General features: G+C 46.0%; 2 protein-coding genes across 3 annotated transcripts; one reads left to right on the top strand and one right to left on the bottom strand.

The window, feature by feature from the left end:
* The first annotated feature begins 273,210 nt into the window (after window positions 1-273,210).
* Window positions 273,211-975,192, top strand: ERICH6 (glutamate rich 6). Of its 2 annotated transcripts, XM_069618380.1 has the most exons (13): window positions 273,213-273,619; window positions 346,365-346,431; window positions 456,899-457,014; window positions 520,272-520,330; window positions 520,416-520,541; window positions 546,967-547,068; window positions 563,184-563,344; window positions 629,780-629,856; window positions 741,878-742,029; window positions 774,828-774,913; window positions 885,808-885,960; window positions 919,043-919,271; window positions 973,519-975,192. In XM_069618380.1, exons 1-13 carry the CDS (start codon window positions 273,496-273,498, stop codon window positions 973,780-973,782), a joined length of 1,716 nt encoding a protein of 571 aa, XP_069474481.1. In that variant the 5' UTR covers window positions 273,213-273,495; the 3' UTR covers window positions 973,783-975,192. The 2 variants fall into 2 exon arrangements, with proteins under 2 accessions (XP_069474482.1, XP_069474481.1); XM_069618381.1 differs by lacking the exon at window positions 919,043-919,271 and having other exon boundaries at window positions 273,211-273,619; window positions 973,519-973,631.
* A 57-nt stretch (window positions 975,193-975,249) lies between these two features.
* LOC138492919 (glucose-dependent insulinotropic receptor-like) lies at window positions 975,250-976,305 on the bottom strand. Its single transcript, XM_069620216.1, has one exon. It carries the CDS (start codon window positions 976,303-976,305, stop codon window positions 975,250-975,252), a length of 1,056 nt encoding a protein of 351 aa, XP_069476317.1.
* Between the last annotated feature and the right edge of the window lie 177,128 nt (window positions 976,306-1,153,433).

The raw sequence follows: 1,153,433 nt of genomic DNA, 5'->3' as shown, positions 1-1,153,433 counted from the left end.
AGAGGCCCTCGTGCAGTTCCAACCTGCATGGGTTCTTCTGTTTGTCGCGCGGTCCTTTCAGGTATTGTAGGAACAAAGGAGAAGGAAGAGGAGGGTGTTATTCCAGACTTGGATCTTCGTCTCTCCGTGCGTCTCTCGGCCATGCGGTACTCTATCTGAAGAGCCAGAGTAACCAGTTCCTGGAAGGTCTCTGGTCTAGCGACCCTCGAGAGTTCATCTTTAAGTTCATCTAGTAAACCCCGTCTGAAGAGGGTCTGTTTGGCAGAATCTGGCCATCCTGTTTCCGCTGCGATTCTTTGAAAGGTTGACAAGTACGTCTGTACGTCTTGAGACCCCTGTTTTATATCCAGTAGGTTCTCATATGAGGAGAATAGTACTTCAGGTCTTTCGAATCTTGTGTGGAACTGTTGAACAAAGGCTCCATAGTCAGCTAGAATTGGGTCGGCGTTAGTCACCAACGGAGTTGCCCAAGCAAGGGCATTGCCTCCTAGATTGGAGATAAGAAAACCGACCTTGGCTCTGTCAGATACAAACATCCGAGGGCGAAAGGTAAAGTAAACTCGACAGGCATCAAGAAATTCTTTCATTCCATTGGGATTTCCTTCGTACTTGCCACAGGGCAAGGGCATAGGAGGAAGGTCATCTCGTACCTCCTCCCTTTGTGTAACTTGTAGGCGTAGAGCAGCATTATCCGCTTTTAATGCATTATTATCGACCCTTACTGCCTGCAGTTCGGCTGTAATCCCCTGAATAGCATTGACTAGTTCCTGATATTGCTCCAAACTGGCCATCCTTGGGCGTTGCAATCTCTCAGATTTAGGGGGTTCTTTGTTAAGGTTAATACCAGGATCCTCCCTCTCTTCCTTCTCACCTGATTCTTGTTCCTCAGATGAGCTCTCAGTAGTTATCGTCCTTCGGTTTCTCCAAGCTCCCTCTTCTCTCTCTTTGTAGGTTTTGGGACAAACTCGTCTGGAGGCCACCTTGCCAGTTCGCAGATTTGCTCGGCAGTGGGACCCTCAGGGAGTCCGCCCCCAATCCCAGGGAAAAAGGCGTATGCCGGAAAAAACCCTGGCGTGATGGTAAACTGCTGCGGGATGGAATGCAGGAGAGCGTAGAACGTGATTCCCAATAGACTCGTTCAAGAACCAAACAAAGCGAAGCGAAGCAAAATCCAGGCACAACAAGGCGGAAGGTGAGTGAATGCAGCTGAGTGGAGGCAGGATTCGTACACGTAGGAAAGCGAGAAACGAGAGCTGGATCAGAGAAGAGAAGCATAGAGCGGGGACGGAAGGCAAACAAGGTAAGCAAGCAAGGTAAGGCGGAGAAATGAGGGAGACAGAGCCCCAGCGGGGGAAACAGCTGGAGGGCAGAGAAATACTCACACGGAGCGCGAAGGAAGGAACTTCAGCGTGTTAACCCGAAGCGGAGACTGAGGGTTGCAACGCATCGGCGTAGCTGTTCGGTGCGTAGATAACGTTGAACCTCAGGGGGCGTGGCACGGCAGTCCGGACACTAGACCGTAGTGTATAGTTCCGTTAGTGTTTCCTCCATCGATTCCACAGTTTCCAGGACGGACGCGTCGTGACAGTATAACCTCTTCTCCTCTGGATTCCTCCGGGTTTCCCCGGATGGTTTCTATGGAAGAGACGTAGTAGTCGGGGTGCACTGAGGTTTCTTGCAGGTTCCCAGGACCTTTCGGTCCAAGGGTATCCCTTCCAAAGTATGAGATACTGGAGAACCCCGTGTCTGTAACGAGAGTCCAAGATTTGGGAAACTTCATATTCGGGGTTTTCTTCTAAGTTTGGGATGCATTTCTTGATCGGTCTTAGATATGGATCTTTTTTGTAAGCCTTGAGAAGGGACACGTGAAACACTGGATGGATCCTTCGTAAGAAAGGGGGTAGCTTAAGTCGAAAAGCTACTGGATTGATCTGCTGTTCAATGATGTATGGGCCAATATACCTTGGAGTGAATTTTCCTGGACGTATACGCCTTGGTAAGTATTTTGTGGATAACCAAACCTTATCTCCAGGCTTCCAGATCGGATTTGCTCGTCGCTTTCTGTCGGCCCATTTCTTATAGGATTGACGGCTAGCTGTTAATGTTTCCTGAGCTCTCGAGTGGGTTTGTTTGAGAGTATTTAACAATTGGTCTACAGTAGGTATGTTAGTGGTTGGAATCACTGACTGTGGGATATGTCGAGGTTCGTATCCATAAGTACATTTGAAAGGGCTCATACCAATCGCTGAATGTGCTGTATTATTATAGGAGAACTCGGCTATGGATAGAAGTTGGCTCCAGTTATCCTGTGTCTGGTTGCAGTAACATCTGAGGTATTGTTCCAGGGTAGCGTTTAGTTGTTCGGTTTGTCCATTGCTCTCGGGATGGAATCCGGAAGACAATGCCCTTTGGATCTGTAATTGTTTACACAATGAGGACCAAAATTTCGAGGTAAACTGAGTCCCTCGATCCGAGACTATTGTATGTGGTAGACCATGTAGTTTGACTACGTCTTTCAGAAATACTTCTGCAGTCTTAGTAGCAGATGGAGTACCCTGGAGGGAGGAAAAATGAGCTAGTTTACTAAATGAGTCTACTACAACCATGATGGCTGTGAATCCTTCTGAAGGAGGTAAGTCCACGATAAAATCCATGGATATATGCTGCCAGGGACCCGCAGGTAATGTATCCTGTTGGAGAAGGCCCAGTGGTTTGGCCGTGCTGTATTTACCTTGAGCACACGTGGGACAAGAAGATACATAGGCATAGACATCCTTGACCATTGTCGGCCACCAGAAGTTTCTCTTTAGTAGGTGTAATGTGGCTGCTCGGCCCTTATGTCCTGCCGTGGGTAGATCGTGACACCAGGCTAGTGCTTGAGACTGTAGACCGGTATTTGGTAAGAACAGCTGGTCGTCTTTAAACAAGTATCTTCTGACAGGATAAATCCCAGATAAGGGACTGTACCAGCCTCAAACAAACATTTTTCTGGTTTGACTAGCAGATGATGAATACTGAGCCTTCGAAGTACCTCTGATACCTGCTGACGATGTTGTGTAAGGGTTGATGAAAATACCAATATGTCATCCAGATAGACCACTACTGAATTCAACAATAGATCACAGAAAACCTTATCCATAAATCTCTGGAATTGAGCTGGGGCATTCACCAACCCAAAAGGCATCACTTTGTACTCGTAATGACCCAAGGGAGTCCGGAAAGCGGTCTTCCATTCGTCTCCTTTTCGTACCCTCAAGAGATGATATGCTCCTCTTAGGTCTAACTTGGTGAACCACTTGGCTCCTTGCACTGCTTCCATTATATCTTTGATCAAGGGCATGGGGTACCGATCCCGAATGGTCAAGCTATTAAGACCCCTATAGTCAATACAAGGTCGGAGCTCCTTGGTGCCTTTCTTGGGGATAAAAAATAAAGATGCTCCGGCTGACGAGGTGGATTCTTGTATAAGACCATTTTGAATATTGGTGTCCAAATAATCTCTTAGAGCTTCCCTTTCAGGCAGAGACAATGGAAACATACGTCCGAAAGGAACTACAGCATCCGGTACCAGATCGATCTTACAATCCTCATTGCGACTTGGTGGTAAAGGTCTGGGTTGAACGTCTGCAAACACATCAGCATACTCTAGATAGTGTCTTGGAATGGTGTTGATACTTCTTACAGAGAGAGTAGACACTTGAGGACATAATTGTTCCTTATCGGATAGACAGGATCGAAAACATTGTTCAGAGCGGAATTCCACTACATTGGCTGTCCAGTCAATGCCAGGATTATGCCTTCTTAACCATGGGATGCCTAGGATTATGGGAAAGTGCGCTGCTCTTATGAGATCGAACATCATCCTTTCCTGATGAAATTTCATCTTTACTCCCAGTTCTTGAGTCTCCTGCCTGATAAGGCCCGAGGACAAAGGGGTACCATCCACCCCTTCTACAGGGATTGGGATAGGTTTCGTTCTTCTGGGGATAGCATGATCTAGAGTCCATTCATCGTCCATGAAGTTCCCGGCCGCTCCACAATCCAACATGGCCAAACATTCTACAGAGTGTCCTCCTTTCCAATCTAGAACCACAGGTAAAACCATCAACTGATGTGAGGCATTTGGTACTTGGGGTGTATTAGTAATACAGGGATCTGCTGTTTGAACCCCTTCCTTGTCCCTGTTCAGGGTCGGGGTCTTTCGTTTCCCGATCTCCTGGGAGGCACATGCGGACAATCTCGCAGTAGGTGTTTCTCAGAACCACAATACATACATAAGTTCAAGTCTTTACGTCTTTTTTTTTCTATTACAGTTAGAGGCCCTCGTGCAGTTCCAACCTGCATGGGTTCTTCTGTTTGTCGCGCGGTCCTTTCAGGTATTGTAGGAACAAAGGAGAAGGAAGAGGAGGGTGTTATTCCAGACTTGGATCTTCGTCTCTCCGTGCGTCTCTCGGCCATGCGGTACTCTATCTGAAGAGCCAGAGTAACCAGTTCCTGGAAGGTCTCTGGTCTAGCGACCCTCGAGAGTTCATCTTTAAGTTCATCTAGTAAACCCCGTCTGAAGAGGGTCTGTTTGGCAGAATCTGGCCATCCTGTTTCCGCTGCGATTCTTTGAAAGGTTGACAAGTACGTCTGTACGTCTTGAGACCCCTGTTTTATATCCAGTAGGTTCTCATATGAGGAGAATAGTACTTCAGGTCTTTCGAATCTTGTGTGGAACTGTTGAACAAAGGCTCCATAATCAGCTAGAATTGGGTCGGCGTTAGTCACCAACGGAGTTGCCCAAGCAAGGGCATTGCCTCCTAGATTGGAGATAAGAAAACCGACCTTGGCTCTGTCAGATACAAACATCCGAGGGCGAAAGGTAAAGTAAACTCGACAGGCATCAAGAAATTCTTTCATTCCATTGGGATTTCCTTCGTACTTGCCACAGGGCAAGGGCATAGGAGGAAGGTCATCTCGTACCTCCTCCCTTTGTGTAACTTGTAGGCGTAGAGCAGCATTATCCGCTTTTAATGCATTATTATCGACCCTTACTGCCTGCAGTTCGGCTGTAATCCCCTGAATAGCATTGACTAGTTCCTGATATTGCTCCAAACTGGCCATCCTTGGGCGTTGCAATCTCTCAGATTTAGGGGGTTCTTTGTTAAGGTTAATACCAGGATCCTCCCTCTCTTCCTTCTCACCTGATTCTTGTTCCTCAGATGAGCTCTCAGTAGTTATCGTCCTTCGGTTTCTCCAAGCTCCCTCTTCTCTCTCTTTGTAGGTTTTGGGACGAACTCGTCTGGAGGCCACCTTGCCAGTTCGCAGATTTGCTCGGCAGTGGGACCCTCAGGGAGTCCGCCCCCAATCCCAGGGAAAAAGGCGTATGCCGGAAAAAACCCTGGCGTGATGGTAAACTGCTGCGGGATGGAATGCAGGAGAGCGTAGAACGTGATTCCCAATAGACTCGTTCAAGAACCAAACAAAGCGAAGCGAAGCAAAATCCAGGCACAACAAGGCGGAAGGTGAGTGAATGCAGCTGAGTGGAGGCAGGATTCGTACACGAAGGAAAGCGAGAAACGAGAGCTGGATCAGAGAAGAGAAGCATAGAGCGGGGACGGAAGGCAAACAAGGTAAGCAAGCAAGGTAAGGCGGAGAAATGCGGGAGACAGAGCCCCAGCGGGGGAAACAGCTGGAGGGCAGAGAAATACTCACACGGAGCGCGAAGGAAGGAACTTCAGCGTGTTAACCCGAAGCGGAGACTGAGGGTTGCAACGCATCGGCGTAGCTGTTCGGTGCGTAGATAACGTTGAACCTCAGGGGGCGTGGCACGGCAGTCCGGACACTAGACCGTAGTGTATAGTTCCGTTAGTGTTTCCTCCATCGATTCCACAGTTTCCAGGACGGACGCGTCGTGACAGTGTGAAAGGGGATACATAGTATCTCCCCAGCACTCCACATAAGGTGGGGTGTGCTGGTTTCACTAAATAAAATGTAAAAGGGATCCAAAGATCCTTTCTACCCTTGGGAACTGTAGTTCACTCAAGGTTAGCACATGAAAGTTAAAAGAGGAGCCCCGAGGGCAACCCAGCAACAGGCTCATATTGCCAATAAGTTGTTAAAGATGATAACTTTAAAAAGACACTATGGAGAGTCCTAAAAATGACACCCATAGAAAGAGTTAAAGATTATGTGAGTGTGGAAAAAGGTTCCCACTCACTGAGGTATTAATGAAAAATATTCCATTAATAATGCAAAAAGTTCTGGGGTTGAACCATGAAAAGAAGATTTACTAGTTCTGTGCAAATCTTACCTAACAATCTGCTACACCACATGCTGGCTGTTATTCCCGGTCTTATGGTTACTTTCACAGAGGCTTCGCGGGTATGGTTCGGAAAGGGCAAGGGCACTTCTCTCCTTGTCGTCCTTTCGGTTCTAGCCGCCTTTCTCCTCCTCTTGAACAGCTGTATTGGAATAGCTGACTTGTCGTGCGGTCTGCCTTGCTAGTAGTGTGCTCTTGTGCTCCACCTTTTATAGGGAAAGGGCGTCGGGTGTGAGTGGTTCTCAATGGGCTGACTCTGCCTGACCCTTGTGTTGGGACATGTCAGGTAAACAGCTCTAGTGTTAGTCCATTGTTTCTTATGGTGCAAGAAAGTGTTTGTGTCGGAGAAGGGGGTTGGGGGGGTTAGAGTTTCTGAATATCCTATGGAGTAGGATGGGGAAGAGTTGTTATAAAGAAGGGGGTACCGCGTCTCACCCATCGGTGTCCCCCTTCCACTCCCGAGGACCCCTCATCCAGGTGATCCTCCTGCACTGGTCCACCCCCAGGAACTGGATCTAATAGTGATGGCCATGTCCTGGCCACCTGGATGACAGATCCCCGGGGACTAGTCAGCGACACACCTTCAGGTTTCTCACAGTACCTACTGGTGAATGCTTAAAGGTGAGAGCGCATGAATTAGTTGCAGTTCACAACAGTGTGCGTGTCTTGAAACTTGACTTCCCCAGCACCTTAAAGTAATGCCACTCCGTGCAAGTCCCCCTTGATGGGGGAAGCAGAATCGGCACACTGCAGTCTGCGGGACAAGCCGTTTACATGTGGCGTCCTTCTGCTTGATTGCCGTAGTTTTCGAAACTACCTAACATAAGGACATTAGCTGAAGTCCAGTCATTGTATCCGGAGCAGCACACAATTGATCGAATTGTCTAAAACAAACGTACTGTAGAGCATGGTAAAATTTATAATTATTCTACTTAAACGTTTTACGTAACTATTGTGCAAAACATCCCTTTCAGGTACACTTTTGCAGGTTAAACCATACAAAAGTGCAGATGTAATCTGTGGTCATCATGCCAAGGCAGTCCAAATCACTGGATAATCGGAAATAGTCTTTGGAACATTCCATCATTATCGCAGTGGCGAACCATACTGCAGTTAAGTTCTCTCAAAATAACACCTGGGACCAACTTTAGTGCAGTCTCCGTAGACCAATTGAGTATTGTCTTGCAATATCGAAGCAGTTATTGCATACAATCCATTCTTACTGGCGTATATTCGATTTTCGTATTTGTGAAGGGTGGGTGGGGAACACGTTTAGCATTACGGAAGTACCCTTTCCCATGCCTACACAAAAGCTCAAACAGTTGACATTGGCAATGTTTGTTTTACAATGTTTCCGTCCCTGTAAATTGCAAAAGGGGCTATGCGTTTAAAGCTGGTTAGCTCAAAGCCACTGACAATCGCTTATATTTTCACTTTCAGAAGTTGGCTGCCAACAGAGCTGGCGTCCTCTGAACCAATACACCTTTTACGCAAAGTATGGCACCCTACAAAACGAGCATGACATTTTTTTAACATGCAGGTTCCAAATTCCATATTGATTTTTGGATCTGGTACAGCTCACTGCGGTGGCCATTTCACTAAGTATTTTTCAATTTTTTTTATGTCAGGCAAGCTCCCCTTCTATGCCCCCAGTACCTTAAAATCACATTAAAAATGTTCCCTTGCCCTGGGACGTGGCTTGGATGCCGAGATGCACAGATGTGAACGTGCTTGGCTCCGATAGACCAGTTGATCCTGGACAAAGATCCGCTCTTACCTACTACGGAATGGAAATCTGAAATATGTAGTAGGTATGGGAACGAACTGCACTGTAGAATGAAGAGATATGAGCCGTAAGAGTTATGTTATGTTAGCTGAATTTGTAACACGCACACGTTCACCCGAGGGCATCTTGGTGCGAGGACGAACACAGCAAGGCCGCAGCTATCCACGATTTATGCAGAAGAGAACAGTTTAAGTAAATGATGAAAGTGCAAGTGGTTCTCAATCTGTCTTAGTTTAAGCGGAAGGATATTCCAAAGTTTACTAGCTGCCACAGAAAAGGCCTGGCCCCCAACTCTCTGGAGGTGGAATTTGGGGACCAGTACCAGGCAGTCATTTCCAGAGCACAGAGTCCGACAGGGAATATAGGGTTGGAGCTTGTCCCGAAGGAAGTCATCCCCGACCTAATAATAGGCCTGGTGGACCAGACAGAGAGATTTGAAGACTATACGCTGTTTCACCGGAAGCCAGTGCAGACGTCGAAGAATCGGACTGATGTGACAACTGTATGGTGTCGCAGTGACACCCAAGCAACTAGGTTCTGCAACAGTTGCAGGCGATGGATAAGGCCAACCGGCTGAACCAAGTAAAGAGCATTACAGTAGTCAGGCCTACTGGAGACAAAAGAAGCCACAACTAAAGGGCGGAGTGCGCAAGGGAGAAAGGGTAGAATCTTACAGAGAACACTCAGTAAGAAGTGCCCAGACTGGCATACTGCACTGACCTGCAAAGCCATAGACGGAGATGCAGACAGATAGACCCCTAGATTTTTCACCGGCGTACTAAACACACCCACTGCAGAAGGCCAGAAAGAAGGGGACCAAGAATCAGATACAGAGGAGGTCCCCACCATCAGGACCTCCATCTTGTCCCCATTTAGTTTGAGCCAATTGGCGCTCATCCAGTCTCCCATGTTCAGCAGGCAGTCACGTAGACGGAACGACACATCACCCCGGTCGAGATCTAATCGGACCAGGATTTGAGTGTCATCCGCATATGAGTAACACCTGAAGACACGGGAGCGGATGAGAGCAACCAATGGGTGAACATAGATGTTGAACATCAGGGACAAAGCGGAGCCCTGGGGTACCCCATTTTTTACAGTGTTTGAAGTGCCCGGGCTCAAGAGGCAGCAACACCAGGGTCATCATGCCTTACTATGGAGAGCCATAAACATGGTTTTCCCCCCACCCCCTATTAAGGGTAGGATTTATGTTTTTGAGGAGAGTTGGTTTCTAGTCACCTGCATTGAAAAAATTGTGCGACTACATGTACCAGAATACTTAGAGACTTTAATGAGAATTAACCAGACACACCTGAAAAGGAAAAGGAAAACAGCCTTCCTGATGATTGATAGAGTCAAGAAAACGTTTTGAGGAGAAGACTGTTGCTTTAGCTGGTAAATCTGGCTGTGAACTAGACTGCGCGCCTCATCTCCATTTTTATGGAGGCAGCAATACAGACTGGCCTCCATTGGTCAAGAAAGAGGTAAACCAGGTCAGGACAGGGCCAGAGATGCCAATGGACGGCAGGCGGGAGAGAAAGAGGGAGTGGTCAACGATATCAAAGGCCGCCGATAGATCAAGTAAAGTCAGGGCCATCACTCCCCACCCCGTCAACCATCCTGGTCATGTCATCCATTACCCATACTACGACGCTCTCAGTGCCCCTCCCGGGATGAAACACAGACTGAAAAGGATCAAGCACAAGGGAAGACTCTGAAAAGATGGACAAAAGTAGGGCGATTAAAGCCTCAAGAAGTTTCATGAAGAAAGGAAGTAAAGAGATAGGATGAAAGTTAGAGAGGATAGAAGCATCCATAGACGGTTTCTTTAGGAGAGGGACCACAGTAGCCTGTTTAAGTTCACTAGGGATAGATCCTAAACTACAGGAGAGATTTACAGCCTGCGTCAACAGAGGGTTAATCAATGGCAAAAGGTCCATTAGCACAAATAAAGGAACTGGATTGGACGGAGCTGCAGAGTTAAGACGAGAGATGGCGGTCAGAAAAACCTCATCTATAAACACCGGGAAAGTAGGCCAGCAAGGGGTCGAAGGCTGATTGATAACGCCGACCCTCAAGCTAACGTCAGAATAGGAAAGCTCCTATATTGCCACGTATACTAGCAATTCTAGAGAGAAAGAATTCAGCTCAAGCATCACAGCGCAACTGAGACACCAAGGCAGTAGGCAGAAAACGGGCAGTGGATGAAAAATATTTTACGACAGAGAAAAGCTCCTTCGATTGATTAAGAGCAGCTTCAATACTATGTGTGTAAAAAAAAAAAAGTTTTGGCTGATTTAATAGCCAAATGATAGCTTTTGGACAAGGAAGCAAGTTTAACTTTATCAAAAAGGCTATTATAGGAGGACCATTTGCGTTCGGCTTCACGTACCCACAGTTTAGCCACTTTAAGATCGGCTGAGAACCGGGGTTGGGAGTGCCAGCAATGAACATATGTAGACTTAAGGGGCACAAGTTGATCCACCACACTTAAAAGTACCTGGGACAAGATGGAAAAGTCAATTGGCCTGTCACTTGGACATTTGTCCATGACAGCTGATGCTAGGTGAGACATGTCCATATTGCGTCAGTTCTTCCTTAGAACGATACGTTTAGCAGGAGGGGGCAGACGGGGCATAAGAGGCACTAGGAAAGGGACCAAAAAATGGTCTGTCCAAGAGAGCAGAATCACGGGGAAAACCACCAGTCCAGGAATGGCTGAGAGAATTACCAGGTTACTCACCGTAGTGACCACCCTACTCCTAGTCCATAGTCCCCTTTCCTCCATACTTATGGGACATCTCTCCATCCTGTGGGACGGGACCGGAGCACTTTGTAAAAAGCATCCACATTTTTTTCAAAAATGTGTCCCTCCTCTCTTTCCTGTGTGGGGCCTGGCACGCGGCGGTAACCCCGCCCACCTTGGCTCCGCCCCGCGCATCGCCCATCAGTCCTTTTCTATCGCAGGGTCCAAGACCCATTAGCAATAACAGTGGAACCTTATTAGAGGGGACGGCGGGCGGGCGTATGGAGGAAAGGGGACTATGGACTAGGAGTAAGGTGGTCACTACGGTGAGTAACCTGGTAATACTCCTACGTCCCGTCCCCTTTCCTCCATACTTATGGGAGATTCCCAAGCACTCCTTACAGGAACTATGGGTGGATGGAAATACCCCTTACTGAAACAGGTTCTTCAGCACAGCCTGGCCGAACTGAGCGTCGGCCCTAGAGCTCATATCGAGGCAGTAATGCTTACAAAAAGCAGATGGGGAGGCCCAGGTAGCCGCTCTAGCGATGGACTCCCAGGGAACATACTTCTGAAAAGCAACCACAGCTGCCTTGCCTCGCACCTGATGCACATGAATACCCTTAGGTGGTTTCAGCTTTTGGACGGTGAAAGATTCTGTGATACAGGCAGCAATCCATCTGGAAATGGATGCCTTAGACACCGGCCTGCCCTGGGGTTTACCGAAGGTCACAAACAGTTGGGAAGAGCTCCGAAGCTCGGCAGTCCTGTCCAGGTAGAACTTAAGAGCTCTTCGGACATCCAGGCAGTGTAGAACCCTTTCCGCCTCCGAGGCAGGGTTCAGAAAAAAGACCGGAAGGGAAATCGACTGATTCAGATGGAATTCGGTCACTACCTTTGGTAGGAAAGCTGGGTTCGTCTGAAGGACTACCTTGTCCTTGTGAAAAACCAAGAAAGGATGCTCCACCGACAATGCCTGGAGCTCACTCACTCTCCTCACTCTCCTCGCTGATGTAACGGCGACCAGAAAGGACACCATTGGCTCGAAAGGTTTGTGGCACAGCGCCGTCAGGACTACGTTTAAGTCCCAGGGTGGGTGCAGAGTACGAACCGGAGGGTAGATGCGTGTCAAACCAAAAAAATGTCTCTTCACCACCGGGTTAGTTAACGAATAAGAACACCGGTCTGTAGAGAGGTAGGCGGAAATCGCTGAGAGATAAGTTCTGCAGGACAAGACATGAACCCCTGACTCTGCTAAGGAGGAGACCAAGGACAGCACCGTGTCAATTTTCGCCACCCTCGGGTCCAATTCTTTCTTCAAACACCAATGACAGAACCTGAGCCATTTACTCTTGTATTGGGATCTGGTCGAGGGTTTCCTGGCTGCCTGGATAATGCGCATGTTATCCGCAGACAAACCCAAAGGCTCTAGCGCCGTGAACTCAGGCACCATGCCGCCAAGTTGAGCGATTGTGGGGGGGGGGGGGTGGCACATCTGCTGTTCCCCTTGGTGAAGAAGATCGGGAGTTACTGGTAACCTGATCGGCGGACACGCCGACAGGTGTTGAAGTTCTGAGAACCAAAACCTGGCCGGCCACCACGGAGCTATCAGTAGAATAGAACAGTTGACAGAACTTTTCAACTTCCAAATTGCTCGATGAAGCAGAGGAAGAGGCAGGAAGGCGTAAACTCTCATGTGTGCCATGGGATCTCGAGTGCGTCCCCCAGAGAGGAGGCTCCCAGCCCTCATCTGGAGGCGTACTGCGGAAGCTTCTTGTTCATCGCCGTGGCGAAGAGGTCCACCTTCGGTGTGCCCCAACGTGAGAAAATCCATGATAGGATCTCCGTCTTCAACTCCCACTCGTAGCTGACCACTGTCCGCCGGCTGAGGGCATCTGCGGTGACATTCAGCCGAACCGGGATGTGCACTGCAAGCAGCCAGACCCCATGAAGCACGGCCCACTCCCAAATCTGAATGGCCAGATCCACGAGAGGGGGAGACTTTGTTCCCCCCTGCTTGTTCATGTAGTACATTGACACCACATTGTCCGTTCTTATGCGGACCACCTTGTTGACAATGAGAGGTCTGAACGCATTGAGCGCCAGAAAAATTGCCAGAAGCTCCAACTGATTTATGTGCAGGAGATTGTCCTGAGGTGACCAGAGGTCCGAGACCTGAAGAAGATCTAACGTTGCACCCCACCCGAAAAGGGAGGAGTCTGTCGTGATAGTCACCATGGGGCTTGGGTCCTGGAACCCGACGCCCACTGACAGGTTGCTGAGAGAAGACCACCAGTCCAGGTCCACTCTCATGGAATCCGGAATCATTATCTGTTTGGAATCCGGGTCCACAGCCTGACTCCAGGAACTCCGAAGAGCCATCTGGGTCCGCCTCATTTTGAGACGAGCAAGAGGAAGAGCCAGCACACACGAGGCCATGAGGCCCAGAAGCCTCTGGAACCACCAGGCCGACATGCTCTCTGACTGCGTAAACATCTGACACGTGGCCAACAGATCAGCCATTCTCTCCCCAGTCAGATACACACGGCAGTCTATCTGTTCCTTCGAAAACCCAGGAAAGTCAGGTCCTGTGAGACCGTCATGGAGGAATTCCGCCAGCCCAAGATGGAACAGGAGCTGAAGGAGAGACAGGAGGTTGCCCGCTGCTGCCAACGGGCAAGGGCTGCGTAGAAGCCAGTCGTCCAAATAGGGATACACATGGATACCCTGGAGACGAAGATGAGCCGCGATCACCGACATCATCTTCGTGAAGACGCGCAGCGCCGAACTGAGGCCAAAAGGAAGCACCCGAAACTGGAAGTGCACCTCTCCCAGATAGAAACAGAGATATCTCCTGTGTGGTTTCCAAATCAGGATATGCATGTACGCATCCTGATGATCCACCACGCTGAGCCAATTGCCCGCCTGCAAAGAGGAGCGAATTTGGCCGGGCGTGATCATCTTGAATTTCTCTTGGGTAGGGAAAGATTGAACTGGGAAAGGTCTAGGGGGTGTGCAGGCCAGCCTGGTTGGGTTTGGGCACCGTAAACAGCCGGGAGTATAAGGCCTCCCCTCGCTCCCCAAGGGGAACGGGTTCCACAGCTCTGAGGAGCAGAAGTTTCTGAACCTCGGCCTTGAGGGAGGGTGAGCCCGACAGCTGAAAAGGAGGGTTGAGGGGTCAGGTAGGGGGTAAAGGTAAGCAGAAGCCCGCTCGAGCGACTGACAAGACCCATCTGTCTTCTGTGATGGTCTGCCACGCCTCCCAATGAGACGCAATGCGTCCTCCCACTGGGGTCTCGTGCGAGCACGGAAAACCCTCATTTGGCAGGTTTATCGGTGGCGGTGACACCTGAACCTGATGAGGAGCGGGAGAAATATCGCGTACGCTGTTGTCTACGGCGGCTATTCCCCGCAGGAGTATCCACTCTGTGATTTTTGCGGTCGAGGAAGCCCCTAAAACCAGAGGAAGGTCGACCTTGTGACAACAGCCTTTGAGTCTTGAAGGGAGGTTTAAACAGAACAGACAAAGATTTAGCCGTCTGAGTGCTGTCTTTGGTTTTGGTGAGCTCTACGTCAGTAGAACAGTGAAAAAGCTCCTTACCATCAAATGGAAGGTCCAGGACCTTGTCTTGCACCTCCTTCGAGAACTTAGTGGCATGCAGCCATGCTTGCCGCGAGGTATCAACTCCTAACATCAGACCCCGAACCGAGGTGTCTATGTGATGAGCCGCAGCCTCCAGGAGATCCTGGGCCAAGACCCTGGCATCGGAAAAGCCTCCTCTGAAATCCTCCAGCTTCTCGACCGGGATATGCTCCTCAAACTCCGACAGACCTCTCCACATCCGCATGTTAGCTCCCGCCAAAATCAATTCTACATTGGTCTGCCTGAGCTGCAAGGCCGAATTGGCAGAGATTTTCCTCCCTAGTGAGTCCAGGAGCTTGTCCTCCTTCCCCAAGACCTGAGTCGCCGTCGTGGAGGAGGAAGCTGCAGGTCTGGATTGCAACGTGGCCGCAGCCACTTCTGTGGAGGAGGGAGGCGGTGTAACGCCCACCTGGTTCCCACGGGGGCGCTGATCTAGTCTGGATTACTGCGGCCTCTTCTAGCGTGATGCGCTAGAAGAGGCCGCAGACCCGGAACACTGATTGGACAGGACCTCCAAATCGTGCTTCCTTGGCCCGTAGGAATATCCTTCTGCAGATGAGAAAGGGGATTAACAGTCTGCAGAATGGTGTGCTAGCTCCCCCCTTCCCCCTCCGTTCCTCTCTATTCCTCCAAACCCGGTTTAAGCTCACCTTATGGTTTGGAAGGTTGAACTCTCCATCCTGCTTCTGGTGCAGGGGCGCGCGTTCGTCCAGTTACTTCACTGGTTTTCACAATGGCGCTGGCAAAATCCACTTGACTTTCCTGAGCGATGCGCCGTAAGTATGAAAGTTCAGAGTTCAAGTGAGGCCCCCTTTATGCTGTCTTTCTCACCTGTGATCTGTCCTTTATTTCAGGTGCAGAATGAAGGCGATGCGTCGAGGGGTTAACCTGCCGAGGTGTGTAGTAATGAGGGCGATCCCTCTAGATGTCCTTATCATTCCTCTGAAATGTCTCTAGTCCTTTCCCCATAGGGGCTGGGGTACGGTACCTGCCAACGGGGCGGCGCGGACCCGAAATGTGGAAGAAAAGCCGATAAGTATTATGGCTGTTAATCAGGCTTTCCTTCTGTGTGTCCTTCTGCTCACCTTTTGTTTCTTCCTCTCTCCCCTAGGTGCAGAGATGTGGCGTCCGATGCTGACAGCCGCGATGGAGCCAGGAGATGTCTCGAGGACAGGACAGGTGAGTGAAGCGTGGCGCTGCAGCGAGCAACGCGATGCTTTTAAATTGAAGTCTTCCTTCAGGGATGCTGGCGAGAAGATTCCGGATGCAGGTAAGAAGCTTGAAATAATCCTTGGTTTTCACCTTTCTCTTCTCTTCCTTCCTTGCAGGTCTTCCAGGTTCAAGACGGGCGTGGCTGTAGTCCAGGAGCAGGAGCAGACACAGTGAGCGTTAAGCTGAAGGAAGCAGAACAACGCGAAGCATGAGCTGCTGTCTGGGCGTGGCTTAAATAGCCTCCAAAGAAGTCCCAGGTATGTATCCTTCCCCAACTAGGTATGTATCCTTCCCTGGCCATGCCCGAGTGAAAAAATAGTCCCTATGAAAAAATAGTCCCTTTCAGGTCTCAGGGAGGCCTGAAGCGTGCAGCATGGTCTGCATCAGGTAAGTGCACAAAACACCTCCCTTTATGAGCCTGGCGCCTATGGCGCCAGGACTGATGTCCAACATGAGCTGGCGCCAGGACTGAGTCCAAAGAGTCCCTATAAGGGGCCGCTGGGCTTTTACCCGAGGGCATGATGCCTGCTTCCGGGGGTGCTGGGCCTGGCCTGATGCTCCGGGGGTAGGCATCATGACAGCACTCCCCCCCCCCCCCAAGGCCCCTCCCAAGGTCGTTCCTTCTGGAGGTTTCGGTTTGTTTGGGAAATTCCGATGGAACCTTTTTACCAGCCGAGGTGCATGTACGTGATCACTGGGTTCCCAAGACCTTTCCTGAGGCCGTACCCTTTCCAATCAATTAGATAGAAAAGCTTTGATTTTAAGATTTTGGAATCCAAAATGTTCTTTACTTCGAATTCTGGCTCTCCATCTATCAGGAATGGGTCTAGTGGCTTTATTAATCTGGTTCCTGGTTGTACTGGTTTCAAAAGTGACACATGAAAAACGGGGTGAATCCGCATGTTGGCTGGTAGATCGAGCTTGACTGCTACTGGGTTAATTATAGCTTTGATTGAGTAAGGGCCTAAATACCTTGGATTAAAAGTTCGAGGTCCCTTGAGCGATAATTGTTTGGTAGCCAACCATACTTGATCCCCAATTTGGTACGGAGGTGCTTCCTTTCGATGTAGATCCGCATTCTTTTTGTATTTCTCTTTCGCATGTTGCAAATGTGCAGTTGCATCCTTGAAGGCTTGCGTTATCGTAGAATGCAAATGATCCACTGCGGGCATTTCAAGGCTCGAAGGTGAGTCCAAGTCTGAAGTACGAGGGTGATGTCCATATAGGGTAAAAAAGGGGCTTTGACCCGTTCCAGAGTGTATCGAGTTATTATAAGCATATTCAGCCACCCACAGAATATCCTTCCAATTAGCCTCCGATTGGTGCAACATACATCGTAGAAATTGTTCAAGGGTCTGGTTCGTTCTCTCCGTCTGACCATCGTTCTGTGGGTGGTGGCTGGTCGAGAGTCTTACGTCGATTTGTGCCAGCTGACAACACTTTTTCCAAAAATGATAAATAAACTGGCTTCCCCGATCGGAGACTAGTATGGACGGGAATCCATGCAAACGGATGATATTCTCGAGGAATTCCTTGGCAAGAACAAAGGCTGAAGGTAATCCTTTCAACGGAATAAAGTGGGCCATTTTGGAAAATAAATCCACCACAACCAGAATAGTATTGTAACCATTACAAGAGGGCAGGTCCGTGATAAAATCTAGTGACAGGGTGTGCCAAGGTGCTGGTGGAATGTCTAAGGGCTGAAGAAGACCGGCAGGTCTTGTTTTTTGACCTTTGTTTTGGGCACAAACTCCACAGGACATCAAGAAAGATTTAATATCTTTCGCCAGGAAGGCCACCAGAATTGTCATCTAACCTTTTCCTCAGTTTTGGCAATGCCAGGATGTCCTTCCATCAGGGTGTCATGATGACGGGAAATAACCAGTTCTTGTAATTCCTTTTCTGGCAAAAATAAGCGTCCTTGGAAGTAAGGTAAGCCATCCTTGACTGAAAAGTTAGACCCCTTTTGATCCAATCCTGCAAGGCTGAAGAGTCCAGGACTTGTTTTACTCGTGCTTGAATGTCTTCAAGGGTTTGTAAAGTGGTTATTCCCAAAACTCTTTGTTCGGGAATTATCGGCACAGGTTCTGAGTTTGTGTCTATTTCTTCCATTCCAATTCGGGATAGAGCGTCCGCCTTACCATTCTTAGAACCGGGGCGGTAGCTCATTACAAAATCAAACTCAGCAAAGAACAAAGCCCATCGGAGCTGTCGAGACGGTTGGGCCTTGGCAGTTTTTAAATATTGTAAATTTCGGTGATCAGTGATCACGGTGATGGTATGCCGGGCGCCGAGGAGATAATGCCGCCAAGCCTTAAAGGAGGACTTAATGGCTAATAGTTCCTTATCGGTAATCGCATAATTTATCTCCGGCGGTGAGAACTTTCTGGACCAAAATGCTACGGGGTGCCGTTGGTTGGTTTCAGGGTCTGTTTGAGACAGGACAGCTCCCATGGCTAAGCTGGACGCGTCGGTTTCGACTATATATGGGAGATCAGGACGCGGGTGCTTCAAAATAGGTGCGGACGTGAACTTAGCTTTCAACTCCTGAAAGGCCTGTTCGGCTTCCTCGGTCCATTCAAAACGTTTATTTTTTCGCAAGAGTGCAGTGATGGGTTGCACCACACGTGAAAACTCCGGGATAAACCTGCGATAAAATTTGGCAAAACCAAGCATGCTTTGGACACCTTTCACTGAACTAGGTGATGGCCATTTGAGGATGGCATCCACTTTCCGTGAATCCAATTCGGACCCCTTTAGGTGTCAGGATGAATCCGAGAAACTCAACCTCGGTGGTATGGAAAACACATTTTTCCAGCTTGGCAAACAGTTTGTGCTGGCGCAGTTTCTCTAGGACGGCCCTGACATGTTTTCTGTGATCAGATTCTGAAGAGGAGTACACAAGAATTTCATCGATATACACGATAACACAGACATCGATGAGCTCCCGAAGGACATCATTCATGAAGAATTGGAAGGCAGCAGGTGCGTTGCACAACCCGAAAGGCATCACCTGGTATTCGAATAGTCCATATTTTGTACGGAAGGCCGTTTTCCATTCGTCGCCTTCTTTTTTAGGCACGAAGAACAAAGCTGAAGATGCCGGGGACTTTGACAGGCGAATGAAGCCATTGGCGAGGTATTGATCTAAATATTGTCTCAAATGCAGATTCTCAGGTTCAGTAAGGGCATAAATCCTGCTACAAGGGGGTTGTGCACCGGGCACCAGATCGATTTGGCAATCGTACGATCTGTGGGGAGGTAACGTGTTGGCCTGTTCCTTTTGGAAGACGTCCTGAAAGTCTTGGTACTCTGGAAGTAGTTGCACGGGGACAGAGGTTACTGATGCTAGATTAATCTTTTGTATTTTCTGGGTAGCAGGTTTGTGCACAATCCGGGAAGGTTATTCTCTTCGCTCGCCAATCAATTCGAGGATTATGTGTCTCTAACCAAGGGACTCCGAGAATAAGATGAAAATGTGGAGCCTTGATCACATCAAACACAACTGCCTCCCGATGGCCATCCGGACCTACAATTGTCACCTCAGCTGTGGAATGTGTTACCGGTCCAGAGGCAATTTCGGTTCCATCTACAGTGGTGATGACATCTTTGCTGGTTTTAGGACGCAGAGGGAGGTTTATCCTAGACACCAATTCTCGATCCACATAGTTTCCTGTAGCCCCGCTATCGATGTATGCCTTTATAGCATGCAACCGTTTTGGCTGTTCCGGATCTATGAGGACCATTGGCACAATGAAATGCGAGGACTGAGAGTTAGTTTTCAAGCTCGGCAAGCGGACCCCTATGCTTGCCGGGCGTGGCCGTTTCCCGATACAGAGTTTCCATGGATTTTATCAGCGGCTCCTACCACCTTGTTGGGCGGCTTAACCGGGCAATCTCGTAGAAAGTGTCCTGAGGACCCACAATAAAGGCATAATTGCATCTGTCGTCTTCTTTCCCGTTCTTTTTGAGTTAGGAGTCCTTTAACTCTTTGCATAGGCTCCGAGGCATCAGCCCCCTTGGGGTTAGCGTGGGTTTTGGCCCACACCCGGGTTTCAAACTTGGACCAATCTGCTTTTCTGTTTTGCAGCCTGTGATCCAACTGGACCACTAAGTCTATATATTCAGTGCATTCTTGGGCGGATTTACAACTTGTGCCAGGACATCTTTAAGTTCTCCGCGTAGACCTCGCTAGAATAACGTGATTCTTTTATCCTCGGGCCAACCAGTTTCCACAATTAGTCTATTGAAGGTTGCAATGTAGGATAGAAGGTCTTGATTGCCCTGTCGCAGAGATAGAAGTTCGTCATCCAGAGCCTGTCCCTGGGAATGTCGAGCAAATAACCTTTCCATGCTTGTTTGAAATCCTTGAAAATCACGAAGAATCGGGTCATCTTGAGTTACCAGTGGGACTGACCAATCGGCAGCACAGCCGCTGAGATATGACAACACAAAGGCTACGTTGGTCTGATCATTAGGGAAGGCCCCGGGTCTGCATAGGAAGTGCAAACGACACTGATTCATGAATACGGCAAATCGTTTGGGGTCCCCAGCAAAGCGTTCGGGTGGGGCCAGCGGCATGTTTGCAGGTAGATTAATCAGCACAAGGTTACTGGAAACCACAGGAGTGGGGTTCCCCCCGGAACCGGGTAAAGGAGTTTGTCCAGCTTGACCTTGCAAAAGCTGTCTAGCCAGGTCATCAGTCCTTTCCCTTGTTACAATCACTTCTCTTCTGAGGGTATTAGTCTCTTGACGAGCGGCGTGTACCTCGGCCCGTAATTCCCCCAGTAGTTGGGCCAGTTGGTCAGTCTCAGAAGTTTCCATAGCGCCTGGGTGGGAATTTGTAGGGAGGCTTCGCGTTCTGTAACGGCCACCTGGTTCCCACGGGGGCGCTGATCTAGTCTGGATTACTGCGGCCTCTTCTAGCGTGATGCGCAGGACCCAGAACACCGATTGGACAGGACCTCCAAATCGTGCTTCCTTGACCCGTAGGAATATCCTTCTGCAGATGAGAAAGGGGATTAAAAGTCTGCAGAATGGTGTGCTAGCTCTCCCCTTCCCCCCTCCGTTCCTCTCTATTCCTCCAAGCCCGGTTTAAACACACCTTATGGTTTGGAAGGTTGAACTCTCCATCCTGCTTCTGGTGCAGGGGCGCGCGTTCGTCCAGTTACTTCACTGGTTTTCAGAATGGCGCTGGCAAAATCCACTTGACTTTCCTGAGCGATGCGCCGTAAGTATGAAAGTTCAAAGTTCAAGTGAGGCCCCCTTTATGCTGTCTTTCTCACCTGTGATCTGTCCTTTATTTCAGGTGCAGAATGAAGGCGATGCGTCGAGGGGTTAACCTGCCGAGGTGAGTAGTAATGAGGGCGATCCCTCTAGATGTCCTTATCATTCCTCTGAAATGTCTCTAGTCCTTTCCCCATAGGGGCCGGGGTACGGTACCTGCCAACGGGGCGGCGCCGACCCGAAATGTGGAAGAAAAGCCAGTAAGTATTATGGCTGTTAATTAGGCTTTCCTTCTGTGTGTCCTTCTGCTCACCTTTTGTTTCTTCCTCTCTCCCCTAGGTGCAGAGATGTGGCGTCCGATGCTGACAGCCGCGATGGAGCCGGGAGATGTCTCGAGGACAGGACAGGTGAGTGAAGCGTGGCACTGCAGCGAGCAACGCAATGCTTTTAAATTGAAGTCTTCCTTCAGGGATGCTGGCGAGAAGATTCCGGATGCAGGTAAGAAGCTTGAAATAATCCTTGGTTTTCACCTTTCTCTTCTCTTCCTTCCTTGCAGGTCTTCCAGGTTCAAGACGGGCGTGGCTGTAGTCCAGGAGCAGGAGCAGACACGGTGAGCGTTAAGCTGCAGGAAGCAGAAAAACGCGAAGCATGAGCTGCTCTCTGGGCGTGGCTTAAATAGCCTCCAAAGAAGTCCCAGGTATGTATCCTTCCCCAACTAGGTATGTATCCTTCCCTGGCCACGCCCGAGTGAAAAAATAGTCCCTATGAAATAATAGTCCCTTTCAGGTCTCAGGGAGGCCTGAAGCGTGCAGCATGGTCTGCATCAGGTAAGTGCACAAAACACCTCCCTTTATGAGCCTGGCGCCAGGACTGATGTCCAACATGAGCCTGGCGCCAAAGGCGCCAGGACTGAGTCCAAAGAGTCCCTATAAGGGGCTGCTGGGCTTTTACCCGAGGGCATGATGCCTGCTTCCGGGGGTGCTGGGCCTGGCCTGATGCTCCTGGGGTAGGCATCATGACAGCACCCCCCCCCCCCAAGGCCCCTCCCAAGGTCGTTCCTTCTGGAGGTTTCGGTTTGTTTGGGAAATTCCGATGGAACCTTTTTACCAGCCGAGGTGCATGTACGTGATCACTGGGTTCCCAAGACCTTTCCTGAGGCCCGTACCCTTTCCAATCAATTAGATAGAAAAGCTTTGATTTTAAGATTTTGGAATCCAAAATGTTCTTTACTTCGAATTCTGGCTCTCCATCTATCAGGATTGGGTCTGGTGGCTTTATTAATCTGGTTCCTGGTTGTACTGGTTTCAAAAGTGACACATGAAAAACGGGGTGAATCCGCATGTTGGCTGGTAGATCGAGCTTGACTGCTACTGGGTTAATTATAGCTTTGATTGAGTAAGGGCCTAAATACCTTGGATTAAAAGTTCGAGGTCCCTTGAGCGATAAGTGTTTGGTAGCCAACCATACTTGATCCCCAATTTGGTACGGAGGCGCTTCCTTTCGATGTAGATCCGCATTCTTTTTGTATTTCTCTTTCGCATGTTGCAAATGTGCAGTTGCATCCTTGAAGGCTTGAGTTATCGTAGAATGCAAATGATCCACTGCGGGCATTTCAAGGCTCGAAGGTGAGTCCAAGTCTGAAGTACGAGGGTGATGTCCATATAGGGTAAAAAAGGGGCTTTGACCCGTTCCAGAGTGTATCGAGTTATTATAAGCATATTCAGCCACCCACAGAATATCCTTCCAATTACCCTCCGATTGGTGCAACATACATCGTAGAAATTGTTCAAGGGTCTGGTTCGTTCTCTCCGTCTGACCATCGTTCTGTGGGTGGTGGCTGGTCGAGAGTCTTACGTCGATTTGTGCCAGCTGACAACACTTTTTCCAAAAATGATAAATAAACTGGCTTCCCCGATCGGAGACTAGTATGGACGGGAATCCATGCAAACGGATGATATTCTCGAGGAATTCCTTGGCAAGAACAAAGGCTGAAGGTAATCCTTTCAACGGAATAAAGTGGGCCATTTTGGAAAATAAATCCACCACGACCAGAATAGTATTGTAACCATTACAAGAGGGCAGGTCCGTGATAAAATCTAGTGACAGGGTGTGCCAAGGTGCTGGTGGAATGTCTAAGGGCTGAAGAAGACCGGCGGGTCTTGTTTTTTGACCTTTGTTTTGGGCACAAACTCCACAGGACATCACGAAAGATTTAATATCCTTTCGCCAGGAAGGCCACCAGAATTGTCGTCTAACCTTTTCCTCAGTTTTGGCAATGCCAGGATGTCCTTCCATCAGGGTGTCATGATGACGGGAAATAACCAGTTCTTGTAATTCCCTTTCTGGCAAAAATAAGCGTCCTTGGAAGTAAGGTAAGCTATCCTTGACTGAAAAGTTAGACCCCTTTTTGATCCAATCCTGCAAGGCTGAAGAGTCCAGGACTTGTTTTACTCGTGCTTGAATGTCTTCAAGGGTTTGTAAAGTGGTTATTCGCAAAACTCTTTGTTCGGGAATTATCGGCACAGGTTCTGAGTTTGTGTCTATTTCTTCCATTCCAATTCGGGATAGAGCGTCCGCCTTACCATTCTTAGAACCGGGGCGGTAGCTCATTACAAAATCAAACTCAGCAAAGAACAAAGCCCATTGGAGCTGTCGAGACGGTTGGGCCTTGGCAGTTTTTAAATATTGTAAATTTCGGTGATCAGTGATCACGGTGATGGTATGCCGGGCGCTGACGAGATAATGCCGCCAAGCCTTAAAGGAGGACTTAATGGCTAATAGTTCCTTATCGGTAATCGCATAATTTATCTCCGGCGGTGAGAACTTTCTGGACCAAAATGCTACGGGGTGCAGTTGGTTGGTTTCAGGGTCTCTTTGAGACAGGACAGCTCCCATGGCTAAGCTGGACGCGTCGGTTTCGACTATATATGGGAGATCAGGACGCGGGTGCTTCAAAATAGGTGCGGACGTGAACTTAGCTTTCAACTCCTGAAAGGCCTGTTCGGCTTCCTCGGTCCATTCAAAACGTTTATTTTTTCGCAAGAGTGCAGTGATGGGTTACACCACACGTGAAAACTCTGGGATAAACCTGCGATAAAAGTTGGCAAAACCAAGCATGCTTTGGACACCTTTCACTGAACTAGGTGATGGCCATTTGAGGATGGCATCCTTTTTCCGTGAATCCAATTCGGACCCCTTTAGGTGTCAGGATGAATCCGAGAAACTCAACCTCGGTGGTATGGAAAACACATTTTTCCAGCTTGGCAAACAGTTTGTGCTGGCGCAGTTTCTCTAGGACTGCCCTGACATGTTTTCTGTGATCAGATTCCGAAGAGGAGTACACAAGAATTTCATCGATATACACGATAACACAGACATCGATGAGCTCCCGAAGGACATCATTCATGAAGAATTGGAAGGCAGCAGGTGCGTTGCACAACCCGAAAGGCATCACCTGGTATTCGAATAGTCCATATTTTGTACGGAAGGCCGTTTTCCATTCGTCGCCTTCTTTTTTAGGCACGAAGAACAAAGCTGAAGATGCCGGGGACTTTGACGGGCGAATGAAGCCATTGGCGAGGTATTGATCTAAATATTGTCTCAAATGCAGATTCTCAGGTTCAGTAAGGGCATAAATCCTGCTACAAGGGGGTTGTGCACTGGGCACCAGATCGATTTGGCAATCGTACGATCTGTGGGGAGGTAACGTGTTGGCCTGTTCCTTTTGGAAGACGTCCTGAAAGTCTTGGTACTCTGGAAGTAGTTGCACGGGGACAGAGGTTACTGATGCTAGATTAATCTTTTGTATTTTCTGGGTAGCAGGTTTGTGCACAATCCGGGAAGGTTATTCTCTTCGCTCGCCAATCAATTCGAGGATTATGTGTCTCTAACCAAGGGACTCCGAGAATAAGATGAAAATGTGGAGCCTTGATCACATCAAACACAACTGCCTCCCGATGGCCATCCGGACCTACAATTGTCACCTCAGCTGTGGAATGTGTTACCGGTCCAGAGGCAATTTCGGTTCCATCTACAGTGGTGATGACATCTTTGCTGGTTTTAGAACGCAGAGAGAGGTTTATCCTAGACACCAATTCTCGATCCACATAGTTTCCTGTAGCCCCGCTATCGATGTATGCCTTTATAGCATGCAACCGTTTTGGCTGTTCCGGATCTATGAGGACCATTGGCACAATGAAATGCGAGGTCTGAGAGTTAGTTTTCAAGCTCGGCAAGCGGACCCCTACGCTTGCCGGGCGTGGTCGTTTCCCGATACAGAGTTTCCATGGATTTTATCAGCGGCTCCTACCACCTTGTTGGGCGGCTTAACCGGGCAATCTCGTAGAAAGTGTCCTGAGGACCCACAATAAAGGCATAATTGCATCTGTCGTCTTCTTTCCCGTTCATTTTGAGTTAGGAGTCCTTTAACTCTTTGCATAGGCTCCGAGGCATCAGCCCCCTTGGGGTTAGCGTGGGTTTTGGCCCACACCCGGGTTTCAAACTTGGACCAATCTGCTTTTCTGTTTTGCAGCCTGTGATCCAACTGGACCACTAAGTCTATATATTCAGTGCATTCTTGGGGCGGATTTACAACTTGTGCCAGGACATCTTTAAGTTCTCCGCGTAGACCTCGCTAGAATAACGTGATTCTTTTATCCTCGGGCCAACCAGTTTCCACAATTAGTCTATTGAAGGTTGCAATGTAGGATAGAAGGTCTTGATTGCCCTGTCGCAGAGATAGAAGTTCGTCATCCAGAGCCTGTCCCTGGGAATGTCGAGCAAATAACCTTTCCATGCTTGTTTGAAATCCTTGAAAATCACGAAGAATCGGGTCATCTTGAGTTACCAGTGGGACTGACCAATCGGCAGCACAGCCGCTCAGATATGACAACACAAAGGCTACCTTGGTCTGATCATTAGGGAAGGCCCCGGGTCTGCATAGGAAGTGCAAACGACACTGATTCATGAATACGGCGAATCGTTTGGGGTCCCCAGCAAAGCGTTCGGGTGGGGCCAGCGGCATGTTTGCAGGTAGATTAATCAGCACAAGGTTACTGGAAACCACAGGAGTGGGGTTCCCCCCAGAACCGGGTAAAGGAGTTTGTCCAGCTTGACCTTGCAAAAGCTGTCTAGCCAGGTCATCAGTCCTTTCCCTTGTTACAATCACTTCTCTTCTGAGGGTATTAGTCTCTTGACGAGCGGCGTGTACCTCGGCCCGTAATTCCCCCAGTAGTTGGGCCAGTTGGTCAGTCTCAGAAGTTTCCATAGCGCCTGGGTGGGAATTTGTAGGGAGGCTTCGCGTTCTGTAACGGCCACCTGGTTCCCACGGGGGCGCTGATCTAGTCTGGATTACTGCGGCCTCTTCTAGCGTGATGCGCAGGACCCAGAACACCGATTGGACAGGACCTCCAAATCGTGCTTCCTTGACCCGTAGGAATATCCTTCTGCAGATGAGAAAGGGGATTAAAAGTCTGCAGAATGGTGTGCTAGCTCTCCCATTCCCCCCTCCGTTCCTCTCTATTCCTCCAAACCCGGTTTAAGCTCACCTTATGGTTTGGAAGGTTGAACTCTCCATCCTGCTTCTGGTGCAGGGGCGCGCGTTCGTCCAGTTACTTCACTGGTTTTCAGAATGGCGCTGGCAAAATCCACTTGACTTTCCTGAGCGATGCGCCGTAAGTATGAAAGTTCAAAGTTCAAGTGAGGCCCCCTTTATGCTGTCTTTCTCACCTGTGATCTGTCCTTTATTTCAGGTGCAGAATGAAGGCGATGCGTCGAGGGGTTAACCTGCCGAGGTGAGTAGTAATGAGGGCGATCCCTCTAGATGTCCTTATCATTCCTCTGAAATGTCTCTAGTCCTTTCCCCATAGGGGCCGGGGTACGGTACCTGCCAACGGGGCGGCGCCGACCCGAAATGTGGAAGAAAAGCCAGTAAGTATTATGGCTGTTAATTAGGCTTTCCTTCTGTGTGTCCTTCTGCTCACCTTTTGTTTCTTCCTCTCTCCCCTAGGTGCAGAGATGTGGCGTCCGATGCTGACAGCCGCGATGGAGCCGGGAGATGTCTCGAGGACAGGACAGGTGAGTGAAGCGTGGCACTGCAGCGAGCAACGCAATGCTTTTAAATTGAAGTCTTCCTTCAGGGATGCTGGCGAGAAGATTCCGGATGCAGGTAAGAAGCTTGAAATAATCCTTGGTTTTCACCTTTCTCTTCTCTTCCTTCCTTGCAGGTCTTCCAGGTTCAAGACGGGCGTGGCTGTAGTCCAGGAGCAGGAGCAGACACGGTGAGCGTTAAGCTGCAGGAAGCAGAAAAACGCGAAGCATGAGCTGCTCTCTGGGCGTGGCTTAAATAGCCTCCAAAGAAGTCCCAGGTATGTATCCTTCCCCAACTAGGTATGTATCCTTCCCTGGCCACGCCCGAGTGAAAAAATAGTCCCTATGAAATAATAGTCCCTTTCAGGTCTCAGGGAGGCCTGAAGCGTGCAGCATGGTCTGCATCAGGTAAGTGCACAAAACACCTCCCTTTATGAGCCTGGCGCCAAAGGCGCCAGGTCTGAGTCCAAAGAGTCCCTTATTGATAAAAAGTCCCGAGTGTGGCTTTTCCCAAACTCTTCGGACCTCGGCCAGAACGTCCTTCTGCAAGAACAGGCCATTGCGCCACACAGGAGACAAGGTGAACGCCCCAGAAAGCACGCCCTCCTGCGGAGCAGGTGCCTCTGGCAACGGAACATCCAAGAAGCTCATCATGTCCAGTACCCGGTCATGGAAAGCTCTGGTAGAGCGGGGCAGGTCCTCGTTGACCTGATCGCCTTGAGGGTCATCTGACAGGTCCGGCTCCTGCTGAGCCGAGTCAGGCACTGCCTTGTCCACTGGGGACAATGGCGGCACAGGCGGAAGCACAGGGAGAGGCACCACGGGCAAGGGAGGCGCCGGCGGAACCACCGACGGGACGGTTGGAGCCAGAGGCGCGGGTGGACATATCTCCTTGAAAAGCCCCTTGAAATATTCCCTCATGGGGTCGGTGCGCATAAGCGCTTGAAACTTACCGAAAAAGGTGTCCTCAGGAGATTGTTTCGGAACCTGAGGAGGCCTCTCATGAGGTGGACAAAACCAGGGATGCAACAGGGACGGGTGCCACAACGGCCCCTCCGCCGACGTATCCACATAAATCAAGGGAGCCGCCCCCGCGGGCAACGAAACATTGTACAGAAGAAGCATCCGGGCGTTCCAATCAAAAACTGGCTAGTAAGGATGCGCACAAGGGACCTTAGGTTCACCCGAAGGACCGAACCCTACACCAGGGGCCGATGGCGTAGTTGTAGGGGTAGAACCTAAAATGGCCGCCGTGGTCGTGGCGGGAACAGGCGCCATTTTGTCCTCATCTGCGGGGAACTGCGGCACGTGAGGAAGTGAGGCAGGGATCCCCGTCGATGGATCAGGGGTCTTAATTTTAGCCTTAACGGTAGGAACCTCAGCAGACCCGGTACTATGAGGCCTGGAATGTTTCTGCGATATACCAACCACCAACTGAGCCTTCGAAGGAAGAGCCTCGGCACTGCCGGTAAAAGAAGAAACCTTCTTCTTTGCCCCCTCAACAGATCAGGTGTCACCATAAGAGTGGGAACGGTGCGCTGTCACCGACAGGGCCTTGCCCGGCCCCTCAGAACTGTTGGTAGCCTTAGCCTCTGTACGAGGAAGCTCAGACCTAGGCCTGGTAGAAGCCTTATCGGCACGGGCCTCAAACATGCATTCGGTAACCTCAAGCCCAGCCAAGACCTCGGGGCGTACCCCGGTTTTGTTTTTGAGGGAAGCCGAGAGAACGGCCTCAGAGCAAGCTCTGGTACCCCACGACTCAGTAGAACTGGGTCTACACACAGCCCCCACAGGAGGGGCCTCGGAGTGTACTCCAGTGAACACAGGCCCCTTACGGAGACCCTCGGAGAAAACTCTGGTAGAATTATTAGGCCTGACAGGCACCTCAGGGCGAACCCCGGTAACAGAGCGATCGACGCCCCTCCCGGCTCGAGAGGAACCCGGGAAGGTATCCCCCGGCCGGGGTGCTCTGAAAATCAAAGAACTTACCGGGCGTTTTTTCTTCTCGGCGATGAACACCTGAAAATGCGAAGGAGGAGTCCGACCGAACACCTCCTCCCACCGCTCCAACCGATGTTGAAGAGCCCGGACTGAAAGGGAGTCACAGTAAAAACAGGAGTACCAACGGTGTTCCGGACCTAAACACTCTAAACAAAGAGGATGGGGATCCGCCCTCGCGAAGCGACGGTGACACGATGAACAGTCTGGAAAATCTAGTTTAAAAGACATATTCAGCCTAGTAAACGAACGCTAGCGAGAGCCAGAGAGGGAAAAACTGAAGAAAAACTTCCGAGGATGCAAGTGCGTCCGGCCCCGATCGTGCGGAGAAAAGGACTGATGGGCGATGCGTGGGGCGGAGCCAAGGTGGGTGGGGTTACGGCCGCGTGCCGGGCCCCGCGCAGGAAAGAGAGGAGGGACACATTTTTGAAAAAAATGTGGATGCTTTTTACAAAGTGCTCCGGTTACGTCCCACAGGACGGAGAGATGTCCCATAAGTATGGAGGAAAGGGGACGGGACGTAGGAGTATTAAGTCTAGGATCCCTCCAAGCTGGTAGGTAGGTTCTACCGCATGTTGTTTGATACCTAAATCAGAAAAGCTCTTGAAAAACTGGATCAAGTAAGGGGCGACAGGAGAGTTAAATCTAATGTTAACAAACAGATTTACATATTTCAAAAGGAGCAAAGCTTATAGCTCCAAAAAAGGATGTAAAAAAAGCAAGTGAGGCCCTAGAGTATGGTAAACAAGTAAAAAATGAACAGGCTCTGACGCAGATATCACCCAAAAAATACTAACAGTGATTCTATGCCCAAATCGTGGATTAAGAGCACCAAGTTGATTTGAAAAGCCGCTTTGAAAATAATAGCGATGAGATGCTACTCTATCCATATGGATAATTTTGTAGCCTTCCGGCAAAAATTGCAGAAACATGGGAGCCGAGGTGTTGGTCAACCATGTTTCGGTGACACAAAGCAAGTTAGGGCCATCATCACAGAGTAAATCATATATGTGGTTGGCCTACGCAACCATTGAACGTGAGTGTAGCAACAGAACATTCAAGGACGATTTAGACATAACGTGTGCCAACCCAGGGACAGGAGGAGACAAATTTCAGAAGAAATACCGAATTCATGGGCGCCTGACTCTAGAGTCTTGAGCGTGAGTAGCAGCAGTGAAGCGCCAAGAGAGAGCCCCTGGGCCCGGCCAAGCCCCAGACGGGCTTAACTTTGGCGTGACTTTGGCATGCTGAGAGTGCATGTGCTATGCATGACAGCTGTGCTATCTGCGCAGAGCGTGCTCATGACGAAACTTGGAATTACTGGAGCCAATCCACACTCTGCAGCAATGAAGAATGAAGATAGACTGCTGAAAAGTAGTGCATGCAGATAAGAAACAAAAGAAATCATAATGGCAACTCCCGAGCAGAGTCTCGGTCTGCCTGGAGGCCAGGCACCCTCCAACAGCAGGACACTGTTACAAGGAAATGATTACGAGGTCACCAGAAGTGAGAACATAATAATAATAATAATAATAATAATAATAATAGAAAAGAAATCCTATTGAAAAAATATTGAGCGTGGAGGTATGATGCGCCCAGTCATGAGCCGTGGCCTGGGAGGTAACTCCCAGCCTGAAAGGAAATGAAAATGTGCAATAGTAAAATCAATAAAAACAGAAAATCAACCGGCAGCGCTAAGCCGTACCGTGTGAATCCAAGAGTGTAAAAAAAACAAAGAAAACAATCACATCCAGAAACTGTAAACCCATTATTCATAATATAACAAAACAACATCTGTCTTCTACAGCCAGTAACCGAGAGTCTCTGAGCTCCATAGGGTTCTATGTGATTTTACCATAGTACAATTCAGTGTGGTAAGGTTTAGGTAAAAAATACTGAAAAAATACTGTTACAACAACTGGTGTCTGGGTCACTGGCATTAGTCCTTCCTGGTATGTGGGTAAATCTGTTGATGAATAAGTACAATGCCGATGGCACTAAAATGTTTATCGTGTTATGTGCATGGCCTGAATGATTTCACCAAACAGTGCAGGGTGAGAGCACGCTTTAGAAAGGTTTGGGTGGAAGTAGCGTTCATACCAGAAACACACCTGCATAATGATACACTGTGTAGGAAGGATGGCTCAGGGCCAAAGCATTTGTCTTAGAAGCAAGACAACACGGCACAACACAGATTTGAATCCCGATCCCGTGCTTAGAAACCACTCACTGGTATTAAGCGCGTTATAAATGAACAATAAAATAAATTATGACCTTTTTAATTTGATTAATTAATTAGGAGGTATGGCTCCTCATACTCTGCTTATGCTAGAGGCGTTCTGATATAGAAAGTAGATGAGGTCCCATTGTTGGTTAAATGTATTTCTTTATTTAATTGTTTTTTATAACGTGCCTCATACCATACCTGAGTTCATTCTGCGTGGTCTTGTTTCCAAGACCAGCGTGTTGCCCTTGTGCTATCCGTTCACTGGCACATTGTTATTACAGGAACTGCACTCCCCATCCCACGAACCATTGCTGCCTCATACTATTGTGTCTACCCAATAATTAAGGTAGTTTAGGTGAAGAGGTGGAGTCAAATCCCTGCTCCCACTTATATGCAAACCCACAAGTAGGCAAAAAAAGAGTAAATAATGAAAGTCCTTCAGACAGAAGTTATGTTATGTTTATTGTGTTTATATAGCGCTTTACCCCAAAGTGAAGTGATGAGGTTTGCAATAGAGTTTCGTCTTGAATAATTATAGAGTTATTAATGCGCTCACAGAATCCTATTGTGCTTAATTATTATAGTATTTAATCCTCCTTGCACTTGTTGTAAGTGTGCAGTATTAGTCCTCTGTTAACTGATGGTGTGCGGTCCTCTGCGCGTGTTTCACCACTAGTTGTGATAGCGGCTCATCAGGAGGTAAAGAAAGTGTGTTACTCTGTTGGTGGCAGATTTGTATAGATCCATGGTGATCTGGATGTTGAGCAAGTTCTTAATTAGAAAATGCCACTCCTTTAATTTAGTTGTCAGCCCTTATAGGTTAGGTTGTGGACTGGAAGCCTTTCCCGTCAATCCAAATGCAAGAAACGCTGATCCTGATGGACCTGTTCGGGGCAGTTCGATAGTCGATGAGGAACATTTTACATATCTCTTGCTACACAGTGGATGCTCTTATACATTGACATGGATTTATTTCTTGAACACATCTTCCATCTGTCTATAACCATATTATTTACCATTATGTATACGAAAATGGAACTTCTGGCCTTATATAATGACTGTGGCTCTTACAATCTCCACGCAATAAATAAACTCAGACTATACAGTATTGAAAAATCCCATGACACCTGCATGCCTTCATCTGTACGGATGCCAGACAATCGGGCATCCTCCATCCATGCTGCTCTGGTTAATGCCAGATCCGCCATGAAGAATGCTATAGCCCCAGCTGATTTTATTGAACTATGCGAGTTAAACCTAATCCGTGTTACAGAAACCTGGTTTAATGCCAATTCTACTTCCGTTTTTCATCAACTCGTACCCCCTGATTTCCACATTAAATGGATTAATTGGGAATCTCAGAGAGGGTGGGGTTGCAATTATTTTTTAATTGTTTCCTAACTAATTTTCGATCCCTAACCTGAGATGAGGGATTCTAGATGTATGCTTGTAATCTACTTGGATCACCGTCATGTTCCTTCCATATTGTACATTGCTACCGACCCCCCTGGACCCGCTAGCCTGTTTTAGAAAATCTGAATTTATTTCTTGGAACAAATGCTTGACAAAATTAATTATCCTCAGTGATTTTAATATCTATAGGATATTCCAGATGACTCTGAAACAATCAAACTTAAAGAAAGACTTACTTCACATGATGTTTCATCACTTGTCTCTTGTCCTTCTCACTGTCAAGGCCACTGCCTTGACCTAAGATTATACAAAGACCAAGGACTTTTATTTCATGCGACTATACCAGTTGCCATGGCCTGATCATCATGCAAGTGTTTGTAGCATCCAGAAAGATTTCTCTGCATCTCTAAAGCCATGCCACACTGTTGGTATCTCCTCACACAGTAAAAAGGACTTCAATAAAATCACAAATCAGAGATTATCTTCAGCCTTACTACCTTACAATTCAAATCTGATGTGTGAAGAGTATTTTCAATCTAATATGACTAAACTATGCAATATTTGCGAGGCTAATGCCCCTATTAGAAATAGGAATGTACAAATAAATAATATTAATAAATGGTATTCTTCCTTCCTTAAGGTTCTTAAGCAGGACTACAGCAAAAAGAGAAAAACTAGCATAAAACCAATAATATATCCCATCGCCAGGCTGCAACTACAGCTCTCGATATCTACAAAAAAACATTCTCTCTGCTAAATCCAGCTTCCTACAAACGCATATCGACACAGCAATCAATAAGGCCAGAGAGCTTTTTAACGTTGTTGCAATATTGTCAAATCCCTCTTGTATATCGTCTACTTTGTCCCCACCCCCTAAATGAGCTAATGAGTTCAACAAGTTCTTCCTGTATAAAATCAATGTGATTCGATCAAATATTGATGCACACATTTCTACTGCCCAAATCTTTTCATCAGATATTAAGTCAATAATATCCCCTTGCACGCACGATTTTAATTTTACTTCAGTCCCCACTGAGGAAATATCTATTCTAATTGCGGCTTTAAAACCAACTAATCGTAATTAAATTCCTGAATGTTTGTTTAAATGAAATGCCTTCTGAACTAAGAAAGTTCATTACCTGCTTTGTAAATTCCTCCTTCTCCCAAGGCATAGTCCCAAGGGATCTTAAAAAATCTTCCATGACCCCCTTGCTAAAGAAACCCTTGCTGGAACATAATGCATTTCAGAATTATCGCCCCATTGCCAGCCTGACATGGCCTAGGAACATTCTTGTAAAAGTTGCCACCTCGCAACTAGCAACTGAGGCAGCACTTCTGGCTGTCTGGGAGAGTATCCTGAGATCTGCTGATGAGGGAGACCTTAGACTATTGGTCATGCTCAACCTCTCAGAAGCTTTCAACACAGTCTATTTTAACATTCTTAAATCCAGATTGCTCGAGGTCACCCACATGTCAGATGATTCCCTTAAATGGTTCTCTTCTTTCCTGGCTGAACGGACCCAACAGGTTCAAGTGGGAGCTCACTATTCCAGCTTTCTTCCCATTCCATGTGGTTTTCTACATGGCTCTTCCCTATCGCCTCTGTTGTTTAATATTTATATTCCACCCCCTCTAAACATCTTTTACAAATTCAACCTACTTTACTATTCAATGATACACAGATTTATGTATGGATAAACAACCCTTCAGATTCAATTAAACAAGTATCTGACTGCTCGAGAAATAAAAGGCTGTTTTCTGTCAAATATGCTGCAATTGAACCATACCAAAGCAAACGTTATTTTTTTTTTTTTACCCTAAACACCTTATGGCTGACCCATGCCATCTACCTCCCTGCCCCACTTTTGTTGATCTTCCTCTATTTTACAAGATTAGAAATCTTTCCTGCATTTGGCAGTCCAACCTGAACTGGTTAGTGAGACAATAAAGTCTGTGTATCACCGGCTCAGACTTCTGCAACCTATTCTACACCTTAATTTGGAAAAAGATCGACCAGCAGTTATCAGATCATTTATATATTCCAAACTAGACTACTGTAATGCCATTCTCCCAGGGATTCCAACATCTCAAATCATCGCTTGCAAGTTGCTAAATATCTATGCTCTTCTGATCATAATCTGCTAGCAGTACCTACATCACACTTTGTAAACAGAGGTGATGGGTGTTTCTTCGTGCTAGGGCCTCGTGTTTGGAATTCATTCCCTTCTGATCTCTGGAAAATCGACTCCTTTTGCCTATTTCGGAATAAGCGCAAAACCTATCTCTTTCAGTAACATTTTAATGCGACTGTCCACTCTAATAAATACTTGTCCCTCGATTCAGTTTCACTGTTCGGTTTTTCCCCCTTTCAGGAAATATGCACATTATAAATGAATGAATAAATCAACAATGTGATCCCAAAGGGAGATATGTGATTGTGCAAGGTACACTACAGGGCAGAGAGCTGTGCCTCATTAATTTGGATGCACCTAACGTGATGTCATTAGGTAAATGTGTTGGAAATAGGCAGGCTCTATGGATTTGGGGAAGTCTCTCTAATTGTACAATTGATCCAGTTTTTGGTAGATCTGTGAAGCGTCCTGTTCATTAAGGGATGGTCTGGATAACATACTTAATTGATGTATGGAAGGCTAAAAATCTGTATAAACATATTTATTATTTTTATTCTAGCCTCCATGATATGTGTACAAGAATCAGATGTTTAATGGGATAATGTATAAGTTAAGATGTATTTCTGAACTCGAACCTGGAGGGGCAGAGGTTCAGAAGGCCAGCCTAGTTTCTTGGAACAGGGTAAACTCTGGACAAGCCAGACCAATCAGGGTAGCGATGGCGGCGGTCAAGACTAAGCCTCAAGAGGGGTGAGGGCGACTTAAAGACCGCAATGAGCACACAAAGCAAGGACACCTACAAATTACTCCAGACAGGTGTTATATTAAAAATATAGACACATTTATTACGAGGCCTTTGTAACATCGAACATAGCAAAGAGTCACACTAATACTAAAGTAAACCAACACATCACAATCAATACAATAGATATACAAGACCGAGGGGTTTAAGGAGTTATGAGCACGTAATATGTAGACCACTTAGATGGGGAGGAAAACAGGCAGTGCAAGTAATCATTAGACCCAGTTCGACATCTGAAATACTAGGAGGAAGTCCGAGCCCTATGAAGAGAGGAGCCTTATGCTCAAAAGTACCTGCACGCACTGGTGCCAATGGATAAAGGAGGGTCTCTTTCAAGGGTCTCAGGCAGTTCAGGAAGGTGAATGAAGCGATGAAGAACAAGTCCCCCACTACTCAAGCAAGGCCTCCACTTATGGGCAGAGGCAGGGAGAGAGTGCGGAATAGAGTCGCTATTTCGCAACAGCGGTACACAAGAAACTGGCTCCTGCGCGAGGGTCCACCTGTTGGGGTATGGACTACTCACCGGTCCCTGACGCAGGCAGACCCAGACTTCTCTAGTTCAGTTCTCGTTGCTGGCAGGTTCAGCTGCGATCATCAGGACGTCTGGACACCGTGTAGATTCTGTGTAGCAGGATGCAACGTCGAGGGTGTCCCAAATGCGGCGGACGTGCACAGGTTGTTTCCACAGCAGGGCAGCACGGCAACCACGTTTACTCTGGTCCAGGTGCACTCGTCTCATTTCAGACCTGGGAATGCCAAGTGTACGAAATTTGGTGATAGGGTGCCGTGGACGCAGAGCCAGCAGTAGCCCAATTTTTGAGGGCTTCCCCGAAACGACTGCGGTGACAGAGCAAAGCGTCCTGCGTAAGTTGGTCAGCCCACGGGCTGGCCCAGGGACACTTCTGAAGAGGCTTACTTGCAGGGTTTGATGAAGGTGCCAGGAATAGTTGATCCCACTATTCCAAGGGGTCGAAGCGCCTTCGCAGAGGGGATGCAGAGGGGTCTCGCAGGACGACAGTGGCTCAGGGTGCCAAACCTTCATCGGGTCAACAGCGGTTCCTCGACTCAGCTTCTTGTTGCAGGATACTTGGCTCCTTATCCCTTGTTCGGTGTGAACTCAGGAGATCGACATGGTAGGGATGTTTTCAGCCTCCTCTTATCCAAAGTTCCCTTCGCGCCAAAACGTAGAGGACCCAATGGGAGATCTGCTCACAAACACTTACACCATACGTGGACCTATCACGGACCACGGTGGTCCCGGGCATTCAGGACACTCCAGACTCTCTGGCACCCAGGATGTGTATGGGGAACAGACATCCCTGCCCACATCCTGGAGGCACACACAAGGCATGCAGAAGCCCGCGAAAGCGTTGGGTTTCGCGGGAAAGTGCATGAACAAATAAGGACAGACCTGGATCGGCTCAACCTGGGGAAGGTAAAGGGGCAAGACGGTCAGAGGACAGGACAAAGAACCTCGTGTCATGGCCACATTGGAGCCAGGCCACTCATTTGTGCCAAACGTGGTAAGCGCGGATAACATGGCGAAAAAGGGTTCAGCACACAAGAGAAACGATAGCTGCCACCAGTCCTGTCCGTGACACACTTGCACAGTTCATAATAAGTCCAGCGAGAGTTTCTAGGGCCTTGGGAATGACTAGAGACCCAAGAGCGCGGTAAAGTAAGTTACAGTGCACTCTTGTTTCATGTTACACAAAAGCTGCAACATGAGGAAAGGACTAAGGGAAATGAAGTCTCCCAGTACTGACTGTCTTAAGGGCATGTCAGTTTCCCCATAAGAATTGAGCGAAATCCCAGAGGAGTGCGGCAGAAGGCTGCGCTTCTCTGGCAAAGTCTAGATCAGGGTGTAAAACAACAGCAAAAAGTTTGGGGGTTGCCACATGGAGGGAAAATTACATACAATTATGAAATCTTTCCTAACAGTATATATTGGGAGAACATTGTCTGACAATTTCTCCCTGATGATGGAATTCAGCTTATGGGGGCAGGACAAGTATTCAACTATGGACTGAGAGATGCTTTGTATAAAGATATTCTGGGACTGGAAATTGCTCACCAGAGGTGTTGCTAGGGGGGGCTGAGGGGGCTATAGCCCCGGGTCGTTTTTTTGTAGCCCCTGATAGAAGCTCAGGAGCAACAACCAAAAGACTAGCTAGCCCCGAATCTCGACAGTCCCAACATTAGTGTAGCCCCAGATCTTTTCCAGACCTAGCAACACCCCTGTTGCTCACTACCTGGAAGTAAATGAGGGATTGATTGGGAATGCGGGGATGGAATGGGATGCCTTCAAAGTGGTCACCCGGGTTATATGAATTTTTTCCATTTGTGGCATGAGGTCATCCTTGAAAAGGTTTCTTGAGAATACTGAAAAGGAGATGGAATCAATAGAAAATAGAAGAGAAGGTTCCAGTGGGGAGAGAGCGGAAACTACTGAGGCTGAGAGCAAAATGTATGGAAAACTGGGAGACTTTGGGCAACCATGAATATAACCAGTATGTAATTTACATAGAGAAGGAGATAAAGTGGGCAGGCTTCTAGCATGGCTGACCAACAATGAAAGGCTGAGATCGACAATTGTCAGTAGTCAACCCGATGGCCACCTGACTGGATTGTTATTTGTAGGGTGTCCAAAGCTATCCTCCTACAGACTTTAAACCAAAGTAGTTCCCCTATAAGGGTATCCACTTCCTGAAATTATTGCTTGTCATATCATATGATACATTAGTTTAAAAAAATCAACAATCTTGGGAAGAATTATAATTTGGTCAACACTACTATGCCCATTAACGACAAGGGTAATTTCTTCCAAAATGCAGTCGTGGTGGACCAAGCCCTAATATTGGCTAAAAGGTGCCTAGCCATGTCATGGTGTAGCCTTACAGGACCCAAAATACAAGACTGGTCGAGGGATCTGCTGAAGTGGGCGAGTGGAATTGGCAACGTTGATCAAAATTGAATCCATGTACGCTGATACAGTAGTGGCAAAAAGAATGGAATGAGTTATATTGTTGGATGGACTGGTGTACCCCTCTGATGTGCGACCCCCTCATAAAGATTGATTTGCCATACTGACAGTTCATAAGCAGTAAGATGAAACAGCTGGAATGGACACTGCTGGGTGAAACTGAACTAGTGTGTCTGGGATGGCCTGTGCATCAATATACATGACGTGGAGCTGCATTTTGGTGGGGGTTTCATTGTTTAGGGTAGGGTGTGGAAATGTTTGATATTTTTGGGGATTTCTTTTTTTCTGGTGTAAAGAAGATCTGTCCACTGATCCGATTAAGAATGTTGTTGGGGTTAATGTGTGAAATTGTAGTCCCTTCCCGCGCACCATTAAAAAAAATCACAGGAAAAATGTGGTAAAATGGCCGTTCACCAAATGTGGCTAAATGGCTGCAGTGAGTTGGGCAGGTATTGATTTCGGGCAATATAACATAGAAACAATATGTATCGGAGGATCCGTTTCTAAACCCATACTGGTTTCTCTTTCATTCATTTAGAATACTGCAGGACACAACCATTTTATAAATCTCAGGTTTGTAATAAGTGGCTAGTTACTCATGGCACATGTACATTATTTATATATTTGCTTATGTTTTAATGGTTTCCTCTTATTCCATCCTTTTATGAGAAATCTGAAGTTTTGCTTTGACATTAATGCGAAGCGTTAGTTCCAAAAGACTCATTTTCCTGCAGACTTTTGTCTGCCTTGGTCAAATACAGAACTAAGTTTCACTTTCCCAATAAACGTAAAGCAATTAATAATGTGTAATGACTAACTCCTGATGTTCAGCTCACTCCTTTCAAAGCAACCCAGGTGTGTTACATTAACGGATCCTCCCCCAATTACCTTTCGAAGCTACAGCAAAAGTTTCTCAAAGAACATTCACCAAAACAAAAACCAAATACGATGACCAAAGGCAGGCAATAAAGCTCCCACCATTCCAAGTAATGGTAGCCATTATGGTGTTTAACAAAAAACCGGCAATGGTTAGAAAGAAAGCCCAAAATAGAACCTGTTCTGAGACGTCTTGGACATCTGTAACTCTTTTCATAATTTTGACGGCAGAGGCAACCAATGTCATCGAAAAGCAGCACACAATTTCCACCTTTCAACAAATCACATGGCCAGAAAATTGCAGAAAGTAGAAACCCGTGCTATATCTGCGTTACCAAAACAGTAGTTCTTTTGCTGCACAGGAGGATGCTGAAGCATCACCTAAGCCAATATGGAATCTGGATTTCCCATCCCAGGCACAACTGTACAAGCCCTTCAGTTAAATGTAGCCAACAGGCGTTCATTATCGTGAAAGCTGCAAGTCTACCATTTTGTGAAATTATTTGCCCAAATATATTTTTTTCCTGTAGAAAATACAGTACATATTCCTCTCAAGTATTAAATACATAAAACATTATATTTTTTAAGACATTTTGGGAGTAGCTAAATGATTTTGGGCGATGAGAACCAAATTGTACATTTTAAAAGCACTATGCGTACGTAGTTAATTTCTCTAAACAGACTACATTTTTGGAAACTGTACTAATTGGGCGTGGGTATCTTCTGACTTTTTTTTTTTTAAAGAAACGAATGCTCCACTGTAAAATCACATTTTCCAAGAGTATTTATAAAAAAAAACAAAATGGAGCCTATGGCTAAAGACAGTTTTAATATTTTCAAGAGCCACCTGTAATCTGAACCTTGCAGTGCTCCACTCTGGATGTATGAAAGACTACGTTTAATGAAGTAGGTGATCATAAAATTGCTACAGCATGAGAAATATGCCTTCTGGAATGTAATTGCGACCAAGATTGGTGTGATAATTGTAATATTTGTACTATTTTGATGCAACCGGACCAAAACCCCCAGAACAATATGGCAGAAAATGTTTCCTTAAGAACGACGTGCTACCGGATGTGCTTCTTATTTTGTGTGCCATCAAATTTGTACATCAATTACTGTTCAAAATAATGCACCATGTATTGTTAGTCTATGAATTATGACACATATTAGCTTCAGGAGCTCCCTAGCCTAGCTAGCTGACTTCTAAAATAACATTTCCTTGCATCCCATTTTGACTGTAGAGTGTACATTTCCCTCACCACAGCCGTGTGAACCCTCCTTCCAACCCCACCTGCACACAATCCATGATTCCCCCGCCACAACTTGACGCACCCATGGCTACCTCCACCTCAGCCCTTATTTACTCATTAGACGCACTCCCCCCACCACAACCTGATTATTTTCCCCTTGGTTCCCACTATTCTGCCCCTCCTGGCGGCTGGGGGCAGACATACAACCTCTTGAACCAAGGGCTAGTCCCGCCAGTGTCTTCTACCATGGCCCATCTATTCCAGGGTTCCTGGATGCTGTTCATCTTGTCTTTCACCCTCTTACACAGCCACTCTTTCCCACATCCTACTTGCACAGAGACCTACATTATTTGCCCACCCCTTCCATTGTTTCTATCCCCAGCCCTAACTTAATTCAAAGAGGTGGCCTTCCTCCAACATCAACCGCCATGTTGTTGCCTACAACAATAAACCATCAAGTCACTGCTCACACACTCAAGACCATACATGTCAACCCTCCCTATTTAGGAGGGAGGCTCCCGATATTTTTCTGTGAAAAATGTTGCTATTTTTCACGTTCTCTCGCCTAAAATAATCCCAGCCCCAATTCATTCCAATGGGAAACTTTATGTCTCCCGATTTTACGGACGAAATCTCCCTCCCAGGTGCCTCAGAATGTTGGCATGTATGAAACTCTATTCCTTACTCCACTTCTACAAAATGCTGGGCCACAACTCAACTCACTCACTGAAAGGCATTTTCTCCAATGTGTAAATTGCCTGCAGAGGACCTGTTTAGTTTGCCCTTATGTGCAAGCAGGCCCCTTATTGGCAATTTTTGTCATTTGCCCTGTGAAAGTTCAAAAGGGAGGTGTAAAATAGTGAATGATGTGCCTTCGTACCTAATTATTGCACTATGCAAGGCAAATAGCTCAAATGCTTTTACAATGGATTCCTATGAAATCTGCATACTTTTTGCTGGTCTAAAAAGCAGATGGATTTCATAGGAATCCATTGGTTTTACACCACCATTAAAATGTCATGCTTGCATAAAACTAAGTGTTTTTTGGACGCAGTGTGGAAAAGTGAGGCGGAAACATAACTCATGTTCCCTCGCTTCAAAAACCACAAAAAAGTTCTGGAGTATAAAGGTACAAAGGCAGTGGTAACACCTTTATGCCTGTGTAACCCGGGGTTCAATTTACTACATTCTGCTGCACAGGCTGCTTATTCCCACCATAACAAAGTTCACATACCCTCACGCCTACCCACTTTCTCATTTTATTCATAAATACTACTCAGAGACATTTCTTCTTAATTGTTGGTGACGACCTTTTATTTCTGTGTGAAATGTAAAATATAATTCACGTTGTCTATTTAAGTGAGCATGGACGTTTTACAGTGTAAAATGTGTCACTACTAGGATGTGCTAACTATTGAGATGTAACTGTTTTATTTTGAGAAAAACATAATCTGTAAGGAAAAAATATTATGTAACCAAACCGCCGCCATTTTGTATAAACATGCCACTCACCTTCCTAAACTGCAAGAAGGGTGTACAACGGAACAGCCCCTGTAGGAGGACTCTGTCAGGACAATGGACTTTGTGCCCTGAATTTTTTACCGCTGCCCGGCAGAGCTCTTCACCCCTAGCAACAAGGGAAAAGTGGAGCGGGCCATGAACTTTGAAGGAAAAATCTATCAGCCTGAGAGGGAGAGCTGAGAGGATTTGAAGCCCTCGGGGGCTGCAGAGGCCTGTCCAGGGCCTGTGTTGAAGTCCAAATCCGATTCTGCCACCCCTCACCTGGAAGTGCTTAGGAGGGAGAGTGACGTAGGCATAATCAGAGAGGGAGAGCCGGAAGACCCCTGTCAGCTTGAAAGTGAAACTGCCTGCAGAGGTCTAGCTTTCTTCAAACCTCTGTGGGGTGTAAGAGAAATCAATTCCCTGAGTGAAGACAGGAGGTGAAAGACATGTTACATAGGGACTGTACAAAGCCAGGCATTTGTGCGACTGCAATGAAAGCCCACTCTGGGGCTGGGGTTTTCTTTACTTTGCATTTTAAATTTATTTTAGAGGAACACAAACTATAAGTTAGTCACAGTGATGTAAAGCAGTATTGACCTGTTATTTGGGAGAGGCACTAACGGCTGCTTTATTGCAGTGCTGCCAGCTCGTGCAGTGAAAGAACTAAGTGACCTCATCCCCTCAGTTAACCTCTGCAAGTTGTGCACTAAGAGAACAGAAAGGAAAAGATTAAGAAAAACGTGGTGAGGCTGTCATTAAATATGTGAAAAGCTGAAGCCTGAGCACAATGCTCATTTAAAAAAAAAAGGAAACAAACCAATAACTTACAAACTTGCAGCATTGTGTTTTCATTACACCCTAAGTAGCGTAATCCTGAGGAAAGCATCTATAGCTCCTCAAAGCAAGGCTGGATTAACTTGTGTGCATTGGCTGCTCATGCATTCCTGTGAGTGAGAGGAAGATTATATGTGGGGACAGTAAGAAATAAAACGTCCCGCTTCAGTGCATGGACAATGCAAGGCAAGCAGCTCACCAAAAAGAAAACCACCAAAAGTAAACCCTTTCGAACCCTGAATGTTTGTTCCTTGACTGTGCAGTGAACGGGTGCTTGGAAAAAAAAGGCCACTACGCTTCTCGAGCTGCTTGATCCTACGTGGCTAGGGAGCGAAAAGAGACCCCATTTGTTCTGTCTTTCCCACTTGAAATCAGTAGCTGCTGTTTATGTCTAGGATTGGGGGAAATGTTCCAGTCAGTAAGCAAGCTCCCTTAACAGGAAGTTACTGTGTCTGCCCTACAGGTGTATGCACAGACACTGAGAGAAGGGTCAAATAAACAAATGTATTAAAGAAGCTTCATGCCATCAGAAGGAAGTGGAGCCAATAGCCCAAACTCAAAGTGCAAATGTTCTGCTGAGGACAGGTGTACAGAAAATAGGACTATAGCATGTTGTAGCCAAGAAATAAAACCAAGCAAAGACTTAGGGCCTCGTCACGAGTTGGGTGGTATCCCGGCTGTAATAACGGCCGACGTTAATAGCCTTAGCATGCACCGGTCCGGCGGTATTGCTGCCGGATCACGGGTTGGCCGTTAACAGTAAATCCCATTCCCCACTAGGTCCATTGGATCCAACAGGGCATTTTCGACGCTAATACCATGGGCTAATATAGCCGGCAGTAATACCGCCGAAAACAGGGCGCTAAATGGGATTTTCATCTCCAGAAAAAAGCTGGAGGTAAAACAGCCCATTTAGCGCCCAACTCGTGATAGGGCCAGCCCTTAAATGCGGCGGTAATTCCATTACCGCCGCATTTAAGGGCTACAGCCCAATTCGTGATGAGGCCCTTTATGTTTAATGTGCTAAGGCTTGCCTATTTTACCATCACATGTAAAAGACAACATTTCAATGAGAAAACTGAGCCCTTTGTGCCACCTGCTGCCTGAAGAAGGAAATAAATGAATGAAAGGTGAAAAAGAGCATGAAGAAAAAAATAAAAAAACTCATTTTTTTAAAAACTTAATTATTGTTGCACAAGGTATTTAACTCAGTGAGAGTCCTTTCTGAACTGAAGAAAAGTAATAGGTGCCAATGCAAGAAATAAATATGAAATGGGACTTGAGTATCTCCCAACTGCTATGGATAAAGCAAAGATATAAAATGAAATATGGAAGACATGAGCTAATCATCCCTGGTGTGTCTGTTGGGATAATTTGTGCTTAGAAGAAAGTGGAAGGGCCCGCACTGTGGGCTCATGCAGCACCTCCTAAACAGCAGAAAAAATGAAGAAGGAGATTAGACCAAGAAGGCGTGGACCTTTAGCTCTGCCCCTTAACCCAAATTAGGCCCACCTCTAAAATTAGTAAGTGCACCTTTTGTCCATAAAGCAAGTTTATTGTACAATGGCCGGGTGAGGGACTTAGATGACATCTAAGAGTCAAACTAATCCTGGTCTCTGAACCATACAAAGAGCACATGTTATATACAGTTTACAACAGTTGATACACTCCCCAGGTAGCGTTACAAAATCATCCCCCCAAACATGAATGGTTGCCCTGTACAGAGAAATCTAAAACCCACACAGTTCATTGGACACAGACATTATGACACAATTGCCTAAAATGTATAATTACAAAGTTTACATTTTCAACACAGCCCTTTCTAAAAGCCTCCCCATATTTGGTGTCAGCATTGCCTCTTAGTTACAAAATAACAGAATTCCTATTGATGATGCACACAGACCTACCCCAAAAATACCTAAGCACATAAAGACGAGAGAAAGACACATAGATTCCCTTTGACCTACTTGTGTTTGCTAACCGCGTTGCCCAGACCTGTCCAGTGTCCGATTTTTATGACTCTTACGTGGCTGACCTTTTCCTATTCACATGAGTTCCGCCCACTCTCTGATGACACAATCATGCTCCTAAAATGTATTACTACTGGTCTCCGCAAGTGCCCCAGGAGAGCCACCTCCTTCAAACAACCCCATTTCACAAGATGCCTATCTCTTACAACAATGAGCTCTCCAGTTCACCAGAGATCATATCTCCCCTTGCCCTCCAGCACTTGAGCCATCTGCAAACTGACCGCAACCACCCTGTTGACTAGTTTACGAAACATTTTCCGTGACTGCTAACGGTCCTTTCAAACCTTTGAACCTTTGTCATGATGGGGAAATCAAGCTTCTGATTAATCCAGAATGCAGAGACCCATGATACAGACCGCAATCCCACCTCATATATTTCATATCTTTTACTACATTTGAAAAACACTTGCCATACAGGTGTAGCATTATGTGTGCATTTTATACCTATTATGATCTTCCTCTCATGACCGCCATTCATACAGTTAAACTCACTTTGCCAATATTATTCGCCTGCTTTACCTAAGTGTGAAGGGGCCCTCCGTGTGACAATGTTTCGTTTCTGCACACATGCAAATCTACAAATGTATTGCCTCTAAATAAAATAAAACAAGGAAACCTAAATGTAACACCTATCCCATTTACCATAAATATTGTAATATTTGTAGCAATTTGCGAAAGTGACAGATATGACGATGATGACATGCCCACCCTACAGTCCGTGGTATGGCGCACGAAGTTCGAAGTTTTCCAGTTTCCCAAAAACCATAAACAGCCAGGTGAATCCTAATGTGACCCAATGCCAACCGCGGTTTGTGGAGCAAGCAAGAAAATATAAAGAAAGAAAGGAAAAAGAAATAGTCCATGTAATATAATAGAAAAAGGAAGAACCCCCCAATTCCACCACGGTATGTGGGGATATGTTAACTGGAGACGAACACAGAAAGCAAGGAAGCAAAAAGGTAACAAAAGAAGAAAATGGAGGCCAAAATCATCTGTGACCCATGGTTGCTTCCCTCAAAATAAAGCAACCCAGTATCAATTCTTCAGCTCCCCCACAGGGAGACCCCAGGATGTTCATCGCTGACCAATGCAATGGGTATCTAACCAAGTACAGAAGTTTAGAATTCTTTGTTCTTCTTCTCCTCCTCAGGTAGACCTACTTCTAGGCCCACCCTCATGAGAGCCTGCGAGAAACGATTACATGTGGTTTTAATGAATCACAAAACAACAAATGATTTTTTAATGGACCCAATATGTCTAAAATATTTCATTGTTTTTGGGGGGATTTCCACCTTCCCCTAAAGCCCCCCTTGTTTTAACTCATACTTTTTCGCCACCCCCAAAACTACCATTCCCATTCCCAACTACATAGTTTTCAAATATTCCCTTTTTTCCCCTGTTGTTTTGGGTTAGTTGAAAACTCCATTCGTTGTTTTGAATTCGTTAAAACCTACCGTGAGAAATCCTATCAAAGCCATCCGCAGTCAGAGGGTGTCCACATTCAAAAGAAACCTTAAATAAGTTCAGCATCTACTACTCAGGGAGACCTGCCTCGTTGTCCTCATTCATGAGGGCATAAGAGCTAACCCTCGCATCAGAGCCACCCGCGGCAGAGCGGGTGCAAAGAAAGTGTTCAACAAAAGGAGCATTCAGTTACTGAGATGTGTGGCAGGGACACCAGTAAGCATAAACACTCATATTTCTCTTATTGGGGCCCCAACTTGTTTTATATTCCTGGCAGACTGACATAGTTTGTTGCTTTATTTGAGTCAAGTGGGAAAATACTCATGTTAAGTTTTGAATTGACTGAGTAGCAATGATTCTAAAGGCTGTATGTTCAACACAGATGTATTTTCAGACAAAGTCCATTATTACTGAGGTTTTTCCAACTGTTATTGGTGCAGGATGTTGCCTTTCTTTTGTGCTGCATTTTTCCATGGATCACACGAATGACAGTGACACCTATAGAACGAATTTGGGTAAGCCACTACAATGGCGGTGTAGCCATCTCCTGCATATCACACAGGTTGCTTAACCTCTTTAGTGTCAAGGACGAGGTATCTCGTCCTTGGAATTCCCTCCCTATTGCCAAGGACAAGGTACCTTGTCCTTTTTTGGCACTCTGTTTTGTGCGATCCCTGCCCAGAAGGGATCGCACAAAACTGTAATCCAACCCCCGGGCTATGTGAGGGGGAGGTCCCCCTTCACTGGCCGGGGGTTGGATTACCTTCAATTTCACGTCGGAATGCGTGACGCATGCCGACATGAAATTGAAAGTAAATTCACAGGGCCAGCCATTTTCGGCTGCCGCGGTGAAGAGAGAAGGTAAGAGCCCTCTCTCTCTGCCTCGATCTCCGGCTGTATTTCAAGCTGGAGATCGAGGCAGGTATCGTTGGAAAGGGGACATTCTCCCCTTTCCAGCGATACCTTGTGTGACAGCATTGCTGGTCACGGATCAGGAGCAGAGCTCGATCCGTGGCCAGCAATGCCCACTAGACCACCAGGGCTATGTTTTGGGAAGGGGGAGGGGGGCTGCTTGCTAGGTAAGCAGCCCCCTCTCCCCCAAACCCCCAAAGCATGACGCCACAGCGCTGGAGACCCCTGGGGGCAGTGATCATCTGCCCCCAGGGGTGTGGAGGAAATAAAATAAAAATAAATCGAAGGTTGGGGGGAGGTGGCAGAGGGTTTGGGGCCCTAGGGCCCACTAGCCACCAGGAATTCTTGAAAAAGTGGTGTCGTTGGAAAGGGGAGATTTTCCCCTTTCCAACAACACCATTTATGACGGCATTGCTGTTCACGGAACGGGCGAGAGTGCTCGATCCGTGACCAGCATCACACTGGACCACCAGGGATATGTTTGTGATGTGGGGGAAGGGGCCTCTTTCTCCCCCCAGCCCCCAAAGCATGGGGCACATATTTGATAAACCCTGGGGGCAGATGGCCAATCATCTGCCCCCATGGGAAGGGGTAAAAATAAAAAAATAAAGAAAAAAAGAAAAATAAATGCAAAAACAACTGGGATGGTGTGTGGGGGGGATTTTTTTTGCCCCCTGAAAGGGTGGTGGCCCTCCCCCTCCCACACCAAGTGTAAAGGGGGGGCACCCCTTGTAGCCCTCCCTGGGGGCAGATTTATGCCCCCAGGCAGGAGTACATGAGGTGGCCCCCCCATCCAATTGGGGGTTGGGGGGCCACCAGGAATAAGTGTGCAGGCCCCCCAAAGGAGGGGGCCTGCAGGTTAGGGCCCCCCTGGGGGCAGATGGCTGATCATCTGCCCCCAGGGAAGAGGCAAAATCGGAAAATAAAATAGAAGAAAAATATAACAAAAAGGAATTTTGGGTGGGAGTGGGGGGCCACTAGCCACCAGGGATTTATTTTACAGAAAAGGGGGGTGGCCCTCTCCCCCTCACCCCAATGGGAAATGGGGGCAACCCTTGTAGCCCTCCCTGGGGGCAGATATCTGCTCCTAGGAAGGGGCATCAGACCCCAGGGAGGGCTGAGTGAGATGCCCCCCTGCATTTGGTGTGGAGTAGTAGAGGGTTACCCCCATTACATTAGAAAATTACCTGGCGGTTAAGGGTGTCCCTCAGCCCGCCCTAAAGTGTAGTGTACCATTTTCCATTTTTTCGCAGAGGGGCACATTGGTGTGCCAATCTGGTCCCAAGGTGCCCAAACCTTACTGCCCCACCCACCGGGGCCCTGTCTCACACAAATTTGGTGGCCCTCTCCCCCCACCCCAAATGGAGGGAGGATGTACCTCAAGCTGCCGTTTGTAGGAGGCCCAGGGAGGCCTGCATGAGGTGCCCCCGCCACCCATTTGGGGTGAGGGGGGAGAGGGCCATCAAAAATTGTGGGACAGGCCCCCCAGTGCGTGGGCAGTGAGGGTTGGGCACTCGGGGGCCAGATTGGCACACCAATGTGCCCCTCTGTGCCATGGCAAGTAAACAAAGAAAAAAATGGAAAATGGTGGAACGCATTTTAGAGGGGCTTTGGGGCACCCCAAAGGGAGAGGGAATTTTCTAATGGGATGAGGCATTGACCCCCCCACCCGCAATGGAGTGGGTGCCATGTCATGCAGCCCTCCCTGGGACCAGATATCTGCTCCTAGGAAGGGACGCCTGATGCCTGAGCCCAGGGAGGAGTGCAGGACAGCCCTCCCTTATCTGCCCCCGGGGAGGGCTACATGAGATGTGCCGCCCCTCCAATTGGGGTGGGGGTGGAGAGGTGCACCCCCCTTCACATTAGAAAATTCCACAGTGGTTTAGCGGGCCCCTCAGTCCTCGCTAAAGGGCAGCCTGTCATTTTTAATTATTTTCTTTGTTTACTAAACTTGCCTTGGCGCAGAGGGGCACATTGGTGTGCCAATCTGGCCCCGGGGTGCCTAAACCTTACTGCCCCACCCACTGGGGGGCCTGTCCCACAATTTTTAGGGGCCCTCTCCCCCTCACCCAAAATAGGTGGCAGGGGTACCTCATGCAGGCCTGCCTTGAGGCAGATATCTGCCCGTAGGAAGGGGAAAAAGGGGTTTCACTGGGGGGGTGAGGTTCAGTATACCACCAGGGATGGCTTGCAAGGGGGGGCATGTCTGAAAATGATTTATTTGTTCGTGTGACCGTAGGTGACACATGTTTTTTGTTCTGTTTACAGCTTTTTCTACGCAAGCAGCTTCAACATTATGTGAGTACTGTTTTTTATTATTCTATTGTTAGGGCACACTGTCAGTGGGGTGGGTGAGACTGGGGCTGGATTGTTGGTGGTGTGGGTAGGAATTGGCCGTCTGGGCAGATATGTTGGTGGTCTGGGAACCAATTGCAGGGGCAGGACACAAGTTGCCCCCTATGCCAGCAGAACATTGGTGTTTCCCTTGGAGCTGATCCCTCCCATGTGGGTTGTCCGTCTGCAAGCCTAGGCTCCACCTCTGGCTGTACTATGTTACAGATGTCACCTCCAGGGAGGAATGGGGATCTTGCCGGGGCTCCCTGGAGCTGCTACTGTGCTTAGGGGATGGTACACCCACATGGTACATGGATGTCCAAGGCCAGGGACATCACCTCCAACCGTCCTGGAGTTGTGGCTGGGTCGGCGGTAATATCCCTGGCCTTGGGCACCCTTCTCCCATGTGGGTCTTTGCCGGGGGTTCTGGGTAATAAATTCTGGGCCGATTTGCATAAGTCAGACCTCTGTGGATTCCCACGGGTGTCTTCTTTTCAGAAATGCATGAGGTTCCCTGTTTTCCTTGCTGGCTTCGACACCCTAGGCCCAAATCTGTAGGTTGCCCACATGAACAAAATGTGCTGTGCCGAAAGGCTTGGGGTTACCAGTGGGTTACCCTTTTCCTTTTGTGCCCCGGTAGGTGGACCCACACATGTGAGGTACCATTTTTGTCAGGACACCTGTGGGAACGCGGGAAGGTATGACATCTGTTGTTGGCGATGTATTTTTCGGTGAGTGGACAGAGGGAAATGTCTCTGAAATTGGCTGGAAATGAAGACAATTCTCAGAAATGTCGCTCTGGCCACCCACCGAAACACACCACCAACAACACATGGCCTACCTTCCCATGTCCCTACATGTGTCCTGGTGAAAACGGTACCTCACATGTGTGGGTGCACCTACCGGGGGCGCAAAAGGAAAAGGGTAACCCACTGGTAACCCCAAGTCTTTCGGCACAGCAAATTTTGTTAATGTGGGCAACCTACAGATTTGGGTCTAGGGTGTCGAAGCCAGCAAGGAAAACAGGGAACCCCATGCATTTCCCAAAAGAGGACACCCGTGGGAATTCACAGAGGTCTGCCTTGCGCAAATTGCCCCAGTTTTTATTAGCCACAATCCCTGACAGAGTGTGATATTTGGTGAGGGAAAAACACAATGTTCACTTTGTCTGGGGTTCTGGGTAATAAATTCTGGACCGCTTCGCGCAAGTCAGACCTCTGTGCATTCCCACGGGTGTCCACTTTTCGGAAATGCATGGGGTTCCCTGTTTTCCTTGGTGGCTTGGACACCCGAGGCCCATATCTATATGGTGTGCCCATCTGGAAAAAGTGTGAAATTCACCTGTCAGAACAGACTTGGGGTTACCTGTGTTTTAGGCTTTCCCCTTGTCGCCCAGGTAGGTGCACCCACACATGTCAGGTACCATTTTCATCAGGACACCTGTGGGAACGCAGGATGGTAGCGAAATCAGAACAAAGTATATGGTGGAAGGCACAGCGGTGTCAAGATGTGTATATTAAGGTAATTTCGCTGGAATATGGTTATTCAAATTCAGGTAGTTCATACACAATTTCAGGTGCAGCAGGGAGATTCTCGAGGTCACTCGAGATTCCTAAAACATGAAACACCAGACACACACCAGCTGTTGCCAGCTGATAGCCCTATGCTGCACTCCTGATGGGAAAACAAGTCCCCAAGGTTATTTTAAGTATCTTGTGAACCCCATCCAACTCCAGCCAGGAGAAGTCTTAAGTCGCGAGAGACCCCACTATCGATTAAATTACAATGCCACAAGCCTTCACTGTGTTCATAAGCTATTCATATGATGAACAAGGTATATGAAGCATCTGTCTATCTGCTTGTCTACAGAGGAGCACCACAAAGCTGGGACAAAACAGTTTATAGACAGATACATTATTTTTATATGTAAATTAGACAATTTTACCAAAAAGCGCATTCAATTATTGCACCCACACTATTAACTCATAGCGTGGAAATCATCAGAAACAAAAATAGTTATACATTCACATAATCTCAAACAATGACAATATTCTGAGCTGAATCATAGTCCTCAAAAGCTCCCAAATGTTCTCAGAATATCATTAGTGAAGTAGCACATTTAAACATGGAATTATTATGTGGCCAGGTACAACAAAGTAGCCACTTTAACTCAATTGTCCTTCTGGGCAGTATAATTCTTTCTGCTCAGAATCTCCTAAACACAACCATGTGTACCGACGCGTTTCGGATTACGCAACAATCCTTCTTCAGGGCGGGATGTGTTAAAGTTTCAAAGTTGTTCATTAATTCCTACAAAAGGGAAGGATAACCTAATTAGACTTCTATGTCAAACGGGAGATTTCATAGGTAATTCTCAAGGAAAAAGTAAAACTAACCTCATTCCTGTGTATGTAGGAACAACCGGGATCAGCCTGTATGGTAAAATGTGCAAAAGTGGAGTGTAAAGATTTGTTCTCAAACATGATTCAGCTTTTTGACTAGTACTGTTAGAGTTTAGTGTACTCACTCGGAAGGATGACCAGTGCCTCTTTCCGGGTGAAACCAGTGGTGATGGGCTGGGCTTTCCAGTGGGCGGTGGCTGAGGGCAAAAAGAGATCAAATGAGTACTTTAATATGTGATCGAAAGTTTTGTGCTTATAACACTCTTAAGCTAGGTAAAAATGAGGTAATCACAAACTCGCTTTCCAAAGGAAAGCTTGTTAAGATAACTCATTTCAAAATTGTTCTCTGATATTTCATTGTACACCTGACCGCCAAAATGTGCATACAACGAGTGTAGCTCATGTATGGCTTAACTCACTGCGATCCTCCCCAACTGTTGAACTAAGGTACTGTCCATACCCCCAGAGGGATACGGCGCTCGTATGGGTTACCAGTTAACATTAACTTAAAGACTCACACAGGCTCTCATGTGCTCGTGTGCAAATGCAACACGCTCACTAGTTGGAAAATATAAATGTTCCTGAGCATGTTTAGAGTGCAAAAGCCCTCTCTAATGTTATACTGCCATAGTGTATCGGGTGCCCGTCAACCTATGCATGGGACTGTTGTCGCTCTGGTTGTCTCATTAAGAACACTCAACATAACAAAATATGAAACTCCCGGTTCAACCGAGCAGCTAGTCGCCAAGACGAACTGCTCGGGAGTATTCTGTTTATATGGTCGTCATGGAGGCGACGCGCATGCGCGTCTTGGCTCCAGACTTCCATCTTGTTGTGGGACACGGTGACCGCAGTGCAAGACTCACGGTACACTGTTCCCATACACTTTCACTCGCGGTCTAGCTTGTACCTAAGAGAGTATCTGCTCGGTAAGTAACGGTGCCAGTATTCGAAAAAATATATAAATGGGGGCGAAATACACCCTGACCTATTCCATATTGATTGAATATGTAGGGAAGGCAGAAGGGTCATAGAGAACAATAGAGAGTGTCAGAGGAGGGGGGGAGAAAATGGGAGAGGGGGGCATCTGGGCAAATACCCTATGGTGCCCCCACCTATCGCTGCTGATACAGCTGAGTTGGCAGTGGGTAAATTACTTCACGGCGGGAGAAGGTGCGAACAGCAGTAATATACTGCTCCAAGCCCCAAGCTCCCGCAAGATAATTAGGGTGACCCACGGGAGAACGTGGAGTGACCTGGAAATCCAGTCACTCCCAATACCACTAGGGACACACATAAGTACAGTACAATAATCAAGACTCACAATAAGATACCTGACATAATAACATATCTAGGGAAAAAGAGAAGAAAAAAACTCTAAATGCATATGCAATTTATCCTGCGGATACAAACCCGCTCACATTCTGATTTGATAGTCTGCTGACTCCCTGTTACCTGGCTCGACATCGAACTCTCGGTGCCTCTGCCGTTCACAATCTGGAAAGCCCCCCAAATATCACCAATAAACAGTTTTTAAATTAATTTAAATACACTTCAACTCCTTATATCAATCCATAATCATGAATCGTGTTTTAGATCTGGCCTCAAGAGTAGTGCCGAAAATGCATAAAGGCACATCAGTTAGTAAACACATGTCTGTCAATTATTGTAAACAGTCTATACGCAACTTGACACAAATGACTAAAAGCACAACAGAAGACCTTAAAGAAAACACATGAAGTCAAATTTACTGTTCATTCCTCTTGGACTCAAACAGTCCAAAAGATCAATCCAAGCAATCTCCCTCTGGAGTAATCTCTTATGAACATCTCCCCCTCTTGGTCCCACCTTGATTTGTTCTAGGATCATAGACTTAAGCTGAGCAATACTGTGTTTTGCTTCTAGGAAGTGCATTGACACTGGGGATCTAAGACTTTTTGTCCGAATGTTGGACTTATGCTCGGTCCAACGTAATTTCACTTTTCTCATGGTAATCCCAACATAATAAAAGCCACAGCAGGACGGTAGGCCATGTGTTGGCAGCGTGTTTCGATGGGTGAGCCGAGTGAAATGTGCGGAAAATGTGTTTCTCTTCCCCACATTTCGGACTTTGGGTAATACATTTTGGGCCGATTTGCACAAATGAGACCTCTACGGATTCCCACGGGTGTCCTCTTTTTGGAAATGCATGGGGTTCCCTGTTTTCCTTGGTGGCTTGGACACCCGAGGCCCATATCTGTATGGCGTGCCCATCTGGAAAAAGTGTGAAATTCAGCTGTCAGAACAGACTTGGGTTTACCTCTGTTTTAGGCTTTCCCCTTGGGGCCCAGGTAGGTACACCCACACATGTGAGGTACCGTTTTCATCAGGACATCTGTGGGAATGCGGGACAGTAGGCCATGTGTTGTTGGCAGCATGTTTCGATGGGTGAGCCGAGTGAAATGTGCGGAAAATGCAGTTTTTTCTCACATTTCGGACTTTGCAGGGATGTCTGGGTAATAAATTCTGGGCCCGTTTGCGCAAGCCAGACCTCTGCAGATTCCCACGGATGTCCTCTTTTCGGAAATGCATGGGGTTCGCTGTTTTCCTTGGTGGCTTGGACACCCGAGGCCATATCTGTATGGTGTGCCCATGTGGAAAAAGTGTGAAATTCAGCTGTCAGAACAGACTTGGGGTTACCTGTGTTTTAGGCTTTCCCCTTGGCACCCAAGTAGGTGCACCCACACATGTGAGGTACCGTTTTCATCGGTACACATGTGGGAACACGGGAAGGTATAACATTTGTTGTGTTTGTGTGGTTTTCATAATGTTTTGACCCATTTGCTGGTGCCCTTTGTCACACAACTCTTTCATTTCCCAAATGTGCCCTACATTTAATCGCTGCTTTAGGCACCATACACGTTTGTAACCTGCACAAGTCACCTACCCTTGAAAAGGTCTGCCTGTGCTCTTTCAAAAAATGTATGCTTGCCGTTCCTCGCCACATTGGTTTTCCTGATTTACACATGCTAAGTACGTCTGTTCAGGCCGTAAGCATAAAACTCCTGTGTACCATGGCTCAGTGTTTGGCTTGTGGTATTGCTTGTTTTGTAAAACACTACAAAAAATGTGTGCTTTCCTAACTACAAGAGTCGGGGTAATGTAGCGGAGCATTGCTTTTCTCAAAATTCATAGAAGCCATTGCCGTACCAAGGCTACCACGTCCACCACATACCTTTTTTCAGTCATTTTCCTGCTTTTCCCCCCATCTATGGCATTTTCCCCTACCTAAAATATCACCCCTTCCTAAACTTGGAATTTTGTCTACTTTTCAAAAATGTATGCCTTTCTGCCCTTCTATCCTCCAATTTGGTTTCCTACCATTTTCTTCCATTCCATCCATGCATGTCCAATTGGCAAAAATGGCCAAAACCGCCTACCTCTCACAAAACGGTTGATAACCACATCAAAATAATTTTTGGGGGTTTCAACTCAACCTGTTCTTGAAAGCAGGAAATTGGGGAATTCAGCACAGCAAAACCATTTGTTCCTAGCTCTTACAAGGAAAAAACCACAGGCTTCTTTGTACATCATTTTATTGGCATTTTTGGAATATTTTTGCCCTTTTTGCTTATTTTCTCTCACTCCACCCCACAGCAACCTAGGATACATGTGGGAAAAAAGGGGCCAAATTTGGCCGAGATATCTCCTGTAACAAAAATGTTACAAGGCATTGAATGGCCACATACCGAAATCACCAAAAAAGGCCTTGGCATGGGGGGAAATACACATGCCAGTTAAAGGGTTAAAAAGGGGTTCTATCACGTTTTCCTGGGTGTTGTAACTCTGCATTAGTACTTAATAGTACCTGGTGCTTCTCACATTAATCTTTCATTTTCTATTTGCCTATCCATGTCTATAGAGCACGATATGCAGCAAGTTAAGTGAGAAAAGGCTTACTCGTGTCTTTAGCACCTTCACTTACTTCAAAGAACCCAACCCCCCCACGCATTGAAAAATGGGCTCTATTGTGCCATGTCTTATTAGGCATTTCGCTCACCCACCTTCACATAACTGTATTTATGGACTTTAAAATCTGGTTTAACTGACCCTCCACCCTGGCCAGCAACCTGGAAAGACCTCCACTTCCAGAAACTGATCATGCAGTCAAACTGCTCTTCCAGACTCGCCCTTGATATGATCCTCGGCACCTCAAACCTGGTATATCTCCAGCCTGTTCACATTCCATTGGCTGACCATTTCCTAATCAGCTGCCACACATATGCTCCACATCTCACGCCTCCTCCCGATTCAACCCACAAATGGGGTGACATCAAGGAAATCCCAGACCCAACAGCCCCTGCTTTCAACCTATGAGGTAGACTGTGCTTGGATTCCTGCCTTTGATAAGTAGTATGCAGAGGCCTTTAACACCCCTGCCCCCTCATATACACCCACCCCATACCTGTCAGAACATTCCTCAAAAAATTACATGCAATATAGGTTACCCAGAAAATTGCACTCTGCCTTGCCATCACCACACCGAGCTACCAGACCCAGTTGAGGCATTGCAGAGCAGTGGTTCATAAAGCCCAGAAATTCTAGAATGCCAACAGAAGTGCCCAGTATCCAATCAAGGTTTTCAACATCTCTGCGATCACCAACGCACCTGCATGCAGCTCTTCTTTCATCCCTCACAAACTCTGCTTCTCACAGCTCCACAAGCCTTTAGAACTTCACTGATGCATCACAGCTAAACTGCCACCTCTTTCCCCACCCCCAGTGCACAGCCCACATGCAACACTTCCATTTTGTCAGGATCTGATTGTCGTGAAGAGTATGAATACCTCCGTCCACAAGTACCGCAGAGAGAGAATACAAGATTACTCCCTATGCAGTCATTGAGGCCACAGGTGGGTGATCTTCGAAGCCCGGAACCGTGGAACGTTGACAACCCCAAGACTGCTGAAAGGAAGGCGTTAATTAGTACGAGATGAGCACAGTACAGAGCAGATCACTTGGAATGAATATTAACAGCTTACCTAGACAGGGAAATGATGTGACTGTAACCCTAAGGGCTAAGGGTGTCGTTCCGTGGAAGGGGCACATGAGCAGGTACCCCGATGACAGAGGGGTGAGGTGTAGTAGTTTACGGTATAAACCCCGGCCAACCCGCCTGTAGTGAAGTCTTGAAAAACCCAGAAGCAGTAACCTGGAATGTCCAAAGGCAGCAAAATCAGAAAAGCGCCAAGTCCAAGAAGGTAAATCCAAAGCAGTCCGAGTTAGCAATCCGAGGTCTGATGATCCGTCAAGGTAACAAGCAACAAAGGGGCAATACTAGAGCAAATCCGTGGAAGAGTTCCTGAGTCGTAAATCCGTGAAAACAGGTATGAATCTTGATCGCCGTACAGAGCTCCTGAGAACAGCTGTGATGCGAGGAATCGTGGGCAGCTTAGCGTTTAAATAGGGAATGCTTCCGTGTCACGTGATCCGCGAGGGAAACACGTGACCGCGAGTCCAGCGTCGCACAGCGCGGAATCAGCTGTCCGCGGATGCAGTCCGGCTAGATGCCAACGAAGGAATGGAGAGTCCCATGAGCGGAACCTGGGCTTGTTTGCTTTAATGCAGATGCGATGGCACCGGGGGTGAACTCGCTGCTCACGTGACCCCCACCCTACATGATTGACAGAAAGGGGGACTACAGGTAGTGTGGATGTAGTGGAACCCCTGGATGTCGTGGATGCATGTGTTTGATGCAAAGCATGAATGTGATGCGAGGTAGAAGGTGACGAGAGCGTGACACATTTATACCCACCCCCCTCAAATGCATCAACCTGCTTGTGCCTTTGGACTCCTAAGAGCTGGCTTCCACAAGCAGGAAACCGGGGTTCAGTGATTATCTTTGCCCTGAGCCCTGTTCAAGGAATTCTTCACAACACATCTCGCCCATGAATGTTGTCTTTTCTGCCCTCAACTCCTCATTCACCACAGGGACAATATCGCCCTTCTCCCTGGTCTTCCCCTGGGTGTTCAAAATCTACTACTGTAAAACCTTTCTAAAAGACTTCATATCCCCAACCCTAATAACTATAAAGAGTTTGCCAAATGTAGCTTCGCCTCCAAATAGGTAACTGGATCTGTTACTGGTATCTCCTCCATGTTGACGATTTTGCCATATTGGGCACAGCCCAAGCGAGCTTCAAAGCCTGCAAGGGGATGAGATCAATTCTCTCCTCCCGTTTCATACACCCTCAAGATGCAGATGGGGCAGCAATGCTCATCCTGCTGGACCACTGTGCTGCATACGACAGGATTATCCAGTCTATTTTCTTATCTTAGTTCCACAAGGTAGGTATAAACGAATGTGCCCAAGACTGGATCTCTTCCTCCGTGCCGAAAGGTTAAAAGCAGTGCACCATGCCCCCCTGTATCCTCAGCTATGTCAACTTCTTCGTGGGTTCTCTGTCCCGCTTGTTCAACCTCATCCTGTTCCTGGCCTTTATCTGCTTCTCTGGGTTACACCGCTACAGCTATGCTGACAATACTCCAATGGTGGTTAGGCTCTGCAAACCCCCTAGCCAAGCAGGGCCAAACATACCATTTTGTGTACAGTCCATTGACTGAGAAATCTCTCGGAGCGGCACCCGCAAAAAAAAATCATGGCTTATGAAAAAGCTCTGTTGACCTCTTTCCTTGGCTCCTCAGGCTAATTGCGATAGCCAAACAAAACAGGTAAAAGCTTGGGGTTTTGGACGGCTGCAGCATGCGCTTGATCTCTGCAGGTTACCTTGGTAGTTCAATCTGCATCGTGCCACGTGGGAAAATCGTGAAACACTCTGGTCCCTTTCCTGGACTTAAAGGAAAGGGTAATGGCTCTAACGAAGCCTGATAACGCCAATGATTTCTAGTGAAGTTGCCTGCAATGCCTTCAAGCCAAATTCAATGCATACACAGCACAGCTGCCAGGCTCTTGCCATATGTCTGCCGAAGGGAATGCATCAAACCCTCATTGCATGTGTTTCATTGACTACCCCTGCACCCACCGTGCAGTCTGCAGGGGAGGACCAGAGTTGCTCTGCGCAAAGCCGGCATCCTATACGCAAAAGCGCATTTCGTCCTCCATCATGTGACTCATGTAAACGAACCCCTCGGGAGCAATGCATGGGCGAGCACCTCTCAATTTTGGCACTAAAGGTCGAACTAACTGATGCCCCTCCCAAGCTTACACATCCAGCCTAAATCCCTTCTCTTAAAAGAACCATATTAAGACGTGGCTCTTCCACCACTAAAAGCCATAATGTCCCGCCTCCAACAACCAGCAAGCACTTTCCTGTATTTCTCTCGTCCATCCTCCATTCCCAAGCACCCTTAACTTCTTTCCCAACCTCCTTTATCGCTGCACTCAACTATATTGGATACATTAACCCTGTACTACCATAGATCCCAGGCCTACTGTTAAATGTACTTCTTCACCTGTAGTCAACTGTACTATGCCTACCCCACACCTAATGATATACATTGTAAATATGTGCCTTATACGTTATGCTACAAGACAGGCCATCTATCTATGATCAATTCTCCCAGACTAAATGATTTGACTTCAACAAATGTGCTAATATGCAAGACCCAGTAACAGAACTCCATGCGACTACACAATGCACAAGACCTGCCACCTCACAAGCATTCACCACAACTCGTACCAAACAACAACCACTATGCATACAACACAATGCACACACTATACTGCTTAAGACACATGCCACATCACACCATGGGCATTGCACAATTCTCAAACCATGCAACATGTTGTATTGTGTTTTATGTTGCAGGTGAATTACTGATGTCGGAAGAAGGGAGTCTCGGTGGTGGGCACTGGTGGGTCCAATTAATGTAATTTGGACTTAGCATATAACCTAATTCAGCAACCTATTAAAGCAGTTTATGCAAATTTACATCTGGGGTCAGGACAGAGATTACTTCTTTGCACAACACACATGCCTCAACATGCAATGTTTACACCATATAATGCACACACAGAATCCCACAACTCATATTCTACAAAATACATAAACCTTGCTGCAATGTACAATACACCTCTCCCAGTTTCTCCCTTCCAATCACACTTACATTTCTTCTCAACACTCCTTGCTCTGTCACTAACCCTTACCCCACTAATCTCCCTGCCTCTGATCTACTTTGCTCACCCTCTTCCCAGCCTACTCCTTAAACGAATCCCCCAATAATGCACTCACCCTCCCACACACACCCTAGCCCCTTCCCCACCCACAGCCACCTGGTGCATTTGGCTATCTCCCAACAGATTTCATCCACACTCACCCGATTGTTGCACTTCTGATTTACCGCTCATGAAATCTCTTGGACTGCAGGCAACTGTAGACCAAGTCTGGCTCATCTAGGTTTGTGCGGGGCTCTGCCTCTTCTGTTTCCCTCTTACACACAGGACTTTGCAGCCAGAGGTTCCTAGGGATTCAACCTGCAGCACTTCCTACTTCTTCTGCATGATTAGCTGATGTGGCGGGACTGGCTGGTACCTCAGCCCAGGATCAGTGAGACAATTACACCCACGTTTTAGTGATACCATGAACGGGCGTGGGCAAGTGTACTTACCTGTCTCACATTTGTGAAAACCTAGAAAGACTTGGGTAAAACTAAAGGTTGATGGCTGGAAGGTTTTGAATTGATCATAACTGCTGGACTGCAGTTCAGACTGTACCGCCCCTTTGGCGGTGTGGTAGCTGAGTCTGATTACCAAATGTCCCAATCCCTTCCGTAATTGCGCGGTAGGCTAAAGAACATTGATTTGGAGGGTTGCCCAGAGCAATGTCAGAGATTATGAATAATTCATAAACTTGCAGCTGTCAATCTTCAGTCTTGCTAGAGTGACTTGGGCCTAGCCACCCGCAACCAAAGCCAACTTGATATCCAAGGGACACTGAATGGCAGGAACACATTTATAACCCTCTTAATCTTTCCCAATATGGGATAGTGGTAGCATATCAAAGCAAAAATGATCTTCAACTGGTTTATGTCTGTGCACACCAGTGCCAAATGCATCCTACACTTGGGTAATTATGCCATGCTTTCCGATATTATCCAATGTTTTGCTTTACCTTTTGATGCCTGCGGATCCATGCGGCACTGTGATGACTTGTGTTGTCCCATGTTGCCCTGCTATGCCTTTTATGACCTGTTGGGATATATTATGCAATGATAATCTTTGTCATTTTGTGCTGTGCAATAGAGCAACAAAAGGCCTGCAGTTTGTAGTCCACCTACCATGGCCTCTTTCTACCTGCCCAATGACACTGCAATTACATTCCTGGCTCAGCACCACTCTGCCTTACATGGAGTTAAGATAAAATGTAGCCCGACATGCACCATACACTAACATAGTCCACCACATAACCTCCTACAATCACACACATTGTAAATGCTACTTCACCACACTTGACAGGCCCTGTTAAGGGTTAGTTGGTGGGTTGTAAACCCAATGTCCTCCAAAACCCAGGGCCATGCAAGCTGGCACACATGAGTGCTCTATAAAGTTTATGAGAGCCCTGGTAATCCCCCCTAAGAGCCTACACATGAAAAGCTATGCTTTTAGGGAGAACATTGATTCTACATGTCTCATATCTACTTCGGCATGTTGTTACCATTGCCAAACACAACTGAGCGCCTGATTCAGTTCATCATGTCTATTGTCATGTGATGGCAGCATGAGTAATAACGAAAGAAAGACTGCGACCTCCATGTACTGCTCCGTGCAAGAGTATTGGCAAGGGATGTTGCGAGAGTCCCTGAGAGAGCTGAGAAGAAAGCCTGATGAGCAGTGCAAGTTGACGGGTGACTTGACCACGCTGAAGCGAAGAAGGCCTGAGAAGCCGTGCTGGCTGATAGGATGTTTCCTTGCTGAAGTCTAGGAAAGGGCTCAACTGAAAATGAATGAGAATCTGCTCGGAGCAAAGCTGCCACAGTAGGGAGATGTAGAGACTGAGCAAGTGTCGGGCTACGCGGGGTAGTTTAGTGGAGCTGAACCAGTGAGAAGTGTCCAATACATTAGCTGCCAGAATAGTGGCTTGAAGGCCACTGCATGTCCATAAGGCTGGAGCTTCTGATTCTCTGTGGCTGGACTGATGGCTTGTCTTCCAATTGTGGCAATACGTATGCTATCTTGTAGGTTGTTAGGGCCAGATAGATGTAATTTGCCCAACCGAGACAAGAGAGCACCAATGTTAGAGTTGCTGGACTTGAATAATAGGGAAAGGACTAATCTCTGGTCAATAGCGGTAGCAAAAAGGATCTTACGACAGAGGTGGTGCAGGCAAGTGGAAGACACCGGGGAGGAAGTGTGGAGGCACATTACCCAGCAGTTGAAGGCTGAGACGATTGATGCAAGGCTACTACTTAGGAGGGAAGATGCAGACCAAGCTTTGGATGATCACTGAGGAAAGAGGCGCTAAGTTCCCCAAAGAGACCCTAGGACGTCCAGGGAATGTGACAGTGGTAAATCCAGAGCATATTAAACAGAATAGATGTAACCTGCTACATGCTGGAACCTGTAGTGAAGTTCCTGAGCACAAAGGAGCAACCAGAGAGAATTGGAAGATAAGACCAGTTCACATTGCATCTGGGAACCTGGAGTGATGTTAATTTTTTAGAGAGAGAAAACCCAACACTGAACTGGAATCCTGCAATGAAAGTCTAAAACTACACAGTGGTGTCAAATGAACCTTGTCTGAAAAGACAGCAGGCGGCTTTATATTCTGGACCTGAAATGAGCAAAACAAGTTCACAATGCAGTGTATTCCGGTATCTGTAGTGAGGTTCCCCTTAAGCGAGAAAAAGAACAATCTGCATTGCATTTTGAAGCGTGGAGTGAAGACCTTTAGGTGCACTTCAATAAAAAAATAACACAAAGCATCGATAGACAAGAGACTAACCCGTGCTGCATACTGGAATCTGGAGTGAAGGTCCTTAAAGTGCCTAAAAGGGGTGCCAAAGACCGGTTTCTAATCCTGTAACTTGAAGTGAGTGTTTCTAAGATACATAGCACCAGAAATTCTGACCATCTCACGTTGACCACAATCAAGTACAAAATATAAATGGGATCATTGATATCAGAGTAGCATTTTCTCGCATGAAAGCGACACACTGTATCGGTGAACTGAAGCGGTCTAGTTAGCAGGGCTCGCTCGGTGGTAGGGCCACAGGACCGAAACCCTCTTGATCATGACCAAGGTGAGCAGATTCCAGGTGATGTTGGTAATCCACCTTGACCTTGCCCTGTCCCTCTAGGGAATCTGGTGCATAGGCAGTCTCAGGCTCTCATAGCCAGAGAAGGGCATTGAGGAGTTTTCTCCCAAAAGATCAGCACACCTATGAGCAAAATGCACCTGAAAAACAATGAAAGCACTCTTCGGGGCAAAGGAAAAAGGGACACTAAAATGCTGTGGGAGGACAATGTGCAGCCTGGGGTTGAGGGAGTTTACACAAGAGTTTTTATGAATTATATGGGAAAAAAGAAAACTATTTTGGTGTTTTGGAAATGTTTAATCTTATTTCCGAGTCTAAGAAACCTGATTGGATTGGGAACACTCATAAATATGCATTTTCTCCTTCGCAGATGGAGGCCCAGTGGAAGGGTCCTTTTGGCCAGCTATTCTCCTAGCCGCTCTAATTTGCATCACAGGATAAACTGATTTCTCCCTGGCTGGTGGAGTTTCAGTGCAACTGGCACCACCATCAGAAGCCACAGCCACGTGTCCTTTTGTCATCTTCCATATTGTTACTGTCCGGAAATACCCTGATTATTGTCAGCACATGGGCTCCTGATGCTATTCTCACCTGAGAGGCCAATCGAGGATTAAATGGGAGTTGAGTCTGAATTACACTCCCACTCTTGGGGGCAGGTTGGGGGCAAACATTGTGCCTCACTGCATGGATTATTCTGTAGATGCCTTCTGCTTTTCTCTATTGTATATCCCACTTTTCTGCCCACTTTTGCATCCTAAACCCGTTCTCTTAGTTCAGGCCCTTAATTAGTACTTGTTAATTTAAGTGCAATCTTAGTCATTGAAATTCTTTTTGACCCAAAAATATACTTCCAAAAAATAATTCTTAAAGCTCTAATTTCAGTCAACAGCTCACCCCCCTCACATCCCCATCCAGTACCTTCTTTGCACCAAATCTATCTAGTGCCAAGAGATGGTTTAACTCCCATTGTGCAATATACAAGAACACTAACCCAGTCCCTCTGAGGCAGCAACTCGTAATGTGCTTCTGTGCTGTAGTTGGCCCAGTCGGGGTGTGTGCTGGTGTCATGTGTATAATGAACAGCTGAACTTGCGCACTGAGACGTGACCCAGCTGACTATAATTGATCAACCTGGAGGGCAGGGTGATGAGATTCGAGCGACCTGAAGCCAAACATGTAGCAGGCCTGAAGTCTACTTTTTCCTGGCATACACCTGGCAATGGCCACACACAATCCTGGTTCTGGGATTCCGATTGAAATCGAAGGGGACATCTATCCAGCAGTGCGTGTACTGTTCCTGGATGCGACTCTTCACTCATTGGTCAGTGATCAGACTGCTGTTTCTGTGGTGGCACAGCACGCAATGGTGATTCGCGTGCTGGGCCCTCTGTGGGCCGGAGAACATTGTAGCATTTTAAAATGTCTGATTGACAGGCTCACACACGACATGGGATCAGCAAACCTCAGGCAACTAAAGCAGGCTACAGCAGTCCTTTCTTTTCATTGTTTCTGTTGCTGGGATTTTAAAAAGTGTCAACCTGGCTGGGGTGCAACGGGGGTGCTGTGCAAAGGGGGAATGTCCCTAGGGTTGCAAGTAGGGTGCAGTGATGGGTAGGGTAGGGGTAATTACCATACAAACTGCAGTTGTTTTGTTGAACGTTTGCAATTGCCACTGGAAGACTTTTGTCAGTACCTGCAATTGCATGGCAGGGAAAACGAGCATCCGCTGTTAGCCTCAGACTTGGCGGTCATTTCAAATGCAAGGGCTGAAATGCCCGGACTGGGCACAGGCACGTTTGCCCCTGCCCAAAACCATAGCCAAAAATCTAGTTGCCCGACCACATCATTGTCACAACCATAGCTTTAGAGCCTGCTGTGGCAGCAACCAAAATAAGAATGGGGCATTACCTGACTTTTCCTGAACCCCTTTTGGCACACTGGTTTCAGAAGAAGAAAAAAACACTGTTGCACTTCAAGGCAACATCAGTAGTCACCATTGAGGGTAACTGTGTTTATAGGTACAGGACACATTGTATTAATAGTAGCCATGAGCAAGGGATATAGGTTGAAGCATCAATGTAGGCTACAGACCATGACAGGATTAGAACATGTGGTGTGCTCCGAGGTATTTAGCTCCTGCTTCTAGCCTAGGAGAGGCTGGTATACTTGAAACCAACAGCTACCATGAACTACTTTTGGCTCCTACGGCCAACTGGTGCCTTCCAAACATGTAAATGCGACATGAACTTTGGATTATTTGGGAATGTTAATAAAGAAGAATTAGAACACATTTAATGCACATTTAAACACAATGGTTCATACCAAAAATGACAAAAAGATAAAGGAGCATCTCTGGTAGCTCCTGGTTCCCCTGCGGTAGCTCCTGCCTACTGGGTAATGCCCGACACCCTGGAGCTGGTTTTATCCCCTGCTCATCGAATCTCAATTTCAGACCCTGCAGTAGCCATATGAAACAGTCACACTTACCCCAAATTAGATACAGAAACATGGATATAATGGGTTAGTAGCAACATGGAAGATACACACGCCATAGCATAGATAGAGGAAATAGATTCAAAGTTACCCGGCAGATGTATGTACCTGAACATTAAGATTAGAAAAGGGCCATGGTTTTAAGCAGTGATGCCTCGATCCAAGAAACAAATGTCTTTGTGGTGTGCTGTATATGGATGGTCACTATACTTAAATAGGCTAACTATATTCATGGCATATCCTATGCCAGGGGTCTGCGACCTTTGGTTCGCCAGATGTTTTATACTACAACTCCCATCAGCCATAACTAGTATAATTAATGAGGGATCATGGGATTTGTAGTCTAAAAAACCTGCAGAGCTGCATCTTTCAGACCCCTCTCCTATGCCGATCTTGGGTTCTGACTCTGTCCTCATATCCTCCTATGTGGGTGAGGGATGCCAGTCCACTGCATGTTTGCTAAAGCAACCCATGCGGCTGTTGACATCTGCATAAACAGAGGTAATATAGGATATTTTGGGGTGGCATGGGGTTTGCAGAAACTGACTCCTTTTTTAAAAATAAAAAAAACATGTTAATAATCACTTCCATCATGTATTGTAGCCACAAAAAGAACATTGCAGTTGCCTTGTTGAGCAAAGCACATTTTCAAGACCTAGAAAAGCATATACATGGTTTTCTGAGAGGGTATCGCTCCAAGATGGGCATTCAGGTACGCCCTACTGTCCCCTTTTGAAATACCCCCATGAAAAAAGGGAAAGGGACACATTTCAACAGTGGAGATTCCAGTCTGCATTGCATAAAATCAAACCTCATTTTGGGAACGTATGAATGACTACAGATCTTTTTATATTTGAGAAATCTGTCTGATAAAAAAAGGTTGTATGCCTGAATCACTAATTGCATGATAGGCAATGTTAACCTCGGTGGAGGGCCCACCATGTCGTTGGTGGCTGGCCCCCAAAGTTAAGGACGCAAGCACAGCAAGTGCCCCTTAAAATGAGCGATGCCATTAACGGCAGGCTCGGACCACTGCCGAGATTAATATAGCCATTAGCACCCACGGGTTGCATGGGAGGGTGATAAAGCAGGGTCTCTCTCACTCTGCAAGATCTTATGATGACGCCTGTGAGGCTTCCAAACTAATGCTTTTGTTACGCCTCTGCATAGTATTTTTACCTAGTCCAATTAAAAGGCACTGAAACGTGCATCTTGTGTTATTGCAAATATGGAGGGGAAAAAACGTAGCTAACGCTAAATTCCCTTTTCTGTGTTGATGTCGGGAACACAGAAAGGGGTCTTGAGCAGTACGTTACGGAATGCAAGATGGCGTGCATAAATGTCGTTTTTTGTGATTTCTAAAAAAGAGCCTTCCGTTTTCACCAACGTTTCTATACTCCTGATTTTCTACCTCTGAGAAAAAACAAAAAGTTTGCGTCAGCCTTGCTGGGATTTTGTACAGTGATCTGGTGTGTGAACACAGATCTCTGCATCAAGTGCTTAACAAACTTGGCTATCTCCGTAACCATTTTAGCACTCAAATGTCTTCATATGGATTTCCAGTTCCGTTATTGCACGTGGTGAGTAAATACCCCACAGAAGGATTATGGGGGTAATTCATAGATTTCAGCGCAGAGGCAGCGCACGCGAGCACCGCAGAGAAGGATCGTGCGCCAGCCGTGTGCGCTAAACAGCATTCTGCCACACCGTGTATTCATGGAATTTCCAAGCCATTTTGAGCGCTGGCGCAGCGAACATCCCGCAGCGCCGGTTATGCCCCCAAGAACACCCCTTGCGCAAGGAAAAGCCATTGAAATCCCCAATGCAGCGCATAGGGCTGCGCTAACCCTGTACCACTTTACAGGGCCGCTGCACTGTAATCGTGTGAAAATACTACACGTGCCCTGCTCACGGCAGCCAAAATGCGTGAAAATGTATTTGCGCACCCCTCGGAATACGTGTACCCCGCTCGCGCCAGTAAATTGCGTTGAAAAATGTCCCCTCTGTGGTGTGGGCTGCCTGTGGGGCATGCCCAGGGTGGATGGCTTGCCTGCGAGGCATGGGAGGGTGAGTGGGCTGCCTGTGGGGCATGCCCATGGTGGATGGGGTGCCTGCGTCTATTTCGGGGGTGCACAGGAAGTTTCACATGCGATAGGCCTTGGGCGAGCGGGGAACGTGTATTACAGGGGTACGTGGGGAGTTTCACATGCGATAGGCCTTGGGTGAGCGGGGTACGTGTATTTGGGGGGTACGCGTAGTTTCACACACGATAGGCCTTGGGCAAGCAGGGTATGTGTATTTGGGGGGTACGCAGGAAGTTTCACATGCGATAGTCCTGGCGAGAGCGGGGTATGTGTATTTCGGGGGTGCGCGTGAAGTTTCACACGCGATAGGCCTTGGGCGAGCGGGGAACGTGTATTACGGGGGTAGTGGGGAGTTTCACACGCGATAGGCCTTGGGTGAGCGGGGTATGTGTATTTTGGGGGTGCCTGGGAGGTTTTACATGCAATTTGGCATTGTGGCCCCTCCCGGGTGTGCTCTTTCCCCCTTCCCATGCCCTGCAGGCAGCCCACACCACAGGGGACTACCCTACACCCTTGACCATGCCCTGTAGGCAGCCCCCACCACAAGGGACTACCCAACACCCCTGACCATGCCCTGTAGGCAGCCCACACCACAGGGGACTACCCAACACCCATGACCATGCCCTGTAGGCAGCCCACATGGCACCATGCACTTGTGAGCCCCGACTAATGTCTGCAAAAATTGACGGGCACCTGACAGCAGGCCCGACTCATGTCCCCCACCCACCCACCATTGATGGGCATCTGCCAGAAGGCCCCAACTCATGTCCTCCCACCCACCATTGACAGGCACCTGCCAGCAGGCCCCGACTCATGTCCCCCCCACCCACCCACCATTGACGGGCACCTTCCAGCAGTCCCCGACTCATGTCCCCCACCCACCCACCATGGACGGGCACCTTCCAGCAGGCCCCGACTCATGTCCCCCCAATCCGTCCCACCAACCCACCGTTGACGGGCACCTGCCAGCAGGCCCAGACTCATATCCCACCACCCACCCACCATTGACGGGCACCTGCCAGCAGGCCCCAACTCATGTCTCCCCACCGACTGACCCACCATTGACAGGCACCTGCCAGCAGGGCCCGACTCATGTGCCCCACCCAAAATGGCCCACTCACCCTTAACGGGAACCTGCCAGCAGGCCCTGACTCATGACCCCCCACCCGACACGTCACCACACTCCAGACCCATGGCCCTTATGGCCACCCAAATCCCACCCCATGCCACCCCAGTCCAAACACCCCACATTGAATTCCCAATGTCATGATACAAACTAAATAACCAGCAGGCTCATGAATACATGTCCCTCAGAGCCACACAATGACGACACATGACTTTGAAAAACCACATTGTGACATGCACAAAACAAATGAGAGAAGACCACACGAGTAAAGTATAGAAAAAAAGTGTATTGAAGAATTAACAAAATGAATGAAACAAAAGCACACAATAACGAAAAGAAATATTCCAAGTCCGGAAGTCCAAAAATGATTAAAAGAAATAAATGCTGCAACCAATAAAATCCAAAGTAAAATGGCTCCAATGGGTCCGTCCATCAAAAAGAAATCAGAGTTTAAAAAAAAGCATTCCACCATAGGTTCAAGAAAATGAAATCCAGGTTGAAAACTATTTACAAAGGAACATCCAAGGGTCCATGAGCCCAACAAACCAAAGGAAGCCTAACCTAAATCCTACCTAAAAAATAACTATATACAAAAAGGTGGGGCAAAGTCCATGCGCCCCAAATGAAAAAAAAATAGAAAGGAAACATATACCTACAGAACTATTGACAAAGGCGGCGGGCAAGTCCAACGGCTCACTTGTTGATGTTCCGGGCCAGGGCATCATCGAACTCCTCTTCAACGTCCCGGAGGCGGGCCTCTTCCCTGGCCCCGAGGTCTCGCAGGGATGCAGCCATGGCCTCCTCCAATTCCCTGCGAGTTGCCTCGAGGCACTCAGCCCACCTTAATGCCCTGCGCATGGAGTTCTCCGCCCTGACCATAGTGAACCGTGTCTCTTCCACCCGCCACCGCTCCGCATCTATTTGCCGGCCCAACCACTGCCACACGGAAGACACTCCCAATCCAGGGTCCTTCTGCCCTCCGGCAGATGCCTGCCCCTCTGATGTTGATGGCCCTGTGCTATCATCGCTCCCACCTTGAGCCTGCTGCTGCCGTGCATGTGCCCTGCCTGTTGATGCCTGCATGTCCTCCTCCTGCTGGGGTCCAGTTGATGTGGTGGACACCCCCGATGGACCTCCGACTCCCGACTGTGGCAGGGATGTGTCCTCCACCAGCCTGGCCGCTGGGTCAGGGGCAGCTCCTCAGGGTGACCAGGTGATACTTGGCCAGGAAGATGGCACGGAGGACGACTGGCGCATAGGGGGTTTAGTTGAGGAGGGGGTCAGTAGAAGGTCCAGCACACGGAGGAACCCAGCACTGGTGTCCCGTCCTAGTAGGTCAACGAGGCATCCGAAATAATGTGCAGTGTCCTCACGAGAACCCTGCACGTCATCCCAAATGCCACGTTGACGCAACACCACCCCAGTCAGGACAGGCTCAACACGGTCCCGGATTGCCACGTCCACAGGGAGAGGAAGGCCAGTTGTTGTTTTCAGGGAGGGGATGCGCAAACGTGACTGGAGGAAGGCATTCCTGCTGGTGCGGGATGATGCAGTCACAGGATAGGGGACAGGATTACACACAGGCACCTCCACGTCTGCCTGTGCAGCCTCCTGTCCCTGCCCCTGGACTGCACCACTAGCACCAGTGGAATCCCCCCTCCAGACCCCATGCGTGGGTCTTCCACGGCCTCCTCCACAACCAAACCCCCCACCAACCTGGATGACTCCGTGCCATCTTCCTCCATAGGCCCCTGTGGGGTCTCAGCTGCCCCTTCTGGTGCCGAGGAGTCCACCTCCGACCTCCGCCTCTTGGACTTAACCTCGGCAGCTGCGGCCGCAGACGCGGCACCAGACTCCTCACTCCCCGACGAGATGACAACATAGGAAGGGAGCTGGGCCTTGTGTCTCCGGCTGGCGGTGGGATCCCTGCTGCTGTGATCCAGAGCACCGTCTCCGCCCTCTTCATCAGTTGACGCTGCAGACAGGGAGAGATAGAACACAGGCATCAGGGCACTGTACAATGGTCTGATACACACATGACAGTTGCACAAGAGTGGCATTGTCAAACTTCACACACGGCATTACACCCCCCAACACACATATCATTTGAACCCACACACATGTGCAAATTAACAGGAATGTTGCAGCAAGCAGCACCATCCATACACATACAACGGCATGAGCATCCAAAGGTTAGCCTGATGTCACATGCAACACAGGGAGTGCCGAACACATGAACACACGCCACCAGATATACATGCATCTGTACATCTCCACCACCTGTTGCAGTGAAATCATCGGCATCCATGTCACATCGGCCAATCAGCCTCCTACATGTCGGTGTCACATGCATCCATGGTATATCACAGTGGCACACATGTCAAATAAACACACACGCACATGTACATTGTGCACATACATGAAGGTGGAACCAGCATCCATGTGTCACCACACCATTGCACAGTACATACACAGAAATTTAAACATGTGTCCACCCACACATGCATTTGGGCACCATGCATTAGAACACATACACCATTGATGTGCCTTACACATGACTGGACTCACATATGGCAGGCTCATGTCCCTGTACATACACATCCATACATGGGCCTTCCAATACATATGTCCAACCTGCACACTCCCGCCACACCTCAACATGCACAGCGTCCAATCAGTACACATGGACACTTACCACTCGACTCCGGACGGGTCTGCCTCTGAAGGATCTGGAGGTGGAGTGCTGGGTGTATGCGTTCCAGGACCCTCATCTGGATGTTGGTAAGGAGGACCCGGCACCCCTCTGCATGCGCTGCCTTCAAGAGGCGCCAGGCCTTGCTGAGGGTCCTGGACCTGAAGTCCTCCCAGCGCTTCCGGACGTGTTGCATGTTGCGGGCTGCCACCCCCTCCACATTGATGGCAGCCACAATGACCTTACAGATCCTCTTCCGTCCTTCATTGTCGACGCGTGAACTTCCAAAGAGGGCATCATAATGCCCCATGACTTGCTCTACCAGGATGCCAACTTCATTGGCAGTGAAGCTGGCAGCCCCCTGCCTCTCTGCTAGGGGGTTGCCACTGGTGCCAGATGGTGTTGTGTCGGACATGGCAACCCCCGAGGCAGGTGTGGGTGGGCAACTGGGTCCTGGGGCTGGGCTGTGGAGCGATGGAATACCAGTCGGGAGTCTTATGTTCCAGCAGGGGTGGTCACAGCAACTGGACCCCTGCAGAAGGCTGATGTGCAGGCACCAAATAGCAGGGCACGTGGCCAGCAGGCAGGCAGGTGGGAGCGTGCTCGGGGCTCTGGGGGCAGGAAAATGGCCTTCTGGGCAGGAGCGTGGTCTTCTGTGTGTTGTCTTGTGGCCAGCTTGATATGGAGTGATTTGGCACGTGAAAAAACTGCAGGTCAGCGTGTAATTCGAGGAAAGGCCCTTAGCGCCTAAGCGCGTCTGTGACGTAACACGCGTGGGCGTTTCCCTCCACACGGGTGCATGTTGATTGTACACATGCAAAAACTGCACGTCCCGGTGTACAGGCGTAAGTGACGTTGCACGTGTGGGCTGGGTTAAAAGGTACGCATAGGATGCCATTTTCTTGTACGTGCTTTTTGTGGAGAGTGAGCGGGTGATTCTTGTGCTTCTTGTCGGTTCACACGTGATTAGTTCACAATGGTTCCAGTTCATACTACTTGTATACTCAGAAAGCGTTCAATTCTTCTTCTTTTGGCGGCGGTGTTGCCAACGCGCACACGCGCATCTTTTTCAAGTTCTTTTTCCAGGCAGACGGTGAGTCGCACACATATTTTTCAACTGTGGTTGCCCCCGTGTGTCGCGTTCCCTTTCAGAGGTCATTGTAGCCTGCGTGTACCATGCGTACGCTCATTTTTGTGTTTCTGGGTGCCACAGCGTAGTGCGGGTTCTTTATTCCATGCACGTGGGCTACCAGGGGTCGCGTGCACGTAAAATTTTGTTTTTGGGGTGTCTGAGCGTTGCGTGACCCGTCATCTTCCCCCAGGGGTCACAGACAGCCTTGCTAGAGCACTAGGGTACGTATTCCATCTAGTACCCTGCCCCTTTCACCCCAATTGCGCAGGACAATTGTTTACTGCACCTCCCATTCGCACAAGAACATCAGTGCCATGGTTGGGAGGCGACCAAGTGGTAAGGGAGGCAAAGGTGGCCGACCTACAAGAGGTGTCTGCGGTAGGGGACGTCACCAGGATGTGCAGGGTGGCCCAAGAGCCAGTGTGTGGAGTACCAATCAGGGACACCTATGCCCCCCCCCAAATGGGTCAGGGAGATGCAGCTGACACCATCCCAGCTCAGGCCTTCTTAACTCGGCCCATATTATCGACCGAACCGGCACAGGATGACTCCCAGGCCGACTTCCGTGTCACCAAGTCAAAGCCACGTGTGGCGGTGAAAGTTGCTGTCACCAGGCCACATGGATCTGGGGCAGCAATTACATCTGCTGCCCCAAGTAGCCAGGGTGAGGAGGCTGCAGGGGCAGCTGCAGCTCAATCCACCCCAGCTCCGAGTCACCCAGCCGGGACAGTGTTGGTCCAAGTCCATCACACCGAGGTTGGTCCTGCCAACATCACCCAGCAGCCAATGCCTGCAGCGAGACCTTGGTCATCGTGCCTTTAACTACTTCCAGTGCCCAGTCCACCTGCGCTTCAGCCCCTACCATACAGAGTGGCGTGAGCCACTCAGGGTCTGCACCACCTCTCAAGAGGAAGAAGGGTGCTCTTGCGGTACAGGCTGGGACACCAGACACGGCTCCCCCCTCCGGCACGTCAAGGAAGCGTAGTTTCAATGATGTGGAACTAGACGCACTTGCGGGCTATGTGTCGGCCCACGGCCACGAAATGCTGGTGACTGCAGGGTGCAAGACTACAACTGGTCAACGTAGGGCCCACTGGCAGTGCATCGCAGACCAGATTAGTTCCCTTGGATTTGTGAGGAGCACAGCTGATGATTGCTCTAAGCGGTGGAATGACCTCAAACGCAGAGCAAAGAACAAGCTGGCTTCCAATCATGCCTCTACTCTGATGACTGGCAGTGGGTCTCCACCAGAGGAGGAAGTACTCACAGAACATGAGTCTATCGCCGGAGGCTTCATCACAGAGGATCAGATCCAAGGCGTGGGAGACCTACCAGATCTTGAGGCAATGTCCAGTGAGTGGCCATGCATGTGTGTGCAAACCATGTGTATGTTGCTTGGGTGATGTGTTCTGACTGAGTGCCAGGTGAGGCTGTGTAGTCATGACTGCTATGAGTCACCCATGAGGTGCCTCCAAAACATCCCCTGGCCTTGGGTTTGGGTTTTACAGTATCCCTTCTGACCGCAGTTAACAATTTCCACCTGATTACTGCACTTGCCCTTCAAGTGCCATCATGCCACAACATTGTTCATACTGTTTTCCTGTTCATTCTGCCTGATTGGTGGAATTCTTTGCATGTTTAACACACATTTATGTGCCGTTGTGTCCCATATTTTACATACTTCAGACATAGAGTACACCCCACAATGCCCCACATTTCTTTACTTATTATGGGAATGATTTCATCAATCAGGCTGATTGAGTATTGTGCACCTACACATGCCCTGCACACAATCACTTCGGGGCCCTGTTTGAATGTTCAACATGACAATTGGCTTCTGTCATGTCCAAGTGACCAACCATTGATGTATCCATGCGCCTCCCATTACTGCATTAGTGAACACTGGCTATATTGCAGCGTGTGGCACATGCATTTTTTGTCACACTCTTTTGCATGTTCTATTTCATGATGTCTATCTCACATGGATGGGTGACAGTACTGATTTGCTACCATCTGGGTGTCTTTGTCAAATCTCCCATGGCTATGCTACGTGCCATCTGTGTGTTAGCATGTGTCATGTATGTGGATTGTTCATGCCACTCACATGTTGATGTGTGATGCAGGTGCTATGCAGCATAAAGCACATGTGTTGCTTTTCCATCTTGGAGCCCTCAGTGTCTGCTTTTTGGCTCCCCTTCCACTTCATTGCCAGTGCATGCATGCCAGAGTTATTGTCATGTGTGACATGTGTCATTTATGTATTCGATGTCTACCTCATCATGCCTATGTGTGTGGGCTATGCTACTCATGCCTGTTTTCATTACTTTTCTTTTATGTTTTTGCAGGTGATGAGGCACTAGATGCTGTTGAGGAGGAGGAGATGGCACAGAGGCAGGAGTACTCACAGCCACAACCAGGCACCAGTGGAGGACGTGGGGGGGTGGTGGGTGAAAATCCATTACTCCTACAGACCATCCTTTCCATGGGTGTCTCTGGGTACACCTCCGGAGACCTCTATGAATCGGGTGCTGAATCTGACATTGAGACATATGTCCCGTCGTAGGTGAGTGTTTCTGGTAGGGATGATGTTCCGTCCAACCCACCTGCACTGGGGGTAGACCCCTCTATGGGGCATTCAGTGTTGGAATGTCCGCCTGTGGCGGTTACGGATGCAGGGTCACACTCCACAATATTTGCTCCTGTTCCTGGGCCAGCAGATCAAAAGAAGAATGCAGTCCTGCAGCCTCAGGCGTGCCAGCACAGCAAGGTGCACATCACCTTGCCCCAAAGAGGTGTGGTGTCCGCCAACGTGGTGGCCATGCGCCACGAGGCAATACTGTGTGGGAGAACTCCATGTACACTATTGCAGCACAACAGGGGGCATTGTGTGAGATGATGGCTCAGGCCATGGATAGGGTGGCCACTTCCATTCTCCCCTTTGAATGGAAGGTGTAGCTCCAGCAGCAGGCAACAGAGTCCATGTGCCGCTCACACAGGGAGGTATGTTGGCGTCCAACAGGGACCGACGGGCTGGACTGGAGACTCTGTGCACAGCCATATCTGCAGAGTCACAGGCCCACCGGGATGCCCTGAGGTTAGAACACAGGTCCCTCAAAGATACTCTGGGTGCACTTGAGGTGTCACGCGAGGCATTGCAGGCAGAAATGCGTGCTACCCGTGAGGGGCTGCATGGGGATCTCCGTACCATCATCCTGCAGAAGCAAACCTTTCAGACCCGCATGCTTGCTGCCATGGAGGAGCATGCCAGGGCTTTGCGTGGTCTGCCTCCCATATCACGTGCACCTTCTGATGTACCACCAGAGGGTGATGACAGCAATGGCAATTCTCCCACTGTAGGGTAGCCATGCAGGCCATAAGCCCATGGAGGGTTTTTTAGTTTTCTTTCTCAACATCCACGCATGTGGGTGTTGGGGTGCACCCTGTACCTCCTCCTTCCTGGGTGCCCCCCCCCTAGTCCACACCTGGCCATTTTTAATTTTTATTTTTATTTTTGTTTTTCTTTCGGTTTTTTCATATTTCATTCCGGAATGCAAAATTGAATTGGTGTTTCATTCATTTGTTATCTTTATTTTATCTTCTTTTTTCTATTTATTATTTTCATTTTATTTTAATTTTTAATTTGTTATTTTAATTTTCATACATTTTGTTTATTTGATTTGGATTCTGATTTTTACTTTAATATTTAATTTATTTGGTTTACTTTACATTTACCTTTTCTTTATTTAATTTGGATTTACTTTTTTGTTCATAACCATTTTCTTTCAGATTGTGAATTCATGTTACAGTGTGTTGCTTTGTGTGGCTCCCGTAGGCATCCACTGTGTATTCCAGCTGGGCACATGCAGGCTTGTCCTGTCTTTGGGTTAGAAACGTGTGTTCCTGACACACACACCCCTTCTGCTTCCCCTTTCCATGGGCTTGCAAGGGGTGTGACCAAGTGACAGTAATTTACACAGAGGCATTGGGCTTCCATAAGTTGTGTGGGCAGTCTGTAGTGCAAACTGCGTATACATCCCTAGTGGGGATTGTTGTTCATTTCTCCACTGCATGGTGGATTTGTATTTGGTTTTACATACAGGAAGGACTTTTTGCATATATACATGTAGCTTCTTCATGTCTTAATGAGCCCGTCTCCATTGCAGATGCAGTTCATGTTGTATGTAGTACACTGCCACATTTGCCTACCAGCAACACACTGCAGTTGGAAGGCGTCGATGTGCTGCCTTTGTCAGGTTGTTACACTTGCACTACTTTCATTTTTAAATGTCATATGTTGCCACTGTTGGATCCTGTACTGATGTTTTGTCTTGCTGGTAAGTATTTGTTCAGGTGTGCTGTTTTTTTTTCATTAGTGAGAGGCAATTGTCTGTAGCCTGTTTCCATTTGGGACGGTGCACTTTGTGATACATGTGTCATGTGATGTGCATTCATTTGGTTGCTTTCACATCGCATGCCATGCTATGGTGTGTTGGGTAGCTGAGATGGGGTTAGGGAGGGGTTGGGTGACATGCCACTATTTGGTTGTAGTGTTTTGCAAGGGGCTAGTCCTTCATGCTGCATGAATGTGTGCCTTTTACTGACACAGCATTTGGTGTGTTTAAGTAGCTAGGGATGCACACAATGTAGCACTTCCAGGTAAACAATCTCAGGGTGGTATGGTTGTGACAGTTGACTGTCCCTTTTGTCATCATCATAAATTGTCAGCTGGTATGTGCCAGGCCTGTGTGCACTCCGCAGAGGTGGGATTTTAGGTGAAGAAATTTGCCACAAGCTGGGTACGGGCTGCCTCACCACGTGCCCTTTCACGTCCCATCCGCAGTGGCCGTGCATGTGGTTGGGAATGTGGGGGCACCACCATGTCCACTGGCACGCCCCAACGGGTTGCAACGTTGTGCAGGACACATGCTGCCACTATGATCCTGCACACTAATGGGGGCGCATATAGCAGCTGCCCACCAGAGCGATCAAGGGAGCGAAAGCGTGACTTGAGCACTCCCAATGTGCGCTCCACTATGCCCCGGGTTGCAATATGGGCTGTGTTGTATCTTACCTCAGGGGGTGTGGTGGGGTACCGTATTGGCGTCATCATGTAGGTGCTCAGAGGGTAGGCACTGTCCCCTGGGGAGATGATAATGGTTGTCGTTAGTGGGGTTTTCCCATTTCTCAGTGTCTGACATGCATGCATGTGCAGAGGCATTTATACTCACCAATTAGCCAGGTGTCGCCATGCCTCCCAGCTTCCAGGTCCCGGTTTAGGGGTGACATTCGGAATATGAAACTATCATGGCTGGACCCTGGATAGTTGGCATATACTGAGGTGATGATTCCCTTGGCATCACATACAACCTGCACGTTGATGGAATGCCAGTGCTTGCGGTTTCGATATATGTGCTCACTGGCCCTGGGAGGACGTAGAGCCACATGGGTGCAATCAATGGCACCTAGCACTTTGGGGAAGTGTGCCACCCTGTAAATGTCCTGGACGACGGCCTGCCTTTCTGCAGGTGTTCTGGGTATGTATATGTGCCTGCGGACTGAGGGGCTTGCAGTCATGATCGCCAACACCTGGTGTAGGCAGTGTGACTGTGTGGACTGTGAGACACCCCCAACTATAGCACTTGTCCGCTGAAATGACCCAGTTGCCAAGAAGTGCAGTACATTGAGCACCTTTTCCAAGGGGCTCAGTGCTTGGGAGCACAGGTTGGATGATGTGAGGTCATCCTCCCACTCCCTGACCAGTTCTAGGATTATTAGTGGTGGAAAGCTGTACCTCCCATAGACCTGGTCATTAGGCATCCCAAAAAGGCTGGTCCTGGGTTAAAAAAAGCGGGGCCTGGCTATCCTCCTCCTCCTGCGGTGTCCCACGACCACGGCTGTGAGGAACGGTATATTCTTTGTAGCGTATGTGCTTGTTTGTTGTTTGCGCGCACTTTTATGCTGTGCGGGGCCACTTACACCTGCTTCCTGCTGGCGTACGTGTTTCCGGATTAGCGCGTCTTTTTTGACGCACGGGTTTCCCCTGTTCGATTCCATGAATACGTGTTGTTAGCGCACGTGTGGGCATTGCGAGCATTTACCTCCCGTAGTTCCCCCATAATGCCCACATTTTCACGCATTGTTCCCCATTCCGCATGTTACGCCCCGTCTTCTGTCCACTTTTCTTGTGTGCACTACACGTTGTGCGCTTTCCCTGTGCACGTCGCGCACAGCGTTTGTTGACATTTGGTGACGTGTGCGCCACCCACAGATTTGGGGCACATCCCAGGGTTTGCACGCGCAGCGCATTCCATGAATCGACAAACGTCTGCCATGAATTACCCTGTGTATTTTTGGAAAGTTGTGCTATAGTGAACGCATAAAATGAATGTAAAACAGAGTCCACAAAACACATTAGTGGATTCATTGATCACATCGGAAATTTGTTGTCAACGAGAGTCTGAGACTTTGCAGTGCCCTATACAATATCCTAATGTTTTTTATGTTTGTAAAAAAAATATGCACTGACTTCTTAGCATCAGGCAACTAGGTGGGAGGCCTGAGACTAGTGCGCCTATTTCCCACTCTTTAAGATCTCTCAGAGCTCAGAAATGTGGGGGAGGGGGGGAACTTACATGGCATTGCTTACCCTCCACATGAGAATGTGGGATATATCACTACTGGACCAGCAGAATCGAACCGGACGGTTTCTATGCCACTGCTTCAGGACACTAAGCAAAGCCGGCTTGCAAGCCCATGGGTGTAATTTCAGGGGTGGGTGTGGGGTCAGGGACAAGGGCGTTTGACTCCCGCCAACTTTCGTGGTGCACCATTTTGTGCCCCTAATTTGGCAGAGGCCCCTTTCCTTTAGATGTGTGCCCCCCCCAAACATTTTCAGCAAAGTTACTCCACTGTGCAAGCCAACTCGCCCATGTTGTTTCCAAGCTTAATTGGGCCATTGGTATCCCTGCTATTGGCGGTTTTCAGTTATCATTTTGTTTCCATCACAGTGAGTCCAACATCTTGCTTCCATTTACCACCAGTTGATAAATGTCCAGTGCCCCGTTTTCACAAACCGCGATTTTTGCAATAGTTTCTTGGCATTTGATGAGTTTAGGTCTTATGTCGTCTGAGAGAAGTAGAAAAGCGAGTCTGTCGTGGTAAATAAAGTGCAAGATTGTACACGCAACATTCCCGCTCTTTCCAGTCACATATGTGTTCAAAGCAGAAGGTGAGAGCAGAAGCTAGTTAGGCCAAATTGGACACATTGTTATGCGTGATCTGCAGGCGCGGGAAATCTGTTTGTTTTCAACACAATTTTAAGGTGCATCTCGTTTCTGAATTCAGGATGCAGTTTAAAATGCGCAAAAGCCCTCCCTGATTTTCGCAGAACCATAAAGAGGTTGAACGTGGGCTTTGAATGTCTGCATCTGTGTATAATACGCATAAAACAGGGACATTGTACTGTACTTCTGTGAAGCCTGTTCAAGGGATGCACAGTGAAACACAGTACATTATTTGCGCTGCCTCACAACTCCGTGGAAATGTGCTGGTTAACTTTGTGAATTAGCATACTTGCCAAACCTACAGATTTAGGCAGTAGGCTACTGCTTTTTAAGCAGTCCTATCACCTACAGATGTGGGCGACAGATCCTACTGCTTTTTACAGGGGCAGGTAATTTATGTGACTCTAAGGCAGGCTGCTTGAGGCTAAACCCAGGACAAAGCATTCAACACATTTATTAGTCTATCTGTACAGTGGGCTGGTAGGTGATTACTTTGATTGGGCTCAGATCAATCCACTGACCTGACATCTATGTCACTCTGTCCTGCATTCTTGCCAGTACAACCCTTAGGTGAACCACCAGTGAAGGCAAGTGGCAGAGCGTAACACCATCACACAGCATCTGCCTGGCAGACTGAGGGGGGTATCAGTCTCCATGTCATTCAGTGTTCAACTTGCACTGAAGGAATACATATGTATTACCCAGTCTGCTGCTACAGAGCAGTGGCAAACGTTGCCTACCAGCTCTGTGGGATAATCTTCTGTGTAATTGAATTTAGAGTTAATTTACCATTCAGAATAATACATTTTTAACATTTGAACATCTTCCCATGTCGTGCTGTTTCATGGGTTGGGCATTTTAGAATGCTCCAGTGGTACCAACAATGTATGTTTTGTATTTTCCTGTGGAGAAATAGTTATGCGAAGCATTATTTTTGAAATTTGAAAAATCCTACATCTTTTTGGTCACAGAATGTTGGCAAGTATGAATTAGTTACCTGTGCATTTCTGAAAATCGAGCAGCTGAACAAAGCGCATGCGCTGTACTATTTTTAGATGCTCGGTTTTCTGGTAACAGAGCCCAATGTGTTTGCCATACTCCATCATGCACCTCTAGGGACAGCTGTTCAGGTTGCTTTGCATAGTTTTCCAAAAATTAAATCTATGGTTGTGTAAATATTCATATGTGCATGTTGAAAAATAAAGCCACCATCCTGTACTTCATGACGATTTTACATAGTTGCAAAAGCTGGGCTCCTTCCTCCTGAGTTTTGTTGGATTTTCTGAATAGCTCACAGCCAAAAACCAAATCGTGTTTGATTTTGGTTGTTTTCATTTCATGTTTGTGTGATTGGCCATTGTGTTATTTACATAGTGCGCTCTTTTTCAAAGGCAGACAATCGTTTAGCAGGGTTCGAAATTGAAGGGAGCTATGTAGCTCCTGCTTGTAGCTTAGAAGAGCCTGGGTAGCTTCACACCAACAGGAGGCACCGTTGGCTCCCTAGGCCAACTGATACCGAACAAACACACCTATACGAGTTTACCTCTGTTTATTTGGCACAGACTATACATAAACAGTAGGACACATCTATACAACATTAAACAGTAGGACACATGTATACAACATTTAAAGCATGATGGGTCATAAAGAAAGGACGCAATGATAGGTTTGCATCTTATGTGGTGGTTAGATTTGCGGGACGCTTTGTACTGGCTCCTGGTAACTGCTTAATGCTGGATACCCAGGAGCTGGTTTTATCTCCTGCTAATCCAATCTCAATGCAGGTCCCTGTTTAGAGAAGGAATGCACCAGATATTTCCTTACATTTGCAAACACCCTTCTCTGCACCTGTACATGCAAAAAGGGCTCATTTGCGTCTTTGCAAATGCAGTGAGGAGAAATCGAAAGGCTAACTTTCGCAAATCTCTTCAGTGCACCGGAACCAGGATACTGCAAGAGGAAAAAACCTTTCAGACGCATCAGCAAATTCAGGGAGTCTCTATGCTGGTAGAGGGTGCCCATCATCATTATAAAACTAGCATTAGCAACGCCAACAGCCGTGGCATTCATCAAGACATCCGACCAGCCATTGTCATGATATGCCTAGGTAGATGATTTGCAGAGGAACAGCAGTTGTGTCTGGTAGGAAAGCCAGGATTAGAACACTCGTCATGGTGCGTAAGCAGCATCTGCTCATATTTGTGTCGCACGATTTTCGTTTCAACACAAACACACTAAAGAGCAACTGCGCCCCGAAAATTAATTGCCCACTCAGGCCTTAGCCTGTCTACACTTCTGAGCAGTACAAGTTTGCGCTTTATCAGAAGACCTCAGTGACAGGGCTGCACAGAAATGTACATCTGAACATAAGTGTGCACACTCGGGAATCACGATTGCTTTGGTGCCGTAAGCAGCAGTGTACTCGAGTGTGCAGCGTGCAGTTATTTCTGAGGGGAGCCACAGACATGATGTATTTCTCTTTTTAATTTGGGCGCACATTTGGTGTTTTAGTACCACCTAGTCTGCTAAAAACGATTGGTATAGATGGAGTTTATCAAAAGGTCGAAAGGGAAAGATGACATTTTATTTTATTGATATAGCGCCAATCGCCTACGCGTTTTTCATGCAATCAGTACAAAATGGGTAGATCGGTTAAAAGAATCACAAAGAAAGGAGGGGATCTTTGGATTTGAAGAGAAAGAAACTGGACAGAGAATGGAGAGACGGAGGAAGAGCGTTCCAGAGCGTAAGAGCCAGAGCAGAAGCGAGATGGAGCGCAGGGAGGGGGAGGAACAACAAAGAGGAAGAGAGATTTTGAGCGAAGAGTAGAAAGAAATAAGAGTAGAAAGATAAGGAGCAAAACCATAAAGAAATTTAAAGACAAGACATAGAAAGTTTAAGTAGAATGGGCCATCAAAAGATAGCCATTGAAGATGCTTCAGATCAGTGTAGTCGCTAGGAGAGAGAGGGTAAAGAATATGAATAGAAGAGTAGATAGAATGAAGAGGACCGAGTCTCTAGACAGGGAGACCCAAGAGTAAACAAAAACAATAGAGAAGACGAGAAAAGACTCAAGAGGTGATACGTTTAGAAGCATGGAAAGTGAGGAAGCAGCAAGCCTACCGAATAGTACGTTGAAAATGACAGGAGCGCGAAATTAAGGATGTGAGGGAGGAAAAGGACAGTGCAGGGTCAAAGAGGACACCTACTTTTCAGCCAGAAGTGGGAGGGAAGCAGGGGTAAGGAAATGGACTGGGGTGTTAAGGGGTGGGGGGAACAATAGAAGCAGGAAAGAAAATAACCTCAGTTTTGGATAGGTTAAGGTGTATAAAATGTGAAGACATCCTAGCTTGGATAGAAAGAAGTCCGGCCAAGAGAGATGAGTGTATCGAGTCTGAGAAGGAGGAAAAGGAGATTAAGATTATAGCCAACTACAATCAAATGGTAAGAAAAACTGTGTACAGAGATAACAGTCTCTGGGGAAGAGGTGAATAGAGAAAAAAGAAGTGGACCGAGCAGCGAACCTTGGGGAACACTGTGAGAAAGAAGTAAAATGGAAGCGGACAGGCCATACCAAGAAACAGAAAAGGTGCAGTCAGTAAGATAGGGCTGAAACCAGTCGGGAACAGAATCCGAAAAACCAATACTTGAAAGAGAGGAAGAACAATAGAATGGTCGTCCATATCGAAGGCGGACGACAGGTCAAGATGAATGAGAAGACATCTTCTGATAACGTGCAGAAACAAGAGCTTCAGTTACAGCGAGGAGGGCAGTCTCAGAGTGAGAAGGACAGAATCCAGTTTGGAAAGAAGGAAGGAGTGAGGGTATCTTAGAGAGAAAAGGTAGGAGAGAGATAGGACGAAAGTTAGAGCAGAGAGAGGGGTCAAGCAAGGATTTCTTAAGAATCGGAAGAATGGAAGTCTGTTTGAAAGAAGAAGGAAAAATGGAAGAAGAAAGTGAAAAATTGAAAAGAGTGGTAAGATAGTCCACAAGGGGAGGATACACAGTCGGGATAAAGGATGACGGGAGAGGTTTGCCTGTGGCAGAAGCAGGGTTGACACAAACAAGGCAACAAGCAGTATCAGAATCAGGAAGTAAGTGAAAAGAGGACACATCAGAGCCAGAAGTGCAGGAAACTGGGTTTTATGACGCTGTGGATGCCAAGGAAGAAGAAAAAGAAGACCAAAGAGGACATATCTTAGAAGAAAAATACTTACCGAAATCAAAGGCAGACAGAGCGGAGGAGGAAGCTGGATCAAGAAGGGAAGGTGAGAGGACATGCTATAGATTCAGAAAAATACGGCGGGGTGGTATGAGAGAGTCAAAAAGAGAATTAAAGTCAAGTTGCTTAGCAGAAAGGAGAAGAGCATCATAGGATGTATGAAGAGAGGACATATAGGCTAGGTCATGGTCTGCCCGAGTCTTAAACCAAAGTCGCCCGGCATGGCATAGCGTCCGCTGAGCCGCACAGAGGGGAGGGGTATGCCAAGGTTGAGATGGTTTATGCAAAAGAAAGAAAGGAGTGGAGGGTTATAGGGTATCAAGAGTGTAAGTCACGCTGTCAGAAAGGAGAGAAGCAGAATCAGCAGATAGAGATGAGAAGAGATCAAAAAATGTCAGACTGAAGTAAGAGCACACATCACACATAAAGGAAGTAATATTAAATAAATTAAAATCACTGTGACCGAAACAAGTGGAAGAAGGAGTAGAAGGAGATGGGGGGAAAAGGGAGAGAAAAAGGTAAAAGAAAGCAAATGATGATCAGAAGACTGGGGCAGAAGAAAGTGATAGAGGGATTGTCGAGAAAATAAGATCCAGTGAAGAACCAGAGTTATGAGAGGGAGGAGTGGGAATTTGTGAGAGATGATAGAAATCAAAAATGGAAAGAAGGGGAACAGAAGCATGGGCAGAGGAGAGGTGAACATTAAAATCACCTACACGAAGCAAAGGAACATTTAGAGGCAGCAAAAGAGAGAGAGGCAACTCAAGATCCTCACATAAACTAGTGACAGGCTCTGGAGGGTGATAATAGCCATCTTCTCAACTTTCCTGGCATTGTCGTTTGTTGCTAGCTTTATGTATGTACGTTTTGAGTGGCTTCATTTTCTGCAACTCTGAGAGAGCCTAGAGAATTAGTCATTGTCCTAAAGGTCCAAATACTGTATTGAAATTATCTAAAGATGCCGATTTGCCATTGTGCGGGTCATATTACAGCTCTCAGAAGTGATACATCCACCTCAAAGACGGTGGGACACTGTTAGCACAGTGGAATGAAATAAATATAATTCAAAATGGTTGGCTTCAGTAAAGGAACAACATGAAAATGTGGTGTCTGTTTTTTTGTGAATAACGGATAAGGATGAATTATGGAAGTTTGTATTGATCTTTTTCATGACGTTTTAGTATTGTGGTTATTATGTGATTCATAAAAGATGGATTGGCCAGATTTTAGTTACAGTATTACAAACAATGTTACTTGACTATATAAAGGAGCATTATATATATATTGAGGTGGTATACCTTATTTTGCTTCCTACTCTGGGCTAGTGTTTAGTAAAAAACAAACCATTCACTTGAGGTACAATGTTAAGTTTCTGGAAAAGTAATGGCTGTGAAGTGCAAAAAGGGTGCCTTTTCACTTTATGTTTAGCATACAATTCGTTTTAAGTCTATTTCATTGTAATTTTCATTTATGATGCTGCTTGGAAAATATATATTGATTGTCATTTACGACTCAGCAAATGGTGTATAATATTTTGCATACAAAAATGACCATTTGGCATGCAACGAATTCAGACCGATCCAAACACGCATGCTAAATTTGGTGATGTTTGATCAATGTTTTCATGCCCCAAAACACTGCTGATAAAACATGTTTTTTTCATTGTTTGTGATTTCCATAGACTCTGAAACAGTGCACTTTTGGGATGCATATTTCCACCTTGTCTGGTTCGATTTCGAAGATTTTTGACATTCAGCTGACCATGACCCCAAGCTGGTGTACAGCAAATACATTGGAAAAATCGTATCAGCCATAGTCGAGCTATTCACTCAAAAAAAAAAAATCAATATATTTGTTCATGCACAGTTGGGCTGCAGGGACAAAATGATTTGAGAATATACAGCACAACAGAAACGTAAATACACACTCCGCAGAAGACAGAACATAATCCACAGCCACAATGTACAGAGACACACACCCCACCCCCCTGACATCCACCCCCACCCTACTTGATGGAACGGAACTTAAAGAAATGGTGATATTAAAGTGGCCTGTGTAAGACATCCCGTGATCCCAAATGAAGGTGCACATGCATTGATTGATGTTACAGTGACATTTGTCACTCTTCGGTGCACAGCTGTGCCTCTCACTCCGCTTTACGGGTTAGGATACAAGAGAACAGAACATGGCACGAAGGAAACTGCTGAAAAGAAAGAATCCAGATCTGCACTCATCTGACATGTGTGGTCTGGGCCCAATGTGTCCATGCCACTTTATGTTGCAGCCAAGATGTTCTGCCAAGCCAAGTCGCATACTCATAATGAAGCACTCAAGGCAGCGCATTCAGGAGTCACCAATTATCACTGGCAATGCTATGCTAAAGCAAGAGATTTATACTCTTTGACACGTATTAACACGCAGTCACAAGCCTAAACTTAGGAAGGCGCTATAAAACGGGTAATTATAACCCCTTTTTTTGTGTATTGTAAACCCCTTGGCACTTGGTGGATACAGAGGCCATGACCACACAACATTAATTTGGAACTCGAGATGTCAACTGGAGTGGCAGGAATCACAATATAGCAGAAGAGTGATTTTTTAACGGTGTAATTGTGGTAGATTTGTAATAGCAATGTGGTTATTGTATGTAGTGTTCCCCTGAAGAAACTCCCATAGTAACTATTGTGAATAAGAATGAGAAGGAGCGAAACATGTCGGGATTTATAGGAATCGAATGAGTGAATAATGTTATCAAAGGGATTCATAGGACTTGAATGAGTGAATAATGTCATCAAAGGTTGCCAAAACATTTTTTTGTAATCAGAACATCAAGTGGAGAGCTAATTGGAAATTATAGCTTTTTGTATACACTACTACTTTATCTACTAGCTGTTTAATCATACGAATGTTCTATAAAACTGTGAACTGCACAAACGAAATGATGGAATAAATTCTTTTTTATTAATAATTAAAGTAGAAGTGGTTTGCTTTCTGTAAAAGAAATGTATTTAGTACATGTGTCAGCACGCTTAATGATGAACGGCTGCACACTATCAGATGTTATAACGATAGACACTGGTCACGACACTAAACTACACGGGGTTCTACACATGCATGACTTAAAGGAATATTTAGTTTTTTGTATACTCGTTAGATTTTAGGGGGACTATTCCTTTGGGCCGTTAAACTACCCTCTAGTTTCCATATGTTATTCGGCCTTATGTACGGCAGCTGTGCCGTGAGACACATAGCATTGGCTGTTGTTCTGACTTTGGTTCACTTACCGTCATTAGCAAGAACTGCCACTGATTGATGGGGTGGTACCGTGGGGTTGTTGCGCAGCGAGCCCGGTCCTGCATGGAGCCGCAGCTATGACGCACTGTAAAAGGGCCCTTCCGAACAGTAGAGATTCCAGGGGAGCTCATTCATCCTTGGTCATTTGTGCCGCTCTGTGAGCTACTTCTCATTCCGATGCTCCGAGGACAAAGGTGGAGCGTTTGGGTTAAGAGTAGTGAACCCGTGACGGGGCGGGTAGTATAAACTGGTCGCCCTGACTACCAGGTTTACCCAGCATACACCGAAGGATAGACACACATGGGGGTCCTGATGAAGATGCCTCCCGTAGTAGGTGAGACTGAGCACGCACTCATATGGGAACACATCGGTCTTTATTAATATCTGCAAACGCTTTTCAGCGCAGAGTAACAGAACTCTCCTCTGTTTACTCTTTAGACCGGCACTATACTCTATCACAAGCTGTTTGCTCGACGAGAGGCACTGGTGGGGAGGCTGTGAATTCCTCTGGAACCACGCACAGAGACTGTCAACTGTGGTGGAAACGGTCACACGTACTGATGGAGGGCCACACATGGATCACTTCCATTCTGACACATAGATGGCAGAACCCTATCCCTAGGGATTGCCGGACGGGTGAGTGAACCGAGTCATTATCACTGGTAATGCTATGCTAAAGCAAGAGATTTATACTCTTTGACACGTATTAAAACGCAGTCACAAGCCTAAACTTAGGAAGGCGCTATAAGACGGGTAATTATAACCCCTTTTTCTGTGTATTGTAGACCCCTTGGCAGTTGATGGATACAGAAGGCCATGACCACACAACATTAATTTGGAACTCGAGATGTCAACTGGAGTGGCAGGAATCACGATATAGCAGAAGAGTGATTTTTTAACGGTGTAATTGTGGTAGATTTGTAGTAGCAATGTGGTTATTGTATGTAGTGTTCCCCTGAAGAAACTCCCATAGTAACTATTGTGAATAAGAATGAGAAGGAGTGAAACATGTCGGGATTTATAGGAATCGAATGAGTGAATAATGTTATCAAACGGATTCATAGGAATTGAATGAGTGAATAATGTCATCAAAGGAAGCCAAACATTTTTTTTTGTAATCAGAACATCAAGTGGAGAGCTAATTGGAAACTATAGCTTTTTGTATACACTACTACTTTATCTACTAGCTGTTTAATCATACGAATGTTCTATAAAACTGTGAACTGCACAAACGAAATGATGGAATAAATTATTTTTTATTAATAATTAAAGTAGAAGTGGTTTGTTTTCTGTAAAAGAAATGTATTTAGTACATGTGTCAGCACACTTAATGATGAACGGCTGCACAGTATCAGATGTTATAACGATAGACACTGGTCACGACACTAAACTACACGGGGTTCCACACATGCATGACTTAAAGGAATATTTTGGTTTTTGTATACTCGTTAGATTTTAGGGGGACTATTCCTTTGGGTCGTTAAACTACCCTCTAGTTTCCATATGTTATTCGGTCACCAATGGCCCACCATATGCAGGACATAACTGCAACCTAAAAAAAGAAAAGAATTATGAAATAGTACACTTGTGTCAGTTACATCATGACACACTGTACAAACACATAAGAGAAAGACACAACAATGAACCAGACAACAACAAAGCAAATCCAGACATCTATCCTGCCTGTTCATGTCGAAGGTTTGGTGCTACCACATGTGAAGAAAGTATTCTCAGAAGAAAATTTAATTTGACACCACCAAAAATCTACATGCATCTGCACCAGTCAAACATTTTAAAAGCTCAGCACTATCAAATCATAAAACCCAACACAACATGTTTCTAAAGACAATCAGCCTCATTACGGTTACCATTACCGCCACTTGGTCCAACGGATTTACTGCATGATTACAAATGGTGGTAAGGCAGTGTAAGTCCCCATTTTCGGCGAGACAGACATTGGCAGACACAATACAAGTGGTAATTCTGTCATGGTAATTCCACCAATGCTAGCGTTAAATCCTCCACTTTTCCTCCAAACCCGGAATTCAGCGGTGCAGTAAAAATGGTGGTAATTCTGTTATCGCCAAACAAAACATGTCCCCGATTAACCATGCCCCAGGTTATTCACACCAAGTTATGAAGCAACAGACACACCACCTTTGGGATTATACCTCCTCCACTGAAACAGGCCCCAGTGATTCCGCTTTTGAAGAAGCCTTCTCTTGTTACCCTGGTCTTATCTAACTATCATCCCATTTCTCTTCTTTTTTTTTCTATGAAGCTTTTAGAATCACTGTTCTCACATCTTCTCTCATCTTGTCACGCTCACCTGATTCCCACGGAGGCGCAGGTCTGGCTTCGAGTGCTGATGCTTCTTCAATGGTGAAGCGCAGGACTCTGATGATGGACAGGAAGGGCCCCTCTACTCTGGCTTTTCTGGCTTGCAGGAATATTCCCCTGTGCGTGAAAAGGGAGTATTACCTACTGACGGAATAATGCTCAAGCCTCCCACTCCCTTCCAACCCTCCTCGATACCCTTCCACGATTCCCCGTGAAGTCTCACCTTAGGGTCTGGAAGGATGAGTTCTCCATCCTGCTTCTGATGCAGTGGCGCGTTGAAACCCAGTTACTTCACTGGATTGAGGTTTGATGGAAGTTCAAAATAAGCTTGACTATTCAGGTGAGGCGCTGTAAGAGTTCTGTTGCAAGTTCAAAAGTTCAAGCTTAATAATAATGTTCATTGTCTTATTGCAGCAAGCGCTAATGCTTATGTCTTTTTCCCCTTAGGGGCCGGGGTTCGGAATGCCGGAGATATGGCGCCGACCCGAAGTGTAAGTTCTGGATGAGCGTTCAGGTAATGTCTTTGCATTCACTCATTCAATGTCTTTGTCTTTTTTCCCCATTGGGCCGGGGTCCGGAATGCCAGGAAGCGGCAGGACCCGAAATGAAATGGGAATGACCCAACAGGTAAGTCTTAGAAGGAAACTGAGCTTTTCCTATTTCCCTTCCTTCTCTCACCTTGTTTTCTTGTCTTTTCTCTCTAGGCTCTGGGAAGTGGGTGCAGATCCGGATGATCGCTGCTGAAGATGGAGGCGCCCAGGAAATGTGGGTGAAATGCAGCGCTGCAGCGATCGAAGCGAAATGCATTTAAAATGATGTCTTCCCTTTCAGGATCGTCGGTGTGATGTCCCTGTGATGCAGCTTTAGCAGGTAAGGTCTTCTTTATCTCCAATTCTCTCTTATCTCCCTTTGCAGGCGACCCAGGATGCTGACAGGCGTGGCTGAAGTCCAGATGCAGGAGCTGACACGGTGAGCGTCCATCTGCGAGGAGCAGAACAACGCGAAGCGTGAGTTGCTCATCGGGCGTGGTTTAAATAGCTTTGGAAGAAGTTCCAGGCATGTATCCTTCCACCGATCAGGTATGTATCCTTCCCCGACCACACCCAGGTGGAAAGTAGTCCCACAGGTAAAGTAGTTCCATTCAGGCCTCAAGAGGGCCTGGATGTAGCAGCATGGTCTGCATCAGGTAAAAGCACATTAAAACACTTGAACACATGTCTAGCTTTATGAGCCTGGCGCCTAAGGCGCCAGGACAGGGGTCCAACATGAGCCTGGCGCCTAAGGCGCCAGGACTGTGTCCAAAGGGCCCCAGCTTGGGCCCGCTGGCACTTCCCTGGGGGGAATGATGCCTGCCTCTGGGGTTGCTGGGTCGAACCTGGCTCCATGGAGGTAGGCATCATGACAGTACCCCCTCAAGGCCCCTCCCAAGGTTGTTCCCTCCGGGGGTTTTGGCTTGTTCGGAAATCTCTGGTGGAACCTTTGTATTAATCGAGGTGCGTGAACATGGTTACTAGGCTCCCACGATCTCTCCTGAGGTCCATATCCCTTCCAGTCAACAAGATAGAAGAGTTTTGACTTTAACACCTTGGAATCTAAAATGTCTTTAACTTCGAATTCTAATTCCCCTTCAATTTGAACTGGGTCTGGAGGCTTGGACAGTCGGGTCCCTGGTTGTACTGGCTTCAAAAGTGATGCATGAAGAACTGGATGAATACGCATGTAAGACGGTAAATCCAGTTTAAAGGCCACGGGATTGATTATAGCCTTGATGGGATAAGGTCCTATGAATCTGGGATTGAAGGTTTCTGGGCCCTTGAGGGGTAAATGTTTTGTTGCTAGCCATACCTGGTCTCCTACTTGGTAAGGAGGAGTTTTACTTTGGTGCAAATCAGCATTTTCTTTATACTTTTTCTTGGCTTGCTGTAAATGAGTTGCAGCTTCTTTGAAGGCTCGGGTTATTGTGGAATGCAGATGATTTACTGCGGGCATTTCCAGGGTCAGAGGTGGATCTAGGTCAGAGGTCCGAGGATGGTGACCATACAAAGTATAAAAAGGAGTTTGCCGGTTCCAGAATGCACTGAATTGTTGTATGCATATTCTGCGATCCAAAGGATGTCTTTCCAATTTAACTCGGATTGGTGTAACATGCACCGAAGATATTTCTCGAGAGTCTGATTGGTTCTCTCGGTTTGTCCGTCGGTCTGGGGGTGGTGGCTGGTGGATAACCGCACATCTATTTGTGCTAGTTGGCAACATTTCTTTCAAAAATGGGAGATAAATTGACTTCCACGATCCGAGACTAATATGGAAGGAAAACCATGTATGCGAACTATATTCTCCAGAAATTCCTTGGCCAAGGTGGAAGCTGAAGGCAAACCTTTTAAAGGGATAAAGTGGGCCATTTTGGAGAATAGATCCACAATTACAAGGATAGTGTTGTAACCAGCACAAGGAGGCAGGTCAGTTATAAAGTCCATTGACAAGGTGTGCCATGGTGCCGGTGGAATATCCAAGGGTTGAAGTAGGCCGGCTGGCCTTTTCTTTTGACCCTTGTTTTGGGCACAAATTCCGCAAGACAATACAAAAGACTTTATGTCTTTTCTCCAAGAAGGCCATCAGAAGTGGCGTTTGATTTTTTCCTCCGTTTTAGCGATACCAGGGTGTCCTTCCATTAATGATTCATGATGATGGGCAATAACAAGTTCTTGCAATTCTTTACTTGCCAGAAACAACCGCTCCTGGAAGTAGGGTAAATCATCCTTAACGGTGTAATGAGGACCCTTTTGACTCCATTCCAGTAAGGCTGAAGAGTCTAGAAGTTGTTTTACTTGCGTTTGGATGTCCTCAATAGTTTGCAATGAAGTTAGGCCTAAGATTCTTTGTTCAGGTATGATTGGCACAGGTTCTAAACTCGAATTGGGTTCTTCCATGCCAATCCGGGATAAGGCGTCCGCTTTACCATTCTTGCAGCCAGGGCGATAGGTAATTACGAAATCAAATTCCGCAAAGAATAGAGCCCATCGGAGTTGTCGTGAAGATTGAGCTTTGGCCGTCTTTAAATATTGTAAATTTCTGTGGTCCGTAATTACGGTGATGGTGTGTCTTGCCCCGAGAAGGTAGTGACGCCAAGCCTTGAAAGCATATTTAATAGCCAGTAACTCCTTGTCGGTAATTGCGTAGTTGATTTCAGGAGGAGAAAATTTCCTGGACCAAAAGGCCACAGGGTGTAGTTGGTTAGTTTCTGGGTCTCTTTGCGACAGGACAGCTCCCATGGCCGAACTGGATGCGTCGGTTTCCACAATGTAAGGGAGATCTGGGTGCGGGTGCTTCAAAACAGGTGCAGAGGTGAATTTGGTTTTCAGGTCCTGAAAGGCTTGTTCGGCCTCAAGAGTCCATTCAAAGCGTTTGTTTTTCTTTAGGAGAGCTGTGATGGGTTGGAATGTTCGGGAAAATTCCGGAATGAATCTTCAACAGAAATTGGCGAAGCCGAGCATGCTCTGAACTCCCTTCACCGAGCTAGGTGATGGCCATTTGAGGATGGCGTCCACCTTTCGCGAGTCCATTCGGACTCCTTGAGGTGTCAGGATGAATCCGAGAAACTCAACTTCTGTGGTATGAAAAACGCATTTTTCGAGCTTTGCAAATAGTCTGTGCTGGCGCAATTTCTCGAGAACTGCCCTAACATGTTTTCTGTGATCGGATTCTGAAGAAGAGTACACCAGGATGTCGTCAATATAAACAATGACACAGACATCGATAAGTTCCCGAAGAACATCATTCATAAAGTACTGAAAGGCGGCAGGTGCATTGCACAAACCGAAGGGCATCACCTGATATTCGAAGAGCCCAAATTTGGTGCGGAATGCAGTCTTCCATTTGTCGCCTTCTTTTATACGCACCAGGTGATAAGCTCCTCGGAGATCTAACTTGGTGTACACACAAGCGTCTTTCACCTGGTCGATAAGCTCAGGGATCAGGGGCAGAGGATAACGATTCTTAATCGTTATTTGATTTAGGGCGCGATAGTCTATACATGTTCTAAGGTCGCCCTCTTTTTTCGGCACGAAGAACAGAGCTGAGGAGACAGGAGACTTGGACGGGCGAATAAAACCATTGGCTAGGTACTGATCTAAATACTGACGCAAATGCAGGTTCTCAGGTTCCGTAAGAGCATAAATCCTACTACAAGGTAGTTGAGCATTGGGTACCAGATCGATTTGGCAATCATAAGACCGATGGGGAGGTAACGTGTTAGCCTGTTCCTTCTGAAAAACGTTTTGGAATTCTTGGTATTCTGACGGTAGCTGTACAGGGGTGGAAGTTGCTGAGGCTAGAACCATAACTGGATTTTTTGGATAACAAGTTGGTTCACAATCAGGAAAACTTATCTTCTTTGCTCGCCAGTCGATTCTGGGAGTATGTGTTTCTAACCAAGGAATTCCAAGAATTACTTGAAATTGTGGGGCCTTGATCACATCAAACACGATTGCTTCCCGATGTCCATCCTGACCCACCAGTGTCATTTCAACAGTGGAATGCGTTACGGGCCCTGAGGCTATTTCGGTTCCATCTACTGTAGTAATGACATCTTTGGTTACTTTCGGGCGGAGAGGGAGCTTAATCCTGGAAGCCAATTCACTGTCTATGTAGTTTCCAATAGCTCCACTGTCGATGTATGCTTTTACAGCATGCAACTGCTGAGGCTGTTTTGGGTCCACGAGCACCATTGGCATGACAAAATGCGAGGTCAAAGGGTTTGTTTTCAAGCTCGGCAAGCGGACCCCTACGCTTGTCGGGCTAGGTCGTTTCCCGAATCAGGTGTCAATAAATCGTTATCAGTGGCTCCAACCACCTTCTTAGGTGGTTTAACCGGACAATTTCGAAGAAAGTGACCGGAAGTCCCGCAATACAGATAAAGTTGCATTTGCCGCCTTCTCTCACGTTCCTTCTGCGTTAATGGTCCTTTAACACCGCCGATTTGCATAGGTTCGGATATGTCGGTACTCTTGGAGTTAGCGTGGGTTTTGATCGGTACTCGGGTTTCCTACTTGAACCGATCTGCTTTTCTATTTTGAAGTCTGTGATCAAGTTGAACCACCAAGTCTATGTAGTCTGCGCAGACCTGGGGTGGATCTACTATCTGAGCTAGAACATCCTTAAGCTCTCCGTGCAGGCCTCGATGAAACAATGTGATCCTTTTGTTTTCTGGCCATCCAGTTTCCACAACCAGTCTATTAAAGGTGGCAACGTAGGACAGGAGATCCTGATTACCTTGTCGTAAGGATAGCAGTTCGTTATCAAGGGCCTGTCCTTGAGAGTATCGAGCAAACAATCTTTCCATGCTGGCCTGGAAGACCTGAAAATCCTGGAGAATGGGATCATCCTGATTTACCAATGGAATAGACCAATCGGCAGCACTGCCACTGAGGTAAGATAGTATAAAGGCTACCTTGGTCTGGTCGTTAGGGAAGGCCCCGGGTCTGCATAGAAAGTGTAAACGACATTGGTTCATAAAGACGGCATATTTCTTGGGATCCCCCGCAAAACGTTCAGGCGGGGCCAAAGGCATGTGTCCAGGTAGATTGATTTGTACCGGGTTATTCAAACCCATTGATGTGGAAGTACCTCCGGAATTAGGTAAAGGAGTGTGCCCTGCCTAGGGCCTGCAATAACCTTTTGGCCAGGTTATCAGTTCTTTCCTTGGATAGGATCAGTTCTCTTTTGAGAGCGTTGGTCTCCTGGCGGGCTGAGTGCACTTCTGCCCGTAATTCCCCCAAAAGCTGGGCCAGCTGATCTGTCTCGGAAGTTTCCATAGCGCCCGGATGGGAAATTGTGGGTAGGCTTCGCGTTCTGTCACGCTCACCTGATTCCCACGGAGGCGCAGGTCTGGCTTCGAGTGCTGATGCTTCTTCAATGGTGAAGCGCAGGACTCTGATGATGGACAGGAAGGGCCCCTCTACTCTGGCTTTTCTGGCTCGCAGGAATATTCCCCTGTGCGTGAAAAGGGAGTATTACCTACTGACGGAATAATGCTCAAGCCTCCCACTCCCTTCCAACCTTCCTCGATACCCTTCCACGATTCCCCGTGAAGTCTCACCTTAGGGTCTGGAAGGATGAGTTCTCCATCCTGCTTCTGATGCAGGAGCGCGTTGAAACCCAGTCACTTCACTGGATTGAGGTTTGATGGGAGTTCAAAATAAGCTTGACTATTCAGGTGAGGCGCTGTAAGAGTTCTGTTGCAAGTTCAAAAGTTCAAGCTTAATAATAATGTTAATTGTCTTATTGCAGCAAGCGCTAATGCTTATGTCTTTTTTCCCTTAGGGGCCGGGGTTCGGAATGCCGGAGATATGGCGCCGACCCGAAGTGTAAGTTCTGGATGAGCGTTCAGGTAATGTCTTTGCATTCGCTCATTCAATGTCTTTGTCTTTTTTCCCCATTGGGGCCGGGGTCCGGAATGCCAGGAAGCGGCAGGACCTGAAATGAAATGGGAATGACCCAACAGGTAAGTCTTAGAAGGAAACTGAGCTTTTCCTATTTCCCTTCCTTCTCTCACCTTGTTTTCTTGTCTTTTCTCTCTAGGCTCTGGGAAGTGGGTGCGGATCCGGATGATCGCTGCTGAAGATGGAGGCGCCCAGGAAAGGTGGGTGAAATGCAGCACTGCAGCGATCGAAGCGAAATGCATTTAAAATGATGTCTTCCCTTTCAGGATCGTCGGTGTGATGTCCCCGTGATGCAGCTTTAGCAGGTAAGGTCTTCTTTATCTCCAATTCTCTCTTATCTCCCTTTGCAGGCGACCCAGGATGCTGACAGGCGTGGCTGAAGTCCAGATGCAGGAGCTGACACGGTGAGCGTCCAGCTGCGAGGAGCAGAACAACGTGAAGCGTGAGTTGCTGATCGGGCGTGGTTTAAATAGCTTTGGAAGAAGTTCCAGGCATGTATCCTTCCACCGATCAGGTATGTATCCTTCCCCGACCACACCCAGGTGGAAAGTAGTCCCACAGGTAAAGTAGTTCCATTCAGGCCTCAAGAGGGCCTGGATGTAGCAGCATGGTCTGCATCAGGTAAGTGCACATTAAAACACTTGAACACATGTCTAGCTTTATGAGCCTGGCGCCTAAGGCGCCAGGACAGGGGTCCAACATGAGCCTGGCGCCTAAGGCGCCAGGACTGTGTCCAAAGGGCCCCAGCTTGGGCCCGCTGGCACTTCCCTGGGGGGAATGATGCCTGCCTCTGGGGTTGCTGGGTTGAACCTGGCTCCATGGAGGTAGGCATCATGACACATCTTTTCCTGAATCTACTTCCTTCTTCGATCCTTTTCAATCTGGTTTTTGGCCTAGTCGAGGCACCAAGAGTGTTTTGGTATCGGTCCTGGGTGACCTTACTATGATTGCAGATCAGGGTGGCGTGGGAGCATTGATTCTACTGGACCTCTCTGTGGCATTTGATACAGTCAATTGTGCCATCTTGCTATCTCGTATGGCAGCAGCTGTTTTGTAGGGTTCTGTCCTATCTTGGTTCGCTTCTTTTCTTGAAGATAGATGTCAGTCTCTTTTGCTTTCTTCTTTTCTTTTGTCTGATCATTCACTTTCCTGTGGTGTCCCTCAAGGATCTGCCCTGTCCCCAATTCTCTTTAACATGTACATGCAGCCATTGCTGGCTCTTATCCGCTCCTGCAGCTTACAATGCTACACTTATGCCGACGACACCCAGATCCTGGTCCGTTTAGATCTTTACCAGGGCGGGTCTTCTGAGGCACTATGCGGTTGCCTGGAGGCTGTAAGGAGCTGGATGGAGGCAACAGGGCAAGACTGAGATCATGGTGGTGGGTGCTTCTTTTCTCCCTCTTACTGGCCTTTATTATGGGATTTTCCTCGGCCGGTGAAGGAGGTAAAAAATCTGGGTGGGGTATTTTCTTCCTCTCTTTCGATGGCTTTATAGATTAGCGCAGTATGCAAAATTGGTAATTTTACCTTAAGGGCACTGCGCAAAATATTGCCTTTTCTTCTGGACCCTCTTAGGCCGGTGGTCGTTGCTTCTTTGATTAACAGCTGTATTGACTATTGTAATGTGCTCCACCTGGCTCAACCATGTGGATGAATCCTTCGGCTTCAACTTTTCCAAAGCATGACAGCCCGGGTTGCCACTGGCACCCCTTTTGGGCACACATTAGCCCGGTGCTCCGGGCCTTGCATTGGCTCCCGGTGGCTGCCCGCATTAAGTTTAAATCCCTGTGTATAGTCCATCGTGCCTACTATCATAAAGGTGCAGACTACATTCAGGAGAAATGTGTGCATTATATTCCTGAGAGACCTTTGAGATCAAGCTCGGCTCGCTGTCCGGTGACTCCTAGATATCGCCGAGCGCGACTTGGGGCTGTGCTTTTTCAATAGGGGCAAGCACCCTTTGGAATGAGCTGCCCTTCATCTTGAGATGTATTGAGGGTCACCACTTATTTCATAGGTCCCTCAAAAGTTTATTATTTCAGTCCATTTTCTAAGTTGAAGCCTTTCCTCCTATTACCTTAACATATCTTCGTGCAAAGATGCCTATGGTGAATGTGCGTGTTACAAGTTAGATTAACATAACATACATACTTGTGCAACTTGCAAGTTCATTCCCCTTGGAAGACAGTGAACCCTGTTCAGGCAACCGATGCCCACCACAATTATATACGTTTTCAATCACTCTACCCTGGGAGCCCTACCACGTTGCAAACTATCCTAGCACTGTAAATGTTAGCCGGCGTCGCACCCTAGGCAGGTGTCCAGATTGGCTTGAACCACATCCATTCTTGCTACAATAATTCACAGCTGAGAAGTGGCCACTGAGACAGTACTGTAATTTTATTTGCCTGTCCCACACACTGTGATTTGTTCCGGTTAGCTTGACTCACATCACGTAGATAAGACGGTGATCTATGCGTACCACACACTTAGAGAATTGTTCTTCTCACATTCTTTCGCATCTAGCGGGTGCCCACTCAGACATTACTGTAATTTTCTTCAGCCTGTTCCACAGACCTAGAAAATTGTTCCTGTCTGTTTGATTCGCTCCTAGAAAGTTACTGCTGAAATAAGACTGTGATTTAATTGTACCACACACTTAGAAAACTGTTCTTGTCGCACTGTTTCGCATCTAGAGGGTGCCCACTGAAACAGTACTGTAATTTTATTGTGCCTGTCCCGCACACTTAGAAACTGTTCCTGTTTGCTTGATTCGCTTGCAGAAAGATATACCCCACTAAGATGATACGGTCATTTATTTGTACTTCACACTTAGAAAATTGTTCTTACTGCACTGTTTCACATCTGGAAGGTGCCCACTGAAACAGTACTGTGATTGAGCCACATTCAAAGTCCCACTGAAATAACTCTGTAACCTATGTACCTGCCCCACTCACTTAGAACTTGTTCTTGCTTGCCTCATTCACACCCAGAAGACGCCCTCTGAGTTATATCTGTGATTTACTGACCTGTGCCGGTCAGACTTAGAAACTTGTTCTAGCTGCATTGATGCCCATCTAGAAAGTGTACACTGTGATAGTCTGATTTTTTTGCCTCTGCCGCTCACTTTGAATCCATTCCTGTTACAACAATTGTGTTAGAATCTCTCCTGTTACATCCAGTGTGACCTTGAATCTGTTGCTCTTAGACTGACTCACACCTAGAAAGTTACATGGATTCTCACCTAGAAAGTCCCGACTGAGCTAGGACGGTGACCTACTTGCCTGCACCGCATACCTGGAATTGCTCTTGCTCGTTTGATTCACTTCTCGGAGGTGCCCACTGTTATAGTACTGTAATCTGTTTACCTGTGCCGCTCTCCTAGATATTGTTCTTGGTGGGTTGATTCACATTTAGAGGCTGCCCACTGTGATAATACTGTGACTTACCTGCTTGTGCCGCTTGCTTAGAACTGGTCTAGTCACACTGATTGAAATCTGGAGGGTGCCCGCTGTGACGGTACATATTAAAGAGCAAAAATGAGCAAGGTCATGGGCTACCTGGCTGATGAACGAGGGGTGAACACACACCTATGGGGGTTACACCTTGGTAAGTGTGTACAAGTTACTGTGAATGACTTCTGACAAAAATGTATCAGGACAATTCCGAGTACTGCAGTCAGATTTTTAATAAAACTGCAGTTTACGTGTTTGTAGATACACTTAATTGAGAGGAACACAAGATACAACAGTATTTACACATTTTTCAGGTATAGTAACCAGTTTGTGAGTGACAAATTTCAAATATTTGTAACGTCTTTTCAATGCTTACACATCCACTGAGCGGTCCTTGGGAAGGAGACCAGTGGATTTAGTGAGGTGATAGCATGTAATAATCAACACATATACATCGAAACAATGTGGGGTTGAACAAGGACAACGCAAACAATATAACAGTCAACACAACAGTGTTTTGGCCAGAAAGTGAGCTTGGATGAGCTCTGATGGTGTGGGTGGTAATACAGAAAGTTTCAGCCACCATCAGAGGGAGAGACGTCGACAGAATCTTAACTCATTTAGAACAGAAATGGGTGCACAAATTAAATTCTGTCAGGTCAGGTTTAAACATCTGGCTTAACACAGCCTCCATGTCCTTCCTACTAGCACAGGAACGGCCACCTCTAGGACCTCGAAAATCCTCCAGTGTACTCCTAACACTCCTACTCCCTGAGCCACTGCGCTCCCAAGTTCCGGTAAGCACCGGTCCTTCATGTATTGATACCTCTACCTGTGCTAGATACCCACGAATGTGTCCACTCCTATAACACCTCGTCTGTTTATCTCAACAGACCTCACAAGATACTTCCCGCTTTGGAATATCTCGTCCTGATGGAGGCCACACCATCAGAGCTCATCCAAGCATGTCACTCACAAACTGGTTACTATACCTGAAAAATGACAAGACGACATCCCTTTACACCAAACTGTCCTTCCTCTCACCCTTCCCACCACCGACCCCTCCTGCTCCCATTGCCTCAACGCCCATTCCCCCTACCTTTGACTCCTTCAAACCCATCTTGAGACTTACTTGACCTACCATCCGCCAGAAAACCCTCCGGGTCGCCCCTCTACCACTGCCCTGCCTCTGTCCTGAAAGAAATATTCTCGTCTACCTGCGCAGGAGAACATGCAAGAGCCATACTAAATGATTCCCTCACCTCTGGCATCTTCACAGCGCTTGTCAAGCTTCTTCTTAAAAAGGCATCCCTCGACACGCTTGACCCCAAAAGCTACAGACCAATCTCCAACACCAGATTTCTAGCGAAACTCACCGACCGAACAGCATACTCCCAACTCAGCACCTTTGTAGAATCCAACGGTCTCCTCGACCCTGCACAATCAGGCTTCAGACCGCGACATGGAACAGAAACCACTCTAATCTCGATCTGGGATGATCTCAAGGTCACTGCAGACTCTGAAGGATGCGCTGCACTGAGTCTGCTCGATCTCTCTGCAGCCTTTGACACGGTTAACCACTCAATCCTCCTTGAATGCCTTCACTCTGTAGAAATCCGTAGCACTGCTCTCATGTGGATCGCCTCCTTCCTCAGCGACAGGAAACAAATAACCCTCCTTTCCCCTTTTGTCTGAACTGCTTGCTCTGTGAACACTGGAGTACCCCACGGTGCATGCCTATCTGCTCTCCTGTTCAACCTCTAAATGACCACTCTACTAAAATCATCTGCATGCACAACATCTTGTGCTATAACTACGCTGACGATACCCAAATCATCCTAAAAATTCCCAAATCAGGCACCTTCCCCCATCATGACCTGGAAGCCTGTCTTCGCTATATTGATCGATGGATGATAAACCACCTCCTCTTGAACCCTGCTAAAACCGAAATCATGGTGTGCGCCAACACTGCCCTTCTACCACATTCGCTCCGTTGGCCCCCGTCCCCCCCGCCCCCGACTCCGACACAGTAAAAACCTAGGCTGCACTATGGACTCAAGCCTAACACTCTGCCGTCAGATCAACAACCTGTCAAAATGTCACTACCACCTCAAACTTCTCAGATGCATTTTTCCCTACCTCTCCTGCCCCAAAAGACTTACCGCAGTATGTCTATTGTGATGTCGAGACTGGACTATGCCAACTCCCTTTACCTAGGAGCCCCGGCATACCAACTTAACAAACTCCAAAGAGCCCAAAACATTGCCGCAAAACTGCTTCTTGCCCTGGGTCAAAGAGACCACATCTCACCTGCACTCCGAACCCTTCACTGGCTCCCAATCTGACAAAGGGCCACCTTCAAGACCCTTCGCATCACTCACAGAGCATTGGACAAGACTGGCCCATTATACCTACAAGAAAAGATAAAACCATACCTCTCATCCCGCACCCTAAGATTAAGCGCTGGCCTCTCCTTCTAGTGAGCCCACCCTCTAAATCTGTTTGGATCGGAGGATCCGCCTTCTCAACCTTGGCCCCAACTCTCTGGAACTCGCTTCACCCACATATTCCACACACCCAAGACTATATAACTTTCCGCAAAGCCCTAAAAATTTGGCTCTTTCCGTAATACCAACCACACTCATCTGAAGGGATTGAATCCTAGCATCCCGATGACTAATTGCTCAATGACATCCCGAGCCATGTCACCACTGAATATGCGTATTAATTCGCTAGTAAGCATCCGCTTGCCTGAATTCTGGAATATCAATCTCCTTTGATCATAACTCCACCCAAACACTCACCCCCCATATCATTATGCTTATTCTCTACTCTACAACATCACACAATTAGAGTGCAGCTATACCACTCTATCAATTTGGCCTAGCTGCTCACATACGGACACTACCCCAGGAACACCTCATCACTCTTATAAAACACAGCTATATCCGATGACAAACCAGCCTAGCTGCACGCATAAGCGTCATACATGCCTAACGCAGCCAGAACCCAGTCTGGGTGTCCACCCACCAGACTGCACACATTCAACTGATATCAACACCACCACACCTAATGCTAGGATGCGGCTACCATCAGACAATTACATCAGCTGCACACATAACTGGTGCACCCATGCACCCTACGACACTCGTTCAACCTATAAGCGCTTTGAGGTCATACCAATGATATATAGAGCGCTATATAAATGGCAAATAACATAACATAAAACAACATAACATGCATACAAATGAAACACTTTTTACACAGGCATGCATGCACACAAACACACACACGCACACACACACACTTGTACATCCAACACACATTAAAACATATTTTCGCTGCTTACATTCAAAGGGGGACCAAAAGACAGAGCCTGCTCCTGAATTATTCCACTGCTGACAATGACACAGGTAAAATGGTATGTTAAAGCATGCTGAAATATAGCAAATATCAGACGAATGTCAAGCATTCAACTAAATTGGTAGAACATCATACGGGCATACCATCACAAACAAACCGTGCATCAAAAACACACTGGCGCATGCACACTATCGCACACATAGAGTTACATACCTATAAGTGACTTGTAAAAATAATATCCATGTACATCTTCCCAAACAAACCCCTGGTAATGAAAAAACTTGTACTATACACCTACCTAAAACAATCCCTGCAACCTTACACCTCAGGCAAAACACTTACAATCTGATATGGCTGTTTCACACTGCATCAAAACGTCATCTGAAACATCAAAAAAACTCAAACTCACCACCTAGACACAGAATCCAAATTGGGAATCCCCCATCAGTCACTCCCAACACACACAAACAAAACATATAAAATATAAAACAATGGAGGCCTTGTTGCACTGGGACCAAGATGGCTGCTCTCTTTCAGAGCTCCCGTAATTCTAGTGCTGTCAATGGACAGATATTTCCTTTTTCCTAAACTGCTCGCTTTTTGCTTTGCTGGGAACGATCCCTAAGAGTGTGGGCACTGAATTAATCCTGCTGAAGTGGTGGGCCTGGAGACGCAGCGTGGTCAATCGTGGCCACACTGGTGTGTGGTGCAATGAGGACCAGGGACGCTTTGTGGAGAGGAGTGGTGAACAGCCCCCTGCTGTGCTGCTGTCTGACTGGGGTGGTGCAGAGCTGCCCTTGGTGAAACTGCTGCTGGTGCCTTGTACCAGCAAAGAGTGTCCTTGCCCTCGGAGCCCCCACTTGAATTCCATTAAGGTGCCTGGGTGAGTTGTGCCTTCTTATGCAACTTGGTCCTTGCCTAAATTGTTTAATTTGCTAGCGCCACAGAGTGTGTTGGCCTCCTCACCCTCCCCAGGCCATGCTTTCTTGTTTGCTGTCCGTGCCCTTCCCCCCTCCCACCCACCGCACCCACATTGGCACGCAGGCCCTGGAAGGCTAGGACCAGCTCGAGAGAAGCAACTCCAGATGGTGTCTGCCAGTGAAGCAAAAAGCCTGCAGTCATCAACTTGCTGTGACAAATCAGGAAAGTTTTACTTTGCTGCTATGTTTAAAAACTAGGACTTTTACCCCCTTTTTAGGAAAGTTGAATCTGGTGTTTTACATTCCTGCTGTGTTAAAAAAAAACTATGCCTTTCCCCCCTTCAGGAAAGTTGAATCTGGGTGTTTGTCATTGTGGTAACTGTGGTACTGTTAACCATGTCCCATTAGGATCTCTCCTACTCTCTAGGTCCCACACCCCACAAGGGGTGCCGTTGTACTGTTGTGAGTCACTTGTTTCCTCCTCCTGTGTCTTCCCCTTTTTGCTGTGACCCCAATGCCCCCCCCCCTCTGCACATCCAGCATTGTGTGGTGCTGGGCTGCATCTCTCCCTCTTCTCTTGGGCCCTTCTCCTCTACATTCCTCCTTCGCACCCTCTCTGGTGCTCTCTGTCTATTCCATCTTCTCTAATTGCTACTCTATCTCCTATCCTATCCCTCTCAGTAAGTCTGGAAGGAACAAGTTCAAGAGGAGCATCCTGGTCTCCAACCCAGGACTCCCTATCGCTGATACCTACATCAGTGTTTCTTCCAGACAAACCCCCACCGATATCCTCTTTGTCGTTCCCTCACCAGACCTATGGACCCCCCGCCTATGGTCCTGGCTCTCTCTACTATCTCTTCCTCTCCCCTTAATGGTGGCACTCAGTGGGAGGCCCTCTTGTCCTCCTTCCACTCCTCCAAGGTCATCATGTCTATCTGAATGGCACTGTCTTGGTCCAGAGCCCTCAGCCCAATCTCCTTCTGTTTGATAGCGTCTCCCGCATCTTATCAACTTCCTTCCTTCTCCTGCTACTCCTACTAGCACCCCTCTGCCACCTCTTGCTTCCACTTTTGGCCACTCTCAGGCCTCTCTTCCACTTCCGTTGGATGCACCTCAAGCCGGTACCACTCCCCAGAAGTCCTTCAAGTGTGGCAACCTGCTCCACGTCACTACTCTCAACTCTCGCTCTGCTGTCAAACACTCCTCTGACATCTGTCACCCCATCGAAGAACTTGACCTGGATGTCCTCTCTCTTACCGAGACAAAGTTCACGGCCAGCTCTGTCACGAGTTTTGACACACTCCTCCCTGACGGCTACAAGATCCTCTACGAGCCCAGAACCAACTGACCCAGAGGTGGAGTAGCTCTGATCTTTCCTGAGTGAATCCCTGCTTCTGTCATTCCTGCGCAGGCCTACTCCTCCGTTGAATCCATGGTTTGCAGGCTCTCTATCTCTCCTGGCCTCTCTCTGACTGTGGCCACTATCTACAGGCGACCAGGTTGCCCTCTTCCTCTCAGAGTGGGCTGACATTTCCTTTTCTCTCCTTACCTCTACCTCTCTTGACTTCTCCTCGGAGACCTCAACATCCACCTGGATGCTTCTAATTCCTCCTCTGAGCTTTTCCGCAACCTCTGTGACACACTGTCTCTCTCCATTCTGCCCTCTGGTCCGACACACTCTGCCGGACATACTTTGGGTGTTCTCATCTCCTCAAAAGTCCCCCTCTCTAACCCTCTCACTACTCCTTTCCCTTGGACTGACCACTTTCCTCTCACCTGAAACTCTCTATACCTCAGGCAAAGCCCACCCCAGCACTGTCACCTAGTTTTGTGGTCATTCGGCCCATGAAGCGTGTGGCACTGGATGCTCCTACTCCTGTGGCTGACTCACACTGTGACACAGCCATCTCTAATCTGCATCTTTCTATCTCAAACACTTTGGACATCCTTGCCCCTGTCATGAGAATCCGGCTGAAGCCTACCTCAAAGTGCAACTCTTGGTATGGCGCCGACCTTGCCGTCCTGAAACGCAAGTGCAGGGTGGCTGAGAGGAAGTAGAGGGCTTCAGGCACATCCTCTAACAAACTGGCCTGCCGCCTGCTCAAAGGCAATACAGACTCTGTCCTGTCCAAGAAGAGAGCCCACATTCAAGACTGCATCTCTGTGGCTTTTAACAACACGGCCAAACTCTATAAAATCTGCAAGTAACTGGCCATCATGTTTCAGTCTATACCACTCCTGTTGCCACCAAGGCCCTTTGTATGGCTCTGGCCTCTCACTTCACCACAAAAATTCAGGACATCCTGTCCTCTATCTCCTCTTCCTCTCCTTCTTCCTCCTCTCTCAGCCCCCCTTTGGCTAACTCTCCCTCTCCTCCTCCTTTATCCTCTTTCTCTCTGACAACACCTGAAGAGGTTTCTAGACAAGTCTGATCTATGAAATTGTCATCCAAACAGGTGCTCCCCGGCTCCTCCAGAACTATCAAGGGCCATATTGACACCCTCGCTCCAGCCATGGCTGATTTCTGTAATCACTCTTCGCCACAGGCACTTTCCCCTTTCCTCAAGCACTCTCTTGTGCACCCCCTCTTCAAGAAGCCGTCTGCCGATCTCATTTGTCTGGCAAACTATTGCCCCATCTCTTTCACCCCATTCCTGGGCAAACTCCTGGAAAAGATGGACATCTCCCAGCTTACTCTCCACACCGAATATGTTGGTTGTCTCCATGACCATCAGTCCGGCTTCCGAGCTGCCAGAGGCATGGCAACTGCTCTCCTGAACACCTGTGAAGATCTGCTCTCTAACCTGGATTCCAACATTCCTTCTGTCCTCATCCTCCTTAATCTTTCCTCTGCCTTTGACATGGTCAAACACGCCATCCTGATCAATTGACTTTGTGAGAACCTGGGAATCATGGATCAGGCCCTGCAGTGGTTGACCTCCTTCCTCTTGGACCGCCCCTCCCAGGTCCAACTTGGTTCCTTTCTTTCCGCCACTTCTCTCTCTCCACCTGTGGTGTTCCCCAGGGCTCTCTCCACTCACCCTGGTTTTTAAACCTCTGCTTGGCCCCTTTGGCCCACCTGATCGCTACCTTCTCCTCTAACTTTCAGTGTTATGCGGAAGACACTAAGCTCTACTTCAGGCTCCCCTCAGCCTCCTCTCCTCGCTCGCTCATTCCCGACTGTCTATCTGCGATTCAAGATTGGTGTGCCTCCAACGTTCTCTGCCTTAATGCCAGTAAGACGGAGATCCTTCTCACTGGGACTCCTGCCCACGCTTTCCATCTCTCACTCTGGCTGCCCTCCTTGTACCCTATTCCTTTGCCTTCCTCTGAGGCAAAAAACCTTGGTGTCATCTTCAAATCCACTCTCTCTTTCTCTCTTCTCATCTAGGACATCGCCAAGAGGTCCAACTACCAGCTGCACCTCCTCAAAGGTACTCTTCCCTTGCTCATCTTCCCCCAGAAGCTCACTGTCTCCAGAGACCTGGTTCTCTCTAGGCTGGACTATTGCAACAGCCTCTTTCTCAATCTGCCTTCCGCTACTCTCTGCCCTCTGCAACTAATCCATAACAGGACTGCAAGACTCATCCTGGCCTCAAGGCCAGGGACCGTATCTCTTCAGGCCTGAAATCTCTCCACTAGCTCCCGGTGGCTGCAAGGATCAAGTTCAAGACCGTTTGCATTGCTCAAAAGGCTTTATGGCTCTGGGGCCCGCACTACATCCAACGCTCTCTTCCTAAATACCTTCCTTCTCAAGCCCTTCGCTCAGCTACTTCCAAGTCTGTAAGGGTCAGACGCTTCACCAGGCAGAGAGTAGGGGATAGATCTCTCTGCTCTGAAGGTGCCTCCCTCTGGAATGGCCTCCCTCCCCCTCTCAAACTTGAGCCGGACCACCTGAAGTTCCATAAGCAGCTCAAAACCTTCCTCTTCTCCTCTGCTTTCTCTCTTTCCCTCCCCTGCTGACCTACACAACCTACCTTTGTGCCACACCAACTGGTCACTTGGCTACCCTCGGAGTCTCACTGGGTACCAGGCTTTCTCTTGATCAGTCACCCCTGCACTGCCTCCGGCCCTTACACGCACTTACAGGTTGTAACTGTAATGTCTACAGTCTCTTGCCACCTTGCACTTACCCAGAGCCACGCTCCTGTGCTGCACTTACTCAGAGCATTGCTGCCCTGTATTCCCCGTCCCTCTCCCTGGCACTTCTGCGCCCCCCCCCTTTCCCTTTGCACTTCTCGTTCTCGCACTTGCACGATTTGAATGACACAAGCCCGAGTAAGATTGGTTGTCTTGTGCTCACTCTGTCTTCTCACACCTAGAAACACTTGTGTACAGGCACGTTATATATGACGTATCATATATCATATCACTGTCACTGTCATTAGCGGTGCGAGTGCTGCTGAGCCTATGCCGTGGCAGGCTGCAACAAACATCCAGCGGGCCGCGAATTGTCACAGTGGCTGGCACCGGCTGCTGCGGGGATGGCTGAGACTCCAGCAGGCTGGGCCCCGCAACTGTGCTGAGCCCCCCACCGCATTCACACTGTGCACAGCAACTGCTATCCCCCTGTTGGCTAGTTTTCTGGTGCCCTGCCTCATCAGGTGAGACTTTGCATCCTGCTGCGACTTCAGATACCCTGCGAGGTAACTGCGTTAAAGCATTCTGCTCGATTCCAAGATGGCGGCTGGTAGAGGGTAATTGTGCGGTCCACCACCCCGCCACGAGACGGTTCCACCTGCAAACCTGAGGGAGAGCCCGCCGGCACGCCGGCGGGAGGAGACGTCCGGGCTATCGCCAAGAGGAAGGCAGATCCCCGGCGGTGTGTGTGCCCCGGGCCGGATTGGCCTGCGCTGTTGCCGAAGAGTCCGCCTCGCACAGTGCGGAGCCTGAGGGGAGGCGTCTGACGGGCAGCGGGCGGTGCCAGGCTAGTGCCACCTGGCTGGGGGTGCCCAGGCCCGGGGGCCACGCCGAAGCGGGGAGCGGAGGCCAGCAGTTGGAGCGCTGAGTGCGCGGGAGGCACTTGCGGCTCTGGGCAGGCACCCGCTGTGACGGGCAGAAGAAGGAGAGAGAAGAAGAAGGAGAACCGGCCGGGGCCCCGCCCGTGAGACGGGCCTAGTCGCTGAGCTCCGGGAGGAAGAGCGCCACATCCCTGAGGCCTCGCGGTGAGTCAGGGACCTCGCGGGGAGGCCCAAGGAGGATAAGGCAGGTCCCCGGCCAACTGGAAGAGAACTGCGGCTGGAGTGCGTGGCGGGAGCTGCCCCAGCCGCTCCCGCATTATTGGGGGTACGGGCAGGGGCGGCAATAAAGGCGGCAGAGTATTGTTTACATAACTGGAACTTGAGACTATAATTGACAACCACTACAGCATCTAACCCCCTCCCCCAATTGTAGCTCTTCAGCGGTGTCATAGGAGTGGTCCGCTGATGTGAGGGCTCCCAGGGCACAGCAGCCGCCGCAAACATACTTAAAGACCCTGGTGGGGGAAGGACTCGGGGGGGGGGGGGGTGGACGGGAGATTATCGGCACGTCACTGGCCTGTGCTAGGAGGCGCGTGGGCAGGAGGACCCCCGTGAAGATACTAGGGGGAGGGGCAGCCGCATTAGGAGGTGAAGGACTGAAGGGGAAGCAAGTGCCGGATCCCACTCTGTGTGCTAGAAATTGATGCGATGGCGGCACGGAACAAAGGGAAAAGCGGCAAGTCATCACAGGACCCACGGGACCCGCAAGGTACCCTCCGCTCTTTGTGGTCAGTGCAGGATAGAGGGGATAGCTCAGAGGGCAGTAACGAAGGGCCTAAGGGGACAGGACCCGCAGGGGAGACGCGGGACTTATCCCCGGTCAACAGGCAGGACTTTTTGGGTCAGATCCAGGCCCTCCACTCCAGCTTGGCTAAGACTTTCCAGGAGCAGTTCCAGCTTATGTGGACAGACTTAAATGAAGCGCTGGGGGAAATCAAGGGAGATTTAAGGCAGCTAGGGGAAAGGACTGATCTTCTGGAAAGGGGGCTTCAGGAAGTGGAAAAGGATTCTACTGCTAACAGCGAAGCCATAGAGCGCCTTGATGTGGCAACCCACAACCTGGAGGTGCAGATGGAGGATCTAGAGAACAGATCTCGAAGGATTAACATACGGGTGAAGCTATTGCCGGAGTCGATATCGGACAAGGACTTAAAACAAGAAATTCAGGGCCTTTTCGCAGAAATATTGGGGGAGGCTGCCTCGGGCAGTATCGAGCTGGACCGTGTCCACAGAGTGGGCAGGCTCTCCAAGGGGCCCTCCTCGAGACAGAGGGACGTCCTCGCGGCCTTCACCAGATACCCTCAGAAGGAGGCAGCCCTCCAGGCCGCAAGGGAAAAAGAGCCAATAGTGTTTAAAGGCCAAAAAATAGCTTTATATCAAGACCTGGCAAGTGTCACCTTGATAAAGAGGAGACAGATGGCGCCGGTGCTGAAGGTATTGAATGAGCGTGGTGTGCGCTACAAGTGGACTTTTCAATTCGGCCTTGTTTTTGACTGGGAGGGCCATCAGAAACTGATAACATCTGTCCAGGAGGGGGCTAATGTGTTGCAGATCGACTTGGAAGGGGGGTCCTCCGGCGGTGAGGGTTCGGTTGCAAGCAGCAGGCCAAGGCAGAGGGTGTGGGAATGGTCAATGGTGGGGACCAAAGGCGGAATGGAACGCGAGGGAATGGTAGCTCATCTAGGGAGGGCGGGAAGGTTCCTGTGTAGAATGTGAAATTGCTGGCAAGGGGGTTGACATTCGTAAAAAACCAATGGGCAAGGGGTGGTGGACCCGTAAAGGTGGCAGATGAGCTCGGGGGCTGGGGGTGCAACATACTGGGATCAGGAAGGCCGATGAGGCCCGGTTGGGGGGAGGGAAGGAGAGATGGAGCGGCTGCTCTGGGGAGTTGGTAAGTGGGGTGGGAGGGGGCGGAAGGGGGTTCTCACCCTAAGTTGGGGATTCGGGGTGTGAGAAGAGAGGAGGGGAGTTGGGTGGAGGTCGTAGCGTCCAGTGGGTAAGTTCGGATTTCAAGGGAGTAAGACATGGAGGTAAGAGGCATAGGGGTAATGGAGGCTCAAAATTTTCCGATGAGGGAGAGGGAGGGTGGGGTGTATGGTGGGACCTGGTGCGACTGGCAGGTTCCCGATCAGGAGATGCGCGCTAGTCACCAACTCAGTATTCAAGTGGTTAACACATGATGGTCGGGGTTTGAACTCCCCTCTTAAGCGTAAGAAATTAGAGCAGTTTACCAGGTCCCAGAGACCAGCTGTTTTGGCGATTCAGGAATCCCATTTGCTGCGGAAGGGCCAGAATCGCCTGCAGTTGAAAGGCTACTCGCAAATATTGTTTGCATCGGGTCCCACTAAGAAAGTGGGAGTGGCCTTGGCATTCGGGAGGGGGATGGACTTTCGTGTGAACGATACCCTCCGGGATAAGAACGGCAGGTTTATCATGGTGAGGGGTGAGTACATGGGCACTTCATACACGATAGCTTCGGTGTATGGCCCAAATGCGGGCCAGGATCAGTTCCTTCGGGAGACCTTGGGCATTTTACAGGATTTTGCGAGAGGGCAGGTGATTCTGATGGGTGATCTCAACCTGGCTTGGGATTGGAGGGGGGACCGCACGCAGCAGAGGAGGGGTAGAGGAGGAGCAGTAGCTTCGTCTCAATTAAAGGGACGGTGGGAGGAAGCGGGTTTGCGGGATGTGTGGAGGGTGCTAAGGGGAGAAGAGGAGGGATTCACCTTTCTCTCAGAAGTTCATAGAACTCAGTCACGAATTGACTACATTTGGGTGCCGGCAAGCTTGATCGGAGGGGTGGAGTCAGTAGAGGAAGGCCTCATGGGGATCGCAGATCACATGGTTGTCCGAATGGAACTCCGACTGGGGGGGTGCACGCCGGGGGTGTGGAGCTGGAAATTCACGGAGACGCTCCTGAGGGACCAGGCGATGAGGGAGGAGATAGATGGTAAGATTCAGGATTTCTTTGTGCGGAACAATAGCGTCGATACGAGCCTAGAGAGTAGGTGGGATGCTTTTAAAGCGACCCTGAGAGGGGAATTGATTTCCCTGCAAGCGGAGAGAAATAGATTATTGAGGGGGCTAGAGGCACAGTTGGAAGGAGAAGTCGAGGCTGCCAGAGTATGCATGGAGGATAACCCTACCAGAAAGGTGTACAAGGAGTATAGGGCAGCAGAGGGTCAGTTGAGAATTCTAAGGACTAAAAAGGCCAAAGCGGTTATGCTTAGAGTTAGACAAAGATTCTATGCGAATGCCAATAAGGCAGATTCACTCCTGGCGCGTTTACTGAGGGGGAACAGGGAATGGAATGTTATTGTGGCCATGAGGGATAAGAGGGGGGAAAGGCTCACTTGGACAGAAGAGATTAAGGGGAGGTCATCGGAGTTCTATGAAGAACTATACTATTCGCAAAATACGGCACTGGGACCACAGAGGGACTTTCTTGGGGCTCTCCCCCTTCCGCGGTTGTCCAGAGACGAGAGGAGTGAGTTAGGCCAAGACATCACGGAAGACGAGGTTAGAGCCACTATAGCGGCTCTCCCCCGTGGTAAAGCTCCGGGCCCAGATGGCTACCCAGCGTCGTTTTATAAAACGTACTCCCATTTGTTGGCTCCACACCTAACACAATTATTCAACTCATTCGGGTCTAGAGGTGGTATAACCCCATCGATGGAGGAGGCAAAATAACACTCATACACAAGGCAGATAAAGACCCTGAGGAGTGTACATCGTATCGGCCTATTGCCCTCATAAATACGGAGGCGAAAATATACACTAAAATGTTGGCCAGGTGGCTGGAAAAGCACTTGCCCTCGCTGATCCACCAGGATCAGACAGGGTTTGTGGCTGGGAGGCAGACGGCTGATAACATTAGACGGGTAGCCCACATTGTCGAGAAAACACAGAAGACGACCACTCCGGCGATCCTCTTAGCGCTCTACGCTGAAAAGGTGTTCGATCGGGTGGAGTGGTCGTTCCTGTTCCTGGTTATGGAAACGATGGGTCTCGGATCAGAATTCATCAATATGGTTGCGGCGAACTATAAAAACCCTAGCTCACGGATCCTAGTTAATGGGGAGGTATCACATCCAATTAGGCTGGGAACAAAACAGGGGTGTCCTCTGTCTCCCCTCCTTTTTTGCTATATATTTAGAACCCCTGTTAATAGCTATAGGGAGACGGACAGGATTCAGGGCGTACCTTTTGGGGGATACCAGCACAAGGTCGCGGCCTTCGCGGATGACATGCTTCTCATATTGACGCAGCCGAAGGGATCCGTCAGGGCGTGCATAGAAGTGCTGACCAAATTTGGGGAGGTGTCAGGGTTGCGGATTAATTGGCAGAAGTCCGAACTGATGAACCTATCCCTTTTGGAGAACGAGGCTTAAGAATTGAAGGCACTCTCCCTGTTCAAATGGAGCCCGGGCGGGTTACGATACTTGGGGGTCCACGTGACCCCTTCCCTAGGCAGCTGGTATGGTGCGAATTACCCCCCCCCCATGTTAAAGGCAATCAAAAAGGATTTGAATAGGTGGAGCAACCTTAGGATTTCGTGGCTCGGGATGGGAGCAGTACTAAAAATGGTGATCCTTCCCCGCATACTTTATCTGTTCCAGGCAATCCCTCTGTCTATCCCCACGGGCTTCTTTCAGGAATTGGACCGGGTGGTCATACAATTTGTTTGGGAGGGAAAGGGGCCACGTGTCTCTTGGCATCTTCTCACGGCATCCAGAGGACGTGGGGGTATGGGTTTACCGGACATTAGGTGATATCATGAAGCTGCGCTTCTCCGGGTGATCAGGGAATGGTTTGCAGCAGGCTATGAAAAGCATTGGGTGAAAATGGACAGGGCAGCCGCCCAACATCACCTGGGTGAAGTACTATGGCTCCCCCGAAGGCAGAGACCGCCTCATATATACTTGAGCGATATTACAAAGGGTATGGTAGACACATGGGACATAGCAGTGGAGAGGTGAGGGATCTCATCCTTCCCGTCCCCGTTTACGCCGATCTTCAATAACGGGGACTTCACGCCGGGGCCGGAGAGAGGAACGTTCCGAAGGTGGGAGGAAGGAGGATGTAGTGAAGACCTTTGAGGAATGTAAGCTGCAATTTGGAGTTGGTGAGGGGGAAAGGCTCCGATACTTTCAAATTAGACACTGGGTCATGTCAACGGAAGTCAAGAAGGCAGCAACACGCGATCTGACACAATTCGAACGTTTCCTCCTAAACCACGATGGTTCCAGAGGTCTTATATCGGATTTATATAAACTGTTAGAGAGCATGGCCCCGAAGGTCACTTGGCCATACATGAAGAGATGGGAACAGCAGGCGGGGATGGAGTGGGGAGACTGGGAGGCACTATGGAGGTTAATCCCAAAAGTGGCCAGGGCTTCTCAACTACAGGAAGCATGGTATAAGTATATCTATGGTTGGCATTATACCCCTACCCGGCTGCATGCAATGTATCCAACGGCTTCAGATGCCTGCTGGAGGGGATGTGGGGAAGTGGGCACAGCTGTACATATATGGTGGGACTGCCCACGTATTAGATCCTTCTGGCGTGACATTGCGCGTTCCCAATCCACAGCCCTGGGGACGGGGGATGGTCAAGATCCTCGGGAGATTTTGTTGGGGAAGAATGTAAAGGGAGGTGAGGGGTGGAGTCGGGGGAGCCGTAAGGCGAAAGTGGTTTTTACCCTAGCGGCGATGGGGCTAATCGCTCAAAAATGGAAGAGCCCGGTGATTCCCGTGGAGCAGGACTGGCTTAGGAAAGTGTGGGATATTGTTTCATTGGAATGGGCCACGTACGTGGCGGAGAGGAAATTGGAAAGTTTTGACGCCGATTGGGGTGAGACACTTGACTATTTGAAGGGGGAGTTCAGGGAGCAATGGTGCCACCAAAGACTGAAGCTGCTGGACTTCCATTGTTGAGGAGTTTGAAGGGGGTCTTCGAACTACAGATTTTACCTATGCTACGACCGGGGTTGGGGGCGGGCCAGGAGGGAAATGTTGTTGGTTTTTCTTTGTTTTGAATTTGTTATGTTTTATATACTGAAATCAATAAAGAGATTTTTTTTTTAAAAAAGCATTCTGCTCCTCTGCCATGGATGTGGCGGTGGCCTAGCGCAGTGAGTGTATGTTTTGGAGCCTGCATGATCCCACTCTGCTTACCCCCATGAATACTTTGTACTTTGGTGGATCCCACTCTTTTTGCCCTTGCACACTGCGAGTGCTCCCTTTGGCGCCAAATTAGCAACAACTCTCCCACCTGAACTGTGAGAGTACGGGGCCCTGCCCCTCTCTTGGAGGGTGCGGTGTCCATTGGGATCCTATGAGATTACGCATGGGTGGCATACCAGCTCTCCCACCTCAAACCTGACCCTTGCAACCTATTTTGGGGGTCCTACTACCCTGAGGCATACTGCTCCTGTGGCCGAGCGATAGCACAGCGAAGTAGGGGCCACAGTTTACATCCTGGGTGATACTGTGAGGTGCAAGCACTACAACCTGCAACCATAATTGTACCCACCCCCCCTGGATTGCGGAGTGCCTGCCCGGCTGCCCGCCCGAGACGCAAGGATATCACTGCACTGCTGCTGGATTGTACAATCAGAGTTACCCAGTGTGTGAAGGTGGCTATCATCAGTGACTGCAAATTAAGAAAATAGGGCTAATACTCCTCTGCGCTGACCGCTTCTTGCAATTGTTGCTTTATAAAAAGGGGTTGATACAATTCAGGGTTGGTGTATATGGGCTGCCCGAGATAAAAAAAACAGCTTCAAGCGCAAAAAGAAGCCCATCATTGAAAAACAAAACTAAACGTTATCTGCCCAATGCACCATACTTCATATCAGCGGGATAGGGTGGGTAACTGAGAAGTTTTAAATACATTGATGCTAGAATAGCTAAAGAAGTACCAATAATACATGCTTACTTAAGGGATACTGTACAGCTTCTTAAAATTATGGAAAACTTTGAATAGGAACATGATATCTATCTTATGACATTAGATGTGAACGCGTTATATACAACAATCCAACATCATTAGCGTTAAAAACTATAGACTACACTTATGCAAACAGATCAGCTTCATATCAGATCATATCAGATCAGCTTCATATCTACTTCATATCATGATGTTAAAGGACATGTTAGATTTCACACTTAGAAACTGAGAACTTGTATAGGCAGGCTAAGGTGGTGGCAATGAGGGCTTATTATGCCCCATCATTTGCCAATCTCTTCATGGTTATGTTTGAAAACAAGTATATACATTGTTATAATGCATACAGACCAAGAATCAAAATGTGGATTAGATACATTGACGATGTGTTTTTAATTTGGCATGGTAACCAGGTGTGTTTGACTGAATGTGTTAATTACCTCAATTCAAATGATCTTGGTATCCAATTGACATGCAACGGTAGCTTGAATGAACTCGATTTTCTGGATACAAGGTTATATGTGAAAGGGAACAGGATTATGTCAAGAAAAATTAGGAAACCAATTGAAGTAAACTCTGTACTGTTGGGTACCAATTGTCACAAACCTAGTGTTATTAAAAATATCCCAACAGGGGAATATATTAGAACTCAGAGTAATTGTAGGGTCACTAGAATTTGAGAAAGAATTTGACATTTTAGACAATAGATTCAAACAGAGAGGATATACAGATATACAGATAATGTTGTCAGGTAAGCAAGAGACAGAAGTGTGGGGCTAAAGAGATTGGAGTTACTTAAACTTAAAGAGAGGAAGAAGGTGGATACTATGCAAAATGTAAGGATGGCGACATCATTTATGGTCTAATGCGTAAACATTGAAAAATCTTAACATTAGATCCAGACTTAGCAGAGTACTTAGAATACAGACCCACGATTTGTATTTGTATTTATTGATTTATAAAGCACCTTACGCCAAAGCGCTGTACATGGAACAACATGATACATAAAACATAAACGATATAACAGATGAAGCAATTACAATATGAATCAATCAAACAGCAAAACAATGAGAAGAGCAATTAACTGAAGGGGATAGGGCGGGAAAGGGAGATGGGACAGGATAGGGGGAGTGGTGGAGAAGAGTAGGAGGAGGGAAGGGGAGGATGGAGGAGGGGGTAGGAGAGGGAAAAGCAACCAGTCCGCAGCCAACAAATCGTGCCTCCTCCTGGCCACCCTTAACTACAAGGAGCCATATTCCTAAAAGAACTTGAAACCCCTGTCACTGCACCAGACACTTGCATCAAAGATAGCACTTGGTGTACCAAAATCCAAGAGGCTCTCCTCGGCAAGATTGCCACCCTCCAAATTAAAATCAATAACAAACAGTCAAGCCTACAATCCAACCCACAACCCAACCCTATCCCCACCCTAAACCACCCCATCCTCGACTCTCTGACTCCTTTTAGCTTCTCTCCACTCTCCATTTCCGAAGTGGAAAAGATCATCACCAGCCTTAAGCCGACCAATTGCCAAGGCGACCTCTGCCCGGCAGCTATAATCAAGGAAGCAGCTCATGACCTAGCGCCATTCATTACTACGCTCATCAACTCTTCCTTTAGCTCTGGGATCATACCTGACAATCTAAAGGACGCGTGGGTCATCCCCCTATTGGAAAAACCTACCCTGGACGCTAGTATACCTACAAACTACAGGCCAATCACCACGGTCCCGTTTTTACTAAAAATCCTCGATCGTGCAGCATATCTACAAATTCAAGATTACCTTGAATCTAACAAACTCTTGGGACTTAGGCAATCTGGGTTCCGGCCACGTCACGGCACTGAAACTGCCCTCATAGATTTAAAAACACAGATTGAAGATCTAAAAGACAAAGGCAAACTTGCTCTCTTACTCCTCTTGGACCTTTCGGCGGCCTTTGATCTCGTCAATCATGAAATCCTCTGCCACCACCTTAAATCAGCTGCTGTCATGATGCCTACTCCCGGGAAGCCAGTTCAGGCCCAGCGTCCCCGAAAGCAGACATCATGTCCCCAGGGAGGGACCCAGCAGCCCCTTATAGGGACTCTTTGGACATTGTCCTGGCGCCTTTGGCGCCAGGCTCATAGAAAGCATCAGTCCTGGCACCATAGGCGCCAGGCTCATTATGGGAGTGCTTGGATGGACTTACCTGATGCAGACCATGCTGCCGGATCCAGACCTCCTTGAGGTCTGAAAGGGACTATTTTACCTATGGGACTATTTTACCACTCGGGCGTGGCTGAGGAAGAATACTTACCTGGAACTACTTTGGGGGCTATTTAAACCACGCCCAGACAGCAGCTCACGCTTCGCGTTGTTCTGCATCTAGCAGCTGGACGCTCACCGTGTCTGCTCCTGCATCCTGGCTCCAGCCACGCCCACCTGCAACCTGGAACACCTGAAAAGGAAGGAAAGGAGAGAAAGGTGAATAATTGAACTTTACCTACATCCATCCGGAGTCCGGAACCATCACTCCGACGATCCTGTGAAAAGACATTATTTTTAGAAGCGCATCGCATCGCTCGCTGCAGCGCCGCTTTCCACTCACCTTCACGAGGCGCCCTCGGGCTCTTCAGCGACCATTGGCACCATCCGCCGCCTTTCAGCGCCTAAGGAGAAAAAGAGACAAAACAAAGGTGAGCGAAGGAACAGATTGAGGAAAGCCTGATTCTTCCACCTTAAGACTTACCTGATTATTGTTGGGACAATCTTTCCTCACCTCGGGTTGGCGCCGCTTCTTTGGCACTTCCGTACCCCGGCCCCTAAGGGGAAAAAGACACACGCGTTAGTGGGTGAAAGCAAGATCACTAAGGGAACCATCCATCAAAAAGACTCACCAGAGTTTACCTTCGGCGAATCCATTCCTCTATGCGGATACTTCATCCTGCATCTGAAATAGAGAAAAGGACAACGGACAATTAAGGCTTGAACTTTTGCAACTGAATACTTACGGCCTCATATCGGAAAAGTCAAGCGGAGTTGAATACTCACCAAACCCGAGATCCAGTGAAGTAACTGGAAATCAACGCGCCCCTGCATCGGAAGCAGGATGGAGAGCTCGTCCTTTCAGACTCTAAGGTGAGACTCTACGGGGAATCGTGGAGGGGGTTCGAGGAGTGTGAGAGGGGGGAGGGGGGAATCCGACACATTATCCAGCAGACAGTTAATCCCCTTTTCCATCTACAGAAGGATTCTTCTACGGGCCAGACAGGCGAGGTTTGGGGGTCCGGTCCAGTCCGTCTTCCGAGTCCCGCGCATCACCTTAGAAGAGGTCATAGCAGTCCAGAACAGGTCGGCGCCTCCGTGGGAATCAGGTGAGCGTTACAGCTGCAACCTTCTCCGATAAAGCTACAACCTGGATTAGCTCCTTTTTAGACAATAGATCTATGCGTGTGTTCTCTCCACTAGCAGCCGCCCCACCTGCCTCCTGTGGCGTGCCACAAGGATCTTGTTTTTGACCCACGTTGTATAACGTGTTCACCAAACCTCTCTTCGATATCTTGGTATCTGGGTATCACTTACACCAACTACGCCGACGACACCCAGATACTAATCCCTATCTCTGGTGACTACACGGCTGACTCCCTCGCTATCAATGTCATCTACCAGGTCATCCAGGCGTGGATGGCTCAACACGGACTCTGCCTTAATGATGAAAAGACTGAGCTCCTTATTCTTGGTTCGCCACAAAAACTTACCAAACTCGACCCTGCGTTCAAGTCCTTCATCATAGATGGGAATATTATCCCAACCGCCAAGGACATAAAAACCCTAGGGATCTACATTGACTCGACCCTATCCCTGACCAGACAAACTAACTCAGTCTCTTCCGCAGCGGCATATAACTGCAAGCTTATTACAGCCTGTCGTCCTTTCCTCTCCGCAACCAATTGTGTCACCCTGGCTAGAACTCTTGTATTATCCAAGATTGATTACTGCAATGCACTGTATCTAGGCACCAATTGCTGCAACCTAAACAAGTTGCAAATTGTCCAAAACAATGCTATTAGAGCTGCCCTCAACATTCCCAGGCGCCAACACATATCTGACACCAGACGCAATATTCGCTGGCTCTCAGTCCCACACCATATCTCCCTGAAAACCCTGGCTCTTACCCACAAATGCCTTTATAACCAAGCTCCCTGCTACCTGGCTAACTGATTTGCCCTCCACAACTCCATTAGAACCCGCAGAATGGCTCATTTAAACTGCCTTGAGGTTCCACGTTTCAATCTCCAAAGATCAGGTGGAATTAGCTTCCCTATCTTGGCAGCTAAACTCTGGAACACGCTTCCCAATGAGCTTAGAGCAGAACCCTCATTCCCGAGATTCAAACACCTTACGAAAACCTGGCTGGCCGCCCAGGACATTTAGCTCTGGGTTCTCTGCTTAATTTGTACATGTATATGAAGGTGGGGGAAGAACGGATAGCAAGAGGAAGGGAGCTCCAGTGTAGAGGTGCTAGGAGTTGGAAGGAGCGAAAACCGGAGGAGGCACAGGGGGGTGAGGGTGCAGTGAGAAGGAAATGGTCAGTGGACCGAAGGGAACGGGAGGGGGACTAAAAGGAGAGAAGGCAGGAGAGATAAGGGGGGCAAGACCATGGAGAGATTTGAAGACAAGGCAGAGAAATTGAAATTTAAGTTGGGAGTGAAAAGGAAGCCAACCAAGGTGGGAGAGAGAGGTAGAGATGGAGTCAAGGGAGGTGAGGAGACAGAGGGTGCGAACAACAGAGTGGTAGATGGATTTAAGAGGGGCAAGGTGAGAAGTAGGAAGTCCAAAGAGTAAGGAAGAGCAGTAGTGTAGAAGAGGCAGGAGAAGATGAGGGAGGAGATTAAGAGTTTGGTAGCGTGGAAAGTGAGAGAGGGACGGATTTTGCGAATGTTGAAGAGGTGAAAGCGACAGGTGCGAGAAGTGAGGGAGATGTGTTGGGAGAAGGAGAGAGAGGAGTCAAAGAGAACGCCTAGATTACGAGCTTGAAGAGAGATAGGAAGGTTGGAGGGAGAAAAGTGAATGAAAGGGGGAGGAGAGGGAAGGGGAAGAGAGTTAGAAGGAAAGAATACGACTTCTGTCTTGTCGGTGTTGAGAGAGAGAAAGCGGGAAGACATCCAGTTCTTAATGGCAGTAAGGCAGGAAGAGAGTTGTAGGTGGTGGTCAGTTGAGAAGGAGGAGAAAGAGAGGAAGAGTTGAGTGTCATCGGCATAGAAGTGGTGGGAGATGCCAAACGAGGAGATAACAGGAGCAATGAGGTAGGTGTAAAGAGAGAAGAGGAAAGGGCTGAGTACCGAGCCTTGGGGTGCCCCATATTCTAGAGCATAGTTAGGAGAGGACCGGCCACCCCAGGAGACAGTAAAGGAGCAGGAAGAGAGGTAAGAGGATAACCAGTTGAGGACGGAGCGTTTCAAGCCAAAGGAGGAGAGAGTATGAAGGAGGAGGGGGTAATCAACAGTGTCAAAGGCTGCAGTGAGATCAAGGAGAATAAGGATAGAGGATTGTTTGGCATGGCAAGCAGTAAGAAGGGAATTAAGAATAGAGGTGAGAGCAGTGTTTAGGACGGAAGCCTGATTGGTAGGGTGGTAAGAGAGAGGAATTAGTGACAAAGGATGAGAGTTTGAGAGCAGGAAAGGCGCTCAAGAAGTTTGGAGACGAATGGGAGAAGAGAGATAGGTCTGAAATTCGAGGTGAAAAGTGGATCAGCAGAAGGTTTCTTTAGGATAGGGATGATCGTAGCATGTTTAAAGGCAGAGGGAAAGGTAGCTGAGGAGAGACAGATGTTGAAGAAGGGGGTGAGGTAGGGGACAAGAAGAGGGTAAATCTTAGGGATGGGAAGGGAAGGGAGAGGGTCAGTAGGGGCAGACGTGGGGTGAGCTTTAGAAAGGAGGGTGGAGACTTCAGAAGGGGAGACATGGGAGAAAATGGACATGCAGGAGGAGGGAGGGGGGAGGATTTTTTGCAGAAGGGTAACAATCTTAGAGGAGAAGAAATTGCGAAGTCAGTAGGAAAGAGTGAAGAATTGGAGGAGGGATCAAGAGTAGGGGAAGAGAGGAGTCGAGAGAGAGTTTGGAAGATACAGCGAGGGTGAGTCGCTTGAGATTGGAGTAGGTTAGAATAGTAAGAGGATTTGGGTGAGGATAGACAAGAGTCGTAGATAGCGGTGTAAGAGAAATAAGAGGTTTGGTCTCTCGAGACGTCTAAGAAGGCACCTCATAGAGAGGAGTTGAGGAGTGAGCCAAGGTTGAGAGGGTTTCCGGGTTGGGCGGAAGAGAGAAAGGGGATAGAGTTGATCAAGGGAGGATGAGATAGCAGAGGAAAGGGAGAAAAGAGCATCATTCGCCGATAATGAGGAGAAGTCATGGAGAGATGAGAGAAGAGAAGAGCAAGTAGCAGTAAAGATGGAGGGGTCAAAGTTGCGGAAGTCATGCCGTGAGTAGATTGGAGGGGAAGGGTTAGGAGAGGAGGAGTGCGAGAGACGAGAAAGGGAAAAAGAGGGTAATGCATGATCAGAGAGATAGACAGGAAGGGTAGAGACAGAGGAAGGGGGTAGGAAGAGTTGAAGATGAGGTCAAGGGTGGAGCCAGAGGAGTGTGTAGGAGAGGAGGGGAAAGGAGGTAGGAATCAAGGATGGAGAAGAGGGGAGAGGATTGAGGGGGAGAAGGGAGATAAAGATTAAAATCGGCAAGGACTGACAGAGGAGAGGGGGAGGGAGAGATAAGCGAGAGGAGGTGACCCAGGTCATCATAGAAGGAAGATAGATGATCACGAGAGAGATAGGGTGAGGAGAGGAGAAAGATTTGTAAAGGAATTCGAAGGAAGGGAAAGAAGGGAGAGATGGAAAGGAGGGGGAAGAGATGAACTTGGGGTGGTAGAGGAGGCCAACACCTCCGCCACGGCCAGTAGAGCGAGGGGTATGAGAAAAGGAGGAGGAGGAGGTGGTTAAGGAAGCTGGGACAGAAGTGTTATGGGGGGGGGGATCCAGGTTTCAGTTAAGCATAGAAAATGAAGGTTGATGCGAAAGAATAGGTCAAGAACTGCTGCGGTTTTGTTGCAGATGGATCTGGCATTCCAGAGTGCCATGTTCATGTGACTGGAGTGGTGGGCGGTAGGGGGGTAAAGAAGATTAGGGCGGTGAGAGAGGGTAGGAGTGCGACAGGAGGAGTAGCAGGGGGGATAGGGGAGAGGATAGGGCATTAGGAGGGAAAAGGAGAGAAGGAGGGAGAGGAGAAGGTAGGAGTGGTGAAAGGGGGGAGAAAGGATGGCGAAAAGGAGATTTGGAGGATTGCATGACAGGGGATTCAGAAATAGGACGAGTCAGGAGGGGCCGTAGCCGTAGAGTCTTGTAATGGTGAGGACAGAGACCAATGTGGCAGTATCAAGACGGGACAGTAAACAGAGGACTGGGCAGAGGTGTCAGGAGCAGTGTATAGGCACAAAGGAAGGACGGGGCAATTAAGGAGAATGGGCAGGTATGGCAATCTTGGAGAGCTGCTCTCCCTTCTGAGAGGGGAGGATCACAGGAGACGGAGGCAGGAGTGGAATGGAGGCGCCAGTAGTACACCAGTTAATGAGGTGGATGAGACGGGGCTGCAAACCTGATCGATTGTACCCACACCTGAGGAGGGAGATAGTAGTAGGACGTAGCAGTAGGAGGATGGATAGGGGTAGTGAGGAGGTAATGCTGGGAGATCTTAGGCAGCCCAGGTGGTTACGTTGATGCAGTGAATCTCATGTATTGGGGGGGAGGTTGCAGGTGGTATCAGATGCGGCAGGAAAGTGCCAGTGGGGGAATTCAGACAGTGACGTAAATGGTGGAGAGCAAGGATCTAACATGAATACATTCACATTTGAGTGGGGAGGGCCGCCGGTAGTGGGTCTAGGAGTGGGGTGTGGACACCAGGTGAGGAACAAGGACAGTCAAGAAGTGTGGGCTGAGTCCGCAATGATCCGCGGGTGGACCGCAGGTAGTGAGCTGAATCCGCAATGATCTGTGGAAGGTCCGGTGCTGGAGAGGGGAGGGTTGCAGGCTGTGGACAGATAAACGATAGTTTATACGTGGGCACTAACAGTGAGAAATGTACTAAGTCCATCATTTCTGCAACCAACACAGAACAACAGGACATGGATACATCAGAACCATAAGGGTTTGTATAAGTGTGGAAACTGTAGTATGTGCAGACATACCTGGAGTATTACAATTAACATCAATGAGGATTGCCATATTACTGAGTTCATGAATTATAGAACAAAGTTTGTTGTCTGTGGAATATTCTGTGTATGCGGCATAGGCAGCACGATACAAGAACTAGATATTAGAATCAGAGAACATATTAACACATTACACAAAGAAGATGTCAGGTTACCATTAGCGTCTAATTGGTAGAAATGCCATCAAATGGAGGACAAGGCAGGACAAGGCAGGTATCGGATTTATGGGGCTGAAAACGTTACAGAAAAACCCTAGAGGTTAAAAGAGCTTTGGTAATTTTTTTTTTTTTTTTGTATATAATTGTATTACAATTTTTACAAATTCTGTCCAAATTTTTATATCCTTGTTTCCTGTTTTCCTTTGGGACTGTCCTGGAATTTTCTGTTCAATGGGATGTTTGAAAGCTCTCTGTTGTTATTTCTTTTTCGTCCAGCTTCAATTTTTCCAAGAAGGTCGCTGTGGCCACCGTCAAAGATGCGGAATTGCCGCACATTAGCATATTCCACCAGGTTTCTTCGTTTGCCGTTTGATACCGATCTTTGAGTGGTTTGAGATGGATAGTTCGCATGGTTGCCGTTCCTGCGCAGTGAAGAAGAAGATGGCGTAGTGTTTCGGTTTCCCTCTGCTCACAATATCTACAGTTTTTGGTTGTCGACTGTTTTCTTCGAAAGAGAATCTCATTGGTTTTCAATATGTTTAGCCTTGCTCTCAAGAAAGTTGTTCTCAGTCGTTTGTCTGGGAACTTTTTTAGGTAATTTCTGACTTCATCTACTTTTTGGGTGTTCATAGTGTAATGTGTTGTGATTGTGAGTTCTTCTGTTTTATCTAAAGTCTCAATCCAGTCTTGTATTTTCAGTTTTTTCTTTACTTTTCCCGGGATCCGTTCTATTTCCCATTCAGAACATCCAATTTTTTTCGCTTGTTCCAATAGTCTGCTGTACCAACTTGATAGCATTGGGTTTGTTTCACTCTTCATCTCTTGATATATTATCTCCAGTATTTTAGGACGCGGCTGCCTTATGATTTTACCCAGGAATAGGAGACTGTTTCTTGTTACCAAAGATTCCAATGATTGGAGACTCAGTTCGCATCGAATGATTGTCGCAGAAGTGGAATTTGGAAGATGTAGTACTCTCCGCCAAAATATACCTTCTAATTTAGCCCACAATGACTTTGGCAGGTATAGCATGGCCTCGGCTCCATAGGTCAAAGTTGGACCTATCTTTGCTCTATAGAAGTTTATTAATGGGAGGATTGAAAATTTCCCAAATTTTCTGTCCAAGGATATTGCCTGAGCTGCTAGCATTTTTGTTTTGGAGATAAGATGCTCTTGCATAGATATTTCAATTTTGCTCGACGATAGTTTTACCCCTAAGTAGGTACAGCTTTTCACTATTTCTAGTGGCTCCGAGTTTGCGAACCATTTCTTTTTTTTTTTTGTTCTCGCTGGTTTTTCTAAGATCAGGATTTTTGTTTTAGATGTATTAAGTTCCAAATCATTTTTAGTCAGGTAGGCTGTGAGGCTGTCTATTTGTCTCTGTAGACCAATTGCTGTTTGATCTAGCAATAAGATGTCGTCTGCATACAGCAATCTTGTCACTTTTGAGTCGCCTATTTGAGGAGGAAATGATCTGGTGTCATTTTCGGGATCTGCAATGTCCGCCATGTAGGCCTTATATAGTGCCGGTGCCAGGGGGCAGCCTTGTTTCACCCCTCTGTTTGTTTTTATATTTTCCGACAACAAGCCTGCTTCATTGAGTCGAATTTTGATCGATGTTCCACTATATAGCGCTTTCACTTGAGCGAGAATGGCTGATGGACATTTTTGTTTCTCCAGTTTTTTCCATAGTTTTTTTCTGTTCACACGATCAAAAGCTTGCACCAGATCAATTGAAGCAATGAATATTGGTGGTTGCCCCTCGAAGACCTTTGATTTTAGTATGCTGGTCAGCATAATATTTACCGACGTTCCCAGGTTCTTCTCGAATCCTGATTGAAAGGGGTCAGTTGTTTTTGCCTCTTTTTGCCATATCTGAAGTTCGTCCAACAACAATGATCCGTAAAGTTTGCCGAGTACATCTAGAAGTGCAATTGGCCTGTAGTTTCTCGGATCGTCTCTTGGGCCCTTTTTGTAAATTGGGACGATGTTTGCAGTCTTCCATGTCTCCGGAATAGTTCTCGAAATCCTAGATCTCCTAAAGATTTCTGCTATTAGTGGAGCCCAATTTTCAGCATCCTGCTTCAGAATGGCGTTGGAGATGCCGTCCGGTCCGGGGGCCCAGGAGTTGTTCAGCTTCTTAATCTTAGACAAAATGTCCTTCTCTGAGCATACTATCCAGTTGACCTCTTCTTGGATAATCGATGTTACTTCTCCTGGAGTGGGGTCATTGTATAGGTCAGTGAAATGGTCACTCCATTTTTCTTCTGCGACACTGTTTGTAATTCTTGTGTCCGTGGGCGAGATTTTATGTTTTACGATTGTCCAAAAATCTCTTGAATTCCTTTTACAAACTGCTCTCAACATGTTCTCTGCGTCCATCTGGTATAATTTCCATCGTGTCGCTTGTACATACAGTTCTGATACCCCTTTAGTCATGTGGAGCAGTTTGGACAAACTATCGTTGTTCAGTCCGGTTTGATTGGAACGATATCTTTTATGTAATTTGTGTATGTCAGGAGTAGGGATGCCAATGGAGTGAAGAAACAGTAAACTATGGCATGTCAAACATAATATGGTTGTTCCATGTAATAAAGCTGCAGCAAAAATGGCTGTTTTAAAATAAACGTGGCAAAAAGGCTGTGGTGTGGCCCCCGCAATCCATATAATGGATGCGGGGGACACCCCTGCAAACTCCAGACTAGTAATACCGCACAAGGGCAGAGGGGGACATCCCCACAACCACTGCTCCCTTTGAGTGGCATAATGGAAACACTTTTACTGAGTCACACCACAGCCTTTTTGCCGCTATTTACTGTATAAACGGCAATCTTTCGGCGACCATATTACTGGATAGCGTATGGTTTAGACATCTAAGTAGGAGTGCACTATATCATGTTTTAATGAGTAATGATTACATTGTTAAGATGTGTATTCAATGCCTGTATAAGGGATAAGATGAGTTTTTTGGGATAAGAAGGCTGATTAAAATGAAGAGATGATAGAAATCATGTAGGATTGTGTGCAGGGCGTGACATAACTATATGGGAATTCTTTTTGGCTTTCTCTTAATGGACACTTGTTGGTAAAACGGGCAACAGTTTGGTTTGGTGGGCAGTAAAAAAAACGTGGGGCTGAGCAGGGAAACCACTTTAGGAGGTACATCGATAATTGTCATTTTTTAATTATAAGATCGGACGCATTCGAATTTGGTTATTGCAATTGGTTTTACAGGAGTCTTTGTTTATAATGAATGGGAGTTCTTCAACAAGTTTGTGCTATATTGTTACACCAAGAAATACGATTGGGAATGTTATGGTATGAAGCGGCTTGAGTTTTCACTCAATTGAGTGTGATGTTTCACTTGCAATGTCAGGATTTGTTTACTTATTAAAATCAGCACACGTCAGACATTCACGGCTGACGTGGTGTGGGGTCTATATAGCTCAGAGATTTAAAATGGCACCTTTGCGCAGTGCGTAACGCAGCTGGAGTACCACAGAGGAAGGGCAGAGGCTAACAAGAGCCTGATATAGGTATTTTGAGACTTGAGAGTGTCTAACAAGGCTACTGAATAATTGGGCGGAAACCTGAATTATAATCATGTATTACGGTAGGTGCAGCGGTTAACACCTTTTTATGTGGAGTCTACTATTGTGTTTGGTGCATGTTTTTAGTGACTGAGCGCTATTTATTATGCATGTCAAAAGACAGCATGATTTTGTTCATCACGTGAAGGGTCCGTAAGACCCTTAAGGGAGAAATATATATTGGCGGCTACAGAGGTTGGGTAATATGTTTTTTGGTGTTCATTATTTTTGGGTTACGATTTGCTAGGAACCAACCCGTTTGAAGGATTTTTCGTGTTTAATTTGCCACTTTGGGAAACCATTGCTGATGAGACACTGAGCGATTTGGTAAGAATATGGATTGAAAGACCAGGAATGGTTGTTGTTGGCACTATCACTTGATGGATAATATAGCGATTACGTTCAGGGTTCACCCTATACAAACACTTGAATTGATCGCAATAAGACATTGGCCTCATTACGAGTCCAGCAGAAACCGTGCCGGAAAAAACGCTAGGTAGCCGCCGGACCCGTAATGATTTACTGCCACCTGACTTGCGAAATAACTGGGGCATTAGAGCACCGGAGGTCCGTTAAGTCGGGCGCCGGTAAAATGTTGATCCCCATTCCCATGGATTCCCACAAGACTGCATGGGAATGGGGACTACGGAAGCCCTGGGACCACTATTAACGGTGCTATTAACGGTGCCAGTGCATCTGTGAAAGTCTGCTGGCGGGTGCCTTTCCACCCGCCAGCCGTGGGATTGCAATGGCCACAGAGATCAGATGTCCTGCAAACCATCAGACGAGATATAGCGAACTGCGAGGATTGACTGGGTAAGCTACAACTGGGGCAGTCGTCTGTCCCACTCACAGCCACACTCGCAAAGATAAAAGAGGCAATAGATAACTTTAGAGTGCCTGCTGACAGAGAACTTAAGTATCTTGACACCCCAGTGGCTGCCCAACGATATAGGGAGGGGGTGAAAAGCTGGGCAGATTTTCTTTTCTCAATTCCCTGTCAGGATTGGTAATTTCTGGGCTTATTACTCCGGTGGACATTTGCACCAGCAGTTACTGCGAGGCTGACTGGTCGCTTGTTTATTGTCTGCATTTTAAGTCAAATATACTGTTTTAGTTTTCTGTCTCTTCTAGTTTTTGGCTTTATTTCCTTGTATTCCACTTGTGTGGTGCCAAGCCTGCCTGGACTTGGAGGGAGGCTGGTGGCTTGTGCCGTGACTACATTCCCCATCTGTCTTTGCTTTATTACTCACAGACAAAGGGCCTCATTATGAGGTGGCCGGTAAGGGATTACCGGCACCGGTAAGGGCACCAGTGCCAGTAATCCCTAACCACCCTACTACGAGGTCCCTTAGCGGGTCCCTTCCTTAAAGCCTGATTTTACCAGGCGTTATGGAAGGGACCCGCTAAGGGACTTCAGAGCTAATAATGGTACTGCAATTTGCGGTACCATTATTAACCCCTTCCCCCTTCCCATTGAGTCCTATGGGGGCTGAAATGGGAATGGGGAATGGCTTTTTCAATGGGGACTTACCGGTCCCGCAAAGGTCGGAATAGACCGGTAAGTCCCCATTGAAGGGTACCGGTATTGGTGGTAGTCATGGCGCTAATAGCGTCATGACTACCTCCAACCTCGTAATGAGGCCCAAAGTCTTTGAGCAAGTATTTCTCCGCTTTTTCTTTTTTCGATTCTCTGTCGGGATTGTTGTCTGCCATGGAATGGATTTTGCATTTCAGGAGTACTCTTGGGAGCACAGCAACTGAGTGCAGCCCAAAGTCAGGCCAAAGTCCGGCCGTCTGCGCTCATCCCGCAGCATGTGAGCTGTGGGTGGTGCCAGCGGTAGGTAAGGGTCCGACCGTTCAGACTTGCCTAGAGCACCGGCAGCTACCAAGTTTCCACCAGGAAGGCGTCACACATCTGCTGTTTCACGGGGCTGGGCTCCCTGAAAACCGCCGCGTCCATGCCTTAATGGGAATGGGGATTTACCGAATTCCGCCTCCGGAATTCCCGGGACACCAGGGTCATAATGCCCTGGTATTTCCGGGAGTCACAGAAGCGGAATGGTAATACGAGTCTGGCGGTAACCAGGCGGTTTTACAGCCTCGTTTATCGCCAGACTTGTAATGAGGCCCAATGTTTCTTGGTGTCAAAATCTTATCTGACGGTACAAAGTCGCCCAATTTGTTCTCCGCACAATCCTATTCCTGACGGTATAAGGACGCCTAAGTTCAATAGCACACAAAGGCAGTCTCTAGTCCATGTGGAAATTGAACTAGAGAAACGTTCATTTGTAGAGGTATCGATGGAAAGCAGCCGATGTGTAGAGCTTGCTGTGACGGGTTACAACCAGTAGTTGAGCTGGCGATGTTGAGTGGTGACGAAGGTAGCCGGAAGGCAAAGTCCAGGGTCCGCCAGAAGCAGGGCAAACAGAAGAAGAATAGGAAAGTATAAATCCGTTGGTTGTTCTGGGTCAACAGGAGATCGGGGGAAGGACTGGTACAAGGAGTAGGCAATGCAGTCCAATATGCGGTCTGGGTCAGCAGGAGATTGAGCGTAGACAGATACAAAGGAATAGGCAAGGCAATCTGGGAGGCATTCCGAGTCAGCGAGAATGAAGGCAGCAAAAGTAAAGACAAGGTAGGTTTGCACACAAGTCAAGGACAAGTTGGTTCAACAAAGACGACAAGGAATAAGCAAAAGCAAGTTGAAGAAAACAGAACAAGGTTGGCAACTTGATACGTAGGTGCAAAAATGCTTACTTGACTAGATTCAGAAGCAACAAGCTTAGAGCGTGTGGGACTTTTAAAAGCTGTGTCACATGATGACTTTTCTCCGTTTCCTGTACGGAAGCATAGCGATGATCAGGTGTAATGGACGCCACAGTTTCCATGGTAAGTTCCAGCAACCATGGAACGGTAGTTGTAGTCCGCTCATCTTCTTGTTACTTTTGCTGGAACATGAGTCAAACGTGACTTGGACCGGCAAAATGCTGGATGATGCATGAGTCTTTTTAACACACCCTTCGTTCTGGGAAATTATAAAACACGATTCCTACCTCAGATCCAGACATTATTTGACCAGACTTCACTAGGACTGCATTATTATTATTTGATGGTTGTAACTTGATCCCATCTGTAGATTTAGGTTTAGATAGGCGTTTATCACACTCTTGTGAAAGTTCAATAAACACCCTTGAACTGTGGTCACTTGTGTCTGTCTTACTGTTGATACCATGCCTTCCTTACAGGTAGCAGAGCAGGCACAATTTGAAGCCTTTTGGTCCTCGGCACCACCCCTCCCTCATGTTAATCTGGAGATAGACTCTGCTGGTGATAAAGACCTGCAGTCCTTGATCTACTACACCCGCTTCACGGACAGCTGTGAGTTGGACCCGGTTAGCATGACTGCAATGGCCTGGCGTGCACTATGGAAGGAGATATGTGCTATCCCCCCAAATCACAGGGATCTCCCCCACTGGAACTGTGTACCCTCTTTACACCGAGCGGACGTCAGTTCCCAGAAGATCTGGATGCAACAGGGGTTTCACATGTTAGGGGCCATGTATGAGGAGGGCATCTCTGCCGACGACATCCTTTACCCATATGACATAAAACCTTCCTGAGGTTGCAACGCGCAGGCTTACACAGGACATGTAAACAGCAATGGGAGGGTTTCCCTGTGGAACCTGGGAACAACACGACATTGGGATACATCTTAACTGTGAGCGAAAACCATGGCTTGGTGTCCACGTTATATCATATGATCCAGAACCGCTCGGTAGAGCCACGGCTCGGATGTAGGTGATTTGACCAAATTCATGTTTTCGAAAGAGTGAAGTGACTGAAAAAAATGTTTTATTTTGGGGGGAGAGCCCTCACAGCCCCCCTTTTTCTCCCTACCTTTATTAATATCCCTTACCCCACCCCAACTTATATTTTATTTAAAAAGAATACTTTTTCGGTAAACAAATCAAAAAATGTATTCTAACACTTCTTCCTCGAAAAACATTGGATTCGGTCAGCTCAATGGTTACATTAAATGGGCAGGGGCCCTACAGGTAAATATCACCGACGACATCTGGTTAGACATGTGTGCGCTGATGCGTAAAGTGTCATACAACTCAAGATTCCAACTGATGAAATTGAAAGTGCTACACTGCTATCACTACACACCTGACAGGCTACGGTCATTCTCCGGGGAGGGTACAGGTGCATGTCCCAGATGTAGCAGTGCTAATGCCAAATACTTTCATATGATATGGGACTGTCCATTGCTTGGCGGGCAGGAATGTCGTCCCCTCACCAACGCACCGTCTGTTTCATATTTTTGAACCCACTATGGGTTGCGTGAACACATTTGTAAGTCTATGTCTCTTCCATTCCGAGCGCTGTATTTTACTGCGCTGGATGAGTGTGTGAATCCCCACAGCAGATTACTGGCTGAGACACACAGTGTGGCTAATGATATGGAAAAACAATGGGCAGGTATGCAACCCATCAAATCCTGCCCGCAAGACATTTGGGGCCCAAACAAAGTCTCCTGCGCATAGCCCCTATGCCAGATGCTTCCACGGACTAATAACTGGTCTTGCTTTGTACCACACCTGGTGCTGTGTCTACGCTATCTATGGGCGGGATCGCCTTTCCATGTTATTGTAATGTAAACCTCTGTCATGCAGTGTGTCTCGCCCCCGGTATTATCTGTCCATCCTTCCCTTTATAAGCCATATTGTGATGCTATGTAATGTATCATGCCAAGTGTGCCAATAAAGTTAAAAAAACGAACAAAAAAATATATATATTTATATAAATAAACACATTTAGTACTGTTCATTAGCTCAAAGGAAATCCCCTAGAACTTAAACAAATATTAACACTTGTGTGCTATGTGAGGGGTCAGAAATGTGAGACAGACACAAAAGTGAAGTTTTCTCAATGTTTGCCATTTATTAAAGGAAAAAGGGTGAGATAAACGCTTATCTTTCCCTTTCCTAAGGAGGAAGTCCCTACCTGGAAAACTAAACTAAACTAAAGAAAGATGACCTAGTGTCCAAAAGTATCTGACCCTCACACTAAAGCATACAACAAAATAGCACAAGGGATGTTTGGCTGTCTTCGATTCAACACCATAAGGTAAAAGTTCAAACTTATAAAGGTCTTGAAAGTACTCTTGGTGACCAGGGTTGGATTCCGTTCCCCTGGATCAATGCAGGAATACTCCTGGAGAAGTTCTGATTCAACAGATTTCTGTTCAGTTCAACACAAAAGATATTTCTCTTCAAATGTGCCCTTCTGCTTGGAAAGTAAATGTCTGTTTCATAAACACTTGTTCCACAAATCAAAGCAATTGGTGTCTTTCCCAATATCCTTCTTGGTAAAGCGGATGCCTCTCATAAAACACAAGTTGCTAAATCAAAACATAATACTTTTCATAGGATGTAAAGCAAGCATCAGCATATCACATTTCTTCTTCAAGTAGAATACTTTTGTCAGGATAGCACAGAAACGACTTCTGGTAATGCCACATTTCTTGCCACAAACATACTGCTTCAAAATATCTTCTTCTTTACGAGTCCACTGGCCTGTCAGAACTTACTACTATTGGCCCCTCTCCTGGTTTACGTAAACTCCAACAACTATAATTGAGCTTAGTGGCAATACTTGTTCCAAAATTCTACACAAGTGTCCTATGTGAGGAAGGTTGAACAATGGCTGCTTCTTTTTATAGTCTCTTGACTATTGGCAATGTGGGTTAGAGGTCTCTCCCAGTTGGTGTCCCATATAAGATGAGTTGTGTTCTTGTCACCTCTTTACTACTCCGTTGCAGCCTCTTGGCTGTTGGCAATGCGGGTTACAGATTTCCCCTAGTTGGTGTCCCATAAAAGGGGAATTGTGCTCTTGTCGCCTTTGTATTACTCCTTTGCAACCTCTTGGCTGTTGGCAGTGCGGGTTAAAAGTTTCCTCCAATTGGTGTCCCATTTAAGGGGAGTTCCACCCTTGGCCTGCTTTATTTGTTTGGTATTCAAAAACATAGTTTTTTGTAAAATGTAATTCACGGTATTCTTTGGTGTTTCCCTTCCCCTCGCTGATTCTGCAGCAGTCCTTGTGTCTTCTGTTTGCTCTGATACCAGCTGCCGCATATCACTGCAGTCGGCATGGCAGCTTCCCAGAGCTCTGACAGCTCTGCTAGTCCTCTGCGTCCTCCTAAACACCGGAGCACCACACGTCAGGCTGGGAACCCGTCTCCCTCTCGGCTGGGGTTCTCTTCCCGACACCGCTTCCCATTGCGCTTACTGTGCAATGTTGCAGGGCCTCACATCTCGCGTCGGCATCAGCTAGCATTCTCGAGTCTGCTTCTGCAGCGGAGCCAGCACTCTGGTCTGCCTCTGCCTCAGCTACTCCTTTGGCATCTCTTCCTGACTGCAACTCACTACTGAGTTTAAATGTCCTGCTTAGGTGTTTTCAGGTTAATGGCATTGTTGATCCTTATTAACGCGGAGCCACTCTTCCTCGTCCCAGTACCAAGGGATTATGGATCTTGGAATTCATAGTGGTTTTGGGGTTTATATATTTAAATAGTTTAAATTGCTTTATGAATTGAGAGTTGTTGGAGTTAGGGATTGTGTAAAAGGTTGGTGTTTTAACATTGGGGTTAGGGCCTCTATTTAAGAAATGATCATGACAACTAGAGGATGTTATATCGAATTCCTGCACCCCCAAAGTACACATCTTATTTTGGTTAGATGACTTTTCATAGCATATTCTTTGGGTCGTTTCATAGCAGGGACTTGTACAATGAGAGCAACAGGAATATTTTTTTTGCTCAAATTAAATGAGTGCTCCTGGTGTATCAGGTCCTCCCGAGGTACGGGGGTCGCAGCCACCCCATGTCTGGTGGTTCCCCGGCCCTGTCCTCACCCATCAGGGTGAAGGATGGGCCAGGGAGGCACTCAGTAGGGGTTGGAGCTGCCAGTGACATGTGGCACATGTCACACGCCACGTTCAGCTCCAACCCCTTCTTTCTCTGCTTCCTTGCAGCTCACATACAGGAACCAGGAAGCTTTTGCAGCTTCCTGGTTCCTGTTTGTGAGCAGCACAGAGGAGCCGAGGGGGCCTGGAAGGACAGACCGAGGCTGCAAGAAAAAGCTAAGAAGGCTTTTTTTTTTGTAATATGATGTGTGTTTTGAATTTGTGAAGTGTGTGTCAGATGTATGTATGTGAATGGTGGGTGAATGAGGAGTGATGCAATGTGTGTTTCTTAATGTTCTGGGTAGTTGGGTGTGTACCTGTGTAGAGAATGCAATGAGTGAATGTAAGAGAAGGTGTGAGTGACTGGTGGGTGAATGAGAAGTGATGTGAGTTTTTGAATGTTCTGGGTGGGTGGGTGTGTGCCTGTGTAGACAATGTAATGAGTGGATGTAAGAGAAGGTGTGAGTAACTAGTGGGTGAATGAGAAGTGATGTGTGTTTTGAATGTTCTGTGTTGGTGGGTGAGTGAGGTGGTACATGCCTGTGTAGAGAATGCAACAAGCTGATGTAAGAGAAGGTGTGAGTGACTTATGGGTGAATGATACGTGATGTGTGTTTTTGAATGTTCTAGCTGGGGGGCGGGTGCCTGTGTAGAGAATGCAATGACTGTATGGAAGAGAAGGTGTGAGTGACTGGTGGGTGAATGAGAAGTGATGTAATGTGTGTTTTAGAATGTTCTGGGTGGGTGGATGTAAGCCTGTGTAGAGAATGTAATGTATGGATGCAAGAGAAAGTGTGAGTGACTGGTGGGTGAATGAGAAGTGATATGTGTCTTTCTCAATGTTGTGGGTGGGTGGGTGTGTGCCTGTGCAGATAATGCAATGAGTGGATGGGTGTGAGCCTGTGTAGAGAATGCAATGAGTGGATGTAAGAAAATGTGTGTGTGTGAGTGACTGGTGGGTGAATGAGTATGAATGTGGTGTGTTTTTAATATTCTGGGTGGGTGGGTGGGTGTGTGCAGCTCCTGTGAAGAAAATGCAATGGGTGGAGGTAAGAAAAGGTATATGATTGAGTGACTGGTGGGTGAATGAGTATGAATGTCATGGCGTGATTTTGAATGTTCTGGGTGGGTGAGTGTGTGTCTGTGTAGACAATGCAATGAGTGCATGTAAGAGAAGGTGTGAGTGACTGGTGGGTGAATGAGAATACATGTGGTAGTGTGTGTTTGAATGTTCTGGGTGGGGTTTGGTGTGTGTCTGTATGGTGAATCCAGTGTGAGTGAGTTCAAGAGGAGATGTATGGGTGAGTGACCGGTGGGTGAAAGGGGATGCATGTGTGTGCAAGGCCCTGGGAGACTGGGGACCATTGGAGCATTTATGCCACATCCTTTATTGATTTTGCATGTTTTACTGGTATGTTTGTGCAAAGGCAAGTTCATGTGTGCCCTTCCCTGTCTAGACTAAAAATGCGTATAGTGAACGCTCACAACCTTCCTTTGTTAGATAATCCTTGTAGTTAAATCAATATTCATTTAAAATTCAAGAAGGGTGCAAACCCGCTGGAAAGGTGCCTCCGTGGAATGGCACACAACGAAAACAGGGGGTGAGGACCAAGGCTGTTAAGCCAGCGGTGCTGGCTGCACTCCTAAACACCACTCAGGGTGTCTCAATTCAATGCAGTTCAAGCAAAAAGTAACAAACTTCTGTTAGTTTATTGCAAAAAATAATAGTTTAATTCTTGATTCTTAATTTTTTTCATTAATTTCAGTAGTTGTACATCTTAGAAAAAGCAGAAGTGCTAGGCGAGCTCAAACAATTGGCCAATGCATTTCGGAACAGTGTTCCTTCGTCAGGGCCAGCTCTTTCAAACCTTAATTAGATTCGAGTGCTTTAAAAGTGAACAAACGAATCTGTAGGATAACCCACAACAGGTCAGCAAAATTGGTTGATTAAACATACAACAATCACAAAAAACACATATCAGGAGAAAGGTTATAAACAATAGAGAGTACATATATGTTATGAGCCATAAAAATCCCAATGAATATCAGTGTTAAAAAAGTAAAAATAAAAAATACATACGTGAAATCCCATTATATGTGCGTGATGATAGAGCGTGGAATCACCGCAAAGAAGGAAAGAAAGAAAAAGGTAGAAAAAATGACCACCAGAATGTCATATATCATTTCTCCTTATTGACATCTAGTAATCACGTAAATATTACTACACTAACCTTGCCATAAATACAGTATGGACTTGAATCTCAAACCAACACTCCAAAGTGAAGATTCTTGACAGGCGTTTCAATACGTGTGCAGGCGTTTCAACATGCGTGCAGACACTTGTCTGAAAGAGACATGCAGCACGGTAAGTAGCGTGTCAAATCATCATTCTATCAGAAAAGCTCAGATGCCTACGCGCACCGCAGCTCATGAAGGAGACATGCAGCGCGGAACGTGGCGTGTCAATACATTACACTATTAGAAAGGCTCAAAAGAGACATGCAGCGCGATCCGCGGCGTGTTAATCATTCTATTAGAAAGGCTCAAATGCCTACGAGTACTGCCGCGCTCTGTATTATTTGCAAAATGCAGCTTACCTGTCGGTACAGCGGAGGCGAACCAACTGAAGACGCCACTAGGACGCGTTCGTTGTAGCCATGGTGCTAGTTGTTGTGTTGGTTTAAGGTTGCCAAGGCAACGCATGGAGCCGCGAGTACTAAGAAACGCCGGTGGCCATGTTGGAAAGGTTGCTGGTGTATATCACGAGCATAGCATGTTTTGTTAAGCATACGCTCAATGTGGGCTCACTGTTAGGATAATTTTGTTCACGTTGGAAAATTTAAACATTCTTAGGAGCGTAGAGCATACTTTAAAGAATTATTCTTACATGATTGAAAATCATAAAAAAATATAAAAAATTAATTATAAAATATACGAAACCAAACAAGATAATGTCAAACCAAGCAAGATAAAGAAAAGAAAAAACAAAAAACAACACAGTTCCAATCAATAGAAATGCGCTTACATTATCTCGAAACCTTTCGCCACAGCGGGCACTGGCACAAGCAAGAGTAGGTTAAACAGTATGTTCCCCTGTGCTGATTCGTAGATATCCTTAGTTGGAAATTAAGGGGAGTAAAAAAGAGAATGAAGGACAGATCAAGACTGCGAATGCCCTGGGTGTGTTACCTAAGATTGCTATTAGGTGAAAAATCACTGAGAATGTAAGAAAGAAGAAAGAAAAGAACTTTTAGACAAAAACCTCCGAAAGTATAATGTTGGTAGCCTGGATGGATCCAGGGCGTGTGTATAGTCCCTTATTGGTCATATAGGCCATGTTGTTTATCCTAAAGGTGAGTACATTCCTGACCATACCCCTGCTCGCATTCCCAAAGTAAGCCTAACATTGGCTCAATGTCATAATGCATTCTGACACACTGCACATTATCAAACCCAAAATCAATCATAATACAGTTACTCAAACATCAAAGGAAACAACTGAGGTCCAGCTCCTCGTTCATCCCATTCGGTGACAGCGAGTCGAGTTTGTTGATCCAAAAAGCCTCTTTCTGTGCTTGCCACTGTTTAATGTCCTTTGGGAGGCATAACTTCTAGTACCAGAAATCTCAATTGGCTCACTGTGTGCCCATTGTCATTGAAATGTCTCGCCACAGCTGACATCCTGTTCTTATTCCTAATGTTAGATTTATGCTCATTTATCCTGATCCTAATTTTACGTGAGGTTTCTCCCACGAAATACTTACCACAGGGACACTTTATGGCGTAAATAACATTCTCTGAAAGGCATGTGGCATGTTGTCTTAGTGCAAATTTTTTGCCAGTTCTTGGATGCGTGACTGTACTACCTTTGATGATGCTGTTACAGTTCCCACAGCTCATGCAGGGATGCGTCCCAGGGAATTTATCCAGTCTCTTGTCCGGTGTTTTCTCTTTCGTTTGCACTAGTAAATTCCGCAGATTACTACTCTTTTGATACGCAAATATCGGTGGAGTAGGAAACAGGTCAGCAGTTCATTCATCGCTTGTGAGAACATTCCATCTATTGTGTATTATGGCCTTAATTTGCTTGCTTTGTATTGAATATTTGGTGACGAAGACCAGTTCTGGACTGTCTTTCGCAGGTTTCTTCACTAACAGTTGCTGGCGTTCTTGCGCATTAGTCTTGTCACGAACAGTAGCTAAATCTGTCTCTGGATATCCTCTTGCTTGTAGTTTTTCTTGTAGTTTCTGCAATTGTAAGTGACAATCCTCTGGGTCACTCACAATCCTTTTAACCCTTAACATTTGACCATAAGGCAGATTCTGGAGAGTTTTGGGCGGATGTAAACTGAGCCGATGAAGCAGGTTGTTCCGGTCTGTAGGCTTTGTGTACAGTGTAGTGGTAATCCTATCGGCTTGGATGACTGTTTGTACGTCAAGATAATGTACATTAGGATTACCTATCTCAATAGTAAATTGGATACGTTGGTCGATCCCATTGAGGAATGTCAAAAAATCTTGAAGATCTTGTCTACTGCCTGACCATATGCCAAAAATATCATCTATGAATCTGACCCATGTCTTCAATTTGTGTTGCCATCTTGGATTAGACAACACATGCGTGGTTTCAAATTGATGCATAAAGCTATTGGCGTATACTGGTGCCATAGTTGCTCCCATCGCTGTCCCCAATATTTGATTGTAGAACTTTCCATCATACCTAAAGCAAGAGTTCTTGGAGATAAAGTCAAGCAAAATAATAAGAAATTCTTTGTTGGCTCCAATTTCTGTTGTACTAAGCAACAGGGATTCTACTGCTTGTTGTCCCAAATCATGCGGAATGATCGTATAGAGGCTGACCACGTCAATCGTAAATAGGATGTCTTCAGAGGCCAAAGAAATGGTGTCTAATATTTGGAGAAAATGCGTTGTATCTTTCACATATGTACTTGTGGCTTGAATGATTGGCTGCAAGAAGAAGTCTATATATGTTCCAAGCAGTTGTAACAAGCTCTTGGTGGCCGCTACTATGGGCCTTCCAGGTGGGTTAATCAAGCTTTTGTGAATCTTAGGCAAGGTATACAGATGAGGCATTACTGAAAATGCGGTTGATAGATATGCCCTTGTTTTAGTACTGATCCATTCATCTTCTACAGCTCTGTCTAGAATCTCTGCTAGTTTCTTCTTGATCTCTGGAGTAGGATCTTGTGGTAGCAGTTTATAGGTGTTGGTATCTGAAAGTTGTCGTAGGCATTCTGAGTGATACTGTGATGCGTCTTGGATCACCATTGCTCCGCCCTTATCAGCCGGACGGATAACTATAGTGTCATCGCTAAACAATGCACGTATCTGTGATAGTTCACCTCTGTTAAGGTTGGTTCTTTTTGGTGCTCGGAACTGCATCTTCTTGAGGTCACTCAGTACCATTTTCTGAAAAATGTCTATTGCCGGTACTTGTATCAGTGGACAAAATGTACTGCTCGGTTTAAACTCAATGTACTCTGACTCCTTTGCTGTAGCTGACGGTGCAATTTCAGCGAAAAATGCTTTCAATTTAAGCTTCCGAACCAGCTTGAACAGTTCAATCTCCGTCTGGAATTTATTGCTACTATAAGTGGGTACAAACTTAAGCCCTTTCTCCAAGGTTTGTATCTCTCGAGAGGAAAGTGTCCGCTTGGATAAATTAACCACTAATTGCGATTCGCTTGAAACCTTGTTTGCATCCTTTGGTTTCCTCTTTCTCCCCCTCCTTGTCCTCTTCCTCTGTCTAAAAAAACAGTGTTAGCAGTGCGCTTAGGTTGCGCTGGTCTTGTCTCTTGGGCTGATGTACTGGCTGGTTGAGGATCTGTGGTTGCTCTCTCTTCCTGTTCGGGGATATCAGAGTCAGAGCTGCTATTGCCACTTGTGTTCTTGTTCGGAGGTGTGCCTTGCTGTTGATACTTGTCAGCCCACGTATAAACCTCGTTGTTGAGGTAATCAAAGGTAACTCGACGAAATGTACGTATTTTCCGAGCCTCCAAATCTTCTTGATAACTCTCAAGTTTCTTATTAATGTCAGCTAGAATCTCAGCAAAGGATTCGGCATCAGTAATATCAGTGATATCTTTAGAGAGACTTTCAATTTCCTTCTCAAGTTGTTCTACGTTACTAGATAACTCCTGTATGGTTAATAGGATCAAATCTAGGGAACATCTATTGAGTATTTGTTCCCATTTTTCAACAAACTTCTTGTTCTCCTTGCAAAGAGTGGGTCGTAATGGAATCCGAAGACCTCTAGGAATACTTTGTGCTTTGTAATACCTGCTTAAGGTCACTGCATGTAATTTGCGATTGATTAGCTTTCTAACGTTGTATTCAAGCTATTTAATATTGCTGTGCGGGTCTGCCCCACCCGGGGTACATATGGTTTCCTTGATGAGACCCAGAATCGCGTCCGCTTCTTCAGCTGAGAAACCCAGCGTTGTTGCTCTGTTGTCTGTGATATGCTAAATTTTTTCATATGACATCTTAACAGTGGTGTGCCACGTTCAAGTAAATCCACGGATGGAAACAAGAACAAAAATGCGTATAGTGAACGCTCACAACCTTCCTTTGTTAGATAATCCTTGTAGTTAAATCAATATTCATTTAAAATTCAAGAAGGGTGCAAACCCGCTGGAAAGGTGCCTCCGTGGAATGGCACACAACGAAAACAGGGGGTGAGGACCAAGGCTGTTAAGCCAGCGGTGCGGGCTGCACTCCTCAACACCACTCGTGGTGTCTCAGTTCAATGCAGTTCAAGCAAACAGTAACAAACTTCTGTTAGTTTATTGCAAAAAATAATAGTTTAATTCTTAATTCTTAATTTTTTTCATTAATTTCAGTAGTTGTACATCTTAGAAAAAGAAAAAGCAGATGTACTAGGCAAGCTCAAACAATTGGCCAATGCATTTCGGAACAGTGTTCCTTCGTCAGGGCCAGGTCTTTCAAACCTTAATTAGATTCGAGTGCTTTAAAAGTGAACAAACAAATCTGTAGGATAACCCACAACAGGTCAGCAAAATTGGTTGATTAAACATACAACAATCATGAAGCAAGTCCACATGAATCATAACAAAGCCATCAATGTATACATCGTCGTGATCGTGATTTTTTGGAGTTTTTTAAGTATGCCGGGTATGGATACATCATGCCCAAAATGGCAGTATAGATGCACAGGTTCAATCACAAAAAACACATATCAGGAGTAAAGTTATAAACAATAGAGAGTACATATATGTTATGAGCCATAAAAATCCCAACGAATATCAGTGTTAAAAAAGTAAAAATAAAAATAAAAAATACATACATGAAATCCCATTATATGTGCGTGATGATAGAGCGTGGAATCACCGCAAAGAAGGAAAGAAAGAAAAAGGTAGAAAAAATGACCTCCATAATGTCATATATCATTTCTCCTTATTGACATCTAGTAATCACGTAAATATTACGACACTAACCTTGCCATAAATACAGTATGGACTTGAATCTCAAGCCAACACTCCAAAGTGAAGATTCTTGACAGGCGTTTCAATACGTGTGCAGGCGTTTCAACATGCGTGCAGACTCTTGTCTGAAAGAGACATGCAGCGCGGTAAGTAGCGTGTCAAATCATCATTCTATCAGAAAAGCTCAGATGCCTAGGCGCACCGCAGCTCATGAAGGAGACATGCAGCGCAGAACCCGGCGTGTCAATACATTACACTATTAGAAAGGCTCAAAAGAGACATGCAGCGCGATCCGCGGCGTGTTAATTAATCATTCTATTAGAAAGGCTCAAATGCCTACGAGTACTGCCACGCTCTGTCTTATTTGCAAGATGCAGCTTACCTGTCGGTACAGCGGAGGCGAACCAACTGAAGACGCCACTAGGACGCGTTCGTTGTAGCCATGGTGCTATTTGTTGTGTTGGTTTAAGGTTGCCAAGGCAACGCATGGAGCCGCGAGTACTAAGAAACGCCGGTGGCCATGTTGGAAAGGTTGCTGGTGTATATCACGAGCATAGGATGTTTTGTTAAGCATACGCTCAATGTGGGCTCACTGTTAGGATACTTTTGTTCACGTTGGAAAATTTAAACATTCTTAGGAGCGTAGAGCATACTTTGAAGAATTATTCTTACATGATTGAAAATCATAAAAAAAATATAAAAAATTAATTATAAAAAATACGAAACCAAACAAGATAATGTCAAACCAAGCAAGATAAAGAAAAGAAAAAACAAAAAACAACACAGTTCCAATCAATAGAAATGCGCTTACATTATCTAGAAACCTTTCGCCACAGCGGGCACTGGCACAAGCAAGAGTAGGTTAAACAGTATGTTCCCCTGTGCTGATTCGTAGATATCCTTAGTTGGAAATTAATTGGAGTAAAAAACAGAATGAAGGACAGATCAAGACTCCGAATGCCCTGGGTGCGTTACCTAAGATTGCTATTAGGTGAAAAATCACTGAGAATGTAAGAAAGAAGAAAGAAAAGAACTTTTAGACAAAATCCTCCGAAAGTATAATGTTGGTAGCCTGGATAGATCCAGGGCGTGTGTATAGTCCCTTATTGGTCATATAGGCCATGTTGTTTATCCTAAAGGTGAGTACATTCCTGACCATACCCCTGCTGGCATACCCAAAGTAAGCCTAACATTGGCTCAATGTCATAATGCATTCTGACACACTGCACATTATCAACCCCAAAATCAATCATAATACAGTTACTCAAACATCAAAGGAAACAACTGTGGTCCAGCTCCTCGTTCATCCCATTCGGTGACAGCGAGTCGAGTTTGTTGATCCAAAAAGCCTCTTTCTGTGCTCGCCACTGTTTAATGTCTCGAGATAGTCCTTTGGGAGGCATAACTTCTAGTACCAGAAATCTCAATTGGCTCACTGTGTGCCCATTGTCATTGAAATGTCTCGCCACAGCTGACATCCTGTTCTTATTCCTAATGTTAGATTTATGCTCATTCATCCTGATCCTAATTTTACGTGAGGTTTCTCCCACGTAATACTTACCACAGGGACACTTTATGGCGTAAATAACATTCTCTGAAAGGCATGTGGCATGTTGTCTTAGTGCGAATTTTTTGCCAGTTCTTGGATGCGTGACTGTACTACCTTTGATGATGCTGTTACAGTTCCCACAGCTGATGCAGGGATGCGTCCCAGAGAATTTATCCGGTCTCTTGTCCGGTGTTTTCTCTTTCGTTTGCACTAGTAAACAGGTCAGCATTGCATCGTCGCTTGTGAGAACATTCCGTCTATTGTGTATTATGGCCTTAATTTGCTTGCTTTGTATTGAATATTTGGTGACGAAGACCAATTCTGGACTGTCTTTCGCAGGTTTCTTCACTAACAGTGGCTGGCGTTCTTGCATCTAGACTGTCTAGACTGGCATTTTGATGCAGTCAGTCTAGCCATTGCTTACTGTGGCATGACATTTATCACTCTGCATCTTTAAAAAAGCAAGCATGATAAGTAGTGTTACCTCGCTAGACTGAGGTTTTGGTGTAGCGGCCTGTATATTCTCCCCTGTAGCATGACTTTTTATTAACTGAGCATCTATGATGAATCAAGCAAGAGAAGTGTTCTTAGGGGTCTAGACTGGCTTACATTGGAACCAGTTTGGACAGGTTTTCCTATTGTGACTTGTCACTTTTAATGGCCAAACCAACAGAGTATGTACTTACATATGAGTACTGGCATACATTGGCGGAGCCGGTTTTGTGCCCAGTGCCAGTAATGATACTATAGAAAAACGTCTCAAAGCAAACTTTAAGATAAGTGATCTTATAATGGAATACTTACATATGTTGGTGGAGCCAGCATGGAAATGTATGGGCAAACCCAGAGTACAAATGTTTTTATACTGGAATATATTGCAGGGACTGGCATGATAAAGCATTGGGAAATTCCCTGTGCAGTTTTGGTGACTTGTATCTATTGTACATTTTTCATGATTTACCCAACACCCTACAAAACCGATTATTGGCCTTTTACCCAGATTTTCCCAGAAAGTATGCTTTGTAATGCACCATTTTAACCCATTATTCAAAACATTTACTCAGAGGAGGGAGAAGAATCCCCCCGGGTTCCCCCAACCCATTTTCGTTAGTTCAGGCTCCCTTGCTATGCTCAGTCGCAATCGTATACTTGTGGCAAATATTTACACCCTCCAAAAAAACAACTCACCAGCCACCACTGGTAGCTGATATATTTGTGGACCAGGAACCATCGCCTTCTCTCTTTGTTATGTTAAATATTTAAGCTTTGATTGAAAGGCAGATTTACTTCTTTCACTTGCAGCAGTGCATGCCCCTGCAGCGGCATAATCATCATGGACATTCTGCACGCGTGGTGGTCTGGACCGGCCTGGGGTGTGGCGTGCCCTGTACTTTGTTTATGAGCTTGGGGGGGCACAGCATGGCTCGCAGGGGAGCTGCCAAATCTTGTGCCACACCATTGGGCACCACTGGGGTTGACAAAGGGGCACTGTGCAGTGCGCGCCTTGACGTCTGCCAGGGAGTCACCGGGTGAGAAGCAACTCGTGGGTGTTTTCAATTATAACTGTATGGTGCTATGAATTTATGTGTGCAGCAATGATATTACACTAAATTGTTTTTTTGTTTTTTTTTGTTAAAGGCATACTTGCCAACCCTACAGATTTAGGCAGTAGGCTACTGCTTTTGAAGCAGGCCTACCGCCTACAGATTTCAGTGACAGATCCTACTGATTTTTACAGTGGCAAGTAATTTATGACACTCTAAGGCAGGGTGCAGGACAAAGCGTGGGCTGGTAGGTGATTACTTTGATTGAGCTCGGACCAATCCACTGACCTGACAGCTACGTGACTGTCCTGTACTCTGGCCGGAACAACCCTTAGGTGAACCACCAGCGAAGGCAAGTGGCAGAGTGTAACACCTTCACACAACATCTGCCTATCAGACTAAAGTGGGTATCAGTCACCATGTCATTCAGTGTTCAACTTGCAATAAATATGTACTGCCTGGGCTGCTGCTACAGAGCATTGGCAAGCGTTGCCTACCAGCTCTATGTAATTACCTTCTGTGAAGTTAGGTAATTGAATTTGGTGTTAAGTTACCATTCAGAATGATACATTTTTAACATCTTTCCATATTGTGCTGTTTGATGAGTTGTCTATTTTAGAATGCTTCAATGGTGCCAACAATATATATTTAGTATTTTCCTGTGATGTCATTGTTATGGGAATTATTATTTTTTTAAACTTCAAAAATCCTACATCTTTTTGGTCACAGAATGTTGGCAAGTATGTAAAGGGGGTATATTGAAAGAAACTTTCCCAGGTATTATACTGCAGCAAAGATAACATTATCAGGTGCACTCCCCTCTATGCATGCAGACCAGTCTAATAGATTTCTTCTATCGTAGTGGTAGGTGAATCATATATACATTTAGAACCAGAGAATTATATTGATACTAAATCCTACTCAATTATTTAATTTTCAGGCCTTGCTCATGATGCAATTTTCTCCTGGTTAAACAGCAACACACACCTCCCAAGATCAGTGCTTTCATGGCTTGTTTAACACAGCAACGCCATAGATAACACCTACTTCTGTGTCCATTGATCTATAGATGTTTCACACACTAGCCGTAGCCTTTGTTACAGATTTCAGTTACCCTGTTAGAAATACTGCATTATGTATGTTTTACATATAGACCCCACGTCTAGACCGAACCTGCACCTGTCACGTGCGGAGTCCCCCAAGGCCCATGCGTGTTTATGACTCTTTATAATGTGTTTACAAAGCCCCTATTTGATGACCTGCACCATTTGGGTGTCACCTACACTAATTATGCAGATGACATCCAAATATTCATCACCATCACCGGCGACCAAACCACGGATTCCAAGGCACTGAATGACATCTACCTTGTCATTCAGGCCTGGATGGCGCAACCTGGGCTCTGTCTTAATGATAAAACATAGTTACTCCTCCTTGGATTACAACAAAGTCTCAGCAAGCTAGACGCCAGCTACGACTCCTTCATTATAGATGGCAACCCCATCAAGGTCTTCAAAGACATAAAAACTCTTGGCATCTACTTAGACTCCACTCTAACCCTTGCCAGACAAACAAACGCAATAATGTCTTCAATGGCTTACACATGTAAGCAATTACGGCATGCAGACTATTTCTAACCACCATCAACTGCACTACCATAGCTAGAGCTTTAGTCCTGTCGAAACTCGACTACTGCAATGCACTCTATCTGGGAACTAGCTGACGAAACGCAAACAAGCTACAAGTATTACAAAACAACGCCATCAGGGCTGCTATGAATATCCCCAGAGGTCAACACATCTCGGAAACCAGATATAGCCTCAACTGGCTATCAGTCAACCAAAGAATTGCCTTTAAATCACTCTCTCTCACGCACAAGTGCCTCACGAACCGTGCACCGAGCTACCTGTCCAATCTATTTGCCCGCAATATTTCTGACCGACTCACTAGATCTGCTCAAGCTCACTGCCTCAAGATTCCGAGGTTACAAATGTGTAATCGTGGACAAATCATGCCTGCCTCTGTGCCTCGGTTCCTATATCTGGCTGAAATGACAGCACCTGGAAACACAGGTGCTAGATGCATCTAAGAAATCTGAAGGCTGTGTGCCATCACTTCCTGTGACGTCACTTGGGGCGGGATCAAATTACATCGCTTCATGTGATGTCATCAGGGGGCCAAGAGTCATGTGTTATCACGTCCGCTACCCCTGCCAGCTCAGCCAATTTCCTGCAACCACACAAGGCATATTTCCATTTTCTCTTGTTTTCAAAACCCCATAATAGCTTTACAGACTCCTCGCTTGGGAAATATTTATTTATTTATTCACATTTGTTAAGCGCACATGCAGCCCGTAGGGCATCGTGGCGCTTGTTACAGACATGACTTGTTATACATACAATGAAATCATCACTTAGTTGCAAGAGAGTAGTAAGGAGAAGATAGGAGAGGAAGAGGAGATGATGTCGTAGGAGGAGCTAGTTGAACATGGTGGTTTTCAGTTTTTTTCGGAAGGCAGTGAGAGAGGTTTCTGCTCTGAGTGTGCTAGGTAGTGCGTTCCAAAGCTTCGGGGCAATGTATGGGAAGCTTATTCCACCTGCTCTAGCTCGTTTGATGCATGGGACCCTAAGTTGGTTGGTGTGGCATTGTCTGGTTGGTCTAGTGGAGTGCGATCTGACTAGAGTATCAGACAGGTATGAGGGTGCGGATAGGTTAATACATTTGTGCGCAGTGGTAAGTATTTTGAATGTAATGCGCTCTTTGACAGGTAGCCAATGTGCTGCCTTTCTGGCTTGCGCGATGTGGTCCCGTTTAGGTATATTCAGGGCTGCTCTTAGCGCATTATTTTGTGTTGTTTGGAGTTTATTGAGATTGGTGTTGGAAGTGCCAGCCAATAGCGCATTACAATAATCTATCTTGGCTCCAATGGTGGCTCTGGCAATAGATAAGCAATTATCTTTGGTTAGGAAAGGTTTAATGGCATTAATGAGCTTAGTGCTCAGGGCGGAGGCAGAGACAATGGAGTTGACTTGCTTGCCCATGGATAGTGATGCGTCAATGTGGACTCCTAGGGCCTCATTACAAGTACTCCGGTCCGGAATTAACACTGCCGGTAAAACCATACCGGCACCGTTTCCATGTCCGCGCAATCATGACCCGCGGCCCCGGTAATAGCACCACCCTAAACCGCCACCGCGGAAATAGGGTTCCCGTTAAGTCCGTCTGCACGGAAACCCCTCCGTTACCGTCAACACGAAACACCGTGAGCATCACAACTAGCACGGACACGGAAATACCGGCAAAAAAATGGCGTAAATACCGTGATCAATGTGGCGGAACCGCCGCCACCGCGAACATGGGGTTATACACTGCCTGCTGAACTGAATCAGGGCACAGGTGCACCAAATCAGCCCAGCTGGACCTAGCAGGCCACTGGGAGCCTACAAAAGGGCCACACCCAGCCCAACACAACACAGAACCATGCAGGCAGCAGGTCTAGTAGCACTGGGACTGGGCCTACTCAACCAACAGGCAGCACTGCACATGGTGGCAGTAATGGCGCAGAGGAGGAGGCGTAGGCGGAGGAGGCGCAGGCGGCAACCAGCCAACCCTGCAGCTATGGCAAACCCCATTGCCCAGCCAGCCCGACCCTGCCGCCAGCCACCAATACCACGCATCAGGGCCTCACCCTGGAACCTCACCCCAGGACAGATCCACACCCTATACCGGCTGGACCGCGCAACAATCCTGCACATCACCGCCATGATTGTGGACAACATCAGCAGCCTAATTGACACCCCCACCGCCATCCCCCCCCTCTTGAAGGTTGTCTCAGTTCTGCATTTCCTTGGCACTGGCACCTATCAACACACGGTTGGTGAGCTGCACGGCATATCACAACCGTGTTTATCAAAAATCCTGGTACAGGTACTGGATGCCCTGTTGCGCCATGTGTCGGAACACATAGCCCTACCCCGCACCCTCCCCGAGGTCATTGCCACCAAGTTGGCCTTCCATGCCATAGCAGGCATGCCAAATTGCATAGGCGCAGTTGACTGCACCCACGTCGAGCTGACAGTACCACATGCAATTGAGGCGGTGTTCCGCAATAGGAAACAGTATCTCTCTTTGAATGTCCAGATGGTTTGTGATGCCATGCAACTGATTACACACTGCTGTGCACGTTTCCCAGGCTCATCACATGACTCAATGGTACTGCGGAATTCCACGTTGCCACGGTACATGGAACGCTATGCCGGACAAAGCACATGGCTATTGGGTGAGTACAGCTGACGATGCTACAACTCTGTCGGAGTGGTGTGTCTGTGTCCAGGCCAATGAGCATAGTGAGTGTGCCGCTGTGACCGCACATGCATCACCCCCCTTCCATCTACCAAATACACAGCGGATGCCAAACATCATGAAGGAAGACATGACAGGGCACCACAATGTGCCCGTGCACACGCTGCCACAGCCAATCCCGTCACTGTCCCATGAACCCTGTGCCACTGCAGACACCCACCCTCAATTGAAACACTGCCCCAAAAAAGCATGAGAGGCGTGTAAATGAGACGACGTGTATTTACTACTTCCGTACAGTGGAGTCACTCTGCCATGTGTGGACAGCACTGCACCATGACATGCACACAATCAAATGTCACCCGCAGGGCACAGTAAACATGCAAGTTAATGTGTAGGCCCATATGCAGTCAGCGACATACCTCGTGATGCCCAAGACATACCTCCATACACTGCATGGTACATATGCATGAATGAATGATGATACACGAATGCACAGCAGCAGATGAGGACATGATGCCACAAACACTGACATGTTCCCCCATCTACATCCCATGTAGGTGATGCGGGATATGCACTCACGCCATGGATGATGACACCTGTACGGAGACCAAGGAACAGGCATGAAGAGGCATACAATAGGGCACATATCCGCACACGTGGAATGATTGAGAGGACATTTGGACTGCTGAAGGCCCGTTTCCGCTGTCTGAGCAGATCTGGCGGATCACTGCTGTACAGCCCAGTGAAGACGGGCAAAATCACGCTCGTATGTGCCATGCTGCACAATATATGCCTGCGCAGGAACATCCCAATGCCACCAGACGCAGATGAGGAAGATGGGATGGGGATGGGGATGGGGATGGGATGGCACCGCCTCCCCCTGGGGGTCCACATGATGGCCAGAGAGCACGGGATGCCCTGATTCCCATTTACTTTTGAGTCACAGCACATTCACAGAAATGCACAAACATGGTGACGACAATGAATTAATAGTTGGACTGCAAAATAAATGATCAATGTCCACACATGTATGTCTTGATTTGAAATGGTGATGTATTGATGTGATAACAACAGGGAAGAAGGTGCATTGGTTAGGGAAGCTGTACACCGGGGGCCACCCACCACCCAAACGTGCCCACTCCTCTCACACCCTTGTAGTCCACATGTGTCCTGCACTGACCCACACACATGCCATCACTTCCGTGTGCGCTTCTGTGCCTTTGCAACCTTGCCCGAAGGACCCGTTAGCCTACTCGAGCGCCTCCTTGGACTGGCAGTAGTGGAGCTGGATGGGGTGGTAGTGTTTGATGGGCCAGAATCTGGGATTGAGGGCTCCGTGCCAGATTTGCCTGTTGGCCAACCAACAGGGCCTCTACAAGCCTGGAGGTGTGGTCGTTGCCCTCCCGCACATGGCGTGCAAGGGTCACTATGGTGCTCGCAAAGCGTACAATGGACCTCGACAGGCTACGCACTGAGGCGCTGTAGCTCTCCCTCTGCAGCCTGGATTCCTCTAGCTGCCTCTCCACCAGCTGGGTGAGGGTAGCCTGCTGGTCCTCCATCCGCTGCATGCGGGCATTCAGTTCGGCCATGGATGGGGTGGGCGACCTCATGGGACTCCCCAGTGAAGTGGGGCTGAACCCCAGCTCATGGAAGGAGCCCAGGTCTTCCAATGTGGGCATCTCCCCCTGTGGCCCCGTTTCCGAGTGATCTTGCGGGGCACTGTTCTCACTGCAGGCCGCCCCCTCTGCAGTGCTGCTGCCTTCGGTGTTGTGTTGGGTGTCCATGATAGGTTCCCGTGGCACCTGTCTAGACTCAGCCAGTGTGGAGACGGTGGGGATGTCGGTGGTGGTGGTTTTCCGCACATCTATAGTGGCTGGTAATGTGGCCAGAGGTGCAGAACTGCCGGCAGCATCCTCCTGTGTGGTGGCGGTGGCTAGTGTACTTGCCGATGCAGATTGGCTGGCCTGTTGTGCAGTATCACTGTCACTTGAAACGGCTGTGGGGACACAAAGGGCATGCAATTAGTGTTGTTGTGGTGGCAGATGGGTGCATCACATGCGTCATTAAGATTGTACATTGAATAGTGTTTGTCACATGCATCTGATTGCTGGTGTCTGCATTCAGTGATATTGGTTGCCATACGGATCATGATGGGTCCTTTGGCCCACACACGCACTGCCTGGGGGGGGGGGTTGTTAATGGGTCCTTTGGCCCACACACGCACTGCCTGGGGGGGGGTTGTTTATGGGTCCTTTGGCCCACACACGCACTGCCTGGGGGGGTGGGTTGTTAATGGGTCCTTTGGCCCACACACGCACTGCCTGGGGGGTGGGGGTTGTTAATGGGTCCTTTGGCCCACACACGCACTGCCTGGGGGGGTTGTTAATGGGTCCTTTGGCCCACACACGCACTGCCTGGGGGGGGGGGTGTTAATGGGTCCTTTGGCCCAGTACTCACAACTGCATATTTACATGTGGCATTCATGTTTGGGCACTTACCGGCATCTGCAGGTGGGCTCACTCCTGCCTCAGCCTGCCCGATCCCATGGATTCCCTCTAGGTGGAGGACGCTGCTGCAACGCTCCTCCCATGCTTGCAGCCTCAGTGGGGAAGGGGGTCCTCCGCCTGTCCCACTGCTGCGTTGGCGGTGCGTGGAAATGAGGTTGCGTACCCTCAGCCTCAGGTCGTCCCAACGCTTGTGGCAGTCCTTCACGCTCCTCACTGCCACGCCCACGGCGGTGCACTTGCGTGCAGCTTCGGCCCACACCTCCTTCCTCCGCTGCTGTGTGGCACGCCGTTGGTCGGCGCTGAACAGCATCTCAGCATTGTCCACAATGTGCTCCACCAAGACGGTTAGCTCCGCCTCGCTGAAGCGCTGTTTGCGCTGCCTCTGAGCAGGAATCCTGGCAGACATGCTGGTGGTCCCTTTTGGCTTCTCAGAGTTAGGATTGTGCTTGTGCTGGCTCTGGATGGCAATGGATTATGCTTTTATATGATGGCCGCCTCTCTGTTTCCTGTTTTGGCGATCATGGTATTTCCGGTTCCGTGTCCGTTGTGGCGGAGGCGGAAACGGGTTTTGCGCCACTTGTGGCTTCGTTATTTCCATTTCCGTGGGGTTTTCCGTGACGGCGGTAACAACGTTTCCGAGTCCGTGTGGTGCGCGCGACCGACAGCGTGTAATCGGACGGTTTTTCCGCAACCTAGTGTTTTAACAGAAGGTAGAACTGGGATGACACAATTGTCTATGCAGAAGTTTGTGTAGAATGGGTCGAGGTTCTTGAGAGCGGATTTTTGGCCAAGGATGAGAATTTCGGTCTTATCACCGTTAAGACATAGGCCGTTCGTGGCCATCCATGCTTGGATGGTGGCGTATATATTCTGGAGGGTGGCTGCGTCCTGAAGGTAGCGTCCTGTGAGCGGGAGGAGTACTTGGGTATCGCCAGCGTAGTTGGTGTATGTGATCCCAAGTGCGTCCAATTTATCAAAGAGAGGTTTGGTAAAAAGATTATAGAGGGTGGGAGCTATACATGAACCCTGAGGGACTCCATACCTGATGGTGGTAGGCTCTGCGTTGGCTATATTGGAAAACACTTTCATCACTCTACCTTCGAGGAAGGAGGTAATCCAGTTTGTGGCTTGTTTGGAGAAATGAGCGGCCTGAGTTAGGTGGTTCGTGAGAATGGCATGATCGACTAAATCAAATGCCGCCGAAAGGTCTAGGAGGAGCAAGAGGGCCGGCTTGCCTTTATCTAGGATTAGGGTGATTTGATTCTTCAGATCTAGTAAAGCGGTTTCAGTGCCATGACCTTTACGGAATCCGGACTGCCTTTTACCTAGGACAGAGTTGTTTTCCAGGTAGGCCTGCATCTGCATGTGCGCAGCTTTATCTAGGACTTTTAGGAGAAATGGAACCGTTGTAATGGGCCGGTAATTGTTAGTTTGGGCGGGGTCCAGAGGTTGATTTCTTTAAGAGCGGGCGTACCCACGCCTCTTTAAGGCTGTCAGGGACATTGCCCGTCTTGAATGAGGCATTAATGAATGCTGTGATGATAGGTGCGAGGGGTGCTGCACACTCTTTAATTATGTTGGGGGGGCAAATGTCGCCTTTGCATTGAGATGGTTTGGGCTGTTTAAGGATGTGGAGAGTGTCCGACTCAGTGATTGGCGAAAAAATTGAATTTTGAGGTGTGCTTATCTTTGGCGGTATTGACGGAGAGGGTCTGTTGGGGGTGTAGAGCCTTAAAGTGTTCTGCTATTTTAGTTTGGAGAAGGTCTATTTTATTTAACATCGCTGTTTGGATGCTATTGCACCAGGCTTCATCCTTAACAATCTCATCTGTGCAGATTGGGGGGATAGTGAGCTCTTTAAAGATGGTGAAAAGCTCTTTTGAGTGGGAGTTGGCTTCCATGATACGTTTATTGTAGGTTTCTGACTTTGCCTTGAATATGGCATTTTTGTATTTTTTAGAGATACAAAGAAAGTCTACTTTGGTGGCCTCACAGGGATTGGCCTGCCATGTTTTGAGGGCTTGGCGCTTACATTGGCGAATATTTAGTAGGTCATCCGTGAACCATGAGTTAGAGTGAAACGTTTTTTTTTTCTTTTTTGTTTTCAAGAGGGGCTGCGTTGTTGATGGCCAAGGCGAGGGTGTTCTTGAAGATCTCTGCTAGAGTGTTGGGGTTGGAGGAGAACGGGGGTGCTAGGCAAGGGGTGTTGAGAAAGGGATGTATATTGTCTGCTGTAAGTTTTTTGGCACTTCTGGCTAGCGTGGCCGGTGCATGTTTTAGAGGTTTGGAGTAAGAAGATATGGGGATGCAGAATTGGAGGCCATGCCATGAATATGGGCCCATAAACCTTGGTAAATGCGCTTGCTGCGCTTAGCCCTTTAACTCAGTCTTCAGGGCCTATAACTCTTGGTATGTCCTGCATACTAGGTCTATAAAGTTTTCGAATGTATATTTATTTCTTGTTTATTTTTTCATGAAGATGCAAATTATGTTATGTCAACATGTCTAAATGTTATTCTCAGCCACTTAGACAGTGCAAGACAAAATCTATATATTCCTCATTGACTTGGTATTGTTGCCTTGGTAGAGCCTATTGCTCACTAAGAGAGTGTGGGAAGTGTGTGTGTGTGAATGTGGTGAGATATTTTGTGTAAATTATTTATTTTCATCTGAGTGTAGTGGTACTGATGGTAGGGGTAGAGGGAGATATAGTTGTCAGTGTAATCATGCAGGTATTTGAGTGTACATGTATGTGTAAAGTGTAAATAATATAGTATTTTGGATACATGTGGATGATCATACACGTGTCCCCAGGTTGTACTTAAACAGATTATCTCTCCATAAATGAGTTTGGCATATGGAGCAAATGAAGTTGTGTCTTTTTTCTTACATCTTAGATTGCAGGAATACTTCAATGTCTACGAGACATTGAAGTATTCCTGCACTCAAGAATGCAACTTTATCATAGGTCTAGGCAGGATGACATTTGTAGGCATGTGTGGTGCAACATTGGTGGATGTGTCCGTTGTGTGAGTGTATGGTGTGGGGATCATAGAGGGTGGAAGAGTTTTGCAATTCAGGGGTGCAAGTACATTTGAAGAGTCGTTCAAGTGGGCGATGGTTTGTAGACTGGCTAGTGGGTTTAGGCGGTAGTCGTGGAGGGGTTTGTTGTTGTTAGGGTAGTATGTGTGTGTGAGATGTGCGAGTTGTGGCTCCAGTCCTGCATGAGTTTGGGGTGTGTTGATGGAGTCCACTTTTCCTTGGTCACAGACATGTATGCCTCCAAAATAAATTTGATCTCAGTTATGACCCAGTGATTACCAAATACCAGTTCACCAATCGGTTACTCAACAAGAATGGCATACATTACTTACAATAATCTTAGTTCTAATGCTTGAATCTGCTTAGAGTCACATGCTGTGCATATAGTCCGACATCCAGTGGAAGTCACAGAGTATTGCATCTTGTTTTCAAAGTTCAAAATGGGACGTTTACCTGGCGCGACTATAACACTATCCCTAATGTGATGTGTACTGTACCCATGAGTCTTCAAGCATCGAGGTCCCTCTAATTATTTGTTTCTGCCATGAGGAAGCCTGTAGAGAATGCGTGAGTGAGTACAGAAAATAAAGAAAAAGTTTAAAACATCTATGTACTGTGAGGAATCTGAGGTTAATAACCACTGAACAGGTTATCATGTCTGTTCTTGCGAGAGAGGGGCGCCCGCTACCTTTGTAAAACTATTTGTTAAGGAACCTGGGAGGTCTCCTGGGGGCAACCAGACGTGGTCTCCCTCTCACTGTGCTTAGAGAGGCATCAGCTTCACCTCACTGATGATCCCCAACAAGGGTGAAACACGTGTATGGGGTTGCTGGTGGTACTCTCGTTCAGATTGGAATTGCCATTGTATTTCGGTGCTGGACTGCCCCTGGGCAAGACTAAGACTGATATGCAAATGGATATTTCCCATCTGTGAAAGGCACAGTGAGTAAAAGCAGTGGCTGCGAACTCTCAAGTGGTTAATAACCACTGAACAGGTTATCATGTCTGTTCTTGCGAGAGAGGGGCGCCCGCTACCTTTGTAAAACTATTTGTTAAGGAACCTGGGAGGTCTCCTGGGGGCAACCAGACGTGGTCTCCCTCTCACTGTGCTTAGAGAGGCATCAGCTTCACCTCACTGATGATCCCCAACAAGGGTGAAACACGTGTATGGGGTTGCTGGTGGTACTCTCGTTCAGATTGGAATTGCCATTGTATTTCGGTGCTGGATTGCCCCTGGGCAGGACAAAGACTGATATGCAAATGGATATTTCCCATCTGTGAAAGGCACAGTGAGTAAAAGCAGTGGCTGCGAACTCTCAAGTGGTTAATAACCACTGAACAGGTTATCATGTCTGTACTTGCGAGAGAGGGGCGCCCGCTACCTTTGTAAAAAAAGAATCTGAAGGCATCCTCACTTCTTTCCCCAGGATTTCCTCCTCCCAGGTGGCCAGGGAAAAGGTAATCACTATCGGATCCGGACCCTGGGGCTGGATGTGCGAGGGAGGATCACCTGAGTGGATGGAACTTGGGGAGTGGGTAGAGGACTTCCTTAGGTGAGACATGGTATCCCCCTTTCCCTTTTCACAACTAACCCCCTATCCTTCAAAGCCTTTTTAAGCTACTGTCAGCCCTTTCCCTTTTCTTCCCCCCAAAATGTCCCCCAGAAACACCACCTCAACACTGGGACAAGGAAGAGACCAACTAGGAGGACACATCCTCATTTGATTGATACCTACACAAATCAGAGACAATGCAGAGTTATACAAACTTCCTTTATTAAATCAGACCGTCCCAAATACCACTCTGGTACTGGGATGAAGAGGAGGACTATGGAGGTATACAGGTGGAACAACCAGGCACGTCCACCTAATGGGTTTTGCCATCGTCAGGCAATTGGACTTAATGACCCACACCTGGGGTCACTTAACACTCCTAATGGATAGAAGGCTTGCAGCATGCAAGCAGGAAGGACGGGCTGGAGAAGGACAGGCTGGTGAAGGACGGGCTGGTGAAGGACGGGCTGGAGAAGGACAGGCTGGAGGTGAATGGGCTGGAGAAGAACAGGCTGGACAGGAATGGCTGGAGAGGCACATGCTGGAGAGGAAACGGGCTGTAAAGAAGGGAGCTAGAGGCCCAGGTGCCGGGAGCCATGTCAAGCAGAAGAGAGAGAGAGACACTGAGGCTGAGGTCGGCCACAAGAGGGTCCGGAGGTCCTGATACCCTCTTGATCGGATCTGCGCAAAGGGTTGCAAGGAGGGAATTGCCCTTAGCCTTTTCATCTAGAAAGAGAAACCGTTACTTTCCAGAATCCTCAAAGATAAAACAACTTAAGGCCGGGAACTAATGTTGAAGAAAGGTGCATTGTGTGCCAAAGGAAAACGCGGCTCTCCCGCATCGATAGACGGGGTGGGATAGAGAGATTGCCGCTATGGTACTTTCCTTGGCCCCTGCAACAAAGCCGCTCCAGTAAAATTAGCACAAATGGTGAGTCGGGGGAGTCTGATAGCAGACCGGACTGTGTTACACCCAAGGTCAGAAGTGACAAGGTTGTACGAAGAAATCTGTAAAGAACAAAGCATAAAGCACATATAATGAGCAACGCAAATGTAATTTAATATCTACGGAGTGAGTGAACTTTTGGAACAGATACCAAACAGAGTGGTCCGGCACCACGTGGGTGCTCATTCGAAAGTCTCTGAAGAATGAAAATTGTGTTTTGAACAAGTGTGAACCTGACAGAGGGATGCTGAAATTGTAAAGTATAAAATCAAAGTGATCCTGCAACAGGTCAAGCCAAATCCCATGCACATTCGAAAGTCTTTGATAACAAAAGTAAAGCTAAGATTGGTCCGAGCCCGGCTGAGGGAGACTAATCACCAAAAGGGATCTGAGCCCAATGGAGTGGTATCGTGGGTGAACCATGCATCACCCGAAAGAAGATTATAGTTACCAAAGGGTTTCTAAGCACGGCCAAGGGGGATCCAAGGGTAAATAGTTAATACCTGTGAAGGAACTTTTCATTTGTTTGATACATCAGGCACTCTGAGTCAAGAGACTTTTGGTTACCTAAGACTTGGACATAGAAGGCCTTGATATTGATATTTGAACTGTGTCTTTGTGCCGAAGAAGCCCAAGAGTGTGCTATGCTCGAGTGAACCACCTTGAGTGTGCTATGCTCGAGTGAACCACCTTGTCCCGGGCTAAAAACGTGGAGAAAGGGGGCCCACGGTCTGAATATCTTGACTTATTCTTTGTGAACACTTTTTTATTTTTCTTGAATATTATCCCACTCTATTTGTAAATTAGCGGTAAGGATTGGCAATAGGTATTTAGTATAGGCCCTTTTATTTTGACAACACCACTAGGACTGCGTTATTATTATTTGATGATCGTAGCTCGCTCCCATCTTAGATTTAGATAAACACCCTTGAACTGTGGTCACTTGTGCCTGTCTTCATTCCAATACCATGCCTTCCTTAGACCTGTGATGGGTGGACTGTGTGGTCCATAAACTCTGCCTAGACTGAGTGCCCATATATGGAAAAACCAATGAAAGTGTGCACTAGCACCTTTGGACGTATCGCATGTGCAGAATGGAATTACCATAATGAATTATCTCTGACCCAAATAACCAGAGAGACTCAATGAATATGGCAAAGTACTACTTTATTGTCAGCTCAAATAAAGTAGGGAAATCTGGCAAGCATAACAAGTCGCAGCTTACTTACTCAGTTACTTTTCCATTACACAAAGTCTTTATACCTCGATATACGTCAGCTATGATGTCATCCTACGTGGCAAATAATGAAACCTTTCGAGGGGAGGGATTGGTTAGGGGAACACATACGCTTATATAGCATGCATAAGTGTTAATAACATCATTTGATGTCCATTATCTGTTAGGCACGCCTCAAACTACCTCTAAATACGCATAATACAGATTCTAGAGAAACAGTAACAGTGGATTGGCCTCTGCTACATTGTATAGCATGCCTTATTTTTGAGTCTTGCACCACATGTCAGTAGACCACGAATTTGTCAATTTCGTCCTTTTATTTGCTGCTATTTGATTTAATTATGCTGGGTGTTATTACTACTTTTGGCTTCTTGAGACTTGTTTTCTCCATCTAACATTTGTTTTCTGCATCCTTGATTGTTCAATACTTGGCACTTGCAAATGTTTTCACTTCTGCTTAATCTAAGAGAAATATGTCCTTCGTTCATAGCTTATCCATGTTGACTCCCTCTGTACCTTCTAATTATTTCTTGATGTGTCATCCTCCATCTCAACCAAACAAATAACCTTTGTTCCTTGCACAAAACTGTTTCTTTAGCGTATTTCACCCTTGCAGCCTTGGTTTGTCTCTGAGGTAATTTTGACACGATCCGAAGTCCATCTTTTCATAATGGCTGCTTCCCTCATGTTATACTTTCTACTGAAGCAGGCTTCTATATACCTTATCTACCTTGCGTTTGTGCATATATACATTTACTGAGTTTCATCCCCCTCGTCTTCTCTTAATAGATGATTGCTCTATCTCTCTTCATTCGATTGCTTTTACTTCATCGCTTACATCTTTATTCTTTAAGTATCTGCATTTTGTTTCTGTGCGTCCTCGTGTCTTCTCCTTACAATGTCACTTTACTCTTGTCAGTTTACACTTACAGCTCCTCTGTGTCCAATGGTGTATGCAGACATCCTTCTACCACATCAGTGCGAGGGTACATTCGATATAGTGTCTGAAGGAATAACATTTTGCATATCTTCGACGTGGCATTGGGATGATATCTGGCATCATGCACAGAGCCTTTCTGCTATTCTGAGTCGACGGGCAGAAGAGATGACATCATCTGCTTCTCTACATTCCCCCCTCTGGTTGAGACCTTCCCCACCTCCTCAATATTCTCCACTGTCTCTTCACTCTGTGGTGGCTTTAGAATCCATATCTTCGTCACCCCCCTCAGGTGACCTGCATTTTTTATGTGTTCATCCACACTCCAAGTCATATAGCAGCACTGCCCAGATGTTTGACAGAATACCAACCAACCATCCTATATATTTCTATTGATTCTTAGTGTAGTAGAACTTCGTTCCTGGGGGTGCCAGGGGACTTCCCTTTATATTTTCATGGGTGGTGCTCTCATTTTGCATGTTTTCACCAGTTTCAGCATTTCTGTCAATCATTATCTTCTTCCCAACATCTTTCTTTCCTGTCTTCCGACACTGTCCAATGATGATTCTCACAATGCAGAATCCCAGCATCACCAACACTAGTATTGTTCCTAGTAGCTTGAAGGCATTTGCCATCCAAGTCGGAATCCACGACAACAGGGACGATAACCAGTCATCTCCTTCTGTCTCGTCTACTTCTTCTTCCATTTTCTAATGTAGATTTGACAACATTGTTATTGCCTCTGTCAGGGTTCTATTTTCTCCATCATAGTCAGGCTGTACGTACAGCAAGAAGGGCCAATCTTGGAGCAAACGCCCCCTTCCATTTTTGTAATCAAGTCCAAGACATACCTGTTCTGGAGGGTCATCAAACGAATGGCCCTTAATTCTTCTCGAATCACATTGACTCCTTTTTTTGTTGTGTTAATTGTTTGTAGCAGCTCCCATCTGGTGATTTGTAACTACTTGGCATTTACTGCAGTCTAGAGTCCTGGCATAAATATAGATGTAATTGCTGTTTTGCCAAACAGTTTATGCTCATATGGAATATTTTCATAAGCTTTTATCGGTTTTGCTGAAAAATAGTTCTCTCTCTTCAGCAGAAGGAGTTTGAGCGACCTCTTCTTTCTTTGATGCACATCCATTTTCGGAAAGTCTTCAATGTGGAGGTCACTTTGGGAATCACCAATGCAGGAAAATGTATGAAATGCATGAAAATGTGATCACTATAGAACATATTCCTCCGTAGTTTTTTAGCAGCTGTATATCAGATTTGGATGGACAGGCCCAATAGTGGTCCATCAGCACAGCAATTCCTCCATTCATTCCTGGGACATCAATTATCTGCTTGCGTTCTTTATTTTCTCCAACTTTAGTCAGTCCCCTATTTCAGAAACATATTGTGGTATTCGTCATTGGTTATATGGATACAAGCCTTGCTTCATCGTGGACCCATGTCAATAATTTTGAATACTTGGCCCATGATTTCAGACATTCGTCATTCACTATTTGCACATCTGCACTGGTGCTGTCATTAATAAATACGTGCTACAAGCTAACATTCCATCTTCCCATCCTGTGCTGGTCGCCACACGTCCATATACCAACATCTGAGGTCTTTTCCAACATACCGGCAATCCTGGTGTTTCACTAACACCCAGGACATCAAAGATGACATCACAAATGTCATTGATGACATCACTGATGACATCACATGTGCATTTACTTTTCATGAAAACTCTGTAGGAGGGATTCTTATAATGTTGACCAAAAAGTGTGAAGGATCATTTGAATAAATATCATGAGCTAATTAGTGCATTAAGCAATGCATTCATATAAATAGCATTCTATTATGAAGTTCTATCCAGTATACTAAGCAACTCATGCAGAAACTTAGGCAGTGTGTGCAGTATACATGATGAAGGTGCAATATTCATAATATAACATGTAATAAGTAGCTAATAAAACCCACTGAATACATAATTACACTTAATACAGACAAAAAACAAAGAGACAACAACACATACAAATATGAGTATATACAGGGACAGAGAAGTAAGCAAAAAAACAGAAGTAGTAGCAGAAAGAGTTCATAATCTAACTCATTGGGCCTCATTACGACCCAGGCGGTAAGGGGTTTACGGCGGCGTAAACAGCGCCGACCCTTACCGCCTGATTCCGAGGTCCCTTAGCGCCATGGAGGATTTAACATCTGCTTTTAGCAGGTGTTAAAATCCATGGCGCTAAGGGACCATGTTGTTAATTACGCCACCGTAAGTTACGGTGGCGTAATTAATGCCTTCCCCACTCCCATTATGCCCTATGGGACAAAAATGGGAATGGGGAAGGGTAAATGGGGATTGGGGACTTACCGCCCCGCCAACCTCAGAATGGGGCGGTAAATCCGCCAACCACCATGGCGTAAACGTAGTTTACGCCATGGTGGTAAAGGTACGACCCAGGCGGTAACTTACTGCCTGGGTCGTAATGAGGCCCATTATCTTTATGCAGAGAAATGATTGCTCTGTTTCAAAGGTGCTACTTACTGTATGTATGTGTATCAAATGATGTCAGTGAACCCTAAGGAAAGGAGAGTGAGTACAATACATACAAATATGAGCATATAAAGGGAAGGTATAGTAATAAAAATAAAACTATGAGCAAGTGCTGATAATTGTAATGATTATCTTCATGCACAGAAAGGATTGCTCTCTTTGAAGCCTGTGTCTTCCGCTATATATATGTTTCTTATGATATGACTTGACCCTAAGTCTACAAATACTTAGATATGTCAGTAAAGGAAAAAAGGGAGAGCCAACCATGTGATGTCATCAGTGATGTCATCAATGACGTTTGTGATGTCATCTTTGATGTCCTGGGTGTTAGTGTTAGCAGTGCACAGTGGCGCGAGTTATGGTTGCTTATTTTACCATAACTGACGAATTTCAGGGGGTTTTCGGTTTTACTTTGAACCATAACGTCCCTTTAACAAATTTTTTTTACTGAATTTGATAGGTTTTTAGTAGCACAACTTAACCATAACGCCCCTTTAACAAAGTTTTTTACTGAATTTCATATGTTTTTAGTAGCACAACTTAACCATAATATCCCTGACTTTATATACATGTAACATAGAACATACTGAACCTCTAGCTAGTGTTTTCGATGTCCGCGGACTACCGAAAATCTGAGCATAGTGAATGTAAATTTAAATAGTGTGCCCCATTTCCCCTTTGAGGTTGGCTCTGAAAAGAGCCGTTTTTTGGGGGTTTTTTTGCAGATGCTTGACAGACACCTGTTATTTTGTATTTTTTTTCTTACTTTACTCCTACAATCTTCACATAACCTTCTCCAAAGCAACCCTTACATTCCAAAACAGAATGGCATTTCCCATAAAAGATAAGGAAAGGCCATCTTCTTTAAAATAAACAGCATTACTGGAATCAATATTCTCATTATTACAGAAGAACATACCAGCTCTAAGCATGAAGGCACACATGCCTCGGTTGATGGCACACCTAGCATTGTTTTGCTGAGGACAAAAAACTGAACTATTGTCCCATATTGCCCTACGTACTAATCCAGAAAAAAATGACTTTGGCATTTGGAAGGATGTTCATTACTGCTTGAACCAAGTGTTCCAAATCTGCCAACAAAGTAGGGGAACTGACATAGCCCAAATGAAAAGCACCATAGTGCAAAACTACCACATGGGGACTGTTGATCCTGCGCATATCTTCACAAACTTGTACCAACCCCTGTACATTGCAATCAGGCACAGTGCTCCACACCACCTCCACTCCTTTAACATCGAAATTCTTTGCAACATGCCTGCTTTGAGCATACTGTTGTAAACCATGCACAAACATATCTCCGAGCACCAACACCCTGACTTTCTCCACTTCTGCCATCTTCACTACAAACAGTCTCTTTGAACACAAATCCACAACCTCAACATCTGATTGGCTGATCCCTACAGTCTTATTTCCATGCTGGATTTGCTGGAAAACCCCGGATGTAGCAAGCCCTGTCCGGGGACCGCATAACTCTTAGACAGCCCTTCTACCATTTCCACTTCATTCTCTGTGCCATTCCCTCATTGGATACAGCTAAGCAGGCACACAATACGGAGAACGTCCTCAGAACACCCCCATTTTGTTTATTTTCGAACATTTCAGGACACCGGGAGTGTTCTTAGAACACATTCAACTTGCCAGCGAACAATACGGACAACGTCCTCAGAACATCCCCATTTTATTTATGTACGAACATTTCAGGACACTTTCAGCTTGACAACGAACAATACAGACAACGTCTTCAGGACACCCCCTGCGAACATTCCAGGACCCCACGATTCTTCTTAGAACACTTTCAACTTGACACCGAATCCATTCTGCGTATTTACGAACATTTCAGAACAGCCGTGTTGTCTGCAGACAAATCGAACACAACAAAAGCGTCTAGCACATAAAAAAAATACAACATTGCACCTATCTCATACTCCCCCACCCTCCCCAAATACTCTTACACACAACACACTCCACTAAATACAATTTTTAATCCAAGTTTCACCTCGCTGTCCGCGGTCGTCCGCGAATGCAAGATGGCGGGATATCACTAATTCTTTTGCCTTACATTTTGGTCATTTAAAAAAAAACTACTGGACGGATTTACACCAAATTTGCAAAAGCACGCTTTCTGGACCAAGCCCCAGCTCCTGCCGCAAATTTGGTGTAAATCCGTCCAGCGGTTTGGGCTGTAGGCGTGCGCAAAGTTTTTTCCCATTATGTCTATGGGAAAAAACAAAAGTTTTGGGACCCCCCTATAACTTTGCCCCCCATGGACCAAACCTCTCCAAACTTTACAAAACAATTCAGAGTGGGCCATATACTTTATTTGCAAAGTTTGGCGAGGATTCGTCCAGAGGGAGCGAAGTTATAAGCCGCCCAAAAAGTGCTCTTCCTATGGAAACACCAACTTAACCATAACTTCCATGTAATATATATATATATATATATATATATATATATACTTAGATCACATTTATGAATTATTCCTTTTTACAACAAGAATTGCAGAATGATCGCAATAATAATTCTGAAAATAATAGGACAGTTTTTAGGATTCGGAAAAAATACAACAGCACCCATTTGCTGTCTTACTAAAGCTGGGTAAGACCGCAGAATATAGGTAAAAACAACATACAGATATATGTGAAACGTTTAAAGTTATGGGTAGCATAAAGTGTTATATATGTATGTTTTGTCGCTTTGCAACATGTGGAGGTAGACACCCAGGTTACTCTACCTATTTTTAATTTAGCGGACATTCCTCTGACTGAGGCAAAAATTCTGTACTCTCTAAAGGCTTATCATGTGTGCCTACAAACCCCACAGACTGGCTCAAAATAGAATCAGAACTTAGACGGTTCTTTCAAACCATTAGATTGAAGTCTTTTTTCAAAACATTGACATAGATGAGGAAGTTAAAGACACTAGTATAAGACCGAAATCGGTCTTCACTGCCACCAAAAGTCAAACCCCCAAGGAATGACTTACTTTTGAGGAAAGTGTCTTAAGTCAAATTCATCAACTACGGGAAGTCCATAAACCTCTGCGACAGAACCTCACTAATATTGAGAGGGCAGCGCTCAAGTCCCAGAACCCCCTTTGTTTCGCATATTAAGTAACTTTGGGTCTCACCCTAAGTTACCTGGGGAATCCAGACGTGGACCCCTTGCTCACTGTTCTCAGAGAGGCACAGCTCCACCTCACTGATGATGCCCAACAAGGCTGAAACACATGTATGGGGTTGCTGTTGGTACTCTTGTTCAGAGGAGAACTGCCTAGCATTTTGGTGCTCGACTGCCCCTGGGCAGGACAAAGACTGATATGCAGGGATATTTCTTCTCTGTGAAAAGGACAGTGAGCGAAAGACTTTGTTGAGACTCTCCCAGGGGCCATCCACCCAAGAACAGGTCAATGGGCTGTGTTCGTGCTGGTAGAGAGACTCCCAGAACCCCCTTTGTTTTGCGAGGTATATATTGTGGTCATCTTCCCCTTTTTTCTAAAAATGGGAATTGTGTATAGCCTCGCCCATAATCATATCCACCTACACTTCTTGTTTTCCAGGTGGAGCTAGTTTCACTCATCTGTCTTCGTCCTGGCAGCAACCTTAGCCTGCACACATATGGCAGGGATACACCCCCATACAGCGCATTCGTGCCGGTGGTGGATCAGAATATGGTGTCGGCTTCAGTATTTTCTCTTTAGGGTCTTCTAAGTCTGACCATTTCACCCCTTTTTTATGCTCGGGTATTATCGAAAAGCCATATGCACTCTCTCTCTCCCTGTGCTTTTTCATTTCGGTCCCTTTCTTCATCTGACATCATTATACCCCAGCTCGTATGACTATCATCCCTTTCCTTGTCATCAAGATCTAACCCACTTAAGGACGGCACTCTATGCTCGTCGGTCATTATCTCATCCAATCTACTTCCTGTTCAATATAATAGCGGTCCTTGGATATTCCTTTTATTTTTGTAACCAACCTTATCCCTCATTTGTCTATATAAATCCCTTATCCTTTTCCCTATATCTTCTGCCTCTTCATCATCAGCCCATGTCTGTATTCTTGGTATTCCCTGCAACTCCCTACGAGGCAGTTGTGACCTTCTCTTCTTCCCACCCTTCTGATGCTTCAACTGCCACCACGCATCAATTAACAAGATAGTCGATCTCGTCATCTTTTTGTTCCATGCTCCTTCTCATTTCTTCTTCCTTTCTCTTCATCTATCTTTTCTCTTCTTCCTCTCACCTTCTTTGAAACCTACGTTCTTTCATTCTCTGAGATTCTATTTCACTGTATTTCTTCGCTATTCTCTTTTTTTGTTCCTCATACCTTCTTTGTTCTTCCTTTCACTTCCTCTCTATTTTCTCCTGCTCTTTGTATGCTTTTTCTTGTTCCTTTGCTTTCTCTTCCCTCTCTCTATCATAGATGCTCTTTCCGTCTAACTTGAGTAATATCTGTCCTCCCATCCATTTATTTTGCACTATGATCCCTTCCTTAGCTCTGACCTTCCCCCTTTTTGTCTCTTAGCTCATCACACTCCTTATGTTCATTGCGTGTGGACACATATTTAAGTTCTTTATTCTTACTTTCTTCCATGCTATCTACACTACTATAAGCGTGAGGTGCGCTGCTGCCTTTAATTCCTTTAGAGGATAAATTCCCTGTTAATCTTCCATCGTGTTGTCTTTTTTTAGAAGGCGAAACACGAGCCGACGGCATTAACGTCGCCCTCTTTATGCTGATTGAGCATCTACTCCTTCTCAGGTGGGTCTTCTTTCTCACTTTGATACATCTCCCATAGTTCTAAAACAGCTAACCTTTTTTGTAGCTTCTTCCCCGTATATGTAGCATGCAAATGTGTTGTCATGTGTCGTAGTACCGCTTTTGATAATGAGAGGCCACAGCATAAGTGTTTTATTAGTCGTGCCTTTACCCACTTAGCACGGTACTTCGACATTTTAGGTGTGTATCTTGGTAGTGTCCTGCATAGATGTCATAATGGGGGACACTCCCCTTTTACAAGTCGATTTCGACTGCCAATACTTACCAAGTTCTTAAATCACTTATAACACAAAAATCGATTTAGGCAAGCACCATCAATCGCTGCTCTTTACCAAAGAAGACCAACATTTTAACCGGTTTTAGTCTCTACATTATAATTTCTCTTTATTCTGTTCTATTATTGTAACTGCAAGAACCTTTATTTAATTTACTATTTTTTTTCTCAATTTGTATTCTTATCTGATTGACGTCAATTGCTTGATCCTAAAGCCTGATAATTTTATTAGTATCATTTTATATTTTTCAGTTTATACACAATAAGTTTTATACCAACATCTTTATTACCCCAAACAAATGTGCACTTTTCTTTTTCTGTGATCACCTTCCTTGACTTTTCTCTCAGTAAATGTATCTCATCTCAAAATGTACTCCATTTTGGAGTGTAACATTCATTCTTTCTATTGGCACTTGCCTCAGGAATCCAAAATATATACTTAGAGTTTAATGCATGTTCTTCTGCCCCCTTGGAACCAGGAATCCCTCTATCTCTTTATAATCAAATCCCATTACTTATATATTTACACGTATACTATAGCCCCTCCCCTTTATTTGCCACTTTCAATGCTCTACTTACATCCGTTGCTCAGCTCCAATCCCTTGGCATCGACTCTTCCCCAATCAACCAGTTTGCCTTCAGTCCGCAGGGCATCTGCAGGGACCGGACAGGAATTTCTTCAAAGAGGCACCTGCCAACCGATTCTTTCCGCACGTGTTATGTTCACCACTTTCCACAGGAAGCACTGCGATCTTCTGGCTAATGGTGAAAGTCGTCAATTGTCTGAGAGTCTAGATCTGGGCCCAGCTAACTGGATCAAAACCATCTGCACCACTAACAAAATGTGCACGAGCACCTTTGGGCGTATCTCATGCGCAGAATGGAATTACCATAATAAATGATCTCAGACTCAAATAACTAGACATACTCAGAGAATATGGCAAAGTACTACTTTATTGTCAGCTCAAATAAGGTAGGGAAATCTGGCAAGCATAACAAGTCGCAATTTACTCACTCTCAGTTACTTTTCCATTACACAAAGGCTTTATACCTCGATATACGTCAGCTATGACATTTTCCTATGTGGCAAATTATAAAACCTATTGAAGGGAGGAATTGGTTAGGGGAACACATATACTTATAGTATGCATAAGTGTTAATAACATCATTGACTGCCCATTATCTGTTAGGCATGCCTCAAACTACCTCTAAATACGTATAATACAGATTACAGAGAAACAATAACAGTGGATTGGCTTCTGCAACATTGTATAGCATGCTGCTACATAGCCCTGTATGATTGGTTGGCATACTCTCCCAACCTTGGACATTCGGCTTGTTAGCAGCAAATAAGCAAAACGAAACCCAGGAGCAGGGATCAACATCAGATCACTGCCCACTTTGGTCAATTAGCCTACCATCTCTCATCAGTTAGTACATGAGCCAAGGCTTCTTCTTGTAGCTGACCTTGCTGACTGTTCTCTCCTCTGGGACTTTTAAGGGAGTGTAGGCACATCGCTATCTTCAGTTGGAGCTTAATGAATAGGCCTTGTTTTTGAGTCTTGCACCACATATCAGTAGACCACAAATTTGGCAATTTCATCCTTTTATTTACTGCTATTTGATTTAATTATGCCGGGTGTTCTTACTCCTTTTGGCCTCTGGAGACTGGACGCTCCATCTTACAAATTATTTATGCATCCTTGATTGTTCTATAATTGGCACTTGCAAATGTTTTCACTTCTGCTTAATCGAAGAGAAATATGTCCTTCGTTCATAGGTTATCCATGTTGACTCCCTCTGTACCTTACAACTATTTCTTGGTGTGTCATCCTCAGTCCCAGCCAAACAGATATCCTTTGTTCCTCTGCACAAAACTGTTTCTTCAGCGTCTTTCAACCTTGAAGTCTTGGTTTGTCTCTGTTTTTGACACGATCCAACATCCATCTTTTCATCATGGCCGCTTCCCTCACGTTATCGTTTCTACTGTAGCAGGCTTCTATATACCTTATCTACCTTGCTTTTCTGCATATAAATATTCGCTCAGTTTAATCTCACTCATCTACCCAGCATAGCCGATTTCTCCACCTCTCTTCATTCGATTACATTTACTTCATCGCTTCCATCTTTATTCTTTAAGTATATGCAGATTGTTTCTGTCCGTCCTTGTGTCTTCTCCTCACAACATCACTCTACTCTTGTCAGTTTACACTTACAGCTCCTCTATGTCCAATGGTGTATGCCGACATCCTTCTATCACATCAGTGCAACGGTACATTCAATATGGTTGTCTGTGTGAATAACGTCTCTCATATCTTCGATGCGGTATTGGGATGATGCCTGGTTTCCTGCACAGAGCCTTCCCGCTATTCCTCCAGTATGACGCAGGTGAGTGTGGGTGGGGGGCACCAGAGATTACGTCATCTGGTTCTATACAAAAGTATACATGAAGAAGCTTGTGGTTTGCAACAACCTTGTATGTGATTTTGGTTCTATGTCATTTTTCTGCCTTTTGAATGTCGCACATAAAAAGACTGGATTTTTTATTGTTTTTTTAATTCGGGGAGGTTTCAGCCATCCCCACCCACCCCCCAGACCTTCCCCTTGCTCCTTGACGCCCCGCTCCCCCACCACATACACACACATTTTAATTTCCTGTTTTTACTTACACACACACACACACACACACACACACACATACACGTTTTACCTACCTTGTGGGGACTATGTGTGGAAACCAGCCTTGTGGGGACTAACCTTTCCCAATGTTCTGGAAATGTGTTAATAGCAGAAATATATTCAGAAAAAATTCATAATACAGGATCCAACTTCAAATTTGCAAAAATACTTATTTTTAGTCGCGTGTTTGGTACCATCTTTGCGGGGACTTGAACGTGTGTTACCATCCTTATGGGGACTTACCACATTATTCTTATTTGGGATGGAATGTATAATGAGCAAATGAAAAAATGCTTACTTTATAGTACTTAGTATACAATATATTTTATATACAAGTACATTCCTGATATCTAGGCACCACAACAGATGGATTAGGATGTTTTTGAATTTGCAAGATGTTTAATTTGCATGTGAAACTTAAAGGCAGTTTGTTCTGGCAGTAAACACTATTATAAACACTAAAAAAACTTCCAGGAAAGAGAACTGTGGCACAGGAGATACCATGATTGACCCAGGATTACACTTTGTGATAAAAAAGGAAGCAGGATTTCAAATTCAAGTTTCATTCTTCCACAGGCACCATCTTCCCTATTTACACATCTCCTCTTTAGGAATGATGAGGTGTTGTTATCTACTTTTGGATCATGTTTAATATTAGTGAAGTTACCTTTCCAATAGAGATCATGTTTGATTATGGTCAATTTAAATTCTCCAAAGCAATTCTAAGTGATAATCATGATAAGGTCCCCACAGAGATGGTGTTCAATTATGACAATGGTATGGTCCCCACAGAGATGGTGTGTGATTATGATAACACCAAAGTCCCCACAGAGATGGTGTGTGATTACAATGATGTTAATGTCCCCACAAAGATGGTGTGTGATAAGAAAGAATGTTATTAAAGACACACAGAGGCCATGCAGAGGTCAACAAAAGATGGGAACTCAATCATTTCTGTCCAGTGTTAAACTTCCCGTTTGTCCTCATTTCTCATCTCCTATTGCCCACCTAAATGACTTACCTATCCTTTGCCTACTGCTTTACACTACACAAATATATCCATCTCACACATGACAGCCTTATGCATATTAATACCACATGAACCAGATAGAGGCATGCCAAAGTTCTAACCTCTATCCATTTTACCATCCCCTAATCCAGTGGCTAATTCGGCATACTAGCACACTCATTTAATAGACCTTGGGCCCTCATCTCCATATAAATGAGAAATCCAAGTGCCACTTTCACAAACCATACTGAACCATACCAGCATTGGGCACTGAGGTAGGTACGGCCTCCACTTGTCAACACTGCAGGCTTTTCAGACGACTCCCCATCTAACCCACTAAGACCCCAACACCAGTTTCCTCTAGTAGAACCATGTGCAATAAAACCCCCAAAATGTCGAAGCTTCTCTATTAAAGACATTTCATTTTATTGGTTGTGTGTGATAATGATGTTGAAGTCCTCAAAGAGATGGTGTTTGAATATAATGATTTCAATGGCCCCACAAAGATGGTGTATGCATATTCAGATTTTTAAGTCCCCACAAAGACGGTGTACGATGATAATAACATTAACATCCTTTACAGAGATGGTATATGATAACAGTGATGATTATGTCCCCATGGAAATGGCATGTTGCTATAATGATTTTAAGTTTGTTACAGAGATGTGTGATAACGGTGATGATTAAGTCCCCACAGAGATAGTGTGTGCCATAAAGGAGGGTGAAGACCCCACAGAGATGGTGTGTGATAATGGTAATGATTAAATCTCCACAAAGATGGTGTGCGATTAAAAATAGGTTGAAGTCCCCACAGAGATGATGTGTGATTATTGTGATGTTAGAGTTAAAGTTCCCATGGAGATGGTGCGTGATAATGGTAATGATTAAGTCCCCATAGAGATGGTGTGTTTTTTTAAAATTTATTTATAATGTGTGCCAGACCCGAAGGTATCAGGGCACAGAAGAAGCAAGAAGACTTTCAGCTTAGGTTACATAGTGGCATATAAAATACAGGTCAGAATATACAGATGCATAATGTACACGATATAGCAGAAGCATAGATACATACGATACAAGAATAACACTATACAAACGGGACATAAATATATAGAGCACTCTGGTGTGTTATTATAACGATGTTAAAGTCCCCACAGAGATGGTGCATGATTACAATGAGGATGAAGACCCCACAGAGATGGTGTTTGAAGATAATGATGTTAAAGTCCCCACAGAGATGGTGTGTGATAACGATGATGATTATGTCCCCATAGAGATGGTGTGTGATTATAATGATGGAAAAGTCCCCACAATGATGTTGTGTGATAAAAATGAGGCTGAAGACCCCCACAGAGATGGTGTTTGAATATAATGATGTTAAAATCCTCACAGAGATGGTGTTTGATTTTGATGATTAGAATGGCTCCACACAGATGGTGTATGTATATTCAGATTTTTAAGTCCCCACAAAGATGGTGTACGATGATAAAAACATTAATGTCCTTTATAGAGATGGCATATGATAATAGTGATGATTATGTCCCCATGGAGATGGCATGTGGGTATAATGATTTTAAGTTTGTTACAGAGATGTGTGATAACGGTGATGATTAAGTCCCCAGAGAGATAGTGTGTGTCATAAAGGAGGGTGAAGACCCCACAGAGATGGTGTGTAATAATGGTAATGATTAAGTCCCCACAAAGATAGTGTGCGATTAAAAAATAGGTTGAAGTCCCCACAGAGATGGTGTTTGAATATACTGATGTTAAAGTCCCCACAGACGTGTGTGATTATTTTGATGTTAAAGTCCCCATGGATATGGTGTGTTATTATAATGATGTTAAAGTCCAGACAGAGATGGTGTATGATTAAAATGAGGCTGAATACCCCACAGAGATGGTGTATGAAGATAACAATGTTAAAGTCCCCACAGAGCTGGTGTGTGATAACAATGATTATGTCCCCATAGAGATGGTGTGTGGTTATAATGATGTAAAAGTCCCCACAGAGATGCTGTGTGATAAAAATGAAGCTGAAGACCCCACAGAGATGGTGTTTGAATATAATGATGTTAATGTCCCCACAGAGATGGTGCATGATGGATGAGTATGTCCCCACAGAGCTGGTGTGTGATAACGATTATGTCTCCATAGAGATGGTGTGTGATTATAATGATGTAAAAGTCCCTACAGAGATGCTGTGTGATAAAAATGAAGCTGAAGACCCCACAGAGATGGTGTTTGAATATAATGATGTTAATGTCCCCACAGAGATGGTGCATGATGGATGAGTATGTCCCCATAGAGATGGTTTGTGATTATAATGATGTAAAGGTCCCCACAGAGATACTCTGCCATAAAAATAAGGCTGAAGGCCCTACACAGATTGTGTTTGATAGGGGTGGTGTTAAAGTCTCAGAGATAGTGTCATAATGATGATGCTACCTTCCACACAGAGATGTGTGACAATTGTGATGTTAAAGTCAGTGATGATATGCACCAGCATAAATATATATATAATTGAAAATTGTATAACCTGGCTTATGCTATTTTCGTGGCTTCTTGGCATTATGCTCTGCAATAGAAGAAGGTGGGGGTTGGTGGCAGCAGAGTAAAAGGTGAGCTGCAGATTCTTAAGTGTGATTAGTACAGATTTGGATACATCGGTTTACTGTGAGGTTGTGAAGTGAGGTTGTGAAATGGATACATGGGTCTTGCGTAGACATATGCGCCCAGGTGTGTTGTATTATATACTACTAGCAGGTGTACCCGTGCTTCGCACAGTAAATCCTACTTAAGTCCTAGTTTGAAGTTTATTTAATAAACTAAACCAATGCTTCTTTGAAGACAAAATTGCTAGTGTTTCCTGTAGGAGCTAGTGTGAACAATTTGTCTTTGTTTCCAACTCTGGACCAAGCCACATAAAGCTGACCATTAAAACAGCATGAGTCACATAAATCGATTCCAGCTACTTTGAGTTGGAGCATTGAGATTGCACAGCAACATTATTGGTGTCCTGATCTACAGCCGAGGCAGCAGCGACCTCAACATAAGTGCTGTCCCCGTTTAGGGCTGAAGTGTGTAAGATTGAAGTGCTGTACCTGTACGTGTACGACTGAAACATGTACGCTTTGTACTGTTGAGATGGCATACATTCATCAGCTTCCATGCGAAATGAAGTTCCTGTAATTATCATGATAGATTTGCCATGATGTGACTGACAATGTCATTGGGGACACTATAGAAGAGTCATGCACCATTTCCTGTCACCCGCATTACTACAAAAGCACTGTTTTGTGTCAACCGCATGACTTCAAAAGTGAGTGCCGCTAATGTCAGCTAGAATGCTGATAGTGTGGAAAGTTTGGAACAATGAACTGCTGAAGTTTTCATGAACTGCTGAACTTTAGCAACAATGAACGTAGAACTACAGCGGAACTATGGTGCAGAGAGCTATATGATGGGGGGAAAGCATTGCACATTGCTTAAAAAAATCTGAAAAAGGTCTATTTTATATGTGTTACATTGTCTACACCATGGAACCCTTCCCACATGCCAAATTTCAGGTTGGTAGCATGTTGGGAAGTATGCTGAACATTTCAAACAGACACACATACATATCCACAAACTTCCATTTTATATACATGGGAATATGGGATACATTACTCACCGTAATCGTATTTCTGGTGCTTGTATCTGCTTAGATTCACATGCTCTGCATAGTCCAACATCTAGTGGAAGTTGCAGAGTATCACAAGATTTGTTTTCAAAACTCAAAAATGTACGTTGACAGGCTGTGTTAATAATACTATCCCTAGTGTGACCTGTACTGTACACATGGTCCTTCACGCGTCGATGTCCCTCAGATTGTTTATTTCTGACATGAGGTTGCATGAAGTGTAGCGTGAGTACAGATGTAATGAAGCAGAAACAGTGATAGCCCAGAAAACATCTGTGTGTCTTCTACTCCAGAAGGGGAGGAAGGGTGGGCACGTTCATCTAAGCAGATAAAAGCACAGAAATACAATTACAGTGATTAATGTATCCCTTCTGGAGCCTGTGGATCTGCTTAGATCACATGTTCTGCATAGATTACCGAGCAGTATCTGGAGAAAGAGGTGGGAAGTGAGAAGGTACAGCAGCAAAGAGATGTTTTCGGACACCTTATCCCACCTGTAAATCTGCTTTAGAGTGTGTGTTAATGCAATAATGCTGTGGGAACGTATGGATGGAACTCAATGTAGCAGCTTTGCAAATGGCGTCTAGAGGGATGTTTGCAATGAAAGCTAGGGTAGCTACTATACCTCTGGTAGATTGAGCCCTTGGTGTGAAAGGTAAGACTTTCCTGGATAGGGAATAGCAGAGCTGTATGCACTTGACAATCCATCTGGAGATGGCGTTCTTTGACATGTGATCACCTTCCCTTCCAGGTGCTATGGAAACAAAGAGTTGGTCTGTTTTCCTTAAAGGTTTAGTTTTGTTCACATAGTACAAGACCACCCTCCGTACATCAAGTGTACGGAGGCTTCTTTCTGCTCAGTTAGATGGATGTGTTCTGAGGACAACCTTGTCCTTGTGTATTATGAAGAAATGGTCTTGTGCGGAAAAATCCTGTAGCTCGCTGACTCATTTTATAGAGATGATGTCTACCAGGAATGCAATCTTGTAAGTCAGATGTTTTAGGCTGGCATTGCGCATAGGCTCAAAGGGTGGACCCATGAGCTTGGAGAGCATAGCACTGAGATCCCAACCCTGAGGAGGGTTGGAAATTGAGGTTACAGCCCCTTTATCCCTTCAATGAATGCCTTAATGACTGGAACTTTCCACCAGGACACCTTGTTCTGTAAAGTGGTGTAAGCTGACAGAGCTGCCAGATGCACTTTGATGGAATTAAATACTAGGCCATAATGTAGAATGTTAGCTGGGGAACAATGTTGGGTTTAGTGTTTGTGACATGCACCATATCACAAATCTCTTCCACTTATTGAAATAGCAGTGTCTGGTGTTGAGTTTTTGTGCCTCCTTTAGGATATCCATACACCTTTCTGGAAGATTCAAGTGGCCAAATTCTATGACTTCAGGAGCCAAGCTGCCAAGTTCATAGATTTAGGGTGCGGGTGGAGGGATGCTCCCTTGTATGTGTTAGCTTGTTGTATGGGCACGGGAGCTTGATTGGGTCGCACATCCCCAGTTTGAGCAGATGTGGAATCTAAGGTTGTCTGGCAAACATGGGAGCAACCACAATTAGAGTTACCTGTTCCTGGTGCATCTTGTGCACTATTTTGCTCAGGAGCGGTGTCAGGGGATGGGGGGGGGTGTTGCCCAAGCACATTTCCCTGACCAGTTTATCCACAGGGCGTTCCCCTTGGACCCTGGTTGGGGAAACCTGGATGCGAAGTCTGGGCATTGTGCGTTTAGGCTTGTGGCAAACAAGTCTAATGGGGGGTGACCCCATTGTGAGAATATTCTGTCTCGAAAGGATATCTCTGTCGAGTTGGCACTCGTGTTCTTCTGGTAGAGGGTATCTGCTTAGAATGTCTGCCAGAGAATTGAGTTCCCCTGGAACATGCTCAGATGTTAGGAAAATATTCTGCTTGAGTGCCCACTTCTGTATTCTTGAGGCTAGCTTGGACAGACTTTGTCTCTTTGCTTGTTTAGGTAGAACATGGCAGTTGTGCTGTCTGTGAGGACCTGCACTGTTTGACCTGCCAGATGTTGCTGAAAGGCTTGAAGAGCCTTGAGGACTGACAATAGTTACAGGAAGTAGATATGTTTCTGTGCTGTAGTGCATGTCCATTGGCCATGGGATGTGTGGTGGAAGAAGTGAGCCCCCCCCATCCGGCGAGTGATCCATTTGTAGTGAGGATCGCTTGTGGTGGTGGAACGCGAAAGGGTTTTCCTTCGAGTAGGTTGTCCCTGGACCACCAACAAAGAGCCTGTACCAAGGTTAGCGAAACAACCACTAGATCATCCCCTGACTGCTTGCCTGAGTCCATTGTTTTGCTAACCATTCCTGCATTGGACACATGCGCAAGTGAATGCATGAGGCCCTCATCCCGAGCAAGTACATTGCTTTGCGTACAGTTATTTGGCGACCGACTTTGTAGTGAGGTACTCGAAGCAGCATGTTTTGTACTCTCTCGTTTTAGGGGAAATTCAGTTCCTCTTTTGTCTTTAGAATAGCCCATAGAAATTGTTTTATTTGTCTAGGGACTTAGCTTGATATCTTTTTGTTGATGGAAAAGCCCAGATTGAAAAGAAGGTCTATTGTCTTTTGAGTATTTTGTTGGCAAATTTGAGGAGATTCCCTGTTAATTAGTCATCCACATAAGGGTATACTGGGATGGACTTTCTGCGCAGGTGTGCTTCCACCACCACCAGTACCTTGGTGAATACTCTTGGTGCTGAGGCAATGCCGAAGGGGAGTACCTTGAACTGGTAGTGAACTCGCACTATCTTGAAGCACAGATATTTTCTGTGACCTTTGGGGTTTGACATATTTGTTCACAGGCCACAGATCTAGTACTGGGCGCATGGAAAGGTCATTCTTTGGCACAGTACGTTGAATAAATACCCTTGTTTACCTGATTTTCTGGAACGATCTATATGCGTCCTTTTCCAGCAGTGCCTTTACTTCTTCCAACAGTATTTGTTTTTCTTCTGTTGTCATTTTCCTTTGTCTCGGCGGGTGGTAGGGTGGTTTTTGTAACAGCTCAATTCCCACCTGTCACGGTGGACAACACCCACTTATCTGACGTTATCCCCTCCCATGCGTGGGAGAAGTGTGAAATTCTGCCTCCTACTGGAGTGGCATGGGAGGGGACCTGAAGCGGGGCATCATTATTTGGGAGAGGTGGAGCCTCTCCCAGGTAAGGTTCTTCCCTTCTATTTCCTCATTTAAAATTGGGAGCAGAACCTTGACCTTGCGATTGGCCCCAAGACAAGGACTGTTCACCTTGAGTGTAGCCCATGGAATGTTGAGCACCCTGAACCCAAAACCTTCTAGAGTTTGAGGAACCCCGTTGAACATAGGGCTTGTTTGTCAATTGGCCAAGGGATTTGAGCGTCGTATTCGTCCTTAGCACTCTTAAGGGCGTCTTCAACGACCTTCCTTTGCACAACACTATTATACTGGCAAGAAAGTGAGGATAACTAGTTGTCTCAGCTCATTACTGTTGCAACAACATGAAGAACCAGACGTTATTATCCAAGCCTTCATGCTCTGTACACTTATCATGCCTCTCCCCAGTAACTACTGCTATTCCATAGGTCTGTGCCATGTCTATGTTAATGTGCCCCCTTCCATTTACTGCCTCCCACTTAAACATGCTCATCAATCGGCCTCGGCTTTCTTTCAACCTCTTTAATGGTTCAGACACAAGAATTAAGATTGCTCAAAAGCCTTTAAAAATGTTACATTATGACAGTTTCATAATTGGATACCTTACTTTTATTGTTTCAAAATATTAAGCTATAAGTCAACCAGGACAGCATAGTCAAATACCTGCAAGAGAATAGTCACACCTTTTCTCCAGAGTCACTCCTATTATGAGAGTAAAATATAGGATGTAAGCATAGGAGGGGTCGACCAGTTGAACACTGCCATATGCTGTTCGCTTGGGGAATTTCAATTCTATCACAGAGCTTCACTGTGAAGTAGTAGATGTGATTACACACTGAGCCACAATACGAGTTAGGCAGTAATTCTGCGATAAATTAGTGGAAAATGAATTAGTGTTACCGCCACTTGATCAGGAAGAATTTCAGCCTGATTACAAGTGGTGGTGGTGTAATTCCCCATTCATTGGATGTAATGGGGCTTTCTTTGTGGAATTACCGTGGCAGAGATCTGCCAAATCTGCTGATTTTTTGGCGTTGAGTGGGAAGATTTTGCTCCAGGGTTTTGCTGGAGATAAAACCTCCATTGAAAGCTGAAAGTCATAATTTGGCATAGTAGTAAAATTGGGGATAACTCAGTTACTGACAATTTTATCACTTACCACCCAAATCGTAATGAGGCCCGCTGTCCTGTGATGGACTTAAAACTCCCCAACGATTTACACTGCAGAGACATCATTGTTACACTCGCTATCTCTGTGAGAACGTTCACACACCATTCCTCTGGGGACTTCAGTGTAATCACACATTATTCCTGTGGGGCGGGGACTTCAATTTGATGACATACCATTGCTGTGCGGACCTCAATTTGATGACACACCACTACTGTGGGGACTTCAAAATCATCACACACTATCCCTCCGGGTACTTCATACCATCCCACACCATGCCGGTGGCAGCTTGAGTATAAACTAGCATTAGCCTTCTGTTGAATTTAGTATCATCCCACACAAGCAAGATAAGACATTTCAATATATTCTCAATTTATTTTTCAATGTTGCGAGGATACCTTCAGTATAATCATACACCTTCTGTATCATCACAATCTATTCCTCATCAGACTTTAACATCGTGAACGCTACAAAACATTTTGAAATGTCAACAGCACACCTCCTCACATACACTGAATAAAGAAGCAGCCCAATTCACAAAGGGCATCGGAATTAACGCATCTTAAATGTGCTCATTCAGATGCTCTTTTTGTACCCCTTTCTGAATTCACATGCTTTTAAATACCCTGAAACAAAGGCGTTCCCACTGTGCCATCTGAAACAGGTGCAGGTGGAGGCAATAATCATGTAGGGTAATTTCGTACCCTGTCATAATTTTTCTTTAGAAGTGTGACAATCGCGGGTTAAACCGCTGCATTCACACTAGCATTTCAGCCCCTGAAACTGGGATGAACTGCTTTTCTGTGTCTTTTCATTGTGAGAAACCAAAGGGTGTCTCACTTTCTAAACCCTGCGGGTCTCTTGCTCAGGTGGCCAGATCACAGACATCACCTTTGGGTCCAGACCCTGGGGGTGCAGGAGGATCACCTGGGTGAGGGGTCCTCAGGGAGTGGGGGTGAGACATCTGACGGGGATAAGCGGTATCCCACTTTTTCCTTTACCACTACCCAATCCTATGTCATAGGATATGCCCACCTCCCATGTGATAAACCTGATGGTGTCTCACCCTCTAGTCCCCAGAGATCTGTCACCCAGGTGACCAGGACATTGCCATGGCTATTGAATCCAGTGCCTGGGGGTGGACCATTGGGGGAGGATCACCTCGATGAGGGATGTTCAGAGAGTGGAAGTGGGACATGTTAAGTATGAACATCCGGACAACCGCAAGTTAAAGGAACTGCTTATTTTAAGTTATATTTATAATGAAAGGGCCTCCAGCTGCATAACACTACAACCAGGCACACAGGAAAGCAGCAACAGATTCACTTGGAATGCCAACAAAAGTAAACAGCAGCATCATAGCCAAATGGAATGTTCTCTTACAGTATGACATACCTCCATTCCAGGCTACATTGAATAGACAGGGCTGTATTCTTTCCATGGCAATACTTGCTTTCCATTGTTATTGAACACAACATTTATCTTGCTTATATTTCTATATCTTGAACCTACATCTTAATTGACATATATATATGCCTATTAAAAGCTACACCATAACACATCTCCCTCCTTTATTTTATTCCAAAAACATCATCCACCCCTTTTCACAAAAGCAACACGATTCAACACGATTCAAGTTCCACACTTGTCCTCCCACTACCCGAATCGCTCCACGCAGCACAGCAATTCCCTTTACAGGATCGGAATATAGTGCTTCTCCTTTCTTCTTCAACACCCCTTTCTTTATCCATGTCTCCACATTCAATTCTCAGTTTTCTTCCCTCTCCTTGCATACTCACGCGCTCTCCATTCCTTCTTTTTCTTTTTCAAATCTTTGCTCACACCATCTACCACATAATCACTTTCTCTTCTTCTTCCCAACCATGGAGGACTGACCACCGTGTTTGGTTTACGTCCTCTCATTAACTTGAAAGGGGTTATTCCCGTAAATGAATGAGGTGACATGCGCAAACCAAAAATCCTGTCCTGGATTGCAACTTTTTTATCACATCCTGTTTCAGTTGCCATCCTAATTCTTTCCATGATACATCTATTCATTCTTTCTACACACCCATTCGTCTCCGGGTGATATAACGCAGTCCTCTTGTGTTTGATTCCAGCCTCTTTGACATATTTTGCAAAACATCCACCAACAAATTGAGGACCATTGTCAGTCAGAATGCTTTCAGGGACACCTTCCCTAGCAAATATCTGTTGTAACTCCTTTACTAAGGCCTCTCCGGTGGTCTCCCTTACTATACTAAACTCACACCAGTGCGAAAATAGATCAACTAGAACAAAGATAAATTTTCCTCTTCCATACCCTAAATCAACTGGGCCCAGGATATCCACTGCCACATCTCTCCAAACTCCACCTGGTACTTCTACCTCTACCAGGGGTTGTTGTCTAGCCACTTCTCCTTTTCCAATCTTAGTACATATAGAAAGAGGACTGGCTGAGTGTCCTATGTCCCTATCAAATCCAGGCCACCAATACTTGTTACATAAAACACTTTTTGTTCTGCTAATGCCAATGTGTCCTACATGAGCTAAATCAGTAATTCTGTTTCGTAACATTCTGGGAACCACAGCACGCTCCCATCTGAATAAAATACCACCTACCACACTTAGTTCATTCCTGACCTCCCAAAATGGGACGGTATCTTCTTTCAATTCTGTTTTCTTGGGCCAATCACCCAAATCCACATATGTAATAACCAACTTTAAACACTCGTCCTTGTCCATTTCCTCCAACCATTCTTCCTTGAACACTATGCCCTCAGTATTAATGAAAACCATTTCCATTTCCACATTCTCACCATATGAATCATTTTCATTCTCTTGTTTCCTTAACCTTGACAAACTATCTGCTAGTATGTTTTCTTTACCCGGAATTACTTTAACCACAAAACTGTGACATTGCATACGGGTAATCCATCCGGCAACCCTCCTGGACACCTTATCTAGGCCTTTATTCTCTAAAATTTCTTTAAGTGGTTTATGATCAGTGCACAACATAAAACATGTTCCCCATATAAAATTTCTGAATTTCTCCATGGCCCAATAACAGGCTGAAGCCTCTTTTTCAAGGACAGAATACATAAATTCAGCTCCTCTTAATCCTCGAGATGCATGTGCTATAATCTCTTCCTTTCCCTTATCATCCACTTGAGACAACACTGCACCAATCCACATTTCGGATGCATCAACAGTGACTTTACTCTGGCGGTACGTATCAAACTGTCCTAATGGTTGTGCTAAATCTATTTCCTTCTTCAATCTGACAAATTCACTCTCACATTTGGACGACCAGACAAACTCACTTCCTTTCTTCAGCAGTTTTCTCAATTCAGTCACCTTACTAGCATAGTTGTGTACAAACTTCTGATAAAATTCAGTCATCCCTAGGAATGATCTCAATTGTGCTTTGTCCTCTGGGCTTCTGATATCTTTTATGGCACTTACCAAACTCTCTTTTGGCTTTAAACCATCTGCCGATATTTCATGGCCTAAATATTCAACTTTAGAAACACCAAATTTACATTTTCCTTCCCTTAACACTATGCCATTCTTTTCAAATATCTCCAAAACTCTATGGAGTGTGTTATTGTGTTCCTCTTCACTCTTCCCACAAATCAACACATCATCCTGAAAACAATATACACCTCTGATTTTTCCAACCAATCTGTCCATGACCTTTTGAAAAACTGCAGCAGCAGATACAAGTCCAAAAGGCATGCGTTTGAACTGGAAAACTCCCTCATGAGTGACAAATGCTGTGAGCTTTCTGCATCGTTCTTCCAATTCTACTTGATGGTAAGCGGAAGCCATGTCTAATTTTGAGAATACCTTTCCTTGCCCAATTCTCGAAAGCATCTCTGACAGATTAGGTAGAGGATGGCGATCTACCAACACACACTTATTGAGTTGACGTACGTCCACACAGAAGCGGAGCTCACCTGAGCTCTTCTTAACTACCACTAGTGGAGAAGTCCAGTCTACCCCTCCTGTTCTTTCAATAACATATAGTATCAACAATTTCGCCAGCTCCTCTTTAACTCCTTCTCTAATTGCCAAAGGTACTGGCCTCAATTTTGCAACCACAGGGATACTCCCTTTCCTTAACAAGATTTGATGCTGTATACCTTTAATCTTTCCAATGCCCTCTTTAAATACTTTGGGGTGTTTACTGATGATTGATTCATTCACTTGCAACACTTGTTCAGGACTATTGGGATCTAACTTGATCTTCAATTTCTTTTGTTCCCTCCACCACAGTAGAGTAAGACCTCTTTTGGTTACATACATGTTCCCTTCACATTCCCTGTCTTTAAATTGAAAGTGATTCTTACTATACCCCAAGAGATCAATGGGGTCCTGATTGTAGCCACCAGGCCTAATATCAGGTTTAAAAAGTCCTCGTACATCCCCTTTCACTACTCTTTCAAACACTTCCTTGGACAAGAGTGTTATTTTTGATCCTGAATCTGCCATCATCCATACTTCTTTACCATCCACTTTAACATTTGCATAAGGGCGCTCACATTCATCATCTTCATTATCCACATCATCAACTGCATTAATGGTATCAGCGATGGTGTTAACAATAACATTTTCCACTGGAAGTTCATTCTCATCATCAGAAGACTTCTGTCCCTCATCCTCAGTAACATAGAGGACTTTTTCTTGAGTGTGTTGATCCAAAATGGAATGTTCTCTTACAGTATGACATACCTCCATTCCAGGCTACATTGAATAGATAGGGCTGTATTCTTTCCATGGTAATACTTGCTTTCCATTGTTATTGAACATAACATTTAACTTGCATATATTTCTATATCTTGAACCTACATCTTAATTGACATATATATATATATATATATATATATATATATATATATATATATATATATATATATATATATATATATATATATATATATCCCTCATAAAAGCTACACCATAACAGGGTGAGACATGGTATGCCTTCCTTATACCTTTTCCCCATCCTACTACGTAGGATACTTAGAAGCTCTACCCCCCTTTACAACACAAACACTTTCTTACACTGTGACAAACAACAGACTAAAACCAGACCCGTTTAACTGACATGTCCCAACACAATGGTCAGGCAAAGTCAGGCCATTGCCACTAATCACACACACCTGACTGCCCCTTCCCTTCCCCACAGGGATAAAAGACAGAGCACAAGAACATACTTTGGAGCAAGGCAGAACGCACAAGGACGCAGCTATTCCCGACTGGCAGTTCAAACGGAGAAGAAAGGCGGCGAGACCTGAAAGGAGGACGAGGAAGGACTTGCCCATGTCCTTTTCAACTTAGCCATGCAAAACCTCTGAAAGGACAATCATAAGACTGGGAAGTCCAGCTGAAGTGTGGTGACAGGTGTCAATGGCACACAAGACCCTCCCGCGTTGATAGCGAAAGCGGGGAGCAGCGCAGGCTACCGTGGTGCTGTCCTTGACTCCCGAAATCAGAAACTGAAGCAAATTCAGAGAAGCCGGTGAGTCAAACAAAAGTAATAATAAACCAAACTGTGCGGGGCCCAAGCAGCAACACTGTGTGAACAAAGAACTTGTGTTTATGAACTTTAGAGAAAACCCAGTAAAGGTCCAGATACAGAGTGGTCCGGCGCTATGTGGGCGCCCATTCGAAGGACTCTGGCTGGGACCTTTTTGTGTTGAAACTACAAATACCAAGAGGCATTGGGAAAGGCTGGCGTGAGGTGTCAAGCTGGTCATACAAGGGTTAAGCAAAACCCCTTGTACACTCGAAAGTCATTGACACGTGGAGAAGGCAAGTGAATTGTGTTAATAGAATTGTGTTCGAATGGGTATGTGAACCCGACGGAGGAGGGATTCCAGGAGAAAACTGAGGGAAGTAAATCCTGCATTGTGATAAAGCAAAGTGAACTGTGATATTGGCAAACGTGAACCCGGCTGAAGGATGCCTGCGAATTGGGGTAAACAGTGCTACCCCGTGAACATTGTGTTGACAAGAGTGAACTTGTCCACAGTGAATGACTGTTTAAAAATACATTGAGATTCTTGAATGTTATGTTTGAATGAAAGGCCGTAGTGAACTCGAAGGAGAGAGGCTAACACAAAGAGGGATCGAAGCATGGTTGAGGGAGATCCAAAGGCGAAGAGTAATCCCCCAACGTGAAGATTTACTAAAATAGCTTTTGTTTTTGTTGTTTATGGCTCATCGGGTCCTCTGAGGCAAGAGACTGTGTGAAAGAGACTTGCCCACAGAAGGCTCTAATAATTTGGAAACAAACGTTAAGCTCATGCTGGAGAAGCCCAGCAGTGTGCTGTGCTGAAGAGTCCCGCCTTGTCCAGTGCTAAAAAAGTGGGGAAGGGAGACTCCGGCTATACCATCCTGACTTATCATTTTGAGAACAATTTCTTTTCTTGTGAACACTGTCCCACACTCTTTTGTAGCAGAGCGGTAAGGATTGGAAATAGTTTTTATTTTTTAGCATAGGCCCTTTTTCTTTGATTAAGACACCACTAGGACAGTATTATTATTATTTGATGGTCGTAGCTTGCTCCCATCTTAGATTTAGGTTTAGATTAGGTGTTTATCTCACCCATTTGTACAGTTTAATAAACACCCTTGAACTGTGATCACTTGTGTCTGTCTTATCTTGATACCATGCCTTCCCCCTACACCCAACCCACCCCCCCCATTTCCTACATGAACACTGAGCCGAGGTAGAGGAGAGCTAAGAGCAAATATGCCTATACATTGCATTGGACATGTCGCACTAATACTGTCAGGCCATGTCAGCCACTTGACCGTGATTGCCTGCACCTGAGGCCTATTAACACTCCCCACACGGTTAAAAAATAGATCTGTAATGGCAAGAATCCCACATTTGCAAATTAGGAAATGCCTCATCATTTGATGAGTACCTTTCTGAGTGGAAGATGGTTAAACAAAAAGCTATATGTTGTGGCTGAACTTTTGAGCAAAGGAGCATAAAGATAACAAAGCTAGCAATAGCTGGCAAATGACGTGAAAACGTATGCATTAGATACCAATACCTGGCCAATGCTGTAAGCTTATCGATTCTCTTTACGTTATAGCACATCCTCAAATATACTGTGAGTTCTGAGTAATGTCATGGAAATACCATGCATATGTGATGGCTCATCATAAAGCATTGGAATGGAAACAAACCCTTTTTTTTAAAACTCTATTATATTGATCATCAGTAGTCAACTGCCATGTGAGAGTTGTTTCTAGTCCATTACCGAGTATGAAACAGTTGTCTTCTTTCACACACAGTTCTTCTGTGAATGTTGTGGGTTGATTTCTTCAGTTCACACACTTTGGCTTGTGGCTCGGTTCACACATTCAACTTTACATTGTTTTGTGGACACATTGTTACATGTACTATGGTTCTCAGAATTCAGTGTCATGCCTCTCTTTCTCTCACAATGTCTACCTCTACAGTCCGCTGTTTCGCACAGTCTCTTCTCTAGGTGGACGCAAACACCTGCACAGGCCTTATTGGTACTGATGCCGGTGTGTATGAATGATGGCAAGAAAACATTGCTCAACATTTCTGGGAACCATATCTACAGACCATTAATATTGCCACTAATAGAGAAAAGAATCAGTCTCTAAGTCAATCTGCCAAGCTCATTTTACCACAGTTGGCCACTGAGCACAAACATATTCTGTGCATTCTGTTGGATTGTTCAAAGAGACGTTTTCTGCATGATAGAATAGCTGTTGTACTGACAATAAATGTATTGGTTATTAAGAGATCGTGTTGCACTTTGCATGCCCACTTTTAAAGCATTCTCAGTAAATTAGCACTCTCTAGAAAATGGGTGGCAAATCAGGTAGCACAGTTGAAACCACTGATCCATGCCCTTGTTCCACACTTCCGTCCTGTGCTGCGTCTCGGGTACTTTGCCTTCCTGCCATCCCTGACTCTGCTCTGCCTCTCAGATCACCTCTCCGGTCCTGCCCACTGCACCTGTGGGCTGTGCAGCCCACTGCTTCCCCACCAACTAGCTAGTTGTCTGATTGGCTCACAACTCGCCCCCACCTGAAGTACACTGCCAATGAAAAATAGAAATGGAAGATTGGCTTTTTACTTTAAAGTACTGTAGTTGGTCTTTACCCACACATCAAGAGTGCTTCACTTTTTATTTTTAATCACTGTTAGCACCTGAGGGCTTATCCCTGGAATGCTAATAGTAATAATACACACCTTGGCAAGCTGCATCAGCAATTATTGGCACCGACTTCTCTCAGGCCTATAACTTGGACCCCAAGTTGTTACTGGTCAATCCATCCTGTCCCCGTGGGTAGCATTACTTAAATGTACATTTACTTTTGTTCAGAAGATGGAACTAGGTATTTAGTGCACAGAACCTTTGATTTTGCGAGAACTGGGGTGGGTCTTTTCCAGAAACTGGTACAGAGGCAAGATGTAAGACGTGCAGCAGAACAAGAACCAGATCCTGATGGATGCCATACCACCTGCAGTCCATCGTGGATGAAGAAAACTGGCTATGGGTAAGCACTACTGCCTATGAGTGCTAATGTTAATTGGGAGCGCCTGCTCCATTCCAAGATGGCAACCTGATTTAACTCAGCCTTGCCTGTGTTGCCTTGAACACCCGACCTCCCTCTGCATGCCCTGGGTTGGCTCCCGTCGATACAAAATGCCCCTATTACTGGGCGCCGGCAGGCGACGCCAGCCCCCATGCAAGGGCCACTTTTAAGGCCATCAATCTCTGTCTGGCTCTGTCTGGCTCTGTCCGGCATTGGATGGTGTCCAATTAATATTATAACATACTCATGAAACGTTACCCCTATAACTACCCAATCATCATCAACAGTCCTCTACATAAAACAGAAGCCCCATCATTCTCCACCAGTAACTGCACTCGCCAAGTAAGTCTCTGCTCACCCTGCTAAATATTGTCTTTACTAAATGGCACCAGGATTCCAAAGACTCCCACCCTCTGCCTGACGAGGTGTGGCTCTTTCTTTCAGACCGCTTATAGCCGCTCTACACTCAGACCTACTTCAACTGCTGTATTTCGCATCTCGCAGACACCCCGATCTGCATATGGTCCTAACAAGCTTCTTGTTGTCATTCACAATGATTTTGTGCTGCTCATCTTCCCTGTTTCATCGGGTGCTAATCCCGCTCCAGTAGTCAGTGCATATCCAATTATGCCTCCTCAACCATTGCGGTCATCCATATCTGCCCCGCAATTGACTTAGTGACCTTTGCTTCTAGCCCTTTGTCCCGCTCTCGGAGCGTTGCTCATTACTTGCTATTATTGACCTACTCGGTCTTGTCCCTGCTTATTTGACGAAGCCCACCGCACCATGAGGAACGACTTTTGCAATGCGATGAACCCACCTGACTTTCCTTGCTTACTTGATGAAGCCCTCCGCAACATGAGTCACGGCTTCCTGCAATGTAACGGACCTTGTCTGATTTGTCCCTGTCTAGTTGATGAAGCCCCTTGTACCATGAGGCGCAGCTTTTGCAATGTGATGAACCCACTTGACTTTCCCTGTTGTATTTGTTGAAGCCCCCTGTAACATGAGGCGCAGTGTCTTGCAATATAATGAACCCACCTGACTTTTCCCTGTTTACTTGATAAAGTCCCCGCAACATGTGGCGCAGCTTCTGGCAATGTGATGGACCTTACCTAATTTGTCCCTCTCTAGTTGATGAAGCCCCCCGTACCATGAGGAGCAACTTTTACAATGCTTCAACCTAATACCTGCCACTTAACTTGGTTGTCCACTGCAATATCAGGATGTATCCCATGTAACTAACTTCTCAATCTCTTGTCAACCTGCCAGTAACCATGTTGTACCTAACTGACTACCCAAATAACACAGTCAGGTACTGTCTGTAACCCAGTACCTGTGCAAACAACCATTGTAACCAATCCACTTAAGCAAAAGCGCCCTAGATGTCTCTGGGTTATGTGCGCTATATAAATGACAAAATAAATAAATAAGCATTACCAGCCTAAGTCAAGAGTCATAGTGAAAGCATACATACTATATTAGCATTTGCAGGAACAACAGCAGCAGTGCCCTAAATCAGTTCAGAGAAACAACAGCACTGCACATATACAGGAATGATGAGAGGAGCAGAGGGTCAAGCTAGCAAGGATGGCGTAGTACTACAAAAAAGTAAACAGAGGCGAGATGCTGTCTTGCAAATGGTCACGTAAAAAGGTAATGGTAACTACATAAGGATTTTGTCCATCATGCTCAGGCATTGTAAGGAACACAGTACTTAAAAACGGGACAGTCCTGCTAAATATGGGACGGCCCACCACCCTAGGCAGAGTCCCAGACACAGATGGATGAGAAACGTTACGTGCCACTCTGGCTGTTTCATCTTCTGTGAGATGGCTCTTAAGAGTCAGAGAATGCCCAGCATGGTGCGCAGCTTACACTGTGCCAAGTAAACCAAAAAGGATGATTGAACATACCTCTCTCAACTCGCCCTCATTTGGAATATTCCCCTATTGGGCTCATTTTCACCCTCATCGCAAGCCCCTAGTCATAGAGTTCAGTGTCTACGAACTCCCAGCAAACATTCCCCATCCTTCAAAAAACAGTTTACCCCTTTGATTTCAATGGGTTCACTCTCCAAAAACAACTGCGATCACCCGTCAACAACATCAGGACAAGAGGCCTCATGATCAGCTGCTTCTCAAACGGAAAGCAATATCATGCTTAATAATAAGAAAAACTGCAGGTGCGTTTGTCCTTTTTTTCGCAACATTTTTAGATGTACTGCTTGATTACCCTGTAAATGTTGCTATAATACAACTATTTGTTTAAGATGTCATGAACAGCAATCCTTTTTGGACAGGCACCCTGCTCTAAATTAAACAGTTTTTTTGATTTAGCATATGGGAGAGGGGACATAAATTCACCACTGTGTACGACTTTTAAATAATGTACTGTTTGTTTGGGGATTCATACAGTAAACACCAATTGTTTGTTTCTAGATTCACATTTACCCACTTACTGTGCTTGACTGCTTAATAGTGAGGAGTTGTGGGCTGGGTGATGTGGCTGAGATTCATGCAAAGCAGTCACTTGTGCAAAGCCTTTGTTATGTAGAACTTGACGGCTAAGATTAACACCTCTCTGCCTGGTATCCATGGCGATGGGAGTTCCTCTGCAAAGAAGAAGGTGTGACTGGCACACAGGTCAAGGACAGGAAGGGGGAAGGGGCACACCGAGTGTAATTCTCAGCTCTCAGGTTAGGCACTTTGCTACTTCAGAAAATATATGTTAAAGTCTGTTAATTTACAAGGCCACGTTTTTGGGGCAATGGTCTATTTTTTAAACCTACACCTAAGCCCGAGTACATTTCTGAATGATTTTTAAGCAGGGACCCTAAAAAGCACATGCTTCAGGGAAACGGCTTTAGGATACTAGGTTGAAGCAGTGTACATAGAAGGGCCCTTAAAAGCCATTTGATTCTTGCTTGTCAGAACAAAAATGCAAAAACAAAATACTCAAAGCATTTTTCTATGCATTGTGTCATTAGGAAGGATAATGTTTCAGCGAAAAGTAGCGATACATTGGTAGTGCAATGTTCATGTGTACTCTTAGCGCTGGAATGTAGTGCTGCTGTAAGTATGGAATAGCAGCAGTCGCATAGTGATCTGTACGGCTGAACATAAGAAAAAAACAGGATGCACATCACCAGGACTGACATGGTTTATGGAGTTCAAGCAATGGAATAAACAAGGGTGCTGTGGTCCAGACAAGGCTGTGTTTACAACATGGAACAAGGTTATGCTCAATCAGTCAAGTGCTCGTTTTAGGCAATAGTGTACAACCTGAAATCACAGATACGATTCCTGCATGGGTGACACAGACTTTTATCCATTTGCTGTGAATACATGAATTATCTTTAGATCGGGTTACAATAACAGCTCATATTACGTAGTATAGAAATACAACACATCAGAATGAAATGCTATATCAAAATCTGATATTATTAATAGCACAGTACAGAAGTAACGGTGAAGGATGCACATGAGAAATGTTCTTAGGCAGAGCTGCGGGCACCAAGGAATAAAGTAAACGGTTTGGACAGACTTTAGAACTGCGGTACACTAGCTGAACTGTCTGTGAATCCCACAACTCGGTGTTTAGAATCAAACAAATGTATGCTGGACTTTTGAGGGGTGGGATTAGGGAGGTATGCGGTGAGGCAGGAGACTAGTACCAGGGATGTCATGGTGACAGGTAGATGTTAGTCAACCTTGGTGAAATGCATTTCAGGCAGTCATCATATCACAACCACATTAGTTCTGTTTTAAGTTTTTTTTAGCTTTCATGGGACAACACTTTTCAGAAGGCCTGATATTTTCTTTTTGTCATAGTACCTGCATTTCTAATAGGGGTTTATAATAAAGTGTTGTATTGTTGATAGCACTTCTCCATAGCCATGCCATACTTTAAAGGAACAGCACAAGGACTTATCATCAGATCCTCTGTACTTTTAGGCGGCTCTACCAGCATTTTTCAGAAGGGCTGAATTACATTTGAATGGCCAGTACTAGGTATGATGCTGGAAATGCATCAGAGGGACAGGGCCTCTGAATCCTTGTCCTTTACTGCTTTTTATCGTGTGTTCTGTCATGTTTTCTGCCCAGGAGTCCATGTGGGACTCCTGGCAGTGCAGCTCTCTCTTTTGGTTTGGTGATCAGACCCCTGGGATACCCTTATGGCACCCATGGGTAGGGGTACAACCCTGTACCCCTAGTGTATGTTTTTGGGCACCTGTGGGTGGCCCACAGAGCAGGGTATGGGCTGGTGGCAGCTCCATGCTGAATTTGACAGGTGTTCTGGGTGTCCTCCATTTTGGGATACCCAGGCCCTGCCATTGGGATCAGTTGATTCCTGATAGGAAACAAGATGGCCCCTGTGGCCTCTTGCTCTCTATTGCCTGTTACCTTGTTTTCCCAAAGTCCTGGGAAGCCCTGTCCCTTCCCCCTGACTGGCTGTTGGGTGGAAGTTCCATATATGGTGTTGTTGTGAAGGCCCAGCTAGACTGACTGGAGCCTTCCCAGTGACTGTATGTTGTGGGTACCTCCTGTGGGTGGGACCTGGGTGAATGGAGTGTGTGACCAATATACACTCCTTGTTGTGGTTGTCTGGTTTCTGGCATGAGAGACAAAGACTGAGACAGCCCTGCCCGAAACTGGCCTGAATGCAGTGTGTAGTGTTGAATGGCTGGGTACTTGTCCCAATCCACATTCCTTGTTGTGAGTGTCTGAAAGGGAGGAGTGTGGCCTGAATGCACTGTGTGCCTGATTGGCTGACTGACTGCATGAATGCCCTTCTGTATGATTGGCTGCTGAGTGTGTGCCAGCAGTGTGGATGAGAGACGGAATAGTATATCTGGGGACCTCTCACCACTGGTAGGAGGTTCAGGGAACGTTCAGAAGCATTCAGAAGCGTTCTGGAGCTGAGTCTCCACTCTAAGAGTAACTGGAACTGCTGATCCTCGACGTCCAGCTGGAAGAAGAAGACTTGCTATGGCATTTGCTTCGACCGATCCGAAGGCTGCCGAAATGGTCGAAGACTGACCCGAGAGAGGATCTGGTAAGGCGCCCTCTTCCCGTGCTCCGAGGGACCATCGAGCACCGCTCCATCTTCGCCGAAGCGCCCTGGAAGACAGACCCTCGAAAGGCTGCCGACCCAAGACGGGACCGCCGAGGAGATCGAAGTGAAGCACCCGGACATCGCCGCCGTCGAAGTCCATTGCCGTCGACCAGGGTTCGCAGGTTTGTGTAACCGCTGGAGGCCCGTCGAAGTTCTGTTGCCCAGCCGTGGGAACCACTTGACGCCGTGCCGCCGACGACCGGAGCCGTCCGCTCCTTTGCCTAAGAACATTCGAATCGAAGGACTCCCTCGTCCGCACCGTCGACCGCTTTATCCTGCCGGAGAAAGTCGAGGACGACCAACGTGCCGAGGAGAAACCTGCCGGTGGGTTTCCCGCCACCCGAAGACCACAAAGACTCGAACGACTCGACACCCTTGCTGGGCCTCCGTCTCCACAATCTTTGCGGTCCAGAACTATTGTCACCGAGGTGCCCCGCACGCCTCTGCCTTGCAGGACGCCGACGCTCCAACGCTGACGAGCACCGCTCGGACGAAGCTGCCGCCTCATCGACGCCGGTCTACCCTGTTTGTCGACGGACGTTCGACGCCCCGTGTCTCCCGCTTGAAAGGGAAGGCATTCAAGAAGGGCTGTCGATTCCCCGTCGCCGAACACCGAGTTCCTCGACGCTTCTCGGCGCCTCTCGACGATCCGTGACTCCCGCTTGAAAGGGGGTCGCTCAAGAAGGATCTGTCGACGCCTCTTCGAAGAACTCGACTCCACCAGGTACATTGGGGGAGTAAAAGCATTATAGGAGGGAATAAGACTTGCAGAACAATATATGGACTGGGCTTGTGCTATATCTTTATTTTACAGGTTGCCCAGGTGGGGGGATCTCCACACAGAACTGTGTCTAGTGGTAGGGGCCAGTATTCGGCCTATTGCTCAACCATCTTATTTTCTCTCCTCTCTCTATTGCTGGTTTCACTCTATTGATCTGTGTGACATTGTTACAGTATTGTTGATGCACTTTAATGAGATCTAATACAAAGGGTGGTACCACTTTAGAATTGTATATATTTGCCATTGTTGATTTTCCTAAGTACAAAGTGAGTTATTATGATAAGTGTACATAACCTTGAATATTGATTATATAAAGACTGTGTTCTAAACAATACAGTGTGTGGACATTCCTTTGTGGGGGCTTGGGGACTACACTGTACTTAAGAACCAGCCTGCATCACCTCCTGAGAAGCTAGGCCTTGATTGCTCGTCCATTGCTACCGTACTAGAGAATCTTGGCTGGGGTCCTCTGTGCCTCTCTTCTACCATATAGAGAGCAGAAGTACAGACACCCCCCACCGGTCTTCTTCACACTAGGAAACTGTGGTAAAAGGGTTGGTGAGTGCGTCAGTGACAGAGCTGTGTGAATGCCAGCAGTGGAGTAAAGGTTGCAACACAAAAAAAGAGATCCTATTTATTTATTTATTTATTGTGCATTTATTAGGTGCTTATTCAACAAGCAAATTGTGTTTTGAAGCGCTCCGATGGCATGGGAAGGAACATGGGATTGAAACAATATATACAATGGAGGAAAAAGACGAACCTTCTGGGCCTTGTGAGTATTCAGAGCATGCAAGTACAGAGAGAGAAGAGGGGGGGAGCGCGTTGGTAGGTGCGGGGTGGTAGGTGTTGGAATGTCGTGCTCGTGGTTGAGCAGCAGATGTAAGTGCCAGGTACAGTAAGTGCTAGGAAGCATTCAGCTGCTGGAAGTGGGTAAGTGCCGGCCTATATTGGTGTAGGCCAGTGAATACTGAGGCAAGTGCTGTGTGTAGTCAGAAGATGAGGCGATTGGGTGTGGGAGGCAAGGGCCCCGAGGACTCATAAGGGCCCTGGACACCAATTGTAGCAACTGTGAAGTTAGAGAGAAGAGAGGAAGGGGAAGAGGAAGAGAAAAGGAAAGTCTTGAGGAGCATCCGGAATTTGAGGAGGTCCGGCTCAAGACAAAGAGGAAGGCTGTTCCACAGGCGGGAGTGTGCTGAAGCAAGAGATCGGCCTCCGGCCCACTGTTTAGCGAACTGCTTCACACACAGAGAGTTGGTACCAGGGGAGCGTAGCAGTCTAGATGGAGAATATTTCGTAATAGCAAGATGCAGATACCGTGGTCCCGGGCCCCAGACATCCTTGTGGATGATGCAGATGGATTTGAATTTAGTTTGTGCAGCAACCGGGAGCCAATCAAAGATTTTCAGGGCAGAAGAGATGCAATCCCTGGGCTTGAGGCCAAGGATAAGTCTTGCTGCCCTATTCTGGTTTAGCTGCAGGGGTCGTAGAGAGGAAGAAAATAGATTCAAGAGTAGGCTGTTGCAGTAGTCAAGCCTAGAGGGAACCAGAGCTCTTGTAAAATTGAGCTTCTGAGGGAAAGTGAGAAAAGGGAGAATTCCTTTGAGGTGGAAGAGTTGAAAGTTCGACTGGTTGTCAATGGATTTGAGGCAGGAAGGAGAGAGGGGTGATGAAGATGACGCCAAGGTTTTTGGCTTCGGATGAAGGAGGGGGGGGGAGAGCCCATACAGGATGCCCAGAGTGATAGGAAGAAAGAGCGAGCAGGGGTCCTAAGAGGAAGGATCTCAGTCTTGCTGGCATTGAGGCAGAGATGCTTGGAAGAGCATCAGGACTGGATGGCAGATGGCAGTCTGAGATGATGGAAGGAGCAAGAGTGTCAGCATGAAGTTTGAAAAAGAGTTGAGTGAACAAATTGGCAGAGTGAAAAAAGCATCAGTGGCTATTTCATCAATCAATCAATATTATTGTGAAACAAATTCAAACATTCTTATTAAATATGTATGGTTACTAAAAAGTGGAGAAAAGGTTGCACTTGAGGTGCACATCAGAATGGAAGTATTGCAAATATATGTGTATGTGCTCACAATATCTCTGAATATTTGCATCAGATGCCCAGGTACTTGTGCCTTTTGCTAGGTATTGATATTGTTTGTCCTATTACTCATGCCAGGTGTTGTAGTATATATATTTATTTTAATTTTTATATCGCGCCGCAGGCCTCAGAGCACACACAAAACAGGGGCAAGACACACAACATGCAAAGTCAAGCCAGGAGAGAGATGGGCAGACAGAGACTTATATAAAATTACTCCCGTCATTTGACAGATGTTTTCATGATATAACCAGGTAGCGACATCTGTTTTCTGGTTTTTGCTATAAAATCATATTGAATAATCGATTCCTATGATGTCCGAGAGAGGTATAGAGGAGGAGGAGGCCACTACAGAGCCGCAAATGGGGCCTGGTGGGGTTGGTACCACTGGTGCAAGTGGTGCAGTCCAGGGGCAGGGGCAGGAGGCAGCACAGGTTGCCGCGGAGGTGCCTGTGCAGGTCTCTATCCCTGACACTGTGTCTGCATCACCATGCACCAGCAGGGATGCCCCATCCCAGGCCCGTCCGCAGGTAGGGGGGAAGTCCACATCCTCTACATGCGGACGAGGGGACCCCTGACTGAATGGAGACCGTCCTGATTGGTGTCGCATTGCGCACACGTGTCATTCGTGATGACGTGCGTGCTTCCTGTGGGGACCACACACATCATCACGAAGAGGTGTGTCCCAACGTGACCCAGTTGGGAGGGGCCATGGTCGGGGGTTTCCTCCATGTGTCGGCCAGTCTTGCGGCCCTCTCCTCCTCTGTGCACACTATATGCCAGTCATTCTCCCTGCCGTCTTCCTGCCCAGATACCACCAGGGCCCCCTGTGCATCTGCCCCAACCAACGCAGCCAGCCAGGTGGAGATCCCATCCCTGCCGCAGTCAGTAGTCTGAGGACCAGCAGTGGTGGCCACCCCACCAACTTGACCCCAGCGGATGGAGAATGTGCCGGCATCATCGGGCAGCGCATGTGCACGACGGCACCGGGGGATTCCATCAGCCCGGATGCCGTCGTGGTGGCGGAGGCAGTTGCGTCAGAGGCAGCAGCAGGCTCATCGTGGGAGGCATCATGGCTCTGGGCCATCAACACCCCGGGGGCAGGCATCGGCCGAGGGGCAGGAGGACCCCTGACTGGGAGTGTCTTCCGTGTGGCAGCGGCTGGCACGGCAAATAGATGCGGAGTGACAGCGGGCAGAGAGGGCACGGCTCAGGATGGTCAGGGCGGAGAACTCCATGCACCGGGCTTTGAGGCGGGCGGAGGGCCTCGTGGAAACTCGCAGGGAGTTGAGGGATTCCATGGCTGCATCCCTGCGAGACCTCGAGTCCAGGGAACAGGCCCACCTCCGGAACATCGACATGGAGTTCAATGATGCTCTGGCCCGGAACATCAAACAGTGAGCCGTGGGACTAGCCCGCCGCCTTTGTAAATAGTTATGTAGTTGTAGTTGTTTATTTTTTTTTCCTTTGGGGCGCATGGACTATGCCCCGCCTTTTTGTTAATAGTTATTCATTAGGTAGGTTTTTTGTTAGGTTTCCTTTGGATTGTTAGGCACATGGACCCTTGATTTTTACATTGTATATAGTTATGGACCTGATTTTACATATTTTTGTTTACCATGGAGGAATGGTTTTGTCTTTATATTGACTTTGGATTTAGTGTTATGGACGGACACTTTGGAGGCATTTTTGTTTGCATTTTATTCATTGAACCATTAATAATTTTTCCTTGATTTCGGACATCCTTTTATTTATCATTTTATTCTTGTGTAATTTTGTTTCATTCATTTATTTTTGTATATAATACATTTAAATGGTTTACTTCATTTGTGTGGTCTTCTCTCATTGGTTTCGTGCATGTCACAATGTGGGTTTTCTCAGTCATGTGTCGCCATTGTGTGGGTCTGATGGACTTGTACTCATGCGCATACTGGTTATTTGGGATCTATCGTGACATGGGAATTTAAATTTGGAGTGGATGGAATGCTTGGTTGGGTGTTTGGACTGGGGTGGCATGGGGTGGGATTTAGGTGGCCATAAGGGCCATGGATCTGGATAGTGATGACATGTTGGGTGGGGGACATAAGTCCGGGCCAGCTGGCAGGTGCCCGTCACTGGGGGTGGGTGGGGGACATGAGTCAGGGCCTGCTGGCAGGTGCCCGTCACTGGGGGTGGGTGGGGGACATGAGTCGGGGCCTGCTGGCAGGTGCCCGTCACTGGGGGTGGGTGGGGGACATGAGTCGGGGCCTGCTGGCAGGTGCCCGCCAATTTGGGTGGGTTTTCGGGGGACATGAGTCGGGGCCTGCTGGCAGGTGCCTGTCACTGGGGGTGGGTGGGGGACATGAGTCGGGGCCTGCTGGCAGGTGCCCATCAATGGTGGGTGTGTGGGAAGCTTGGGGACATGAGTCGGGCCTGCTGGCAGGTGCCTCGTCAATGGTGGGTGGGTGGATGGGTGGGGGACATGAGTCGGGGCCTGCTGGCAGGTGCCCGTCACTGGAGTTGGGGGACATGAGTCGGGGCCTGCTGGCAGGTGCCCGTCAATGGTGGGTGGGTGAGTGGGTGGGGGACATGAGTCGGGGCTCACAAGTGCGCTCACAAGTGCATGGTGCCATGTGGGCTGCCTGCAGGGCATGGTGAGGGTTGTAGGGTAGTCCCCTGTGGTGTGGGCTGCCTGCAGGGCATGGTGAGGGTTGTAGGGTAGTCCCCTGTGGTGTGGGCTGCCTGCAGGGCATGGGGAGGGGGTAAGGCCACACCTGGGAGGGGCCAAAATGCAGAATCGCGTGTAAAACTTCCCACGTACCCCCGAAATACACGTACCCCGCTAACACAAGACCTATCACGTGTGAAACTCCCTGTGCACCCCTGAAATACACGTACACCGCTCGCACAAGGCCTATCGCATGTGAAACTTCCCGCGCACCCCCGAAATACACATACCCCACTCGCACAAGGCCTATCGCCTGTGAAACTTCGCGTGCACCCCCTCAATACATGTACCCCGCTCATACAAGGCCTATCGCATGTGAAACTCCCCGCGCACCCCCGAAATACATGTACCCCGCTCGCACAAGGCCTGTCGCGTGTGAAACTTCCTGCGCACCCCCGAAATACACGCAGGCACCCCAGCCACCCTGGGCATGTCCCACAGGCAGCCCACTCACCCTCCCCATGCCCCGCAGGCAGGCCATCCACCCTGGGCATGCCCCACAGGCAGCCCACACCACAGGGGGTGCTTTTCCTATGCAACTTACGTGGCGCGAGCTGGGTACGTGTATTCGGAGGGTTGCGCAAGTACATTTTCACGCATTTTGTCTGCCGTGAGCGGGGTACGCGTAGTATTTTCACGCGATTACAGTGTAGCGGCCCTGTAAGCTCGTGCACGGCCCTTTGCGCTGCATTGGGGATTTCAATGGCTTTTCATTGCGCAATGGGCGTTCTTGGGGGCGTAACTAGCGCTGCGGGATGTTCGCTGCGCCAGCGCTGAAAATGGCTTGGAAATTCCATGAATATGCGGTGTGCCAGAATGCTGTTTAGCGCACACGGCTGGCGCACGCTGGCGCACGCTCCTTATCTGCGCTGCTCGCGTGCGCTGCCTCTGCACTGAAATCTATGAATTACCCCCTTAGTATGTATAGGAATGTATCCCAACCCCCATCTTGACAACACTAATGTTTTTTGAAATACATACTTTGTTCTCACAGGTTTCGCAAGTCCGCCAAAATTGCCATGTAAAAGGAACTATGAAGTTCCTCCTTTACATAACACTTCCAATACATTGCACCATGTCATATGTGGCACTGGCCCTAGTACTCCCCTTTCTCTGTCAGAGTATACTCGGCAAATGTTGCTCATGCACACATTCGGATAGCCCACCGCAAATCATCATCCCATGTGTAGCATAAACAGGTGGGCTGCTCTACTGTGCAGCTGCTACCCTGCAATGTCTTTCCATAATACACAAGTGCACAAACACAATTGCAAACTATGCAGCCACACTTAACGGTAATCTGGCCTTGTGTGACGAAAGGTAAATGTATTTTTTGCATGCAGAAAGGAGTTTGCACATGTGCAATTGCATTTGTATTAGTACAAATGACTTTTTACTGCATTTGCACAAGCAAAAATGCAGTTGTGCATGCACAGTCATACTGGTCTAGAAACTTGGCTGTGCATGCGCCTGGATGGACGCAGATGGAAGCACTGACGTCATACCTGCCCCAGACTAGGACACATGAACTGTAAAACCCTATCTGCAGGGAAGAGGCGGAGCCACAGACAGATTGTGTATGCTCTTGGGAATCCTGCATCGGAGACTCGTCACCTCCTATAATCTCAGGGAACCGAGCAAGTAGGACCTTTGCAGACGTGGACTGTCCAGAGTAGTGACACGCACATATCTGCAGTTTTGCCACGTGTAGATTCCAAACTACAGGCAGCGTCAGCTTGAATCCAGAACCCCACAACCCTAACAGCCACAGCACAGGCAGCATTGCAAGATGGTCACTTGTCTTCTTTGTGGAGGGTGTGTCATTTCCAAACGGCGACCACTCTGTCGGTGGCAAAGAGGTGGGAGCATCAGAGGTGCTGCAGCACCCGAGGTAACAGGTCCTGGGGGGACCTGTGCGGTCTGATGAAAATAATGCTGCCACAACACATTACACAGGGGGCAGACAGACTGGTGGCAGCTGTAGCACATACACATTCCTTTTTGAGTTGTCTGGATCTGTAACAGAACAGATGTATGCGGCAGCTGAGCTCACCTGGTCGTCGCAGAAGCACTGGCAGGGGCGGCCTGTGCTTCATCTGTACCTGTAAACCCACTAACCCGCACGGGCAGCATCATGAAGGCAGCGAACCACCCAGGCTGGCTCATGGATGGATGATCATGATGTTCCTTGTTCCCGTTTAAGGTATGTTTCCATCACCAGTTCCCCCAAAAAAGAGGCCCTATGCTCCCCTGAGGTCTACCGGGGAACCAGGGAAAGTCCTGGTGTCCCGGTGGGCCAATCCAGGCCTGTATCTGCCTTAGAGGATAAGCATCGACTAAAGGTCCCTCTTTTATGTATAAACCCAATGTCAGTCAGCAGCTATAACACAGTCAGAAAGGTTAGGTCTTGTGGTTTGTCTAAGTTAAGATCCAGCCTGAAATTAGCAGAGCGCCAACGCTTTACCATATGCACTATTAATCATTTTATTGATAGATGAAGTATAACAATCTCAACGGGTCTACTCATGACATTCAATCATGTAGATGCAGCTCTTCGCAGTAGGCACATTAACCCACTGAGCACCTGCACTTGTACATGATAGTGAAAAGTATGTGGACACATTATGTGCACTGGAAAATCATCAAACCTATATTCTAAGAGAGGATAGTGACATCCTAAATGTTCTGATGTTCGGATAACAGGCTGCACATGCACATGGGCTGTGTACATGTAACAATGCACATGTTCTCTGCACAGAACCACATGCACATTTTATCAGTTCTCTTAATAAAGTCTCATTCTTTATCCCTTATGCACTCTCAGGTCCTCTCTAGACATGCAATACATTGGTAACAAAGTTTCCAGTGCTGGAGACCTGGTGCAGTCCACAGCAACCTTAAATCCTCAAAATACTAGGCTTGGAGGAATTCATATCACATGCCAGATGACATCACAAGAAAGAGCATCACAAAACCTTTTCACACTAAAAATGTCATAGGATGCGATATTGCTTTTATTTTGGCCCCCTTGATGACATCACATTAAGTGCCAGCAGTTATATAAACTAAAACTATAATTTGTGTAATATTCATAAGCTGAGAAAATATGTTATTTTTTTTTACTAACATATAATAATGTGGGTGACGATTTGATAAATTAGTGGCACACCCAGCAGAGCCATCAGGCAGAAATTGCATGCATCAAGCGAAACAATCTGGAAATGTTCTGGGCTCCTTAAAAGAGTAATACTCGGGAGCGCTGCTATCAGTCATGGCAGCACAGTTTTAGATTACATCAAAACTTAGGCGCACCTCAAAAGTGCTTTCTTTCCTGAAATTTGGCAGAACGCTGGCAGGCTTGCAAATGATTGAACTAGGGCTCTGACTGCAGTAAGCTTTCCCCTCCTCCACACCAGTAAAGAATCAATGAAAAGGGTGTGGTAATTAGGTGCTAAATTCCTCTGAGCCCAGAAGCATCTCAATGACAATAGCTCTTCCCCGGCTGGCAGTGACCGCTCCCTAGAAAACACGACATGAATAGCAGGGCAGAGAGTGCATGCAACATGAACTTGGAAATCCAGCACGTTTACAAATGTGAAATACAGAAAGAGTTTGTGTTTAATTTAACAAATGAACATTATTAAAAAGCTGCACTGCATTTTTTAAAGTTAATTCACACTTTTAAAAGAATGGGGGACAGCAGCCGGTTGCTGTATTACCTTTTGCTGTTCGCTCAGGAGTACCAAAGTGTCCAAAGGGGCATATGGTAAAACCTGCTTCTGCAATTGATCTCTAAATGTACATAGTCTTCTGCAGATGAGATTTACGATATTTATTAGCAATGGCAATGCCAGGCCAGCTGCCGTTATTGTCAAAGCTAATTTTTGTGTGAATTGCTGTGTTCCTATGATTTTATTCCCAGGGCACACTTTCATATTTTTAGTCTTTTTCTGCAACTGAGTGGCTTTTGTTCTCAAATATATGCCCCGTGTCTCTCTCCTGTTGCCCCGACCCCCCGGTCATGCCCCGTGTCTCCCACCTGTTGCCCCCCACCCCCCGCTCATGCCCCGTGTCTCTCTCCTGTTACCCCCCACCCCCCTCTCATGCCCCATGTCTCTCTCCTGTTACCCCTCACCCCCTCTCATGCCCCGTGTCTCCCTTATGTTGCCCCCCACACCCCAGTCATGCCCTGTGTCTCCCTGCTGTTGCCCCCCCACCCCCCGCTCATGCCCTGTGTCTCTCTCCTGTTACCCCCCACCACCCTCTCATGCTCCGTGTCTCCCTCGTGTTCCCCCCACCCCTGCTCATGCCCCGTGTCTCCCTGCTGTTGCCCCCCACCCCCCGCTCATGCCCTGTGTCTCTCTCATGTTGCCCCCCACCCCCGCTCATGCCCCGTGTCTCTCTCCTGTTGCCCCCCACCCCCCGCTCATGCCCCGTGTCTCTCTCCTGATACCCCCCACCCCCCTCTCATGCCCCATGTCTCTCTCCTGTTACCCCTCACCCCCCTCTCATGCCCCGTGTCTCCCTTATGTTGCCCACCACACCCCAGTCATGCCCTGTGTCTCCCTGCTGTTGCCCCCCCACCCCCCGCTCATGCCCTGTGTCTCTCTCCTGTTAACCCCCACCACCTCTCATGCTCCGTGTCTCCCTCGTGTTCCCCCCACCCCTGCTCATGCCCCGTGTCTCCCTGCTGTTGCCCCCCACCCCCCGCTCATGCCCTGTGTCTCTCTCATGTTGCCCCCCACCCCCGCTCATGCCCCGTGTCTCTCTCCTGTTGCCCCCCACCCCCCGCTCATGCCCCGTGTCTCTCTCCTGTTACCCCCCACCCCCCTCTCATGCCCCGTGTCTCTCTCCTGTTGCCCCTCACCCCCTCTCATGCCCCGTGTCTCCCTTATGTTGCCCCCCACACCCCAGTCATGCCCTGTGTCTCCCTGCTGTTGCCCCCCACCCCCGCTCATGCCCTGTGTCTCTCTCCTGTTACCACCCACCACCCTCTCATGCTCCGTGTCTCCCTCGTGTTCCCCCCACCCCTGCTCATGCCCCGTGTCTCCCTGCTGTTGCCCCCCACCCCCGCTCATGCCCTGTGTCTCTCTCATGTTGCCCCCCACCCCCGCTCATGCCCCGTGTCTCTCTCCTGTTACCCCCCACCCCTCTCTCATGCCCCGTGTCTCTCTCCTGTCGCCGCCACCCCCGGTCATGCCCCGTGACTCCCTCCTGTTGCCCCCACCCCCCGCTCATGCCCCGTGTCTCTCTCCTGTTACCCCTTCCCTCTGCTCATGCCCCGTGTCTCTCTCCTGTTACTCCCCACCACCCTCTCATGCCCCGTGTCTCCCTGCTGTTGCCCCCCACCCACCGCTCATGCCCTGTGCCTCTCTCATGTTGCCCCCTCCCCCTGCACATGCCCTGTGTCTCTCTCCTGTTGCCCCCCACCCTCCGGTCATGCCCCGTGTCTCCCTGCTGTTGCCCCCAACCCTCTGCTCATGCCCCGTGTCTCTCTCCTGTTACTCCCCACCCCCCTCTCATGCCCCGTGTCTCTCTCCTGTTGCCTCCACCCCCGGTCATGCCCCGTGTCTTCCTGCTGTTGCCCCCCAACCCCCGCTCATGCCCCGTGTCTCTCTCCTGTTGCCCCCCACCCCCCGCTCACGCCCCGTGTCTCTCTCCTGTTAACCCCCACCCCCGCTCATGCCCCGTGTCTCCCTCTTGTTCCCCCCACCCCCCGCTCATGCCCCGTGTCTCTCTGCTGTTGCCCCCCACCCTCCGCTCATGCCCCATGTCTCCCTGCTGTTGCCCCCCATCCCCGCTCATGCCCCGTGTCTCTCTCCTGTTACCCCCCCCACACCCCTCTCATGCCCCGTGTCTCTCTCCTGTTACCCCCCACCCCCTCGCTCATGCCCCAGGTCTCTCTCCTGTTACCCCCACCCCCCTCTCTTGCCCCGTGTCTCTCTCCTGTTGCCCCCCACCCCCCGGTCAAGCCCTGTGTCTCTCTCCTGTTGCCCCCATCCCCCAGTCATGCCCCGTGTCTCCCTCTTGTTGCCCCCCATCCCCCAGTCATGCCCCGTGTCTCCCTGCTGTTGCCCCCCACCCCCGCTCATGCCTTGTGTCTCTCTCATGTTGCCCCCCACCCGCTCATGCCGTGTCTCTCTCCTGTTGCCCCCCACCCCCCAGTCATGCCCCGTGTCTCCCTGCAGTTGCCCCCCACCCCCCACTCAGGCCCCTGTCTCTCTCCTGTTAACCCCCACCCCCTGCTCATGCCCCATGTCTCCCTGCTGTTGTCCCCCACCCCCCGGTCATGCCCCGTGTCTCCCTGCTGTTGCCCCCCACCCCCCGCTCATGCCCCGTTTCTCTCTCCTGTTACCCCTCCACCCCCTCTCATGCCCTGAGTCTCTCTCCTGTTACCCCCCACCCCCTCTCATGCCCCGTGTCTCTCTCCTGTGGCCCCCCACCCCCGGGTCATGCCCCGTGTCTCCCTGCTGTTGCCCCCCACACCCTGCTCATGCCCCGTGTCTCTACTGTGCCCCCCACGCCCCGCTCATGCCTCGTGTCAATCCTGTTACCCCCCACCCCCGCTCATGCCCCGTGTCTCCCTGCTGTTGCCCCTCACAACCCGCTCATGCCCCGTGTCTCGCTCATGTTCCCCCACCCCCCGCTCATGTCCCGTGTCTCCCTGCTGTTGCCCCAGACCCCCGCTCATGCCACGTGTCTCTCTCCTGTTACCCCCACCCCCCTCTCATGCCCCGTGTCTCTCTCCTGTTGCCCCCCACCCCCAGGTCAAGCCCTGTGTCTCTCTCCTGTTGCCCCCGACCCCCCAGCCATGCCCCGTGTCTCTCTGTTGCCCCCCACCCCCCGGTCATGCCCCGTGTCTCCCTGCTTTTGCCCCCCACCCCCCGCTCATGTCCCGTGTCTCTCTTCTGTTACCCCCCACCCCCCTCTCATGCCTTGTGTCTCCCTCGTTTTCCCCCCGCTCATAACCCGTGTCTCCCTGCTGTTGCCTCCCACCCCCCGCTCATGCCCTGTGTCTGTCTCCTTTTACCCCCCCACCCCCCTCTCATGCCCCGTGTCTCTCTCCTGTTGCCCCGACCCCCCGGTCATGCCCCATGTCTCCCACCTGTTGCCCCCCACCCCCCGCTCATGCCCCGTGTCTCTCTCCTGTTAACCCCCACCCCCTGCTCATGCCCCGTGTCTCCCTGCTGTTGCCTCCCACCCCCCGCTCATGCCCCGTGTCTCCCTGCTGTTGCCCCTCCACCCCCCTCTCATGCCCTGTGTCTCTCTCCTGTTACCCCCCACCCCCCTCTCATGCCCCGTTTCTCTCTCCTGTTACCCCTCCACCCCCTCTCATGCCCTTTGTCTCTCTCCTGTTACCCCCCACCCCCCTCTCATGCCCCGTGTCTCTCTCCTGTGGCCTCCAGCCCCGGGTCATGCCCTGTGTCTCCCTGCTATTGCCCCCCACACCCCGCTCATGCCCCGTGTCTCTACTGTTCCCCCCAACCCCCGCTCATGCCTCGTGTCTCTCCTGTTACCCTCACCCCCGCTCATGCCCCGTGTCTCCCTGCTGTTGCCCCTCACAACCCGCTCATGCCCTGTGTCTCTCTCCTGTTACCCCCACACCCCTGCTCATGCCCCGTGTCTCCCTAATGTTCCCCCACCCCACGCTCATGCTCCGTGTCTCCCTGCTGTTGCCCCAGACCCCCGCTCATGCCACGTGTCTCTCTCCTGTTACCTCCCACCCCCCTCTCATGCCCCGTGTCTCTCTCCTGTTGCCCCCCACCCCCAGGTCAAGCCCTGTGTCTCTCTCCTGTTGCCCCCGACCCCCCAGCCATGCCCTGTGTCTCTCTGTTGCCCCCCACCCCCGGTCATGCCCCGTGTCTCCCTGCTTTTGCCCCCCACCCCCAGCTCATGTCCCGTGTCTCTCTTCTGTTACCCCCCACCCCCCTCTCATGCCCCGTGTCTCCCTCGTTTTCCCCACACTCATACCCCGTGTCTCCCTGCTGTTGCCTCCCACCCCCCTCTTATGCCCCGTGTCTCTCTCCTGTTGCCCCGACCCCCCGGTCATGCCCCGTGTCTCCCACCTGTTGCCCCCCACCCCCCGCTCATGCCCCGTGTCTCTCTCCTGTTACTCCCCACCCCCCTCTCATGCCCCGTGTCTCTCTCCTGTTACCCCTCACCCCCCTCTCATGCCCTGTGTCTCTCTCCTGTTGCCCCCACCCCCGGTCATGCCCCGTGTCTTCCTTATGTTGCCCCCCACACCCCAGTCATGCCCTGTGTCTCCCTGCTGTTGCCCCCCCACCCCTGCTCATGCCCTGTGTCTCTCTCCTGTTACCCCCACCACCCTCTCATGCCCCATGTCTCCCTCGTGTTCCCCCCACCCCTGCTCATGCCCCGTGTCTCCCTGCTGTTGCCCCCCACCCCCCGCTCATGCCCTGTGTCTCTCTCATGTTGCCCCCCACCCCCGCTCATGCCCCGTGTCTCTCTCCTGTTACCCCCCACCCCTCTCTCATGCCCCGTGTCTCTCTCCTGTCGCCCCCACCCCCGGTCATGCCCCGTGTCTCCCTCCTGTTGCCCCCCACCCCCCGCTCATGCCCCGTGTCTCTCTCCTGTTACCCCTATATCCTGCTCATGCCCCGTGTCTCTCTCCTGTTACTCCCCACCCCCTCTCATGCCCCGTGTCTCCCTGCTGTTGCCCCCCATCCCCCGCTCATGCCCTGTGCCTCTCTCATGTTGCCCCCCACCCCCCCGGTCATGCCCCGTGTCTCCCTGCTGTTGCCCCCCACCCTCTGCTCATGCCCCGTGTCTCTCTCCTGTTACTCCCCACCCTCCTCTCATGCCCCGTGTCTCTCTCCTGTTGCCCCCACCCCCCGGTCATGCCCCGTGTCTCCCTCTTGTTCCCCCCACCCCCCGATCATGCCCTGTGTCTCCCTGCTGTTGCCCCCCACCCTCCGCTCATGCCCCGTGTCTCCCTGCTGTTGCCCCCACCCTCCGCTCATGCCACATGTCTCCCTGCTGTTGCCCCCCAGCCCCGCTCATGCCCTGTGTCTCTCTCCTGTTGCCCCCCCACCCCCCTCTCATGCCCCGTGTCTCTCTCCTGTTGCCCCCCACCCCCTGCTCATGCCCCGTGTCTCTCTCCTGTTAACCCCCACCCCCGCTCATGCCCCGCATCTCCCTCGTGTTCCCCCACCCCGCTCATGCCCCGTGTCTCCCTGCTGTTGCCCCCACCCCCCGCTCATGCCCCGTGTCTCCCTGCTGTTGCCCCCCACCCTCCGCTCATGCCACATGTCTCCCTGCTGTTGCCCCCCACCCCCGCTCATGCCCCGTGTCTCTCTCCTGTTACCCCCCACCCCCCTCTCATGCCCCGTGTCTCTCTCCTGTTACCCCCCTGCTCATGCCCCATGTCTCTCTCCTGTTACCCCAACCCCCCTCTCTTGCCCCGTGTCTCTCTCCTGTTGCCCCCCACCCCCCGGTCAAGCCCCGTGTCTCTCTCCTGTTGCCCCCATCTCCCAGTCATGCCCCGTGTCTCTCTCCTGTTACCCCCCTCACCCCATGCTCATGCCCCGTGTCTCTCTCCTGCTACCCCCTGCTCATGCCCCGTGTCTCTCTCCTGTTAACCCCCACCCCCGCTCATGCCCCGCATCTCCCTCGTGTTCCCCCACCCCGCTCATGCCCCGTGTCTCCCTGCTGTTGCCCCGACCCTCTGCTCATGCCCCGTATCTCACTGCTGTTGCCCCCAGCCCCCGCTCATGCCCCGTGTCTCCCTGCAGTTTCCACCCACCCCCTCTTATGCCCTGTGTCTCTATCCTGTCACCCCCACCCTCTGCTCATGCCCCATGTCTCTCTCCTGTTACCCCCACCCCCCTCTCATGCCCCGTGTCTCCCTCGTGTTCCCCCCACCCCCGCTCATGCCCCGTGTCTCCCGGCTGTTGCCCCCCACCCCCCGCTCATGCCCTGTGTCTCTCTCATGTTGCCCCCCACCCCCGGCTCATGCCCCGTGTCTCTCTCCTGTTACCCTCACCCCCCTCTCATGCCCAGTGTCTCTCTCATGTTGCCCCCCACCCCCGGTCATGCCCCGTCTCTCCCTGCTGTTGCCCCCCACCCCCTGCTCATGCCCGAGTCTCTCTCCTGTTACCCTCAACCCCGCTCATGCCCCGTGTCTCTCTCCTGTTAACCCCCCACCCCCCTTTCATTCCCTGTGTCTCTCTCCTGTTACCCCCACCCCCCGCTCATGCCCCGTGTCTCTCTCCTGTTGCCCCCCACCCCCACTCATGCCCCGTGTCTTACTGCTGTTGCCCCCCACCCCCGCTCATGCCCCGTGTCTCTCTCCTGTTAACCCCCACCCCCTGCTCATGCCCCGTGTCTCCCTGCTGTTGCCTCCCACCCCCCACTCATGCCCGTGTCTCCCTGCTGTTGCCCCTCCACTCCCCACTCATGCCCCGTGTCTCTCTCTTGTTACCCCTCGCCCCCCTCTCATGCCCTGTGTCTCTTTCCTTTTACCCCCCACCCCCCAGTCATGCCCCATGTCTCCCTGATGTTGCCCCCCACCCCCCGTTCATGCCTCGTGTCTCTCCTGTTACCCCCCACCCCCACTCATGCCCTGTGTCTCCCTGCTGTTGCCCCTCACAACCCGCTCATGCCCCGTGTCTCTCTCCTGTTACCCCCACACCCCTGCTCATCCCCGTGTCTCCCTTGTGTTCCCCCCACCCCCCGCTCATGCCCCGTGTCTCCCTGCTGTTGCCCCCGACCCCCGCTCATGCCCCCTGTCTCTCTCCTGTTACCCCCACCCCCCTCTCATGCCCCGTGTCTCTCTCTTGTTACCCCTCGCCCCCCTCTCATGCCCTGTGTCTCTTTCCTTTTACCCCCCACCCCCCAGTCATGCCCCATGTCTCCCTGCTGTTGCCCCCCACCCCCGTTCATGCCTCGTGTCTCTCCTGTTACCCCCCACCCCCACTCATGCCCTGTGTCTCCCTGCTGTTGCCCCTCACAACCCGCTCATGCCCCGTGTCTCTCTCCTGTTACCCCCACACCCCTGCTCATGCCCCGTGTCTCCCTTGTGTTCCCCCCACCCCCCGCTCATGCCCCGTGTCTCCCTGCTGTTGCCCCCCACCCTCCGCTCATGCCACATGTCTCCCTGCTGTTGCCCCCCACCCCCGCTCATGCCCCGTGTCTCTCTCCTGTTACCCCCCCACCCCCCTCCCATGCCCCGTGTCTCTCTCCTGTTACCCCCCTGCTCATGCCCCATGTCTCTCTCCTGTTACCCCCCACCCCCCTCTCTTGCCCCGTGTCTCCCTCCTGTTGCCCCCCACCCCCGGTCAAGCCCCGTGTCTCTCTCCTGTTGCCCCCATCTCCCAGTCATGCCCCGTGTCTCTCTCCTGTTACCCCCCCACCCCCTGCTCATGCCCCGTGTCTCTCTCCTGTTACCCCCTGCTCATGCCCCGTGTCTCTCTCCTGTTAACCCCCACCCCCGCTCATGCCCCGCATCTCCCTCGTGTTCCCCCACCCCGCTCATGCCCCGTGTCTCCCTGCTGTTGCCCCCACCCTCTGCTCATGCCCCGTATCTCACTGCTGTTGCCCCCAGCCCCCGCTCATGCCCCGTGTCTCCCTGCAGTTTCCACCCACCCCCTCTTATGCCCTGTGTCTCTATCCTGTCACCCCCCACCCTCTGCTCATGCCCCATGTCTCTCTCCTGTTACCCCCACCCCCCTCTCATGCCCCGTGTCTCCCTCGTGTTCCCCCCACCCCCGCTCATGCCCCGTGTCTCCCTGCTGTTGCCCCCCACCCCCCGCTCATGCCCCGTCTCTCCCTGCTGTTGCCCCCCACCCCCTGCTCATGCCCGAGTCTCTCTCCTGTTACCCTCAACCCCGCTCATGCCCCGTGTCTCTCTCCTGTTAACCCCCCACCCCCCTTTCATTCCCTGTGTCTCTCTCCTGTTACCCCCACCCCCCGCTCATGCCCCGTGTCTCTCTCCTTTTGCCCCCCACCCCCACTCATGCCCCGTGTCTTACTGCTGTTGCCCCCCACCCCCGCTCATGCCCCGTGTCTCTCTCCTGTTAACCCCCACCCCCTGCTCATGCCCCGTGTCTCCCTGCTGTTGCCTCCCACCCCCCACTCATGCCCGTGTCTCCCTGCTGTTGCCCCTCCACCCCCCACTCATGCCCCGTGTCTCTCTCTTGTTACCCCTCGCCCCCCTCTCATGCCCTGTGTCTCTTTCCTTTTACCCCCCACCCCCCAGTCATGCCCCATGTCTCCCTGATGTTGCCCCCCACCCCCCGTTCATGCCTCGTGTCTCTCCTGTTACCCCCCACCCCCACTCATGCCCTGTGTCTCCCTGCTGTTGCCCCTCACAACCCGCTCATGCCCCGTGTCTCTCTCCTGTTACCCCCACACCCCTGCTCATCCCCGTGTCTCCCTTGTGTTCCCCCCACCCCCCGCTCATGCCCCGTGTCTCCCTGCTGTTGCCCCCGACCCCCGCTCATGCCCCCTGTCTCTCTCCTGTTACCCCCACCCCCCTCTCATGCCCCGTGTCTCTCTCTTGTTACCCCTCGCCCCCCTCTCATGCCCTGTGTCTCTTTCCTTTTACCCCCCACCCCCCAGTCATGCCCCATGTCTCCCTGCTGTTGCCCCCCACCCCCCGTTCATGCCTTGTGTCTCTCCTGTTACCCCCCACCCCCACTCATGCCCTGTGTCTCCCTGCTGTTGCCCCTCACAACCCGCTCATGCCCCGTGTCTCTCTCCTGTTACCCCCACACCCCTGCTCATGCCCCGTGTCTCCCTTGTGTTCCCCCCACCCCCCGCTCATGCCCCGTGTCTCCCTGCTGTTGCCCCCCACCCTCCGCTTATGCCACATGTCTCCCTGCTGTTGCCCCCCACCCCCGCTCATGCCCCGTGTCTCTCTCCTGTTACCCCCCCACCCCCCTCTCATGCCCCGTGTCTCTCTCCTGTTACCCCCCTGCTCATGCCCCATGTCTCTCTCCTGTTACCCCCCACCCCCCTCTCTTGCCCCGTGTCTCCCTCCTGTTGCCCCCCACCCCCGGTCAAGCCCCGTGTCTCTCTCCTGTTGCCCCCATCTCCCAGTCATGCCCCGTGTCTCTCTCCTGTTACCCCCCCACCCCCTGCTCATGCCCCGTGTCTCTCTCCTGTTACCCCCTGCTCATGCCCCGTGTCTCTCTCCTGTTAACCCCCACCCCCGCTCATGCCCCGCATCTCCCTCGTGTTCCCCCACCCCGTTCATGCCCCGTGTCTCCCTGCTGTTGCCCCCACCCTCTGCTCATGCCCCGTATCTCACTGCTGTTGCCCCCAGCCCCCGCTCATGCCCCGTGTCTCCCTGCAGTTTCCACCCACCCCCTCTTATGCCCTGTGTCTCTATCCTGTCACCCCCCACCCTCTGCTCATGCCCCATGTCTCTCTCCTGTTACCCCCACCCCCCTCTCATGCCCCGTGTCTCCCTCGTGTTCCCCCCACCCCCGCTCATGCCCCGTGTCTCCCTGCTGTTGCCCCCCACCCCCCGCTCATGCCCCGTGTCTCTCTCATGTTGCCCCCCACCCCCCACTCATGCCCGTGTCTCCCTGCTGTTGCCCCTCCACCCCCCACTCATGCCCCGTGTCTCTCTCTTGTTACCCCTCGCCCCCCTCTCATGCCCTGTGTCTCTTTCCTTTTACCCCCCACCCCCCAGTCATGCCCCATGTCTCCCTGCTGTTGCCCCCCACCCCCGTTCATGCCTCGTGTCTCTCCTGTTACCCCCCACCCCCGCTCATGCCCCGTGTCTCCCTGCTGTTGCCCCTGACCCCCGCTCATGCCCCCTGTCTCTCTCCTGTTACCCCCACCCCCCTCTCATGCCCCGTGTCTCTCTCTTGTTACCCCTCGCCCCCCTCTCATGCCCTGTGTCTCTTTCCTTTTACCCCCCACCCCCCAGTCATGCCCCATGTCTCCCTGCTGTTGCCCCCACCCCCCGTTCATGCCTCGTGTCTCTCCTGTTACCCCCCACCCCCACTCATGCCCTATGTCTCCCTGCTGTTGCCCCTCACAACCCGCTCATGCCCCGTGTCTCTCTCCTGTTACCCCCACACCCCTGCTCATGCCCCGTGTCTCCCTTGTGTTCCCCCCACCCCCCGCTCATGCCCCGTGTCTCCCTGCTGTTGCCCCCCACCCTCCGCTCATGCCACATGTCTCCCTGCTGTTGCCCCCCATCCCCGCTCATGCCCCGTGTCTCTCTCCTATTACCCCCCCACCCCCCTCTCATGCCCCGTGTCTCTCTCCTGTTACCCCCCTGCTCATGCCCCATGTCTCTCTCCTGTTACCCCCCACCCCCCTCTCTTGCCCCGTGTCTCCCTCCTGTTGCCCCCCACCCCCCGGTCAAGCCCCGTGTCTCTCTCCTGTTGCCCCCATCTCCCAGTCATGCCCCGTGTCTCTCTCCTGTTACCCCCCCCACCCCCTGCTCATGCCCCGTGTCTCTCTCCTGTTACCCCCTGCTCATGCCCCGTGTCTCTCTCCTGTTAACCCCCACCCCCGCTCATGCCCCGCATCTCCCTCGTGTTCCCCCACCCCGCTCATGCCCCGTGTCTCCCTGCTGTTGCCCCCACCCTCTGCTCATGCCCCGTATCTCACTGCTGTTGCCCCCAGCCCCCGCTCATGCCCCGTGTCTCCCTGCAGTTTCCACCCACCCCCTCTTATGCCCTGTGTCTCTATCCTGTCACCCCCCACCCTCTGCTCATGCCCCATGTCTCTCTCCTGTTACCCCCACCCCCCTCTCATGCCCCGTGTCTCCCTCGTGTTCCCCCCACCCCCGCTCATGCCCCGTGTCTCCCTGCTGTTGCCCCCACCCCCCGCTCATGCCCGGTGTCTCTCTCATGTTGCCCCCCACCCCCGGCTCATGCCCCGTGTCTCTCTCCTGTTACCCTCACCCCCTCTCATGCCCAGTGTCTCTCTCATGTTGCCCCCCACCCCCAGTCATGCCCCGTCTCTCCCTGCTGTTGCCCCCCACCCCCTGCTCATGCCCGAGTCTCTCTCCTGTTACCCTCAACCCCGCTCATGTCCCGTGTCTCTCTCCTGTTAAACCCCCACCCCCCTTTCATTCCCCGTGTCTCTCTCCTGTTACCCCCACCCCCGCTCATGCCCCGTGTCTCTCTCCTGTTGCCCCCCACCCCCACTCATGCCCCGTGTCTTACTGCTGTTGCCCCCCACCCCCGCTCATGCCCCGTGTCTCTCTCCTGTTAACCCCCACCCCCTGCTCATGCCCCGTGTCTCCCTGCTGTTGCCTCCCACCCCCCACTCATGCCCGTGTCTCCCTGCTGTTGCCCCTCCACCCCCCACTCATGCCCCGTGTCTCTCTCTTGTTACCCCTCGCCCCCCTCTCATGCCCTGTGTCTCTTTCCTTTTACCCCCCACCCCCCAGTCATGCCCCATGTCTCCCTGCTGTTGCCCCCCACCCCCCGTTCATGCCTCGTGTCTCTCCTGTTACCCCCCACCCCCACTCATGCCCTGTGTCTCCCTGCTGTTGCCCCTCACAACCCGCTCATACCCCGTGTCTCTCTCCTGTTACCCCCACACCCCTGCTCATGCCCCGTGTCTCCCTTGTGTTCCCCCACCCCCCGCTCATGCCCCGTGTCTCCCTGCTGTTGCCCCCGACCCCCGCTCATGCCCCCTGTCTCTCTCCTGTTACCCCCACCCCCCTCTCATGCCCCGTGTCTCTCTCCTATTGCCCCCCACCCCAAGGTCAAGCCCTGAGTCCCTCTCCTGTTGCCCCGACCCCCCAGCCGTGCCCTGTGTCTCCCTGTTGCCCCCCACCCCCCGGTCATGCCCTGTGTCTCCCTCCTGTTGCCCCCCACCCCCGCTCAGGCCCCGTGTCTCTCTCCTGTTAACCCCCACCCCCTGCTCATGCCCCGTGTCTCCCTGCTGTTGCCTCCAACCCCCCACTCATGCCCGCGTCTCCCTGCTGTTGCCCCCCCACCCCCCACTCATGCCCCGTGTCTCTCTCTTGTTACCCCCCCGCCCCCCTCTCATGCCCTGTGTCTCTTTCCTTTTACCCCCCACCCCCCAGTCATGCCCCGTGTCTCCCTGCTGTTGCCCCCCACCCCCCGTTCATGCCTCGTGTCTCTCCTGTTACCCCCCACCCCCACTCATGCCCCGTGTCTCCCTGCTGTTGCCCCTCACAACCCGCTCATGCCCGTGTCTCTCTCCTGTTACCCCCACACTCCTGCTCATGCCCCGTGTCTCCCTTGTGTTCCCCCACCCCCCGCACATGCCCCGTGTCTCCCTGCTGTTGCCCCCGTCCCCCGCTCATGCCCCCTGTCTCTCTCCTGTTACCCCCCACCCCCCTCTCATGCCCCGTGTCTCTCTCCTGTTGCCCCCCACCCCAAGGTCAAGCCCTGAGTCCCTCTCCTGTTGCCCAGACCCCCCAGCCATGCCCTGTGTCTCCCTGTTGCCCCCCATCCCCGGTCATGCCCAGTGTCTCCCTCCTTTTGCCCCCACCCCCCGCTCATGTCCCTCTTCTGTTACCCCCCACCCCCCGCTCATGCCCCGTGTCTCCCTCGTTTTCCCCCCACTCATGCCCCGTGTCTCCTTGCTGTTGCCTCCCACCCCCTCTCATGCCCCGTGTCTCTCTCATGTTACCTCCCACCCCCCGGTCATGCCCCGTGTCTCCCTTCTGTTGCCCCCCACCCCCAGTCATGCCCCATGTCTCCCTGCTGTTGCTCCCAACCCCCCGCTTATGCCCCGTGTCTGTCTCCTGTTACCTCCCACCCCCCTCTCATGCCCCGTGTCTCTCTCGTGTTCCCCCCACCCCCGCTCATGCCCCGTGTCTCCCTGCTGTTGCCCCCCACCCCCGCTCATGCCCTGTGTCTCTCTCATGTTGCCCCCCACCCTCGCTCATGCCCTGTGTCTCTCTCCTGTTACCCCCACCCCCCTCTCATGCCCCGTGTCTCTCTCCTGTTGACCCCCACCCCCGGTAATGCTCCGTGTCTCCCTGCTGTTGCCCCCCACCCCCCGCTCATGCCCCGTGTCTCTCTCCTGTTACCCCCCGCCCCCCCTCATGCCCCGTGTCTCTCTCATGTTGCCCCCCACCCCCTGGTCATGCCCCGTGTCTCCCTGCTGTTGCCCCCCACTGCCCGCTCATGCCCGGTGTCTCTCTCCTGTTGCCCCCTACCCCCCGCTCATGCCCCATGTCTCTCTCCTGTTAACTCCGACCCCCCGCTCATGCCCTGTGTCGCCCTCGTGTTCCCCCCACCCCCGCTCATGCCCCGTGTCTCCCTGCAGTTGCCCCCCACCCCCCGCTCATGCCCCGTGTCTCTCTCATGTTGGCCTCCACCCCCGGCTCATGCCCCGTGTCTCTCTCCTGTTACCCTCACCCCCCTCTCATGCCCAGTGTCTCTCTCATGTTGCCCCCCACCCCCGGTCATGCCCCGTCTCTCCCTGCTGTTGCCCCCCACCCCCTGCTCATGCCCGAGTCTCTCTCCTGTTACCCTCAACCCCGCTCATGCCCCGTGTCTCTCTCCTGTTAACCCCCCACCCCTCTTTCATTCCCCGTGTCTCTCTCCTGTTACCCCCCACCCCCCGCTCATGCCCCGTGTCTCTCCTGTTGCCCCCCACCCCCTGCTCATGCCCCGTGTCTTCCTGCTGTTGCCCCCCAACCCCGCTCATGCCCAGTGTCTCTCTCCTGTTAACCCCCACCCCCTGCTCATGCCCCGTGTCTCCCTGCTGTTGCCTCCCACCCCCCATTCATGCCCGCGTCTCCCTGCTGTTGCCCCCCCACCCCCCACTCATGCCCCGTGTCTCTCTCTTGTTACCCCCCCCGCCCCCCTCTCATGCCCTGTGTCTCTTTCCTTTTACCCCCCAGTCATGCCCCGTGTCTCCCTGCTGTTGCCCCCCACCCCCCGTTCATGCCTCGTGTCTCTTCTGTTACCCCCCACCCCCACTCATGCCCCGTGTCTCCCTGCTGTTGCCCCTCACAACCCGCTCATGCCCCGTGTCTCTCTCCTGTTACCCCCACACCCCTGCTCATGCCCCGTGTCTCCCTTGTGTTCCCCCACCCCCCGCTCATGCCCCGTGTCTCCCTGCTGTTGCCCCCGACCCCCGCTCATGCCCCCTGTCTCTCTCCTGTTACCCCCCACCCCTCTCATGCCCCGTGTCTCTCTCCTGTTGCCCCCCACCCCAAGGTCAAGCCCTGAGTCCCTCTCCTGTTGCCCCGACCCCCCAGCCATGCCCTGTGTCTCCCTGTTGACCCCCACCCCCCGGTCATGCCCTGTGTCTCCCTCCTTTTGCCCCCCGCTCATGTCCCGTGTCTCTCTTCTGTTACCCCCCCACCCCCCGCTCATGCCCCGTGTCTCCCTCGTTTTCCCCCCACTCATGCCCCGTGTCTCCCTGCTGTTGCCTCCCACCCCCGCTCATGCCCCGTGTCTGTTTCCTGTTACCCCCCACCCCTCACTCATGTCCCGTGTCTCTCTCGTGTCGCCCCCACCCCCCGGTCATGCCCCGTGTCTCCCTCCTGTTGCCCCCCAACCCCGCTCATGCCCCGTGTCTCTCTGCTGTTACTCCCACCCCCCTCTCGTGCCCCGTGTCTCTCTCCTGTTACCCCTCATCCCCCTCTCATACCCCGTGTCTCTCTCATGTTACCTCCCACCCCCCGGTCATGACCCGTGTCTCCCTTCTGTTGCCCCCCCTCCCCCAGTCATGCCCCATGTCTCCCTGCTGTTGCTCCCAACCCCCCGCTCATGCCCCGTGTCTGTCTCCTGTTACCTCCCACCCCCCTCTCATGCCCCGTGTCTCCCTCGTGTTCCCCCCACCCCCGCTCATGCCCCGTGTCTCCCTGCTGTTGCCCCCCACCCCCGCTCATGCCCTGTGTGTCTCTCATGTTGCCCCCCACCCTCGCTCATGCCCCGTGTCTCTCTCCTGTTACCCCCACCCCCCTCTCATGCCCCGTGTCTCTCTCCTGTTGACCCCCACCCCCGGTCATGCTCCGTTTCTCCCTGCTGTTGCCCCCCACCCCCCGCTCATGCCCTGAGTCTCTCTCCTGTTACCCATACCCCCGCTCATGCCCCGTGTCTCTCTCCTGTTACCCCCCACACCCTCTCATGCCCTGTGTCTCTCTCCTGTTGCCCCCACCCCCTGGTCATGCCCCGTGTCTCCCTGCTGTTGCCCCCCACTGCCCGCTCATGCCCCGTGTCTCTCTCCTGTTGCCCCCTACCCCCTGCTCATGCCCCATGTCTCTCTCCTGTTAACTCCGACCCCCCGCTCATGCCCCGTGTCTCCCTGCTGTTCCCCCACCCCCCGCTCATGCCCCGTATCTCCCTGCTGTTGCCCCCCACCCTCTGCTCATGCCCCGTGTCTCCCTGCTGTTGCCCCCCACCCCCGCTCATGCCCCGTGTCTCTCTCCTGTTACCCCCCACCCCCCTCTCATGCCCCGTGTCTCTCTCCTCTTGCCCCCCACCACCCTGGTCATGCCCCGTGTCTCCCTGCTGTTACCCCAACACCCCGCTCATGCCCCGTGTCTCTCTCCTGTTCCCCACCCCTCGCTTATGCCTCATGTCTCTCCTGTTACTCCCCACCCCCCGCTCGTGCCCCGTGTCTCTCTCCTGTTGCCCCCAACCCCCCGCTCATGCCCCGTGTCTCTCTCCTGTTACCTCCCACCCCCTCTCATGCCCCGTGTCTCCCTCGTGTTCCCCCCACCCCCGCTCGTGCCCCGTGTCTCCCTGCTGTTGCCCCCCACCCCCGCTCATGCCCTGTGTCTCTCTCATGTTGCCCCCCACCCTCGCTCATGCCCCTTTTCTCTCTCCTGTTACCCCCACCCCCCTCTCATGCCCCGTGTCTCTCTCCTGTTGACCCCCACCCCCGGTCATGCCCCGTGTCTCCCTGCTGTTGCCCCCCACCCCCCACTCATGCCCCGAGTCTCTCTCCTCTTACCCCTACCCCCCGCTCATGCCCCGTGTCTCTCTCCTGTTACCCCCCACCCCCTCTCATGCCCCATGTCTCTCTCCTGTTACCCCCCACCCCCCGGTCATGCCCCGTGTCTCTCTCCTGTTAACCCCGACCCCCCGCTCATGCCCCGTGTCTCCCTCGTGTTCCCCCCACCCCCCGCTCATGCCCCGTGTCTCCCTGCTGTTGCCCCCCACCCTCTGCTCATGCCCCGTGTCTCCCTGCTGTTGCCCCCCACCCCCGCTCATGCCCTGTGTCTCTCTCCTGTTACCCCACCACCCCCCTCTCATGCCCCGTGTCTCTCTCCTGTTACCCCCACCCCCCTCTCATGCCCTGTGTCTCTCTCCTGTTGCCCCCCACCACCCTGGTCATGCCCCGTGTCTCCCTGCTGTTGCCCCCACCCCCCGTTCATGCCCCGTGTCTCTCTGCTCTTGCCCCCACCCCGCTCATGCCCTGTGTCTCTCTCCTGTTACCCCCCACCCCCCTCTCATGCCCCATGTCTCCCTCGTGTTCCCCCCATCCTCCGCTCAAGCCCTGTGTCTCCCTGCTGTTACCCCCCACCCCCCGCTCATGACCCGTGTCTCTCTCCTGTTCCCCCACCCCTCGCTTATGCCTCATGTCTCTCCTGTTACCCCCCACCCCCCGCTCATGCCCCGTGTCTCTCTGCTCTTGCCCCCCACCCCGCTCATGCCCCGTGTCTCTCTCCTGTTACCCCCCACCCCCCTCTCATGCCCCGTGTCTCCCTCGTGTTCCCCCCATCCTCCGCTCAAGCCCTGTGTCTCCCTGCTGTTACCCCCCACCCCCCGCTCATGACCCGTGTCTCTCTCATGTTGCCCCCCACTCCCGCTCATGCCCCGTGTCTCTCTCCTGTTTGCCCCCCACCCCCCTCTCTTGCCCCGTGTCTCTCTCCTGTTGCCCCCCACCCCCCGTCAAGCCCTGCGTCTCCCTCCCGTTGCCCCCCACCCCCCACTCATGTCCCGTGTCTCTCTTCTGTTACCCCCACCCCCCTCTCATGCCCCGTGTCTCCCTTGTTTTCCCCCCGCTCATGCCCCGTGTCTCCCTGCTGTTGCCCCCACCCCCACTCATGCCCCGTGTCTGTCTCCTGTTACCCCCCACCCCCCGCTCATGCTCCGTGTCTCTCTCCTGTTACCCCCCACTCTTGCTCCGTGTCTCTCTCCTGTTACCCCCACACCCTCTCATGCCCTGTGTCTCTCACCTGTTGCCCCTCACACCCCGGTCATGCCCCGTGTCTCCCTGCTGTTGCCCCCAACCCCCGCTCATGCCCCATGTCTCTCCTGTTACCCCCCCAGCCCCCTCTCATGCCCCTTGTCTCTCTCCTGTTGCCCCCCACCCCCGAGTCATGCCCCGTGTCTCCCTTCTGTTGCCCCCCAACCCCCAGTCATGCCCCGTGTTTCCCTGCTGTTGCCCCCAACCCCCGCTCATGCCCTGTGTCTCTCTCCTGTTACCCCCACCCCCTCTCATGCCCCGTGTCTCCCTCGTGTTCCCCCTACCCCCCGCTCATGCCCCGTGTCTCCCTGATTTTGCCCCCCCACCCCCAGCTCATGCCCCATGTCTCTCTCATGTTACCCCCACACCCCGCTCATGCCCCGTGTCTCTCTCCTGTTACCCCCCACCCCCCTCTCATGCCCCGTATCTCTCTCCTTTTGCCCCCCACCCCCGGTCATGCCCTGTGTCTCCCTGATGTTACCCCCACCCCCGCTCATGCCTCGTGTCTCTCTCCTGTTACCCCCACCCCCCTCTCATGCCCCGTATCTCTCTCCTGTTGCCCCCCATCCCCGGTCATGCCCCGTGTCTCCCTGATGTTACCCCCACCCCCCGCTCATGCCTCGTGTCTCTCTCCTGTTACCCAGACCCCCCTCTCATGCCCCGTATCTCTCTCCTGTTGCCCCCCATCCCCGATCATGCCCCGTGTCTCCCTGATGTTACCCCCACCCCCCGCTCATGCCACGTGTCTCTCTCCTGTTACCCCTCACCCCCCTCTCATGCCCCGTGTCTCTCTCCTGTTACCCCCAACCCCCCACTCATGCCCCGTGTCTCTCTCCTGTTACCCCCCCACCCCCTGCTCATGCCCTATGTCTCTCTCCTGTTGCCCCGCACCCCCAGTCATGCCCCGTGTCTCCCTGCTGTTGCCCCCCACCCCTCGCTCATGCCCCGTGTCTCTCTCCTGTTACCCCCCAACCCCCTCTCATGCCCTGCGCCCTGCCAAAGTATCCCTGAACTCGCAGGCACCTGCACTAAAGAAGAAAGAATGGAAAACTTAGGATCAGGCAATGGGAAACTCACATTGGACCCCCGGTGAATCCTATGTTAGTTTCATGACAGTCGTGCTCTCCCTGGTTGCAGGATGAAGATCAGCCGGGGCCTCATCTAGGGTTTATTCCTGACCCAGCGATCAACCCTGTACCAAGTCAGGCTCCCTATATTCCAGTGGAGGAATGGGTAAGGGTAACCTGCCACATCCAATTTACCAGGAGCAATGGGATCAGGATTAGTCTCGAAAGAACACTCTCAGAGTCGGGTTCACGTCCTCTTCTCTCACTGCCAGTGTCAGCTCAAACTCATCCTGGACTTGGAGCAGATGGTTCCATTGCAAGGTCTTGATGTTTCTTGGCTGTCCTCATACCCATAGTCAGTAGACAGGCAGCACTACTAATTGATGCTCAATGTTGAATGGTTGAGACTCCCACTTGTTACTCAGCTTGTTCTGTCCACTCTTTTTCCAGGCTGTGGATCAACACACAATCACCAGGTGGAAGACTTGCATCAATGTGCAAGATGCAAGGCAACTGAGGATCTGTGTAGCCCAGAATTGGTTTGAGTATTCGAGGAGCTCAAGTAGTGAGGATCTGCCTCAGCTCCTTGAATGCCTCCTGGCATTAGTCGGTCCACCTATCATCAAAGGGCTCATGTGGATTGTGTAAATGGTCTGCAGAGTAGTCCTGCCGCTCCTTTAGTTAGGCAGGTATCCTTTGATGAGGTCCACAAGCGGTTGCCCGATGTTGGCATATCCCACAACAAATCTCCAGTAGCTGTTAAAGAAAGGAAACTCTGTAACTCCTTCAAGTTCTGAGGTCTTGACCAGGGGAGGAAGGCTTCCGTCTTTGCGGGATCTACAGGAATGATGTCTGCAGAGATGATGTTTCCGCTGTATTTGCTGCTTGTCCAGCAAAACTGGCACTTGTTCACACTGACCTTTAGCCCTTGCTCCCTTAGGCAGTAATTCTGCCAAAAATGCCACATAGAGTCCAACGAAAAAAAGGGATCATACTCCGCCACCACCACGTGTAATCCACCTGTAAATCTGCCAAACTAAGTGGTGGCAACGGTACGTCCAGTGGATTTACAGACAGAATACTGCCCAACTCGTAATCACCCCCATTGTCAGGTGAGATTTCGTTCAATTTCTGATTTGGCCATGTACTAAGCAGAGCATGATGTAACATTACCATTACATGAGTTCATGTTAACATAAAACACACTCAGGCCTATAAATACTTTCTTAAATGATTTCAACATCTTCACAAAACCTCTCTTTTACTTCCTTGAAGCATTACATATCTGTAAGGCATTTAATGTCAAAGAGTCCACATACAAAATGTTTAATATCATAATACATCTTCATTAAGGAGACTTCAACATCATCACACACCATCCATGTGAGGACTTCAATATCATCACATATCAACCCTGTGGGGACCTCAACATCAGCACACACCACCCATTTGAGGACTTAAATATCATCACATATCATCCCTGTGGGGACCTCACCATCAGCACACACCATCCACGTGAGGACTTCAATATCACCACATATCAACCCTGTGGGTACCTCAACATCAACACACACCATCCATGTGAGGACTTCAATATCATCACATATCATCCCTGTGGGGACCTCACCATCAGCACACACCATCCATGTGAGGACTTAAATATCATCACATATCATGCCTGTGGGGACCTCACCATCAGCACACACCATCTATGTAAGGACTCCAATATCATCACATATCATCCCTGTGGGGACCTCACCATCAGCACACACCATCTATGTGAGGACTCCAATATCATCACATATCATCCCTGTGGGGACCTCACCATCAGCACACACCATCCATGTGAGGACTTCAATATCATCACATATCATACCTTTGGGGACCTCACCATCAGCGCACACCATCCATGTGAGGACTTCAATATCATCACATATCAACCCTGTGGGGACCTCAACATCAGCACACACCATTCAGTTGGAGGATTCAATATCATTGCATTCCATTTCTATGGGACCTTGAGCATAAATACACACTATTCTTATATGGCCTTCTATACAATGACACACCATCCCTGTGAGGACCTCTATGTCATCAAACAACATCCCAACGGAGACCTCAACATGACCACACACCATCCTTTTGGTGGACTCAGTACCATCATATCAGCTCTATTGGGACTTCAGCATCATTACATACTATTCGTATTCACATACCCTTGTATGGCCAATTGGGTGCATCTGTGGCTTCATTTGCATCACCTGAATGCATTTTCCTTCACCATTTGGGTATTTTTGGTTGAATTGGCCACTATTTTTGGCAGTGTTTCGTTCAGTATTTTTACCTGAAGATAGGATGGAATTAGCATTTTTATTTCCAGCTCTAATTCCACTGGAGGATTTATCCCCGGGGGAATCATCACTGGTTTTTATTACTTATTCCTCCAGCGCTCATTTCTTCTGGGTTAATTTCACCAGAGGAATTAGTGTCCATTTTCAATAACCCTTATATCAGCAGATTGATCAAAGTGGCGCTAATTCCATTACTGCCACTTTTTTCCCTTAGAGATCAACTTGTAAGGAAACCAAATGAGTATCAATTAAACATCAACTTTGTGAATATTTTTTGAATAATCAGACAAAATGTGATGCCAACATTCAATTAATTCACATATCAGACTATAGACAAGATGACATCCGTGCACATAATGTGTTGTCTTGACAGTGTAGAATTCAATTTCATCACACACCACCCCTATGGGGACTTCATCAAAATCACAGAAAAATAAGAAAGTAAAGTAAGTCATATTGTGATTCGTTTATTACAAAAGTAGTCAATGCTTGAAATGAATCTGGAAGTGTGTTGTGCAATCAATGAGGGAAGATTTACATTGCATATCAATTATATCCAATTCTGTAAACATACAAAATACACAAAAAACAGCTTAATTACATTATTTTACATTTAAACGCAGAGTTCAGGCCATTTAAAACACAATTGTATTTATGTATAAATGGTTCCCATGAATCTGCTGTCTGCTGCCTAAGCATGTAGGGCATCTGATTTATCAAGTGTGTTTAAATTCCTGTCCGTGTGTTGATGACTGCAATACCACACCCACCCTGCGGGGGCAGAGCTGAGTAAAAAATCAACACACCAAAATAAACACAGGTCCCCACAAAGCCATTTTTTAAAAAGTTCTAAAAATTGGCACAGATGTCTTTTAAGTTGTTTTAAGTCATTTGGAAGGCATTACCATGTGGGGACTTGGGTTTAGGTCCCCACAGTGAAATCAAGTCCCCACAGCGTGTGCATGTTTACACACCCAAGTCCCCACAAGGATAGTAACTCACACACACACACACACACACACACACACACACACACACACACACACACACACACACACACACACACACACACACACACACACACACACACACACACACACACACACACACACACACACACACACACACACACACACACACACACACACACACACACACACACACACACACACACACACACACACACACACACACACACACACACACACACACACACACACACACACACACACACACACACACACACACACACACACACACACACACACACACACACACACACCCCCACCCCCCCCCACCCCCCCCCACCCCCCCCCCCCCCCCCGCAGCACATCACGAATGGAGACATCAGAAGAAACAGGCTGTGCAGGAATGTGTGACCCAACTGTGCACAATAGAAATGTCCTTCAAATTCATACCAGATCATCATCTGTGGGTTGTACTGAGTTGTGTGCTGATCTCATACAGACATACAGACAGCCTGTACATGCTATCATTTTGAAAAAAATACCACAAACACAAACATGTCTCCTTACTGTCCCTCCCATGCAGGTGATGCCGGATAGGCACTCACACCATGGGTCCTGGCACCAATCCGACGGCCATGGAACAGGCATGAGGAGGCCTACAACCGGGCACACATAAGGACACGGGCTATGATCAAACTGACCTTTGGACTGCTAAAGGCCAGGTTCCGCTGCCTCAGCCGATCTGGTGGGGCGTTGCAGTACATCCCCGCGAAGGCAGGCAAAATTGTGCTGGCATGTGCCATCCTGCACAATATGTGCATACGCAGGAACATTCCACTGCCCCCGGACATGGAGCCAGCAGATGAGGATGAAGACGATGGTGATGTGATGGGTGTACAACCAGGCCGGGGTGCCATTGATGGATTACAGGCATGGGGAGCACTTATTGACAATTATTTCTGATGAACTTCAAATGCACATGGTGCACATCAGTTTGTTACACTTACATTAAATGAATGATACACACACAGAAGAAGATTGTCCACTCGTAATTCACATTTGGAAACCAGTGTGTTGTGAAAAGATTGTTATGGATTTCAATCAGGCGATACACACCTTGGTCTCAGCCTAGGACGTAGCGCTCAATTGATATGCCTTTCTCTTTTTTTCAAACAGATTCAATTTGAGATGGTACACAACTCGTATCACACCCCCTTTTTAAAATACCCCCGGTCACAATGGACCATGAACCTGGCCGGTTGGTGAAATTTCAATATTTCTTTATTTTTAAATTCAAAAGAAATCAGACAATTTTTAATATGGGGCAGCAATCACCAATGGGGTGATAATTACAATGAAAATGAAAGCAATGCACTTGGTTAACCTTCTCCTAGAACATATACACAACACAATTGAATAGGAGCACTTTTTGATTTAGGAAAGATAGCACCCAAGTTAAGGTTTCCCACTGTAATTTTCCCTCAACCCACAAATAATCGAAACAGAGTCAAAATCCGACCTTCCCTCATAGAATAAGAGGCGAAAACAGATTGTAAACCCTTTGCAATAGCATGAAATGCCCTTTGGAATTGGCAAATAATTAATATGTGGTTATGGGCCTCATCACGAGTTTGGCGGTAACCCTTAAATCCGGTGGTAGTGCTATTACCGCCGGATTTAAGGGTTTGCCAAATCAGGGCTTCGGCGGAATTTCTCCCCAGCTCTGAGCTGGGGGGAGATCCGCCGACAATTCGCGCTATTACCGCCGGCAGGAAATCCGCCGGCGGTAAGAGCGTGAAAATTCCCCATTGAGCCCAATGGGGAATTCCCGAATGGGCTCAGTGGGGAATGGGCAATTCCCGTTCCACCAAACCCGTGATCCCGCGCTATTGGGAGGGTTTGGCGGTAGGGCTATTAACGCCAGCGCTAATAGTGCCGGCGTTACCACCCAACTCGTAATTAGGCCCTAAAACTTTGAAGTACATATGACACTAACAATCACAATGCAATGCAATAGATCAACAGGGAGCATACAATTCGAAAATGAGTGAAAATTTACACACAGCTGCAGCCAAATGGCACGTTGGAAAACTTGCAATTTTCTCAATTTCCGCTTTAAACTACTCAAAGGGTTTTTAATAAAAAAAACGGGTGAAATACTCTGATTTGGAGTTTTTGGTCTGGGGGATAGAGGTATATCACAGGGACAATATAGAGGTGAAAATAGCTCTCTAGCTGGTGAACTGAGAGAGATTTGGAAGGTAGAGTGAGGTTCTTTTTAGGAAAATAGAGCAGTTAGAAGTGAGAAAATCGGTTTTGAAAGAGAGGAAAATGTTACTTACACAAAATTATATAGGCTATATTGTTAAAGAGGAACAGCAAGCAGCTGGGCAATTCGGGTCACTGGATGGCACAGGTATCGCTGGATAGTCAGTTGGCAAGCAGTTAGTGGGCAGCAAGCCCACTAACTCAGGATACAAAAGGTACCACAGCTTTCCCCTTTTTAATGGGAGGTAAGTGGGTTGATTCTGGATCAATGGCCTTGCTGGGAATAGGATCAGCAATGCTTTGGCCTTGCAGTGGGGTCTGGAATCTGGCAGGATGAATGCAGAAGATCAGGAATGCAGGAGCAGGACATTCAGGAACAGTGTGTGTAGAGTCCTGTCATGGACTATTATTTATAATGCATAGTGACATCATAGAAGTATATGGCTGGACAGGCTTAGCTAAACACACCTCTAACCCACTGGATTGGTCAGGGGTGCTAGTCCTCGCCTCGCTCTCAGCTGATTGGATTTCAAGGGCAGGATATCAGATTCATGATGTGAGTTTTGCAATGTTCAAAAACCTCCCACAGTTACTTTGGCCAAAATCCGATTTTGCCACAAATGGTACATTCATACAGTTGAAGTCTCTTAGCAAATTACATAAACAGGTTACATATTTTATGCAGACCATTGCAGGCCAACTCTGCAATCTGTGAGACATTGTTTTGTACGTTTAATAATCTTTGGTCATTTTCAGTGTGAAATGTTCAGCCTAAAATTCTGTGACTTTACACGTGCGCACATACTATCATGGGGTCTAGTTCTGTTAATTTTTAACATTCCATCATGTGTCCTTTCCCCATGATTCACCTTCTTCTGGCGTTTGTGTCCCATACATGCTTTTGACAGCCAAGGGGCCTCATTACAAGTGAGGCGCAACGGGGTAACGGGACCCGCTATAGGAGGCAGACCCGTTAAACCCGTTCTGCCTCATTACAAGCTCCCCTTGCGGGACCCGGTAAGTAATGCCTGGTCAAACCAGGCGTGCTTACCGGGTCCCGTGAGGGGAAGAGGGAGCAAACAACGGGCTGCTCGTAATCGGCCCGTTGTTTGCTCCCTCCCCCATTCCCATTCAACCCTATGGGAAGGTCCGGGCCGGGTTCCTGGAGGGAGGAATTACCGGGCCCTCCGAACTCGGAATGGCCCAGTAATTCCCCATTCTGGGAACCCAGACCCGATTTTGGCGGCAGCCATGCTGCCAATAGCGGCATGGCTACCGCCAAAATCGTAATGAGGCCCAAGACCTTTTATTTGAAAGCTACAAAAATCACATTTAAACCACAACATTTTTACATTTTTGCAAACTCCTGATGCAAAGATAACCATCTTCAAAGTTTCTTAATAAAATAGTCTTTTGAAGTAAATGGGCATCCTTTGTCCTACACTAGCCCATTTATTTTATTTTCAGCTACCACCAACTGTCACTTCCCATAGAGGGCGGATGGGGTTTTCCCAGCTTTATGAGGGTTTATTGCCCCTTATCCCCTTCGCACACCCGTGTCCTGGAAGTTCCATTGTCAGAGGGTTCAGCCCAGACCAGATTCTGTCCAACCTAGTAATTATCACTGGGTGTTAGTATCTACTGAGAGGACCCCTTTTGTTTCTGTCATCCTCTCAGCAGAAACCGGTCTTGGGCTGATTCCTCCCCCATGCAGACACTGAGGTTTGATTTAATTCTATTTATTTTTGCTCTGAATTGGAAGAAAACCTGCTGAATAGAACCATTTCCTACATTGTATTTTCACAGTACAATCCCCTTTCACATTGTTAGACAAGAAGATGTTTTTGTTCAACATAGTACTCTCAAACAAGCATTTTACTCTTTTAGTTTGCAAAGCCCATTTTTACACATGTGGTGCAAGCTGCTAGCACTTTGCTTTCAAATTCGGTTGTTGACTTTCCATCTGGATTCCCACACTGTTTTGCAGCTATAGTCATTTTCTTTTAGGCAGTAGTTTATTTGAACCACCTATGCACTGAAATTGACATAGCCCAGAGTTGGGATTTCTTTGAATTACTGATCCTTGACACTTTGTAACTTAAAAGTGAAGCTTTTTCCTGTGCAGCGGAAAATGAAGTTTCTTTGTTGATTTTTCTCAGATTTGGTTTGACAGAGCCTGTCATTCAGGGGTCATGCTTGGTTGTGCTGAAGCACAATGGGGATATGAATGGGCATGGCAGGACCTTATTACTAACAGTAGTTTGAGGAAGAACAGATACAAATGGTGTCAGAGCAGCATCATTTTAAGGTAAAATACCCCCTTTTCAATGGGGACTTTGGGCTGGCAGAAAAGCCGCACTGCTTTTTCACTCTATTTCTTTTGGATATGGAAGAACACACTGGCAGGCTTCCTCAGTGTGCCCCCTTGTTCCATCCTGCCCAATATGTGCTTGGCAAGATGGTGCAGCCATCTTTTTGTCACTGAAAAACGCAGTTTTGAGGCCATGGTGCCCACAGGAGCCAGCACAGCCATTTTGCTGGTGACTGAAGATGCGCAGCTTGATGATGTGGGGAAGTACTGCTCAGTGGGTCAGTGTAGTCCACAAGATCAAATAGGAACCGGTGCAATAAGAGGAAATGGCCAGACATGACCCCCCCACCTCCCCAACGTACCCACCCAGGCCCCAACTATATATCCCCACTATGGACCACCCCACATCCCCAACGTACCGCCCCCACCTCCCAGGCCCCAACTAGCTATCCACACTATGGACCACCCCTGCCTCCCCAATGTACCCACCCACCGCCCAGGCCCCAACTAGCTATCTCCACTATGGACCACCTCCCCCACGTACCCACCCACCGCCCAGGCCCCAACTAGCTATCGCCACTATGCACCACCCCACCGCCCAGCCCAAGACAGAATGGTATCATGTCTGACTTCAGTGTCTCAGGGTGCACTCTATTTCTTTTCCATGCTTCGGCCCATGAATGTCCCTTGGTGTTGGCCCAGACAGCCGTGTGGAGCTCCTCCTGGGGCTGCATGCCAGGGAGCTTGATGGAGTGGTGCTGGTGGAGGGCAAAGCAGGGTTCAGTGGTGGCAGGAGGTTCATTATGGCCTGCAGGACCAGCGACATTGTCTACGCAATGTTCGATTGCATGCTGTTGCCCTTACGTACCCTTCTGGACATCAACATGTTAGATGTTGCACAACGGCCAATTGCACGAGACAGCCGGCTGACTACCTTTTCGCTGCAACCGCGCCTCCTCACGTTGGAGCCTTGATTCCTCAAGGTGTTGCTCCACAAGTCTGGATAGTGTGTCCTGATGTTGTTCGATTCGCTGACCCTGGTGCCTCACTGGAATGATGGTCTTGTGGGGTTTCCACGGCATCAGATTCAGCCAGGTCTGGAGGTGCTGCTGCACTGGAAGGTGTACTTGGAGTGGCAGCAGGAGGCATTTCCTGTGGTGCTGGCAGGTTTGCAGGGGCTACAGGGGGATTTTACAGTGGTGCTGGCAGGTTGGCAGGGGCTGCAGAGGGATTACCCGGTGGTGCCGGCAGGTTGGCAGGTTCTGCAGGGGTGGTGGTCTCCTGAGCACGATGCACCGGGACCGTAGTTGCACCACGGGTGTTGGAGGTGCCTGCGCCGGATGGCAATGGTCGTCTTTGACGATGGGCACATCCAGTCCCCCTTGACGTCCCCTGATGACCCCCCATTGGTGTCAGATGATGTTCCTGTAGGGGATTGTGATGCATGCTGTTAGTAGTGTCACAGGATGTGTATGTTTACCATACACATCCTGTGACACTACTAACAGCATGCCTCACACTCAACATGTATTACATGCAACACACTCCTCATGCATCATTTGACTGTGGTTACATGCCTCACACTCAACATGCATCACATGCAACACACTCCTCATGCATCATTTGACTGTGGTTACATGCATTGATGTGTGTGGCGGTCGTGTGTGTGTCAGGGGTTCCATTTTGGTGCACGCCATCTGGCTGGGCAGGTGGGGCACATGGGGGTACTGGGTGTGCTAGGCTTGATGAGGAATGTGATATGTAGCTCTCTGTGCATTGATGGGGGTCACATGGGGGTACTGTGTGTGCTAGGCTTAATGGGGAATGTGATATGTGGCTCTCTGTGCATTGCTGGAGGGGGCAAGTATGACTTGATTCACATTCATGGCTTTGCACTTTCTGTACTTACCGGCCTTGCCAGGTGTCACTGCTCCGGCCTCGGCTACGCCGACTTCCTCTATTCCTTCGAGGTGCAGCATGCTGCTACACCTCTCCTCCCATGGTAGCAACTTCTGTGGGGAATGTGGTCCGCCACCTGTGGCACTGCATTGCTGTCTCTGGGCTGCCAGTATGTTCCGGACCTTCAGCCACATGTCGTCCCACCTATTGTGGCAGTCTTTTACCGAATGTGGGGTTACCCCACAGCTGATACCTTCTGGGCAGCCTCTACCCATATGGCCTTTCGCCTCTGCTGCATGCTGCACCTCTGGTCTGCGCAGAACAACTCTCCTGCATAGTCGACTATGTGCTCGACAATCATGGTGAGTTCTGCCTCACTGAAGCAGGTTTTCCGCTGCTGGCTCACTGGGATCCTCGATGTCATCTTCCTCTGTGTTTGTTCCGTCACAGTAGCTGTGGGCCTTGAGATACCAGAGGATTGCAGTGGATTGATTTGTGTAATGGCCGCCGCTCTCGTTCCTGTTTCCGCGATAACAGTGTTTCCGGCACCAGTATTTCTGCTTCCTCTATGTCTGGCATGCTCGAGGCGGATACGGATGTACTGCAGGAAATTTTGCCGGTGCTCCCATCTCCGTCAGTGTTATCGTACTGGCGGTGGTACCGGTTCCGCACTTTGCTGAAGCGTGCAGCCACCAAGCCGTGATTCGACCTTATTTCCGCCTCAATGTGGTGATGTAACTGGTGTCACCGCCATCACGGTAAGACCGGATTTCGGCCGCCAAACTTGTAATGAGGCCCACTGATTTTTTATTTCACCTGTGCAGGACATGTCAAAATTAAAACATTCAGCAGCTTCCTATTCTGACATCAGTGTTCAGATCATCTCTACCATCACAACAGGATACGGATCATATCCAAATATATCCAGCCCCTACCTCCAAAAAGAGCAACCCATCCCAAACTGCACTGCAATGTCCTCCCTGAAAGGAACATAAGCAACCTCAGGCAAGTTTTGGCCTTTTAACCATTGGTTAGGTGCAACATGTCTCCATAGGCTCAGTGAACTCAAGATCCATGTTTAGACATAGCCCTGACACTTAGTAAGACGTATTTACCAAAGGCTTCAGGACTTGGTGTTGAATTTTATTAAAGTAATTTAACATTTGTGATAACTTGGCCTTCCTTGCTCTAAATAAAACCAATACATAATAGGAAATGGTTGAGTCAATGGACCTCAGTTACTGGGAATTATGAGTAAAACTGCATACCATATGCTTTAGGTCTAGTTGGATACATGCCTGGCTTCAGCCGGGGGGGTCGCAGGACCCCTCAAGGCCACCCCCTGTCCTCCTAGAAAGGAGGCCTTGTCAGTAGTGCTAATCACCACTGGGACCCAGAGTAGGAGGGGGAGGAGGAATTGCAGGCAGGGGGATAGTTGGCGCTCAAAACGTGCAGCAGCAACTTCAGATTGATTAGCCTTCTGAGGTGTTGCACAGCAAGAGGCCCGGCCAGGATTTGTTTGCTTGCCATGGACAATGTGTAATGCCTCACACCATGAAAACACATATGACCAGGCGGATGAAGGGCCGTTCACACCTCTAGGTGAGGTAGCAACTTGCTCAAGCAGGCTGCCTACAACTATCTAGCAAGATACTGTGTTGCTTTTTTAAACTGCACTGTTGATCGTACTTACATGTCCAACCTCTCTGTTACAGGGTGGCTATTCAAACCTATCTAATTGATTTGTGTAATTTAAATAATGTTTGCTTTGTGTGGGAATGAAACTGCTGTTCCGATCAAGCTTAACAAGATGGTTAACTGTATCAATAAATGACAGGTGATGATGCTTGGAAACAGCTTTCTGCAGCTGGTGCATAAACGTTTCAGCACGCTGACAAATTACATTCAAAGTATACATTCTGCTGCATTAACTACTTTGCAGAAGTGAAAAAATAATGGTAGTAAGAAACATTTAATTCTCGAGGAGAGAGTGTTGTACAATCAAAAAGTTATTTGATGCAAGGCTTTGAGGTAAACATTACCACTATGGTTTCTGGGCATTCTTCCATTCCATAATTCGTTAGTATGTCTGGGCCATTACCCTTGGTTCTGCCACCAAGCAATGCAGCCCAATCTCAATTGCTAGGCCATGTCCCCTCTGCACAGGAACACAAGCCACTGCATGCATTTTTAGGCCTTGTGGTCTAGAGCTTTGGGCAGGGCTGCTCACATTAGTGTCAGGGCAAAGAGTGATTTGCAAACAATGGTATGGAAGGCTGACCAAAGCAATGTCAGCAGTCAGACTCTGGGCCCTTACAAATGACATTCAACTACCGTGGCCATGTAGTTATGGTTAAGTTGCTGTTTCCATTGGAAGAGCACTTTTTGGGCGGCTTATAACTCTTCTCCCCGTGGATGAATCCTCACCAAACTTTGCAAAAAAAAGTATATGGCCCACTCTGAATTTTTCTTTTACAGTTTGGTGAGAAATCGTCCAGGGGGAGGGGAGTTATAGGGGGGGTCCCAAAATGTATTTTTTCCCATAGACTGAATGGGGGGGAAAACATTTGTGCAAGGCTACAGGTGAAACTGCTGGACGGATTTTGACGAAATCTGCGGCAGGTACAGGGGCTTGGTCCAGAAAGCGTGCTTTTCTAAATTTTTTCACCATACATGCAGTACGTTAATTTATAATTGTGAAAAAGTAGGTCAGAAATAATTAGTGATATCTATGTTCGCTCCGCGGTCACACTTCCCTGTTCGGTCGACGAACAAGAAACCAATTGGCTAAGGAGCTACCGTCATGACAGTGTACACGCAATGTCTCTGTCCATTGGCTGCTGCGAGAGTCTTCTGCGTCAGATGGTTTGGATGCGCCCGACATCTTGGATCCGCAGAAAGCGGAGTAATAAACAGCGTATACATGCTTTTTCCATTACCCTATTTTGCTGTGGCACAGAGCATTGGGAAAGGTTCACACAGTAAGAAATGGGTGATCTATGCATTTGTTACTCGGCCGTCATGATGTAATCTCTATGAACACCTTGTACGTACAGTAAATGTGGGGGATAATAACGATAGCACTTCAGTCCATATAGTGGGCAGAAAATTTGTAACAGCCTCCTTGTACACACAAAAAAGGAGGGGTGCAATAAGGGCAGTATTTGAGGCCGTGTATTGCAGGGGTGAGTTGTTACATTTGTACAGACACGTCTGATGGTAGGGAACATTGAAGTAGCCTACATGCTGGGAATACAGTACTGTTTCCAATGCCTTTTATTATATTCATTAGTACACTGCCATGGTTGGCACATGCTACGATGGTTGTGGCCAGGGCCTGGAGTCTTGGATGCATGGCCGTTGTCCGAAGGCCGAAGGCCTTACTTCCAAGACTCTAGGCCCTGGCCACAACCACCGTAGCATGTGCCAAACATGCATACACCCCTTGTGTTGCATTTTCATTGGCAAGTTGTGGAGAGTGTGTGCAGTGTTGGGTGCATGGCCGAAGGCCATGACCCAAAAACAAAGAGGTGGTTGTGGGAACATCCTGCTCTCTTGGGTGCAAGGCAGAAGGCCATGCACCCAATAATACAGTTATGCATACTTTACGACGTATGTTCTGTGGCCTCCTTGTACGCACAGAAAATGAAGGTTCCAATAGGGCCACTATTCAAGGGCAGTATTTGAGGCCGTGTATTGCATGGGGGAGTTGTTACATTTGTACGGACACGTCTGGTGTTAGGGAACATTGAAGTTGCCTACATGCTGTGAATACAATACTGTTTCCAATGCCTATTATTATATTCATTAGTACGCTGCCATGGTTGGCACATGCTACGGTGGTTGTGGCCAGGGCCTAGAGTCTTGGATGCATGGCCGTTGTCCAAAGGCCGAAGGCCTTACTTCTTAGACTCTAGGCCCTGGCCACAACCACCGTAGCATGTGCCAACCATGCATACACCCCTTGTGTCGCATTATCATTGGCAATCTGTGGACAGTGCATGCAGTGTTGGGTGCATGGCCAAAGGCCATGCACCCAAAAACAAAGAGGTGGTTGTGGGAACATCCTGGTCTCTTGGGTGCAAGGCCGAAGGCCATGCACCTAGAAATACACTTATACATACTTTACGACGTATGTTCTGTGGCCTCCTTGTACGCACAGAAAATGAGGGGTCCAGTAGGGCCAGTATTTCAGCCCGTGCAGTGCATGGGGGAGTTGTTAGATTTGTAGGGACACGTGCATTACTGTTTCCAATGGGTATTAGTATATTCATTAGTACGCTGCCATGGTTGGCACATGCTATGGTGGTTGTGGACAGGGCCTAGAGTCTTGGATGCATGGCCGTCGGCCAAAGGCCGAAGGCCTTACTTCTTAGACTCTAGGCCCTGGCCACAACCACCATAGCATGTGCCAACCATGCATACACCCCTTGTGTCGCATTATCATTGGCAAGTTGTGGGGAGTGCGTGCAGTGTTGGGTCCATGGCCGAAGGCCATGCCCCCAACAAGAAAGTGGTAAGTACTACACTTGGAAGACACTGCACACCCATCCCATGTAAGATCTACAGACATACACCTAGGAGGGAAGCCTCTGGGCAGAGGTACAGCAGGATAACAGACCTATAGAATAACCCCCACTACCACACATCACTGAGGTGGTTGTGGGGAGACCCTGCAGTCTTGGGTGCATGGCTAAAGCCCATGAATGCAATACAGAAGTCATAAGCAGTGGAGTTACAAGTTAATATGGGTGTGGTGGATTCTGGTTGTTCTTTTGATGCCCTAGTTTCTTCACTTCATGGCTGCAGACGATGGTCCAAAAAGTAACTTTATAAGCAGCTAATTTACAAGGACCATGTTTCACATATGCAGTGATGGTTGTGGATAGGACCTGTACTCCTTGCAACTTGTTTGTAAGGCGTAGGTGGTAGGCTACTCACCGCAGACGAAAGGCCAGCCTACAGGCACTGCAGCATATTACTACCACACATTAGGCGAGTACATTCCCATGTGTAGAAAATGACTGCAAATATACTTGCTCCTTACTTTGTTCACAATCCAGAAACTTTTTTTATGTTTGCTTTTTCGTACTTGGCGGAAGTATCACTTTTTCCACTTCTGTGATAAAAGAAAACGGTGTGTTAATGTTTGCAGATTTTCCACATTTACCACATTGCTTAATAGACAGTTATTTTTTTTTAGACCCTCATTTTTACTTTACAAACCAGTGTACTGTACATTGCGCTCAGTTTCTGTGTTTGCTTATCTAATCCTTGGGTCTAGGGAAAAAATCCTTGTCGGATTTAAAAAAAACCTTAATTTCTTATGCAACTAAGTACTTCATTTTTTCCTTTCAGTGTTTTCCTCATTTTTCTGATCAATGTTATGTTTGTTGCCTTCCTGCCCATTTTTATCAACAGTTAGATACCTGTAGGCGTATTCAAACTGTGCATTTGTTCCTACAAATTTTCGATACTCATTCATTTGTGTCGTTGTTACATCCCGTTTCCTTCATCTTTCCCATTAATGTTTTCTTTGTTGCCTTCCTGCCGATTTTTAGCAACACTTAGATACCTATAGGCTTATTCTACCTGTGAATTTGTTTCCAACGATCTGTGATAATCATTTATTTGTGTCATTCTTCCATACTGGTGGGTAGTTAGATACCTGTGGGCGTATTCTAACCATTTGTAGTCTTTCACTTACTTTGCTCACAATTTTGAAGTGCACATTATTTCGTAAATTTTGGCTTCAAGAACATTAAATATGCATGTTAGGTTAGCTGGCAACCTCTGCTTTAGAGTAATGGTGCTATCATTAGATTCAAACCATCCACAATTCTTTTTAATGTATGCAGTGTAGTGACCTGCATTGGTTGTAGCTCCTGCATGGTAGATTATTCCTACTGTTGTAAAGGTTTTCTTTCCAAGTGACACTTGACCGTGTGTAAATCCAGTTAGTTTGCAGTTGTTTTTGGTGCCATCTGCATTATAACATAGAAGCATAAGTATTATGTAGGCACTATGTGATTGTATCAGTAAGGTAGAGCAATTGTCGAATTACAAATGCTACATAATCTGCCATGGTTTGCATTTTGTACAAGTTGCTGAAAAGGAATGCTCTCACAGCTTGGTATGGAAATATACACAAATCACTCATTTGGGATTTCTTCCTGTATCACTTTGTTACAGAGAGTGCATGTATGTTTCCACATGTACGAAATTTGGAAGATTTCATTTACAGGTATACTTTTGTTTTCCAATACTAATAGTATGTACATTAGACATTCTTGTGGATCTTCTTGTGAGTTCATAGTGAATCTCACCATTCCAGCACAGTCGTCCAATTGTTGCCTTACTCCATAAACACTGTATGTGTTGTCAGGATTGGTTGTTGCATTTCGATGCCGTATTACCATTTGCAAACACAAATGGTCTGTGCTGTGCAGGTAAATATTGTTAACAATTGGTGGCTATTGAAATTGAATATTCATTGCTACATTTGCATAGCAATTTACCCCACTTTCATTTGTAAACTTGAATGGGCCAGCAAGTTCTGTACCTGAGTGCATTTTTTGGTTTTTCTGTTGTTTGTTTGCCGACGTGCCTGGTTTATATTCCCTGATAGGTTGTTCTATGTTTGTGGCAATTGATGACACTTTAGTTTCTTTTCTTTTTTTTCCAGAATTTCCTGTTGCATTCTGTTGCATTTCTGTTTCATTTACTTTTCTTTTACCACGTTTCACTTTATCTGGAACAGGGTATTGTTTCAGATGAGGGGTGTACAGTGAACGCAATCTATTGTTTTCTAGGATGCAAGGAATATCAGCTTTGACTTTACTTGAATCAAAGTTTATTAACAAAAGACCGTCAAGTGTACGTAAGCGTGATAATGCTACGTAGCTCATGCCTTCCTTAAACACTGTCTTTCCTATATCTAGCAATGCTTTATCTAGGGTCAGACCTTGGGATTTATGAATGGTAACTGCATATGCAAGAGTTAGAGAAAATTGCTCTCTACGTACATACATGTCTTTGAAGAGAAGGAATCGAGCCATTGGGCGCCCTATCCTTTTTACTTCTGAAACTTTATCAAAGCGAATATTTACAAACTGAATGCTGTTATCACATGGGTATGATTGAAAGCCAACAACCGTGCCCAGTGCTCCATTAATTAGCCCTTGCTCTACGTCAAAGTTACTTTTAAGCATTACTCTACAATTTAATGATAATTTCAATACTTTTTCCAACCCAGCTGTGTTGGAGATTGAATGTTCTAAACCATTTAGTCTTGTTGTGGCTTGCACACACATGGGTACTGTCAAACCATGTACGTCTAGTTTGTCTGTGGCGCTAATTTCTACTATTGCTTGCCTTTCTTTCTTTAGCATTGTTTCATTGAATTTGAAACAGCTTGCAAGAGTTGGCATTAAGGCCATTCAATTGACATTTTTGTGCGCTATTTGTTCCATAATATCAGTTGCGCATGCATTATCGCCCTAAAGTGCATGTATATGCCGCATTTTCAATACAGATTGTGCTTCTTGCGATAATACACCAACTCTGATACTTTAAGATGTTGGCATAAGTGAGATCTGCATAAAGCTGAATGTTCTCAGTTAATTCTCTGAAGTTGGAAATGGTGCCAAAGGTTAACATCACCTATGCTACCAACAGTTTTCCGGCAGAGTTTGTGGCCTAAGGTTTTAAAAATCTGTTCACCTTTTACTGGTGTCAATTGTAGAAGATCTCTGAAAATGATAATGCGTTTCCCAGCAAAGAGTTCTTCCTTATTACTTCTGAGTACTTTTTGCAATCTTAGATGAATCAAAGCCAACATTAGATTGGAGACCACGCTGACTTTATCTATTAGTAGCATTTTCATTTGCTTCAATACTCTCTGTAATTCCATCGCAGCTTCTGCAGAAAGTTTGTAGTAGTCTAATTTATTTTGATGCTCTACTGGAAGCAGTAGTAAATCGGTGTAAAGTCACACCACATATGTTGTAGGCTGCTAAACCTCTGGGGGCTGTTACAACAGCTGACAGCTTGTTGTTTGTCATTTGCTGCAGGAACTTGCTAATAATTTTGATTAAGAATGTTTTCCCTGATCCAGCTTCACCACTGACATACAGCAGTATAGGTTTGTAATTTTGGCAGGTACATTCTTTACTTTCGTGCTGTACGCCATGCACAATTTGTTTTGTTACCTCTTCAAAAATGGTGCGCTGATCGTTGTTAAGTTTTCCTTGTTGCACAGTTAAGTCCTCTGCATCTTCTTAATACTGATACATGGTCTTTTCTACTTCTGCCATAGCAACTTCAGCCTCATTTGCTATCAGTGGTTGTCCTAATGGCTTCCTGTTACAGAAGGTTGACTACTGTCGGAAGAGTCTTTATCTAGTTGGGCCTGAATTTCTTCTTCTTGTTGCTGCTCATTGTGTAACATTGTTTTGTACTACGTAAAGTTAACAGCAGTGATAGTGCTTTCATTTGCTTTGAAAGCATCTTCATAGCACTCATAATGACCTAGTATGTCTTCCTCTTTTCTCCATGGTTTAAAAAGTTGCAAAAGAGACATGTAATATAGTTCTTTCTGTTGAGGAGTTTTTAATGACAACTTCACATGATTAATTAAGCTTCGTTTGTTAAGTTTCACTAAGCTCCCTTCACAATCGGTCACTCTATATCTACATTTACTTTCATCGGGTTTTACATTATTTTTGTATGTAAAGTTTTGAGCTATGTGATACAGACACATGCTTTCCAGAGTGGTACTCCTGTTTGGATAGTATGTGTCCAGTAAATTGTTTTTCAGAATGTCTTGGCTGTTAGAAACTATTGCCAGAAATGATCCCATGTCCTCGTATGATTTTAGCACTCTTTTTCTAGATTTTGTAGGACCAAGACTGAGCCATACTATGTTGTCTGTTTTCCATACAAAGCAGTACCGGTTAAACTATCTGCTGCTTCATAGCCCCCACATTCTCTATGAGAGAGCATTTTTATGCCTAGGCTGTACAATTTCTGTGATAATGTTTTGTCTGATGCTAGGTCATCCCAGAGGTCTTGAAGCTCTGTTTTTTCTGCTTTTGTTAAGTAGGCTGTGACATATCATGCAACAGCAGTTGAAATGTCTGCAATGTACTGCACATCTATGTTTGCATTCCATAATAGGGCAATGATTGCATTATAATCATTGATATATTTGGATTATTCCCTTCTTTTTATGTAATACTTGTTTTTAGGTGATTTACCTTTAACACTATGTCGAACTGAAGACATGAAGTTGTTTACTTCACCTGTTTCTGTAACTGGTCTGGGGAAACCAAAGCGGCATTTGGTGTAGTATTTATCTGTTTTTGTATTTATGACGACAATATTTGCCACATATGTGTCTTTGAAATTGTAAAATCTGCCCATGCAGCTCACTATGACTCTGTTGTGAAGGGATTTCACATGTGACATATTTTTGAATAAACTGCAAAACAGTGCTATCACTGTCGTGCCCACATTTTGGAGCACCTTTGATCCATAACAGCATGTGAATATGTGGCGCTCCTCTCGCTTGATATTCTTATCTCCAAAAGAAGTGTTGCACTTCTCCAAGGGGAGGAACACTTTTATTGCAAATAAAGTGTAGCATTCCAATGAAACGATGATGGAAATATCTTGAGACATTAACTGGATCTAGAGAGCAAAGTTCTCCAGGTGTTAATATACCTATGTTGTTTTTGTTACTGTTTGCTATACGTAGAAACTCATGCAAATCTTCCCATGCGTATTCTGCACAACTTAGTGTAACAAACCAAGTTGGTGGTCCAAGGTTTCTGATCCTGCAACACACTTCTCTGTGCCGTCTAAACCATTATTCCATTGTACCGCGCATGTTTGCAAACAAATTTGTTATATTTGATTGTAAAACCTCAACATTTTCTTGTACTTTTTGTATTAACTGCGTAGCTGACATATTTTGAAAGTGCGTTCCAGATTTAAGAATGTGTGCAACTCCATAACATAGTGTTGCTAATTCACTTTCGTAGAGTAGGTGGAATATGTATTCCACATGTTGTCTAAATCTGGGATCTTGGGAATACATTCTTAATGAGCGGTATTCTGATGCCCCAATCTGAGTGGGTCTTTCATCGTACCTCCCACCTTTGCCAGTAGGAAATAGCAGTGGAAAAGCATGTGCTTCTATACTTTTTTCCCAAATACTCATTGGTGACCCTTTGGTTTGTCGCATTTGGTAAGTTTCTAGTGCATCATCTATACTTTCATTGGAATGCAATGGATGAATTGTGTAATGGTCTAAGAGAGTGGATACTGTAGCTGGATCCAGAAGTTTCGAACTGTCCAGTTGCTGATGGCTCTTGAATTATTTCTGTTGTTTGTCTTAAGCTTTCATCAATATTTATTTCCTTGTAGTACTCATTGTTGTCTTTCAGATATTGCAATGCTTGTGTAACTTTGTGTAAATCTACTAATTGTGGCCAAATTTGTTTGTCCTTTGTTGGTACTCCATTTACCAAGAATATTAAAGAATGCTCTATTGAACGTTCCACTCCTAGAGTGTGCACATTTTCCGTTAGATCTAATGGCAAGTACACAATTTTGCCACAAATGCCTTTCACCAATTCAGAGGGAGGTAAATTTGCTGTTTTGGATGAAGGCGAATAATTGCTTGAAATGGGTGAACTGTTTGAATTATTATGCTCTCATACAAATTGAGCTGTTGCAGGATTTTTGGTAATGGAAACAATTCCAAATTATTTGTAATTGCACGTGAAGGGGTGTGATTGTTGTTTAATTTTGCAGTACAGTAAGTGCAACATATTACACGTTCAGTTACTTCATATTTGCTTTCAGCTAAAAGGTACAAAGCTAATTCAAACCATTTAGTCTTCATTGTTTTCTATTTTGTAGGCTATGTCCACATTCATTGTGTTCCTTTGGTAAAATGTTCTGCAGCAACATACACACACATGGTTTGGTACTTCAGCCAAAGACCTTTTAAATTTTAGTATTTCTTTTCTAAATGTGTGTAATAGAAGGTTGCTATGTGCAGAATTGTCGCTACTATGCTCTAAAACTGTTGCATTTTCTACGTGGCTCTCACTTCCAAAATACTTTTTCTGAATACGGTCCATTTCTTCTTGTAAGTATTTGGGTGTAACATGCAGAAGAGTGGTATTTAAATTGCCTAATTCTGAAGCTGGACTTTTTGCACAATATATTTTATACACTAAATTTCTTACTTTAGAATGATTTACTGATATTCTTTTGATATCATGGAAGGTACTTTTACAAATAGGCCCAGAAATGCAGGCTAGTGAATGTCCTTTTAGTCCTGTGTGTTTTCGCACTACACAAATATCCATATTTTGCACCATTTGGATTTTACTTTTGTCTTTACCTTTTACGTATTGATTGAGGAACACACGTAAAGATTTGAACACACGTAAAGATTTGAAAGCTTTATTTGGAATGGCACACATTGATGTGCACGGCCATTTGTATACTGGACGGTGTGGTTCTGCTGAATCGAGAGGTAATTCTGAGTTTTCAGAAGACAGTTCTGTAAGCAGTGTATCTTGTTCCATGATGGTAGTATTGATTTTCTCATACCCACGTCCACTGCTATGGATGGCTGTTACGCTCACCTAGATTCCACAGGGGCGTCGAACGAAGCTCGACTGCTGCGGTCTCCACCAGTGTGACTCGTAGCGAAGTGATGATCGACTGCACTTGCCCACTCAGTTTCGTCTGCCTGGCCCGCAAGAATATTTTCCTAAAAGCAGTAAAGGGGATTAGCCACCCGTGGTAGAGCGGTTACACTAACACAATTTTCCCTGAAAACTTCCAGTATTCCCCTTCATAAAGTCTCACCTTATTGTTTGGAAGGATGAACTCTCCATCCTGCGTGGAGTACAGGGCCGCGTAGAAGTTCAGTTACATCACTGATCCGAAGGTATTTGGCAGAGTTCCAGACAACAATGACTCCGAGGTAAGTAGTGTGTAAACTGAATGTATAGTTCTTTTAGAGTTCAAATGTCTGTTAATTCACTCTTGCTCCTTTCATACCTTTTCCCTTGCAGCGTGATCCAAGGAGTGAGTTTGCCTCGATGGATGAAGGTAGCACTTAGGTAAGAGTCAGTTTGTACCAAGCACTGTCTAGCAAGTAATATAGTTCCAAATGTAATTAACCAATAGTTCTCTATTTTCTTTGCAGGTGCGGCGCCTTGCCGAAAATGTCTAATGTAGGATGGTGACCAGCGCTGCCTCGAGCGGTAAAATTTCGAGTAAGTATCTTGCGGTAAATAAAAGAATGTCTTTGGCGAAACCCCTCTCACCTTTTGTTTTGTTCTTGTCTTTTCAGATGCAGATGTTTCAGGCGGCGATTCAACGGGCACTGTGCCGGGTCGTGGAGATGCTCCGAAGACAGGTTAGTATGGCGCGGCGCTGCAGCTGGCAATGCGACGCGGTTTATTTTAATGTCTTTTTCCTTTATCCATAGGTGCGGCTGCTCCAGGAAAAGATGATGACCAAATGGAAATCTCCTTGTTCTAACCTTCTCTTCTTCTTTCCTTTTCTCTAGGATCGGCTCCGGACACAGGTGTGGCTGTAGACTGGATGCTGGACTGCAGACACCGTGAGCGTTACGCTGCTAAGATGCAGAATAACGCAAAACGTGTGCTGCTCTTCGGGCGTGGTTTAAATAGCATCAAGAAAGTAGTTCCCAGGTAAGAAGTTCCAATACCACACCCAAGCAGCAAAATAGTTCCTAAAGGAAAGTAGTCCCTTCATGGCCTGTACATGAGTTCTTTGCAGGATGACCTGCATAGTTTATAGTTGGCAATATGAGCCTGGTGCCTACGGCCCAGGCTCATATAGCCCCTAGGCGGGGTTTTGGGAATTCCTGTGTCTTCTTGGGTGCCTGTTCCCTGGACAGATGGACCTGTTCCGGATGTCTGGGGACAGGCATCGTGACAGCGGCAATTGTGTTTGTTTGATTTTGTTTGTATGCTTCTTCATTGAAATATGGCTCTGTGGTTGTTGTGTGACTCCATTCACCACCACAAACATGTAAAAAATTATTTTTGTTCACATTCCGTTTATTGCTAAGTTTCATTTGTAGTTTGGTACTTACTTTTGTTAGTGCTTTCATCCTTTTTCACACTAATATGAACAACTTCCTTTTGAGAAGGATTGCACTGTCCACGAGTGCTTGCACAATTAACTTTCTACGGTACGTTTTAAGGGGTGGGGATGACTTTGGTCCTCTTCCTAGTAGATTCTGAAGGACTCTGTGGTGAAAAATTTTTGCTAAAATCATTTTTTTACTATGGGTTCTTCTTACACTATCAGGATTATTAGGAACATGATTAGGTGTACTGGCAGCCGTTTTTTTGACATCATTTCTGTGTTTTGAGATACTTTTTGATGGAGGACGTACAGTTTCGGCAGTTGAGACTTCTTTTATTATGTTACCCAATTGCATTAGGTGCTTTGTACCAAGATTCTCCCCTAACTCTACAACAGGTGGATGCTTACATTGGGTACCTTTATTTTTATTTGGTCTAATTCTGCGTTCCTTTCTACAGAGCTGCTTTTTCGTAAGCATTCTTTGGTGTCTGTTGAGAAAAAAAAATATTCTTTGGTCTGTTGTCCAATGTATGTGTGCTGTGTGCATGTGTGCACAAGTGTGATGGGGAAACTGTTTGGCACGGTGTGTAAACGCACAGTGACCTCCAACTATAATTTGGTAAGTCTACATTACTGTTTCAATAGTAGCACAATATGCTTCAGATGAGAGTACACAGTGCCCTACTTGTGCCGAGAACCATTATTAATAACCAAAACGGCAAAAACTTGCTACCGCCACTTATTTTCACAATCTAACCTTCGACGGATTTCCTATCTCATTTCAGTACCAAACACACAGCCATTTGTCAGCCATTCCACCTGTTAATCTTTGTCCTATAAATGGATATTTGTAGGCAGAATGGTTTACAAATGCCTGCTTCCTTTGATGCCCAAAATAAACAAATAACCCACGCAGGAAGGTTGTACTGTACGTACGTTTTTGTGCAAAATGACAAGGTTTCTTCGGATATGTCGTCTGCAGTGCAGATGTTGTTGATTCTCAGGAGAGTAGTCTTCACTGTGAATTAAAAAAACGATATCAATTACTTTGTGTGTTTGCGGCCGTCATGATACTGCAGCCTTCACTTGAAAGTTGATTCGTATGACGAAATAAGTACATGTTTCAACCCAATCCACGTGCACATTTCACTTCTCTCTGCGCATTCTTTCTATACTAATTTCAATATGGTACTTCAAAGTCCTTCAAAATAACTATTTTTTTAGGCGTTTGGAAATGCCTTGTTCTTTACAAAGTGTAGTATTCATAGGAGAGAGGTTTCTAGGCGATAAGGCAATGTAGTAGATGGGCAAACATTTTGTAATTCTTAATGAAAAGCACGATGTCCAAAAATCGGGAGACCCTCCGAAGGACATGTCAGCACCCCAATTCGGAGCGATTTACTATTCTCATACGATCACATTGCAAGTAGCATTACTGTTGGCAGTACAGAGGACAGAACTGCGTCATTTTCAGATACAAAATTAAGGTCTGCCCTAAATTATACTTCTCAACTCACACGCTTTTGGCGGGTGTCACCCGCCTTGTAAAGGGCAAACTCACCCGCCAAGCCTCCTGCACGGCCATTCATTCAAATGGGCGTGTCACCCGCCAAAAACAAAATCAGCTCATTTCATCCGCACTTCACACTAAAATGGTTGAGAGCTATGTCTAAATAGGCATGCTTGCAACGTATGTACAGGTTATGCAGAAGAAAGTAGGCAGTCGTGCAATTTGTTAATGGCAAATCGGCAATCTTGCACTTTACAAGGGGGAGCGTTGTTATGTGCTTCCTATGGAAATTTACCGGTATTATTTTGCCTATTTTACATTATAAGGCTTCCACATGTACTCTGATTAGAATGAACATACCTGTACTCTATACTGATGCATGTGGTCATGCATGGAGCTGTACATAGAAATTCGCAATCCTTGCACAGTAGTTTGTGAAGTAGGTGCTTTGCAATGGTATGCGCTTTCCATTAAGAATCATTGACAGTAATTTTGAAGTGCGCAATGTGGATGACGGAGTTAAAATTGGCGAGGTTCAATGTGATTGGTGGCTGATTGTGCACCCGCTTAGTTGTGTCCAATGATGGACTCGCTTTAGTACCGCTGTAGAAAGGGTGGAAGGACTGGGTAAGAGTTATGTGCCGCACGTAGGCAACACTTGTCCGCTGGTTGGGCGTGTCACATACAGGTTTCTACAGCTAATCCTGCATGGAAACACGACTGTAGCCATCAGCCAATCAGATGTTCACATTAGTCTTTTGTGTCTGAAAATGGCAGAGGTGCAGAGGGTACGGGTTTTGCTGCTCAGAGACATTTTGTGCAAGGCTTACAACACTATGCCGAGAGTAGGCATGTGGCACCCCATTTCGATGTGCGCGGAGTGGAGGTGGTCTCGAGCGCTGACACTGATGCCAATGCTGCGGCAATTCTGCAAGTTTGCAGAGATGTGCGTACAATGACCACTCCTCATGTGGTAATTTTGCACTACGGTGCTTGCCACTTGGGATACCTGACTTTGCGTACTTTGTTGGCAGATTTGGCACAGTTGGTTGAAGCAATCATGGCCATCTTCCCAACATCCAAAGTAATTTTGTCTGCTATACTCTCCAGACTACAATGGACCAACACTTCTGTTTTCTGTCCAGATCAAAGCATCGGGAGGTGCATCATCAATCGTGGAATGTGTGCATTCATGCTGCAAGTTGGTATGTTTTTTTGTAGCCACGATAACATTGCTCCCAGCAATGTGCATTACTTTGAAGGACATGGCGTTGCACTATCCTCTTTGGGAAATGCAATGTTCTTTTGGAACATAAGGCTTGCTTTAGAGACTGTTCTGTAATTTTTGCAAGAGCAAAGCAAGGACAAAAACTACAAAAAAATGCATAAAATACCACGTCTGTACGATATGTGGCCAAAAAAAAAAAAAAACACGCCTCTTCTCAGAGCCTACCTTAAAGGGGAAAAAGGGGACTAGTACTTTAATGTACCATTGTCACGCTCGGCTCCTCTACATGTCCGCGAACATGGTGGTAGTTAACTGCCAGCACATATCACCACCTGGATTGAAGGGTGGAGCCGCATGTAAATGAGAATGAGTGGAGCTAGGGATTGGTCCACAAAGTTCAGTAGGTGTATTCAGCCCGACGTACTTTGGTAAAACCGTCTTTTCCTCACAGGACACCACACAGCCATGGCTTTCCGTGCTTGAAAACAGATTGTCTGGATTGTGGGAGACTTATGGATCCACTGGTTGAAGGTGCATGCCGAGAGCTGCAGTTTATCTACAAATCTCGGATTTCCACATGCGGAAGTGCACTGGCATGGCGTGCGTGGCATGAGATGGCTGGACTTGGTACCTCTTTGTGTTACTTTACAGAGAGAGCGTCCTCAAGACATACTCATTCATTGTGGCGGAAACGGTTTAGGCCATGTATCTAGAATTTCTTTACAATTTGCCATGAAGGAAGGACTCGTAAAGCTCATGGACATGTTTCCAAATTGTCAAATACTATTTTCCCGTATTGCCCAAAGACAAATATGAATGCGTTCTTCTGCATTTGGTCCACAAATGGAGAAAGCGAGACACAATGCGAATAAGGCTGTGTGTGCCTTTTTACGAGATGTTGGTATGTCCACAATTTCCACAATGAAAACATTTTGTTTCGTAGCAATTTCATTTTCCGCAGAGATGGAGACCACCTCACACATGCAGGCAATCAGATGTTTCTTCACAATATACAAAATGCATTGCGCCCTGTTTTGCAATTACACTAACCTATCTGACAATCCGTTTCACCCAATCCACTGCTTTTCAACCCACACAACACCCCACCAAAAGGCTCTTTTCAGAGCCGCCACTTACTCCCAACGTACACTTTATTGCGTTTGCTCTGCTTGCACCCTCCCTTTTTGCCCTCTACGACTTGTGTTAATATTTGTTGAACTGAGCCGGGCTCTACGGCCTTCTCTTCATAGTTCTATTGTTACACTGAGGAAGGCTGCTCTGAAAAGAGCCTTTTCTGTCATTTTTGCTGTTTTTACGTTAATTGATTAAGAGCACTCCACATACTAGGAGAAGAGGCGAGAGGAGGGTAAGGAAGGGACACCAGCAATGGCGATAAGAAAGGGCAACTGAACAGAGAAATATTAAGGGTGATCTTTATTTAGGTAAGGAGCAAACCTTCTGGTGCTCGCTGACTGCAGCCTCAAAAGCACTTCGAAGACTCTCCACCCTGCAGAGTACTGCGTCACAATACGTGCACACTACTGTCACCTTCGAAAGGTAAGGGTCCACAGCATTGCGAATGGCTTGTGAAGCAGCTGGGGGGAGGCCCTCCCCCACAAGAGTGTCTCTTGTGGGAGGATCGGATTCCGAGGATGCTGTGGAGGAAGTCAAACAACTACACTCTTCACATGGCACCACCTTGCGAATGTGTGCAGTGTGGAACTAAGTGAGGTGGCGTTTCATGGTTGTCGTACCAAAACTGTATGCTCCACATCTCCCGCGACTCAACACCACATCACACTGGTTACACCAGGTTCGCACGTGCTTTTGGTACGTTCCCATAAACGGAAAACAACCGCCACACCCACGACTCCCGCCGAGTGCTCCTAGTGCGCAATTCGTCCACTTCATTCTCTTCCTCCTCTTCTTCCTCAATCTCTACATCATCACCCAAATATATCTCTGCAGGCCCTTGGTGAGGTGGTGATGGTGGCGGGTTTGGGGGCGGTACAAAGGGTAATAACCCAACAGCAGTAGGTTTTAATTTGAAGCATAAAGGTGAGGAGGGACGTTTTTTTTTAGTGAAGTATACAGGTTTTTGTTAGGGCAACTTAACCATAACGTCCCCTCAACAAAGTTTTTTTTGTAGTGAATATATATATATATATATATATTCTGCTGCATTAACTACTAGTAGTAGGAAAAATATAATTCTGGAGTGGAGAATGTAGTAAAATCAAAAAGTTATTTGATGCAAGGCCTTCACTTAGGCTATTAGATGTAATCCAGTACAATTGCATTGTAGCACAGATAGGATGAAAATGGGATGTTAGGAGGCACACACATCCTATGAGCCTGCTTGGTCATTTACCCACTCATTGCCATGTTAATCCCTACAGTATTCCCACCAACTACTTCCCCCTCCCTGCTGAAACATACCCTCTTGGGTACTCTTTGAGCTAGATTAGTCACAACGTAACACCAAACTTTGGGCTATCTAGGGCCTGCCGGTGTTATATCTAAGTCTTCTTTTGAGTGCTTAATGACTTTATTGCCTCTGTAAATTAACTCCTGTTGTTATAAAAATCTCTTCACGATGTGCATCTTCATCCAGTTGATTTATAAGCAATATATGTATCCTTGCATCTGTTACTTGCACTTGAGTCCTGTCTAAAAACAAGAAATCGCAATGATACGTTTTGACTTATGTATAGGTATGAGACAGACATTTGCCAGACAATGACATCGAATGCCCAAGTGCTTGCATCAATTTCTATCTGTTTCCATTTTATGGCCAGGTGGTACCGTTATGGCAGTGTCTTGCAAATGTTTACCCCATGTGTACTCAAAAGTCCAAGCTGTTGGCTTTGCTAATGTGTGTTGGTTTCTGTGGGTCTCCCTAAGTGAAAGTTTATATACCCAGGTGTGAATGCCTTGATTGCTACACCCAGGGAATCAAGCTGTACCTCACTGCGTTAGTCCAACAAGGCCCTACCTAACATGTCAAGGCTAGAATGGCAAGTATGGACCAGCTTGAGAACTTCTTTTCATGCATACTTACCAGTGGGGTTCTTACCTAAATGGAATGTATCTTTGTCTGTGTGGAAGCTAGCCTGCCCGGACAGATCTTTCCATGATGTGAACTGATATGTACTGACTTGATAACATCATACTGTTTGAGCTAGTATTAAGGGCATAGGCAAACAGAATACATCATGTGTATTGTGGGTCTCTGCTCTGCCTTTCACCTCTCAAAATCAGCCAGGGCTATACAGGCCCACCCAGTATGGCTGTATCTTTTTAACATGTCTCAGAAGCAGATTATTTACAACAGGAAGTGATTACAGATGAGAAAGGGTAGCTAGCAGTGACCACTGCTATGGCATTCTTTTCTTAGAATTATATAAGGTTTTAATAAGCTGTTTAAGTGTGGTTGTAGGGTGATTAGACATTATGGGGTACAGAGAAAGCTTTGTGAAACAATGATCTTCTGATGCATTTCATTTCACTTTGTGTCTGTATGAGAGTTATTGTAAATTCACATTAATTTGCGTAATGGAGCTTGTAGGCTTCCATTCAAGATGGGGGGGCTACAATCCGAAGTGGGTAATCTTCCAAGTCCTGCGGAGTGCAAAAGGTGGCTGTGATGCTTCCACTCTGCAGGACTTGGCAAATTACCTCAGGATTGTAGCTTTATTGGTAAAACCACACAGATTCCAAAGGAATCCGTTGTAGATGGTTTCCACAATTGTTAATTCTGGGAGGGATTTACACTTTTCCAGACACAGAGTGGAAACATGAAGAGAAAAGGCAATTTTGCCTGTGTTTTACTATGTACTTTTTCAGTGCCAGCAGCCGTCCGTCGGGACCCCCGAAGACCCGTGCCCTCCTGCTCTCCTAAAATACATCCTCTCCTCAACTTGTGCAGGCAACATTGCAAGATCTATTATTAACTCTTTCCTCATATCAGGCACATTCCCAGCAGCTTTCAAGTCATCCCACATCAAACCCCTGCTCAGAAAACCCACCTTTGGCCCCCTCCTACAGGCCAACTACAGACATATCACTAACAACCGTTTCATTGCAAAACTAATTGGCTGAACAGCCTACTCCTAGCTTTGCCTTTTCACCAAATCCAACCTCCTCCTCGACTCACCCAGTCCGGCTTAAGACCCCTACAAGGAACTGAATCATCCCCAGTCTCTATCTGGGATGGCCTCAAAAGAACTTCAGACTCAGAATGTTGTGTCGCACTTATTCTCTTTGACCTCTCAGCAGTCTTTGACACCATCGAGCAGTGCGCCCTCACGGACAGACTCCACTCGCTCAGCTTGAGGGATACAGCATTGAGGTGGATATCCTCCTTACTCACCAACCAATCACAAATAACCCATGTAACCCCTTTCTCCTCAACCCCACGCCTTGTCACCAACGGAGTACCTCACTCTGCCTCCCTTCCCCCCTGCTTTTTAACCTCTGCCTAAACCCCCTCCCTGCCCTCATTTGGTCACATTGTCCAACCTGCTACAGCTTCCCAGATGACACCCAGTCCTCTTCAAAAACCCTAAGACCTCCTCAACCCCCCTAACCCCAAACCTCACCTCACAGCAATCAACCACTGGATGACGGCCAACTACCTCCTCTTCAACCCTGGAAAAACCGAAATCATGATCTGCAGGAAAACTGCCCTCTTCCCCTAACCCACCTGTGGCCATCCTCTCTAAGCACTCTCCGCTACTTCCAAATCAGTAAAAAACCCTGCTTTGCAACTTTCCATTGCTCTCGTCTCTGCTTCCCTCTTCTGTCTTTCTGTTGCTGCCACACCACCCTTTTATACACCTGTATCCCATCAAGCATGTTCAGGTGTGCTTCTCTGGCCTAATTCCACTTAGACCAATTACTGGGACATGCCTGACCTTAAGCTCTGTAGTGTTCAGACTCCCCCTTCTTCGTCCCAGTACTAAAGTGGTGTTTCCAAAATGAAGTGTGCATTACTCTTAGCTGCCTCTTCCTCGTCTCAGTACTTGATGTGAGATTACAGGGAAAAAATGGAAATGACTGAAAATATCCCATAAAGACTGAGGAAGGGTCCGATAGGTTAGTGTTAGTGAAGGGGGGATACCATGTCTGGTCTTCAGGAACCCTCTCTCCAATCCGCAGGACCCTCCACCCAGGTGATACTCCCTCGCTAGTCCACCCTCAAGGTCGTGATCCAGAAGCAATGGCCCTTCCCTGGCCACCTGAGCAGAAGATCCCTGGGGAGTGGATGTGAGAGTAGCTTCAGGTTTATAACATAGCCTTTCCCTATGCAGGTTAGACCTGGTTACTTCACAGGGGAACCTCAAGAGATAGTACACATTACTTTGCTCTTGCCCATTTTGATGTTCCACTCAGACGCAGTATAGTTGAAAGTCTAAGGACCACTGCATAATTCTAGGGTTTGACTCCTTTCTCTGGCTAATCCACACTAACGGCAAGTGATCGGTGACCAATCTAAATTTTCGACCCAGCAAATAGTATTTCAGATGCAAGATTGCCCATTTTATTGCCAAAGCCTCTAGCTCAATGACATAGTCATTCTTTTCCTTCTGGAACAGTTTCTGACTGATAAGACGGCACCTAGTCATGTTAGGGATGCATCAGTCTGTAAGATGAATTCCTCAGAGAAGTCGGCTACTTTTAGAATGGGACTTTGACATAGGGTTTGCTTTAAGGTGTTGTAACAAAGTTAATCTTCTGCATCTCATTTACCTTTTGAGGATCTGCATTTTTCAATTTATCTGTCAATCTAGAAAAGTTGGGGATGAATTGTTGATAGTAACCTATCAAACCCAGAAAGGCTCTTGTATCCTTTTTAGTTTTTGGTGTGGGGGTCTGAAGAACTGCTCTAACCTTTTCTTGTTGGGGTTTGACACTCCCATTACCCACAAAAAACCCTAAGTAATTGACAGCAGATTGCGCTAGTTTACACGTTTTGGCTTTTCTTAAGGCTTTCATTACACTACATTAGGCGATATAAGTGGTCCTCCCATGTACTAGTATTGATCACAATGTCATCAATGTATGCTCTTCACAACTCCGAGTAGGGTAGTAAAATCCGATCCATTAATCTTTGCAAGGTTGCAGGAGCACCATGGAGACCAAACGGTAAAACGCTGAAATGGAATAATCCTATAGGAGTGGCAAATGCAGTTTTTTCCTTGCCTGGTACAAACAGTGGAACCTGCCAACACCCCTTCATAAGATCCAGTGTTGAGAAGTAGACAGCATAAACCAATCTATTGATCAAGTCGTCGATACGGGGCATCAAATGCGGAGATGGAGTTGACCTTTCTGAAATCTATAAACAAATCTCCAACTTCCATTATGTTTTGCCACCACCACAATGGGGGAGGACCAGGGGCTGGTTTAAGGTTTGATTATATTGGCTTTAAGTATCTGTTGCACTTCTTTTATGATTATGTATTTTCTAGACTCGGGTATCCTGTATGTTCTTAGATGCACTACCTTGCCTGTGTGGTTATGGATGTGGTGATCTATACCCTTCACCCTTCCAGGTTCCTCACAGAATGCATCTGAAAATGGACTCAAAAGATCAGAAGGATTTTGTTTCTGATTGTTTGTGAGATCAGAGGAAATGAAAGTACTATCTTCCACAGCTTCAGGTATCAAACAGGATAATATAGTGGAATTGGACACAGGTGGGTTCTTCTTCCACTCTTTTAAAAGATTGATGTGGTACACCTGGGTCTTTTGTCGGCAATCCGGCTGAGAGATTTAATAATTACATGGACTTATTTGCTCTACTACCTCATAAGGTTTGTGCCATTTGGAAACTAACTTGTTTTCAGATGTGGGTAGGAGCACTAGTACTTTTTGCCCCATAGAACATTATCGTAATGAAACGTTCTTATTCTACAAAGTCTTCTGTTGTCCCTGGGCCTTAATCATATGTGTCTGTACCAGGGATATAACATTATTCATGTGTTCTTTGAGCTTCGTTGTGGTTTTCAGAGCATGGTACTGGGGCCTCTTCTATTTCTTCCCATGTGTCCCTTAGCATGGCTTCCCGCCCGCCCATAAAGCAATTCAAAAGGGGAAAAACCGGTTGAGGCCTGGGGTGTTTTCCTTATTGCGAATAGAGCCCATGGAATTATTTGGTCTCAGTTTTTCCCATCTTGATTCACCAGCTTTCTTAGGATGGTTTTCAGTGTTTTATTGAACCTCTCTGCGAGACCGTCCATTTGGGGATGATGTACGGAGGTCTGCAGTGTGGAGATGTGTATTAATTTCATAACCTCTGCTATAAGCTTACTCATGAAATTAGGGCCTTGATCGGTTAACATTTCGTTGGGGAATCCAACCCGGGAAAAGAAGGGAAGCAAGTGTTTTAAAGTTTTCTGAGTGGTTTTGGTTCTTAAAGGGAAGGCTTCAGGGTACCGTGTGGCACAGACCAGGATTACTAATACATACCTGTTACCCAATTTTGAAGCTTCAAGGGGGCCTACGATATCCATCCCTATCCTTGAAAAAGCGACTTCAATAATGGGTAATGGATTCAATAGAACTGGTGATGGTATGTGTGCACTGGTACTTTTTGATGATGTTGCATACCTGAATAAAGTTCTTAATGTCTGCATGGATCCCTGGCCAATAGAATGTTGTACTTATGTGCGCTTGAGTTTTTTCCTGACCCAAAGGTCCCCGCGTTAGAGGAGATGGGCTATTTCAAGAACCACTTGTGGCTTCTTGGGGCAACCAATTGGGTTTTTGTTATACCATCTGCATCGACACACTCTGCCGGACACACCTTGGATGTTCTAATTTCCTCAGACATCCACCTCTCTAACCCACTCACTACCCCTCTCTCTTCAACTGACCACTTTCTGGTCTACTCCAACCTGAAGCTTCCTGTTCCCCAGCACTCCCACCTCCCTTCTCAGTCATTCGGCCCATGAAGCGAGTGTCTGCCTTTGTCTCCACTTTATCTACTCTTCCTCCCACTCTGACACTGCCCTCTACAACCTTTTCTCTACCTGTGGTGTCCCCCAGGTGTCTAACCTCTCTCCCTGGCTGTTCAACCAATACCTGGCACTCCTTGCCCTTCGCATCGCCGCTCTCTGCCCAACTTTCAGTGCTATGTGGATGACACCCAGCTCATTTTCAGGCTACCCTCGGCCTCCTCCTCTAATTCCCTTATCTCTGACTGTCTGTCTGCTATCCAGGATTGTTGTACCTTAATGCCAGTAAGACTGAGATTCTCCTCATCGGCACACCGGCTCCCCACTTTCCTGCAGCTCTCTGGCCGACCTCTCTTGGCCCTCTTCCTGCTCCCACCTGCAAGGCAAAAAACCTTGGTGTCATCTTCGACTCCACACTCTCCTTCTCCCCTCACATCTCTGACATCACTAAGAAGTCACACTACCAGCTGCACCTCCTCAGAGGTATTCTTCCTTTCCTCTCCTTCCCACAGAAGCTCACTGTCTCTAGAGCTCTGGTGCTCTCTAAGTTGGACTACTGCAACAGCCTCTTTCGAAATCTGCCTGCTTCTACTCTCCGCCCTCTTCAACTTATCCAGAACAGGATTGCAATACTTGTCCTTGTCCTCAAGCCCAGGGGTCGTATCTCTCCAGGACTGAAATCTCTTGCTCCCAGTGGCTGCGAGGATTAAGTTCAAACCCCTCTGCATCGTTCACAAGGCCTTTGCACCTCAATAACTTCAACTCTATCACCCTAAATATCTTTCTTCTCGAGGTCTCCGCTCAACCACCTCCAACTCCCTCAGGGTCAGTCGCTTCTCCAAGCAACGAGTTGGTGGTAGATCTCTTTCTTCGGCTGAGGCCTCCCTCTCGAACAGCCTCCTTGCCTCCCTGAAACTTGAGGAGAACCATCTCCAGTTCCGGAAGCACCTCAAAACCTTCCTCTTTGCTTCTGCTTTCTCTCCTCCTCTCCCCTGCTGAATTCCTGACTGAAACTGCACTGGTTACCGGGCCACCCTCTGATCTAGGGCCCAGGTCACCCCCCACCAGTTGCATACCTGCACTGCTTCCCTGGCAACCCCTGCACTTGGGGACTTTTGTCTGTATCCCTACAGTCCCCCTCCCAGCACTTGACACCTGTTGCCTGCACTTTCCCTTGCCACCAGCTGGCCTTATTTTTATATTGTTCTATTTATTCTATGTATCCCATGTACTGCACTGTCCCCTCCCGATTGCCCCTCACACTTTTCCTCCTTCCCCCTTCCCTTGAACGATCTGAATGACACCGGGCCTAGTAAGATCGTTGTCTCTGTCTTCCCTCTGTTCCCCCTCCCTTGCCTCGTCACACCTTGAAACACTTGTGTATAGACACGTTATAAATACCATATCATATCATAACCTGCATCTTTCTATATCCAAAATTCTGGGCATTCTTGCCCCTGCCATGAGGATCCGTCTGAAGCCTACCTCCAAGTAAAACTTTTGGTTCGAGTCCAAACTGGTGCCCTGAAACGTAAGTGCAGGGTAGCTGAGCGGAAGTGGAGGGCATCTTGTGCATCCTCTGACAAACTGGCCTGCCGCCTGCTGCAAAGGCAATACAGACTCTGTCTTCTCCAAGAATAGGGCCCATTGCCAAGTCTGCGTCTCTGCAGCCTCTAAAAACATGGCCAAACTCTTTAAAATATGCAAGGAGCTGGCCAATCCTACTGCAGTCTCCACCTCTCCTGTTCCCTCCCAGGCCCTCTGCTTGGCTCTGGCTTCTCATTTCACAACTACAACCCAGGACATCTTGTACTCACGTTCCTATTCCGTTTTCTCTCCCTCTACCTCTCAGGCCCACTGTGGCCGCCTGTACCCCTCCTTTCCTTCTTTCCTCCCACTATCCATCAACACCTGATGATGTTTCTAGAAAATTCTGATCTATAAAAGTGTCCTCCAAACAGGTGCTCCCCTGCTCTTCCAGAACTATCATTGGCCACATTGATACCCTCGCTCCAGCCTTGGCCGATTTCTGTAATCACTCTTTCACCACTGGATCTTTCCTCTCTCTCCTCAAGCACTCCTTTGTGCACCCCCGTCTAAAAAAGCCTTCTGCTTATCCCTCCTGTCAGGCAAACTATCGCCCGATCTCCATCACTCCTTTCCTGGGCAAACTCCTGGAAAAGCTGCCCATCTCTCAGCTAACCCTCCACACTGAATCTGTTGCTTGTCTCCATGGCCATCAGTCTGGCTTCAGAGCAGACTTAGCCACCGAAACTGCTCTTCTGAACACCTGTGAAGATCTGCTCTCTAACCCTGACTCCAGCTCTCCCACCATCCTCATACTCCTTCCTTGACCTTTCCTCTGGCTTTGATACAGTCAATCTTGTGATCCTGATTAATCTATTCTGCGAGAACCTGGGCATCATGGATCAGGTTCTGGCTTGGCCGACCTCCTTCCTCTTGGACCGATCCTCCCAGGTCCAACTTGGGTGCGTTCTCTCCACTGTTCTCTCTCCATTTGTGGTGTCCCCCAGGGCTCTATCCTCTCACCTAGGCTCTTCAATGTCTACTTGGCCCCTATGGCTCACCAGATCTCCACCTTCTCTTCTAACTTCCATTGTCATACGGATGACACACAGCTCTCTTTCAGGCTTCCATCAGCCTCCTTTCCTTCCTCACTCATTCCTGACTGTTCATACACGATTCAGAAATTATGCGACTCCAATGGTCTCTGCCTCAATGCCAGATTCTTCTCATTGGGACCCTTGCTCTCACTTTCCCTTTCGCACTCTGGTCGCCCTCCTTGGGCCTTCTACCCTCGCCCTCCTCGGAGGCTAAAAACCTTGGGGTCCTCTTCAACTCCACTCTCTCCTCACATCACGGACCTCGCCAAGAAGGCCCACTTCCATCTGCACCTCCTCAGAGGTATTCTACCTTTTCTCACCTTCGCTCAGAAGCTCACTGTCTCCAGAGCTCTGGTTCTCTCCGGGCTGCACTACTGCATTAGCCTCTTTCTCAATCTGCCTAACTCTACTCTTTGCCCCCCCTTCAACTAATCCAGAACAGGACTGCAACACTTATCCTTGGCCTCAAGCCCAGGGACTGCATCTCTCCAGACATGAAATCTCTACACTGCTTCCAGTGGCTGCAAGGATCAAGTTTAAGACCCTTTGCATCATCCACAAGGATTTCTGGGGCTGGGGTCCACACACTATCCAACTCTCTCTGCCTAAATACCTTCCTTCTAGAGCCCTTCGCTCAGCTACCTCGAACTCTCGGAGGGTCAGACACTTCTCCAAGTAGAGAGTGGGGGCAGATCTCTTTCCTCTACGGGTGCCTCTGTCTGGAACGGCCTCCCTGCCCCTCTCAAATATGAGCCACACCACCTGAAGTTCCGGAAGCTGCACAATACCTTCCTTTTCTCCTCTGCCTTCTCTCTCCCTTGCTAACCTTCCTATCTGCCTGCCCTTACTGGTTGCCGGGCACCCTCAGAGTTTCACAGGGTACCAGGCCCCTCCATGACCAGTCTTCCTGCACAGACTCTGGTCCTACCGCTTAGGGGTTGTAACTGTACTGGATGCTGCCCACAGCCTTCTATGCACTTACCCAGAGCTGTGCTGTCTTGGTTGCACTTACGCAGAGCCACGGTCCCCGGATCGCACTTTCCCCACCCTCTCCCCTGCACTTCCCCATCTCCCTTGCACTTTTGTTGTCGCACTTGCACAGTCAGAATGACAAGGCCTAGTAGAATCGCTTGTCCTGTCTTCCCTCAGTCTCCCCCCTTCCTTGTCTCGTGGTGCCTTGAAACACTTGTGTAACGGCGCGTTATAAATAACACATATCATCTGCCCCTATATAGAAGCCCATATTTTAGGAAGGAAAGGGCACACCTTTTTCCCGCCCTTTAGATTCAGGTAAGGTTTGCATAAAGGCTTCCACCAACAAAGGGCCATTTTATTTGGCGAAGGCTAAATCAGGAATTATGTCAGGTTCCTCCTCACTAGATTTAGGGGACATGGAAGCACCAGGTCTCTCATCTAGTTATTCAAAACCCAAAGCACCCCTCTCAGTCTCCCCTTGTCCTGTCTCCTCAAGCCTAGGAAATACTGCCCTTTAAAGTATTTCTTGGGTAATTTTATTTCCGGGCTGGATTTGAAAGTCATCCCTCCCATGGTTGTGCAACAACACTTTTAGATCTCCTCTGAAATCTGGGTCAATAACCCCAGCCAAGACATCTAGCCTGAATGTCCAGGCGAGTTCTGACTTGGGTGCCAGTTGAATTAAGTCCCAGGGGGTGGTATCAGGACTAGGTCGGTAGGTATCAGCTTCCATTCCCCTGGAGGAATAGTTTACTGCCTACTACTGCAGATATCAAACCCTATGGAGCCTTTTGTGGTTACCGTGGGATCCAATACTCTGTCACTGAGTTTTTCATATCTTAGGGTTCCCCAACCTGTTTCGGTCGAGCTGTATCCCACTCCTAACACCATTTGTGAGACAGTCATGGTATCAAGAAATGAAAGACAACAGAATGTGAACTCTCAACAATATGACTTTTATTAATGATCAGAATAGATGTAATGCCTAACTTGCCCTATAGCTATGGTGGGAATTTCCCAACCTAAAGAAACTAAGGAAAGTGTAAGTCCAAATCAATAGCCTGTCTATGTCAAAACCTATGGTGGCCCTCACATCTAATACAAAAATGTAGTGTAGGGTTATTTTAACTCAAATAGTGTTCCACATAGAGTCTGGAGTAGTCTCTAGCTCCCTTTCCCAAGTTCAGGATACAGTTCCAACAAGTATAGGCTTCAACTGTTATTTCAGGACTCCAGTATATCTTTCTCCTAAAGCACACTTGGTTTCAATATACAAAGTTCAGAAGGAGCTTAGGGTTCCCTTCCCCAAGCTTCAAGCACTGATTCACAAAACCAATGTTCTGAAAGAGCTCAGGGTTCCCTTCCCCAAGCATCAAGCATAGATGCAGGAAAAGTTCAACAAACACTTGTTCTTAAGTTTTCTTCAGCAACTTCCATACACTTGGTTGGGGCTCTCTGGTCTGGGCGCAGTTTTGGCTTGAGACCTTGTCTAAATGACTTTCTTGGCATTACTTGACTATTTGTACCTTAATTTGTTAACTTTATATTCAGTCTGTTTCTTCCTTCATCAGGTTTTGCAGCCTTTAGGTTCTCGTTTGCTCCCACTTCACTGCTCCCTCTTCTGCTGTTTGCCCAACTGCTTTTAACCACTTTCTCTTCACTCGTAGTTCTTTAATCCAGAGACTTTCCAAACAGTGTCTATTGTCTGTACCTGACCACTCTGATATCCTGTTTTAAGATATTCTCTTGCCAATATATCAGTCTTTCTCCGTTACTCGAAAGGCTTTCAAAACCTTGCAAATCCTGTATGCACGATCACTCCGATACACAGTGTCTTTGTACAGCCTCGTTAGCATAGCATTAGATTGTCCATACAATTCAAAAGAACTCAGAAGTTTATTGGCAACACGTGCCAGCTCTGCCACAATGGATCTTTGTTTGTTCTCGCACTGGGTTTCTTTACACGTAGAAACTCACTGGTCGATTTACTGAATGCTGCTGCTCCTCCACTCTCACGGCTTCTCACAAACTGAGGTCAGGGTCTCACCACCTGCCCCTCAGGCACTCCTGGGCTGGCTCCTCCACCCAGGGGAACAAGTACTTGCAGAACCAAACGTGAAGGGCCGACACTGCATACGACTTCCTTCCTCTGACCTCACCGGCTCCCTGGAGACAAGGCTCCCTCACCACGCTTCTGCAGAGCATCCTGCTCTCAATTTTCCAGTGTTTTTGCGTTCCGCTCACCTCTGGTTCCCAGTGGTCCATCTAGGCTTCTCTGCCGCTCTCTTCTTCCTCTCTGCTGCCCTCTTCATCCCTTATGCTGCTTCCACGCCACCCTTTTATACACCTGTATCCCATTAAGAGTGTTCAAGTGTGCTTCTCTTGACTGTTTTGCCTGATTCCAATTAGACCAATTACTGGGACATGCTTGACCTTCAGCTCTGCAGTGTTCGGACTCCCTCTTCTTCGTCCCAGTACTATAGTGGTGTTTCCGTTAGGAAGTGTGCATTACTCATAGTTGTCTCTTCCTCCTCTGAGTACTTCATGTAAGATTACAGGGAAAAGCTGGAAAAGACTTACAATATCCCATAAAGACTGAGGAAAGCTCTGATAGGCCAGTGTTCGTGAAGGGGGATACCATGTCTCACCTTCAGTTATCATCTCTCCAATCCCCAAGAAACCTCCACCCAGGTGAACCCTCCTCACTAGTCCACCCGCAGGGTCAGGATCAAAAAGTGATGACCCTTCCCAGGCTGCCTGAAAAGAAGATCCATGGGAGTGAATGTGAGAGTACCTTCAGGTTTCTCACACACTGCATTCCTTCTAGTCATCCCTTCCATCCAATCCACTAGAATAGATCCCCCTTTTCCTTCCAAGCACTGACCTTATGGAACAGGATTCCTCTTCGCATCCGCCGCTTAGAGGATCACCTTGCCTTCTGGAAGGCCCTCAAGACCTGGCTTTTCCCCCCCTCCGTCTTGCTGATCCCTTTGCACAGCTCAGGTTATTTATTCCCCTGCCAGATATGTTGAGGCATCAATGAGTCCCTCAATGAATGTACTGAGCAACGCAGAGAAAGAACCTGTGCTACGTCAACAAAACAAGAAACCTTCCAGGACTCACGGGTGCGTATCACACTCGATGTAAATGGATGATAGCCGCAGGCACGGCCACCCACCTGCACCTGTAGTTATACGCTACTTGAAGACGCATCACACAACACCTCTGCCATTAGAATACAGCTAAGTGCCACAACAAGAATCCGGTCTAGCGGGACAAATAATCAGTCTCCTGGACTTGCATAATCTCCCAAAAGCCTCACAGCACCCATCCGCATGCCAGCTCAACATGGGTTGTTAGCAGGGACTTGGCCACCCTTACCTACCTTTGTATTGGCTAAATACTCACACGCATTATAATCACTTTTGACAAACCTCCCATACCACAGACTTTGCTCCCTGTGGGCGTTCACCTACAGGGCTTTGAGGCCATACCAATGGGAATAGGCCCTATACAAATGCCATATTACATTACATTACTTGGCGGAAACAATTAAAATTGCCTGGAGGGACCCTTTTGCAAAATAGTACAAATCATAGTGGTCCTTTTAATGCAATTTAGGATTCATAACAAAATGTGCCTCTTGCTCTTTTTCCTCCACACGTTTCTACAATGATGTATACACTATCAGAATGTTTTATCATGTGACTTGTGCATTTTTAAAGTAATCTGTATAAGAATTGAGTATTATTTTAGATATTCAAAACCAACTTCAACACATATTCGTACCAACTTGAGCTGGGAAGATGCACATTTCAGGTTAGGCTCAAATGATGGCTTTACCACTTAACCAAAGTGTGTGATCGTGGGCAAATCATTTAATCTCACTGTGCCTTACCTGCCACAATTAGGTGCCCCAAGACAGTGATTCAGTTTTCAGTGTGAGCTATTCCAAAAAGGCCTCTCTCGTGGTTTGATAGATGGGCAGTGCAGGGTACAAGGCCCATCGAGGAGAGAAACACACATCTTTATTGGAAAATATAAGGTCACATTTATTGAACAAAATTGTGACATTCAATAACAAATCAAAATAACGAAATCAAACAAGAAGTTATATTATAAACAGTATGTACCGGACAATGATGTATAGGAGTTGCAGGGGGGGCAGCAGCCCCTCTTCCCTGCCATGCCCCACCAGGAGTGATAGCACAATGCCAGAAAACCCTCAATTTCTGCCTCCTGATGCTGCCCCCCTTGACGCTTGCTCTCTTTCCTGGATGCTAGCACTCATCACACCCTAAACTCATTTAAAATGTGCCGCAAAATTGCAACAAAGAATACAACTTTGTGCTTCAAAATATCCTATTCCTTGCTTCAGTTTTGTGGACGTGGTAAAAGGGGTCCGTCTTCCACAACAAGATGGCAGGATCACAAGCACCTCCTCTGTGGCCTTCTGGGGGAAGCTACAGTGTTCAGGGCGGTATTGTTCAGTGTACACCATCTGAGATGGAATAAGGACTGGGAGCCTCGTTGCTTAGGAGTAAGAGGAGGCATCATCCTCGATTCTCCTCAGCCAGGCCAAGAAGAAATGGTGGGGATAAGGTGGGAGTGGTGATAAATGGGAATGGTGGTCAGGGGGAGCTGGTAGAAAGTCACTGGGAGTGAAAGATGAAGGTAGACTGGATAGAACAGAAAGGGAAGAGCGGATGGGAAGGGAAGATCCTTAGATTGATATAGCTCAGCTATAGCATTATGTTGAAAAAAGGTAGACAACATTTGGTCTTAGGACAGGATGAATGGGCATCATCTCTCAGGCTCTTGTTCAGGGGACAGCAGTGTGCAGTTTGAATTTTTCATGCTTTGGCAATCTTTTCCTTATGGAGATGGGCTAGTGTGTGGAAGCTGAAGTGAGTAGCCAATGGAAAGTTAAAGGGAGCTTAGGGAAGGAAACAAAGGAAGGGATGAGGGATTGGAAGAAGAGAGCCGATTACCCACTTGAACAAATTGAGTGATCCTGGCCAAAATCAACGTATGTCCGCTAAGCCTGGTGCAGTGACTATGCTGTTTCCAGCCAGCAGGGGTGTTGGTAGGTCTGAAAAGATCTGGGGCTATGCTAATGTCAGGACTGTCGGAACTCTGAGCATTTGGTTGTAGCCCCTGAGCTTCTATCCAGGGCTACAACCAAATGACATGGGGCTATACCCCCCCTCCCCCACAAGGATCCCCCTAGCAACGCCTCTGCCAGCCAGTGCTGGTATACAGTGAAATTAACCCAATAGAAAATAACAAATAATGCAAGGTAAGGATATATGGGGGTTGGGTAGGGGGTTAAAACGAGTAGGGGGTGGTTGGAGTTGGGTAAGAATCATAGGGAAGCAGGTGGCTTGGGGGAACCTCCCTAGATGTAAAACAAAAAAAAAAAAAGACATTTCAGTATTTTTTCATTATTTATTTTTTGTTTAAAATGTTTTTGTTATTTCCTATTTCGTTAATAAAACATGGAACTGCCAGTGTCATACACCTAAACACTGAAGTCCAATAGTAGAAAAACCTAAAAGACAACTGAGAAACAAACATTTAAAAAAAAAAGTAACATGTATTGCACTTGTGACAGCCATTAACTACTCCCGCTATAAGCTCCACACACGTGCCCGGCCCATGCAGGACCATCTGTCAGTCATGCCCAAGAATCCCATTGCCTTAAATCTAACACGAATAACAATCCTAACATGCTTCTTTATCGGAGATTGAAGTAGTCTTGCAGGTAACTGTGTCACCCCCGCCCTAACAACCTGGGTTTGAATCCAGGCTTCTGCACCTTTTAAAGCAGTCTAACAGAATAAACCAATTGAAGGGTGCACATGGATTTTTCCAGATGCAGGAAGACATTTTTTGCTGGATCACGGATCTGTGAAATCTGGCTCAACTGCAATACTTAGTTTAGGGTACTCCTAGCCCCACACCCAATGGAAGTTCCCCCCCCCCAATAACAACCCTGGCCCACCCAGATGAAAGTTCATGGACCCAGGCCCGTTTACAAATAGCTTGATTGCTTGCAGACTTAATGTGTAACATTTTCGCATGTGGCCTCTGCTATGAATCAGCAGACTGAGGAAGCATAGAATTCTTCTGATTGGTCCCATGCTTGGGGTCTGTTTCCAGACTGGTTCATGGATATTGCACAAGTTGTACATTCACAAGCAGAGAGAGTGTTCCACTGTGACAAAAACAAACAAGACGTCTGTTTTTCGTTGTGACTGACTCTAAGTACAGCAGTGTTTTGTTTTATCAGGATCTGGCTTCTAGGACATGGTGAGACCATAGCCAGCTCTGCTGCATTGGTCTGCAGGGATAGTCAACCACAAGTCGTCTGCTGTTTTGGTTGGCGGGTAGCTGAACTGTGCCCTCTGTGTACTTTAATGTTTTGTTAGAGAAGTAGAGAAAGTAAAACCTTTCAGATGTCCATGTTTAGAGTGACTTACAATTTACATTTGTCTATGTATTTTACCTTGTCACAGTTAGAAATCTATCCTATTTTATGCATTCAAATTGACAATAGAACCACACTCCTCGTTATTGTCTAAGTGCCTCTCCTTCCAACGCTATAATGTAAGGAAACATGCTGTTATGTTGAAGATCGTGGAGGTTTGGGATCAGGATACATATGCACACACAGATACTTTCTAATGTGACAAAGATGAATAGGTCTTTATGGCTAAGAAATAATGATACAAATGCTTCAATGCTCAAATGCCACTACTTGAGCCTCAAGTTGCCATAACAATAAATGCACAAGAAGTGCCTATGACTGGGGATTTAAGGCATTATCCTCGTATTGCGGAGAAGGTTTCTTCCCACCCGAGTCGCCTTCGTTCCTCCGCTGCTGCTGGAGCAGCGCAATTCCCCTTTGGCGACCTGTGGGACATCATGCATTTGATCCATCTGCACCTGTCTTGATGCTAGGCCGCCTGATGAGTACATTGTCCACTGTGTAGTTTCTTCGTCTTTCCCTCTCTCCCTTCCATCTCTCTGCCCTCTCCCTCCATGATGCTCTCCATCTCTGCCTCATCAGCAGGCTTGGTGTCTCTCCTATCCTCTCGCTGACTCTCGCCACCATCTACAGGACCCCTGGTCCGGGCTCCCTTTTCCTTTTGGAGTGGTCCGACCTCACCTCTTCTCTCCTGGCCTCTACCTCTAAGCTCCTCCTCCTCCAAGACTTCAATATTCACCTTGACTCTCCTAATGCAGCCACTGAACTCTTCCGCAGCCTCTGTGACTCTTTTTCCCTCGCCATTCTTCCCTCCGGTCCGACGCACTCAGCCTGACATACCTTGGATGCTCTCATCCCACCAGACATCCCCATCTCCAACCCTCTCACTACGCTTCCCTCCTGGTCCGACCATGCTCTACTGTCCTCTCACCTGCATCTCTTAGGTCCCCCAGCTAAGCCTGTGCCTGCACTGCCAGTCTCCTTCTCCGTCATACGACCGATGAAACGAATGTCAGTTGCTGCTTTTGTTGCCACCTTCATTCCCCCTCCCACTGACTGCCACACTGACTCTCCCCTTGCTAATCTTCACCTCTCTATCACCAACACCCTGGACATCCTTTCCCCCATCATGAGGCCTCCAAGCTTAACACCTGGTATGACTCCGACCTAGCCTCTCTTAAACGCATGTGCAGAGCTGCTGAGCAGAAGTGGCGGGCATCAGGCACATCCTGAGACAGACGCGCCTGCCCTCTGCTCCAACGGCAGTACAGACTCTCCACCTGCTCGAAGAAGAGGGCCCATATCTAAGCCAGCAAGTCTGGGGCCACTAACAACACAGGCAAACTGTTTCAAATCTGCAAGGAACTCTCCAATCCTACTGCAGTATCCACTTCTCCCCTGCCATCCCTGACCCTCTGCACTTCACTGCCTCCCACTTCTTAACCAAAACTCAGGACATCCTTTCCTCACTCTCCTCTACTTCCCTCCCACTTCCCTCCACAGCCCTCAGGCCTCCCTTGGCTCCTCTATCCCCTTCCCTCCTACTCTCCTCTTTCTTGCCCATAGCACCAGATGAGGGCTCTAGACAAGTCCTCTCTATGAAAGTCTCCTCCAAACAGGTACTCCCCTGCTCCGCCAGAACTATCAAGGACAACATTGCCTCCCTTGCGCCGGCCTTGGCCGATTTCTTTAATCACTTATTTTCCACTGGCCCTTCCTGCTACCTCTCAAGCACTCCCTTGTGCATCCTATCTGCAAAAAGCACTCTGCCGATGCCACTGCCGGCTAAGTACCGCCCTATCTCCATTACCCCCGCCCTGGGCAAACTCCTGGAGGAGCTGGTCATCTCCCAACTATTCCAACACACTGAATCTGTTGATTGTCTCCATGACCACCAGTCTGGCTTCACAGAAGCCAGAAACACGGAAACTGATCTACTGAACACCCATGAAGAGTTGCTCTCAAATCTCGATTCCAACTCTCATCCATTCTTATCCTTCTGAATTTTTCCTCTGCCTTCGACATGGTCAATCATGTCACCCTGGCATACAATATATCACTAGACACAGACGATGCGCTGATATATGTGAGTAACTCCCGGGATAATATTCTAATAATACTAGAGGTACTAACCAATTTTAGGAAACTATCGGGTTGTAGCATAAACAAGGAGAAGTCCTTGGTGTTCCCCCTGGGGGAAATGGGTGCACAACCCGTGGATTTGTTCCCACAAGGAGGCATTCGCTGGGAGCCAGAGTCATTTCGTTACCTGGGAATCACAATTATTCATGATCTAGAAGAAACATTCGAATTTAACACGGGAAGAGCATTGGCCAGCATAGGAGACTCTATAAACTTTTGGAAAAAACTACCGATCTCCCTGATGGGAAAAATAGCCCTGTGTAAAATGGTAATATTACCCAGGTTATTGTATAACTTCATTAATATCCCGTACAAGATTAAAAAAATATTCTTTAAGATGTTAAGGCACCTACATAGGGGAACTGCTTTGGCGGTCAAACAGACAGAGGGTGGCGTTCACCACTCTGCGAAGACTGCACACAGAGGGGGGACTCACACTACCAGATTACGTGGTATACTATGCAGCAGCCCAACTGCAGACAGTTTCCAACACCAGAAGGAGACTTGAAACGCCTACAAGGGGATTTTCCTATGCATAGGAAGGGGATTGAACTATTATGGGACCTGAAAGCAACTAGGGGAAAAGTGTAATTTATGCAATACCAAGGGAAGTCTGGAAACAGGTACTGGGGAAATCATGGGGCCCTTGTCTGTCTAGTCCGGACCTACCATTGAGTTTTGATCTAGGAATCAAGGGAATACCAACTAATCTCGACTGGGCCAAACTACAGAGCAAAGGGTGCACGAAAATGGGAGATCTCTACGAGGAAGGGAAACTGTTGCCATTGCAGGAATGGCGCCAACGGTACTACATGCCCAAATGGGTTTTCCTAAACTACGCCTGAATTGTAAAAAAAAACAAATTGCTGGCCTATGGGAAGAAACTCCGGTAGAACCAGAAAATAACCCCCTGATGCATCAAATGCTACACATTACCAATAGCCGGGGTGTGATATCAAGTCTTTACCTACAAATTAAGGACAGAAAGAAACTCACAGAACTAGCTGTAAAGGCGAAATGGGAGCGAGACATCGGGAGAGAGATACCCGACGAACAGCAGGTAAAAATATGGGAACAAACCCATAAGGTATCAAGAAACGCCAGGTTCAGACTCATACAGTATAATTTCACCAACAGAGTATATATGACACCATCCAGAATTCACATGATTAACCCACAGCACCATCACACTTGTCCAAGATGTAAGGAGGCCACGGCGGGCTTCTGGCATATGACATGGGATTGCCAGATAATCAGAGCATTTTGGGGAGAGGTTGTGATTAAGACTAATACCTGGGCCAACAGTAAATATATGTGCTGACCTGAAACGTGTTTGTGGGGGATACTACTAGGGGAGAAGCAAAGAAAATCCAAAAGGAAAAAGGCAGCCTTTTTACGTATACTAGCTAAATGTAGAATCGCAATCTAATGAAAAAACCTAAAGGGCCCATCAATTCAACTGTGGCTGAAAGATGTATATAACTGGGGGATGGTAGAGATGGAGCTACTCAGGGATCAAACCTTAGCAGATGCAGAGGCGAGTAGTAGCATGGACTGGGGACAAATGTTGAATGAACTGATGAACACCCCTGACTTGCACCCCCTGTGAAGGGAGAGGCAAAGGGACTTATTTGTTGTGGGGCATAAGGTGATCTCCAAAGGGGACCATACAAGATACAGAGACGTTGATCTGTATCATTGTTGTTGAGATGGCTGCTTGCCCCTGTGAGGTAAATAGGGGTAACAAGTGTTAACTCCGAACTTGGGATGGATATAGTTAAGATACCCGCACCACTATTATTGAGTCGGCGCCCACATCTGTGAAGTAAACAGTTGTAAAGACCTTTTTATTTTACAACCTGAACAAGAACAATTATTGGTATGTCGAAAACCCTCAATACACAGAACATGTTGAGAAATATGCAATGCCTAGAAATAATAGATGTACTGGGATAGTGTGTACACTCATAGCAATGTATAATGTTGACTGTTGTAACTACTCTATCAATAAACAAATTTAAAATTAATTAACAAATCATGTCACCCTGACAAATCGGCTCCGTGACACCCTAGACATCACAGGCTTGGCACTCGACTGGTTGACCTCATTCCTCTAAAACCGACCTTCCCAGGTTCAATTGGGCCCCTTTCTCTCCCCTATCACACTCTCCACATGTGGCATCCCTCAGGGCTCTATCCTCTTGTCGTGGCTCTTCAACATCTACCTTACCCCTGTGATCTCCTCACTTCAAGTGTTATGTAGACGACACGCTCTTCTTCAAGCGTCCCTCTCTCTACTGCCTCCTCTCTCATCCCTGACTGACTGCTATTCAGGCATGGTGTGCTGTCAATGATCTCTGCGTTAATGACAATTGGACTGAGATCCTTCTCATTGGGACCCCAGCTTCCTCCTTCCCTCGGACCGCCTCTATGTGCCCCCTCCCCTCACCCTCTTGTGAGGCAAAAAACCTTGGTGTCATCTTTGACTCCTCTCCCTCTCCTTCTCCTTCTCTCCTCACATCGTGGACCTTGCCAAGAAGGCTCACTATCAGCATCACCTCCTCATTTGCAGTCTCCCTTTCCTCACCTTCCTCCAGAAACTCAATGTCTCCAGAGCTCTGGCCCTCTCTAGGCTGGACTACTACAAAAGCCGCTTCCTCAATCTGCCAAAATCCTCCCTTTGCCCCCTTCACCTAATCCAGAATAGGACTGCAAGACTTATCCTTGGCCACAAGCCCAGGGAGCACATCTCTCTAGCCCTAAAATTTCACCACTGGCTCCCGGTTGTTGCAAGGATCAAGTTCAGGACCCTCTGCATCATCCACAAGCCTTCCTGGGGCCTAAGGCCCTGCTACATCCAACTCTCTCTCCCAAAATACCTCCCTGCTAGAGCCCTTCGGTATTCTAACTCCAACTCTCTGCAGATTAGATGCTTTTCCAAGCAGAGAGTGGGAGGTAGATCTCTCTCATCTGCAGGAGCCTCCCTCTGGAATGGCCTCCCTGCCCCTCTCAGGCTTGAGCGGGATCTCCTTAAGTTCCGGAGGTTTCTCAAGCCCCCCTTTTCTCTTATTTCTTCCCTCTCCCCTGCTAAAGTCCCCCTCTACCGCATTTGACTGGCTGCCTGGTTCCTTATGAGTAATACCGGGCAACAGGCCCTCCTTGCCCAGTCTTCCCCACCACTTTTGTCTACCCTGACCCCCGCCCAATTATGCACTTGCCCTACCAGGCTCCCTCTGTCTGTACATACCTGACAGGGTCTGCAGCCCTACTGAGCCCATCCAGCCGTCCTCGCACTTAGCATGTGGACCTTCATTCCCTGCTTTCCCCTGACACTTGTCCACCTGGCCTCCCCTTAGCACTTGCCTAGCACAGGGGCCCTGTTCCCCCCTCTTTCTCCCCTCCCCAGCACTTACACACTCTCCACTCCGACCTGCTCTTGCTTTCCCTGCTTAGCATTAGCATGTTCAGCTCTGACCGGCTCTTCCCCCCTCCTCCACCTCACTTCTTGTTACTGCACTTGCACAATTCGAATGACACATGACTAGTAGGACCGTTTTTGTTATTCTTCATCCCTGTCCCCCCCCCACCCATCTTGTCTTGTTGCGCCTTGAAACACAATTTGCTATATAGGCACATTATAAATACCCAATAAATAACTATCATGCAGGGTTCGAAATTCAGATTCGATAAGCAGGAGCTTCCTGGGTGTCGGGCCTCACCCTATAGGTAGGAATTTTCACAGAGGAACCAGGAGCTACCAAGATATGCTCCTTTAACCTTTTGCCCATTATCTATGATCCATCGTCTTTAAATGTGTATTGGAAGTATCCGATCTCTTCTTTATTATTAACATTACCGATTACTCAAAGTTAATTTCACATTTACTTGTTTGTAAGACTGTAGTTGGCCCGAGGAGCCAAATGAAGCTCCTGGTAGCTATTGGTTTCATGCTAACCAGGCTAAGGCTTATTTCAAACACTGTTATGAATGGGGAAGAAAGCAGGCAGAGTAAGAAATTCTACTGAAACATAATCCTACCACGCATCCGAAGAGGGGAGCTCGCAGTCATCATGAATGGGGAAGGTAGCACACAGAAAGAGGAATTCCACAGAAACACCTCTGCAGCACCATCCTAGAATCGGGCAGCCCTGACGCAAGGACTATCTGATGCCAAAATAGCAGACCTCCCTTATATGCTGATATCACACGGAACCGCTAGTTGGTCTGAGGCGCACAGGAACACTCATGGGAAAATTGTAGTCTATTCAGTTCCCCACCAAGCCAAAAACACGCTCCACATTAATGCACAAAGGCTGAGGGTCATCTGCTCCTGAGCCCAATTACGCCTGGCGAGTTGGAGGATCATAGGAGAGCCAGCCAAAAAGGGAGAGTGGTTGTTAGGAGTAGGTTGGAGAGCACAGCAAGAAGCTAGCAGAGGAAAGAGGAAGAAGAGGTTGGAGCTGCGCGAGGGAGGGTAAGTGGAGGAAAGGAGGAGGAATATCTAAGAAGAAAAGCGAGGAGGTGGTGAGACGTTTAAGGAGACCATGAAGTGAGGAGAGCAGTTGAGGAAGAGGTGAAGCAAATGAAGAGAGGAGAGGAGGAAATGGTGCCATATTCAAGGGGAGAAAAGGAGGTGGTGAACTAGATATGGACGGAGGAGGAGAAACATCTAGTGGAGGAGAGGTGAAGGAGTTGAAACAACTGGTGATAAAGGAAAGAGGAGGGATGGAAGAAGGAAAAGCCATACAATGGGATGGGGTGCAGGTAGAGGGTGAGTATATATAAAGAGGAAAGAAGAAAAGGAGACAAACAAGGAACAATTTAGAGGAATTGGTGGTGGAGAGCAGATGAGGAAAAGGAATGAGTGGGTAACGGAATGTGTACGGAGATGGGGAGACTGGGTGGAGGAGTCGGACAAACATCTGATGGAGGGAGAAAGAGACCAACATAAGGAGAGAAAGGAAACAAGCACTAGGTGGAATGGATGAGCACTCAGAGCTCTTCAAGCCATGGGTGAGGAAGTCCCTCCCAATCTATTGGAAAGGATGCTGACCTAGGACATTAACTAAGCCTGAGGCAATAAACTAGGCAAGGTGACCCCTGCCTCACCCCTACTTTCAGAGGGCATGTTTGCAAGACCAAGTACGAGAGGAAACACTGATGGACCCTGGTTCCAACTGTGGGTGTGATGCCTCACCCCTGTCAGACTATCTAACGGTACTGGTTTGTGGTTTATGGCAGCCGAGCCAAGGAGGACCAACATGAGAACCAGGTGACAGAAGAGTGCCAAGGAAGACAGAGTCAAGAAAAAGGTATTTGTGATGTTATACAATCAAAGAGACTGTGAATGAGTGCTTGCCCTGCACGGGAGGAGAAAGGGAAGTACTGAGGGCCACGGTCCCATAGGAAGGGAAGGGTTTGGTGGAATGCCAGATTGCTTGTTGTAGTACTTCTGATTCCTCTGCCGTTAGTGCAGTCTACCCTAATCTATTATGTCAAAAGAGTAAAGAATATAGTCAGTATTTGCCACCAGCTGAACTCGACCAGTTCCTGTGAAAGGTGGCAACCGCTTGGGTGTTCGTGGACTGTCTGTATATGGAATACTGTAGTTTCCATTGATTTAGCATGTGGGACAAAACATTGTTTTTTGTCACCAGGCTTGGACTGACGTTTAAGATAATAGGACACTGGCCGAAGGGCAGGCTCAACAGGTTAGAGTCGGACAGTTTTGTGGGCCATAGTTGGCCAGTTTGATGAGTTACTTCAATGCACATCTGGTACTTTTGACCAGATTTACTGCGTGTTTTAAAAGGTACTTTTTACAATGAGCTTTACAAAAAATGCTCATTGGTTAATACTAAAACAGTTTTTAAAGAAATGTAACAAATTGCCACTGGCCCACTTTTTTTATTGATGCCTTTACCTATTTATACTGCTGTCCAACGCAGAGTGTTGCCAACGTTAATCACAGAACAAAGAGGAGTAGTACATACAAGCTACCTTATTTAGAAAGAATGTTTGACATTTAGCTCAACTTTTTTCTTAAAAAAATACACCCACACTTAGTATTGCGCATAAGCAGCCTTCTTCCCGACCCTAAACATGTACGTGGATTGCCTATTTAGTCCCACAGAGTGTTGACCTGTTCATTGTTTTCCTGCGACAGACTCTGGTTGCGGGCCCAATTTCTGCCTTAGCCTGGGGAACCCTGGGCAGTGAAGGCAGGAAGGGGGAGAAAGGCACTTTACAGGCAGTCACTGCCCGTCTCCAGAGAAACGGCAGTAACAACAAAGCCAGCGCCGGTCTGCTCCCCCGAGCCGAGACAAGGAAGCCAGTCTCCTTCGGGGACACCAGCGATAACGACGGCGTGCTACAGTTCCACTAACAGCGGCGACACCGGCCATCCCACAGAGCCCGCAAGGAAGAGTGCAGTAGACCGAGAGGAAGCAATGCGTCACGCTACGTGAGAAGCGGACGCAGATTGTTTGAAAACAAACCTTGCTGTTCCCTTGGAGCGCGACCGAGGCGGCGGGGAACCTTGTGAAAATGGCCTCTGGGGACAGAGCGGCGCTGCCCCCTGGCTGCAACACTGATGAGAGCGCCCAGCAAGGGGCGGCCGCTGCGCCTCAGGATGGCGCCGTGGACGTAAGGCACCGGCCTCAGCCCACAGGTAAGACACTGACACGTTTGTGGGACGGGAGGACAGGGGACAGGTAGTGTGCTAGTCCAGCAGACATATGGTAGGGGATGGCTTTACTCCAGAGACTTTGTGTGGGCGCGGCATATTACTTTTCATGGGCCCGAATTCCCGTTGTCTCAAAGAAATATTTATATTTATATTTGGATTCCTCCCTTATGTACTTATCCTGCCTGTAACTTATTACCTGTGACTTATGTACCACGAACCCACTAAAGTCTCTTAACCTAAAAAAAAAAAAAAAAAAAAAAATTTTGGTAACCAGTGCTAAATTAGCAACCAATGGTGCAGTTTAATGCCTATTGGCCCAGTGCATTGCTAACTCACCCGCCAAGCCCTCTGTACTCCCGTTAACTTCAATGGGCTCTCGCCCACCCAAAAAAATTGGTGGTGACACAAAAGACTGAGAGCTGTGCCAGTGATTTTGTCCATAAACATTTTAGGTTTTAATCACAGCATGCACATTTTGATGGAAACTGCCAGCATAGTGTTGCTGTTGTGGTGCATTGTTGGATTGTTCACAGGTTCTTGATGCATATTCAGTTGTACCATAATCCTTTGTAAAACGGAGTGGCGCTAGAATTGCAGTGTTGTTGAGGTGTAAGTGGGCAGTCAGAAAGGAGGTCGCAGGAAACTGACTAGATACTGTGGCCCCTGAATTTGTGTCATTGCCATACATGCCAACCCTCCCGATTTAGGCAGGAGACTCCCGATTCTTTTGTGAAATAGACTGCAATTTTTCAAGTTCTCCGCCCTAAAATAATTATTTTCCCAATGCATTACGATGGGGAAATTGTTGTCTCCCGATTTCTCTGTAGAAATCTCCCTCCCAGGCGTGTCAGAATGTTGGCATGTATGCATTGCATAGTGTCATCTGACATAGCATTCCCTGGCCTAATAACACAGCTGCATTCACCCGTGCACCGGTGCTGCTACAGGGAGGACCGCATAGACCTACCCTCCCCTCTGCAACTTAAACACTCTGGGCCTCATTATAAGCATGGTGGTCCGGGAACTACGGTACCGGTAAGCATGCCGGTACTGTAGTTCCCGGACCGCCATGCTACGAGCTGTGCTCGCGGGCGCCTGTCAGCCCACCAGGTCTAGCCTGGTGGGCAAGGCGGCACTGGCGAGCACAGCATGTCGGATGCACAGGCACCATTTGTAACGGTGCCTGTGCATCCGGCTACCCCATTCCCATTGTTTTACAGGCACGGCTATGGCCAGGGTTATAATCAGGCCCAGTGTATCCTTACTCTGGATGTGTCTGCAGTCCTTGCCCTAACTCTGGTTCCCTTGAGCGAGTAACCATTGGGTGTCCTCCAATCTGCAGTTTAAGTTCAGAATTATCATTTTGCTGCTCTTGCTTCTGATCGTTGGCCCTGTCGAATTTGTTGCCAGGTGAGGCCTGCGCTTTGTAGGGCTTGATATCCGAGAGATGATTCCAGACTGCATTCCCTTCAAGCTTCACTGCTCTGTCTGCCACTCTCTCCACTATGTAGGGACCAGTAAATGCAGGTGCATCCCACCTCCTGATAACATTCCTCAACAGTACGGTATCCTCAACACTAACAAGCCTTTCTGTCTCAGAGTCTTTGGGTCATTGTCACTGTTACTTTCTCTGCTGTCTTCTGGGCCTCCCCGGTGTTGTCGTATCTGGCGAGAGATAAAAGAGGCCCTAGCAATCAAGGAAGCAATGTAATCATACATTTCCTGGCATAACACTTCTGCACTACTCTCAGCGTCCTTCAGAGCTCTAGTGGGAGGAGCCAGTGGGAGTTGCATGCACCACCCCGTCACCACCTTATGGGCCGTTAAATGGTGGTCGGACTCAGGCTTATTGCTCAATGCAAAGAGTGCAAAAGGTAAGCAGTGGAGACAGTTTTTCTTTGCGCTCTGTTTCGTCTTTGCAATCATTTCCTTTAAAAGGTCATTTAGGCGTTGACACAACCCATTTGCTTGCGGGTGATAAGCACAAGAGAATTTATGTTGAATGCCCAGCAACTTAGTAATGTGCTTGAACATCTCATTGGCGAAGTGTGGGCCATTGTCAAACCGCAGGACCTCACACACGCCCCATCGTGGGAATACTTCCAGGACCAAGAACTTTGCTGCCTTGAGGGCATCAGGATGGGAACAGGGACCTGCCTCAATCCAGAGAGAGAATGGGCACACAACCACTATCATGTAGTGATATTACTGGCAGACTTGGATTATGTCAACATAGTCGACTTGGAGATGCTGGAATGGGCCTGCTGGACGAGGTATGGCTCCTCTCACAACTCTCAATGTATGCCCTGCAGTAAACTGTTTGTATGTTAAGCAGTTGCTTACAAATTCAGCAATGTGTTCTGCCAAATTAGGACAGAACCATGTTTCTCCAATATGGGCAGCAATGACCTCCTTTCCTCTCTGTGTTGGATAATGTAACTGTGTTAGTGGGGTGATCAATAATGCTAAGGGCATGACCACTTTCCCTGTGTTGCTCTGTTACCATAGGTTTTCTGACAAGGATACTGTACATACCCTTTTACTGCAGAAGTCTTTCTCCTCCCTGGGAGCAGCTCCCTGCAACTCCATTATTTGTGTTTCTGGTAATACATTGTACCCTTCCTTTAGTACCATTGTCCTTCCATAGTCTCGGGCATGTGATGAGGCTTCCATTTCTAGAGGCTCTCCAAAATATGTGGCGCATTTTGCTTCTGAGTCTGCTGCTTTGTTTCCCTTTGAGATAGGCTCTTCCCCTTGTGTATGAGCCTGGCATTTCATTATGTTATCTGTGCGGGATACTGTATAACTTCAATTAATCTGCCCAATAAAAGTGCATGCTGTACTGGTGACCCATCTGCTCTCCTGAAGCCCCACTTCATCCATCGTGACAGTCCTGAGTGTACTGTTGACACCAGTTAAGCGGAGTGTGAGTACACTGTCACCTCCATCCCTCTGCTGTGCTCCAATGTTAATATTAAGGCCACTAATTGTGCTGCTTGTGCTGAATAATGTAATTGCAATCGCACAATAACCACTCCCTCACTTGTTCTATCTTCTGTCAACCTCACCACTGCAGTTCCTGTATTCATGACCGCATCCGTCTGGTCAAGTGTTGAAGATCAGTCAATGTAGAGCACGTCTCGCCCCTCAAGTGCGTCCACATGAACATTGCGGGTGTCACAAGCTTCTCCCCTTCTCACCTGTTTCTGTTGTGTACTTGCAACCTTCTGGGATTTCTTCTTCTTTACGGTCCGGGATTTGTATAGTCCCGAACGCCGGTCTTCGGCGTCCAGCATGAGAGTAGCGGTTCAGTTTCCAGGAGCGTTCTACAAGTCCAGGGTAATTCCAGGAAGTAATTAATGTACGCTCGGAGGTATGGAAGACCGTGAATCGAGCGCGGAAGGTTTTCCAGGAGATTGGGGAGGAAAGGGAGCAGGAGGGAATTCAAGGGACTGGGAACAAGGAATCAAGCGAGAGCCCCGATCGAACTCCGGCTAAGCACGTCTGACTACAGGTAGCGGTAGCATTGAGACGTGCAGAGCCGCGGGGGCGTGTCCCTTTTGTAGGATGAGCAGCGGGGAACGCATAGACCGATCCGGAGTATTCTGTTCCGGGCGGCCATGTTGGAAGGATAACTGCATGCAATCCCCTGCGAGTCAGGGACCAGGAGGTCCAGAAAGGACGTAGACGACGGTTCGTGACAGCGGGTGTCAGTGAATTCCTGTAAGTTTTCTGCGCAGTCGTGTGCATAATCACCTTCCTGTAAAATGTCTGCAAGAAGATTGCTGGGTTGACAACTCTGCACCTCACCACCTATTGGTGTGAGAACAAGTCAAAATCCATTTTTAGAGTCCAGGATCCCTAACACTGGAGCTGTTCATCAAATACCTCAGTCATTTCTGTTGTCCATTGTATTGTCTTGTGTCCCCTTTGTGGTTCCTTCAAGGCACACAGTAAAGGCCTGGTGTAAGTGCTGTAATCAAACACCTATGCTCTGCAGTAATTACATAACCCCAGAAATTGCTGCATCTCTCTCACTGTGGTAGGTTTTGTTGTCTTGCATATTGTCTCCGCTCTTTCTGATGTCACCTTTTGGCCATTTTGTGAGATTACCTGTCGAATGTATAGCATTTGTTCTTGACAGTACTGTAGTTTGGCTTTGTCCACATTGTATACCTTGTCAGCTAACACTGTCAGCATGTGTACTGAGTCTTTTCTACACTGATCCTCTTTTGTGCTGCAAATCAAAATGTCTTCTACATACTGTAGGACTGTGCTCTCCATCTGTACATTGCCTAGGTCCATCTGGAGGACCCTATTGAATATAGAGGGTGAATCGCAATACCCTTGAAGAAGTCTTGTATGTTTCCACTTCTGGTTTCTATACATAAAGGAAGTCAAGTCGTGTGAGTCTGGGTGTAGTGGTACTGAGAAGAAGGCATTATTCAAATCTATGACCATGAAACAGGCAGCTGTCCCAAATGGGGAGTGGACTGGCTGGAGACAGAAGTGTTTCCAGCTCGTCCGCTCCCGAAGAGGGGGAAAAAAGCAGGTAAGTAGAGGGAAGGGAGTGGGGGGAGGTAAATCTGTGGAGGGGTTGGGCAGGGAAGGCGAGTAGAGCACTTATCTGAATATCCGGCAGGGGAAGATGGTGGCCTCCAGCCATGAGGTGGTTCGGAGCAGGGGGATTACCATGTGGTAATTCCCCCCGTCCCGAGCCTCCTCATTGGCTGGGAGGCTACCATACCCCCTTCCCCCAGCACCCGCTGGGTACTGATATTTAAAAAGAAAAGGAGCTTTATTGTTTTACACACTTTAATTGCCTTGGAAGCAGAGACAGATTTGCTAGTTAATTGCAGCTGTAGGGGTTCTTTCTGTTGGAAATGCCCCATTACAGTGCCAATTGCGTAAAGATTCACGCCTAAGAAAGGCACTGTTGATGACAAAAGAAAAGCAATTTTGCAGACCCAGACTGCCTTCATCATCTGGATTTTGTCCTGCTTATGATGGCTCTGAAGGGCAGCAGGTCCTTTTACGAAGGGCCAAGATTGCAGCGGGGCTGGAGGCCAATTAGCCCAATGATGTTGCATCCATGATACCTGCTAAATAAAAACCCTACAGATTTAGGGAGTAGGCTACTGCTTGCTTAGCAGTCCCTCTGACTACAGATTAGAGTAATAGATCCTACCGCTTTGAATAAAACCATGACTCAGTAGTGCTTCAATTTTACTCCAAACACTTCTGTGAATGGCCTATGGGTTGCTTGTTTAAAATACTGAACCGTAGGCAGATGAAAGACGCTACGCTCAGAAGTGGGAATTACCTATTTATGTTTTTTTCGGCCGTTCTCTCCCCTCTGTTGCCTCCTCTTATGGCAGTCCGGTTTAGATACAGAGTTTATGTTTCAATAAATTCTATTAACACGAAGTTTGAGTATTTGAAAGTAAATGTTCTAATTGGCAGGTGAAATACAGGAAGGTACAGGTTATCATTTCCTCCCTGTGTTTACTTTACTTCCGGTCAGAAATTGTCTTGCTGAGACTGCCAGGTTTGCAAGTATCTTCTCTGACCTAAATGTCTTCTCATTGTGTGAAGGATCATGTGATATTATGCCATGTCATTTCTTTATAAAACAACGTACTGCCATCTTTGTGAACTTCTATATCTACACACAGGCTCTTTTTTCTCTCTTGTTTTCTAAAAATATCTATTTAGATATTATTCATATTGAATTGATATTTTATTTGTATCGCACTCGTACACCAGTGTTACAAACCTCTATTTGCTCACCATTAGACACCACTAAAGATTTATTTTAAATTACAAACGTTTGATATCCGTGGAGCTACATGCACTTTTTCCCCCAATTTATATTAATAATTTCATCTGTGCATTGTCGAGTACAGTACATATATTGACTTTGCATTCAGAATGACCATTATTTGGCTGCAACATAAATTAGATCTTATGATAAACAAAAGTCTCCCAATCAAAATTTGGGCAATACAGAATACACTGACACGTTGAAAAGAATAGGCAAATTAGCTTCTATGAATTTTCTTGTAGCCTTCTGTTACAACTTAGTTGAGGAAAGTATTATTACAAGCCTGAGGTCCCCCGAGCACTGGAGGACTCTTCTTGTAATGCGTTTCAATATGTTACCATTGATGCCCGAATGAACTGGCTGGGGGATATTAAGGAGTGTTTGTGTGGTACTGGTTTTGAGGAAGATTTGTTATATTCTGATCTCAGAAGACATTGGTTAAGGAGCCATTTTATAAAATATAATGCTAGGGTCACCAAAGATGCCATGGCGGTCATGCTCTATTGTGGCGCAACGTGAATGGAAGCTGTAAAAGCTTTGAGGAAGACTTTAACGCCTTCCATTCACGCCACGCCATGCCACATTTTCAATCATTTGTATGGTGAAGAGGAGGGCCGGAACGCAACTTGCATTTCCGCCACCTTCCTTCCTGTCCGCCGTACAAATGCTCTAGAATTTGTGCCAGCATTGATTTTCATGCTGGTGCAAATGCTGGAGATCTCTAAAACAGGCGGACCCCATAGGAACCCATTGTACACGCTGCCCTTGCTGGCAGCATGTACAATTACCAGTAAATGCCGCCTGGCATGCAAGCATATCAGGCAGTGCTTACTTGTAAATGTAAACGCTTCTTAACATGCACGCATGTCAAGCAGCGTTCACAGGACAAAATGAACGCTGCCCAACATGCAAGAATGTCAGGCACTGTTTAATTGTAATTGTACCTGCTGCCTCCAATGCTCAATTACATTTAAACTCTACCTAGCATTTTAGCTTGCCCCACTGTGTTTACTCATTTTGCACAGCACAGGGCACAAGGCAGAGTGCATGCCTGTATGCCACGCTTTGCCCTGAAAATGTACACTCCTCTGAGCAAATGACGAAAATTTGGTGGCATAGACATGGCTATATGCCTGAGTGCAAACATACCTGGTCGCCTCTTTCAAATTACAAAAAGGATCAACAAGAGCTCCCACGTGTATCTTTATAAACTATAATGATCTGGTTTTATATTTTATGTTTGCTCATTTTTAAAAGCTTTTAAAAAAAGATATGAAAGATCTTTTTAGCCATTATTAAGTTGGTTTTAATTATTGTTTTTTTTATTGTGCATTTGGCTATACTTCCTAACCTTTACAAAAAATTGCATCATCATAAAAATCATAACAGAAACACAAATATACTATAAAGAAGAATATAAAATATAACAAGCATAAAATCATAATAAAAAATTAAATAGCACAATATTAGTTCCTTAAATCAATTAAAATGGGTAAAATCAGTGACTCTTTTTAAAAATAAAGTTGCCAATTATAAAATGCTGCAGCAGCAGCTATCAGGAATGTTCCTGAGTAAACCAAAACTGATCTTGTTCAATATTGTCTAAATCTTGTACAAACTTTGCATGTCCTTTTTCATAACTTGTATACAATATCACACATTGGGAAAGGATATAAGGCCCAATTTGCAACATATTGCCTCAACTGGAGTTCAGCTAGGCAAGCCAAGAGTAGAACACCACAACTTGGCCTTTAGAAGTGTCAACCAGTGGATATCTTTCTCAAGGAACTCTTATAAGCCATATAAACGGCAACGTTTTTGAAAATGTAGATTTGTAAAGAACCTCATACCCGACATGACTACAAATCATCACTCCTAAGTATTTATGCTCCTTCACAACCTCAACTGGCTGTCCATTTAACTGCCCCACATTCGAAGTTTGTCCCATAGTTTGTTTCTAATAAGACAGGTGAATACTCTAGAATAATCAACATAACACATATACAATTTCGACCCTGTATGCAATAAAATGTCTCTTATCAAGAAGATTCAAATGCTAATATTATGCAAGGTAGAAAAACCTTTTGTAAAACCTGTCTGCTGAGACCCAAAAATATTATTCTCTCAAATCCAATAATTTAATTTATCTCAAATACTCTTGGCAAACATTTTAGAGATTTGTTCTTTAAGTCCTAATCAATAATTTTCTGGTGAGGATCAAACTCCTTTCTTAAAAATTGGGATTAATATCGCCTTTCTCCAGCTAGAAGGTATTTTGCATGATTTTATAGCATTTGTAAATACATGTTAATGTTAAGGGGTACTTGTACCGCAAACTATCATCACCGTAGTGGTCTCTTGGCGCTTTGGTGTATCTGAAAGGGAGATTGTTAGAAAGATAAGGAGGGTTCAAGGGGGTTGGTAGGCTATAGGGGGAATAGGTAAAGTGAGAGTTGTGATATCCTGTTGACAGCTTCAGTTCAGTTTGCACCATTCGCTGAGCTTAGGTGTGATTTTCTGGTTGGTGCAATTCCATGTTCTTTTGTTTGTATGTTGTGCGGTGAAGTGCATTCGGATTTCTGTGTAGAGATGTGGTTGTGTGAGTTTCTGTAGGAGAACTGTGCGGAAAATGGAGGTTTTAGAGTTGGGTTAGCAGGTTTTTTTCTTACCTCTTTGCTTTGGCCTTCTGTTCTCGACATCTTTGACCATCCTGTGTGTTGGATATTGTGTGGCAGCCTGGTCAGCAGGCACTTCGCGTGATGGTGGTTTTTCTATGCAGAATTCTGGCGGTATGTGGACATGAGTGGTAGGGGCGGGCTCCCCCCGCCCTTCGGTACAGATGATAAAGTTAGGGGATTATGGGTCCCCCCGCAGGTTTTCTTGTGGGTAGTGCCTACCTACTGTGATTTCCCTCTGTAGAATTTTAGCGGTATGTGGACATGAGTGGGTGAATTCTAGTGGTATGTGGTTGGGGCGTCCCTCCTGCCCTCTGGTTAGAGACCATTAAGTTAGGGGCTTGTGGGTCCCTCCAAGGACTTCCTGTTTCCAGCTGAGTCTATGTTTCCTAGTCATTTCCTTCTGATTCTAATGTGAAGAGCCCAGTTTTAAGTAGTTTTCTGAATGTCAGGGGACCCTTTGTATTGCTTATGTTTTCTGGTAGATAGTTCCAGGTTTTTGCTACCAGGTGAGAGAAAGAAGATCCTCTGAATTTTCTTTTATTGAATGGTTTTGGTTCTAAGCGGATATCGTTGCTTGATCTGAGTGGTCTTGCCGGGCAGTAGATGGTCATTTTCTTTTTTGGGGACTCTGCTCCTTGGCCTTGGATTACTCTGTGCGTTATGCACATTGTTTTGAACCTTATTCGTTGTTTTATCAGTAGCCAGTGTAACATTTTCAGCGCTGGTGTAATGTGTTCTCTTCGTGGTAGTTTTAGCAGGAGTCTGGCCGCTGCGTTTTGGATACCCTGAAGTATTTTTAGTAGGCGTTCCAGCATTCCTAGGTATAGGCTGTTGGCATAGTCTACACTGGTCATGATGAGTGAGAGGATGGTGACTTTTTATGGATGAAGGAGAGGAACGGTAGGATCCTTTCTACTGTGTGAAGGAGGAAGAAACCTTTCCTGGTTATTTTGTTTACTTGTGGCTTTTGTATTAGTTCCTTGTCCATCAAGACTCCAAGGTTTTTTACTCTCATTGACGGTTTCAGTACTGTTCCTAGTTCTGTCAGCCATGGAAAGTAGTGGTTATTTTCCTCATTTTTGGATATAATCATTATTTTTGTTTTGCCCAGTTTCAGTTTGAAGCTGTTTGTGTTTATCCAACCATTACGTTCTTGTAGGCATTCCTCCAGTGTTGTGTTTTCTTCAGGTGTGTCTTGCACTTTGTAAATGATTTGTGTGTCATCAGCGTATTTGTAGCATGTAAGGTTGTATTTTTGAGCTTGATTAGTGGAGTCGGGTAAATGTTGAAGAGCAGTGGAGATAAGGAGGATCCTTATGTACTCCACAGGTGGTTTCCCTTGGAGTGGAACTGAAAGGTTTAATCCAGACGGTTTCTGGTATATCTGTTATGTGAGAAACATGAAGGCGTCTCACCTGCTGGTCCCCGGGGATCTGCCAACCAGGTGGCCAGGATGTGGCCATCGCTTTGGATCCAGTTCCTGGCGGTCGACCATTGTGGGAGGATCACCTTGATGAGGGGCCCTCTGGCCTGGAAGTGGGACACCGAAGATTGAGACGTGGTATCCCCTTTCTTATAACACCTTTTCCCCATACTACCAGGTAGGATACCTAAGAACTCGCCCACCTCCTCCAACTTTTCCGACACAAAGACTTTTTTGCAGACAGCCCACCAAGACAGAGAACAGACTAACACCCAAGCCATATACCTGTGGTACTGTCCTTGGCTCCTGCAACAAAGCCGCTCCAGTGAAGTCAGCACAGCTGGTGAGTCAGGGGAGACAGATAGCAGACTGGACTCTATTAGACCCAAGGTTGCAGGCGACAATGCTGTATGAAGAAATCTGTAAAGAACAAAGCATAAGGCATATGTGATAAGTGACGTAAAAGTAATTGAATACCCAAGGAGTGAGTGAACTTTTGAAACAAATACCGAACACATTGGTCAGCACCAGGTGGGTGCTCATTTGAAAGTCTCTGCTAGGTATTAACCTGAGAGTGAAAAAGGTTATGAACTGTGCATGAAAAAGGCAAATGTGAACCCAACGGAGGTATGCTGAAATTGTAAAATATAAAGCCGAAGTGGTCCTTCAATAGGTCAAGCCAAATCCTGTACACATTCAAAAGTCTTCGATAGCAAAAGTGAAGCTGAGATTGGTCCGAGCCCGGGTGAGGGAGACCAATCACCAAAGGGCATCTGAGCCCAACGGAGGGGGATCCGGGGTGAACCGTGTGTCACTCGAAAGAAGATTGCAGTAACCAAAGGAGATCTGAGCCTGGCTGAGGGGGATCCAGGGAGAAGAGTGAATCACCCTACTTGAATACTTATAAAGGAACTTTTTGTTTGGAACTTTTCGTTTGTTTGATACATCAGGCCCTCTGAGTCAAGAGACTTTTGGTTACCTAAGACTTGGACATAGAAGACCTTGATCGTGGTATTGGAACTGTGTCCTTGTGCCAAAGAAGCCCAAGAGCGGCTATGCTCGAGTGAACCACCTTTCCCATGTTGAAAATGTGGGGAAGGAAGACCCACGGTCTGAACATCTTGACTTATTATTTTGGTGAACACTTATTTATATTTCATGAACATTATCCCACACTTTTTTAAAATTATCTGTAAGGATTGGTAATAGGTGTTTTAGTTTAGGCCCTCTTATTTTGACAAGACACCACTAGGACTGCGTTATTATAATTTGATGGTTGCAACTTGCTCCGATCTTAGATTTAGATAGGCGTTTATCACACCCAGGTAAAAAATTCAATAAACACCCTTGAACTGTGGTCACTTGTCTCTGTCTGTCTTGCTTCCAATACCAAACCTTCCTTAAAGCTAGGAAAGTTTTAAACCTGAGTAAGGCTAAGTCAGTGATTACTATTTCTTGCAATCTCCTGATGTGGATGTCATGGTTGTCAAATGCTGCGGAGAGATCCAGGAGTATTGGAGCTGCGCTTGTATCTGAGTCTGCATTAGTCTTTAGATCGTCCAAGATTAAGAGCAGTGCCGTTTCCTTTCCTTTCATAGGTCTGAAGCCGACTTGTGCCTGGTCTAGCAGTAGGTGTTTTTCTATGTATTCTTGTGGTGTGTTATTCTATACACGTAGGTTTCAAGTAGTTTCGCTGGGTGGGGGATGTTTGAGATGGGCCTATAGTTGGAGAGGTCTTCCACCTTGCCTGCTGTGTCCTTGAGGAATGGCTTAATGTATGCTGATTTGAATGATCGCTGTACTTTCCCGTTAAAAGTGAAAGGTTAAGAAAGTTTCTGTAGTATTCCATAGGTGTTCCTTGTGTGAGGACTGACTTGTATATGTCTGGGGTGCAGGGGTCCATGGGGGAGCCTGCTTTGTTGCTATTTCTTACCAGCTTGACGAATGTCTCTGCTGATATTTGGGGGAAGCTTTGGAGTTTGTTCTGATGATCCTCGGCTGGCAGGGTAGGTTGCGTGTTGTTGTTGATTGCTCTGCTTTGTACGATTTGGTGGATGGTGCTGATTTTGTTTTTGAAGTGGTCTGCAAGGTTGTTGCATAGTTTCACTGAGGGTATTGGTGTGTTGTTGCAACCAGGGGTGTTTCTCATTTAGTTTATGATGATGAACAGTTCTTTCTGGGTGTTGGTGGCTTTGGTGAATTTGGTTGTCTTAGTATTTCTTTTTGGCCTTATGGATTTCTTTTTTGTACGAACGTATTTGTTGTTGAAACTGTATTTTTTTGTCTATTCATATTTTTTCCTCCATTCTAGTTCCAGCTTCTTGTTTTTTTTTCTTTTCATGTCGCAGAATAGCAGAGTAAACCATTTTGCTGTTGCTCTTTTGCGCGATAGGGTGAAAGGTTTTTGCTGTGAGATGTTGGTGATTGTCCGGCGATCCATATATGAAGTAGTTCTGTTTTATTGTCGAGGTCAGGTTCTTTCAGCGTTGTGGTTTGTGGTTGGTTGAGTTCCAGTTGTTCTACTAAATTGCTGGCTTTGATGGTCTTCCAGTTTCTTTTCATGATAGTCAGCAGTGTGTCTGTTTTTTTGACTGTTTTTGTGGGTAGTGTGATGACGAAAGGAATGATGAGGTGGTTGCTCCAGAGGATCTGTATTGGTGGCGTCGTGGTGATGAGGTTTTTGTTGGAGAAGATTGTGTCTAGCCTATGTCCCACCATGTGTGTTGCTCCTTCGACTAGCTATTGTAGTTTCAATGTCTTCAATTGTTCAGCTAGCAATTTTTGTGAGTTGACTGTTTCTTCTTCAAGCCAGATGGTGAAGCCTCAGAGGATTATCAGGTGCTCCTACTCGACGCGCTAGGTTGGCAAGGGCTTCAGTGAAGGCATCCATGAAGGTTGCATTGTAAATCGGTTGTCTGTATACCAGAACACATTTGAGGTTTGTTTTGGGGTTTGCTGTTGGGTGAAGGATTAGGGATTAAAAGTTTTCGATGCTTAGTGGGTCATCTGTTTTAATTTTCAGGTGTTCCTTGTATGCTATAGCAAGTCCTACTCCTCTTGTGTTTTTCCGGTTTGCCTGCCAGCACTTCAAGTTGTCAGGGAACCAGTTATGAAGTGTGATTATACAGTTGTCATCTAGCCATGTTTCGGTTGTGAATAGGATGTCAATACCCCAGCCGCGCCGTAGGTCATACATCTCTATGGCATGTTTTGACATTGATCTTGCATTGATTAAGTTGCAGTGGATTCTTTAGATGTGGTTTGGTTTAATTTTTAATACTTGTTTTGTCTTGCTGTTGTTCTGTTGGAATGCTTCCGTGTTGCTGTCACAAACTTATTGGTGCTCTGCTGCTTCGTCATTGAAGCAGTCTGTTAGAGTGATTGGTGGGTTATTGATTTCTTCTTCTTCTTCCTCTTCCATGTTTTGGTGTGGATGGTGGCGATGCGCTTGTGTTTTAGTGATATTGGGAGTGGGGGCGTTGGTTTAGTTCCTTTCTCTTCTCAGAGTTTCTCTTCTCAGAGTTTCTCTTCTTTTTTTGCGTGGTTTCAATGACTCTTGAGCATCTCTAGGCATGTCGGTGGTGTTGAAGTGCAGGGGCAGTTGTGAGGTACGGTGTTAGATATAGGACTTTTTCCTCTTCTCATGATGTTTGTTCTGTTGGTCGCAGTATTTGTAGGGGTGTGTTTCTGTATTTGCTGCAGTTTCTACCGGAAGAGGGTATGGATCTGTTTGGTTTGTTCCTTGTACTGTTTTTTTTGGAGTCGTCCAGTTCTGTATCGAGCCATCTTGTGGTCATTGGTGGTAAGATGGTTTGGGGGACCTACTGTGGTCTAGATGGTGTGGTGTCTTATCCTCTTGCGTTGCGATTGCAGGTGTAGCGGAATACACTCTGTGGCCTTGTGTCTTTTGTACCTTGGTTATAATCCGGAGCTGTTGGTTATTGTGTGGGCTGATGTTGTGGATTGACTGCAGGTGTCCTTACTCTGTGGTATGAATGAGTTGGAGATATTGGAGGGGTTCCGGGCTTGATGTAGTTCTAGGGGTGTGGGTATTCCGCTCAGGGTTTCAGGGAAGGCTGCCCAAGTAGTGGTTAGAGTTTTTGGTGCTCCTCTTTCCCGTGGGGGGAGGGTCTGAGCGGGGTAGTGTCGGGATGGTAAGCATTGCAGAGAGGGTAACGCAGTTGGTTGGTTGGGGAAGGGAGAGGACCTGGCCTGGATTCCTAGTTAGTTTGGGGCAGTGTCCTAGCTATAGTTAGTTGCTTTCAGTGGGTAGCTGGGTGTTCTTGGATAGTGGGAAAGGCCTAGGTTCCAGAAAATGGCGGACATGACATAAACACACCTAGAATTGAGTTCCCTAGAAAGTGGGAAAAAGGCCTAGCTTTCACAAAATGGTAGACGTGAGATAACACACCTAGAGTTTAATTTTCTGGTTAGTGGGGAAAAGGCCTAAGTTTCACAAAATGGCAGACGTGGGATAAACACACCTAGATTTGAGTTTCCTTGATATTGGGAAAGGCCTAGGTTTCACAGAATGGGCGACGTGAGATAAACACATTTTGATTTGATTTTCCTGGTTAGAGGGGAAAAGGCCTAGATTTCACAAAATGGCACACCTGAGATAAACACACCTAGATTTGAGTTTCCTGGATAGTAGGAGAAAGGCCTAGGTTTCATAAAATGGCTGACCAGAGAAAAACACACCTAGATTTCATTTTCATGGATAGTGGGCGAAAGCCCTAGTTTTCACAGAATGGGTGAGGTGAGATACACATATAGATTTGATTTGTCTGGTTAGTGGGAAAAGGGCATATTTTTCAAAAAATGGCAGAAGTGAGATAACACACCTAGATTTGGTTTTCCTGGATAGTGGGAGAAAGGCCTAAGTTTCACAAAATGGCCGACCTGAGATAAACACACCTCCTAGATCTGATTTTCCTGGATAGAGGGAGAAAGGCCTAGGTTTCATCATACATTAGTAATTCCGACGGGATCGGATTTACCCTCTGTTATTTTTAGAAAAAGTCATGCATGTTTGTGGTTATTGGTTTGTGTTATTATTGAGACTTAGTTGATGGTTCTAGTGTTAATATGCCTACCTTTTCAGTTGACGCTGGTTGACGACTGCCAACTCCTCTTTGGCTCGTGCAGTCACTGTTCTGAGCCACTTCTACAGGACCCGTCCCCTGCCCTTGGCTCTTCCACCTTAGGGGCTGTAATCGGCAAAGGGCTGCTCTGGTGTGAAGAGTCTGATGCGGCTCTTGTTCGGACCCAGTCCGCGGGCGGTATTATGCCCTGGCAACCACCCAGATGAGTAGTAAGGTGAGCAAGGAGGCATGGTAGGCTGCAGCTTGGAGGGGATTTTAAGGGAGCATGCCACTAAAGCATGGGGCACTAGGTAGGAGATTAGCTTTGGGATTAGAAATGGTGTGGAAGGAGGCAGGCTAGTGTAGTAGGCTGTTGATTAATTAATGGGTGGAAGGTGGCTGCCTGCCTCCCCTGCTGACACCTGCAGACATGATCTGGAGATGCTTCATTGGGAGCTACCCTTTGCCTTGGGGCCCGTAGCCTTGGGGCGGCCTGGGCAGAAAGGGCTTCCCTGAAGCACATGCCCTAAGTAGGACAGCTAGCCAATCAGGGGAGGGGCGAAACAGGAGGCGAGAACAACCACACGGAAGGGCAGAGAAGCAGCGCACACAGTGCGGACACACTGAATTTAACAAAAAATGTAATGCACAATTTCAAAGCAGCAACACTGGGGTGCAAGGAGGCCTCACCCCAGCGCCAGGGGACCAAAAGTGGCGTGCTGAAGGTGGTGAACGAGCGACTAGGTCCCCGTTCGGACTGGAAACAAAGTTAGCCAATCGGAGGAGGGGGCAGGACAAGGGGGAGGAACAAACACACGCAAGGGCAGACAAGCAGCGAACACATCGCGGATACAGTGAATTTAACAACAAAAATGCACAATTTCAAAGTAGCAACACCAGGGATTGACCAAAGTCCTACATTTTCTTTCTTAATCACATTAGCAAGATTGTCAGGGCCAGGTGCCCTAGACAGATTTAGCTTAACATTAATATATTCAATACCTGATTCAGAAAACATACACTATGATTCATTTTCCGTTCTTGTCTTGCGGGCAAATGAATCCTGAAGACCAAGATCAGAGGATATCTCTTCACTTTTGAAGACATGTTTTGCTACATATCTGGTTCATGTGTCTTCCAAAGTTAGATTAATCTCCTTAATGTCCGTGTCTGGCATATGTTTCCGATAATAATGCCAGAATTTCCAGCCATCTTTACAACGCATCATAAGAAAAACAATATGCCAGTGTGCATGATTAGTAGACAATTTGTGGGCCCTTAGCCAATTTTGATAAAAGGTCTTCATTTTGGTAATAGTAATTTCCATTTGTATCCTGCCCCAGGACCATTTAATACTGTCCTAATATCTTTTCGTAGACATTTCTTTCTAGCTGCAAAGAAGCTTTTCCCTATAAACTATACCTGTTTTCCTAGTCCTTAGCATAATACAGTATGCATGGTTGATAAAATCGAAAATATGTGCACTAGATCTCCACAGCAAATTAGCGATACCTCCTACATCAGAAATTGGCTCCAGCAGCGCTATACTTTCTTATATTAGAAGCATTCCAAATAAGTCTATTTCCTTTCAGATTTGACACAACCACTGTGCAAAAAAAACACTTTTGTGCTAGAATCATGCATTCTGAGTATTTGTATTTAGTTTATTTGTATTGCGTGCCTGGCCCGGGGGCATCTGGGCGCATTTCTTACAAAGTTACAGATAACATTACAGATAGCATAAATACAGGTCTTGGAGGTACATGCTGGTACATATATTACATTACATATATTATACAGACCCATTTGCCTGTTTACAGAAAAATATTAGCATTTAAGGTAGTTACAGAGAATAAGTTGCCAAAGTAGAACAGAGATTATAACATCGGGTCCCAATTTTGCAAAAGTATTTACAGAGATTGTGAGTGAGTACACATTTAAGAATTAAGTGGTTACCAGCACTATTGCCAATATACACCAGACCAGTGCTCCAGATAGGATTTTGATGTGGGAGTCCAAAGTGAGTCCAAAGAGAGTTCAATTCCTGATGGGAGTATTTTAAAAAATGAGCAAAAACGATGTTTTAACTGGAAAATTAAATTTATTGTAATAATCATAATTTCTTTACAATATACAAGTTTACCTCTGCGTATCAGGCAGTAATAGTAGTAGTTCCTTTCTCTGGAACGACGTAGACTACTAGTCCAAACATATCGATGGAGCTGCATGGCTGAAAGCAGGGCACAAGGTCCTATGTGCCTGTTTCCTCATTTTTGTTGGGAGTATTTTTACTCCCTTTTTATTTTTGAGAGTATTTGCCTATTTTATGGAGTAAAAGTGCCTGATAGAACCCTTAGCTGTAGAGCTGTACCAGACCATAAGTTGTCTCAGAATGAGGTCAAGAGATATAGATCTATTCCATTCTAGATTTACTGATCCCATTGGTCCAGGTATGCCTACTAGAGTCTAACAATCCTTTGATGGGATTCAGCATTCTCATACCATAACATTGCAGCATAGATTTACGTTTATCACCCAAATTGTGTCTCTGTATATAATAACAAATCGGTTTGACACTGCGTCTCCCCACAATAGGCATAAAAGTCGCCTAGAACAATAGATTGTTTCACTGGGTTAGTTAGATCCCAATCAGATAATATTGAATCCAAATGTTTAATAATGTGACAGAACTGTTTTCCATCAACAGGGACATATGTATTAATTATCAAACACCTAGAGAGACTTCCCTCGGTATCTGTATTAATCACTACTATGAGAACAGATGGATGAAAGAAATCTTGATATGTCGTCAAGGAACACTTCGCCTTAGTCCCATCAATCAAATCAGCCTACCCCTAACTCTTTCAGTGGCCACTCTCTGAATTGTAGAGTACCCATTAATACAAAGTAAGTTGCACAACCAGGTCTCCTGAAAGGCAAAGCAATCTGACTCCAATATTACAATAATGCCCTCCTGATTATTTTAAAAGGAACCGTGGTGGGATATTAAGCTGTCAGCAGATGTAACATTGAAGTGGTTTGAAGCAGTAACGTATTATGGGACAAATGTGACTGTTCTCATAACACCAACAGTAGAAATGTGGTTGTTGAAAATAAAAGCAGCAGCACAGAGAACTCATCCTGACAAATATATCAAATGTAAAGTTGTAACTGAAGAAGTCCTAAAGAATTTTTTATTATTGACATTTTTGAAAATATTAAACCTTCTTTTGAACTGTGACCATTTATCTGAAGGAAGAGACAATATATCATAACCAGGATTACATTTGGTGCTATTTCTTTTTCTGGAAGTTGGAAGGGGATCTTTTCATACAGGAACAAACAGTTGTTACCAGTGAATTTTTATTTGATGAACTTTTTGATTGACTTTGAACTTTCAAGAGCTGGTTCAAAACCTTTATTTTCTTTTGCTGAACATTTTTAGAGTTGACTATGAATCCTGTGAAAGGGATCTTACCCAGGACCGAGAAGGCCATTTAGATATTGTGTTGATATTGTTTATTATATTGTGTTGTTATATAATTTCCTTTGTATGTTTATGGTTTAGTGTGAGGGACAGTTTTCATATGCTAGAAAATGTTCCCTTAGTTTTTAGACTAGGTAGGGAATTCCTCTGTAGAGTAGGGCAAGCAAGGTGTGCTCTTTATATGATTTTTTAATAAAATTGCATATTTTGAGAAATCTACAAGCAATTCACGGCAGTGGCAGAGAGCCTTCAAACTTTCTCCTTATTTCAGTGGTGAAACAAAGACCGTTGATCAACAGGGAAGGATTAAGGACCCCAAGTATCTTAAAGGGAACTTGAGAGGGAGAGTCCCTCACAACAGTGGTGGGGATAAACTCACTGAGAGAGAAACAAGGGTCTGGATCCCAAACCTAGAGAGTGATACAAGCCATCATCCTCGTGGCAATACTTGGCAGGGAAGTGAACCAAGTGGGCCAAATGAATGAATGAAGCAGAGAAACCGTGGTCTGGAATCCAAACCAAGAGAGTGATATGAGCCATCTTCCTCTTGGCAGTACTTGTCAGGGAAGTGAACCAAATGAGCCAAATCAAAGAAGGAGATAAACCAGGGTCATGCACCCAAACCAAAAGAGTGATATTAATCATCTTCCTCGTGGCAGTACTTGACAGAGCATTGAACTAAGAGGGCCAAACCAAAGAATAAGAGAACCCAACTCATAGTTGGGTGTTGTAGGCGTGAAGCCCAAATAAGAGTAGAACACAGGAAGGTAGTCAGAACAGTCTAGACTGTTTTAAAATTACCAGGAAAAGGGAGTCATTCTCCTCGTAACTCAGACAGGGAGTAAGGGCCAACAGGTCTGAAAAAGGTGGTCATTCCCCTGGGCTATCTGAGACTGAGTAACAGCAGAAGAGAAGCAATCTCCTAGCCTATTGAGAAAGCATTGTTTGTAACTTTGTGGCCTGGGGAAGGGAGTCATTCTCCCCAAGCTATTTGAAACTGGACATTAGGGGAAGGGAGGCATTCTCCTGGCCCACCAAGGAAGCATTGTGTGGAACTTTAATTATACACCAGGAGAAGGGAGCCATTCTCCTTGGACCAGAACAGTACTTTCTTATTCTTTAATTTCTAGTGTAAAGGACAGAAGTAAGGTTTTCTTGACACCGGACGGTGGGCACATTTGCTTTGACAGACGTCCTGACAATCACCGTAGTTGTTTAGTTGAGGCGGGGGAAACCCCTCTTGGGAATAGGATGGAAAGGATTTTTTTTTTGTTTTCTTCTTTAATAAAAGTCTATATCCCCAACCATGCCACCTTTGTGTAAGTCTCCTCCTTCTGCACCCTTACATACAGTGTCAGGGATGGGATCTGACCTAGTTGATACAAACCCGGGGAACCCAAACGTTTTCCAAGCACAGTATCTTTGCCTCCATCCCCTCTGTAGTGAGTCTTTAGGGTTTAACCACTCCAATAGCCGCAATGTTAAAATAGAGCCTTGAGAAAGGCAACTCATACCAAATGACTTAGTCCTAGCTCCCCCAAGGGTACATACATCTCATTGGCATCCAAGTCAGCTCTCGCTCGGAAACACAGTCTTGATGTTTTGGCTGTGGTGGTGGACCCAGACTACCGGGGTGATGTCTTCAAAACAACGGTAAACACCAAGAGCAAGATCTGACAGAGGAACCAGATGCTTTGGAGGAGCTGATCAGGAACCACCCCCAAAAGTATAAATACCAAAACACTGTACAGAAGAACGTGATCACTGTCCAGGGACGTCCAGGGGACCCAACAGCACTGCAGGCATGGGGAGTCTGGACCCCATTGGTGCATAATTGGCTTTCACCCTAGCTCCGTCAGCAATCAAAAGCCTCCATTATGGCCACCACCTGGAGACAAGACCAGACCTTCAATATAGCTGCCGTCTAGGCTGCAGACTCTTCCAGAAGGAGCTGGCTAACACATTGCCCCGCATAGACCCTATGACTGCCAGATAGACCTAGTCCCCAGATCACAAGTCCCCTGCAGCTGGATGTACGCATTGATTGAACATGAAAACGCCTCTGTACCTCCCTGGATCAATACCTGGCAAACTGATTCTTCGGGCCGTCAAAGTCTCCAGCTGCCTCACTCCTCTTTTGTTCCAAAGAAGGAGGGGGACTTACTAACCTGGATAGACGATAGAGCCTTAAACCGGATCACCATAAAGAACAGATACACGTTGACACTAATACCTGTACTGAGCTCTCAGAAGGGCATACCACTTACTGCCAGTCAAAGAAGGTGATGAATGGAAGACCGCCTTCCGCACTAAGTATGGACTACATGAGTACCAGCTAATGCCCTTTGGTTTATGCAATGCTCTGCAGTGTTTCAATACTTCAAGAATGACGTTCTGCTGGAACACCTTGATGTCTGCGCCATCGTCTGCAAAGATGACCTCTTGATCTACTCTGCATCCCCATTCAGAGCATGTGAAACATGTAAAAGTCGCCCTTGAGAAATTGCGGCAACACCATCTCAATGCAAAACTTGAAAAATGTGCATTTCACGTAACAGAAGTGGAATTCCTGGGACTCTCACCGCAGGGTATTCAAATGGATAACCGCAAAGTCTAAGCGATTCTCCATTGGCCCTCATTCACCTCTGTCAAGACTGTCCAAAGCTTTCTTTGTTTTGCAAATTTCTAACAGCACTTTATTCCAGATTTCTCAGACATTGGGCCTCATTACGAGGTGGGCAGTAAGGGAATACCGGCACCGTTAAGGGCACCGGTGCTGGTAATCCCTTACCGCCCTACTACGAGTTCCCTTTGCGGGTCCTTCCTTAACGCCTGGTTTTACCAGGCATTAAGGACGGGACCCGCAAAGGGATACCGGGGTCAAAAATGGTTATTGCTGCCTTCCCCCTTCCCATTGAGCCCTATGGGGGCTCAAATGGGAATGTGGAATGGCTCTGGTGAATGGGGAATTACCGGTCCCGCCGACCTCGGAATGGACCGGTAATTGCTCCATCCACCAGACCGGAGTCAGAACGATTTTGGAGGCAGCCATGGCACTAATAGCGCCATGGCTACCTCCAACCTCGTAATTACCCCCGTTGTACACCCCCATTATGTCACTACTTCGTTACAAATAAAGGTCTTGTTTTTATGAAGACACTGAACAGGCTTTTATAACTTTGAAACATCGGTTCACCACTGCACCTGTCCTACAATACCCAAACCCAAAACTCCTGTATGTTGTAGAGACCGATGCCTCCAATGTAGCCATGGGGGCTGTTCTATCTCAACAGAACTCACATTCCGGACAGCTTCATTTTGTTGCGTTCTGGTCAAAGAAGTTCACACGCTCGGAACAGAAATGTGTTACCATGAAGAAGCAGCATCATCATCTGCTGGGCACCATTTACCCTGTCACGGTCCTCACCGACCACAGAATCCTGTAATACGTAGAGACATCCCAGTCCCAGACCACTCGACAACTACGGTGGGTGATTTTCTTCGGCAAATTATATTTTGTAATCACCTATCGACCGGGAGTATGCAATGGCAAGGCAGATGCCCTACTTAGACTAAGATGCGACAAAGGGGAGGAAGAACACACCTATGCAGCTCTGGAACCTGTGGCAAGTATCCCGACACACAAAATCATAGGAGCTTTGGACTCCGTGCCCCCATTGAGCTATTAGATTTGCAAGATTCAGTTTGAAAAGCATTTATGTAGGAGGAGTTACACACATTATCATGAAGCAACCAGAGCGAGAAAGTAAGGATGACTTGCCTTACCACTGCAATCGATTTTATCTCCTCAACTAACCGATGCACTTGCAAATACTCAAAAGTTATCATGACACCCTACTTGTAAGTCATCCTGGAATCACCCTGGAATCACCAACACCCTTGACAAGTTCCAGCAATACTACTGGCTACTACTGGTGGCCCACACTTCGGGAAGTTGTGACTTTGTACGTAAACACCTGCGATGTATGCGCCCAGCACAAGGCACAAACAAAAAAAGCCACAAGGGCTTCTCCAATCACTCCCAGTGCCACCTGCTCCATGGCACACGGTATCGTTAGAATTCATCACGGACCTACTGGGATGTCACGGTTTTAACACAATCTTGGTCAGAGTCGACCTGTTGTCAAAAAATTTGTGTTGCTCACAAGGGTATACCAAATGCCACCACAGTGGCCCAGACTTTCCTACACCGGGTAGTTAAACTCCATGGGTTCCCTTCAATAGTAATCTCTGACTGGGGAACCAATTGTTTTGCCACTTCAGGAGGAAATGCTGCACCTTATCTCAGATCGTCTTCCACCTGTCAACCAGCCACCACCCACAAACTGATGGACCAACAGAGAGAACCATAAAGATGTTAGAGCAATATCTCTGCTGTATGTTCACACCCACAGACCTGGATTCGGAAGACCTTCTATGGGTGGCAGAGTACACTTACAACAATACCATGCACAGTGTCACCCTTCTATTTTCTTCATGGTAGACAACCCCGAACTTCGGTGTATGATCTTCCAAAGGCCCTAGAAATGCCTATAGTAACAACGCTACATGAGGCCATCCACCGCACACTAAAAGAGGCCTCAACTCACCTGCAACGTGCTGAAGACACATACATGAAATATGCAGATCGTAAAAGAGAAACCGCACCAAAATACAACGTGGGAGACCACGGAGGGTTAGCGACCAAGCACATTCAATTGAAAGGTCCCAAAAAATGCCATCCTTGAAACACAGGACCATAGTCCATCACCGCTCTTATCAGCCTAGAAGCTGTTAAGTTGAGTTTACCACCTTCCTTACGCATCCACCCTGTGTTTCACGTGTCACTGATAAAACCAGTCCATCCAGGAACACAAACCTCCATACCTAACCCGCCACCGTTACAAGTTGAAACCACAGACTCGAATATGAGGTACGGAACATTCTGGACTCCAAACAGGTGAGGAAAACCTTATACTATCTAATACACTGGAAAGGGTATAGAGTGTTATACAGGTCCTGGGAACCAGCTTCTAATGTCCATGCCCCGCTCCTAGTGACCTTCTGTTGAGACAATCCAAGGAAGCCACAACGCCTACCCAACACCTTGAGGGGGCTGTGAGGGGTCATAAATGCGAGACAGGCACAAGGTAGTAGCATTTTCATAATCAAACATCATTGTTAAAAGAAAAGGTTTGGATAAAGGCCTCTCTGTCCCTATCCTAAAGAAAGATTCCCTGACTAGGAAACTAAAACTAAAGATCAGTCTGTCTCTTGTCGTCAAAATTATATAAACTGTCCTTGTGTTCAAAACATATGTGACCCTCACACTTAAACTTAACAGCTAAAAAGTGTAATTAAAAAGTGTTTCTGGCTTATGTTTAATCAAAATGTCAATAATTATATAAATCCAACAAAAATGATTCCTCCAAAAGAGAAGTCATTGGATCCAGAGGGTAGTTCCCTTCCCCTGGATTATTTCAGGCAGGATGGCAAAAATGTCTTTTCCCAAATAATGTTTCTTTAAGGAGGGCAGGAATGTCCCTTCCATGTAACGGTTTCTCAAGTCTAGCAAAAGTATCTCTTTTACACAACTGTTGTTGATAGGGTTGGCACCAGTGCCTCTAGTTTCCTTTGATTCCCTGGTATACTCTCCTGCCAGGTATCTCTGTACAAAGTCTCTTTCTTTCATACACTTTGAATGGTCTCCCTGCTATACTCTCTGGGTTCCACAGATCCCCTAGTGTACTCTCCTGCCAGGTATCTTTGCCCCAAAAGGATCACTGCCTGATATATCCCAGTTACCATGACTTCTTTCAATGTTCTCTTTATTTCCTAGTATAGCACAGTTGTACTCCTGTACTGTCTATACTTCATTGACTCTGTATTTAACTTGTTCCAAGCTTCCCCATATGGACCTCTCACATATTAAGACTTGTTCTGTTTCTTACCTTCTTCACCAGTACTTATTTGCATATGGCAATATTTGCTCCAACTTTCCCCATATGAAATTCTCATATAAGGAGACTTGCTCAAGTCTTGTCTTTCAGCTTCTTCATTAAGAGTCATCTGCTTATAATCATATTTGCTCCAGCTTGACTTTTCTGGCATGAGGAGTTGCGCAAATGCAGTCTTTTTCTATTCACTTGGTCAGTATTCAAAATGCTCTTTCAGTTGTCAGTGTGCTTGTTGGTACACAGGTTTCCCATAATCTCTGGGCCAACTCACCGTTATCTCATGGCATTTCCAACCTGCTGCACGCCGCTGCAGCAAAGTCTCAATGCGGGAATAGAGTTCCCTGTTTGGTAGAGCCGCGTTCATGTTTTCACTTGCCAGAACAGTGGCTGCTTTTTTGTTTGACCGCGACCTGCACAGCTTCTCCTATGCTGCCGGTTCCCTCATGCTCCTCTGTGTCTCTTTTCACTCTGGTGCGAATTGCTGATAAGCGGCATCTTGGGAGCACCTGCCCACTTCAGCACGGTCTGTTCCCATGCATCTGCTTTCACCAGCGTTTCAGCCTCTCGCTTCACCCAAGCTGCGTCTCCTCTGTCCAACTTCTGATTGACAGTGAAAACCATATTTGAATGTCCTACGCAGCTGATTCACCTTGCAACAACTAGTCTGCACATTTTGCTCAGGGTTTCTTGCAATGCACATTCACTCCTTCCCCCTCTTCCTCGTCTCAGTACCTGAGGCACTATGGGAGTTGGAGTCCATATGATTAACAGGACTTCTAAGGAGATTTTGTTTAGGATTTTTGCATAGTACAAAATCATCAGGGACAGGAGATGCTATTTGTGTGATATGTACATCTGAGGTATGAACGGCATTGAGTCCCGAATGGTTGTTAGTAAAGGTTTGAGTTTTATAACTGGAGCGATTTGTATAGTGACAGCATGCCATCAGGAATTTAGGAATTATAGGGTCCTCCTCATTTAAAAAGGAAGAATATCGCGTTTATTTTGATGGAGTCACCACATCTCCCTGACAGCCTCTCCTCCCATGTGATCCTCCCCCATTAAAACCACCCCGAGGGTCAGGATCAGGCAGCATCTGCCATCCCCTGGCCACAGAGGAGGAGATTTTAGGCTGGGATTCAGTGATGACTCCGTAGGAGTCATCACAGGGCATTGGTAGAGTGGGGGGTGCTGTCATGATCACAGCCCAGGGACGCCCAGGGGTCCCAACAGCACTTTAGGCAGGGGTAGGATGGACCACATTGGTACATAATTGGCTTTCACATCACCTTCCTCAGCAAACAAAACCCTTGCAGAATGGCTGCCGCCTGGAGACAAGACAAGACCTTCAACATGGCCGCATTCTAGCCCACAGATTTTGGGATCAGTTCAACGCTCCATGCAACATGTGCAATGGACCCAGGGCTATATAAACCACACCCTGGGCCCACCCCCGTACTCCTTGTTCAAGACTGATACTTGAGAAAAAGCAGGAATGCTTACTGTATGCCCACGCCAGACCAGAAGATCCCTTTGGATTTCCACTGAATACTTAACCAATTCTGCAGAGGGACCTGCAGTAAGAAAAGACAGCAAAGCATGCATTAGTCTTGCATTCTGCGCATTGCTATTTCTGGAAAAACGGGTAAATGTAAAATTATTATTAAACCCAACGCGACCCTTGCTGCGCAATTCACCTTGAGAGTACAGCTTCTTTCCCTTTATTGACCCGCAACCTCGCTCCTTACCCTCAGGGACCCGAAAACCACCGCTCTTCACCCTTGGTGGGCCCCGGACCATCGCCTTCTACTGTAAAGAGAAGGAAATACAGTACACAAAGCAGCAAGACCACTGGATCCTGATAAACTAATAAAGTGTACTTAATCACACTGTTTAATAACCACACTGATATTCATTGTACATATGACAGATTTTTTGAGACAAACACTGATTGTATGGGCCGCGTTATTACATGAACTATTATGTGTTTTTTAAGTTCTGTTAACATTTGTTATATTATGTGTGAATGAACTTTGTTTTAATAGTTTATGTTTATGTTCATGACTGTTTTCTGATCAAATTGACAGGAATTCACACCCCGGTCTGACAGTTGGTTGATACCTGTTCCATATTGTGTGGAAGGGCGAGGTAGCCAATGCTCAACTGTGTTCATATGAGTCCTGATAAACAGGCAATAAGACAATAGAATTGAATATTGAAAAAGGAACAAAGACAAAAACTGTAAGAGAAAGCACGAAGCAGCATAGCAGAATTGAAACTATAAGCCACAGCAGGTCTGGGCCAACCAGTGAAGTAACTGGTTAAAGAATCACTCACAAGCCAAAGCACCACACAGTGAGTCCAGCCCCCATTAGGGTAGTAACCTGAGAGCATGGAGGGGACAAACCAATTTCTGAAGTGATGTCCATCCATTCTCGTTTTAGGGGAATACCGCTGATGACAAGCCAGCCTGGTGCTTCCATCTACACATCTGAAGGCCTACCCCTTTTACCAAAACACAGCAGTGTGCCATTTCAGAGAGCCTTGCATGATTTTGGCAGGAAGAGGTGTGGGGCGCTTCACAAGGAATCCAAATGCCCCCACAAGACATCAGGTGAGTGTTACAGAAAGTGAGCCTGAGATAATTCCCAATATAGCATTTGCACAATGCAATGACACTATTCTGGCCGAAGCTTTCCTCAAGTAGTCACTGAGGAGGAAGGCAGGAATAAAAATGTTCCATTCTTTGTTTATAGATCAAGGGTTGTTATATTGGGGAGATATCACCAAGTTCTCTGGGGGTCTCCCTGTTCATGCTCCTCTTTGGACGCAATCCAAGGGATGGCCTAGACATGTTGGGAGAGACATGGGAAGAACAGAAAGTAGCCATCATACTTTTGACTCAAATCGCACAGCGGATTATAGAACATATAACCATAGTGAGAGATATAGTACATTCTCACCTAGCGAAACAACAGGATAATCAAATGCCCAATATGATAAAAAGGCACTACTCCAGTCATTTTCTGTTGGACAGATGGTATTGGTACTTTTATCCACTTGAGAACACAAAATGCTGTCCCGCTGGCATGGCCCGTATGAGATCTTAGCGAGAATTGACCCCTGTAACTATCAAGTTGCCCAACCCGATAGATGAAATAAGATCCAAATATACCCATCAACCTCTTGAAGGAATGGAAAGAGGACCCAGTTGACTCTTCCTCCATGGTATTGTCCAGTTTATTGTCAGAAGAGACAGAGGGTACCAATTTGGTACTCCCGAATCTTCCATCACAGCAGCAGTAAGACCTTCAAGATCTTTTGACGCAGTTCCTGGATGTCTTTAGTTGTGAACCCGGGAGAGTGAAAGGAATCCAACATCACATCAACACTCCCCATGGAAAAATCATCAACCTAAACCCTATCGAATCTCAGAGGTAAGGAAGGAAATAGTTCTCCAAGAGGTGGAGAAGATGTTGGCCGCAGGTATTATTGAGCCATCTCAAAGTCCATGGTCCTCTCCATTAGTCCTAGCGGTAAACTCTGATAAATCGTGGAGGTTTTGTGTAGACTTTAGCAAACATAATGCTAAATTCTAGTTCGATAAGATAATTATCCGATGCCATGATTGACGACCTTATTAATCGGCTGGGGTCAGCAGTATACCTCTCTCTGATTAATCTAACCAAGGGCTTTTGGCAGGTGCCCTTAAATACCACAGACAAAGAAAAGTCGGCATTCTCCACCCCTGGAGACTAATTCATTTAAAGTCCTACAATTTTGGCTCCTTGGTGCTCCCGCTACTTTCCAGCGACTATTGGAACAGATTTTGTGACCATATTCCAGCTTTTGCGGTGCATATCTGGATGATATGGTAATTCATAGTCAGTCCTGGGAAGAGCAAATGTTCCAACTTTATGAAACCACTAGAGCCCTGAGACACGCCTGTCTCACTGCTAACCGCAAGAAATACCACTTAGCCCAGTCAGCGGTGAAATGGGAATGGGTTAGTCCAACCCCAGTTAGAAAAAGTCTGTGCTGTCCAGGAAACAAAAACCGAGAGAGACCTAAGGGCCTTCTTAAGACTTACCGGATATTACAGGTGGTTTGTTCCCAAATAATCCACCATCACCTTCTATTTAACCGATAAGTTAAAGAATGCAGAACCCCAAAATCTGCATTGGCAGAGGGAGGATCAACCAGTTTTAACACCTTGAAGCCAATCCTATGTAGTGAGCAAGTCTTAAAAGTGGTCAATTTTAATAAGGAATTAATCCTTTAGAATGATGCCTTTAAGGTGGGGATAGGCGCAGCATTATCTCAGGAATATGATGGTGTGGAACATCCTGTGCTGTACATCAACCGGAAGTTATTTCCTCGAGAGAGAAATTATGCCACCATCGAATTAGAGGCACTGGCAATAAAGTGGGCCATAGGATACCTAACATACTATCTATCAGGGAGAACATTTAGGCTTATCACTGGCCATTCACCCCTCACTTGACCTACAGCTCTTCTGTTTTTGTGTAGATCACAGGAAGGCGAAAGAGCAGGGGAATGAAGATTTACTGTCCCGTTTTCCTATGGAATGAGATGGGGAAGCTAGCAGCATTAGGGAAAGGTATGCGATGAATCACTATATGTTGCTACTTCTCCAACAGAGGGTAATCTTTCCCATGAGGCCAGGGATGTGAGGCCGCTAGCTGATAGTCCCTCGGGGTGGTATAATGTGGGAGGATCTCATGGGGAGTGACTCCCTCCCTCCCTATGGAGAAGGAAGAACATCTAGGGTAAAGCCCTTTTAAGAATGTCACACCCCCACATACTCTAACCTCTCCTTCCTCTAGTAACCCATTTGTAGACAGTAGGCCTATGTACTGTATATAAGGCAGAATATCTTAAGGTTCTGGGAATTTCTGAGAAGAAGAAGAATAATATCAAGAACCTAGGTAATCCAAGTACTGGGACGAGTTGGCCCCATGGAGTGATAAAGATAAAACGTGAAAGAGATGAAGGACTTATACAATGGGCCCAGACACTGCTGGCGACATTGTATAAAAAGGGACAATGGACTAAACGGAGAGACTCAGGCAGGTGTGCAGCGTACGAAACACAGGAAATACAGACCTGGGTCGCTGATCCCGAGAGAGAGAACTCCAAGGATGCCAGCAGTCCACAGCGTCTGATGATTGGGAGGTCTATAGGAGTAGACCTGTGCCCAGCAGCGTCGAGAGGAGGAAGGAAAGCAGTCACACAGCCGGAGGGAAAGGAAGACACTGAAGAAGCTGCACGGAACGCCGCCATCCCAGGAAGTCCGGGCGACATATCAGATCCCTCAGCAAGGTAAAGGGCGCCCGGAAGACCAAGAGGGGACGCAGGACGGCTTTCTAAGAGGGCACATGCAATTGGCCCGAGGCATGGCAGGGGCAGAAAGCCTACAAACCTTCTCCTTATTTCAGTGGTGAAATGAAGCCTGTTGAACACCAAGCATGGGTCGAGGAACCCAAGTACCATAAAGAGAACCTGAGAGGGAGAGTCTCTCACCACAGTGGCAAGGATAGGCCCAGTGACAGAGAAACCAGAGTCTGGGACCCAAATCAAAAGAGTGCTACAAGTCATGTTCCTCGTGGCAGTACTTGACAGTGAAGTGAACCAAGTGGGACAAATCAAAGAAGAGAAACCACGGTCTGGGTCCCAAACCAAGAGAGTGATACTAGTCTTCATCCTTGTGTTAGTACTTGGCAGGAAAGTGTACCAAGTGGGCCAAACCAAAGAAGAAGAGAAGCCAGGGTTGCGAACCATCCTAATACTCACAGTTGGGTGTTGTAGGCATGAAGCCTAATGAAGAGAAGGCCAGAGGAAGGGAGTCATCCCCCCTTGTTGTAAGAAACTGTTCTACAATTACCAGGAGAAGGGTAACTCGGACCTGGAGTAATTTCCAACAGGCCTGGGGAAGGGAGTCATTCCCCCGGTCTATCTGAGACTGAGCACCAGGAGAAGGGAAGCATTCTTCTAGCCTATTGAGAAAGTATTGTTTCGAACTGTGTGGACTGGGGAAGGTAGTCATTCCCCTGGGAAATCTGAGACTGCACACCAGAAGGAGGGATGCATTCTCCTGGCCCTCCAAGAAGACACTGTTTGGAACTTTGTGACCTGGGGAAGGGAGTCATTCCCCCAGGCTATCTGAGACTGGTCGTCAAGATAAGGGAGGCATTCTCCTGGCCCACCAAGGAAGCATTGTGTGGAACTTTAATCATACCCCATTAGAAGGGATCCGTTCTCCTGGACCAGAATAATACTGCCTTATTCTTTAGTTTGCAATGTAAGGGACAGAAGTAAGGTTTTCTTGACACAGGATGGTGGACACTTTTGTTTTGACAGACATCCTGACCATCACCTAGTTCTTTAGTTGAGGCAGACAGATAGGTTTTCTTTTGCTTTCTTCTTTAGTAAAAGTCTATAGCCCCAAACATGCCACCTTTGTGTCAGTCTCCTTATTCTGCACCTTACCGCTCACAGGTGCCTTTTTATAAACTATAATGATATGGTTTGTATACTTGCTGTTTGGTCATTTGTAAAAGGTACTTTTAAAATATATGGAAGAATTTTTTAGCTGTTTTTAATTTGGTTTTAATTATGGGATGTTTTAATTGCGGGTCGGTAAGTGGGGTTTCGAATTTAGAGGATGTTTACATTTTATCTTCTGTTTATAAAGTGTGTTAATTGCTGCTACGTCTGAATGAAAATTATTTTCTTCTTCTACAATAACATATTCCACCACACATTTTGACAAACCATGCTCAACATCTTTCTGGCCATATATTTATGTTTTGAGAGGCAGCTTCTGTGTCCCAATGGTGTTTACCACCCATGCAGGAATACTCGGTGTGTGGCAAAACTGGGGTGTACGTCCTGACCTGCAAATTATAAAAGATAGACATTGATCTGACATAAAAGTGAACACTTATTTCTGTGTAAAACTACAAGCCCTCATTTAAAAAAGGATATTTTGTGACTGTTTAATTATCAAGGAAGTCATCAATTCCCTATTTAACTGCTGCTGCAGTGGGAAGGAGGGCCTTCAGTTACAAATACACCCATCCTTTTTAATCACCACCATTACGCTGTGAATGGACAGGAAATCCTGAGGATTATATAATAATATACTCAAATTTAAGCGTATACTCTGGCATTAAGAAGTTAACAGATTAAAGTATGATCAGGTTGCACATCCCTTTCAATATTGCCAGACATCTTCCAGCACAGTTACAGCAAGCATGTTGGAGGTGTGCGCAGCATGGGGCACTGGTATATTAACTGATCACTACTGCTGCTGGATTTAAATGTGAAGCTGACAGCAATGAGATGAGTGATTGCCTCCTCTTCATGCCTTTTCGAAAAATACCATATTCTGCCTCAAAACAAGTGTTAGAGGCCCAATCATTGAACTTCTATGCTGAGTGGCAGAATGGGATGTCAGGCAGACACCACCCATCCACTGGACAGGAAGACTTATTTAAAAGTAAATATTGTTTTGGTGGGGAGGCCAGGGCTCTGCATTTCCAGGGCCAATGGATCGAACCTCGTGTCGGTCTCAATACAACCACTTGACCCAAGCCAGCCCGAGGATTGCCTGTCTCGGCCACCTCTATTACTCACATGCCAAAGTTAGTTTCTTATTCCCACTGCTCTGTTTTTTAACAAGTGCGTTTTGTCCTGCCAGAACATGTTTAATGAAAAAGAGAGTAGCAAAGCGTTCTGCCCTGTGTATTTCTATGAAGAACTATTTACAACAGTAACAGGTTGTTTAACAGAATATCATGTCTAGCTTCAGATGGCAACATGCTTAATTGTTATGTTACTGGGATTCAAAACGCGCACCACTGCAATTTTCATATTGCCCACACACTCTGGCAATCTGATCTGAAAAAAGGGGTTGATGGGTGAGGCTAGGGGGCCGAAAGCAGAAATACAAGATAGCTTTGCTGTTGTGATGATGTATGCACACAGGAAGTACCTTGAGCTCTGCATGCAGGTTTCTTTATAGGTGTTATTTGTCTGCAACATTAGGGTATTTGTGTCCAGAGGGGATCCTTGTGTGCCAGGAGTGCATTGTTGGGGGTATAGTATGTACGTTTGTTTTGATGTGTAGAATTGTGCTGTTTGAAATCTGATGGGAGGGTTCTTTCGAGTGCCGTGTGCAAGCTGGATAGTTTGTTTGCGTACAGTGCATTTGAGTGTCTTAGTTAAGGATGTTGGTATGGGCGGTAAGCTGAGGGCCTGGTAGGCTGTGTATAGTGTCCATCTGATATGTCAGTGGACAAAGTCTGTGTGGATGTTTTCTCTGGTCTGGAACTTGTGTGGAGTTGTCCTGTGCCATCCTTGAGTTGGTTCTGTGATGAATCAGAGAAGATTCCCCCCGAAAACCTGGCCTGGGGCCCTTTTCCTGTGGACATGGAAAGGCAGCATCTTCCTGATCCTGACCCTGCGGGTGGTGTTCTGTCAGAAGATCACATGAGGGAGGAAGCAGGTCAGGATGAATTGGAAAACCCCCTTAATAACATTCCCAGAGAACCAACAATCCTAATGGCTTACTGTAAAATTGAAACTGTGGAAAAAAGGTGATTTGAACATTTCGCACTTCAAGTGCCACAATGCCCAAAGTACTGAGATAAAAAAAAGAGGGTTGCAGAGGCACTGATCTGCAAGTTGCAGATTAATAGGTTTAATTACCCACACCTGAGGGAGACTGGGAGGCATAAAAGGCCCCCTCAGGTGCAGGCCATAGAGAGTAGCAGAGAGAGTAGCAGTGGGAGGTTCAGAGACCTTGGTTGCAGAGGTCGTGCAGCGGGAAGCATGAAGTTGAAAAACCTTCCCCACATTAAGATGTGCTATGATGGCAGGCGAGCACCAGAGAAACTGGGGAACAAGGAACTCTCCTTTTCCAACCGGCGTGGGCCGTGGAAAATAGAGAAAAGCAGTTTGCCATGTTGAGCAGGAAAAAATAAGCAGAAGACCGAAGGGCAGCAGAGCGAGCGGACGCGCATGCCAAACACAGCGAGTTCACTAAAATACTGTGACCCTGGAGTGCTCCGTGATCGATCGCTAACCAGGTCCGGCTACTGTGGATGTCGAACTCATATAAACAGAGTTAAGTGGCAGAAACCGGCATGTTTTGAATATTAAACTGATGTAAAACAGAATAATTTTCTTTTTTAATACAAAACTGATACAAAATGGAGAAAGTGGCAACATAAGAACTTGGCGAACAGACCCGCAAACTATCATTGTGTTTTGGAAGGTCAGCCTTATTGCCAAAGCTAAAAGAGGGCAATAGAAAGCAAATAAAGGGATCCAACATTGCCAAAGCCAAGAGAGGGCAATTGAGAACCAAGTTGTGTATATACCCTATTGTCAGAGGGAAACAGAAGCAATAGGAGGAACAAACATTGCCTAAGCCAAAGAAGAACAAGAGTGAGAGGAAACCATTGTCAGAATTTGATGAATTCAAGAGTGGGAAAACAAGAGTGGCAGGCAGGCCACCCTTCTGACAGAAGGTATTCAAGAGGAGATGAGCATAACCTGCATTGCATGTGGCAATCAAAAGTGTGGAACAAACCACACCAATGTGTCTTATGGTTTCCCAGAAGAAGTAGTTAAAATTGATGTTGTGGAAAGTCTAAAGACTATAAGTTGTGTGAACAAAAACAGTACCACAGAAGTACTTATAGAAATAGTAGTAGTTTCATTAGTCTTGGCAGGAGAGTACACCAGGGCAAGGGACCTTGTAGTTGTAGGCCTAGCAGGTGAGTGGGCCAGGTGGAAGTCATTGAAGTACTGTGGTCTGGTTAAAAGTACTGAAGAAGTGGCAAGACCACAAAAGTACATTGTGAATATTCTTTATTTTTTTTATTTGACATTTTATGGTTTACAAAATTGAAAATCTTTCGTCAAAAGAAAAAACGAAAACATCTTCGTTCTAATTTTTTCCCGCTTTCACATAAAATAGGAAAACATTCTCACCTATTCACATTTAAAAAAAAAAAGAAAGAAAGATGGATCGAAAAGGCATAACAAAGTTTATGGTGCTGATGAGCCATTGGTGTATCGAATATGAGTGTATCTAATATTCTCCAACTGTTTCCAGATGGCTATTTATCTTCTCCATTGCCAAGTCTAGTCTTGCTTGAATTTGTAAAAGCAGTTTCGACACCGCCAAAGTGATGTGCGTTTTCTCACCCTCTATCAAGAGTGGCCACCAATCTTCAATGGATCTGTTGCAATATTGTTTCAGAATGTTACCCATTTCTAAGGCTCTTTCTGCTTTTAGTTCTGGACAGCTCAGAATCAGATGTTGAATTGATTCAATTGCATTGATGTCGGAACACAGTCTGCATGTAGCAATAACGTTGGCACCCATTCTCTCACTTAACCGTAGATTTGATGGAAAAAGGTTCAGGCGTAGACGCAGATATTGCATTCTGAGAAAGTGTTTAGGGAAGATCTTTACGTATCTTGGAAGATCATTTAACTTTTGCGTCCAGGTCCAGAATTCATCATAGTGTTTGTAGTTGTAAATTGATTCTTGCGTATCAATCCAATCGTTAATATACAACTTTTATTATCTTATCTATATCTCACACCATAGATTCCTCTGTTTCATTTATGTTTCTCAGAGTCAACAAGCATATTTCCTTCCATTCTGTCAGCTGCTTCTCTCTCGGGTCTAACAATGCCTGTTTTAAAACTGCAAAGCCGCCCTTCGGGATTTCCTCTACACATTTAGGGTATAGGGAAAGTGATTTCCATAGAGTAATAGCTTTTAGAGATGTTAAGGCTAATTCTCTTCGTACGATAGCCATAGGTATACTCTTTGGAAGGCCAAGTACAGTTTTCCAGAATAAGCTTTCCAGTTTTATCCATAGAGTATCGTAAAGCATAAATTATGTCTCTGTGCCATATGTTAGAATTGGCTGCATCTTTGACTGGTAAAATTGCACCAACGGAATTAAGGAACAGTACTTCTGTAATAAGATTCAACCTTGTGTTGCCACGTTTTTAGCTTTATTCTGCAAGTCAACTATCCTCTGTGTCTCACACCTACCGGTGTTAATGTTGACACCTAAGTACGTAAATTCCTTTACTGTGAGAATCCGTTGTCCCTTCAGCGACCATGGATAAGTCTCCTTTTTTGTTACTTTGTCTCCTGATATAAAGATCATAATCCTTGATTTCCCCGGATTTATGGTTAGTTTGTTACTTTCTAAATAGAGTTCCATGGAATCCAACTGACGTTGAAGGCCAACAGGGGTCTGATCTAATAGGACTATATCATCAGCATAAAGGAGTCTTCCGATCAGGTTATTTGCGATCTTTGGTGGAAAGGAGCGTGTCTCTGAAAAAGCATCGTCAATTTCTGACAAGAATAAATTGAAGAGTTTGGGCGCCACCGTGCATCCTTCTTTCAAGCCCAATTTTATGGGGATTGAATTTGTGAGGTTTCCACTTTTATCCAGCCTGGTCACAATGGACGGATCTTGATGTAAGTCTATGATGTTATTGAGAATTATTTTAGTGCACTGCCATTGCTCTAATTTGGACCACAATGTCTTTCTAGTTACTGAGTCGAAAGCTTTTGATAAATCTATAAAAGCTAAGTATTATTTACAGCCTTTGGTGTGAATGGCTTTAGCTTTCAACAAATTTAGTAGAAATACGTTAAGAGTCGGGCCAATCACCTTAACAAATCCGGCCTGCAAAGGGCCAAAGTGGTTAGTAAGTGTATGCCATTTCACCGAAGCTTTTAGCCTTCAGTATTATTGTGCCAAAGATTTTTCCTGCAACGTCTAAAAGAGCAATTGGCCGATAGTTGTCCGGATCTGATCTCAAGCCCTTCTTAAAAATCGGGACAACTACTGCCGTTTTCCAGGAAAGGGGTACTTTTGCATACAATTGGTGGAGAAATGCTGCCCACCACTCAGGGTGTTTTTTCAGGTCTACATTTGACAGGCCATCTGGTCCTGGTGCTCTCGAATTTTTCAGGCATTTTTTTCTCAATATCCAACTCAACATATTTGTTTAAGTTAGCTATATTTGGGTTTGATCTCTCATTCTTTGGCTCAACTTTTTCTTCTTCAACCTTTTGCATTTTTGAATAGTTTTCTTGCCATTCAATTGCCTAGATTGCGTTTACTAGCAAGGTATCTTGTTGTGCGTCTATTTGATTAATTATGTCCCAAATTGTTGCAGTGTTTATAGTCTGCACCTTTTCTAGCATTGCTTGGGCATCTTGGTTCATCATGGTTTTCTTGTGCCGAAGTAACCAATTATGATATTTTTGCTTTAATTTATGTATAGCCGTTGACGCCTCTCCACTTGTATAACGTTTCCACCGGCTAATACTTTTTTGTAGTTCTTTTTTAAAAAAAATCACAATCAGAGTGTTGTATACATGTTGATGGCCTGTTTTTTTCTTAGTAAAGGTGCCTTGAGATTTGCTGATGAATTCTTGAAACAGAGGCACATAATTATTTCTTGATCTTCCATGACCAATGTGCTCTTAATTTCCGCCTGTAGGTTTCGTGTTAGATCCACCAGCTTCTGTTAAGTATTATACAATCTCTTGTTTCTAACATTGATCTCCATGCAACTCCTCTTTTCTCTTTACCAGTAGCCCTCTGAGGTTCCTCTGTTATTGATGCATTATGTTTATCTATGCATTGACAATTTAAATCACCCATTAAGATGATAAATGGATCATTCCATTTTGTTCTTTCCTCATCAATTATTGATTCAACTCTATCTGTCAGATTGTTTCTTTGGTCTGCCGGATTCCAATAAAGATTAATTATAATCAGTGTTTGTGCTTCGCGCTGACAGAGTTTAGGGATTTTAACTACAGCGAGTTGTATGAATGGGGTGGGGTGTTGGCTGGATACCAATTCCCAACCCAACTCATTTTTTACTGCTATTAATAGGCCGCTTCTGGCTCTTACTGCCTGATTTTTAATTGCTAGGTTTAATAACACTGAGTATCCTTCAATCAATGGAAGCTCTAGCATCCACACTTCTTGCAGGCAAATACTATCTGAATCTCTTAGTTGAAAATCTGCATTGATAAACAAATGTGAGGAGCCTCTTGTGTTCCAACTTAAAAAAGTCAGTTCTGTTTTATCCCTCGTACGCTATTGCTTATGCAGCTTTTCAGCAAAAATGCCTGCCAGCCATTTCTAATTAGCTTTGTCTCCTCTCCAGGGTATTTGTTGCCACTTTGCTCACCTACTTTAGCATCTTTTGTTTTGTTTGCACCTCGTTTTTCAAATTTTTCATTTTCTCAAGTCTTGTTCAGTTGGCTTTTTTCTGCTCTATTTCCTCTTTTACTTCTGATCGATTAAATCCCAACGAAAATAGATGTCTGGCCTCTTCCAACAGACATTGCTTTGCCAATCTTGAGAGTAAGTGTAATATTACCTTATCCGTTCGTTGGTCGTCTGGGAATTCTATTATATCAAACTCTTGTGAAGTAACTGATGTTAATGAGGGAACGTGATGTAGGAATCTTATGTTGGTCCTATTAAGTACAAGGCCATCATCGTTGTCGCATATTCTTTCCAATGATAATTTCAAGCTAGCGGTAGCCAGGTCATTTTCTTTTTGATTTTGTTTGGGTTTGTGTTTCTCTGGCAAAATTAAATTCAGCTTTATATTTGGTTGTAATTCTTTTGGTGATTTTTCATCTGAATAAGTTCTTTGTAGATCTCCAGTAATGTATTTTAAAGGTTGGTAATCATCCAAATTTCTTGGCGGGCCTGCCTTCTTTTTATGCACTTACTTTGTGTGCCCACTCCGTTATCTTTTTGTTATTTTCATTTACACGCTGTCCCGAAGGTAAAGAACCTCTATTTCTGCACTCAGCAACTTGGATTTTTGACTTTGGTTGAATCTTGTTCTGGTGAGACGGAATTAACTTTATCATCTTGTTACTGCTTGTTATTGGTCTTTCCTCTCTTTGTGGCATGTCATCATCTTTTTCCGAGGTGTCCACGTCTGAATCTTGGGCCCTTGAGTCATTTATTATAACACTGTCATCAAGGGCCGAACTTTCGGCCTCCGTAATGGTGTATGTTGAAAGGTCCATGAGATCAATTTCCTCAGAGGCTATCATTGAATGATGTACCCTCTGGCTCATTTGTCCCTTGTTGTTTTCTTTACCAGTAGGTTCTGATTTTCCGGTTTTTAATAAGGTCTGTTGACCTGTTCTCACGATAGGCACCAAAATATTTGTAATAAAGGTGCGGCTGCAGTTGGAATTTCTGTTGTTTATAGAGGGGAGGTTCTTAGACTTCTTTGCTATTTTTGTTTTAATCTTTGCTGCTTTTGTTGCCAGATCAACATAGTCCTACTTCTTTTTTTATCGTTGTTTTGTCCATTTGCTGTTTGGTGAACATTTCACATATTTTTCTAGTTGAAGTAGCCTTGACCATATTGCTGGTTGTTTCTATTTCATTTGGTTTCTTTGCTGACACCAATGAGGTGTCTTCACCTGTCTTAAGATGGACAGACTCTTGCTCCCTCATCTCTGATGTTTTTTGGCTTTCCTCCTCTTGTATCTGTTCTTTTTGAATAATCTGTTTACCGATTCTTTTCTCCCAGTTGTAGTTGATTCTCCATTCTGGGTAGTGAATCAATCATTGGTGCCAATTTACTTCCACGTTGTTCCCAAAATAGAGTTAGAGTTTGTCGCTCTATACTAGTTCGCGGTGGGTTCCTTTGATTAGTTAGTTGACACCCGTCTCCATAATGTGGGTTTTTAGTTATGTCAAAAGGATCCCATGCACTCTCATTGTGAATAATTTTGGAATCATCCTGACAAATCAATATTGCTGATGCATGTGTTTTGTGAACTGATACAGATTTATCCTGACAAAAGCCTTGTTGTTGATACTGATGAATTGTGGAAGTATACTTTTTTTTTTTTAGGAGAAGTTGTGTAGAACTCTCTGCCACAAGTGAAGAGATAAAAGACTTGTTGAACATTTTGAACTGTTGGTCAGGACCAAGTGAGAAACTTGCTGGAGCCAGAGGAACTTTATTGGTGGTCTGCAAATTCTGCTACCTGTACAAGATTCATCGACACAATTGCCTCGCCTTCACATGCTTCCTTCTTATAACCTACCACCCCACCTCCACTGTTGTTATTCTCTTCCATCACTGCTTCATCCACAGCTCCCTCCATGTACACATCAAACTTCTTATCTTTGTGAGCACCCAAATCCACTCTACTACCATTCCACCTCCACTTACTCAACCTACACATATTCCACACGGTTTAATCTTCAAGCCTGACATATTTGTCATACTTCTTTTATCCTTATTGGATCCGAAAACATATAACCGCCTTTACCGGGAGACACACATTTCTTTACCATCATATAATCACCCGGCTTGAACATCCTCTTGCTAAAATTCACTGTGCTCAAATTACTTTTAACCTTGCCCTCTTTATTCACATATTCTTTCAGGTTGACTCATGCAGGATTTAGCATGGTGTTGGGCTGCCTGCCTCTCATGATCACAAATGGTGACTTCTCTGAATCCTTACCCACTGATGTCCTCACACACCACAACGTCTCCTCATTCGCCTTCCTCACATCCCACTTGTTTCTCACAGCTTGCTCAGCTTACTCTACCATGATCCTATTACATCTCTCCACCATGCCATTGTTTGGGGTGGTAAAGCACCAAAAACGTCCATTCAATGCCAACTTTGCATGCATACTTTTTCATTTCCTTACTCCTGAACCGCACCCTATTGATGCTCACCATCCCCTTGGGATAACCTTCTCTTCTAAAAACTTGTTCCAGAAACTTCATTACCTCACCTGTGTCAACAGTCCAGATACACTTAGCCTCAAATCATCCGGAACAGTGGTCTACCATCACTATCAGAAACCTCTTCTCTCTCCCCAATCTATTGTACAGTTCTACTGTTAAACGGGATATCATATTGCGCCTCCTTTATTGTATATATTGGCCTAAACCCAGTCGCTCTGTGAAGAAAACCGCGTTGCAAAGTTCCGATCTTAGATTGGCTTCGCCGGCATTTTAGGTCCATCCGTCATTTTGGTTTCCATTTCAAAGTAATTCTGTGTTCTAAAATGGTGGACAGTGTTTCCCGCTTGTAACTGAGCCGTCCTGAACTTTGTACGAAAGTTAATGTATAAACTGTCCATTGGCCGAATGTTTGGGTTAAACAAAGACCTTGTCCCATGCCTGACTTGTAGACAGAGGATTGTCTGCGCCAATAAGTCCGATACGCGGACATACATCGACAACAATGTTATACAAATACTGAACGTGGACACTAGCTGAACTGCATTGTAAAGGACATGTGTTAAGGCTTATTGTTAAATCCAAGAATACACTGTTGCCATTGTAACTTGTTTGTATATGAATTGAGAATGATCCATGTGCATATTGTCGGACAAGCCAGAAGTGAACTCGGCACAAACTCTAGACCATGGATTATTAACTTGCAGAGGGGCTGGACATCATTATTGGAAATGTATAAAATGTACAACTGTTTAGACGTCCACTACCTCTCACTTCTCACACCGAAAGGGCTGGTATTCGCTGCGATGTACTGAGGGCCAGATAGCTATCTGACTTTGTTTCTTTGTAACTGTACAGTTTTAGAATAAAGATCTGTGAATCTTTATAAGCCCGTGTTTGGTGTATTTCCTTTTGGGGTACTCAGCCTTGATATTTTCTTTTGCTATTACAGATGGCGCCCGAATAGGGACCCTCAAGATTGATGCCATCTCGTTGAAAGTTGACGCGGCTATCGGACCGGGATCGGACGTGAAAAAGGGTGCCCCTTTCTTAGATGAGACGCGATACCTTCGCAGTACTGCACGACCCGATCCCTGGACGGTGAGCCTGCGGTCCGAGACGGCATCTTGACGAGGGTCCATATATCGAGGCGGGCAGATTTGCCGAAATCACCAACCATGTGGAACCTTTGATAGTTCTTTGAAATCCGATCGGACCTCCTTAGAATCTGATCAGGTGAGTCGTGACCCGATTCTTAAGTATCCTGATAATTAGTTTTGGCGTATTGCACTTGTAAGTACAATTATTGACCAGGTAACACCAGTATTCTGATATGCCTGGGAAATTGTCTGCCTGCTTCAGGGCGTTATTCCGCAGTGACAGACAATCTTTGGAATTTGGCCGACCGGCGCCAATGGAGGGGTCGCCGGCATGTACTATGTACTGTAAGCACAGCATTGGTAGTATAGTGTTTAATGATATTTGGCACAGACAAACTAGACATGCTTCCGAACTTCAGTGGCCAATCAATGGCAGTTTTGAAATTCCTCGTATTGAATACTTAGAATCCATATTATTAAAAAAAAAAAGGCTAGACCTGCAGCATTTGATGTATTACAGAATTGGAAGAAACAAGCTATGCAACAACTTAAGAGTAGGGAAAAACATGCGCGCTGTCATATGACGAATGCCGAAAATGCGTTGTTATAACAGAATAAACAGTGTGAGTCAGTTAGGAATATGGATAGGGCTTTTTCACTTGGTATCCAGAAAATGTACCCTTCTAAAGACTTTCATACATCTGATGAGCTGATTGACAAACTTTTAAATGAACGTAGGCCTGGTGCCACTGCGCCACCTCCGTATGTTCCTCTTCCTGCTGTTTTGCCTCTTCCTGCTGTTATTCCTCCTCCTGTAGCTCCTCCTGCTCCTCCTATTGCTCCTCTTAATGTTCCTCTTTTTCCGGCTGTTGTTCCTCCTCTTGTTGTTGCTCCTCCACCTTTGCCTGCTGTTACGGGTCCGGTAGGTTTGCCTGCTGCACCAGTGGCAGCACCCTTTTTGCCGAATATACAAGATTTAGCCTACTCTTCCTCTTCCAAGTGGTTCCGTACTGCTTGAAGTAGATCGGGGAGCGGGATCGAGGGTTGTAACTCGTAATACTGTGTCTCCAGAGAGAAAGCATGAATTGACTGCATGGGCTAGACACTGCCTGGAGAGGGGTGAACAAGCTGATGTTTTTGCCACACTCACTAACTTAGACCATTTTCCTGAGAAAAACGTTTTTATTGAAGGATTGGGAGTTCATTTACGTATAATGTGGAACAGGTTAAATGATATGGATCTTCCACAAGGGTTGAGGGATCTGAATATCTTAGCATATTCGAGAGATACTGCGGAGAAAGTACATGAGCACGTCAAGAGGGTTTTTGAGTATAGAAGGGAGTTGGAAAGGTTACGGAATGAAGATGTAGATGGTGATAGTTTGGACGCTATGTTAGTACAGAAACGGTTCTTTCCTTGTTGTAAGTCGGTAAATGAGGAAACCGATTAGGTGGATTTCAGACATGTCGATAACTCCGGTTGAAGTATATGACATGTATAGTCAGTATACGCCAGAAATGCAGAGAAAAGTGATACCGGTAATGGTAGAGTACCTGCAGTATGAATGTATAAAGAAAAAGATGTGTTGTCCCACAGAATTATTGAATATTTTCAAGAGAGCTTTTTCGTTTGACACTTCTTCAGCTGCTTTAACGCTCGATTTAGCTCTGTTGCTCAGTAAGCGTTCGGAGTTGCCTACTTCTCAGTTGCCTTTGAGAAAGGTTCCTCCGACATTTGTCCCAAAAGTTGAGATCCCTGCTAATGTCGCACAGGATATTCCTGCACATTATGTGTCACAGTTCGTTCACGTCCCGTTCTCGAGACAGGAAGTGAATACCATTAAACAATCTATTCCCGATATTAGGAAGATTCCAACAGGGTTCTACAAAGAGATAGAGTCTGTCTTGCAATCATCAGTATTTACCTTGAGCGATATCGATTTGTTGTTTCCCGTACTCCTAGCTGTTGATTTGTGGAAGCAGATTAGGACTTTAGACGATGTACCAGGGTTAGGAGATACACGGGATAATATGGTTAGACTAGATAGAGAAAGGCCAGCTGGCGAGAGACCGCCACAGGTAATACTGACTTTGCCTGAAAGAATAGTTACGAAATTGAAAGCTATAATTCCTGAAAGAAGGATTATTTGGGACAAGCTTACTGCCTGTGTCCAAGGGAAGTCTGAGGGTGCTACTGAGTTCTTTAATCGGTTCAAACAAGTATTTTCAGATTTCAGTGGACAAGACTTGAGCACAGAGTGTGGGAAATTACTATTTGTGGACAAATTTGTGCGTGGATTGCTGCCTGACATCCAGTCGCAAATTATGTCTTCAGAGAGCGCTTGGCAAGCTAAGTATGAGTCAGAAGTATTGCATATGGCTCAATACTATGAGAATCGTGTCAATAACGAAAAAGAAAGGTGTTGAAAAGAGAAAGGGAGACTTAAAAACAAAAGTTCTATTGCAGCAAAATGAGGCCCGAGAGGGGGTAATTCGCGATTTAGGGGTCAGTATGCTCCACAGGGAAATGCACCTTTGGGCATGTAAACATAAACCAGTGTGCTTATTGCAGACAAGAGGGTCATTGGCGTGCACAATGCCCGATCCTCCAGCAGAGGTCGAATAACGCATTTGGTAACATGGGTAGATGATCCTGAGGCCGCCCTGGGGCAGGGGGTCCTGGTAGAAGTCAGTTTCGCAGGATTCGCAGCAACCTTTTTCAAAGGATAATCAGGCACCAAGTGTGGATAATAGAAACATTTTTGATCATCCTTCTGCTGCTTACCTCTATGAAGAACTTCCTTTCGACGACATTCTGTTTCGTTAGGATTGCCCGAAGCAGGGTTTGGAACCAACGCCTATTCCCGTTAATCAGAAAGGTCCCTACGTTGAGATGATAGTGGGAAATAGGAAACATCTATTCTTTATAGATACAGGGGCACAGAAGTGTTCCATTGACCATTCGCGGGTTCCAAACATTCCACTGTCAGGGTAAACCAATGTTTCTGGAGGGTTTCTGGTATACCAGTAGTCTGTCCGGTTTCTTAGCTGGTACCGATTACCTTGGGTCCATTTACGGACCACTGTCCATTCCTTTTGACTACGAATTACGGAGAGAATTTGTTGGGGTTGAATCTGTTGAAGGAATTAAATGCAATATTTCATTGTTCTTCTGATGTTCCGGAGTGTTTGTGGGCAATCGATGATAATGATGTCGGTGTTTTGCAAATTGAGCCTGTTAAGATTATTTTGAAACATGGAGTAAAGTTGCCACGTATTGCCCAGTATAAGATTTTGGTTGATGGTGAGCAAGTTTTGAAATGCATAATCTCCGATGTTGTGCACCGTCGGGTGATTGAGGAAATTGCAGGTAGTTTGTGCAATAGTCCGATTTTGCGATAATGCAGTTCCTTTTTGTTTTATTATTGATTTACGTGCCATCAATAAGATTGTTGCTCCACAATTTCCCATTGTACCTGATGTAACGACAATATTAACTATGATTCCGGCTTCAGTTACTCACTTTAGTGTTGTGGATCTTAAGAACACCTTCTTTAGTATTCCTATACACAAAGACAGTAGATACTTGTGCGCGTTCACCTTAGGGGGACGCTCGTTTACCTTTACCCGTGCGCCGCAAGGTTACACGGCGAGTCCTAGCATTTATAGTAGGGCTTTGAAAGAGCAGCTCGACACACTCGCGTTGCCTACCACTTGTACGCTGCTTCATTATGTCGACGATCTACTCTTAGCTGCTGACTCGGAGAGCGCCTGTAAGGAGGGCACTGTGTTGCTTATTCACTTAGCACGACATGGACACAAAGCTTCACTTAAAAAGTTTCAGTGTTGTCGACAGGAGGTTGCCTATTTGGGCTATCTCCTGTCAAAGGAGGGAAGAAGGTTGACGCCTGAGCGAATAAAAATCATTTCTAGCATGTCTGTCCCAAATACACAGAAGGAAGTCCGAGCCTTGATAGGAATGGCTTCTTACTGTAGGCAGTGGATCCCCAATTTTTCGTTAACGATTAAACCAAAGTTGGCTTTGACGAAGAAGGGCATTTCTTTGCCATTGCCGTGGAACTTGGAACACCAGCAAGCATTTGATCTGCTCAAGACTGCAATGTGCTCGGCACCAGTTTTGGGCACACCAAACTATGAAAAGGGCTTCATGTTGTATGTGCATGAATGCGATGGATGTGCTTTGGCTGTATTAACGCAGGAACATGGAGGGAAGAATAGGCCGTGAGGCTACTTTTCTTCCGCCCATGGTCCTGTTGCATGCGCTTTGCCAAGATGTTTGGGAGCCGTCGCTGCTGCTGCTGCTGCGTCCGTGAAACAGAGTGAGGCAATGGTCCTAGGCCATGCTTTAACCCTGATGGTACTCACTCTGTAGATGTTCTATTAAACAGAACGCAACACCTCACCTCCGCACGATTAACGAGATACGAATTGATCTTGTAAGCACCACTTATCAAAATACAGAGGTGTTGTGTCCTTAATCCGGCTGAACTTTTACCTTTCCCGCAAGGTACTGCTTGCAGTGACGAAGAGTCACATGACTGCCTTTATACCGCAGAGCAAGAGACAAAAGGCAGAATAGATCTAAAAGATACTCCTTTGAACAATCCACAAGGGGAGCTGTTTTGTGATGGATCCTGTTTCAAACTCCCGGATGGTACATCCACCGCTGCTTCTGCAATCACCACATTGAGCACGCTCGTGGAGACCAAAAGAATCATGCATAACTCTGCGCAGGCCGCAGAGATTATAGCATTGACCCGAGCTTGTGAACTTTCCGAAGGGCTTACAGTAAATATATATACTGACAGTCAGTATTCTTTTGGGGTGGTTCACAACTTTGGCAGACTTTGGGCAGAACGAGGTTTCTTGACCTCACATGGCACTAAAATCCAGTATGGCTCCTTGATAGTACGGTTACTCTCAGCGTTTGCACTCCCTACTCAGCTAGCAATTATGAAATGCACAGTGCATCAGAAGATTATAGATAATGTGGGAAAAGGGAATGCCTTTGCTGATCAGATAGCCAAACAGACTGCCACTGATCTCTCTTCAGAAATGTATACTTCAAGGGAAGCCACAAATCCCTGTACTTTGGATGAAGGTATCGAATCTGTGAAAGACATTCAAGCTGATGCCACTTTAGAGGAATTTAAGAAATGGGCTGAGGGTTTGGCAAAATTGGATGATGACGGGTGTTGGGTGGACAAAGTAGAAGGGAAGTGGTTACTGCCAGATGCATACATTACGATGATGGTCGCTATGGCTCATGGTCCCACCCATATTTGTGCATGAAATGTTACCAAAATGTTGCAAAATGTGTGGGGCAATGATAAAATCTCCAAAGTAGCTGAGTGCTTTGTCCAAGGGTGTATGATTTGTTTGCAGCATAATGTGGGAAAGGGCACACCGACTCCTAGGGGTAGTTTTGGTCCACCTCTGTCACCTTCGAAGTGATACATTTTGACTTTATTGAAATGGAGCGTTGCAACACCTACAAATACGTACTAGTGGTTGTCTGCACTTTTAGTAAATGGGTTGAAGCCTTTCCTGTCAAAGATGCCACAGCTATGACAACAGCGAAGACCATGCTGAAGGAATATTTTCCTAGGTTTGGTTTGCCAAGAGTCATCTGGTCTGACAATGGTCCACATTTTATCGCTGCTGTAATCCTGCAGATATGCGCGGGATTACAGATCGATAAACGGTTCCATTCGGCTAGTAGAAAGACACAATGGCATCATCAAGAAGAAGCTCGCTAAAACGTGTGCCGGCACCAAATTGAAATGGTCGGACGCCTTACCGATCGTGTTATTGTCTATGAGAACGACCCCTCAAACTAAGACTGAGCTCTCTCCATTTGAGGTGGTCATGGGTAGGCTAGCTAACATTTGGAACCTGCCTAGACCCTGCTCGCTACGTGATATTGAGCATGTACTTCTTTCTGATTACTTTGGACAGTTAACTAAAAATCTGTATTTGATTTACCAACAGGTGCGAGAAGCTCTACCTGTTAGGTACGAGTGCCCAGGCCACAACATACGGCCGGGGTGCTGGGTCTTGATTAAAGCATTTGAAAGGTCATCTTGCCTCGCACCTCGTTGGCGGGGCCCACATCAAGTTCTTCTGGTCACACAGACTGCTGTGCGAGTGGAGGGCAGGAAGCACTGGATCCACGCGTCCCACATCAAGAGGATTCCCTTCCCTTTGCCATACGATACAGAAGACACAGTTTCCCCTACATGCACCGTAACCAACGATCACGAAGCATCAAACAGCATCGAGAGTGTGTCGGAGACTCTCCCTGAGCCCGTGATGCCTGGGGAAACAGCCGCTTCATCTCCACACTCTCCAACCGTTCCTTTTTCAAATTCCATTTCGAATCTTGTGTTAAATCCTGCTTTGAATCCACCGCTTCCATCAGGAAGTAACGACACGTTGTTTGCAGATCACTCAATACCAGGGTACACAAGGTACGATCTGCGTCAGAGGAAGTAGACTTACTGCACGGTTTGGCTGTGCCATCAAGGAAAATCATCAAAGGGCTTGGTTTTTTGGCCCGATATTTTGTACGTAAGGGGATTCTGTTGGCTAGGGTTTGGGAAAGGATTAAGAAAACGCTCGATCTGGAGATCGCCAGCAAATTAACTGGTGAATTCGTTTGAAGAAACAATGCCTGCAACCGCTCCCACTCGTACGGAACAGATAAGAGACTTTGTGAACGATCGTAAAAATGAACAATCGACTGCTTGGGCCCCGAAAACATATTGTTGTCTTGTGATCATGTTAACTGGTTTCACAATAGTCATTGCCTTAGGATTTTGGAAGAAGTACATCCGCTTGATATTCTGTTACCCACTGAAAATGTACCTACTGTTTCTACACTTTCGTGCATCTGTACACTCTATCTCCTAGATACTTTCAGCACATACAGAGTTACCATAACAATACTCTATTACTCATTATGAATGCCACACATGCCATTTTTAATAAGTCTAATTGTTGGGTCTGCTCACATTTACCGCAACACAGGGATAAGGGGCTGGGTTGGTATATTCATCCTTTACCTTTGACTACTGCATGCTATGCTTCTCTAAGGGCACTATTCTTTGGCCAATGGAATGATAGCATCTCGGGGAACTTTGATGGAACTAACTTGAACGATTTTGAGAAACGTGTTCTAACACCCCTAGAATGCTCACTCTTTGCGAATAGGAGCAAGCCTAATGTTATTTCTATTAGGCCTTCTGATAGACTGTCCCATCTTTTTCAGTCTCTGATCTCTTTCAAGATGGCTCCTATAGGCAATAGGGATGCCACGCCACCTTCTTATACCACAGCCCCGATTCAGATTCTTTCTGCATACAGAGGAATGGTACTCAGTCAATGGGTGATTTCAAGGGTTGCGCCAACGTTGCGAATTTGACTAGTGAGGACAGACCTTTGTATGTAGGCGAACCTGTCTACTTTGTTTGCGGTAATGTACCATTTCCATGGTTACCTAGGAATTGGCAGGGAACCTGTTACTTAGGGATTCTGTTGCCCGGGGTATTCATTGCTAGCACTGTAGAAATTTCAAAGGCTCGTCCAAGGCGGGACGAGAATGGCGATACTTCAGCACGAGTCCTGGGTGATGTAGCTAAATCCTTCGTACCATTTTGGGGGCAAATACTGAACTCTGAGGATATCAGAAGACTAGCGAGAGTACTGGAGAGGACCATCAACCGGACCACTGACATACTCTATAACATGACTTTAGATCAAAAAGCAATAAGGTTAGTAGCACTTCAGAACTGGATGGCATTAGACGTCATCCTGGCTGAGCGTGGTGGGGTATGTAAATTAGTGGGGTCCGCTTGTTGCGTTTTCATGTCAGATTCCTCCCCAACTATCTTTAGGGCGATACAAAATCGGCACATTCTCAGTTCAGAAGTGCATGTTCCCAAGGGAAACTCGGATCTTAGCGCTTGGTTCTGGGACTTCTTGCGATCTTGGGGATGGAAGCTACTTTCGGTCTTGCTGATTATTTTAGGTATTCTGTTGTTTTTCTGTTGTTGTATACAATGTCTTCCTGTTATGTGTACGATGTTAGGAGGATGTTGTGCACAAGCAATGGGTATATTAGGACACAAGGTACACGCCCCAGAGAAAATATCTAATGAATTTGTGCTGAAGGAAATTTCAGTATCTGACCTCATAGCGATCTATAGCTCCAACAGTGATTCAGGATGTATGGACATTGAGACGTGGAGTTACTCGTAAAGTTACTAAAAGTAGTTTAGCACTTGGCTTAGGCAAAAAGGAGGGTTTGTTAAATGGGATATCATATTGTGCCTCCTTTATTGTATATATTGGCCTAAGCCCAGTCGCTCTGCGAAGAAAACCGCGTTGCAAAGTTCCGATCTTAGATCGACTTCGCCGCCATTTTAGGTCCATCCGCCATTTTGATTTCCATTCCAAAGTTATTCTGTGTTCTAAAATGGTGGACAGTGTTTCACGCTTGTAACTGAGCCATCCTGAACTTTGTACGAAAGTTAATGTATAAACTGTCCGTTGGCCGAAAGTTTGGGTTAAGCAAAGAGACCTTGTCCCATGCCTGACTTGTAGACAGAGGATTGTCTGCGCCAATAAGTCCGATCCGCGGACATACATCGACCACAATGTCATACAGATACTGAACGTGGACACTAGCTGAACTGCATTGTAAAGGACATGTGTTAAGGCTTATTGTTAAATCTGAGAATACACTGTTGCCATTGTAACTTGTTTGTATATAAATTGAGGATGATCCATGAGCATATTGTCGGACAAGCCAGAAGTGAACTCGGCACGAACTCTAGACAACGAATTATTAACTTGCAGAGGGGCTGGACATCATTATTGGAAATGTATAAAATGTACAAATGTTTAGACGTCCAGTACCTCTCACTTCTCACACCGAAAGGGCTGGTATTCGCTGTGATGTACTGAGGGCCAGATAGCTATCTGACTTTGTTTCTTTGTAACTGTACAGTTTTAGAATAAAGATCTGTGAATCTTTATAAGCCCGTGTTTGGTGTATTTCCTTTTGGGGTACTCGGCCTCGATATTTCCTTTTGCTTTTACACTACAATGTCAGTGTCCAACTGTTCCCATGCTACATCAGGTTTAGACACCACACTACACTCCTGGATCTTGCAACTCTTGTCGTGTTCTGGCAAGGCCAACAGTTTTTTACAAATATGTCTACCATTAGATCCATGCCTGAGCATCAATATTTGGCCCTTAAATCACGCTTAGATATCGTGGATACAGGATGTCCTTGATGAGCCTTCTCCGTCAGATCCATCTTCAACTTCCCGGCAACACCAACTTGTCACCTCTCAACAGTACGCCACACGCCATCTAACACTCCTCGTTAACCTCCCAATATTGCTTAATCTTTTCATAAAGCTCACTTTTAGCTGGCCGTCCTTTATTTGTAAATTCCTTCACTTTCTCAAGCATTTTGTCTCCTTTAAACTTCCCCAGCCACTTGTCCCTGGAAACTACTTCATTTACTGCTGCCACCACCACCTCCTCTTCTAGGTCCTTTTCTTCAACAACCTTATTGTTAATAGGCAACGGTTAGCGAAAATTGGCCACATTATTTCTTACACCTGGTGCATAACTCACTGCAAAATCGTACCCATGCAGTCTTACACTCAATCTTGCTAGCCTCATGGTAGCTATGCATAAACCTTTCACTGCCAATAATTCTCCTAAGCATTCGTGGTCCATACACACTGTAAATCTGCTTACCCAAGTATACTTGCGGAAATAATGAATGCCACACCCACAAGCCAAAAACTCCCTTTCTGTGAACGAATATCTACTTTCCACCTCAGTAACGGCTTTTGAAGCCTAACAAATAACTTTTTCCTGTTTTTCCACAACAAAGGACAACACTGCTCCCAGTCCTACCCCACTTGCGTCCACTGTGAGTTTAGTTTCCCCACTAACAACAAAAGCACCTAGCTCTACAGCACCACAAATGTTGTCTTTTATGACATTAAATGCTTGTACACATGTTTCATCCCACACAAAACTACTGTTTTTTTTCAATAATTTTCTAATCGGTTCTGTGATACACTCAAAATCACGCACAGACTTGCAATAGTATTCACAAAGGTCTAAACATGATCTTACTCCCTGGTTATCCATAGGGGCTGGGGCACTTCTTATAGCCCCCATGGCATCCACCTTTGGTCTGTATCAATTACCACTCACATTGTGCCCCAAATACTCCCCTTCACACTCTCTAAATTTACATTTGCTTCTCTCCACTTTGAGACCTTTCTCAGCTAGCTCTTGCAACACCATCTACAATCTCTCATGACATTCTTCTTCCCCTTTCCCAAACACAATTATGCCGTCTTGAAAGACTAATGTTCCTTTGAGGCCCATGAGCACTTGTGTCATAGCTCTTTGGAACACGGCTGCTGCCGAAGCTAGTCCAAAAGGCATCCTCCTATACCAAAACATTCTGAATGTTTTGATGAATGCCATCAAATCTCTACAATCCTCTGTTAAGTTTATTTAATGGCAGGCATTCGATAAATCCAATGTTGAAAATACACTCTCCCCCTCAATACAGTTTCAGAAATTATGGGCATCTGGTAATTTTCCACCTGGATGTTTTTTATTTAAGTCTCTTAAATCCACAAATAATCAGTTTCCCATTCTTTTTCACTGCTCTCACAATGGGACTCACCCATAGTGACGATTCCGTTTTCCTGATAACATTCTCCAACCTGTCCAATTCTGCCTCCAGCTTACCCATCAATGCAAAAGGGACAGGTATAGCTTTCTTTTGTATCGCTGGAATCACCTTGTGTTTCAGTATAATTCTATGTGCGTACCCTTTCAGCAAACCTAACTTTGCTTGAAAAACATAATCTTTCTGTTCTCTGGTACTATTGACTTCACCTCCATCTCCACCTACGTAAAGTACAGGATCGCTTTCCCACGGATCAAGGTGAATCTTCAGCTTGGCCCCTCCAACCCAAGATGTGTACTCATTTCTTGGCCACATATATTTAAATTCCTGCCTTTAAATTGCACCTTGCATGTGAAATAACTGATCAAATGTATCTTGGAACCTTTGAAACCTCCCAGGTTACGAATGTCTGAGCAATGTAGTCTGTACTCCAGTCCTTTAGATGCCAACTCCTGCCACTTGTATTCGGTGACTATGGTATAAAGTGAGCAACCATCCACCATTAACTTAAGAGCCCAATTTTCAACGATTACTTCACATTTAGGACACTTAATTCCTTGTTGGTTGTCATTTTTGCTAAATTCGCACATCACTACCCCTCTCTCTTACTCAGAGTCTGAGTCTTCTTGGACAACTGACAGTCTAATTTTTTCTTGACCGGTACATGCTCTTCTTGACAAGTCTTTTCTTTTCTCTAAGAACAATGCGATCTTTACTTTTAGATCCAGTCTCGTTGTACGCCTCTTCTTCTTTCTCACTGCGTGTTTCTTTTCTTTTTTAACCACAGCTGCACATGTTTGCTCACTTAATTCTTCCTCCTTGCCGCCTTCCAACTGTTGCACGTCCTTGTTTTTGGTTTTTATTGCCTTTGAGCATCTCTGAGTAGGTTCTATTCTGTTCGCAATCACCACCGTTTGCTGTAGGGATTTGTCACCCACCATCCATAACCTTTCTTGTATCGCAGAATTCTTAGTGTGTATTATAATCTGATTGCGTATCAACTCTTCAGTTGTTATCCCTGCATCAAACTTGTATGTGAGTTCCAATTTCTTTAGAGAGGATACATACTCTTTCACTGATTCCTCATCTTTTTGTGCCCTTGTACAGAAATTAAACCTTTTCATAGCAACATTGGTTTCTGGTGCATAGTAATTAACGAGTTGTCTTATTGCACATTCATGTGCATCCATATCTCCAGCATCGAATTCTGTCAGCACAGGCATCTTCCTATACTTGCGCTATCCTTCTGGTCCAAGCGCATGTAGTACGAGTAATTTCTTATTTTCAGCAGTGAGCCCTCTTGCTCGACAGGTTTGATATAGTTGCACCAATATTCTCTCCATTCTGTCCCGGCGACTGCTGGTTGGTCTACATTAGGAAAGACAATTTCTGGCGGGTGTACTGTTATGTCCTGAATGGCCGCATTTCACTTAAGCCAACATCACTTCTAATCACTTTCCAATCTTATCTTATTTTCTTTTTTTGTATATATTTTATTTTCCTGTGTGGCAGTTGAAGTGTTTCCTTATTAACCCACAATCCATTTCTGGAGAGGCTCTGGGAGAGGTAACAGAAAGAAATGCGAAAAAGGGAGAAACAATGGAGCCTGCAGCAGTTCCGATGAGGTAGACAGTGATTAAGGTAAATTACTTTGAAAGGTGTGGATTGTAGGTTCACGAGCGGGTAAGATTCTGGCTGGGTTTTGGCAACAACTCTGCATTCTATGAGTTCTCGGTGCAGTACAAAGTAGCTGTTCATGCAAATTTACTTAAGGTGTCAGCCAAGCCTTCTAGTATTCTGACTGCATTGGGCATCAAGGTGAAATGAAGAAAAACAAGTATTCCACAGTTACCTGGTTGCAAGTTCACTGGTTGTGATTATTATAAGTCTCCAGGGAGCCTTTTGCCTACTTGGGATAACCTCAAAATCAATGGACACCCGGTCAGTGCCTCAGCTTTGATCCTTCTTGATCTGTTGTCGAACTGAAGATTCTTCAAGGCCTCCTATCTGATTTAGGAATTCCAGACAGTGTTCCCAATGTATTATCAGGGAACCTTTCCAAGAAGACTTCAAAACATTTCTTATTAGGGTACTCCAAGGTTTCACTTCCCACCTTACTCTTTAACCTTGCAAGGCTGCACTATCATGATTCAATTCTCATGTAATGTTCCAAACATGCACTGACCTACATTTTCTGACTGCTCCGATTCGGCACGTTGTTCTGTAGAATGCGGTCGAAAACGAGACACTCCCAAAAAGTATCTGTCTCCTGGTAAAAACAAGTGATTGTGTACCGTGTGCGAAAACACTCAAAAGGAGAAAAAAAGCAAAGGCGAATCACTCCTGCAGGGCTGTGGGTGTTACGATTAGATGCCAATTAGAAGTCGTAGATCAGCAACAGAGTTCAGGTCTTGTAATTAATGCACAAGGCTGTGGAATCGATGTGTGCAGAGATGTAGGGCCAGGAAAGATGTCCAAGTTGAAATGATGCAACGTTGTTGTTGAGAGGGAGAAGGAAAAGCAAATAAGGCGCTATGAGAGGAGGCAGCAATTCAGGCTGACAAAACTAGAGAGAGAGCAGGAGCAGCTATCCAGCCACAGATGAATGGGGCGGCAAAGGGAGAGCCACTGAGGATGCGGCAAGCAGGCGGACAGTCAGAATAGAAAGGCAAAGAGCTGTCAAAACACAGCTCAAGGACAGTGTTACGTTGTAATAGACGCATTCGCGAGCCATAACGAGGCCGCGCATGTGCCGTTTAATAAAGAAAGCCTGTGCAGGCATTAGCCGCCGGGTCTCCGTTGTGAGCAGACCTGCGTCAGGGTATTCTTGCGAGGAACGGGGGGCGTGGGCTGCCACACGGAGAGAGACCTGGGTCTTACTGAAATTTAACATTGGCGACGAGGACGCACCTGAGTGGGGAGAGATTACTGATACGAACGTTCGATTCGGAACGTTATCTCAATGCTCACTAGCGTGTCAGCCACGCGGTGCACATGCGGTTGCCATTTTGTTTCATATTACGGTTGCAGCCCTCATGGGGTGCTTGTGCACCGTAGAAGCAATTTTTGGCAACTGCACAGCTGTTAAAGATAATGGCTGTGTGTATATTAATCTGATGAACATTTATGGACACTTTGGAAGAGTTGGTCTACGCCTGCAGCTCTATTTTGAAACATCTGGCTGTAGGAAGGACATTTTGGATGTTCAGTCAGTTTTTGGAGCCATCACAGCCTGGGAATACCACAGGATGTGTGTTTGCTGCGGTTTGTGGGATTTCTGTGTCATTTTGGCTGCCTTCTTGGACTTCCTGCTGGGTGAAGGACATTGCGGGGGTGTTGTTCCTGGACTGACTTGTGGGAGGCCGCAGTGGTGTTGTCTTCCTGGTGTCTTTGTCTGGGCATGTCCAGTGCCCCATCTGTGCCCTACCCTGCTGAAGATCTGCGTGGGAGCTGGTGGTGTTCCGCTGACTCTAGTTGGGGTCAATTTTACTTGAGATTTCGCCGGTGGCTATCCTGTTGAAGGCCACACACGCCTGGCAGCTGGACCTGTGCGGACAACTCCGGTGTTGGAGCTTACTTGCGGCCTCTGATCTGGTGAGAGGTGCCTGTGCGGTCTGCAGCCATGAATGACAACGATGGTGGTCAAGGTGCTGCAGCACCCCCTGTTCTTGTTGCACCGTACCCGGTCAGACCCGCTCTTCGACAACAGGGCACCCTGGCGCCCATGCCAGACTTTGACATGTCTGGCCCTCCATCAAAGCTGGGCCCCAAGTGGCTCTTGTGGGTCAAGTGGTTGGAGATGTATTTCATGGCTACCAGGGAGACTGAGGATAATGCAAAGGTTGCCACCCTCCTGTATGCTGCGGGTTCCGAAGTACATCGGATCTATGAATCTCTGAACCCTCCGACCACCACATACCAGGCTGCCAAAGATGCCCTCAAACAATACCTTCTTCCTCTGGCCAACCAAGACTTTGACCGCTTTGTGATGTGTGGGGAGAAGCAGCATGAGTATGAATCTCTGGACAGTTTCTGTGGGAGGTTGCGGCATCTGGCAAGCACATGTCAGTGGGAAAATGAAGAGGGAATGGCAAGAAATCAGCTTATCCAAGGGTGCAGCTCAGGAAAACTGTGACGCCAAGTACTAAGTGAGCCCGGGCTCACTCAAACTCAGATTTTGGACGTGGGGAGAGCATATGAGTTGGCGGACAGGTGTGCTTCTAAGATGGATGCTGCGGTCAAGCCCGGAAGGAGTGAGGAGGCGTATGCCATCAGGCACGATGTGAACTCGGCACCGCAGCGGCCCAGGTGGGCTCAAAAGAAACCAGAGTCTATGCCGAAATGTGATGTGCTCCAACAGTGTCAGAAGTGCGGGTATGACCTCCCACATTCTGGTGATTGCCCTGCCAAGATACGGGTGTGTGGACGATGCAGCATCATTGGCCATTTTGCGAGAATGTGCCGGGTGGCTAACCCAGTGGTGGTCGCGAGGGGCCAAAGCAGAGCAAGCAGTAGTGGGCCAAGCAAGCAGAAGAGTTTTGCAGCGGTTGAGCACGATCTCAAGGAGCTAGACATTGTGGAAGAGGAGGAAGATTAGGAAGAGGTGTTCTTCATCTCGAACATTGATGTCATTGCAAAGAAGTGCCGACAGCCCAAGTGCGAGGTTGATATCTGCAAGACTTCTACCCCGGTCCTTATAGACACTGGTGCATCTGTGTGTGTGATGGCCTTGCGACACTACGAGGCATTGCCGGGCCCACCGACGTTGGCCGAGTCCAAAGCCAAAATCTACTCATTTGGGGGGGATCTTCCACTTCCACTTTGAGGGGTCTTCACCACGGCGGTCAGGCATGCCAATCGATCCATCAAGGCAAAATTCTTCGCCACAGATGTAAGCCGCACTCTCTGCTCAGCTGTGCGGCGTCGGAATAAATATAGTGCTCTTTGCGCTATCCGTCTATCAGCTAGACATACATGGCCTCGCTGAAAGGTTTGCGGGACTGTTTGAGGGCGTGGGCAAGCTAGAGGGCGAACCAATACGTCTGCATATAGATGAGTCCGTGAGGCCTACAGCGCTCAAACATCGACAAATTCCCTTCCATCTAAGGGAGAAGGTGGAATAAGAATTTAAGAACCTCATTGATCTGGACATTATCGAGAGGGTGGATGGCACTACCCCGTGGGTGTCACCCATAGTCGTGGCAACCAAGCCCGAACAGCCTGGGGCGGTGCACATTTGTGTGGACATGAGGTTGCCCAATCTGGCCATCAAAAGAGAGCGACACCTGACACCAACGCTGGACGACCTGGTAGGCGAGCTGCAGGGGGCTAAGGTGTTTTCCAAGCTGGACCTGCGTTCAGGTTATCACCAGTTAGAGTTGCATCCAGAATCTCGTTACATCACCACCTTTACCACTCACAATGGCCTGTACAGATATAAGAGGCTCAGTTTTGGAATCTCCTCTGCGGCGGAAGTATTTCAAAATGGGATTAGGTGCGCGCTGGCTGGTCTGGCTGGAGTTATCAATCTGAGTGATAACATCTTGGTGTATGCAGAAAGGGAACATCTAGCGAGGCTGGAGAAAGGTGCTGGAAAGGATTCACGATCTGGGGTTAACCTTGCATCATGAAAAGTGTGAATTTTTGAAGAAGAGCATTGACTTCTTCAGGTTAGTCTTTCATGCAGAGGGGATTTCCCCTGACTCACAAAAGGTGAGAGACATCCAAGAGGCCAGTGTCCCAGACAATCCATCTGAGGTACGCAGTTTTCTGGGGATGGTGAACTACTGTTTGAGGTTCATCAAGAACCTCGTCTCCCTCTCGGAACTCTCCGGGCCCTCACCAAAAAGGACGTTGCCTGGACTTGGTCAGCGGAAGAGCAGACTATGTTTGATACCATCAAGGCGGCACTCACCGGTGAGGAAACAATGGCGTTCTTTGACCCAAGAAAGAATCTGAACTGGTCGTAGATGCCAGCCCAGTGGGTCTGGGAGCAGTACTGTTACAACTGGACTCCCAAGGACAGATGTGGCCCATAGCCTACGCCAGTAAGGCTCTCACAGATACAGAGCAGCGTTACTCTCAGATTGAGAGGGGCGCACTGGCCATTCTATGGGGCTGTAAGCACTTTTGGGTCTACACTCTGGAAAAGCCTGTCTCGGTGGTCACCGACCACCACCCCTTGATTCCCATCATGTCGGGGGCATCCTCCAAACCACCGCCAAGGATCGAGAGGTGGATGCTGGCCCTCATGGAATATGAGGTCAAGCTGCAATATAGGCCAGGCACAAACAACCCGGCTGATTACCTTTCACGCTATCCCAGGAGCAGGGGGGCGCGGACTCGGCAGGTCGAAGAGAACTGTGCCGAGGTGGTGTCGCATGTGGTTGAGGCAGCCAAGCCCGTTGCGCTGACACTCGAGGAGGTGGCAGCGGCCTCGGTTGCGAATGAATGTTTCCAGCTGGTGATCTCGGCAATGGGCAGTGGGGACTGGAAGAGGCTCCTGGCAGACCTGTCCGGGAAAGATACAGAGGCACAGCATGACCTACAGCCTCTAAGGCGAGTGCGACATTAACTATCGGCCTCTGAAGAAGGGCTACTGCTGAGAGGCAGGCAGATAGTAGGTTCCCTGTGGGATGGTGGGCCATGTAATTGAACTAGCTCACATCGGCCACCAAGGCACGGCCAAGACCATAGCACACCTTAGAACCAAAGTACAACAGTGTGTCTGGTGTCAGGCTGCTGTGCCGGTGTCCAAGAAGCCCTGCATCGAGCCAACGGACAGGAGTGACCAGCCCTGGGGGACCGCGCATGCAGACTTTGGGTCCACCGGGAGGAGCATGCACTTTTTGGTTGTAATGGATCAGTGGTCTCGCTCCCCGGAGGTGGAGCTGGTCGAGTCCACATCCAGCGATCACACCATTCAGGCACTGGACAAGATTTTCACCACTCAATGGTTCCCGAAAGAACTATGCTCGGACAATGGTCCCCCATTCCAGGGCTGCCAGTTTGCAGTGTTCATGGAGGAGTGTGGCGTCACCCACCGGGAAGTCACCCCAGGATGTCTGCGGACCAATGGAGAGGTGGAACGCTTCATGTGAACTCTGAACAAGGTGTTTCAGATCACCCAATGCCAAGGGGAGGAACTGAGGAGAAATCTATACCAGTTCCTCTGGGAGGATCGAGCCACACCTCACCAATCCACAGGGGTGGTTTCAGCTGAAGCCTTGTTCAGCCGTTGCCCGCATGGCCTGGTCCCACCTCACCAATCCACAGGGGTGGTTTCAGCTGAAGCCTTGTTCAGCCGTTGCCCGCATGGCCTGGTCCCAGAACTGGGAAGTCAGTCCCCTGGGGTCATCGATAACAAGGAGACCCTGGAGGCCAGAAGGGAGCGCAATGAACGTGAGAACATAAGGAGGAACCGCAGGCCAGTCAACATTGAAGTGGGGGACACCATTGTTATACGCAACCAACATCCTAAAGGGAAGCTGTCCCTTAATTATGAGCCTACGCCGATGGGGGTGACTCATGTGAAAGGCTCCATGGTGACGGCGTCCGACCAGAGGGGCTCAGTTACCAGGAACTCAAGCTTCTTCAAGAAGATTGACCTCCGAGACAGCCCTACCGGGCTTCGGAGTGGTGGGGGGCCCTCTCAGCTCTCTAGTGCGGCACCGAAATGGAAGACAATCCAGGGGATCCGTGTGTGGGGAGCCTCCCTGGAAGTTGACCGGGAGGACAGGCGATTCCCTCATCGGGAAGGTCGGCGTTGCCATGCCCATTTCAAGGATTACATTATGGATCCCAGTGCCTAGCAGGGTCCCAGAGATGGAAACGGGCCGAACCCAGGTCCCTGTCAAGTTGTGTGTGACTATTTCACTGTGTGTGTCCCGTTGACATTTCTCCGTTATTTCACTGTGGGCTGTTGTTTTGTTTCTTATGAAAAAGGAGAGATGTTACGTTGTAATAGAAGCATGCACGAGCCGTAACGAGGCCGCGCATGCGCCATTTAATAAAGAAAGCCTGTGCAGGCATTAGCCGCCAGGACTCCATTGTGAGCAGACCTGCATCAGCATATTCTTGTGAGGTATGGGGGCTGGGGGCTGCCACACGGAGAGAGACCCGGGTCTTCCTAAATATTTAACAGACAGAAAGACAAAATAAAGCTGAAAAGGGGGAGAAGGTGAAAAGGGGCTTTATGAGGAGATGCATTATTAGAAAGACCGAATGCCAGTTGAAAAAAGGCGGAGCAAGGAAGAGAACTGGGCCCCAGAATAAAGAGGCAAGGAAACTCGGGCAATCACAAATTCCCAGGGGAGTGCCAGTTTCATGGGTGAAGCGACATGCAGCGCTCACCTTTCCAGGCTGATTTATGGAGTCTGTAGAACTGCTCCGGTGTCTGAGAACGTGCCACCATCTTGGTGAACCACTGGACCGTTGTGTCTATTATGGGAATGGATGTGAGGAGAGTGCCATGTTGAGAGGGTGCCCCACGACTGGTCACAGGTGGCAACGGAGTCCCAGGACGATCACTACCCATGAGCAAAGGTTAGCCCATTGCTGGGAAAGCACAGGGGCCCAGCGAAGGTGGTGGAAAGCCCAGACAGGAGAAGGTAGCAGAGAATATAGGGTCTGGGACCCTCACCAAGGGAAAGAGACTTTGGTATACCTTGTGTCGTACAATAGTACTTGGCATGCCAGTGAACCAAGTCTATCAAAAAGAAGGGGCCAGCAAGAAAGTCGAGTCTGGCACCCATAAAAGCAAGAGCGATCATTCTCATTCTTCATAGTCACAGTGCCTGGCAGGGTAGTGAACCAGGTTGGCTGTGATTAAGAAAAGCCTGAGCAAGGTAATTGAAAGGGAGACATTCCCCCATCATTGTATTGTCTGAAAAGCATGAGCAAGGCCAAGGGAAGGGAGACATTACCCCATCATTGTGTTGTCTGAAAAGCCTGAGAGAGGACAAGGGGAAGGGAGTCATTCCCTCTGTCTTGTTTGTGAACATTGTGAAAAACCAAGAGAAGAGAAGCAATCTCTTGGCATTGAGAGATGCCTGGAGAGAGCCAGTAAAGCCACGAGAAGAGCGGCATTCTCTTGGCAGTGCAAGGAGCAAGTGAGAACCAGGGAAAGGGAGTTAGTCCCCCCTGGTGTGTTTGTGAACATTGTGACAATCCAAGAGAAGGAAGCCAGTCTCATACTGGAACTGTGTGTTGGATTTTTTGTTTCTTTCTGAATCAGAGAAACTTTGCAACTTTGAAACTTTGCTTTAGCCGTTGGAAAAGGATTGCAACCTGGGCGGAGGGATCCATTCCCTCAGGAACCAGTTCCCCTGATACATGGAACTGTGCTTGTCCAGAAGAAGCGAGTCATTCTTCTGGACCAAGAAGACAACAAACCCCTTTTAGTTTAGTTGTAAGCGTAAGGGATGGAAAAAGGTTTTGACACAATATGGTGGGCTCTTTTAGTTCTTGACATTCTGACTGACTCCTTAGTTTTAGTTGAGACAGGGAAACCCTTCTTAGAAATAAGGCTAGATAGGTTTTCTTTTCTTTACTTTACTAAAGCAATAAAAGTATTTGCCAATCACCATGCCACCATTGTGCCAGACTTGTACTTCTGCACCCTCACAGTATACATCCCTCTTCCTCCCCCGGGATCAAAGTGGGGAGAAATGTAGAAACATGTTACTAGAGGTGAAAAATCATCCTGCATTGACTACATCTTCATGTCATCAACTGTGTTTTTAGAATGTAAGGATCTTGAAATCTTAGAGTCGAAATTGAGTGATCGTGATATATTGTTTGCAAATATAAACTTGAAAGTTATAACTAACTAGAGTAATTAACTTTCTAATGCAAACATAAATCCCTCTTTAGCAGCTTATCGAATTAAGTGGAATATCACTAAAGCAAAATAATATACTGCCAAAGTGGCCAGTTATTCCCATGCGGCCAGATAAGCAGATAAAATGCACACAATGGTTCCATAAATATTTTCAGTACTTATATCTAATAACTTACAAACTTTAATATTGCGCAAAGCTCCTAATCTGTCACACAAAAAGCAATTTCACAGATATGATGCCATGGTCCAAATGAAAAAACAGGAGCTGAGAAAGGTTCTGAGGCATATAAAAAAAAGACAGCATACCACTTGACAAAAAGATCACGAAATCCAGGCACTTTCGACAACAATACAAAAACTGGCTATAAGGACATAAGCATATTTTATTACAGATTGACAGTGAAGTGGTGTTAAGGGCAATATTGGCCAAAGAGGCTTCCAATTTCTGGAACATTATAAATAGTATGAGTCAACAAATTACGGATAATTTATGCAATCCAATTTCGGAAGAGGCATGGGATTCTCACATCTGTGAGATATAAGCCCCTACTACTTAAAGCTTTTATTCTACTGAATCATCAAATTGGGAATCACATTTCTCATGTGAAGATTATTTCCTTTTATATTACAAAGTCTTCATGCTCCAACTTGCCAATGGATTAAGTGATTACATTTTTAAATTGGACACAAACATATGGAGTTTGGTGTTGTATATACTCTTTGTTAATATCATTTGCTCCAGGTCTTTTCCGAGGCTTGGAGACTGTCTATTACAATTCTAATATATAAAAAAGGAGACAGGGAAAATACCTTTAATTACTGACCTATTGGATTCATACTTCATGAGCTTGAAACCTGCGCTATTGATGCTGTCAGGTTGACCAAATACCAATCGAGCTTCAGATGAGGAGTCGCTACAAACTTAGGTGGTTTTTATACTTAATGCATTAAAGCAACAAGCCTGGGAAAAAGATTCTGCTGATCTTTATGTAGCCAGCGTAGATCTGTTAATGGCCTTTGATACTGTAAATACATCTTAACTGTGGATAAAACTGAAAGCATGGAAGATCCCGGATGGGGTGTTGAATATTTTGATTCCTCTGCACCAAGACACAGATGTACAAATAAGATTGAATCCGCAAGGTTCTGTAGCAAAGGAGCTTCCAACTTATAATGGCTTGAGGCAGTGGGGCCTACTTGCCCCGTGCCTATTTAATTTGTACATAGCAGATATTGGTGATTCCTACAAGAAGCATCAATTGGTATTCGCCTGCTTGTTCGAAAGAAATTTGACCTTTTACTTTTGACCGAATTATTTTAAATTGTTTTCTTGGTCGAAAATTCGGTCCAATTTAATTAAATATATATATAGGGGAGGGGTAATGGAATATGGGGAGATGCGGGGGGGGATCTCTGCCCCCCTGCATTTTTTACCCCAGAAATTCGGTCAAATGTGAAAAAGTAAAATATTTTCAACCAAGTAGACCTAAACCGCATCATTTATATCTCGTAGCATAAGCCCGACAAAAATATTTTGGCTAGTTTATGCTAATGATATTAATGCAATGGATTACATAGAGATAGGCCTACATCATCCGATAAATGCATTCTGAACATATACTAAATGTTACGACTTGAAATTAAACCCAACAAAGACTACCATCACTAGATTTTCGCAAACATGAAAGAAACGGATGGGCTACACTTGACAAGCACATTTGCAACAAATTTTCTCTACCAGCGAAATCAGACATTTAGGTGTTACAGTTAGAGACACTTCAAATAGAAATGAAATCTTTAATCATTTAAACAAGGCGATCACATTGTGCTCTCAAATGAAAGAAACTAAATAGATTGTATGGAAGGTGTTCTGTAATTACTCTGATTACATTTTACAAAGAAAATGTTATTCCATCACTCTTGTACATTCTTGAAGTCTGCCACCTGGCAATTACCATAGACGTAAACAAAATAGAAAGTATGATCTGGAAAAAAGTTATGTTTTTTCCAATTGCGTCCCAATGAGTGCCCTACGATATGAGAAGGTCTTGGAATCATTGAAATGTTGATACAATTGGAAACAGTTCCAACTTTGTAAACACCTGGACCCCCCCCCCCCGCTCCCCCCGAGAAAATTCTGTGACCTTCATGGGATACTGCATAACCAAAAATAAGTTTTTTTTTTAAAAATAATTTTTATTAATTTATTCAAACCAACAACAATACAAACCAAACACGCAGTGCATATATCAACAGTTCAGTTGTTCATCGTTTAATTCCGGTCACTGCTCCCCATATCCCACCCCCCATTATGAGCCTATTTATTCCAAGCACTCTGTGTCTGCCTCACGTGGTGGGATCTCACTTTCCGTGGATTCCGACAGATCTTGTGCTGTTCCAAACAATTCCGCTATTAATGATTTCCATGCCATCAGGGTTCCCACCTCCTCCTCTCCCTCTTCATTGCTTGCCTCTTGCCATACCGTGGTTTCTGCCTCCGCCCATTTCTGCAACTCCTTCCACCACACCTCTACTCGTGACCTGTGGCATGTCTTCCACCCCATGGCAATCCTCCTTTTTGCAAGCACATATGCTAGGTCTTTTAGTTTACTGACGTGTTTAAGTTTTCGTGCTCTAGGGAACCCCCCTAGCAAGCAGGCCTGGGCCGTATCTATGACAATAGTGATCCCTTTTTCCGCCAGTCTCTGTGCTACTTCACCCCAGAAACGCTCGATCACTGAGCATGACCAAAACATGTGTACCATATCCGCATTTTCCTCATCACATTTGGGGCATGCCTGTCTTCCAGCGTTATTGAACCTAGATATTTTTTGAGGTGTCATATATGCCCTATGCGTAATATACAGTTGTATCTGTTTCAGTCTGGCATTCCTAGAAACCTTCTTGTGGTATCCCAGGGCCCGTTCCCACATCCCATCCTCTATCGAGGCCCCCACTTCCGCCTCCCAGTCTAGTCTCAATTGTGTTAATTCTTTCCCGACCTTTGACATCATCATCTCATACAGTCTAGAAATTTCATGTCCCCCTTCCGTTATATCATATATTACATCCATAATAGCGTCTGGTTCTTCTTCCAATACTGTTTCAGGCCATGTTTTCCTAATTTTCTGCACCATTCTGTGATATGTAATATACTGGCCCGTATGTAATCCCGTCTCCTCCCCTAGTACTTAAAATCCATAATAGCCCCCTCTCGCCAGATATCTCCCATCGTTACCACCCCTGCTGATTCCCAGAGGGTCCTTATTATCATTCTCAATTGCTTATCTCCCCCTGCCAGTGTAGCTAACGGTATCTGCGGGGAGCATGGGAGTGGGTTCCCCATCATCCGACACGCCTGGCGCCACATCTTCCACCCAAGCCTCATCATCTCAGGGCGCTCTACCATTTCTGCCTTGGGCAGCCAGATCATTTCTTTTAAATAAAATGGGGCACAATCATGACCAAACAGCCTAGATTCGGGGGTCACTTCGTCTGAGAGCCATTTGGCCACGTATTGCAGCTGGCTCGCTACATAATAAACCTCATAATTAGGCAGTTTTATCCCCCCTTTTTCGTAAAAGTTCTGCAGCTTCCATAGCGCCACCCTATTCCGGGTACCATGCCACAGGAAATCCCTACACATGCTGTTCAGTTTAGTGAAAAACCTCTTGGGTATCAGGTATGGAATATTCCCAAAATAATGCAGGAGCCTAGGTAGGACCACCATCTTCAGCATTGCCCCTCGCCTCATCATCGCTAGGGGCAGCTTCACCCAAAATTTCATACACGTCTCGATTTTCACAATGGCCACCTCAGTATTGTGCCTATGTTCTTCCTAAACCGTATGGTACACATCTATCCCAAGGTACTGAAAGGTACTCACTGCCCATGGTATTTGTATCACCGGCAGTCGCCCCGGAGGAGTCCCCTTGTAACTGCCTAGCGGGAACATACTGGATTTTTGTGGGTTCACCGCTATATCAGACAGCCACGCGTATCTCTCCATCACCTTCAGGATATATTTAAGATTTTCTTCTAGGTATTTCATGTACAGTAACAAGTCAACCGCATATAAGGAGATCAAGTGACGTTCTCCTCCCACCTCAATGCCTATAGTGTCGTACTGCTGTCTCAGGTATATTGCTAGGGGCTCTAGGGCTGATATATAGAGCATTGGGGACCAGGGGCATCCCTGTCTGGTGCCTCTGCTGAGTTGCCATCTTCCAGATATCACCGCTCCTGTTCTAACTCTAGCCAGCGGTTCACTGTATAGCATTTTCCCCCATCTTACATATCCTGGTCCCATTCCGTAACCTGCCAGGGGTGCTAGCAGCCATGGCCACTTGACCGAATCAAAAACCTTAACCGCGTCTAGTGACACGATCGCCATTTCGCCTTCTTGCTTAGTTCCCCATTCGACGATCCAGTGGAGTCGTCTGTGGTTATGTGTTATATTTCTGTTCAGGACATAGCCCGTCTGATCGGGGTGTATAAGTTTATCAATAACTCTCCGCAGTCTGTTTGCCAAGACCGCCGTCAGTATCTTGCTGTCTTGGTTCAACATCGAGAGTGGTCTATAAGAACCACAGCTATGCCCCGGCTTGTTAGGTTTGGGAAGCGGTATTATGATCGCTTCCCTTAGTGACTCCGGTAGCCGTCCGACCTCAAACGCCTCGTTCAGCATTTCCAACATTGGGGGGAGCATTTCTGCCCTATAAACTTTGTAAAACTCACTAGGGAATCCGTCCGCCCCCGGGGTCTTACTCGTAGGCAGCTGTTTCACCACCTCTTCTAACTCTTCCAAAGTGATCGGTGCATCTAGCACTTCTCTTTCCTCAACACTTATTCTAGGCAGCCCTATGTCTTCTAATGTTTCCATTATCTCCTCATGACTAATTCCCTCCTCGTCCCCATATAATAATTTGTAATAATCCGCAAACTCCTGATTAACTCCCTCTTGGGTGTCCACTACAGTACCATCGTCTCTAGTTATCATTCTGATCGTGGGTCTGGGAGTTTCACTCTTATATAACAATGCCAAAATCCTTCCCGTTTTATCACCTCCCGCATGCTGTCTCTCTATATATTTTTTATAGTTAAGGTTGCACAGCCTGTCTGTCCCATTGTTCCGCACATTTCTGTTGCAGTTTGAGTATCAGCTCCGTCTCTCTGCCCTCTTTATTTAATGCCCTTTCTAGTTCCCTTTCTGTTTCTTGTAGTTCAGCCACAATCCCCCCTTGCAGGCCTTTTGATTTAGCTATAGACACCCCTCTCATCACTACCTTGAAGGCTTCCCATAATGTGCTTGCCAAGTCAACGCTACCCGTATTCTCCTCAAAGTAATTTATAATCTCCTCCCCGTATATCCTCCCTGAACACCGGATCCTTAAGTGCCTCTGGCCGGAGGCACCATGTCAGAATCCTTGCTCTCGGAGGGCAATATTGCCACCCAAGAACCAGGGGCGAGTGGTCTGAGAGGACCCTCGCTTTATATTCTACCTGAATAATCTCCATCAATACTTCCGCTGTGGCAAACACATAGTCCAGCCTCGTGTGTAGCTGCTGCGGGGCGGAGTAGTGTGAATATTGCCTTTCTTGGGGGTGTTTCGTTCTCCATACGTCTGCCAGACCAAAGTCGTCCAGCAGTGTCTGCAGTGCTTTTGCCGCTGGAGTGGGTCTCTCAAACTTGCCATCCGATCTATCTACCCTGGGGTTTAGTACACAATTAAAATCCCCTCCCCAAATCACCACTACCCATGCACAGGTTGTTGCATAAAGTCCGGAAATACGCTGCCGTATTCTGATTGGGGGCATATGTATTTATAATACTGATCTCTTTGTTCTCCAATAGTCCCCGCAATATTACCATCCTCCCATCCGTTTCGGCCACCTCCTGCAACAGTTGAAACGGGACGTGCGGTGCCACCCAGATGAGTACCCCTCTAGAGTAAGCAGAGTATGTTGAGCCCCCCACAACCCCTTTCCATTTCTTCGCAATAGTTTCCATTTTTCCCCATGTCAAGTGAGTCTCCTGCAACAGTGCAATATCTATCTTTTGTCTGCACATGTACAACATCACCTTGTTCCTTTTCAAATAACTGTTGAGTCCCCTGACATTCCACGTAATTATCTTAAGATCCCCCAAGGTCTATGAGAGTTCCCTTTCCCCTCCCACCAGTGCAGTCCAGATCCCACTTCCGTCTCAGTCTACCTAGGCTCGTTCCCCACATCAAACTTCCTAAAACTACAAACACTGCAAACTTCCCTTCCCTTCTCCCCCCGCTTCCCTTTCCTCAACTACAACAAACCACTGCACAGAACCCCTTCCCTCCCCCCTCCAGACCCTACTCCAAAAAATGCCCAGCTCCATCCCTGGATCTCAGGCTCCCCCGCGTTTGGACCTACCCTGGAACCCCAGCACAAGACCCCAGCAGGGTGTCACCACACTAATGGCGACCTAACTAATCTCTAAATGGGGATGTGCAGACTAGCTCTGCAAGGCTCCTTAATGAAGCATCAATCACAGTGCTCGTGTTACATTTTCTATTCTAAACTGGTTTTACCGGCCAACGGGCCGCATCACTGACTATAGTCAAGTCCCATAGTCTCAAACCACACCCCCTTCAGGTGCCCCCCCCCTGCGCATTACTTATCTCCTCCATCTCCTCCTTTCGTCTGGATGTCCGGATCCTGTGGGCAACCTTGCGCATCGAGCCATCCCATGGCATCCTCCAGAGTTTCAAAAAATAAGGTTCTGTTTTTGTGGAAGACTTTCAATTTCGCCAGGTAAAGCAACATATACTTATGGCCCGCTTCTTTCAATCTCCTCTTGGCCGCCCCAAAGTTCATTCGACTCCACTGCACCATCAGGGTATAGTCTGGGTAGGCTGTTATGTTTGCCGCCCCCCTTTGAATTGTTCCCCCTTTGCGGCAGTGCTCCAGTATCCTTTCTCGATCCCGGTAATTAAGGATCTTGGCAATCACTGGCATAGGCGGGTTACCCGGCGGTGGCTTCCTCGTCAGAGCCCTATGCGCCCTTTCCACCGCAAACTCCTGAGACAGGGCCCCTCCAGGTATCTCCTGCAACAACATGAATTCAATAAATTCTGTGGGGTTGTGGCCCTCTGCTCCCTCCGGCAAGCCCACAATGCGGATGTTATTTCTCCGGGCACGTTCTTCCGCTTCCTCCGCCCTGTTCTCCAAATTGCCCACCCGCTGCGCCAGGGCGTGTAGTTCCGACTTGTGTGAAGCACAGTCCGCTGTGTTCGGGCTCACCTCTTTCTCGAGGTTCTCAGTGTGCTCCGCCAATGACCTGACATCCTGCCGGAGAAGGTTCACCTCTTCCTGCACCTCTCCAACCTTGCGGTCCAGTGCTGTTTTCAGTTCGGTCACAGCCAATTCAAGCTTGGCTTCCCAGGCCAACATCAGGTCTGCAATTGCGGCTAGGACCTCTTGGTTTGTGCCCGTGACGGCCATGCTACCCGCAGGAGGCCTGTCCTTACTCCTGGCACCTTCTGGGCCGGGCGGCGTCCTGGCGTATTCGTCCAACTTAGGCTGCTTCCCCTTGAGTGTAGGAGGTTTGTTGGACATAGCGCTGTTGTTATGGGTCGTGGGTCTGTCCCGCCACTTGTAGTCTGCAGTTCCAACGGGGGCAACTCACTACAGTCTATTGCGTTCAGGGAGGCCACCTCAGAATTGTACCAAGCCAGCTCTTATTTGCCTCAATGGGTTGTGCTCTCCCAAGTAATTATATGATTCCTTTCTTCAATACCTTTATGCGTCCACAGGGATGCCCTATGATTCGTGTCCGGATCACCCACGGGTAACTGCTACAATTGAAAGCCCCAGTGTCAGTTGTCAGGCCACACACATGGGCCTTGTAGCCACCATTCACATCCTGAGTACACCCTACACCGGGCTTGCTGGCTGGCTAGCGCGCGGCCTCTTGATCATGGGCCTCTTTGTCTCTTGTCATTACCTAGGGCTACCTGCCCATCGGAAACATTGTGTCCCCGATGGCCAGCTGGTCCGCTCCCTCCCTTCTTCCTTGCTGTTGGGCCAGTGCCAGGATGCTAGCGATGGTCATGCATCTGGCCTTATGATTTGCGCTATGCTCATGCAGGTCTTCATGCGTGCAAGAATGTGCACGCCTCTTTTTCCCACTCTGTACTGCAACTGCAGGCTCCAAAGCCTGCTCAAACCTCCACCTTCGGATGAGATCATTTATGGATCACAGGATCCTTAGGCATCACGTCCTACTGCATAGCCACGCCCTCTCTCTTTAATCTAGTGTTATGTTTAAATGTTTTGTTTTATTACAGCATGATGTTGTATTGGCTTGTGTCCATGGGCGCCTTTCTCAGCAGGCGAGTCCACACACTGTGATGCTGCTTTCCTCGTCAGTTTCGCTGCTGATCCGGACACTCGAGGGTTTCGTTTCACGGGTTCCTGCTGGCAGCATTCTTTTGTCTATTTAAGTGGGGTGCGGTCACGCCTATTCGTTCAGTGCCGTTCTTCGGTGTGGGCCCCTTCAAGTGCCATGTATTGCTGCTCAAGTGCACACTTGCATATTTCCGCGCAGGAGAAACGGTGCTCAGGCAGTCATTGCTCCGGTGACACGATCCGGTCTCCGTGTCACTCCGGCGCTCGTCGCATCGCGCAGCACCCAGCTGGCTTTTTTTTTTTTAATACCCCGCGTTTAGTGTCTGTTCATTGCCGCATATGCGGTCATGGATGCTGCAGCCTGTGTTGGCTCAGTGACTCTGCCCACTGCCGAGCGGTCGCATCGCAGCAGTGTTCCGACTAGTTACACTATTGCGGTGTAGCTCTCAGCTGGCTGTTTCCTTTGTCCTGATGCCGCCATTTTGTTCGCTCCTCCGCCGCCGCACACAAACGTCTCCTGCATCTTATTAGCTTTCTGTGTGGGGAATTTCACCGGGCTTATAAGCGATGCGTGCACCATCCATTCATGTTTCTGTCAGTTCTTTTTTCGTGTTGCCCAGCAGTCTCAGATCACAGGACAAATGACGTATCAGTAGGAGCTCCACGGCAACACAGCCTATCCCATGGCCAGGTAGCCACGCCCCCCAACCAAAAATAAAAGTTATTGCCCAATATAAAGAAAATTGAGGTGCTATCTTGCACTCATTAAGTCCGGTTTCCTCTAATCTAAAGACTGATTATTTAATCATAAAAAGAAGGCTTTTTGAATTTGATTGGGGCAAAACCATTAGAGCGAACGGAACCACAAACACTCACTGGTTCTTTTAAGTACAGAAAAAGCTTGCCAAATTATCCCACGTCATTTAATGCGATTTCCTAACGCATTCTGGAGAAGCAGTTCTTGCGATTTGACTTACATTTCCTTCCTAACCAGGAAATTATCAGCACTCACAATAATAAAACTGTCTGCATACTGCTTACGGTGTAATGATTTGGGGACTTTAGACTCACTATATCATCTCTTAGTAGAATGTCCTGCTTTGAACTCCTTACGATGTACTACATTTTAGAGGTTTATGAATCATATTGACTGGCTTTCCATGGATGTATTTTGTTATAGGTTGTCTGTCGGACATGAGACTCTTTTAAAACTTTTTATAGGACATGATCATTTTCATCGGCTTAAACATTGTATTATTGTATTCTTCCTTCTTACTCAATGGGCTTCATCATGAGTTGGGAGGTATCCTGGCGGCAAATCTGCCGGAATACTGCCCAACGCAATTATTCTTACTGCCAGCCGTAATTGCGCTGAAAATGGGCAGAAAGTAGGCAGATTTACCTCCAGCTCAGTGCTGGAGGTGAATCCTGCATCTTTCCCCCAAACTCGTAATTTTCCGGTGTGGTAATGCGGCCGTAATGCTATTACCACTGCATTTTTACTGCACCACCCTACTTTTGATGAGGCCCATCTTTATATGGGAATGTGTTTTACTTATGTATTAATTTATACTTAACTGTTCTATGTATTGTATACTGTGTGAGATTTATTTACTAAACCAATTCACTTAATTCAATTATATATATATTTATGGACAAAAACTGCTAGTGAATGGGAGGAATACTGAAGAAGCCATACGGGGCACCTTAGAAGTGCATTTGTTAGCCAATCCAAACAAAAAAGTACTCAGCATTCTTGATGACAGGCCAAGTTGTGGCTGGCTACTTGCCTGTACACATGCAGCTGTCCATTACAAAGTGTGCATGGAAATTAATAGTGATATTGGGAAGCTGCAGCTCAATAGGGGACACAAATTCAGCATATATCAGGAGCTTAGCAATAAAATGTGTTATTATTACCCACTTTGATAGTACTCATTCTAACAACCTTGAAAGGATGAGTTCTCTCAGAATTGGAGCTGGTGTTGTGGAGGCTGATACAATGGGGGATGGGTTAACTTACTGAGCTATCCTGCTTTTTAACGCACTTAGTCTACCATGTTTTAATTTGGAGTGTGCCAGGTTTTAAGTTGAATCCCTAAATACTGACTTGAAAATGCACTGCTTTAAACACTTTAGTCTAAAATATCCTTGGTCTAAAATATCCTGCAAGGAAATGCCCCCTCCTTCATCCAACCCCCTACCTTCCCCCCAACTTTCCTTTAGATGTCATGCCCTTCCCCCTCTCCCTCTATCCCCCAACATTGATGCATCTGCTTGCTGTGTCAATCACAGCTCAATTTTAAATATTCAGTTTCATTGAAGTTTGAAATGTAAGATATAATCTTTGCCATCCAACAGGTACCAAACAACTTCCCAGGATGTTTGGGGTATTTAGAAGAGAAGAACCACTTCCTAAAGTTGACAAGTAAGTAATACTGTGGACAATGACAGTATGCACAGCTGTGGTAACTGAATAGAGTATTTGTTGGTGTGAAGTATATGTTGTTGAAGAAAGAAAATGGATGAACCGGGCCACATTCAAATAATGTCCTCCCGTATTGCTGTGGCCCAGTTTTCTTTGAATTTCAACCACATAAAAGGAAGATTTTCGCACCCCTTGGATCTCTCATCGCCAAATCTCAAAATGCTGAACTTAAGTTTCCAAACGAAATATCCATAATTGAATTCGATAAAGTATGATGGACAGTATAACTTATTATGCATATAAATAATCACTTTTCAACAAGCTTTTCTAAACATAGTGGATGTTTTCCTCTTATGCATCAAGCCAAGTTCCCGAGTCCACTAGGTCAGTGTCCATCCTTCCTTTTCACAGTTTCCAGTCTATATACACTGAAAAATAATACAAACGTTTTTGCTCCAAGCATCAGCCAATCATGTTCCTCCAACCTGAAGATAAATGCTGTATTTGAGCCACTGATGACTCTTATTGAATGCATGCTAAATCTTTAGAAAATAATTTAGTCTTTTGTTAATCATCAAATGTTAAGCAAATGCACAATGAATCTGTCATGATCACAGAAACAGAAAAGAGACGACGCAATGTTCAAATTTAAGGGCAGTCATAGCCCCAGTATACATCACCCACGTGTGTATGTATATTCCAGGTAAATGGTGGGATTGGGGGAGGAAAGAAGATACATCTTGGAAGAAACAAGGGAAGCCAAATGCAGAAAGAAAGTTGCTTGCATGGTTGTATGCTTCATTTAGCATTTCAGAGGATTTTCTACTTTTTGAGGGGGGGGGTGGGAGCAGCAAACCAAATTTACATTCCTGCCATTCTCGTCCACTCTGCCTGTCAAAAAATAATGATTTTTTGGCCAGCATCTGATTTTGAAGCTGGTGGAATAGCATTGGATTCCTATGATGTGTATATTGCTGGAGACATTAACGATTGTTTGCATTATGAAGTACATTATGAAGTGCAGAGTGTTTGCATAGTGTTGTGTCTGCAAGGATCCCTGGCTGTTTCTGCTGCTACAATCTGCTTCCAGTGACTTTGAGTGTTGGGAAATTCTTTCTTCCCTGTTTACCATAAGCCTGCTGCAGCAACTTTAAAATCCTCACTCCGGATGCGGAGCGTTGCAGAGTGTTTGCTGAGTGTTCGCAGGAATGTGAGGATCTGCCCTGTGACCCGCTCCACAACTTGCTTTGCGTGAGGTGACAAGCACTGATATTGGAAAGGAGGAGGAGCCGTAGTCTGGACTATTACAAAGAACGAGGAGCAAGGTACGTCAATTTGTGATTATCCAGGCGGCTGCTTTTATTCAAGAAGGTGGGTGGGGTGAGCCTGTAAAGGACTTTAGACTGGGAAGTGATTCCCTGGCACTCGGACAGTGCTCTTCGGAGCCTGACACAGCCTCCCACAACCCCTCAGACATTATAGTGGCTGTAGCTGGCCCGGGTTAACATAGGTGCAAGTGGACTGTGTACCGTCTTGGAGCCCGCTGTCGCAGAACATGAAAGGGGTCCTGTCGCTCAGCTTGAAGTGGCCACGGCAAGCAAGGGGTGCCTGGCCCGGGAGCTCACTGTTGCAGAACATGAAAGCAGCACTGCTGCACAGTCTGAAGTGGCCACAGCAAGTGAGGGTTGCCTCGCCGGTTACCTCAGAATGCAAGCTGCTTCGGCGGGACACAGCAAAATAGGTAAAACAAAAGGATGTCTGAGGTTGGGAGACAAAACCATGGACCGGCTCCTGAAAACAGAAGCCTCTCGAGTACAGACATGGGAAATCTAAAATGGCATTTCAAGCCAAAAGAAGTCAGAAATGCTGTGATTAATACATTAGAAAAAGAAAGGAGGGGCCTTTCCATCGGCACAAGATCTTAGCAAAAGTAACATCAATGCCCCGGATAGTGGAAGTCACAGACGAGGATCTGTTGAACAGTACGCTCCAAATGAACACCAATGCGGAGAAAACCACCCTTCCTACAATTGAAATTGAGGATCCCACTTGAGTATATCCGACGTTGGCCCTTAGGAACCACAATCCGTCCGGTCTGCAAGCTGTACAAAACAGCCCGTGCCAAATTGGAGTAGAAGACCACCAACCTTTCCAGGTGGTTCGGGATCCCGTGAGAAACTTTATATCACCACCTGTGAATGAGGAGGAAAGGAAGGGGGAAGAGGGCCTAAAAGCTCTGAATTCTCTAGACCCCTTTGAAATTAAGAACAGAGAGGACGATCTTGGCTTAAATCAGAGAACTGAAGAGCTGAGGGACACAACGAAGGATAGCCCCAGATCTAACATGTCAGTGGGTCGAAATCTTAATGAGAGTCTCCACCCGGAGAGGAGTCCCTGCTGCAGGAGTGCCGGGGCACCCACAGCGCAGGTGCAGATGAATAGGGCCTATCCGGCGCTGTACACAAGAAGAGGCCCGGAATAAACTCATTGAAGTAGCATACAGAAAGGGAGGTGGAGATCATGGGAGGGGCAAGCCTGATCCCAGTGAAAAAAACGAGAATGGAAAATTGGCCCCTACAAGAACTTCAAAATATAGTCCAATCAGGACGTTTTAATCATAACAACCCCGAAGGGGTGTATCCACAGAATATTCCAAAAGTTAGGAATAGGCAAAGGAGGCTGATCCCTTGCAGTGATACGGACTCCTTGGACTCCGAATGTTCCCCTACATCTGAGCAAAATCTGAGTAGAAGAAGGGTAAGAAATCAGCCAGGTGGATCACCACTGAGAAATCAAGTGTTAGATGCCACAGCAGTAAACCAAGACTGGGAATAAAACCTTCATTCCTCATTTATCTCACCCATGACAATAACATTAGCACCTTACCTAAAACTATGCGAGACGTTGAGTGATAACTACAGGGACCAATCAACACTTATTGCCTTGATGAACTCGAGGTTGATTTTTGTGGAAAATGTCATTGAATCAATACGAGAGAAGAAAGGAAGAGAAAAAGAGCTGGAGGGGTGATCATTAATTAATTTACTTCAAGACGCAAAATCGGATAAGAGGATTTTCTTGGAAGGCGTGAGAGACATCGCCTACTGGGCTAAACCCCACATGAGTGCAAAAACAAACATAGTGGAGTCACAGAATAAGGAAGGCGAGACCTCTGAGATTAAAAAAACAACCCCTGCATCTGTTGGTGAAATTTGCTTCGAAGACGTGGGCCCTGTAGGCTCTGCCCATCTAGCATCTCCACCACAAAGGATGGAGACGGTAAATGGTCTGCTGATAAACTCCCATCAGGATCTCACTCTAGCTTCAACGAAAGTGGTAGTGAATGCAATGATCCTTAGCGGGGTGGCCAATCTGGATAACGATGATGTCCCTACGGCTCGGCCTGAGTGGGAAAAGTCGATATTGAAGAAGGGACCTGTAAACGCAAAAAAACAAAAACATAAAAAAATGGGCAAAAAACAATTCTTGTGGCTCACAAAGGTTTTTGAGGAAATTGTATATCATGGAGACGAATAACCATGCGCGAAAAGACTTTACGTCTGAGAGGGACACGGGAGCGGGACAGCCCTCTCAAAAACCGGGGACGGCGCTGCCTAGGGAAGGGGCTAGGGAAGATCACCACCAGGGATTTCTTGAGGATAGTGTAATGGGCTTATTAGATCTATCTACTTATGAGGAAGAACCCTCACCATCTCCTAAAGAACAGGGAAGACCCGTTCTGGTTAGTCTGCTGAAAGCCTTTGAGGAGGAAACGCCTGCCTCCAAGAGAGGAACACTGAAATCCCCCACTTTTCTCACCTTTAGCGAAAAGCGAGAAAAGCTAAGTTCTTGGATACCTGTAGAGGCGGGTGACGGGCGCTCTGAAGCGAGCCACCCATTGGGGATGGAACCTAAAAAAGACCAGTGGTCCCCCCGACAGAGGAAATAAAAGCCCTAATCATAGAGTAATATCAAACAGGGACAGGGGAGGGGAGGAAAGGGCTTGCATAAACCTTGAAAGACTACTCAAAAAATGATGATGGTTTGATATTAAACAGATATAACTTAATGGCTCTTCTGCATCACATCCCCCGCCTAAGGGTAATTAATACAAATGACATTAAGATAGTAAGCTTCCCAGACGAGAGAGTCAACCACAAAGTCACACTCTGTATGAGCTCTTTAACCCTGATAACAACAATGATGGAAGCCAAAGATGATTTCCGTGCCCTGGGTTTCGATCTAGAGGAGCCTGACACATAGAGAAATCACCGGTTGGCGGGAAAGAAATCATCATCTAAAAATCAAGGCCTTGCAACTGAGGATAAGACATATCCTATAACCCAGGGACAGAAGATGCATGTAAATAAACAACAAAGAGGGAGGTCTCCTACGCCACTGACACCAGAAAAGGGGATGAGGAATTACCTGGCCCAGTTAAGGGGGGCAAAAAGTCCCCTACAAAACATAAAAATAAAAGTTCAATGTAAAGGAACTAAAGAGGAGCTAACGTTAATTGGATCACATAACCATAGTGACAGAAATCTGACCAGTGCCCATTCATCCTGGAGTTGGTTGGCAGCGGCCCTCTCCACCAAATCCCATGAATAGAGCTAAAAGAAGGAGCAATGTAGAAATTGGACAATCGGGAGCTGGAACACCAGGGGCTCGGGACATCTATTTAATGAACTGCTCCCAAAGCTTCTTAGAGTGGACATAGGCTGTTTTCAAGAAACTTGGTTAAAAGAGCCCCCTCTTCTTTATGGATATGGTGTGTACTTGAATCCGGCTAAGGGAGGTATCCGGGGAAGACCATCCTCCGGTTTACTGGTGCTGTTAAAAAACGAACAAAACTTCAAGGCGGTGCAATTAAGGAACCCAAATCCATATATAAAGATGATTAAGATCCAAAACCAAAAATGAAAACAGACTACTCCTTATACATTTATATTGGAACCCGGAAGTCCAGGAAGGTGGTACATTTATTGAGGTAGTCATGGAGTTGATCAAACAAGACTGGGAAGAACACGCAAATCTACGAATAGTGATCTGTGGAGATCTCAACTCAGACTGCCTTGACGAGAGGTGAGATATCGACCAAAAAAGTGAGAAAAGGAATCCGAAAAATCATTGGGGTGAAGAGTGGATGGAGGAAAGGAAGTTAAGAGACTTGTACCTCTTAAACGGAAACATCAAGGGTGATATCTCGGCAGCCGCAACGTGGACAAATGGGAACTGCCGGGCCACCCTTGACTACTGTTACGTTTCAGGAAACCTCTTTTCTGAGGTTTTAAATATGGTGGTGGAGAAGATGACACATAGTGATCATGACCCACTCATACTAACAATCAAGGGAATGACCTGTGAAATACCTCACAGATGGAAGCAAAGGCTGGAGGTGGAGGGAGGGATTAATAGACTTCGCCTACAGCCAAAAGACATTCCAAACATATCGAAAGATATAAAAGACAAGCTGACACAGGAGCCGGATGAAGTGGAGTATGACCAGACTCTATTAGCCTTTAGGGAATTAAGAGGGGGAACACTTAAGTCCAAATTTAGACATATAAATACTTATGACAAAGAGGTAATAGCACAGAAGAAGCCATTAAGGAAAGAGCTCTGAGGTTTAAATAAATCAAAGTAAAAAAATAAGAAGGAGCTCATAAGGAAAAGAAGGCAAAGAAACAGGAACTGGTTAAAACTTTAGAAATCCGGTCTACTTCAAAGGGATGCAGAAAGTATGCTGAGGGCCCTTGCTAATCCAAATAGCAGGACCTTTGGCAACTTATGAAGGATAAAGGGCAGTCAATGGGTTCACACTTGATAAACCCAATAGCAGAGGATGCTTGGGTGTCCCATTTCAGGAAGTTATTTGAGAATGCCAATATGACAACCAAACTGCCATAGAAAGAAGAATCCAAGCCAAAAATCTGGAACATACTAAGCGAGAGAGAAGAGATCCTGTGGCTGATAAAAAATGCTAGTCGGTCGCGAGCCCCTGGACCAGATGAGATATCTAATGTGATCATGAAAGTGGCCCCTGAACAGTGGACGGAGTTTTTGCGAAATCCTATTTAGTAGGATATTTGAGAAAGGTAAAATACCTAAATCCTGGAAGTCGGCGATGGTGGTGCCCATTTTCAAGCAAGGGGACTGACAGATGCCAACAAATTACAGGCCAATCGCCCTACTTGATGTGATGGGGAATATTTTCGCAATGATCATCCTAAAGCGATTAAAATATTGGATTAAGGAAACAAACACTCTGGATAAACGACAGGCCAGGTTTGTGAAAGAAGTCGGCTGTAGTTTAAACCTACTGCTCTTGAGCCTTCTCAAACCACACTCAGAACACAAAAAGGAAAAGATCTATATGGCCAAAATAGATCTTAAACAAGGTTTTGATAGCATAGATCGCAAGCTATTATGGGAAAAGCTTAAAGCTAAAGGATCCCTGAGCGATCTGTTAGAAATCATACAAGATCTATACTCGAACACAAGTATACAGGTCAAATTAAATCAACAAGGGAACCTCTCACAGAAGATTGACACATCCATAGGGCTGAAACAAGGATGCCTTTTGGTCCCAACCATGTTCAATTTCTTTATTGAAGGCATGAAAGAGGTGTTGAAGGACAAACAACTTTTCCTCCCCAAATGAGTGGCACAGAAGTGGGTTGGCTAATATGCGCGGACGACTTGGTCCTACTAGAAATGACCAAGATCAGACTACAAAGGAAATTAAACATCTTGCAGAAATATGTCGGCAGGAACAATTTGAAAATCAATGCCGCCAAGTCTGAGATCATGGTGTTTGGAGAGTCGAGAGGAGGGAGAAGAACAAAGAAAAGTTGGGTGCTGGATGGGAAACATCTACGCTCAGTAAAGGAATTGAAATACTTGGGAGTTATTGTAAATGTATTTAAAGAGAGAGGCCATTGTAGAGAGCTTGAGAAAAAAGGCAGACAATTTACCGCACAAGGAAGAGCAATAGACCGAAGGTTTGGAAAATTCTCATTACTTCCTATCTTGAACTATTATGTTTCTTTAGCTATATATCCAAGAAATCCTGCATCTGTGTGCCAAAATATGTCTCCTCTGTATCTGACATAACTGGTCAGAAGCTTTTCTGGCATTTTCTTTCTTTCCAATCTGTTGTCAAGCACTCCTGTCTGCTTCTTCTGAAATTCCTGCACTTCCTGAACATTTTCCGTTATATTAACTCATTGAAACTCTGATGTGGTGATCTGCTCTCCCATTGTGTGCACTGTACCATGTAACTGAGCATCAGTGGCCTCTATCCTACTCTCCATCGAAGTCAAAATATGCTCTACTTTGTCCAGTATTTTGTGAAGGGCCTCCAATGACATTGGCTCTCTCAAACACTGACTGATAGCTTTAGATTCCATGTCTACCTTCTCATTACTTAATATCCTTCTTAGCTCCTGTGATTGGGGTTTACAGATCTCTTTCCTCTTCTTCCTTGGTAGTAAGGAAAGGTGTACATGCGTAGCAGCCAAAAAAACGTCTTCACTTTCACCTTATCGTCCACCCTGTGCCCCCTGGTTCCCACAATGGGGTTCTGTGATGCCGCTGCCAAGGTTAAACATTAAACCCAAAGAGGGTAGGGCCTTTTAAAGAGCTTCAACTACACAGCCTGTGTGAGGAGTCTTGACGGAGCCATCTCACTGTCTACCTCTTCCCCTGAACCTCAGTGCTCCATATATTTTTGCCCATGAACTGGATTATTTTAGCTACCCAGCTCCCGCTCTGCCTGATGCTTGTTCACCCTGCGCAGCAGTTCTCACTACTTCATGTTAGACCAGCTGACTCCACAATGGCCCCCCTCGTCTTTCATATGCTGTGAAGTCTCACTATCTCACAGGGGCAGATCCCGAGCCGATAGGCACATCAGACTTTCTGGACCACCACTGAAGAACAGCCATCTTGGACACCAATGGGCTCTACCGCAATATGCTAAATCTTAACTCCACATTTTTCATTATTAATTCACTTGACTCTATTTATGTTTTTGTTGAGCAGGGACCAAACTAAATTGGTTTAGTGAGTGCTGCACAATGAACTATATGTATAACAGTTCAGTTATACACAATACAAAATTGAATATGGTATAGGGTGCTAACCATGTTTTGCTTAAACACTGAAAGACCTGTAAATTATTGGTCATACAGTGTTGGGTGTTTTTAGAAAAACAGATTCACTAGTTGATATCAAAGACCAGTGCTGTTTCGCCTCAGTAAGTATTGATAGATATTTAGCATTTTGCATTTTAGAGCAGTAAACAAGTTGAACATTTGATGAAGTAATTGGATGAAGTCAGCAAATCTAGAACAATTCATAGATATACACAGGAGCATATAAGAGAGGTTCATCCCATCAAATATTGTTTCTCTGTACTTCATACAAAATCGTGTATGTGTGTATGGGATTTATAAAGCACATACCTGCTTGGATACAGCAGAGCACTGTACATAAGGAACACACCAAGGGAATCGCTGCTAAAGGGTGGGGTGGCAGAGGTTGCTGGGCTGGGTAGAGGTACAGGGGAGGGTAAGTTGTAAAGGGGGAGTAGTGTCCAACCAGCGATAGACATGTAAATTGAACCTGCCGGGCATAAGATAGTTTGAGTGCCCATTGACATCTGAGTAAAAAAAAAATTGAGAAAAATAAATGGTGCAAAAAAAACCAACTAAAGTTAGATATGTAACCTTAATTATCATGACAGTTTTATTCAAAGACAAAAAAAGAATCAAGCAAATCAATGGATAATTTTGTTAAACGACCAATAACTGTAGAGAAATGTAAAAATCGTAGTAAGGTTTGGGCGAACTAGTGAGACAGAACTTCTTCGTAATTAATAGGTAGTAGTCCATTTACATGTTTGAGAGGGAGAACAGTGATGCCGTGCTGCACACCAGCAGCCAGGAGACCGGGACCAGCCCTCTGCCTCCCAAGAATCTACAGGCTGCCGGCACACAAGAAAGACAGGCAGAGTGGAGAGCCACAGCATCACTAGAGCACAGTAGAACAGGAAGCCTTGCAGCAGAAGCAACAGGCACACAAGCTGCTTCCAACAACCATAGGCCACCAGGGACTAATAGAGGGCATACCACCCCCTCAAAAAAACAATGGGACTTATCTTTGTGGCCTAAAGAAAAATTCTCTGCACGCAAACTTGAGTATTCAGCATCCTAGGATGCCATTGCTGTTAGGAGATGGGCCCACGCGGAAGAAGTTTGCAAAATGTAGCCCCCATTTTGTAATCTTGGCTGCATACAACCTGTCCTGGGTGGGAACGACAGAGCCCTATTGGCCAGGAACATAGAGCCAACTGTAAGAGAAGGAGGGATATATAAAGAGGCAACAGAAAGCAGGAAGTGTGGAGTATTCAAGTGACGTCTGAGGAGGAGGAGGTGTAAGGCCAAGAGACCAGAAGGAGGGAGGAAGGAGTGGCATAACATGGAGATGGTTTTTGGGGAAGATGAGGTATTGGGTAGTAAGTGAAAGTGGTACTGCACTGTGAGTGTTTATGTTAGTGTGGCAACTGTATTTAGTAGAGTCAGTGTAAGTAGTGACTGAAGTTTATGGTACTGAGTGGAAGGAGGGTATTTGAGTAGTTGTAGTTGGAGAGACGGATGGTAGTTGGAGGGAGGAGTAGTAGTTGGAAGGAGGAGTGGTAGTTGGAATGAGAAGTAGTAGTCAGAGGGAGGAGTAGGGAGGACTAGTAGTTGGAGGAGGGATTAATAATAGCGTGGAGGAGTGATCAGTAGGAGAGGAGTGAGAAATAGTGAAGTAGAAGAGCAGAAAAACAAGAGTATTCATTTCAAAGGTTGGAGGCGAGATCCAGAAGGAGTAAGAGATGCCAGAGGGACAAGAAGTGGTGGGAGGATTCGGGAGAGGGGAGAAGAGTGAAGGAAGGAGTGGAGCAGATAGCGCAAGAGAGGATAAAGTGAGTATGAAAGGAGAAGACAGAATCAAACAGGGTGTGTCTACAAGACCCAAATCCCTTTAGACCACTAACAACTAGTTAGAGTAGGGCGAGTTAGGAGGTCCCTGAGGGAGTTTAGTGAGATAAAGCCAAGGGCCTTTAGGTCAACATCTCAGTCCATCTTGCATTTATCATACTGAGAGAGAAAAATCATTATATACTCACCTGGGATTAAGGACACCTTCCTACAAAGTACTTCGAGGAGGACGATATGGCAACGGTTCAGTGCTTCAAAATTATTTCCCTTTTTAAGAGCTGCAAGTGCCAGTTTCTCTTACAATTAAAGTGAATACCTACGTAGTCAAAATGTTTGACACATTCTATCATCAGTTCTAAAGAAAGAGGGAGGGTAATTTGTCTTTACTAAATTGATTATGATTTTCTTGTTGTTACATAATGTTGCAAACTAAGTGCTTTTCTCAAACCCATAAGTGTCGTAGACTAGAGAACTTTATTATCTGCAAATAATAATATACTTAATTTCTCTTTATTGAGGGATAGGTTATCAATTCTGAGGTTTAACATGTGCCTGGCTATATTGTTGGTTAACAATGAGAACTGTAGGGAATGGCTAGCACACAGCCCTAGCATACACCCTTATTCACTGTAACAGGCTATATATGTTCCCTTTTCCCCATCTAACTACTGCATAATTATCTGTATAAAGTAATTGTATTCATGCAAGAAGTTGAGGTTGGATTTCTAAGGATGGTACGGTATATCATAGAAGACTTCAGTTACTGTTGTCAAACGCTGCCTTGAGATCGATAAGGAATACATATGTAGGCAAGACATATCTGAAAAGCTTGCTCAGTTGTACCCACACTGTTTTGCAAAAAACAAACTGGATATGGTTTAAAATACCTTTCTCTATTGCCCATTAGTTTAATTTCGAATGGATTGTGTCCTCCAACGTATTCCTCATCTTACATATTCCTCATCTTAGATGTATTCCATCCAGCTTTAGCTGCTTCGGAAATGTTTTCTCGGCAGAAGGCTCTGTGCGTCGATGTCGAGTCGAGGACCCTCAGAGACCTCCGTCGAGGGTGACATCATTGGGTATACAAGTAGCACACGCGGCACCCGTTGGCCTCAGTTCTGTTTTTCCGCAGTACGTGTTGCTTTGGAGACTCAGCGCGCCTCGAGTAGTTCTGTGACGCAGTTTCTGAAGATATTCGATATGTCCTTGTCGTCGACCCCGACTACGACCATGCGGTCGGGATTCAAAAAGTGTAAATCCTGCGGTTCGAAAATGTCCATCACGGACCCTCACCGAGAATGTCTTTGGGGTCTCGGTGAAGGCCACGACATGAAGGCCTGTACGAAGTGTCAGGCAATGACGGGGAAGGCCTTGCGAGAGAGGAAGGGAAAACTGCAGGTAGGTTGAAAACCCAACCTAAAAGCCTCTAGCATCGAGTTGAGGTCCTGTGAGGATAATTGATACTTCACCTGAAACAGATATTGACTGGCCAGAACCAGGGGAACATGCCAGTACCTCATACAGGCAACTAATGACAAAGGTGGTTGAATACTAGGATGGGCTAGACCCCCAACTCAGTTCATCCAAGATGATCTGACCAATATATAGGGTCATGGTCCCACCGAAGATCGGATCTTACCCTTCCATGTAGCCTTACAAAATAGGGTGACTAAAAATTGGGAGACCCCAGACTCTATTCCTCCAGTGAATAAGTCCCTGACTTCAAAATACCGCCCTTCCAGTAGCGACCCCGGCTTGCTGTCTAAGCACCCTACTCCCGAGAGTTTGGGGATCCAGGCAGCCACAGCTTCAAGTAAGGTGCCATACCCTTCTATCCCTCCGGATAGGGACGACAAGCGTGTGGATGGTTGGGCACGCAAGGTATTTTCAGCTTGGAGTATGGCGTTAAAATCGGCCAACTCCACATGTGCCTTGGAAAGATTTTCGTACACTCTGTGGGAGTGCAATGCAATGGAGCACATACCAGAAGGGGATGAAAGGGAAGGATTCCTAGCCATTGTTAAAGGAGGGAAAGGAAGCCATGCAGGAATCCCTTCAGTTTGGATTGCACACTGCAGATAGTGTGAGCAGGTCCATGGGCACTAGCACAGTAATGCGCAGATTTGCGTGGTTACGGAAGTCGGGTTTTGCCCGAGACGTGCAAAACCGTCTTCTGAACATGCCCTTTGATGGGTCTCACCTTTTTGGCAACAAGGCTGACGAGAGCCTTGAGAGGTTGCAGACCCCAAAAGAGGCTGCCAAGTCTTTACGAGCTGCTATTAGGCAACCTCAGCCTTTTCGTGCATCAGGACAATCTTGGAGGGGATGATACTATCGTTACTACTCCTCATATGGAAAGGTGAGAGGAATGGCTAGTCAAAGGAGCCAGGAAAACGCCACTCGTGTTGGATGAGGAAAAGGTGCAAAGCCAGCCCCAGCTGCAGCCTCTTTACCATCAGTGGCCGCAGCAACCGCTACAAAACCACTTTGAGGACTTGCATCACAACACACCTGTGGGAGGCAGGCTGTCACAGCATCTGCAAGAATGGCGAGCCATTACTTCAGATGTTTGGGCTCTTGAAATAATAGCCCAAGGTTACTGCCTTCCTTTTCTAACGCAACCTCAAAGCAATCCACCAGGGAGATGCTCTTTGACGTTTCCAGACCCGCTCCTACAGCAGAAAGTCTTAACCCTGCTGGAGAAAGGTGCTATAGAACCACTACTTGTAGCGGAGAGGAACAAGGGATGGTACTCCCCATATTTTTTGATTCCCAAAAAGGATGGAGGACTGAGACCCATCTTGAACTCAGGAAGGACAAGTTCAAGATGGTCACTCTTTCTCACATCCTTCAGGCCCTTCAACTTCAAGATTGGTTGTTGTCATTGGATCTCCAGGATGCTTATTTTCATGTGCCAATTTATCTCAAGCACAGGAAATACCTAAGGTTCGTAATTGGCGACTCACACTATCAGTTTTGTGTCCTGCCATTCGGGTTGACCTCTGCCCCGAGGGTCTTCACCAAATGAATGGTAGTGGTGGCAGCGCACCTCAGGAGGGGGGGTGGGGGAATTCACATCTACCCCTACCTAGACGATTGGTTGATCAGGGCACGTTCTGCCGAACAAGCCTTGGATCATCTGAAAGTCACCTGCCACTTCCTCCACAGACTGGGCTTCTCCCTCAATTTCAATAAGTCACAAATGACACCTTCCCAACAGCTCCAGTACATAGGGGCTGTATTAGACACATCCTTGGGAAAGAGCCCGCCTCCCAAGTCAAGGGCTCAAGACATTCTTCAGATGGTTTCCAAATTCCAAAATGCCCAAAATCTCCAGGCCTATGACTTCTTAATATTGCTTGGCCTCATGGCATCCTGCATCTTCCTAGTGCCAGAGGCACGCCTGAGAATGAGATCCCTTCAATGGGCTCTAAAGATTCAATGGTCTCAGTTCTCAGGTCAATTGACAGATCTTTTTCAGATTCCGAACAAGATTCGGCAGGATCTTCTGTGGTGGACTTGCACAGAGAACATCCTAAAAGGAGAAAATTTTTGGCAACCGTAGCCGGAGATTACAGTAGTGACGGACGCCTCACTCATGGGGTGGGGAGCTCATGCCAACGATCTGACAATCAGCGGTCGTTGATCTCCATCGAAGTCCAAACTACACATCAACCTTTAGAGCTGAGAGCAATCAGACTAGCGCTCAAGGCTTTTCTGCCATCTGTCAGAGGAACAAATGTCCTGATAATGACAACACAGTGGCCATGCATTATCTAAACAAAAGAGGAGGTGTAGGATCACTACCTCTATGCAGAGAGGCAATGCGGCTCTGGTATTGGGCAATTCAAGAAGGAATCTCCTTAACAGCAGTTCATCTAGCCGGGGAGGAGAATATGAACGGGGGACGTTCTGAGCAGACAGAGCACGGTCTCCCACGAGTGGGAACTGGCTCAGGAAGTCCTTCAAGAGATCTTTGCCCTTTGGGGAACCACTCAAGAGTAGACCTGTTTGCGACCGGAATCAACCGGAAGTGCGAAAGGTATTGCTCAAGGGAATTTCCCCCGAGAGGAGCCCTATGGGACGCGTTCGTGGTGCAGTGGAATATCCCACTACTATGCGCGTTCCCTCCGATTCCCATCATTCCTCAGGTCATCAGGAGATTGAGACGGTTCGGAAACCGCATGATCCTAATTGCCCCAGATTGGGTCAGGCGAACATGGTACCCGGACCTTCTAGACATGTCCATCTGTCCTCCGTTACGTCTTCCTCAGAGAGAGGACCTTCTCTCACAAATGGAGGGCCAGGTTCTCCATCCACAGGTCAGGATTCTCATCCTTCATTCTTGGTATCTGAAAGGCTGAGATACAAGGATTGGGACCTTCCAGATGATGTCATGGAGGTGTTTATTTCGGCAAGAAGGCCAGCAACAAAATCTCTATACCGTTGGAAAAAGTTTTGCAACTGGTGCAGAGAAAAGAATATTGATCCTTTTCTATGTTCTATCTCGGAAGTCTTGTCCTTTCTCTTGTTCCTGGCACATAGAGGCCTAAAGGTTATCTTGCAGAGCTTTCCATTTTCAAGCGCTCTTCAGAAGAATGTTCCTACTTAAAATTCCTTTGATAACACAATTCTTAAAGGGACTCACTAATGTGTTCCCTCCTTACCCTTTCCAAGTCCCAGTTTGGGACCATAACCTGGTTTTATAGTTTTTAATGTGGCCCCTTTTGAACCCTTGCACACTTGTCCATTAAGGTTGTTAACATTGAAAACAGCTTTCCTGATTGCTTTAACATCTGCATCAAGAGTGAGCGAATTGCAGGCACTGTCTTCTGGGCCACCCTACACTGTGTTCCACAGGGAAAGAGTGGTATTGAGGGTTGAACCCTCATTTTTGCCTAAAGTTGTGTCTGATTTCCATTTAAATCAGAAAATGATTCTGCCCGCATTCTACCCTCCACCTCATCCCAGTAAGGAGGAGGAAAGATTACATAGACTGGATCCGCAAAGAGCTCTAAGCTTTTACATTACTAGGCTTTCCAAGCTTAGAGTGGATAATCAACTTTTCATTGGCTACACTGGAGGAAATTGGGTCAATCGGTGTCAAAACAAGCCATATCACGTTGGAGTGTGCTTTGCATTTCAGAATGCTACAGATTGGCGGGCAAAGACCCACCAGAAGGCTTAAGGGCCCATTCCAGTAGAGTCATAGCCTCTTCCACAGCCCTTCAAAGAGGTGTTCCCATAAAATCTATTTGTGAAGCAGCAACTTGGTCATTGCTGCACACGTTTTCTAAATTCTATAGTCTGGATTCTTCCCAGTCTAAAGAGCTTGCTTTCGGTAAAGCAGTGCTATATTCGGCCATATAATAATAATATTAAAAATCTACTCCCTCCTCCAGAGAGTTTTCTACACTGCTTTGGGAGTCTATCTAAGATGAGGAATACGTTGGAGGACACAATCCATTCGAAGAACAAGTTACTTACCAACTGGTAACGTTCTTTCGACTGGATGTTCCTCCAACGTATTCCTCATCGCCCTCCCATCCTACCACTCTGTAGATTTTCCGGGTTATTGCCACTTCAACTCTCGCAAGGCTGACACCTGGCTACCTGCACTATCCATACAATAAGGCAAGAGGAGGAAAAACAGAACTGAGGCTAACGGGCGCCGCGCATGCTACTTGTATACCCGATGACGTCACCCTCGACGGAGGCCTCCGAGGGTCCTCGACTCGACGACATCAATGCACGGCACCCTCTGCCGAGAAAAAATTTCCGAACCAGCTAAAGCTGGATGGAATACATCTAACGTGAGGAATATCTAAGATAAGGAATACGTTGGAGGAACATCCAGTCGAAAGAACGTTACCATTTGGTAAGTAACTTGTTCTTCTCCCCATTTCTTTTAACCTTGCCCAGGCCAACGATTTGGGAAATGAGACAATAGTTAATCGGATTGTGATGTTTCCATTTAAAAACAAAACAGAACTATCTCCGCTGAGCGCCATGATTGGGTTTATCCTTATTAACAATGTTGAATAACTTGTTCAACACAAATCCAAATTGAGGGTTCAGCTTTAAATAAATGATTATCAGGTCCAGGGGCCTTCCCACCCTTGTGTTGATTAAAAGCATATCCTATCACCATGTATGAAAAATGAAGGCTTTTGTAAGAGCCGTCATCCATGCTCTGTTCTGCTTAAGTATGAGCAGTCCATTTCTGTCTTAGTTATAGCACCCCTTCAATCCCCTATGGTATTGCCTGCTTCCTAAAAGTCATCTTCGTTGGAGAAGCCTCATTTGAGCAGATTAAAACAGAAGAAAATGTGCAAGAATATACATTTTTTGGGTGGTTTTGGACTTCTCTGTGGCCATTCTTGCTGTGGCAGATTATGTTTTTACACATGGATAAACCCAGAGCAGAGATTAAAGACATCTCAAATTTCCCATGTCGATTATGCTCAGTCAATCCTGTCCTGTGTGAGCCCATTACATTGCATTGTGGTACTTATAGTTCTGTGTATAGTAGACATATGAAGCTACAACTACTGTACAAGAATACCGAATAACTAGAGCTAAAAGCCAGAACATGCAAGACTTCCCAAGCCTTAACCAGCACACTTGAAAGCTTTGTTTCTGCATATTTTCACCCCTCCAAACCCCGAAAGGTCCCGCTGTGAGTTGGAGATTCGAAGGGAAATGGTGTGATTAAAGCAACAATATCATCCACCCCTCCCCCCAAGTGAAAAAAGACAAACCTCCAGTTGGAGAGAACGATCTGTTGGGGAAGGATACATCTCCCCCACCAGCGACCAACTGGAGAACATGGCGACGGGCCAGTGAGTAGAGGGGCCCTGAGAAGACAATGGTAACACCTTTGGAATGCTGAAACCAAAGAAGGAAGAAACCGAGCAGAGTCTGCGGCTTCGTCCATCAGTGAGTCGGGCGGCATAAAGAGAGCAAGCCCAGCCCCCCGCAGAGCCCTGGATTCCTGGAGAGGCATGCATTAATGTTAGCAGAGGGGGTGACGGTGAGATGGGGTGCTGAGATTATCTGGCTCCCCTCCCCCACATAGCTCTGCCCATGGAAGCATGGTGGATCCAATCCACCCCGACGTTAGACTGTGGGAGCGGAACGCAGTGAAGCTCTGAGAACAGGGGGGACAGCCACTGCTCCAGGGGAGTAACGGCTAAGAGGGCCCCTTCCATGCATTCAGGACCTGAAGAATGGGTCACTACAGTATAAGCACACCTGATATATAATATGATATGATGTCGCATTTATAACGTGGCTGTGCACAATTGTTTCTCGGCGCAACAAGACAGGGAGGGGTAAGCAAGGGAGGACAAAATAACGATGTTACTAGGCCTTGTGTCATTCAGATCGTACAAGTGCAGGGAAGAGGGAAGGGGAGAAGTACCAGGGGGGAGGGGAAGAGGGACGTGCAGTTAATTCACAAGTGCATCCAGCAGGTGGCTCATAAGTTCAGAGAGAAGGGTCTGTAGGGTTGCAGATGCAGACCCTTAAGTGCTGGGGAGCCCGGAGGCAATGCAAGGGCAACTGGACATGCAGCAGCCTGGGCCCGAGTTCAGAGGGTGACCAGGCGACCAGTGCGCGGAGCAGTCAGGTGCATCAGCAGGGGAGAGGAAGAGAGAAAGCGGAAGTGAAAAGGAAGGTCTTGAGTTGCTTTTGGAACCGGAGGTGGTTCTGTTAACATTTGGGAGAGGCAGGGTGGCTGTTCCAGAAGAAGGCCCCAGCCGAGGAGATAGATCTGCCCCTAACTCTCTGCTTGGAGAAACATCTGACCCTCAGAGAGTTGGAGGTGGATGAGCTGAGAGATCGAGAGGGAAGATGTTTTGGAGGAGAAAGCTCGAAGTAGAGCGGTCCCAGACCCCAGAAAGCCTTGTGGACAATGCAGAGGGTCTTGAAGTTGATCCTTCCAGCTACGGGGAGTCAGTGAAGAGATTTCAGAGCTGGAGAGATACAATCCCTGGGCTTAAGGCAAAGGACAAGTCTTGTAGTCCTGTTCTGGATGAGTTGTAAAGGTCAAAGAGTAGAGGAAGGAAGATTTAGAAAGAGGCTGTTGCAATAGTCCAGGCTACAGAGGACCTGGGCTCTGGAGACAGTGAGCTTCTGGGGGAAAGTGAGAAAAGGAATAATACCTCTGAGCAGGTGCAGCTGATAGTTTGACTTCTTTGAGACGTCAGAGATGCCAGGAGAGAAGGAGAAGGTGGAATCGAAGATGACACCATGGTTCTTAGCCTCACAGGAAGGAGCAGGAAGAGTGCCCAGAGTGGGCGGCCAGAGGAAGAGAGGAAAGGAGGGTGCGGGTGTCCCAATGAGAAGGATCTCAATCTTACTGGCATTAAGGCAGAGATCATTGGCAGCACACCATTCCAGAATTGCGGCCAGACAGTCTGGTATAAGAGAAGAAGCAGAGGTGGCTGAGGAGAGCTGAGTGTCATCTGCATATCATTGAAAGAAAATTGGAGCCGAAAGTAACGATGCGGTGGGCAAGTGGTGCCAGGTAGTGGTTGAAGAGCCAGGGACAGAGGTTAGACCAGTGGGGAACACCACTAGTAGAGAGAGAGAGATAGAAGAGAGGAAAGACCCCAGTTGGATCTGAGATGGTTGGTCGGTGAGAAAGGAGGTCAACCAGGCCAGGGCCTGATCATTAATACCAAGGTCTTCACGTAGACTGTGTCAAAAGCAGAGGATAGATCAAGGAGAATGAGGACATAAGGGAGATTAGAATCAAGATTGGAGAGCAAGTCTTCACGGGTGTTCAGGAGAGCAGTTTTCGTGCTTCTGGCAGCTCTGAAGTCAGACTGGTGTCATGGAGGCAACCAAAACATTCAGTATGTAGATTAAGCTGGGAGATGTCCAGCTTTTCCAAGAGTTTGCCCAGGAAATGAGATGGAGATCGGGCGATAGTTAGCCGGAGAGGAAGGATCGGCCGAGGGCTTCTTTAGAAGGGGGTGCACAAGAGAGTGCTTAAGGGGGAGGGGAACGTTCCAGTGGTAAAGGAGTGATTGCAGAAACCGGCCAAGGCTGGAACAAGGGTACCTATGTGTTCCTTGATAGTTCTGGATGAGCAGGGGAGAACCTGCTTTGATGCTTTGATGAGACCTTCCTAGATCAGACTTGTCTATAAACATTTTCAGGGGTGAACAGGGGAAATGAGGAGAAAGGAGGAGAAGAGACTGCCTCAGACGGGCCAGGAGTGGTAGAGGAGGAGGAAGAGGAGGTAGAGGAAGAGGGAGGGCAGGGAGGAGGGCCTGCAGCAGAGGGGCGCCTGGACCATTGGGCCCATTGTGATGAAGTGAGGCCTGCACCTGCCATGGACCTACCTTCCCCAAAAAAGAAATAGAAGAAGCAATAAGGTTGGAGATGGGGCGAAGTGAGTGAGGATGTTAAGAGACAAAAGTACCAGCAAGAGTGCAGGTGTGTGCCCCAACAGAGCGGGAGAAGAGAGAAGTGAACATGAAAAGAGAAGGGGAGAAGACAATTAGGAAGAAGAAGGAAAAGGAGGGAAGAAGGAAGGAAAAGATGGGAAAATTGAAGGCTAGGGCCCATTTCATCTCCACCTTCTCTCCTAACTTCTAGTGTTATGCAAGCGGCAATCAGCTATCCTTCAAGCTTCCCTCCTCTGCCTCCTCCTCTTCCTCTCTCATTCCTGACTGTCTGTTTGCTAGTCAGACATGGTGCACTGCTAACTATCTCTGCCTTAAGAATGAGTTTCTTCTCATTGAGGCCCCTGCTCACTCCTTCCCTCCTTCACTCCGGCTGCCTTCCATGGGCCCCTTCCCTTAACCCTCCTGTGAGGCTACAAACCTTAGTGTCATATTTGACTCCTCTCTCTCATTCGCTCCTCACATCATGGATCTTGCCAAGAAGGCCCACTTTCAGCTGCACCCCCTCAGAGGCGATTTCCCTTTCCTCACCTTCCCTCAGAAACTCAATGTCTCCAGAGCTCTGGTCCTCTCTAGGCTGGATTACTGCAACATAATCTTCCTCAATCTGCCTAAATCCTCCCTTGACCCCCTTCAACTAATCCAGAATAGGACTGCAAGACTTATCCTTGGCCTCAAGCCCAGGGCCCGCATCTCTCCAGCCCTAGAATCTCTCCACTGACTCCCGGTTGCTGCGAGGATCAAGTTCAAGACCCTCTGCATCATCCACAAGGCTTTCTGGGGCCTGGAACCCTGCTACACCCAACTCTCTCCCCCTAACTACCACCCTGCTAGAGCCCTTCGGGCTTCTAGTTCCAACTCTCTGCAGGTCAGATGCTTTCGAAGCAGAGAGTGGGGGGGATAGATCTCTCTCCTCCGCAGGTGCCTCCCACTGGAATGGCCTCCCTTCCCCTCTCAGGTTTGAGCCGGATCTCCTTAAGTTCCAGAAGCTTCTCAAGACCCTCCTTTTCTCTTCTGCCTTCCCTCTCCCCTGCTAATGTCCCACCTCTGCCTCTTGACTGGCTGCCTGGTTCCTTCAGATTCTTACAGGGCATTGCCCTCCTCGTCCAGTCTACTCCTGCACTTGGTCTCCGCTGAACCCCCCCAACCTGCACTTGCCCTTCTGGGCCCCATTCCCCCGGCTCTGTCCAACTGGCCTCCCCTGGTACACTTTAACCCACAGGCCCTTTTGCCCATACCGGCACTCCCCCCGCACTTCTTGTTACTGCACATGCACAATCTGAATGTCACAAGGCCTAGTGGGACCATTTTTGTTTTTGTCCCCCACCCCTTTTGTCTTGTTGCGCCTTGAAACACTTTGTGTATAGGCGCCTTATAAATACCCAATAAATAAATAAAGAGAAAGAGGGAAAGAAAGAAGGAGAGGAGGAATAGGAGAAGAGAAGCAAAGTGGGGAAACAAGAACAAAAGAAGGACAGTAGACAACAGGGAAGCATACTGTATGATCTGGAAGATGGCACAACAAAAATATCAAAGGCAGAATGCTGTAGGAAATTCAAAAAAGTTGATGCTGACCCCCCTGCATACGATCCTGAAGATGACAAACATGTAACCACTAGAGGGTATTTAAGGTCAAACCTGTGGGAGATGAGAGGGATGCAAGCTGAAATAGTTCTTAGACTGGACCAGTTGAATGCGAGAGTAAGGCCTTGTAGAGGAGCAGCTGCATGCCTCTGCAGGAAACCTCACCCCTTACCCCCAATATGTTGGAAGCCTGAGATCGAGCTGTGTTTAACACCAGCAGTGCCAATACCGCAACGTATATTCAAAAGAAGATACCCAACCCTATCGAATGTATCCCTGAAGGGACGACAATTTGAGGGAGGAACTCCCTGAAGGACTATAACAAAAAGCAAAGAAAGAAGTCTTTGATGTCATCTTCAGGCTACCTCCACAACTCCTCAGGGAGTACCTCTGATTTGTACCCCTCCCCGGAAGGTCCTTAAGGCCGGCAACCTTCTTCATCTTGCCACTCTCAACTCTCTGCTGTCAAACACTCCTCTGACATCTGCTACCTCCTTGAAGAACTGGATCTTGATGTCCTTGGTTTTACGGAGACATGGTTCACGACCAGCTCTGTCACAAGCTTTGACACTGTCCTCCCTGATGGCTACAAGATCCTCTCGAAGCCCAGATCCACTCGGTCTGGAGGGGGCGTAGCCCTGATCTTTCCTGAGTGGATTCCTGCCACTATCATTCCCACTCAGACTTACTCCTCTTCCGAATGCCCTGTCTGCAGACTCTTAATCTTTCCTAGCCACTCTTACTGTTGCTACTCTCTACCGGCCCCTGGGCAAATCACCTCGTTTTTCTCTGAGTGGGCTGACCTCTCCTCCTCCCTCCTGGCCTCAACCACTCAACTCCTACTCCTTGGTGACCTCAACATCCACCTCGATTCTCCCTGTCCCTCATTTCTGCTCTTTCACGACCTCTGCGATTCTCTCTCCCTCTCTATCTTCCCCTCTGGCCCGGCGCACTCTGCAGGACATACACTTGATTTCTGCTGGCCTCCCCCTCTCTATCCCTCTAACCACTCCTCTCTCTCGGAGTGACCACTGCCTTCTCTCCTCTCATCTCTCACTCTCTTCCCCCAAGCCAAGCCCACTCCAGCACTGCCACCTACCTTCTCGGTCATCCGACCTATGAAGCATGTGTCAGTTGAGGTTTTCGCTGCCACCTTCTCCCCCCCATCCACCTCTGACTGACTCACACACGGACACAACCCTGTCCCTTCTCTACTCCTCCATTTCTGATACTCTTGATGCTCTTGCCCCTGTCATGAGGATCCGCTTGAAGTCCAAAACCAAGTGCAATTCCTGGTATGACTCAGACCTAGCCACACTTAAGCGTAAGTGTAGGGCGGTTGAGAGGAAATGGAGGGCTGCTTGTTCATCCTCTGACAAATTGGCCTGTCCCCTGCTCCAAAGGTAAACCGACTCTCTGTCTGCACCAAGAAGAGAGCTCACATTCAAGCACGTGTCTCTGCAGCATCAAACAACTCGGCCAAACTCTTTAAAATCTGCAAGGAGCTTGCCAACACTGCTGCAGTCTCTTACGCTCCTCTTGCCTCCCAGGCTCTCTGTAATGCCCTTGCCTCACACTTTATCTCCAAAACCCAGGACATTCTGGCCACCCTCTCCTCCACTTCCCCTCTCAGTCTGTGCTGACTATCCCCCCTTCAACCACCCCCTCACCCTCCTTCTCTTCCTTTCCTCTTTTCTCCCCTGATGAGGTTGCTAGACAAGTCCGATCTATGAAAGCCTCGTCAAAACAGGTTCATCCCTGTTCCTCTAAAACCATCAAGGACCAAATTGACACCCTCGCTCTGACCCTTGCCGATTTCTGCAACCACTCATTTGCCTCAGATTCCTTCCCCTCCCCTCTGAGGTACTTGCTTGTGCATCCTCTTCTCAAGAAACCCACAGCTGATCCTTCCTGTCCTGCTAATTAACGCCCAATTTCCATTACTCCCTTCCTGGGTAAACTCCTGAAAAAGCTGTCCATCTCTCCGCTTAAACTGCATTCCGATTCTGTTGGCTGTCTCCATGACCACCAGTCTGGCTTCAGAGTGGCCAGGAGCATGGTAACTGCTCTCCTGAACATCCGTGAAGACCTGCTCTCAGACCTTGACTCTAACATTCCCTCTGTCCTCATCCTACTCAATCTATCTTCTGCCTTCGACACGGTCCACCACACCATCCTGCTCAACCGTCTGTGATAACCTGGGCATCACTGATCAGGCTCTGGCCTGGCTGACCTCTTTCCTCTCCGATCGCCCTTCCCAGGTCCAATTTGGGTCCTTCCTTTCATCTATCTTCCTCTCTACCTGTGGTGTTCCCCAGGAGTCTAATCTCTCGCCCTGGCTTTTCAACCAATACCTGGCGACTCTTGCCCACCGCATTGCCTTTTTCTGCTCAAACTTCCAGTGTTACGCTGATGACACTCAACTCATTTTCAGGCTGCCCTCAGCCACCTCCTGTCCCTCTCTCATCTCTGATTGCCTAACTGCCATTCAAGATTGGTGTTCCGCCAAAGATCTTTTCTGAATGCCAGGAAGACGGAGATTCTCCTCATTGGCTCACCATCACCATCCTTTCCTCTCACTCTCTGGTCGGCCTCCCTTGGCACTCCTGTCCCCACCTGCGAGGCTAAGAACCTTGGGGTCATCTTTGACTCCACGCTTTCCTTCTCCGCCCACATCTCTGAGCTCTCTAAAAAGTAAAACTTCCTACTGCACCTCCTCAGAGGTACTCTGCCTTTCCTCTCCTTCCCCCAGAAGCTCACTGTCTGCCAAGCTCTGGTTGTCTCTAGGTTGGACTATTGTAACAGCCTCTTTCTAAATCTACCTGCCTCTACCCTCTGCCCTCTGCAACTATTCCAGAACGGGACTGCGAGACTTGCCCTTGGCCTCAAGCCCTGGGATCGTATCTCTTCAGCTCTGAAATCTCCATTGGCTCCCAGTGGATGCAAGGATTATATTCAAAACACTCAGCATTGTCCACAAGGCTTTCTAGTGCCTGGGTCCAAAATACCTTCAGCTATCCCTCTGCAAATACCTCCCCGCTCAAGCGCTTCACTCCTCTGCCTCTAACTCCCCCAGGATCTGTCGTTTTTCAAAGAAACGAGCTGGGGATAGATCTTTGTCCTCGGCTGGGGCCTCCCTCTGGAACAGCCTCCCTGCCACTCTAAAACTTGAGGAGAACCATCTCCGGTTCCGGAAGCACCTCAAGACCTACCTCTTTGCTTCTGCTTCTGCCTTTGCTCCCCCTCTCCCCTGCTGACTTTGCTCTCTCTTGGCACTGTGCACCTGGACACCCCCTGTCTCCTGGGCCCAGGTACCTTCTCACCCTGCCACTCTCCTGCACTGCCTCTTGGCCACCCCTTGCACTGGTGACTGTATCTGTACCCATACAGTCCCCCACCACATTTTCTTCTTTTTCTGCACTTACTCAGACTCACCCAGTCTGCCGCCGTAAACACAGCACTTGCCACCTGCTGGCTGCACTACCACTGTTTATTGCCTCTATTACCTAGTTAGTTTTATTTAGTATTATTTATTTATCTGTTATCCTCTGCTCCGCACTTTCCATACCCCCCTTCCATGCACTTTTCCCTTTTCCCTTTCCCATGCACTTGCATGTTCTCAATGTCACTGGGCCTAGTAACATCGCTGCTGTGTTCTCCCCTGATTCCCCTCCCTCGCCTTGTCGTGCTCTGAAACACTGGTGTATGAGCGCATAACAAATAAAATATCATTCATTCATTCATAAGAGAGTATGAACTACATCTCAGGATACTGGCTGAAGAGGATACATGCTTCCTATAGAAACTAATGACAAAGTAAAGAATCAAGTGAACTTTTAAATATGAAAAAGAAGATTACACGTGCACAAAGTGCTGCAGAGAATCAACCGTTCAATAATTGAGGACATCGGTATCATGAATTTTAGTAAGCCAGGACCCATGAAGAGGGAAAAAGAAAAACTATGTTGTAGCAAGAATAAGCTGAATCGTGGAGCTGCATGGCAGGCAAGGCTTTTTGACCTGAAGTCAAGATGAAAGCAGCCAAGGTCGGTTATCTATTCAGAAAAGGAGCAAACGTGCAAGGATGAATCATCTCTTGTTAAGGTGTAAAGAAAGAACACCAAGAGTGTCAAGTTTAATTCATTTAAGACATTTAAAACCTGCAAAATGCACCAAATCATGGTCTCCTGGAACATGTGCCAAGGATGAATATAGAGTTCGAACTTGGAGTCCTAGAACCTGAGTGAGTGCCCACACTCCCATGTATTCTCAGAGACAAGGATACCTTGCAAGGGCAATTTCAAAGACAATCATCATGGCAGAAGGCTTGGGTGATGAGATGCTGGGCTAATTGGGTGGGGAGGTAGAGCCAGGCCCATCTCCTTGCACCTGGGTCTGGGCTTACCTGCGGCTAAGTGAACCGAATGTTCCAGGCATGGCACAAGCATGCCAACCAATTATAGTGGTCCATACAAAGGACCTTATAGTTTGAATACTTGTGAGAAACGGTGTATCTAATGTTTCTGAAGATTTCATGTTTTAGAGGTAGGCATATGTTGTCCACCTGAGAGTGGGCAGCCAATTTCAATCCTAGTTTCTATAGAGGATATGCTTAGATGTTCGCCTTAAGTCTCTCCCGATCCTAGTAGGATTTTCATTATTTCCACGTAGTATGACATCACCTCTGACGTATTTTTAGTATAAAGTCTATGTTGTGTGAAAAGATTGCGGAGAGAAATGGAGCATACATCCGTTGATGTTCGTTGTAACTACCTGTTTTAGATCATTGTTAATAAAACATTACTTTGCCATCTTCCTGAGTTGGTTTGGTTATTTGGACTTGGAGTTATTCTGTGTGAACCCATCCATTACATGCACATTCCTAAAGCGCCCTAAGCTCACGTTGTAGCTGTGCGAATGGATCAAAAGATCCAAACCAGTTATCCTCCTGATTTTCGGACGTTCGTGCATCCTCTGCAATTAGCTGGTAGATCGCAGAGTTTCCTGTGGAGAGCGGCCAAATAGAAATAAACTTGCAAGAAGAACCACGATGGCGGGCAGGTCCCCCTTTGAAGAAATCCCTGCCCAGTTTCCACAAGCGCTCTTCAAATGGAAGGCAAACTGGTCAGATTGGAGGAGAAGTCGATACCGAAGGACTCCAGTCAATTAACAAATGGTGAGTAGATTAAGGGGAATGGCAAATAAGGGGCCAGTATTGTGATCTTTTTGAGTAACGGGAAATTATTGTAGATATAAGAGAGACTGCCTAGAGATTCCTAAGTCAAGGGAATTAGAAGGAGACATTTCAAACCCCAACGTGGGTAGGGTGAAATATAAAATGCATAGTCAGGGCTACGTAAGGCAGGGGTGCAAAGCTGAGTTTGCCAGAGGGCCGACTGCTCCTTACATGCTGCCTATAGTGGGCCAAAAAGTAATTGTGGGAGGGGTGGTAGGCGGGGACATGGCAGGAGGTTTTTTCAACCCCCAATTTTTATTAAACACATGGAAAAAGAATACCTTTTTGAGGTTTACCGGTTTATATTAGTATTTCAATCTTAAATATTGTACTACACATTTTCCATTTTCACCATTTATTTCTTTCCTAAGGATATATTGGTAATAGTAGACAAAGTAGGCAAATTATTCAGGAGGAAAACACTGTGCTCAAAGATTTCACACATTCAGTGAGAAACATTGCAGCGTTTCTCAGATGTTATTTTATGGATCTCGGGCACCAGTGATGTTGTGCCTACTTTCAGAATTGCATGGAGAATGTATTCTTCAGCTGGAAGGAACGAGGGTGAAATGTCACATGCCTCAGGGGAACAATGGTACATCTCTTAACTGTGCTTGTTTTAACTTTATCATTAGATTCACAATGCCCCAGGGCCTTAATCTCCAACCAAACTCTATTCCCCAAGACCTCCATTCCCAACCAAACTTTATGCCCCCCAACTCCCCCAAGCAAAATGCCATCCCATTCCTCCTCAACCCCACAACAAAATACAAGGCATGGGTCGGATTTCCTCCAAACATATTTGAAGCGCACACAGAAGCTCATGTAGGAAATAAACAAATAATATTGCTTGCTCTGGCTTCCATTCGGTGGGGGAGGGGGGTCTTCTGCACTCAAGGCAGAGATAGAAGAAATATTACTTTGTGCACATGTCTACAACTGCACGCTCTCTGAATATCTACAAAACATGCTTTATAAGTCACCAGCCATGGCTTTGCAGCCAGTGTGCACTGATTCATTTGGGAATTAAATGAATATGCCATTGTGGCGAGGTTACCATTGTCAGATGTCAGGAAGCCACTATGATTCTCCAGAAAAATCACTTGTTTTTGCATGTATTCCTCTGAAACACTAGAAATAAATTTGCTAAACTTAGCAAATGCGCCAGAATGTTGGGTCTACATTTCACTCCAAATAGCCTCGAAATGGAATATACTATGATGGATAACATTAGCATTTCACAAAAGATAAGCAACCTTGGCACTATCAGCGTTTGTTTAGAATCTCTTCAACCTCACTAAATGGCTCGCTCCCAAAATACAATAGCCATAACTTTTTTTAAGAAATCTACACAGTAACTGACCCCAAAAAAAAGTGTGTGCTGCAAACTCTCATCTCCGAACAGGTTATCATGCAATGTTCTTTCTGGAGAGGAGTGGCTGCTATCTTTTTTAAAATGACCCCAATCTTACCATTGATCTACGTACAGCATTTCTGGAAGAAATGCCTACTAACAAGACAAAAACAATTTAAAATACATAATGCCAAAAAGAAAATGCTTAGCTGCTTTTTAAGTACTGTAACTAATGTGATGAAGGATTTGTGATAGTCGCAGCAATTCTATATGGCTCCCGATTATTTTTGCAGGCACTGCCAGTCTTGGTCATTCAGTTGAAGTCAAAAACACAAACAGAGAGATCGCAACAGGGAATTAGATGGCATCTGCTTGCTGGAAAAAGCCAATTGGTTTTGCAGCCCCCATTATGCAAAGACTGGGATACAAAGTTATCCTGCTGCTTTGTCCTGCTTGATTTCCATGGTGGTACTTTTTGCTCCCACTTAGGAGCTGCGCAGCTCCCCGAAACAGCAAAGGCCGTACCGCAAGCATGCTATGTGGAGCGTGTCGCTTTTGCTCCTACTTCGTAGGGGCTCCACTCCCTTACAACAACCTGCCTTGCCTTTAAATAACACAGCTACTCACTGCAGTAAAGTCCGGGACGCTCACAGGAGCCCGGCTCCTATCTCAGTGTGCAGACCTGGACACCTTGGGTTCTGGACACAGACCTCAAGAGTTCTAGGCTTCCCCATGAAAACAAATGTGTTTTCCCTGCCTGCATTGCTGAATTCTTAAACGCTGTACTATCTCATAACGCCACTTCTTTTGCAACCGCATTACAAAAGGCTTTGCAGCAGGCTCAAATTTGAAAGCAAAAAATACAGAAACTAAATTAACCCACAGGTACACCATTTTTTTTTTCTCGCAAACATACCATCCAATTTACATCTGGAAGCAGACAGGCTTAAATGCGCGTTCTATTTTTCGATTCCTCGGCAGGCTGATCCCATACAATTGCCAATCTGCATCGCTGCCAGGCTCCAACATTCCAAATTCTCCTCGATTTAACAATGTGTTGGCCCGCAGGTAAGACACTGGGCCAGTGCATCTATAACGCGAGTATGGCCCAGTAGAACGAGTGCAAAATAAGGAACATGCCATGCAGCAACTTGCTACCTCTCGCCAAGCTTCACGAATCAGAAGCATCAAGCAGTTTGGAGTTTGTCCACACTTCCTATTCCCTTTTTTTATTTTGATGGTTAATCTGCCGCCGTGTCCCTGCTGGCTCATTATAAGGCTCCTGCAATGGCAGCTTTCACAGGTGCCTCTTTGCTGACCTGAGCAGCCAAGATGAGCAGACTGTGCGCGAGGCTCTTGGGTGCTACAAAGTGCGGATTTAAACAAAATATAAAAAGCAGGAAATTGGCGGCAACTGCGTTTCATAACTAAGTACAGGAATGCATTGTTGTTTTACCTTCAAGGGCGTTGAGGTGTGTGGTGGTTGGTGTGGCAAGGCTGAAATGCCTTCCGGCAACAAGCCAAGCCAGCCGCAATATGAAAGAGCGATAGAGATTGTGAAGAATTGAAAAAGTAACAGTGAGTAAAAGTGTAGCAAAACGATTGGCGCCAATCAAAAGAATAGATAGGCGATGGAAACAAAAGGGTTGAGCAGTGATTGATGGTGCTTGTTCATATTTGTTGTTTTCAAAAAATGTTGAAAAGTGGTGATTTAAGCCATGGTAAAAGGCTTATTTAACGGTCTGGTAAGTATTGACAGTTAATTGAGACTTGTCATTATGGGGGATACTCCTCTCATGCACCTATGCAAGACACTGCCAAAATACATGCCCATTCTCCTGGGCAAACAGTAAAGGGCACAGCAGATAAAATGTTCATGCCGTGGCCACAAGGGGGATCGTTGTCAAGAACGGTATTGCAACACATGACTGACCACATACTTGCACGCTGAATACACAGGGAAGACATTGGAGAAAAGATTAGAGATTTTAGAGCTCTGGAAGATGTATCAAGAGGAAAGAAAAGACCCGCCACCTGAGGAGTGGATGCTTAATCAGCATAAGGAGGAAGGCGTTGAGCCCTCAGCTCCCCTTACCTTGCCTGAAGCAAAAAGTGTTGCTACGGAAGTAATAAGAGTGTATCCCTTAAAGGAACTAAGATCAGCAATGGGGTACAGTAATCTTATATATGAACCCCCCTCTTATAGTAGTGATAATAGGAAGAGAATAAAAGATATTTTTAAATTCATACATGACAAGGAAGGAAGAAGTGAGCAGTCGAATTTGTCGACAGAAATAGACTGGGAAATCAAGAGATGTAAAGGAGAAAAAGATAAGGCTGACGAGGTAGCGCTTGTACAAAACGAATATATGGGAGGACAGATATTTCTCAAGATAGATGGGAAAAGTATTTAGGAAGTTAGGCAAAGAGAAGATAATGATGAACAAGAAAGGAAGGATAAGGAGGGAGAGAAAAGATTGAAAGAGGATGAGCAGAAAAGGAAAAGCAGGGAGCGATTGGAGCAGATATATCAAGAGGAACAAGAGAATTACAAAGAAAGGGCAGAAGAACAAATGAAATACGACAATAGACAAAGGGTGATACAAGAAAGGGATAGAAAGGAAAGAGAAAGAGGAGGAGGAAGCACAAAGACTAAGGGACAAAAGATTGCAGAGACGAAGGGAAGAAGAGAAAATAACAGAAGGAGTGAGGAGAGGATGGTGGCAAGAGGAAGAAAGAATTAGAAGGGATGCAAGAAAACAAAGTGAAGCAGATGAAGAAATAGAGAGAAAGAGGAGACAGCAAAGTTTTGACGGCAGTTCATTTATAAAGAACAAATGAGGCAGAGGCCAGACATAAAATGGGGCATAGTGGAAGAGATTCTCCTGATAAAGGATTTAGCGCCAGCAGCATCTAGAGTAGCGTTAGAAGAAGAAAGATCCGATGCGGAAAGCATTGGAGAAAGAATCGGTAAGGTCTATCAACAGTTAAGACGTGGTAGTGAAAATGGAGCTCGAGGAAATGGTGATCGATCCCCAATACCTCAATCATGAAGTGAGGAGGGAAACCTTTTCGGTGACGAATGTCGGGCATTGTCTTTGAGCAGACTGAACTTGGACAAGGGTGAGGGGGATTATAGTCATACTAGTTGGGGATTAGACATGTCAGACGAGGAAAGAGAGTCAGGTCTTGGGGCAGAAGGAGGGAGTGCGTGTGCCCCTGAAGGAAGCCCGCAAACGGATAAGGAAGTGAGATTTTCAGATCTGGAACAGTAAAGATAGAAAGCCAGATCCCATAGCATATCCTGAGCGTCCCAGAGGAAGATTGCATAGTGAAAAGGGAGTCGCTACAATATGTAAGTAGGTTAAGGTCATTACCGACAAGGAGACAGACAGGGATGATTATCCCTGCCATGGGTAGACTAATAGTGGGATCGGACTATGCGATGGGGTTCACACAGTTCCCCTTATTGGAGAAAGGGCAAGCAAGACTTCAATACATTCCAGGGCCACAGATGGACAAGGATAACTTAACATGTAAACTCCTTAGTTTGACTTCAAGGGCTGGGAAATGGATATATGAATTAGAGAAGATGACAGCAGGAAATACCCAGGCAATAGGGGACATACAAAGTCTCGTAGCAGCTATTCTTGGGGAGAGAGCTGATGACATATGGAGAACAGCGGGATATTCAAGTGTAACTGCACAAAACACAGCACACGATGGAGCGCCGTTTAATAATTGTAGATCAGACATTTGTAGGGCTTTCAGGGTACAATACCCTGAGACATTAGATATGGGAGCAATTATGAACTATAAAATGAAAGAAGATTAAGACCCTTTTGATTACATTCAGGATATTCAGGAGAAATGGCAGCTTGAAACTCTTGAGTCGTGGGAAAAGACAGTAGCGTTATTTTATCATATTTTATGTCAAGGGTTGCCTGAGCCAGTACACAGCAGATGCAAAAACAAGTGGGGATGGAAGCAAAGCCAGGGCTGAGATACAGTTGACAATAGTACATGATTGTCGGTTATTACAAGAGAAAAGTAAGAAGAAAGATGAGAATAGGAAAATCGAGGAAGCCAAGTTAGTTCAGAAGAAATTGTCAAAATTTGCCATAGAGGGGGCAGAACTGACAAGCAGAGCAGGATTGGGAATCCAGGAAGCAACAGGTACATTGCAGGCAAATAATTAATGCCTGATGGACCAAGGTGGATATGGGCTTACACCACGAGACAGAGGTATGGGTTATAGAGGAAGAGGAGGCGGATTTCAGAATCACTAAGGTAGGTTTCAAAATATACTGAATGAGAACCAGAGAACTTAAGGGGGGGATATAATCAAGGAGGGATTAACAGACGATTTCCTCCAGCATATTGGAATTGTGGAAGGACGGGACATATTGTGCGCAAATGTGGGAGCCACAGGTGGACATCTTATCCTCCACCATACAGCACACAGGCTAGAGAGGGCTTTGTCCAAGATCACACATCTTATCAGGGACACGCACCTCAAGTACAGCAGGTCCGACAGCAGGCACAAGTACAAATGAATCCGCCGTAAGGGCAGTCGCAACAAGCCCCGATGCAGACACAGCAGTATGCAAACACAGGACAAGTATTGACACCCAGAATAGAAGGTGTCACTGTGGTAGGAGGAAATCCTTTCACAGGGACGGGGATGAATTTATATACACAATAGGGTAGCTCACAGGGTGACGTGATGTGTTTAGTACTATCTGTGACACCAGATCCCCAAGAGGAACCAAGGGGCGATGTGGCGATAGGAGGCAAATCCTTTCCTTTTCTTGTACATGCTGGAGCAACTCATTTGTGTATATGAGAGGGAAAATATCCAATGTCAGGTATTGCCATGAATGCTCAAGGGTTCTCCAGAGCTATGAGTTGAGTTCCTTTTCCTGATAAATTACCGGTATCCATAGGAAAATGTGACACGTCAGTTCCCCTGTTATACTCATGACAGAACCAGGGAAATATTTTGGAAAGAGATTTATTGACGAAACTTGACGATTTCATTTACTGATCAAGGAATAGTGTGCTCCACTCCAGGAATACACTATTTAAACGTGGGACAGTTCATATCGGTGTTCACAGTGCAAGTGTCTCTGCGAGGCATTCCAGTAGATCCAGAGATTTTTCTATATGGGGTGAGCATTTTACTGACGTGGCTACCTGGTCTGGTGGGAAAGACTCTGAGAATACCCGATGAGTTTCTATTTAGGCCATTTGTGGCAAATGGATGAGGAGGGTGGACAAACTATTCCTATAGAGTTGGAAGCAGCTAGGGGGGTGTGGCTACCAAACCATGGGATAGTATGTGCTTCTGGAGGAGCTCCTGTAGATCCTGTACTGATCCGCATAGAAATCATGCAAAATGATGCCCTAGAGCTATTACACTGAAGATATGGACGTATGAAATGGTGCTGCAAACTAGATGTGCATGGTGAACAGACGGCAAATGTGGTTCAAGCATAACAAGGCTTTAAAGATTGCGGCCGATCACAAACAGAAATGCAAAATAGCGGATCCAAACAGACAAGGGATTGAAAGAAGAGACTGCCGATACGAAGAAACTACTGCTTGTAGTCACGCTGCGAGCGGACCCCAGCAGATACAAGTAATCTGCACCAAAAAGGAGGAGCAGCGATCCGAGAACTGCTCAGCTCGAGGTGCAGCAGGAGTCCGATACAGGGCGAATGAAAAGGCAGCTGCTGCAACAGTTGGAGGGTGCGCACGGGTGGATGTGTACTGGTAGACCCTGACACAGAGTGCTCTGCCCGGGATTGGAAGCGGACACGTCGGATGCCCTTATCCTTGCCGCAGCGCGGGAGTCAAGCACAAGCGCTGGTGGCTATAACACGGGAAGCAGTGAAGCTGCCGTATGCATGCAAACCGAAGGATACAATGTACCAAGGTACGCATATGCTGGAAACCTGTAATGGATGCCGCAACAAGTCAAGTGGCTATTAAATGAGCACAGAGATACATTGTTACCAGTACGGAACGCGCCGGCTGCTGCATGATTCTCAGAGGGACGTCGTAATGAATGCCAGCTCGGCTCGCAACGTAAAGGCAGTGTTAGGATATTAACGTTATAATCAAACAGATGCCTGTTGTGAGAAAGGGGCTGATGGTGCTACTGGCAGTGCGGGGTTATAGCCAGTGTATGGCTGCAGCACCCTGGAGAATAATATGAACATGGACATCGAGTGCCAAAATAAAGAGACGGATCAATGGGAGATCGCTGACACGCTGCGAGTGATCCAGCTGCTAATTTCAACGTACCACTGTGCACCCAAATACTGTGGCCATATAAATAGTACGGGACACCAAACTGCCTGCAACAACAAGCCCGGCCCTGTTGGGAATCAACTCGTACATGTCTGTCTAAGGCAAGTGAACCCCACAGCATGGGGCGCTAGATGGGCACTCGGATAACCAGGAAGACACCACAATTTTGGCTTCTGCATCGGGGTATGCGCTACATGGGAGGAACAACATAGCCGGTGGCAGCAGCACCCCCAGACCAATGACATAGCGCATGTCTGAATGTGCAAGCAGTAACAAGCGCATCCACAGTGTACAAATCCTGATCTGATTGCCCGGGCACAGAGACGTGGGATCTGATATGTTGCTAGGGAAGGTTACTAGAAGCTCAGCTCAATGTGCTAGATGTGCAACCACAGAGCTAACAGGGCAGCTGCTGGAAGGAGAAACAACGTGATTGATGAGTGGACACATTGACGGCCAGTTAAGGAAGACATCTGATACAGTGATAACAGTACAAATACTGTGGATGTGATGCATAATAATTAGAGGCAACACTGCATTGATCCAGAGTGTCTCAGGCCACATACAGCGAGTGGGCTGGACGAAAGTGGAGCGGATAGCACACCTAACCTCGAACCCAGGTTGGGTGCTGGATAAAGCAGTGCGCTGCTAGAAATACAATATATGTAAGGGGTACATATTGACAATGACTGCCTCCATTGTGAAACAAGACTTTCCGGGAGCAAAAGTGCCATCCACAACACAAGAAGTGATGGTGTCCAAGGTCAACAAAGTTAAAGGGAAACAACCTACGTTGGATACCTTTGCTAAGCTGTCCCAGTCACCAGACGCATCCTCGAATACCGATGGAGACCTACATCGAGCAACCACCCCATCGCGTAGTGATCAACAGATCCTGGAAGCCATAGTGGACTTGAAATCCTCATGGGAGAAAAAGCTCAACGCGACCATGGCGGAATTAAAGAACTCAATGGAATTCAAAATTGATGCGGTCAGTGTAGATGTCAACCTCCTAAAATATGACGTAAGAACGTTAGCAGAAGTGGTTTGGAGAGTAAACTGAAGACCAACAATGATACCAGCATGGCCAACGCTAAGGAGGTCCACATATTGAAACAACAGGTGCGCAACCTGGAAGGGCGAGTGGAGGAAGCAGAAGGGGACGGGCGCGACACAATAACATACGTGTGGTGGGACTACCGGAAGGAGAAGAGGGTACGGACCCGACGAACTATGTGGAGAATATGATGATTCAGGAGATAGGCGCGGGAGCGCTTACTCAAGGGTTCACGGTGGAAAGGGCGCATAGAGCCCAAGCAGGAAGACCCCAGCCGGGAGCCCCTCCCAGAGCGATCATCGCCAAGAACCTGAAATATAAAGACAAGGAGAAAATTCTTGAACACTTCCGAAAAGGTGGGACAATGACTAGAGCGTCAGCCACGGTCACAGCGTATCCAGACTACACCTTGGGGGTACAGAGACAACGACTACATTATGTGGCGATCAAGAGGCGGCTGCGAGAATCCGGCTTCAAATAAATGTTGCTGTACCGAGCAAAAATGAAAGTCTTTCACAAGAACAAGGCGTTTTTTTTTTAGACGCCCGAGGATGCGGCAGGCTGGCTGGACACGCTGGGTTGCCCGGATGGTGCGGAGAGCCAGACTCGGAACGAGCAGGATAGGTGAACCAGCCTTTCTCCCATATCGTACTATAAACTGTTACAATTGATGTTGGTTGGTTGCTGTGACACTAACAAGGACAGGGAGTAGCATAAGATCATAAGGGGCTCATCATGGAAGTATAGTAATGTAGTAATTGAACACTACTTGCTCTTGTGAAACGGGTCTCTGTGCTTACATATAACGCAATATGTGATACGCACATAGTATGGCTTCTGCGTAATACACTCTGGCTTAATGCGGGAGATATTGAGGGAATACGTCCTCACCCCAAGTAGTTGGTTTAGTTGGGATACCAGTAGCAGGGTATCCCCCAGCGGAGTTCTTAGTACTGGCGGGCCCGAGAAGGATAAGATGCAGGGTAGCCTGAGATCCAGGGATGGAGCGGGGCATTTGGGAATGGGGTGGGTGGGGGTCGGGGGGAAAGTTGGGCAGTTGTTAGGGAGGGATGGGAAGGGTGTTGGGGGTGTTATCGGGGTACAAGCCTACAATCACAAGCCACAGAGGAACACTAGGAGGGTGGGGGGAGACGGGAGGAGTAGGAAATGGATGGAATGGGAGACCTGAGGATATTGACCTGGAATGTGAGGGGCTTGAATTCTTATATTAAACAGAACAAAGTGATGATGTACTTGAAAAGATTGAAGGTAGACATTGCACTGCTACAAGAAACTCACCTGAACAAGGAAAAGCTAGAGGTAATAATGAGAAAATGGAAAGGGACAACCCTGGAGGGCAAAATACTCAGCATATGCCAGAGGAGTCCTCACATGGATAGCACCACATGTCCCGTTTAAGCTATTACAATCCACCATAGATAGAGATGGGAGGATGGTACTAATTAGAGAAATGGTAGAAAATAGAGAAGTAAAAATTATATGCCCCCGAATCATGATACTACGACCTTCTTTAGGAACCTAAACGTTAAGATTAGCCCATACATGGATAGGGCAGTTATATGGGGTGGAGACATCAATTGTACCCTGGACCCGAAACTAGATAGATCGGACGAGAAGGTCGATACACCTACCCCAGCAGTGAGGGCTTTGCTTACTCTGTTAAAGGAGTTTAGGCTGGAGGACGTGTAGAGAATACACCACCCACGAGATAGAGGGTACTCACATTATTGTGCCCCCACAAAACCTACGCACCAGATTAGATTATATATTCATTTGACCAGAGCTACTGGAAGCAGTGCCACAAGCAGAATACAAGGCGATAGTTCTCTCGGACCACGCACCACTCATAATAACGTAGCAGATTTCATCCCCTAGGGCGAGAATCCCTACTTGGAAACTTAGAGCAGTGTTCAGAGAAGATTTGAGAAAAGACATATTGGAGTATTTTGAATTTAACACAGGCAGTGTGAAATCTGCTGGGACGCTGTGGGAGGCATTTAAGGTGGTAGAATGGGGAGCGGCTATATCGAAATCGAAAGGCATACAAGGTGGCATAATAAGAGAATTGCGCAATGCAGAGAGAGCTAGAAACTAAAATGCAGGGGGGTATGAAATCCCCTGTGGAAACGACGACCATAAACCAATTACAGCAAACAGAGCGCATTGGGAGAGACTATGCAATTTAAATTATAAGAAATATGTGGAGAGACAACATGCGGAGGGAGACAAACCAGGCAGGTTGCTAGCATGGCTATATAAATGTGAGGCCCCTAGGCAAGCAATCAGATTAGTTAAAGGAGCAGATGGGCAGTTGCAAGATACTCAGGAACTGTACGCAGATGTCACAGGTGAGGAAAAAATAGACATGTTGGAGGCATTGACAGAGATAGCTCTGCCTAAGCTTGATGCAACAGAAAGGGAGAGCCTAGAAGCGCCAGTGACGTTGGATGAGCTAGATTATGTTATCAAGACACTACCCACTAACAAAGCCCCAGGTGCAGATGGCCTCCCAAGCGAGTTCTACAAGGCATATAAGACGGAGTTGCTCCCTCCGATGCTAGCCATGCTAAACAAAGCGTTTGATGCTAATATACTGCCCGCATCCCTTCGGGAAGCAATAATCATCCCGCTGCTTAAACCTAACAAACCAGAGACGGACTCTGGGTCCTATAGATCGCTCTCTATGCTTAACCAAGACAGTAAAATACTTACAGCTGTAATGGCAAATAGATCGAAGCCTATGTATATACAAACTTATCAACTCAGATCAAACTGGTTATGTCCCGGGAAGGTGTATATCGGATAACCTTAGGAGGCTCCACCACGTCATAAACCAGTCCGAGGGAAGCTCCCAGGAGATAGCGATAGTTTCACTAGATGCCGTAAAAGCCTTTGATTCAGTTAAATGGCCCTGGCTGCTGGCGGTGTTGGGGGAGTACAGGGTTGGGCCTGGATATCTGAAGTGGGTTCAGCTGTTATACAACAATACATTGGCCCGAGTTAAAACGGGGGCAACAATATCTGAACAAGTAGAGGTACCCGACAGGGTAGCCCATGGTCCCTGATGCTTTTCATTCTAGCATTGGAACCCCTGCCGGCATATTTGAGACAGCAATATGGTGAAGTTGGGATTGACACTAGAGGAGGGCGACACTTAATCTCGATGTATGCAGATGATATGTTGTTGTACCTGAAATACCCAGAGGAGAATCTACAGTACATTCTGGAGGTTATGGAGTGGCATGCGAGGTTATCGGGCATAACAGTTAACCCTAAGAAGTCCAGCATATTCCCTCTGGGAAGATATGTGGGTGTGCCGCAAGATAGACTTCCAGTACTACAGAGGTGGGAAACTGAAACGTTCAGATACCTGGGGATAGACATATACCACAGGGTCGTGTTTGAGTATGAGCAGAACACAGTGAAAGCATTGGCTAAAATTAAGAGCAATATGACATTCTGGGCCAAGCTACCATTGACCATGAGTGGCATTGTTGAAGATGGTTGTACTGCCCAGGCTGTTGCATTATTTTGCCAACATTCCATATATGATTCCTAAATGCTTCTTTGACGGTATACAGAGTATATGCAGGGGGTTCATATGGCATAACTCCAGGAACAGAATTGCGTTATGGAAATTACAAAACCTGTACGATCAAGGAGGCATTAGCTTGTCCATCTTTGAAGTGTACTACTTGGCCAGTCAACTCCAATATGTGACACGTTGTTTGGCAGATGACCCCACGCCTGAGTCTAGGTTGCTCAGAGCAGAATGCGCCCCTCACTTTTTGAATGAATGGATGTGGTTGTCGAAACAGCAACGGGTAGGAGGGACGAGATTTTTATACTTGGGTTGGGAAATATGGCAGAGGGCTTGCCAGATGATGGTAAATCTGACCCTGTGCTCTCCGCAAACGCCGCTGGTGGCAATGGAAGGGATCGGTGACCAAATGAGGGAGATAATTAGGAAACAATGGGAAACGAAGGGCAAAGCGACCCTAGGGGATGTATGGCAAGATGGGAAAGCAATATAGTTTGACACATTGACAGAGGGTACAGGATTACACCGAGGACAATACATCACATATGACAGGTTAATAAAGATGGTTAGGGGTAGGTGGCCAGAGACAGTATTGGCTCAACAACCAGATACCGTCATAGAAACATTCTGTGATGTGTCGGAAGGGGGCCACAAAGTCTCTCGGATATACAAGCTGGTGATGTCTTGGGTGGGGAAGGAGGCAATCATGACAAGAGAGGGGGGGAAGTGGGGGGAAATTTAATGGGGGATGGGCTGTGGAGCAGGGCACAGGGGTACCACAAAAAGGTATCCAGAAATGTTAGGCTGCAACAAATTCAGTTGTTTGTTACCCACACAGCGTACATGACCCCCGGGAAGATTGCCAAGTTCAAAAACGTGGGGACACAGACATGCCCGAAATGTGGAGAGGAGAACGCTGGAATGGTGCATATGTTTTGGACATGCCCCGAAATCAGGAGATTCTGGGGGGAGGTGGCGCACCTCTTTGCAGGGAAAGAAATAATTTTGGACATAGACTCCTTGTGGGTGGGGATTGTTAGGGGGGTTCCCTATGCCGCGTGTTAGGACACAAGGGCTGACTCCAATAGTGGTGGCTTGACAAGTCGTGATGCAATTTAGTCTTTTTGACAATATACCCCTTAAGAGTACAAAAGGACAGATTGAGGTGAGTACTGCCCGAAAATATGGTACACCCTGGTACTCCAACAGCTGGCTGCAAGAAAAATTAAACCAGATATTAACAGGTGGTTTAAGGCAATGGATTCCCCAAAGCAAAATGCTGAAGTGATACTCACAAGCAAGTAAATCAGACTGGGACTGAATAGTTCCAAGTTAGATTGGTGAGTACCCTGAAAACAAGAAAAGTAACATTTATCAGGAGTACGAAATAGCAAGAAGAAAGTAAGAACCAAATAGTTTTGTGCTTACCAAATGAGTGACCTGGATGGATGCTGCAGAAGAGGTGAGAATGGAGTGGCAGTCCTGGAAACACAATGGGCCTCATTACAGGTCGGGCGGTCCGGAATTAACAGTGGCAGTAAACCCGCTGCCACTGTTAATTCCGGACCGCCCAACGCCCAATCGCGAGTCCTGCAGGCGGGAGTCGATCTTCCCAAACACCTCCCGCCTGGAGGCGGACATGGAAACACCAGAACCATCACGAGATGGTGCCCGTGTTTCCACTTCCCCATTCCCTTTGAGTCCTATGGGACTGAATATGGGGATTTACCGAATTCCGTCTCTGGAATTCCCGGGACACCAGGGCTGTAATGCCCTGGTAATACTGGGAGTCACAGAGGCAGAATGGTAATACGAGTCCGGCGGTAACCAGGCGGTTTTACCGCCGTGGTTACCGCCGGACTCGTAATGAGGCCCAATGTCTTGTTTTCCTATGCCCACCGGCACAAGGACGCCTAAGGAGTTATTGACCCAGGCGCCGTTGCGCTGATGTCCTTTGATCCTTGTGCTGATGCGCCAATGTCTTTTGATCCTTGCTCCGATGCGCAAGCGTCCTATGTGCAGTAGTGTCTTTGAAAAGTTCCAGAGTGAAGATATGACACATGTAAGACTTGAGGAATGAGGTGTATGCAGTCCGTGGACATTCCAAGTTCGACAATGAGCAGGTAAGACTTGAGGGATAAGACGAATGCAGTCTGTGGATGTTCCGGGTCTGGTATGAGCAGGTAAGATCTGAGGGATTAAGCGAATGCAGTCTGTGGGCGTTCCGGGTCTGATATGAGCAGGTAAGACTTTGAGGGATGAGACGAAAGCAGGCCGTGGACGTTCCGGGTCAGGTAATGCAAGAAGGTCGAAGGCAATGACAAGAAGGAAGCAAGGAAATTCACAAGGCAGGCCGGGGTTCAATGAGCCAAGAAGACAAGGTACGAGGTTTGTAGCTTTGAAAAATGACAAATTCAGAAGCACCGCCGTGCGCGGGGGCGAGGCTTATATACAGGTCAGCTGACCGCATTCACATGACGGTGCCGTAGGCCTGAGTACCTACGCGAATACAACAGCCGCCAGCGTTTCCATGGCAACCCATAGCGTTCTGTAAAAGGACATGCAAGAAACGACACACCATGGCTTCGAGGCTTTACAGACAACCTCGATTTGGAATGAAGACTGTTTGCTCCATTGGGGCTTCTGACAGTTTGTTCTTGTGCGAGCTCAATCTATGATTATCCAAAGAGGCATCCAATGGAACCCTGACAGTTTCCTCCCCCAAAGATGCATCACCGGAGCAAGCAGCCAAGAACCTGGACAAGAGAAGAGGCGCATGTACATTCAACTCGGGTTCCCATGTACGCTCTTCCGGACCGTACCCTTCCCAATCAATGAGTAAATGACGAACCCCACATATCATCTTAGTATCCAGAATAGCCTTGACTACGTACTCCTCCACACCCTCGACCATCACTGGCGCCGGACGAGAGGAGAGTCGAGTACCTGCGAGACATGGCCTCAGGAGTGAAACGTGAAAGACTGGATGCATCTTCCATTGGGAAGGCAAATCTAAGCGAACCACCAAAGGGTTGATCACTTCCTTAATCGGGAAAGGCCCCACAAAACGAGGTATCAAACATTTACGGCCAGGCAAATGGAGATTCTTGGAAGCCAAGCAGACCAGCATTCCAGACTGATAATCGGGAGCAGGTCTCCGATGCTTGTCAGCATAGAGTTTTGCTTGGTTTTTCATGGCCTCAAATGGTCAAAGACCGTTTCCCTCAGGGAAATGAAGTCACATATGCAAGCCTGAGCTGCCGGATTGCCAGTGGTAGGTATTACATCCTCAGGAATCGACCTAGGATGGAGGCTGTAAAGGGCATTGAATGGAGAAGTAACTGTAGCCGAACGGGCTGAATTATTGTACGCATATTCTGCCGTCCCCAAAACATTTAACCACGACCCTTGATGCTGAGTAATTAGACAACATAAGAATTGTTCCATAATGGCATTCGCCCTTTCTGTTTGCCCATCTGTTTCAGGATGATAGGCCGTAGAATAACATCCATCTAAACCCAAGGCAGTGACTAGATGGCGCCAGAAACGGGAGGTAAACTGTGATCCACGATCTGTAATGATGATCTCAGGTAGTCCAACACGACGGAACACATTCTGCAAGAACAATTCTGCTAGGACCGGAGCAGAAGGTATACCCTGGCAGGGTACAAACAAGGCCATCTTAGAAAAGTAGTCAACGACCACCCATATGGTATCACAACCTCGGACATGAGGTAATTCGACCACAAAGTCCATTGAGATCATTAGCCAGGGTTTTTTAGGAATAAGCATAGGATGAATCAATCCCATCTGTTTGGACACCGTACCTTTGCACTGAGCACAGACAGCGCAATTTTTGATGTAATCTGAAACATCTTTAACCATCGTAGGCCAGAACGCCCACCGTTTTACCAGTTCAAGCGTCTTGTGTCTCCCTGGATGTGCAGCCATTAAAGCATCATGACACCACTGAAGGGCCAACACACAGGTTTCTGAAGTAGGGAGATACAACCGTCCTTGTACATAAGGCATGCAATTGACGACTTCCATATCATGGTCATGGAGTTCAGGAGGACTAGTCGCCATCCAGGATTTAATCATTCCCTTCAAAGAAGAGTCAACGGTACAGGAACAAATGACAAACGATGGTTGTAACACAGTACCTTCCCTGAGAGGTGTCTGACCACCTTCATTCAATCTCGATAAAGCATCTGTTTTAGAAAGCAGCTTGCCGGGACGGTAAGTGATCTGGAAGTTGTACATTGAAAAGAATTCATGCCACTGTGCGTGGCGAGTGGTGGTACAGCGTACTGATTTAAGAGCAAGAAGATTGCGGTGGTCGGTGAAGACCTGTATGGGTGCAACAGTACCAATAGATGGTTTCTCCATACCAGGAACGCATTGCTTATTGCCAGGAGTTAACGTTCAGTGATAGTGTAATTCATCTCGTACTTAGTGAGTTTCCTGGAATGGTAAGCCACAGGATGGAGAAGACCAGAGTCTTCACACCTCAGACAGAATAGCTCCCACAGCCAGATCCGAGGCATCAGCTTCAACAATAAACGGACGTTTTTGATCCGGATGCTGTAGGACCAGAGCTGAGGTGAACGTGGACTTCAGTGTTTCAAAGGCTTCCTGAGCTTGCTCAGACCATACAAAGCGAGTTTTGGCACTGGTTAATGCAGTCAAGGGGGCTGTGATAGCTGAAAACGAGTGTATGAACCGCCTGTAGAAATTTGCAAAGCCTAAAAAGGACTGAAGGGACTTTACATTGTTTGGGACAGGCCAGTCCAGGATCACTTTAACCTTATTATTGCTCATCTTAACCCCCTCACTGGTGATATTGTAACCTAAGCATTCCACCTGTCTACACGAAAGACACACTTCTCCAATTTGGCATAGAGGCTGTTTTCAAGCAAACTCTGTGAAACGGTGGAGACATGTTGGATGTGTTCCTTGTAGGTCGAGGAATAAATGAGAATGTCATCAAGATAGACAACCATGAACTGGTCCAGTAAGTCCTTGAACACATCGTTGATGAAATACTGGAATGTAACTGGGGCATTACAAAGGCCGAACGGCATAACCAAGTACTCAAATAGACCATACTTGGGGCCTCATCACGACTTCGGCGGTAATGCGGCGGATTATCCGCCGGACGTAAATAGCGCTAATGCCAAGGCCCCCAGCGGATAATCCGCCAGATCACGTGTTATCGTGCACACGCCCCGGTCCATGGCGGTATTGCGAATAGCGCAAACCTTTAAATCCGGCGTACCGTGCGCTACCGCCATATCCTGCTCATAGCATGCACTATGAGCGCGCGGGAAACATGTCACTGACGGAACGGGAAATAAAGCGGCGGGCATCTTGGAAATCACAATCCGTCGGATATCACAGCCCCTGGAAGCCATCCACGCCATCCAACCCCAAAACTTGTCTCAGGAGCGCACTAGGGGCAATACCGTGCTGGAAAGGGTGCGAAAGCCCCAATTCAGTGACCAGGAGCTAGGTGTACTGGTCGAGGAGGCCGAGATACACCACGAGGAGCTGCAGCAGCCAAAACAAGTGGCCAGCGCAGAGCACAAATTTGGCGAGCAATCAGCCAAAGGGTCAGTGCTGTGGGACGCATGCCCCGGGATGGGGAGGATTGCCGCAAGCGCCTGAACGACCTGTGTGTGCGAGTTTGTGGCATCCTGTCACAGCACCGGAGTGCAAGTAGGGCCACTGGAGGAGGCCCACCACCACCCCCACCCGAACTCACACCTTGGGAGGAGAAAATGACAGCCCTGATAGATGTTGGCACCATCGAGTGCATTGGTGGAGCGGAGGCAGGCACTAGCATCGACCCAACTGCAGGTGAGTCCCACCCCCGAATGCATGCAGTTGAAAGTAACACACATGCAGATCCTGAGTGAATGAATGCGAAGAAATGTGTGTGAGGTACTGCATACACCCGTAAGTGAGGCCTACATCCATTGAACCGTAATGCTGCCTAGACGACCCTGCACGTGCAGTGCATGAATGACAGGGGCAGGGGATAGACATCCATAGCCATAGGACAGCTACGTAGAGTTTGAGTGTGCATGAATACACCCCCAAAACCCAGAGCGCAGTGTACCCCAACCATGCATGCAATCTTGTCACTCCAACATTCCCATGCAGTGTACCTCCATACACACTCACAACAAGCACTACATGGCGACTGAACAGAATGCAAGTTGAATGCGTGATTGATACTGTCCTCAATCACACTTGTTGGCATGAACTGCATCACACAAATATATGTAGCATTGAACTCAAACCACACCCTATGTACCCCACAGGCACACGTCACTCCCAACGGGACGAAGATGATGGGGAGGAGGCCACACCAACACAGCGCCCACGGCAGCGCGCCTCCACCAGCACCACCACCCCAAAATGAGGCCGTACGGAAGGGAGACGACCCAGGCCAACACCCACTTCACCCCAACGCAGCCCCACCAGACAGCAGCAGCAGCTACATGGCCGCAGGGAGGCCACCGCCAGCTTGCCCCAAGCCACCAGTTACAGCCCGATGCTGAGGGACAGAGGTCTGGATCTGAGCCCGACGTGGGAGCAACATCTCCACGTGGCCATCATTATGGAGGACAGCACTCTCCCGGAATCAGTGAGACCGAAGGGATGGTCACACCCCAGGGAAGCCCAGGCACACACCATGCACTAAGTTGACATGTGCCTGTGCGTCGTATCTGCACACCACAGCCGGACGTGGACACGCCATCATATGGCAGCCCAGAAGACTGGCACTCTGAGCCAGGCAGCCCAGTCCAAGCGGCGCCATGTCGCCATGCAGCCCCCCCCCCCCCCGACAGCACACAAGTCGCAGGCCAACACAAGACACACCAGGGGTGCCCTTCGTCACTGGGGCAGCAGTGATGGGCTGACTCGACATTATTGAGGCGAAACAGGCCAGGGTGGAATCAATGGCCAAGGTGCAGAGCCGGCACATCAAGGCTGTCAGTGCATCTATACGGCATGGGTGCAAATACATAGCGCGGGAAAATGCGCGCACACGCAGAGTCATTGAACAATGTACCACTGCCCTGAAAGGCTTCGGGCAACGAGTGAGGGAGTTGACGGAGGCAGTCTCAGCACTTGCTGAACAAACAAGGGAGGGAAACAACCTCATGCGACAGCACATGATGGCCGCCCTTCAGTCCCTTCGACATCGACCACACCCACGGAGGGATCCCTCGAGCCATCTCCTAGGTGCCGGTCCATGCGCCACCTAAGGGCACGCACACCAGAGGGGCCCGGAAAACGAAAGCGCCCACGACCAGGGCATCGTCGTTGGTGCCCTGATAAAACACATGTGCCTATCTGCACAGTTGGGGGTAGTTCACTGGGGAGAGGGGGGATTGTGTGCTGGGTGTTTACTGGGGGGGGGATTGTGTGCTTGGTGTTTACTGGGGAGGGGGGATTGTGTGCTGGGTGTTTACTGGGGGGAGGGGGGATTGTGTGCTGGGTGTTTACTGGGGGGAGGGGGATTGTGTGCTGGGTGTTTACTGGGGGGAGGGGGGTTTGTTGGACGGAAAATAAATAACGTTAGAAAAATCACAATGCATGGACAGTAGTGATTGTTACTAATGCAATTTAATGTTGAAGTGACATATTTCCAATTTACCTATTACCCATTTCTAAAAGAATCCATCTATCAATCCCTGTCTTGCCAACCTCCCCTCCCTCAGCCCAATCCTTTGTGCATGTTCAACACCTTCTGGCACTTCATTGTCCTTACTACCATCCTCAGGTGGCTGCACATGAGCATCAGGGGGCAGTGGCACATTTCTGCGACAGCAGATGTTGTGCAGCATGGCACATGTCAGTACAATTTTGCCAACTTTTTCTGGTGCATACATCATTGCTCCTCCCGTGCGGTTGAGGCACCGGAAGCGTGCCTTCAGCAGTCCAAATGCCCTCTCCACGCAGATCAGTGTACGGGCATGGCCAAGGTTGTATGCCCGCTCCGCCGTTGTGTGTGGGTGACTCACAGGGGTCATGAGCCACGTGTACTGGGGATATCCAGAATTACCTACATGGGAGAGAATGCCGGAATGGGGACAAGGTAAGTCCAGTGGTGTACAGAGCTCTGTCATCAGTGTGATTTTGCCATATTTGTCATTTGGCCTGTGACATTGTGGAGTGTGCTGTCCTACAGGCACGATTGAATCAACGGGGTACTCTCCACTTGGGACACCTATGTTTCTGTATGTAACAGTACTCATTCATTTGTCGCTGGATAATGGGGCCCTTCCATCTACGTCTGTATGACAGAAGTGGCTGCCTCATGTGTCATTGCAAATCTATTTGGCTACAGTTGCATTTGCTGGTCGTCACTATTCTGTACTATTCTCCATGCATTTCCCTGGCCATTTTGGGGACAGTGTTTGTGGGATGTACATTGTCATTACTCGGCCTACTTATGTGTGGTGCATTTGTGGATGTGCGGTGCTTCAATATGTCACTGTGCCGCCACATGTCTTACATCCTGCATGGGTGTGTTCTGCTGTGTTGGACCTTTCCAAGGTTTATCGTGCAACGTGCTTGAATGTGAATGCTGCAGTAATCCTGCTGCCTATTGGGAATAATGGATTCTGTGACAGGCACCATCAGTTGTGGATTGACATGCTTTATGGTATACATTTGTACTCACCCAGCAGCCATGTGTTTTGGCCACAGTGCCTTTCCATGTACGCCGGCAGGGTACTGTTGCGCAGGACCATGGAGTCGTGGGTGGATCCTGGGTAGCGGGCACAGCAGTGGCTGAAGGTGAGGTCAGGTCCACATGTCATCTGCACGTTGAGGGAATGGTACTGTTTACGGTTTATGTAGGCAGCCTCATGTGCCTGGGGTGGTACGAGTGCCACATGTGTGCAGTCAAGGGCTGCTATTACATTCGGGACTTGGGCAATGGCATAGAATTGACCCTTCAGCTGGTGCACCTGTGCCTGTGTGGCTGGCAATGCAATGTGTTCGTTCACATGATTCAACAGTGCATCAAGCACCTGTCCCAGCATGGCACTGAATGTGGACTCGGCCATTCCATGCATCATGGCAACGGTATGTTGGTAGCTGCCAGTCCCAAGAAATTGAAACACAGACACGAGCTTCACTAGGGGAGGTACTGCCGTGCTGGTGGCTATGCGGCTGCCAATGTCACCCTGGATTGTGTCCAGCAACTGGGTGATGGTTGCCCTGTCCAGCCGATATTCTGTCACCAACTGACCATCAGTCAAGGACCAGGGTGTTGGCCTGACCCTGGGGATGGCTGGCTGCCTTGCTGGTGCTGCTCTCCTCCTCCTTCTCCTCATCCCCGCTGCCCCCTGCACTCCCAGGGCCCTGACCTGGTTGGCTGGCCTCTGTAGCTACAGGCGCAGCAGGTAGAAGTCAACATAAAGGCTCCTGTCTCCAAATGGCAGCATGGTGTTGGGGAGGGTGTGTTGTGCATGGGTGGCTCCTTTGTAGGCCTCTGATTTGCATTGGTTCCACCTGGGCCCTGATTGCTGTCTCCTCCCTGCTCCTTCTGGTGTAATGGTGTTGGGGAGGGTGTGTTGTGCATGGGTGGCTCCTTTGTAGGCCACCTGGGCCCTGATTTCTGTCTCCTCCCTGCTCCTGCTGGTGTAACGGTGTTGGGGAGGGTGTGTTGTGCATGGGTGGCTCCTTTGTAGGCCTCTGATTTGCATTGGGTCCACCTGGGTCCTTATTGCTGTGGCCTGTGTTCTGTTACCTCCAGCTTTTTGCTTGAGGTATTTTTGGCGGATTATCCGCCACTTTTCTGGCGCTAATAGCGCCTACGCCGGACTTGTGATTGCTGATGTTTTAGCGCGAATGGTTCCTGGCGCTGTTATGGCCGGTGCTGTACTTGCGCCGGCAGTATTTCGACACGTGATCCGACAGACCCTTAAAATCGGCGCTAATAGCATTACCGGCGATTTTTGCGGGTTACCGCCAAAGTCGTGATGAGGCCCTTAGTCTTGAAAGCTGTTTTCCATTCGTCACCTTCTCTGATTCTCACCAGATTATAAGCCCCCCTTAAGTCAAGTTTGTTAAAAAACTTGGAAGAACCCAGTTGATCCAACAAAACAGATATCAGAGGAATCGGATACTGATTCCAAACTGTCACTGCGTTCAATTCTCTGTAATCGATACAGGGGCTTAAGTCTCCCTCTTTCTTAGGTACAAAGAAAAGTGGTGATGCTGCTGGAGACCTGGAAGGACGAATGACCTCCGTCCGGAGTGCTTGATCTAAGTACTCTTTTAGCACTACATCCTCCTTTTGCGTAAGCGAATAGATTCTTCCAGAAGGAATACGGGCCTCTGCCAGTAGTTCAATTGGGCAATCACAAGGACAATGCAGAGGTAGTCTTTCTGCCGCCTTCTTATCAAAGACGTCCTTAAAAGAAACATATTCTTTTGGAAGTAGCGCTGTAGTGATTGCCCCAATCGTAAGGGCTGAATCCAGGAGCATGGAGCTAGGATTTCCAAATCCAACCAAACCTGCAAGACAAGACTTCAGACATTGGTCCGAGGTAAACTTAACTGAACGTGACATCCAATCGATGGAGGGATTGTGTTTCATTAACCATGGCAACCCCAGAATCAGCTTAAGTTGAGGAGCTGATATGACATTGAAATGGATGATCTCTGAATGACTGTCACCAATTGATAACACAAGGTCAATGGTTTGTTATGTCACCAAAACAGAAATCAGAGATGTACCATCCACTGCATTAACTAATTCTGGTGTTTTCTTGGGAACCAATGGAATGGAATGATCACGTACAAATTGTGCATCCACGTAATTTCCTGTTGCACCTGAATCAAGCATGGGTTCAACAGACCAGGTTGTCTCAGGGGTAGAAGACAAGGTAGCCAAGACTGAAAAAGGAACCGAGGATCTGCGGTCCATGACCACTTGACTCGACAAAGGGACCCCGTCTATTGTCGAGCTTTGGCGTTTCCCGCCTTCTTAGGTTTCTTGGGACAAAGTTTCAAAAAATGTTCTGATGAACCACAACAGAAGCATAAATGATTGACCCTTCGCAGCTCCCTTTCCGAAGGAGTAAGTGGACCTCGAATGGCACCAATCTGCATTGGCTCGTAGGTTGAAACAGGAGTTACCGCCATCAGAACGGTTAGGGTGGTTCTTTGTTCACCCTTTCGTTCAGCCTTACGGGCATCGATTTGCAACACAAGGGCAACCAGTTCTGGGAAACCACTAGGAACCACAGGTACTGTTGCTAAAACATCCTTTAAGCCTTCCGAAAGACCCTTATAAAACAAAGCAGCTTTCTTTTCGTTGGTCCAATCTGTTTCTGCAACTAGCTGGTTAAATTTAGCCAAGTACTCCTAGAAGGATTTGTCTTTCTGTTGTAAAGAAAGCAATTCCAGGTCCGTTGCCTGTGATTTATATCTGGTATCAAAAACATGGGTCATAGCCGTAATCAGAGCCTCACAATCACACAGTAATTGGCTACTCTGTTCCAGCAGGGGATTGGCCCACACTGCAGCAGTACCCCCAAGGTTAGACAGGACAAACGCTGCCTTAGTAGTAGCATCCGGAAAGGAGGCAGGCCTACACAAGAAACGTAAACGGCACTGAGTAATGAACGTTCGAAAGGTTTTAGGATCCCCTATGAACCTTTCTGGAAGAGCCAATGGAAACTGTGTTGCCATGTAGACTGGACTTGACTCAGTTCTCGATTGAGCCCTTCCTGAAGTTGAATCCACTGCAGGACTAGATGCTCCAGCCCCTGACTGCAAGCCAGCATGTAAATCATTAATACAACGTTGAGCTGCATCATGTGCGGCTGTCATGTCAGCCCTGAGGTCAGCCACCACTTTGGATATAGCCGCCAAATGATCAGCGCCCTCTTCCATTTTTATATAGGCTTCTGAATATGTTAGGGCACAAGGGCTAACTCCAGTAGTGGTGGCTTGACACGTCGTGATGCAATTTAGTCTTTCTGAAAATATACCCCTCAAGAGTACAAAAGGACAGATTGAGGTGAGTACTGCCCGAAAATATGGTACACCCTGGTACTCCAACAGCTGGCTGCAAGAAAAATTAAACAAGATATTAACAGGTGGTTTAAGGCAATGGATTCCCCAAAGCAAAATGCTGAACTGATACTCACAAGCAAGAAAATCAGACTGGGACTGAATAGTTCCAAGCTAGATTGGTGAGTACCCTGAAAACAAGAAAAGCAACATTTACCAGGAGTACGAAATAGCAAGAAGAAAGTAAGAACCAAATAGTTTTGTGCTTACCAAATGAGTGACCTGGATGGATGCTGCAGAAGAGGTGAGAATGGAGTGGCAGTCCTGGAAACACAATGGGCCTCATTACACGGAAGGCGGTAAGGGTTAACGGTCACCGGTAATGGTACTAGTGACCGTTAACCCTTACCGCCTTACTACGCGGTCCCTTTGCGGGACCCAACATCAACACCTGGTGTAGACCAGCCGTTAAAGTAGGGACCCGCAAAGGGACCAGGGTGCTAATTACGGTGCCGCAATTTGCGGTACCGTAATTAGCACCTTCCCCATTCCCATTATGCCCTATGGGGCAAAAATGGGAATGGGGAAGGGCAATGGAGGAAGAGGGAATTACCGCCCCGCCAACCTTGGAATAGGGCGATAAATCCCCTTTCCTCCAAGGAGGTGCCGGTAATTTACCGGCCTGGACCAAGGTGCCTCATTAGGACCCAGGCGGTAAGGGGTTTACGGCGGCGTAAACAGCGCCGACCCTTACCGCCTGATTCCGAGGTCCCTTAGCGCCATGGAGGATTTAACACCTGCTTTTAGCAGGTGTTAAAATCCTTGGCGCTAAGGGACCTTGTTGTTAATTACGCCACCGTAATTTACGGTGGCGTAATTAACGCCTTCCCCACTCCCATTATGCCCTATGGCATAAAGTCCCCATTAACCCTAGGGTAAATGGGTTAATGGGGACTTACCGCCCCGCCAACCTCGGAATGGGGCGGTAATTCCGCCAACCACCATGGCGTAAACATAGTTTACGCCATGGTGGTAAAGGTACGACCCAGGCGGTAACTTACCGTCTGGGTCGTAATGAGGCCCAATGTCTTGTTTTCCTATACCCACCGGCACGAGGACGCCTAAGGAGTTATTGATCCAGGCGCTGTTGCTGATGCGCCAATGTCTTTTGCTCCTTGCGCCGATGCACGAGCGTCCTATGTGCGGTAGTGTCTTCGAAAAGTTCCAGAGTGAAGATATGACACAGGTAAGACTTGAGGAATGAGGTGTATGCAGTCCGTGGAAGTTCCGGATTTGACAATGAACAGGTAAGACTGAGGAATGAGACGGGTGCAGTCCGTGGACGTTCCAAGTTAGACAATGAGCTGGTAAGACTTGAGGGATAAGACGAAAGCAGTCCGTGGACGTTCCGGGGCTGGTATGAGCAGGTAAGATCTGAGGGATTAAGCAAATGCAGTCCGTGGCCGTTCCGGGTCTGATATGAGCAGGCAAGACTTAAGGGATTAGGCGAATGCAGTCCGTGTGCGTTCCGGGTCTGGTATGAGCAGGTAAGACTTTGAGGGATGAGACGAAAGCAGGCCGTGGACGTTCTGGGTCAGGTAATGCAAGAAGGTCGAAAGCAATGACAAGAAGGAAGCAAGGAAAGTCACAAGGCAGGTCTGGGGTTCAATGAGCCAAGTAGACAAGGTACGAGGTTCGTAGCTTTGAAAAATGACAAATTCAGAAGCACTGCTGTGCGCGGGGGCGAGCTTATGTACAGGTCAGCTGACCGCATGCACATGACGGCGCCGTAGGCCTGAGTACCTACGCGAATACAATGGCCGCCAGTGTTTCCATGGCAACCCATAGCGTTCTGTAAAAGGACACGCAAGAAACGACACACCACAGCTTTGAGGCTTTACAGACAACCTCGATTTGGAACGAAGACTGTTTGCTCCACTGTGGCTTCTAGACAGTTTGTTCTTGTGCGAGCTCAATCTATGATTATCCAAAGAGGCATCCAATGGAACCCTGACACCGCCTAACCTTAAACATGTGAGCAAGCCTAAAGACTTAGCGTATATCCTTGCCAAACGAAGGATGGCTATGAGTTGGAAAGCAATAGAAGACCGAGGGCGGATGCTTGGTGGCATGATAACCAGAAATAGACGATTGCCAAAACAACATTGTGGCAAGAGGCCACAAACCGGGGTGGGGAAGAAGAGGCGGATACGCTGGTAGCCTGGAAACACTTGGTGGCAACTCTGTTTGGGTGTGGTCCGGGAAGTTCGGAGGGAGATAACTCTTCAGGTGACAAACATGTGGTGACGCCCGTAAAAGAGGCTGAGGTGGGTAGAAGTATGGGGTAGGCTAGTAGATGGAGGGGAGAAAATGAAATGCGGTTATATGTAATGACGTGAATGCCTTTTTGGCGTTCCACTGTATGGTGCTTATGTTGGAACCAATAAAAATTGTTTCAACAAAAAAAAAGTTAGAAGCAGCTATAGTACGAAAAGAAATGGCAATGCTTGAAAGAGTAGATGATGAGTGTAGACCATGAAGAACAGTGATAGCTCTTGAAGAGGGATACAGATTGACTGACATAACTGATGACGATATGGTCGGGAAGGACTGAAGCGATGATGAAGTAGTGTTCTTAATGAGCATTACGTATTGGATAAGGATAGCAAAAAGGGAAGTCCCACAGCGAATGGCGATAATGCGGCAGCGACCAGCATTTTCAGGAGGATCTTGAAAAGGTGCTGAGTGCCCTATGGGACACAGGCCCTTATGACGTAGGTTTATTTAAGAGGATAGGGGAGGTTAAAATAAAGCTTAAACCAGGAGCAATTTTACCCCAAGTAAAACAGTACCCCACGTTACGAGAAGCTGATGAAGGTATATTACACACTATTTCAGCACTGATGAATCAGGGGATTCTGGTGCCATCAGAGTTATCATGTAATACCACGGTGTATCCGATTAAGAAATCTAAAGGAGGGTCGTGGAGATTTATCCAGGATTTGAGACCTCTTAACGAAATTGTAGATGCTGAGTTTCATTTAGTTCCTAATCCGACGACAACATTATGTACTATCCCAATAGAAGCTCGATACTTCACAGTGATCAATTCGAAAAATTTGTTTTTCTCGATCCCGTTGCATAAGGACTCCCAAGATTTGACTTAATTTACGTTTCGCCAAAAAAGGCTAAAATATACTAGGCTGCCTCAATGGTACTGTGTGAGTCCCCATCGATCTTTAATAGAATCCTACAGGTGGATTTAGGCAGGAGATACAATATATAAATGATCTGTTGAATTGCAGCAAAACAGAGGACGAGTGCAGACAGGACTCTATCCGATTCATTACTATTCCAGCAGACAAGGGATATAAGGTGGATAAGGAGAAGTTACAGTACTGTCAAGAAGAGGTGTTCTACATGGGTCAGTTGATTTTGTATGAGGGAAAGAAAGTGACACTTAAGAGAGCTGAGGCAATCATGAAAACATCAAAACCAAACACAGTAAGACAAATGCAACAGTTTCTGGGTTTGTGTAATTACGTTAGAGCCTGGGTGTTTGATTATAGCACATATACAAGGCCACTTTCCGCAAGCATTAAAGAAAAGCAAAAGTTGGTAAAACAAAGCTAGAATGGACTGAAGAAATGGAGAAAGGATTTGAAGAATTGAGAAAAGCTATTTGTAGAGCCCCAGTTTTAGGGATTCCCAATTATGCTGAGGAATTGTATTTGTTTTCACACACAAATGGCTAGTAGTGACAGCAGTGCTTACACAAAGAACCACATTAGGGTACAAACCTTTAGCATATTACAGTGGCATTTTAGACCCAGTTATCAGAGAACACTTCCCTTGCGAACAATCTTTGGCAGCCACGGTATTTGCAATTGAGTGCATTGACATCCCAAAGAGCTTCAGCTTATGAGGTAATGATTTCCAACCCAGCAATTAAAATTGTAAGTTGTAAAATAGTTAACCCTGCCACGTTCGTAGAAGGTGGTGATCATGTGCATGACTGTGCCAATTATGTTGACTTTTATGATGACATACCCTGTGTGAAGACGAATGCTTTAGCTGGAAGGGAGATTTTTTTATTGATGGTTCTTCAAAAATTGATCAGACTAGTGGGGAAAGGCATTCAGGCGCAGCAGTAGTAAGACAGAGATTAAATGGTGAATTCTAAGTAGTAGCAAGTGCAAGGCTACCTTCTCATTTTTCAGCGCAAGCAGCAGAATTAGTAGCGCTTATTGTCGCACTTGAGAAACATGAAGGGCAGGAAGTGACGTGTACAGTGACTCCGCATCCCTTTGTTTGTTTGTTTATTCATTTCTATTTCATTTCCGGGGGGTATCAGGGCGCAACAGTTACCAAAAATGAAAGGCTTAGTTTACAAAGTTACAAGAAATAAGCAGGACAGAAGCATATGTACGGGCAATAAACGGAATATAAACATATATACAGCAGGCATGTGCCAGGACGTACTTTGAAGACTATACAGATACATTACCGAGATGTAAAAAGCAAAGCAGTCAGTCCTACAGGTCAGTAGATTTGAGCAGGTTAATGTAGTTGCGTCTAAAATTTAGGTAGGGTTGATCTTCTCTAAGGGGGTGTGGCAGAGAGTACCAGAGTTGGGCAGCTTTTACAGGAAAGCTACTACCACAAGCCTTAGTGAGCTTGAATCTGGCAATGGTGAGGCAGTTGGCGTTACCCAGTCTCGAAGGACTGTGGAAGTTCTCTTATGGAGTCTATCCGTGAGATAGCTGGGGGCAGCATTGTTTAGTGCTTTGTGGGTGAGTGATGCAGTTTTTAGAAGGATTTTTATTATGAGTCGAGAGCCAATTGTTTTGACGTCTAGTCGCTGAAATGTGTGATCTTCTGGTCACACCAAGTGCAGCTCTTATGGCGTTGTTTTGGAGGATTTGTATCCTCTGAATAATAGATTTATTGGCGACTATGTAGAGGGCTTTGCAATAATCTAGCCTGGAGAGTATTAGCACTCTGGCCAGAATCATGCAATTGTCATTCGTCAAAAAGGGTTTGCCAGTCCTAATGAGCTTACAAGTGTAGGCAGTGGCGGAGGCCATTGATTTCACTTGTTTGTCGAAGGAGAGGGTGGAGTCAAGGTAGAAACCAAGGGTCTTTACCTCCTTAGCCACCTTGACGGTGTTACCGTCAATTGTGAATGATGAGTACTCCTGGCCTAGTTTCTTAAGGTTGATGTGGGTGCCCAGGATGATAAGCTCAGTCTTGTCATCATTCAGGTATAGACCGTGGGTGGCCATCCATGCCTGGATGATGAGATACACTCTATTCACCAACGCCAAATCCTTGTTGCAATCCCCGGAAAGTGGGAGGAAAATCTGAGTATCATCTGCATAGTTAGTGTAGGTGATACCCAGAAGGTCCAGATCATCGGCCAGGGGCTTGGTAAATATATCGTATAAAGTAGGGGAGGCACACGAGCCCTGGGGGACACTGCACGTGATCGGAATAGGGTTAGCCGCTGCTGAAGGGGAGAAGACCCTCATGGTTCTGTCACTCAGGAATAATTCTATCCAGGTAATGGCCTCAGTGGAGAAGTGGGCCACAGAGTCCAGGTGGCCGCATAAGACCTTGTGGTCCACGAGGTTGAATGCGGTTGATAGGTCAAGCAGTAGGAGGAGGGCTGTTTTGTCTATGTCTCTTAGTTCATCGACCTGAGTTTTCAAGTCGATAAGTGTGGTTTCTGTCCCATGTAAGGGGTGGAAGCCTGAATGTTTTGCTCCCAAGAGTTTATGGTGTTCCAAATATTTTTGGATCTGAGTATAGGTGACATTATCAAGTATTTTGAGGAGCAAGAGTTCCGTCGTGATAGGACGGTAATTGGTTGGTATTAATGGATCCAGTGTTTGCTTCTTTAACAGTGGGGGCACTGAGGATTGCTTCAGGTTAGTGGGAATGGTACCAGATGAGAAGGAGGCATTGATACGTTTGGATATAAAAGGGGCAAGATCTCTTGCAGCATCTTTTATAATATGTGCTCGTCATAGGTCGCCCTGGCAATTGGACGGCTTAAGTGAGAGAATTACTTTTCTCTACCTCAAGTATGGATCTTTTAGTGAAGTGGAATCTGGCTGGACGGTCAGGTGATATTTCTCTAGAGGGAGGGTCTAAGTTAATCGGTTGGGGAGGCGAGTTGAGGGAGGAGTTTTTTTGGCAATTTTATTTTTGGAGGGTGGTTACTTTGTTAGAGAGTCCCTGTTGAATATCTGAGCACCATGTTTTGTTTTTGATGCAGATATCCGGTGTGGGGATAGGAGACTCTAATTCTTTTAATATGGTGAATAATTCCTTCATACTGGAATTAGCGATAGAGATGCGTTAATTATAGGAGTTACGTTTAGCCAGGCAAAATTCCTTTTTATATTGGGAAGAGATTTTAGTTAGTTTGGACTTGTTGGCTTCTGAAGGGAGTAGTCTCCAGGTAGTTTCACAGTTCCTATTTAGGAGTTGTAAGTCCCTTAGCTGAGGGGTGAACCACTTGTTTATGTGAGATTTGGGCTTGCTAGGTCTTAGTTTAAGTGGAGCCATTTTGTCAAGTACAGTTAACATAATTTTATTGTATTCATTGACCAATGTGCCTGGATCCAAGTTGTCAGCCAATGAGTTGAGGGTCGTGAGAATGGCAGAGATCACTTTGTCAACTGTAATGTCCTTTTTGTTCCTTGTTAAACAAGGTGGGGCAGCTGGTATGACCAGCAGGAATGGTCTGGTAGTGGCCAGTGTGAAATACACGAGGAAGTGGTCTGTCCACAGTTTGGGGGAGATGGAGATGATGTTGGCCGTGCAGTTGTAGTCAGCCACCCAGTCTAGGGTTCTCCCTTTGTTGTGGGTGGGTTTGTTAATTTTTTGGGAGAGGCCAAGTTCGGACAGAGTATTAGCTATGATTAATGCATGCTTATCTAGCGGATTGTTGAATCCTAAGTTAAAGTCGCCTAGTAGTAATAGTTGAGTGGTGGTTTTCAGGTTGTCGGAGAGTAGATTGTAGATGTCCTCCTCAAACGTTCCAAGTGGGCTGGGAGGTCTGTAGATTAGGTGGATGTTGAGGGTCTTGGAGTTGATTAGAGGGAGTTTAACGGTGAGGACTTCACAGGATTGCATAGTTTGTGGGGGAGCAGGTCTCAAAGTGAGGCTTGTTTTAGATGGATTGGTAATACCTCAATCTCGGGTGTTTTCTCTGTCCTGTCTGGATCTTGTTTAGCCGTCTGGGACAGCTAGCGAGAGCATTGGTCCTGCCGCATCATGTAACCATGATTCAGAGATGGCCAAGAAATTCATGTTATCTGCCAGTATTAGGTAAGAGATATCCGTTGCATGGGCAACCAGGGACCTAGCATTTATAAGAGCTCCTTTAAGTGGGTGGGCATCAGTTGTGGCTATGGCATGAGTCAGACTAGTCGGTATTGTGTCAGCAATCTTAGGTTTATGTCTGATATGATGCTTGGTGGTAGTATGCGGGTGGAGCGGGATAGTGACAGTGTTGGAGTTGTTAGACTCCTCATGGGTATGGAGGTCTGTTCGCTTGTTTGTCGGTGGCAGTGATCTCGTGAGGGGTTTGTGAAGTTTGGTTAGTCTGGAACGGAATCTAGAGTTCCTAGAATTTAAGGAGCAGGGGTTAACTGCGAGTGAACTCGATATGGTCGGTTAGCCAGGTTGGCCGCAGATAGGAAGGCTATATATTGGCATTTTGGTAAGGTTAGGTGGGACTTGTACACCAAAGGGAGGGAGCCAGTCACAGTACACTAGGAGACTAGTGATAGTTAGAATACTGACAGTGTGACAGCTGTGGATATTGGTGTGCATGTTTGTGAGGGAAGTTTGATAGTGGTTGGAGCACTCCACACGGCACACAATAACCAGTAGGCTAGTTCAAAGGGCAATTCAATGACAGAAAATACTCAATAGGCTAGTTCAGTGGGCACAAAGTGATTGGTAGGCTAGTTCAGTGTGCAATTAAATGACACAAAATTAGCAGTAGCTTCAAAATAGGCTAGTCTGACATATGCATACGTCTAACCGTACACGCAGGGTAGGCACGTTGGAAAAGGAGGGGCTACCTCCGTGCAGGTGGCACTCCGGTGCAGCATACGTCCTCATTGGAAAGATTCAGCAAGGCACTACAACTCCCAGTAGCCATATTGGTCGTAAAATGCGCAGCACATTCTAAGCAAACAGATTTGATCTCTTGCGTGAATGAAGCCGCAGCTGTAGAAGCCAAAACTTTGCATATTCCCCAGATATTTTGAGTTTTGATACCGAAAATATTAAAGGAAATTCAGTTACAACCATCTTGGTAGAGGAAGAGTTTAACAAATTGTCAATAACCCAATTAATAGAAGCTTTATGGCGACAAGATAGCACTGGAAAGCCAGTAATGCCAGTAACTTTATTAAAGGTTGCACTTGAACAGCTACATTACCCTGCACATGTAACTAGACAAAGGACCTCATTACGAGTCTGGCGGTAGCCGTGCCGGAAAAACCGGCAGGCAGCCTCCAGACCGGTAATACCATTCCGCCTCCGTGATTGCCGGAATCACCGGGGGATTACAACCGCGTTGACCCAGTAATTCTGGAGGCGGAATTCAGTAAATACCCATTCCCATGCAGTCCAGGGATGGGGACCATGGAAACACCGGTTCTGTCTATGACAGAGCCGGTGTGTCCATGTCTGCCTGCAGGCGGGTGCTGTTACTTCTGCCAGGTCTGACCTGGCGGGAGTGACACCTCCCGCCTGCAGGACTCGGAATCAGCCGGTCCGGAAACAATGGTGGTGGCGGATTTACCACCACCGTTGTTTCCGGCCCGGCTGACTTGTAATGAGGCCCACAGTCTTGCTGCTAGTATTGCAGAAGACTGCTTTATTCCTTATTTATTTGTGGTGAATTGCATTGTGTGTCAAAGGTTTACTGCTGGGCATACACTGAGAATGATTAGAGGAGTAATACCTCGACCGAATGGTCAGTATCAGCATTTACATATCGACTATGTCGATATGCTGCAGACATGTAATGGATATAGGTATCTATTAGTGATGGTGTGTCCCTTCTCGAGGTGGATCGAAGCAGATCTGTGTACACACTCTGATGCCACTTGCGCAGCAAAGTTTTTAGTGCGTGAGGTATTCCCAAGCTGTGGTGTTTGTGAAGTACTAAGATTCGATAATGGGCCCCATTTTGTCAATGAGCTATTCTAACAAATAGGGCTTTTATTAAATATAAAGCACATGTTCTGTTCTGCGTATTACCCACAAGTGAACGGGATATGTGAGAGATTCAATGGCCTTCCCAAAGAAAGGATTGCCAAGATTAAGTTGACTTTGAAAAAGGGATGGCTGTATTGCCTACCCCTGGCCTTATATGCCCTTCGGAATCAGCCAGGATCAGACCACTATCTCACCCCGCATGAACTAGTGACAGGGCGTTGAATGAGAATGCCCTTACACCTCCGTCTAGGAGTAAGAGTGATGCCCAGAGCGTAGCAAAAACTTAAGGTGGTGAGATTCATTATTATTTGGCATGTGCGACCTCCAGTATTTCTTTCATTTCAGATCAAGTGAAGCATCAGGTGGGTGGTCCAAGAACACGGAAGAAGATAATTTGGCAACCAATCCACGTGAACTATTACCACCACCTAAGTTATATTCTGGGGATCTAGTGTTCATTCAAATGTTTAGTAGGAAGTGGCAGGAGCCAGGATTTCATGGCTCTTTCATTTTAGAAGAAGTGCCCCCTTCTGCTGTTAAAATACAAGGAAGAAGAGCTTGGTTACACCTGAGCGATGTGAAGATTTATAAAGGCAAGACCTTCCCTTCCACTGTTACTGATCCAGAAGCAAGACAAGAAGAAGAAATGCCGACCCAATCGATGACTAAGAAGAAGGACGATAAAACAAGAAGTGATTAATGCATACTTTATTTTGACTGGAATTCAATAGACATTCCTTATACTTATTTTTAACAGGGAGTGTGAGGACTTGCAGAGAATTCCAGGAATTTTGAAATGAACTTTTAGAAATATATTGAAGCAGAGAATAATGCATCAGAGTTATGCCTAAACATCAGTTCTTGATCAGAAATTGGAAACAATACCAGTATCCAGATTCATTTTGTGCAAAATATTTGTTTTAAGTGATCAAACATATGGTACCTGCCGATAGTGACGTTCTTCGGCTTGAGGTTGCTGTCTTTGTGTTCATAATTCAATCTTACCCTGCTCTTGTTAGAAGAGATGTTAATATTCACACTTTTTTACAGGATCCCAAAAACAGTCCAGTAAATAGAAGACTCCTTATTGCTATAATTGAACACATTTTACAGTGAAACTATTGAATAATTTGATGATTGTATTAAAAATGATTAATGAAGAACATGGCATGGTTATAGAGAATGATGAAAAATTTCAGCAAGCAGTAGGTTGGCGCGAGAAATGGATGCTCAGATTTTTATGCATTAAATATATTTGCATGATTATTATCATTGTCTTTCTGTTCGTTATTTTTCACAGTCTCTATCATCTTAGTACTTCTGCTGAAGAATGGGTTCCTATTGTTCTCTCTACTGTGAAAACAAATAAAGACACGCTTTTTGATTTCTGTAAGTATTTTGGGAGTCACAAAAGAGATGTGTAGAGGAGGAGCCAAGTACCCCCACCTCAACCATCTCGCCCATATTGCCTATCTGTTGGGAACCAGAGTGTGAGACATTTGCAGTACCAGTGAAAATACCAATACTAAGGAGAATCTTGGAGGCAAGGTTCCCATTAAGGAAGCCATATCTGCATACAAGACAGTATGATGGCCATTTTAATGCAATCCCAGAAGAAGCATGAAAAACGAGCAAAAGAACAGATTGGTGACGTCACCCACAAGGCTGAACTGACGTACATAAAAGAGATGCAGAGCCAAGAGAATGGAAATATTCTATAAGGCATCAAGAAAGTATTAACGATAAGTGACATCTTGGGCTCAAGATGAAGAAACTTATGCTACAGAAACGATGAAGATATTGGGGGTCATTACAAGTAGGGCGCAAAGGGAGACCGGGCACCGGTAATGACACTGGTGCCGGTAATCCCTTTGCGCCCTACTACGAGTACCCTTTTAGCCAGCGTTAAGGACGAGACTTGCAAAGGGACACCGGGATCAATAACGGTACCGTAATTTACAAGGAAGACATTAGAGGTCTATTAAAAAATAGTGTTTTAAATGCACCAGAGCTCGAATTTGTGGTCTTCAGTCGCATGGAAGGATGAAGTTGGACAAACATAATGATCCACGCATGAAGGCAGAGCGTGCTGTCACTACTCTGAATTCTCCCGAGCAAAGAACATTTCCAAGGACAAGTTAAAAGCCTTAATTGACAGCAGACCAGTGAGGTGATGATAGGTGATATGCCAAGTGGTGGGAAGCTATGGTTTTGACCAGCTCACCAGCACCTGAAAGTCTAGCCTGCGTGCTGCTAATGTAGGTGGAAAAGTACTGACGAGTGTAAGAGTGCCAACCAATTGTAGGGGGCCGCATGATTAAGAGCCCTATAGTTTGTATAACCAATGGGACGTTGTGTATTTAGTGACATTCACAGTGACTTGTTTAAGGGAAGGGCTTAGTTGCCCCACCTGATGTTAAGAAGCCTATCACTTTCTTAGATTAGTATGGAACGTATACCTAGATGTTTCCTCTAAGACTATCTCATTTGCCACTAGCTTATAGTAGTTTTCCACGTAGGATGGCGTTAGTAAATACGTAGCTTCATGTCATCCATGATGAGTTTTTATTATATAACTCGTGTTTTTTCTGAAGTAAATTGAGACATCATGCAGTGAGATGTCTGTTCAACTCCCGGTTTTAGATAATTGATATTAAAACAGTTAACATTTTTGCCAACTACCTGAGTCGTTTCGATTATTGATGTTTGAGTAACTTCTACATCCCCACTAATCTCACTGTATTGCTACCTTGTCTTAAAGGGCTGAGGCGACTACCTCAGTTCACGTGGTAGCAGAGTGATGATGGTTAAAGACCCATCGAGATAGTAAGCTTTGGGTTCCCAGCAATATCGAGCGTCCTCTGCCATTTGACTGAAAGGACGTGAAGATCCATGTAGATAGTGGAATTAATTTTAAGACACAAGCCTTGCAAGCACAGGTTAGATGGGTCCCTTGTTTTCAGGCAGAAACCCCTCCTGACTTCTTTAGGTTGAAGAGGCTGATAACGAGACAGCGATCCCGTGAGTCAGAAGTTGAAAAAGCAAATGGTGAGTAAAACTGAGTGAGGTGGCAAAATTGTGAATGGGCAGCGAGTGGAGAAAGTGATAGGGGGAAACGAATAACTGAGATTTGGGGTAAAAAACAACTTGAGACGATGATCGTCAAGTTATTAAGTAATTGCCCTGAGGAAAGGAGCCAAGCAATTGAGAAACTGTGAGATGAGAAGCCTCAGAGTAGAGTAAACCTAGTGTCCTGCGTTGTAAAGGCGTAACAGAAGGAACCGTATCTAGTGCCCATTTAGGGTGACGTAGGCTACAGATATGTTTAAAGACAATCCAAAGAGAACGGTTCACATCCCAATCGGGGTATTTATTAGTGGCAGGATAAGTCTCGAGGATCGTAGACTGAGATATATGTGGCCGGCCGAGTATGTCAGTTTGTATTGTTTGTCTTATGTGATTGAATAGCTTTATATACGGTGAATGAATAATAGAGAAATTAAGAGACGAAAAAAGGAAAACGTGAGATTTAAGAATTGACTATTTGTTGAAATTGAATTGATGGTGTTTTAACAAATAAAGTAGTTTGGAGTAAAAACATGATATAGAGGTTTGGAGCCTGCAGCAGTTAGTACACGCTCATATTGTATTATTTTCTTGATACAGAATTGATACAGAATTTTGAAAAAAGTGCAAAGTGTAAAGGTGAGTATTGACAGTCAAGTTTGCCAAGTCAAAATGGAGGATATTACTCCGCTTACACATCTCTGCAAACAGTTGCCGAAACACTCACCCAAACTTAAACAGTATAGTGCGGAATGGGTTAAGAGCACAGCAGACAAGATGTTCATGCCATGGCCACAAGGGGGATCACTATCGAAGGCAGTTTTGCAGCATAGGATGACATATTTGTATGCAGCATACACAGGAAAAAAGTTAGAGAAAAGGTTAGTTTAGAGTACTGGAAAATGTACCTGGAGGAAAGGGAAGAGCCGCTTCCTGAAGACTGGATACTTAACATATGGAAAATGGGGGGTGAGGAGCCTTCTGCGCCCGCCGCCGCACCTGAAGTAGACAATAGCAAAAAAGATGACGGACTGTACCCATTAAGAGAGCTTAAGGCAGCAACTGGGCACAGCGATCTGGCATATGAGTCGCCTGCGCAAAGCAGCGATGAGGGTGCAGAGAAAATTCCTGAGAGAGATGTGATCTCTAAAGTCCAGAGGGACAAGGAGAGACGTGACAACTAGAGAAGTGATCGAGCGAGTACATCCTTAGATATAGGACAAGAAATATAGAGATGGAAAGGAGAAAAGGATAAGGCTGATGACGTAGAGCTCATACAGAACAAATGGATGGGTGGTCAGATTTTGCTTAAACTCAATGGTAAAAGCATTGAGGACGTAAGGCAAAGGGAAGATTGAGACAAACTGGACAAAAAGGATAGAGAAAGAGAGGAACGATTGAAAGAAGATGGGGCATAAAGAAAATAGAGGAAAAGATGGGAACACTTATATCAAGACCAACAACTGAAAAAGCAGGAAAGAGCAGAGGAACAAAGAAAGTCTGACAACAGACAAAGGGCAATCGATGAACGGGAAGTATTAGAAAGAGAGAGGAAGAGGAGGAACAGAGGTTAAGGGATAAAAGCATACAAAGACAAAGAGACAAGGAGATACAAAGGCCAAATGAAATAAGAGATATGAAAAGAAGAGCACTGAGTGAAAGAAGAAGCAAGGAAATGAAGAGAGCTCCATGATTACATAGAATGAAAGAGAAGGCAGAGAGCACGCGATCTTGAACGTATGGAAAAGGAATTAATTGATACTAATCTAGTACTGGCATGGGAGGACATAAAATAATTCTTCCCAGCACAAGAGCCCATAGCAGGTCCTTGTAGAGTAAATCTAGAGGATGTGTTTGACTCTAGAAGCATTGGGCACTTAATTGATAAGGTCTATCATGATATGAGGACTAATAAAGAACTAACGGGAAAGGGCAAGAGCGATCATATTGAGAGTACACAGCTATACGACAGAGAGGGAGGCTTGTATAGTTTTGAGCCTAAAGAGCTGTCTTTGGATAGACTAATTCTGAAAAGGGACGAAGAGGAGAGAAGCCACAAATGTTGGGGACAGGATATGTCAGACGAGGACAGAGAAATCTTCTGAGGGGAGGAGGGAGGTAATACATGTGGTCCTGAGGGATGCTCTCCAAGAGATCGAGAAGTAAGATGGTCTGATCTTTATCTACCCAAATCGCAGGCATCAGAATCTCTGACGTGACTAGATCAACCTAAAGGACGATCCCATGGTGAGAGGGGGGGGCTTGCCACCTCATGCGAGCAGGTTAAGGTCATTGCCAGGAAGAAGCCGGAGCAAAGCCATCGTCCCTGCTATGGATAGACATGCAATGGAGGATGAATATGAGTTTGGGATTTCACAGTTTCCCTTGTTAGAAAAAGGGGGGCCAGACCACAGTATATACCTTGGTCACAGATGGATAAGGATCATTTAAGGTGTAAACTCCTGAGTTTAAGTCCTGGCACTGGGAAATGGATACATGAGCTAGAAAAAATGACAGGAGGAAACACGTTAGCTGTAGGGGACATTAAAGGTCTCTTAGTCGCTTTCCTTGCGGAGAGAGCTGATGACGTTTGGTCAAGAGCAGGATATTCCAGTGTTACCGCGTTGAGCACCGGTCATGATTTAGCACTGTTCAATAATTATAGGGCGGCAGAGTGCTGTATCTGGACACGTCAGAAATGGGAGCTATAATGACAAAAAAGATGCAGGAAGGGGATGATCCTCTTGTTTACATTCAGAATTTTCAGGAGCAATGGAGCTTGGAAACTCGAGAGCCATGAGGGAAATCTATATCTGTATTTTATCATATACTATGCCAGGGGCTGCCAGAGCCAGTGCAGAAGCAGCTCAAGAAATTGGTGGGTATGGAAGCAAAGCCATGGTCAGAAAATCAGCTGACCATTGCGCATTATTGGAGACTTTTGCAAGAAAAGAATAGAAAGAAAGACAATACTAGGAAAGGTGAAGAGGCAAAGTTAGTACAGAAAAAGTGATCAAAGTATGCCATTGAAGGGGCGATGTTAATTAGCGGAGAAGGATCGGGTCCGCAGCAAGCAGCAGGTATGCCCCAGGTGAATAACCAAAGGCAGTATGATCAAGGAAACTGGATTCGTAGCACGGGGTAGGGGAATCTTTCAAGGTAGAGGCTTCCAGAATAATCAAGGGAATTTCCAGAATAACCAAGGTGGGTTTCAAAACACGCAAATTGATAGTCAAGGCATGCAGGATTGGTAAATTAGGAGACCTCCTGTATGTTGGCCATGTGGTATGACAGGACATATTGCACGTATGTGTAGAAGCCAAGGGTTTGTACAAAATGGGCAATTCTCAAGAGGGGTAATGCATACCCGCCTGCATACACACAACAGAATGAAAGTGGGTTTGCTCAAAATCGGACACTGCAGCAAACACAAGCGCTGAGAGCACAGCAAGATTTACACATGCATCAAACAGTAATGAATACGCTGCAAGGGCATTCACAGCAGTCTCCCATGCAGATACAGCAAGGTACAAGCACAGGATAATTGAGGACTCCTAGGATAGGGGGTGTCACTGTCAAAGGAGGAAATCCTTTCACAGGTACAGAATCCTTTCACAGGTACAGTGTAACCACAATAGGACAGCTCACTGGGAGACTTAATGTGTTCAATACTATCTGTAACGCCTAACCCTCAAGAGGAACCAAGGGTTGACGTTAATATAGAGGGCAAATTGTTTTCTTTTTGAGTAGACACCGGTGCAACACGCTCATGTATACGAGATGGGAAATTTGCAATGTTGGGAAATGACATGAATACTCAAGGTTTCACAGGAGCTACAAGTACAGTTCCTTTTACTGAAAAGTTGCCAGTCTCTATAGGAGAATGTGACATGTCTGTGCTATTATTATATTCAAAACAGACACCTGTCAATATATTAGGTTGAGATTTAATGACCAAATTGAAAATGGCAATTTCATTTACTGGTAAAGGCATAGGGCCTGATCACGACTTTGGCAGTAACCCATAAATCCGACGGACGCGCTATTACCGCCGGATTTAAGGGTCCACCAAATTAGGACTTTGGCAGATTTCGCCCTAGCTCTGAGCTGGGGGGAAATCCGGCGAAAATTTGCGCTATTACCGCCGGCGGGAAATCCGCTGGCGGTAAGAGTGCACATTTTCCCCATTGAGCCCAATGGGGAATGGGGCATTCCCGAATGGGCTCAATGGGGAATGGGGAATTACATTACCGCCGAACTCGTGATCCGGTGCTATTAGCGCCGGGGAGTTCGGCGGTAGGGCTAATACCGCCGGCCACCGCCGGCGTTACCGCCAAAGTCGTGATCAGGCCCATAGTGTGTTCATCACCAGGAATGCATTATATAAACATGAGTGAATTTGTTACGGCATTTGCTGGGCAAGTGACCATGCATGGAGTTCCATTAGAACCAGAAATGTTTTATTATGGAGTATGCATCCTGTCAACATGGCTACCAGGTTTAGTGGGAAGAACTATGAGAATACCTGATGAATTTTTGTTCAGGCCAAAGATACCTATGGATGAAGAGGAAGGACAAGTCTTTCCTTTAGAATTACAAGCAGCCATAGTGCGAGGAGAAATTGCTTTGCTCGATGGAACCGATTATGAAGGCAGACGATGGTGCACAGTGATTGCCATTGCGGAAGGTTATAGATTGACTAAAGTCACTGATGAAGATATGTTTGGAGACCATCCGTCAGATGATGAAGCAATATTTGAAATGAGTATTACCTATTGGGTACAAGCAATTAGACGCGAGGTTCCTCAAAACATTATGCTAACATTAAAACGCCCCGAGTTTTTTTGATGGAGATATGGCAAAGGTGCCAGCTTCATTATGGACAACAGGCCCCTATCACGTAGGCCTATTGAAGAGAGTTGGAGAAGTAAAGATTAAATTGAAACCAGGAGCAATTTTACCTCTAGCACGAAAGTATCCCATGTCTCGAGAGGCAGATGAAGGTATTTTTAAGATGATATCCGCCATGATGGATCAGGGTATCTTAGTCATGTCAGAGTCACTGTGTAATATGTCAGTGTATCCTTGTAACTTTCTTAGACTAGCATGGAACGTATACCTAGATGTTTCATCTGAGCCTATCACTACTCCCTGTTTTAGATAATTGTTATTAAAACAGTTAACCTTTGTGCCAACTACCTGAGTCGTTTCGATTATTGATGTTTCAGTAACTTCTGCATCCCCATTCATCTCACTGTATTGCTACCTTGTCTTTAAGGGCTGAGGTGACTACCTCAGTTCAGATGCAGAGGAAGATAGTGAAGGGATAAATACCTATCTAGTTAACACAGCTCACCTGCAGAATAACATGTGGTACCAACACATGAAAAAAGTGGGGGGAAAAAGCATCTAAGGACGGTTGCTACGTCTGCTCTCTCATCCCCTATACCATGAATACACTAAGGACTTTCATTGCAAAGGTGGTTCCAGAGCACAATGTGAAGGGCCTTAGCCATCTTTCAACATGTACTACTCGAGGACAGTTCCAAGGAAGTTGGGTGACTTTGCAATGGAGATCAAAATGGTTGTTTCCATAACAGGATGACTACATCAAGACTTTACAAATGGAGAAAGAGCCTGGATGGAAAAGCAAGATGCTTGTGTATCCTGCCGCAAGACAGGATGAGGTGATCATTGAAGAAATGAAGAGGATGAATTGCCCTGTTGTGACAGAAGTAGCCTGATCACCATGCTGGGAACAATTCAATTATTGATCTATGGATGAGTGAATTCCAAGAAAGGATGTGAAGAAGGAATTGCGTCCCGTGCGGCTCATCTGCTGAAAATAGATTATTTACAAGTGGTACAGAAGGTGAATGATGGATGCTTAAAGTCATGTGCCAAGCACACCAAACTGTTGACATGGGTAGAAGACGAATCAGGCCCAGTAGTTGTAATCTCATTGGTTAATGCGACACTTTGCTTCCGTAGACACGGAAAGAACCATGTGGGATATAACAAAGAATGAAAAATCACAATTGACGTTCCTAGGATGGGAGAAGGGACAGCCATCATTATGGATCAATATTGGACTTGTGTATCTAGACCCTACATGAGAGCGGAGTATGTTCCTTGGTGCTCATCCATGTTCCAGCATCTGATTCCTCAGAGCGATTTGAACTTTGGAGAATTTCCAAAGGTGGATGGAAAAATAAGATCGCTTGAACTTCTCCGACGGACAATAAGAGAGAATTATTTCTTACCAAATCGATAACAGTGTATGACTCAATTCCTGAGGAACAAAGGTTGTCCAGCAAGACTGCCACAATACTGATGACCATATTCATGTCTGGGATCCAGACAGTGGTTACAGATCACTAGATGGGAGCTTATGCAACCAATTAATGTTACCATAAAGGGATTCAACACCATTAAGGAAGAGTTGAGTGCCATAAGACTGATGACCCTCCAGAGTAGGTATGTCCTTGATATGATCTCAGTGATGTAAGGGGGAGTTTGTGCAAAAATTGGGCCATCATGTTTCACATTCATACCTTCTCATGTTGAACAAAATGGAACCCTGGCAGAGACCATAACGTTATTGACAAACCTGCATAACAAGATGGAATATGGGATGGATGACATTGAAAGTGACAGCTGGTTTGGCTCCCTGTTCTTGTGGATTCCACAGTGGTTGGGAAATATATTCAAAATTCTTCAAGTAATATTGGTGCTGGTGATGTTTGGATTCTGTGTAGTCAGGATAGTGATTGACCAATGCAAGAAAACGGCAAAGAAAGTGTATGAAGATCATAATCAATGTCAAACCTTAACCAAATGCCAGGGCGCTGACTGATGACGCTGTCAGGAAAGAAATAGAAGCCAGCATTGTAGCACGTGAGGGAAAGAAGTTTCTGTATCCCAAGAATCATAAGAAGTACAGAGGATGATGGGTCTATTGTACCCCGAATGGACAATGTAATTACATGACCTGGAGTGTAGGTGAACATGTCAAATCAGCAGGCACCCTGAGGGGGGTGATGAAGATATGGACACCAAAGAAACACTTCTTCAAGAGAAAATATCAGGATGTGGAAACAGTTGAGCTGGTCGAGGACTCAACCAGAGGGTGGAATGTAGAGGAGCAGCGGCATGCCTGTACAGGAAACCCCGCCCCCTACGTCCTATATGTTGGAAGCCTGAGATTGTGCCATGTTTGACACCAGCAGTTGTGCCAATACCGCAACGTATGTTCGAAAGAAGATACCCATTAAGACAACCCTATTGAATACGTCCCTGAAGGGACGACAATTTGAGGGAGGAACTACCTGATGGAATATAAAAAAGAGCAAAGAAAGAAGCCTGTGACGTCATAAGAGAGTATGAACGACGTCTCAGGATACTGGCTGAAGAGGATGTATGGATCCTACAGAAACTAATGACGAAGTAAAGAATCAAGTGAACTTTTAAATATGAAAAAGAAGATTAAACGTGCATAAGGTGCTGCAGAGAATCAACCGTTCAATAATTTTAGAGATGCTGAAACGCAAGTAGACTGAGTTATCATAGAAGCTGGATATATGTAGTGAATAGAATGCAGGCGACGCTGCCATTGTATAGAAGCTGGACATCAGTATGATGAATTTTAGTAAGCCAGGACCCATGAAGAGGGAAGAAGAAAAACTATGTAGCAGCAAGAAGAAGCTGAATCGTGGAGCTGCATGGCAGGCAAGGCTGTTTGGCCTGAAGTCAAGACTGAAGCAGACAAGGTCGGCTATCTATTCAGAAAAGGAGCAAAAGTGCAAGGATGAATGCTCTCTTGTTAAGGTGAAGAGAGAACACTAAGAGTGCCAAGTGTAATTCATTTAAGACATTTAAAACCTGCAGAATGGACCAAATCATGGTCTCCTCTCACGTGAGCCAAGGATGAATATAGAGTTCGAACTTGGAGTCCCAGAATACGATAGTGAGGGCCCGCACTCCAATGTTGTCTCAGGGACAAGGATACTTCGCAAGGCCAAGTACAAAGACAATCTTTATTGCAGAAGGCTTGGGTGATGAGAGATGCTGGGCTAATTGGGTGGGGACGTTGAGCCAGGCCCATATCCTTGCACCTTGGTCTGGGCATATGTGCTGCGAAGTGAACCGAATGTTCCAGACATGGCACAGCATGCCAACCAATTATAGTGGTCCATGTAACAAAGGACCTTATAGTTTGAAGACCAATGCGAAACCGTGTATCTAGTGTTTTCTGAATATGACATGTTTTAGAGGTAGGCATATGTTGTGCACCTGACAGTGGGCAGCCAATTACAATCCTAGTTCCTATAGATGATCTACTTAGATGTTCGCCTTAAGCCTATCCTGATCCGTAGTAGGTTTTTCATTATTGCCACATAGTATGATGTCACCTCTGACTTATTTTTTGTATAAAGTCTATGTTGTGTGAAAAGATTGCTGAGAGAAATTGAGCATACGTCCATTGATGTTCGTTGTAACTCCCTGTTTTAGATAATTGTTAATAAAACAGTACTTTGCCATCTTCCTGAGTTGGTTTGGTTATTTGGACTTGGAGTTATTCTGTGTGAACCCATCCATTACATGCACGTTCCTTAAGGGCCCTAAGCTCAACCTAGAAGCAAACCAATCATCGGTGGACATTCTAGAGATACAGCTCGATGCAAGGATCTCAGAGGTTCAAAGGAGAGAGGAAGAACAACGCCTGAAGCTGGACAATATTGAAAACAGAGAGAGGTCGGTGCAATCTATGCTTCTTTGGGATACCAGAAGAGGAAAATAAGTCCACTAAGGATGTGGAAAGTACGATCCAGAGGATCATCAATACACTCTTCGTGGATGAGGGAGGTCTGCAGGTCACCCTAGAGGGAGCACACAGAGGTGGACTTGCTGGCAAAGGACATCTCAGAGTTGCAGTGAGATTTCAATACTACTTGGAGAAATCCAAAGTTCTTAACAAAGCCATGTCAATTTTAAGAAATCGAAGATCGGGATCTTCCAAGACTTCTTAACCCACACTCTTGGAGGTTAGAGGTGCAGCATGTTTAGAGAATTGACCCAGTGGCTGAGAGACCATCATGCTGAGTCTCGATGTGGATACCCATTTATGTTGTCATTTTTGTGGGAAATTGGGACCTACAGATTGACCACCGAAGAAGATATACAAAGAGTAAATGCAGAACTGGTACAACTGGGGGTGTCATGGGGCGATAGGGAGCAGAAGGGAGAAACAGCAGGGTCGGATCATCAGAAGGGAGCCCCAAGCAGGTTGACAATGTCTGGTGTGAGGAAGTTTAGGAAACTAAACACTTCATCCCCAAAGAAGTGATGCTGCAGGGTGGGTAAGCTTAAGTCTAGAGAAAGATAGAGAGAGCAGAGAGCTAGGGAAGTGGAAAAGTAGGAAGAGAAAGAATAGGACGGAAGGGAGTAGGAGGACATATGGGGTAAAAGCATGCAGAGAATGTAAATTAGAAAAGGGGGAATGGAAAGAGAGAACAAGGGGAGAAGGTGGGGAAAAGAGAAGGAAAAGGGGGAGAAGAGAAGGGGAAGAAGAAATGTGGAGAAGGAGAAGGATATGAAAGATGGGGAAAAGGAGAAAAGAACAGGAAGAGATAGGTGGGAGAGAAAGAAAAAAAATGAAAGAAGAACGAAAAAAGAAGGTAATTAGTAAAAGGGAGGAAAGGATTATGAAAAATGCTCCCATACTGTGGGAAGGATGGAAAGCGACTACACAGGAAGAATTGATTAAGCTCGGTGTGGGCATAAAAAGTTTAAAAAGGAAAAAGATGCAGTGCTCAGACAAGAGATGGAGGGCTTAAAATCTGCACTAGGGCGATGAGAGGGAAGGGTAGGTATGGGGGTGAAACTGAGAGCAAAAAAGCAGAACTGAGCGCGTTGTTAATAGAGGAAACTGAATGGAAACTGAGATTTCTCAAACAAAGACATTGAGTAGGGGGATAAGGTGAGCAGGTTACTGTTTTATCGACAGAGATGCCAACAATGTTCAAGAGCAGTGGGTCAGTTACAGGACGCAAGCGGCCAAGTGGTACGGTATAGAAAGAGGACAGCAAAAGAATTTTAAAAAGTACTATGAAAGGCTATATAAGGCCGAACTGCAAGAGGGAGAAGACAGTATAGAAACGTATTTGTCTAAATTAGATCTCCCCACAATAGAGTGTGGGAAGGTCTATCCAATGAGGGTGCGTATAACATCAAATGAAATCATTGTTATTGTTATTTTGCATTTATATAGCGCCTTATATACCATTGGTATGTTCTGAAGGCGCTGGTAGGTTGAACGCCCTCGGGAACCGAAGTTCAGATCAGTAGAGAGAGTCAAAAGGTGCGTGGGAGCACCAGGTATGTGTGCAGCTCGTGCGGTATCCGTGTAATAGCTGCTTTTAGCGGTAGGTGTGATGGCTGAGAGATCAGGAGTATGTGTTCATTCTGGCGGGATTTATCCAGACCGGATGTGGCTGCGTTAGGCCTGAGGGGAACGCCTGGCTGGGGGTGTGTAACCAGCAATGATTACTTAGAATGATGTGGAGTGAGTGGCAGATGTTGGTATGAGAACAGTTATAACGAATGGTGTCATAGTATCTCTTTGTTCTAGTTGAGTGGTGATGTAAGGAGAAAGTAAGCATGCTGGTGAGATATGATGGGCTATATGCTCTTTCTGACGTTCTCTGCATTCCAAACCTTACTATATACCTCATCAAACCTTACTATATGAGCTCCAGTCCGTTCCATTCACTCATATCCACTCCATGCATCCCAGTCTGCTCCATACACTCCGGTCCATTCCACGCATTCATGCATACCAGATTGCCGCGTGCGTTCGAGTCCGCTCCGCGCGCTCCAGTTCGTTATGCGTACTCCAGTCAAGATGGGTTATATGCTCTTTCGAGCGTTCTCTGTATTCCAAACCATACTATATACGTCACGCAATTCTATGCACTCCAGTCTGTTCCATGCCCTCCTATCCATTCTTGTCTGCCCCACGAGTGTACTCATGTCTGCTCCAAGCATGCGTTCTTGTCTGCCCCAAGCATGTACTCCTGTCTGTCCCACGCATGCACACCTGTCTGCTCCACGCATGCGCACCTGTCTGCTCCACGCATGCGCACCTGTCTGCTCCACGCATGCGCACCTGTCTGCTCCACGCATGCGCACCTGTCTGCTCCACACATGCGCACCTGCCTGCTCCGAAATATCCCGAAACCAGGCGTAGGGGCACAGATTCCCTCACCTCCTATGCCAATAAAATATACCCAACGATTTCCCTAAGTCTGTCTGCCCCATGCTCTACGCATTCGGCATCTCTACGTATTCATCCATTCTACGCATTCAAAAGAATTGGATGCAATCTTTGCTTGTTCGTTCTACGTACTCGTCCGCTTTACGCAACACGTCCGTTCACTCTGGGCACTCGTTCGCTCAGCATTCATCTGCTTTATGCCCTCACATGTACTATGCACTCACCCCCTCTACGCACCCACCCCCTCTATGCATCCACCCCTTCAACGCCCCCTCTATGCACCCACCCCTCTACGCAATCACCCCCTCTACGCACTTACTCCCTCTATGCACACACCCCCTCTGCGCACACACCCCCTCTGCGCACACACCCCCTCTGCGCACACACCCCCTCTGCGCACTCATCCCCTCTGCGCACTCATCCCCTCTGCGCACTCATCTGCTCCTTGCACTCATTTGCTCCCCGCACTCATCTGCTCCACAGTGCTTTTCACGCAATCAACAGCAATATACTTGCTATATATTCATCTCTACATTCATCTGTTCTATATCTTCATCCGTTCTGTACACTTATCCACTCATCCGCTCTATCCACTCATCCGCTCTATCCAATAATAAAGGATATGAAGGGGATGCCGAGTGGTAAAGCTCCAGAAGTGGACGGATATACAGTTAGATTCTACAAGTTTTGTAGTAATTTCCTGGCTCCTACCCTATCAAACGTGTTCAACAGTATTTTGGAAGAACAGGCCCTACTCAGAATACATCTCAGGGCAATTATCGTAGTAGTACCCAAGGAGGGAAAGGACAGGCCCAAATGTGAAGCTTACCACCCTATTTCCCTATTGAACACAGATATGAAGCAAAGACCCTAGGGAATAGACTGGAATAGACTGGAGACCATAGTCCCAACTCTGGTGCATAGGGACCAGGTAGGCTTCATCCAGGGCCAGCAAGGGAGTCAACATCAGAAAGACTCTTTACCTTATTAACTTGGCGCAAAAAAGGGGACCATGTTTGACAGACCGGTGGCTGCGGTAAGGGTAAATGGAATAGAATCATCTGATTCCAACTGAGTAGCATGACAAGGCACGGGTGCCCCTTTTCCCCGCTTCTGTTTGCCTTAGCAACTGAACCCCTGTCAGTGGCAATCCGCCAGAATCCAAAAGTTGAAGGTTTCCCAAGCGACGATATTCAATTTAAACTATCGCTATTTGTGGATGATATTCTCCTGTATCTGACTAATCCGGGGAATTCAATGGGAGTCTTGAAGGAGCTGTACAAATATAGCAGACTAGCTGGACTAAAGGTGAATCACACAAAATAGTATATATTCACGGCTGTGGGAGGTGGGTGTGGGCTCAGTAACAACATACATGCTTAAGGTATGAAGATAGAGAAATGCTGCTTAAAGTGCCAAAGCAGACTGAATCCGGAGGAACACCATGCGTTACATTTTATACCCCTACTGAAAATTCTAAAATCAGATTTGCAGAAATTGAACAATTTAACTGTCTCCTGGCTCAGCAGAATGAATTCCGTTAAGATTAATGTTAATGTTACTCCTCTCCACAATGTTACCGGTGACAGTTTTGGACAACTTTCTTAGAAACCTGCAATATGAAATCTCCAGATTCATATGGGGTGAAAGAGAGCCATTATCAACAGAAGAGCTCTCACCATTGTGAGGGAGAATTCTCTGTTTAGGCTGAATTTCCCTACCTAGTGAGTCCCCCAGCAGCTTTGCTGGATTGCTGGGGTTTATTTTTTTCTCCTGCCAAGAGTGAGACTCTTTTACCCTCACTCTTGGGCATGTTGAAGTGTGTTTTCTTGGTTAAACCTTGTGTTGAATGGGCTATGGGGTCTTTTACTCCATAGGGCCTCATATATTTTTGTGATGTGGGTTACACAGCACCCTCTGTGCCGTAACCCAGGGGTGTCCTAGGGACTCCCCAACATAGACTCCATACCCTGGGACTGACTACTGTCTCCCAGGGCATGTAAAGTCACCAAAGACTTTACTAGTCTTAAATCCTGAACAGAACCAGTACAAACCATCATATTGTGGACGTACTGGCTGGGGCAATTCGATTGCCCCAGGGTCTGTTAGTCGAGGGGGCACGTCTCCGTCCCCCCTGATCGAGTTTTGGCTGGTGGCAGTGGAAACTACGTTTTATATTCGACCGCGAATATTTTCCTATGGGATTTCCCATTGTTTTAGGCTAACACATTTAATTATTTATTTACAGTAGCCTTAAACATACCGCCGGTTTATATATTTATTATTATAACTCCGGTTGGGATTTTTTGCCAAAACTTGATGCTAAAATGGCGTTGGCATTCGCCTCTGTAACTCTGAACCAAAGTGGAGCCCTTTGTCCCACTTTTGGCGGGCTTCTCCACAGAAGCCCTCCAAAGTGGTGCCACTCTGTCTGGGGTACTTAGGAGGGGTGGAGGGGGATTTAGGCACCCTGGACTGAGTTACCTAGGTAACTCAAGTCGCACTCCGTCCTGATTGGCCCAAGTGGTGAGCCGGCCGGCTCACCACTTAGCATGTTTGAGTGACAGCTAGGCTGGGTGAATGGGGGTTTGCTGCATAAAAGCAGGGCTTTGGGGACTGGAACTTCAGAAGTCGCCACAGGACCTAAGAATCCAACGAGGGACGAGCTGAGCTGATCTGCTACGACGACACCGCCGTGGAGCCCTGCTGAACCATCTCACCACTTTTCCCGACGACCGAGGAGAACTCTTAACGGAGTGGCTCCTTCCCTTGACTGGTGGGGACAACCAGTTTTCACCTTCTTTCCGTTCTTCGAGGTATCTCGTGGCCGCCTTGCCAGTGCCAAGCACCCCGGCAACCGGAATACCCACCACTTTTACCCCAACCGCGAAAGTCGGTACAACCCTTTAACCGGAGGACTCCGCGGCTGGTTTCTTCCCGGGCAGTGCAACGACCTTCTTCTTCTGCTCTTCAGCGAGATCTTCTTCTCCCCTGACCGACGTCGAGCCTTGCTGCCACTGCCTGGAACAACTGCCCCCGCTGGAGGATCCTTTCCGTTAAGGTACCGTGTTCCGCCTGGCTTCCCTTGCCACCGACTGTACGGGGTAGTTTTAGCCCCCGGCTTTCGATCCTGGGATTGCCTGGGACACTTTGGCTAAACTTTCTAAGCCTCTCTAACTCTTTTCCGAACTCTTTTGCAAGACTCTGAATCCCTACCAACTGTGTGATCTTGGGCACGTTTTCGCTCTGTCTGCTCTAAGAGTGGGCCCTGCTTAGTGACTTTTGCTCACCTGTGACTTTGTGCTTCTTTGAGCTTACAAAAAGTGTTCTTAACCTTAGAGTGGTGTGGTTATCCTAATTCTGCTCCTTCTCCCTCCCTTCTTTTTACCTACTAGAGTGTCATCTAACGTTAAGCGCTCACCTCTGTTTGAATTATGTGGTGTTAACCTAGAGTTGTCTAGATAGGAATAAGGATTGGGACTGCTTTCCATATAACTGTGTTTAGAGTATTTTACTATATTTTGCTAGAGTGTTTTCAACTTATGTGTTCTTGAAAATAAATAACTATATACTTTTGAAACCAAGCTCTGGTCAGTGTTTGCTTGTGCTATTGTGTCTGAGTACATATTGTGTATACTTTGCATACTGCCTAACTCTTCTTGAGGGAAGTCTGACTGCTCAGCCACAGCTACCAGGTAAATCTGGGTGGTGCGGACTGCTACCAAGTGGGTTTACTGCTATACCTGTAGTCTTAAATCTTTTGCAGTGTTCCCCAAGGGAACTGCACAGGTTTCTGCCTAACAACCATGACAAAGGAGGATGGTGGATTTGTCCTCCCTGACCAGCGTGCATACTATAAGCAGCACAATTAAGGGACTACTTAGAACATGTAAGGGACGATTTTAGGAAATATTGGACATATGTAGAAGATCTCCTTTGTCCCTGAGGACCCCGTTTTATGGATTTTATGGGATATGTGGAACGAGAATTCCTTTAACAAACACCTATCCTCTTGGGCCTCCCCAATTAGCTTGGTTTGGGGCTTTCTGATAGATCTGGGTACAACTGAAGGGCTATCAGCACACATTTGGTTAGATTCTGGGCTGGAAAAGGCAGGCCAATTCTTTGTTGAGGGCAAAATATGGTACAAAGCAGCAACTTGGAAAGGGATGATATTGAGACTACATAAAGCAATCTTACTTGTGGATACACAAGAGAAGGCACAATTTTGAGCACACTGGGAAAGGAATCTGGGGCAGGAGCACCCAAAGCAGCTCTGGGCAAAAATATACATCATCACATTCACTATATGTATCGTTCGTTGTCAGATATGGAGTGGAACCGAATATATGTGGGGCAGGTTAAGTACAAAATTGATTTGGAACTGCGATATACACAGCAGCAGATCAATTATTATTTGTAATGGTCTCCATGGAAGATGTGGTTCTGCAATTTGTGCTGCGAAGATGTTTGCTGGAATTGCAGAAGTAACGTAGGCTACACCCTCCATATGTTGTGGTTGTGCAGGAAAATTCAGTTGTTTTGGGATGGTGTTTTTCAAAGAGTCGACCTGGTCTTGGGCCTGTCCCTTCCCCGAGACCCGCTTATTGGTGTGCGAGGTTTATTTCCCTTTGATGTTGGGAAACGTGTTTGGCCATACCGGGCATTTTTGGTTGCCAAGAGACATATTCTGAAATTGTGGAAGAGTGATGCTACCCCTTGTGTTAATGATTGGCTGCTGAGTGTGTCACTTTTATCTAGAAGGGAGAAAGTTTCTCACCATGGTAAAAATCAACATCATAAATATGAGACAATCTGGGGTGGGTTTAACAGACTCTTTGCTTAGTTGTTCATACTTGCCCCTAAGGTTTATTGATTCTAACCCTCCATCCGCATCTGTGTGTTGTGTGTTTTTTTTATATCACTCGCTCTTTGCTTTTTTCCAATTTTCTCTTCCAATTCTTTTTCCTTTATAAATATGATTGTTGAGATAAATTCATATCTGTTTTATTCTTATGCACAAAGAAATGTATATTCCTTATAAATTGTTCATGTAACTTTTAAAATAATAAAAATAATTGGGAAATAACTGGAGATTTACTAGGGAAGGAACCCCTTGCAGTACCTTTTAGTGTGCCCTCAAAACAATACTAACATTACAGGCAGCTGACACAAGAGTGGAAGGTCCCCAAGCCCACAACCAACATGGAGTGACTGCACAAGGTGAAACTCACCTATATGTCTAATGATAACATTGGGACGTTCATGTATGACTGGTGGGCTTTCCTGGAGACACACAAAATCGGGCTTAATTTCTTGATCCACAAAAAATGGCATTCTTGCCAATTAATTTGTTAATAATGTAGGAAAGACAAATGCCTCCTTGGGAAGGTTGATGAGAAAGTCACAGGAAGCTCTCAAATGCATTGAAGAGATGTGATGGGGAGGACCTGAGGAATGTGCTAATGCTGGGCACAATCTTTTATTTTTCTCTTGTGTGTGTGGTTGTTTGTCTTGATAGAGGAGATGACTAATTGAGATAGTGATTGGGGTCCTTATGGTATAAAGAAGTTTAGATGTGGGAGAGGAGGAGGGCTGTTTTAGATAAAATGCGGGAAACCATTACTGTGGAAATACGGGCCCTCACCCCCAGGAATGTGTACGTCCTCTGAAAATGTTTGTACAATGATGGGCTTCAAGTGTAATTGCGTATTATAGTTCTGGTTTTGTGGACAGTCTGTTATATGGAGGGAATGAGGTTTGCTTTCATTTTGTGTAATGTATGTGGTTTCCAAAAAAGGAAAACAAACCACAATTAAAGATATATTTTAAAAAAGTAGCGCAACACTTTTCCAAGGAAGCACAAGAAGGATGCTGAGGTAGCGTGCATGTGGGGTAGTGCATGGCTGGGCTAAGGAAGATCAATATAGGTTCATGTTCTGGTGACACATGGTAGCATGACTGTCATTTTGGGGTGCCATCGGGTGGCTCCAGAAGTGGTGAATATCACGAGTCCAGTCTTGGGAGTGCTTGATACTGGGCAAGATAAAACACCCCGGAAGGAGGGGCCTGTCCTCTTTGTTCTCTGTGCACCTGCAGCTTGTGGTGCTCACCCCCAGCTCTATGGTATTTTGGTCCGCAAACACCCATTACATTGTTTAGGTAAGGTTGCACAAGCAATTGTAGGGGTTGATGTGTGATCAGCAGGTTGGTAAGTAGTTTTAGAGATCTTTCAAAAATTGTATGCAGGACTCCAGAATACTTTGTACATTTGAGAAGATTATTTTTGCTCATGGTGGCGGACCAAGGCTACGTGCGGTATGTACTGGTGAAGTTGCCATGAAGGTGCTCAACTGTAAGTGGTGACCGGTAAGTATGAATGGGCAGGGGGTACGGGTCTGGGAATTGGCAGCCTACAATCGGTCACTCTACGATCAGTCACCATACCTTTCCCTTGGACCTTTGCCATACGTGGGGTGGTTCATGACCACATGCACATCTCTACCTTAACCTATCTTCCATTGTTTCAGGGATTTCCCTGGGAATCCAAATGTGCAGTGTTCTGTACATGTTTTGTCAATTGTTATGGAAATGTGTTACCCATTTCGAATGGATTTTGTCCTCCCACGTATTCCTCATCTTTGACACATGTTGTCCAGCTTCAGCAACAAAATTCGGCATAGGACGCTGTGCATCAATGTAGTCGAGTTGATGTCTCTCAAAGGCCTCCGTCAAGGATGATGTCATCGAAAGCTTACATAGCATGCGCAGCGCCCTTTGGCCTCAGTTCCATTTTTCTGCGAAAGCGATAACTTCAATGAAATCCAGCACGCCTCACATCTTGTGATGTCTTTGTTTAATCTTCGACAGCGAGATGTCTTCATCATCAACACCGACAAGTCCGAAATCCAGTTTTAAAAAGTGTCGGGATTGCTGATCGAAAATATCCCTGACTGATCCGCACCGTATCTGTTTGTGGTGCCTTGGAGCGGACCATGACAACACCGACTGCTCGAAGTGCCAGTCTATGACTGGAAAGACCTTGAGGGAACAGAAGGAAAAGCTGAAGGTAGGCAAAATCCCTAAAGAAATCCCCTACCGGATCCGTGAAACCGTCGACTGATGAGTAGAGATGCGACTCTCCTCGGAGGAAGGAGGCCAAGCGGTCCAGGTCGAGGAGTGGCTCAAAGCACTTTTCTTCGTCCTCGAAGAAGTCGAAGTGAAGGCACTGTAGGTCGACTTCATTGTCGGACGCTTCCTCCGAAAGAGTTGCTTGTCCAACCAAGAAATCCACATCAGTGGGAAGCATTGAGGTCTGAAATGCTTAACATTTTTGAAAAACAAAAACATAGCCCTGCTCCAACCGAGCCTTTGAAAGAAGCGGAAAGGAAAGGTCTTGTCCTAAATCTCGCACGTCCTCCAGCCCGGGAAAAAGGCTGGATCCACATTGTGAGCCTTCAAGGCCTCGATCCGATGTTTCATAGAAGGATCACTCAAGACATAAGCACAAGTCGAGGTTGTCAAAGCCATCAACACCTTTAACGCCGGCGGCGTCTTTGGAACATACCAAACCCTGGACATCGAAGACTTTGATGCCAGATGCGCCATCCTTACTAGCTGTGCTGTCGACAATGAGAGCCCCTTCTAAACCAATGGCGCCTATAAAGAAAACCTCAACGACTACTACGACGTTGAAGCCAATTATGCTAAAATCTATAATCCCTGACAAAACCTTTGTTCCACTGCCTAAGAAAGACTTTTTTAAGTCTCTTTCTTCAATTTTTGAAGAACAGGAGCAGTCTAATGAAGATGCCCTATTTGGCCTGGAATATGGTATGCCCAATGTACCAGAGAGTTTAATTGCGGAAGAGTCCAGGATGAAGGACCTTTATGAAAATGTGCAGACTGCAAGTTTTAACAAATAAAGTAGTTTGGAGTAAAAACATGATATAGAGGGTTTGGAGGCTGGAGCAGTTAGTACACGCTCATATTGTATTATTTTCTTGAAACGGAATTTTGAAAAAAGTGCAAAGTGTAAAGGTGAGTATTGACAGTCAAGTTTGACAAGTGAAAATGGAGAATATTACTCCGCTTACACATCTCTGCAAACAATTGCCGAAACACTCACCCAAACTTAAACAGTATAGTGCGGAATGGGTTAAGAGCACAGCAGACAAGATGTTCATGCCATGGCCACAAGGGGGATCACTATCAAAGGCAGTTTTGCAGCATATGATGACATATTTGCATGCAGCATACACAGGAAAAAAGTTAGAGAAAAGGTTAGTTTAGAGTGCTGGAAAATGTACCTGGAGGAAAGGGAAGAGCCGCTTCCTGAAGACTGGATACTTAACATATGCAAAATGGGGGGTGAGGAGCCTTCTGCTCCCGCCGCCGCACCTGAAGTAGACAATAGCAAAAAAGATGACGGACTGTACCCATTAAGAGAGCTTAAGGGAGCAACTGGGCACAGCGATCTGGCATATGAGTCGCCTGCGCAAAGCAGCGATGAGGGTGCAGAGAAAATTCCTGAGAGAGATGTGATCTCTAAAGTCCAGAGGGACAAGGAGAGACGTGACAACTAGAGAAGTGATCAAGCAAGTACATCCTTAGATATAGGACAAGAAATATAGAGATGGAAAGGAGAAAAGGATAAGGCTGATGACGTAGAGCTCATACAGAACAAATGGATGGGTGGTCAGATTTTGCTTAAACTCAATGGTAAAAGCATTGAGGACGTAAGGCAAAGGGAAGATCGAGACAAACTGGACAAAAAGGATAGAGAAAGAGAGGAACGATTGAAAGAAGATGGGGCATAAAGAAAATAGAGGCAAAGATGGGAACACTTATATCTTATTTTTTTAATTTGATTTAGTTGTTAGTACAACTTTACAATTTTTTTTTCCACTTTTTACAGATGAACAAATAAAATCAACATTAAGTTACAACATTTTAAATTTCACACCATATTTCATCATAGGATCATCTAATATGTGATAGTACATAAGTTAAAATCCATGACAACAAATGTAATAAAACACTTGTGCATATATGACATATGACACTTTTTACATAGTTTTGCATGTTGAGTTGTCAAGCGCTTCATGTGACGTAAGTATATAAAGAAGGAACTTCTCAGTTACTAGGGAATCACCTTATTTCAATTCTTTTTGTTGTTATTTGCAAGCTTTACCACAAACGGAAAGGCCAAATCAAGCAATCGCATTGTCGCGATTCTAACTGAAATCTTTCTGGAGCTAAAAATCTCATGCCATATTTCATTAAACGTGTGATCAGCAAGATTCCAGGCTAAGCATTCAGCTATTTTTAGACGTTGAGGTTCAAAGGCTTCACAAGGCATGATAATGTGTTCCAAAGTTTGAGGAATCGTTCCATTAGAACAGAATCGACAATAACTTAGCTCTTTAGTTATGAGTCCTCGTTTTAGCAAAATTTCATTGACAGGCCATAAATTTAATCGAAATCGTAGTATTTTTTGTCTCAGGCTCCAAGATGGACATCTAACTAAATAGTCTGCCATTCTTCGGTTTTCTTTATGACCAAATAACATCCTGTTAAAAGCTTTTAATTTAGAACATTTGTCTTGGGTCATAATCCAATCAGCTTGGAAAATTTGGGTTTTTGCCCTGTTCGGATTGGTGAGTAATATGTCGATAGAAATATTTGCCTCCACAAGGGCATCCAATACATGGGTTCTCCATTTTAATGGAAATGAGTGAGATGATGTTAGAAGATACTTTGCTAAGATGGCTAGACAATCTTGTTTGAATAGACCCATTATGCATTTTCTTAGCAGAGCACACATTTTCCAAGTAACCAATGATTGGATTGACAACAGACCAAGTTCAAACCTAAGCAACAGACTAGGGGTGCCATTTGGTAAATTAAGGATGGTTTTCCAGAATTTAGCTTCTAATTTGATTTGACAGTTGGAAGACCTGGGTAACAAAGATTCTGAGCCATATGTAATTATAGGTAATACTTTCTGCTGATAAAACCTCATTACCGGTATGCAGGAAAATTTTCCAAATCTAGCATGAATTATTCTTGCTTGGGAAATAAGTCCTGTCAATTTGGATTGAAGCTTTATCTCGATTGTCTTTTCAGATACTAGTTTATTAAAGTCTACGCCTAGGTATTTATACTCAGTAACTACTTGAAGTTTCTTGTCACATATTGTCCACTGGAACTTATTATGTGAATGAGTTGGGTGCTTTCCAAGCGTGACAATTTGAGTCTTGGTCTCATTTATTGTGAGGTTATTTTTCGCAACATAAACCTCGAGAGCAGTCAGCATTTTTTGAAGACCAGAAGGAGTTTGAGATAGCAGGATTAAATCGTCCGCATATAGAAGCCAGGGAACTACGTGATCACCCAGCTTCGGAGGATCTGATTGAGTTCGCATGAAATCATCAGCCATGCAAAGTAAAAAAAGGTTAAATAAGGTGGATGCAAGAATGCACCCTTGCTTCAGGCCTCTTGCAGTCGAAATAGATTTGGAAAGTAAGCCCTCCATGTTTAATTTAACTTGTACGGAGGTAACAGCGTCACAATTCTTATCAAGTTTTCCGGACAGCTATCTCGCACCAATTTCTGAGTTAGCAGCACTCTGTCCACTGAATCGAAAGTCATGCGAAAGTCCACAAATGCTATATAAAGTGGTTGCTTCCGCACGGCATACGAACATTTGATGGCATTGAGAATAGTTAAATTAATGGCCGTGCCCATGCCCGAAACAAACCCAGTTTGAAAAGGGTCTCTTCGTTTAAACTGTAGTGACCAGTTGTTTAATTCTCGCAATATCAGCCTACAGAAAATTTTTCCAGAGACATCAAGGAGGGCAATGGGTCGATAACTCAACGGGTCTTGCCTGTTGCCTTTTTTGAAGATGGGAACGATGATCGATTGTGTCCATGATGACGGAATTTTTTGATGACTGATAATAAGTTGGAAAAGAGAGAATAGAATCGGCGCCCATAGGTCAATGTTCTTTTTTAAGATGGCATTAGATAGACCGTCTGGGCCGGGGGCTCGGGACATACTGGCTTTGGTGATAAAATGATAAATATCATCCTCGTCAAATTCAAAAGAAAACGGAGTGGAGGTCATATACACATTTTCATTTGCAGTTGGCGCTGCATACAAATTTTTAAAATGTAGGCACCAGTCAGATTCTGAAACACCATTAATGTGTGAAGATAGTTGGGACGAGGTGGTTACTGAATTTAGTAGTTGCCAAAGCTGTGCCGTGTTTTTATTTTTAATTTCAGTTAACATGTGTTCTCCATCATTCTGATGTTTAGTAATTTTGTATTCTTTTAACCAATTTTTGTAGCTGGTTTTGATGGATTTCATGGCTTGTGTTTTTACATGTGCTGGTAATTTCATGGCTTCTCTTTTTTGTGATCTGAATGCTGTTTTCCGAGTGCGAACTATGTTATCAGAGATTTTACTTATTTTGGTATTGATGCTTTGTTGGGAGGCATATAGTTGCATCAGGCTAAACGGAGATATTTTATTTGGTTCAGAAGATGACTCACATGATTTATAAGATTGTAGATGGTCATAATATGAAATTAGACATTCATGTGACCATTTCAGTCGATTTAAAGAATTATTCATTTCATATTGACCTTTAAGTAGATGTCTTGGTGCAGTTGAAGTGAGGTGTAGATTGATCTTAAAGGTTAATGGTCGATGATCGCTGTATTGTGATGTTTTGACAGCAAAGTTGTTTGAATGTGCAAACAAACTTCTCGAAACAAATATATAATCAATGATAGCTGATTGTTTTTCCCTAAACCAAGTGTCATGAGGAGGTGAGTCAGCCACGCTCGTACCATTTAGCATGATTAAGTCCCAAGATTTCATAAATTTGTTCCACATGCATATACGTTCATTATCTTTCACTTTTTTCTTATTTACAAGATGTAAATTTAGATCACCAGCAATGATCAAATGAATAGTTTCATATTTCAGCATAGCATTCTCCAAAGCAGACGTTAAGTTTTTGAAGAACTGAGCAGATGTTATGCCTATGGGATTCCAATAAATATTAAGGCATGCAATCTTAATCAGGCTGATAGTGACGTAAGAGCATTGTATGTATGCATTCGATGAAGGTGTAGAACAGAGCTGAATGTCTACTAAAGAGTTTGACGCTGTAAGCAATCCTGACATAGGTCTGCCTCTGGTTGCTTTTATAGCTGGATTAAGCGACACATCATAATTATTCCACGTTGGTGTAATGGAGAGCCATGTTTCTTGCAAGAAAATTAGATCATAATCACCCAATATGCTCTCCTTGTTGTTGATTAAATGATTAAACCCTCGTGTGTTCCAGCTCAAAACTGCTAGCTCTACAAACTCTTCATTATTAGCTAGTTATACTCTAGTCATATATTTTTGAGCATTATACATGTTTTTTGTAGGGTCAGCAGGAATTCTTTGGATGTAAGATTCAAATCTGGGTGTTGGTTTCAGGCAAGATTTAATTTGTTTTTGATTGTTTCCGTTACGAGTGAGTAGAAATCCCAAGTTAGATAAGTCCTGTCGCGCAGCCCAAATGATGTTATGGATTACTAGTGACCGGGACCATATCAGGACTGTGGTGTTATCATCTGCGATTGGAAATTCAATTTGATCAAGATCGTGTGACTGAATTCCTTGTAATGATTTCACATCACCAAAAAGTCTTAGGATGCTTTGACGATTCATATTATATGACAAACCTAAGTCCCGTCGACACGAAAGTGTCACGGAGTGCCTGTTCTCCTCTTTTACTAATCGGGTGTTAGATAGCATTGATGTTATGCCTAGGGAAGATTTTATATTTGGAACAGATTGCGGGCTTGTCCATTGTCTTTCATTTGCTTGTTTTAAGGAAGATACCGTCTGTGATCTAGCATTGAGTTGCCACAGATGCGCAATAGAATCTTTGATTTCGTTTAGATCTGTTTGTAATAAATTATTATTGGTGGTGTGGGTTTGGCTCTTGTTTTCAACACCGGAAAAAGCGAGCTCAGCAAACGAGACTCGCTTTCCTGGAATATTTGTTGTTGCACTCGTCTTTGATAATGTGTCAGAATGAGTCGCAGTAGAGCATTTGGCAGGACCATTCGTTATAATTGGGAAGATTGGTGGTTCAAACATTCGAGACTCAAGATACGAATCAATTTCATGTCTTAAGGCCTTTCTTGAATCTGCTAAATCTTTGACAACCTCATTGTTCTCTATTTTCTGATCACCACCGATGACTGGCATGGGATTCATACTCGCATCAGGGTTTTTATCATGAGCAGACTTGTGTTTTTCAGCCAATTTGATGAGTTCATCTAGGGGGGGATGGTCTGCAATTTTTTTTGACAATTGAATAGAATCTGCTAGTTTATTTTTTTTCCTTGAATTAGCTAACGCAGCATATTTTTTCGTTATAAGGCTCACAGCCGCTGTCGATCTCAAATTTACTTTAGCAAGAGTGTTAATAAATTGTTTGGTGGAAGAGTTTCCTGATGTCTTCGCAGATTTTTCATTTTTTGTCTTTTTTATTTGGTCTGAGGGTTTATTACAGTTCTTCTTTTTTGACTTGATTATGGCTTCATTGGCCACTTTCATGTCGAAAACAGAATACGTGGGTTGGGGTTTTTTTCCACAGTCTGACCTTTGTTCTCCTTGTGAAAGCGGGCAGTTCACGTGCTGATATGTGGAGGTAGCTGTTACAATTTTTTCTTTTATAATTCCTTCAACAAACGGAATGTCCGAGTTAGCCTTTTGTTGATAATTTAACATTTGGGGAGGGAGATATGTTTGTGAGTCCAGATTCACTTCTATGATTTCACAGTCAAGGTCTTCAAGTGTTTGGGTAGAAGCACAAATTCCTATCATATTGGTTTTTAGATTTTCATCTTGTTTCTGAGTCAAGCGCTGTGTTGTTTCATTTTGATGATCAATAATGTGAATCAATTTATTATAGATGTCATTGTGTCTGGAGTTGGCAACTAAGTTGCGTTTCTTTTGATCTATTTCCATGGCTTTGATATTCTCAGTCACATTTTTCAATGAACTATCAACAGTTTCAAAGAGTTTCGCAAGAGCCATAAGGGCGATGTTTATAACTTCTAATGTTAACGTTGTAGATTTCGAGGAATTTAATACTTTTTCCGAGTTCATAGGGACGTTATTTAGCCTCCGTGGGGTTGGAGGGATATAAGAGATGTCTAGCGTGGATATGCTGTTTTCCGATTGTTTAAACATCTCAGGAGAATTAGATAAATTAGATTTGGTTACTCTAATCGAGGTACTCATATTGTTGGTATCTGTGATGTCTGTAATTTCCTTTGAGAAGCCATTCATATTGGGGGCTACTACAACTGGGACACCTAAGGAAACATTTTCTAATAACATACTATCAGAAAGTGGGATAGGCATTTCTGACACAGTGATATTTCCCTCGGCATGCTTAGGAGAATCTGACATAGGCATAGTGTTTTTAATTGAACACATTATGGAATCGGCTGGCACACATACAGCAGTTTCAGCAATAGTGCTTTGTGAACCAACCTTGGCCATGCACACTACCGAATCAGTCGGCAGACTTACATTAGATGGTAAAACCAGCGGCACAGATGCAGCAGGAATCAGATTTGCAGCAGATTTACTTTTCACTCCAAATCCATAATTCCATATATCAACATTGCGTTTATTGGGCGTTTTCAGCTTTTCCTTTGGATTCATTTTACTTTTAGATAGTGGTTGCTTAGGAGTTGTACATAACTTTTTTGTCACCTTTGTAAAGGGTCGTTCCTCTGGGAGCGCCTGGGATTCTGACATAATCCGTTGGCGTATGTCACACGGCATCTCCGTTGTGAGACGATATGGTTCGCTAGGTTTGCGAATCATTTAAATCCACACACTACAGACAGATGGAAAAGTTTGGAAAGGGGGAAAGAAGGAAAAAAGTGAAAAAAAAAAAAAATAGTTAAAAGAGAAAAGAAAAAGGCGAGTATGTAGAATAGGAGAACCAGTTTCGCCCCGGACGCCGCGGCAAAGCGGGACTTCACGGGGCTATCCAGCCGCAGGGTAAGGAACGCCCGACAGCTTAAGGAGCTGCCAGAGTCCGTCTCCCCCCCCTTACCCTTGTGGCAAATGAGGGCTTATGTAGCTAACTGAACAGAACAAAGTACCTCTGAACTGAATTACTCACTGCACACGAACACGGCCACAGCCGTACAGCAAAACAGCGTCTCCAGCCCTTACTGCCTCCAGGGCTTAACGCCGCAAGGGTGGTTTGGCCGGCACTAAATGCGGGCTGTGAGTCACGTGATTCGTCACGTGACCGCGACGAAGTCCGCCTCCTCCAGGAAGCCAAACAATGTCCAGCAAGAGCTCTGCTCGCAATGCTGGGAGGGCAAAAGGTGCTGCAGTCGAGGTATGTAAGCAGTCAGCAGGGCACTCGTTCCAAGTAAATGAACACTTATATCAAGACCAACAACTGAAAAAGCAGGAAAGAGCAGAGGAACAAAGTAAGTCTGACAACAGATAAAGGGCAATCGATGAACGGGAAATATTAGAAAGAGAGAGGAAGAGGAGGAACAGAGGTTAAGGGATAAAAGCATACAAAGACGAAGAGACAAGGAGATACAAAGGCCAAACGAAAGAAGAGATATGAAAAGAAAAGAAGAGCACAGAGTGAAAGAAGAAGCAAGGAAATGAAGAGAGCTCGATGATGACATAGAATGAAAGAGAAGGCAGAGAGCACGCGATCTTGAACGTATGGAAAAGGAATTAATTGATACTAATCTAGTACTGGCATGGGAGGACATAAAATAATTCTTCCCAGCACAAGAGCCCATAGCAGGTCCTTGTAGAGTAAATCTAGAGGATGAGTTTGACTCTAGAAGCATTGGGCACTTAATTGATAAGGTCTATCATGATATGAGGACTAACAAAGAACTAACGGGAAAGGGCAAGAGCGATCATATTGAGAGTACCTAGCTATACGACAGAGAGGGAGGCTTGTGTAGTTTTGAGCCTAAAGATCTGTCTTTGGATAGACTAATTCTGAAAAGGGACAAAGAGGAGAGAAGCCACAAAAGTTGGGGACAGGATATGTCAGACGAGGACAGAGAAATCTTCTGAGGGGAGGAGGGAGGTAATGTGGTCCTGAGGGATGCTCTCCAAGAGATCGAGAAGTAAGATGGTCTGATCTAGATCTACCCAAATCGCAGGCATCAGAATCTCTGATGTGACTAGATCAACCTAAAGGACGATCCCATGGTGAGAGGGGGGGGGGCTTGCCACCTCATGTGAGCAGGTTAAGGTCATTGGCAGGAAGAAGCCGGAGCGGAGCCATCGTCCCTGCTATGGATAGACATGCAATGGGGGATGAATATGAGTTTGGGATTTCGCAGTTTCCCTTGTTAGAAAAAGGGGGGCCAGACCACAGTATATACCTTGGTCACAGATGGATAAGGATCATTTAAGGTGTAAACTCCTGAGTTTAACTCCTGGCACTGGGAAATGGATACATGAGCTAGAAAAAATGACAGGAGGAAACACGTTAGCTGTAGGGGACATTAAAGGTCTCTTAGTCGCTTTCCTTGCAGAGAGAGCTGATGACGTTTGGTCAAGAGCAGGATATTCCAGTGTTACTGCGTTGAGCACTGATCATGATTTAGCACTGTTCAATAATTATAGGGCAGCAGAGTGCTGTATCTGGACATGTCAGAAATGGGAGCTATAATGACAAAAAAGATGCAGGAAGCAAAGTCGTGATCAGGCCCATAGTGTGTTCCTCACCAGGAATGCATTATATAAACATGAGTGAATTTGTTATGGCATTTGCGGGGCAAGTGACCATGCATGGAGTTCCATTAGAACCAGAATTTTTTTATTATGGAGTATGCATCCTGTCAACATGGCTACCAGGTTTAGTGGGAAGAACAATGAGAATACCTGATGAATTTTTGTTCAGGCCAAAGATACCTATGGATGAAGAGGAAGGACAAGTCTTTCCTTTAGAATTACAAGCAGCCATAGTGCGAGGAGAAATTGCTTTGCTCGATGGAACCGATTATGAAGGCAGACGATGGTGCACAGTGATTGCCATTGGGGAAGGTTATAGATTGACTAACGTCTCTGATGAAGATATGTTTGGAGACCATCCGTCAGATGACGAAGCAGTATTTGAAATGAGTATTACTTATTGGGTACAAGCAATTAGACGCGAGGTTCCTCAAAACATTATGCTAAAATTAAAACGCCCCAAGTTTTTTTGATGGCGATATGGCAAAGGTGCCAGCTTCATTATGGACAACAGGCCCCTATCACGTAGGCCTATTGAAGAGAGTTGGAGAAGTAAAGATTAAATTGAGACCAGGAGCAATTTTACCTCTAGCACGAAAGTATCCCATGTCTCGAGAGGCAGATGAAGGTATTTTTAAGACGATATCCGCCATGATGGATCAGGGTATCTTAGTCATGTCAGAGTCACTGTGTAATATGTCAGTGTATCCTTGTAACTTTCTTAGACTAGCATGGAACGTATACCTAGATGTTTCATCTGAGCCTATCACTTTTGCCACTAGGTTTTTATTAGTTTGCCATATAGAATGACGTTAGTAAATACATAGGTCACGTCATGCATGATGAGTTTTTTATTATATAACTCATGTTTTTTCTGAAGTAAATCATGCGGTGAGACGTCTGTTGATGTCCGTTGTACTCCCGGTTTTAGATAATTGCTATTAAAACAGTTAACCTTTTTGCCAACTACCTGAGTCGTTTTGATTATTGATGTTTCAGTAACTTTTGCATCCCCATTCATCTCACTGTATTGCTACCTTGTCTTTAAGGGCTGAGGTGACTACCTCAGTTCAGATGCAGAGGAAGATAGTGAAGGGATAAATACCTATCTAGTTAACACAGCTCACCTGCAGAATAACATGTGGTACCAACACATGAAAAAAGTGGGGGGAAAAAGCATCTAAGGACGGTTGCTACGTCTGCTCTCTCATCCCCTATACCATGAATACACTAAGGACTTTCATTGCAAAGGTGGTTCCAGAGCACAATGTGAAGTGCCTTAGCCATCTTTCAACATGTACTACTCGAGGACAGTCCAAGGAAGTTGGGTGACTGCAATGGAGATCAAAATGGTTGTTTCCATAACAGGATGACTACATCAAGACTTTAAAAATGGAGAAAGAGCCTGGATGGGAAAGCAAGATGCTTGTGTATCCTGCCGCAAGACAGGATGAGGTGATCATTGAAGAAATGAAGAGGATGAATTGCCCTGTTGTGACAGAAGTAGCCTGATCACCATGCTGGGAACAATTCAATTATTGATCTATGGATGAGTGAATTCCAAGAAAGGATGTGAAGAAGGAATTGCGTCCCGTGCGGCTCATCTGCTGAAAATAGATTATTTACAAGTGGTACAGAAGGTGAATGATGGATGCTTAAAGTCATGTGCCAAGCACACCAAACTGTTGACATAGGTAGAAGAAGAATCAGGCCCAGTAGTTGTAATCTCATTGGTTAATGCGACACTTTGCTTCCGTAGACACGGAAAGAACCATGTGGGATATAACAAAGAATGAAAAATCACAATTGACGTTCCTAGGATGGGAGAAGGGACAGCCATCATTATGGATCAATATTGGACTTGTGGATCTAGAGCCTACATGAGGGCAGAGTATGTTCCTTGGTGCTCATCCATGTTCCAGCATGTGATTCCTCAGAGCGATTTGAACTTTGGAGAATTTCCAAAGGTGGATGGAAAAATAAGATCGCTTGAACTTCTCCGAAGAACAAGAAGTGAGAATTATTTCTTAGCCAAATCGATAACAGTGTATGACTCAATTCCTGAGGAACAAAGGTTGTCCAGCAAGACTGCCACAATACTGATGACCATATTCATGCCTGGGATCCAGACAGTGGTTACAGATCACTAGATGGGAGCTTATGCAACCAATTAATGTTACCATAAAGGGATTCAACACCATTAAGGAAGAGTTGAGTGCCATAAGACTGATGACCCTCCAGAGTAGGTATGTCCTTGATATGATCTCAGTGATGTAAGGGGGAGTTTGCGCAGAAATTGGGCCATCATGTTTCACATTCATACCTTCTCATGTTGAACAAAATGGAACCCTGACAGAGACCATAACGTTGTTGACAAACCTGCATAACAAGATGGAATATGGGATGGATGACATTGAAAGTGACAGCTGGTTTGGCTCCCTGTTCTTGTGGATTCCACAGTGGTTGGGAAATATATTCAAAATTCTTCAAGTAATATTGGTGCTGGTGATGTTTGGATTCTGTGTAGTCAGGATAGTGATTGACCAATGCAAGAAAACGGCAAAGAAAGTGTATGAAGATCATGATCAATGTCAAACCTTAACCAAACGCCAGGGCGCTGACTGATGACGCCGTCAGGAAACAAATAGAAGCCAGCATTGTAGCACCTGAGGGAAAGAAGTTTCTGTATCCCAAGAATCATAAGAAGTACAGAGGATGATGGGTCTATTGTACCCCGAATGGACAATGTAATTACATGACCTGGAGTGTAGATGAACATGTCAAATCAGCAGGCACCCTGAGGGGGGTGATGGAGATATGGACACCAAAGAAACACTTCTTCAAGAGAAAATATCAGGATGTGGAAACAGTTGAGCTGGTCGAGGACTCAACCAGAGGGTGGAATGTAGAGGAGCAGCGGCATGCCTGTGCAGGAAACCCTGCCCCCTATGTCCCATATGTTGGAAGCCTGAGATTGTGCCGTGTTTGACACCAGCAGTTGTGCCAATACCGCAACGTATGTTCGACAGAAGATACCCATTAAGACAACCCTATCGAATACATCCCTGAAGGGACGACAATTTGAGGGAGGAACTACCTGATGGAATATAAAAAAGAGCAAAGAAAGAAGCCTGTGACGTCATAAGAGAGTATGAACGACGTATCAGGATACTGGCTGAAGAGGATGTATGGATCCTACAGAAACTAATGACGAAGTAAAGAATCAAGTGAACTTTTAAATATGAAAAAGAAGATCACACGTGCATAAGGTGCTGCAGAGAATCAACCGTTCAATAATTTTAGAGATGCTGAAACGCAAGTAGACTGAGTTATCATAGAAGCTGGATATATGTAGTGAATAGAATGCAGGCGAAGCTTCCATTGTATAGAAGCTGGACATCGGTATGATGAATTTAATAAGCCAGGACCCATGAAGAGGGAAGAAGAAAAACTATGTAGCAGCAAGAAGAAGCTGAATCGTGGAGCTGCATGGCAGGCAAGGCTGTTTGGCCTGAAGTCAAGACTGAAGCAGACAAGGTCGGCTATCTATTCAGAAAAGGAGCAAAAGTGCAAGGATGAATCCTCTCTTGTTAAGGTGAAGAGAGAACACTAAGAGTGCCAAGTTTAATTCATTTAAGACATTTAAAACCTGCAGAATGGACCAAATCATGGTCTCCTGTCACGTGAGCCAAGGATGAATATAGAGTTCGAACTTGGAGACCCAGAACACGATAGTGAGGGCCCGCACTCCAATGTTGTCTCAGAGACCAGGATACTTCGCAAGGCCAAGTACAAAGACAATTTTTTTTGCTGAAGGCTTGGGTGATGAGAGATGCTGGGCTAATTGGGTGGGGACGTTGAGCCAGGCCCATATCCTTGCACCTTGGTCTGGGAAGATGTGCTGCGAAGTGAACCGAATGTTCCCGACATTGCACAGCCTGCCAACCAATTATAGTGGTCCATGTAACAAAGGACCTTATAGTTTGAAGAGCAATGAGAAACCGTGTATCTAGTGTTTTCTGAATATGATATGTTTTAGAGGTAGGCATATGTTGTGCACCTGACAGTGGGCAGCCAATTACAATCCTAGTTCCTATAGATGATCTACTTAGATGTTCGCCTTAAGCCTATCCTGATCCGTAGTAGGTTTTTCATTATTGCCACGTAGTATGATGTCACCTCTGACTTATTTTTTGTATAAAGTCTATGTTGTATGAAAAGATTGCTGAGAGAAATTGAGCATACGCCCATTGATGTTCGTTGTAACTCCCTGTTTTAGATAATTGTTAATAAAACAGTACTTTGCCATCTTCCTGAGTTGGTTTGGTTATTTGGACTTGGAGTTATTCTGTGTGAACCCATCCATTACATGCACGTTCCTTAAGGGCCCTAAGCTCAGCCTAGAAGCAAACCAATCATCGGTGGACATTCTAGAGATACAGCTCGATGCAAGGATCTCAGAGGTTCAAAGGAAAGAGGAAGAACAACCCCTGAAGCTGGACAATATTGAAAACAGAGATAGGTCGGTGCAATCTATGCTTCATTGGGATACCAGAAGAGGAAAATAAGTCCACTAAGGATGTGGAAAGTACGATCCAGAGGATCATCAATACACTCTTCGTGGATGAGGGAGGTCTGCAGGTCACCCTAGAGGGAGCACACAGAGGTGGACTTGCTGGCAAAGGACACCTCAGAGTTGCAGTGAGATTTCAATACTACTTGGAGAAATCCAAAATTCTTAACAAAGCCTTGTCAATTTTAAAAACTCGAAGATCGGGATCTTCCAAGACATCTTAACCCACACTCTTAGAGTTTAGAGGTGCAGCATGTTTAGAGAATTGACCCAGTGGCTGAGAGACCATCATGCTGAATCTCGATGTGGATACCCATTAATGTTGTCATTTTTGTGGGAGATTGGGACCTACAGATTGACCACCGAAGAAGATATACAAAGAGTAAATGCAGAACTGGTACAACTGGGGGTGTCATGGGGCGATAGGGAGCAGAAGGGAGAAACAGCAGGGTCGGATCATCAGAAGAGAGCCCCAAGCGGGTTGACAATGTCTGGTGTGAGGAAGTTTAGGAAACTAAAAACTTCATCCCCAAAGAAGTGATGCTGCAGGGTGGGTAAGCTTAAGTCTAGAGAAAGATAGAGAGCAGAGCGCTAGGGAAGTGGAAAAGTAGGAAGAGAAAGAATAGGACGGAAGGGGGTAGGAAGACATATGGGGTAAAAGCATACAGAGAATGTAAATTAGAAAAGGGGGAATGGAATGAGAGAACAAGGGGAGAAGGTGGGGAAAAGTGAAGGAAAAGGGGGAGAAGAGAAAGGGAAGAAGAAATGTGGAGAAGGGGAAGGATACGAAAGATGGTGAAAAGGAGAAAAGAACAGGAAGAGATAGGTAGGAGAGAAAGAAAAAAAATGAAAGAAGGAAAAAAGAAGGTAATTAGTAAAAGGGAGGAAAGGATTATGAAAAATGCTCCCATACTGTGGGAAGGATTGAAAGCGACTATAAAGGAAGAATTGATTAAGCTCGGTGTGGGCATAAAAAGTTTAAAAAGGAAAAAGATGCAGTGCTCAGACAAGAGATGGAGGGCTTAAAATCTGCACTAGGGCGATGAGAGGGAAGGGTAGGTATGGGGGTGAAACTGAGCAAAAAAGCAGAACTGAGCGCGTTGTTAATAGAGGAAACCGAATGGAAACTGAGATTTCTCAAACAAAGACATTGAGTAGGGGGAGAAGGTGAGCAGGTTACTGTTTTATCGACAGAGATGCCAACAATGTTCAAGAGCAGTGGGTCAGCTACAGGACGCAAGCGGCCAAGTGGTACGGTATAGAAAGAGGATAGCAAAAGAATTTTAAAAAGTACTATGAAAGGCTATATAAGGCCGAACTGCAAGAGGAAGAAGACAGTATAGAAACGTATTTGTCTAAATTAGATATCCCCACAATAGAGTGTGGGAAGGTCTATCCAATGAGGGTGCGTATAACATCAAATGAAATCATTGTTATTGTTATTTTGCATTTATATAGCGCCTTATATACCATTGGTATGTTCTGAAGGCGCTGGTAGGTTGAACGCCCTCGGGAACCGAAGTTCAGATCAGTAGAGAGTGTAGAGAGAGTCAAAAGGTGCGTGGGAGCACCGGGTATGTGTGCAGCTCGTGCGGTATCCGTGTAATAGCTGCTTTTAGCGGTAGGTGTGATGGTTGAGAGATCAGGAGTATGTGTTCATTCTGGCGGGATTTATCCAGACCCGATGTGACTGCGTTAGGCCTGAGGAGAACGCCTGGCTAGGGGTGTGTAACCAGCAATGATTACTTAGAATGATGTGGAGTGAGTGGCAGATGTTGGTATGAGAACAGTTATACCGAATGGTGTCATAGTATCTCTTTGTTCTAGTTGAGTGGTGATGTAAGGAGAGAGTAAGCATGCTGGTGAGATATGATGGGCTATATGCTCTTTCCGACGTTCTCTGCATTCCAAACCTTACTATATACCTCACCAAACCTTACTATATGAGCCCCAGTCCGTTCCATGCACTCATATCCACTCCATGCATCCCAGTCTGCTCCATACACTCCGGTCCGTTCCACGCATTCATGCATACCAGATTGCCGCGTGCGTTCGATTCCGCTCCGCGCGCTCCAGTTCGTTATGCGTACTCCAGTCAAGATGGGTTATATGCTCTTTCGAGCGTTCTCTGTGTTCCAAACCATACTATATACGTCACGCAATTCTATGCACTCCAGTCTGTTCCATGCCCTCCTATCCATTCTTGTCTGCCCCACGTGTGTACTCTTGTCTGCTCCAAGCATGCGTTCTTGTCTGCCCCAAGCATGTACTCCTGTCTGTCCCACGCATGCACACCTGTCTGCCCCACGCATGCGCACCTGTCTGCCCCGAAGTATCCCAAAACCAGGCATAGGGGCACATATCCCCTCACCTCCCATGCCAATAAAATATAACCAACGATTTCCCTAAGTCTGTCTGCCCCATGCTCTACGCATTCAGCATCTCTACGTATTCATCCATTCTACGCACTCATAAGAATTGGATGCAATCTGTGCTTGTTCGTTCTACGTACTCGTCCGCTTTACGCAACACGTCCGTTCACTCTGGGCACTCGTTCGCTCCAGGCACTCGCTCGCTCGGCATTCATCTGCTTTATGCCCTCACATGTACTATGCACTCACCCCCTCTATGCATCCACCCCTCTAGGCACTCACCCCCTCTACGCCTCACCCCCCCTATGCACTCACTCCCTCTAATCACGCGCTTCCTCTGCGCACGCACCTCCTCTGCGCACACGCCCCCTCTGCGCACACGCCCCCTCTGCGCACACGCCCCCTCTGCACACACGCCCCCTCTGCGCACACACCCCCTCTGCGCACTCATCTGCTCCACGCACTCCTCTGCTCCACGCACTCATCTGCTCCACAGTGCTTTTCACGCAATCAACAGCAATATCCTTGCTATATATTCATCTCTACACTCATCTGTTCTATATCTTCATCCGTTCTGTACACTTATCCACTCATCCGCTCTATCCACTCATCCGCTCTATCCAATAATAAAGGATATGAAGGGGATGCCGAGTGGGAAAGCTCCAGAAGTGGACGGATATACAGTTAGATTCTACAAGGTTTTGTAGTAATTTCCTGGCTCCTACCCTATCAAACGTGTTCAACAGTATGTTGGAAGAACAGGCCCTACTCAGAATACATCTCAGGGCAATAATCTTAGTAGTACCCAAGGAGGGAAAGGACAGCCCAAATGTGAAGCTTACCATCCTATTTCCCTATTGAACACAGATATGAAGCAAAGACCCTAGGGAATAGACTGGAATAGACTGGAGATCATAGTCCCAACTCTGGTGCATAGGGACCAGGTAGGCTTCATCCAGGGCCAGCAAGGGAGTCAACATCAGAAAGACTCTTGACCTTATTCACTTGGCGCAAAAAAGGGGACCATGTTTGACAGACCGTTGGCTGCGGTAAGGGTAAATGGAATAGAATCATCTGATTCCAACTGAGTAGCATGACAAGGCACGGGTGCCCCTTTTCCCCGCTTCTGTTTGCCCTAGCAACTGATATTCAATTCAAACTATCGCTATTTGTGGATGATATTCTCCTGTATCTGACTAATCCGGGGAATTCAATGGGAGTCTTGAAGGAGCTGTACAAATATAGCAGACTAGCTGGACTAAAGGTGAATCACACAAAATAGTATATATTCACGGCTGTGGGAGGTGGGCGTGGGCTCAGTAACAACATACATGCCTAAGGTATGAAGATAGAGAAATGCTGCTTAAAGTGCCAAAGCAGACTGAATCCGGAGGAACACCATGCATTACATTTTATACCCCTACTGAAAATTCTAAAATCAGATTTGCAGAAATTGAACAATTTAACTGTCTCCTGGCTCAGCAGAATGAATTCCGTTAAGATTAACGTTAATGTGACTCCTCTCCACAATGTTACCGGTGACAGTTTTGGACAACTTTCTTAGAAACCTGCAATATGAAATCTCCAGATTCATATGGGGGTGAAAGAGAGCCAGGATCAACAGAAGAGCTCTCACCATGACAAAGGAGGAGGGTGGATTTGTCCTCCCTGACCAGCGTGCATACTATAAGCAGCACAATTAAGGGACTACTTAGAACATGTAAGGGACGATTTTAGGAAATATTGGACATATGTAGAAGATCTCCTTTGTCCCTGATGACCCCATTTTATGGATTTTATGGGATATGTGGAGCGAGAATTCCTTTACCAAACACCTATCCTCTTGGGCCTCCCCAATTAGCTTGGTTTGGGGCTTTCTGATATATCTGGGTAAAACTGAAGGGATATCGGCACACATTTGGTTAGATTCTGGGCTGGAAAAGGCAGGCCAATTCTTTGTTGAGGGCAAAATATGGTACAAAGCAGCAACCTGGAAAGGGATGATATTGAGATTACATAAAGCAATCTTACTTGTGGATACGCAAGAAAAGGCACAATTTTGAGCACACTGGGAAAGGAATCTGGGGCAGGAGCACCCAAAGCAGCTCTGGGCAAAAATATACATCATCACATTCACTATATGTATCGTTCGCTGTCAGATATGGAGTGGAACCGAATATATGTGGGGCAGGTTAAGTACAAAATTGATTTGGAACTGCGATATACACAGCAACAGATCAATTATTATTTGAATTGGTCTCCATGGAAGATGTGGTTCAGCAATTTGTGCTGCGAAGATGTTTGCTGGAATTGCAGAAGTGACGTAGGCTACACCCTCCATATGTTGTGGTTGTGCAGGAAAATTCAGTTGTTTTGGGATGGTGTTTACCAAAGAGTCGACCTGGTCTTGGGCCTGTCCCTTCCCCGAGACCCGCTTATTGGTGTGCGAGGTTTATTTCCCTTTGATATTGGGAAACGTGTTTGGCCATACCGGGCATTTTTGGTTGCCAAGAGACATTCTGAAATTCTGGAAGAGTGATGCTACCCCTTGTGTTGATGATTGGCTGCCGAGTGTGTCACTTTTATCTAGAAGGGAGAAAGTTTCTCACCATGGTAAAAATCAACATCATAAATATGAGACAATCTGGGGTGTGTTTAACAGACTCTTTGCTTAGTTGTTCATACTTGCCCCTAAGGTTTATTGATTCTAACCCTCCATCCGCATCTGTGTGTTGTGTGTTTTTTTTATATCACTCGCTCTTTGCTTTTTTCCAATTTTTTCTTCCATTTCTTTTTCCTTTATAAATATGATTGTTGAGATAAATTCATATCTGTTTTATTCTTATGCACAAAGAAAAGTATGTTCCTTATAGATTGTTCATGTAACTTTTAAAATAATAAAGATAATTGGGAAATAACTGGAGATTTCCTAGGGAAGGAACCCCTTGCAGTACCTTTTAGTGTGCCCTCAAAACAATACAAACATTACAGGCAGCTGACACAAAAGTGGAAGGTCCCAAAGCCCACAACCAACATGGAGTGGCTGCACAAGGTTAAACTCACCTATATGTCTAATGATAACATTGGGACGTTCATGTATGACTGGTGGGCTTTCCTGGAGACACACAAAATCCGGCTTAATTTCTTGATCCACAAAAAATGGCATTCTTGCCAATTAATTTGTTAATAATGTAGGAAAGACAAATGTCTCCGTGGGAAGGTTGATGAGAAAGTCACAGGAAGCTCTCAAATGCATTGAAGAGATGTGATGGGGAGGACCTGAGGAATGTACTAATGCTGGGCACAATCTTTTATTTTTCTCTTCTGTGTGTGGTTGTTAGTCTTGATAGAGGAGATGACTAATTGAGATAGTGATTGGGGTCCTTATGTTATAAAGAAGTTTAGATGTGGGAGAGGAGGAGGGCTGTTTTAGATAAAATACGGGAAACCATTACTGTGGAAATACGGGCCCTCACCCCCAGGAATGTGTACGTCCTCTGAAAATGTTTGTACAGTGGTGGGCTTCAAGTGTAATTGCGTATTATAGTTCTGGTTTTGTGGACAGTCTGTTATATGGAGGGAATGAGGTTTGCTTTCATTTTGTGTAATGTATGTGGTTTCCAAAAAAGGAAAACAAACCACAATTAAAGATATATTTTAAAAAAGTAGCGCAACACTTTTCCAAGCAAGCACAAGAAGGATGCTGAGGTAGCGTGCATGTGGGGTAGTGCATGGCTGGGCTAAGGAAGATCAATATAGGTTCATGTTCTGGTGACACATGGTAGCATGACAATGTCATTTTGGGGTGCCATCGGGTGGCTCCAGAAGTGGTGAATATCACGCCTCCAGTCTTAGGAGTGCTTGATACTGGGCAAGATAAAACTCCCCGGAAAGAGGGGCCTGTCCTCTTTGTTCTCTGTGCACCTGCAGCTTGTGGTGCTCACCCCCAGCTCTATGGTATTTTGGTCCGCAAACACCCATTACATTGTTTAGGTAAGGTTGCACAAGCAATTATAGGGGTTGATGTGTGATCAGCAGGTTGGTAAGTAGTTTTAGAGACCTTTCAAAAATTGTATGCAGGACTCCAGAATACTTTGTACATTTGAGAAGATTCTTTTTTCTCATGGTGGCGGACCAAGGCTATGTGCGGTATGTACTGGTGAAGTTGCCATGAAGTTCTCAACTGTAAGTGGTGACCGGTAAGTATGAATGGGCAGGGGGAACGGGTCTGGGAATTGGCAGCCTACAATCGGTCACTCTACGATCAGTCACCATACCTTTCCCTTGGACCTTTGCCATACGTGGGGTGGTTCATGATCACATGCACATCTCTACCTTAACCTATGTTCCATTGTTCCATTGTTTCAGGGATTTCCCTGGGAATCCAAATGTGCAGTGTTATGTACATGTTTTGTCAATTGTTATGGAAATGTGTTACCCATTTCGAATGGATTTTGTCCTCCCACGTATTCCTCATCTTTGACACATGTTGTCCAGCTTCAGCAACAAAATTCGGCATAGGACGCTGTGCATCGATGTCGTCGAGTCGATGTCCCTCAAAGGCCTCCGTCGAGGATGATGTCATCGAAAGCTTACATAGCATGCGCAGCGCCCTTTGGCCTCAGTTCCATTTTTCTGCGACAGCGATAACTTCAATGAAATCCAGCACGCCTCACATATTGTGATGTCTTTGTTTAATCTTCGACAGCGAGATGTCTTCATCATCGACACCGACAAGTCCGAAATCCAGTTTTAAAAAGTGTCGGGATTGCTGATCGAAAATATCCCTGACTGATCCGCACCGTATCTGTTTGTGGTGCCTTGGAGCGGACCATGACAACACCGACTGCTCGAAGTGCCAGTCTATGACTGGAAAGACCTTGAGGGAACAGAAGGAAAAGCTGAAGGTAGGCAAAATCCCTAAAGAAATCCCCTACCGGATCCGTGAAACCTTCGACTGATGAGTAGAGATGCGACTCTCCTCGGAGGAAGGAGGCCAAGCGGTCCAGGTCGAGGAGTGGCTCAAAGCACTCTTCTTCGTCCTCGAAGAAGTCGAAGTGAAGGCACTGTAGGTCGACTTCATTGTCGGACGCTTCCTCCGAAAGAGTTGCTTGTCCAACCAAGAAATCCACATCAGTGGGAAGCCTTGAGGTCTGAAATGCTTAACATTTATGAAAACCAAAAACATAGCCATGCTCCAACCGAGCCTTTGAAAGAAGCGTAAAGGAAAGGTCCTGTCCTAAATCTCGCACGTCCTCCAGCCCGGGAAAAAGGCTGGATCCACATTGTGAGCCTTCAAGGCCTCGATCCGATGTTTCATAGAAGGATCACTCAAGACATAAGCACAAGTCGAGGTTGTCAAAGCCATCAACACCTTTGACGCCGGCAGCGTCTTTGGCACAGGCCAAACCCTCGACATCGAAGACTTCGATGCCAGATGCGCCATCCTTACTAGCTCTGCTGTCGACAATGAGAGCCCCTTCTAAACCAATGGCGCCTATAAAGAAAACCTCAACGACGTTGAAGCCAATTATGCTAAAATCTATAATCCCTGACAAAACCTTTGTTCCACTGCCTAAGAAAGACTTTTTTAAGTCTCTTTCTTCAATTTTTGAAGAACAGGAGCAGTCTGATGAAGATTCCCTATTTGGCCTGGAATATGGTACGCCCAATGTACCAGAGAGTTTAATTGCGGAAGAGTCCAGGATGAAGGACCTTTATGAAAATTTGCAGACTGCAAGTGGGGTGGGTACCCCACCTGAACTAGCGTTTTGGAGACCAGAGGCTGGGGAGCATGTAGGTGCACCCTACAGGCAGCACATATCAAAAGTGGTGGATTACATGGGTTGGAGTAGACTTCCATTACCATATGAACAGGATGACCTTACTGACATTCTTGAGAAAGGTCCACAGTCAGATCCCATCTTACCATTCCATATAGCCTTGCAGAAAAGGGTGGTCAGGAACTGGGAGACTCCGGAGACCAATCTGGCAGTTGATAAAAACATAACTAAGAAGTACCGCCCTCCCAGTAGTGACCCTGACTACCTGTCAAAACACCCCACTCCAGTGAGTCTGGTGGTGCAGGTAGCTACTGCAACATCAAAACAAGTGGCGTACTCTAACATCCCTCCTGATAGGGATGATAAACACGTAGATGGATGGACAAGGAAGGTATTCTCTGCAGGGAGGATGGCACTCAAATCTGCAAACTTCACTTGTGCCCTTGCAAAGTTTACGTTCACTCTATGGGACTGCATTTTCATGGCGGCAGGGCACAGTCCCGAAAGGGATGAAAGAGACTGCTTCTTAGATATTGTTAAAGACGGAAAAGAGACCATGTGTGAGTCTCTTCAGTCAGGTTTGGATTCTGCTGATAGCATCAGCAGAGCCATGGCTGCCAGCACCGTTATGCACAGGTTTGCGTGGTTGAGAAAGTCGGGTTTTGCACCGAATGTGCAATCTAGACTTCTCAACATGCCTTTTGACGGGTCTCACCTTTTTCGCAACAAGGCTGGCGAGAGCCTTGAGAAGTTGCACATCTCAAAGGCGGCAGCCAAATCTTTAGGCATAGCTATTAGGCAACCTCAGCCTTTTCATCCTAGTGGGAAACCTTGTAGGGGTAGATCTTTTCGCTACTACTCCTCAGTTGGAAGGGCGAGAGGAATGGCCAGTCAAAGGGGCCAGATAAAATGTCCCTTTGGTGGACGAGGTAGAGCTGCAAAGCCAGATCAAGCAGCAGATCCTTACCATCGGCCACTGCATCAGCCACCTCAAAACCTCTCTGAGGTCTTGAGTCACAGTTCACCAGTGGGGGGCAGACTGTCTCAGCATCTAGAAGAATGGCGAGACATTACTTTGGATGCTTGGGCTCTAGAAACCGTAGCCCATGGTTACTGCCTTCCTTTCTTAAGGAGACCTCGGAACAATCCACCGGGGAACCACTCTTTGAGGATTGCGGATCTGCTCCTTGTGCAGGAAATGTTCACCCTGCTAGAGAAAGCTGCTATAGAACCAGTGCTTGTAGCGTAGAGGAACAAGGGATGGTACTCCCCTTATTTTCTAATACCCAAGAAGGACGGATGACTGAGACCCTTCTTGGACTTAAAATACTTGAACAAGTTCCTCAGGAAGGACAATTTCAGGATGGTCACACTTTCTCAGATCCTTCAGGCCCGCCAACTTCAGGATTGATTGGTGTCATTGGACCTTCAGGATGCCTATTTTCATGTGCCAATCCATCTCAAGCAAAGAAAATACCTGAGGTTTGCTTTTGGCAGTTCTCATGATCAATTTTGAGTTCTGCATTCGGGATAATCTCTGCCCAAAGGTTTTCAACAAACTGATGGCACTGGTGGCAGCGAGTCTCAGGAGGGGCGGGATTCACATCTACCCCTACCCCTACCTGGACGATTGGCTGATCAGGGCACGTTCTGCCGAACAAGCCCGGGTTCATCTCAACGTCACCTGCCACTCTCTTCAGACTGGGCTTCTCCCTCCATTCCAAGAAGTCCCATATGACACCTTCTCAAAAGCTCCAGTACATCGGAGCTGTACTAGATACATCCTTGGGAAAGAGCTTGCCACCCGAGGTGAGGGCTCAAGACATTCTTCAGATGGTTACCATGTTTATGAATGCCCACAGTCTACCGGCCTTCGATTCTTTGAGGTTGCTCGGCCTCATGGCATCCTGCATTTTTCTGGTACCAGAGGCCTGCCTAAGAATGATATCCCTTCAATAGGCTGTAAAAACTCAATGGTCCCAATTCTCAGGAAAGATCTTGGACCTACTTCAGATTCCAACCAGGGTCTCACAGGATTTTCTGTGGTGGGCCTGGGAGGACAATATTCTGAAGGGAGAACCTTTTTGGCAACCATGGTCGGAGATAACAGTAGTGACGGATGCCTCCCTCAAGCCCATGCCAACGATCTGACAGTCAGCGGCCGTTGGTCTCCATCGGAGTTCAAACTACTTATCAATCTTTTGAAGCTGAGGGCAATCAGACTAGCGCTGAATGCCTTTCTGCCCTCTGTACGGGGATAGAATGTTCTGATAATGACAGACAACTCAGTGGTCATGTACTAACTCAACAAGAGAGGAGGTGTAGGGTCACTACCACTGTGCAGAGAGGCAATGCAGCTCTAGTACTGGGCAATTCAAGAAGGAATCTCCCTATCAGCATTTCTCCTAGCCGGAGAGGAGAACACAGCGGCGGATGCTCTGAGCACGCAGAGCACAGTCTGCCACGAGTTGGAACTAGCTCAGGAAGTCCTTCAAGAGATCTTCACCCTTTGGGGAACCCCTCAAGTAGATTTGTTTGCATCCGACATCAAACAGAAGTGCGAACGGTATTGCTCCAGGGAATTTCCCCCAAGAGGAGATGCGTTTGTAGTGTACTGGATGTTTCCACTCCTGTACGAGTTTCTGCCATTACACGTCATTCAGCATGTGATCAGGAGGTTGAGAAGGTTCGGGAAACACATGATCCTAATTGCCCCGGATTGGGCCAGCAGGACGTGTTACCCGGACGTTTTGGACATGTCTATCTGTCCTCTGATGCGTCTTCCACAAAGAGAGGACCTTCTCTCGCGAGAGGAGGGTGGGGTTCTCCATCCAGAGGTCAAAACACTCAACCTTCACGCTTCTTTTCTGAGAGTCTGCGATATAAGGATTGGTACCTCCCGAATGACGTAATGAAGGTTTTGCTTTCAGCCAGAAGGCCAGCAACAAAGTCTTTGTACCGTTGCTGTTGGAATACATTCTACAGCTGGTGCAGGGAAAAGAATGTAGACCCTTTTTTATGTAAAACACTGAATGTTTTATCCTTTCTTCTATCTTTAGCCAATCTGGGGCTCCAGATTGGTACTATTGAAGGGTACTTGGCAGCGCTGTCCATCTTTAAGCGCTCGTCAGAGGAATGTTCCTGCTTCAAAATTCCATTGGTGACACAATTTCTAAAGGGGCACGCCAATATGTTCCCCCCATCTCCTTTCCAGGTTCTAGTTTGGGACCTTAATCTGGTTCTAAAATTCCTAATGTGTGCACCTTTTAAATTCTTAGACTCATGTCTTTTAAGGTTGTTAACCTTTATAACCATTCTATGGGTAGCTCTAACTTTAGCCCGTAGAGTGAGCGAGTTGCAGGCACTTTCGTCCAAGCCACCCTTTACTATCTTCCACAAGGATAGGGTTGTTTTAAGGGTCAAACCTTCATTTATTGCCCAAAATCATTTCTGATTTTCATATAGGTCAGAATATTGTTCTACCTTCTTTCTGTCCTTCACCTCATCCTGGCAAGGAGGAGGAAAGACTACATAGGTTAGACCCACAGAGATCATTAAGCTTTTATATATCTAGAATGTCAAAGCTACGTATTTATGAGCAACTTTTCATTGGATATACATGACAAACTAGGTCAGGCTGTTTCTAAACAGACCTTATCCAGATGAATAATTATGGCAATCTGAGAATGTTACAGGCTGGCAGGGGAAGACCCTCCTGAAGGTGTCAGGGCCCACTCCACCAGGGGCATGGCTACCTCCACATCCCTGCAAAGGGACGTACCAATTAAAAACATTTGTGAAGCAGCAACATGCTCCTCCACCCGCACATTCACAAAGCATTATTGCCTGGAATCTTCCCTCTGGCAGGATGGTACTTTTGGCAAGGCAGTCCTGCACTCCTTCCATGAAAAATGTATGAATTCAAATTCTACTCCCTCCTCCAAACCAAATACTGCTGTGGGAGTCTGTCAAAGATAAGGAATATGTGGGAGGACACAATCCATTCGAAGAACAAGTTACTTACCCCTGTTAACGTTCTTTCAACTTGATGTTCCTCCCACATATTCCTCATCGGCCTCCCATCCTACCCCTCAGTAGAATTTCCTGTGATATTATAGCTTCCGTTCCTTCAAGGCTGAGTACGACCACTCCCGTGTTTTGTGGGTATGTCTACTGTTAAAGGGGGGGAAAAAGCAATACTGAGGCCAACGTGGAAGGAACATCCAGTCGAAAGAATGTTACCAGGGGTAAGTAACTTGTTCTTCTTTAGCATAGAGTCAGTCATTCTCTCTCTCCCCCTCTCCCCCTCTCCCCCTCTCCCCCTCTCCCCCTCTCCCCCTCTCCCTCTCTCCCTCTCTCCCTCTCTCCCTCTCTCTCTCCCTCTCTCCCTCTCTCCCTCTCTCCCTCTCTCCCTCTCTCCCTCTCTCTCTCTCTCTCTTTCTCTCTTTCTCTCTTTCTCTCTCTCTTTCTCTCTCTCTCTCTCTTTCTCTCTTCTCTCTTCTCTCTTTGTCCCTTGCTTTAGCCCCTTTTCTACTCCCTCATCGTAGTCCTATTACCTTGCCCAAGTCCTAGTCCTAAATCCACACACTGCCCCTAGTTCCTCATCCCAGTCCCCTAACCTGGTTCTATACATATCCCCTTCTCCCAGTCCCTTGACCCAGACTTACTCTTCGTACCTCGTCCCAGTCCTACTCGATTCCATCATTTTAGTTCTGCTCCTAGTCCCTTGTCTCAGTCCGACTCCTAGATCCCAATATGAGTCTATCATACCAGTCTCACACCCCTATCGCAATCCCTATCTGTAATTTATTTTATTTGTAAATCGCACCAGGTCCTCGGGCAACCGGGCGCATCATCTTGAGAGCTATAGAAAATATTTACAGCACAATACAGAAGATATATACACAGTTACAGTATGTTACAAGACAGAGCCATATCTTGGGTACGCGGTTCATACATTCTGCAAGAACAGCCAGGATTTGGTTTTGTTCTTAAAGGTTAGAAAATAAGGTTCTGTTCTGATAGGAGTGGGCAAGGAGTTCCAAAGCTTGGTGGCTAGGACAGGGAAACTCACCCCACCAGCTTTTTGGAGTTTGAATCTGGGCATGGTGAGGCTGTGAATATGTGGAGTTCTAGTGGAGTGTGAGTCGGGAGGCTAGGTAAGGTGGTGCTTTGTTGTCCAGGCATTTGTGGGTCAAGGCTAGAGTTTTAAAAGCGATTCTATGTTTTACTGGGAGCCAGCGTAAGTCGGAGCGGGTGTTGGAGATGTGGGATCGCCTGGGGATGTTGAGGGCGGTCCTGATGCTTTATTCTGGACTGTTTGCAGTTTGTTGAGGTTAGACTGACTGGTCCCCAGGTAGACGGCGCTGCAGTAGTTGATTTTTGACATGATGAATGTTCTTGCCAATGTGATACAATTGTGTGGGTTGAGAAAAGGTCTACAGGCGGTGATAAGTTTGCAGGTGTAGGCTGAGGCCGACCTAACTGCATTCGTTTGCCTGTTCAGCGAGAGGGTCGAGTCCAGGTAGACGCCTAGGGTTTTAGTGTCTCCCAATACCTTGATATCATTGCCGTCAATATTGAACGACTTAAAGGCTTGGTCTAATTTGTTAAGACGTTGAGACGAGCCTAGTAATAGTAGCTTCGTCCTTTCGCCATTAAGGCATAATTCGTGTTGTGCCATCCAGGCCTGGATGACCAGATAGACATCGTTCAGTGATTTGGAGTCGGCTATGTGATCACCAGTGATGGGAATGAGTATCTGGGTGTCGTCCGCATAGTTGGTGTAGGAGACACCCAGATAGTCGAGCACATCGAAGAGGGGTTTGGTGAACACATTGTAGAGGGTGGGTGATACACAGGACCCTTGGGGGACACCGCAGTGAATTGGTGAGGGGTCAGCAGATGCTAGCGGTGAGAAGACCCGCATGGATCCTAACTATGGTCTAACAGATCAATGTGGGAGGAACACAGATCATTGCAGTGACATGAAGTCCAGTACCCAGCACAAACATAATCAAGGCTGTGAGAGGGGATTTGAACACTGTGGCATGTTGGGGAACAAAATCTTAAATCCAAACCCAAGTCTAACAAACCATTGTGAGAGAGAAGTTGAGGCATGATGGTAAAGGAAGAACAATAACTAAGTCCTATTCTAATGTCAACGGCAAGAACACTTACACGTCTGGTGAATATTAATAAAGGAGAGTGTGTTATAAAATCGTATAGGGCTATAACATAACCAAGTCTATGAGAAGACCAAAGGAAGACATGAATCCTTGGTTGCAAGTCTTGTGAAGACAGGGAGAAGAATTTGGAAGATGATCCCCTCGGATTTTCAGATACTCATCTTTTGCTGAGATGACTTACTGAAACTCAGTTAGGCCCATTGAGGATGCTGTTGGGTGATTTTGCTCTATCGTTCATCGCCCTTACATGTTGACATTTATTTCTGGAATCACATCTTTTCAGTTGCATTATTGGGTTTGTTCAACTGAGTGATTTCTGTATTTATGGTCAATTTTATGATGCTTTGTTCTTTCCATCACCTGCTTTTCCTTTGTTTTTTTATAATCTCTCTAAGCACCTTGTAACGCCAGAGTCACGTCAAAAGTGTGAACCATAAATCTATGGTATGAAGTGTAAGTGATGATGCTCAAAATTGAATCTTTGTCCTTCAAAATATCTACATTTATGTGATGTTGATCTCACATTTACAAACAATTAAATTTGTAGTTATAACTAAGATGTGCTTTTTCCAAATGCAGTGAAAATTCATTCCCCGATGATCCGGATGTCCCAGCTAAATCAAAGCCGAGAGGAATTTCTGTGTCATTGCAGACAGACGAAAGTTGGCTTTATGATAATTCTGGCAAGAAAACGGGTGAGTGTGGGATTAAAAAATGCTTTAATATTTTCAAAGACATATGACACAATTCACAATTTTTTTTCGGTGTGAGTGTGTGGGCGTGATTTAAAGAGAGATGTGCTTCCATCTGCGGAAACCTCATCATCCTAGTCCCCTCTGGCTGATTTTCCCTTTTGTAGAGCAGTGACAGGCTAAGTGTCATTCCGTTTCAGCAATTACATTCTTTTGTGGATCAGGCCCAAGGTATTTTAAAATTATTGAACAAAGCAGAGAGGTATAAGGTGTGATTCACAATGGTATGTTTTCATTTGCGCTTGCACATACGCAGATGAAAAAAATGTGCAAGGATGTTCATATCCAAATAGAAAAGAACTCAAATGAATGTCTGCATCTTTGAATATTGTGACAAAAGACTTCATGGTCCTCACCACAACACAGAGATGGTATCCCAATTCCCCTCAAGACCAGACAATGCCAGGGCCAAGTTAGCCAACCGATGGCGAGATGCCAGCAGTCAAGCATTATGACTCGCAGAATTCCCCTCAGTGTCAAAAGGAAAACCTGAGCCTCATTTGGAAGGGTCACCTACGGATCAGGGAACAAACCTCTTAGAAAAACCCCACTCTATTCTATGAGTCAAAGGAGGACACAGAAGAGCAAGTTTAGAGACACAGCTAACTATGCTAACAGAGAAGGATTAAATAATTTATAATCCTCCTTTCATACTGAAGAAAAACCCTGACTGGACTAGTAAACCACACTTTCGAATGGATTGCGTACTCCCATATATTCCTCATCTTTGATATACTTCAATATCCTGCTTGCAGCTTGGAAACGTTTCTCAGCAGAGGGTGCCGTGCGTCATAGATCTTGTGTCCTTCGAAGGCCTCCCTCCTCCTCGAGTATGATGTTGACAGTGGTATAAAGGGCACGCCCGCGCCTGTTGCCTCAGTTCTGTTTTTCCGCACAGCTGCTCAAAATGGTTCTTCTCCTCAGCGTGTTCGATAACTGCATAGTTTGCAAGTTTATCTAAAAATGTTGACTCATACCCCGGAAATTGGATTCAAGAGATGTGCCGAGTGTTTGGCCAAGATGCCTTTAGCCGATCCTCATCGGGCATGTCTCTGGTGCCTGGGGTCGGGCCACATCGACGATTGTGCCTTGTGCCGGTCAATGACTGGAAAAGCTTTAAAGGAGAGGAAGGGCAAACTTGCTTTGAGCAAACCATCGCTAAATTCGTCTACTGTAACCCCCACAAAAAAATCATCTGAAGAAAAGAGCCCAAGGGAGAGATCTCCACACAGGTCCAAGAGGCATACTAAGCGCGCTAAGCATTTGAGATCTCGTAATTCCTCTTCATTGTCTTTGAGGAGATCTAAGAAAAGGCCTCATCGTTCCAGTTCGTCCTGCTTGGATTCCTCACTCAAAGAGATATGGGTAAGCTTTCTGAAGAAGGGGGATAGTAAAGCAGAGCTGGAATAATTCTGCCTGCAGATGTTGGAAGTGTTTGAGTAGGGGGCGGCGCCATCCCCTTCGAAGAAGTCATTAGAGACGCCCGACCCCATCGCACTGAAGGCCGACAGTGTGCGCTTAAGAGCCCGGACAGCAGGTCGTCGAAGGCTTTGAATGATTCTTTGACCTCAAAAGCATTATGTGCGCCTCTCAAGGTCTCAATGCCTTGAAGCGATACTGCTCCTCCGACCCACTCAACACTGTTGAAGGCATTAAAGCTGAGCTCATTGACGTCAGAGTCATCAGTCTGACGTCCTTTTCAGAACCGTGGAAGGTTTACAAACCACAAGACAAAATAGACTTTTTTAGGGCTATGGCCTCTATGAGGTGGAGGTGGAGGTGGAGGAAAGACCTAATTATAGTTTTAGCGAGCAGTACAGCACTCCTGGTGTTCCAGAGGAGCTGATATCCCAGGAATCAAGAATGAGGGACCTTGTGGACACTCTAAAAGATGCCACCGGTCTGGATACTTCCGCAGAAGTTGATTTTGGCACCCTTGAAGGATCAGGACATGCTGATGCTTCTTATAGATTACTAATGGAAATGGTTATAGAACACCTGGACTGGGGTAGACCATCTGTTGAGTATGAACAGGATGACTTGACTGATCTTGGATAAGGGGCCGCTTAACGACCCAGTCCTTCCTTTTCATACTGCAGTCAAGAATAGGTTCTTGGAGATCTCGAAAAGTCCAGACACCATTCCTGCAGACCACAAGGACTTGACTAAGAAATACAGACCCTCATCAGTAGATCCAGAGTTTCTTTCGAAACATCCAAGTTGTCAAAGCCTTGTTGTTCAAGCAGCCAATGCTGTTTCTAAGGCAGCACCCTATCACACGATTCCTCGAGACAGGGAGAATAAAAAGCTTGATGCTATTGGAAAGAACATTTTTTATTCAGGGAGTATGGCACTTAAGGCAGCCAATGCAGCTTGTGCACTGGCAAAGTTTACCTACACTTTGTGCGAGGTAATTGCCATGGCATCGGAGCACATCCCAGAGAGTGAAGGAAGGTTTGGTTTTATGAGCATTATTCAGGACGGGAAGGATGGTATGTGTCAGTCCTTGCAGTCAGGTCTGGACTGTATTAGCCGTTCTATGGCTGCTGTTACAGTGCTTAGACGTTTCACCTGGCTAAGAAAATCAGGGTTTGCTTCTGACGTGCAATTCAAATTGTTGGATATGCAACTTGAAGGATCTTATTTTTTTGGAACAAAAGCAAATAAAATCCTTAAGAAAGTGCAGTCGTCTAAGGCAGCAGAAAAGTCTATGAGTCCAGCCATTAGGTAGCCACAACAGAGTCGACCAACTCAGTCTTCTAATCTGGGATGTAGAAATTGTTAATTTTCGATACTACTCCTCTGTTGGGCGGGAAAGAGGTCCATTTACGCAAAGAGGAGAGAGAAGACAACCACAGGGTGGCCGAGGGTTGTTCGAGCAGAGGAAATGCTACAGCATCTGCTTCTTTGCTTTCCACTCCGGCCAGTGCTCCAAAACCTCTCTGAGGATTTACAGCATTTGTCTGCAGTGGGAGGCAGTTTAGCAGAGCATCTGAAGGAATGCCGAAGCGTTACAACAGATGCTTGGGCTCTGCAAACTGTCACCCCTGGCTACTGCTTCCTCTTTCTGAAGAAACAACCAAACTGTCCCCCACGAGGCCAGTCCTTGAAAGTACCAGATCTGCTCCTCCTAAAGGAAGTTCAGACACTGTTGGTGAAGGATGCAATCAAGCAGGTGCTTGTAGCAGAAAGAAAGCAAGGCTGGTACTCTCCTTATTTTCTGATCCCGAAAAAGGACGGAAAAAGGACTGAGGGTGCGACCCATCTTGGACTTGAGATGCTTGAACATGTTTGTCAGGAAGGACAAGTTCAAGATAGTCACTCTTTTGCATATCCTCTAGGCACTTCAGCTCCAGGATTGGATGTTTTGGATCTTCAGGATGCTTATTATCCTGTGCGAGTTAATCTCAAGCACAGAAAATACCTGAGATTTGCAGTTGGCAGTTCTCACTATCAGCTTATGGTGGTGGTGGCAGTGAATCTATGGAGGGGGGATTCACATCTACCCCTACATGGACGATTGGTTGATCAGAGCCCGGTCACCCATGCAGGCTCTGGATCATCTGGACAGCACCTGTCGCTCTCTCCGCAGACTGGGCTTCTCCCTCAACTTCAAGAAGTCCCACATGACACCTTCCCAAAAGCTGCAATTCATTAGAGCAGTACTGGACACTTCCTTGAGGAAAGCCTCGCCACCTGAGGTAAGGGCTATCCACATATCGCAGATGGTAAGCACATTTCGGATTGCTCCAAATCTTCCGGCCTTCGATTTTCTGACTTTGTTCGGTCTAATGGCATCCTGCATCTTTCTGGTGCCAGAGGCCCACCAGAGTAGAAGGTCCTTTCAGTGGGCCCTTAGGACTCAGTGGTCACATTTCTCCAGCAGGATGGCGGATCTGGTACGGATCCCGAGTGCAGAAGCACAGGATCTCCTGTAGTAGGCCGCCAAAAGGAGAACGTTTCCACCTCCAACTCCCTCAGGGTCAGTCGCTTCTCCAAGCACCGGGTTGGTGGTAGATCTCTTTCTTCTGCTGGGACCTCCCTCTGGAACAGCCTCCCTGCCTCTCTGAAATTTGAGGAGAACCATCTCTGGTTCCGGACGCACTTCAAGACCTTCCTCTTTGCTTCTGCTTTCTCTCCCCCTCTCTGTCAAAACCGCGGGCGACTGGCGTGTGTGGAGGAGGTGGAAACACGGACGCCATTAGACTGTGCCGCCACGTTTCGTTTCCTTGTCAACGTGGTTAACGGTCTAGTTTTTCCCAACATGGCCACTGCCGAGTGTATTTACCATTTCGCACTCGGCGGATCGGCGCGTTGCAACTGTTCTTTCCTTTTGCTTGCGCTATTTTCCGCCCGCTTCAGTTTTCGCTCTCCCACCCCGCTCCTGGCTTAGCCTCCTCTCTTGCTTCCCATCAGCCTCCTCTCGTTGTTGCCAGTGCTCATATTTCTCCTTTCTCCTCTCCCGTTACCCTTCCTCCTGATTCACTCCTGCTGCCTTTCTATTTTTGGATTACATACGCTGTTTTCCCCCGCCTGCTTTCTCCAGGGGAACATTTTCAATGCCTTTCCCTCCAGTTGGCCATCCATCCTCCATACTTGGTGGGTTTTTTTCATTGCATGGTCTACAAACTTCAGCCGTGTTGGAATCTGGCTCCTGCCATCTGTCAAGTCATCATCTGCTAGTCCGGCATTCTTCATTTCTATCCAACAAACCGAGGGTTTTTTTTGTGCCAAAAGGCTTTTTCCCCTTGCTACATTACTGGCTGTCACGGAGGGGAGCCACTGTGGATTTCTGGACCTAGAGTCACGGTGGCTTCCTTTCGAGGCAGACCCTATCTGCTCAAGAAAAATAAGCCCAACGCTCGACACACCCGAAGGAAGAAGTTGGACTATTCAACTACCTCAGGTGAAAAGTAGGGGGAATCAGGAGATCTCCATTATTTAAATGAAGAGTTAGATATTACTGACAAGTCTGCCAATATTACCGATTAGCCTGATAGCTTGCAACGCCAGAGTGATATCATGGCAACGCCACAACAGCTGCAAGAGCTGGTGGCAGCTGTCCAGAACCTCAATGCGGAAGTCCAGGCACTCAAGACCGACAATGCGGCCCTCCAGCAAAGAGTAGCCGCCAGGGAACAACAGGCGTTAGATCTACCCCCTTTACCCCTTGTGTCAGGGAAGTTCGACGGCTCAGAACGGAAGGTGTAGGAATTTCTGGAAGCCTGTAATATACACTTCACTTTCAGACAAAACGCCTTTTTCACTGATCATGCCAAGGTGGGTTTTATGATAACTCATATGACGGGGAATGCCTTGGCATTGGCAACTCCTTTGGTGTCCCAATTCGATCCTGTTCTACAAGACTACGCTGCATTCAATGACAGAACGAAAGAACGAAAAGAAAAAGACTCAAAGTCCTGCACTCTTTCCAGAGACAAACGCTTCAGCCTCCCCACCTGCTACACGCACTGCCCGAGAAGAACCCATGCAGATAGGGACTACCAGAGCCCCATTGACTGCGGAAGAAAAGAAGAGGAGACGTGAAGGAAGTCTTTGTATGTATTGTGGATCAGCCACCCACCTATTGAGAGATTGCCCTGATGTGCCCCCGAGGAGGGCGGGAAACGAGCGCCCTCGGTAGTTGGAAGGACAGACTATCGAGGGGCATTTCCTTCTTCCTACACCACTCTCTCTGTAACCTCCACCAAGTCGTCTGAGGATTTGCACCTGATGGTAATATCAATCAAACCTCGATTCAGAGGAAAGGAAGTTGACACCCAGGCACTACTGGACTGTGGAACTGCTGGGAATTTCCTGGACACCTTATGGGCTGATAAGGTGGGGCTGCTCATGATCGCCAAAAAGGAAGACCAAAAGTTAGAGGGAGTAGACAGAACTCCTTTATGTTCCGGACTTATAACCCATACCACGGAAGAGGTGCATGTATCCATTCAGCAACACTCTGAGCTGATAAAATTTGACATAATCCGCGCAGCTCATTTCCCAGTCATATTGGGGATTGGTTGGCTCCGAAAGCACAACCCCACTATAAACTGGACGGATAATCTATTGAGTTTTCACTCCAAATATTGTCAAGAAGAGTGCCTACCCGAGCCTTTGTTCGAAACCGTCAAGACCGTATGTGCTACTGAAAAGAGCTCTATTCATTGTATTCCGGGGTGTTTCACTGGGTTCTCCGAGGTCTTCAAGGTCTTCATGGTTACCCATTAGACTCCCTCCGCATAGACCCGAGGACAGCTGTATAGACCTTGTACCTCAGGCCTTGGTTCCCTTTGGTAGGATGTATCCCCTCTCGATGTCAGAAAACGCGGTACTCCGGCGCTATCTCGATGACAACCTCGCTAACGGACTTATCCGACCTTCCAGATCACCTGCAGGGGCCTCATTATTATTATTTTTTTTAATTTGTTTTTTATTGACAATATACATATAGGGATGGGCGGGACAGCCGACCCAACCAGCAAAACAATCAAAATGAACCAGATCGTCAATGATATTTTCTCTTTTTTTTTTTACAATAACTCCCTTCCCCATTTCCCTCCTCCCACCCCACCCCCCCCACCCCACCCCCCCCCAATAGATCAACATGCCAAGTTTTGAGGTGTTGCAAACTTATTGAAACTTAGGGGAGAACACTTGCATACTACATGATTGTTAGAGGTACCACTTGAGACAGTGGGGTCCGACCAAAAGACAGTTGAACAGGAAACATCTCGGGTCCTTGGGGGGTGTAAGAACATGTACAATATCAAAGCAGCTTAGTATTCATTCTACAACCACATAGAAATACAATCATCATGGAGAAGAACTGCAGTCCATTCCTGTAGAAAATCAGTCATAGTATCGTTTGTTATTGCAGTAAGTTTTTCGTATACAAAAATTGACTAAGTTTACAGAGCCATTCCTCCTTGGAGGGGGCTAGGGCGCTCTTCCATTTTTGGGCTAGCGCCAGCCTGCCCGCTCGTAGCATGGCCCCAATGACCTTGGGATAAACATTTGATTCTGTCTCAGGCATAGGAGTGCCCAGTAGAATTTCCAACGGGTTTAGGGAAGGGCCAAACCCCTCGATATCTTTAATCCAGCTGAGTAGTTCCGACCAGTAAACATGTATGACCGGACAACCCCACCACATGTGAAACCAGGTTCCTCGTTGGTGACAGCCCCTAGGGCAAAAGGGGGACACTTCTCTAAACATCTTGGACAGCAGGGCCGGGGGACGGTGCCACGAATGGAGGATTTTAAAGCTATGTTCCATGGCAGCGGTATACAGAGACCCTGTAAAGATACTTTTAAAGACAGCCCTCCAAGTGTGATCATCCAATGGCATGCCCAGCCTTTCTTCCCATATTTTTTTGAAGGGTTGTCTACCTTCTAGGTCCGCTGTTATCAAAACACTATAAAACTTAGATAAAGAACCCTTTCAAGTTGTACTTTTAGCCAGGATAGTTTCAATAGGAGTGAGGGAGCGTCTAAGCTGGTCAGCCCAGCGAGGGTGGGTCAAAATCCCCTTCAAACGTAAATATTCAAAGACCGTGGGTGGTCTGTCAGTGCCTCGATCAGGTTTTCATACTCTATGAAGCCCTCTTCTCGTGAGAGCTGAGAGACCCTCTCCAGACCCATGTCTGACCAGGCCTGAGTGTCTCGGAAACCCCTAGAGCCCAGATCAATGGGGGGGCCCCAGAGCGAGGACAAAGGGGAAGGCCATGAAGACAGTTGTTTATTAGCTTTATTAGGCTTCCATACTGCCCACAAGGCTGCCAGGATGGGGTGTGTTCTGAGCTGAGAAGGAAGAGCCTTAGGATGGGCCCACAAAAGGTCTCTAACTTTTTTCGGGTGGGTGTGAATGTCCTCGACATATGTCCAATATGTTCCCATATCGTCCCGCATATGCTCCAACATCACCAGGAGTTGGGCTGCTTTATAATAGAGCCGGCAGTCGGGGGACCAAAACCACCATAAAGCTTTGGGAGGGTCAGGGTGGAGGTTTTAACTCTCAGCCGCTTACCGTTCCAAATGAATTGGAGGACACGGGACTGAAGCACTTCAAAAAAGGTCTCGGGTATCATGATTGGAAGCGCTGCGAAGAGGTAGAGGAGGCGGGGCAAAATATTCATCTTCACCGTGACCATGCGCCCAAGCCAGGAAAGCGTGAGGGGTGCCCACCGTCTGAGGTCGCTGCTAACCTGAGCAAGGATCCCTGGGAAGTTGCACTGGTATAGTTGGGATAGATCTCTGGGGATGGTGGTGCCCAGGTACCTAGTGGATTTCCGTTCAATTCTAACCCTCAGAATGTCGGCGTCACTTCCGATGTCTCGATCCCCCGGACCCATGGGCATGATGCTTGATTTGGACGTGTTTATTTTCAGTCCAGAAAAGGAACCGAAGTAGTGTACAAGATCAAATAACCGGGGCAGGGAGTCTTGAATATTTGTTAGGTAGCCCAGAATGTTGTCCGCAAATAAGGATAGCTTAAAGTCACAATCACCACACCGTATTCCCGTGATTTCTGGGTCGTTCCTAACCGCAATGGCCACGGGCTCCATTGCCAAAGCGTACAATAGGGGCGACAGGGGGCATCCGTGCCGGGTACCTCTAGAAAGGGAAAAAGGCTCTGAAGTGCCTCTGTTGACCAGCACTCTCGCTGAGGGACCATTGTATAGAGCTGCGACCCACCCACAAAAATTGTCTCCCAGACCCATCTTTCGGAGAACCCTGCCCATGTAAGGCCACTCGACGCGGTCGAAGGCTTTTTCTGAGTCTAGCGAGAGAAGGTACCCTCCACTCCCTGTCTAGATGCCTCATTCATAAGGTCGAGAGTTTTTCTTATATTATCTGATCCCTGGCGACCGGGGATGAAGCCCACTTGGTCTCCATGTACTAGGGTAGGGAGGAGCTTTGCTAGTCTATTCGCTAGGAGCTTAGCCAATATTTTAACATCGGTGTTAAGGAGGGATATGGGGCGGTATGATTGGCAATAGGAGGGATCCTTGCCCTCTTTAGGCAGGACTACGATTAAAGCAGACATCATCGTGGGTGGGAGGGTGCCTTGATCCAGTGCAGCATTGTACATCTTAGCCATGGATGGGGCAAGCGTGGATCTGTAGGTCTTATAAAACTTAACTGTAAAGCCATCGTCCCCCGGGGCAGTGCCGCTCTTTAATGAGGATATGGTGTCTATTACTTCTTCCGGGGAAATGGAGTGTTCGAGAGAATCATCCTTGTCAGGAAGAAGACCCGGGATGGGAAGGGAGTCTAGGAAACTGTCAACATCATTCCCATCCCCCATATATTCTGAGCAATACAATTTTTCATAATATAGCCTGAATTGTTCTGCAATCTTGCTATCCCTCACAGTCGAGTCCCCTTCCGGGGTGCGTAATGAATTCACCCTCCTACTATTCCTAAGTTCTCGAAGTCTCCAGTCCAATATCCTATCCGCCTTTTCCCCCTTTTCCATATACTTCTGTTTCAGAAATGAGAGCTTCCTTTCCGTTCGTCCTACCTGGAGGTCCGCCAACTTAGATCACAACCCCTGCAGTTCCTCCCATTGCCTGGGAAACATCTGTGTTTTCAACTTCCCCCCTGGTTGGATAGCCTCTATCTTTTCCTTTAACAATTTCTCCTCACGGTCCCTCTCCCTTTTTCTCCCAGACCCTATACCAATAAGGGTGCCTCTAATCGTTGCCTTAAATGCCTCCCATACTCCCATAGCACCAACCTCCCCGTTGTCATTAAGGGTGAAATAATCTTCTATGGCTGCTAGGAGGGATTGGCGTATCTCCTTGTCTTGCAGGAGGAGGTCGTTACACCTCCACCGGGTTCCGGTCGCCGGGGCAGGGGGAAGGCCAATCCTAATCTTTACCATATCGTGATCCGTCCAGGGGACGATCTCCACATCCGAGTCCGAGACCTCTCCCTGCAGCGAGGAATCAACCAGGATGTAATCTATACGAGAGAAAGCAGCATGTGGCTTTGAATAGTATATGTACTCAGGGTTCCAACCCCGCTCGGGTATACACGTGTCACATAGACCCAGTTCCCCATTTACTTCCTGGAAGGCCAACGCCAATTTCTTGTGGAGACGGATGTTGGGGCAGGGTTTATCAGACTTTCTGTCCCTCTCGGGGCAAAGCACCATGTTAAAATCCCCACCCACCAGTAGGGTGCCCTCAGAAAATGACATGATTATCCCTTTCATTCCCTCCCAGAAGGTGTCATGGGCTTCATTCGGAGCATATATGCAGACCAATGTGAACAAAAGGCCCCGCACTTCCCCCTTTACCATGAGGTACCAACCATCCGGATCCGCTTTTGAGGCTTTAAACACAAAATGGGCCCCAGGGGAGACCAACAAAGCTACCTCCCGCTTCTTTACCTGGGAAGAAGCCGTGAACATCTGCTCAATGGTCTTGGCCTTGAGCTTAGGCTTCTTTCCCCGAACCCAATGAGTCTCCTGCACAAAGAGAAAGTGAAGCCGCAGCCTCGCAAATTCCCTCACAATTAGCGACCTTTTTGTAGGCAAGTTGAGCCCGCGGACATTTAATGACCCCACTGTTATGAATTGGAGTGAATCATCCATTAAAACACAGGTAAAGTCTCATAGCTCCATGTTTAGAACAGCAAGCGTTGTTGCTCCCACCGTGCTTCCGCAACCCCCTAGCGGCTCGAGACAGCCCCAGGGGTGCGAGCAAGGCCAGAAAACTTGGTGCGCCATAACTAACCCCAGCAACCCAACTCCCCCTCTCCTCCCCTCTTCCCCCTCCCCCCTCATCGCCTGGTTGTTCCATGGCTTCATCCAATCGCCAGACCAGGCCACCATTGTCTCCCCCCTCCGGGCTCATAAACTCTTTATAAACAACAACTCGAGCCCCCTACACCCCAGGATCAACGCAGTTCACAAACCGTTACATCACCCTCCATTCACAAAGTCAAATGCCGGTTTTTCCGTCTGGTGCCAAGAGCTCGCTTCAGGTACTCGGAAGGTCCGGGGAGGATGGGGCCACTCTCCTAAATTTCCTCTGGCCACGAACTCTACGCCTTTCCCTTGGAGCTTTGTTCCCTTTTGGGCCTGTCGGGGTTCGCTCACGGTCCTGCTCCCCCATCTCCATGTTTGAGTTGTCCAAAAGTTCGCCCGACAGTCTCTGGATATCGTCCTGAGTGATCAAGGCATACTTGTAGCCCTCGAACTCGAAAGAGAGTGAGAATGGATATCCCCATCTGTATCGGACCCCCCTGGACTGGAGCATCTTCGTCAATGGGAACAGAGGCGACGTCTTGCAAGGGTGAAGGCCGACAGGTCTTGATACACCGAGATCCGGGCCCCTTCCCACTCCACCGAGCCCTTCTTGCGAGCCAGTTCGAGGATCCTGCTTTTCTCGGAGAAGTAATGAAAGCGAACTAGAACAGATCTGGGGCCTCTAGAGGATGCGCCTGCTCTATGGGCCCTGTCAATGGTGGGTTCGTTGGTGTTGGCCCCGTCGAATAGCACTCCTATTACTGCATTGATAGCTTTGATGATGTCTGCTTGCGTTTCGCCTTCGTGTTCTGGAAAGCCTAGGAAACGTAGGTTACAGCGGCATTCCCTATTCTCCAAATCATCCATTTTTAAGGAGCATTTCTCTTCTCTCCTCTCGAGCTCCGACAGGCGCATGTCAAACTGTGTCTCAAAGATATCGCTCGAAGCTGTATTGTTCTCCAGTGCCTGAACCCTGTCGTCAATATTGTCCACTTTTTTATCCAAGGTGTCCAGTCGTAGAGCAATATCCGCCCTAAAGCCTCTAATTTCCTCCAGTAGGGCCGCCATGCCCCTGGTGACTGTGCTTGTATCAGCAGATTCCTGTTGCGTCTGGGCTGCCATTTCAGGGGGTATCAGGGGCTCGGGGGGCGTGCGGCGAAACTTCTGCAGGGATTCCTTCCAGTTCATAGACTCTCCCCAAGCATCCCTGCTCCGTGGGGGCCTTCCCCGAAAGCTAGTGCCCAAGGTGATCTGCTATCACACATGCATACAACGCCACAGGGGGGCGAGGGCCAATGTCAGGCGAGGAGCGGAGACCCAGCAACGGGGGTCCGAGTCCCAGACTAATGCACTCCTGCGGGGATAGGTTTCGCCTCCGCCGGGTTCCACCTCCCCTCTCACCCGTCGAACTGTATAACTTCACTCCCGTCGGAGCAGAGGCAGTACTTAATGTTCCAGAGGCTGGGCGCGGGGAGGACCAATCTCCAAGCCCTCGTGTCTGTACCCCGGTGTGGCCTGCTGAGGCCGATCTCTCCCAACTGGGCCCTGAGTGCCCGTTCTGTCTGCCTGGGAGCCGCTGTACTCGGGGGACACTACGCTGCCCGAGATGGTGTATGCCAGGGGCTCTCCCCAGCCTCACTCTTCCCGTGACACCTTCAGTCTCCCGGAGGTCCTCCTGCCCGGGCATGCACCTCCTTACCTCCTCGGCGCAGATCCGCCGCTCAGCCTGTGGGAGTCCGTGTGCTGCGTGTGTAGGCCAGTGCGGGGCTTCGCCTGCCTCCCACGCACTGCCGACACTGATTCCTGAAGCTCCAGTTCGCCCTACGCGGGTTCACCAAGCACCTGTGGGGGCCCTCACGCACCTTCCTTCTCCTTGTACTATAGGCCTCGCCCAGGCCTGGAACTCCAAGGCGCTTTCGTAGTACCGCCTCCGGCTCCTGGATCCACTGCAGGTGCCCCCAGATGCGTCCTGCTCCTACCGATGTGCACTAGGTTGGGGGGGGGGGGGCGCCAGTCAGGGTAGCCGAGCCCCACCACAGGCCTCGCTCGGGCCCGGGTTCGCCGTAGATTCTCGCAGAGTCGCGGTGCCCAGGGGGGAGGGGCTTCTGTCCCTCTAAACTCGGAAGCTCTTATCTCCGGGATGGTTCCCCCCCGGGGGCTCAAATTTGGGCCAGGGGTGCCCGGCTCACTCAGATGGGTGGGGGTGATGCCAGCTTCTCACTCCGGAGGTGTCGGGGGGGGGGGGGGGGGGCTCAGGACCCGCAATCAGTGCCCTGCGGAGGAGACGAGCCACGATGCGTTAGAACATCTCTGCGCCCCCTGGTGGATCCAGCGCCTCATTATTTTTTATACCCAAACGGGATACCAAAGAATTGAGGCCTTGTATCGACTATAGAGGATTAAACAAATTAACCATCAAGGATCGGTATCCCATGGCCATCATCTCTGAAGTATTTGAAGCAGTCCAGGGCTCAGTGGTGTTCACAAAATTAGACTTACGGAATGCCTATCACCTTTTCCGTATAAGAACAGGGGATGAATGGAAAACGACCTTTCACACTCCCTACGGTCTGTTTGAGTATCAGGTGATGCCATTCGGCCTAGTCAACACCCCCTCGATTTTCCAAAGATTTATGGACCGTTTGTTCTCGGATTTATTGGGTCAAAACACAGTGGTCTACTTAGATGATATACTGGTTTATTTCTGCAACCAGGCGGAACATACACTTCATGTTAAGGAAGTACTACGCAGATTGCAGCAGCACCATCTTCTGGTGAAACTGGAGAAATGTGCTTTTGCTCAGTCCTCCTTATCCTATTTGGGGTTTATCCTGTCTGAGCAAGGGTTTACCATGGACCACAAAAAGGTAGATGCCATCTTGGCCTGGCCGCCACCCTCATCGGTCAGAGATCCAACGGTTCCTTGGACTGGCAAATTTCTATCAGAAGTGTATTCTAGAATTCTCCCAATGTACGCTTCCAATAACCTCTTTGTTAAAAAAGTCTTTCAGTGCTTTCAACTGGTCCAAGGAAGCTGATGACAGTTTTCTCAGTTTAAAGCGGAGATTCTGCACAGCTCCTGTTTTGAGACAGCCCGATCAACAACGGCCCTTTATCCTGGAAACTGATCCTTCAGCGGCGGCGGTGGGTGCCGTTCTTCTTCAATGTGACCAAGGCCAGGAACATCCCGAAGCCTATTTTTCAAAGACCTTGAGCCCAAGCCAACGAAATTACTCTGTCATAGAACGAGAACTCCTTGCCATGAAACTGGCTTGCCTAGAGTGGAGACATTTACTCCAGGAGAGTCTGCATCCATTTCAAATACGGACTGACCATAAAAATACCCAAGCATACGTAGTCATGTCTAGTGTGTTTACAGAACAAGCATTCCACTCTAAAACCATTGGGGTTGTTACAACAAGAACGACTCCCTCCGGGTCCCTGGAAGTACATCTCAACGGACTTCATTGTTGAACTACCTATTTCCCAAGGTTGCACTTGCATCATGGTGTCAGTGGACTCTTAATCCAAGCTTGCACATTTCTCCCCACTGTCCAAGATACCTTCAGCCTCCGTCATGGCCAAAGTCTTTCTGAAAGACATCTTCAGGCTGCACGGCCTTCCCCAGAAGATCGTATCGGACCGGGTGAGTCAATATACCTCAAACTTTTGGACGCCCTTGTGTAACTTATTGGGTATTGAGAGGGCTCTTTCTTCGGGTTTCCACCCCCAAACCAATGGCCAGACCGAAAGGCTAAACGGAACCTTGGAACAATATTTAAGGTGCTTTGTCAACCAACAACAAGACAACTGGGTATCTTTGCTCCCCACCGCAGAGTTTGCATATAATAACGCGGCGCATACTGCGATTGGTGTTAGCCCTTTTTATTGTACCTACGGGTTCCATCCTCAATCTATCGTACCTAATTTTATTATCCTGCAAGCCGCGCTCTTGGGGAAAAGGTTTACTGTCTACAGTCTACTGTTCAGCTGACAAGTTATTGCAAGGGTGAACAGTCTGCTAGTGGGGATACTAACAGTCAACCCTCATTGGATCACAACAGTTAAGCCCAGAAACCGGAAGAATGGAAGCGGCAACTGACTATGGCCCAAACACTAGACTGCGGCAAGTGCTTCTGCAGAGGATAGCGGGGGCCATATTGCTGGGAAAAATGGCACGCGCGAATCACAGAGAGCGTCGCCAGGCTGACGAGAAGGACCAAGCACATGACACTTATCTGGCTGCAAGTGTGTTTTCAAGCTTATCTCCTTAACAAGGTTCCTACTTCAAGGTTCCTATTGTCATTGAGCTTTAAAAAGATCGAACAAGATCTTCCTGCTGGTTGCATTCATTGTTTTGGTCTGCGATCTCAACCTGGTTTTAAGCTTCCTTATGGGTTCTTCATTCGAACCATTACTTTATTGTCCACTTAGGATGTTGTCTTTGAAAACAGTATTCTTAATGGTCATTATCTCTGCTAGCAGAGTGAGCGAGCTTGAGGCCTTATCTTCCAAACCACCATTCACAGTGTTTCATAAAGACAAGGTAGTTTTGAGGGTTTGCCCCTCTTTTTTTACCAAAAATAGTGTCAGAATTACATTTGACGGAAAAAAAAAATATGTTACAGGCTTTCTACCCTCCTCCCCATCCATCTAGAGAGGAGGCGATGCTACACATACTTGACCCTAGAAGAGTCTTGAGTTTCTATATTAACAGGGCTTCTAAGATAAGACTGGAGGAATAACATTTTGTTGGTTACATGGGCCATAGAATGGGACAAGCGATTACTAAACAAACGCTGTCTCAGTGGATTATACTGTGTATATTAGAATGTTACAACTTGGCTGGGAAAGAGGTTCCCGAAGGTCTAAGGGTCCACTCACCTAGAGGGGTAGCCACTTCCTAAACCCTCCAGAGAGGGGGACCACTGCAGGACATCGGCAATGCTGCCACCTGGTCTTCTGTGCGTACATTTGCTAAGCACTACTGTTTATATTCCTTTCGGGCCAAGAATCCAGATTTGGAAAGGCTGTTTTACACAGCGTAAATCAAAATTGAAAAACACTGATATGGGAGAATATTAAAGATGAGAAATACGTGGGAGGGCACAATCCATTCGAAGAACAAATTACTTTCCCATGTAATGTTCTTTCGAGTGGTTGTTCCTCCCATGTATTCCTCATCACCCCTCCCAACCATCCCCTCTGTCAAGAAGGAGTTTCTGTGACGTGTATGTATGTATGTATGTATGTATGTATGTATGTATGTATGTATGTATGTAAATTTGTCAAGTGCAAAAAACAAAGCCCGAAGGCATCTGGTCGCTGGCAGAGGATCGGAGAAACAGCAGAATGAAGCCCTAAACAAAAAAGTCTTAAGCGCTTTCCGAAAAAACAAAGGTGATCCAAAACCTCACGCAAGGTCTGTGGAAGTAAATTGCACAGCGTTGGTGCCAGGACAGAGAAGGAGCGTCCTCCGGACCTTGTCTTGTGGAAGCGCAGAACCACCTGAAGATTTTTACCAGCTGATCGTAACCTGCGTGTTGGTACGTACGCTTTAAGTTTTGACTGAAGGAAAGCAGGACCTACAGAGTGAACGGCATGGTGCACAATGCACAGCACCTTTAAATCGATCCATCTCCTGACCGTGAGCCAGTTAAGCTCAACAAGGCGCATGGCCGAATGAGCGAGTTTGGGCACGCCTAGCGCCAACTGTGCTGCCAAGTTCTGGAGAATCTGGAGTCTCTGGGCCAGGAATACAGGCTGCCCCAAATAGATTCTGTTACAATAGTCCAGAGATACCATGGCTGTGACCACCGTAGCTCGGTAGGCAGGTGGAAGAAATGGTAGCTTAGTATTTTCAACCTGCGGAAGCCCACACTACAGACTGGGGCGATCTGAGCCTCACATGAGCCAGAGTGGAGCAGTTTAATCGCTAAGCTTTTCACCACAGCACTCGGGCCAGACATAAGCCAAAGGAGTCGGAGTTCTAGACAGACAGAGGATCGATAGTGCCTGCCACAAGGACCTCAGTCTTACCACCATTTGACTTCAAGCAGTTCTCCGCCATCCAGGGCCCAATACCAGAGAGACACTCCCTGAGTTTGGAGGGATGCTCTTAGGTAGGGAACCTGAGACGGAAAACCAGCTGAGTGTCATCTGCATACGTATAGAAGCGGGGTGACCATACAGGAAACAGACGTGGGAGCAGAGGAGAAAGGGAACAAGGAGACTGTCTGCTGGTGCTCCAAAAGAAAAGAAGTAAACCAAGCCAGAGGCGCACCTCCCACCCCAATCTGTTTCAGCAACTGGAGAAGGATGATAATCATCGAGAACCAAGAGCATCACCGACACAGTTCCCATAAGCAGTCTGAAACCTGCTTGGAATGGGTGTAAATGGCCATTTGTCTCAAGAAATCTGGAAAACTGCGAAGTGACAATAGTTTCCGAGTTTCATGAGTACAGGTAGCAGTGAGATATGATGGTAGCTGTCAGGTAATGCCGGATTCAGTTGGGGTTTTTTCCAAAAGAGGGGAGACAATGGCATGTTTTTAAAGGGACTCGAATGATACTGCTAGTAAAGGAGTACTTGAGTGCTGCCATAAATAAGGGAGCGCAATCTAAAGAAAGGGCTTGGACTAAATGTAAAGGGCTTGTCTCGGGAGGATAGGTGAGCGGCAACACGCTCACCTTGGAAGCAGGACAACACGGAGAAACACAGGTTTGATCCCCGGGTCCGTGCTTAGAAACCTCTGGTTATTAAGCGCGTTATAAATAACCTATCATATCATATCATAGGATCAGCAGGCACAGCCGATTTTAATTTGTTAATGGCTTCCACAACGATCTTATTTGTGACAGGTTCAAAAAGAAATGTGGAGGTGGGTAATTACCCAGGGTGTGATAATAACAGTGATACAGTAGTTGGACTACAAAACCCATCATCCACAATTGAGTTGCTAATCTTGGAGATCATATCGTGAATAAAATCACTAATTTGTTCAGACACTGCTTGAGAGCAGGACGGGTCAGTGGCAGGAAGAGGGGGCATAGACATTTTCTTGGCAATTTTAAACAATTTACGCAAGGAGCAGGTAGGTAGCAAAGTTAATACAGTCAGCAGAATGTTGTGATTTGGCCCTTGTTATGGCTTTGTGGTAATTGTGAAGGGCATGTTTATAAATAGCTCTAGACTCTAGATCAGAGGTAAGATGCCACCTGCATTCGGCCCACCAAGCTACGTGCTTAAGAAGCCGTAATTCCAGAGAAAACCAAGAAGAAGATTTACACCTTTCTCTCCATCAACGCTCGAGTATTTTTCATCTTCGAGACTGCTGTACTGGTGAGAGTAAAAACAAGGTCAGAGGTAAAGTGTGCAGTGCGTGCCTTTTATAACAGCGTTGACATCATACTCGAGGAGGACGGATGCCCTCAAAGGACACAAGGTTGATGACAAGGACGGACAGCGCCCTCTGCTGAGAAGCGTTTCCGAGCTGCATGCAGGATATCGGAGTAATTTATTCTTCTTTTTGCCATTTAAAGTTTATTGATGTTTACATGAAACTGACACAGGTCAATATAACACTGCTAGGGTACAAGCCTGCAATAATATTGCATATCTATAAACAGTGAAATAACTTGGATATCAACTAATACGTTAAAATCGAAGTGTCACTTTCAAAAACAGCAGAAATAAAAAAAGAGCAAATTATAAAGAGCAAATTACAAGGGGATCGGTGCTGGCACTGAAATAGACAATAAATGAAACGTGATGGTATTATAACAGAGAAAAAGATGACATATACTAGGGTTATCGTTTTGATTCACAAAAGAGATAAAGGGTTCCCATGCATCCAGAAATTGCGACATTTCTCTTTTAATGGTGGCATCATTCTTAGACATTGCCACTACATACAATTTTTGGCCACCATTCCTGTATGTCAGGTGCGGATGAGGATTTAAAATTCCTAGCCACAACTACCCAAGCCACAACCAGAAAATGGTTGATCAGCTTGGAGGATTTAGCCAATCATTTATAATGACCATGAGTCTCATCATCTCCTAACACCACCACCAGGGGCCTGACTGGTAGATCAACATCACACATTTTTTTTTTATTTGTGCCAATACTTCCTTCCAGTACTTCCTTCCAGTACCTTTGAATGTGAATACATGACAACCACACATGAAAGTGCTCAGATAATCTGTACATCTCCAGTAGGTGGGGGTGGGTTGATGTAGTCAACTTATGTAGCCACTCAGGGGTGATATACCAACCGTACAGTCATTTAAAACCATTCTCCTTCAGTTGTACACATTTAGAGGATTTCCCCACCCTCATCCAAATATTTTACCAGGACCGGTCATCAATCGGTGCACCTGTGTCCTTTTCCCATGTGGACATGTATGTATGAGGGGGTTTAAACCTACTGACATTGAACACTTTATACAATGAGGAGACATAACCGGCTGGAGAATATTCCCAAAACAAATCCTTAAAGTGGGATGTTTCCCTTTTAGCCTGGTTCGCCACCTTTATACTAGTGGACAAATGCCAAAGTTTCCTATAACCATATCTATCTTCTTATTCCACTAAGAAAATCTGTCTACATTCTTCAAAAGACAAGGGCTGATTATCCGCAAACAATTGGACAAGTCTTTCTAGTCTGCCGTCCTTTCAACAAGTAAGTCCGTTGATATCCCTCCCAGGGGGAAGTTCCAAATTGTTCCATTCTCTGGTCAGGGGAGATGGAAATGCAGTTACTGCATATTTACGGCCAGCCTTATCCCAGTAATTAAGCAACCCAATCACATTTTGTTTAATATCCACCTAGTGTTTAGTATTCGGCTTGGCGACTCAACTTTCTATTACGGGAGCTATTTGTGCAGCATATAGATAGAGAGATAACTTTAAATATGGGCAACTGCCAGACCTCCTTTTTCCTTTGCCACCATAAGTGTATGCCTAGCGACCCTAGGACATTTTTTGGCCCATATAAACTGAAAAATGTGAGATTGGAGATCCTGTATAGTTGCTCTGGGAATCCATTCTGGAAGAGCACAGAAAGCATATAACAGCCGGGGCAATAAGGCCATCTTAATTGCGGTTGTTCTGACCAGCCATGAAATATCAGAATTAACCCATTTAGTAAAATCTTGTTTAGCCGCCAAGAAGAGCCCCAGAATATTTGCAGAATACAATTGATCATATCGCCTAGTGAGATGAACATTTAAATATTTCAAATAATTTAAGGACCATTGGAACTCATAAGCATTCTTCAAGCTGCAAACCGTCTTGTGTGTCTCTGATATATTAAGTATAGTGGATTTCGTAAAATTCTGAAACCAGAGACCTGGCGGAACCTTTCTAATAGGGAAATTATGTTTGGCAACGTGATTGTGAATTGCACATGTAAAAAAGAAGATTGTCTGCATATAAGGCCACCTTGTGCTGGTAACCCGCTATACCCAGTCCACGGTTTTCAGCTGGTGCCAGGGGCTCAATGGATAATGCAAATAGCAATGGGTTCAGCTGACATCCTTGCAGAGTTCCCCTCTGTAAATTCCAAGAATCCTAGAATGCCCCATTTAGTTTAATTCATGTAGTCGGATGCACAAAATTGACCAATATCCTTTTAATAAAAACTGGACCAAATCTAGACCCTTGCAGTACCGCTGAAAGATATATCCAATCTATCCTATTAAACACTTTTTCGGTGTCGATAGACAGATTGGCCATTGTACGCTTACTACGTTTTGCCCATTCAATAACATTGATAGTTCTACAAATATTAACATGAGTCTGGCGCCCAGGGATGAACCTAGTTTGATCTCTACCCATGACACCTGAAAGAACCTTAGATAACCGGGCTGCCAAGACCTTAGAATAAATGCGAGAGTCAATTTTGAGTACCGCTATAAGTCTATAAGAAGTGGCATGAATAGGATCTTTGCCAGGTTTAGCTATCAATGTAAGAACTGATTCCCCCATAGTGTGTGTAATCACCCCAGTATCTGGGAAGTATTACATCATTTTGCTAAATAGGGTGTTAATGTTAAAGGTATTTGCACTGCACACTGTCACCAACGGAATTGGTCCGCAGGCGCTCTGGCGGATCTGTAAACAAAAGGAGGGGGATGGGGATTAGTAGGGTGAAGTGGGAGTATGAAAGTGAGGAAGGTGGTATCCTGTTGGCAACTTCAGTTCGGTTTTCACTGTGCGCTGAGCTTAGTGCGATTATCGGATTGGTGTGGGTCCTCATGTGCCGTTGTTGCGAGTTACATGTTTGTTGTTGCAGTGTGGTGAAGTACGTGCTATTTGCTGTGCAGAGAAGTGATTGTGTGTGTGTGAGAGATGTATGTGGAAAGTTGAGCTTATGGTTAAGTGGGTTTTTGTCGCTTAATCTTTGCAATTATTGATCCACGTCTCTGATTGTCCTATGAAGTTGCTATATTAGTGTGTCCGTCTAGCTGTTGGGTGTGATCGGATGACCAGTTTCCATCTGAGCTATTTTGGAGCTTGGTGTAGCAGGTTGAGGCATGCATTGTCCCCCATTCTGGTGTTGGTGCTGTAGATTTTGCATTCATCAGCTCCGTCCTAGCCATTTTCCCTATCGGTGAGCCCTAGCTGCCTATGTTTGTTTCGTCGGCTAAAGGTGTGTTGATATGTCATCCTTACCCTTCCTCCTGATCTCTCCATATTCGATCCTTAGTGAGATCCTAACTGATCTGCCTTTCATTTTGGTGAAGTGATATGCTGTAAAGTGTTCTTCCTCCTCCCTCTGTTTATGGGGCTAGCTTAGGGAGATGGGGAGGATCGGTTCCCTGTCTGAGTGTTGTTTCAGCCGCGTATGTGCCCCCTTAGGCATTCCTTCTATCTATGGGCCGAAGAGCCAGGTTTTGAGTAGTTTTCTGAATAGAAGGTCATCTATTGTGTTATGCATGTTCTTAGTTAGCTCATTCCAGGTTTTTGGTGCAAGGTGAGAGAAAGAGGATCCTCCAAATTTTCTTTTGTTGTATGGTTTTGGTTCCAAATGGATGTTGCTGCTAGATCTGAGTGGTCCTGTTGGGTAGTAGATGGTTATTTTCTCTTTTAGGAACTCTGCGCCTTGGTCATGGAATGCTCTGTGCGTTATGCACATTGATTTGAACTTTATTCGCTGTTTTATTGGTAGCCAGTGTAGCGTTTTCTGAGCTTGTGTGATGTGTTCTCTTTGTGGTAGTTTTTAGGAGGAGTCTGGCCGTTGCATTTTGTATGCGTTGTAGTCTTTTTAGAAGTCGGTCTGGCATGCCTAGATATAGGCTGATGGCATAGTCTACTCTGGACATGATGAGAGCAAGGATGGTGCGTGTTTTGTGGGCGAATGAGAGTAATGGTAGGATCCTTTTTAATGCTCGTAGGAGGAAGAAGCATTTTTTGATTAGAGCGTTTACTTGTGGCTCTAGAGTTAGTCCGTTATCGATCAAGACTCCCAGGTTTTTTACTATCGTCAATGGGGCTGGAGTTGTCCCAAGTTCCGATGGCCAAGGGATGTAGTGATTGTTTTATCCATTATTAGAGATGATCATTATTTCTGTTTTGCCTGGATTGAGTTTGAGGAAGTTTGAGTTCACCCAGCTGTAGATTTCATGGAGGCAGCTCTATAAGGTTGTGTTTTCTCCCTGTGTGTCTTGTATCTTGTAGATTATTTGTGTGTCGACGGCATAGTTGTAGCAAGTGAAGCCGTGTCTTTTAATGATCTTGATTAGTTGAGGAAGGTAAATGTTGAATAATAACATGGAGAAGGATGATCCTTGTGGTGCTCCACAGGTGGAATGTCTCTTGGTTCGGATTTGAAAGGTTTCATCTATATGGTTTCTGGTCTGTTTGTTACAAAGGATTTAATCCATAGTAATGCTACATCAGTGATTCCAATTCCTTCCAATCTCCTGATGAGGATGTCGTGATTGACTGTGTCGAATGATGCAGAGAGATCGAGAAGTATCAGAGAAGTGTTTTTGTCTGTTTTGCGCTTGCCTTTAGATCATCCCAGATTGAGATGAGTGCTGTTTCCATTCCTCCCATTGGTCTGAAACCTACTTGTGCCTAGTCTAATAGATGATGTTCTTTTATGAATTCTTGGGTTATTCTATAGATGTATGTTTCGAGTAGTTTCGCTGGTTACAGGATGTTGGAGATAAGTCTGTAGTTGGGGAGATCCTCTACGTTTCCTGCTGTGCCCTTGAGGAGCAGCTTGGGATTGTGGCACTTTTCCTGTTGCGATTGAGTGTTTGAAGAGGTTTCTGTGGTAATCCAAGGGTGTTCCTTCTGCGAGAATTGATTTGTTTATGTCTGGGGGGCAGGGATCCATGGGGGATCCTGTTTTATTACTTTTGTTTACCAGTTTGAAAAATGTCTCCACTGATATTTGTGGGAAACCTCAGAGTTTGTTCAATCGTTCCTCGTACGGGCGGGTGGGTTGCATGTTGTGGTTGCATGGTCTGCTTTGTATGGTATATTGGATGGTGATGATTTTGTTTTAGAAGTGCTCTGTGAGGTGGTTTCATAGTTTCTTCAATGGTATCAGAGCGTTGTTGCAGACAGGATTTTCTAAATATTGTTTGATTTTAAACAGTTCTTTTTGGGTGTTTGGTGCTTTGATGATTCTGTTGTCAAAGTATTTCCTTTTGGCTTTTTGGATTTTCATTTTGTATGAGTGAATTTGTTGATGGAATTGGAATTTATTTGCAGAGATGTTTTTGATCCTCCACTGTAGTTCCAGTTTTCTTTTTTTTCTTTTCGTGGCGCTGAGTAGCAGATAAAGCATTTTGCTGTCGCTTGTTTGCGTGTTGGGGTAAAAGGTTTTTCTTTGGCGATGTCATCTATTGTTTTTGTAATCCAGTTGTGTAGTAGTTCTGTTTTTTTGTCCAGGTCAGCTTCATCCATAGTTGCTGCGTGTGGTTTGCTAATTTCCAGTAGTTCAGTTAGGTTGCAATTTTTGATGGTCCTCCAGTTTCTTTTCATGATAGTCGGCAGATTGTGCTTCTGCTTGATTATCAGTGTGGCCATCGTGATCATGAAAGGGATGATTAGGTGGTCGCTCCAGAGGATCTGAATTGGTGGTGCCGTGGTGATGTGATTTATGTTGGCAAAGATTGTGTCTAGTGTATGTCCTGGCGTGTGGGTTGCTCCTTTGACTAGTTAATGTAATTTCATTGTTACCAGTTGTTTGGCTAGTGATATTTGTGGGTGTTGTAAAGTGGCTTCCAGGCTTCTTGGGATTACTTATATGTTTATTACAAGTACTTATGTCACAGTTACATGAAGTTATATACATAAGTGGACAGGACATAACACTGGCTCCCATCACCCAGGCTGGGGAGCTCTAACTGGCTGGGTGTGGAATCCTTGGGTAAACATTCCGACATTCACAAGGCAACACTCCAACATGACATCACCAGCTTTCACATGCAGAGACAAGCACATCACAACACATCTCCTTCCTTTACTGATAAACATTACAAACACACTCAGGCACGATATAACACATCTCCTTCCTTTACTGATTCACAATGCACCCACACAGATACATCAAATAGACACAACATATCTCCCTTCTTCTCAAACGTCAACACACACGGACAAGCACACCACAGCATATTCCCCTCCTTTCCACATCCATCACCAGCAAGGGGAATATCAATTCTTAGGGACACTCTCCCTACTTCTGTAGGCCACTAACCCTACACACCCACCTACACCTTCAAGCATCTGGGGTGATATCTCCAATCACACTGGTGGATATGCTACCTCCAAATACTCTAGCAGATTCGCTACACGCTACCTCAAAATACTCTTGCGGAGGCGCTACCTCCAATCACACTGGCGGAGGCGCTACCTCCAATTACTCAGGCAGAGGCGCTACCTCCAAATACACTGGCAGGGCGCTACCAAATGACACAAGCAGAAGCGCTACCTACACATACTCTGGCGGGGCCCTACCCCCAATTACTCAGGTGGAGGTGCTACCTCCAACTACACTGGGGCCCTGGCGGGGCGCTACCAAATGACACAAGCAGAAGCGCTACCTACACATACTCTGGTGGAGGCGCTACCTCCAATTACTCAGGCAGAGGCGCTACCTCCAAATACTCTGGCAGGGCACTACCAAATGACACAAGCAGAAGCGCTACCTACACATACTCTGGCGGGGCCCTACCCTCAAATACTCTGGCGGAGGCGCTACTTCCAATTACACTGGCGGAGGCACTACCTCCAAATAAAATACACTGGCAGAGGCGCTACCTCTAATCACACTGGCAGAGGCACTACCTCCAAATACACTGGCAGAGGCGCTACCTCTAATCACACTGGTGGAGGCGCTACCTCCAAATACTCAGGCAGAGGCGCCACCTCCAATGATACTGGCGGAGGCACTCCCTCCAAATACTCTGGCGGAGACGCTACCTCCAATCACACTGGCGGAGGTGCTACCTTCAACTACTCTGGTGGAGGCGCTACCTCCTATTACACTGGCAGAGGCGCTACCTCCAAATACACTGTCGGAGGCACCACCTCCAATTACACTGGCGGAGGCACTACCTCCAAATACTCTGGCGGAGGCACTACCTCCAAATACTCTGGCGGAGGCGCTACCTCCAACTACTCTGGCGAAGGCGCTACCTCCTATTACTCTGGCAGAGGCGTTACCTCCAAAAATACTTTCATGCTCCTCATGTGAGAGGCGCTACCTCCACTGTACTCGCGGAAGTGCTACCTCCACTATAGTCACGGAGGCGCTACCTCCTCACTTAATTGTAGCACATCCACAGGCTACACACACTATGGGTGCTGCCCCATTTCACATCTTCTCTGACTCACTCTCACTCTCACCTCACTTCACCCATTACACTATTTCATAACATTCCAAACCTTGCATCTCTCAAAAACCTGCCTTTTAATGGAGAATGGTACTCCGCATTAATCTCCTAATCTACACACATAAAGCCACACTGGAACAATGAGGGAACATGAATGCATCTTATTATGGAGTGATGAAAACTCACATAAATCCTCACTGTTATGCTTGGAAATGCTACCTCCCAACTCACATACATTCTCACTGCTATGCTTGAAAAGGAAGTAGAGTATGCTTGGAGGCGGTACCTCCCAGCAACACCTGTGGTATTCCGCAACTCCTGTGGTATTCCTAACCACACACACCTCTAACATACCCAAATGGTCACGCAAGCTCTCCACCTTTACCCTGCACAACTGGATGTACTACCGTCCAGACCGCTGTGGCACACTCACCACATTTCTCTAGTGTAATGGCGGCGCTACCACCCATACAGCTGTGGTTTCACTTAACCACACTCATACTTACATATACACTGGAGTCGCTACCTCCAAACCCGTGTGGCACTTTCACCCACATACAATATATATTCTGGGTGCTACCCAACACTCAACCTCTTTGACTCTTAGCAAAACACATGTTTTACCCATGTGCACCCATTTCATACATGAGTCACATAAAACAACATTTTGCATTACCATTTTGCAAAAATTTAAATCCTAATAATTCATGTTGCACAACACATACTTCTTTTCTCACCATTAAAGCAATAGCAAACTATATAATTACATTTCCTAAAATCGATGGCCAGTTTATGTACCACCCTGCATCTTTGTGGCACTCACCCACAATCACTCTGATACACTATGTTCTTGCACCACTGTGGCACTCACCCACCCATACACTTGTGTCTACACTGCCTATCAACTCAACTTCATAGTGACATTTGCGTACACAGCCCTTATGGCGTAACCAAGAAATATGCACATTTATTCCTACATGTCTATGTTGGCTGCAGCCTACCCTGCAATCCCTCAATGGTTACTCTAACCTCTCTCACACCCTGCTACTGACTTGCACACATCTAGGCATATTGTGCATGTTCAGAATGTCCAAATGAGTCCTTTTGAACCTGAAATTCCTCAAATGTGTTAAATCTAATAAATTCAACTTTTAACCTCACTTCCTGCACGCATATATCCACACAAAAACTTCTCATGCACCTCCCATGCTTGTCAATCCTTAACCTGTTACAAAACTCTGTCGGTACCACAAACTTAATGCATACGCATATTGTGCATGTTCAGAATGTCCAAATGAGTCCTTTTGAACCTAAAATTCCTCAAATGTGTTAAATCCAATACATTTTAGATCTGAACCTCAATTCCTGCACGCATATATCTACACACAAACTTCTCGTGCACCTCCCATGCTTGTCAATCCTTAATCTGTTACAAAACTAGGTTGGTAACACAAACCTAATGCAAAAACAGTTAAAGGATACACGTTGCTGCTCCTGAATGTCCATCATTATCTTCTGAAAGACCAGATTCGTGACCATCATAATCACTTAAACATAAAATGATACACTGCAGCCATTACTTCAAATGCGGTCCTTGTGCCTCCTCTGCAGTCGCAGCACCTTGATGCACCATAACCCAAATTTGCCACATTCCTTCACCAGGAACGACATTCATGACAACAATAATGACATCCTTGGCAAATCCTATAGTGGAATTCGGATTTCCTACTGCGCTCTTATTCCTGCCTGATTTTCCGACTCACCGACGTGCTCAGCAGTGCTCTACATCACTCAGCCGGATAATACCAATAAAATCGTAGGCACACTGTGAAGATGATTGGTAAGGGGGTCTCTCCTCTCACCCCACAACGCACTTAGGCTTATTCACTCATCTTACGGCCCAATGCCTTCAGCTCTCCTCTTCCTGTGCATGGCAATGCAAGTTGCAGGGTTCTTTCCTCATAACATTGTTTATTTTATTCTTCATCCTGCCTTGGTTAATGGCTTCGGCTACCGGCTGGAATCTGGCATGGTAAGTGCATACTAATATGAACATAATGCTTGAATCTGGCGTTCTATGGCATTGCCAACTCCCTTAAACCAGCTGTGATGTCACCAGTCACACTTCTGCCTCGGGTCAATGCTGATCTTCATAAGCCAAACATCACTCATACCACGTACCTCGACCCAGCATATGTCATCCTTCAACTTCAATATTTTAAAACGGTTCACTGCTTCCAAAACACGATCCGCTTTTGATCCTTGAAAACAAAGTGGCACGCAGGCAGTTTTCCCTGCATCCCTTTCCCTGAGCATACGCTACCAGACTAGCGCTGCGTGGGTCTAACCTTTAGTTCACATTGCGCTTGGGACATGCAGAGCCAGTACTCGCTGCTCACTCCAGACTGTCACTTCAAAATCTTCCCTAACATGCTAGTGGCTCATTGGGGAACCCCTCAGCTCACTGTCCGCAGTCTCACATCCTTCTCCAAGTCCCACTTATGAACTCAAAGCAGACTTACACTCCTACATGGGAGGAAGCTTACTGGGCTTCATACTTTCCCCAAAGCTCACTTTTGGTTTCATATGAGGGTAAACAGCATCACATCCTGCGCTGCTTGACTGGGGAATGATACTTTGACTGGTGAATGGAAACATCACTGCAGAGCTTTCTTCTTCACCCCTCGGTACTTCACACTTGCAATGCAACCTCTGACAGGCGACAGCTTCACCCAGCACGCCATACACCAGGAACACCTTCCTACCACAAAGAGTTGCTGCTGGTCATGGCATCAGCTGTCTTCTCTTGCCCGCAGCTCCTTAGCTCCTCCCTCTCTCATGGGAGTCATCTTCACTACAAGCTTTGTTTAATCTACAGGTTTCTTAAACTAATGGGGTGGGATTCCTTCTTCAGTTTAAGGGACCAGGTGTCATTTTAAGCTTCCTTTCATCTTCACTTAACAGACAACACTTCTGGTTTTACTTTAACAGGCTTCACTTCTTCACACAGATTTCTCAATCTTAAAGGCCTAGCTCCCTTCTTGAGCTTCCCTTCAAGGCCCTGCTCCTCTCTTCAGCCCCAGGACCCAGCTCTCCCTCCATTTTATGGGCAGCTTATCCTTCCTATATAGGGCTTCCTTCCTCCCTTTTGGTGCCCTGGGTGATGGGTCTTACTTGTGTTTTGGGGCAGTGTTGTCCTTCTTTTCCATCTTCTTCCTGCACCCCCAGCAGCAGGCTTCTTCCACTTTCTTCAGTTTCTTCTTTTTAAGACCACCTCGTCGCCAATGTTGTAAAGTGGCTTCCAGGCTTCTTGGGATTACTTATATGTTTATTACAAGTACTTATGTCACAGTTACATGAAGTTATATACATAAGTGGACAGGACATAACACTGGCTCCCATCACCCAGGCTGGGGAGCTCTAACTGGCTGGGTGTGGAATCCTTGGGTAAACATTCCGACATTCACAAGGCAACACTCCAACATGACATCACCAGCTTTCACATGCAGAGACAAGCACATCACATGTGGTTTCTTCATTGAACCAGCTGTTGAAATCCCTGAGGATAATCAGGTGGTCCTTTTCGATGGCTAGGTTGGTGTTTGCTTCCATGAATGGCGTCTACCAAGGTTGCATCGTAGGTCGGTGGTCTGTATACCAGTATGAACTGAATTTCAGGTTTGTTGATAGAAGAAGGATTAGGGATTTGCAGTTTTTGATGTTTAGTGGGTCTTCGAGTTTAATTTCCAGGTGTTCCTTGTGGGTATTGCTAGTCCCCCTCCTCTTTTGTTTTTATTGTTTGCTTGGACACACTTTTCAGGTTTTCAGGAAGGCCGTTGTGGAGAGTGATTTTGTAGTTGTCACCTAGCCATGTTTCAGTTATGAATAGCATGTCGATACCTCTGTCGCACAGGAGGTCATAGATTTCTGTGGTGTGTTTGGCTATTGACCTAGCATTGATTAGATTGCAGTGTATCTTTTTGGTGTGGTTGGGATTGGTTGTTGTTCCCTGTTTTGACTTGTGAATGTTCAGCTGGAGTGCTTCTGTGTTAGTGTCGCTGGTTGGTTGAGGTTCCATGGAGGCCGCTTCGCCGTTGAATCGGTCTGTTAGATTGATAGTTGGTTATGAATTCTACAGCCTCATCATCTTTCGTTTTTTAATGTGGTTGTTGGCAGTACCCTTGCCTTCTTGTGGTGTATGGAGTTAGGGTGTTGGTATCGTCTCTTTCTCTTCTTGGGTCCTCTCGTCTTTTTTTGCGGGGTTCGGGAAGATTCTTAGCTTGTCTGAGCAGGTCAGTGGCAATGAAGTATCGAGGTTCTACGGTTGTTGCGAGGTACGGTGTAAGGTATAGTGATGGTGCTCTTATGATGTTTGTTCTGGTGGTTATATTGTTTGCTGGGTTACTTTCAGTATTCAAGGCAGCTTCTAATAGAGACGAGTGAGTCTGTGTATCCGTTGTAGTACATCCTTGTTCGAGGTCTCTTTGGCAGCATCCAATTCTGTGTTGGGTCATTTTGTGTCCTTGGTATTAGGATTGGTTTGGATATTGAATTTGCAGGGGCAATAGAACACCTGTCGGTCCTTTTGTTAGGTCACTATTGAGTTTTACCCTCTTACGTTGCGATCGCTGGGTGCTCTCTGAGGGTGGCTGTCCACTCCATCAGTTGGGTTTGTGTATTCGTCTAACTATGGGTGGACTCTCTAGGGGAGTTCTGAGCGTAGGAGGGGTGGCACAGTTGGTTAAGGGAGGAATATGTGTTCCTGGTTAACTTGGGTAGTGATGCTGGTTGTAGTCACTAAGCTTATAGTGGTTGCTGGATGTTCTTGGGTAATGGGAGGGGCATAGGATTCAATTATGGCTTGTAATGTTAGAATACACCAAGGTTTGAGGTACCTAGGTAATGGGGAAAAGGCTAGGTTTCACAGAGTGGTTTACAGTGAGATAATACTCTTAGAATTATGGGATCCTAGATAGTGGGAGAAAGGCCCAGGTCTCACTGAGTGGCCGGCAGTAATTAAAAACCACCAAGATATGAGACTCCTAGTTAACGGGAGAAAGGGACAGGTTTCACAGAATGGCAGGCAGTAGTTAAAAACACACAGACTTGAGGTTCCTAGGAAACAGGAGAATGGCCTAGGCTTCACAGTATGGCAGGCAGTAATTGAAAACACCTAGATTTGAGACTCCTAGATAACGAGAGAAATGTCTTGGTTTCGCAGAATGGCATGCAGCAGTTAAAAAACACCTGGATTTCAGACGCCTAGATAACGGGAGAAAGGCCTATTTTTCAAATAATGGCATGCAGCAGTTAAAAAATACCTGGGTTTGAGACTCCTAGATAATGGGAGAAAGGCCTAGGTTTCACAGAATGGCAGGCAGTAGTTAAAAACACATCAATTTGAGATTTCTAGATAGGCTGTGTACGTTTAATGGATAGATTACTTATTGCAGGAAGTGGTAGGAATTACTACACATGGTTCTCCCTACCTTGTCTGTTGATGCCGGTTGGCGGCTACCTGTTCCTCTTTCTCCGTGTGTGGAAACTGTCTGACGGTGCTTGTGCTGTTTGCAGGCCAGTCGGTGTGTCAGTGCGAAAGTTGTGGGTAACTGCTTCAACAGTCTGCAGAGTTTGCCACTGCAGTTGGGGGGCTGGCACTTCTTTAAAAGCAGCTTGTTCTTGATGAAGTGGAGTGTTCACCTAGGTGGGTGAGAGGTTCACTGGGTTCTTCTGTACACAATTATACGTTGGTGAGGTTGGGGGATAGGTTTTGGCGGGTGTGGATGCCAAATGTTCTTTAAGTGGTTGTCAGTCTGCTTTCCCTGCTGACACCTAACGACAACTCTTGGGGCTGCCTGTAGGTGCTGCCCTTTGCCTTGGGGCCCTTAGCTACAGGGTCTGCCCTGGTCGGGTTGTCTATTATGGGGACGGGGACCAATCAGGGTGTGTGGGAGGGCTGAGAAGCAGGATGTAAGAGGATTGAGGAAGCGGGCAGGGGAGAGGGGACAAATGCGCAGAGCACTCTCTTCGTGCTTTTAAAAGCACAATAGTTGAGAAAATCAGCTGGCTATGGGGGGTCGGGGGCCTGACAGCTCTCACCTCAACCTTCTTGTTCTATTAAATGGCGCGGGTTGCACACGTGGCATCAGGTCTTTTGGCCTATGTTGTGGGAAAGAACAGGGACCAATCAGGGTGTGTGGGTTGGCTGGGAGGCGGCATGTAAGTGAATTGAGGAAGCGGGAAGGGGAGAGGGGACAAATGCGCAGAACGCGCTCTTTGTGCTTTTTAAAGCCTGATAGTTGAGAAAATTAGCTGGCTATATGGGTCGGTGCCTGGCAGCACTCACCTCAGCCTATTGTTCTATTAAATGACAAGGTAAAAAGGTGACAAGACAACTGAGAACATTTTATAAAATAAAGCAGAGAAACCATCTGGACCAGGAGCCTTATTCGAGGGGAGAGGTCGAATAGCAAGGGATACCACTTCTGCAGTTATAGGATTCTCCAATACCAGCTTATCAACTTCTGGTATGGATGGAAGGCATGCCCCATGTATAAATTCTAATTGATGGGTTCCTCCTCATGCAAGTGACCTGTATCATCTTGCAATCGAACAACCGTGTTATTATTTCTTTGGGCTTTTAATTTAGAAGATTTGTGAAGCTTTATTGGAAGTACTAAAATAAAAGTGTTTGGTGCAAAGCATTTTATGGGGGATGTTAGACGCAGAGAGTGCCTTTAGTTCTGCACGGGCCACCTGTAAATGCTGATATGTCTTCCGGGACCCATTTCTCCTGTATTGAGATTCCCAATACTGAACCCTATGCTCAGCTTCTAGTCTTTGGGCAGCCAACATGCGCTTCCTAGCCAATGATAAACTGATAAGTTCACCACGAAAGGTGGGTTTGAAAGCATCCCAAATGGTCTCCATCGAAGTATCTTCCCAGAGTATTATCCTCAAAATATTGGGTGATCCTTTCTGAAACAGAAGTGCAGCAAGCTGCATCTGCCAACAAAGCATCGTTCATTTGTAATTGAATTGATATTTTATTTATATCACGCTCGTACACAAGTGTTTCGGAGCGCGACAAGGAAAGGAAGGGGAAACAGGGAAGAACAAAAACAAAAATCTTACTAGGCCCAGTGACATTGAGGACGTGCAAGTGCATGGGGAAGGGGAAGGGAAAAAGTGCATGGAAGGGAGAGAAATGGAAAGTGCGGAACAGAGGAGAAACAGATACATAATAATAAAACAAACCAAAAAAAAAAAGAATGGCAACATACAGTGGTACTGCAGCCACCAAGTGGCAAGTGCTGTGTTTAGCAGTCAGGGTAAGTCTGATAAGTGCCAAAGAAAAGCGGGTGGGGACTGTATGGGTACAGATACAGACCCAGTGCAAGGGGTGGCCCGGAGGCAGTACAGGCAGAGTGAGCAGGTACATGGGCCCGGAGGACAGAGGGTGGCCAGGTGCACAGTGCCGAGAGGGAAACAGATCAGCAGGGGACAAGGGGGGGAAAAAGCAGAAGCAAAGAGGAAGGTTTTGAGGTGTGCGCACCATGCACGTACTGGAAGTACTGCTTTGCCTCCTTACTCTACTCTGCAGCAGCTCCTAACAGTTGGACTTTTGCTTTCCTGGACATTGAACTTTGCAGCAATATACTTGCAAGGACTTTCTAAGAGCTGTGTTTTTGCTGGACACACCCCTTTTTGGGGCTGCACCTACATAATCATGAGCGTGCGCTCACCAGCGCGCGCACCTTCTTGAGTACCGGAAGTACCGCTTTGCTCAGCGGCACAGGAACAGGCAAGGGCCTTTAGGGGTGCGGGGAACGAGTGCATATAATATATTGATTTTGTGTGTGTGTTATAGTTGAAGTGATCATTGTTTTTGGAAAAAAGCATCCATTAATCTGGTTTACATGCTGTGATGTCTAGATCGCTTTACACTCTAAAAACAAACATGCCGAATAATCTGATCGTATTAAGCACGGCAGCTTAAACGCATTCCTGCTATAGCTGAGCATGTTAAACAAATATAAAAAAAAGCCATTACTCTATCCCCAGTGGTGCGTATGCAGAATCTTAGTCAAGACATTCGCACATTCTGCGCACTCCAAAATGAATATCAGGCCAACAAGGATTGTTCCAAGTCTAGAAGCGTCTCCTGTTTAGCTGAACTAACAGATGCACGCATGGTAGTGGTGCCCCCCAACGAGATCTGAAGGAGGCCCACAAAATCAGCCCATGCCAGTCAGAACACAAACAATTTTGGACGTCACAATACTGAATATGGCGAAAACAACAAACAAGAAAATATCCGGTATGAGGATTGACGAATCGTGCAACAATTTACCAACTCCGCTGCCGGAAATTAATGTAACACTCTCCAATATCTCAATACACGCCAGTGTGGGGGATCTGAGTTTGTGCAGTGAGACAGGAACAACAGACTTTCAAGCGCGTTGCTCAATGGATACTTCCATTCATTCGGTTTCAGTTACATATGTTCACCCAACACCGCGGCACAGCAGGATGGGATAAACCTCTGCTACCAATGTGGAACACACAACACTGTTAGAAATAACGTTGAACTCAGTGAATAGTACGATTAACAGTCTATTCAAATTATTATCTACATTAAAAGAGAAAATTACAATGCAATCAGCGCAAATCCTACAGTTAATCACTTGGATGGCAGTTTTGACAGGAAACAAAAATGCTTCACTGCATAAAGAAATTCCCGCATCTGGTGCCAACACAAGTGAGGCACGGGAAACGTAGACAAGTCAAAGTGTAATGAAGATGGCCTCATCAGCGCTACCAGCCTTCCAACACATAATCCAACCCATTGAACAAGACAATGGCCCAACGGGGATAAATCATAATGACTCATGGATTAGCATAGATACAACTGAGCCTCACCATTACTTTGAGGAACAACAACAAAAGGCACAGCAGCTGCCAACAAACGATGAAATACAACAACAAAATGAACTGATTATTGCTGCAGCTACTACGCACCATAAAGTACCATATAACGTGATGACAAGCAAAAAAAAAAGACCACGCAAATTGAAAACAATACCCAAAAAAACTAGCAACAACACCAACAAGCCTCAACCTGAGTGTCAACAGGTGCCAATCATTAATAATCGAGCAATGGCTTCGGTGGATAATTGCAGCGCTACGAAGAAAGTGACATTGACCACATTGGACAAGTACATGGTATCACCAAATATGACAACTCCAATAGCAGAAACTTTAGGTGCAAGAATGAGCATGCCAAAGAGCCATCCACCTTTGGATGCATTAGTAGACCTTATAGAACCAACTTCAAATAGCATAGCATCAAAGGAGCAAGCTTTGGTCAAAGAGCAAACAAAAAGAAAACTTAAGGAAGAAAGCTCCATAAAAGCCAAGGAGCTGGAAAACAGAACGCAATTGATCAAAACAGCAGTAGAATAATTCTTTTTAGCACGCTTACCAAATAACATACTACTTTCAGCTGAAGGGAGGGCAGCCTGAGCAACTGATGCCTCAGAAGACCAACGAAACGTTGCACAACAAGAAATGGTTCTCCCAAAGGCTCCTACATCAAGCACAGCCACTACAACTTCACATTTAATACACCACTGGGAAACCACCCAACCAAAGAGGAATCTGCCTTCATCAGTCACCAAAGTTATGATGGCACCAGACAACCAAGCCAGGAGTGACCAACCTCATGGGGAAAATACAGAAAATGTTGATAATGCTTTAGGGCGAAGCTCCAAAGTAACCTGGCAAGAATACTTGAATAGGGGCTGTCCCAATAAGCCCTTGAGGGCGGCACAAAATCAAAACATGGGTATATTGGACCACAAAGCAAAATTCTGCACAGGACAAAACAAAATTATCACACGCTAATCAAGAAGTGTCGAGATGCGCCATTTACTAAATATGATCTATGTCTCACGAGTGTACTTAATGTGTTTGGAGACATAAACGAATTGGAAGACATCTCATCAAGCGACATAGACCAGGTGGAGTTTGTTTGCGAACACAATTTATCCATAGTGAGATTATGGATTAAATCAGGTCTGGTGCTCAACACCATATGGAAGGCGAAAATGGAGATTTTCAGTCTGGGCTTTTTAATAGCTCAAGATCCTGAGAGGCAAAATGGTACAACAGAGGATCAAGAAGAATTAAATCATACCAAAATTATAAAGAAGAACCTCATGCCAACATGCCACTGTGCTTATAGCAAAAATTGTGTTGCAGGAGTAGATTGAGTCTCTTGTCCTCAATCAGCATAACCACTACCGACTAATGCATTAAAACAAATATCTTTAGCAAGTTGGAATTGTCGAGGCCACACGCATCTCCATTTAGCTACCAACAATAATGTAAATGATTTTGAGATAATTGCGCTTCAAGAGACTTGGCTTTTAATAACTCCAACATGGGATGATCATGATGCGCTCCTAGTTCCAGCAATGACGGCAACACGGGGTAGACCCACCTCTGGCCTCTTAGTGGTAGTGAAAATTAGTGCAGGAATTACATTACAACCGTGGGCCTCACCAAACAACTTCCTGCAATTAGTGCAAGTGTCCACAGGCACAGAAGAGATAGCACTAATCAACATCTATCGAAACCCTGCAGTCATCTCGGATAATGCCTTCTATAAAGCATTGACAAGCCTGCTGATACTAATCGCAAAAGCCTCCTACATACAACACACCATTATAGTTGGAGACCTAAACCTGCAATGCGTAAAATCAACTGGGAAGCCTCAGAATAACGGTGTGAAAAGATGGGAAACATACATGAGAGATTGCAACTTTAGAATGGCAAATGGCGCCATATCTGGTGACATCCCCTCTCAGGATACCTGGAAGAGAGGAGCATCTTTAAGTATCATTGATTACATCTACATGAACGAAAAACTTTTTCAAAGCACAGACAAATTTGAAGTCAGACAACAAGTCAACAGTGACTATCAACTCCTAGCCATTAGTTGGCATGAAGAAGCACCAGACGCACCCTTAAACTGCGATTGGTCATTGCAGACTTTGATCATCAATAATGCGAAAACGCGGTTTCGATGGTCTGAAATGGCTCTAGACTCCTTGCGTGAAGATCTGCACACATACCAAGAGCGGAACCATGTGGTCTCCTAAGTCCAGTTGCTACAACCGCATATAATTCTGGGGAGACATCTGGGTTCCCTCGTAATAAAGCATCTACATAGTTATGACCACGAACTACGATCTGTCAGAACAAACTATAGAAGGCAAAGAAAGAACATCCGAATGCTACCCTGGCAAGATCAAGAACAAGCATACAAAAAAGCAAAATGCAGATACAAAAATTGGTTACAAGCCAGGAAAGCAAAAAGCTTTCAAATAGATAGTGAGAGGTTCCTGGAGTTACTCCAAAATAAGAACTCTGCACAAACATGGAATATGCTTAACTCAGTGAACTCTTTACAGCAGTTATCTGCAAAAACTAATGGTGTTTCAGAATCCCAATGGCTTGAATACTTTATCCAGCTATATGCGGATAAAAGTTTTGAAAACTATCAGTATACCCAACAAGCAGCACAGCAGTGGGATCTGGATTGCAATGTGGAAATAGTAACCAACCTAATTCAAAAAGCCACTAGCTCTCGAGCAGCAGGACCTGATGGACTGAATAACTGCATGTGTAAGGATTATCCAACACACTGGGCCATAATATTGAATGACATCTTTCAACATATACTAAAGACCACCACGCTACCAATGTCCTGGCGCAAATCTCTAATCGTTCCCATTTTTAAAAAAGAGGACCGTGCATTACCAAATAATTATCGTCCTATAGCGCTCCTTGACACCGCTGGCAAACTGTTTACAAAATTGGTTTCCAAGGCCTTTAACATCTGGACTCAACAGTACCAGCAACGAGATCCGCACCAGTCAGGTTTTGTGGCAGGAATGGGAACCGCAATTAATTTGCTAACTTTGCATGCACTTAAAGCCTAAGCTCATGCCTCAAGATAACCAATATTTTTTGCATTTGTCGACCTACACTCCGCATTTGTGTTTAGAGTCAAACGTATAAATAAACTGATGGCGGCAGAATGTCCACCGACTCTTTGTGACATCATCCATGGATTGCACTCAGAAACCTCTATTCAAGTTAGATTAAATATGGCAGGTCTACTTTCAACACCAATTGCAACCACAAAAGGGCTTAAGCAAGGTTGCACCCTTGCATCAGACATATTTAATTTCTTTATACAAGACATCAAGCATATCTTCAAGCACATTTGTTCTGATTCACCTAAAATGGCTAATGCGGTCATTCAAGCCTTATGGTACACAGATCTGGTCCTCATATCGAAAACACCTATAGGACTACAGAAGCTATTGTCTGCTCTCTCACTATATCTAGATGCTAATGAGCTGATAATCAATCTGAAAAAAAACACAAATTGTGACATGCTCCCCTAACAATTCAAAGCGGTTTATATGCCTTGGAACATCAAGAATGTCGAACTAGAAATAGGCACAGAATATACATATTTAGGTATGCAATTCTGTGGTACATCTTACAAGAACCCGCACTGGGATTCAATCCAACATAAATTAAACAATGCCATCTCGCACATTAGAGTGATCCTACATAGATATGGAAAATGTTCTAGTAGGTCGGCAGTAACTTTCTGGAACCAAAAAGTTATTCCAACTCTTCTATATGGTCTAGAAACAAAACATTATTCTAAGCACTGCCCTAAATAAACTCTAAGCCAAGCATTGGCGAAAAGTGCTCAATCTTCCACAATCGGTGCCGGGTCTAAGGCTGCAATATGAGCTTGGTTTGATTTCGATGATAGCCTTGTATAGTTGGCATCTATGTGCGCTATTTCAGAAATGTTTAATTTCAACAAACTCAGACAATGTCTTAAGAAAGATATCAATGTACATGTTCACTTCACATCACATTTTTGTTCGGGAATGGACAGGGCATGTAATGAAAATCTTGGCGAATGCAGATGTCTCGCTTGAAGTCCTTACTAATCCGGATAGAGCCAAATGTAAGATCTACCAACTGGATTGGATTGAAACCAGAAATATATGTCTACTGTACAAACATTTCCACTCTGATTGCTATGGGGAAAAAAGGTTCAGATCCATGGAATCATATTTGAATAGGGCACTGTCCCCAGCATTAAGACAGTTCATCTTGCGAATGCGCCTCAATCTCTGTCCTACACATGATTTAATGGCAGAACGCAAAATAATCAGTATGACTCAAAACTTCTGTTGCTTTTGTATGGTACGGACAGAAAAAGAGACAATGGAGCATTTAATAGTGAAATGTACGGCGCTAATTAAACCAAGAGCCATTCATTTCCATAAGCACCTGTGTACTTTAGCAACATGTTACCAGAATGCAGATGGCCCACAGTACTTTTTACACCAGTAATGAGCATTCGTATGGCCACGCATCGTTTTATAAAATCTTTAAATCTTGTTGAATGAAATTAGGTTGTAGGATCATCACTTAGGAAAATGTTCAATGAAAGGAGAATGGGTGTGGACTGCAACTTTTATTTGTGCTCTTGTGGAAAAATGATAGGAACAATACTGCATCTGTGTAAACAACAAATCCTTCATTTATAATTGGTATAGTCCATCACTGATGATGAAATGTTGATGATGAGCCTTGTGAGTGCTAATATAATTTACCACCTTGAATTTATGAGTGTTAAGGGTTAGGAGTACGCATGATTGTTGATGGTTAATTGCTAAATGGCTCTGTTATTAAGTCTTAAATGAAATGATAATGAAATGATAATGTATTAATTTGTAATTGATTTTGATGGTTAATTGTTAAATGGCTCTGTTATTAAGTCTTAAATGAAATGACAATAAAATGATAATGTATTCATTTGTAATTGAAAAATGTTTCTATAAAAATATTGAAAGGTTGACATATGTCAGCTAAATCAATAAAAACTTTTTTTTTAAAAAAAAAGGTCTTGTGGTGCTTCTGGAACTGGAGATGGTTCTCCACAGGGGGTCTTCCTAATGCCCCCAGCATATGTATCAATCTGAAGTGTAATAGGCAAATTATCCAATACCAATGCTTATTCAATGCTAGCAGAATTGATCCCTGTAAAAATGGAGTGAGACACCATAAAATAGTTAATTCACAAAAAACTATGATGCACATGTAAACACGAGTGCAATCAAGGATTTGATGACCTAAGTGTCTCCAAACATCTACCAATTGTAAATCATCAATAGCTTTCTTATGAGAAACTGACATTGCTCCATCAGCCTCCGTAGCTGCCCTTGACCTATCCAATACAACATTGAAATCACCACCCACAATAAGGTCCCCTTTTTTAAATTGCGCAACATGAGGCAATACCTGTGCATAGAACCCATCGTGATTGAGATTAGGCCCATATATAGAGACATGGGTCATATCCCTACCCCAATATAAGAATGAAGCCCCATATATATATACCCCCTGTGTCACACTTACCTGACCTCTGCGGTAGCGTTGGGAGCCTCTGTTCAACAGGTGCTGTGGGCCGCATAACTGGAGTTCAGTGCGAGCCACTGCAAGCAAGAAGACAAGGGTCACTACCCTGTGGATCCAAAAAGAACTGATCTCCCCCCCCCCCCCCCTGTGGTCCACTCCTCTTATACTCCCAGGACTGAAACTAGGCCTTTGCTCGCCTGTCTGCTATAAAAGATGAGCTCTCCGTCCTGCTATCGTGCAGGGGCACTGTGTTCCTGATGGAGGCTGTTGCCAGTTACCTCACTGGCGCTCAAGCCCAGTCCTACTGTTGCTTGAGAACACTGCCTTGTTAGGTGAAGGTTGATCAAGCTGACTATTCACTTTCTTGCCCTTACTATGCTGGTGAGTATTGAGCTTAGGAGTAGCTTGTTTTGGAGGGGAGTATTGTCTTCTGTGAGAAGCTCGTTGGTTATGTGCTAATGCTGTCTTAATATCTGTTCGTTCCCTCTTCCCTTTCTGCGGGCAAGAGTGGGTATGATCAGTGGGGCAGGGTGTTTGCTGCTTGTAAGTTGCTTAAATGCACGCGTATGATCCGCGGCACCAGGCGTGTGCTGTACTTGATGAGTTGGCTGTGTTTAGTTCTTGCATGCGCGCATAAGATCCCGCTGGAGATCCTGCGTCGTGATTGGTAAGATCTGATTCAGATAGCTGCTTCCTTGGTTGTTTGTGTTGGTCTAACGTATGCTTTTCTCTTTTCAGGTCAGGTCGGAAATGCTGGTAAGCGTTGTGCTGCAGTGTGCAGATCAACGCGAAGCACCGGTGGAGCTTTGGGCATGGTTTAAATAGGTAGCCACGCTCAAAAACTTGAACACCTCCAGGAAAAGCCTATGGCCAGCTGCCCGCCCATTTTAAGAGAAAGCGGAAGCCCTTATCCCTCAATAGTGTTATGTGATTGTGACTGTAAGGAGTGCCAGGAGCGCTAGGCCAAAACCCATCTATCCCCCATATGAGTGCCCAGGGAACTCTTAATGTCTAAATGAGAGGAGTACCCTGGCTGAGACTCAGACATCCTGGTCATCCCTGACAACCTGTAGCTTCTCAAAGCGGAGTGAGGCATCAACCAAAATTGAAACTCCCGCTTTCTTCTGGGGGGTGGGGCAAACAGGCACAATACTGGTCTGGAAACCATTTAGACCTGAGTCTCGGCCAGTTCCCCCTCAATAAATGTGTCTCCTGAAGTAGGGCTATATCAGCTTTTAAATCAAACAGTTTGGAAAGAACGCTCTTACGTTTCCAGGGGAATGAAGCCCCTGCACATTCAGTTATACAACTCTGATTTGATATGATAGTCTATTTATATAGCGCCTATACACCATGGGCCTCATTACAAGTACTCCGGTCCGGAATTAACATTGCCGGTAAAACCATACCGGCACCGTTTCCATGTCCGCCCAATCATGACCCGCGGCCCCGGTAATAGCACCACCCTCAACCGCCACCGCGGAAATAGGGGTCCCGTTAAGTCCGTCTGCACGGAAACCCCTCCGTTACCGTCAACACGAAACACTGTGAGCATCACAACTAGCGCGGACACGTAAATACCGGCAAAAAATGGCGTAAATACCGTGATCGCGGTGGCGGCGGCGTTATACACTGCCAGCTGAACTGAATCAGGGCACAGGTGCACCAAATCAGCCCAGCTGGACCTAGCAGGCCACTGGGAGCCTACAAAAGGGCCACACCCAGCCCAACACAACACAGAACCATGCAGGCAGCAGGTCTAGTAGCACTGGGACTGGGCCTACTCAACCAACAGGCAGCACTGCACATGGTGGCAGTAATGGCGCAGAGGAGGTGGCGTAGGCGGAGGAGGCGCAGGCGGCAACCAGCCTACCCTGCAGCTATGGCAAACCCCATTGCCCAGCCAGCCCGACCCCGCCGCCAGCCAGCAATACCACGCATCAGGGCCTCACCCTGGAACCTCACCCCAGGACAGATCCACACACTATACCGGCTGGACCGTGCAACAATCCTGCACATCACCGCCATGATTGAGGACAACATCAGCAGCCAAATTGACACCCCCACCGCCATCTTCCCCCTCTTGAAGGTTGTCTCAGTACTGCATTTCCTTGGCACTGGCACCTATCAACACACGGTTGGTGAGCTGCACGGCATATCACAACCCTGGTACAGGTACTGGATGCCCTGTTGCGCCATGCGTCGGAACACATAGCCCTACCCCGCACCCTCCCCGAGGTCATTGCCACCAAGTTGGCCTTCCATGCCATAGCAGGCATGCCAAATTGCATAGGCGCAGTTGACTGCATCCACGTTGAGCTAACAGTACCACGTGCAATTGAGGCGGTGTTCCGCAATAGGAAACAGTATCACTCTTTGAATGTCCAGATGGTTTGTGATGCCATGCAACTGATTACACACTGCTGCGCACGTTTCCCAGGCTCATCACATGACTCAATGGTACTGCGGAATTCCACGTTGCCACGGTATATGGAACGCTATGCCGGACAAGGCACATGGCTATTGGGTGAGTACAGCTGACGATGCTACAACCCTGTCGAAGTGGTGTGTGTGTGTGTCCAGGCCAATGAGCATTGTGAGTGTGCCGCTGTGACCGCACATGCATCACCCCCCTTCCATCTACCAAATACACAGCGGATGCCAAACATCATGAAGGAAGACATGACAGGGCACCACAATGTGCCCGTGCACACGCTGGCACAGCCAATCCCGTCACTGTCCCATGAACCTTGTGCCACTGCAGACACCCACCCTCAATTGAAACACTGCCTCAAAAGGTACGAGAGGCGTGTAAATGGGACGACGTGTATTTACTACTTCCGTACAGTGGAGTCACTCTGCCATGTGTGGACAGCACTGCACCGTGACATGCACACAATCAAATGTCACCCGCAGGGCACAGTAAACATGCAAGTTAATGTGTAGGCCCATATCCAGTTAGCGACATACATCGTGATGCCCAAAACATACCTACATACACTGCATGGTACATATGCATGAATGAATGTGGATACAAGAATGCACAGCAGCAGATGAGGACATGATGCCACAAACACCGACATGTTCCCCCATCTACATCCCATGTAGGTGATGCAGGATATGCACTCACTCCATGGATGATGACACCTGTACAGAGACCAAGGAACAGGCATGAAGAGGCATACAATAGGGCACATATCCGCACACGTGGAATGATTGAGAGGACATGTGGACTGCTGAAGGCCCGTTTCCGCTGTCTGAGCAGATCTGGCGGATCACTGCTGTACAGCCCAGTGAAGACGGGTAAAATCACGCTCGTATGTGCCATGCTGCACAATATATGCCTGCGCAGGAACATCCCAATGCCACCAGACTGGGAGATGGGAGATGGGAGATGGGAGATGGGAGATGGGAGATGGGATGGCACCGCCTCCCCCTGGGGGTCCACATGATGGCCAGAGAGCACGAGATGCCCTGATTCGCATTTACTTTTGAGTCACAGCACATTCACAGAAATGCACGAACATGGTGACGACAATGAATTAATAGTTGCACTGCAAAATAAATTATCAATGTCCACACATGTATGTCTTGATTCGAAATGGTGATGTATTGATGTAATAACAACAGGGAAGGAGGTGCATTGGTTAGGGAAGCTGTACACCCGGGGCCACCCACCACCCAAACGTGCCCACCCCCACCCAGGCCCCATTGTTCAAACCCCCAAAACTACCTAGCCCACCACCCAAACGTGCCCACCCCCACCCAGGTCCCATTGTTCAAACCCCCAAAACTACCTACCCCACCACCCAAACGTGCCCACCCCCACCCACACCCTTGTAGTCCACATGTGTCCTGCACTGCCCCACACACATGCCATCACTTCCGTGTGCGCTTCTGTGCCTGTGCAACCTTGCCCGAGGGACCCGTTAGCCTACTCGAGCGCCTCCTTGGACTGGCAGTAGTGGAGCTGGATGGGGTGGTTGTGTTTGATTGCGCAGAATCTGGGATTGAGGGCATCCGTGCCAGATTTGCCTGTTGGCCAACCAACATGGCCTCTACAAGCCTGGAGGTGTGGTCGTTGCCCTCCCGCACATGGCGTGCAAGGGTTACTATAGTGCTTGCAAAGCGTCCGATGGACCTCGACAGGCAACGCACTGAGGCGCTGTAGCTCTCCCTCTGCAGCCTGTATTCCTCTAGCTGCCTCTCCACCAGCTGGGTGAGGGTAGCCTGCTGGTCCTCCATCCGCTGCATGCGGGCATTCAGTTCGGCCATGGATGGGGTGGGCGAACTCATGGGAATCCCCAGTGATGTGGGGCTGAACTCCAGCTCATACAAGGAGCCCAGGTCTTCCAATGTGGGCATCTCCCCCTGTGGCCCCGTTTCCGAGTGCTCTTGTGGGGCACTGTTATCACTGCAGGCCGCCCCCTCTGCAATGCTGCTGCCTTCGGTGTTGTGTTGGGTGGCCATGATAGGTTCCCTTGGCACCTGTCTAGACTCAGGCAGTGTGGAGACGGTGGGGATGTCGGCGGTGGTGGTGGGCGGCACATCTGTAGTGGCTGGTAATGTGGCCAGAGGTGCAGAACTCCTCCTGTGTGGTGGCGGCGGCTTGTGTACTTGCCGGTGCAGATTGGCTGGCCTGTTGTGCAATATCACTGTCACTTGAAACGGCTGTGGGGACACAAAGGGCATGCAATTAGTGTTGTTCTGGTGGCAGATGGGTGCATCACATGCGTCATTAAGATTGTACATTGAATAGTGTTAGTCACATGCATCTGATTGCTGGTGTATGCATTCTGTGATATTGGTTGCCATACGGATCATGATGGGTCCTTTGGCCGACACATGCACTGCCTGGGGGGGGGGGGGGTTGTTAATGGGTCATTTGGCCCACACATGCACTGCCTGGGGGGGGGGGGTTGTTAATGGGTCCTTTGGCCCACACATGCACTGCCTGGGGGGGGTGGGTTGTTAATGGGTCCTTTGGCCCAGTACTCACAACTGCATATTTTCATGTGGCATTCATGTTTGGGCACTTACCGGCATCTGCAGGTGGGCTCACTTCTGCCTCAGCCTCCCCGATCCCATGGATTCCCTCTAGGTGGAGGACGCTGCTGCAACGCTCCTCCCATGCTTGCAGCCTCAGTGGGGAAGGGGGTCCTCCGCCTGTCCCACTGCTGCGTTGGCGGTGCGTGGAAATGAGGTTGCGTACCCTCAGCCTCAGGTCGTCCCACCGCTTGTGGCAGTCCTTCACGCTCCTCGCTGTCACACCCACAGCGGTGCACTTGCGTGCAGCTTCGGCCCACACCTCCTTCCTCCGCTGCTGTGTGGCACGCCGTTGGTCGGCGCTGAACAGCATCTCCGCATTGTCCACAATGTGCTCCACCAAGACGGTTAGCTCCGCCTCGCTGAAGCACTGTTCGCGCTGCCTCTGAGCAGGAATCCTGGCAGACATGCTGGTGCTCCCTTTTGGCTGGCTCTGGATGGCAATGGATTGTGCTTTTATATGATGGCCGCCTCTCTGTTTCCTGTTTTGGCGATCATGGTATTTCCGGTTCCGTGTCCGTGGCGGCGGAGGCGGACACGGGTTTTGCGCCACTTGTGGCTGCGTTATTTCCATTTCCGTGGGGTTTTCCGTGACGGCGGTAACAACGTTTCCGAGTCCGTGTGGTGCGCGCGACCGACAGCGTGTAATCGGACGGTTTTTCCGCAACCTTGCGGACACGGAAACGTTTTTACCGCCGTCACGGATTTTGCACGGTCCCGGACTGGCAGGTTGTAATGAGGCCCAATGTGTTTCAAAGCGCTTCAAGGCAAAGGAGGGAAAAAGGGAAAATACAATGACATTCTTAGAGGCCATGAACAGTAAGGATGTGAAATTAACTACCATACTCGGCCTGACAACATTTCAGATAGTGCAAGAGCTAAGAGATAGATAAGGAAGGGAGGGGGGGAGTGGGAAGGAAATGGAAACAGACAGGCTACTACCGTACCAGGCCTGATGACATTTCTGGTAGAGCCGGAGAAAAACAGAAGGTGAGGCAGAGGGGTGCAGAAAGGGAGGGGAGTGAAGGAACAAAACAAGCGACTATCTACTAGGCCTGATGACATTTCAGATAGTGCTGGAAGGAGGGGGGGGGCAAGTAAGGGGCATGGGGAGGAGACAGATGAGGTTGCTATCATACTAGTTCCAGGGCAGGGACAATTCTGATAGAGTAAGTGCATAGAAGAAAGTCAGGGGAGGAGGGGAGAAGATAGGAAAAGGGAGAAGGGAGAAGGGAAAGGAGGACAGAACAGAGAGCAAGCAGTTTAAAAGAGTGGAGAAGCAAGAGGGGAGAGCGAATACAATTGCAGAAGTCATTAGTAATACATAGGACCTCATTACAACACCGGCGGTAACCAATGGCGCTATTAGTACCATGGTTGCTGCCGGTATTGTAACGAGTCCGCCAATGGTAAATGGGGAAATACCGCCCCATTCCAAGGTTGGCGGGGTGGTAATTCCCCATTTACCATTGGCCCTTCCCCATTCCCATTTTTGCCCCATAGGGCTCAATGGGACTGGGGAAGGCGGTAATTATGGTATCGCAAATTGCGGTACCGTAATTACCTCAGAAGTCCATTTGCGGGTCCCTACTTTAACGGCTGGTCCAGACCAGCCGTTAAGGTCGGGAGCCACAAAGGGACCTCGTAATCAGGCGTTAAGGGTTTAACTGCGCCAACACCTTTTACGGCGCCGTTAAACCCTTAACGCCAGGGTCGTAATGACCCCCATAATGTTGCAAGCCATGATACAAGATGAAGATGGGAACAGCATGATTCAGGGCCACCATGAGTACAAGATGCAAAGGAAGTCCAGCATGAGAGTTAAGAAAGGGTGACGCACCGTGAATCAATGAAGTCCATAAAAGTCAAATCCAGCATTGGCAAAAAGACGGTGATGGTGAAACCAGAATGTATCAGGACAGACTCCTGCAGAAGTAGGCTTGAGGGGGCAGGGGGAGCAGGATAGAAGAATCAAGCAGCACAGGCAACACTTGTGTGCAAGAAGGGAGGGGGCACAAGGGAACATCACAGGGGGATCAAAGGGGGTGGGGATGGCCTGTGGGGACAGATGGAGTAAACACATGTTGGTGCATGCTTACCTGATACCCTAAGGTCTCTCATCCCAAATAAGACCCTAAACTATACCCAGTTCCAGAGACCAGTTCTCCTCCAAGCAGGCTGCCAGACCCAATAGAATGTTCCCAGAACTACATACCCCTGACTAAGGGTTCCGCTCTCGTAAAAAGCATACCACATCCAACACTCCACCTTTAAAAGAAAAACCAGCATTGCAAAAAACCCTGCAGAAAAACTAAGAAATACACAAAAGATTTTACCCTGTGTGGGGCATACATCCAGTCAAAAAGGACAACTGAATTGGGGCAAGTGTACATAATGCCCTTAATTCTCGTAAACAAATCCTATAACACAGCTCCATAGAACTTCAAACAAAACAAAGACTTTAATTCAATTGTGAGCAAACCTATGCCACGCTTGCAGTGCTAACTGAAATACCACATGTCAAAAGCCAGAACATCATCTGAATACATCAGGCAGGACCTTCTGAATCTCCACTCCTCTTACATCTGTCCATCGAGGGTTACCTACGGTCTCTTCGCCTGCTTCTCCTCGAGTGTGCTCGAGACCGGTAATACGAAGAAGCCTCATGTCCAATGTCATCACATATGTGCAAGTCCGCCTGGAGAATCTTCAACACATCTATGGTCACTTGGAGAGAAACAAATTGGTGCTGGACCCCTCTTGAATTTGAAGAGAATATGGAATGGATGCCCCCATTTAAATTGGATACCTTTACTCATCAGCCATTTTGCCAGGGACTTCATTTGTCAATGCTTTTGAATCATGCCTTGCGCCAGATCTTGAAACAGTGACAGCGTGACACCTCTAAACAGCACTCATCGTTGGGATCTGCTCCTTGTTTCTAAAAAAAATTGCACGTGCCAAAACATCAGCGAGTTGATTCTGGCATTGATGAACATCAGAGTAAATTCTGTGTCTGGTTCAATATATGATCTGCTTCTGTCGCTCCCAGTATCTCCAGGAAAAGATCACAGACATAAGATTCTAATTCAAGATCCGCAGCATCCTGGCGAATTCCTCTGATGCGGATATTATTTCTCGACAAACTGATTCTCTGCATCTTCCTGCTTCTCAGTGGATGAACAATGTTGTTCAAGCACAGTCACCCTCTGCTCAAACTGGTCAAACATATTAGCTTGGTCACGGAAAGCCGTTTTCAAATCTCCCAATCTATGTTCAGTTTGCTGCACATTATGAGCCAACTCTTGAAAGGAGCCTTTTAACTCCTGTAGGGTTGTGGCCATCTCCTTCTGGATAGACTGAAACCGACACATGATGTCCCCCTTTGTGGCTGCTGCATGTCCAACTCCTGGCTAGAAGTAGAGTCAGGATCCAGAGGCCCGCTAGACTTAAGTTTAATATGATAGAACATATCCTTAATAGAGACTAATGCCTTGTCCTTAATCTTGCTGGTCTTCATAATGAACCACAAATGGTAGCTACACTAACATTTTGGTATAGTATATCTCCTCTATTCCTAGATGGTGTACACCAAGTTGAACTAAAATAAACAAGAAGGGGACTAGAGGATATCACAACGGCTACAATGCAACCCCACATGGTGCAACCTGTAGTTCGTGTAACAGTCTGCAAAATACACTCTAGTTATCATAGCTTTAGAGGCTAATATTCAGATCAGGAAGCTGTGTGCCTTCAGCACCCTGGGCTGTTACCTCAGCAGCTTCAGCTCCCATCAACTGCATCCAACCGTGTATCCAGAGTCCTGACTTTCCAGAATGGAGTAATAGAATAAAGAGAAGTGTGAGACTGAGGTAGAGGCTTCTAGCAAATATGCCCTGCGATGCCGGCCGGGCCTCTGCATGGTAACTCGCCGCCCTGTAATCCAACAGGCCCGTCCACTCTACTCACTCGACTCCTCCAACCTTAAGCAGCAGGTGAGCCACCACTATACTCCAGTGACCGCTGACATAAGATGGCTCTGGACCATTGCCCACTGCTAAGTGGTCCCGTGTCAGGGACTGTCTGCTATATCTTAACGGGGCTGCCACCACCGCCAATATGCACTTTTTGAGTTGATCATATCAGGGTATGGTCCTACCACCGCACCCCCTCTCCCCTGGCCTATAATAGTGCTTCTAATGCGGCCCGCCTTTCTCTAAAGCACTTCGGGTGTTGTGGACGGGGTTGCCCCCTTCCCAACATTCCCCCCTTTCATTACTTGTACAGTAACAAACTTCTTACTACCCCTTTGCTCCAGCTGTCTCCTCTCTGCTTCCACGTATGGCTGTGTTTCCTTTATTGGCATAAAGCCCTGCATACTGACTGCAAGCTCTCCCCCCTACATGCATATTCCTCAGGTGGGCAAGTCATATATGGCCAGTGGACACTCTGTGCTGACCTGAGGGAACTTAATAAACAGGTTCACATGTCCCGATGGCCTCTCCCCTACAGTGACCAGGGGCTAGCCCAGATCTAGGGGTCAAAAGGTATACACTGCCATTGACCTGACCAATGGGTACTGGACCGTGCCTGTCAGTAGGGAGGACCAATACAAGCTGGCCTTTACCTCCGGGAGGCAGCAGTACACGTGGACCCGGACTCCCTTTGGATACATCAACTCCGGCAACAAATTCAACATCTTCCAACATTAAGCCATGCCCGACTTGGGTGAAAGGGGTACCCTGGCCTATGTGGATGATGTCCTGATAGAAAGCTCAACTGTGGAGGAACACATAGCGGAAATCCGTTATGTTCTGCACAGGTGAGGGTTGCCGGAGCAAAACTATCCTTCCAAAAAGCGCAGTGGTGCAGAACCCATGTCAACTTCTTGGGACATGAAATAACTCCAGAGGGTCTCTCTCCCCAGGAGAAAAAGGTGGAAGCACCCTTAAAACAGAAAGACCCCACAACTCTGCGTGAGCTAAGAAGCCTCCTTGGACTGAGTAATTACAGTAGGAAGCTCTTTGAGGATTACGCAGAGATCACAAACCCCCTGATCCATCTGTTGAAAGGGGGGTCAGGTGGGAGTGGGGTCCAGAACAAGCCGAGTCAGTAAAGCAACTCAAAAGAAGCCTCTTCCCTGTACAAAGTCTATGAAGAAGACAAGTGCGAGGGAATGCCCACAGTTTATGTGGACGGGTGCTCCTACGATGTTGACAACAACGGGAAAAGGAACTTGTGGCCGGCATTGGGAATGCCTGGGTAAATGATGCCCGCAACCCTCCGCTGGGTACAAAATCGGTCCCCGTAGTAGTCAGGTGGCAAAGTTGATGGCAGTTCATCAGGCCATCCTCACTGCCGTCCAACACCAACTTCACGAACTGGTCATAATCACTGATTCAGATTATGGGCCTCATCACGACTTGGGCGGTAACGCCGGCGCTATTAGCGCCGGCGCTATCTGCCCTACTGCCGAACTCCCCGGCGCTAATAGTGCCGGATCACGAGTTTGGCGGTAATGTTAATCCCCATTCCCCATTGAGCCCATTCGGGAATGCCCCATTCCCCATTGGGCTCAATGGGGAAATTTCGCGCTAATACCGCCGGTGGATTTCCCACCAGCGGTATGAGTGCACATTTTTGGCGGATTTCCCCCCAGCTAGGAGCTGGGGCCAAATCCGCCGAAGTCCTGACTTGGCAGACCCTTAAATCCAGCGGTAATAGCGCTACCGCCGGATTTAAGGGTTACCGCCAAAGTCATGATGAGGCCCAATGTCCGGAATGGGTTCGTGGAGCACCTGGTTAATTGGAAAAGCAGAGGCATGATGTGTGCTAACAACAAACCGCTTAATCATGGCAAGCTAATCTGAAATATTGATGATCTGGTCACCTCTAGTGGGATGACCATCTACTGGAAAAAGATCATGGGTCATTCCAGAATAGAGGGGCCAGACAAAACTGGAAACAACCTAGTTGATCAGCTGGCCAAAACCGGAGCCATCCAGGGGGATCTCCTTGAGATTGAGTCCCTGTTGGGGGAAATCCAGGTCTCTGCTATCACTAGGTTCCAGACAAATACTCACAATGAACTCTCAACTGCCCAGTGTAGTAAGGAGACCCCAGATGCTGATTTAATCACGGCACACAAAGGGGATCCGATTATTGGTAAATTTTATCAACACATTGAGGACCCTGAGAACTTTCCCCTGGCGGATATCGATTACATTGGGAAAGAGGACCTCAGAGTGTTGATGAAATATCCAAATATGTTCCGAATCCAAGACGGTTTGTTGGAAAGCAGATTCATATCTGGCTGTGACCAGTGGGTAGTCCCTATCTCATTCCAAAGCCTGATGCTAAGTCACGCCCATGACACAGCCACAGCCGGTCATTGGGGGTTTCACACTACTTTAGAAATCTTACGAGAGGTTGCATACTGGCCACACATGGGGCAGGACCTCAACCAATACTTGAAGGGGTGTCTTGTGTCTGCACACTTTCAGCCAACATCACTCACACACCAAGCTCCCCTCCAGAAGAGGGGGATGACACTGCTGTGGTCAGATTTAGAAGTAGATTTAATTGGGCCTGTGATTCGCTCCTCTAGGGGGAACAAGTACATGTTAACCGTAACATGCTTGTTTACCAAATGGGTGGAATGTCTCCCAGACCCAAATTGCAAGGCAGAAACAGCAGCTGCCCTGATGATCAACCACATCTTCTCGCGTTTGCGCCTACCCCAAAGGATTGAGTCGGACAGAGGTAGTCACTATACCAGCTAAGTGATGACAAAGATGTGGGAGATACTTGGGGCAAATAGGAAACTTCACATTGCATACCGCTGTCATCTAGTGGTGGAGTTGAGAGGTACAATAAAACCATTGTGAGCATTCTTAAAAAGTTTGTGGCAGACTCTGGGCCAAGTTGGGACATTGGATTAACGCTTGTCCTGATGGCCATCAGATCTACACCTTCTTCTGCAACCAAGATGTCTCTGTTTGAGCTGATGACTGGACAAAGGATGGTGCTACCTCAGCATTTGCTCTATAGAAAGCAGGAGCAGATACTTATAAACACCTCCACAACTCATGAGTATGTTGAGAATCTAAGAAAACACCTTCAACATGCTTTTGCGTACATTCAGCGGAATTAGAAAGATCTGCAGAGGGTATGAAGACTCAATATGATCTAAAAACAACCAAAAAGGAATACCAAGTAGGAGACAGGGTCCAAAGGAACCAGACCAAAGAGCGTACTTTTTTACCCAGCTGGCGAGGACCTTTTGAAATTGTAGTTAACATTTCACCTGTCGCATACAGAATCTGCATCCCCAAAGGCAAATTGACAGAACAGAAATGGGTTGATATTAATCATCTTAAGAGTTGTCACCCTAGGCACACTTTGCAGCAAATTGAGGAGCCAAGAGAGAATCAAATAGAAGAATGAGAATAAGAAAAAGAAGAATCAGAAGGGAACGATAGATTTAGAAGTGTAAGAATGTAACAAGGAGTATTTTTCTTCACTATCCATTGTCAACCCTATTGGAAGGCAGTTAGTGGGAAAATGAAGTAACCAGTGCTGATTTATTTAATAGATTCGTACTGGTTGCACCTATTGAAAGACCAAGGAGGACCTCCCCGGGGACCTGGAAGGGAGAAATCAAAGAAAATCTGGGAGTGTCGCTCAACACCATACAGGAAGATACAAGAGAAAGCTTGCGGTGTTGTTCCACACTCCAACGAGAGACAGCGAGAGGAGCGGGACGTTCCACTCTCTGATGGAAGAAGGACTCCTGACTGATGAAGCCCATTTTAACCCGACTCTCCCTCGAAAAGGATCTCAGAAGAGTCGGGGGGGAATCTGTGGGCTACATTAACCCACTGAACAGAATTTCCCCAAAACCAAGCTGCATTTGCGCAGAAACAGCAAAATGGTTGCGCTTGCTCCTTTGAGCACCATGGCCTTAAAACTGCATTTTGCAGCAACAAAAAGATGGCTGCACCGTCTTTCCAAGCATACATTGGGCAGGATGGAACAAGGGGACACACTGAGGGAACATGCCTGTGTGTTCTGACATATACAAATGGAATAAAGTGAAAAAGCAGCGTTGCCTTGCTGCAAGCCCAAAATCCCCATTAAAAAGGAAACTTGTTTTTCACCTTTAAAAAATGCTGCTCTGATGCTATTTCCATCTGTTCTTCCATAAACCACTGTGATTAATAGGGCCTTGCCATGCCCAGTATATCTCATTGTGCTTCAGCAAAACCAGGCATGATTTCTGAATGACAGGCCCTGTCAAATCAACTCTGAGAAAAATCAACAAGGAGCTTTACTTTTCCCACACAGGAAAACACGTTAATTTTCTTTACAAAGTATCAAAGCTCAGTAGTTCAAAGAAACTCCAGCTATCTGAGCCATGTCAATTTCAATGCATCTGTGCTTCAAACAAAACTCCTGCATACAAGAAATAACTATACCTGCAAGACAGTGTGGGAATCCAGAGGGAGATGCAAAACCAAATTTAAAAAGAAATGCCAGCTTTTCACCACACATGTAAAATGGGCTTTGCAGTCTAAAGGAGGAAAATGCCTGTTTAAAAAGTAAACTGTTGAATGAAAGCCTGCCATTACCTAGCAATGTAAAAGCGGTTGCTGTGGAAAATACACACATGGGTTATTTTATTCAACTGGTTTGTTTAATTCAGGACCAAATATAAGAAAGTAAAACTGTTAAAATATATTGGCTGGATTTTGCAAGTTCCAAAAGAAAAATAGGTTTCTATTTAGGGGGGATGCTACCAACAGGAGGGCCTCTCTCAGCAGATACTAAAACCCCAGTGATAATTATTAGGTTGGACAGAATCTTATCTAGGATGAACCCACTGACAATGGAATTTCCAGGACAAGGAAGTGTGAAGTGGGAAAGGGGCAAATAACCTTCAATCCAGAAGGGAAACCCCCACCTTGCTCTGGAGGAAATGACAGTTGGTGGCAGCTGAAGAAAGAAGAAAATGGTCCAGTGACAGACAAAGGACTGCCATTTGCTTCCAAAGACTATTTATGAATAAAAAATGTAAAGACTTTTATCTCTGCAGCAAGAGTTTGTAAAATGTTCAAAATTTCGCAGTTTAAAAGTCATTTTATGGGCTTTCATTTAAGACATGGTAGAATTCACTGACCCTTTGGGAATGGAAATGGCAAAGAATCAGGGATTACAAGGAAAGCATCCATGATGCCAATACAAATTTTTATACTTACATCCCTTATGATAATCCACACATGTGAATAAAGTTATGGAATTTTAGGCCGAATCGTTCATACTCAAAATTACCAACAAGTATTAGAAGGGCGAAACAATGTCTCACGGATTACAGAGTTGGAGTACTATGCTCTACATAAAATATGTAACCTGTGTATATAATTTGCTAAGAGATTTCCACTGTATAAATGTACCGTTTGTGGCAAAATCGGATTTTAGCTAAAATAACTGTTGGAGGTTTTTGAACATTGTAAACTCACATCATAAATCTGCCCTCCTGCTTTGAAATCCAAACAGTTGAGAGCGAGGCGGAGACAAGCACCCCTGACCAATCCTGTCAGTTAGAGGAGTGCTTAGCTAAGCCTACCCAGCCATATACTTTGATGATGTCACAATGCATCATAAATCAGAGTCCCTGACAAGACCCTAGACACACACTCTTCCTAATTTTCCTATGCTGGCGTTCCTGTCCCATTCATCCAGCTGAGTCCAGATTCCAACTACAAGACCAAAGCATTGCTGACCCTACTCCAGGCCCACTGCAAAACCCAAGCAGTGTTGATCCTATTCTCAGCAAGACCATTGATCCAGAATCAACCCACTAATCTCCCATTAAAAAGGAGAAAGCTGTGGTACCTTTTGCCCCCTGAACCAGCCTTGCTTGCTGCCCACTAACTGCATCCAGAGGTACCTGTGCCATCCAGTGACCAGAATTACCATCCAGTGACCCAACCTTGCCCAGCTGTCCTTGGCCAGGCACGCTGCCATGTAGTAACCAGAACCATTGACGGTCCAAAATCCCAAACTAAAAGCGGACTGTAAGTATAATCCCTACCCCCATAGAAATCCATAGTCTATCTTGTCTTGCATTTGTCCTTATCCCACTCTCTAAGCCATCCTATCCTTACCCTGGTAACTTGTTAAAACTGTCAGAATTCTCTCTGTTCTTGCCCTTGATCTCCATGCATTAGCGCCAATTTTCTCTTCATTTCTGTCTTGAATAGATCATAAGTCATTAGCGATATTGTGTTTAAATAAATGATGTCCCTAAAGAAAAGGGGTACACTGCATGAAGCGTTACAACTGCAGCGTAACTTATATTCACGGGTGGCATTCCTCTTTTCTTAGCCATTAAATCTAGTTTTAGTAAATTTTCCTCACTTTTTAAAACCGATTTTCTCTGTTTCATTGCTATATTTTCCTAAAAACTAAACCTCACTCTACCTTCCAAATCTCTCTGACTTCACCAGCTTGCAACATATTTTCACCTCTATGTTGTACCTGTGATATATATCTATCCCCCAACCCAAAAACCAGAGTATTTCACCAGTTTTCTTTAAAAATCGTTTGGGTGAATTTACACAGAAAATGAAAGGAAATGCTACTTTTACACGTGTCATTTTGCTGCAATCCGTTTTCAACTTGCCACTCAGTTTTCAATTGTATGCTCTTGTTAATCCATTGCTAGTGATTGTTAGTGTCTATGCATTGTTGCTTTAGTGAGAAATTGTACTTACCTTAAAGTTTTAACTGCATATTAAATTTTAACTGCATATTAATTAATTATTTTTCCATTTCCGAGTGTCATTTCATAACATTGCAAGGGGGTTAACATCTGTTTTCCACTCTTATTTTGGTGAAGGAAGGTCAGATTTGGATTCTGTTTTCTGCCTCCTATTCCTGATTACCTGCTGTGCCTTTCTATCCATTCAGTATTGATTATTTGTGGGTTGAGGGAACACTGAAGGGGGAAATCCTAACTTGGGTGCTATCTTTCCTAAATCAAAAAGTGCTCCTATTCCCTGGTGTTTTGTATATGTTCCACTAGAAGGTTAAACCAAGCGTATTGCTTTCATCCTCATTGTAATTATCACCCCATTGGTGATTGCAGCCCCATATTAAAAATTGTATGGTTTCTTTTGAATTTAAAAATAAATAAATAAATATTGCATTTTACCAACCAGCCTGGTTCATGGTCCATTGTGACCGGGGGTATCTGAAAAGGGGGTGTGATATGAGTAGTGAACCATCTCAAATTGAATCTGCATAAAATAAGGGGAACAGCATCTTGTCTGTAGACTGGTGACTTGTTGTTAGCTGTCCTGATGTTCGTCTCATGTCCAGTCTGCTAATCTTTCGCTTTTCTCATTGTCTGACTGACATAATATTTTCCAGTAGGAAATCTCAAGGAATAGATGATACTGTGGGTATTGCAAGTTTAATTTTTCTGCCTGTATTAGGTTGTCTGATGTGGTCCCCCTTAATAATGTTTGAGCAATGCTGGCAATCAAGAGAAGGATATTTCCCCAATTTGGGTTTATGTAATACTTTCTGGGTGATTTTTTTTTAACCCTTTCAGCTTTGACCAAAGTGTCCTTGAAATTATTTCCCCTTTTAAATGGCATCATTGGTGGTTCTGGGGATATAGCTCCAATTGAGGGTCAAGTTTAATGAAACACATTTTATTTTTATAATACTCGCTACCTGATGACTCTGTGTGGAATATCTCAGGATATGGGTCATCCTAGTGTTGTCTCTCTTTGGTACAGATCTTAATAGATCTTCTCTCTTGTGCGTCTCTTTCCTTGTTATAGATTTCGCCAGAATTTCTGGGGGATAGCCTCATTTTTTTAACCTTTCTGACATAAGGTCATATTCATTCAGGAGTGTCGTAGTGTTGGAAACAATCCTTTTAAGCCTCAAAAACTGGCTGTACGGAAGACTTTTCATGAGATGAGAAGGGTGAAAGCTCCCAAAGTGTAGCATATTATTCATGTCCGTGGGCTTCCTATAGATGTTGGTTGCAATTTCATTGTGTTCATAGGTGACCATCACGTCTAGAAAGTGTAAATTGAGTTCACCAACCTCTAGTGTTAACTTAATGTGGTCATGACACTGGTTTTAAGTATTCGTAGAATTGTAATAATTCTGTTTTGGTACCTAAGACATCATCAATGTACCTTCTCCTTAAAAACTATTTTGTGGACCAGGATTGTGTGTTGAGAATGTATGTGGACTCAAAAAGGTACATACAAATGTTGGCATGTGTAGTTGCCACTGCTGATTCCATGGAGGTCCCAGATATATTTAGGAAATATTTCCCATCTTACCTAAAGACCTTTTTTATAAAGGATGATGTTAACTCAATAGCAAAGACTTTGTGTATCTGTACTTTTTCACGTCTTAACAATTACCACTGCCAGGCATCTATGCCTTCCCCATGTGGGATTGAGGTTAGTCAAGTGAAAAGATAATTAAGCCTGGGTTATTGAAATGGAACTCAGTGAGTAACCGCAAAAAGTGTGAGGTGTCCCTTTAGACAGTGTGCATGGGACAGGAGTTCCCACACCATTGTAATAGAGTGACCCAGATTTAGCTGGATTGTTTGGATGAGATGAGAGGGAACATATTCTGTGGTCAGAATTGAGACTAGATGGCTTGCTGGTTATATTATTGTCATATGATCACTTGTCTGGTTTAGCTTGGGAATTAGATAATGTATGATTAGGTTGATTGGGATTACCAATAAAATTGTCTTGTTGAAGGGTATCATTCAACCAAAATTCGAGGACTGGGCTGCTAAAATGAGGCTGCTGTGTAGGCATAACAAACTGAAATGTAAGGCTAGGGGTGCAGTATAAAAAATGTGGGCATAGTATGTAAGGGAATATATTGACCTGTCAGCATAGGGCAAATAGCTGGCAATGATATGATATGATATGGCATTAATAACACGCGTATACACAAGTGTTTCAAGGCGTGACAAGGCAAGGGGGAAACAGAGGGAGGATAAAAAACAATGGTTTTACGAGACCTAGTGACATTCAGATCGCGCAAGTGCAGGGGAACGGGGACGGGAGAAGTGCCATGAGGGGGGTTGGGTGGACGGACAAGTGCAGGACAAGGAACAGGAAACAAGTGTTCAGATGTGCAGACATCAAGTGTCTAAGTGCAGGAGAGGGGACTTTAGGGTTACAGATACAGACCACAAGTGCAGAGTGTGCCAAGAGGCAGTGCGGGTTTACATCTGGACAGGCAAGGACCTGGGCCCGAATTCAGAGGGTGCCCAGGTGACCAGTGCGTGTATCAGACAGGAGATCAGCAGGGGAGAGGAACAGAGAAGGCAGAAGCAAAGAGGAAGGTGTTGAGGTGCTTCCGAAACCACAGATGTTTCTGCTCAAGTTTCAGAGAGGAAGGGAGGCCGTTCCAGGGGGAGCCACCAGCCAAAGAGAGAGATCTGCCCCCAACTCTTTGCTTGAAGAAGCGATTGACCATCAAGGAGTTGGAGGTGGAGGAGCGGAGAGCTTGAGTAGGAAGATATTTCGGTAGAGAGAGTTGGAGGTATTGTGGTCCCAGGCCCAAAAAAGCCTTGTGGATGATGCAGATGGTCTTGAACTTGATCCTTGCCGCCACTGGGAGATTTCAGTGCTGGGGAGATACGATTCCTGGGCTTGAGGCCAAGGACAAGTCTCACCGTCCTGTTCTGGATGAGTTGTAGAGGACGTAGAGTAGAGGCAGGTAGATTTAGAAAGAGGCTGTTGCAGTAGTCCAGCTTAGAGAGAACCAGAACTCTGGAGACAGTGAGCTTCTGGGGAAAAGTGAGGAAAGGAAGAATACCTCTGAGCAGGTGCAGCTGGTAGATTGATTTCTTAGAGACGTCAGAGATGTGAGGATAGAAGGTGAGTGTGGAGTGGAAGATGACCCTGAATTTCTCAGCCTAACAGGTAGGAGCAGGAAGAGGGCCCAGAGTGGGTGACCAGAGAGTGAGAGGAAAGGAAGCTGCTGGTGAGCCGATGAGGAGGATCTCCGTCTTAATGACATTAAGGCAGAGATAATTGGCGACACACCACTCTTGGATTGCGGACAGACAATCCGGGATGAGCGAGAGAGAAGAAGCGGCTGAGGGGAGCCTGAAAGAGAGCTGAGCTTCATCCACATAGCACTGAATGTTGGAGCAGATTGCAGCTATGCAGTGGGCAAGAGATGCGAGGTATTGGTTGAACAGCCAAGGAGAAAGATTAGACACCTCGGGAACACCACAGGTAGAGAAAGAGATAGAGGAGAGGAAGGACCCAAGTTGGACCTGGGAAGGTCGGTCAGAGAGAAAGGAGGTCAACCAGGCCAGGGCCTGATCAGTGATACCCAGGTTATCATGAAGGCGGTTGAGTAGGATGGGATGGTTGACAGTATCAAAAGCAGAAGAGAGATCAAGGAGGATGAGGACAAACGGATGGTTAGTGTCAAGGTTTTGAGAGCAGGTCTTCACGGATGTTCAGGAGAGCAGTTTCTGTGCTTCTGGTCACTCTGAAGCCAGACTGATGATCATGGGGACAAACAACAGATTCATTGTGAAGGTTAAACTGGGAGATGACCAGCTTTTCCAAGAGTTTGGCCAGAGAAGGAGTAATGGAGATTGGGTGATAGTTAGCCGGACAGGAGGGGTCGGATAAGGGTTTCTCAACAAGAGGGTGCACAATGGAGTGCTTCAGAGGGGAAGGGAAGGATCCAGTGGCGAAAAAGTGGTTGCAGAAGTTGCCCAAGGCTGGAGTGAGGGTGTCAATATGGTCCTTGATGGTTTTGGATGAACAGGGAAGAACCTGTTTTGACGGGACTTTCATAGATCAGACTTATCTAGAAACCTTGTCAGGGGTGAACAAAGGAAAGGAAAGGATGAGGCCAGGCGGCCACAGGAAGGCCAGAAGTAGAGGAAGAAAGAGGAGAGGAAGAGAGGGTGGACAGGATGTCCTGGGTTTTAGCAATGAAATGTGAAGCCAAGGCTGTGCAGAAGGCCTGGGAGGGAACAAGAGAGGTAGAGATTGCAGCAGGATTGGCCAGCTCCTTGCAGATTTTAAAGAGTTCGGCTGAGTTGTTAGATGCCACAGAGACGCAGGCTTGGATGTGAGCTCTCTTCTTAGAGTGAACAGAGAGTCGGTACTGCCTTTGGAGGAGGCGGCAGGCCAGTTTGTCAGAGGGTGCACATGATGCTCTCCATTTCCTCTCAGCCACCCTACACTTGCGTTTAAGGGTGACAAGGTCTGAGACGTACCAAGAGTTGCACTTGGCTTTGTGCTTCAAGCAGATCCCCATGACAGGGGCAAGTACATCAGGATTGTAAGAGATAGAAGAATGGAGGTTGGAAAGGGCTGTGTCAGGATTTGAGTCAGACAGACGTGCAGGAGGGGGAGAGAAAGTGGTGGCAAAAACCTCAACTGACACACGCTTCATGGGTCGGATGACCGAGAATGTGGGAGACAGTGCTGGAGTTGGCTCGGCCCTGGGAGTGGGGATAGAGAGATGAAAGGAGAAGAGAAAGTGGTCACTCCAGGAGAGGGGAGTGGTGAGAGGTTTAGAGAGGGGGAGGTCTGAGGTGATCAGAACATCCAAGGTGTGCCCTGCAGAGTGAGTCGGACCAGAGGGAAGAATAGAGAATAAGAAAATCGCAGAGGTTGCGAAAGAGTCCAGAAGGAGGACAGGAAGTATCCAGGGAGGAGGTCTCAGAGGAGGAGGAGTTGAGTGGTAGAGGTAAGGAGGGAGGAGGAGAGGTCCATACACTCTGAGAGGAAGGAGGCTACCTGGCCCCGCAGCCAGTAGATAGTAGCCACAGTAAGAGAGTGGCCAGGAGAGAGAGAGAGAGAACCTACCTGCAGACCAGGCATTCAAAGGAGGAGTAGACCTGCATAGGAATAAGAGGCAGGAATCCACTCCAGGAAGATCAAGGCTATACCCCCACTGGGACGGTTGGTTCTAGACGCGGAGAGGATCTTGTAGCCATCAGTGTCAAAACTCGTGACAGATCTGGCGATGAACCACGTCTCGGTCAGACCGAGAACATCAAGGTCGAGTATTTTCAGGAGACGGCAGATATCGGAGGAGTGTTTGACAGCTGAGCGAGAGTTTAGCGTGGCAATGTGGAGAAGGTTGCCACCCTTAAAAGACTTACGTGGAGGGGTACAGGTCAGTGGTACACCCTGCAGGAGTGTAGAAGGTTCCCGAGGGTGGGCAGAGGAGGAAGGAGGAGAGGACAAGGTAACCAAGGAGGAGGATGAAGACGCCAGAGAGGTGGCGGAGGAGGGAAGCCACAGGGCAGCCAGAGAAGAAGTAGAGGAAGCCAAAAAGGAGTCAGAGGGTGCAGGCAGAGGAGCCAGAGAAAGGAAAGAAGGAACAGCAGGTGAAGAAAGGAAATTGATGAGGCACGGGAAGCATCTATCAAAAAGGAGGAGGTTGCCCTGAGGGCCTTGGGCAAAGACGGTGCCATTTAGGTAGACATTAATAATGGTCTTAAAGGAGTGAAAGGGGGCTGGGAGGGCTTCCCACCGGGTTCCACCATTAAAGGGAGAGGAGGAAAAACGAGTGAGCATAGAGACCATATGTGGAGTCCATTGGCTTGGTGAAGGCACGATAAAGAGGATGTCGGTGAGGGTCTGTCTGGAGGAACCGCTGGTGTATGTATCAGTGATAGGGAGGCCTGGGTTGGAGACCATGATATCCCTTTTGAACTTCTTCCTACCAGACTTAGTAAGAAGGACAGGATAATCAATAGAGAAGCAGTTAGAGAAGATACGAGAGACAGAGAGCACCATAGAGGATGCATAGGGAAGGAAGAGGGGGGAGGTGGGGAGAGGGAGTGAGAGGTGGGGAAACAAGAGTGAGGGGAGGGTACAGTAGGGGTGGGCACAAGAGGAGGGGTGCAAGCAGTTGAGACAAGAACAAGATAGAGGATATAAATTACAATTAGATTTAATTCAAGATGGGCTTGATGAGACAAAAAAGAAAGCAGTCATGCAGCTGCGAGTAAGAAATGAATTAACAGAGCAGGAACCGACCAAGGAAACGGGAAAGAAAAAGGAACACAACAGGGGCTGCGGCATTACGATGTGAGGGAACAACCAGGCAGAGCGAGAGCTTAGTAACAGAACAATGATCGAGGGCACCTAAAGGTAGAGAGTGAAACACATACAGAAGTAGACAGTACAAGTATACAGCATTCAAAGATAGCAGACTCAAGAATAGTGCGGTGAAACAAATACGGGCCTAGAAGAAGAAAAAGCAGCAGAGCACAGAGTAATAACAAAGGGATAAGAGAAGGGGCTTGGATGGGGAAAAGGGCAGGGAGGAGGGCAGGACCCTGTACGGGGAGCAGAGACGCACAGCCAGTCACGGACTGGGCTAGGGTAGCAGGAGGGCACACACAATCGAGGGATGCATGGGGGCACACTACGCCTAGGAGGTAAGAGAGCGTGCACAGCCAAAGATTGCACGAGAGCCGCACGATCTGGGGATGCGCTGGGCACACGCACCTGGGATGCAAGGGGGACACGGGAGCCTCGTGGGCAAGGGTTGCGAGAGGCCCGCATGATTGGGGATCGCATGGGAACAAATCATGACAGGGGACTGAAGCATGACATATTTTTGACTCAGCACTTGTAGGACTGTGATGACCTGCTGATGAGCACTGTGGTTCCCCCGGCCCTAACTCGCATTCCTTGTCCCTCTCTACTGCCCTTTATTTTCCTTTTTTGTCTTTCACTGTCACTCTGATGCCCCCCACTAAAGGATGCTACTCTTACTTGAGTACAACTGTCTTGAATTCACAATTGTATAAAGATTTTGGGGATTTCATTAATTTATCTACTGTTTGCACTCTTGTGCGTCATGAAAAATAAAGAAAAACTAGAAATCACATAATATGCTTTTCAACTTTGTATATTAATATGACTAATTATCTACTTTATTCTTCCATTCCTGTGATATGCAGATATATTTTCAACTCTAGTAGAAGACCTTGGCGACTTAAGTGTTTTGGATGACATGGAGGTATAGTGAATACACTTTTCTGTCTAGGACTTTGGGTAAGGTAACTCAAGCCTTTCATTTATTACTGTACTTTTTCTCACCTCAGTTAAATGAAGATTTTCTAAAGTTCTTTGAACAACCTGCAGACACTCTTCCCAGAGTTGGGCCACCTAAAATACTGGCATACCAACCAGAATCTGCACAAAAAGACAGAGACTATTCAAAGATTCAGGTACTTTTGTTTTTATTCACTTGCTTCTTCGTATATTCACATGACATTGACCAATAGTATCACAATTTGTTCTTCCAGGTATGCCTGTATTCACTGTGTTCCCTAATTCCTAGCCATGGCAGTTTTACAAACAGCTTGATGCAAAAGAAGTAACAATCATAGTCCATATTAGCGACTAAAGGCACTGGTAATAGAACATGTATTCAAGAAACATCTGAAAATAGCTCTGTCAAGGTTTATACCTGTTCTCTTAAAGTTAGAGTTCTTTGGCATGCGCATCTGCTCATTAAGGGTGTTTCCCAATCAGGCATGGAAATGGTGTGACCACACGGATCTGCTATCTTTATCTCTAATCCATCACAATTAAAGTATTATTTCATCAGTTTGAGTTTACCATCAGTATTTCAATTTCCACGGCTGGCAGACCCAAAAACTTAAAATTTACATTTGCAAATGAGAATAATATTTTAACACAAGAATTGTTTGGGTAAAGTTGCATAATCTCCTCTGCACTAAGTTTTGATTTATCATGTAAATGAAATCACAGCTCCTTGACCCAGAGAGAGATTAATTTCCCCTAGTGTCCTAAATCATCAAAAAACAGAACCTTATTAATACATTTAATAAAAATGGTCACTAAATAAAGAGAATAATTAGCATATTGATCAACAAAACATAGTATCGAGGCTACTGTATATGAGGTAAAGGCTTGATTAAGGATTTGGTTGTACAAATGATTTGTTTTGCTCTGTGCCATTTTTCTTTTTGTTGTTGGAATTTGTTTTGAATAAATCTTTTGTATACTTCATAACCTTTTCTTTTTCATTTTATGTAATCTAATATAATTTGCATGAAGTACACATTGGATTTCTGTATGTGAATTTAAGTTATTTATGTGCACTTATACCAACATCAGTAGTGACTATTAACCTAAAGAAGAGTCAATGGCTTGAAATACGTGTTGATCCATTTTAGAAAGAAATATGAGTTTTTTTAAATGAATAGGAAAAACAAATCGATTTGTTGAAAAAGAATATTTGGACTATTGAGGTCAAACCTATAACAATGTGTCACACTTCTATTTTACCCAGAAATAAGGTTAAGGTTTTAAGAATAATATTTATCTTATTATGAAAGGTGCTTGGATGTAAATATATTACCAAAAGAGCACATGCACTGCTTTGGCAGCCTAACCTTTTGCCACCAGTGCTCGGCAGCAAATCCCTTTCCACCAAGAATCTCTTCAGATTCTTTTTCCAGCTGTTTGGTGAAAGCTATCCCTGGAACAAGCTCCTGTTTTCTCACAACCTCTGATTATTTAATCTGATAAGAAATGTAAGTTTTAAACGTACTGCAGACTTTTACTCGCGTGTTAAGCCACCAAACTGTGATGAGTGTCTTTTATTGAAGTGATTTGTAACTTTTCTGAACTGAGACGTGTTCTCTCTGAGTGGATATGCCAGAATTATATTTATTTAAATCCTGTGTGTAAAAAAAAAAAAGATTGTTTGAAATAATCTGTGTAAAATAAATCTACTGGTTGAATCCTTATGGCGGAAGGCTCGTAAGGGCCCAGGTATGTTCCCTACAGTCTAACTAAGGAGTACATTCTGAGTACCCCAGTGTCCAATGTGATTTAAAAAGTCTGAATCTGACTCTCTTTCAGACAACCCAAAGCACCAGGAGTGATGGTAAGTGTTTGCCCAGAACAGAGAAAGGGAAGCATGCTTCCTTGACAAGTTCTACAAAAGGCAGAAAAGTTAGCATTGACTCACTTAAATGTCCAGAGACTGTGAGTGGCTTGTTTCCCCCCAGAATTGCATAGTTTAAGGGAGAGAGGCAATGACTAATGATCACAGTCCTAAAATAGGCTTCTCTTATTTTATGTTGCAAGAACAGTACTGGCTACCCTTAGCTTCCATGCAATCACTCACGGAGATTAACAAAAACTTGGAATCCTGTGGAATTATTCAACCAATTCAAAGTACCTTTAATTACCCAGTACTAGGAATATTGAAACACAATGGAGACTCTGTGCAGCCCTAAGGAAATTGAATAAGAGGCTACACGTGACACGCTGGCCTATTCCTTATCTTGATCGGCCTTGCATAGATCAAATGTAAAGGAAAGTTTATATTGGTGTTCACCGAGTAGCAAGACAGTCAAGTACCCATTCGTTAAATCAAATGCATACTTTAGATAGAGGGTTCTAAAGTATACATTTGATTTGACTAATGGGTATTTGACTGTCTTGCTATCAGTGAACACCAATATAAAATTGCCAGCACATAGATATTAACTCCACAACTGACAGCACACCAAACACTCCATCAAACATCCACTACCTGGACAACTTTCAAGACACTCACCATCCCTCAATGCCACATCATATGCGGACAACATCCTCTCTGTTTACATACTAAAGACTCTTCTGACTGAAGCACTCCTTCCTTGCCTGGCAATCATCAACAGCTCCCTCACTCAAAGCACCTACCCCTTAACCCTCAAGACCAGACAAATCCTCATGCTTCTCAAGAAACCAACACAGGGCTCAGAAGACCTCAGCAACTGGCACCCATCTTCTCTTTCTAAGTAATATCCTTGAGAAAGCAGTACCCATGCAACTTCTCCAAAACATCGACGCAAACAACCTCCTTCTGTCCCATGAATCTGGCTTCCGATCCATTGGCTGCACAGAAACGGCTATCATCAAGGTGATCAATGAGGCCCTTAACGTCCTCGACAGTGGTTATCCTTATCACATAGTTTTCTTTGACTACTCAGCCATGATCAACACAGTAGATCACCAGACACGCATTGGGCCTCATCACAAGGTTGACGGTATCCCAGCAGTAATTGCGCCGGGATGCCGCCAACGCAAATAGCGTTACCGCTACTCGGTCCAGCACTATTCGTGCCGGAACATGAGTAGCGCAATCAGCGCTGCGCTAATAATGCTGAAAACAGGTGGAAAGTAGTGAAAAAGCTGGAGGAAAGACTCCAAACATTCAGCCTAATTCATGATTGGGACAACCCTTAAATGTGGTGGTAATAGCGTACTGCCAAATTTCAGCGCTACCGCCCAAGTCGTGATGAGGTCCACTGACATTCTACATTGCTGCATGGGTATCAGCAAGACTATCCTCAGCTGGTTGAAATCCCGCCTCTCTAACCACTACCAATTTGCCCAAATGGATTCCTTCAGATCACCAACTCTACCCATCACTTGTGGAGTCCCACCATGATCCATCCTGTCCCCCTTGATCTTCAACCTTACATGGTAGCACTGAAAACCCTCATGGCTCCACACAACATCCACATCCAGCAATACACAAATGACACACAGGATATCTCAGGATATCAGAGATTTCCACAGGCTCAATGCCTCACGTGGGTCAATTTCTAGATGTCCAATGCTTACCTGAACCTCAACCCCTCCAAGACTGAATTCTTACTGCTGATCAACAACACTGAATATCCCGACATCCAGACCTAGCTCTCTGCCGCGAACCTCTAGGGCTTTTTCACCCCTGCCCATCACATCTGCCATGACACTTGTGTTCTACATTGACAGAAACCTCTCTGTTAAGTGGCACATAGAAAGGAAGACACAAACTGCTCGGTGCCGACTTTCCCTCCTGTGGAAAAAAAGCCCTTAATCCCAGCAAACAACTTCAGATATGCAGCAATGCCTTCCTGGTAGGCCTTCCCAGCCCCACCCTGGCACCCCTGAGATGTGTCCTACATGCTGGAGTATGGCTCATCAAAGAACTCTGCAAATTCAATCACATCATCCAGACCCCCATCAAACTACACTGGCTCCCACTGCCAGCATGTATCACCCTCAAATCCTGCTGCATCGTCTACAGGGCTGTTGCCCTTAAGTCCACAGCTACTTTGCTTCTCCGAAGGCCTACGATCTGCCAAAAGCAAGAACATGTACAGACTTGGCCTTCACTGGTACAGGAAGGAAAGAACCAGAAGCCTTCTCTGTTTATGCCTCAACACTCGGGAACCTCCTCCCCTTCAACACCCCTTTGCTTCCATATTTCAGGAAGCTGCTCAAGGCCATGCTCTTTAAGGGATGGCTCCTCCTTAACACATTGGTCCGCACCATTCCACTCCCCACCGTACCCGAGATTGCGTGATCCTAACCCCCCAAACCCCTGGTTTCCTTCCCTTATTGCTTGTAGACCCCTTGCTGCCAAGTTGCCTTCCCTAAAACTCCCTGTTTTTAGCTCCCTGCTCCCTTGTATTGATCCCTTGCAATCTGCTTTCCTTACCGTTTGCTTGTAAAGCGCTCTGTTGCTTATCAAAGGTGGTGCACACTCGGTAAATACCCTATTAAAAAATAATAACAACAATAGCAGCATGATGCATTTGTTGTCACCCTGATTAGGAATCTGGCCTATGCTCTTCACCTCCCCTTTAACTGTCTCTAATGGGGGTGGTAATACCAATATCTCATCCCTGGGTGCATCCAGTGGGACCATCTCTATAATCAAATATGTTTCAGAAATTAAGACCTTCCACCTTAGCCCAATAAATGGCTCATTGTTTGTGCATATTCAAACTACTGGGAACAAGTACAACAGTAACAATAGTCAAACGCTAATTCCTTTTATCAATTCTTCCAAATGGGCTGTAATCAACAATGGGAGCAGGGTGAGCAAGTATGAGTGAAACAACAGGGTTAAAATAATGTGTCCTTAAGCAACCCTAAGAACTGCAGCTGTAGTATGCCATAAAAGGTGGGACATAAGTATATTAAAATATTGACAGGCTTATCAGATATTTTCCATTATTGATATTTGTTATTCTCTGAGACACTGCCTGCCACGACCAGCCCCTGCCTTACCCACAACCAGCAAAGGGATTTGCTGGAAGGCAGAACTGTTCAGCAGTCTGATTCCTGGAAGGATGTCTTTCACTGTTGAAATGGATCCCCACTCCTGTGGAGCAGTCGAGCAGTGATTCCGTACGAATGTGCCTGCACGGGAAGGTGTCAGCAGTAGTAAAAGAAGTCTCTCAAACCCCTTACCTGCCCTAAAGTGCCTATAAAAATCAGACAGGGTGGGACCTCTCAGTGTATTTGGCAATTATCAGTGTGCTCAGGCACCATGGGCCTCATTACGACCCAGGCGGTAAGTTACCGCCTGGGCCGTGACTTTACCACCATGGCGTAAACTACGTTTACGCCATGGTGGTTGGCGGATTTACCGCCCCATTCCAACCTTGGCGGGGCGGTAAATCCCCATTTTCCCATTTACCCTTCCCCATTCCCATTTTGCCCCATAGGGCATAATGGGAGTGGGGAAGTCGTTAATTACGCCACCGTAAATTACGGTGGCGTAATTAACTCCATGGTCCCTTAGCGCCATGGATTTTAACACCTGCTAAAAGCAGGTGTTAAGTCCGCCATGGCGCTAAGGGACCTCGTACTCAGGCGGTAAGGGTCGGCGCTGTTTACGCCGCCGTAAAACCCTTACCGCCTGAGTTGTAATGAGGCCCCATGTCCCATTGAGACTGGGTCTGCAGCACTCCGGGGAAAACATCTGCAAAGAGCTGGTTTTGCAGGGCTGAAAGGACTGTCAGCAAATAGAAGCGTGTCTCGGATGCTATCGCTTGATTAAGAGCTGGAACCTAACTGGGTCTCTCCTGCTCAAAATCCCTATAACATTCTCTCCACTGGCAGGGACCAGTGGCCCACTTAATGCAGGGGTAGTGAGCCTGGGATGAACATGGGAATACTCCATGATAAAATTCAGCTCTTTGATGTACTTATAACGTGCGTTAAATGCATGTGTTGTATATATTTGTATCTCTATTGCACAATATTCACTTAATAAATAATGTTCTCCACAGACGCATAACCTGTGTGAAATGCTAACTGAAGGCAAGGGTGGCATTTCATAATTGCCTATAAATGTATACCAACAGAGTTACCATTGAAACATTACCACACCCTAGCATCTTCCTAGTGTAGTAATAGCCACAACAGCCATCACTTTATGCCCAAAACAACATATTTGAATGGGACTATCTCTCTATTGCTTGCACTTCTTCCCTTCCTGAATGATAGATAGAAAAATATGTATGCACAACGTCTTACCGGTGAAACCATTTTCAAGGCACTACATAAATACAAACTTAATCACGTATGGTACATTCAAAACATGATCAACAGAAAATGACATTAAAACAAAAACAGTTCAGGCCTCCACCCAATCCAACAGAGTTCTATTGATCTTAGAGATTCAAGGAATAACAAGAAAACGGAACAGATGCTTTTTGAACCTAGTCTTAAAGCTTGGAATGGTAGGACAGTTATGAATTAAGATTGGTAACCCATTCCAAAGGCTTCAGCCAAATGTGCTGAGCAATGTACCTCCACAGCTTTTTTTAATAGCATATATTGCTTCTTGCAGTAGATCTTTCCTGCTTGATCTGTTATATCTTGCACTTCCCTGTTTGAGCAAGCAGGCTCATGACATCATGGAACTCCCATCTGCTGGCTGGATGAGGGTCGCATGGAAACATCTGAGAGAGAGACCTGACAAGGGAAAGGATGGATGACTGGTGGCTATTGATACAAGCTTGTTAAGATGACTACATATATGTTTGCTGTAAACAATAAAGCCTTACATTGAAGATACTGTTTGTGAGTCATCACTGAATGCATCCTTGAATACAACATGATCTAAGTACACGAGCGGGAACATAAGGCTTTACCAATTTGGTAAAATGTGTAGGAGTCAGTCCCTGAGTGATTTTTCTATATCAGTCTTAAAACTCTGATTTGAATGAGGACTTCATTGTTTGGTCAATACGTTAAGGCGTGGGCGTCAGAATTTGTTTTAGCCCATAGATTACTTGTATTGCACAATTATGCACTGCCTGCAAGTTTGCTGTACATTTCTTACCTATACCCAGATAGATAGCTTCACAGTACTGAATTATTGAATGGACCACTGCTTGAACCAGGGTCTTTCAGTGCTTCAGATCTACAAAGTAGCCATGTCTACTTATATTGTACAGGTGAAAGTGGGCAATCTTAGCTACAGCATCCACGTGGGGTGCAAAGGACAATTTACTGTCCATCAGCACTCCCACATTTCTAATTACCTCAACTGGGGGCGTGTGTGTGTGCCTAAACTAGCGAGCCATGTAAATAGCATGGGGTTCTCCCTCTGGCCACCTGCTAACTGGATTTCCGTCTTTTCCCCATAATCTTAAGAAAATTGCCCTGCATCCATATCTGTGTCATCTTTATGTATGCATTGTTTGAGTTTTAGTCAGGCTGTATTGTTCTCACCCACCAGCCACCGGTCCCCTTCACAGTCAAAGCTTTCATCTCTTAGCAGGCTCATGGCCCTCCTTCTTGGTCTGTGGCTTCTGCCAAAATCTGAGAAATAGTCCTAAGTGTATGAATATATTATATATATATATATATATATATATATATATATATGGAAAATCAAGGAAAGGTGCGCACTGCAATTCTCTGCATGACCTTCCAGGCCACTGGTGTACTCCTCTGACCGGTTTCTGTGCCAATACACGTCATCAGGGAGGCTGGGTGTGAGCGTTTCCTCTGCTGACCAGATGACTACATCTACCAGTAGCCCTTGCAGCAGATTTTTATCACCTGCACCTGCGGTGAGCTGCAAGTCCACCCAGCCTCCCTGATGACGTGTATTGGCACAGAAACCGGTCGGAGGAGTACACCAGTGGCCTGGAAGGTCATGCAGAGAATTGGAGTGCGCACCTTTCCTTGTTTTTATATATATATATATATATATATATATTTTTTTTTTTTTATTAATCTTTTTTAGTTGTCATTGGTTTACAAAACCATACACATATTTTATAAAGGAACACCGATTGTTAAACAAGATAATTCATCACAAATTGTACATCTAAACTCCCCCAACATAGAATACATTTCCTATGTAAAGTGGACAAGGGCAGAAATTACAGGTTTATGAGTCCCTGCCAGAAGAAGACACCATATGGTTTCAAATTGATTTGTTTGAATATCAGATACAAATCGATGAAACCAGCAATGTCTAACTTCCAGGTTCATTGGTCATACAAGAGTGAGATGTTTCCAAGTTTCTTTATCCCCTTTATAAAGTAAACAGCCTTTTCACTGGATGAAATCCCTCTACGCTGACCCATTACATCCAGTGTGCATAAGATGTTCAACCTAAATCTGAGATAGTGTTCTCAGTTTTCTGCCTGGGAATACATTTAGATAGTAGGACAGTCTATTCATTCTATGAATGGTCTGTCTGCAGTGTTCATGGACTTTATATTTGCAGAGTTTGTCGTTCTGGTTACACCAATCCCATATTTTCACTTTCTGTTTTACCCTTTTTGTATTACAAAGTAGCTTATTGTTGTTAGATCCTATGTGATCCAGCACAATTTGTTACTCAGCATATAGTTTATTCATTATAGGGGAAGAACCCATAGTACATGCAGTTTTTAGATTTCATATAGCAAGTTCACTGGAGGGTTAAATATTTTGGAATAAATCATGTTTTTTTTGTATAGGACTGCAGAGTCCAAAGATTGGATTCCCAACTCTAGTCTAACGAGGATGATTGGAATACTTAGGGGAAGTTGGAGACATATCTTCAATAACAGTCCCTCTGGAGTACCTAAAGAGAACTTCTCTGGGAGGTTTAAAATCTCTAGGCTGTGTAACAAAGTTGGAATCATTTTGCCCTTGTAGTACCGTATCAGGGGACACAGTCTAAATGCACAGAACTTGTAAATCTTACAAATCTGGGACAGTAATAAACCATGCTTAGTATGAAGCCTAGATATAATTAGCTTGGGTTTAGGTTTGGAGTAGCCCATAAAGCACAGGAACATTATGTGATCTGACATAAGAATGGGGCCGGTGTTCAAATGCCATTTGAACTTGCAAGACTTCTTGTCCTTCTTGCAAATCATTATAGATGATTTGTTGGCATTAATTATGGGCCATTATTATGTATAAATGAATCTAATGCTGGGGGGCGCTGTTGAGCGCCGAGCAAGATGGCCGCCTGAAACGTGAGCTCCGTGGCAGGCAGATCTCTCGATCCTGATCTTGGGCATGCACGATCTACGACTTGTACCAGACGACTACGATTCGTGAGCTGCTGGTCCAGGGACCAACTGGTCCAAATCCTGAAGAAAATCGGTGCTGGGAACCCTGAAATCGGGAACTGGCGCGACCGTCCCCCAGAGCCTGCGCGCCAAAACCTCAGCGCGGATGGTCCCGGCCCCTCGGAGCCGTAGCGATCTGCCACCTTTGCGGGGTCCCGAGTGGCCACCGAGTGGAGACCAGGAACGGGCCACTGGATTATCGGGGTCGCGTGGTGCTGGGGTGGAGCACCGCGACCACTGGTGCTGAAGCCTTCCGCTTACCGAACGCGGCATAGGCCCTCATCCCGTGTCGGCCCTCAATCTGCTGTCTACAAATAGAGCAGCAACCACCCGCACCACGTAGAGGACGACCTGCTCCTGCCGGGCGACGTGGTGGGACCCCCCCCCTGCAACCTTACCGGCACCCAGTGGGACCCGGAACCCTGGCGGCCTGGCCGCCACCTGCCTGGATCCTCCTCGAACTTGAGTTGCGTCGGCCGGCCTCTGCCTTCGAGGCCTGGATCCCCTGGGGGCCGCACCTCGGGGACCCTGCCCGTGGAAGCGAGCGACACTACCGGCACCCCTTCCTCTCTCCGGGGCCATATCAGCGCCACAATGACTAAAGGGACTGGCAAAAAACAGAGCTCCATAAACATGTTTATGAAGGCACCGGTTGTCCCTGCCGAAAAGGCTGCTGAGCAGACCCCCGCTACTACCTCATCCACTGCTGCCTTAGAATCTCAGAACATGATGGACTTTATCCGTGAGGGGTTCACCACGCTTCACTCAAAGCTCGATGATATGAATGGCACCATCTCCTCTATCAGGGCCCATATGGAGAGGACCGACGGCCGAGTTCGGGAGGTTGAAGCCAGGATGGGCTCCGCCGAGGATGGCCTGGGGGGCACTGCGGTCGGAACTGCGGTCGGAGGTCGCGGCTCTATCTAACCGCGTCCTTGAGGTGGAAAAGAAAAACGAAGACCTGGAATCGCGCTCGAGGCGCAACAACCTTCGTATCATTGGGGTCCCTGAGAGTGGCATCAGAGAACCGATGGAAGACTTTGTTGAACGTACATTATTGTCGTTGCTGGACTCACCGAAGTTGTCCCCGCAGTTTGCCATAGAGCGGGCACACCGGGCTCTGGCGCCTAAACCCAAGCCGGGCGCACCACCGCGACCCATCATAGCCCGGGTCCTTAACTTCCGTGACCGAGATGTCCTCCTTAGAGCCGCAAGACTTAAAGGCAAACTTTTACTAGACGGAGCAAGGATACATCTATACCCGGACTTCTCGGTGGCTGTCCGGGAACGCAAGACTTTCCTGGCAGTGAAAAGAAGGCTCAGGGATCACGGAGTCAAATACTCCATGTTATACCCCTCTAAGCTACGTGTGGAACACAACAATCAGGTATCGTTCTTCACGATTCCAGAGGAGGCTTCCAGATTTATTGACAATAATTTTCCAGGCTGACCCTCCCCCCCTGGCCATTCTGCTGCAACCACTAGGAACGCCCGTTGGGGGGGGCGCCGGCACAGGCTCTCCCCCGACGCCAAGAATATACTACATCTATATTTATCAACATCTGTCAGTTTGATTAACCTGCATAGCTGTGCCAAGGTAAATTGTGCCGATTATAGCTGTTCAAGTAACGTCCATAGCATCACTGTAGGCACCATGTTTTAGCTTGATCTGCCACAGGCCCGGAGCGGCGTCATCAGTCCGGCCCACAGCCCCCCAGGCGTTGATGCCACTGTTTTGGATTTGGTTAAGGGGTTTTGGGGTTGCCATTCCTCATGTTCGGGGAGGGATGTGGGTGGGGGAGGGGGTTGATGGGGGTTTTGTTATAAAAAAGTTTAGCTTTGGCAGAGTGTGCGGTCGGCAGAGCAAAGCAATGTTGATGGGGCTACAGGGCTGCAGCATCGGCCCACTGGACATTATCCTGGCGATATGAGGGCTACCCCTCCCTTGGCGGAGGACAATCTAACATTTATAAGCTGGAATGTGAGGGGACTGGGCAACTTTAAAAAAATGAGACAGATACAACTACACGTGGAGCGACATGGGTCCAAGATCCTGTTTTTACAAGAGACACATGCGCGATCCGAACATTGTTTCAGATTTGCTAGGACTTGGGGCCCCCAGAGATACTACACCAACCTCTCTACTCAAAGTCGGGGGGTCATGACTATCATTCATAAGAGCCTTAAATTTACACTCATCTCCTCACAAATAGACCCCCAAGGCAGATATGTGCTTCTCCACGCAATACTCCAGAATAGGGAGGTGATCCTCCTTAACATCTATGGCCCTAACACGGATGACCCGGAGTTCTTCACACACCTCACATCTCTCCTTGACGGCTTCCCTTTGGTCCCTATCCTATGGGGGGGGACTTCAACACCATCTTTGATATAGACCTTGACAGATCTTGGTCCAGGCCTCGCCAACTCACCAGGGCAGCCTATCCTGCACTATCATCCCTCCCTCGCATCGCGGCCGTAGACGCTTGGCGACTGATTTACCCTGATTCCCATGTCTACTCCTTCTACTCTTCAGTCCACGACTCCTATTCTCGAATCGACAGGTGGGTTGTCTCCGATGTATTGATTAAAAATGTGGTACAACTAACGATCCTCCCTAGGACCCTATCTGACCACTCCCCGGTGACCATCACCATGGACTGAGGATCGGGTGGAGACCGTGCTAGACGATGGAGGATGAAACCTCATTCTCTTCTTGACCCTCTGTTAAATCGGAACTCGAGGTAGCCATCGAGGAGTACTTTGAAATGAACAGGGACTCGGTATCTTCCCAGGCCACCCTATGGGAGGCCTTTGAAGCGTACATTAGGGACATAGCACTGTCCAAAGAGAGTGGCATACTTAAAACAATCCGAAGGGATATCACGGTCAGCGATACTAAACTATCAACCCTGGAAGCCCAGTGCTCGCGGTCCTCAACCCCTGCGACTCTTGCGGCCATGGGAGTAGAGCTGGACGTGTTTCGATCCCTAGCGGAACGGGAACAAAAATTCCTTGATAGCCCCGGCCTGGCGAGGAGATATGGAGAGGGCGGGCGCCCGGGCCGCTTCCTCGCTAGACTCGTCCGACATGAACTGGGTGCCCCACATATACCTGGGATTGTCAGATCAGATGGCTCCCTGGCCACCACGTCACAGGACATCAACTCGGAGTTCTTTGCTTTTTATGAAGCTCTATACTCCAATTCGGACGAGGCTACGGAGACAGAGGTGGACTCCTATCTTACGGCTCTCCCCTAACGGTCCTCTCTCCTGGGACCGCTGATTCCATTGATTGTCCACTCACCTCTGAAGAGTTCGCGGAAGCCATCGACTCTCTCTCCTCGGGGAAAGCCCCCGGGTCTGATGGCATCCCGATCGAATTCTATAAATGTTATAAGACCCTCTTACTCCCTCACTTACAGGCTCTTTGGGAGGAATCGGTGGAGGCAGGCACACTCCCCCCATCACTCCGGGAAGCCACAATTATGGAACTACTTAAACCTGGTAAACCCGCCACTCAGTGCAGCTCATATCGTCCGCTCTCCCTCATAAACTGTGACAAACATTTTTGGCAAAATGTTAGCGACCAGACTTGCTCCCTGTATGCCATCCATTATACACCCGGATCAGGCGGGGTTCATTCCAGGCCGATCCACCGCTATGAACATTAGACGGCTCTTTAATATAATCAGCAGAATCAGCCCCAGCGTCCAGGCGGTCGCCGCGACCCTCGACATGCAGAAGGCATTCGACTCTGTCTCTTGGAGGTACCTCTGGCAGGTGCTCGAACAATGCAAATTCGGGCCGGTGTTTCGTTCTTGGGTCAAGTTGCTTTACTCGGGACCAGTGGCCAGTGTCCGCACTGAGGACAGATGCTCCACACTCTTCGACATTGCCAGAGGAACGAGGCAGGGCTGCCCGTTCTCCCCCCCTGATCTTCGCTTTAGCGATAGAACCCTTAGCCGACATGCTCCGACAACTTCACTCACACAGAGGGCTCCGCTCGGCGGGTCAAGCCGATATTATATCGCTCTACTCTGATGATGCACTCCTTTTTGTATGGTCCCCCTCCACTAACTTACCCCCGATACTGAAAGATGTGATCTACTTCGGGTACATCTCAGGCCTCAAGGTGAACTGCTCAAAATCTATGCTCTTTCCGCTCACGGAACACACCCTCCCCCCTCCTGATACGATGGGATTCCTATGGGCGCCGTTGAAGTTCACATACTTGGGGATTGTAATAACCCGTCAACCTGAGACTACCCTAGAGGAGAACTACCAAAACTACCTAGCGCAGCTGGCAACTAAGTTCCCGACATGGAGTAAATTGCCGTCCCTCTGGCGGGTAGAATAGGACTACTAAAAATGATAGTACTACCCTAACTACTATACAGGTTCATTAATGTCCCCCTGTGGCCGGGCAAGGGTTTCTTTCAAGTACCAACTCTTTCCTGTGGCACTCGGGTGCGGTCAGGCTTAAGCTCAGGACCCTATCCACCCCGATGCCTGATGGCGGTTTTGGGGCTCCAGATTTCCTTAAGTACTGGTTGGTCTCCCAAATCCAACACACATCTTACTGGTTCAACACAACTGACCGTCCTCCACATGTCAGACTTGAAAGACTCTCGGTCAGCGACCGAGATATCCGTTCCCTGGTGATACAACCCATTCCCCTCACACGGGATTCGTTGGACCCTGTGGCCTGCACCTCCCTGGCGCTGTTGAAAATGTGGAAACTATTAGAAACTCCTCACCCATTTCATGGTAATCTCCCACTGTGGAACTTTCTCCCCGGGATCCCACGAGTCCCGCCTCCGACTGTACGCAGATGGGCTGAGGCGGGATACGAGCTGCTGCGCGACGTATTCGTGCAGGGTAGCTTTGTGGAATGGCCCGAACTACCGCTATCCTTGAGAAGTGGCCCAAGTGCATGGCTTCAGTATTCAGCCCTGCGTAAAACCCTTAAGAGAAACTACACCATGTTCCCGGCAATGCCACCAGAGGACCCTGCTATCGAGGAACTAACCTCCTGCACACCCACTAGAGGGAAAATATCTAGGTTATACACAATGATGCAATCCAGAACCACTCCGAAATTTACTGGACTAAGACGGGCATTGGAAGGGGACCTCGGGGTGGAGGTGACGGATGAGCGCTGGACCCACATGTGCACCCAAATACACCAGGTATCTTTCAATTCCCGGTTCAAATTGATTCAATTAAAGGTGTTACACAGATTTCATTATACTATACTCCGAGCAGATTGCACCGAATGTTTAAAGATCACTCTCCGAGATGCCCCAGGTGTGGACAAGATGGCGCTGATTACATACGCATGATCTGGGATTGCCCCCCGCCTCTCCCACTATTGGGAGAGGGTATTCTCAACTGTATCTGCTATGCTCGACTGTCCCATCGACCCCTCCCCAGTGAAGGGCCTGTTTCATGACTTTCCAGAGCTACCCCGAAACTCCAGGAAACTAGCCGGCCTTTGCATGCTCCTTGCGGTGCGGGCCATTCTGCTTCGCTGGCTTCGCCCCGCACCCCCCACGCATGCGCAATGGCTCAACACTCTCACATGGGACTCAGACACTGAGGAGGCATGGTCCTGTCTACAACCAGTTCACTCGAGGCCTAGAAATGTCTGGACCCAGTTTCGTTCCTATATGTCAGACTTAAATGCGACCCCTGATACAACTCCCCCAACTACTTCACCCACCCATGCGGGTGATTCACCCTGAGCCAAAGGATATTTTATGTTGTCCTCGCACTGTATGCATCCTTGATGGAAAGTGTTAATGTTAGATGCTCTGCTTGTATGCCTGCATTGATCCTACTGTACCCACCTTGTGCTTACCCCCTGTACTGTTCGTCTGTATTCTGCTGCCAAGCTGTTCAATAAAAAAAAGGTTTAAAAATAAATAAATCTAATGCTGTCAATAAGTGCTGTGAAACTATAGTTGTGCTTTCACAAATCATAATATCATCGGCAAAGGATAGTGCTCTTACTGACAGTTTTCCAATTTTCTGAGGAAAAGATTGTGTTTGCCAAAAAATTCAACATATACCCTAAGTATAAATTAAATAAACATAGCGCCAACGCACATCCCTGCCTCAACCCTAGCAATATGTGTCTCTGGTGATATTACCTGACATGTTCAATATAACATGAACTGGTGTATGCCTCTGGAGGGCAATTAGTATGTTGAGTAAGGTACTGATAATTTTACCTTCAAAGCTTTTTTTGGTTGCATATTTTGCCTCTTGTATTAGATCTTTCCTGTTTGATCTGAGCACACGAGGCTTTGGCTTTACACATTTGGCCAAATATGTAGCACCAGACCCTGAGTGAATTTCCAGATCAGGGTTAAAACTCTGATTTATTTATTTTATTTTGCATCTATTTATTTATTGCTTGCTGGTTAGGCACGTATACAATATGAAAAACTTCAAAGTAGTTCCACAGAGAGTTAGCGAGCATGCTCTACTAGAAATAGAACTTCTTTGGAAGACGGAAGAGCCTAAGTACCGAAATGTCCCCGAAATGGAATTATCGGGGGGACGTACTAGGCTATAAATTAAAGCAAAGGCAATTCCCCAACAAGCAGAGCGGCTTACTCGTAACTTTGAAGAGAAGCACGAAACAGTGGAATATGGTTGCATACTGAAGGAGTTTGAGATCAAGACTGGACCAAACAGAAAACAAGACGTGATAAGGAAACACGCATACAACAAAACCCTGGTGGAAAAACGAAGGGAACATCGTACAGAACTGAGACGTCTGCAGAAAAGTACCCTCACAAATAAAGAGGAACATATAAGACTTTGTAAGCAGTCTTATAAAAATTGGTTAAAATCCACCAGGATCTGGAGAGCACAAACAGATGCCGAAAAGATGATGGCATCAATAAGCACATCTAACTCAAGGTCCGTATGGGAGATAATCAATAAAGGGGGCGACTTCCAGACAGCCCTGACATCTAGTAATGTGTCAAAAGAGGACTGGGTAAAGTTCTACACAGATCTTTTTCAGGAGAAAGATTCTATCAAGACTGAGAAAAGATCGGGAAATGAATGGCTTATTGACATTGACAGGGAAGATATCCTAATAAGGATACAAAAATTGAGTTCATCACGAGCGGCCGGCCCGGACGGCATCTCTAATTGTATGCTGAAGGAAAATAAGGAAGAGTGGGCAAATTTCATCTTAATACCATTTCAGCAGATTCTAACAACAAGATCAATCCCTCAATCCTGGAAGGAGGCCCTAATTGTACCAATATATAAAAAAGGAGACCGTAACAACCTGAGGAATTATAGGCCTATTGCCCTCCTCGACTCCATAGGTAAACTGTTTTGCTCCATCCTGCTGAGAGATTTAAAAAACTGAGCATTAAGGACGGGGATCCTCGATAAGAGACAAACAGCATTTATGAGCGGCGTTGGAACATCACTGAATTTATTCATCCTGAATATGCTAAAGCTACGGGTGTTAAAACAAAAAAGGAACATATACCTGGGGTTTCGTCGATCTCGAACAGGCCTTTGACGGGATCTGCAGAGAACTCCTATGGGCCAAACTAATGAAATGGAACTGTCTGCAGGACTTGCTTGAGGCCATTCAGGAACTATATACCAATACCTCAGTTCAGATTGTGGTCTCAAAAGGAGGAGACCTGACAGATAAAATCCCGACATCTAAAGGCATAAAGCAAGGCCGTGCACTGGCACCTTTCCTGTTAATTCTGTACTTAGCAGATATGAAAGAATCCCAGGATCAAATCTGTGCGTTTCCCCCAGTATTTCAGGATGAAGCCCTCTCATGGATCGTATATGCGGATGACGTTGTATTTGTGGACCAAACCCCCATAGGCCTGCAAAGACGCATGGTGGAATTTAAGTCTTACTTGAGTCAAAACCACCTGAAGGTAAACATCAAAAAATCCATGATCCTAATAATGCAGTCGGCATGTGGATCCAGAGCCATAAAACAGAAAAAGGGATTCACTTGGTCATTGGACAATCAACCGCTGGAAATAGTGGATTCATCAGTTTACCTGGGGTACAAATAAATAAAAACATCAATGAGCAAGGCCAATTAAATTTCATCAAAGAAAAGCTGATAAAACTTACAAATCAAGCTCGAGCCCTCCATCGACGTTACAGAACTTTTTCAATGATGCCAGTAATATTATTTTACAAACAAAAGGTAGTGGCAAGCATAACATATGGAGCCGAATCGTTTCTAAATCTACACTGGAAAACGTGGGGGGTGTTAGAGGCATTTTTCTGGAGAAGGGTACTTAGGATTCCTAACTGCCTCCCTGTACTGACAATAAGACACGAATTAAGACTACAATCGATTGAGTCAATAGTCCTGTGGAAGACACTTTCGTTATTTCGGAAGTGCATCCTAGACAAAACTTCCATCTCATTTGAACTATTAGCTAATAAAGAGGTAAGAAATGAAGACCTGCACACTTTAATGCCTGGAAAAAGAACTGTTTCGAAATTCTAGAACATTATCATATCAAAATCGATATGCTGAAAGAAAATCCTGAGAAAGCGAAGAAAAACATACGGAAAAAGATTGGATATCCACAGACAATCAAAAAATCAAATCCAGAATACAAACTGTCATAACATTACTTGGGAACGAAAGGCATTGAATGACCCTCCACCATACCTGCGAAGATTTCCCTCCTCAAAATATAGGGATCTCTTGATGAGATGCAGATTCAACATCCTGCCAACAAGAGAGGTCCATTATATAAGGAAACAAATCCCAGTGGAAGACTCTAGATGTCGATTCTGTAATGAGCCTGAGATGCTGGAAACAATAAAACATTGGATGCTTTCCTGCCCAGCATTAAACACCAAAAGGAGCCTATACTTAGGTGAATGGGTGGATAATATAAATACATCGACGACTGAGGAATACTGGGAAAGAATCCTGACGGTATAAAAGGTCGGCCCCACCCTGGAAGGATTAAGATTCATAGAATCGATCCTAAAGGGACTAAAGGATGGTAATGCTGGAGTCCGTGAGAAAGTCGGCCCAGCATAAGGACGGTGGGGCCGGGAAAAGGGAAAAGGATATTGATCATTTTGTTAAAGGTTGAAAAGAAATTTTATTTAACCAATAAAACAAAAAAAACTAAAATACTGTTTCAAAGCGTTCACAGGGCAAGGGAGGGTACAGGAGTGGGAAATACATTAAGATACATTAAAAGCAATATATAAGAGCAGTGAGGGGAAGAGGAAAACAGGACAAACCTACTATGCCTTGTGAGTATTCAGAACGTGCAAGTGCAGCAAGGAAGAATGCAGATGGTCAGTCTGAACTCATGGGTGAGCCACAGATGAAGTGCTAGGAATGTTGAGTGCTACATGGCCTGGAGCCGCGAGGGGTGTAAGTGCGAGCCACCAGGGCAGAGGGTGTAAGTGCAAGTGCAGAGGATGGACAGGTGCTGGGCCGATTGTGTCAGGGCCCCGAGGATGCATAAGGGCCAAGGACACCAATCGCAGCAACTGTGGGATTAGCAGGGGATGAGAAGAAGGGAAGGAGGAGGTAAGGAGGAGAGTCTTAAGGAGCTTCGTAATTTAGGAAGATCCTGATCAAGGTGCAGAGAGAGGGAGAGGCTGTTCCATAAGAGGGAGCCAGCTGAGGAAAGCGAACAACCACCTGCCCTCTGTTTAGCAAAGCGCTTTATAAAACGCACCAAACCCGTGGGCATCAGGGCGCTGGTTACAAGAGTACAACGGACGAAAACAATGTGAATGCACATTCTGGCAAAGCCTCACCTTATGGTGCCGGTGCTACATCAGGTATTCAAGCAAACAAGAATGACAAAGTAAGTATGAATGCACATTCTGGCCAAACTTCACCTCATGGTACGGGGGGGCTTCATCAGGTATGTAAGCAAACAAGAAGGACAGAATAAGTATGGCTGCAGATTCAGACAAAGCCTCACGGTACGGGGGCTACATCAGGTATGTAAGCAAACAAGGATGGTTGGATAAAGTGGCAAGTAAGGGACAGTACAGTTGTTACAGGTTTACAGTTAGGCCAAGAGTCAAAAAATAAGGTATGTTACAGACGCTTTACAAGTTTAGCAGTAGGCAAGAGTCAACTTTGGTACGTTTCCAGAAAATATATATATATATATATATATTCAATGAATAAACTTGGTTAAAGGGACGTTATGGTTAAGTTGCGCTACTAAAAACCTACCTATCAAATTCAATGAAAAAACTTTGTTAAAGGGACATTATGGTTACAAGTAAAACCGAAAAACCCCTGAAATTCGCCAGTTATGGTAAGCTAGGCAACTATAACTCGCACCACCACCGTGCACTGCTAAGAATAACACCCATGACATCAAAGATGACATCACAGATATGATTTTATTCGTCCTGTGGCGTCCTGGTTTAGGAAGGAAAATCCTTTTCCAAGATGGCCAACATGGAAAGGGAAGGCAAGGGTTCCATACAGGGCCCCTCTTCGCTTTCCATGGCAGCCTGCAGAAGGCAAAAAGAGTACCCTATGACCATATTACCACAAGCACATTTTTATTCCCTTTCAAATCTATCCTAATTTCGAATAACATTACCACAAACCCAGTCCCAGGTGGACATCGCCACTTTAATCCTATGTTTTGTCCCTGTTGGTCATGGCCAGTAGCCAGATTGTCCGGATCATTACCTTATTCCATGACCCGAACATTCTGGCCACTGCCCATGGCCACAGGCTACGCCTCAATCACTAAAGCTATACCGCTATTTTTTTTAACTACATTATGACACTTGTCAAATAAGAAAACACTGCCACATTTCCAAATCATGCTTGCAGATCCTTGCCAATGTGCCTTACGCAGGTTTGCTGGAAATCCACCCACGTTTTATTTTTTCAAAACTGTCAAGTGAATGCACATATAATCGTCATATAAGCTCTGCACAAAATCCCACCAAACTTTCTAAACTCATTCGAAATCAGGTCAGAAATATCCCACCCATCGTCATCACCCCTCAGCTCCCCAGACATTATTTCATAACTTTCACAAGTGCAATGCTCAGAAAATATTATTGTCCCGAGGGTTCGGCCATGTGTTTTTATGCATACGTTGACCTATCGCAAACATTTCCAATTCACCTTACCTCACTGTTCCTCTTTTATAAACATACAAAATCTGGCAGCAGGGCACGTCCATTTTGTGCTATTCTTATCCATTGCTGCATCTGCCTAAGGTAAACTGCCCTGACGTCACTAAATCATATGCCCCGCCCCTGAGCCTCACTTCACCAAACCTAGTGATATTCTACAACTTTCTCGGTGACGTTCCTCGTCAGCGTAGCCAAACGCGCCCATAATCACCTACGTGACGTGACGCAGAACCCGAAAATCAACACACATCGACTAACAACACAGCACGTCACAATTCGGAATATTAAACCGTACTTTAAAAGACAACAACAACACTGTACAATATGTAAAGTACTTTTATTTCACAATAAACCCTCCGAGAACATCCAGCTATTCCCATATTTAATCAAATTGCAAATTTGTTTCTTCGCTCGGGATCCAAAATGTTTATCGTGAGTCACGCGTTGTTCTTTTTGCGTGCACCAGGTGTTCGTTTTCGGTAAAAGAAGCGCTTGGGTCGCACAGTGAATTCCAGGGCTTCTGCATCAACTTGGGGCTAGACCACCATAAAGGATGTTATGTTACTCCTAATCGCTAGTACAGCATAAGTGCATATGAGCCCTGGGCAATCCTCCCAAAAAAGAGTCACTGTGATCCAGGCGTTGACAACTAAGTTCAGCTGTTGATTGAAGAAGCCGTCAGTTGGCATCTGGAATCTATGAAAATCACAGAAATGCAGAATGTATCTGTTTCGAAAACATAACAGTAAATGTGTCTCAATACCCGAACTTTATTACAATTTATCTATTGACTTATTAATTCGGCATAGAGTTTAAACTAACGATTAGCACAGACATCAAACAATCTCAACAAACAGAAAACAACGTAGAAACTGATAGACAATTCAATATGGTTATACATGACATTTTAATTAAATATTAGCGTTGAACCTGGGTGAACCGAGTGGTGGTCTACATGCACCTCGATGCTGTACTCCCCATAACCACGTAAAAAAGACAACTACACCCAAATATTGTACTTGCGTTTCACTGCAATAAGCCACACAGAACACACGAATAGAATGAAAGCCAAAATTGATCTTCAGATAATAATAATTTAATGCTTGTTCCGGTATATAATCGTCGAAAATCAAACTTACATTATATTCACCATTTCCATTCTCTTGGCGTAAGTCAGACCGTAACGCTCACTGCGTTCGCACCAAAGATTCTTCATAAACTGAATTTACATGTAGCTTACACACTTTTGGAATGCATACCCTTATCATATCTTCATTATTACAAACCTCCTCTCATTGCATTCCTTACAGAATGGTCCCTTTCTCTCAAGGTCAAAAAACAATTGAACCTTATACTGTGTGTTTGATGCGTGGGCTTCCATAGCTCGCAACCAAAAATTCAAAGCTGGTGACCTTCACTCAGAATCAAAATACATTCTCTCTTTGCAACAACTTGCCTCACCGCATCTATGACAACTCTTATTCTCATCCACGTCCATCGTGCACGTGGCTGCCTGAGATGCCAGGGGGCACCAGTCTGACTCCATTATTATTTTAATTACATTTTAACACAGACACATTAGTCCTTTATTTGCCGCGCTCTTAGTGTACCACCAGCACATCAATTTATAAACATCAAGCGTTTTAATTAAGAGTGTAAAATAACCCGAAATTGCTTCTATTTAATATTCATAAATATTGGGTAACCAATATAAACAATATAGAGTAACGGGCATTTGGAATGTAGTATTACTCTGTAATACCACAAGGAAAACTTACATCTCCATCCTTGAATGCCAAAATGCAATCTCTTTCGCCTGTACTTTAGGCACATTATATTGTGGAACACCTCCAAATGTACCGTGTGACTTTTTGCTTCTTGCAGCCATATCCCATCCCATCCTCATCAACCATCACCTCCCCAGAGATTATTTGATATGTTTAACAAGTGCAATGTTGTGTTTTTTAATATGTTTTTCCCGCGATGTCCGCAGACACCAAAACACGGATCCAAGATGGCAGGCGCATCGGAACAATCTGACGCACTTCACGCTCTTCACCATCCAATCAGCAAACATGTCACATGTCCGCAGACATGGCGCGAGTCGATTAGCAAATTGGTGTCCTGTCCGCAGAGCGAACAGGGAAGTGTGTCCGCGGAGCGGACATAGATGTCACTAATTTTTTTAGACCTACTTTTTGATCGTTTTTAAAAAAACTACTGGACGGATTTTCACCAAATTTACAAAAGCACACTTTTGGGACCAAGCCGCTGCTCCTGCCGCAGATTTGGTGAAAATCCGTCCAGCGGTTTGGGCTGTAGGCGTGCGCAAAGTTTTTTCCCCATTCACTCTATGGGGAAAAAAAGAAGTTTTGGTACCCCCCCATAACTTTGCCTCCCCTGGACCAAACCTCGCCAAACTGTGCTATAAAATTCAGAGTGGGCCATATACTTTTTTTGCAAAGTTTGGTGAGGATTCGTCCAGGGAGAGCGAATTTATAAGCCACCCAAAAAGTGCTATTCCTATGGGATTAGCAATGTAACCATAACTACACAGCCACTACTGTGGCTGTGTAATATAATCACACTCAGCTAAACAGACAAATCAAGTGCGTTCACAGCAAATGACAAGATTAACAATGGCCTAGAGGAGAAAATCAGTAAGTTTCAGGACGTGCTGCAAGTTTAGTATTGGCTAACAGATGAGAATAGTACTTCAATGAGGACTTCAATTTTTGGCCAATACAGTAAGGCATAGGGCCTCATTACACGTAGTGCGGTAAGGGTTTACCGGTACCGGTAAGGGCACCGGTACAACCTTACAGCCTTACTACGAGGTCCCTTTGCGGGTTGGTAATAACCAACCCGCAAAGGGACCAGGGTGCTAATTACGGTACCGCAATTTGCGGCACCGAAATTAGCGCCTTCCCCATTCCCATAGAGCCCTATGGAGCAAAAATGGGAATGGGGAAGGGCAATGGAGGAAGGCGGAATTACCGCCTTCCCAACCTTGGAATAGGGTTGTAATTCCCCTTTCCTCCAAGGCGGTACCGGTAAATTACCGGCATGAACCATGGTGCTAATAGCACCATGGTTTAGTTTGGCGGTAAGCCTTAAATCCGGCGGTCGCGCTATTACCGCCAGATTTAAGGGTCTGCCAAATCAGGGCTTCAGCGGATTACTCCCCAGCTCTGAGCTGGGGGGAAATCTGCCAAAAATTTGCACTATTACCGCCGGCGGGAAATCCGCTGGCGGTAAGAGCGCGAAAATTCCCCATTGAGCCCAGTGGGGAATGGGGAATTCCATTACCGCCAAACCCGTGATCCGGCGCTAATAGCGCCGGGGGGTTTGGCGGTAGGGCTAATAATTATTTTTTTTAGCCCATAGTTTACTCGTACCGCACGATTTTGCACTGCCTGCAATTTTGCTGTACATTTCTTAGCTGTACCCAGATAGATAGCTGCAGTGTACTGGATTCTGGAAAGGAACACTGATTGAACCAGGGTCTTTCGTGCTTCAGATCTAGAAAGTAGTCACATCTACTTATAGTGTACAAGTGAAAGAGGGCAATCTTATCTACAGCATGCACCTGGGGAGCAAAGGACAATTTACTGTCAATCAGCACTCATACATTTCTAATTACCTCAACTAGGGAAGGGGGAGTGCCTAAACTAGCGTGCCATGTAAATAGCAAGGGGTCCTCCGTCTGGCCATCTACTAACAGGATTTCAGTCTTTTCCCCATTAAGCCTAAAAAAAGTGGCCTGCATCCATCTCTGTATCGTTTTATGTGTGCATTGGTTAGGTTTCTCAGGCTGTGTTGTTCTCACCCACCAGCCACGGGTTACCTTCACAGACAAAGATTTTATCTCTTAACATGATCTTGTCTCTCTTTCCTGGTCTATGGCTTCTGCCAGGATCTGAGAGATAGTCTTAACTGTACAAATATATATGTTTGGATGAGAGGGTTGACATTGAGTTCGATTGCTCTGATAATTTATTTTGTGTCAAACTGTTGTAGGATATGTAGCATTTGGTGCCTTGGTTGCAATCCTGACTTCACCCCTTAAACAAAACTATGTATGCTTGGTAAATCTCTGAATTGCGTATAAATCTCTCAAGTGATGGAGTTTGTTGTCTCCTGTTGCCCACATCCTCCTGAGCTCCCAACTTGAAATGTTGTACACATCCCAACTAGATGGACAACTAGCACAGCCTGCCATTATTGCTCAATCCAGGTATAGATTTTAAAAATGGGAAAGTGAAATTTATAGATTACCTTTCTCTTTTTGGTTTTGGTGCATTTTGGTTGCGCTCACAGAAAGAGAGACAGAATGGGTGATGGAAAGCAAAATATCTGGTTGAAATGGCAACTAGTAATGCCTCTGGCAAGTATTGGGAAAACACACGGATTGTTATTTCATGTGGTACACCACAATACACCCCAATAACAACCATTGAGGGTTCATTTGACAAGAAATGGGTCAATCTAGAGTGTAGGATTTTGGACATGCAGACTTTCAGGTTCGGGCCTGGTGATGGCTGCACAGTGATCCACTTCCTCTGTCCCACCTCCAATCTTCATTTGCATGAAGCTCCACGCATTATGGGCTTTCATGGGTCACCAAGCAGCAACAAGCACCAGTTAAGCATACCCCTTAGCATCCCACCTGGCACACCTCTTGCACTGGTTCTCTCCTTGGGGGCACAGAAAGTGATGGCTGGAGGAAGGTCCCAGGAGTGAAGTCAGCAATCCCCAGACACTAGCAGGTTGGATTGGGCTGTGCATCATGCTTTCCTTCCTCAGTATTCTGTCTGTTTTACCGTGCCTGCCCTTTTCCCCAGTAGTTTGCATTTTGTACTGTGCCCTTCCTCTGTCTGTTTGTGACACGTTCCCTGTGGTAGGGGCATCCTCACCCAATGGAAAAAGGGTAGAGTGGCAGTAATTAACTGATGGAAGAAGATAGGTAAGTTTGCAAAAACATGAAAAAGTGTTTTTCTGTATGTCCCTGTAGTGAATTAAATGTATGTGCACCATTTATAATATGTGTCTGTGCATCCACCCGTTTGCAGGCGTGTGTGTGAGAAAGAGAGCGAGAGAGCGAGACAGAGACTTTAAATGAGTGTGCACATGTATGGGTGTTTTGGTTGTGTGTATGTGAGGTGGTGTATAAGGGTTTGTGAGACACAGTCATTTCTTTAAAAGGGTTCCACACCAGGGCTGTTAATGTGCTGTGGACATCATCACAAAAGAGTTTTGAAGTGACAATACTGCCATACAGTTGGACACTGGCAGCATGACAAAGGGTTCTTTAGGGCTATGCAGCATACACCAATGTTTTACAGTGGCCACGCTGACATATATTTTGGGTACCCCTGATAAACTGTTTGACTGTGGCAATGCTAGTATATCTTTGGCCCCAGAGAGCATTCAAATGTGTTTACAGAGACATTGTGGCAAATATTGTAGACCAAGTCATCAAGAACATTTGCTTTTTTGTGCCATTGATGACATATACTGTATGAACCATCATGAAAGTGCTGTAAATCGGCAGTGGTGGTGTGTATTTTGGCCAGTGTGTACCATCTTGAAATTGTTGTACAGTAAAGCTGGCATATTTGGGCACATGCTGCATGGACAAGTATTTTACAGGACCCAGCTGGCATAGATTGCGCACTGAAGCATCATGCGCAGACAAGCATACAGTGTGGCTACCATCATATCATGCACATCTTTTACAGTGGCAATTCTAGAATATATTTAGGCAGAGGCTGCATGAAAGAAGTGTTTTACAGAACCACGGTGGCATAGATTGTTGACTATGGCATCATTAACAAGTGCTTTACAGTAACATTGTTAGCATATATTGTACAATGATTCGGTGTACTGGTTCTGCCCAGGTAGGATTCTATTTGAGTTTTCTTATTCCCTTGCTCCTTACACTCTTATTTACCCTGTGCTCTTATCTCCCCCACTGTATTCCCACATTCTGTCATTTCTCTCCTGCATTATTCTTTCTTTATTCAAGATGCAGTGCCAATACTTAAGCTTTTTCTACTGTAATGAACAAATATTCAATGTTTTTGTTTTTCTAGATGCTTGTGGAGTGTTCAATGAGTGCTTTATGTGAATTTTGTGGTAAAATGTTAAAACCATTCCCTTTGAACTATCTTCTGAGCTTGGAGGATCCTGAACAAGTAAGAACCTTTAAGTAAATATTTAATCCTGATGTAACATTTGATGGATTTATTGATTGGATTCATTATTTTTTTATGCCTGCTGGAAGTTTGTCCCTGACCTAACAATCTTTACTATCTTAATGTCATGAGTTGGATTGTAACTTAAGGAAAGCAAATTGTGAACACCATATAGCAGGTGTCACAGAGTGTGCCAAGTGGTTATACATAACATTATGTTGAAGGAAAGAACTATATCAAGATGCTAAATCTACACACTTTCTCAATTAAAGATCATAGAAAGCAATCCTGAAAAATTGACTTGTTCCACATGAGTAGCCAGAAATAATAGAAAAATACTTTAATGTGGTAGGTATACAATAAAATACAATATAATATTAAAAACTGATACACATTACATGCATACAGAAACACTCAAAAATGTACCTTCATATGAACACAATAATCATACATTACCTAAGACAAAAACTAAAAGCAGAAATTCTTAGGACACAGATGCAGTAAAATGTTAATACAAAAGTTTCTGTGTGTAAATGTAGCCCAACATGTTTCTGTCCTTCTGATGTAACACAAATACAGGACATTCCTCAGGGCAGAATAGTTTGGAAAGATGTGTGTTCTTTTAGGATTCAGTAGAGGTGCCATAAACTCCATTAGGCAAAAGCAAAAAGAGAGAGATATGTATAAACTGTCTTAGGTTACTAGATTGTTCATTAAAAACTCCTTAAATTTGGAGTAAGCCCCATTATACAACATAAATGTATAAGTACCTGACAATTTATCCATGGTACAGATAAGGAGATCTGAATTCTCAAACTTTTCCCTTTGAATGTGGAGATTTTCAACAAAAGCCAAAATGTCAACCAAACAATAAAAGCAGGATTTGTTTTACTCATTTGTTACACGAACAGTATTCACCTATAGGTTCAATGTCCAAATACATTAAAAAAACAATGTATGATGTTTACCCATTTCGAAGTATGACCAACCATCAGGTGAAAATCAGCATAAATGGGTAAAAGACTCCGACTACTCAAAGCAGTATCCCATAATTCCACTCTAAACAAAAAAGACACCAGGACCATTGTCACCAGAGAGTCCATAAAAGGCAACCTAAGCTGTAAGTTAAGAAAAACAGGCTCCCACTTGCTTGCTAATAGATGTGTGTGTGTGGAGACATACTGGTCTCACAGAACACCACTGCCTGGAAGTCCATGGTCGGACTGAGAATGGCCGCTCTTTTTAAATAGAGCACTACGCGGCATGATGATGTCATCACACCAACAAGTGATGACATCATCACACCAGAGGGCGATGACGTCAAACAGAAAATGACTGCAAATTGAAACCGCAAAGGGCCCCATGTGCACCAATGACAATGTGCCCAGATCCACCTCATCATTAGAGGGATAATCCCATGTGAATACTCAGAACAGTCACTACCCAAAAATGGACATCAATAATGGTAACAAAGTGTAGAAAAACTATGCCATATATAATAATGTCTAAATTGAATAAAAGGCCATCAAATACCTTATTAAGGGCAGGGATGGTATACTACAAAATGGAAAATGATGCTAAACTACCAAGCAGCGGGCAAAACATGGAGAAGTCCCACATACAATTCAATGACTAGCAATGCTAACAGTTCTGAGCCAACAAAGATAGATGGAATGCAAGGGACTGTCTTGTGGAGGTCATCAACATTTGGAAGAAAGAAGAATCCAAGCCAATGGCAATGGCTTTAAATGGTCCCTATGTCCTTCTGCCCAGAGTCAAACTTCTTACAGTAAAACTGCCTAATACCTAGTAGTCTATACATAGAGAACTCACCTTTGCAGATCACAATATATGTAATTCTATGTTTGAACTATGTACTAATAGTAGACATACTATAAGTACTGAGCAATTAAGACCTACCTCCTAGAGATCGTCGCCAATGAATAACACTGATTTGAAGATGGATACAAAAATGCATACAGACAAAGGCAAAGGATGTAGAACATTAGAAAGCTATGCCTTAAATGCTCGTCTATACATGTCAGTATTAACACAGACTCATTGAGCCCGGGCTCCAAAAATGTGATTACAGAGACACGTTGTGCCACTTGACACTCTCATTGAGCTCTAAAGTATGGCTCTTGGTCTGAAAGATAAGTTTTTGTTCCAAATTTAACAATTTGCGATTAATCTTACTCTGGTTGTTACCCCTTACCTTTTTCAAAATAACCTAATGTATGTCAGTATAGGTATGAGCCTTGCTGTAAAATGTTTCAGTAAAGATGCCTGTTCTATCCTGTTTTTAATGCAGCTCCAGTCTGATTTTACATATCCGGTTAGACTTGCCTATATAATGTAGGGCACAAGGGCATGTGATCATGTAGATTACATTCTCAGTATTACAGTTAGTGTGTTCCTGAATACTCCAATGTGTGTCCAACCCAATGTCAACCATAACAGTTTTAGTGGTGAAAGGGCATATCACACAGGACCCACAGGGATGGTACCCAGCCACTGGGGCCATACCCCATAGAGTGGTTTGTTTGATACTACAAGGTTTACTTTTGGTAATATCATTCCTAATGATGATATTTCTGATGTTCATGCTTCTTTTGAAGGCTATGATAGGTCTAGGAGTCAATTTACCAAAATAATGTTTCCAAATCTTGTGGATCATGTGTTTGATCTTATACGACTGATTACTAAATTGGATCACAAATACCAAACACTCCTCTGTTTTCTTCTTGGGTTGATGTTCTAAAAGGGCTTCTCTATTATTATTGGCGCGTTTGGCAGATCGGGGAGGATATCCCTGAGCCTTTAGTTGGACGATAAATGATCTGCTGCTATTTCAAAAGTTTCCCTGGTGCTGCTGTTCCTTTTCAACCTCAGGAATTGCCCAAAGGGCAAATCATCTTTTAAATGCTTGGCATGATGACTGTCATATTGAAGAAGAGCATTCCCATCAGTCAACCTGGTGTAAGGTTTGACTAGAAGGGAGCCTTCCTGATGGTATATACTTATGTCCAAATAACATACTTCACTATTGCTCATAGTTGCAGTGAATTTCAAGTATCGATTTTGCCCTTTAAGCCAATCCACAAACTCTTTTGTGGTTTGTCAGTTCCTTCCCATAGTACAAAGATGTCATCTATATATCTAAACCACTTGATATGGTGGCATTTGTATGAATTAATTTCAGAGTAGTTAGTAGTTTTCTCAAACACATCTACATAGATATTGGCCAGATTAGGTGCCATGACCACTGCCATGGCTGTACTTTCATTCTGGAGGAATAACTGTCTTAGAAATTGAGAACTGTCAGTGAGCGCAATTCCCATTCAGTCATGCAGGAGAGGCAAGGGACAACACATCAGTCAGCAGGTCAAAAGTGGGTGCAAGCTTGCAAATTTGGCATTTTCACCAATCATAGCATATGCTTCCATAGTCTCTCATAGTGCTTACAGTGGTCACATACACTAAACATGGCCACCGCAAGATCCATTGGTAACCTGCAGCACACTCTATACATATTGCAGAGCGAGCTACTTAAGCCCCCCTCTGCTGGAGCACTCACTTTGCTTCTGCTCTGCTGACAGCGGGTAACGCTACCAGCATCTCTCCTCACAGAACCTGTCAAGAGAGAAAATAGAGACATTAGTTTTTACAGAAAAAATTTACAGAATTCCATAGTTATAGAAAAGACTTACCGAACAGAAGTTATTTCCGAAGTGGTTCCTCAGTCAGCAGCGTTTGTTCGTAGCCGCAGCCTCTTCTGTCAGAAGTTCTCTCACAGCCACAGCATCTTCTGTCAGAAGTTCTCTTACAGCCGCAGCGTCTTCAAGCAGCAGTCTTCGCTTGCAGTCGCAATATCTTCAGTCAGAAGTTTCTTCCGCAGCCTCCGCATCTTCCGAAGGTATTTCCGCAGCTTTCAGAAAACCTGCAGACAAAAGGTATTTTCATTAACTAACGAACTTACCAGAAATAAAAACAGAAGAAGTTTAAATAAGTTTACGTACTTGAAGGTTTTTCAAGTTTTCACCGCACAGTAGTTACCACGCTTTTCCCTGAAGGCTGCAGTTACTCCGAATAGACAAACTTACGTTTTTTAAACGTTTCTTCATTCTGAGTAATGTTGCAGTCATTCCACAGCCATTAATCTTTCTGAATTCTGAGAACCTGCAAGTAAAAGGGGAAAATGTTAGAACGATAGATCTCTCCAACGTAGGAACTTTTCAAGATCTTAAAGACTATAGTATATTCTCCAGATACTTATCCAAAGACAAATTCTGGGAAGGCAAGACATTGTTTCTTCATTCCAACATGTCCCTGTAGAATAGCAGGATGGAGAGCTCCACAAAAAATAAACACAGGTGAGAAAGGAGGGATTACCAAAGTACACCGTTATACAGTAACCTTTCAGAAAATATGTTATAGCAGTTCTATTGTTTTTGTTGTTTACACAGAAAAGGAATCCAAAAAGTGCCCAAGTAACAGATCCACATGCTGAGAAGGCATTATGCTCCCGAGGAGTCCAGGTAAGCGTTACACTAAGTCCAAGTCGACTCAGAAGCCTCTGGCTGTGGTTCCAGAGAAGAGGTGTACTCCACTGTCGAAGAAAGACTTTTTAAGTCCCTCACCTCCATTTTTGAGGAGGAGGAACAATCTGATGACAGTGAGGCTCCTTTTGGTCTCCAATTTGGGCACCCTAATGTGGCAGAATGCCTCATCTCAGAGGAGATTCGCATGCAGGATCTTTGTGATACCTTGCATATTGCTAGTGGAATTGACACTTCTCCTGAGCTGGAGTTTGGCAGGCCTGACCCTGGTGAGCCTGCCGACTCTTCTTACTGTCGCCTTATGTTGAGAGTGGTGGAGTATCTGGGCTGGTCCAGGCCCACTACCCACTATAATCAGGATGATCTTATGGACATTTTGGATCAGGGTCCACCTACAGATCCCATATTGCCATTTCATGTGGCTCTGCAGAACGGGGTGGCTAAGAATTGGGAAACCCTGGAGACTAATCCGGCGGTGAACAAGTCTTTGATGCGGAAATACTGCCCCTCCAGTGGCGACCCCGGCTAACTGTCATCTCACCCCACTCCTGAGAGTCCGGTTGTGTCCAGGGAGCTACGGCTACCTCGAAGCAGGCAGCGTACCCTACCATCCCTCCGGATAGGGACGATAATCACGTGGATGGATGGGCACGCAAGGTGTTTTCGGCTGGGAGTATGGCACTCTTATGCCTTGGCAAGATTTTCACACACTCTGTGGGATTACATCTTCATGGCGGCTGAGAATATTCCCAAAGGGGATGAAAGGGAGGGCTTCCCAACTATTGTTAAGGACAGCAAGGAAGCCATGTGTGAATCCCTTCAGTCTGGGTTGGATGTTGCTGACAGTGTCAGCAGATCCATGGCTATGAGCACCATAATACGCAGATTTGCATGGTTGCGGAAGCCGGGTTTTGCACCAGATGTCCAGGCTCGTCTTCTGAACATGCCCTTTGACGGGTCTCATCTTTTTGGCAGCAAGGCTGACGAGAGCCTTGAGAAGCTGCAGACCTCTAAGGCAGCCGCTAAGTCTTTGGGCGCCGCTATCCGGCAGCCTCAGCCTTTTCGTCCTAGGGAACAGCAATGGAGGGGTAGTTCCTTTCGTTACTACTCCTCATTTGAAAGGGTAAGAGGAATGGCCAGTCAAAGAGGCCAACGTAAGTTTCCATGTGGTGGACGAGGTAGAGGTGCCAAAGCCGCTCAAGCAGCAGCCTCTTTGCCATCACGCTCTGCTACTGCCACTTCAAAACCACTCTGAGTCCTTCGGTCACAGCTCACTGGTGAGGAGCAGGCTGTCTCAGCATCCAGAAGAATGGCGAGCCATTACTTTGAATGCTTGGGCTCTAGAAACGATAGCCCATGGGTACTGCCTTCCTTTCTACAGAAGCCTTACGACAATCCACCGGGAATACACTCTTTGAGGGTTCCAGATCTGCACCCTGTGCAGGAAATATTAACCCTGCTAGAGAAAGGTGCGATAGAGCCAGTGCCTGTAGCGGAGAGGAACAAGGGCTGGTACTCCCCTTATTTTTTTATTCCCAAAAAGGACGGGGAACTGAGACCCATCTTGAAGAAGTTCCTCAAGAAGGACAAGTTTAAGATGGTCACTCTTTCTCAGATCCTTCAGGCCCTCCAACTTCAGGATTGGTTGGTGTCATTGGACCTTCAGGATGCTTATTTTCATGTGCTGATTCATCTCAAGCACAGGAAATACCTGAGGTTCACTGTTGGCGGCTATCAGTTTGGGGCATGCCATTCAGATTGACCTCCGCCCGATGGTATTCACCAAACTGATGGTGGTAGTGGCAGCGCATCTCAGGAGAGGGGCGATTCACGTCTACCCCTACCTGGACAATGGGCTTATCAGGGCGCGTTCGCCGGAACAAGCCTTGGATCATCTCACCGTTACCTGTCACTCCCTTCACAGGCTGGGCTTCTTCCTCAATTTCAAGAAGTCCCATAGGGAACCTTCCCAACATCTCCAGTAGAACGGGGCTGCCTTAGACACATCCTTGGGCAAGTGCTCGCCACCCAAGCTGAGGGCTCAGAGCATTCTCCAGATGGTAACCAAATTTCAGAATGCCCAGAGTCTTCCGGCCTCCGAATTCTTAAGATTGCTCGGCATCATGGCCTCCTGCATTTTTCTGATGCTGCAGGCCCGTCTGAGAACGAGGTCCCTTCAGAGGGCGCTCAGGACACAATGGTCCCAATTATCATGCAGGATGTCGGATCGCCTTCAGGTTCTGGTTAGGGTCTCATAGGATTTTGTGTGGTGGGCCGGCGAGGAAAACCTCATGAAGGGAGAGCCTTTTTGGCAGCCATGGCCGGAGGTCACTGTAGTGACGGACGCTTCCGTCACAGGGTGGGGAGCTCACGCCAACGATCTGACCAACAGCATTTGTTGGTCTACATCAGAGTCCAAACTGCACATCAATCTTTTGGAGCTGAGAGCAATCAGGCTAGCACTGAAGGCTTTCCTGCCATCTGTACGGCGGGAGAATGTCCTGATAATGATGGACACCACGGTGGCTATGCATTACTTCAACAAGAGAGGAGGCATAGGGTCACTGTCTCTGTGCAGAGAGGCAATGCAGCTCTGGTTCTGGGCAATTCAAGAAGGAATCTCCCTAGCAGATTCATTCAACTGGCTGGAGAGGAGAACACGACGGCGGGCGCTCTGAGCAGGCAGATCGTAGTCTCAGACGAGTGGGAGATAGCTCAGGAAGTCCTTTAAGAGATCTTTGCCCTTTGGGTAACTCCTCAAGTGGATCTGTTTGCGACTGGGGCCAACCAGAAGTGCGAGCAGTACTGCTCAAGGGAATTTCCTCCGAGAGGAGCTCTAGGAGACCCGTTTGTGGTGGATTGGGAATTCCCGCTACTTTACGTGTTTCCTCCAGTCCCTGTCATCCCTCAAGTTCTCAGGAGGTTAAGACGATTCGGGTCCTGCATGATCCTAGTTGCCCCAGATTGTACCAGAAGATCGTAGTACCTGGATTTCCTGGAAATGTCCATATGTCCTCTGATGCATCTTCCCCAAAGAGAGGATCCTCTCTCGCGAGAGGAAGGTCAAGTTCTCCAACCAGAGGTCAAGACTCTCAACCTTCACGCTTGGTTTCTGAAAGGTTGAGATACAAGGATTGGGACCTCCCGGATGAAGGACTGGAGGTGTTGCTTTCGGCCAGGCGGCCGGCAACTAAGTCTCTGGACCGTTGCCATTGGAATAAGTTCTTCGACTGGTGCAGAGAAAAGAACGTTAATCATTTTCATTGTTCAACCCCAGATGTTCTATCCTTTTTGCTTTCTTTAGCCCACAAGGGTCTTCAGGTGGGGACCATAAAAGGTTACCTAGCAGCGCTCTCTATCTTTAAGCGCTCATCCGAGGAATGCTCTTATTTTAAGATTACTTTGGTACTCAATTTCTGAAAGGGCTCACAAATGTGTTCCTGCCTTCACTATTTCAGGTTCCGGTTTGGGACATTAACTTGGTCTTAAAATTTCGGATGGGTGCTCTATTTGAACCATTGCACTCACGTCCGTTGAGGTTGTTAACCTTTAAGAGTGTTCTGTTGGTTGCTCTTACGTCTGCACGCAGAATGAGGGAGTTGCAGGCACTTTCTTCCAAGCCACCCTTTACAGTTTTCCACAAGGGCAGGGTTGTGTTGCGAGTCAGACCCTCCTTTCTACCTAAGGCAGTTTCAGACTTTCATTTGAGTCAGAAAATTGTACTACCTGCCTAATATCTTCCTCCTTATAAGGAAGAGGAAAGGCTTCATAGGTTGGACCCTAGGAGAGCTTTGAGCTTTTATATTTCCCGAATGTCCAAGGTGAGAGTGGATGACCAACACTTTGTTCAGTATACCGGGCACAAACTAGGCCAGGCTGTGTCCAAACAGACCTTGGGCCTCATTACGGGATACCCTATTACGTGGTTCCCTTGCGGGACCCGGTAGGGACGCCTGGTAAAACCAGGCGTCCTTAGCAGGTCCCGCGAGGGGAACAGGGAGCTAATAACGGGCCCGTTATTAACAGGCCCGTTATTAGCTCCCTCCCCATTGCCATTGAGCCCTATGGGTGCTCAAATGGGAATGGGGATGGGTTTTTCCAACGAGGACTTACCGGGTCCTCCATGGCTGGAATAGCCCGGTAAGTCCTCATTGGAGGAACCCGGTACTGAAACCTGATATGGATGCAGCCATGCCCTTTTATGGGCATGGCTGCCTCCATACTCGTAATGAGGCCCCTTGTGTAGGTGGATCATCCTCGCTATTTCTGAATGCTATACTTTGGCGGACAAGGTCCCTCCTGAGGGTTTGCGTGCTCATTCCAACAGAGGTGTGGCTATATCGACAGCCCTGCAAAGGGGTGTTCCTATACAAAACATTTGTGATGCTGCAACGTGGTCTTCCATACATAAGTTTACCAATCATTATTCCCTGGATACTTCCCATGCTCAGGATGAGGCATTAGGTAAGACAATCCTTTATTCTGCCCTTTAATTTCCAATCTTGCTAAATTCTTCACCCTCCTCCAATCACGGATCTGCTTTAGGAGTCTGTCAAAGATGAGGAATATGTTGGAGGACACAATCCATTCAAAGAACAAATTACTTACCCCTGGTAGCATTCTTTCACCTGGATTTTCTTCCAACATATTCCTCATCGCCCTCCCATCCTACCCCTCTGTAGAATTTCCCATGCTATTACAGCTTTTGTTCCAACAAGGCTAAGTACGGTCAGGCCAGATTTGTGGCCACTTCTGCTACACGAGGAAAGGGGGGAAAAACAAGAACTGAGGCAACGGGCGCCATGCGTGCTACTTATAACATCCAATGACATCACCCTCGACGGAGGCCTCTGAGGGACATCGACCCGATGCCATCGACTCAGGGCGCCCTCTGCCGAAAAATTTCAGAAGCAGCCGAGCTGTGGACACTACATGTCAAAGATGAGGAATACGTTGGAGGAACATCCAGTCGAAAGAACATTACCAGGGGTAAGTACGTATTCCTCATCTTTGATATTCAGATCTGGCCAGCTTTGCTGCTTCGGAAAAAAAATTCTCTGCAGAGGGCGCACTGTGCATGATGTTGTGGCATCGATGTCCCTCGAGGGCTGCCGTGGAGCGTTGACATCATCAGCAGTATAAATAGCTCGAGCAGCGCCCGTTGGCTTCAGTTCAGTTTTTCAGAAAGCTTTTGCTTCGAGTACTGACGGCATGCTTAGTTTTTCTGTCGAAAAATGTCTTCATCTTCAACCCCTTAGAACCTAAAGTCGGGATTTAAGAAATGTTACGTCTGCGGGTCGAAGATGTCAATAACCAATCCTCACCGTGTCTGCCTGTGGTGTCTCGGTTCTGGCACCATACCAATGACTGCGGATCCTGTCAATCCATGACAGAAAAAGCTCTCCTGGAACATAGAGGTAAACTGGCGGTGGGGAGGGAGGCTTGAAACAAAGTCTACTTAGAAAAAGGAAAAAAAGTCTGGGGATCTAGAGACTCCACTAGGCATAAACGATCAAAGAGGTCCCGGTCGAGGAGTCAATCGAGGCAGTCTTCATCTTCTTCTTTGAAGGCAAAGAAGAGACGCCATAAGTCTCCCTGTTTTTCATCAGATTCCTCTACGGAGGTAATCTGGTGCCTGACTAGGTTGGATTCCCCACATAAATGGGATGCCTTTAGAGTGGAAATGATGCAGATTTTTGAGAATGCAGCCTCGACCACCTCAAAAGAATCACACAAGAACCATGCCCCTGTCGCTCCTTCAGGCGACTCAGGGAAGTCAAATTCTACTTCGTCAAGGCCGAGTAGTAAGTCAGCTGTTCGTCGAGATACCCAACCCAACGAAAAGGCGTCGAAGGTATTGACTCGAGAATCGAGTCCATCTCCGATACTGTCGAAAAAAGCTTAAATCGTCGAGGCCTTTGATGATTTTGTCGACACCATCGGCGCTGAGTGCTTCGATGCCAAAATCGAGGGCAATTCCTAGTAAATCGACCCCTTTTTCGAAGCCGTCTTCAACACCGTTGACGGAATCTTCGATCCGATTGAAGCCCTTACCAGTTCAGGAAAAAACCTTTAAGACTGTACCGAAAAAATACTTTTTATAGTCAATGTCCTCCATTTATGAAGAGGAAATTGCTTCTGATGAAGAGACTTCATCCTTTGGGGTGCAGTTTGGCACTCAAATGTACCTGAAGAGCTCATTAACCCAGAGTCAAGGATGAAAGACTTCTGTGACTCCCTCCAGTCTGCTAGTGGACTTCACACTTCACCAGAGCTGGGATTTGGCAGGCCTGACCCATCAGAGCAAGCGGATTCAGGTTACAGAAACATTATGAACAGTCACTGAGTATATGGGGTGGAGTAGGGCTTCGTCAGCATATGAGCAGGATTACATGACGGAAATCCTGGACCAGGGACCTCCGAAGGACCCAATCCTACCCTTCCATAAGTCCCTTCAGAGGAAGGTTGTGGCCAATTGGGAAGCTCAAGAATCTGGGCCTGCTGTGTAAAGGAACTTCTCTAAGAAGTATAGGCCTTCTAGCAGCGATCCAGGCTATCTCACCAAACATCCTATGCCTGAGAGTTTAGTAGTCCAGGCTGCTACTTCAACCAAACAATCCTCCTATCCCTCTATCCCCCGGATAGAGACGGCAAGAAGGTTGATGCATGGGCTTGTAAGATCTTCACATCAGGCAACATGGCCTTGAAGTCTACTACTATTACCTGTACCTTGGCTAGATTTTCTTATACCCTGTGGGACTGTGTTGCCATGGTGGCTGATCACATCCCGGAAGGCGAGGAAAGAGACGGCTTCCTGAATATAGTTAAGGATGGGAAGGAGGCGATGGGAGAGTGTCTCCAATCAAGACTGGATACTGCTGACAGCATCAGCAGATCTATGGCTGCAAGCACCGTACTGCACAGGTTTGCGTGGTTGAGAAAGTCAGGGTTTTCACTGGACGTGCAGGCCAGACTGCTCAACATGCCCTTCGACTGCTCGAGGTTGTTTGGCAGCAAGGCGGATGAGAGTCTGGAGAAGCTGCAGACCTCCAAGATGGCGGCTAAGTCCCTTAGCGCCTCCATTCAGCAACTTCAACACCTCTATTCAGGCTCATCTTCCTGGAGGGGTTGTTCTTTTCCTCAGTTGGTAGAGCAAGGGGACAGGCCAGACAAAGGGGGCAGAAAATATTCCCTCATGGTCGACGATCAAGGGGTGTTAAATCAGCCTCAATAGTGGCATCTTTACCCTCAGCCACTGCTGCAGCCGCCTCTGAGCCACTTTGAGGTCTTGACCCACAAGACCCCGGTGGGAGGCAGAATCTCTCAGCATCTGAACGAATGGCGTGGCATTACTTCAGCTGCTTGGGCACTGGAAACAGTAGCTCATGGTTACTGCCTTCCTTTCCAAAAAAGGCCTAAAGATCATCCACTGGGAACCAAATCTGTCAAAATTCCAGATTCGCTCCTTGTGCAGGAAATTTTAACCAATGCTGGAGAAAGGTGCAATAGAACACGTACCTGTTGCGGAGAGGAACAAGGGTTTGTATTCCCCCTACTTTCTCATTCCCAAGAAGGACCGAGGTCTGAGACCCATCTTGGACTTAAGAAACTTGAACAAGTTCCTCAGGAAGGACAAGTTCAAGATGGTTACCTTTTCTCAGATCCTTCAGGCTCTCCAACTCCAAGACTGGTTGGTATCATTGGACCTTCAGGATGCTTACTTTCATGTGCCAATCCATCTCAAGCACAGAAAGTACCTGCAGTTCATGGTTCTCATTATCAGTTTTGAGTTCTGCCATTTGGCTGGCCTCCGCCCCAAGGGTTTTCACCAAACTGATGGTGGAGGTGGCAGCGAGTCTCAGGAGAGGGGGGATTCACGTCTACCCCTACCTGGACGATTGGCAGATCAGGGCTCATCCATCCGAGCAATCCCAGGAACATCTCAGTATCACCTGCTACTCCCTACACAGACTGGACTTCTCCCTCAATTACAAGAAGTCCCCAAAGAACTGACAATCAGCGGTTGTTGGTCTCCATCGGAGTCAAAACTACACATCAACCTTTTGGAGCTGAGGGCAATCAGACTAGCACTGAAGGCCTTCATGCTGTCTGTACTAGGAAAGAATGTCCTGATAATGACGGACAACACAGTGGCCATGTACTACTTCAACAAGAGAGGAGGTGTCAGTTCACTACTACTGTGCAGAGAGGTAATGCAGCTCTGGTTCTAGGCAATACAAGAAGGAATCTCTCAGTCAGCAGTTCACCTAAATGGAGAGCAGAACACGGCGGCGTACGCTCTGAGCAGGCAGAGCACAGTCTCCCACAAATGGGAACTAGCTGAGGAAGTCCTTCAAGAGATTTTCACCCTTTGGGGAACCCCTCAAGTGGATCTTTCTGCGGCTGCTTTCAATCAGAAGTGCGAACAGTACTGCTCAAGGGAATTTCCTCCAAGAGGACCTCTGGATTGGGAATTTCCACTCCTCCACGCGTTTTTCTCCAGTTCCTATGATTCCTCACGTGATCAGGAGGTTGGGAAAGTTCGGGAAATCCATGATCCTGATTGCTTCGGATTGGGCCAGGAGGATGTGGTACCCAGACCTTCTGGACATGTCCATCTGCTCTCCAGTAGGTCTTCCACAAAGAGCGGATCTTCTCTTTTGCAGAGGAAGGTCTTGTTCTCCATCCAGAGGTCAAGACACTCCGCCATCACGCATGGTTTCTGAGAGGCTGAGATATAAGGATTGGGACCTCCCGGATGACATAATGGAGATTTTGCTTTTGGTCAGAAGGCCAGCAACCAAGTCCTTGTACTGGTGTTGTTGGAATAAATTCAGTAACTGGTGCAAGGACAAGAATGTGGACCCTTTTCAATGTGGCACTCCTATGGTGCTCTCTTTCCTGTTGCATTTGGCTAATGTGGGCCTCCAGATTGGAACCATAAAAGGATACCTTGTGGCGTTTTCCATTTTTAAGCGCTCCTCTGAAGAGGTCTCCTATTTCAAAATGCCATTAATTGTTCAATTTCTGAAGGGACTCAATAATGTGTACCCTCCAGTCCCATTTCATGTCCCTGCTTGGGATTTAAACCTTGTGTTAAAATGTCTAACTTGTATCCCTTTCGAGCCTTTACATTCCTACCCGTTAAGGCTCTTCACACTGAAAACTGCACTTCTTGTGGCATTAACATCAGCCCTCAGGGTAAGTGGGTTGCAGGCTCTTTCATGCAAGTTTCCTCATACTACGTTTCATAAGGATAAGGTAGTCCTCAGAGTAAAACCATAATTCCTGCCAAAAGTAGTTTCTGACTTCCATTTGTCGCAGAAAATAACACCATCATCTTTCTATCCTCCCCCTCATTTGGGCAAGGAGGAGGAGAGGCTGCATATGCTGAACCCAGAAAGGGCTCTAAGCTTTTGTATTACAAGAATGGCAGAATTTCACCATGATGATCAGCTATTTGTGGGATATACCGGCCCTAAATTGGGCCTTGCAGTAACTAAATAAACCATATCCCGGTGGATTACACTGGCTATTGGCGAATGCTACAGATTAGCAGGCAAAGACCCGCCGGAAGGGCTTCAAACTCATTCCTCGAGGGGCATGGCAACTTCTGCAGCTCTCAAAAGGGGTGTCCCTATAATTGAAATCTGCTTTATTGCTTGAACTCCTTCCACTCAAGGAGGTCTTTTTGCTAAGGCAGTCCTTCATTCCATTCACAATTAATTTAAATAGTACTCCTTCCTCCAAATTGTCACTGCTTTGGGAGTCTATCAAAGATGAGGAATACGTGGGAGGACACAATCCATTCGAAGAACAAGTTACTTACCGCGGGTAACGTTCTTTCAACTGGATGTTCCTCCCACGTATTCCTCATTGCCCCTCCCAGCCTACCTCACCGTACAATTTACGTGAATTACACTCTGCGTTTCCTGAGAGCTTCTGGTCTGGTGTACGCCTGGTTAGTTCCTCGATTGATGGAACGAAAAAACAGAACTGAAGCCAATGGGCACTGCACAAGCTATTTATACTGCTGATGACGTTAACTCTCCACGGCGGCCCTCGAGGGACATTGACGCCACTACATCGTGCACAGCGCCCTCTGCCGAGAAAAGGTTTTCCGAAGCAGCAAATCTGGCGAGATATGAATATCAAAAATGAGAAATATGTGGGAGGAACATCCAGTCGAAAGAACGTTACCAGGGGTAAGTAATTGTTCATCTGTTGTCCGTGTCATCTCCCTTGATACCATGCCTGCCTCACGCTATTCATCGTTTGAAACTGAGCAATGGGAAGGACGCACTTCCATTGTGTTAGTCGTGGATGTGGCATATTGTCACCTGCTCTAAAATATATGCAAGCATCCCTGTAGTTTCCAGGAAACTTCCACAAAAAATGTGACAACCTCATTCTCTGAAAATGGTCTTTCAGGAAATCTGCAATACAGCTACTTGGGCCTCTTCTATACTCTCTCTAAGATGTTACAATCTGCAAGATGTTCCTCTATCCCATGCAATTTGTTCCAGGATCCTTCAGACTAGCTCTCCATACACAATTGAATCAATGCGAGATTGCTGGGGAGCAGTTTGTCTGGGTACTGGTGTTTGTTTGGTCACAATGCTACATATCATAGAGTTGCATTCTACATATTTAATAATTAAGGAATGTGACGAGGAAGGGGTTGCATGAGGTAATGCAAGAGGTGATGCCATATTGACTATCAACATTACTCTTAGTGCCCACAACTTGCCACATTCCTTGTGACCCTCCCTCCTGGTTCATCAGCCATCTTTGTTACAGAGGAAAACACAGATTGAGGCTGGGAGGGAGGGAGCGAGTGGCTGATATCTCCACTAGGAATCATGGAAAAATTATGGATATTTCATGAGAAAACCGCCTGGAAAGGCAGATTGCCTTCAATAAGTAAGGAATTTGATGAGCTGTGGAAACTAAACTAAGAGCAATGATGATTACCATATGAAATGTGTCACTACCACTTGCTTTTACTCCTGTTTTACTACTCCAACAAGATGCATTGAACACCGACCCATCTTTTGAAAAGGGTGCAATTGAATGCTAATTCAGTGGGCTACAAATACAAAAACCTTTTGCATGCTTGTGAAAAACAAATGTGCATGTGCATCTCTTTCATGAGCATGAACATTACAAGGCAGGTGCTTCATGAAGAAGAACCTAAATGTGCGCATCCTAGGTATGAATGCATTAGTGTCGGGTGCCCCCTCCTGCTATCACACTAAGGGGAGAAGAAATTCAATTATCTACAATAGCTGTTGGAAAGGAATGGGAGAGATGGCACATCTTTCAATGATTGGTGAATGACTCGGAGGACTGCCCACATTCAGAGAGACGACACAGAATCATATCTGGAATTAAATATACATTAACATGTGACAAACCTTTAATGTGCTTCAGATAAGCCACTGAATGTGCATGGGTCAGTTACATCAGTTAAGATAGTGATTATTGAGTTGTTTGGGATTTTAAAAATAAAACAAAAATGAAATTTGTTTACAGCATATTCATTTCCTATTTTAGTTTTTCTGCTGCAAGGAGTTTCAAAATCTATTTGAGTCCCTTTTTAATGAATACAATCAAATGCAAGAAAACAATGAAATTGCAAAGATCTCCATTGCCCCTCATCCGCCCCATGGCAGCGAACTGGAAAGACAGAGAGCAAAGGAAAAAGCAGCACAAAGGTAACGTCGCAATGTTTTTTTTTTCTCGTTTCATTTTACATTTTACCATGTGTATGTTCGCCTTATATTGGAATTATCATCATCAGAGCATCTGTGCTGTTTTGCATTGTATCTCTATTACAACTACACTATATATAAAAATAATTACACACCTGGCAGTCTGGTCGTTATGATTTAGAGTTATTTATTGTTTATCAGTGCAGTGCAAATTCACAATATATCGGAGCCTACACGCATGTCATGCAGGTATGTGCTTCCTCATTGCTCACATATAAGTAAACTCAATTTCTCAGTGATTGAATAATTCAAATCAGGCGTATAATATTTTTGGGGTGTTGGCGCATTTTGGTGGTACAGACGCCAACATATCGCGAACACAATTGCAATAGAGAAGAAAGCGATTCCAGAAAGCTGACTTTGTGGTTGGCGTGGCAGCTGGAAATGCTGTGGCATTATCGGCCAATGCACTCAATGTTATTTCTTGTTCTATTATGCCGATGTAATCCAATGGCTTATTTAACTCATTTTCTCCCCGTAAGGAGTACTGTAACATATCACGTGTCTGTGTCACTTCATGCCCAAGATTTAGCCACCGTCCTGTTGGAAATGAGGGCAGATTTAAACTAGGGGTACACAATTAGATTATTTAACATTTTAAGTAGGAACCATGTTGACCCACAGTGAGAAAGTGAACTCCAGAATAAGGGAGGCTGGGTTGTTGAATTGGCACATTGGAGAATGGGGAGAAAGTTACAAAAAAAACAGAGACATTTCTACAGGATATAAAAGTTGTGTCACTGAAGTGCAAGTGGGACGTACACTAGTCTTGACCCAGGAAGTATGGTTTTAGTGTTTTTATTTATACAGTGCATAAAATAGAAGAAAATAAAAACAGAGATGACCACCAACAAAACTGTCTTTTGCCTTCTTGTCCCACAGTGGTTGCCACTCATTTGACCAGTAACCTAAACGCAGCATTCCTTGACCCCGTACATAGAGCTAAATACCAAAAGAGTCTCCAGTCTCCATGGCCCTCATTATGAGCATGCCGATCCGGAAAAAAGTCTCGTAACAATGGTTACCGGCTCCTTTTCCGGAGTCTGCCGGTAGGGGCAGTGAACTACCGACAGGCCTGTCCTGCCTGTAGTTCAGGCCCCTTCTGGCAGATAATTCACTGAAGCACCGGCACCGTTACTAATGGCACCAGTGCTTCAGTGTTCCCCATTCCACCACTGCCCATTATATCACTGTATTACCGAGATATCGGGCAGCTGAAATGGTAATTTGAGGTTGCCGGTAGGCTGCCGGTACTACCAGTTTCTTACCTGCAACCTTGTAATTAAGGCACATGTCTGGGTCGCCTCCCTGATACTTCTGGTTAATGCACCTCTTTCAAGTAGTACTTGAGCTTCTAGAGTTGGAGACAGGAGTTTCCACCACCAATCTCTAGTTCCCACCCACTCATGCCCCCTTTCATGTAGTGGGTTTCAAAAGGGCACCTGGTTAATGTCTTGCTCTATCCAGGTATATATATTATCAAACAACACAATTGAGCAAGAACATGTAGGTCGAACCAGTGACTCTAACTTGCTGCTTCTGAAATAGAATCTGGACTGACACTATTTGTTCATTTAAACACTGCTATTGCTGTTTAATTAGTTTGCAGTGGATGTAGTGATACACATAAATATTTTGGTCATAGGAAATTCGGTTTTCAACGTATGCATAACATCAAATAAACAATTCTTGACGATTGAATTTTAACAAATGCATTCTCTAAATCTCCTGTTTTGGAGGAAATGAGACATCATTGTTTGCAAGTGTTTCAGGTACAAAGCGGACATATAATGTGACAACAATCAGGGTTGCAAGCCAACATAAACAATACAAGTCAACACAAATGTGTTTTCGGCCTTTGGTGCTACATGTGTGTAGCAGTGGTTGGGTAGGCCTTCATCAGGAAGGGTGAATTCTTGTGAGGGAGAGATCCTATGAAATCTGTCAAATAATAGACAGAACAGATAGTCAGAAGGTGCTGCAAGTGGGGTAGTCTAAAAGTAAGATAGCACAAATGCTAGCGAAGTTCCCACGGGGGAACTAAGTAGATTGCAGTGCTTACCGTAATGCTATGGCACAATGGCGTGCTTCATCAAAGTGTCCAAATACACTAACGGTGAATGGTGTGTGGATCACAGTACCACACGGTTCCTATGGGAGAATTGCCAAAAATACCAGTCAATGGTAGATACTCAGGGTTATGGTCATTATATGGTGGGTGGTATGGTTCTTACCATTCAAATTGGCTGTGAAATCATGGAGCGCATAATGTTGTGCGTGGGTCCCGACGTTCACAGGGTGAAACGGCAGGCCACTAGGAAAAAGAAGAATGGATCCTAGTCAAGAGAATGCTGTACTATGATACCAGCATCTATGTGTACGGCCATTTTGTAAATACGGCTGTGTGACTTGCACAAACGGCTGGACAAAAGTTAGTAACACCACGTGCAGTGGGTACATAGTGTACCTCAGTATATGTAGAAAAATGACCTTGCGTGAAAATCTTGGTCAAAATTATCACCTTGAGCTAGACTGCTAATACTGTACCTCAGTATATGTAAAAAAATTGACAATGCGTGAAAATCTGGGTCAAAATTATCATTGTGAGCTAGACTGCTAATACTGTGGCTCAGCGTGCAAGGGACCAATAATGGCTGCATCCCGTATTTCAGGTAGGAGCACAGGGGGATGAAAAATCCAAGTGTGTGCGCATTATTCACAACGTGGCACTCGTAATGCTCGATTGAACAAACAGTGCATAATATTATTAATACACGTGTGCGGTTAGCTAGTGCTGGATAAAACGATGTGAAGTCCCTGTTAAATCACGAGAGATAGCCAGTCTTTACCTGTCAAGCCGCCTGATAGCGTGAAATGACGGGAGCTCTGCGGTCGTCGGAGATAAGTACGGGTTGCCTGGCAACACCTGCGTTTATAGCTGCGGCCATGTTGTCTTAAGGGTGGCTGTGGATACTGCCTGAGTGGTGTGTAGATTAAGAGTGATACTCTGCCGAGACGAACCAAATAAAATAGATTTTTGGTGTGAACATAATATAATCCACATGTGTGTGCACAACGGGTTTCATACTAAAATAAACGCATTAGGCGAAATACAATGAGCGCCTTGGTCGTCATGGAAACAAGACTCAGGAAAGTTCTGAGTGAGTGGAGATGCGCCTACATTGTTATTATAAGTGCACGTTGTGGCTGAGCCACAATGGGTATTCAGTTACAGCAGCAAATAAAAGATAGCAGTTACAGCATTAAAAGTGAATAGATGAGTAAGTCAGTGATTCATTTTGATCCTGCAAAGCTCGGGAGGTCAAATGTCTCTATACATTCCAGATGGGCAGTATACACATTTTTGGCACCAAAAGGCATATGTCAAAATTAAAATTAAAATACAGGTGAATATAAAAAAACATGATGTAATGGGAGACCATGTGGCTTGTCCGTGATGTAGCAAGTAATTACATCAAATTCGGAGCAACACACCTCACTGTTTATAAGAAATGTTTCCATTCCAGGGAGATGTTTAACCATGCTCTTACTGTGTTGAGTCGATGCACCCACTTTTGTTCAAGTTGGGTTAGAGTTTTGTTGATGTCGCCCCCTCTCCTGGAGGTAGCAACTTTCTGTATAATAAACCATTTCAAATCTTTGTTGGTGTGATTTTTATTGATGAAATGGTCAACCAGTGGTTTTTCTGTTATCTTGTTCTTGATGCAGGAGCGATGTTCACAAATCCTTGTTTTAACTGCTCGCATGGTTTGACCAACGTATAACAGCCTGCAGGGGCACTCAATGATATAGATGGCATGTTTAGTATTGCAATTGGTATGGTCTTTTAGGGTCCAATTCACTTTTCCATGTTTGAAAACTCTTGTCGTTTCTGTGAACTGATAGACGATACATTGTCCACAACGGAAATGTCCTTGTACTGGGTACAAATCCCAGAGCGTTGTTTGTGGTTGAACCGGTTCAGTGAATGTGTGTACCAGGGTTTCCTTAATGTTTCTGTTCTTCTTGAAGGCGAAAAGGGGCACATTGTTGAGAGATCCTGTATTCTTAATCAGGTGCCAGTGTTTCTTGATTGTTTTTTTCACCAGGTTACTCAGTGGGCTGTATGTTGTGATGCACACCATTCTGTCTACAGCTTTTTTGGTTGTTTTGGTCAGACATATGGTTCTATCAGGGTTTGCTGCTCGTTTTTTGGCTTGCTTGATCGCTTTCTTCGGATATCCTGTGTCCAGAAGGCGGGTCTGCAGATCAGTTGCATGTTTTTCATATGTGTCACGATCTGTACAATTCCTCCTGATTCTTAAGAATTGTCCTAAGACAAATTGTACTATATTCCGTCCGGGTGGTAGCTTCCGAAGTGAAGTAGTGTGTTTCAGTCCATGGGTTTCCTGTATAATTCTGTTTTCAGCCGATCTCCTGATCGGTAGATGTGTAAGTCGAGGAAATCTATGCGGTGAAAATCCCATTGCATTGTAAATTTAATATGTGCATTCCGTTGGTTCAATCATTGCAGGAAGGAGGCCAGGTCTTGTTGGTTCCCTTGCCAGGAGGAGGAATACATCGTCGATATATCTTTTCCATAGGACAAAGTGGTCTTTGTAGGGGTTAGTTGTAGCTGTGATGTGTTCTGTTTCGTATCTTGCCATGTAGAGATTGGCTATGTCTGGTGCAAAGATTGCACCCTTGCTCACACCTTTCACCTGTTGGTATAGCTGATTGCGGAAAAGAAAATAATTCTGTGTCATCGCCAGTCTAACGCACTCGAGTATGAAATTGGTAGGGGTGGAAGTGATGTCATCCCTGAGGTCTAGAAAAGTTCTGAGTGCCTCGAGGCTTTCCTTTTGGGGTATTGATGTATAGAGGGCCTTCACATCCATGGTGACCAGAATGTACTCTTGCTGCATAGTAATCTTATCAAGCATTAGGATGGTGTCTTTGCTCTCATGTAGTACCATGGTTCCTTGTTGCATATAGATTCCTCGCTGCTCTGATTTCCCTGCAAGGGGCTCATCCCTCCTCCCACCTATTAAACCTGCCTTGAGCTAACACGGCTTCCTCGTACTTAATTGCTCTAGCTTTCACCCTCTTCTCCTCCACCTCTTACCACTTCCTCTAGCTCTCCACCAGCTGTGTGGAAAGAGGCTTTGGAGCTCAGTAATCTCCAACCCATGGTATGTAAAGCAGTAAATATAGTGCTTCTTATCCTACCAGAAAAAAACGGTGATATTGTGGCTCCTATTGGCCAATCCTATTAATTAATATTGACGTTGCTATTTTTTGTGAAAACAGATTGATGTACCATTTCCATTCCTTAATACACCCAGATTAGGTCAGTGTTTGTCATGCAGATCTGCGCTGTTTAATTCATGATGTTTTTTAGTTGTGGTGCTTTCTCATCTCAGTTGCTTGGTGTACTGGATCAGAGCTGTGTTTTACTGCAAAAAAGCTTTTAACACTGTCTCTTGGTCGTTCCTGTTTACAGTGATGCATAAGATGGCCTTTGGACCCTCCTTTCTTAGATGGGTAATATTTTTGTAAATTAACTCTCACGCCAGGTTCTCATCGATCTGAAAACTTTTGGCTGGACTGTGGGACTTGACAAGGATGTCCACTACTACCCACTATCACTATAAAGTCACTTTAACGTTAATAAGGGTACAATTTGATCCTTACCATAAGATAGCACTTGGAGGGCAAACACTGTTATTTATATGCCAAGGATATCCTCTTATATATTTGAGATCCGGCTTTTAATTTTCTTCCAATGATGGATGAGGTGTTTACATATTTTATTTACTTGATTTAGAGGGATACACAAGGGTTCAGAGCGCAATAACCTTCTTAGGAATTAGCAGGGCTCAAGTTGAGGATACACTTGGGGGAACGGAGTCCACCCACTTTTTACAGCGGGTGGACACAGTCCCCCCCAGCTAAAATGAGAAACATTGAATGTCCTCTTTGACTTTTTGAAATAAAGCCGGCCTCAGTGAACCGTATTCGTCATGTTTGCAGGCCAGAAACCTCATCACTGCACTCTATATAACCTGATGAAAAATAACAAACAACTAAAGGTGAAATATCTAATTTCGGTACTGCAAGTTCCAGGGAAAAAATTTGTATTGGTTCTTGGAGTTTAAAACATGCACACATTTTAACGTTTTTCAAAACACTCCTAGAAGAAAATATCCTCTCTTGGTTTTGTGTGTGTGTGTTGATTTTATGAAAGGCAAATGCCATTTGTCCTGTGCAATGTGGGTGGTTATGCAAAGCTAATTTAATTAAATGTGCATATTTCACCTTGATATGCAAATTTCTCATGACGTCACATCCCATTGCGTTTATTGAGTCCCCCCAGTTTAATTTTTAGGACTTGACCCCTGGGGTTTAGAGTATTTAGCTATGAAACTAAGATTTTGAAGACTACTTATTGGGCCTATTTGGATCTAATGGAATACAATGCTGGTGTAACTATAAATATCTTTATGTAGTAGAGTTTTCCTTGTTAGAATTATAGTGATTGTAAATATTCTTATATGGCCTGGTTTGGATTTTTTTGAATTGCAGTTGCTTTTGGTTCTCTTGAAATGTGTAGTGAAACGGACATGTATTAGATGCCTACCTGGAGTTGTATTACCTAGCTGCACATGTTCAATTCAGCACCTTTTTCATTTGTTTACGCATGTCGACATGAAAAGACCAACGGGGCTTCCCTTTTTCTCCTTTTCTCAGATAAGCTTGCTGAGCACTGCAGTTTGATCATGTGCTGTGTACAGTATCAGCTTAGTCTAGGATTTGTCATAAGGTTGGGATTATTAGCCCTTGTTCAGGAGACATTGAATTATGGAATATTAAGAAACTCGACCCACCCATTTCTAAATCCTGGTCCGGGACATAATTTACCGTCTTAAAGATTTTTTTTCATAAGGCAAGTAAGAGTATTGTGGGAGGTGATCATGTCTTAATGTTTCAGTATTTTCAGCTGAGACCTGCATTCTAGACTTGGTGTGTCTCATTTCTCAATTAACCTCCTTTAATGCACCTATTACCTGGTGAATGCTGTGGGTTGTAAAACGCTGTTTCTATCATTCATAAACAGTGCAGCAGCAGTGGGATCTCCTTGAAAGTGGGGTCCAGTTGAGTTGGGAGTGGGATATTGGTTTTAGTTTCTCAGAAGGTAAGTGGAGGAGAGTATATTGCTGTTCTCATAAGGTCTTTTAGAAATTTTGCCATAAGCTTCTCCAAATCAAAGTGCTTAGTAGAGTGTACTTCGAATGGATTGTCTCAATCTTCAACTGCACAATTTCTGCAAAATGAACATGGTTCTGCAAGATGTCCTCTATGTTCCCACAGTAATGCATATTTTTATCATATGTTCTGTTCTTTTCTGTCCTGTGGTGGCCCAATATTGGTTTCAGGTTTTTAGGGACTACGATTGATCACAGGGACTGACTTAGCGTTGGACACCGTGGGATGTCTTTTGAGGGGATTTAAAGATTTATGATATGATATGTCATTTATAACGCGCCTGCACACAAGTGTTTTCTAGGTATTATCCAAGGATTTATATACTATTGTATGTCTGACTGTGATCCTGGTGATGAGATGTATTTTTTGGACTTTGAAAGGGAACACTGCTTCTTTCTAAATTGTTTATAGATCTTCTGTGGTGTAATGATAATGATAAAACATACTGTAATGTGATACCCTTGCAACAACACCACAGAGATGTATGTTCTCCCCTCAGCACTTATCTTCTTCAAAGATGTATAAGCAGGAACTCTGATGGGTCCGAACATGGTTTATCGCTCCCTCAATAATAGATATGTTGAATCGTATTACAGCCTTATAGACTGAGGGGCTTGGGCCAGATGTTAGGGATGGGGTGTTATCCAAAGCAGTAATGAACCCTCCCATTCTGCCAAGTTCCTGGAGACATCGTAGGGGTTCTGGGAGGCTATGGGGAGACAGTTGGTGGAAAGGATGAGGGAAGACGTTGGTGTGGGGCTCAGTTGTATTCACTTGCCATAGTGTATGCACAGTGGAAGGGGTAAATATATTCAAGTAATCCAACCTGGCTGTGTTCATCTTTACAATCGTAAAGAGTGGGAAGATGGCGGATGAGGATCCATAGCCCGACTGGACATGTAAGCTGAGAATGAGCGGACCGTTGTCACAAACCACCCATAAGTAGTGTCTGGGATGCAGGTACAGGCCAGGCATAGAGCGAAGCAATCGCAGATGAGTTCTAGCTGGGCAGAGCATATGAGGAAGGAAATAGGAAAGAGAAAAAGAAAACACCTGTTGCGTGGCAATGCAGCACGCAGTGCGTTGGTGGCGAGAGGTGCAGCCAATTCTAGCAGGCATACTGCACGCAACTGGAAAGATGGTCTGCCAATGCTAAATAACTTTCCATGCTGGTTCAGATACACAAATTGCTTGGCAGCATAGCATCCAGTGCGTACGTGATGAGAGGCAGTAAGATGTGCAGACAATGGTAGGGCAACCTCTTACTTTGATGATGACTGACACATTGCTGATACTGAGCAAAATTGCACAGAAGGCAATTAGAGTAGCAGCCGATTAGCCGATTATATAAGAAATGTATAAGCGGATGGAGACAAATGCATCCAAAATACCAAGAATGCTCCAAGTGGAGGAAATAATAGAATGACCCTGCCGGCTAAATTCAGGGAAGTTCCCTGTGAGCCCATTTCAGCATGAAAGGATTTAGAAAAATGTTATTTGTTGGCCATTGGTGTGGACAAGTTCTCAGATGAGTGGAAACATGCTAAATTAGTTAACTGTCTGGGCATGGATCGTTAAGCTCATTCCGTATTGTGAGAAACCAAAGGGTGTCTCACCTGCGAGTCCTCAGGGTCTTGTCATCCAGGTGATATGAAATGATATGATAGTTTATTTATATAGCGCCTATACACATTGGGCCTCATTAGGAGGTAGGAGGTAAGGTATTACCGGCACCGGTAAGGGTGCCGGTGCCGGTAATCCCTTACCTCCATATTCCGAGGTCCTTAGCGGGTCCCTTCCTTAACGACTGGTCTGACCAGGTGTTAAGGACGGGACCCGCTAAGGGACTTCAGAGCTAATAACGGTACCGCAAATTGCAGTACCATTATTAGCTACTTCCCCATTCCCATTGAGCCCTATGGGGGCTTAAATGGGAATGGGGTATGGTTCTCAGAATGGGGACTTACCAGGTCCTCCAAGGTTGGAATGACCCGGTAAGTACCCATTCCGAGAACCCGGACCCAGTATGCGGTAAGGGGGTAGCCATGGTGCTAAAAGCACCATGGCTACCTCCTACCTCGTAATGAGGCCCAATGTGTTTCAAAGCGCTTCAAGGCAAGGGCGGGAACAAGGGAAAATACGACGACATTCTTACAGGCCATGAACAGTAAGGATGTGAATTAAACTATCGTACTCGGCCTGACGACATTTCAGATAGTGCAAGAGCTAAGACATAGATAAGGAAGGGAGGGGGAGAGTGGGAAGGAAATGGAAACAGACAGGCGACTACCATACTAGGGCTGACGACATTTCTGGTAGAGCTGGAGGAAAACCAAAGGTGAGGGAGAGGGGTGCAGAAAGGGAGGGGAGGAAAAAAACGAGCAACTATCGTACTAGGCCTGACAACGTTTCAGATAGTGCTGGAGGGAGGGGGGGGGGACAGTAAGGGGATGGGGGAGCGACAGACAAGGTTTCTATCATACTAGGTCCAGGGACAATTCTGATGAGTAAGTGCATAGAAGAAAGTAAGAGGAGGAGGGGAGGATATAGAAAAAGGGAGAGGGGAGGGGAGAACAGAGAGTAAGCAGTCAAAGAGTGGAGAAGCAAGAGGGGAGAGTGAATACAATTGCAGAAGTCAGTAGTAACACATAATGTTGCAAGCCAGGATACAAGATGAAGATGGGAACAGCATGAGTCAGGGCCACCATGAGTACAAGATGCAAAGGAAGTCCAGCATGAGAGTTGAGAAAGGGTGACGCACCGTGAATCAATGAAGTCCGTAAAAGTAAAATCCAGCATTGGCTCCAAGACGGTGATGGTGAAACCAGAATGTATCAGGACAGACTCCTGTGTGCGGGAACGGGGGGCACAAGGGAACAACATAAGGGGACCAGAGAGGATGGGGATGGCCTGTGGGGACAGAGGGTGTAAAGACATGTTGGTGCATGCTTACCTGCTCTCTTAGCAGGGGGTCGGACCCCGGATCCTCCTGGTCCGAACAGGTCTAAACAGGAATTGCCCTTTTCTTTGACTGCACTTCACTTTGGACGCCCTTGATCCAAGAGTTAAGAGCAGGAAGTAAGAGGCAGGGCCAAGAAACGGCCATCGCTTTTAGATCCATTTCCTGTGGGTGGACCAGTGAGGGAGGATCACCTGGTTGAGGGGTCTTCGGGTAGTGGGGGTAAGGCGACCGATGGTGAGACGCAATATCCCCCCCTTTTGGGTGCATCTGGCCCATCCTATTTCATTGCATTCTCCAGTGTCGCAACTCCCCCCTTTTTACACAAAAACTGGTCTGAGGAAGAGGGCGATTGAGAGTAAAGAGGCTAACCCTTACACATCTCATTGGACATGTCCCGCTAATCGGGTCAGGCAAAGTCAGACCCGAAGTGTAAATACCTGGTGCCTATTAGCTCTCCTCAGACGGGTAAAAGGCAGAACAAGAGACACACTCTGAGCAAGGTAGAACACGAGCGAGAGCAGAACTTCAGGGACAAGAGCAAAGGGTTGAGAATCCCTGGAGTTCCCCGCAGGAGCTAGCTGCCACCAAAAAGCTTTGAAAGACACGTGTAGAAGGGCATATCTCAGACAAGACAGTAAGACTGCATTGTGTTTCAAGGACGCCAGCGGCCCTCCGGGTTAACGACAGAGTTGGAGAGGCAAGGCCAAGCCTGTGGTACTAACCTTGACTCGAAAAACTACAAAAGACAAGAAAGAAATGCACACAGCCGGTGAGTTGGCAAGCGATTTGAAACAATAGTGTGTGTTAAAGAAAGATTGAAGTTGAAAAAATATATTGCATGATTGAAGGCTGCACGCAGGTAGATGTAACGCAAAGAAAGGCAGACCTCTGATGAACTTTGAATTACTGATTGCTGTGAAACCAGCCATACTGAGTAGCGGAGTGGTCCGGCGAAAGGAAGTAGCCCACTTAAATGTCTCCATTAAAGGTGAAATGTTGTGTTATGAAGTGTTAAGAATCTCCAAAAGAGACCTGGTTTGACAAGATCAGTTGCCCGTTGAGCACGTAGTGTAGCCGAAGAATTCTTCCTGACAATGTAACTCCCAAAAGTACTAATGGACTGTTTGGGAGGGAGATTGTCCGGAAGAAGCAATAAGCCCCGGAACACAGCTGTCTGCACAGAAAGGAAAACAATATCAGACTACTGGTAACAGGATAAATATTAGGCAATACCTTCAGAAAAGGTTTCACTAACTCACATAATCGGAAAAACCTCTGGCTGTGGGATTTCAGGCAAGTTTGTGGCGTAATCCTGTAGCAAAGATAACACAGGAGAGGAACCTTAGATGACTGTAGTAGAAAAAAGGATAATACTTGTAAATTGCAGAACAGCCCATGAGCTTACCCTCTCGGTCCTGGAAGCCAGTGATGTGGTGAGGCGTAGTCCGATGAAAACCAATGGACGGTGAAGAAATAAATCCAGAGCAGAGAACAATCCAACCTATACCTGTACCCGCCGGCACGCGGACACCTAATGTGTGTAAGGAAGTCTCTAGTCCACACACAACAGTTAGAGTGTAAGTTCCCCAAGTCAGATCCAATCCAGCGTAGAATAGTTCGTGAAGAAGCAAAGTTCTGTGAGCAAAGAGGGCAAAGAGGATTCCTGAAGCGGTTGAAACCCAGGTGTCAGGCAAGTTCCAAGATAACACACAGCAAAACGTAGAGAAAATGCAAGTGGTTGTAGCGTTCCGTAGTCAAGGTAAACAAGGTATCATAGTTCGACAAAGCCAAGGGAAAATGCAAAAAACAATCAGGTCAGCAGAAAAAGGGTCAAAATACACATGAGCGAATAGTCCATGATACAAGGGAGCTCCAAGCAAAATTAGAAGCGGCGTTCGTTAGTCATGAGCGGAGCTTTATAGAATACCACGTGATCGTTCCACAGGATGCTGTGAACGCCGTAGCTCAGCACGTAGGTAACCTGGCAACCAACGTTTCCACGCCAAGCCCCAACAACGTCTGAATGAGCGAAAGCGTGGGGAAACGTTGTGTTTACATACAGGCTTAGGCGAACTCAGCTTAGCAGTTCCTGGAGGAGCCAAAAGTTTACGTTTAGAGTAACGGAATGATTTTGAAGAGGAGAATCTAGTTTCTGATTTCCTGACAGTATCCTCCCCCAAAGAAGCATCCCCTCTGCGAGAAAACGGGCCAAAAGATCCAGAGCATGTAGATTGGATTCAGGCTCCCAGGTGCGATCCTCAGGACCGTAACCCTTCCAATCGATTAGAAACAACCGAACCCCCCGGGAGACCTTAGTACCTAGTATGTCCTGAACCTCATATTCCTCCTCACTGTGCACCTTGATCGGTGGAGGATGACCAGGGAGCCTGGTACCTTCGGCACAGGACTTCAAAGGTGACACGTGAAAGACAGGATGGATCTTCCATGATTCAGGCAACTCCAGTCTGACAGCAGATGGATTTATAATCTCCCGGATACGATAAGGACCCACAAACCTAGGCTTCAAACAACTCCTTACGGGGATGCGAAGGTGTTTAGTACAGAGCCAAACCGACATACTGGGATGGTAATCGGGAGCAGGAGACCTATGACGGTCTGCGTATTTCTTCGAGCGTTCCTGAGCCTCCCTCAGATGGCAATGAACCTGATGGTGTACATCAGCGATATCTCGGAGACTGTCCTGAACAGCCGGATTATCAGAAAGTACCGGAAGATCCACTGGTAATGAGCGTGGGTGATACCCATATAATGCAAAGAAAGGAGTTGACCCTGTTGACGTATGGACCGAGTTGTTGTAGGCAAACTCAGCCGCCCCCAATACTAACAACCAGGATTCCTGATGTTGCAAAGTCAAACAACGAAGATACTGCTCAAGGGTAGTATTCAAGCGTTCTGTTTGACCATCTGTTTCTGGATGGTAAGCGCTCGAATATCGTCCATCTACCCCCGGAGACATAGTAAGATGCCGCCAGAAACCGGAGGTGAACTGTGAGCCTCTATCGGAGATTATGATATCAGGTAACCCAAAGAAACGAAATATGTGGCGAAGGAATAGGTCCGCCAAGGCAGGAGCCATAGGCAAGCCTTGACACGGGACAAAAACTGCGACCTTCGTAAAGGAATCAATGGTTACCCATATAGTGTCGAACCCCTGGATGGATGGCAGTTCCACTATAAAGTCCATAGAGATCATAGCCCAGGGTTTGTTAGGAATCGGAAGAGGACATAGCAAACCCATGGGCTTCATAGTCTTGGACTTGCACTGGGCACATATATCACATGTAGAAATGTAATCAGAAACATCCTTCTGCATCGAAGGCCACCAACACCATCTCTTGAGTTGTTCAAGTGTCTTGCGTAGTCCCGGATGAGCAGCAACCAAGGAATCGTGACACCAACTTAATGCGGTCCGTCTGGACTCCATGTCGGGAAGAAACAAACGACCGTGTACATAAGGCATTGCATTAACAATCTCCATTTTGTGTTGCTCTATCTCTGGGGGATTTCCCAAAAACCATTTCTTGATGGTTTCTTTTAACATAGGTCTTAAGGTGCAAGCACAAACAACTTGACTAGGTAACATCAGATTACCAGAATCAGTGCAGGTGGTTTTTTCACCGTACATCCTTGAACGTGCATCAGCTTTAGAATGCAGTGATCCAGGGCAATATGTGATCACAAAGTTGAACTGTGAAAAAAACTTGTGCCACCTAGCATGTCGGGCTGTGGTACACTTTACTGATTGTAATGCGAGCAGATTTCGGTGGTCAGTATAGACCTGAACCGGAGTATCAGTGCCCAAGAGGTGATGTCGCCAAACTTTGAAGGCATCACATACGGCTAATAGTTCCAGTTCAGTGATGGTGTAATTTACTTCATACTTGGTAAGCTTCCTGGAATGGAAAGCCACAGGATGGAGCAACCCAGTGTCAGTGCAAAACTGGGACAATACCGCCCAGACGGCCTGACCAGAAGCATCAGCTTCTACATAAAAAGGTTGTGTAGGGCTAGGATGTTGGAGTACTGGTGCAGAAGTAAATGCTGTTTTCAAGTTGTCAAAAGCGGTTTGAGCTTCCTCTGTCCACCTGAAATGATTTTTAGGACTGGTTAGGGAACTCAACGGAGCCACAGTGGCAGAGAACGAGCGCATAAAACGCCTGTAAAAATTTGCAAATCCTAAAAAGGACTATAGTGACTTAACAGACGTAGGGGCAGGCCAGTCTAATATGGCCTTGACCTTAGAATGACTCATACCAACTCCCTGATCCGTGATATCATAACCTAGGAATTCAACGTGATTAACATGAAAGGTACACTTCTCCAACTTGGCATATAGACGATGGTCACGTAATCTTTGTAGTACTGATGATACATGTTGGATATGAGAGTCATAGTCAGGGGAATAAATCAGTATATCATTGAGATACACAATGACGTACTGATCGAGTAGGTCACTAAAAACGTCATTGATAAAATACTGGAATGTGGCAGGGGCATTACTCAAGCCAAACGGCATTACCAAGTATTCGTAAAGACCATACTTAGTCTTGAAAGCCGTTTTCCATTCGTCACCCTCACGCATTCTAACCAGGTTATAAGCGCCTCGTAAGTCTAGCTTAGTGAAGATTGCTGACGAACCCAGTTGGTCTAAAAGTACTGAGATAAGCGGAATAGGATATTGGTTGCGAATAGTGATTGCATTTAAAGCACGATAATCGATGCAAGGGCATAAATCGCCTTCCTTTTTGAGGACGAAGAAAAGGGGCGATGCAGCTGGAGAACGTGAAGGCCTAATGAAACCAGAGGCCAAGGATCTTTAAGGTAATCTTTCAGTACAGCGTCCTCCTTCTGTGTCAGTGAGTAAACACGACCAGCAGGTATGACGCCATTCGGGATTAGGTCAATAGGACAATCATACTACCGATGAGGAGGAAGGATATCAGCACCCTTCTTGTCAAAAACGTCTTCAAACCCCTTGTATTCCCTGGGTAATACCGTAGCAGTAACTGCCCCAATCACCATAGCAGAGTCCAGCAGAGGCGTACACGGCCCCTATGGGGTGGATTCTGCCGTCAAACAAGACGTAGTGCAGAGATCCGAGGGGAAAGAGACCATACCAGCAGCCCAATCCACAGACGGGTTGTGCTTCTTTAACCATGGCAAGCCTAAAATCAGCTTAAATTGGGGTGCTGCAATAACATTGAAATATATTGTCTCAGTATGGCCAGATGAGGTAGTCATGGTGAGATCAACCGTCTGTTCAGTTACAAGTCCCGACAGTAAAGTTGTGCCATCAACAGTATTGACCAACTCCGGACAGGCCTTGGGAATTACTGGAATGCAGCAGTTTTTTATAAACTGCTCATCAGCATAATTTCCCGTTGCCCCCAAATCTAAAACAGCATTGACAGAACAGGATTCTATGGAGGGAGCGAGAATGTCAACAGGGATAGAAAACAAAATCATGGATCCGGAGCCCAAGGTAGAATGACTCGGCAATGGGGCTCCCCTCTACTGCCGAGCTTTGGAGTTTCCCTGTTTGCGTGGTTTCTTGGGACACTGTCTCAAAAAATGTTCTGATAAACCACAGTAATAACATAAACTGTTCTTTCTGCGATTCTCTCTTTCTTCAGGAGAAACCGGACCCCTGAGAGTACCAATCTGCATATGCTCTGGTGAACCAGTGGGCTGTTCACTGGAAGCAGGGGCAATGTTAGGAACCGCCCTCCTTTCCCCTTTACAGTCAGCCCTTCATGCATCGACTTGTAAGACCAGATCCACCAATTCAGAAAAGGCAGTTGGAACTACCGGTACAGTGGATAGCACATCCTTAAGGGGGTCAGACAAGCCCTTATAGAAAAGAGCTCCTTTTTTCTCCTCAGGCCACCCAGTTTCGGCTACTAGTTGATTGTATTTGCCCAAGTAGGCTAGGAGGGACATATCCTTCTGCTGTAAGGAGAGCAGCTCAAAATCCGAGGCCTGGGATTTGTACCGGGTATCAAATACACGTGACATAGCAGAAATGAGGGCGTTGCAGTCATACAGAAGGTGGCTGCCCTGCTCCAATAATGGGTTGGCCCAGACTGCTGCAGTACCTCCTAAATAGGATAAGACAAAAGCTGCCTTAGTGTTGGCATCAGGAAACGATGCAGGGCGACAGAGGAAATGTAACCTACATTGAGTGATAAATGTACGAAACGTTTTAGGATCCCCCATAAAACGTTCCGGAGGGGCCAAGGGAAACTGTGCCATCATGTAGACGGGAGAGTTCTCCTGTCAAGGCGGTAGTCCACCAGAAGCAGAACCAGAAGGAGGGGCGATAACACCAGCCCCTGCCTGTAGCTTTAGCTGTAAGGCATCAATACGACGCTGGGTAGCGTCATGAGCCCCAGTCATATCTGCGCGTAAACCAGCCACCAACTGGACCAAAGCTGCCAACGGGTCATCTGCAGACTCCATAATAGGAGAAAGGCTTCTGATTATGTTAATCTCCAAAAGAGACCTGGTTTGACAAGATCAGTTGCCCGTTGAGCACGTAGTGTAGCCGAAGAATTCTTCCTGACAATGTAACTCCCAAAAGTACTAATGGACTGTTTGGGAGAGAGATTGTCCGGAAGAAGGAATAAGCCCCGGAACACAGCTGTCTGCACAGAAAGGAAAACAATATCAGACTACTGGTAACAGGATAAGTATTAGGCAATACCTTCAGAAAAGGTTTCACTAACTCACGTAATGGGAAAAACCTCTGGCTGTGGGATTTCAGGCAAGTTCGTGGCGTAATCCTGTAGCAAAGATAACACAGGAGAGGAACCTTAGATGACTGTAGTAGAAAAAAGGATAATACTTGTAAATTGCAGAACAGCCCATGAGCTTACCCTCTCGGTCCCGGAAGCTAGTGATGTAGTGAGACATAGTCCGATGTGTGTAAGGAAGTCTCTAGTCCACACACAACAGTTAGAGTGTAAGTTCCCCAAGTCAGACCCAATCCGGCGTAGAAAAGTTTGTGAAGAAGCAAAGTTCCGTGAGCAAAGAGGGCAAGGAGGATTCCTGAAGCGGTTGAAACCCAGGTGTCAGGCAGGTGTCAGGCAAGTTCCAAGATAACACAAAGCAAAACGTAGAGAAAATGCAAGTGGTTGTAGCATTCCGTAGTAAAGGTAAACAAGGTATCATAGTTCGACGAAGCCAAGGGAAAATGCAAAAAACAATCCGGTCAGCAGAAAAAGGGTCAAAATACACATAAGTGAATAGTCCGTGATACAAGGGAGCTCCAAACAAAATCAGAAGCGGCGTTCGGTAGTCATGGCCGGAGCTTTATAGAATGCCACGTGATCGTTCCACAGGACGCTGTGAACGCCGTAGCTCAGCACGTAGGTAACCTGGCAACCAACGTTTCCACGCCAAGCCTCAACAACGTCTGAATGAGCGAAAGCGTGGGGAAACGTTGCGTTTACATACAGGCTTAGGCGAAGTCAGCTTAGCAGTGCCTGGAGGAGCCAAAAGTTTACGTTTAGAGTAACGGAATGATTTTGAAGAGGAGCGTCTAGTTCCTGATTTCCTGACATCAAGCGAGAAACTGAATGAACTACAAAAAGCACATTTATCAAAATGAACCCTGAGAAAAGGGGAAGTAAAAAGGTGAACGTTGAACTTTGTGCTTATGACATTGAACTACCCTGACCAAGAGACACTGGGGCAACTGACACAAGAGTGTGAGCTATGAGGAAAGTCAAAGGGGTCCTGCGGCGGTCTATAGTAAAAACCACGCACATTTGAAAGTCTTCAACATTAGGAGAAGGTCTGAGACCGACTGAGGGAGACCGAAAGTGTGATAAGTTAGGGGAAGGGAACCCCTAAAGGATGTGAATTAAGCTTGGGGAAGGGAATTCCCGCAAGTGTTGAGTTTGAAAGGTCTGAGCCCGACTGAGTGAGACCTACCTGAACTTTGTGCTTTGAAAGGTCCGAGCCCGACTAAGGGAGACCGGTATGAACTTATTGTTGAACTGTGTTCTGAAAGCTGAAAGGATAGACTTTAACATCAAAAGCCAGGTGGATCTCAATCCAGGTTTTGAACTGCCTTTTTTCTGAGAATGTGAGCCACAGTGCATCATCCTGTCTGTGGAGACCGCCTCACTCTGTGCTGTCCAACGTGGGTAGGAGAGCCGACTCAGTCACATTTTATTTTTATATTCTAACACTGATTTTCCTTTGCATACATGTTCACCTTTAAACACTTTTTGTACAAGAGATTGGGCAGGCATTAGGTTTTTGTTAGTATAGGCCATTTTGATTTGACGGACTCAACTAGGACTGTTTTATATATTATTTGATGGTCGAGACTACTCCCATCCTAGCAATAGGGCAAAGTAGGAGTTTTTTCATAACCCCCTAAACTTGAATAAAGGTTTTACAAACTGTACCTATTGTGTCAGTGTCATACTTGTGATACCATGCCTCCCTTACAGTATCCAGTCTTTTCAATCGAAGGTGAAGGTGATGGCCTATCGAAAGAAGTCATGTACAATCAAACCATTTGGAAAATGGAAGAACAGTACCACCATCGGACAAACACAATGGGCCTCATTACAACTATGCCGGTCTGGAAACAGTACTGGTATGCTTACTGTCACCTTTGTTTCCGGACCGGCATATTAAGGTCTGCCTGCTGGAGCTGCTGTGCCCAGCAGGTCTGACCCTGCCGGGCACAGCGACCACGATAGGCAGACCGCCACAAAAGCACTGACACTTTTATGCCAGTGCTTCCGTGTTCCTCATTCCCATAGAGTGGGACTCTATGGGAATGGGGAATTACAATTTACCGGCGCCTGACTTTCCGGACCACCAGGGTTGTAATCGCCCGGTGTTACGGGAAGTCAGCCCCGGTAAATCATTACTGGTCCGGTGGCAACCTGCCGGTAGCACCGGCACGGTTACCGGTGGACCCGTAATGAGGTTCGTTGCACTGGAAAAGTAAAAATGTTTTCACGCAAACAAATGCTGATGGAGAATGTGGATACCTACATAGCACACTTGAGAATGTTCATAGTATTATGCCATTTAACAGGTATATAGGGCAAATACATTAGGGACCAACTGGTTTTACGCACCTCAGACCCCAATATATAAGAAAAGTTTTGTCAGGCAAAGAATCCCACATTGGGTAAGGCGTTTTAAATAACAAGAGGAACAGATAAGAAGTGTGTCCAATATGTGGGGATGAATGAAAGAAGCAGTGAGAATCATGAATAGGATTTCAAAGCAATACAACAACCTGAAGGATGGGGCATCCAAGTGAAAAAAAGACTCCTGTCAATCGAGGAGGCTTATCCATCGGAGCAAGTTTCAAAGGTACAGGTTTCCGTTGTGGAATGGTAGGAAACACTTAGCATCTGATTCAGAATGTCTGGCGGTGAAAGGAGTATGCCTCAAGTGCAATTAGAGGGGACATTGTGTAAGAGTATGCTGAACATAAGATTCAGGGACAAAGGAAGTTATACTGTCAAGGGTTTGTGTCAATGCAGTAAGTGCAGAAGAAGGAAAGGGTTTTTCAAAGGTCATAGTACAAACCTAGTCGTTTATAGTTCTGGAGAGTGAAGAAGAGGGACCCTATTGACCGTCATTGAAAGATGTAACATTGTATGACATGCAAGTTTGGATGCTGGTGGATTCAGGATCACAGTACATTCTGGTGTCCCAAACAGTGTATAAGACAGGCCTAAAAACAGGATGAAGAGTTACGAGAGAACAATAAAGATATGTCTTCTTATGGAGGAGTACCAATACGCATTTTATGCTATGTTTGGTGTAATATAGGAGTTGGTGATTGAATGATTAAAGGGAAAGAGTATGTTACAGAGAAAGGGGATAACATGCTGGGCTGGAGGCACCAGAGACAATTACAAATGAAACTCAAACCCAGTCAGAAGAATCAAATACCACTTGTTTCTTTTATTTTGATAATTTATTTATTAGTATACAGGGATGAAAATGCTGTTTTGATTTAAAAAAAGAACGTACAATAGATATGAAATCAGATTTGACAGGAAGCAGTGAGTTTCTTACAATGGGGTGATGGGGTGAGTTTGAGTGACATTTTGACCAGGTTCTGGAGGGGTGTAAAAGGAACAGTCACCAGGGACAATACATAGGTGGACATACATCAATTAAGGACAAGCAACATTACACATGTTTAACTGCAGGTAGGCAGTAAAAGCAGCTGTGTTAGAGATGTGATCATTTTGGATGATGTGCTAGAGTGAAGGCAGAGAAAGTGAGGGACATTGGCAGGTTAGAGGTGCGGGAAAAATGTTAGCTAGAATGCAGATGATACATAGGTTAAGAGGGTAACTCAGAGGCGAGAGGGTAGGCTTTTAGTTTGGCTTAGAACAAATTGTTGTGGACTGTTTCTCAGATGTTTTGGTAAGAGAAATCCATTAAAGAGATCCAAAATGAGAGAAAGAGTGGGATCGAGAGGAAGTACAGGGAAGGTGAGGTGCCATAAGGGTAGTTGAGGAGACAGAGCGAAGATTATGAGAAGACTTGTACAGTTGGATATAGGAAGATAGATTTAGTGTTTCTTACCGTGGATAGATTTGTGTACCAGGAGAAGACATTTAAATCTGGCCCTGTTTTGCATCGCCTGCCATCCAGCCTGGTGACGGTACAAAGAAGTAGGTGTGAAGTGAGGGAGTTTAAAGAGAGTCCTGGTAGCTAAGTTAATGATCTTGTTGAGAGGACAGAAATCCAAGTTGGGGAGACCATAGAGGATGCTGGCACAGCAGTTCAGTTTAGAGAAGACAAGAGTGTGGCTAAGAGATGCTTGGCATTGTTGAAAGGAAGGAGGTGCCTGATTTTCTCAATATTTATAAGGTCAAAGCAAGCTGCTGTTGCAGTTTTGGAGATGAAATTAGAAAAGGTCTGAAAAGGGTCATAGATGACGTTGAGGTTTCTAGCTGCAGAAGAGTAGGGTAGAGTGTCAGGTGGGAACTGGATAGGAAGGGGAAGAGGTGAGAGGGAGTATTTGGCACCACCTCTGTTTTGGTCGAGTTTAACATCAGAAAGTGCAAAGCCATTCAATAGTTAATTGCAGAGTGACAGTTGGACATTTTGATATAGACATCATATAAGAGTTCAGGAAAAGAGAAGATGTGGGTGTTGTCTGCGAAGAGTTGGTACGAGAACTCAAAGGAGGAGATTAGTTCCCCAAGAGCAGATGTGTAGGGTGTAAAGAGGAGAGGACCCACAACAGAGTCTTGTGGAACACCAACTGTTAGAGGAGTGAGTTGAGAGGTGTTGTTGCTCCAGGGGACAGAGAATTGGTGAGGTGCCAGGTAGGTTTCAATCCAGACAAGGGTTTGATTGTGAATCCCAAGAAGAAAGGGTGTATTAGAAAGATTAGAGTGATCAACAATGTGAGAGATAGTGGACAGGTCAAGGAAAATTAGGGTGGAGGACAGGTTGGAGCGCTCAGCAAGGTGATGAAGTTGCAGGCATTCCTGAGAGCAGTGCACTTGGAGTTGACAGGAGTGGAACCCTGCTTGTAGGGGGTCTTGCCGGTTGTGGATGTCTTAGAAATGTTTTAAGGCAGTTGAACACAACCCTTTTGAGCACTTTAGAGTAGTGCGGAAGGAGAGGCACAGGTCAAAGGTTACCCAGTAGGTTCGGGTCAGCCCCTTGCTTTTTTAGGAGTGGGATGACTGTGGCCATTTAGAGGGAAAGCAAGCGGGTCAAAGGATACGTTGAAGAGTTCAGTGAGGTGAGAGACCACTAAAGGGGAAATAGGCTTCACTAGCTGAGGATCAAGAGGGTCTGATGGGGCACAAGAGGGGTTAGCCTTCATCATAGAGATAGGACTTCTTCAGTATTAGTTTGACTAAAGTAGGATATAGAGGCAGAGGAAGACGGAAGAGTAGGCGGAGTGTAGAAGGAGGGAGTGTGTGGAAGGTCAGGAGAGAGTCTCTAATTTTGTCAATTTTGCAGCAAAATATTCAGCTAGGTCATTACCTGTGAGAGTGAAGTTGATAGTCATAGGTTTAGGAGGTGGAGTGAGTTAAGTGTTCTCTTAGCCGGCGAGGATGGTTGGAGTGAGGTAGAATTCTGTTTTTGTTCTATCCAGGGAAGGCTTGAGAGAGTTCACGGCAAAGAGGTAGAGTTGCAGGTCCTCATGAGACACATGTCTGTGCAGAGAGAGCGTATGAATAGGGTGACCCATGCTTGAAGATGCTAAGACTAAGGGGTGAAAGTTGGCAGTGGGAAGCGAGAGGAGAAGATGCCATATTCTAGGGATTGGAAGATGGAGAATGTAGTGCTAGTGGAAGAGGCAACAGGTGTGTAGGAGAAGAGTGAGAACTGTAGGTCCAAGAGAAAGAGAGGAATGGCAAAGGGTTTACATTTCCTTTTAGTAATAGGTGACACAAGTGGTGAGGAAAGGTCAAAGGGTGGAAAGGAGATGATGGAAACAATGGAGTGATCAGATAGGGATGCTCTGGCACTAGTATTAGTGACTGAGAGAGAGGTGGAGATGAATAAGAGATCTAAAGAGTTACCCCAGCTGTGAGTTATGAATAGATTGGAGAGCTTGGTCACAAGGAAAAGGCTGAAGTTCAGTTTTCTGAAAAGTGGTTGGAGAGGGCAGGTTAAAGCAACCTAAGAGAATGAGGTGATGTTCATTGGAAAGAGAATCAAGCAGTTGCCCAAGTTCATCGAAATCAGACTCGCCCCTACGCTCCTCCAATTCAGAAAATAACTCAATACCCACCTATTCAAGGAGTCTCTCCTCTTAAACACCTAGGCCATCACGTCGCCCCTCTTGACTCTGCTCCCTGCCACCCAGTACAGCTGAACCCCTCCTCTGTCCCCCCTCTGTATCCTACCCCCCGCTGTATATCTGTTCTGTTGCGTTGCTACCACTGAAAAGAACTTGGTTATGCATCTGTAATGTTGCACACCTCTGTAAAGCACTCTGTTATGTATCTGTATTGTTGTGTACCTCTGTAAAGCTAGAGAGAAGCTCAGAGAGGCACAGCCTCACCTCACTGATGAGGTCCAACAAGGCTGAAATATGTTTATCGGGTTGCTGTTGGTACTCTTGTTCAGAGAGGAATTGCCATAGCATTTCGGTGCTGGACTGCCCATGTGGGCAGGACAAAGACTGATATGCAAATGGATATTTCCCATCTGTGAAAGGTACAGTGAGCAAAAAGCGTGTGCTGCAAACTCTCATCTCAGAACAGGTTATCATGCCGTGTTCATTCTGGAGAGGAGCGCCTGCTACCTTTTTTGAAATATTTGTAAGGATGTTGGGGTTGGTCACCCTGAGTTACCTGGGGGCAACCAGATGTGGACTCCCTGCTCACTGTGCTCAGAGAGGCACAGCTTCACCTCACTGATGGGGCCCAACAAGGCTGAAACACGTGTATGGGGTTGCTGTTGGTACTCTTGTTCAGAGAGGAATTGCCATAGCATTTCGGTGCTGGACTGCCCATGTGGGCAGGACAAAGACTGATATGCAAATGTATATTTCCCATCTGTGAAAGGTACAGTGAGTAAAAAGCGTGTGCTGCAAACTCTCATCATCATGCTGTGTTCATTCTGGAGAGGAGCGCCTGCTACCTTTTTTGAAATATTTGCAAGGAACTTGGGGTTGGTCACCCTAAGTTACCTGGGGGCAACCAGAAGTGGACTCCCTGCTCACTGTGCTCAGAGAGGCACAGCTTTACCTCTCTCATGAGGCCCAACAAGGCTGAAACACGTGTATGGGGATGCTGTTGGTACTCTTGTTCAGAGAGGAATTGCCATAGCATTTCGGTGCTGGGCTGCCCCTGTGGGCAGGACAAAGACTGATATGCAAATGGATATTTCCCATCTGTGAAAGGTACAGTGAGCAAAAAGCGTGTGCTGCAAACTCTCATCTCAGAACAGGTTATCATGCCGTGTTCATTCTGGAGAGGAGCGCCTGCTACCTTGTTTGAAATATTTGCAAGGAACTTGGGGTTTGTCACCCTGAGTTACCTGGGGGCAACCAGAGGTGAACTCCCTGCTCACTGTGCTCAGAGGCACAGCTTCACCTCACTGATGAGGCCCAACAAGGCTGAAACACGTGTATGGGGTTGCTGTTGGTACTCTTATTCAGAGAGGAATTGCCATAGCATTTTGGTGCTGGACTGCCCATGTGGGCAGGACAAAGACTGATATGCAAATGGATATTTCCCAATCAGTGAAAGGTACAGTGAGCAAAAAGCGTGTGCTGCAAACTCTCATCTCAGAACAGGTCATCATGCCATGTTCATTCTGGAGAGGAGCGCCTGCTACCTTTTTTGAAATACCTCCGTATAGCGCTTTGTTGCTTCTCGAATTTAGGTCCGCACTCAATAAATACGATAATAATGAAAAAATGGTAAAGTGGGACCAGGAGGGCTATAAATGGAGAGGATGTGAACCGAGTGGGGCGAAATAATAGTAGAGATGATGATATCCAAAGAGGTAGGAGAGGATATGTCATTGGAGATTTGTGTGGCGTTGAGGCGGTAAGAGAGATGATGTCTGACGTCACCACCTCTGCCAGTCAGATAAGGAGAGTGAATGTCCTAACTAGGACGTTCTCGCCCTCCTTCCTCCCCAATCTCCTCACCTGATGATAGGTTATCCAAACTTCTGGGTTGAAGTTCCTTCGATGAAGGTAATCCTTTTCCTTTTTATGTGGAGGGGGCCTGCCGCAAGAGGAAGCCACAGCGACCGCTAGCTATAACAGCAGTCCTGTGGCCTCGTTCCCGCGAGCAGCCAGGAAGTAAAGGGAAAAAGCCGAACGGCAGAAAAAACCCTTTTTGTCCGTAGAGTAGTTCCGCTCGAAGTTGATCCAGGAATGGAAAGCGGTGCGGAGATGGTAGTAGTAACAGGTAGGTGGAAGATGGTGGAGAGGCTGGCAATCCTTGAGGAAGATGTAGGCTAACCACAAAGAAAGAGTGAGATGGAATGCCAACGAAGAGAGCGCCGGCCAAGTGGAAAGCAAGGTAAAAGTTAGAAGGCAGCGAGGCAAAGAGATAGAGGAGGAAAGGACGCCAGAAAGGCGTACGTAAGGAGTCGGCTAAAGACAAAGCCGAAAGAGGAAAACAGCGTCTGACCCAAAGGAGAGCGAAGCGCTAATCTAAGGGGGTTGCAATGCAACGGTAACCCAGAAGTAAACAGAATTTATACTTCAGGGCGGCCGTCAGGACGCAACAACTAGACCTGCACAGAAAGGAAACTAACCCCGCACTCTACCATGACGGAGCCGCCAACGCGGAAGTAAACCCCATTCGGCACGGCGGATGACAGTGAATGAAGGATAGTTTGGCCTCATGTAGGGCTGCCAGAGTGGCAGATGGAGAAATGGCTTTGTTTGTTGGAAGTAGGAGGTGCAAGAGATATGGAGTATTGGGAGTTTAAATATGTGAGTTTTACGATAGGGATAGGAAAGGAGGAAGTTGCAGTTTGATTGGAGAAAGCACAATACCGCAGAGTGGAAAGACAGCAAAGTAATTAGCAAGCTAGGTGTATTCACAGGTGCAGCTGGGATGAAGGCAAAAATAAAAGCTCATAGGTGAAGAGACAAAGAGGCTGGACAATGGCTAGTCTTCACCCTCACTGTTCTGCCCTTAACAGGGACGCCCCTGGCTGGACAACCCTAAGGAGTTGTCACCTGATCGCCTAGTTCATCATTGGTTGGTCTCTATGATTTTGTCTCTGGTGTTGCTGAGATGAGGTGATTTCTTCCTGATTGGTGTTCCCAGAGTCTCTTGTGGGCTTCAACTTAAGATTGGGCTGACTCAAGATGGCTACAGGAAGTGATGTCACTGATCCAAGATGCCCACTGGAAGTGATGCCACTGATCTAAGAAGGCACATGAAGTGATGTCACCAATCCAATATGGCAGCAGGAAGTGATTTTACAGACAGAAAGTGAAGCCACAAACCATAAGTGATGTCACCTGATCACCTAGCCCATCAGTGGTTGGCCTCTCTGATTTGGTCCCTGGTGTTGCTGAGATGAGGCCATTTTGACATGATCAGTGTTCGCAGAAGAGTTTCTTGTGGCCTTAAGCTGGAGATATGGTAAAGAATGGGTGAAGACATTTCTAGAACTATTCAAGAATACCATTGAAATGTTAGAGGATTTTAGTCACAAGAAAAAGATGAAATATGGTGCTGTATCCATGGTACATGATGTAGGGCAGGTACCATTTAGTGTAGGAGGTGAGTTGGGACAAGGGTTGAAGAAATTACGTTCTGTAGGTATTAAAGAGCCAATTGAAGTGAGTGAATGTGGTTACACAGAAGGCTGATGGAGGGGGGGGGCGTGTATGTGTGTGTGTGTGTGTATCAGTACCCCCTGCCAAATTTTAACAACATGCTATCGACCATGGGAAAAGTGATATGGTTTTGAACAATTGATTTGTTGTCTGCATATCACCAGATAGAGCTGCACCCTGAGTCACGACACATCACGTCATTTATAAGACCCATAAGGGCATACCAATACAGATGTATGCCATTTGGTTTGGCTTTCGGCAAGTGCCATATTCAAGAGGGTCAGAGAGAATTTATTCAGTGGAACATAAGGCATACATTGCTTTCAAGATGACATCTTGGTGTGTGCTGGGCATGAGGAGGAACATGATCAATTACTAGTACATGTATTGCAGACTCTGCAGGAGGCTGCTTTAACTGTGAGAAAAGAGAAGTGCAAATTCAAAGTGACTAAAGTCATGCATTTGGAACATGTGGTGACAAGAGAAGGGTTAAGTTCCAACCTAGAATTGGAAGCAATTAGAGAGGTACTGGAACCTGAGGATAAAGAGCAATTGAGACTTTTAGTCTGATTCCCCTTCAGTTCACAAGCTAGGAAAGGTCCTTGCGTTCTCAGGGCAGGGGTGCGATGCAAGAAGGGTGCTGGAGTTTAATATTTTATTCATTTTTTTTTTAAATGATGCCCTAAGTCCAACATTCCTTAACACTCTTGTTGTAACAGTCAGGAGTGACCCCATCCCAAGATGGAGACAGTATTCCTTAGTGCAGATTGGTTCTTCAGCATCTGTAAGGTAGTTTGGAATCTTGTGAGAGGTTCTAAACTGCCTTTCATTCAGATATCCAGCTAAGAAGGTCAGAGCTAACAGAGCTCCAGAGGAAATCTATAGGAAACAATTTAAAGAAAAGAAGTCAATGATTTTATCAAGTTGAGGGTGTGAGCTGATCTAAAGGAGAAAGTACAAGCAGCTGCAGCAATTGAAAGTTAAGTGTATTCATGTTCTGAGCATAGGTTTTATGAAAAAACAAGGATTTGACTCAGCGTAAAAAAAAAGCTATTTATTAACAAGTGCTTTAAGTAACAGGAAGAACTGTGCCATTGTCTTGCATGTTATGTAAATTGTTTTGCGCAACGTTACGCTAACATTGCGCGTGTTACTAACGTATTAATCTATGCACGCATGGTCTTCCGGCTCTCTATGGATCAGCAGCTTTCGATGAAAGGGAGCCAAAGCAGCGAGGTCTTTTGAGTAAAGGACCTTGTTACACATGCAGGCTTAACGTGCACATCTCTTACAGGAATGACAGAAAGTCGTTGTTGCAAACGTCGGGTATTATTCCTCTCAGTGCAGTGTTTTCGGAGCAGCACAGGGTGAGAAATTTCATTCCATGCATGCGAACAGCGAACAGCAACGTGATGCAAGTAGGAAGTCAAAAAAGAAAATAGAGACTTTTTTCCTGTAGCTAGAAGATGTAAAGTTTCACATCACAGGAGTTACTGATTGCTTTCAGTTAGGAACCATTAACACAAGTTCAGGAGAAAAAGAAGTCGAAGCAAGAATTTATTCATGCTAGATTTCAAAAAAGGCTTTACTGAAGAGCAGTTTTCTGCTCAATCCTAAATCTGTTTATTGATTGAGATAAAGACTAGGTAATGGCAAGATTCAGTCAAAGCTTCTGAACAAGATAAAAGAAAGTCTGCAGCAGCATATTGTTTTCAACAAGCTTTCATCAGAAGGCAAAGGCTTTCAGATATAACTGGGTAACATTTGGAAGCTCAAACTAGAAGGTCGGGGAAGCAATCATTGGGGTTATTTATAATCACCTGTATGTTTATCCGGTTCTACGTTATTTCACCGCTGTATTTTTCATTGCAGGTTTTTTCATCGCCGTTTTTTTTTTCGAAAAACTCTTTTTTTGGGGGGGGGGAGTTACCCCCCCAAACCGCCTTTTTTTAAAAAAAAAAATGTTATTCCCTTACACCCACAACCATATTTTTAATGTTTTAAGCCCCCCCCAGAAAAAAAAAACGATAAGTTTTATTTTCGAAATAAAAATGGCGATGAAAAAACATGCGATGAAAAATACTGCGGTGAAATGCGTGTATACCGTTTATCCACAGGTCAGAGTGAGTCATCAAATCGAGTATGAGGCTTCAGAGGGCAGCAAGCAGGACATGGTTTGTTATTTTATACACTTCCACTTTCCCCTCGGGTTGCCAATCCTGCCATTTTAATTTAGAGGATTGTAGAGTGAGCAAACCTAGGGGGTCTCAGTGTTCTTTGTCCACTCCTGCGGGAAGTAAGAGCTGGGACCTGATGGAATGAAAGGCCCACGTAATTAGTGCTGCCTGAACGACAATGGAATCCGAGACTGAGTTAACCCTGAACTCCCTGGGGAGGATGTTGAAGGAAATGAGGGAAGAGCTGTCGGCAGCTATAAAGGTAACACTTTCCATGGGGGCTAAGGTGGAGGACTTGAGTGTAAGGGTGCATAGGTCTTCAGAGGCTGCAGGCCCTTCATATTTGAGTAAAGATGTAGAGGGAGAGCCACCAGTATTGTATCCAGAACTGAGTAGTAGGTCATTGATAAAAGATCAAGCAGGAGATAGTAGGGTTAGTTTGACACCAGGAATTTCTTTAGTAACCACGCCTTTAGCTGCACCTGAGAGATTTAGTGGGGATTCATGAAAATTCAAGTCATTCCTCATGCGATGCGAGTTACATTTTATGTGCTGTCCAGAATTTTTTCCCACAGTAAATTTAAGGGTAGCTTTTGAAAGTTCTTCTTTAATTGGCCTATACTTGTGTAAAGGCACGTTACAAATGCCATATCAAATCATATCATATCATATCTTGATCAGTACCCTTAGTGGGTAGAGGAGCGCTGGAGTTACACGATTGGGCCTTGTTTAATTTAATTATAAAATTTGGTTATTAGCATTTGTAAACAAACATCAGTGCAATGAAACATTACGCATTGATTATAGGTGCACATTAAGCTTACTCTGGGCAGTCTGTCTATGTAGTAAACAAACAAACAAACTAGTCAAGCAACATAACCATGGTTTTCCACCGTTATCACGTAGATCACAGCATTATCAAAGTTGTGGGCAGGTCCCGAGCGCGATCCAGCAACTTTCCCGCCATACACAGTTGGGCCGTAGTAACTCAAAATCTACCTGGTCCGGGACACTAGGGTCGGCAGCAGGGGGAAAGGAATAGTGCAGCCAATTGTCATGCCACACCCTAAGCGAGCCAGGGTGTTCACAGTGGCTTATCATCGGAGGGCTGAAACATGCTTCCACACCTCGTAAACTCCACCTGAGGCTGCATCTAGACTCTGCGCCGACCTGGCCCACACTCTGGTCTCCGCCTCAGCCCAGGTTTCAAAGTCCCTATACCATTGTGAGTACTGCGGGCCCCCAGCCGACTTCCAGGATATGGCAATGCAACGTTTAACAAGGATACATGCTAGATCTTTAAGCTTAATGATGTGCTTATGCTTACTATTCCTCGGGTATGCACCTAGTAGGCACTCCAAAGGGTTCCAGGAGTATATTGTGGCACCAGCCCTCCTGCACGCTTGCTCAACCTGGGATCAGAGTCCTTGTACCTTTGTGCAGCGTCAAAACATATGTACCAGATCGGCCTGTTACCCCGGCAAAAGGGATAGGTAGACTGTTTACATCTATAAAATGTTGCTACCTTGCTAGGTGTCATATAGGTGCGGCGAAGCACGTTTATTTGGATCAGTTTAAAACGGGCATGCCTAGACACATCCTTGGGAAACCTGAGAATACGTTCCCACTCCTGCTCCCCAAATCTCCACTCCTAGGTCTGACTCCCAGCATGTTTTCAGCTTGGAACACTAATGATTAGGTCTATCCATTAAGGTACCATACAGTCTAGACACCGGTCGCCAGCCATCCTTCACAGAGTAGATTAAGACAGCAGCGCTGTTGCCTCCGGTTTCTCCGGCCACCCAGACCATTTCCGTTTGGCCACCTCCGCTATTCTCATATATCGCAGGAACTGCCCACAAGGGAGCCCAGTATGCCCAATTATAGTGTCCAACTCTTTGAATGTACCATTTTCAAACATTTCGCCTCAGGTGGAGACTCCCCAACCCTCCCAATGACGTGTCACTGCAGGCTCATCTCTGTTCCTACATACATCCGCCACCAATGGTACATCAGGCGAGTAAGGGCATTCTATCTTTAGTATTTCAGTGTTCTGTTCCATACCTTCCTACCCAAGCTAATTAATAAGGGCATATTGTCTATACAGTTCAATGGTAGCCATTGCACCTCTTTGAGGTGAGCAGGGGCTACCAGTTGCTGTAGCAGTAGTGACTCAGATGTAACCTCATCCGACAGCCATTTCACCACATAACAAAGCTGTGCCGCCAAGTAGTAACATTCCAAATTTGGGAGCTGCACACCGCCCTCCTTATAGGGTAGACAGAGCTTTGCAAGGGCCATCCTATGACGAGATGAGCCACCCCAAAAATCTTCTCACAGAGAGTCTAATATGCGGAAGAAAGTGACATTGATGTTGATGGATATTAGTAAAGAAGTATAAAAATTTAGGCAGGAAAATCATGTTTACTACCACTAGTCTACCCATCAGTGAGAGTGGGAGCCTAGACCAAAAAGAAATTGACCTTTTCAACTCTTGCACCACCCCAGCTGTGTTGCGTGCATGCATGTGCATGATTTGTACACCTAAGTATCTAAAGGAGCTCACTTCCCACAGGAGCCCCCATCTCGGCAAAGCCTCATCCTCAACCCTGCGGAGTCCCGCCAATAGAAAAATGTAAGATTTATCTCTATTAAAGGTTATCCCGGACAGTGTAAAAAAGTTCTCCAATACTTCCAAGACCATTGGCAGGTTGTAATGCGGCTGCCCTATATAGAGCAGGACGTCATTAGCATGCAGCAATATTAAGTGTCTAGTGCCACCTATCCAAATGCCCGCCTACAGGAATTTCTGACGCATATAGACCGCTTGGGGCTCCAGCGCCAGGACATACAGAATGGGCGAAAGCAGGCATCCCTGTCGCGTTCCCCTTTAGTTGTCCCACACCATAGACACCTGCCTCCCAGGTTTGACTCTGGCAATCGGTGGTCTGTACAGGATCTTAACCCACCTTATAAAAATAAGCGCTGCCAGTAGCTATTCCCAGTAAAGTGAATCAAAAGCTTTAATCGCATCAAGTGATACCACCACGCACTGCTCGAGACATTTGTTGGTCTGTGCAATGACATGTTGCAGTCGGCGCAAATTTAGAGCAGTACTTCGACCTGGAATAAAACCTCTCTGGTCACTATGTATTTGGCCGGCAATCACTCTGCGGAGTCGTCCAGCCAATACCGTTGTCAATATTTTCATATCATAATGTAGCATTGCTAGAGGGCGGTATGATTCACATCTGTCCACAGGTTTCCCCGGCTTGGGTATCGGGATCACCAGGGTTTCACACATGCTTGCTGGAAACGTACCATTACTATGGGCTTCCCCACATACCTTAAGCAACACCGGGGCTAACGTAGAACTGTACATTTTGTAAAATACAGGTGGAAGTCCATCACTTCCCAGTGTTTTACTTGTAGCTAATTAAACAATCGCATCACTTCTTCTACAGTGAGGGGCTAATCTAATGCGGCCTGCTGTGCAGTCTCTAGTTTGGGGAGCATCATTAGGGAGAGGGCCTCCGTTAACTCCTCCTGGGAAACCTGTTCTTCATGACTATACAGCTGGGAGTAAAACCTGGCAAAGATATTGTTAATTCCAGATTGCGTCCTACATATACCCCCATCTTCCTCACGCAACGCAGTGGTCAGGTGTCTGGGGTGTTCCCGCCTACACAGCCACGATAAAAATGTTCCCGGCCTATCCCCCTCTGCGTGCGCCCTGCTGGTCCATGCGACAAAGTCGAATTTGGACAACCTTTCCCATGCCTCAAGGCAGTGGTGGTTGGCTTTAGTCAACCTCTCTTCCCATGTTGCAGACCCCCATTCTGAGCCTCCAAATCTCAGACGAGGGTCCTCTAAATATTCCAGTTCGACCCTCAGCGTTCTATGAATACCCCCTGCACTAGCTATTACATATCCCCTGACCACCACCTTCAGTTTCCCTCACAGTACCCCTCTCCCTTACACTGCCCACATAATGCTCGAAGAACTCTACCAGTGTTGTCTGCAACTTGTCTCTAAAGACTTTGTCAGGCAGGGCATCCATTAGCATACGCCAAATCAGGATGGGGGAGCCTCGGACTCCCTGGATTCCAAGCAATCACCAGAGGAGAGTGGTCTGATATTGTCTGATCCAAATACTACACCACACTTATGTCAGCCATCTGGTGTCACGCTACAAAGATACAAAGATGTAATCGATCCTGGTGTGTAAGGCATGCAGGGAAGAATAGTAGGAATAACCCCTACCCTCAGGATTCAGTTTTCTCCATACATCAACTAAATCCAGTTTTGTTAGCACCACATTGAGTGCAGCAGAGGCAGACAGCAGACCTCTCTGAGGAATAGAGGATCTGCCTAGCACAGTATCCCTAGCACAATTAAAATCACCTCCCTATAGGAAGAAGCATTCCCGGGGGTGTGCAACCTGGTAGCAAAATGTGCAAACATGGGACGGAATGCCATGATTCGGGAAATAGGAGTTAATTATTCACACCTCAACATGGTCAATATAGCCCCGCAAGATGAGATACCTCCCTTCCTTATCCGCCTCCATCTCCAGCAGCTGGAACGGCAAAGCGTCATTTATCCAGGTGAATACCCCTTTAGCGTATTTAGAGTATGCCGTCCCATACCTCTTCGCTCCCCATCGCTCACAGACCCTCTCCAGTTCCTCGGTTGTTAAATGGGCCTCTTGTAGCAAGGCGATGGATATCTTCTTGCGTGTCAGGAAAGATTTCACACTGTTCCTACGTAGGTACGTGCCTAACCCATGCATGTTCCTAACCCAAGCATGTTCCAGGTTAATACTTTAATGGGGATCATAGTCTAGGTGTCTGCTTGTCAGCCCCTGCACAAGATGTTCATCACCTCCACCCCTTCATGATAGACCAGAGATCCTGCGTCCGCCACCAATGCCATCCCACCCATCTCCCACCCAACCAGTGCAACCTTATGTGTAGCATGTGAACCAGAACACATGAAGAATGTAAAGCTAATAACACTACAAACCAAACAATATTAACTCTCCCAGCTACTTCATGGTGTGTACAGTGCTCAGGCGTACCCTCACCATTATGGCCTATCCAGGCCGTCATGTGTCGGGCAATGGGAGCTAGCAACGGGCCAGCCTTCAACCTATGCGCAGAGCGTTCCAGCAAGGCCAGTGGCAGGTGATCAAACATTGGGCCCATCATATGTAAGGATATTTGTCAGACGGATATAGATTTCATCTATCACACACACCTCAAAAAGAGTATTAGAGTCACATTTATCAAGTGCGCCATTTCAAGGGTGACTGCCCAGTCATAGTCACAAACTCCACACCCTGCTGTTCCCCCTTGCTTTTCCACAACAATCAATGCTACATTGATGCCCAGGCATCGCAACCAAATGACTCATGTGACCCTCCTCAGCCATGGCGCCCCTGTGGTCAAGTGATGGGCTCATCCCTGTTAGCCAGGTTGTTCTGTTCCAACCACATGTTAGCAGCTGCAGGGGTTTCAAGGAAGTGTGCCTTGCCCTTATAAATGATTTTGAGCCTGGCACGATACATGAGCATGCACTTGATATTTAGGTGCCTGAGTCTCGCTGTGACTGGCACAAAGGAGTTCCTGGCTCTTTGAACGGCCGGCGTATAGTAGGGTAGATGGCGACTTTAGAATTGTCTCTTTGGATCTCACCGCCTTCCCTGGAGTGTTTCAGTATCACCTCCATATCCCAGAAGTTCAAGATTTGTATAATGAGAGGTCTGGGATGGGAGCCCAGTGGGTGGGGTCACTTCTGTAGTGAGCGGTAAGCGCACTCAACCGCAAAACCTGCGATAAGTTCCCGGGACCAATTTCCTGCAGCAATAAGTTCTCCACCTACTGTGTGGGATCTGAGCCTTCCAATCCCTCAGGGAGCCCAAGCATTACATTGTTTAGTCGGGCCCTTCCTTCACCATCCTCAGCCCGCAGCTCCAAGGCGGTGTTCAGTCTTTCCAGATCCCGAACACAAGTTTCCTTCAGTTCCATCAGCGCCGTTGTAACTCTCTCAGCTAGTTGTCTAACGTCCTGTCTCAGCAATTGGAAGTCTACCTTGACCTAATCTATTTTTGTCTCTTATGAGGATCTCAGCGCCGCCATTGCCACCAAAACCAGATCTTCCTGAGAGCCTGTGCCAGACACACATGCCTCTGTTTGCACTGCAGATTGTGAAAGTTCACAGGACTTAGCCGTATTAGCGAACAAGTCCATAATTGTGGCTTTACCCTTACCCTTAGTCTGGGACATCATTCCGAGTGAAGGCCAAAGCAAACGTGGTTTCGGGCCTCAGCTGAAATCTAGGTGCGCAGCAGTTGGGAAGGGTGGATCAATGACCCCAGACAGCGCTGCAGAATCGTTGTCCAGTTGCGCCTCGATATGCCTGGTCCGGTATCAATACGCAATGCCCCAGGAATCTCAGGAACCACCAGACATCAGGGAGCACCAAGTGCGTAGGGGGCTATTATGCGCACTCCCACAGGCCCAACAATACGGGCACGGCAGCCATCAGTAACTAGACGCATGGAGGCACTGAACCCTATCAGCTCGGCAAATTGTCTACCATCTCATAATATAAGATCTGGAGGTAGGTGATATCTTAACCAACAGCAGAACTGTGGCGGGCCTGCCCCACCTCTATACAGCCTTCATAACCTCCTCCCAGGTGTGCACTCAGTAGGCATCATCAGGGTAGAGTTTAGGAAACCAGTGGCTGTCGCCAGCCTGCTGTTTAGTACACATGGGGGTAAATCCACAGTTTCCACCTATTCGCCTTTTCGCAGCACCAGCAGCTGCCTTTGTCTCCTGCCAAACCACAGCCTCCAGTCAGGTCAACTCGCTCCCTTTAGACAGCAAAAAAAATGTGTTTGCCTCACACCAAGCACTCAGGGACTTGCATCTGGGTCGCCCAGCCACCACAACAGTCAGAGCACAGATGCACCCTGTCCCTCACCCACCAGTCTTGTCCTTGGTGTAACATAAGTGCCCTGTATCGGCCCCGCCTGTCAGTGGTGCAGCGTATGTCCGCTGTTACTCAGGTCCCCCCCTGTGCCTTCCTCTAGGCCGGAAATCGGGTAGGTAAAATGTGCGTTGTGCCACCGGGTACCAGATATCCTCAGCCGGGGCACCGCGCAGTTGTGATGCTCTCAGTGGCGCCGCAGGGGCCGCAGGCAGGTTGCCACCGTCCTCACACCCAGCAAGTCAACTCAGATTGTGTGGGGGCAGGCACTCATGGGGCGAGGACCCAGGAAATAGCTGTTGTGCGATTTGTAGGAACTGAGGTGGTCCTATTAGCAGACAATACTTTTGTGTTGACTTGTGGAGTAGATGTTACTGCTGAATGAGCTGTTGGCTGGCTGCCGGGGACTGTGGTTGTTCCGTTAGCTGGTGGTGTTGTTGTGTTTACTTGTGGGGTGGGTTATACTCTTACTTGGGTAGGGTTGGCGTGGTAGTTGTTGCTGCGCTATCTTCTCTTTACAGTTTAAATGCTCCGCACACATATTGGCAGCAGAGCGTTAGAAATGTAACGCCCTGTCAGGCCGGCTATCCGTGTGGCAAACCAGCAATGCAGATGGGCTGTCCCTCCTCCAAGCACACCTCAGGTGGCTGCTCCGGTTCCCGGCTTCCAGGCTGCGGGCCGTAACTACATTCCAGTCATCAGCCCCAGTCCCTCTCAGGCTCCGAACACACCACAAGCTACGCTGCCCGGGTCCAGCAACGCCACCCATCGGGGGACTCTGCATTCACTGATCCACCAGTTCTCCGGCCCACACAGCACCTCTGTATTGGTCAGCGCTCAGCAGGGCCCGACTCGCTAGCGGGTGCCCATCTGCTAACCCTGCGGTGCACTCAGCTCACCAGTGCCATTCCAGCATTCAGATTAGCCTACACATGTTCCTCAGCGGCCTGCCGGCCAGTCATCAAAGGGGCTCCCAGTGGGGGCTGGACATCAAATTCTGCCCCATCCCAGGTTCCAGCAAAGGTGCAGTCGTGGCGCGGCTGTGCCAATGTGCCACCTCCACATTCTCACTGAGTAGCAGTCTCAGCTGCCATCTTCCCTAGGAGGGCTGAATTTCAGAGGTAGCGCACTCCGATCCCGCAATCCGTTTTCCACCAGGACTGCAACACACAGCAGGGCAATGGTGTCCCTTTCAAATTAATACTCTTGTATTTAGCCGGAGTCTCAGAAAACCGCTGTATCACAGGATCAATGTAGGATCATGATGGGAACTCTGTAATTTCACAGCCTCACCACATGGGCTCAGGACACGGCCCCCCACGATTGGGCCTTGTTTAAGACTGAGTGTGGTAAACTGTTTGACACACTATTTCTCAAAGTGTGTACGGAAAACTGTTGAAGTTGAGACAGGGAAGTAGGGAGTTAGTGACATATATTAAAATTCAGGCCCCTGGTTCTGGAAAGTGATTGGCGTGAACAAAAAAGGGCCTCACTCTTTTACAGGGGATTATGGGAGGAGCTAAAGGATATGTATATAATAAGAGGGAAACCCAAAAGCCACTATCCACAGATAGTGAATTCTCTACCTATTATTGGGCACTCAGAGTATAATTCAATAGAAGGTAGATGGCTACACAACAGCATATCCAAATCTCAGACAAATTTAATTCAAAACACTTCCAGTTTATTAGAGAACAAATAAAAGACAATTAATCACAAATAAAAAAACTATAACATATAATGTAAAAACACCTTTAAAAATAAAGTACTTGTGACACTAAGAAGCTCTAGTGTATAGACAAAAATACAACACTGGTACACATATAACATCAGTGGACTCCAGAAACAGCTCTCACGAGGAGCAATTAAGCTGAAGTCAGCTCTACAAAAGATTGAGATAACAATCTAGCATAAACAGTTACTAGGTCTAACACTCGACATGTTTCAGTTCTCGATTTTCATTAGAAACCTTCTTCAGGAGGATGGTAGTTTGGTCACTTGAACTTTACTTAAGATCAAAAAATCTTATCAACAAAAGCACTCCGAAGCGCGTGTAACATATGATCACTGTTGGTAAAAAAGACAAATATTAGGATTAAGACAACTTGTGCTTAGTTTCCTTGCAGGAAAACATCTGCAAGAGGCTGGCGCAAGAATACAAACATTACCTCGCCTCTTAGTGGTAGTGGTCTATGCGTGAAAATGGGGCTCATCGGGATCCCCTCAGTCTAGATCTTCGTCCTCAAATGGACGGGATGATCTGCAAAATACATATTAATTATATTACACCACAAAACCCCAAACGGGTATCTATCTACTGTCTTGCTCTCTTCTCGTGTACAATAGTGAGCTTTCCACTACATATTTCAATTATTCTTATTTAAAAGATTTTTTGCCTTTCTTATCTTAAAACGACTCTTGTGAGATGTGTGGCGGGGGAAGGGGAATGAAAAACCCCTTCTGCTTACCTCCCGTTCCTCTTGTGATGATTAAGACAGTTTAACTCACAGCTTGCGTGGGAGTCTTTCAAGCACGTAGTTGCAGGGCGACCCTGGCTCTAGTGCTCCGGCGTGTTCTCTGTTCAATAGAGAAACTAAAATGCTGATATTAGCAGCTAATTTGCTTAATCGGGCGTCTTCTAATGTCTATATCCTTGCCTCCGATATTGGGCAACAACGCTTACATTATTCCAATTTATGAGAAGATAAACATGCTCATTCCTGGTTAGCGTGGGCCTTAGATGGGAGGAAGCTGGCGTCCTCACGTACAACTCGTAGATATCTAAGCCGTTGTCTAAAAATCAAATGGTAAAGGGAGGCCCTTAGTCATCATGCAAAACCTGTACAGATCTATTTGGTCTGGAGGTCAGTCTATGAGTTTATGCTTTTAACAAAAACGCTCCAGGAGAACTCTGGTATCATTATTCACAGCTGAATTAATGGAAATTAGGCACTCTTACCTATTTTTCTAGGTTCCGGACTGTCCAATGTGGACCTCGGGAGCACTTGTCTTCCGTGTCGTGACTGGCAAAATCCTGCAGCGAGTCAAAAATTTCATAAATGAACTTGCGATGGCCGTGTCAGACAGCGTTTAAATAGCCCTCTTGTGGATACTTTCAGCTTTTCAGAAAAAATGTGTTTTAACCGATACGGCCTGCAGTTAGTTTGAAAACACAGCCGAAGTTCTTCCGGCGGCCATCTTAAGTTGGGCTTACACATCAGCCTCTTGTATGTAGCCCGCCCAAGTATTATGACCCTCGTTGGTTTAAATTCCTACGCTAGGGTGAGGAAGCCTCGGTATTTGAACTGGCTCACAATGTCGCCCTCTAGTGGTCATCCTTATCTTGCGTAATTTAATTACCTCATCCCATTCATTACCTTTGTCATTTTTGTCTCCCAACTCACTATTATTCAAAATTGAGATGGCGTTCATTAACGCTGTCGCATAGTCATCACTGTACACCAAAGTTCCATCGTCAGTCATTGTTAGAGGATAGAAAGGTCACAAAGTGATAGAACAAGGCAAACAGGACAGATCCCGGATTGGAAACCCACTCTTTTAAATAATTCCTGTGACAAATCTGCCACTATGGACATGTATATAATAAGAGGGAAACCCAAAAGCCATTATCTACGCATAGTGAATTTTGTACCTATTTTTGGGCACTCAGTTAGAGTATAATTCAATAGAAGGTAGATAGCTACACAACAGCATATCCAAATCCTGGACAAATTTAATTCAAAACACTTCCAGCTTATAAGCAAATAAATGAAAGACAATTGATCATAAATAAAACAAGCACTCATGGTGAAACATTTTGTAGAGCATAACCATGGCTTTGAGGATTTAAAATGGACCATTTTAATGGTTGTGAATGGTGATAATGATGCCACTAGGAACAAGAAATTGTTCTAGAAGGAACAAGAACGTATCTCCAGGAGTGACCAAAGAGGATTAAATGAGGCCATCGAGTGGCATAAGGTTAAATAATGCCCTATGAGAATAGGAGTAGCCACACAGAAATATCACTAGACAGATATCTGGGTCAGCTCTCAAGAATGAGAAAAAAGGAGTCCTAACCCCACTTTAGGGACTAGAGGGCTCCCTGGTAGGGTTAAAAAGATCTCTAGTATTTATGGGGCCGTAGAATTATAGCCCTCTATCTGACTGACCCCTCAGTTTTAGATTTAGAATTATTTGGATGTATCAGACAAACGGCATCCGTGTGGCTGACAGTATGTACCCCGAATGACCACTAGAGGGCGACATTGTGAGTCAGTTCCAATACCGAGGCTTCCTCGCCCTAGTGTAGGAATTGAAACCAACGAGGGCCATAATACTCGGGCAGGCTACAAACGAGAGGCTGATGTGTAAGCCTGACTTAAGATGGCCGCTGGAAGACCTTCAGCAGTGTTGTCAAACTAAACGCAGGGCGTATCGGTTAAAACCTGTTTTTTTTTTCTGAAAAGCTGAAAGTTTACATAAGAGGGCTATTTAAACGCTGTCCGACACGGCTATCGCAAGTTCATTTATTCAATTTTTGACTCGCCGCAGGATTTCGCCAGTCACGACACGGAAGACAAGTGCTCATGAGGTCGACATAGGACAGGCACGTAGAAAAATAGATAAGAGTACCTCATTTCCATTAATTCAGCTATGAATAACGATACCAGAGTTCTTCTGGAATGTTTTTGTTAAAAGCATAAAGTCATAATCTGACCTCCAGACCAAATAGATCTGTACAGGTTTTGCATGATGACTAAGGGCCTCCCTTTACCATTTGATTTTTAGACAACGGCTTAGATATCTACGAGTTGGATGGGAGGACGCTGGCTTCTACCCATCTAGGGCCCATACTAACCAGGAATTAGCACGTTTATCTTCTCATGAATTGGAATAAGGTAAGCGTTGTTGCCCAATATCGGAGGCAAGGATATAGACTGTAGAAGACGCCCCGATTAAGCATATTACCTGCTAATAACAGCATTTTCATTTCTCTATTGAACAGAGTACATGCCGGAGCGCTAGAGCCAGGGTCATCCGGCAATTACGTGTACCTAAGCTGTGAGTTACACCATCTTAATCATCACAAGAGGAACGGGAGGTAAGCAGAAGGGATTTTTCATTCCCCTTCCCCGCCACACCTCTCACAAGAGTCGTTTTAAGAAAAGAAAGAGACCAAATCTTTTAAATAAGAATAATTTAATTATGTAGTGGAAAGTTCACTATTGTACACAACAAGAGAGCAAGACACTAGATAGATACCGGTTTTTTGAGTCTAATATAATTAATATGTATTTTGCAGATCATTCCGTCCAATTGAGGACGAAGATCTAGACTGAAGGAATCCCCATGAGCCCAGTTTTCACGCATAGACCACTACCTCTCAGAGGCAAGGTAATGATTGTATTCTTGCCCCAGCCTCTTGCAGATGTTTTGCTGCAAGGAAACTAAGCAAAAGTTGGCTTAATCCTAATATTTGTCTTTATGTTTTTTTACCAACAGTGATCACATGTTATACGCGCTTCGAAGTGCGTTGTTGATAAGATCATTTTTTGATCTTACGTAAAGTTCAAGTGACCAAACTACCATCCTCCTGAAGAAAGTTCCTAATGAAAATCGAGAACGGAAACATGTTGAGTGTTAGACCTAGTAACTGTGTATACTTGATTGTAATCTCTGATCTTCTGTAGATATGACTTCAGTTTAATTGCTCCTTGTGAGAGCTGTTTCTGAAGTCCACTGATGATAACATCATCATCATTATATGTGTACCAGTGTTGAATTTATGTCTATATACTTGAGCTTCTTTGTGTCACAAGTACTTTATGTTTAAAGTTGTTTTTACATTATATGTTATAGTTTGTTTTATTTGTGATCAATTGTCTTTTATTTGTTTTCTAATAAACGGGAAGTGTTTTGAATGAGATTTGTCTGGTATTTGGATATGTTGTTGTGCAGCTATCTACCTTCTATTCAATTATAAGCTATTGTATTATGAGCTAAAGGATGTCTTGGGTGCGATAGTTGATAGACCAACTTCTAGTGAAGAATGAATTTCCCTGGTAATGCAGTTGGATGCTAGATTGTTGGAAAGAAGATTTGAGAGGAGAAGGAGTAACCCCAAGAATAGGACATGGGTAAGAAGTGAACAACCCAAGAGTGAACCAGTCTCTAGAGAGGTTAAGAGTTCTGGAAGGGAAGGCCAGTTTAGACCACCCATTACTAAGGAAGAAAAGGAGCAGAGGCTCAAGGAGAGTATCTTCTTATATTGTAGAGATGGAACTCACTTTGTGGGCAGGTGTCCCCGCGCTCCAAGACGTTACACAGCAGTATCCGGGCGAGGTTAGCTGGTGGCAAACACCATCCAGACATCAGTTCCTCACATAACGTTGAAATATCCTTACATTGGGACTGGAAGGTGAGGTGTGGTGGTCCGTGTGTAATTGATTCAGGAGTTAAGGGGAACTTCATGGATAAAGACTTAGCTACCAAATTAGGAGTTCTGGTATGGATAAGGAGATTCCAGAACAGGTTAGAGGTGTGGACAGTATGCAACTCTCGTCCAGCCCTAACATGCAAACTACTTGTCAGTTGGAAATGAAGATTGTGGAGGGGCATAGGGAAGAGATAGTGTTTAAGCTGATTGATGCCCCACAGTTACAAATAATCTTAGGTATGCCTTGGTTGACTCAGCATAACCCATTGATTGACTGGGACATGAGAACTGTAGAGTTTAGATCAGAATTTTGCAGGGTGCAGATGATTTTGAGTGGAATCGGCAAGGTGGTAAGGACATTTTGGGAGTGTGTTTCGCAGGTGGGATTTCTCAGCAACATGTGGTGGGAGCTATAGTGGGAATTCTGCCAGAATGTTATCAGGGCTTTGAGGATGTATTTAATGAACAAGAAGCAAGTGAACTTCCTCTGCATCGTCTATATGACTGTGAAATTGATTTGTAGGATGTGGCCCCAATACCTTGCAGTATAATTTATGCCTCGACTGAAAAGGAGAATGAGCACCCGAAAGAGCACCTGCAAGAGGATTTGGCCAAAGGGTTTATTTGTCATTCACAGTCCCCAGCTGCTTCACCCTTATTCTTTGTGCAGAAAAAAGATAAAATAGGGCCTTGAACAAGATCACAGTGAAGAATCGTAACCCTTTAACTTTGATTTCAGTAATGTTGGACAGGATTTAGGGAGCTAAAATATTGACAAAGCTTGATCTAAGAGGGGCATACCTTTGAATAAGGATTCAAGAGGGTGACAAGTGGAAAACAGCGTTTATGATACGATTTGGATTATTTGAGTACCAAGTAACCATTTGGTCTTTGCAATGTCCCTGCCGCATTTCAATTTTTTATCAACGAGTTGCTCTGGGAACATCTAGACATCTTTGTGGTCGTCTACATTGACGACATCTTAATATTTTCCAAGGAATTGACTCTGCATGAAGATCCTGCCCGAATGGTGTTAACTAAACTGCGAGAAAAACATTTGAATGCCAAGCTGGAGAAGAGCCAATTCCACACATCAAGAGTAGAATTATTAGGATCTGTTATCTCACCAAATGGGTTGGAGACAGATTTGAATAAAATCAAGGCAGTGAAGGAGTGGCCAATACCAACTTATGTAAAGGATATTAAAAAGTTTATTTGGATTTGCCAACTTTTATCGCCGGTTCATTCGCGGTTTTTCACTAGTAGTGGTCGCCTACCACCAGGCTGCTAAAGAAGGGGATGAAGTTTGTGTGGAGTGGAGAGGCAAAGAAAGCCTTTTGTTACCTCAAGGAGAAGTTCATCACAGGACCAATTTTACTTCACTCAGACGCAGAGCAGCCTGTTTTTGTGGATGTGGATGTTTCAGATATAGCCATGGGAGCTGTTTTGTCTCATTCATCGTGAGACAGGGCAACTTTATCCAGTAGCATTTTATTCCCAAAAATATTCTTCTGCAGAACAGAACTACACAATTTCTGATAGAGAACTTCTGGCATTTAAAGCTGCCTTTGGAGAGTGGAGCCATTACCTTCTGGGCGCCAGACATCGAGTGACTGTGTTGACTGATCATAGAAATGTAACATTCTTGGCCTCTTCTAAGACCTTATAGACAACTCCGATGGTCTCTATTCTTTGCAGAGCATAACTTTGTGATCACTTTTAAGCCTGGATGCCAGAATTGTAAGGCTGATGCATTGTCATGGTGTTATCCTGGAAGTTCCAAGAACAATATTCATGTTCTAACATCATTGTTCTCTGAGAATCATTTAGTTATTGGAGAAGTGCAGAAGACTAAAGATTTTGGTGAGCAGATTAGACGGAAAATGTCAGGAGAGCAGCTTCACCAATAGGAGAAGGCTGATCCTGTGCGAAAAATTAAGCAAGGTTTGCGATATTTGGATTCCAGATTGTCTCAACCGAGACCTGCAAATTATCACTCAACAAACTTAATTGTGAATAATGCAGGTAATCGTATAAAATGGTCGAAGGCTAAACTACACTGTTATAAGCAAGTTTTGAGTGATAGCCACGGGGGAGCCAATGTCTCTGACAGCCCTTGCTATATGCATGTAATGCAAATGTTTTCTTCTGGAGGTATGAAAGCTCTTGGTAGTTGCCCTAATCACCTTCACTGTTTTGATCTGGAGGTAAAAAACAAAAAGCGTGATTTAAGACGAAATATAAAGATGTTGTCTAGGCATCCCACAAATTTGGGTGATAATTATGATCAGATAAAACAGCTAAAGTATGCGTACAAAAGATGGCTTTTGGGTCGACGCGCCTTATATTTTCAGCGTGATGGCGAAGCCATGCTGAAACAGATCCTTGTCAAATCATCAGGAGGTATCTGGGCGCTTTTGAATTCTGCATGTTGCAAATATCAGTCATCTGCTCAGATTAATCCTGTTTTGGAGCGCGATTGGATAATTCACTTTGATAACATCTACCGCATCCCTTTTCCAGATCTGAGCCTTGATTCGAATGGTATTGTTGCCGATCATATCAGTAATTTTGATCTAGATGATGACATTCATTGTATAGCTAAATTAAGTACCTCTCGCGCCTCTGGCCCGGATGGGCTTCATAATGCATTCATCAAGCAGGATCCAGTTCTATGGGCAGAGATATTATATATCATATTTTTTCTGAAATTATGAGATCTGGGAAATTGCCTCAATCTTGGAAAACATCTGTGATTGTTCCGATTTTCAAGAAAGGGGACCGTGCCAATACAACATCTTATAGACCTATCGCCCTCCTGGATTGTCCGGGAAAGATCTTTGCGGGTTTGATTCGAAATGAATTTAATAATTGGCTTAATAAATCAAATCATTGTGACCCGTTTCAAACGGGTTTTATGCCAGGGCTGGGTACGGCGATCAATTTAACTGCTCTGAATGTGATTATTGCTCAGAGCAGACAAACTAAGCAACCTATATACATGGCTTTTGTTGATTTTAGAGCAGCGTTTGACCTGGTCCCTAGGGAACTCCTATTAAAAAAACTAACTGATTTGGCTTGCCCCTGGTACATTCTAAAATGGATTTTGGAATTTCATTCTAATACTTCTATCCAAATTCGCCTGAGTAATGATGGACATTTAACAGACCCGATTGAAACCACACGTGGTCTTAAACAAGGATGTTTGTTGGCCTCTGCTTTGTTTAATTTCTTCATTCTTGACATTGGCCTTGGCTTTCGTAACCTCATAGCAGATCCAATTAAATTAAAAGGGTCAGCAATTAATTGGCTTCTTTATGCAGATGATATGGTTATCATATCAAAAACTCCAATTGGATTGCGGAACATGCTGAATGCACTGGATGTGTATGCCATTAAGAATTGCATTAGCATTAAGCTAAAAAAAAAACAAGTATTGCAATTTGATTTAAAAAACAGACGAAAATGCAATCAGTGGAGATTGCAAAATACCAATTTGCAAGTAGTTCACTCCTATATCTATCTGGGAATATGTGTGAATAATTGCAAACTGGATAAGCCATGTGAAGATTATCTTCACCTGAAACAGAATATAGCTTTATCCCAAATGAGACTTATTCGAGCCAAATACTGCAAATTCCCCATTGAACCACTAATTGCATATTATAAACAGAAGTACATTCCAAGTATCCTGTATGGTTCTGAATCGAAAAAAATGTTGAAATTATACCTATTGGGTGAAATACGAAAATCAATACTGGAAGAAGTCTTTACTACTTCCATTGTCTGAATCCATGCCGGTAATTAGGCACGAGTTGGGTGTCATCTCAGTATTTGCAATTTATAAATGGAAGATATGTACATTGTATAGAAAATGTATTCTGAGAGAAAACAATAATGGCTTACTCTTGATTCTAGCCAATTATCACTAACATCTAACGAAACATTTGCAAGATCTTGGTGTGCGTTTGCAAGAAAAATTTTAAAACGCGCAGACATACCTGAATCTTTGTTGATACAAAACCCAAACAAAGATAAGATCAAATTATGGCAATTGGATTGGATAAAGACAAGAGCAGCATGTATGAATATAGAGAAATTTAATCGAAATCCGTTTGTACATAAAGTTTATGGTCAGGTTGAAAAATACTTACAGAAATCTCCCAATCCGAGTCATCGTCAGGATTTCATGAGGTTTAGACTAAACATATGGCCTAAAATCTCTGAAAATGATAATACATGTCGATTTTGTAATCAAATGCTTGAGACCTTGAAACATCTTATGGTAGAGTGTCAAATTTTGTTGCTGTTGCGAATTCTTTATTTTAAGCCTCTGTTTGAAGCTGATCAACGGTTATGTACTGAAGAACTATGGTCGAAAATGTTTAATGGGAATTTAAAGTCTATGAAATATGCAGTTGTGAATTATTTGAATCATTTAAAAATTAAGGTCCATGGCAATAATGTAGAAGTTGACAGTGATACTACGGTGATTCATATTGCTGGACTCAAATTTTTCTTTTAGATTAATTGAATGAATGTATATATGATTGAAATGGAGTTATTCTATGTATAATTCAACTTTTATGAGAATAATCTGTTTTCTATTCTTTTTCTACTTTTAATGCTTTTTTCTATAACTATGTTGAAAGGTCTGATTAATTTTCGTGACCAAAACAACAATAAAAAATAAAAATAAAAATTCCAGACTGTACTTGCCAACTGAAAATTTGCGGGAGGAGGCCTTGAAATCCTGTCATGATTCATCTTTGGCTGGGCACTCAGGTTACAGAAAGACCCTTGAACTGCTAAGGAGAGAATTTTGGTGGAAAAGTATGTGTGAAGATGTTTTGAATTATGTACGAACCTGTGAAGTTTGTGCACGGGACAAGTCTGAGAATCAAAAAACGGTCTGTAAGTTCCCCTGCCCATTCCTGCTCCACCCTTGGCATACGGTTTCCATGGATTACATAGGGGATCATCCCCAGACAAAGGTTGTACTACCATATTGGTTGTGGTAGATGTGGTAACTAAAACCAGGCTATTCATCCCAATTAAAGGAGCTGTCACCGCCCCTTCATCGGCATAAGCTTTCTTGCAGAATGTAGAGAAACTTCATGGGTGGCCTAGCCAAGGGAATTCAGACCGTGGAACTCAATTTGTCTCCAGGTTTTGGCAAGCATTCTACAAGGAATTGAAGATTGAGATCAATTTAACTACCAGCTATCATCTGCAAGCTAGCCGCCAGAGAGAGTGAACCAGGAGTTAGATAAATACCTGCGTTGTTATTTGGGTTCTGGTGAGAGTTGGCTGGAATTGTTAGGGCTAGCAGAGTTCTGTTATAATAACACAGCAAAAGATTCCACTTCCATGTCTCTGTTTTTGCCAATCAGGGGTTTCATCCAAGGTTTCTGAGAGGGGTTATTCTGGAAGAGATAGAAGTTCCCCATGTTGAAGGCAGGATCCAAACCATGGGGCAGCATCTTAAAAGGGCAGTACTTAGAAAAAGAGTAAGATTAATTACAACACGCTTACTGTCCTGTTTTTTCCATAAACTCCAATTAGCATAATTGCCATGTACAGACACATTTAACTCAACTTCACCTGCTCTCAACGGCCACAAATAAAGCACTTTTTGTATAGTATCTTTCGCTACCTGAAATGCTTTCTCTACTCCTCACCCCATTCAAAATCAAATTTCTCTCATTTCATTTTGTAAAGAGGTGCCAGAATCTGCTCCAAATGTTTTATATACTGTCCCAAAAATCCCAAAACAACCCAAACAACCCTATGAATTGTTGAGCTTGTTTCTTATTCACAGGTGTAGTGAACTCAAGAATCTTTTGTTTGGCATTCGGCACCATTTCACGATGCAAATTATGCCACTGAATTTCCAGAAAAATCACAGTCTCTGCTGGACCCTGAATTTTAGTTTCATTCATTTCCCATCCTTCTTTCCTCAGCCCTTCAATAATTACTTCTAGGTGCGTCCACACACTTTGCTCCTCCTTTACTTGTATCAGTATATCATCAATATAGTGCGAAATCTGTATATCAGGTTTGCACAGTATCTTATCCAAATGCTCTGCCACCAGCCAGTGGCAAATAGTCAGACTATGCACGTACTCCAAATGTTGAAACGTATACTGCCTGCCATTCCAAGAAACTGCTCTTGCCACTCTTCTGCTATCAGCACAGTGAAAAATGCATTTGCCAAATCTATCACCGCATGGCAAGTTCCCTCCCACACACAGAGTAACAGCATCTGGGACTGCGGATACTAGCGGAGGAGTGTACTTATTTAACTCACGCTATTCCACAGTCATTCTGTAACTTCCATCTGGCTTCTTAATTGGCCAAACCGGGTTGTTCCAAGCCGTAGTCACAGGAAGTAATACGCTTGCTTCAACATATCCCTTGATGGTATCTGAGATTTCCTTATGTCCCCCAGGAATGCGATATTGCTTTATTGACATACGTTTTGTTGCCAAAGGAACCTGCACTGGGGGCCTCTTTAATTTTCCCGCAATGATGGGAGGTCACATCAATGCACTCAACCCAAACTGATGACGTTTTACCTCCTAGACCTAAAGTCAATCCCTCCAGAATATCAAAGCCAATAATATATTCAGGTATGGGAACAATCAACACTTGATATTTATTCCTTTTAAAATTACCAATTTTCATATGAACTTTTGTTTGAACTGTGGGTGTGTTTTTCCGTCGCAGTGCAGTTATGGTAAAATGTCTACCATTAAATCTCAAAGGATTACCATGGATAAATGAGGCCTCTGCCCCGGTATCAATCAAAGCTCAAACCTCTTGCGTATTCCCCGATTGCCAAAATAGTTTCACATTCACATGAGGGCGTCTGTTTACCTTAATCCGGGCAGACCCTACCGCAGTTTGACCACAATCCTCTTCATATTTTGAATGCGTATATTTGGACTCTGTCTCCGACATCCCACTCACCACTTTTCACAAGTCAGCATAAGTCGGCTGATATGGTGAAGCCGTCCCCATAGACCCCTCATCCATCTCCTCTTCAGGTGGCGCAGAAGCGGACTTATCCTTAGCTCGCTTGTTCATATCATGTCTTTTCAACAATGTGTATCATTTTCTTCCTTCAAGCCCTCGCTTTTTATATAGCTGGTACTTTTCCCGAGTTTCAATCCCGTCAATGTCTTCTTCTGGCACTCCATCTTTAAGTAGCGCCAAGAACATGTCTTTTCTTGACACACAAGAATCTTTACAGTCAGATCTCTTTCCAGGAGTCTGTTTGTCACTACGCCCCTCTCTCGTTCTCTCACAGAGTCTCTTTTCCACTTTATCCCGTTCCCCCAGGTCTGCTAACTGTCTGATAGCATCAACCACTTCATCCGTTAATTTACCTGTCATCCCCACCAGCAAAGTCATAATTACATTTTTGTAGGCTGTTGGAGCCGTTCGAATTATTGTATTTCGGGCTGAAACCGATAATCCCACCAGCCCCATATGTTCTGGATCATCAATATGGATGGCTTCTTTAATAGCATACTCCCTAAGTCTTTGAATTGCCTCTTCCAGTGTGTACCACCTCTTCTCCTCGCTACGCCAGTCTGACCCAATCGGATTCTTGCGATTACACCCTTGAGCAGCTATCTGTAACAAAGACAGTATTGAATCTCCCCCCTGGCCATCAGGAGGTGGTCCTGCATGCAATACTTCCTGAATGTTAGTCTCATGGGACAATGGTAGAAACCTTGGAGAATCGGTCGAATCTACAAGAAGGCCTGCCTCACCTCCATCAAACAATCTGACCATCCATGATAAGAGACTCACCAGCCTTCTGTTTCAATTGATTGATGATTCCCCTAACCTCCTGTTGAGAATAATCCTCTAATGTGGTCAAATCCACAAGACCACACCAGGATTATTCTGATGTGGCCCAGCTTGTCTACATGTAACCGGTTTAATGGTCACCTCCTTCCTATCAAGCTCTGGTTTAGACAGTGTTTCCCTTTCTGAACCACTCTCTGAACTAGTGCTGTCAAATACCTCCCCGTCCCATTGGCTGTGATCCCAATCGACCCCTGCAGAGGTAATAATTGTTGTCACTTTGCGGGTGTTCACTCTCCCTCTTTTTCAATATTTGTATTAGGCAACTCTTACAGCAGCTCTCTCGTCTGTGCCTGATATTTATCTGCCTTAACATGATACAATGTCATCTGAAGTTGCTGCATTAGCGCAATCTGTTTCTCAGCAGCCATGTCTATTTCCAACCTCAAGACATTCGCCTGTAATTCTACATTCTGCTGATGCATCTTTCTGAACGCAAGTAACAAAATCCAACCTCTTCTGCCCAAAGCTGAGCACTCCTTTCCCTTCTCTACAAGTGCCTGTTGAAAGCCAGCCGCCACCTCGGCCGGAGTCGCCTCTCCTATACCCGTATCCCAGGTCTCACTCAAACCTGCGCCACATTCCCAGGCCTGTGCAAGTTTGTCATATGGACTCTTTGTCCACCCTGGAATCCTCACTTCGGAACAATTTTGCCTCCAGAACTTCCTTTTTTCCTAAATAATGAACTCATTATTTCAATGGATGTTTCACGTCCTTATCAGAATACCACAAACACAAAAACATAGGAAAATTGCCTTTCTGTGTCCAAGCTTCAGAATCGTATAGTATTTGGAATCAATTTCATCACAAATACCCTGCTCACAGCGCCACTCCTTAGAATTACTCACCCTATTACACGTACTAAATGTTCTTGGACTAGGAAAGACAATAATGTACACTTAGACCATTAGTTCGAAAATAAGTGGCTCTTTACAGGCCCCTTATTCACACTGTATAAACACACATCTAATTAGAGAATACATGCAACTAACTACACATGAATACATGAACAAGAACAAACATAACAAGTATACATCACTGTTAGGGCAGTTGTAGGACAAAGCTTTATCTCAGCCATTACAACACTACCCAGTCGCAAGGCAGGTAGGCAGAGAGATCACAAATCAACTAACGGAGTCTGGAGCAGAGCGTCCTCCCTTAAAGCGAGACTTCAACACCAATGGTTCCAAATCTCTGTCACCTCATTGGGACCTTCTCCTCTTCAGGGGACAAATCTCCGCTCCTCATAGTTTTCAGACTGGCCCCGGCCAAAGGAAAGACAGCAAGCATGAGAAGCAAGAGTGGAAAAATCCAGACAGTGGAAAAAGCCAGCTCGTCTTCCACGCCCTCGTCCCCAGCACCCCTTATCTATGCACCTGCACATCTCTGACTCTCCTCTCGGTTCGTCCTTGAGTGAACAATACACAAATTATTCTACACAGTAAACTCATCTACTTTGCGCACAAATATTGCAATTGCTGCAGAAATCATGTCTGCCTCCTAACTGAGCTTGCAGAAATGTAGACTTTCATGGTGGTTTGGGAGTGAATGTCCAAAATGACCGTGCACCGGCGCCATGTTATTTAGCTCATTTTTGCACACTCAGTTTGAAGATGACCGTATTTCAAAAATATTTCTCGTGTGTAAAGCAAAATAAATCTAAAACGCAAAAAACAACATGTAATGCATCTTTCAGGATAACTTGATAAATAAGGAGTAAGAAGTACCACAAATTTATGATCGCCTGTCAGATGACTTAATGATTTATAGGTGCGCGTTTTATCAATTGTTGTGTTGCAGACCAATCATGCATAAACAAATGAGGATAACTTTCACAGGATTAAGAGCAAGATCCTCTACTGAAAGATCAATTCTGTTAAGCAATGAAATACAAAAGCTAGAAAATTTACCAATGCTGGTAAATAGTCCAAGATCTCAAACTGAAGAATTTCAACCCTGTGTAACCACTTGGGAATACACTTAACTTGATAAACCTTTAAAAGGTATACTTGCCATATTTTGAGTCTACTCTGAGAAGCTGATTCAAAATTGCAGTGGTGCAAGACCTAACCCTGTCTTTTAACTGAGACATTTTTGGTTTAGCGGAAATAGGAATGCCCCAATAGATATAACTAGAAACCAGACCAATCACTTCGAGATCCACTCGCCAGGAACGTTGTTCAACTTTCCGTACAGTGCATAACATGTGTCTTGGTAGGGTTAACCTTCAAATGGTGGATTGAAGCAAATTCAGAAAAGGCTGAGATTTGCAACTCAACCAAGAACAGTCAATAAGTAGAAAATTGTTGGCGTAGGAAAGTCACATTGTTTTGATATTACTAATTTTCAGAGAAGCAAATGCAACAGGCAACCAGAACTCCTCAATGTCAGACATATAGAGGTTTAACAGGCAGGGATCTAAGACGCAACCCTGCCTGACTCCTCTATATGTGTCACTTTTGCCAGACAGGGTGCCCTCATGATCAAGCCTTATTGTAATGTTTGTGTTAATATATAGACCAATAATGAGGTGTAAAAGCCCTGCTGAAATTCCCCACCTGTTCAATTTAGACTATAGGTGGCCCCTATCAACCGCGTCAAATGCAGCAGTGAGTGTCATAGGCTTCCCCCCTTCTCACCTGTCTTTGTTGTTTGTTGGAGTTCTTCGATTGGGTCTTCTTTCGTAGAGTTCGGGTCTTGTATAACCCAGTGTGGATGTCCTCGGGTTCCAGCGTGCGTTCAGCGTTCTGAGTCCTGGGAACGTTCAGATGTCCGGGAAGTCCGAGGAAATCCAGGAAACAGCGAAGAGTGCACACGGAAGACGAATGCACAGAGATCTGGGATGCAAGGAGGACAAAAAGGAGGGGAATGAAGAAGGAGGAATTTAGGGGAACCGGGAACCAGGAATCAGAGGAAAAACACAAGCGAACTAAGGCAGCACACGTCTAGCCGCGGCAAGCGGTAGCGTTGAGACGTGCAGAGCTGTGGGGGGCGTGTCCGCTTTATAGAACGTAATGCATACGGCGCGGAAACTTGTAAACAGTATTCCGCGTTCAGGCGCCATGTTGAGAGTACTGCTGAGTGCAAGCCCCTATGGGTCAGGGACCAGGAAGTCCAGAAAGGACGCGTCCGATGGTTCATGACAGTGAGATCAATAGTGGCAAAATATATTGAGTTATACTTCCGGTGTTCTACTTGGCTAAGTATACTTTTCAACATGAAACTGTTTAGCAAGGTGCTGAGCTGTTTCTGGAACCCTGTTTGCGATTTGTTTATGCAACCAATACTGACCTTTCAATGCTCAAAATGGCCCAACAGCAAGGCCGCAAAGACCTTGCTGTCGGTGTCAAGAATAGCTATTGGGCGACAATTTGATGGATCAAGGCTTGATCCTTTTTTATAAATAGGCAAGAGATAGGCTGTTGACTAAGAGGTGGGAAATCGATTGGTCTGAGCAATATTTTCAAACTGAATAGAAGGAATATGGGCCCAAACTTCGGGATCCCCTTAAATAACAGGTATTAGGACCTGGGGCTCTCAGAGCGCTTATGTTCTCAATTACTTCCATTATTGGGAAATAATTAACGAATAGTTTGCAACTATTATTGGTCAAGTGCAACTCGTTATCTACAGTAGATGAACAATTAGCCGACAAAGCAAACAAAGATGCATAATTTGACACCCAGGATTTATAAGAGAGTGACTGTGATTTCCAAAGATCATTAATCAGCTTCCAAAAACACCTAGAATTTTTGTTACACAAGGCTACCAGCACAGACTCGGCATCCCGCTGGCTCCTAAGGGTACAGATTCTCCTCAGCCATCTTTTATAAGTCAAATTAGCTTTTTTCATTTTAATTTGTTTCATGCAGTATGACCAAATTAAAGAGTGATTAATAGATCTAACCAAAGCTCTCATTTCACTTTTTTTCCTAGTGACCTCAGGATTGAATGCATGCGCATATTGTTTGCGAGAGCCTCTCCGTATTTTACGACCTAATGGTAAATTTTGGAAATTAGATTGTCAATAAATCCACGAAAGTTATCAACAGAAAAAGTGTGAATTGCCAGTCAAGTTCCATTTGATTAAAAAGTAACACAATTGAACCATTAACACGAGTACCAGCAGGATTAATGGTAAATGCACCTTGGAATACATCTGGAGTAGGGCCAATCTTGCCACAGTATGTAAGTAACAGTTGGTGCATAAAAAAAATATATGATGAGAAACAGTTTTGGGAAGCTGGAGAACATGCAAGTTTGGGAGCTAGCGTGAGGATTCCGAAACTGTTCAAACTGAGTAAGGGCGTGACAGTATATTTTGAGCCAAGAAAGGTGGTGCAGAGTGGTTCACACTACATAATGTTGGATGAATGGTCAAAGATGAAAGAGACGAAGGGTGGCCAGATGTAGGGTCAGTAGGGGTAGAGGTATAATGGGTAGATCAGTCATTCAGGAAAAGGAAGAAAGAGAAGTGAGGATGGGGGAGACACATGTGGAATATCGTGGAGTCATTAGGAATCGATGCTGTACCAGGATTAGAGCTGCGCCCAGTAAATGGAAGGATTATGTGACACACTTGAGTATTTGCACACTGTACATTGGAAGGAGCAAACTAAGTTAATGCTACTAGTCACGTATAGTATGATGGTTAATGGTATCATTAAGCTAATTGGGTATAGTACTGTGGTTTGTTAGGAATGTTATGGTAGTGTCTTAGTGTGTAGCATGTAGGAATGTTATTTTGTTGCCTATATTCGAATTAAAATGTTTCATGTTATCAGATTTCATTGGGATGCTGAAAATGACACATGTAATATAGAACTTGGCAACCGCCAAGTTCCTGGGGACATACTATGGATTCTGGGAGGCTAAGGAGAGCCAGCTGGTGGAAAGGATGAGGGAGGATGTCAGTGCGGGGTTCAGTTATATTCTATTGAATATAACTGTGAATGCACAGTGGAATACATATATTCAAGTTATCTTACCCAGCAGGGGTAAGGTTGCCTTCATAAGGTAAGTGTTTTAAATGTGAACGTGGTTGAACTTGAACAATTTAAGCATGAGCTTGCACCAGATTTAATGTAAAAGTGAATGGTTTCTCCATACAAAATGTAAAGACGTGCTTCAAGTTTTGTTTTTCAATCTGCTCCATTAAATAGGATTCATGCTGTCTCTTTGAAGGTCTAGTGAAAAATGTGTTTTGCGTTGAAAGCAATCTTGCTGGAAAGTTACATGGCTGTTTCTTGAATAAACACAAATGCTTTCTCTTGTTTCCCCTCTACTTCTAATGGTGGCATGTTTTGAATGCAGTTAATAACAGCAGTTATTGACTGTATTCTGAACATTTTGATTGGCTGGGAGGGGGTTAATAATGACCTCCATGTGCTTGATACGTTTACGTTCACTATCATCAAAATGTGTTTTTCTCTACTTGTGTTATTGTATTTACATTAACGAATTTCTGTCATTATTCTCACCACAACATCAATAAATTAAGTTTACAAAAAAAGAAATTGGAAGGTAATGGTCCATGGTGGAGAATGGCCACATGCACAAGGAAAAGAGACACATTCCCAGATATGGAGGGCAGGGTATGAGGTGTAACTGAGGACACAGTTATGAAAAAGGGAAAACGAAAATGAGAGGGGAGGGATTGGCGCCCAGCTGGTTTTCCCTCGAAAAATTGAGAAGATTCGAAACTAGATTAATTACATATGAAAACTAAAATGACAAACGAATAAAAATATAATAGAACATTCATTAAATACTGAAGTATGATGCCGAAATTAATGAAAAAAGAATGATTCAACTCATGGAACCAGCCTTTTCAATCAATCAACCTGGCCTGCAAAGACGAGACATGTCTCTATGTCCTAGCAGCTCAAGTCAAGTGTGGTTCTTCCAGTCTCAATGAATGTGAGAAGCAAAGGGCAGCACCTCTCACCTCCAATTTCATTAATTTATTTATTTTTAAATTTGTTTATTGGCATTTAGGAATAACAGAAGTACAGTCAGATGTTCCTTTAAACAGCAATAACCAGCCTGCTTCACTTACAATCTTGCCTTCCGCCAATACATTTACAAATAACAAACTTAACCACCACACAACTTGTTCTCCATGTGTACAGAATTTGTCTTAGTTAGAGAAATTGTGTAATTGGTATTTCGGCAGGAGGACCAGCTAGAGATCAGTTACCTTTACCGGGTCAGGGCCCATATTCATACTTAGTGCAGGGACGCTAGGGGATCCGATGGGAGAAGGAAGTGACAAGTTCAAAGAAAAAGCATAACACATCAAAACATCAGAGGGACGTTCATGGAGGTTTATCGTCCTATGGGTGAAACATGTCCCATAGTAAAGGATTCCAGGATTCATATGCACCCCCTGGAGTTACGTCTCAGCTCTCCACTGACCTGCGCCACACCCTGGTCTCCAGTTCAGCCCAGATTATGAAGTCTTTATACCATCGGGAGTACTGTGGCCCCCCGGCTGACTTCCAGGACACAGCTATACAGCGTTTAGCAAGGATGCACACCATGTCCATAAACCTGATAACATGTTTGTGCTTACTTTTCCTTGGATAAGCTCCCAAAAAAACACTCCTTGGGGTTCCAGGTGTACCTTGTAACCCCCGCTCTCCTGCATGTTTGCTCAATTCGAGCCCAGAAGCCCTGTGTTTTCGTACAGCTCAAAAACATGATTCAAATCAGCACCCGCCCTTCCACCTTCGATTTCTTGGTACTATTAAACTTAGCCACTCTATTGGGTGTCATGTAAGTGCGGTACAAGACATTCAATTGGATCAGTTTGAACCAAGGGTTCCTGGACACTTCTTTGGGGTAACCAAGTATGCGTTCCCACTCCCTTTCCCCAATATCTTCCCCAAGGTCTAACTCCCAGTGTGATTTCAGCCTGGAGCTCTGCGGGTTGGACCTATCGGTCAATGTACCATCTTGATATCAGGTGCCAGCCATCCCCCAAAGAAAACATTAAAGCCAGCGGTGGGGTCACTTCCGGTTCCGCAGGCCACCCAGGCCATTTCCGTTTGGACACCCACATTACTCTCAGATATCGTAAAAATTGCCCACTTGGCAACCCAGTTTGATCAGAAATGGCATCCACGTTTTTATATTTGCCATCCTCGAACATGTCCCCCCAAGTGGAGACACCCCAGCCCTCCCACATTCAGGCCACCACCAGCTCATCTTTATTCCTACATGCATCTGCCACAATCGGGACATCCAGCGAGTAGGGAGGGTTAATCCTTAGTAGTTTCAGCGTCCAACACCACACCATCCTGCACAGGGTGACCAGCAAGGGCGATGAGCCATGGCAGCCCTGAGGTAGCTACACAATTCCCTAAGGTGGGCCGGGGCCACCAGCTGATGAAGCAGTGGGGTCTTGGATGTAACCCCATCCAATAGCCACTTTATAGCGAAACTAAGTTGCGCTTCCAAGTAGTACGGTCCTAGGTCTAGAAGTTGCACACCCCCTTCCCTTTAAGGCAGATACAGTATTGTGAGGGCAATCCTGTGACGAGCGGCACCCCATAAAAATCCCCTGATCAGTGATTCCAGCAAGCGAAAGAAGGAGGCAGGGATATAGTGTATGTTGAGAAAGAAATACTAAAAGCTAGGCAGGACGATCATTTTCATGATCGCTACCCTGACCAGCAGTGACAGTGGGAGCTTGGACCAGAACATCGACTTCTTCAGACCTTTCACCACCAGAACTGTATTCCGATTGTGCATATCCATCGGCTTGTGCATAATTTGTACCCACAGGTATTTAAAGGAGCTCGAATTCCATGGAAGTCCCAATTCCGGCAGTACATTGCCCTCAACCCCTCTGAGCCTTGCCAGCAGGAATACGCAGGACTTCTCCCTTCTTAAAGAGATCCCTGAGAATTTAGCGAAGTTATGCAATACCCCCATAATTAGTGGTAGATTGACCTCCGGTTCCCCAACATACAAGAGGATGTCATCAGCATAGAGTGATACCAAATGCGCAATGCCCATCACCCGAATACCTACTTCCAGGAATTATTGGTGCAGCTAAACCGCTGCTGGTTCCAATGCCAAAACATGCAGCATGGGTGATAGTGGACACCCTTGGCGCGTTCCTCTTTGTATGTCCCAGCTTGCCGACACCTGCCTCCCAGACTGGACTCTTGCAGTCAGAGACACATAGAGAATCTTCACCCAACACCTGAACTGCTCACCAAACCCAAATTCTTGCAGTACAGAAAACAGCCATTCCCAATATAGCAAATCAAGCAACTTAATCGCGTCTAGTGACACCACTGCGCTATGCTCAGTGGACTCGTTGGTCTGTGCTATAATATGTTGCATTCAACGCAAATTTAGTGCTGTGCTTCGTCCAGGGATAAAGTCTGTCTGGTCACTGTGTATCAAGCCCGCAATCACCTTACGTAACCGCCCTGCCAGTATCGTGGTTCAGATTTACATGTCGTAATTTAGATTGGCTAAGGGTTGATAGGATTCACATCTCTAAGTGGGCTTTCCTGGCTTGGGGATTGGGACTACCAGAAATTCTCGCATGCTTGCCGGCAGCACGCCCTTACTGTAGGCTTCTTCAAACACTTTAAGGAGCATGCAGGTCACTGTCACATTGTTTGGTTTATAGAATTCGGGGAGAAATCCATCGCTAGCAGGGGTTTTGCTAGTGGCAAGGGAGATTATTGCAGCACTTATTTCCTCCATCTTTATGGGCTGGTCTAATGACTCCTGCCGCGTTGCCTCAAGTTTGGGAAGCACAATATAAGACAAGGCCTCCATTACATCTTCCAGCGGGATTTGCGCCTCATGACTGTATAATTTAGAATAATATTCAGCAAAGATGTTATTAATACCAAGCTCTTTTCTGCATAGATTCTCGTCCTCATCCCCAAATTCAGTGGTCAAATGCCTAAGGTGTTCCCTCTTACAGAGCCATGACAAAAGCATACCCAGTCTATCCCCCTCTGCATGCGCCCTTGTAGTCCTAGTCCTAGTCATGTAATCAAATTTAGATAGCCTTTCCCACGCCTCTGGGCAGCGGTACATAGCCTCGGACAACCCCAATTAATTTGGGTGTTGACCCAGGTTCTGGGCCCCCTTATCTCGGATTTCATCTTTTAGCTTATCTAGTTCTGTCCTCGATGTAATGCGGATACCCCCGCACTAGCTATAACATCACCCCTTACCACCACCTTCAGTCCCACACCGTACTCCACTCCTTGACACTACCCATGTTTCACTCCAGGAGGTCTACCAGTGTCTTCTGCAGTTTGTCCCTAAAGATTTGATCCGACAATGCATCTGTCGGCATGCACCACATTGGAATGAGGGGTCTGGGGCCCCTCAAGTTCCATGTTACCATTAGGGGGGAGTGGTCCGATATTGTTCTACCCAGATATAGCGCATCTCCCATGTCAGCCATCTGTCTTCGCCCCAAAAATACATAGTCAATTCTAGGGCATGGGGTGGAGAGTAAAAAGAGTATCGCCTCTCAATAGGGATAGTCCACCCCCAGCAGTAGACGCCCAAGGTTCGGTAGATGACCAGGGGGCAAGGTATATCACAAGTGGGAAGCAGCTCTCTTCTTTCTCGCTCTTACCGCGCTCCTCCTCCTCTGGGAGTCGTCTCCAGCTCCAGCGATGCTCACCCACAGCACAGCAGTGTCACAGTGCCTTCCGGTTTCCTCACATACCATCAGCAGCACCAACATGGGGCAGGGGCTTCCGCTGCGTGCTCTGTTGTGCAGAGATGGCCTCAATCAAACCCTCAGTAACTCTGGCGTGTTAGTCAGCCAGCACATGTGCGCCCAGATTAGGGGAAATATCAGTCCCTCCAGCTGAGGGACTGCAGTGTACAATGTCAGTGCAGGGCCTGCAACAGCGCTTCTGGCCGCTCCAGAGACGAGGCAGAGCTATGCATGCTCCCTGGCTGGCCATCCTCAGGCTTCGCGCTCCAATGGGCTTGCCACTTACAGCACCTCGCAACCAACAAGTACCAGCATCTGAGCCCCCTCCACTTCTGACTCAAGCTGACCCACTTCCAAGGGCAGGCTCTTCTTACTTTCGGAGCTTCAGCTCCGCCAGCCGCCACGTCCTGCAAGGGTCTGTTGTCTCCCGCCCGCCAGCACTACGGGCAGGGCATCCCCGCGATTTCAGGCTCCACACACGTCAGCGACCAGCGTATGTTCTCGGGGGCCCAACCTACCAGTAACCTGGCGGCCACGGTCAACGAGGGTACCAGGAGCTTTCACTGCATTACACACAACTCCACTCCTCCTTCTTATCAGCCCAGCTCCAACCGCCATCTTTCCCTCAGGGTCAGATTTTCGAGCCGCTGCTCCTCAGATAAACTGCACCGATTTAAACCAGAATAACCCTCCTCAGCAGGGCGCCGACTTCCCCCACCAGCTGATGTTCTCGCAATCTGGTAGTTATTTTTTTTTTTGACAACTTTATTTAAAGATTTATCAAAAGAAATACATATCATTCCAAAACAACTATTATGATAACAAGAAAACGACAAATAAAACGAAAAAAGCATTATACAAGTTGATACAAATAGTACAGAATAAATAAGAAAAACCTATCAATTATCTCTACAACAAACCTAATTTGAAATAACTAGCAAAAAATCAGAGGAAAACAAGAAAAAAAAAACACAAACACACAACCACACAACACAAGACAAACACAATAAAAAGAACACAATAGTAAATTAACCTCTCTGAAACAAAAACCATCGCCCATCAGCACTTAATTCACGCATAGAGTTCATTAAAAGCCTCCCACTGTTCCTTATAAAATTCTTCTTTATGTAAAGCATAATACTTAATCCTCTCAAATCTTGACAGCAACTGCACCTGCGATAACCATTCATCAATACTTGGTTTCTTTCTCGTCTTCCAGAGGCGTAAAATTTGGTAGTTTTAACTACCACCGGTGAAACGTAGGATCATTGAGGATCTCAGCGGGAGCTCTGTCGGTTTACAGCCTCACACCATGGGCTCAGGCCACGCCCCCACCTCCATTTTCATTAAAATGGTTGGTTCTTGCACTTTCTGGAATTATCTGATTTACCAAAGCTATCTAAAGGTGATTAAATTCACAAAGTGCTATATTAGTGTAACAATATGACACTTAGCAACTGAGGGATCATTTTTATGTCTGTGTTTTTTAAAAGGTTTTCAAACGTTTAGTGTTAAACAAGACTACAGTTCCTATAATTCATGGGTTTCTGAATGAATGCACCTTACCAGAAAAATAATTACCTTATAATACATTCTAACCTGCAATATCTGTAAAAGTCTGGAAATAATAGTATTATTATAGGGTAGTTGTGAATCACAACTGACATGTAATAAGAAAATGACATCACAACTGCTTTAATCAGTTATTTGCACCCGGCGAAGGGCGCTCAGCCAATCAGGTGTCTGGAAGCGCGGGTGAAAACACATAGTGTACTGTCATCATTTTCCAGCCACCATAGGCTCTTCCCAGCTGGCACAATTTTGATTTTTGGGAGGAAACAGGGAGCCTCTACCCATTGCCTCCCCACTCCCCCCTCTGAGACATCCAGCACTCTTTGCGCACCCCACGCTCCCCACTTACCATCTGGACAGGAGCTTTGTGCTCCGGTCCCAGCACTCTCTCCCATCCTCAGCGCCCAGCATGGACATAGGAAAGGGACTCAGCCCCTTTTCTATTTACTATGGCGGGGGCCATCTTGTTTTTTTGTTTTCCTGGGAGATTGGGCTCGCAATATGCACAGAGCTTGGTTCTCCCATGAAGAAAAAAAAGAAAAAAAAACAATTTGCACCGCATATAGATCCCCTGGGTGTGAGTAGCAATCAACCTCTTGACGGGGGTGTACATGGCCAGTAACGGCCATGAGCCCCATTTGAGGCACTCGCTTTGCTCGAGCCTGCCTAAGTTCAGGCTATTACCAGCCATTTACACCCCTTGATGCGGGGGATAGCCATATTATGATTCAGTTGTGATGTCAAAATGCCTGCTGCTTTAGCCAGCAGAGAAAATTCCAGCTGCCACTGCAGTACCTAATATAAGCTGTGATAAGTTCTTCAAATTCCTTGCTAGTAGAATAGTTTTTTGTGCCACATTACAGTTGGATAATTTACAAGGATCTGTTAATTGTAGAATGTTTCATTTGTGCACTGTTGGAGTCCAACACATGTTAGCAGCAATTTGGACGTTATTACTTATTTTTAACACAAAATATTTTCAATACATTTTATTAAACTGCTTGAACTATTTTTCTGCAACACATTAGGAGCTGCATTTCTGCTTTTTAATTCCAAACAGATTCTAAATTGATTACATGGATCAGCAAACGTAAGATCTCTTGCAATATATTAAGCAAGAGATGAGGTATCAAAGGGAATGGCAGTGGCCATGCATTATAAGGAATGAAATATCCTCTACGATAGATAAAAAGGTTATAACGAATGGTAGGGGGTACTATATCGCATATATAATCACTAGCTGTCTGGTGTGAGACAGGCAAGGTATCAAGAGATAACACAGACAACACATGTAACAGTTTTGAAAACCTTTATTAAAATTTCAGGATGGGTCTAACGCCTAACTTGCCCTATAGCTATGGTGGGGATTGCCCTAGCTGAAAAACCAAGAAAAGTCTAAGTCTGTAAGTTCAACTCAAAAGTCTGTCTGTGTCAACACCTATGCTTGCCCTCACGTCTAATATAGAAAACGTAGTGTTGGGATGTTGTAACTTAAATAGTGTTCAACATTAAGTATCTAGCCCCCTTCACAAGTTCAGGTTACAGTTCCAACTACAAAGTTCAAAAAAGTGCTAAGGGTCCCATTCCCCAAACGTAAGCACTGTTTCACCCAAAACAACTATGTTCCAAGGTAGCTCAGGGGTTCCCTTCACCAAGCTTCAAGCATTGATTCTCAAAACAACAATGTTCCAAAGGAGCTCAGGGGTTCCCTTCCCCAAGCTTCAAAGCACCATGTTCAATTAGATTCTCACTGTTCACTGGAAGCAAAGCTCAGTGTTCCCTTCCCAAGCTTTAAGCACTTGCTCTCAATGTTCAACAAAATTCACAGTGTTCAATGCTTGCGTATTTCAAAGTTGCTTTTAAACTTCTCCTTGTTGGGGCGTTCTGGTCTAGACGCAGTTAACAGGCTGCACGGCTGTGAGAAACCTGAAGGTATCTCACCCGCTAGTCCCCGGAGATCTGTCATCCAGGTGGCCAGGACACCGCCATCGCTATTGGATCCAGTTCCTGAGGGTGGACAAGTGGGGAGGAACACCTGGATGAGAGGTCTTTGGGGGGGAGGGGTGGGACACTGATGGGCAAGTCTCGGTACCCCCTTCCTTGTAACACATTTTCCCCATCCTACCCTGTAGGATATTTAGAAGCTCTACCCCTCCCCCCCACTTTCCAACACAAATACTTTTGCACACTGTGAAAGACAACAGACTAACACCAGAGCCGTTTACCTGCCATGTCCCAGCACAAGGGTCAGGCAGAGTCAGGCAATTGACAATACCTACACACACCTGACGGACCTTTCCCTTCCCCACTGGGATAAAAAGAGGAGCATGAGCTGGTGAGTCCGAGGGAGGACCAATAGTAAACAGAACTGTATTGCTAGAAGGTTGCGAACGGCAACATGATATGAATTGAAAAGAACTTATGAACAAACGATGTTTGTGTTACAGAACGCTTGCGAAATCCCAGGGAGACCAGCTGCAGAGTGGTCCGGCGCCACATGGGCGCTCATTCGTAAGACTCTGGCTGGTCCCCTTTTGAAGAAACTACAAAAACCAGAAGGCCCTGGGAGAGCCTGATGCAAAGTGTCAAAGTGGTCATAAAAGGGTCAAATAAAACCCCTTTTGGAAGATCGAAAGTCTTTGACACATTGTAAAGAAGGATCGTAGCCCGGTTGAGGGGGATCCAGGGGTAAAGAAACCCTGTGCGCATTGTGTCGACAAGTGTGAACCCGGCTGAGGGATGTCCACAGTGAATGGTTGCTTAAAAAGACATTGAGACTTTTGAATGTTGCAAGTTTGTTATATCTTGAATAAAAGGCCGTAGTGAACCTGATCGAGGGAGGCCAACATTACAAAAGGATCATAGCCCAGTTGAGGAGGATCCACGTGTGAAGGAAAATCACCCAACTGGAAGATTACTGAAAGGTACTTTTGTTTTGTTATTTGTTTTACACATCAGGCCCTCGGAGGCAAGAGACTTATGTATGAAAGAGATTTGACCACAGAAGGCCCTGATATCACTGAAAAGAACTGTAACCTTGTGCTGGAGAAGCCCAGAGGGGTGCTGTGCTCAGGAGTCCTGCCTTGTCCCATGCTAAAAACGTGGGGAAGGAAACCCCAGTCATATCATCTTGACTTAACAGTTTGTGAACACGTCTTTCTTTTCTGGTGAACATTATCCCACACTATTTTGTAACTTAGCTGTACATATTGGCAATTGTTTCTTTAAGTATAGACCCTTTATATTTAACAAGACGCCACTAGGAATGCCTTATTATTATTATTTGATGGTCGTAGCTTGCTCCCATCTTAGATTTAGGTTTAGATTAGGTGTTTTTCTCACCCATTTATACAGTTTAACAAACACCCTTGAAATGTGATCACTTACGTCTGTCTTTACTGTTACCACAATGAGTTCCCTACACGGCCCACCCCTTACAGGTCATGCAATCAGTTTCCCTCACCCAACTTTCTACCACTTGACGAATTACAGGGTTTCACCAGTTCTTAGATTCAGGATTTGCCTTTCTGGATACTTCTTTGGTTCTCCTTTCTATAATGTTCAAGCTTAACTTTCAGTTACAGCTTTCTTTTGACTGATCAGCATTTTACTCACAGTTCACTGGCTCCCAACGGGTTGCTCGTTCTTTGCTTTTACTCTCTCATTTATACTATTCTTTGTTGTGATACTTTTACAATGTCCTTCGTTAGTCAGAGACTTTTGAACACATATTGCTTAATCCTGACCACTCTGACACAATGTTTCTGCAAAATCCAATTCAAGTATTACATTTGCCTTAATTTGTTTTTTTTATTCACTCAGAGGTTTTTGAAAACGTGCTGACTGCACGCGAGCACTCTGTTACAATGTAATTCCTGTCGTATGCGCACCAGGTTTCCTTGCATTCTCTTGAAACTCACCGGCTGCAACATACTTTTCTTCGGTTTCCTCAGTAAGATACTTTCTGGGATTTGAGGTCAGGGTCTCACCGCCTGCCCCTCAGTCACATCTAGATGGTTAATGCCATTCAGCGGAACAACCAGTTCTTGGCCACAGCAAAGGTACTGGTACCTTCCACGTTACCCTTCTCCTGCCTTCTCCACCTCCTTGGAGACACGGCTCCCTCACCAGGCAATGACAGCTTCTCTCACTGTCGTCCTTCATTATCTCGGCGTCCCATTCTCCTCAGGCTTCCCGTGGGCTGTGATGGCTCTCCTTCTGCACTCTCTTCGCACAGGTTACTCGCTGTCTCCTTTCTCGCTCCCCTTGCTGTTTGTGGACTCCAACTTTTATGCACCTGTGAGTCTCTAACAAGCTACAGGTGTGAAGTCCCAGGCTCAATTGCCGGACCACAATTAGTCCAATTATCAGGACATGCCTGACCTTCAGCTCTATAGCCTTCAGAATCACTCTTCTTTGTCTCAGTACTACAGTGGTGTTTCCTATAGAAAGTCTGTACTGTGCTTCAGGGCATCTTCTTCGCAGTACTTTGGGTAACTTCAGGGGGGACACTAGGATCGGAATGACAATATCCTACAAAGCCTGAGGGAGGGTTGGATACATTAATGTCAGGAAAGGGGGAATACTGTGTTTTGCCTTCAGGTACCCTTTCTCCAATCCCCAAGGACCCTCCACCCAGGTGGTCCTACTTCGCTAGTCCATCCTCTTAGTTGGGATCCAAAAGCTATTGCCCTTCCCTGGCCACCTGAACAGAAGATCCCTGGGGAGTAGATATGAAAGTACCTTCAGGTTTCTCAGTGGTAGCACAGTGTAATATACACATTTAAGAATCACTTAAATTATCAGCCAACTGACTAATGTAGAAGTGACAATTTGGAAAGACAATGTGGCTGAAAATAAAGGGATGTTTGACCTTGTTAAAAGATATGGAAATTTACCAATATCTGACACTCGTATGTGTTGATAAAATGTGTTTTAATTAATTTAAACAACTGACTCAAGTAACAGTGAACTTTGAGATCATCAAACATGTGTTGCACACTTTCTTTTGGCATTTTTATCAAAAATACCAAACACACACTCTGGAATTGAGTGTTGAATGTTTTTATTTTGCAGGTTGAGAGAAAGACAGATGGCAAAATACTATGCATCGATGGCAGCAACAGCAGCAGAGACGGGCAGCATTTCAGAATGTGAGTGTCATCCTACAACGCTTAAGCTAAAACGATATATTCATTGGATGATTATAATTCTTTTTTCAGTTGGGATTTTGCTTTGAATAACTTTGTTGGTCACTTTACAACACTCTACTTGGCTTTTTTCATTCACACTGAATGGAAAAAATGTCAGTGCAAGGTAAAGATAATGAGAATACACAGATGGATACCACGTACGGCACGCTTTTTTAGTTTCTTCTCCTAGACGGCATTTTAACACCATCCAAAAAAGGCCAATTATTTCTCTAGTAAAGTAAGACTGCTCTGAGAAGAAGGCGGTGCACACAGTTCCTCTGATGTTATTCTAAGTGTGTCTTCACTGCGTCCTACTGCCTTTATCCTGCTTATAGAATCTCTTGACTGCATTTCAGTTTTTAATGTTGCTATGGCCATTACTGTTAGCACTAATTACCACCTCAAAGTGCTTAGGCAAGTTGTGCCTCTAGTTTCAGTCGAAAACCGTATCAAGCTTGTGAGAGCTGTTATCTTGCCTCGTATTGATTACTGCAATGCACTCGTAGGTGGTGCAAGTAAAGCAGAAATCCAGGAGTTACAAAAAATTCAAAATAAAGCTATTCGCATTATTTTTCAAATGAAGCGTTCAGAACCCACTACTGTAGCCAGAAAAAAATTGCATTGGCTTCCTGTGGAACGCAGAATTCAATTTAAATTGATAACTATATGCCACAAATGCATCTTTGGCAGTGCTCCTGCTTACCTTAAGGAGGTCATTGGCATTTACCAGCCCAAGAGAAACCTCAGGTCAGCTGAAGGCTATCTTTTGGTACAGCACCGAGTTAAACGCTCCCGAGGCTCTGGAAGGGCCTTTTACACCCAGGGAGCTAAGGCATGGAATGCATTGCCCATATCCCTGCACAAGACAACAGATCTTCTTGCTTTTCGAAAACAATTGAAAACGCATCTCTTTTACTAGAGTAATCCCCTGTGGTAGTCTCTGTGTACTGTACTCTGCTCTCTCGGCGCCTGGATGCCTACGGGCTTTGGTGCGGTATAAGCACAATAACATAACATAACATGGCGAGTATTTGGACATAAGTTGTCAGTGCCAATAAATGGTGTGTGTGCCCGGACACATTATGGCAGTGCATGTTGTAAGATGGCAATTCCTAAAATATGTTAACAATAGCCGGCAATTGACGTGATTACTCAGGTATCTGATGGCAGTATCTGGAAACACAGAAAACATTTTCTGATGGATTCCTTCCTCCCACAGATCCTCATCTTAGATATTCTCTCTTCAGTGACAGGTGATTTCAGAAACGTTTTCAGCCACCATTTTGTGCAGTGCAGCTCTACGTCATCTCCATCCAGTGCCATTGCACGCCAATACGCCAGACATGATGACGGGCCAGTATATGTGCAGTCTCCTTGTCCTATGACCACAGTTTGGTTTTCGGGTGCTCAGTACATTTCTGCAATGCCATTGCGATTTGTTTAGCTTACTGCATCATGCCTTACCCTTCAAAGGCTTCAAGCTTCAAGCCCGGCACTGACTGCCGAAGGCAAATGTCTGTGTCTGACCCACACAGGCTGTGTTTGTACTGTCTTGAGGCGATGACAACACAGAGGATTGCAGTTTCTGCCAGTCCAGCCACGCAAATACCCTTAGGGAGCATGCCCCAAAACTCTTTACTTGTTTACACAAAGGTAGAAAGCAAACACCTTCTAAGTCCCTGGGTTGGGAGCTAAAGAAGGCTGTGATTGAAGAACCTGAATTCAGGAAGATGAAGCATAGGGAGAGGTCCCCCACTCCTAGTGGCTTTTCTCTGTATAACTCTTCTTCATCCTCCTAGAAGTGGAGTCATCACACGCACTCCAGGTACATCTCAGAAGAGTCGCCACCTACACCTAAGGTACAGTTCTCCCTAAGTCTTCAAGTCCAAATGAGTGGGAGGCTTTTGTCAGAAGATGCTTGACATCTGTGCTAAGACCTCTGCGTCTATGAAAGGTGTAGGGCCCACCATGCTTTCTGAAGCCATCAGAGGTGCTGACTCATACCACAGGTGCATGCCTGCTAGCATGGTTCCAGCTACACGGATGGGAGTCTTGACTTTGCTTCCTTCCTCCTTGGTGCTGCCAGTACTGATCGGCACCACAGCTTCACTCAGATAAGCGTCTCTTTTGAGAGGAAAATTCTTTTAAAATATGATATAGATTTTTGACAAGGAGGGGATGTTATTCTTTGTGATTTGGAGCCACTTTACTCTCTTGAGGTAGAGGACTTTTCCCAGGACCTCTGTGATTATGGAGATAATCAATGAGACATAGATACAGAACTACAGGAAGCTAGTGGTTTGGACAAATCTGCAGAGCTCGATATTCTTCTAATGCCAATGCCTAGGGAACCCTACTGTTCATTTAAAGAACCGTTATTAAGGTTGGGGAGGCCTTGGGTGTTTCTGCTCCTACTAAGCTGAAAGACCAGTATGACCTGATAGATATTTTTGAGTAGAGTCATTTGGTGGTGACTATTATGCCCTTAAACGCAGCAGTACCTGATCCTGTTCTAGCAGCTTGGGAAAAGCCAGTGTCAACCTCTGCGGTGGACCATCATATCAAAAAGCAAATTTCGGCCCCCTCAGATCACGGGTTTCCCTTTGCTCTCCCCTTGCTAGAGAGCTTGGTGGGCAGGCGTGCTAGCAGAGCTTAAAACCACATGCTTCCCCTTCCTATTCCCTGACAGGGAGAGCGAGAAGCTAGAGGTCATGGGCCGCAAAGTCTTTGCTTCTGGAAGTCTTGCCTTGAGGACGGTCAACACTACTCGTGCAATAGTGAAGAATACCTTTTCGACTGTGTAGTGTAATCTCTAGGGTGACTGGAAATTTGTCTCCTGAGGAGATAAAGGAGAGTTTCAACTTTCAACTCTCTAGTTGGTGATGATGAAGATGCTACGTGCCTAGACACTTCTGACTGCATGGTGTGTGCGATTGGTATCGGGTCTGTTCTGTGAAGGCACTCCTTAATGAGGACCTCTGGGTTTGCTCCCAACATCCAATACAAACTCCTGGTTTCATGAGAACATCCTATTTGGGACAAAGGGCGACAATTTGCTGTAGAAATGCCAGACCTCCAAGGCCACGGTTAAGTTGTTGGGATTGGTCATTCAGCAGCCTTCTACGTCGGCTCAGAATGATCGTTGTTGATTCTTACCACTCGAGACTGGACCTGGAGGTCATGGTACTTGGTGCTTCTTAACATGTCCATCTGCTAAGCCTGGCCCATTCCGGCAAGGGTAATGAGTTTAGGGCCCTTACGAACGTGCATATGTAATGGATGAGCTCAAACAGAATAACTCCAAATCCTAATAACCGAACCAACTCAGGAAAATGGGAAGGAAGTACCATTTTATTAACCATTATCTGAAACGGAGTTTACAACGAACATCGACAGACATATGCTCAGGTTCTCGCAGCGATCTTTACACAAAACATAATCTATATATCAAAATACATTAGAGATGATATCATACTACATGGCAATAATGAAAAACCGACCAAGGGTCGGGATTGGCTTAAGGGGAAAATCTAAGTATTCTTTCTATAGGAACTAGGATTGTGATTGGCTGCCCACTATCAGGTGGGCAACATATGCCTACCTATAAAACATGTAATCTCCAGAAACATTAGATACAAAGTTTCTTATTGGTTTTCAAACTGTAAGGTCCTTCGTTAGATGGACTACTATAGTTGGTTGGCATGCTTGTGCCAGATCTGGAACATTCGGTTCACTTAGCAGCGTGTAAACCCAGACCCATGTGCAAGGAGATGGGGAATGCCACTACTTCCCCACTCAATTAGCCCAGCATCTCTCATTGCCCATGCCTCTGCCATGAGGATTGTCTTTTAACTCGGCCTTGCAAAGTATCCTTGTCTTTAGAATACATGGGAGTTAGAGCACTCACTTTCGTGTTCTGGGACTCCAAGTTCAAACCCTATTTTCATCCTTATCTTGCGTGACAGGAGACCACGATTTGGTCCGTTTTGCAAGTTTTAAATGTCTAAATGAATTAAACTTGGCACTCTTGGGGTTCTTCCTGTGCACCTTATCAAAGGATGATTCATTCTTTGCACGTTTGCTCCTTTCCAGAATTGATAGCTGACCTTGGCTGCTTCAGTCTTGATTCCAGGCTAGACAACCTTGCCATGCAGCTCCACGATTCTGCTTATTTTTGCTGCAACACAGTTTTCCCCTTCCTGCTTCATAGGTCTTGGCTTAATAAGTTCATGATACCGATGTCCAGGTTCTATACAATGGCGCTTCGCCTGTGCCCTATTCACTATGTATAGCCAGCTTCTATGATGACTAAGTCTACCTTACTTTTCAGCATCTTTACAATTATTGAACGGTTGATTTTCTGCAGCACTTCATGCACGCATAATCTCCTTTTTCGTATTTTAAAGTTCACTTGATTCTTTACTTTGTCATTAGTCTCTTCAGGATCTATACATCTTTTTCAGTCGGTATCTCGGGATGTTGTACATACTCTTTTGTGACGTCACTTACTTCTTTTCTTTGCTCTTTCTCCTATTCCTTCAGGGAGTTCCTCTCTTAGGTTGCCATCACTTCTGGGATACATTCGTTAGGGTTGTCTCAATGGATATCTTCTCTGGAACACACTCTGCGCTATTGGCACAACTGCTGGTGTCAAAGACGGCACGATCACAGGTCTTCAACATATGGGAGGAAGGGGGGCTGCTACTCTACATTCCCCCTTCTTGTCAAGTCCTCAACCATCTCCTCAATCATTTCTACATCCTGATATTTTCTCTTGAAGAAGTGTTTCTTTGGTGTCCATATTTTCATCACCCCCCCTCAGGGTGCCTGCTGATTTGACATGTTCATCTACATTCCAGGTCATGTAGTTATATTGTCCATTCGGGGTACAATAGACCCATTTTCCCACGTACTTCTTTTTTTTTTTTAAACCATTTTATTGGTTTTATTCCAAACAAACAACAAACAACCAAACTTGCAGTACATTACAATATTTCAAATTTTATGCAACTCAAATGCTGTCTACTGCGTCTCCCGCACCCGCCTCCCACCCAAGCCTACACTACTTCACGACCTGCTTATTAATCTTGCAGAGGGGTTCTCTCTTCTATGTTCTCTGCTGGGTCTTGGTCACTCGGCCAGTCTTGAGTGGACCCAAACAGTGTGGCTATTAAATTTTTCCAGGCTGTCAGGGTTTCTGCTCTTCATCCCCTCCTATGTAACTAGCTTCCTGCCATACTGCAGTTTCAGCTTCTGCCCATTTCTGGAGGTCTTTCCACCATATTTCTATCCTTGGCCTATAACATGCCTTCCATCTCATGGCAATTCTACGCTTTGCAAGTATGTACGCCAAATCCTTCAGTTTACTTACATGTTTAAGTTTACGTGGTCTGGGAAAACCCCCTACCAGACATGCCCATGCTATTTCAACAGTTATCCTAATCCCTTTTTCCTCTAATCTGTGAGCTACTTCTTCCCAAAATTTCTCAATTTCTGGGCATGCCCAGAACATGTGCATCATCCCAGCGTTTTCTTCGCCGCATTTGGGGCATATTTGTCGTTCTGCGTTTTTAAATTTAGCTATCCTCTGGGCCGTCATATAAGCCCTATGGGTTATTTACAGTTGTGTTTACTGTAGTCTTGCATTCCTTGACACTTTCTTGTGGTACCTTTGGGCCGTTCCCACATCCCATCACTCATAGGGGCACCCACTTCCTCCTCCCAGTCCTGCCTCAGTTGTACCACTTCCTTCCCCACTTTGGACATTACCAGCTCATATGTCCTGGATATTGCATGCCCTCCCTCTGCTATATCATATATTACTTCTATGGCAGTGTCCGGTTGCTCCTCCAGTACTATTTCGGACCATGTCTCTTTGATTCGCCGGACCATCCTATGATATGTAATACATTGTTCCGTATGCAACCCCATTTCCTCCACCAACATCCCAAATTCCTTTATCCTCCCCTCTTGCCATATGTCACCCATTGTTGCTGTCCCTACCGGTTCCCAGTGCTTCCTGATCATCTTCATTAATTGGCCTTCTTTCCCAGTCAATGCAACCAGTGGCACTTGCGGGGAACACGGGTTCGGGTTCTCCATTATCTGACAGGCCTTATGCCATATTTTCCATCCCAATGTGATCATCTCTGGGCGCTCTTCCATATCCGATTTGGGCAACCATATCATTTCTTTCAGAAAAAATGGGGCACAGTCCTGTCTAAACAACCTGGATTCTGAGTTAGGGTCTTCTGACAGCCATTTTGCCACGTATTGTAGTTGGCTCGCTAAATAGTAGATCTCGTAGTTTGGCAGTTTTATACCCCCCTTATCATACGAGTTTTGTAACTTCCAAAGGGTGTTTCTGTTCCTCGTCCCCTGCCAAAGAAATTCCCTACATATGCAATGCACCCTAGCAAAAAATCGTCTTGGTATCAGATATGGTATGTTCCTGAAATAATGCAATAATCTTGGCAGAACTACCATTTTGAGCATTGCTCCTCTTCCCATCATCGCCAAGGGGAGCTTTACCCAGAACTTCATACTATTTTCAATGCCCTTGAACGCTTTCTCAGTATTGTGTTGGTGCTCTGCCTCCACCGTATGGTAGATGTCTATCACAAGATATCTGAACATGTTGACCTCCCACAGTATTTGTAAAACTGGTAATTGATCTTGCGTGATCCCAACATACCTACCCAACGGAAATATGCATGATTTTTTGGGGTTCACCGCTATGCCAGACAGCGCCGCAAATCGCTCCATTACTTCCAAAACAAATTGGAGGTTTTCTTCAGGGTTTCGCAAATACAACAGTATATCGTCAGAATACAAGAAAACTATGTGCGGTTCCCCATGTATGTCTATCCCTATTGTGTCATACTGTTGCCTTAGGTTTAACGGCAGGGGCTCTAATACTAGGATATTCAGCATAGGGCACCACTTCCATCCCTGTCTAGAACCCCTACTAAGTTGCCACCTTCCGATATTATCGCTCCCGTTTTAACCCTTGCTAGCGGTGCGCTATATAGTAGTTTGACCCATTTGAGATACCCAGGCCCTATCCCATAATTGGACAGGGCTGCAATCAGCCAAGGCCATTTGACTGAGTCAAAGGCTTTTATTGCGTCCAACGATACAATTGCAATTTCGCCCGCTTGCCCTTTTGTATGTTCTATAACTCGGTGAAGTCGTCTAAGGTTGTTGGTTATATTTCTGTGTGGAACATATCCGGTCTGGTCGAGGTGTATTAGTTTGTTAATAATCCGTCTCATTCTGTTTGCCAGAACCGCCGTGAGCATTTTGCTGTCCTGATTGAGCATTGACAGTGGTCTTAATGATCCGCAATCTTTGCCAAGTTTATTGGGTTTAGGGAGTGGTATGATAATCCCCTCTCTCAGGGACTTTGGCAACCTTCCTGTTTCATATGGCTCATTGAGCATTGCTAAAAGCGGGGGAAGCACCTAATTTCTATACGTTTTATAGAATTCGCTAGGGAGTCCATCGGCCCCTGGGATCTTGCTAGTGGTTAGCTGCACCACCACCTCCTCTAATTCCTCCAGGGTAATCGGGGCATCTAAGTCCTCTCGCTCCTCCGCGCTGATTCGTGGCATACCTATGACTTCCAGTGTTTCCTGTATTTCCCTGCGGTCGCTTACCCCTTCATCCCCATACAATTGTTGGTAGTATTTTAGGAATTCCCGATTCACGCCCTCTTGGGTATCCACTACACGCCCATCCTCCTTCGTTATTGTTCTGATTGTTGGTCTGGGGGTCTCACTTTTATATAACCATGCCAGCACCCTCCCTGGTTTATCTTCTCCCGCATGTTGTCTCTCTACGTACTTTTTATAGTTTAGATTGCACAGTCTCTCCCAGTGTCTTGCACATTCCTGTTGCAGTCTAAGGGCCTCATCACGACTTTGGCAGTAACCCTTAAATCCGGCGGTAGCGCTATTACTGCCGGATTTAAGGGTCTGCCAAACCAGGACTTGAGCTGGGAGGAAATCCGCTGAAAATTCACGCTATTACCGCCGGCGGGAAATCCGCCAGCGGTAAGAGCGCAAATTTTCCCCATTGAGCCCAATGGGGAATGGGGTATTCCCGAATGGACTCAATGGGGAATGGGGATTTACTTTACCGCCGAACTCGTGATCCGGCGCTATTAGCGCTAGGGAGTTCGGCGGTAGGGCTAATACCGCCGGCGGTAATACCGCCGGCATTATCGCCCAAGTCGTGATGAGGCCCTAAGTATGGTTTCATTATCTTCTTTAGTGTTGCCCTCTTTTTTCATAACTTTTTCTAGTTCCCTTTCTGCTTCCTGGAGTTCTGTTAATATCCCCCCTTGTAATCCCTTGGTTTTAGCTATGGCTATCCCTCGCACTACCACTTTGAAGGCTTCCCATAGCGAGCCAGCCGACTCAACACTGCCAGTATTGGTCTCAAAGTAGCTTGTTATTTTTTCTCTCAAGTCCTCCCTGAACATTATATCTTTTAGTGCCTCAGCTCTGAGGTGCCACGTTCGTAACCTTGCACTTGGGGGTCGGTATTGCCACATTAGGGCCAATGGCGAATGGTCTGATAGGACTCTTGCCTTGTATTCTATCTGTACTATTTCTGCCATCAGCTCTTGTGAGACAAACATATAATCTAACCTAGTGTTTACATTTTGTGGGACCGAGTGATGTGAATACTGTCTGTCCTGCGGGTGGCGCGTCCTCCAGGCATCTTCTAACCTGAAGTCCGTCAACAATGACTGTAGTGCCCTGGCTGCCGGGGTGGATCTGTCTATTTTATTATCCGATCTGTCTACTTTTGGGTTTAGTGTGCAGTTGAAGTCTCCTCCCCAAATCACCGCCCACCCCCGCCCCAAGTACATGCTCACTTTGGTGTACAGGATCTTAAAGTATGCCATGTCATGGTTTGGGGCATAAGTATTTATGATGCATATTTCTTTATTTTCCACCAGGCCTCTTATTACAACCATCCTCCCAGCTACTTCCACTGTGGACTGTAATAACTGGAATGGGACATGCAGCGTTACCCAGATGATCACCCCTCTAGCGTAAGCCAAATATGTTGCACCAACGACCGTCCCCTTCCGCTTCTTCTGAATAACCTCTAATCTCTCTTTTGTAAGATGGGTCTCTTGTATTAGGGCTATATCTATTTTCTGTCTGTCCAGATACATCATAACCTTATTCCTTTTCAGATAGCTATTGAGCCCCCTGACATTCCAAGTTATTACTTTGAGGTCCCCCATTATCCTATACTTTCCCGCTCCTCCTTGTGCAGGTCTTCAGGTTTTGCTTGTAGGCCATCGATCATGTCTGTAGGCTCATTCCTCAACTTTAAACTAACCCTCCCCTTTACTTCAACTTCCCCAGGCTCTCCCCCTGCCCCCTCCTCTCCCAACCCCAACCTACTTCCCAACGCTCCCTCCCCTCTAATATGAACACCACAGCACACCCTCCAACACCCTCCCCGACCCCTGCCCTTCCCATTCCCAACTGATGCCCAGCTCCATCCCTGGATCTCAGGCCTACCCGCATTTAGTACCTATTCGGCAATGCCGATACTAGGGACAAAGCAGGGGGTTGCCACTCTACCAGCAGCCCAACTATCCTATCTATCAGCGTATAAGAGTGAGTCCATTGGGGGCGTGGCCTGGAGCGCCAGCAATGTGGCTGCTCCTTTGCAGACCTCCGATCGGGACCCGCGGCATCCGGCGAAAAGCTAGTCTTTCTGCGCCCATCTAGCAATAAAATCCTCATTATTGGCTACATTAGGGGCTATGGCACTCAGGATAGTCATCTGGGGCTCCTGATCCTCTGGGAACCCCCGAACGGACTGGATTGTTGTTCTCCTCCGTAACCTGACGTGCCGCTTACAAGATGGCCGTCAGGAGAAGCAACCCTCGTCAGACGGTGAAGGCAGACAGAGATGTGACTGCGACCCTGTTCTATTGAGGGACGAACGATGAGGGGAGATCCAAATAACTAGCTCCTGTTAATCCGGACCTGGACCGGTGTTTCAACGAGATATCGTGCAGCCTCCCTCCCCCTCTTCCAGCGCAGGCGAGAGTTCCGACGAGATCCTGAGGAGCGACGGTCTCCCCCTCGCCGTGCGCCCAGCCGGGTGAGAGGGTGCAGCCCTGAATCCTTGAGAGGCTGCTCTCCAGGGACTCCCTGAAAGGTGTCCTCGCAAGTTCCGGGGGAGAGCAGAAACCGCGGCGCCGAAGTCCCGGCAGCCGCCTGTGAAGTGGCGTTCGGCCCGCTCCGGCGGCGGAGCCAGCAAACCCTGGAGGCCTCCGACTCAGACGGGGTGAGAGCCTGGCCCCTGCGGCCCCCCGCGCCTACTCCCCGCGAGTCCAGCTGCAGGCTGTGTGGCCTGGGCGGGTGTTGAGGCTGGCAGAGAGAGGAGGTGGCGTTGAGACACGGGAAGACGGCACCAGCGCAGCGCCGAGGGCAGAAACCAAGCGACTCTCGGGAAGAACTTTGGAGGCCCGAGTTCTGGCAGAGGCCCCCTGGGCGACATCCAACCAACTCCGGCAGCTAAGCGGGTGAACCCGGAAGGCTTCCACTATAAACGAGAGCCCAGCCCCTGAAGTCCCCGCGCCAAGGCCCCGAGAAGCCATTCGCCTGCAGTGGAGCCCCCCCTAGCCCCTCGAGCTGCCTCACTGCCAACAGCGACCTGAGAGCCCTCCCCGTTGAGGCCTCGCACCGTAGCTCCTCGGATCCAGCCCAGACTAATCCAGATCACTTGACCCCTGGACTCACGGCACGAGGCTCGCATTAAGCCGCTCAACCCAATAATCTCCTGGGGCGCCCCGGCCCACCTTCCTCCCTTCCTGGCTCCCTTCACGCGGAGACCAAACCTCGCTAAGGAACACTGGACATTCCCCCTCTGCTGAGACCAGCCTAGCAGTGCTGAGGGTCTCCTCCAGGCAGACCCCTGATCACCTATCTTAAAGCACTCCTCTCTACGGGATACCAGCCCCCTGGCACACTGAGAGCTTACAGAGTGGCCCATTGAAAACCCACTGGCCGGACTCCAAATATAAGGTCGCATGACAGCCACGATGACGAAACCTATTAAAGGAACCAAGCACTCCGATATCTCCACCATGCTGTTAGCAGCAGACAAAGCTAAGAAACCGGACACTCCCAGACTAACCCCGCAGAAGTCCCCGGAAGAACAGGTAAATTTGGCAACGAAAGGAGATATTCAGGGCTTCATGCTTGATATTAAAAAAGATTTCAGATCCTGCATGGCCGAGCTCACCACGAAACTGGAGCAAACAGACCAACGAGTCACAGAGGCAGAGCAGAGGCTGGGAGAGGTTGAGGACCTGACCCAGAGTCATGACGCTACCCTAATAGAGATGCAACGGGCGATTCAGGCTTTCCAGAATAAGAGCGAAATACTAGATTTCAAACAAGAAGACCTGGAAAATAGGGCCTGAAGAAACAATTTTAACATCCAAGGTGTCCCCTCGACAATACAAGACAAAGACCTCCCAGAATATATAGGCAACTTCTTTCAAGCCCTTCTTCCTCAGATGGACCAGACCCAATTTACCCTTGGTCGCACCCATATACTGCGCCCAAGACGGGGGGTGGACTCTGACACCCCCCCTGATGTAATAACTAGAGTCCATTTTTATACCACGAAGGAAGCAATTGCAGCAATAAATCGCACCAAGGATGAACTGTCCTTCCTAAGCTCCCCACTCCAGATATACCAAGATCTCTCCCTGATTACCCTACAAAAAAGGAGGGCCCTTAAACCCCTAACCCTATTTCTGCAGAGCCAAAAGATCCGGTACCGGTGGCTGTTCCCAACTGCTCTCCAATTCACCTTCCAGGGAACCCAGCGCTCGATAAGCCACCTAGAAGATGCTGAATCTATCCTTCACCCAGCCTCTCCAGGAAAGTCGCCCTCTCATAACCCGTCTTCCACTCCTGACGGCCCAAACTGGTCCCCCCAGCTGCTGCCACAACTAGCCTGGTCAAAGACACAGATAAGCCGGAAAATAAGATAGAGCCATGAGGACCTGCGTTCAAGGATCAACTACCCGCAGATGCACGAAAGATAATAATAATGCTGCGGGTCCCGAGCGGCCCATACCCCGCTCCGAGGTGTATCCCATGATCCTACCCTCGGAGACAAAAACTGTTAAATCCAATTATCCCAGCCCCGTTGGCTATGGAGACGAAGAAGGCCCGGTTGGCCATGGGAACCGCCGACCAGGAAAAATGGGCCTCCCGCAAGACTACAAGTTTACCCTCCCGTTGGAGAGGTCACAAAACGCGACCACTGGAGAACCGCATTGTCACCAAGCCCTTAGATGATGCCTGAAACCCACAGCCCCACCTCCCCCCGAAGCCACCCCAGACATTGACGGAAGATCATGAGGCCCCACAACCACACCTAAAAATGACGCTCAAAGTCAGAGGCTTAATCGCGTCACAGAAGAGGAAATCCATGCTACGGCGACTACAGAATGAAGAGGCCTCAGTTGTATTCCTTCAGGAAACTCACCTGATCCCAGCTGACTTCACTAGGCTCCGCGACAGACAATTCCCGTTACAGTTTCTGGCATCGAACGGCACCAAGAAGGGTGGGGCGGCGATACTTGTCGCTAAGGCACTTAGACCACAAATCTTGGACACTTTGCTCTGCCCAGAAGGCCGTTTCGTAGCAATTAAATGCCGGTCTACGCCCCGAATGATAAACAGGAAGAGTTCTACTCAGCCTTGGAGGGTGCCCTCCTGCCATTCGTTGAGGGACAGACAATAATAGGGGGAGACTTCAATGGAGCCCCAGACCCAATCAAAGATAAGTCTCACCCCCCAGCCCGTAAAGACTATAGCGTGGCGACAGCCCTACTTAAACCATTCCGAACCCTGGATGTGGTCGACACTTGGAGAGTCTTGCATCCTGAAGTCCGCGACTACTCATTCTATTCTTACGTACACAGAACCTACTCTCGCATCGACCTGCTGTTGGCTTCCCCCAAGCGATGCCTTTCATCGACGATGTAATCATGGGTCCCAGAATCCTATCGGATCATGCCCCGGTCATTCTAACACTGAGAGCCCATGACCCAGATCCGCTCACAAAACGCAAGTGGTCCCTATACGACCCGATCTTGAATGACATGTCCTTGAGAGACGTGGTAGCGAAAGCTATCAAAGATTACTTCAAGGAAAATAAGAGCGAAGACACCTCACCAGCTAATACATGGGACGCAATGAAAGCAGTAGTGAGAGGGGTCCTAATGTCACAAGGAGCGGCTTATCACAAAAAGAAGCGACAGTCCCGCCAGATCTTACAGGATGAAGTAGAGAAAGCAGAATCTATATGCAAAGCAAAGAACTGGACGCCCAGGACCCATCGGGCCCTGCGGATAGCTCGGAAGAAGCTGGAAGCACATTATGCTGAAGACACGGCCCAGATCCTAGCCAGAACTAAGCAAAGCTACTACGCCAAAGGAAACAAGGCTAACAAATTCCTGGTGGAAAAGCTGGCAAAAACCAGAAATAGAAACGCCATCCTGGGCCTCCGTGATTCCCAGGGCAGAGTCCAATTCGCAGAGGGAGACAAACAGCGTATTGCAGTAGCTCATCTCACAGACACGATGACAGCATCCCCGAGATCACCCGAAGAGCAGCTCGCCTACCTGCAAGACGCAGCACTTCCCCAGATCGCTCCTACGATAAGAGATGAGCTAGAGACCCTGACCACAAGTGAAGAGGTCGACAAAGCCATCAAGAATCTCAAACCAAGGGCCCCGGGTCCAGACGGATTCTCGACCCGGTTCTACAAAATCATCCGCCCCCAGCTGGTGACCCCCCTGACATCGCTGTATAACTCTTTCACCGCCTCGGGGACAATCACTCCATCAATGCAGAAATCGATCACTGTCCTCGCCTTGAAGCCGGGAAAAGACCCCAGAGATGTCACGGCGTATAGACCTATCTCCCTACTAAACCTGGACGCTAACATATATTCCAAAGTCTTGGCTAACCGATTAGTGAAGGTGCTCCCAGACATTATCAACCCAGACCAGACGGGATTCATATTGAACAGATCCGCTGCAGATAACATATGCAGGGTCCTGAATCTGGTCGAAGTCACTCAGCGAGACGCGCCGAAATTGGCAGTACTGGCTCTAGTTGCGACTAAGGCCTTTGACAAAGTAGACTGGTCGTTCCTCCGACTCACCCTAGAGTCCTTTCACTTCAGACCCTCTTTCCAGAAACTCGTTTTGGCGAACTACCAATCACCGAAAACCTTGCTCCGCATTAACGGCTCTCTATCTAACCCGATCCCTTTATCATGCGGAACCAGGCAAGGATGTCCCTTATCTCCCCTGCTCTTTGCCCTGGTCATGGAGCCACTAGCCCAATGGATCCGACTGAACCCCAGAATCAAAGGCCTCCAAGTAGGCCCTACGCAACACAAAATAGCATTATATGCGGATGATGTGATGTTAACCATAACGGACACCGCCCAATCGTTGAGATCCTCCCTGGCAGAAATTCATCGCTTTGGTAGAGTGTCAGGATTTGCAATAAACTTCGCAAAATCATCAGTGCTAGGGGTGAGGCAGGAAGATAAGGATTCCTTCAGAGCCCTCTGCCAGATCCCACTTAGCGAAAAGTCGATCCCCTACCTAGGAGTACAGATCACAGCCCGGCCAGAAGAGACCTATCAGGCGAACTTTCAGCCGCTATTCAAGACCTTGGAAGAAGACCTCAATCGCTGGCTCTCACAGGAGATCTCGCTGCTGGGCCGCATAGCGTCATGTAAAATGAACCTCCTCCCACGGCTTCTTTATGCATGCTCTGCCCTTCCAGTTTTGATCCCCCGGCGCCCACTCCTGCTCCTCCAGAGGAAGGTACTATGCTTTATCTGGAAAGGTAAAAAATCAAGGATCGCATTGAGAATGATGCTGAGCAGTCCGAACCTAGGAGGCCTGGGGGTCCCGGACCTCCAGAAATACCAGATTGCGGCCGAGCTAGCTCACAAACAAGGTTGGACTATCAGCTCGAACAGACCTAGATGGGTAGAGATTGAACAATCCTGCTTACCCCTCCCCCTCCGCTTCCTCTTACATCTCCCTCCCGTCCTACGGAGAACCTGGCCGGCCACCCTATCTTCCACCAAGCACACACTAAAAGCTTGGGAATGGACACGTAAACAGAGAGGCATCCCAAGAGACCTAGGCCCAGCCTCCCCAGTATTTCATAACCCGGCGTTCTCCCCAGGGGCCCATCTTGTGAACTTTAAGAACTGATCACCGGCGGCCTCAGCTCCCTAAGTCAGCTTTTTGAGGGGAATCGACCACTCACCTTTGAACAATGCAAAAATACCTTTGGTCTGACGGAAACAGACAGATTCACATATGCGCAACTACGACATTGGTGCTCCCATCCAGCAACACGCTTGGCAGCGACACAAGACCTGGATCCTACAGAGCTGACAATCGCAGACCCCCCACACCGAGGACGAATTTCGACGATGTCTAAGCTGTTGCAGACAAATTTTCTCATCGCTAGAGCAACCTACATGAACCAATGGGAAACAGACCTAGGACACTCGATAGAAGACCAGGTCTGGCTAGACATTTGGTCTCGCACGCGATCCTCCTCCTTCTGCATCACTAATCGAGAGTGTGCCCACAAACTACTCCTAAGATGCTACTACCCGCCCTCCGACTACACCACTTCAACCAAACTTTGGACCCCCGATGCTGGCGCCGATGTGGCCTCCAGGGATCGTTCATTCATATGTGGTGGTCTTGCCCAGTGATTACAAAATTCTTGTCCCAATGCATCGCTACCATAGCAGACATAACTGAGATATTGCTGCCCTTGGAGCCAGATCCAATTCTATTAGGAGCCCCGATCCCAGGCATATACCCAAGATCGGGCAGAAGGGCCACCCTCCTAACTCATCTGCTCCTGGCCGCTAAAATCACGGTGGCACGAACCTGGAAATCGCCAGAAGGCCCCCTAATGATCCTATGGTGGCAGAAACTCTGGGACATTTTTATAGCAGAAAAGATTACGGTGGCGAACAGAGGCCTCCTTCACCGCTTCACGAACATTTGGTCTCCAGTGACGGACTACGACCAGAGCTATCCAGCTCTAACTTTTAAGCCACAGGCTGTAGTAAACGCTACACTGAGAGCACAGAGATGATACAACAAACAGAAGAGCGAGATCTGGAAGTTAACTGAGGGTTAACGGGAATGGGGCTGGCACACGGGGAGATGATCATTGGGCTGGATAGATTGCTAAGAAATAATATGGTGTAATGTACTTTTCTCCTGTGTGTCGACCAAAAAATAAACGTGTTTAAAAAAAAAAAAGAGTGAGTCCATTGCGTCTCCTGATATGTGCCACATTATGTTATGCACATTCAATACTACATGCTCAATCTGTAGTCCCTTATTTCCGACACCATCCTACCCTATCTTATATTCAATTCCCAAAGTCACAATATATACAGCACCTCGGCTTCAGGATCAGGCTTCACTTGTCCGTACCGTCCTCTTTCCGACCGTCTGGTCCCTCTGGGCAATTTTGGGCATCCAACCACTCTGTTGCATCCTCAGGGGTCTCAAAGAACAGGGCCAGGTTTTTATGAAACACTTTCAGTTTTGCTGGGTACATCAGCATATATTTAAGACCTGCATCACGCAATCTCTTTTTCACAGTCCCATAAGTTTGTCGCCGTCTCTGCACTAGAAGTGTATAGTCTGGGTATGCCGAGATGGTCGCAGATGCTCTTTGTATAGTGCCTCCTTTCCGGAAGTGCTCCAGGATCTTCTCCCTGTCTCGATAATTCAGTATCTTGGCGATGATTGGCCTTGGGGGGAACTGGGGGGTCTCCTTGTGAGCGCTCTATGTGCTCTCTCCACCGCAAATCCTTGTGTGAGGGCCCGCCTCCTATTTCCTGAAGCAAAATGGTTTCAACGTAGTCCTTTGGGTTAGGGCCTTCCTCCCCTTCCGGAAGGCCCACTATGCGTACATTGTTCCACCGGGTGCGCCCTTTGGCTTCCTCTGCTCTCTTTTCTAAATTGCTTACTGATCTTCCCGTCACGGACGCCTGAGCCCGTTGTTATTGTGTACTGTTGGGGACGAGCTGCGCATTTTGGAAAGCACCGAAGCAGCATTTCCATTTGTCCCTGCCTTGAATTGGCCGCACTGCGAGCATTCCGCTCTTGCCGCCTAGAGCCCGCACACAGCTGCCAGAGCGGGGAGGAGCCTCAGTGTGTCACGTGTTGGATCACGTGACTGGGAAGGAAGGATATCTTCCCGTCACGGACGCCTGAGCCCGTTGTTATTGTGTACTGTTGGGGACAAGCTGCGCATTTTGGAAAGCACCGAAGCAGCATTTCCATTTGTCCCTGCCTTGAATTGGCCGCACTGCGAGCATTCCGCTCTTGCCGCCTAGAGCCCGCACACAGCTGCCAGAGCGGGGAGGAGCCTCAGTGTGTCACGTGTTGGATCACGTGACTGGGAAGGAAGGATATCTTCCCGTCACGGACGCCTGAGCCCGTTGTTATTGTGTACTGTTGGGGACGAGCTGCGCATTTTGGAAAGCACCGAAGCAGCATTTCCATTTGTCCCTGCCTTGAATTGGCCGCACTGCGAGCATTCCGCTCTTGCCGCCTAGAGCCCGCACACAGCTGCCAGAGCGGGGAGGAGCCTCAGTGTGTCACGTGTTGGATCACGTGACTGGGAAGGAAGGATATCTTCCCGTCACGGACGCCTGAGCCCGTTGTTATTGTGTACTGTTGGGGACGAGCTGCGCATTTTGGAAAGCACCGAAGCAGCATTTCCATTTGTCCCTGCCTTGAATTGGCCGCACTGCGAGCATTCCGCTCTTGCCGCCTAGAGCCCGCACACAGCTGCCAGAGCGGGGAGGAGCCTCAGTGTGTCACGTGTTGGATCACGTGACTGGGAAGGAAGGATATCTTCCCGTCACGGACGCCTGAGCCCGTTGTTATTGTGTACTGTTGGGGACGAGCTGCGCATTTTGGAAAGCACCGAAGCAGCATTTCCATTTGTCCCTGCCTTGAATTGGCCGCACTGCGAGCATTCCGCTCTTGCCGCCTAAAGCCCGCACACAGCTGCCAGAGCGGGGAGGAGCCTCAGTGTGTCACGTGTTGGATCACGTGACTGGGAAGGAAGGATATCTTCCCGACACGGTCACCCTCGCGGCGTAAGCCCTGGTGGTAGAAGGGCTGGTGCTGTTTGGCTGTTCGGCGTGGGCGGCAGCGGACTGCAATATAGAGACTGCAGAGCCTGCATATCGAGGTGCTCTGGTAAGTGGCGCACCACTCGAAGGATTTTAATAACACTTAAAAGTGACTTGTGGACTGCTTTCATTAGTTTTTATTATTGCATTCATAATCAAACTTACAGGATTTACGGACCAGCTTTCCTATCATGCAGTCAAGATTGCCGGCGATAACAATGGCCTTGCCCCCAAAATCTCAATTGGCACGCAACTCGTGCTCACGAAATTCTATAGCATTAACTGTACAACATCCACCACTGTCTTTGTGCTCAACGCCAATAGCCAGCAGAACGCGCAGAGGTCGCAAGGCTGTTCCTCTCGTGCCTCCTTTGCAGGACATTCGACAATTTTATAAAGGATGCGCAAAGCCGCAAGTTGTAAGTCTCCCAAAACCTTTGCCTATGATTCATATGGTTCATGATCAAACTTTTGTTGATTTAAATGTTCATCCTGTTTTGTGTAATGATACCAAAGATGTGCCAATAGTCACCAAGCTAGCAACATCTATTTTGCCTGGGCCGGTTCAATATGGTTCCCTTTCGGATAGCATACTATTATATAACATACCTTCTTCTGCTCCCATTCCACCTGTAGGAGCTCAAACTCCTATTGTTGCAGCAAAAAATGTTACTGCAAATTTAAATTTGAGTCATGCTGACCTGTCTTCCAAATTACTTTCTGTGGACGTTTCTCCTCGTCTTTCTGAATCTCCCATTATGTTCTCAAATTGTGAGTCAAATTGTTCTGCTATTGATGCTTCTTATCTTGCTCCCACCCCACGACAACATTTACAATCCCCAATTTTATCATGTAAGGTGGACTCAGAAATGACAAATAAAAACTTGGTCAACCTGACATTAGCTGCTATGCACACCTCACTCCAAACATTAACAAAACTATTTGACTCGTGGACAGATAAGTCCACTGAACATACCCAAAAATTAGACAAAATCTTGGAATGGCAGGAGCATGCACCTATCTTATTTTCTAAATATGCTAATGTGCAGAAAGTATGTGAACCAAGCGATATGCCTGTAGTATTGAAAGCTTCTTTAGGTACCCAAACTTCTGGACCATTACAAACTTCGGTGAATCATCATACTGAACATAGTACACCTCCCAATTCTTCTTTATATTCTGCCGTCCCATACATTGAAGGCATAATTCACAGCGCCGTGGTTTGTCCAAGTGCTTTTGCACAAGGCCAACCCTCCACTCAGACTGACTCTGGCACCTCATCAACCGCTAATGTCCCTTACGAAATATTCACAGATAGAGCGCAGACAGGTGCTGGTAAGGGGGTTCCTATCAAGAGGACGGGGTCAAAAATAATAAAAACAAAAAAAACAAAAAATCAAACTATCACCAATCTAGACCATGCATCCAAAACTAAAAATTTTATTCGTCAGATTCATTTGCCTAAAAAAAATGCTTTAATTGCTGCTTCAGCAGTATCAAAAAAATACCAACAAATGGCTTTGTTGCGCACCTCGACCATTTCCCTGACTAATAACTCCAAGAGTGCGCCAACTGTGCCGTCTTATGCCCCTTTGGATGCTCTGGTGACAGCAATTAACGCACCTAAATTATTAAACCCTATACCATTAAATGAAAGAGATATTACCCCGAATCCCTCATCCTCTAAAGTAAGCAGTCCTTCATCAGAGTTCCATCGCATGGAACTTCGGCGGGCTGTTGATGCCTATATGTCAGATCAGGGTTTTCGCAAACATGAGACTTTTCCTGTAACTCAATCAATTCAGAACAAACAGGTAAAGACCGTGGTTGAACCAAATCGTCAACCTGCGAGTCACCCACTGTCTGCCTTTAGCGAGCCCAAGGCATCTTCTATCAAGCATTGTTCTGAAACTAATATTTTGCCCATGCCCTTACCTGATAAGTCTGGGAGATCACTCTTGGCTGAAATCGTCCCTGAATTATTCACCCTACTTAAAGCCGCGATTTCTAAGGATCTTCAAATGTCACCTAGTACAGCTTTAACTAGTGACAAAAAACCTACCTCTAGTCACTCGGTTTCTTTGGATTCCAACAACAAATCCAGTACCATTCACCCCCCTCCAAAACGTTTAGCTAATTTCTGTCTAGTCCTAAAATGTAGACCGTTGCCATATAAGCAGTTCGTTTTGAACAGAAACTCTATTCTGAATATCTTTGCAGACATAGTGGCACTTGAGGATATTAGTTCGAACGACTTAACATTAGTAGATTTTTTTGATAATTCTAACTTACATATTGTGAGACTTTGGATGCAATCTCGTGTAATCCAAAACGCAATATGGTTAGCAAGAAAGGATCTGTTCGATCTTGGTTTCGAAGTATATTCTGAATTCAATCTTAATCCACAGGTTGCTCAACAGCAACATTTCCTGAGTCAGTCAAAACATGTTACACATGAAAGTCATTCTTATGGGTTTAAAGATTCTAGAGCTCTTATAGGATCTGAATACCAGCAGTAACTAGATCAAGCTCAGACCCCAAGTGAATTCACATGTCTAAGTTGGAACTCTAGGGGTTTCTCTCACCTCTTGAATAATGATCTGAGTTCACTAAGCAAATACAATCTGATACTGTTACAGGAAACCTGGCTGACCAACACGCCAATTTGGGACACACATGATGTTTTAATGACCACTGCTAGTAAGAGTACTTGTGGTAGACCATATGGTGGTCTATTAACAGCCATTCAAGCGAACACCAATACCAGTCTCACTTCTTGGTCATCACCCAATCCCTTTATTCAAATGTCCCGGCTCAATTTGGTTGCCACCTCGTATGCCATTATAAATGTATACTGGAATCCGGCGGGGATAACGGATGAATGCTTTCTGAATACGTTGAGCGATATGATCAGCCTCATTTGTCTAGACAATACAGTACATAAAATTTTGATTGCTGGTGACCTAAATTTGGATTGTATAGCTGGGAAAACCTCAAATACCCAATTTAGAACCAAGAAATGGTTACAATTTGTAAAATATCACAATCTTTTTAGACTCAATGGTGCATTTAAATCCGATATCCCCCCGGGTTCAACGTGGCATAGAGGGCAGTCTTCTTCCATCATAGATTATATGTACATGAACCTTAGTTGTTTCTCTGATGTGATAGACTTCGAAATTATAAAATCTGATGTGAGTGACCACAATCAACTGACGGCCAAATTTTTGTTTAAGGGTGTCCCAAACTCACAGAGAGATAAATATCAACATTCTCAATTGACCTCTAATAATGCAGGTAACAAAGTAAGATGGACGGACAAAGCTTTAGATCGCTTTTATACACAATTGAATCACGAAGCTAACAAAATCCAACTGAACGTGGTAAATTCTAACATCTGTTATTCTGACATGATTCAAGTTTTTCGACCTGTATTGCCGAGCACTTTATCAAAATCTAAGACCCGTCCTTCCTTTCTTCATAATTTCAATTTGGATGTCAGAAATCATAAGAGATTATTCAGACTTCAAAAAAGGGAAGCCATGAAACTACCTCATAGTATGCGTCATAGTCAGCTAACAAAAATTAAAACCAGTTACAGAAACTGGATTAAATCCAGGCGTGCCACATTATACCATCTTGACAGCCAACTGTTATTGGCCACTATTCAAAGCCAGAATATTGCTAACACCTGGTCCCTGCTCAACCATGCCACTATTGGGCCACAGGTAATAGTGCAAGCCAATGAAGTCACCGAGGCAGACTGGATCTACCATTTCTCAGCCTTATACAGTATTCCAAAAGGGGGTTCTGCACCATTATCTGACAAGTTCACGACGAATTTTCATCTAAATTTTGACTTGGATGATATTCGCCTGTTTATCAAGATGTCCAGTCGATCTGGTGCTTGCGGCCCTGATGGTCTATCTAACAGAATGTTTAAAGATCATCCAGAAATCTGGGCCAAAATACTATTCCAAATCTTCTCTATCATTATAAAAACGCAAACTCTACCCCCTTCCTGGACTCACTCAATAATTATTCCTATTTTTAAGAAAGGGAACAGGAAAGATCCTACATGTTACAGACCCATAGCGTTATTGGACGCCCCCGGTAAGATCTTCTCTCGTCTAATTTTAAGAGAGTTTCAAAAATGGACCATGCAGGCTGGACTTAACGATCCTTTTCAAGCAGGCTTCGTGGCACAAGTAGGCACTATCCCTAACATTTCTACCTTAAATACACTTCTTTCTGAGCATACTGCTCAGAGACAGCCTTTGTTTCTAGCCTTTGTTGACTTTAAAGTCGCTTTTGACTCAGTCGACAGAGCGCTTTTATTTTCAAAATTAATCAAACACAATTGTCCCTCTTCTCTGACATCATTAATAGTTCTCCTTCACACAAATACTACCATGCAGGTGAGACTTACTCTGGGGGGCGATTTGACGGCCAAATTCACAACACACAGAGGATTGAAACAGGGGTGCATCTTGGCCTCCTCTTTATTCAATTTCTTTATCTTTGATTTGGGTATTGCTCTCAAGCAGATAAGCAGTGACTCTCCGACAATGGGTTTGACCAAAATCCAATATCTACTTTATGCAGACGACCTAATCCTCATTTCAAAAACTCAAAGTGGTTTACAAAATCTTTTAAATGGTCTGGAATCGTATGTAGATACAAACCATTTAAATATAAACATGAATAAAACACAAATAATGGTTTGCAAATGGCACTTGGGAGCGAAAGTCAAACCATTCAGATGGAAATTGCATAACTCTGCCCTTGACAAGGTATCCATATATAAATATTTGGGGATTTTGATCACCGACACCCCTGCAAACCCCAGTCAAGATATTGAACTTAAGGGCAAACTACAGACTTTAGTTGCACAGGCCAAAATACTAATGGGCAAATTCGGCAAATTTACAATAAAACATGTGGTAACTTTCTATATGCAGAAAGTCCTTCCAATCTTAACTTATGGGTCAGAAGCCCAAGCCCCCAAAAAAGAACTTTGGTGGGATAGATTGGAATCGGCCTTCTGGAAGCAAGTACTACATTTGCCGGCAAGCACCCCGCTTCCATTGATAAGGTTTGAACTGGGCTCTCTTTCCATCTTCTCATACGTCACTTGGAAATACTGTGCATTTCTCCGAAAATGTCTTCTTTCTCTTAATCGTACAGACATTTTGGGCAAAGTGGCTGTCCATCTATTAAGCAGAGATCGAATGTTCACCCAAAAATGGTGTAAGGCAACTTTAAATGCACTAGCTGATGCATCAATTTCGCTGGAGCTTTTATTAACAAATGAAAGCAGTGCAAGGAAAAAAATTCAACATCATGATTGGTGTACCAACCAAAATAAATGTTTAAATTATAAAGACTTCAAACGAAATTTATTTGGTCATAAACGTCATAGTGTTATGGCTGATTATTTGGTCAAATTTCCATGCTCCAAAATACGTCAAAAGCTGCTTCGTTTTCGCTTGAATTTGTGGCCAACTCGAGATGTCCTGTCTCGTAGAAACTTAATCCCGAAGGCTGATAATTACTGCCGATTTTGTAAAGTTTTAGACCAAAAAGAGACTTTGGAACATTGCATAGTGTACTGCCCTCAACTGGCGGCCACTCGTATGCTATATTTTAAAAACTATCTGGAAGACCAAAACAGGTATATTTATAAAGATCTGTGGCAATTTATCTTTTTATCACCTAAGCTAGTCATAAAGATAGCCACGATACAATTTTTGGATGCTGTATTTCCTGCTAAATGCTATAAGCTTCAGTCAAATCCTATTGAATACCAAAAAGAGTATCAATTGAACAGCCTTGATTGTTGAATCCATTTACTACACGTGCTGCTGCTCTTGTATAAATCTGTTGGTAAATAATTATGAAATGCAATTCTTTTGTATGTTGAAAATTTGAAAGGTTGATTGTATTAACCAAACAAATAATAAAAAAAAAAAAAAAATTGCTTACTTGCTGCTTCAGTATGTGGATCTCCGAGGCATGAGATGCACGGGCTGTCGTGTTTGTGGTCACTTCATTCTCCAGCTCATCTGTACGTTCTGCTATTGTTCGTACATCTTGTCTGAGTAGGTTGACCTTCTCTTGTACTGCCCCCACTTTGAGCTCCAGTGCTGCTTTAAATTCAGCTGTGGCTGCCTCCAGCGTGCTTTCCCGTGTCGCCTGTAGGTCCGCGATTGCATCCAGGATCTGCTGGTCATTGCGCGTTGGGGTTGTATCCACCTGTGGGTTCTTATCTCTGTCCCTAGCTCCCTCTGTCGGCTGCAGGGTTTTTGTGAATTCTTCCAGTGTGGATTGCTTCCCTTTGGACTTGGGAAGTTTAGATGTCATCTTGGTACCTAGGCTTGTTCTGATTCTAGGTGCCTGGAGTACGATATCCACTAAGTACTCAGTGAAAATTTGCCAGTCCCCTGTATCATAGTCTTAGGCTGTAAGGGTTAGTGTGTGCACAGCCGGGTTGTGGACTTTCTGATGTTATGATGAGGCCGGGTTTCTTCATTTCTGGAGCTGTGGCGCTTCTGGGCCTATTCTCGAGGGGGCAGGGAATCCCTTGTATACTGTAGTTCCCTCCCAGGGTGACCCCTCACCCCTGCAGTAGTTTCTCGTTCCATGCCGGTCCGGTTTCTGCTTGCCGGATGGGTCCCTAACAATAGCTGTGTTGCCCACCCGGCTTCCTCCTAGGTGCAAGCACACTTTGCCTATCCTTGCTGTGTTATTGCTACTTTCCCTTTTATTGGTTCGATATACTTTGCCCCGTATGGTGTCCACTCCAGCCCCTTGAACAGATCTTGTTGCCTTTATTGTTCACTGCTTGTCTGCTCTGCTATCTCGGCTCAGTGTATGCCACCATGTCTCAGGGGTATGCGTTTTGGTCTCCCTTTTGTGCTTCTGCGGGTTTCCAACTTCAGTGTTCCGGTGTCCGTGCTACCCGCCCTATGGCAGGCGGTCACTCGGCTTGCTTTCTTCACAGACCACCTTGCTTGCCCTCACCACTTTTCCATGTACAAGCTTCAGGGCGCACAGTTAATTTCACCTGGCGCCAGTATGGTAATTGCTGCTCCAATGTTCGCTACTACGCCGGCTGGGCCGCACCCCAAAGGGGACCGTTCAGCTCCTGCCACGGCCCAGCAATGGTTGCGCTTTTTAATTTGCTGGTTTTTCGCTTCAACGCTAGCCCTGTTCCCTGTTCTTTGTTGTGTGTCAGTGCTGTGATGTGTCGCCACTTGCTTGGGGCTGCAGGGTTAAATGGGCCAACAGCAGCAATGGTCCTTGTCACCCCAGCACAGTTGCTCGGTACGGGTGTACGGCCGTTGTGCCTCAGGCCACTTAGTCTTGGCATGCAACTGCATGTATCCCCGCAGTCTTATGATGTTTATTATTTGGGCCTGCCGTTCACCTTCCTGCCCAGCTTATTGTCCGTTCAGGATGAACTGTCTGCCTTTAGGCACAGGACTAACAGCTGGGCTCACTGGTTAGCATTTGTGGCAGCCGCTAAGGATTGTGACTCGGTGCGCGTGTTTTTAAGGAAGGGCTATTCTTATATTTAATGCAGGCCCCCGGGTGGAGCTATTCAGCGACTGAACCCCCATCCATTGGTGCCACACTCATCTTTATGCGCCTGCATACACTCTTCTACACCTTCAGGAACGAACATTGCATATATATGTCCAACAACAATCCTCGCCACATATTCGCACTTACCGCGAGTGCCTCGTTGCTGCAGCCACAATGTATCTCTGTGTGCTCCGGGCTCCTGTTTGGCTGTAAATTTCGCTTTCGCTCACACCTACTGCTCTGACTGTTTTGTAGCTTAGATGCTTAGCTTGAGCCGCCCTGCTCCTGCCGAGCTCGGGGGCTGCCGCAGCGGAGCCGTGAGCACTGTGTGCCCCGCACACCTCGCCCAGCTACGCCGCCTCAACAGCACCCCTTCCCAGTGATGCAATCCATTGCCGCAGAGCCTCCTGCATCTCCTTCAGCATGTCGCTTAGTTTGGGGCCGTGGACCTAGGCCACCGTCAATGTCCCAGCAGCTGCGCAACGCACCAGGAGGGTCTATCTGCCCTCACACTGCATCTGTTTTGGGAATAAGGAATCCTGGTGTGCGTTCTTTGTCCGAAATTTGCATGGGCCACCACATTTACAGGCTTGGGTATCCTTATGTAGTGCAGCATTGCGTCCGTTTCAGTCATCTGCTCCAACGGGCTGGACCAGTCCCGTGTCGGTGTTGCTCCGTTTATTGGACGTCCACCATTATCCTTTGTTCATGACGGGTGCCATCTTGGGGATTTGTCCTCAGGACTTGCGACAAACGTTTTCTGTCCTAGTTGCAGTTTCTTCTTACAGATCTTCATCTGGGCACGGTCCTTTGGTGCCTAACATGTTCCCACAGCAGTAGTTTGGTTTGTAGCCACAACACGTTCATTTAGACATCCATGTGCAACAGGATATTGAAGGATCCTCAGGAGCCGCATGGAGACACGTCTTATTCCATGTCTCTCTAGCCACGCCCCCTTCCCACGTACTTATTATGAGTCATTGGATACAGAAACTGTGTTCCTTCGGGTGCCATGATGCTGGCCTCTTTGTATTTTCTGACGGCGTCATCAGTCAGTTCCTTGGCGTTTGGCTCATTTTTAACATCAATCATGATCTTCTTTCCTACCACCTTCTTTTGCTGCTCTCTTGCATTGGGCGATCACCATCCTGACTACACTGGAATCCAAACATTAATAGCACCAATATCACTCCAAGAAACTTGAATAGATTCACCAACCACTGAGGAATTCATGAGAACAAAGAGATGAACCAACTCTCATCTTCAACATCGTTATGGCCTCTGTCAAGATCCCATTCTGTTACTCACCTGGTCTCTGCGGGGACGTTGGGGCACAGTTGGCGCCCTCCCTGGATTCAGCTTTCTGGGATCGGTTCTCACACCGAGCTGCTGCCAAGTATACTGTTCTGGATGCTGGTACTGCCCCTGCGGGAACACGAGAGGCAATGAGAAGGGTGTGGAGGTATCGTGACTCCCCTCAGACCTTTCGTGCCAAAATGAGGTAAGTAAGCGTTTACCCATATAGGCTCACCTGATATATAGTTAGGGCAAGCTCTCCGTCCTGCTTCTCATCAGCAGGGGCGCTTCAAGACGACCCAGTTGCTACACTGGTCAATAGATGTGGTGGCCCAGGCCGGTTGTGACCAAACCCCTTTGAAGGTAGGAGTCTTTGTGATGGTTATTGTTCATATAAGTATTAATGTCTTGTCACATGATTTAAGTTAGTACTCTTAATAATGTCTCTTTCACCCTTATAGGTGATGGCAGCCCAGTGGAGCCGTTGCACCGGTGGAGGACTTCGAAGTGTTCCCAAGAAGATGACTAGTTGGAATCCAAAGGTAAGTGCTAGATGCAATGGCGCGTGACCTTTGCAAATGTCTCAATTAGGTTTCTAACCTTATTTGTTCTTTCCTCCTGCAGGTATAGTCTGGCGGCACTTGGAGAAGAGTTGCGGTGCGCGTACCTGGCAGCGAGTGAAGGATGCCTGCGACCGCAACGAAGCTGGCCATGTAGAACTTCTGATTTGGTGTCCGAGCTGAAGGTCAGGAAAGGCGTGCAGTCGGTGGTTGTATTTCACGAGCCAGGTAAGTGCGCTCTGGTCGATTGCGGATAGAGTCACTGCGAGCAGGTAAGAGACGCTTCAGCGATGATTCAGCTGGTTCTGATGAGGAAAACAGGTAAGTTGCGCCTCCGCGCTGGTTTGGCTGGCTATGCAGGTAAGATGCTTCTCTGAGATGGTTTTGCTGGATGACAGGCAAGATGCTTCTCTGAGATGGTTTTCTGGGAGACAGGTAAGAGGCTTCTCCGAGATGGTTGCAATGGAAAACAGGCGGCGGTGAGCGTTACGCTGCTTAGGTAGAATAACGCAAAGCCTAGGCCTGCGGGTGGGGCAGGCTTAAATAGCCTGGTCCCGGCCACGCCCCCTTGCTCTGCTAGATGGTTCCACCCTGCCACTCCCAAATGATGCTGCATGTGCAGCTTCATTGATTCCTATGGCCATGCCCGGCCCAGATACACGTGGTTGACTGATATGAGATGTAATGACACGTGCCCAAGGGAAAAAGTGTGCAGAGCACACTTTCTTATGAGCCTGGCGCCAAAGGCGCCAGGACTGGGTCCAACTGGACCCTTTAGGGGATGTGAACTGGGGTTCCTGTCCAGTGGCCATGACAGCACTCCCCCTCAAGGCCCCTCTCACGATTGTCCCCCCTCCTGGCCTTGGTTTGGTGGGATTATTATGATGAAATCATCTAACTAGCTGTGGGGCATGGACGAATTCACTGGGCTCCCAAGTTTGATCTTGTGGTCCATAACCTTTACAATCAATTAAGTAGTACAGTTTGGATCGTACTACCTTAGAATCCAAAATGTCTTTGACTTGGTATTCCGGTTCCCCTTCTAAGGCAGCTGGTTCGGGTGGTGTTTCAATCCGAGTATCTAGCTTCGTTGGTTTCAAGAGGGAGACATGGAATACCGGTTGGATCCGCATGTTAGTTGGTAAATCTAACTTCATGACTGCAGGATTAATAATAGTCTTAGGGCCCTAAGTACCTAGGTCGGAAGGGCCGGGTTCCTTTCAATGGGATGTTCTTGGATGCCAACCAAACTTTATCCCCAACTTGGTAATGTGAAGCTTCCTTTCGGTGTCTATCTGCAAACTTTTTCTGTTGTTCTTTAGCCCTGCTTAGTGTCTCTGTAGCCCTTTTTAGAGCTCGTGAGATAGTTTTGTGTAAGGTTTTTTACAGCTGGCATTTCCAAATCGTCAGGAGAGTCAAAGACTATGTTCGAGGGTGGCGACCTTGGACTGTATAAAACGGGGTCTGCCCGGTGCTAATGTGGACTGAGTTGTTGTAGGCAAATTCCGTTAACCAGAGAAGGTTTTTCCAAGGTTCCTCAGTTTGTTGTAGCATGCAACGGAGGTATTGCTCTAAGGTCCGGTTGGTCCTTTCGGTCTGGCCATCGGTTTGGGAATGGTGACTTGTGGATAGCCGGAGGTCAATCTTGGTTATTTTACAGCATCTCCTCCAGAGAGCAGAAACAAATTGTGTTCTGCAATTTGAAATTAGCACCGACGGGAAACCATTACAACTTGCTCTAAAAACACTGTGGCGAGTGTGGATGCAGTTGGAAGCCCCTTTAAAGGAATAAAATGGGCCATCTTGGAGAACAAGACTACAATAACCAGAATTGTATTGAACCCGTTGCAAGAAGGTAGGTCGGTAATAAAATCCATTGACAGTGTATGCCATGGTGCTGGTGGTACCGCTAAAGGATGTAATAGCCCCACGGGGCTTTGTTTCTGAAATTATTTTGTGCGCACACCCCACAGGTGGCGATGTATTGAGCAATGTCTTTTCTCCAGGTTGGCCACCAGTGGTCCTTTTGGATCTTGGCCCGAGTCTTGGTGATTCCAGGATGCCCTTCCACTAGCGCTTCATGGTAATTTGCTATTATCTGCCTTTACAAGGTTTTGTCTTGAATATATAACCTTTCTCAGAAATAAGGCAAATCGTCCTTAATGGAGTATTGGTTTCCTCGAGCTAGCAATTCCTGTTGTGCAGTTGGAGTCATTTGAGATTGAAGATTAGTTTTCACTTCTTCCAAACAGGAGGTTGCAGACATTTGATTCTGAATCCGTACTTCGGGTATAATGGCCACAGGCTCAGAGGTTGCAAAGGCTTCCTTGGCTTCTCCCATATGGGATAGGGTGTCGGCCTTCCCATTACGCACCCCTGGTCTGTATGTAATTACAAAATCATATTCTGCAAAGAAAAGAGCCCAGCGGAGCTGATGCGAGGATTGGGCCTTGGCTGTCTTTAGATATTGTAAATTTCAGTGATCTGTAATAACCGTGACCGTGTGCCTGGCTCCCAAAAGATAGTGTCTCCGTGTCTTGAAGGACCCTTTGATTGCCAATAGTTCCTTCTCGGTAATTGCATAGTTCAACTCAGGTGCAGAGAACTTACGGGACCAGAAGGCTATGGGATGCAGTTGTCCAGTATCCCGATCTCTCTGTGATAAGACGGCTCCCATGGCAATGCTAGATACGTCTGTTTCAACTACATATGGCAGATCAGGACGGGGATGCCGCAGAACTGGTGTTTTCCATCCCGGAACACCCACATGAGAGCCCAACTGTGCAGACCGGAGTTCTCTTCTCTCATGGGATCCGGGTGAGTATTTACTTGCTGCTGTTGCTCCCTGTAGTCCCCAGCCCACACCATAGGTGTGGGCCTCATATAGTGAGCACTTTGCCTTAATGCATCATTCTGGCATTTGTTTTTCTCGACTTTTAGATGCACATATTCAAGATGAGTAACGAACGATCCATTAGTTGCGTGCACACATGAATACACACTACTTTTCAATGACCAGCATAAACCACGGCTTCAGGTCAGCCTCTTCTTTTAGTACATTCACTGTCTATAAACTGTTTACCACTTAGGTTTTAGGAACATGAAGCGAGAGAACTTGACACACTTTTCGGGTTCTACTCTTGTTTCCTCCCTAGAAAAGTGATGTGTGTATTGGGCCCTTTGCACCCAAGTGTCTTTAAGCTAGCTGATACCATAAAACTCTAATCCAGCCTAGCCGAGATTTGTTTCCAGGCACTTCTTCCATTATTCCATCTGAGGTAAATTTACCCTCCTTCGTGTTGGGCACATTACTCAGATCCGGTGATGTTTTTACACCGTTAAAGTTCCCTTGCTTGTTTCTATCAAAAAATCTTGGTCTATATATACTATCTGTTTCTCTGACTTAATTTAACTATACACAGACTGAATTACTTTTTATTTTTTGGATCATGGGTACACACTTCTGCCAGAAGCACCACTCTCTAGAACTTGGCTTTTTTCTGGTTTTGGGTGTCAATCTCCGCTTTTCTTCCCTATCCCTAGCGGAGGCATTGATCACTTTGTTCATGAATTGCCTCTCTCTCTTTTTTTACATTTATTTCCGACAGGAATTGAAATGTTTTTAATCTTTCATTAGCCATCTACGGGTGGCTTTTTAACTTGTATTTTTGCCCCTTCCCTCTTTCCTTTTCTGTTTTTACCATAGGGGTTAAAAACAGTATACATCTGACCTTTGGTCCTGAGGAAGGCGTTTTCTTTTTAGACCTCTACGCCGAAACGTATTTGACCACACCTGACTGACCTCCTTGGCTGACAGCGGTGGCCACTGTGCCTATATGCATTAGGCCAGTTCACATATACGTAGACCTGAGCAGTACTGTAAGAAGCGGTTGGCAAGTGTGAATGTATAAACCAAGCTTACACCAGCCATATATCTCCACACCCCACTAGGAATTATAATTGTTTTCTCGTTCCTTGGTTTTCCTTGGAATGTACACAGGTGGACTTCCATAAATAAAATAGGGTGAAAACTGAATAACCTTATAATATCTTTCTGCTACAAAGATATAATTTATGTCCTGTGATACTCAGAATTTTTTTTGTTTAAATGGAAAGTCTTTTTTTCATTGGTCTGTCCTTTTGAATTGTTTAATTTTTTGTATATTTTCTTTACCTTACCTATTTTCAATTATTATTGTTTTTTACGGTGTATGATTTATTCTGATGCCGATAATATGATTGTAATATGTTATGTATCCAAAATTGAGCCCACTTCTAGATAACACTTTGTTAAATGACATTGAGGCTCATGCACAAAAGATTGTTTTACGTTTTTCATTAAAATAACGAGAAATATTATTTTGTCTATGATCAAGATCCTGTATCGTGTCAAATGTAAATCTTTAAAGCAATGATCTTCTGATCACATCAATGACATAATTACATGCAAAGAAGAGGTTAAACACACATAACTTAGGAGCAATAGATCCAGTCTGTGGTAATCCTTGCCCAAAACAGTTTAATACATAAACTGAGGTTAGAGAAAATAAGGTGAGCATCGGTAATGGATATACCGCATCACCATTTCTTTACACCCTGTGTGGACACAATCTTGTGATTTCTGTTGCAGAACTGGTGCTAAACTGAAGGCCTTTTTCATTTCCTGGAAGGCCTTTTCTGCCTCAGGAGACCAAAAGAATCTTTTATTCTTCTTCAGTAAGGAAGTCATTGGATGGACTATTTGCGAAAATCTGGGAATGAATCGTCAGTAAAAGTTAGCAAATCCGAGTACACTTTGCATCCCTTTGATGGATGTTGGTGATGGCCATTGTAGAATTGAGCCCACCTTGCGGATATCCATATGAACACCTAATGGGGTAAGCATGAAGCCCAAAAAGTTGACTTCTGTGACGTGGAAAGAGCACTTTTCCAATTTAGCAAATAGCCAGTGTTGACATAGCTTTTCTAAAACTGCTCTTACATGGGTGACATGTTCTTCCTTGGATGATGAGTAAATGAGAATGTCATCTATGTACACAAGTGCACAAACGTCTAACAATTTGTGAAGTACATCATTCATGAAGAACTGAAATGCAGCAGGTGCATTGCATAATCCGAAGGGCATGACCTGATTTTCGAAAAGCCCGTACTTGGTTCGGAATGCCGTTTTCCATATGTCCCCCTTTTTTACCCGCATGAGGTGGTAGCACCCTCGTAAGTCCAATTTAGTGTAGATTTGGGCGTTCTTGACTTGATCGAGCAATTCCGGGATAAGTGGTAAGGGATATCTGTTCTTTACAGAGATTTGGGTCAGTGCTCTATAGTCTATACAAGTTCTCAAATCACCTTCCTTCTTAGGTACGAAGAATAGAGCTGAAGAGGCAGGGGACTTAGCCGGGCGGATAAAACCGTTAGCTAGGTACTGGTCCAAGTAAGATTTAAGATGCTGCTTTTCTTGCTCGGTTAGAGCATAAATTCGACCGCATGGAATTTGTGCCCCTGGCACCAGATCGATTTGGCAGTCGTAAGGCCTGTGAGGTTGAAGAGTATTTGCTTGTTCCTTTTGGAACACGTCCTGATAATCCCGATATTCCATGGGTAAAGAGCCATAAAGTCCCAGGATGAATTTGGTTTTGAGTTCTTTGATCTTCTCTTCTTGGTGGAAGCAAACTTTAATGCATTCTGATGGAAAGGTCAGCACTCTTGTTCGCCAGTCGATCCTTGGGTTATGTGTTTCCAGCCACGGCATTCCTAAGATCATCTGGAACTGTGGAGCTCCAATAAGGTCAAAGGTAATGTCTTCTCGATGGCCGCCCTGACATATCAGCATGACTTTGTCGGTATGTCGCATCACAGGGCCAGATGGCAGTTGAGACCCGTCCACCGCTGTGACGTCTTCTGACTTGAGCTTTTGCTGAAGAGGAAGGCCTATTCGTTCAGCCAGATTTTGATCAATATAATTTCCTACAGCGCCACTGTCAATATATGCCTCCAAGGCATGCACCTTTGTGGGTTGATGATGGTTGACCAAAAGTACCGGGAAGACCAGGTGTGAGGTCTGTACAGATTCCTTCTTTTCACTCGACAAGTGGACCCCTACACTTGCTGGGCGCTGGAGTTTTCCTGATCTTGTTCCTTTTCTTCCTTCCCATTGTCAGTGGCTCCTACACTTCTTTTGGGGGGTTTGATGGGGCACTCTCGAAGGAAATGTCTTGCTTTTCCACAGTATAAACATAGTTGTTGCTGCCTCCTCTTCTCCTGCTCCGCCTTGGAGATAGAAGCGCGTATTCCTCCAATCTGCATTGGTTTGACTGGTTCATGGGTTTTGGCTGAATTGTCCCGAGGTCGCATATAGACGGACCTTCCTTCATTCCTTGAGCGGTCCATTCTTCGATTCTGCAGCCGGTGATCTAGTTGTACCGTCAGATTTATATACTCTGCACACTCTTCAGGAGGATAAAGCACTTGGGCTAGCACACCTTATAATTCCCCACGCAAACCCCGATAAAAGAGCGTGGTTCACTTTTCTTGTGGCCAATTTGTCTGCGCCACAAGGTGATTGAAGGTGGCGATATAGGTAAGCAGGTCTTGGCTCCCCTGTCTAAGGGACAACAGTTCAATGTCCAGGGCTTGGCCTTGGGTATGTCTAGCAAACAACTTTTCAATTTCTAGTTGGAAATCCCCAAAGTTTCGGAGCAGAGGATCATCCTGGTTCACTAATGGTATTGGCCAATCTGCTGCGCTTTCTCCTAAATAGGAAAGGACAAAAGCCACTTGTGCACTATCGTTTGGAAAGGCCCCAGGTCGGCACAGAAAGTGAAGACGACATTGATTCATAAATATTGCATATTTGTTTGGATCGCTGGTGAAACGTTCCGGTGGGGCTAGTGGCACTGCCCCCGGAAGCACCACCTCGACTGGTGGTGATGGTTGCGATGTAGGAGGTTGTGACATCCCAGGTAGCGGAACCTGTCCTGCTTGTGTCTGAAGCATTTGCCTTGCCAAATCATTGTTCGTTCCCGAGTTACAATTAAGTCCCTTCGCAAGGCACTGGTCTCTTGTCTGGAAGCATGGACTTCAGCCCGCAATTCCCCTAGTAATTGGGCCAGCTGGTCGCTTTCAGAGGTTTCCATAACGCCCAGGCAGAGATTCAGAGAGGCTTTGCATTCTGTTACGCTCACCTGGTCTCTGCAGGGACGTTGAGGCACGGTTGGAGCCCTGCCTGGATTCGGCTCCCCGGGATCGGTTCTCACCCCCAGCTGCTGCCAAATATACTGTTCTGGATGCTGGTACTGCCCCTGCGGGAACACGAGAGGCAATGAGGAGGGTGTGGAGGTATCGTTGCTCCCCTCTGACCTTTCGTGCCAAAAGGAGGGAAGTAAGCGTTTACCCGTATAGGCTCACCTGATATATAGTTAGGGCGAGCTCTCTGTCCTGCTTCTCATCAGCAGGGGCGCATCAAGATGACCCAGTTGCTTCAATGGTCCATAGATGTGGTGGCCCAGGCAGGCTGTGACCGAACCACTTTGAAGGTAGGAGTCTTTGTGATGATTATTGTTCCTATAAGTATTAATGTCTTGTTACATGATTTAAGTTCGTACTCTTAATAATGTCTCTTTTGTCCCTTATAGGTGATTGCAGCCCAGCGGAGTTGGTGCGCCGGTGGAGGACTTTGAAGTGTTCCCAAGAAGATGACTAGTTGGAATCCAACTGTTCTTTCCTCCTGCAGGTATAGTCTGGCGGCACTTGGAGAAGAGTTGCGGTGCGCGGACCTGGCAGCGAGTGAAGTATGCCTGCAACCGCAACAAAGCTGGCCATGTAGAACTTCTGATTTGGTGTCCGAGCTGAAGGTCAGGTAAGGTGTGCAGTCGGTGGTTGTATTCCACGAGCCAGGTAAGTGCGCTCTGGTCGATTGCGGATGGAGTCACTGCGAGCAGGTAAGAGACGCTTCATCGAGGATTCAGCTGGTTCTGATGGAGAAAACAGGTAAATTGCGCCTCCGCGCTAGTTTGGCTGGCTATGCAGGTAAGATGCTTCTCTGCGATGGTTTCACTGGACGACAGGTAAGAAGCTTCTCCGCGATGGTTTTGCTGGATGACAGGCAAGATGCTTCTCTGAGATGGTTGTCTGGGAGACAGGTAAGAGGCTTCTCCGAGATGGTTGCAATGGAAAACAGGTAAGATGCTTCTCACGCGGTGGTGAGCGTTACGCTGCTTAGGCAGAATAATGCAAAGCCTAGGCCTGCGGGTGGGGCAGGCTTAAATAGCCTGGTCCCGGCCACGCCCCTGTGTTCTGCTAGATGATTCCACCCTGCCACTCCCAAATGATGCTGCATGTGCAGCTTCATTGATTCCTATGGCCACCCCCGGCCCAGATACATGTGGTTGACTGATATGAGATGTAATGACACGTGCCCAAAGGAAAAAGTGTGCAGAGGCGGCGCTTGGAGAAGAGTTGCGGTGCGCGGACCTTGCGGCGGGTGAAGGATGCCTGCGACCGCGACGAAGCTGGCCGTGTAGAACTTCTGAGTTGGTGTCCCAGCTGAAGGTCCGGTAAGGCATGCAGTTGGTGGTTGTATTCCACGAGCCATGTAAGTGCGCTCTGGTTGATCGCGGATGGAGTCACTGCGAGCAGGAAAGAGACGCTTCAGCGATGATTCAGCTGGTTCTAATGGAGAAAACGGGTAAGTTGCGCCTCTGCGATGGTTTGGCTGGCTATGCAGGTAAGATGCTTCTCTGCGATGGTTTCACTGGACGACAGGAAAGAAGTTTCTCCGAGATGGTTTCGTTGGACGACAGGTAAGAGGCTTCTCTGAGATGGTTTGCTGGGAGACAGGTAAGAAGCTTCTTCGAGATGGTTGCACTGAAAAACAGGTAAGATGCTTCTCAGACGGCGGTGAGCGTTACGCTGCTTAGGCAGAATAACGCGAAGCCTCGGCCTGCGCGCAGGGCAGGCTTAAATAGCCTGGTCCCAGCCACACCCCCTTGCTCTGCTAGATGGTTCCACCCTGCCACTCCCAAATGATGCTGCACGTGCAGCTTCACTGATTCCTATGGCCACGCCCTGCCCAGATACACGTGGTTGAAAAAATATATAGAATCGACTCTAATAGTTGCAAAGTATGTCAGTTAAAAGATACAGTAGTTCGCAGAGCATTCTCATGTCTGCATGCAGTACTCCAGATAGTGTGGGTGACTAGCGATCATGATTGGACATCGTTAGATAGAAGATTGCAGAGTACCAAATGTTGCTACGGGATAAAGAGTCTCTGTATATTCTACCCTCTTGTACATATACTGCCACCATATATTGATGACACATGATTACAGGCTTTGTTCGAGACCGTGTTGCCATAATGGCTGTGTTTGTAGTTTTTCACAGAACGATACATAAAAATGGCTCCATAAGGATCACATTCAACACATATTATGGGTAGGCACTTATTTTCAATGATTGAAAAATGTCGAAAGTCATTTTTTTGAAAAAATAATGTTGAAAAAAAAAAAGTCGAATTTTTTTTTAATACGTTTTTTATCCGAAATGGGGGGGTGCCCCCCAACCCCTGTTTTTGATTTATTTTTTTTTAGCCATTTTTTTTATTCCCAGACCCCAAAATAAATATATAATTTTTAAAAAAAGGAATTCAACTTTTTCTTTTCGAAAAAATAACTGACCACCATTTTCAATTATTCTCGTACCGGGATGTGCACAGTGGAACAGTGCTCGCACACCCGAAAAACCGTGCTCGGTGTGTATGCATCAATCACCAAGGCAACCAATCTAAGCCTTTTTCTATGTTGCTGCCTGCACAGAAGCTCAGAAACCTCGGTCACACCTGGCAACCATACTGACAAAGTCTATTCACCGGTTTATAGGGGTACATATACTCGAACAGTCACCTTTCTTAGTGAGTTTTGTGCCATCAACAAATGCATTTAACATATTGCTAACAATAATTATACTGTTGCGTGAACACATAACTTATGGTCATCACATTCATTGTTATTTAACATGACACGTACAGTGTGTGTGTGTTGCAGTTCTATCAACACATGTATGTATGAGGGGGTCAACATGCTGTCCTCATTCTGTTAGTGTTACTGTATGATGTTGGGCTAATATGCAATATTTGTCTCATTTATTAAGCAGAGTCTGTGGCCCTTTTATAGTGTTGCGTCCTCTGGTTGCCGGTGAATAGTCATAAATGACTGTATGAATGATTGTGCTACATCATTTGTGGCTGCAAAAATGTAATGCACAGAGACCCCCTCTTAAGTCTTGGATATGGGGAGGTATTAACCAGAGGAGACTAGGGTTGGATTATGGATGAATTAACAAATTCCATTCTATACTCTAGTTTAGACCCTTATCAACTGTGTCTAAATGTTGGATCCAGCGTTGTTCGAATTGTTTTAGGCGTATATCTTGGTCGCCTGCTCGGTATAGCTATCGCGATCCTTACCCTAGACCCGCACTGGCAAGTCCACTTGCCAGGTAAGATCAGGGCTCGGGGCTCCATTGAGGCCTTGAAGGCCTTGCATCCACTCCCAAGACTCTCTTGGAGCCAGTCCAGGCGCCTCTGTCGCCAGGCTCATATTCTTTGTGGAGAACATGTGTAAAAGGGACTACTTTTTCATTGGGGCTACAGCTAACATGGAGGCACTCGCATAGCTTGGTTCCTAGGAACTAAGATATGCAGCATAGTGTTTTGGGTGTGGTGGCCTGGGACTACTTTACCTGGATTACTTGATTGGGAGGATATTTAAACCACACCCAAGCAACAAAGCACGCTTCGCGTTACTTTGCAGACTGCAACATGACGCTCACCGTGTCATGTGATACCCACAAGTCTCGGAGTCACGAACCTGCAGAGGAAACAAAAGGGACATCATTAGCAGCATCTTACCTGCAATCTCCATCCTGTCATCTGCTCCCAGCTCCAGTGAACAGCTTCTTCTGGACACTGCATACCTGCCGAATCGAAAAGACCTGAAAAGGAAAAGGAGAAGACAACATTAGAAAAGGCATACTCTGGCATTGCTAAGATACGAACAGCACAAGAATCTTACCTGGCTGGTCACCTCCCAGCCAGCATCGCTCTGGAGTTCCACACATGCTGGAGAAGCACCGCGACCTGTAAGGAAGAAAGAACACAGGTTAGCAAAGGCAAGACAAAGCAGCGCTGCGCATAGCGCTTCCTTACCGCATTATAGCGCACATCACGCGTCATCATTTACCGGCGAGGCTCAAACCAACCAGTTTGCCACACTGAAGCTCTGCACACCTAGGGAGAAAGACAGAACATTATTAATCAAAAGAAAGACAAGAATAACAACATTATACAGGACTACTGCAATAAGACCTACCTTAGAGACACTTGAACGGGCATGCACCAGTGAAGTAACTCGGTCTCCCACGCCCACTGAAGACAATGCGCCCCTGCTAAGAAAGCAGGACGGAGAGCACGCCTAATACCACAACAAGGTGAGGAGAGGGCCTGAGGGGCTGAAGCCAAAAGGGGTGGTGGGAGGATACTTACCTTCGGCCAGTCTTGAACCCAGCCCTCCTGTGTTTTCAGACTGGACATCCTCCGTAGACACCATCCAGGAAAATTGGGGAGAAGGTTCCGGCAACCAACCCGGGCTGAGTGGCGTCCCCGTGGATAGCAGGTTAGTGTAACAATAGCTAAGGTATTGTTTGAATTACAAACCAGACAAGTCATTAAATGTATGCTTTTTGGAACTGACCCAGTGACTGACAGGCTCTGATCTCCAGTGGGAGATGGTTCCAGAGCATAGGTCCAAAAACTCAGAGGGCCTCATTACGAGTTTGCCAGTATAGTAACAACGATACCGGTAAGCTTGCCGGAACCGTTGTTACCATACTGACAAACTACGAGTTCTACTCGCGGGTGCCTTTGTGGCCACCAGGTCTGACCTGGTGGCTGTACCGGCACCCGCGAGCAGAACATGATGGTAGCACCGGTACCGTTATTAACGGTACCGGTGCTACCACGTTCCCCATTCCCATTGAGCCTTATGCGGCTCAATGGGAATGGGGAAGAATTTTTTCCGGCGCCCAGAAAATGGCAATTAGCAGGTCCGGCACGGTCGTAATGACCCGGTAATTGGCCTTTTCTGGGCGCTGGAAAAAAATGAATACCGGCGGCAGACGTGCCTGTATTACACCTTTGCACTTAGGTAGTCTGGGGCGAGGCCATTGAGACATTTGTATACCAGGCATGCTACTTTAAACTTGATTCGATCCACGACCGCCAACCAGTGCAAGGATCTATGATGAGAAGATAAATGGTCCTTTTTTCTCAAATGATGAGAAGATAAATGGTCCTTTTTTCTCAAATGTCCTACCAGTCTAATTTCTGCATTCTGGGCCCTCTGAAGTCTAGATATCTGCTTAGCTGGAATACCTGCCATCAGACTATTGTAATAATCCAGATGATAATAATCCAGATGAGTATTCGCCATTGCCCCTAAAACCACTGCATGATCTTCCAGAGACAGAAAGGGAAGAACATTCCTAAACATCCTTAAGGAGTAATACACTGACTTCCTCTTGGCCCCCACCTGGGCTTTACTGCCAAGGTTCTCCTGCCAGACACAGCCCAGGTTTTACATTTTTTTGGCAAACTACAGTTTCTCACCTAGAATATGAGGGGAGAAAGATGACTTCTCATCCGTAATCCTCCACTCAGGGCCAAAAAGAACAAACTCAGGCTTGAGCTGGTTGCTCCCCATCCACTTGTAAATATACACCATGGAATAATTGATTCTCATAAATGCGCCCTCGCTGTTCTTCGTTTCAATATAAATTTGTGTATCATCGGCATATGAGTGAAAACTCAGCCCATGCCTCCTCAATATATTTTAGACTGGACGCAAGCACAGGTTAAATCTCAACGGGGGTAGTGATGATCCCTGAAGGACACCACAACCGAGGACAACCGCCTCTGAGGTGAAGCCCCCAAACAGCACCCTTTGGACTCTGTCCAACAGGAAAGATCTAAACCACATCACCACTTGTTCTGAAGCTTTTCCCACTCCTCTAAGGCGCTCCAACATAATCTGTTGATCCACTGTGTCGAAAGCCACCGATAGGTCCAACAACATCAACAATACCGTTGATCCAACAGCATCCGCAGCCTCCAACAGATCATCATGTACTGCCAGCAGCGCTGTCCTCGTCCCATGTTTGAGTCGGAAACCAGACTGGAGTTCATCCAACAGCCCCTCTTATCTACAGATGCTTGAAATTGGGAAGATACAACCTTGTCCAACATTTTAACTGGCCAGATCAAGTCGGCCACTGGCTGGTAGTTCTTCAACATGGCTGGGTCCAGATTCGTTTTTTTTAACAGGGGTTTCACTATTACAGTTGTGAGTATATCCGGGACCCAACCCTCAGCCATTGCGTAAGCCAAGCCATTTGTAGGCTTGAGTTGGAATATAAGGGAATGTATCAGTTCCTCAGTCCCCTGCTGGAATCCAAAATGTTTCTTCTGTACCCCCTTGCCCAACTTTGAGTCCTCCTTGTTATGATCTAGTGACCCATTCTGGCTTCTCAAGCTCTCAATGCTCTTATGTATAGCTATGATCTTCTCCTCAAAGAATGCTTTGAAATTGTCAGCTTGTTCCTGCGACAGAGCAAGAGAAGCCGCAATGCAGGCTGGACTACTAAATTTAGACACTACTGCAAATATTGCCCTTGTCTGATTCCCTGCCTGATTAATCTCCCCATGGAGAAAGTCCCTTTTTGCTTCAAATAAAGGTACCTTATAAGATTTCAGTACCAACTTTGCCCTGTCCGCATCGGTCCCCAGCTTGGTAATCCTCCAAAGCGTGTTAGTTTTACGCACCTGTTTACGCAGCAAGGCCAGTGAGGGCCCAAACCAAGACTTTGAAATCTTAGTCCTCTTTATTATCAGGGGCGCATATTTTAAGCATATTTCTTCCAATATAGCAGTGCCAATCTTGAACAATTGTTCACAGGGTAGTGTGATATCTGTATTTGCCAGTCCAGACTGCAACTCCTCCCCTGGAATTTTAGCCAAATCACTTGCTTTGCGAGTCAGAAATGGTATACTACCCCCGACCTCTCCTGTCCGCGTCTCTTCCATGGACAGGCCAAACAGTTGGGCACAATGGTCTGACCACAGCATGGGGAGTGTCTCATAAAACAATGCAGACTTCTCCCTAAATGCTACTAGGTCCAAGCAATGACCTTTAACGTGCAAGGGTACCGTGGACAATATGTATAGGCCATGATTTCCCAGGAGCTCAGCTAATTCTACTCAGTCCGGATGTGTATCGCTATCCAACATATATGTTCCAATCTACCAAGCATAGGAGTTCCTTATATTTACTCCCAACTAACATCAGGTGCATATCTAGCTTCTCCAAAAATGTTTATGCCAATCAGAGCAGTCTGTAACCTAGAATCACTTTCACTGACTGCAAGGGGGAGAGCGATATAGTGAATTGTACTATCTGGGAATCATCTGGCCAGTCCAACGCCTCTAAATGTGAAACTAGAAGGGAAGATCGATAAGCTATTGCAATACCTTCCCCTCTCCTATCCACACGATTGATAACCTGCATACAGTATTCACCAGGGACTAATTTATGGAATACTGACTGTGACCCATCCGTGAGTCAGGTTTCTGGTAACAATAAAAGATCATGACGGAAGAAGAACACAATGCCAATCTGTTAGGGGTTCTGCAGGTCGTACAAGAAAAAGGACTCACACTTAAGATTGATAAATGTAAGACCAAATTGAGTGAAGTGACGTATTTAGGTCACATGATAAATTCTGAGGGGATCAGTCCACAGAGAAATGTGGTGGAAACAATATCAAACATGCCTACTCTTTCAAATAAAGACCAATTGCACCGTTTCTTGGGGCTAGTGGAATACTATTCAAAATTTGTATCACGTTTTACAGACAGAACACAGCACATGAGAGAGCTCATGAAAAAGTCAACAACATTTGTGTGGTCTGAAGAGTGCCAAGAAGAACTAGAAAATATTAAGAAGGGCATAAACAGTGCTCCAACACTAGCATGTTTAACAGCACAGCCAACTGCTAACATAATTACAGTTGATGCTAGTAATGTTCACCTGGGTGGAGTGTTGGGGCAAGTGTAGGAGAATGGCATTGTACCAATTGCCTTTGTTTCGCATGCACTGAAGGTGGCAGAACTAAACTATTCAACCATAGAAAAGGAAACCCTTGGCGTGAGATGATTTTGGAGCATTTTAGAGGACTAATATGGGGCCTTCCACTAATGCTTGAGACTGATCACAAGCCGCTGATACACATTTTACATTCTAAGAATCCACATTTAGTGTCCCCTAGAATTCGTAGGTGGATACTGGACATAATGCAATTCAATGTGAAGATAGTGTACACGCCATTGTTTCTCCAGTTTGCCTTGGGATAACGGAGAACAAAATGAGGATGGGGTTGATGAGAAGGATTTGGAATGCATTATTGCACATATAAAACCAGGAATATCGAAAGAAGAGTGGGCCCGAGCATCCTCAGAGGACCCTGAGTAGAGATTACTGTGCCAGGCTCTATAGGAAGGATGGGAGAAGGTTGACCATGCTCTGAAAGAATACACACGAATTGGGAACGAAATTGCAGAAGATGCAGTATGTGTTTTAGAGGTGATAAAATAATTCCACCTCTAACATTACGAAAAAGAATCATGGATTTGGCTCATGAAGGCCATCTTGGAAGGAATCGTACGAAAAGAAGAATCGGAGAATGTTATTGATGGCCTGGGATGTGGAACAAAATTGAAGAGTTGGTAAGGAATTTCAAAGCATGTGCAGCAAGTGACAAGAGCATGAAGACGCATGTTACACCACTGCAACCTGTCGAGATTCCAAACATGGTGTGGAAGAAACTGGCCATTGATATTTCAGGACCTTTCGAGACATTATATGGACAAAAAATATATATAGTGGTGTTGTTGGATTACACCTCAAAGTGGGTTGATTGGGAGTAATGGACGGCACAATTACGACAGGGAAGATTGTGAGATTCTTGGAAGCTGTATTCAGCAGGGAAGGGTATCCCCAATAAATAATATCTGACAATGGGGCCCAATTTATGTCACAGGAGATGCAAGCATTTTTAAAGGATTGAGCCATTGAACATAAAGTTACTTTACTTTACCATCCCATGGCCAATGGATTAGTGGAGAGCATGAATGGTTTTGTAAAGAATATAACTGGCTGTGGCCGCCGGAGTGAGAGTGAGGATCTTCGTTTTACATGGAGCGCACCCACCTGTGGGCTCTCGCAATAAAGCTACTCCTCTGAATTTATCTTGCCTGTGATATCTTTGTAAAACTCAACAGTGTTTTTCTTGGCTTGTGTTTCCTGCCAGTTACCACCAGCTGGTAGACGTATGTCGTCCGATTGATTCAGGTGTCACACTGCAAGAGTTAGAACCAAGGGTACTTTGGCCTTCCCCTTCTGCTTGCTTTCAGAAACATACCTCCTTAACTTGAGGATGAACTAAAGATCACCTCTCCTACATTGTTTTCCTATTTAGCTGTGGTCCTTGGTCTGGCCTCTCTCCACCAGCATAGAAGTAGCTTACCTACCCAGGTCTTAAAACTCTGTACTCCCTTTTCCTTCCTCCCAGTATGTGCTTCCTGTTATAATATAGAAGCTGTATGGTAGGCTCACTCACAAGCCAGCCTACTAGTCTCTGTAGTAGTTCCAGGGTAGTTTTATTAACATATACAGATATACAGATATGCAGTTCCAGTTACTTGTATTATTGTACAGGACACAGATCACGCAGTACACCCACCGGCCATCCTCACATCACTAGCTCAGGCCCCCAACTGACACTCATGAAACACTCACACACAATACTCACCCAACTTTCTCCTGAGCTGTCTATCGTAACATTCACTAACATTCTACCTGCATGCATCATGGCCAACAGGACTATACTATATCACAATACTTCACTTCTATTGTGTATGCCTTTCTATTTCCAGTACGTGTGGCTGAATGCTGAGTGAGTGATGTCATCAGTGGAATGTAATAAATGTATACAGTTGATCAGGGTGTCCTGAATGAACAAAAAACTCTTGTGACTCATAGATGTTTTAATAAAAATTCTTTACTCATACCAAGTTTTTGATTATAGCATATGTTGTTTCTTTATACAGAACCTGTGGCTCCCAACAAAGAAAATGGGACTCCTCTGCTCTGTAGAAAATGTTTTGTGAAAACTGTTTTGTTGTTTTTCCCCTGTGTGTGCATTGATTTCTGTGCCTATCCCATCATACCATATACACAAAATGTTTTGCTTTTGTCCTGTATAATTAGGATCACTTATCTGTATTAGGCAACAAAATATGCTGTCATCAAAAACTCAGAATGAGTCAAGCATTTTTATTAAAACATCTCTGAGTCACGAGAGTCCATTCGGGACGCCCTGATCAACTGTATACATTTCTATTGGATTTACCTGGACAGATCAGGAAATCGCCAGGAGCCCTACAATTTATACTATCAGTGGAATGTATGTGCATGAATGAGAATGCCCTGCCCAGGCATTCCAAGAAAGAGAGTTGGAAGTATGTGACCTGGGTGATACACACCAGCGAGTTTTCCCTTTCATATTTTAAGGGCTGTCACGACCCAAAACCCTGCTGGCATGGTCACATGCCAGGTAGGGTTAAGACTCAAGGTTCACTTGGGGCCCCAAGGGCCTTGCACTATCCTCATGAACTCTCCTGGAGTCAGTCCTGGTGCCTTTGGCGCCAGGCTCTTGTTCAGATTGGAACACTGTCTTGAAGGGACTACTTTTTCATTTGGAGGCCTGCAGCCAACATAGAGGCACCCACACAGCCTAGTTCCTAGAACCAGACTGTGTGGTGCAGTGTTTTGGGTGTGGTAGCCCGGACTACTTTACTGGAGGGCTACATAAACCACACCCAAGTTACAGAACGTGCTTCGCGTTATTCTGCAGCCAGCAGCGTGACGCTCATCGTGTCCAGAGACCAGAATCCGGCGATCCTTGAACAGCGGACCTGCAGAGGAGACAAAAGAACATTGTTAGCAGTCTCTGCTTACCTGCAACTTTCAATCGTCGATTATCCATCTTCCTGCTGCTCGCGGTCTTCCATCCAGCTGGCAGCATCATCGGGACACCACGCACGCACCGGAACGAAGCACCTTGAGGGAGAGAGAAACAAGGACAACGTTAAAACAGGTTACTCAAGGCATTTACGGCAGTAATCACGAGAACCTCACCTGGCTGGGCATTTCTTGGCTGGCTCCGCTCCGGAAATCTTCACACGCCCAGAAAAACCTTTGCGACCTGAAAAGGAATAAAGAATACAGGTTAGCAAAAGAAGACATTACCGCGCCGCACTTCCCGCTTAACCTATCATCCATCATACGCTCCTGCGTCCATCATCCTGATAGGAGCCCGATCCAAGCTGCGCATCCACCGGACCTCCGTGCACCTAAGGGGGAAAATATAAGTCAAAGACATTAATCGCAAGAAAGGAAAGCAAGGACCTCTTAAGACTGCTATACAGATTTACCTCCTTAAAGATGCTTGAATGGGTTAGCACCAGTGAAGTTAACTTGGTCTCCAAACCCGCAGGAAACAACGCGCCCCTGCACAGAAGGCAGGACGGAGAGCACGCCAGACATCACAACAAGGTGAGGAGTGGGCCATCAGATCGAATCCAGGGTTCAGGGGGGAGGAAACGAAATTTGTTCCTAAATCCAGTCCTCCTGTGTTTTCAGGCCCGACCTCCGTAGAAGGCACCATCCATAATCGAGAAGGGTCCAGGTTGAATCCGGCAACCAGGGCATAAGGGCGTCCCCGTGGATACCAGGTGAGCGTAACAGAACGCAAAGCCTCTATAACATTATCCACCTGGGCGCCATGGAGACTTCAGAAATGGACCAACTGGCCCAGTTATTAGGACAATTATGTGCCGAAGTGCATTCGGCTAGGCAAGAGACTAATATCCTGCGAAGGGATCTTGTCATCACCAAGGATCGCACCGAAGAAATCAGCAGGCAATTACTGCAATCACAGGCCAGACAAACTCCATTACCCAGGAATAATCCACCGGCACAGCCAACCACGTCATCTGCCACTCCAGTACAGATCACCTTACCCGGAACAATACCGTTAGCACCGCCAGAACGGTTTTCAGGTGACCCAAGGAAGTATGCTGCATTTATGAATCAATGTCGTCTTCACTTCCTCTGCAGACCGGGCGCATTCCCTAACGACCAGGCATGAGTAGCATTTATTTTGTCATATCTGAGTGGCAGTGAAGCAGACTGGTTAGTGCCGCTTGTGAGCTATGATGATCCGTTACTACGTGACTTTGGGGGTTTCCAAAGGGAAATGGAAAAGCTCTTTGCTCGACACACCCATGAAAAAGCTGTAGACAACGAACTCTTATCACTTTGGCAGGGGAATCAGGACTTACTAACATATATAGCAACCTTCAATAGGTTAGTGGCTGAACCAGGTGGCCTGAAGACAAGCGAACCACATTGTTTCACCGAGGCCTTCGAGGGGAATTGAAGGATGTCTTGGCTCAGGTGGTTGATCCACCTAAAGACTGTAGTGAATTTATCAACCTGGTGGTGCAACTAGATCATCGACTACAAGATCGGAAAGCAGATCGGTCCAGATCAGATACACGGGCTGTGTATCTTCGAACCAAGGATTCAACTCCATGCACGTCAGAGAATACCACAGAACCAATGCAAATTGGAGGCATACGACCACCGTTAACAAAATCTGAAAGAGATAAGAGAAGGCAACAGCAGTTATGTTTGTACTGCGGACAATCAGGGCACTTTCTAAAAGACTGTCCGATAAAACCCCCCAAGCGGATTGTGGGAGCTACAGAAAAGGATGAGAGTAAGGAGTCGGAAAACTGCCTCGCTCGACAAAAGTAGAGGTCAGTTTGTCGAGTGAGAAGAATGAGCCACCGACCTCACATTTTGCAATACCAGTGATTCTAATCAATCACCAATAACCATCAAGGATGCATACCATTGAAGTTTACATAGACAGCGGAGCAGTTGGGAATTACATTGATCGAGAACTGGCCGCACGGATGGGGCTTCCCTTATGTTTTAAGCCAAACACAGAAAAGGTAACCACGGTGGATGGGACAGAAATTGCTTCCGGACCAGTAACCCAATGTACAGCAGGAATAACCCTGCTGTGCCAGGATGGACACCGGGAATCAATTTCCTTTGATCTCATCAAGGCACCTCAGTTTCAGCTAATATGAGGGATGCCATTGTTAGTTGCTCATAACCCTCAGATAGGCGTGCAAGAAAATTGACTTTTCCTCGTGATTGCGCTTCCACCTGTTATTTCCAAGAAAACGAATCTAGTTTCAATGTTCCTACGAGTCCTAGAATCGGTATATCTACACTTGGCGCAACTAGTACTCTCACTGAAGAATACCAAGATTTCCAGGATGTGTTCCAGAAGGAACAAGCTAACACACAACCGCCGCATAGGTCCTATGACTGTCAGATTGACCTCATACCTGGTGCACAGATCCCTTGTGGTAGAATCTATGCACTCACAGAACCAGAAAACCAGCATCTAAAATCCTATCTGGACCAGTACTTGGCAGATGGGTTCATTCGCCCATCTAAATCAACGGCAGCCAGTCCCCTATTCTTAGTACCAAAGAAGGAAGGGGACTTGAGAACCTGTATTGACTATCGCGCTTTGAACCAGATCACTGTGAAGAACCGTTACCCCCTGCCACTTATTCCCGAGATGCTGGATCAAGTCAAAGATGCCCAGATTTATACTAAATTAGACCTCAGAGGAGTGTACCACCTGGTCAGAGTTAAACAAGGAGATGAATGGAAAACGGCCTTCCGTACCAAATATGGGTTGTTTGAGTACCAGGTAATGCCTTTGGATTTACTCGGACTTTGTAATGCCTCGGCGGCGTTCCAATACTTTATGAACGACGCCCTAAGGGAATTGATCGATGTTTGCTCCCTGGTCTACATAGACGACATCCTGGTGTATTCAACCTCGAAACAAGACCATGTCAAGCATGTCCGCGCTGTCCTTGCCAATCTGCGCCAACATCGACTATATGCAAAACTTTAAAAATGCTTTTGCCACGTAACCGAAGTAGAATTTCTTGGTTTCATTCTTACTCGGAAAGGCATCCGAATGGATATACACAAAGTGGATGCCATTCTTAAATGGCCTTCTCCGACCTCGTTAAAAGGGGTCCAGAGCATGCTGGGCTTTGCAAACTTCTACCGTCGGTTAATTCCAGACTTCTCTCAGATTGTGCATCCGATCACGTTACTTCTACGAAAAAACAATAAAAAATTAATGTGGACAGAAGATGCCGAAAAGGCCTTCCAAGAACTTAAGGAAAAGTTCACCTCAGCCCCGATTTTACGACATCCACGCCCGGATCTTCCTTACATCGTGGAAACGGATGCCTCCAGCATGGCTATGGGGGCAGTTCTTTCTCAGAGGGACTCTGAAACTGGCCAATTGCACCCCGTGGCCTTCTGGTCGCGAAAATTCACACCCCCTGAACTCAATTATGCCATCACCGATAAGGAACTACTTGTTATAAAATCGCCTTCAAGGCATGGCGACATTACCTCCTGGGGGCCAGGCATATGGTCACGGTTATCACAGATCATCGGACCCTACAATATTTAAAAACAGCAAAAGCACAATCCTCACACCAATTACGATGGGCCCTTTTCTTCGCCGAGTATGACTACGTGATCACTTATCTACCAGGCGTAAGAAACGGGAAAGCTGACGTACTATCTCGCATGGGCATCGATGAGGAAGTATATGCAACCCCAGATCCAGTAGCCATTATTCCTGAGGACAAGCTTTTAGGCCTCACCACAGCTTTAACACAAACTGAACTTAGAAACGTGATCCAACATGAAATAACCCCTAACGAATTACTGGAATGGCATACCAAAGGAAAACAATATGCCGTTAAAAAATCAACTGCCATATTTTGATGAACACCTGTATGTGCCTAAAACAGAGCTACAACAACAAATCATTTCGGACTATCACGATTCTCTGATAGAAGGTCATCCCGGAATGTCCAAAACCGTAGCCAAAGTGAAATGCAATTATTGGTGGCCCACTTGGCGTCGAGACGTCATCCAATATGGTCAGTCATGTGGAGTGTGTGCACAAAACAAGTCACTAAAACAAAAACTAGCTGGCCTCCTGCAACCATTAGAAATTCCTCCTGCACCATGGCACACACTTTGTCTCGACTTTATCACCAATTTGCATGTCAGCCAACGGTTCAACACCATTTTAGTAGTAGTGGACTTATTTTCTAAAATGGCACACTTTATCCCTTTCAAAGGCCTCCCGGATGCATCCCATCTAGCAAAAGAGTCCCTGGAAAACATAATCAAACTGCATGGATTCCCTTCACTCCTAGTCTCTGATCGAGGCAGCCAATTTGTATCTAACTTCTGGAAAAAATCGACATCCGACTATCCACCAGCCATCACCCCCAAACGGATGGTCAAACAGAGAGGACCAACCAGACTCTCGAGCAATACCTATGGTGCATGCTGCACCGAGTTGAAGGAACCTGGAGAGATCTATTATGGATAGCCGAATATGCTTACAACAATTCATTGCATTCCAGTACTGGTCAAACACCTTTCTACACTCTCTACGGCAGACATCCACGTACTTCCGAACTAGACAGCCCTCCCAGTCTAGAAATGCCGGCAGTAAAGACTCTTCATGCAAATATCACTCGGGCCTTTAAAAAGGCAACAGAGCAGTTAATCCAAGCCAAAAACAAGCAAAAAAGGTTTGCTGACCAACATCGGAAAAAGGACCCTGACTATCAGGTAGGAGACAAGGTTTGGTTAGCCGCAAAATATATACCTCTAAAAGGAACGCAGACTTTTCGTCCTCGCTATTTTGGACCTTATTCTGTTCAAGCCATCATCAACCCAGCAGCTGTTAAACTAGCATTGCCAGCCAACATGCAAATTCACCCTGTATTCCACGTCTCACTTCTAAAACCAGTACAACCCGGTACAAGAGTTAAGCCACCACCTGAACCCATAATGATCGATGGAGAACCCGAATTCGAAGTGAAAGAAATCCTGGATTCCAAATATACCAGATCCAAACTATACTATCTAGTCGATTGGAAGGGTTACGGCCCTCAAGACAGGTCTTGGGAACCTAGTGAGAACATTCATGCACCGCGTTTGATTAGAATATGTCATCGAAACTTTCCAGCCAAACCTGTACCAGGCCGGAGAATCACTTTAGGAGGGGCCTTGGAGGGGAGTGCTGTCACGACCTGTGACCCAAAACCCCACTGGCTTGGTCACAAGCCAGGTAGGGTTAAGACTCAAGGTTCACTTGGGGCCCCAAGGGCCTTGCACTATCCTCATGGAATCTCCTGGTGTCAGTCCTGGCGCCTTTGGCGCCAGGCTCATGTTCAGATTGGAACACTGTCTTGAAGGGACTACTTTTTTCATTTGGAGGCCTGTAGCCAACATGGAGGCACCCACACAGCCTAGTTCCTAGAACCAGACTGGGCGGTGCAGTGTTTTGGGTGTGGTAGCCCGGACTACTTTACCTGGACTACTTTAAGTGAGGGCTATATAAACCACACCCAAGTTACAGAACGTGCTTCGCGTTATTCTGCAGCCAGCAGCGTGACACTCATCGTGTCCAGAGACCAGAATCCGGCGATCCTTGAGGAGCGGACCTGCAGAGGAGACAAAAGAACATCGTTAGCAGTCTCTGCTTACCTGCAACTTTCCATCCGTCGATTATCTATCTTCTTGCTGCTCACGGTCTTCCATCCAGCTGGCAGCATCATCAGGACACCACGCACGCACCGGAACGAAGCACCTGGAGGGAGAGAGAAAGAAGGACAACGTTAAAACAGGTTACTCACAGCATTTACGGCAGTAATCACGAGAACCTCACCTGGCTGGGCATTTCTTGGCCGGCTCGCTCCGGTAATCTTCACACGCCCAGAAATACCTTTGTGACCTGAAAAGGAATAAAGAATACAGGTTAGCAAAAGAAGACATTGCCGCACTTCCCGCTTAACCTACCATCCATCATACGCTCCTGCGTCCATCATCCTTGTAGGAGCCCGATCCAAGTTGCGCATCCACCGAACCTCTGTGCACCTAAGGGGGAAAATATAAGGCAAAGACATTAATCGCAAGAAAGGAAAGCAAGGACCTCTTAAAACTGATATACAGACTTACCTCCTTAAAGACACTTGAATGGGTTAGCACCAGTGAAGTTAACTCGGTCGCTCAAACCCGCAGGAAACAACGCGCCCCTGCACAGAAGGCAGGACGGGGAGCACGCCAGACATCACAACAAGGTGAGGGGTGGGCCATCAGCTCAAATCCAGGGTGCAGGGGGGAGGAAACAAAATCTGTTCCTAAGTCCAGTCCTCCTGTGTTTTCAGGCCCGACCTCCATACAAGGCACCATCCGGAATCGAGAAGGATCCAGGGTGAATCCGGCAACCAGGGCATAAGGGCGTCCCCGTGGATACCAGGTGAGCATAACAGGACTTAATGGATGGATCTTAAATAAAGTACTTATGGAACTTACCTGCAGCCATAGCATCCTAAAATATACCACTGACAATGAATTGGACCTATTGAGGGGCCAGGAAAAGATCCCAAGAGAGCTGTGGTGTTGGAAGCAGCCAACTGAAGAGTTACTGGCCCAAACTAAGTCCCACCACCTGGAAGTGCCTGCAGTAGTAAGGTAGGCGAGTAGAGGGGCTGGCATGCGGAATGAAAAAGGAGAGTCGAATAGGACTATGCCTTTAAGGTATAGGAATGTGAAGGTTAAATGCTAATTCAAAACCCAGGCCATGGTGAAGCTGTGGTTGTGATGGTAATGTAGTGAACAACTGTATAAAGATCAAAACTGAAGCAGCAAAAGGACTGAGCATGAGGGTGTAAGGGCAGAGATTTCTCGTGGTGACCGGAAGCCCAGAGCATGTTGGGGACATAGGCGGTGAAGTGCTGAAGAACTATGGTGAAACTGGTGTGTACAGTGAGCGTTCAGAAGGAGAGCCAAGTTCAGAGTGCTACATGTCCATGTAAAATGGTGGTCATAGAAATACTGTGAAGTTGAATAGTTTACTTTGAGACAACTTACTCAGCAAGTATAGCTAATACCTTGTTATTGTTCTGAAAATGCAAGAGAGCATGGGGAACATAAAGGGGTGAACAACATTGTTAATTGAGCAATTAAATAAGATTGCTGTGAATTACTGTTGGGGCTTTCTCAGGTCTGATCAGCTCAGCAGCCCGAGCTCAGTGATGTCATTAGGAGGACTGCTAAAGAAAGGTCCTAGTGACATTACAAAGCCATGTGGGACTCGATGAATGCACACTTGATGAATTCTCTCTGGATAGCACAAACATATGTCATGGAAAACTGGCATGAAAAAATCAATGACAGGAATTGCTGTGGATGAGGAATCCAATACAGGAGTGAGATGAAATGGCAACAGATGGTACAGTGGTCATGGGATATTTGATTAAGAGGAAAAGATTGTATGGTTTACTAGTGAATAAGCTACAGGGATAAGATTATATGGACCTCTGTGTCTACCTTTGTATTTGACAGTTTCACATAATAAATTCCAGTTGCGGTGTGAGGTAACAAAAGAGATGAAATGAGTGAAAATAATTACCAGTGGCCATAGCATCTTTAAATATAGTACCTTCAATCTTTCTTCTTGTGTTCTCCCCCTCAACCGTTCATCGGCCTCTCTACTCTTCTCAGTCCCTCTCCTCGCCCCACTTGTTCCTTTCCATGTGCTATCTTCCATTCTTGATTATCCCTTCTCATCTTCTTCTTTGTTTAGATATTTAATATCCTCCTCCTCTCTGTCCTCTCTCCATTTGTAATTCTCAACCTCCTCTTCTTGCTCTCTCTCTCTAGATGTTGAACCTCGTCCTCCTCTCCTTCCTCTCTTTATATATTCCTCCTCCTCCTCTTCACCTACTCTGCATTATAACTAGGTTTGTGAGGAGGAGACCCGCAGCAGCTGTGCTCTAATTACGAGTAGGTTTTTTGATTGGTGGGAACCTGACCAATCTACAACTTGCCTGTGTGTTCTCACTTCTGCTGCAGGCCACCTGTGTACCACCTGGGGCCCTGTGCGCCAGGAGGATGTAAGGGCTTGCTGCCATATTGAAGCCATGCAGATCTTTCTTCATGACCACCTCACAACAGCATCCCTCTGCCCAGGCGAACTGCTTTTGAACTCCTCTATGCATGTAATCTCCTGCCTCATCAGAAAGTCTACAACCACCCCTGTCATGGTGTTGGGTAAGCTAGCTTTGCCTCCAGAAAGCTTAGTACATTTATCTGTATACCGCTGTCCAGTGGGGTTCGAGGATATTAACAGGTAGCTCATGGAGCAGCATTACCCAGGGGTCAAAAGCAGCATCTTGTATTCTTTACAGGGCTCTGCTCTTTCTGTATGCCACATCCCATTGACCAAGGTGATGGTCTGGGGGCCCTATGGGGGCACCTAACACATAAGGCTTAGGAAGGGATGGAAGCCCTGTTGAATCCCTCGTATACCACCTTCGGGGCCAGCATTGTGTAGTGGACCATGAACCCTGGCCCCCAGGGTATCCCAGTCGCCATTCCATAGATTTTCATATCTGACCTCACCTCACACTACTATATGTAACCAGGTCTGATGTTGAAGACTAGATGGTGGAATTGAGGTAACCATGGAAGCCGATGGGGCACCATCGGATCCATTTTACAGACCCTGGAAGAGATAAACAAAGGATGCATTAGTCTTTCCAGTTCATCATCAGCCATCCCAACATGAGGTCCTAGACGATAACTGCCACATAGACTACCGAACAGTGTCAAAATGGGGGTTACTTCCAGTATCTATGGTAGCTCCCTCTGCTACCCAGGGAAGAGAAAGGGTAGAGTCGAAAGCTCCAATGCCCAGAAAGATCCCCTACGTGTGAGGATATTACCCACTTGTCTTTGTCCTGAAGAGTACATTGCTCGCCTTACACAAGAGATACCCCATCATGAGAGAAGCATAATTGTTCTGAAGGCTTTCAGGAATAGTAACTGTAACAAAGATCAAAGATTAAGAATTCCAGCCAGGTAGGACCACACACGCCTTTTTATAGATGTTTCTGGGAAAGGTAATGCTTGCATAACAAATTGATTTCAATTGAGACAATCAGTGCTACCTGTGAGGAACAGAAGCTCACTTGGACTTGAAAAGCCAGTGTTCATCAGTGCCCACATCAGCGAGATAGTCCCTCATGTACATGCCAGCACAAATGAGAAGCTTCTCGAACTGAAGCATTTAGGAGGCATGAAGCGACTCTAAAGAAAATCCAAGATTGTAGCTCACATTTAAATCATCATGGGCTGTGTAGCTGCCCACGGACACACCCACCAATTAGGTACAGCTGGTGAGTTTGTAGTCCCTTGGAAAGTAGGTTAGTCACTGGCTTGCTCCCCATCCCTTCACAGTAAGTCATCCAGTCCAATAAAGTATAAGAAGGGGCATGTAGCCATAAAGAATGGGAGTGAGGATAGTGTGTTTCTGAGGGGTGAGGAGAGCAGAGAAGGATCATAGGAGGTTGTAGTGAGCAAGATGAGCATGCACTGTGCTCAGGGCTCAAAATGCTGCTCAGTGTATCCCTAATCACATATCGGCTCACCTTTATATAGAAATCATTGCATTTCTGCCCACCCTATCTGCTATAGAGTGACCTCTGCAAATATTTTTGAATATTTTAACTCTTATCATTCTTTGAGAGTACAGCTGTCCTTAGGAAAGAACATCTGTTGAATCATTTGGCTCTGACTAGAATAAAAAGACATCCCTTCAAATGGATTGTGTCCTACCACACATTCCTCATCTTTATATATCTTCCCTTCCAGTGTCAGCTGCTTCTGAATCTTTTTTTTTGGCAGAGAACACTGTGTGCCAATGCGGTCAACTCAATGTCCCTTGAGGGCCTCCGTCTCGGGGTCAACCTCATCATGGGTATATATAACACGCGCAGCGCCCGTTAGTTTCAGTTCCATTTTTCTGTGATAACTTATGCTTCGAAGATTACGGCACACTTTTGGTTTCCTCAGAAACTGTACCATTCGAGAAAATGGCTTCTTCATCGGCTTCATCAACCCCGAAGTCCAGGTTTAAGAAGAGTCATGACTGCGGTGCCAAGATGTCCATTACAGATTCCCATAGGGTATGTCTGTGGTGCCTTGGTGTTGAGCATAAGACGGCAGACTGTGGGTCTTGAATGAGCATTGAAGGAGCGTAAGGGGAATTTAGCAGCAGGAACGCGGCCTACAAATTTCCATTTGACGACACCATCGAAAAGGTGCTCCTTGGACGGGACGAGAGGTGACTCTCCACATAGGAAGAGATCTAAGAAACGCTCTCGCTCCCGAAGCTGGTCACACCACTCTTCGTCTTCATCTAGAAAGATGAAAAAAGGCACCATAGATCTCCTTCCTCATCCTCTGATTCCTTGCCAGAAAGGAACATAGCTTGCCCAAGTAAGTCCGCAACTCCAGCCGAATGGGAGGTATTCAGGCAGAACATGCTTGAGGTCTTCAAGAAGGTGGCCCCAGCCCCCTCAAAAGAGAAGATGAAACGTAATGTTCCTGTCACGCTGTCAAAAGCCAACAAGGAGAAGCCTAAGGCCAAATCCAGCACACCCGCGAGCCCGGCAGACAAGCCATTGACCCCTCATGAACCGTTGAGGTCTGAACTCGACGACAGGATCAGTCCTCGTCCATGAAGACTCCATCGAGTCGGGGGTCGAGTCCTTTGAGGACTCCATCAATGCCAATAGGCATCGAAGTCATCAACGCCATCGGTGTCGAAATCCTCAACGCTGTTAGCATCAAAACCATCAATACCATCGAAGGAAATAGAGCACACCTTTAAACCACTCCCAAGAAAGGATTTCTTTAAGTCTTGTCCTCCATATATGAGGAACATGAGTCGTCCAACCAGGATTCACTGCCCTTCGGACTAGAGTTTGGAACACCTAATGTTCCTGAAGTCCTCATTTCCGAGGAATCCAGAATGAAGGACCTCTATGAAAATGTACAATCAGCAAGTGGCATAGATACATCGCCAGAGCTGGAATTTGGCAAGCCAGGCCTAGCAGAGAATACAGATGCTTCCTATAGACAGTTAATGTCTAGAGTAATTGATTTCTTGGGATGGGGCACACCAGCTCCTCCATTTGAACAGGACGATCTTACAGATTTTTTTGATAAGGGACCACAACAGGACCCTGTATTGCCCTTTCACATTGCCCTGCAAAAGTCCGGCTGTCAACAAGACCCTCACAAAAAATACAGACCTTCAAGCAGTGATCCAGAGTACTTATCCAGACACCCGACACCAGAAAACTTGGTGGTCCAAGTGGCAACTTCTACGTCCAAGCAAGCGGCATACTTCACCATACCGCCAGATAAAGACAATAATATTTTCGACGCAATGGCGAAAAAGGTGTTCTCAGCCAGGAGTATGGTGCTAAAATCAGCTATTGCCTCTTGCGCAATCGCAAAATTCTCGTTCACCTTGTGGGACTGTATCTCCATGGTGGCTGAACACATCCTGGAGGGGGGGGAGAGAGAGAGAGAGAGAGATAGAGAGAGAGAGAAAGAGAGAGAGAGAGGTCAAGGAAGCCATGTGTGAGTCTCTCCATTCAGGTCAGGACTCTGCAGACAGCATCAGCAGAGCCATGGCGGCGAGCACAGTGATAGACAGATTTGCGTCGTCGAGAAAGTCAGGATTTGCACAGGACTTGCATTCCATGCTACTCAACATGCCCTTTAACGGCATTCAGCTGTTTGGGAGCAAGGCTGATGAGAGCCTGTCGAAGCTGCATACCTCGAATGCGACAGCCAAATCTCTCAGCATCACCATCAGACAGCCACAACCGTCACACCCCAGTAGAACAGATTGGAGGGTTAGGTACTTTCGTTACTTCTGCTCATTTGGTAGAGCGAGAGGACTGGCCGTTCAAATGGGCCAAAGAAAGTTCCCTCATGGTGAATGGGGGAAAGGTGCAAAGTCAGCCCAAGGAACAGCAACTTTGCCCTCAGATGTTGCTTCAGCCACTTCAAAACCTCTCTGAGGCCTTTACGCACAAACCCCCCCGTTGGAGACGACTCACTCAGCATCTGCAAGAATGGTGAGGCCTTGGGATCATCTACCGGGGAGTCACTCGTTCAAAGTTCCGGATCTGTTCCTTTTGCAGGAGATTTTGAGCATGCCAGAGAAAGGTGCTATAGAACTAGTACCTGTGACGGAGAGGAACAAAGGATGGTATTCTCCTTATTTCCTAATCCCCAAGAAGGATGGACAATTGACACCCATCTTGGACTTGATATAATTGAACAAGGTCCCCAGGAAGGACAAGTTCAAGATGGTCACCCTTTCTAAGATCCTTCAGGCCCTCCAGCTTCAGGATTCTATAGTGTCATTGGACGTTCAGGATGCTAACTTTCATGTGCCGATCCATCACAAGCACAGAAAGTACCTAAGGTTCGCTGTTGGCGGCTCTCATTTTCAATTTCGAATTCTGCCATTCGGGCTGATCTCCGTCCTGAGGGTTTGCACCAAGTTTATGGTGTTGGTGGCTGCGAGTCTCAGGAGAGCGTGGGATTCACATTTACCCCTACCTGGATGATTGGCTGGTCAGGGCCTGTACTCCCGAACAGGCCCTTGAAACTCAGCATAACCTGCCACTCTCTCCACAGACTGGGCTTCTCCCTCAATTACAAGAAGTCCCACATGGTACCATCTCAAAGACTCCAGTTCATTGGAGCAATCCTGGATGCGTCCTCAAGAAAATCCTCGCACCCAAGGTGAGGGCTCAACACATTCTGCAGATGGTCACCAAATTCCAGAGTGTCCAGCGTCTTCCGGTCTTTGATTTTTTGAGGTTGCTCAACCTTTGGCATCCTCCATTTTCCTGGTGCCAGAGGCTCGCCTGAGGATGAAATCCCACCAATGGGCCCTCAGAACTCAGTGGTCTCAGTTCTCTGGCAAGATGTCAGATCTACTTCAGGTTCTGAGCAGGGTCGCACAGGATCTCCTGTGGTGGGCATGCAAGGACAGCATTCTGAAGGGGGAACCTTTTTGGCAGCCATAACCGGAGATAACAGTAGTTACGGACTCCTCACTCACGGAATGAGGAGCCCAAGCCAACGATCTGACAGTCAGCGGTTGTTGGTCTCCATAGAAGTCCAAACTACACATCAACCTTTTGGAGCTGAGGGCAATCAAACTAGCGCTGGGAAAGAATGTCCTGATAATGACAGACAACACAGTGGCCATTTACTACCTCCACAAAAGAGGAGGTAGGGTCACTAACACTGTGCAGAGAGGCAATGCAACTCTGGTTCTGGGCCATTCAAGAAGGAATATCCTTAGTGGCAGTTAACATAGCCGGAGAGGAGAACACAGTGGCAAACGCTTTGAGCAGTCAGAGCACAGTCTCCCACGATGTGGGAACTAGCTCAGGAAGTCCTTCAAGAGATTTTCACCCTTTAGGGAACCCTTCAAGTAGATCTGTTTGTGACCAGTGTCAACCAGAAATGTGAGCTGTCCTACTCCAGGGAATTTCCCCAAAGAGGAGCTCTACGTGACGAGTTCGTAGTGGACTGGGATTTTCCACTCCTGTATGCGTTTCCTCCAGTACCCATCATTCCTCAAGTAATCATGCAGTTGAGAACGTTTTGGAAATCCATGATCTTAATTGCTCCAGATTGGGCTAGGAGGACGTGGTACCCGGATCTTCTGGACGTGTCCATCTGCCTTCCTAGATGTTTTCCACAAAGAGAGGACCTTCTCACGTGAGAGGAGGGTCAGGTTCTCCATCCAGAGGTCAAGACGCTCAACCTACACACATGGTTTCTGAGAGGTTGATATATAAGGATTGGGACCTCCTGAAAGATGTAATGGAGATTTTGCTTTCAGCCAGAAAGCCAGCAAATATATCCTTGTACTGCTGCCGTTGGAACAAATTATGCAGCCGATTCAGGGAAAAGAATGTGGACCCTTTTCACTGCAATACACCTATGGTGTTGTCTTTCTTATTGCATGCCTTTGGGTTTAGTGTGCTTAATAAATGCAAAAATAAATAAATAAATCTGGCAAGTCTTGGGCTCCAGATTGGAACCATCAAAGGATACTTGGTGGCGCTTTCAATCTTTAAGCGCACGTCAGAAGAAATTTCATATTTCAAAATGCCACTAGTTATTCAATTTCTAAAAGTCTCATAAATATATTCTCTCCTATTCCATTTTTGGTCCCAGTTTGGGACTTAAACCTAGTACCCAAATTTCTTATGTGCGCTCCATTTGAATCACTTCAGTCATGTCCATTGAGACGGCTGACTTTTAAGACCATCTTATTAGTTGTTTTAACATCAGCCCGCAGGGTGAGCGAGTTACAGGCCTTATCCAGTAAACCACAGTTTACAACTTTTTATAAAGACAAAGTTGTTGTATGGTTTTTGCCTACATTTCTTCTGAAGATTGTATCGGACTTTCACATCTCCCAGGAGATTGTTCTGCCAACGTTTTATCCACCTCCCCATCCTAGCAATGAGGAGGAAAGGCTACACAGGTTAGATCCAATAAGGGCACTTCGTTTTTACATATCATTTATGGCAAAATAAGGCAAGATGACCAACTCTCTGTGGGTTACATGGACACAAATTAGGTCTGGCCGCCACAAAGCAAACTTTATCCAGATGGATAATCTTATGCATCTCAGAATGCTAGAGGCTTGCAAGAAAGGATCCGCCAGAAAGCCTGAGGGCTCACTCCACAAGGGGCATGCCTATGTCTTCTGCCTTATGAGGAGGGGTGCCGATAAATTACATTTGTGCCGCAGCCACCTGGTCCACCATTCCTACCTTCACAAAACACTACTGCCTGAACTTATCTTCAGGCCGGGAAGGAGGATTTGGAAAGGCAGTTTTGCATTCTGTCCAATACAAGCATGAGAATAAAATCCATGATTCGAAAATTCTCACTCCCTCCTCCAAACCTTACACTGCTTTGGGAGTCTATCTAAAGATGAGGAATATGTGGAAGGACACAAACCATTTGAAGAAACAAGTTACTTATCCCTGGTAACGTTCTTTCAACTGGATGTTTCTAAAACGTATTCCTCATCGCCCCTTCCAGCCTACCCTGCAGTAGAATTTCCGTGCATTGCACCTTATGCTCCTTCATTGTGTGATACTGTCTTGGACACGCTAATACCGGTAATCCTGTAGGAAGAAGGCATCAAAACTGAACTGAAGCTAACGGGCGCTGTGCATGTTATATATCCCTGTGATGGCGTCGAACCCGAGACGGAGGCCCTCGAGAGACATCAATTCGACTGTATCAGTGCACAGCACCCTCTGCTGAAAAATGAATTCTAAAGCAGCTAGCGCTAAAGATGAGGAATATGTGGGAGGAGCATACAGTCGAAACAGCGTTACCAGGGATAAGTAACTTGTTCTTCTCCTCTATCACTACTCTTCCTCTCCCCCGCTTCCTGCAATGCTGCTCATTCAGGTGTTAAACACGCGCAGGACCGTTGTGATATCATTCTTGATTATTCTCTAGACGGACTCTGTATTACTGAAGACTGACTAAATGACTTGTCTAGCCCTCTTTATTCATAGAGGTTCCCCCCACATTGTAAAACCTTAACGACAAATCTCAGTTTGCGAGGCATTGGAAAAGCTGCCATCATTGATGACAATATTTCTTTTCAGATGAATTATCTACCCCCTCTGAAGACTATTGAACCTCTACTAATCACATGTTGCCACCCTGATCAAAACCATACAAAAACTCCTCTTGGTGTTTTCACTGCCGAAACCCCTCACAACTTTTCTAAACAAATTAGATGATCTTCTTTTGTAAATCATCTAATTGTCTACTTCTTGGGTATATTAATCATTGGCTACATATACTATTTAACAATGTGGCAAGAACAACTCCACACACCACCTGTACTCATCCCCTTTATCACATTTTTTGTTCCTCTGATTATTGCATACGTTTCTCTCAGATTCATTTTTTCGGCTGGTCAGGTTACAGTAGAGTGCAGTTGGAATTGACACTGAAGTCTTGCATACTCCGCCAGTATGCACCGGTCAAAGATCCCTATATGCTGTTTTAGGCCATCCACTAGTAGGCCTTGAAAAATTAGGTTCTCCTTCACTGGAATTTAATAAACACACAACATGATGTACTATGAACCTGCAGATACTTTATACGTCTGTGAGTAATTTAGAAGGCAAATTCAGAAGGAATTTTGATCCCTCACTCAGAACTATGCTTTGATCATAACTGCCAGGGAACAAACTTTCTATCCCCAATGCAAAATATGTTTACTTTTCTGCTAGAATTGATTGTGCATTTAATTCCTCTAAAGAATTGTACTCGAATGCACAGCAACCTTCCTCGCCCACCTTAGCAGTTATTTTATTTCCCTGTTTAGCCCTTTAAAAGAACAGATAAAATATGCATTCTGCGTATGGATATGCTTGCTTATTAACTGACGTTTCCTTTCTATGTGTTAATCCAGAACTGTTCTATTAGTCCTATTTGCGAGACCTATACTCCTAGCCTAGTGTAATTCTCCCCGCTACCATTGTAGAACATAATTCCTCCCGCAAACAATGTAAACTGGCCAGCTCGTCATTAGATACTTGTCCTATACTGAAATCAATTCCAGACTGCATTGCCCCCAGTTTAACAACGCTAGTAAATTCTTCTTTAAGCACCAGCAAAGTGCCTGTGGATCTGAAGAAAGCTATTTTTGTTTCTCTATTATCGCAACTCTCCTACCCTTTTAAAGTCTTGAGCGGGGAAGTGGAGCTAAATGACTTGCAGGCTGGCCAATCCTTTTATCTGCTCTGAGATGCCCACTGTGCGTCCAACATTGTTACTTATTAGGTGGTTTGGAGTGCTCCACTTTGGGGATCCCCTTCATTGGGCTCTAGTTTGAGTTGGTTTTCGCCAGTTTGGAGTGGTGTAGGTGGAGAAGAGTGCTGGCCTGAGGAGAGGAGGTGACCAGCAACATGGCAGAGTTGCATCCTTGACCTTGAGTGGTGCACCGCAGCGATATCTGTAAGTGATCTCCCTGCTGGCCTACCAGGAGCAGTGAGAAAGCTCCATGTCGCAAGTGATGATCTCTGATTCCTTTAACCTCGTGTGCTCCTGATGCAGTGGCACCCTCACTCTGGTGGTGGAGATGGCTTTACCAAACCCATTTTGGACATGGTGCCCTCCGAGGGTATGTAGAGCTAAAGGGCCAGGAGAGGAGTGGTGAATACACTGCAGCACACATTAAATAAAGGTGAGCGTTGTCTCACCTGTAGGAACGAGGTTGGATCTTTTGGAGGGTTGCCTGAAAGGGGCTGAAAAGGGTTTTCAGATGACAGATGGTAAATTGAAAACCCAAGAGGAACAATCTGTTACACTGAAGACCACCTTCGAAATACTTGAGTTCAAGGATCAAATGGTGGATTCTCTGCTGTTACTTGAAAACAAAAGTTGAAAGATTCTAAAACCGTTCTGCAAACATTTGTGTCCTGCGTGTTGCCTGTACAGGGCAGTCAGACCATCTCTGTGGTGTATTACAATCCTTTTATTCCATCAGAGCAGTGCAGCACCACTGAAACGTTAAGCCATTTCATATATTGAAGACTTTCAGACTTCATACGACAGGTGCTGCATCGTCCAAGGACCATTGATCGAAGTGTACGAAAAGAAATAGTGGATCTATGTTCCCTGCTGGCCGGCCACACTCCATTGCTAGGCCCTCTCCCACATGCAATACAAAACCGCAGACAAATGCGCCTGCTGTTTAAGTAAACGTTCAGTGCAGTGCACTGAAGAGCACGTTTCAACTTCTTCCTACAATTTTATTATAAAACAAAACCATTCTGGCACGGATTTAAAAACTAACAAAAGTATAGGAACAATACAACCTAATTTTAAAAAGTAGAGGAGCACCACTCCCAACCGCTCCTGTCCACTTCGACCACTGCCAAGGACACTATAGGTGGGAGGGTGGTGATGTCCTGTAAGGTGGAGAGTAAGAGAGGAACTCTTGGCAACAGCACCTGTCGCTAAATCACTGGAAATGGAAGCACAGAAGACCTTATTATTCCCAGATCTATGCGTTACTTCTATGGCCAAATGCAGAAAGATGCAGCAGTTAGCTGAATTTCAAATTGTGTTTCCCTGCAAAGCTTGAAGTTGTTTACAATGGGCTGCACAATGTGTTTGTGGAACTCGAGGCCCCACAGGCCTTCGTTCATTTATTTTATTTGTATGTATTTTATTTATTTATTTTTATGTACATTTGTAAGGCGCTTCTACATCAAGGAATTGTGTTTCAAAGCGCCCACAGGGCAAAGCGGGTGGGTGGGGGGGGCAATGGAACAAAACAAGACAATGAGCAAGTGCAGAGAGAGACAAGGGACAGGAGAGGGGATACGTGCTGGAAGTTCCCCATAGGGGGAAGTGCCAGAGAACCAGTTTCAGGGCAAAAGTGCAAGGCAGTAAACACTTGGTAGAAGAGTGGTCAACTGCCATTGCAATAAGTGTAGGCCAGTGAGATAACATGGGCCGGTTGGTGCCCAAAGGCAAGTACAGAGGGGAAGGCAGAGGCTGAAGGCGATTGGACAGAAGACCAGGACCCAGAAGGACACATAGGTGCCCAAGCCACCAATCATTGGTTAATTTGAATCAAGATTCAGTACTGGAGAAGGCTCCTGCATGAAGACTTTCAGTTCTGTATTTGTTGTATTATCACCTGAGCCAGATTAGCTATATTGGGTTGCAGTGTTGTTTTTGGAGTTGGGCACAATTTAAAGTGGAGTTAACGAAAATGTGTTGATTATTGACCTGCTTATTCCACCCTGTATTCGCCCCCCTTCCCTATTTTGTCTTCCTCTCGTCTTCTTTATCTTCTATCCCACTTATTATTTCTTGCTCCCCCTTCCCTCCCCTTCTCATTAGTGATTCTGCTGATGTATTTTGATTACATCTGGAATTGACACTTTTTTTATTTTTAAATGCCAACTCTCTGTATGATAACTGACTGTATGCTTGCTGTGGGATTTCTTTTCTCTGTGTAAATTATATTGTGTGCAGTCAAATAAAAAGATTACAAATAAATCTTACAATGAGCGATAGCCGGCACTTTTCAATCCTGTGTAGAAAAATATAATCTGCTCAAACAAAACCAGTCATGCTTACAACCATGTATGTGTTCGTATACTGCCCTGGTTAGTGTTCTGGATGATTTACAGTGATTTAGCAACGCTGAATTTACTCGGTCTATTTGCTGCATTTGACTCTGTCACCCACCAGCTACTTGTCTAGCCTCTCCCATCTTGGGGTGGTTGACGTGGCACTGAAATGGATCCACTCATCTATCAGACCGATCTCAATGTGTTTGTCTTTCCCCTTTATCTTTACGCTGGTCCCTTTTAGCCTGTGAGGTTTCACGAGGGTCAATATTAGCATCCCTATTAAGTAAAATCTAATGTACCCCTTTGGCTCTTTTGGTTAAGTCTTTTGGATTTCACTTTGTTATGTGTGCATTCATTACCTCTCCTTTTTACCAAAAGTTTGTTTCAATTTGTATTTGTCTCAACTACTGAGATAACTTTTTTGGCTCCTCCCAAACACATGTTATCAATTGAGTCCAGGGCATATAGATTGATCAGGCTGGTGATAGAGCCTTTGTCCTCTCTATATATACCTCTTCATCTATTTTTGCTCCTCACTGCCTGTAGATAAACACAATAAATACAATGAACAGTGTGTTGTGTTGAAAACCTTACGCTCGCCCTTTCCTCCCGTTCTCAATAATACATTTCACGACTATGATTGCTGGCTCTGAGTCAGCCTACCTTTTTGAAATGATCTCTTTTTGTCTTGGTGGCTTTGCTTTCTCAGTTAATTAAAGCATACTGCGGAATTATCTGCCCACTTCTTTACATCTTATTCCTGAGCGGTTTCATTTCAGGAAGGAACTTAAAATGTGACTCTCTGGGGGCCGACTTGTTGCTGGCTAGGCCATCTGATGGGGTGGGAAACTGACGTGGGACATGCTATTGACGATGGGGTCTGGGCGAATATCTGGGCTAGAATCCATGGATCCTCCAAATGTATTACGAACAGAGAATGCATGAACAAATTGTGTTATAGGTGGCATTTGCCTCCACTCAGATTATATAAAATGAACCCGGCCGTAGGCCTGAATTGTTGGCAGGAATGTGGCTTACAGGATAGCTTCTACCACATGTGGTGGTCCTGTCCCATGGTTCGTACATTCTGGGGGTCCATTTTATTATATATAAAGGAAATCGCTGGAGCGGACCTGCCATTTGACCCATTGGTTGAACTGCGCAGATGTCCCGTGGAGGATGTTTATCCTAAGACTGGTTGTAAAGCACTTTTGGTCACCCAGCTGTTCCTGGAGGCCAGGATTACGGTGGAAACAGGCTAGAAGTACCCAAGGAGGAACGGCGATGGGTGGGCGATATTGGTGCAATGGCGACTTAAGGTGTGTGTGGGACATTCTGTTTGCGGAAAAGGTTACTACTTATGTGAACAATCAACTTACCAAATATTTAGATGTTTGGATGCCGTTCATTGTGTATCATCAGAAGTTCCTCTCCCTGGCCATTTAGGCCGCCCGTGCTGGCGAGGTATACCCTGTTTTGAGGTCTGCGGCGAGGTGTGGACTGACTGTGTTTGTATGTTACTTGGGGAGGAATATTTGTGTTGGGAAGGGGATTACTGTACTACTCTGACTTACTGGTCATGCTAACTGTATCTTTTGATGGTTGTGTATGCTTCACTAAGGTTTAAGCCTAATGATCCCAGGTTGGTGGTGATATTTAACGAAGGTTAATTGCCTCATCCTGACATCACCTAAGTAAGACAAGCAAGTATCTACAGAAGCCAAGAAAGAAGTATGTGCTGCATTTTCTTTCCTGCCAGTGAGGAGGCCAACAAGGGAGAGAGGGAGAGATTGGCGGCCACACTCCTGCAGAGTAGGTTGATATGAGTTGTTTTGTTGAACTCATGTCAAATAACTACAGCATCCCTAAACCTACCTTTAGTTTCCTTATGTTTAATAAACACTCTTGTAGTCCCAGTGAAGCAGTAATTATTCAGCAGTGCGTAAATAAGTGCAGGACACTGCTTGCTTGTCCCAATAATGCTGTAACGTTAACAAGTGTGGGACCCAGTTTACTCATCCCATTGAAACTGTAATCATTCATAAGAATGACCTCTTTTGATTTGTTAAGTGGTAAGGTCAGCGTAGATTAGCTTTGGGATGGAGGACGGACTATTGCTTTGGACTACACTGTTGACGACGAGCACCATAGTGTTGTTTTAGGCAGGGAAAACACTTAGAATAGGGATAGACAGGCCTTTGAATAAAAGAAATACTCTGAAATGCCACCACTTGGTCTGTCTCCTTATTTATTTAGCGCTTAAAAAAAGGCCTCTGGGCATGGGAGCTCTGGACACAACACATGATATGATTGGTTATTTATAATGCGCTTAATGCGTAGAGGTTTATAAGTGCAGACCCAGGGATCGAACCTGTGTTGCTTGATGTCGTCTTGCTTCCAAGGCGAACACGTTGCCCCTGAGCTATCCTCCCGAGACATAATAAATAATTAGGCTAGGTCAGTCTTAGTGTGCGGGAATCAGGGAGGGAAGTCATGACTATTACAAGCCTTTCACATAGTGTCAAAAAGGAAAAAAGCACACGAAAATGTAATACTCAAAATAAACAACTCCATTATCATTAGATAACCCATAAATAAATCCCTTCATACTTTAAGAGGTATGGAAGTAGTTGCCCAGACGTTGACTCGCTGTCACGCTGTAACACTATATCAGAATATTGAAAATGGAAATTAGAAATCGAAAACCGTATCACTGTTATCTGTGTACTTTGATCCTTTCTTGTGTTTCCAAATTGTAATATTGATACCGTGATCCAGAGTTTATTTTCATACTCTGCAATTGTCGGCATTACTTTTTCAAAGTCTGTTCTTGCTTTGTTTATTTACCGCAAAATATTGCCTGTTATGCGTGTCATTCTGCGTACATGGGTGTTGGAGGATCTTTTAAACTTCAACACACTGCATAACTAGCATTCACCTGCTAATCTGTGACTATACTCACCTTGGAAGAACTGCTACGCTCCTCCTTGCCGGCAAGCTGTGATTTTCAGGCTGCACGCACGAGTGAAAGTAGGCTGTCTTTCTTGGGAATTACAGCTCCCAGCAGTACCAGCGTCGCTTATCAGGAAACGTCAGGTTCTTCAGTACCGGTCTGTGCTGGTCCACACCGGACATCGGCGTTCGGTGTGAAAATCTGCTCATCACTGACTCTCAGCCTTCTAAACCCACCGGAAGGCAGATTAAGGTATGGGCTATCTTAAAACTTGCCAGCTCCTCACCCAGGCAAAACGACTATTTCACATATCCTTAGTCAAAAAATTCATAGAAACTAAACATGACTAACTTCAGTCTACCTCTACAACCAACCTACTTGACACCACACCATACGTTTGCCCCATTTCTATCATCCCAGAGGCTGAACACATCACACGTCCCATCAAACTTAAAGACACTATCCTCACCACTCCTGAACAACCCACAACCCCACCACTTGAGACTGCGCCCACTAAAGTAGGCAATAATCAAACAGTGGATATTGCAACCAAACAACTGGAAATTAAGATAGGACTCGAGATCCATGAATAATCATGCTCAAGATATTCATCTTGAGCTCAATATATCACCCATGACAAACTTGACATATTGTGTCTCACGGAAACATGGTTACAAAAACCAATAGGTCACACCATTGACGGTGCAGTCCCAGAAGGATACAATATTTACTTCAAAAACAGGGAGGTTGGCAAGGGGGGAGTGGCTATAATAGCCAAACAGGACTTGAACCTCTTTTCCATAATCATGCTAAAAATGACACCCACAAACAATAGCAGTATCAACCGTATAGCCATCTATAGGCCACCGTCATTGATATCTGACTTTAATGAGAAGCGAGTCCACCTCCTAAATACTCTAAAGGGACCCAATACAGGGACATTATTACTAGGTGACCTCAATAGGTGGAGAGGGAATCCCCAAGACAAGGAAGCTATATCCCTTGAGAAAGAACTCAATTCAATAGACTTCCATGTAATAAACACAGAGCCCACCTCTAACAAATGAAACCAGCTCGACTGGGCTATCTCCAACAACGTGAACACCACAGTTCTCGGTACCTACCCCTGTATTTGGTCTGACCAACATAAAATTGAGCTAAGACTCTCACCTAATGAAAATGTCAAGAAACTGAACAACACCCAAAACACAACGCAAAGTAGAAACTTAAAAAAGATTACATCAGTTATCCTCGCACAAGGTGTAACCAACATCTTGACCACCTTGAGTGAAGAGGAATCCTGTGAGAAATTAATAGCCAATTTTAACAATCACTTTACACAAATCCTCGACCAATACACTCCTCTCAAACAGAAACTAGCAAGACCAAACAAAAACCACCAAAACTGGTTTAACGTAAAAACCTGTAGACCCAAAAAGGAAAAAAGAAAAGCAGAAAGGAAATGGCAAAAATACCCTTCCACTAGTAATAAGGAAAACTGGAAAAGGTTAGACCTTACTTACAAAGAAAAGTTGAAAGTAACTAAAACAGACTACTACAACAAACAGATTACCTCTGCCTCCACCCCCACAGGTAAACTGTTCCAAATTCTAAAATCAGTTGAAAAGCCAGCAACTCTGCCCCCCCCCATTCTAACCTTCACAAAGAGATTGCAAGACCGTACAAACTGAATTATCCAATAAAATCCTGAATGCCAGGGATATATTAAATCCTGTACAATAGTCAATCAACCACTTCTCCAATCTGCTTCTGTACCAGAGCCTGATCATTTGGAGACGGCAAAATTCCATTTCTCCCCAATTTCAGTAGATGAGATGATTAAAACCTTATCATGCACAAAATGTAGCTCCTGCTCAGAAAACATTTTACCCCCAAAGTTGATTCTTGATAATACTGAGTTGTTTGCCCTTTTCTCTGTCGAATGGTCAACTCCTCATGTACAGACCTCAAGGTACCCACTCTCATTAAAACCATAACTGTGACACCATTAGTTAAAAAACCTGACCTCGATCAAAGAGACCCAGTTAACCTTCGCCCCATCATGAACTGCAACTTTTTGCTAAAGTTCATGGATAAAGTTGCTACAGGCCAACTGCAAAAATACATTGATCAAAACAACTTACTACACCAAACAATACGGGTTCAGAGAAGTCCACGGACCGGAATCGGCTCTATTGGACCTTCAGACCAAAATGCTGGGGATAACGGACAAGGGTAAATCTGGATTGCTGATCCTACTGGACGTCTCGGCAGCTTTTGATTTGCTAGATCACTAGAAGCTCTGAGATGCCCTAGATAGGGCAGGAAACTATTCCCAGGAAGCCATCGAGTGAATCTCCTTGTTTCTTGGAAATAGGAGTTCCAAGATTCAATGGGGCGATCACTCATCAGACTTCCAGCCGGTAAACTGTGGAGTGCCTCAAGGAGCCAGTTTTTCACCCTTTTATTTAACATCTACATGCACTGTCTCTGCACCGGTTTATAGTCATTTTTTCGAATACAAAAATGTCGAAAGTCATTTTGTTCGAAAAATAATAACGAAAAAAAAGTCACATTTCTTTTATTACTTTTTTATTCGAAATGGGGGGTTTCACCCCCAAACCCCCTTTTTTTTTTACCCATTTGTTTTTATTCCCGGACCCCAAAATAACTATATAATTTAAAAAAAAAGAATTCGACTTTTTTTTTCGATATTATTTTTTCAACATTTGTTTTCTCGAAATTATGACCGGACACCCTCTGCACCCTCCTTACCAACCTGGGAATATTCTTTACTAACTTTACAGATGACACACAGTTGGTTATAGAATTAAATGGCTGCCACACCACTGACAATGACAAGCTCAATTCCATCTACAACTCCATTGATTCATGAATGAAGACCAATTGGATGTGCCTCAATGGAGGGAAAACCAAGCTCATGGTCTTTGGTTCCCCTCAAACCAGAGCCAAACTTGATCCAGCCTATGCAGCATTTAAAATCAAAAGCACAATGGTGAAGGTCTCAGACAAAGTAAATAATCTAGTAGTATACTTACAAGCTTCGCTGGGCACATGTTGCATACCTCAAACAAACCTGCCAGTACCACCAAAAACTGCTGAGACAAATTAGACCCCACCTAAGTCAGCAAGATAGCTCCACCATTGCTAGAGCCATCATCTTATCTAGGCTAGATTATGGGTACTCTCTTATTATAGAAGCCAGTTATAGATGCACCAAACAATAGCAAACCGTTCAAAACAATGCTGTAAGGACAATCACTGGCAAATCAGAAAGGGAACATATTACCAACGAGAGAAAAGCCCTTCATTGGCTATCAATTGAGGATCGAATCACTTTCAAGTCAATGTCTGTGGTTCACCACTGTATATACGGAGTCGCCCCCGAATATCTGAAAAAGCAAATCAGCCCATACGTGCCTCGTCGGATCTTAAGGTCCGAAAACAAAGGGCTTGTCAAAGCAGGACACATAAAAAAAGCAAACGGACTGGGACGGGCGTTCCCTACCAGGGTTACAGTAAGATGGAATGAACTTCCACCCGACCTCAGACTTGAATCAAGCTACCTCAAGTTTAGAAAGAACTTCAAAATGGTTCTATCTAGATAAGCCAGCAACTGCACAACCCTTACCCACTTCTGACTGATAGTACCCGTACGTCCCGTCTTTTATCTGTTGTCCTGGTCTCCATGTCAAAGAGCCCTGATGCCTGCGGGCTGCGGCGCTCTATAAGCATAGAAATAAAACAAATAAATAAATAAGAACATTGTTGAAGTTTAGCTAAAATGTCTTTCAAAAATTGTGGAGTGCAAAGATAAGAAATACATTGTCTCCTACATAAGTCTTGACCAAAACAAATCCGCCCCAAGTTCTTCACCTCCGTAGATTTGGAAATGGATTGATCTGCATTCCCTCAAGGTTCAACAAAAGATAAGATGTTTTAATGTTTCCAGAGAGCAAGGCCGTTTACACAAGCAACAGTTTAGAGCGCCCTCCCCAACCCCCTTACGTTGTCCTTCCATTTGCTGGTGCGGTTCAATGCGTGAAGTATGTTTAACTTGAACCGCATATACAAATCTCTAGCCCCGCTGATGGAAATAAGCGCAGGTATCTTGGCAGATCATCTCTTTTTCTAGGGAAGTTAGCATATTCCCTATGGGAGGTAAAGGAGCCCAGTTTATCAATAGTTTGGCACCAATCATTGTCAAACAATTAATGCTTATTCTTACACGGCCTGTTCACCAATTCCTTTTCAGATTAGGTAATTTTCCTTAGAAGACTAATCATAGTGTTTTTGAAGGAGGCCAACGAGGGCAGCAATTCCTGCTGACACATTTTGCCTAGGTCTTCATACAGCGATTGTGTGGGAGGTCGTATCATTTATGCATATGTGCTCGATAGTCTCCACAGGTATCTTGAACTAAATGAAATAAGCCCCAGTTCATGCCTTTTAGTTGGATTTTGTAATGACTGGGGTAATCTTAAAACTTGTTTCCATTTCGCACCTTGTAGGACATCAAGAGTTTGACTCATATTCGTAAATGATAGATCTGAACCATAAATAATATTGTCTCTACCTTTAACTAATAAAATTCAATTAAGGGTATAAGAGAAAATCTGCAAAGCATAGAATACATTCTTTTGAGCTGGGAGATCAATGGCTTTACCTTCTGATTCAGTTGAATACCCATCTGTGTCATGGAAGTAAAATTAGTTAACCCATAGCCCAGGTAGCGGGTGGATAGGACTCGGTTTTGGACTTCAGCTTATTTGAACATTCCACCACCTTCGATTTAGAACCATTCACCATAAGATTATTTTTGTTTACATAGGTACAGAACAGATCAAGCTTACTCTGTAAACCTACTGGTGGCTGGTCAAAAAAGACCACATCATCAGCAAACACCAGCCAATCAAGCTTCATGTGGCCCATCCTGACCGGAAAGCTAGTTTCATTAGACCACATCCTATCAATGTCAGCAATATAAGTGTTGAAGAGAAGTGGGCCAGCACCCCCCCCTGCCTCTTGCTTAACTCCAACAAATGACTTGAACAACCTCGAGTATGCCCCCTCACTGGTGAGCCTTACTCAAAGGGATTTCTTTTGTGGAGGCTCTCCAGCGACCTTTTCAAATGGGGGGGTACTTCCATAGTAAACTGCAATCGACTCTGTCGAAGGCAGAACACATATCGAAAGAAGCCATATCTACGCTACCCATTTGGCCTTTCTTATCACTGCCTTCAAATGTGCCAGTACCGTTGTGTTCAAAGAAGTACCCATACCGGCTCGAAAAACCCACCTGATAGCGAGAAAGCACCCCACGCCTCAAGAAAACTTTATTGACCTCTCTGATCAGGAGTGTTGTGAAGATTTTACATGAGGTGTCAAAGATATGGGTCGACAGTTGTTGGGGTCGACAGCTTCACCATTCTTGAAGATAGCAGTGATGAGCGATTCTCTGCAAGAAGCCGGTACATTACATGAAACCCAGATAGCCTTGAATAAAGGGCTCAAAACAGTAGCCCATAGTTGAGGATCAACTTTGAATACCACAGGCGCAAGGCCATCCGGGCCCGGCACACGCAAGGCCTTTGTCCTGTTAATAGCCCAAACTATATCCTCCTCCGTCCAGGGATATGGGATGGCAGTCTTCTTGCCTTTTCCACTATCCGAGTCGCAACTTGGGGAACAAGCCGGGGCTGAGTACTTTAATGAAAAGTGCTCAACCCAGGTTTCTTCTGGAATTAACAATGCCATCTCAGGCACACATGGAACTGTCTTTGCATTGATGGTATGCCAAAAGGCAACCACATTACGTGCTTTCAATATTCATACAATACCCACATTTTCTCTATTTAGGCGCTCAACTTAAGATAATGTTTGTAGCTATATTCGATTTGTTTTTTCCTCACTACATATGATTCATTTGTGTGGCAACCATTTCTGAGGTCGCTCAACTGTTTTATTTTTTCCAGTTTGGCCATAACAATTCCAGCATTAGGTGCATGCAGCCTTCTTCCAGATTGCAGGATCCTAGTTCTACCGGAAAGCACCCTGAGACATTGTCGGATCAACTCATTAAATTGTTCCACTTAATCCACCCCCTCAAAAACTCCTCACCAACTATCACACCCGGAAGGGCTTTAACAAAAGCCAAACAGTTAGAAACATTCTATTTTATGATTAGCCCTGCTCTTCCTACTTCCAAAAAAGCAGATGGACTATGAGATGCAAACATTTCCAGTCTGAAGTTACAAGTAAGGTGTAGAGTCAAATGGTCACTAATACCCAGATCAATCAATGATCGGGGCTAGCAATAGGCTCCTAACTCCCTGGAGACATAGATATGATCAATCCACAACTGTGCCGCACCTCTATGCCAGCAATAAATAGACCCTTCTTTGAAGGCGCCCACTGGTACGCAGATGCTTAATCCCCACTTGGTCAGAGATGAGTGCCACTCTTGCCCTGGAGTACCCCTTAAACATACTCCTGCCATTAGTTTCTCCTTTGTGGAGCCCTGATGATAATTGGAGTAAAAGTCACCTCCTATGACGATGTTATGGGGGAGACTGGCCTCAAACCAATGAGCTATTACAACATCAACCACAGCTGTGTTAGAGGGGGACGCTGGATTCCAAAGAACATTGATGAACAAAACGATCTCCCCATGGGAATCCCATCTAAACAGACTGCCAATACATCATCACAAGGTGTTACTATTTCAGAGCACTGCCCCTTCAAAATTGTATCTATCACTGTGAGTAGGCCCCTACTAGGTCTTCCTTTACTTCCCCTCCTTGCCGCCTTATGAAATGTCACCAAGCCCCCAATGTCCACATGCTTAGTGGCCATAGTTTCTTGAGGCATAAGAACATTTTTGTTGTGGAATACAGTGTCTCTATGTGCTGCCATTAGTAAATCCTTTAGTCCAACAAACATTCCAAGACAAAATAGACCACTTTACTGTTGCTTCAAAGACAGTTTGTAGGTTCTCTTGATTTTCTGAATATTTCTATTACTGCCTCCAGCCATGACCAATCCTGATTGTTGGAAATAGTTTGCACTGTGGGTAAACTGACCAGTTGGGGGTGGAGGTTTGTTAGTAATATTTGTCTCGCCCCCCCCCTCCTACGGCCCGTTGACTTGTGAGCTTGTAGAAAATTTGCAGTCTCCATCGATTATTCAATGCATAAAGATCGTATCCTAGAGATCTTAAAGAATGTCTCTGCTCCCATGTCAAGTGACCTACTAGATTAGAATGTAGATTGTTGACCATTCTATCAGTCCCCTCCTCCGGATAGACCACCAGATCAATACCATCTGAATGGAGCTGTCGAAATGCAGGAATATTGGAGAATGTCTCAAAACGTTTTCTCCTGTTTAAACTGATTTCACCACAGATAATTAGGATGGACACGCATCCCAAAGTGGCAACAAGAGGGCCAAGGGATTGAAAAACTTCTACTAAAGATGTAACTGGGGCAGGTGTAGTCAGATTGTGTGGCAGCTGGTTTGTTTCCACTGGTTTGTCTCCTGGGACACAGTCAGGCTTCCTCCTCTCTGTTCTTGCAACTTAGCTATGCAGTCACTTTCTTCTCTTCTTACATTAGGGCCCATAGCTGCAGGAGGATCAGGGTCAGAGTTTGGGGGGTTTTTGCCCCAAAGTTGTGTTCCCTTATTTTACAACATAGACAGATTGGGAGTCATAAAAGATGGAATCTTTGTAGAGTTTTTTTTAAATACCAGCCCCTATTCTTCAGCGTCTCCTATATTTAGACTCTCCAAATTGATCTGTGTGAGTTCTTTTGCTTCTTAGGTCTCCCTATTTTTCTGTTGTCAGTGTCCTCCTTAGTTAGACCCATAGGGTCCTCGGCTACTAGTAATCTTTTTGGGAGATTCTGTTGTCAGTGTCCTCCTTAGTTAGACCCACAGGGTCCTCGGCTACTAGTAATCTTTCTGGGAGATTCTTTACAGGTCTTTCAGGCATAGTGTTGTCAGGTTGAGTATTCATGACATCTAGATTACCTATAGATGGAGCCAACTCCACTAGTGATTCCTCCCCATCATGCAATCTGGCAACCTCTTTCATTTCCCTTTGGCATTCCATCAAACGTTAGGACTATCCAAGTACTGCTGAGGAGACCAAGGCCACCTCCTCCACTTCCTTTCCTGCCGTCCCAACTGCCAAATTTGTCTGGGTCGCTTTGTTTGGATTTGAGTGGGAATTCTCCCATGGAATAGATCCTGGAGTCACGTAGAACCTGTTCTTTTTCTGCACCACTATGTCCATAGAGGAGGATGAAACAGATGTTGGGACAGATCTCATATGATTGTGAGCGGCAAAGTCAATTTTGCTCCTTGATTGTCCTCTTAGCTTTTTCTCCTCAATCAGTGTGTCAAGAATACTCTGGAAAATATTAGTAATTTCTTTGCGATTTTTATGTAATTTCCCCTGGACTGCTGGAATAAACCCTTCCAAAAACAATGTTTTAGAATGAGTCATTGCAATGATCATTGATTGTTCTGTGAGTTGCTTGTTTATTGATTCATACAGCTTAGTAAAAGGAGCCATGGTGATTGTTAATACCGCCATCAGGTTTGAATTAATTCCTTTCTCATTCAGTTTTTTATTACCACAATTAACCCAGTCCTTAGGAGCAGTGGGACACTCTGGTGTACTGATCTCACTATTAGAGGATAATTAGTCATTTCTTCACCTTTTATAGTTCTCCCATTGCCCCCGCACCTGGGCAGTCTCACCTGTCTCCTCCCGTTTAATTGGTTGTGACAGTGGTTTGGGGTCCCACTTTGCTCCACCTCATAAGGGTCTGTTTGTTTGTTGATCATCGGCTTACCCCTTGCAAAAAAAGTAATATGGTTGGCCCCCCTCATAGTACCAAAACCACCAACCAGTCATCTCCTTGATGTTGCTCTTTGATAGAATGGTGCAAAACATTTCCCCTGCTGATATCCTCCCGAAACAATGTGGAACTGTTTTAGTGCTAGTCTTAGTGTGTACCTGATCTAGCAATGACCAGCTCTGTAGTAGTATTTCATCATCCACTTCATCAGGGCAATTGGCTTCTCTCTGATGGGATATCCCTTCCTTGTTCACAACCCCGGTGTCCGGATTTGTCTAATGAAATCTTTGTTTTTGCAGTCCCAACTCCATCGGCTTCCAGTAGGGAGGTCCTTTGGAAAACATTGCTGTTGTAGATTTCATCTGAACAGCAAGTGTCTTTCCATTTGCCTTTATTGATTTAGAGGGGAAAGGTAAATAACCTTTATTAGGGACCTTGATTGAAATCCCAGAGGCGTTTAACATATTTAAAGAATCACCTCCCATACTGCTTACAGGATAAACCTGAGCTTCGTGCCCAGAACCCAGGAATGGCAAAGAAGCAACTTTATGCCCCTCAGCTGTATAAATCGAATTTATGGAATCCTGTTCAAGAGGTAGCGCATAGCGCTGCTGCTGGAAATTGTTGTTTCTTTCTTGCATACAGGAAGACAGACTTTGTTTCATTTAAAAATCCAAGATGTTCGGCCCTTCCTCCCCCGGCAAGTCTATCATAGGATGTCCTCTTTGGTCCGCCATCCCTCGTGATAGACCGTCTGTCGCATTGTTACACTCCAGGGTTTGCAGTTGGTCAAAACGGGACTACCAGATTTCCCATTTGCTGCCAAATAGGATGCAGTGGACGCAGTCATTAGAGCGCTAATCATAAAGACAGCTGGGGCCATAAACAAACACACATTATTGTTGGTTTTGTTAGTATTGTTGGTATTATTTCTGGCCTCCGTCACTACACCCCTCCTTTCCTGTGTATTGCGGAGCGGATTTTCACACATCAACATGGAAGACTCATTTACAGGTTGTAAATCACTAACCTCAACAGACTTGGCGTTTCCAGATGGAGTTCTTGTCTTCCCGGCGCATTCCGCCAGAAGCATTGGGTGCTGGTTGTTCCATCGGGTAGCTTTAAATGGAATAGACAGTCTCCCCCTCTGCTCCCCAGCAGCGAACTGCAGCAGACTGCTTGTACTCTGCTTGCACTCCGCCTCACGGACATTCTGGGGTTACGTAGTCTCCGCCTTCTAGTTCTCCAATGCGGTAACAAACAGAGGGAAAAGACTCTGAGCAGTTGATAGGCACTATGCAACAAACTGCTTGTGCTCTGCTCGTACTCCGCTCCGCGGACGTGCTGGGGTTAAGTAGTCTATGCCTCCTAGGTCTCCAATTCAGTAACAAACAAAAGACTTTGAGCAGTCGATAGAAACTCTGCAGCCAACTGCTCCTACTCTGCTCGCACTCTGCTCTGCCCAGCAGACGTGCTAGGGTTATGTAGTCTCTACCTCCTAGTTCTCTAATGCAGTAACAAACAGAAGGAAAAGACTTTGAGCAATCGATAGGCACTCTGCAGCCAACTGCTCATACTCTGCTCACACTCTGCTATGCCCTGCAGACGTGCTGGGGTTATGTAGTCTCCACCTCCTAGTTCTCCAATGCAGTAACAAACAGTGGGAAAAGACTCTGAGCAGTCGATAGGCACTCTGCAGCCAACTGCTTGTACTCTGCCCGCACTCAGCTTGTTCTAAAAAACCCATGTTACACCACTCCTCCAAGCCATGAGTTTCTTCACTGAAACTCTTCATTTACACCTGATTTAGTGTGGAGGCATGTTCTGCTGTACTGCACCACATATTACTGCATGTGTAATCAGGCAGGCAGTCGAATAGAATTTTCCCTCCGAGTCCTATAGAACTCCAAAATGGACAATAACTGAAGGGCCAGCATGACTGCCAATCATGCTGACATTTAAAGTTACTCCATGCTTACTGCATGCCGTAAAAGTGTTTCTGTTTGGCGGTATTACTAAAGGTAATACTGCCTAATTTGCAGTAACCCCTAACGTTTTTGAAGCCATTGAAAAATAGAACGCTGCCATGTAATAAATAGAGTACCAATCAGGCCAGGGACATTCCCTTTATTAAGGATTGATATCTCCTGCAGATTTTATCACATACACACTCTCCAGCACACGCAATGCTAACCTACTCAAATATTGATCTATGAAATCCTCTGATGGGATGATTTCCGGAGTGTGACAATTCTGGTAAAATTCTGCAAAGACATCAGCAGTACCTCAATTGAACATGACCAAATGGTTGACATTATCTCATATCCTGGGTATAAGATGCCTTAATGCCCACTTTTTAAGAAAGGAAGCAAGTAGTTCACCTGTCTTATTTGTCCTATCATGATTTGTATACATGACAGAGAAAATGGTACTGGTAGCAACACTAAATGATAGACTATTAAATTCGAGCCAGACCCTGAGAAGTTTACAATAAGATTCTACTGACACATTGTTTATGTAAGTTCTTCCTAAGCACTTGATGTATTTCAATAAGTCTCTTTAATAGTGCAAGCCATCTTTTATTTGGCTATATATTGAATTACATGTTCTCCTGGGGTAGCCTTGTGTGCACCCGGGTTGTTATTCAGATAAGTGTGCAATGAGTTATTATGCATAAAGTAATTGACAGTAAACTGAGTGAAACATTAAGTGAATTTATCATCTTCTAAGAGGTCGGAAATGAATATGCATCTATTGGAGAGTTCCCTGCTACACAGTAGATAGAAATGCACGCACACAATCATGATAAAATAGAACATTTGGTCTGATAGTTGCATCTATGACTGAGGGAATAGGTGATGCATTGATGAAGATATGGCAATGTGAGAAAGAAAAATACTTATAATTGTCCCAGCTGCCGAAATATTAATATCTCCTAGAAAAATATTAATTGTATCAAAATGCTTAGACAGACCTAATAAATGTGATAATTCCTCCAGAAATGTAACACTATAACCCCATGTGGGGGCGTTTATTCAGTGAAATGCATAATAATGTTGTCTGATACCAAACTAGATCGAGAGTACCTCAGAAAATTGGATCCTACTATTAGAAAGCAATATTCAATTATAAACACCTTTAACAATATAATAACATCTAGACTACTACCCTGCTTTGGTTGCAGTGTGTTACTATAAAGAAGAGGTAATCCAGCAATCAGTACTTCATTGAAACAAGGAAGTGAGGTGGGAGAAAACAATGATTCAATTAGAAACAACAAATCAAGTTTATTCCCAGCTACTAGGTCGGAAATCACTAAAGAAGCGGAGGTACAGAGTAACAATTTACTAATGCATCAGAAATAGAACTACATTTGGTAGTCATTTCAGGTGCAGTACAGGCAATTAAAATCAGGAAATTCACCCAACTAGCCGTATGAGGCTTTGCCAAGAGGCAGTAGAGCTGGACAATAGCAATAGTAAGAATATTGTTGCAGCAACACAATTCTTCCAGCACTGCAATAGCCTTAACCAGCACTGAAGAGGGAAGTAACAGTCGGGAAATAATGAGGAACTCTTATATCGGCCCACAGCTGTAATCCAGTAGAATTATGTGCATGGAGGGGGAATATAGGCAAAAAACCTGGACAGTCCTGGTTCTAGCACCCATATACGCTCCCTGTGGATATTCACAGCAATCCCTCAGAATATACCCCTACCGTGGGTCTATTCCTACAGATTCTCTGCATTCTCCAGAATAAGGCTGTTAATCATTGGAAATCTTCACAGCTAAAGAATTTACAGTAATATGTTGGTGGAAGGTCAGGAAATAAGATACCCATTAAATTGAAATATCTTCCGAATTTCGAGGCTGGTGGAGTCTTACTGAGCATTTCATCTGGACATTTTAATGAGGATTTACAGTATTTCAAAGTATTTTCCTTTCATAGAAAATATCTGTAGATAGTAAATGACCTTTGTTGAAATGCAGGCACAAATTAGAATCACTTTGCTGCCAGCAGGCTGTTATTTATAATTAAGCATTTGCAATTGCAACTGCAACTCAGAATTGTTAATTGCATCTCATTTAAATCAAGGTATTGAGTATCCAATTAGACAAGTATTCTTGGCCTCAGAGGAAGAGCTTTGCTCAAAACACGTGTCAGGCTGTTGAACAGAATTAAAGTACACTATAAGTGTTCTGATGCATTGTTGTTATGTGGCGCAGTTCATTGTTTAACTTTACACAAATTAAATTACCTTGCATACCCCAGTAAATGTAAAAGCCAAGCCTGGACCTCTTTTGTGTAAAGGAGGTATCCCAACTAGTTCCCTGGTAAGCCTTTACCTGGGTTAGGAAGAACCCCTATAGCACCTACAGACAATATCTTGTTGGCCGTGAGTGGAGGAGATTCTTGGGGTTACCAAAAGGATTTGGCATTCCTACACAGAGAAATGCAGCTTTAGTCCTAGCAAAGGAATTTGCTATGGGCATGACAAATAAAGATCTGATTTGTAAGGCCTGATTAACCCGCTCCAGCGGATGTCCATGGAACTCAAAACTGGGCACAGGAAGAATGGTTTCAGCAGAAAGGACAGGCTGCATCAGCTGCCTGCTACATACTCTCATGCTAACCAGAACAGACAAAATTCATAGGTGATCGCATGAAGAAAGAAACACCATAGCTGCCCACTGGAGGCGAAGGGGAGCTCTGACTTCTGCAGCACGGCCATAGCAAAAACAAAATTAAGATGGCCCAAGGCACTAGCAATGGTGTTGCCAAAGGTTTTAGGGCAAGATGCAGCCAAGCAACTTCCTGACAAGAAAGACTACAGGCAGCCAAGAAACAAGTGTGAGGCACTTAAACCCCCAAAGGCTACAGGGGACTTTTCCCACAAGGAAGTGGGTGCATAAGGAGAAGGGGAGACTAAGGACCATGGTCTGCTAAGAGATGTTTGTTTATTTTGGTTGACTACCCATCAAGCTACCTAGGCTAAACCTAATCCCTTATTTTTCGGTTTGATAAAATAAAGACCCTTACTCCTCCTTGGCTTCGAATTGTCTATTGATTCCTCAACTGTGGCACCTATAGTATATATGTTTAGGTATGTTAACAATAATTCAGAGCCTATGTTATAAACAGAATTGTGAACAATGCACAGTATTGAAATGGACATGTGCATTAACAGCATCCAATATTGCCAGTAAAATATAGGTGTTACATGCTCTTAGTGGTGGAGTTGATGAGCAGCCAGTCAGTGTAATCTTTGAAGGCTGTATTGAGGAAGATCCAGGCACTGTGAAGAATGTTGGTATTATCCAGCCTTTACAAAATCAATGTGATCCACCAGTTGCACTGTATGGGGGGTTGGCCAGAAACAGAAAGATTTTCCAGGTGGCATTAAGGCTCAAGAAGCCAATATTCATCACCTGAAATATCTGTGACTTAGGCGAAGGTCCTTATTAATCAGCACTTCTGGGTCCTTTACCATGGCCCAACCATGGGCATATGGACTGAAGAAGAAGCATGAGTGAGGTTCTCTCATAAGGATCTTCATCTTGCTGGGGTTCAACTTCAGCCAGTTTTGACCCATCCATTTATCTAGGGCAAGGATGTACTGGCTGAGATACTTAGTCATCAATGACTACAGTTCTTAGGTAATGTGTGTGTGTTTTTTTAAATTGCAGTTTTTTGTCAGGTGAGAACATGACACTTGGGTGAGTTAGAGCACTTTATATTTCAGAAAAACACACTAAATAACAATTATATTGTTAAAATGTATTCAAAATACATTCTAGAATAATACAACTGTTTAATCAGAATACACATGAAAACAACTCATAGATCAGGGAAATGCTTCTCCACGGAGCCATATTCTCAAAGATTTTCTAAAAGTGAGATGGAAGTTCATCCTACGGGAAATATGCAGTTTGTCCCAATACATCATTGATCTACCCGACAATGGCCACTCCATGGTGCCTTACTTGCAAAATGGAGGGAATTCCAGTTGGAACTATTATCCACTATGGAAATTGTGAGAACCCCTGAAAATCATCAACATAGAGGCTAAGTACTTCAGAGTACTGACTGTGAGAGTGTAGCAAGATTGCATTTCCTGAATCCAGATAGGAGATAACAGATGCTTGAACAAGGAGACAGTATTCAGAAGACGAATGAAAGGTTTCATGAGTTTCCAAGAAATCAAATGAAAATTAGCAGGCATGGCAAGCAAACCAAAATAATATATGAGAGTAAATGGTGAGTCGAAAGTAAAACCCTGGATTAAAGCATAGGAGGAAAGTGTGGGAGAAATGTCAGTCACAGGCTCGCGTGGCCATACATGAATGGGAGTGATGGAGATGGAATTCTTTTTTTTTTGTTTTTAAAATAGTCTGGTTTGGAAATGTTCCTTTAAAAAAAAAGAAAAGTGCTGTAACACACATAACTCGACCCTCTTGTGAAAACAAAGAGAAAATATTGAGGCTGAGTACCCCCAAAAGGAAATACACCGAACACGGGTTACAAAGGAACATACAAAGATCTTTATTTTATACTGAACAGTTTCAAAGGACAAAAGTAATGGATAGCTATCAGCCCTCATTACAACACAGCGAACTCCAGCGTGGTTCGGTGTGCTCAGTGAGTGGGACTGTACATTAGAATAGTCGCACCTTATATACCTTTGAAAACATGTTGTCCAACCCCACTGTGGGTTAATATTCATTAATACATTACGGATATAGGGTGCGTGCCGAGTTCACACATCTATACGTTTAGGGTTTACTTTTAATGTATTCACAAACAGGCCTCAATGGTTACAGTGTACTTTAGGATTTCTTATATAGACCTTCTCAAACATCTATACAATGTAGTTTAAACAAATGTCTCAGTTCAGTATTTGAATACATTGTTCGTAACATATACTCGCGGATTAGCTTCATTGACACAAGTAATCCTTTACACACAGGTCAACGAAGAACAAGGTCTCAGTTTATGACCCTAACAAGTGGCCTGCATGCAAGTTACACATTAGTTTATACATAGAGGTCAAGACGGCCATGTTACATTTTCGGAATGACACTGTCCACCATTTTAGCTCACAGGGTGACTTTGCAGAGAGAACCTAAAATGGCGGTTTGACCTAAAATGGCGGTTTACATTGATTCTAAGGTCGGGACTCTGCAACACGGATTTCTTCGCAAGTGACTTACAAGCAGCTTGGCGTAGGCCAATATACACATATTAATTTACAAATAAGGAGGAACGATATAATTTCCCATTTGACAAACCCTCCTTTTGGCCTATGCCAAGTGCTAAACTACTTCTGATCTACTTGCAAACAACTCCATGTATCATCGTCCATGCACCCTGAATCACTGTCGGAAATATCTATTGCCATTAGATCAGTTGATAAGATTTCCTTTAACAGATATTCTTTGGAGTTTTTATCTGGGGCATGTACCTTATGTCCTATTGTACCTATCGCCTGTCCCCCTAGTATCGACCATCTACTAGGCAAACACTGGATACAACAGCAAAGAAACAACAGAATTCCCAAAATGATCAGTAAGACCGACAACACCTTCCAACTCCAAGATCGCAAGAAGTCCCAGAACCAAGCACTAAGATCCCAGTTTCCCTTGGGAACATGCACTTCTGAACTAAGGACGTGCAGATTCTGTATTGCCTTGTATTGCCACCAAAATTAGATGTCATTCTGGCCGAACGTGGTGGAGTGTGTAAATTGGTGGGGTCCGCTTGCTGTGTTTTTGTGCCAGATTCCTCCCCAACTATATAGGAATCTGGCACGAAAACACAGCAAGCGGACCCCACCAATTTACACACTCCACCACGTTCGGCCAGAATGACATCTAATGCCATCCGGTTCTGAAGTGCTACTAATCTTATTGCCTTCTGTTCTAATGTCATATTATAGCGTATGTCCGTGGTCTGGTTCATGGTTCTCTCCAGTACTCTCGCTAGTCTTCTGATGTCCTCAGAATTCGCTATCTGCCCCCAAAATGGCACGAAGTATTTTGCTACATCTCCCAAGACCTGTGCTGGAGTGTCACCATTCTCGTCCTGCCGAGGACGAGCCTTTGAAACTTCTCTTGTACTAGTTATGAATACCCCGGGTAACAGGATCCCTAAATAACAAGTTCCCAGCCAATCCCTGGGTAACCATGGAAATGCTACATACCGCAAACAAAGTAGACAGGTTCGCCTACATACAAAGGTCTGTCTTCCCCAGTCAAATTCGCAACATTGGCACAACCTTTAAAATTTCCCATTGACTGAGTACCATTCCTCTGTATGCAGAAAGAAACTGAATCGGGGCTATGGTTAACAGTGTACGAAGGAGGCATGGCATCCTTATTGCCTATCGGAGCCATCTTAAAGGAAATCAAAGATTGAAAGGGACGAGACAGTCTATCAGAGGGCCTAATAGAAGCAACGTGAAGCTCGCTCCTATTTGCGAAAAGTGAGCATCCCAGGAGAGTCAGAACACGTTTCTCAAAACTATTCAAATTAGTACCATCAAAGTTCCCCGAGATGCTATCGTTCCATCGGCCAAAGAACAGTGCTCTAAGAGAAGCGTAACAAGCAGTTGTTAAAGGTAAAGGATGAATATACCAGCCTAGCCCCTTATCCCCATGTTGCGGTAAATGCGAGCAGACCCAACAGTTGGACCTATTAAAAATGGCATTTGTGGCATTCATGATAAGTAACAATGTATTGTTGTGATATCTTTGTCTATGCTAGGAGTCCCTAGGAGACAAAGTATACAAATACACAAAAGGAGTAGGGACAGTGGGTACATTTTCAGTTGGTAAGAAAGTTTCAAATGGATGCACTTCTTCCAGGTACCAGAGACTTAGCACAGTTACTATTATAAAACCAATTGACATTATAAAAAGACAGCAATACGTTTTCGGGGCCCAAGAGATTTGTCAATTTTCCCGGCTGGTCACACGATCATTTATCAGTTCAGTACGAGCGGTAGCGGTTGCAGTCATTGCAGTCTTCAAACGAGAAACCCTAATGTTATTAGCTGGCGATCTCCCAGCCGTGCGACTTCTTAGTCCTTCCACGACCCTAGCCAACAGAATCCCCTTTTCTCAAACAATTACTTAGGCAAAAAGCAAGTCCTTGATGAATTTCCTTTCCTCTTCGAATGCACAGCCAAACCGTGACGTAAGTCTATTTCCTTGGACGTAAATTGTACTTTGCTGTTCCCGGTACTGATTGATCCGAGAACAATGTGTCGTCACTTCCCGTTGGAAGCGGCGTATCAAGAGCAAATGAAGATTCAAGATCCGGAACGACAGTTTCCGGAAGCGAAACTTTTGGAGAGTGTAGAGACGAAATGGCAGGTTCCCCAAGCCTCACAGGCTCAGAGAGATTCTCCGATGCACTCTCAACGTGATTTACTACTTCGGGATCGTTGGTTGCAGCGTTAGCGAGGGGTACTGTTTCTTCTGTATCGTGTGGCACTCGGTGAGGAAGTTTCTTGAGATGCGTCGCGTGGATCCAGTTTTTTCGGCCTGCGACACGCACTGCCGTCTGTGTGACCGGCAAGACCTGGAATGGGCCCCGCCAACGAGGTGCAAGGCAAGAAGAACGCTCAAATGCCTTGGTGAGCACCCAATCTCTGGGCTGAATACTGTGGCCCGGGCCCTCGTATCGCACAGGTAAAGCCTCTCGCACCTGGTGATAAATCAAATACAGATTTTTAGTTAACTGGCTACAGTAATCTGAAAGAAGTACATTTTCGACATTTTTTTAAAGATCGACATTTTGGAAGATTCCAGATATTGGCAGGTCTCCCCATTACCACTTCAAATGGAGAGGGCTCAGTCTTAGTTTGAGGGGTTGTACGCATGGCTAGTAACACGATCGGTAAGGCGTCCGGCCATTTTAGTTTGGTGCCGGCACACGGCTTAGCGAGCTTGTTCTTGATAATACCATTGTGTCTTTCTACTAGTCCGGCACTTTGAGCATATCTGGCGGAATGGAACCGTTTGTCGATTTGTAATGCCGCACATATCTGCAGAATTACTGCAGCGACAAAATGTGGACCATTGTCCGACCAGATGACTCTTGGTAGCCCGAGCCTAGGAAAATATTCCTTTAACATAGTTTTTGCAGTAGTCATGGCTGTAGCGTCCTTGACAGGGAAATCCTCGACCCATTTGCTGAAAGCTCAGATGACAACTAAAACGTATTTCAAATTATTACAACGTTCCATTTCAATAATATCAAAGTGGATGATCTCAAAGGGGACAGAAGGTGGCCCGAAGCTTCCCCTTGGAGTTGATGTTCCCTTTCCCACATTGTGCTGTTGTGCTGTAAACAGATCATACAGTTTTGGACATAGCACTGAGCTATTTTCGAAATGTTGTCATTCGCCCAAACTTTTTCTAGCATTTTCGTAACCTTCTGGGCACATATATGTGTAGGGCCATGGGCCATGACGACCATCATCATTACATATGCGTCAGGAAGTAGCCATTTTCCTTCAACCACATCCACCCAACACCCATCGTCATCAAGTTTCCCCAAGCCCTCAGCCCACATCTTGGACTCTCCTAACGTGGCATCGGCTTGGGTATCCCTTACGGACCCAACACCCTCGTCCATTGCATAGGCATTTACAGTCTCCCTTGAAACATACATCTCCGTAAAGAGATTGGTGGGAGTTTGTTTAGCTATCTGATCAGCGACAGATTCCCTTCTCCTATATCATCTATAACCTTTCGATGTGCTGCACATTTCATGACAGCTAACTGAGTAGGGAGCGCAAGCGCTGAGAGCAGTTGGACTATTAGGGAGCCATGCTGGATCTTTGTACCATGTTAACTTAAGAACCCTCTCTCTGACCAAAGTCTCCCAAAGTTGTGAACCACCCCAAAGGCATACTGACTATCAGTATATATGTTTACGGTAAGCCCTTCGGAAAGTTCACAAGCTCGGGTCACTGCTATAATCTCTGCGGCCTGCGCAGAGTTATGCGTGATTCTCTTGGTTTCCACGACCGTGCTCAATGTAGTGATTGCATAAGCAGCTGTGGATGTACCATCTAGAAGTTTGAAGCAGGAGCCGTCACAAAACAGCTCCCCTTGTGGATTGTTCAAAGGAGTGTCTTTCAGATCAATTCTACCCTTTGTCTCTTGTTCGGTAGTATACAGACAGTCATGTGACTCTTCGTCACTGCAAGCAGTACCTAGCAGGAAAGGTAAGAGTTCAGCTGGATTAAGAACACAACACCTCTTTGTATGTGAGGAGCAAACAAGATCAATTCATATCTCGTTAACCGTGCGGAAGTGAGGTGTTGCTTTTGGGTTCTGTTCAGTAGAACATCTACAGAGTGAGGCACCATTAGGGTTAGATCATGGCCTAGAACCATTCCCTCACTCTGGACGCAGCAGCAGCAGCGACAGCTCGCAAACATCTTGGCAAAGTGCATGCTACAGGATCAAGGACGGAAGAAAAGTAACCGCATGGCCTATTCTTCCCTCCATGTTCCTGCGTTAATACAGCCAAAGCACATCCATCGCATTCATGCACAAACAACACAGAGGCCTTTTCATAATTTGGTGTGCCCAAAACTGGTGCCAAGCATACTGCAGTCTTGAGAAAATAAATGATTGCTGGTGTTCCGTGCTCCACGGCAATGGCGAAGAAATGCCCTTCTTCATCAAAGCCAACATCGGCTTAATCACTAGTGAGAAGGTTGGGATCCACAACCTACAGTAAGAAGCCATACCTATCAAGGCTCTAACTTCCTTCTGCGTATTTGGGACAGACATGCCAGAAATGTGTTTTATTCGTTCAGGTGTCCATCTTCTTCCCTCCTTTGACAGGAGATAGCCTAAATAGGCGACCTCCTGACAACAATATGGAAACTTTTTGAGCGAAGCTTTGTGTCCATGTTTAGCCAGGTGAATAAGCAACAACACAGTGCCCTCCTTACAAGCACTCTGAGTCGGCAGCTAAAAGCAAGTCATCAACATACTGAAGCAGTGTACAAGAAGAGGGCAATTCAAGGGTATCAAGCTGTTCTTTCAAAGCCCTACTATAAATGCTAGGACTTTCCGTATAACCTTGCGGTGCACGGGTAAAGGTGAACGAGCGTCCTCCTAAGGTAAACGCGAACAAGTATCTACTGTCCTTGTGTATAGGAATACTAAAGAAAGTATTCTTCAGATCCACAACACTGAAGTAAATAGCTGAAGCTGGAATCATAGTTAATATTGTCGTCACATCAGGCACAATTGGAAATTGCGGAGCGACGAACTTTTAATGGCACGCAAATCAATTATGAAATGAAAAGGAATTGTATTACTGCCTTTTTTGTACACGGGTAAAATTTGACTATTGCACAAACTACCTGCAATTTCCTCAATCACCCCGCTGTGCACAAAATTGGAAATGATGCTTTTCAAAGCTTGCTCGCCCTCAACTGAAATCTTATATTGTGGAATACGTGGCAGCTTTATTCCATGTTTCAAGACTATTTTAACAGGGTCGATCTGTAAAACGCCAACATCATTATCGTCAATTTCCCACAAACTCTCTGGTACATCTCTGAGTTCTGGTGGCAAAGGTCTCGTTAAGAATTGAGAGACAGAAAGTTGCTGTGGTGAAATCGTCGAACGCACTCCATCAGAAGAACAATGAATTACCACATTTAATTCCTTCAACAGATTCAACCCCAGCAAATTCTCTCCACAATTCGAAGTCAAAAGGAATGGACAGTGGTCCGTAAAGGGACCCAAAGAAATAGGTACCGGCGAAGAAACTGGACAAACGACTGGTGTGCCAGAAAACCCTACAGAAACATTGGTTTGCCCTGACAGTGGAATGTTTGGAACCCGAGAATGATCAATGGAACACTTCTGTGCCCCAGTATCTACCAAGAATAGATGTTTCCTATTTCCCACTACCATTTCAATGTAGGGACCTTTCTGATTGACGGGAATAGGCGTAGGTTCCAAACCCTGCTTCGGGCAATCCTAACGAAACAGAATATCGTCCAAAGGAAGCTCTTCAGAGAGGTAAGCAGCAGAAGGATGATCAAATATGTTTCTAGTATCCACACTTGGTACCTGATTATCCTGTGAAAAAGGTTGCTGTGGATCTTGTGTAAACTGACCTCTACCAGGGCCCCCTACACCCGGGCGACCTCTGGATCGTCTACCCATATTTCCAAATGTGTTATTCGACCTTTATCGAAGGACGGGGCATTGTGCACGCCAATGACCCTCTTGCCGACAATAGGCACACTGGTTAATGTTCACAGGACCCAAGGGCACATTCCCTTGTGGAACAAACTGACCTCTAATCTGCGAACTACCCCCTCTGGGGCCTCGAACAATTTGCTGTAATAATACTTTAGTCTTTAAATCACCTTTTCTCTTCTCTATTCTTTCCTTTTCATTATTGACATGATTCTCGTAGTACTGAGCCATGTGCAGTACTTCTGATTGGGACTTCGCCTGCCAAGCGCTCTCAGAAGACATCATTCGTGACTGGATGTCAGGCAGCAATCCACACACAAATTTGTCCACAAATAATCTTTTCCCAGACTCTGTGCCTAAGTCTTCTCCACTGAAATCCGAGAATACCTGTTTGAACCGATTAAAGAACTCGGTAGCACCCTCAGACTTCCATGTATCTCCCAACTCTGGTACGTCATCTATAGTCCTAACCTGTTTCCACAAATCTACGGGCAGGAGTACAGGAAATAACAGATCAATATCACTCAAGGTGAATACTGAGGACTGTAAGACAGACTCTATTTCTTTATAGAATCCTGTCGGATTTTTCCTAATGTCAAGAATAGATTGTCTAATGGTATTCACTTCCTGTCTCGAGAACGGGACGCAAACAAACTGTGATATATAATGTGCAGGAATGGTCACAGCAACTGCATTTGTTGCAGGATCGGCGCAAACACAACCTTCGGGACAAATGTCAGAGGAACCTCTCTCATAGGCAACTGAGAAGTAGGCAACTCTGAACCCTTACTAAGGAACAGAGCCAAGTCGAGCGCTAAAGCAGTCGAACAAGTGTCAAGTGAAAAAGCTCTCTTATAAATACTCAATAACTCTGTGGGACAACTAATCTTTCTCTTTACACATTCATCCTGCAGATACTCTACCTGTATCACTTTCCTCTGCATTTCTGGCGTATACTGACTATAGGTGTCATATACCTCAACTGGAGTTATCGACATGTCTGAATTCCATCTAATCGCATCTTTCCTACAAATTCGTACTTCCTCAGATATCGATTTACGACAAAGAAGGAACCGTTTCTGTACATACATACTACCCTCGTCGTCATCCTCATTCTGTAACTTTTCCAACTCCTTTCTATACGCAAATATCCTCTCAACATGCTCATGTACTTTCTCCACAGTGTCTCTTGAAAATGCTAAAGTTTTCAGATCCCTCAACCCTTGTGGGGGATCTGCATTATTTAATTTGCCCCACATTACACATAAATGAATCCCTAAACCTTCAATAAAAACATTTTTCTCAGGAAAATTATCCATATTAGAAAGTGTGGCAAGAACCTTAGCTCGATCCTCCCTCTCTATACAATGCTTAGCCCATGCAATCAAATCTTGTTTATTTTCTGGAAGTACAGTATTGCGAGTAACAACCCTTGACCCCACACCCTGATCAACTACAAGCGGTACAAGAGCATTTGGAAGAGGGGGAGCAGGCAAATTCAATGGTGGTACTGTTACTGGTGCAATAGGAAGAGGTGGAGGAACAACAACTGGAGGAAGAAGAACATTAGGAGGAGCAGGAACAACAGGAACAACAGCAGGAAGAGCAGGAATAACAGTAGGAAGAGGCAAAGCAGCAGGAAGAGGAACATACGGAGGTGGCGCAGAGGCACCAGGCCTTCGTTCATTTAACAATTTATCGATAAATTCATCAGAAACATGGAAGTCTTTGGAAGGATAGATTTTCTGAATGCCAAGTGAGAAAGCCCTATCCATATTCCTAGCTGACTCAGACTGTTTATCTTGGTCATACAACAACGCTTTTTTGGCGTTCGTTTTATGACGGCGCGCATATTTTTCTCTACTCTTAAGTTGCTGTAATGCTTCTTTTTTCCAATTTTGCAAAACATCAAATGCTGCAGGTCTAGCCTTTTTCTTTAATAGAATTGACTCTAAATACTCAATACGAGGGATTTCAAAACTACTATTGATTGGCCACTGAAGTTCGGAGGCATGTCTGGTTTGTCTGTGCCAAATACCATTAAACATTATACTTCCAATACTATGCACATAGTACAAGCCGGCGACCCCTCCTGTGGTGCCGGACGGCTAAATTACAAAGATTGCCTATCACTGCGGAATAACGCCCTGAAGCAGGTAGACAATTTCCCAGGCATATCAAAATATTGGTGTTACCTGGTCAATAATTGTATTTGCAGATACAATGCTCCAAAACACATTATCAGGATACTTAAGAATCGGGTCACGACTCACCTGATCAATCCTAAGGAGGTCCGATCGGATTTCAAAATTCTTACCTAACTAATCTTACCTCGTGTTTGGTGATTTCGGCAAATCTTCCCGCCTCGTCAAGATGCCGTCTTGGACCACACGCTAATCGTCCAGGGATCGGGTCATGCAGCGTTGCTGAGGTGTCGCGTCTCTTTCAGAAGGGACCCCTTATTTTGTCACACCGTCCGATCCCGGTCTAATAACGTGTGTCAACCTTCGACAATCCGGCATCAATCTTGAGGGTCCCTATTCGGGTGCCAACTGTAAAAACAAAGAGAAAATATCGAGGCTGAGTACCCCCAAAAGGAAATACACCGAACATGGGTTACAAAGGAACATACAAAGATCTTTATTTTATACTGAACAGTTTCAAAGGACAAAAGTAACGGATAGCTATCGGCCCTCAGTACAACACAGCGAACTCCACCGTGGTTCGATGTGCTCAGTGAGTGGGACTGTACATTAGAATAGTCGCACCTTATATACCTTTGAAAACATGTTGTCCAACCCCACTGTGGGTTAATTCATTCATTAATACATTACGGATCTATGGTTTGTGCCGAGTTCACACATCTATAAGTTTAGGGTTTACTTTTAATGTATTCACCAACAAGCCTCAATGGTTACAGTGTACTTTAGGATTTCTTATATAGACCTTCTCAAACATCTGACCCTAACAAGTGGCCTGCAGGCAAGTTACACTTTAGTTAATACATAGAGGTCAAGACGGCCATGTTAATTTTCGGAATTACACTGTCCACCATTTTAGCTCACAGGGTGACTTTGCAGAGAGAACCTAAAATGGTGGTTTGACCTAAAATGGCGGCTTACATGGATTCTAAGGTCGGGACCCTGCAACATGGATTTCTTCACAAGTGACTTACAAGCAGCTTGGCGTAGGCCAATATACACATATTCATTACAAATAGGAGGCACAATATAATTTCCCGTTTGACACTCTGGATACAATCCTTTAGGAGACAGATGTCCTTGACATAAGAAAAACACAGATATATCTGGATGTTGTCTCCGTACCTGTGCATGCATTCACCCACCCACCAATCACATCTCTCAAAGGCTCCATGTAGCGGTTGAATGACATATGCAGCAGTATATACCTGTAGGGAACACAGAAAGACATGCAAAACAAGGGGGAATTGACATCACCCATTCAGGCGAGCTTCTGTCTGGAGAAACACTGGTCAAAGATCCTTCTCCTGACTCCCTTGTGGTCATGAAGGATACTAAGGACTCTATGGTGTCGAAGTCTCAAAATAGCATATTTATATCAGTGATAGTCACTGCACATGAAACAAGCATTGGGAAAGCCAACAGCTTTGGCTTGTGTATAAGTGTCACGTGTCCAGGTACCCACACCAATTTGCAGCTGTGCCAATATTTGATTTATTCTTGCGGGTGTCCTTCATTTCCGGGCTTATGAGAAGTTCTAGAGCGTGAACCTCTCCGGCGAGAAATGGAGTGGTGTACAGTAATGGGCAAGAGCACCATAGTGAGGAGGAGGACGGGAAGGTGGGGCAGAGAAGGTGGTCATGCTAGAGTACCAGAACTGTAGCTGATGAGATATTCTTCGAAGAGTAGATATTGTATTACTTCCTGAAGTCCTTGACGGTGGAAGGTTTTAAAGACATGGCAACTTTGGGCACTGCAAGCAAGCAGCCGAATGGTAAGCATTTCCAGCATTCAATAATTAAAAATACTTGTCACCTGTTGAAGTGTTATGAAGCAGTATGGGTCAAAGAAGCTGCATTATATGACGGGTCTGGCAGCGTGGGCCCTTTGTGTAAGTATGCAAATAAAATTACTTAATAAGCCCCATATCATAGAGGGGTCATTGAACCCTCAGGGATTTGAAGGAGTGGTTAATTTAAAATGATAATAGTAGTTCTATGTTTCTATATTGCGATTAATGCCAGACTCTTCCAGCTTCTAAGATGTAGAAACAGGTCCTAACACTCCATTTTGAATAGTACTTGTTATTTTATTGATATTTTAGATATATTGTGCATTTGTAAGGCCCTTATACAACAAGTACATTGTGTTTCGAAGCGCCCACAGAGCAACAGGGAGGGAACCTGGAAGTCAAATTAGATATAACACTGTAAAATAGAGACAGACCTACTAGGCCTTGTGAGCATTCAGAACGGGCAAGTGCAGAGAGAGAGATAGAAGGGATGAGAGAGTAGTGGGTAAGTACTAGGTATATCAATTGGGAAGTGCTAGGGAGTGGGCAGCTGTAAGTGCCTAGGTGGAGTGGTCAACCACCCATAAATAGGTAAGTGCAAGCTTGTGGTGGCACTGGCCAGTGGGTGCCAAGGCAAAGTGCTGGGAGGGGCAGAGGCTGTAGGCGATTGGGTGTGCAGAGGAGGGAGGAAGGGAACGAGGGAGGTAAAAAGAAAAGTCTTGAGGAGCTTCCAGAATTTGAGGGGATCCGGCTCAAGGCGAAGAGGAAAGGGGAGGCTGTTCAATAGGAGGGAGACTGCTCAGTAAAGAGATCGGCCATCAGCTTGCTGTTTAGCAAAGTGTTTAACACACAGGGAGTTGGTGCCGGAGGAACATAAAGATCTGGAGGGAGAGTATTTAGTGAGAACAATTTGCAAGATAGCCTGGTCCTGGATGATGCAGAGGAATTTGAATTTGATCCTTGCAGCAACCGGGAGCCAATGGAGAGTTTTTAGCCCTGGAGAGATGCAGTCCCTGGGCTTGAGGCCAAAGATAAGATTTGCAGCCCTGTTCTGGATTAGCTGGAGGGGTCGTAGGGAGAAAGAGAGCAGATTAAGGAAAAGGCTATTGCAGTAGTCTAGCCTAGAGTGAACCAGAGCTCTAGAGACATTGAACTTCTGGGGGAAAGTGAGGAAAGGAAGAATTGCTTTGAGGAGGTGGAGTTGAAAGTGGGACTTCTTCGCAAGGTCCTGAATATGAGGGGTGAAGGAGAGGGAGAGGAGTCAAAGATGAATCCAAGGTTTCTGGCTTCAGATGAAGGAGAAGGGGGGAGAGCGCATAGAAGATGGCCAGAGTGAGGGAGAGAAAGAGGGAGCAGAGGTCCCAATAGGAAGGATCTCAGTCTTCCTGGCATTGAGGCAGAGATCATTGGAAGTACAACAGTACTGGATAGGAGATAGATAGTCAGGAATGATAGATGAAGTGAGAAAAGGATCAGAGGGAAGTTTGAAGAAGAGTTGTGTGTCACCTACATAACACTGGAAGTTTGGGGAGAAGGTGGACATGAGGTGTGCAAGCAGGGCCAAGGAGAAAGGTTGGATCTCTGGGGAATGCCACAGGTGGAGATAGAGGTGGTGGAGGAGAAAGAGCCCAGAATGACCTGAGACGGACAGTCACTGAGGAAGGGGGTCAGCCAGTCCAGTGCCTGCTCCTAGATACCTAGCGTATCGTGGAGCCGTTTTATGAGGATGGAGTGGTTGACCGTATCAAATTCAGAGGAGAGATCGAGTAGAATGAGAAAAGCTGGAGAGTTGGAATCAAGAGATGCAAGCAGTTCCTCACGGGTGTTCAGAAGAGCAGTTTTCATCCCTCTGGATGCTCGGAATCCAGATTGATGATCATGTAGGCAACCAACAAGTTCAGTGTGCTGGGTTAGTTGGGGAAAGACCAGCTTCTCCAAGAGTTTCCCAAGTAAGGGGGTGATAGATATGGGGCGGTAATTGGCTGGACAATACAGGTCTGCAGAAGGTTTTATTCAGGAAGGTGCACTCAAGGGAGTGCTTGAGGGAGGAGGGGAAAGATCCAGTAGCAAAAGTGTGGTTGCAGAGATCAGCAAGTGCAGGGGCAAGAGAGCTAATATTGTCTTTAATGGTCCTGGAGGAGCAGGGGAAACCTGTTGTGAGGAGACCTTCATGGAGCGGACAACTCTAGTGACCTCATCAGGTGTGATAGGAGAGAAGGAGGATAGAATGGCTTAGGGTGGAAGGGTGGCTGTAGGAGGCAGATGGGTGGCGGTAGAGGGGGCAAGGGAAGCAAAGGTGCTCAGGATGTCCTTAGTTTTTGCAGTGAAGTAAGTGGTCAGTGCATTGCTAAGGGCCTGTGAGGGAAGAGGAGAGGAAGATACTGCAGAAGGGTTGGCTAGTTCCCTGAAGATTTTAAAGAGTTCAGCCGTGTTGTTGGATGCACCGGAGACGCAAACCTGGATGTGTCGTCTTTTCTTGGTGCGGATGGAAAGTCTGTATTGCCTTTGGAGCAGGCGACAGGCCAATTTGCCAGAGGTTGAGCCTGAGTTCTGCCACTTCTGTTCTGCACTTGCGTTTCAAGGCTGCAAGTTCGGAGCCCTACCATGTGTTACGGTTGTAGGCATGTTTCGGCCCATCCTCACGAATGGGGCAAGAGTGTTGAGGGTATTGGCAAAGGCCAGATGGAGGTTGCAGAGAGCCGAGTCAGAGCTTGAGTCAATAGTGGGGGGAGAAAGGGAGGATGAAGGTAGATGCGAAGGCAGCAGCTGACACTCGTTTCATCGGACGGATGTTCATAAACGAGGTTGGCAGGGCTGGTAGAGGAGTGGTCAGAGGGCTGAGAGGACCCAGGTGAGAGGAGAGAGTGGTCTAACCAGGAGAGTGGGTTGGACAGTGGGGAGGAGAGTGAAATATCTGTGTAGATGAGGGCATCAAGACTGTGTCCAGATGAGTGGGTAGGATCAGAAGGGAGGATGGGTAGGGAGAGCAAGGTGCAAAAGTCAGGAAAGGGAGTGGATGCTGTGATTGAGGAGTCAAGGTGGATATTGAAATCGCCCACAAGAAGGAGTTTAGAAGTGTGGGCTCAAAGCACGATTAGAAACAGACTGTGTAATGTGTACAAAGGATTTTTTCCTTACTTTGCTATCTTGCAAATGAGTTGAGCTACCAGGCTAGCGCCAGCTTGGCTAAGAGGGTGATGGAAAATGTTCTAGCTTGCAAATTATTGTATTGGAGGTGGTCAGCCTGGAACAGAAGGATACTAAGCAGTCTTCCTCAAACTAGTTTGAACAAGCTAAAAACTGTGTGTTTCTTCTGCTGCTAGTATCATGTTGGCAATATAAAGATTGAGCAGACCTGGCTATAAAAAAGTAATTGTAGCAGCTTACTAGTACTCCATGGGCGTAAAACATGGGGTGAACAGGGGGGACAAATCCCCCGCCCACAATTCTAAGTGGGGGATATAATGGCATTTATCCCTCCAGAATATATGTGTTGTGCACAGTGCAGTGCACTGTGTCTCTGCACTGTTTGCATTTGCATCATGCAGCTTGTAAAAATACGTCTGCAGGCTGCAGCCGTCAGCTTGCATAAGCACAAGTTCTGCAGACTGCCCGCAGGCTAAAAGTACTTTTGCTCACACAACACATATTTCCCAGAATGGCCACTCGAAATCCTGTCCATGGCTGGAAACAAGTGTCTTTACCCACCCCTCTCCCCTGCCCTGCTGACCTCCCGCCCCAGTCTGATTCAGAGTAATAAGATGGAGGACTGAAGGGAGGCACCTGACCCCTCACCTGTGTGTACTGTGCATGCATACTCGAAGCCCTTTGATGAAGACATTGCTCTGTGGCCTGAAGGTAAATACAAAGTCAAATGTGTGTGTGTCTGTCTCTGTGAGAGAGAAAGCAATACTGTTCCTGTGCAAGTGCTATAATGGTGTATGGATGTGCGATGTGAACTGGGTCGAACTGTGCCATACAATTGTCTCGGGCACCAATGAAAAAGTGGCCCACAGTTGCAAATTGCTTTTCATTCCTTTTGTGACAGGGCTTGAAAATTAACCAAGGAGGATAACGTGTGCTGCAAATTGTGCATTTTAAAGAATATTTATTCAGCAATACTGATCAAAACTACTAGCTGCATAGTGAATAAACTCATCTACGGGCCCGAATTGGCCAAAAAAGTGTCTCATTTTAACCAACAACTGTCCCACACCAGCATTTTGTATTTTTGGTTCTGCCTTGGGTCTATTGCCGTATAGGCCAGTCTGGGCCTGGATGTGAGCATATGTGTGTGTTCAAGTGTCAGTTTGTGTTAGAGCATTTGTGTGTGAGCTTGTGTGGTTATGAATTCTCGAGTGAGATTTAGTCTGCGTGGGGATGTTGGGTTTGTGATGTGATGAAATGAGATAGGGGGTTGCGGGCTGTGATGGAAGGAGCTGGCGCATGGGCACTTTGCGAGAGGATGGTGATTGGTAAACGTGCACAGCATTGATCTTTTTTTATTAATGTGACATGGCAATATTATTGGCATTATGAGAAATGGCAGCATGACTGTTCTTAAGGGTGTTGGCATAGCTTGAACATATTTGTAAACAATAACCTGGCAATGTGGCTGGCATCATGGGCCAAGTTTGCTTACATGAGTTTGCTTACATGTAGGTACTTATCTGTGTTTTTATCTAGTTACATGGCATTATTGAGGTATTATGTGAAAAGGCAATTTGAGTTTTATTAGATAAGGACATCACCCTTAATTAGCACAACTAAGATGTGGCAACAACATTATGGACCAATCCATCATAGGTATTCTTACATGGGAGTACTAACGTATTTGGGAATACTGCCATGCATGAGTGTGAACTTTTCTTCTTACAGTGGCATTACTGGCATTATGGGCAATACCGACATGATTGTGTTCTTATTTTTGGAATACTGGAGTATATTGAAACTTGGATATTGAAAATTTCTTTTGACACTAGCAGAATACTGGGATATATTAGGTGCAGAAGGATCCGAAAATGCACGGAACAATACTCTTGTGTACTGTTGTTAACCTAGCATTCAAGTTTTGTATTGTATTCATGTGATACCCCACACAACCAATTGTATGTTTTATAGGTATTTACGCATTGTTTCAAAAGCGCTCTGCTATAAAATGCACAATTGTAATCTTTTATTAAAAGATCTAAGGGGGCTGGGTGGTTATCCCTCCAATCTCCCATTGCTTGGTTTCGGAAGCCCTCACAATGGTTGGTTGCTCACACACATCCATGAGAAATATGTATTCCCGTCCAATTAATACATTCATTCACCTGCAGACTCATGTGTTATCATTCATTAGCACTATCGATGGATACTACAGCCAAAGAGTGTGCTTGGACATGGGCTTCATCCATTTTAACCAGCCCACTTTCTTAGTTGGCTAACAGCATTTGCTCACTATCCATCTGCCCTGCTTTCCCCTGTTTTTCCATTTCCTTCTAGATCTGGAATTAATGGAGCTAAATGAATCAAAATGCATATGTCTGCTTGCTTACTCCACCCTTGCTCCCGACCCACATTAACTCGAGCACTGTGACTACCATTGAAATGGAAATGGGGATATTTATAAAGCTTCCATTGAATTCTCCAAAACAGCCACCTTTTTGTAGGTGTTTATGTTTTTGAAAAACAAGTTTGCACTTCCAGCTTGAATCTGTTTTCCACAAACAAATTAGGTGATAGTGGTGATAAAGCATGATTTGAAAGTCCATAATGGCAATAAAGAGCTCTGTGCAGCACCTGCCAAAAGCCCTCACTGCATTTGCGGCATAACTCAGGTGGTGGGCCGTTACTGGTTGGAACACACCTGCTAGTCATGCTTTATTATGCCACCACTTGCTGCCTCAGTTGAACAATACAAACAGAAATATGAACTAGAACAAAGAGATGGATCAGCATAGGTACAAATATATTTTAGGATCCTTTACAGAATGTTAATGGTGGCCCACCCAATCAGAGTTGTGGAATTCTGGGCCTTATTAGCTGTTTTTTGCCCAGAATTATCCTGTGATGGACGTCTTTCTCCATCCAGTGTTAGTTCCATTCCCTCTGTGACTGTTTATTCTGTTTAATCCTGGCTCCCAACTCCTCTTCAATCCTTGCATACAGCTCTCATTCTCTTCGCTGCCCCCGTCCCTCACACTCTGCCTGAACTGTTCTCTTTCCCATCCCCAAGCTCTTTTGGTTATATGAGCTCTGCACTGTTACTGGCACCATTCCCCTCAAGCCATTTCACACTGGCTGCGTTTAACCCAAATGACTCTAGTCTTCTTCCTTGACCCACTGCCGCCGCCTCTCACTTTACACACACCATTCAGGGGGGTGGCCAGCTCAACCTACTCTGTACTGTGCCATGCTCTCTGGTCTAATGTTGTTGGATTGCCCTGGTCATGCTGTCATACGCGGATTCCTCTTGTTGCAGAATCCCAGCGCTCCCAGTTGCCATGGCAACACTCGAAAGGTGGAACATACAGGCTCATTAAAGCCACTTTTGTTTCTTTTCGGGACAACACAACCACTTGAATAGTACTTTCACACCCTTGGGAAGAAGCAATGGCAACCATTATGGCAACCATTATGTGGCGTTAGGTACCGGCCCATTTACACGCACGCAACACACAGGGCCAGATTTTACCCGCTCCATCTGCCATCAGGGAGCGGGCACCGGCCACCAAAACTTTCCCTAGGGAATCGCGGCTTCTACAAGCAGGGGGAGACCCGAGACGACTTCCTGAACCCGGTTGCGATGTAATGGGATGGAGACGCATGTAACAACACGTATAGCAGTAGGGCAGCACACAGCAGGGGCACAAAATGGACTGTCCAGCTGCTGGCCTGGCCTAATGGGTCTTGTAATTTTACCATGTAAAGTCCCCAAGGTGGCCCCTGTCCCCCCAGATTCTATGTGTCTCCTCCGCCCCTGTAGTACTCGTTAAGATTGCTTATTATCTGATGAGGTTTTGAGCATCTCTTTAACTGATGATGGGCTGGCACATGTTATTCGGGGAAGACATTTTTCCAGACACTTTGAAGACTCTTTAATAGGCTTTCCATGAAATTAATTAATTGACTTTCTAAGGCATTTGGAATTTGCCTACTTGTATAGTTATATTTTTTAGTAATTCGCAAATCTTAGCACTTAGTAACTTCATTTACTTTTGTGCCATATTCTGTCTTGAAATTACTTGAGCTATGCAATTTTCTGATAAAACAAAGAAATCAAGATTCAGATAAAATAACACTGATTTTCATTAGCCTGTACAAAATAAATAAGCTGTATTGCATTAAAATGCCTCCGGTTTTGATTTGGTTGAGAATAGTGCATTTGATAGCTTGCCCTGCACGGTTGAGTATAAACGCATAACGTTTTTGTAAAACGTGGGCAAATAAATCCATATTAACCAAAAACAAATGTATTATTTTGTTACAGACTTAATATTTCTTTTTTACATTTTGTTTTACATTTATTTATACATTTTCAAGAAAACAAATTAATCCAACAGTAATAATGCAAGGGGAACGAGCACATATGTCAATTCATCAAATTTTCAGTCCAGAATGCCTTCCCTCGAGTCCATCTCTATTCAGCAAAGCATAACATTGCATTATCAGTTCATCAATTCAACTGTAACTAAGTCGAGAACAATTCATTTGTCAACAATCAATTGGAGAACAGTGCAATCAAGAACAAACAGAAACAGCGGGAAAAAAAACCCCAAAAAACATTTCATAAATTGGAGCCTATGCAATTCGTAGCCATATCCGTTCTGTGCAAAGTACGCAGTTTCAAGTCTGTCAGGAGTTCATAAAGTGCCTCATCAGATCTGGCCTAAAGTACATCTGCTCCCTATCCTCCGCATAGTCCAAGAAAGGGGTCCAGATCCGTCTGAACCTCAATAGCTTCCCTTCTAGTATGGCTGTTAGCTTTTCAAGACCCATCAATTCCCACACCTTCATCCACCAATATGCCACCTGTGGTCCCTCCACCGCTTTCCAAAATCGCGCCCTGGTGATTCGTGCCGCAATAAGTAACTGCGCAATTAGGGCTGCTCTGGATCCCATCATCGGGAAGGACCCATCCTCCGGCACATCCCCCAGGATTAGTATACACGGGTCCATAGGAAGCAGCGTGCCCGTAACATCCTTGATCTTGGAACGGACCTCTAACCAATAATCCTGGATGACCGCACATTGCCACCACATATGCCCTAAGTCACCCTTTTCTCCACACCCATGCCAACATGTATCCGGATACCCAGGGTTCATGGCATGCAATCTAGTCAGCGGGAAGTACCAATGGAAGCATATCTTAATTGCGTTCTCTTTTACCAATGTACATCTGGAGCTCTTGTGGGCCCTATGCCATATGCGCTGCCACGCTTCCTCTGGAATTTCAACCCCCAACTCTCTTTCCCACGATAACATGTAGGGGAGCTTTTCACCCTCAGACATTTTATAGAAGGCCATAACAAGCCGCCAGCCTATGAGAGCTCTGTCCCTCAAGAATTCTCAGTTCTATACCGAATGGCACTCTGCTGACAGCTTGGCGAGTTTCCCTGTTAGTCAGCCAGTGGCGTAACTGTATGTACCTAAACAACATTCCCCCTACGACAGTCCGAACTTCTCCTTACACTCCTGGAATGTCAGTGGTTCCTGGTCTACGTATAAGTCCCTAAGCCTCAGTGGTCCATGTGATTCCCACCCTTGGAATGAGTTGGGAGCCAATCCCGGTGTAAATGCCGGATTTTGTGCCACAGGGGACAGTGGACCTAGACCCAAAGCTATCTCTCTTTGCACTCTCGCCTTATCCCAGCTTTGGAGCGTAGCAAGCGTTGTAGGCAGAGGTCCCCCCTGATAGTTCTGCGCCTCTTTGGGCAGGAAAGGGAAATATTCTAACAGCAATGGAGAGGCTTCCTGCTCTATTTCCTGCCATTTAGGAGTTTCAGCGGGGCTCCCCCAGGCCAACATAGGGGCCACCTGTGCCGCTCTATAGTAGCGCTGAACCGAAGGCAGACCTATACCCCCCTGTATCGCCTTTCTCGTCAAGAGTTTATAGGGTATTCTAGGTCTCTTATTTCCCCAAACAAAGCGCCCTATCTCCTTCCGCATATCTATAAGATCCCTCTCAGGAATCCGTATCGGCAACGAGTAGAAGGCATATAGGAGCTTTGGGATAAGCGACATCTTTACCTCACTCACCCTGCCTAACCAAGACATTTCCTGTGAATCCCACCGACGAAGCCATTCTTTAGCTTCTTTAAATAGTTCCGGTATATTCGCTTTAAATAGGCCTGCATAGGTCGGGGTCAATTTAATCCCTAAGTAGGGAATGTTTGTAGAAGACCAGGGAATGGGAAAGGCCGTCTGTGTCTCCGCCAGATTCTCCGGGAGCTCAGTCAATGCCATACCCACAGATTTATTTGCATTCACTCCAAACCCTGAATTTTTTTCAAAATTAGACAATAGGCGCATCAGGGGCGGGATGGACTTAGTTGCGTCCTTTAGGAAGCACAGCAGGTCATCAGCGTATAACGCTATCTTATGGCATTGTCCTGCGAATTCAAAGCCCATGATCTCCCTACTCAAATGGATATGTTGTGCTAAGGGCTCTAAAGCTAATGCAAAAAACTTGCCCTCACTCAGCTCACTCAGCTCACCCAACCATACACTTTTTGAGGCTTAATTTTCGAATTAGTACTGTCAAAGCACCTGAAACACCCTCAGAAACACAACTATGTTTAAATGTACAGGTTGGTTACGTGTGTATTCTGACATGTTTTACGCATTAGTTGCATGCAGTTTAATTTCATTGGGCCAGAGTCTGTCTGGGGCTTAATTTAATGAGCCGTTTTTGAAGAAAATAAAATCTTGTAGGTTAGACGTTTAAGCAGATATTTTGTCAGAGCTTTTGCCTTCTTCCAAATGTCCCACTTTATGGTTTGCACAATACTTTCTGATGTATGTGCCTTCTCCATGGCATGGTGTTGAAGTGTGACCATTCACTTGAGTTTGCTTGCGTTCTTAAAGGCAGTGTATTGTCCTCTTAAAACATCTGGCCAGAGTGTATGCGCATCGCTTTCCAATGTATTTATTTAAATGTATAAAGTGCACTAAACCCGGGGGCATCAAGGCGTTGTACATTAGCTGGGCAAAACTTGGGTTGTATGAACATAGTAATACATACAGTATACACACAATTGGCATAGTTGCTCTAGGTAAAGAGCCATGTTGTTATTCTTTTGCGGAATAACCAATACAATTGATCCGCTCTCAGGTTGGGGGTAGGGTGTTCCACAGTTTAGCTGCAGTGACTGGGAGTCAGTCGGTTTGTGTAGGCGGTTCTGGTCGTCCTGGATGCTTGAGCTCTGGAGAACTTCTGGTTGAGGAATGGGGGGGCCTGTCTTGGAGAGACAATTGTGGGTTATGGTCAGTATTTTGAATTTGATCCTTTCTTTAATGGGGAGACAGTGCTCTGCTCTCCTTGCGGATGAGATGTGCTCTGGTTTGGGAATGTTCAGGGCTGAGAGGAGGGCGTTGTTTTGGGTCACTTGTAGTTTGTGAACACTGCGCTCGGATGTGCAGGTAAGCAAGACATTGCAGTAGTCTAGCCTTGTGCCTATGACCGGACGGGCAATGGTGAGATGACTGTCGGTGGAGACGAAGGGGCTGCAGGCATTGATCAGTTTGACTGTGTGGGCAGCAGAGGAGGAGATAGAGTTAACTTGGTGTGTGAGCGATAGAGAGGCATCTAGGTAGACTTCTAGCGTTTTTACAGATTGTGAAACTGGGATTGTGATGCTGTCTATTGAGAAGGAGGCATATTGGTTGCCAAGTTTTTTTTAGAACTGAGGATATTGCAACTATTAGCTCAGTCTTATCGTTGTTTAGACACAGGGAGTTCTTTTTTTGCCATCCACGCTTGGATGATCTGGTAGTTGCCAGATAGTGGGAGGAGGATCTGGGTGTAGTCAGCATAGTTGATGTAAGTTATGTCGATGGAGTCAAGGAGGTTAAACAAGGATTTAATGAAAATATTGTATAGTGAGGAGGAGACACAAGAGCCTTGGGGGGTCCCTAAGTGATGGTTGCTGGTGGAGTGCTTGCGTTTTCCGCAAAGACTCTAAATGTTCTGTCCTTCAAGAAGGAGGAAATCCATCTAGAGGCTTCCGGAGAGAAGTTGATGGCTGTGGAGAGGTGTCGGCAGAGTATGCTATGGTCAACGAGGTCAAAGGCCGACAAGAGGTCGAGGAGGAGCAGGATGGTGGATTTCACTGAGTCTTTGATTTCATCTAACTTGTTTTTCAAGTCCAACAGGGCTGATTCCGTGCCGTGACCTGGGCGGAAGCCAGATTGGCAAATTCCCAGGATGTGCTTGGTTTTGAGATATTGCTAGATTTGGATATAGGCCGCCCTGTCAAGGGTTTAGAGGAGGAATAGGACTGTTATGATGGGTCGGTATTTGGACCCTACAGGGACCAGTGAGGGCTTCTTTAACAGTGGAAGAACCCGTGCCTCCTTGAGGCTGAATGGGACCAGACATGATGAGAAGGAGGAGTTGAGGAAGGTGGTCACAAAAGGAATCAGTGTTTCAGTGCATTCCTTGATAAGTGTGGCTGGGCATGCATCTCCCATACATCTGGTGGGCTTTAGGCCTTTTAGTATGGTGCTGACCTCATCTTCAGTGACTATGTCGAAGACCAAATTGAGGAGTTCTGACGAGGCGGTGTGGTGGTGGTAGGTATGAGCGGGTAGGTTGACGGGCCGGTGATGATTTGTTTCTGCAGTATTTTTGAGTGGAAAATGGCTATTTTTCCTTGCAGGGCGTTTTGGATCTCAATGCACTAAGATTCGTCTTTGGTGAAGTCAGGAGCCGGGGCGCAAGGGGTTTCAAGCTCACGTAAAATGGTGAAGATCTATCTAGATTTGGAGTTGGCGTTGGCAAGTCTGGTGTTGTATGTGGTGTATTTCACTTGAAGGATCACTTGTTTGTAGGTCTTTGCAGCAGTGGTGAATTTGGCTTTAAGGGTAGGCGACACAGTGTCCATCTACAGAAGGCCTCAGCAGGAGGGTTTTGTGGTGCTGAGAGCCAGAAGGTCTGGAGTAAACCAAGAGTTCCAGTGAAAGGATGGTTTCATTTTGCAGGATGGTAGGGGTACGATGGTGTCAACTGCCAATCGCAGCGTTTTGGCGTAAAGGTTGTCCAGTGAGTCTGTGTCAGTGTGCAAGGGGTCTTTTGCTTGCAGAGGATTGAGCAAGGGCAAGATGCAGTCTTTTGTAAGCTTGCGTGTGAGGGATGGTGGGGTAAGGGGTTGGGATAGGCTGGTGGCCTGCTGAGAGGGATTGAGAAGGCGATGATGTGATGATCCATCCATGGGCAAGGCAGGTTGGAGAGTATTGAGACATGGCAGTGTGCGACCCTTGGAGTGTGTGGGTGATGTGATTTGTTGCTGGAAACCCAGTGTGTTGACGTGTCTTCAATGGAGGCTGCGTTGGTGTCATTTGGGTCTTGTAGCCTAAGTTAAGGTCTCCCAGGAGGAGAATTCTGGAGGTGGGTTTGATGTTTGTGGATAGCAGGTGTATGATGTCTTCTTCGGATGAGAGACGTGGGCCAGGAGGGCGATAAATGAGGTGTAGGGTAATGATGTTGGGGTGGGACAGGATGTTGCAATTTTGTGGTTGTGCCGTGTTAAATATCCTGATGGCAAGGGTGTCTCTGGTTATCAGTGCGACTGCTGCGCCTTTGGCGTCTAGTCTATTGCAGTGTGCGATGGAGTAGCATAGGGGATGGCGATCGAGAGGGAGGGGGCCGTGGTGGCTTTGAGGAAGGTTTCTCTAACTGCTAATATGTCTAGGCTGTTGGACGAAATGAGGTTATGGATGTCCAGGGGGTGGGCTTGGATGGAGCAGGTATTGACTAGTGCGCCTCTAAGTTTTGGTGTTGGAGGGTTGATGGCTGGGGTGGGCAGTGTGCTGCTGTGGGCAGTGACCAGGGCCAGGCATGGCAGCGTAAGCGTAGCAGTGGAGCTGCTGTTGGTAGTTGTCAGGGCCAGACATTGCAGCATAGCAGTGGAGCTGCTGTGGCCAGTGGTCAGGCCAGGCATGGCAGTGGAGCTGGTGTGGCCAGTGGGCAGGATCAGGCATGGCCGTGTAGCAGTGGAGCTGCTGTGGGCAGTGGTCAGGCCAGGCATGGCAGCGTAGCAGTGGAGCTGCTGTGGGCAGTGGTCAAGGCCAGGCATGATAGTGTAGCGGTGGATTTTCTGCTGGGGTGGTGGTCAGAGAACCTGGTGTCATAGTAGGAATGGGGGTGGGTCTCTTGTAGAAGTCGGATTTGATGGTGGGCTTGTGTTTTATTGCTGAAATGCTTTTTTCCAGCGTTTGTGTTTTTTTGTGCGTGTGAGGGGCGACTCTTAAATTATTGCAGGCAGGCATTGCATTCTTTGCATTTGTTGCGTGGGTGCGGCACTGAGACATGCGTTGCAAGATGAGGTTGGTCGAGGGGCGGTGGTGGTTGGCTGCACAATTTATAGCATTCCCCTAGGATGAGATGTCCAGAGCAGAGTTTGTCTGTTGAATGTCAGGGTGAAGCACGACTCCCAAAATGTCTATCATGCTAGATACATTTTTGTTCGTCATTCAAACGATCAGCCCATGGGCACATTTTCTCTAAAAATATCACACATTGCATATATAGCTCTCCCAGGTATAAAACAAGGTTCAGTCACAGCATAAAACACCATCAGGCCTGGTTCAAGCCTTTTATTCTTTCCAGGTGTATTGAATTCCTTGGAAGTAATTGTTACAACACTTATGGGGGGGAAGACTCTGGCATGGAGCACTGTATCAAAATGGACCCAAATATCACAACACATTTTAATTTAAGAGATCTAGTAGATAAAACCGAAAACATGTTGGCTTTTGTGTAGGCATATGCCGGACTCTGCTATAATGGCACTACCTGGTCAGAAGATGGTAGCAGCTGCACAGTTCTGTGAGCAACAAAGCACATGAAAGCAGGGCCTGGCTAATACCTTTACACAAGCCACAACTGTTGTCATTGACAATGCCTGTTATTAACAGGACTTGAGTGCAAAGACATACATACTTGTAAATCAAATGGCTGAAGGCACACTTTTTTATTGCACCAGTAGCACGTTTATAGCTGCAAGTGAGCATTTCATTCTTAGGAGAGTGCTTTGAAAAAACACTGTCAGGCACTCACAGTGCAAAGTTTGATCTTAACGAATGATAAAGCAAGCTAAAAGCGATTGCAGTAGGATTTGTTTTGGGTGGGATGGGAGTGGTAGTGGGTGGCAATAACCAGAGGGAGTTGCATGGCCATACAACCTCACATCCCATCTCCCTGTTAGGTGTATCCCAATATAATAGCTAAGGCTTTTTTTAGGTGGCACTGCAGTACCACATAGTAGCCAAAACTAAAAACAATAGTGACAGCACTGAACTCTTATTACCTTGCATACAAGATTCATCAGACCGGAAGAGAATGGGCTAGAGCTACTGAATAAACGCTACCTGTCTGAAATGACTTGACCCACAGCAAGGCTCTGCCACGAAGCCAACGTCCTGAAGGTGGCTCAAGAATACCTTATTTGCAGGACATCCTCATGTATTCTTTTTACCCTGTGATCATCTTCTACACTCATCAATGTTCATTCTCACTCCCAATGAGTGAGGATTGAGACATTAGGAATAAGAATAATGACCGAGGAGTGGCAAGGAAGTGAGAGGTAGATGCTGTACCTTCGGTCAGATAAGAAGCAGGTATATTTGACAAAGATATCTCGTCTGTCCCACAGGTGACAACGGTAGTAAAAACACGAGTCTTTCATTTTGGAGCTCTAATATAGAGTTGACCTTTTTCTCAAGATTTGACTAAGCCAATAGATTTGAGTTTTGTGCAGTACCGTCTTATCTAGGTGTGGCCAAGCACAGATATCACGGTGCACCTCAGTCTGTTCCTAGAGCACTGATGCCATTCCAAATGAGGCCTTCTGAACTCTCAGCGAAGGCACCTTAATTGAACTGAAACCTGCCTGCTATTGTATTGCTCGTCCCACACACAGCTCGGCCAAAACACCTTATGCTGGCTTGAAGCACGCCCTCTCATTTTAGTACTAGTAATTGCTTAAGTACAGTTCTGCCAGTACACACCAAACCTTAAATGCAGCCCTTCCTGCTATTCTAGTACTAGCACCCACTCACAGTCAGCACTGTCAGTGCACATCACTCATGCGGAAGCTAAAAGGAAGCTTTGTTGGTGTGCTTAACTAATAATTTACAGCACTCCCTTATTTTGGAGTACTGAGATCCAGCTCAGCTAATGTATCTCAGTCTTGACCCACAGCACCTCATCTTATTCCTTTTTATTTGCTTCACCTCTCTTGCCTCCTCCATCCCCCTCTCGACATGACCCTACCTCACTCTCCATCATGCACCCATCCTCAACACCCCACTGTGCCTATCTCCTTTCTCGCCCTACTCCCCTATCCCCTTTAATCTCCAGGCTCATCAGCCCCATTCTTTCCCAGGCAATCGTTGCATGCTGCCCAAAACCTGATTTCCACAGCACATGCAGCCAGTGCCCATCGCTCAAGAACAGTCCCTGCTTTGCCCTTTCCCTGTCACTGCGATGGCTCCCTTGTCAAGGTGGCACCCACATACGCTCTGTAGGCTTGCCCTAGTGCCCTGCCTGTATTGGTTCTGAGCTTGGCATAAAGGCCAGCCCTTGCTCTCCTCTGTAGCCGGCAAGTCCCATAGATGGCTCGCTATGGTGCCCTTGCTCCACACCTCTTATCTGAAGCCCAAAGAGACGCTAGGCGGAGTTGGGTAGAGGAACGAACTGCAGAAACTCCGTGGGCCGGAGGAGCTGTCTGACATCTTGTGATTCACGAGCCTAGCAGACCTTTGGCTCTACAAAAATATGACGAATCTGGATGTTGTTGCATGCCACAATGTATTGACATAAAGCAGCATCTCTTTGCACAACAGATGACACCAAATAGAGCAATTGTACCAAAGAAAACAAAAGCAAAGAATTCCTCTTTTTTTTCATAGTGTATACCACGACACAGCCCCATTGGTGCAGTATCATGCACGCCAATCCAGGAGCCAATCAAATCCAAAATTGAAAATGTCCTAAATTCTCCCAGCCCTAAATACCAGCAACGTCTGCAAGATCTTCTGAGAATTTCCCCAGTGCTAACCTTGGAAAGCCAGAAAATATGTGTCAGCTAGAGATCTTGAGCTTCGAGGCTGTACAACTGTGAAATTGTATCACACTCTTTTTTAGAAGAACTTAAATAAAATCTACTTTCCTTGTTTGTGTCAGTGGCTCCCCTACTCTTTCTCTAATTCATATTCTTTAAGATTAGATGTCTCCTCTTATCTGGCAACTATTGAATAGTAGCTCTAGTCACCACCTGTTGGCAGTAGGGCCCTTTTCATAATGCTGGACATATTATAACAATATTAGATCACTCTGCCTGGCGCAGTGAAAATCTTTGTGCAAACCCTGTTAGACTCCAAGGTCCTGGCGTTGTAAACCTGCATTTCTTTCATTGTACGTTATTCTCAAAAGCCATTTTCAATATCCATCTCCCTGTCATTTTCAGCCACCCCTTTCGTGTACAAGAGGTTTGTCAAGCTACCCAGAGACATTAGTCATATTCTGTTCCTTTTAACCTGTATCTTAAAATCACTGCAGGGAATTCAATCTTATGTTTAGAGAGATAGAAGAGGTAAGCAGAAAACCACATGGGGGTCTTCAAGAAAACCGCCTTGATGTCACACCTAGTCATACTCTAGCTAGATTCATATTGGGCAAGCTGGGATGAGACTCTCTGCCTGGTATGTATTAGCCACTGGGCAGCCACGCTTAGCAGTGGCTTCACAATTCTCTGGCCATCATTACAGGTATGGTGGTAATTCTGCAATTCTTCCTCAAAATTACTCCCAAGCTCGTTTACTGTTTTCGCCACATGGTCCTGCAGATTTACCGCAGGATTTGGAGTGTTGGTTACGCGGTGTCAGTCTCCATTTTTGGAGTCCTTAGGACGCCATGGGGATTATGGCAGATGTACCTCAAGCAGTCATTCCGTTGTGTTAAATCTGCCGTTTTTGGACTTGAAGTAGAAGGTGTTCCTGTAGATCATCGCATGATTTAAATCCTGCCCTTCAACGCCAAAACTATAATCGTGCAGTACGGTTAGTTAACGCACTGTCAAACTTGTGGTGAGGTCCTATGCCTCCTCCAAACGACATTTCTGTCCTTTCTTTGGACATTGAAACAGCAGGTTTCTTGGTGGATGGGGCCTGTGGACAAGGTTATTCTTTTTCGTTTTTCTACCCATCAACCATTGACCTGTGTGCAGGATGTTCTATGCCAAACATCTGTTGCATTTTGCATTTGTTTTACTTACTTTGCATGGAACATTGAGGAGGACAGAGTACATTGGCGTATCATATTTCCAAAGGAGCAAGTTACATCTGTGAATTGCATCCTCCGCCATACGTTCTGCTCTTCATTCTCCTATAGTTTCTCATGTTGCCTGATATTATTAACAGACATGTGCATGAACAAATGTCATTCAGTCTCTAGCTTTCTGCACTTTTCTCATTGCGTAACTAGATGTATATAGATTGAGAGTGCGTTTGAGGCTCTTTAAATGGCATGCAGCTGTATGGCTTGAGTCACATCTAATGCATTTGCCCAATAATTTTTTTTTGTATGTAGATGGAAAACATGTGAAGACAATAACTTTCCAACTTTCAAATTCTCCACCCTCGGGGACCAGCTGGACTGTGGCTCCTAAAGTGGAAGCTGAACAAACAGATATAGATGGCATAGCCGACATTACCTGCGATTTTTCAGTTGCATGTGAAAAGGTAATATTGCTTAATATTTTAGCAACGTTCATTATGCCGGTAGCTCGCAGATCACATGTGCATATCCTGTTGCTGACTGTGAACATAAACCATGTGTTATGATGAGTCAACAACTCGTGGCCTTTTCACAAGGATGTTTGAGAGTATTTTTCATCAAACTAGTTGGGTTTGAAAGATGTATAATCATTCAGTTGTGTGTCAGGTGAATCTCAATTATGTTTCCAGTGAGTAGATCAGCAGGGTTTATAGTCATTGCATCAAATTCTTTACATCTAATACCTTTCCATCTAAAGCATTTGCAGCGAATAAATTAGCATTGAAAGCATTTTATTTTATTTTTAATTTTTTGGGGGGTACGCCCCCAAACCCTTGTTTTTTAACCTTTAAAACCCACCACAATACAAATTAACTCTTTACCAACCCAAAAATTCATTTTTTCGATGCAAATGCATTCGATGACAAAGCATTAGATGCAAAGACCAGATACCGATCAAAGCAGGTTTAGTGCTCTCTGCTCCAATCTGTGTGTGATCTGCAGGCCACAGATTTGAATCCTTTCAAGGTCAACTCGACCTTTTATGCTTTCGAGGTCGATAAATGAGTACCAACTTCGGTTGGGTGATATTGTATGTGAATATGTTCTATGGAAAGTGCATGCCATTATTGCAGGTGCAGCATACATTTTTACCGCAGGACTTTTATACATCTGAGTTTGCACCTAATGAAGGTTACTTGTGTAGTAAATTGATAAATGTCTAATTCAGAAAACAAGCACCCCCCATTCATTGTGTGTCTATAAGGGACCTCAGATTTATGAATGATAGTCCACCATGGATAGAACATAACTTGGCAAGACATTCTAAAACCATATCGTGGCTTAATATTAATGATGCTCCAATGTTATTAGAAAGTGTTATGAAATGATCCTGCTGATGTAACCCAGTTTTATCACTAAAACCCTAATAATCGAACATAACATTCATGCTGTATATTCTTGAACAATGCTTAAAATCAAATGTGCTAACGAAACCCAATGTTATCACTAGAAGCCACCAAAGACTTTCCAATTATATAATTTCTTCAGATCCCCTTTGCTTGTTACCATCCGATTTGGACTCCCAGAAGGTAACGCCAGACAATTCACTTATTTTCCCCTGAAAAAGCAATGTTTTCCAATCTTTATTAAAAGGGCTTACCTATGACCTGTAGATGCTTTTCTCACAGACACTGTTACTTTTTTTAAACACGTTTCTGCTACACTAACAAAATACATGTAAATCTACATTTTACTTGCTCGTTTCCATACACATCCTTCCCATACAATTCATAACCCACAGGCATTTTATGGTTTGTTGAATACCGGTATTTCAGATGGCTGTGTTGCAATGGGGCCTCATAGTTAAGGTGGCATAGCTTCGAACACCTGCCGAATTTCAGGGGGTCTGCTGTATTAAATCAGCACTTTAACGTCACTTCCATGTAAAGTTTTTTCACCGAATATATATATATCCATATTTTTATCCAAATTTTTCTGCCCATCCTTGAATGCCCTTAAGCAAAAAAATGTGTTAACCTGAGAAAACGCTGAAAGCAGTGAAAGAGACAGCAGCCTTTCCTTGCCGGTTTATGCTTTTGATGTGGAAAGGCCTGCTGAAATATGTTAAAAGGTGATCAAACAATAAGGTTTTTGGTTTGAGAGCACAGAAATATTTTCCATCACTAGAAGCTCCCAAATCTCAACCCACCATCTAGGAATGAGATGCTCCACGGGTGACGTCTAGTCCTGGGATAAAGTCAAGCAAGCTGCAAATAAAAGGTTTGAAAAAAGCTGAGCACTCACCGTCATAAAGTGTGTATGTATTATCAGGTATGTACCCCTGAAGGCTGCATGGCAATTTAGATGCCTGTGATGTCCTTCATTCCGGATAGATCTACCTTCCACAAACTATGGGTGCTGGAACACGGCGAGCACATCTCTATTGAGCATCCTTGTTCTCACAACTCCTCCACAATGATGGGGCTACCTGCAAAGATTCTCATGGACGTAAGAAGGGTTAAGTACTATCTTAGCACATATTGATATGAGTTATCCTTCACTAGATTGCATCTGGAAGATTTATGTTCTCTCTCCCATACGTGGTACTATGACCCTTCAATAATTGTGGCCCCTACATCAGGAAGGCGCATTTCAAGTGTTGTGTTTCCACCTTTCTACCATGAAACCTGTAAGCATATGGAGTCTTCCTTATCCGAAGTCACTTCTGTTTATCCTCATTCAAGGCCCCCAAGCCCCCTTTCCTGAATTCCCTATTTGAACACTCAGCTTCCAATCAGGAGGGTGCATCATTTAAAATGTCTGTGGTCACAAATCACTGGAGGCTTCCACATCCACACTTTCACACGTCTCTTTGCAGAGGTTTCAGTTGGTTGTGGATTCCAACTAGGAATCGAAGTGCAGGTAATGGGGAAATGTGCATGTCTGCAGGGACGTAATTTCACCAAAATGCCAGGGGTAGCGGAAGTGACATCACAACACCACGCCCCCAAGAGTGACATCACAGGAAGTGATGTCCTTTGACCACGCCCCCACATGGCATTACAGGAAGTGGCATTATCCCATAGTACATTAAGAAAAATATGGCTACGATATGACTGTATTGTGACATTTCATACAAGAATGGATTTGCATCACATTTCATCAAAAACTCCCTCTTGGGTACTATTTAAACAGTGTCACAAAAGGAATGAATAAGCATTTGCAACTGTGGCTACTTTTTCATTTTTCATTGGTGCCCGAGACAATTATATGGCCCAGTCCAACCCTGATGACCTGTGTGAAGTGAAGCACAGAAGTCAGCATGAGTCTGGGCCCTGGGCCTGCGCTCCACTCCCCCTACTCCCATCCCCAGGAATTTTCTAATTAATGACCTGCTGCCAAAAGCGCTTCACTGATCTGACATGCCAGGGTGACCCCGACAAATGAAAAAGGTGACTTTCTGTGAGACTCCTTTCTCAATGCCCCACTAACAAGAAGGTAAAGGTGGCGCTTTTGTTCACCTATTATCTATTTAATTACTTGTGAGCCGAATCATGGCGAGGCTCAGGCATGATGCGTAGATAAAAGCCGTCCTTCGCTTGTTTATTTTTTCCCAAAACGTCTCCAGAAGTGCCAGCGTGGGCCTATTCTGTGGGGCAATTTCATAACTTTATGGAGTGATTTTCTAAGATGTGTAAATTGCTCACAATGGACGTCTGACGTTTTACTTGTGTGCACTTTGATACCCATAGATTTTTTTTGTGTGATTTGCACTATGAACTACTGACGGATCCAGGTTAAACTTAACACGCGTATTTTGCACATCGAAGTGCAAAGAAGTGTAAATGCCCCCCAAAATGTATGCTTGTTGGAGACTTTTAAAATGGATTCGTGGCACGTGCTAAGAACGGCTGGACTGGATTCCTTAGGAACCAGCATGCAAATGTGATGCTGACGCTGGGACATGTTTTTCTCATGCAGAGCGTATGGGACAGGTTGGAACAGTGGTTTCGTTCTGCGTCCCTGTTCCACCTGCCAAAAACAAAAATGCCCCACCGTATTAAAAGAGGTGCAAAAACGAGACGATACCTTTTACATCAGGTTTTTACACCTGTTTTAATTCGCTTGAAATGTAGGCAATGCCCCCCATTAGTGAGATTATGATGGGGATTAGGACAAAATTCACTGAAAACGTGTTCACAAATCTTTGTACAAATTGCACTGTCTCTCAGTAGGTAAACAGAATGCCGTTGGCACCGCGGCAGCAGGCGAGACGAGTTGGTGATTGAAGCACTGTGGTGGAAGGGGTATAAAGCGTGTCAAAGGATCCTTGCGTTTCTCATCCATGTCAGTTGGACAGCTAGGTTTACATTACGGTATCATAGTGCCATGCTTTGTTTCTCTTTGGCATGTACAGTACTTCATTGGTATTGTGGTTGACCTGTCACTCGAAGCCCTGGTATTTTAGGGACATAATGCACTGTTACAAGTTAAGAAACCTCAGTGTAAAAAAACAGCTATTATTAAATTACCAAGAGAGAGACGGCAAATCGTGAGTGATATTTTTAAATAGTCAATACTATTAACGTGCTAATATTTCTCTTTGCAGCATCTGGCAGTCAATTGGGAGCACAGCAGGACTTCACGGTGCACTGTAATTCACGTGCCGTCATTAGATGAGACATTCTCTGTATGTTTCACCTCGTCGCCGGCATGATCTATCAATTCCCAGCCACATTACAGCTCCCTGATGCATTTAAGGAGTGGGCGAGAGCCAATATTACGCACAAATTAGCCTCGGCGTGGAAACGGTTTTAGGTGCAAGGAGAGCAATAATGGCGGGACGTGGTGTCGAATTCCGTTTAGTTTAGAGATTAAGTAAAGCTATTATAGGGCTGGGGGCTTGGGGGTTCTGCAGGCCTCACATCTCTCCATCTGTTTGTGTGCGAGAGGGGGAAGCACGCCCCCGTCCTGACCTCAGCATGGCAGGCGAGTTCAACTTGTTACTTGCCTGCCGCCACGGCGCCGCTGCAGGCCCAGGCTGACCTGTGTGAAGTGAAGCACACAAGTCAGCCTGGGCCCTGGGTCTGTGACTGTGTCGCGGCCGCAGGCAAATAACGAGTTGGTGAAACACACCACGCGCCCGACCTCAGCCTGGGCCTGCAGCCGTTGGTTGCAGAGCAGCCGCAGGCGAGTTGGGCTTGGGCACCACCACGGCATTCTGATTCCGGTAACACAACAACCCCAAACCAGCACAGCAGCACACACCCCCCCCGTCCCCAACCTCAATCCCACTTACCGCTTGGAAGTTGGACTGGAGTAATTGGACAGCAGACGACAAGAGCGCCGCACAAGAGGAACCGCACCTGCTGCTGACTTTGGTAGCTGTGGCCACGCCCCCTCCTCTGATTGGAGGAAACCAGAGGTCGCAGGAGATTGACAGCGGTCGCTGGCCAATCAGCAGAGGTCGCTCTTGCGACCTCTGGCAACCCCCAAATGACGTCCCTGCATGTCTGTGCACCTTTTTACATTGTGTGGGGTAGGTGTTCACTGTGTGTGTAACATATACATGTTGGCTGCAAAACCCTAACTATGACTGATATTCCCCTAATAAGTCAAGGTAGAGAAAACGTTTGTATTAGTCAGGTTCTGCGCCACAGAAAATAAACTATTGGTCATATTTGTTTATATAAAACACATTATTGATTTGCGATATGATACTACTTTGTGCAAGTTAGTTTCTGAGCCAACATAAACCTGCACGCATTTGATCGAGTGCTTGTGAGTGCAGTTGGCAGCAGGAGAGGGTCTGTGAAGTAAACGTGCTTTGGCCAACATTTCTTGCTGTGGATTTTATTTTGGATTTTATTGTGGATTTTACAGCGCCCTAAGCACCTACCTTGAACTCACATTGGCGTATTATTTCTATTTTTAATTAGACCGGCTGCCAAGCCACACCCCCGTTGACCTCACGATTAAAGCACAGGGCACGCGCATTTGCACACGTGCATTTGCTCGAGCACTTATGAGTGCAGTTGGTAGCAGGAGAGGCTCCATGAAGTAAACAGTAAGTTGGATCACGTGCCACACCTTCATCTTTTCTTCCGATCCCGGAACTTGGCACACATCATAATTAACGCTGCTACCTCCGTCATATCAGTGCTTTGACGACCATTTCTTGATGTGGATTTTATTTTGGATTTTATTGTGAATTTTACAGCCTCCTAAGCACCTACCTTGAACTCAGGTTGGAGTATTATTTCTATTTCTACTTGGACCGGCTGCCAAGCCACGCCCCCTGTGACCTCACTATTAAAGCACACGGCATGCGCATCTGTGCGCACGCATTTGATGGAATGCCTCTGAGTGCAGTTGGCAGTTGAGTTGGCGAAGGGAGCCAACAACTTTTGCCAACTCTGTTTATCTTTTCGAATATTGCATAACTTCCGTGTTGCAAGTGTTGTTTGAGTCAATTATGTCCCTGTGGTGTCGCGAGTCTCATTGCGTTTGGAGGACGAGTCCTCTGTCTGTTGCCATTGATCAGTGGGCTGCGACCCACGGGAAGTTAAGGGGCGGGGTTACCGCACGACCGTTAGTTTGAGATACGCAGTTGATGAATAAAGATGTGTTGCACCCCAGCTCTGTGTCGGCCCATCTTTAGTGATGTGTTGCATGAGTGACATGACAGCGTGAGGCGGTCCACACGTAGCAGAACATCACATTGGCGACATTGGCGATGAGGCGGACACGAAGTCTCACCGTGCCTGCCACCTCGGCCCGGCTGGTCGCGCTGGGCCCCATCCTGCAGGGATCATCCGGAGAGGTGGGTGGAACGTGCAGGTGTCCCCACACTGTGCACACCACATCGAGGCTTCGCCGCACATATCTCCGGCGGGTGGAGAAAACTGTGAAAGCTCCCCGTGCAGTGATCCGTCCGGGCGGTGGAGAGTGAACGTCTCCCGCCAACGGCAACGAAGCAAAGAGACTCGACCTGTGCACGCGTGTGCACGGCGGAGCACTGGCAGGTGGAGCAGCGACTCCCTGCTCACATTCCGGGCGGTTGAGAAGCACTGGCCTCCCGCCGACGGCAACGACAAAAGAATCGATCAGGAGACGAGCGGTGGAGGCGTGATCCTCCCGCTCCAATGCGAAACCACACACAAGGCCTCACAGACTTCGCTAACACGCGGCACAGCAGCCCCCTCTTTTGGTGCGAAACGTCGCAAGACACCGAGCGGAAGGAAGTTCACAAGCCACCAACGTCTAGTGCAGCACACTCAACCAGCTCCACTTCATCAAAACCCGACGAAACTTCTCTCCAGCACATTTGGCAAAGAGAAAGGTACGAGTGGCGACAGCCCATGAGCGGCTCGGAAGGAGAGTCACTAACCGTTCCAGTGACTCTTGCCAGACCAGAACACCGGAAAATGACGGACGGCCTTCTAGCTCAACTGCCAGCAAATTTCGATCTCACAGACACCGGCACCGTTGGATCTAGATGGAAAAGGTGGCTGAGGGACTTTGAAGTGTGCCTGAAAGCAGCTGGCCCACTGGAGGATGAACAGAAGCTCAACCTCTTAAACCATGCGATAGGTCAAATGTGCGCGACATTCTAGAAGAAATACCTAAGAACAACATAGACACATACACCAAATTGAAGACAACGCTCACAGAGTACTTCACACCCCACACCAATGTGGACTACGAACGACACGTTTTTCACACCACAAAGCAAAACAAAGGGGAAACCATTGATGCGTTCGTCATGAGACTACGATCAAAATTGAAACACTGTGATTTCAACAATTACTCCAACGACGAGGCCCTCAGGTCACAAATCATAGTGGGCTGCGAAAGCGCTGACTTCCGCAAACGACTACTGCAACAGCCACGCAACCTAGATGAAATTCTACGCCTGGCGCGATCAGATGCTGCTCTCGTGGCTCAAGTAGAGGGCCTGGATGACATAAAGATCACCCATGGAAAACACGAAAGCCTCAACAGACTAGAAGGGACGGCAAGAAACAACAGTGACCCCTTTTGCTACCGGTGTGGACACGAATACCCTCACGAAGGAACATGCCCAGCAATGGGTCAGACCTGCTCCACGTGTGGCGGTGAAAACCATTATAAGGCCGTATGCTTCATATTCCGCAGCAAAATGAGAGGGGCAGAAATTCACAACGTCATCAAGCACGTGCCAAATTGCTTGAACTACAGCGACGACATACTGGTCTTCGGCCAGAATCAAGAACAACACGATGACACGCTAATGAGAGCATGTATGGCATTAGAAGATGCACGGCTCACCCTAAACAAGGAAAAATGCGAGTTCCGCAAGAGAACACTTTGTTTTTTCGGTCACATATTTTCCGAGAAGGTCATGACACCAGACCCAGAGAAAGTCAGCGCGCTCCGAGAAGCGGAGCCACCCACCTCCACCTCAGACCTCAGATCATTCTTAGGACTCGCAAGTTACTGCACAAGATACATATGAGACTTCGCCTCTATCAGTGAACCTCTCAGAGCTCTCACCAAGCTCAACACAGAATTCATCTGGTCACCCCAATGCCAAAAGGCTTTTCAGATCATCAAGGATCGCATTTCCGACGCCAGGAACATGGCATATTTCGACCCCAAGAAAACCACAGAACTCATCGTTGATGCCAGTCCATGTGGCCTAGGTGCCATTCTGACGCAACTGAGTGACAAAGAAGAGAGCGAAAAGTACATATTATCATACGCCAGTTGAAGCCTCTCCAAAACTGAACAAGCCTACTCTCAGGCGGAGAAGGAAGGTTTGGCAGTGGTCTGGGCCTGTGAACATTTTCACTTGTTCCTGTATGGAAAACCTTTCGTGGTTGTAACGGACCATCAGGCTCTCACCTTTCTATATGGCAACCCTCAGGCAAAAATGCTGCCCAGAATAGCCCAATGGGCACTGCGACTACAAGATTACCAATTCACCATCACACACAGACCAGGGAAAGAACAAAATCCTGCAGACTTCCTCTCGCGGCACCCAAAGGAAACATGCGGGCCAGAACCCTCTATCGCTGACCAGTACATTAAATATATCATCCACAGCAACGTACCCCAAGGGCTCGACATGGATCAGATAGCTCGAGAATCCAACACCGACCAAGGAATACAAACAATACTGAGATGCCTAGAAACAGGACGATGGAAACACGCTAAACAAATTCGAGAATCAATGAATGATGACACGAAGCAAGACATCACCTGTTTTTTGGCCGTGAAGGAAGAACTGGCAAAATCAGATGACGGGCTATCACTAAAATTTCTAATGGGCAGAACCTAGCAATAAATGTTATGTTATGTTATATGATTTGTAATGCGCACCTGATACCCAAAGGCTGATGGGCGCAGACTGACAAACACAAAACAAAACAACACATGCAGCCCAACTAAGAACTGTCCATTGTAGCGACTAGCAAGACTCAAAGTCTAATTGGAGACAGTCCTATAGCAACGACTGATTCGATTACTTCGACAGACATAAAGAACAACCAACCTGACAAAGCACCATGCTCGATTGTGGAAGAACTGATGAATTTACCCCCTGTCTCGAAAATAGCCATGCCTAGGAAAGTGAATTGCAATGATGTTCCCACAAACAAAATCCACCATACACAATCTCCCTTTTCTCAAATTCAGCATTGTAATATTTCTGAATGTATACCTCAACATTCTCCATTGCCTTGTTGCAGTCACCAATTATGTTTACCTCATCATCTTCAATCTCACCCCTCTATTATGCTAACCTGACCCCCGCCGTCTTTACTTTCCCCAACATACTGCCCATCCCCTCCTCTAGGCAACATGGGGGGCCATGTACACTGCCCTGACTACACTGACAAAACTTTATGAAACTCTTCAACAACAAATCATTAAAAACCATGACATGCTAGTCGCTTTAGTCGATGTGGATTTCCGCAATCCACCTGCAACCTCATCTTCACGTGGGGAAGCGGTGAAACAAAATAAAATCACCACACAAGTCTCTCAACATTGTGCCCTACTGATTGACTCTGTTGACCAATCAGAGACACTCCTGAACGTCTTGGTTCCAGATGCTTTGGCAACTGGAAACAATGCCTCCGCCAGTGAACTCACAATAAAAGAAATCTCTAATCTGCATCCTATGGGTCTTGCCCCACATAATAACGACTGTAATCCAACCGAGATGCCTCAAAAAGCATGCAATATTCCAGACAACTCTGCCCGATACAAACGTGAAGACTGTTGAGCCCTCGTGTTTTCATTACAACATCTTCACGGGTACTAAGAAGGTCAAACATCCTATTTCACTAACAAAGAACAAGTCCAAAAATAAAAGAATCTTGCCTGAATCGATGCAAGTGAACTCCCGAAAATTCATACAATCACTCACAATTCCAAATAAGCACAGTCACAATACATCCAAAATAATGTCCCCAAAATATGCCAAAATGGCAACTGTACGGAAGATAGCTGAAACAGATCCTTGTAAGAAGCTTTCTAATTGTCCGACTACTTTAGCTCTGAACTACGAACCTCTTAATGACTTTGTACTAGAGGCGGAGCGAATGGATAGCACCAGCATTTCTTTGGGAGCTTAGCCATATCATAAGTCGCCTCACGACCTCCATTCAACCTAGGGAAATGTATCAATAGCAAATTAATTTGACCTCCACTGGCTCCTGACTACACATTTCTCACACTGGAGCAGAAAAGGAATGACCTGTTGAATGTGGCATTTTCTAACTCAACACCATCAGGCTCTAGGTCTACACTGATAGCAGACACCACCACAAGGCAACCATTAGAGGATCGCACTTCGAATAAATTCATAAACAACAATATTGCTAAACAACCGATTGCAGATCCTATTTCTGAAACAAATCAGACTAAGCCTAACAATAGCCAGAAACGCACTCCTTTGGTCGGAATGAAAACGCTTTAAGCCTGCAGTGCAGAGGTGGAGAGTTTCCCATATATACATTAAATAGGACAAGTATCCTGGCCATCTTTAACGATATTGAATCTCTATATGATCTCTGCTCCTCAGATATATCACTAATTGAATTCATACAGGACCCTGACTTAACTCAAGTCAGAATGTGGATCCCATCAGGCATTGTATTGAATAGCTTATGGAAAGCAAAAATGACATTATTCCACATGGGCTTCCATTGGTCCCAAGATTACTATTGCAAAGACAAAATTCCCTCAATTCCAGATAATTACACCCATTCCCCAATCACATCTGACTACCCGCTAGAAATCACATGCGTTAAAGATGCCCATGGCACATGGCGAGAAGTGACCACGGAACCACTAAATGCTCATCATGACCCTTGACATTGATCATCATTGATATCCTAAGACTTGTGAAACACAAGAGAATTTAAACATCTTCTCGCTGATGCACATAATCCTCTCATTGATTACAACATTATTCTCTTACAAGAAACTTGGCTTAGTGAGTCACCAGTGTGGCATGGCCATTCTTTGTCTATAGTTCCCGCCATATTCCATGCTCGCGGCAGACTCTCATCTGGCCACCTGAATACGGTCAGCATGAAATCCCATCTTGTTCTAGAACCATGGGCATCTCTGAATCCATATATGTAACTGATAAGAATAACATCGCCATCCATTTTGTAGCAATCATCAATCTGTACTGGGATCACAATGGCATACCAGATCCGCTTTTCCTTGATGACCTGGACCAAATGCTGGAATTAATTATGCATGGCACTGCAATTATCCATACCATAATAGCTGGTGATCTGGATATCCATTGTTTTGATCATGACTCACCCATCGTAACTAAACACAATCGCCTATGGTTAGAAATCATGGAGGATACACAATTTGTAATGCTAAATGGTTCCCTTAAAAATGACATCCCGCCAAGATCAACTTGGAATTGTGGAGCTAAGTCTGCCATTATTGACTACATTTTCGTCTCTCATAGCATGTTGAACATCATAGCAGACTTCCAAGTCCTCCCTCTAAAAAATAGCAATCACAATCTTTTAACCATTCAGTGGCACTGCACTCATTCTCATCGCCTAGTGGACATCTATATTGCCAAAATTGGGATCAACAATGGGCGAAACAGATTCTGTTGATCAGCATCTCTATTAGCAGATCTTGAATTCTGCCTTCACGAGGCCCTGTCCCATTTAAACTCTGCATTAATAAAAGAGGAGGGCCTATACGCATCAGCCATGTACAAATTTAAAATACAACCATCACTAAATCGAAGGTCAACTTACAATCAAAAATATCCCTTTGACCTACAAATGAAAAACTAAAAAAGCCGAATTTCGTAGAGAACAAAGACAATTAAGACATCTACCTGCCACAATTAGGGACACTGCCCTGCGAGCACTTAAAACTAAATTCAAGAACTGGACCAAAGAACAACAGATATTTTAATTATCGGAAACAATTAGAGCAAATGATTATGATTTTTAGCATCCGAAAATAGTGCTCAGATTTGGAAACTACTCAATATAGCATTCCAGGCAGGTCAAGTAATTTACCAGATCAATTCTGTTCCAGAAGAGATCTGGCTCCAACATTACCAAGAACCAGGGGAGTTGCTAGGTCTGGAAAATACCCAGGGCTAAGCTGATGTCGGAACTGTTGGGACTGGGGGCTAGCTAGTCTTTTGGCTGTAGCTCCTGAGATTCTATCCGGGGCTACAACCAAAAGATCAGGGGCTATAGCCCCCTTAGCCACCCCTAGCAACGCCCCTGCCAAGAACTATATGCCAATTGCGATCAGGAGTTACCTTGTATCACATCCTGCTGGAACACTCATAGAAAACTCCAGTTTGATGAACATGACATATTGCAACAAATTAAGAAACTTAGCACCTCACTTGCTCTCGGACCTGATGGCCTGACAACCAGATGCTTAAAACCTATCCGAATGAATGGGCTCCGGATTATATACCATCTGTTCCAGAGTAATCAGTCGAAGACAAAGTCCCTCTACCTGGAAGAGATCCATCATTGCCCCTATTTTTAAGAAGGGAGATCGTGTGTGCCCCAGCAACTATCGTCCAATTGCATTATTGGACATACCGGGCAAGATATTCCCGAGACTACTATTGAGGGATTTCTCAGCATAGGTCCAAGAAGCTAAACTCTTTGATAAATACCAAGCAGGATTTATTCCTGGTATGGGCATCTCCGTTAATCTGCTCACATTATGGTTCCTCAAAAGTCAGAGCGCACACACCAAACAACCTTTGTACATGGCCTTTGTAGACGTTTGCACTGCTTTTGACTCTGCATCAAGAACTAGACTCATTGATAAACTCACAACTGCACACTGTCCTCACTATATTCGAGCCCTGATTGCTCAGTTCCATGCAGACACATCAGTTCAAATTCAATTGACTCCTGATGGTAGGCTATCAAAATCTATATCTACCTTTTGTGGATTAAAACAAGGATGTATTTTAGGGTCATCCTTGTTTAACTACTATATTGCAGATTGCGTAACATCTCAAAGCAGTAACATCAGATCCAGCTAAATTTGGACAACATGCACTGCTGTGGCTTCTGTATGCGGATGATCTGATACTGCTCTCTAAAACACCTATGGGATTGCAAAAACTTATATCGGCCCTTGAAGAGTATGCCAATGTAAATATCTTATCCATAAATTTGGGAAAACGAAGATCTTCATCTGTGCATCCAAACAGCAGATCAAGAAAAACAGATATACCTGGCAAATGTATGGTGAAAAAATAGAAGTAATAGATGAATATATTTATGTTGGACGTAGTACAAACAGTCACTGGGATCTCTCCTACACAATGCCGTAAGAAAGCTCAGACAGCTGCTGCTCAATCCACGATTATACACAGAAAATTCATGCTCCTACTTGCTATTCAATTCTACAAACAAAAGGTTGTTCTGGTACTCAAGTATGGAGATGAGACCAGGGCTCACCAACCAATAGCGTATTGGACCAGATTGGAGGGTTACTATTGGAAAAAAGTCCTTACTCTCCGTCCAACTATTCCAATGTCAATTCTACGACATGAGATGGGTTTAACCTCTCTAAATGGGACGTTTGGAAAATGTTTAACATATATAAACAATGTATGACGAGTCAAACCAAAGGATCCCTATTGAATATTCTGGCAGAATACATAAAGAATTCCAAAGATAAGAGTGTAGTAACATGGAAACATCCTATTACAGATACTATGGAGGAATCCAACATAACCCTTGAGCTATTAACACACGACCCAAACCGTGCCAAGAAGATATTTTGTCTATATGATTGGATATGCGCTAGGCAACAATGCATGCAATACAAACTCTTCCAAGAAAATAATTTTGAAACGAAGAGCTTAAACAATCCTGAAACATATCTACTAAAATGTCAATGTCCCAAATATAGGTCCATGTTTATGCGCTTACTATTCAACATTTGGACTACCCGAGAAATCACTGGAAGAAGGTTAAATCTACCGCACACTTTAAGAATTTGTAGATTCTGTAATAATCCCACTCAAGTAGAAACACTGAGACATCTGATCAAAATATGCCTTTTTTTATTAACAGCACAGACACAGTACCTGGAAAAGTATTATGAAGACTTCCAGTGCACAACACTAGATATCCACGAGATATCCTATGGGCTAGTTTATTTGATGGGAAATGTAATTCAGTAACTTTTGCTGTTTTACATTTTTAACCTTCTTGACAATCGCTGATATTCAATGAGGACATATAGGATCCCTATTCCAGATTGTTGTTTAATTTCAATTGAGATAACATATCCTGAATAATGATGTAACCGATAGTGATTTTTTCATTACTCTTACTGTTGGACATAGAAGATCCTTAATCTGATTGTCTCTGGGTTTCAAATGAAATTATATGAGTGTGAATAGTGATCCGACTTTTAGAACCTCTGCTATGCATGACGATTATTGTCCAGTGCTTATACCTGTACTGACTTTCGGCCTCATTATAAGATTGCCAGTCTGGTAGTAACAGCGCCAGTAAGCTACCAGCGCCTTTACTACCGGACCGGCAAACTACGAGTTCTGCTCGTGTATGCCTTTTCGCCGGCCAGGTCTGACCTGGCGGGTGTACCGGCACCCGCGAGCAGAGCATGTCGGATGCACCGATACCATTCACAAATGGTGCCGGTGCATCCGGCTTCCCCATTCAATTGAGCCCTATGCGGCTCAATGGGGATGGGGCTGCGAATGGGCAATTACCAGGTCCGGCAAAGCCGTAATGACCCAGTAATTGCCCATTCGCAGGTGCCGGAAAAAAAATGATACCAGCGGCAGCTGTGCCGGTTTTACCGGCATGGCTACCGCCAGTATCATAATGAGGCCCAATGTGTTTTAAACTTGCGGCTGTAAAAATTCCTAATCTGTGAATGCTGATATTATCCTCCTTTTAAATCATAGCTACACAATTATGATTCTTTACATCTAGAAATGTAGGCCCAATGAACAGCTTTGAACTTCGCACAATAAGATAAAAGCATGTCCAACACGTATATACCTCTTAAAGATAAACAGTCACAATGCAATTTGCACAAATTTGTAATAAATGAATATGATTTTAATCGATACTGTATTTTATCAATTTGAAATCTGTATTTTGAATGTTTGAAAATTTGTAAATCAACTATATCAAATAAATAATAAAAAATAATAATTAACCTGATGGTGGAACGTGCTAATATTTCACCCTGTTCATGGGCTTTGTCAAGGCATACCATTATACATAGGAAACTTTGGAACAAATAATGATACCTTCCGAAACCCCTGTTAGGAGTCAGAAGCAGTAGTGGGTTAGTATCATTGTCCATATCTTTTTTGCATGTTAATCCTAAATTATGATTGGTACAATCTGTTACGATGGTAGCAACCTGCATCAATTAACGTTTCACAAGTAATTGTTTGCCAGTTTGCCAACAATAATACGTTCTTATATAAGCAATTTGTGTTTTTTCTACAAGAAGAATATTTTACAAGTACATTTAGGTTATTGTTCATTGCATGAGATTTCCTGTTGGAGAGAAAGGGGGTGGAGGGAAGAAAAGAATGAAGAGGAGAGATAAGGTAGTATATATGGTGGTTCTGACGTTTGATAGCAAAGGAGTCTTGTGTGGACCAAGCAAACATTCCATAATTCTAGAATCACTTTAGTTTAGTATCTAAAGTGATCACTTCCAGTGGTATAGTTCTGTGCATTCAGTGCTGGTTTAATAAGGCATGAGTGTGTTTATATTGGTATGCTCTATTGTTCAGCACTGGATCTTTCATAGGTTCACATGCTGTGAATATTCACTGTCATCAGGCTGGGAATACCTGCTTACTTTTAATTTTGTACTTTTCCCATGGAAAACGTTTGATACCTTGAGTGTCCCTCCCACATTATTATGGGTGCTTTTGGTCCCTACCAATAGGACGTTGAGTGTGTAGCTCTGCCCCATCAGCTTCCCTCCAGATTTCAACCATCTTCTTAGCTGGTCTGATTCCTCTAGTTCTTCTCTTTACCGAAAAATGTTCTTACCCTCGGAAAATATATCTGTCAACATGACAGTTCATCCAGAACAACCGACGACCCTTCGGCAACGAACATGAGGCCATCAGATCCAAAAAATCATTATTTAGAGCCTCTGGTACACGCAGCCTAAAAAACATTTATGACGGTGACAGGCACGTAGACTGTATATACTGCCTATAACCTAATCATTCCTCAGAAGAATGCAAAATCTTTCAGGGTTTCTCCCAGAAAACCTTCATGGACAGAAAACGTTGGCTAATTTGCTGGCTAAATGAGGGGGCGTACCCAGCGTCGTATTCGGGCTCGTCAAGGAATGGGAGGGCTACCACTCCCTCTGAAAAGCAATCATCATCAAGCCATAGGTCCAGGTCAGAAGAACGACCTACGAAAAAACAGAAAAAATAAGGGGAGACAAAATCATCAATGAGCCATGACAAGGCAGCCAAACAACCCCGGTCTCTTTCTCAAAATAAAGCGGTAGGCCAGGAAGGCTTACAGTCCATGAGTAAAGTCGTTGAAAAACCCGTTGACGACAGCGACGATGACCAAAACGGGACCATCATCGTCTAAGTCTCATAGGAACAATGGCTCACGCCCTTCAATACAGTCAACCTCCTATTCGTCATCTGAACAGCCTCACTGACGAAAGGCAAGCATAAGGACAAATCATCCACAAAGACTCCACATTCGTCAGTGAAGAGGAAACCCCACTTTTCGTCAGAGCCCCATACAACGAAATCGGGGCATCATTTGTCAACGACACACTCGTCAACGACGAAAAAATTAAAATCGCCAGACAGCGAGAAAACATCAAATGAGTACCCTAAATCAGTACACACACACCTGCCAATGGGTTCTACCATGGTCCCAACCACGGAACATCCTGAACAACCTATCTTACAGCTGCAGGAGGAAAGTGTACTCTCCTGTGCTAAAGGAATACTAAGAACCCCAACGGAAGAACCAGCAGAGCCTATGCAACTACCTCTAGGTGTATCACCCATAAAATACACCAAAATTATGCCTGAAGAAATTCTGCAACATGAGATAATGTCTGACTTTGAGCTTCCTAGGGAGTCACAGATTCGGATTCCGAAGAATTCACAGTGATCCAATCTCACGCACAGGACCAACCTACCATTCAGACCCAATCAAGAGGGGAAAGAAAACCAGTAAGGCAGCAAAGCATACCACTTGGGTTTCCATCTACACCCTCGGGACAGGGGGGATGACGCCCCGTACCCACTTATAAACCCACAGTCTCTGCTATCCCTGCAAGTACTTTCAACTCTGCAAAAGTCTCTTGGGGCAACTCAATGATAGGCTTCCACCACCTCAACCTCAGGTGATACCTCAATACAGGACAGACGAAGCAGCACCAAGTCAGCAGGCACAAATAGTTCAAGGAAGAGATCAGGGGCACTCGTCCTGAGACGACGCTCAGTGGACAGGTCTCAATCTCCACCCAGGCCTCCGCATAGAGGTAGTTCGCTAGTAGGCAAACAAGAGGAAGGGGAACTACTGGACAAACTAGGACATAGATCCTAGGGACACAAGCTCTTCTACCACATCAAACACCCCTTGCCAAGATGATACCTGGAATACAGATGACACAGACTAGGAAACGTCAGGTAGTCCAGCACAGCCCTCCCCACCAGATGACATTGGTGCTTTCCACGCCATGGTCTCAAAGGCATGCCAAGAACTTGGGTTGACGCCAACAGAGGAAAAGAAAGACTGTTTTCTTTTTGATCATATGGGTAAGCGCTGAAAAGCTGTGTTTGCAATACCCATTCTGGATCACGTGTGGTAAGAGGGATTGCGAACCTTGAAACACCCTTTCACTGAACCTGCAGTAAAATGAAGACTACATAAAAAGTTCAAGGCACCGGACAAAACCCCGAAATGTCTAACCTCTCAGGCCTTCCAAGAGTCGGTAGTGACAGCCGCGGCAAGTCGCAAGGCGTGTTCGCAACACAAATGGCGATCAGAACCCTCCACCAGCAATGTTAATTTTGCCCAGGCAGCACCTAACACATTTACCTATTGCCTCACTAGAGACCTAGATACTACGTTTGCAACCATGACTGCAATCACTGGACATTTGATCCCAACCGTACCAAGCTGCACACCTGTGCACTAAAGGTAACAGGACTTATGCCCCTATCTATGCCTTCACTATAAATGTTAAATGTTAAAGGTATTTGTACCGTGCACCGTCACCAACGGAGTTGGTCCCGAGGCGCGCTGGCAGATCTGCAAATGAGAAGGTGGGATGGGTTAGTAGGTGAAGCGGGAGTAGGATAGTGAGAAGAGTGGTGTTCTGTTGGCAGCTTCAACTCGGTATACACCGGGTGCTGAGCTTCGGTGCGAGTATTGGATCGATGTCAGTCCTCGTGTGCTGTTGGTGTTGCTTATGTGTTGTTGCAGTGTTGTGAAGTGTGTGCGGGTTGCTGTGCGAGAGATGGTTGTGTGAGATTTTGAGTGAGATAAGTCTGCAGAAATGCTGAGTTTTTTGTTAGTCGGTTGTATGAGGGTTAACAGAAGTTCAGAAATCTGTCCTAGTGTGGCACTCGCCAATCCTCCCAATTCATCGGGGTGGGCAAATGGGCTACGCCTGGCAGGGTTTTGGATTGTGGGGGGGCGCTCCCTGTGCTGTTCTAACGAGCTTTGTAACTGTTATGATTGCTCCTTCCCGTTCTATTCTAGCCAGCTCTGTAGGTGTTCTTATGCTGATGGATTGATTAATGTGGGTTGGGTGTCTATTCTCCTCCTTGGGTGCTGGGCTGGTGTGGCGGACTCCTCTTAAACTTTCTATCTAAATGCTTCTGCCGGTTTGGATATGGTATGTCAGGCGGCAGTGGGTGAGTCATTTAGGGCTTTCGTCTGGGTCTGAGTATGTGGTCAGTCTCTGGAGGCCTTCTTTTGTGGCTATTTCCCATGATATCTTATGGTCTGTCGTGTGGTCGGTTCTTTGGGTTCAGTGTTTGTCCATTTGAGAGTGGCCGAGGTTGGTGTTATTTTTGTTGTTGTTTTAATGGGGTGGGCATTCTAGTGTGTCGCTGTTGTGGTTACGCTGTAAAGAGCCATGATTTGAGGAGTTTCCTGAATGCTAGGTGGTTTGTTGTGTTCCTGTAATAATTATCACACAAATATTTTAGCATGGCTTGAACAAAAAATAGGAAACACCTACCTGAATCTTTTCCTTAGGACTTCTCTGAATAGGATGAGAATGGGGAAATACCTAGAAGTCCCCCCGCTGACCGGAACTACAAGGTCCAGCCAGGGGTGAGCCCTCCAGGGAAAACCCCCGTAGGGGAAAAACCCTGTGCCGGGAAGAGCTGCTAGGGTTCGAGGTTTCCTGATAACAGCTCCCCAGGGATGATCTGGATGATATGGATGTTACTTCTCAATGTGATGAATGATCTTCACGCAGTCAGTAAGGACTATTGGAAACGAGCAACAACATAAGAGGACATTTAAATTTAACCCACAAACACATTCATATAAACAAGAATGGAGTAGAAGAAGGAGGAACTGGGAGGCTTACCCAGATCTAGCAAAAGATATGCAAAAGATATGCTCCGAAAGAGGAAAGGTGTGGCCCCCGATCTCAGAACTGGGGAACTGACCAAGAGGCCTCAAAGAAGGATGGTGGAAAGAGATCTGTTCCGAACGTGGGTCGGAATGAATGGTTAAGAGGGTTGCATCCCTTGTGGACGAATTGAAGCTTTTGCCCGATCAGCGAGCATTTGTTGTCAAAGGAGGCGTCTCTGCCACGCCATGCCGGCGAAAGTATTCTGGAGCGGAGAAGGGATTCCTTTCCAGATGGGGAGCGTAACTGGAATCGATGGAGAGTAGCAACGCGTTGAACTGCCTTCGCCGTCTCGTGATAAGCGTTGCGTGCGTCGGGGGGGCGTGGCCATGGGTAGGTCAGTCACTGCCTGCAACACTAGTCTGCCGCCTGCAGTACTGAAATCCACCATGTTACAGGAAGGAGACTGGTATTGCGCCACCAGATCGCCGCGCTGTGTCCTCATCTGGACGGTGTTTATTACAGTTCAGTATATTCTTAGGTAGGTCATTCCAGGTTTTCGGTGCCTGGTGAGAGAAAGAGGATCCTCCGAGTTTTCTTCTGTTATAGGGTTTTGGTTCCAGGCGGATGCCTTTAGCGAGATGCTCTCACACATCAGGCAAATTGGCCATAGTACATGCACACGAGTAATCTAAATCTTGATACTCAACGTTCTGCATGCCAGATCACGCCATAAAATAGAGCATAACAATATAAACGCACTCATGCTTTAATAAACCAGCACTGATAATGCACAGACCTATACCACTGGAAGTGATCACTTAAGATACCAAACTAAGGTGACTCTAGAATTATGGAATGTTTGCTTGGTCCACACAAGACTCCTTTGCTATCAAACGACAGACCCACCATGTATATTACCTAAACTCTCCTCTTCATTCTTTTGTTCCCTCAACCCCCTTTCTCTCCAACAAGAAATCTCAAGTAATGGGCAATAACCTAAATGTACTTTTAAAATATACTTCTTGTAGAAAAAACACAAACTGCTTATATAAGAACGTATTTTTGTTGGCAAACAATTACTTGTGTAACTTTGATCAGCGCAGGTTGCTAACATCTTACCAGAGGGTACCAATCATAATTCAGGATTAAAGGAACTAATAACATGCAAAAAAGATACGCACAATGATACTTACTCACTATTGCTTGAGACTCCTAACAGGGGTTTCTGAATGTATCATTATTTGTTACGAAGTTGCCTATGCATACTGCTAGGCCTTGACAAAACCCATCAACAGGTCGAAATGTTAGCACGTGCCACCATCAGGTTAATGTTGGCACAGAAACAAACTTTTACAAAGTGGTATCATATTGCAAATCAATGTGTTTTATATAAACAATTATGACCATTAGTACAGATTTTCCATACATTCGTTACAGAAAGTCATGATTCTATTAAAGACTCGGAGGCAAAAGATTATGCTCTGACTTCTCTTTACTTACTTGAGCAGCAATTTAATCAACAAACATGAAAAAAATAACCAACAAAAACTACAAATTCCAACAAAACTATCGCATTTGTAGTCTGTTTTTCATTGGTTGTTCCAATCACGTGACTTCATCATCTGATAATACTTCTCCTGTCCTCTATAACACTAACTGCCCCCATAGCCCTTCCTCTTTCTTTTGCTGAACGAAATCCAAACTTGCGCCCCAACCGGTAGATGACTTTAACTTCCCCTTGCTTCCTTCTCAAGGCATCGTTTTCTGCTCCGTCCCTGAAACAAATATAAACCATTAGCAATCTTATCATGAACGGGTGATCAATCGCATAACAAGAACATCACCATAGCAAATACAACATCACATTATTTTCCAAATGCCATATATGCACATGTCATTGTAGCGATTGAAATTGGGTGGAATAATCTTTCGCCTCAGAGTCTTTAAAAGAATCATGACTTTCTGTAACGAATGTATGGAAAATCTGTATTCTATGTCAAGACTCGGAGGCTCAGATTATGCTATGTTAAAGCTTACACACCACCAATGACGCTACTTGTTCTACCGGTATAAAATAACATTTCTTAAACGTCCCCTCATTAGACCAGTCTGCCGCCTTCAAAATATCTTCTAGGTGGGCTCCTCCATAAAAGCAGACTACGCTCTAGCGCCCCTTGTGGAATGTGCCCCAAACTGACCTACATCTATACCTGCGTCTGCTATGCACCACCTTTCCCATCTAGACAAAGTGGCTGCTGCTACTGCCTTAAAAGGTTTCCTAATAGCTATCAGCAATTGATATTCCCCATCAGGTCTCACCCTATTCGCTCTTTCCTCATACACTTTCAAACATCTTACTGGACACAATTTAGGTTTCCCCGGAAAGGCCATGTATTCCACCATTTTTAATATTTGTCTTTGTTCTCTTCTCTACATAAAATACTACTCCTGAGGGTGAAAAGGATCTCCTATTTACCTCTAAATCCTTCACATCAGACACTCTCTTACATGAAATAAAACATAACAGAGTGGTTAACTTAGCCCACAGTGCTTTCCTAGGCAAATGCTCATTGTCTGGCCAAGTCTCAAACATCTTTAGTACCACACTCACATCCCACAAATGAGAATATTTATGTGTGGGTAGTCTCATGCATCTGATCCCTTTCAGGCGCCTATATACCAGAGGGTGCTCACCTACCGGCTTACTCTCAATGTGCACATGACCTGCCGATATCGCTGATCTGTAATTGTTAATGGTCCTGTAAGCCTTTGCCTGCGCCACCTGTGCTGCTAAAAAATTCACTATGTGAACTACATCTGTTCGTATGGGATCAACCTTTCTCTCCATACCCCAATCACTCTACTTACTCCATGCCACTCTACAGGCCTTCCCTGTAGCTGGGGCCCATGACTCTCTAATAAATTTCTGAGCCGTCCCTGAAAGTCCTGGCTTAGACCAATTTTCCCTGAAATCGCCCAAGCTATGAGGTTCAAATTCCCTGACCTCACCAAAGGGTGAGTTTCTCCTGCTGGATTTAACACTATGGGCCTCATTACACGGTAGGCGGTAAGGGTTTACCGGTACCAGTATTTTACTGGTACCGGTAAATCCTTACCGCCTTACTACGAGGTCCCTTTGCGGGTTGGAGAATTTAACGCCTGCATTTTGCAGGCGTTAAAAACCAACCCGCAAAGGGACCAGGGAGCTAATTACGGTACCGCAATTTGCGGTGCGGTAATTAGCACCTTCCCCATCCCCATTATGCCCTATGGGGCAAAAATGGGAATGGGGAAGGGCAATGGGGGAAGGGGGAATTACCGCCACACCAACCTTGGAATAGGGCAGTAATTCCCCTTTCCACCAAGGCGGTGCCGGTATTTTACCAGCATGGACCAAGTTGTTAATAGCGCCTTGGTCCATCACCGTCCGTGTAATGAGGCCCTATGTCCTCTCTGCGTGGCAACAGAATTGGAGCCTCGTAAGACAACTCCAGAAGGTCCGGAAACCAAGCCTGACCTCTCCAGTCCGGCGTTACTAGCACCACCGTAGCTTCTTGTCGCCTGACTTGCACCACTGTGCGCGCTATCATGGCAAACGGAGGGAAAGCATATTCTCTTGCTGGTCCCCAAACCTGGAGAAATGCATCTGTCGCTTCCGGATCCTTTCTCCAGCTGTAAAACCTGGAGATCTTCCTGTTCAATCTGGACGCGAACAGATCTGTCTGACACGGACCCCTGAAACGCATTATCTCCTGAAATACTGAGTTGTCCAGTTGCCAATCGCTGGAGTCCCTCAAGTATCTCAAATTCCAATCTGCTACCAGATTGAGATCCCCTGGCAGGTGTTCCGCTCTCACACTTATTCCTTTTCGGAGGCATGTGTGCCAAAACTCTTTGGCCATCTCCGTCAGCATCTTCGACCTCGTTCCACCCTGTCGATTTATATATCTGACTGCCGAAACTTTGTCCATCTTCAACAGAATGGCACCTTTCACTCCTTCGCGGGTCCAACACTGGACTGTGAAGGATCCCGCCAGGAGCTCCAGGCAATTGATGTGCAGACCCAACTCCTCGCTCGACCATCTCCCCCTGTCGATTGGTCTCCACATCTGGCTCCCCATCCCCATCGACTGGCATCCTGCGACATAACTACCTTATGTTCGTAAAATGGACCTCTCCTGGGATTATCTATCTTTAGCCTCTGCAATGCTCTGTAGTGCAGAGGTCCTGGGAATATCGCCTGAATTGATGATGACAGACGGCCTACCAATCTCACTATTTCCCTCAACGAGATCTCCTGCTTTGTCATCATACTCTTGATCTCTTTCTTTATTGAATTCACCTTCTCCAATGGCAGTTTCAGAAAACCTTGTGTTGTCTCTAAACTGAAGCCTAGGAATTCCATTTCCTTCACTGGCTCTAATTCCGACTTCTCCCAGTTTATCAAAAACCCCAGTTGTTGTAACAAAACAGTAGTTATCCGAACCTGTTCTACTAAAATCTCCCTGTCCTGACACATCAGGCAGATATCGTCCAGATAAATGATCATCCTGATCCCCTGCTCTCTCAGATATCTTACCACAGGTTTCAACAGCTTGGTGAAACACCATGGAGCTGACGCCAGTCCAAACGGAAGACATTTGAACTCCCACTTCTGTCCTTTGCATATAAACTGTAATAGCCTCCTCTGTACTCTTTGAATCGGAATCGTTAAGTATGCATCTCTGAGGTCTATCCTTGCCAACCAATCTCACTTCTGGAGGACATCTCTTAAAAGATGAATCCCTTTTATCTTGAAGAGCCTGTACGCTAGAAAATAATTCAATCCTTTCAGATTTATCACCGGTCTTACCTTGTTTTTCCTTTTCACTAAAAACAGATTGCTTACGAAACCTCCCAGAACTTCTCAGGCTGGACCTATTGCGTTCTTTACCCTGAGTAACTTCTACCTCTCTGTCTAGAAGCTCCTTGTCTTGCTTGCTGAACCTTGTTTGCCTCGGCAACATCCCTTGATATGGTTCTTGCCAGAACTCCAACTGAAAACCTTGCACAGTCTGTCTCAACCACGCATCTGAGGACAACTCTTCCCATTTTTCTACATACAACTCCACTCTCCCTCCTACTGGAGGAATACTCACATCCATCTTTTCTACTGTTCTTACGTCTCTCACCTGAATTACTCTGGTGCTGTTGTCTATTATTGCTTCTCTAACCTCTACCCCTGCCTCTTCTCCTTGAAGGGAAAAAATGGTTGGATCTTCGATCTTCTTGTTTCCAATTAGATCTGTCTCTATAGGAGCCTCTATACTGGCCACGGCTGGACGAGCGGTCCTTTCCTTCTCCAGCCCTATCAAAACCTCTTCGGCCAAATATTTTCTTCAAGGAGGATTGAGCTCTGTCCATAGACACATATGTGCTGGCAAACGTAGCTATGTTCTTAATAAACAGGTCCCCAAACAGCTTGCCCTTCGCTGCCATCACCTGTTCTGATGTCGCCATTTCACCAAGCCTGGTGTCTAATTTCATTAAAATGGACCTCCTCTCAGTGGCCAGCGCTGTATTAGCGTTACCCAACAAGCAGAGGGTCCTCTGTGCCTAACCAGCTACAATGTCCGGATCCATGGGCTCCTTCTTAGCTTTTGCCTCTTCCGCCAGCTGCCAGATTTTTGTAATCGGCCCCAACATGTCCAACACTTTACCTTGACAGGACCTCCAGGACCTGTCAATGCCCCTCTTCACGTCCCTGCCATATCTGCCCAGGAACGTGAGGATCCTGTCATCAATCTCCGGGGTCTCAGCTACCCCGTCCGGAACCCTCGCTCTCTGGCATTCTGCCTTTAGTTTGCTTCTTTCTTGCCTACTCAACGGTGCCCTCAACCGTCTCCTGATGTATTCCGCAATCTTTTCCAGAGGATCCCACTCATTGGACCTTGGATGCACCAGGTCGTCTGGGTCAAACTCATCTTTCAGTGGGTCCTCCTCTTCCCTCCTGCCTCTTTTTCTTTTAGGCTCCCATTCATCCTCATCTGGGGAGGTCTGCGGTTCTGATGTACTGAATTCCTCAGATCTTGAACTGCTTCTGCAGTAATCGTCATCAGACTCGCTTGAGCTTGTGACTTGTCTCTCACGAGACCTCGCCTTCCTTTTCCCCGCTCTAGATCTGCGAGGTGAACCCAGGGGGGTCTGGACGCTACGGTCCCTGCAGGTTTTATTCTTACTTCCCCCTTTTTTCCTGTGCGTCTTGCCTTGCGACAAAGCAGCCAGGTCCCTTAATATGCCCCTCTCACTACGGGGCCTCTCGGCACTTTCCATTCTTTGAACTCCTTCGCTCATGCGCAAGCCGCTTACGTGAGGACCCTCTGATCCTTCTGAGTAATCACTCATCTTTTTGGCAGTGCCTTATAAATGTATCTGCAGTTTACTTGGGCTGCCCCCGTCACAATATACTTCACTGTAGCTTGGCGATTCTCAATGTATGTTAGCAGTTTTCCTTGGGACTGAGCCCGTCAATGAGATATTTAATAATCTCTTTAAAGTCTCCTCCCCAGCAGGTAGAACAATGAGGGGTCTAATGAACTTTACCTGGGCTGGGCCCGTTCTTTATGGCATCAGTGTCTATATCAGCCTGCGGTGCCACATTCAACCACCAGCTCGCTCGCAGCTCATCCAGTAGAGCTTCTCGCCCTTTTCTCCAAGATACACCAGTAGAATCCTGCTGTTCAATAGATTCCTCGGATCGTTAATCTGATCCTTTTCCTCACGCACACTAACTGATGCTCCTCTCTAACACTCCAAGTTCCCAACGGCGCCGGAACCCAAAGAGTCCTGTCGCGCCGTTGCAAATTTCCGTTACTTTAGTGCCTCCTAAGGAGGCGAAATGACACCGGAACAAGAGTCCCGTCGCGTCCCCTCTTTGCGGATATGCTCCACCAATTACTCCTAACGGGCCACGTGCCTTATGCGCCGTAGCCACGCGTGCGTGCAGGAACCTACTAAGCCAAACCTTAATCATTCACATAAACAACATCAGCATAAAGATAAAATTAAGCACTTATCTCGGCTGCTCCAGCAGCAAAGAAAGAGGAAGGACTATGGGGGAAGTTAGTGTTATAGAGGACAGGAGAAGTGTAATTGGATGATGAAGTCACCTGATTGGAACAACATATGAAAAACGTACTACAGATGCAATGGTTTTGTTGGTTATTTGTTTTTCATGTTTATTGATTAAATTGCTGCTCGAGTAAGTAAAGAGAAGTCAGACCATAATCTGAGCCTCCGAGTCTTGACATAGAATTTATTTTCTGTGGCGCAGAACCTGACTAATGCAAACTTGTTCAACTAGGAATCTAGACACCATTCAAGAGTTTGATCAGATCTCATCCTGGCTCTGCAATCCTCGTCCTTCCAAACTAGACAGAAGCCATGACCATTCGTGTCACGTTCACTACCCAAGGCGCAATGAATAGCTGTTGAAACAGATTTTATTTGTGGTGTCTTTATAGGGATATCTCTGGGATAGAGCAGGTTATACCTAACTAGTGACCAAGTGAGGATGGCCATTTGATGGCAGTAACGTGCAGTTACAGCAGCAATCATTGTTTCTTCTTACATAGGAATAGCTCCATAATTTAAGGAAGATTATGTCTACAGACCGTGAGAAAGATTGAAAGCGAGTATTGTGGCGAAGTGCCCCGAATGTGCCTGGGATAGTGGATGTAAAGATATGCTGTAAAATAGCAATTTAAGTATTTGCTTACTTGTGTGTTTATTGGATGCGCTGGATAGATTACCTCTAAAAAAACTGTCTTTTGGAAACGCAGCAGAAAGAGGCATTGTAGAGACAATAGTGAAGCTATTCTGAATGATTTATAATGTTCCAAAGGCTGTGCAATAATTTTCTTTATATTCGACATGAAATCTTCTCAGTGTCTGTTTATATGTAGTGCTGCTTGTGAACTCCTTGGGCAGCTCGGCCCTGCGATTTGCAGCCATTCTAGATACTGTAGCTGTGCTGTACAGGAGAAGAACCCTGGCTCTAAAGTGTAACGCAGCCAGTCCCTGCATATCAGCAGAGAATAAACATGCATTAAAGTAAAGCACAAGAGAAAGAAAACCCAGCTGATTGGGTGCACGCACACCAGAAAGTAAAATCCTCATAGGATGCTTGCACTAAGAAGCAAAAGAGAGCAATCTGATCAGATCCATACACACCAGAAAGAAAACAGGAAGATCGAATGCATGCAGTAGGATTGGATCCATTAGCACCTGGGCGGAAAAAGAGATTCAGATTAAACTCTATTCTTCCTTACACCAATCAGAAAGCCCACACTACATAAGCATATTTTATGCAGTTTTATGCAGTTGGGTTTGCCAACTTGCATCCAAAACTAAAAATGCCTCTGCAAAATGGTCGAGTTCGACTTCTTGTCATGTGATTTGTTTTTTTTTTAAAAAGTTATTTATATAGCGCTGCAGCCCGCAGGCATCAGAGCGCTTTCCATATAGACAGGGAACATGGTGACGGGACAACAAATAGGTGTGGGTGGATCAGTTTAAAGTGCTCAATTTAGTGGGTGATTATTTGAATAGAAAAGTTTTCAGTTTCTTTTTAAAGCATTGCAGGTTTGATTCGGTTCTTAAGGACTCGGGTAGGGTGTTCCATTTTGCTATTGCTTTGGTTGGGAGAGCCCTACCTAAGCCGTTAGGTTTTTTAGATGGCTTGGCCTGTAAGAGTCCTTTGTTCATGGATCTGAGGTTTCAAATTGGTTCATATCTCTTGAATTGTTTTTGGAGGTATATTGGGCCATTTTAATTTTTGGAGCGCTGAACCAACATCAGGGATTTGAATGTAATTCGTTCATCTATGGCTAGCCAATGCAGGTCCCTCCTTTCTCCTGTGATGTGGTCCCTTTTAGTTTTGCTGGTGATGGTTCTAACCGCGTTGTTTTGAATCACCTAGCACTGATTTATGCATTTTTTACTGGCTCCCAGAATTAATGCATTTCTATAATCTATTCTTGAGAGAATGGTGGCTCTAGCTATGGTTGTGCTGTTTTGCTTATTTAATAGGGGTTTGATTTTCCTCAGGAATTTTTGGTAGTATTGGCAATTTCTTTTTAAGTATCCTACCTGGGCTTCGGCTCCAAGTGATGCTTGCATGTAGATTCCTAGTGTTTTAACTTTTTCTGCCACCATTATTGGTGTTCCCTTGATGTTGAACGTAGCGTAATCTGGATTGAGTTTTTTTCTGGCATGAGGTGAGCCAAAGATCCTGAGCTCAGTTTTGGTGCCATTGAGCACATCCAGTTAGCCTTCATCCAGTCTTTGATGGTGGTGTAAATGAGTGTTCGTTTTTTGCTGTTTTGGTTATAATCTCCACTGAGTTCGAACACTGTGTGTCGTTAGCAAAGTTTGTAAAAAAATATGCCAAGTTGGGTTAGCAATGTGCATAGGCACCGTAGGTACAAATTAACAGTGGGGAGAAGCTGGCTCCTCGTGGGGCGCCACAATCCACAGGTTTAGTTGTTGATGCGTGATTTCCCCAAATTATTTTGGATTGTCTGTCTTGGAGGAAAGAAGATATCCAGTCAATAGCTCCCTGGGAGCAGTTTCCAATACGGTCTAGGGCCTCTCGGAGCTTCTGGTGATCTAACAAGTCGAAGGCTGCCAAGAGGTCCAATAAAATCAGTAAGCCTGCTTTTCCTTTGTCCAGGAGTCCTAGCATTTCTGTCTGTAGGTCCAACAGAGCGGATTTAGTGTTGTGCGCTTTTCTGAATCCTGACTGCTGTGGATGGAGGAGATTATTACTGTCTACGTACTCTTGTAGTTGTTCTGTAGCGATTTTGTCCAGTATTTTCAGTAAGAAATTACAGTTGGTAATGGGTCGAAGATTAGATGGGTCCTGTTGATTTAATTCTGTTTTTGTGCAGGGGTGAGACTGTCACTGTTTTTATTGTCGTTGGTGCATTGTGGTCTCTAAAGGAGGCGTTGACCATTCGTGTGAGGAATGGGATGAATATCTCTGGGTTATCGAGTATCAGTTTCTGTGGTAGTACGTTTTCTGTACACGATGTGCAGTTTGTTTTGGAAAAAGTTTTCCTCATGATATCCGTAGTTAGTGGTGTGAAATGAAATTTCGGGTTGTGAGTCTTTTGGGTTTCTTCGCTAATGTGGTTGGGTTGGGGTGAGCTAGTTGTCTTACACATTGTTATAGTCTCCCTAACCTGAGAATTTTGTTTTGAAAGGCTGTTTGTACATTTTCGCAGTCTGTCTTGGTGGGTTGAAATGATGGGGAATGAGCTTTGAGTTTCTCTATAGATTTCAAAATTTGGAAGAGTTTGCCTGTGGAATTTGTGGCCGAGTCAATTTGTTCGTTATATTGTTTTTTTTTTTTAGTATAGTCAGATTTTTCTTGTATTTGGTATCTGCGTTCTTCCAGTGGGTTTTATTTGCTTCAGTGGGGTCTTTTAACCATTTCCTTTCAAGTTTTCTTTTTTCTTGTTTGAGCGCAATGGATTCTTCATTGAACCATTTTTGGTGGTTTGCATTGGGCCTGACCTGTTTGTCTTTTACCGGAGCATAAGTATTTAAGAGTTCCTGAAAGTGGTTGTTATAACTTTGTATGATCTTGTCACAGGAGTCACTATCAGTCGTAGTGCTCATGATGTGCTCAATTCCTTGAGTGAGTATAGCGGTGGTTTTTTTCTTTAGGTTCCTCCCTTGAATTTTATTTGGGGTGTTTATAGGTTTATCAATGTTATGCTTTGGTGTGAGTATGACTTCAAATTTGTAGTGGTTGGACCAAATACATGGGTAGGTTACTGGAGTTGTTGTCTCTGTCTCAATATTGTGGTCACATGACACTAAGCCAATATGAATACCCAAGATGGCTTCCACCAGGTCTAGGAAGCCTTTGGTCTTGAATGGAAAGGAGAGCTTTGTTTTTTGCTTCAGGGCCCTCAGGTGGCAGTGTTTATCTGAACACAGAGAAACTTCATACCAGGAATACACACATAGTATACACATCACTCATAGAGGTGTACACAGAGTAAGGTCTGAGTGGGCAAGGCCCAATCCAAATCTTGAAATGCCCACAAAGTGGGCATATACAGATTTCATCCTGCAGACTGATCAGCAGGGGTCACTCTCCAGCTCCTGTGCTCTGTGCATGTCAGGAACCAAAGGGCTCTCGCTGCTTCCTGGTTCCGGTCTGCGGAGAGCTTTTTAGCCAGAGTCCTATGGAGCAGCAGAGGAGGTGGCAGTGAGACCGGAGGAAAACATCAGATAAGGGTATAAAAAAGTGTTTTTTTGATGTATGCTTGTGTGATGTGTGAAAGGATTGTATGTATGAATGTAAGGTTGCATGGGCGTTTTTAAGTGTGTGAATCTATGTATGTATGCAAGTGCATGCATATGAATTAATGCAGTGTGAATAGCATATAGGGTAGCAATCGCGTGCGTAAATGCAATGTTAATGTTCTTGGGGGCTCGTGTGAATAACCAATAAGCTGTATGGATACAAGAAAGGTGGGTTAATGTGTAGGAATGTGTGCATGTGTATCTGTGTTTGGGTGTGTATCTCTGTGTGTGGGTGTGTATCTGTGTGTGTATATGTCTCTCTATATCTCTGTGTCTGTGTGTATATCTGTGTGTGTATCTGTGTTTTTATAGATCTCTGTGTCTATGTCTGTGTATAGCTCTGTGTATGTGGGTGCCTATCAGTTTGTTTGTATATCTGTGTGTTTGTGTATATTTTTGTATAACTGTGTTTGTGTATATCTGTGCATGTGTATATCTGTATGTGCTTATCTCTGTGTTTGTGTGTGTGTGTATCTGTATATCGCATTGTATATGTGTATCTCTGTGGTTATCTTTGTGTGTATATGTTTGCGTGTGTACATTTCTGTGTGTGTACATCTCTGTGTATGTGTATATCTTTGCCGGGTACCCTCAGAGTCTCACAGGGTACCAGGCCCCTCCATGATCCATGACCAGTCTTCCTGCTCTGCCTCGGGCCTACTATGCACTTAAGGGCTGTAACAGTAACTCCTACTGCTTCCTGGCTTACATGCACTTACCCAGTGCCACACTGCCCTGGCTGCACTGTCCACTTCCCTCTCCCCTGCACTTCCCCCTCTCCCTTTCCCCTGTACTTTTGTTATCGCACTTGCACGATCCGAATGACACAAGACCTAGTAGGACGTTACAGTCATCAACAATGAAAACAGACTACAGCTTTCAGTAGCACTCTGCGACCCGGTCAGGGCAGCAGAAAAGGTATGGTTCTTTTTTTTTAAATTATTTAAAAAAATATATATATACTTTAGCACCCGTGTAGGAAGCTACATGGGTGCTAATGGCAATATGTCCCTCGGCAGCAGCCCAACCCTTTCGGTAACGACAAAGCCACCCTCATTAAGGGACCCTCGTAGCGGTCGTGCCCTTAACTTGGCCGGCGGGCCGTTACCTACAGGGTTGGCCTACCGCCCCAGGGCATATTTCCTCAGTATAATCATATGAAGACAATGCCTGGCGTTTGAGAGCCAAAAGTGAAATCTACCGATATAATTCATTATCTGCTGTGTGAAAGCTTTTGTTCTTTTTGACAGTATAAGACAGAACAATCTTGGTAATTGTTGGAAAACCTGACGTAAAGTACGATGCAGTTGCAATACATTTTAATGACAACAATGTTATTATACTGTGTAGACTAAGATATAAGGTTGGTGCTCGGATCAGGCATCGGGAATCGGAGATCTAAATGCATAAGATAAAGGTGCTGTGGGTTCAGGGAACTAGGGTTCATATAACATGTTTTCTAGCTCACTGTGAACATACAGAGAACTGTAAATACTACTGATAACCTATTTAAAGAGTAATGCAGTAGTTGGAGATTGACGTTACAGGTAAATGTATTCTTTTAGTGGGGCCATAACAGGTTTTGTGTAGGTTTTCTGGAAGCAACACACATCTTTCTGATTTTAAATCTTCGTTTAAGAAGACTGATGTCTGTGATAAATCACCATGGCAATGCCTGGCAAACATGAAGAAATATATTCTGCCTCCTGCACCTGCATACTTTAAATGGTTCAGCTGTGAAATAATAAAGATCCAACAACTATGTTCACTATATCTTTTTCACGTTTTTGCACAGCCGATGCCCAGACAGTTCTTAGAAAGATACTACAAACACGGGGTCAAATTTCTCACCATATTTCCAGATGCAACGGCGCAACTATTGTATCCTTTTTTGCGTTGGCAAGAACCAAATATCCAGCCAAATAGTGTAATGAATAAACTGTACTTTCTGTTTATTGTGTTAAAACAAAACGTGTCGCCCGTCAACAGCCTGCAAACATAAATGGCAAATGTGCAAACATTATTTATATATTGAATTCCATGATGCATAACGTTTTTAAAGTAACCGTGCCGTAGTTGTTACCAGCCTTGAATTATCAGCAAATATTCATGTTCCACATTCTGAAAACGTAAGTGAATGTTTCACTGAAACTCCTATGTGCTTCACGGACACAGGATTAGGGTAGGTTACAAGGAACTGATGGACAATAAAATACAGAATAATTATGTGGAGTGGGCACCACCTTAAATTTCATTTCTATTGATAAACTCAATTCTTAATTGTTTTTTGGTGCTAGGCACCATCAGTGCACATGAATGGTAATCAGAACTTTAAAAAGAGAGAGACCAAGCAAATCATCCTCGGTGCTGCATGCACCTTATTATTAAACACTACATACGTGCCAATAGAAAGTACATAAACAGTAGAAAACTTACATTTAGAATGCAATTATGTTTCCAACATATTCTTTAACCATTGCATTATCTTATATTATCAGCAAGCTGACACTAATTGGTCAATGCATTTTGGACCTTCAGATTCATTCAACAGGCAATGGCTGGTTAGAAGATGTGTGCCAGGAGGTAGAACGGTTGCCATTAACTGGCAACCATCCTGCTGTGTCCTGCCTTAATGGCTTGATCCAACAATACACAATACATTATCTAATTGATACTAAAGGCCTTGTGTATGTGTTGTTTGACTCATTGTCTAGTTAGATTATCTAGTCTTTGCAGTTTTTACAAACAACAACCTGTCCACCTGGCTCGTCTTCTAACCAGGGGTGGACTGGCCTACGAGGAATTCTGAGATGTCGTGGTGGCCTCTGCACTGTGGGCCTCTTTTGTGTGGTTACCTATTTTTTTCCCAAATTTTGTTGTGTCAGAACCCCCACAAACCCTTCTGGGCTTGTTCACATGGTGTAATATGGGACCACTTTGGAAAATACTCCAGGGCCACATTTGTTTCCCAGTCAAACTCTATCCAGACATTAACCTGATGAAGGACACTGAAGGTCCTAAATTCACTGGTCAATTAGTGCTTGCTTGCTGATAATTGAAGATGATGCAACCATTCAAGAAAGTGATGAAAACATAAAACTGCATTTGATGTAACTGTTGTCTACTGTTGATGTACTTTTTATTGGAAATTATATAGTGTTTACTACTAGGATGCAGGCAGCACAGAGGATGATTTATGTATCTCTCTTTTTCCAACTGTGGCGGCCAAGATTGGGTTCTGTTGTTGTTGACATCTCACTTGTGACCTTGTGATGCAGCCTTGCAGGGACATTGGGCCTCATTACGAGGTGGGCGGTAAGGGATTACCGGCACCGGTAAGGGCACCGGTTCCGGTAATCCCTTACCGCCCTACTATGAGGTCCCTTAGCAGGTCCCTTCCTTAACGCCTGGTTTTACCAGTCGTTATGGAAGGGACTTCAGAGCTAATAACGGTACCGCAATTTGCGGTACCGTTTTTAGCCCCTTCCCCCTCCCCATTGAGCCCTATGGGGGCTGAAATGGGAATGGGGAATGGCTTTTTCAATGGGGATTTACTAGTCCCGCAAAGGTCGGAATAGACCGGTAAGTCCCCATTGAACGGGACTGGACACGGTACCGGTATTGGAGGTTCTAGCGCCATGAACACCTCCAACCTCGTAATGAGGCCGATTGTGTTGTATTATGGATAAGAAGCATTTGCAGAAACCCTACTGTTTTCTCCCATATATGGTGCTAATTCTATATTTGTAGAGTATAAATGGAAGAGAAGGTCTGACGTGTCATCTGCCCAAGGGATCTGGGGGTTTTGGGCGTATCCCAAACAACAACAAACAACAACAAACAACAACAACAAACAGCCAACACATAGATCGCAACAACAGCATGCGAGGGCCCGCTTCGATCCTGGTTGCACAACCAAGCTCAGCGCACACTGAAAACCGACTTGAAGCTGCCAACAGTACACCACTTCTCACTTTCCTACGCCCTCTTCACCCACTAACCCACCCCGTCCACTTTTTGTTTACAGATCCACCTGAGCGCCTGGACACCATCTCCATTGGTGACGGTGCGCTATACAAATACCTTTAACATGAACATATCCGGGGTGCTGCATGCAGTGGGAAGATCAGAGGCCTAAATGTATAAGAGAGAGCCTAATGTAGTATACCATAGCATGGCATAGCATAGCATCGCATAACAATCCTGCCACATCAAAACACAATAAAATACACAGGAACGAACCAACCTTCCTTCCTTCCTTCCTTCCTTCCTTCCTTCCTTCCTTCCTTCCTTCCTTCCTTCCTTCCTTCCTTCCTTCCTTCCTTCCTTCCTTCCTTCCTTCCTTCCTTCCTTCCTTCCTTCCTTCCTTCCTTCCTTCCTTCCTCCTCCTTCCATCCTTCCTTCCTTCCGTCCTTCTGTCATTCCTTCCCTTCACTTCCCTTCACTTCCCTTCTGTCCTTCCTTCCCTTCACTTCCCTTCAATTCCATTCCTTCCTTCCTTCCTTCCTTGCTTCCTTCCTTCCTTCCTTCCTTCCACCCTTCCTTCCCTTCTTGCCTTCCCTTCCCTTCCTTTTTTGCCTTCCTTCCCATCTTTATTTCCTTCCTCCTTTCCTTTTTTTCTTCTTTGCTTCTTTTCTTCTTTCCATCTCCCGTGGTTGTTGTAGATAATGTTAGGATGCTAAATTAGATGGATATCTGCTGGGGGGAAAAGCATCAGGCAGGAATAAAATATGACCATGGGAGGGGTCAGACATCAGTTGGCAAGAAACCAAGTGTCAAACAGTCTGGCAGCAATTATAGACGAGAACAGAGTTGCAACATACCTCCATCCTGTCACTTGCTCTTTAAATACCCAGCCGAGCCTAGTGGCACTGAAGTAAGATTGTGCTGCAGATCAGCCACTTTCCGACAGAACATCAATCCACAGAAATATTCACCTAAAGGGAAAACAATGCATTGTATGACAAGCAACTTGGAACACGGTTGAACACGCATCCTCCCTCTATAGTAAAACCTTGATCGAGGGCCCTAACGCCAGTTGATTCCATTAACTGTGAAACAACTCTGCAGCTCCAAAGCTCTGTCTTCCATCCCACAGCGCTATGCTGGTTCGAAGGGACTGTGTCGCCAAGATGAAGCAGTCATAGCAAACCACCACCATTCTACCGCAATGCCCTAGGATGCAATGAGGATCTTGCTAGTACTTGGAGCTATGCTGGCTGCTACTCACGCATGCTTGGCAATTTGACTATAGAAGGTCTATTCTGCCATACTCTAGTTTTTCTGCTCCAGGCAAATATCTGATATTGAGGATGATGGAAGGAGCCACACACCATAGGTTACAGGAGGAGTGGTATTTGTTCAATGTTTTTCACCTGGATGCACTTTGTAAAGAATTCAAACCTGAGTGTGATGAGAACCAAACCGAAGTAAAAAAAACACGCATGTCCCACAGTGCAAAACATATATATAAGAAGGACCTACACAGTCTAATTAGTGTCAGTGTCAACGCAAGTTCTAGACAGCCTCACCAGTGGAAATATTTATAAATGCAATATTTATAAATGCATTATATAAAGAATAAAAAAGGACATTTTATGCAATGTAATAAATGTTCTTATTTCAGTAGAAGAATGAAGAAACGGCAATGGTGAAAATAGATAACCCCAAGGACCCAATATCCACATATCAATTAGCTCCTTGGTGGGATCAGTGGTGCAGAGAAGATACACGGGAAAGGGCTAGTCTAAGGGCAAGGGGAAGAGATTAAGCATGGTGAGTAAAAAAGTAACCTTAACAGTAGAACAGTAAGGGATCAGCATGGACAGGAAGGGAAAAAAGTGTCAACTGTTAATCTGCAAGAGTGCAATTGCCTCCTCTAAGGCAGAGGGGTGGTATGATTAGGGCAATTTGGAGGTTCTGGTGAAAAAAGGGGTACAAGGTCCATTTCGTAAGAAAGGTTTTACATTCATGGTCTAAGTTAAGAGTCTTTCCTCAACACAGTGAAGATTTAAAATCTAACATGCTTCTTTTTGCCTGAGACTGGGATTTCTGTCAGTCCCACATGGAGTCGGTAAGACCCTCTCTAAGCCACTTCTTGGTATCTGTAAAGACTGGAGGGGGGTTATCTGTACTCCTGGCTTCTATATGGCAGAGTAGAAGCACAGAGCACCCCAGCCAAGATTCTCTATTCGGTAGCTATGGGCGAGCAATCAAGGCTTAAGCTCTCAGGAGGTGATGCAGGATAGTTCTTAAGTACAGTGTAGTCTGCAAGCCCTCCACAAAGGAATGTCCACACACTATGGGCCTCATTACGAGTTTGGAGGCAGCCATGCCCTTAATAAGGGCATGGCTGCCTCCAAACTTAGGTCTGGGTTCCCTGAATGGGGAAATACCGGGCCATTCTGACTTTTGAAGGCCCTGTATTTCCTCCTTCAAGGAACCCGGACCTTCCCATTCTCATTCGAGCCCCCATAGGGCTCAATGGAAATGGGGAGGCAGCTAACAAAGGGCCTGTTAATAATGGTCCCGTTGTTAGCTCCCTGGTCCCCTCGCGGGACCTGCAATGGACGTCTGGTCTGACCAGACATCCAGAGCGGGTCCCGTGAGGGAACTTCGTAATAGGGCGCAATGGGATTAACGGCGCCAGCACCATTACCGGCGCCGTTAAACCCATTCCGCCCGCCTCGTAATGAGTCCCTATGTTAGTGATAACACAGTTCTTTATATAAATAGGGTTCAAGTTATATACACACACACATTAATGCACTTTGTGCTCAGGCAATATTATAATGATAAAGTAGCAGCCAGCATAGCTCCAAGTACTAGCAAGATCCTCATTCCATCCTAGGGCATTGCGGTAGAATGGTGGTGGTTTGCTATGACTGCTTCATCTTGGCGACACAGTCCCTTCGAACCAGCATAGCGCCCTGGGATGGAAGACAGAGCTTGGGAGCTGCACAGTTGTTTCACAGTTAATGGAATCAACTGGCGTTAGGGCCCTCGATCAAGGTTTTACTATAGAGGGAGGATGCGTGTTCAACCCTGTTCTAAGTTGCCTGTGATACAAATTATTTTCCCTTTAGGTGAATATTTCTGTGGATTGATGTTCTGTCGGAAAGTGGCTGATCTGCAACACCATTTTTTTCTGGTTAGTATACGTAGCTAATATATTACTCTTGGACCAAGCTCAAATGGGTCTGTAGAGACGCTTGGATGCCCTTCAAAGGTATACACAAATTACCGAATTTCAAATGAATAAAATACATTAACAAAACTAATGAGATTGACCAACTCTAGGAAGAAATAGGCTTTAGTTGATGTATTGAAAATGCACACCTTGAACATATTAATAATTTTGTATACTTTCCGGTTTTTGGCAACACAATTAAAACAGCAAGGTCAGCGCTTTTTTTGAGCCAAAGTGGACACCTAATCTTCAAAAATCAAGACTATAAATAGTACATTTGGAAGATTTTCCCTATTGACACTAATTAAATTTCATAAGGCAAAGGTAAAGGTAAACTGAGTCTGTATATGCCGTGATTCGTGTTTGTAGAGCTCTCAGAGTACAGGCAGTTAGAACTGTGTCATCATATGCCAACCCAGGGAGAAAAGCATTCCCTATTTTTGGCTCATCTGCATGAGTCTATAGCAAAACTTTGTGAAGCCCATTGATATAAAGGAGAAACAGAGGAGCCAATACACACCCTTGTCGTATGCCCAAGCTCACTGAAATAAATAGGGTACAATGACCTTTATCCCCACATTCTTACACAGGCTTTAGTTTCCTGGTGGAGGATGATAAGTACACCTTCAAGATTTCAGGAGGACAATTTAGTGCCCTGAGCACGCCCTGCATTTTTGCTCTATTCACTTTATCAAAAGCAATGCTCAGGTCCATAAAGGCCATGTCAATCAGGCTACCCCTTTAGATATATAGAATGGGCCACAATCGTATATAAATTCAGGTCCTGTTCCCAGGCCCGGACAGACTCCTAGCTGGGTGTTGGATAGAATAGAATTGCTATTGACCCAGTGTTCCAGTCTGCTTAAAAGGGATCTTCCAAATATTTTGAAGACTGAGTCAAACAGTGAAATCGGTCGATATGCTGAAAGGTTGGCTCAGTTTCCTTTTTTATAGATTGGCTGGATAAAGGCTAATCACCAGGATTGTGGGGCTCCATTCTGATCGAGTCATTAAATCCCATATTTAGGATAAGGGCCGCTAGGCCTATTGATTGCAAAAATGATCTGCCTGTATTCCTTTCGGGCCAGGGCATTGCTTTGGTCGCTGTTTCCAGTTTGCATCACCAATTTCCTTAATGTTGAATTCTAGACAGGGCAGTTATTTTGGTCACTCCTCCACCTAGCACCATCCTTTAAAGCTCTATCGCTAGTGTCTTGCTGAGTCAAATTTTATGTAACACAATATAATCATGAAAAGTGGTCAACCCAAAAATGGTCAGGAACACTAGTTGCCAGGCCACTAGCAATATGATGATGAGTCGGGCCACTTGTTACCAGCTCCCAAACATTATTTGTGTTCTTTTCAGCAGCTGCATCTAAGTGCGTTTTCTGGTAGGTCCTATCGAGATCTTTTTTCCTGTCATTTGGAGCTCTCTTATAGTGACCGCTTGCCATAGTGATATTGCATCTTGGGGTAGTAGGGTTCTTTAGGAGGGCTATCAATATACCTTTTGCAATGGTGCATTCTCCATTGAACCATATCCAAGCTAATAGGCTAGTTCAAGTTTAATAAGTACCATAGAACACCTTGGAGACGGAGAGCAAATCAGCAAAATGAGTTAACACCAAAGGATCAACCATTTATCTGCAGAGAATTCACTATCTTGTGCTGTGTCAGGGGCATGTTGAGTGATGTCCATTTTAACTTTTGTGGTTCATGTTCTCCTTGACTAGCCTCACATGTGGATAGATATTTGAGGACTTTGTCTCTGTTTGACAATTAACTTTCAGTGCAATTGGGCAATAGTCGCTCAGGAGATCTTCTACAACAAAGAAATCCTCTAGCAGTAATCAGTGAGCTACCAGGAAGAAAAGTAATCGATGGATGAGTTACCTTGCTGCCCCCTAAACATACATTTCCTCGGAACATCATTGATTAGGTGACCATTGGTCGACCTCTTTCCTCATTCATACAACCAATGAAAGAGTTTTAGCCCGTTTGCACACATACAGGGATCAACCGTACATGGATTCACAATACCCCTCAAAGTATCTTCATTGGTATAAAAAAGGGTAGAAGGAGGCCCATTGCCAATTTGTAGATCATAATCTCCCCCCATTATTAACATGCTTTGAGGAAATCTATATTGTAATAAAAAGTTGTCCAGGATACCTTTCAACATTATCAGACAGCTTGGGCCTTCAAATTTGGAAGGGCTATTATAAAAATGTGCTATTATCAATGGATCACCAAAGTCCGCCTTTAGAGTTATTAGCAGCAAAAAGTTCACTAATGGGTCTAGCATGACAGGTTTGCATTCTAGTACTGTTTTAGTTAATATAGCCATACCCCCAATGTTGCGCCTCTAGCTCGTTTTTTTGGGCCTTGACTTTTAAAACAGCGTAGCCATCCAAAACCAGATCAGAGTTGGCCCAAGACTTTTTTTTAGTAAGATTGACATGCAGCAGAAACTCAACCCTTTAAGACAGGCTTCATAGCCCAGACACCCTGTGCACTATTAGGATGGGGCATACACCTTAAAGATGCATATGTGTGCCATATCTTCTTAGCGCCATAACCCAAGTGCTAACCCACGTGTCATATCCAGCACGTGTAAAGACAGAGGCCCAAACTTGCCATCCGTTCGTGAGTTCTCTAGCTTAGCTAGGAACAAGGAAATGGTAAGCTTCCTGCCTCAAGCAGGCCGGCACAAAAGGTCAGTTGGCAGCTTTTAGCATTGCACAGTTAATTCTAATCAGATGCACTCAAACTACAGGAAATCCATGTTGCTGTTAATAAATATTTAGCCCCAGCACACCAGGAGAATACAAAGGCATGGAGGGCCAGCAGACTTGCTTGCTCATTGAAGCCGTAGGGGCTAGGGAGGAACGGAGAAGAGAGGAGACAGATATCCGGGTCCGAGACAGATCCTGTCAAAATCAGACGCAGAAATTTGCTTTGAGACAGACTCCTCTCTAAACATGAGTGACCAAATGGATTTTCCCTGTGTGCATGGAGACTAGAGGCGTGTAGTGCATAGTAGCTTAGCAAGAGATATGTTACTGATGCTTTTAAACTAAACATCACGTGTTCTATTATTTACACATTCAACATGGTCTTTGTTTATATGGTACTTTTGTTAATAGGTGTGATGATATGATATGTTATGTTATATCTACTTTCTCTTTAGCTAGTTTAATGAGGCTAAGAACCCTCAGAAGATAGGGCATCATATTAAATGCATTCAAATGATATCTCATTTGTCACTGTACATTTCAGTGCAATGAGTCAGAATGGTGTCTCTGATTAAGTCCAAGAACCTGAATGTGTATGTTTAATCATGTTGATAAGCACATGAGCCTAGGCCTGCCTGTCGTTTAGCACTGAGAGATGGCCTAGGGTGTTTTTGACATGAATGACTGACGATAAGGGGTCTATTGCTACAGCCTCGAAAGAGGTGGAGATAAGAGGCTTGTGGTCATGCCTATCATAGGCAATCACAACAGGTGCCCCCCCTCGTAGATGGGACTCCTTAGAGATGACAATAGTGTTGCTAATAATAACCCCATGCCCCAGTCACGATAAACAGACCGGCAAAAATATTTTTTCTAAAAAATGTATTTTAATAATAACGAGGTCTGGCGGGTACCGAAGATGGCCCATCAGGAAATCAATATTTCTATCCATTTGCAGGACTGATGTGCATGATTGGCTCAGGCTATGACACTGTGAGGGACCAAATGTAAACTTTACAGTAGCAAATGCGCAATCAGGAGGTCTGCCCGCCGAATCATTATTCACTTACTTGAAAACCCCAGCCAACAAGGTAAACAATATATATGCTACTCTCCTGATAAGGGGAGACGTAAATGCCCTCCAATATCGCTCATATTAGTTTCCTGAATTGGCTTTAACACATATAAATCATGTCAACTGGACCGGTGGTAATCTAGTTTATCCACAGGCACGGGCCATTAGCCACGCCCAACCTGTCACTAGAATTCTTAATCCATTTTCATCCAAATTGCAGAGGCCCCTTTTTACAAGCAGACTATCAACTCCTGGCTGCACATTTTGACACTTATGTGACCTTGCATTACAATATGCTGTGCAGCATGGCACAGTGCCTGCCCAGCAGCCACAAGGGCAGACGGACACAGGAGGAGTGCAGCTACAGACACTGACAATTATATTAGGGTCATGCCCTTCCAAAAATTAGGACATACCCAAGTGGAATAGTGACGGAAATGGTCTTGAATCCGACGCATTCACCTCCAGCTCAGAGCTGGAGGTGAATGCCCCGGAACATGGGACTGGGTGCAGCGGTAAATGCGGCGGTAATACCCTTACTGCCGCATTTTACCGCTCCGCTGAACTCATGATGAGGCCCACTGGGAACACAGGGTGCTGCTGCAGCCATGAACTTAGGCTTGTTCATAGCATCCAATAATTAGCAAATGGTTGAGAGCATAATTTTACCTTTATCAAAAGGAAAGTCTGCAAGATTAGAAGTTCATAGAAAATTGTCCCAATTGAATGAGCAAGAAAAAAGGGAGAAATTTGTGGACATAGTGACTGCTACTTATCAGTCATTAGGCAGAGATCACATAGGCAAGAGACCTGCAGATAAACAAAAAAGTATGTCCCAGCAGGAAAAGGATTTGAAGAATAGCAGTCCACCCAATTGACTGTATTCTGTCTCTTTATGTGAGCAAATCTCTCCACCAGCACACTAGGCTCAGTGTGTGATATACTTCAAATATTTAGCAAATAAATATTGTATGTTTGCTAAATCAAAAAATGCATTTCATTCATATGTCATGTTGTCATGAAAAACCTACTCAACTTGATGATCTAAAACATAATCACAATTTTATTAAGATAATTTAACAAATAATTTCAAGAGACCTGCAGAGGCACAGATAAAGACTAACAAGGAAAGTAAGCCAGACAAGGAGACACACCATCAAGGGAGACCCTCAAGAGGAAGGGGATCTTTTCAAGGGAAAAGGGGTGGTAGAACACACAGACAACAGCTTCCCCCGATAGAGGAAGAAAAATACCCAGAACATGAATCAAAGAGTGAGAAAGCTAGAGAAGAAAGGGACACCCCTAAGTGGCAAGGTACTCACATGGGAAGACGACTTTGGGGTAACCAAGGGGGCAGTGCCATTTTAGATCAACAGGCTGTGATTTCACAGACAGAAAACCAATGGGAAGTCCACAGAAATATGGTACTGATGAGGGCTCATCTCATTCCGCCAGACCATTCTAAAGCTGGGGGGAAAGCGGGGAAGGTTGAGAAAAAACAAACAGCGGCCCTTCAAGTTTAGCAACATGATATGATATGATCTGATATGGCATTTATAACCCGCCTATACACAAGTGTTTCATGGCGTGGCGCGCCAAGGGAGGGGGAACAGAGGGAAGACAGAGACATTGATCCTAAGTGTCATTCAGATTGTGCAAGTGAAGAGGAAGGGGGAGGAGAAGAAGTGCAGAGTGGGAGGCGTGGTGAGGACAGTGCAGTACAAGGGGTAATAGAATAAATAAAACCATAAGAGGAGTAGGGCCAGCTGGTTGCAAGTGCAAGCATAAGTGCAGACATCAGGTGTCAAGTGCTGGTGGGGGACTGTAAGGATACAGAAACAGTCCCGAAGTGCAGGGGTTGCCAGGGAGGCAGTGCGGGTGTGTAACTGGCTGGGGAGGGACCTGGGCCCGAGATCAGAGGGTGGCCAGGTTACCAGTACAGTTTCAGCCAGGAATTCAGCAGCGGAGAAGAGGAGAGAAAGCAGAAGCAAAGAGGAAGGTTTTGAGGTGCTTCCGGAACCAGAGATGGTTCTCCTCAAGTTTCATGGAGGCAGGGAGGCTGTTCCAGAGGGAGGCCCCAGCCGAAGAAAGAGATCTGCCGCCAACTCATTGCTTGGAGAAGCAACTGACCCTGAGGGAGTTGGAGGCGGGTGAGCGAAGATCTCGAGAAGGAAGATATTTAGGAAGAGAGAGTTGAAGGTATTGAGGCCGCAGGCCCCAGAAGGCCTTGTGGACAATGCAGAGAGTTTTGAACTTAATCCTCGCAGCCACTGGGAGCCAGTGCAGAGATTTCAGCCCTGGAGAGATACAATCCCTGGGCTTGAGGCCAAGGACAAGTCTTGCAGTCCTGTTCTGGATGAGCTGCAGAGGGCGGAGAGTAGAAGCAGGCAGATTTAGAAAGAGGCTGTTGCATTAATCCGGCCTAGAGAGCACCAGAGCTATGCAGACAGTGAGCTTCTGGGGGAAGGAGAGGAAAGGAAGAATACCTTTGAGGAGGTGCAGCTGGTAATGGGACTTCTTAGAGACGTCAGAGATGTGATGAGAGAAGGAGAGTGTGAAGTCGAAGATGACCCCAAGGTTTTTAGCTTCGCAGGTGGGAGCAGGAAGAGGGCCAAGAGAGGCTGGCCAGAGAGTGACAGGAAAGGAGGGAGCGGGTGTGCAGATGAGGAGAATCTCAGTCTTACTGGCATTAAGGCAGAGATCATTTTCTGCACACCACTCCTGGATAGCAGACAGACAGTCAGAGATGAGAGACGGAGAAGAGGTGGCTGAAGGAAGCATGAAAATGAGGTGAGTGTCATCCGCATAGTACTGAAGTTGGGGCAGAGAGCAGCAATGCGGTGGGCAAGAAGTGCCAGGTATTGGTTGAACAGTCAGAGAGAGAGGTTAGACCCCAGTGGGAGACCACAAGTAGAGATGAAGATGGAAGAGAGGAAAGATCCAAGCTGGACCTGGGATGGTCGGTCAGAGAGGAAGGAAGTCAGCCACGCCAGGGCCTGACCAGTGATACCCAGGTTACCACAGAGACGTTTGAGCAGGATGGCATGGTTGACCGTGTCAAAGGCAGACGAGAGATCAAGTAAGATGAGGACACAGGGGGTGTTGGAATCAAGGTTTGACGGATGTTCAGGAGAGCAGTTTCTGTGCTTCTGGCAGCTCCAAAGCCAGACAGATGGTCATGAAGACAACCAACAGTGTGAAGAATAAGTTGGGAGATGGCCAGCTTTTCCAGGAGTTTGCCAAGGAATGGAGTGATGGAGATTGGGCGATAGTCAGCCGGGCAGGACGGGTCGGCAGAGGGTTTCCTAAGAAGAGGGTTCATAAGGGAGTGCTTCAGGGGGAAGGGAAGACTCCAGTGGCGAACAAGTGGTTGCACAAATCAGCCAAGGCAGGAGCCAGGGAGTCAATGTGATCCTTGATGGCTTTGGAGTAACAGGGGTGAACCTGTTTTGATGAGACTTTCATAGATCAGACTTGTCTAGAAACCTCGTCTGGGGAGAAAAGGGTAAAGGCAGAGATGGAGGGAGGTAAGGTGTCCAAAAAAGGGCCAGAGGAAAGGGGAGAGGAAGAAAGAGAGAGGACAGGATGTCCTGAGTTTTAGAGATGAAGTGAGAAGCCAGAGCCATGCAGAGGGCCTTGTTGGACAGGAGAGGTAGAGACTGCAGCAGGATTGGCCAGTTCCTTGCAGATTTTAAAGAGTTTGGCTGAGTTGTTAGATGCCCTACAGACACGGGCTTGGATATGGGCTCACTTCTTAGTGCGGACAGAGAGCCAGTATTACCGTTGGAGCAGGCAGCAGGCCAGTTTGTCAGAGGATGTACCAGAGGCACGCCAATTCCGCTCGGCCACCCCGCACTTGCGTTTGAGGGTGACGAGGTCAGAGTCGTACCAGGAATTGCACTTGGCTTTGGGCTTCAAGCAGATCCTCATGACAGGGGCAAGAACATCGAGAGTATCAGATACTCTATATCGAGAGTATCAGATATAGCAGAGTGGAGCATGGAAAGGGCTATGTCAGGGTGGAAGTCAGCCAAAGGGGGAAGAGGAGGTGAGAAAGTGGCAGCGAAAGCCTCAACTGACACACGCTTCATGGGTCGGATAACTGAGAATGTGGGCGGCAGTGCTGGAATCGGCTTAGCCTAGGGGGAAGAAAGAGTGAGCTGGGAGGAAAGGAGAAAGTGATCGCTCCAGGAGAGAGGAGTGGTGAGAGGGATAGAAAGGGGAAGGTCTGAGAAGATCAGAATATCCAGAGTGTGCCCTGCAGAGTGAGTCAGGCTAGAGGGGAGAATAGAGAGTGAGAGGGAGTCACAGAGGTCACGAAAGAGTCCAGAGGAAGGACAGGAAGCATCCAGGTGGATGTTAAAGTCTCCAAGAAGGATTAGTTGAGTGGTCGAGACCAGGAGGGAAGAGGACAGGTCCGCCCATTCCGAGAGGAAGGAGAGGATTTGACCAGGTGGCCGATAGATAGTAGCCACTGTAAGGGATTGGCTTTGAGAGAGAGAGAGCCTGCAGACGAGGCGTTCAAAAGAGGAGTAGGCCTGTGTAGGAATGACAGAGGCAACAATCCACTCGGGGAAGATCAGGGCTACACCCCTCCGGAACAGTTGGATCTGTGCGTGGAGAGGATCTTGTAGCCGTCAGAGAGACCGCCATCTCCCCCACCCCACCCCCCACGGCGAATGAGGAGCTTAGCACCTCTGTCCCCAGCGCATCCGCTCCCAATCTGCGACAGGCTGCCATGGAAAGGAAGAAAGGACTACATGTAGTTCCTTCTCTCCTTTCCATGGTGGCCATTTTTGTTTTGTTTACCTTTTTCCTATGTTTTAAATGACCGACATGGAAAGGGAGAAGGGACTATACATAGTCCCTTCTCCCTTTCCATGGTGGCTATTGTGTTTGTTTACCTTTTTTTTTATTATTTTCAATGGAGCCATGAAAAGTGATAACAGACTTTGTTTTCTCTTCCACGGCAGCCAATTATTAATTACATTTTTTTCTTCTTCCTTTGCGAAACACCAGAGCATTTCACAAAGGAAGAAAGAATCTTTTAGTACTAATAGCAATAATCCCCTCGCCAGGGGCATTACTGAGTCAGGTAATGCCATGGGGCCTTTGTTAAGGCCCTTGATAGATTATTGCTTAAATAGTGGATTCTTGCACTAGGTTCACCTGGATGATTCCTCAGAAGAGAGCAGACTTCAAATCAGTCATACAGGCACTGAGGGGTGTAATAGCCATGAAAGAAACTCAAATGTTTCATGCTGGTAATGGTTCAGCTTTCGTAGGGCGGACCCTGAGAAAGGCTTCAGAGACTTGGGGATCAGAGCTGCACTTTTCTCATCCCTGTCTTCCTGAGACTAATGGGATTATTGAAAGGGCCAACCAGTCCATAAAGAACTGCCTGAATAAATGCATCCTTTCAATGGGGGTAACTGGGTAGACCTTGTGCCTCTAGTGATCAGAAGTTTAAATAATTTACCATGCCAGTCTTTATACAGCGATAACACTCCATTTGAACTGCTGTTTGGAAGAAAAATGTTGATGCCTGACCTGCAAACTCTCCCCAGCCCCTTCTCTAGGCAAGAGCAACTGCTGGCAACAACGCTGCTGAGGGAATCCCTCCACGTGGAAGCTGCGGAGGCCAGTCCTGAGGCCACCCTCAAAGCAGGAAACAGGGTCCTGGAGAAGATCCATGATAAGACTCTGTTTGGCCCTTCCTATTGACCAGCAGTACAAGTAATCAGACTGAAAGGTTCCAGAACTGCTGTCCTGCGTGCAATACCAACCAAGAGGGGCACCAGACAAGTTTTTGTGGACCACCTGAAACCTGCTTCAGATGGTCACGGCAATGTTTCCATGCAATCATCCTCTTTCAGTTGAGGAGCCTGAAGAAGAAGAAGAGATGGAGATGCGACAGATGATGATGATTGACATCCAAGATGATGCAGAATATGCCACACTTGACTACAACTCCACAATTCAGGGAAGTACTGCGGGCCTGCCAATTTGGAAGCAGAAAGCCTTTTTGGTTGCTAAAGCAATGAAAGAATTCTTTTGGACAGACTTTCAGAAACTGTGCTACATAATACTTGCAGTATATTTCCTTCTGCTCTGGCCAAGCCTCAATGTGTTTCTCATCTCACTGAATTCAGGGCACTTTTTGAGCAAGGTTTCCACACGACCTGTAAGCAAAGAAGTTATTCAAAAGCCTTTAAGTTCTTCATACACATTAGAGAATAGAGAGCTTCAGGAGCCGGGCACTCCAGCTTCAATAAAAGAATTTCCTCTAAGCATGGGTCACGTGTGAATGCCATCGTTCAAGACTTTTAATGGCCCACCCAAGCAGCTGCAAGTTCACACTTTTTCTGTGATTGATGAATCCAGAGTGTTTGCACCCAGTAATCCTGTGTACAGAACATATAAGGAACTGTTAAGAACTAAGCACGAGACATTTGCGCAAAATGCTTTTTGTGATGCTTTTGATGATATTGAGGACCTCCTTTAGATGGGGCCAGTCCCATGTGTTTATGTGAGATATTACAATGCCTTTTTGTTTGTTAAACAGGAGCCCAGTCTGTGGCCGAAGTACACTTTCTGGGAACACTGGGCTCTGCCTTTCCAAACTGATAGTCTGGAATTCAAAGCACAGTTCCCATATATTTCACTGAAGCCATACCAAGCAGGGTATTGCAAGTTTGAAAATCAGAATAAGTTCCCTGCAGAGCCAGATAATGCACAGCACATGTACATTGCAGATTCAGTCGTTTTTGCCAGAGAATACTTCGCAAAACTGTCCCTCTGTGGTCCACTTGGGGTCAGCAAATATGGCAAATGAAAGGTGTTCACAGACCAGTTGCAGTAATAATAACTGGAGCTTCTCCCCAGAGTGAACGAGGGAAGAAGATGAGTTCTGGAGTGCTTCATATAGAGAAGAAAAGGAATGCAGTGGCACCAAACATTTTACATATGCATCGGGGGTCTTGTGTTATGGGCTGTTCAACCAAATTAATGCAGTAAAAGAAAAGCAGGAAATAGCATGGGCCCATATCGGGCTTGGTATTCCTATAGCACTTCCGTGACACAAGCTATATCAATAGGTAATGTGGGAAACCTGAAGGTTTCTCTCTGAATAGTCCCGGGGGATCTGCCATCCAGGTGGCCAGAACAAGGCCATCGCTATGGGGGTGAGCCAGTGAGGGAGGATCACCTGGATGGTGGGTCCTTGGGGAGTGGAAGCAGGACACTGACGGGTGTGATGCGGTATCCCCTTGTTCTAACACCTTTTCCCCAGCATACCACGTAGGATACTCAGAAACACTACCCCCGCCCCTTTTCCGACATGAACACTTTTGCACATTATGAAAGACAACGGACTAACACCAGAGCCGTTTACAAGCTGGTAAGATAGCTCATCAGGTTGAGCGCTCGCTGCTGCGATCTGAGTGTGATCTGCAGGTCGCAGGTTCGAATCCCGACAAGCCTTTCATCGTTCCGAGGTCGATAAATGAGTACCAATTTCGGTTGGGTGATATTGTATGTAAATATGTGCTCTGTAAAGCGCTGTGGATAAAGGCGCTATATAAATAACACATCATTATCATTACCTGACATGTCCCAATACAAGGGTCAGGCAAAGTCAGGCAATTGACCAGAATCACACACACCTGATGGCCCTTTCCCTTCCTCATAGGGATAAAAGGTGGAGCACGAGAGAACAATACGAGCAAGGCAGACCACACGACGAGAGAGCTATCCATGCACGGCAGTTCAAGAGGAGGAGAAAGGCAACGAGAACCGAAGGGGTGACAAGGAGAGAAACAACCTTGCCCTTTCCGACCCAGACCCGCAAAGCCTCTGTGGAAGGAAACATAAGACCACAAACAATAGCCAGAGTGCGTTGCAGCAGATGTCAACGGTACACAGAGCATGCCTACACTGATAAGCAGGACAGAGAGAGCCACTTGCTACCATGGGACCGTTCATGACTCCAGATACAAACAGATAAAGTCACGTGGTGAGTCGAGGGGAGAACCGATAAGAAACCGAACTGTGTTGAATGAAAGGCGTAAAGAGGAACATTTCAAAAAAGTACAAAGAACTGTGAACATTGAGGGAAAACCAGCTGCAGAAGGGTCCGGCACCATGTGGGTGTTGATTCGAGAGACTCTGGTTGATCCCGCGTTTGTTGAACTACCGATACCAGAAGGCCCTAGGAGAGCCGCAAGGAAAAGGTCAAGGTGGTCATACAGGGGTCTAGCAAAACCCCCTGTACAGTCGAACTTCTTTGACCTGCATGTAATTGGAAAGCTAAGGGAAGTGAATCCTGCATAGTGAATTAAAGAGAAAGAACTGTGTGAAATGAAAGAATTGGCAAGAGTGAACCCGACAGAGGGATGCCAATACAAAGGGCTGAAGCCTGAAGTCCCAATGAACAGTGTGTTGACGAAAGTGAACTCGGCAGAGGGGTGTCCACAGTGAACCGTTTAAAAAGACATTAAGACTTGTGAATGTCACAAGTAATATTGTAATGAAAAGCCGTAGTGAACCCGATTGCGGAAGGCTGAGATTTGAGAGGGGTCTGAGCCCGGCAGAGGGGGACCCAGGGGTAAAAACTCATCACCCAACTTACATGTGGAAAGGAACTTTTGTTTATTATTTCAAACACATCAGGTTCTCGAGGCAAGAGACTTTTTATAGAAAAGAGGCTTAACCACTGACGATCCTGATATCTGAGAGTGGAATTGTTATCTCGTGCTGGGAAAGCTCGAGCGTGTGCTGTGCTCAGGAGTCCCGTCATGTCCTATGCTCAAAACGTGGGCAAGGGAGACCCCCGGCTACTACATCCTGACTTATCATTTGTGAACACTTCTTTCTTTGTTGTGAACATTATCCCACACTCTTTTTATATTTAGTATAAGGTTTGGCAATTGTTACGCTCACCTGGTATCCACAGGGACGCAACCCAGCCAGGTTACTCGCTGGTATGCTTCTCAGCTTTGCCCTGGTGTGGTCTGCGGGGAGGGTTCTGCCTTGTGGTAGAATTAGGCGTGCTCTCCGTCCTGCCTTCTTTGCAGGGGCGCGTTGTCTTTCATGGGCGAGTGCGGTCCAGTTACTTCACTGACGCCGGCCCGTTTGATATTGTTCAGGTAGGTCTTATTGCTGTTCTTTAGTTTTGTTGCTATCCTGCATACCTTTCTTTGTTTAAAATGTCTCTTTTTTTCTCCCTTAGGTATGCGGAGCTTCAGCGCGGCAAACTGGCTTGGTTGAGCCCCGCTGGTAAATGATGGCGCATTAAGAGCACTATGATGCGGTAAGTAAGCGCTATGCGCAGCGCTGCGAAGTCTTGCCTTTGCTGACCTGTGTTTTCCTTCCTTATAGGTCACTGTGTTCTTCAGCACGAGTGGAATGTCCAGAGTGGTGCCAGCCGAGAAGCGACCAGCCAGGTAAGCCCTTTGAGCAGTTTGTAATTTGTAAATGTCTCTACAGCTTTCTTTAAAGTTGCCTCTATCTTCCTCTTTCAGGTCGTTCTGTCCGGGAGGCGTGCAGATTCGAGGAAGCTGTTCTGAGTAGCTGCGAGTGTTTAAAGATGAAGACTGCAGATAAGATGCTGCTGCTAATAATGTTCCTTTTGTCTCCTTGCAGGTTCTGCTTCTCCGAGGTTCAGGAGAATATCTGGACACGGTGAGCGTCACGTTGCAAGCTGCAAAGTAACACGAGGCATGTTCCGCAGTCAGGGTGTGGTTTATATAGCCCAGGTAAAGTAGTACCAGGGAAAGTAGTTCCAGGACTGCTACGCCCAAAACACTAGACCGCATAGCTTGGTTCTTAGGGAACCAGGCTATGTGGATGCCTCCATGTTGGATGACAATACAATAAAGTAGTTCCCAAGCACATTGTTGTTCATGGTGTATGAGCCTGGCGCCATAGGCGCCAGGACTGGCCTCATGAGGGCTTTTGAAGAGGATGCCAGGCTCTAGAGGCCCGAGTCCTGACTCTACCTGGCCAATGGGTTTGTCAGAGGGGGTTTTGAGCGAGGGTCGTGACAGCACTCCCCCCCCTAAGGCCCCTCCCATGGTGTTCCTTCTGTCTGGCCCAGGTTTGGTTGGGAAGTTCCGATGGAATTTCCTGATTAGACGTGGTGCGTGGATATTCTCACTGGGTGTCATGATGCCTACCCCCGGGCATCCGGATCAAGCCCATCAGCCCCGGGAGCAGGCATCCAGACATTTACAAAAACCCCAGCAGCCCCAGCTAGGGGCTGTCTGGGTTCAGTCCCGGCGCCGTAGGCACCAGGCTCATAATAAAAATCACTCCTGGCGCCATAGGCGCCAGGCTCATAGACATTACTTACCTCATGCAGACCATGCTGCAAATAAATCGAAGCCAACGTGAGGCCTGGATGGGACTATTTTACTACAGGGACTACTTTTTACTCGGGTGTGGTCCTGGGGAACTTCTTTCCTGGGACTACTTTGGAGGCTATTTAAACCACGCCCGAACAGCAGCACATGCTTCGTGTTATTCTGCATCCAGCAGCGTGACTCTCACTGTGCCTGCAGCCAGCATCCATTCTTCTGCCACGCCCGGCTCGAATCCGGAGCTCCTAGAATAAAGAGGAAGAAAAGGACAAGGTTAGAAAACGAACTTATTTCAAATTCCTCACCTGATTCCGGATCAATTTCATCTCCCGACCTGGAAAGTACATCAGTCCTGCACGCGTTGCTTCGCCAGCTCCAGCACGGCGCCATACTCACCAGTTCTCACAGCATCTTTCGATCCGGCACTGTCTCCATCATTTCTTCGCCGTACTCCGGCACCTAGGGACACAAGAATAACAAGGTGAGCCAAGGGAATCAACAAATACCTCTTACCATCATAGACTTACCTGATTTACCACCGGCGGTATTATTCTCCATATCTTCATATGCCGCATCTGTAAAGAGGGAGAAAAACAACACGTTAACGCATGCAATAGTTACCGGACAGCTTTGGGTAACACAGACTCTTACCTGAACGCCAGCAGCAGCTACGAGACCTTCTTCTCACGAACTCAATTGCAACTTAAGGAAGGAAGGGGACAAGAGTGAACATCGGGCACATTGAACTCTTTGAACTTGATACTTACCAATCCCGCCTGGGACTTCAGAGTCAATGCTTACCGGAACTCTCCCAATGCCTTCAAACCAGTGAAGTAACTGGTATCTACGCGCCCCTGCAAGACACGCAGGATGGAGAGCTCATCTTTTACAAACATAAGGTGAGGTTACTAAGGGGATATCGGAGGTGATTAGTGGGGGAGAGCGAGAACAGTTGGGAGGCCATCACTAAAACCCACAGGTGGCTAATCCCTGTCTCCACTTGCAGGAAAATACTTCTTCGGGTCCAGCAGACAAGACTAGGCGGGCCAGTCCAGACAGTCATCTCTGCCCTACGCATCACGTTGACGGAGACCGCAGCTGTCGGGGTCCGATCGACACCCCTGTGGGGTCCAGGTGAGTGTAACAGAACACAAAGCCTTTCTAAAAATACCCACCCGGGTGTTATGGAAACCTCGGAAACCAACCAACTGGCCCAATTATTGGGGGAGCTTAGGGCGGAAGTACATGCCGCTCACCAAGAGACTAATGCCCTCAGGAGAGAACTGATTGTCTCAAAGGAGCGCACTGATGATCTGGCTAGGCAACTACTGCAAAAACAACCTGGGCAAACGCCCCTACCTGGATATGGGGGAAAACCAACCCCCGTTTCATCAAGCAATCCTGTGCAAGTGGTTTTACCAGGAAATATTCCGTTAGCTCCACCCGAACGCTTTGCTGGGGGACCCCAAAAGGTTCGCCGTGTTTATGAACCAATGCCGCTTGCACTTTTTATGCAGACCAGGAGCCTTTCCAAATGACCAAGCCAAAGTAGCCTTTGTATTGTCATATCTTAGTGGCAGCGCAGCGGATTGGTCCATTCCGTTAGTCAACCAGGATGATCCTCTTCTCCGGGATTTTCAGGGTTTTCAAAGGAGCATGGAAAAACTATTCGCCAGACACTCACAGGGTCAAGCCCTGGACAACAAACTTTTATCCTTACGACAGGGTAACCAGGATCTGCTAACCTATATTGCAACCTTCAATAGGTTGGTGGTGGAAACCGGGTGGCCGGAGGAAAAACGAATTACATTGTTTCATCGTGGACTTCGGGGAGAACTCAAAGACGTCTTGGCTCAAGTTGTGAACCCACCTCAGGATTGCACAGAATTTATAGACTTAGTGGTCCAGCTAGACCACCGACTTCAGAACCGAAAGACTGATCGAGCTAATCGGGTATTGGTTAAACCCAACGTTGCCCCAAAGGAACAGATGCATCTGAACCTATGCAGATCGGGGGGGGTTAAAGGACCCTTAACTCAAAAGGAAAGAGAAAGAAGACGACAGATGCAGTTGTGTCTGTACGGTGGAACCTCTGGACATTATCTACGGGATTGCCCTACAAAACCACCCAAGAAGGTGGTAGGAGTTGCTGATGAAAGCCACATAGAGCCTGATTCGGGAAACAACCACGCCCGACAAGCGTAGAGGTCCGCTTTCTGAGCTTAAAGGAGGACACTCAGACCTCGCATCTGATCATCCCAATGGTCCTACTTGATCCCAAGCAGCCATCAAGTATGCACGCAGTAAGGGCATACATAGATAGCGGGGCCGTAGGAAACTAAATGGACCACGAATTGGTGCCAAGGATGAATCTACCTCTTTGCAAAAAGACCACTTCGGATGTCATCACCACAGTTGATGGAACTGAGATTGCCTCAGGGCCTGTAATTCATTCCACTACAGAGATGACACTGTTGAGTCAAGATGGGCATCGAGAGACTATTGTGTTTGATCTAATCAAAGCCCCACAGTTCCAGATAATACTGGGGATGCCATGGTTGGAAACACATAATCCTTGTTTAGAATGGCGAGAGAAGAGAATAACCTTCCCGGATTGTGCACACACATGTTACCCGGAGAAAACTTTGAACAAAGGCCTGGCTACAGTCGTTAACCCAATTGTGCAGTTACCTCAGGAATACCAAGAATTTCAGGATGTTTTTCAAAAAGAACAGGCAAATACATTACCTCCTCACAGATCATACGATTGTCAAATCGACCTCCTACCCGGTGCACAACCCCCATGCAGTAGAGTCTACGCCCTCACGGAACCTGAAAATCTTTACCTACGGCAATACTTGGACCAATACCTTGCTAATGGCTGTATTCGTCCTTCCAAGTCTCCTGCATCCTCAGCTTTATTCTTTGTGCCAAAAAAGGAAGGTGACCTTAGAATGTGCATAGATTACCGCGCATTAAATCAGATTACGGTAAAAAACTGATACCCATTGCCTCTGATCCCCGAATTACTAGACCAAGTAAAGGATGCTTGTATCTACACTAAGTTAGACCTCCGAGGGGCTTATCATCTGGTACGTGTCAAGAAAGGAGACGAATGGAAGACTGCCTTTCGCACCAAGTACGGATTATTCGAATATCAGGTGATGCCCTTCGGGTTGTGCAATGCACCAGCAGCCTTCCAGTATTTTATGAATGATGTCCTTCGTGAACTCATTGACGTCTGTGTCGTCGTATACATAGATGATATTCTAGTGTACTCCTCAGAATCAGACCATGTTAAGCACGTGTGTGCAGTCCTTGAGAAACTACGCCAGCACAAGTTATATGCAAAATTGGAAAAATGTGTTTTTCATGCTACGGAAGTTGAATTTCTTGGATTTATCCTGACTCCAAAGGAAGTCCGAATGGACTCTCGAAAGGTGGACGCAATTCTCAAGTGGCCATCACCCAGTTCAGTCAAAGGGGTACAAAGCATGCTCGGATTTGCTAATTTCTACCGCAGATTCATTCCGGACTTCTCCCATGTTGTACACCCCATCACAACACTTTTGTGAAAAAACAAACGCTTCTTGTGGACCGAAGAGGCTGAAAAGGCCTTTCAAGAGCTGAAAGCGAAATTCACATCAGCACCTGTCTTAAAGCATCCACGCCCTGAGCTTCCATACATAGTAGAAACTGATGCATCCAGTTTAGCCATGGAAGCTGTCCTGTCTCAGAAGGATCCTGAAACCGGACATCTTCACCCAGTAGCGTTTTGGTCCAGAAAGTTCTCAGCACCTGAGTTAAACTATGCGATTACCAATAAAGAGCTATTAGCTATCAAATCACCCTTTAAGGCTTGGCGGCACTACCTTCTTGGTGCCAGGCATGCCATTACCATAATCACTGATCACCGGAACCTGCAGTATTTAAAAACAGCCAAAGCCCAATCAACGCAACAACTTCGATGGGCATTGTTCTTTGCCGAATTCGATTTCGTGATCACTTATCGACCAGGCCGCAAAAATGGCAAAGCAGATGCCTTATCCCGAATAGGGATGGGAGAAGCATATGCAAACCCGGAACCGGTGCCAATAATTCCCGAGCAAAGAATTCTTGGCATAACTACTCAACAGACACTAGAAGATATTCATTCAAAAATCCAACAACTCTTCGATCCAGCAACCTTGCAGGACTGGGTAAAGAAAGGCCCGGACTACTCAGTCGTCAATGACCTACCTTTCTATCAAGGACGACTATTTCTACCACACAAGGAAATACAAAAACTAGTCATCTCCAATTACCATGACACCCTGATGGAAGGGCACCCAGGTATCACAAAAACTGAAGCGAAAATTAAGAGACAGTTCTGGTGGGCCACTTGGCGAAAAGACGTAAAGTCATTTGTGATGTCTTGTGGCATTTGCGCCCAAAACAAAAGCCAGAAGAAAAAACCTGCTGGCCTTTTACAACCTTTGGATATTGCACCTACACCATGGCACACCTTGTCTTTAGACTTTATTACAGATCTACCTCCATGTAATGGATTTAACACCATTCTAGTTATTGTGGATCTTTTTTTCCAAGATGGCCCACTTTATTCCTTTAAAAGGATTACCTTCCGCTTCAATTTTGGCCAAGGAGTTCCTCGAAAACATTGTTCGAATACACGGATTTCCTTCCATATTGGTCTCTGACCGAGGCAGTCAATTCATTTCACAATTTTGGAAGAAATGTTGTCAATTGGCGCAAATCAACGTGAGGTTATCAACCAGTCACCATCCCCAGAACGATGGTCAGACGGAGAGGACCAACCAGACCCTTGAACAGTACCTACGTTGCATGCTGCACCAGACCGAAAGCAATTGGAAGGATATTTTATGGATTTCCGAAAATGCATACAATAACTCAGTACGTTCTGGAACCGGACAAAGCCCCTTCTATACCATATACGGACATCACCCTCGAACCTCAGAACTCGATTCGCCTCAGCACTTAGAAATGCCTGCAGTTAGTCATTTACACTCTACTATTACACAAGCCTTTAAGGAGGCAACAGAACATTTGAAACAAGCGAAAGAGAAATATAAGAAAAATGCTGATCAACATAGAAGCGATGCTCCACGATATCAGATTGGGGATCAAGTTTGGCTGGCTACAAAACACATACCTCTAAAAGGAACTCAGACTTTTAATCCTAGGTATTTGGGACCTTACACTATTAAGGCCATTATCAACCCAGTGGCCGTCAAGTTGGAATTACCCTCTAATATGCGGATCCATCCTGTCTTTCATGTTTCACTTCTGAAACCAGTTCAACCCAGGACAAGACTTGCCAAACCACCTGACCCCATCCTAATAGATGGAGAACCTGAATTCGAGGTAAAGAATATCCTGGACTCTAAGTTGGTTAAATCAAGACTTTTTTATTTAATCGACTAAAAAGGTTACGGACCACAGGAAAGGTCATGGGAGCCTAGTGACCACGTTCATGCACCTCGGTTGGTGAAGAAAGTCCATCGGAACATCCCAGACAAACCAGGGCCAAGGGGAAGAACAACTTTATGAGGGGCCCTGGGGGGGAGTGCTGTCATGATGCCTACCCCCGGGCGTCCGGATCAAGCCCATCAGCCCCGGGAGCTGGCATCCAGACATTTACAAAAACCCCAGCAGCCCCAGCTAGGGGCTGTCTGGGTTCAGTCCTAGCGCCGTAGGCACCAGGCTCATAATAAAAATCACTCCTGGCGCCAGGCTCATAGACATTACTTACCTCATGCAGACCATGATGCAAATAAATCCAAGCCAACGTGAGACCTGGATCGGACTATTTTAGTACAGGGACTATTTTTTACTCGGGTGTGATCCTGGGGAACTTCTTTCCTGGGACTACTTTGGAGGTTATTTAAACCACGCCCGAACAGCAGCACATGCTTCGTGTTATTTTGCATCCAGCAGCGAGACTCCCACCGTGCCTGCAGCCAGCCTCCAGTCTTCTGCCACACCCTCCTCGAATGCAGAGCTCCTAGAATAAAGAGGAAGAAAAGGACAAGGTTAGAAAACAAACTTATTTCAAATTCCTCACCTGATTCCGGATCCATTTCATCTCCCAACCTGGAAAGTACATCAGTCCTGCACGCGTCGCTTCGCCAGCTCCAGCACGGCGCCATACTCACCAGTTCTCACAGCATCTTTCGATCCGGCACTGTCTCCATCATTTCTTCGCCGTACTCCGGCACCTAGGGGCACAAGAATAACAAGGTGAGCCAAGGGAATCAACTAATACCTCTTACCACCATAGACTTACCTGATTTACCACCGGCGGTATTATTCTCCATATCTTCATATGCCGCATCTGTAAAGAGGGAGAAAAACGACACGTTAACGCATGCAATAGTTACCGGACAGCGTTGGGTAACACAGACTCTTACCTGAACGCCAGCAGCAGCTACGAGACCTTCTTCTCACGAACTCAGTTGCAACTTAAGGAAGGAAGGGGACAAGAGTGAACATTGGGCACATTGAACTCTTTGAACTTGATACTTACCAATCCCGCCTGGGACTTCAGAGTCAATGCTTACCGGAACTCTCCCAACGCCTTCAAACCAGTGAAGTAACTGGTATCTACGTGCCCCTGCAAGACACGCAGGATGGAGAGCTCATCTTTTACAAACATAAGGTGAGGTTACTAAGGGGATATCGCAGGTGGTTAGTGGGGGAGAGCGAGAACAGTTGGGAGGCCATCACTAAAACCCACAGGTGGCTAATCCCTGTCTCCACTTGCAGGAAAATACTTCTTCGGGTCCAGCAGACAAGACTAGGCGGGCCAGTCCAGACAGTCATCTCTGCCCTACGCATCACGTTGACGGAGACCACAGCTGTCCGGGTCCGATCGACACCCCTGTGGGGTCCAGGTGAGCGTAACACTGGGCTCCCAGGATCTATCTTGTGGTCCAAATCCTTTCCAATCAGCGAGATAGTATAGCTTGGTCCTAGAGTATTTAGAGTCCAAGATATCTTTGACTTCGAATTCTGGTTCTCCGTCAACAAGTATGGGCTTAGGTGGTGTCCCAATCTGTGTGCCGGGTTGCATTGGTTTCAGGAGGGACACATGGAATACCGGGTGGATGTGTAGATTGGGTGGTAAATCCAGTTTCAGGGCTGCTGGGTTGATAATTGCCTTAATGGTATAGGGTCCTAAGAATCTGGGATGAAAGGTCCGGGTTCCCTTGATGGGTACGAATTTAGCGGCTAACCAAACTTTGTCTCCTACTTGATAACCAGGGGCCTTTTTCCGGTGTTGATCGGCGAATCTCTTTTGTTTTTCTTTGGCATGAATAAGGTGTTCCTTTGCCCTTTTGAAAGCCTGAGTAATGGTTGTGTGTAGAATCTTTACCGCTGGCATTTCCAAGCTGGCTGGAAGGTCTAGTTCAGAGGTATGTGGATGTCTGCCATGAAGGGTATAGAAGGGCGTTTGTCCCGTGCTTGAATGCAAAGAATTGTTATATGCATATTCGGCTATCCATAGTAGGTCTTTCCAATTCCTTTGTTCGTGGTGTAGCATGCACCGTAAATATTGCTCGAGTGTCTGATTGGTTCTCTCGGTTTGGCCGTCCGTTTGGGGATGGTGACTGGTAGATAGCCGAACGTCGATCTGCGCCATTGCACAGCATTTTTTACAGAAGTTTGAAACAAACTGGCTGCCTCGATCAGAGACCAGAACCGAAGGGAAGCCATGTAGCTTAACCACGCCCTCCAGGAACACTTTTGCTAAAGTGGCTGCGTCTGGGAGGCCTTTGAGAGGAATAAAATGGGCCATCTTCGAGAATAAGTCCACAACTACAAGGATGGTGTTGAACCCTTGGCTTGGAGGTATATCAGTGATGAAGTCAAGGGAAAGAGTGTGCCATGGAACTGGAGGAATGTCCAATGGTTGTAGGAGACCAGATGGTTTTTGTTTCTGTGATGTATTTTGTGCGTAGACACCGCAGGACTGAATATACTGAATGATGTCCTTACGCCAGGTAGGCCACCAAAAGTTCTCTTTCACCTTAGCTAGGGTTTTGGTGATCCCAGGATGTCCTTCGATCAGTGAATCGTGATAGTTTGAAATAATATGCTGTTGTAATTCCTTCTTGGGTACATATAGGCGATCCCTAAAAAAGGGTAGGTGGTCCTTGATAGTATATTGTTCTCCTTGAGTTTGCCATGCGAGCTATGCATCAGGATTCATTGTCCGTTGGATTTCTTTTCGTAGTTCTGCTTGTGTTAAGGCTGTCGTGATACCCAATAGTGTCTTCAGGTATAATAGGTACTGGGTCTGGAGTTGTATATACTATTACATCTATGTCCATGCGAGATAAGGCATCCGCCTTTCCGTTTCTGACTCCTGGTCGAAATGTGATTACATAATCATATTCGGCGAAGAAAAGGGCCCACCGTAATTGGCGCGAGGACTGGGCCTTGGCTGTTTTGAGATATTGCAGGTTTTGCTGGTCTGTGATGACTGTAATGGTGTGTCTGACCCCCAGAAGGTAGTGCCTCCAGGCTTTAAAGGCGGATTTGATAGCCAGGAGTTCCTTGTCCGTGATGGCACAATTAATCTCTGGAGGTGAGAACTTTTTTGACCAGAAGGCCACAGGATGTAGCTGGCTGGTTTCCGGGTCTCTCTGTGAAAGGACAGCCCCCATTGCGAGACTGGACACATCAGTTTCAACGACATAAGGGAGGTCTGGACGAGGATGTTGCAGGATTGGAGTGGAGGTAAACCTTTGTTTAAGTTCCTGAAAGGCTCCCTCTGCTTCTTTGGTCCAAGCAAACTTTTTATTGTTTTTTCGTAATAGTAATGTGATTGGGTGCACAACCTGAGAGAAGTCTGGGATGAACCGGCGGTTGAAGTTCGCAAAGCCCAGCATGCTTTGTACCCCTTTTAGAGACGTTGGTGAAGGCCATTTCAGAATGGCATCTACCTTGTGCACGTCCATTCTGATGCCTCCTGGAGTAAGGATAAAACCAAGAAATTCTACTTCAGTGACGTGAAAAAAGCATTTTTCAAGCTTTGCAAACAAGTGATGATGACAGAGCTTGGTGAGGACTGAACGAACGTGCCTGACATGATCTTGTTCCAAGGCTGAGTATACTAAGACGTTGTCTATGTACACTAAGGCGCACACATCAATTAACTCCCTTAAGACGTCATTCATGAAATATTGGAATGCAGGAGCGTTGCATAACCCAAATGGCATGACTTGATATTCAAACAAGCCGTACTTAGTACGGAAGGTGGTTTTCCATTCATCTGCTTTTCTGACTTGGACCAGGTGGTACGCTCCTTGAAGGTCCAATTTGGTATAAATCTGGGCATCTTTAACTTGGTCTAGCATCTCAGGGATAAGTGGCAAGGGGTAGCGGTTCTTCACAGTGATCTGGTTTAATGCGCAGCAGTCAATACAGGTTCTCAAGTCTCCTTCCTTTTTCGTTACGAAGAACAAAGGACTGGCTGCGGGGGACTTCGAAGGACGGATAAATCCGTTTGCAAGGTACTGGTCTAAATAGGATTTCAAATGAAGGTTTTCTGGTTCTGTGAGAGCGTAGATCCTGCCGCAAGGGATTTGTGCACCAGGAACAAGGTCGATCTGACAGTCATAGGGCCTGTGCGGCGGCAATGTATTGGCTTGGTCCTTTCGGAAAACATCCTGGAAATCATGGTATTCACTTGGCATGGTATGAGTTGCTCCCAGGGTTGATACTGTCGCTCCGGGAGTCATGGGGATACAGACGTCGGGTTTCTCCTCTTGGTAATAGAAGGCAGGGGAGCAGTGACCGGGGAAGGTTAATTTTCGTGCCCGCCAGTCTATCAAAGGGTTATGAGCAACCAACCATGGCATCCCTAGTATTAGCCTGAACTGAGGTGCCTTGATGAGATCAAATGAAATAGACTCCTGATGTTCATCCTGGCACAGCAAGGTTACCCTGGCTGTGCACTGGGTTACTGGTCCGGAAGCAATTTCTGTCCCATCCACGGTGGTTACCTTGTCCATAGTTGGCTTAGAACACAAAGGAAGCCCCATCTCTGTTGCCAGTTCTTGATCAATATAATTTCCAACTGCTCCGCTATCGATGTATGCTTCAACGGCATGCATTCTTAACGACTGTTGGTGGTTAATTAAGATCACTGGTATTGCAAAGTGCGAGGTCAGCAACTCTTTCTTCTCACTCGACAAACTGACCTCTACGTTTGTCGAGCTTGGTAGTTTCCCGATTCCTTAGCTTCATCCTTCTCTGTGGCCCCGACTGTTCTGCTTGGGGGTTTTACTGGACAGTCCTTCAGGAAATGTCCTGGTTTCCCACAATACAAACAAAGCTGTTGTTGGCTTCTTTTGTCCTACTCTTGTTTTGTTAATGGAGGCCGTATCCCTCCAATCTGCATGGGTTCTACAGCATTTTCAGGTACACAGGGTGTGTTTTCCCTTGGTCGAACATACACGGTCCGAGGGTCCGTTTTAGACCGGTCTGCCTTTCGCTCACCGGTGGTCTAGCTGCACGACCAGATTTATGAATTCTTCACAGTCTCTGCGTGGATCCCCCACCTGGGCTAACACGTTCCTTAATTCGCCTTGTAAGCCTCAATGGAATAACGTGGTTCTTTTGTTTTCTGGCCACCTAGCTTCGGCAACCAGTCTGTTGAAGGTAGCAATGTACGTTAACAAGTCCTGATTCCCCTGTCGGAGGGACAAGAGTTCATTGTCTACTGCTTGTTCCTGGGTATGGCGAGCCAAAAGTTTTTCCATTTCTCTCTGGAACCCCCCAAAGTCATGTAATAGAGGATCGTCATGGGTTACCAATGGCACCGACCAATCTGCTGCACTACCACTCGGGTATGATAAGACAAAAGCTACCCGAGCTTGGTCGTTTGGAAATGCTCCAGGCCTACAAAGAAAATGAAGGCGGCACTAATTGATGAATGCCGCATACTTCCGTGGGTCACCTGAGAACCTTTCTGGTGGTGCCAGGGGCACTGTTCCAGGTAACGTGATCTGTACCGGAGTGGGTGGTATGGCAGGGTTTTGCATCGTTGGATTGCTTCCAGGCAGAGGCGTCTGTCCTGGTTGTGATTGCAAGTATGGCCTTCTAATCTCTTCAGTGCGTTCTTTAGTCACTATTAGGTCTCTCTGGAGGGCATTAGTCTCTTGTCGGGCAGAATGAACCTCAGTACGAAGCTCTCCTAGTAATTGGGCTAATTGGTGCATTTCTGATATCTCCATGGCGCCCAGGTCGATTTGTTATGGTAGGCTTTGTGTTCTCTTACACTCACCTGGTATCCACAGGGATGCCACCCAGCCGGTTTTACTCGCTGGTATGCTTCTCAGCTTTGCCCTGATGTGGTCTGCGGGGAGGGTTCTGCCTTGTGGTAGAATTAGGCGTGCTCTCCGTCCTGCCTTCTTTGCAGGGGCATGTTGTCTTTCATGGGCGAGTGCGGTCCATTTACTTCACTGACGCCGGCCCGTTTGATATTGTTTAGGTAGGTCTTATTGCTGTTCTTTAGTTTTGTTTCTATCCTGCATGCCTTTCTTTGTTTAAAATGTCTCTTTTTTCTCCCTTAGGTATGCAGAGCTTCAGCGCGGCGAACTGGCTTGGTTGAACCCCGCTAGTAAATGATGGCGCATTAAGAGCACTATGATGCGGTAAGTAAGCGCTATGCGCAGCGCTGCAAAGTCTTGCCTTTGCTAACCTGTGTTTTCCTTCCTTGTAGGTCGCAGTGTTCTTCAGCGCGAGTGGAATGTCCAGAGTGGTGCCAGCCGAGAAGCGACCAGCCAGGTAAGCCTTTTGAGCAGTTCGTAATTTGTAAATGTCTCTACACCTTTCTTTAATGTTGCCTCTATCTTCCTCTTTCAGGTTGTTTGTTCTGTCCAGGAGGCGTGCAGATTCGAGGAAGCTGTTCTCAGTAGCTGCAAGTGTTTAAAGATGAAGACTGCAGGTAAGATGCTGCTGCTAATGATGTTCCTTTTGTCTCCTTGCAGGTTCTGCTTCTCCGAGGTTCGAGGGAATAGCTGGACACGGTGAGCATCACGTTGCAAGCTGCAAAGTAACACAAAGCATGTTCTGCAGTCAGGGTGTGGTTTATATAGCCCAGGGAAAGTAGTTCCAGGCCTGCCACACCCAAAACACTAGACCGCATAGCTTGGTTCTTAGGAAACCAAGCTATGTGGATGCCTCCATGTTGGCTGACAATACAATAAAGTAGTTCCCAAGCACATTGTTGTCCATGCTGTATGAGCCTGACGCCGTAGGCGCCAGGACTGGCCCCATGAGGGCTTTTGAAGAGGATGCCAGGCTCTAGAGGCCCGAGTCCTGACTCCACCTGGCCAATGGGTTTGCCAGAGGGGGTTTTGGACGAGGGTCGTGACAGCAATAGGTTTTTCTTAGTATAGGCCCTTTTATTTGACAAGACGCCACTAGGACTGCCTTGTTATTATTTGATGGTCGTAGCTTGCACCAATCTTAGATTTAGGTTTAGATTAGGCATTTTTCCAACCTGCACATACAGTTTAATAAACACCCTTGGCCTGTGATCACTTGTGTCTGTCTTTACTGTTGCCACCACGAGTGCCTTACAGTAAGCTGTGCCAAAGAATGCTTTCACAATCTCACCTGAATGAGTTGATACAGTCCTTAGATCATTTTATAAAAGAAAAGAATTGGACAGCTATCATTCTGACAGCTGTTGTTCTGAGGCGCACACAGAGTGGGTGTGTCAGGAGATCAGCTACCTGCACCACCTCTGACCCTAAGATACCTTGTGAGGTGGGACAAGCGTCAGTAACAGGTAGAACTTACACTTGATCACAAGCAATAATGCAAGTCCTGCAGACTGAAAATGAGGCACTGTGACAAGAATTCCATGCATCAGATTCTAATGATCAAGCGCTAGAGCAGGGCTTTTATGCGCTAAGGGATGTCATTACAGATGTAGTAGGATTGGTTCAGAATGACATGTCTATCGTTATAAGTGACAAAGAAGCAGCAGTAAGTCTTTCTGTTGTAACATACTTCCTGGACACTCTTAACAGAGGAGTCCAAGATTGGAATGCAATTTCATGGCCAGAACAAACAAATGCACTTAACTTGTCCGTGTTGCAATACGCCAGGCAATGTCAGGCTCTGCCTTATTTTTTGCTTAGTGTGATTACAAGAAGGTTTGTAGCATCATCTGCCTGGGTACTGGGATTGACTAATTGGACTTTGCTTGGTGTCCTACATAGTCCCCTTCAAACTACACCTTCCCTGGTTTGTCAGGAACTGCATTCCTGGGGTGATGTGCACTTGAATAATGACACATGGATTAGGGAGGACTAATGTAGAAGAGCAGGTGGATGCATTTTCCCTAGCTCCCGCCCCCCCCCCCCGCTCGCCGTCATACTGGAACAGCAAGATAAGAGCTGTGTGTGGGACTCCATGTGTTATCCCTATACCGCATCGAGTGTATGAGAGACAATATGCACTCAGGCAACTATACTAAATGTACCCTTGTTCTGAAAGAGTGAAGGATGTCAGCATGCAGCAATGTTTTATATAAAGGGTACCTGGTGAGCCTTGATTGTCCAGGTCAGTACTAGCAAAACAATACGCAAAAGTGACCAAGGCTATTTATATCGCACCCAAAAACATATAGCCATTCCAATGGTATTTTAGAGTTTTCTGTTTATTCTAAAAAAGCATCCGTTTTTTATTTGTACCAAGGGACACACATTTGTCTATAAAAAACAACTCATCTTTACACATTCAGTGGCCTTAACAAGGGCCTTCATAAAATGTTTTAACAATTGGTAAACATAACAATTACAGACACAAATGAAACATTTGTTTACAGTTGAGATCTATGACACACATAGGTCATTCCTATCACTGTAATTTTTCTGGACCCTGTCAACATTCCAGGCATTTCTAAATTTCGTTTTTTTCTTTGTATGGACCTGCCCTATATTTTACAGTGTTGGTGGTTGCTGTATCTATAATCGACACAGTGGCCGTCATTACGAGTTCGGCGGTAACCATGCCGCTATTGGCGGTATGGCTGCCGCCGAAATCGCGTCGGGGTCCGGGTCCTCCGAATGAGGACTTACTGGCCCATTCCGAGTTCGGAAGGCCCGGTAATTCCTCCCTCCAAGGACCCGGACACGGTCCTTCCCCATTCACATTTCAGCCCCCATAAGGCTGATTGGGAATGGGAGAGGGAGCAAACAACGGGCTATTACGAGATGGCCCGTTGTTTGCTCCCTCTTCCCCTCGCGGGACCCGGTAAGCACGCCTGGTTTTCCCAGGCGTTGCTTCCTGGGTCCCACAATGGGACCTCGTAATGCGGCGGTACGGAGTGAACGGCGCCGGCACCTTTTACAGCGCCGTTCACTCCGTACCGCCAGGGTCGTAATGGGGCCTAGTGTGTTTCGACCGTCTCTTCAACCAACTGCAGTTGCACAATTATGCGGCCTTCATCAGGACGGAATTCAATTTGTTTGAATACACATAAAATGTGTTTTGTGTCTTATGAGTAGCAGCCCAGCATCATCACAGGGTGCAATTGGCCCTCATTTTTGGAGGTCCAATAATGAGGTGGACTGGCAGAAGAACCGTGCTTCACTAGGAAGGACTGATCTCGCTCTATGCACTGAATGCAGGAAGACAGGAACAAATCCATTGGTCTGCAGCCACCGCGCTGCTGCTGCGTGGCGTTAGTGTCATGATCTCTGCTTCCAAAAGGTCAGGGTTTTCCCGACTCCCTTAGAAGCAGATCCATAACCCAGGTTCCGAGTGCCAACCAGTCCCAATTGGGACCTTTTGGACCCAGTCCTGGCGCCAGTGGCACCAGGCTCATAAATATGCCCAGTCCCAGCGCTGGAAGCGCCGGGCTCATAATGCTTGGGTGGACTTACCTGCAGCAGACCATGCTGCTTACTTGCCTGCCAGTTGAGCCTCTGATCCTCTTCTGTTTGGAACTACTTTTCCTGTTGGGTGGGGCAGGAGCCACTCCCTAGATTCAGAACACTGGAACTCTTCTGGAAAGCAGGAACTCTTTTCTTATCTAGGCGTGGGTGTGGAAGGAGACACCTAAGCACTACAGGAGGCTATTTAAACCACACCCGATGGATGAATCTTGCTTTGCGTTATTCTGCATCCTCTGCAGCAGAACGCTCATCGTGTCTTCTGCATCTGATCCTGGGCCTAAGGAAAAAGGCTTACCATCCTGAATCCAGTCTTCAGCAACACCTATAAAGACAAGAAAGAACAGGTTAGCATTACGGTCTTCAGTGACAGCTCTTCACTTACCTGGTCCATCGGCTGTCACCAACGCCTCGCGCTGCATTCCGGCATCTGAAAGACAAAGGCTTACCTACTCTTCGTGCGCTCCGGAGGTCTTCACACTGCATTCCGGCATCTGAAAGACAAAAGCTTACCAACTCTTCGCACGCTCCGGAGGCCTTCGGCGCTGCATCCCGCATCTGAAAGACAAAACAAGGTGCGTTTAAAGACATTGGGGAACTTTAATACTCACGTGCCATTACTCCTTTCCACATCTAACCCAGTGGGTATTCCGGCACCCTGCAGCCGCTCCGAACTTGTACCTGCAAAATAAAAAGACAGTTAGAGCGCATCGTGAAGCAGGCAACAAGCGCTTACTTACATTCTTCCAGGCGCTTCTATTCATCACACGGGCTCCATCTCCAACTCACTTCAGCCCGTCATCCGCCATCGCCGGAACCCTGCAAAACAAGAAACATCATTACTAAAGACTTTAAAGACATTAGAATTACTCGAAACTTACCGTTCGTGCAGTAAACGACGGACAGCAGTCCTCTGAAGTCAAGAGGCCTGCTCCCCTTATCCAGTGAAGAAACTGGTTACAGCACCCTGCCCCGAGGCAGATGGAGAGCACGGCGTTCACTTACCTAAGGTGAGAGCGTTAACCTTTGGGGTTCTACAGGAGAAGAGAAAGGGAAGAAGAGAGAGACATTCAATAACCCAGTTCCTTAATCCCATATTTTCTATCTGCAGACATCTTACCCTTCGAGTCAGACATACAGTGCACAGAGGTCCAGCCCAAAGAGCCAGCCGTGTGTTACACATCACCTTTGAAGATACGGTATACGCCCAGTCAAGACCGGCGCCTCTACGGGAATCAGGTGAGCGTTACAGAACGCAAAGCCTACCACAAAACTCCCGTCCAGGCGCTATGGAAACCTCGGATACCGACCAGCTAGCCCAGTTACTTGGGGAACTAAGGGCAGAAGTGCATGCAGCCCGTCAGGAAACGAACGCTCTAAGAAGGGAACTGATTATTTCCAAGGAGCGAACAGATGATCTCGCTAGACAATTGCTACAGTCACAAGCCGGACAGACCCCGTTACCCGCATCTGGGGGAAATCTTCCTTCTACATCCTCTATGAATCCAGTGCAGATCAACCTACCTGGGAATGTACCTCTGGCTCCGCCCGAACGATTTTCTGGTGACCCAAAGAGGTTTGCAGTATTTATCAATCAGTGCCGGTTGCATTTCTTATGCCGGCCAGCAGCCTTTCCAACTGATCAAGCTAAAGTAGCTTTCGTGCTTTCGTACCTTAGTGGCAATGCGGCAGACTGGTCGATCCCTCTAGTAAATCAAGATGATCCGGTCCTCCATGATTTTCAAGCTTTTCAGCTCAGTATGGAAAAACTGTTCGCAAGACATTCACAGGGGCAGGCCTTGGACAATGAGCTTCTTTCGTTGCGACAAGGTAATCAAGACCTTTTGGCTTATATTGCGTCTTTCAACAGACTGATAGTGGAAACTCAATGGCCTGAGGACAAAAGGATTACGCTGTTTTATAGAGGTCTACGTGGAGAGCTCAAAGATGTGTTAGCCCAAGTAGTGAATCCCCCACAAGATTGTTCGGACTATATAGACTTAGTCGTTCAAATAGATCACAGACTGCAGAACAGGAAGGCCGATCGTTCCAAGTTTGATGCTCGAGTATTTTCCAAACCGCCAACTCCTTCCAAAGGAGTAGACTCCGGGGAACCCATGCAAATAGGGGGTCTGAAAGGTCCTCTAACACAAAAGGAGCGGGAAAGGAGAAAACAGTTGCAATTATGCCTCTATTGCGGAAACTCAGGGCACTTTCTTCGAGACTGTCTGGTGAAACCTGCCAAGAAGGCAGTAGGAGCTGCAGTTACCAAAGTTACAAACTCTGAGCAGGGAAACAACCTTGCCCAACAAGAATAGAGGTCCTCTTGCCGAGCGTGAAAACCAGTTCCGTGACCTCGCATTTCGTGATACCTATGGTCCTCATTAGCCCTGATAATCCGGATCGATTACATGCAATTGAAGCTTACGTCGACAGCGGTGCCATCGGCAATTATGTGGATCATGAAATGGTTTTGAGGATGAATCTAACTCTTTGTCCCAAGGCTGTAAAGGACGTCATTACTACGGTGGATGGTACGGAGATAGCCTCTGGGCCAGTAACGCATACCACTCAGGAGGTGACGCTAGTAAGTCAAGATGGACACCATGAGAAGATCGTGTTCGATGTGATCAAGGCCCCTCAGTTTGAGATTATTCTAGGAATACCTTGGTTAGAGAAACACAATCCTCTTATCGATTGGCGAGCAAGAACGGTCCAGTTTCCAGAATGTGTCTCTACTTGTCACCCTCCACCTGGTGTTGCACTGGCAGCAATTTCCTCAGAGACTCCCCAGTTACCTCCCGAATACCTAGAATACCAAGATGTTTTCCGGAAGGATCAGGCTAACTCTCTACCTCCTCATAGGTCTTATGACTGCCAGATAGACCTGATACCTGGATCTACTCCTCCTTGTAGTAGAATGTATGCCCTCACCGAGCCTGAGAACCTTCACCTTCGACAATACCTGGATCAATACCTGGCAAATGGGTTTATTCGTCCTTCCAAGTCCCCTGCTTCTTCAGCTTTGTTCTTCGTTCCAAAAAAGGAAGGAGACCTTAGAACTTGTATAGATTATCGCTCCCTGAACCAGATCACCGTTAAGAATAGATATCCGTTACCTTTGATCCCTGAACTCCTGGACCAAGTCAGAAAAGCATGCATATATACAAAGCTGGATCTTAGAGGAGCTTACCACTTGGTACGAGTAAAATAGGGCGATGAATGGAAGACGGCCTTCCGCACCAAGTATGGGCTATTTGAATATCAGGTCATGCCCTTCGGACTTTGCAATGCCCTGGCCGCCTTTCAATATTTTATGAACGATGTCCTCAGAGAGCTCATAGATGTGTGTGTTGTTGTTTACATTGACGACATCCTCGTTTATTCTTCATCGGAATCTGAACATCGGAAACACGTGAAAATGGTCCTCGAAAGATTGCGTCAACACAAACTTTTCGCTAAATTGGAAAAATGTGTTTTCAACGTGACTGAAGTTGAATTCTTGGGATTCATATTATCACCTGGCGGAGTGCGTATGGATTCAAAGAAGGTCGATGCAGTTCTCAAATGGCCATCACCATACTTCGTAAAAGGTGTGCAAAGCATGTTAGGCTTCGCTAACTTTTACCGCAGGTTTATCCCCGAATTCTCTCGAATAGTCCAGCCCATCACTGCCTTGTTAAAGAAAAACAAACGTTTTGAATGGTCTACCGAGGCGGAACAAGCTTTCCAGGATTTGAAGACTAAATTTATCTCTGCACCAATCTTAAAACACCCTCGCCCCGAACTCCCCTACATCGTGGAAACTGATGCTTCAAGCCTTGCCATGGGGGCAGTTCTATCACAAAAGGTCCCGGTAACCAATCAGTTGCATCCCGTGGCATTTTGGTCCCGCAAATTCTCGCCTCCTGAAATCAATTACACGATTACTGACAAGGAACTTCTGGCTATCAAGTCTGCCTTTAAGGCTTGGCGGCATTATCTGCTGGGGGCCCGACACACCGTTACCTCTGATTACGGATCACCGAAACCTGCAATATTTGAAAACCGCAAAAGCCCAATCCTCTAGACAACTCCGTTGGGCATTATTCTTTGCCGAGTTTGACTTCATAATTACCTATCGACCTGGTACAAAGAACGGTAAAGCTGATGCCCTTTCTCGGATGGGAGTGGAAGAACACTTGATCAACCCTAAACCTGTACCAATCATTCCCGAACAAAGAATTCTGGGTGTAATCGCCACAGAATCCATAGAGGAAGTTAAGGATAAAGCCAGGCAACTTGTAACTCCAGCAGACATACATAATTGGCATCTGCAGGGAAAGGACTTTGCAGTAAAGGACAACTTATTGTATTTCCAAGAACGATTATACCTACCCAGCACAGATTTACAGAAAAAAGTAATCTCTTGTTATCACGATTCTTTAATGGAAGCACATCCCGGTATGGCCAAGACCTCAGAAAAGAGCAAGCGCTACTTCTGGTGGTCGTCTTGGAAAAAAGATATCAGAGACTTTATAATGTCCTGTGGAGTATGCGCCCAAAACAAGAGTCAAAAGGAAAGACCAGCAGGCCTCTTACGCCCTATTGACATCCCACCTCGCCCTTGGCATACGCTTTCTATGGACTTCATCACCGATCTACCTCCATGCTCCGGATACAATACGATTCTAGTAATCGTGGACTTATTCTCCAAGATGGCGCATTTCATTCCGCTCAAAGGCTTGCCAACAGCAGCAACTCTGGCCCTAGAATTTCTCGAAAACATCGTCCGACTGCACGGTTTTCCTTCGGTTCTAATTTCGGATCGAGGTAGTCAATTTATTTCTCATTTTTGGCGAAGTTGCTGTCGGTCGGCTCAAATTGATGTGAGACTATCGACCAGTCACCACCCTCAGACCGACGGACAAACCGAGAGGACCAATCAAACTCTGGAACAGTATTTACGCTGCATGTTTCAACAAACTGAAAAAACTTGGAAAGACATCCTTTGGATAGCCGAATATGCCTACAATAACTCTGTCCATTCGGGAACTGGGAAAACCCCGTTTTTTCTTTTGTACGGCAGTCACCCTCGAACCTCGGAGTTGGATCCCCTCCAAGATCTTGAAACACCAGCAGTAGACTACCTGCATTCTACAATCACCCAAGCCTTTAAGGAAGCTGTTTCTCACCTTCAAAGGGCTAAAGAACAATACAAGAAAGGAGCAGATCAACATCGGAAGGAAGCCCCTCAATATCAAGTAGGGGATCAAGTCTGGTTATCCACCAAATATCTACCTCTAAAAGGGCCACGCACATTCAACCCAAGATACCTTGGTCCCTATTCCATCACTACCATAGTAAACCCAGTAGCGGTCAAGTTGGACTTGCCCCCGCACATGAAGATACATCCGGTCTTCCACGTCTCTCTATTAAAACCCGTGCAACCTCAAACCCGACTAACTAAATCTCCAAAACCTATCCTAGTTGATGGAGAACTCGAGTTTGAAGTCAAAAGCATTCTGGACTCCAAGATCTCCAAATCTAAACTATTTTACCTAATTGACTGGAAAGGCTACGGCCCCCAAGAGAGATCCTGGGAACCTGCTGAATATGTCCACGCTCCTCGCCTAATCAAAAGATTTCACCGAACATTTCCTGACAAGCCAAAACCCCCGGAGAAGCCCGGTTAGGGAGGGGCCTTGAGGGGGGGGTACTGTCATGATCTCTGCTTCCAAAAGGTCAGGGTTTTCCCAACTCCCTTGGAAGCAGATCCATAACCCAGGTTCCGAGTGCCAACCAGTCCCAATTGGGACCTTTTGGACCCAGTCCTGGCGCCAGTGGCATCAGGCTCATAAATATGCCCAGTCCCAGCGCTGGAAGCGCCGGGCTCATAATGCTTGGGTGGACTTACCTGCAGCAGACCATGCTGCTTACTTGCCTGCCAGTTGAGCCTCTGATCCTCTTCTGTTTGGAACTACTTTTCCTGTTGGGTGGGGCAGGAGCCACTCCCTAGATTCAGAACACTGGAACTCTTCTGGAAAGCAGGAACTCTTTTCTTACCTAGGCGTGGCTGTGGAAGGAGACACCTAAGCACTACAGGAGGCTATTTAAACCACACCTGATGGATGAATCTTGCTTTGCGTTATTCTGCATCCTCTGCAGCAGAACGCTCATCGTGTCTTCTGCATCTGATCCTGGGCCTAAGGAAAAAGGCTTACCATCCTGAATCCAGTCTTCAGCAACACCTATAAAGACAAGAAAGAACAGGTTAGCATTACGGTCTTCAGTGACAGCTCTTCACTTACCTGGTCCATCGGCTGTCACCAACGCCTCGCGCTGCATTCCGGCATCTGAAAGACAAAGGCTTACCTACTCTTCGTGCGCTCCGGAGGTCTTCACACTGCATTCCGGCATCTGAAAGACAAAAGCTTACCAACTCTTCGCACGCTCCGGAGGCCTTCGGCGCTGCATCCCGCATCTGAAAGACAAAACAAGGTGCGTTTAAAGACATTGGGGAACTTTAATACTCACGTGCCATTACTCCTTTCCACATCTAACCCAGTGGGTATTCCGGCACCCTGCAGCCGCTCCGAACTTGTACCTGCAAAATAAAAAGACAGTTAGAGCGCATCGTGAAGCAGGCAACAAGCGCTTACTTACATTCTTCCAGGCGCTTCTATTCATCACACGGGCTCCATCTCCAACTCACTTCAGCCCGTCATCCGCCATCGCCGGAACCCTGCAAAACAAGAAACATCATTACTAAAGACTTTAAAGACATTAGAATTACTCGAAACTTACCGTTCGTGCAGTAAACGACGGACAGCAGTCCTCTGAAGTCAAGAGGCCTGCTCCCCTTATCCAGTGAAGAAACTGGTTACAGCACCCTGCCCCGAGGCAGATGGAGAGCACGGCGTTCACTTACCTAAGGTGAGAGCGTTAACCTTTGGGGTTCTACAGGAGAAGAGAAAGGGAAGAAGAGAGAGACATTCAATAACCCAGTTCCTTAATCCCATATTTTCTATCTGCAGACATCTTACCCTTCGAGTCAGACATACAGTGCACAGAGGTCCAGCCCAAAGAGCCAGCCGTGTGTTACACATCACCTTTGAAGATACGGTATACGCCCAGTCAAGACCGGCGCCTCTACGGGAATCAGGTGAGCGTTACAGAACGCAAAGCCTACCACAAAACTCCCGTCCAGGCGCTATGGAAACCTCGGATACCGACCAGCTAGCCCAGTTACTTGGGGAACTAAGGGCAGAAGTGCATGCAGCCCGTCAGGAAACGAACGCTCTAAGAAGGGAACTGATTATTTCCAAGGAGCGAACAGATGATCTCGCTAGACAATTGCTACAGTCACAAGCCGGACAGACCCCGTTACCCGCATCTGGGGGAAATCTTCCTTCTACATCCTCTATGAATCCAGTGCAGATCAACCTACCTGGGAATGTACCTCTGGCTCCGCCCGAACGATTTTCTGGTGACCCAAAGAGGTTTGCAGTATTTATCAATCAGTGCCGGTTGCATTTCTTATGCCGGCCAGCAGCCTTTCCAACTGATCAAGCTAAAGTAGCTTTCGTGCTTTCGTACCTTAGTGGCAATGCGGCAGACTGGTCGATCCCTCTAGTAAATCAAGATGATCCGGTCCTCCATGATTTTCAAGCTTTTCAGCTCAGTATGGAAAAACTGTTCGCAAGACATTCACAGGGGCAGGCCTTGGACAATGAGCTTCTTTCGTTGCGACAAGGTAATCAAGACCTTTTGGCTTATATTGCGTCTTTCAACAGACTGATAGTGGAAACTCAATGGCCTGAGGACAAAAGGATTACGCTGTTTTATAGAGGTCTACGTGGAGAGCTCAAAGATGTGTTAGCCCAAGTAGTGAATCCCCCACAAGATTGTTCGGACTATATAGACTTAGTCGTTCAAATAGATCACAGACTGCAGAACAGGAAGGCCGATCGTTCCAAGTTTGATGCTCGAGTATTTTCCAAACCGCCAACTCCTTCCAAAGGAGTAGACTCCGGGGAACCCATGCAAATAGGGGGTCTGAAAGGTCCTCTAACACAAAAGGAGCGGGAAAGGAGAAAACAGTTGCAATTATGCCTCTATTGCGGAAACTCAGGGCACTTTCTTCGAGACTGTCTGGTGAAACCTGCCAAGAAGGCAGTAGGAGCTGCAGTTACCAAAGTTACAAACTCTGAGCAGGGAAACAACCTTGCCCAACAAGAATAGAGGTCCTCTTGCCGAGCGTGAAAACCAGTTCCGTGACCTCGCATTTCGTGATACCTATGGTCCTCATTAGCCCTGATAATCCGGATCGATTACATGCAATTGAAGCTTACGTCGACAGCGGTGCCATCGGCAATTATGTGGATCATGAAATGGTTTTGAGGATGAATCTAACTCTTTGTCCCAAGGCTGTAAAGGACGTCATTACTACGGTGGATGGTACGGAGATAGCCTCTGGGCCAGTAACGCATACCACTCAGGAGGTGACGCTAGTAAGTCAAGATGGACACCATGAGAAGATCGTGTTCGATGTGATCAAGGCCCCTCAGTTTGAGATTATTCTAGGAATACCTTGGTTAGAGAAACACAATCCTCTTATCGATTGGCGAGCAAGAACGGTCCAGTTTCCAGAATGTGTCTCTACTTGTCACCCTCCACCTGGTGTTGCACTGGCAGCAATTTCCTCAGAGACTCCCCAGTTACCTCCCGAATACCTAGAATACCAAGATGTTTTCCGGAAGGATCAGGCTAACTCTCTACCTCCTCATAGGTCTTATGACTGCCAGATAGACCTGATACCTGGATCTACTCCTCCTTGTAGTAGAATGTATGCCCTCACCGAGCCTGAGAACCTTCACCTTCGACAATACCTGGATCAATACCTGGCAAATGGGTTTATTCGTCCTTCCAAGTCCCCTGCTTCTTCAGCTTTGTTCTTCGTTCCAAAAAAGGAAGGAGACCTTAGAACTTGTATAGATTATCGCTCCCTGAACCAGATCACCGTTAAGAATAGATATCCGTTACCTTTGATCCCTGAACTCCTGGACCAAGTCAGAAAAGCATGCATATATACAAAGCTGGATCTTAGAGGAGCTTACCACTTGGTACGAGTAAAATAGGGCGATGAATGGAAGACGGCCTTCCGCACCAAGTATGGGCTATTTGAATATCAGGTCATGCCCTTCGGACTTTGCAATGCCCTGGCCGCCTTTCAATATTTTATGAACGATGTCCTCAGAGAGCTCATAGATGTGTGTGTTGTTGTTTACATTGACGACATCCTCGTTTATTCTTCATCGGAATCTGAACATCGGAAACACGTGAAAATGGTCCTCGAAAGATTGCGTCAACACAAACTTTTCGCTAAATTGGAAAAATGTGTTTTCAACGTGACTGAAGTTGAATTCTTGGGATTCATATTATCACCTGGCGGAGTGCGTATGGATTCAAAGAAGGTCGATGCAGTTCTCAAATGGCCATCACCATACTTCGTAAAAGGTGTGCAAAGCATGTTAGGCTTCGCTAACTTTTACCGCAGGTTTATCCCCGAATTCTCTCGAATAGTCCAGCCCATCACTGCCTTGTTAAAGAAAAACAAACGTTTTGAATGGTCTACCGAGGCGGAACAAGCTTTCCAGGATTTGAAGACTAAATTTATCTCTGCACCAATCTTAAAACACCCTCGCCCCGAACTCCCCTACATCGTGGAAACTGATGCTTCAAGCCTTGCCATGGGGGCAGTTCTATCACAAAAGGTCCCGGTAACCAATCAGTTGCATCCCGTGGCATTTTGGTCCCGCAAATTCTCGCCTCCTGAAATCAATTACACGATTACTGACAAGGAACTTCTGGCTATCAAGTCTGCCTTTAAGGCTTGGCGGCATTATCTGCTGGGGGCCCGACACACCGTTACCTCTGATTACGGATCACCGAAACCTGCAATATTTGAAAACCGCAAAAGCCCAATCCTCTAGACAACTCCGTTGGGCATTATTCTTTGCCGAGTTTGACTTCATAATTACCTATCGACCTGGTACAAAGAACGGTAAAGCTGATGCCCTTTCTCGGATGGGAGTGGAAGAACACTTGATCAACCCTAAACCTGTACCAATCATTCCCGAACAAAGAATTCTGGGTGTAATCGCCACAGAATCCATAGAGGAAGTTAAGGATAAAGCCAGGCAACTTGTAACTCCAGCAGACATACATAATTGGCATCTGCAGGGAAAGGACTTTGCAGTAAAGGACAACTTATTGTATTTCCAAGAACGATTATACCTACCCAGCACAGATTTACAGAAAAAAGTAATCTCTTGTTATCACGATTCTTTAATGGAAGCACATCCCGGTATGGCCAAGACCTCAGAAAAGAGCAAGCGCTACTTCTGGTGGTCGTCTTGGAAAAAAGATATCAGAGACTTTATAATGTCCTGTGGAGTATGCGCCCAAAACAAGAGTCAAAAGGAAAGACCAGCAGGCCTCTTACGCCCTATTGACATCCCACCTCGCCCTTGGCATACGCTTTCTATGGACTTCATCACCGATCTACCTCCATGCTCCGGATACAATACGATTCTAGTAATCGTGGACTTATTCTCCAAGATGGCGCATTTCATTCCGCTCAAAGGCTTGCCAACAGCAGCAACTCTGGCCCTAGAATTTCTCGAAAACATCGTCCGACTGCACGGTTTTCCTTCGGTTCTAATTTCGGATCGAGGTAGTCAATTTATTTCTCATTTTTGGCGAAGTTGCTGTCGGTCGGCTCAAATTGATGTGAGACTATCGACCAGTCACCACCCTCAGACCGACGGACAAACCGAGAGGACCAATCAAACTCTGGAACAGTATTTACGCTGCATGTTTCAACAAACTGAAAAAACTTGGAAAGACATCCTTTGGATAGCCGAATATGCCTACAATAACTCTGTCCATTCGGGAACTGGGAAAACCCCGTTTTTTCTTTTGTACGGCAGTCACCCTCGAACCTCGGAGTTGGATCCCCTCCAAGATCTTGAAACACCAGCAGTAGACTACCTGCATTCTACAATCACCCAAGCCTTTAAGGAAGCTGTTTCTCACCTTCAAAGGGCTAAAGAACAATACAAGAAAGGAGCAGATCAACATCGGAAGGAAGCCCCTCAATATCAAGTAGGGGATCAAGTCTGGTTATCCACCAAATATCTACCTCTAAAAGGGCCACGCACATTCAACCCAAGATACCTTGGTCCCTATTCCATCACTACCATAGTAAACCCAGTAGCGGTCAAGTTGGACTTGCCCCCGCACATGAAGATACATCCGGTCTTCCACGTCTCTCTATTAAAACCCGTGCAACCTCAAACCCGACTAACTAAATCTCCAAAACCTATCCTAGTTGATGGAGAACTCGAGTTTGAAGTCAAAAGCATTCTGGACTCCAAGATCTCCAAATCTAAACTATTTTACCTAATTGACTGGAAAGGCTACGGCCCCCAAGAGAGATCCTGGGAACCTGCTGAATATGTCCACGCTCCTCGCCTAATCAAAAGATTTCACCGAACATTTCCTGACAAGCCAAAACCCCCGGAGAAGCCCGGTTAGGGAGGGGCCTTGAGGGGGGGTACTGTCATGATCTCTGCTTCCAAAAGGTCAGGGTTTTCCCAACTCCCTTGGAAGCAGATCCATAACCCAGGTTCCGAGTGCCAACCAGTCCCAATTGGGACCTTTTGGACCCAGTCCTGGCGCCAGTGGCATCAGGCTCATAAATATGCCCAGTCCCAGCGCTGGAAGCGCCGGGCTCATAATGCTTGGGTGGACTTACCTGCAGCAGACCATGCTGCTTACTTGCCTGCCAGTTGAGCCTCTGATCCTCTTCTGTTTGGAACTACTTTTCCTGTTGGGTGGGGCAGGAGCCACTCCCTAGATTCAGAACACTGGAACTCTTCTGGAAAGCAGGAACTCTTTTCTTACCTAGGCGTGGCTGTGGAAGGAGACACCTAAGCACTACAGGAGGCTATTTAAACCACACCTGATGGATGAATCTTGCTTTGCGTTATTCTGCATCCTCTGCAGCAGAACGCTCATCGTGTCTTCTGCATCTGATCCTGGGCCTAAGGAAAAAGGCTTACCATCCTGAATCCAGTCTTCAGCAACACCTATAAAGACAAGAAAGAACAGGTTAGCATTACGGTCTTCAGTGACAGCTCTTCACTTACCTGGTCCATCGGCTGTCACCAACGCCTCGCGCTGCATTCCGGCATCTGAAAGACAAAGGCTTACCTACTCTTCGTGCGCTCCGGAGGTCTTCACACTGCATTCCGGCATCTGAAAGACAAAAGCTTACCAACTCTTCGCACGCTCCGGAGGCCTTCGGCGCTGCATCCCGCATCTGAAAGACAAAACAAGGTGCGTTTAAAGACATTGGGGAACTTTAATACTCACGTGCCATTACTCCTTTCCACATCTAACCCAGTGGGTATTCCGGCACCCTGCAGCCGCTCCGAACTTGTACCTGCAAAATAAAAAGACAGTTAGAGCGCATCGTGAAGCAGGCAACAAGCGCTTACTTACGTGCTTCCAGGTGCTTCTATTCATCACACGGGCTCCATCTTCAACTCACTTCAGCCCGTCATCCGCCATCGCCGGAACCCTGCAAAACAAGAAACATCATTACTAAAGACTTTAAAGACATTAAAATTACTCGAAACTTACCGTTCGTGCAGTAAACGACGGACAGCAGTCCTCTGAAGTCAAGAGGCCTGCTCCCCTTATCCAGTGAAGAAACTGGTTACAGCACCCTGCCCCGAGGCAGATGGAGAGCACGGCGTTCACTTACCTAAGGTGAGAGCGTTAACCTTTGGGGTTCTACAGGAGAAGAGAAAGGGAAGAAGAGAGAGACATTCAATAACCCAGTTCCTTAATCCCATATTTTCTATCTGCAGACATCTTACCCTTCGAGTCAGACATACAGTGCACAGAGGTCTAGCCCAAAGAGCCAGCCGTGTGTTACACATCACCTTTGAAGATACGGTATACGCCCAGTCAAGACCGGCGCCTCTACGGGAATCAGGTGAGCGTTACAGTTGGGTAACGTTTGCTGAGCACCAATGGACATCATGTAGTGCTGAGGCAAATCTGACGAGGGCAGAGTGATGTCATGAAAACGATACATGAGGACATACAGAAACAATGTGAAAATATTTAAGAAGTGACAATGTAACTGCAGTGACAAGAGAAACATGTACGAAATGATAAAGTGATCATATAAACAAAGAAGATAAAGTAACTTGCGGACCAATAAGTGTGAATATACAGCAATGCAAGGTAGATGAGAAATATAGAAGCTGGCTATAGAGGAAAATATAACGTGGCTAGGACAGCCATGATGGGAAAATGGACATCAGCTTGTGTTAAGAATCAGAGACAGACCAGGGATGCAGAGTCAGGAGAAATTGAAGAAACAGCACTGTGTGCAGAATAAAGAGGAGTCTATGTTGGCCTGGGATCAAAGATGCTCTTTCAAGGAATAATTGCAAGGCACAAAGGGAGACAGATGGATAATCCATGTATCTAATACATAATTTCTCTTAGATTAAAGAAGAAGAACATATTTGCAAGAGCCAAGTATTGGACAATTAACAATGAATAAGGTCTATACAAGATGAAGTGAGCAAGTCACTAGAGGCTAAGAGGAGCAAGAACATCCAGTATAATTAAATCAAATGGCAGTAAATAAGAGGTCAAAATTGACAAATTTGTGGTCTCTTCACACATGATTCAGAAGTTGTAGACAAGGGCTATTCATTAAGCTTTGTATGAAGATAGTGATGTGCTTACTCTCCCTCGATTTGTCCTAGAACAGAGAGCAACTACAAGGTGAACTACAGATGGGAAACTTTGGCTTATGGTTGGACTAATCGGAGATGATGGACTAATTGAGAAAGTGGGGAGTAATCTGACGTGGCTCGTGCACCTGGGTTTCATTTTGCTTACGTGCTGCTAGTGAGCCGAAAAGTCCAAGGTTGGGTGAGCATGCCAACCGATTAGAGGGTCTATGGGGCAATGTGCTAAACAATGTTGCTTAGGCCAATCCACTACCATTTTCTCTGCTATAATCAGTATTATATGTATTTAGAAATAGATCGAGGCATGCCCTACAGATAAGGGGCAGCCAATGATGTACTAACCCCTATGTTTGCCATAGGTACATATGTTCCCCTAACCAGTCCTTCCCCTCAATAGGTTTTGTAGCTTGCCACGTAAAATGATGTCATAGATTAAGCATATTGGGGTATATAACTTCTGTATAATCAAGTTTGTGTGTGAGTGTGCAAGCATCAGTCTGTTGTTCATCAGTTCATCCAGCTTTATTGAATTGAGAATAAGGTAGTACTTTGCCATATTTTCTGAGTCTGTCCGATAACTTTGATAATTTCATCTAGCACAAGAGACGCTTCAAGGTACTAGAACACATTGTGGTAGCAGTGCAGATGGTTCAGGTCTAATCGACCTACGTCAGATCCAGACCTTTGGAGTTTCAGCTGCTTCTGCCATTTGCCAGAAGACCGGAGAGCTTCCTGTGGAGAATGGCGCATAACAAACCACATGTAAGAAGATACATTTCACAGGTTCCTCTTTGATGAAATTCCTGTCCGGTTCCCGCAGGTGCCCGACGGACTGAAGGAGAACTGGCCGATTGGGGAAGAGTCAATGCCGAGGGACTCGAGCTGAGCCACGGATGTAAGTAGAACATTGAAGATGGGAAAATGGGGGGAGGGATTGTGTTGTAAATAAAAGGTGTAAAAGTAACAAGAGTCTTTGGGATTATAAAGAAGAGAATAGATACCTCGATTCCTGGTTCTAAGAAGGCGGAAGTGGATGCACTAAAAAGACTACAAATAGGGGTATTAAGGATTCCTGAGGCAAAGTCAACAAGAAGAGTGCATATCAAACTCCAAGATGGAGTAAAAAATTAGATAAGATACATATACTAAAGGTATGGGGTTATCATATGTCAGTATAACACTTTTGCTGTGTTTAGGTTAATAGATATGAAACAAATGATGATTATTAGATTTTTAATCAAAAGATTGATGTCAATCAGAAGAATAAAGATCAAAGGAAACTAATAAATAAAGAAGAGATTTTTAAAATATCAATGATAAAACAACAAAATACTAAACATTGATAGAAAGTGTAAACGAAGGAGCAGAAAGAACATTGTTGCATAGATTTTAAAAGTGGTTAAAATAATTTGATTTTGGTATAATTGGCAATTGATGGTGCCTGCTCAAATTCATCAGTGTGGTATAATTGATAAAACAAAGAGATCAATAAAAGGTTGGGTAAGTATAGACCGTCGAGACTGACTTGTCATCATGGGAGACACTCCTCTTCTACGCTTATGTAGGACATTGCCAAAATATACAGCCAAGATAAGGAAGTATCATTTAGAATGGGTTAGAGGCCTGACCAATAAGACACTTATGCTGTGGCCTCAGGAGGCTTTAGTGTCGAAAAACAGTATTGCAAAATATGACAAGATATTTGTATGCTACATATAAGGGAAAGAAGTTACAGAAAGGTTGGCTATTTTAGAGTTGTGGAAAATGTACTAGAGTGAGAAAGTAGATCCAGCTGAGAAGGAGTGGATGCTTAATCAGCATAAAGGGGAGGATGTAACGCCTTCAGCTCCTCTTTCCCCTCCTGGAAATAAATGCATAAATACAGCGAAAAAGGGATGTTATCCCTTATAGGAATTGAAAGCAGCAACAGTGTATGTTAATCCGACATACAAACTCCATGCTTATTAAAATGAGGACAAAATACGGAAGAGAGCAAAAGCAGAGGATGTAAATATATATTGACAGGTTACTGGTTAGGTACTGTATTCACATTGAACATTGTATAATGTGTGTATTGTATGTGCACTGTATATTGATAACTGTATATATATGTATATATTATAAGTATGTACGAAGTATGTAACACAAAGATACTTCTCAACGCTATAACCATTTTCTTAAGCGCCCTTCTACCCCTGGTTTTGGAGCGCTATACAAATAAAATAAACAAACAAACAAACTGGTCAGGCCCTGGCGTGTCTGACTTCCTTCCTCTCTGACCGACCCGCCAAGGTCCAACTTGGATCCTTCCTCTTTGCTATCTTCTTCTCTAACTGTGGTGTCCCCCAGGGGTCTAGCCTCTCTCCCTGGCTGTTCAACCAATACCTGGCACTCCTTGCCCACTGCATTGCAGCTCTCTGCCACAACTTTCAGTGCTATGCGGATGACACTCAGCTCATTTTCAGGCTACCTTCGGCCACCTCTTCTCCGTCCCTCATCTCTAACTGTCTGTGTGCTATCCTGGAGTGGTGTGCCGCCAATTACCTCTGCCTTAATGCCAGTAAGACTGAGATTCTCCTCTTTCTGTTCCATGTTGAGGTCTGAAGCCAGATTGACGTATTCCTAACAGTTGGTTGGATTCCAAGTATTCCTGAATTCGGATGTAGGCGACTCTGTCCAGGATTTTTAGTAGGAAGGGGACTGTGGTGATGGGCCTGTAGTTGGTGGGTATGGCTGGGTCGAGAGATTGTATTTTTAGAAGTGGGAGAACCCATGATTCTTTTAAGTTGCTAGGGATGAAGTTATTGGTGAAGGATAGGTTGATGAATTTGGTGATGAAGGGGGAGATCTCTCTGGCGGCATCTTTTATGATCTGTACCGGGCAGCTGTCTCCTTTGCAGTTTGAGGGTTTCAAGGAGGTGATTTTTCTTTGAACTTCCGGGATGGTGACTTTCTTAAACGAGAAGCCTGAACTAGTATTGTTAGTCGTGGGTAGGCTACGGTTGTTGACCTTGTTATTGGAGAGTTGTTGGCGTTTGTCCTCAATTTTAGTTTGGAGTCCTGAAATTTTGTTGTTGAGGGCGTTTTGGATGCTGGTGCACCAGGATTTGTCTTTCATGCAGGTGTCTGGAGGTGAAATAGGGTTTTCTAGTTCCTTCTGAATTTTAAATAATTATTTGGTGGAGGAACCTGCCTGAACAATCCTGGTGTTGTATACATCTTTTTTGGTGCGGATTATTTCGCTTTTGTAAAGTGAGGATAGGTTTGTGAGGTTGGATTTGTTTTCCGCAGTGGGGTTAGTCTTCCAAGTGTGTTGAGCCTTGGCTTTCTCTTTTCTGAGTAGTTTGAGCTCAGGGCTGTACCACGGGTTCAGATGAGCTTTGGGTTTGACTTTGCATATTTTCAGGGGGGCAACAGTGTCCATTGCTCTAGCCATGGAATCATTGAAGGTGTGGATCAGCAGGTTTAGGTCAGCGTTGGCTGGGAGAGCATTGAGGGTGGGTAGGACCAGTGGTAGTAGGGCTTCAGCAGTAATGTTGCGTTTATTCCTGGTGGGACAGGCTGGTGCCAGGGGGTGTTTATTGGGCAGTGCCTGATTGGTGTTGACCTCAAGAGGGATCATGTGATGATCAGTCCATGCCAGAGCCTGGGGGTCTTTACAGGTTGTATTGCAATTGTAGGTTGCTACCCAATCAAGGGTTCTGCCTTTTTGGTGGGTGGGGAGTACAATGAGTTGAGTGAGATCATGATCGGTTAGGACATTGGCTAGGGATGCAGCATGTGCATCGTTCGGGTCTTGGTAACCGAGGTTGAAGTCCCCGAGGATCATGATTTGTGCTGATGGTTTGGAATATTCGGTGATGAGGGATGTGATGTCTTCTTCAAAGGTCCCAGGGGGGTCTGGGGATCTATATATGAGGTGGAAGGTGATCGTGGTTGTGGGGGAGGTTTGTAGTTTGGCTGTGAGTATCTCGCAGGATGTGAGTGAGATTGTAGCAGCTAGTCTGAGGTCTAGGGAGGATTTGGAAATGATTGCTACACCTCCACCTCTGGCGTTAGGTCTATCAGCTCTGAGGATAGAGTATTTGTCTGGGATGGCTAGCGATAAATGTGGTCCAGACACCTCATGAAGCCAGGTTTCTGTTAGGGCTAGAAAGTCGAGGTCGTTGGTAAGGATGATGTCTGCAATTTCTGTGGGGTGGGCAGCCAGGGATCTGACGTTGAGTAGGGCGCATGTTAGTGGGGGAGGTGTGGGCTTATTTGGTGCATTGTGCTTTGTATTGGTTTTGGTGTTAGGTTTGGAGATGGGTCTAGTAGTTGTGGTGGGGAACCTGGAGCCTAATCTGTCATTGCGGGCTGTGAGGTTGGGGGTAAGGGAGGGGGCGTTAGGCCGGGAGGCCTAGAGCGGGCGGGAGGTTTGGTAGTCAGTTTAATTTGGTTGGACTTAGCGATGGGGCTGGGGTGGCTGCGTGTAGTGTTGGTAGGTGGGCCTTGGTTGACAATGGAGGTGAGAGGGTGGTGGTGAGTGGGAGGGAAGGGGGATGCAGAGGGTAGGAACTGAGTGGGGCAGGGGATGGGGTGGTGTCTGGGGCATCCTAGTTTATCCAGGCTGTCCTGGTGGGCTATGTGGCTATTGCTGCTACAGGGTACGTTGTCCAGTGTTATGCAGAAAGGGAACATGATTAGGGCAAGCCAGAAGATCATGGTCTGGTGGTAACGGTGCGTACTACTGGAGGCTAGTGGCACTAGTGGGGAGCAGGCCAGGCTATGATAGTTAGTGGCTGGTTTGGGCTGGGTAGAATTGGGCAGAGTACACCGTGGGGCGCTATAGTACCTAGGTTAGAGACACATCTAGATTCAAAATTGCATATAGGTTAAAATACACCACCAGATTCAACAGCACAGTTGGTCAAAGTGCACCTTGGGCGCTATAGTAACTAGGGTAAAAACGCAACTAGATTTGAAATTGCACACTAGGTTAAAAACGCAACTAGATTCAACAGTACAGTTGGTCAGAGTACACATTGGGGCATTTTAGTTACTAACAGTGACAAGCTGACTAGGTTGAAGGCACATCCAGACTTGAAATTGCGAGGCATAGTGCAGCGCATTTGAGCAGAGTACATAGCATGATTGGAGTAGTATGGGCCAATCTGTCGTAGGGGTGATAGGCAGTAACAGTGATCAGAAGAACAGTAGACAAGGTGGTAGGGGGGGGCGAGTTAAGAATAGAGCATTAGCTTGTGCTATGTTAGGGAGGGAGGGCAAAACAGGATGCGGCGCATGTAAATTACAGTGTGAATAGAGGAGATGAATACACAATAGATGCAATAGGTGCGGCGGCGTAGCATGTCACATGTAAAATTCTTGCGCAAGTTCGGTAAAGTTTAAAGTTGTATGCAAGTGATGACTGGATTACGGGATCAGCTGGTCGTGATATGGGCACTTACCCCGAAACGTATTGAGGCGCAGGTGGCCTGTACCATGGTTCGGCAACAGACAGAGTTCCTGGCCCCAGGCTCCTTTGGCTCCGGACATGCTCCAGACAGGAAGCCTTGGTGTGTGGCCTTAGGGTGGGGCCGGTGTTCGCCTGCCGGCGAGTTGGATTGGCTGGTGAGGGGTCAGTGGGCCAATCGGAGTCGCCCTAGAGCATCAGCAGGCTGGTGTGGCTCGGCGAGTGATGGCGATCGGCCATCTTGGAAATGGAAAAGCCTCCTCGAAGCTAATGGCGGCGGAAGCGAGAATCCTGCTTTTTTTAGCAGAATTTGCAGGATTTTGCTGTGGAGATGCACAATGCAGCATCCCACGATACCTAGGTTATCACAGAGACAAATTAGCAAGATGGCATGGTTGACAGTGTCAAAGGCAGAAGAGAGATCAAGGAGGATGAGGGCACAGGGGTTGTTGGAGTCAAGGTTGGAGAGCAGGTCTTCATGGATGTTCAGGAGAGCAGTTTCCGTGCTTCTGGTAGCTCTGAAGCCAAAATGATGGTTATGAAGACAGCCAACAGATTCAGTGTGGAGATTAAGCTGGGAGATGGCCAGTTACTCCAGGAGCTTGCCCAGGAACGAAGTGATGGAGAATGGGCGATAGTTAGCCGGGCAGGAGGGATTGGCAGAGGGTTTCTTAAGAAGAGGGTGCACAAGGGAGTGCTTCAGGGGGGGTGGGAAGACTGCAGTGGCAAAGGTGTGGTTGCAGAAGGCAGGAGCAAGGGTGTCAATGTGGTCCTTGATGGTTTTGGATGAACAGGGGTGAACCTGTTTTGACAAGACTTTCATAGATCGGACTTGTCTAGAAACCTTGTCTGTGGAGAACAGGTGAAAGGCAGAGAAGGTGGGAGGAGAGGTGGCTGCAGAGGGGCCAGAGGAAGAGCAGGAAGTATAGGGAGGGAGGGGAGAGGAGGAGAGTGAGGACAGGATGTCCTGAGTTTTAGAGATGTAGTGAGAAGCCAGTGCCGTGCAGAGGGCCTGGTAAGGGACAGGAGAGGTAGAGACTGCGGCAGGATTGGTCAGTTCTTTGCAGATTTTAAAGAGTTCAGCCGAGTTGTTAGAGGCCGCGGAGGCGCGGGCTTGGATATGAGCTCTGTTCTCGAAGAGGACAGCGAGCCGGTATTGCCTTTGGAACAGGCAGCAGGCCAATTTGTCAGAGGATGTACAAGAAGCACGCCATTTCCTCTCGGCCACCCTGCACTTGCGTTTAAGGGTGACGAGGTCTGAGTCGTACCAGGAGTTGCACTTGGCTTTGGGCTTCAGGCAGATCCTCATGACAGGAGCAAGGATATCAAGAGTATCAGATATAGCAGAGTGGAGCGTGGAGAGGGTTGTGTCAGGGTGAGAGTCAGCCAAAGGGGGAGGGGAGGGTGAGAAAGTGGCTGTGAAAACCTCAACTGATGGGTCGGATGACCGAGAAGGTGGGTGGCAGTGATGGAAGTGGCTTGGCCTGTGGGATAGAGAGGGAAAGATGGGAGGAAAGGAGAAAGTGATCACTCCAGGAGAGGGGAGTGGTGAAAGGGACAGAAAGGGGAAGGTCTGAGGAGATCAGAACATGCAGAGTGTGCCCTGCACAGTGAGTCAGGCCAGAGGGGAGAATAGTGAGTGAGAGAGAGTCGCAGAGGTCGCGAAAGAGTCCAGAGGGAGGACTGGAGGCATCCAGGTGGATGTTGAAGTCTCCAAGAAGGAGGAGTTGAGTGGTCGAGGCCAGGCGTGAGGACGAGACGTCCGTCCTCTCAGAGAGGAAGGAGGAAATCTGACCAGGTAGCCACAGTAAGGAAATGGCTAGGGGAGAGAGAGAGCCTGCAGACGAGGCATTCAAAAGAGGAGTAGGCCTGCGTAGGAATGACAGAGGCAGGAATCCACTCGGGGAAGATCAGGGCTACACCCCCTCCGGAGCAGTTGGACCTGGGCACGTCGAGGATATTGTAGCCGTCAGGGAGGTGCATGTCAAAGCTTGTGACAGAGCTGGCCGTGAACCATGTCTCGGTGAGACCGAGGACATCGAGGTCAAGTTCGTCCAGAAGGCGGCAGATGTCGGAGGAGTGTTTGACAGCTGAGCGAGAGTTAAGAGTGGCAATGTGGAGAAGGTTGCCATCCTTCAAGGACTTCTGGGGAGGGGTACAGATCAGAGGTACGCCCTGCAGAGGTGTGGAAGGCACCTGAGGAGAGGGTAGAGAGGGAATGAGGGAGCAAGGTAGCCGAGGAGGCCGTGGAGGGGGGAGAGGTCTTCCTACCAGAATTTGTGAGGAGGGCAGGATAGTCAATAGAGAAGCAGTTAGAAAAGATAGGAGACACAGAGAGCACCATAGAGTAGGAGGGGAGAGGATAGAGGTGGAAGGGCGTAGGGAATACTAGGGAAAGACACCTGGCAGGGTGCAGGCAGACGAGACAGCGAGAGGCAAGAAGGTTGAGCAATAGGACAAGATGACAACACTCAGGATTAAATAACTATCCGAATGCATGTTTCAAGACAGTGGGAAAAAGCCACCTAAGTTTGAGAATCCTGAATAGAGGGGGAAAGGCTTAGGTTTCACAATGCAATTTTAAATACTGATACAGTGCAAATTATAAACAACAGGGGGCAAACCACCTATGTTTGAGAATCCTGAATAGAGGGAGAAAGGCCTAGGTTTCACCATACAATTCTAAATACTGATACAGTGCAAATTATAAACAACAGGGGGGCAAACCACCTAAGTTTGAGAATGCTGAATAGAGGGGGAAAGGCCTAGGTTTCACCAGGCAATTTTAAATACTGATACAGTGCAAATTATAAACAACAGGGGGGCAAACCACCTATGTTTGAGAATCCTGAATAGAGGGAGAAAGGCCTAGGTTTCACCATACAATTTTAAATACTGATACAGTGCAAATTATAAACAACAGGGGGGCAAACCACCTAAGTTTAAGAACCCTGAATAGAGGGGGAAAGGCTGAGGTTTCACAATGCAAACATTTTTAAGAACACAGGAGAGAAACACCCTAAGTTTGAGAGTAGGACTGGGGTTAGCAAAGTAGCATGTGGGTCAACCCTGGTGGATGGCTGGCAGCTAGCATCCCCTGTGGACTTGCTCCCCAGGAGCCCGCCCAGATGGGAGCCACCCTTTGCCTAGGAGCCCTTAGATGTAGCCGTGGGGGCTGCCGGGCAGGGGCTGCCCAGGGAGGTACGTGAGAAGGGAGGATGGGCCAATCGGGGAGGGGGGGTTGGGAGGCGGGCGGGAAGGAGGAGAACAAGGCGGAAGGGGAGCAGAGAGACAGAGGACACGGTCAGGCAGACAAACAGATTATTCCACATACGCAGCAATATTATTCAAAGCCCAGGAGGGCAGCAGCAGTAAAATGGTCACACTACACTCACCCGCTCAGCCTGGTGAAATGGCGAGCGTGGCGAGCAGCGGAACAGGACCCAACACACACGGACCAAGAGAGCCAATCAGGGAGGTGGGGTGGGCAGGTTGGGAGGCGGGCGGGAAGGAGGAGAACAAGGTGGAAGGGGAGCGGCGAGACAGAGGACAGAGTCAGGCAGACAAACAGATTATTCCACACTACGCAGCAATATTATTCAAAGCCCAGGAGGGCAGCAGCAGTAAAATGGTCACGCTGCGCTCACCCACTCAGCCTGGTGAAATGGCGAGCGTGGCGAGCAGCGGAACAGTACCCAACACACACAGACCAAGAGAGCCAATCAGGGTGGGAGTGGGCAGGTTGGGAAGCGGTAGACTAAGTAATCGTAAAGGCTGGCTATACGTAGTGAATAGACTGCATGAAGTGCTGGCAATATATAGAATCTGGATATTCAATGTTGCAACTTTAGTAAGCTCAGATTTATGGAGAAAGAAGGATTGAAGGCTGAAAGTGTGGCACAGCACTGAAAACAGCTGAAGATCGAGGAAGAATCGAGAAGGCTGCCTTGCCTGGCTTGGTGTCAAGGGTTGGGGCAGCCAAGAACTGGTTAACTATCCTTGAAGATACAGAGAACATGAGAAGCGGGGCGAGCCCCTGTTAATGTGTGAAGAAAAGACACCAAGAGTGCCACGTTTTATTCATTTAATACCATTAAATATGAAAACGGAGCCAGAGCACGGTCTCCTGTCACATGGGTTAAATGGAAATAGAAACTGGGCAAGCAAACCCAGACTTGAAGATAAGAACATGCTTTCACTCCCTTCTATTCTCAGGAGCAGTGATAATTTGCAATTCAAATGACAGAAGTCATGAGTGATGATAGATGTTGGGTTAATTGGGTGGGGAGACATGGTCAAGTCCACCCACGGACACCTAGGATACCAGCGTACCTGCTGCTAGCAAGTCGAATATTCCAGAAGTGTACAAGTGTGCCAACCAATTATAAAGGCCCGTATAACAAAGAGCCCTATCATTTGAGAGGCAATGAGATGCTGTGTACTTAACAAATGTTCAAGATGACTTACACTACGGGGGGGCATGTATTGTCCACCTGACGATAGAGATCCAATCACAATCGAATCCCTTATAGAAAGTATACTTAGGTTCCAAGATGGCAGCCGGGGGAAAGAGACGTGTGTGAGTGTCTCTCCCGCCGGGCTGTGACAATAAAGACATTTCAGTAAGCATTGGACCCAGCATGCAGCCAGTGAATACCCGACGGGGAACAACATGGTGGGGGAGCTAACCCCGGGAGTATTTGGATCTCCACCATACACTCACGAAGACATTGGAAGCCCAGCGCGGAGGGGGGTGTCAAAATCGCCAGCGGAGCACATGCTGAAGAACAGAACTGCGGTGAGAGGACACCGGCGCAACAGCAGGGCGCCACACAGCCCACACTCGCGTGCGAGAGAAGCGACAAATGCTAAGAGTGTGGAGGGCCCAGCTATAGGAGAGCTGCACCGGAGCAGAAGGATACAGAGGCAGGTGGGTCCGGACTGCGGAGGACCACAGCAACGAGGAGGGATCCCCCCAAAGCCCCCAGCACTGTAACGTGGGTGAGAAGGACAGCCCGCCAGCTGCAGAGGGACTGTGGCAGTCGCCACGGCCCAGCGCGGCAGAGCGAGGAAAGGTGAGGAGGCCGGCTCCGAACGAGGGCTAAGGAGGATCTGTACACCCCCTCACCTATCGGGAACAAGTGAAGCGCACACGCTCCCACGCAGAGGAAGGGGGACAGAGCAAGAAGAAGCAGGCATGCATTTCCCCCCCACCGCCCAATGGGGAGCCCACTCACAGTGACACAGGGCACGCTGGTCTGGAGGTGTCCAGCCATAAGACAGCGAAACGGGGACAAAGGAAACAATGTAAGGGGCAGGTGAAGCACATTAACGCCGGGATGGGGTAATAGGCACTCCCTCTCTATGCACTGAATGTGGGGCTGACCAAGCAGCAGCAACTCTACGACCGGATCCAAGGAAGGTACACATCAGCCGGCAGAGTGAGCAGTAACATTAACGTGGTAAGAGTCGGGTAGGGAGGGAGCCAAGGCGGACAGCAACTCCAAAAGCACCCGGGGGAGAGCCCGGTACAGGCCCCATCACCCCTCCCACCTACAAGGACTATACCCTGGGGAACCCACAAAATAAAGCGGTCAACATACAAAGACAGTGTGATACCCACATAAGGCGACTCAGGACCCGAGACGCTTGATCAGGAGGAATCCACCCTAGGGGAGGCTCACTAGGGGACGTGCCGGAGCTGAAAAACAGCAATCTAGGGAGATCTCCGAGGGGGATGGAGCAAACACAGGAAGGCCCAAAAGGTGGCTTCGGGGCCTCCAACCCAATCCAAGGAGCCCTGCTTACGCCAAACTAACACAGGCTCCCCAGCAACCTGCGAGAAAGAGGAAGACATTAGGGGAGGGTGCTGGGACACTACGGCTACGCAACCTACGCTTTCCATACCTCGCAATAGGGTGATAGCATGAACTCGGGCAAAGGGGGAGGGGAAGCGCTATCATACCACCCACCCCCCTCTACATGTGCACACAGGGGCACGAGAAGGAACAACAAGAGGACCCCCTGATCAAGGGAAGATAAGTGAGAGAGCAATCGGACCCCCTCTAAGATACCTTTAAGATTGGAGAGATACTAGCAGAGACAGAAAAAAGTACCTAATGAGCAGGAACTAAGTTGGTTGTGCACCATCCAAGGGGCAGGTGACCACTCAATGGAAGGACAAGACCCCGTAATCTCAAAAATAGGCAGCGACCAGAGGTGAAACTCACAAGACACAAGAAAGAAACAACCTTATGTCACGAACCCTCCGAAGGCAATACAAGGGGTATACAGAGAGCAGGACATAGACCCCAGGAGAAGGACCCGGCTTAAACACAGTACGGGGCTAGAGTATACACGCAACAGCATTAATGTCCAAATCAAGAGGAAAAGGGGCGCATGCCACCCCACAGAATCAGACACCCAGATATGACTCAAACTTGATCCAGATGTGGACCAGCGATACTTCCGCCAGCAGTAAAGAGACAGGGCAAGGGGAAACTCCAGGAGAAATTCATGACCACAGTGCAGGATCAATTTGCATCAATTAAAGATTAAATGAAGCAGGTGGTTCAGGAATTAAGGACAGATGTAGTCAAACTAGAAGAGCTGACAGATACTGTCAAAAGGGTGGTACAAAACCTGGAAGAAGAAACCCAGCAAAGTATCGAGACACAAGAACATCTGGTAAACCTCAAACACAACCTACACCTGCAGTGTGAGGACCTTGAAAACCACTCCCATAGATCCAATATACGGATCAAAAACATGGTGGAATCGGTGGAAGATAAGGACCTCAAGGAAGCCATCCAGCAAGTCTTTAAGGACAAGCGGAGATGAAAAGGAAATTATGATAGACTGGATCCACTGGGTCAGCCCGCGGAAGACAGGAGAACCAGGAGCACGGCCACGCGATGTACTGGTCTCCCTCTCCTCATACCCCCCAGAAAGAACAAATACTACGGAAAGCAAGAGTAATGGATCACATCAGCATGAACAGGGTGGAAATTCAGTTATATCAGGACCTAGCCCAAGTAACACTGCAAAAAAGGAGGGAGATGGCTCTGGTGGTAAAAGAACTGTTTGCGAAACAAATAAGATACAAAAGGTTTTCCCTTTTTTGCATGGGAGGGCAAACGACACAGAGTGACCTCCTGTGAAGAAGGGATTTGTATCATGAATATCCGAAAAGAAGAGGGAGAGTCGGATAAGCAGGCGACTAAAGAAGGTCATTGAAGAAGATCATGGGAATGGAAGATGATTCACCTAAGGAAGAAACATAATGGCAACAAGAAAATAAGATGGCAAGAAGGCTGGCGGCACCCCCGTGGACAGGGACACAAGATACCTAGTGAGGGAAAAGGAGCAGCAACCCGAAGGGACAGAAGGGAGCTACAATCCAATGGCCAATAAGCAGCAGTGGCCCGGCTGGGGACCACTCTGGACTCCGGGTGAGACTTCAAGGATAAATGTGGGGTTTAGAATTCCCTGTGCAATTATTCCTGAGTTTGCAGAAGGTCAGGAGCATTGGGTACCTCGCCCAATCATTCTTAGGTCCCTGGGCCCTCCTCGGGACAGTTATAGGGGAGTTGCAGCCTACCAGTTAACGTGCGTATCTTGCCCTTTTACGCATGTAAATATGGCAAATACGGACCATTTAATTTTGTACTGCGTACCGTGTACGCTTTGATTTATTCATTAAAAAAGCATACTTTCCACCACTAGATGGCAATGTAGCATTTCTTTTGTCAGCAGCATAGCCTTCTTATGCATGATGGTGAATTTCCAACTGAAAGACCAAATCTGTGACAGCTAAGCGAGCAACACAATAAAGCATGCACCCTTTTAAAATGTGTTCATACCCATAACGTATGTGTTGGATAAGTTTTACTCTCTTGCAGAGGAGAAAACTAATTTTTACTCTCTTGAAATTGCATTTACGCTCTAATTTGAAAAATCATGCGTAAAATACTCCCACCTCAAAATCTTATCTGGAGCACTGGGGAGTTGTGGGGTTTTCAAGTTGTAGGGGGTAAGGGGAGGAGGGCGTGGAGCTGGGAGAGAAAAAGGGGAGCAGAGACAGGATAATCTAACTTTTAACGTGAAGGGCCTAAATACCCCTGTAAAAAGAAAAAAGGTGGAAAGTTTCCTCAGTAGGAAAAGGTACGACATCCTAATGCTACAGGAGGTGCATGTCAGGTCGAAAGATGAAGGGAAACTCCACCTTCGAGGACACCTGTCACAATCCAACGCGCTCGAAAAAAAAGTGGGAGTCCGCATGGCATGCCACAATAATTTGAAGATACAGGTACATGACACACTAGTAGACAAAACGGGGAGATTTCTATTTGTAAATGTGACACTCGAAGGACACCCACTTACGTTAGCCTCAATATACGCGCCAAACACAGGACAGGATGGATTCATGAGGTAGCCTATGGAGAAACTGGAAGAGTTTGAAAAAGGAGAGATAATATTGGGAGGGGATCTGCATCTGGCCTGGCACCCTAACATAGATAGGAGCGGTAAGGGAAATCAAGGTCAGGGGGCATCTTCCAAAAATTTCTGCCAAAATATGGAAAATGTGGCACTCTGAGAAGTGTAGCGGGAGAGAAGGTGCCAACAAAATGGGTTCACCCACTTTTCCCATGTTCATTGTACAATGTCCAGGATAGATTACTTTTGGGTGTCAGTGGGGCTAATATGGAGAATCCAAGGGATAGGCTGAGGGACATTTTGATTTCAGATCACGCCCTCCTATAGGTGTAGATCTCCCTACCAGGCAGGAACACAGGGCTCTGGAGGTGGTGACTTCCGCAAGAGCTGCTCCAAGATCCCATAATGGAGAACAACATATGAGAAAAGATTATAGAGTACTTCCCCCTACAACGACACAGAAGAAGTGACTTTAGCAACCATATGGGAAGCCTTCAAGGCGGTAATGAGGGGCCACGTGATAGCCCTGAAGGCGACCAAGGATAAACAGGGGTTCCAATGGGAAAGAGATTTGGAGGGGCAATTAAGCGACATCCAAAGGGAAATAACTCGAAACCCCACAAATGCGCTGAAGAAGGCACTGAAACATGTGCAGGGCCAATTAGAAGCACTCAGTACAAAACAAGCAGAGAAGAGTCTACTCTATCTCAAACATTGGTATTACACAAAGGCCAACAAGGCCGCCAAATACCTAGCTAGACAATTGAGAGCAAAGCAGAACACTCTAACGATCAAAAATGTCCAAAATAAAATGAGGGAGAATCAGACACACACACACACACAAGATATAGGGCAAGTCTTCACAGACTTCTATCAATCCCTCTATAAATAAGATAATCCAGTTAGCGAAGAACAAGAATCATACTTAAAGTCAGTGACCATACCGCAAATATTGGAATTGGATAGACAATCCTTAGACAGGGAAATCAGCAAAGAAAAGGTAAAGAAAGCCATTGAAGGACTACCATTAAACAAAGGCCCAGGGCATCGACGGGTTCACCGCCGCCTTTTACAAAAGATATGTAGATATCCTGACCTTGTTCTTTACAAGGCTCTTCAACTCGTTCAAAGAAGTGGGGAATATCACAGCATCCATTAACGAGGACAAGGTGCTGGTATTCCACAAACCAGGAAAGGATCCATCACAAAAGGGTTCTTATCGGCCGATTACCCTAATCAACCTTGACTCCAAATTATTCCCGAAATTCCTGGCAGGCAGATTAGCGCCTCTACTCCCAGACTTGATGGGACAAGACCAATCAGTCTTTATTCCTGGAAGACAAACCCACCATGATACAAGATGAATTATCCATCTGGTGGAGAAGATAAGCATTACCCAAACCCCGGCAATACTGCTAGCATTGGATGCCGAAAAGGTGTCTGACCGAGTAGAAGGGTCACTCCTCTTCTGCATACTAAAACATATGGGGCTGGGGAACAGTACATAAGAATGGTACAAGCAAACTATATATCCCCATCCATCAGAATAGCTATAAACGGTAGAGTGAAGGTAGAGTGAAGATCACCGGGGGAACAAAACAGGGATGCCCACTATCCCTGCTCCTATACGCCGTCTACTTGGAGCCCCTCCTAATCAGATTCAGGGAATTAGGCACCCTAAAAGGGATAGAAATGGCAGGGAGGTCCCATAAAGTAGCAGCATATGCAGATGACATGCTAGTAGCTCTTACGGACCCAGTATGATCACTCCCAGAAACGATACAGGAATGAGAAGAATTCAGAGCAATATCAGGGTTACAAATAAATAGACAGAAATCAGAGCTGTTAATTTTAGCTGGGGACCAAGCTGACATCAGGAGACGGGCGACATCCCTACAGCTAAGGATAGCAGACAAAGGGATTACATACCTGGGCATTACCCTAACGGCTTGGGTGGAGCACCTATATGGGGAAAACTATCCGCAGCTTCTGGGGAGAATCAAACAAGACCTAAAAAGATGGAACCCCTTAATGATTTCATGGTGGGGTACAAAAATGAATACCTTACCCAAACTACTTTACTACTTCCAGGCGATCCCCAGCAAGATCCCCAAAACATTTTTAAAGCACTGACTAAGGCAATCACATCATATATCTGGAAAAAAATAAAACCGCAAGTAGCAAGAATGGTACTGACAGCTCCAATGCATGAGGGAGGGCTAGCCCTCGCGCACTTCCATAAATACTATCAAGCGGCGCAACTGTGGGTACTAAAGCAATGGGTCTCAGGAGACCCACCAACAATGTGGGCCTTACAAGTTAGGGCGGTGGCTGGGGCAGCACTGGTGGAGAACTTATGGAAAGGGAAAAAATATATACACCCGAACGTACATATTATCGAATTGATAAAAGCAAACATAGACAGATATAAATGTGAGCAGCTTAAACACTGGCTAGCGTCACCGTCTATCACGCAAACCCCCACGAGAGAACTAACATCCTTTGAAACATATGCTGTGACTCAACAGGCGCAGAGAAACTGGTCTGTACACTATATAAATTCATAAACATACAAAAAGAGGGCCTCCACTGGAGCTATGTGAAAAAATGGGAAACCACTCTCAGGGAAACTGTCCGCAGGACCCAATGGGAATGGCTATGGAAGAACATACCTAAGTTGACACGGGCTATTCAGATGAGAGAAATGTGGGTAAAAATGGTGGTCCAATGGCGCTATACAGCGGAGAGGTTGAACATAATGTACCCGCAGACGTCTGGCTGTATGAGGGTGGGAAACTGGAGACATATTTGGTGAGACTGCTAGGGCGTACAGGGCTTCTTGGATGAAGTGAAAACCCAGATGCAGGGGATGTTCTCAGATATGGGCCAAATAGGAGAAAAAGTTTGGCTATGCGGGATGTGGGACCCAAAATCAAAGACATTTACGAAATCACAGAAGAGAAGTTTCATGGGCCTACTGATAGCAGCATGGCTCGCGATAGCCCAGAAATGGAAACACTTGTCCCCGCCAACTATGTATGACTGGTTGCAGAAGGTTTGGCCACTGGTAACAATGGAATGGATAACACATAAACTACAGGGTAATCAAGAGACCTTCCAGAAAGAATGGGGATCAGTCCTTGCGTATCTACAGTCTGACTATATGGCTCAATGATGTCCACACAAAATAATTTTGTGGTACATATTTGCATCATCAAAGGCTTTCCAGGGATGAGAGAGGAAAAGTGGCTCTTTCGGGAGGGGAGGCACGGGGGGGAGGGAGTGCAGGTGTTGGAAATGAAGTTGTTGTTGATATACCACTTTGGAAAATAATAAAAATATGTAAAAAAAAAAAAAAAGTATACTTAGATGTTCCCCTTAGTCCAATCAGCATCCAACGTAGGTTTGCTTAGTTTGCCACGTAGTATGACGAATTTTCATTATATAAGAGTGTTTTTTTTATTAAATTCGTTGAGCGGAAGGAGACTATGTTGTATGACATCCATTGGTGTCCATTGTCACTCCCTGTATTAGGCAATTGAGATTAAAATAGAGTCTTTTTGCCAACTTCCTGAGTCTTTTATTTGGTGTAAGAGTTATTCTGCATCCCTCTCTATCATACGATGTGCTGCCTCAATTAAAAGGACCAAGACGGTTCAAACGCTAGATGATGCGGAGAAAGTAATAGTCACACAAGCTTGGGCATCATGATATCAGACTAAGAAAGAGAAGAAAGTGAGAGAGCTCGAAGAGAGAGCGCATGCAGATTTTCAAAAGAATGGAGCATAGAGAAAGGGGTAAAATGGTCAGATCTAGAGGATCCCAAAGGAAGAACACCAGATTCAACACCATACACTGAGCGACCACAGGCATGATCATCAAGTGCCGAGGATTTATCCCCACTTTATCTAAGCAGATTAAGGGCATCAACAGGAAGGAGACAAACCAGCGAGACTAGCCCCACCTGGAAAACAAGAAGTGTAGGCAGGTATGATTATGGACCAGGATTTTCACAATTCCCATTATTAGAGAAAGGGGGAGGACGACTACAGTATATTCCATGGCCACAAATGGATAAAGACAATTTAAAATTTAAATTACTGAGTTTTACATCCGTGCAGGAAAATTGATTTATGAGTTAGAAAGAATGACATCAGTAATGACACTAGCCATAGGGGACATAAAAGGCCCGCGAGCAGCCATCCTAGGTCAGAGGGCAGACGACATTTGGAAACGAGACAGATTTGCAGGTGTGCCTGCACAAAACATGATACATGATGGAGCGTCATTTAATATTTTCAGAGCAGATGTATGGCGGGCGCTCAGAGTGTAATATCCCGGTACATCAGATATGGGTGGAATTATGACTAGGAAAATGGGTGAGAATGAAGACCCTGTTGCTTTTATTCAAGATATTCAAGAAAGATGGTACCTCGAGATGCGAGAACAGTGAGATAAAACGGTAGCATTATTTTACCACATTTTATGTCAGCGACTGCCAGGGCCAGTGCAACAGCAAATGATGAAACTGGTGGGAATTGAAGCGAAACCATGGCCAGAGATACAGTTGTCGATCGTGCATCACTGCAGATTGTTACAAGAGAAGAATAAGTAGAAAGCCGAGAAAAGAAAGCAGGAGGAGGCGGAGTTAGTTCAGAAGAAGTTATCAAAATTAGCCATAGAGGAGTGATATTAACAAGTAATGAGGGTGTGGGGACAAAAGAGATGTGACAAACGCAGCAGAATAATGTAGTGTATTCCCCAGATCAGAATGGGTACAATTCTTGGCCAAGAGGAAGAGGGAATGGACCTTGAGGAGGAGGGCGAGGTGGATTTAAAAACCCTCAGGGAGGAGGAGGATTCAATAGTGGACAGCTGCAACTATGCTGGAATTGCAGGAGAATAGAACACATGGCCAGAACATGTAGAAGCAGAGGAGGAATGAAGCACAATTGGCAAACTCCATGAGTGGGGATGGGATATGTTCCACAATACAGTACAGAATCTCAGGACTATTATGCTCAAGATCATACGCAAACTCAGATGCGTGCGCCACAATCGCAGCAGATACAGCAAGCACCATTGCAAATGCAATCGGCACAGGGGCAACCTCAGCAAGTCCCTATTCAGACACAACAGGTCATGATACCACAATGGAATATGAATACAGGAGCCCAGCAAGCACCTGCACCTAAATTAGGGAGTGTGACTGTGGTAGGAGGAAATCCTTTCACAGGTACAGGGATGAGTTTATATCCACAATTGGATAGCCCACAGAGCAACCTGCTGTGTTCAGTACTATCTGTGACACCGGACCTCCAAGAGGAACCAAGGGTCAAGGTAACGATAGAAGGCAAGACATTTTCGTTTCTTGTTGACACTGGAGGAACTTGTTCTTGTGTCCATGAGGGGAAATACCCAATGTCAGGTATTGCCATGAATGTGCAGGGATTCTCTGGGGTGACGAGTTTAGCTCCTTTCACAGATGAATTACCAATCTCTATAGGAGAACACTACAAGTCGATGCATTATTATATTCTAGGCAGACGCCAGTTAACATATTAGGGCGTGGCTTGATGACAAAAATGAACATGATGATATCTTTTACTGATGAATGAATAGTGTGTTTCACGCTAGGGATACATTATATGAATTTGAGAGAGCTTATATTATCCTTCAAAGGCCAGAAGGCATTAAGAGGAGTTCCTTTAGATTCAGAAGTATTTTTGTATGGAGTGACTGTTTTATTATCATGGTTGTCCAGGTTGGTAAGTAAACTATTAAGAATACCTGATGAGTTTTTGTTCAGACCAGAAATCCCCATGGATGATAAAGAAGGGCAGACTATTCCTTTGGAAGTAAAAGCTGCAGTGGTCAGAGAGGGAAGGGTGGTTCTTCATCCGACAGATGATGAGGGAAGAGGCTGGAGAACAGTGATAGCCCTCAGCAAAGAATATAGGTTGACAGATTTGACAGATGAGATGTTTAGGGATGAGTACTCAGATGACAAATTGGTATTTTTCATAAGTCTCACTTATTGGATTAAAGTAGAGAATAGAGAAATACTGCAGAGAATGGTCCTGGTAAAAAAGAAACTGTAATTTTTCTGAGAAGATTTAGAGAAAGAGACAAATATTTTATGGACCACAAGCCCATATGTTGTGGATCTATTAAAAGGAGTAGGAGCAGTTAAAATCAAACTTATACCAGGAGCTCTTTTGCTATGAGCAAAGCTATTCCCTATGTCTAGAGAATCACATGAAGGCATATTTGAGACCATTTCTACTTTAATGAATAAAGGAATATTGGGGCCATCCGATTCTCCATGTAACATGGCTGTGTACCGAGTGAAAAAATCAACTGGGGACGTGGTGGTTTATACAGGACCTTCAGCCCCTAAATAATATAGTTGAAGCTGAGTTTCCTTTAGTTCCAAATCCTGCATATATATTGTGTAATATTCCCATCTAAGGCCAGGTACTTCACAGTTATAGATTTAAAGAATGCCTTCTTTTCAGTTCCCCTTCATGAAGATTCACAGGATTTGACTTCCTTTCCATATAGAAATATTCGCCTGAAACAATACTCGTTTGCCCCAGGGGTACTGTGAGGCCCCTTCAATCTTTAACAGACTCCTTAAAGATTGAAGGGGACTCTGGACTTGGGTAATGTTCAGCTCGAAAGTGCAATTATTCAACATGTCAATGACATTTTGGTGTGCAGTGAGACAGAGGAAAGATAAGAGAAGATTCAGTTAAGTGTTTGACGATAATCTCAGAGAAAGGGTATAAGGTGGACAAAGAAAAGGTACAATACTGTCAGAAAGAGGTCTTGTATAAAGGACAGTTGATTTCTCACAAAGGAAGGAAAGTGACACCTGAAAGAGCAGAGCAATTACAGGGACGTCATTTCACAAAAATGCCAGGGGTAGCGGAAGTGACATTACATGGCCCTTGACCTCTGATGACATCACAGGAAGTGATGTCATTTGACCCCACCCACATGACATCACAGGAAGCAATGCAACATGATTTTTCACCCCTTGAAAAAAACAGGACGTGGCATTGCATAGCATTGTTCCTAAGTACACTACGAGAAATACGGTTACGATATCACTGTAATGTGATATACTTTTCATACAAGAATGGATCACCATACGTAGCGTTAATATCAGTGAGTATATGCCCATACTACCAAATTACTGTGAATGCAAGCAGACGTCCAAGGCCAAAGGATAATGAGGTGTTAATATATAGCACTTATGCTTATGTGCTTTATATAGAACAAATATACATACACTATCACCAAACCTGTGTTGGTACTCATTTATCAACCTCAGAAGGATAAAGGCTGAGTTGGCCTTGCTGGGATTCAAACCTGCAACCTGCAGATCACACACACATCGCAGCAGCGATCACTCAACCCACTGAGCTATGTTACCGGCTATAGCTATCTTACCGGCTATAGTAAAATGAGCAATTACATGTCTGAATGTTCTCAAAGTCAGAAAGCAAATTACACTCTTTAGTGGATACCATTAAACTGGTAACTGAGATTTAACAGCAGGCCAGCGTGTCTGCAGATCTGGTGCAAAGTTGGCCACTTGTCAAGCCTGCGTGGATCTACTTTTCAGGCTTCAGAGGTTGGCAAAATACATACCATTGGGAAGGTTCAAAACTGTGTATTAAAGAATTTAGAGTAGCGCAGGGAAAACAGCATGCTCACGCGGCATCCCGTACTCTGGGTGCCCGTTACCTAATACCTGCAAACAAACATCCTGAACAGCATGCCATGGAGATAGGAAAGATAGACACATTACAACAAAGCATTAATTGTGGCACAATATAATGAAGGGCCACTTTATCTGCTATGGCCAATCCTTTCTACACTGTACACAAGCTTTTAGGCACAAGGATATTGTCAAGTGACCGAGGGACAGCGATGGAATGTCTTATGATGATCATAACAGAGACAATGGCAGAAAAAAACATGCTAGAACTGCAACTTGCGAAAAGCTAAATACACAAAATTGATGCTTATTCTACTTTAAATGCTTTTTGGAAGTTTTGGTCTGTATTGTGAATTTCAGGTTCTTAAGAACAGTCTAAATCAGTGACTCACCCCCTAAAGTGTGCCTGAAATAAATATTTGATGAGTCTAGCAATTATTGTATAGAATTCCAGAAAGACAAATTATTTGTTATTAATATTCTTTTTTATTTAGGGTCACTGCTCAAATTGTTACACCTGTGTAACCCCCTGTTTTTTTAAGAGCCCTGAACAAGATATCCAGACACTCCAGAAACAAAGAGCCACTTGGCGCTGGCCACAGCCCAGCAGCTTCTATTAAAACAAAATATATATTTTGTTTTGGGGGGTAGTAGACCACAGGGGTAGCAAGGGAGACCTCAGGGGTCACAGGTGCGACCCCTGGTAATCCCCCAAATGATGTCCCTGAGCAATTATGAAGACTTCATAACCTAAAACATCAAGAGAAATACAACAACTCAGGAATGGTCTTTTGAGAATGAGGCTGCCCAATCAGTGAGGCAGCTGGCCAGGTATATATAGAAAGGAAATTACATGAGTATCATGCTAAATTCAAAAGAATGTTTCTATGACATTTTTCATTCAAATAAAAGTTTTTTATCCAAATTCAGTTTTTTTCTTTTAAAATAAAAAGTAGATTTTTAGCAAGAATAGTCAAGAGATAGACAACAAGTCCCTAGTTTCCTTGGATGTCTGATGATACTGAACTGTGAAATAATTTTGGTAATAGACACTTATTGGTATCAGGAAGAAGTTTTAGTATGGGCAGGTTTGTGCTAAAAAATGGCGGTTTAAACACACTGTGTGACCAGTAACATAATACTTAAATTAGATGTGGTGTTTTTAGCAACTGCCTAATCAATGACCGTTGTGGATATACATGATGTAAGCATTCTGGGAGAAAACTCACCCCTCTTCTAAAGGTCTGAAGAAGTGGCTCTATTACAGGTGAGGGAAAGGGGTTCCCAAGTAGTTTCTTTACTGAAGGGCCATCTGTATCGAATATTAGCTGATTCTTGTCTCCTAGGGGAGGATGTGCATATTAGAATCTGAGGTACTGGTTAAGAACATGGGCATAAAGAGGTAACCCATGTATAGACTTACCAATAAGGAGTATCGAAATGGTCCAGTAGCGGAGATGCGGTCAGGAAGCACTGCTTTCCGACCGCATCTACCGCAAGTGTGTTTATATATGTAAAAGTGGTCTGCATGACGTCACTCACGCATGCGTGATGTAACTCACGCATGCGCGTGCGGCACCAAAACTGATGACGTCACTCGCGGTTGCGCGCGCAGCGTCATAGTGACGGAAAGTAATACAAAATGTAGAGTGATGGAAAAATTGTAGTTTCTGAGGCCATACGGTTAACATTTGTACAAGTAAATGGCTGCGCCACCATAAGTGACGTACATAATTACAACGTGGTTACTGTGCGTAAAAACGAGGACCTTGGCACTGTCTGGACATGTCCAGAGCTGAAGGGAGCACTACCCTATGGTCCACATTGTCTAGTCACGCTGCAAGTTTCACCATGTTTTCAAAATCCTGCTTTGACAATTACCCCGGTAAGCAACATGGTTCACACTGTCCTGGACACTCCTAACTGGGATACTCTGTGTGCCTTGGCTGCTTCCTGCTTCACTCCTACATACCAAACTATAAACTCAAAACTCTTCAACTGAACTTTACATCAGGTTGCGCCCTATTTCTCTGCTGTTGACCTAATGCCCTTCTTATTCACAATTTCGATTCCATATGTGCCCTCAATTATGCATCATCCATTTTGCACTGCTTTTTTAGTGCTTACTGGGAAATTCGAACTTAGGTGTGCTTTTTCCAACTGTGCATTCCTCCATTTTGTACTGCTTTTTTAGTGCTTACTGGCAAAATTCGAACATGGGTGTGCTTTTTCCAACTGTACATTCCTCCATTTTGTACTGCTCTTGTGTAGTGCTTACTGGCAAAATTCGAACTTGGGTGTGCTTTTACCAACTGTGCATTCCTCTATTTTGTACTGCTTTTTTAGTGTTTACTGGCAAATTCAAACTTAGATGTGCTTTTTCCAACTGTGCATTCCTCCATTTTGTAGTGCTTACTGGCAATTTCTTACTTAGGTGTGTCTTTCAGTTTTTTAATTGATCTTGATTCTGGACACACTAGCATGCTCACTGTTTTTTGTCTGTTTGGCCGCATGGTGAGATTCTACTGTTGCATAGTTCTTTTACCCTCTCTCCTATCCTCTGATTTATGGGCCCCATGGTGCACTCTGTCTGCCCTATCTATTCAAATTGTTTCTCTATCATTTATCCTCCTTCTCTCACAAAGTTTGGAAGGAAGACATTTAAAAAGGCACTCCTGGGATCCAACCCTGGTCTGCCCAGGCATCAAAGCTTCCTCCAGACAGACCTTCACTGACATTTTCTTTGCTGTTCCTTCTTCTGACTGAGGGGCTCCCAATATGGTTTCTGTCCTCTCCCTTTTCTCTTCCTCACCCATTTCTGGCTGCACCAGATGGTAAGTGCTCTTGGCTAAATTTGCATCCTCCAAGGGCGCCATTAATGTCTACCACAATGGCACTATCATGGCCCAGGGCTCCCAGCCCAACATCCTCCTTCTTGACAGACGTTTTCCATCTCTCTTCAACTTCCCCCACTCCTGCCTCCTCTCCCCCCCAGGGGTTGCTGGTTGCTCCCACCCCTGTCCCCACCCTTGCATATCTTGTAAAGGGGGCAACCAGCTTCACTTAGCGACCTTCAATTCTCGCTCTGCTATCAAACAGTCCTCTGACATCTGTCGCCTCCTTGAAGACCTTGACCTTGACGTCCCTGCTCTCACTGAGACGTGGTTCAAGGCCAGCTCTGTCACTGCTTTTGACACTCTGTTCCTGAAGGCTACAAGATCCTGTCCAATTCCAGTCCCTCCCAGTCTGGTGTCGGTGAGGCTCTGATCTTCCCCGAATGGGTTCCTGCATTCATCATCCCCTCTCAGACCTAGTCATTCTTTGAAAGCCTAGTCTGCAGGCTATCTGTCTCACCTACCTTCTCTCCTACTCTCGCTACCATCTACAGACCCCCTGGCCCGACCTCCCTCTTCCTCTCAGAAGGGGCAGACCTGGCCTCCTCTCTTCTTGCCTCCTCCCCCAAACCTATCTTCCTTGGGGACCTTAACATCCATCTTCAATCTCCAGATGTGACAACTGTACATTTCCGCAACCTCTGTGACTCTCTTTCCTTCACTATCCTTCCCTCTGGCCCAACGCACTGTGCCGGAAAGACATTGAATGCTTTTATCTCAACAGACATACCACTTTCCAACCCTCTTATTACCCCTCTCTCCTGGTCTGACCACTCTCTCCTTCCACCTTTACCTCCCCTGCCCCCTGACGCCTCCGCCCACACTGCCAGTCTCCATCTCTGTTATTCGTCTGATGAAGTATGTGTCAGTCGCTGCTTTTGCCTTTTCCTTCTTTCCTTCATCCCTCCTCACTCTCTTGGCCCTCAGTCTGACTCTGTTCTTGCCAACCTCGATCTCTCTATCTGTAACACCCTGGACATCCTTGCCCCCTTCGTGAGGATCCGCATGAAGCCTGCCTCCAAATGCAACTTCTGGTGTGACTCCGATTTGGCAGCTTTGAAACTCAAGTGCAAAGCAGCTGAGCAGAAGTGGCAGGCATCTAGCTCATCCTCGGACAAACTGGCCTTCCGGCTACTCCAAAGGCAATATCATCTTGCCATCTGCTTCAAGAAGAGGGCTCATATACAAGCCTGCATCTCTGGAGCCACCAATAGCACAGCCAAACTCTTTAAAATCTGCAAGGAATTTGCCAATGCTACTGCAGTCTCCTTCTCTCCTCCCTCTCCCAATCCCTCTGCACTGCACTGGCCACCCTCTTCTCCTCCATAACTCAGGACTTTCTAGCTTCTCTGTCATCTGCTCCCCCCGTCAGTTCCCCTTTCTCTTGCCTTCCTTGGCTCCCCCCTATACTCTGTTCCTTCCCTCCCATTGCACCAGATGAGATTGCTAGAGGTGTCCACTGTATGAAAGTCTCCTCTAAACAGGTGTTCCCCTGCTCCTCCAAAACAATCAAGGACAACATCTCCTCTCTCGCCCCAGCCTTGACTGACCTCTGCAACCACTGTCACAGGTTTCCCCCCTTCTCACCTGCCTATGTTGTTTGTTGGAGTTCTTCGATGGAGTCTTCTTTCGCACAGTTTGGGTCTTGTATAACCCTGTGCGGGGGTCCTCGGGTTCCAGCGTGTGTTCAGCGTCCCGTTTCCTGGGAACGTTCAGATGTCCGGGAAAAGTCCAGGAAACGGCGAAGAGTGCACTCGTGGAATGAGTGCATGGGGATCTGGGATTCAATAGAGGACAAAAAGAGGAGGAATGAAGGAGAAGCAATTTAGGGGGACCGGGAAACAGGAATCAAAGGATATAGCAAAAGCGAACTACGGCAGCACAAGTCTAGCCACGGCAAGCGGTAGCGTTGAGACGCACAGGGCCACGGGGGCGTGTCCGCTTTATAGAACATAGTGCGTACGGCGCGGAAACTGGTAAACAGCGTTCCGCGTTCGGCGACCATGTTGGGAGTACTTCTGAGTGCAAGCCCCTATGGGTCAGGGACCAGGAAGTCCAGAAAGGACGCGTCCGATGGTTCATGACAGCATGCCTCCTCCGAAGGCCTGTTTCTCCGGGTTTGCCCGAGTGTATAAGGTGGTACCTTTGAAGTAGTGTGGGGGCATTTAGGTTTGAGACTGGTTCCCAGGTGCATTCACTGGGTGGGTACCCTTTCCACGCAACCAGATACTGTAGCTGACCACGTCTGTACCTGGAGTCACATATTCTGGACACTTCGTATTGTAGCTGGTCATCGACAACCACAGGGGTAGATCTTGGAGCAGTCCGGGAGGTCTGGATGTATGGTTTCATTAGAGACGTGTGAAACACTGGGTGGAATCTCTTCCAGGAGTCTGGTAGTTTGAGTCAGAAGGCCACTGAGTTAATGACTTCCTTTATGGAAAAGGGGCCATAGTATCGAGGAGCCAACTTATTAGGTCGTAAGTGTCGAGGCAGTAGTTTCGAGGATAGCGAGACCTTATCACCCACTGCATAGGAAGGTCCTGGTCTTCTTTTGGAGTCCGCATAGTGCTTGGTGTTAGTTCGGGCCCTTTCGAGGTGTTCTTTGGCTTCCTTGTGTACTTTGATGAGGGTTTCAATCCAGGAGTCGACTGTAGGAACTGGTGTAGGATGTGGGAGAATGGATGGTAGAACCGAAGGGTGGAATCCTTGGCTGCAGAAGAAAGGGCTGGTCTTGACAGCCGAGTGATCCGAATTGTTGTAGGCTAATTCAGCCACAGGTATTCGTCCTGGAACTTGGTGGTGAAACAATGAAGATACTGCCCCAGGGTTTGGTTCACACGTTCAGTAGCTCCGTTGGTCTGTGGATGATAACCTGAGGAGAGGGCACGTTGGATTCCTAGTATACGGCATAAGTATTTCCAGGATTGAGAGATATATTGAGGTCCTCTGTCTGATATGATCTTGGAAGGGAGTCAATGAAATCGGAATATGTGTTCCAGGAAGATTCCAGCGAGTTCTGAGGAAGATGGTAGTTTGTACAAGGATGTAAAATGAGCCATGTGAGTGAATAAATCAATGGTAACCATGATAGTTGTGTATCCCCTGGAAGGTGGTAGTTCCACAATAAAGTCCATAGCGATGAATTCCCAGGGTCTTGTTGGTAGCATTGGTTGGAGTAGGAGACCCGCCGGCCTCTTGTTATCATGCTTGTTTTGATTGCAAACTGCACAGGCTTGGATGTACTGCTGGACGCCAACTTTCATTTTTGGCCACCAAAACTGTCTTTGTATTAAACTGAGAGTGTTGGTAATGCCACGATGTCCTGAATGAAGGGTATCATGACAGAGACTTGTAATCCTTTGTCGCAGTCTCTGTCTGGGAATGACCAGGCCATTATCCTTGAACAAATACCCATCCTTTGTTTTAAGATTCCATCGATTCTTCCCAGTAAATTCCTTCCAGATCTCAGAGGACTGGGTTTTAATCCGAATGTCTTCCAGGAAAGTGATTGCTTGGGCTGCAAAAATTGCATGGGGAAACATCTTTGGGAAGGATTGATCTTCAAGAGTTTCGTAGTCGGGACGTCGGGATAAGGCATCAGCAATTATGTTGTGTGTTCCAGGAACATGATGGATTTGGAACTGGTACGGGGCAAAGAAGAAGGCCCAAAGGGCTTGACGACTATTCCTATGATGTTTTTTCTCCCAGGAGTAGATGACGCCACTCTGTGAAGGCTTGACGGATGGCTAACAGTTCCTTTTCCAGAACAGAATAATGGGTCTCGCTAGGAGTTAGGGTTTGCGAGAGATAAGCAATAGGGTGTTCTAACTTGTCCTCGAATTCCTGCTTTAGCACTGCTCCGATAGCGTAGTTGGAGGCATCCGTCACCACTAGGAAAGGTCGATCTATGTCAGGTTGAGCCAGGATGGGGGCTTGTGTAAACTCCGACTTCAATCGTTGTAACGCCTAGTGTTGGGCTGCTTTCCGGAGGAAGGGAGTATCCTTCTTGAACAATGTAATGATCGGTTGAACTATCTCCGAAAAGGAAGGTATGAATTTCTGCTAGAAGTTGGCAAGCCCCAGGAAGGATTGAATCTGTTTCACAGTAGTTGGAACAGGCCAGGATAGTATGGAATTTACTTTTGAGTGGTCCATTCCAATTCCTTCTGGACTAAGGACAAAACCGAGATAGTGAACAGTAGAGACATGAAAAAGGCATTTCTTGGGTTTAGCCAGGAGTTTATGTTCACGTAGCCGCTGTAAGACTGCCTTAACATGCTCTTCATGCTTAAGATGGTCCTTGGAGTATATCAGTATATCGTCCAGGTATACTATGACGAAGAGGAACAGCATATCGGAGAACACCCGGTCCATAAAACGTTGGAAGACCGCTGGGGCATTGGCGAGTCCGAAGGGCATAACCAGGTATTCAAAGTGACCAAAGGGTGTTCTATAGGCTGTTTTCCATTCGTCACCTTCCTTTATATGGATCAGATGGTAGGCACCTCTGAGATCCAAATTCGTGAAGACTACAGCTCCTCTCACCGCTTCCAGGATATCCGAGATTAAGGGCAATGGGTAGCGGTCTTTGAGGGTACATTGATTAAGACTACGATAATCAAGACAAGGCCTACGCTCCTTAGTATCTTTCTTGGGAACGAAAAACAACGAAGCTCCCGCCGGGGATTTGGATGGTCGTATGGTGCCATTTTCTAGGTTGGTATCCAAGTATTCCCGGAGGGCCCTTTTCTCTGGTTCTGATAGGATGAACATCTTTCCAAAGGGAATCACTGCTGAGGGTTCAGTGTCAATAGCGCAGGCTTCAGGTCTATGAGGGGGTAGGGCTTGAACTATGGCAGTTGAAAACACATCAGTGTAATCCTGATAGGCCCTGGGGACCTGGCTAATATTTGAGACCGTGAATGGGCCTTGCTGGTCTGCCAGCGTACCTTCAGAGGATCTTGACGAGGAATCCAGGGATAGACAGTGAAACATACAATGTTCGGAGCCAAGAAACAAGGATCCTGCTGCCCAGTTGATATATGGGTTGCGTTTCTGTAACCAGGGCATACCAAGAACCATTGGATAATGGGCAGATTTTATGATGTCAAATTTGATCATTTCTTGATGATGGTTTATCGAGAGCTGGATCTCTTTGGTTTGCAGGGTTATTGGTCCTGAAGAGAGAGGTCTTCCATCGATGGCCTCTACAGGTTGCATGATGTCTCGAGTTTCATATGGAATGTGGTGGGTAATGACCCAATCCTGATCTATAAAAATCCCCATGGCCCCACAATCCACTAATGCCCGAATGGGGTATGTTTCTTTCTTGGACGGTGATATAAAGGCCTGCAAGATCACAAGGTTGTTTTGTCCAGGAGAGTTCAAGGATGGAATAGATGTGGAGCAAACATCACTCTCCCGAAGTTGTGCTCCACCTAGGATCGGGAGCTGGCATTTCCCGAACGCCGTGGAGGGGCCAAAGGACATTCTCTCACAAGATGTGTATCTGAGGCACAGTACATACACAGCCCGGTGTGAATCCATCGTAATCTTTCTTGCGGGGATATGGGTCCGGGGAAGGCCCCCAGTTGCATGGGTTCTGGGTCTGTGGTCGGGCAGGAGTGGGCTCGGGTTTAGAGGAAGATTCTATAGAGGTCTTTTGGTAAGGCATTTTTGTTTTCTTCTTTTCCGCCTTCCTTTCCTGGATACGAAAGTCTATTTGTAAAGAGAGGTCCATAAGAGCCTGGAAGGAACCTGGGCGAGCTACCCTGGCTAGCTCGTCTTTTATCTCTTTGTTTAGTCCTCTCCGAAATAGGGTAAAGCAGGCCTCCGAGGACCAATCTGCTTCCTTGGCCAGTTGCTTAAAGCATGTTACATAGGTAAGCATATCCTGGGACCCTTGTTGGAAATCCAATTGATGTTCTTGGGCACTGTAAACCTGTTCTGGGCAGTCAAACATGGTCTTTAGAGTAGGTACGAACCCATCATAATAATCCAGGAGGGCATTTCCAGAATTAACTAAGGGCGTAGCCCAGGTTAATGCATTCCCGGAGAGATGCGAAATCATAAAGCACACCTTTGCCCTGGGGGTGGAAAAGTAGTAGGGCTAAAATGTAAAGTGCACTAAACACGAATCAAGCTAGCCACAAAGGTTCTTTGATGAGCCATCATATTTATCCACTACTGCGCCCAGCAATACACTTTCCTTGGTCGCGGAATCACTTGTGAGGACTAGTTGTTTTAATGCGGCCTTCTCGGCTTTGAGATTCTGAACTTCTGTGTTTAACTCTTGCATGCCGCGCATGAGGTCTTGAACTGCAGCCTCCTTGTCCGTATCTGTATCAGTTTGTTGGCGTCTCAATCTGTCACAGGTTTCCGACCTTCTCACCTGTCTATGTTGTTTGTTGGAGTTCTTCGATGGAGTCTTCTTTCGCACAGTTCAGGTCTTGTATAACCCTGTGCGTGGGTCCTCCGGTTTCAGCGTGCGTTCAGCATCCCGTCTCCTGGGAACGTTCAGATGTCCGGGAAGAGTCCAGGAAAAGGCGAAGAGTGCACGAGTGCACGGGGATCCGGGATGCAATAGAGGACAAAAAAGAGGAGGAATGAAGGAGAAGGAATCTAGGGGGACCGGAAACCAGGAATCAAAGGATATAGCAAAAGCGAACTATGGCAGCACACGTCTAGCCATGGCAAGCGGTAGCGTTGAGACGAGCAGGGCCGCGGGGGCGTGTCCGCTTTATAGAACATAGTGTGTACAGCGCGGAAACTGGTAAACAGCGTTCTGCATTCGGCAGGCATGTTGGGAGTACTGCTGAGTGCAAGCCCCTATGGGTCAGGGACCAGGAAGTCCAGAAAGGACGCGTCCGATGGTTCATGACAACCACTCCTTTGCCACTGGGTCCTTCCCACAACCCCTTAAGCACTCTCTTGTTCACCCTCTTCTAAAGAAAGCTGTCTGCTGACCTCTCCTGCCCGGCTAATTATCGCCCTATCTCTATCACCCTTTTTTTTTGGCAAATTCAATGAGAAGCTGGTCATCCCCCAACTGACCGACACTGATTTGGCTGGCTGCCTCCATTACCACCAGTCTGGTTTCAGGGCATCCAGAGGCATGGAAACTGCTCTCCTTAACACCTGTGAAGACCTGCTCTCCAACATGGACTCTAAGTCATCCTCTGTTCTGATCCTCCTCAATCTTTCCTCTGCCTTTGACACAGTCCACCACTCCATCCTCATAAACTGTCTCCATGACTCCCTTGGCATCACAGAACGGGCACTGGAGTGGATGTCCTCTTTCCTTTCAAACAGACCCTCCCAAGTACAAATGGTTCATTTTCTCGCCACAAAGTCATCCTCTGTTCTGATCCTCCTCAATCTTTCCTCTGCCTTTGACACAGTCCACCACTCCATCCTCATAAACTGTCTCCATGACTCCCTTGGCATCACAGAACGGGCACTGGAGTGGATGTCCTCTTTCCTTTCAAACAGACCCTCCCAAGTACAAATGGCTCATTTTCTCGCCACCACCTCACTCTCTACCTGTGTTTTCCCTTAGGACTCTATCCTATCGCCATTGTTCTGCAACATCTACTTGGCCCCTCTGGCCTACTTGATCTCCACCTTCGCCCCTCATTTCCAGTGTTATGCAGACGACACACAGCTCTCTTTCAAGCTGCCATCCACTTCTGCCCCCCATCTCTCTCATGCCAGACTGCCTGACTGCTATCCAGGCTTGGTGCTCTGCCAATGATCTCTGTCTTAATGCCAGTAAGTCAGAGATCCTTCTCATTGGGACACCTGCTCCTTGCTTTCCCCCCACTCTCTGGCCAGCCTTCTTGTCCACCCCCTTCACCCACCTGTGAGGCTAAAAACCTGGTTATTATCTTTGACTGTTCTCTCTCTTTCTCCACACACATCCAGGACTTTGGCCAAGAAGTCCAACTTGCAGCTTCATCTCCTCAGGGGCATTCTACCTTTCCTCACCTACCCCCAGAAGCTCAAAGTCGCCAGAGCTCTGGTTCTCTCTAGACAGGACTACTCCAACAGCCTCTCCTTAACCTGCCTCTTTCCCACTTTGCTCCCTCCAACTAATCCGGAAGAGGACTGTGAGACTTATCCTTGGCCTCAAGCCCTGGGACTGCATCTCTCCATCCCTAAAATATCTCCCTGGCTCCCAGTGACTGCAAGGATCAAATTCAAACCCCTATGCATCATCCACAAGGCTATCTGTCTGGGGCCTGGGACCTCTCTATATCCAGCTTTCCCTGCTTAAATACCTCCCTGCCAGAGTCCTTTGGTCCTCTGGCTCCAACTCCCTGCAAGTCAAATGCTTTTCCAAGCAGAGAGTGGGAGGTTGATGCCTCTCCTCGGCTGGCTTCTCCCTATGTATGGCCTCCCTACCGCCTCAGACTTGAGCCAGACCTTCTTAAGTTCCAGAAACGTCTCAAGACTTTCCTTTTTTCCTCTTTATTCCCTCTCCCCATTCCCCTCCCATGCTAAACATTCCATCAGCTGCTGCGGCTGGGGTCTGGTCCCTTCTGAGTCATACAGGGACCAGACCAGCCCCCTACCAGTCCCCCAGCCTCCCCTGCCAGCACTTGCCCTTGGGCTCCCTCCCTAGCACCAACAAGGTTCACCCTATCCACCACACTCACCCTCCCTACCCCCTCACGTTTCCTCTGGCAATTGCCATCTTAGCCCCCCAGCACTTGCCCTCCCCCTCCCTTTAGGCACCCTACTCTTGCACTTCTCCCTCTCCCTCTTCCCCCTGCACTTATCACCTTTATCTTGTACTTGCACGGTAGGATTGTCACAAGGCCAATATAACGTTTTTTTTGCTTTGTTTTTTCCTTTGCCCCCCCTCTCCCCAATTTATCTTCTGGCACCTGGAAACACGTGTATATAGGCACCATACAAATGTCCAATAAATAAAAAATAGGCCTATGTAACTATTGTAGGGCCTGGGTTTTTCATTACAGTACATATATTCAACCACTTTTAAAAGGACTTAAAGAAGCACAGGTTGACAAGAGTAAAATAACGTGGACAGATGAGATGACTGAAGGATTTGAAGAATTAAAAAAGCCAATCAGTACAGCTCCTGTGTTAGGAATTCCAGATTATCATGAAGAATTTTACTTATTTTCTCATTCAAGACAGTGAACCCAGAAACGTTAATAGCAGAACCAGTAGGGGAGGATGATTATGTACATGATTCCACAACGTATTGTAATGAAGGCATGGTATTGAAGTAAGACAGACACAAGTGACCACAGTTCAAGGGTGATTATTGAACTTTCACAAGGGGGTGAAAAACACCTATCTAAACCTAAATCTACGGATGGGAGCAAGCTATGAACATCAAATAATAATAATGCAGTCCTAGTCGAGTCTTGTCAATAAAAGGGCCTCTACTAAAAAAAAAACGATTGCCAATCCTTACTGCTCATTTACCAATAGTGTGGGGGAATGTTCATGCAAAAAGAAAGAAGTGTTCACAAAATGATAAGTCAAGATGTTCGGGCCATTGGCCTCCCTGCCCCACGTTTTCATCACGGGGCAAGGTGGTTCACTCGAGCCAAGCACACACTCTGGCTTCCTCAACACGAGGATACAGTTCCAATTCCAGCATCAGGGCCTTCTGTGCCCAAGTCTTTTTCTCATCAAAGTCTCTTAATTCAGAGGGCCCGATGTACACAAAAATAGAAAGTTCTTTTCTTCTTATAATTATGTGATTCGGGTGTCTCTCCCTAGATCCCCCTCAGCCAGGCTCAGATTCCTTTTCTATTGCGGTGGATCTACCTCTTCCGGGCTCAGATTCCTTTATTTTAAGGTTCCACAAATATTCCTTCTCAGGTGACTCACAGTTCACCGCGGATCCCCCTCAGCCGTGCTCAGATCACTTTTCCACTTTCAATTAGTCTCCCTCAGCCGGGCTTGGACCAATTGCAGTTCACTTTATACTTATCGAGGGTTTAGCTTTACCTGTTTCAGGACCACTCGATACAATGTTTCCTTTTTACAATGCAGTTGCCATTCAGTTGGATACCTAACAGAGACCTTTGAATGAGCACCGGCATGGTGCCGGACCGCACTGTAGACAGTACCTAATTTGGCTTTTTCAAAGTACATTTACTTGTTTCGTTTCCACTTGTTCACGCCTCTAATTACATGCACTTCAAACACTGTCCTTTGAGGATTTCTTCATACAATGATATGATGATAAGACTGAGATCATTATCCTAGGCACGACTTCAACCCTCAAAAAAACGGAGTCCCAACTACACTTCCTTCAATATTGACAACAACACTATCAGCGTCGCTAAGGAGGTGAAAACCTTAGGGTTCTACCTAGACACTACCCTGCCCTTCAACAAGCAAGTAAATGCCATGGCCTCGGCTACAGCATATACATGCAAACTGATCAGAGCAGGTAAACCCTTCTTGTCTAACAACAGCTGCATTACCTTAGCCAGAGCACTTATTTTGTCTAAATTAGACTACTGTAATGCACTGTACATAGGGGCCAACAAACAAACTATTAAGAAAATCCAATTCCTCCAGAATAATGCCCTGAGAGCAGCACTCGGAATATCCAGGAGAGAACACATTTCCGAGATTAGAAGATCCAATAATTGGCTCTCAACTCACGACAAAATCCAGTTAAAAGATGCTTCACTTACTTATAAATGCCTGAATAACGCGGCTCCCTGTCACTTGATGGAAATACTTACCAGAAAATCCTCAGCGAAAACTACCAGACTATCCAATACAAACTGCCTTTTAGTCCCACGTTTTAAGCTATCTAGAGTTGGGGGCAGCAGCTTCCCAGTCATGGCAGCCCAACTGTAGAACACCCTACCTCCCTTATGGAGAGTAGATCAATCTTACCAGAACTTCTGACAAAACATAATCAGATGGTTCAAAGACTTGGACAAATTAAGCCTTCCCGGACACCTATATTTGATTTTCTCTGTCTTCATGTAAATATATCAATGTAGATAATTTTCTACGTACCTGTATGCTTATAAGTTTACTACTATCTAGCCATTGTAAATGTCTTTTCCTAATATAACTGCCGACTTTGTTACTTTGATTCTCATGCGATTCTTATGTAGGCATAACTGTATATTGCTGTTCAACTTGTTTATATCATGCATGGTATTGTATTATTCATTTGTGTAACTAATATGTGAACTGTCTTTTGCTCTGTGCCCTGGTAACCACGGGTCTGGTGCACAATATAAATAATAAAACAAACAAACAATGTTGCTGCTTGCAACCTTGATTCAAACACATGCTGATTTTGTATCAGTTTCTTTGACTCACCGGCTGTGCTGCTTTTACTGGCGCTGCTTTCTTGCAAGAGCCAAGGACAGTGCCATGGCAGCAATCGCTCCTCCCAGCCCTAGTTATCGACACGGGAGCGCCCCGGATACCTTGGATGCACAGTATAGGATTGTTCAGCTTTAGTTCCCGATTTTAGGCTTCTCACTTTCCAAGGCTCATGAAAATAACGGTTTATGGAGGTCAAGGGTACTTCCCTCCTTGCAACCCTCTATGGTCTTGCCACCTTATTGTGTTAAACTGCCATCTTGGAACTGCTGCTTCCTCGTGTGCTTTTCCTCGCTCAGAGTGTGCTTGCGTGCTCCTCCTTTTATCCGTGTGGGGAAGTGTGATGGGAGTCAGCTGTGTGTAATGATCAGTAATTGCCTGACCTTGCCTGATCATGGTGTTGGGACATGTCAGATATACAGCTCTGGTGTTAGTCCGGTGTTCCTCATGGTGAACTGTCTGTGAGGAAATGTTTGTGTTGGGAAAGGAGGGAGGAGGGTTTGAGCCTCTAGGTATCCTACCTGGTAGGATGGGGACAAGCTGTTACAGGGAACGGGATACCGCATCTCACCCTTCGTTGTCCCACTTCCACTCCCCGAAGACCCCTCTTCCAGGTGATACTCCCGCACTGGTCCACCCCCAGGAACTGGTTCCAATAGCGGTGGCCGTGCCCTGGCCACTTGGATGACAGATCCCCAGGGACTAGCGGGTGAGATACCTTCAGGTCTCTCACATACCCTTCCCCCATGTGATGTAGCGGCATCTGTTTCACATGGGAACCGGGAGAGGAAATGTACATTCCCTTGGTCTTTACCTATTCAGTGCTCCAGAGTGAAATAGTAGGGTTACAGGTCTAAGAACCATTGCATGACTCGAGGGTTGGAGTCATTTCGTTGGCTAATCGTTGGCTAATCCAAACTAGTGGAGAATGGTGTGTGCCGCGTGTGAAATATCTTCCTATGAGGTAGTATCTAAGGTGGATAATGGCCCACTTGATGGCAAGAGCCTCTAAGTCTTTTATGAATTTTCTATTTAATCTGAAATAAAGAAATTACTTACTTATAAACCTTTACATAATTGTGTGGACACATACACCTCATCACGAGTTGGGGGGTAACCCTTAAATCCGGCGGTAACGGTATTAGCACCGCCAGTACCGCTCTGCCGGATCACGAGTACAAATACCGGCCAGCACAATTACAGCCGGCGTTAGCACAGCCGGCTGTAATAGCGCCGGCTGTAATAGCGCCGGCTGTAATAGCGCCGGCTGTGATAGGGCCCACTGTAATAGCGCCGGCAACCATTTGCGCTATTACAGAGCCATCACGAGTCTGGCGTAGGTGCTATTAGCGCCAGAAAATTGGCATAAAATCTGCTGGAAATACCCCCTAGCCAAATGCTGGAGGTAAAAGAACCCAGAAGACAGCAAAAAGTGCACAGGTGAAACCTTTGCAAATCAGAGGCCTGCAAAGGACCCACCCATGCACAACACACCCTCCCCAACACCATTACACCAGCAGGAGCAGGAAGGAGACAACAACAAGTGCCCAGGTGAAACCAATGCAAATCAGAGGCCTACAAAGGACCCACCCATGCACAACACACCCTCCCCAAAACCATTAGACTAGCAGGAGCAGGGAGGAGACAGCAAAAAGTTCCCAGGTGAAACCAATGGAAATCAGAGGCCTACAAAGGACCCACCTATGCACAACACACCCTTCCCAACAGCATGTTGCCATTTGGAGCCAGGAGCCTTGATGATGACATCTACTTGCTGCTCCTGGAGTTGCAGAGGCCTGCCAACCAGCCCAGGGCCCTGGGAGCACAGGGGGAATTGGGGATGAGGAGAAGGAGGAGGACACCAGCACCAGCAAGGCGGCCAGCCAATCTCAGGCTCAGGCCAACACCCTGGGCCCTGATTTAAGGGCAGCTGGTGCGCGAGTACAGGCTGGACAGGGCAACCATCACGCAGTTGCTGGACACAATCCAAGCTGACATTAGCGGCCGCATAGCCATCAGCACTGCTGTGCCCCCACTTGTCAAGCTCGTGTCGGTACTACAGTACCTGGGGACTGGCAGCTTCCACACACACCGTTGACATGATGCACGGCATTGCCCAGTCCTCCTTCACTGCCGTGCTGGGACAGGTGCTGGATGCACTGCTGCTCCATTTGAATGAGCACATCGCATTGCCAGCCACACAGGCACAAGTCAACCAGCTCAAGTGCCAGTTCTATGCCATTTCCCAAGTACTGCACGTCATAGCAGCCCTGGACTGCACACACGTAGCACTAGTAGCCCCCCGGCAACATGAGGCAGCTTACAGGAACCGTAAGAATTACCATTCAATGAATGTGCAGATGACGTGTAGCCCTGACCTAACCTTCACCCACTGCTGCACCCGCTACCCAGGTTCCTCCCACGACATGGCCCCCCTGTAAACTCCCCATCACACGATCCCACCACTCTCTGTAAACTCCCCATCACAGTATCCCACCATCCCCCTGTAAACTCCCGATCACACGATCCCCCACCCCCTCTAATGATATTTATATAGCGCCTTTATCCAAAGCGCTTCACAAAGCACATATTTCCTGCCAGCCTATATGGAGAGGCACCGAGGACAAAACACATGGATGTTGGGTGAGTACAAAACTAACCTCAAATGCATGCCAAATTGCATATGCTGGGCGGGGGGCATACACAGAGGAATCCCTGCTTCCAGCTTGAGAAACAGGCAGCACTAGCACTGCAACATTCCCATGCCTGTGCCTCGCACGTGAAATCTTGCACACGTTCAACACAGCAGAACACAGTCAGAATGTCACACACCTATGAAAGCACAGTCACATATGGAAGCACAACTACCACTAATCATTTTGTGTGTGCCACAGTGCTGCCCCTCACCCTGACACAGAAGAGACATCCCATCCTGGCCACCAGACAATCATGCCAATAGAGTCCTAATGCAGGCACATACACAAAGCCACCATACACGAGTAGTTGGATTCATGACCATCCCTGAGATACTGACCCCTGATTGGGCAATCACATGCCTGGCCAAATGTACATGACCGTGCCAAGTAGCAAACGCAACACCAGCCATAACGAATGCCACAACACATGCCCTGGCAATGTGTCGCCTGAACATGCAGACATAAGGGTGCCCCATCCAGTGATAATGGACAGAGTACTGTGGCATTTCGACACTAGGGTTGTGCATGCAGTAAATGGCCCATTTATTGAATGCACCACTTTGCACAACACACACCACAATGAAAGTAACCAAATAGGAATGAGCATGCGTGTACAACATGACAGTGACATAATAAGGAATCCATATAACAATTGATACACTGATGTATGTAAACCTCAGGCCATGCATGTCTCAGAAGGTGAAGGATGTGTGTAAACATGTCACTGGGAACCTTCACAACGCATACATGATTGTTATGCCGAAGCCACTGATGACCGAGCCTAGCCCTAATGTACACATTTTCTCCTGCGAAGGTGATTCTGGATACCCGCAGTACACATGGCTTATGACTCCTGTGCGTCAGCCACACATTCCAGCTGAGCTGGCATGCAACATTGCCCATGGGCATACACGCATCTGTGTGGTAAGGGCATTTGGACTGCTGAAGGCACGATTCCGGTGCCTAGACCGTACAGGAGGGGCATTGATGTATGCACCTGATAAAGTTGGCAAACTCATACTTACCTGTGCCATGCTGCACCACAATTGCTGTCACCTGCCTGTGCCGCTGCCCACTGATGCTGATGGCCAGCCACCTGGGGATGGGAGTGATGATGAAAATGTGGACGAAGCCATGCCACATGCACACAGGGATGCAGTGAGGGAGAGGAGGTTGGCCAGAAAGGCCTTGATTGACTTTTGATCCATTGCATTGCAACACTTGACACATATCACTTGTGGAATAAAGAGCACTTCAACTCAATCATGAATGTCCATTCTATGTATGAATTTCGAACAGGATTTATTGTAATTTTTAACAAAGCCACCACCACCCTGTAAACGCCCCATCACACAATTCCACCACCCCCCTGTAAACACCCCATCACACAATCCCCCCACCCCCTGTAAACTCCCCATCACACGATCCCGCCACCCCCCTGTAAACACCCCATCACACAATCCCCCCACCCCCTGTAAACTCCCCATCACACGATCCCACCACCCCCCCTGGAAACTCCCCATCACATGATCCCCTACCCCTTGTAATGATAATGATAATGATGTGTTATTTATATAGCGCATTTATCCAAAGCGCTTTATAGAGCACATATTTACATACAATATCACCCAATCGAAATTGGTACTCATTTATCGACCTCGGAAGGATGAAAGGCTGAGTTGGCCTTGCCGGGATTCGAACCTGCGACCTGCAGATCATGCTCAGATCGCAGCAGGGAGTGCTCAACCTGCTGAGCTATCTTACCGACATACGATATTCACAGCTTACTCCCCATCACACGATCCCACCACCCCCCTGGAAATTCCCCATCACACGATCCCACCACCCCCTCAGCACCCCCTCAGCACACATAGTGCTAGTGTGTCCATGTGCACAACTGTGACATGTGGACCTAGGATGAACGTGGCCGCTTTCCACGGACGGTCCCTCTGGTGAACGGCGGGTGAGATTCCACAGGGAACGTCACCTGGACGATGCCTCCAGGGATCCCTCAGTGGCCGTGGATGAGGCAGATGGATTTGCTCCTGTGACCTGCAGCTGCTGGCCGAGCAGATTGTTTGCCTCCTGCATCTTCAGATGTCTGCTGGGGATGCACAGCACACATATTTTTTTGGGGGGGGGTTCATGCACACTCACACATCACATTGCTGTGCCATGGCCATGGATGTCTTTAGCCTGGGCCTTGTGTTGATGCAGTGTACTTACTCATGGGACTAGGGTGCGCAACGGTATGGTGGTACGGGGGGTCAGTTGTGGGTGGCTGCTGTGCCTCACACACATTGCATGCACATACATTCACTCAGGGACTAGAGGCGTGGCCCTTAGAGGTTCATGGATTTTTAGGGGGGGTCTCACCTGCAGCCTCCTGGGTACCAGTGCCAGCCTCTGCTACTCCGACTCCCTCAATGGTGCCCATATCGATGAGTGTTGTCATCTGCGCCTCCCAGGGGGTGAGCTTGCATGGTGGTGGTGCTGGCCCTCCTCCAGTTGCCATGTTTGCACTCCTGTGCCGGGAGAGTAGGCCACGTACTCGGACGCGCAAGTCATTGAGGCGCTTGCGGCAGTCCTCACCATCCCTGAGCACGCGGCCCACCGCAGACACCCTCTGGCTGATTTCCCTCCATATCTGCGCTCGAAGCTGCCCAGATGTCTTGCGCTGCAGTGCGCCATACAGCTCTTCCTGATGGGCCACTACTTCCTTCACCAGGTGCGTTCCTGAGACATTTTGCAGTGTTTACAGGGGTGGATGGCTTGCAGGGGCTGTGAGTTTGGGCAGATTGTGATTTCCAAAATGGCTGCCGCTTTATTTCCTGTTCCGGCAGTGACGCGTTTCTTGTGTGCTAATAGCGCTGCGGCTCAGCGGCAGCGAATTGTGCGTTGAATTTACGGGTTCCTGGCCAATTTTTACGCTGAGCACTATTTGAGTTAACGCCATGCCGCTGTGCACGTGCACGTGAACTCGTGATCTGGCGTTCTTTCCGCCAGGCAGCGTGGCGTTAGCGCAAATAGCGCTCGATGGAAAATCTGCTGGAATACCGCCAAACTCGTGATGAGGCCCATTGTGTAATTCGAATGGATTGTGTTCTCCCATGGATTCCGCATCTTAGATATATTTGTATCCTGCTTTGCAGTCTCGAAAACATTTTTCGACAACAGAGGCGCTGTGCGGTATCAGTGCTGATGTCCCTCCAGTTGCGACTCGCACATTCAGACGTGACCTTGATGATGGTATATATAGCACACACCATGCCCCATATATATATATATATATATATATATATATAGCACACACCATACCCCATTACCGCAGTTCTGTTTTTACGCTTGCGCAACACGCTCTCGAAATGGTTCAGCTCGCATCAGTTAAAAAACATTGTACCTTTTGATTTTTGCTGATTCTGTCACAATCTCTATGCTCAAAACAGGCTTTAAGAGATGTGCAGACTGTTATTCAAATATCACGATCACTAATCTCCACAGGATATGTTTCTGGTGCCTAGGCGATGTGGGATATATTTACCCATTCAGCAGTACTTCCTCAAATCATCCAGCTGCACTTCAGCAGTTTTTTTAAATGTTTCTTTATTGGCAAGAAGTAAACAGATACAATCACATTATTAGCTCTTACAATGCATTTGAGAAATGTTCAGTGGGGTGGGCTGTCAGCCCAGTATCTTTTCCAGAGCGCAGGGTCAAGGTTAGTCTTGTACACCTGGCGAGGGAGGAGAGTCAGGTTCTATACCTTCCTTGTTGTTGAGATAGCTGCAGAAATATGTCCACACATTTTTCGGGCGGGAGTGCGCTGGGAGGGAATTGATATATTCCTCTTTGCAAGTAGCTGTCCATGTGAGAGTTCTTAACCACATCTCAAATGTGTGGTGGGAGGATGGCGTTTCCAACATTGCAATATGCACGTTTTAGCCACCATGGTGCTCACATAAAAAAATTTAGACATTTTCTTCACATCATCCCCGTCCCACATCCCAAACAGTATAGCTAACGGATCTAAGCCCACTGTGGTCTCAACTATTTCTGAGAGGACATCAGTCACTGCACTCCAGAACGCGCCAAGCACATTGCAGGACCAGAACATGTGCATGTGGTCAGCATTTTCGGATCTGCATCTAGGGCAAATATGTGTCTGATTGTGTGCACATTTTCGCCACCTTGTGTGGTGTTTAGTACAGTCAGTTGAGGAGTTTATATTGCATGCAGCCGAATCTAAAGTTAAGGGAGACCTTGCGTGTGTGTAAACACATTCTTCTCCACATACCATCAGTGATCTCCAGGCCTAGCTCCTCCGACCACTCGTCGCATGGGCCAGAGGGTGCATCCTCAGATTTTTCCAGTAGTATCTTGTATAGAGAGGACATTGTGCCCCTGCTGTTAATTGAGTTGGCAATGTAGTGGATCTCGGGAGAGTCTGGGGGCTCGTCCGGGTAGGAGGGCCACGTATCGCAGACCGCAGCTCTTAATCTGAAGTATTGCAACATCTCCAGTGCAGATCCTGAGTGGCCCGGTCGCCATGTCTGAGGGGTATGAATTTTCCCTCGGGGTATAGTTCTGTCAGTGCCTGGTATCCCAGGTCTAGCCAGTGTCTGGAAAGTAGTTTGTCATGAGTGGGGGCAAGACCTGGGAATTGCCAGATGGGTAGCCACTTGTAGTATGGTCGATGCTCAGGCTGGGAGTGCAATAATCGATTCCATGCCATAATTGTAGTAGCCACGAGGTCTGACAGGGCGTCTGCACAGTATGTACGGTGGAGAATTAGGGTCATGACATTAACTTCCTCGACTGCTAGTTTTTCAAGTTTCACGTGGGAGTTGCAGTTGGAAACTTCTACCAGTGTGCAACGTGATGGGCTTGTGCGGCAATCTAGTATCGAGTTAAATCGGGGCTGTGAAGCCCCATCTCTCGTAGGGGAGGGTCATGTGTTGCCACTTTTTACAAACCGCACCAGAGTGCCAAAGAAATTGAGCGCATGCTTCCCAGGCCAAATCGACACATTGGCAAAAATGTAAAGGAGTTTGGGGACCACTATCACTATTATTAGTGAGAGTTTGCCCGCTAAAGAGAGTGGGAGATTGCTCCATCTTGCTATTTTTGATTCTGTGAGCTGCGCTGTAGCAGTATAGTTGTCTGTCAGTAGAGAGGCTCTAGATAGTGACACTTAACCCCTAGATATTTGATACTGCCTTGGGACCAGAGGATAGGGAATTTGCATGTTGGTCGTTGGGTTGCTGCAGTGAGTGGGAATATCTCTGATTTAGAGTAGTTGATGGTAAAGCCTGAGAATGTGCCTATTTTCCTAATGTCGCGGATGATGGGGTCAAGATGTGTAGATGGATTCCTGATGTAAAGCAGTACATCATCAACATAAAGTGATATTACTTCCGGTGTATCCTGCAGGCGTACGCCCTTTTGGGTGTGGCGAGCTCTGACATTATCGGCCATTGGCTCAATGACTAGTGCGAATAAGATAGGGGAAAAGGGGCAGCCTTGGCAAGTGCCCCTGTACAGCTTGAAGGGTGAAGACGTCAAACAATTTACCAGAACTTTAGTGACAGGACCTGTGTATAGTAGTTTAATGTAGGATATCATACTTGGGCCAACCCCCATTTTCTCCAGGACCGCCCACATGTATTGCCAGGACACCATGCCGAATGCCTTCTGAGCATCCAGTGTGACCGTGACTGCGTCAGCTTTTGGATTGATCCTGGACATTACATTGAAGAACCGTCAGGTATTAAGGGCTGTTGAGAGACCGGGGACGAAGCCACTTTGGTCTTCATGGGCCAGGTATAGCATAATTGGAAGGAATCTGCTTGCTATTACCTTAGCAAATATTTTTGTGTCTGTGTTTATAAGTGATAGGGGCCTGTAGGACCCACAGTCGTCGCAGGGTTTGCCCGGCTTGGGAAGCACAGTTATGAGAGCCTCTCGTAGGGATTGGGGCAGGGTGGATAGACAAAGTGATTCAGTCCAAACTCCAAGTAGTTTCTGTGCTTGGATGGCTACATGTTCTTGATAAAATTCTGGGGTGAGCCCGTCCGGTCCCGGGGCCTTACCTTTTGGGAGATCTTAGATGGCCTTAACTATCTCCTCAAGAGTGATCGGGGTGTCGAGTTGCTCTCTAGTGGTTTGGGATATGTGGGACATGGGGATTTGGTCCAATAGATCATTTATGTTTTGGGCGGTGTGCTCATGCTGGGGCGCATATAAGGCGGCATAAAATTCAGAGAAGGTGTCGAGGATTCGCTGGTCAGACCAGTGTTGCGTGCCCCCCTCGGTGCGCACCAGTCTGGCTAGGGTTCTCCCTGGTCTATCCCCCTCCCCGTATTTCTGTGCCGCTAGCGGACATGTGTAGTACCGTACCTCCCTCATGGCCTGGGATTCAAAGATTTCCAGCTCCGATTTTATCAGTGCCAGCTTTGCTGGGGTAGACGATGTGGCGCATTCGCACTCTAGCTGCTTGAGTCTAGTGTCCGAACGGTATAGGTCGCGTTTTATGACCTTAAATATCCCTGCTTCCCTAGAGATGCACATACCTCTGATGTAAACCTTAAATGCCTCCCAGCGAGTTCCTTCAGTTGTGTCGTGTTCTTTATTTCAGTCGAAGAAGGTGTTTATATCAGATAATATCTCAGCTTTGAACACAATATCGCGCAGTGCCTCTGATTTGAAGCACCAGGCAGTGTGGGTAGGTGGGCCCATCCCTAGCCTAATTTGCATCACCACCGGGGAGTGGTCCGAGAGTGTTCGTGCCAGTATCTGGATATCTATGACCCTGCCCATCATACCGCTCGATAGTAGAAACAGATCTATCCTGGACGAGCTGTTATGTACTGATGAGTAATAGGTGTATTCCTTCATCTGTGGGTGAAGTGTCCTCCAGGTGTCGAGTGGGATATGTGCCTCTATATATTTCACCGCTTCATCTGGGACCGTGAAGAAGTAGAGTCTATTGCGGTGGGTACATTTTAGGCATTGCATATTCGATCTTCCTGTCTCTGAGCATCTTTTTCACTCCATTGAATTGCTGTCGCTCCATTTGCACCCTTGGGGAGAAATCCAGGAAGATCCTGGTGATCTGCGATTCTAGCCTGAGCTCTCCTTTTTCACGTGGCAATCGGCGTATGGAATCCCTATCTCTGTAACTCAAGCAGTTTCGCAATTATGGGCCTGGGGAAATCACCCGGTTTGGGGCGAGGAGCTAGTGCGCGGTGTGCGCGCTCAACAGCAAAGAACGGGGAGAGCTCAGGGTTGTCGAGCAGGTCCTTGAGTAAATTTTCAGTTGCAAGCTCCATGCGTCCTGTCAGTGCAGATTCAGGAACACCCACAATCCAAATGTTGTTTCTGCGTGACCTGTACTCTAAGTCATCACACTTGGCTTTGACAAATATCATGTCGCGGGCGAGCTCTGTGACAGTATTCTGCAGTGCCTGAACCCCATCCTCATTAGCACCAATTCTGGTTTCTGCCTCAGTAATCCTGGCTCCATGTTTGTCAAGCTTGGCTCTTAGTGACACTACATTCACGTTTATATCATCTAGTTTTTCATGGAAGGATGCAATATTCTTGGCCATGGATTCCATCATTGCTGTCAAGTTAGGGTGAGGAGGATCAGATGGTATGCCCATATCTTCCTGGCCTGCGGAAGGACCCCCTTGCTCAGGCCTGGGCGCAGTTTTGGTAAACCTATCCATAGCCCCAACTTTGTTAGCACCAGGTGATCTGTTGGACATCGTAGAGGTGGATAGTTTGCACCCTGGGGCGGTCGGGCGCCGCGTGTGCACCCACAGAATGCTCAACACTTCAGCTCACGTAGTATGAAGTCAAATGACTAGGTGGTATGGTATCAGCTTTAATAGTGATTGCACAGTGTACAGCCTCACGTCCTCCGGGAGAGTCCCAGTGAGCTCTCTGTAGTACGGGCCGTTAAGTGGACCCAGCCACTCTCCCTAGGCTCCTCCAAGGAGGCCAGGAGAAACAGGGAGGTCCAGGCAGGTCGCCGTAGCGGGTTTGAGGGGGGGCTATATTCTCTATCAGACCCTCAGCGCAACGGGTGAACAGGCCAGCCGTATTCCGTTTCCAGAAGATGGCAGGTAAGGGCCAGCAGAATTGTTATACACTTGCAGGGGGCTAGTTTAGCAACCGAGAGGCAACGGCTGTATATGTGGCAACATAACAGGTGTTCTTATTGGGGCACCAAGAAGGTAGCTGCCCAGGCAGAGATGCTTGGTTGGAGCCCAGGTATCGGTCGTGTGCCCGTATTTTGTGATTCTGCTGTGGTTTAGGGAGGAAGCGGGGTGGCCTGCAGTATTGTGTCCAGCTAAGTTATGTGGAGGGAGCGTGATAAAGTAGGGACCTTAGTGGTGTGGCCCGTGGCCAGCTCTGCACAGAATATTCTCAGGGCGCGATGGGTTCCCCGCTAGCCGGCTCTGGCTGGAGAGGGGCAGGTACCAGCGTTAAGTATGTGTGCCTGTGTCAGCAGCCACAGCGTTTCTAGCAGATAAGGCCCCAATCTGAGCCCCAAGGTCGGGTAAGCATGGAGGAGCGGGAGCCACGTCCCGCCAACAGCAGGGGAACAGGTATGCAGCGGAGATCCCACTGCAAGCCCCCGCCGCCAGAGCGCTCTCGTCCCCCCCCGCAGCCTGGACAGGTGCAGGCAGGGGCCCGGCCATCCGCGATCGACTTCATAGCACAGCGGCAGTGTCACCCCTCCCACCCCACCGGTGCACTTACTTGTGCTGTGGTCGGCCAACTGCAGCACGCGGAGGTCCAGGCTGGATAGTGCAGGCCTGCAGAAGGGGTGCGCTGCCGCACACAGCGGCCTTGCCTAGTCAGATGCACTTCTGTCGCGTGTCCCCCACTCGGGCTCGGACTCCAGGGTAGTGCGCAGTGCTGCCTCGGCGAGTCCCTGACCGTCACCAGGCACAGCACTCCTGGCAGGAGACAGCAGCTGCAGTCGCCTCAGATGAAATCCGCCCGTGTCTGGAGTTCTCAGCAGGAGCTAATGCAGAGCCGGGGCCACGTAGCTCCATCCAGCCCGGCGGGCAAGCCAAACGTAGGTTCAGCCGCCCACAAGTACAAGTAGCCGTATCTCAGTTGCGGGTTTCCGATTCTTTTTGATACCAGAGACGAGTATCCCTTGCACTCACAGCAATGTGTGTAGGCGATTACAGGGCTCAGCATACAGAGATTCCACTGTTGTTGGATTATTGTCAGTGGCACACAGAGCTTCCCAGCTAGGCAGCCATTTTGCAGGCTGCTCAATAGCGCCCCCTCTGCACTTCAGCAGTTAACAGCAAAATGGCTGCGCTGGTTCCTTGGAGCACCATTGCCATGCATCAAAACTGCATTTTACAGCTGTAAAATGATGGCTGCACCATCTTGTCAAGCACCTATTGGGCAGGATGGAACAGGGGGGCACACTGAGAACGTCTGCCAGTGTGTTGCTAACATGCACCAAGAAGAATATTGACAAGCACCACTGCTTTGCTGCTTGCTCCACATTGCCCTTGAAAAAGGAAATATTTCACCTTTATAATGATGACGCCCTGACGCTATTTCCATCTGTTCAACATCACACTGCTTTCATCAATTAGGCCCTGCCATGCCCACCCATATCCAGATTGTGCTCCAGCAAAATAGAACATTATCCCTTTATGACAGGCTGTGTCAGCCCCAAATCTGAGAAATCAAAAGAAACTTTATTTTCAGTCGCACGGGAAAACGCTTGACTTTTGAGTTAAAAATGTCAAATATCAATGCTGCAAAAGAGACTCTGGCTCTCTGGGCCTATGTCAATTTAAATGGACCTATGTCTTAAGCAGATTGTTGTATAAGTGAAACTGACTAGGGCTGCAAAACAATGTGGGAAATTCAGAGAGAAAACCTTTTGAAATTGTCAGCCCAGCAGACTTCACCATGTGTTAAAATGCGCCTTTGTAAATAAGGAAAAATGCCTGTTTTAAAAGTGTAATGTTGAAAGAAGGCCCTGTTTTGGCCTAGCAATGTAAAGAGGGTTTTTGTTGGGAAACATATATGGGATGTTTTATTCAACAGGCTTGCTTTTGATTTAAACAAAATAAAATACAACAAGAAATAAAGACATGGGGCCTCATTACGAGTCGGTCAGTAACCGAGGCGGCAAAACTGCCTGGTTACCGCCGGACCCGTATTACCATTCCGCCTCGATGATTCCCGGAATTGCCGGGGCATTATATCCCCGGTGACCCGGGAATTCCGAAGGTGGAATGGTGTAAATCCCCATTCCCATTGAGTCCCATAGGACTAATTGGGAATGGGGACCATGGAAACACCAGCACCATCTTGTGATGGTGCCGGTGTTTCCTCGTCCGCCTGCAAGCAGGCGGTGTAAAAACTGCCAGGTCAGACCTGGCGGGAACGCCACCTCCCGCCTGCAGGACTCGGGATTGGGCGGTCCGGAATTAACAGTGGCGTCGGGTTTACCGCTACTGTTATTTCCGGACCGCATGACCCGTAATGAGGCCCATGGACTGCCTTCTGAAAACTAGGCAAAAAGGTTTCTGCTTGGGGGGTTGCTAGCAACAGAAGGAGCCACAATAGATTCTAGGACACATGAGTGCTAATTGCTACCTTGGAAAACTTTGAATGGACCAAAAGCACTAAACAGCATAGGCATCAGGCTTTTGTCTGGGCTGAGGCCTCTTACAATGGAGATTCTGGGACACGGACATGTGAAATAGGAAATCACACGTCCTAGTGACTTCTACTGAGAGCTTCAAAGCCAACTCAAGAGCAGCCTTGGAACTATGCCCTTATATGGTGAAGAATGCTGACCATTTTGGCTCTAAAGACTATTTTATTATTAAAGTTTTATGACTTTTATCTTTGCAACAGGATTCGCAGGAATGTAAAAAGTTTACAGTTTAAATGTAATTTTGTGGTTTTTAATTTAAGACGTGGTAGCCTGCACTGCCATATTGGGAACAGAAATGGCAGAGTATTGGACAGTTTGAGGAAAGTGTACATGATGCCTCTATGAAATTCAATACGTACATGCCCTTTGATGATCTATACCTATGTATAAAGTTTTTTTTAAAACAGTTTTTATTATTTTTTGACAATACACCAAACTTAACCAACATATAGGACATTTCCATGTATTTGCTTCACATCATTGCATCTTCATTTTAGGCAACACAGTCCTCCCGCCTCCCACCCCTTAACTCAAGCACCTACTTACAATACATCAGAATTTGTTACTTAGGGTTTATCTCCTTCATTATTCCCAAGTGTCATCTTCACTTAGTTCGGCATGGGAGAGTCCTGACATCGTGGCCACCATTTGTCTCCATGCTATCAGGGGTCCCGCTTCCTCCTCCCCTCCCCTACTGATTGCTTCGTACAATGCTACCATCTCAGCCTCTGCCCACTTCAGGAGGTCAATCCACCACACCTCTAATTTAGGTCTTCGGGCTGCTTTCCAGCCCATAGCGATTCTCCGTTTGGGCAAGTTGTAGGCTAGGTCTTTCAGTTTTCTAATGTGCTTTAGGTTACATGGTCTAGCAAAACCCCCCAACATGCATGCCCATACTGAATCCACCTCCAACTTAATCCCTTTTTGGGAAAGACGTTGTTTAACCTCCCTCCAGAATCTTCCCACCTCCGGGCACACCCAAAACATATGAATCATCCCGACGTCCACCTCCCCACACTTGGGGCATTTCTGTGTCGCTGAGCTTCCAAACCTGGCGATTTTGCTAGGGGTCATATAAACCCTGTGGGTGACATATAGCTGGATCTGCAGTAGCCTCGCATTCCGGGATACCTTCTTATGATACCTCTGGGCTCTTTCCCATTGTCCATCTTGCATAGGTTCTCCCACCTCCGCCTCCCAGTCCCGCCTCAGTTGGAACAACTCCTTGCCCACTCTGGACATCAGTAATTCATAAATTTGTGATATTTCGTGCCCGCCCTCCGAGATATCATACATCGTTTAAATGACTGTATCGGGTTGTTCCGCTTGTACTACTTCGGACCACTTTTCTCCCACTCGTTTGATGATTCTAGTATATGTGATGTATTGTCCTTTATGTACCCCGGTGTCCTCCATTACCTTCTGGAAGTCTAGTACCTCCCCCTCTTGCCATATGTCTCCGAGGGTCGCTAGGCCCATCGGTTCCCAGAATTTACAGATCCCCTTTATCATTTGCGCGTCCTCACCGCACAGCGCCACGAGTGGCACCTGCGGGGAGCACGGGGTCGGGTTTCCCACTACTTGGCATGCCTTGCGCCATGTTTTCCAACCTAGTTCCAGCAATCTCGCTCTTCCTTGCATCTCTGGTTTAGGTAGCCATAGCAGTTCTTTTAGAAAGAATGGAGCGCAATCCCTCTTCAATAACCTGGCTTCTGCCGTCTCTTCTTCGGACAACCATCTGGCCACATATTGAAGCTGCCCCGCCAGGTGGTATATCTCAAAATTCGGTAGGTTTATGCCCCCTTTATCATACGGGTACTGCAGCTTCCATAAGGCCACCCTGTTTCTGGAATTATGCCATATGAAGCCCCTGCATAAGCTTCGGAGTTTCATGAAAAAGCGTTTGGGGGGCATGTGTGGGATATTCGTGAAAAAGTGTACCAGCCTGGGCAGAACCACCATCTTGAGCAAAGCCGCCCTTCCCACCATGGCCAGGGGGAGCCTCGCCCAGAACCCCATGCTGTTCTTGATGCCTTCCACGGCCCTCTCCATGTTATATTTGTATTCGTCCGCAGCCATATGATATATATTAATCCCCAAGTATCTGAATGTTCTGGTCTGTCAGGGTATCGGCAAGACAGATAGGTTCCCATGTGGGGCCCCCCTATATCTCCCCAAGGGGAACATGCATGACTTCTTGGGGTTTTACCGCTATGCCGGAAAAGGTTGCATAACGTTCCATCACTTCCAGGACGTACTGCAAATTTTCCTCTGGGAAGCGCAGGTATAACAACATATCATCAAGTGTGGACCCCCCTTCGTGTGGACCTCTATCCCTCCGTACTGTTGTCTGAGACAGATCGCTAGGGGTTCTAATGCAAGAATATAAAGCATGGGGGACCAGGGGCAGCCCTGTCTTGTGCCCCTGCCAAGTTGCCATTTTTCTGAGATTATCGTGCACGTTTTGACCCTAGCTATTGGGAAGCTGTATACCATCTTAACCCACCTCAAATACCCTGGTCCCATCCCGTATTCTTTCAAGGCCGCCAACATCCACGGCCACCTCACGGAGTCAAAGGCTTTTATTGCGTCCAGCGAGACCATTGCCATTTCGCTGAGGTCGCTCTCTATCTGTTCTATGATATGGTGGAGTCTCCTGTGGTTGTTGGATATATTCCTGCCCAGGACGTAACCTGATTGGTCAGGGTGTATGAGTTTGCTAATTACCCTTTTGAGTCTGTTCGCCAACACTGCCGTGAGAATTTTACTATCTTGGTTTAACATAGATAGGGGTCTGTATGACCCACAATCTGTGCTTGGCTTAACAGGTTTTAGGAGCGGAATAATCACTGCCTCCCTTAGAGATTCCAGCAACCTTCCCCTTTTGATTGCCTCATTTAGCATGGCCAGCAGTGGGGGGAGTACTTTTTGCCTATAAGTTTTGTAAAATTCACTAGGGAGCCCATCCGACCCCAGGGCTTTGCATGTGGGTAGGTGCAGAACCAACGTCTCTAGTTCGTCCATCGTAATTGGGGCCTCCAGGTTCTCCTATTCTTCATTGTTTAATTTGGGTAGTCCTATATCTTCCAATGTTTCCTGAGTCTCCCGGCCTGCCTCCTCCCCTGTATCTTCATAGAGGTATTTGTAGAATCTAAGGAACACCTCGTTCACTCCCTCTTGGCTGTTCCAGGTCTGACCTTCTTCTCCCTTTATCTCTCTGACTACTGGTTCGGTGTCTCATTTTTATATAACCATGCTAGCAGCCTCCCTGGTATGTCTCCCCCTGCGTGTTGCCGTTCGATATATTTTTTATAGTTCAGTTTACATAGCCTTTCCCAATGCTCCCTGCTGGTTTATAGTAGTAGGTTCACCTGTTCGGCATCCTCCTTTGAGGTGCCCCCCCCTCTGGATCATTTCTTCCAGTTTCTTCTCTGTCTCTTGCAGCTCTCGCTCTATGTCCCCTTGGAGCCCTCTGGATTTAGATATAGCCGCACCTCTTATTACGACTTTAAACGCCTCCCATAAGGTTCCTTCTGACTGCACGCTCCCTGTGTTAGTGTCAAAATACTCAATAATCTCCTCCCTTAAATCCTCTCGGAATACCGATTCCTGCAGGGCCTCGGCTCTGAGCCTCCATGTCAGGATTCTTGCTCTGGGGGGCTGATGTCTCCACTCCAAGACCAGGGGGGAGTGGTCCGATAATATTCTCACCTTATATTCTGCGCTTATCATTTCCCCCATGAGTTCAGAGGCGACAAACATATAATCCAGTCTCGTATACAGGTTATACTGGGCAGTGTAGCGTGAATAGTGCCTATCATTTGGGTGTTGCTGTCTCCAGATATCCTCTAGCCCAAAATCTCTCAGCAGGGCCTGTAATGCTTTTGCGGCGGGGGTGGGTTTAACTAGTTTCATATCTGACCTGTCCATTTTAGGGCATAGCGTGCAGTTAAAATCCTCTCACCATATAATCGCGCCACCCAAGAGGGCGCTGATTTTACCATATAGAGTCCTGAAGTAGGCCGCCGTGTCTTGGTTTGGAGCGTATGTATTTATGATACTCAATTCTCTATTCTCCAGCAGCCCTCGCATCAATATCATCCTCCCATCTGGTTCTACCGTGGCCTGAAGCATCTGGAATGGCACATGAGGTGCCACCCAGGTAACCACCCGCCTAGCGTAAGCAGAATATGTCGCCCCCATGGTGGTCCCTCTCCACGTCTTTTTGACCACCTCTAGTTTCTATTTGGTGAGGTGGGTTTCATGTAGTAATGCTATATCCACTTTCAGCCTTCTCAAATACATCATTACTTTGTTCCTCTTCAGGTAACTGTTAAGACCTCTCACGTTCCAAGTTACAATTCTAAGACTTCCCATTGCCATCCATATTTTATCCCGCCTCCGTCTTTGCTCTTCCCTCCAATCTTGTTTGGCTTGAATGTGGGCTTGTTCCCCATCTAATTCCAACATTAACTCCTCAACTAGCCCTCCCCTCTTCTTCCCCAACTATGTTCACTGCACACATTCCCTCCCCTCCCTACCCATCCCCAACTGATGCCCAGCTCCATCCCTGGATCTCAGGCTCCCCCGCATTTGGTCCTACCTCGGAGTGCCAAGATCAGGAACCCAGCAGGGTGTTACCGATCTACCGGTAACCTAACTAGTCTATTTGCAGGGGTGAGAGCGGGTTCCATTAGGCTCCTACGGTTTGCACTATATTTCCATGCTTGAGGAATCATATTTATGCAGCCCATGCAACACCTGTCCCAACTGTCTTTGCCCTGTCTTATATTCTAGTCCCAGTGTCTGAGTCTGCAGCACCGTGAGTACCGCAGCCTCTGTTTTACTTATCTGCGCCGTCTTCCTTCTGGATACCTTTTTCCGTTGGGCAGTTCTGCGCATCAAGCCACTCTGACACATCCTCTGGAGTGTCGAAGAACAATGCTCTGTTTTTGTGGTACACCTTCAGTTTCGCTGGGTATATTAACATGTACTTCTATCCTGCGTCCCGCAATCTCCTTTCACTGCTCCATAGTTCATGCAGCGTCTTTCTACCAACAGTGTATAATCCGGGTATGCCGTAATGTTCGCTGATGTCTTTTGTATCGTTCCTCCTTTCCGGAAATGCTCTAGGATTTTTTTCCCTGTCCCGATAGTTGAGGATCTTGGCAATTAATGGCCTCGGGGGGGCTCCTGGCGGTGACCTCCTCATCAAGGCCCTGTGTGCCCGTTCCACGGCAAATCCTTGAGTCAGCACCCCTCCCGTTATTTCTTGCAACAGCATTGTTTCAATGGAGTCCATGGGGTTTGGTCCCTCTGCTCTTTCCGGCAATTCCACGATGCGTACGTTATTTCTCTGGGTGCGTCCCTCCACTTCTTCTGCCCTATTCTCCAAGTTGCTCACGCATTGTTCTAAGATGTGAATCTCTGATTTGTGAGCCGCACATGCAGCTGTGTTCGGGGCCACTTCCTTTTCTAATTCGCCTGTACGTTCCGCTAGCGCTCTGACATCTTGCCTGAGGAATTTCACCTCTGCCTGCACTGCACCTACACTAAGTTCCAATGCCGCCTTCAATTCGACCATAGCCGATTCCAATTTAGTTTCCCACGCTATTTTCAAGTCTGCAATCGCTCTAGGATTTGCTGATCTTTGTTCACCGTAGCGGTGTCCTTGGTGGGGGTCCTCTCCTTGCTCCTGGCCCCTTCTACCATTTGCGGTGTTCTGGCGTATTCGTCCAGTGTGGGTTGTTTGCCCTTTGCCTTGGTCTGTTTGTTTGCCATCTCGATGTTGCCGTGCATATTCTCTTCGGGCGCTCACCCATGCATAAAGTTATAGAATTTTAGGTCGAATATTTACCACTGAAAATCACGAAAAACTATTAGACGGGCGAAACAAAGTCCCACAGTCATGAGGGTGGGACTGCCATGCTCTGCATAAAATATGTAATCTGCCTATGTAATTTGTTAAGATGCCACAACTGTAAAAATGTGCCACTCATGTCAAAACTGGATTTTAGCTAAAGTAAATGTTGGATGATCCTAGGCATTGTAAAGCCACATCATAAAGCTGATGTCATGTCTCTAAAGGTCCAACCAACTGACAGCATGGCGGTAACAATCACCCCTGGCCAATCCAGTTGTTAGAGGAATGCCTAGCTTAAGCCTGCCCCACCATATAATTCTATGATGTAACCATGCCTTATAAATAAGGGTGGCTGACAGAACTCTAGACACTCTCTTCTGAATTTTCCAGTGCCTGCGTATCCAGATATTCCACCTTCACTCTGCAAGATTCCAGACCCCACTACCAGAAAAGGGATAGTTGACGCAGACCTTCCTATCCAGGCAGAACCACCCTTCAGCACTAAAACCCCATAACAAAATCCCACTAACTTCAGGGAGAAAGGGGAAAGATGGCAGAGCCCGCTTTGGGATTCCCCAGTGCCGCCTGCTTGCCCTGCTTACCTGCTCTATCCAGCTAAGGCATTGCGGTGCCATTACCAGACCTTTGCACAGCTGTCTTTTGCCAGTAGAGCCCGCTATCCGATGACCAGAAACTTTTGAGCCCAGAACCTGGTTGGTTGTCAATTCCAAACTCAAGTGCTGATTATGAGTATTTCCCCATCCCATAGTAACACATAGCATACCCCATCTTGACCCCTTTGTCTTTGTCCTATTTTCTAAGTAATCCTCTCCATACCCTGATGTTAGGCAGAAACCTGTGCAGTTCCCTCTGGGACCACTGCAAAAGATTTAAGACTACAGGTGTTTGGCAGTAAACCCACTTGGTAGCAGTCTGTACCACACAGATTCACTTGGTAGCTGTGGATGAGCAGTCAGACGTCCCTCAAGAAGAGTTAGGCAGTATACAGAGTATTCACAATAGGTCAAAAGAACACAGTAGAACAAGCAAACACTGACCAGAGCTTGGTGTAAAAGAGATATAATTATTTATCTAAAACCACATCTAATAAAACACACTGGCACTAATATCAAGCCGTTCAAAAACATGGTCACTAAAAGATATACACTCCCTTAAAAGAATATTAGACAAGTCTTAAGTAAAGCCCCACTTATTTTCAGACAGCGGTGAACGCTTAACGCAGATGGCACTCTAATAATTCGGTTTAAAAGGGAGAGAAAGGCAGAGCATAAATTGAAACAGATCCCAACACTTTCAAAAGAACACAGCAAGAGAAGAAGGCAGAATCAACCCGTGCAGTTAGAGTTCAGGAAGCCGGATCCACTTTAAGAGGATCAGAACGAAATGTGCCAAGGTCACACGGTTGAAAAGTGCACAAAAGTCTCAAAAAGGTTCAGAAAGAAGTTGGACAAAAAGAAAGGGACCAGTTAGAGGGCCAAGGCGGCCAGCCCAGTCCAGAAGGTCAAGGGATTATTATTTCCTTGTAGCAATCTTTAGAAAGGGAGGCCTGGCGGACACGGTACCTTAAAGTGGTGAGAATACTCCAGCGGGGCAGTTGTTCCTGGCAACTGGTGCAAGTCAGTGCTTCGTCCGGAGGAAGAGAGGATCTCGTCGGGGAGGAAAGCAGGAGTTCGTTGCACTGCCAGGGAAGAAACCAGCCGCGGAGTTCTCAGTTAAAAGGAGTGGTCCTTTTGTTCGCAGTCCAGTGGTAAGTGGCTATCCGGTTGCCGGGGTGCTTGGCACGGGCAATTCGACCACAAGACGTCCTGGGATGCGAGAAAAAGAAGGTAAACTGGTTGTGCCCACCAGTCAGAGGAATAAGACTCTCCAGCCAGGAGATCTTCTCTGTCATCGGGAAGTGGTGAGTCGGTTCTGCAGGGATCCACCTGTGGTGTCGTTGTAGCAGGTCGGCTCAGCTTCTCCCTCGTCGGATTCTCAGGTCCTGTGGCGACTTCTAAAGTTCCAGTCCCAAAAGCCTTGCTTTTATGCAGCACACCCCCATTCACTCAGCCTGGCTGTCAATCAAACATGGTAAGTGGTGAGCCGACCGGCTCACCACTTGGGCCAATCACACAAGAGTGCGACTTGAGTTACCAAGGTAACTCAGTCCAGGGTGCCTAAATCCCCTCCCACACCCCCTGTGGTACCCAGACAGAGTGGCACCACTTTTGGAGGCTTCTGTGGAGAAGCCCACCAAAAAGTGGAACAAAGGGCTGGACTTGGGTTGGAGTCACAGAAGAGAACACAAAAGCCATTTTAGAATCGAGTTCTGGCAAAAAATACCAACCGGCGAATTAATATTAAATAAATAAACCAGCGGTATGTTCGAGGCTATGAGAATTAAATAATTAAAGTTGGTAGCCTCGAACAATGGGAAAATCCCTTAGAGATATATTTGCGGTCGAATATAAAAAGTAGTATCCACTGCCACCAGCCAAAACTCGATCAGGGGGGACGGAGACGTGCCCCCTCGACTAACAGACCCCGGGGAAATCGTATTGCCCCGACCAGTACGTCCACAATATGATGGTTTGTACTGGTTTCTGTTCATAATTTGGGACTAGTAAAGCCAATGGTGACTTTACATGCCGTGGGAGACAGTAGTCAGTCCCAGGGTATAGAGTCTATGGTGGGGTGTCACTATGACACCCATGTGTCACTGCACGGAGGGTGCTGTGTAACACACATAGTAAAAACACATGAGACCCTATGGAGTAAAAAAAAGCCCATAAAACACATTAACAGTCAAAGGAACCCCTCAAATCATGTCCAAGAGTGTGAGAAACAGAGACTCACTCTTGGCAGGAGAAAAAAACAAACTCCAGAAATCCAGCAAAGCTGCTGGGGGACTCACTAGGTTAGGAAATTCAGCCTAAACAGAGAATTCTCCCTAACACCTGATAACTTGTCTAAACCGTTCTAATTCTCTGGGCACCCGTTCCTTGTTTTTCTAGTGTTAGCGCAATTCTTTCATTCACCTCACCTTGTAACTCCTTAGCAATATTTTGAATAATTTGAATTAATTCCCACATAGATCTGAACGTAGGGTGAAAGGGTTAAGTTGCAAATTAACCCAGGATCGTACCGTGTCTTTCTTTAACAATTTAGTCTGAATAATCTAGTTTAAGTAAAACTTGTCCTTTTTCTTTTCAAACCGATTTCCTCTCAATGACGGCTTTATTCTATCAAAACGGACCCTCCTTTTATCTTGCAAACCTCATCCAATTCTTCAGCAATAGCCCTCCTTTCACTTCTATATTGTCCCTTTGATGTGCATCTATCCCAATCCCAGAAACCGCATTCCAATTCAGAGTATTTCACCCATTTTTCTGAAAAACAGTTTTTGACATTTAAAACTGCAAACTAGAAAAAAATAATTTTTTCCATGTGTGATTTGCCAGCACTGTGTTTTCAATTTCAACTTGCTTTGTGAACTGTATCCCTTGTGTGATACCTTACCTTATAGTTGCTAGTGATATGACATCCCTGAGACTGTGATAAAACATAAGTACATCATTATTTAATTACACAGATAATTAATTATTTGTTAAAATCTGAGTGTCATTTTAGGCCGTTGCAAAGGGTTTTTCCCCCTTCTTGTGAGGGAAGGTTGGATTTTGATTCTGTTTGCTGCCTCATATCCCTGACTACCTGCTGCTGCTTTCTATCCAGAATTTGAGTCATTGTGGGTTGAGGGAACATTGCAGGGGGAAACCTTAACTTGGGTGGTCTCTATCCTAATTCAAAAAGTGCTCCTATTCAATTGTGCTTGGGATATGCTCTTGTAGGAGGTTACCCAAGTTTATTTCAGTAGTTTTCATTGTAATTATCACCATGTGGTGATTGCTGCCAATTATAAAAGTTGTGTGATTTTCTTTGAAATTAAAATAAATAAATATTGTGTTACCACCCACCGGCCTGGTTCATGGTCCATTGTGACCCGGGGTATTTGTAAAAGGGGGTGTGAGACGGGTCGGTATCGGCTCAATTCGAATTAGTTGAAATTAAAGAAAAAGCGTTCTAATCGCGTGCTACATCTAAGGCTGAGGGCGAAGGTCTTGGTCTGGTGTGTGACGCCTGATTGAAATCATTCACAGCGAAACCCACTACATCATTGATTGTGGCTCCTGGCAGTCATTGACCAGTAAGACCTTGAAGGACAGAAGACCGAATATCATCCTTGGTCGGTCAGTATCTAAATCTCTGTCCTCCATCTCTTCAAAAAGAACATCTTCAGAAGGGAGGAGCTGCACAGGAGACACATCGCTGAAAGGCCCAAGAAAAGATCAAACCTGGTCATTACAGGTTTAGTGAGCTACAAGCCCTATCCTGCAAGCCACTTTTCACAGTATTCTCTAAGGAAAAGATGTGCCCCTCTTTCCTTCCTTAGGTTGTGTCGGAAGTTTGTCTATCTAAAAAGATCATACTACCAGCTTTCTAACTCCTCATCACCCTTCTAAGGATGAAGAGAGGTTGCACAGACTTGCCCCTAAAAAAGTGCTTAGCTTCTATAACACAAGAATGTCAAATATCAGAATCGAAAACCAGTTATTCATTGCCTACACTGGTCACAAGCTAGGCCAAGCCATGACCAAGAAAACACGGTTGAGATGGATTAGCCTCAATTCCAGAGTGCTACTCCATTGCTGGGAAAGATATCCCTGATCATTTAAGATGCCATTTCACCAGGGGAGTGGCAACCACTTTGGTTCTACAAGGAGGCGTACTAGTACAGGACATTTGCAATGCGCAAGTAAGAATCTGCTTCTCCCACCTCTATTCTCAACTGCTATGGGATTCTATCTAAAATGAGGAATCTGTGGGAGGACACAATCCATTAGAAGAACAAATTACTTAGCCCTGGTAATATTGTTTCTGATGGATCACCCTCACAACCTACCCCTCTGACTAAGAGCAAATTCTTATTCTTCTCTCATTCAACGCTCATATAGGGTTACATTTCTCTCCTCAAGACAGCTGAGCAGAGGGAGAGGAAAACCAGGGACTGAGGTAACGGGGTGCTGTGCGTGCTATATATACTATCATGAACATCACGTCTAAACGCAGGAATGGTAACCCTAGAGGTACATCAATGCCGCACAGTGCCCCCTGCTGTCAAAACATTTTCAGAGACTGAAAAGCAGGATACCAATATATCTTACACCGACTAGTTGCCTGACCATTGCCAGATCAATAACCGGAGCGAGACTCGATTACTGCAACGCTTTGTTTGCAGGCACTGCCAAGAAAAACATTTGCAAAATGCAGATAATACAGAACAATGCTTTATGGTTCGACACTCAACATCGCCAAAAAAGACCACATAGCTGCAGCAAGAAAAAAGGAGCATTGGCTCCCAATCAAAGAAAGGATCAACTTCAAAATCTTAACCAACACCCACAAATGCCTTCACAACACAGCACCCGCCTATCTGGACCATAAAATCATCAAAGCTAATTGTCATGACCTCTACCCCTCGCCCTGGCAGTCAGGCCCCCTGGGCCGCACCACAGTGTCTCATCCTGGCCCCAAGGGCCCAGTCATGACCCCCAAGACTCTCTTGGAGTCAGTCCTGACGCCTTTGGCTCCAGGACTGGCACCTTTGGCTCCAGGCTCATATGGCAGAAAGGGGAGCTGGAGCTCTCAATAGCAGTGTCACAACATGGATGCCCCCAACATGGTTCAGTTCCAGAACTGAACCATGCGGTCTAGCTTTTAGGGTGTGGTCTGGCCTGAAGGCACCTGGGATACCTGCAGGCTATTTAAGCCATGCCCAAGCTGGAGAACACGCTTTGCGTTGCTCTGCTCTCGCAGCGTGACGTTCACCATGACCTGTCGGATCTTCTTCAGCATTCCGGGCCGACACCTGCAACAAGAAGAAGAAGAACATCATTAATACTCTTACCTGTTAGCGCGCCAGCTCCTGTCATCTGCTCCAGTGTCCAGAACCTCCAGCTTCTCGGCGGACGCTCACTCTCTTCCTTGGAAGCCGCAACCTGGGGGAAAAAATAGAAAAGCAGCATTAGTAAGCGTTTATTCTTCACATTTAAACAACCATCAGCAGTCTCACGCTTACCTGAGTTGAACTTGCTTCTGGTTTAAGGCCATTTCGGTCTTCCGTCTCCCTGCAAGAGAAAAGGGCAAGCCTGTTAACACGTTTCTCCGTTAATTACTCGGAGGCAATTCGAACAACATCTACTCACCACTCCGCATCCTCTCAGCAGCTATCATCCAGGACATCACGGCGGCCTGCAAGAGAGGGACAACACAGGTCAGCACACAGCAAGAAAAGCACATAGAGCCGCGCTTCGCGCTTTCACTTGCCATCTTGAGAACAGCCCCAGCCAGCAGGGCTTCTTCAGAACTCCTTCCGCACCTAAAAGAGAAGGAAAGACATTAACAGGGGAAATTGCAATTAAGGACAAGTTGTCAAAACAGCAGACTTACCTGAGAAACTGAGTCGCAGCAGGACTGGACTCACAGGGCCCGCACCAGTGAAGCAACTCGGTTGCGGCTCGCCCATTCAAAATGCACCCCTGCACAGAACAGCAGGACGGAGAGCGCACCATATCGAAAACCAAGGTGAGGAAAACACTAAGGGGGTCGTTGAGTCCACAAGGGAGGTGGGCTCAAGGGAAAAGAGACTATAAGCTAAAATCAGTACTCCTGTATTCCAGACTAGGTCCTCGGCAGAACAAGAACCTGAGGGAGTGGGTCCAAAACGGAAGCAGTCCAGCCAGATTGGGTTGCGTCCCTGAGAATACCAGGTGAGCTTTACACTAATCTCTCTAGACTCGTCAGAGCCCCCTACGCCCACTGGATTATTGCACCCAAATATAAGTGTGCCAGAGGAGGCGGGGTGAGCTTCCCCTCTGTAGCTGCATCCCAATGGAACTCCCGACCGCGCTGCAAGGAGAGAGCTCACATTGGGCATTCAGAAAAGCACTAAAAATGTTCCTCTTTACCTAACCTCATTGGACAAACCTGAACTGTAGAAGCATCTAGCCTTGCCAAGAGGCCCACCACACCCACCACACCCACCCTACACTGTTCTGTTAATATCCTCTTTTCTCTAATGTTATTTCTATTTATGCCAAATGTTTGTATCATGTAACAGGTTTGCAACAGCAGCCTGATGCCCACGGGCTTAGGCGCTTAAGAAATACAAATAAATACATAAATACAATCTAAGATGAGGAATCCGTGGGAGGGTCTTCCATCGGAAAGGACATTACCAGGGGTAGGTAATTTCTTCTTTTGTTTACTTCAATTGTATAGAGGTCATCAGTGCACCCTCTTGTGCGATTAACTTCAATTAATACTAAATATTGAACTGTACAACTTTATGAAAACAACAGATATGATGCAGAAATATTTTGTTTCATTGACCATAAAGATGCATATGTGTCACATTGCAACCTTCAAGCAGACAGTATTCCTGGAAATCAATTGAGCTTAAACACCTTAACCAAATGTAGCTATCCATCTGGAAACCTGGCAGTTATTATTACACACGTTGGGAAGGATTTTCTGTGCATTGTCCAGGAGGATAAGTCACGTGATGCACAAATTCAAGCACTGTTCGGGTCCAATGGTAAAGGCACGTGCTATCACTTAAATGGAAATGTCTGGTAGGTTTTGTGAAATGTTAAACGTATATGTTTGAAATTCTAACTTTGTAACCCTTTACTACAGGGCAGAAAAGACCTGAAATATCTGGGAATTTACATTGGTAGAAGGGTCTGCAGATGATTAATCCATTTTTAAATGTTTTGGCCCATGGGGACTTACACGCAGTTAGAATGGTTCTCTTGGCCAACATGGTGCCTCTAAAAAAAGCAGTACTGGCATGAGATGCCTTAATTGGGATATTCTCCTTCAGCACCACCAGATTGATTCTTCCAGACACTCCCTTCGAAAAGTCATAACTCTTGGGCCAAAACCTGATCAAATGGCTTAATGTCCACCTGCCCGTGTCGCAATTTTTTCAGATATCATTGTGCATCAGATTCCTCTTCTGCATCAGCTCCGGTGACCTTTACACGTGATTCAGCAGCTTAATATATATAAGTAATGTGTAATGAAAGTAGAAGCTGGACGAGGCATATTGAGGTGATGACATTTCTAAGAGAATCATTGCCTTAAAAGACAGTAAAGAATTGTTTGAATTTCTGAGGTAGAGATACATTTATACTAATTTTTCTCTGGGAGCTTAATTCACTTTTTTACTTTGCATGAACACTTATTGGCTGGCAAGCGGCTGGTCACCTGTCTAGACTCACAGAAAACACATCTCAATCCTTCTACTGCCTTTACTTTAATTTATTTGTATCGCGCAGCAATGGCCCCGGAGGCATGATGGGGCTAACATAACAAAAAAGACAAAACACAAGAACAACTAAGCAAAGCCAGAGGGGAGTCTCAGAGATGTAGGGAGGCTAAGATTAAGCAAACAGCCAGGTTTTTAGCAGATATTATTGTGCATCAGATTCCTTTTTCAGCCTTTCTGCATCTGCTTCGAGGGATGTCTAGCATTTTAGAATTATTAGATCTGAGAGTTCTCGTAGTGGTCTTGATCATGATCAGTTCCCTCAAGTAACAGGGCAGAGTCCCCTGTAAACACTGAAAGGTAATCGTGAGAAGCGAAAACGAATTCTCGCCTCTACTGGAAGCCAATGCAGGACTCTTGTAGCTGCTGAGACGTGATCACGTCTCGCGAGACCCATTACCACCCTCACAGCCCCGTTCTGAATCACCTGGAGGCGGTTGGTGTCAGCCTTGCTGATGCCAGTCAGAAGGCTACAGCAGTAGTCAATTTTGGCGCCTACAATGGCTCTAACTAGAATGTCTGCGTTGTCCTGCATGATAAGGGGACGGATGTGGGCGAAGAGTCCCTGGTAGTAGGCTGCTCCTGAGACCACACTCCCCACATGGGCCTTCAAGGATAGGTGCTGGTCTAGAGTAACCCCTAGGGATTTAACTTTCTTAAATGTGTTAATCTTCACGTCGCCAAGTTGAAAAACCCCATATGCTGGGCCCAGCTTGGATAAGGTACTAGGTGACCCCACGATCATAAGCTTGGTCTTAGACCTGTTGAATGCCAGGCCATTTAAGGCCATCCAGTTGTCAATACATGTGTAGGCTTTATTCAGCCTGGCTTCATTTTGTGCATGGGGGCCTGACAGTGGGATACTACACTGGGTATCATCGGCAACGTTTTTAAACCATATCCCTTCCCGCTTCAACATGGCAAAGAAGGGAGCAGTGAAAATATTGTAAAAATAGGGGGAGAGACTTGCTGTCATGAACCACCGATTCCGGCCATTCTGGACCTCGTGGTCCATGATGCACCGCGGCATGAGTTCCGTGATTCTTCCAACATGGCCAACGGGCCAGAAACGCTGCGCTCTAGCCTTTGCGCGCAACATTCTGCTTCCTAGAAAACAGGCACGCCCCGCGGCTCTGCGCGTCTCAACGCAACTGCTTGGAGTTGTTTGGCGTGTGTTCGAGGCTGTGTACCGTATTGTCTCCAACTCCTACCCCTTTTTTCTTCCGTCCTGGAACCCTTTCCTGATTCCTGCAATCCTCCGCTAGACTTTATCCCTTCTTCCCGGACCCGTCTTGTGCTCGGTGCCGCAATCTTCTCAACACTTCTGAGCATCGGACGCCTGTCCACCTCCTTCCTGGACCCATCGTTAGCATTCCTGGATACTGAACGCTTCCCGGTTTAGGCAGCCGTCACCTCACGCTGGAACCCGAAGACTCGCGCTCCAACCTATACAAATCTCAAACAATGAGGAAGAAGGAAAGCCCACCCAAGAAGACCACAAGCAAGGAAAAACAGGTGAGAAAGAAAGAAGCTTGTGACAGATTGGGACGCCTGAAAACAGATATAGAAGTAGACATGGAAGCGGCAGTACAAGACCTCATGAGAGGTATGCAAGAATTAACTATTGAAGTTCAAAACCTCAAGGCCGAAAATGTAGCATTAAAACAGCTAGTCTTGTCCCGGGATTCCGCGGCCAAAGAAAGCACCCTGGTAGGGGTGTAGTGGACAAATATGATGGATCTTCCAAATCCCTGCGTTCCTTCCCTGATTCCTGCGTAGTACACTTCACTTTCAAACCCTACTTTTTTTCCACGCCACGAGCTAAGGTTGGCTTCATGATTTCTCATCTCACGGGCAACGCCTTAACGCGGGCGACTCCACTAGTCAATTCGGGAGACCCACTTTTGGATGATTATGATGGATTTGTGGAAGCCCTTAAGGCTATGTTTGATCGACAGGAACTTGTCTACAGTGCACAAGAAAGACTTATTGAATTCCAGCAAGGGGGTCAGGATATGCTTACTTAAGTGACTCGCTTCAAACAGCTAGCTAAAGAAGCCGATTGGTCACGAGAAGCCAGTTTCACTCTATTCTGAAGGGGATTGAATGATGAATTAAAAGACGAGCTAGCCAGAGTAGCCCGTCCGAGTTCCTTCCAGGCCCTGATGGACCTTTCCTTACAAATGGACTTCAGAATCCAGGAGAGAAAAGCAGAGAAAATAAAAACGAAGACAACACCCCGAAGACAACCATGGAATATCCTTGTCCCAAAGAAGCATCCGCTCCACGTTCCTCAGATCCAGAACCTATGCAATTGGGTGGCATTCGTGGACCAATTTCTCCACAAGAAAGGATCCATAGGATCAATACAGGACTATGTACTGTGCCTCTGATAAACATCTTGTGAGAGAATGCCCAATAGCGCCACCCCGACGTTTGGGGAACACCAGCTCCCGATCCTAAGCGGAGCAGAGCTTCGGGAGCAAGATGCCTGCTCCGCATCCATTCCTTCCTTGAGTACTCCAGGACAGAACACTTTAGTGATTCTCCAGAGAATCTTGTCACCTACAGAGAAAGAATCCTTCCCCATCCTGGCCTTAGTGGACTGCGGTGCCATGGGGGTTTTCATAGACCACGACTGGGCTGTCAGTCATAACATTCCTCGAGAACCCAAAGAAGTAATACAACCCGTTGAAGGAATTGATGACAGACCATTGTCTTTCGGACCCATTACTCATCAAACCAAGGAGTTACTACTCTTGATAAACAACCGTCAGGAAAGGCTCAGTTACGACATCATAAAGGCCGCTCACTGCCCCATGGTTCTAGGCATGCCCTGGCTTCAGAAACACAATCCTTACATCAACTTGACAGCCGGATCCCTATTTGTAGGCTCTGAATTTTGTATGTCCCATTGCTTGTCTCAAGACACATTGCAAAACCCTCCTGTGAGCTCCCAGAATCATAAACAGTCGTCCTTAAGTGTATCCAACATAATCCAAGTGACAGAGACCTACCAAACATACTCTGATGTGTTTTCAACAGCCATTGTTCAAGCTCTTCCACCCCACAGACCTGAGGATTGTGCCATTGACACAGATGCTTCAGCAGTGATTCCATTCGGAAGAATGTTCATATTGTCCGAACCCGAAAAAAGGGCCCTACGAGAGTACCTGGATACCAACCTGGCAAATGGGACTATCCGTCCTTCGAATACTCTCCAGCCGGTGCTTCCCTATTCTTCGTTCCTAAGAAAGACACCAAAGAACTTCGGCCCTGTTTGGACTACCGTGGTCTCAACCAATGTACTCTCAAAGATCGTTATCTGCTACCACTCATTTCTGACATCCTGGAGGCAGTTCGAGGTGCTGTCATCTTCACTAAACTTGATCTTGGGGGTGCCTATCACCTCATTCGCATAAAGAAAGGTGATGAATGGAAGACGGCCTTCAGAACTCCATTTGGTCACTTTGAATATCTGGTAATGCCCTTCGGTATTGCCAATGCCCCTGCGGTCTTTCAACGGTTCATGGATAGAGTTTTCTCTGATATGCTATTCCTTTTTGTCATCGTGTACCTGGATGATATACTGATTTACTCCAATGACACCCAGATCCATCAAGAACACGTAAAAGCAGTCTTACAAAGTCTATGTGAACACAAACTCCTAGCAAAACCAGAAAAATGTCTCTTCCATGTCCAAACCGTTCATTATCCTGGATTTGTGCTGAGTCCCAAAGGAATTAAAATGGATCCTGCCAAGGTCGACTCCATACTCTCTTGGCCAGCACCCACCACTGTTAAACAGATCCAATCCTTCCTGGGACTAGCACATTTTTTTTTTTTTTTTTTTTTTTTTTTATTGTTTAATCAAAAAAATAAGATTTTACAATACGGACTATGAATTCTATCAACAACATCGTTGTCGTCACCAGCTTTGCCAGAGTTTTTCTCTCATTTGTCGTTAAGTTCGTTGTTGGATTCGCGCAGTTAGCCTGTGCTTTACAACATCCATTTATCTGGTTCGATTGTCTATTGCTTGTCATTTTCATTTAATAATTTGCTTTCGATGTGTCGGACCATTTGTGCCATTGCGATTTGCCATGTTGTTCTTTCTCCTCCTAATAGTCGCGCCCACCATGTCGCTTCTTCTGCCAAAATGTCAAACCCTGCCATTGGTGCGAGATATTGTGATCTGATACTAGCAGTGGCTGGGCAGCTCATGATTAGGTGCCTTAGTGTTTCTTTTGGAGGGACAGAAGTGGTTTTGCAAAAGCGGCATCCATTTGTTGTGACTTGTCCGCGAATGTATAGTATCTCCCTTGTTTTGTACAAATTTAGCCGTGCACGCAGGATAGCAGTACGAATATGTTTACTTGGGCATTGGATGACATATCTTTGTAGTTCATTCCTTTTTAGGGTGTTGCCAAGGAGATGTGAGGTGAGTTTTAGTTTAGATGCGTTATCTATTGTCATGGCCCAGTCATTGTCTTTTAGTTTTTTTAGTATTTTGCATGGGTTGCTTATGAGCTCCTGCTCTTCGCATGCGATGATCTTCATAGCTAGTTGATTTTTGTCTTGCCAGTCATTTAGCATTTTACATTTTCTACTGTTCATTTCGCATTTTAATAGCTTGAGGACTTCGTTATTGTGTGCAAGTAGACATTATCTGTACAGCATAAGGGAGTTGCAGAGAACTGTACATTCTAACGATAGTAAACTCAGCTCACGCCTGATTGCTGACCCTGATACTGACAGTGGAAGATGTAATACTGTGCGCCAGAACAGCGCTTCCAACTTAGCCTATAAGCCTGTTGGCAAGGTGGGCATCGCTTCTGCACCATACGTAATTGACGGCACCACTTTCATTTGATAGAAATTGATAGTTGGTATTAATGAGAATTTTCCAAATTTGCCATCCACGAATTTAGCTTGTGCTGCTAGTTTCTTAATCTTTGCATAGAGTTCTGTCTGCATAGCTGTTTCCTTTTGTGAGCTGTCCATAGGTACTCCTAAGTATTTGCATTGCGCAACGGTCTCCAGATTGATTTGACCCAAATGCCATTTAAACTTATTTCTTTGTTGATTTCTTTGTTTGTTACCGTTGTTTTGGAGAATCATAACTTTGGTTTTGCTCGTGTTTATTTGCAAGTGATTTTTTATGGCATAGATTTGTAACGCATCGAGTTTTCGCTGCAGACCTATTTCCGTCTGATCGAATATGGTTAAATCATCGGCGTACAGAAGGTGCCCAATCTTTGTTTGCCCCAGCTTTGGCGGAAATGCTCTGGTTGTTTCGTTTATGCAATTAATATCGCCAATATAAGCCAAGAAGAGTGCAGAAGCTAACGGGCATCCTTGTTTTACGCCTCGGGTGCTATGAATTTCATCTGATAGCAGTCCATTACGATTCAAACGCACTTTCATTGAGGTGTCGCAATGTAGTGCTTGGATTGGGGCCAGTAGCTCAGCGGGACATTGCCACGCTTTTAGTTTGTCCCATAGTATTGATCTTTCTACTCGGTCAAAGGCTTGCGTGAAGTCGATGTATACAGCATATAGATGTTGCTTGTTTTGCAGTGCGTTTGCTTTTAGCGTGCTGCACAATAAGATGTTGCAAGTTGTACCTGCACTTTTCTTAAATCCCAATTGGAATGGGTCATTGCACTTGGCTCCCACTGCCCATTTTTGGAATTTGGCCATTAGGAGTGAGGCATACACCTTACCCATTACATCCAATAGTGCAATCGGGCGAAAATTCTCGGGATTACTCATATTGCCTTTCTTGTAGATTGGGATGATTATCGCTTTGGTCCAGGAGTGGGGTATGGACTGAGTTTCTGTGCAGCGCTGAAATATGACACTCATTAGCTTTGCCCAATCTTTTGGATGACTTTTTAACTCAGCATTCGAGATCCCGTCTGGGCCTGGTGCCCTGGAGTTTTTTAGTTTAGTGATGATGTTCACGATGTCCTCTTCTTGTTCTAATTCAACCCAGGGGACTGTGGGTACTTGTTGTTCTTTGTCGGGAGTGAGTAAGGCTGATTGGAAGACTTTGGTGAAATGCGTTATCCAGGTTGCTTGATTGATGTTGTTTAGGATCTGGTTGTTCGACGTGTTATCGGCGTCCTTTATTAGAGACCAGAATTCTCGGCTATTGTTAGTGACGAGAGCTTTAGTTATTTTCTCAGCATCCGCTTGGTATAATTTGTGTCGATGAAATTTCACCCAGTCCTTGTACCTTTTCTTCACAGCATTTATGGCATGTATGATGTCTGTGTTCGTGTACTTACGTATTTCTCTTATTGCTCTTCTATAGTTGCGCCTTGTCTCCACTAATTCCTTGTTGAAGATGTGTTTGGGACTCTGGTCGGAGACTAGTCTGTTTCCTCGTTTTTGCTGCATGTATGGAATCAGTAATGGTTGATAGTTTATACCGTCAGCAACCTCTGAGGTTTTGTTTTCAGTGTATTTCTTTGTTACTTCGCAGATCTCTGCAGGCTTTATTCTTAATCGTAGTCCTTGCGTATTAGCTTCAATGTTAGTGTCGTGATATGTGTTTGTTTTACTGGATAGGAACCAGGCTGTTTCAAGTATATTATGGTCACTCGTGGACGTGCGATGTATCGTAAATGCTTCAGTGATTGGTAATAATGACTGCGATACAAATATGTAGTCGATGGTGGCTGTTGCGGGTAGACGCTCCCACGTAGGTGGCCTGTCTAATGCTGGAAGTGCGACGTCTAGGTTATGGAGCCCATGGAGCTCACAAAACTTTAGCCATTCTTTCCCTCTATGCGCTGATGCCTGTTGTGCTGCTGTAGATGATTTTTTTATCTCGTTACAAGTTGCGTTTAAATCACCACACATAATGATGTCTGCTGTGGGATAGTCAATCAATGCGGCTACAAGTAGGTTCTCGCACAAATCAATGAATGCTTTTGTTGTTATTGCCGCTGGGTTCCAGTATCCATTAGCTATGACTACGTTTCTAGATTGCGCATTTTGGTTGTTCTGAACCTGCACCGAGATTACAATTGCTAGCAGGAATTGATTTGTCAATAAGATTTTCTCAATTTGTATTCTAGTTCCAATGCGGCATGCTATCAGCAATCCTGAGGTTGGGCGCCCCTTGTTTCCTCTGATGGCCGGGACTAGAGTAATTTGATATCCTTCCAATCTTGGGGTTGTTTGTAGCCACGTTTCCTGCAGGCAGATGATGTCGTATTCCCCTAAATTGGGGCCACCTGGCATCGCTAGGTGGGAGTGACCTCTTGTATTCCAAGAACATAGGGTAAGTCGTATCGGCCTTTCTTTTGCTGTGTCGCAAGTAGATGGTTCTCCTTTCATGGATGGCTATTGTGACCGATGGTTTGCAAGCATTTTGGGCAGCCAGGCCCATAGCCCTTTTTTGCTGTTTCGAGATGGGTCTAACTGTGTTTGTGCGCACTTCTGTGTTTCCGATGTTTTTAAGACCGTTGTGTTTGTTGATTTCTGGCTGTTAGCTGATTTCTGTTCTTTTCTGTCTCGACTTCTCTCCCTTGAGGTGTACGGTTTTTGATTATGTTCCTTTTCATTGTTTCGCTTGTAACTGCTGTCTGATCTTTGTTCTTTTCTATTCCGACTTCTCTCTTTTGGGTAGTGGATTTTCAAGTTACGTTCTGAGTTTAGTTGCTCATCCCTCCGTGTGGTGTTTTGATCCTTATCTAAATAGGGTCCTCGGTTCACTATTATTTTTTTGGTTTTTGGCTTTTTCTCATTTTCTCTTGCCCCCTTTAGAGTTGGGGGAGACTTATGTCTGAGGTTCTCATATCTATCTTTTGAGGTAGTTTGTTGTCTACGAGATAAAACTTCGGGACTTCCATGTGGGAGCTGGATGGAGACGTCCTCAGTATGGAATCCCTGTCTGTAGATGTCAAGTTTTTGGTTTAGAATTTTTGTGTGTATTGTGTTCGAGTTTACATGGAGTAGAGTGCTTGCTCCCGATCTGTCGTGCCATGGCTCCACAATTTTTATATCTGCCGTGTGAATTTCTCGTAGTTTACCAATTTTGCTGAATATGGTCATGACAGTTCGTCTATTCAGAATAAGGTCCTCTGTGTTTGAGCGTCTTAGTGACATCTTTATTGTCCATCTGTACTTTGTGTGTTTGTTAGAATTTTGGTGTGTCTCTCCATAGGTTTGTTTTTCAGTCCTATATTTCCTTTGAATGCTGGGACTTTGTCTACTTTTTTCTTTTTCGTCATTTCGGATGTCTACGTCCCTCTTTTGATGTTTTTTCGTTGTGTTTCTGTTGTTTGCCTTGTTTTGATCACCACGGTAGATCGAACGTGCAACTTGATTTGACAGTTCCGATTTTTCTCTTTTATTTTTTATTGAGGTTTCACGAATTTGCCTAGATCTTTCTGCTGGCTCTTTTCTGCAATCCCTGCCCCTCTCTTGTCTGAGGCTGTCAGTTTTGGATTTCTTCTGGGTTATTTCTTTGTCTGCCGTTTTCGGTGCCTTGTTTATTGTTTTCGTGTGTTTTTCTGCCTCATTGGATTTGAAATGATATTCTAGGCGATTACGCCTTTCTTCGAGGGTTTCGAAGTCACGTTCCTTACCCGATTTGTTGCTTGCTCCCTGGGGTGCAGAGAACGCCTGATTTTTATGGTTAGATCTTGCCTTGTTTTTAGAGTGATCCGGAGTTATACTTGAGCAAGAGTCGTCAGCAGAGTAGACGCTGAGATTTAATAGTGCGTCTTCTGAGTCGAAGTCCGACAAGTGGTTTCTTGCCGCTGAGGTGCTTCTAACCATATGTTTTTCGATTGTTTTATTCAATTTTGAATGTTTGATGTTGTTACACGTTGTGGCCTTCTGGCTTATTATATTGTCAGTGTCCGATGTTTTTGCCTGTACTTGTCTTCTTTGTGGACTATCGTTATTTGATGTACTTTTTTGTGGTGCCTTGATGTTTATTTTCTTGTTGAGGTTGTGGTTTAAATTTGCCGTTGGGTTTTCAAGACTCAATTTGTCTTTGCCGTTGGACATGTCGAAAATGGAGTAGATAAGCTCGTTTCTGTCTTTCCCAGCCTGATTACTTACAGGCACCTTGTTTAGAACGAACAGTGTATTGCTGGTCTGGTGTGATGAATGTGGCGGCGACTTCTCTTTGGGAGTGAGCTCAACAGTTTGGTTTTGTACTGACCCTTGCATTGACCTTAGGTCGCTGGTGCGCTTTTCTTCTGTGAGGTCAATAACTGTATTGGTTTGTGTTCCAGTTTCATGTGCGATCTGTTCTTTCCTTGTTTGTGTTTGAACATGAAGATGAGTAGCTACGGCTTTGTTTTTTGATGGACCCTGCGTATCCAACTTGTCTTTTGTCACTGTAACGTTTTCTTTTGTTGTTATATAGGTCTCCAAGTATAATACTTTTGTGAGGATCATGGCTAGTATCACCTGCTGGTCTTTCACCGTTTCTTGCATTGTTTCATAAAGTTTGCAGAAGGGATTCAGGGCAATGGTTATCACTGACATTATGCCTTGGAGATCCGTTTTCTTTGTGTTCATCTCTTGTGATGTATGTAATGTTTGCTGACTCATATTTTCGTACTGTGCTAGCCCGGAGGCGGAGAGCCGCTTGCTTGGTGTTTGAGTTGAGTGGCTAGCATTCCCAATGTTTATGGATGCTGTGGTATTTGTCAATGATCGATATATGTTTGGTTCTTGTATGTTGGGTGTGATATCTTTTGCTGCCGACACCCTCCTGTCTTTAGGAATGGTGTTGGTTTTCGTAGAGGCGATTGGTTTCGCAAATGACTGTTCTTGTATTGTGTGACCTTCTGTGGCTGTCTTTACTTCAGTGATCCCTTTTCTGAGCTCAAGCTCTTGTGCATCTGTTACGATGTTGGACTGTGCTTCTATTGGGTCCTTGGGAATTGCAGGATGTTGACAATCGTCTTCTGCAGACTTCACACCGTTATCAGTTCTTGGGAAGTGGAGTGAATTTGTTTCGCTTGCTGTGCCATCCATTTGCCCTAACGCTGTGTTTGCTGCTGTGAGTTCTTTTACCGAAGGAACCCTGATGTAGTTATAGTTGTCTTTGGTGGATAAGAGATCACTGCTCAATGTGTTGTTTTCATCTCCAATCTGACTTTGTGTTATTTGCTGGTCATCTATGGTTTGTTTTTCCGTATCTTGTTGGTCCTGAATGCTGCTCGAAGGTTGAGTTCCACTATGAGCAGGTAATTCCTGGGCTGGCTCTCGGTTGTGAAGTTCATCTATCTTCTCCATAGTTTGTTGCTCCCTTGCTTCTACATCCTGAGATTCAGACATTAGTGGTGAGTTGGAGAAGTCTTTTCTTATGTGCTCGCGTTTTCTTTGTTTTGCCGGAGGTGGCAGGTCAGTCTCAACTGCGAGCATTTCCGCGTCAGAGATTTCGTCACACATGTTGATTTTTGTGTGTGGTTGAAATTCGAAAAAGTCGGTCAAAATTCGTAGAGAGTGATTTTTCCGTAGTCTTGTGTATGTTGGGTTTTGAGTCGTGCTGCCTCTGATAGCTTGTTGTTTTTTGGATGGTGGCAGCTTTTTCTTATTGCTTTTAGTGCATTTGGGTCTTGATCTCTTTTTGCCATTATGATCTGGTAGGGGTTTGTTGACTTCACCGATAGATGTTAATAATTCTGGTGATGTCCCTGTCCGGTCTGGCGAGACTTGAGCTGTGTCTTCGTCAGTGGGAACATGAACTTGTGACTTCGCATTACTTGTTGAAACTGAAATGAGCTTATTTCCTGTATTTTGCTGCTGCTGTGTGCACTCATCATTGTCTTTGTGCCCATTGGTATTGAGTGATGAGGACACTGTGCTCAGTTTGGACTTCATGAATGCGTTGCTACTAGAGCCCAGTGCAATGCTACGGTCTTTGTCACACTTCCTGGCTTGTACAGGGTCGCAGGTAAGGCTTTGTTCAGTCTCCCCTCCGGAAGACTGCAACTCGGCCAGTTTCACTGCGCCGTGTATTGCTTCGGATGGCGTGATGGCTTGTGTTGTCTCATTTGAAACCTGTTTCTCCTTGTCCTCAAGTGTGTCCGTAGCCGCTACTAAGCGAGCTAAATTCGTAGTAAGGTCTCTTGGAACACAGGTTTTTCGTATGATGATTGCAGTGGTGAGACTACCCTCTGCTCTCGCCGCTTGTGGACTAGTTCCTCGTGGTGTGGGAGGATGTGGGTCACATTCCGTTAAAGACCTTGGATCTTCTTTGCGTGGGCACTCTTCCCCTTGCTTAGAGCTTCGCAAGCGCATGTCCTCATCCATACACAACGAGTAATGTGGAGTAAGAAGAGCAATTGTTACGCCGTGTCAACTTACCCTATGTTTGTCAGCTATGAGGTGCTTCGGTGACTGTCCACTGCGGGCTCCCACTCTCGTATCGCGCCGTCCGCGTCGAACAGCCGTAGAACAGCCGGCGCCCTCTACTCCTATCGGGCTCAACGCCGCAAGGGTGCGCTGTCTCTGCTTTTGTGGCAGAGGATGTCACGTGAGCGGTCACGTGAGCCACAAAGCTCCGCCTCCTCCAGGAAGCGAGTTCTAGTCTGTGGCTGCCTGTGGGTGCGCGAGTGATGACGACTCCCAGCGCTTACTCAGGCACAGGCACAGCGTCCACCAGCTCCCGATGCGTGATTGCAAGGTTCGTTTTTCGCAATGAAAAATGCGCCGCTCGGCAGCTCTGTCTCTGCTTTTGTGGCAGAGGATGTCACGTGAGCGGTCACGTGAGCCACAAAGCTCCGCCTCCTCCAGGAAGCGAGTTCTAGTCTGTGGCTGCCTGTGGGTGCGCGAGTGATGACGACTCCCAGCGCTTACTCAGGCACAGGCACAGCGTCCACCAGCTCCCGATGCGTGATTGCAAGGTTCGTTTTTCGCAATGAAATCCTACATTTTCTGACATAGTGCATCCCATAGTAGCACTCCTAAAGAAGGATACACCGTTCAAATGGTCTACTACTCAAGAGATGGCCTTTCAACAATTGAAACAAAGATTTACTCAAGGTCCAATCCTGTCCCAACCTGACATAGAGCGGCCCTTTTTGGTGGAAACAGACGCATCCGACTACACCATTGGTGCGATCTTAAAACAAGAATTCGAAGACAAGATGGAACATCCTATTGCCTACCTATCCCGCACTTTGACTCCCAACGAGAGCCACTACTCTGTTCTGGAGAAGGAGTTATTGGCCATCCGACAAGCCTTTACCGACTGGCGCCATCTACTCTTGGGTGCCAAACATCCAGTACAAGTACGAACAGATCACCGAAACTTGCAAGTCCTACAGTCCCTGGAATGCAGAAACAGTCGTCAAGCCCGTTGGGCGTTCTTTTTTGCCCAGTACCAATTTCATATTCATCACCTTCCTGGAACCAATAACATAATCGCAGACGCCTTATCCAGGCGTCCGGACTATGAGTCTGTCGAAGCTTGTGCCCTTCCGAAGATGTTCCCTGATATCGTGTTTGTGGCACAAGCAAATTCACTCCTGGAAGATGTCTGAGCCAGAACGCCTTCTTCCAATCTCTGGAAGGAATACATCAAGAATAATCAATGGAACTTAGTAACGAAAGATGGCTATCTCTTCAAGGACAAACGACTGGCAATACCCACACAAAATCTGAGAGACAGAATCCTGAATCTCTGCTATGACACCTTCCATTCAGGACATTGTGGTATCACTACCACGCTCCACCTTATTCAGAGACAATTTTGGTGGCCGAAGATGAAGGCTCATGTAAAAACTTACATCCAGTCTTGCACAGTGTGTAATCAGAACAAACATGATAACAGAAAACCTGCAGGTCTCCTACATCAATCCGCATTACCAACACACCCTTGGGAAATTATCACCACAGACTTCATCGTGGAATTACCCCCATCCAGAGGATATATAACCATAATGGTTGCCATCGACCTGTTTACCCATATGGCTCACTTCACACCTTTGTTCAAACTTCCATCCTCACTTGAATTGGCTGGAATATTCCTAAAACACATATTTAGGCTTCATGGATTACCCTCCAAGATCATCTCCGACAGAGGACCTCAGTATATATCCCAGTTCTAGAAACAGCGATGCCAAATACTAGGCATCCAGCCTGCATTATCCTCTGGATATTATCCTCAGACTAATGGGGCAACAGAACAAGTTAATCAGACCCTAGAACAGTGCCTTCGCTGTTTTGCAACCAAGGTCCAGGATGATTGGTCGCTTTTGATTCCCATAGCTGAATTCGCTTACAACAATTCTGACCATTCAGCTATCAAGACAAGCCCATTCTTTTGCAGTCAAGGATTTCATCCTTCGGTTCTACCATCTGTGCTACGACATCCTACCCGGTTCCCGCAGTAGATTCCTGGATTGAAACTCTGGTAAACGTACATAAGGACACGAAGGAACACCTGGAGAAAGCCAGGATAGAAGTCAAACGATATGCAGACACCAAACGGAGACCTAGCCCTTCATATAAAGTCGGGGATAAGGTTTGGCTATCCTTAAAACTCCTTCCTCGACATTTACGGCCTAATAAATTGGCTCCTAAGTATTATGGACCATTCTCCATTAAGGAAATCATTAATCCAGTGGCCTTTCGCCTTCAACTTCTAGAATCCTGGAAGAGGATACATCCGGTCTTCCACACTTCCTTGTTGAAACCGTATGTACGGTCCACCAGAACTACTCCTAGACCTAATCCTGTGCTCATCAATGACCAGATTGAATTTGAGGTCTACAGGATATGTGATTCCGGATACAGACGGGGTCAGCTCCAATACTTGGTGGAATGCAAAGGATATCCCCCTAGCGAGCGCACCTGGGAACCAGTCTCAAACATGAATGCCCCCCCGTCTAATACAAAGGTTTCATCGAATTCACCCAGGCAAACCCGGTGGTTCCGGGCTTAGGAGGAGGCATACTGTCATGAACCACCGATTCCGGCTCTTCTGGACCTCGTGGTCCATGATGCACCGTGGCATGAGTTCCGTGATTCTTCCAACATGGCCGACGGGCCAGAAACGCTGCGCTCTAACCTTTGCGTGCAACACTCTGCTTCCTAGAAAACAGGCACCCCCCGCTGCTCTGCGCATCTCAAAGCAACTGCTTGGAGTTGTTAGGCGTGTGTTCGAGTCCGTGTACGGTATTGTCTCCAACTCCTACCACTTTTTTCTTCCGTCCTGGAACACTCTGTTGATTCCTGCAATCCTCTGCTAGACTTTATCCCTTCTTCCCGGATACCATCTTGTGCTTGGTGCCACAATCTTCCCGGCACTTCAGAGCATCGGACGCCTGTCCACCTGCTTCCTGGACCCATCGTTAGCATTCCTGGATACTTAACGCTTCCCTGCTTAGGCAGCCGTCACCTCACGCTGGAACCCGAAGACTTGCGCTCCAACCTATACAAATCTCGAACAGCGAGGAAGAAGGAAAGCGCTCCCAAGAAGACCACAAGCAAGGAAAAACAGGTGAGAAAGAAAGAAGCTTGTGACACTTGCACCCTGGGGACCCCATATTCAATCGGCATTGCAGCCTCCTCTGTAGTCTCAGAACAGACACTGCTTACGGTGTTGTGAAGAAATGAAGCAACCCAGCGAGAAGCTGCTGGGGAGATAAATGCCACTTCTTCGAGCCTGGAGACCAACCAAGTGTGGTCTACCAGGTTGAAAGCGGCAGAGAGATCCAAGAGCATGAGCATAGAGTCAAGACCCTTGTCAGTGCCTAATCGCAATTTAGAATTGGTACACCGCCAACGATATTTGTCTAAATGCCAACAAGACTGAGATCCTACTCATTGGTAGACCTTCAGTACCTTGCTTCCAGTAAGGCAGCTTCATAGGCTCTAACGGCTCCTTTGTATACAATCGAAGGCTGGAGATGGGATTGCCTTTCCAGCTATAGTACTGCTTGAGCATGTTAGATTTAAGCTTTTGAAGAGCAGGCGAAAACCAAGGTTTACTTTTAACAAAGGTCTCCTTTTCCTTATTTTCTCGGGAGCGAAAAGGTTAGTAACGTCTGCAGAAGTGGTGGTGTGGGCTTTAGACATTTTCCACACTGAACATGATGGTGAGAATTTAATGGCGGTGTTCAGCAAAGGGCTGATTTTTTCCAAAGCAAGAAGTCTAGGATTTCTTTAGGACCTAGATAAATATCCTAATTTGCATAGCAAAGTATTGTGGCCCCAGCAGCGATGCTCTGCTTTTATCTAGTGCCATATGTCGCAGCTTCCTAGCTATTGGGGCCAGGCCTGAATGCTGACCTTCTTTATCCAGGATGTCTAGTCTTGCCACTCAGTAGCTATGAGAGTAATGAAGGCATGTGTCAGCCATCCAATTCAGGGCCATTGTGCCTTAGTTTCCATGACCTCATGTTACTCTCAGCAGTGCTTTCTGTTCTAGTATGTCAGCAACAATAGTAGATGTTTGCACATATGCAGCACAATGCTACATCTCACATCACTTTCATAACTGAGTATGGGTGCCACACGACTTTGCTTGTCCGGTGTAAATGTTGTCTTAGTGCTTTCTTTACAATGTGATTCTTGTCTCATTGCAGCACAACTTCCCAAACCTAGTTACCTCTTTTTGCTATTTTCGAGGTCTGTTTAAATATTTGTTTTTTTGTTTACAATTGCTCGTAGTTAGCCTGTGTGTTTTTGGTTTTGTCGTGGTTTTCCCTTCTGTGCTGACAGTGCTTCATTTGTAAATAAATAAGTGCGAGGACCAAAATATTTTATAGCATGCCTGTGCCACATTGGAGTGGTAACTCAACACCCACTGCTGCCCCCACCGATTGCTGCTCCCCATATTGTGAACATTCAGTGTGAACTATTCTTTTTCACCTCTGGACAAAGTCCTCAACTTCGTGGTCTGCACACTTTTCAACCTTTCTCACTTAACCTCTACCTCGTCTGCCTGACGCGAGAGTGGCTGGCTATCTATGAAAAAAAAGCTAATCATAACATTCTTCTCATCATCTTCAAAACTTTCCATGGACTTGCCCCACCTTACCTATCTGCTCATCGCATTCCCTACTCTCTCCCTCGCTCGTTATGATCACCTTTGGCTCACCTCTTTGCCACTACTAGATTCCCCTGCGCTCCTTTTCTTCTCTGCTCTCTCCCTCTCCTTGCTCCCCTACACTGGAATGCTATTCTCGCCCTCTCTGTAATACTCCAACTTTACCACTATTTAAAATCCAACCTCAAATCCCTCTCCTTTCCAAAGAACCTGTTTCCTAGCACTCTGTTACTCCATCACCCTGCTTCAATCTCTCCTTACCCTCACGGACAACCCTACAGCTCTTTTCAGTCACTCCTCCATCCTTCAATTAGCAATTCCTACACCATCCCGTTCCTGTCTTATTCTGTCCTATCCCCATCCCTGGTTTATGTTTCCACCTTCTCCTGCAACATCTGGTTTTAAAGTCACATTCTCTCACCCTATTGTCAAGGGCCCATGCCCTCTGCTCTGTTATCAATGTTACATGTCACTGTGATTTCTATAAATTAATACAATACATATTGGTGATGCAGTCAGTCAGGTTCCTTGCCGTGATTATAATGAGATTTCTGGGAATTGTGATCTGTCCTCATGTCTTCAAGTTAAACTGCCTCTGGATCCTGGACTCTTTGAAACTCCTACTTTTGTTGGTTGGTCTTGTAGTGGAAAATGAAGACCACTTGATTCCGGTGGATTGATGAACACTTTATTAGTCAAAGAAGTAAGCGAAACAAATAACCAACGGCAGCACAAGACTTCGGCACAAGTGAACCGCCCTCCCTCCCCGGTCCAGGTATTTTATACTCCCTGGATTACATGGGTGCCAATGGAAGCGGTTGGTCTTGGTCTTTGGCAAGGTCACACCTTTGGACTTTATTGCTGACTGAGCCAAATCCCTTTTTGTACGGTTTTTGATGGCAGCTGCATTCAGCAGCGCTCGTTGGTGTTATCAGTAAGCAGCACAGTGTGAAGCATTTCTCCAAGCTAACTATACCCCCTAATGCTTCATATCTCACCTCGAAGCAGGTGAGAGGCCTTGTAATATGATGACATCCGCCTGATAAAGCTGCCTCAGACGAAAAGGCAAGAGCACAAAACACACTTAGCTATGCCAGAACAGATATACGTTACAAGCGTGAATAGTAAAGGCAAGCATTGTTTAATAATGGGTGAGGCATTTCTTGAGCAGTGACATGCGCAGTGAGGTTCAGTACATTGCATAGTGTGGTTAGTATCTGTGGTTCAACGTGGCGTGAGACAAGCAGAATATACTGTTATACAATGGTGGAGTACTTGGTGAGTACTTATGTGGTGATGCTTTATTCCATTTCTTACCCCACAGTCCCTTCCAATGAGACCTTTACATCAGTCTCATTCCACACATTTTGAATAATGCATACTTCCCATCCAGGCAGGTCATAACAAATTGTATCTTCAGTCACCTGGCAATATATTACTTGAGCAGTTGGAGGGCCATCTGAACAGGTGTTGATTATGCGCTGAAAGAGGCACTTACAGACCATGGACAGAAAGGATAGCCCCAGGAGTATATCCACAGCTATGAGTAGAATCTTCCCAATGGACGCTCCTAACAGCCCCATAATCCATGATCCCAATGACCACCCACGCCACTGTGTAAGCGGGTTACTGTGTTGCCATTGTGCGTGATGATGTCATTGATATTACTGGCCTAATCTGGTAAAAAAGTACAGCACACACTTTTTACAACCAAGCAGGAGCCCCCCTGGGAGGCAGTACAGCTGTTCACGGGACAACAATGACAGAGAAGCAGCAGTGGCATTGGCAATGTCTTCCACTAGACTAGATAGTTTAGTCAGTCGGTTTCCGTTTATTTTTACCCCAAGGGCTGGTATAAGGTACCCCACTCCCCCCACTCAGGAATCCCAGTACGAGTCTCTCGTTGAATGGGGAAGAGCGGGAAAATCAGGTGTGTGGTGCACTGCAGGCAAGATATATCCCATGTAACAGCTCCCTCCCCAATTAATGGGTAACCAGGCATAAGCCTTATCCCTGCAGACGAAGTACGTTCCGGAGTATATTGCATACCCAGATTGAGTTCATCTAAAACCGGGGTCAAATGCAAACTTGACATTGTTAATTACCACACTGGAGCCTGTAGACATGTAATGCTGACATGTTCTAGCTCCCATGTACAAGGGCCCTTGGTTTGTACAGCATAGGAGCCCAGTGGCTGTAGTGGATAGACGAAGCACAGCAGGTTTGGTTTGTACCTGATCTGGGGTGGGGTGTTTTGGTGGCCCCTTGAAACCCATGTGTGACTGAGTGTCTTGGCAGGGTCTGGGGCTTAGGGATTGGGTAGTTAGCTTGAGGTCCAGACAGCGGTCTCCCCACTGGAAAGGAATGAGGGCCATGGGGAACGGGGCTGATATGTTGTGGGGTAGGTGGGAACACAAGCAGCAGTCGGTAAGTTTTAATATGCAGGCATACTGCCACGAGAGGTGCAAATAGGTGTTTGCACTATGGGCCAGGGGTGTGCAGTGGGACCATCATTATCATGAAAAGACGTGCAGAAAGAACCCAACACATTTACATTATTAACCGTACCATTACTATAATGATGGATAGGTATACAGACATGTTTGTCTGCACAATTAGCTACGCCCGGGGAAGGCAAGGAGGTGCAAAGTGGAGCTGCTTTGGGTGGTCAGACCCTTCAATCAAGGTGGCAGAGGCAGAGAGGTAGATGCCAAGAGTCAAGCACAGTTGAGAAAGTTAAGTCCTAGTGATCGATGAACAACTGATCCAACCTTCCAGTGTGCAAAAAGTTCAAAAGGAAAGCGGTAGTGTCGAAGACCAGCAGTTCCAATGACCCAACTCCTTCAATCGATACTTGCACAACATTCACAAGTACAGAGCTAGACGAACTGGATGGTAAGGGTCCTGAAAATAAAGACCAACAGGTGATAGCAGCAGGGGCTACAACTCATAGCTGCCGGGCCCATGGCAGCAATGACATTCATTGTTTACAAAGGGACCGCCTTGATCGGCGAATTCATGGTTGTTGGTGACCTAGATCCAGAGGTGGGTAACTGGACCATTCAACGTTTAACTCAGGGATTTGATATTTGTGGTATTCTTCAGGCTTGTAGGGCGTCTCTCTGGGTGGTTGCATTGTGAAATCCAAGAGGGTCAGACTTTGCAGGTGTTAAACCAGCAGGGGAACCTGAATGGGGGTGGTGGGGAACCTGAATTGGGGTGGTTCGCTCCAGACTAGGATCACCTGCTGGAGGAGCTTTACCAGTAGCTCCTGCAGGACCATCACAGTGTTGAAGACACTCGGCAATTGCGGGTTCTGATGCAGCATGTGAACGTATTGGCTGATTGTAGGTCAGGCCCTGGCTCTCTGGTAAAGCTTAGTCTAGTCCAAAAACGCAGAATGATGCTGGCACTGACACTGGTCCAGAGGGATCACAGGCAGTGGTGTTGGGGGGGTTGTAACAGTGCTGGTGCATGTCCGAGGAAAATCGGTCACTGTGGTGGTTCTGTGGCTCGTCCGCAGATGATTAGCGGTCTCAGAGGTGATGTCATCGGATGGAGCAGGGACTTTCCGACGGTGCGACGCGTGGATCCAGACCAGAATCCCATCACACTTCACTAGGGTCCACATGGTAAGTGCAAGGATGGAGCTGGATCAGGCTCAGTAGGGGTGAAGGCCCCACCAGGCTAGTACAGGGGGAGGGAGACTGGTAGGGCAAGTGCAGTTTTGGGGGGGGGTCAGGGGAGGACTGCCTTATGGTGGGGGATTCACTTCCTTAACTTCACAATCATCTATCGGTCAAAGACTTTTGACTGTACCGAGGATTTTACAAGACCCCTGTATGACCACTTTGATTCCCTTTTTAACTTTTCCCAAGGACTTCTGGTTATGGTAGTTTCAACAATCGGGTACTCGCCCAAAGTTTCCTGCGTGAGTACCCACGTTTTGCCGGATTACTCTGTTGCTGGTTTCCCCTCTTTTCATCAATAGCTCTTTATCCCTTTCACAGTTCAAATTAGCCGTTTGCTATTTTTCATTCAACACTGGTCGGTTTCTCATCGACTCCCCCTCAACTCACTGGCTGTGATGATCTGCTTGGCTTTCTTTCTCATTGGAGTCAAGGTTGGTACCACAGAGACAAGCGTCTCTCCCTGGCTTGGTAATCAGCGGAGGAGGGTCTTGTGCACCGTTAACTGGTTAACTGGCTATTGTTCGCAGCCTTACGATTCCTTCTGCAGAGGTTTCACGGACCTTGCCCGGAAAGGGCAATGTCGCTTCTCCCCTTGTCACCCACTCGGTATACCTTGTCTTTCTCCTCCTCTTAAACTGCTGTACTGAGTTAGCTCTCGCGTCGTGCAGTCTGCCTTGCTCGTCCTGTGCTCTCGTGCTCCACCTTTTATCCCTGTGGGGAATGGAAAGGGCGTCAAGTGTGTGTGATTCTGGTCAATTGCCTGACTTTGCCTGGCCCTTCTGTTAGGTAAGAATTGGTGCAGTCACATTGTGTGAGACTACACAAGATTGATCTGCTTGTTATTAGGTAACCCACCTTTTGATATAGGTCTGTACTACACAAGTTGGTAGTGTGACTGAGCAGCCAGGCCTATCTCAAGAGGGGTAAATGTGAGCTGTAGAGCTGTACAGATGAAATCCATCAATACAAGTAACCAAGTAACACTTACATTTACATTTACACTGACACTTACACGTACATTTCTTTACTTATACGTTTTAGTTAAGCATTCTTTAAAAAGGCAATTGTTTGTAACAGTCAAGCAAACTTTGGAATCCCTTTACAAAATCAATTGAGTTGGTGGATACTCTTTGGATATGCTAACACATTTCTCCTACACCCTGAAGTGACTTCAGTAAGGATAGTATTGCATTTATCATAAACACCAATATACTTTTCAGACTCTGGATTTCAGAAAGGAAGGGTTCATGAAATAGAAAGGTTAGAACATACATTATTATAACAGGAAGACAGTTTGAATCTTTTAATGCAGTCTAGGTAAGCCATTCCTAGCAGTAAAAAGGGTTCAACAAATTACAACCTCTGAAGGGACAAGCAATGCCAAAGTCAATAGATTAGAAGGGTGCCTTTTGGGAGCCAGGATAGCCAAAGTCAATTTGACAAAGTATATAGTTCTGATGCACTTCTTGGGTAAAGTATTTCACAAAGTCAGATAGTTCCAGAAAATCACTGAAAGAACACAAGCTGTTAAACTTGTGCAAGGGGAGTTGAGATCAACTCAGAACGTTAAGCAAGTGCCCTTCTCAGGTGAGAAAGCATTACTTAAGGCAAGAAGGTAAGTTTCCCATGCCCAAAAAAGTACCTCTGGTTATAATGAAAAGTGGTCCAGCTGGATTCCGTCTTCCTACAGCCAAGCAGACCCTTGTTCCTGAGCCTCAGTTGTGTGGAGAAGAGGGAGGACATCTGGCGGGCTCCTGCGGCAGTTCACGGAAAGGACTTCGGCAGCTACGGGTTCTCTTCGATTCAGCGCCACTTCGCGGTTTAAGTGCCTTGCAAACAGCACTGATGCAGATCGAATATCTCCAGTTGGACTTTCCTTGCTCCCTCGGTCCTGGACTCTGGTGAGGGGACTCTGGATCGGGATTTCCTGCTGTCGTGTCCAGTGTCGTTAGGAGGCTCCTGGAGCTTTTGGCCCGATTTGTTCAGCAGACGATGTTGCACTCCATTTTGGACACTCGACCCCTAGCTTTGGGCTTCTACAAGACTGGATAGGCACAGCAAGTCGCGGATTGCACCAAAGTGAAGTTCATCACAGGTTAGTTGGTTCCACCAGCACAAGGGGAGAAGTCGTTCCGTCCGAAGCTTCTCTGTTGAGGTGATAAAGGAAGTCAGCACAGCAGCAGGCCTTCACCAGGCAATTCAAAGTCCCGGAGATTGCAGCAGGCTTCTCTTCACAATTTCTTCATTGGATGTTTCTTCCAGTGGTCGACTCTGCCTGTAGTCCCAAGAACCCTGCCTTTTAAGCTTGTTCTCATTCATTTACAGTCCTAGTCTGTCATGCACACAGCAGGGTGGCTGTCCTTCCCGGACAGCCAGCCAGCCAGACAGGACTGGTTGCGATTAGGCACACCTAGAGACAAAGGACAGGAGAGTTTCGAGACACTCCCTCACTTCCTGTCCTTCCAGACACACTGGAGCCAGGGGCGGGCTTCAGGGCTAAAGCCCGTCAAAGGCAAAACACACAAAGGGCTCAAACCTCTCTCAACGTACAGAGTAAAAGCCAAGAAAGACCTCACAAACAGAAAATGGCAAAAAAAGAAGATGGGGTCATTTTGACAAAATGGTCACCCATGGGTGCTGTACTGCAGCTGAGGGTCCAGCCTGCGGTAAAAAGCACACTGGTAGTAAAAAGTAAACCACTGCCACCAGCCATTTAAAGTAGTGAGGGTAGCAAAAAATGTTACATGAGAAAGTAGGATAAGGGGCTACTAAGTTACCCCCTAGCACTCCACATAAGATGGTGTGTGCTGGACCTACAAAAGGAAAAAGGTAAGTAAGATCAATTTCACCTTACTATTCTTGGGAACAGTAGTTCACCCAAGAAAAGGTATTTAAACCTTAAGAGAAATCCAAAGGACTTCTCAGTGACACTACACTGAGGGTGCTGTGTGTCACTATACAAAAAGCAGATGCCTATGGAGTTTGTCAGACTCCAAAAATAGTGAAAACATAAAATCCTAATCAGGGAAAAACACAAGAGAGAGTGAGAAAAAGCTCCCACTCACTCTGGAGTTAAAATAACAAAAATCATAAATCCAGCAAAAGAGCTGGGGGTCTCTAAGGTGGGAGAAAATGAGCACAGAAATGAACATTCTCCCTAATACCTTGTATTGGGACATGTCAGGTAAACAGCGCTGGTATTAGTCTGTTGTCTTTCGTGTTGTGCGAAAGTGTTCGTGTCAGAAAGGGGGGGCAGTGTTTTCGAATGCCCTACGTGGTAGGATGTGGAAAAGGTATTGAAAGAAAGGGGTTACCGCATCTCACCTGTCAGTGTCCCACTCTCACTCCCCAAGCACCCCCCATTCAGGTGATCCTCCCTCACTGGCCCACCCCCAGGAACTGGATCCAATATCATTGGCCGTGTTCTGGCCAACTGGATGACAGATCCCTGGGGACTAGCTAGGGAGACACCTTCAGGTTTTTCACAGACCCTACCACAATGGAGACCCGAGTTCTATGGAAGGCAAACCTGAGGAAACTAATCAGCCACACAGGAACTCAACCTTTAGACTGGGGGTTACCTTCCACCTTTTAAAACCCCAAGCCATTTTCCCCGACCGGAAAACAATAGAGGGAAATGATTATTACCTTTGATGCCCCCACCACTATCTGATACCAGGGAGAGATAAAATTGTGGTCGCTCTAGACTTACGGATGAGTCAGTCTACCATTTCAGCCATCTATGTGGTACCTCATAGAGAACTGGGTGTTGAGATATTTCCAATTCTTGTCATGAACTACAGAACACGCCCCTTTTGGACTTCCTGGTCCTTGTCTCAACGGGGCTTACACTCCCTTGTACTTCCAACATGGCCGTCCACTGTGAAACACCTTCCTCGCTCTACACCTTGGACATAGCGTGTTCTATTAATAGACCACGCCTCCCGCGGCTCTGCGCGTCTCAATGCTATTGCGAAGTAGCGACCAGACGTGTGCTCCATAGCTCACAGTATTGTTTTCCTTGCTTCTTCCAGCCATCCCCATTCCTAGTCCCTTTCCTTCCTTTCTTGATTCCTGAACTCGTGGGCTAGTAGCGCACTGTGTAAATTTCCCGGATTCCTGAATCCTTGCATCCCGGAACTTTGAACGCACGCTGGAGTCGGAAGAGACTCGTGCAGCCTTATTCAAGACTCGATCAGTCCGCAAGAAGGCATCGATCAAGAAATCCAGCAAAGATCGAACTCAGGTGAGAAGGGGGAACTCCTTGACAGTTTGAGACGGCAACCGATCGAACTCGATATGGACATGGAAGCGGCTGTCCAGGACCTGATGCGTGGCATGCAAGAGCTATCAACCGAGGTGCAGAATCTAAAGGCGGAAAACCCCGCTCTCAAACAATTAGTTCTATCCTGTGATTCTGCCACAAAAGAAAGTGTGTTGCTGGGCGGCATAGTGGACAAATACGATGGGTCGGCAAAAACCCTTCGCGGATTCCTGGATTCATGTTTGGTCCACTTTACTTTTAAGCCCTACTACTTTTCAACTCCCTGGGCTAAGGTGGGGTTCATAATTTCCCACCTTTCAGGAAAGGCCTTAACCTGGGCTATGCCCCTTGTTAATTCCGGCGATGCTCTCCTAGATGACTATGATGGCTTCATACAAGCCCTTAAGACCATGTTTGACCATCCTGAGCAGGTCTATAGTGCCCAGGAACACATGTTAGACTTTCAGCAAGGATCCCAGGATATGCTTACCTATGTTATCCGATTCAAGCAATTAGTCAAGGAAGCTGATTGGTCCCCTGAGGCGAGTTTTACCCTTTTCAGGAGAGGACTGAATGAGGAGATTAAGGATGAGTTGGCCAGAGTGGCTCGCCCAAACTCATTCCAGGCACTAATGGACCTTGCCATGCAAATAGATTTCCGTATCCAGGAAAGGAAGGCAGAGAAGAAGAAATCCAGAGGTAATCCTCCGAAGCTGTCCTTTGAGAGTACCACCAAGACGGACACAAACCCAGGCTCAGTCTTTGAACCAGAACCCATGCAGATAGGAGCCTTCTGTGGACATATATCCCAGCAAGAAAGAAAGAGAAGGATTCATACGGGGTTGTGCATGTATTGTGCCTCAGACAAACACTTGGTTTAGGGAGTGTTAGGGAGTGTCCTCTAGCCCCTCCTCGGCGTTCGGGAAACGCCAGCTCCCGATCCTAGATGGAGCAGAGCTTCGGGAGAGAGATGTTTGCTCCACATCAATTCCATCCTTGAACTCTCCTGGACAAAACAATTTGGTGATACTACAGGCCTTCCTGTCGCCCTCCAAGAATAAGACCTATCCCATTCTGGCCTTGGTAGACTGCGGAGCTATGGGAATTTTCATTGATCAAGACTGGGTTGTTAGTCATCATATTCCGTACGAGACATGAAGCACCATGCAGCCGGTGGAAGCAATCGACGGAAGACCCCTCACTTCAGGACCCATAAGCCTGCAGACAAAAGAGATCCAGCTTTCCATAAACCATCACCAAGAGCGGATTAAATTTGACATCATTAAGTCAGCTCATTACCCCATGGTATTGGGTATGCCCTGGTTACAGAAGCACAATCCGTATATCAATTGGACAACAGGATCACTATTCCTAGACTCAGAGTTTTGTATGTCCCACTGTCTATTCCTGGATCCCTCCTCGACACCCCCTAAAGAACCACTAAGAGACCAGCAAACACCACTCATGGTTTCCAATATCATACAAGTCCCAGAGGCCTATCAGGGATATGCTGATGTATTTTCAACTGCCATAGTCCAGGCTTTACCCCCTCACAGACCTGAAGACTGTGCCATAGATACAGATCCCTCAGCAGTGATTCCCTTCGGCAGAATGTTCATCCTTTCCGAACCAGAGAAGAAGGCCCTCCGAGAATACCTGGATACCAACCTAGAAAACGGCACCATAAGACCCTCAAAATCTCCAGCGGGTGCTTTGTTGTTCTTTGTTCCCAAGAAGGACACCAAGGAACTCAGACCTTGCCTCGACTATCGTGGCTTAAATCAATGCACCCTCAAATATCGGTACCCACTGCCCCTGATCTCGGATATCCTGGAAGCTGTGAGAGGCGCTGTAATATTCACGAAGTTGGATCTCCGGGGTGCCTATCATTTGATCCGTGTCCGGGAAGGAGACGAATGGAAAACAGCCTTTAGAACACCCTTTGGTCACTATGAATATCTAGTCATGCCCTTTGGACTAGCTAATGCCCCCGCAGTTTTTCAACGTTTTATGGATAGGGTGTTTTCTGATATGTTATTCCTCTTCATCATTGTCTATCTGGATGACATATTGATCTTTTCCAAGGATCCTCTAAAGCATGAAGAAGATGTAAAGTCAGTATTACAACGACTCCGTGAACACAAACTTTTAGCCAAACCGCAAAATGCTTGTTTCACGTTACTTCTGTTCACTACCTAGGATTCATCCTTAGCCAGAAGGAATTGGTATGGGCCCTTCAAAGGTAAAGGCCATACTGGCATAGCCCGCTCCCACGTCCATGAAACAAGTTCAATCCTTCCTGGGGCTTGCCAACTTCTACCGGAAGTTAATTTCTACCTTTTCCGAGATCGCTCAGCCGATCGTTGCCCTCTTGAAGAAAGACACCCCCTTTATCTGGTCTACACCGCAAGATAAGGCATTCCAACGTTTAAAGACAGAGTTCACGCAAGCCCCCATCTTGGCCCAACCGGACATAAATCGGCCATTCCTAGTGGAAACGGATGCCTCTAACTATGCCAGAGGAGCAGTCTTGAAGCAGGAACTTGAGGATAAACTGGAACACCCCATTGCTTACCTCTCACAAACCCTGACTCCCAGTGAGACACACTACTCCGTCCTGGAAAAGGAACTGTTAGCCATCCGCCAAGCCTTCACTGAATGGCGACATCTACTTCTGGGTGATAGATATCCAGTTAAGGTCCGCACGGACTATCGGAATCTTCAAATTCTACAGTCGTTGGAGTGCAGGAACAGTCGTCAGGCGCGTTGGGCTTACTTCTTTGCCCAGTACCAATACCAAATCACTCATGTTCCCGGATCACAAAGCATGATTGCTCATGCCTTAGCTCGACGTCCTGACTATGTAACTACTGAAGACAAGGCCTATCCTAAGATGTTTCCCCACACGATCTTTGTAGCTCAAGCAGTCAACCTCCTGGAAGAAATTCAAGTGCAAACCCAATCCTCTGACCTCTGGAAGGATATTTCAAGGAAGAATCCATGGAACCTAAGAGTTAAGGAAGGATATTTATTCAAGGACAATGCACTGGTCATTCCTACACCGAAATTACAACAAAGAATAATAAACCTCTGTCATGATACCCTTCACTCCGGACATCGTGGCATAACCAACACCCTCCGTCTCATACAAAGACAGTTTTGGTGGCCTGGAATGAAGTCCAACGTACAGCAGTACATCAAAGCTTGAACTATCTGCAGTCAAAATAAACATGATAACAAGAGACCGGCGGGTCTTCTACTGCAAACTGCACTGCCAACAAGGCCATGGGAATTCATTGCTACAGACTTCATTGTGGAATTACCACCTTCCCGAGGATACACGACCATCATGGTTACCATAGACTTGTTCACTCATATGGCTCATTTTACATCCCCATGTAAGCTGCCATCCTCGTCCGAGCTTGCTGGAATCTTCCTGGAACACATATTCCGTTTCCATGGACTTCCTTCCAAGATCATATCTGATCGAGGATCTCAATACGTCTCTCAATTCTGGAAACATCTCTGTCGCATTTTGGGAATCCAACGCACTCTCTCTTCTGGTTATCATCCCCAAACCAATGGGGCCACAGAACGTGCTAATCAGACCCTGGAGCAGTATCTTTGATGTTTCGCCACCAAGGTTCAGGATGACTGGCCGCTCCCGATACCCATGGCTGAATTTGCCTACAACAATTCTGATCATTCAGCACTTAAGACCAGTCCCTTTTATTCTAGCCAAGGTTTCCATCCATCAGTTCTACCCTCTGTTCTCCCTCATCCTACACCAGTTCCTACTGTCGACTCCTGGATAGAAACCCTCATCAAAGTACACCAAGAAGCCAAAGAAAACTTAGAGAGGGCCAGAACACAGACTAAGAGGTATGCAGATTCCAAAAGAAGATCGGATCCTTCTTATGCAATCGGTGATCAAGTCTGGTTGTCCTCGAAATTACTACCCCGACATCTACGGCCAAACAAGCTGGCCCCTCGGTACTATGGTCCATTTCCCATCAAGGAAATTATCAATCCAGTTTCATACCGGATCAGACTACCAGACTCCTGGAAGAAAATGCACCCAGTATTTCACACATCCTTATTAAAACCCTACACCCAATCCACCCAGAAATCCTGCCGACTTCCTCCTCTGCTGGTCGACAACCAATTGGAATATGAAGTATCCCGAATATGTGACTCCAGGTATAAATGGGGTCAGCTTCAATACCTGGTTGAATGGAAAGGATATCCTCCTAGTGAAAGAACCTGGGAACCACTTTCTAATCTCAAGGCCCCTCGACTGCTCAGAAGATTTCACCTTATACACCCGGGCAAACCCGTAGGAACGGGTCTTCGGAGGAGGCATGCTGTCATGAACTACAGAACACGGCCCTTTTGGACTTCCTGGTCCTTGTCTCAACGGGGCTTACACTCCCTTGTACTTCCAACATGGCCGTCCACTGTGAAACACCTTCCTCGCTCTACACCTTGGACGTAGTGTGTTCTATTAATAGACCACGCCTCCCACGGCTCTGTGCGTCTCAATGCTATTGCGAAGTAGCGACCAGACGTGTGCTCCGTAGCTCGCGGTATTGTTTTCCTTGCTTCTTCCAGCCAACCCCATTCATAGTCCCTTTCCTTCCTTTCTTGATTCCTGGACTCGTGTGCTAGTAGCGCACTCTGTAAATTTCCCGGATTCCTGGATCCTTGCATCCCAGAACTTTGAACGCACGCTGGAGTCGGAAGAGACTCATGCAGCCTTATTCAAGACTCGATCAGTCCGCAAGAAGGCATCGATCAGGAAATCCAGCAAAGATCGAACTCAGGTGAGAAGGGGGGAACTCCTTGACAATTCTATCTGGTGGAGATGAGCTGAAATTCCTTATCCTTCATTTTTCTCATACTCCCAGAGATATTCATCGAGGGGATATACTGAGGACCCTCATATATGACATAGCCTCTAAAAGAACCCCTAAAAAACCAGGTTGGTTGATAAGTCTCTCATAGACCATCCCTTCCTCTCACCTGAAGGCCCAAATCCTGTAACACAGGAATTGAAAGCCTTTATAGATCATCATCTCCCTTGACAGCAGAAGTACAAAAATCTTTCGCTAGAGAATTTACTCGCAAATTCATTCCAGGGTAGAAGAAAAGAGGTACAGGATACATCAAATTCCCACATTTTAACGACAGAGGAAGAGGGAAAATTTAGAGATGGAACACCTAGGGAACCCGAGCTGAGGAAAATACCTAAAGAAATATATGAGATCTTGGGGGAAATACCATCTTGTGAAGCATCAGGAGGAAGTCTTCTATCCCTTCTATCGAGAATGAAATCCAGGAACCCCATCCTTACTGCTCAGAGGGGAAAATAGAGGGCGGATAAACAAGAGAAGAGCAAAAACTAGAGAACCATAACACCCTGGATTTTTTTTTCGCCCCCTGAATAAGAACAGGAGAGGGTCAACATCTACCATACCTCTAGATGAATCAGAAACATCCCAAATAGACAGTGCTTATTTTGTGTAGAGTGCGGCCATTTTACAGAGGTTTGCCCTGAAGGGATAGAGTAGGAATTGATGGAAAATCAAGCGGGAGAAAGAAAGATCGAGAGGGAAAGGGAAATAAGAGAACTTTGTAAAACATCCCCCACGCAAACCCTGTAAAAGTTGGCAAGAGTGAACCCGGCAGAGGGAGGCCAACAAAAAGGGGCAAAGCCTGAAGAACTGTTTAAAAAGACATTACGATTCGTGAATGCAAGGAGTATTGTAAGACCAGGGGAAGTGGATTGTCCCAGTTGGCAATTGGATCCAAGCTCGGCAGAGGGAGATCCCGAAAGAAAGGCCTGAGCCCGATTGAGGGAGGCCTAGGGGTCTGAGCCCGACCGAGAGAGATACAGGGGTGGAAAGTCATCCCCCAAAGTCCATTTGGAAAATAAGTTTTTGTTTGTTTGTTTTGTTGAATACATCAGGCCCTCGAAGGCAAGAGACTTTTTATTGAAAGGAGACTTAACCATCGAAGAACATGATAGTTTGTGCGAAAGCTCAAGTGTGTGCTGTGCTCAGGAGGTCCACCTTGTCCCGTGCTCAAAACGTGGGGAAGGGAGACCCCTGGCAATCACATCCTGACTTATTATTTGTGAACACTTCTTTTTTTATTGAAAACCCTATCCCACACTCTTTCTGTAATTAGTTGTAAGGATTTGTCAATAGGTTTTTTTAGTATAGGCCGTTTACTTTGACAAGACGCCACAAGGACTGCCTTATTTTTCATTTCATGGTTGAAGCTTGCTCCCATCTTAAATTTAGGTTTAGGTTGGGCGTTTTTCCACCCTATATTTACAGTTTAATAAACACCCTTTAACTGTGTTCACTTGTGTCTGTCTTTACTGTTGCCACCGTGAGTTCCTTACAGTAGGTAAGGGGCAACAGACAACACACATAATTGGTAGAAATACAGCCTGTTAGCGCTCTCGTACTAGGCTAGAGGACAGTGAGAAATAAAAAGCAGGGTCGCAACATGCGTTGCACTTTGAGGGTTTCAAGTAACAAGGTTTGGCTTGAGACAAGACAATCACAAGGTTCTTGTCCATGCATGTATGCAGAACACATTCTTCCTTGTCCCTTCCCAGCTCTACACTACTCTTCTGTCTTCTATAAGTTAGTAGGGAGCATGGATGAGTTGCTTTTAAAACTGTGGTGGCCAACCGCTTTACGCTTTTTTACTTAAGATAACCAGTTTTAGTTAGGCAGGGCACGGGCACTTTGCCTCCTATTACTTTTGACAGATTCGATACTTTAAATCCAACTACAGACGTTTTGATCCGTTTCAGACAATACGACAAATGACATCACAATACATTGATGCTGTTACCTGTATTCAACCCAAGATTTACTGATCAGCTCTTGCTTCCCCGTCAGCTCTGTTCACCCGTCCTGAAGTCTCAGGACACTCCGGCCAGTTCTGCCGTCTGACGAAATCATCCTTGTTGGGTCACGGGAAGTGCGCCCGGCGGGCCCTCTCGTGAGGTCGCAGAGCAGCGGGTATCCAACCTCTAAGGCACCAGATTTTAGTGGAAAATAAAGACTACTTGATTCCAGTAGAATGATGAACACTTCATTAGTCAAAGCAGTAAGCAAAACAAATGACTAATGCAGCATGAGACTTCGGCGCAAGCAAACTGCCCTCCTCAGTCCAGTTATCTTATACTTCCTGGATTACATGGGTGGCAATGGAAGGGGGTGGCCTTAGTCTTTAGCAAGGTCACACCTTGCACTTTCTTGCTGACTGACACAAAGCCCTTCTTGTAAATTGTTTTGATGCCAGCTGCATTTGACAGCGCTCTTTAGTGTTATCAGTAAGCTGCACGTTTCTCCTTTCTCCCAGATAACTATACTCCCTAATGCTTCACATCTCACCTCAAAGTAGGCGAGAGGCCTTGTAATATGACAACATCCACAAGCTAAAGCCGCACCAGATGAAAAGGCGAGAGCACAAAACACGCATAGCTTTGTCAAAACGGATACATGTTAGAAGCATGAACAGTGAAGGCGAGCATTCTATAATAATGGGTGTGGCGCTGCTTGAGCAGTGACATGCGCAGTGAGGTTTCAGTACATTGTGTTGTGTGTCTAGTAGCCGTGGTTCCACATGGCCTGAGACAAGCAGAATATACTGTTATACAATGGTGGCGTACTTATGTGGGTATGCGTTATTCAATTAATTTCCCTCATAGTCTTCTAGACTGCTTCTGAAACAACAACGCTCCCAAGAATCTCCCTTCTTTCCAACACTCCCCCTTTCTATGTTCAAGTGTCCTTGGGCAGATTACATCTCAGTGTTATTTTTATTCAAGATCACATAACATTAGTCCACTCAGAGAGAAAAATATATATCTTCTGCAAGGGCAGCCATGTATTCAAGGTGACAAGATGAAACAGACTAATTTGAAGATAGAAAATATAATTGTCTCACTAGAATTCTCAATATCACGGTTTTAGATGCAAGAGCCCAATGTCTGGAAAGGATCAAAGAAACATTTGATGCCCATGGTCTTTTACATTTCAAAGTAAGTTAATAAATAACCCTACAGCAGTATTTCCTCGGTAAGTAACATCCACTGATACGTAAATGCCCTGTTTAGAGGAAAATGATTGTTATTATCGGCTCATTAACAGTTTGAAAACATAGCAACCGGCACCATATGTTATTTATTGCAGCCGCGCCTCAGCCCTTATGAAATTCCACAGTGAATCAGGTTATATACCATTACCTTCAGACTCAATATCCAGATCTTTATCCAAGCCAACAAAAATGTCAAAACATTGATTGTAACCGATTAGATCTTGTTTAAATAAAAGTTATGGTGTTAATGCTGTGTGTCGTTGTCCTCTAGGATAAGCATAGACACATTGGGAGGAAAGTACTGCGATAACACAGGCAACAGAGTGAGGACATGGAAATGGGAAACTCATTTGGCTTTGGAGACCCACGCTTCATTTAAACCAATTTTTATATCGTTGAACCACAACATCGGCGTCAGGATATTTGGGCAAGACAGAATTATCATCTCCTTTCTCGCAATGGGAAAACAAGCAAAGTTCAGTGTTGGAGTTAAACTACAGGTATGCTATATATACAAAAAGCTTTAGGAACAATGGTGTTTTTGTTTTCTGTTGTAGACTGACCAAGTTCCAATGCATTGGTATTTACCATAATCAAATGGCATTGCTCACTGTTGAAGGTATTATCGCTTGGATATTGATAACACCCAAATCGTAGCTCTGACAAACTGGTGAGGCACATGCACATGAGAAGCATAAATTAACAAACCGGAATGCCCACACCAGTAGGGCAAATGGCCATCAAGCTCTTTTTTGTCACCCCATTCTTTCCCTGGGACTGGCTTTGTCTATCCTACTTTCCCATGTTTGTGTCTTTGTTTCGCTCTCTCTCCATGCTTTGGTCTGTGCTTTCCTCTACTCTCTTTCCTACACCACTTTCTTTCTTGTGCTCCATTAGCCTATTCACCCTTTTGCACTTTGCTTCATACCCTCTCTCTCCACACCTCCAACTGGTGATAGCTCTGTCCACAGCCCAGTGTTAGAAATCGGGATCATGATGCTAGTAAGCCACTAGGTTTCTTGTGCATGTATGTTTAGTTCATGTGAACATTAAGAAACACGTACTGAATAATGAGACCTGAACATGCTATTCTATTTAGCCCTTACGCCGAAAAGTAACAGCTCTGCACTTTGCACTCACCCTTCACATCCTCGTGCCCCCTTAGTTATACTCTGTTCCCCTTCAACAGCATCTTCGGTCATTCTCTGCATACCCACAGACGCTTCCTGTAAGGCAGCAGCCATGCCCTGCAGACCCTATGCCATTCCTTGCATGCCTTCAGCCATGCCCTTCATTCCCTTAGCCATGCCTTAAACGGCTATGCACTCTCACGTGTCCCATGTACACCCTCAGCTGGGCTTGGCCTTGCCCTTAGTAATCTGTTTTGACAGTGAAGAAGATATCTACATTTGAAGGAGGGAACAGGCCTGGACATGGATGTAAACTGGACACACACTAGAGGTCCTGCGTGGGAGAAGACCAGTAGCAGGAGACAATGTGCCTCAGGACCTGTGCAGGAGGGTCACAATAAGAAAAGCCACCCTTATTTGCCTGACAGTAGGCGTTTATAGCCTACTTGCCAGAACATCTCCCCGTACACACAGAAATAATCAAGGCAGCATGGTACTGAATGGTGATCAGTACACAACCACATATATTCTGACCTGAGTCTACCAAAGCAGTGTCTTCCATTATGTACCTGCAAAGTAATCAGGACAAGATGGCTGTGCGTCTGCATTCAGCAACTACGCAGAGAGCACCTCCAGTCATAAAGGATTCTTAGCCTTCGGTGCTACTGATCATTTCAAATTCGAACACCGTACCCTCTTTGAATGAGGAAAAACAAGAGAATCCATTAAAACGAATTCAGCATTCTATCCTGTGCCTGCTTTGTGTTCTGACTCTCATTGCTTTAGAAAAACCGTTATGAGGGCTAATAACAGTATTGATTGCCGCTATTCTAAACCCTTTGAGGCAATGTAAACATTCAAATCTAGTGCTATTTTGCCTGTAAGGTGTATGCTACATACAGAAGTGCTTTCATTTAACTTAAAGGTCAACATGCTAAACTTCCACTGAAGCCTGCTACCTACGACTGGGGCTCTAAAGATTCCTGTACCTCATGCCCTCTGTATTTCAGTCATACTAGCATGGCTCAATATTAAAGCTGCAACAACCTTCCCCTCGCCGAATTTGCGTGTTGAGCCAAATCCCTTATTCAGAGACCCACAGACTTGCAAGTTTTATTTATTTAGATTTTTAAAGCACTTTCGGAAAATCACAGTATTCATTTAAGTTGTTTTACAAAATGGCCAGCATGAAGTACACATTCCATTCAAGAAGAGGCAAGAAGTTGAGCTTTGAAAGGAGAATAAAAGGGTGAAAGAGTGGAAGGAGAGCATAAAGAAAAAAATAGGGCATGCTAAAGTGTTTGGCAAGATCATGGGTGCAGTTGAAAACAATGCAAGAGAAATTAAAGTTGAGATGCGAGGGAAAAGAGAGTCAATAAAGTGCAGCTAAAGACAGAGAGCTTGGAGAGTGCTGGGGGAGTAAGCGAAGCAAGCAAACAGCAGAACTATAAATAGGAAATGGGAAAGTGCACGGACAGGAAGTCCCTCACAAGAGAAGAACAACAGTCCACACAGGAAAATACCAAGGTACGAATAAGAGTTTTAGCAGCAGTGAAAGTAAGAAAAGGCTGGATTCTGTGAATGTTGTAAATCCTCAGGCCTTGCAAATTCTTAAAAATCTGACTAGTCCTGCAGAGCAAGTTTCTTAGTTTACAAACTCGATCTAAGAGGCTGCACTCGCTCCATGGTGACAGATGACAACATATTTACCAGTACGTTTTGAAAAATGGTTTATAACACCATAAGCACACTTCATATTTGGTGCAATTCTGCCACACAAAGTAAATGTATGTACAGTGATATGTGAATTAACCATTTACTGCAAACAATGTTTGTTTGCAGTATGTGTAAAATAAAATGGTCAAACATCCCCACACTCTCCAGAAAAGTCGAGTACCATGCAAATAGAACTCGTCCTTCATAAAATCACCTACCCCTATGCGAGTGGGCTAGTGGGTTTTGGTAGCCCTGAGCTGATAGCGACAGAAATAAGCACAAGTATAAATGTGATAAGAAAAGACAGGCAATGGCACCTAATTTACAAGCAGCTATAGAAAGACAAAGATCTTCAGGGGAAAAGGAGATAGATGAAGGAAGGGGAGGCAATCATTTGAAGAAGTGGCAGGGAAAAGGATAATCTCAGTCTTAGAGGGATTAAGGGGAATAGAATGATAGAATGGAAAAGCACAAAGTGCTTAAACGAAGGCAAAAAGAGAGAGGTGAATGTAGCAGATCAGAGAAGGAAGAGAGAGAAAAAAGATCTGAGAATCATCAGCATAAAAGTGACATTGAAAGCCAATATTGAGATAGAAGAATTGGAAAGAGCAGCAGACAGATCAAGATACATTAGCAGAAAAGATTCTTCAGCGTGACAAAAAGCGGTGAGAAAGTTATTCACATGATAAGGAGCGGTTCCAGTGAAATTAGCAGGATGGAGTCAGATTGTAGAGAAGAAAGAAGAGACCTCAGGTAGGAAGATAGTTGGAAGTAGGCAGCACATTCCAGATGTTAACTGGAAACAGAAGAAGACAAATAGAACAAAACCTTTTTTGTATCCTTCCTTTTGAGAAGGATCAAAGGAAGGTTGTTAAGGATGAGGAGAATAGCGATGTCTTTAAAAGAAGATGGAAAAATACAAAACAAAAGAGAAGACCACATCCAATTAGCTTGCCTCCGAGTGTCGGACCCTGACTTTTATCACCTACATTACCTGATGACTTGCTTCTACTGCGTATCGACATTAACTAACCCCATGTCTCACGCTATTGCCTGATTGTGCTGCTCGCTATAATGCTGAACTTCCTATTCTCAGTATGCCCCACGCATTATGTTGTTTCCCACCTACCTGTAACTGCATGTTTGATGTAGCACCCCGTACCATGAGGTGAGGCTTTCCAAATTGTGCACCCAAACCTATGTCGTTCTTTACCTACCTGTAACTGCATGTTTGATGTAGCACCTCACACCATGAGGTGAGACTTTCCAAATTGTGCACCCAAACCTATGTCGCTCACCTACCTGATGTAGCACCCCGTACCATGAGATGAGGCTTTCCAAATTGTGCACCCAAACCTTTGGTGCTCTTTGCCTACCTGTAACTGCATGTTTGATGTAGCACCCCATGGTATCCAGTTATAATATTGAAAAAAAAGTAGAATGCAAAAATGTCGAAACAAATAATGTCGAAAAAAATTCTGAATGTGTTTTTTTTTTATTTGCATGGTTTTTTTGGGTTTAGGTAGTAAACATAAGCAGGGGGTTGGGGAGGGAACCCCCCTCATTAAAAAAAAAAAAACATTTGAAAAAGCATTTTTTATACATTATTTTTTTCGACATTTTTGCAGTCGACATTTTCATTATAAACTGCACCCCATACCATGAGGTGAGGCTTCCCAAACTGTGCACCCAAACCTATGTTGCTCTTTACCTACCTGTAACTGCATGTTTGATGTAGCACCCTGTACCATGAGGTGAGGCTTTCCAAATTGTGCACCCAAACCTATGTCGCTCTTTACCTACCTGTAACTGCATGTTTGATGTAGCACCCCGTACCATGAGGTGAGGCTTTCCAAGTTGTGCACCCAAACATGTATCGCGATTGGCTAACCTGTAACCTATGTACTATGCACTTACTGTAACTAGCACCCAGATGCCCCAGTTTTCGGTGCACTGAAATAAATGTCAAATACATAAATAAAGAATTGAAAAGAGAAAGATGGCCTCAAAGATGGTGAATGGATAGACACTGTTAAATGCCCTAATTCCCAATCAGTCCCAATACACCACCTAGAATAACCACTGTCCTGCAGATGAGGTGGCTGAGGTGAATCCCCTTCCGGGGAGACTGTGGATGCAGGACAATTTAAGAAGCAACTAGCAGGGGAACGCCGGGTTATTGACGATGGTAGGACCCAGACACAGTGGCAACGCCACAGCTGTTGCATGGGATTTCAGGTGGTGTGCTGTGGGGACAGATGGGGTGCTGTAGCCAGGGACACCCGCACATCTACAAGTGTTCTCAAAGGAGCTCTCCACGGCTGCAGGATGGGTTTGGAGCGCTGGAAAAAATAATCAGCAGAGCAGCATGCCACACAGAGGAACCGTAGACATTAAAGGGGCCTTATTATGAGTGTGCCGGTGAGGTACGGCACTTGTAATCTGCGAGTAATTCTGGCAGACCAAGTGGCGGTAACAGTATTACTGTTTGGTGGTACACCACCAAACTAATAATAAGGCCCAGTTGATCTGGGTAACTAGAGGCTGCTTAAGATCAGCAACGAAGGAGGATGGTACATTTCAAACGTCTGAACATATTTACTTTTGGCTGGGCTACTAGCAAAGGTGAAAGCACAAGTCCTGTGGTACTGGAACTTCCATTTACATTTCTTCTGGCTCAATACAGGTTACACAATGGCACCAGTTACTCTATCTAAATTATAAACCAACCGCAATAAGGAATAAGTCTCTTACATGTAACTAATTTTCCCCAGCATTGGTATATTTCATTGATTCACATGCTGTTGAATATTACCTCAATAGTCAGTAACATTAAGCAGTCTTGTAGAAATACATGAAACTGCTTCCACATTAGTGTTCTCTTGGGTTGAAAAAAATAAAAGGCAGTGCCTTCCTTAGCTCCACCCCTGGAGGCCATCTTCAGATTCATATAGTGCACGTAATTATGCAAAATGTTGGGGGTGAACAGACTGCCTCAATGTCCCCATTGTATTGGTTGGGCCAAGGACATTAACTATTTGTATTCTTGTGCCTGCTGTACCAGGTAGTAAGATCTAAATGGCTAAAACCATATCTGATTAACCAAGGTATTAGGAAAATGAATGATACACTTCATATTGACAATGAATCATACAGATTATTCACTTTGTGCAATTTCAACATTTTTAAAGCAAACATGGCTTATTAGATGCAATTTATGATCTAATGTACCATCAGCCTCATTATGAGTTGGCGGTGCAGTAAGAATGTGGCAGTAATACCATTACCGCTGCATTACCGCACCACTCAACTACGAGTTTGGAGGTAAGGTAGACGAAAATCATCCAACACGAAGCTGAACATAATTCCGCCACCTTATGGCCCAAAATCGTCCAATACCTCTGAAATCCCCCATGGAGTCCTGTGGACTCCATTTAATGGGACTAACACCACCTACCACAACTTCTAATCCAGCAGTTATACCGCCAGACCAAGTGGCAATAATGGTAATACAGTTTGGTCGTATCGGCAGATTTACTGCCGAGATACCACCAAACTTGTAATGAGGCCCAGTGTCTTAATGAACCTTAGATGTATTATTTAATTGTCTATGTATTGATTTTATATTTCAAATTGATAATATTAGCATCATTGTATCTCAGTATATAAAGTTTGCTTCATGCAATCTGGTGCAGATGAATTTTATCTGTATTTGCGTGGTCTATGTATTTGTTATCATGCTATGTGGTTGATGACATGAAGACAAAGTGCGGGTATTCACTTGGTCTCAAGGTGATATGCCTGTTCTATTGTTGTCTTGTCGCGTGCCTATAACTGCAACTTCTGTGTCTGGCCAAAAGTTGAAAATATTTCAAAAATTGTATAGTTATCTTGTGGCAAAGCGCCTATTAGCCAAGCTCTTCAAATTTCATCAGTGACTACCAATATATCTTCAAAATACCAATATATCTTCAGAAAGAAGAAAAAGATCTCTTTTGTCTTTTATGATCAGAATTTTTGGCACGCTGTTTTTGCAGCGAGGAAACACATCAGTATGACTATCATATCCAGCATCTAAAATACTATGGAAACAAGTGAATAGTATATCATAATTGATCAAATTCTATGAGGCACATCCTCTATACATAGTATTCTGTATATGATTTTAGGAGTTTTGGCAAATCATCAGCAAAATAGAGAGCCATTTATGCACAGTTGTAAATAAGAACGTGAATAAGGCCTGGTAAGTTTTAATATAATCTAATTTTGAAAGTATTGAAGAGTGATGAGAATCAATTCTGTTGTTAGAACCAAAAGGGTTGACTCCTTTATACTATATACTTATTTCTCTTTCTGATATGTTTATGTTAACTTATGTAACAAGATTATTTAATAAATTTGACACAAATCCTCCTGACGATACACCAGAGGGAGGTGAAACATGTGTAGAGGTGCACATAAGAGATGTACATAAGAACTAAGAGGACATTACAAAATTAAAGAATCAATATCATTCTTTTTTCATGAAGAGTTTGAAAACAAAAGTGATCAATGAGGTCAGGCGGTTGTGAGGAGAGTGCCTGAAATGCACCTACACTCCTGGTGAGGTGATAGCCACTAAAAACACGGTCTTCCATGAAACAAACTTAATTCTGGTCTTATTCACGAACTCAAAGAGGGGCCACAACAATCTGGAGAGAATGACGTTACGTTCCCATGAAGGGGCAGGCTTGCATACAGGAAGGAAAGTTTGAAACAGTCCCTTCATACATTTTATCACCAGCCTGTGCGATCACAGTGAAGGCGTCACTGAAGTGCGCATGAACAGGAAATCACAGACTTTGATGGAAGAACAAGTGAGGCCTCTGGTGGCCAAGGATATCATTCCTTGGCCACCAAGCGTATTCTTTTCAAAACACTAGAAATCACTCACAAGTGCCTCTCACTCAACGCTCCCCCGTACTTATCCGAAAGGATTACCCCACACACATCCTCCAGACCCACCAGATCTCACCTCACTAATCAGATCTATGTCCCCTCTTTCAAAAGAGCCAAAGCGGGTGGCGCCAGTTTCCAGTACTTAGCATCAGAAAATTGGAACGCCCTCACCACAGCTCTAAGAAATGAACACTCCTATACTGTCTTCAGAAAATTGCTCAAAATCAAACTGTTTAATTAAGCACTTTGCATAAAGAACTGAACTCATGTCACACCATGTCAATGTTCCACTGTAACCTTATTTGGAAAGTTCATTCCTGCTTGCAAGCCTGTAACCATGTATGTAACTAAAGAAAGTAAGAAAATAATGTAATTAAAAAGCCTTGTGTAGCAAGCACTACGATGCCCGTGGGCCGCCAGGCGCTATACAAAACCAAATAAATAAGGGTAGCAAACATTGCATGATTTGCTGTGCCTCGACAGTAAGGGCATTCACTCCATGACTGGAACACCAAACGATGAACCTCTTCCATTTATTATTATATCAAGAAACATTAGACGGAGCCTGAGCATTGGAGGGGACATCCTTGCAGTTCTGGGACATGTTGATGTGGTCAAATCCTAGGCACGTAGGAGCCAGGCTGTGAGGTTGAGCGAGGATGGGTCATGGTGGAGGACCTCATAAGCAGGTTGTGCGCCAGTGGATGCTTCATGGGCGGGGACGGCATGAGAGCTAGAAGCTCCAAGAACCAGACCGGTCTTGGCCATGGCAGCGCCACACGGACCAGTCTGCAGAGCTGCTGTTTTGCTGCGTGGAGGACTCTTGTGATGAGTGGAAATGGCAGAAAGACATATAGGGAACTTCCGTTTCATGGAAATGTGAATGTGTCTTCCATGCTGGCCTTTTGATAGAACCTGCTGGCAAACAAGTCGCATTTGGAGTTGTCCTTTGTGGTGAAGAGGTCCACAGCCAGTTTTCACCATCTTTTGAAGCTGCCTTCCACTTGGCTTTGGAGACGCTCTAGTCAGTGTCAGGAGCAGGGTTCCCTACTCAGGGACTTGGCCAAAGAGGTGTGTTTGCCCGGAAGGTGATAAAGGGGACTGTGGCAGGTCAGATGAAGGATGCGGAAATGGTGGTGACATTTCAACTGGTGATTTATTAAATGATAAGAATAATGCCTATCTTTCCCTATTGCTAAGAGGGTATTCCTTGCCTATATGAATAACTAAGGTGATTGGCAGTTGTCAAAATGTCTCCAAGTGAAAATAGTATGTTGTACAAAAACTAGTTCTACCTGACCCTACCACTATTCTAACCAACTAAATGAAGTCAGGAGAATGACTCCCTTCTCCTGACTGTCTTTCTCAAAGGGTTTCTTCTTCACTCCAAAATGTTTTAGTAGGCTATTTTTAAATAGTCGCCCATCACGTTCTGTACCAGTTCTGGTAACTCCTACAATAGGTTTTTGGGCTTACTCTATTTTCACTGGACAATATTGATTGATCGCCTTTTTCCCTTCGGTCTTATCCTTTGATCCAGGCTGCTATGCCTTTTGGATTCCTCTGACATCATTTTCTTTTGTGGGATTGGCCTTCTTGGCAGATAATGTTCCACACCTCTTGAGCCAAGTTATTTTGCATATCTTTTTGCTTATGGGCTTCACTTGACTTCACTCCATATAACTCTCTCTCTTTCTCGCTCTTGCTTTCTTTCAGTAATAGAAACATGTCCCCACTTCCCAGGGTATTTGTGCTTTCTTCTAAATGAGTTTGGTTTCAGACCTAACCGTCATTCTTCTTTCATTTGAATCTTGCTCTCTGATCTTCTCCACTGTTTACTTTTTAGGGTGTATGACATTTTCCCCTTTCCCAGGGTATTTGTGCTAAAGTCTTAATGATCTCTCTCCTTGGCGTACTCATGATTCTTTTTCTCACATTATTACCATTCCACTTTGTCACCTTTCTATTCCATATCTCATCAATTTCACTGGGATGAGTTTTTCCAGATGTATAACAATTCCCCGATGACTACCCAGTTCTCTGTTCTCCACGTTACCTATGGGTTGGGGACAGGCACTCGTTCAAGTTTTTCTCTTTGGCTCCAGTTCACTCTATCGTGAACTCTGCTGGCTTCCTGCTTTTGGTCTTCACCTTCTCTTCGACCAGGTGTGGCTGCAGGTAACTAGACACTTCGCTTTTTTCTCAGCATGGTGGTTTTGGCGTCGTGGGACAGGCACACTGCCCACCACAAAGCTTTTGTGGTCAGGCCACCACCAGGACTTAAATTCCCGTCTCCTTGGCTCACCAGTACGTGTGAACGCTGGGCCTGCAAGGTTTCGGCCTCACATTCAGACTACTTCTGAAAATTTTGGGCTTTGTGGCTCTCCTTGGCTCCACCTCTGTCAACAGTCACGCTGTCAGGTGGCTTTCCCTGCTTACACTCTCTCTCTGCCATGCCTCTCCTCGGTGTGCCCTCCCTTTCCAGTCTACTTGTCTCAGTTAAATCAAGGTTTCACCTTAAAGTGACAGATTCTTTCGTGTTCATGATGACACATTGTGGTTTTGAATTCAGCCAAATCTCTGGTTTTCATAATGTTCTTTATATCTGATAGTCCTATAAACGCCTTTAAGGAGAACGGTTTAGTGAGTTCCTCACAGGAACGGGAGTCCTTATTCCCAAAGAGGGAGTCTCTTCCGGTGAGGTCCCACTTGCCTCGAACCATAGAGAGGGTGTTGCAGAAAGGGCTCACCTCCCTCGCGTCACAGGGGGCGGGGGTTCCCCCTTTGGGAGAAGAGACAAATTCCCTCGATTCATCACAGGACATACACATTCCCTTGGCCAGAGCCCATTTCCACAGTGACTCTGCCTCAGAGGAGCAGATCTGAGATCTGGTGCCACCTTGTTTTCAGATGTAGAACATTATGATCATATTGTCTGTGAACAAACATTCAAGTTTTCCTTGCCAATGGGGCAGGAAAGACATGAGGGCCCAGAACATTGCCCTGAGCTCAAAAACGTTGATATGGAGAGATTTTTCTTCTGCAGATCAGAGACCTATGGCATGAAGATTGGCAGTGTGTGCTCTCCAGCCTTCCATGGAGGTGTCTATTGTCACAGTAGTTTGATGGTCTGGGACTGTGACAGGAGCCCCGATTGGTTGGCGATTTCCTTCCACCAACGTGGCATGTTGTGAAAGAGACCCGTGAGGAAGAGCTTGTCGTATCAATGTCAGAGACCTGATCCCATCGTGCATCCAGGAACTCTTGCACGAGATGCATGTGAAATCTGCAGTTTCTGAGGAGCAGGATGCATGAGGACATCATGCCCAAAAAAAAGGGACTTTCAGAGACAATGCTTGAACAATTAATAGGATTCCGTTGACCCTGTCGCTAGACAGGATTGCAGTGGAAGTTGTGTTGTTTAGATGTGCCCCAAGAAACAGCATTCATTGAGATGGCATCATCGATGACTTTTCGTAACTGAGAGAGAAGCCTAACGATGTTAGACAGGCTTCTGTGGCCCTCGTGTGCCATAGGCCTTGTGTGAGGGATGATGCTCTGATCAACCAGTTGTCCAAATAAGGGTACGTGTAATTCCCTGCCTTCCTGAGACGTGCCGCTGCTGGGGCAAGACATTGAATACATACCTTTGGGGAAGAATTGAGGCCAAAGGAGAGGACCTTGAATTGAAAGTGGCAGCATGCCATGATTAAACTTAGGAATTTGCGATGACAATGGTGAAAGGAGATTTTGAAATAGGCTTCCTATATGTCATGGGGCAATAGAAAGTCTCCCTTGGCAAGCTGGCTGAGAATCATGTGTAGCTTGACCATTTGAAATTACTGTGATTGGAGGAATTTGTTGAGGTATCATAGGTTGAGGATAGGGCTCCACCCAATTGACTTTTTGCGTACCAGGATACACAAAGAACAAGGGATACACACTGTAGCTTCATTGGACAGGAGTGATAGTACTTTTAGTTGAAGAGCATGAAGATGTTTTTCCGGCCTGCTCGTCGGAGGGCGGGGGAGTCGGTAGCCATTATACATACTCAAGGGTGTGGCCAATGGCCACTATCGAAATCATACATGAAAAGAAATGAATGACTTTTTGGCGTCTCTATTGCAGGGAAAATACCTATCAGTGCTAAGTATAAAGGGGCAGAGGTATTATAACCATATAAAACCCTCTTGTGATAAAAATATCTTCAGTTTATTAAATAATCACAAAAACACATGACAACAATTCATAATTCATACAAAGTAGTTAAAAACACTTCCAAAACAACCTATTTTTAAAGTGCTATCGGGGCTCTAATGGACCCTATATTCAATCTTTCTGTCTAAGATTACAGATGAGATCTCCTTTGTAGGGTACGGGACTCACAGACATCTTATAGGGCCCCTCTAAGGCTATGATATGATATGATATTTTATTTATATCGCGCTCATACACAAGTGTTTCAGGGTGCGACAAGGCAAGGATGGGGAACATGGGAGAACAAAACAACAATCTTACTAGGCCCAGTGACATTGAGAACGCGCATGGGAAGGGCAAAAAGGGGAAAAGTGCAAGGAAGGGGGGAGAAACAGATAAATAATTGTAAATAAATAAAATAAATAAAGGCGATAAATGGAGGTAGTGCAGCCAGCAAGTGGCAAGTGCGATCACTGTGCCTCAACATGTTTCTGTTCTAGTGTCCTGCAAATGATGAGCATTCTTCAGGAGCTGTGTTATAGGTGTTAATTTACTGGTATGTCAATGTTCTTGATTCTAATAGAATTGTAAAAACATCTTTTTCTTTTTGATATTCCTCCAAGTGTGTAAATTTAATACCCAGATTGATTTATCAATGCGCAGCACTCCCAATACACATCCCAGAGGGCGACCTAATTACCCTGCAGAGAAACATATTAAAATGTATCTGGGGGGGCAAACCCTGTGTAGCGAAGAAGATCATGCTCCGCGGGCAGAGTTCGGGGGGACTGTGAGTCCCGGATGTGTCCAGATACAGGCGAGCAGCACAACTATCTCATGCATTTCCATGGGCTCAGTCCAGGGATCAACCGTACTGGAAACAAATAGAGGAAGCATGGTGTGCATCCCCCCTAGCAGATCTCCCCATAAGTCATCAGCCGGGATCCCTGAAAACCAAAGCCCCCTCCCAGCAACGAGAAATACAGTGTCCAACTGGAAGTTAGTGGCCCGCAAATGGGGATGCACAGGCACTATCAGCCCCCTCAAACCAATCTGGAACAACCCAGACTTTACTCCGGGAATTCACCCACAAAGCTTTGCAGCCTGAAGGGCGGGGGGCCTGCTGAAGTTTGCAGACCTCTTGGTGGGGGGCCCCCACTGACATTTGAAGAGCGTAAGGCAAAATTCCATATCACAGAAGCAGAGCAGTTCCACTACACACAGCTACGACACTGGTTATCCCACGGGGTGAACAGGGAGAAAGGAAGGAGGGACCTGACAGCATTAGAACTGACCCTAACATCCTCACCGCCACAGGGTAAAATCTCCACGCTCTACTGTTTACTGGATAAGTCAGATCCTACCATAAAGGAAATTATATGCTCAGCTGGGAAAAAGACCTGGGGCGTACGATAAACATAGAAGACTGGGGCAAGATCTGGACGAGATTGCATAAAAGCACCCAATGCATAACAAACAGGGAAGGAGGATATAAAGTCTGCTATAGGTACTACATAACCCCAGATCAGCTACAAAAAAGCAATCCAGCAATCGGGTTGCTGGGGGGATGCGCGACCAACGGCTCACTGTTCCACCTGTTATGGACCTGTCCAAAAGCAAGTGATTATTGGCGGGGGTATTGGACCAGATTAAATCAATCACAGGGTGAACAATCCCATGGGACCCTGGAATAATACTATTGTGGGAAACAGGGGTTGGGACATTCCCGCTCATGGGCCAAATAGCTCAGCGGTGCACACATCTGCTCACGGCTGCCAAAATCGTGATGGCCCACCTTTGGAAGAACTCAGACAGCTGCTCAGTTCAAATGTGGTGGTCGAAATGTTGGGACATTGTAGTGCCAGAAAAAATAACATTGATCCGCTCAGGGAACTTCAACGCGTTCTGGCAGATCTGGGCCCCATTTATGGACTATGCAGAGAAATTTCCGGGACTCGCCCATTGTCCTCCATTAACCCGCTGGCTCCAATAGGAAGTAACGAAGGTGGAAGGAGCTCTCAACACCTAGGGCCTGGACGAAAAGGGGGTCACGATGGAACCCAGTATCTGGTCCCATAATAGAATTTGCCCTTGGATCTTGTGGCTTGAATGTTAAAAAAAAAAATGTTACGTGATGCCGATGTTAACATGCACCAAATGCCTATTAAAAGGTTTTGTTGAAAAACAAATTCCCCGCAACTGCAAAAGAGGCAAACACATAGTTAGCTATTAATGCTATACTTTAACAACAGAGTATGGTAGGGCACAGCCTGCATCCAGGTCCCCTTCAAATGGTTATAAATTACCTATCAGAATTAGTTTGGTGGTTAACTTTGGAGATCTGTGTTCAAATCACAGTGGAATTCTGGCCAGATCTCATCCACCTATGATATGATATGATAGGTTATTTATAACACGCTTAAAACCGAGAGGGTTCTAAGCGCAGACCCGGGGATCGAACCTTTGTTGTTCTGCATCGTCTTGCTTCCAAGGCGAGCATGTTGCCCCTGAGCTATCCTCCCGAGATGAAACATATACAAAAATGTTCATTACAAACCTGTCTCAAGTTCAATCATTCACTACAATCCACTCTCCGAGCCGGTCTACTCACCTGATGTCGGTATGAACCAGTATCCCTTCTTTGGCTGCGTACCTTTAAATCCAGGTAACTTGAATGGAGTACTGTTCTGCTTTTGCGTAATAGTTAAAATACAATCTTGTTTATTTTATTCCCAAAGTAAGCCTGGAAAGGCCGGGAAAAGAAAAACAGGCAGTGCACATGCTAGTTACTTTTCTTTTGCTATGTTAGATATTTTTAGTGAACAAGTATAAGACCATCATATGATTGCCAGTCCACCTGCTCTATTTTACTAAAGGAGCTGTGTCACCTTCGCTGACCTCCTAAGGAGCCGCAGGCCTGTCTCAGGTCATTTAAATATTTTAAAAAACTGGCTCTTCAACCAGATAAATGTTGTTAGTTCTATTTTAAACATCTGCTGCTAATCTAGTATCTTGCTTCAAATCAAAGGAGGTTTTGCGGTCGATCCACTAACCCCAATATTAAGAAGGCTCACCTGCTTCTGTGTTTATAATGATTCTCCCGCGGATCGTCAGACTTTCGTTAGTAGTTCGATGGGCCCTCAACAGTATTCAAGTGCCTCTTCTGCACATCATTATAAATCAGATTCCCGCTGTGCGAGTGTCTATATAAAACAAAAACCACGGTCTCTCTAATCTCTGAATGGCGTGCTGCCCAGCCTCCCTTTTACACGTCAGTTTATAAGGACAAGCTAGATAATGCTCGCTTACATTAGCGAGTGACTTTTGAAATCACCTATTTATCCAACATAATTTGCTTCCATGGATGTTGAAATCAAGACAGGCCCCTCCCCGCCCCCCACTGGAGTGCTGAAATGAAAGGGTGGTGCTGGGCAGGTGCCAAGCCTGTTTGTTGTTGAGCTGGCCCTTAGCAGAGAAGAACTGCTGTTCCTATAGCACCTGCGTATGGTTGCCATCGAGCCTTGTACTGCTCGCCTGAGTTGTACAACGCTCCATTGTATGACTGAGAGTGGTGCAATGAGCAGTAATCTCTGCCCGCTCTTGAGAAACTGTGTTGCTTAAAACAAAAGAATTGAAAGGGCTTTGTTTTTGTCAGTTTTGGCATCTCAAAAGGCATAGAGGGAGGGCCGAAACTGCCTGTTGAGAGTCACTGTTCCCTTCCCCACATTGTGTTGTACGCACGTGATACAGTTCTGAGCCATCCTTTCGGCATTCTTTTTTATGTGCGTGTTCTTCCATACTGTGGCTAGATGCTGGACTATCTTTTTGGCACAGATATGAGTAGGGCTGTGGGCCATCGTGACCATTGCAGTTACATAGGAATTGGGCAACATCCAGTTTCTACTCTTCTTGTCTACCCAACAACCCTCTAGATCTAATTCAGCAGAGCCCTCAGCCCACCCTTGTATTTCATCCGCAGTGGCTTCTGCCTGCATTTCTTTTACTGTAGCAATCCCATTCTCTATCATGCAGGGCACTTCCTCAGACTGTACTGTTAACATTTTTGTATTCAAGTCAGTGGCAGTTTGTTTTACGATCCTGTCTGCAAATGCGTTTCCCTCTCCCACTTTGCATGTTACCTTTTTATGCGCCTCGCATTTCACTATTGCTAGGCACTTTGGACACGTGAGTGCAGACAGCAATCGCACAATCAAAGGGCCATGCTGAATTCTGGCCCCATGCGATGTCAAGAAACCCCTCTCAGCCCAAAGTCGGCCAAAGTTATGAACCATGCCAAATGCGTATTGACTGTCAGTATATATGTTTACACTTAGATTCTCGGAAATCTTACAGGCTCTGGTCAAGGCTATTATCTCCGCCCCTTGTGCAGAGTTGTAGGGGATTATTTTACTCTCTACAATGCTCTTTAACGTGGTGATAGCATAGGCAGCAGTTGATGTGCCATCGGGTAGTTTAAAACAGGAGCCGTCACAAAAAAGTTCTCCGTCGGGCTCTTTTTGTGGGGTATCTCTGAAATCAATTCTCCCCTTTGTTTCTTCCTCAATAACCATTAAGCAATCATGGGGAGGTGTATCATTCTCACTGAGTTCTTTCGTGGGAAGTGGCATAAATTCTGCAGGATTCAAAGCGCTACACCTCATAATTTGGATATTTGGTGCAAAAAGGACAATTACATATCTAGTCAATCTAGCAGAGGTTGCGTCTGCGTTCTATTTAGTAGATCGTTTTTGGCATGTGGCACCAACAAAAGTAAGGTGTGCCCCAATACCATTCCTTCGGTTTGTTTCACTGACACAGCAGCCGCTGCAACAGCTCGCAAACATCTTGGTAGTGCGCGCGCTACAGGGTCCAGCGGGAAGAAAAATAGCTGCATGGCCTATTTCTTCCACCTTGTTCCTGTGTCAAAACGGACAACGCGCAACATTCACTCTCGTGAACAAACAATCTGAAAAAAATGTCATAATTTGGTGTGCCCAAAACTGGTGCAGAACACAATGCAGTTTTGTGCAGATCAAATGCTCTCTGACATTCTTCATTCCACTGCAAAGGCACCACAACATCCTTTGTGGTCAATTCCACCATTGGCTTCACAATCAATGCAAAGTTTACAATCCACTGACGACAATAAGAAGCCATGCCTATTATGGCTCTGACTCCTTTCTGTGTCTTTGGAATAGGCATACCAGAAATGCTCTCTATTCTTTCTGGCGTCAGTCGTCTACCTTCTCTCGAAAGTAGGTAACCCAAATAAGTCACCTCCTTTCGACAAATTTGGAATTTCTTTAAGCTTGCTTTATGGCCATGCGCTGCTAAATGGATCAATAACAACACCGTACTCTTTTTTTTTAAATTTTTTTTACCAACTTTATTTTCTTCTCCTGGATTCATACTTACAAACATTCAGGTAAGGAGCAGTATACTTAAGTCTTAATATTGTACTTATCCCCCTTACACCCCCCCGTTCCGTTTTCAGACCTGTAGTACGTCCATGAGTTTTAACATTTATAACTCCCCCCCCCCAAAACTGGGCTGGTTCCGCGTATATTTGGGTTGTGCTGTTACAGTTCGGGCCTTATCTGCCTGTGTTGGCTGGTGGCGTGGGCCCTTCCGAGTTTCCTCCTTGTCAAGGAGCCTTAGTTCAGATTCAATATCAGCAGGTTAGGTCTATGAAAGTAGGCTTCCCTGTCCGTGACATAGTCTATGAATGGGTCCCACACCACCCTGAATTTCAGGTATTTGTTGTCCTTTAAGGCCCCTACCGTCTCCATTGCCAGAACGTGCCATATCTTGACCCACCAGCACGCGACCACTGGGCCTTCAGGGTTTTTCCATCCTTGGGCGAAAGTTATTTTTGCCGCGTTTAGTAGTTGAGTAATCAGGGTAGCGTTGTTGCATGTCTCTGCATAGACGCCTTCGACTGCGGTCCCCAAGAGTAACACCGTACCCTTTTTACAAATCTTCTCTGTGTCTGCTGTGATCATTAAATCATCTATATACTGTAACAATACGCATCCTGCCGGTAATTCTAGCATATCTAGTTGTTCTTTCAGTGCTCTGCTGTAAATACTCAGACTCTCTGTGTAGCCTTGTGGAATGCGTGTGAATGTGAATGATCGTCTTCCTAGTGTGAAGGCGAACAAATATCTACTTTCCTTGTGTACTGGAATGCTGAAGAATGCATTCTTCAAGTCAATAACACTAAAGTATTTAGCCGAGGCAGGAATCATTGTCAAAATTGTGGTAACATCTGGAACCAATGGGAACTGAGGATCTACTACCTTGTTCAGTGCACGCAGATCAATTATGAAACGAGACGGTACCTCATTACCTCCTTTCTTATACACCTGAAGAATGGGACTGTTACAAGTACTGCCTGTAATCTTTTCAATCACTCCCAATCTTACCAAATCAGAAATAATACTTTTCAATCCTTTCTCTCCTTCTGCTGAGATTTTGTACTGTGGAAAACGCGGTAACATTACTCCTTCTTTGAGGGCTATTTTCACTTTTCTTTAAGCATCCCACATCATTGTCATTCACCGCCCATATACAAGTTGGCACTTCACTCAATTCTCCTGGCAAAGGTTTGGACACAAATTCAGATACCGGTACATTTTGTGGTGATATAGTCAAAAATACTCAATATGGTGTACAGTGAATAACTGCACTCAGTTTTTTCAATAGATTTAACTCCAAAAGGTTCTCCCCACAGTTCTCTGTTAAGAGAAATGGACACTATTCAGTGAATGGGCCTAATGTCACTGCTGCTGGTTGGGACACAGGATTTATCACTGGGGTGCCTGTGAACCCTACTGAAATGTTTCTTTGCCCTGACAGTGGTATCTCTGGAACCAAGTGATGATCTATTGAGCACTTTTGTGCCCCCGTATCTACGAGAAAGCTGTGCTCTCCATTCCCGACTTTCATTTCTACATAGGGTCCTTTCTGATTCACGGGAATAGACACTGGTTCCGACCCCTGTCTTGGGCTTTCCTATTGGGGAAACAACACATCATCCAATGTGCAATCGCTACTATTACTATAGTACGCACCCGATCGGGTATCAAAAATGTTCCCGCCCCTACCTCTATTTCCATTCTGCGTGTTTTGATGGCTCTGATTCGGAGTAGAAGTTTGATTCTGTGCTAGGTTCCGATTTTGGGTACCATTCCCTTGACCATTCTGGTACTGCTGCACGCTATTTCTATTTTGCCCATTAGTTCCTGGATGCCCTTATGCTGTCTTTTTTGGCCATACCCATTTCTATTCTGCAGATGTGGACATTGCTCTCGCCAGTGACCTTCCTCTCTGCAGTATGCACACTGATTCAATCCCAGAGGCCCTCCATGCATGTTTAAATTACTTCTGCCTTGTGCACTTCCTCTTCCTCTATTGTGTCCTGCCACTTGCTGGAGTAGCACTTCAACCATTGTTCGTAGTGCTTCTATTCTCATTGGCAAGGGGAACTCATCAAACATTTCATGTATTTCCATTGTGGGGATGCTGGGATCTGAAATCCATTTTAATGCCTCTCTTACACATACTTTTAGTTTATCGCCTGTCCGTCTTGTCGACTGCAAATATCGCCGCTGTATATAGGGCTCTACCGCTTCCGTCCTATCTCTCCTAATATCTTCACTCCTATACCCTGGTGTGGCAAACATTTCAGAATATTCATCATCAAGTTCATTCTTAAATTCAAAAAGTCAGTCTACATGTTCCCTTATCTCTTCCTCTCTCCCTCTACAGCGCGCTAATGCATTCAAATCCAACAATTGTTGCGGTGGTAGCTTTCCAATTAACTGTTTCCATCTCGCCACTAAATATTCCCCCATGCATTCCAACACTACCTGTCTTTCATTGCTCCTTCTGAAGTCATACATCGAAGCTAGCGCTCACGTTGCATCATTCCCGTTTATATACATTTCGGCCTGTTCTTGCAACTCTCGCTTTCTCTCCTTGCTGATCGCACTACGGGTCACTCTCACACATCCACTTTGTGCAGCCCCTTCTTCTGTTTCAACGAGTTCAAGTTCAATCACAGGAGGGGCAGATGGGACAGAAACGATCTCTGGGAGGGAGGTGCAGATGGGACAACGGGAACGGGAAATGACTGTTGCAGCGCTGACTGGCTAATGGGAGGCGCTGATTGTGCGGTCTGTGGCTGTGCTGGCATTTGGTCAGTTGGGAGGGGCGGAGCAACTGGAGGGTGTTGAGCGATAGGTACTAACGCGGTCTTTTTAGTCTCTCCCCTGGGGCCTCGCTTTGTATCCGTTAATATTTTATTTATTAAATCGTCTGATGAATGCAACTCTCGTGGGTATATCTTTTCTATACTCAACTGGTCGCGTCTATTTGACTTTCTCAAACTATCATTCCACTCCTCCTCCTCCTTTTCTCTCACTCTCTCTGCTTTCGACTTATGCCTGCACGCATGTTTCTCTCTACTTCTTCAGCAAAGCATAGCTTCCCTTCTCCATTCCCTAAGAATATCAAATGCTGCAGGGCGTGTGTTCTCTTTCATCAACACCTTCTCCAAATTATCTATTCTCGTCATTTCAAAACTCCCATGATTCGGCCACTGGAGATCTTCCTGTTTTCTGGTTTGCTTATGCCAAATCTCACAAAATATTATCGCTCCCACACCATATTTCACAAACATATCATATGCCGGCGTTCCCACGGGTGGTGCAACTTGGCCAGTTTCCAAAGATTGTCTATCGCAGCGGAAAAATCCCACTAGGGTGGAAAATACCCCAAGTATGTTTTAACCTTACCCTTGGCTAATCAACCTTACACTAGGTGTTTGATTTTGCAAAATCAACTCTCAACCAATATCAGGATTACTTTGAATCGGGGCACGACTCACCTGATCAATCAAGTTGTCTTTTTCAAGACACAATTTGTCCGTATACTGACGCAACCAATGACGTTGTGTCTGCGTATCTTGGCTCACTCTGCCTCGTTTCGGGAGCCTCGCCTCCTTGTTCTCTGGCCGGGCACGTCGATCAGGGATCAGTTGTGTGCAGATTTGCAAAGGAGTCTCTCATCGCTGTCGCAGGGGCGCCCCGAACACCTCTTGATCCCAGCTTGATCGTCCCGTCCTCGCCGTTCTCTCCGCCTTCCTTATCTTACAACGTACACGATGGAGCAAGTGGGGAGGGTCCCTATTCGGGCGCCATCTTGAAGGGGCCCCTAAGGGACCCTCACATGTGGAAACAAGGCACAATCACCACACACAAACTGATACGCCAAACACAAGGTTGTATTCCCAAAATCTAGGGTTTATTGCAAAGCAAATAGTCTCAGTTGGCCAACTGGGTCCCACGCCCTGTGACGTGTGTCTACCAGACCGTGGGGGATGCAAGAGGGCGAGAATCGTACAACAGTTACCTATATACAAAGCAAGCATCTTACAATCAGTAGTGACACCTCCAATACCGCCTCTAATACATTTCCTTTGAATTGGGCACGATGATTGACAATGGTGACAAGTATGACATTTTCAAACATTCATTTAGCAACAGTTTGCAATTTCGCGAACCTACAGACATAATTCTTTGTTTAAAAGAACACAAGGCTTCTGTTTCTACAAGCAAACTGTGCGTAGGGGAGAGACACATTCCAGGCCTTGCTATCTCCTGGTTTCTATTTGTGTGCTGGCGGTCAACTTGCTCCCCAGAGCTCTACAGGGCTCAGGAAAGGGGGGCCGCAAAGAAGAGCAAAGAAGAGCATAATTCAAGTCATTTAATGTTCGCTTCTAGCATTTCTACTGTGTTTCTGAGACTAGCTGGCACCTGCTGTACTGATTAGAATGCCTTGTTGCTTGCTTCCCAAGGATATGTGAGGGAGGAGACAGGGCATTTCTGTCTGGGTTACTGCGTTATGTTTCAACATGTCTCTCGCGGCCTTGCGTTATGCACCAGTGCAGCAGAATACTATTTCAGCGAAGCAGTTTTGCCATGAAGCAAAAGGCAAACGTTAGAGAAAACAAAATGGCGATTTAAGTCACCTCAAAATGGCCGCACTTCAGTCTAGCTTATGGCTACATTTTTCTAATACTAAACACATGAGGCGGTTGGTCTTCGGCCAACAAAGTACATCACCTTGTGATCGAGGGGTGTCTGTTTTTCTGGACTGACAAATGGGTAGGTGTAAAGCTCTGGGTTCCCAGTGATAACTCTGACCTCGGATGATGGTCTAGTAGCTTGTTTATTGAAGTTCCAGTACATTGTATTAAGCTTATCAGTTCAAGTACATCTGAGCTCCAGACAACATGCACCGGCATCCTCTCAGGTAGGCTACATCACTCCAACCGACTCACTCAGATCTCTTAACCATACAACAACATTCTCACAGGCAGCATTCTATGTCACTCATCCAACATTCCACTCATACTTCCAAAAGCAACAAGGAAACCAAATCACTACATATCTTCCCTCCTTAAGGAACACAAGCTACACCTACAAGACCCAAATCACACTCACAACACAAACACCACACACACACACACACACACACACACACTCCATCCCCTGCACGTGCATCACAACCAAAACCTACAATCACCACATCTGTACACCCTGAAACCCGTCCACACAATAGTGGTACCAATCTCACACCAACAATGCCCTTCCCCTTTCTACATAGCGGAGAAAGGAGACCACACCTTGAAAATTGCACCACTGCAAATCCTCACAACCTCAGGCACCACAACTACTCACTACTTCTGCACACTTGCACCACCAAATACACAACTCCTAGCTGTGCACCCAAACCTTACTGAGAACCATGCTGGGCGTTCCAAACACCCGAGTGAAACGACACAAAACAACATGAACACCTATGGTGCTGTGAAGCCACCCCCATTGTTACCTGTGTTCTCTGAAACCACACTAGCTACCACAACTGCTGTGAGGAAAAAACATCATCATAAGACACACCACATCACTACACGTTTCTTGCAGACAAGCAACGTCAATCACCACATTACTAAAAATGCCTCTAGCACAACGGCACCCTACAGAGGACACACTGCACACTGCAATAACACCTCACTACAGTAAAATACATAACATTTCAACAAAGCTCAAAGTAAACTTCTTAGTTCTCAAGCTATAACGAAAGTCCCACCTGTAAAGGAAAACATTAGTGTGGCACAATTGAAATGCATCTCCGACTCATTTGAGCGTAACCTTGACCAGCCCACACTATCTACTCCACTTTAAAGTCCTTCTGTAGGGAGGAAAAATAGTTAAACAAAATGTTGGCACCACCTCAACATTGCACCAAACTGCACAACTCCCGTTACATTTCAAAAATGTGCATCTCCACTCGCAATAGGGAGTCCATGCAAATAAGATTAGTGGATCTAAAGCTAGCTGCAATCAGCAGATTTGAAAATATTATCTGTAGATTCTGAAGTAAATAAGAAAAGGACCGTGATCAGAACAGAATCCGGTTTCTCAAGCTATACGATTGTGGGGAAGCAAGGACCCATAGTGTGTAATGGACTGATGCCAAGATCTGACCCATCTGCGCCGATTGCTAAGTGCAGATACCCGGGCCTACCCTGCCAGAACATACAACATACAGAAGCTGTGTTGTCTTTTTTGTTCTGAAGAAGGTTGCTACACCAAGAAGACCCAAAGAGCGGTTATGAGAACAAACGAAACATGTGTAGACATTTGATCTGTGAGAATAACTCCTTCACAGATGGGTTTATTTAGTATCAAATCTGAACCCAGATAAATTACAATAGCAGGGTGGCTATATCTAACCAAATAGGGTTAGAATGAGAATACAGAAAGTATGAATGGAATGAAGAATGAGAGAGGATGAGTGGTAGTGTAGTGTGATAGGTGAGTCCGGTCTCAAAAAGTATGTTCTGAATACATCTATTTTTTCAGGCATAGAATACAGACAGTAACAATTATACATTTTAAAAATATGTTTGCATTTTATAATGTGTATTGTTTTTTATGCTCAAAAGAATGTGTATGACACAATAAATTGATTTTATGTTTTGAACTAATGGGATGGGTGGTCAATATTTATAAAAAGACCACATATGAATTTGAGAGGTCACGCCTCTCCCCGATTGGTCCAAATAGAGGAAGAATCCAGATTATAATCTGGGTAAAGAAATAAAAGGAATTCTTGATGTCTATCCTCTACATAGATGTTATTTAGTTTAATGCTAGATCAACTCTTGAAACGGCTCTTTTGGGGATTGGTGTCAACCATGGTGAGGGAAGCGATGGACACTATACTGGGCTCAACCCTAAAGGAACACAGTTTAATTTATGTCCCCTGCAGGGCAGCACCAAATGTGTGCAGGAACTTCCAAACCGCACTGTTGGAATTTGTTTACCTTGATATACAAAAAACTTAAAGAAAGTTTTTTTTTAAAAAGCACTTATTTGTAGCTTTCAAACAATGTAAAACGTAAGGCTGATTGATGAGGATTCTTGTAGAATATATCGAATAAAGGGAGAACTTTGAAGAGGACTCCCAAATATAAACATGCAGTACAGAATCTTAAGATGGCTTCCAGGGATGAAGCTAAGGGAAGTGCTGCCTGTTGGTTAAAGGGCCCAAAACAACATTAACAGAACTCTAAAGTGAATGCAGTTTTTGTCTTTCTATGAAATTGCTTCATTTTACTGAGGATTCCGAGCCTGGCGACGGGGAACATTCAACAACATGTGAGTCTATGAAATATCGAATGGTGGACAAAGAAAAAGAATACTGTACACATCAGTACCTTTTGGTGGCTAGTCCTGTAAACACTGCCTCACATTAAGGAAGCCTTGCTTCGAGTTTGATAGGCCTCTGAGAAGATAAACAGGCTTGCTGAACAATATTTACTTTTGGATGTAGCCACAGGATGAAATAATGTGTTGAACTGTCCTAAAAAATTTGAATTTGAAGACACTGAGATTATTGCTAATACTTGATCTCTATGGCTGGTTGGTATTTTTCGGAAAGTGGTGGCTCTGCTGTGAGTGATCTGCGCCTCGCATTGAACCTCTCTAAAAAAGGTGGTTGTGCTTGCCTATATGTCATCTGGAAAAAATACAAGGAATAGTGGCCAGGATATACTGAAGATGCTGAGTGTGTCTTCAATGTAAACTTAAGCAGAAAGTAAAAAGAAAGAACCTTAGACATTAGCCCTGTCTCCATTGGAACTCGCTGAGGCTTATTGCATGAGGGATTAGTTGTGATGGCACTAAAAATCAGTTCAATACCTTGCCCCTTAGTTTGAAACATTATTTGAAATATTTAATGAGAGAAGAAATTACAATCCTGAGGTTAGACTTGCCTAAAACCATTGTGGAAAATTCTAAATAAATTGAAGAGCTAACATCGGATCTGCAAACTGTGAAGCTTATATATCCACACTATCGGAATTGATTCAACCATCTCGATCAAAGCTGGATTCTCTGAAAGGCCTGGTGGCGACACTTCAGCAAAAATGTGAGGACATTAAGAATCGCTTGAGGAGCTACAACCTCCTAACAATAGCACTAAACGATGGAACTAAAGGAGCAGATGTAAGAAATTGTGTATTACAGTTGTTTCCCTATGTACATGGGAGTTTCACCAGGAAGTGTATAGGGTACACAGAGAGGGTCCTTGGAAGACAGCTCCCATTGCACCTCAAAAGGACACACAAGTTAAAATACACATCTGCTAAATAATACAAATTATTCTTGCAATAAAGTGAGCATACAATAGAGTTTCTGGATAACTATATGTTGTTATTTCATGCTGTTGCACTGCCACACTTGCTTGAAGGAAAGAATTGTGGAAATTGGAGATTATTCAGATAAGAAAGAAAAAATACTGATCAACGTTCATTTTTAATCTCCAATTCAGAAATCAGGGCCAAACTGTTACAGTAGCGACAGAGCAGGAGGAGGGTCTTTAGCTTCTCGGATCCAAAGAGGAAGAAGATGCCATAGATACAACTGAGCAGCGGCACGCAGCTAGTCTCAGTTCACCTTTGGGTTTACAATGCAAATTCGAAATACCTTGTCAACCAGCACAAAACAAACAGGTCGAGAGATGTATATCATACAAACAGTTTGTACAATCCATCCCTCTTTTGAAGACTTAAGAGTCCACAGCCTTACTATTTCTGTTTGTTTCACACATTTTCACATGTTTGTTGCATTATCTGATGCATTGATTGCATCATAATGAGCTGGGAATAGAAATGCACAGAATGAGTTGAGTGCAGGGTGTTTTTTTTACAGAATTGTGGATTTGCATTTATCAATGACGATCTTTGGAGGAACCTCAATTCTGCTTTTTTTAAAGAAAGTTGCAAGCACAAAGGATAGTAGTAGTGGTAGGTGGCATGGTTGTATGTTAGTGAGAAAATAAATAACATGATGCTAGTATGATCACTTAATGTGAGGGGCCGTAATACACCACGAAAGAGAGCACATTTGTTCAAAGAGCTAAACATATTAAAAACAGGGAGTGTCCTATTACAAGAGAGCTAGACTAAGATCCAGGGACTATCCACAGCAAGTCTGTTCATGCGACAAGTCCAATATTAAGGGAGTTACGATGTTATTTAGGAAGGAACTTGCATTTATTCTAGAAAAATCAATTGTCGATACAGAGGGTAGATACATATTCCTGAGGGACGGTGGGTAGAAATGTACTCACTAAAGATGCATTTTGAAGAGAATGTTTAAAAATATTTACTTGGGGTAGGGGACATTATATTAGCAAGCAATGTGAACCTGATGGTGGATCCAAACATAGATCATTCAGGCCCAAGCTTATGAGTGTCGGTAGGAGCAATGTCATCCAGATGTAAGGCCAAACTGTAACTAGGGCTGGTTGATGGGTGGAGAATTGCACATCCTAAAGAAAAATACTTTTCATTTTAATCTCATGGGTATTTTTGAAAATTGATATAATTTTACTATTGTAGACGTTAGTCACAATGGCAGTGAATGCTTCCATTGGTTTGATAACTCGGTCTGGCCATGATATGATATGATAAGTTATTTATAACGCGCTTAATACCCAGAGGTTTCTAAGCGCGGACCCGGGGATCAAAGCTTTGTTGCTTCATGTGCCCTTGCTTACAAGGCGAACACGTTGCCCCATGAGCTATCCTCCCGAGGACCATGCATCTGTCCATATAACCATAGGACTATGGAAAGGAGGAAGGAAACAAGAGTGTGGAGTTTTCAATCCCCTGCATGCATAGAACATAGAGGAAACTATCTCTTATTATGTTACTGACAATAACCAAACAGACACCTCACCTTTGATACATTGGGATGCAATGAAAGCTGTCCTGAGAGGTAAACTAATTGAGCCAGCATCCTAAGCCAAAAGATTATGCATGATCACTGAAAATGATCTTAGGATGCAGGTTGCAGACCTTGAAGAATATCACAAGGCTTCCCAATTAATCTGAGTAATGCACTTAAATCTAATAGACACTTCTTTGGAAAACAATCAAAGTATAGAGTGCTATTGGCTTAGCAGCTACCGATTAAGAGGCAAAAGGCCCTTACTCAGACAATTAAGATGGAGGATAAATAAGAGGTTTTCACAAAGAGGGAGAAGTTGGTGGCCTTTGTTTCATTCAGTGCATCCTTATATGAGGTTGGTGTACTCCATCTTGCTATGCAGGAGCAGTATCTCGGAGAAATCCAGACTCCCATCTTAACGCCTTTCCAGAAAGAAGAGCTTCAGAGCCCAATTGTCACTGAGTAGGTTCTCAAGGCAATCAAGTCGCTTCAGCTAAACAAATGTACAGGCCCTGATGGCTTCAATTATCTATTTTATAAGAAATTTACTTTTTCATTACGCTCATATTTGACTTCCCTTTCAGTCATCTTTGGCAATGCAGGCGAATAATACCCACCATAGAAGAATCTCACATAACCACAATAGCCAAGCCGGTTAGAGATCACACACTATGCTCATCCTGTAGGACTATAGCATTAAGAAATATAGATGCAAACATGTATACTAGAATTCGGCCCAACCATTCTGAGCCTCTTCTCTCAGGTCTTATCGATCTCAACCAGTCACATTACACAACTAATTTAACCGCTGTGGATAAGACAAGAAGAATATTCCATTTCATAGAAATGCTGCAAAGATCCAAGCATAGGTTGCTACTTCTCCCACTCGATGTCGAAGTGGTATTTCAGTCTTGTGGATTGGGGATATTTGAAAGAGTTTTGTGAAAATATGGTTTTGATAACTATCAAGATGATTCAGGCAAATTACGAATTACCCCAAGCAAAGTTTGTGATCAACAAGGCTTTCTTCTAACACGTTTAACCTGAATAGAGGCACAAAACTGTGATGTCTGCAGCCTCTACTCTTTTCGCTCTACCAATGGAGCTATTTGCTATGCACATTAGGTAGCAACCTGATATCCATGGGGTGAAATGGGGGGCACATGAACGCAAATTGTGCTTGATTGAAGATGATTTCCTTTTAGTAATAACTAACCATGAATGAATAGATGCCTTCACTGAAGCGTCAGGATTCAAGGTCAACACAACCTTATCAGAAATGTTATACATACTACTCTTGGACCAGGTCAGAAAAAACTTAGAAGAGCAGGTCCCGAAGGGCCTCTAGGGAGCTCTGCACCACGTCCACTATTGTATGGGTTTTCTGATGATCTGCCCCTCTTCCCCTCTCTCCCGTCCATGATTTCTATTCCTTCCATCTCTCCTTCTCACCCACACCCATTGGAAATACAAAATATGTTGTATAGTTTCAAAATGTATATGTCAGTTTTGTGTTACGTTTAACTACTCTTGAACCCTTATAAAGGAACATGTGCTTTAAAATTCAAAATGTTTACAAAATGTTTACCAATTTTCTTTGGTGAAGAATACCCCCGACCCCTACTTAGAGGAATTGGTATTGCTTGCTACATTTGCTGTTAAGGCTTAATAAGGGACCACTTTGCAAAACTTTTCCTGGCCCCCTTGTGTTCCCAGTCTCCCCCTCAGCAGGTCCCATTCAGATCGGTGAATAATTCTCTCAAATAGCTGGGAATCTACAGAATGCGCATCACCTTTCTATATCAGGGTAATTACCCTAGAATGTTTGACCAAATTAGGCAAGACATCCATAGATGGAAGGGCATTTCAATGGCGTGAATGGGAAAATGTGCTATTATGGAAATTAATGCCCTCCCACGATTATTACATGTATCTCAACGATCCCTAGTTATGGTCCAAAGGAAGGACTTATTGTACCTTCTAAAAGATCTCTTACACTTATGGGATGCCAGAAAAATAGAATAAATAAAAAGATATTGTTTAGGCCCGGGAAAAGGGAGGATTAGGATGTCCCAAAATAATTAGATACTACAAGTTATAGGAGAATGAACTGAGACTTAGGGCCTCATCACGACCTCGGCGGTATTAGCACGGGGGCTATTAGCGCGACCCCCCATAGCCTCCGGCGCTAATAGCGCGGGATCACGAGTTGGGCGGACTTGGAAGTCCTCATTCCCCATTGAGCCCATTCGGGAATCCCCCATTCCCCATTGGGCTCAATGGGGAAATTCCGCGCTCATACCGCCGGCGGATTTTCCGCCGGCGGTATGAGCGTGAATTCTCGGCGGATTTCACACCAGCTCAGAGCTGGGTTGAAATCCGCCGAGGCCCTGATTCCGCAGACCCTTAAATCCGGCGGTAATAGCGCTACCGCTGGATTTAAGGGTTACCGCTGAGGTCGTGATGAGGCCCTTAGTCAGAGAATCCATGGCTGTTCATGGAAGAGACCGGAGCAGAGTCATATATTTGAGCAAAACCATGGTTGCCAAAACGTCACAGGGCTGAAAACATGTATATGTACACGTATTATAGTGCAGCGGTCGCCACACTATAGTTAAGTATCAAGTTCCATAGGAAACCCGACAAATCCAATTGGTAATAACCTTTGACTTGCACTTGCGTGATGGATTTGGCTGATATTTTGCAAACAAAAGGTTTGTCACCACCTCCCTCAGCCCTCCTGATCCCCACCTTCCATCCCCTTCCCCCAGACTGGAAATGTTGGAAACGATTTGTTAAAAAATGAAAAAGTGCAGTTTTCGGTCTACTCTCATTCATTTTCCCATAAAGAAAAAGTCAACATGTCTGCGCAGCGTACAGCAAAAACAGCTTGATGGAATCGGACCAGGTACGAAACAGCTTGGGCACGAAGGGTTGACTCGATTTCCGGGAGTGGTCTGGGTTTATTCCGTCCAGTAGTTGTTAAAATATTTGACAGAGAAGGGGGTGCCCTTAATTCCCCCAAAATTATAGCTATATATGTGTCCCACAATGCATCAGAAAATGAAAAAGCTGGGTTTTATTTCTTGCGCATTGCAAGCGATTACTGCAGTAATGACTGGGGTAATATGAAAACGGAAAGTGGGGAAGAAAGCTATTTGGAGGAGGAAAAGGATGAAATGGCATCAGGTTAGAGGAGTGGAGGGGGAAAGAGAACACCATGCGAAGTTGGAGAGTTGGAGGTGGGCTGGGGAGCCAGTTGCAGTTTGAAACATTTTCGCATTATTGGGGGTAATAATGCAGGAATCCTGATTACCGCTAAAACTACCGCAGTGATGGCGGCGCAATTATTTTACAAAAAGAAACCACACAAATCCACAGTAATTGCTGTTACATTATCGTGGTAATTACTGGTATAATTATCGAGCTCATGGAAACTGGGGGACAAATAAATGGGTGGACATCTATTGTGATCACATCTACTAGGCAGGCCGAAATGGGTCTTTGTGTCAGAGACCCTAGCCAGTGGGCCTCAAAGAAACCTATTGGTGCAGCATGTACAGTAAGGCAGTGGCCATGGCCAAATGTTGTGGCTAGTGGGCCCCAAAGAAACCTATAGGCGGTTCATGGAGACTGTCCATGGCCAAAGGCCATGACTAGAGGGCCCCAAGGAAACCTATTGGCAGAACATGTGCAGTGGCCACTGCCAAAGGCCATGGCTAGTGGGCCCCAAGGAAACCTATAGGTGAATGGCTGTGGCCACTGTCCATGCCCAAATGCCATGTGGAGTGGGCCATAAAGAAACCTATTAGTGCAACATGCACAATGGCCTGGTCATGGCTGAAGCCTATTGCTAGTGGGCCCCAAAGAAACCTATAAGTGGAACATATAGAGCGGCCACGGCTAGTGGGCCCTAAAGAAATCCCACTGGCATTGCGGCCATTGGATTCCCAAAAATGGTTTAAGTAATAACAGATGATTTATGTAACATCACAGTCCTGTCCACGATTGTGCGGCTGCTGTGAAGAGCTAAGTCTCTGGAGTGTCTTAATGAATTTTGCTGCCTCACTTGGATCTGTGTAGAAATATGTTTTAACCTTGTGTAGAGCTTTGTGAGGTAGCTCATTGAATAGGCAAAGTGTTTGTCACGCAAGATATTCTTCACAGTTACAAAGGTTCTCCTTGCCAGTTTGACAGCAGGGCTACAATTTGGAAAGAATTATGTCATGTTTTGGTACTTAACTGCTCCTACCTCTCTAGTCATCTACAGGGTGACATCGCAATCACATTAATTCAGTCATCTGATGATCACAGAATGGGGAGAAATCTCAGGTTTTGAGTGTGGGTTGAACGGCCTGTGTGCATATTTCACCATGAATTATTTGGAGAAAGGTCCTTCCGAGAATAATAACTGGATTAGTTCCTCTATAAAAAAAAAAAAAGGTCCATGCTCCCAGTTTCAAAGCCCTCCTCCAAACCAAGGATTTGAATTTTGCAACTAGGCAACCCCCCTTCCAAATCCTATGTTTTGTCTGTCAAGGCTGTTTGTTCTAGTACAAATCTTTTGATGCTTTTTGGCATCATCCTTTTCCACCATGCTGAAATGCTGTTCTGATGATTTTGTGCTCTCGACAGCTGGGCAAGTTTAACTTTCATACTGCCCACCTTCACGGCAACGCTCTCAATCAGCTGTGAGAGATTATTATGTCCACTTCTGAGCTCCTGCAAGATTTCACCCAGAGTGACTTGACCTGACTTCCCTCTTGGGGCTCTTCCATTGGGGTTGTCATTTTTCCAGTGGATCTAGGGGACTAAGACGCAAAGCGCTGCAGATTTATTGATTTTGAGCTGGACTTGGGCTATCTGGACATTAGAAAGGCCCCAAATTGCCTGTGTAGGCACACAGCCAAATCAGCACTCCCTAAGCCCCAGTCAGCCTGACTGTCCCGTTTACAGGTGTCACAGTGCAACATCTACAAATCTCCTAGCTCCAAGGGTAATGAAGGATACCGAGCCATTATTCCAATAATCAAAGCACTGCAGTGCTGCCAGCCCCTCACCTGGGATCCGCAGGGAACATGCACACCGCCTGGATATCCATCTTGGAATATCAGCACGAGACAGGAAATACACTCTGAACCACACAGAGAGCCCTTCCTACAATATAATCAGGAAAACCTGGTGTCAGTCTACTCTGGTAGATTCTAGGCACTCAGTGGTGCACAACGGTGACATGGCACAACAACTACAAAGTTTGACTGGGAAGGAGCAGCACCAGATAGACTCTACTCAAGGGGCCTCATTACGACTTTGGAGGTAGCCATGGCGCTATTGGCGCCATGGCTGCCTCCAAAACTGTGTCCGGGTGCCTTGAATGGGGAATTACCGGGACATTCTGAGTTTGGAGGGCCCGGTAATTCCCCTTCAGGGAACCCGGGCCAGGTCCTTCCCATTCCCATTTGAGCCCCCAGAGGGCTCAATGGGAATGGGGAGGGAGCTAACAACAGGCCCACTCGTAATGGGCCCGTTGTTAGCTCCCTGGTTCCCTCGAGGAACCCGCTGACGTTCACAGCGGGTCCTGCGAGGGAACCTCGGAATATTGCGGAGTGGGTTTAACGGCGCCAGCACCATTATCGGCGCCATTAAACCCATTCCGAAATAGTTATAATGAGGCCCAAAGTGTCTAATTCAAGCCCTACCCATCATGTGACACAAAAGATGTTCATTTGAATCCCCATGTAGGAAGGGGTTACATGGTCACTTGGACTAGAGTGATCCCTTTAGTGCCTGGGTCAAGACTTCTTTGCAAATCGTTGGTTTTCTTCTGTGACAGTGCAAGCAAGCTGGAATGGAATGCTAACCAGAGGAATTCATTTTGATTAACAATGCCCTGGTTCAAGAATGTTTACCCATGACATTTTAGTTTTCCAAAGGGAGAGCATTTAGGTATGGCTGCAAAAAGCTTGCTTTCTGTCTGAATCAAAGGCCTATACATCTCTGCTGTCAATCACCAGACTTGAGAAGCATAGAATGGTTCCCATTATTCCATTACATTTCATCTTTGCTGTCGGATTGGAGCCTGCATACACTGTGTGCACATCCACAAGAGTTCCTTTGGCACACATCTGCTTATGTAGCCATGTTTCACCACCTTCTTACACATAGAGCGTGGCATCACTTCCAATTAAACGTATTTCAGAGTGAGGAGCATTCTGGATCACCTTACACATGTAACGTAAGAAACACATGTAAAAACACCTAAACACCTTTGATAATGTTTTAGCAGAGAAGAAAAAATAAATGGAGAGAGGTATTAGAGAAATCAAGAAATTGGGTAGAACATATGTAGAGAAAATGTCTTTGATGAAGTCAGTGAAGCAAAGATACAAGTATTTTAATAAACAGCATTGGGCAAACCTATTGCAGAGGGATGTAGAGTTAATGTTTACAATTCTGGGAAATAGGGATGTCTCCTCTTTCTGGGAATTAATAAATTCACAGGAAGTTACACAATCAAGTAAACAATTGAATGCGGTACTTGAGAATATATGGGTCTCGTATTTTGAAGATTTGTATGCCGAAACGGCTGGTAATCTCTTAGTAGAAAGGAACAGCAATAAGGGTGAGGTTGGGCCGTGGATCCTTGAGATCAGCCAAGAGGTGGTTTCAGATGTAATTAGTCATTGTAGCAGCTCCAGAGCACAAGGTCCTAATGGCCTCACGAATAATATCTTGAAAGAAGATCCATCCACTTGGGCATGCCTGCTGTCCATTCTGTTTATTACCCTGAATAATCGCTTCCCAGATTCGTGCAAGACCTCCTTTGTGGTACCTATCTGTAAACTGGGTCGAGTAGGCAAATCCGAAAAATTATCATTCCATCACTCTTATGGATGTGGATAGTAAAGTCTTCGCGTCCCTTTTATTGATCACTTGGAAGACTGGGCACTCGCTACCAGCCATTTGAATACATTTCAAACCAGCTTTAGCAGGGGCCATAGTACAAAATTAAACGATCTGGTGATTTGAGTTATCCAGGAGGAGTCTTGGTCCAATAAGCAACTCTCTACATACGCAGCCTCAATTGACCTCTCTGCAGCATTTGATAGAGTAGTCCGTAACCGCCTCGGGGCTCAATTGGCAAAGTGGGGGCTCCCAGATGGACTATTACAATGAATTATGGGAGCACATGATTCCTCAGGGATCAGAGTGGGACTGAATAAAAATGGCCACTTATCGCGCAGGATAGAGACAAAAAACGGGTCTGAGGCAGGGTTGCGTTTTGGCTCACTGCCTTTTTAATATTTATGTGTCAGAAATTGGGAGTTTTTAAATACTGCTGCATTTTTATCTCCTAAACTTGTTTTTCTTAGTCCCCTACTTCGCATATGCAGATGACGTTTAGATTTTTTTATAATACACGCATCGAACTACGGTATCTTTTAATGGTTTTTGCACATTTATCAAAAGAAAACTGTCTTATAATTAACCCACGTAAAACTAGAATCTTGGATTTCACCAAAGGGAAAAGGCACATTAAGTGCACTTGAAAAATACTATTTTGACCTGCGCATCTAGTGTAATTTATTTGGGCTTTCCAATAATTGGGCAACCATTGTAAAAAACTGTGCTTAATACATTTGGCCAAAAGGCATTGGCGGAGTCGGTGCTGAGTCTCGAGAGTCTGCTGTGTGCTGGAAGCAGACCCTGTCCTCTTTCTATTCCCATTTGCAGTTTGGGAGTTTTGCCTATAAGAACCCCGCAACCCGCGGAGCGGCGCGGAGTAGGTGCTGAGTCTCGAGATTCTGCTGTGTGCTGGAAGAAGACCCTGTCCTCTTTCTATTCCCATTTGCAGTTTGGGAGTTTTGCCTATAAGAACCCCGGCAACCCGTGGAGCGGCGCGGAGTCGGTGCCAAGTCTCGAGAGTCTCTGGAGGCTTATGAGGCTCCCGAGGCTCGATTCTTTACCAACATGCTCCAGGAAAAAGAAAAAGAACGTGCATAGAATTCGACAGCCTCTCACGCGACTTCACCTTCGATGCAATCAGGGGTGTTGCTAGGTCATGAAAAGATCAGGGGCTAGGCTAATGTCGGGACTGCAGGATTTGGGGCTAGCTATATCCTTTTGGGTGTAGTTCCTGAGCTTCTATCGAGGGCTACAACCAAAAGACCGGGGGCTATAGCCCCTTTGCCCCCCCCCCAGCAACACCTGTGGACACGATCATGAAGTAGGTCGCAGTCACGACACATTACAGACAAGTGGATTAGGCGGTGAGCGTACTAAATCACAAGTAAGACCTGAGCGCTTTTCCTTTGTTACAACTCCCGCTGCAGTTAATCACGTAAACAATCAAAGAAATTATGCTGGGCAGGGCTCGCACATGTGGAACAGTGCCATGTTAAATACAAACGAGCAAACTCACAGCTCACGCCCGATAAGTTCTGGTCCTGGTAACGTGGAGCTACAATAGCGTAGCCTTCAGTATGAGTGTGATTGTGATCGTTGTGAGAATGAAGCAGCCCGGTTATGTGAGCTAATTCATGATCATACAGTGACATTGAACACTAATGGGTTGATGACCCTAGCAAATGTAATCAGGAGTGAAATCAATGAGCGAAGAGACTCAAATTCAACCCCCTTACCTTCACTACGCCTTCTAGCGTGGGAGAAACTGTCCAATTTCAAAATACCTAGAACACTGACACACGACACCTCAACATGCAGAGTGCAGTGACTGATATCAGAAAGCACAGGTTCCTGGATTGAAAGTGCCAATTTTTCAATAGAATTTGATCTATCAAAACGGCTTCCTCAGAACAAAAGCACCTACAAGCCAATCGATCTGGAGTGTCATAACACACTTGATATGCCATTGAGTAATGAACAAAATGCCTTATTGACTAGAAGCTGGGATGGTGTTGGCGAATTGAATCGAAGCCCTACCTCTCGCTCTAATTTGGACTGACTAGAGCAAACAAAAAACACAGATATAAATAACAGGAGCGAACGCTAGAGCCCAAGCTGAAGGAGGCGGCGGGACTCCTTGGACAGTTTCTCCCACGCTAGAAGGTGCAGTGAAGGTAAGGGGGTTGAATTTGAGTCTCTTCGCTCATTGATTTCACTCCTGATTACACTTGCTAGGGTCATCAACCCATTAGTGTTCAATGTCACTCTATGATCGTGAATCAGTTGCAAATAAACTCTTGCAAGACCTGACCAAAATGAATGGCGAGTTAAATTACAAAGCGGCGCTTAATGCTTCTCCTACACATCCCAATGAGGAAAGTAAAAGCATAGCAAATGAGCTGGAAATGGTCCCTTTGCTTCACAGTCCTATTGTGGAAGCGATTAGCCCGGCTGCCAAAGGGCTGCCAGGAGCCCGAAAGCGCAGTCATTTGAACTCAAGTCCTTCGCCAGCGATTGTATGCTCCCAGAACAGAAAACATGTTCGAGACCAAACCTCAAATACCAGAGAGCTCTCGAAAAATAGGAGTCCGGTCAGAAATCAATTGCATCACGATGAAGCTTCACAAGAGCAGCCTGAAGGAGCAACGCCTACATCCTCCTCGTCAGATGAATCTTCTCTTGATTCATCTATCATGGAACGTCAATATCCCAAAATAAGACGCCACCAATACAAAGCTCAGTACAATCAGGATCGTAAAAAGAATTCTTCTCAAAATGTTATCCAGGAGGCCCTAAATGACCTCACACCATACATAATGTCATCATTGACTATTTCAATAGCGCCCATGATGAAATTATATGAGCAACTTAACAAAAATATAAAGGATCTATCAACACTATCCTCGCTAATGAATACAAAACTGGCAAGTGGGGAATCCAATGACACTTCTGCAAAATCTAAAATATGGGATAACATAAGCAGAATAGATGCGGCTTTGAAGGAGCTTGCTGATCAAAAAATAAACAACAGTGAAGACAAGAGGCTGCTGGCAGAGGTTGCTAGAGAAGCTCTGGGTCTCCTTAAACACAACCAAGATGTACAGAACATGGTAAATATCAAGACCAACTTAAACCAGCAATTTAGGGAGCTCAATGTAAGCAAAAACCTAACAACCTCGACAAGTGGCAGTCACACTGTAGAGATCAAGCCGATCCAAAAAGACTTTGCTTTAACAACCTCTGACGTACCAACGCATGAAGACGAAGTAATCATCTTGGAAAACTCAAAGGAAATTCAGGAAATCTCTTCCATGTCCGTGCCTTCTGAAAATACAAACTCCAGTCCAAGAGAGATAAGCAGAAACAAAAATAATGTAGAAGCCATGTCTTCCCCAAAACCATCAACTTCTGCAAACTGTGAAGGCGTTACTGACAATCCAGATCTTAATAAACAACAAACAGCAGAAGAAAAGGACAAAACCTACTCAATTTTTCAAAAGAATAGTGCCATTGCAAATAACCCAACTCAAGAAAAAAAGCAAAAAAAACAAAAATGTGTAAGGAAAAGAAACAATTTGGGCTCCCGAAAATTCCTCTGAAATTTAAAATCAGTGAATGTATTCGTAAACCCAAACGGAAAACCCTAATGATCTATTGAACCTGTCTACATACGAAGAAGAAATAGACTCGAATGATAGTCAGGAAGACTGGGAAAACGAGACAGTGGAGCCTTCAGTTGGTACTTTAACTTCTGACAATGTGGACAAATCTGAGAATCCTGCAAACAATGAAAACAACGCCGCTGTGCAGGACAGAGTTTGCAAGTTAGTTTTACTTCTGGAGTGCCCCAAAACGCCAAAATCAACTGAACAAGAAGTAAAATTTCTAACTATGGACAAGAAAAGAAATCGGCTGTCAATGATAAACAAGGCAAAAGTAATAACTACTGAAAATAGTACATCGAGAGTGGATGTGGTAGAGCAACTTGTCGGAGTGTCGGCTTCCAGTGAAACAAAACACAATTCTGACATAAGTGAGCCCAAACAATTAAATGTAAAAGTGCACAATTTTAAAAACAAGAGCACTAATGCTGAAGAAAAGAGAGAATCCACAAATCAGATGGAGAATAAATCCCTCAAACGACAATGTAAAATGGCAAAATATCAACTAATCCTTGAAAGGATCTTGACAGTCAAAGATGACTTAATCCTCAATCAAAACAATGTGCTTTGTTTATTACACCACCTACCTGGATTAAGATCCATCGAATCCAGTGATATTCAAACTGTCGAATTCATAGATGAACTCCATAATGATAGAGCATGTCTGCACATTGAATCAAGGTTGATATGTGACCTGTTGATAAAAGCTGTCCCCTTTATTTTATCTCTGGGGTTCCATATTCATGAAGAATTCGATGAGGTCATTAAAAAAAAAAACAGCTAGAGAAATCTGCTGAACATCCAAAGAGATAGACTGAAACAATGGTTTGAAAAGCGGCTCTTTTGAACCAAAGCACCAGTATAATAAGGAACTTGTAAAAAGAAGATAGCAACTGCGCAAAGAACTGAGACAACTTACTGTCGTTGCCAGTAATGAACAACAACTTGCCTGGAAAAAAAGAAAACAAAGCTACAAAAATTGGTTAATCTCTCATAAAATAATTCTCCAGCAAAGAGATGCAGAGGCAATGATGCTTAGCCTGGCTAATAACAACTCACAAGTGTTCTGGAAACTAATAAATCACAATAGTTGTGAACAACAAGCCATACAAACTAGCATGGTGACAGAAGCTCAGTGGGCTGTGCACTTTACAAAAGTGTATGAAAAAAAGGAACTGTGGTTGATCCTGAGTTTCCGGAACTAGCATACTGGAATCTTCAGTTTGATGCAGAGGACATTTTGCAAAGCATTCTGCGCTGCAGCTCTTCGCAGGCGCCGGGCCCTGATGGCCTGACAAATTACATCTTAAAACAGAATCCTAAAGAGTGGACGTCTTTGTGCTTCACGCTCTTTTCAACCATAGCTTGCAAAAAAACAACACCTGCCTCCTGGAAGAGTGCGATCGTTGTCCCAATATTCAAAAAAGGTAATCGGGCAGACCCAAAGAATTACAGACCGATCACACTCCTTGACGTTCTAGGTAAGCTTTATGCGATGCAGCTACAGAAACAACTACTGAACTGGACAAAAATAAGTGGACATCAAGACTCCCGTCAGACGAGCTTTGTGAAGGGTGTAGGATGTGGCCTAAACCTACTTACCCTTAATTTCTTAAAAATTGAGGCCATCAGAACTGGACAAAACGTATATCTTGCGTTTATAGACCTATCCCAGGCATGTGCTGCTTTGGACAAAACTAACTGTATGGAGATGTCCGGAAAGTCTAATCATGGCAATAAAAGATCTGCATACGGACACATGTATAAGAGTAAGATTGGACCAAAAGGGCACATTATCGGATTCTATACATACTTGTCGAGGAGTTAAATAAGGCTGCCCATTGGCTTCATTAATCTTTAACCTGTTTATTTCCGAAATCTGTGAAGCCTATGTAGGAGCCAATGTTTTTCCGCCTAAGATCAACGGCAAGGAAATAAATTGGCTCCTGTATGCGGATGATCTTGTCCTCTTGGACATGACACCTATTGGTTTGCAGTGAAAGTGAAATATTTTGCAGCACTACATACAGCAGAACGGGTTATGTATAAATACCAACAAATCAGAAATTTTAATTCTGCAAAATCTACAAAAGACCAAAAATACCTCTGCGTCAAAAATGTTCACTTAGAAAATTGGAACTGACTCCATCAAATTGGTAACTCAAACTATGTATTTAGGCATGTGTATCAGCTCCAGCATTAATGATGCCCCATGGGTACAAAGAACAAAGGACAAATGTAGACAACTTACTGTCCAAGCATGCGTACTAAATAAAAAGTTTGGGAAATTTTCTATAACACCTGTGTTGAACTTTTATAAACAAAAGGCTGTCACAGCCCTGATACATGGTGCAGAGGCTGCCTTTGGCTGCAAATCAGAATTTTGGTCATCATTGGAACACGAATTTTGGTCAAGAGTGTTGTGGTTGCCTAAGGATGTGCCAACTGCTTGCATACAATACGAGCTAGGTTTGATATCCATCAACGCAAGAATATCATGGAATATGCTCAATGAATATCATAAAATGACTATGAAGCAGGTGGCGCTCCAATATACAATATTAAAAGATCCAGGCACTGGAAATCGTGTGGGTGTTCTTACTATGTGGGCAAAACGTTGTGAGAACATTTTGAATGATATAAACTCTGACATTTGCACTCTGGAAAACAACCCAAATAAAGTCAAAACCATTTTGTGGACTCAAGACTGGATCGATACCAATGACGCACGAAGCAAACATAGAGCCATGAACTCTTTTCCTCTGGAAGCAAAAATATACAACATGGCAGAACATTATCTCGAAAAATTTCCTGACAAAGCCTGTAGAATCATATTTTTAAAATTTCAATTAAACCAGATACCAACAAGAGAAAAGTCAAACTTTTGGTCAAAAGAAGAGCCTGTAGTCTCATTGTGTCGCTTGTGTGGAAATCCGTGGGAAACCCTGAAACACTTAACTTTAATGTGTCTGGGTTTAACCCAAGATAGAAATTTGCACCTTGGTAGCTATTTTGTTAAAAGACCATTCCTAGACATCGAAGACTGGTGGAGCAATCTATTCAGCGACTCAGATCGAAAATTGACAATCGAATTAACTTCCTTTTTAGAAAAAGTGGTAGAAAAATTAAGAAATCATTTGTGAAGTACACTGGTAAATGTGTCAAGTATTCGTTTTTAATTTTTGAGTTTAGATTCTTGATGCTCATATAACTGATTGTTATGTTGTTTTCTTTTGTTCTTCTTTTTAAAGGTTTGTAACGAACCAATAAAAATTAAAAAATACATTTAAAAAAAAGGCATTGTTTCTAACTAATCAATTGTTGACAATTGATAGGAAATGTTGGTCTTTTTCAAGTAAACCAGGCATTATCTTCTACTAGGGTAAAGTGGTGGTGAAATTAATATATGGTGTGGAATTGTGGGTAATGGGAGCTTATGACTGGTTGGATAAAATAGAGGACCTGATTTGGAGAAAAGTTTTCTGCGCACCAAATGCTGTTCAGCTCGCAGCGATGCTTTATGAGTTAGGGCTTTGTTCACTGCAGGTGTGAGTCAGGTGGAGGTTGATGTGTCTTTTTCGTAAAATTAAGGCTCCTTTGCGCCTTTGCAGGATTCATTGTATTGTGACATAAGTGAATGTATGGCAATGAAGGAGGTTATGGGGGTGGGGTTCCCCTTTCTGTGCTATTGTAAGTGAGCATTGTGAAGCATTGTTAAGTCAAATTAACCATAATTTGATGGTTCTGGTAGAGAATCCAAAGAAAGCTAAAACCGCTTTATGCAATCTCGATTGGTGTAAAACAATGGATCAATTGCATAAGTACCCGTCTATGTGTCATCTGTCTCAAGAACATAAGAAAACAGGAATAGTCGCACCATTTTTGAAATGATTCCCAAACTGACATTTTAGAGCAATTATTCTGCTGTTAGATGGAATTTGCTTTCCACAAGAAAGGTCCTACTTACTATGACGAAAATTGATTAGTAGTGAGGATGCTTTTTGCCGTTTCTGTAAGGACGTGAAGATAATTGAAACTACGATACACCTATTGATTGATTGTATTGCACTCTCCATGGAGAGAATTGTGTTTCTAAATAAACTGATGTTACAGGTAAAATGGTTCAACAGCGATAATCTTTGGAAGAGATACATAAGGGCTGATCAAACCTCGGTGGGCATTGCAGTGGCTGTTTTTTGTTTACTCTTTGAAGCTAGATGTATTAAATTAAATAATCATATTCTAAATATGTGTATGTATATGTAGGTTTTAAATGTTTTAATTACAGTTTTATTCAATTGTATTAAGTGTTCAAAATAATGAAATTTCTGGCCACTGTTTATCATATATCTTTTTTCTATGAATTGTAAAGGTTTTGACAAACCATATACAAATATTTGTATTATTTTTAAATAGCATTGTGTAAGGCAGTTACGCATGTTTCCTATGTCACAACCCATTTTCTGGCATTTTGTTGGAAGTGAGGAGGGGCCAAACTCACAGCATTTGTGCCGGCATGGATATTCATGCAGGCCAAATGCTGAGGATTCCTATGGGGTCCGCCGGCTTCATGCACCAGCAAAAAGCAGGCAGAACCCATAAGAACCAACTGTAAACACTGCCTGCCATGCGTACATTGCAGGCATCGTTAACTCAATATGCACGGCGGAGTACAAGAGTGCAGGGCAAAAGGCAGCGTATACGTGTGTACACCACCTTTTGCCCTGTACTCTTGCACTCCACTGTGCAAATGACCAAAATTTGGCAGCAGGACAAGTGCATGTCTACACTTAATGGGTTTCCACTGCTGAATACCTCGAGACTCCAAAATGAGCCCCAGTGTGGTTGTTTGTTGTTCTATTAATTGATGTGAAGCACCACTTGTCTCAGTGCAACTTGGGTTCATGCATATATGGAAGACATCTACCCATCCAACAAAGCATGACCCCTTCCCTTTATCGGACAGAATTGTCCTAGCGCTGCATCTACTTAGTTGCACCATGTCTCAAGAAATAGACATAAAAACTCTGCAATCTGAGAACCGGAGTGGCACTTTCAGAATCCACCCCAACTCCCAATGCTCAAGGAATATACCATTCAACAAGCACCCAATACACTTGCCCGGCAAATTGGCATTCACAGGCACAAAATGATGGGAACTCCAGATGCACTGTGCAGGGATGCATGCGTCGGTTGGTGTGTTGGAGGGTCAGCAGTGTACTGGCTTTGTGTCAAAACCACCAGCCTTAGATGACTAACAACGGCTGGTGCATATTACATCATCCTTAAGTAGGTGAGATGGCGAAAGAGGCGGCTGAAAACAGGAAGATCGCGGTATTGCAGAATCAGGGCAGTGGTCTGCCCCACCAGTGTTCTTATCTCACAGCTTGATTGTCTGAGATTGGATGGGCATGAGGGCAGCAGCCTCCAGATTACTGATATTGGAAGAGGCCGTAGATGCCTTTCTGGGTTGAGGTCAGTGATATGATTAAATAATCTGAATGCCCAATAGACGTGCAAAGTCCTGCCTTGATGAATTATTACTTGTAATGTAGACAGAGACTAGGGCCTTCATTATGAGGTTCCCGGTACCATCAACCTCGGCTTACCGTTTGTGCTGCCCGATATCCCATTAATACTGGGAAATTACAGGCTGCGGAGGAACAGTAAATTCCTGTGAAGTCCCATAGGAATCCATGGGAATGGGAACACTGTTAGTAACAGTGCCGGTGCTTCAGTGAAAAATCTGCTGGTAGGGGCTTGAACTACCGGCAGGTCAGGCCTACTTGTAGTTCACTGACCCTACCAACAGACTTGTAGTGTGCCGGTCCGGAAAAGCTGCCAGTAATGTTGTTACTGGCTCCTTATTTCTGGACCAGCAAACTTATAATGAGGGCCGAGGTCACCCTTTGGGAAGGGCCAATTTTCTAATTAAATTGATAGCAAGATCATACTTATTTGTTGGTTTGATGCAAATCTTCAGTGCACGATGGCCCTCGCTTCTCTCATAGTTGCTCAGACTCATTTTAGCTCTTCTACTTCCATGGCCCACATTGATGAAGAGTGTGGTCTTAAATGAAGTGTGATTTTCTTCCAATGCCTGTAATATGTTGTGGGAACGAAGAGTCAAAACAGGAGGGTCTAGCAGAAGCCCAGTGTGTGCCAGAGGCTCAGTAATAAGTGTGGTCTTTGCAACCACACAAACATGGTGACAACCTTTCCTTTGCTCCTCCATTGTCTTTAGAAGCATATGTTGGATAAAGAAAGGCTGTGTTGGTGCACTCCTTCCCATTGGCTGTGCTCAATCACAGAGCCTGATATCACCATGCACTGTCAAGTCCGGGTCTCAGGATGAGTGGTCTGATCTGGTTTAATGATCTTGGAGGAAGAATTAGATGCTAAGATCTCTCCTGCAAGAATTACATGTGCTTTTCAAGCCTCACACTCCAGCACTCTAGTGGTTAAGATCCATGTAAGGAGCCCCACGGCATTGTACAGGGGATGCATTTGTCCCATGCAAACACCCATTCACCCATCTACCGAGTCACCCACTGTCTTGTCATTCACCTCCTCTGTGATCCAGGTACAGAGCCGCCCATTTTCTTATCAATCTGCTAACACACTGTCTCTTACAGGTATTTATTTATCCTCTCACTCATACGACCAACCATTTACTCAGATAGCCATCCACTCAATCATGTATCCACCAGTTTCTTCACGTATTCTGTCTCTCATCCATCCATCCATCCATCCGCCCCTCTATCCATTAACCATAATCCAACCACTTTCATCCACTCACATACCCAGGGGGTATTCCCCAGCATGTTGTATGTAGTGCTGTCCTGCAACTTACAGCTGTGCACATCTGTAATATAATATAGAAGCTCTAGTGTATACCACACCTACTGAAATGTGGGGGGTAGTGTGACATTAAAACAGAAATGATGGAAATGTAAAGCCCAATATAAATACATCAACGCTCTCAGAAGGCGTGAACTTTCCCAGTCAATGTATACAAGACATAGGGCCTCATTACGAGCATGCTGGTCCGGTAACAACGGTGCCGGTAAGCTTACTGGCACTGTTGTCACCGGACTGGCACACTCCGAGTCTGCAGGCGGCTGCCAACACGCCCGCCAGGTCTGGCCTGGCGGGAAGGACGGTACCCGCCCGCAGACTTTCCGGGAAGCACCAGCGCCATTATTAACGGTGCCGGTGCTTCCGTCATCCCCATTCCCATTAAGTCCTATGCTACTCAAATGGGAATGGGGATTCCCATTTTTCTGGCGCCTGACTTCCAGGAACACCGGGGTCTTAATCCTCCGGTGTGTCCGTGGAGCCAGGCGCCAGAAAAATTCACGAGTCAGGTGGCAGCCTGCCGGTTTTACCGGCACGGCTACCGCCAGACTCGTAATTGGGACCATAGTGAGTTGTGTTTGTACTGTACTATAAAAATAGCAGCCCAAAGTGTATAACTGAACATCATTGTGCCTCAAAACTACAGAAAGTGGTAAATGGAACGTGACACTCGATTGTCATTCAGTCTTTGCCCTCTCTAGGGAAGCTATAAACATATGCCTGTATCCTCTTCTCATACCATTTTACAAAATCATACACACGGCACATCTTCAATCCGAAAATACAACTTTTCACAGCAGAAATGGGCAGACCTATTGGATTTGACAACGCTTGTTTTGTAGCTGCCATCCCTGCACAATTCAGAAGCTGCTTTCTAGGATCTGTAAGTAGTTGTTCATATCGAGAAATTAACCAGTGCTTAATATGTAAAGAAATAAGTACTGGGGCTCAAAGAATTTCTAACACGCCCATGACACGCCAGGAAGGGCAGGTCCCGCCCCCTGCTGGCACCACAGCTGCTCCCAACACTGTCAACAAATATGGGATTAAAGCTACAATTGCCACCAGTTTATTGTGGTTGACAGATGTGCTCGGTCATTGCCGCAGATATGCGATTGATTTACAAATACCAATCAGCATACACCTAAAATAACAGTCATTGTGTCTTGACATGAGACAAATGTTTAAGTGTGTCTTCAAACACAATCATCCTTTACATTTTGCTCTAATTCTATAGGTGTTTATTATGGGACTAGCAAGAACAACAATGAAATTGCAATGCACCCCATCCTAATCAAACTGAGTCTGAGACAATAAATGCGAGGGCTCAGAAATGGGAGCTCTGGCAAACACCCCCACAAATTAAGCACTGAAATGAACCCTCGGAACATATCCACATATCAGAGATGTTTTATGGTGGGTAAAGGTCCCTGCATGTGGGCGGAGGGGGTGGTGGGGATGGGGGGTGTGTGTGTGTGTGTGTGTGTGTGTAAAATTGCATCAGAATGGTGCAGGTTTAGAGCTTGGTTCCTCCAAGGAATGGTTGTAAAAACCGTTCCAAATGAAGAGCATAAAGCATTAGTCGGGAGAGGTTAGTAGGTAGCCAAAGTCGAAACTGGGGAACCTAAATGTTCAGGTTCATTTCATGCCATTTCCACTGGACGATACAGTGATCATGGACAGATAATTGTATCTCACTTGATAGTACTGTGCTGTCTTCTGAGAAAATGTTTTCCTTTTCACATTCTGGTGGCCTGGGAGGATAGCTCAGGAGCAACATGTTTGCCTTGGAAATAAGACAACGCAGAGCAACATAGGTTTGAATCCTGATCCCGCGCTGAGAGACTGGTCTCCGGTGTTAAGCGTTTATAAAAGATGAATTAATTGTTTAGCCATTTGCCTTCTCTTTCTTTTAATATAAGTCTTTTGAATGGAAGGGATTTTAGACTGAAGAGTTCCGACCAAATGTCACAGGCTTTTGGCAAGCTTATTCTCATCTCTGTTTATTTGACACACAAAGCGTTTTACTTTTTTGTAAACATTTCAACTGTCCTGCACATCTGCATGTTTGTTTGCTAGGTGTATTTAAAGCTTCAAAATAAAACAGTAAAACTCAGATGAGATTTATTTACGCTCACATCAAATAGCATTGTGTACTTCCCTTGATGGAGAAAATTGTGCCAGATTAATTCTCCTTTTTAGTAACCTGTTGTCCTTTAGAGTTTTTATGTGAATTTTGAATGTACAAAGTCACTTCTAGAAAATAGGGTATCATTTTAGTTCATGAATGTCAAAGTCAAACAGTCGCAAATAATTGCACCTTGCTCTACGACAAGAACTAGGAAACAATGATCAAGTGCTAAAATTGCAGATTGGGCTCAAAGTTCAGCTTCTCCTCTTAACCAAAGTGTGTGATCCTCAGTAAATCATTTATTGTCATAGTGCCTAATGTCTGAAAATTGCTACAAAGTTCAAACCTGTTAGCCCCTAAAAGTGGTTTAGTTCTCATGGTCATCTATCATTGTTTTGCTGAAGTAAATTAGTTTGTTATTATTTACTTCAATACCATTACTTTGTCGGGAAGTAATGTTTGCATTTGTTTTATTGAGGGTTAGGGGGTATAGGCGCATGGGGTCTTTGGGAGTTGTGGGTGGTGGTGCTAGGATGGTACGGAGAATCCTCCATTTAACAAATAAAAATAAAAATGAAGTGATTTTATCAATGTAAGTTACAAGGAGGTAATTTACTTCAGCAAAACAATGTAGAAAACTGAAGGTACTCCCTTATAAAAAAAAGTCCCACTCATGGTTTTACTGGCTATTTCTTTGCTTCTGATATAATACTAATGATTGTTGATATATTGCACACCATATATTTCTTTACTGACTAATGGCCAAATCACTTGAAAACCATGGCTGTCTTCTAGTCTCAGTTGAGGTTTGTATATGTACGCATTGCTAGGAGCTTCTAAGCTTCATCCTCGATGCTATGGCATATACCATAACTTTACCACCCTTACTGACAAGGCCTGGCGTACCACCAAACGCCCTGTCACATCAAATTGAAACACTTTGTGATATAAGTTAGTGCAAAAAGGCCATGCTTGCAGCTAAAGTCCCCACACAGAACATACTTGACCACTCCAGTGTGGCCCGTTCTTCCTCTCTCCCGCCTTTCAAGTTCAATCAAGTCACGCAAGAGCAGGTTCTAACTATCATCCTGTTGCTAAAACCTTGTAACTGTAAAGGTGGCACATGCCCCACTCACATAGTGAAGCTCTGCACTCCTACCTTGGCACCCATCATCACCGGCTTTGTCAATGCTTCTTTCCTGACCAGTGATGTTCCTTCAAATATCAAAGCAGCCTGGGTCACCCCACTCCTCAAACCATCTCTTGATCCTTTCATTCCCACAAACTATCACCCTATTGCCATCGTCCCTTTTCTGCTCAAGATTCTTGACAGGTTAACGTATGCACAAGTAAACAATTCTTTGAGTAATACCACCTACACAGAATGAGACAATCTGGCTTCCGCCATAATTATAGCACGGAAACATCCCTGCTTGACCTGAAAATACAAATGGACAGCATCCATGACTCTGGCAACCTAGGCATCCTCCTCTTGTTTGGTCTATCCACAGCCTTCGACCTGGTCGACCACGACATCCTATGTCAACACCTCAGCCAGCACTTCCACTTTACCCGCAAAGCCACCTCCTGATCTATTAATTCCTCAGCAAACGCACCACCAGAGTGTGTATTGGCGAGGCTGCGGCTGACCCCATCCTCGCGCCTTTAGGTGTCCTTCAAGGTTCCTGCCTTTCACCCACACTTTACAACACCTACACTAAGCTCCTGTTTGACCTCCTTGACTCACTGGGGATCGTCTGCACCAATTTTGCAGATGACACCAAGATACTCATACCTATCACATGCAACAACGCTCTGGATACTGCCACAATCAACTCAGTTTACAGCGCCATACAAAACTTGATGGCCAGACCCAACCTAAATAATGATAAAAACCAAACTCCTCATTGCGGCCTCTCCCTTCCACCTGAAGAAACTTGACACTGCTTTTAGCACCCTCTGCATTGATGGCACCTCCATCCCAGTCCTGAAACAGGTTAAACCACTGGGTATCCACCTGGATCCGGAACTATCAATGCTTTAGACTCTGCCACCGCCTACACGTCCAGGCTCATCTCTCTGAGTAGACAACTCCTGTCACCAAGCAACTGACTCATACTCGCATAAGCACTCATCTTCTCCAAACTGGATTATTGTAATGTTCTCCTCATGGGCACCTCAGCATCTAATCTGGCTAAACTACAACTTCTGCAGAATAAAGCACTGTGTGCTGCCCTTGGACTACAAAGTTCTGACAATATCTTGGCAACCAGACGCGAGGCCCACTGGCTACCAATCAAAGCTCGGATTGACTTTAAAATTTTAACAATTGCCCACAAGTGCATTTACAAAGAGGCTCCCCTTTACCTCAACAAAAGTCTCACCCAGAAACTACTGGTGCGCTCATTAAGATTCAGTTCCATTATCTCACTATAAGAACAAAAGAGCATGAGGTGTCAGCTTTGGTGTCATTGCATCTACACTATGGAACTTTCTCCCTGCAGCCATCAGAAATGAACAATCATACACAGCGTTCAAAAAGCTTGTAAAAACGTGGTTCTTTGATAAGTACGATTATTCTTACTGTACCACGCGGTGAGATATCCTGGGGTTTGGGCATTAACAAAATGTTATAACTAAATATATGCATGTTTCTTCATGCCTCCTCTATGTCTCCTGTATGCATGCTTTGGCCCGTTAACATTCTGCGAGGCTGCTAATCTGAGTTCTGTGTTGATTCCAGGGTATGTGTGCCTTGCTCGTATGGCTACTGATCTGCCTCTATAACACAGCCTTTATGCCTTCATTGTGGCCACTCTTGTTGAACAGTATCCTGTACCTATGCTAGAACACAAGTACACCATTTGTGGACTGCTTATTGTATTGTAACAGAATTAATAGATTGCAACTAAGGCCCAAGGGCATCTTATGTTGCCATTGAAATGACACTTCTTTTGGATTCCAGGCAGGGTGAAGTGAGTAAGGCAACTTGAAAGGAGTTTCCATGCTTGTTTTGATTACTGTTGGGGGCACATATCAAACACTGGGGGGTGATCGCGACGAGGGGGGCGACCAGAGATTCTGGATCCCTTCATTTCTTTTGATCTGTTGGCAATATATCTGTGCACGGTCCCCAGAATCCCTTAATATAGTGCTGCCACTATATTCTTCCTGCGTGATCTGCAGGTTATACGACATACATTCGATTTTCCCTTTAATAAGAATGGGCTATATTTCCCCTGTATTTCCTTTTTACTTTTTGGGAATTGTTTGTACCTTTTTTTAAAACGAAGACTCTCACTCCCATATCCCCTAACAGCCTTCCCCTTATATTTCGTCTTACCTCTGTGTGCAGACTTTTTTTTAAAAGCGTGTTTTATACCCCTTCCTGTTTTACACTCGCATTCCCTATGCCAAAATAGTTTTTCCTCTATGATGGGGTCGAAATGATGGGATTCTTAATAGAACTTTTTCAGTTGGGTAACTGTATATGAATCTGCATAGTAACCAATCGGTTGCATTTCCACGTGTGGGCCAAAATCGCACAAACTGCCCCTCTCTACACATATATAAGTATTCACAAGACAGAGGTCATGAGGTCACACTCCTAGTCTGTTCAGGCGGGCTTGCCTCTAAGGGCCTAATTCACAGAACGTTTAGCACAAAGCAAAGTGACTTTGCACTGAAAAAATATACTTTGCACCCGGCCTAATTCACAGAGCGGAACAAAGAGGCGTTGCACTGCAAAAGTACTCTTTGCACCAGGCTAAATGGGCCTAATTAACCGAAAACCACCAAGTCTGCGCACACTTATCGCCTGATTCATGGAATTTGTGTGCCGAAAAACGGGGTGCTTTTAGTGCTTTTTTGTGAATTAGGCCCATTTATCCTGGTGCAAAGAGTACTTTTGCAGTGCAAAGTCACTTTGCTTTGTGCTAAACGTTCTGTGAATTAGGCCCTAAGAATCTATTTCGGCTGCGCAGTGTTTCCTAAACCAGCATTACCTAAAAGGAAACGGAAGGTTGCTGGGAATATCCAGCGCCAACTCACGGATAACCCTGATTTATCAGACATGATGCACAGCTGCACGCATCGAGCCATGTCTCATCATGCAGAGCATCCAACATTGGGCACAGTCCAGTTGCCAACCTATCAGTTATAGTCGCCCACATCAAGTCAACAGATCACAAGAGGCAAACATTTACAAGTGGATTACAAGTGAAAAGTATATCAATTGTGAACAACCAATGCACTATTACATGTGGAAAATAAATGCCGTCCTCACTATAAATAAAAAATGCAGGTGTACAGATTATATGTGGAAATATATATTTAAGTGACCAGATACAAATGTGAAAATATGAATAGCTGGCAAGATTGAGGGACAAGTATGCAATTTGCTGAGATACAGGTGGGAAATATGTGCAGGTGTCCAGATTACATGTGGAAATATATGGAGGTGTAAATATTAACTGCACAAAATATATGCAAGTGATCTGTTAGTATGAAGAAATGTATGCAAGTGCACAAATTAAATATGGAAATTAAATGCATGTCTGATCATTATATGTGGAAATTATATATAAATCTACAGATTTTATGTGGTAAATCAATGGAGGCGTTCAGTTTAAATGTGATAAAAGTATGCAAGTGAGTGGTTAAAAACAGGAAAATATTATTTTTGTGAAATATATGCAATTTCCCAGATTGCATGTGGGATATATGCGCAGGTGTCCGGATTCAATGTGGCTAGTACTTGTATTTGAGAAGAAGAACATTTGTAGTAAATACATGAAGGCAAACTGGTAGAATGTGGGACTCACCCGCAGACATTGCCATGAAAAAAGCCAAGGACCTTTTGGTCACCCAGAGATATTTCTGTAAAATATCCCAGTGAATCATCACAACCAGCAAAAGAGAGCTGAGATGACTTTACTGCCTCAACACTGGCTGAAAAGACCAAAAGTGACTCATCAGGTGTTACTGCCTAACAGTCTTCCCTTTAAAATATATCATTTTTAATAACCAACATCGACGTGCTTAGCTACCAAGTCCTGCGAAATCTAATTGTTATTCCAAAATACAGCCTACTGAAACTTCCTCCCAACCCTCCCTCTGAATACCTATATTCACCCACCACATTTTTTCTTACCCTCTCCACTCCAGTTTTCACAATCGTTTTATTGCACAGTGAATAGGTGACTCCACATCAACGGGTTGTCTCACAAGATATTGTATGAGGCCCACCAGCGTACATCTAGTGTAGGCAATGCTGCTATATTTATTATCCAAAATTATTCATTCTTTTTGAACATGGCATTCTGAGGGGTTAAAAATAATGAATTCTTTCAGCCTTAGTCATGACCCATTTCTTCTCAGACATCCTGCATTTGTTGACCCTTCATCCCTTCAGTAAAGTGGTGCAATGAATCTGCCCACATCATGGGGGCCTCCTTTGCATGAAATGAGATCCAATTGCCAGACTGCAGAACTCCAAGAAAGGCAGAGACTACCTAGTCTGCCACATCAACACAACAAGAGTGCGGAGTGGCATATGGAGCACTAAACACATCTGTACAACATAGGAAGGTCGACATGATGGGAAAGACGATAACACAATGAGAGGGGAACCCTCTGGCTCTGAGCTGAGATCTCTGCATAGCACTTACACTGCTGAAGACGGCAGAACGAACAACCACACTGCCGAAATGGTTGCATTTGTTGAGATACCAAAGCAGATGCAAATACCAGGGTGTAGCTTGCAAATTGAGCATTCTCAGGATCAACCCGTCCTGAGGGACGTTCGAGATTTGGTCCCCCTTGAGATCCCTGACCGTCCACCCCTGACCCGACATGACGGACTGTGTGAGGTTAACATGATATGTTATACTATCAACAAAATTATGTGACATTTTAAGAACTTTAGCTTTTGCGAGCCAAATGATGATTGGCTGAAATATAAAATGTAAACGAATCCAGGAGGCCGAAAAGAAAGTAGATGTTCACTAAGGTTCAAAAACTATTGGTTTTCTTCTAGTTCTGGTTAATAATGATCAATGACAGTAGGAACACTTCTTTTTCAGTGTTTGACTTTCCCTCGACATATGAATCCAACCTCAGAGAGTTGTCCTCTAGTTAAACTTCAATTGAAAATTACAAAATTAGGCACGATTGAAATAAACGCTTCCAATAAAGAAAACTGAAGACTCGAAAAATGTTTTTGTGTGCAATATTTTTTGGTTAGTCTGTTTAAATGTTTTTGATATTTGACTTGCACTCTGGAGTCCCCTCCAGTTCCACGCCACTACCATTTGAATGGCTGTTTCAATGCTCTCGATCCAATCATGCACCTATCTGTCTTCAGTGCCCACAGTGGGGAACTGAGAGCTGGGGGAGAATAGGAGATTGGCAGCAGCACATAGCTTTCTGCCTCATGCAGAGAAGGAGACCTGCGAGGTTGAGAGGTCTTTCACAATGGGTTTTAAAAGAGATGGTCAACATTGAAAAGGAAGCAGTGAAATCATGTATAATGGGAAGGAGATGGAAGAGAAGACCAACAGGAGTTTGGAGACAGAGTGAATGCAGGAGGAAAGTGCAAAGCTGCCAACTTGCCCCATATCATGAAGATTCTTTGTCCAACATCATTGTTGCATAATATTGCATATTGCAAATACAAGTTCTAGAATCAAGAGAGAGAGAGAAACTAAATGGCAGAGAAATGAAGTAGAGAGAAAGAAAGTGTGGGTGCTGTAGAGGAAGGTCTGTTTAGGGGGAATGAGCTACTGAAAAAGATATGAAAAAATAAACAAATCCATCTGAAAAAATCATAAGCGAAGAAAACATTTTTAGCACCATGGGATGGGGCACTGGACAATCAAGAAGCTCATAACAGGGGCTGTATGCTCAGGTATAAGCCCGCATTCCGAGCTCCCCTACGTCCGCTGGCCCCTTGCCCAGTGGGTGACTCACTCGCTCCCCCGTCAGAGTAACTACATGGGGGTGCTAAAGGCTAAGAAATATTTGTTAGGAAAAAAAAAAGGAAAACGTAACTTTGCCTGTCTGGCAACGCTGCGACTGATACAGACGTCCTCTTTCAATGCTGATTACGTCATCATAATCAACACTGAAAAGTGACTCATGTTAGAGATGTATAGTTGCAGGAGAGGAAAAGGCTAATTCGGCCTGTCGCCTTGGGTCATGTCACCTCAATATAACTTCTGTGTAATGAGCCCATATAAACTCCCCAGGGATATAAATGGCATTCTTTTCTTTGAATGTGCCTCTTTTGAAGATATCAGAAAATAACCACACATATGGCCATGGGTCGTTTCCTCCTGCATGCCCTGTCGTGCATCATTACAGTGCTCATGGTAATGAATGTGAACCCAAATGTAATGAATATGATTAAGTTAGTACAGGACACTGATTTGTGCTAATGTCACTACTTTTACTGCTCTGCTTGTGTAGGCTCTTCGCCATGTATCATTTCTTGAAACATCAGAAACCACTCGACCACCGATGTCTGTGTTCGAAATATTTCTATAACTACTTTATATCGTAATGGTCTTAGTATTTACACCTAAATATGAAACTGCAGGCCCGCACCTCCCTACACATGTGGGTCATTGATCGCGTGGGGCGGGGGGCGAGCAAAAGAATGGTATGTTAGCCAAAGAGTCACACATGAATAAATACCTGCAGAGTTAAATTATCTGTATTTGGGGACAAACAATAATTGGAACTCAAATGAGGGGCGTGGCTGATATGAAGCCCCACCCACCTAAAGTCAATCCGTGGTGCTGAGTGGCATGGTGTGCTATAGCTGTCAAGGAGCTGTGTGAAGGTTTAAAATGTAAGACTACTGTTGTTTTCTCACCTTTATCCCATTGTCTATTTTTCTGAAGGTAAAAGAGCCGGACTTGCTGCCGACATTGCGCCGAGACACGCAGGAAGAAGAACTTCTGCTGCTGGCCACCAAAATAAAAATCCTCAGCCTCTTCAGTCGTCTGCATGGCTGCCTGAGCTTCTCCTCTAGAAAGCAATGGGATAAATTCAAACCACCGCCATACCTTGTATCGCAGACGCAAAAGCTTATCCACCTCTGTAGACTTTCAAGCGTTGGCGGAGACATAGGTGCTTCCATAAAGGCAATATTGGAAGGCCAATAATGACCCAGGTCATGGTACCCAACACTGGTGTGCTTTGTGCGCAGATGGCTGAACGGTTAGCTGCTGCACAGGTCTCACAGATACTGGGAAGCGAGAGCCCTGACCGATTCTGAATAGTGCCAGTAAACGAAGGTGTTCTACATAGTTCAACAAATTTACTTTGGAAACACTTAAAAGATTGTCTTCACTGTCACAAACTGTCCTATCCAGTCTACATATCAATTGCTTTCTGTTTATAGTATGATACGTGATTTTACAGTCCTGGATATGCACCTAGTATGGTTCCATGTAATGTATTTATTTTTTTTACATTTTTTTTTTGCCCCTGTCCCCATATATATGGTCACCCATATAATATCGCTGCAACCTTTTCCCGGCGATATTATTTACGGCGACCATATATATGGGGATAATATTACCTGATACCCCTAGTATGAACTAAACCGCCTACATAATTCAAATGTTGCTTACATATTTATTTAGCCGGATGAAGATGAACATTGCATAACAGTCTTCATGTTTATAGTCGGTTGTTACATATTGTGTTCCATAGGAACGCTACTGAGAAGTGGGGCATGTAATGCCGTGGGGGCAGTTGTTCTAAATGCCCCTGCATTCTTTTCAGGGAGAGACATAGGAAATACTTGGGGCCTGCTATGGATGCTTACATGTGCATTCCCATTACACTGATTAACTCACTCTGTTTTGTGATTCTCTGTGGAGAACCACAAAACAATAATTCCCTGTAACTATTTTCTGAGAACAAAGGATGACACACTGCCAATCTACATAGGCTGTTAAAAACAAACGTTATATGTGTCTTGCTGTAATGATTTCCTGCTAGATATGCTACAAATACATGTCCCTGTCAATTCTTATAGGCATTCAATACAATAGGGCACGCGTGAAGCACATGGATTTTGCTGCTAGCTAAATGCTGAATGGTGCAAGAGGAGAGCACAACAAGCCTTATTTTTCAATGTAGAGTTTCATTATATCATTTCACCAAACTGCATCGTTCACATCATTGTCATTTCTTTATGCAGTAATTGGCGATTGGGGTAGCATGCCCCTTTAAGAAACACCCACGTATGTTATTAGTTCTTGGTGTTACGCTTCTACTGGTGGTCAATGGTGTACGCCAGTTCCAGTGTGTGTACAAAATGACTCATCTTTGCATATGCAAAATGGAATGAAATATTTGTAAAATATTTGTATAGTCAGTTTGCGCCTTTATTTTTTAGATAATACACCAATTGTGTTGTTATGCATAACTTCGATGATTCCGATCATTTGTCTAAGAATCCCAGGGGAAAAAAATAATAAAAATAAATAACTATGCTTTGATGAATTCATTTTGTTTTGTTTAGTTTAAGCTGTGCAGCATTAAAGAGATATGTGCCACGTGAATTTTGGCAGAATGTCTGCGTTCCATCCTACTCAAACAAAGTACCTTACAGGTTCTACTCACAAACCTGCCTCTGAAAAGTCACTAGAGACATTTAGAGGGGTAACAAATGGTATAGGCTCTTGGGAGAGGTCAGTCACGTTGATGTGTTTCTTTAGGCAGGGTGGGTGCATGATGTTCGTGAAATTCACAATTGCAAGATCCGACACCCCATGCGGTTTCACCTTCCTCCTCTTGCAGGTTATGAATTTGGACATCTGGCTCCTTATGTCCCGGCAGTAAAACGTGTAGATGAGCGGGTTCAGGAGAGAGTTGGTCTCTCCCAAGAGGAAGAGCAGGTCCGTGAGAAGCTCAGTCAGGTCGCAGGATGGGCAGGCAGCTTGGACCATCCCCGCTATGTAATACGGGCCCCAAGATAGGGTAAAGCAGACAATTACAATCAGTACGGTGCGGATGGCCCTGAACTGAGAGCTATTTGGTGGATAAGCGGTCATGGGACTGTTTCTCACCCAGGTCTTCTGGATTCTTTGCTGGTGAAGGTATGCAATCTTTCCCACGGTTATGTGGAGGCAGATCAAGGTGATCAAAGAAGGAAGGAAAACACTGAAGCAAAGAATGTAGAGATAATCATTTTTTGCTGCATAGAAGAGTCCACATTTGGCTGTGTAATTGGTCTGTTGCAAGGAAGGATAAATCAATGGCACATGCCCCACAAAGAAAGCGATCATCCACAGGCCCACCAGCAAAAGAAGGACCGATTTTGTGCTCATGATCTTCAAATAATAGAGAGGTAGCACCACAGCTAAATACCTGTCCAGGGAGATCAAAAGAAGAGTCAGCATGGAGCCAACACAAGGGGTAATGGTCAAGCACAGCCTCAGAAGACAGAAGAACAAGTCGTTGTCGAAACCCTCATCGTACACGTCATCCACAGTCTCCACGATGCACATGAGTCCCACCAGCAGGTCCGCCGCCGCCAGGTTCAGGATGAAGACGTAGCTCTTCCCGCAAGACTTCTTGAGGAGCCTAGAGAGGACCACAATCACCACGATGTTAGTGGTTGGAATTAAGATGCTGAGAAGGCCGTGCAGAGCAGCATATAGGATGTTTGCCATCCTCACGCGTGATTGCACCTGCACGCTGAACGCGCTCATGCGCTGGAAGAAGCTATGAATTTTGCAACTAGCAGTCCATATTAATTTCCACACAGATGTAGAGGTTGCCGGGGACACTGCTTTCCAAAAGGCTTTCAGTTTCAGTCTTCTTGTGGAAATGCAGGTAAGAAATCATTTGAAAAAGAGCAGGTGCAGCCCATCAAGTCATCGGTAGGCAACTCGTGCTATTCCTCAAACACCATGTCTGGTTGTGATCCGCTATCTCCGGTCTGAATTTGATAACGGTCATCCATGACAGCTGCTTTCCCCCGACCTCCAGACTTCTCCTGCAGCTGAAAATAGAGTGCCTGATGCGACCCGTTGTTGATGGCAACTCACACCTGTTATTGGAATAACCACTTCGCAGAGGAGAGAAGAAAGTGGGAGTGCGTACAAGGGAGGCGACAACCGTGGCGCCAACCCTTCACCGCCTGTGACGCCATTAAATGCCCTCAATAGCAAAACGCAAATAAATCATAAATCTTGCTCCGATGCAAGAACATCAGGTAGGAGAGACAAGCAACCTCGTGTCCATACTGCTGAAAAAATAAACAGCAGCGAGGAAATGACCCGCAGTATAGGCTGTTATCTTTGCTGAACAAACACTCTAGGCAAAGGTTCAACGTGTTAAAAATAAGAATAGTCACTTGCGTTTTGTAAACTAGTCTGTTTTTGCTTTAGCGCACTTTCAATAATAGTAAAATCAATGGCTGCTTGTCAACATTTCTCATCCACATAGAAACGCATTGATTAAAACAGTTGTGCACTACAGTAATCAATGGGCCGCCATCCCCATAGTGATCCAGTGGCAGCCGAGTGCTCAGATTTTAGCCTCTCATAATTAAACAAGTATTTTTTGCATATTTTTCCTATTTTTAAGGATAAAGACCCATTTATTGTTGGTCCATGGGAAGGGAATGGGACGTGGGGAGTCAGGGGGCGTCATACACATTATGAAATTGTAGATGGGGACCTATCAACGGCAGGGTTCACTTCACCATGGGGTTCCAAGTAAATCAGTGAGAACTCAGGCTTTATTATTATTGTTAGGGTGTTTACGGAGCGCTGACCTAGCTTCAGGAAGTAACAGTGAGCTTTGAAGTAACAGAGGGAAAAACATGGTATGATAATCAGAGAAACAAGGTAGTGAGGAGCTAGCAACATGTGAGGGGGGAGCATGCAATTGGTCAGCAAGGATCTACAATCAATCAGGGGCGGACCCTGGGGATCAGATCAGCCGGTTTAAAGCAGGGTGCAGAGTGTGACGTGTATGTGCCTATGTTTTAGGGAGGAACCATTCCTTGAAGAGGAGGGTCTTGAGCTCCTTCCTGAACTGTAGAAGCTAGGAGGCGAGTCTGGTATTGATGGGGAGGAGGTTCCAGAATCTGAGGGTTTATACAGAGAAGGCTTGTCTTCTGGTTCTTTCTTTCCTGCACCAGCAGAGTTCAAATCTGAGCATGTCCTTACTTCTGGTAGATCTTAGCCTCCCGAGATGCTAGGATTCACAATGAGGTAGCTTGCGGACTTCAGGAGGACAGCCTTGTCGAAGATGCAGCAGGATTTGAAGATGATACAGGCTTGCAGCAGGAGTCAGTGTAGTTCAATGAGGGTCAGGCTTTTCTTCCATTATCCTGTTGCAAATCAAATGCCGCCCAAAACCCTTCACTGGAATATGTTTATGTCATTGATAGTGCTGAAGTATATTTCTACAAGTAGAACCACAATAAGGAAATATTGTGGACTACATAAGAAAGTTAGGTTCTGTCGTACACTATTGTTGATTGCTGCTGTCATTTATAGCCTCTTATAAATGGCAGTCCCTTGTGCAATAAATATAAAGATAATTATAGTGAATATGAAGTGAATTATTGTAATTCCATTTGCGAAAGTAAAGCAGGTAAGAAGCCAAGTACAACGTTGTTATCTTCTTCAAGTTTATTAATGATTGAGTCATTAATAGTAAGAACCCCACGGACACCGCTGTCAACCTCAGCAGCAGGAACAACTGCTTCCAACTGTAAAACCTTAAAACCTAACATTCTACTCCCACATTACATATTCCACTCAGTCACGCACACCTACATTCCATACTTGCATTTGTTCTATATAAGCTATACATACGACACCCCACAAAAAGACAAAAAAACCAGAAAGCAACACTATGAAATACATGCAATAATCATGAAGTTGTCACCTATGTCACATGAATATCCTATTTCTTGTAAACTACAAAATCTTTCTACTCCTTACACTCCTCCTCACATCTCCATTAACTCTATGCATGCCACCATTCATACCATTCGTCTAATCCTGCACACCACCTTGTCCTCTGCTCATCTCTGCCCTATCTTCGCCTATATTCTTGTCCGCTCCTCTTTCTTTCCACCACACATAATCCCCTATGATCCCATTGCCTCTCACTCTTCTCAAACACCTCTCCTTTTACACACTTAACAACGCTGTGGAGGTTCCCCATCGTGCCATCTTCCACCTTAATGGCACTTTTAAAACATTGCACCACTTTCATGGCATTAGAACACTTAGATAAACCCTTCCTACTTTCTCTAACCTTCCTTACCTTCACAAAATCACCAACTAACACGGCTCCAGACTCCTTTCCTCCTTTGTTAATTTTCCCCTTGAACTTCTTGTCATTATACTCCTTGTTCTTCTTCTGCATTTCCATCATTCTATCTGCGACAAATCCTTCACATACTATCCTAATTTCTCATTCACCTTTTCTCATTTCAGGAACACATTTGCTATTAGGTTCTCTACCTCTCCTAAGCCAAAAAGGAGACACTACTGTGGCACTGTGTGGTGTTACTCTTATACTACACCACAGAGCACCCACATTATCCTTCCAGTCCAGTCTCCACCACGCTGTTGGTCTCTGGATGATGTACAGATGAATGCTTCCAACAGAAATCCATTTTGGTAGCAAATACTCTAATCTACTTAGAATGAAATTGAGGACTATTATCACTCAATACTTCCTCTGCAACACACTCCTTTCTTAAAAGAAAAAGTCAAAAAATGTAATCTCCTTCATTGACGTAACTCTGTCAACAACCGCCACTTCTGGCCAACGGTTGTATCGATCCACCAATACCAAAGAAAATCGGTTGCCATGTCCCAAACCTTCATATGGACCCAATATGTCAATGCCCAATTCCATCCATGGTCCCTTTGGTACTGGAATTGGTGTCAACGGTAACCTTCTGGTCACCATATTTTTATCACAATTTCCACATGGCACACATTGTTGAAGAATTCTATTGACTTGTGTTTCCATTGCTGGCCACCAAAATCTTTCCCTAAGTTTTTTCTTAGTTACAGTAAGACATGGATGACATTCATGCACCAATTGAACAATCTGCATTCTCTGTTTTTCTGGGGGTATAACTCTTGAACCTCTCAAAACCCAATTACTCTCAATAGGCAATTCATCTCTTACCATATAGTAGCCAACAGAAATTTTCTCCACATGTTCCTTTTCAGGCCATCCCTTCACAATCCATTCCTTCACCTTACTCAGCAAACTATTCTCCCTAACCTGCATCTCCCAATCTTCTTCATTTAATGCTATGGTTACTCCACACACTTGATCATCAATTTCTGCTAAACCTTCAATCGCCTCGTCATCATCTGTCGGCATATGCGATAGAAAATCTGCTATGGAATACCTCTTACCAGGTAAATGCACAACCTCACAATTATACCCCATTAACCTGAAGCTTGAAATTCTTGGGGTGGCCCTGGTCATACCATTGACTGGTAACACTTCCACTAACGGTTTGTGATCAGTCCTTATCATAAACTTGTCACCCCGCACATACTGTCTGTAATGTTCTGCTCCCCAACAACAACTCCTGCTCAATTACTGAATACCCTGTCTCAGTAATGTTTGCATCTAGATTGGTAACGGATACTATCTTCTCTCGATCTCCATCACTCTGCGATAACACCGCACCCAAACTCTTGCAACTCGCATCTACCATAATTATAGATTTCCTATCTGGTACAAAACCTCCTAACAAGGGAGCTTCACATATGCATTTCTTCACTTCATTATCTGCTCTCTTATAATTGTCCTTCCACTCAAACATGATATCTTTTTTCATGAGTACTCTCAAGGGATGTGTGATCTAAGCAAAACCCCCAATTAACTTATTATAATATTCAGCCAAACCCAAAATAGAGTGCAACTCCTTGTTGCTGGGATAAGGTGATTTCTCAATCACCTCCATAGCTTTTAATCTAGGCCATTTACCAAACCTGCATTTGCTGTGTTGCACCGCCAAGCCCCTCTTTCCAATTTTCCAAAGACCTTACATAATCTCTCATTGTGTTCCTTTTTACCTAGTATATTTATCAAAAATATAATCTTGGAACATGTATTCCATCTAACAGGTGTGTCATATCTCTTTGGAACACGGCGGCAGCCGATGTAAGGCCAAATGGCATGCGTAAGTAACAGTTCAATCCAAAGGTGTGATAAATGTGGCATATTTCTTTGATTCAAAATGCAATTGTATCTGGTAATATGCTGCTAATAAGTAAATTGTGGAAAACATATCAGCTTTACCTATTAGATTCAGCATCTCGGATATAACCGGCAAATTATACTTCTCCACCACAATCACCTTATTCAACTCTCTTAAATCCATGCAAATTCTCACCTTGACATTTGCCTTCCTGGCCCCCACTATAGGAAAAACCCACGCTGACACATTTCACTTCTGCAATCACTCCTTCCCTCTTCAATCTGCAAAGCTCTTCTTTCATCTCTTTTCTCAAACCAATAGGTATATGCCTAACATATGTGCCTACCAATACTATCACTGAACGCTCCAGGAAAGAATTTGTTCTTTTCCCAGCACATACCTGTCTGTGTCCACTCCTCTTACCAAACAATTGACACCTGCTGATCACTCCCAGAACTGAGTTTGATTTTTAGTTTATCTTGATCTTGCCATCCGAAAACATTTACTCCTTTTTAGCCACGTGCACCTTTACTTCAGCCAGTCTCCCCTTAAACTCAACAATGGCCATTCTGTACCCAATCAGTCTAACCACAGACCCTTGAAATGCCCTGGCGTTTCATATATCAGACTTCTTCAGTTAAGAGTGATATCCTTTTTTGCATACAATATTAGGTCTGTATTCACTCCATCTATTTTGAATACTCTCTTGGGAGCTCCTTCCTTGTTTCCCCGCACAGTGGTGACTACTTCTTGTTCATCGCTTCCCCACCTTCTTCTCCTTCCTGTATTCTCTTCACTTGATTCCCTTGTTTCTTACTTTTCACACCACTCTGTAATGACCCTTCACTCCACAGTTGGAACATTTCTTATTCAGCGCTGGGCACATCTGAAAACTGGCATAATGTCCATTCCTCCCACAACGATAACACCTTTCAGTGCTGATCCTCATTTTCTATCACGACACAGCTTCCTCTGTTTTACTGCTTTTATTGAATTCTCTATTCTTATGCTCTCTGTATTTCACTATTGATGGGTCGTTCACCTCTTTAGGTTTAACAGCCATCACTTTCACTGAATTTGCCATGTCTCTATCTTTCTCCTTCCTGGCCTTAGCCCAAATCATGGTGTGGTCCACTTTTTCCGCAATTTCAATAGACTCTTCCAATGAGGGATCACTGCACGTCCACAGTCTCTCTTGCACTACACAGCTGTTTGTGTGGATTATGATTTGATCTCTGATGAGATCCTCCTGTGTTAGGCTTCTCGCAAAGTTACATATAAATGGCAATGAACTGGGGTGCCCGACCCAGCCCTTTAAGACGAGGTAGCAATACTTTGAGATGGATGGAGATGCAGAATATACTCAAACATGAATAATCAAACTGACTCAGGAAGTTGGCAAAGTGTAACTGTTTTAGTATCAATTATCTAAAACAGGGAGTTACAGCGAACATCCACAAACTCGCTTGATCTTCACACTCCACGCATGTCATAATAAAAAAGCAAATTTTATACTTCAAACCTGTCATCATTGGCATCAACCTGCGTTGCAAACTACAGAAACCTACTTGGAAAGGTGATAGGTTTACAGGAAACATCTAGGTATACGTTCCATACTTATTAGGAAGGTTATTGGGTCTCTAACATCAGATGGGGCAACTAAGCCCTTCCTTAGTGCAGGTCACTAGGAACATCATCAAATACACAACGTCCAATTGGTTATACCAACTATAGGACTCTCTATAATGTGGCCCTCTATAATTGGTTGCCACCCTTGTACCCCTCTGTAATATTCCACCTACGCAAGCAGCACGCTGGCTAACATCCAGGTGCTGGTGGGCTGGTCATAACCATAGCTTCCCACTAATTAGCCTGTTCATATATCATCACCCTTGCAGTCTGCCAGTCAATTAAGCTTTGAATTTAGCCTTGAAAATGTTCTCTGAGCTCGAAAATATGAGGGAGTATAGGCATACCCTGTCTTCTCGGTTTCGATACAGCTCGTCCCAGTGTATATTTGCATCCAACCACGTAACTGCAGAACATGTTTTCGAGTGTTTCTGCATTTAAAATACTATTAAATGATGAACCTCTGGCGCCTTCAAAGTTCTCACTCCTCACCTAAGACTGGAGTTCTGTTCTTTCACACGTTCTGTAACCACTGCTTCGAACATTGATGCCGAAGGTGGCCTTGGCTTCTTGGTGTTGAGCCAGCCAAGCCCTTGCTTGGTTCACCTCCATGGTTAAGTTTTCGATTTCTAACTGCGACACACTGAAAACCTTTCTTTTAACTGGATCCAGCTCTCTACTAAAGTGTGTTGTGGAATCATCCATAGTTCATAAGTTTCCTATGCATATACGTTGGCGCATCGCCGCAATTTATTCACTGCATAGCCAGCCTTTAAGAATACTTAGTCTACTTGCGTTACTGCATCTGTACAATTGTAAAATGGCTTGATATCGTCTTCATTATTTCTGTAGCATAAACACCGTCAACTTGAGCCCTTAAAGTTGTTGCTTTAAAAGTGCCTTTATAAATCTACTGTTGAATATCAAATATTTTGGAGGCTGCAATCTACATTACATGCAGTGTCCCCAGTAGCAAAAAATGGTCTGCGTTGTACCAGTTTGGCAAAGCAACCTTCCGATGCAGCAAAAACAATGTTGCATTAGGTTGTCAAGGCAACCATCTGATGCAGTCTTGAAATAAGATAGCATCAGGTCCTTTCTTTTGTATGCGCCCGGCTGCTAGCGAGGCGTTGTTGTACTGTTTATTAGTTGTGCAATCAACCAGCACTCTGACTCGCCCCAGACTCCTTCGCGCAGTAGTAGTGCTGCATGCGCACGTGCACCTACCCGCGCACTGAGTCCTCCCGAGCCTAAGTGGGGAGGGATGCTTCCCAAAACACAAAGCCATCAACAAATACAATACAATTCCACTCCTTATGTGTGGGGAAAGTTCAAAGCTTCTCCAAGGCTTTCCAACACCGGCCTCCAATTGCCAGAACACAGCTGCATCTTAAATCAGGAATGAAAGCCTCAATGATTACCCAAAGCTCACAGTGACCTCGCCGCAGGACAGGGCAGCCAGGAGACTTTCCACCACCAATTCACTGTTCATGGATGCAACAGTGCTACTCTATGTGCGCTGTGGGGTACTACTGCTAATTATCTCCAACTCGCCATGCTCCTCTGCGCGAACTGCCCGCTTTTCGCCAAATGAAGCAGCGAAGCAGCCAAGTACTGTTAGACCAGAAACGTAACCCTATAGTCGAATGATACGTATAATATGTTGGCCAGAAGCCAATCGCATCATGTGACAAACATTGCGATCAAAGAATCGTCAATGTAACCAAAGGGCATCCATTTTGTGAAATATCTGCCATTTGCTTTTTTCTTTTCTGTCAAAACGCTTTGCAAAATGTATTCTATGCTTTTGACTCGCACACCGTGCGAGGCCACGTCTTGAACGCAGAAACACTAACACAGACAGAAATGTCAAACTGTGCAGAAATACATTATTTTTCTCTTTCGCTAAGTCTTTGAAGTCGAGCAGAAGCCACATCTAATCTGCAGACCAGGTGCCGGTTTGTCTTGCGAGCACTGTTGTAAAAGGCAGTAAAACATGAATTATATTCTCCTAGCGGTGCTCCTTCATGGAGAGTGGTATTTTCTGCTTCAGGACTATCTGACCCTTAGCTCAGGAGCCGAAACACACAGATAACGTAGTAAGGAATGTTTCCCTGCTAAGAGCACGATATCCTTGCTGAGCCAGAGCTCCATATTCTTCATAACAGAAAGCTGTCGCTGCTGCCTTTGCTAAAATAACTATGTTTAGGCTGAATAAAGACTTGTCATAATGTGTCATAATGTGTCATAATTGTCATAATTGTCAATCACCCCTAGTCTGCATGACATGTACGTGGGCGGGTCGAACTGCCTTAGCAAAGGTTATGTCTAATGTATATATATTGCTGCTTGAGCGCTGTTCGCTCTCTCGCGTCTCACAGTGTTTGGGAACACATGTCGGGAGGCGGACTGAGAATACTTTGAAATAAACCAGACATGTTTGGAAAACGAATCTCATGTATGATATGTTGTTTTAGTATATGGTTATTGTGTCTTAGTTTCCATATGCAGTCTTTATGCCTAGCAGTACAACGTTGTTATCTTCTTCAATTTAATTAATGATTGAGTCATTAATAGTAAAAACCCTACAGACACTGCCCGTCAACCTCAGCAGCGGGAACAACTGCTTTCAACTGTAAAACCTAACATTCTACTCACACATTCCATATTCAACTCAGTAACGGGCACCTACATTCCATACTTACATATGTTCTATGTAAGCTAACAACATACTACAGAAAGCAATCATTTGAGTTTGAATCAGTCCTCTGCTTTAAACCCCATCATCATAAAAGTTATTTCCTCCTTCCCTCCTACATAACTATATAAAAAAAAAGAAAATGAAAAAAGCACAGTGACCCCATTCATAGGCAGGGTGGGGGAAGAAAAAGAGCAAAAAATATATATCTTTACCTTCATCAACCCAGCTCTCAGAAGCCAACTCATAAAAATATCTCAACTCCAACCCCACCTGGTTGGGAAGCCCCCAGAGTACTCCAGTGAAGTATCCATTGACCCTTCTCCTTTGATGAAAGCATATCCTGAAAGATTAAGTTTAAAAATTACTGGTGATTACATCATATCTGGAGGCAAGGCTGCTCACAAACGTTCGGTCGAATATTTCTTCCATCAAGTTTCCACAATGAGACAGACAGGGAAAGAGATAATCAAATAAATCTCCTTTCACTTAGTTCCTTCCTTGTGCACATAAGTGCTATCTTCCTGGTCACTGTCTCGAGACTCTGTTCAGAAATCAAGAAAAGGGCCTTCAGGAATGCTTTCTTTTGGTTGATTGGTGCTTGCAACAGTTTGTCTCTCACCTCAGCCAATCATAGTACCACCATCACCATTCTGCCTCCAGCTTCACCTTATCTCTGTCCACTTGCTCGAGTCCTTTGGCTGATTATCCTCTCCCTGGGCTCAATCCATTTTTGTTAGAACACCTTCCAATCCCCCTGTAGTTCTTCCAATAGAACCTGTGACAGATGCGGCATCAACAAATGACATGTAACTAAATTGGATTTTTAGCCTTATTTATTCTTCTTACCAAAGGGACAATGGTTGACTGAATGAACAGTGGTGGTGCTAGAGTATATGCAACAAAGAGCCTGATATTCAACCATGCCCTTCACTTCCTTTGGGACTGTGGCCCTCAGGCTTTCCCTCTCACCCATAGTTCAAGATTGCCTCCCTGGACGAGACAAATAGTCACGCAAAGTCTCTGGGATTGTATAATGTCTCAAACATTTCCTTCTTGGTTCTGTGTCTAGCATGCCGCAGGGTCTTCTTTGGTGTGGGGGTTGTCAAGGTCACTCATTGGTCCCTCTGGATTCTGCTACCTAGTCCCACTTGCTGATGGACTTCGCTTGTCAGACGGGGTCAGACATCACAAGCTGTGCCTGAGTTGCGTCCCAGGTTACTTAAACCTTTTCACTTGTGTATGCTTTTAATGGCTGCCTACTTGTTTCACATGCCAAACACTTTTTGGTTTTCTTTTTACAAAGCTGCACATTGTTGTTTCCCTTCATTGCATTTAACATTGTTCCGTGGAGAGTGTGGACAACGCGTTTTGTATCAATGCACTTTGCTGGATTGCCTTGTACCCATTTTGCAGAAACCCATTCTCTCTTGTACTCCTTCTCAGAGTCGATCACACTTTTGTTTTTTCACCTAAGACTTGTCTGTTAGAAAGCTCATATGTTGGAAGGTGGATTTATTATGTGGTTTGATGCTTTGCAACACTACTTTGCAGACAACAGAACAAAAAATCGGAATGGAAGAAATGTAGGCAACCACCTGAATTACGAATTGTAGAACCAGGAAACCAAGCTTTAAGTCCTAGCTTCTTTACTTAACCAATGTAAGGATGTAGGGCAAATCACTTTACATCACTGTGCCTTGGTTTCCTTAGCTGACAAAACCGGTATGGCCTGGACGTGATCTGATTAGGTGCACACTGCACACAGGGATTCACTCATGCATAGTTTAACAAACTTCAATGTTACAATATATTTAATAATACTAGTGGCCATTTTTTTAATACATGCTTCAGGCTGAAGTGTAATGACACTACAATATTTAGTAGTGGATGTAGGATGGTCATGGCACAGAATTTAGGGTGTGAGGCTTGGAAGAATATGATTATTATTGACATGCAACCTGCAAATTTAGGGCATCACAATCAATAAACGATCTGCAGGCAACGCAGTCATATCATGATATGGCTATTGTTTCCGTTAAAAGTACATAATAAAGTGTGCGCTCCCAAATAGCTGTTGTTTTCTTAGGTACACTGCATAGCTTGTTAGGGAAAAACTCAGAGCACCCCCCGCCCCATGTTATTGCATAAGGTACTCTACTGCTCAAGTGGGATGAATGTGATCAAGCATGCCACGGGTTTGTTTCTAGATGAACCCGCTCATGGCAGTGTGACCCAGTCATAACCAGCCATAGTGTTCATGACTGAATGTATGCCATTGTTCGTTTCCAGGCGTGGAGGGAATGCCTAGTATGCCAACAAATAGTGCACTCTTGTTCTTGGATCTTTATGCAACTCCAGAATCACACGTCAGATCAGAGGCGAATCACGCTTTCCCTATTTCAGCCGCCCATCCTAATAATAAAAACGAAACCTAACCCTTTTCCCACTGACAAACCACTCTAAGTACCCTAACCTGAGACCAAGGCCCTTGGGGTTAGAATTTCTGTTACTGCGAGTGGGGGCAGGGCAGCAGGGAGTGTGCTTCTTCGGCGAGAAGGTCAGGCGAGCTGCCAGAATGGTGTACCCACATGGCACATGCAACCTGCTGTGAAAGCGTTAAATGTAGTCTTACAAGCCTTGTAAGTACTGCAGACCAACATAGCAGCCTCTCCTGCGGATTGTGTGGCATTACAGGATGATTGCACTGCTTCTAGACCAGAGGAAGCACCTACTACCAACCAGGTGCAAGCTCTTGTCCCTCAAACTCCAGGTGGGCTTAAATCCTCACCATCTGCCTGGCTTCCTGCATCCTCAGTAAGCTACAAGTTTCTAATGAGTGCCCGTCACACTGCTTCCATCATCTTGAGCGGTATCAATGAGCTCCTCAAAGCTTTCTGGCATTTCTGACACTATGTCATCTACATTTCTTGACCAGTCCAGACACCTTTGCTGCTACACAGACTCGATCAGCTCTTATAGCCTCATACGTAACAAGTGAGACAACTTATTTGTGAATTTTAAAGTTGAATGTGCTCATTCTACGGACTGCTGCAATAGTTACTTGTTGACAAAGAGCTTTTCGTTATTCAATAGGAGTCCAAAGATCTGATGTCTTTTATATCTAAATTCAGAAGATTAGCCATGGAAACTAACTGGCCCAACCAATGAAAAGTGGCTTCTTTCTTTCCACCAGGGTTTTAATGATGATCTAATGTATCTTATCACCCAGGTATATCCACAGCTATGATTAGCTTCATATCTAGGCCATTGTGCGGGAAAACATAAACATGACTGGAACAGGAAGGAGGCTGAAGTGGCCTTAGAGGGCCTGGACCTGGCTTACACTACTACAAGCATGTCCAAATATGGTGAAACTAATATCAGTGATTCCAGGAGGTCAGGTGGCCTAACACTACAGGGGACCCTCTGTCCATCGCCCAAGATAAGATCCCACCTTTGGTGATGAACACCATACAAATTGCTGTTCCACAAATACCTTTACAATCACATTTGCAATTTGGTAATCAGTCCACATCAGTAACAGTGGTGATAGACTCTGAAATAACACAGAATTTTAAAGGTCCAGGTTATACTGTCATTTTGCGGATCCCCATGGTAGTTAAAAAGAGCAGATGGCATAGACAGTGAAGTTTGTAGATGGGTCACCTGTAGTGCGCAGACCCATCATTTAACAAGTACAAGGAATTATGATGACATACTTAGCTACTCACACATATAAAATAACAGTTCGATTAATAGTTGAGCCGCAATTTAAGATTAGATGCAGTATGTCTTGACTAGCAACACATAATCCATGACTATACCGGAGCAGAAGGACGCTTCCAATGGATTGTGTCCTCCCACGTATTCCTCAACTTAGATGTATCCAAGTCTGCTTGCAGCTTGCTCTGGAATTTTTTTTTCATAGTCAAGCGCAGTATGGCATTAAGTCATGGCCCTCAACGGCCTCCGCACTGTCCTCGACCGTGATGTTGAAGCTGGTATATGAAGCATGCGTGGTGACCGTTACCTCAGTTCTGTTTATTCCATATGTTGGCATGCTTCGGAGCGGCATCGCCTCTGTGAAATTTCGAATAACATATTACTTCTGCAGTCGATTCATCATCTACTTGACATGTCCTCGACACAGATGACAGGGTTTAAGCGGTGTAATGCCTGTGGAGCAAAAATGTCCATCCCAGACCCACACTGAGTCTGCCTATGGTGCCCGGGGGTAGGCCACAAGGTCAATGATTGTGGCTAGTGCCAGTCCATGAAAGATTAGGCCTTGCGGGAAAGGGAGGGGGAAACTCGGAGGTAAGCCCTCCCAAATCTCCTTCCATTGCCCCGCCTAAATAGAAAATATTACTCCGTCTCTAGGGATGTATCCCCTGAGAAAAAGTGCTCTAGGCATCAGAAGCACTCAAGATCGAGGATATGACGTTTGTCGTCATCCTCTCACAAAAAAAGTAAGAAGCGGCGCCATAGATCTTTGCCGACTTCTTCCTCCTTCCCAACAGTCTCCTTTCCAAAAAAGACATTGGACCTCATTATTAATGTGGCGGTAAGGCAACAACGGCGCCGGTAGTGCTACCGGCGACGTTGTTACCATACCGCCACATTACGAGTTCTGCTCGCGGGTGCCGGACTGCACGCCTGGTCTGAGCAGAACTCGTGATTGCACCGGCTCCGTTATAAACGGTGTCGGTGCAACCATGCTCCCCACCCCCATTCTGCCCTATAGGGCAGAATGGGGGTCAGGAGCCTGTCCACATCGGCACCCGCGAATGGGCAATTACCGGCCCATTCATCTCGTAATGGGCCGGTAATGGCCCATTCGCGGGAGCTGGTGCCGGTAAGCAAGTTTGGCGGTAGCCGTGGCCTTAATAAGGGCACAACTACCGCCAAACTTGTAATGAGGCCCATTGACTCCAGCCGAATGGGAAGATTTCCATCTGAAAATGATCGACATTTTTAAGAGAGTGGCCCCTCTGAGTGCCCCTCTCAAGGAGTCGAAGAAATCTGGCCTCCCCTCTGCGTTTCAAAAGACCTGCAGGGAGTCTGATGCGTCTCCTTTCTGTGCGCCTAGGAGCCTGGAAAGAGAGGTTCCTCGACACAAATCGAAAGAGCTTTCCTCGACGCACAAGGTGAAATCACAAGTTCCACCTCAAAGGCAAAAGGTTCAGGAGCTTCAACTCTGGTCTCAAGGCTTTCTCCTAGGCTATCAAAGCCGTCGAGAGATTTACCCGAACCATTGAGGCATGTAATTAAATTGAAGCCATCGAGACATTCAACGGGTGCTTTTTCAAAGTCGTTGAAGCCCTCAACGCCATCATGCATTCAGTGCCTTTGATGCCTACAAAGACCTCGACTGACTCTGCAAAGTCATACAAACCAATGCCTAGACCAGATTTCTTTAAATTCATGTGGTCTATCTTTGAGGAAGAGGAAAAGGAGGTGGACCAAGATCCATTTGAGTATGAATGTGGGACTCCCAATGTAGCAGAAGAGCTTATTTCACAGGAATCAAAGATGAAGAATCTTGTTGAAACCCTGAAACAGACTAGCAGTTGGGAGACTTCACCTGAGACGGATTTTGGAAATCCAGAGGTGGTTGGTTATTCAGACCCATTTTATAGATCAGTGATCAGTAAAGTCTCAGAATATCTTGGATTGTCTAAACCAGCTGCAATAGCTAAAAAATATGACCTTACTGATATACTGGGCAGTGGACCAGTAAAAGAAGCAGTGTTTCCCTTTCATACCACTTTGAGAGTTAGAGTGATGGAGAATTGGCTGCTGAAGCCAGATTCTATCCCATCAGGTAACAAATTACAGGCAAAAGAAATTACAGAACAGCTTCTATAGATCCACCCTTTCTCAACAGACACCCAACACCAGAAATTCTGGTGGTTCAGGCTGCGACATCATCATCTAGAGTGTCAGTTTATCCTTCTACCCCAGCTGTCAAGGAAGATAGAAAGGTTGATGCCATAGGAAAGAGAATGTTCAGTGCGAGTAGTATGCCACTGTAATCTGCAAATGCCACCAGTGCTCTGGCAAAGTATGCCCGTACCCTTTGGGGAGTAGCTGCCCTAGCAGCAGATCATATCCCAGAACGTGAAGAGAGGAATGGATTTTTAAATCTAATCCAGGATAGTAAGGATGCTATGAGGCAATTTATATAATCAATCCTGGACACGGTTGTCTCTATGAGCAGGGCAATGGATGTCAGTACAGTACTAAAATAACTGGCATGGCTCAGGAGATCAGGTTTTACACCAGATGTCTAGGCATGTTTACTGGACATGCCCTTTGATGGGACTCAATCATTTAGTGAAAAGTCTGACAGCAGGGGGGCGCTGTTGTGCGCCGAGCAAGATGGCCGCCTGAAGCGTGAGCTCCGCAGCGGGCAGACTTCATAATCCTGTTTTTTTGGCACTTTTTCCTATTGCAGCCGCGCACGGGACACACGACTTTGTAGCTGCTGCCCCAGTGATCCTGTGGACCGGGCCCCGCCGTGAATCGGAGCCGGGAAGTGCTTTCCCCGACTCCGCTGTGCCCATCCCCCCACCTGCGACGCTCCTGCGCGCCTAAAATCCAGCCCCGGCGGAGAGTGGTCGAACCCGCCCGAGGTCTCTCTGCGCTCATTCTCACATCTGTTGGGCATCGGTGGGGGCCGGCGTGCCTCACCCTTCTCGGCGGCGGGGTCGACGGAGACCTGGGACCGTGACCCGCCGGCCGAGCTGTTTCTTCTGCTGAGACGGAGCGGCCCCGTGTCCCTGGAGGGGCGCCCGGCCTGCTCCGCTCTCTCTCCCCTACTGCATGATCCGCCACGGGGCTTCCCCGCCTTCCACGTGAGGTCTTCCCTGAAGGACTCTGCAGCCGCTGCCGCGGGGCTCCGGCGGCCCCGGCGCGGATCGGGGGCCGCGGGGAGCTTTCCTGGACTCCGCTGGGCCCGCCCCCCCTCCTGTGGTGATCCTGCGAGGCCTACACCCAACCCCAGCGGAGAGTGGTCGGATCCGCCTGGGGTCTCTCCGGGCTTCCCCCTGCATCTGCGGTGTGTTGGTTGGGATTGGCCTGCCTTTCCCCTCTCGGTGGCGGGCTCGACGGAGACCTGGGACCGTGGCCCGCCGGCCGTGCTACCATCTTGGTTGGTGCTGAGTGGCCTGGGGCGCGCTGCCCCGACGTTCCTGATCGGACGTCTGGCCCGCTCTTTCTTCCCGGGGGGGGAGCCATCGTGAGGTCTCCGCGCCTTCTCCCGGGAGGTCTTCACTGCCCGCAGGGGGGTCGCTGGGACCTTCCCCCCCCCGTCGGCAAACGCTGCGCTGCTGGAGCGGCGCTGCCTCCAGGTACGTGCGGGGGGGCCCCGCGGGCTTCCCGGGCCGGGGTTGCTGCTTTCCTGTCTGGCGTCGGAGGCCCACAAACAGTGACTATTTGCTCCACCTGGGGTGCCCGGTCCTTCCCTGGTTCCCCTGCTTGGCGGTCCTGCTCTTGACCTCCCCCCCCCCATTTGGGGGCTGTCTTGCCTTCGCCAACCTCACAGGTCTTCCACCCTGGCTGGAATCCCTCGCTCTTAGTGACCCTACTGGTTGCTGGGGGCCTGCCTCTCCCTGCTTCATCACTTTCGAGGCTGCCGCCTCTCCACCTGCAACGATACTCTGCAGAAGGGGTGCTGACAGTACCGCTGATCCCCACTCTTCCATCTCTGGGATCTCCCACCTTTGAGGCCCTCTGGTACTGTTTGCTATGCCTCTCTGAGCGGGCTGGAGCCCTGCGGTCTACACTTCACCTGCACGGTATCGCGGCCACGGCATCCCCGGCTTCCCTCTCTTGTTACGCATCCTACCTGCGGTATTGGCTTGCACGGCCTGGGGCCCCCCGTCTCCCTCTTGGGGCGGATAGCGTCTCCTCCTTTTCCCCACTCGACCACCATCCTCGTCAAAATGACCAAGGGGGGCGCGCGGAAACAGAGCTCTATCAACATGTTTGCGAAAGCGGCTGTGAGATCACCGGAGGAGTCCACTGAGCGGGCCCCTGTTGCGACATCATCCGCCGAAGCATCCGAATCTCAAAACATGATGGACTTCATTAGGGAGGGCTTCACTGCTCTACACTCAAAGCTGGATGATATGAACGGCACAATATCCTCAATCAAGGCCCACATTGAGAGGACCGATAGTCGCGTGTCTGAGGTCGAGACACGGGTCGGCTACGCGGAGGATGAACTGGGTGCCTTGCGCTCTGAGGTGGTCGCTCTCTCTGGCCGAGTCCTCGAAGTGGAGAAAAAGAACGAGGACTTGGAATCCCGCTCAAGGCGTAATAATCTTCGTATTATCGGGGTCCCAGAGAGCGAGGTCCATGAGCCAATGGAGGACTTTGTTGAGCACACACTAATGTCACTTCTGGACTCACCCAAGCTCTCCCCTCACTTCGCCATTGAGCGGGCGCACCGTGCCCTTTCCGCTAAACCCAAACCCGGAGCTCCGCCTCGGCCCATCATCGCCCGGGTCCTGAACTACCGGGATCGTGATACCCTACTCAGAGCCGCGAGGATCAAGGGCGAGCTGCTATTGGGTGGTGCGAGGATTCATCTTTACCCCGACTTCTCGACGGCCGTCCAACGTGAGCGTAAGACCTTTCAAGCGGTGAAGCGGCGGCTGCGAGATCACTCCATTAAATATGCTATGCTCTACCCCGCCAAACTGCGCATAGAACATGCTAACCAGGTGTTCTTCTTCACGATCCCGGAGGAGGCCTCCAAGTTTATGGACGAACACTTCCCAGGTTGACTCCCTTCTCCTGTCCACTGCTTTGTAGATACCCCCTTGGGCCCTGCGGGGGGAGGCCGGGGCCGGCCGTCCCCCGACACTGGTGCCGCATTGATCCTCCTTTCCGGATTCGGCTTGTTCAAGTTTCTCCTTTTATTGCAAATATGTGCCATTCCGCTAAGTGCAAGACACCTTGTTTAAGTTACACACAATGTTTGTAGTTGCACCTTAAGCTCTACTGGTTCTGCTGCGTCCCGGAGCGCCACGGCCAGCCGGCCTACAGGCCCCCAGGCGCTGATGCCTCTAGTTTGGTTTTGGTTGAGGGGGTTTGGGACTGTCATTCCTCTGTTTGGGAGGGGGATGTGGGTGGGGGTGGGACATGTTGGGGGTATTAGTATCAGAAAATTGGCGCTGGCAGCGAAGGCGGACCGGGGTGCAGCTCTCACCCATTGTTCTTGGACACCTTTTTTGACTCTAACACTATCACATCTATGGCTGAGGGGGACCTGACCTTTATGAGTTGGAACGTACGGGGATTGGGTAACTATAAAAAGATGCGCCAGCTCCAGCTGCAGGCTGAGCGCCATGGGTCCAAGATTCTCTTTTTGCAGGAGACACACGCTCGCACGGAACAATGCGTGCGATTCGCCAAAACCTGGGGCCCCCATAGATTCTTTACCGACTTCTCTACTCAAAGTCGTGGGGTCATGACCCTTATTCACAAGAGTCTCCGTTTCACCCTCATTTCCTCACACATTGACCCCCTGGGCAGGTATGTTCTGTTACACGCCACGCTTCAGGGGAAGGAAGTGGTTCTGCTAAACATTTATGGCCCCAACCTTGATGACCCGGAGTTCTACAGACAGGTCACGTCTCTTCTAGATGGCTTCCCCCTTGTTCCTATTCTTTGGGGGGGTGATTTTAACACTATTTTCGATGTAGCCCTTGATAGATCTGGGTCCAAGCCCCGTCATCTCTCCAGGGCAGCCTATGCTGCATTATCATCCTTACCTCGTTTGGCTATGGTGGACGCATGGAGGTTCTTTTACCCTGATTCCCGCATTTATTCGTTCTACTCTTCAGTCCACGACTCACACTCCCGAATTGACCGATGGGTGATCTCCAATGTCTTGGTTAAGGACGTGATACAGTTAATGATTCTACCCAGAACCTGGTCCGACCACTCTCCAGTGACCATCACCGTAAGTTGGAGCCCTGATCCTGGCCGATCCCGCTGTTTGAAACTGAAACCCCTCGCCCTACTCGATCCAGAGTTCCGCTCCGAGCTCGGGGACTCTATTGAAGAGTTCTTTGAGTTCAATGCGGGCTCGGTACCATCCCTGGCCACACTATGGGAGTCTTTCAAGGCTTATATTAGAGGGATTGCACTTTCCAAGGAAAACGGGGTCCTCAGGTCGATCCGGAGAGATCTAGCCGAGAGTGAATCCAAGTTATCGACCCTGGAGGCAGCGTGTTCACTTCACTCTTCTCTGGGTAACCTAGTGGCCATTGGGGTGGAATTGGATACGTTTCGCTCTCTGGCTGATCGTGAACAGAGGTTTCTGGACAACCCAGGTATGGCGAGGAAATACGGGGAGGGCGAGCGCCCTGGCCGCTTCCTCGCAAGGTTGATCCGACATGAGACGGGTTCCCCACATATACTCGGGATCGAGAGACCGGACGGCTCCTTGGCTGTCTCCTCCCGGGACGTCAACACGGAATTCTTTAATTTCTACGAGTCCCTATACTCCAATTCAGACGAAGTATCAGTGGCAGAGATTGACTCCTTTCTTAACTCCCTTCCCTTGTCGGCTTTGTCCCCTGAGGCCGCGGGCTCTCTTGATTCCCCACTCACACTGGAGGAGCTCTCCGACGCTATCGACTCCCTATCCTCGGGAAGAGCCCCCGGCTCGGATGGTATCCCAGTCGAATTCTACAAGTCCTATAAGTCACTCCTGCTTCCCCACTTGTTGGCTGTTTGGGAGGAGTCGGTTGAGGCGGGTGTGTTCCCCCCTTCACTACGTGAGGCCACGATTACAGTCTTACTAAAGGCCGGCAAACCCCCCTCGCACTGTGGATCGTACCGTCCGCTTTCACTTATAAATTGTGATGCCAAAATATACGCAAAGGCCCTGGCGCTCAGGTTAGCCCCCCTCCTACCATCCATCATTCATCCCGATCAAGCCGGCTTTGTCCCGGGGCGTTCTACCTCCCTGAGTCTAAGACGTATATTTAATATAATTGACAGGATTAGCCCAGAGACTCGGGCTGTGGCGGTCACGCTAGACATGCAAAAGGCCTTTGACTCGGTCTCATGGCAATTCCTCTGGCGGGTTCTCGAGAGCTGTAAATTTGGTCCCTCCTTTCTCTCTTGGGTCAAGCTACTTTATTCATCCCCCGTGGCTAGGGTCCGCACTGGCGACCACTGCTCCCCTTTCCTTGGGATCGCCAGGGGGACGAGGCAGGGGTGCCCATTTTCTCCCTTGGTTTTCGCAATTGCCATGGAGCCCTTTGCGGACATGCTCCGTCACCGTCATGCCCACAGGGGCCTCCGTGCTGCGGGGAGGGCGGACATAGTCTCCCTATATGCGGATGACGCGTTGTTGTTCATTCGCTCACCATCCATTAACCTGCCTCCATTGCTTGAGGATATCATCTATTTTGGCCGGGTCTCGGGCCTTAGGGTGAACTGCTCAAAATCCACCCTGTTCCCACTTACGGAATGCACTCTCCCCCCCCTGACACTCTGGGATTTACATGGGCTCAATCCACGTTCACCTACCTGGGAATAGAGGTAACGCGCCAGCAGGCGCTAACCTTCGAGGAGAACTTTCGGAGGTACCTCACACATCTGTCCATTAAATTATTAGCCTGGGACAAGCTCCCCATTTCCCTTGCAGGCAGAATGGGATTATTGAAAATGGTGGTGTTACCTCAGCTGCTTTATAAATTCGCTAACATACCCTTATGGCCAGGCGCGGACTTCTTTCGCGACTTGACTCGTACTGTTAACTCTTTCCTTTGGCACTCAGGAGCGGTCCGGCTTAAGTATGAGACCTTGTCCACTCCCATGGCCAATGGGGGCTTTGGTGCTCCTGATTTTCTTAAATACTGGCTGGTATCCCAGATCCAACATATCTCCCATTGGTTCAACACAACTGACTCCCCCCCCCCCATGTCCGGCTCGAGAAACTCGCGGTCTGCGACCGCGAAATTCGCTCTCTGGTTATACAACCCGCTCCTCTGGTACTGAACTCACAGAGCCCGGTCGCTAGCACATCCCTTGCAGTAGCCAAAACATGGAAGCTGCTTGGAGTTGCCCACGCCTTCCACGGCAACCTTCCTCTCTGGAACTTCCTCCCGGGGGTTCCCCAGGTTGCACCACTCACTGTTCGTCGCTGGGCCGAGGCAGGCTATGAGTTGCTGCGGGACGTGTTTGACCAGGGTATATTCATTGAGTGGCTTGACCTCCCCCTCCCCTTGAGGAGTGACCGGAGTGTCTGGCTTCAATACGCGTCTCTCCGTAAGACCCTCAAACGAAAGTATCAGATGTTCCCTGCGTTACCACCAGACGACCCGGCCATTGAGGAACTTACCTCCCCCTCACCCATGAGAGGTAAAATCTCCAGGTTATACTCTATGCTGCAGTCCAGATCCTTCCCAGTATTCGCTAAACTTAGACGGTCTTGGGAGGTGGACTTGGATGTGGAAATGTCAGATGATCGCTGGGCACGTTTATGTGAACGCACTCACCGGGTGTCCCTTAATTCCCGATTCAAACTCATTCAGTTTAAAGTGCTGCATAGGTTCCACTACACCCCGGTCAGATTGCATCGCATGTCCAGTGAATACTCATCTAGTTGCCCTCGATGCAGTCATGGTGATGCGGACTACATCCACATGATTTGGTCCTGCCCCCGCCTCTCACGGTTCTGGGGAGCGGTTTGCTCGACGGTATCCACTATTCTCGATCACCCTATCGACCCTTCCCCAGCATTGTGCCTCTTCCACGACTTCCCTGGTCTCTCTCGAAACTCCAAAAAACTGGCTGGCCTCTGCATGCTCTTAGCGGTTCGATCTATCCTGCTTTGTTGGCTTCGCCCCTTTCCCCCCACACATGCCCAATGGTTGGGTGCGGTCACGTGGGCCTCTGACTCCGAGGAAACTTGGTCTCACATGCAACCCATCCACTCCAGGCCTAGGGACATCTGGCTTAGGTGGTGGTCAGTCAAAATCTCGAAAACAAAATCTCGAATGACAAAAAGCCCGAAACAAAAATCTCGAAAAAAAAAATATCGAATTTTTTATTTATTTATTTATATATGTTTTTGGGGTCAGGTAAGTAAAAAAAAGGGGTAAAATGAAAAAAAAAATGAAAAAAGGGGGGTTGGGGGGAACCCCCCCATTTTGAAAAAAAACACATTGAAAAAAAAATTCGATATTTTTTTTTCGGCCTTTTGTATTCGAGATTTTTGTTTTCGAGATTTTTTAATTCGGTATTATCACTATGAACCGGCTTAGGTTCCGCTCCTACATGTCCGACCTCAACGCGACTCCGGTTGCTTCCCCACCGCCCACTCCTTCTCATTAGTCCGAGAGCCCCCTCCATATCATTGTGTTCGGCCACCTCCCCTTCACATGTTGATTGTACTTATGTTTCTTAATCATTCTGTATGCAATCTCTGTATGCCTGTATCATGCATAACATTGACAGACTGTATTTGCTGGGCGCTGTTCGCCTGCTGTTTTGCTGCCACGCTGCCTAATAAAAAAAAGAATTAATAAAAAAATTAAAAAAAATAAAAGTCTGACAGCAGCCTAGAGAAACTGCAAGTTTCAAGAGCAGCAGCTAAATCTTTGGGGGCTTCAATAACACAGCCTGTACAACCTTCGGGACAAGGGTGGAGAGGACGTCCTTTTTGCTTTTACTCTTCCATTTCAAGGGGAAGAGGACAATGCTCCCAAAGAGGTCAGAGAAGGGCACCTCGTGGAGCCAGAGGAAGAGGAGGTAGAACTCCTTGTGCAACACTCACTGAATTGCCCTCAGCTGCAGCTGGGGCAGCAAAATCCATTTGACTGCTTCACCCACAAATCTGTAGTAGGAGGCAGGCTGTCACAACATCTCTGGAGTTGACAAGGTATAACTTCGGATGCATACATACTACAAACAGTGGCCTACGGTTACTGCCTACCTTTCATAAAGAAGCTCCCAGATGGCCCCCCAAGAGTCCAATCTTCATTGGATTCAGATCCTCTGCTCCACACACAGGATCTACATGAGCATATCACTACTAGTCCACACCAACCCCAAGGTATTTGGTATTTTATTGGTTATTATATAGCACGTTCACAAACACAAGTCAACAGTAAGATATATACTGAGATGACCTACAAAAACCATATGAATTCATATAGAGAAGGAGAAAAGTAAGATTTGAGATGGGATTTAAAGATGGAAACGGAAGGGGATGATGACATCTCAAGAGGTATCGCATTCCAGTGATTGGGGGTCAGAAGTAAGAATGAACAGAAGCCAGATGGGTGCACAGAGGATTGGGGACTTTAAGAGGACCTTGTGATTGAGTAGGAATCTGGCAGGTGGCTTGATAACAGGAAATCAGAGAGAGAAGATAATGTGGAGCCATAACAGGAGGACATTTATAGACGATACAGTGAAAATGTGAAGATGTGATTTAAAGTGAACCAAGGAAATGGAGTGAAGTGAGAGAGTAAAAGAAGATCCAGGTGGAAGGCAGAAAAGAAGTTGTATAGTAGAATTTGAAATAGAGCAAAGAGGAGCAAGTTGATAAGCAGGGTTGGCAGTAATTAGACGCCGGAATCTAAACATGAAGTGCTCTATAAAAAAGCAATTTAATTTAATAATCTTTTTTAAAACCGCAGAGCAGTAACCAACAGTAGAGAAAATAAGAAAGGTGATGAGGAGTTTAGCAGCATGAATAGAGGAAAGAACAAGTTTTACAAATGTTGAAAAGAAAGAGGCAACAAGTGCACGCAGGGTTGGACATATGAAGAGCAAACAAAAGAGCAGAATCAAAGATGATGCTAACATTCTCAGCAAAAGGAGAAAACAGAGAGGAAGGAGGAAAGAAAAGAAACTGGATGAGAAGGGGGAGGAGTAAAGGAGAAAGGAAAGAAGGTGCATCCGTTTTAGAGGGGCTCGGGTGAAGAAAGTGGGAATTATTCACCCAGGATTGGAATGCAAGAAGACAGAGAAGCGAGTCCGAGAAAGCAGTAAAGGAACCCAAGACTTGAGAGTGATTAGTATAGAAGTGGCAGGGAAGGTTGAAAGATGAAATAGGAGAAGAGAGGGAAAGGAATATCCGTCAGTCCGCAAGTTTATTGGAAATACAAGGATTCCACAAAACAGAAAACAATATAAATCAACATCATCATACAAAAAATAGAACAAAAATATTCCAGGTACAGCTTTAAAAGTTGATGCATCCCACTAAAAACCAGTTATGGATGAATTAATCTAATACGATTCAATAAATCGTTACAATGGGATCACATCCTCCAGGCTTGGCACAAATAAAATACATCCCAGGCTATAACCTGCCTTTGATGAAAAAGTATAGCGCAGCATGGCACTGTAAAAAACCTGCATCTCTTAAAATCAATGTCAGTGTTCTTTGTCTAATATGTGAATATGCCGGGCAGAAAAAATATTCCACAATGGCAGCAAACATAAAAAAAATTGCATTCTGGACCAGACCAGGTTACAATCACATCAAATTGAATGCAGTTAAAACGTGCCCTCGTAATCAGACATACGATTACTCCATGATAGATATTCCCCAGTTGTATTTGAAGCAATTATCGCATCTCTATGGTTTGCAATTCCATTCATTCCTTGCATACGAGAGAAGATGATAAAGATTGGATTAAATAATAAAAACCGGCATTGATTTGGATAAGGAGACTTTTAATATGTTTTAACCATGGACGAGCTGCGCCCTCCTTCGAGAACATAATATTAGTCAAAATTAATTGTGTCATTTTTGTCTTCGGGTTGGACCAAACTCTTAACCAGTGAAACACCTAGTCCATCACGTCACCCCTCGCGCCACCTGGCTCACTAGACGCCGTCCGCCCCTCTCCTCCCTGTTACCGGGTGCAGCTGTACCCCTCCTCTGTGCCCCTCTGTATCCTACTCCCGCTGTATAGCTGTTCTGTTGTTACACTGAAAAGCGCTCTGCAGTGCATCTGTAATGTGTACACCTCTGTAAAGCGCTCTGTTACGGATCTGTATTGGTGTATTGCTCTGTAAAGAGCTCCATTACTTCTCAAAGCTAGGTCAGCGCTCAATAAATAACATAATAATAATAATAAAAATTTAAAAAGTGGCTCTAAATCCAGCCCCAATTCCCTGTGCACTCCAAAATTTGGTGAGGCCTGGGGAAGACCAAGAATCTTTTTTAAGAAGCCATTTTCTATCTTCCGCATTCCAGAGGAATCAGCAAGCCCCTAAAGGGAAGCCCCAAACTTTACAGCAGCTTTGACTTTTACTTTATAGAACGTCAGAATCATGTCAATAGGTTGGACTTTACACACCCTGATGAAATGGAAGATCCCACAAAGCGATTGCCTTATTCTGACGGCCTGTTAAGATGGGAATTAGCCTTCAGACCACCAGAGAAGCAGAAGTCTTGATAGTCCAACTCCTTTCCTAGTGGTATGCTACAATTATTGCTGGTCATTCTTGGAGTTTTAAGAGGCTTTTTCTTCCTCCCAGAACAAACCAGTTTTGCCGACGTTTGTGTGTTTATACAGATTTCCAGCTTGTTCATAACAGCAATATATTTGTTGATTAAATACTGTAACGTGTGTGTTAGTAACACAGTGACATTAGCGTAGGCTAATACAGGGAATGTCGGAGTCCGATTTTTGAGGCATCTGTGTTACAGCCCAGTTATGCATCCTGCAGACCATTAATATAAATGGAAAATAGCAGAGGTGCCAAGATGCACCCTTGGTGCACTCCTGATTAATTGGGGAAACAAGGAGTGTAATGGCCCTCATTCCTCTTGTGACATAAGCCTGATTGTCCTTGTGGGTAGCCCTGAAAATGTCTACAATACCAGATGGACATTTCAGGGACGCAAGCACCTGCCATAATTTGGCTCTATTCACTTTATCAAAAACGTTTCTCAGGTCCATGAAAGCTAAGTTTATGGGCTAATTTTAGATATAGGTTTAGTACTTGTTCTGTGGTCACCGGGCCTGAGCGGAAGCTCAGCTGAATGTTTGAGAGGATGTGGTTATTCTCTTCGAGCCACCGCTCCAATTTCTGGAGCAGACAACAGCCCATGCAGAAGCCCAGCTGAATGTTTGAGAGGATGTTGTTTTCTTCCACCCACCCCTACAATTTCCTGAGCATACAACAGTCAAATATCTTGAAACTTATGTCTAGCAGTGAAATGGGCTTATAAGATTTCGGGGAAGTCCTATTGCCCTTTTTTAATATTTGTACAATTACTGCTTTTTTGCACAAGTCTGGAATTCTTTTTGTTTTCAATATGGTATTAAACACAAGGGTTAATATCGGAATGCACACTTCGATAACTGAAGTTTTAGGCTGTGAGTTAATAATATACTGCACCCCGTTATCAGCGTCCCTACTTTCTTATCTCCTCCCTTTACCTGTACCCCCCCTTGCCGGACTATTTCTGTCCTCTCTGACTAGATCTTCCCTCCAATCTGGCATACCTCTCTTTTCTCCCAAAATATTTTTCTTACAGCGATGACCTTTTTCTGTATCATAATGTTTGCTAGATAAGGTAATGTTGGACAATCCTATGCCTGGGTCCAGAAGTGCGATGAGTTTGGGCATTCCCTGGAGATCTGGTAAAATATGCGGGTGAACCAATTAGTGGTGGGAGGTCCATTGGGATGAAGGGGGCAGAGTCCTGCCTCCTTTAATCTACCTCAGTACAGAGACATTGGGCCTCATTACACGTTTGCCGGTCCGGAAACAATGGTGTCGGTAAGCTTACCGGCACCGTTGTTTCCGGACTAGCAAACTACGAGTCTGCTGGCGGTTGCAGTTTCGCCCACCGGGTCTGACCCTGGTGGGCGGCCCGGCACCCGCAAGCAGACTGTGATGGAAGCACCAGCACTGTTGCGCACAGTGCTGGTGCTTCCGTCCTCCCCATTGAGTTCTCTAGGACACGAATGGGAATGAGGAGTAACAATTGGTGCCAACTGACTTACCGGACTGCCGGGCTGTAATACCGCGGTTATTCCAGCAAGTCAGGCGGCAGTAATGCATCACGAACCTGGCGGCAGCCTGTCGGTTTTACCGGCACGGCTACCACCGGACTCGTAATGAGGAACCAATGTCTATGAGCAACAGTAGCTAACTCCTGCTTATATACATGGTACAGGTTCAGCCTCGGCATGTATGTTTTGTAAAAGGCGCAGGTAAAAAAACATTCAAAGAGGGAAATAATTTAATTATACTAATGTTTAAACTGAATTGTTCTCAAATTTCACAATGTTCCCTTCTAATGATCACTTTCAGTATATACTGTAGTCTTAATAAGATGTAACGCTCACCTGGTATCCACGGGGACGTCACTCAGCCTGTTCTGACCTCTTACGACCTCGAACCCTTCCCTGGAGTCTACTCGACTGGAGACTGAAGAGTCCGACAGGTAAGTATAATGAGTCTTTTGAACAGTTCTCTAACTTCGTTCCTTTCCTTCCTTAGATGGTGGCCGGCGTCCGGGGATGGCGACGTGCTGCTGAGTTGAGTAGCGCTTAAGGTGAGTGAGAGCGCGATGCGCGATGCAACCCTTTCGTATTTGTATTAAACTGAGTTCTTTTTCTGTGTCTTTTAGGTGCCGCAACGTTTTCAGCATGGATGCCGGTTATGAAGAAGAAATGCAGTGAGTAAACGCGGTATGCGGCGCCTCTAGATGTTTCCACGCTAACCTGGAGTGTCTTTTCCTTCTTGCAGATGGATGAGAAGTTCCGGAGACAGAGTTCCCCCAGAGCGGCTGGGATTCAGGTAAGCGTTTGAAGTTCGTACAGTCTTTAAAAATAAGCAAAGATTTGCTGAATGCTTACTAATGCCTTTTTTCTGTTCTTTTCCCTTTTCCTTAGGAAGCGGCGTGCCGGGATGGGAATGACACCGTCGAAGATGCCGCAGAACAGAAGAAGCGATGAATGATGTGCAAAAGTGCTGCAAGGTAAGGCTGTTCCTAACGGTGTACTTGTTCTTGCAGGAGCTGAACGCAGAAGAAAGATGCAGGCCTACTGGAGACTGATCCGAACACGGTGAGTGTTACGCTGCAGAAAACACAAAGCATGTTTCTCAGCCTGGGCGTGGCTTAAATAGTCTCTGGGTATCCCAGGTGTCTCTTGGCTGAACCACACCCAAAAAACTAGACTGCACATGCAGTTCTGGGAACCGAAATATGTGGGGGCATCCATCTTGTCCCCATCAAAGCACTACAAGTCCAATCCCCAATGTTACCCTATGGGAGTGAGTGAGGCTGATGCCACTAGCGCCAAGTCTGACTCCAAGTGGGTCTTTGGAGTGATGGAGAGGCCCTTGAGGGCCATGTAGGTGATCGTGGCCTGGCTCCAGCCTGACATCTTGGAGGGCTGGGGACATGAGGGGCAGGAATCATGACATAAGAATATTACACTGGTCTTACTGAACACAGCCCATTATCAAAACCTCGAATAACCACATAAACAATTTTTAATAAATGGTTATCCCAGGATTCACAGTCTAGTCTCCCTCTCATTGTACTCTTTCAAAATAAGAAAGGAGAAGGTGAGAAACACCACCAATGACGGTTCCTGGCTGCTTTGCATAAAATCAGTCCCCGATGGACAGACTTGCTTAGAGAATTACAAATATATAAATTGGGGTAAGCAGTGAAAACAATGCCTGGTGAAAATACCTGATTATTTACAGGGATGATCTTTGTGATTTGCATCTGCATGGCTACGAAGGTCGGCATCTTTTTTTTCTTGCAAATAACATTTTCTTCCGAGCTTCCTACCATCCCCTAGGTTCAAACACTGGGAGCATGTGCTACTAGGTTCAGAAAACAAGCATGATATGTGTCTTTCAATAGAATTTAAAAGAATGATAACAAATAGCCATGAAATCCATATGACTCAAGCAAAAATCGAATAACTAGACCCTGTTAAACTATTTTACTATAACTTATTTTGCTTTCAATGCAGTGGGGCCGATGATGTATCCGTCAGAAGTTAGGGTGGCTGAGATACGCCTTTCTCTGCCACAACCATACCCTGCTTTTAGAGGTGTGCATACTCTGTGATTAACTTGGTCCTTCCAGCCTTTCAGAGCTGGTCCTGACATAATGATTGTTGTGGGGCACTCGATTGGTATGTGACTCAGTCTTCCTCTCTACCTTCACCTTCGAGAAGCAATGGGGCGCTTTACAGAGGTATACACCAATAAAGATACATAACGGATAATGTGTCACAGACCCGATGTCCCATCAAAGTGTCGGGATAAATGGGCTGCGGACCTCCATGTAGGATTGTCGCGTGTCGTATGGCAGGGGACATGTAGGTTGGCTCGGGAGGTGTCACTACACTCGGGCCTTAGGCTGATCCAGTTAAAGATGCTAAATAGGTATCACTGCACTCCAGACAGGTTGCACATGTTAAGCCTGGATCGACCGATGGCTGTCCTTGATGTGGTCAGAGTGTTTCCAACTATATTCACATGCTCTGGTCCTGCCCATCACTGAGCGCATTCTGGTCGTACGTGGATGATACTCTGCATACTATTATCAGAGTACAGTTGGCCCGAAGCCCACTGGCATGCCTGTTCGGCAAGACTTCCCGTGATACACGCAGACCGCTCAATATCTGCCTTCTGTTGGCTAACCGTTGTGTGTTGCTAAAATGGATGCAACCTATGCCACCTAGTAATGAACAATGGCGGAGGGATGTAATCTGGGCCAATGAAAAGGAGGAGCTTTGGGAAAATGCTGCCCAGTACATGTTGACCTAGGGATATTTGGGGGCCCCTTAAAACATGTCTGCTGGGTATGCTACTGTGCCACTGTTTTACTGGGCATTGGCAAAGGGGAGAGCAAAGTCGTCTTCAAGTTGTTCAGTGATGGTAGTAGTTGGTCTGCGAAAAACCGATCATGTGTCAAAAGCCAGGAGACCAAAGAGAGTCGCGTTCCGCATGCTTTGCATCTCACATGCTTGCTTGTAAGAGTCCAGCCTACCTGGCAGCCCAGCTTAAATGGCTTCCAGACCGATGCAGCTTCAGATCAAACAGCTCGGGCCTACTCATCCCTATGGCAAAACTGAAACAGGTGAAAAACGGATGTTTTCCAATCTCGTCACCTCGTCTATGGGACACACTTCCGCCTGGTTTGAGGCTGTGTTCTAGTTTATCTCGTTTTAAAAGAAACCTAAAAACATTCATTTTTGAATGAAGACTGAACCCTTGCTCTCTTCCCCCCTTTCTGCATCGCCCTGCATTTTTATATTCTGTGTCACATGTTTAGTTTAACCGCTCCTATGCCTCCAGGCCCTGTTCCAGCGCTCTAGAAACAAAATAAATAAATAAATGCTGGGCCAGCCGGATTTATTAATTCTACATTTGCACGGGGTGTAAAGCATGAACCCACGATAGCTAGTTGTTAGGTAATTGTTGATGTGTTTAAGGGCCTGCTCAATACCTATATATGGGTCAGCTGTGCTTCATTGGTTGCTTTCTTTGATTATATAACGTGCAATGCTTTTTGTGTTTGTACTTGCTGCCGTGTACGTTAAATACAAAATAAAAAACTCTCGGTTTTGGGGAATGTGAGGGGACAGTCATGTTTTTTTTTTTTAAATCAACAGCAATTGTTAATTAAATAAACATCATTGCATTTTCAACTAAACAAACATCATTAAAATATGTTCAGAAGTTTGCCCTCCTAGTCCGATTTCGATTTTACACCATGGACGAATGAAGCTTAGGTTACGTAACACATGGACATAGGTTTTTGTGAATATCACATCCTATCGTAATTTGCTGCCAAACGAATAGATTACGTGGGCAGGCAGAAGTTGGGGGTGGGCGTGCCTTCACGTGTGGGAGTGCCCACCCACTGCATGCAGCAGATGCGCCATTAAGAGGGATTGAGTGATTGGTCCGTTGTTGATATTATTGGCAGATGTCTAGAGAAGCGACAGACGTCAAGCTAATTCTGTTTCGTGTTACAGGGAACACAACGTGTAGTACAAAGTTCACCTTCTAAGAACAATCCTATTTGTGGTAAACATGTACAGTGAGGTGTTGTCTGTGTGTGTGGAGCCTTCAAACCCACAAAAGAGTGACCCTGAATGTTTAGATGAAATATATTTGCCCTCCAAACAACGAGATTGCATGTAATGGCGCTATTCTTGTTGTAGGCGCCTTGGTGCTATGAATCGTTTTGTTGGTTGTGGGACTTTCAAAGAGAAAAGCAGTGCCCCCCAGTTCAGTGTGTGAGAGATTTTGATCTGCATATGGATACATTAACACTGATAATATGGTGATCCCACATCACCTAACGCGCTTTGCCAAGGCCAGCTGGTCGGGCGTGCATACTGTGCACATCGTGTGTTTGTGTTAAGCATGAGGGGGGATCTTTATTTGGTAAAGATGGAGAGTGCCATGAAAAGGAAGCAATTGACCAGATGAAGCACCCAGAACTGCACAAAACTTAATCTGGGCACCCACCAGATGTTTGTTATTAATTTAAATGTATTACATGTTCATGGAAAGAGGCATATATAGTTGTGTGTGTTGGCCCCCTTGTGGGCCATACCACGCACATTAAAGGATCAAGCAAGAGCCAGTCTCCATTCCGACCTTCCCTTTATTCCTCCATCATACAACTGAACTTGCCCCTCCCTTTCCTCCTGCTTCCTCCTGCTTCCCACTCCCTTCCATAGTCTTCAGCACTTTCCCTTAAAGGGGCTTTGTCCTTATTCCCTCACAACACCTCACCCCCCACTTAACATGAGACTTCCCGGGCTACATTTGTTCAATCAGCCGTTGGGGTCTCCTTATGGTTCGATGAGACCTGCTCGGTGGCTCGTGGGTCTCACTCGTATTTCCTCATTGCGGTGCTTTGTATGTCTCTCCATTCTCTACTCCTTCCTTCTCGATCACTGCCTCTTCCATTGGTTCAGGTTCCTCCAGGAATAGCTCGTGGAAGAGGGAGACCGTTGGTGTCATTCCTCCATGGTCCTTTATCGTGGTTATCACTGATTCTTTGTCCCCTGGAGAGGGGAACTGCGCAGTATGTCCTTTCCTTAGCGTTCTCTGTCTCTCCCGAATCTTGTTCAGGCATGTGGTTCTTTACTTGGGTGACTTCGAAAGATCTATAGTGGATGATGATGAGGGCGTGCTGTAGTGCTGTCCGATGACTGAGCAATTGTTCCCTGTGACGGGACTCAGTGCCATGTGGATGGTAGTGGGTCTTCTGTGGTCTTCCCGGGTTGGGTCGCAGCGTGATTGTCCCTTTGGCTGTGCTGTTCCCCACTGGACGGCATGGGCTTGGGACTTGCCCAGAGGGTATGCTGGTTCCTTGCTGACATTGATTGTGGCTTCTGCGTCCCCCCCGTTTCAGCATCTCGTAAGGTCCTCTGTGGTTTATCTCCAGGCAGAGTGGGTGTTGGATGGCCCTCCTGATGGCAGTCTGTGCCACCAGTGGTAACAGATATCTCTCTTGCAGTGGCGGTGCCTGGATCCTTCTGGGTGTTGACCGGGTGTCGGGCCCTCTTGATGGGTAAGGACCTCTGGCCGGGCTCGGTGGTGGCGGAGGTTGGCATTCAGGGTTTGTGGGCAGTCTCACTCTTCACATTGCCTGAACGTGGCTTTCTTGGCCACATCGCCGGCATCTCCGTCGGATGGCCGGGCATGGTCGTCTGTGCAGCACCGCAAATCCGCACCTGTGGCATTGCGTGTTGCTCTGGCTTCGTTGCTGGTGGCTTCTGAGTCTTCATCTCCTCCCGGGTCCTGTAGGCCTAGAGTGTTCCGGCTGCCCTACCGTGAGGTCCGCAATGGAGTCACATTTGTTTTTGCTTTCAATGGCGGCTGCCTGTACGTCTACTCTCTCGTACGTTCTTGCCAGATTGAGTATTTTTTTTAGGGGCAGGGGCTTTTTGAGAAGGTGTTTTTTGCGCGTTGATGAGGTGCACCCTTCTATGATCCTCAGCCGTATAGCCTCCTCATCATTGAAGTTGGCGAAGTCGCAGTTCATTATTCTCTGCTGGAGATGGATGACAAACTCCCCAATGGACTCGTGCAGAAGCTACACGTGTTGATTGAATGTGTAGCGTTCATAGTCTTTGTTGGTGTGCATAATCAGTTTGTCGTTGACTGCTGCTAAGAGGCATTGGTATGTGTTACTTTTGTGCGCGGGGATCATTTTCATGATCCCTTTGATCTCCTTGCCTGCTAGGTTGGTGAAGATGGCCACTTTGTTTGGGGGGGTCGGGGTCTCCTACTGCCTGCATTAAGTTCTCAAATTCATCAACCCATTCTGTCCATCTTTGTCCTTGGTCGTGGTGTGGGTGGAGGGCAAATGTGTTGGGGCGCCTCAAAACATGGCGTGGGACGCTGTGTTGGGGCATCTCAAGAACATGGCGTGGGACACAGGTCCCGGGCTTGCGAAGGTTTGGGTACCTTCATCGGTCATCCTGGCATTGCTGAGTGTGGTGGGTATGTTGGTTATTCTTGTGCTGGGCTATGTGCGCGTCCAGCTGCTCCAAATCAGGGCTCTGCTTGCCTGGGCCATCTGCCGTTGGGGGCATGGGCTTTCCTCATGCTTTGACTACCACCTGGGTGGTGCTTGAGGGAGGTGGGTCGTGCCTCTGGGCCTTAGATCCACGATTTTGTGGTCTATCCCTCACTTCCTCGTGATTTCCAGCAGAACTGGGCGTGGTTCTCTCTTGCTTTGTCCTTTTATGTACCAGAGCATCGTGAGGTATGGTAGTGACTGTCACAGCGCTTTCACCGGTGTTGTTGGTGCGGTGCCGTTTGCTCTGCGTTACTGGCTGCTTTTCTGCATTGCATGCAGCTGGAGGCACCCTGGTGAGTGGTCTTCTATTGTCTCTCAGTTCATCATCTTGTGGTACGTGCTGTGTGTTCCTTAAATCGGACAGGTTCTCTATACTGTCTCCCTTTTAACAGTGGTGACTGCTGGAGAGGCAATTCCTTTCTCCCTTGTCACATTGGTGAAGGGTCATACGTGACCCATATGGGCCCACTACCCCTTGCGATGGGGGCTCAGCAACTCCTTACCGGTGTCTGCTGGGTGGCGTGGAATTGTACGCAGGTCTGCCTGCAGCCCACGGCGGTGGACTGAGCACTCCGTCTCGGTCTGCTTCACTTCGGCTGGCGACTGTTTCCGCTGCTGTCACGCATGGTCCTCTCCGACACCACCACCACTTTTGGACACCGTTTTGTTGTAGCTGGATGATCTACACGTTGCACTTTCTCTGCGGCGCACTCTGCTAGGCTCTTCACTGCTGGGCTTAACTGTCATGATGCCTACCTCCAAGGAGCCAGGTCCGACCCAGCAACCCCAGAGGCAGGCATCATTTCCCCCAGGGAAGTGCCAGCGGGCCCAAGCTGGGGCCCTTTGGACACAGTCCTGGCGCCTTAGGCACCAGGCTCATGTTGGACCCCTGTCCTGGCGCCTTAGGCACCAGGCTCATAAAGCTAGACATGTGTTCAAGTGTTTTAAGGTGCACTTACCTGATGCAGACCATGCTGCTACATCCAGGCCCTCTTGAGGCCTGAATGGAACTACTTTACCTGTGGGACTACTTTCCACCCGGGTGTGGTCGGGGAAGGATACATACCTGATCGGAGGAAGGATACACACTTGGGACTTCTTCCAAAGCTATTTAAACCACACCCGATCAGCAACTCACGCTTTGCGTTGTTCTGCTCCTCGCAGCTGGACGCTCACCGTGTCAGCTCCTGCATCTGGACTTCAGCCACGCCTGTCAGCATCCTGGGTCACCTGCAAAGGGAGACAAGAGACCTTACCAGCTAAATCTGCACCACGGAGACATCACCGACGATCCTGAAAGGGAAGACATTATTTTTAAAAGCATATCGTTACGATCGCTGCAGCGCTGCATTTCACTCACCTTTCCTGGGTTCCTCCATCTTCAGCAGCGATCATCCGGATACACAGCCACTTCCCAGAGCCTAGAGAAAAAGACAAGAATAAGAGGTGAGAGAAGGAAGGGAATAAGACTTACCTGTTGGGTCTTTCCCATTTCATTTCGGGTCTTGCCGCTTCCAGGCATTTTCCGGACCCCAGCCCCTATGGGGAAAAAAGACAAAGACATTGAATGAGCGTATGCAAAGTCAGTTCCCGAGCGCTCATCCAGAACTAACCTGCCATTTACTGGAACTGGAACTGCACGTTTCACTTCGGGTCGGTGCCATATCTCCGGCATTCCGAACCCCGGCCCCTAAGGGGAAAAAAGACATAAGCATTAGCGCTTGCTGCAAAAGACAAAGAACATTATTGTTAAGCTTGGACTTTTGAACTTGCAACAGAACTTTTACAGAGCCTTACCTGAATAGTCAAGCTTACCTGAACTCCCATCAATCCTCAATCCAGTGAAGTAACTGGGTTTCAACGCGCCCCTGCATCAGAAGCAGGATGGAGAGCTCATCCTTCCTGTCCCTAAGGTGAGACTTCACAGGGAATCGTGGAAGGGTATCGTGGAGGGTTGGAAGAGAGTGGGAGGCTTGAGCATAACTCAGTCAGTAGGTAATACTCCCTTTTCACGCACAGGGGAATATTCCTGCGAGCCGGAGAAGCCAGAGTAGAGGGCCCTTCCTCCAAGGAAAGAACAGATGACCTAGCCAAAAGGTCATTACAGGCCCAGGCAGGGCACACTCCTTTACCTAATTCCGGAGACATTTCCACATCAATGGGTTTGAGTAACCCGGTACAAATTAATCTACCTGGACACATGCCTTTGGCCCCGCCTGAACGTTTTGCGGGGGATCCCAAGAAATATGCCGTCTTTATGAACCAATGTCGTTTACACTTTCTATGCAGACCCGGAGCCTTCCCTACCGACCAGACCAAGGTAGCCTTTATACTATCCTACCTCAGTGGCAGTGCTGCCGATTGGTCTATTCCATTGGTAAATCAGGATGATCCCATTCTTCAGAATTTTCAGGGCTTCCAGGCCAGCTTGGAAAGATTGTTCGCTCGACACTCTCAAGGACAGGCCCTTGATAACGAACTGCTATCCTTACGACAAGGTAATCAGGATCTTCTGTCCTACATAGCCACCTTTAACAGACTGGTTGTGGAAACTGGATGGCCAGAAAGCAAAAGGATCACATTGTTTCATTGAGGCCTGCGCGGAGAGCTTAAGGATGTTCTAGCTCAGATAGTAAACCCACCCCAGGACTGCGCAGACTACATTGACTTGGTGGTTCAACTTGATCACAGACTTCAAAATAGAAAAGCAGATCGGTTCAAGTATGAAAACCAAGCACCGATCAAAACCCACGCTAACTCCAAGAGTACCGACGTATCTGAACCTATGCAAATCGGTGGTGTTAAAGGACCATTAACGCAGAAAGAACGAGAGAGAAGGCGGCAAATGCAACTTTGTCTGTATTGCGGGACTTCCGGTCACTTTCTTTGAAATTGTCCAGTTAAACCACTTAAGAAGGTGGTTGGAGCTTCTGATAACGAATTAGTGACACCTGATTCGGGAAACGACCTAGCCCGGCAAGCGTAGGGGTCCGCTTGCCGAGCTTGAAAACTAACTCTTTGACCTCGCATTTTGTCATGCCAATGGTGCTCGTGGACCCAAAACAGCCTCAGCAGTTGCATGCTATAAAAGCATACATCGACAGTGGAGCTATTGGAAATTACATAGACCGTGAATTGGCTTCCAGGATTAAGCTTCCTCTCCGCCCGAAAGGAACCCAAGATGTCATTACTACAGTAGATGGAACCGAAATAGCCTCAGGGCCTGTAACGCATTCCACTGGTGAAGTGACACTGGTGGGTCAGGATGGACATCGGGAAGCAATCGTGTTTGATGTGATCACGGCCCCACAATTTCAAGTAATTCTTGGAATTCCTTGGTTAGAAACACATAATCCCAGAAATGACTGGCGAGCAAAGAAGATAAGTTTTCCTGATTGTGAACCAACTTGTTATCCAAGAAATCCAGCTATGGGTCTAGCCTCAGCAACTTCCACCCCTGTACAGCTACCATCAGAGTACCAAGAATTCCAAGACGTTTTTCAGAAAGAACAGGCTAACACGTTACCTCCCCATCGGTCTTATGATTGCCAAATCTATCTGGTACCCAATGCTCAACTACCTTGTAGTAGGATTTATGCTCTTAAGGAACCTGAGAACCTGCATTTGCGTCAGTATTTAGATCAGTACCTAGCCAATGGTTTCATTCGCCCGTCCAAGTTTCCTGTCTCTTCAGCTCTGTTCTTCGTGCCGAAAAAAGAAGGCGACCTTAGAACGTGTATAGACTATCGTGCCCTAAATCAAATAACGATTAAGAATCGTTATCCTCTGCCCTTGATCCCTGAGCTTATCGACCAGGTGAAAGACGCTAGTGTGTACACCAAGTTAGATCTCCGAGGAGCTTATCACCTGGTGCGCATAAAAGAAGGCGACGAATGGAAGACTGCATTCCGCACCAGGTTTGGGCTCTTCGAATATCAGGTGATGCCCTTCGGTTTGTGCAATGCACCTGCCGCCTTTCAGTACTTTATGAATAATGTTCTTCGGGAACTTATCGATGTCTGTGTCATTGTTTACATTGACGACATCCTGGTGTACTCTTCTTCAGAATCTGATCACAGAAAACATGTTAGGGCAGTCCTTGAGAAACTGCGCCAGCACAGATTATTTGCAAAACTCGAAAAATGCGTTTTTCATACCACAGAAGTAGAGTTTCTCGGATTCATCCTGACACCTCAAGGAGTCCGAATGGACTCGCGAAAGGTGGACGCCATCCTCAAATGGCCATCTCCAAGCTCGGTGAAGGGAGTTCAGAGCATGCTCGGCTTTGCCAATTTCTATCGAAGATTCATCACAGAATTTTCCCGAACAGTCCAACCCATCACCGCTCTCCTAAAGAAAAACAAACGCTTCGAATGGACTCTTGAGGCCGAACAAGCCTTCCAGGACCTGAAAACCAAATTCACCTCTGCACCTGTATTGAAGCACCCGCACCCAGATCTCCCGTACATAGTGGAAACCGATGCATCCAGTTCGGCCATGGGAGCTGTCCTGTCGCAAAGAGACCCAAAGACTAACCAACTACACCCAGTGGCCTTTTGGTCCAGAAAATGTTCTCCTCCTGAAATCAACTACGCAATTACCGATAAAGAGTTACTGGCCATCAAATCTGCTTTCAAGGCTTGGCGTCACTACCTTCTCGGGGCAAGGCACACCATCACCGTAATTACGGACCACAGAAACTTACAGTATTTAAAAACGGCCAAAGCTCAATCTTCACGACAACTCCGATGGGCTCTATTCTTTGCGGAATTTGACTTTGTAATTACCTATCGCCCTGGCTGCAAGAATGGAAAAGCGGACGCCTTATCCCGGATTGGCATGGAAGAACCTAATTCGAGCTTAGAACCTGTGCCCATCATACCTGAGCAAAGAATCTTAGGCTTAACTTCATTGCAAACTATTGAGGATATCCAAACGCAAGTAAAACAACTTCTAGACTCTTCAACCTTACTGGAATGGAGTCAAAAGGGTCCTCATTACACCGTTAAGGATGATTTACCCTACTTCCAGGAGCGGTTGTTTCTGCCAAGTAAAGAATTCCAAGAACTTGTTATTGCCCATCATCATGAATCTTTAATGGAAGGACACCCTGGTATCGCTAAAACGGAGGAAAAAATCAAACGCCACTTCTGGTGGCCTTCTTGGAGAAAAGACATAAAGTCTTTTGTACTGTCTTGTGGAATTTGCGCCCAAAACAAGGCTCAAAAGAAAAGGCCAGCCGGCCTACTTCAACCCTTGGATATTCCACCGGCGCCATGGCACACCCTGTCAATGGACTTTATAACAGATCTGCCCCCTTGTGCTGGTTACAACACAATCCTTGTAATTGTGGACCTATTCTCCAAAATGGCCCACTTTATCCCTTTAAAGGGTTTGCCTTCAGCTTCCACCTTGGCCAAGGAATTCCTGGAGAATATAGTTTGCATACATGGTTTCCCTTCCATATTAGTCTCGGATCGTGGAAGTCAATTTATCTCACATTTTTGGAAGAAGTGTTGCCAACTAGCACAAATAGATGTGCGGTTATCCACCAGCCACCACCCCCAGACCGACGGACAAACCGAGAGAACCAATCAGACTCTCGAGCAATATCTTCGGTGCATGTTACACCAATCCGAGTTAAATTGGAAAGACATCCTTTGGATCGCAGAATATGCATACAACAATTCAGTGCATTCTGGAACCGGAGAAACCCCCTTTTATACTTTGTATGGTCACCATCCTCAGACCTCTGACCTAGATCCACCTCTGACCCTGGAAATGCCCGCAGTAAATCATCTGCATTCCACAATAACCCGAGCCTTCAAAGAAGCTGCAACTCATTTACAGCAAGCCAAGAAAAAGTATAAAGAAAACGCTGATTTGCACCGAAGTAAAACTCCTCCTTACCAAGTAGGAGACCAGGTATGGCTAGCAACTAAACATTTACCCCTCAAGGGCCCGCGAACCTTCAATCCCAGATTCATAGGACCTTATCCCATCAAAGCTATAATCAACCCAGTGGCCTTTAAACTGGATCTACCGTCCAACATGCGTATTCATCCAGTTTTTCATGCATCACTTTTGAAGCCAGTACAACCAGGAACCCGATTGTCCAAGCCTCCAGATCCAGTTCAAATTGAAGGGGAATTAGAATTCGAAGTTAAAGACATTTTAGACTCCAAGGTGGTAAAGTCGAAACTCTTCTATCTTGTTGACTGGAAGGGATATGGACCTCAAGAGAGATTGTGGGAGCCTAGTGACCATGTCCACGCACCTCGATTAGTACAAAGGCTTCACCGGAGATTTCCGAACAAGCCCAAACCCCCGGAGGGAAGAACCTTGGGGGGGTACTGTCATGATGCCTACCTCCAAGGAGCCAGGTCCGACCCAGCAACCCCAGAGGCAGGCATCATTTCCCCCAGCGAAGTGCCAGCGGGCCCAAGCTGGGGCCCTTTGGACACAGTCCTGGCGCCTTAGGCGCAAGGCTCATGTTGGACCCCTGTCCTGGCGCCTTAGGCGCCAGGCTCATAAAGCTAGACATCAAGTGTTTTAAGGTGCACTTACCTGATGCAGACCATGCTGCTACATCCAGGCCCTCTTGAGGCCTGAATGGAACTACTTTACCTGTGGGACTACTTTCCACCCGGGTGTGGTCGGGGAAGGATACATACCTGATCGGAGGAAGGATACACACTTGGGACTTCTTCCAAAGCTATTTAAACCACACCCGATCAGCAACTCACGCTTCGCGTTGTTCTGCTCCTCGCAGCTGGACGCTCACCGTGTCAGCTCCTGCATCTGGACTTCAGCCACGCCTGTCAGCATCCTGGGTCACCTGCAAAGGGAGACAAGAGACCTTACCAGCTAAATCTGCACCACGGAGACATCACTGACGATCCTGAAAGGGAAGACATTATTTTTAAAAGCATATCGTTACGATCGCTGCAGCGCTGCATTTCACTCACCTTTCCTGGGTTCCTCCATCTTCAGCAGCGATCATCCGGATACACAGCCACTTCCCAGAGCCTAGAGAAAAAGGCAAGAATAAGAGGTGAGAGAAGGAAGGGAATAAGACTTACCTGTTGGGTCTTTCCCATTTCATTTCGGGTCTTGCCGCTTCCAGGCATTTTCCGGACCCCGGCCCCTATGGGGAAAAAAGACAAAGGGCCTCATTACGACCCTGGCGGAAATCGAAAAACGATGGCGGAAATGCAATACCGCCATCGAATAGCGCTCGGTGCGATCATGACCCGTCACCGCAAAGTACGATGCCATTAGCGACACCGTAGTGAACGCCAACGCTAACTGCACCAAGTACGCGCGCACGCGCCATGCCAAACCGTAATTACCACCATGGCGCAACGGTACGCGAATTCCGACCCTAGCGGACATGCACCTAACGCCATCAAGCACGGCGGAAAGTACCATTCCGCCATGGTGAGAAGTACGGCATCGCGAACCAACCGTAAACGGCCCTACTGAGTGCTTGTACACCGCTCCCTGGCCACATTGTACAACCCCCCGTAGGTGCAATGAAGTCACACAATGCAACCAGTGAAATGTACTAGTCATCCATGCCTGCCAACGAACAAATGAATCTCAAGAGGGCCCAATGGGAGCTGCAGGGCACAGATGGCACGAATACAGAAGCTATACAAATGGACATGACCGCAGTCTCCCACCAAGAAACACACGCAAACACAGGCACCTGTGACCAGCAATATTCCGATAATCACATCATTCCACCAATCCAACTGGCTGACCGGCATCTGTTACACAAAAGCTAATCCCCCGCCCCTGAGCATGACATCATCAAAACAGTCATAATGGCAGCCCTCATCCCTGACCTCACTGGGCTTCGTAGGCAAACGCGCCCAGCACAGTACCACGCAACTATACTCCGAAGCTGGAACCCAATGCAGATCTCCTCACAATACATCGCTCCCCAAATAGGAATATGCCACATCACTCGCAAAGAAGAACGCTACACGGTTCATATCAGAATAGAAATTTAATGCACAACAAATTCACCAAGCCCATACAGCCATTAGGCCATGAACTCCAAAATATATTTCATTATTGTGGGCTGCATCCGCAATAAATGACCAGCTACTTCTTGTGTGACGCCCTGTTCCTTCATGGTACACAGGGGCTACATTCCCGTACGAAAAGGCAACATGGAAGCGCCTAGAACCGCAGGGCCGTCCCAATAGGGAGGCACTAGTCCAGCTGAAAGGCCGAAATGTTGCTCCTAGCCACTAGTACTGCGTAAGGGCATGTGGCCCATTGGCGATCGTCCCATAAGATCGTAATGCTGCTCCACTGATTAACACGAAGCAGCAGGTGTCGGGAGTAAAATCCATCTGCAGGAGTGGCATACAGATGGCAGTGGCAAAAGGGGAGGAGATACCTGTCAACCAAATGAAATGAAAAAGAATAGTATGGCCATCAGAACTACATTTGAATTACTCACTTCAATGATCACACCAAATCCACAGCCATATGCATGCTAGCCCACTCCAAAGGATCATCACCACCCAAAAACCACTTGCGAATCATAACTATCTATATCGAGGTGAAGACACTATCACAAACGAGTGTACCTGTGCATGCGTCTGTTAAAACAGAATCCATCTGATGGGATTGGTAACGTGCATAGACACAAGTGTCTGAAGGCGCGTCGAGACAGGGAGGGCTCAACAAGGCCAGATAGACGATGGTCCCACTATGGCAGCCCTGCATCACATAGCGCAGGGGAGGCGGATAGATTCCAAGAAGCCCTGTACATGGCAAACTCTGTATCAAATCATCTGTCCATGCATCCATACATCATTCCCTCATCCCGTAATGAAAACGCCTGTTTCCATACTCACATAACATGTGAAATTTCCATTGAGTCTGTGCGTTATGCAGCCTGCAAAATCCACTGCGCCCCAGCCCGTTATTCCAGTGTTGTGAAGTAACATGTATTTGGGAATGTCCGGCCTCATCGCCCACGTCGCTATTGCGCATCCCAAACTATTCATATCAATCATTGCATCCTCGCCATGGCCCCTGTCCCAAGGACATTGAACAATAGAACGTTATATTTGCAGTCAGACCTGTGGGCATCTCCTCGCCGCTAGCTGAAAACCGAAAGCGCCGCCCTTCGAATTCCTCATTTGCAACATCACGTCGAAAAGGCATCTGTGGCCGCTTGAATTCACAAATTAATCCATCTAGTGCGGCTGTGTTGCATGAGGGTCCACCGTTACTCGAGTACTACGTTCCACTGACCCTTCACAAGTCTGTTCGCGACTGCAAAGATTGTATGTGAAACAATGGGACCATAGCCGAATGAACATATCAACCAATGTTACACTGCCATTGGGTACAAATACATGATTGCAATAGCAAGATGCCATTCGTCGAATTGCAGCGTTGTGTGCGGGACGTGCTCGCCCAAAGGGGAGTGCAGCTTGCACAGGTGGAATGAATCACCACAGGTGGAGGCCATACAGCCTGAAAACACATAAATTGCACACCCAGTCTCCTCCCACAACCACACCCACTCCGAAATGCTACCGGCAGGACTAGCCATGTTGGCCCTGGGGGACCTGATAGCACTGCAAGTACTCCAACTTCAAGAAGAAGACGAACACCAACTACAACCGGCCGCACGGCGGAGACGCAGGAGGAGGAGGAGGCCAAGGCAGGGCCAGCAAGGGCCGCCAGCACAGCCACTACCACGACGCAGGCAGCCCGCAATCCCACGCCTCCGAGCACATCCGTTCAACCTCACTGATGAGCAGATCCACACCCTCTACCGTTTGGACCGGGACACCATAACCGCCATTGTGGACATGACACAGGCTGACCTTGTCAGCATGATAGATAGCCCAACCGCCATCCCACCCCTACTGAAGGTGGTGTCTGTACTCCACTTCCTGGCCACAGGCACCTACCAGCACACAGTCGGACAGTTGCATGGCATATCACAGCCACTGTTCTCACGGACACTATTGCAAGTGCTCGATGCCCTCCTGAAGCACGCAGACGACTACATCTCTCTACCACGCTCGGAGCAGGAAATTACCAACACAAAAGTGGGATTCCATGCACTTGCCGGCATACCGGGTTGCATTGGTGCCATCGACTGCACCCATGTGGAATTGGTCGTCCCACATGCCATGGAGGCCCAGTACCGCAACCGAAAAAATTTCATTCCCTGAATGTACAAATGGTGTGTGACTCCAACAGGATCATTACACATTGTTGTGCCAGATTCCCTGGATCAACCCATGATTCTATGGTCTTGAGGAACTCTACTATACCACGCTACATGGAGCGACACGCAGGGAACAGATCCTGGCTACTCGGTGAGTCTCATTTCATGCATGATGATGTGGGGTATGTGATGCGGCAATGACCTGGCAGGAAGGGGGGGGGGGTGCGTACGTAGCAATGGCATTCCTCAAAATTCCTTTCTTGTCCACATACAGGTGATGCCGGGTATCCACTGAAGAGATGGCTCCTCACACCAGTCCGGAACCCACGGGACCAGCATGAGGAGGACTACAACCATGCCCACTCACGTACCCGTGTAGTCATAGAACAGGCATTCGGCCTACTGAAGACTCGTTTCCGCTGCCTCAGCAGGTCTGGCGGGGCACTCCTGTACCGCCATGTGAAGGTTGCAAAGATGGTCATGGCATGTGTCATGCTCCACAACATGTGCGTACGTAGAAATGTGCCCATGCCCCCTGACGCAGAACTGCAAGCACCTGATGATGATCATGATGAGGGTGGGGATGTGGCAGCACCTCAAGGAGTCTGCGAGGCACAGGAGGGCCGTGACATTCGTCAGCATCTCATAGATGCATGCTTCTAGCACTCACGCCTGGTGGCTGATACATGGACACGGGACTCGTGGCACTGTGTGTGTCTGGAACATGCACAATATGGACTGTACGCCTATAATGGCCTCGTACACAAAGATCAATGTCCACACATCTCATTGCATGATCGTGCATTGTTTATGGCATATGTGATATCATGTTAAACACCCTATCGACCCGCCACCCAAGTGAGCCCAACACACCCCCTCCACCCTCCTACCTCCCCCCCGAACACCAGTGTCCAAAGATGCTCATTGTCAGTGGGCTGTCGCTATTGCAAGCCCCCTCTGCGGGTATCAGGGGCACCCCTGCCTGTGGAGCGCAGGTTCCTCCCAGATCTACGTTGGGGGCTGCCCTGGACGGAACTTGCAACGGATGATGTCTCTGCCTGCTCACGTCCATGCATGTCCCTAAGGGTTTGTGAGAGCTCAGTGAGCACACGGCGCACTGCGGCAAGTTCGGCACATACGTCTTTGGACGTCGCATGCAGTTCCCCCCTCAGGCTCTCGGTGCTTCTCTCCATTTGTACTCTCAGGCTCTCGGTGCTACTCTCCATTTGTGCCCTTAGTGTCTCTGTGCTTCTCTCCATTTCTGCCCTAAGTGTCTCAGTTGATGTTTCTATGTCTGCCTTAGTGCCCCCACATTCATCGGCATGGTCCTTGAGGAGCGTGGCCAGTTGCTGCTGTTGCACGATTAACTGGTCGAGGGACTGTTGCCTCTGCTGGGCCATGGCCATTTGCGGTGGTGTCACAGAGGGGCTGATCACCTCATGTTGCCTTGCCACAGGGCTTGTGGGGGATGGCCAGTCGTCGTCTTGTGGGTGCCCCTGCGTGGTATCCTCATGGTGTACGGGATGGAACAGACAGGGGGATTGAGACAGGTCATGGATGGATCTAACTTCGACATCCCCGTTTTCTGTGTCGGAGCATGCTGCCATTAATGCAGTATCACCTATGGTGCTGCTGCCACCAGAAGCTGTGCCTACTGTGGCATCCATTGGGGGGACCTGTGGTGGTGGTGTTGTGGGCATGCTGGCTGCTGGGGTGCCTGTTGGAGTTCCCTCCTGTGTGCTGTCACTTGATTTGTGCTGCTGCCGTGTCTTGATGCGTGCAGCTGAGGTGGAGGGTCTTTGTCCGTTGGTCTTGGCCCTCTTTGCAGGTGTGCTGGTAGGGGTGTCCTGGAGCTCGTCGTTTGGATCGGACCCTGTGGTGGAGTAAAGGAGGGCGAGCGTTATTAATGGGTCTGTGGGAATTGGAATGGCAATGTATCACATGCATTGGGGTGGTACCTGAGGGTGATTTGGGTCGGGGCCTTGGAGGTGGTTTCATTTGTGTGTGGAGTGAGGGTGCAGTTGTTTGGCAGCCTGCAGTTAGGGTGTGCCTGCTGCACGTGTAGAGGGTGTTTTTAGGATTTTTAATTATTTATGTATTTGATGTGAGTTTTAAAGTGTGCTATCAGGCCTATATATGTGGACGTTCTCCTGGACATGTGTTCCTGTTGCACTATGTGGGCACGTGGTACTTCACATGATTGGACATTGTGGTTTTGGCATTGTTTTATTTGGGACACCTACCTGAATCTTCGGATGTCTGCACTCCTTTCTCCATCCCTCCGACTCCCTCTATGCTCTCCATTCCAATGGTGGAGGCACAGATTTCTTCCCAGGGGGTCAACTTGATGGGTGATTCCGATCCTCCCCCGGTAGCTGTGGCAATGTTGCGGTTGGCAGAAAGTATGCTACGGACGCGTATCCGCAGGTCGTCCCATCGCTTTCTGCATTGCTGTGGGTTGCGGGGTGCGGTCCCCACCGCACTTACACGCTGTGCCACCAGGGCCCATATGGCCTTCTTGTTCGCAAGTGCCGTCCTGGTCATTTGCGTGGAGAAGACGACGGCAGCATTCTCCTGGAGGGTCTCCGTGAGCACCGTGAGTTCCTCACGGGAGAAGTGGACCTGCCGCTTGCGGTCGCACGCTTTCTTCGCTACTTTTCCCATTTTTCTTGGTTTCACTAGGGTGGATGACGGGTTGGGATGTGTCTCAGGGTAGTATTTTTTATGGTTGTGTGGATTTTGTGGTTTTATAGGTGTACGGCGTGATGTTTCCCGTTCCGGGACCATGCTTTTACTTCCGTTTCCGTATTTTTACGGTCACCGTACTTTCCGGTTGGCGCTCACTGCGGTGTCCGCTGAGATGGGTGGCGGTATTGCACCTAGGGCGCCGTACGGCGGCGGTGTGGCCTGTTTTGGGGTCGTTTCCGCCATCGCGGACTTTGCACTTCCGCCATGGCGTGGTGCTCGTGCCCGATGGGTCGGAATGAGCCGCACTTTGCTCCATCGTGCAATGGCGGAAACGCTATTTACGCTATGGCGGTCCGGTCGGTTGATTTCCGCAAGGGTCGTAATGAGGGCCAAAGACATTGAATGAGCGTATGCAAAGTCAGTTCCCGAGCGCTCATCCAGAACTAACCTGCCATTTACTGGAACTGGAACTGCACGTTTCACTTCGGGTCAGTGCCATATCTCCGGCATTCCGAACCCCGGCCCCTAAGGGGAAAAAAGACATAAGCATTAGCGCTTGCTGCAAAAGACAAAGAACATTATTATTAAGCTTGGACTTTTGAACTTGCAATGGAACTTTTACAGAGCCTTACCTGAATAGTCAAGCTTACCTGAACTTCCATCAATCCTCAATCCAGTGAAGTAACTGGGTTTCAACGCGCCCCTGCATCAGATCCAGGATGGAGAGCTCATCCTTCCTGTCCCTAAGGTGAGACATCACGGGGAATCGTGGAAGGGTATCGTGGAGGGTTGGAAGAGAGTGGGAGGCTTGAGCATAACTCAGTCAGTAGGTAATACTCCTTTTTCACGCACAGGGGAATATTCCTGCGAGCCGGAGAAGCCAGAGTAGAGGGCCCTTCCTGTCCATCTTCAGGGTCCTGCGCTTCACCATTGAAGAAGCATCAGCACTCGAAGCCAGACCTGCGCCTCCGTGGGAATCAGGTGAGCGTTACATTAACCCCTCCTTCCTGCTGGTCCCTGTGGCATTCCTCGCTCAGCTGTGTGGATAAACGGACACGTGGCCGAAAGGACGACTTTCTGGGGACATTTGTGTGTGTGCGCGTTCAGGGGTTTCATAGAGAAGCTTTTGTGTGTTGAAACCGAAGCTATGTTATGTGTAAAGCTGTGTGGAGATGCAGGCTAGGGATATAGGCAGTCAGGTTTACCCTGCCTCCAGCCCACAGACGATGGGACTGCTTCGGCTTGGGGCATTTGTTGTGTTGAATATGATGGGGGACATGAGACGGGGTGGGGCGCTGGCGGGGCGGTTGTACTGGCGAGTTTCTGTGGGGATTAAGCAATCAACAGAAGGAGGACCAGAACAATTCACCATAAGAAAGCATGCAGGAGAACACCGGTTACTACCAGTAGGACACTTATGGGCACTGATAAGGAGGTTGCTGGCCTAGAGCCCTAAGGAAGCCAGTGCCCGTCGAAGGATTTGGCTCAAGCCCGGCCAATCCTGAGCCACTGCCGCCGAAGCTGCAGTGTGAACATCCCTCATTGGCTAGGACCGCCCCGATACTCCGCCTGTAACAAAAGAAGAAAATTAGAACAATTCAAACAACACAATACAACCATCTTATCCCTATACTTAATTTATCGCGATTTCTACCTGAATATTTTTTGTCAGTGATGCGAACGCCTCACCATGCTCCTACCACTATTTTAACCATTTTATTTACTTTAAGAAGACTGCACAGCTTTATGTTATACTACCATGTCCTCTGACCTTTTACCATATCGCACTCTAACTATTCCTCATATCTGGTGTGGGTGGGTGGGTATCATCACACGGCGGGAGCTGCTGGGCTAAAGACTGACTGCCCGCAGCTCCCGCCCTTAAATGTGTCCCCAGTAAAACCCGACCGGAAGCCAGGTCCCTGGGGACGCCTCCTCCGCCTAGAAGGAGAAAGAGTAGAGGCTAGACCAATCCCCGGAAGGGGGTGGCCAGAGGGGACAGCCCGCTATGTAGGCTGTCCCTCTAGCGCCCCCTACGGGGGCCGGTCAGCCTCTTAGCGGGGAGATCCCCATTGGACACCCCCACCTCCTGTAGCCAGTATAACATACACACATGATGAAATAACCACAGACAACTTTTGTAAGGTTTTTTGGAATATAGAAGGTCACAGGTTTATTAGGAGCAAACAATAAACTTGGAACGGTCCCAGCCACATATTACATACAGTCAGGTAAGGGTGAACCGTGTCACCATGTTTTGCCACTGGCACAAGCTGACAACGCTTCTGGTTACTCCCAGGAGAACACTGGTTACTACCAGTAGGACACTGTCCCATATATGCCACTGGCACAAGTTGACAACGCTTCTGGTTACTACCAGGAGAACACCGGTTACTACCAGTAGGACACTTATGGGCACTGATAAGGAGGTTGCTGGCCTAGAGCCCTAAGGAAGTCAGTGCCCGTCGAAGGATTTGGCTCGAGCCCGGCCAATCCTGAGCCGCTGCCGCCGAAGCTGCAGCGTGAACGTCCCTCATTGGCTAGGACCGCCCCGATACTCCGCCACGCTTTGGGGGTGGCTTTCGCTGCCCACAATGCCCCCATACCTTTGCTCCTTTTGTTCTCACTCTGCCCTACCACCTTTACTCATACCTTAAACCTTTCCTTTAATTCATCCCAACTTCCATGGCAACCAGTCCCGAGACTGCTGTATCCTAGTTGTACCAACATTCCACCTAGGTGACACTTGGAGATCAGTGTGGGCCACAGAAGTGCCCATGCTCCACTTCTGAGTCCAAAGATCACTTTGTTATGAACCCCCCATACTAGGGGGGGGGCGCTCTGACTGGAGCCATACTGGGCCCACCCCTTTAACCTGATTTCACTCGGTTGCCTCTGGAGATCCGTGCGGGCACGATAGGTGCGCCTGTGCCATCCTCCGGTGTTACCGTTTGCATGTACCTTGTGGCAGTGTCACCAGCTTGTCCACCTTTGTGTTGCCGGCAGGACATTCAGGTTGTACTTCACCACACTTTACTTATCATTGTCTGTAATATCAGTGCATGAATGCCCCATCCAAGTCTTACCATAGCCATATATTTTGTGGGAGTCCCACAGGCTTACCAAGTTCCACAGCTCACCGAACCTTTCAAGGTCCCCGAGCGCCGTGTTAATGGCCAGACCCTAACCTGCACATAAACCAGAATGTGTCATTATCAGGGAACGTATGCCACCATCAAGTCTTACCGCGGCATGTACCTTGTGGGAGTGTTCCACAACTTACCAACCTGTCGGTCTCATTCTGCCACGTTCCTGCCCATACTCCTGGGGCTAGACCAAGGTGTTCCTTGACATCCTCAATTGTCTCTGTTCCCTATGATAATACATAATCACACGCAGTTATTACCAGTTAATACCCCCCCTTCCTACATGGGTCACCCGTCATAACAACCTATATTAATGCTGTGTTTCACCGACCCTACCCTAACCTGTTGAAAAATCCCCCCGTTTTGTATAAAACACCCTCGCTAAGGACTGCACTGCATGGGTCCAACCTGTGCTCCAATTAGGCAGAAAAAGATAAAAGTTAGCTGAATGCCTGAAGCTGGTGCCATATTGGCCACTTGCGGCACCGCCAGCGCCCGAGGGACATCACACCTCCCAAAGGATGCTGCGCACCTATGGTGCAGGAAGCATGCAAACATCTGCAGCTAACCAGCATTGCACATTAACCTACTGACCACCTGGCATGTTGTGACTACTGGGTCCCTGTCAGTAGATTAAGCATGCCAGCAGCCCGGGCTGTATGATTCAAAGCCGTGCAGGAATTACCACTGCTCTGCAGTGCCCAAAACACTTTTCAAATCATAAATTTGTTCGGCAAGTAGTGTGTCAACTACGGTATGCAACTCCCTTTATGAACCCCTAATACCATCTCTGTTTATTCCCACCAGCTGACAAGTAAGGCGACCAGCCTGCCTTAACGACATTGCTCAGCCATAACAACTGGCAGCTCGGCGGCCAGCCAAAGTGAAATCGAAAACCCATTGAATTTACAAAGACCCTTAAGAGGACGCTGCCCTAAAATGGTGTCTTAGGCGACAGAGCTGCTGCCTGGTCCCTTTCAACCTAACAGAACCATCGCCTTATGACCATATACAAAACAAATCGACAGCAACTGCCGGACAAGGTTGTGAACCTCGGTGCTGCACCAAGTGGTCCTGAAACTCTCATTGATCAGTGTGTGGTGCCCATTTTTATGACCTAGGAAGGATGAAAAGGCCGACTTTACATTCCAAAATCCACTTCCATCTCTTTTGAAAGCCGAGGTTCTGGCAGCAAGTAAAAACAAAGGAAGGAAAGGTAAGCAAACATGCCACACCCATGCCCATGCGGCATCCTTTAAGTAGCCACCCTACAGTAATACCAGTTAAAGCCACACCGATCGATGAAGCATTACAAGGAGACTGGGGAACCACAGCGGCAACAGGGTAAACTTATGCCCGCCCGAAAGAAGGCCATTACCTTGTCTGGGGGGTGGGGGGTTTGGGGGGGACATAGTTAGCAATACCGCGTAATCCTGACCGTACAAGGAAATTACGCTGAAATATCGGACATTGCCCGCATAACTGTAGTATGTTGCCCGCGGAAAGCCACACTTCGGACCCCAGCCCTACGTGCTTAGGATGTAAAATTGCCATGTCTTGTCAATGGCATACTTCCAATTTTTGTTCCTTATCTACCAGAAACCAAACGTGTGGCCCGTTGTCCCAAATCACCAAAGTAAAATTGTAAGCCCATAGCAAGGCAGCCATGACAAACGGGGCCGGTTTTTAGTCCCTGAAACGTATTTCAGCCCTTTAGGCCTGCAACAGTATTATAAGATCAGAGTACAAAAAGTTCTGATCTTCAACCTTGAACTGGACCTTAAAAACACGCCCATGGCAGACCCAGAAAGAGGCACAGTGTCACTTGCTGTGTGGCTCAACGAACATACAGAAACCCATATACCTTAATTGCGCGCTGTACTTTAATAGCCTTGTCATTAGTGCGAGCCTGTTCAGCCAGGGTCATAATCCATCAGTCTGTGATGCCCCGTATATACAACCATTCTGAAAAATTTGATAATAATTTTGTATTTTATAGCGCTGCTTATTATTACCCACGGCGCCTCGGAAGGGTGAAAGGCTGAGTTTGGCCCTGCAGGGATGCGAACCTGCGTTAGCAAGCTCCGCACTGATGTCAAAGAGCGCTTTACTCACTGTGCCACTTGACCGGCTGAACTATTGTGTCATAATCAAAGAAAACTGTGTTGCGCGTACGACCTATTCATAATACACAGTATATGCCGAAATGACCGCTGCGGCACACGCTCATGACCCACTCGGGCTAAAGAGCAGGCGCTGCTGAGATCGAACTCAGGATCCCCCGTTTATTAGACAGGCGCTTTAACCAACTAAGCAACCGCGCCACATCCTTGTTCAAAACAAGACACCTGTCCTTAACACAAAGCATCAAACTATGCACAGAAACGCATGGCACAGAGGCCACGAACAACACGCTGGAATGGGCAATGTTTTCTTAAAAATTAGTAGGGGTGTACCGAATAGTACATTTACTATTCGGCCGAATACCGAATAGTTGGCCAAAATATTCGTCCGGAACCGAATAGTGAGCCGAATAGTAGTTTACTAATAGAAAGGTGTCAATATATGTATAGAAATATTTCTTTTGAAATCTAAACATAGGAACATTGCCTTATTTGGTTTTACAAAATAAAACAGATGGAAAGAACTTGATATTGCTGTACTATGCATATAAAAAAATAATTCATTCAGAGTGCCACCCTTTAATGAGCTATGCAGCAGTAATTTTTAACATATGTAAATGGCTTTACATAAGTGTGTAGGAAGATGCACACTGCCCCTAGAAGCAACAACAAACAAGCAATGGCAATGCCAACAGTTTGAGCTTCTGAGTAGGCATGAGAAAGGCACTTGCCAGGCACTCCCGAAGTGGTATTAACTGGCTATTGATGGTTGCAGGTGCAAAAGGGTGCGAGTACCTGGCTATATAAAGGCAGTGCATAACAAGCCAAAACCGTTGGCTTTGCCAATGCTTGTTTTAACAGAACTTCAGTGAAGGACATGCATAATGCTTATATAGATCATAACTAAGCTTTAGAAGGGGAGTTTTATTATCTTTGAGGACAGAGCTTTTGCCACCAACTTTTAAAAAAATGTTTTAGTTTAATAGAATCTAGAAACGTGTGTTGTCAGGGAAACAAGAACAGCAAGTTTGCTGCTCGTCTGCAAGTCATTTTGGCATGTGAGGCAAATTCGTTTTCTTCCTGGTTTCTTGGGGGAGGGGGCAGAGTGGGTCGAAAAGATTATGGAGTCACCACCATAAACTATTTCTAAGGTGTAACCTGCCTGGAATGGCAGTGTATTTGAAAAGTTCAAGACATTTTCACAAAAGCATTCCTACATGTAGGCCCACTGGCGCTGTACAGTTAAGACCCAGCAAGTGCAATTGAAAGGATGTGCACAACAGGGTACTAGTTGTCTATGTTCCTGAAAAGAAATGTTTGTGACACTGCAGCCTTTGAAGATGTGCTTTGCAGCCAGCGCACAATCTTATATTTGTTTGAAATCCTGATCAGGCACCGGTCGTTTATTTATTAGTGTCAACTCTTGTTGGCCATACGCCTGCACAAAAACTGCATTTCACAGCAGCAGCCTCAAAGAAGAAGGGGGAGGGGAAACGACCATTGTCCATTCACAGGCTAAGAGAGTCATCTGCAAATTATAATTACACAACTGACCAATGCTTCATACAAGCAGGGCTGGGCAGCACCCCTACCCTATCCTAGAGCTTTTGACAAAAGAAATGTTTGTTGCCGAAATGCCCCTGCGTTAAAACATGAATAAAAGGCAGTCAGTAGCCAAAAGACAATTAGGTGTGTCAGGTTTGGGGCATAGCACTTGCTTCTTTGTGAAAGGCATGACAACATCAGCTGTTTACAATCACTGAACTGCCTGCAGCTTGCCTGATGCGCAGCAGCGAGTGGAAAAGCAGAATGTGGACTGGTGGGTGACCCTGCAGTCACCTCCCCGCAGGTGGTCGGCCAGACATCTCTTTTCCTGTTCAACAGGTCAGGAGAACCTGATGGCTTCCACAATGAGCAAACAAAAGCGCTGTTTAAGTACACGTTTATGGTCTTTGTTCACAAAGAGTGGGGGCGGGCTGGGTGAGCTGCCTGTGGCTCATAAAAGACACCCGCAGCCTACTGGAGCGCGGGACTGTGAGGGGCAAGGGCATTATTTGTTAAGTAGAGAAGGCGCCGTTATTAGTATTTTAAATCGTGTTGTGTAAATGGAAGCAGACAGAAGCTCAGATTCTGACGTGGTTGCTGTCTTGCTTCTGCCGGGTCCCACTGTGAGCTCCTCATGATGGGGGATGGTGGCAAGACTGTGCTTTGGGAGCAGACAGAGCGGTCACTGCAGATGGCCCCGGGTCAGCCGAAGATGCTCTGCAGTGATGTTCTGCGATGTGTACTCGCTTTTCATTAATAGAGCAGGGAGGGGCCCAGGCTGCTCTGGAGGCGCTGAGAAAGCAGGCGGTGAGAAATGCCCAACCCAGCACCAGAGAGCTCCACAGCCAACACACTGAGTACAGGACTGGAGCCTGCACTCCCCTCTTCACCAGCGCTGGAAATTAATGTGTCTCTCTATTTAGGTTTCTCTTGCTACTCGTGGACTCTCGGGATGTGAATGAATGAGGGCTCCTTCTTATATTTGCGGGCAAGATATTCTTGCACTTATATTATTGCACCCGGTCATGTCCTTTATTAAATGATAGTCAGTCGAAGCTTTGTGCTGGATGCCTATTTCACGAGAACTTCCTACATAAGCTTTAGTGCAACTAACCCACATGTTTGCACGTTGGTAAATACTTTTCACACAATCCAGAAGGGTGTGTGTGTTAGTACCTCCCTCGAGGTCAAAGAACAACTTGTTTGTCTGTTTTGTTTGCCCCTTGTAGCACTCGCACGTGGTTCCCTGTGCTTTAGTTTGATCTGATTTCGCAGTGAGAGCTGGTTTTCACGTGTGTTTGCTTTACTCTATCTGCGTGAGCTGTTTCTCTTTTTTTCGTTTGATCCCTCCTCACAGTTATTTCTCGGGTTTCCCCTTGCTTCGGTGTGTCTCTGGCCTATTCCTCTCTTTCCGCTTTTTTTCGTGGCATAATGAGCTGTTTCTCTGTTTTGCCTTGGCTACGCTGTCTTTTGGGGCCTCTCGGCGATATTGCTTTGCAATGACGTCGCAGTTGTTGTGCGTGCTGGACTCTGATGTCACTAGACACTTACGTTTTTTCGATCCGACATTGACATTACACGTTCGTTTCTGAGTATTGTGTTTCATTGTCGGTTCCGTGCTGGAGTATGATATCTTTTTTTCTGGTAACCCAACGGGCGAGTCTCTGCTGTTGCAATGCCAAAGCCGATGTCACAATGCTGTGTTCGTGTGTGTCATTCAACATTCTGCTGTCACAGCTCTTTCGTTCCGTGGCATTGCTGCGCTGAGATGACACGCGACCGTTTCTTATCTGCGCCTTCGCTTTCATCGCACCCCAGTAGATGTGTTTGTTGTCTCTAGGGGTGTAACTTCGGCTTCGAGTGAGGAGTCCAGTAAACATTCTGCTGAAACCGAATAGTGGATTTTCAGCCGAATGTCTGCCGAATACTCACTCGAAGCCGAAGTTCGGTACACCCCTAAAAATTAGTGCCTGCATTGAAACATAAAGAAGAACGTGCGTGGCAAAGGCCCACTGAGTGAGCCCCGTGCCAAAAAGACAATTTCACCATACAATCGTAATTCACCCCAACACAAGCTGTGGCCCCGCACCTTCTTCCCGGCTGAGGCCCCACAAGCCGCGTGTACGAGGGGAAAGTGGTTGAAATATACCGATCCACGGTGCATGTCCCCTTGCCTAATTCCAAAAATTGTTTTCCAAACAAAAGAAACAAAAGTGTGGCGCGCGTGGAGGCCCCTTATCGTACCTCATCAAGCATTTTCTACCACCCAAACGTGTGCCATGCAAAAACACAAATTCAGTACATGTAATCATCTTCTAACCCAAATCCCAACGCGACTAACATCAGCATCGTACTACAGAGGAATCGAACTCAAGACCTCATGTTTTCGGGCCTAGCTCATTAAGCTCTATGCCACTACGTCTCACAAATAAATCTTTTCAAACTTTGCAGGCTTGAACCCCCACCTTTAAGTAGCCGCCCTACGGTGATACCAGTTCGAGCCACACCGACTGATGAAGCACTACAATGTGAACGGGAGCCAGCTTCCTTATCAAAACGTGCCCCCTCTCCTTATGAAATGCTGCGAAAGTGCCACAACCATTCCCCTCGTGGTGCCGCACCAGCAAACCACAGGAATATATGCCGTGCATTAAAATAGAACATGCTCGTTCACAGAAACAAGTCGGAGTTCACCAGCTGCTGTGGGACCTGGACGGCAAGCAGCTAACCCTGCAAGGATTCGAACCTGCATCAGCAGGCTCTGCACCGATGTCAAAGTGAGCGCTCTACTCGCTGTGCCACTTGACGGGCTTGAGTTAAAAGCATTACTTGCTGGGTGCTCTAGGCCCACAATCCTGAGGCTTAAACAAAAACTACATATCCCAGAATGCAAAGCGTGCCTGCATATTAATGTAAGTAACAGCCATCTGTGGCACAACGGCTACATTTACAGTCATCAAAGAAGGCCCCACACGGTACCGGCCACCAGCTCCTCGCACAACACCCCCCCTCCCCCGACAACAGTCGGAGGCATGCAGTATACGTTTTGAATGTGCGAGGGTGTGGAACATTTCGCGGGTGCGCACAGCTCTACAAATTGCCAATGAAAGATCAATTGGTTCTTGTAAAGGCTACAAACCACCATGTACAGAGCGCTGCTTATTAATACCCACGGTATGCAGTGCTCATTTATTGACCTCGGGAAGATGAAAGGCATAAATCGACCCCGAACCAGCGTTATCAGGCTCCATATGAATGTCCCTGCAAGGGCTCTACTTGCTGTACCACTTGACCGGCTCAACTAGAGCCAAATTCCAGCGCCTTAGCTCTCGTTCCACAATAACCTCCCCTGCAAGATCGAGCCCCTACACTGCTGTAGCCACTTCAAGCGAACATTGCCTCATAAACAAAACAAACGCATGGCGCGGCGACCATGCCGACACACCCCATATACAGAGACGGTGTCTGCACTCGGGGGAATAAACAAACAAACGCATGGCGCGGTGGCCATGACGACACACCCCATATAGATAGACGGTGTCCGCGCTCGGGGGAATAACCAAACAAAAGCATGGCGCGGAAGAGAGCGCGCTATTCGCTGTGCCACCTGACCGGCTTGGCTCGAGCCAAACTTCCCGCGCCTTAGCTCTCGGGCCACAACCACATTAACGCAAGATAGAGGCCCTACGCGGCTGCAAGACGCTTTAAATGAACATTGCATCGTAAAACAAAACAAACGCATGGCGCGGCGGCCATTAACACATACTCCATAAATATAAACGGTGTTCGCGCTCGGGGGATTCGCCCACAATGCATCTTTCTTTATCGACCTCGGAAAATAAAAGGCTTATATTTTGGCACAGCTGGGATTCGAACCTGCGCTAGCAGGTTCTACCTGATTGCAGTTGCGAGTGCTCTATTCGCTGTGCCACTTGACCTGCTTGGCTAGAGGCATAATTCCAGCGTCTTAGCTCTCAGGCCACAACAACCTCCCCCGCCAGAATGAGCCCATAAACGCCTACAAGAAACTTTCAAACGAGCATTGCATTATAAAACAAAAACAAGCGCGTGGCACGGCGGTCATGCCAGAGTTTTATACATAAACGACCATTGCCCACGAGAGCCGGTTGCCGTCACATTGTTCACCAAAAAGGCACCCGTTAACCATATTATTGATGGAAGAATAAAGGGCACTCATATTGGAACATTCAAACAAACTTAATTATACTCGGATAGCTCCCTTGAACCCACAGGCTCTTCTACTGTAGACAGTAGCTCAACCATTACTCCAATGCATTACCCCTGCCCATTACTTTCCGTAGCTGGCCCTCACGGCCACCATGGAAAAGCATATAACAAACCAACATATCCGGGGTAGTTCCTTTGCACGAGTCGGGTCCGCTCAAGCTGACGAGGATGCCAGCGAGCAGACCCCTGTCCCCCCCCCATACTTACCACTCCCCTTGGAAACCGACGCTATCATCACACGGTGGGAGCTGCTGGGCTAAAGACTGACTGCCCGCAGGTCCCACCCTTAAATGCGTCCCCAGTAAAACCCGACCGGAAGCCAGGTCCCTGGGGACGCCTCCTCTGCCTAGAAGGAGAAAGAGTAGAGGCTAGACCAATGGCTGAATGAGAGTGAGTCGCGCTCGGGGAGGAGAGAGGCACGCAGTCCGTGGCGCTTCGAGGCCTTGGGTTTCGGTGGCGGCAGACGGAGTGCGAGCCCCCGGGGGATTGGGGACTGAACGTTGAAGTGCGGTCGGCATGTTTCGGGTCGGTGGTTGGGCTGTTGAGAGGTGTTGCGCGGATGGCGGATGCGATTGGTAGTGGCGGGAGTAGCGGAGCTGGGGTCGGGGTGTGAGTTGGTGGGGGGCATTTGTTTGTGGTAGGGTAGCTGTAGGTGTGGATTGGTTGGGTGTGGTTTGTGGTAGGGTGGCTGGTGGTGTTGGATTGGGGGTGGTGGTTGTTTGTGGTTTGGTGGCTGGAGGTGCGTGTGGTAGTGTGGGTGTCGCTCGGGTTGGTCGCGGTGGGTGGGCGGCAGCGCGCGGTGCCTCGCCTGAAGCGCATGTGTAGGCGTACGGGCTGGGGTCTCGCGGGTCTGCGCGCCGGTCTCTGGGCTCGCTGGGTGGTGATTGTTTGGGGTGTTGTGTCTGTTGGTGTGGGTTGATTGGGTGTGGTTATTTGCGGTGGGGTTGCGGGTGGCTGGTGTTGGATTGGTGGGGTGTGGTTGTTTGCGGTGGGATTGCAGGTGGCTGGTGTTGATTTGGGGGTAGTGGTTGTTTGTGGTTTGGTGGCTGGAGGTTCGTGTGGGAGTGTGGGTGTCGCTCGGGTTGGTCGCGGTGGGTAGGCAGCAGCGTGCGGTGCCTCGCCTGAAGCGCATGTGTAGGCGTACGGGCTGGGGTCCCGCGGGTCTGCGCGCCGGTCTCCGGGCTCGCTGGGTGGTGTGTGTTTGGGGTGTTGTGTCTGTTGGTGTGGATTGGTGGGGTGTGGTTGTTTGCGGTGGGGTTGCGGGTGGCTGGTGTTGGATTGGTGGGGTATGGTTGTTTTGCGGTGGGGTTGCGGGTGGCTGGTGTTGAATTGGGGGTAGTGGTTGTTTGTGGTTTGGTGGTTGGGGGTTCATGTGGTAGTGTGGGTGTTGCTCGGGTTGGTCGCGGTGGGTGAGCGGCAGCGCGCGGTGCCTCGCCTGAAGCGCATGTGTAGGCGTACGGGCTGGGGTCTCGCGGGTCTGCGCGCCGGTCTCCGGGCTCGCTGGGTGGTGTGAGTTTGGGGTGTTGTGTCTGTTGGTGTGGATTGGTGGGGTGTGGTTGTTTGCAGTGGGATTGCGGGTGGCTGGTGTTGGATTGGTGGGGTGTGGTTGTTTGCGGTGGGGTTGCGGGTGGTTTGTGTGGAAGTGTGGCCTGTGTGTTGATTGGTGGGGATGGTGCACATCATCCTTTAGGATGGGGAAGCGCCTGCGTGGGTCCGCCCACGCGTTCGATAATTAAGAAGAAGAAGAAGGCTAGACCAATCCCCGGAAGGGTGTGGCCAGAGGGGACAGCCCGCTATGTAGGCTGTCCCTCTAGCGCCCCCTCCGGGGCCGGTCAGCCTCTTAACAGGTGGAGCGAAGGCAAAGCAAGCTTCACTCACAGACAGAACCCGTACAGCATTGTTACATGCAGAGCAGGCTCCACTTAGAATAAACACAGGAAAGAGAGCAGCGGCCGTTGCACTGCACGCCTATTGTAATGCGTAGAACTGCAAAAGCGCGGGTAAAAGGCCAACTCACTTTCCGTGCTCTTCCCCTTCATTGAAGACATAGGAATCATTTAATAAAGTAACCAGCTGCAGTTAGCTGGTTCAAAATAGTTAATGGATAGAAGCTCTGTCTTACGATTTGTTATGGTGTGCACTTAGGAGAGTGATGACATGTTACTGTGAGGGGGATATACAACCCTCCCAAACCTCCTTATTTACAGAATATGCCTGCGAGAAGGTTGCAGCACAAACACATGTCTGTCAAGCACACAGGGACAATAAAGGTTTGCTTCTGGTTTAGAGAAAGCGTGCAATTTACAAGTTTAAATCTCGTGCAGGGAAAACTCAAACAAGCTCGATAAACGGACTTCCTTTAAATAGGGTAATAATAGCTATCATTGCAGCATTTCTATTAAATGTTTTTGTGTTTAACTGGACTTACCTGTCTATGCTAAGTTCCCCACCACGGGGACACACATGGAACACTGGAGTGTGGGACAATGGGCAGGTCTCCCCATAACATAACAATAGGCATACCTGGAGTGACAGTTGGAAGAAGGGGCACAAGAGGAAAGACAGAGAAACTAAAGTACAGCAGACAAAGGACAGAAGGAGAGCAGAAAGAAAGAAAAAGAATATCAGCGCTGCTAGGGGGGATGCGTGAAGATAAGCCCTAGGCCGCGTGTGTGGTGCTGCCTGGGTGAAGATAAACGCCCACAACCGAAGCCGCGTGTGCAGGGCGGACCCGAGTGAGAGCGTGGCCTGAGAGGGGGAGGCCCGACTGGGGGCAAGTCTAGGGCGGGCCAGAAGATGGAAAAGTCCTGGGCCGCAGGCGTGGTGCAGCTCGTGTGAAGTAAACACCCCAGTCCGGGGCCGTGTATCATGGTGACTCGAACCAGGGCATGGCCTGAGGGCTACAGGTGGCCCAGGGGCCACTCCGGGTGGCCCGGAGGAGAAAGAAGAACCGGTGCACATTGCACAGGGCAGCCTAGGTGAAGATTGTGGCCATGCGGGGTAAGCCCACCCACCCCGTGGCCAGGCGGGGCGGGCGGTGAAGAGGAGGAAATCCCTGATGGCACTGGCGGGGGGAGCAAGAATGGCAGCACCACCGGGGGGCCTGCACACAACCTGCTACCCCCGGGATTCCGACGGGGAGAGCGGTGGAGAACTATTCTCGAGCCTAGTCGCAGCACGTCTGGTGCGGTCAGAGCTCCGTGAGGTCGGTGCAGTAAGCACTGGAGGCTCCACCCAGGTTGGCAGAACCCGGGCAGAGTCCAACAAGGGCTTCCCCCATTCTGTGAGCATCGCCAAAGAGGAAATTAATCGAAAGGCACCCAAAGCCTGGAACAAGGCCAGATTCAAGGTGTTCACCTCCACAGAGGAAAGAGACTAAAGGGCTCTCAAAGCCCTGGGACTGTGTCATGACAAATGACTGCTCCTTCACAGATGAAACCTTAACTCATGCCCTGCCGAGGAGGAAGGCTGTGCTCTTAAAGCCCTATGTGGACAAAGGGCTCCCAAAGCCCTATTAAGGCAGAAGAAACACAGCCACGGAGGAAATTTGGGCTCCTAGAGCCCTATAAGGACACAGGGCTCTCAAAGCCAAGACAGATGCTCCGTGACAGCCACCCACGGCAGAGCAGGGTTTTTAATATGGGGTGGTTGGTGCGCCACAGCAAGCATGCTACAGCTGGAAAAAGGTCCTGTTTTTGACTTATTTTAACTAAATGACTTTTACGGGCTGACAAGTAGGGACTTTTCTAATAGGGGCGGTCTGCAGTTGCTCAAATCGTGTAACTGGTGGTAATCAGATTGGTATGTGGGGAAAGTGGGAGGCTGGGATGTTCAGGAAACGATGGTCATGGGGAGAGATGGGAAACCTGCTAAAGGCTGACATCCAGGGGGGTATCCCTTACCCATATTATTGCATTATTAAACATGGGAAGGTATCATGGTTTGGAGCATGGGTGGATTCGAAGGTATTGGAAATGTTTAATTGTTGAATCTTATTCATATAGTAGCCGGTCAGGGCACTAAAACTCCCCTCCAGTGTACTGCAGCTTATTTAAGATCAGGAACTCAATATTGTGGCCCATCTCCTGAATTAAGATCATATTTATTTGTAGGTTGCTCGGCGCCTAACCAGCACAGCTAGTTTGGGATGGTGGGGTGGGTCCAGTATGTTCCAGTTTTGGCCTGGGGTATTTTTAATACTGTGCGCTGCCCGGGACAGAAAAGGTAATTACCACCTCCAGAAATATAAAATCCTCATGGAGTCCTACATGACTCAAAATGGGGAATAACTGATGGGTCCACATGAGCCGGACTAATACAGACCTTTCAAATTTCCCCGTGTGGCACTGGCGTAACAGGGACCCCGCAGCCACGTGGTGCAGGGGGCCCCACCCCCACATGTTCTGGGAGGGGGGCCCACCTAGACTTAAAAAATAATAATTATGTTATTTTTAATTTTTTTATTCACTCTGCCCTCATAAAGAAATGATTTCTGTTACAGTGTTACAGAAATAATTTCTTTATGAAGGCAGAGTAACTACAAAAAGAAACTATTTCTTTTTGAAGTCCTAAGGCTCCCCCATCCCATGACATTGAAGCCTTTAGGCTGGAGGCCTCCATGTCATGGAGTGGGGTGAGCTCTATGACTTAAAAAAGAAATCGTTTCTTTTTGAAGTTACTCTGCCGTCATAAAGAAATTATTCCCATTATGGTTCGGTCCTTAACGGAAATCATTTCTTTGTGAAGTCGGAGTGACTTAAAAAAACATTTGTTTTTTAAGTTATAGGGCTCCCCTCAACTCCATGGCGTGTGGGTGTGTGAGTGTATGGTAAAAGGGTGCACACTTAAATGTATAGGTGGCTGCCCGTGTGAGTCTATGGTGAAAGGGTGCACAATTAAATGTATGGGTGGTTACCTGGGTGCGCGTGTATGGTGAAAGGGTGCACACTTACATGTATAGTTGCTGCCTGTGTGCGTGTATGGTGAAAGAGTGCACACTTAAAAGTATAGGTGGCTGCCTGTGTTAGTGTATGGTGAATAGGTGCACACTTAAATGTATAGGTGGCTGCCCGTGTGAGTGTATGGTGAAAGGGTGCACAATTAAATGTATGGGTGATTGTGTGTGCGTGTCGATTGTATGGTTAAAGGGTGCACACTTACATGTATGGGTGGCTGCCTGGGTGTGCCTGAATGATAAAAGGGTGCACTCTTACATATATAGGTGGCTGCCTGTGTGAGTGTATGGCAAAATAGTGCACACTTTAATGTATAGGTGGCTGCCTGTGTGAGTGTATGGTAAAAGGGTGCACACTTAAATGTATAGGTGGCTGCCTGTGTGAGTGTATGGTGAAAGACTGCACTCTTAAATATATAGGTGGCTGCCTGGTTGTGCCTGTATGGTGAAATGGTGCACACTTAAATATGAGTGGCTGGATGTGCGTGTATGTGTATGGTGAATGGTGTGTGCGCTTGCATTCAGGGGTGCTACAAAATTTAAATTTGGGGGGGTGCTAACCCTTCAAATGTTGGGATATGATTATTTATGATAGGTTATTTATAACACGCTTAATGCCCAGAGGTTTCTAAGCACAGACCCAGGGATCGAACCTGTGGTGCTCCGTGTAGTCTTGCTTCCAAGGCGAGCACGTTGCCCTGAGCTATCCTCCCAAGACGGTGGTAGCTAACAGGGAGAGGTGCTAACTTCATGGGCGGTGGGGGAGGGGCAAACGTATTTGTGTGGGGGCATCAAACTTCTTTATGCATTCTAATGAGACTACAAGCAATTAAGTCTCTCCTTTAAATCTGAAAGCACCCACCTATGGACTGCTGTGAAAAAAAGCAGGCTCCTGTCCCCTCCTTACCCTTCCAATCACTTCCCTGCCATGCAAGTAGTAGACCCACATCAAGGTTTCAATTGCCTGAAGAATTATGCATTTGAATACAGGTACTACCAGTGAAATGTTTTTACTTTAGAAATTGCTGGGCCTTTGTTAACAGCGAAACCCAGGTGATGTTTCACATCTGTGTCCTGTTCTGTCCGGCACCGGCTCTGTAGGTCAGCCAGGTCGAGTCAGCATAGTCAAAAATATCAGTGAGGTGTGTGGGGGGAGGGCAGAAGCCCAGTCAGCTCAATGGTGTTGCGCCACTACTTGTGTTTAATCCCTGGGTTACTTATTTGTAATCTTCATTACTCATAGCACAATTCTTCCTCGTCACAATACTTGTGTATGAGGCACTTTGCCTCATACACAAGTACTGAGATGAGGTAGAGAGACATAGAGGTAATGCCGTGCTTAGTTACTTGTAATCTTCATTACTCCTAGTCCCACTCTTCTTCATCCCAGTAATTACCTATGAGGCAAGGAGCCTCATACGTAAGCACTGGGACAAGGAAAAGCGACGTGGAGGTAATTCTGGGGCGAGAAACTGGGGCGGGAGGGAGAGGGGATGTGTGTGAGGGGGTGGCTTGGCCCAGGTATTGTGAGATAAATCGTAATGGTCATCCATGTCCAGGCTAAGCAGGCATGATATGTGGTATTAGTGGCTAGAGAGGCATTTTGATGCAGCTAGTCTAGTCATTTCTTAGTTTGGCTTGACTTTTTTTTAACTGGGCATCTCTGATAAAGCAGTCCTGCTAAGTGTACATACCTGGCTAGACTGGCATTTGGGTGCTGCCAGTCTAGCCATTTCTTACTGCTGCGTTGTATATTCTTCTGGGCATCTCTGATAAAATAACCATGATAAGTGTTGTTGCTTTGACTGGCATTTTGGTGCAACCAGTCTAGGTATGTCTGAATGTGGCCTAGCATGCTTTACTGTAATCTGTTATTACAAGTCTAGACAGTTCTACATTGTGCAGCCAGTTGGACATGTTTTCATTGTGGCATGGCATTTTTAACAGCAAAGCATTATATTAATTAAAGCATTAATGTTCCTGTGCACTGTTGGTGACTTGCATGTTTTATGATTTTTAGATTGGTCTTACCTTAGCAAACTTTTCACAGAAATTGTGCTGTGTAATGCATTAAAACACATATTTATATCTTTCTCCTAGTGCAGTGTGTGGCGTACCACTGCAGCAGCACGTTCGTGCGTATTGCACAAGCGTGGTAATCTAGGCCAGCCGAAAGTGTAGCACTACCCATGATTTGTTGCCGAGTTGGGGGGGTGGCTCTCAGCATGGCGAGTGGGGGGCCCGCAAGCTTTGTGTTACACCACTGGCGTGCATGCGTGTGTGTGTGTCAATAATCACTAAGTCACAGCCAAACATACCACTTTCAAAATAAAGTTGGTGAAACAATACAGAACATTGGAGAAGAAGCTGTCTGAACTAAGCAACTCTCAGCCAATTGTGCACACTGTGTCCCACTGGCTAGCCCACATCAGGAAACGCTACTGCTCATTATCAGTGTGTGGGAGCACGAGTTGTAGAGAGGGACCTATTTGCAGACATACCCTCGAAATATATTTTAAAAAACCACTCAACAGGCGAGTGGGCATCGCTGTAGGCAACAAAGAGGTTTACTAGAAGAAAAAAAAACTCCCCTCGAGCTGGCGAGACACAGATTCAGAAACAGCCCAGAGCTGGCGCTGACTGAAAGAGTTCTAAGCTCTCCCTTTACAAAAGGAGACCTTTAAAGACATGCATGCATTAACAATAATTGTAGAGTATACTGATTGGCTGAGTCATTTGCATTGCACACTAACACCATTGTAGAGGAGCAGACATGAACGTCACTGATAGACTCTGCCCCTCACCTCCTTCATACTGGATGAATAACAGAAAAACACTGTGCATGACATCAGGTATCATCCCAATACCGCATTGGGTGTATGAGAGACGTTATGCACTCAGACAACCATATCAAATGAAACCCCTGTACTGAGGTGGTGAGGTGGTAGCAGGAGATTTGCAGGCACCACTGAATATCGAGGTGCTGTAAAGAAGATCTGACATGTGCAATGTGATGTCATAAGGAGAAGATACAATGATGCACTGAAACGATACAGGAATACTCAGGAATTAAGATGTAACTGAAGAAACAAGAGTAAACATATGTACAAGAAGAAACCATTTATACAAAGAAGATAAGTAACCAGATGAGTAGGGAATGTATACACGCAGAAATGCAAGGTAGATGAGTCATATAGAAGCTTGCTGCAGTAGAAAACATAACATGGGTGAAGCAACCATTTTGAAAAGATGAATGCCAGCTCTCAATGATAGTAAGCAAAGATTTTGAAGGCGAGAGACCAGAGCTACAGAACTGACAGAGGCTGGAAATACAAATTCATGCATGAATAAAGAATAGCTGCTGGCCAGAGATCAAGGATGCCACAGCAAGAAGCTACTGAAGGGTTCAAGGGGAGGTAACGAGGATAAGTAACACACGCAGGACATGTTTTTCTTAGATTAAGTAAATGAGCAAGCATTTACGAGTGCCAAGTATTGACAATAAAAGATGCAGGAAAGCCTATGTGAGACGGTACAACCAAGTCTCCTGAGGCCGAAGAGGGTAACGACACCGGAGATAAATGAATCAAATAGCACTAAATAGAGTGTTGGCTGAGTGTTGACTGCTGCAGAAGTGACAGGAAGCTGCTGGTGCCATGCTGCTCTGAGTCTGCCTTCTGTGTTCTTTCTCGAAGCAGAGCGTTATGGAGTGTTGGCTGTATGTTAACTGCGTGTGGCTGAGAGCAGGGTGCTGGTGGACAATTAAGAACGTGGAGCCAAGTGAAGTCGCAACTGATGGCAGAAAACAGCGTGGCCGTGACTCTATCAGCAGGACGCATAGTCCCTGCAAGCCCACTAGGAGAGGGTTCTGACTCACAATGTAACACTCAAGGCAACTTTCAGACCCCTTTTTTGAATTAGGGGCAGCTGGTGAATTTCCCACACCTGTGACTAATTCCCCCCTCTCCCTCACTCACTGTACTGCCAGAATCTCTTAACCCCCCATTGGCACACATCCTGCTATTACAACCATGCCAAATAACTCTCAACTTGTTTGAAATTCTTACCGATGGAGGGGGTGGCAGAAACATTCCTCAGCATTTCTCAACATTCCTAGCACTTCATCTGTGGCTCACCTATGAGCTCGGACTCCCCAGAACGTACCCCCCTGCTGCACTTGCATGTTCTGAATACTCACAAGGCATAGTAGGGTCGTCCTTTCTTCCTTTTCCCCCACTTCTCTTAAATATTGTGATTTTAATGTATTTCCCACCCTTGCTCCCGCCCTGCCCAGTGGGCGCTTTGAAACTGTATTTTCTTATTGTACAAGCGCCTAACAAGAAAACAATAAATAAATAAAGTGAGCCACTGAACGACAGAAAGTGTGCTTACTTAATCTTGATACCGAAGCTTGTATCTCAAGAAGGTGGACTTCAGATGAACAACGTTCTTTCAAAATCTTCACTAACAATTCGGGAGTTTCAATGTGAAAACAGGGGTGTCCTGCCAATGGAGTAAATCAGTGGCAGACGTATTGTCCCTAAAATGGCACTTTAAGCGCCAAGTGGTCACCAAGTCGTTGTGCACAGCTAAGGTCTGTTCATCCGAAGAAGGATTGGCCGCTCCCGGTGATAAACCAAACAAAACTTTAGTGAATGGCTGGTGCGTTCCATCTGATGCGGAAATACTGTAAAATCTTGAACCCCATCAGCATCCCCCCTAAAGTGCCCAGTTAAACATAACCCTCCAATCAAAGTAGACGGTTTCTTTCCTTCATTGTTGGGGGGGACAACCAGCTCTCACTCTACGGGTGTGCCTTGTGATGTCATGTCAAACTGTGACTCCCCTTCAGCAAGTACAACTTAGGCTCCTAAAAACGTTTTAGAATGACAACGATCCAACTCAGTCATCCTGAACCAAATAGAGTCGGGCTTGTATGCTCCAGAGGGGAACACTCCGCAGGACAACCCAACCCTGGTGACCATACTAACCAAGGACATTGCAGACTTGACTTTACAGTTGAGTATGGATGCTACCAACCAAGGTGAAAAACGTCTGATTTCTGACGTGGGAGAGGAACCAGAAAAAACAAACTTAACTGGAGCCCTCCAGGCTAAGAAGCCACAAATTACTCTTTCTGCTCCAGTAGGTGAACCAGACCCCTCTTGGTGAGCCTCCATGGGTCCCCCCTTGAAAATTACTTTCAAGGGGTTGGTGAACCAGGTATTCATGTCAACTCTCGATATACGTCAAGTCCGAGTGAAGAATCTGGTGACGAGTCTGAACGTAATTTCAATCAGGATTTAGGCCACATGTAGGTGGGCCATGAAGTTCCCTCGCTGAAATCTAAACAAACGACAAATGTCATTATTCAAGAAGATCAGAAGGATAACAGCTTGGACCCCCATATAGTTCAGATGCAAGCAAGTATTTCTTCAATTATCACCATCACGCTGGCACCCTTTCTGAAACTTTATGAAAATGTAAATGAAAACTATAAAGATCAATTTATGGTGATTGCATTATTGCATACAAAGTTGATCCATATAGAAGCATTTCTAGAGGCATCTCCTGAAAAAATATCAACGGAAAAAGAAATGGGGGGGGGTGATCCTAAAATCTCTTATCATCCTAACTCAAGAGGCAAGGACAGAAAAAAGAATTTTCCTTGAAGGGGTTTCTAATATTTTTAGACAGTCACCCTGCGGTCCGAGTTTCAAGAGCCTGGTGCCGTTCGTGCACTGAATGCCCATCAGAAGGGAAACCGTGAAGGGCCCAAAAGTGCCTTGGTAGTAGACCTCTGCTCAGAACCTATGTTCACCATTCTGTTGATTTGGATCCACTACAAGTCCGAGTGTTAAATGAGTTTACTGTTGATACTGATCCTGCAGTTATAATCACAGCTGATGATGAAATTATTCAAACACATGCAAGAGCAAATAGCTATTCAATCTTTTATCTGCTGTCACAAAAACAGAGAAAAACTCTGATGAAAATTAATAAGACTGAGCAACCTAGGAAACCTAAAACTATGCCCCTTCCGAAATCTTCAAAGACCTCAAGCCCTAGGGGCTTTATAAAAAATCTTAAGTTTGTCTCTTTGGATGCAACAAGACTTACGGCCTCAGTGAACAGTCATGGAATGGAAAGCAACAAGAAGATAACCATCAATGAATGAGCCATCGAAGAGGCAGATAGGGCCGTTTCTCATTAAGGCACCCAGGTTGAGTTGGAAAGCATTGATGATTTGCTGCTGCAGTTGTCTACACACAAAGAGCCTCAATAAGAGGGTATATCGGATAAAGATTCTCCAACTACCATTGTGTCACACGGAATGTGCACCTGGAACTTGGCCCTATCAATCGACCAGAAGATGAGCTCCTTATAAAAATACCTTTTCTCACATTGGCGGAAAGATGGGCCAAAGTGTTAGGGCCCTTGGTGGAACCTCGGAGATCAAATCTAGTCATGGACAAAATGATTAGACAATCAAGTCTGGTCAGCACAATTCCAACCCACCTAAAATGTTCCTTTATTGTGATGATAGTGGGCTAGCGCCCTGGCCTGAGTAGTTGGCTATATCATGCCTGCTGTTCAAACATGTTGTCTTATGCCTACAATACTGGGATGATTCTTAATGCATGTTCCAAATAATGTGAAAATTGTTGATCATCAACTGTTATATTGTGTCTGCCAGGTATAAATAAAGGTTAAAAAAATATTGATGAGTCTGTCACTCCCATGGCTCGACACCTGAGACGGGTACCACTTCATCTTCAACCACAAGTAGAGAATCAACTACAGTGTTTGATACCTAATGAAATAATAAAAGCAGTGTCTAGTCCCACCGCATGGGTGTCACACATAGTGTTGGTCCCAAGAAAGGCATGGTAAATGAGATTAGGCTGTACGTTGACATGAGGCAGGCCAATAAAGCCATCAGTCGCACGAGACATCCAGGAATGCACCTTGATGATATGATCAGTCAGCTGAACTGACCCAAAATCTTCTCGAAGCTCGATCAAAACAAGGGCTACCATGAGATCAAACTGGATGAGCATTACCAATACATCACCACCTTCATCACGCACCTGGGTTTATTTAGTTACAAAAGGTTATGTTTTGGCATCTCATCAGCTACCGAGATATGGCACCAAATTATACACCAAGTGAACAGACACGTGGGGGCACTGTTTCAATTATAGCAACAATATTATGGTGTTTGGTTCCACAGTTGAACAACATGATCAAGCACTAGGACAGGTGTGTGCAGCACTGCAGGAGGTAAGCCTGACATTCAATCGGGAGAAATGTGCATTCCACAAATCACATCTGAAGTTCTTTGGACATATCTTCTCAGAAAAGGGGAGTCCCAGATCCAGGAAAGGTGAAGGCCATCTCCAAAGGTTTCTCCCCCTGAAGATGTGAGCAATGTTCATTAGTTCCTGGCAATGGGCAGTTATTGCAGCAGATACATTAGACACTTTGCCACGACGAGCATGCTATTTCACGGGTCATGAGAGTGGGAAGAGGCATTCCATCAGATCAAAAATGACATTGCATCAGCGATTCACATGGTCTACTTCGTTCCATCACTAGACACACAACTGACGGTGGATATTAGCCCCTTGGGCTAATTGCTATTCTTGCCCAACGCAGACCAGGGAGAGAGTTCCCGAGAACAGCAATTACCTATGCCGATAGAAGTCTATTGAATACAGAAAGACGTTATTCGCAACCGGAAAACGAGAGACTGGCCATTGTCTGGGCATGTGTCATGCGCCCGACCACATGGAGACTGTGGTGACAGTTCCGTTGGAGTGGCCATTAGGTTGTTACATGCTGATCTGCAATTGAACCACAATCACCATCAGACGAGAATCCTCAGAATTTTTTTGTGAAGCAGAAGAAAATGATAGGGAAACAAAGGGACAAGAAGAATATCGGGTGCCTCGGTAGTTTGTCCCTCTCAACTCCGAGGTTGATCGTTTCCCGACCGTCATGATGCTAGCTCCTCACAATTATTTATAGAGTGTTTCTCTGATGCACAATATGAACACAATCCTCTTTCTCAGCGGCAACGTCGTTCTTCACTGGTAAGAGGGCCTCGGGTCATCCCAATCTGCATCGGTTCATCTTTCGGGAGAGTGGAAGAAGAGGGAAGGACATTTGGTAGGGATCCACCGAAATATGGCCAGCTCTTGTATTTGCGCCGTTCGTTCTTTCGTTCAGCCAGTCGGTGTTCTATTTGAAGAACAGCAGAGAATAATTCTGCGAGAGTCGGGGGTCTCGGCATATGAGCGAGCTCATCTTTGATGTCCTCCTTCAGACCTCTTCTGAAGATCGCATACTGAGACTTTTCTGGCCAGCCTGCCTGGGCCGCTAAAGCTTTGAGATTAGAGTTGTAAAACAGCCCATCCATAGAACCCTGACGTGCATCCAAGATCTCTTCACATGCTGAATAGATTGTCTCGGGACGCTCAAAGGTCTGTCTAACTAAGGTGCAAAATTCCTCGTAGTCTTGGAGAGCAGGATCCTCTTCTATAACTAATGGCGTGACCCAAGACAAGGCGTTTCCCACCATATTCGAGACCATAAAACCCACTCTAACCTTGCTTGTAGCAAAAAGGACGGGTCCGTACGTGAAATACAGCTTACAGGAGTCGAGAAATTCTCTCACCTTCTTTGAGGACCCGTCAAACTTCCCAGATGATAACGGCATAGGGGGCAATTCCGGGCCCTGCGGGTTCCCTCTTGTGGTCATCAGTTGTTTGAGCACAACATTTTCAGCCTTTAACGTCTGGACTTCTTGGGAGATTTTTTGGAATGCCTGGTTTTCCACTTTCAAAGTTTGTACTTCTTGGGAAAGCTTCTGTATAGCCCTGACAAGTTCTTGGATCTGTTCTGGGGTAGCCATTATTGGGCGATGGAAACCAAAATGGGAATACCACGGATTGAAAAGCTCGAAGATCAGAAAGTGGAAGGGGTCGACGGTACCCTGTTATCTTCAGGCCCTATTACTCATTCGACGGGCATGTTACAACTCAAAATTTTTCCACACTCAGAGGAGATTGTATTTGACATTATAAGGGCTGCACATTTTCCTATTATCCTGGGTATCTCTTGGTTTCGCCGCCATAACCCCCGGATTGATTGGACCAACAACTTCCTGGTTTTTGAATCGAAATACTGCAAGAAACAGTGTAGCCTGCCCTTGTGCACTGTGAATATTCAAGCTACCAACCCGACTGCAGCTCTTTCCGTGGGAATCCACTCCTTACCGACGGAATACATCCGATACCAACAAGCCTTCCAAGAGCAGTCCACATTGGAGCTACCACCTCACAGACCAGAAGACTGCGCCAAAGACATAATCCCCAGAGCTTTGGTACCATTTGGGCGCATGTTTTCACTCTCTAATACTGAGAAGCAAGCCCTTCGGGTGTATCTGGATAGTAATCTACACAATGGACTGATACAGCCTTCAAAATCCCCCACAGGGGCGCCACTGTTCTTCATTCCTAAGCGAGATTCCACCGAATTAAGACCCTGTATTGATTTTCGTGGACTTAACAAGGTCACAATACGGGATAGATACCCGATGCCACTCATATCAGACATCCTTGAGGTAGTGCAAGTAGCCAAGATCTTCACTAAACTCGATTTACGGAGTGCGTATCATCTCCTCTGAGTTCGAGAAGGGAATGAATGGAAGACTGCTATTTGCACCCCCTTCGGGCTATATGAATATCGGGTGATGCCCTTTGGGCTAGTCAACGCGCCAGCAGTCTTCCAAACGTTCATGGACCGCTTGTTCTCTGACATGATGTTTGTCTCTGTCATCATATACTTGGATGACATACTTATTTTCTCCAAGGATCATAGACAACATACCATCCACGTCTCTGAATTACTGTGCCGCCTCCAAGACAATCATTTACGTGCCAAACTTGAAAAGTGTGCCTTTGGCGTTGATACCATACCCTATTTGGGATACGTTCTATCTCATGAAGGGGGTTCTATGGACGAACGGAAGGTAGCTGCCATATTGGAATGGCCTTCGCCAAGTTCTGTGAAAGAGGTCCAAAGATTCCTGGGTTTGGCTAACTACTATTGCAGATTCATTCAGAACTTTTCAGAGGTAGTCCTCCCGATCACTTCGCTCCTTAAGAAGAGTTCTTCTCCGTTCCAATGGACATCTGAGGCAGAAGAGAGTTTCACCCATCTCAAGACTCTCTTTTGTTCTGCTCCGATTCTCAGGCATCCAATTCAATCTCAACCCTTCATAGTTGAGACGGATGCCTCAGCAGCGGCCATTGGGGCTGTTCTTCTCCAAACCTCCGAAGGCATAGAACATCCTATAGCCTACCTATCGAAGACATTAACTTCAAGTCAGAAAAACTATTCTGTACTGGAGAAAGAACTGCTGGCTATGAAACAGGCTTGGGAGACCTGGAGACATCTACTCCAAGGAGGGATTCATCCCTTTACCATTCGGATAGATCATAAAAATCTTAAAGTCCTCAAGTCAATGGAATGCATAAACTCAAGACAAGCTCGGTGGGCACATTTTTTTGCTCAGTACGATTTTCACATCACTTACCACCCAGGAAGCCAGAACGTTTTGGCCGATGCTCTGTCTAGAAAGGATGCCAGTAAAACTCCTACTTCTGACCCAGAGCAAATGTTCCCTGACCAGATTTGCATAGCCACCATCAACACCTTTCTACAGCAAGTAAGACAAGCTACGGCGAGCGAACAACCTTTCATCAGTAAAGATTTCCAGATGAAAGATGGGCTCTGGTTTAGAGGGCAGCAGCTCTACTTACCCACAGACGACCTCCGCAAAAAGGTGATCCATCTTTGTCATGACGCTCGTTCTGCTGGACACAGAGGAGTGTCAGGAACACTAGATCTTGTCCAGCGTTCATATTTCTGGTTCCAGATGTGCAAAGACGTGACTGAACACGTTCAAAAATGTTCAGTATGTGCCCAAGCTAAGTATCATTCAAGCAAACCCATAGGACTGCTTGAACAGTCCACTATCCCTAAACGTCCTTGGAGTATTGTCACTACTGACTTTATAGTCGATTTACCTCCTTCAAATTCATACACCTGTATCATGGTGACGGTAGATACTTTTTCTAAGATGGCACATTTCTCCACACTACCCAAAATGCCATCGGCTGAGGAGATGGCACAGGTCTTTCTTCGGGACATTTTCCGTCTACATGGACTGCCGGACAAGATTCTCAGACAGAGGTTCACAGTACACTTCTAGATTTTGGAAGGCTATGTGTCACCATTTGAGCATAGAAAGAGCACTCTCTTCTGGTTTTCATCCACAGACCAATGGGCAGACAGAGAGGATAAACGCTACCCTAGAACAATACCTCAGATGTTTCTGTAATCTGCAACAAGATAATTGGGTAGCACTTATACCTACCGCATAATTTGCCTATAATAACGCCAAACACTGTGCCATCAAGATGTCTCCCTTTTACTGCACCTACGGTTTGCACCCAAGAAACATTCTACCTGTGACACATGTACAATCTCAGCTCCCAGCCATAGAGACTATCCTTACTACCATCCAGGAAGCCCATTCCTCTGCTTCTTCCAGTCTCAGAGACACAGCCATATACTACAAGAAACAAGCGGATGTGCACAGGCGGCTGGGCCCAGATTGAAAGGTCGGTTCAAAAGTATGGTTATCCAACAAATACCTCCCTCGGTGGGCCCATCCTTCCAAGCTTTCACCCAGATATTTGGGCCCATTTTCCATCCTAGCCAAGATCAATCCGATCTCTTACAAACTGCATCTACCACCCATTCTCAAACGCATCCATCCGGTGTTTCATGCTTCTCTACTCAAACCTTTCGTTCAATCTCATGGACACTCCACATCGAACTATGCACATCTTCAAGCCACCACAGAAGGTGATGAATATGAGGTTTCCCATATTTTCGATTTAAGATACCATAAAGGGAGATTGGAGTACCTAATTGGATGGAAAGGATACCCCAGATCACAGGATTCATGGGAACCTTTGACCCACGTTCATGCCCTGAGACTGCTCCGGAAGTTTCACACCTGTCATCCAGGCAAGCCAGGGGGGTCTCCTTCAGACGGGGGCATACTGTCATGCGCCCGAACGCATGGAGACTGTGGCAACGGTTCCGTTGGAGTGGCCATTAGGGTGTTACACGCTTTCTTGCCCTTGTAGAAGTGGCAGTCTAGTCTTTCTCACATTTTTCACGTTGTGACGTCGCCGTAGCTGGGAGGCATTACTTCCGCATCTTCCAGGTAGACGGCGTGTTGCAACTCCGAGCTTTCGCTTGCTTACTTTGTTGCTGTATGCTTGTGTGAACTTTCGTTTCCTCTCTCTCTCTCCTACTGGGCTCCTACCCTCACCCAGTTCTTTCCCTCTCTTCTTTCTAGGGACGTGCCTTTTCTCAAGCTGCTTTCCGCTGGAATTTCCATTCCTTTCCCGTCCACATATTCCAGACTTCCCTGATTACCTGTGTTTTCCATCCATTCTTACTTCCGTACATTATGCCTCTTTGGATTCCTATTTATTTGGCCTGTTTCCAGCCAATTCTCCAGCACATCGATCTCTACAAAGGGTTTTTTTGTCATTCGACTGTTTCCCCTATTCACCCGCCTTCGGTGACGGGGCCGCAGTGGCCACAGTTCACAGGTGGCCGCTGTGGCTTCCCACCGCGGAAGGGATTCAACTTCAAACTGTCATCAATACCGGGAAGCCCCCAGATACAACACGGATTCCAGTTCATCAAGTGAGGAGTCGGAGGAGAGAAGTGGGACTGACGGTTCTGATATCCATAGCGACAGGTGTGACAGCATGTGAGCACTTTCACGTGTTTCTTCTCAGGAAACCGTTCACAAAGGTCACCATCCATCAGGTGCTAGGCATCACATATGGAAATTCCAAGTGAAAAATGCCCCCTAGAATAGAAAGATGAGGTCTCATATAGGATTGGTGGCCACCAAATGGCAGATCAGAGACACTATGTGGTTCTTAGGGATTGACGCAATGGTGAAAAAGCCCATCAGGGAATATCACCTATGTCAAAGCCCTATGTGGATGGAAAGACCGGAACCTCTCTGGATCTCTGAGTTGCCTGAAACAGTATGGAGTCAATTGGTTATTGAATTCTTTGGACCTTTCACAGTTGGAAAATACTGGCTATTGGTCATGGTTAAATGCTCACGATTCCCAGTGGTGCAGATGTTGTCATCTAAGTCGGCCAGTATAGTAATAATTGTAATCGACAGTATCTTCTCAGCATCCCAGAGTTACTCAAATCTGACAAAGACCTCCATTCAGCAGCAGGGAGTTGGCCCGATTCATGCAGCACACAGGAATTAGGCACAGGAAGGTAACTGCATTATGGCCCCAGGCCAATGGCATGATCGAAGGGTTCTTGGGCAGTCTCAAAAAAGTGCTACAATAAAACCAACTGTGCAATATGTCACTCAGCCAGACTGTTAGAATTCGTCCATTCTGAATCATTGAACACGTAGAGTAGCCGACAAATTCTTCTCAATAATGTAATCCTTAGGTGGACTGAAAAGGACACAGAAAGGGATCTGTTAACAAGAAGATGGAACACCAGACGAATACCGCAGGCTGCAGGGAAGAAGAGAGTGATGTCAGTGCATGTGATAACAAAGGCAGAGACTATCAGTGATTACAAGAAGAATTCACCTGAATGCAGTTCTCGAGATCTGGCACTTTATAAAAGGCTTTGGCCATCAGGGCTGTGCAACCCTAGGAATAAATGTGGAATACTTAGAACAAATTTCAGAGTTGGAGCGAAAGGTAAGGTAAGGTGAATAACACTGAGACAGCTTACTGTGTGTCTGATGTGTAAAGGGCTAGATGTCCAAGGGATGTGGAGTCCGTGAGTAAGGTGAAGGACACGGGAAGTTGAACAGGAGTGCTTTCCAAGCATACAGAATGATGGTAATGGGGAGACCTATCCTGCCGGAACGAGGACGCCTAGGACTAAGGTGGCACTAGTCTCTAGTCCCCAAACAGCCACCGGGACCCGACGGCACACAGACATCTAAGGAGTTCCAAATAATACACAAGTGGACATCTCTAGCTTGTGCGTAAGTATATTCCAAAGCAACAAGGCAGCAATCCGGTCCAGAGAAACAGGGTTGGCAACTGGCAGGCAGAAAACAGTACAAAACGTGAACACAATGGCAATCCGTAGAACAGCGGTCCGGATCCTAACGTTGGAGGCAGGCAGAAACTGGAATCAGAAGGCAAAAGAAGTCGTAGATTCAGGCCAAGGTCAGTAACGTAGCAATCAATAAGTAACAAGAGGGGCTGAACATAGACAATCCGGGTACAAGGCAAAGTTTGCTAACAGATCACAGAAGTCAAGAAACAGGAGCACAAGAACGTAGCTAACTGGAAAACAATCAGAAGCACCGCAGCAATACTGGATGCTGTTTAAATAGCCAGTCACATGATCTAGCCATGGCGTGACTGAAGACGTGACACGTGGGGAGGACGCCACCGTCTCCAAGGCAACCTCCAACGCTCTAGCATTCGAGATTTTCCCATAACGAAGACCCGATGCAGAGCACATGGAAGACGCTGTATGGGATGCATGAGAGGATCGCGATGCAGAGTGACGTAACGTTGATTGCTTTTCTTCCGTGCTGCAGTATGTAACTTCATAATACCGCGATTAACCCCATGATTTTTGACACAGACAATCTGCAACATGCTGCGTGATTATCAGAACTCCCTGCATGGAACCACAAGCAGGTGTCCGCCCGATCTAATGTTTGGGAGAAAACTAAGAATCCGGCTTCCACATTTGCCAAGTTTAGAGTCTGCAATCATGATCTGGCCCTGATGGGCATGCTGATCAAAGGAAGCATGCTGTGGCGTTGTCTATGCAGACCCAGAGGGATAGGCACGGTAGGGCCTCAGGGGCAAAGCCCACCCAAAATCTGTAAATGCCCACTAAGCAGCACTGTGTGGGTATTTACAGATATTTTTGCCAGTGCAGTGGGCACAACTACATTAGCATCAGGCCGCATTTGCTAGACAATCGTGGCTACGCCTCTGTGCAGACTGGTGATCAGGTGTTTGTAAGCCATCGACAGAAAAAGAAAGCTGACTGTAAATTTGATCCCATACCCATGGTAGTCACGCATGTGAAGGGATCCATGGTGACGGCGAGGTCACCCAGTCCAGTGATCACTCGGAATGTGGCTCACTTAAAAAAAATACAATGAGACTGGACCAGGAGGAGGGTTGTATTGTTCTGTTCGCCCGGGGAACATACCGTGCATCGGCTCCGAGAGAGTTAAGCGCTGGCGGGAATCGGGGCCTACGCAGTAGCGTCACAGGACGCCACAATGGATACCGGTGATGCATGCAGATGTGCGTTAGGGGAGGGGACGCACGTGTGGAGGGCACTTTGCGCTACGAGGTAGTACTCCCGGCAATAGGCTGGTAGAGAGTAAGCTCTCTCTCGCCAGGCCTAAAAATCAAATGCATGCAAGGGAAAACAGTACGGTTGATGAAATCAATGCGCTCCACTGATAAAACAAGAACAACTTTTTGAAGTTGACAAACGAGTTCAATTAGGCAATACCTCTACAGATAAAAATAGGTGATGAATTGCTCTATTAGCAAATCGATGAGACCTCTTATCCACAGACCCTGCTCTGAGATGACAAGCTGAGGAAATGGGAAGTTGAGCTGAACCGAACATTGCTGACTCGTTTTCACATCAATGGTGGCTTGCAGGCAGCTTCATAACTTTGAGTGTGGAAAGAAAAGGCACTGGCCATTATGTGCAGCGACAAATACGAAAAAGTTCAAGGGGCCCAGCGCAGGAACCAGAGGGATGGACGGTGGACTTGTATATGTTGTTATTTGACAACGTTGCCACTCCTTAAGTCCGCTGCTGCTGTTTGCATACACAAAACAGCAGACTGGCTTTTTTTTGTTGGCAAAGCACGGCAGCGAGAGGAATGGAGCTGACGACGGAAAAATCAGCTCAAAATGGAGGAGGCAGCAGGTTAACCCCTGCGGTGTCATGCCGCCAGGACCTGGAACCATCCCCTGGGGGTCAAAAGGCGAGGGGCGGAAAGGCGCCAAAGGCCTAATGGCCCAAAAGCCCGCGAAGGGCAGAACAAAAGAAAATGGGCGGGGAAATCAGGATTTAAGCAGGCGGGACCGGGGTGCCAGGCATCTCGCTCCTGCACTGGGACCCGGTCGCCGCCTCGCAGATGGAAGAAATTTCGTTCCTATGTCGTTCGTGTTGTTATGGTTGGTGAGGAAGTGTTGCTGTGTCCCGTTACAGAAGGAGAAAGGTTCCGGTGATGTCGGTTTCCAGCGAAGGAGGATCGCCGTGGCAGTGAGGAAGGAGCTTCAGGATCGCTGTGGCAGTAATGAAGGAGTGTGGGGTAAGGAGCAGGGCAAATAGAGTGCAGGGGGCACTCTGCCGAAAGTGGGATGCTGCTGCGGGTATGGCAGGATCAGGATGAAGTGAGGGCGGGTGCAGGAGCTAATAACGTTAGCATTATTAGAGTTAAAAGTCGGGGCTGGAGCACGGGAGTGCGCCTTGTGTTGCACAAAGGAGCTCGTGGCGCAAGTGGTAGCGCGTCCGACTCCAGTGCAGAGGGTCGCGGGTTCAAATCGAATGTGCAAGGACGGGGGGATGCCGCCTTTATGGTGGTGCTGGTTGATCCCGGGAGGATAGCTCGGCGGCAATGTGCGCGCTGTAAAAGCAAAAAGGACACAAAGCAACACAGGCTCGATCCTCGGGTCCGTGCGTAGAAAAGTAAAGTAAATAAATTCCTGGTTTCCCCAAAACGGAAAGGTTGCAAGTAAACCTTTGGCGGCTTAAAGGGTAATTTTTGCATCACGGTTGGAGCTGTGGGGGCGACGGTGGTCATGAAACGCAAATAGGTGGGTCAGGAAATGCGTGCGATGTACATGATTATAAAGGCATGAAGGGATTTTTGGGCATCGTTCACTGTCTCCCTTCGCCAAGCGCCTGGCGTATTAGCAAGCTTTATATTCAAGTGCAGTTAAATGTGAGGATAAGGTTGGCGGGATGTTCGAGTTCAGGTATAAACAGCAGATTATATCTCCATCATGAGACCGGCCAAGTGGCTCAGCGAGTAGAGCGCGCGCTTTAGCATCTGTGCAGATCCTGCTAACGCAGGTTCGAATCTCGGCAGGGCCAAAGTCAGCCTTTCATCCTTTTAAGGTTGACAAATGAGCACCACGCACGGGGGTAATAATAAGCAGCACCGGGATACCCGGAGTCGGAGCGTTATATAAACACAGCAGTATTGTCTCCTCCAGAACGCAATTTTGGCCCGTCTCTTGCCACGTGCAGAGAAGGCGGTTGGGATTGTCCTAGAGTAGTTCCCTGGCACCATATCATAGTTCTGTCGGTTTCAATCAGGCGTGGGGTTGGTTGGTGCAATCACGGCAGGGACGGGACACTTGTGGGGAAGATGGCATGAGGTAGTAAGGCCCACCCAGCACGGTGGGGGGGGCCGTATGGGCAGCGACGTGGAGGGGATATGTACATTTATGCTCGGAAAACGCTTTTATTTAAGGCGCTGTATGGATAGCACAACAGTAGCATTATAAGGAGTTTTGGGCCAACGCGGCATGGGTAGGGGCAGGAGAATGCCGCCGGGTTACAGTATGTTTTGTATTGGGCTGGAACGGTTCGCCGCGATGCGAACGGGTGGTGCAGTAGGGTGTAAGTTGGAAGTGATGCGCACACATGCTGGGAAGGAGAATACCTTGTACAGGAAGGGAGGGTGCCCCCATGTTTGGGTTAAAGGTAAGACCGAAGGGGCACAACGGTTTGGGCGTCAAGTTACCATGAGACCAATGGGAGAGTGCGCCATCAGGGGTAGGACAGGACGCATGAGGTAGCTGGGATGCAACAAAAAGCAATTGCGGGTGCCGCGTGGAAATGAATTCGAAATGACAGTAAGCATATTTGCAGGACTTTGTCCGTTATATGGTGGAACACCACGAGGTTGGTAATGGAGGTGGCGCAAGGAGCGTTATGGCATGTCACGGTCATGATAGGTGGGGTATTACTGAAGGGCGCCGGAAACACTATGGCATTGCTGGGCCATTGCGTAGGGTGCACCTCGAGGAGGGGTTAAAATTGGCACCATGAGCAGTATGGCGCAGATATATTGGGGGTGAATTGTGCTTGACTAGGGGCGGGTCCGCTATCCCACTGCCGCATAGGGCCGCTGGAGTAACGGAGATCTCTGGGATTGTGGCGGTCAATGTTAAGTTGGCGCGCGGAATAGGACGGCCAACCCCAACATGCTGAGTTATGAGCGCTCAAGCCAGCAACCAAATTAGCCCACAAGGGAAGAGGGGATCTTACGGTAACCGAAGGGTTATGCGGGGAATTGCGAGCACGGGCAGCGTGCAAGTTTTGGAAGCAGGACGGCGCAGAGCAACGAGGGGTGGTGGGCCCAGCAGCAACCTTGGGTTCAGGGTTGGTTAAAGGGATTACTGACTGTACACATTTGTCGTTCATACACATGGGGTTTGTTCCAGAAAGCATAGAGGGAGGCATTGCTATGAATGGCGGCAAAAGGTAAAAGGTTGGCGCACAGACCAAACACTGCGTCGCACTGTAGAGAAGGGTCTCAGGTGGCACCCAAGAGCCGACATGCAAGGGCTCTACTCGTATGCCTAGGTTGGGCGGAGGTTCCCTTGTCGTTCATGCACATGGGGTTTGTTCCAGAAAGCATAGAGGGAGGCATTGCTATGAATGGCTGCAAAAGGTAGAAGGTTGGCGCACAGACCAAACACTGCGTCGCACTATAGAGAAGGGTCTCAGATGGCACCCAAGGGCCGACATGCAAGGGCTCTACTCGTATGCCTATGTTTGGGCGGAGGTTCCCAACAGAGAATACCGGCAGGCCATTGACCAGGGGTTGGAGCTCAGGGGTAGAGCGCAAGAATCCATAATCTCGTTGGGGGGGTTAGTGATCAGATTCTTATAGGAATACGAGGGGAGGCGCATTCAGAGTAAGTAGGATACAGGATGGCATGTGGTTTTATTGGGTCATTTTTCTCATGCAGCGCAAACGTGCGAAAAGGGTGGTACAGGGCGTCCATCGGGCAGGGCGTGGCCGGAAGTGTGGAGCTGAAATCAGTAGGGTGCAACACCCCTCTCAGCACGTCCGGTTGGGAAAGGAGGTGAAGGAGGATCTCAGGAGGTGGGACACCTTATTGGCGGAGTCCAATGGGGGGGCAATCTGGAGGGAGGACTGGGCGAGCAGGCAGTGGCTCGAACTGCTTCCTATTCCTCGGTGTCCCTGGGTTTTGACGCAATCCTGAGAGACCGGTGGTGTGGCAAAGCATGGCCACTGGAATGGCACACGGATGGATCACAAAGGACATTACCCTGTTGGAGGGGACAAGTCAGATGGTGGGGGTCGGGAACAGCACCCCCATCAACCTGGGTCAGCTGTGGGCAGGCAGGCTGCTGGGTCGATGACGGGAGAGCTTTGGCCGGCTGAAGGAAGGGAAAGGTCCCATCTGCAGAGGATTAAGAAGGGGGAAATGGGCCGGACATGTCAAGGGAAGGGGAAACCTCCCATTTTTAAGTATCAGTTGACTATATCAAGAACAAAGCCCGGGCAACCCGTTGAGGGGTAGGGGCCAGGGGAATGGGGCCAACACGATAAGGAATATGGAAAGGTAGAGCCTTCCTTTATGGAAAGGAAGGGATAAGAGTAAGAAAAGGGGCAATGGAGGCAGGGTGGTGTTGAAAATCAAGCATAAGGAATTCAGCTCAACCTCACCCGCCAGGAATGGCCCTCTCCTAACAGGGGAACTCCTGCAAGGGTAGGCAGAGCAAGGTTAAATTTATTGGGAAGCTTTGGCTGAATAATAGTGGTGAGGAGCCTATTGCGGGTGCAGTAGGAGGAGCAAGGTGGAAAGGTGGCAGGGGCAGGAGGGTCCCGGAACAGGCCCACCCTGGTTAAGGCAGAGCAAGACGGAAGGATGGCAGGGGCAGGGAAGTGTCCCGGAGCAGGACAGCCACGGCTAAGGCGGAGAGAGGGGGCAGGGGCAGAAGTGTCCCAGAGCAGGCCCTCCCTGGTTAAAGCAGAGCAGGATGGTAAGGAGGCTGGCGGCAGGGGCCGGAGTGTCCCGGAGCAGGCCCACCCTGGTTAAGGTGGAACAAGATGGAAAGATGGTAGGGGCGGAAGGGTCCCGGAGCAGGCCCGCCCTGGTTAAGGTGGAGCAAGAAGTTAAGGTGGTAGGGGCAGAAATGTCCCAGAGCAGGCACGCCCTGGTTAAGGCGGAGCGAGTTGGAAAGGCGGCGGGGGCAGAGGTGTCCCAGAGCTGGCCCACCTTGGTAAGGTGGAGCAAAGGGGGAAAGGTGGGAGGGACAGAAGTGTCCCAGAGCAGGCCCGCCCTGGTTAAGGCGGAGCAAGTTGGAAAGGTGGCAGGGGCAGAGGTGTCCCAGAGCTGGCCCACCCTGGTTAAGGTGGAGCAAGATGGAAAGGTGGTAGGGGCAGAAGCGTCCCTGAGCAGGCATGGCCGGAAGACATCAAAAGTTGGGGAGTTGGTCTTCAGGATGTTACAAACGATATATCAGGCACGCAAAATATAAGTTAACCATGCCGTTCCCTCCTTTTGTCATTTCACAGCAGCACAAGGAAGGAGGAAACGTATCGTGTAGGTAGTGGGGCGCGCATGCAGCTCAAAGGCTAAGGCGAGCTGGACTCAGCAGCAGGAGGCGCTGACGGCCGGCGAGTCAAGAGGGAGTGGCACGGGGTGCCAGGGATGAAGTTGGCTCAGCTAGAGGGGCAGCTAGGGAAATTGCTGAGTAGGCGGCAGAAGCCGGAGGGTTGGTAATACTCTTGGGAGGGAACGACCTGACCAGCCTGGGGAGAGGTGTCCGGCTGAGGGACATTGCGAACGCATTGCAGGAAATAGCAGCACAGTTGGGCGAAACTGAAATTAGAGGGTCGGAAGGGATTCCCCCGGCGCAAGGGAAGGGGGCAGAGAGCCAGGCAGCAGTTGAGAAGGGAAGAAGGAAGCTGAGCGGGGCCGTTGCAAAACGACAAGGGCAGGGGTTTCCATCAGAATAGGCATGGCTTGAGTGATGGGAAAACACCCGAGTACTTCCTATCGGTCGGTGGAAAACTTGTCCACGAACGAAACGGAGCTCTTTTTCGGGGACATCTCTACCAAATTACTGGAAGGGGAGAAGGAGACAGGAAGAAGGGGAGCCACAGTGGGCGAGAACCCACTCAGTGGCGTGGCGGTGTTTGGGCAACCAAGCACAAATGATAGACTCCGGACGAGCCAGAAGGAAACGGAATGGGTCTTCGCTCTTCCGGACCAGCGCCTCTTGGGGGCCTAAACGGCGGGGGCGTCTGGTAGGGACAAATAAGGCTCAGCTTCCCCCAAAAACAAACGGCGCTCTCCCCACCCACGGACACCTGCACGGGCAGGATTGGAACAGGTACAATGGGTCGGGGGAGTTGGGGGCCTACTATACCAAGTATAGGGGGAAGCAAAGGAAATCCGGCAAGCAAGCGCCACACGGACAGAATGAAGTTCACAAATGTGTACAAATAATTCTGTTGTCATGGAAATAAAACTGCGGCCAAGGTTGCCATTTGAAATTCTGTGTCATGCCAATTTGTGGGGATAAGGATTAAGGCATTGGGGTGCATGCGCAAAGAATAATTGGCAGGAAAGGCAAATGTACGGCTGCAGGGGTTATGGAGCTGACGACGGAAAAATCAGCTCAAAATGGAGGAGGCAGCAGGTTAACCCCTGCGGTGTCATGCCGCCAGGACCTGGAACCATCCCCTGGGGGTCAAAAGGCGAGGGGCGGAAAGGCGCCAAAGGCCTAATGGCCCAAAAGCTCGCGAAGGGCAGAACAAAAGAAAATGGGCGGGGACATCAGGATTTAAGCAGGCGGGACCGGGGTGCCAGGCATCTCGCTCCTGCACTGGGACCCGGTCGCCGCCTCGCAGATGGAAGAAATTTCGTTTTCCACCCACCCACCCACGAAATACAAGCAAAAGAGCAGGAGACCTGGGGTGTTGCTGTCGCAGGACACCCAGGCCAGGATTTGACAAGTTGGCGGTGTTTGGGCAACCAAGCACAAATGATAGACTCCGGACGAGCCAGAAGGAAACGGAATGGGTCTTCGCTCTTCCGGACCAGCGCCTCTTGGGGGCCTAAACGGCGGGGGCGTCTGGTAGGGACAAATAAGGCTCAGCTTCCCCCAAAAACAAACGGCGCTCTCCCCACCCACGGACACCTGCACGGGCAGGATTGGAACAGGTACAATGGGTCGGGGGAGTTGGGGGCCTACTATACCAAGTATAGGGGGAAGCAAAGGAAATCCGGCAAGCAAGCGCCACACGGACAGAATGAAGTTCACAAATGTGTACAAATAATTCTGTTGTCATGGAAATAAAACTGCAGCCAAGGTTGCCATTTGAAATTCTGTGTCATGCCAATTTGTGGGGATAAGGATTAAGGCATTGGGGTGCATGCGCAAAGAATAATTGGCAGGAAAGGCAAATGTACGGCTGCAGGGGTTATAATGAGCACACAGCACTAAAGTATTATCACAGAAACAAAAACCATTTGAAGAGCATGTTTCCAGCCGAGATCTTGACAGAAAGGACAGGGATAGGATTGTGACTGAGAGACTGGAGATTATGCATTGAAAATTAAACACATATCTCTACAAACTGTTTTAGATCGGCTACATGATTTATATCTCTCTACCCAATGGAAATTACATAGTCCTTGAACTCTCCCATCCAGGCACCAGACGAGCTGCAAAAACAAACATCGGAGCACAGAACATACATGAATCGTCTCTATTGCTCCCTAGATGGTCATTTTTATTTTATGTATTGTAACAAAGGGTCTTTAGAATATGAAAATCAAACACACAATAAACAAAAATATCAACATTTGGAAAAGTGTGCATGAATACTTTTAAATTTTTAAAATGAAATCCATAGTAGCTAAATTAATTCTGATGCCATTGTCCTGTAATAAAAAATAGAAAATCCAATACCAAGCACATACAATTCTATAAAAGAGAATCTCCCTTTTTACTCGTGTCTTGGATGATATGGGTTGTTTGACCTAAAAAAGCTTGACCTACTGGCCATTTGACCTAATGTTTTTGACCTAAGTTTTTTGTACCTACTGCAGAGGGACCCCCACTGCAACCTCCCCTAATGCGGGGGGAGACCCCCTGCATCCCTCCCGTACTTCCCACCACCTCAACCTATTCCCTTACCTCACCCCACAACTACTTTTTAATTAAAGTGTGCCATTTGACCTACCGAATTAGTTCAAAAAGATACGGTCAAATGGGAGTAGGTCAAGTTGGCATTAGGTCCACTATGTAAGTACCGTCTTGGAACAGTCACATAGGTTGGGGGTCCTTTGATATGGGCAGTGAGGGAGATGATGGGGTGAAAGCATTACAGGTGTAATGCTTTTTCGCCTTGATTTCCCGCTGTGACCCATTTTTTAATTGAAGGTAGAGAAGGGGCACAAAGTGGAGGAAGACCTGCACCATGCTTTGCTTTGCTTCTCAGTCTCCAAAGTACTATTCATTTAACGCCTGCATGAGATTTTCATGCAGGCGTAAAAACAAATGGATTCCTACGGAATCTGCCTACATTTGGCACCTGCTAAAAGCAGGCGGATTCCATATGTATCCATTAGTAAATGATGTCTGCATTTTTACAGAATATGCTCTATCTTGAAGATCTAACATCGGCCACAGACTATTGTAAGCAGAGATGGCTTTGTATGTCCATCCCGAAATACATTTCTGCATACCCCAGTCCGAATATTTTTCGCACATATCTACTTCTTAAGTTTAATATATCAGTTGCGTTATCGCCAAAAAGTTGGATGAACAACCCTGCATATGATCACAAATGTTGTCGGCTATGTGGCAATTTTATTGATGAAACAGTGTGCCATCTAATAACCGAATGTGAAAGTCTTAAAATATTTCATGCGTAAACAATTAAGTCATATAACAATGCTGTAAAGGTGATAGCTATACCTCTTTTATGGTTAGACTTTAGGCAAGGCGATGATATTAACTTAATATACTTTATTGTGAGGTTTTATTTGCATCTCGTAGAGATTTTTAAATGTCTTCAATGATTAGCACTGTCTTTTAATGTGTTCATCTCTAAAGTCGAATGAATTTTTATAATTTGCATTCAGCCATATTTACTATTTTACAGTTGATTTCGTCTGGTTTTACTCTTTCCCTTTGCATTGAACATTTTTAAAATTGCATGCAGGGGCCCAACAGACCTGATGATCTCTTACATGCAATTTGCATTTCTTACAAAATGTCCCCCATGTTGATCTAATGTGCATAGCTCGATCACGCAATCTGCTTTATGTTGCTAGTGCAAACCATCCTATTTTGCTATCTGGCATGTATGACACAAAGGTTCAGATTCATGGGATTTTAGGCGCGCCGCAATGTGACTTTGCACTCGTGCAAAATGACTTTGCACTGCTAATAAACACCCTGATTCACAGAGCGGTGCAAAGTGTATTTTTGCAGTGCAAAGTCACTTTGCACTGCAAAAGTACTCTTTGCACCGTGATTTAGGACCATTTAGCATGGTGCAAATAGTACTTTTGAATGGCAGTGCAAAATCACTTTGCACCACCCTAAAAGTTCCATGAATCAGGCCTTTAGTGGATAGTAGTCATGGGGTTTCCAAGTGATTGCAGGGACATTTTGATCAGTACAATTATTATAAATATGCAATAATCTGATGTAATTGACTCATATTCTGAATGTATGCGCAATGATCCTTAAATACATTTATTTAGCAGTCAATCAAAGGAATCAAATAATTCTGTTTCACGGTTTGAGTAGAACAACTCTTATTCATGGCCAGAAGAGGATATTCCTTGAAATAACAATTTGGGCAGAGAATAATAGCCCAGTATCCTGATCTTGAGCAAGTAAGAGGTACACTGTTGGTGGCCTGGGATAAATTACCAATCGAGGACTCCCCTAGACAAATCATTATGACTGAGCTACTCTCTGCCAAGGCACGGGTCGTGTTCCAAGAGACCTTCCGGTTATGATTTTGAGCCTATCCTGAAAACCCTCGCCCCCACTGCAATACCAGAAGTCACAACGCGCATTCGTAGTGGGCTTTACAAGTGGCTGTTGGGCTGTCGTTGGGCTGCTGACTTTTTGACTGCTGAGGACTTCGAAGGAAAATCCTGCGTGGACTGAGCCGTCTGCAAGAGGAATCACAGGCGTGCCGTAACGTGGTTACAGTTACGATCCTCTCTAACAAGTAACTAAGGAACTTGACTCTATCTGCTCCTTGTCTCTTTCTTGAATGAACCGCGGCTTCGCCGCGGCGCACTGTGGTTGTACACAGTAACATTACTTACCCGAGTCCTCCCCCTCTCCTTTCTTTTCTCCCTACAGTCATCAAGGATACTTTGTCCCCGCCTCCCGCCCGTGGCCCGCTCCGCCCAGCCAAGCCTCACTTTCAATATCTAGGGAGCGCGCGCGCATTCGAAGTGGGCTTTACAAGTGGCTGTTGGGCTGTTTGGATGCGTGGAGGTGTGGGAGTGTGAATATCTGTAGGTAAAAATTCGCCTCTTTTTTTACATCCAGTTGGGGTAATCACCACATTGCAAAGTTTAGATTGCAAGAAAGACAGAATTAGGGCAAAGTTATTTTTTTTTTTTTCTTTCTTTTTTTTTGTTTACCTTCTGTTTTTGACTATTCTCTCTGTAGTCTTGTGTGGTTACACTCCTGGTGTAGGAGTGCACGAGAATTCCCGTAAAGTATAACTAATTGTGTGGCACTACTTGGAGAAATAGTCAACCATGGTAAAAAATTTACGTAGTGGGAAACGGTGTTTAAATAATTCAACAGCCGCCCCAAATGAGGGAAATGTCTCAGAGGACGAGTACTACGAAGACTCTGTGAATCAAATAAAAAAAAAAGGACGCAATATAGGAAATACTAATGCAGATATGACACAACCTGGGTACGTGAAATCAGAAGTTGGGACTCACCTGGGTGTTCCTATAGCGTATAGAGGTTCAGTGATGACAGATGAATCATTAGTAATACCGGTTTCTTCAAAGATCACCTGCCCTGAGGCGGTTGATGTTTCCACACACCCAAAGAACCTGATTTGCAACATACCCATTAATGACAACTCGCTTTTGGGTGCGGTTGCAGACGTGTCTTTTCTGCCGGCATCAGACACATCATTGGTAGCCCCTGCAGTACTGGCAGAATTACACAGCCGAATGAGACTGTCTAATGGGCCGTCTACACCCGCGGCAAGTTCTCATGGCTTTAGGGATCAGGTTCATTTTCATGCTGCAATAGAAGTAAACCTGAAAGAGTTAAAAGAGAATTTAAAAAAGGATGAGAAGATACTAAAAAAAAATACAACACCGAAGGCTAGTTCACCTACTTATGAGTCTGGAAACAACCATGAGGACATCAGCTATGTCCATTCTCCGGTTTTGGGTGGGGACACCAATCAGAAAAAGGGAAGAAATAATCCATTACGTCGTCCAAACCCTTCTCTTCCATTTTTTCCACTTGAGGATACTCTTGTGGATTTAAATGATCAAGAGCTCCAGAATTTTCCGGTCTTAACGAGAATTCTGAACCTCCTTGATAAAGGCCACGAGTACACTCATAGCGCAATCCATGCGTTAAGTACATCTAATGCAGAAATTATGAACACACTATGTAGAATAGAAGGGTTCATGACATCCCAAGAAAAGTGTAACAACTTCTGGGCATCGCAATTGCTGATTATAAAACAGCTGGGGCACAAGGAAGCTGAGAAGAACCATCTCACTCAGCATGACCAATCCTCTCAAACAGATGTGAATATAGACTTAACGGTGAACGGTGAAAATCTGCAGAAACCATTGGGTGTCAGTCAAACCTTATCTCTTGCTCCTGAGTACCTTGAAATTGCAAAACTTCAACATGATCGCATACTAGTCCTGGAAAATATCATAGTAGCAGCAAAACTAATACCATCAGAGTTAATGAGTAATGATGGTGGAATTCCACTGACAACAGCAGAAGAACTGCCGGAACGATCTGATACTCCCACGGCTCTGACAGACTTGATTGACCTTGACATAGTGAATCAAGTATCAACCGTGGATAAGTCTATCAGTGACGTTGAAAAAGGTGATTTACAACAATCCACATTTTTTATGTCTAGGAAAGCAAAAAAAGCATTTGCAAGAGCTCAGAAAAGAAAGGGTGTATCTACTATGCCACTAGTGCCGATAGGAAAACAAACAAAAAAAAACTCAAAAAAAACTAAAAATATAAAATCATGCAGTCCTAATTCCTCTGTTTTATGTCTTGGCCAAAGGCAATTAGATGATATGGGCATTGAGATAAAGGAATTGGGCAAAGAAAAACTGCTATATTTGGAAGAGAAAAACTCACAGGCTGTCGAAGCAGATGCCATATTACCCCCTTTGATCCAGGCACCTGTAATGCAACATCATGTAAGTCCTGGCTTAAAGATATCTTATATGGGTGGGTTGCAGGATCACTCCCCTCTGCTAATTCAAACACAACTACAAACCTTCTTTGATAAAATTGATAAAAAACTTACCACAATGACTGTCCAGGTGTCCAAAGAATCAAAGGGCATAGTAGAGAAGGAGGCTTCCAGTACAAAGAATATAGAGAGGTGCGTTCAAGACAAAAACGACGATGGCAACTCCTTGCCAACCTTGGAGAAAGATGTTTATCTCATGAAAGGGGCGCAAGAGCCACCCCTCCCAGCACTATCAGAAAAGGAAAAGGAAAAAAACAATGAGATAGAAAAGCTGGGAAAGGTAGTCTACCCAAAAGGTATTCCCTTGGAAATGAAATCTGTGTTAGGATGGAGGGCTGATAAAGCAGTGCTTGACAATCCTAGTTTAAATCGAGGTGCAGTAATGAAGATTTTTTGCCAAATCCCGGCCTTTCGTAACTTGGTATCAAATGATATCGATTGGATAAAATTACCATCCTCATGTAATTATCGGATGATACGTAAATTTAAATCACCTCTAATTGCCTCACTGATTCGGACCCATTATGGGGACTTGGAGTTTCTGGGTTATAAGTTATTTCACTTCCATTCGATGGATGATGCAATTGAGTTCCTCGAATTTCAAGAAATAGAAAGCCAGCAAAATATAAAAAGTGAATATAATGACAATCAACTTACAATGTTGCAGGCAAAGGTAAATTCACAAGCAGAGTCTGTTGCACAAATCATAAAAAGTTTAGCATGGCTTGAACCTTTGATGAAATCAATCCTTAAAGAGACCCCACGAGATGATAAATCATAAAACAATTCCTTTTTAGTAAAATCATGGAATTGTTGTGGCTTTAAAAACTTAAAGTCGTGGTTTCGGATGCTAGATTGCGAGAATCGCCCAGCAATCATTATCCTACAAGAAACCATGGCCACTACAGATATTCCTATGGAGGGTTTTACAAGCTTTTTCAGTCATGCTCAAAAGGGCCAACTTGGTCGTCCAAAGGGCGGCCTTGCCATTTATGTCTCCTTGGTATGTAATGTGGAAATAAGGCAGATATATTCCTCCGAGGAGATGCTAGCAGTTATTGTAATGTCAAGGAGTAATCAGAATGCTCCATTGTTGATAATAGGCTTATACTGGAACTCAAATGGAGCATACATTGATGGTATTCTTGAAAGACTGAATGCTTTATTGTTGGAGGTGGTGGACGAAATGCCCAACATCGAAATTATTGTGGGTGGGGATTTCAATTCCACTCTCATACAAAAAAATTTGGAAAATGAAGGTCAAAATATTCAGTATATAAATTTGTCGTGTGAGAGGGGCCAGCTGTGGTCAGACTTTTTTAAAGAATGGGACATGCAAGTTATTCCTTTTGTAAGTTATGGGTCAAAAGTGACCTGGAGTAGGGGAATATATAACTCCTCCATTGATTACATAGTCACCTCAAAAACCCTAGCCACGATGGCTTCGCCCTGTACAATAGAAAGGTCTGCCCTGAGTGACCACTCGATTTTGACATGTACTATGAGTTGTAAATTTGGTATTTATACTATGTATAAACCATTGGTATTACCTGAATCTGACAGACAGATGCTATCAATAAGGTGGAACTTGAAAACCTGTAGGTCATTGAGCAGTTTAGTCAGTCGTGACATATGAAAATATAATCCCAACCAGTTGTCAACGGTAGAATGTAGATCATTAGATCGCATGAATGAGAATATGATTCACTACCATCTTAGTCAGATAGTCACTGGAAACAAGCAAGACACATCTACAGTCTCAGTTGGAGGTTATAACTTGGACATAATGAAAAGAAAAAGAGAGAAAAATGCTGAAATTAGAAATCTGGCAAGTGACTACACCATCCATTTTGACCAAGTAATGTACAGGAAAAAATTAATCATGACTAAATATAAACAGGACATTAGAATTATTAAATTCAATGCCTATCTGAGAAAAAATCAAAATATGATTAATCTCATGATAGGTAGGAAAACACGTGAAATCTGGGCTATACTAAGAGATCCTATGGAAAGAAGCCAGGCAGAGAAATGCTCTACAGTGAGTGGTGACCTATGGACTGAATTTTACAGTAGTAAATATGTATTACCAGATAAGTTCAGGTCACTTAAGTACGTTGTAGAGGTATCATTATTACCCGACAGTTGTCCATGGGACGTCGAAACAATTGAGTCAGTGATTATGAGTCTAAAGTTTTCAAAAGCAGCGGGTCCGGATGGAATTCCTCCATGCTTGTTGAAAGATGACCCAAAATTTTGGGCAGCTCACTTAATGCGCAGCTTTGATACTATCTTTAAAACAAAAAAACTACCAGATTCTTGGACATCTGCTCAAATTATTCCCCTACATAAAAAAGGAGGTACAGCTGATCCAAAAAACTTTAGACCAATTGCCTTGATAGATACTCCTGCAAAAATTTTCGCCAGTTTACTCCTTAGAGAACTGAATGCATCCATATTGTCTTTACGCATCCTCTCACGCTTTCAAACAGGCTTTAGAAAATGTATGGGAACACAATTGAATGCAATTATTCTCGCACACCTATTAAAGAGCTCAAGAGGAGATCTCAATGGTCCAATATACATGGCATTGGTGGACCTGTCCTCAGCGTTTGACTGCGTGATTAGAGAAATACTTTGGGCAAAGATGCACAATTGGCAGATCCCAGTGCATATAATAACAATGATAGCCATGCTCCACACTAACACCAGCTATAGCGTAAGAATTGATGGTACGGGCCGGCTAACTGACCCAATAAATACATTTATTGGGGTGAAACAAGGGTGTAACCTCGCGGCTACTCTGTTTAATTTGTATTTAGCAGATATAGACAAGTTGTGGGAACACTCGAATACCTTTGCCGCAAAACTAGGACATCTAAGCATAAATTGGCTGGCTTTTGCCGATGATATCATCCTTATAGATCGCACGCCATTTGGACTACAAAATAAAATACATCTGTTCTATGGCTACTGTGAAAAACACAACTTGACAGTCAACCCTGGAAAATCGAATATAATGATTTTCTCTAACAAAAGGAAAACAACATCATTTAAATGGTTAATCAATGGAAACATGATTCCTCGCTCATTAGGGTTGATTTATTTGGGATATAATTTAACGAATTCTGACTCACTGAAAAAATGGCATAAAGAAATATCAATTAAAGCATTGCCACTTATAGCACAAATGAAGATCATCCATCGGAAGCTCTGTAGATTTTCTCTTATCCCACTAATAGAGTTTTACCTGCTTAAAGTAGAGGCAATCATACTATATGGATTAGATTTATGCACACTAGCGATGGGGCATATTCTAAATTCCTTACAGGGAATGATTTGGAAAAAGGTTTTACATCTGCCCCTTTCGATGCCAAATCCCATAATAATTCATGAACTGGGGCTTACATCTTTGGCGTCAAAAATGAGATGGCGCAGGTTGGCAAACTTTGCTAAAGTTCTCCAACCAATGGAAAACTCACTATATGAAGATTTAGCAGTTATGATTAAGAGGGGCAAACCTGATTCTCTACAGAAGTCTTACAAGGAGATACAACAGGTATTGGATTTGATTGCGCAAAGCACAACAGACCTAGCTACCTTGCCTCAAATAGTAAAAAAAAAACTATATATTTATGATTGGGCGAATACATCTGATTTAATTGGACAATATAAAATGTATGAAGAATACTCTAAATTTAGGCATAACCAAAAACCAATATTACTATATATTAGGCAGGTACCTAGTAATCTGATAAGAGTAACGTACATGCGATTCAAGTTTAATCTACTGTTAACTAAAGACCGTATGAAATTTTGGAAACATAACAAAAACGAGCAGCATAACTTGAATTGTAGATTTTGTGTGATCAATGTAAATGAATCCTTGAAACATCTAGTATTATACTGTACTTCTTTTGAGGCAGATAGACAAAAATATTTGGGCAAATTCCTATTTGGTATTATGGGAATTACCCGAGAAACGTTATGGGTAGAATGCATGTGGGGAAACAGGATTTCACTTATACTTGCACTAGTTAAACTCCTACAAATTATTGAAAAAAAACTAGATATGGTTGAGAATTGTAATAAAGAATAGAAAAAGATGTGAAATTTGTAAACTTATTACCTAAGTGAGCCCAAGTATATTGATAGTTTTTCCTGATACTGTTTGGACCTGATGTGTTTGCATTTTGATTTTTAAATTGAGTTTTATTATGCTGGTTGAAATATTTTATATTCTAAGATAAATTATGTCATATATCGAAGAAACATGTCTCCTATGTATTCTGAGACTTGTATTTTATGTTTGAAGATAAAGTGGATGTTGTAAAGATGTATCATCAAAAACAACAATAATAAAAAAAAAAAAAAAAAAAGAAGTCACAACGCTCACTCATTTTGACTGAAATATATTAACTGGAAGTCTAATTGAGTAATGGAATTGATATTGATATTTTGTTTCTATCGCGCTCGTACACAAGTGATTCAGAGCGCGACAAAGCAAGGGAGGGGAACAGGGGAAAACAAAACAACAATTTTACTCGGCCCAGTGACATCGAGAACATGCAAGTGCATGGGAGATGGAGAGGAGACAAGTGCATGGAAGGAGGGAGAAGTGGTAAGTGCGGAGCAAAGGAGAAACAGATAAATAATAATAAATAAATAAATAAATAAATAAATAAATAAATAAATACATAAATAGTACAGGCAACAGACAGTGGTAGTGCAGCCAGCAATTGGAAAGTGCTGGGTTTAAGGCAGCAGACAGGGTAGGTCTGATAAGTGCAGGAAGAAAAAGGGGGGGACTATATAAGTACAGATACAGACACCAGTGCAAGGGGTGGCCCGGAGGCAGTGCGGGAGAGTGGCAGGGTGAGCAGGTACTTGGGCCCGGACGACAGAGGGTGCCTAGGTGCACGGTGCCAAGAGAGAACAGATCAGCAGGGGAGAGTGGGAGCAAAGGCAGAAGCAAAGAGGAAGGTCTTGAGGGGCTTCTGGAACCGGAGATGGTTCTCCTCAAGTTTTAGAGTGGCAGGGAGGCTGTTCCAGAGGGAGGAGATCTACCCCAGCCTGTTTCTTTGAAAAACGACTGACCCTGAGGGAGTTAGAGGAGGGGAGAGTTCAAGAGGGGAGGTATGTGTGGAGGGATAGCTGAAGGTATTTTGGACCCAGGCCCCAGAAAGCCTTGTGGACAATGCAGTGTTTTGAATTTAATCCTTGCATTCACTGGGAGCTAATGGAGAGATTTCAGAGCTGGAGCGAAAAGATCCTAGGGCTTGAGGCCAAAGACAAGTCTCGCAGTCCTGTTCTGGATTAGTTGCAGAGGGTGGAGAGTAGAGGTAGGCAGATTTGGAAAGAGCCTGTTACAATAGTCAAACATAGAGAGAACCAGAGCTTGGGAGACAATGACCTTCTGGGGGAAGGAGAGGAAAGGCATAGTACCTCTGAGGAGTAATGCATTGTTGCTGGAAATGTAGGCTTGATTTTGATGCGTTACAGACTTTGTGGCGATGGCAAATTCTTAAGAGGAGCAACCAGGTTGAGCCCTGGAGGTTGAGTATGTGGCCGGCCAGAGAGGGTGAAGAAGAATACTGTGAGTTCCACCTCCTGGATTCTCAAGCCCCTGAATGTTTCAGCGGGATTACATGGACATCACATCAGCAGCCTTGGTTATCTGCTGCAGCCACCAAGGGGATGTGGCCAGCCGCCCGCAGTATGCCAATTGTCAGAGTAGTCGTAAGAGGTGGAGCTGGGTGAGGGGTCTAATGTTGGGGACAGCTGGAACCCTGGCAGAGAATGGCAGCACAGGAGATAGTTGCTGACTTCCTGTAGGAAGACGATTGGGTGGCAGTGATGGTCGACCCGCCCCATTTCAAAATGGCAGACCAACATGGAGTCCTCCTGATCCACAGAGCTGCAGACTGGCAGAGCAGGGTCTCAGGTGTTTCCTGGAGAAGGGTAAGCAGGGGGCTAGCCACCCTATCTAGTATCCTAGTTCGAGTACTTCTTCAGGAACACAAATGTGTTGCTATCAGGCCCAGTATCGAAAGGACTAGTCCCATAAGAGATTTGAGGCCAAAGCAGGAAATAGTTGGTGACCGGAGACACGTAACAGAGGAGTCAAGAAGGACTGAGGAAGACATATAGCTAAATAAGGGAGAGTGAGAAGCCAAAGAAAAGGACTAGGGTAAGGCAGAAAAAGAAAGTCGAGAGGTGGGTTTAGTAGGAAGAGCAAGTACGAGACCGAAGAACTAGACTCAAAAACAGGGGAAAGGAGAAAAGGGGAGAGGGTGAAAGTAAATTATCAGAGGGAGTGTGTCAGAGCCACGGACAGAAGAAGAGATAAGAAAATTAAAGGGAAAGAGAGGGGGGACACAGGAATGAAGTGACCCTAGGAGGAGGGACTTCAGGTGGAAAAAACAAAAAAAGACACCTCAAAGGAAGCCAAGAGGGAGGTGCAAGGAAAAGTGTACAGAGGAGCCTGGAAATAATGGGAAGGGTAACCAAACAACCAAACAAAGAGAATTAGGAAGTGGTGAAAATAAGGATACAGAATGAAGAATCCCTCAAGGAGGAACTTATTAGCGGAATAAGAAGAAGGGGGAACAAAAACCCCTCAGCGGTGAAGGCGAGCGTCCCCAGATAGCATGACCCTCCCCGCAATGAGAGGCAAGAATGGACTCTCCCGCGAATGGGAATAAGGCAAGGACCAAGTGCGGGTGAGCTTAAGGGAAGCTTTATCTAAGCCAAAATAGGGCATGCAAAGAACTCTGCAAACTCCGAGAGCGCTCTGACTGACAATCGCAAAGACAGGCGGTTATGTTTACAAAAAGTGTCATAGGCACCTACACACTAGAGGGGGTACATAGACATGGGGATTGGGTGGCGTTGACTATCTATATGTGCAGCTGTGATGCGTCGCTCCGTGGTTGGTGGACACCGCTGGGTGCCAACGTGGGGTGGGCAGGTCAGCTGGGCTCATCCGGGAGGTGCTGTCCGGTCAGGCGTGGTCAGTGTCATTGATGGACGTCTTTCTTGGCTTTCTGCCCTAAGGCCCAGGCACACCCCATTCATTCATTCAATGCTGCAATGGCAGTTGCCCTGTAAATCCTACAATAGGTTTTTTCTTAGGTTAATATAACACAGGAGGAATGCGCATTAGGTGGGGTACTTTGGCGATACATCAATACAGGGTTGCTGTTATCCTGTTGACTAGGTATTATAGGCCATGGGTTCGGGTCTCAGGGCACGGGGTAAGGTGTCTGAGCTTTGGGTCTTGTTAGAAGTCATGACGGATGCTTTTACACAATGTTAGTGCAATATTAGGGACCTATGAGGGGGCACCTCTGACCTCTGGTTATGGCCGGATTTTGCTGCTGGGCTGTAAATAATTCAGGTGGCTGTTCGTGGCCATGTGAGCTGCGGGGGAACCATGAATGCTTGAAGCGGCTCCAGCCGAATTGGGGGAGGTGAGGCGGTGTAGCTCGGGCCTTTGCTTTCTCTGGCAGGCTTCAATGGGAAAGGAGGGGAGGTGGCCTTGGATATGCCCACGATGATAGCCTTCTCGCAAGCTGCAAATCATATTGGATTGCATTGAAGATGAATGGATTAATATAATGTAATAATGTATAATGCATAATGAAAAAATGGCTAAGGGGTTACACATCTATAGTATTTACATAAGTACATATTCATTTCAGAATTCGTTAACTATATCTACAGCTCCATTAGTCACTATAGGGTAAGTATTTGCAATATTAGCAGTTTTAGCATCACATTGTAAACACGATACGTGAGGTAGCATTAGGGTTGGTAGAGCACGCAGGAGCAACAGACCAATACGGTTGACAACAGTAATACACGTTAAACCTGTACATTTACACTTGATGGCATTCTATGTATCTCATTTAAGGAATTTACATGAACTCACAATACTGTCGCGCTTGTGTTCCTTTGCACTCTAGCAGCATTAGGGTAGTCATGGCAAAAGGACTTGGTATCACTCACATTACCCCTAGAGAAGCACATAGTAGGAGGTCAGGGGCCCTGAGTGTGTGCACATACTGAGGGGGTCTGAGTGTCGTGACCATGTGGTCACACAATGACACATTCTTTTGTTCGTACAGTGTTTGTAGATTTTTGACACGGAGGTCGTGCAGAAGGGATATCATTGTAATGCAATATATGTATATATGTATATATGTATGAGCAGTTTCTTGGTGTGGGATTAAGGCTTTTGTTTCATCGAGGACGGTTTACAGTTATTTTCCAAGCCAGCACCGCTGCCCAGGTCACGCTGAGGATAATGATGCACTGCAGAAGGTGAAAGATACGGCCCTCATTAGGACCCAGGCGTTAAGGGGTTTACGGCGCCGCAAACGGCGCCGACCCTTAACGCCTGATTCCAAGGTCCCTTTGCGGGATGGTGATTTTAACGCCTGCTTTTTGCAGGCGTTACAACCCATGCCGCAAAGGGACCTTGGTGCTAATTACGCCACCGTAATTTACGGTGGCGTAATTAGCGCCTTTCCCCATTCCCATTATGCCCTATGGGGCAAAAATGGGAATGGGGAAGGGTAAAATGGGAAATGGGGATTTACCGCCCCACTCACCTTGGAATGGGACGGTAAATCTGCCAACCACCATGGCGTAAACGAATGCCAATGAACTGTTAATAACCTCACAGTATTGTTGGATGGCTCTAAACTCTGAGAGAGGTCCAGTTTCACTCTCAGTATGGGGTACCTCTCGGCTTTCGGCAATGCTTGTTCTTTTCTTCAGTCTTTCATACTCTTGTGAATACTTGTATAGAAAGTATAATATTCAGTCTTTCAGGGGAAACCACAATTAGGCACACAAGTGCTTCTTGCCTCAGTGTTCAACACGCCAGCAGCTCGGCAACCATGTCAATTAGGCTGAAATGGGGAAAACTGTTTCTCCAGCATGTCTTCCGCTGTGGAGCCTTTGCACTTCAGATTTTGGGAGGACAGGGCTCTCTCTTTCCACGCATGTGAAATTTGCTGTTTCCACGTTCTGGCATCCCTCTCTTGTTCTCCCAATTCTGCTTGGTTTTCCAGCCCTGTGTCTTCCTTCTGCTTCTACTGCGCCAGCCTACACGCCAGCCAGCATTCCAGCTCCTTCCACTCCTTCCTTCTTTCTCTCTCTGAGGGACCTTTTATGCCTCCCAGGTTCATTAATAACTTTTCTGGTGTGGGCTATTAGCCTCAATTCAATTGCCTAACTACTGCAATGGCTACTGGGCTTAATTGCCTGTCTTTGCCAACTGCATGCCTCTTTAGCCCTCTTCCTCGTCTCAGACCCTCTAGGATTATGGGACTTGTAGTTTCTTTCCACAAAGTTAGGTTTCAGCATATTTGTATTATTTTTAAGGGTAGGTTTAATTCCTTTAAAATTATCAAGAGAGGGGTTATGAATATTAACCTTTACAGAGGAAGCAAGTGTAATGAAGACAACATTTCAACATTCCTTTGTATTATACCCTTGGGGTTGAGGAAGGTGTTTAGTTTGGGATACCAAAAAGGATCTTTCTTTTGGTAGTTTGCTCAGATGTTACAAAATTAATGTCTAGGTACATTAAAATGATAATAAGCCATTGCCTCTTTAGATACCATGAGAACATTCTTCTTTCCAAAGGATAAATACTGTGTCTCGTCCCACCGAATCTCCTCACCACCCTGGGCCCTGTCTCCTCCCAGGTGATCCTCCCACGGTACACCACCCCCAGGGTTAGGATCAGGAAGCATCTGCCTTCCCCTGGCCACCTGGGAGGAGACGTTAGGTAGGGTTTCAGTGAGGGATCCGTAGGATTATTCACAGCGTCTGCTGAAATCTCCATAGTTGCCCTGGTAGCAGTTTCACTGAGAATTGAAATGTGGAAGTGACAGAGGTTACTGACTTCTGGGAGGTCGCATATATGACCTTTTCTCATCTAGTAAGCAATGAAGCTTGGCAGAAGCAGGTGGAAACCACTGGCATGCAGTGCAACATTTAAAGACAGTTCATATTGAAAGTACCAGGAAGAGGGAGGCATTTTCTCCCAATTGAATTGGCGCCAAGTCAATTTTCAGCAGTAGGAAGTTAAATAAATGTTGAAAATAATATTCATTTCGATAAGAATTCTGAGGGGTTTGCAGGAGGCGTTGGGTAGGGGGTCATGCAGAGGAGTGCAGTGAATCCTATCACCCACAAAGTGCATTGAAGAACAGAAACTTATGGTCATGTACCTACCTCAATAACTCAGATTTAGGATCAAGACTATATCCTTCAGAGGTGTGCACGACTGGAAAGACTGACTCATTAAATCGTGGGAGGGCACCAATTACTCACCTTAGGCGAGGGAAGCATGTTGGCAAATGGCCCTCATCCCAAGCGGCATTGCCCTCTCCCAATGTTTAAAAGTGGATTAGTACATAGTGGAAATGGCAATATAAGGTTTTTAATTGTGGTGGTGAAGTGAACATTAGTTTAATAGTAAATCAACAAAATAGACAACATGTGTTAGTAATATAAATGTTTTATTTTGTAATTTTTGAATAACAAGTTTAAACTTTAAAAGGTAAGAATTTTAATCACAGACTTGGTTGAACTGGACCAGCTTGCATTAGGGATAACGTAAAAAACAACAATTTCTCTAGAGAAAGCATTTCTACATGTAAGCTTTTACTTTGGTGTCAAATGGAAGGTACAGTGAAAAACAGTCCCCCCATACAGGCAGTGCCTTGTTGAAAGAAATCTTCCTGGGACGTTGCATTGCTGTTTGTTGAACGCAGATCAATGTTTTCTTGTCTCCATGTCTGCTTCTGAAGTCAAAATGTTTGCAATGCATTCAATCCCAGTAGGTTTTGTCTGCATATCTAAAATTCTGATTGGCTGCGAGGATGTCATTTGTGACCATCACGTGCTACTAATGAACGAAATTATGTTTTTTTTCTCCAACTGGTATCTCTGAAAGTCCATCGCAGATGCAATAACATCTGTGCTCTTTAGCAATAATAGAGCATGTTGGTGAATTACATTTTCCTCCTTCATTGATTTTATGAAATTCCAACAACCTTCCCAATAAAGCGAAGTGTCGAAATTGATTACAGCTAGAAAATCATATTTTTCTTCTCAATGTAATTTCAAATGTGATTGTTATTTATATTCTATATTGATATCTATGAATACTGTTTACTTTAGTTTGCATGATTGTAAAGCGCAACATAAGTTGATAGGTATTTTTGAGCGGTTATGAGAAACCGAGCCCATACAAAGAAGCTATGAGGTAACTGAAGAGGGAAACAACCAATGATTTCAGCCTTAAGGAAAAGACAAACAGTATGAAAGCTTTGAGGCAAAGATCAACCATCAATTCTAACAATACAATATTCGCACCCGGGAAGGGTGAGTCAACCAATCAGGTGGCTGGAACAGAAGGGGAGAATACACAATCCCCACCCGCTGTTCCAGCCACCCGAGGCCTTTCTCCGGGTGGCGCTTTTCTTTTCCTTTTTTTTATTCTAATGTGGGGAGGCAACATGGAGTCCCTCCAAATCACCTGAATCTCCTTCCTCTGCCCCACTTACCTACGGGACCGAAACCTTGTGCTCCGGTACCTTAACTCCTCCTCTCTGGCCGCCACCATTGAAATAAAAAAGAGACAAGGTCCCTTTTCAGATGATGGTGGCCATTTTGGAACAGGTTCTCCATGGCAGTGCTTAGAAACCTCTGGGTACTAAGCCAATTACAACCAATTACAATGACTGCCATATTCTGAATAGGGACCTAGTCCCTTTTCCATTTCAATGGTGGTGGCCATTTCTTTTCATTTTTTTTTCTCCGATAGGAGATGGGCTCACACTGAGCGGATCTCCTGTTGCTCGGACCTACCGAAGCTCGGGCTGGCGGGCCACTATAGCTCGGTCCGTCCCCCTGCTGGGGCGTGAAAGCTATAGTATGGAACACATAGAAATATGACTTCAGTGGACTTGGAGAATCTCTGTTGCAAAAACGCAGGTCCTACAGCACAACGTTTTTTCTTTTCTTGTGACATGGTTTACATAAACCATACACACATCGAGAAAAGAGAAGAAAACAGCAACTTTACATTCTAAATCAAGCCAAATAGTAATACATACGGATAAAAACGTGAATTCACATTATCAATTATAAAACATCATTTAAAAAGCAACCAAGGGCAATAATTAAAGACACATTTTCGCCCCATGTTAATCTTGACCATAGTAGCTTCTTCGAATAGTCAGAGTTAAAACTGTTCAATTCTTCGTGCATGGCGATCTTCTAATGTTGGCCAGTGCCTGACAGTCTAGCATCAAATGTTGCAGAATTTCACAAAGCATCCGTTAGTTGACAAAAACGGCATACAGTAGGGATCTCATTAATTGATAATGTTGCCCTGCTTTTAGTTCGTTTTCTAGTGTGGATTTGATTAAGCCTGAAGCGTAAATGTAATGTATGCAATTTGTTACAGGGGAAACCTTTCAAATATAAAGAAAGTTGATCTTTTTTGTGAGGAAACTTTGCATATTCAGAGAAAGTAGAATAGGTGGAGAGGATCTCAAGAGTAAGTCTCCAATCATCCCTGAATAATTTGGCTTTGACAGCGTTGGGGCGACTCATTAGCTGCTCGTTCGATGAACCAATGCGCTCAAGCAGGGTATTCATCTGCTTTTTAAAAGCATTTATAGAATTCACAGAGAAGAAGTCCTCCACTATATTGTGTAAATCTATGTAGGGTGAGCTATCCGGCGGGGACAACAACATAATTTAGCAACTGTCTCCACTGATAGCAAGACTGGAGGGAAATTAAATCTTTTTCATGTCAAATTATTGGATTAGGTATGGATTGGGCAAGATTGATTGATTGATATTTTATTTCTATCGCGCTCATACACAAGTTTTTCAGACCCAGGACATTTTTCCAAATCTGACCCTGCAACACATTGAGGTACGTGCCAAGATCTATTTGAGATTTTTCTAGCCCATACAATAAAGTTGGCTCAATTTTGGACAAATAATATTTCAGAATACGTCAAATGCAGAATGTGCGCAGTTTCGCATACACACGTTTCGTATGAGACATTAGGGGACAAAGCCTGGTTTTCAATATTGTCTTCCACACATCCAAAGAATCAATGTTATAAAGGTTATAACACAAATAGCGCATAGAAGCGGTCAACTCTAATCTGTCCTCACCCAGAGTCCACCACATTGCTTTAGGTCTCCTGTTATTAGAATAAATTACAATTTTGGACTTAGATTAATTTGCCTGAAGATTATTTCTTAGAGTATAGGAATAGAATAGGTTCAGCTTACTTTGCAAGCCCCGCAAAGTCCTATCGAACAATATAAGATTATCCGCAAAAGCGAATGTATCCTCAGATGTCCCAACCTCACTGGAGAAATATCATTGGCCTGTCACAATTCCTCAATGTCAATAAGATAGACATTGATGAGTGTTGGGGCCAGAATACAACCTTGTCTTTGACCAAGGTTGGCTGGATTAGATCTAGACACAGCCCCTTCTTGGTTCAGGCAAATCCTCAAGGTCAACTTCAGAAGCATGAGTGCAATCAGTTGAACCAATTTAGGTGGAACACTATAGTTTTAGTTTAGTCCCCCAGCTTGGCATGTACCATACAGTCAAAGGCAGAGGACATGTCTAACAAATCCATATAGACTGTACCAGCTTGTTTATATTTGACGTTGTGTAGCAAGTGTGCCAAGACAGTAGCATTGAGAGAGGTTCCCATATTCCTTCTGAAACCAACTTGGAAGTGTGACAGAGTATCAAATCGATTCAAACTTCTATGAATATCTCTGAGAAGAAGTAAAGCAGAAACCTTGCTCACAGAATCAATCAAGGCTATCATGATTGATATCAAGGCATAATGAGATCGACGGGATCCCCTTTTTATAAATCGGTATGATAGTGGACTGTGCCCAAGATAAAGGGACAAAGTGTGTTTTTTTAAATCTCATCAAAGTAAGGTTTTAAAAATTATGACCACAAACTTGAGACCTTTTCCAATATGAAGGGTGGAAGTCCATGCAGACCGGGGGCCCTTAATGGTTTATGTTTTGTGATCGCCCATGTGAGATCTTCAAAATTCCAAGGGCAGTCACCTGCAATAATAGGGCCTTTGGTAGGGTAGTCAAGTGCCGAAAAAACGGTAGGTAAATCAAGTTTCTTAGTAAAGAAGCTGACCCATCCTCTTAGAATGCTGATATTTGTCTGTTTGTCTCACTTAGAAGGCACGGCTCTTGTGTCAAAATAATGGGGATAACTCTTTTTGCTAGAGACATCATGTTCAAAAGTCACACTGCTAAGACATTCAACTATGGTGACATTTAAGGGGTCAGGCCCCACGCGATGTGCATGTCTATCCCTGCCACGTGTCTCATAGGTATAATATGCATCAGGTGAGGGCTCCACCCTCTCAAGGAGAATATCCACAAACTTATTATGCATAGTGTTATCTTATCTGCAAGTTAAATCGCTTTTACCAGGAACAACTGAAAACAGGGCAGGACAGAAGTCGTGAGTAGAAAAACTGAATTTTAAGTTAAAATGAATCATCATATGGTCCCCCATACATGGGTCATAAAAACACAAATTCCTGCTCATAGGATTTAAACGAGAAGAAACAAAAAATAAGCAATCCAGGATGTTGTCATTCCCCTTTGCCAGGTAAAAACATGAGGTGAGCTATGGACAGGTAAATCAAGTTTTAGCAGATACAATCAGTCTAAAAAGTGTTCCAGCTAATACCCCTTATCAGACTAGTTTGCATGGGGTGAGGAGTGCTGTATTTATAACCTTCTGTGCAGATGGCATAAAAATCGCCCCCCCCCCCCCGCATTTATAGCGTGATTGAATCCCTCCAGTAGTCAGGTCTTAAATATGTTCTTGAAAGTCAGATGAAATGAGTTAATGGAGTGCTTTGCCAGATTCCAATATACATTGACAAGTAACAATTCTTTTTTTGTTCCGAAGAAGCTAATTTGCACCGCCAAAACTCCATCTGATGCTAACCAGAAATCCGACGTTAGGTTTAATGTAATGTCAATGGCTATAACCCAGCCTGCACTCGGGCGGCCCACATCTGCTCAAGTGGCCGGTTGGGGTATAGATTGAAAATCCCCTTAGATCACTGTTATCAGTCGGCATTGGTCTCCAGAAACAAACATTTTTACATTTCTCAAAAACATAGAGCTATCCCACATTCTCTTCAAATGTGTGATCCCACATGCATTTCATGATAGAATCCTAATTATGCTGGGGTCAGGAATTTATTCAGACCTTGTTTCAAAGCAGTACAAGTTTTGAGAGCAGATTCTATCCAGGACCAGTCTTGGCCCACGTTAGACAAAGAAATGGATTTTGTTTTTGGTGAGACATGTGATGATGAACCAGTGTCACTAGAATTAATCACTTCAGAGGACTTATTTTGTATAGAGGAAAACAACAAAAAACGATGTAGCTTCCGCTGCTGATGTGACTTCAAAAAGATCATAGCCCAGAGAATGCAGGTTACCCCATACCATGTTTACAACAAACTCAGAATGAAAATGGGATACCATTCAGTTGTTGTTCTCTAGGGGATGAAATATTGAATCTATATCCTCTGAATGTAAATCTCTTAGTGGAGGAATCTGTTAGAATATATCTGACACTGCTGACCTATTTAATCTTGTCAAACCATGTACTTGTATATTCGTCTCCCAACCTATGAACTTCGATGGAGAGGATTTGAAATGATTCACTGACTTCATCTGTGAGTGTTCATTCGTCTGACTCATAAAAGAACTCTGTAAAGACATTGTTTGTGTGGATACATGATTATTCATATCACCTATTAAATTAACCTTTACACTGATGCTTAAAGTGTTATTAGTCCCCATCCCTTGACTGTGCGTGTCACCAGTGGATGGCGTAGTGGGACTAGGTTTTGTCTGGGCGGGGTATAGAAAAGAGGTTATTTTAGATTGCTGTGCACTTAGCAAGGTAGAAATAGCTCTAGACGAGACAAAGGGGGCATGTATAGAAGAAGGATCATGCTCTCTATCAGACAACTGCTCCTGAATTGAATTAACAATTATGTAAGGATCCGTGCCCACATCAGTAGTCATGGGCATTGGACTGGTGGAATGATCAACAGCCACAATAATGTAGTTGTAAGAGGTGACTCTGAGAGTGCAAAGACAGGTTTGGCAAAAAGCCCTGTTTTTTCAGACCAAGGAGTAGGCTCTGTATGTTTTGCAACAACACAGTCTTTTATGTTGTCGTAGAGTCTTACAAGAAATTCTAAGACCAGATTTAAAGCAGAAATAGAAGCTGGGGCAAGCAAGTCCATCTTTGATAGTTCATCCGTTTATTTCCAAGAATACGTATTTTTTGGTGTATGAAAGTCTGCGCTGTGTTGGGTCAAATCATGTGTATCTGCCTGATCCATGCCCACCATATAAGGAGTTGGTAAAGCTTTGGCCATTTGGGAGACTTGCATGTCATTGCAGAGTCTTAAAAATTATTCATCAGGAATAATGGAGTCCTCCAAAACATGAGGAGGAACGAGATTGTGTAGATGTCATAGCACTCTTATTTTTGGTTGTTGCGTTGCCCAATTCCTCAGCCGTCCCTGTTTGGATAGAAGAACTATAGTTTGGGGTCGTTCCCTGTGGAGTCCTCAGAACGAAGCACTTGAGCATAGGTGAAAGTCATTGCTATTAGGTGGGACGCAGTTGTCGAAGATGCAGAGACTTCCTTTTTTTCCATTAATGGAACACAAACATTTTGTAGGAGCGGCACGATCATTATGCAAAACAAGGGGGGTTCTGGGAATCTACCAGCACAAACACAGCCCAATGACCTGTTCTTGGGTGAGTTACCCCTGGGAGAGACTCTGCCAAGTCTTTAGCTCACTGTCTCTTTCACAGAGAAGACATTTCCCTGCATATCAGTCTTTGTCCTGCCCAGGGGCAGTCCAGCACCGAAAGAGTCTCTCCCAGGGGTTACTCACCCAAGAACAGGTCATTGAGCTGTTTTCGTGCTGGTAGAGAGATTCCCAGACCCCCCCCCCTTGTTTGGCAATATAATTATAGCCGCCTGGGTCTGACTGTGATTTTGTCATTGAGCATTCTTAATCTGAATGTCAGCTGAGGCTGGGAATGATAGTTCCATCACAGGGAGTGAAGAGTCAGAATTATCCACGTTTGTGCGGTCTGTCGTCTATGCCATACTATGAAAGGTTGCTGCCATTGTAAGGCTGTACTCTAACCTCCTGCAACGTGGACAGAGCTCCAATAGCCGCAAGTGACAGAAGAGGGCAGGCCTATGCCCCCAGAAGAAAGTGGTCTAAAGTTATTACATCGACGTTCACAGGAATCAGAGTTGCAACAGAATTATAACAAATTTTGCACAGACTCACCAACTCCCGAACTGCCAAACTGTCGGTTCACTTGTAAGACGCGCGCACATTCGTGCTGTTGATCAGGTTATATAGGAAGTGCCAGACTAGAGCCGCTGAGCTCCGAGCTCCCACGCTACGATAATGGACTGTAGAGTTCAAGTGAAAAAGGATCTCGGCTGCTCTCACAGACCAAGAGTAGAATCCACTGCCAAACTGTCGGTTCACTTGCATGTCACTTCAACAGTCGCACAAAGGATTTGATGTGAAAGCATTAACCCTTGAACTACATCTGCATGGCAACAAGCAGCATGTGATGATTTCCAAGGAACTCTGAGACATGGGCCTTGTTCAAAGTTTTACCAAGCACTTTATATTATATATGAAGAGATACAATTTGTTCTCGCTGGCACTTGTTTCCCTATTAGAAAGATATTGTGCCCTGCTTGATGACTTCTCAGTAGGAGAATGTGGCATCAGTTTTTCTTGGAGATGTTATGTTGACTTATGTTATGTTACTGGCATTCATACTATGCTCTGCTGCCCTTTGTATGGTCTCCAGGCACTTTGGTGGGCCTGAAGGAGAGGGCAGTGGGATCTAGGTTAGTGGGGAGCAAGGGAAATTGCAAGATAGCTTTGCTGTGTTGTTGATGGGTGCAGATGGGAAGCCCCAAGCTCTGCATGTGGGTAAGTTTCTAGGTGTTCTGTGTTGAGAGTGTAGAGGCAGTTATGTCCAAAGGGAGCCTTCTGTGCCTTTAGTGCTAGGATGCATGGCCTGGCATGTGTTAGGTAAATTGGCTGAAGAGGCATAGTGTACTGATATCACATGTCTGAGTAACCCCTGGTCCCAATGGGCCCTGTCAGTTAGTGAGTTATATATTGGTATAGAAATAAACAACAGGACACAGTTTGTTTTAATAACATCTTTATTAAGTGTGTATGTGTTTGACATTGGATTTACCTGGATGTACCAAGTTCCTCGCAATGGGGGATACATGGAAACTCGGGAGTGAAAGACAATGGACAGGTCTCCCCTGTCAGTGAGCAGGAGCATGGACTGGACTTACCTGAGGAGGACTGTTACAAAACGTGAGCAGCAATATATACGAATTACGCAGATGATACTCAGATTCTTATCACCTTATCAGGCAACTACCATTCTGACGCCAGACTCCTAAACAAAATATACAGCAAAATACAGGGGTGGATGGCCAATCAAGGCCTTTGTCTCAATGATGATAAAACTGAGATCCTCCTCATTGGCTCCAAATTAAAACTCAGTAAACTAGGCCCTAAATATTCCTCATTCATCATAGATGGTAACCTTAACAAAGTCGACAAAGTAGCTAAAACTCTGGAGGTTTAAGGCAGAGTCTAGCTAGAAACCTAGAGACACTCTCTGCAACGGCTTACACATCAAAACTGATAAATACCTGTCGTCACCCTCGCGAGGGCTCTCATAATGTCCAAACTGGACTATTGTAATACCCTCTATTTGGGCAAGGAATCTGCACAAATTACAAGTCATGCAAAACAACGCTCTCAGAGCTGCCCTTAAAATCCATCGCTCCAGCCGCATTACACACATCAGACAAACTGCTAATTCAGAACTCACCCATAAGTGCCTGAACAATTCAGCTCCCAAGTACCTGATGAACAAATTCTCCAGAAAAGAATCCTCCAGACCTACCAGAAACCCATACGCCCATTGCCTAAATAGCCCGACTTTCAGAATAAACAAAGCTGGAGGCTCAAGCTTTCCAGTGTTAGCAGCCAAGACCTGGAATAAACTTCCTCTCGCACTAAGAACGGACCTGTTGTTCCTCTCATTCAGGAAGCAAACAAAAGGCTGGTTATTTGAACAAGCTAACTAAATACACCTTGCTCCTTCAAGACTTCCTGATCCGTGCAATTCTCCTAACCGACGCCTGCTCCTTGGCTATGTCTCCGCTTTGGCCTCTTTGGCTAGGTGTAATCCTACCCAAAAGCCAGCTATGAACGTGTACATGTATATTCTGTAAAATTCCATGACTTGCATATATGCTATGCTTACCCCAATATTATGAACATGCCCTGTGTATATTTTGTATTTATGTTATGCTCATTCAAAACTGTAAAATGAATTGTACTTTATATTGCCTGTATATACACTATGTAACCATGTACCTTAGAAAAGCGCCCAGATACCTTCTGGCTCGATGCGCTATATAAGCAAATAAACCAAACAAACAATCAAGAAGGAGTGTCAATGTAAAGTCAGAGAAGCAAAGCATATCCAGTGTGGATCAAGAAATACAGAAAGAGAAGCACAAGTCACATTCCCTGGGGGGTCGCAGCCTTGAGCGGCCCCCAGGGCTGTAGAAGGGTTCGAGTGAGGCTGCGTCTGCCAGCTGCAGCCTGGCATGAAAAGAAAGCCCCGGGCCACGTGTGCGGTGCGGCCTGGGTGAAGATCGACGCCCAGTGACCACATGTGTGAGGCAGTCCCCGAGTGAGAGTATGGCCTGGGAGGCACTGGTCCTGCCGGTAGCCAACCCAGGCAGGCCAGAAGATAAGAAAGTCCCGGTTTGTGTGTGCGGTGTGGCCCGTGTGGAGATAACGCCCCAAACCGGAGCATGGCCTCATGGCTACAGGCCACCCGGGCCAGTCCAGGTGGCCCGGAGGTGAGAGACGTCCTGTGCTGCATGCACGGTGCGGCATTGGGTGAAGGAGTCAGCGTGTCCCGTGGCATCCTAAGTCCACCCTCCCCAGGGAAACACAGGGTAGATGGTGAAGAGAGAACAACCTTGATGGCGCAAGCGGTGTGGACAGGACTGCAAACACCGCTGGGGGGCCTATGCACTTTTTGCTCCCCCTGGGGCCAGACAGGGACAGCAGGGAACAACAGAATTACCAGAAGCCCGGTTGCATCACGTCTGGTGGGGCCAGGGCTTTGTGTGGGCTGCCAGCAGTGAAGGAAGGCCAAACCCAAATGGGCAGGACCTGAGACGGCCCAAGTTGGACGTCCCTGTCTGCCTGTAATGAAAGCACCACCAGAGAGGAAATAGATTATAGGACTTTCAATGCCCTGAGACTTCTCCCACTATGTAAGTGCACCACCATGGAGGAAAATAGAGGGCTCACAAAGCCCTCTTCAATGAAAGCACCACCACGGAGGAAAATTGGAAAATGGGCTCATAAAGCCCTGTCAAGGACCCAGGGCTGCCCGAGCCCCAATGACATTAAAACCACCACCAGAGAGGACATCTGGGTTCCGATGTCCTCTCTGGTGGTGGTTTCCACTGGGGCTCCGAAAGTACTACCAATAAACAGGGCTACCACAGCCAAAGCCACAGCCAAGATACCCATGACAGCCACCCACGGCAGAGCGGGGAAAACATGACAGGACAGACAGAGACCAAAAAGATATTGTGTTTTGGGTGACATGGTATGGGATAAGGAGACTAAGAAGATGTGGAAGTTGTAGTTTAGAGCAGACTGCAGTTGCTAAGAGGTTTAAGGGGGTATCAAGCAGGTAATATTTTGTTATGAGGTGGGAGGTTGGGGAAAAAAGGATGGTGCCAACAGTAGGTGTGCATAGGGACTTGCTTAAAGTTCATTCATTGATGGGTTGGTGCAAAGACTAGCTATTACTCTGATGAATGCATTATTAAACAATAAAGAGAAACGCTGAAATGGGCCAGGGGCTGATATAAAGAAAGGGTACGTATTTGCCTATTTAAGAAGTTAGCAAGGTTTTCTCTCTCTCTCTGACATGGATTCGTCAGGTGATCCGAGAAGAGGCCTGAATCTCTGGTTATTTCTCCAAGCACTCTACCTAGAGTCTCCCACAAGACTCAAATTTCTCTCATAAAGTGCACACAGCCCCAGGCTGCACATATTGCTGATGCAGTTCCATAACCTGATTTTCTGAAATGATGCTGAAACCCTACACAGGAGTTCCAGCCAATTACATGACAAGCGAGCAAGAAAGATAAAAGATGAAGTTTGGAGTTGTCTAAGTGCCTCCCGAATATGGGTACACCCATACTTGGCATAAACTGGGTGCCCCGCCTGCAGGAGGGGGAAGAGGAGCATGCTGACAGTTAAAGAAAGAAATTAGGGGCATAGGAAAGTCAGTCCAATAATACTGTATTCTCAAATTTTCAGTAGCTCTGGGCGATTTGTAGATATTGAGCTGTACGGATCTGGTTTGTTTGACTGTGGTAGAATTGTTCGCGGCAGAATTGACCGTAGTCAATTTTGCTGAAAATACAATTTTACTGCAGCCAAACTCACCAAATCTATGTCCCCCAAGCTCCCTAATAAATCCCCTATATCCCCCCATCCCCCACTTACCTTTACCCCGTCCACTGCCTCTCTTGACCCTGCGGCATCAGTTCAGTCCCTCCAACACAGGTCGGATCCGATGCCGCAAGGACCCCCTTTTCTTCTTTTCCTCCCCCGTCTCCAATCTTCAAGAAGCAGGGGACACCCCTGCTACCTCCCAAGGCCACAAATACCGAACATGGGGAGTGGAGGACACCCCTGCAACACCCGCTCTACATGTTCAGTATTTTTTACCCAACTTGATCGTATAAAGTTGATCGAATGGTACTGGCCGAATTAGGTGAAATTTACTGTTCGATCAATTATATTCCATAAAGTTGGGTAATACCATCTGTACACAAGCTCCTTGTAAATCTTTTTGGAAAAGCTAAGGAATGAATCAGGGCAAGAGTAGGTATGCAGTATTTATCTAATTTCAGGTCTGCCTTTTTCTTAAGATAGCGAGGAGCCATCTTGGCTTATTAGATGCACAGCATGAAACTGTTCCAACAGCGGGTTATTTGGAGCCAGGAAGAAAGGACTACCTCTCCCAACAACAGCTATTTTCTTTATTTTATTTATTTTTACATGTGTAACAGCACACTTAGCCCACAGGCATCAAGGAGCTAGTTTCAAGACTGGATATAGTGTAGAGGAGCAGCTGTACCTCTGCAGGAGACCACAGCCCCCTTCCTTGCATATGTTGGAAGTATCAGACTGTGCCATGTTTGACACCTGCCGCTGGGCCAATACCACAGCGTGTGTTCGAAAGAAGATACCCGTTGAGACAACCTTATCGAGTGTATCCCTGAAGTGATGACAACCTAAGGGAGAAACTCCCTGAAGGAATATGAAAAAGAGCAAAGAAATAAGCTAGTGACGTCACAAGAGACATACTCGACGTCCCGAGATACTGGCTGAAGAGGATGTATGGATCCTACAGAAACTAATGATGAAGTAAGGAATCAAGTGAGCATTTTTACCACGAAGAAGAAGATTACACGTGCACAAAGTGCTATAGTTCAATAATTGTACAAATGCTGCAACACAAGGTAGACTAAGTCATCATAGAAGCTGGCTATACGTAGTAAATAGAATGCAGGCAAAGTCGCCATTGTATAAAAGCTGGACATCAGTATCATGAATTTAGTAGGCCAAGACTCATGAAGCAGGAAGGGAAAACTGTGACGCAGCAAGAATAAGCAGAATCGTGGAGCTGCATGGCGAGGTTGTCTGGCCTGGAGTCAAGACTGAAGCTGCCAAGGTCAGCTATCTTTTTGGGAAAGAAGCAAACGTGCGGACGATGAATCATCCCTCATAAGGTGCAAAGAAAGAACACCAAGAGTGCCAAGTTTAATTCATGTAGAGCATTTAAAACCTGCACAATGGACCGGATCGTGGACTCCTGTCACATAGGCCAAGGATGAAAATAGAACTTGGAGTCCTAGACACCCCCGTGCATTTTCAAAGACAAGGATACTTTTGTAAGGCCAAGTACAAAGACAATCTTCATGGCAGAAGGCATGGGTGATGAGAGATGCTGGGTTAATTGGGTGGGGTCGTAGTGTCATGCCCCATCTCCTTGAACCTGGGTCTGGGCTTACGTGCTGCTAAGTGAACCGAATGTTCCAGACATGGTACAAGCGTGCCAACCAATCATATTAGTCCATATAACGAAGGAACTTATAAAGTACAATGAGAAACTGTGTATCTAATGTTTTGGAAGATTACATGTTTTAGAGGTAGGCATATGTTGTACACCTCATAGTGGACAACCAGTCACAATCCTAGTTTCTATAGAAAGTATGCTTAGATGTTCCCCTTAGCCAATCTCGACCCTTGATAGTTTTTTCATTACTTGCCACGTAGTATGACATCACCTCTGATGTATTTTTGATATAAAAGCTATTGTTTGTGTGAAGATCACTGAGAGAACCTGAGCGTACATCCGTTGATGTTGGTTGTTTTAGATCATTGTTAATAAAACAGTACTTTGCCATCTTCCTGGGTTGGTTCAGTATTTTGGACTTGGAGTTATTCTGTGGGATCCCATCCATTGCATATGATTGTTCCTAAAGGGCCCTAAGCTCAATAGGGTTGCAATTAAAAGTAAGAGACTAACAAGGAGGAGGAACCTTCCTGCTGGATCCTCTAGGTGAAGGGCCAAGTTTTTAGGTACTTGCAGAATGTCCAGTAGAATTTCTCAGCTCTCAGTGTCAAAGGTAGGGAGTGCCATAGTTTTGCTGCAATCACTGGGAAGCTGAATCCTCCGACTCTGACCAGTCTGAATCTCAGTGTGGTGAGGCAGTAGGCATAGGCAGAGCGAGTCGGCCTTAAGGACTGGGCTTTTTGTAATTTTTGGGAGAGGTAAGGGGGCAGTGTTGGACAAGCATCTGTGGGTGACATTGTCATGACCCACCGGGCGCATCCCTTCTGGGCTTTGTGGTCTCTGACCCGTAGGGGACTGAACTCAGCAATACTCCCAACATGGCAGCTGAACACGGAACGCTGTTTGCTAGTCTCCACATTGTATGCCTTGCGTTCTACAAAGCAAACATGGCCCTGCGCATCTCAACGCTACCGCTTGCAGTAGTCGGACATGTGCTGCCGTAGTTCGTACAGTGACTTCCACTGATTCCTGGTTCCCGGTCCCTTAATATTCCTTCTCCTTCATCCTCCCCTTTATTTTGTCCTCACCTTCATTCCTGGATTTCCTTCGCACACGTTCTGAGTGCGCTCTTCGCCTTTTCCTGGACTTCTTCCCAGACATCTGAACGCTCCTGGAGATGTGTTCCAGACCGCACGCTGGAACCCGAGGACTCACGCACAGGGTTATACAAAACCCGAACTGTGCGAAAGAAGACTCCTTCGAAGAACTCGAACAAACAACACAGGCAGGTGAGAAGGGGGGAAACCTGTGACAGACAGAGTTTTAAAAACAATGCATTTGCGTATGGGGAGTCAATGCGCGTCTCTTCTAGCTGCTGGTATGTGTTCTCATCTGGAAATGTTGAGGGCAGTTCGGAGAGCATTATTTTGAATAATTTAAAGCTTATGTATATCACGTGTTGAGGTGCCTGCAAAAAGGAGCCCGACTTGGCTACTGCAACATGCTATCACAGAATGGGAAATCGTGAGGCAGCTGTTGGTGGAGAGGAATGGTCTGCAGGCATTAATGAGCCTGGAGTTTGGGTTGCATTAGAAAAGGGGACAAGGGGAAAAGGGTATGCCTTTAGGAGATAGGTTGAGATTGATTAATTTGTACCAAAAAAATGACACGTTTATACAATTTAATGTGCTTTCTAGGTTGACTGTCAAAATTGAGCTTGTTTTAAGCTAGAACCAAAAGCTATGAAGTAACATGTTTTGGCCACTTGGTCTCCTTTTGATTGATTCGTCATGTTCCCCCTTCTTGTGACATGAAGTCCCTTCATGGTCTCTAGTTTAGCCCGTTGCCATCTGCATATGTCCTGCCTTCTCTTGACATACAGGCCTTACTTGGTCCCCACCTTTACACTTGCTTCTTCAGTGCTGTAGAAATTGGTAAATATCTTCAAACCTTTGGGCTAGTATGTTGATGTCTCTTCTGGCCCAAGAAAGTAGTGGGCAAACTGTGATAACACAATTCTTTGAACAACAGGTAAGAAGTGCAAAGTTTATTAATCCAGATGATTCAACAGAAAATCATATTATTGAGCAACTACAGACAAATCGTGTACATTCCTCTCATAAGACAGAAATACAAACAGCAATGAAAGAGCGCACTTCTCGAATTAAATTGTTTGATGTCACTCCTTTACCCAGGGCCTTGGCAGGTAATCCTTCACATCCTTATCCAAAGGCGGTATGTGTGACACTAGCAAAAAGAATACTTTATCTAAATTGTTGGCAATACATTTTAGCAGAACCAGATAAACAGAAAATCTCATTTATTCAGTCATCTGACAAGTTTATTGACAAAAGATATGCCTGTGGGCTCCCAAGATGCAGCTAAACCTGTCTTCCAAGTAACTGAATTTTGGACGAGGAGCGGTTTGGTTTCCTTTCCGGGACTCTACTGCTGCTGTTTCACAGCAGGGCGTTTTGTCACATTTTACCGCAGGAAATGTGGGACAAGTAAAGCGACTGGGCAGGTAAAACTGGAGCTGGAGAAGCAGGCCAAAGGTGGGTAGTGTGGCTGGCAGTAGTGTATGGGCGGCTGGCCACCCATAGAAAGGTTGCAGTAAAATGTCCTATGAGGTGAAATGGGGTAGATCCTTCGTTTCCTTAAAGGAAGGCAACAAGGCACAACATGAGAAAATCCTGATGACACATAACTTTTTGCAGGGAATTGCTACGAATGACAGACAGTTCAGGGCAAAGAGCAGAAATATATGTTTTATCGTTTGTTGGTTTTGCAAAACTTCCATCTCTCATGCTAAAATGCAATTAGGCTGATCTTTCCTGAAAAGACTTGGTTTCAGTTGCACCAAAACTGTCCGTGGAAGAAAGCCATTTGGTCATGAAAACTATATATATGCATCTAGCAAAAGGAATAGCTTTGATATATCACATTATTTTATTATTTATTTTCAATTATTTTTGGTCTGGCTAACACAATACTTCCCTTTCCCACTATGTATTTTTACGGAATAGGACAAAAAGTCAGAGGGCAAAAAGTTTGAAGCCCAAAAGTCTTAACCCTATTTCTTCGTGCATATATATATGTGGGGAGTAAATCTAATAAAAATGTACAGGGGTAAGGTGGGGGAGCTGTGGGGGGTCTACCCCCACTTATATATATGCGAGGAAATGGGGGGAAAAATAAACAAATCGGACTTTTGGGCTTCAGACTTTTCAGTTCGGTCATTTCACGCAGATCCATTTTTACTGAGCTGTTGGAAAAAAAACACATTGCAAAATCTACATCTAAAAATTGTAGCCTACAAAGAACAACGTCAATTACACGACATACCGTGTGGTTAGAATTGAACAAATGCATGTCAGCACAATGACCGTATCACATAGGCTTCCTTCAGTGGTTTAAAGTCCAGTCCGCAAGAGCCAAATCTTTTCCATGGTTTATGGATATTCACACATAATAGATTCTAGTGATATGATTCTGAATGCGATAGCCCTTGGTAATGTTGATGAAAATAGATTTTCTAAGAACAGTATTTCACACTGACAAGGAATATAAGGAAACACAGTCAAAAACCAAGACTAAGGCCCTCATTACGACCCTGGCGGAAATTGAAAAACGATGGCGGAAATGCAATACCGCCATCGAATAGCGCTCGGTGCGACTATGACCCGTCACCGCAAAGTACGAAGCCATTAGCGACACCGTAGTGAACGCCAACGCTAACTGCACCAAGCACGCGCGCGCGCGCCATGCCAAACCGCAAACACCACCATGGTGCAACGGTACGCCAATTCCGACCCTAGCGGACATGCACCTAACGCCATCAGGCATGGCGTAATGTACCATTCCGCCATGGCGAGAAGTACGGCATCGCGAATCAACCGTAAACGGCCCCACTGAGTGCCTGTACACCGCTCCCTGCCCACAAAGTACAACTCCCCGTAGGTGCAATGAAGCCACAATGCAACCATTGAAATGTACAAGTCACCCATGCATGCCAACGAACAAAAGAAACACAACAGGGGCCAATGGGAGCTGCAGGGCACAGATGGCACGAATACAGAAGCCATCCCAATGGACATGACCACAGTCCCCCACCAAGAAACGCACGCAAACACAGGCACCTGTGACCAGCAATATTCCGAAAATCACATCATTCCACCAGTCCACCTGGCTGACCGGCATCTGTCACACAAAACCCAATCCCCCGCCCCTGAGCATGACAACATTCAAACTGTCATATTGGCAGCCCCCATCCCTGACCTCACTGGGCTTCGTAGGCAAACGCGGCCAGTACAGTACCACGCAACTAAACCCCGAAGCCGGAACCCGATGCAGATTTCCTCACAATACATCGCCCCCCAAATTGGCATATGCCACATCACTTGCAAAGAAAAACGCTACACGGGCCAAATCCGAATAGAAATTTAATGCACATCAAAATCACCAAGCCCATACAGCCATCAGGCCATGAACTCCAAAACACCAATCACCATTGTGGGCTGCTTCCGCAAGAAATGACCAGCCACTACCTGTGTGTCGCCCTGTTCCCCCATGGTACACAGAGCCACAATCACGTACGAAAAGGCAACATGGAAGCGCACAGAACCGCAGGCCCGTCCCAATGGGGAGGCACTAGTCCAGCTGAAAGGCCGAAATGTTGCTCCGAGCCACCAGTACTGCGTAAGGGCATGTGGCCCATTGGCGATCGTCCCATAAGATCATAATGCTGCTCCACTGATTAACACGAAGCAGCAGGTGTCGGGAGTAAAATCCATCTGCAGGAGTGGCATACAGATGGCAGTGGCAAAAGGGGAGGAGATACCTGTCAACCAAAAGAAAAGAAAAAGAACAGAATGGCCATCAGAACTACATTCCAACTACTCACTTCAATGATCACACGAAATCCACAGCCATATGCATGCTAGCCCAACCAAAAGGATCATCACCACCCCAAAACCACTTGCGACTCATAACCATCTATATCGAGGTGCAAACACCATCACAAACGAGTGTACCTGTGCATGCGTCTGTCAAAACAGATTCCATCAGATGGGAATGTTAACGTGCATGGACACAAGTGTCTGAGGGCGCCTCGAGACAGGGAGGGCTCAACAAGGCCAGATGGACGATGGTCCCACAATGGCAGCCCTGCATCACATAGCGTAGGGGAGGCGGATAGATCCCAAGAAGCCCTGTACATGGCAAACTCTGTATCAAATCACCTGCCCATGCATCCATCCATCATTCCCTCATCCCGGGATCAAAATGCCTGAATAATTACTCACATAACATTAGAAACATCCATTGAGTCCGTGCGTTATGCAGCCTGCTAAATCCACAGTGCCCCAGCCCGTAATTCCAGTGTTGTGAAGTAACATGTTTTTGGGAACGGACGGCCTCATCGCCCACGTAGCTATTGCGCATCCCAAACTATTCATATCAATCATTGCTCCCTCGCCATGGGCCCTGTCTCAAGGACATAGAACAATAGAACGTTACATTTGCAGTCAGACCTGTGGGCATCTCCTCGCCGCTAGCTGGAAACCGAAAGCGCCGCCCCTCGAATTCCTCATTTGCAACATCACGTCGAAAAGGCATCTGTGGCCGTTTGAAATCACTAATTATTCCATCGAGTGCGGCTGTGTGTGAAAATGGCAACTGCCTTCACCCACGAATGGGACGCCCCGCCCGTCGTTGAACCTCGGTGCAGTGATGCATGAGGGTCCACCGTTACTCGAGTACTACGTTCCACTGACCCCTCACAAGTCAGTTCGCGACTGCATAGATAGTATGTGAAACAATGGGACCACAGCAGAATGAACATATCAACCAATCTTACACGGCCATCGGGTACAAATACATGATTGCAATAGCAAGATACAATTCCCCGAATTGCAGCGTTGTGCGCGGGACGTGCTCGGCCAAAGGGGAGAGCAGTTTGCACAGGTGGAATCAATCACCACAGGTGGAGGCCATACAGCCTGAAAACACATAAATTGCACATCCAGTCTCCTCCCACAACCACACCGAAATGCTACCGGCAGGACTCGCGATGTTGGCCCTGGGGGACCTGATAGCACTGCAAGCGCTCCGACTCCAAGAAGAAGACGAACACCAACTACAACCAGCCGCACGGAGGAGACGCAGGAGGAGGAGGAGGCCAAGGCAGGGCCAGCAAGGGCTGCCAGCACAGCCACTACCACCACGCAGGCAGCCCGCAATCCCACGCCTCCGAGCACATCCGTTCAACCTCACTGATGAGCAGATCCACACCCTATACCGTCTGGACCGGGACACCATAACCGCCATTGTGGACATGACACAGGCTGACCTTGTCAGCATGATAGATAGCCCAACCGCCATCCCACCCCTACTGAAGGTGGTGTCTGTACTCCACTTCCTGGCCACAGGCACCTACCAGCACACAGTCGGACAGTTGCATGGCATTTCTCAGCCACTGTTCTCACGGACACTATTGCAAGTGCTCGATGCCCTCCTGAAGCACGCAGACGACTACATCTCTCTACCACGCTCGGAGCAGGAAATAACCAACACAAAAGTGGGATTCCATGCACTTGCCGGCATACCGGGTTGCATTGGTGCCATCGACTGCACCCATGTTGAATTGGTCGTCCCACATGCCATGGAGGCCCAGTACCGCAACCGAAAACAATTTCATTCCCTGAATGTACAGATGGTGTGTGACTCCAACAGGATCATTACACATTGTTGTGCCCGATTCCCTGGATCAACCCATGATTCGATGGTCTTGAGGAACTCTACAATACCACGCTACATGGAGCGACACGCAGGGAACAGATCCTGGCTACTCGGTGAGTCTCATTACATGCATGATGATGTGGGGTATGTGAATTGGCATTGACCTGCCAGGAAGGGGGGGGGGGGTGTGCGTACGTATCAATGGCATTCCACATCATACGTTTCTCGTCCACATACAGGTGATGCTGGATATCCACTGAAGAGATGGCTCCTCACACCAGTCCGGAACCCACGGGACCAGCATGAGGAGGACTACAACCATGCCCACTCACGTACCCGTGTAGTCATTGAACAGGCATTCGGCCTACTGAAGACCCGTTTCCGCTGCCTCAGCAGGTCTGGCGGGGCACTCCTGTACCGCCATGAGAAGGTTGCAAAGATGGCGATGGCATGTGTCATGCTCCACAACATGTGCGTACGTAGAAATGTGCCCATGCCCCCTGACGCAGAACTGCAAGCACCTGATGATGGTCATGATGAGGGTGGGGATGTGGCAGCACCTCATGGAGTCTGCGAGGCACCGGAGGCCCGTGACATTCGTCAGCATCTCATTGATGTATGCTTCTAGCACTCACGCCTGGTGGCTGATACATGGACACGGGACTCGTGGCACTGCGTGTGTCTGGGACATGCACAATATGGACTGTACGCCTATGATGGCCTAGTACACAAAGATCAATGTCCACACTTCTCATTGGTTGATCGTGCACTTTTTATGGCATATGTGATATCATGTTGAACACCCTATCGACCCGCCACCCAAGTGAGCCCAACACACCCCCTCCACCCTCCTACCTCCCCCCCCGAACACCAGTGTCCAAAGATGCTCATTGTAAGTGGGCTGTCGCTATTGCATGCCCCCTCTGCGGGTATCAGGGGCACCCCTGCCTGTGGAGCGCAGGTTCCTCCCAGATCTACGTTGGGGGCTGCCCTGGACGGAACTTGCAACGGATGATGTGTCTGCCTGCTCACGTCCATGCATGTCCCTAAGGGTTTGCGAGAGCTCAGTGAGCACACGGCGCACTGCGGCAAGTTCGGCACATACGTCTTTGGACGTCGCATGCAGTTCCCCCCTCAGGCTCTCGGTGCTTCTCTCAATTTGTGCCCTTAGCGTCTCTGTACCTCTCTCCATTTCTGCCCTAAGTGTCTCAGTTGATGTTTCTATGTCTGCCTTAGTGCCCCCACATTCATCGGCATGGTCCTTGAGGAGTGTGGCCAGTTGCTGCTGTTGTTCGATCAACTGGTCGAGGGACTGTTGCCTCTGCTGGGCCATGGCCATTTGCGGGGGTGTCACAGAGGGGCTGTTGTCCTCATGTTGCCTTGCCACAGGGCTTGTGGGGGATGGCCAGTCGTCGTCTGGTGGGTGCCCCTGCGTGGTATCCTCATGTTGTACGGGATGGAACAGACAGGGGGATTGGGACAGGTCATGGATGGATCTGACTTCGGCATCCCCGTTTTCTGTGTCCGAGCATGCTGCCATCAATGGGGTGTCACCTATGGTGCTGCTGCCACCAGAGGCAGTGCCTTCTGTGGCATCCATTGGGGGGACCTGTGGTGGTGGTGTTGTGGGCATGCTGGCTGCTGGGGTGCCTGTTGATGTTCCCTCCTCTGTGCTGCCACCTGATTTGTGCTGCTGCCGTGTCTTGATGTGTGCAGCTGAGGTGGAGGGTCTCTGGCCGTTGGTCTTGGCCCTCTTTGCAGGTGTGCTGGTAGGGGTGTCCTGTAGCTCGTCGTTTGGATCGGACCCTGTGGTGGAGTAAAGGAGGGCGAGGGTTATTGATGGGTCTGTGGGAATTGGAATGGCATTGTATCACATGCATTGGGGTGGTACCTGAGGGTGATTTGGGTCGGGGCCTTGGAGGTGCTTTGATTTGTGTGTGGAGTGAGGGTGCAGTTGTCTGGCAGCCTGCAGTTAGGGTGTGCCTGCTGCACGTGTAGTGCGTGTATTAGGGGTTTTTAATTATTTATGTATTTATTGTGGGTTTTAACGTGCGCTTGCAGGCCGATGTGTGTGGACGTTCTCCTGGACATGTGTTTCTGTTGCACTATGTGGACGCATGGTACTTCACATGGATGGACTGTGTGGATTTGGCATTGTTTTATCTGGCCCACCTACCTGAATCTTCGGATGTCTGCACTCCTTTCTCCATCCCTCCGACTCCCTCTATACTCTCCATTCCGATGGTGGAGGCACAGATTTCTTCCCAGGGGGTCAACTTGATGGGTGATTCAGGACCTCCCCCGGTGGCTGTGGCAATGTTGCGGTTGGCAGAGAGTATGCTGCGGACGCGTATCCGCAGGTCGTCCCATCGCTTGCGGCATTGCTGTGGGGTGCGGGGTGCGGTCCCCACCGCACTTACCCGCTGTGCCACCAGAGCCCATATGGCCTTCTTGTTTGCAAGTGCCGTTCTGGTCATTTGCGTGGAGAAGACGACGGCAGCATTCTCCTGGAGGGTCTCTGTTAGCACGGTGAGTTCCTCACGGGAGAAGTGGACCTGCCGCTTGCGGTCGCACGCTTTCTTCGCTACTTTTCCCATTTTTCTTGGTTTCGCTAGGGTGGTTGACGGGTTGGGGTGTGTTTCAGGGTAGTGATTTTAGTGGTTGTGTGGTTTTAGTGTATTTATAGGTGTACGCCGGGATGTTTCCCGTTCCGGGCCCATGTTTTAACTTCCGTTTCCGTATATTTCCGGCCACCGTACTTTCCGGTAGGCGCACACTGCGGTGACCGTTAAGAGGGGTGGCGGTATTGCACCTAGGGCGCCGTACGGCGGCGGTGTGGGCCGTTTTGGGGTCATTTCCGCCATCGCGGACTTTGCACTTCCGCCATGCCGTGGTGCTCGTGCCCGATGGGTCGGAATGGGCCGCACTTTGCTCCTTCGTGCAATGGCGGAAACGCTATTTACGCTGTGGCGCTCCGGTCAGTCGCTTTCCGCCAGGGTCGTAATGAGGGCCTAAGAAACTTAGATGTACACCCCTTGCAACAAAGGTTAATGTTCTGGTCAGAGCTGATGCATATTTAGAAGTGCTGCCTGGTGAGTCACAGGGGAATCTTAAGTTGTTTTTGTAAGCAGACAAAGGGAAACAGAAAATCTCTGCAGATGTACATGCTCTCTGCATGGCTTGTCCAAGCACAATGAAGGACACTACGGCAGCGTGAAGGAGAGCTCTGTTTGCTTAACAAGATAAAATGCCACAGTCATCTTAGCATGTAGGTAACTTAGTTAACGTTTAGATTGTGGGATGGGCGGGGAAGTATGCCCCCTTCAAACAATCAGGTGACGGATGAGTACATTATGTGATAGGGAAGGTTTTCTGTCTTTCAAGTATATGCCTATGTGTTGTGAAATGTATATACTTGTATTATGAAGATGCAGTATTCTTTGTGAGCATCAGGATATGACGTTAATTTGTCTAGCTCTAATATTCGCATTGTATGATGTAACACAGTAAACCCAGCCTTGTTTCTAGCTACCTCAGTACAGCCTGGGGAGCAAGTGCATGATTGTACCACTTATGAAGAAGTACTGATTTATGCTGTTACTGTCTTTGAAGGCCAGGTATTGTTTGGTATTGTGTGGCAATGGGTCTTCCACCATAGGCCACGGCACTTGGCCTAGACACATGGGAGTGGCAGTTGTCGGGTTACATGAGAGGACCGTAGCGATGGTTCAACAACTTTCACTTCCTTTGTATTATTCAGCACGGGCTGCTGAACTCGTGGTTTTCACCACTCTTGAATCCTGCCCCGGACTACCTGTTACATGTCATGATCTCTGCTTCCAAAAGGTCAGGACTTACCCAACTCCCTTGGAAGCAGACCCATAACCCAGGTTCCGAGTGCCAACCAGTCCCAATTGGGACCTTTTGGACCCTGTCCTGGCGCCAGTGGCACCAGGCTCATAAATATGCCCAGTCCCAGCGCTGGAAGCGCCGGGCTCATAATGCTTGGGTGGACTTACCTGCAGCAGACCATGCTGCTTACTTACCTGCCAGTTGAGCCTCTAATCCTCTTCTGTTTGGGACTACTTTTCCTGTTGGGTGGGGCAGGAGCCACTCCCTAGGTTCAGAACACTGGAACTCTTCTGGAAAGCAGGAACTCTTTTCTTACCTAGGCGAGGCTGTGGAAGGAGACACCTAAGCACTACAGGAGGCTATTTAAACCACACCCGATGGATGAATCTTGCTTTGCGTTATTCTGCATCCTCTGCAGCAGAACGCTCATCGTGTCTTCTGCATCTGATCCTGGGCCTAAGGGAAAAAGGCTTACCATCCTGAATCCAGTCTTCAGCAACACCTATAAAGACAAGAAAGAACAGGTTAGCACTACGGTCTTCAGTGACAGCGCTTCTCTTACCTGGTCCATCGGCTGTCACCAACGCCTCGCGCTGCATTCCGGCATCTGAAAGACAAAGGCTTACCTACTCTTCGCGTGCTCCGGAGGTCTTCGCACTGCATTCCGGCATCTGAAAGACAAAAGCTTACCAACTCTTTGCACGCTCCGGAGGCCTTCGGCGCTGCATCCCGCATCTGAAAGACAAAAGAAGGTGCGTTTAAAGACATTGAGTAACTTTATTACTCACGTGCCATTACTCCTTCCCACGCCGAACCCAGTGGGTATTCCGGCACCATTCAGCAGCTCCGAACTTGTACCTGCAAGATAAAAGGACAGTTAGTGCGCATCGTGAAGCAGGCAACAAGCGCTTACTTACGTGCTTCCAGGCGCTTCTATTCCTCACACGGGTTCCATCCTCAACTCACTTCAGCCCGTCATCCGCCATCGCCGGAACCCTGCAAAAAAGGAGACATCATTACAAAAGACTTTTAAAGACATTTGAAATACTCGGAACTTACCGTTCGTGCAGTAAACGACGGACAGCAGTCCTCTGAGGTCAAGAGGCCTGCACCCTTATCCAGTGAAGAAACTGGTTACGGCACCCTGCCCCGAGGCAGATGGAGAGCTCGGCGTTCACTTACCTAAGGTGAGAGCGTTAACCTTTGGGGTTCTACAGGAGGAGAGAAAGGGAAGAAGAGAGAGACACCCAATAACCCCAGTTCATTAATCCCATATTTTCTATCTGCAGACATCTTACTCTTCGAGTCAGACATACAGTGCACAGAGGTCCAGCCCAAAGAGCCAACCGTGTGTTACACATCACCTTTGAAGATACGGTATTCGCCCAGTCAAGACCGGCGCCTCTGCGGGAATCAGGTGAGCGTTACAGAACGCAAAGCCTACCGCAAAACTCCCGCCCAGGCGCTATGGAAACCTCGGATACCGACCAGCTAGCCCAGTTACTTGGGGAACTAAGAGCAGAAGTGCATGCAGCCCGTCAGGAAACGAACGCTCTAAGAAGGGAACTGATTATTTCCAAGGAGCGAACAGACGATCTCGCTAGACAATTGCTACAGTCACAAGCCGGACAGACCCCATTACCCGCATCAGGGGCAAATCTTCCTTCAACATCCTCTATGAATCCAGTGCAAATCAACCTACCTGGGAATGTACCTCTGGCTCCGCCCGAACGATTTTCTGGTGACCCAAAGAGGTTTGCAGTATTTATTAATCAATGCCGGTTGCATTTCTTATGCCGGCCAGCAGCCTTTCCAACTGATCAAGCTAAAGTAGCTTTCGTGCTTTCGTACCTTAGTGGCAATGCGGCAGACTGGTCGATCCCTCTAGTTAATCAAGATGATCTGGTTCTCCATGATTTTCAAGCTTTTCAGCTCAGTATGGAAAAACTGTTCGCAAGACATTCACAGGGGCAGGCCTTGGACAATGAGCTTCTTTCGTTGCGACAGGGTAATCAAGACCTTTTGGCTTATATTGCGTCTTTCAACAGACTGATAGTGGAAACTCAATGGCCTGAGGACAAAAGGATTACGCTGTTTTATAGAGGTCTACGTGGAGAGCTCAAAGATGTGTTAGCCCAAGTAGTGAATCCCCCGCAAGACTGTTCGGACTATATAGACTTAGTCGTTCAAATAGATCACAGACTGCAGAACAGGAAGGCCGATCGTTCCAAGTTTGATGCTCAGTATTTTCCAAACCACCAACTCCTTCCAAAGGAGTAGACTCCGGGGAACCCATGCAAATAGGGGGCCTGAAAGGACCACTAACACAAAAGGAGCGGGAAAGGAGAAAACAGTTGCAATTATGCCTCTATTGCGGAAACTCAGGGCACTTTCTTCGAGACTGTCCGGTGAAACCAGCCAAGAAGGCAGTAGGAACTGCAGTTACCAAGGTCACAAACTCTAAGCAGGGAAACGACCTCGCCCGACAAGAATAGAGGTCCTCTTGCCGAGCGTTAAAACCAGTTCCGTGACCTCGCATTTCGTGATACCTATGGTCCTCATTAGCCCTGATCATCCGGATCGATTACATGCGATTGAAGCTTACGTCGACAGCGGTGACATCGGCAATTATGTGGATCATGAAATGGTTTTGAGGATGAATCTGACTCTTTGTCCAAAGGCTGTAAAGGACGTCATTACTACGGTGGATGGTACGGAGATAGCCTCCGGACCAGTAACGCATACCACTCAAGAAGTGACGCTAGTAAGTCAAGATGGACACCATGAGAAGATCATGCTCGATGTGATCAAGGCCCCTCAGTTCCAGATTATTCTAGGAATACCTTGGTTAGAGAAACACAATCCTCAGATCGATTGGCGAGCAAGAACGGTTCAGTTTCCAGAATGTGTCTCTACTTGTCACCCTCCACCTGGTGTTGCACTGGCAGCAATTTCTTCGGAGACTCCCCAGTTACCTCCCGAATACCTAGAATTCCAAGATGTTTTCCGGAAGGATCAGGCTAACTCTCTACCTCCTCATAGGTCTTATGACTGCCAGATAGACCTGATACCTGGATCTACTCCTCCTTGTAGTAGAATGTATGCCCTTTCTCGGATGGGAGTGGAAGAACACTTGATCAACCCTAAACCTGTACCTATCATTCCCGAACAAAGAATTCTGGGTGTAATCGCCACACAAGCCATAGAGGAAGTTAAGGATAAAGCCAGGCAACTTGTAACTCCAGCAGACATACAGAATTGGCATCTGCAGGGAAAGGACTTTGCAGTGAAGGACAACTTATTGTATTTCCAAGAATGATTATACCTGCCCAGCACAGATTTACAGAAAAAAGTAATCTCTTGTTATCACGATTCCTTAATGGAAGGACATCCCGGTATGGCCAAAACCTCAGAAAAGATCAAGCGATACTTCTGGTGGCCGTCTTGGAAAAAAGATATCAGAGACTTTATAATGTCCTGTGGAGTATGCGCCCAAAACAAGAGTCAAAAGGAAAAACCAGCCGGCCTCTTACGCCCTATTGACATCCCACCTCGCCCTTGGCATACGCTTTCTATGGACTTCATCACCGATCTACCTCCATGCTCCGGATACAATACGATCCTAGTAATCGTGGACTTATTCTCCAAGATGGCGCATTTCATTCCACTCAAAGGCTTGCCAACAGCAACAACTCTGGCCCGAGAATTTCTCGAAAACATCGTCCGACTGCACGGTTTTCCTTCAGTTCTAATTTCGGATCGAGGTAGTCAATTTATTTCTCATTTTTGGCGAAGTTGCTGTCGGTCGGCTCAAATTGATGTGAGACTATCGACCAGTCACCACCCTCAAACCGACGGACAAACCGAGAGGACCAATCAAACTCTGGAACAGTATTTACGCTGCATGCTGCAACAAACTGAAAAAACTTGGAAAGATATCCTTTGGATAGCCGAATATGCTTACAATAACTCTGTCCACTCGGGAACTGGGAAAACCCTGTTTTTTCTTCTATACGGCAGTCACCCTCGAACCTCGGAGTTGGATCCACTCCAAGATCTTGGAACACCAGCAGTAGACTACCTGCATTCTACAATCACCCAAGCCTTTAAGGAAGCCGTTTCTCACCTTCAAAGGGCTAAGGAACAATACAAGAAAGGAGCAGATCAACATCGGAAGGAAGCCCCCCAATATCAAGTAGGAGATCAAGTCTGGTTATCCACCAAATATCTACCTCTGAAAGGACCACGCACATTCAACCCAAGATACCTTGGTCCCTATTCCATCACTACCATAGTAAACCCAGTAGCGGTCAAGTTGGACTTGCCCCCTCACATGAAGATACATCCGGTCTTCCACGTCTCTCTATTAAAACCTGTGCAACCTCAAACCCGACTAACTAAATCTCCAAAACCTATCCTAGTTGATGGAGAACTCGAGTTTGAAGTCAAAGCATCCTGGACTCCAAGATCTCCAAATCTAAACTATTTTACCTAATTGACTGGAAAGGCTACGGCCCCCAAGAAAGATCCTGGGAACCTGCAGAATATGTCCACGCGCCTCATCTAATCAAAAGATTTCATCGAACATTTCCTGACAAGCCCAAACCCCCGGAGAAGTCCGGTTTGGGAGGGGCCTTGAGGGGGGGTGCTGTCATGATCTCTGCTTCCAAAAGGTCAGGACTTACCCAACTCCCTTGGAAGCAGACCCATAACCCAGGTTCCGAGTGCCAACCAGTCCCAATTGGGACCTTTTGGACCCTGTCCTGGCGCCAGTGGCACCAGGCTCATAAATATGCCCAGTCCCAGCGCTGGAAGCGCCGGGCTCATAATGCTTGGGTGGACTTACCTGCAGCAGACCATGCTGCTTACTTACCTGCCAGTTGAGCCTCTAATCCTCTTCTGTTTGGGACTACTTTTCCTGTTGGGTGGGGCAGGAGCCACTCCCTAGGTTCAGAACACTGGAACTCTTCTGGAAAGCAGGAACTCTTTTCTTACCTAGGCGAGGCTGTGGAAGGAGACACCTAAGCACTACAGGAGGCTATTTAAACCACACCCGATGGATGAATCTTGCTTTGCGTTATTCTGCATCCTCTGCAGCAGAACGCTCATCGTGTCTTCTGCATCTGATCCTGGGCCTAAGGGAAAAAGGCTTACCATCCTGAATCCAGTCTTCAGCAACACCTATAAAGACAAGAAAGAACAGGTTAGCACTACGGTCTTCAGTGACAGCGCTTCTCTTACCTGGTCCATCGGCTGTCACCAACGCCTCGCGCTGCATTCCGGCATCTGAAAGACAAAGGCTTACCTACTCTTCGCGTGCTCCGGAGGTCTTCGCACTGCATTCCGGCATCTGAAAGACAAAAGCTTACCAACTCTTTGCACGCTCCGGAGGCCTTCGGCGCTGCATCCCGCATCTGAAAGACAAAAGAAGGTGCGTTTAAAGACATTGAGTAACTTTATTACTCACGTGCCATTACTCCTTCCCACGCCGAACCCAGTGGGTATTCCGGCACCATTCAGCAGCTCCGAACTTGTACCTGCAAGATAAAAGGACAGTTAGTGCGCATCGTGAAGCAGGCAACAAGCGCTTACTTACGTGCTTCCAGGCGCTTCTATTCCTCACACGGGTTCCATCCTCAACTCACTTCAGCCCGTCATCCGCCATCGCCGGAACCCTGCAAAAAAGGAGACATCATTACAAAAGACTTTTAAAGACATTTGAAATACTCGGAACTTACCGTTCGTGCAGTAAACGACGGACAGCAGTCCTCTGAGGTCAAGAGGCCTGCACCCTTATCCAGTGAAGAAACTGGTTACGGCACCCTGCCCCGAGGCAGATGGAGAGCTCGGCGTTCACTTACCTAAGGTGAGAGCGTTAACCTTTGGGGTTCTACAGGAGGAGAGAAAGGGAAGAAGAGAGAGACACCCAATAACCCCAGTTCATTAATCCCATATTTTCTATCTGCAGACATCTTACTCTTCGAGTCAGACATACAGTGCACAGAGGTCCAGCCCAAAGAGCCCACAGTGTGTTACAAATCACCTTTGAAGATACGGTATTCGCCCAGTCAAGACCGGCGCCTCTGCGGGAATCAGGTGAGCGTTACAGAACGCAAAGCCTACCGCAAAACTCCCGCCCAGGCGCTATGGAAACCTCGGATACCGACCAGCTAGCCCAGTTACTTGGGGAACTAAGAGCAGAAGTGCATGCAGCCCGTCAGGAAACGAACGCTCTAAGAAGGGAACTGATTATTTCCAAGGAGCGAACAGACGATCTCGCTAGACAATTGCTACAGTAACAAGCCGGACAGACCCCATTACCCGCATCAGGGGCAAATCTTCCTTCAACATCCTCTATGAATCCAGTGCAAATCAACCTACCTGGGAATGTACCTCTGGCTCCGCCCGAACGATTTTCTGGTGACCCAAAGAGGTTTGCAGTATTTATTAATCAGTGCCGGTTGCATTTCTTATGCCGGCCAGCAGCCTTTCCAACTGATCAAGCTAAAGTACCTTTCGTGCTTTCGTACCTTAGTGGCAATGCGGCAGACTGGTCGATCCCTCTAGTTAATCAAGATGATCCGGTTCTCCATGATTTTCAAGCTTTTCAGCTCAGTATGGAAAAACTGTTCGCAAGACATTCACAGGGGCAGGCCTTGGACAATGAGCTTCTTTCGTTGCGACAGGGTAATCAAGACCTTTTGGCTTATATTGCGTCTTTCAACAGACTGATAGTGGAAACTCAATGGCCTGAGGACAAAAGGATTACGCTGTTTTATAGAGGTCTACGTGGAGAGCTCAAAGATGTGTTAGCCCAAGTAGTGAATCCCCCGCAAGACTGTTCGGACTATATAGACTTAGTCGTTCAAATAGATCACAGACTGCAGAACAGGAAGGCCGATCGTTCCAAGTTTGATGCTCGAGTATTTTCCAAACCACCAACTCCTTCCAAAGGAGTAGACTCCGGGGAACCCATGCAAATAGGGGGCCTGAAAGCACAACTAACACAAAAGGAGCGGGAAAGGAGAAAACAGTTGCAATTATGCCTCTATTGCGGAAACTCAGGGCACTTTCTTCGAGACTGTCCGGTGAAACCAGCCAAGAAGGCAGTAGGAACTGCAGTTACCAAGGTCACAAACTCTAAGCAGGGAAACGACCTCGCCCGACAAGAATAGAGGTCCTCTTGCCGAGCGTTAAAACCAGTTCCGTGACCTCGCATTTCGTGATACCTATGGTCCTCATTAGCCCTGATCATCCGGATCGATTACATGCGATTGAAGCTTACGTCGACAGCGGTGACATCGGCAACTATGTGGATCATGAAATGGTTTTGAGGATGAATCTGACTCTTTGTCCAAAGGCTGTAAAGGACGTCATTACTACGGTGGATGGTACGGAGATAGCCTCCGGACCAGTAACGCATACCACTCAAGAAGTGACGCTAGTAAGTCAAGATGGACACCATGAGAAGATCATGCTCGATGTGATCAAGGCCCCTCAGTTCCAGATTATTCTAGGAATACCTTGGTTAGAGAAACACAATCCTCAGATCGATTGGCGAGCAAGAACGGTTCAGTTTCCAGAATGTGTCTCTACTTGTCACCCTCCACCTGGTGTTGCACTGGCAGCAATTTCTTCGGAGACTCCCCAGTTACCTCCCGAATACCTAGAATTCCAAGATGTTTTCCGGAAGGATCAGGCTAACTCTCTACCTCCTCATAGGTCTTATGACTGCCAGATAGACCTGATACCTGGATCTACTCCTCCTTGTAGTAGAATGTATGCCCTTTCTCGGATGGGAGTGGAAGAACACTTGATCAACCCTAAACCTGTACCTATCATTCCCGAACAAAGAATTCTGGGTGTAATCGCCACACAAGCCATAGAGGAAGTTAAGGATAAAGCCAGGCAACTTGTAACTCCAGCAGACATACAGAATTGGCATCTGCAGGGAAAGGACTTTGCAGTGAAGGACAACTTATTGTATTTCCAAGAATGATTATACCTGCCCAGCACAGATTTACAGAAAAAAGTAATCTCTTGTTATCACGATTCCTTAATGGAAGGACATCCCGGTATGGCCAAAACCTCAGAAAAGATCAAGCGATACTTCTGGTGGCCGTCTTGGAAAAAAGATATCAGAGACTTTATAATGTCCTGTGGAGTATGCGCCCAAAACAAGAGTCAAAAGGAAAAACCAGCCGGCCTCTTACGCCCTATTGACATCCCACCTCGCCCTTGGCATACGCTTTCTATGGACTTCATCACCGATCTACCTCCATGCTCCGGATACAATACGATCCTAGTAATCGTGGACTTATTCTCCAAGATGGCGCATTTCATTCCACTCAAAGGCTTGCCAACAGCAACAACTCTGGCCCGAGAATTTCTCGAAAACATCGTCCGACTGCACGGTTTTCCTTCAGTTCTAATTTCGGATCGAGGTAGTCAATTTATTTCTCATTTTTGGCGAAGTTGCTGTCGGTCGGCTCAAATTGATGTGAGACTATCGACCAGTCACCACCCTCAAACCGACGGACAAACCGAGAGGACCAATCAAACTCTGGAACAGTATTTACACTGCATGCTGCAACAAACTGAAAAAACTTGGAAAGATATCCTTTGGATAGCCGAATATGCTTACAATAACTCTGTCCACTCGGGAACTGGGAAAACCCTGTTTTTTCTTCTATACGGCAGTCACCCTCGAACCTCGGAGTTGGATCCACTCCAAGATCTTGGAACACCAGCAGTAGACTACCTGCATTCTACAATCACCCAAGCCTTTAAGGAAGCCGTTTCTCACCTTCAAAGGGCTAAGGAACAATACAAGAAAGGAGCAGATCAACATCGGAAGGAAGCCCCCCAATATCAAGTAGGAGATCAAGTCTGGTTATCCACCAAATATCTACCTCTGAAAGGACCACGCACATTCAACCCAAGATACCTTGGTCCCTATTCCATCACTACCATAGTAAACCCAGTAGTGGTCAAGTTGGACTTGCCCCCTCACATGAAGATACATCCGGTCTTCCACGTCTCTCTATTAAAACCTGTGCAACCTCAAACCCGACTAACTAAATCTCCAAAACCTATCCTAGTTGATGGAGAACTTGAGTTTGAAGTCAAAGCATCCTGGACTCCAAGATCTCCAAATCTAAACTATTTTACCTAATTGACTGGAAAGGCTACGGCCCCCAAGAAAGATCCTGGGAACCTGCAGAATATGTCCACGCGCCTCATCTAATCAAAAGATTTCATCGAACATTTCCTGACAAGCCCAAACCCCCGGAGAAGTCCGGTTTGGGAGGGGCCTTGAGGGGGGGTGCTGTCATGATCTCTGCTTCCAAAAGGTCAGGACTTACCCAACTCCCTTGGAAGCAGACCCATAACCCAGGTTCCAAGTGCCAACCAGTCCCAATTGGGACCTTTTGGACCCTGGCCTGGTGCCAGTGGCACCAGGCTCATAAATATGCCCAGTCCCAGCGCTGGAAGCGCCGGGCTCATAAAGCTTGGGTGGACTTACCTGCAGCAGACCATGCTGCTTACTTACCTGCCAGTTGAGCCTCTAATCCTCTTCTGTTTGGGACTACCTTTCCTGTTGGGTGGGGCAGGAGCCACTCCCTAGGTTCAGAACACTGGAACTCTTCTGGAAAGCAGGAACTCTTTTCTTACCTAGGCGAGGCTGTGGAAGGAGACACCTAAGCACTACAGGAGGCTATTTAAACCACACCCGATGGATGAATCTTGCTTTGCGTTATTCTGCATCCTCTGCAGCAGAACGCTCATCGTGTCTTCTGCATCTGATCCTGGGCCTAAGGGAAAAAGGCTTACCATCCTGAATCCAGTCTTCAGCAACACCTATAAAGACAAGAAAGAACAGGTTAGCACTACGGTCTTCAGTGACAGCGCTTCTCTTACCTGGTCCATCGGCTGTCACCAACGCCTCGCGCTGCATTCCGGCATCTGAAAGACAAAGGCTTACCTACTCTTCGCGTGCTCCGGAGGTCTTCGCACTGCATTCCGGCATCTGAAAGACAAAAGCTTACCAACTCTTTGCACGCTCCGGAGGCCTTCGGCGCTGCATCCCGCATCTGAAAGACAAAAGAAGGTGCGTTTAAAGACATTGAGTAACTTTATTACTCACGTGCCATTACTCCTTCCCACGCCGAACCCAGTGGGTATTCCGGCACCCTTCAGCAGCTCCGAACTTGTACCTGCAAGATAAAAGGACAGTTAGTGCGCATCGTGAAGCAGGCAACAAGCGCTTACTTACGTGCTTCCAGGCGCTTCTATTCCTCACACGGGTTCCATCCTCAACTCACTTCAGCCCGTCATCCGCCATCGCCGGAACCCTGCAAAAAAGGAGACATCATTACAAAAGACTTTTAAAGACATTTGAAATACTCGGAACTTACCGTTCGTGCAGTAAACGACGGACAGCAGTCCTCTGAGGTCAAGAGTTCTGCACCCTTATCCAGTGAAGAAACTGGTTACGGCACCCTGCCCCGAGGCAGATGGAGAGCTCGGCGTTCACTTACCTAAGGTGAGAGCGTTAACCTTTGGGGTTCTACAGGAGGAGAGAAAGGGAAGAAGAGAGAGACACCCAATAACCCCAGTTCATTAATCCCATATTTTCTATCTGCAGACATCTTACTCTTCGAGTCAGAAATACAGTGCACAGAGGTCCAGCCCAAAGAGCCCACAGTGTGTTACACATCACCTTTGAAGATACGGTATTCGCCCAGTCAAGACCGGCGCCTCTGCGGGAATCAGGTGAGCGTTACAGAACACAAAGCCTACCGCAAAACTCCTGCCCAGGCGCTATGGAAACCTCGGATACCGACCAGCTAGCCCAGTTACTTGGGGAACTAAGAGCAGAAGTGCATGCAGCCCGTCAGGAAATGAACGCTCTAAGAAGGGAACTGATTATTTCCAAGGAGCGAACAGACGATCTCGCTAGACAATTGCTACAGTCACAAGCCGGACAGACCCCATTACCCGCATCAGGGGCAAATCTTCCTTCAACATCCTCTATGAATCCAGTGCAAATCAACCTACCTGGGAATGTACCTCTGGCTCCGCCCGAACGATTTTCTGGTGACCCAAAGAGGTTTGCAGTATTTATTAATCAGTGCCGGTTGCATTTCTTATGCCGGCCAGCAGCCTTTCCAACTGATCAAGCTAAAGTAGCTTTCGTGCTTTCGTACCTTAGTGGCAATGCGGCAGACTGGTCGATCCCTCTAGTTAATCAAGATGATCCGGTTCTCCATGATTTTCAAGCTTTTCAGCTCAGTATGGAAAAACTGTTCGCAAGACATTCACAGGGGCAGGCCTTGGACAATGAGCTTCTTTCGTTGCGACAGGGTAATCAAGACCTTTTGGCTTATATTGCGTCTTTCAACAGACTGATAGTGGAAACTCAATGGCCTGAGGACAAAAGGATTACGCTGTTTTATAGAGGTCTACGTGGAGAGCTCAAAGATGTGTTAGCCCAAGTAGTGAATCCCCCGCAAGACTGTTCGGACTATATAGACTTAGTCGTTCAAATAGATCACAGACTGCAGAACAGGAAGGCCGATCGTTCCAAGTTTGATGCTCGAGTATTTTCCAAACCACCAACTCCTTCCAAAGGAGTAGACTCCGGGGAACCCATGCAAATAGGGGGGCTGAAAGGACCACTAACACAAAAGGAGCGGGAAAGGAGAAAACAGTTGCAATTATGCCTCTATTGCGGAAACTCAGGGCACTTTCTTCGAGACTGTCCGGTGAAACCAGCCAAGAAGGCAGTAGGAACTGCAGTTACCAAGGTCACAAACTCTAAGCAGGGAAACGACCTCGCCCGACAAGAATAGAGGTCCTCTTGCCGAGCGTTTAAACCAGTTCCGTGACCTCGCATTTCGTGATACCTATGGTCCTCATTAGCCCTGATCATCCGGATCGATTACATGCGATTGAAGCTTACGTCGACAGCGGTGACATCGGCAATTGTGTGGATCATGAAATGGTTTTGAGGATGAATCTGACTCTTTGTCCAAAGGCTGTAAAGGACGTCATTACTACGGTGGATGGTACGGAGATAGCCTCCGGACCAGTAATGCATACCACTCAAGAAGTGACGCTAGTAAGTCAAGATGGACACCATGAGAAGATCATGTTCGATGTGATCAAGGCCCCTCAGTTCCAGATTATTCTAGGAATACCTTGGTTAGAGAAACACAATCCTCAGATCGATTGGCGAGCAAGAACGGTTCAGTTTCCAGAATGTGTCTCTACTTGTCACCCTCCACCTGGTGTTGCACTGGCAGCAATTTCTTCGGAGACTCCCCAGTTACCTCCCGAATACCTAGAATTCCAAGATGTTTTTCGGAAGGATCAGGCTAACTCTCTACCTCCTCATAGGTCTTATGACTGCCAGATAGACCTGATACCTGGATCTACTCCTCCTTGTAGTAGAATGTATGCCCTTTCTCGGATGGGAGTGGAAGAACACTTGATCAACCCTAAACCTGTACCTATCATTCCCGAACAAAGAATTCTGGGTGTAATCGCCACACAAGCCATAGAGGAAGTTAAGGATAAAGCCAGGCAACTTGTAACTCCAGCAGACATACAGAATTGGCATCTGCAGGGAAAGGACTTTGCAGTGAAGGACAACTTATTGTATTTCCAAGAATGATTATACCTGCCCAGCACAGATTTACAGAAAAAAGTAATCTCTTGTTATCACGATTCCTTAATGGAAGGACATCCCGGTATGGCCAAAACCTCAGAAAAGATCAAGCGATACTTCTGGTGGCCGTCTTGGAAAAAAGATATCAGAGACTTTATAATGTCCTGTGGAGTATGCGCCCAAAACAAGAGTCAAAAGGAAAAACCAGCCGGCCTCTTACGCCCTATTGACATCCCACCTCGCCCTTGGCATACGCTTTCTATGGACTTCATCACCGATCTACCTCCATGCTCCGGATACAATACGATCCTAGTAATCGTGGACTTATTCTCCAAGATGGCGCATTTCATTCCACTCAAAGGCTTGCCAACAGCAACAACTCTGGCCCGAGAATTTCTCGAAAACATCGTCCGACTGCACGGTTTTCCTTCAGTTCTAATTTCGGATCGAGGTAGTCAATTTATTTCTCATTTTTGGCGAAGTTGCTGTCGGTCGGCTCAAATTGATGTGAGACTATCGACCAGTCACCACCCTCAAACCGACGGACAAACCGAGAGGACCAATCAAACTCTGGAACAGTATTTACGCTGCATGCTGCAACAAACTGAAAAAACTTGGAAAGATATCCTTTGGATAGCCGAATATGCTTACAATAACTCTGTCCACTCGGGAACTGGGAAAACCCTGTTTTTTCTTCTATACGGCAGTCACCCTCGAACCTCGGAGTTGGATCCACTCCAAGATCTTGGAACACCAGCAGTAGACTACCTGCATTCTACAATCACCCAAGCCTTTAAGGAAGCCGTTTCTCACCTTCAAAGGGCTAAGGAACAATACAAGAAAGGAGCAGATCAACATCGGAAGGAAGCCCCCCAATATCAAGTAGGAGATCAAGTCTGGTTATCCACCAAATATCTACCTCTGAAAGGACCACGCACATTCAACCCAAGATACCTTGGTCCCTATTCCATCACTACCATAGTAAACCCAGTAGCGGTCATGTTGGACTTGCCCCCTCACATGAAGATACATCCGGTCTTCCACGTCTCTCTATTAAAACCTGTGCAACCTCAAACCCGACTAACTAAATCTCCAAAACCTATCCTAGTTGATGGAGAACTCGAGTTTGAAGTCAAAGCATCCTGGACTCCAAGATCTCCAAATCTAAACTATTTTACCTAATTGACTGGAAAGGCTACGGCCCCCAAGAAAGATCCTGGGAACCTGCAGAATATGTCCACGCGCCTCATCTAATCAAAAGATTTCATCGAACATTTCCTGACAAGCCCAAACCCCCGGAGAAGTCCGGTTTGGGAGGGGCCTTGAGGGGGGGTGCTGTCATGATCTCTGCTTCCAAAAGGTCAGGACTTACCCAACTCCCTTGGAAGCAGACCCATAACCCAGGTTCCAAGTGCCAACCAGTCCCAATTGGGACCTTTTGGACCCTGTCCTGGCGCCAGTGGCACCAGGCTCATAAATATGCCCAGTCCCAGCGCTGGAAGCGCCGGGCTCATAATGCTTGGGTGGACTTACCTGCAGCAGACCATGCTGCTTACTTACCTGCCAGTTGAGCCTCTAATCCTCTTCTGTTTGGGACTACTTTTCCTGTTGGGTGGGGCAGGAGCCACTCCCTAGGTTCAGAACACTGGAACTCTTCTGGAAAGCAGGAACTCTTTTCTTACCTAGGCGAGGCTGTGGAAGGAGACACCTAAGCACTACAGGAGGCTATTTAAACCACACCCGATGGATGAATCTTGCTTTGCGTTATTCTGCATCCTCTGCAGCAGAACGCTCATCGTGTCTTCTGCATCTGATCCTGGGCCTAAGGGAAAAAGGCTTACCATCCTGAATCCAGTCTTCAGCAACACCTATAAAGACAAGAAAGAACAGGTTAGCACTACGGTCTTCAGTGACAGCGCTTCTCTTACCTGGTCCATCGGCTGTCACCAACGCCTCGCGCTGCATTCCGGCATCTGAAAGACAAAGGCTTACCTACTCTTCGCGTGCTCCGGGGGTCTTCGCACTGCATTCCGGCATCTGAAAGACAAAAGCTTACCAACTCTTTGCACGCTCCGGAGGCCTTCAGCGCTGCATCCCGCATCTGAAAGACAAAAGAAGGTGCGTTTAAAGACATTGAGTAACTTTATTACTCACGTGCCATTACTCCTTCCCACGCCGAACCCAGTGGGTATTCCGGCACCCTTCAGCAGCTCCGAACTTGTACCTGCAAGATAAAAGGACAGTTAGTGCGCATCGTGAAGCAGGCAACAAGCGCTTACTTACGTGCTTCCAGGCGCTTCTATTCCTCACACGGGTTCCATCCTCAACTCACTTCAGCCCGTCATCCGCCATCGCCGGAACCCTGCAAAAAAGGAGACATCATTACAAAAGACTTTTAAAGACATTTGAAATACTCGGAACTTACCGTTCGTGCAGTAAACGACGGACAGCAGTCCTCTGAGGTCAAGAGGCCTGCACCCTTATCCAGTGAAGAAACTGGTTACGGCACCCTGCCCCGAGGCAGATGGAGAGCTCGGCGTTCACTTACCTAAGGTGAGAGCGTTAACCTTTGGGGTTCTACAGGAGGAGAGAAAGGGAAGAAGAGAGAGACACCCAATAACCCCAGTTCATTAATCCCATATTTTCTATCTGCAGACATCTTACTCTTCGAGTCAGACATACAGTGCACAGAGGTCCAGCCCAAAGAGCCAACCGTGTGTTACACATCACCTTTGAAGATACGGTATTCGCCCAGTCAAGACCGGCGCCTCTGCGGGAATCAGGTGAGCGTTACATTACAATCTATTCTGATTCTGCATATGTTACTACCACCATTCACTCATGATTGCACCAATAGAAAAGATAGGGGTATAAAAAGACTGATGGTTCATCTGTCATGCATGCAGCACTACTAGAACGCCTAATCAAGGCTCTCCAAATTCCTGCCTTTACCACCATTGTCAAATGTGCGGTGCACACTAACATTGTCAAATGTGCGGTGCACACTAACAAAGAGCACATTATTTCCAAAGGTAATGCGCTCACTGACTGGGTGGCTAAACACACTGCCATACAGGAACAAGTTACAGACGGTATGTTTGTTTCTTACCCCATGCACTATGAAGAATAGCGTATACACACAGCATTTTCCAGAAGCAAGCCGCAGCTTTCTTTAGAAGCAAGTCATTTGCTGCTTCTTCGTGGTAGAGGTCAACAGTAAGTTCCATTTTGCTTACTCTTCTCACTAAGCCATGACTGACCCACGCGCTGGGCGTTTTATTTACACTGCCTAACTCACATGTTGGGCTTGTCATTTTTTACTATTATGCAGCACTGCCATACTCATCAACCCATAGCCTGATACCACCAGCCCCAGGCTAGAAGTTTTTGTGTCCTGCGCAAAATACGAAGCGCTTCATGGGCATCCACATATTCATATGGTGAGTTCTTGTTACCTTTACCATACCTGCACACCAGCCGTATTAAATTACCGCTGCACATAAACTATCGCCACCTTTATGTCTTTGTTCTCCTCCTCTTTCACTTTAGGTGAAAATTCCAGATTCAGTTCGTTTTCTAATTGCTAAACCCAAATAATGTGCTGAATGCACGACATCTTGCATGGTGAGCACATGATGTGCCCTCTGAGGTACGTTCTGCCATGTTTTGATTTATGTGCCTTTCTTTTGCACAGCATTTTTTGTATTCTATCACACACATTTTTCACTATATGATCACATCTTTCACTTATTTCTCTCACGAGGTGACTTAGTTTTTGGGCACACTCTTTACACTTTAAGGGCGCCTTTCTGGTAACCTTCAAGCTCTCTGTCTGGGGTACTGCCAACTTGTTTTTGGGGCTCTGAGGCCTGATGCCTTCACCATATATTGGTGTATTCTCTAGTTCTCTTCCCATTTAAAGTTAAACCTTTTGAGTTCACAAAATGTCCCCTGTTACTACCTTTTCAGGAGGACCCCCTACATTAAGGCTGTCTGTATTAAGGCTGAATGTGAAGATCCCAGTACCTGAGGAAGGTGGTTGCTACCCATCAATATATCACCGATACGCCAACTAGTCCTATGTAATGGTCGCAGGAACTACATTCTCCTGCGGTTTGGCATCATGGACATACACGCTTTATAGCGGTAGGCGTAGTACACCCCCTTTCAGCCTGTGACAACACAGCAGATAAATGACTGTTTGGGTGACATTGTATATGTCGAAAAAAAAAAATTCAGCCAAAATGTGGCTTAACACACAGCACTATGCGACATTGTTTACATGGTTAGCCAAAATTAGGCTTAGCAAACAATATTATGTGTGATATATAATTTTTTTTTTTGTTGTAGCCATAATCAGGCTCTGGTTGGCGCATGTATTGTGCCATTTTCACGAAATTGTTTAATCTGAGCCTTTAGACAAGTAAGGGTCAGCTAGGGATAGTTTAAGTTTTATTAGCTATCTCGGAAAACTTTTATGATTTAAAATATATTCACTGTTTTGCTAACACCAAATCATTTTTTGTCAGTTCCCATATATTGGGTTCCTATGTGTATTTCCTAGTGGGGTTGTACCCCTACTTCTGTGAACCTTTTCATAAATTCTGCTCGCATTGATTGTATGGACTAAATAGTCCTGTTTTTTTCTCTTTGTAAATTGCATTGCTTTTGTATGTTTTTCATGTTGTATATTTTTATTAAATTGACACACTGTCTAGTTACAAACTAACAATTAAAGCAAGTTTATAATTTTTTTATGCCAATGTCCTTTTTTTCCCCTTTTTTCCTCATAAAGGTTACTTTGACTGGTGAGAGACCAGTAAATTTAAATATTGAATGTGACAATCTATTGTTTAGGCTACCAGGAGAATAATACTGTTAGCTCCACAAATGATATTTTTTGACTTTGTATGTTCAGGCACACCCTTGTGTTTATAGATGTCTTACCCCATGCATGACATTCCATCAGACATGCCCTATTCTCTTCCACGTATACACCTTTCAGATTTAGAACATGATGAGCTAACCACAGATAAAGAGTTTTGTGAAGCAAGGGGGTGTGTATTAGACACTGATACCTTAATATGGCAACAAAGAACAACAGGGAAAGTAGTTATGCATCAAGCATTGCTTCTTAAAGCACTAAATGAACTACATTTACAGACAGGTGGAAGGACCCTAAATTTGAGGGACCATTCGAAGTGGCATTTGCCACTTCCACTGCAGTGAAATTGAAGAATAAGAAGTCATGGTTCCATTTGACAGATCTGAGAGAGGATCCAGCCCTTCCCCTTCCATCGGAAGAGGAGGAAAAGAGGGGAGAAGGCAGTGTGCAAGAAGACACATAGAGACTACAAGTCTTATTTTTACAATCAGTACTTCTCTTTTCTGTGCCTTATTTCTCTTCCTTTATTTTGGTTCTTTTTTGGACATTGACTGTTTTGAATTTTACAAATGTAATGCTTCTGGATGTGATGTGCGGCAGCATATTATTCATCATGGAGAAGTGAACTACGACATGGAGGCTGCTATTGGTAAGGATTCTTTAGTCACAGGATTTAGACGTAGTATTGAAGATACTCATTTAATCATGAATAGATCTGAGGATTCACATTTACATAATGAAGATAATTTATGGTATAGGAAAATGCAGATGATTGGAAGACAGAATACCAATAAATCTTGTTTTGTTTGCTCCCTCATCCCGCACGCAACCTCAGCTACACACCATCAAGGAAATAGATTCCTGGACAGTCACGTGTTTGCTTCACTTGGCTTTATGTCAAGTTAGGGGAAAAATACAGATAGTGGGAAATGCTAAAATAGGGACAGTTAGAGTAAACATATCTGTTTTTGGCAAAGGATTTTTAGAAACAGTAATGGTCCTTGATCATTTAGAAGACAAAATAGAGCAGCTCCAAAAACTAGGACAGAAACATATTACAGAGGATTGAAAAAACAGGGTCAGAAAAAAATGGCTGTTACTTTTCAATGGTACCATCCATTATATGTTGAAATTACATGGGACATTGTGGCCTTAGATATATGTCTCTATATGTAATTGATGCCCGAACCCCATGCAGTAGGTTTGTGTGCAGGGCAGGAATGAATAGAACAAACCTAACTGATATATTTAATAACACCAGAGCCCAGTGTGTACCAGCCTGGGGAGAGTACATGAATAGACTCACATGGTTTGTGGAAAGACCAACCCCCACTAAAATTATAAAATGATCAGGGTTTTCCTTGTGTTTCAGGGGAGAAGGAAATGTGCCTGTAGGCACTAAACTGAATTGTGATAATGAGATGGAAATACAAGAACTGCAAGGGGGATCCCTAATGGACATCTATTGGGTATGTGGTGGCCTCGGCTATGTCACCTTACCTCCCGACTGGAGAGGCCTATTCTCCCTAGTAACCTTGCACACCCCAGTCCTTGTTATACCTGGCGTCAACTTAACCCAGCTTCACCATCACCCTATGTCAAAGGATACCTTCCTGGCTCATCACCACATTCGAGGGTCAGCAGATTATTTTGAATATGAACAATTTAAGCACATTCCAGGAGAATTTAGTTTGTTAAACTATGCTCAAATCTTCTTTGGATCAATCATACTGATGGATCAGATTAAAGCTACTGCCCAATGGCTGCAAATCACCAGGAATTAACGTATGATGTTGATTAATTACACTGAAGAGGGCCTTAATGCTGTAAGGGAAGAACTACAGGCTGTACAACTGATGGTCTTGCAGAATCGATACATAGTGGACCTATTGACAGCCATTGACGGGGGAGTGTTTGCAAAATTGGAAACTTCCTGTTGCACTTATACTCCTGCAAATGATGAGAACAATGAACTCTTTCCCGGGCTGTAGACTCTTTGCACAATTTACAAGCAAATATGAAAGCTGAAAGAGGTATAACCCTAACAGACTGAGTCTCAAGTTGGTATTCTGGGTTACCCTTGTGGGCCACTGCCCTCCTTAAAGCTCTCTTTCCTGTACTGGTGTAGCCGGTCAAGTGGCACAGCGAGTAGAGCGCTCGCTTTGACAGAATCCCGGCCGCGCCAAACTCAGCGTTTCATACTTCCGAGGTCGATAAATGAGCACCACACACCGTGGGTAATAATAAGCAGCGCTCAGATACCTGAGGGTTCGTAGCGCTATATAAATGCCAAATTATTATTATTATTATTATTATTATTATTATTATTATTATATTGGTTGTGTGTAGCTCTGTTAAACTCATCCTAGGGTACTGCAAGAAGCTGACCACAAAGGTGGCATCCATTTTGTTAATACTACCACGTATGGCATTGTTCCTCCACACCCTCCAAAGGGGTATGTCCAAATGGAGAATAGAAGCACTATCTGCTCAGAAGGGGATAATGATATTCCTATAGTTGAAGAATCAATTAAAGGGGGGAATATTGAGGAAAATAGAATTCATAAGAACAGTATTTCACACTTACAAGTGGAAAATAAGGGAAACAGTCAAAAACCAAGACTAAGGGCCTCATTACACGTAGTGCGGTCAGGGTTTACCGGTACTGGTAAGGGCACCGGTACTGGTAAACCCTTACCGCCTTATTTCGAGGTCCCTATGCGGGTTGTTACTTTAACACCTGCTGTTTAGCAGGCGTTAAAAACCAACCCACAAAGGGACCAGGGTGCTAATTACGGTACCGCAATTTGCGGCACCGTAATTAGCGCCTTCCCCATTCCCATAGAGCCCTATGGGGCAAAAATGGGAATGGGGAAGGGCAATGGGGGAAGGGGGAATTACCGCCCCGCAATTCTTGGAATAGGGTGGTAATTCCCCCTTTCCTCCAAGGCGGTGCCGGTATTTTACCGGCATGGACCAAGGTGCTAATAGCACCTTGGTCCTCCGCCTGCCGTGTAATGAGGCCCTAAGAAACGTACACGTACACCCAGTGCAGCAAAGTCTAAAGCTTTGGTCAGAGCTGGCACGTATTTAGAAGTGCTTCCTGGTGAGTCACGGGGGAATCATTCATTGTTTTTGGAAGCAGACAAAGGGAAACAGAAAATCTCTGTAGATGTACGTGCTCTCTGCAACGGCTTGTCCAAGCAAATGAAGGACACTAGAACAGGGTGAAGGAGAGTTCCGTTTGCTTAACAAGATAAAATGCCACAGTCACCTGAACATATAGAAAGATGCAATAACTTAGTCAATGTTTAGATTATGGGATGACGAGGGAGCAGGGAAGTAAGCCTCCTTCAAACAATCAGGTCACGTACAAGTACATGGTGCGATAGAGACGGTTTTCTGTCCTTCAATTACATGCATGTGCATTGTGACATGTATGTAATTGTATTTATTTTATTTATTTTTTTTGCCTTTAATTGTTTTACAATTTTTACAAAAACTTTCTGTTGGCTAGTGTTTTTCGGACGTTTCCATTGTGAGTCCCTGATTTGGTGAAATTAAAGTTCTCCCCTTTTCTGTGTTTCTTTCTTTAAAATCCATGTTTTTTGTTTTTCTTTGTTTACTCTCGGCTTAGTTTTTCTTCCAATTTTAGACCTTCGAAGAATTTGGCTGTTGCTACTGTCAATGTTGTGGATTCTCCGCTCATTAGCATGTTCCACCAATCTTCGTCACTGGTGGTAAGATGTTTCATTTTGTGTGATCGTAGGTAGGTCGTTCTGAGACTGTTTGTACCCGGACAGTGAAGAAGTAAGTGTCGCACTGTTTCGATTTCTAGGGTGTCACAGTACCGACAGTTTTTATCTTGAACCTGTTTTCTGAGGTATAAAATTTCTTTCGTCTTTAGAATGTTCAGACGTGCTCTCAGGAAGATTATACGCAGAGGTTTGTCCGGGAATTGTTTTAAGTAATTCCTTGTCTCGTCTATCCTTTGTATGTTGATTGTATGATGACTCTGTGATGTGTGCTTCTCTGCTTTTTCCAAGGTCTCGATCCAATCATGGATTTTTAATTTTTTCTTGATTTTCTCTGGGGTGCGTTCTATCTCCCATTCCGAACATCCGATTTTTTCTGACTGATCTAGTAGATTTTTGTACCATTTTGTCATCATGTTGTTTTTTTGGTTCGTCATTTCTTGGTATGCAATTCTTCTACCACCATTTTGAATGCTATTGTGCCAAATGCTATGCCACATGTGTCCACTACCTCTGAAAATGAGCCCCCCAGTGTAAAACCTGCGGTATGCAATTCTTCTACCACCATTTTGAATGCTATTGTGCCAAATGCTATGCCACATGTGTCCACCACCTCTGAAAACGAACCCCCCAGTGTAAAACCTGCGGTATGCAATTCTTCTACCACCATTTTGAATGCTATTGTGCCAAATGCTATGCCACATGTGTCCACTACCTCTGAAAATGAGCCCCCCAGTGTAAAACCTGCGGTATGCAATTCTTCTACCACCTTTTCGAATGCTATTGTGCCAAATGCTATGCCACATGTGTCCACCACCTCTGAAAACGAACCCCCCAGTGTAAAACCTGCAGTATGCAATTCTTCTACCACCATTTTGAATGCTATTGTGCCAAATGCTATGCCACATGTGTCCACTACCTCTGAAAATGAACCCCCCAGTGTCAAATCTGTGTTGTGTATCTCCCCTAACACCCAGAGCGCAGCCCCCCCCTCCACCTCACCCTCTTTCATCATGAACCCCCCCCCCCAGCCACTACTGAATCCCACCTGAAATGCGCCATGATTAACGCTAGGTCCATCAATGCCCACGCTCTAGACATCCACGACCTCCTTACCTCCCAGGACTTGGATCTACTCATGATCTCAGAAACATGGCTACATGAGGCCTCCGGCCCCGCGCTCTCCCTCGCCCTACCCCCTGGCTACTCCATTACTAGACAAGATCGCCTCTCCAAAGGTGGAGGTGTAGCAATTATTGCCAAAGACTGCCTCTCTATCAGAAAGGTAGAGAAATCCCTGACCAACAACAACAGCGACTACCTCCAAGTCAAAATAACCCTCTCTCCCCACTGCACCATTACTGTACACACTGTCTACCGCCCTCCAGGCCCAACAGGAGACTTTCAAGCCTCTCTCATCCACCTCCTCTCTGACAACCTCAAAAAACAGTCTAAAGCCATTCTCCTTGGGGATGTCAACCTAGGGCTCCGGGATAGCAAGGACGTAGCAGCCAAATCCCTTGACTCTGCCCTCAATGCTCTAGGCTACAAGAACACCATCCTGAGCCCAACTCACACCCAGGGCAGAACACTCAACTGGATAGCACAGCACAACTGCCCACTCATCATCACAGGAAACAATCCCACCCCATGGTCTGACCACCACATCATCACCTTTAGCATCCTCACCACTAGCTCCCCTGCTGCCCCCTCACCTCAACCGCTCCCACCCTGCCTCGCCAGAAGCTCCCGCCAGCTCACGAAGGAAAGGCTACTGCCCTTCCTCCAAGGCCCAGCCTTCAGACCACCTTTTTCATCAGACCCAGAAACACTCGCAACAACCTATGATGTTGCCATTAAAGCAGCTATCAACTCCATTGCCCCTCTCAAACCTCGCAAATCCAAACCCACTACCCACTCCAACTCTTGGTTCACCCCTGACCTCCTCACACTCCGAAATGAGAAAAAAGCCGCACTCACACTGTGGCAAAAGTCCCACTCTGAAAAAGACAAGATGATCTTTAAAGCCCTATCCACCAAATACAAAAAGGCAATCACCCAAGCAAAGGCCAAATCCTTTGAATACAGAATCTCGGAAGCCCAATCTAGCACAAAAGAAATCTTCGCCATTTTCAGGGAGCTCGAGACACCCACTCCCGCCCCCCAGAATTTCATCAAAGACAAAGGGCCTCATCACGACTTGGGCGGTAACGGTAACGCTATTAGCGCGGGCGGTATTAGCCCTACCGCCGAACTCCCCGGCGCTAATAGCGCCGGATCACGAGTTCGGCGGTAATGTCAATCCCCATTCCCCATTGAGCCCATTCGGGAATGCCCCATTCCCCATTGGGCTCAATGGGGAAATTTCGCGCTAATACCGCCGGCGGATTTCCCGCCGGCGGTAATAGCGCGAATTTTGACGGCGGATTTCCCCCCAGCTCAGAGCTGGGGAGAAATCCGCCGAAGTCCTGCTTTGGCGGACCCTTAAATCCAGCGGTAATAGCGCTACCGCCGGATTTAAGGGTTACCGCCAAAGTCGTGATGAGGCCCAAAGACTGGTGTGATGAAATACAAACGGCCATGCTAACCAAATTAAGCCTCCTCAAAAACAAAATACTAGCCACTAAACAAGCCTTACCCAATAAGCATAGCCCCTTCCCACCACCTGCCCCGGATCCCCCCCTACCCTTCTCCTTCAAACCCATTCAGGAAAAAGACATCATCAACATAATGAGGAACATCAAACCCTCTAACTGCAAAGGCGATGCATGCCCAGCCTCCATTATCAAAGACTGCACGGAAGCGCTAGCTCCCTTCCTAACAGCCTTTGTGAATGCCTCCTTGACCACAGGGAAAGTCCCCGCCTCCCTCAAGGAAGCTTGGGTACGCCCTCTTTTGAAAAAGCCAACTCTCGATCCCACCTCACCCAACAATTACAGACCCATCACCACTGTCCCATTCCTCCTCAAAATATTGGACAAAGCAGCCTACCTGCAGGTCCAGCACTTCATTGAAGAGAACAAACTCCTTGGACTCCGCCAATCTGGCTTCCGCCCCAGACACGGGACCGAAACCGCCCTACTTGACCTGAAAAACCAGATGGACGATGCTAGAGACTTGGGTAAACCAGCACTTCTCCTACTCCTTGACCTATCCGCGGCCTTCGACCTCGTGGATCATAGTGTCTTATGCCACCACCTTTCCTCCACTGCCAAATTCTCCCCAGAGGCCACAGCCTGGATCACCTCTTTCTTACAAGACAGAACCATGCAAGTATTCTCTGACCTAGCCGCCGCATCACCAACCATTATACTTTGTGGTGTACCCCAAGGCTCCTGTCTGTCCCCCACCCTATACAACATCTTCACACGACCCCTCTTCCTCATCCTCGACGCTATGGGCATATCCTACACCAACTACGCCGACGACACGCAGATCCTCCTCACTCTCACAGGGAACTATGACACTGACTCCCTGACCCTCAACAACACCATCCAAGCCTGGATGGCAGACAACGGTCTATGCCTCAACTCTGGCAAGACAGAACTCCTCCTGGTAGGGTCCCCCGACACACTAAAGAATCTAGATGCCCAATTCAGCCACTTCACCATTGACTCCATTAAAATTCCGGTCTTCGACTCTGTCAAAACTCTGGGAGTCTACCTGGACTCCAGCCTATCCATGGATAGACAAGTCAGCGCAATAGCCTCAGCAGCTGCATATCATGCCAAACTTATCAACGCAGTCAGACCCTTTCTCTCCAAAGAGAACTGCACCAACATAGCCAGAGCCATCACCGGCTCTAGGCTAGACTACTGCAACGTACTCTTTCTAGGAACATCCAACAAAAACTTAGAGAGACTACAAGTAATACAGAACAATGCTCTCCGGGCAGCCCAAGGCATTGCTAAAAGAGAACACATCTCTGAAGCCAGAAAACTAGCCCACTGGCTCCTAATAAAGGAAAGGATCATATTCAAAGCCCTGACACTGACCCACAAGTGCATTCTTCTCACTGCTCCAGCATACCTCTCTCAAAGGATCCACCCCGTCTCCACTACCAGGCCAACCAGATCACCGTACACCAACATGCTCTCGGTGCCACTAGTAAAAAGAGTAAAAGCGGGCGGATCCAGCTTCCCCTATCTAGCGCCCACTCACTGGAATGCCCTACCTCCCACTATCCGAGGGGAGGCCTCCCTCACCACCTTCCGCAAAACTCTGAAAACTACCCTCTTCACATAAGACCCGACACACCAGCACGAATATTTATCATATATGTTGTAATATACTTCCCAATGCAATATCTGTAACAACCGTATGATATCTTGTAGTATTCATAATGTGTTATCAATCGCTTTCATGCCTGTACCATGTAACTAAGTTATTGCAAGTAACAGCGCCTCAATGCCCCTGGGCTTCTTGCGCGCTATATAAATATAAATAAATAAATAAATAAATAGATGATGTCCAGAATAGTAGGCCGTGGAGTTCTTAGAATTTTTCCCAGGAACAAGAGACCGTTTCTGACTACTACTGATTCCAGTGATTGAAGACATAGTTCTCTTCGGATTACTGCTGTTGGAGTTGAATTGGGTAGTCGTAAGACTTTGCGCCAAAAAGCTCCTTCCAATTTTGTCCACAGTGTAGGAGGAAGATGAGGCATTGCTTCAGCCCCGTAAGTTAGTGCTGGAGTGACTTTGGCTTTGAAGAATTTTAGTACTGGGAGGATGGTGAATTTTCCAAATTTCCTTTCCAAGAGTGTTGCTTGTGCAGCCAATGTTTTCATCTTTAGAATAAGGTGTTCTTGCATCGATAGTTCTATTTGGCTGCGAGATATTTTCACTCCTAAGTATGTGAAGGTTTTCACTGTCTCCAGTTTCTCTGAGCTAGCAAACCATTGTGATCTTTTAGTTGGCCTAGATGATTTTTCCAAGATCATAATTTTAGTTTTTGCAGTGTTCAGATCTAAATCGTTCTTCTTCAAATAGCTTACAAGACTGTCTAGTTGACGCTGCAGTCCGATTGGTGTTTGATTCAGCAGAAGGATATCGTCCGCATAGAGCAGTCTTGTCACTTTCGACTCTCCTATTTTTGGAGGAAAGGAGCGTGTGTCGATTTCTGCTTCCACTATGTCAGCCATGTACGCCTTATAGAGGGCCGGAGCTAGAGGGCATCCTTGTTTGACTCCTCTTGCTGTTTGTATACTTTCTGATAGTAGCCCAGCTTCGTTCAGGCGAACTCTGATTGAGGTGTTACTATACAGCGCTTTGATAGGATTGAGGAGTGAAGTTGGGCACCTTTGTTTTTCCAGTTTGCTCCATAGTTTTCTCCTGTTTACACGGTCGAAGGCTTGTACCAGGTCGATCGATGCTATGAAAATTGTTGGATACCCCTCGAAGACTCTGGCCTTCAGAATACTGATCATCATAATGTTGACCGTGGTGCCTATATTTTTTTCAAAGCCTGTTTGCAGTGGATCTGCTGTCTTTGCCATTTCTGCCAGTCTTGGAGTTTCTCTAGCACCAGGGATCCGAAGAGTTTGCCCAGCACGTCCAATAGGGCAATAGGTCTGTAATTTCCTGGGTCGTCCTTCAGCCCCTTTTTGTAAATTGGAACAATGTTAGCTGTTTGCCATGTAGCCGGGATAGATTGTGTTGTCCTACATCTTTTAAAGATTTCAGTTATTAACGGGGCCCAAGTTTCCACCTCTTGTTTGAGGTGTAAGTTTGTGATCCCATCCGGACCTGGTGCACGGGAATTATTTAATTTACTGATTTTCTTTCGAATCTCTTCCTCCGTACATGCCATCCATTTACTTTTTGCGGGTTTTGGTGGTCTTTTTTCCGATGGCTCTGGTTCTTCAAATAAGTTTGTGAAGTGTTTTAGCCATCTGTCTTCAGGGACATTGTTAGTACTTGTTTTTGCTGGACCTGATAGTAGAGTCCAAAAGTCGTTCGAGTTCCTTTTGCAGATTGCTCTAAGCATGGTCTCTGCGTCTTCTTGGTACAAGTTTCTTCGGAATGTTTGAAGCCACGATTTGTACTTTCTTTTTTGTTTGTTTGCAGAATCTAAGTTTAACTGTGTGGGGTATTTTTTGGCTTTCCTTAATGATTTTCGTAACTCAGATTTCTTTGATCGAATTTCCTCGTTGTATTTGTGACGATGGTTTTTTTCTGTTTTCCTTACATGCCTGGGATATAGGTAAAGGGTGAGCAGCGGGCAGTAGTCCAGGTTTTTCAATGTGTTGTTGTTGTATCCTCCTATTTCTTTTTGTTTGTAGGTCTCTGTGATCGAGGCAATGCCATCTTTTGTGATTTGTAGTCGGTTTCCTTGGGCATTTATAGCCATCTTGGTTGACATGTTGAGTTGCGGGGGTTTGTTGGCATGCCATGTCGCTTTGAGTAAGTTGTGGTCCCTCCGGGTGGATACTACTATCTCAAAGCTTTTGATTTGTTGATATAAATCCCTGGATACAAAGATGTAGTCGATGGTACTTGCATTTCCTTCCCCCTTCCAGGTTGGAATTCTAGGTCTGGTTGTTTCCAGGGAATTTAGATTATACAAATCGCGGGATTCCATCAGCTCCGCCCATGCGAGGCCTCTTGCTGTTGATTTTGAGTAGGGGTTTGTTTTATTTCCTAGAGTTTTTACATTGTCTACCATTGGGCAAGTCGAGTTCAAGTCTCCACATATTAGAATGTGGTCCACTTCGAATGTTGTTGTAGCCAAAGTTAATATTTTTTCTATCTCGTTTAAGAAAGCGGACGTATGGATTATGGCCGGGTTCCAATAGATGTTCAGCAACAGGATAAGATCTTTGTTCTTTTTTCTCGTTGCGTTTTCTTCTTTTGCCCATTCTAGGACAGTCGCTTGGATTAGTGTGTCTGATACCAGGTTGTGGGCTATTCGAAGCGATCCGCCCGTACGGACGGTTGTTAAAAGGCCCGATGTTGGGCGACCTTTTTCGCCTTTCTGGGCAGGAGACAGTTGGATCTCGTAACCATCCATGCTGGGCGGCAACTGCAGCCAGGTTTCTTGTAGGCTTAGTAGGTCGAATCCGCCTAGGTTTATCTCACCGGGTTCTGTCAGATGGATGTGGCCTCTAGTATTCCATGATCCGATAGTGATTGTTTGCTCTTTGTTGCATAGAGCATTTGCCATCTTTGTTTGATCCCTTTCTTCACCTGAAGGGAAGAACTTTGACTGCTATTTTCCAGTATAGCGTGTTAGTGCCTGAGGGAGCCATGCCCATCTTTTTGAGCTTTTTTCCGCTAGATCTATTCGGTTCTGGGTTGAGGTTGTTTCTCTCACAGTGTTTTTTTCTTTTCCTGTACCCTCCTGCGGCCTGATTGGGCCATTTATTTTTCTGGTTTTGGTTTTTTCTGTATCCTCATCATCGTCGTTCCAGTGTCTTTTAATGTAGTGATCTTCTCTTGATTTTTCTTTACTTGTTTCTTTTATAATTGCTGTCGAGCTTGGACCCTTAAGTTTACTGGTTGTTTCTCTGTCTGTTTTTCTCGTATGTTCATAATTCATCGGGCTTGAAGGGTATTTTCTTTTTTCTTTCAGGTTATACTTTCTGTTCGGAGTATTCTTTATCCAGTCCTTGGTTTCACTTGTTTTGTCTTCATAACTGTGCCTTTGTTTTGTTTCGTTCGTTTTTTGGATCTTTTGTCCTCTCTCTTCTAGTGTCGTTTCTCGCAGGAGATAACCCCGATTCGAAAATTCTTTTGTCATCTGAAGCATGAGTTTTTTTACAGATTGGGACATAATATGTAAGAAGATGCTGTCTGTCCGTCCTTTATGCGCAAATTCTACTATGTTTATGTCTATGCTTTTGATTTGATCTCCATTTGTAAGTTTGTCCAGGAGCTTCAACATGGCTCTTCTATTCAGGATGATTTTTTCTTCTGAGCTGGATCTTTTTTCTAGTTTTAATGTTCGGGTCGAGTTACTTTTGCAAGTAAATATCGCCGAATTTCTAGTTCGATTTTGCTCTAAGGGCTGGTCCGAGGGTCTTTGATTAGACCTGTTTCTCTTATCTGAAGATTTGTCTCTTCTTCTACTGTTATATGTCTCGATAACCGAACTTCTTCGTGTTCTTATCTCGCTTGCCTTGCCCTTTGTCCTATGGGGGTCAAGTAAGTTTGTTGATATCGTCTATCACTTCTTTTTGTTTTTTCTTCTTGTCTCTCATTTTCGAACATTCTTTTGCTGTACTTTGGATGAGCTTCCTCATTGGCTCCTTGTCTGTAATCATATTTTTGAAAAAAACAGATGTTGCAGCCAATGTCGGCTTGAGTTCCTATCTAGAGCGTAGCCTTTGTGCCTCTCTGGTTCCTTTCTCAGATGGCCAAGGGTCTGCACCAGGGGTGCCTGTATTGTGGCTGCAGCAATATATGTACAATTCCGAGAAATAAAGTTGGTACCCTTTAGTGCGCTCCTTGGGAAGAATTACTCAATCACTTGGTTATGTTAATTCCAATTTGTTTATTCAGTATAGGTTCTGGATACTCCATACACTTGAAGTTTCAATAAACAAACTTTGTCTCCCAAATTGTCTCCCAACACGTGTTTCCCCATGACTTTAGCCACGGTTCCTCAGGGGAGATTCTAAAGTGAAAAAAGAACCCAAGTTCATACATTGTATATAAACAGAGACTTAAGTGCATTAAACTTCTAGTTTCATAACCACTTCTATCTGAGAAGAGGACATACACTCACCCTTGTCATGTTTCTCATAATTCTGATTCAGTATTGATTGGTATTCAATTTTCTCTCTCATCGGCTCTCTATTTGTCTTCCTTTTGTTCTTTTTCCCTTTTTTTCCTTTTTTTTTTTTTTTTTTTTTTCCTTTTTTTCTTTTTTTCCCCTATAAGAAAAATGCACAAAGCTCATATGCTTTGGTTCACATTCTAATACTGGCTATTAATGTGTTATATTTCTGAACAGCAAAGCTGTCTTTGCTGTCCTATACAGTGTGCTGTGTCCTTCCTAGCCTATATAGAATGGCATTTTAGTATTGGTCCATTATTACTAGTATAAATTCTGCATTTGCATTGGTATTCAGTTTGATTGAATTTATGCACCCTCTATAAGGTAGCCCTTTACATTTCTAGAGAAAATTATTTTAAATTGCTATAGAGTTTACCTTGTGTGTAGATTCTTGTGGATTCAAAGATGTTCCTTTCTCTCGGTACGATTGCCTCTGTGCATCCGTGGTTCCCGGATGCATCTTACCTCAATTCTGCTTCTGTTTATATATCGCGGAGCACGTCGCGTGATGACGTCATTGCGTAATGTGCCGCGATGACGTCATACGCGTCAAAAAACGTGCAGCGGCCATCTTGGATTTGTTTCTTGTGAAAAAAAGAAAAAAAAAAATTTGTGTTTCTATGTTGTAGCCTTCATTTTTGTACAAATAATTTTCAGGTTGCATTGCTATTTTGCAGAAGAATGGATTTATTTTCAAAGAACCCCTAAGCTAACACTAATGTCTTCTTTAATTTAATTGTGTCTCTAAATGTTGTTGTATCTATGCGTATGTGATAGCATCAACACGTTGGATCCAGCTTTCCATTTACTATATTTCAGTGTATGTGGTATAGAGTATATAGGCTCTATGTATAAATGAACAACAAGTTGCTTATACATGCTTTCAGTGGTAGACAGAGAGGTACTTAGGATGATGCACATATACAATCAATAGTGTTTTTATAACCAGTTTGCCATCTCTGGATCTGTGTTTAGACCAGTTTGGCATGTATCCATTATACAAATCCATTTTGACTCCATTCTCCTTAATATAAGTTCTCTGTCTCCTCCTCTTTCAGGTTGCTCGATTTTTTCCAGTCCAATGATTTTGATGTCCTTGATGTCTGATTGTTGGTGTTCTTTTGCAAAGTGTATGGCCATTGGGTACCTTGCATCCCCGTTCTTGATTGCTCTAAGATGTTCCAATATCCGTATTCTAATTTCTCTTATCGTGCTCCCGATGTATTTCTTGTTGCAAATGCATTGTATAGCATAGATTACATATTGACTTCTGCAGTTTATAAATTGTTTGATGTCAATCATTTTTCCAGTGGGTAATTTAATTTGTTTGATTCCATTTATCATGTATGAACAAATTGAACATTTGCTGCATTTGTAGGATCCTGTTGGTGCCGGCACTTTCAAAAAACTACTCAAGGAGTCCTTTACTGGGTTCGTTAGATGACTCGGACTTAATTTCTTTTTCAGAGTTGGAGCTTTTCTAAATACCATTGATGGTTTTTCTTCAATAATGGTGCTGAGTGTATCATCTGTGAATAGAATGTTCCAATGTTTATTCAAAGTTTTCTTTATGTTGTATATTTCACTACTGAATGTTGTAATGAAATGGGTTTTCATTTCTTTATTCTTTACTTTTCGTTTTTCAATTAATAGGCTGGTTCTTGTTACTTTTTCTGCTTTCTGAATTGCATGGTTAAGAGAGTCTTCTTTATATCCTCTCTGTATAAAGTTTTCTTTTAGATCTGTTAGGTGTTTTTGGTACCTGGTATCCAAGCTGCAATTGCGTTTTATTCTAAGTATTTCTCCATATGGGATGTTTTTTATGGTGTGTTTTGGATGGTTGCTTTGTGCATGTAGCTTGTTGTTGACTGCTGTGGGTTTGATATACAAGTCTGTTAGTATCTTGTCACCATCTGTGTACAGTTGTAGATCTAAAAATTCTATTTCTTCTGAGCTGATTTTTTCTGTGAATTTGATATTATGATTATTGTCATTAAGATAGGCAATGTATTTCAGGAGGCTTGTTTTGTTTCCATGCCATATCACAAGGATATCGTCTATGTAACGACCCCAGTAGACAATTTTATTTTCTATGAATGCCTCATGTTGCCAGGCATGGATTAGTTCAAAATGGCCCATAAATAAATCCGCATATGATGGGGCAAATTTCGCCCCCATGGCAGTTCCTTGTTCCTGCTTATATAGGACTTGATTAAACAAAAAAATGTTGTTTGACAGAACGAAGTTTAGCATCTCTAGAATCATATTATTCTGATTAAGAAATGAAATAGACCTTGTTTTCAAGAAGAATTCCGTTGTTTCCATTCCTTTTGTGTGTTGGATGCTGGTGTAAAGTGACACCACATCCAACGTCACAAATAAATATTCTGCTTCCCACGGTATACACTCCATTTGTTGTATCACGTGTTTCGTGTCTCGTAAATAAGAAGCTAGCCCTGTTGTTAGGGGCTGTAGATATAAGTCTATATATTCTGAGATTCTTTCTGTTAAAGAACCTATCCCATTAATGGTGGAAACGTCTTGTACTTTTTATGTATTTTTGGAAGGAAATATATTGTTGGCATGACAGGTTTGTCTATTACCAAATACTTTGTTTCTTCTTCCGTCAGTAGGCCCATTTCTTCCCAATGTTTTGCCATTTGATTCCATTGAGCTTGTAGGTCTCTAATTGGGTTATTTTGTAGTATTGAGTAACATTTGGTGTCCTTTAGTTGTCTGGTTCCTTCTGTTATGTAATCTTGTTTCTTCATAAGCACAATGTTCCCTCCTTTATCAGCTGACTTCACAACTATTTCCTCATTTTTGGAGAGTGTATCTATTGCCTTTTTCTCAGCTTTCGTTAAATTGTATTTGATATTGGTTTGCTTGTTTTCAAGGTATTTTTTTCGTAAATCATTGCTTACAGCTTTTTGAAAAAGATCTATGGCATTATTTTCTATTAAATTGGGTATGAATTTCGATTTAGATCTTAAATGTGTTTCCTCAGTCTGGAACGGATCTATATTTTGTTCCGCCATGAAGGTATCCAATGAGAAATCCATTTCTGTTAAATTCATTATGTTTACTGATCCTTCTGCTAGTTCCACAGTGAGGGGTGAAATGTCTTGGATATTGCATTCTTTGAGTTTCATAGGTGATTCTGCGAAATATTTTCTAAGTTTTAGTTTCCGACAAAATTTAAAAAGGTCTACTTGTGTTTGGAAGTAATCCGTCCTATTGGCTGGACAGAAATTCAGTCCTCTATTAAGTGCTGTCTTGAGAGATTCATCAATATTTAGATTGGAAAGGTTTAGGACTAGATTTCCTGGTTCCCTCTGGTTTCTCTGTTCCTGGATCTCGTTAGCATTCCTCTTTGTCCTATACCTGTGTTTATTCGATCCTCCTCTCTTTCCCCTCTTGGTTTTGTGGAACCTATTGTAGTATTTCCGCCTACGTTTAGATTTAGAGATGGTTTCGGGAACATTGTTCGTTGGGTATATGGTCGATTTGTTGATTTGTGTCTCCGAAATTCTTCCAAAAAAGACGAGGGGCCTAGCAAGTCTTTTGATGTACTTGGTTTGGAACTACTTTCTTTTTCTGATTCGCTGTTCGTTTCAGTTTCTGACGATTCTGTTGGTGTGGTAATATTATCTGTACTTGTTTTTGTTTTAAATTTAGTGTTTCCTTTAGTGTCATATTTCCTCTGATAGGTGTAAATTCTGCCAATTTTGTAGTCTATTTCATCCCTTATAAAGGTTTTCTGTTTTTTGTTCTTGATCTCTTCAGTAAATTTGTTAAGATATTCATCTAGTATTTGGTAGTTTTTAAATGTCAGCTCTGGTAAATTCAATTTTTCTATTGTTTCTTTAAGTTCCTCGATTTCCTTTAATGTTTTTTCATGGATCAGGGCAGAATGATTAATAATCCTTATCATCAAACCTTTTGAGATTTCTGTTAAATAGTCCTCCCAGTCCTTTAGTGCTTCTGTGTCCTCTTCTTCAAATGATGGGAAGATGCAAACTCTTAATCCACGAGGTATCCTCCCTACCTCCATGTACATCTTCATTGTTTTAATCTCCCACCATTTGGACAGTTCTTTCTTTGATGCTGCTTCCAATCTTTCGAAAAGATTTCTTAATGAAATTGATGTTTGGGATGCCATTACTACTCCTGTTTGTCTATGCCTTAAGAAAAGCTCTTCAGCTTCTGCATCCCTGTCTGTAATCATATTTGTTTAGCTTTGTTTTTGATAGATGGAACAGCGTTTTTCTTTCTGGGGTGATCCGATCTTTTTTGTTCTGAATCCTCTAAATTTTCTCTTTTTTGTTCTGCATTTCTCATTTGTCTTTTATATTGATTTTCCCTTCGGTTTTGTGTTGGCGGTTCATTTTCCGCAAATGATACCTTTCTTTTTTTTGCCATAGAGCGAGGTATTTCAGACTCAGAATTTTCGATTGAGTAAGTGCTGATGTTAGATATATCAATCGTACTCTCATCTAGCTCCTGATTGAGTTCTCCTTTTTGATTTTTCTGAATGTTACTGTTTTCTTTCATAGTTGGTTTTTTGTCTGTGACTGTTATCCATTTTGTCATTAGTTCATTTGTTTTGGTTGTTTTTTCCGCTTTCTTCTGGGCCTGTTGTATGTTGGAATTTTCCAGTACTTGTGGAATTTTGAAGTGATCGGCTTTCCTTTCACTTTTTGTTAATGTCTCAGTTTCATTCAGCTTGTCTCTTGGGTTCATATGTTTTTTGATAGTGGTTGATTCTCGTGTGTCTCCCTTGGGTTTGTCTTTGTTGCACTTTTGTGCTCGTCTCTCGATATGCTTTTCTAGTGCTTCTGGTGGCTCTTTTCCGTTACTGGTCTCACTTGTTTTCGGCAGTATAGTTTGAGTGCTGTTATTCATTGATTTTTTCTTAAATTGAAACACGTCGTTCTTTCCTTGATCTATTTTATCCGTTTGTGTTCCTTGGTTTCTTGTACTAGCCTTCCACGATTCGAGGGCCAAAATGTATCCTTCCAAGTGGGTCAGCTTCGAATTTACAGATGCTAATATTGAAGTGTGGTCCTTCAATGTGTCGTTAATGGTCTCATATAATTTTCCAAATGGTGTTAGACCAACTGTCACTGCTGACATCACTAGTTGTAAATCTGGCTTTTTTCCAGGTGAATTTTTTGTTTTTGTGGTTTCTTGTCCCGGTTTAGTTTTGTTTGGGGTCGAATAGAGTGGACGCAGAGCTTCCACCAAGGAATCTTCTTTTCTTTGCTGGCAAATAGGTTTCAGATCTGGATTCAATTCTCTGTGCCTAACCATGTTTTTGTAGTTTAGTATAGCCTCTGCCAGCTGTATTTCTTCTTGGCTTCTTACACGGATGGTATTCGGTTTCTGTATGTTCTCATGGCTCTTTTTTACCTCAATTGTTGTTGTTTCTTGGTTTGGTTTTCTAGTTTCTTCAGTTGCGTTTTTTTTTGCCGAGCGTAATTTTTTCTTTTGAAAGCTCTTCTGTCAGTGTGACTACCTCCTTGTTGTTCGTACATTGAGTTTTTGGATTTTGTCTCGGTTTCTGATTGTTCTCATTTTCTTTAGATGACATTTTGGTTTCCAAAATACTTTCTTGTTCCTTATTTTGAATCAATTTCTTTGCACTTGTGCAAGTTTCAATGTCCAGTTTTGATTTTTCCGGTTTATCTTGAAGGGTCTCATTTTGGCCGAAGTGCCATCGTAATTGGGGTGTCGAAGTTCCTATTTCAAGGGAGTGCGTTGCTGGTATTTGTTTGAATGGAATTCTTTGAGGGGATGGAGGAATTCCCTCTAATATTTCCATATCAGAAAGTTCAAATCGATTCGTAATGGGAGTTTTCCCTAACTTCTCAAAGAATCTTCCGATCGGGTTGTTGGACTGGGGCATCATTTTACCTTGTTTTTTTTGGTGTAGTTTCAGCGTGGATTTGGAGATTGGAGTTGATGAAAAAGTAACGTCAGGAGTGCTGACTTCTGGTTTATTTGAGTTTCGATTATTTTCAAGTTCTTTGGTTTTTAGTTCCTGAGTATTTTCATTTCCAGTGTTGTCGTTCTGATCGACACGTGAGAGATTCAAATCCTTTTGGGACGAGATCTTGTTACTTGGGTGTATGGCTGGGTATGTTTGTAGTTGGACCCAGTTGTGTTCTCTCAAGATGTTGGTGTCGTCTGTTTCTTCTCCATCTTGATCTGTCAAATATGTTATGGTTCCGTTCATTGTACAGTTTTCCGTCCAATCGGTTATATTCAATTCAGGGCTTGATAGATCTGCCCTGGCTGTCACTGGGTGTGTCTCTGTTTGAATCAGCCTTTTAAGAATGGGTGGACATGTGTTGTTCTCTTTTTGATTTTTGAAAGAGGTATGGTCTGATGAATTTTTTAAACTTCCTTCTGTGAGGAAGATTTGTTGTAGTGAGTTAGCTGTATTCAAGGTATTGAGTTTATTTTGTTTCAGGTCAACCGTGGTCCGGCTGTGTTTTTCGTCGGTCTCTGTCTCATGTTTCTTTATGGTGACAGATACAGAGTTCGTTGTCTGTGGAACTCTGGCGAGCCCGACCGGTATTTCCTCTTTTTCCTCCTCCGTCTTGTCTCGTCATGCCTCTTCTTGGTCCACAGATGAACGTGAGCCCGGGATCTGTGCGGACTTCTCCTCTTGCATTAAACTTCTTTCACCACCCGTGGCCCCTCTGATTCTGGATTTGTGCACACTTTTCTTGCCCCTCCACCGGCAGCCGCCGGCAAGGCGGTGCTGCAGCTAGATGTGCTCCCGTCTCGCTCCCCAGAAGGACCGGCAGCACCAGGCGTATCCAATGAGCATGCAATGTCACAAGTAGGTAGATTGTATCTGTGTGGGGATCGAAGAGAGGGTATTGGGGGTGACAATATTGCTATGGGGTGTGTGATGGTCATTTCAGACGGGCTTTTTATTTGTATTATGATGATGCAGCATTCTTTGTTTGTGCAAGTCTAATCAGGGTAGCCCAGCTTATGGGTTATTATATTTGTATAGGTAGGAGGGACTTTATGGCACAATGTCTGAAAAATATGGCTATACTGTGAATTTTTGTGTATAAATAGTGGAGTCAAACAAATGTATTTTGCGCTCAGTTTTCATCCTTACAACAGTGACTGATCTCCCAGTCATTGTCATGAAACAGGTTTTTCTGAGAGCTCATGTCCTTCCCTCATTGCAGTTTAGAGTCTACTGAACAGTTATGCTGAAACCTTTGGGTGATTAGGGCTTTCGAGGACTGGAATGGGGGTCCATGGAACGGATTCTTTCATAGTGACAGAATATTGTCCCATTTCATAAAGGATTTTACAGACTTATTGCAGTGTGTTCTCAATGGTCTGACAGCAAGTAGTTCATACCACCCATTGAATGTTAAAAAAAATCACAAAAGGTCGAGGTGACGCAGAAACACATTTCTTTTTGCACATTAAATAATCCTTGGATTCTCAAACTTCTTTCCCTCTTTGTTCTCTCTGTGTTCTTAATGAGTGTCACTTTCCTGCATGCAATACAAGATTCAATGTTAGGAGCTCAGAAGGTATAAGGAATTTGAGATTGCCTCAACCATCATGCATACTTCAACCATGCTTTCATGATTGTGTCTCCATAACCACACAACTCCTTGCGGAGAGGTTCCGTCAGTCTGAGGGGTTGGAACCCAAACTATGTGGCATATTTTATTAACCAGCACTGCTTGTCTCCACTGGAACTGGAGGCGGATGAACTATTGACTAAATTGTATGAGTTGGCAAATGGCCCTGGCATGGTTTTGCAGCTGTATAAGTACTTACTGGCTTGTGACAGCAAGTGAAAGCTCCAGATTAAATCGGCTTGGGAGCAGGATTTTGGCACGACTCTAGATGAAGAGACATGTACAAGGATAGTTGTATACCATCAGAAGGTCTCGTGAAACACCAGACTTAAATTGGCGCAGTATAAATTGCTGCATAGGGTTTACCTAACGCCTGCATGGGATGACCAGGAAATTCATGAATCACTATAGATGTATGCAAGCAAATGCCAGGCTACTATATGTATTATGGGAGTATTCGGTAATAGAAAGATACTGGATGGTGATATATAGTAAGCTGACCAATCTGAAAGTGACAGTCTACCCCTACACACTAGAGGTGGGACTGAGGGCATGTTCCGCAGAGGAGGGCATAGAACTATGAAACAAACATGTGCTGAGGTTTGTCGGCCTGGCATTCTTACTAGCAAAGTGCAGGATTGCAATAGCGCGGGAGAACAGGGAGGGCACCAGATTGACAGGTGGTTTGATGATCTCACAAGATGGCCGCTGGTGAAAACTGAGGTGTGGCCGAAAACCAGGCATAGGACTAAACGGGAGGCGATGATGTGTTTACAGCATTGAATGTTCTGGAAAATGTATTGTTTTACCCACCTGATGACAAGCCACCGTGAGAGGAGTGCACTAGGATTAATGAACAGATGACCATGGCGAATTGGAAGAATAGGCAAAAGGAAGGACAGGCAGATGACGGGATGGTGGATTCAAGATTTGGGACACAAAGACAATCAGTCTAGTGGGAGGGACATAGTTGAGGTGGTGGGGGGGGTTGAATCAGTGATTAAGGAGGCTATTGCTAAGATGACAGAGGGAGGGAATGTTTTGGAGAAAGAGGGTGGGGGAGTTGGGAGGTATAACTTAGCCAACGGCCGAGAGCACTCAGAATAACACCTACATGGATGCTGGAAGAGTGATGTTGTTTTGTACCGTACACAGATGAAACAATAAAGATATGTTTAAAGATAAAACACTGCTAACTCCCTTCTTGCCGTTGTTTGCTATTCTCTCTATAGATCAAGTCTCATCCAGACCACAAGTCATTTAGGAGATAATGACAGTTTATTTTACTTCTGTCCAATCATTACAACAAAACTTTTCTTCTCTGATGGTAACAGTTCAGCCCATGGCGTTTTTCTTTGGTGCATGCCAAGATCTGAACCTAACTGTAGGCATCCACTAATGTCTGCACTGTCTTTGTTCCTCAAACTCACTACTTCCTAATTACAAGAAATGGCTACTTCCATCCGGTGGGCTTGCCAGAAGCCACCTTTCCTTTCCTTTCACGCCCATTGAATCCCACCTTAAGCCACCTGACCCTCTAAATCCAGTGCTCAGACAAAACGTTACTTCTGCACTATGATATGATATGATTGATTATTTATAACGCGCTTAATACCCAGAGGTTTATAAGTGCGGACCCGGGGAATCAAACCTGTGTTGCTTCGTGTTGTTTTGCTTCCAAGGCAGCACGGTGCCCCTGAGCTATCCTCCCGAAACAATATACATTGTGATATAAAAAGTGCACATCTGTGTCCGACTTATCTATTCTCAGCTAATATGACTAAACCCTCCCTGCCATATCTGACATAAGGTGGCATGTTTTCATGGACAATGTGAAACAAATACTTTCTGTGACACACACACCCATAAAATGCTCAACTCCCAGAATATAGCCGAAACAACTTTGTTACGCCGACACTATGTTTTGTTGAGAAGAAGAAATGTAATGTCTATTCTCGTCTGTATTAGCATTCTGTCCACAAGTGTAAGGTGGTCTCCTAAAAGAGAGACATCTGCACTCTCTGCAGATCGGATGCAACAATGCTTGAGCCGAGTCTACAGAATTTCTCCATGCACTTCATGAAAAGATTATCTGGACTTCAGAGAGTATCAGAACTGCTTGTGTGCTTGCTGCTTTGGTTACCTACACCCTCTACCCAAAATAGAGCATTAATGTAAACTGCTTGATGGTGGGTGTGTTCCCTGTGTCTCCTACCTGACAAGATGATGCCAAAGGTTTGACTCTATCTAATGGTTGTATGATGGATGGCGAGAGAAAACAATTTCCATAGGTATTGATAGGGAGATATACCATGGCAGACACTGAGAACTCCATTATACCACTAGTGGTGTGCACTCATCACTGTTAGCACCTGTGCTATGTGGCCCGACTTTTGGTATGGCACGGCGTTAGGTGTCTGGTAGTGGTCTGCGGGTGGCACAGGCACATGATGGCAGACAATGGAAGACAGCAGAGAGACTTGATGGCTCCACGTGTGTGCTGCTGTTGGAGCTGAGGATGGGACTGGTGGATTAGGGATTGGTGCACTGCTAGCCCTCTGGTGAAAATGGCAGCTCCTGGAACAGCTGCAGTTACTGGATGGTGAGGTATGTGGCACCATGGCAGCATTCTTCTTGCCCTCTTCGCCTCTGCTTTTCTACTTCTAACCCTATGATATACAAAATGGTTGGGTAAGGGGGTGACCTCACTTACTTTTGCTCCGGCTGGTGAACCTCTTCCTGTATTTATCTTAGGCACCTTTAAGTGTATCACTACAGGCAGTTTGCTGTGCCCCCTTTCAGCCTACTGAGCACCTCAGCTCACTGCCTTCCTTGGTGTAGCGGTGGCGACTATGCCACCTTCAGAGGTCATCTACCTTTCCCTTGCCATACTGCTCCCATTCTCCCAGCCTCTAGCAATAAAAGGGGTGTTCACTTAGAGTTCCCAGAGATCAGGCCCGACCAAGGATGTCTATAACTGGAGATATGAGGAGTTGAAATAACTGGCCAAAGCGTGAGTGATTTGTAGAGAATTCAGTTGTGTGGAATAAACAAGATGTCCGTCCTCACATATAAGTGAGCGCACTTCCAAAGAGAAGTGGATGGAACAATTCCACACAAAATTCTACTAGGAATGTAATGATGGAGAACATAAGAGCAAGTGGCGAGCCAGGGGCGTCAACCCAAAGGAGAATTAAAATCTAGAGATCAAGATCTGGGAAGAAATCGTAGACTGCAGACAAAATCAACCAATTTTGATTATCAGAACTAATTCTATTCTCTTCAGATATTCAAATAATCTTCTGACTGGTCTGTGACACATCTCCAGAAAAAATGGCACATATACTATTTTCCACCCACATAGAAGAACAACATAGATTAAGTAAGAAACTCAGCACATCTGAACTAAAAGTCTAATCAATTTAGAATCGAAGATCATTTTCAAATGTATCTTATTCCAACTGAAACATGATGAAAAAGTGCTCACCATGAACCAGTAACAATTCATGGGCTGTCTGGAAACCACTATCCCTCCCTCTCCCACTGCTTTGTTTTCTTGGTCCATTAAAGCATCACGATAAGATCCCACTGGATCTAACGCATTCAGACTTCTACTCAAGTTTTGAGCTCAAAAACACACGATGACTCTGGAAAAGGTGGTTCGGTTGTAATCAGAATCTCTGTGTGTGATCACAGCTCTCTTGAAGAACTTATCTGGACCAGTTCGATTAATTTTAAGCCCAACATCAAAAACATTTGAGAGCCACTGAGGTGTCGAACAGTTGCAAGTTGCCCCTTGTTGTCTTTAGGAAATACATGTATGGTCTGGGCAGGATGTCTTATGGATGTGTTAATTCTCAATGCCAAGCTAGGTAAGCGTTATGGGCTTTGCACTCAAGGAAAGGATTAATATGGCCCGGATGATCAGAATACCAAATGACACCAATAATAGAAGGCAAACTATGTTAACTAGCAGATGTTCATATAATTAATTTATTGTAGAAGCCACACAGTAAGGCACATGGTATCCACATTAAGCCTTTCGAAAGATACATCGAGTTAGTGCTCACTAATAATATCTGTGTGTTTGACACCTTGTCTGCAATATTTAGGAGTAAATTAGATGTGACAATGATCATCATCCTCGTGCCACCTGCTTAAATCTTCATGGCATTACTTTATTTGAAAAGGCTTTAAAAACTATGTGCATTTCACTGAATAAGGGCATAGGATTTGTAGCCCATATTTATAACAAGAGGCCAAGCTGGATAATCTTCATCGGCTAAATTAAAGAGTGGAGAGAACAGAAGATTAGTGGGGCAATCATGTTGCTAGGGTACTTTAAGGATGTGTTGATCAAAGTGTTCCAAGTAATGAAGCAAAGAGATTAGCAATGTACCTAGTTCAGAGTAACAAGTCACATAGGACCTATTTTGATGAGTTCTTGGAGAGTAAATGCTCAATAATGTATGTTATGATGACAGTCCTATTTAAAAGTGGGTCCCCAGACCACCGAGGTAAAATGATGAATGTGAAATTACTCCTCAAATCAGTGCTGCATAGAGACGAACGCCAATGGGAGATCATTAAGATGGAAGTCTTGCCTATGAAGACCATAGTGACATTTTGGTTGCTATTACCTAGCAAGTACAGGGGGGGTTAAAACAAACCCAGAAGCTCTACAAAGCTTTCTAATTATGATCAGAGCCAGTGTCGCAAAACATACCCTTCCTCATGATCAGATCTTTCTGTGAATACCTTTTTAATTAATGTTTTGGGGATGATCCCCAATCTGTAGGCACATTTTCAGAAGAGTTGTTCCACTCATGATTCAACATCAAACCAGATTTCATGTGTCATTGTTTTGGATTCAGTGGATCTAACTTTGGGTTTTATGAGACTACTTGCCTTTTTGTTGGGGGTTCTCAAGGTCGTCTATTGGGTTCCTTCTGGCAGTCTTTCCTAAGCTCTTATCAATTCTTCTAAAGAGACAGATTACTTTTTCATCTCTTAGATCTTCCTTTCACTGGACAAATTACCACATTATCTTTCTGCTACTTCTTTACTCTCTGTAAGTGAAAGCATGCACTTACTTGGGTGGGTGTTGCACTAAAATCAGTCTCTGGTTAGTGGCAACGTCCTTGAACAGTGAGAGGTTTGTTGTGCATGGCTTCCAGAGGAAACCATTAGTACCATTATGGAAATCATAATAAAATGCTATGACATCACAACAGAGGGTAACCTCTGGCAGGTTTGGGTTGTTGTGAGATGAGGAGACAGGGACCAGGGTATTTATGTTTTGCATACCTTCCTCATGCCTCAACTCTAAACCCCCTGAAATGGTGGTCCACAGTGAAAGCTCTGGTGGGAAGCTGGGAGGCACAGGGTTGGCCACCATCAAATTGTTGGTGGGAAGCTTTCAACTGCAGGTATATTCCACATTGGAGTCATGAGTTACATCACAGAGCACTTAAGATTTGCTCTTGTTCTCTATTAGATGTCACTTGGAAACTCTTGCTGGAATGTACCGTAGTTTATGGCTCTCCCTCTGTATTTAAGGTTATAAAATGCCCCAGCTTGCTTCAGTGGTGTACCCCATTACAGCCCTGAGGTTTGGTTTTAGTTTAATCCATTTCATTCTGTTTAAATGACCCATGAGCACATCCCCAAGAATGCAATTTGATAAAGAAATGAAAGCCCAGCACTGGGGCATGGTGCCACCGATGACATGGAGTCTTCTGGTAACCTTATCCATAATGGCTACTATTAGAGAGTTGGCGTTAGCTCTTATGTCTATCGATGTCCCACCATCCTCCTTGCCAACAACTATCTTCCCTTCACTCAATTTTCCACTCTCTCTCGCTTCCTAACATTCCAGTTCTACACTTTATAGCATAGCATGTCACAAGTGTCCATGTATGTTAAACAAAATCCATTACCATGCTTTTGGTGCTCCTGCTCTACAATTGTGCACCTGCAATTATATAATTATGTCCCTCTGAATCGCCTTTATCAACTGACTCAGATTGGAATGATTAAGTGATCGCTCATTAAAAAACGTGGTCATGGAAAAATGAGGACTGGTCCAAGGGAAATTGCAATGCAAGTTCCGTATTCAGCCTTCTGCACTGAATAGCTCTATGGTAAAGATTACCATTTTAATGTTTGATCAGCTCAACATATCAGAGTCCAAAGGGCATAATTCAGTAGTTGTCTTTGGAATTTCAGGGCGAAACACTAAATGCAAGTGGCTGTAGGCTTGAAAGGAGTGTTGTCAGAGAGTGCTATTGGGTTTTGTTGGCCCTGTATTGAACTTTGCTGAGGACATTTGTACATTATGACACTGGACCTTGCCACTGGCCTATTGCTAGACTGCTGGTTGATGGTGATTTTTAGACTCCAAGTTTGGAAACACTCCAACCACAATCCACCAATGGGTCTTGGAGAGTAGGTTAGAAGTCTTCTTTTTTGGACTACTTTGTCTTATTCCTGATATTGTTTGACCGTTGTGAAGAAACGATGGTCGAGGAGTCTGAATTGAGTGATCACCATATGATCTCACTGAGAATGAGGTACATGGTGCCACGGACCAAATTCCCTGTGCTTGCAAATCTTGTTGTAAATCAGAGCAGGAGAAGAATTTCAAGATATATCAGTAATGCGCATAATAAAACAAGGCAGTAAACAAACACCTTTGCATTACAACGCTGGAGCAAAAGAAAGATAGAATCGAACCGGCTCTATTCAACGCTTTTCTGGACAGATTTTAAAGCAAGCCCAGGGGACGACTTATAACAAATGCATGTAAGAAAACCCATCCTTTTGATCCCCTAATTCAAAATAAAAACAAAGATATACATAGGATTGGGTGGGCTCTAAGTAAGTCCGGGTATGACCACACAACAAGGCTGCCAAAAGAGTAACCCCATCCCTGGAGGAGAGTGGATAACCCATTTCCGGCATGTGTATAGAAAGCCCCTGCGCAAGGTTGAATTTAAAGCAGCAGAAATTCCGTGGTACCTGCCTTTAGATATCAAATCCATAGAGGGGCATGTAGGAAAGTCCTCTAGTTCTAGAGCTGCTGGAACAAATGGCCTATCCAACTCAGTACTAAAACAAGATCCCAAGATGTGACCTGAGATACTATTCATTTTATTCAGTGCCATTTTGGATGTAAACAAAATACCTACCTGTTGGTCTAGAACTGTAGTCGTACCTATATACAAGAAGTGAAAAAGGGTTAGACTGGACAACTTTCGACCCATCTCGCTCGTAGACATCGAAAGCAAGATCTTTTAGGGCCTTGTACTGAGGGGAGGGGTCAATTATGCCACTGCCAGCGGTCAACTACAGAAATACCAGATGGGCTTTCGCAAGGGTTTGGGCACTGAAATTAGTGGTACAGTTGTGGGCAGGCTGAAAGAAGAATCACAGAATCCTGGAAGCTTGCCACTGTTTATGGCAGCGAAAGATTATATGCAGGGCTTCGACTGCATCAATAGAGATCTTCTATGGTGCAAGTTAAGGGACTGGCAGGTGCCTGGGAGTATGCTAACCATATTGGTTGCCCTGCATGACCATGCACCCCTACAGGTCAGATTGGACCGACAGGAAGCCTTGACAGAGAGCTTTTGGGCAGAGAAGATTTTACAACAGTGTGCGTCCTAACCCCCTTCCTCTTTAATCTGTATCTATCAAGTTAGGTGGACTTTCTAACTTGCTCAGAGTTTGCCTCTCCAAGAATGTCATCTTTAGTCATCCCATACCTACATACGCTGACAATGTCCTACTCCTGGACAGGACACCGGTTGGCCTTCAGAGAAATCATAATGGGATATTGGAATATTTTTCGCGGAATTATCTTTCTATGAATGAAGGAAAGAAAAAGATTACAACATTATAAGGTTCATCAGCTGCCCAAGAAGGAGAATGGGCTATACCCAGAGAATGGGAAAACAGGCACTGATACCAACGGAGTCCCTTACATAGCTGGGTTTCACATTAGACGACTCAGAGAACAGGAATTTACATATGGCTCGTATGATGTTAAAAGCGAACTATGCCGCTGCCCAAATGAAAAAAAAGTCCCGCTTTTGCAGGTTCTCCTACCCTCTTATAACATTCTATAAAATGAAAGTGGTACCAAAATTACTCTATGGTACGGAGATGACAGCTGGTCCGAGAGACTTAGCCTATGAAAAAGTTGAGTCCAGGGTATAGAAGCATGCACTGGCTCTGCCAGAACGTTGTCTCTGGCATAAGGTTCGAACTGGGATTAACTTCCCTAACCTGTAAAATCGACTTGAGAATTCTGTCTCTATACAGAAGAATGATGGCCCCCATGGTGCCTCACTATATGAAGATCTAGCGGCAGTGCCGAAGCCTCCCACTCTAGACTCAGTGGCAAAGTTTAAGGAAAGAGCAGAGCTGGACTTGTCCGAAATTGAGACGGACCAACAGATCTCATTCATCAACCTAATGGTGAGGTCAAGAAAATCTTGTTAAGACAAGACTGGATCAGGACACTGTCCAAGATGAGAGTATAATTGTATAAAAGCCTCTTTCCCCTAGACGAGCCTTTGGGAATCATTCCTAAATATCTAAAAATAAATCCCAAATGGCTACTGGGGAGCCCAATTTCTGAGGTACAGACTGAACCTGCTGCCTATGGGTGAAATTTGCCAGATTAGAGAGCAGCTTCTCCTGGAGTGTCCGGCAGTAAAAGAGTGCAGATCTTTGTGGTTGGGTAGGTTTGTGCACAATCCTACAGTGTTGGTCAAGGTGAATTGCTTTACTCGCATCTCAAGTGGAGAGGAAACTGCTGCTACAATAGCTGTTGTAAAGATATTACATCAGGCAGGATTGCTTAAATTGAGATGGTAGCTTGGACAATATGCTCAGCTATTGACTATAGTATTTCTTATATTATGTGTGTCTAAGTATAGGCTGGAAATATGATTAACTATTGAGATGTCCGTGGAAAAGAGATGTTTTGCTAGCGATCATAACATGAAATTGTTATTATTTTAGGACAGTACAATGTAATTTTAATGTGTAATGATTTGTTATCCTATTAGGAAGTGAATCGACATGCACCGCCCCAAATCTTGGGGTTGGTCATGTCTGGATGCAAGGAATCACTTGCAAAGTCGTCAAACTATTTTGTTACATTTGTACAGATGTGATGGATCAAGGTGGAGAGTCATCTTTAAGCTTTGGTTTCAGTTTAAGGAGTGTGGTACTAGGCACATGTTCAAGGATAATTTGTTACTTTGTACATGAATTTGTTTGTTGATATTATATTGCAGGAGAATCGCCCTTTCTCAATTTAAGAAAATAATTTGGCCATCAAGTCCCTTCTTTGGAAATTGGTCTCTACAGATTGATTAAAGGTAACCCCTATGGTGCACCGTGCATGTGGTGGAGGTGTAGGACACATGGCCTGGTTGTGGTATTGACTGATTTGATATGTCCCTGTTTTTGTGTTTTAGCATTGAAACATGTTGGTATGGTCCTGATGAAGTCTGTATGATAAGAGGATTACGTTCTCATCGAGTCGAAACTAGCTAGAAGGAAGGTGGTTCATGTGTCCACGGATATTGTTAAATTATACTACCTCTGCTAGTAGACCTGTGTAAGCTTTTTGTCTTAAAACAGGTTTGATTTGTTATTGTTTCATTCCTCAGATGTGCATTTATGTATACATGATTGATGTATGCATTTTTGATACACTGATTTCATCAACTTGGGGAGTTTTTATTGTGAATTGATGATGAATATGATGAATGATGGGTGAAATGGTTTGAATTTCGATTCCCTTATTACTTTTATTTGTTTGTATATATCGGGGTTAACAAACTTGTTATATACCAGACCTGGTCCAAGACCTTACTATGCTAGGTGCTCGAGTACAACATGTTTTTTTTTTACTATTTGGATTGTATTGATTCAAATTATCTGACACCTTTTTTCTTTTTCTTTATGTATTGTTGCTGCCCCAGGTGTCAATGAGTTATGGGGCAATCGCGTCCTTTTTGCTTTACACACACCATAAGGTAACACCAAATATTCTCAGTTAATTATTTTTTAATGCATATTAATGCACTTTCGTTTAAGTACCTTAATGAAACAATATAGTGGCCTACAACTTGTTCTACAGTAGTTGCACTTTTTTTCAACAGTACTGTTTTACCAGGGTGGACCTCTTGGTTGAGGGATACTGATATTCCATTGTCCATCCTTAAAACACAGGAATCAGTAGGTATGTTTTTTTGTGTAACATCGCAAAGTAGATATGTAAATTGTCAGAACACGATGTCTGATCAGCATGAAATGTATAATTGAGTTAATTGGTATATTTCCTTTATTGACAGGATAGTCTTGTCCAATTTAATACAGAACAACTCAGAAATATTAGGTGGACAGTATTGTCCCCCCCTTCTCACCTGAGTTCGATCCTTGCTGGATTTCGTGATCGATGTCTTCTTGCGAACTGATCGAGTCTTGAAAAAGGCTGCACGAGTCTCTTCCGACTCCAGCGTGCATTCAAAGTTCCGGGATGCAAGGATCCAGGAATCCGGGAAATTAACAGAGTGCGCAACTAGCACACAAGTCCAGGAATCAAGAAAGGAAGGAAAGGAACTAGCAATGGGGTAGGCTGGAAGAAGCAAGGGAAACAATACCGCGAGCTACGGAGCACACGTCTGGTCGCTACTTCACAATAGCATTGAGACGCGTGGAGCCACGGGAGGCGTGGTCTATAAATAGAACACGCTACGTCCAAGGTGTAGAGCGAGGAAGGTGTTTCACAGTGAACGGCCATGTTGAAAGTACAAGGGAGTGTAAGCCCCGTTGAGACAAGGACCAGGAAGTCCAAAAGGGGCGTGTTCTGTAGTTCATGACAGCATGCCTCCTCCGAAGGCCCGTTCCTCCGGGTTTGCCCGGGTGTATGAGGTGGAATCTTCTGAGTAGTCGAGGGGCCTTGAGATTAGAAAGTGGTTCCCAGGTTCTTTCACTAGGAGGATATTCTTTCCATTCAACCAGGTATTGAAGCTGACCCCGTTTATACCTGGAGTCACATATTCAGGATACTTCATATTCCAATTGGATGTTGACCAGTAGAGGAGGAGGTCGGCAGGATTTCCGGGAGGATTGGGTGTAGGGTTTTAATAAGGATGTGTGAAATACTGGGTGAATTTTCTTCCAGGAGTCTGGTAGTGTGATCCGGTATGAAACTGGATTTACAATTTCCTTGATGGGAAATGGACCATAGTACCGAGGGGCCAACTTGTTTGGCCGTAGATGTCGGGGTAGTAATTTCGAGGACAAGCAGACTTGATCACCGATTGCATGAGAAGGACCTGGTCTTCTTTTGAAATCCGCATACCTCTTAGTCTGTGTTCTGGCCCTCTCTAAGTTTTCTTTGGCCTCCTGGTGTACGTTGATGAGGGTTTCTATCCAGGAGTTGACAGTTGGTACTGGTGTAGGATGAGGGAGAATAGAGGGTAGAACCGATGGATGGAAACCTTGGCTACAATAAAAGGGACTGGTCTTTAATGCTGAATGATCAGAATTTTTGTAGGCGAATTCAGCCACGGGTATCAGGAGTGACCAGTCATCAGAGATACTGCTCCAGGGTCTGTTTAGCACATTCTGTGGTGCCGTTGGTTTGGGGATGATAACCAGAAGAGAGGGCACGTTGGATTCCCAAAATGCGACAGATGTTTCCAGAATTGAGAGACGTATTGAGGTCCTCGATCAGATATGATCTGGGAAGGAAGTCCATGTAAACGGAATATGTGTTCCAGGAAGATTCCAGCAAGCTCGGACGAGGATGGCAGCTTACACAGGGGTGTAAAATGAGCCATATGAGTAAACAAGTCAATGGTAACCATGATGGTTGTGTATCCTCGGAAAGGTGGTAATTCTAAAATGAAGTCTGTAGCAATGAATTCCCATGGCCTTGTTGGCAGTGTAGGTTGCAGTAAAAGACCCGCCAGTCTCTTGTTATCATGTTTATTTTTACTGCAGACAATACAAGCTTTGATGTACTGCTGTACGTTTGTCTTCATTCCAGGCCACCAAAACTGTCTTTGTATAAGACGGAGGGTGTTGGTTATGCCACGATGTCCGGAGTGAAGGGTATCATGAAAGAGGTTTATTATTTTTTGTTGTAATTTCTGTGTAGGAATGACCAGTGCATTGTCCTTGAATAAATATCCTTCCTCAAGTCTTGGGTTCCTTGGATTCTTCCTTGAAATATCCCTCCAGAGGTCAGAGGATTGGGTTTGTACTCGAATTTATTCCAGGAGGTTGACTGCTTGAGCTACAAAGATTGTGTGGGGAAACATCTTAGGATAGGCCTTGTCTTCAGTGGTTACAGAGCCAGGTCGTCGAGATAAGGCATCAGCAATCATTTTTTCTGATCCGGGAACATGAGTGATTTGGAATTGGTACTGGGCAAAGAAGTAGGCCCAACGTGCCTGACCACTGTTCCTGCACTCCAACAACTGTAGAATTTGAAGATTCCGATGGTCCGTATGGATCTGAACTGGATATCTAGCACCTAGAAGTAGATGTTGCCATTCAGTGAAGGCTTGGCGGATGGCTAAGAGTTCCTTTTCCAGGACGGAATAGTGTCTCACTGGGATTCAGGGTTCGTGAGAGGTAAGCAATGGGGTGTTCCAATTTATCCTCAAGTCCCTGCTTCAAGACCGCTCCTATGGCATAGTTAGAGGCATCAGTTTCCACTAGGAACGGCCATTTATGTCAGGTTGGGCCAAGATGGGGGCTTGCGTGAACTCTGTCTTTAAACGTTGGAATGCCTTATCTTGCGGTGTAGACCAGATGAAGGGGGTGTCTTTTTTCAAGAGGGCAACGATCGGCTGAACAAACTCGGAAAAGGTAAAAATGAACTTCCGGTAGAAGTTGGCAAGCCCCAGGAGGGATTGAACTTGTTTCACGGACGTGGGAGCGGGTCATGCCAGTATGGCCTTTACCTTTGAAGGGTCCATACCAATTCCTTCTGGGCTGAGGATGAATCCTAGGTAGTGAACAGAAGTAACGTGAAACAAGCATTTTTTGGGTTTGGCTAAAAGTTTGTGTTCATGGAGTCGTTGTAATACTGCCTTTACATGCTCTTCATGCTTTAGAGGATCCTTGTAAAAGATCAATATGTCATCCAGATAGACAATGACGAAGAGGAATAACATGTCAGAAAACACCCTATCCATAAAACGTTGAAAAACTGTGGGGGCATTAGCTAGTCCAAAGGGCATGACTAGATATTCATAGTAACCAAAGGGTGTTCTAAAGGCTGTTTTCCATTTGTCTCCTTCCCGGACACAGATCAAATGATAGGCACCCCGGAGATCCAACTTCGTGAATATTACGGCGCCTCTCACAGCTTCCAGGATATCCGAGATCAGGGGCAGTGGGTACCGATCTTTGAGGGTGCATTGATTTAAGCCACGATAGTCGAGGCAAGGTCTGAGTTCCTTGGTGTCCTTCTTGGGAACAAAGAACAACGAAGCACCCGCTGGAGATTTTGAGGGTCTTATGGTGCCGTTTTCAAGGTTGGTATCCAGGTATCCTCGGAGGGCCTTTTTCTCTGGTTCGGAAAGGATGAACATTCTGCCGAAGGGAATCACTGCTGAGGGATCTCTATCTATGGCACAATCTTCAGGTCTGTGAGGGGGTAAGGCCTGGACTACGGCAGTTGAAAATACATCAGCATATCCCTGATAGGCCTCTGGGACTTGTATGATATTGGAAACCATCAATGGTGTTTTCTGGTCTCTTAGTGGTTCTTTAGGGCGTGTCGAGGAGGAATCCAGGAATAGACAGTGGGAAATACAAAACTCTGAGCCTAGGAATAGTGATCCTGCTGTCCAATTGATATACGGATTGTGCTTCTGTAACCAGGGCATACCCAATACCATGGGGTAATGAGCTGACTTATTGATGTCAAATGTAATCCGCTCTTGGTGATGGTTTATAGAAAGTTGGATCTCTTTTGTCTGTAGGCTTATGGGTCCTGAAGTGAGGGGCCTTCCGTCGATTGCTTCCACCGGCTGCATGATGCTTCGTGTCTCGTACGGAATATGATGACTAACAACCCAGTCTTGATCGATGAAAATTCCCATAGCTCCGCAGTGTACCAAGGCCAGAATGGGATAGGTCTTATTCTTGGAGGGCGACAGGAATGCCTGTAGTATCACCAAATTGTTTTGTCCAGGAGAATTCAAGGATGGAATTGATGTGGAGCAAACATCTCTCTCCCGAAGCTCTGCTCCATCTAGGATCGGGAGCTGGCGTTTCCTGAACGCTGAGGAGGGGCTAGAGGACACTCCCTAACCAAGTGTTTGTCTGAGGCACAATACATGCACAACCCCGTATGAATCCTTCTCATTCTTTCTTGTGAAGATATAGGTCCACGGAAGGCTCCTATCTGCATAGGTTCTGGTTCAGAGACTGAGCCTGGGTTTGTCTCCGTCTTGGTAGTACTCTCAAAGGACAGCTTTGGAGGATTACCCCAGGATTTCTTCTTCTCTGCTTTCCTTTCCTGGATACGGAAATCTATTTGCATGGTAAGGTCCGTTAGTGCCTGGAATGAGTTTGGGCGAGTCACTCTGGCCAACTCATCCTTAATTTCCTCGTTCAGTCCTCTCCTGAAAAGGGTAAAACTCGCCTCAGGGAACCAATCAGCTTCCTTGACTAATTGCTTGAATCGGGTAACATAGGTGAGCATATCCTGGGATCCTTGCTGAAAGTCTAACAGGTGTTCCTGGGCACTGTAGACCTGCTCAGGACGGTCAAACATGGTCTTAAGGGCTTGAATGAAGCCATCATAGTCATCTAGAAGAGCATCGCTGGAATTAATGAGGGGCATAGCCCAGGTTAAGGCGTTTCCTGAAAGGTGGGAAATTATGAACCCACCTTAGCCCTGGGAGTTGAAAAGTAGTAGGGCTTAAAAGTAAAGTGGACCAAACATGAATCCAGGAATCCGCAAAGGGTTTTTGCCGAGCCATCGTATTTGTCCACTATGCCGCCCAGCAACACACTTTCTTTTGTGGCAGTATCACGAGATAGAACTAATTGTTTGAGAGCCGCGTTTTCCGCCTTTAGATTCTGTACCTCGGTTGATAGCTCTTGCATGCCACGCATCAGGTCCTGGACGGCCGCTTCCATGTCCATATCGAGTTCGGTCGGTTGGCGTCTCAAACTGTCAAGGAGTTCCCCCCTTCTCACCTGAGTTCAATCTTTGCTGGATTTCGTGATCGATGTCTTCTTGCGGACTGATCGAGTCTTAAATAAGGCTGCACGAGTCTCTTCCGACTCCAGCGTGCGTTCAAAGTTCCGGGATACAAGGATCAAGGAATCCGGGAAATTAACAGAGTGCGCAACTAGCACACGAGTCCAGGAATCAAGAAACGAAGGAAAGGAACTAGCAATGGG

Source organism: Ambystoma mexicanum, chromosome 10, assembly GCF_040938575.1.
Source record: "Ambystoma mexicanum isolate Mex_15411 chromosome 10, UKY_AmexF1_1, whole genome shotgun sequence".
In the NCBI taxonomy this organism is placed as follows: domain Eukaryota; kingdom Metazoa; phylum Chordata; class Amphibia; order Caudata; family Ambystomatidae; genus Ambystoma; species Ambystoma mexicanum.
Note: the sequence above shows the minus strand (reverse complement) of the source record. Positions and strands in the feature narration are given on the sequence as shown.

Excerpts from the sequence above, each read along its gene's own strand:
- ERICH6 (XM_069618380.1), top strand. The coding sequence starts at position 273,496 with ATGGCCTCTGGGGACAGAGCGGCGCTGCCCCCTGGCTGCAACACTGAT. Across the intron at positions 457,015-520,271 it reads TAATTCTGGCAAGAAAACGG|ATATATTTTCAACTCTAGTA; the intron begins GTGAGTGTGGGA and ends TGTGATATGCAG. Across the intron at positions 919,272-973,518 it reads GTGTTGGAGTTAAACTACAG|GTAAAAGAGCCGGACTTGCT; the intron begins GTATGCTATATA and ends ATTTTTCTGAAG.
- LOC138492919 (XM_069620216.1), bottom strand. The coding sequence starts at position 976,305 with ATGGCAAACATCCTATATGCTGCTCTGCACGGCCTTCTCAGCATCTTA.